This window comes from Euleptes europaea, chromosome 6, assembly GCF_029931775.1.
Source record: "Euleptes europaea isolate rEulEur1 chromosome 6, rEulEur1.hap1, whole genome shotgun sequence".
Taxonomy (NCBI): domain Eukaryota; kingdom Metazoa; phylum Chordata; class Lepidosauria; order Squamata; family Sphaerodactylidae; genus Euleptes; species Euleptes europaea.
This window is the reverse complement of record NC_079317.1, coordinates 93,816,802-94,970,234: the sequence shown is the minus strand read 5'-3', so window position 1 is coordinate 94,970,234 and position 1,153,433 is coordinate 93,816,802. Positions and strand designations below refer to the sequence as shown.

Here is a 1,153,433-nt window from a genome sequence, read left to right as displayed (position 1 = left end):
TTAACTTTTCAAGGCTTGTGGAAGTGGATTGAAACTTCAAGAAGTGCCATTCGCATGTGGAAATACTAACAATTTTTGAAAGGCATTCTCAGTCTTTCTGGAGACAGAAATGGGGGACTTTTTCTTGCCAAGGACAAGCACAAAAAAATGGGGACAATCCTGTGCTCAGTTGCTAGTTCGAGAGAGAGAGAGAGAGATTATCTTTTTTTGTACATTTGAAATTAACATCTAGCTGCCTTTTCATTTGTCAAATGTGGGCAGAATGCAGCGTTTTGATTTATGGTTGCGCTTTTTCGTCGTGTTTCTTTTGGTGAAGGTCAGTTTTGAAACCATGACTGTTGGGCTCTCTGCTCATCGGGACCCTGATATCTTCTTCCATTATGAAACTGACAGGTGTGCACAAGAGGGTAGTGGAGGCACGGTTATCTTCTTAAGAATGCGTGGGGAAGTGCTTAGTAGGTACTTTTTATAACCTAGTGAAATATCCTCACCAGACAAAATTACAGCATCACTCTTCCTATATCCGTATCTAAATGAGCATCTAATCTTACCAGCCAAGAGACAGAACAGTTGAGGATGTCATTTATAGCGATGTCTGCCTTATTGTTCAAACAGAAGATGTTGGTTAAAAATTTTCATGATCTTTCAAACCAAGTAAGGCAATTTTAGGAGTCAACTCTGATTTCCAGCTATCATACTTTTTGAGGAAATTCTGTTCTTGTAGGACAAAAGCTATTTTATATAACCCAATGTATTGGACAAGGGAGATGGAGAAATCACAAGTGTGGAATCTGGCTTTTCTCTTACCTAGCAGAGATGCAAAAAAAGGGGGGTACTTGCTGTATTCTGAGACTTCACAGGCAGTCATGTGGGTCTCTGGCAGCTCTCTAGCATGATCTTTGTTTACTGTAATAAAGGTGCTTATCCAAGTGATGTTATCCTAGCTGATGTGAATATAGACACTAGAAACACAAAACTGCTACCAAAAATGTCATTACCACTTGAACAGCTAAATTCGAGTCCAGTAGCACTGTAAAGACCAACAGGATTTTTGGGTGATAAGCTTTTGAGAGTCAAAGCTCACTTCATCAAGCTTTGACTTTCGAAAGCTTATTGCGCTGAAATTCTTGTTGGTCTCTTAAGGTGCTACTGGACTCGAATATAGCTGTTCTGCTGAAGACCAACATGACTATCCGGTGAAACTACCACTTGAATTTCCATTCTCCCAGTTCACACTATCTAGAAAAACTTACTTTGTGTTCTCATGGAGTTTCACTTTGCTTTTCCTCAGTCCTGCCAGTGACAGCCAACCATATAGAGTAGAAACAAGAAACATCCAGCATGTTGATGTCAGGATACAGGTTAAGTTAAAAAAAAAGGGGTTAAGGTTAAGATATGGGGATGCTATTTTTGACAGCAGCTCTGTATTTTTTATAAAGTGTAATTCTGCCCTCTGAAACAAATGATGTTCTAAGCCACTGGTCTCAAACAGCCAAGATGAGCCATAGTACCACCAGAGATGACGTTCTTTCACCTTTATCTGGCATCTCACTTCTGGGCAAGGTGAAATGTAATTAACAAATTATTCCTGCCCTTTGTCTAAACAAACTAGGAACACAGAACTTGTGTTTAACTTTTTGTGTCAAGAAGTATAACTTATAAGCTTGCACACAATTTTGTGAATTACAGTTATAATAACCAAGGCATTTTTACAGTTCCGCTGTTACTATGGACTCAGTGCTCATTTACATTTTACCTTTGTACCAGCTCTTCAGATTATCTTCTCACAGGTGCTTTTACTGTTTCTTCTCATGAGCCAGACCTGGCTCTTGGCTTCACAAGTCAAGCCTGCAATCTTTCTTCTTTTTGCTGCAGAAGCTACTACTGGCTTTGCTTTACTAGATTTGTTATAGAAGAAATTGTAACAATTTCCTAGTAAGTAAATGTGCCTGTTAGGTTGGTATGTGGTTATTAATAGAGTGGGGCAATCTTTGGGTACTACTATGCAGCATGCTGACAAGATAATAAACAAGGATTTGATGGCACAGAGTGGTAAGCTGCAGTGCTGCAGTCCAAGCTCTGCTCACAACCTGAGTTCGATCCCGACGGAAATTGGTTTCAGGTAGCCGGCTCAAGGTTGACTCAGCCTTCCATCCTTCCGAGGTCTGTAAAATGAGTACCTAGCTTGCTGGGGATAAAGGGAAGACGACTGGGGAAGGCACTGGCAAATCACCCCGTAAACAAAGTCTGCCTGGTAAATGTCGCTATTTTTACACAATGCGTGCCTGTCTTCCTGGAAGTACTGATATCAACAAGCTACTTGGTTTAGAATACTGACCTCATGTGCTGATTAACCTTTTCATTTTAATTAATTCCCGGGGCTCTGTTTCCTCCAATATCAAGGAAAGATCTTTGAAGTGGGTTTGTAGATGTGAAGTCATTTTCTCCCCTGAAAAGGTCTAGTACACTTATGAAGTATTTTGTAATTATCCTGGCTACAGTGCAAGATGGAAGCGTCGTTTATTCACATGTGATGTTATGGATCATAAACTTAACACTCCAGCATAAACCACTCATAATTTTTTTGGTTTTGCTTCTTGAGACTTGTCTGGTTCTAGCCCCATTCTGGAAAGCAAGTGGAAGTCCAGATCTACAGCTGTGCTATAAGCCAGAATGGCGAAGAGAGGAAATTAGAAAAAAAAGAACTAACCTTAATTCTTCAAGTTCAAGCAAAGCAGGGGCATTCCATAATACTTGCCTTCATTTGCTAACTTGAAGCCAGATATCTGACTCTCCAAAGTCCATGTGGATGATTTGGAAAGGCGATATCTGACCGATTTGCTGAACTGTAGTGCCCTGTATCATGACTACCATTATGTTTTTCTATATGTAACCTTAAAATATTTCCCTACCCCAATTATTTTGCTACCTCGGCTTTGGATTATTGTAATAATAAGTTCAGTAAATCACGGAAAAAATTCTGAAAAAAGAAAGCCTTGCAAAGTTCCCATAATTTCCCGTTGTTTGATTGCCGGTGGAAATGCAGCATTCATTTTCTGTTATGTTGAACATAAAACAGCCAGAAGGGGAAAAGTTGAGCAGTCCTCTTCCCACTGGCCCTCCAGTGAAAATTGGTTGGGGGGGAAGAAGTGGGCAAAAAATATACTCAATAATGCCTGAGGCAGGAGTCTTTCACAGTCAGGGAGCCCCTAATTTAGCCATGGCGTGGGGTTAGAGTTGACCCTTTCTTTTCTTTTGTACCATTTTCTCAATAGAAATCTTCCTTCCAGCTGTTATTAGCCCAATAGGGATAAACAGAAAATAAAATACAGGGGCTAACTTACCCCTGCCAGAGTTAATAGCAGCTTGGAGGAGCTGATTTTTATCAGGAATGTTATGGAGGAAAGGGAGGTTGCAACCCCTGCCTCAGTACCACTGCTATGACTTACCTCAAATGTTCCTTGATTACTTTTTAACATTAGACGTTGGAGATAATGGTCACAGATTCAACCTCTCATGTAAAGTATTGTTATGTCCAAAAATATATTTAAAATGGTCAGAAAGCATAAATTAACCCCGTTTAGCCTTTTGCATTGGTTTGGATGCTCCAAAATGTAGAAATTGCAATGACCTATCCACATGCCCAACTAGCCAGAGCAAGCCAGATGGCAACCATTACTGAAGGAGCAAACGTATTTCTTTTCTGGGATATTATTAGGCACTTATGACTGCAATTTAAATCCTATCTGATTAATCAGCTTCCTAGCTTATCATGCTAATATTCTGGAATGTCACACAGGTTTCCTGTAAGAGACCCTTTCACTCTCCAGTTGACCAAAATAAGCAGAAGAACTCTTTTTAGCAATCTTAAATTCCTTTTGGCCAAATTACATGTGTTATTGATATCCAGATAGCTTCTTTTTTTAAAAAAAGAAAAAGAAATTATTTTAATGATGTTAAGATTTTTATCCTGCCTTTTCGCTCAGGACGAGAGCAGCAGGGAAGGAGATGTTCAGCCCTCCCCTTGTCATCAGGCTGCTATTTGCCCCTTTGGAGAAGAATACAGGTATAGAATCTGTACCAGTAGTTTTCTCACTGCAGGGCTGATAGCAGCTAGACTGGTGGTGGCCTAAATTGGGAAGGGTACACAGTTGGGAAGGGATGAAGCACCCCAGCCTTCACATTCGGAGCCTTCTGTATATGTTGTAAAGTTGGGAGATCTCCTGCAGATCTCCTAAATCATGAGTAATTTGGCCCTCAGATAGTGTTAGGAATGCCAGCCCTCTGGCTGGTATCCCCAGGAGCTTTCTGGATGGGGTGATGGGTGGAAATGTTGTTCAGCAATGCGTGACATCACATCCACCCCAGAATCTGAATGTGACGTAAGTGCATTGTGTGACAGCCAGAACATTGTCCAACGTGCTTATGACAAAGAAGAAGAAGGTTGGTTTTTATATGCCGACTTTCTCTGCCACTTAAGGGAGAATCAAACTGGCTTACAATTACCTTCCTCTCCCCTCCCCACAACAGACACCCTGTGAGGTAGGTGGGGCTGAGAGAGCTCTAACAGAACTGTAACTTGCCCAAGGTCACCGAGCTGGCTTCATGCGTAGGAGTAGGGAAACAAATCCAGTTCACCAGATTAGCCTCTGCAACTCATGTGGAGGAGTGGGGAATCAAACCCGGTTCTCCAGATCAGACTCCACCGCTCCAATCCACCGCTCTTAACCACTACCCCACGCCTAGCTCCTGATAATAGCCAAGCTGCAGCGTTCTGCACTAACTGAAGACTTTGGGTTGACTTTGAGGGGAGATGATACGAAACCAATTTGTTTAATTTTAGCTAAAATAAATAATCTGAAGTTATGCAATGGATATAAAAAAACACTATGACTATATCAAATGCTGAACTGGCCAGCCCCATGTGAATGATGAAAGCAGCACAGTGGGACCAGCCAGGAAGGAGAGAGGGGTGTCTCCATACCTGGGGAGGCGTGCGAATCCCATGTAGGCAGAAAAATGCTAATTTCCACTGCATGCAAAAAAAGGTGGCAAAGTGCATTAAAATGGAGAGAAAGAAGGCTGCCATTTCTACATGCAAAACTACACCAGCATGGTGTAGTGGTTAAGAGCAGTGGTTTGGAGCGGTGGACTCTAATCTGGAGAACTGGGTTTGATTCCCCACTCCTCCACATGAGCGGGGGACGCTAATCTGGTGAACTGGATTTGTTTCCCCACTCCTACGCACGAAGCCAGCTGGGTGACCTTGGGCCAGTCACAGCTCTGTTAGAGCTCTCTCAGCCCCACCTACCTCATAGGGTGTCTTTTGTGGGGAGGGGAAGGGAAGGTGATTGTAAGCCGGTTTGAGTCCCCCTTAAGTGGTAGAGAAAGTCGGCATATAAAAACCAACTCTTCTTCTTCTCTTCCCTTCCATGCTTAGCTATACAGTGATACAGGGCATGTTGGTTTGGGTTTTTTTGGTAGCCAGATCCATTTTTTTTCTAGAACAGCACAAATTTCCAGGAGGCTAACTGAGCGGGAGTCTGAGCACTTTATCACTATTTGATTGGGGAAGTTTTTGGAGGATCAGAAGGAGAAAAGTATCCCTTTTACTTCCGTTTGGAAATCTGTCTCCTCCTCAAGTCCAGAATGGGAGTGTTGAATAGTGCACCCACATTCCTGTTCCAAGTTGACTGTTGCTTTAGATGGGAACATTCCTATTAAGGGCTGTACACAGGCTGCAACATTTTGTTGTGGGTCCCCACTCGTGTAGTAGTAATTTACTTAGATGCATTGTTTCCACTTAGTTTCAGTTGAAAATTTTTTGCTGTGGTTGTGTGAAAAATGATTTCTTTCTTTAAAGGTCATGTATTGATGAAGTCTAAATTTTTTTTACTCCAACTTCCTTCATGATGACAGTCAAAATTAATATTGCTGGAAACAGCAGATTGAGGTAGTGGTTGGTTTCGTTGTTGAATTAGGAAGAAAGAGGTTGTTCCTGAACAAAGTGCCCCTGAATGGGGCTTCCTGGGGAATGGCTTGGTTATTGCTCCCCTGCCAGACATGGTCCTCCAGGCTCATGTCCCAGGACTTCGCAGCCAGATTCAGAAGGGTTATCCTGTGTGGACGAGGCAGTCCCGAGAGCCCGTGGATCCCTGTGGGAAGGTTGCTGCAGGCTCCAGAGCCTGTTGGGGCAAGGAGGAGTCACCACCCCCTTGAGCAGAACTCTAAGAAACCCACCACAAGAGCCACATCAGCTTTACTTTCTGAATCCTGGAAGCCAGAAGTTTACTATTCCTACTCGTCTGTCTAGAGCCTCGTCTTTCTAGAGCCTTCCTCATCTCTCTAGAGCCTTCTTTCTAGCTAGATTGAACTCTAACCCTTCTATGGTTATGCAAGGCAGAATTTTGAATTTATCATACTCGGACAGGACTTGTCCGTGCTCTTCTGGCTCCATCAACTCATTAGCTCATGTGCTCTTGGAATGTCGTTTCTATGAGGACCTTAGAGCATGATATGTCCTTTTTTAATACATAAATCCAGTGCCTCTGTGGCTGATATAATGCCTTTTTTTATTAAGTGATAGGGATCCCAAGGCTACACTGGCAGTGCCAAAAATTTATCTCAATCCTTATATCCCTCACACATTAGATTTAAAACTATGCTGCTCAAGATCAATGGATCAAGGAGCTTCTAAGGGATAAAGGAAAGGAAGCCAGAGGTATGCCTGTTGGATCAATGCTTTGGCCCAAACCCTAATGTCAGACCTTCCCAGGATCCCTCCTCCCAACAGTGATGCTAATGAGGCCAATTATAAGCATAAATTAGAGAGATGAGTGCCTGTCTGGTAATGAGGCCTTCCTGCTCATAGCGTGATTTTGGAGGAAACTTCTTGTACTTAAATATGATACCTATTGGCCCACTAGTGCTCTAGGAAGGGGGGAAAGCTGAACAACCAGGTGTAAAGCCTAGCAGTCAGTGCCTGGAGTTTGCTGTTGCGCAGCCACTTTCTGACCTCCTCTGTGTATTCTTGCTTCAGCTCCAGCTACCTGCTGGACAGCATCTCTGCTGTGTTAGCAAATCTGGTTAGCCCTGTTGGACAGCTCCCCGCCTCACTGGAAGAGAGAATTCTGAGCCTCTTGGCGCTACAGTATTAGTAGGCACGGGACATCCACTCAATTTGTAGTGGCAGAGATCGGGAAAGTATATTGTGCTTAAAAATGCTGGGCCAAGATTATTTCCCCCTATTTTTATCTGATGGTGTCTGTGGTGTCTATGCCTTCATCCAGGAACTGGTTTAATCCTTTTCTTAACAAGGCCACGTTCCTTTCTCGGGAAATGAAGACCTGACCATATATGCCATGGTAAGCTCTCATGTGGATTACCATAATATCCCCTGTGGGAGGCTACGTTTGAAGAGTGTTAGGGGTCAGGCCATAGAGCTCTAGAGCACCTGGCATAAAGGAGCTGTGCAAGCCGTCAGTTTGTAGTTCATAGATTCATAGAGTTGGAAGGGACCACCAAGGTCATCTAGTCCAACCCCTGGCACAATGCAGGAAATTCACAACTACCTCCCCCCCCCCCGCACCCCAGTGACCCCTACTCCATGCCCAGAAGATGGCTAGAAATAAATCCTCCAGGATCCCTGGCCAATCTGGCCTGGAGGAAAATTGCTTCCTGACCCCAAAGTGGTGATTGGCATTTTCCTGGGCATGTAACAAAGGGCCATGAGAGCCAAACACTGACACACAGCCCTTCCTGCTCTCCCTTTCAAAGCAGTGGTGTTGATTTGTAAAGTTTATCCATGTTCCATGCAAGGTAAATCTTCATACTTCCACGCACGTCTTCTGATCTGCAAGGAACCTCCCCCCTCCCCCATGTCTCTTGGGATGGAGGCTTGGGAACAAGAGCCAGGAAAGAGCTCTTTAACAACTCAACTCTGGAACTCTGGCTTGTAACTTATCCTAAGGTCACATCTTTCTCACATGCAAGTTCAAGTCAACATGCATAGAGGAGAGGAATAGTCCAGCCCCAACCCGATCTTCACATGACACTGGGTTGTAAGCATGGCATTCAAATGTGTGGGCTTCTTCATCATGATTGAGAATGTCAGAAAAAACAGCATTCCCAATCACAGGGAAGGGCGCCTACCTGAGTTCATTTCCTACATGTATAGACTGCATATTCACAAGCCAATGATCATGAATAGGTTGGAGGCAGGACCAGAGTACTACTGAGATGTCTCAGTTAGTACAGGCAGCAAAATACCAGAATTATAGACTGTTAACTATCATCTCTCTCTCTCATGTTATTTTTATTTCTCCTCTCATCCAAGGAGCTCAAGGCAATATTTTATCCTCACAACAATCCTGTCAGACAGGTTCGACTGTCAGACAGCATGACTGGCCCAAAGTCAAAGAGTGAACTTCAAGGCTGAGTGGGGATTTGGTCTGTTCCAATGTTATCAACCGCTTGACCACACTAGCTCTAATGTGAATTTCATGCTTTCCATGCTACAAAATGTGCGCCATTGATCAATCTTAGATAAAACTCAATATAAACTCCACATGTGTAGAATGTATGAGACGACAAGAGTCACTGGAAAAGACAGTCATGCTAGGAAAAGTTGAGGGCAGCAGGAAAAGAGGAAGACCCAACAAGAGTTGGATTGGCTCAATAAAGGAAGCCACAGCCTTCAATTTGCAAGATCTGAGCAAGGCTGTCAAAGATAGGACATTTTGGAGGAATTTCATTCATAGGGTCGCCATGAGTCGGAAGCGACTTGGTGGTACTTAACACACACACATGTAGAATGTCCATAGTTCTTAGCTTTACGTATCTCTCCCTCAGACATGCAATTCATTCTTTTGCCTTCCACTACTGGACTTGGTGCTTGAGCTAAGGCACTAAGGAGGTGGGATTCATAGGGGGAAACTTTACCCTATTTGGGTTCCTCCCACCAAAACTGGATCAGAATGTGAATAGTGACACCACCACCCCCGAGAAATTCCAATAAGAGGGAATTTCCCAGTATAATGTTGGAAGAGATGGTCCCCAGTCCCCTTTAGTGAGTTTTTGTTTGTATGAGAAAGGAGGTTGGGCTAACTCTTCCCAGTTTCTTGCTTCTTCCCCTCCTTTCTGGGGTTTCTCTCTCTCTTTTTTAATAATAATTTTTTTATTATTTTTTGAAACACTTTATACAGATATTTCAACAAGTAGCAAAAAGAAAAGGAAAAGAAAAGGTAAAATACATTACATTGTTGAAATTATCACTCAATTATCAAATAAATTTCAAAAAAGAAAAACTTCCCCTTCATCTTCCTCCATCTGGTTATAAAACTATTTGCTCTTTTGTATTAAGAATTCTGATCCCAACTTTTTTCTTTTTAATATCTTTAAAAATATTTTTTTTACTCGATCAGTTTAACTATAATTATGCATTATTTCCAACCAAAAAGCTTATTTCATTATTTTAAACCAAACATAACATAGCAATTATAGATTTTGAGCATTAAACCTTATATATACTAATAAAAAGGTTATACAAGACTAAAAATAAAATTAGTATATCATTTTTCCCCCAACAATGTCTTTGAAAAGTGAATTAGATCAGTAAGTATTCTTTAGATTTCCCATTTAAATTCCATTTCAGAGTAAGTCCTCCATGCCTCCCAGTCACCCATAACTTGTACATTGTCTTTTTGGTTTGTCAGAGCGATGTGATTTGCCTTTTCTGCCAGTTCTAGTATCTTTCATCTCCTGTCTCTTTTGTCTGGAATGTCCAGATAGTCCACCAGCTGCTCCTTTCAGAGATATGTCTTCTTCTCGGTTCTGTTCCTGTTCCACAACGGGGTCCCCTAATTCTTTTTCATAGCTTCTCATAAAGTTTTCAGCATCTTCCAGTGAAGTGATAGTAAATCTGGTCTCTTTATAAGTGAAAGTAAGTCCTTGTGGCAACATCCAACGGTATTTTATTCCTTTCTTCTGCAGCATCATGGTGAGATTCTTATATATATTTCTCTTTATCAATAAGTGCCAAGGGATATCCTTGAGGATCGTTAACAGGATCCCTTCTACTAACCGGGGATTGTCATAATGAGTTTGCATAAGGATATCTTTCACCCTGATGTCGTAGAAGGAGATCATGATATCTCTTGCTTTCAATTTCTCCAGTCTGGTCGGTAAAGGAATTCTATATATTCTGTTGCATAGTTTAATTCTTGCTCATTTATTTGGAATAAATTTGCCAATGTTTTTATAATGGCCTCTTTAGTGTCACCAAGTTCTTCAGGGAGATTGCGCATATGAAGATTAACTTCTCTCGTTTTCAGGTCTATCATAGCAAGCTGGTCTTTTATAGTCTCTTCTTGAATGTGAATAGCATCCAGTTGTTTATTGTGGTTTTCCAGTTTCTCCTTGGTCTCTTTCTGTTCTTCAACTACCTTCTTCACTGAGGAATCCATTATTTTAACATCTGTTTTAATTTTTGTGATTTGGGTTTTCATATTTTTGATTTCATCTGTTATAGTGTCCAGTTTTTGATTAATTTGATTAGTAGATTGAGTTCAGCATAGTCATTAGATTATTCATTTGTTTTGATAGCTGTGTTTGTTGCTTAGACATTAGGTCATATTGTTTTGCAAACAGATCAGATTGTTTATTTATCATTTTTTGCATATTCTTGCCAGCTTTATCCATGATGAATTCTTCAGAAGATCCTAATAAAATCCAGACGTTTACAGTAAGAAAATGCTTTTAGTTAATTTGGCAGGTCTCAAAGTCATTAGTTTTGTAGCATAAGTAATTTAATTCAATCTGTTTTGCATGTCCAGCAATGTAAATAGTGTAGAATTCTTCCCATCAATATAGAAATGAACTTCAACTTTAAAATACCATCGAGATTTACAGATGCTCTAGCATGGCAATGAGTCAGGAAACATGAAGTACAGAGGAAGTTGGGTGATCATGGACCTTTTGTCGCCTCCTCTCGATGCCCAGAAGTGTAGGAGTTATTTGACAGCTGCACAGGGGAGATGCACTTCCGATCCTGCAATCTTTGTCTTGTACCTCACGATGGTACTGCCTTTGTTATTGGGCGCCTTAAAAACCAAAAAGTTCACTTTCTTGCTGTCTTCCGGTTCTCCAAGATAAGTCGCTTCCAGTGAAAACGTGGCTGGAGGACCTGCTTAAGCCGGAACTGCACCAAAGCTGAAGGGGGGGTCTCCTTTCCTCCCACCCCTTTCAACGTCGTAGTATCTAATTGGTAGTTATAATGTCATTCAAAAGTCTCATTTGTTGTGTCTGCCCGCTGATCGAATTGATAAGGTTCCTGCCATTTTATCTGATGGCTTTTATTTTCAAAAAGTCACTCATGCACTGGGTGGAGAGACGCAGATTTCATATTTTTATCCATTCTTCAAATCTTCTAGATCAAGGTAAAAACAAAAGAGTCTTTGTAACTTAGATTTTGGAAGATGAGTCTTTCTTCCCTTTAATGTAGTTCTTTAGTTGGTAATAGATAGAGGAGATCAAAGCTTGATGCCGAAGAGATGCTCATGGCGATGTTATTCCCCTCGATGCCGGTGGGACAACATCCAAACCTCCGAGGGGCTTAAGAAAGCTCTCTCAGAGGATATGGGAGTCAAAACCGCTCTTCTCGGCTGCAGGGGTAGTCCTGCGCCCCAGTCCACTTGTTAGGAACCGGGGTGGGGTGCATTGTTGCACCCTAAATTAGAACGTTTCTTGAGTTCCTCGGGAGTGCCCTGAGGAACGTAGTGCTGAGATCAGCTCTCTACCGGAAGTCCCCTGGGGCTTCTCTCTCAACTAGAGTCAGAGCAGTCCTCCCAGGACTGTCAATTCCTGTGTGTGATTTCTGAGAAATCTAAGGTCTAATACGGAGTGAAGGCTTTTATGCAAGGCAGCCCCTCATTTCCAAGGATCAAACTTTTTGTTTCTAAAAAGAGCTTCATTTTACTATAATTCAAATTTAATCAGGAAGCTCAGATAAGTTAGGAAATACTCTACAACACAAGAAAATATAGCAAGACTGGCTAGAAAAAGAAACACAAAGCTCTGCTAGCTAGAGTTAAGTTACACTCGGCAGAAGATTCCTCCCACTTTGCTGGGTTTAGGGATGGGACTAGGGTTGCCAACCTCCAGGTGGTGGCTTGAAATCTCCTGCTATTACAACTGATTTCTAGACGATAGAGATTAGTTTCCCTGGAGAAAATGGCTGCTTTGGCAATGCACTCTATCCCATTGTCCCTCCCCTTCCCAAACCCTGTTCTCCTCAGGCTCCATCCCAAAAATCTCCAGGTATTTCCCAACTTGGAGCTGGCAACCCTAGATGGGACAGTTTTCCCCGCCCAGCTTGCTGAGACGCATTCCTTCAACATTCAAAGACTGGACAAAGACTAGACAAAGGGGCATGAGGCTGGGCATCCCTATTTCTGGGACTGCAGTGGGGAACCCCCCACTCTTTTTTTGAACCAATGACAACAGAGGGGCTTATTTCATTTCCCACCACAAACAGCTTTATCAATAATATTCCCAGTTGTGGATTGGAGGCTTGCTGGCCACGCCCTCCCATTTGGTAATGGAGCAAGCTGGCTCTTTAGCTGCTTACAGACAGAGCTTGGCACTGTGACAGCTTAGAAGATATTTCACTGCCAGCTCTGGGCTTTCCCAAGTTATTGATCACCCTGAAACTGCCACTCTGCCACTTTAGTCCAACTGGGGATCTTTCCCAGCAAATAAACCTGTAGTGTATTAGCTGCCATTAAGAGTGACGACCACCATTCCAAACAGGAGCATCATGCTGTTGGCTGTCTTCTGTAAATAACACTTCCTTTCATTCATACTCTTAAATATACAAAAGCTTTTGTGGTCCGTATCAGCATTCTGACTCCCGGTGGGTGTGAGGAACGTGGTTTAATGAACAAATTGCTGGTTTTGTTTCTTAAGTGTGTGAAAAAACAGTTGGATCCTACTGATGTTTGATGGAGGTTTAGGTCAATAGATGTCCAAATCTACTCGCTTGCTACGCCTACCAATTTCTGAAAACCTCACTCCCCTACTCTTGTGCATAGCGACTTACGTCTCAGCAGTAGTCAACTATTGGCTGTGTTTTCCTCAGGAGACCTGTTACTAATGTATGTTTTGTTTTCAAGCCTCCTTCCATTTGATTAATAACACCCATGAAGCTTTTTTTTTTAAAGGCTGCATAAGAAATAGGTTAGGTAAGTGACAAACATTTGTAATCTCTCTCTTCTAGTCCACAAGATAAATTAGGCGAAAGAGATGTTAGACTGGGGGGGGAAGGATGGTACACTCAGAGAAAGAGCAAGCGTGTTTTACTCCCTGACCCTCCGGTATAATAAATTGGCAAGATCTATTAATGCCTCTATATAAATCCATGTTGCAGCCGGACTCAAATGCTGGGTACCATTCTGGTCACCTCCACACTAAAAATATGCAAGCATCTTGTGGCACCTTAAAAACGAACACATTTGTTGTGGTTTAACCTTTTGGGACCCAGAGCCATTAAAGGTACCTTAAGACTTTATGCTGTTTTGGCTGCACTTGTGTGGAACCTATTAATAATGATATCACAGAGCTGGAAAGGATGCAGAGAAGGTGCTTCCTCCCATTTTTCCCCTATAATGCCTTTCACTTTTTCCTGGGAAGCCCTTCTTAAGATATTCTTATTGTTCGAAATTCACTGAGATGTTACTAAGACTGATCCTTCTAGTCTTCTTGGAAACTTGGAAAATCCTTTTTCTCCAGTAGATACTGAGGCTGAAATTTAATATTATGAACGTGAACTTCACTGATCATTCTGCCAAGATGGTTTTGTCTCTGATGATGCGATATTGTTTGATTTTTATTGGATTTTTATTGGATTTTGCAAGTTGCTGTGAAAATCCTTTATGATAAATGCTGTGGTATTAAATTGCAGAAATGGAAATCAGTAACTCAAAATGACTAAGTGGTTGGAACATAGCTGCCTTGGTGGCCCTGGTGAGTGCTGGGAACTTTTTTTAGTTCAGGAAACACCCCCCCCCACAAAGGATAGAGCAGGGGTGTTGAAATCAATTGTTACGAGGGCCAGATATGGCATAAATGTCACTTGGTTGGGCCGGGCCTCACCAGCCCAGATCAAGAGTGGGGAGGATGGCTCCCTTGGCTGGCTCTCAGGCCAGATAAGAGCTCTCAAGGGGCCAGATCTGGCCCCTGGCTCTTATGTTTGACACCCCTAGGATAGAAGTTCATAAACTTATGCATTTATTTACTTTTATACCCCACCTTTCTCCCCAATGGGAACCCAAAGTGGCTTACATTGTTGTCCTCTCCTCCATTTTATCCTCATAAACCTTGTGAGGTAAGCTAGGCTGACAGTGTGTGCCTGGCCCAAGGTCACCTAGCAAGCTTCCTTGGCAGAGTGGGGATTTGAGCGTGGGTCTCCCAGATCCTGGTTCAACACTCTGTAGCACTCTGGCTCTCAGTGATATAGAAAGGTAGTTTTCTCACACTTGTAATTCTAGAAATTGGGATATCCCAGGGAAATTAGTAGGGATACCAGCCTATCAATGGGCCCTGGGGATCCCCCAGAATTACAGCTCATCTCCAGACTACAGAGATCAGTTCCCCTGGAGAAAATGGATGCGTTGGAGGGTGGAGTCAATGGCATTGTACCCCACTGAAGTCCCTGTAGTCCCCAGGCTCCATCCCCACATCTCCAGGAGTTTCCCGACCTGGATTTGGCAACCTGACCTCCCATTCCCCACCAGTGGCCCGGGGGAACTGGGCAACCCTAGAAATTAGCTATCATTTCAGAACAGACTAAAGGAAGTATTTCTTCATGAGCCGATATCACCTGAGACAATAACAGAAAAACAAACCTGTTTATCTTCTATATAGGCAAACTGATTATATATTTATCATAATGATAAATCTAATTTCTAGGAGGACAGGAGGTTGTGGTGGTAGAATAAAGTTTCATCTAGTTAAAGGAGACATTTGCTCTTCTGCAAAACATCTGGTTTGCATGATTTTGAAGTTCAGTGGAACCCTAGCTCAGTGTTTTCCGAAGGTTAGCCTGCTTTCAGTTGCCAAAGTTGAAATAAGTTTTCCAGCATGAGAAAACTAGACCAATATAGTGTGGTCAGGATTATTGCACTGTCTGTTGTTTCTTAAAGCTGCTTGTTTACCAAAAAATTTAATATAAGTGGTCTGAAACAATATGTTGGCTCCTGCAAAAAGCTAGGGCAATTCATTGTTGAGTCTGCTTATCACTCTCTTTTGTCTATTACTCCTTGGAAGGTCCATCTGGTTGTCATGGCAACAAGACATAAGGACAGAGGGAAGTGCTTAGCTGGCTTTTGCTCCAGTGTGAAATTGCCAGTGGGCTGAAGCACTTCCCAGTCCAACCTTCTAACCCAGCCAGAAGGTTTTTTAGCAACACGGTTTTAAGGTTGCTAGGAGGCAACATCGATTTACTTCACGTTTCGGCGGAAGGTTATTGGGATGTTTGTGGACACTGGAGCAGAAGAGTGATTTGCAAACAGTGGGACAAGACTGTGCCCAACTTGCATGGCCCTCCTTTCATTTGGACCATGGGTCTTAGCCACAGTCCCGCCCAAGTGACTGGTGCTGTTAGCCTCCTGCGTGACCTGGCCCCTTCTTGACATTTCCCCCCCTCTTCCTTGTCCATTGTGGGTTTCCCTCCTTCTCGGCCATTCTGGCCTGAACCCGGGGATTCTGGCAGTCTTCCTCCCCTACTCAACCTCCCCTTTTGAGGTTGAAGCTCATAGCTTCAGTCTTGCAGCTCACTAAGTTCTGCAGGGAGGTGTGATGTTGCACGGGGCCATCTTGGTTCAGTGGGAATCTGTGAGAAACGCTGTAGGTCTTTTTGTTTTTTGCAGTGGCCTCAGTGATGTGGAATTACTTGCCAAAAGGACTATTGCCCAAATATACTGACATTTAGGAAGTGTCTCAAAACATTTCCGATCACCCACACATTTAATGAGAACTAATTGGTTTTTATGACTGATTTTTGGTCCTGATGGTATGACTTCCTTTTTTGCTGAACTGTAGGCTGTTAACTTTTAATTGTGGAATGCACAATTTAAAATGTGGATAAGTTGTTATTATTTGCTCTGTTTGGTCCCATCCTTATGGAATCGTCGCACCATCGTTTCTTCTTCCACTTTGTGTCTCAGCTGTTGTATTTAGGATTGCAGTCTGGTGGGGTTAATATAAGCAACACTTCAACAAGCTGCCACTTGTCAAAAGGACAACAAATCTTCTGCCAAAATTTAGCTCACGTGACTAGTGCTGGTAGCCTCCTGCAAGATCTGAAACCTTCATATTATTTCCTTCCTCATCCATAAAGGGCAGAGGCAGGTTCCCTGCACTTTTCCTTTCTGATCAGGATTGTGAACCTTATGCATACTTTATGCTAAGCGTGCTTCTGGATTCCTCCCTAATATACATTCTCCCAGGAATCTGCTTTTCCTAAGTGAAATGTCCATGTAAAGAAACAACTGCAGGTGCGTTTTCACTCATCTTCTGAGGGTGTGTTTTACATTTTTTGAAAAGGTGTGTAGACACATTTGGACACTTGTTACAACGGAAGGACAAATTGCAACCCTTAGCTAAATGCACGTGGTGTGCACATCTACAGCAAGTTCACATATATTTACAGTGGGTCATTGGGAGCCTACCAAAGAGAACACTTCCTACCGCAAAATTGTGGCACAAACATGGAACGGAATAAGTGACATTTGTCCAACTGTACTGGGAGCTTGAAAACTCACTAATCGACAGACTGGGCCATTGTATCTGGCAGAGATATGGCTTCCATCCTTTGGGAATGAAAGGCTGCTTTTGTGGGGAGAGGATCCCTCCTTATCCAGCTGGCAGTAAAATCAATTGGTGCCGTGAACGCCTCCTTACCACGCTATTAAAACCCAGGTATGGCATCCAAGGTGTACCAAAGTGGCCTTCTTTTGCCTTGAAGGGGACTTTGCAGCGCTGTGGTCTTATCAGTGTTGTGTGAGACCATTATGGGGCACTTGTATGCTGCAATATGAGTGGAGGGCAAGCACAGACACAATAGTTGAACACATGAACACATGAAGCTGCCTTATACTGAATCAGACCTTTGGTCCATCCAAGTCAGTACTGTCTACTCAGACCAGCAGCGGCTGTCTAGGGTCTCAGGCAGAGGTCTTTCACATCACCTACTTGCCCGGCCCCTTGAACTGGTGATGCCGGGGATTGAACCTGGGACCTTCTGCATGCCAAGCAGATGCTCTACCACTGAGCCACAGCCCCTCCCTCCTGTTGTGCTGGCAGTGGAGCTGGGTTCCCCGCCTGACAACAGGGTCCTTTCTGCAGGCTCTGCGACCTCCAGTTCTCATCCTGTGGGCTGCAGGTGCAGAATCTCAAACTTGATAACAGCGTTCTCTAAACGGCATGGCTGTTGAGGTCTTCCGGCTGCTCATACCGTGCTTCAGTAATCCATAACGTCTTCCGTCCCGTGTGATTAACATAGACTGTGTGTCATGCCAACACCACCTACTGGATCTGGCAAGCATGGTATATCGTGCAGTCCCCAAACGGTGTGGGCAGAAGCTGTCTTGGTTACCAGAATGCTGCGGGAGCAACTGCAGAACAGTAGCAAGCCAGTGCAGGTAATGGTTTAAAAATTGGGCCTCAGAGTCAAGGGTGTGGTATAGTGTTTGGTGGGGGAGAAATGAAATTGCAAATCACTTCTTTGATCAGAACCTTTAGAGGGGATATTGTGTGTGTGTAAAGTGCCTTCAAGTCGCAGCCGACTTATGGTGACCCCTTTTTGGGGTTTTCATGGCAAAAGACTAACAGAGGTGGTTTGCCAGTGCCTTCCTCTGCGCAGCAGTCCTGGACTTCCGTGGTGGTCTCCCATCCAAATACTAACCAGGGCTGACCCTGCTTAGCTTCTGAGATCTGACGAGATCAGGCTAGCCTGGGCCATCCAGGTCAGGGCAGAGGGGATATTACACTTCCAAGAATTTACCAATTAGAATAGAATTAAATGATAGAGCTGCAACTGAGAGTTGCCTTCTCCCCTGCCCACCCCCCGTTACAATTTACAGCATTCATCTGTGCCTTCCTTCTTAGAGGACTCTCCGTGTTTAGAACCCGGGCTGTGAATCAGAGTTTATGGTAGTAATCAGCTTGCATAAAAATGACAGGGGCTGGAGCAGTTAAATACCAAAATCTGCAGAACTCAAGAATCTGTCTTCCTTGCTGCGCTCTCATATTTAGAAAGAAAAATCATTTAAAAAACAGCTCTCTTGGCTTGTGATGCAGAATTAGTATGATTTTGTAAAATGCTAATGAAATACCGAGGTGGTTTTTGAATGCTGCTACTTGTTTTTCTTTTAACTGACTTGCCCGTAGTTGTCGCTGAACAGAGAACACCTTTACTAACCTGTTTGAGATGAAAAACACACACTTTTTTATTGCCTGTAGTTTCTGCGTGTTTAGCATTGGGCTTGGTTCGTGGTCTGAAGACCGCCTTCTCTTGTTAGTAATTCATCCTCATGTTTAAAAAAAGAAATTGTATGTGTCCTCTGAGAGAATCACACAGGGCAAGATGAATACCCAGTTGTATTGTACTGGGGATATAATATGAGATTTCCTTTCTTATAGAACTACTGGATCAGATGCACGTTCGAGCACACTCAAGCAAGGCTTGAAGCCTAGAAACCTGTTTTGCTTTATTTTTTCTTCAAATGAAAGTATAAGGAAGGGAGGGAACAAATTAATAGAAACCATCTCAACCATCTCATAGGTTGAGAGAGCACGATGTAGTAAATTGCCCTATTGATTTATGAAGATATAAACTCAGACTATCTTAAAAATACCCTAGGCATTGGTGGTACTTCATTAAAGTTCAGTACTGCATTGGGTTTTGTGTTTGCAGCAGGAAGCTCGTGCTCAGATCCTAAGGACAACTCTCTCATCGTACCGACTTTAAAAGTGTTTGTTTCTTATCTGCAGTTAGAATTCATTTCTAATATTGCCAATATGTGTTCACAAATGGCTTGACATTTAAAATTGCAAAACCTTTTGGTGGTATTTACCTTTTGGTACCGGTATGAAATTACTCCACCTGCCTGCAATGAGGGGCTGTTGGATTTTTCATCGGACTTGTGTCCAATTGAAGCTAGTAGAAACTGAGCAAGGGCAATATAGTTGGCGCATCCCAGGACCATGTTTTTCATCCAACATACTTCATATGCTGAAGTGAGCTTTTTTTATGACAAGAGCTGTATGTAGCCCTATTTCAGGTTTGCCCTTAAAACCTGCATTCTCTTTCTCACTCTGACCCTGGCCCTTGACCCCTTAGCATGCTGACATAGAACTCCCATGGATTGAGGGTCTTCCCTGACAGTTTCAGGGCTGGGGAGTCTTTCATGCTTCTTTTTCCCACCTTCCTTAAAATGTTCACAATGATTGTTCCAATCTAATTTCGTTTGGGTCACATTCTACTAAACTTATTGAATTGAATGCCTTCTCCTTACAAAGTTCTTGCATGGCTGGTTGGTTTTCCATCCTGAGAATGCAGGTTCAGTAATATTGTCTAATGCTTTACAGGTGAATTGTCATTCTGCTTCTTTCCCCACTTGGATGTCTTGCCTTATCTAGCCTGTTCCCATATTATATTGGATGACTGGATAAAATCATCTAGAGATGTCCTGTTCAAGAAGGCAGGATGTATCCAGTCTCTCTGCTTTCAGTGCATAGTGTCATACAGGAGTTGTCTGTCTGTCAAAGTAAACACAGGAAGGCACATTGTATAAACAAATCTGAATAATAATCTAGTTATACTACCAGCTCTACCGGGAGCCAGTAGTAAGGTGTAGTGGTTAGAGCAGTGCACTGGGACTTGGGGGGATACCTTAGCTCAAGTCCCCTCTCAGCCATGAAGCTCAGTGAGTGACCTTGGGGCCACTCACTCTCTGTCTCTCACCACTCTCTGTAACCACAGAATTGAGATGAAAATGGAGGAGGGGGAATTATGGATGCTCCCTTGAGCTCCTGGGTGAAAATATTCTTAATCCTAGCAGTGTGCTGTGTGTATGGTCTTGAAGGTACATGATACAAGTACTTGGCTGATGCTAACCAGGTGAGGATCTCTTAGTGCTCATTTGGGAGACCAGCTAGGACTCTTATGTACGTATCATCTCGGGATCCTAAAATGTGTGTGTGTGGGAGGGGGGTGTAGGAATGTAATATTAGTATCAGTGACATGGTTTCTTTCACCGGATAAATGAAGGGTGGGAGAAGGAGGCCACGGATTGACCATGAGGTGTAAATATACTTTTAAACAAACACTTCATTTAATTTCTTTTAGACAGTTATACTCTGCTTTTCTCCTCTATGGGAACCTGAAGTGGCTTACAATATCATTGTCCCTTCCTCTCCATTACAGACCTGTGAGTAGGTTAGACGGAGAGTGTGTGACTGGTCCATGGTCACCCAGCAAGGTTCCATGGCAGAGTTGGGATTTGAACCTGGGTCTCCCAGATCTCCGTCTGACACTCTGACTACTATACCACGCTGACTCTCAAATTAATAGCTTTGATGGGGCAAGCCTTGCCTTGAATTCATTTACAAAAAACGCAATCCTGGGTGTTCCCCCACACGGTTCAAGCAAACACTGTACATGGGGAATAAGAGCATATTGTTACTGCAGGTTGGGGGTGGGGAAAGCCAGCAGAAGCATACTGTCTTCGAAAAGAGAGGAAGATCAGAGGTGGAAGAGGAACAAAGGGGTACAGACGAAGCTGCCTGATGACAAGCTGGACCACTGCTCCTTGTAGTTCACTATTGTCTACTCTGACTGGCAGTGGCTCTCCAAGAATCGTCTTCCTCCCCTCATCTACCTGAAATTCTTTTAAGGCTCAGAAACAACTTGATGTCACTTCACACATTATTAGAGGGCTGCTTATAGGATTCAGATGTCATTCAAGAAGCTTAGACAGCCTTGGAACTCTGAAGTAGATGTGAAAGAAGTTTTTTTTCCTTGAGGAGAGCACCTACAACAATGAGAACTAGAATCTGATGCTTCCTCAAGCAAGCCAAGGGATTGCAATGGGGAACCTTAGTTTGCTGTTTATATTATACACACAAGAGGTGTTCCCTGGGGTCAAGTACCAGTGTTACGGTTCTGTTTGCTTATGCAGTTGCCTATCATGCATTCCCTACCTTGTACCCCCTTCACCTTTGTTGATTTCCATTAAAACCTTGCGGGAAACAGGCTACAACAATTCTGATGCTCATGTACTTCGAGAGGGAGCGAGAGAGAGCATGCTCTGCCTCTTCCACTTGACTAAAAGACTGTAACGGGGGAGGCAGCGAGAGGAACATGCATTTTATTCCTGATTAGAGATGTAACCCTCCTTCACCCTTTTTCTTGATCATGTGTTCCTAGAGTATTGCTCAATTGCAACACATGGCTTAATTGCCACTGGGACTGTAACTCTGCTTAAATACATGAGCAATAAGTGTAGAAGCTGATGTAGGGATACTTTGAGGAGAGCCCTTGGTCTCTGTTTTAGTCCATCACCGAGAAGAGGATATGAGCTAGTGTAGGCTGCCTGAGCCTCTCTGCCCATGTTCTAGAGAGTATAGTTTGCGTATGTGCAGCTGTGCTACTTAATATTACTTGAGGATCTAAACCATGATGTGACTTTATTCCTCACTTGGCAATGTAGACTTCAGTGATTTGTGTTATTTCTTAGTAAGCATTTCCCCAGAAGATCAAAGTTTGTTTTAATGGTATCGATTAGTTGTATTTGTTAGTGAAGGCTGGAGCAGATAACCTTTATTTTCCTGGCCTTTAAAACAAAACTAAACTCCACTGCTATTGTGATGTTATAACATTATAAAATGAAATGACATCTGATTCTAGGCTAGCAAAACCATTCCCCTCAAAGCAGACTTGGAAGTAGCATAAGGGAATTTTTCCATCAATGGTCTACCTGGAAGCGACGCGGACACTTTAGCAATCCCGGCCAAAACTCTGTGGTTTCCCTAGAGTTTCAGCCAAGGTTGCGACATGCGCAGAGCGTGCGCGCGTGTGGGCACACTGTGCCCGCCGGTCCTCAGCTGGCCGGTGGGCAACCCGGTGGATTGGCGGGATTTTACCCGCCACCCCCGAGCACCTGGCAACTCTACATAAGTGGCCAATGGGAAGAGAGTGACAAAAGAAAAGAGAAAAGCAGCTTCACTTCAGACGTCTTGTTGCTGTTGCGTCACAAGCCGTACCGTCTGTGTGACAAACTACTACTACTTCTACCCTCAGCTCTTATCCCACAGTTACTAGTTCTTAACTTTGCAAAGTCAGACTGGTGCTAGAAAACAATGTTTTCAATGTTAGGCGTTTTGCTCAAGATACATGCAGTTGAAATATTATATACTTGGCATTCTTAAAGGTCACTCTTCAGGGGAAGATGGTGGATGGGTAATTACCCAATTGAGCACTTTTGTTTTAACGCCATCTAGAATGAAAGCCAGGCATTCTTATTTTTATCCTCTTATTTTTAAAAGCCGTTTGAGGGCCGGGTGAGCAGGTGAGTCTGACAGTGGGCCTCTCAGGTGATTTGACTGTAATGTGTGGCTTTCAGTCTCGTCGGTGTGAATGTGAGAGGGACAGAGGGAGAGACAGAGACAGAGACAGATATTACTGGCTTCTTTGATTATTATTTTTGGATATAGCACGAAACGGCCCACTTCTTCCAGAAGGGAAAATGGTTTCTCTACATATATCCTCTTTTGTGAATGCAAATGTTACCGCTGTCAGGCTCTGCTGGAGCTTTAAAAACAAACAGACAACAGCAGCAACAATAAAAACGCTCTTGCTGTTTTGAGAAGAAAAGAACAATCAGCCCAGTTTAGTATCTATGGCGAATCCTCTGGTGTTCCAATCAAAATATATAGGATAGCAGGAGGCCCCATCTGGCTATTGTTTTTTGTATGCTTCTCGTGGTCGTTACTACAGGGCTTCTTTTTGTACTAACAGTACAACTTTAATCCACTTAGGCAGTCAGATTCCCCCAAAAGCCAAGGGTTCTATTCCTGAAAGAGGTCTGAAGGTGCAAGCTGCCGAATGACAATAGGAGAAACTGCACCAGTAAGTATCAGCACATTCCTGAAATGCGCTGGCGGCACTTACCATAGTCCTTAGGAGGCTGACAACGGCTGACAAAGGCACTGGGGCCCACAGCGCCAGCGCCCGGAAGGCGTATGCCGGCGTTAGTGGCCCCAGTGCCGCCGTGCAGGCCCTGCCGCCGATCCCCGGCCACCACCGCAGCAGCGCTGGGCCCGGCCGCCCCCGCAGCCTCCCACCGGCCTCTGGCCACAGGCCGTGATGGCGAGCCGGGAGGTGTTCCAGTGCCCCGGGAGGTGTTCCCGGGGTGTTTTGGTGCCGGCCGGGGGGCGGGGCCGACAGTCGGCCTCCTGAGCCGTTTTGGCTCAGGAACGCCTGTCCCTTTTTTTGTTGAGATACAGCAGCTTTTTGCTGGCCTATCTCCAGTGCAACCCTAAGAGGGTTGCACGGGTTTTTTGCGCCGGGTAGAGGTTTCGGCACCGCCGAAACCTCCTTAGGAAGCAACGCCGTGGGTTGCCTCCTAAGCCTGGCGCAGGCATTCCTTTCAGGAATGTGCTGTACGAGTACAATGAGAGTAGTTCAGGAGTGGAATCAACTGCCTAGGGAGGTGGTGAGCTCTTCCTCACTGGCGGTCTTCAAGCAGTAGCTGGACGAACACTTGTCAGGGATGCTCTAGGTTGATCCTGCACTGAGCAGGGGGTTGGAGCAGCCTGTATGGCCCCTTCCAACTCTGTGATTCTGTGTCTTCTGTTTCTCTCAGTCTTCTTGGGCATAGCAGCCTTGTTACATTTGGAAGGTGGTCCCCTTCCTTTTTGGCTATCCTGTTCAGGTGTGTGTGTTTATGTATTTATTAGATTTTTAACCCGCCTTTTCCCAACCAAGGTTGGGCTCAGGGCAGCTTTCATCAGTTAAAATACAGCGTCTCATCATAAATCAATGTCATTAAAATCAATATACATCTCAACAATTAAACAACTAAACCAAAGAGTCCAATGGCGCCTTTGAAATTGATACTGGCGGTATCTTAGCCAGGTGGAAAGACGGATTTTGACCAATGTAAAGAATGCAGAAAATAAATAGGAGGTGCAGTGGGCTCAGCGAGGCCGGTCATACTGGAACCATCGCTGCCCACAGCCATGTGCCTGGTGGAACATCTCTGTCTTACAGGCCCCACAGAACTGAGCTAAGTCCCTCAGGGCCCGGGTCTCAGCTGACAGAGAGTTCCACCAGGCTGGAGCCAGAGCTGAAAAAGCCCTGTTTGAGGACAGCCAGATATCTCTCAGGCTGAGGATCTCCTGTAGATCCAAGAAGGATAATGGGAAACCTGTGAGGAGTTGAATTTTCAGATTGCTGTCTGTCCTGATGAACCCACTAAGGCTGCTTTTGCAAGAGACCCTTATACTGATTTGTTCGGGGGCATGCATACTTTCCATGATTTCATGATGTCATGCAAGCCTGTTAAAATGCCATGTTTTGTGCTCTAAGAAGTATTGATGACCCCTATATTTTAACATATGCCAAGTCAAGCCCTCTGGAGTTGTTTCTCTGTGGCAGAAGCTGAACAACTTTGCTGCTTGTTAAGACAAAGCCCGTTCATAGGAATAGACAAACAGGCATCCATTTGACCTTTCTAATTAAATAGCAATAACACTCCTAGGAGGAGCCCCATGGCGCAGAGTGGTAAGCTGCAGTACTGCAGTCCAAGCTCTGCTCACAACCTGAGTTTGATCCCAAAGGAAGTCGGTTTCAGGTAGCCGGCTCAAGGTTGACTCAGCCTTCCATCCTTCCGAGGTCGGTCAAATGAGTACCCAGCTTGCTGGGGGTAAAAGGAAGATGACTGGGGAAGGCACTGGCAAACCACCCCATAAACCAAGTCTCCCTAGTAAACGTCGGGATGTGACGTCACCCCATGGGTCAGAAATGACCCGGTGCTTGCACAGGGGACCTTTACCTTTTTTACCTAACACTCCTAGGGGCTATAATTTGAAGTAAACACGGCTGTTAGTCATTTCAGTTGGTAATACTATTCTCTGTCATTTTAGAGCCTGTAGGTCTCAATGGCTCCAGTCTAAAGCCCTTGAAAGAATGAGGCAGTAAAATTGATTTAACCCTGTGAATGTGTGAGCGTATTCAGTCTGTTAAGTATCATACATCACCACAGATAAAAATGCTGGTGTAAGTATAAGTTGAAAGTTTGGGTCATGTTCTTCGTAAAGAGCGGTGATGTGCTGGATCAATTCTTGCTGCTTGCATCATTGAGCACTGATATACAGGTTGCTCTGCTGCTGGTTGAATGTCCCAACACTTAAACAGAAGAGAATACCACATACAAAAAGAGGTTCCTAAGGATGATGTGCTGCAGCCCTCCCACAACCTGTCATTTGGGCTGTGCCATTGTGCCGACCTTGGAGGGTCTCATATCCTGCTGTTTGGACTTATTGGGGATCAGCCTAAGGAATGGCCACCCGTGCCTAGGTAGCTGCACATGCTAAGGCTGTGTAGCGCATTGCATGGCAGCACAGGGTCACTGCCAAACATATTTTATGACCTCTTTTAGTGCATCTGTACAATATCACATTTGACACGTTCGCACATTACATTTGCAGGTACAAGCCTAAAGGATGTCATTGTGAAGTGGCTTATATGAAGTATTATGTATGTGTGGGTGATACACGAGTTCGGAGACGGAGTTCCAACAGCAACTGCTTTATTAGGTGAACGAGAACTAGAGAACTGTGCAACAACCCCTGCTTATATGGCCACTCGGCCACTCGGGGCCACACACACCCCCAGTCTGTGATTTGGCGGCTGCAACCCCTTGAGCCGATGAGAACACACAAGCTAAGGAGCCTGGAGAGACTCCAAGCTCAACATGATTCCAGCTTCCCGCTGTATACATAACATGAAGCATTGAATTAAATTGTCTGACATTCTAGAGATCCTCCTTCTGGACGTGACTTTTAGAGATGGACATAAGACTCCCCCCCCTTTAAGGGCATGTGTTTGTATCATCTGGCTGGAATAATTTTAACATTCTTGTGTCTAGTTAGGCTGGTACTGGGTTTTTCTGTTTTATAAATAGTGACGTTAGGAACTAAAGATATTGTGTATAAATTAATTGTCAGTTGGGTTTGGCTTTTAGACCTTAGAGGTTTCTCAGTATTGTCCTAGAGATGTTTAATTTTTCTTAAACTTTCTGCACGTAACAAGCTTGTTGTCCATGTAAAGAAAATGGTTATCAGACCTGTCTATTGAGATCTTGCAAATGATGAAGCGACTGGAGGGAAATAATTTCTGTTGAAATTTGTGCCATTAGTTATTGATATCATTCCTGGCATTTGCTACATTGTATCTTTCATGTCAGAATGAAATTAAAATCTGTCTGCCAACAGTAAAAATGAATGCATGACTCATTGAAAATATGCACCATATAATAAAAAAGAGGAAGGAGTTTCTATGGTGGCTGCGTTCTCTGACATTTTACTCTTTATTTAAAAGACTAAAACTGTTTTTCTCTGTATCTCTATTTTTTTTTTTTTAGGCAAGACAATACGCTGTAGTAATAGCTTCTGCTATAGGCACATAACTCCTCTAGTCAGAGTTAGATATTTTTCTGCTTGTTGGTTCCTTCCTAGCAGAAATGCTTCCAGATTTCACTAATAACAACCAAAATCCCTATACAGTACACGGGGCATTAATTTTCTTTAGTATGCATTGCAGAGCACCATAGATCTCAGGTAGCCCTGGCACAACCCAGCTTGCTTTGTGTTGGCTTGCAGGATCAAGGCTGCCCTAACTCTGTATCTCCAGCTGGGTCTTGGTTTAAAACTTTGACCTAATTCCTAGTCCTGTCTACTATTGACTTCCTCAGAATCTTGTCCGGTTAGAACTGACTGCTACATTGGGCTCTATTGGCCATCCTCCTCTCAGCCTCACCTACCTCACAAGGTGTATGTTGCGGGGAGAAGAAGGGAAGGACTTTGTAAGCTGGTTTGATTCTCCTTAGAAGGTAGAGAAAATAGGCATGTAAAAACTTACTCTTCTTATAAGGTCACAATGGGTAGCTGTGTTAGTCTGTAGCAGTAGAGAAGAACAAGAGTCCAGTAGCACCTTAAAGACTAACAAAATTTCTGGCAGGGTATGAGCTTTCGTGAGTCACAGCTCACTTCTTGAGTCACATCTCCCTTCTTCAGGTACCTTCAGGTATCTGAAGAAGTGAGTTTTGACTCACAAAAGCTTATACCCTGTCAGAAATTTTGATAGTTTTTAGGGTGCTACTGGACTCTTGCTCTTTTCCTCTGTATAAGTTCTTGAGGAATAGGGAATTCAGTGTGAGCAGAGGGAAAGTGTTGGTAAGAAGCCACCAGTGTCGCGTTGAGATGGGAAAACTAAAGCTCTGTGCAGGCCAAGATGGTTGTACGGTTCTGAGCTACATGCAAGGTAGATAAGTTACTGGTGTCATTCTGTAAAGCAGTGGTTCCCAACCTTTTTTTGACCAGGGACCACTAGGACTTTTTTGTTCGGTGCAGGGACCCCAAGGTTCAAAATAAAAATTCAGAGAATTTGAAAATAAACTTTAATCATAACTGTTAGTGAAACATTAAACTTAGAATAATATTTGAATATATATTTTTATAATAGAAAACTTTTAATTGAAAATATTAATTTATTATGGGTTTATAACTTTGTTTCGCGGACCTTAATTTAGTTCTCGCGGACCCCTGGGGGTCCATGGACCCCCGGTTGGGAACCAGTGCTGTAAAGGAACACATAATAGACTTCCTAAGTAAATATGGAGCTGCTGGATCTCATTCTACTTGTTTTCTAGTCATCGCAGCGTGTTTCTCAGAGGGAGGTGGGAAGGAAAGCTGTAGTTCAGAGGGACTGATTAGGGGCCTGAATCCTCACCCTCACTTTTGCAACAGCAAGGAGCCCTGGGTTCTTCCATCCCCATTTTTCCCTCTAATTTGTTTTCTCTCTGATAAAACTAAGCACAGTACAGTGCTGTCTTGTGCTGTACGTGCTTATTACAGTCAACGCTTGCATTGCATGAAGTCTGATGACTGCGCATCGGACTACAGTTGTTTAAAGATGGCTGTCTTATAATAGACACACTAGAGTTATGAATGTAGAGCCATGTGTCTGTTTGTAACAAGAGTACACTAGCTGTACATTCATGATGCATCATTGATTTCTTTAGATTCTGAGTGCCCAAACTGAAGCACAAGCGCAGCTGATGTTTGTTTCTGGCAGTTTTGTATGGGGGATGCATATGAAGAAGAAGAGTTGGTTTTTATACCCCGCTTTTCTCTACCTTTAAGGACTCTCAGAGCGGCTTACAATCCCCTTCCCCTCCCCACAACAGACACCTTGTGAGATAGGTGAGGCTGAGAGAGTTCAGAGAGAACTGTGACTAGCCCAAGATTACCCATATGTAGGAGTGGGGAAACCAACTCAGTTCTCCAGATTAGAGTCCACCGCTCTTAACCACTACACCACACTGCACTGCTTGGTAGAGGGCACTGTCAAAGACTCCCCTTCTTGGATAGATTTATACTTTACACAGATACTGGAGAGCCAGCATGGTGTAGTGGTTAAGAGCAAGTATACTCTAATCTGGTGAACCAGGTTTGGTTCCCCACTCCTCCACATGAAACCTGCTGGGTCACCTTGGGCCAGTTCCAGTTCTCTAAGGACTCTCTCAGCCCCGCCTACTTCATAAAGTGCCTGTTGTGGGGGAGAGGAAGGGGTTGTGATTGTAAGCAGGGTATAATGCCATAAAGTCCACCCTTTAAAGCAGTCATTTTCTCCAAGGGAACTGATCTTGGTCATCTAGAGATCCACTGCAATAGTGGGAGATCTCCAGGTGCCACCTGGAGGTTGGCAACCCTAGGCAAAGTGCTGTCTCTTTATATACTTTGATGGGTCACTGATTCTTTTTTACTGCTGCACTCTCCCATGGTGCACTGTTTGGTACGTTGGTACATATATGCAAATTTAGTGCTACTTGGAAAAAGAATAATAATCCCAAATCTACAATGCTAGAAAGAAAAAGTTCATCTAAATGAGAGACATGCAAAATGATACTGGGATACTAAAAGGCAAGAGTAAAGTGAAATATCCCAAGAATACTAAAATCAGGTCTTTAATGCAAATGATATGTAGTGATAAGCCAGCTGTGTAAACATAACTCAGAGCAGCAGGAAATCCCAGTTGTACACTGGGCTAACCTTTTCAGTAAAAGCCATAAAATAATTTTTATCTCAAAACTACCAGAGGGTCAAAAACTGCCCTTTAAATAAGTTTTAGTTTTGTTCCTGCACCTTTACAAATGTATGCTAATCGTAAAGGCTCTGCTTAAAAATATGAAGGAATTCAGCTTCTCCCAATATGTTTACCTCCTTCCGTGTGTGGTTTTGTTCTTGCTACTGTGGGGTACAATTGAAAACATAATACCCAAACCAAGCTTTATAAAGACTGGTGCTTAGTTGCATCACAATTTCTTTCAAGAAGTTGGATCTTCAAAACAACTGAGAAACATGTGGAACTGATTAAAGATTTCTCAATAGGTCAACACCATTAGGGGCTCTCAAGGGTACAGAAATGTGTCAAGATGGCTGCCAAAACTGAACAGCTGGCAGCATGGAAGTCGGCCACCTCTGGATGGATATTCTGAGAGTTTTTAAAAAGGAAAGAACATTCGGTGCAGTGTTTTAAAAGGATTTTTATAGCAGTTCAGGGAATAAAATGCTGAGATCTCTGCAGCCCGTTGGGATGTGGTAATTGTATTTTAAATGGTCTGATTCACAATGTTTATTTTAACAGTTTATTCTTCATTCTGAATGTCAGAATATCCAGCTTGCTCCTGTTCCAAAACATTTCCAGCAGTGGTTCTGTTAATCTGCGAGGAGGTTAGATAATAGTTCTAAAGCAGTGGTTCCCAACCTTTTTTTGACCAGGGACCACTAGGACTTTTTTGTTCGGTTCAGGGACCCCAAGGTTCAAAATAAAAATTCTGAGAATTTGAAAATAAACTTTAATCATAACTGTTAGTTAAACATTAATCTTAGAATAATATTTGAATATATATATATTTTATAATAGAGAACTTTTAATTGGAAATATTAATTTATTATGGGTTTATAACTTTGTTTCGCGGGCCTTAATTTAGTTCTCGCGGACCCCTGGGGGTCCACGGACCCCTGGTTGGGAACCAGTGTTCTAAAGGGAACTGAAATAGTCCTAGCAAGTTAAACGTGGTGGTAAGTCACTCTATTTATTTATTTATTTATTTACTTACTTACTTACTTACTTCATATATATATATATATTCTGCCTTTCTCACTAGGATTCAAGGTGGATTACACAGAGTGTCAATACAATCAACAAGATGTGATATTCAATAAGCAATTCAATTAGGACTGCAATTAGGACGGGGCTCTTTCAATAGAACTTACCCTGTCATAAATGAACACAGGAATGTAACCTTGCATCCTGACCAACATCTCATCATGCTTTAAAACAGTATGTTTGATGACTAGTTATATGAGAATGTGGATAGGCATATATATTCAAGTGTGGGTCCTGCTTCAGAATAGCAAGAACCCACCTTCCCCTAAACATTCGGTTGCACTTCAGATAGTAAGATATAGAGACACAGAAATACTGTTGCAACTGTGCATACAAGCACACGTTTAAAATCTGTGTGGTGTTCTAATGTGTACAATCACCTGTGTGCATGGCTTACCTGGAGGAAAAAAACCCACAGGATGGCAAAGAAAGCTGCAGCAAAAGCAAATTCTGTGGCTGCCAATTCTGAAATTGATTATGGAAATTCTCAGTGAACAATCAGAAGACAGGTGGACCAGAACACCAAGCATAGCCAATCCACAGAAGACAAACAGAGTGGAGGAATCTCTCCTCCCTGCTCTAGTTTTTGATGTGGCCAGAACAATAGTCACAGCCAAGCTGGTAATCTCATCTGCTCGTCTGGTCCCTGCCTCCTTTTCTCAACCGGTAACAAACTTAGCCCCGTGGCGCAGAGTGGTAAACTGCAGTACTGGAGTCCAAGCTCTGCTTACGACCTGAGTTCGATCCTGACGAAAGTTGGTTTCAGGTAGCCGGCTCAAGGTTGACTCCGCCTTCCATCCTTCCGAGGTCGGTAAAATGAGGACCCAGCTTGCTGGGGGTAAAGGGAAGATGACTGGGGAAGGCACTGGCAAACCACCCCATAAACAAAGTCTGCCTGGTAAATGTTGGGTTGTGACGTCACCCCATGGGTCAGGAATTACCCAGGGCTTGCGGAGGGGACTTTTACTTTTTAACAAACTTAGCAGAGATTCAGTCTATTTTTTTAATTTGGGGCTTTTACTTTTTGTGTGTGTAAATCGGCATATATCAGTAGTCCTCTAGCAATGCACTCATTTTAATAAGGCAAATGCATCAGTGGAACAAAAATAGTCTAAATAACAAGTCAGTTAAAATTCAGTGTGGGGGAATTTGCCCAAGGTGCCAAGGCGATACCAGGATGTCAATGGTGTTAATGTGATCCTGTCCTGAATATTTAACCGTCAGCGTAATTTGCAATAGCCATTTAGAAAATTGTACAAGATCTTTTTTTTTTTCTGTATCCTTTACTTGAACATCTCTTTGGAGGGAAAAAAAATAGGCTTCTGACTTTATACGCATTTCCCTGCTGATGACCAACAGATTTATATTGTAATACAGCACGAAATCTACAAGCCACCTGTGCCGCTAAAATGGCTTCTAAAGATAAAATCTATTATGCCTCTTGAAAGGCCATTTTGGTCTCCAGAGGCAAAAAGGCAATTTTGACTTGACTGGGACCTCATGTATTGATCTTACACAGGAGGTGTTAACAGAATGGAGAGATTAATCTAAGAAAGGAGGTGTGCTCTCTGCCTGGTGGAACATGCCCCAGAATGGCTCCCAAGGAATAAAAAGCTGAATACTAAATCTGTGTGGGGGAATGCACATTTCATCTTTTAAACCTTTTCAGCGCTTCAGGCATTCATAGACATTTGGGCAGCTCAGAACTCATTTGGCTGGCAGCCTTATAATAGTTTTAATAGAAGGGTAGACAACTTGCAGGTCACCGGTGGCCTTCACTTTCCTTTTTATGAGGCCCTTAGGGATAATTGCGTTTTGATAGGCTGCTTTGGCCTAAGGAAGCTCTTTTACCCAAAGAGCCTGAGCCAAAAACAACTAACGGCAAAACCTCCCCGGGAGGAAAGCCCCGCAAAGCAGCCCTTAGCTGTGACTTGTCAGGGAGCAATTCAAACTCCCTTGCAACCCTAACTGACATCTTTTACAAAAAAAAAAACCCTCCAGTTTAGGTCTGTTACTGTCAGGTGGGAAAGCACCACTGCTTTGTTTAATAAGGGAAGGCCCCATGATCTGCTGCCGTTGCCCATGGTCAATTCAGTGCTAAGTGTACCTCAGAAGTCCCAGTTCCCCTCCATCTCCTGTTTGCCTAGATTTGAGGGAAGGTTTGAGCCCCGTGGCGCAGAGTGGCAAACTGCAATACTGCAGTCAAAACCTCTGCTCATGACCTGAGTTCGAGTTTCAGGTAGCCGGCTCAAGGTTGACTCAGCCTTCCATTCTTCCGAGGTTGGTAAAATGAGTGCCCTTCTTGCTGGGGGTCAAGGGAAGATGACTGGGGAAGGCACTGGCAAACCACCCCGTAAACAAAGTCTGCCTAGGAAACGTCGGGATGTGACGTCACCCCATGGGTCAGGAATGACCCGGTGCTTGCACAGGGGACCTTTACCTTTTTTTGGAGACATACAGTGCATTCCTAAGGAGAGTTACTCCAGTCTAAGCCCATTGAAATGAATGGGCTTAGACTGGAGTGACTCTCCTTAGGAATGCACTGTAAAAGAGCAAGCTCCTCTTTCTCTGTAAGGATGCCGGAGCTTCTTGTGTGGTGCCCATCCTGAACCAGCCAATCAACGTGCTGAGGCATATAGCCTAAGGAAGGACGTCTTCAGCTACAGTTCTCGGACATCTGATCCCTGGACCTTCTGGCAGTCAGTCTTGTTGACCTCCCTGCATGCCAAATTCATAAATGAGATACTATCAGCATTGGTTTTGAATAAATTATTCCTAAATTATGACATGCAGGTGGTTAGGACAGCAGAATGGAGGGCAGCTGGAGCAATTGACGGCCCCAGAGCAATTCTCTGATCTTTTGTGTGTCTATACACACAGTCTCTTTACTGGTCAGTTTGGTGAAAATTTGACATGTTTTAAGCCCATAGCTTCTTGATTCCTGGACTATGAAAGCGTGGGCTGGATCATTGGCACTGTTTTCAGGTTCCAGGAAGATGTAAATGTTGTTAGAGGCATCCCATTGTAGGTATCAGGAAACAGGTGACATACCATGGGAATTAATCTCCTTTTCACATGACATTGTTATTTCACACTACTTTGGATTTAGGTGAACTTAAGTAGTTTGGACACTGAGGGTCAGATATGTCCAGGTATGTCATTTCATACCTAGAGGTTTTTTTTAAAAAAATCAGAGTACAATGGGAGCCAGTGTAGTATAGTGGTTAAAAGTGGCAGACTCTAATCTGGAGAACTGGTTTGATTCCCCACTTCTCCACATGAAGCCTGCTAAGTGATCTCGGGCCAGTCGCAGTTCTCTCTGGACTCTCTCAGCCCATGCAGAGGCAGGCAATGGCAAACCACCTCTGAATGTCTCTTGCCTTGAAAACCCTACAGGTCGCCATATGTCAGGTGTTACTCGATGGCACGCACGCACTCACACGCACAATGGGAGGAACTTGGGTTGCTTTTCTGCCTGGCAACAGCATTTTTCTCAATGGCTTCATAACACTTCTCGATTTTCACTGGATTCCCCCCCACCCCCCAAAAAACCCTCCTCCTGGTTTCAAGCCAGTGGAAAGAATACTGGTTAATCAAATAAGCCTGGGATCTGTGGTGACTTTTAAAGAGATATTTGGCACCACAAGCCAGAGCTAGTTAATGAATATTGACAAAAATGTAAGACTCTAACAGCCCATTCCTGAAAATTGGGCTGAAACTTCTTAGGAGGCGGCGTGACCTCGCCGCCAGCGTAAGTGCGTCTAATCGTGTGTTTAAACGCACTTAACGCTGGTGGTGAGGCCAGTCCTGCCGGTGGCAGAGCGCCACGGGACGGCTCCTCCCCCCTCCGCTGGAGCGGCCTCTCCGTGGCGCAGGCCACGGTGCAGGGAGGCTGCGCCGGCGCAGGGGGGCATTCTGGGGACGTTCCAGGGGGAGGAGCCACCGGGTAGGCAGCTTCCTATCCCGTTTCGGCCCTCGCTGCCGGTGCCGGGAATGGCGGGGCTGAGCTTGCTTTTTAGCAGGCGCAGCCTCGCTGTTCCCTATGGGGTGAAAGGCCCCAATAAAACAAAAAAAAAAGCCGGAAAACAGCTTTTTTTTGTTTTGCGGCGGGTGCAATCCGGCTTAGGAAGAGGCGCCGCCGCACCTCTTCCCCGACGACTCTGCCCGCCGCATTTTCAGGAATGGGCTGCAACTTGCGTGTATCTTAGATGATGGTAGTTTTTCATGTGATAAGCCTGGCTTCGTTACTGAGAGTTATGCTCCTATGATTAAAAAGAAAAAGTTGTGTTAGGTGATGTGTGAAACCAGTGTTGCACATCAAGCTGCCGTTTGACTGTTATTGATGTGATCATGTGACTCTAATTTAGTTCAGACATCATGTGAAACCATGGTTTAATTTAGGGATGTAAGTGAGATTGTCTGAATGCTGGCCACGCCGCTAACCACGGTTAGTTATGATCTGTCAAGCCAGAATCGGAAGCTGGTTTATTAATTAGTGAGTCTTAACTATTTTTGTGTGTGATGTCCCAGTGTGGACATCTTGGCTTAATCCTGGTTTAATGTGGTTTGTTCCCCGGCAACAGCCTCCCAAGCAACCAAGCGAAGGAAACGAAACCCGTGTTTTTTGAGGCAAACCAGGGATGTGTGTACTGAATCCTGGCCCGTGAACACACCAGCAACTTACCTCGCTATTTACACGCATCCAGTACGAAAGCATCCAAGACGAGTTTAAATTTCTGTTCCCGCCGCGCCGCCTTTGTCCGCTGCTTTTGATAAGCCCAGACCGGCACGCTCCCACGCATGCCCAGTCGGCTTCTCCAAGCAAGGACGGCGATTGGTCCAGCGCGAGTAAGGGAGGCGGGGGGATTGCGGGGGTAGGCTGGCAGCGGGAAATGGATCGAACACAGTTTGCATGTTCCCACTATAAGGCACCGGGGGTGGAGGACGTTTTATTTTTTTAATTCGCCGTATAAGCGGATGCGCTTAACGCGGCGAAATTGCGCTCTGGAGACGTCCTCGGAATCCTTTGGGTGAGTTGCAGTGGGAACCTGCAAGGAAAGCCCGCGGAAGCCGGCGCCGCAAATGGTAAGTGCGGACATGGCCCTGGTTTCACAAAGTAACGGTAATTAAAATAAACCATGGTTTCCCATTGGGTCTGAAGTGACTGAGATTTGCAGCCTTTTCATAATAGTGTAAAATTCAATTATTGTGGATCTTTCTGTTTGTATTCCCTCTTTGTCTTCGCTGCTCCATTATGTAAATGTGGCTAATTTGCCTGAGGTCTTTCTCTCTTGAGGTAAACGGCAGTCTCCAGTAGGCTTTTATTATTATTCGTTTCTTGTGTTTCCCCACCTCTTTCTGGGTTTGTTGACCATGAATTGATTACATTTTGCAATACTCAGTTTAAATTTCATAGAGGGGGAAATAGCTGCAAGGCAGCCGCCTTCCTCTCTTTAGCGTTCTTGTATTTCTGAAGTGTACTACACAATTATTGAGGCACCTGTGGAAGAAACATGCAACACTGCCACCACTACTGATTCTTGCTGCAGTGGCCCATCAGTTGGTTAGAGCTGATCCTTTGTGAATGTACTCATGAAGCTTAGTCCTGAGTAGGTAGACATAGGATTGCATTCACAAACGTGACACTTCAAAGTGCACTTGAGTTCCTCATCTGCAATTTCTGCTGTTAAGAGGGGTAGAAAGCAAAAACAAAATAAGATTAAAAAAATGGCATATCCTATTCTAATGCAGATTTTCCTTACAGAATGCAAAAATTATTTCAGTGTAATTTCAAAGAAAAAGTGTCCCTCAGGGTACATGGCACAGGAAGTACATTTGTCACAGGGATCCTCCTCTAGTTCATTCTTCTCAGATGGCTAGGGTTGCCAAGTGCCCGGTAGTGGCGGGTAAAATCCCGCCAATCCACCAGGCTGCCCGTCGACCAGCTGAGGGCCAGCGGGCAGTGCGTGCAGATGCGCATGAACGCTGCGCACGAGTCACTTTTGGGTTTACCTGGAAGCGACGCAGATGCGCTGGCAACCTCGGCTAAAACTCTACGGAAACCTGAAATTGGTCCAAAACTGGGGGTCATCTTATACACGGAAGCCTGGCCTGAAGACGTTGCCGCTGGCCCCCGCCCGTCAGCTGTCGGGAAGGGTGGGCGGTGACCGATTTGTACGCCGGACGCTGGCTGGCCAGGGCGACCGGCCTCTTGCTCACTCTCCTCCCGGCCCGTCAGCTGATGGGTGGGGAAAAGAGTGAGCTGCGAAAGAGGCTGATGGTCCCGACTGGCTGGTGTCCGGCGTTCAAACCGGTCGCCACCCACGGCCAGCGGCAACGTCTTCGGGTGTCTTCGGGCCAGCGGCAACGTCTTATACATGGGGGCGTCTTATACACCGAAAAATATGGTATTTGTCTCTTGCATTCTCACCTAGATTGGACTGCCCTGCTAATGAAATTGATGATAGCTGAATTTTGTTTTGTGGAACTATGGTGTGCCACAATAAGGGGCAGTTCTTTCACATAAGGAACACTGGCCAATTACCACCAAGAGGTTGACACTGGGATCACTAACCCAGATTGCATTGCAGAGTTTGTACCTCTACTCTTATGTTTGTGCTGTCCTGTTAATTCAGTTATCTGGACTGAAACTAAGGGAGGTAATGTGAACAGAATTATTTGCCACAGTACAGGAAGGGCATCCATATGTTTTATGGAATGGGAGGAGAGAATTGAAATGCTTTTCTGGCATCAAGCACATAAAGCAGAGGGGATGTTAGGGGAATTGCTAGCAATAGCCGGGGCAAGGTAGATAGGAAATTCTTAGTGATGTGCTTGAACTGCCGACTGCAAATAGGTATCTGTACTAATAACACAAGCGCATCAGATTTTTCATTGCTGGGAAAGTGCAGCATTATGGCTACTGGGGGACCACTCGAGCACACATCCCCCCCCCCCGGCCATACAGGGCAGTTTGGTAAAAATGGATGCTTCCATGTGAAATGTTCTCCTGTTCTAACTCCTCAAGCGTCCTTGCAAAGAATAACTGACAGACAATGCACATTCTTGGAAGGAAATATATACTTAGTAGGGCTGCAGAAAAACATTTGCAAAGGGTTTAGAGACAGAAGGGACTGTCTGCTGTTTGATGGCAAGAGGAATGAACGCTTGAGGAAATTCTCAGGCTAGAGATCTATACACCTTTTTGGAGCAGGTATTTGTACTGCTGTTCAAAGTGAAATTACTATGCATTTGGCTCACCTCAGGGTTCTCAAGTGCATCTGACCCATTACTCTTGAAATGAAGGGCATAACTGATCTGGGTGCTGTTTTATAGTACCCATGTCTCTTTCAGGAGATATGTCAGAGTCCTTTTCATGTTATGATATTTAGAAATTGAGAGATTCTGAGAGGGGCACTTTGGCAACTTTAAAATATAATTTGAGTAAAGATCACACGTAATTTCTGGTTTGGTCTTCTTAGGTCTACACGTGGGTACTTTCACTCATGTTCGCCCCCGGTCTGTCTCGGTTGTTCCTTGGAGTTATGCATGAGTTTTCCCTCCATTAGAGATGACCTTGCTGCCAGCCCTTACAATGTCCGGATCTTCCCCTTCCTCTGTTAACCTGACTCTTCCCTCCCCCGTGAGCAAAGCCCATGCATAAGGCAAAGTGCAAGGCACGCAAGCTTAGTTTCGCTCACAGCCAATTACAAAGCAGCATGTCCAGAGGCAGGGATTCAAATACTTCCTGCTTCCTCGGAGCTCGTTCTGAGCAGAAGAAAATTTGGAGATCATGCGGGGGCTGCTGCGCTGAGGAGGAGTCTTCTCATTTTAAGGGAGGTTCAGTTCAGGTCCTGACCCAGAGAGAGGATGGGAGAACTATGTTATTACCTTTACCTCTTTGGCCAGTTTGCCATAGCCCCTTCCCCCAGCTCCCGTTCCCTGCTGTCCCTTGGAGCACAGGCAGGATGTGCTTTCAAAATTACCATAAAAGGCATTTCATGTTGCTTTGTGCTCCTCCATTTATTCCACAAGAAGACACGCAATGTGGGAATAAGCCAGCCTAGTGCATAGGGTTGCCATCCTCCAGATACTAGCTGGAGATCTCCTGCTATTACAACTGATCTCCAGCCGATAGAGATCAGTTCACCTGGCGAAAATGGCTGCTTGGGCAATTGGACTCTATGGCATTGAAGTCCCTCCCCTCCCCAAACCCTGCCGTCCTCAGGCTCCTCCCCAAAAATTTCCTGCCAGTTGCAAAGAGGGACCTGGCAACCCTACTAATGCACTACTGGACATGGTTTTACCTTAGAGTTTCTGGCAATTCCTAGACAGGCATGATGTCACTTCTGGGCTTTTCCTGGAACTGATGCATGTTGCCGACTGCCACCCCTTCCCTTCCTGCTGGTTGCCAGGCCATTCCTGACAACTCTGCTCCTTGAAGGAAGGGTGGGATAAAAACTTGATAGGTTCTTCAGAGCAGGATAAAATCAAGTTCTGTTTTCCTTTGGTCAATCTGAGCGTGTGGCTGTTTAAGTGCTGCTCTCCTGCATTAAGATGAGTTTCAGTGTCCAGTGCTGAAACACTGGGCCACCTTCCCCCACCTCCCCGACACTGCATGTCTTCTTGTGGCCATAATGGAGGAGCATGGAGCAACGTGGAAGGATGCTTTTTTATGGGCCTTTTGAAAGCACATCCTGCCCTTGTAAACCACTGAAAGGCATTTTATTTTCATTAGAGCTGTGTGAGCGGGTTTTAACAAGCAAGTATTGCCCAAGCCTTTAGAGATTTGTTTGAAGTGCAGCAAAGCACCTGCAGGACAAATTTAATAGCAGAAATTAAATCCAAACAACCCAGGAGTGGTTTTGATTCAAAGGAGAAAGAGTCTGACGACAGAATGGGAGAAAGAAGGTGGATGGCAAGAGAAGGTGGACCGTATCTGGGATGTCAGCATTAGTTCCCAAGAGCTGACACAAAGCATTGAGCCTGTTATAGCAAGACTGCCGAGAAGACTGAGGACCCATGTACATGGACAAGATATGTATACTGAAAATGTTTAATTTTCTAGTTTTGATTGTGTGTACAACATATCTGGGAAGCTGCAATTCTACCTTATGCACAGTGGTAAATTTTTTCTGAGTAATGATCAGACACACTGGTTGAGGTTGGACATAGGAGCTTAAAGGATCTTTGAGCAAAAATAATGTGTGTTCTTACAGTGCATTCACTCTCTCCAGGCGAGCCTGTGCTGCTCTCCTCTGTATTTTAATCCTGATTTTCAACCACAACTGGCTCACAGGAATAAGAAATCAATACAAATGTTCCTTGGAAGTGGGGACTCGCTCACAGCTGAGCTGGATTCAGGCATGATGGAGGGTCTGTAGCAGCAAATAAAACAGGAGTCCAGTGGCACCATGAGCTCATAACGGTGCAATCGTAAACAGAGTTACACCCTTTGAACTCTGTTGAAGTCAATGGATTTAGCAGGCTGTGACTCTGTTTAGGATTGCATGATAAGAGAACTTTTTTCAGCATATGCTTTCTGATGTCTGACCTCAGTTCATTGGAAGCATGAAATATACATCCATTTGTCTGATGCATTTATACTAAGGGCCAGTTCTGACTGTTGTTAAGCAAAGTGGGATTAACATAAAAGGAGAATCTAATGCAAATGCTGAATTAGAATTAATAAATTCAGTAGTAGTAGGTTGCAAATAGAGGCTGGTTTAAAATATTTCTCCTCACCTTCCCTACCTGCCTTTCTATTGTTGTTATAAATGCATTAGCTCAATGGGTGTATGCTCTATACATCTGAAATGAGCTCGGACACAAAAGCTTATGCCAGAACAAATTCTGGATTCCTGTTGTAGTTCAATGTTGCTAATGATTACTAGGCCCTGACCTGGATGTTCCAGGTTAGCCTGATCTCGTCAGATCTCAGAAGCTAAAGAAGGTCAGCCCTGGTTAGTACTTGGATAGCAGACTACCAAGGAAGGTGGTCTCATAAGCTAAGTAGGGTTGGGGCTGGTTAGTACTTGAATGGGAGACCACCAAAGAAGTCCAGGGTTTCTATGCACAGGCAGGCAATGTCAAACCACCTCTGCCTTGAAAAAACTACAGGGCTGCCATAGGTTGGCTGCGACAGCACTTTCCTCCATCACCAATGATTACTAGGGAGTTTTGTCATGTGACTATTCCTGTCAGGGGTTACCACTGGTAAAGCCTCAAGAATAAGCAGAAATATTTAGCACTCGTGTCAAAGAAAGGCTTGATGTATTGGAGATTTTCGTTATCTTCTTCCTCTTAGCATCTCATCTGCGTCTGTAACGTGTGTTAAGCAATTCTCAGAGATGGAAAAGCAAATGGAAAGACAAAAATTCAACACTTTATTTGCCCGCTAAGCAGAAGTGTTTGAAAGCTAAGACTGCCAGCCTTGTACTGACACTTTGCTTTCATTACTCTCTGAGTTGTCTACTTACACTTACGAATTCCATGATAAGTATTCTTCTTGTCAACATATCAGTGAAAATGGAGTTCTCCTTTCTCTCCACTGCCAATAATGACTTATTAATTAGTGCCTGGAAGTGCCAATTGGAATCAAGGTCCCTTTCCCTAGGTGCTGCACTTAAATGTGAAATGACAGTCCCTGCTCTCAGCAGCCTACCATCAAAACAATTAAGGTAACTAAAGTTAAACGGGTTCATTCTTTTAGTTCAGGAACTTGCTGATATTATTATAATAATAATTTCTTAGGTCTATGACCGCAGTCTTGGACCAAGGGAGGAAGAAAGGAAGGGAGGGGAAGATGAGGGAGGATGGGAAGTATAATACATAGTACAATACAATACAATCTTAAGTTAACAATGCTAAAAATTAGGCGTCAGCCCAATAAATAAAATTCCTAACTAAAATAAACTGGGGGCGGAGCGAACTGATTAAAAGTTGCCAGAGGTAGGCGTTGAGAGTTCTTTCTTCTTAAGAGCAGCCACTCTGGCCAAAAAGCGGGCAACATTTGATGTGGCTGCACCATTAGTTGAGTCGCCAAGCAAAAAAGGCAACACCCAGGCATGTAGAGGGAGGTTCAAGCTGGTGAGGATTGGAGCAATAAGAGCATCTCTATCTTGAGACCAGCGAGGACAGCGGAGCATCAAATGGTCCAACGTTTCAATTTTGCCCTTGTTACATGGGCAGAGACGGTCCGGAAAAGGTATCCCGGTATATCTGCCCAACATGACCATGGATGGAAAGGCATTTAAACGAGCTAAAAGGAGAGCCCGGCGATGTGAGAATATTGAAACGGTAGAGTGGAACTCTGGAAGCTTCTCTGGTGGGGGGAGTCCCAAGACCAGACCAGAGCAAGTACGTCTGGCCCTCCCAACCATACTGGCCCAATCTAACTCCTTCAATCTCTTCAAGATTGCCGCTAAATGAGATGGAACCAGGTTGTCAGAGGGAGTAGAGATTGGGAGTCCCAGTACTTTTAGTTTTTCCGCTAACAGATTCAGCCAGAGGTTGGGGAACTTGCTGATATTATCAGGACTACAGATTTGTCCTTACTAGGGCTGTCAATTCGGTTCAGCCCGAACTGAAAATCAGCCGAATTTCCCCTGATTCGGTGGTTTTTAGTTCGGGAGGAACCAAACTCAAAACTGACGGGCAACCGGGGGGGCCGAATTCAGCGAGTTCGGGAGTTCGCAAATAAATTCGGCCAATTCGGCCGTCAGTAAGCAGCATAACCGTCAGTAAGCAGCATTCTCCTCCCCCGGCCAATCGGTGGGCAAGCTGGGTCTTCTTCTGGCCAATCAGTCAGGATTGAGTACTGGAGGAATCAGCTGATGTGCGGCCCGGCCAGGGAGAGAGAGAGAGCGAGTGAAATCCTCGTGTGTGTGTGTGGGGGGGTGCTTGTGCACATTCGTTCCTTTCTGTGGCTGCAGGGGGCGTATTTTTTGGGGTACAGACACAAAACTTTCACTGGAGCTTCAGATGAAGCTTCTTAAGGTACCCTCCAAGTTTTGTAAACATTGGGTCAGGGGGTCCCGAGATATGGGCTCTCCCCCTTTTCCCTCCCCCCTTTTTCCATTTATGTGGCTGCAGGGGGCGCTTTTTTGGGGATATAGCCCCCAAACTTTTAGCATAGCTTCAGTGAATTATTCTTAAGATACTACCCAAGTTTTGTAAAGATGGGTTCAGTGGGGGCAGAAATATTGCCTCCCCCCCTTTTCTCTTTCCATGGCTGCAGGGGGCGCATTTTTTGGGGTGCAGATCCCAAACTTTGAGCAGAGTTTCAGACCAGTGTTCTTAAGATACCCCCCAAGTTTTGTGAACATTGGGTCAGGGGGTCCCGAGATATGGGCTCCCCCCTTTTTCTTTCCATGGCTGCAGGGGGCGCATTTTTGGGGGTACAGATCCCAAACTTTGAGCGGAGTTTCAGACCAGTGTTCTTAAGATACCCCCCAAGTTTTGTAAACATTGGGTCAGGGGGTCTCGAGATATGGGCTCTCCCCCTTTTCCCTCCCCCCTTTTTCCATTTATGTGGCTGCAGGGGGCGCTTTTTTGGGGATATAGCCCCCAAACTTTTAGCATAGCTTCAGTGAATTATTCTTAAGATACTACCCAAGTTTTGTAAAGATGGGTTCAGTGGGGGCAGAAATATCGCCTCCCCCCCTTTTCTCTTTCCATGGCTGCAGGGGGCGCATTTTTGGGGGTGCAGATCCCAAACTTTGAGCGGAGTTTCAGACCAGTGTTCTTAAGATACCCCCCAAGTTTTGTGAACATTGGGTCAGGGGGTCCAGAGATATGGGCTTTCCTCTTTCCCCTTTTCCCTATTGGGATGAATGGATCAGATCCTGTGCATCTTCTCCAGAGCAAAACGTTCCGTGCCTAATTGGAATCATCTTGGATTACAATTCCTCTCTTCAGCCCCTCTTGATGGAACAGAAGACAGCCACAGTAAGACCCCTTTGGGGGCTTTAATCTATAATTTTTCTCCTGTGTATGTGTGTGTGTGGGGGGGAAAGCAGAGTCTGTGTGTGTGTGGGGAGGGAGCAGTTTCTGTGGGTGGGGGGGAAGCCAAAGGGGGCTTTCGTCGGTTCTGCCTGGGGTGTGTGTTCCCCCTCAAGTCTCTCGTTCCCTGGTTTGAGGGGGGAGGTTTCAGTTGTGTGTTGCAAAGGTGTTGTTTTACAAGGTTGTGTTGTTTTGCAAACTGTTGTCGGGGCTGGGAGCTTTGTGCGTGGGCGGCAAGCTCTGCTGAGAGATGCACATTAAGGGTGGGGGGGACCCCTTTCAGGGCCCATATCTCAGCCCCCCCTGACCCAATCTTTACAAAACTTGGGGAGTCTTTCAATAAACGTCCTTTGAAGCTCTGCCAAAAGTTTGGGACCTCTAACCCCAAAAATACCCCCCCAGAGCCGCGGAAAGGCGCGATTGTGTTTTTAATGGCTTTATTTGGCCGAATTTTTTTCCGAACTTTGAATTCCCGCCGAATTGAACGGATCCGAAGTGGGGGAGTTCGGACTTCGGCACGTACCAAACCCAGAAGGGCCAAATTCGGCCGAATCCGAACTGTACCGAATTATTATTTTTTTGACAGCCCTAGTCCTTACCATATTCACATAGGACCTTTTTTTCAAACTTAGCAGTTCAGGGTAGAGTAAAACTTTTTTGTGATTTTTTTTCAAAGAGCATTTAAAGAATCATGTGAGAGTGGTAATTTGTGGCTGCACTATGCTGCAGCCCCTCTGCATGACTGTTTTAAGCAACCCTTGGGTTAAGAAATCTGCATGAAATGATTGTGATACAGTGTACTCAAATGTACAGTGGTGGTCCAGTAACATTGGAGCCTGTGAGGGCGTATTGTAGCAGTACTAAACTGATCTGGAATAAGAATATATCTTGGTTATCATATATTTAAAAGTGAAATTCAGGGGAGGCCTTCTATGTGCTATATAACTGTGTGCTGGCTCTAAATAATTTTGGGAACAGACCCAGAAACTTGATTCTCTGTTAATTCTGGACCAGAGGTTTACTTATAATATAAAATCTGTGTTTGGCCTTCAACTCCTTAGGCTAGTTACACTTGAGGAACTTGGGTTTGACTTTTTGTTGTCATTAAACTGAGGGATCCACTACTGCCTTGAGGATGCATCCAACGGAGCCTCCAATGTCAGCCGCTCAGATCTCTCTACCAGGCTTGTACACTTTCATCTGTCAGTATACCCGTTACCTAAAGCTCCTCGGTAAGATGCTCTGGATGATCCTGCATTGAGCAGGTAGTTGGACTAGATGGCCTGTATGGCCCCTTCCAACTCTATGATTCTAAGTCTCCCCCAACCCTGAAATATTGCAGAAGGCTTCCTAAAGTCTACTTTGGAGCAAAGGCTTCATGTTTGTTGGGAGCTTCTCACCCATACCTTAGGGGACAGGACTAAGCAAGTCATTGGGTTTGTTCTGTTACCACTTTCAGATAAAGTATTCTTGACAAATTATCCAACGGTGCAGGGCAGAATGATCAAAGAATTTCAGAAGAAATGGGCACTCTATTTTGAATATATGAAGTAGAAATTAGAACTTAGTAATACTAGTAAAGAAGGGTAGATATGTGGTAATAAATATATGAACACTAATATCAAAGTAGCTGAAAAATTGTATTTATGTAATCAAGTTTAGAGCAGCTGATGAAGAATAAAAGTGAAGCATAGATTGCAAAAAATAGAACTATATTAAGTATTAAATATTAATTGTAGCTTTTATAGTCAGCTTAGAAAGTAGAGGAAATATGGATACTGGATTTAAGTAGACTAATGATTAAATAAATGTTCAGTTTGACACGAGTACTAATTCAAAATGAACTCTCCGAAAGTCTGTTCGCATTGTATATGGATGATTGAGAAGGTTGTGTGTATGTTTGTTTGTAAAAAAATCAAATATTTTTTTTCAAAAGGTAAAAAAGAAAAAAAAGTCAAGTCTACATGGATCGTCATGGATCACTTGTTTTTTACATACCCCTTCCCCGGATCAGATCATAGATCCAATCAGTGTCCCTTACCTTCAACAATACCTCCATATTAAGTTCCTTTACTCTTTCTCTGTCTCATTAGGCCAAGTCTAACAGCCAGGAAAAGATCAGCTCCCCAGCTCAACCAAAACTCTACCCCCTGCCTTCAGTTTCAGTTACTATCCACTGCATCACTTGGAAGCAGGGCATTGGGTTTTGGTGGACTTGGGAGTCTCTGGTCAATAAATTTCATAAGAAGCCATTGACCAGAAAGACAAGGAGGCAAAAGAAGACGAGAAGAAGAGTTGGTTTTTATACCTCACTTTTCTCTACCTTTCAGGAATCTCAAAGTGGTTACAATCACCTTCCCTTCCTCTCCTCACAGCAGACACCTTGTGAGATAGCTGGGGCTGAGAGAGTTCAAAGAGAACTGTGACTAGCCCAAGGTCACCCAGAAGGCTTCATGTGTAGGAGTGGGGAAACAAATCCAGTTCACCAGATTAGACTCCACTGCTCCACACCACTACATCACACTGATGTAGGTCACCCAGCCTCAGATTACCCAGTGAGCTTCCATGGCAGAATGGTGATTCAAACCTGGATCATCCAGATCCTAGTCTGAAACTCCAACCACTATGCCACTGGCTTTCATGGGGTGGCTGGAGTTGAACAGTAGCCTGCAGCCAGTCCTAGGTGAATCATGCAAGGGAAGTTGCCTGTTGGTTGCTACCAGGCCTGGCCCTGATGAGGCCTCACTTCAAGGCCAGAACAACCCTGTCCTTTTACTGACAGGAACCAAGGCTTGAAGGCGGCTAGAAGTACTGTTGTGGTTGCCTAGCAAAAGGTACCGAGGGCATTTGTTTCTTAAAGGTACAGGTGCACCTTCTATTATTATTTTGTTTTTAACCACCCCCACCCCCAATGTATTTTTTTAATTTCAAATTTTTCTGCATACCTGGGGCGTTTTTTAGGTTCATAGAAAGATGGGTCTTGTCTGTTCGTGGCTCCAGTCTCTGAATATAAGTATCCACAGATTTAGCTATGTCGTGCATTAGTACAAAAGCATCAATATAATCGACAATCCAAGAATAAAAGACAAGTGTCTTGTTAAGCCCATCCTGGGATGTGCTCACCCTCGAATTCTTCATTGATCAGACATATAGTACTATTTTATTTGGGAAACAGAGAGACAAGAATGTTGCCTCAAGTCCTGTAAAGGAGACTTAAGGCACATTAGTGGACTAAACTGAAGATTTTAGCATCTGTAGTTAGAAAATCTTTGATGAGAGGTTCAGGAAAGATGTTTATTTGGATGGTCCCCAGAGACATAGTCTGAAGACCTGTTGAGAAGTTATGGCTGGGACCATTCATTAGCTTTTCCTCCAGCTAAACAAGAATCTCCTGTGATCATAAGTTGTATGTTCTCCAGCACTTGTAATATAAGCCTGGGAAGACATCAAGTTTGATTAAATGTGTCTCAGTAGCATTTATAAAACCAACCTTGAAAAATCATTATGAAAATATACAACACAAGTAATATATTTGCGCACCCTTGTGGTCTGCTCCAAAGCACAGAGAATCAAGCAGAAAAGCTTCTCTTCAATCAAATCAGCTTTAGAGAAGGCCTGCTTAAAAATGATTGACGGGGCACTTGATATCACCTCCTGATTGAGTAAAATCAGGAGACATGAAGCTGTTCTCATTTTTGAAGTGCTGAGCTTGCATGATTCTTTCTAAATATTTTTTCTGATTTCCAGAAAATGTATGTACTTCTTCCTTGTGTCTGGCTCTTGCAGTGTAGATCCTATGGGCAACATGCTACCATCCGTTAGATGATTTTTCATTTTGTACCAATCTTCCCAGAGAAATTTAGTTTATTATAGTTTTCCAAATGAGGTATTATCACACTGCCAGTGCCACATTTTCTGGAAATCAGAAAATCAGCCATGCTCAGCACTTGCATCTTTCTGCATAAGCAGCATGCAGGCGAAGTTATGGAAATCTCTCTTTGTTCTGGTGTAAGGTGGAAAGAAGTGGTATTTCCTATTGTTGCTGCTCCTTCTGATTAGAATTTTGGTAGAAAATAGGTCACCAGACACAGAGCACCTCTGTAGCCATAGCCTTCTTACTGGAAAAGTACACAGATGTTCTGTCTTGGACAGCTGCTTTTATGATAAATTATAGGCAAATGGTTTAGGGATTCACAAAGGTAGTGTAAAAAGCATGAATTGTGATAGGACTGTGGAAATTATGCAGCAAGCCCAAGTATACAGGAAAGCCACTTAAGCTGAGTGTGGGTATATAGTGTTAGCAAGAGCACCTTCCTTTAAAAAAAGTAGTTGTAATGGTGGTGGTGTAGAATCATAGAGTTGGAAGGGACCATCAGGGTCATCAAGTCCAAGCCCCTGCACAATGCAGGAAATTCATCTGCCTAAGGTCACAGAATCAGCATTGCTGACAGATGGCCATCTAACCTCTTCTTAAAAACCTCCATGGAAGGAGAGCTTACCACCTCCTGAGGAACCGCTCTGTTAGAAAATTCTTCCTAATGTCTAGATGGAAACTCTTTTGATTTAATTTCAACCCGTTAGTTCTGTTCCGGCCTTCTTGGGCAACAGAAAACAACTCAGCACCATCCTCTATATGACAGCCCCTCAAATACTTGAACTTGGTTATCATATCCCCTCTCAGTCTTCTCCTCTTCAGGCTAAACATCCCCAGCTCCTTCAACCTTTCCTCATAGGACTTGGTCTCCAGACCCCTCGCCATCTTTGTTGCCCTCCTCTGGACACGTTCCAGCTTGTCTACATCTTTCTTAAATTGTGGTGCCCCAAACTGAACACAGTACTCTAGGTGAGGTCTAAGCAGAGCAGGTGTAGTATGCTCCTAAATATACTTTTGTCCTACGTATTTCTGTCCCAATGCCAGCTGTTTTCTGCAAACTCATGAAAGCCTAGTACTTGGCTGTAGCCGAATGAGAGAACAGCTGCCTGCAGATATGCTGCCCTTCTGGGTTCTGGCTGTCACTATCCTTGTTTTCATGAACACAGATGCTAACAAAGGAAAGACGAGAAAATGTCAGTTTCTACCATCCTTTTCAGCCCAGACCTGGATATGCTTAAGCACATGTGGATCCCACCTACTTATAACTGGGAATTAGTAATGGGGAAACTGCTAGAAATTGTCAGACACCAAATATATCACATGAGATTGCCTGTGCTCTGTAATATAATAACAACACACACAAAATCTGAACGTGACTGAACTGGTGACAGAGTTGCTGACAGTAAGCCTCTCATAGGTTTAGAGGACAATAAGATCCAGATTTGGCCTCACGGTTCACACATAGGTATGTGTGTGTACGTGTTTTATGCGAATAGGTTTGTTTAAAATATGGATCCTTTCTACAGAAACAAAGAATTCTCAAAGCAGCTTACAAAGATATGAAAAATACAGTAGAAGGAAGAGTAATACCTAATAAACCAACGTAGCAACAGCAGAACAAAAATGGTTGGTCAGTGAGCAACAGAAAACAAAGTCAAGCATCACTAAAGACCTGTCTAAATAAAAATGACCTGGCTGATTTCTAAAACTGGACAGAGTAGATGCTAGAGGAATTGGTGCTGGAAGGAAGTTCCATAACTGAGATGATACCACTGAGAATAGTCTTCCTCTAAAGGTCACTCATCTCACCACAGAAGGCAGAAGGTGTCCTAAATCTCCCTCTCAGCACCTCTTGCCTTCCCATGCTGAGGCTGGCTAAGAGACTAAGATTGTCTGGCTAATATTTTTTAAACAACAAAACCTCAAAGGAAACCCTTTTCTCCTCGACTCCCCCAACTCTTGGCTGGGTTAGGGCACTCCAGAAGATGCATCACCACCACCACCACCAAGAGGAAACCCTTCCTCCCTGTGGCATTCTTGGAGCCCAGGAGGACTGATGTGTGTGTCATCGCTGCCCCAGCTTAGTTAGAACTGAGTCCTTGAAAAGCTTACTGCAGCACTGGGGGCTCAGCTTGCTCTAGGGTTGCCATCTCCGGGCTGGAAAATACCTGGAGATTTTTGGGGCGGAGCCTGAGGAGAGCAGGGTTTGGGGAAGGAAGGGACTTCAATGCCATAGAGTCCAGTTGCCAAAACAGCCATTTTCTCCAGGGGAACTGATCACTATTGCCTGGAGATCAGTTGTAATAGCAGGAGATAGAATAATGTAATCATAGAGTTGTAAGCGTCATCTAGTCCAACCCCCTGCACAATGCAGGGGGTTGGACATCTAGTCCAGGGGACATCTAGTACCCAGGGTCATCTAGTCCAACCCCCTGCACAATGCAGGAAATTCACAACTACCTCCCCTCCCACACCCCCAGTGACCAGAAGTTGGCCAAGATGCCCTCTCTCTCATCATCTGCCTAAGGTCATAGAATCAGCATTGCTATAGAATCTCCAGCTACTACCTGGCGGTTGGCAACCCTAGCTTGCTCCCCATCATCAGTAGCAGAGAAGGAGGCAACGGATGAACACTGGGAGGAAGGGGTTATCTAGGGAGATGAGAATGAGCAATTGGTTGTGTGCGGGGACACCTGGGTGTTTTGGCCAGGAGGTGGGGACCATGAGGTATTTGGGAGCGGGAGAGATGGGTGATACAGATCACTGCAAGGACTATGCAGCTAGTGACTGCATAGGAAGAGGCAACTCGACTAACTTGCTTGGGGTGACAAAACACCTTAAGTGGTCCTGCCTAATACTAGAATGTTTGAAAACATTTGCCCATAATTAATGGCTATGGAATACTATAACTTGGGGAATCTTGAGATGTAGCTAGGGGCCAAGCTACATGTGAAGGGAAGTTTTGTCAGAGTAACAAGTTGCTCATAATAATCTGACAGAGACAGCTGACAGGTAGCTGTCGGATCAGAGGCATCTAGGATGATGCAAGAGGCAGCAATAGCCTTGCAGGTTCTAGGGTGAACTGCAACTAACCGGTTTGAAGCAGTAAGGATGATGTAATACTGTGGCCAGGTCTGCAGGTGGCCTTATTGGTTTCAGGTGGAGTTCTGTATATAAGCCTGTGTAACTGTAACTCTGCGTTGGGAAGTTTGGTGGAGAAAGTGTACGTGACGGTTTGTCTTTTATCTGTGCACTGTAAATTAAACAACACTGTTTTCTATAAAGCAAGGAGTTCTGGTGGTGTGTCCTGGATAACTGCTAATCCGCCTGCTTCCATGTCAAGTTTTATGTTCTTTGTCCTGATTTTTTAAAAAATAAATAAAAAGTAGCTATAGGAAGCTGAAATCAGAGCAGAGGGCTAGCAGCCTAGTCCTGTCATTTCTGCTGAAACTCCTTCCCTTCCCCAAGCTGCTTTTTTCCATCTGGGGGGAAAGAGAGTTCCCAATTCTCCTACAATGAATAGTGGACTGAAAAGCAGCCGGGGATGGGAAATGACTGAGTGCACTAACAGCAGAAAAAGAGAAAGAGTGAAGCTGTCCTGCTTGTCCTCTGTTTCCAGTTTTAGCCTCCCTCAGCTCCTTTGTAGTTTAGAGCCAGCGTGGCATAATGGTTAAGAGCGACGGACTCTGGAGAACCAAGTTTGTTTCCCCACTCCTCCACATTAAGCCTGCTGTGTGACCTTGGGCTAGTCACAGTTCTCTCAGAAATCTTTCAGCTCTACCTACCTCACAAGGTGTCTGTTGTAGGGAGGGGAAGGGAAGGTGATTGTAAGCCGTTTTGAGACTCCTTAAAGGTAGAGAACAGCGGGGTATAAAACCAACTCTTCTTTATTTTTTGAATGTTTGGGCTGAAGAAGAGCACAACTGTCCATCTTGTGTAGCTTGGCTTTGGGACAACCATCCTTGCTGTGTTGTGCACCATGCTGATATTGAGATGGTCGGGCAAATGGAAAATAAGATGAGACTGAAGGATTGGGGGGGGGGGAAACCTTAACTATTTCAATGTCTTTCTATGAAAAGGCATGCATGTTTCTATTGTGGCATGGATTTATGTGAGGCATCTGTCGTACGCAACAAAGAAATCTTGTAAAATTTCAGCAAGCTTTGGTTGCAGATAAACAGTATAAGTATGAATAGATGTTGTCCTTGTTTGCTATCTGCAGAGAACTGTAGGATTTAAAGCCACTGTAGAAATCTGCTTCATTGAAGTGGGTTGTTCATAAGCCCCCTAGCAATGAATAGATTCAGTGTACAGTGGATGTAGAGAATGGGGTGGCTCCCATACCCCAGTTCCTACACATTTTTTTCTGTACTTAGAGCCTTTACTGATTTTAGCTTAACAGCATGAGAGCCACTGTAGTGAGTGTACTTCACAGCCATCTCTGGCAATGTTGACGATTCTAGATCACGTGGAGGGGCAAGTAATGTGTCGTTACTGGTCAGCATGTGGATTCCTTCCTAACTGATCTGGAATTTCTGGTGTTAATTTCTGGTGTCATTTTTACTTGAACATATTATTTTATTCTATTAAAAGGTTTAGAATTTAGGGCCTAGGGAGCAAAAGGTCACAGATATGTGAGGAGCAAATGCAAGGGAAAAGAAGCCATAGGCCCATTGTTGGGTAAAAATGGAAAAAACTCTGACAGAAGACAGAGAGAAAGCAGAAAGGCTCAATGCCTATTTTGCCTCAGTTTCCCCCCTGAACAGGCTCATCTAGAGATGATAGCAGGCAAGCCACAGCATTCAGGCTGCTAGTTGACATGAACAGAGAGGTAGTTGAGAAGCACCTGGTTGCATTGGCAAATCCCTCGGGCCAGATGGTGTGCACCCAAGAGTGCTCAAAGAACTTTGTAGGGAGCTTGCAGAGCCTTTGTCCATCATCTTCCAGAACTCTTGGAGGATGGGAGATGTGCCACAAGGTTGGAGGAGGGTGAACGTTATCCCAATTTTCAAAAAAAGGGAGGAAGGGTGACCCAGGAAACTACAGGCCAGTCAATTTGACCTCTATTCCAGGAAAAATACTGGAGCAGATGTTAAAGAGATCAATAGGCGATCATCTGAAGGACAACTTGGTGATCCGGAGAAGTCAGCATGGATTTGTCCCCAACAGGTACTGCCAGACCAACCTGTTTGCAGGACTTTCCTTTGTTCAGAGTGTCCTTTCTGATGAATCAGAATCACTACTGAAGAAGTGAGCTGTGGCTCACGAAAGCTCATACATACCCTGCAAGAAATTTTGTTAGTCTTTAAGGTGCTGCTGGACTCCTACTCTTTTCTACTGCTACAGACAGACTAACACAGCTACCCATTGTGGTCGTACCCTTTCTGATGGGTACTGAAGATCTTGTCTCTGCAAATGTTATGCTTGTAGCATTATGATGCAGTTTTACCGTTCGTTGTAAAGTTGTTGGTTATATGATGAATGTTTTGCTCTGAAACCCACAACACCTTGATTCCCCCCCCCTTTTGAAACAGTATTTTTTCTGTTTGAAACTGTTACACATTTGCTTGCCAAGCCACAAGGGTGCTGTCATTTATTGATTTGAACCACACACATCCCAAAACTGGAAAAGATAATTTAGGAGAGGGATCTGTGTAGCCAGGATTCTGCTGGGTTACGTAGACCTGGGTGGGAAGTCAATACTCTGCAAGCAGCTCCCACCCTGGGCTAATGTCAGAGATGGCCGTAAAAGGTGCTCTACCTCTCCTTCCATTTTCCCATCACAGTTCACACAATTCCATCAACGTTCCCCCCTCCTCAGAGCTTACGTATCCAGGAGCATTTGTTAGCCTTTAAATCAGTGGTTCCCAACCTTTTTTTGACCAGGGACCACTAGGACTTTTTTGTTCGGTGCAGGGACCCCAAGGTTCAAAATAAAAATTCTGAGAATCTGAAAATAAACTTTAATCATAACTGTTAGTTAAACATTAAACTTAGAATAATATTTGAATATATATATATTTATAATAGAGAACTTTTAATTGAAAATATTAATTTATTATGGGTTTATAACTTTGTTTCACAGACATTAATTTAGTTCTCGCGGACCCCTAGGGGTCCACGGACCCCTGGTTGGGAACCAGTGCTTTAAATCAAGCTCACGTACTTGGATGATGGACTTTCATTTTTTTACTTGTAGATTATGAGACACACTTTACAGGATTGCAGTTTAAGTTGATAGTTTGAGTTGGTTTGCCCACGCCATAACTTTTCAGCTGATAGTTTAGCCCTAACCCCCATGGAGTTTGGAAGATACACCTGAGGCATAGAACTAGTTAGTCCAGATCTGGAGTACTCTCTCCCTTTAAGTCCAGAGACAATATTAGTAAGCTGAGCAAGTTTGGCTTCAATATGTCTTAAGCGTTCAAAGATGAGCTCAACTGTTTTTGCGGCCAGGTGGGAATAGTCGTTTAGGACATTTGTGAGAGCGTCTGGTTCCCCAGCTTTGCCCCCCTTGCTTTTCACTAGATCCTTTGCTAGGCTCCTGCTCCAGGAACGTTTTCTCCCCTGGCTCGACATAACAGTGATTGTACGCAGAAAGCTTAGTTAACGGGGAGAAACGGTTTGCAATGGGGACAGCAAACTCTGTTTTGTTGCTTGGAGAGAAAAAGTCATCAATTTTGTACAAGCCGGAATGAGCATAAACTCATCCAATTCACGTGGTCGTTTATTTGTTCCCATTGAGACCAAACAGAGCAGTAAAGCAAGAGCAGGATGAGGCAATGAGCTGTAGTTACTACAGTTGCTACTATCGGTTGCTGTATTCATCTGCTCCTCAGACTCCTCTTGTGTCGTCTGCAACTTTTCTTCCTGTATATAGTGGACTCACCATAATATCATGGTTTTTGTGACTGGAAATTTGATGTGAGTGGGCCTTGAGAGTAGCCTCCCTTGAAACACTACCAGTAAAGGTCTAGATATAATTGGCAGTGCGGCAGCTGAGGGTGGAAGAAATAAGGGAACAGCTCATGGAAGAGGCCAGTTCCAGAAAGTGACAGAGCAGGTAGTATCACAGGCAGAGGGGAGACCACATAGAAAATTTATGAATCAACGGAGACAGCTGTCTGTAGGCTTAGACACCTGAGTCTTTTTATTGGAGGCAGCGTCAATAGCGAAGATACCCATGATGCAGCCAATATTGACGGGGAAGGATGAAGTTGGAGCACAGTGCTGCACATCTTCACCTTTTGTTTTAGGCTGTAGGGAGAAAAGAGAAACGTGCTGGATGAAATTCCACATCTAAAACATGCAGGCTTATCTGGTCTAACAAAAAGGGGGGGGGAGAGGGCCATGCTGTCTTGTTTTTGTTTTCAAAGCTTATCAGAATGAATTGACATTGATCTCCATTGTGGTAAAAACAAAAAGGAGGAGGAGAGTCATGGGGGAAGATTTTTCTTTCCTCCTCCACAAGTCCACCATGCTCTGAAAATTGACTTTATGCTGAGCTTAAAAATCTCACTCAACCTTTAGGGTCATAGAATCATAGAATCACAGAATTATAGAGTTGGAAGGGACCACCAGGGTCATCTAGTCCAACCCCCTGCACAATGCAGGACATTCACAACTACCTCCCCCCCCCACAACCCCAGTGACCAGAAGATGGCCAAGATGCCCTCCCTCTCATCATCTGCCTAAAGTCACAGAATCAACATTGCTGACAGATGGCCATCTAACCTCTTCTTTAGAACCTCCATGGAAGGAGAGCTTACCACCTCCCGAGGAAGCCTGTTCCACTGAGGAAACGCTCTAACTGTTAGGAAATTCTTCCTAATGTCTAGACAGAAACACTTTTGATTTAATTTCAACCTATTGGTTCTGGTCCGACCTTCTGGGGCAACAGAAAACAACTCGGCACCATCCTTTCTATGACAGCCTTTCAAGTACTTGAAGATAGTTATCATATCCCCTCTCAGTCTTCTCCTCTTCAGGCTAAATATACCCAGCTCCTTCAACCTTTCCTCATAGGACTTGGTCTCCAGACCCCTCACCATCCTTGTTGCCCTCCTCTGGACACATTCCAGCTTGTCTACATCTTTCTTAAATTGCGGTGCCCTAAACTGAATACAGTACTCTAGGTGAGGTCTAACCAGAGCAGAGTAAAGCGATACCATCACTTCACGTGATCTGGACACTATACTTCTGATGATGCAGCCCAAGACCACATTTGCCATTAGGGTCCAGCCTAGCAAGGTGGTGGTATGTAAATGCTTTAGTCCCGGTGTGTGTACTCTCCAAATGCTGGGAGGAATTTTGCTTTATGATGGCTTTTACAGCAGTACACGGATAGCTGGCTGATGTGCGCCCATCCCTCCTCCTCCTCCTGAGGTTTAAAGTGGATGCTTGACAGACTCATGCTGCTCACAGTAATGGATAGCTGGGTCTTGAAGTCTCCCCTCAGTGGGCCACAACTTGCTGTGTGCATTTTCCGAAGGAGGGCCAGAGAAAATTATTTGCTGGCCAGGAGCGAGGCATGTCGCTGGGACATGGTGCTAAAGAAAACTTGTGCAAAAACCAGTCCCATCTGTTCTGAGATCTAGCACTTAATTTTTCATGCCTCGAGTTGCACCTTTTCTAAAAAGAATAAGTGTCAATGACAATGAAACTGGGGCGGGGGAATAGTTTGTGTAGGAGTGGGCGAAATGGAATGCAGTTTGTTTTGAGAGGGTTGGAGTTTTTTTTCCCCCAGGAGAAAGAAGGCATGCTTGGGGGGAGCTTTCTCTCATCCTGTCTCTCTCAACATCCTGATCCATGGAGAACTGTATTGCCTGTGACACCTCTGTAATCAGGCTGCTAGAATTCAGGTGCCACTGCTAAATTCACCACATTGTCTTCCAGGAGCTCCCTTGAGATTAAGTCAGTGTATGGGCTTAAAAAAAACACCTAGCTGTTGAGTTAAGCAGCTATAAAGTGCTCAGAATTGCCAGGGCTGTCTCTTTCAGTGTCGCATCTGACAGAGAATAAGGAGTAGCATATGGAGTAATGTGATAATAGAAACCTTGAGCAAAGATTTGTTCAGGAGGTTACATAGATATAATGCGTCATTATAGAAAACCTGTCATAACATAGGTCTTTTGTTGTTTGCTCATTTGGGTATTTTCTACCCAACAATGGGCTTATGTGGTTTTCTCATTGCAGCTGTCAGTTCAGCACCATGGCAGTGAGGCCTCCACATGACAGGTTTCCCTGCATCTTCCCTACCCCAGTCTCTCATGGCCCACCACCAGTGGGCTTTTTTTTTTAAATCTGCAATTAACACATCTTTATCATTATAAAGATCCTTGAACTCATGAACACATGAAGTTGCCATATACTGAATCAGACCCTTAATCCATCAAAGTCAGTATTGTCTACTCGGACCGGCAGCAGCTCTCCAGGGTTTCAGGCAGAGGTCTTTCACATCACCTCCTTGCCTGATCCCTTTAACTGGAAACACCGGGGACTGAACCTGGGACCTACTGCATGCCAAGCAGATCTCTACCACTGAGCCACAGCCCCTCACCTACTACTCAGTCCTCTGAATTCTCAGCTTTCATTGTTAAAAGGTAAGTCTAAAGCAGAGATGTAAGAGGAAAGGCATCATGTTACAACAGTATGTCAGTTGCTGGATTTTATTCAGGGGAAGATCTGAGCTTTCTTGTCCACATGACTGCTGCCCTATTCCTTCTTTCCCAAACCATCACTGCAAAGCGGGTTTCATACAGATCACAGGACAAAACCTGGGAGGCCCATGGAAGCACCATGATGCTATGGGGAAGTGGGGTTGGGGGGAAGGAATCCTCTTATTCAAGCCAGGCAAACAAACCATGTACAAGTACTCTTGCTTTATTATAATTTTGTTAGGGTGGGGTTCAGGTACTGTATACTATAAAGTTGTATTTAGATTATCATTTATAGAGCACTAGGGGCAACTGACTAATTGGCATTATTGTGGCACAAATGATTAACTCGCGTTCCTGGTCTGATACTTATACAAGCCAGGGGACATTGCTGGGCAGAGTTTTCACGGGTATATTCATGTTCTTAATAATTTCTTTTTGAAAGAAAGAAAGAAAGAAAGAAAGAAAGAAAGAAAGAAAGAAAGAAAGAAAGAAAGAAAAAGAAAGAAAGAAAGGGGAAGGAAGGAAGGAAGGAAGGGGAAGGAAGGAAGGAAGGAAGGAAAAAGAAAGAAAGAAAGAAAGAAAGAAAGAAAGAAAGAAAGAAAGAAAGAAAGGTTTCCAGTTGTTCCATGCATAGTGTTCCACACCAGTAATGTTGCAGGGATTGTCTATTGTGTACTTAGGGTTGCCATAGACTTGCAGGCAGTGCTGGTTGTGATGTGCTCTTCCAGCTACTACTAGAAATACTACAAAATTAGCAAGGCAGTTTGATGAAACCTCATGATGGGAAATAGGAAAAAAAACAAATCTCTCTTCCCAGGCAACGACAACTCTACACTATGCCTCTATGTCTTGTCTCTATACATAGTCTAAATACACAAGAGGAAAAATTGTCCATTTTTGAAATGGGTGGGAAACTAGATACATGTGAGACACAAAAGATGGGAAGGAAAGTTTAATCACAGATTAGGCAAGCCTGAGAAGAAGTCCCTCGGGGAGGGGCTGTGGCTTAGTGGTAGAGCATCTGCTTGGCATGCAGAAGGTCCCAGGTTCAATCCCCGGCATCTCCAGTTAAAGGGACTAGGGCAGGGGTCGGCAAACTCATTAGTCAAAAGAGCCAAATATCAACAGTACAACGATTGAGATTTCTTTTGAGAGCCAAATTTCTTAAACTTAAACTATATAGGTAGGTACACTGTTTATTAACTTAATAAACTTTAATTAAAGTTTTAAGTCTTAATTAAACCATAGGTACACTGAATAAAACCTGATATCATACTTAATAGTGATCTTATTTATTGATAAAAATTAAATTGTACCGTAAGGGACTGACATTTCCCCCTCCCCGTCCGGAGTCCTCGTCTGGAGGCCTGGTCTACCGCCATAAAAGCCTATTGGTAGACCTGGCCTCCGGCTGAGTCCCATTGGGAGGCCAGATCTATGCACTGGCTTTCTTGGCAGTAGACCTGGCCTCCGGAGGCCCATAGAAGCCAATGGGTAGACCTGGCCTCTGAAGGGGGACTTTTCCCCCTCCTCGGAGTCCAGGTCTACCGCCAGGAAAGCCAGTGGGTAGACATGGCCTCTGAGGAGGGAAAAAAGTAAGTAAGGTATCCATAAAATTAAATCATGACAATGACTGACAAACACTGTACATTTTTCCCATCTGCATTCTCAAAACTCTGCAGGGGGGCTTATTGTTGAGTTGTGCATCTGAGTGGCAAATCCAAGGCAAAACCTCCCATTCATAAATGGCCAATAATCCCATGCAGAGTTTTGAGAATCTGGATGGGGAAAATGTGCATCAGAGTGGCAAATCCAAGGCAAAACCTCCCATTCACTGGCAGGGTGAAGGTCTCACCTGTCCGTGCCGACCCCCGAGCCACGGCCCCTCCCAAGAAGCCGGCTCCGCTATCTCTCTCCCCCCCCGGTCAGCCAAACGTCCACCCATGCTTAGCCAGGGATGAGGATTTTGTCCCGAGTCGGCAGACTTACTGTCCGACGCCGGACGACAAACTGCCGACTCCGCCAACTTTTCCACCCCTCGCAGACAACAAGGGAAGCTGAGGGAAGGGGCGGGCTCCCAGTGGAACAGCTGGCCGGGAAAGAGGCGCGGCAGCCGGGGAAGCAGGAGGCGGGGCAGGGAAACAGCCCGGTGCACCCCGCCTAACGGCTGGGCAGGCAGAGCCCCGCCAACCTCGAGACGGCCCAGCCCAAGGCGGAGCCTGCCTCTCCCCCCCTTGCAGCAGCAGCCTGGGCTGCCGCCGCCTCTCCCTACCACCTCTGATCCCTCCCCGCCGGAGAGAGAGAGAGAGAGAGAGGAGGGGAGGCCGGGGGAGGGTGGCGCCGCCTCCCGCTCGCCTGCTGGCTCCTCCCACCTGGGCGCGCTGGGGCGCGGCAGGAGCGCGGCACCTCTGCCTGGCTGGGCGCAGGGATGCGGAGGAGCCACATCAGCCAACGGACGGGAGGGTGGGGAGGCGGGGAGCCGCACTCAATGGGCCAAAGAGACGCATGCGGCTAGGGAGTCGCAGTTTTCCGACCACTGGACTAGGCAAAAGACCCTGGAGAGCCGCTGCCAGTCTGAATAGACAATACTGACTTTGATGGACCAAGGGTCTGATTCAGTATAAGACAGCTTCATATGTTCCTGTGACAGTCATTGAGCTTCTTGACTCTTAATGCATTCATTATCTGTCTAAAACCAGAGAAAACCACCATTTTATGTGTTTATATTACCTTAGACAACAGCAATTTAAAAGTCTGTAGTAATAGTCATGGGTGGGACAACTGAGCTGTTGTCTCCTCTCCATCTGTATTTGCTCCATACAGTCAATTATTCAACACTTTGTATGAGCCTACAGGTTTCTCCAGACACCCCATAACACATTCTTTTGCAAGAAGCTTTGGAATTATGGCCTGCTAGGTATTCTGTATTCTTATCTATCTTTCTCTAGCCATGATGATAACTGGATGTCCTTGCTATATATATCTAACCCTTGCTGGATGAGGGAGTTCTTTATGTGGCAATGTGGCATGGATTGATGCTTTAACCCACAATGGGTTCCAATGGGATGGAATGGGCCCTCAACATCAGTTGAGTTGTCTTCTGTTTCTGCTGTTACTGAATTTAAACTGAAGTCTGAGAACAGAATCGATTCTTGGCTCTCACTTGGTTTCAAAGGGCAGAGCCAGACCACCTTTCAATCCCTTCAATGCCAGAGCATATTCAGTCTTGTCCGTTTTTAATCTAAAGCTGTTCTCCAAAAGCAGAGAGACATAATCTGCAGATTTACACTAGCATGCTGCAGTTGAGGCATGAAGGTTCAGGGTGGGACAGAGATCTTCTTATGCTTCCATCACCTAAATCCTTTTCCCTCCTTCAATTAATTTTGTTTTTTTCAAAAAGCCTTCAATGTTATGATCTATGTATATTTAGAACTGAGATTTTATATTCAGCTGCCTTTTGCCTTACAAGGTGTTTCTGCTCGGGATGTTTGAAACTAAGATTTCCTCTCTTTCTCAAGACGACTTAAATTTGTCAGGTGGCTAACTCTTCTCAGGAAACACTTGATGTTAACTTCTTTAATTCCCTGCATAAACGAAAATGGCTTTATGAGATGTCTCAGTGACTTTCCTCGTTGCCAGTTTGATTTATAGAGTTTCAAATGTTGGACAACAGCTTCATATAATGAGGGCTGGGAACATTATTGCCTGGTGTCTACCTCTGAAAATGATTACAGTTTAGTACCTGGAACCATTAGTTCTGTATTATAGCCAGAGTGAGATCAGTGGGAAACTACTTTCTGGCTAAGGGTGTTTTGAAAAAAACAAAACAGATGTTGTCCTTTCTTCCAACCAGAGTCATGGTTGAACAGTGTCCGCTGAAAGAAGGAGCGCTTGTTTTTAGAATAGGAATATGTCTTTCAGTAAGTGTTGGAGCATCTAGCTGTTTTCCAGGCAAAGAATGAGGCCAGGCCAGGGAGAATCAATAGACTTCCTTGGGGTGGAGCCATGCTAGAGCCTCATAAGATTATCCTGCTTCTTCTTCATAAGATTATCCTGCTTTGCAATCTCAGGGGGCTTCTTACAGTGGATGTTAATGCACAGACCACTGCACTTCTGGTTGGAGCTGCAGCAGATCTCATCCAGCTGCTTGTAACTCACAGGTCCTCAGCTGACAGCTGTCAACTGGTGACAGTTTCTCTTGCCACTGCACCGCATCCTTTGCACAGAGGAAAACCAGGCAAATTCTGTATCCTTTAGCTGTTTTCTGTTGAGCTCTACCATCACCGTTCTGTATAGCTGTCTCCAGTTAGAAGAAAAAGAGTTGGTTTTTACATGCCGACTTTCTCTACCACTTAAGGAAGAATCAAGCTGTCTTACAATCACCTTCCCTTCCCCTCCCCACAACAGACACCCTGTGAGGTAGGTGAGGCTGAGAGAGTGTGACTAGCCCAAGGTCACCCAGCTGGCTTCGTGTGTAGGAGTGGGGAAACAAATCCAGTTCACCAGATTAGCCTCCGCTACTCATGTGGAGGAATGGGGAATCAAACCCAGTTCTCCAGATCAGACTCCACCACTCCAAACCACCGCTCTTAACCACTAAAAAGGTCACCTTTTTGATGCTTGCACTTCTTAACCATTGCTCTTGTGATCTCTCCTGTCTGCCAGTACCCTGTATTCCAGCCTGTTTGCCTGTGCCTAAATGACTGACTAGAAAAATTGGCCCTGTGAGCCCTGAAATGGCTGGTGGCAACTGCCGGCTGTATGCTCCAATGCATACATGTCCCAAGGCTGAGCTATGTTGTTGGCAGAAATGAAGCTCAGAAATAACACTTCTAACATGGTAGATAAGAGTTGTGTTTGGTCGCATAATACTCCCTGCTGGGTACCCAAGGTAAGTCTATGTATAAATACTGAAAGTATAATTTATTAGAAGCGCTATATAAAAGTTAAAATTATTTAAAAGCTGCTTTACTAGGTTGATGCCTGCACACATAGTATTTGAGAGACTTATATTAACCAGTATTACAACAAGAACCTATTATACCAGATGTTTGAGTACTTGGGAATAGAATTTACAACATATACACATGCCTGGTTGGGTTTGAACTGTGTTTGTATTTGTATTTGTATTCATTAATGTATTTCTGTAAATGTGTGCAGGTTTAACAAAGGGTTTTAATTAACCACTGATGAAGGGCCCATAGGCTGAAACGCGTTTGGTATGTGGTTATAGCTATCAACCTCAGGAAATGCCATTGTGCTGTTTTAATGATTTTAAATAATTTTAACTTTTTATATAGCACTTTTAATAAATTGTACTTTCAATATTTATACATAGACTTATATATATTTTCTTTTCACCCAACCTTGGGTACCCAGCTTTTGTTTTTAGGTTGGGTTTTATTCCCCTTCTTTTTTTCTTCCACATAATACCATAATACCATGCAATTACATTGGAGCTCTCACCACCATTGGTATCTGGGCATTGTACAACTTGTGGTCACTTTGTCCCATGCATCGGTAGTATCATTTTGTCATTCCTGTTTTAAGATCGTGAAACCCAAAATGTGTATTTCTACTGAAATACTTTGAGCAAACTTTCCTTGATGTAGTATTTCATCCCTTCCGGGAGAGAAGAGCATTGTTGTGTTGAAACAGGGATGATTTGAGGTGGCTTTGCACGTTAGCACCTACGTTTTGCTCTTCGGGTGAAAGATGCAAATGGGAACTTGCGCAGATCCCCGCGGGATATGTGAGCTGAATCTGAATTAATAGCTGCTAGCTTCCTACTTGCAGAACATAGCAGAAGCATGAAAAGAAGACTTTTATATCCATTTCATGTAATGTGTATCCATTTTCACGTAGCCCTTTATTTACCTTGTAATAACAATGTATTGGAACTTTAATGTAAGATCCCTACATATGTGAAAACTTTACATGCATCAAATTGCTGGATCAGAGAAATTGCCCTATTGAAATTGAAAAAAATGGGTTGTCATTTCATGGCCTTCTTTTTCTGTTTTATTTTTTTCTAGTGGCACAGCAGAAGGACCAATACTGTTCCAGACAGTCAAAGGCTGTATCCAGCATCATTGGCAAACTTTGCAACAGTAAGTTTTTGCATCTTTATTGTCACTGAAGCAGCCTAAAGTATTTCTGAAAGAGAAATGTGGCTTATTTCCTTTGTGTTCTCAATAGTCATACACTTAAGCTAGGGTTGCCAGCTCTGGGTTGGGAAATATCTCGAGATTTTGGGGGTAGAGCCGGAGGAGGGCAGGGTTTAAGGAGGGCAGGGACTTCAATGGGGTATAAAGCCATAGAGTCCACCTTCCAAAGCAGCCATTTCCTCCAGGTGAACTGATGTATATCGCCTAGAAATCAGTTGTAATAGCTGGAGATCAGCCACCCCCAGGATGATGGTAACCCTAACTTAAGCCTTAAACAAAGAGTTTGGAAAGACCAAGGCTGGAGATTCAACTTGCTGTTGCCTTGAATCTTCTAGTGATGCTTTGACTAGCGGCTTTTAAACCTGAGGCCAGGTTTAAATGCGTGTGTTGCATTGTTTTTTTGAATAAAGCCTGTTATGTTCATAGTGATACCTTTAATCTGAAACGGTACTGACATTCATCCCACATGATTAAAATTCATCTGCAAAATATAGGGGGGAAAGCTTGGGGTTGGGAGTTGAGCACAGTTAATTGGAAGCCTCGTTCCTTATAGGTGTTGGAATAAGAGTGGGCACAGCAAAGAGAGCAAAAACAGTGGGGAAGTAGTCCTACAGTGACCTCAGTCCAATAGACACTTTGACTTAATAGATTCCTATCCCATTTCTGTTATGTTAAATCTTCAAAAATTAAATGCTTTTGATTTCCTCCCAAAGGCTCTTGAGAGATTCCAAGTGGGGGAGGGGGTTGGTACCTGATTTATCCCCGTAGCTTCCTTTGAAAATACTAAGGAAAGATTTTCCTTTCTCTAGCCTTTATGAAACCATTCGTTTACCTCTGTCAGTCTTCTGATCTTCTCCAACCAATAAATCAATGGAACATTCAAAGCTATCATAGAGTATTAAACCTTTCAAAAGGCAGTTTAATGGTTTGTTTGTGACAGTGGTACTTTCTTCTGCTGTATGTATCAGGCATCTGTGTCCCTAGTATTATATCCCATTTATCTCTTGGCCAAATTTAAAGAAGTTCTGTGATTTACGGTGTTCTTGGATCTGAATCCCTCTCCATGCATTCTTCTTCCTAGCATTGCCTCAATGAAAGAGTGGACCATTTTCATCATACAAGTGGGAATGCTGATAGAGAGTGAGGAAGTTATAAGGCCAGCCACTGATTCTAGAGGAGTAGGAGTTATAAAAATGAATTGCTGCAATGACAGTTGAAGTGTTAGAAGGGCGTAACTGCTCAGAATTGCACTGCTGGTCATGCCATATTTGCCTAGAATTCAGAGAATGCGCACATGGATTTGTGCAGGCTCATACATACAATAAGATACCCGTAGTAAGCCTGCATTTATTTCCATCTAATATGAATATTTTTTAGTTGTATGTATTCAGATTTTTACATACACGTGCAGCCTTTTAAAATAAAATATTTTAAACAGAACATAAGCCTTTCAGAAAAGTTGATTTGCTGAACGAAATGTAGAAAACCCAGACACCTTAACACAATATTTATTATTGTTGTTCTGTTAATAAAGTTTATATCCCACCTTTCTGTCCAAAAGAATCAGCATGGCAGCTTACAACAAAACTGTAAAATAAAATAATGACATTAAAAACATTTTAAAAGTCAAGCTGTATATAAAATATACAGATGTCCTCCCAATATAGGTGACAGCAACCAATTCCAGCCTCCAATTCCTTCCTAAGGAGCACAGAAAGAACACAGGAGCAAGGCAACCTTTCCTTGGAAGGGAGACCCAGAGTCTTGAGTAAAGGTATGTAGAGAAGGGCTTCTGAAGATGGCCGAAGTATCTCAGTACCTTTGTGTGGGAAGAGGCTGCACTTCAGAAATCCTGGCCCAGGTCATTTATGGTTTTAAAGGACAATCCCAGCACTTTTAATTGGGCCCAGAAACTAAATGGTGGTCAGTGCAGATGGTAATAAATTGGAGAAACATGCTACTGATGGCACCTTGTCAACAGCTGGGTGACAGTATTCTGAACCAGGTGCGGGTTCTGAACACACTTCAAGAACAGCCTCACACAGAGCATGTTACAACAGTGTAGTCTGGATGTCACTAAAGCATGAATAACTGTGGCCACCAGGTCCCTTTGTTTCCCGCTTCCCTGTAACAACTAAAGCAAAAAGTCCTAAGCAATTGTAAGGAAAATGTTCAGATTATGGTGGATCTTTAAGATCAGGAAATTCCATTGAAGACTGCAAAAAGATCCTCTTGGCATGTCCACCCTATACACAGGGGGTGCATAAAAATTATTGCCATGGATTTTATTAACTGTACCATGATGTAAAGAAGAGCAGCTATTTATTTTGAGTACTTTTAATGCAGGTTAAACAGTTAAGAAATTAGCTTTGATATTATTATTATTTATTACATTTCTACCCCGCTCTCCCCAACCCGAAAGTCGGGCTCAGAGCAGCTATGAGTGAAACTGTTTGTGTTCTAGTCATCTGCCCTCCTCTGGAATCCATCCCAGGGCCATTTCATCTGTTTATCCTCTCGTAGTCCTACAAGGCCAGTCTCCTATGGTTGCATCCACACCTTATTAGCCACGTGTGGATGCTTGAATCATGTGGAAATGTGAATCTTGTATCGACTTCTCAGGGTATATGGAAGTGACTGTCACGATGATAAAGAGCTGTGTTCTGCTGTTCAATCAGGTGATATAGAACATGAGTTCTCAGCCATTTAATTACTAATTAATTAATTTATACTATTTATAGTCCTCCTTTCTTTCTGAGACTCAAGGTAAATTACACAGTGCTAGTTAATGTAATCAGTAAAATGAAAACAATTAGCAATGTGTATAGGACTGGGATAATAGATATCTGAAACAAGCAGAAATCTGGAACTAACATATTAAGTATGACATGTTAAGCAAGCAGTAAATGGAATTGTGAAAGTAGAAATACAGCACACTGAGAACAAGATAATGCATACAGCAACCAATAACACATGTCCTACACGTGTGTATGTGTTACCACAGACCCATTCCCTTCCTTGAAACATCTCTTGAACCATTCCTTTGCAATATAGCCCTGTTACCTTCCCAAAAAATTCTGTTTTACATAGTTTGAGGAATGCCAGAAGCCCAGGGTGGGGACAGAGAACACACATGTACAAGCAGTTGTTGATCTTACTGATTATCAGGGTGATATCTGCAGAAGGCTTTGCTCGGATGAGCAATGTTGCTGTGATAGACCATAGGAGGAGACACAGTCCTGCAGATATGAGGGTCCCAAGGCCATGTAGGGCTTTATATGTGATAACCAGTACCTGGTAGTTGATGGGTAGGCAATAGAATGACTGTAGAATGGGTATAATATGCATGCTCCACCTACCTCCTGATAATAACTGAGTGGCAGCATTTGATGCCAACTGAGGTATCCTAGTTGACTTCAAGGGGAGGCCTATGTAGAGTGTGTTACAGTAGTCTAGTCATGATACCATAGCATGAATCGAGGTGTCCAAATCAGCTAAGTCAAGATGGTGGGGTGTCTTTTGGAGTAAACTAAGTTGGAAGAAAGCATTTTTTGCAGCTGCATTAACCTGCTTCTCTAGCAGTAATGCTGAGTCCAGTATAACCCCTAGACTCTTCACTGAGTCATCAAGGGTTTGTGCTGGCCAATGGCCATAGCAATAAAAAGTAATGTAAATGTAATGTCACCAAGGGTCAGCTGAACCTGACTGAAAGTGGAAAGCACAATGTCCTTCACAACCTCAGGCTTCCCTACCAGCATTATATCCAACATGTCAGGATTCAGTTTCAATTTGTTCACTGTCAGCCATTTAACCACAACAGTCAGGCAATGGCTCAACACCTAATTTGCATTGCCAGGAGATTTTGACTGAGAGCTATAGAGCTGGGTGTCATCAGCATATTTGTCACATTGATTTCGAAAACTATGAATGATTTGCATTCAGATTGAATAGGGTGGGGGACAGGACAGTGCCCTGCAGAAGCCCACCGGATAAATCCTACACTGATGATAACTGGTCTCCAACAGCAATCCTTTGAGTCCATAAGGAATGATATAAACCAACCCAAATCACATCTCCTGATACCTACTTCTACCTTCAAATGATTCAACAAGATAGTGTGGTCTGCTCTATCAAAGGCAGCAGATAAATCCAGCAGGAGCAACAAAGAAGCATGGTCTTTGTCCACATTCAGACAGAGATGATCAACTAAAGCTACCAGTGCTGTCTCCGTCCAATAGCCCGGTTGGAAACCAGACTGCAAAGGGTCCAGAGCACATGTGTTATCCAAGAAGGCCTGGAGTTGGTCTGCCGCCGCTCTCTCAGTCACCTTGCCAGAAAGGGCAAATTAGAGGCAGGTTGGTAATGGGCCTCATCACTTTTCTGTAGGGATGTTTTTCCCCCAGTAGCAGATAGATAGCAGCCTCTTTGAGTGGCTGAGGGAAGACACTCTGAGTCAGTGACTGATTTATGATGGACATCAATGGCTCATTAATGTTCTTACATGATTTTAGAAGCCAGGATGGACAAGGGTCCAGACTACAAGTGGTAGCCTTCACAGATCCCAGGAGCCTGTCAACAGCCGTCATGGTAACTGAGACAAAACAGCCCACAAACATGCCAGGTAGTGGAGTAGCCATTTCATCTGTCCGAGCCATGCTATAACTAGTATCCAAATCAGAATATATTCAAGAGATTTTGTCATCAAAAAACTACAAAAGCACAACTAATTTCTTGTTCCTGGGACAATAAAGGCTCAGATTTAGGAGTCGTTGAGATACTTTAAATATTCAGGATGGTTGTGAACTGGTAGATGCAATAGTAGCAGAGAAGTAACACTTCTTTGCCATTGTTGTTGCTGCTTCATGGGTCTTCTAGTGAGCTCTGTAGGGTATCCTGTCATATTCACTATGGGTTTTCTACCAGAGTTGCTCTAGACATCTCCCAGCCTTCTGTCACCCAGTTCCATAGTAAACCATGGAGTTGGGTTCCACCCCAAGGATGGAAGAGGTTGACAAGGGGCAATCTTGTCAATAGCTTCATGTTCCAAGCTCCTACCACAGCCTCAACAGAACAAGTGTTTGGAATCCTAAAATCCCCCAGAGCACTCTGGGATTCAGTAGGATTCAAGAACCATTGTGGGTGGGCCATTTTAACTGGGGCCATGAAAATCAAGGGCCATGGGTGTTTCCATACAAAGTTCTATAATCCAGTTAGTTTGAGCATTTTGGGAAAGTAGACCACTTTAATTAGTCCGTAAGCTGACGGGGCCTGACCACCAACCTAAAGGGAGACATAAAAAAGTGTTTGCCAGTGCTTTCTTAAGGTAATTATCTGATGCTGACATTCATGATTTTGTGCAACTTCTAATGGTTAAAATGTTTGGTTTCAACTCACCACTCTCCTTCAGATCCCTGCTGTTAAGAACTCATTATGCCATTTCATCTCTACCCTTCCTTCTCTCCCCTGCTTTCTGTTCCATTGTACAGAAAGCCAAGATGGAAGTTTCTTGGTATTTGTAGCCCAGATGTACCAATAAAACATCACTCATCCACAATTGATTGTCAAATAACAGTAATGAAGAACTGTGGGCATGGACTAGATACAAATACCGGTTGAATATTTTGAGGGAGAGAGTTTCTACAGCTTCTTTGTCCCAGTCTGATGGTGCATGCTTCAACATGAGATGATGTGTACTGGACACAAGCTGAATTGATTAGTCTGCGAAGTACTTTTGGAATCACTTTGTTCTGAGACTCTCACGTGTTGCAGATGGGCCTCTCCCATCCCTTTTAGTAGCCAAATCTTTTCCTCTTGTTTCCTCCCTTCTTTTGTGTTTAAAATACAACCTGAGTAGCAACCCTGTGAAACCTGAAGGCTAGCTCACTATTCTGTGGCTTTCAGTGGATCATAATGAAGGTGTCGTACTACTGGTGGTCATTGGATTTCTTTCTAATGGATGAGCATGGCTGTCTGCAGTTTTTTTGTGTGTGTGCGGTTATGTCTAGAATTAAACCCCTAAACATCTTGAGAGGTGTGAGGGTCGGGAGTAGGACATTGTGAGATGCACCACTTTCATGACCACTTGCCTTGGAGCATTTTCCCAACTGCCCTTTCCCGTTGGCTTCCACAATCTCAGTTGTCTGCCCAATGTCTCTCTGTGATCGTTAGGCTCTGACTGTAATAGTAATATCTTACAGCAGCTGTTACTAATGGCAGGTCAGCATTTCCTCTGCGTCCCCTAATACTGCAGACCTCTTTTTGTGGTCCATGAAACTCCTTTTGACATGTAAACGTTCCTTGCAGCCTTTAACAAAGCTGGCAGTATGCAATCAGTATTTTTTAAAAGACTGCACCAATATGGCCTCAATTTTGTTATTTCTATTCCTCCTTTTTAATACCCTGCACTTTTCCTCAAGATCTCACAGCTGCTCATCTATAGTTCTCAATCTGTATCAAATTCATGCAGCTTAAAGAGTGAGATGTCTTTTAGCTTCAAGAGCTGAATTGCGTAATATTCTTTCGAACCATTCATTGGGAAGACTGGCAGACTCATGTGTGTGTGGGGTGGGTACTTGAGGGTGTTCCACGTCCTCACCTGCCATTGTTGAGTTGGTAGCCTTGGATAAACAATTTAGCACTGTTTGTTCCAAGCGGCCTAAAGGTGAGCACTCAACCCTGCCTAGGGCAGGATTGGGAAAGCAAAACATTTTGATTGTAGTTATGTGGGCTTTATTTTCTGAGGGGGGAAATCTGTGTGGGATAAGGGAGGAAACTAAAAATGTCATCAGACTTTTTCCTGTCAAAAGGCTCTTAGATAAGACTTTGATCTCACTGCCACCCACTAGGGTTGCTATCTCCTGGTTGGGAAATACCTGGATATTTGAGGGGGGGTGGAGCCTGAGGAGAGCAGCATTTGGAGAGGGGAGGGACTTCAATGGGGTACAAGGCCATTGAGTCCATCTTCCAAAGCAGCCATTTTCTCCAGGTGAACTGATCTCCGTCACTTGGAGAACATTGGTAATAGACGGAGATCTCCAGCCACCACCTGGAGGTTGGCAACTCTACTACCCACATTTGCACAGGTTTGCTTAGCTGGAGACACCCAGTCAGGCCTTCTCATCACCACACCATAACTCTTGGAACTATCTCTTCCAGAAACTTCATTTGTCCCCCTTGTTACAGGCCTTCCGGCATCCATAGAAAACCTGTTTGTTTCAGGGCTAGAAGGCCTTCGAGTAAGAAGCATTATCCATGAGTTCTGTTTAATTGTTGATTTTTATTGTATGTGTTTAATGCTGCCTTTCCATGGCAAAACAGACTCAGGTTGACTCAAAAGAGATAAGTTAAAGCGTCCTCGATAGATAGATAAATAGATAAGATCTTGGTTTTGTGGGGGCTGGGTGGGATCTGTAGGAAATGTTCTATGCAAATTGCAAGTTTCAGGAAGACCGACTTTTTGTGAAATGAAAAGGAATTAAAATCGATATAGCCAAGGAGAACACAACTACCCTGCTGGCAGAACCTCAGAGTACCGACAATTTAAAACTCACTTTAACATGAAGAGTGCTAGAATATGGAAGGCTCATTTTGTGTGTTTCATTTGAAGTGCTTTCTTTGACTTTGTATTGAACCAGAGTAATTGCTTTTATTCAGAAGAAGTTTGAAAAGGAATCGGTCTTTGTGGCAGATAAAACAAAGAGAACTCAATATACACATGATCTTTTAGCTGGGCCTGCCTTTGCAGTAGATGAACAGTTTTATGTCCCCTTCCCAATTAATGCATCAGAGATGTCTTGGAGAGTTTAGAAACAAAACAAAAACAAAAAACAAACAAAAAAGGGTTGTACATATATAAAGATGTATGCCTCTTCAGATTATCCAAATAATTTAGGGTAAAAAGCACACATTTAGTATGCAAATATTTCGAAGACACACTGCTGACTAGAAAAGTCTGGGAAAAGGGACTATTTGACAGCATCTCAAAACTACACAGATGTAGGGTTGCCAGGTTCATTGTTGCCACTAGGGCTGTTGAAAAAAAAATTCGGTACAGTTCGGCTTCGGCAAAATTCGGCCCTTTTAAATTTGGGCCGTGCCGAAGTCTGAACTGCCCCGCTTCGGATCCCCGAAATTCGGGCGAGATCCGAAGTTCGGGGGAAAATTCGGGGCCCCCACGCGCCTTCAGGGGGCTTCCCTGAAGGCGCGCGGGGGGGCCTTTAAACAGATCTGCGCCTCCCAGCTGGAGTCTAATTCCCAAAGCGGCCATTTTCTCCAGGTGAACTGATGTCTATCAGCTGGAGATCAATTGTAATTAGGGTTGCCAGGTCCTTTCCCTCCTCCGGCGGAAGGCTTTTCTCGTAAAGTGTGTGCGGAAGCGCCGCATCGCAAAGGGCCTTTACCTTTTAGTTTGAGGTGGAACTTTAGAACCAGAATTAGAACCGGCGGTTTAGAACAGTATGCACGCAGTATGCAGTATGCAGGTGGTCAGTGGGCAGAGGGGGAAATTGCCGGGGGTTTGCCCACCACCAGCAGGCACCTGGCAACCCTAATTGTAATAGCAGGAGATCTCCAGCTAGTTCCTGGAGGATGGCAACCCTATACAGATGGAACAAAGCCAAATGTGGGAAGATTCCCCTTTCATTCACATTAGCAATCCTTGGGTGGTAAAGGAGGTATTTCAAGAGATTGCCAAAATTTGCCAGGAGTGAATCTCTGCTTTCAGAATATAAGTGTGTATATAGTACTGTTATACTCAATAACTGGGCCTGTAAGCAGGTATTCTATTTCCCTAGGAACCAAGGAAAATATTAGAACACAGATGTTGTTATTGCAATATACTTCCAAGGGGAAAAAATACAAGTGCTTTGAAATAGCAAAAAAAATAAAGTTTTTCTTTTCTTTTCTGTCTGTAACTTTCTTCTTTTTGGTCCTGCCCTATTACTTAGTTCCTTTTGTAATGATTGAAACTCCTTCTTTTGTGCTGGCTGAAGCAAATTCTGTATTCAGAAATCCTCCCTTTGTCATAGGCAATATTTTGCTGCTTTGTAACGCTAACCTTCCTGGAACTCTCTAGCTAATATTTTTTCTCTGTGTCACTTATTGCAGCTGCATGCTAGATTGTTCTGTATATTTCCCCTCTCTGTACACATTCCCTAAAGTAATTCTCCCAGTTTTCCATTTTATGGCCTGATTTTATTCATGATTGGCATGTGCCTTTTTTTTTTGCCTCTCCAAATTTAAATTCAGGGGCCCAGGTTGAGAGGGAGGGGTGCATTGTTTGGTCTGAGCAAATCAACCACCGGTGTTGAATTGTCCTGTTCTACATAAATATCAGTGTGTTCAATCTGTAGGACACCATTAAAAATGAATATTGCCACTGTTTTAATCAAAGACATACCATTCTGCTCTTCAGTTCTCAGTTCAGTTTAATTAATTCTCTGATCCTTTTAAGAGATTATTCGGTGTTTACTAATTGTAGCTGTTGGGGCTGCAGTTTAAAGGAGAAGGCACACATTGGAGTGAGGCCTCTTTAAATGTGTTTCCCATCTGAAAATCAACCCTATGTTGTTTGTCATTTATTATGTTATTGACTGGGGGGGGGGCTGAGGCTCAATGGAAGAGCCTTTACTTTGTATCTAGAGGGTCCCAGGTTCAATCCCCAGCATCTCCAGTTAAAGGATCTGGGAGTAGGGTTGCCAGGTTCCTCTTTGCCACAGTCGGAGCCTGAGGAGGGCAGGGTTTGGGGAGGGGAGGGACTTCAATGCCATAGAGTCCAATTGTTAAAGCGGCCATTTTCTCCAGGGGAACTGATCTCTATCTGCTGGAGATCAGTTGTAATAGCAGGAGATCTTCTGCTATTACCTGGAGGTTGGCAACCCTAAGAGGGTCCCAGGTTCAACCCCCAACATCTCCAGTTAAAGGATCTGGGTTCCTCTTCGCCACAGGCAGAGCATGAGAAGGGTGAGGTTTAGGGGACTTCAATGCCATAGAGTCCAATTGCCAAAGCGGCTCTTTTCTCCAGGTGAACTGATCTCTATTGGCTGGAGATCAGTTGTAATAGCAGGAGATCACCAGCTAGTACCTGGAGGTTGGCAACCCTAACACCAGGTTGGCTGTCATTTTTTTTCTGTTGTGGGGGGAGGAATGTATGGATTCTGTTTGCTGTCATCTTGTTTTTAGTGATATCATGTCTCCAGTTTTTGGGAGAGGTGTGGATATTAATTTGCAGTGCCAACAGATGGCTTGTTAACTGTTGGTTTATATTAGGCCTTGTATATGTAAACGTTGGTTATGTTCTCTTATGTTTGGTGTGTGTTGACTTTTTAAAAAAATAAACGAATAAAGAGAAACTGGTCTAAACCAAATTATGGTTAAGGAGGCATGGGTTTCCAATTAGTTCTGTTATTTCTCACCTACCTAGTGTCCTTCCCCATATTTTTGCAAAAGTGCCAAAGATTAATTCTCCAAGGGAAAGTGTATGCAAAGGTAAATTTTAGATTTCCCACCCCGCTCGGTTTGGAGATCCAGGCTCGACTAAGCCAGATTGTGCTTTAGAAAGTATTTGCATGTGGAGATGCAACTGCAACTTGGCTTCATATTTAATCAAGTTTCATCTTTGTGTTAGGCCCATGGCTCCTCTGGGCCACAACAAAAATTGGTGAGAGTGAGTGAAGCACAGGAAACATCATACTTTCAAATATACAGCGAACACTGCACATTAAGCACTTCAGGGATATTTTTCCTGACGGCCTATACATGCATCAAAGTGCCTGTATTAGGGTTGCCAACTGCCAGGTAGTAGCAGGAGATCTCCTGCTAATTCAACTGATCTCCAGCTGATGGAGATCAGATCACCTGGAGAAAAATGGCCGCTTTGGCAATTGAACTCTATGGCATTGAAGTCCCTCCCTCCCCAAACCCCACCCCCTCAGGCTCCGCCCCCAAAATCTCCCACCGGTGGCAAAGAGGGACCTGGCAACCCTAGTTTGTATTCATGCTGACTTGAGTAAACAATTCCTGTTCAGATGGGGGGGAGGGGAGTGGGCTTTCTAGTAGTTAACATTAATGTTGGCTTCTCTTAACTACTGAGTAGCGATCTACTGCCCTGACCTGGATGGCCCAGGCTAGCCTGATCTGGTCAGATCTCAGAAGCTAAGCAGGGCTGGCCCTGGTTAGTATTTGGATGGGAGACCACCAAGGAAGGCCAGGGTTGCTGTGCAGAGGAAGGCACTGGCAAACCACCTCTGTTAGTCTCCTGCCATGAAAACCCCAAAAGGGGTCACCATAAGTCGGCTGCGACTTGACGGCACTTTACACACACACAGCTATCTACTGTCTAGTGATCTTATCAATGGATAATAACCTTAAAATGTACAAAGCACTTTCACTGAGAAGTACCCTCATTGAAGTGTCGTCAGCATCTTTAAGTACTGTTTTCCCTGTATATTTGTGGCCGCAAGAAGGTATTTCCTAAAGTGCCCAAGTCCTCCGTGCATTGCTTGGGGTTTTTAGTCCCAAAATGTGTTTCTCTGTACTGTAAAGAAAAATTCCTCTGTACCTTAAAAAAAAAAAAGTTTATACTGTATGACAGCAAGGCTGACCTGGAAAAGAGATTTGTTACGCTCGTGGTTAATCTAAATTCTGTGTGAGAACATTCTCTTAATGTGACTTTTCTGCTCCTTGTTGATGCTGGGATTTATTTGTGAGGTACTTCATAAGCTAGGCACTGCACGATGGCAGCCAGCGTGATGTAGTGGTTAAGAACAGTGGACTCTAATCTGGTGAACTGGGTTGGTTTCCCCACTCCTACTCATGAAGCCTGCTGGGTGACCTCGGGCTACTCAACGGTTCTCTCTGAACTCTCTCAGCCCCACCTACCTCACAAAGTGTCTGTTGTGGTGAGAGGAAGAGAAGGCAATTGTAAGCCGGGGTTGAATCTCCTTAAAAAGGTAGAGAAAATCAGAGTATAAAAACTGACTCTTCTTCTTCTTCCACCACCACCACCACCACCTGGGCCAGAGCACACTTTAGTCATGTAAAGACATGTTGTCTGTGTGCTGCTTTCCAGTGTCCAGTGGTTTCTACAGCTACTCAGCAGGCCCACTAATGTATGTCATCTTGGTCTGCAATTTTTGTAGACCTCGGCAGTAGGGCTGTCAAAAAAAAAAAAATTCGGTACAGTTCGGATTCGGCCGAATTTGACCCTTGTGGGGTCGGTACGTGCCGAAGTCCGAACTCCCCCGCTTCGGATCCCCGGTAATTCGGGGGGATCCGGAGTTCGGGGGGAAATTCGGCCGAAGCGCGCCTTCAGGGATTCCCTGAAGGCGCTCGGGGGCCCTTTAAACTCATCTGAGCCTCCCAGCTGGGAGGCGCAGATCAGTTTAAAGGGCAGCCGCGCCTCTCCAGCGGGCTCCGCTGGAGAGGCGCGGCTGTCATTGAAACTCATCTGCGCCTCCCGCCCGGGAGGCGCAGATGAGTTTCAATGACAGCCCGCCCCCCTTCAGCGGGCTACCCTGAAGGGGGGGGGGGCTGTCATTGAAACTCATCTGCGCCTCCCGCCCGGGAGGCGCAGATGAGTTTCAATGACAGCCCGCCCCCCTTCAGCGGGCTACCCTGAAGGGGGGGGGGCTGTCATTGAAACTCATCTGCGCCTCCCGCCCGGGAGGCGCAGATGAGTTTCAATGACAGCCCGCCCCCCTTCAGCGGGCTACCCTGAAGGGGGGGGGCTGTCATTGAAACTCATCTGCGCCTCCCGCCCGGGAGGCGCAGATGAGTTTCAATGACAGCCCGCCCCCCTTCAGCGGGCTACCCTGAAGGGGGGGGCTGTCATTGAAACTCATCTGCGCCTCCCGCCCGGGAGGCGCAGATGAGTTTCAATGACAGCCCGCCCCCCTTCAGCGGGCTACCCTGAAGGGGGGGGGGCTGTCATTGAAACTCATCTGCGCCTCCCGCCCGGGAGGCGCAGATGAGTTTCAATGACAGCCCGCCCCCCTTCAGCGGGCTACCCTGAAGGGGGGGGGGCTGTCATTGAAACTCATCTGCGCCTCCCGCCCGGGAGGCGCAGATGAGTTTCAATGACAGCCCGCCCCCCTTCAGCGGGCTACCCTGAAGGGGGGGGGCTGTCATTGAAACTCATCTGCGCCTCCCGCCCGGGAGGCGCAGATGAGTTTCAATGACAGCCCGCCCCCCTTCAGCGGGCTACCCTGAAGGGGGGGGGGCTGTCATTGAAACTCATCTGCGCCTCCCGGGCGGGAGGCGCAGATGAGTTTCAATGACAGCCCGCCCCCCTTCAGCGGGCTACCCTGAAGGGGGGGGGGCTGTCATTGAAACTCATCTGCGCCTCCCGGGCGGGAGGCGCAGATGAGTTTCAATGACAGCCCGCCCCCCTTCTGCGGGCTACCCTGAAGGGGGGGGCTGTCATTGAAACTCATCTGCGCCTCCCGCCCGGGAGGCGCAGATGAGTTTCAATGACAGCCCGCCCCCCTTCAGCGGGCTACCCTGAAGGGGGGGGGCTGTCATTGAAACTCATCTGCGCCTCCCGCCCGGGAGGCGCAGATGAGTTTCAATGACAGCCCGCCTCCCTTCAGGGGACCCCGCTGAAGGGAGGCGGGCTGCCCTTTAAACTGATCTGAGCCTCCCAGCTGGGAGGCTCAGATCAGTTTAAAGGGCAGCCCGCGCCTTTCAGCGGGCTGCCCTGAAGGGGGGGCCGAATTGGCCGAATTTATTCGCGAACTCCCGAACTCGCTGAATTCGGCCCCCCCGGTTGCCCACCAGATTTGAGTTCGGATCCGTCCGAACTGAAAATCACCGAATCAGGGGAAATTCGGTTGATTTTCAGTTCGGACCGAACCGAATTGACAGCCCTACTCGGCAGAGTAATTAGGGGCTAATTCCTGGATTATTTCCTGCAGGGATAGCATTTCTGTGTAGGAAACGATATTGTTCTATGTGGCAATCACATATGCTGTATGCATGCACAGCCAATCACAGGTTCTCAGAACATGAACTCACAGTGAGAGGTGCTAGTGTGGTTATTGCACGTGATAGTGTCACATTAATTTTGTGCAGTTTTCTCCATGGAAAGTGCTATTCATGAACAAAATTAATCATCCGTGAAACAGCCCTCATAGGGCTTCAAATACTGATTTAAGTACTTTGCAAATGGTGGGGAAGGTGAGGGAAATAAATGTAATTTGGTGGATCAGCTTCTTGGCTTACAAGGAATAGAGGAAAGTTGGTGGGTAGGCATTATGGACTAGCCAAACAACCTGTGTGGAAGAAAAAAGAGGGGAATAAAACCCAACCTGAAAACAGAAGCTGGGTACCCAAGGCTGGATAAAAAAAATGTATATAAATACTGAAAATATAATTTATTAGAAGCGCTGTGTAAAGATTAAAAATATTTTTAAACATTAAAATAGCACAATGGCATTTCCTAGGGTTGATAACTGTAACCACATACCAAACGCGTTTCGGCCTATTGGGCCTTCATCAGTGGTTGAAGGCCCAATAGGCTGAAACGCGTTTGGTATATGGTTACAGTTACCAACCCTAGGAAATGCCATTGTGCTATTTTAATGTTTTAAAATATAATATATATATATATTCTTTCTACCCAACCTTGGGTACCCAGCTAGCCAAACAACCTGACATATTGTTTTCTGGTGGGAGACATCATATCTCAGAGGCAGAGTATATGCATGGTATGCAGAAAGTCCCAGGTTCAATTCCTGGCCTCTTAAAGGCTGAAGTACAGGTGACATTTGGGATCTACCCCCATGAATAAGATCACGATGGGTAGCCATGTTAGTCTGTCTGTAGCAGTAGAAATGAGCAAGAGTCCTGTAGCATCTTAAAGACTAATAAAATTTCTGGCAGATATGAGCTTTCGTGAGCCACAGCTCACTTCTTTAGAAAAAAGCTCATACCCTGCCAGAAATTTTGTTAGTCTTTAAGGTGCTATTGGACTCTTGCTCTTTTCTACCATGAGTAATTTAGCCTCAAAAAGCAGCTGTGTATATAGGAAATTGGATATCTATTGGGACTGCAGCAATGGGGAAGAATACTTAAAAAAAAAAAAACTCCCTCCCCTGTGACATTATCCAAATTATACTAGCCTCTGGATTGCCTGCAATGCCAATAGGGAAAATGACAGTCGCAGTCCTGGTGTGAGGTTCTTCAGCCAACCTCGGCAATCCCAAAAAGTCACTCACTCAGACAGGCAGGTCTAAAGCAGGTAAACGTTTATTCAGGAGCCGCAGGTACAACATGAGCAATCCACAGTTTCAAAGCTGCTAATGGCAAACCAAACTACAAAGCATAACTTTAAGCACAGAGTCATCCCAGGTGCAAAACCAAGCGGCCTGGGAATTAGGAGATAACGGTGCCTGGTAGGAAGTAGGGAGTAAGCAAGCCATAATACTGAAGTTGCCTGCTAGACTCAAGGTCAGAGCAGGGGGAGAGGAGAGCAGAGAGGAGAGGAGCGGGGACAGCTTGAACCGTTCAGAGAAACTAAACCAAAGGTTAACACTTGACCAGACATGGGCCTAACTCATGTCAAGAGCCATGGACGGCATGACTCCTGGCAGCTCGAACATCTCAGAGAAACAAACACACTCGATACATTTGAACAGTAAAACCAATAGATACACTTGAACAGAAATAAGCATGAATAAGCATGACTCTTGACACCTGGTAGGAAACCTGAAACAACTCATGTAGTTTGTCTCTCTCTAGAGTATCTTTGATAGCAGGGCTGGGAAAGTCCTTATGTCTGAGACCCTGGAGAGCTGCTGCCACTCAAAGTAGACAATACTGAGTTGGATGGAGTAATGATCTGATTTGTTCAAAGCAATTTCATATGTTCAGTCTACAAGAAGATGTTTACCCATCTTTGTGAATGCTTAAAAGCACAATAGAATCCTTGGAGAAAACAGAACTAAAAGGAGTCATCATTCCTCTTTAGTCTCTCTGTGGTGCTCTTGTGAATTCATTCATACTCTGCAACCTCATCCTAGCTGGCAGCAATTCTCCATCCGGTCAGGCACCTGAAAAAAACAGCATCCTACTTGTGTGGTTGCATCTCACTTATGTGCTCATGCCAACAGACCTTAATGAAGCTCTTCGCAATTGATCAGAATTCAGACACCTTCTAAGTTGTCAGATATATTGATCCTCTAGGCAAGAGGGAAGTACTGGGAACGGATGGGGTCAAGAAAATGTAAAAAGTTAATTTTAGGCAGGATTTTTTTTAAATTACCAATTTTTTAAAAAAGAATCGAAAAGAGGAGATTTAGAAGGCAGAAGTTTTAAAGAGTTCAGTGAAAGGGGAAGGAGAGCTGTACTAGACATGACTAGCACAATAATTTCCACGAACAAATTCCATTTAAATGTAAATTACTCAAAGTGATAGTGTTTGGAAGTGTAGTCTAGAAAGGCAGAATTGCCCCCCCCCCAAGATACTTGCTGCACATGTCTGCACACAGCTAAAAATGTCTCCCTGGCTCTCTCCCACCTACTACAAAGTTGTTTGCTCCTGGCCCCTCCGGGCTCTTCCCTGCAGCAATGCCTCCAGGTGCTGACAGCTGAGAAGTGTGCTTCACTTGCCACAACCCTGTTGGTGCCAATTAAGATTCCTGATGCCTGGCATATACCATATTGACAATGCTCTACACTTTCTCCTTGGCTGACCAGCCACTTGGAACCTTACTTGTCCCCTGTGACCTTCATCAAGTATCTGAACCTTACCAAAAGCTGTCAGGACATAACAATTATCTTTCCCGCAATTCATTTTCTGTACTAACCTCCCCCCCACACACACACACAAACATGCGCGCATGCATTCACAAAAAGCTTCCTTCAGGCTTAATAACAAAAAATAGAAGGTTTTTGTTCAAGTGTAAAGGTAGGCCACATCTTAGATGGTTCTAGTGATGCTTAATAAAGACTCGGTTACATTTTTTTTGTGGGAATAGGTACAATTCGGTTTTTCACGAGTGGAGGTCAGCTCATATATTATTCACACAATTTTGGACAAACTGGTAGCAGAGAGAAATATAGTTCGAGTGGTTATCTCCCCAAGGCTCCCAACTTTGTACACGTGTGTTACATAAATAAAAGAAGGATAACATATTGGCCATTGTGGTGTAGTGGTTAGAGTTGGCTAAGATATGGGAGACCCAGGTTCAAAATCTCACTTTTCCGTAGAAGCTTGCTGGGTGACAATTAATCCTGTTGCCACTGTGAGCTTAAGGTCTGCATTAGGATACTTTCATGATGGTCAGTGTTTTCTTTTCTGTAGAAGGCCCCAGGTTCAACCCCTGGCATCTACAGTTAAAGGGACTAGGCAAGTAGGTGATGTGAAAGACCTCTGCCTGAGACCCTGGAGAGCTACTTCCAGTCTCAGTAGACAATACTGACGACGTTGATGGACCAAGGGTAGGGTTTAGGGTTGCCAACTGCCAGGTAGTGGCAGGAGATCTCCTGCTAATTCAACTGATCTCCAGCCTAGTAGGGTTGCCAGGACCCTCTTCGCTACCGGCAGGAGGTTTTTGGGGCAAAGCGTGAGGAGGGCAGGGTTTGGGAGGGGAGGGACTTCAATGCTATAGAGTCCAATTGTCAAAGCGGCCATTTTCTCCAGGTGAACTGCTCTCTATCAGCTGGAGATCAGTTGTAATAGCAGGAGATCTCCATTTAATATCTGGAGGTTGGCAACCCTAACCAAGGGTCTGATTCAGTATAAGGCAGCTTCATGAATTCATGTGTTCTACCACTGGCTGCAGACACAATTGAAATTGTGGTTCCCTTTTACAATTAGTTTGGTGCTGTATTCCTCATAAATATACAGCAGTGCCTGTCTTCATGGTTAAGATGAGGCTCTCTATTTACTGAGAAGAGTAACAACAGATTGGGAAAACAATCATGAAAACTACACACAGTGTGTAGTTCCACCCATGCCGGCACATATTATAGGGAATAATTTGAACCCTGTGTGGTCAGGGCCTCTTGGAGGCCGAGAGAGGCCCAGGCCACTACCATTTTTTGAGGCTGCTGGTATATAAAAAAGAAGAAAATGCCAAAACAGGGTTATAAAAATTGTGGTATATTTTCAATGCTTATGTGCTGGCTGGCTGCCAACTCCCGGGTGTTGGGTTAGAGCATCTCTGGTACACCGGAGAGAGGCTTCCTTGGAACGTGGCGGTTGCAGAGGGGAGCCAGGGAAAATACAGTCTGGAGGTCAGGATGCCAGAAATCAGAGTCCGTTAACTTGCCAAATCAGAATCCACACACGTAGTCACTTAAGCCGGTCCAAGGTCAGAGAGAGTGTTTGATCAGAGTGGGAGTCGGCGAGTTGCAAGGTACGTCACACGTTGCTTCCTCGTGGTTTCGCTGCTCAGCCCTCTTTTTCTACTGTGCTTGCTTGGGCTAGATTTCATCCTGCGAGGAGTCCCCATTTTGTTGCTCTATCGCATGCTTCAAGCCTTGCACTGCGCCTTTTAGCAACTAGTGCAGGGTTCTCAACCTTTTTCGGTCAATTCCCCCCCTTTCACCATTGTTCAGAATATAATTCCCCCCCTTCCCAAGATAGTCTAATTCAAAAAAACAAACTACAATTTTACAGATTGTATATAATCTACAGGTCATCACACTTTGCTGAATAGTGGTCCCAATCCCCCCCTTGGAACCCTAAAATCCCCCCCCGGGGAGGAATTCCACCCTTGTTGAGAACCCCTGAACTAGTGACTTCCTCCGTTGCTGCCTCCACCTGTCAGCCCTTGACTCCGCTGTGGTGAGTCAGTAGTTTGTGGGCTCACAGCTGGCCTACTGGGGCTAGGTTCTCTGCAGGGTGGGAGTGATCCTGACCAGACTTCAGACTGCGAGTCCTTTAGAGGCTCTGGGGAATCAGCAGCCTGAGAGCTGCCAGCTGGTCTACCGTGCTCCTCACACGGCTGGGATGGGTCTGATACCACTGCAGGCTGTGAGGCCTGATGCATGGGGTTGCCAGGTCCCTCTTCGCCACCGGCGGGAGGTTTTTGGGGCGGACCCTGAGGAGGGCGGGGTTTAGGGAGGGGAGGGACTTCAATGCCATAGAGTCCAATTGCCAAAGTGGCCATTTTCTCCAAGTGAACTGATCTCTATTGGCTGGAGATCAGTTGTAATAGCAGGAGATCTCCTGCTACTACCTGGAGGCTAAATAAAGTAACAGCAGAGATTTGCTCGGCTTTTTTAAGATCAAAATGTAATATCAAGTTACAAAGAGGTGTATATAACACTAGGGCTGTCGGTTCGGTTCCATCCGAACTGGAAACCGGCCGAATTTCCCCTGGTTCGGCGGTTTCCAGCTCAGATGGAGCTGAACTGAAAAAAGGCGGGAAACCCCGGTGCCGAAATCGGCAAGTTCAGGGGACCGCGGAACAAATTCGGCATCCCCTGAACCTGCCTTTTCCTGCCTTTCAAAGAGCTCTCTGAAGGCAAGCAAACTTTCCTTCCAGGAGAGACAACCAAACCAAGCAAGCAGTGGCCAAATTGGGTCTTCTTCTGCCAATCAGAGAAGGGATTCTCACATTTGAACCTCTTCTCTGAATTGGCGAGGAGAAGAGAGAAGAGATTAAATACCCCTGGCTGCGAGTCCGACTCTGCTCCTTCCATTGCTGGCATTTGCTGCTGCTGCTGTGCTGAACCTTGGGCTCCTGAGACCTGAGGTGACCTGCTGCCCGCTGCTCCTGGCTGGAATTGGACTGCTGGATCACTATCTCCCACCCTGACCTGACTGCCTGCTCCTGCCTGATGGAAGAGAAGACATCCACACAGTTTGACCCATTTTGGGGCTTTTTCTAAAACTTTTTTCCTGTGTGTGTGTATGGGGGGGGGAGCAGATTCTGTGGGGGGGGGGAGGCCAAGGGGGGGAATTTTCCTGTTCTGCAGGGGGTGGCCTTGCAATTTGATTGCCTCTGTGTGGGAGTTGGGAGTCTGGGACTGAGATTTCTGCTGCTTTAGTCGGTTGCCAACTGTACCTGGAGTGAGGTTTGTCTCTCTGCCAGGCCTGTGTTTGTGTTCACTTTGTTTCTTCCTGTTCTGTTTTTTTTGGGGGGGGGGATTTTCCTGTTCTGCAGGGGGTGGCCTTGCAATTGGAGTACCTCTGTGTGGGATTTGGGTTACGGTAAGTTTTTTTTTGTAGGTTTTTTGTAGTTGGTTGTGTTAAGGGCTTTTGTAAACGGTCAACAGTTGTTAGTGACGGTGTGGTTGTGCATATTGTCGATCTGCTTCTAGGTAGCTGCCTTGTTTGTGATGTTGGTGGTTAACTTTGTGTATGGGTGCACTAGTTATTAGGTAGGGTAGAAGAAAATGGCCTAACTTAGGCTATGGTGTTCCCCCCACGCCTCTGGGGGGCATTTTTGGAGGTGGGGGTCCCAAACTTTTAGGGTAGCTTGGGGGGACCCTCCTTGCAAGAACCCCTGAGTTTGATGAGGATTGGGTCAGGGGGTCCGGAGTTATGGGGTCTGGAAGGGGGCAGCCCCCTTCTCCATTAAAACCAATGCAAAAGGTTTTACATTGGTTTTTATGAGAAGAGGGCTTGCTCCCTTACAGCCCCCCGCCCAACCCAATCCTCACCAAACTCGGGGGTTCTTGCAAGGAGGGTCCCCTCAAGCCACCCTGAAAATTTAGGACCTCTACCTCAAAAAATGTCCATCCCAGAGCCGTGGGAAAAAACCTCCCTATGGCTTTCTATGCTGGGAGAATTCTCATTAAGCTATTTCCTATTCGTGGTTAACACTGTAGGCGTCTGTTAACCGCGAATAAGGAAGTAGCTTAATGAGAAGTATCCCAGCATAGAAAGCCATAGGGAGGTTTTTTCCCATGGCTCGGGGGGGGGGCATTTTTTGAAGTAGAGGTCCCAAACTTTCAGGGTAGTTTGGGGGGACCCTCCTTGCAAGAACCTCCGAGTTTGGTGAGGATTGGGTCAGGGGGTCCAGAGGTATGGGGTCTGAAGGGGTCCCCCCCTCTGCCCATTGCATGAATAGCAGCTGGCTATAAATCAGGTCTACTTATAAGTAACATGCAAGATCCAGTGAGGTATTATGCCCGTGTGGTTGCAAGGTGTTCAGAAGGTGTATATATCTGGCATCTGTACTGATGCAGGTCCAGTGGGGCTGACTCCTCCTGGTAGAACTCTTCCTCTGAGGATGACTCATTCCCCCAAGACAGACCCATGGCAGCTTACATTTAATAAATTAATGTTTTATAAATAATTAACGTTGTATAAATAATGTCAACTGTGTAAATTTGAGGCCCTCTGTGAATGTTAGGCCCGGGCAAATGGCCCCCCATGATAGTTTCTGGGTTGGTAAATATCCTTTGTTGTTGTTTTCTGTAACTATGAGACCTCTGAATGAAGGAACATGGACTATTCTTAAGCTTGCCCACTATGCACTGGCAAAGTATTTAAACAGATCCACACCAGCGGACTTTCTTGGTGTGCAGCAAGAGGGAAAGGAATTGTCCTGGGACTGATCCAGCTGGCTGCCTTGAGGCAGGTCAAAGGCACACTGGAGGACAATAAAATATGCATTATTTAACAAGCTATTGGCAATTTGCTTAGGCTAGTTTGCATCCTGTTTAAATTTGAGGAATACCTCTTGGGAATGTACGGTAATAATTCTACCTAAGTGATAGTCCTTGAATTGTCCCCGAGAAGATCTTTAAAATCTCTCTGATAGTCAAAAAAATCTCTCAGGGTTTTCCTTGAAAGTCTGATAATTTTGTAAAAACAAAGCTATTACAGTCATTTTCTTTTTGTGTCTGTCAAAGTGATGTATCGATATTATGCCTTATAGAGCGAACCTGTTGTTTTTCTGATCCTGTTAACTTTCATTTTGTGAGACTAAAATGTGCGAGCTCAGAGTTGCCGGGGCACTGTTGTTGTTTTATAACATTATGTCTCTAAGTATCTTTTAGACAATAAAGGATTATGGCTACTTGGTAGTGAAAATTCTTGTATTGCTTGATAGACTCTCACATGCAGAATGACGCTATTACTGCATGAGTAACTTGTTTTTCCTCTTAGCTTGTGCCTCAAATATCTCTTTTTGTTGCTGGCAACTGGAAGCTGAATTCCTTAGTGTTAACAGCTTGATTGTGAGACTTGCGTAAAATGAGGAATAGGTAGAAACAAGGCAGAGTGTCTTCAGAGGTAATAAAATGTCTCAGTTACCTTTTGTGGTAACTAGTAGCCACCCAGTAAAGAAATACCCTTTGCCTTATGTACCTAGCCAAGAACGTTTGGTGATTTCTTTTGGTTCATTGGTTATGTATACCACCAATAATAGAGGGCATGCACTTCATTACAGGAGCTAATGCTGAATATGATAGAATGGCAGTGCCACTATTAGATTTAATATAGCTGAAGCAGAGACTAGCTGGGGGTTAACAGATGGTTAACTGGTATGGAACATAGAGGTAAGCTGTGGAACTGAACAGCAGCTTGAACCTTGCTGGGCACTTTACGTTTAGAGACCGACAGGAGGTATTATACTTGAAGTTATTACTAGTTCTTTCGGGGGACTTCACCCCCTGAACATGGGTTGTTGGTAGCATAGTTGCAGAAGCTGCCAGTTAAGTCATTTGGCCATCCTCATGCTGAGTTCCCCTAGCAAGGAAGGCTCAAGAGTTTTGATATGATTAATAGGTTGTTGGAACCTTCCATGCAAGAGTGTAGAGAGCTTCACCCTGTTCTTTATTTCTGCCCAGTGTCTGTCCCATGGAGGCCTCTTTTCTCTGGTGTCCTCAAAGAAATACTGTGAGAATAGGGTTGCCAACCTCCATGAAGTAGCTGGAGAGCTCCTGCTATTACAACTGATCTCTAGCCATTAGAGATCAGTTCACCTGGAGAAAATGGCTGCTTTGGAAATTGGACTCCGCCCAAACCCCGCCCTCATCAGGCTCCGCCCCAAAAACCTCCCGCTGGAAGCAAAGAGGGACTTGGCAACCCTATATGAGAACCATTCCCGTGACACTGTACATGGCCTGCAAGGCTGGGATCTCAGCAGGTAATTGATTTTTTAGGGCTACAACTTAAACTCTGTGACTCAAGTCATAATCAATCACCCCATCCCCACCTCTCTTTTGAAGGGACTTTGCTATGAAGACAACACAGAACTTTCTTCCTGGTTAGTAACTTCTTGATAGAGGATGGCTGTGTGGGTTGGAGCCTGGAAAAATTTCCAGAGATGCTCACAGAAATAGAAAAAGGCAAGCATCACACACAATCTGAACTTCTGGTACTCAATCGAAAACTGCTTTTGGATATTATTAGAATGGTGTTTCTGCCTGTGTGTTTCTGCTGAAACCCTTTGCATTGGAAAATAAAGTGAAAGCCATTTCAAATGTCCTTTCTTGGTGATGCTCAGTTGGTTAAAGTCCCTAACAACCAATTGGTGTGTTTTCTGGCTAGTGCTCTGAAGTGATCTAGAATCTAGGTGACTGTTAGAGGTGTCAACAGTAGCCCTGTTCACATGTTACAGTGCACACATGTATATCCTGTATGTATGTGTGTACGTCAGTCTGTAAGAAATGGCCAACAGGCATTCGCTTTGCCATTGAAACCAGGGACCAGTACCTGGATAAATGTGGGGGTTTTATCCCACGTTCAACTGTACATGCACTGAATGCAACATGAGAATTAGTCAACACGCTTATGGGAAAAAATCAAGTGTAGACTGTACATGAATTGTGTATGTGTTCACTGTAACTTGTGAACAGGGCTTCATTTTTGTTCCCTTCCATTTGTCCCCTTCATTTGAGATGGAGAGCCCCTAATCACAGAAAACTGTGAGATTACTGTTTTCACTTTAGACAGGTAGGCAAGAGCAAGGATTGCTCTCTGTCCTTATAAAAGATTTGTGGACCTGCTGAGAGTCTGCGGACCCTGGCTGAAAAACACCGGAACAAGGTTTAGATTTCCCTGGACATAGAAAAATGGATCCCTGTTCTGTCACAGGGTTTGGCAACATGCATGCTGACCCATGGCATGCTTGACCATTTTGGGGGCCATGGTAGCTCTCTTGCTGTTCCCTGAAAACAAGGGTAGATGGGTGTTAAGGTCCCAGCTGGGTGGCTAAAGGGCATGTTGGAAGCCAGCAGGTTTCTGAGGAGGGGTCACCTCCCGTAGAGCAGCAATGATTGAAAATTAGAATTCAGACTGTGGAAGTTTTGAGGGTGAGAGGTCCTACTAGGACTCTACTCACAAAGCATTTTTAGTATCATACATTGGGCAGGTAACATTTCTATTCCGTTCAATCACATTCCTAAGTGTGTGCAATGAAATAAAAATCGCTTATATTTCATGCTGACATTTCTAAAGCAGTCTTGCAATCCTAGGCATGTGTACTCAAACGTACATCCCATTTAGCTAAATGGGGTTTAGTCCCTAGTAAGTGTATTTAGGATTGATACCTCATTTTAGCCCCTTACTCCCATGCAAAAAAAAATACAGTATACACCAAGTATCTTCCCAAACACAACATTGTTTCCCCTTCCCTTGCTACAAGCACTTTCACAGATAAAAAGGTAAAGGTCCCCTGTGCAAGCACCGGGTCATTCCTGACCCATGGGGTGACGTCACATCCCAACGTTTCCAAGGCAGACTTTGTTTATGAGGTGGTTTGCCAGTGCCTTCCCCAGTCATCTTCCCTTTACCCCCAGCAAGCTGGGTACTCATTTTACCGACCTCGGAAGGATGGAAGGCTGAGTCAACCTTGAGCCGGGTACCTGAAACTGACTTCTGTCGGGATCAAACTCAGGTTGTGAGCAGAGCTTTTGACTGCAGTACTGCAACTTAACACTCTGCGCCACGGGGCTCCTACTTTCACAAATAGATGTTGCTTTTTTGGCAGTGGTCAAAAAGCTTGCCGCCCTCTGTTCTGTCAGATTTCACTTGAGGCCAGGGACGTTAGAGCCAAGTACTTCTAGGACTAATGCTGTTATTTCTTTAGTTTCAAATAAAATGGCCTTCAGGAGACATGTCATGTTCGCGCTCCACAGTTTGTATGGTGTTAATGAGAGTCAGGGTGATGCAGTAGCTGGAGAGTTGATCTAGGCCTGGCTAGACCCAGGTTCAAATCCCAGCTTGATCATATAGCTCACTAGGTTACTCATTCTCAATCTAACCCTCATAGGGTTCTTGTTAGTTCTCCCCCTTCTAGTGTTTTGTATATCACCCTGAGATCCTTGGAGGAGGGGTGAAAAAAATTACTAGTTAGATAAGAGATTAATAAAGCCCTTTTGGTATGACAGTAATAACTTTCTGAATTAGTTAAAAAAATGCACCCCACTTGGTCACATCTTTCTGTAATACCTAAGCCCAACAAAAGGCTACTTAAAAAGACGACCATACATGCAATAATAAATTCCCAGTGCATGTACAAAAGCATTCATGTGCTGACTCTGTACGTCTGGTACTCCTTTACTGTCCAGATTCAACCAAATCCAGAACACCCTGAAGAAGTAATTTAAAATTTTTATTTGAACTGGCTCAAATAAACCTGCTGGAAAATTCCTTTTTAGTTTTTGAAATTTTATATTCTGAATCTTTCTTTGGTGCTGATGGGGGTCAGTTATTTTAGATGCTGAAATGAATGAATGGATAAGTACACATAGTCTTCTGTTAACTTTGGACAGCTGGTGACAGTGAGCCTAAAGGAGATACAGTATATAAAGATTTAATATGTTGAATCATTTATTCTTCTAGAGTGTCCAGCAACTTCTATCATTGGAAATAATTATGAACTACTGCCCAAAAGAAGCAAAGCTTTATGCTTTCGTATGACATGTTGGCCATTGCAACTGATTATGCAAAAGGCTGCAAATAAATATTTCCAGAATATATTTTCTTCATGCAGCAGTGATTTCTAGCTAAGTGATGAATTGCCTTAAACTGGAAAGTGAACTCTGTTTCAGTGTCAAGATGGATTATAATCTTAAAGGTGACCTGCTGAAGATAAAGTATGTTGGGTTTATGCCTTTCTTCTGGCATTATGTGGTGGTTAAGCAGGGTCTGTAAATTTATTTGCCGTTCACATTAGAAATTCCAATTATTCCAGATCTGCAATGCTTTGCAGATATCGGGAGTTCAAGGCAAGGAAACCTGGGCAGGCTCTAGCATATTTCTGAATATTCCTTCATCTGTGTGATCTTCCTTCAAGTCTCTCAACTATTACTTGAGATTGGCAAGAGTTTTTTAAGAGGGTTGAAGAAGATATGATGAGAGAGGCATAATCACACACATTAAATACACACACTCATATTTTTTTTATCCCTCTGTCCTCTCTGGCCAAATTAGTTTTGCAGATAATTGGAATGATATAAAAACCTTCAAAACTTATGCACCAGAAGCAGTAGTGGGATGAGTATGCATGCCATTAGACATCACTCTCTTATAAGGTAAAGGTAAAGGTCCCCTGTGCAAGCACCGGGTCATTCCTGACCCATGGGGTGACGTCACATCCCAACGTTTCCTAGGCAGACTTTGTTTACAGGGTGGTTTGCCAGTGCCTTCCCCAGTCATCTCCCCTTTACCCCCAGCAAGCTGGGTACTCATTTTACCGACCTCAGAAGGATGGAAGGCTGAGTCGACCTTGAGCCGGCTACCTGAAACCGTCTTCCGTTGGGATTGAACTCAGGTCGTGAGCAGAGCTTGGACTGCAGTACTGCAGCTTACCACTCTGCGCCACGGGGCTTATACTCTCTTATATCATCTTCAATATTCTGAGAAAAAACATTGTCTTCAACCCATGAGAAAACTGCAATAGTTTTTCTTCAGAGATGGGGAAAGGGAATGCTCTGGAGCTGTCCTTTAAAAAAAGCAACTTCAAGTACAATCCTAAACAGAGTTATTCCAGTCTAAAGACATTGATTTAGACACTGCAACCCTGTTCAAGATTGCACGGAAAGTCACTGAACATTTGGAAGATTTGTGTTACTGGTCTCTTATGGTGTCATTGGCATTATCCAAGAGGGAGCTTTGATATTATCAGAGTGAATTTCCCAATTTTAATAGCCGTGGGATGGGCCGTCTGAAAGAAGAATGGTAGTTTTCTAAGATAAAAATAAATGGCATTTGAATGCTTGGAAAATCTTGCTTCAGGAACACTATGAGATCCTGTGGAATACATGAGTCACAACTTCACAGTTTATTGTTTGGAGAAAAAAACATGGCTAAGGGTTCGAGTTACTTTGGAGGGTGGGCAGGAATGATTAAAACTTTCTGGATATTGTTCATGATAATACGCTCACATTTGTTTAGCCACAGATGTGAATGTTTTAGGAAAACCTTTGTTTTCTCTGACTAAGATGAACATGCTACAGGAGACTGTTAGGTTTACATACAGCAGGGTGAATGTACTGTTAAGTGATCAGCATTAGAAGCATCTAATGGGGGGTGTTCTGTCTCTTCCATGAAATTTCCATGTTCTGCTAATGCTCAGGCTTAGGAAGTCTGCTACATCATCATACCTCCCTACCTCTGTTTCTCTTGCTATGGATATGTTAAAATTCTGGGTGGGTTGGGCAGCTCTTGCTATCTTGCTGCATCTACCTTGATAGGTATACATTTCATTTCTTTCGGTTGTGGTTCAGCCTTCTTCTTTCCTTTCATTAACCATTTGCTGTAATTTCCCTTATTTCACATTGCTTACTGAGATGTACTTTTTCATATTCTCTTCATTTCTGGAAAGGTTCCTATTAATGCGAACAGCAATTGGATCAGGTCCAAAGTGATGATCCATGGGTATATTAACAAATGAACACTCACACGCACTGAAGGTATTTGTGGCCCTCTAGTGTCTGGACCACGTTAGAGGCATTGTCTGCTAGGCAAGATAATCCTTCACTCCGGCAACTGATTGCCTCTTTCGGTCCTGGAGCTGAGAGTGAGTGACGGTATTGCAACAAGGTGTAGCTCCCATCAGGTGAGGATGGAAAAAAATTGTCAGGCTAATACTATTTCAATCACTTTATGGTTCCCTTGCTTCTGATTAAGGGCATGCTTACACATGCATACGAAACTAGAAGTAAATATTCAGAGGTTCCTAGTTTTGTCTGCAAAGCGGCTTGCTGCTTCTTTCATACCTTTGTCAAGGGTTTGGTGATGAAGGATGTGGGACCTTTCCCCCCTAGTTTCGGCTCTGAAAGTATGCATTGAATCGTTAATTTTCTTGGCAGAGTTCATGTCTGAAAAGCAGTAAACCTTGGAGATTATGAACATGGTAGCATTTATTGAATATAAATATTAGAACAAGTGGGGGAGCTGCAAGGACTTGTGGGGGAGCATCTTGCTTTCGTTGCCCTCATTCTTCTTTCCTTTTCCTGAAAGCCACTGTCGCCTCTCCTCTTTTCCTGCTTCCCTCTCTTTCCCACCTACCAGTCAGTCTACCTTTATTGGCACCCTCTGTCTTCAGCTTTCCCTCCTTCCCTCCCCCTGGCGGACTCTGCTCAGGAAAAGTCTGGCGCAACTGTTCTGTGCCAGCCTAGCTACTGGGCTGGGCTGAATTGCTTGCTGGCAGCCAGGCTGAGTCCAGTTGCACAGTGTGGAACCTGTAAAGACTTGTGGGAAACAGCTGACTGTCCCCTGACTCCCCCTCCCTACACTGTTTCTCTCCCCATGGCAGACCCCATATCCTCAACTTTCCTTATTTCTTTCTCTTCTTCCCAGTCGCCAACAAGCTACCTTTTAACTGCCTCCCCATCTTCTGCTATATTACTTGTTTGTTTCATTTCTACTCCACCTTTATCCCCAACGGGGACCCAAAGCAGCTCACACCATTCTTCGAGGTTTGCCAAACTCCCGGTAGTCGCAGGAGATTTCCTGCTATTTCAACTGATCTCCAGCCGATAGAGGTCAGTTCACCTGGAGAAAATGGCTGCTTTGGCAATTGGACTCTATGGCATTGATGTCTCTCCCCTCCCCAAACCCCGCCCTCCTCAGGCTCCACCCCAAAAACCGCCCGCCGGTAGCAAAGAGGGACCTGGCAACCCTACATTCCCCTGTCCTCCAATGGGGACCCAAAGCAGCTTGCATCATTCTCCTGTCCTTTATTTTATCCTCACAACAACTGTGAGGTAGGTTAGGCTGGATCAAAGTCACCCAGTGATCTGCCATGATAGAATAAGGATCCTAATCTGAAACTCCAACTACTATACTAAATGGGCTTTCATGGAGTGGCTGTTGTTGAACAATAGCAAACATCCAGGCCTGGGTGAGTCAAGGAAATCAAATGGGATCAAGTCACTTAATGGGCGCTGGTGGAGTCCTCCTTCAAAGGTCAAAATAGCCCTGGAAAGGGCTCTGCCCCTCCATCTGTCTTTTACTGACAGAAACCAAAGCTTGAATGCTGGAATGTTGTGGTTGCCAAACAACTAACACTGAAGGCATTCATCATTTCTTAAAGCTGTGCAGACACTACTTGGTTAATTTTGCTTTTAACTCCACCATGTATTTTTATTTGGATTTCAGATTTTGTAAAAATCCTGGGGCATTTTTCAGATTTATATAAAGCTCTGTCTCGTCCCTTCATGGCCCCAATCTCTGGATTTAAGTGTCCACAGATGGGACCATGTTGAGTATTAGATATATTGATATATTATAGGTACTGTGTAACGTGTCCAAGGCAGAACAAAGTAGAGGAGGGCTCTGCATTTAACATATGCCAGCAAAGTTTGAGGAATTATCAAAGTTTGTTTTAATATTGCCATCACCTTGTCTAGTCATGTCACATCACACTATTTTGTTTTTCTAATCTTTGTACATATGTTGTGCTGTGTGGAACCTGGAAGAGAATATATAGTGGTGCACATTTTTCCTTTTAAACTTATTGCAGGGCCTTTGGGGAGAAGCAAACAAACCCAGCTGCCCTTAATATAAATGTTTCTAATGGGATTCAAAGCCCAGCAAAGTGGTTTCCAGTTATTTCATTGGTTTAAAAAAAAAAAAAACTCTGTGTCAGCTCTTGTATGTTTGTACACTTTGCCAAGGGATCGTTTGTGTTGAGGAAATTTGCGCTGCAAAATTTATAGGTTCATCTTGCACACATTTAAAGCCCTGGCAACCTTGCCTTTCTGTGTGAAAGTGGTAATGTGCAGCATTCAGTTTAACTTTTTGCCTTTAAAACACAGGCAGATTGGTTAGCAATTATGTCTGTAATTTGACAATTTAGTGCTTTAAGCATATTTATGGATATGTTTTAAATAGCAAAATGCATCAGAGCTAGGACGTGGAGCTGTTTCGAGGAGAAGATTGAGTTCTTCTGGCAATATTATACTTTTAGGTGAGTATTGCTCAGTAGAACTCCCACTAAAATGTATCGTGCATACCAATGGCTTTCAAGCTTTCTGTTTTGCAGGAACCTTTCCCACATTGTCTTGTTTGCCAAATTGCTCCTGGGCTGGTAGAATACTGGAATTGATTGGATACCCCGTGCATTGGACAGGATTCTGGGTCATTTTAGAGTATGCACTCTTACAGCCCATTCCTGAGGGCCCCCCGAAACCTCTTAGAAGGCGGCCTGACCCTGCCGCCAGCGTAAGTGCGTGTAATCACAAGATTACATGCATTTATGCTGGCGGGGAGGGTGGCTCCACCGGCGCCCAAGCACCCTCCACCGGCATGGCCTCTCCGTGGCACAGGCCACAGCATACAGTGGCCGCGCCGGTGCATGGGGGCGTTCCGAGGGTGGGCCGGGAGGAGGAGCCACCGGTTAGGCTGCTCCCTATCCCGGTTCAGCCCGGTTCAGCCTCGTTGTTCTCTATGGGGCAAAAGGCCCCAGTTAAACAACAACAAAAAAACCCATGTTTAACGGCATGCACAATTCAGCTTAGGAAGAGGCGCCACTGCGCCTCTTCCCCACCGACTCCGCACGTCGTCAGCTCAGGAATGGGCTGTTAGGAGGGCACTGAACTGGCCTATTGGGCTTCATAGAATCATAGAGTTGGAAGGGACCACCAGGGTCATCTAGTCCAGCCCCCTGCACAATGCAGGAAATTCACAACTACCTCCCCAGTGACCCCAACCCTCCCCCCGCCATGCAGGATGTCCTCTGTGAATTAACTGTGTGACTTAGATGCTGCACATTCAGGAAAGATTGGTAGTGATGGACATGTCATCTTCAGGGAAGCTTGTATGTCATCCCTATTATTTCTAGTTGAGGGACCCCCTGGTAAAGCTTCCAAGGAATATCAGGAACCATCATCAGGAAAAATATTCCTGCTTCTTTGATATCTCTGATGGCACTCTCATTTCTTCCTCACTCTGACTTTTGTTTTCCCTATTGCTTGGTCTCTTTTCTTTTCGTTCATAGGTTTGCTGAATGCTTTTTACCATGACCCCCTTTTCCCATTACCTGTAGCATTAATAATGAAATAGGTCATTACTTAAAACTGACACGTGGGCTAGGGGAGTTTATCCTGTATAGGCATTTTGAATCAGTTCCCAGGCAATTTGCAGGCTTAGACAGATTTTTTTTTTGCAGTGATCTTTCCATATGGTTATGTCTGAAAAGGCGTTTTCCTCTTAAAGTGATGAGTTTTTTTTTATAAAATCTGAATTTCTGACTGTATGTGAGTAACTTACCAACGTCTTTGTAGTCATCTGTATGACTTATCAAGAGACATATAGTGCCAATTCATGTACTTATTCTACATGGTCAACAACATTTTTTCAGTCATAGTTGTGTTATGCATGTGTTTGTCACACATGTATTTTCTAGTTTGAGCTGCCAGTTGCAAACTTCTTAAGGTGCATGGAGCAGCTGGAATACCAGATCTATTATTATTATTTTTTCCTTGTGATGAATGAGTCCAGAGGACCAGTTCATCATGTGCTTCCTGCAGTCTGTGCTGGTGCCTGCTCACACAGTGTCCTTGTGAATCCAGTTTTAAATGAACCTTTGTCATATCAGCCTTTTGCCTGTCATAAAAAGCAGTGCGTTGAAATACGTAGAATGCTAAAATCAAATGTGGAAGGTCTCTGTTGTGCTTCACTCTGTATTATGGGGCGACCGATTATTGTCAGGTACAAAATTGCACCTGTGGCCTCTTGACCTTGTACCTCATGACTGTTCAGACCCTCGAGCCGGGCTCTGGGCCCACGTGGTTCACATGTGACTTTCAACAGTGAAGACAGTTTTACATCCTCATTCACGCGCACCCCAAAGTTGTTCAAACTTTGATGCATGCAAAGACTACCTGAGCATTGATGAAGGGAAGTGAAACTGTACCTAGGGCTGTCTTCGGCCCCGTCTTTTGTAGGGCTTTTGTAGGGCTGATTATGTCATGGACCTTCTTGCTCTTTCTTTGCCACTTTTCTGCCCTTCCCCTTAGTTTCCAAATGCAGGTGCGCTGGGGCTGTCAATTCTGCCACTACTCTAAGCAGCTGCAGAGGAAAAATGGAAGCAAAAACCAAAAACATACCTCAATGGGATTGCGAGCTTGATGATATCACTTCTGGGAAAAACCCAGAAGTGATGGTAGTAGCTCTAGGAATCACCAGAAACTCTATGGTTTACTCTATGGTAAAACCATAGTTTCTGGCGATTCCTAGAGTTATTGCCATTACTTCAAGGTTTTCCCCAAAAGTGATGGCATCATGCTTACAACGCTGGCCCCTCACCATGTCCCTACCCCAGCTCTCCCACTGGTGTCTAGGCTACGCCTGGCAATCCTTGGGTGTACCCAGTTCTTGCTGATTCCTGCCGACTGACAACTTTGATGCTCTTTTGCTGGGCAACTTGGCTTCGGCTGTCTCTAGCTGCTTCAGGATTGTTTTTTTCTTTATTCTGCCATGCAGACTAGGGGTGGGGAGGCTTTGGCTTACCCAGAAAGGTTCAAGCACATCATGTATTTCCTTCTGGAGTGGAGAAAGCTGCTCTAGAGCCAAAAGGGTGGGATCCTTTATCTTCAGTTTAGATTATATTTCTGCAGTACACGTTTCCCACATGCAAGCATTCTCTATTTCTAAACACGGCTTAAGAATTTATCAGTGCTACATACGCAGAATAGTTCAGGGACAGCTGCAATTTCAAGCCAGCTGTTTTTATTCATCCCACAGAATTAGAAGCAGAGATATGAGTGTTTAATGAAGCATAATCTATTAGCAACCAGTGCTTGACATGGAAACATGCTGTTTCATTCAGTGTAAATTGTGAGCGTGCAATAATGATATGTATGTCTGTAGCTACTTTACTATGGTCCCCTTGTTTTCTGCATGGGAGGTTTTGCCTTGGATTTGCCGCTCTCCAGATGTACGTTTTCCCCATCCCAATTCTCAAAACTCAAAAATAAGCCCCCGTGCAGACTTTTGAGAATTCAGATGGAGAAAATGTGCATCTAGAGAGCGGCAAATCCAAGGCAAAACCTCCAATGCATAAATGGCCAATAATGAGTTTCTTTGTTCAAACTCTTTAAAGCAGGTCTCCACAAATTAGACCAGACAGACTCTCTAGCAATCTTGGGCAAAACTCTATGGTTTCCATAGAGTTTTCTCTGAGATTCCCTGAGTGTCTGCAGCATGCCCGCAGTGCCTGCTGGTTATCAGCTGGCCGGCAGGCAGCCCGGTGGATTGGCGGGATTTTACCCGCCGCCACCGGGCACTTGGCAACCCTAATCAGAGACTAGAGTACCGTTTTCTGCTTCTTGTCTTTTAATTTGAAAATGTAGAGGGAGAAAAAAAAGGACGTGTTGCACATTTCCCCCCGCTGAGTATACTTTAAAATGGGGCATATTAAAGGGGGTGAGATGAAAAGAAACTGAGACTTGAGCTGGAATAGTGGCCTATTTTGTCATGTAATGGATTTGCATTGTGTGCATGTGCTAAAAACGTTTTAAATGTGCTTGTATTAGACTTCTGAATGTAGAATCACACATAAGTTGTAAAGCACAAGAAGGTTGAAATATGGTTGTAAATCATGGCTATCAATTCCTTCATGGCTGTCAATGGAGCTAGACACGTGGTACAAGCTTTTCTGTTTCTTTTCACATGTGCATACCAACATTGGAAGGAAGGTTGAAAAGCGGTTTAAACAGCATATGTGAATTTTGCCTTGAGAGTACTGCTGAAATAAGATTCACGATAGCTATGACTGGAGTCAGCAGATCAGGGTCCTCTCTCTGACCACCTTACAGCTTGGAGGTTGCTTGGATACTTTCAAAGAATGCTGGACTGGATGAACATTGATCCAACAATGTCTAGAGATTCTGTTATTCACTCTCAGTTTGGAAATGTAAAACATAATAGTGAACCTCAAGGGGGGGGAAATAGACTAATAACAAATTAAGATTAAAGTCGGTTCATTCCCAAGTAAAGAGGCAATTCTTGCCAGGTCATTCTGAGAACCAGTGTGGTGTAATGGTTAAGAGAGGTGGACTCTAATCTGAAGAACCGGGTTTGATTTAGGGTTGCCAACCTCCAGGTAATAGGTGGAGATCTCCTGCTATTGCAACTGATCTCCAGCCAATAGAGATCAGTTCACCTGGAGGAAATGGCCGCTTTGGCAATTGGACTTTATGGCATTGAAGTCCCTCCTCTCTCCAAACCCCGCCTTCCTCAAGCTCTGCCCCCAAAAATCTTCTGCCAGTGGCAAAGAGGACTCTAATCTGGTGAACCGGGTTTGTTTCCCCCCTCCTCCACATGCAGCCTGCTGGGTGACCTTGGGCTAGTCACAGTTCTCTCAGAACTCACTTAGCCTCACCTACCTCACAAGGTGACTATTGTAGGGAGAGGAAGGGACGGTGATAAGAAGAAGAAAAAAAAGTTGACTTTTATATGCCGACTTTCTCTGCCACTTAAGGGAGAATCAAATTGGCTTACAATCACCTTCCCTTCCCCTCCCCACAACCGACACCCTGTGAGGTAGGTGAGGCTGAGAGAATGTGACTTGCCCAAGGTCACCCAGCTGGCTTCGTGTGTAGGAGTGGGAAAACAAATCCAGTTCACCAGATGAGCCTCCGCTGCTCATGTGGAGGAGTGGGGAATCAAACCTGGTTCTCCAGATCAGACTCCACCACTGTTGTAAGAAGAGCCAGCATGGTGTAGTGGTTAAGAGCGGTGGTTTGGAGCTGTGGAGTGTTACTCCTCTGAAGATGCCTGCCACAGCTGCTGGTGAAACGTCAGGAAAGAAAATACCAAGACCACGGTTACACAGCCCGGATAACCTACAAGAACCAATGAACTCTGACCGTGAAAGCCTTCTACAATAAGATATTCACTCTTTTGGCTTTGAATTCTCTTGTATGTATGTTGTATGTTTCCCCTTGTGCATTGGTTTTATGGCAAGTTCTTTCCACAAAGTTTACAACAGAGAGAAAGCATGATTCAAACAAAGGTGTAGTAATGAGAATTACCACTAGTTGTCACTCAATTACCATTAAAAGATGGAATCAGCTTCCAGAAAGGAGTATGCAGCTTCTTGCTAGAGCAAAAAGGGAGAAAAGGAGAGGAGTCTAAACCATCTAAAGACTTGAGTTTCTGAATGTTCCAGATGCTGCTACATATTGTCTTGGAGGTTTACTTAGGTTGCTAAATATATAGGAATCTTTACCATAGAACTGTTTGCTGCTAATTTGGCTATGTGTTTATATGGCACAAAACCAAATGTTTTTTTACAAGCAAGTGTAAACATTGTTTGGGATTTTTTTTTAAGATTTAAAGTGGTGTTTTTTTAGATTTAGAGTGGTTTTTATTTGATCTGGGAATAGAAGAGTAAGAATGCTAATTTATTTATTTATTTTTGCAATTTATAGCCCGCCCTTCCCGGCCGAAGCCAGGCTCAGAGCAGGTAACATCATTTAAAACACATCAATATAATCAGCAGTAAAATTAACCATAAATTGGTGAATGTAGCAAGGAGGAAGAGTGTGTACAAGGAACATGAGAAAGTGGTTAAATGAATGGTTTAAACATTGGCCAAGATAATGAGAAACATTGAATGTGAGACCACTTAAGAAATTCTGGTTGAGCTGGCGTTCAAGGGGAGTTAGAGCAAATAGGTTTCCATGGTAAATCTGTGAAGGTAACTACTGTATAATAGGGTACTAGTCCAACTTCTCGTAGAATTAGTAGATGTTGGCAAAACCTTCAAACTCAACAACCTGTTGCCTTCTTGCGATCCTTAAGAAAGCGTAGAGCCCAAGAATCCTGAAATCTGGGCGAGGGGGTTCATCGCTGAAACGGTTGCTTTCATTTCAGCTGCTGCTGTATTAGAATATGCCTACCTGGCTAAGCAAGCCCTTATCAAAACATTTTTTATAACAACTGAATCCTGAGCTTAGGCCCTCTTTTAAAGAAAAGCACAGGTTTTAATGAAATAGAGTAAATTTTCTTCTCAATGATGCTTCACCAGAGATAACAAAACAGGTGGCCAGGTTTTGCAGACTGGTGTGTATCACCAGAAAGGCCAAATTGAGTCATACTTTTCCCCCTTAGCAGGACAGGGCTTTATGATTTTACTAGTCAGTCCTTTTTAGAACTAATCTCTGTTATGCCGTGTGTGAATTTTAAATAATACTGCATTTGTACATTTTATGTGGGGGAAAACTGAATATTGTAGAGTTTTAAAGTCTGTGCTGAACTGGTCTTTTGACCTCAGAAAATGGTTGATATTGATATTGAATCCTGAACTCTTGGGGAAGAAAAGTAAACTAGATGCAAAATATTGTAATCCCTATATTTAATCATTGTGTTTGTTGCTTGCATCAGTATTTGTTTATTCCTTGAACTGGTGATTGCCTAAACGTTCGACTTTAGGACATCAGGTCTTGATTCTTGAGTAGAAAGCATTTTGCACCCAGAGAAGCAAATCATTAAACTAGACATCACATTTTTTTAAACACCAAAGAGCTCAAAGTGGCCTTTTTTTTTTTGGCACTGAGATGTGAATTATTGCTCAGGGAATCTACTAATGGTAGGAACTGCTGTGCCAGTTCCTCTGAAAACCCCTGTACCTCCAGGTGAGGACACTGACTTGAAGGTTAGTCTTGACAATGCGCTAACGGAGGTGTTTGTCAGATGTGGCTTCATAGGAGCCGGTAGTGTGTACAGTTCCAGATGTGCACATCAGCTCAGAATTGTATAAATGTAATAAAATACAGGCTCTGCAATCAGACTTACACTCTAAAAGGAATGATGCACAAGGAATAGATGAAAAGAGGAGGTAAGGAAATAACTCCCAGCAGTGAGCTGAGTTATTAGCAGGTATTGATATTCAGTTGAGGCTTGGCTGACGTAATTGTTCCTTCCCAGCTACTGTCTGCCAATCCTTCGTGTCCTGGCCAGTGGCTGGGGACGGAATGACCTTCCTCTAACTTCCGCAGTCACGGGAGGATTAACGATTGGCACAGAATCTGATGCCTTCATTTCAGGGAAGACCTGCGCTTGCAGGTTGTGGGTCTGCAGTCAGGTTGCCAACCTCCAGGTGGTAGCTGGAGATCCGCTTTACAACTGATCTCCAGGTGGCGGAGATCAGTTCCCCTGGAGAAAATGGCTGCTTTGGCAACTGGACTCTATGGCAGTGAGGTCCCTTCCCTCTCCAAACCCTGCCCTCCGCAGTCTCTGCCCCCAAAATCTCCAGATATTTCCCAACCCGGAGCTGGCAACCCTCGTCTGCAGTCTGTTTAGATATGGTATGTGCTGCCGACGAGTCTGTGTAGATCAGTGGTTCTCAACCTGGGGCCATATGGCCCCCTGGGGGCCCCCAGGATATTCCAAGGGGGCCACAGGTGAAAATTGCCTAAATGGGGAGCCACTGCACGAGACTAGGAGGCCACAGAGGGAAGTGAGAAATGAAGAAAACAGAGAAGTGACCAAGAAAAGAAAACAGAAAAGAAAAAAAAACAGAGAAGTGAAGAAAATAGAAAACAGAGAAGTAGCGGGAACAGAGAAGTGACCGTGCTTCCCAGTGGATAGATCGCCATGCGCACTCTGCGGCAACATCGCTTCCGCTTCCTTCTCCCTCCCACTTCCGCACTCCACTTCTGTGCGCACCAAGCTGTCCGCATCTTGTTTGTCACGGGCAAGGTGCATGGCTACAGCAGTGTCAGTGTGTAGGGTGCTGTTCCTTCATGACTTTCTTCATTGCACTTCTATGCATCGTGGATTTTTGTATCGCTGTAATCTTGTGCAACGGCGGCAGAGGCTTTGTTCTCCCTCGTATGTGAACATTGTTGTTTATTAGCGTGTTGTGTTCCCTTTTTGTGGGGTGTATTTTTTGTCAATTTCAGTTTCCCAGTAAGAACGGCATGTGTGCATTTTGTGTGGCTGTTTATGCTTCTTTGTTCCTTGGCTATTTACAGACAAAACATTTAAATAGCTACCTTTCTACCGGTAGGACAGGGGGGGCCACAGGAAGGAAACAAGGTCGGAAGGGGGCCACGGTCGGAAAAAGGTTGAGAACCACTGATGCAGAGCTCTACCATGGGTATCTGTGCAGTGCCTATGCACAATTACAGTCACTGTTTGAGCCTTACAACAGTGCATGCAGATGCACTGCAGTACTGCACATGGTAGGAGAACCCATTATCCTAGCTCAGGTTGTTTTGTTGTTGGTTCACATATAAGATATGAGGTCGAAAACCCAGTTTTCCTAATTCTGGCTTTGGGAGGCTCAATGACTAAATGCCAGTCAGAATTTTAGGGGTTTGCTAAACGTTATCTACCTGAATCTTTACAGTTAATTCTTCTGGGCTTGCCCCATGGGGTATGCTGGGTATGTGCGTCTGTGTATTATGAACCGGAGGAACATCTTGTTTAAATTTCCGAGTTCAAGGAAGAGAGGGGAACTGGAGCAGCTGGGTCTATCAAGTTCATTCATGTTCTTTCATGTTCACGTTGAAAAGTGTGTGTTTACTAAGCTTGGTACTTAGCAGAATCCATCTGAAACCCACCGAGAAGGAAGTTTGGTTCATTTATGGATTGCTTTGTGTTAAAAATGTAGGCTGCTTAACTCATAAATCTGTCACACCATTGCTTTGTTTGCTTTCTCTGGTGGCGATTTTTACTGCATGCCATTTGCTGCTCAAGCAGTGTTTTTGTTTTTTTGCAGCTTCAGAGAAAAACAGAATGAAAGGTCCCAAAGGAAAATTAAAGGAACATAAAAACCCTAAAATGGCTTTAAAAAAGAAAAAGCTAGAGGCTCTGACTCTTAATTGTTTTTAAATGCTCAGCACTTAATTAAATGTTAATATTTGTCTTTTAAGAGCTTCTTCCATGAGGGATTTTAATCTTCAAGTAGTATCTGCCGCTCTGACAAAGCACATTTTTACTGTCATTTGCAGTAATGTTTCCTGTGGTCAGTGGCTGTAGTAGCCATTTATTGCTGGTACTACGTCTGGCAGTGTACTTGCAGGTCATCAGCTGGGGTTAAGTTAAGGCGGTATGTTTCTGTCTCCAAATAAAAGAACTGGGCAGTTACCACACTTTGGAAATTTGGAAACTTGGTCCAGCTGTCACTTAGTGGAAGGTCTGACCCTAATCTACGTTGTGTTTCTTTGGTTTTTCGGGGGGTTTGGAACAGCAACGTAGACAGCTCCGAGCTCGTTGGAGGAAGGGAAGAATAAAAACAACCAACCCACGGGATTGTCTGAATTTTGGGAAATTCTGTTATCAGCTTAGGGGGTTACCGCACTTTGTATTCCCAGCGATGTATTAAGAGTTTGAAAACGTTATAAAAAATACTGTTCGCACTTTCTGTGTATTCCCAGCGATGTATTAAGAGTTTGAAAACGTTATAAAAAATACTGTTCGCACTTTCTGTGTATTCCCACCGATGTATTAAGAGTTTGAAAACGTTATAAAAATACTGTTCGCACTTTGTTTGGCCCCTTTAGCTGTGAAGACATCTTCCAACCTTTTATTAGCCGTGGTATCCAAAAACCCTTTTAAAGCGATGTTTTTTATAACATTTTCAAATGCTTAATACATCGCTGGCAATACAAAGTGCGGTAACCCCCATGGAAGCCTTGGGTTGGATACTGACTAAATGGGCAGTTTCCACTGATTCCCCCTTCCTGCTGCAGCCCTCCCATGTTATTCATCAGGATCCTCTATCCCCTCAGGAGTATTTTTTTTGAGACCAGTGGGCTGCAGTGGGAATGGGGAGGCAGGGAAGGTCACTTCTGTCCCTGGAAAATTTCGTCTGGATCCAACTCCTTGTGCTTTACAATCTCTCTTCCCCAGATTAACAGAAGTATGGAGATTTGAAAGTAGGGGTAGATGCAGCCCAATTTGTAATTAGGCTTTCCAAAATGGTGGATTTCATATTCTGAACTCTCCCTGGAGACTGGGATGTTAAAGATAGAGGCTAGGATTGGTCTTTCCTCCATTATTCTTTGGCTGAAAGTGCTAGGTGCAACTAAAGGCCTTCTGCCTTTGCTCCTTGGTTATGACTTTAAACCCAAATGGTTAGGGTTGCCAACTGCCAGGTCGTAGCAGGAGATCTCCTGCTAATACAACCGGTCTCCAGCCGATAGAGATCAGATCACCTGGAGAAAAATGGCCGCTTTGGCAATTGAACTCTATGGCATTGAAGTCCCTCCCCTCCCCAGACTCCGCCCTCCTCAGGCTCCGCTCCAAAAGAGAGACCTGGCAACCCTACAAATGGTGGCAACAGACTGAAAGGAGAGTCACAATCCTAGGATTCTCCACCCACTCTCTGCTAGAGCTTGACACTGACCAAGCAAAGCAATTAATCAGGCAGAGGCTTTTTGACACTGAACGTCACAATGAGCTTGTGAACTCTCCGACATTTTTGGCCCCAGACAATAATAGGTATGTGTTAGCACCAGCAGAATATATTTCATATCTGGAAACAAACAAACAAAGAAGGGCTTTTTCACTTGCCAGACGTTCCACCCTGCCCTCAGCGATCTTAGAAGGCAGATTTAGGAGATTACCAAGGTCTGAATGGAGATGTCCTTGTAAGTCAGGTGAAGTTGAATCTCCTGAAGTTGAATCTACTGCGCATGTCTTTTTCAGGTGCGCTTTCTATCAGGTGCCCTTTCTATGCAGGCTAATTTCCCTTCTCCTTGATCTAATGAGGGATACCTCTGAGGATGGGAGACTGAGGAATCTCCTATGGGATGGATCAGAACATAGGGTGAAGCAAGTAGCAAAATTATGTTCCGCAATATATAAGATCTGTCACTCAAGCTGGGGCTTAGTATTTTAATTTAAAATAGAGGATGTTTTACTAATTCGAGGTCTTCTAGTTTTTTTAAACTGTCTATGAATTGTATATCCTATGGTTTTAGTTGTTGTGTGCTCTCCATTTTTGATTCTGTAATCGATATGAATTTTTTTAATGGCATTTGCCGTATTATTAAATGAATCTGAATCTGAACTCTCCCGATTCCAAGTTTGTTCTGATCACTAACTAAAATGGCTACTTATTTCTTGTTCAGCTAATGTTGGCAGTTGAGAATTCGACTTTCTGCAAAGTGTTGCAGGTCTCTGATAACAGAGAGTGGCTCATGCCTAGCTTTTCTCTAAACTATCCCTCATGCACATATCAGTTTTCTTTTTAATCATCCTTTTAAGAAAGCATATTTTCTTCAGTAGCTCATAGCGTCTTATCGGATCCCTATAAATGCCAGGCGTCTCAACATTTACCCTCTGGAATGAGCAATTGATTGATTGTCTCTCATAATTATGTTTGCAACCATCTGAAGGCCTGTGAAATTATATGGAGTCTATGACCTGAGTTATTTAAAGTAACTGTGTTTAAAATGCTAAGCCTTTGGGGATTTTGTTGATTAAGAGAGGAATGCCAGATGTCTCAGGTACAGTAGGTGTCAAGATGGGATTAATTAATATTTTGAATAAATATGTAATTTTCACTACCCAAGCTTCAGGCTGTGCCTACCGTAAATGCTAGAAACCGTTTGCAATCTAATTGACAGGCAAAAAAGGAGCTTTATTGGCTCCTGAAGTCAGCAGTTTGCAATCCTGTAGTTGAATGTTGATTTCATATTCTGCAGGTCTCCATCCTGTTGCATGGGTACTGTTTCTGGGAGGAGATCTTGTCTCTAGAAATCCATTCTTTTTAAATCAACCCTTATCAACCACACTTGGAAAAATTTATTTCGTTATTTAGAAAATGTATATGCCGCTGTTACCCAAATTAGATAGTCTCACCTTTTGGTTGAGGAATTAGCTGGGGAGACTATATTTTGCAAGAGGCAGGGGTAACCGGAATCTTTTCCCTTGTTATACGGAGATCAGATCTCTGTGGAAAACCCCTAATAAAGAGGAGATTCGTTTTAAGTATTGGTTTTTATTGTAAAAATAACTTTTTAATCACACACAGCAACACACACACAAAACCCGATACAATCAAGAACTAGGAAATAAAAGGTAGGAGGGGGTGGACACAAGGCTATGAGGTTCCCAGGGGGAGATTGTATTTACTAATCTGGGGAGCAAGGTCCAGAGAGAGAGGCAGCTGCCTGGGACGAGTAACGACAAGTGTTTCTCGTAAGGAAAGTGAGAGGAGCTGTACACAAGTAGTTTGAGTTTTGGATCCAAGAAAATGTTCACAATTTGCCATGGTGAATGGGGAGATATTTATACCCGAAAATGTATCTTGGGGCAGTGTGAAGCCACTGATAGACTGGTGGACAAAGGCGTGGTTGCTCTTGATGAGCGTAGAAGTTTGAGTAAGAAATGACAGGAGGTGAGATAGATGAGAAATAATGTTTGGGTACTTGGGTTAAGTATTCCTAAGTAGTGGCTATAGATTTCCAAATGAGGGTGAAGGCTGGGAAACTATGGCTGTTACCGCACTAGGTATTCCCACCGATGTATTAAGAGTTTGAAAACGTTATAAAAAACATCACTTTAAAAGGGTTTTTGGATACCACGGCTTATAAATGGTTGGAAGACGTCTTCACAGCTAAAGGGGCCAAAGAAAGTGCGAACAGTATTTTTTATAACGTTTTCAAACTCTTAATACATCGCTGGGAATACAAGTGCGGTAATCCCCTATCAGCGGAAGGATAGAGTGAGTCAGAGGGTTTGGTTCCTGGCTGTGTAGGAACTTGATGGGTTTATTTGTGTCTGTCTGGCTATGCTAATAAGGATTCCCGATCATCTGAATGAAGTTCTGTCTCTGATGAGATTACTGAAGTGTGCCTTATCGGCTGCAGGAGATGGCTAAACAAATGCTGAAGAAGGCTTGCTTTTGTCAGTTTTGTTTGCAGGTAGCACCTGGTATCCTCCCAAGGGGAAACAGGCAAGGAAGCCTGAATTTGCCCAGTCATCTCTGTAGCTAGGCACACAAGATGGATGCCAGGAGACCCCATTTTGTCTCTGGCTGTTCAGCAGTGTGCCATCCCTGCACACTTGCTCCAGTCCTGCATACCTTTTCTAGTGTACCAGGTAGCTTAGATGCCCATGACACCGCTCCTTGAGAGACCTACTCAAGATGGCTCAAAAATAAGATTTATTATTTATGTTGGACTTCAGGATATGCACCTCACATATATTATCTCTGCTATCTTTATAAGTAAGTCAGTATCATTATCTCTGTGTTGTATTTCTGAGAGAGTCTGCCCATGCAATGGTGAAGAAATTGAGACCCGCGAACATGTCTTCTTATACTGCCCTCTCCATCATGAACCAAGAGCTAAGACTATTCAAGAAATTTTAAGAAATAATATAGGCCTACCTGATAAAATTTGCATCCAACGACTACTGGAGGATAGTAATCCACAAACTTCGAGATGTGTGGCCAATTTTTGTGTTGCAATATATAAGGCCCAAAATGATGCAATTTATAAATAGATAAAATCTGATTGATAAACATTTTAGAAGCTAGCGTATTTATCTTTTTAGTTATGGATTTTATTGATATATTTTACTTTGTGCATTCTTTGACTGATTGATACTGTTTTTATTGTAAATTTCTGTTACTTCTGATTAGATCTGTTCTTTTTTGGGTCAAATGACTGTAAAATAAATGATTGATATCTCTATATGGTATATAAGGGTCAAGGCTGAGAGAGTAGGTTTCCTAAAGTCAGGGGCAAGATTTGAATTGGAGAAGTCCAGGTAAAGCTCTAAGCAGAAAATGTATGTCACTCCATTCTATAGAACTCCGCTGGTTACTGATCAGTTACCGGGTTCAATTCAAGGAACTGGTTATCAAAGCATTGAATGGCCTTGAATCCACATACTTGCAGGACCGCGTCTCCTGCTGTGCTCTGCCCTCACGGCTTCTCTCATCTGAGCTAGGCCTTCTGATGGTGCCACCTTGTAGGTATGTGTAAAATCAGCAACTGCTTGTTCACACGCATTCTCTGTGGTGGGTCTCACCTTGTGGAACGGCTTGTCTGAGGAGGCCAGGAAGACACCCCTCCCACTGTAAAGTAATAGCTCAGGAGGATTGCTTTATATGTTTATTGTATGTATCATCTTCCTTCTTCTGCACCATCTTCTACTTTCGTGATCAGCTTTCTGCATTATGACATTGTCATGCCTTAGACAGTTTTTGTTGTTTTGTGTTGTTTTCCAGTTACACAATCCTGATTGTACTGCATTGTTTATTGCTATCTGATTTTTTTTTTTTAAAAAAATATTGTAATCTACTTTGAGTCTCTGTGAGAAAGGTGGGCTATAAGTGAAGTAAAATAAAATAATTTAAAGTCTGATCTCAGGTTCTTAGCCACTACATTGTACTGAGGAAAAAAATTCCTGCTTGATATTGTAAATGTTGCATTACGCAGGTAGAACATTAATAGAACACATTGCTTCCCTTCTATAAAGACAATTGGATGATTGACACGATTAAAGATGTCTAAACCATGACTTCATGGAAGCATACATATATGGGAGAAGATAAAATAAGCATTGTACATCATTAGAGAAACACAGCCATTCTGTTAATTTCCTTTTGTATCTCTAGTGCTATAAAGTTACTTTGCAGGCTGCTACAGTGAAGTTCAATAGCCAAAAATAAAATGAAAGAAATATGATGGGAAAAAATGAGGATCAGGAATTCATTTGAGAAGACATTGTGGTACTATGGAATGGGTTGTCCAGTATCTGGGCTAATATTTCATCTAAGCTCTTTTTGAAAAATTTCTCCAGCTGGGCATCATTCATGCTGATAAGTGTGTAGGTGAATAGGTATGCTAAACTCCTGAAGAAGGTGGTTCTTTTAAACAGAGTAGGTTGGAGAGTACATTGGTGGAATTCAATATCACAGGGGAATCATTTATCTGTTGCTAGATAAAAGCTATTGTAAATCTTCAGTGCTTTTATTGTTATATTGGGGGGAGTTAAGCCTATGGCAGTCTTCTTGTTAAAGGTGGTTTTATTACTATTATACGAAATGACAGATTGCATTTTTATTCAATTTGTCTCATGAATAGGAGCACTCACCAGGAGGCTGCCCAAAATACCCTTTCATTTTCTAGGTCTTAGCAAATGCTGAAATGAACTTTTCCAGTTATTTGCAGACTAGCCTTGTATGCACAATTGTTAAAAAAAGTATAGCTATCCACACCAGGGGAGGGGCCATGAGTCAGTGGTAGAGCTTGGCATTCAGAAGGTCCTAGGTTCAATCCCAGCGTCTCCAAAAAAGAACCAGGCAGTGAAGGATGTGAAAGACCTCTGCCTGAGACCCTGGAGAGCCACTGCCAGACTGATTAGACAATACTGACTCTGATTGGACCAAGGATATGATCCAGTGTAAGCAGTTTAATGTGTTTACACTGGTTTAAATTGTTGTCAGAAGCGACACCAACCAATTATGACACGTTTTATTAACATTTGCTGTGCTTGGGACAGTATACAGTACAAATGACAAGGGAATAACATTATATATGCAATCAATTATCACTGACATTCTACTATTCCATTAATGTGGAACTGTACAGTCTGCTTCAGGTAGATCTGGAGACCTGATTTAGTTCTCTGTTCAGAGTATCTGAAGTCAGCACATTTGGAGTGGGGTTCATTTTAAGCTCCCATAACAAAGACCGAGGGCTATCACTGAGGAAGCCTCCTTTGTGAATCTCAGAAGGTGGTTGGATGCATAAGTTGTCTTGGTCATGTAGGACTTTAAAGGGAGATACCAGCACCAGGTAGCTTACTTGGGGGCCTGTGTAGTTGATGTACTAGAGAAAGGCTAAGATACCTTCACATGACTCCACACTCCATAGATGAAATTGCATTCTGCATCCGATGAAGGTCCCATGCCTTCATGCATGCAAAACAGAGAGGATGACTGACTGCTGCTCTCCAGAAAAGGCTACAGCTTATGACAAACTCTAACTGAAATAATATATGCTTGTATTATGGATGCCACCTGGACATTCATAAGTGCCTGTTCCACCACGCATGGCAACAGCTCATCGGTAACAGGTGATCCCACTTCCATCATTTTCTTCTTGTCTGGATTCTGTTTCAACCTATTCATCTTCAAACACATCCAAATCAACCACATGCTGGTTCAGAACAGAAACTAGAGCTCACGGAAAAAGAAGAGCAGAGCTAAGTATCATCAGTATTTGATGATCTCAGACAAGTCCTTGGATAATCTCTTCTAAGAGTCTCCTGTAGCTGTTTAGCATATCAGTGGCAACATAGAACCCGCTGGGACACCTGAGCCATGTGTGTGTAGATGCTAATGTATTTCAGGAACAGATTTTTGCAACAAATTATTCTGGATGGTACTCTGTATACTCTCATTTTTAAAAAGGAATGCGCCTGTTTACATTAGCTCTTTTGGCTGGAAGGCTTAAATTTGTATCTATCTGATTACTTTCCCTACTTAATCAAGCTGAACTAGGTTGGGTTATAATTGAAATGTAAATTAGAAATCAGATGTGTATATGTGTGTGTGAGTGTGTGTGTATATAGGAGAATCCGTACAACCATTTACTCTCATTCTGGAGATACATTGGGATTTTTTGTTGCAGAAGTTCTTACCTTAGCATGCCTTCCCTTTTGAAGTTCAGTGTCGAACAGTCACTCATTTAAGCTCTTTAGATTGAGGCCTAAAGCCCAATGAAAACGGGCAAGGGCTGAGGGGGTAGAATCGACTGTACTACCAAAGACTTCTGGTGAGAGATTTCCCCCCCCCCCCAGAATTCCTCTACATGATGGACTCACCCCAAGTTTTGATAGGCCACTTGCTGGCAGCAACCTGCAGCAGTTAGGGGTTGTTTGTTTGAAAATAAATAAATAAATAAAAATTGTGCATTTGATTACTTTTGTTAAAGTTTTAAAATACATAAATACAATTTTTTAAAATGTAATAGGCAGGAAAACATGGCAAGCACCTTGTGGCATACGCTGATTACAGGAATTTGCCTAAGCCAACCACTTGTCAGCTGTTTGGCCAAGAAGGCATGAAGAAAAAACTTCCTTGGTGCTGGCCAGCATTCAACTGAACCCTGGATGCTGAATGAGATAGCAGGATGTTGGTGAAGCTCAGGGCCTCTTGGCACAATTCTGTGCAGGAAATTTAAAAAATGTGGCACTGGATTCCTGTTTTTTAAATTTTTTAAAAAAAAGTTCCTCTACATTAATAATTCCCTGTAAGGAGAATTATGTTGGTTACTGGAACGTATGAGAGAATGTCAGAAGAAAATCCGCTTATGTTCCATAGATTACAGCAAAGCTTTTGACTGTGTTGATCATGAAAAGGTATGGCTGGTTTTCAAGGAAATGGGTGTGCCGCAGCATCTAATTGTTTTGATGTGCAACCTGTGCTCTGGCCAAGAGGCTACTGTTAGAACAGAATATGGAGAAACAGAATGGTTTTCAGTTGGCAAAGGTGTCAGACAGGGATGTATTTTATCTCCCTGTCTCTTCAATCTATATGCAGAACATGTCACAAAGAAAACTGGTTTAGATTTAGATGAAGGATGAGTGAAAATTGGGGGGAGGATCGTTAACAATTTGAGATATGCTGATGATAACATATTACTGGCAGAAAACAGCAAAGACTTAAAACGGCTACTGGTGAAAGTTAAAGCAGAATGTGCCAAAGCAGGACTACAGCTGAACATCAAGAAGACAAAAGTAATGACTACTGGGGAATTATTCAACTTTAAGGTTGACAATGAGGAAATTGAAATTGTTTTAAGACATTCTATTCCTTGGCCTCATCATCAAGCAAAAGAGGGACTGCAACCAAGAAATCAGAAGGAGATTAAGACTGGGAATCTATTCTTAAGTGTAAGGATGTGTCACTGGCAACTAAGTTCAAGTTAATTCATGCCAAAGTATTCCCTATGACTATGTATGGGTACAAAGGTTAGACAATGAAGAAAGATGACATAAAGATAGTAGATTCTTTTGAAATGTTTTATAGACACCAGGACTAGGACTGACCACCATTATTTTCTGTATTTTTCAGGTTTGGGTTGAATAGATCTGGAAATTTAAAAAAAAAAAAGAAAAGGAAAAAGCCAAATTACAATATTGATATTTTCAAAATATTTGTTTGTGTTTATTAAACCTGAAAAATTCCAGGCTCCCTTCTCCCTTTCCCTCCTTCACTTACCTGCTGGCTGGCTCTGCACCGCCACTGCCTCCAAAGTCCATTTGGCATTATTTGGGGTTCGTTTTTCAGCTCACTTAAATTGTTGCCATTTTTTCTGGTATATAAAATCCCTGAAAAATACCAATAAGGTATTTCTATTCCAATACCAGTAAGGTATTTTGGGGTCTTTCTTGGTTCAGCTTTAGCCGAATGCACACCCCTACCAGGGACTGCCAAAAAAACAACTCAGTGGGTTCTAGATCAAATCAAGCCTGAACTGTCCATATAAACTAAAATGACTAAACTGAGTCTATTGTACTTTGATCACATCATGAGGACACAAGAGTCACTGGGAAAGAAAATACTGTTAAGAAAAGCTGAAGGCAGCAGGAAAAGAGGAAGACCCAACATGAGATGGATCAACTCTATAAAGGAAATCATGGCCCACAGTTTGCAAGACCTGAGAAAGGCTGTTAATAATAGGACATTTTGGAGGACATTGATTCATAGGATCGCCTTGAATCAGAGGTAGGGTTGCCAAGTGCACGGTGGTGGTGGGTAAAATCCCACCGATTGACTGGGCTGCCCACCGGCCAGCTGATGGCCAGTGGGCACTGCCGGCGTGCGCACACAGTGATACCTGCAGGAAAACGTATGACGCAATCCCATAGCAATCATAAATGGACTTTGCTAGATCAGCAATTTCGACGTATGTCCTAGAGAAAGCACAGTGGTAGTTTCACCATTAATTTTATAATCATTTCAAATATTGATTCAAGCCTCTTCTGCACATGCCCCAGAAAGAGGTGGTAGAAACTGCACATGGGGAGTAAACCCGAAAGTGACAGTGATGCTCTGGCAATCTCAGATAAAACTCTATGGAAACCATAAAGTTTTGGCCGAGATCGCTAGAGCATCCACGTCGCTTCTGGGTAAACCCAGAAGTGATGTAGGCGCGTTGTGCTGGGTGCACCAGTCACATGCATCGCGTGCCGCAGCCACAGCCCCGAAAAGCTCCCGCCGGTGGAGCTACAGAGCCTGGCAAACCTAGTCAGAAGCGATTTGACCAGGTAGCATACACACAAGGAGAAAACCATCATGGGCATACTAATTTTCTCCCTGTGATTTCTTTAAAAAACTGCGGTGAGTTTTTATTATAGGAGGAAGTTAAAAACGCGACTCCCCGTGTGCAGTTTCTACCACCTCTTTCTGGGTCATGTGCAGAAGAGGCTTGAATCAATATTTGAAATGATTATAAAAATAATGGTGAAACTACCACAGTGCTTTCTCTACGACATACATAGAAATTGCTGATCTAGCAAAGTCCATTTATGATTGCTAAGGGATTGCGTCATAAAAGACATTTTCCTGCAGGTATCACTGTGAGGTTCTGGTGCAAATAGTTTGTGGCTTTTGTACAAACCTGGGTTTGGAAATATTAAGAAATAAGTTGTATAGGCAATGCAAAGTTTATTTGTATATTTTATAGGTACTTTAGTATTAAACAGAAATCTATTTTTGTGAACAAGGTATTTCATGGATGTTTCATTCTGTACCTCTTGTACAATTCCTGTATGACCTTGAATAAAATCCTTGAGGTAATCTTTCACAAGGAGCCCTGTGGCGCAGAGTGGTAAGCTGCAGTACTGCAGTCCAAGCTGCGCTCACGACCTGAGTTCGATCCCGACAGAAGTTGGTTCCAGGTAGCCGGCTCAAGGTTGACTCAGCCTTCCATCCTTCCGAGGTCGGTAAAATGAGTACCCAGTTTGCTGGGGGTAAAGGGAAGACGACTGGGGAAGGCACTGGCAAACCCCCCGTAAACAAAGTCTGCCTAGGAAACGTCGGGATGTGACGTCACCCCATGGGTCAGGAATGACCCGGTGCTTGCACAGGGGACCTTTACCTTTTTTAAATCTTTCACAACCAATTAATATAGATATGCTTGAATTTAAACTGACTTAAAATACAATTATTTTATTGGCTTCCTTGGTTTGTGGGTTAGGGTTAAGATTAGAGTTTCTCAATGCTTAGCTTTCCCATCCATATACTGGTGGTAGTGCATTTCTTTAACAACATTATATTCATTAAACGTTGGATTCTGTAGCACTTGTATTCTGTAAGCATAGTGGCCATCTGTGCGTCTAGATAGATGGAATGGTGTGCCTGGATCAATAATACAGACCTGTCAGAGGGGAAAAAAAACCTATTCTGTTGTTGCCAAATAGCAAGAGAAATAGTCCCAGACATAGAGAATGGGTCCTCTCATCTCAGTCATGGTTGATGGCCGTCAAACACTGTTTGCCCTTGTTAACTCCCATATCTATTTGTCACTGGTGACTGCAGCTGATGCACTGACATATTGCTTCATGAGTGAAAACAATCCTCCTTTGCTTTGATCTGTGCCCTTCCAATCCTTATTTAGTGTCCTCTTACCTCACTGGATTTACTTGTCCACTTCCTCCCTTCGGTGGACTTAGCTTTTTGCTCACTGCTGGTTTCAAGATTTGATCTGAAAAATAAAAGCCTGGCAGAACATTCCTTTGGGGGGGTGCTTTGCACCAGCTAACATGGCACGAATGCCAACACAGGTCTACCTATGCTGATGGCAGGAGCCTTGTGGCAGCGCTATGCATGGGCGCCGGTGCAGCGTTTTCCCAGTGCCGGTGCCAAAGGGGGTGTTCCTGCGGGCAGGGCTGACTTTAGTCAGCTCCCTGAGCCCTTTCATTCTGGGAACACCCCTTTTTGCCGGCGTGAACTTGCGCCAGCAAAAAGGGAGGGATAGCCCCATTAAACTGCATGGAGCATTTTTGGCATGCTGCACTGAGACAGCAACTTGCTCAGGACACGATACAGTTGCGCCGTCCTTGGGCCCATCCCAACTACCCCCCCACTTAGGATTGCTCTGCCATATATTCATATATTTATAAAATTTGATATCTTGCAAACCCATGGGATCAGATTACTTCTCACAAACCTTTTGAAATCTTTTACTCTCTGGGGTCACAGTGAAGTCTAAACAATCGTGTGATGGGAGTGCCTCGAGAATAGTCTGGGAAATAATTTATCCTGGTGCTACTAATGATGATGGCCTCTGAGGAGATTACTGATGTGGGACTGGTGCCCGTCAACCGGCCCCTGAGGTCCCCTCCGTGCCCACTCTGTCTCGCTGGGTGAGACTCCTCAGCCTGAGACCATTCAGAGGGGGAGTCTGAGCATGCTTGTCCTTCGAGGGCTCAGGCAGCTGGGAGGCCTCCTTATTGGCCTCTGCTTTCCAGCATTATGGAGTCTGCCTAACCCCTACCCCGGGTCTTCCTGGCTCTGCCCCCTTCTGAGGCCTTATCAGGCCTTCCTGTAGGCAGGGCCCTCTTGCCTCAGAGAGCCCACCTTTCGGCCATTTGGCCTCACTCCTCCCAATTTGGTGTCATCTGTGCGTTTAATGAGTAGTCCCTCCACCCCCCTCATCCAGATCATTTATAAAAATATTGAAAAGTATTGGATCATTCAGATGAAATGCCATTGACAACTACTCTTTGAGTGCAGTTCTCCAGCCAGTTTCCTATCCACCTAACTATCCTACAGTCCACAGTCCTCTAGTTGACCCAACAGAACATCATGGGGAACCCTGTCAAAAGCTTTACTGAAATCCTGGGCACATGATGTTCCATAACCCTCATACATTTTCCTTTTCTTTCCAGCGCCATTTCTTCATATCCCCCTGTCCTCTTCCCTCTGTCTTCCTTGTGTTTGTGATTCTTCTGCTGGCAGTGTTTCTGTCTTTGACAGTGTTTCTGTCATCAGATATAGCCGGGTGTCATCCGCATATTAATGACACCCCAGCCCGAAACTCTGAACCAGCTGGGCGAGGGGGCGCATATAGATGGTGTAGAGCATTGGGGAGAGGATCACCCCCTCGGGGACTGCACACACCAAAGGGTGTCGTGTTGAGACCCCTCTCCCCAAGTGCTACCCTCTGTCCCTGATCCTGGAGAAATGAGATCAACTATTGAAGGGCTGTCCCAAGCATCCCAACATCGGCAAGGCGGTGGGTCAATAGAGCACGATCGACCGTGTCAAACGCCGCTGACATCTTAATTTATTATGGGCATGTTTTATGGACATGTTTTGCCTCACATGAACAGCATGCGATTCCTTTTTATTTTTTATCAGTAGTCCTCCTAACTGAAGAATCCTGGGCTGCGCTGGTGAGCGAATCAACAGTGACCCTTGGTGGCTAAATGTGTTCAGTGCTGTTAATTTGATACCATCGTTTTTTTTTCTCTTCCCTCTGGTTCTTGCGACACTCAAATGCTTTTGCTGTACCTGGCTGCCTATTGATGTTCTGCTTCTGAAGTTAAAGATTTCCTCTCACCACAAAGAAATCTCTTTAAATTGATATTTAAATGATTACTAAAGTGGACAGTCCCATCAACTCCTTTTATTTAAATGGCCCTGATGCTAATGTAAGCATTTCTGTAACGTTCCTACAATAACAGCTTGGCCCTTTTTAGTGTACCATGGTTCTGTATACAAAAACGTAGTCTCATAGGGCAATGCTTAACCTAGTGCTTCCTTGTGCTCAGAAGGTGCTGAAAGCCACAGATTACATCAGTGTTTCAATAATTTGCTCTTATGAAGATGGTGACTTTGGTTTGTTGTGCATTTATATTCTTTACTCTGGGCTGTATCTCAAAATAGGTTTTAAGGAGCCACTGCCCATTTACTTTTCAGCAAGGCAATCTGCTTCCTCTAGATCTGTGGATGTTTTTAATAAAACCCAATTGGCAGAAATCGATTTGTTCTCACTCAGAGGGCCAGAAGGGCATCTTCAGAGTGGGTGTTTCCGTTTCCTCTTAACTCGGGAGGCAGGAATCAATTATTCAAATTTTTTCCCTCCCAGCCTACTGTGGTAAACTCCCCCTATAGCCATTCTATTTCCTGCCTTTATCGGGAGAGCAGCCTTCTCGCAGCTCTTAGCTCTACAGGGATAGATAACCAGCCTTACTGTTCTTATTCCTTTTCTTCTGGATCTACTTCTGTTTTCTTCGTTCACTGTCCTTCTCTTCTGTTTTTTCTAGTTTTTTTCTTTCTGGGGAAGTGAAAGGAGGGAGAAGTTAGCCTTTTGCGCTGCTCCACAAAATGGCGGCCAGGCATGATGATGCGTTTATTGCGCAGAGTGATTTAGACCCCAGCCTCCTCATGGCAGCTCCAAGGAGCTCGCCTCAGGATCCTAACCTTCCCTCATGCAGATATGCAGGGGAAACAAAAGCAAAAGCAAAAAACAAAGGAGGCGCGAGCGGCACCAGCAAGAGAAAGAGAGCCGGTTCGGCCAACAGTAACAAGCGAGCCAAGCGCATTCTCGCCGCCACGCGCTCTGCAGCCGCGCCGACCAAGAGCGGGGTCTGCTCCACGGTGGCTTGCGGCAGGGAGTCTACAGCAGAGGCAGCTGCTTCTCCTGTGCAGCCTGAAAAAGCATAGGGCACTGAGGCCATTGGCTCGCCATTGCCTCCTGATCTTCCGTCTGCAGGCGACTCGCCTCCAGGTCAGGGATGGGACGGAACTCTGGATTTTCCATCAGCTGGTAGGATTGTTCTGTCCCCTCCGCAGGACGCTGGGTTTGCCTTTTTAAAGGCAGAACTTTCCAACCTGATTAAGGAAGCCTTCTCTGAAGGACTAAGGGTGGCCCAACCCCCCTCCTTCCCCCTCCTCCCAGTCCAGTTCCTCCCAAGCTGAGCATATCAAGGGCCCCAGAGTTGCCCACAGGGCTGGGGCAGATACCTACTCTGAGGGTAGATGGCCCACTAAGGCAGCCTTGAAAGATCCCTCTGGGTCTCAAGCATTCCAGTTTCAGGGAGGTGACTCCCTAGCCTCCTCAGGAGACGAAGCTGAGGAAAAAGAGGAGGGCGAATTCAGTTCTGATGGAGAGGATCTCATTGAGCAACCTAAGCAATCTAGGGTTTTCAACGCAGAGGAATTCCCTCTATTATTATCTAAGACCCTTGCATCTCTTGACTTAGCTGAGGATTCAGAGCCCATTCATTCTCAAAGAATAAAAGGCTCTAGAGAGTTTTTTCATATGCATGACCCACCGGAAAGGGTTATCCCAATACCCGACTACTTCTTATCACTTATGAGGTCAGAATGGGAGAAACCCATGGCCTCTAAAAATTTCCAATTGCTGCCAAGAAGTTCTATAACTTAGACCAAAATACTTGAGAACTTCTTAAGGTTCCCCCAGTGGAAGCCCCGGTAACTGCACTGCACACCTCTGATATTGTCACTGAAGAGGGCCAGACTATGATTAAGGATCCGGCTGATAGGAAAGCATGTAAAAAGGCGCACATGATGGCGTTCATTAGTTTTGTTAGCCACCCAGTTCAAGTGAATATGGCAGAGTCAAGCACAGTTTAAATTAGTGCTATTAGTGCTATTATACGCCCCACACCACTGTACAGATATTAGACAGTTATACACAATACTGACTCAGTCTATCAGGCAATCCACTGATAGCTGCCCAGCTCCCAGGTAAAAACCTGTTCTGTCCAGTTTTCCTGCATAGTCATGATGAGCTGGCATTAGTCATCCCTTCATCATGTGATCTTAGCTGTCAACTAGCTGTCTCCTAGATCACCAGAATCTGTTTACTTTCTAGTCTATAATTTCAACAGCACGAGGCTTCTGCCTTAGCAGTCAGTGCTTCAATCACCTCTCTAGTTTCCAGAGCGGCTGTTATTTGGGCCAGAAAACTTGCTCAAATTATCCCACAGGAAGAGAAACAGGCTTGTGAACGGGTATCAAGGCTATTGAGAGCTGTATCATTCCTAGCGGATTCTACTCTAGATACTATGTAGGGCTGTTGAAAAAAAATTCGGTAAAATTCGGTTTCGGCAAAATTCGGCCCGTTTTTATTCGGGAAATGCCGAAGTCCGAACTCCCCCGCTTCAATTCCATGCAATTCGGCATGAGATCTGGAGTTTGGGGGAAAATTCGGCCGAATAAAGCCATTAAAAATACAATAGCGCCTTTCCGTGGCTCCGGGGGGCATTTTTGGGGGTAGAGGTCCCATACTTTCAGCATAGCTTGAGGGGACCCTTCTTGCAAGAACCCCCAAGTTTTGTGAAGATTGGGTCGGGGGGGGGCTGAGATATGGGCCCCGAAAGGGGTCCCCCCTCCTTAATGTGCATCTCTGACAATGGGGGTTTGCAATTAGCAAAGCTTGCCACCCACTCCCGAAGCTCCCAGCCCCGACAAACAGCTGAGCTGGGGGGGAGCAAGGGCAGGGCAGGTGCGAAGAAGTTTGTAAAGCAACACATTTGCAACCATGCAAAGCAACACGTTTGCAACCATGTAAAGCAACACGTCACACCTGGGAGTTTGCAAACCATGGAAAGGGACAGAGGCAGGCTAGCTATGCATAAGGAGCAGGAGGGGGTGGAATTTCCCCTTTTGCATCAGACTTGGACCAGGCAAATGCATTCTTTAAGTCACAATTTGAAAACCAGTTTTGAGCAAGCATCAAAATAGACCTAACCGATCTTATGAATGAGGGAAAACCTGAGGACACACAACTGAAGCTCCCCCTCAAACCAGGGAGAGAGAGACTCGAGGGGGCACTCACCCCCAGGCAGAATGGGCGAAAGCCCCCTTTGGCTTCCCCCCACCCACCCACAGAAACTGCTCCCTCCCCACACACACACAGACTGCTTCTCCCCACCCACACACACACAGGAGAAAAATTATAGAGAAAAGCCCCAAAATTGGTCTTACTGTGGATGTCTTCTGTTCCATCTTCTTTGCACCTGCCCCGCCCTTGCTCCTCGCAGCTCAGCTGTTTGTTGGGCTGGGAGCTTTGGGCGTGGGAGGCAAGCTCTACTAATTGCAACCCCCCATTGTCAGAGATGCACATTAAGGGTGGGGGGGACCACTTCCGGCCCCATATTTTGCCCCGCCGATCCAATCTTTACAAAACTTGGGGGTTCTTGCAAGAAGGGTCCTCTGAAGCTATGCTGAAAGTTTGGGGGCTCTACCCCCAAAAGTGCGCCCCCTGCAGCCACTGAATGGCTCGAATGTGCACCCCCCCCCAAGGGGGATCTTTCTCTCACACAAACAGATACTCTCTCTTTCTCTCCCTGGGCCGTGCAGAAGCTGGGCTCATGCACTCAATCGTGACTGATTGGCCAGAAGAGGACCCAGCTTGGCCACCGATTGGCTGCGAGAGAATGCTGCTTACTAACTGACGGTTATGCTGCTGCGCTGAACCCCGAATTTGCTGAATTTATTCGCCGAACACCCCAAACTCGCTGAATTCGGCTCCCCGTTTTCCCACCTTTTTTGAGTTTGGTTCCATGTGAACTAAAAATCGCCGAATCGGGAAATTCGGCTGTTTTTCGGTTTGGGACGAACCGAATCGACAGCCCTAATACTATGTCCTTCGCAGCCAGAGCCCTAGCTATGGCTTCTGCGGCCAGAAGAGCTCTCTGGCTGCCCCCATGGCAGATAGAACACCACTTAAAGTCCGTGCTCATGGGATTCCTTTACCAAGGGAAGAGGCTATTTGGGGATAAATTGGACCCAATACTCATTGAAACTAAGGATAAGAAAAAAGCCTTACCCAAGAGCCTCCCTAAGGAGTCGAGGGTTTTTTCACAATCTACTACCTTTAGATTGTATCACACCCTCCAAAGGTTCAGACCAGAGCAGCGCAGAGCTCAGTGGGGCCAAAACCGTAGCTCCTTTCGTAGAGGAGGCAAATTCAACAGGTCTCCCAAGTTTCCTTACTTTCAAGGTAGCAATTTAGTTAAGGCATGCTCCTCTGATCCTGGAGAGAATAGGTATGCATCATGACTAGTATCCATTTTTACTAGTAGCCACAAATAGCCCTATCCTCCATGAACATGTCCACTCCCCTCTTAAAGAATAAACTGCCTAAGTGTCCACCTTTATAATGGAATAGTCCAGTGCAATGATTACTATAGGTATCACCTCCTTTGACTGCATCATCTTTACCCTGTAAGGCACTTTCTGTATCATTTACAGTACATTTTGCCTTATCAAGCTTGTTGTTCTTTAATTCTGTAATTGTAGTGCTATTGCATTATTCATTGGCTGTCTTATGTCGTCTAGTTGCACTGTTTATAGCCTGTAATCCGCCTTGAGTCTCAGCAAGAAAGGCAGACAGTAACTAAAGTAAATAAATGTATGACTTGAATCAGGGCCGGTGCCAGTCATTTTTGCGCCCTAGGCAAGGCTAACTACTTGTGCCCCCCCATTGCTAACCAATTTTCAAAAACAGATGTCTTGTAGAAAAATAAAAGCACAAAACTTTTTATAATACATTATAATTAATTATATTCCATAGCACTGTTGTGGTATTTACCTTAAAATAAATATATATATATATATATAAATTGTCAGTTGCATTTTTTTCAAGAAACGAATCGGTTTAAAACTGTGCCCCTCAGGCCAGTTCTGCGCCCCTCTGAGGTCTGCGCCCTAGGCGACCGCCTGGTTCGCCTAATGGTAGCACCGGCCCTGACTTGAATCTAAATGTGTGATTTATGTCTATAGAAAAGCATTGAAGTTTTGGGAGTATTTATGGAAGCTGTCTGTAATGTTATATTGGTGATGGCCCATTCACATCTGCAAGTCACTGCTTAATAATGTAGCTATCCGGTGATGAATGTGCACGCATGTGGTCCTTAGTATTTCTGATTCTCAGGGGTTTTAAACATTTAATTGGTCTCTTCTGGAGGAAATGATGGGTGTAGAGATTTTAACTAAGATTTGCACAGTGAACTGATGCTCTGCAACATCGGCTTAATAAATGGGACTCTGTGTTGATTATTGCATTCTAATCACTTGGAACAGAGCCTATAACTTTTTTTAATGGTCCGCAATTGTCTGTGAATTAAAGGAAACATTTTGTTAAATGCTTTCTGAGATGTCATTCTGCTGAAAGGTGGTGCCTTAAAAGCGTAATGTGAAGTGTCTTTGATTTTAAATTTCAATTTAATTTTTTTCTCTCTATCATATCTCCAGTAATTTGCAGTTGGCAATGGAAGCCATACTTGGCCTTTCTCAACATGGCCAAAACTCTTACCATCATCACATCATCTTACCTGTTCGTTTGTTACAAGCACAAACACATCTTAGTTGCTATGTTTGCATCCTCTTTGGAGAGCCAGCGTGGTGTAGTGGTCAAGAGAGGTGGTTTGGAGCGGTGGATTCTGATCTGGAGAACCGGGTTTGATTCCCCACTCCTACACATGAGCGGCGGAGGCTAATCTGGTGAGCCGGGTTGGTTTCCCCACTCCTACACATGAAGCCAGCTAGGTGGCCTTGGGCTAGTCTCAGATTTCTCAGCCGCACCTACCTCACAGGGTGTCTGTTGTGGGGAGGGGAACGGAAGGTGATTGTAAGTCGGTTTGATTCTTCCTTAAGTGGTAGAGACTAGGTAAGTAGGTGATGTGAAAGACCTCTGCCTGAGACCCTGGAGAGCCGCTGCCGGTCTGAGTAGACAATACTGACTTGGATGGACCGAGGTTCTGATTCAGTATAAGGCAGCTTCATATGTTCACATCATCCCTGACTTTCATGCTGGGAACCCAGCACAGGCTTGTCCCCTCCGCCTTCCTGCAGAGAAGAAGAGGGGGGTGTTGCATTTGGGGGGAACCTCTGCTGTCCCCCTCTGTGTGACGCCAGGGACAGGTGCTCCCCTTGGCCCTCCCCCCCTAGATCTGGCCCTGGGTGAATGAGGAATCTAAAATAAAGGGTGAAAAAAGGGCTTATCCTGAAGAGAAGAGTCCATGGGACTGTGATCTGGGGCAGAAGACAAGAAAAGCTGGTCCAGGATAAAGGAAAAAGCTGAACTGAAACCAATTAAGAAGTTAGGGGTCAGAAGTGAGGGATTCAGGGAATCAGCAAAAGGGACAAGTCTGAGAAGCAAGCCGTGAGGTTGGGGAAGCAGGCTCAGGTACTGTCAGACTCAGGCGTCTGTCCCTAGCATCCCATAAGCAAACTCATCCAGGCAGGTAGCTCTGAAGCAGTAATACTTTATTAGGAGCAACAGGACAGATAAAAGAACTGACTGTCTACAGACAGGTGAGGCTTGTAATGAGGAAACGTTGGTAGGTTACATGTTTTAAAAGCAATGCAGGCTTTGGAAGTAAACATGAGCAAGCAATCCTGGAATAAGCAGTTCCCAGGGAGAAAGACTAAACAGCAGCCCAACATCTGCAGAGCTGGGGAAAACAGGACGGGGGATACTATACACAGAGTTTACAGGCATGAGAACTGAAGACTTGACCCGCAGCCAAGCACTGGCCTAACTCAGGTCAACAACAGCCTATACTCCTGTTAGAGAGCAAGGCCTGACAGGTACAAAGCCAGCTACAAAGTATGGAATCCAAGTGAGGAATGAAAGTCCAGGAACCAAAAAGGGGGTGGTGGTGATTCAGCACAGAGGGGAGAGATGCTGTGAAATTGGGGAAGAAGGCTGTAGAGTTGGAGGGGCTCAAGGTGCCCTTTAGTAGGATCTGAAGTGGCTATAGTTCAACAGGGGACTCTGCCATTGGATCAGTTCTGTGCGGAGGGTTAGGTTCCACAGTGGGAATGAGATGCAGGGTCTGGCTTCCTATTGGTGTATTTGAATTTGGGGCACTTTCATAAAGAAAAAGGAAATTTCCTTGTTTGAAGGAAGAGGATAAATACACATATCAGGGGGAAAGAGCAAATTGCAGAGCTCAGGTTCTTACAACTGAATAAGAATATACAAAATCACCCGGAGGAGCACAGCTCTTTGTCACTATAAGGCCATATATGCAGGGTCAATTTTGATGCTCGCTCAAAGCTCTTTTTTAAAGTGCAACTTTTAAAATGCCTATTCATGGTCCCGATGCAAAAGGAGAAATTCCACCCCCACTCGCCTGCTTCTTCGTTCCTGTTTGCAGAGCCATTAGCGTGTGCATAGCTAACACGCAGCTGTGATTTTGCATGCTTGCTTGAGGGGATTGTTCGCAGTGGGGACGGAGCAAACACAAAAGGTTGTGTTAAAGGGGCTCTTAAGAAATGCAAAGCCGGTGTGCGTCAGCTTTACATTCAGTTCCTGAATGACAGTTCAATATGAAAGAACTCAAAAAAATATGCAGGGCACTTCAGCGTGGAACATGCTGCTAATTACCAAGCATAAATGGCCTAAGTTGCGCTAGAGTTTGGAGCCCAGATAGAGTTGAAAACTTCCCCACTGCTTTGCACTGAAAATGTTTGCTGGAAAATGTTGGGTTTCACCCTAGTAAAACCCCGCAACCAAATCTCTTTTCAAGCTTGCTGTGCTGGGCCGTGTCAAAGCGCTGAGCTTCTTGTTGATGCAGCTCGCAGTAAAGTCTTCCTGCAGAACCCTCATTTTGTTGCAGTCCCGTTTGTGTGGTGGGCAGTAGTGCCTATTGGATTATACTCTGAGCAGACCGTGTCGTGGTTTGGCCGATTGTCACATCTGCCAGGACTGCGAGAGAAAGTCTCTTTTGCATTTGCCAGTTTCTGTCTTAATCCCTGAATTTTTAAAAAAAAGAATTTGAGAGAAGGGGTCTTAGAAGTCACAGAAGGCTGTGTTGTATTTAATTCATGTGAATTCCCTGTAGCAATGTTAGATGTATTTTTGTTGGGTTCTTGCAGAGAGAATGTAAGTCAGGGCAAGGTTGCCAAAGACAAATAAATCAACTAGTGACACTGGAATTTATGGTCCACTGCAGAAAACAGAATGGGAACCATGATTTATATATTTATTTACTTTAATAAATTTAAAAAATAAAGTGTGACATTATAGGGGGCTGTGTCAGTGGATGATGACAGTTCAATTTGTTTACGTCTTCGAAGTAGACAAGTTCTTCTCTGGAAGAAGTTCCTGAGCCAATGGGACAGTTTCATGAATACAAAATGTCTACTCAGTGGTTGCTCTGTGAAAATTGTATGTTCAGGCATAGAACATTACTACTGAGTTTGGGAGGCTGGGCCAGATTGAATCTTGTCACATGGATTGCGAGTTTGGGAACCATCTATCCATTTGGCCTATATAAACTCTCCCAGCAGGTACTCCTGGGTACTTCTAACAGTGCATTCCTGGTCTTTGGAGGCAATGCGACTGCTAGGATTGCCAACCTCCAGGTACTAGCTGGAGATCTCCTGCTGTTCCAACTGATCTCCAGCTGATAGAGATCAGTTCAACTGGGGAAACTGGCCGCTTTGGCAATTGGACTCTATGGCATTGGAGTCCCTTCCCCTCCCCAAACCCTGCCTTCTTCAGGCTCCGCCCCAAAAACCTCCCACCAATGGCAATGGGAGACCTGGCCACCCTAGCGGCTGAGCTGCCTCCCGTTGTTAAAAATCCATGCAACCCTCATAGTGCCTCATAGGCATGAGGCACGTGGACCCACCCTTGAGTCCGTAAAGGGACTCCTCCAATTGACCTGTCCCTCCCCAGTTTAAATTAGCCTATGGGGGGGGGTCAGAGCCAAGGAGGAACGGGCGAGCGGGGAGACGGATAGAGTGAAGAGTTTTCACTCTGGTCCTTCGCCGCATAAAGAAGGAGCCGGCTCTTTGGCCGACTCAGACCTCCGAGGGACGACATTCCCGCCCTCCACTTCCTATGTATGGGCATTGTTTATAAGTTTTACTTGTCACAGCTTTAGCAGGAAGAGCATTTGGGCTGGATCTTGTTGGGGAAGAGTGGTCTGTGAACCCCTTTTCCCAGTAAAGGGTCCCAATAAGGGATTGGGAAGTGGCATGCTACAAGATAGGTCCAGCTTGGGGTGGTTCCTAATTGCCACTTCCCAGGTGGCAGGGGATCACCAAGTGGCAAACCAAGTGGTTAAATTGTCTAATGCACCTTAATTGATTTTACTGTAAAAACTATGGAGTTTCGTGTACTGTACGGATTTTATGTATTTGCTTTTATACACTTTATCTTATGCCAATAAAGGCTACTTGACTTGACTTGACTTGACCTGGTGAGTCCTGGTCCTGCCACTCCTGGATACTCCCAGCAGGACCGCTGGGAGCAGTCTACACACATCAAGCCACATTGGGGACAGCTGATGGTCTCAGATCCAGCCCATATGCCTAGCCAATGTTCTTTTCACAGCTGTTGTAATGTTTAAAAAAGTTGTGGCCAATTATATTCCACTTATATATTCAGCATATATATTCATAAAGTTCTTTCTACTTCAACCTGGTGTTGTGTTACTTTCTCCTCCGGGGCTTCTCCGCAAACGTATCCCTGGATCTGCCAAGGCAGTCACCGCTTTTCCTTGACTTCGGTTCTGTTCAGGTATAATGAAAAGCGAAAGTGCCCCCCTGCTGAGCATATCCGGTGGGTCTTTCCACAGCCTGTTCCTGGCGTTTCTCCTTGGAGTGCTTTAACAGGGAGATTATACAGTGCAAGATGTGTAGAGACCTTTCAATCCTCCCAGTACTAATACTAACTCAGTTGACGTGGTTCAGTGGCTAGTAGCGCTGATCTAAACTCTAAATCCTGTCTTTCACTTGGAAGGTGCAACTGGGGAGCCATAGCTGTTAATTAGCAATCAAAAGAGCAGGATTTGTACGTGGAGAATAAATGAGGCTATGGAAGGGGCTTCCTTTAAGTGCACGTCAAGCTAACTAGCTAGGATTCTCTTTGCTCCATCGTATGCATACTAAACCTTTGTTGTCCATGCAGACTTTCTCTGTTTCCTCGATAACTTCTTTCCTCCCTGCTTTTCTCATTATGCTCCATTTTATTCTCTTGGCTCTGGAGAGCAATAGCACTTTTATGTCCTGGGCAGACTCTTAACTTTAGCATCCTGAATAAAATTTTTTATTGGGTGGCAGCAAGACGATTCCATGTCACTTGTTCCTTGTGCGAAAGTGAACCATTCCCCCTTCCTCTTGATGTGCTCCCCCGATTCTCATAGAGTCCAATGAGAATAAATGAGGGCAAGGAGGTTGGTTTAGCAATTGGACTCTATGGCACTGAAGTTGTAGGGAAAATCTCTTTACAGACATAGATCCACACAAAAATTGGTTCAAGGAAGTTTTTATTCGATTGTTGCAACTATTGGGAGTCACCATTGCCAGCAAGCTGTATCCTAGCAACTCGCTTTGAAACGTGATCTACTCTGCTTTATTCTGCCTCGGCCGATCCCGGCTACGCCTCCTTCATCCCCATTGGCTTAGAGACTCCGGTTACAATCTACAACCCAAAAGGCCTATAACATACAATTTCATGCATTGCATGTTCATTAAAATGAGCTACTAATCTGTGCAGGGTGGAGATCCTAATATTCATAAGCCTTTTGCACAAGCCCACTAAAGCTTGAGGTCATTGTCAGGCACGACATTCACACTTTACTACTTTGTTTCATTGGCTAGAACGCTTTAGCTCAGGGTCTGCAGTTTCCTGAAGATAAGCTCTCCACTGGCCAGTTTCCTACTGCAAAGAACAACGGGACCACACATTACTTCAAAGTCCCTCCCCTCTCCAAACCCTGTCTTCCTCAGGCTCCGCTCCTAAAATCTCCTGGTGTTTCCCAATATGGAGCTGGCAACCCTATTTCCAAGCGAGTGTGTTAGGATTGCAGTGTGTTGTGTGTTAAGTGCCGTCAAGTCGCTTCCGACTCATGACGACCCTATGAATGAAAGTCCTCCAAAATGTCCTATTGACAGCCTTGCTCAGATCCTGCAAATTGATGGCTGTGGCTTCCTTTATTGAGTCAATCCACCTCTTGTTGGGTCTTCCTCTTTTCCTGCTGCCCTCAACTTTTCCTAGCATGACTGTCTTTTCCAGTGACTCTTGTTGTCTCATGACGTGACCAAAATACGATAGCCAGGATTGCAGGGTCACTTCCATATAAAATGTTTAGTGTTAGCATGATGGCTTCTTCATTACGTTGTTCTGCTTTCCAGGCGGGTATTCCTTGAAAGTTCAGTGTGACTGTACCACTGTACTGTCTGCATGTAAAGCAACTGCCTCTGGAGTAGATTCCTTTCACATCCTTATCTCTTCTTGCTATCGGTGCAACTTTTGTCTTCGCAAAGTGAGGCCGGTGACAACTGAACACACACCGGAGTGACATTTCGTTAATCTTTCTGCGGGAGGCAGACTTGCTACTCACTCCTTGGAGTAAAGAAAGAAACGTTGATAGCGCTTGTCTGGTAGAAAAACTAAATTTCATGCTTCCTCAGATTTCTTCCTGGTAATGTGTTTTCCTGCCTGTTTGGACTGTGAATGTACACAAATACCTAAGAGGCCAGCCTTCTTCCCCCCAAAGGGGTTAGATTAGAAAACAACCTGCACCATTTCTCAAGAAATGTTTAAATAGGCTCTGCTTGGATAGCGATGATAATTGTTCCTGCTTGCATTTTCCTCCATTGTTGTTGCTTATATATGCATGCTAGCTTTATTTTAAGATGGTAACAAAGCCATTTCCTGCTGTGCTTTGAAAGCCAAAGCGAAAATGATTTCTTTGAAGTCGGCTTCCGAATGCTTGCTAGAGAGTATTTCCTACCAGATGAATGGGGGACGGAACCAAGTGTGGACCTGATGAAGTGTATGGAAAAAGCAGATGAGAAATGTCGACTGTAAGGCCCCCAACACTGAATGATAAATCCCTGGGAAGCATTAAGTGTAATGGCTTGATTGGATTTTTTAAGTGTGTTTTGTAAGGCTGGCCAAAATCATAATAGTAATGGTTAGTTATGGCCCATTGTCTACTAGGTGTATTCCACCACAGTATGTTCTATATTACAAAATATATATCATAGCAAAGTTTTCTGAAGGTTTATTTTATTTGTTTACTTTGTTTACAGCCCACCTTTCTTTCTGAGACTTAAGGCACATTACAGGATATAAATAGTGTGGTCAGACAGCATAAAACAACCAGTGAACAATGCAATAGGACTAGGATTACAGAATTACTACCCATTCCTGAGGTTGGGGGACGAATGGGCATAGGAGGTGGCGTGACCCCTATGCTGGTGTCCGTGCCACTTGCACCGTGCAAACTGGCATGGACACTGGCGTAGGGGCACTTACACTGGCCCCCCTGGACTGCAATGGCAGCATGGCCCTTGGATGCCGACGCAGCCTCCCGCCAGCATCCTCCCGGCACAAGTCCTCACACCGGAACCCCAGGAGGTGTTCCCAGGGCAATCTGGGGGCAGAGCTGCCATTAGGCAGCTTTCTTACCCCTTTCAGCCCGAGAACGCTCCCTAAAGCTACGGCAGTGCTGCACCACCTTTTTGGCGTGTCGTTCCCAGCAACATCTGCCATGTAGTTCCCAGCAGCTACCCTTGTGTCTTTGGGGACCAGCATGGCTGCTGTTTCTATGGTGCCTGCTTGCAGATGCAAACATCTGGGACTCAAGCTCACTCAGAAGACTTATTTTATATTTTTCATCAGACTCCCCCCCCTTCCAGTACTTTTGCCTCTCCATTTAGTGTCTTGCTTTGCTGCTTTATGCGTATCCCTTGTTGCTGGCCAAAGAGAGACTGGTGCAGTGATTGGCCCCCTGGCCTTCCTCCCCCTACTCCTCAATGACTCTTCCTCTGCTTCAACAAACCCCACCCACACCTCTCCAAGGGTGGAGTGCCGGCGTAGCAAGGGATTCTCCCTTGCACCCTTCCATGGCAAAGTGGGGATTTGAACCTGGGTTTCCCAGATCCTAGTCCGACACCTTAACCACTACACCATGCAGGCTGCCTGGATAAATATATATGGAAATAAATAAATAGGGAAAGGGAATGAACTGCCCCTCAGTAATGAGATCTAGGGTAGGGTTCCTGTCCATCAGTGAGTACCTGACCTCTTCCTTATGCACCTGGGATTTGGAAGAAGGGGAAATCAGATGGCAGTGGACTGAGCCAGCCTTGAGCCCTGATACTTTACTGTCTTACAAATTAAGCTTATTAAGGCATATTTTAAAGCATATTTTAAAATCTATCAGATTTTTAAAAATGTAAAGATAACTGAAGACGAAGCATAGAATAAGGGGATTTATTCATATTGATGAGATTTATGCCCTAGGCATATTTATTGTTGTTATTATTGCTACTCTTTTTGTTGTTGTTCTGTTGTTGGAACTGTTTGTGCTCAAGACTGTTGTTATAAGAGCAGAGTATGAGTATTGATGTGATTTGGGGACTGAATGTGTTGTGATACTTCTGTGTTGGAAACTGTCCTTAAGGTATGAGCCCAATGAAGGCCAGCCCTGCTCCTGTTCACTAACTAGGGTTGCCAGGTCCCTCTTTGCTACTGGCGGGAGGGTTTTGGGGTGGAGCCTGAGGAGGGTGGGGTTTGGGGAGGGACTTCAATACCAAAGAGTCCAATTGGCAAAGCGGCCATTTTCTCCAGGTGAACTGATCCCTATCAGCTGGAGATCAGTTGCAATAGCAGGAGATCTCCAGCTAGTACCTGGAGGTTGGCAACCCTATCACTTACTCAGGCTGAAACTAGGGGTCAGGGGCAGCTGGTGATTGCCACTGGAAGCAGCTGCCCCGTGCTGCTTCTCTCTCCCCCCATCTAGTTAATCTACAAGGTGTCATGTCCTAGCATTGTGTTGAGAGTTACCCTGTCCCCACCCTACTGCATTGGCTGTTCTTTGCAGGAGCCAGGGACATTTGCAATACGGTGATGTTGCATCACAAAATGGTACTGATGTTTTCGGCGGAAGCCACGCTTTACATTTATGTCTAGTTCTGGACTGAGGTTGCTACGAGATTCCAGCCTCCATTAACTTTAATGGGGCTGGGCTGTATCTGAAATGCAGATTGATAAGATTGATAAGATTAAATATCAACAGATCTGGGTCCTTTTTGACATCGTATCATATACAAAATGAAAGTTTTGGTCTGTTACACCAAATGCATGAAGCCATTGGCCTCTAATGCAGCATAAAACATGCACGACACCTTGCATGATGAAGTGCTTTATTGCAGGCCCATGTAATTAGCACTGAAGCACATGATTATCCTCTGATTTGGTGTAATGTGCAGCAGCTGGGATGACTTCTGCGGAGATAGTTGACAGAGAAATTGGCCTCGCTTGGAGGTATGTGCGCAGTGAGTGCAGCCGAAGCTTAGTTTGGATTAGTCCTTGTTGCGTGTGCGTGCACATTTGTAAGTGCCAATGGGATGTCGGTTGTAGCTGTTCTGCATTGAGATTCCAAACCAGACTCCCAGCTGTTGCAAATGGATGATCCCATTCTGACCGAGCTGGCAGTGATGAATTGGAGCCCTTGAGATACAAGGCTGGCTACATGCAAGTGACCTTAACTGACATACAAAAAGAAGCCTTATCTATCCGAGAGAGGATGCTCATCTTGTCAGCCTCAGTTGTCTGTTACAAAAACAAACAAGGGAAGGGAATGGGGCAATTTACTCAGGTACTGGGCTGGCATTTGGAGCAGCTGTGAAAAGTCTGCATTTTTAAACTTTGCCTTTGCAAATAAGGCAAAGTGCTGGGCTCTAGCTGGGCGCTAGTCAATGTTGTTTCACCAGGTGTATGTCTCTTTGTGTATGTTGGCACAGTGTTGTCTTGTATAGTTTATATTTTATTGCTGCTTTTGCTCCCACTTTTTTTTAAACAGAGCAATGAGAAATCTGTTTGTAAACGTTGCAAACAGACTTGCTTTCTGTTCTGTTAAAAGGCAAGAATGCAACATGCTACCCTCTGAGCATGTTGTCAATGCAAGTGCAGATTTAAGCAAATTTGCTTTGCCACGGTTTCCTTGGGTATCTGCCAAGTGGTGTAGTGGTTTGGAGTGGTGGAGTCTGATCTGGAGAACCGGGTTTGATCGCCACATGAGCCGCGGAGGCTAATCTGGTGAACTGGATTTGTTTCCCCACGCCTCCACATGAAGCCACTGGGTGACCTTGGGCAAGTTACACTCTGTTAGAGCTCTCTCAGCGCCACCTACCTCACACGGTGTCTGTTGTGGGGAGGGGAAGGGAAAGTTGTAAGCCAGTTTGAGTCTCCCTTAAGTGGTAGAGAAAGTTGGCATATAAAAACCAGCTTTTCTTCTAAATGTGTTCCTTGGCAAACTTGAACTGTGTGTCCCTCTTCTTATGTATGTGTTGTCAGATGTGTGGATTTTGCATGCTCTACCAGTGTACCCCGAAAGATGCAAAAGATGCTTGCTATTTAAAACCAATGTTTTCTATACCCTGAAGCGTAATTCATGAAATCCAGCTAATTTTCCAAAATAGTGAGACTCTTTCTCAAAAAAAGAAAAGACGAATAACTTGCCCTCAGGGCCAGTAACCGTTCAGTAAAGTTCTGTGCTTCTGTGGGGTTAAGGGAGTGAGAATCCAGATTCCTGCCCCGAAGGCTCACAATGCACAAGAAAACAAAGAAGGCTGCTGGTGTTCAGATCTAATGGCTGGATTTAGATACCCACTTCCATCTTGTACTGATGCTTCAGATGGATGGTAGGGAACTATATGTGCTAGTTAGTTTATGCTGATACTGACTATGACTGGAGAACAAGGTGTAATTCTTGCTTCAGCCTGAAGATTCTTACAGCCAAATTACTTGTGACATTTATATCAAATTGAAAAGATACTGCCATGGGAGAGAGAGTTCATTTTAAAACTTATGGCTGGACCTATGTAGATAAAAAATGGATCAACTCTTTGGTTCCAGTTCATCTGCAGTCCCCTGTAACTAGACTTGCCAATTCCTAGAAGGCAAAATCTGGCAAAGGGCAGAACCCAGTAGGCATGTCCATGTGCCCAGGGCCAGAGCTGAGGGATAAAAGAAAATGCTCTGTTCATTTAAGGTAGACTACTATTCCATGTTTGGATCCCAGACATGAAACTGAGCTACCAAAAGAATCTAAAAAGGCCCCCTATCTGGACTGGCCCTGACCTGGATGGCCCAGGCTAGCCTGATCTCGTCAGATCTCAGTAGCTAAGCAGGGTCAGCCCGGGTTAGTATTTGGATGGGAGACCACCAAGGAATACCAGGGTTGCTGTGCAGAGGAAGGCACTGGCAAACCACCTCTGTTAGTCTCTTGTCATGAAAACCCCCAAAAGGGGTCGCCATAAGTCGGCTGCGACTTGACTGCACTTTATACACACACACACTATTCCATGTGCTCATGATGTGCCGTGGTTGGGCTGTTTGGGGCTGGCAACAGTGCTGCCTTTCTTGCTGCCATATCCGCATGCCGATTGCCTCTGGCCTCGGTAGTTTTAGTGCATTGGTGCCCCCGGCAGTGCATTACAGCTACTCACTGGGGCGCCCATACTGCCTCCAACAAATCTAGGATTTCAGTTGCATGTTTAACTTGTTTCCCTGCAGCGGTCAGGAGACCTCTCTCTTTATAGAGTGCCCCATGAGCATGTAAGGTCAGGAAAGTGAACCTGGAGTCTGTATAAATATTGGCAGTAAGACCAACTGGAGAGCCTGAGTAAGAGCCATCAACTCAGCCTTTTGGGCGGATATCCCGACAGGCAGGGCTCTCAATTCAATTTCAGTGTCCTGAGTTACTACTGCATAGCCCGCCACCCATCAATTTTCACACACATAGCTGCTCCCATCAGTGTAATAAATGACATGGGGGTTTGGCCATGGGGTGTCTCGGAGGTCTGGCCGGCTGGAATAAACCTCATCCAGTACCTCTATACAGTTGTGGTCTGGAGGTCCTTCTGCCACTGGCAAAAGGGTAGCAGGGTTAAGGGTCTTGCATGTCTCTATTTTCAGATGTGGATTTTCACACAGCAGCTCCTGGTATTTGGTCATACGGCTATTGGTAAACCAATAGTTGCCCTTGTAATGCATCAGGACTGTTACCGCATGGGGAACTTTAACAGTGAGCTCCTGGCCAAAGGTAAGTTTGTTCGCTTCCTGCACTAGCAGGGCAGTTGCAGCTATTGCCCGCAAGCAATATGGCCACCCTTTGGCTACCAGGTCGATCTGTTTGGACAGGTACACCACTGCTGTATCAGGTACACCACTGGTACACCCAACTCCCACTGCTATCCCTTTTGTTTCTTGTACATAGGGGATGAATGGCTTCTGAACGTCAGGCAGTCCCAGGGCAGGGGCTTCAATTAGTGCCTTTTTAATGGATTGTAATGCTACCTATTTCTCCCGGTCCCATTCAAACGGGTCTCTTTCTCCCCCCTTTGTAGCTTCATATAGGGGGTTTGCCATCAAAGCAAAGTTGGGGATCCATATTCTGCAGAACCCTGCTGCCACCAGGAATTCCTGAACCTGTCGCCTAGTTTTTGGGCATGGGATAGCGCAGACAGCCTCCTTTCTTTCCTATCCCAGGCTCCGTGATTCCTGGCTTATCCGGAATCCCAGGTATTTAACACAGATGGTAGCTATTTGGGCCTTTTTCTGAGTCACTCTATATGCTGTGGCTTCTAATATGGTCAGGAGATGACTCGTTTCCCCCATACAGTGCTCCCGTGAAGGGCTAGCAACCAACAGGTCATCTACATACTGGATCAAGATGGCCGCCTCCTCAGTCTCATGAAACCTTTGGAGATCTTTTGCTAGCGCTGTTCCAAAAATGGTAGGAGAATTTTTAAAACCCTGTGGGAGGTGAGTCCAGGTCATCTGACCTTCTTGACTTGTCCCTCTCTCTCCGGGCTGGTCCCAAGGTTCCACTGGAAGGCGAATATAGGTTGACTGGGGACCGCCAATCTTAGACAAAAAAAGGGTCCTTAAGGTCCAGCACGCTAAAGTCCTAACAGGACATACGGATTGGGGACTACTGGATGGAGTGTGACCGTGGCTTTGTTTACAGCCCGAAGGTCTTGTACGGGATGGTAATCATTAGTGCCAGGTTTTTGAACAGGTAATAGTGGAGTGTTCCACTGGGATTGGCATGGCCTGAGGATGCCACTCTGATGGAGACATTGGAGGTGAACCTGAATACCTTGTCTGGCAGCCTGGGACAAAGAGTACTGGCGGAGATGTACAGGCTGTGCCTGGGATTTCACTTCTATAAAGATGGGTGGGATGTTTAGTGCCATGCCCGGGGGATTATATTCTGCCCGCACACCGGGAACATTGGCAAACCCGTGGGGCAATGGATTACGGTCGTCTTCGGCCAGGGTGAAGAGCCGCCATTCTTCTGCTAGGGGCAACGTGAGGGTGAAGCCTTTAGGGGCCAGGCTCTCGACGGAGATAGCTTCCGGAGCTGGCAGGGTGAGGGATGCACTTCCTTCAGGGGCAAAGGTTATTTGTTCCTACAACTTTCCTAACAGATCTCATCCCAACAATGGCACCGGACAGTCCGGCAAATACAAAAAAGAAGTGAGTCACGTGGCGGCCCCCTAATTGACAGGTTCGTGACTGAAGGAAGGGCTGCCGGGCCCGGCCTCCTGTTGCTCCCACAATAGTGGCACCTCTTTTAGTGACAGGAGCCACCGGGGCGGGGACTACCGAGTGTTGTGCTCCTGTGTCCACCATGAAGTTAATTTGCTGACTCCCCCCCCACTGTCATGCAGACCATAGGCTCTTGGGGGCCGAGGGGGATGGAGCCTGGTCTCTGTCAGTACATTTCATCTTCCCAATCTGTAGCAGGCAGTCCGATAAGTGGCTCCTCTGCTCCTTGCTCCCCAGGGCGATATTTGCCTCCCCTAACATGGCCCCTTGGATTCCACCTGTGTCCCTGCCCCTTGGGAGACCTGATTTGGGCATTGGGAATGGTGCACAATCCCAACCAAGGTACGTTGGCGATTTGGACACTCGTTTTTCCAATGGCCCTCCTCTTTACAATAGGCACATTGGTCAATTTCCAAGGCTGTTCTGTTTCTGCCTCGACCCCTGGCACTCCCTCTGCCCCATCCCGGCTCCTTTACCCCTAAGGCAGCCGCCAACAGGTCTGCCTTTTTCTTCATCTTCCTGACCCCCTCCCGCTTCTCCTCCAGTTCCCGATTGATAAATACCTTGGAGGCTACTTCGATGAGTTCTGTGGCGTTTTTACCCACAAACCCTTCTAATTTCTGCAGCTTTCGCCGGACGTCTAGATATGCCTAGACATGTCTAGATATGCCACAAAGGTGGCATTGACCATTCTTTGATTTTCTTCCGCCTCTAGGTCAAAAGGCGTATACAGCCGGTAGGCTTCACAGACCCGCTCATAGAAAGCGCTCGGGCTTTCATCTTTGTTCTGGATTATTTCGGATGTTTTATTCATATTTATAGCCTTCTGACTTCCCGTCCTTAATCCCCATATCAGTGCCTCTTGGTAGACCTGCAGACGACTGCGGTCCGTCCCATCATTTGGGTCCCACTGTGGCTCCTCTCCGGGCATACTTCTCTGTGCGTAGGCTTTAGCATCATTAGTTCCCACTGGGGCGTGGGTCTCTAACCATTTGAGAGCTGCGGCATGGACTCGTCTTCTCTCCTCGGTACTTAGGAGGGTCAGAAGGAGCTGCCAACAGCCAGGCCAGGTGGGATTGTGGGTAGTCACTATAGACTGGATCAAATCCACCATCGCTTGGGGTTTCTCCGTATAGGAGGGGGTATGTGCCTTCCAATTTAACAGATCTGTTGTGGTGAAGGGAGTATAGACAAACATTTGATTTCCCCCCTGGACTTGGCCCTCTGCATCATAATAGATTGGGGCTGTTGTGGCCCACAGGGGCATGATAAGACTGGCAGAAGACTCAGGCAGCTGAGGCCGACACACGGTCTGCTCACCCAGAACGGGTACTGAGAATTTGGACTGTCCCAGCGGGATCTGAGTGACCACTGATGGCCAAGAGCAGGCTAAAGATGGTTTGCCTCTTGGGGTTTCTTGGGGAGTACTGGTATTTGGTGTTCTAATGTCCGCTGATCGGAAACCATAGAATGTCGGGTCAGTAGTGGATAGACTAATTTCTGCCCGGTTACCAGGAGTCTTAAGGTCATGAGATGGGGGCAGGGACAGTCTGACCTGTACTCGGAGTTTTAGCGGGTACGAGTCTTGGCGGATACAGGGGATCTTAAGGCAACAAATTCAAATTGGGCTCTGGGGCCGATGTGTCAGCCAGAATAGGAGGCAGCCTATGTTTTTTTTGGCGTAAACCTCCCGGGTTGCCCTTTCAGGACTAGAATGTGGCACTGGCTCTCATGGGCGTGCTTTGCATCTCTATATGGGAACTTGTCGGGGTGGGTTGGTTCGGTGGTGACTACTCAGTAGATGGCTTGAACTAGAGTTTGGTCAAAACTCCCCTCTGCAGGCAAACCCAACCCGAAATCTGGCCAATCTACTTCACAAAGGGATCTCAGTTTATTGGGGTTACACTCAGGGCATCCCCTGTAGACTTTCTTGAAGTTTTTAAGGACTCATTCCAAAGGGGTCCATTCCTTTGACCCTTGACCACCCATGTCCTCCCTTACAGGTGTCTGGTGTTCTTAACAGTCGCCACTCCGTTTGGTGACCTGAACGTGGTAGTCCGGCCAGGAACTGCACCGACTAGGAGCCTGGAGCGTTCTAGCCACTCCTCAGTCAATCACAGAGAATATTCATGTCCACTCATACAAGCAATCACCACACGCCTCCCCCGTTTCCCGTCCTGGGACTCAACGTTTCGGCCGCTCCCTCGGGTTGGCTTACTCGGGTGAGTCCAGGAGTTGATCAGGCTCCCCTTCCTCCACTAATTGGAGAGCATACAGTACTAGGCCCGGGGCTCACCTGGTCCTGAAGGTGCCTCCTTTCCCTGAATGATACCTGAACGATACGGGTTCTTAGTGCCGTTCGGGCGGATGCAGAGTTCAGCCCCACTGGCGCAACCTTCGCCCGACACAAACGGTCGGTGGTGCCAAGAAGGGCGAGAGTGTGGCTGACCCCTGGATTCCACACACGGAGGACCCGAGAGGTGGACAAGCCACCGTCTATCTCCTGGACCGAGCCCCCAGAGATGTAGCAGGAACGCTCTTACCCAGGACACAGACCCAGAGACAAAATGCAGGAAGCAGATATCTTTTATTCTGCAGCCGGCTGTTTGGCTCAGCAGGTTCACACCACAAAGTCTGAGCCCCCTTTTCACACAAACACTGCCACATATATTTTACATGAAAGGTAACAGTTTAGTTCAGAAGTAGAAACATTCAGAAACCAGTAAAAGGCAAGTGGGCACCACCTCTGGTCTTGTAAAGTACAGGCGTGTTGCTGGGGAGGTTTCACTCATTCTCCGCTTGGCAACACGGTTCCCCTTTACTTTCAGTACTCAGTACTTTTCCACTTGCCTATCTCTGTCACAATGAGTCTCTCCAAGTAACACACCCGTTATAACGGGGCCAACACAGATAAATTTTCCTCAATCCAGATTCCTATTATGTCACAACTTATTTGTATTACAAACTATCGAGATAGGTGAAACCCTAGAGTGTTGGTGGTGAAACCCTAGAGTGTTGGTGGCATTGACAAGTGTACAACAACTCCCCCCGCCACTTCTCATTTGAGCAGCGGTGGGGGGCCAGGAGGCAGTAGCTGGAGATCACCCACCGTAGTGGGTGAGTTGGCAAGCCTGGCAGCAGCAGGAACACATTCGCCTTTGGCTAATGCGTTTTTGAAACTGGCATTAACTGCCATGGTAGGATAAAAAATAATTGATGTAGACTTTGGCCTCCTGTATTAGTTAGCGGAAAAGGTCCCGTGATGGAAATGCCATGGGGGATCGCTGTGTTAACTGTGACAGCATCTGTAGTCCTCAGAGTCCTCAGCTACTCTGTTCCCTCTTTTCCATCTAGATTCATGCTACATTTCAGAGCAGCCTCCTTGCTTCATCCATCAAGTCAACATTTGAAATCCTGTCAAAAAGACCTTGAATTAGAATTCTGCAGATTCACCTGTCATATAGCCCTCCTCTTTCCTTGTCCCTGTTTTTGCAAGATTTTGCCCTCTCTTCCTATTAGATTTAACACCAGTGGGTAAAAAGCCCGTCACCTCTACCTCTGTAGAGCACTTGCCTTAAATAAACATTTAATAATATTTTGTTTCTGAAGTAGTTTTTCATGCACCGTGGTGGTAGTGACTGAATCCCATGAAATAGTTTGTAGGTTTGTGTTTAGTGAGAGGCCCTCTGCCTTCGGAAGAGATTCCTTTCCCCCAAGTGAGATAATCTGGAGTCCAGTAGCATCTCAGAGACCAAAAAGATTTCAGAGTACAAGCTTTCCAAAGTCTACGTTCCCTTCATCAGACACAAGTAGGAATGGAGATCAGAGTCTTTTTATCAGAAGGTAAAGAACGCTTGTAAAGGATGCAAAGATAAGATGCATATTGTAATCAGCTTGATTAGAGAAGAAGGAAAATGGTTGGGGTCGGAAAATTAGCATCTGTAGTGAGATAAAAATCCTGTATCCTGGGTGGTCCATTGTTCTAACCTTGTGAATGAACTGAAATTCAGCAATCCCATTGTAATTTCCCCTTGAAGTTTCTTTGTTTGAGTACTGCTACTCTTAGGAGTAGCCTGGAATGGCCTGGAAGATTAAAATCCCCTCCCACTGGCATTTTAATGGCATTTTTTAATGCCAGATTTAGAGCCAGCGTGGTGTAGTGGCTAAGAGCAGTGGTTTGGAGCGGTGGAGTCTGATCTGGAGAACCGGGTTTGATTCCCCACTCCTCCACGTGAGCGGCGGAGGCTAATCTGGTGAACTGGATTTGTTTCCCCACTCCTACACACGAAGGCAGCTGGGTGACCTTGGGCAAGTCATGCTCTCTCAGCCTCACCCACCTCACAGGATGTCTGTTGTGGGGAGGGGAGTGGAAGGTGATTGTAAGCCGGTTTGAGTCTACCTTAAGTGGTAGAGAAAGTCGGCATATAAAAACCAACTCTTCTTCTTGGTCTTCTTCATTTATTCTTTTCTGTAGGAATTGAACCCTTTGTCCAGTGTAGAGAGTGGAAGGGCGTGACTGACATTTGATGGCATCTGTAACATTGAAAGATGAACAAGTGAATGAATCTGAGATGGTATGGCTGGTGTTGTTAGGTCTGGTTATTTTGTTGTCAGAATGGGTATGGGGACTGAGATGGCATCTTGTTTTGTTGCTGGCCCTAGTCCCAGAATTCATGTCCAGGTTAGGAAGGGTATTGCTGTGGGTGAGAAGTTGTTTAAGGTTAGGAGGCTGTCTGTGTGTCTGGTGGTAGCATATTTATGTGACTTTGTTTTTTTTGGGGGGGGGGAATGTCGCTCAAGAACTATCCCTTTCCTGTTCTTCTGTTTATTCTGGTAATACTTGATGGCTGACAGAAATAAAGGTCAAGGAATCACCAACCCTGAGGGAAACAGATTGTGTATACAAGTATTATGGAGCTTGTAAATCGTTTGACAGGAAAATCCAATTTGTATAACTCATTTGATTCCCTTCTTAATGCGGGCTTCTTCTTTCAGAGCTTCTACCAGGAGCTCAGGTTTTGTATGCCATGCTATAATTTAGCATTTTTTATTCAAAATTAGTTTTAATTTGGAGTGGTTGTCATCTATTTGTCATCTATTCATATGTGTTACAAGTAGACTGCAGTTATCTCTCTTTAGATTCTTTCTTGCATTTAGTTAATTGCTTGTCACTACTTCTTACAGCAAACTATATAAATGGAGCATTTAGCACTTGGTTAAAAGGTAAAAGGTAAAGGTCCCCTGTGCAAGCACCGGGTCATTCCTGACCCATGGGGTGACGTCACATCCCGACATTTGCTAAGCAGACTTTGTTTACGGGGTGGTTTGTCAGTGCCTTCCCCAGTCATCTTCCCTTTACCCCCAGCAAGCTGGGTACTCATTTTACCGACCTCGGAAGGATGGAAGGCTGAGTCAACCTTGAGCCGGCTACCTGAACCCAACAGGTCGTGAGCAGAGCTTGGACAGCAGTACTGCAGCTAACCACTCTGTGCCACAGGGCTCCTTACCACTTGGCAGAGCAACCAAAACATATACAGTACAAGTTTGTAGGTATAAGTGGCTAAAAGGCAAAGCTGTCGTGTTTTTCCAAGGCTTGAAAATCTTAGTGCCTTGTATCAAGAAGTGCTCATGAATAACAATGCTTTGTCAATTATCTTTTCTGACGGTGATTTCTACATCTATTTAATTGATTGAAAACCTCAATCTTGTTTATAATAGTAAACCTCCCACACCTACTTTTCAATAGGTCAGATGGAATAGTTCTACGGAGCCACTGCAAAAATCATGACAACTGGAAATGAGTCTAAAGCCAGCTGTTTATTTCATAAACTAATTTAGGCTTAGTAAAATAAATTCTCAAAGTGATTTAGAACATAAGGTCATGTTAAGATGGAGAATGACATTATTAGCAATGCAATCCTCTGCAGCATTACTCTTGTCAAAGCCCATTGAAATAAATGGGTTTATACTGGCGTAATGCTGCAGAGGACTGTGCTGTAAGAGTGGTTAATTTGTACCTCCAAGTTTTTGGATCACAAAGAGATTCCTTAAATTGTTGTGCTGACTTATGATATTTTATGTGATGTAGAAGGCATTTTTTAAAGAAAAACATAATACAGTGTTGTTTTGTTTCTTTTGTACATTTATTATTAAAAAGGTAAAGGTCCCCTGTGCAAGCACCGGGTCATTCCTGACCCATGGGGTGACGTCGCATCCCGACGTTCACTAGGCAGACTTTGTTTTACGGGGTGGTTTGCCAGTGCCTTCCCCAGTCATCTTCCCTTTACCCCCAGCAAGCTGGGTCCTCATTTTACTGACCTCGGGATGATGGAAGGCTGAGTCAACCTTGAGCCTGCTACCTGAAACCATTTATTATTACTTAACTAAAATGTCAGTCAGCCACAGTAAACTTTCTACAGATTTTTATATTAAGGGGAAAAATTCTTGCCTGCTCGCACTCTCCTGAAGAGACTCCTCCTGCCTGTCCTGTTCAAGGTTGAGGTGTGCAGGGTCAGGGCAGCTATGGGACCAATGGGGGGAATCTCTGAGGCTGGATTTGTTTTATTTATTTTTTATGTAAGAACATAAGAAAGGCCCTGCTAGATCAGACCAAGGCCCATCAAGTCCAGCAGTCTGTTCACAAAGTGGCCAACCAGGGGCCTCTGGGAAGCCCACAAACAAGACAACTGCAGCAGCACCATCCTGCCTGTGTTCCACCGCACCCAAAATAATAGGCATGCTCTTCTGATACTAGAGAGGATAGGTATGCAGCATGACCAGTATCCATTCTAACTAATAGCCATGAATACCTCTTTCCTCCATGAATATGTCCACTCCCCTCTTAAAGCCCTCCAAGCTGGCAGCCATCACCACATCCTGAGGCAGGGAGTTCCACAATTTAACTATGCGTTGTGTGAAAAAATACTTCCTTTTATCTATTTTGAATCTCTCACCCTCCAGCTTCAACAGATGACTTCGTGTTCTAGTATTATGGGAGAGAGAGAAAAACTTCTCCCTGTCCACTCTCTCCAAACCATGCATAATTTTATAGACCTCTATCATGTCTCCCCTCGGCCGCCTTCTTTCCAAGCTACACAGCCCTAAGCGTCTTAACCGCTTCCCATAGGACAGTTGCTCTAGTCGCCTAATCATTTTGGTTGCTCTTTTCTGCACCTTCTCAAGCTTTGTAATATCCTTTTTGAGGTGTGGTGACCAGAACTGTACACAGTATTCCAAGTGTGGTCTCACCATAGATTTGTACAAGGGCAGTATGATATCAGAAGTTTTATTATCTATTCCTCGTCTAATTATGGCCAGCATGGAATTTGCCTTTTTTACAGCAGCCGCACACTGGGTTGACATCTTCATTGAGCTATCCACTACCACCCCAAGATCCCTTTCTTGGTCTGTCGCTGCCAGCACAGATCCCATCAGTGTATATGTGAAGTTGGGATTGTTTGCCCCAATATGCATCACTTTACACTTACTCACATTGAATCTCATTTGCCATTTTAATGCCCATTCTTCCAGTATGTAGAGATCCTTCTGGAGCTCTTCACAATGTAGAACATTTCAAAGCTGCCTTCCGCCCAACTTTGTGTCCAGCAGTCAAAAACATTAAAACAGCTTTTAAAATACGTAAAAACAAAAAGCAATTAAACAAAATGCACAAATGAGAAGGACAGTCAGGCCTGGAATGACAAACAAAAGAGAAAAGTCTTTACCCGCTGGCAGAAAACAATGATAGAGGGGGTAGAGGTAGGCAAATCTCCCTGGGATTCAACAGAGCAGATTAGGGTTGCCAACTGCCAGGTAGTAGCAGATCTCCTGCTAATTCAACTGATCTCCAGCCAATAGAGATCAGATCACCTGGAGAAAAATGGCCTCTTGGCAATTGAACTCTATGGCATTAAAGTCCCTCCCCTCCCCAAACCCCGTCCTCTTCAGGCTCCGCCCCCAAAATCTCCCGCTGGTTGTGAAGAGGGACCTGGCAACCCTAGAGCAGATGTTTTGAGGCCTTCAGCATTACTGTAAGTGTTGGAAAAATCCAGCTAAGAAATCAAGGAGGCACTCTGAGTCAAAGGAAGCTTTAATTGCGATTAGGGAGCCTGCAGAACAGACAAGCTCCAAAATTTACAGTCCGGCAATACATTTATAGCCCTATCCCGGCCGACAAGTTTCTCGCTCCATTCCCCATTGGCTGAGAAAACCAGAGGTACAGACTTCCCCGTCACTCCTATGTTACACCCTAATTATGCCCTTACATACACTGCATGTTCACGTTTACACAGTTTTGCATAACAGGAGGAGAGAAAAATAATGGTCTAAAACGCATGGTCCCTTAGCCCACTTTCTTCCCCATTCCAGCCAGGATAAAATGAACCCGGGCTGGGGTGGGGGTGGGGGAACTGTATGCATTACCTTGAATGATCCGGGGCGAAGCTGTGCGCTAATCAGTCCATGAAAAAAGAAAATGCGGGAGACGCGTACTTCCTGGCAAGTCAGCAACGCCCCCACCCCCGGTGATTGGTCATTTCAAAAAAAGGTGGAGAGGTCGCAGGGGGAGGGGTTTGGAGTCGGGCGGGCCATTGTGACGCGGGAAGACTCAGCCCGTGTTTATCTGAGACGAGCCAGGGATAACAGTTTGACTCGTGAATTACAAAAACAGGGTTCGTTTGGCATCGAGACTGGGCTGAGCCAACAGCAAATCAGGACCTGTCTGTTCGCAAAGATTTGATCCTGGGTGAAACAGGGAATAAACAGGGAAGAAAGTGGGATAAGGGACCATGCGTTTTAGACCAATATGCATTATCTAATTACGCATGTGTATAAGTTTGGAAAACTAAACTTGCTTACTAAGCTGGTAAGTTCCTGGCTTTCTTATCTGTTTACAGATTCTCTTCCTCCTATACAAAGCTCCATACAAAGCTATCATCTTCAACACAAGGTTACTCTAATATTGTCACTTCCTTCTATATTCAGCACCGTTCAGTAAATTTCCACTGTGCCCTTTTCTCAACATGAGGCAGGGATGGAACAGACTGCTGGTCCTTGAAGGTATCACATTTGGTTACACTGGCGAGAGGTTTGGCAATGCTGGAAGGCGTCTGGGTCTTGAGTGGTCAGCCGAGGACAGGTCTCAGGTGCTGTAACTGGCTCAGAGTCTGAGGAGACAGGCTGTGCTGTTTCCCAGGGCGAGAGAGCTGGCCCAGTCTCCTGGGGTTCCTGTTGGTCATCAAAGAGGGCTTCTGGGGTGCCCCAGATGCTGCCTCCTGAGGTGGTTCTGGGACCTCAGCCTCATCAGAGTCATCAGCATCTTCAACCAGTGAGGAGGAGCCGGTGGCTGCTCTCAACATGGAATAGCCTCATTTGAGATACTTTATTTGGCAGATCACAATTTCCACCCTCACTGATCTCACCTTGTTATATCTGTGTGCGTAAAGTGCCGTCAAGTCGCAGCCAACTTATGGCGACCCCTTTTGGGGTTTTCATGGCAAGAGACTACCAGAGGTGGTTTGCCAGTGCCTTCCTCTGCACAGCAACCCTGGTCTTCCTTGGTGGTCTCCCATCCAAATACTAACCAGGGCAGACCCTGTTTAGCTTTTGAGATCTGATGAGATCAGGCTAGCCTGGGCCATCCAGGTCAGGGCACCTTGTTATATACCACTCACATATTTCAGTATAATAGGGAGATGCAAAGCAGTGTCGGCTGTAAAGGGGCTCAGTCCCGTTAGTGGTAACGTCCATATGGTTGGCTGTATGGTACGAAGGAATTTTTCCCTAGGTATTGCATAAAGAGGACAAGCTAAAATATAGTGGGCTAAATCCTCTACAGCAGAACAACAAATGCAAATACATTGTGCTAGTGGTGCTTTATTACATCGTCCATCCAACATTCCAGTTTGCATTGTTTGAAGGGTAGAGGTTGGCTGTAATTAAGCGGTTTTCTTATCTGATCACACTCTGCTTTCTAATTCTTTTTTATTATTTATTTATCAGATAGGGGATACAAAAAGAAAAAAGGGAAGGGAATAGGAAAAATCCGTCTGGTATAAACAAGCACGGTTTTGGTCTCATAAATTAAAAGCATTCTACATATTCAACCTATAATGATCAAGCCTTTTGATTAAGTTAGTATGGATACATTTTTCTAAATATATATATTGTAGTGTCTTAAATATATTATATTTATCTATTTATGTGCTAACATATAGATATAAAATGATTGCCATTTCTCATTAAACTGTTCTATTGACTCATTTATGGTAGGATTCATCATAAAAGTCATTTTGGCCATATTTGCATAGTCGAGCATTTTGTCTTTCCATTCTTCTATGTCTGCTTTCTAAATCCATCTACTAACTGAATGAAAGTTGTTAGCTTTTGTAATTTATGTTCTGCAGAGATTGGTTTTTTCAAGCAGAAGCAATACCAAATATGGCAGTAATCTTAGGCAATTTGTCACTTGTCACAGAACCACTGCATTGTGGGGGAAAGGAGAAGGCAGAACCTGTGGCATGATTGTCCTTGTTGTAACATGGAATGAGTAAGCTTGTCCAGTTAAACCAGCGCTTTGATGACTTTCAGGATGGCTAGACTCAACCCTGGGCGGGGATTCACTCTCTGGGCCCCCATAAAGTTCTTGCCAAAGCCTGTCATCGCATCAATGTCAACTAGAACAGCATGGAAGCCCTCTTAAGAGCAGTTGAGGTGTTAGACTGGTTTAACTGGTACTACTGGATTCCTGTAAAACCTTCCAAGCCAGGTTTGCTCATTACTCCCTCCCCCCCAAGCCCCCTCCTCCAATCTTGGCATACACTATGCCAAAACAATGTGCATATATGTGAGGGCAAATTGTAAAAATGGAGGCAATTTGCGCAAATTCACCCCTGCAAGTGGATCACTAAATAGTGACCCAGCTGCAGGGTAGGTTAAAGAGTTCTCTGTCTTCTTACATGGCTTTTTATAGTGGATCATGCAAAATGGAGCCAGTTTGCACATTCTCTTCATTCTTTGGGACAGGCATTAATTATTTCTCTAATCTTGTACGAAATAAACTGAACTTGCATTTCACTTGTGGCTTCTAGCAACTGCCTACTGACGTTATCTTCTCTCCCCCCCAATTTTAATACTTTTGCTCCACTTTTCTTCCTTGAAGGGAGACATGTCAGTGTTCTTTCAAAGCAGAAAACAAATGAAAGAAATGAGGCCTGGCAGTTCTAGAAATCAGTTTTCTGTAGTTATTCAGTAGTGTGCAGAACGGCCATATGAGCTCATTTATACATCCTCATGCTTCATAGCTTAGACATTTCATTAACTCTGTATGCGTATAGGTAATGTTGTGATAGACACATGAAAGTAATATAAGAAATGGGCCACAGGAGAGAAACACTGCTTGTTGAAAGTCCTCGCCTTAAATATTTTATACATTGTTTATTCAGAACAAAGTGAATCTCTCATTCCTAGTTAAGTTGTTGTTTATTTTCAAGGGAGAAACTCTTGCAAATCATTATACTCTTTTGAATGAAATCAGATCTGGGCTTCAAGTTGTGGTACGTAGGAAAGGGCTCACTGACTTGCAAATTATGCAGGTGAATGAGCAATGAATGAAAGCCAGTGTGATGTGAAGATTGGATAGCAATAGGAGTGGTCCATGTTCAGATTCCCTCTGTGCAGTGAAGTTTACTGGGCGACCTTTCTTTCAGTGCCAAAGCCAGTGCCATTTTAAAGAATAATTTGGCCATTTTAAAATGCCACAAGTGCTCAGTCCTGAGCAGGCCCATGGCATGGTGAGAGCAGGCAACCTTGTTCCCCCCTACATTTTGAAAAGGCATGGCGGGGGTAGACACAAGATCACCTGGTCTCACTGCACTGTGGGTCTCTCTTGTGACATTTTTTAAATAGCTGAATTCTTCTTAAAAATGGCGTCAGCAGCTATGGGTCAGACCTGAGGCCACCATAAAGTCCAATTTGGCTCTCAGCGTAACCTACTTCATAGCATTGTTGTGAGAATAAAGTGGAAGGAGGTGTCCATGTATGTTGTCCTGAGCCACTTGAAGAAAGGGCAAGATAAAAAATCAAATCGATCGGAGAGATAGGTTCTCTGGGTTAGCCGAAAGGCAGACCTGGGACATGAGCGATCTCTTTTGTCTTGGATGGGGTTGTACTCCCCTTGACAATCCAGCCGATGACCCCACGTCCTAGTTATTATGAGAGAGGGTGAAAAGCTTTTCCCTGTCCACTCTCCCTGCACCATGCACAATTTTATAGACCTCTATCCAGCTGGTGCTGGCTGCTGTGAGTGCTCCTCTTGGGATCCTGAGGTGAACTTGCTTGCTGGAATTGGATGTATCTAACTGGATTATAATTCCCTGACTGTGCCTGCCTGCTTTGTGGTGGTCCCTGGATGTGGAAGAGAAGAAGACATCCACAGTTTGACCCTATCATTTTACTTAATTTGGGGCTTTTCTTTATAACTTGGGGGGGGGGGGTACAGATTCTGCTGCATTTATTTGGGGCAAGCCCCAGGCTTCTGCCTGGGTCTCTTTATTTTAAATTTGGTGTTTGGTTTGTTGCTCTGTGTGTGCGGGCTGTGATTTCTGGGCTGTGCTGCTGTTCCCAAGTTTGGCTTTCTAATTCCTGCTGGGGCCTGGAGTTGGCATAGGCTTTTACTGACTGAGTCTCTGTTAAGCTTGGCCTGGTTTGGGGCTCTTTATTTTAAATTTGATGTTTGTGTTGTTGCTCTGTGTGTGTGGGCTGTGATTTCTGGCCTGTTCTGGTTCGTTGGGGATGGGGGATTACCTGTTCTGGTTGGGGTGGGCTTGCCTTTGTGGCAGTGTTATTCCTGCTGTTTTTTGTGGTTGCCAACTTTGGCTGGAGTTAAGAGGGTCAGTATGAGTCTCTGCCTGCAGGGGGGATCCAGTGTACTTTGGTTGTAGTTAGCTTGGGTGCCTAGAGTGTTGCGTCGCCTCACCTGTGTGATTCCTGCTTGCGGGGGGGGGGGGATCGATCTGCTTCTAGGTAGCTGTCTTGTTTGTGAATTGTGATGTTGGTGGTTAACTAGTTATTAGTTATTAGGTAGGGTAGCACCCAGGCTTGGGTGCGGGACTCTTTTTAAAGAACCACCCAGCCGACTCCCTGGGAGACCCGGGGACACGGCCGGGTGAACCTCTTGGTCATTTAAGCAGGGGAGGTTTTGCCTTGGATTTGCCACTCTCCAGATGCACATTTTCCCCAGCCAGATTCTCAAAACTCTGCATGGGGGCTTATTGTTGAGTTTTGAGAATTTGGCTGGGGGGAATGTGCATCTAGAGAGTGGCAAATCCAAGGCAAAACCTCCCATTGTTTCTCCTTGCATATTTATGCATGGGAGGTTTTGCTTTTGATTTGCCGCCCTCCAGATGCACATTTTCCCCTGCCAGATTCTCAAAACTCTGCATGGGGGCTTATGGTTGAGTTTTGAGAATTTGGCTGGGGGAAATGTGCATCTAGAGGGTGGCAAATCCAAGGCAAAACCTCCCGTGAGTTTTCACTATCTCAACCCCAAACCAGACGACTGCAGCAGCAGCATCCTGCCTGTGTTCCACAGCACCTAATATAACAGGCATGCGCCTCTGACCCTGGAGAGAATAGATATGCATCATGACTAGTATTCACTTTGACTAGTAGCCATGGATAGCCCTAAGCCGTAAGCAAAAGATTTTGCATTGGTTTTTATGGAGAAGGGGGCAAGCCCCCTTCCAGCCCCCCCGACCCAATCCTCACCAAACCCGGGGGTTCTTGCAAGGAGGGTCCCCCCAAGCTACCCTGAAAGTTTGGGACCCCCACCTCAAAAATGCCTCCCCCCAGAGCCGTGGGGAAAACCTCCCTATGCCTGCCTGTGCTGGGAGATTTCTCATTAACCTACCTCCCATGAGGGGTTAACACTTTGGGCGTCTGTGGTTAACACAGACGCCCAGTGCTAACCACATAGGAAACAAGCTTCATGAGAAATCTCCCAGTACAGGCAGGCATAGGGAGGTTTTTCCCATGGCTCTGAAGGGGGCATATTTTGAGGTGGGGGTCCCAAACTTTCAGGGTAGCTTGGGGGGAACCTCCTTGCAAGAACCCCCAAGTTTGGGGAGGATTGGGTCAGGGGGTCCGGAGTTATGGGGCCCGGAAGGGCCACCCCCCTCCACCCATTGCATGAATAGCAGCTGGCTTCTGTTTTTTCCTATGGGGGGATGGGGGGACCCCTTCCGGGCCTCATAACTCCGGACCCCCTGGCCCAATCTTAACCAAACTTGGGGGTTCTTGCAAGGAGGGTCCCTCCAAGCTACCCTGAACGTTTAGGACTTCTACCTCAAAAAATGCCCCCCCCAGAGCCACGGAAAGGCGCATATGTGCTTTAAATGGCTTTATTCGGCCGGATTTCCCCCCGAACTTGAATCTCGTGCTGAATTCCACAGATCCGAAGGGGGGGAGTTCGGACTTTGGCTTTTCCCGGATCAAAACGGGCCAGATTTTTCCAGATCTGAATTTTTCCGAATGTTTTTTTCCCAACAGCCCCAATTCAAACCGGGGTCACCCAGGGTCTTAGTCTGCTGTTCTTTCCACTGCACCACTCTGGTTCTCAGGACTGTGAATGAGTATGAAATGGGAAAATATTATGTGTTTTTCTTGTAATAGACCTTGCTCTTTGTTAGACAGCAGATGTCCCATATTACCTTGAGAATGCCAGTGAATGTGCAACAGGTTTTGGTTTCAACTAGGGGTGCCTGGGGGGCGGGAGATTTTTGGGGTGGAGCCTGAGGAGGGTGGGGTTTGGGGAGGGGAGGGACTTCAATGCCATAGAGTCCAATTGCCAAAGCGGCCATTTTCTCCAGGTGAACTGATCTCTGTCGTCTGGAGATCGTTTGTAATAGCAGGAGATCTCCAGCTATTACCTGGAGGTTAGCAACCCTAGTTCCAATATGGAATTGCTGGTGCAACATTCTTCAGGGAGAGTTAATAGATACAGATTACCCAAAGTGGTGCAGATTATTTAAAGTGGTAATGACTCTCTAAACCCCTTGGTTAATTGAATGTCAAGAAGAGTTACGGAGCTTGATCAGCTGCACTCAAGCAATTTAACAGTTTTTATTTATTAAACCGGTTTAGGTGTCAACCTTTAGCCAGGTGCACTTGTATGGTATAGTAGCTAGTATTTTTTTAAAACTTCAGTGTTGTTTTCCTCTACAGCTCTAGTTTACGAAGGAGACAGATGGAACTGTTAAATGAGTTGCCCTATTACTATTTCCATCCTTCACTGTAAAGGCTTTTTACTGACATCAGTAGCCACTGTTGCAGGAAGCATGCATGATATACATAGCACTAGAGCTGCCTATCAAGTCATTCAGACAATTAATCAAAAGTGCCCCAGAGTTTTAGGAGCATTTCCTCCCATTGCTTTCAACAGATGTGTTCCCGAATTCTTCAGGTGATTCCCTCTCCCCCAATCCCTTCTTAAAAATCACACTCTTACTGATTAGAATTCTTATCCATGCTTGGTGAAGTTCAGACTCTTACGTGTTTGACCTAGCAGCAAGAAAGCTTGTGTGTGTGTGTGTACTGTGTTTTATACAGAAATGATGTTGGAATGTATTCCGATACGCTTCTTTGTGCACAGTATAGATAGATAAGGAAGAGAGGGAATTCATTGTAATGCGGCACTTGGCATCCATCATTCATGGCTTGAGTTGAAGTATCATGCATAATGTAAAAAGTACACGTAAGCGTTCAAACTCAACAGAAATAGAAGCTTCTCTTCAAGATAAATCATAGCAGGCCCGTGTTAGGCCCTGGTTTTGCATGCTGGTTCAACAATTCGAATTCCCTCCTGTTTCAGGGCAGAGGAGAGAGATTGGTCCCCCTTACTCAGAATTGTGCGTGCAAGACCAGCACTTGGCAGGCCAAAGGTACTGATTGAGGAGACTGAAGTGGAATGAAAAGGGCTGTCTTTTTTATGTATGTGTGAAAGTGTGTGTAAACCGTTGCATGAAAGGCACAGAAAGGCATTGGGAAGAGATCACACAATATGCTGAAGGAGCTGGGTATGTTTAGCCTGAAGAGAAGACTGAGAGGGGATAATGATAACCATCTTCAAGTACTTGAAGAGCTGTCATAGAGAGGATGGTGCTGAGTTGTTTTCTGTTGCCCCAGAAGGTCGTATCAGAAACAACGGGTTGAAATTAAATCAAAAGAGTTTCCGTGTAGACATTAGGAAGAATTTTCTAACAGAGCGGTTCCTCAGTGGAACAGGCTTCCTTGGGAGGTGGTAAGCTCTCCTTCCCTGGAGGTTTTTAAGAAGAGGTTAGACGGGCATCTGTCAGCAATGCTGATTCTATGACCTTAGGTTGTTAATGAGAGGGAGGGCATCTTGGCCATCTTCTGGGCATGAAGTAGGGGTCACTGGGGGTGTGTGTGGGGAGGTAGTTGTGAATTTCCTGCATTGTGCAAGGGGTTGGACTAGATGACCCTGGTGGTCCCTTCCAATTCTATGATTCTAGGTCTACTGCTAAGGATTACGTGTGTGGGGGGTGAGGTGGAGTTGCATACATTTTAGTGGTGTACTCTGGTTTCTGATCAGTGGAACTAATATAGAAAAATCTAGGGATCAACGTAAGGGCGTGTGTGCATCTTTTGGAATCCAGTTTCTAGCCAGCTAGTAAAATCTGCCTACTATCGAAATGACAGTGCTTAGCCATAGGATATCAGATTTGGGACGCTGATCATCATCTGGAATAATTTATGCTTGGCCCAAACACCTGGCGAAAAACCCAGCAGGAGAGCAATGGAAGATGTGAGGGCAAAGAGGCTGGCTTTAAGGTCCAGCTGTTGCTGCAGTCAGGGCTGCTGAAAGCCCCCCATGGGCCTCCGGACAAAGATTACATCCCCCCTCCCCTGGTATGACTCTGATCCAGACCAAATATAAAAACAAAACATATCACTTCGTTGGCCATCACCACGCATCTATAATAATAAAAAGGATCAGCGTGTCTGTCTGTCCATTTGTGGCAGGCATAACTCATCAGAAAATAAAACCAGGAATCTCAAAACTGGCCACCAGCTTCATGATGATCATGGGAGTTCTGGGGCCAAAAATGAAAGGAGCTGGAACATTCTGGCAGAGGTTATCTCCAGACCCCTCCCCCATGTTATTTGCAATGGAAGATAAGCTTGTGTAGTGGTTAAGGTGTTGGACTAGGATCTGGGAAACCCAAATTTGAATCCCCACTCTGCCGTGGAAGCTTGGTGGGTGACTTCGGGCCCATCACACACTGTCAGGGTTGTTGTGAGGATAAATTGGAGGAGAGAAGAAAGATGTGAGCTGCTCCAGGTGCCCCTTGGGGAGAAAGGTAGGATTATAAATAAATAAGTTCTGACTTCTGTTCTTCATCTGTTACCCTAGACTGCTGGAGATAATACCAAGAGTCTCACAGCACCTTAAAGACTAACAAAATTTCTGGAAGGGTTAGGTATGAGCTTTCGTGAGCCAAGGTTCACTTCTTCATTATCTCCTGCTGGCTCGCAGTAATAAACTTTACTGTGCTCTGCCTCCCCTGTGCCCCTAGTCAGGACTGCATTAGAATTTTTTTAATGCATTCTATAAATACAGCATGACATTGACTTGGCCCCCCCAAATTTTATCCCCTAGCCCCCCTCTCTTGGTAGCCTTGAGTCTCAGTGAGAAAGGCAGGCTATAAATAAAGTAAATAAATAATATTGGTTCACTGCGGAAGTGCCAGTAAAAAAGGTAGTGACCTCCTGATTTTACATCACATATGTTTCCCATAGCGAAAAGTCAATAATTGACAAAGACTTGCTACACTGCCAAAGCCTTTGCTGTTCACCAGGCTGCTTGAGAACAACTTAAAATTCTCTTATAATAACACACACACACCGTCATATCTGGGTATCATTATGGACGTGTGGATCATAGCAGTGACTTGGGAGGGGCACAGTATGAAATTAAAAAGTAAAACTTCTTATGTAAGGAGCTCAAACTCCATGTGGCATTTCAAAGTGTAAAAAGAAGAAATTTTAATAAAAATTATGAAGTATAACATAGAAAATGACAATATTTCTTAGGAATCCCACACACACACACACTATCTCGTGGTAGGTGTGTTTAGAAGAGTGTGTAAAACTTACATAGCTCCCAAAGTCCTTTGTTTACAAGGTGTTTCCTAACTTCCCCAATTGGGTCAACCGCATATAATTTGGGTTCCGGCAATTCCTGACACATCTGCTGCATTTTGGCATCAGGGGAAAAAAGACCTTGGGTATCTTCTGAATCACAACTGCTTTCCTTTGAAAATGTATCATGCTGGAATTGGCAAACAGGACTCCTTAGTCACTGAAAGGTAGGTAAGTAGAGGTTCCCTTCTATCTTGAAGGTTAATTGGAATTATGTTCTGCTTGTCTAAGTGGCAAATGGGGAAACCACATCGGCCTTCCTGCTCATAAGATTCCTGCTCATAAGAACATAAGAAAGGCCATGCTGGATCAGACCAAGGTCCATCATGTCCAGCAGTCTGTTCACACAGTGGCCAACCAGGTGCCTCTAGGAAGCCCACAAACAAGACGACTGCAGCAGCATTATCCTGGCTGTGTTTCAAAGCACCTAATATGATAGGCATGCTCCTCTGATCTTGGAGAGACTAGGTATGCATCGTTAGTATCCATTTTTACTAGTAGTCATGAATAGCCCTCTCCTCCATGAACATGTCCATTCTCCTCTTAAAGCCTCTTAAATGCTTGACAATTCTATCTTTAATGATGCTTTCCATCAATTTACCTGGAACAGACGTTAAGCTAACTGGCCTGTAATTTCTTGGGTCCCCCCTGGAACCTTTTTTATAAATGGGTGTTACATTGGCCATTCTCCAGTCCTCTGGTACATTTTACATGCTTGGGAAATTGAACTTGCATACATACTGGCAGAGAAGCAGCTAACAATGTTGGGGTATTTTTAGACGAATGAGAGCTGGTCAGGTTAAGTTGACCAAACAAATCTGATCAGTTATATGCCATTATCATCATGAGGCAGTCAGATGGTTTCAAACTCATATCTGCGGTGGGTTTGATGTATGCCACCTATCAACAGTTGCTTAGGGGAGTTTGTTTTACAAAATTCAATTTTCAGAGCAACAGCAACTGAGTCATCACTGGCATTAGTTAAGAGAACAGAACACCAATCCAGGCAAGATGCAAGTAATTCTGATCTAGGGACTAGGGCTGTCAAAAAATAATAATTCGGTACAGTTCGGATTCGGCCGAATTTGACCCTTGTGGGTTCGGTACGTGCCGAAGTCCGAACTCCCCCGCTTCGGATCCCCGGTAATTCGGGGGGATCCGGAATTCGGGGGAAAATTCGGCCCCAGCGCGCCTTCAGAGGGATTCCCTGAAGGCGCGCGGGGGCCCTTTAAACTGATCTGAGCCTCCCAGCTGGGAGGCGCAGATCAGTTTAAAGGGCAGCCCGCCCCCCTTCAGCCGGCTCCGCTGGAGAGGCTCGGGCTGCCCTTTAAACTGATCTGAGCCTCCCAGCTGGGAGGCGCAGGTCAGTTTAAAGGGCAGCCCGCGCCTCTCCAGTGGAGCCCGCTGAAGGGGGGCGGGCTGCCCTTTAAACTGACCTGCGCCTCCCAGCTGGGAGGCTCAGATCAGTTTAAAGGGCAGCCCGCGCCTTTCAGCGGGCTCCCCTGAAGGGGGGCCGAATTTGCCGAATTTATTCGCGAACTCCCGAACTCGCTGAATTCGGCCCCCCCGGTTGCCCGCCAGTTTTGAGTTCGGATCCGTCCGAATAGAAAATCACCGAATCAGGGGAAATTCGGTTGATTTTCAGTTCGGACCGAACCGAATTGACAGCCCTACTAGGGACTGAATCTATATTTAAATTAGGTGAAGTTATCCCTTCCAAAACTGTATGAAGCGCTTGGGTAGACTTCTTGACCCAGGTTTGTTGTTGTTGAAGGGCCCAGAAAGGCTCTTAATTACCTTCATATAGCTCATAAGCTATGTGCTCTCTTAGAGTTTGCCTACCTTGTCATGCTCACCCACCCATCGGTATCCTGTCAGTTGGATTACCGTAGTGTGCTGTATGTAAGGCTACCCTTGAAGATATCTTTAAAAATTCAGCTGGTGCAAAATTCAGCAGTCTCTCCATTGACAGGAGTAGCATACCACAAACACATTATGCCAATACCAAAACAGCTAGGCTGGTTTTTCATGAATTCCCAAGCACAGTATGAGGTGCTGCCTCTAAAGCAGTGGTTCCCAACCTTTTTTTGACCAGGGACCACTAGGACTTTTTTGTTCGGTGCAGGGACCCCAAGGTACAAAATAAAAATTCAGAGAATTTGAAAATAAACTTTAATCATAACTGTTAGTTAAACATTAAACTTAGAATAATATTTGAATATATATTTTTATAATAGAGAGCTTTTAATTGAAAATATTAATTTATTATGGGTTTATAACTTTGTTTCGCGGACCTTAATTTAGTTCTCGCGGACCCCTGGGGGTCCATGGGCCCCTGGTTGGGAACCAGTGCCCTAAAGCAACTTCTAGGGTTGTGCCTATAAAGCCCTTCACTGTCTGAAATGCTATATATTTGAGGGAATCACCTCTCCCTATATATGCCCAATTCCCAACTTTGGTCAGCAAATACATCTGTCTTGGTGTTAGAGTAATATTTTGTATAGTATTGTCGAAGGCTTTCATGGTCAGAGTTCATTAGTTCTTGTAGGATATCCGGGCTGTGGTCTTGGTATTTTCTTTCCTGACGTTTCGCCCACAGCTGTGGCAGGCATCTTCAGAGGAGTAACACCGAAGGACAGTGTCTCTCACATTTGTTCATGGACTTTTCAGGAGCAATACTTCCTGAACAGCGAGCTCCAGAATGTCATTCTGGAGCTCGCTGTTCAGGAAAAGTCCATGAACAAATGTGAGAGACACTGTCCTTCAGTGTTACTCCTCTGAAGATGCCTGCCACAGCTGCGGGCGAAACGTCAGGAAAGAAAATACCAAGACCACGGTTACACAGCCTGGATAACCTACAAGAACCAATTTTGTATAGTGTTTTAACCAAGAGGTATCGTTTTATACTGCCGGTTTGGGTAAGGCAATGTACCTGCAAACATTTTATGTTTGGTCTAAGGACTGTAAAATTGAATAAACTAAACAATCTGTCTTGGTGAATCCATTGGTTCACCAAGGGAAGGCTTGTTCTTGTCTGTGATGGCCCCTTACACTTTTGAACAGCCTTCTGGAAAAAGTCCAGCTTGCTCCTTTCCTCCTGCCTTTCTGGCAAGCCTGTAACTTTGTTCTTTTTCAGAGGACAGTTGACTAAACTGTGTTGATTAGGTAACTTGTTCTTATTAGACTGTCTCTCTCTGTGGTTTTAGCTTACATTTTATCCTGACTATTGTAATTGTCATTCTGGTCTATTGCAAGCTTCTTTGGACTGTTCTGGAGAAGCAGGGTATATATTTTGAAATAAATCAATCATGAGCAAACAGAGACTGCTGAAGATGATACATAGTAATTATTATCAATGCTCCTTTGGGCATTGGCTTGAGATAGCTTTATGTATGGTATGCAAAGTTCTGTATGTATGTAAAGCTCTGAGCTTTGACTCTCAAAAGCTTATTCTCTCAAAATCTTGTTGGTCTTTAAGGTGCTACTGGACTCAAATCTATTGTGAATGAGATTATTTATAACATTTATATCTTGCCTTTCTTCCGTTGTTAGGGTTGCCAACCTCCAGGTGCTAGCTGGAGATCTCCTGCTATTACAGTTGATCTCCAGCTGGTAGAGATCAGTTCCTCTGGAAAAAATGGCTGCTTTGGCAATTGGACTCTATGGCATTGAAGTCCCTCCCCTGCCCCAAACCCCACCCTCTTCAAGCTCCACCCTCCCCAAATCTCCAGGTATTTCCCAACCCAGAGCTGGCAACCATATCCATTGGGAAACTTGAGGGGGATTATACAGGATTTCCAGAAGGTCTCCTGTCCAAGGCATTGCTCAGATCTAGAACTGTTTACCTCCAACAAAGTTTATTATGTGCCCTCCAACACACATCCTTAGGCCAACATTGGATGGCATCTGAATTTACTTAAATTCCTCTTCTCTTCCTATCCTTTTTCCCTTCCATATTATTTCTGTTAGATTGCAAGCAATTATTTTTAAATGTAAACCACTCAGGCAGCAAACACATGACATAAATATGCAGACCAGGCCTGAGTTGTCATAGATGAGTAAGCAATTGTTTGCATTGTGGCCTCCGGCACAAAGGTATCCCACCTGCACCTCTGTATGTAGTAATGGCTGTTGTTGTATTCTAGAGCTATGTAGCCATGGGCTAAATATGTTTGGCCATCAAGGCTTGTCGAAGCCTGTGCTTTGATGATCTATAGCTGCTGTACAAGCTGCAGAATGTCAAATGTCTTCTGTGGGGAGACCATGACCATCTTCTCTTTGAACAAAAAGAGAAGCGGATTGAATCAAGTGCAGATTTAGAAAACTTCAGCTCTGGCACAAGTCACCACAACATTGCATCCCTTGTTCCTGACACTGGAGACATTTTTGTTTTGATGGAAGGTGTGGGTGAGTGAGCAGCAGCATCCTATTTCAACTTGCCAGCGAGTGAAGAGAGATGGAGGGCAAAGGGGAGAAGCTGCTCTTCATGCGAGGATCTCCCTTCCCTTTTCACCAAGGAAAAACTTAAAACCTGGATGAACGTTTCATTAGCAGTCTTTGCACATTCTGTGCAGGTACTGTGTTTAAGAAAAAGGTCAGGGGGACAGGCAATTTGTCACGGTGATTACCATCAGATCTTGAAGGAGTGGCTTGTGTGGTCTTGAAGAAACCTCCAGGAAAGTTTGGTGTTTCTTTTTCTTTTCTTTTTTTGAATAATTTTATTAAATTTTCCAGGCACAGAAGGGAAAAACATGGGAAAGGGAGACAGAATAAAATACAGACGTCACTTCTTGCCCACCTCTAGCGCAGCTGCAACCCTCAACATGTTCTTAGTTGAAGCCCAGATTCTTTTTTAAAATAAGACCATCACCGTTACTTTACTAATACCTCTACTTCGGTTTGGTTGTGTACCGTTTCTCATTTGTTACTATTAAGAATTATAATTAAGCCTTTTAACTTCTAAATCTTTTCCTACTTCTACAAAACATACTTTATACTGTTTGATTTATAAAATATATTTCAAACTAATTCTAGATAATCATAACTCTCTCCTTGTCTATCGTGGTGTATCTGACTATTATTTGTAACAGAGAAAGGAACAGTAAAAGATCATAAATATCTATCATAAAAGGGTTGCCATCTTTGTTTGTGTTTATGAGTCATCTTGTATTGGAGCAAAGCTGTAAGACTTGACATAGATGCGTATTCATGCATTTTTGTAATCCACAGTGTTAGTTCAGGTGTCTCCCTGTCTTTCCATTTCGTTGCAAACACAGTTCTCGCTGCCGTCATCGCATATTGATACAGCTCCTTATGCTTCAATTGGATTTGAGTTGGAATTATTCCCAACAGAAAGTTCTGTGTTTCTTATAGCACTGCTTTTATTATGATTATTTTCTGATATAAAATCCCAGTGTGTCACTTGCAGATGGCATCTTTTGTTTTGCGCTTCCTGCAAATTGCAGTATCCCATAGGATGTATTGCTGACACCAGTAAGCTAAAACAAGAGTCTGATCCTGCATCTTATTCCTTTGCCTTAAAATTTAATCTGGGGGATGGTAATGCACCCCAGTAACCTAGGTATGAGAAAGCATGGGAAATGGATGATTTAAAAATTTGAGGCAAATTTTTCAATAACTTGGTGGATTTTCAAGTCACTATGGAGCAATGAGCCCTGACCTGGATGGCCCAGGCTAGCCTGATCTCGTCAGATTCAGAAGCTAAGCAGGGTCAGCCCTGGTTAGTATTTGGATGGGAGACCACCAAGGAAGACCAGGGTTGCTGTGCAGAGGAAGGCACTGGCAAACCACCTCTGTTAGTCTCTTGCCATGAAAACCCTAAAAGGGGTCACCATAAGTCGGCTGCGACTTGACGGCACTTTACACACCACACACATGGAGCAATGAACTTTTTTGGGGGGAGGAGTGGTGGCGGCTGCTAATTTGGAAACTATGGAATTTCTCAGATGAGTAGTGAAATATACAGTTTACCATCCATGGTCTTAACCCAGGTTGTATGAGTTTTTCAGAAACTGATGATCTGTAAACTTGCCATGTGTCTATGGACTGAAATGAACACTCACAGGACAAAAACAAGAGAACACACACAGCATCACACAATGGCTGCTCCGGTAGCCATCTCGGCTATTTATCTGAGTGCCGCAGGCATCTGGAATCTCCAGTGCTTAAAATGGTACTCTTTTTAAAGGCGAGGCTTAAAATCTTGACATCTGTTCAGATATTTGAGTCAAGCAGAGAAGTTATGGACCCAGTGCTAATTTATGGGGTGAGAATATGGTGGTGGAAAGTGCTATCAATTTGCAGCCCAAGTATTACCACACTGTAGGAGGTGAACAGAGGTGGTTGGCCAATGCCTGCTTCTGTGTAGCAACCCTAGATTCCTGTGGTGCTCTCTCATCCAAGTGCTAACCTGGGCCCACTCTGCTTTGCTTCCGAGATCGGACAAGATCAAGCTAACCTGAGCCATCTAGGTGAGGGCTGAGAATCTATATTGTTATTGCTATATTTTGTATCATACTTTGTTGATTTAGAGTATAGGAGGGGAATTGCATGGAACTGTAGCACCCTCCTTCCCCCTTTCTTAAGGAAAGCATGGTCAATGAATCTGTCACTTAGCTGACTCCTTTCATGAAATGTATGGGAAACCTCACATAATCAAACTATTGATCCTTGTCTCCATGAATTCTCAAAGGTAGGTTTTCAGTAATGCCTACATTTGTTTTGCATGTCATCTGCAGTAGAAACCTTTAGAGTTACTTCAACATGACACTGACCAGAAAAAGTCTGAGTGTAGAGTATCAGTGTGGTTTCCTGCCTTTTTTGTTTTCCTGAATGAGAAGATAGTTTGCTGGGGTCAAACTGTGGTTAGTAGGATGGAGTAAAAACAGCAAAGGAATGCAGAATGTTGGGTTACAAAAGCCTTATTGTAGAGCCTTTGAACCTTGACTATAAAAATATCTTTATTGTTGTCATGTTTGTGTTCATTGTGCAGCACTGTCAGTCAGAGCTGGGAAATATTGGTAGAATTTGGTAAAATGGGTTTATAGTGCAATTTGACATTTTAAATGTTGCATTATGCTGAAAATGGCAGGAAGAAGAAAGAATAAAGAAGAGGAGGAGGAGTTGGAGTTGGTTTTTATATGCTGACTTTCTCTACCACTTAAAGGAGACTCAAACCGGCTTACAGTCACCTTCCCTTCCCCTCCCCACAACAGACACCGTGCGAGGTAGGTGAGGCTGAGAGAGCTCTAACAGAGCTGTGACTTGCCCAAGGTCACCTAGCTGGCTTCATCTGTAGGAGTGGGGAAACAAATCCAGTTCACCAGATTAGCCTCCGCCACTCATGTGGAGGAGCTGGGAATCAAACCCAGTTCTCCAGATCTGAGTCCACCGCTCCAAACCACCGCTTTTAACCACTACACCATGCTGGCGAGATAAAACTCCAGAACTGACCGCAGGGTGAATCAACCTTTTGCCACAAAAGCTGGGACTACTGCCCCAAGGCCTGTCTTGAGGAGGACTTGAGTTCTGGAGCATTCAAAGCCATTCAAATGGATTTTTGTTAAGAAGCGGTGAGTTTGAATGTAATGCCAATTTTATTCCTTGTTTTTCGGTGCTATTGCTGATGGTGATACAGGCAATCCACTTGGCTGCCCCTGCACAAATCATATCTTGCCTCCTCACATTTTGCTGCTACTGGATTAAGTTTTATCTCAAGTTCTGCAAAATGTGTGTGCGTTTTTCCTCTTTGAATATGCAATATGATTGGCAATTAAAATAAGCAAGAAAGGGTTGTAAGAACTGTGCTTGCAGGATGAAAGCCAAATTTCTGGCATCAGTTCAGACGTTTTGCATGTTAGCTGAAGGTAAATATGAGAATTTTATTGTAAGGATGGCAGCTCTGCTTGTGTGTGCATTACTGCTAAAAAATTTGTAATGTGCTATAATGGGCTGTTCAAAGCTTGTAGGTGAATAGGCACTTTTTGATCTATCAGGATGAATTAAATAGATAAAGTGCGGCGAACTGGCTGAATTTCATTGAGTGTATTTGTTTAAGCAGAAATCTCTTAGCTATGAACTTTCCAGACTGATATTGTTCGAGCTTGCTGAGGCAAAAAGAAAAGAAAAGTGTACCACAGCGGATCTACGCCCGAGAAACAGCCTCACATGGTTAGGCCAGTCTAGATCTGCCCCCCCCCCCTATATCGAGCACTAGGAGTTGAAGCATCTGGAGCTATTTGCTCATCAGGCAGTTTTTGGTACCACTTCTATTCTCGGCTCGTTAGGACATAATGCTAGCAAGGTTGATCTGGAGAGGAGATCATTAGGGTTTCCAACCTCCAGGTACTAGCTGGAGATCTCTTGCTATTACAACTGATCTCCAGCCGATAAAGATCAGTTCACCTGGGTAAAATGGCCTCTTTGGCAATCGGACTCTATGGCATTGAAGTCCCTCCCCAAACCCCGCCCTCCTCAGGCTCCGCCCCGAAAACCTCCCACTGGTGGTGAAGAGGGACCTGGCAACCCTAGAGATCATCCTGCCTTTGGTCACAAAGTTGCTCCGGCTGACCTGTTCCTTCCTCCTCCATGACTTCCAGTTTTGTGTCATGTATAGTATCTAAGCTTACTAGGTCCTGTCGGTCCATGGGCAGGAGGTTTTCTGGAGTGTGATGCGCACGCGTGTCTCGCGTGACATGCCTGCGTCACTTCCAGGTTTACTCAGAAGCAATGCGGACGCTCTATCAATCTCAGCCGAAACTCTATAAAGAGTTTTTGGCCGAAGTTTTTTGGCCAAAGTTGCTAGAGTGTTTTTGGCCGAAGTTGCTAGAGCGTCCGCATCGCTTCCGGGTAAACCCTGAAGTGACATAGGCGTGTTGCGCGTGCACGCTTGCCTGCAGTGCCCGCTGGCCCTCAGCTGGTCGCCGGGCAGCCCAGGGGATTGGCGGGATTTTACCCACCACCACCGGGCACTTGGCAACCCTAATAGTATCTGTGAAAAATCTATGTGCTTGAAAACTCTTTAAAGTGTTTTTTTGAGACACCCACTAATGGGCAGGAGAGTGTGTGTGTACTTTTTAAAATCCTGCATTAGAATATTAGTTGGGTGTATTCATGTAGGGATTTTTTAATATTTTGTAATTGTTACCTACCCTGATGGTGAGGCTGAAGGTGATGTGTTTTTTCCCCCAAACAGATACCCAAAATTACAGTGTCTATTCAAGTCACATAAGCATTTGTTATCTCAGCAGATTTCCTGTTTCTAAGCTTTTATTTTACCATATGGTGCTAGTGCAGTGCACAGATAATGCCAAATCCCATTTCCTGGGTATATTAGCTAAATGGGTTCTTTCCAGTGTTGGTTTTGTATTTGACTTCTTTGGTGAAAAAATCAGGTGATATATAAATTGCAATCTGTGCTAGGTTGTGCTGTTCATTTTGAAACTGTAGGAGGTACTTTTGGCAAAGTATTTTGCTAGTTTTTACCATTTCAGCATGTTCATTACTGTTCCTCCCACTTTAAGTTACAGAACTGAGCTTGAGGTAACGGCTTGCCCAAGAATTCTTGATGTGGGGCAGGAGGGAGGGGAACATATCTGAGACTCTTTTGGTGATCTTCCAGTAATCGGTTTTCAGCATGTATTTGTGTGTATGGTCAGCAATAAATAGTACTGAAAAGTCTGCAGCCAAACAGTTGGCTGGGTACTTCAAATCTAGGGTTGCCAGGTCCCTCTTCACTACTGGTGGGAGGCTTTTGGGGTGGAACCTGAGGAGGGTGGGGTTTGGGGAGGGGAGGGTCTTCAATGCCATAGAGTCCAATTGCCGAAGCAGCCATAACAGGGCAAATAGGAAGCCTAGTGATGTATTTGCTTGTTTGCAACACTTACGTGTATTTGGTGTGTTGAACTGGTAGCTTGTTGGTTCAGGAATCCACTTCAACAATTCCTTGATGGTTTCCGGTGACCATTTTGGCCTTTGGCACTGTATGTTTTTGCATTATACTTCTGTGGAAGGAGGCTTTCAGAATTGGCTTATATTGTTCTGATTCTAGAATAAGGCCTTTTATGCAGGGACGTTTCCCCATGGTCACCCCCGCTGACTGCTTTGCGGCTTCCTTTTGATTATGCATGCCTTTTCCGCCGGTCAGAGGTTGTCTCACTCACCGCACGTTTTGCCCATGTTTTCCAGATGCTGTTTTACCCAGCAAATACTCAGTATTTCCTGCAAATACTCAGTCCCACTTCTTTTTAGTCAGCCTGTTTCTTGACCAATTCCCCCATTGCTCTGGCTTCCCCCACCCCCCGGGCATACTACCCCTCTTTATTATAAGTGCTGTGAACCTCTTTTTTCCAGAATCTTTATCAGAGTAATTCTTCTGACCTCAATTTTCTGCCTTTGCATCCCTTTCCCTTGTCTGATGATCCACCTCACCCTTCCGTCAGATCCCTCTTTTTCTTAATCCACTGCCTTCTCTCCCCCCACACCGTTCCCTCCGGTAAACTAGTCTTTAGTCTCCCTGTGTTTTAGCACCTTGCTTCCTTGTCTGTGGGTATTCCCTGAATGAGGCTTTAATCCCCACCAACCTGACAATTTTCCTTTCTCCTGCCAAAGAGCAGCTTCTCTTTCCTGAATCTTGTAAACCGTCACACCGACTTGGCCCTTCAGCGTAAGCATCTCTGCTTCCACAAGCACAATCGTATATAAATATTCCGTTATTGCAAACTGGGGTGCGAGGGGGAAGCATGCTGTCGGAAGATTTAGCAGCTGTGACAGCATTGCTTATTGTGTGGCTGACAGTCATATTAGTCCATCTGCATTGCAGCTCTGTATTCAGCTCCTAATTACTGATGCAGAGAACCTCTGAGCCACAATATTGGGAGCGGCGTTTTTAGGTATTTAAGGCTGCAGTACTAAGCATGCACATTTGGAAGTAAATCCCGTTTAAATGAATGGGGTTTAGCAAACATGATTAAAATGGAGTTCTAAGGCTACAATCCCACACACTCTTGGGATTCCCACCGAAGCTGATGAAACCTCGTTGAAATCCGTGGGACTAACTCCCAAGAAATTATGTATGGAACTGCGGATAACCTTGCTGATTTAAGGGGAATGCGCCATTTCCCTTCTAAACAAGGGGAAATTGTATAAGTTTAGGGAGAATGCTATATTTTTTAGTACATCTTTGCTAAGGAAGAAAAATCAGAGAGCCCCTCTTGCCACATGACTTGGGGAGCAGATACGAAGCTTTGCTGGAGCAGCAAAAACAGGAATAATAGAAATCAGCAGTTTGCCTTGTCTCACTTAGAATGTCTTGCTTGGAGAAGACATGCAAGGAGGCTGCTGATCATTCTTCACATTATTGTGGAACTTGCCCAGAACAGACAAAGATGGTAAAAAAATGCGCAATTAATGGTTCAGTTTGCAACATTATCAGTCAGTTTACATATTTGCTAATTGCATGTGAGGCACACAAGGCTGTCCGGATTTTGGGACTTGGTCTAACAGAGAAAGGTATGTGTTGATGTTGCCCATTTGCAGGTTGGCACCTGCTGAAGACTCTGCTCATATGAGTGAAGCTGTTGTGGCAGAACATAGAGGGAGAGACGGTCTTGCAGATATGAGGGTCCAAAGCCATGAAGGGCTTTGTATGTGATAGCCAAAGCCTTAAATTGAGCCCAGTAACTGAAGGGCAGCCAGTGGAGTGATTGTACAATGGGAATAATATGCACGTCCCATTGAGCATATTATTCATGGAGGAAAGGGGTCTTCATGGCTATTAGTTAGAATGGATACTAGTCATGCTGCATACCTGTTCTCTCTAGTATCAGAGGAGCATGCCTATTATTTTGGGTGCTGTGGAACACAGGCAGGATGGTGCTGCTGCAGTCGTCTTGTTTGGGGGCTTCCTAGAGGCACCTGGTTGGCCACTGTGTGAACAGACTGCTGGACTTGATGGGCCTTGGTCTGACCCAGCAGGGCCTTTCTTATGTTCTTATGAGCTCCCAATATTGGCCATGCTGTGGCATTCTGCAGCAATTTGAGTTTCTGAATTTGTTTTAAGGGGAGACTAATGTACAGTGTAAGAGCCCCGTGGCGAAGAGTGGTAAGCTGAAGTACTGCAGTCCAAGCTCTGCTCACTGCCTGAGTTCGATCCCAACAGAAATTGGTTTCATGTAGCCAGACTCAGGGTTGACTCAGCCTTCCATCCTTCCGAGGTCGGTAAAATGAGTACCCAGCTTGCTGGGGGTAAAGGGAAGATGACTGGGGAAGGCACTGGCAAACCACCCCGTAAACTAAGTCTGCCTAGTAAACTTCGGGATGTGACGTCACCCCATGGGTCAGGAATGACCCAGTGCTTGCACAGGGGACCTTTACCTTTATCTTTTTAATGTACAGTGTATTGAATATAAATAAATAACCCCAACTTTTAACTGTGACCCAAGACAGAAAATTTATCAGGTGAATTTTTCCCCCTGGCATAGACCTTACTGGAAGAACAAGTTTCACCTTCCACATTTCTGTGTCTTGGGTTATTGTTGAATGGCAGTAGAAAAGATGGCAGCCGTATGTGGAGCATCAGAGAGATCCCTTTGCATATAATAAAAGCTTGGAAAAGGGGAGAAGGCAATTCCTAAGAAAACATCTTCAAAAATAATCAGCAAGTTCTCCAGAGAAGTTACTGGGGAAATTTCCATTGAATAGAAATTTCAGTAAATAATCACCTTTGCATTTTTCCCTGGTAAAGTTTATGCTTTTCATGGCTTTGTTTATCCTTTGCCTTTCCCTCAGCGGCTGTGTGGTTCATCCTCTTTTCTACATTCAAATGTCAATTTGAGTTATTTTGAGGTATTTTGCTTATTGTTTGTAGCTTTAAGTATAAGGTAGCAGGATCATCCCCAGTATGACTTTTTTAATTGGATAAAACACCTTTGGAGTCCGCGGTGTCAATGTGTTCGTCATCATTTGCCACACTACCTGACAAGCATTGTTGTCTTCCACTATTAGGGCTGTGCTGCTGTCGTGGTGCTGTCTTTCCTCTGAGCAGTATTCAATAGCCAAGGCCTTGTAGATCAGCTTCCAAATGAATGAAAATCAATATGCCGTCTGCACCCACGGCTGCATTTAGTCTTACGGGTTTCTCCCTTCCACCCTTTTGTGATTGGATCAGTGTATGTACCTGCGAACATTTAAAAACGGGCTTTGATATGCTTGAGCTGAGACATGTATCTTGCAAGCTGATCCTTTCGTGGGTGGCCTCTTTCCTCAGGCTCATGAATCTAGCAATCCTACCTTGATTCATGCATGGGGTAAAGCCAAAGGTTTATGCATGTCAGAATGCCAAGGGTGCCTACAGTCTCAAAAAGGTTGGGGACCCCTGGTTTGGAGGATACTAGAAACCAGAAAGTACATAATTTATCCATAAATCAGGCAATTCTTCTCAAGCATGTTATTCAGAGAGTTCCCTCTTCTACCACCAACATGCAGGGGGTAAAACTCCCTAGGTTAAAAGCTGATATTTTCAGTTGCATGAGAAACTAAAAATATGATACTATTGAAAACCAATTGTAAGAAGACAGCTGCAAATCAGTTAAGGGTAGCATTTATAAAGACAGCAAAACAGGAAAGCAAAGTCCAGCCAATATGTGTGTGTGTGTAAAGTGCCGTCAAGTCACAGCCAACTTATGGCGACCCCTTTGGGGGGTTTTCATGGCAAGAGACTAACAGAGGTGGTTTGCCAGTGCCTGCCCCTGCACAGCAACCCTGGTATTCCCGAATTCACAAAACAAGACTTTTTTTGGATGAGTTTGCAACAGATTTGGGTAATGCACTAAAGGTTTTGGGGAGGCTGACTACAGTTTTGGTTGCAGAGGGGGTAACCATGTTAGTCTGTAGCATAATAAAACAAAAGTCCAATGGCACCTTAAAAACTAACAACATTTATTTCAGTATGAGCTTTCGCGAGTCATGGCTCACTTCTTCAAGTATGCAGAGGGAAATCAAACTGGCAATTCTACTCAAAGGGAAGATTACAAGGGAGAGGAGGAGTTAAGGCAGAGAGATGAGATGTGAATTCCATCATGAGTCTTTCAAGTAAAAGGGAAGGGTGGAGGGAGAAAGGTAGGTATCATTAACCTTCCAAGTGTGAATTCAGAGAATTCATCATGATCGACACCCCAACCTTTCTACTTCAACCCCTCCCTTCCCACCTTACATAGAGAAATTACACTTAATGACTCATGATGGAATTCACACTGAAATTATTTGCCTTCCCTCCCCAATAATCTTCCCCTTGAGTAGAATTCAACGTTTGATCTCCCTCCACATGCCTGAAGAAGACAGCTGTGACTCGCAAAAGATGATACTGAAATAAATGATGCTGGACTTTTGTTTTATTTTACAGTTTTGTAGCATTTGACAAAATCACACTTCAATGAGATATCTGCTTCTAACTCAATTTGGCAAAAGAGTGAACATATCCCAGCTGGTATCCAGTGTTGGTAAAGAAAAGAACCAGTGGAGTTCTGATGTGTGGAAGGACCATGGTTTCCTCTCTTCTAGTGTAGGTAAATACAGTTGCCTTTCTTTCATTATTGCTAAACAAGGGGAAGCTCCCCTCCAGTTTTAATTTAAAACAATTTTAAACCAGTGTTTGCGTTTTAAGGATTATGTGATTTAATAGGAACAGGAATTGTTTAATGGGGAAAGGTTTTTTTTTTCCTGGTAGGTTATGCGCAGACCATTTTTTCTGTCTTAAACCAGAGAAGAAGAAATGAGTCCTGGTGAACCATCCTGAACCAGGAAGAGAGGCAAATATATTACTGCTAGATAGGCACAGCTGCTTCAGCATAGAAACAAGCTATTTTATGCCGGCAGCATCCAGAACAGAAGTAGAAAAAGTGGCTGGCAGGAACTTCCCCAGGCTCCTCATAAATTTCCAAGTGGTGCCTTTCTTTCTTTTTTTAACATTCTGTAAAATGTAACTCTGGGACCATTAGATGTTGTGCTGGTGAAAGTGATAGGAAATGAGAGAAGACGTTTCCTGGCCCCAGACGTTTAATGATTTGTCAGTCAATTAACTGGAGGTCAGATGCATCCTCAGGTTGTTGGAGTTAACACTCCAGCAGGCTACATTGTCAAATTCTTTAGGCTTGAATCTTCCTAGATAGAGCGCATTTTGTGTGGACCAGTCCAGGTTTTAAACTATAAACTCCCAAGCCTGATCTGTATAGGGTGATCCCTTAGCACATTGTTTTTTTTAGAAAAGGGGAAAAAAAAGATTAATATAATAGCTGTGTCTCTTCTGAAATACTCTGGCAGGTTGCTCAGTGTCTCGAGGGAGAAAATGAATTAAAAAATAAAGAAGCTGGCTTAGTATTTCAGGATTGAATCTAACCAGTGGCTGCCCAGCTAGTGAGCCGTATGAAGTGCTTATTTTGCTAATTGTAATAGTCTCTCAGCCACTTTGCACTGATGGTTGTGTCCCATTTCCTGCCTGTCCTTCTCTCCCAGGGCAGCAGTGTACATTCAGAAACCTGCTTGCTATATCTTGGAGGCCAAAGAGACTGATCAGCATTGGAGAGGGAGTGCCTCTGGATCCTCCCCTCTGCTCTAGGGCCCTTAAAGCTACTAGTGGAACCTGATGGTTTCCATAACAATAAAAATGCAAACCGTACTGGTAACACCAGCATACCGTTTAATCCATCCTAGAAAGCTAAACACCCCCACTCATATTCCAGTTCTCTAGCCACCTACCCAAAACCATAACTGAAAAAGCCCTGTTCGGGTTCAGGCTGTGGGAGGGGCTGTGGCTCAGTGGTAGAGCATCTGCTTGGCATGCAGAAGGTCTCAGGTTCAATCCCCAGCATCTCCAGTTAAAGGGACTAGGCAAGTAGGTGATGTGAAAGACCCCTGCCTGAGACCCTGGAGAGCCGCTGCTGGTCTGACCAGACCCTTTGATGGACCAAGGGTCTGATTCAGTATAAGGCAGCTTCATGTGTTCATGTGCAAGCACCTGGGATGAGAGGCAGAATGGAACTGTAGTCCAAACACAGTCCGAGGTCAAAACACAGATATTCAAAAGTCCAAGCGTCAAACCTGAAGGACAAATCCGAAGAACACAAACCAGGTCACAGTCCAAAGTCAGGGATGAAAGTAATAAGCAAAGGGCTAAGGTGCAGAGCAACCGCAGGCATACAAGGATTGTGGTCAAGCTGTTTCCATGATGGTTCACTAGGGTTGCCAACCTCCAGGTAGTGGCTGGAGATCTCCCGCTATTACAACTGATCTCCAGCCAATAGAGATCAGTTCCCCTGGAGAAAATGGCTGCTTTGGCCATTGGACTCTATAGCATTGAAGTCCCTCCCCTCCCCAAACCCTGTCTTCCTCATGCTCTGCCCCCAAAATCTCCAGGTATTTCCCAACCCGGAGCTGGCAATCGTATGGTTCACCCTTTCCTGGTTGCTTTTATCAGGGAACCCTGATCAGGAACAGGGGTAACTCAGCAGGTAGAGGAGTTGCACAAGGACAGGTGAAATTCGTTGATGGCTCACACTCACAGGTAGAGTTTGACCCATAAATCTCAGTTGGGGTAACCAGATAATAAAGCTTATTAACATTAAAATTCAGAATCCCAGAAATGACAGGATTTCTGCTTTTGTACCTCTGGGGACAGTCTGATCAGTTTTTTCCACAGTGTTTATGAGTATACTGTGCACAGTGCCAACTGTGCACTACTGCACTGCTCCTGTGCCTCCTTCTGGACCTGCCTTCTCCTGTATCCCAAGGGCTCTGGCGACTCCAGGGGTGAGGCTGGTGGCTGCAGCGCTTCTCTGTCGGCTTTGGCTCCTGGGCTATGAGACTGAGGGCGAGGCACACTGACTTCGGCCTGATACTCCCCCCTCTGCACCTGACAGAGTCTCTACCTTGTCTGTTGGGTCTTCCTGTGGCATCCAAGGGCTGGGGCCAGCTTCCCCTGTTTTGATAAATGCAACCCCATGGGGAGGAGAATTAAACACCTCTTTCTCCCTCCCCAGGTTTAGCCCCAAACTGAACCATGAACACACGAACACATGAAGCTGCCTTATAGTGAATCAGACCCTCGGTCCATCCAAGTCAGTACTGGCTACTCAGAGCGGCAGCGGCTGTCCAGGGTCTCAGGCAGAGGTCTTTCCCATCACCTACTTGCCTAGTCCCTTTAACTGGAGATGCTGGGGATTGAACCTGGGATCTTCTGCATGCCAAGCGGAAGCGCTAGCACTGAGCCACGGTCCCTCCCCAAGCTTCTGTGGGGACTCTGTTTGCTTTTAAAATGCAAGATCATGGATTTTTCTGGCATCTTGTTTAACATGATCATTATTGTAGTAGATTTATACAGAGAAGAAAGGCCTATCAGTCAAAAAAAGCAAAATATAGGCTTGCTTAGGTGGGTGCCCTATACTATTTGACTGTTGACCAAACAAGGCTCCAAAAATGTAGTTTCCAGAGTCCAAGATGGCGCTGGCTCGAGGCATCTGCATTGTGCAAGCATAGAGACCACAAGCCAACCCCAGTGGAAGTAGTTCCAGACATCAGAAAGGGAGAAGGCTACCAGTCCCACCTTTTTTTTTAACTGAAAACTTAGTAATAAGATCATATCTCCAAGTCCCTGGGCTAATTAGAGTTGGCCAAGTCATAGACGGTGTTATAAATCTCAGTTGGGGTAACCAGGTAATAAAGCTTATTAACATTAAAACTCAGAATCCCAGAAATGACAGGATTTCTGCTTTTGTACCTCTGGGGACAGTCTGATCAGTTTTTTCCACAGTATTTATGAGTATTTCAAATGAACAGGCATTAACCTGGGGAGATAGAAAGGTGTGGGTGTGAGGAAAGTTTTGATGCCTAGATTACAGATTACCAGTATTATAAACCTGCCTTGGGTCTATGTGTGTTTACCTGCGTGTAGTGCTTTTGTGTGCATATACGTCTGTTCTTTGGTGCCACCACCCAAAATTAAATCCAGTGTCCCATGTTACCATTAACTTGGAGAACACTAGTAAAGGCTGCCTCTGTGCATGTGCAAAGGGCAGAGTTTCCCAACTACTTCAACCTTTCCCCTGTGCATGTATGTTTAGTGTGGCCAAGGGTATGGGGAAGAGTTTGAAGCACAGTCTGCTCTCTTAAACAGGGATATTTATTGCTACAGGTTATTGACCTAGAGAACAAGACAAGGGAACATAACTGTCATGCCTACTAGCTGCACAAAACTAAGGAAAAGAACAGGAAAAATTATATCACTGAGCTAAACTTAACAATACAGAAAGTTTATCTGTGATATCCCTCCCTGGATGTCTGTGGAGCAAATTCAAATCCTGATCGCCACCAGCTTCATGAAGGGGAATCCAGTTCCTAGTCTTTTAACGCTGCAAACTTCAAGTTACCAGCCTTTTAACCCTTCCTGCTTTAGGGGGTGGGAAACCTCTTACCCAATCCAGAATTATGGAGGTTGACCCTATGTGAAAAGGTCAACCCCTGTCTCCCAGTCATCCAAAGGCGCATGTTCCACACATCTCAATAGTTGGATCATGTTTTGCAACAGCTGTCCATCTTGCCCATCCCATCCTATCTCTTGGTGGAAACCATCTCCACTCTCACTGACCTCTTGATGCATTTTATGGCTCTCTTCCCTGGGACTACAAGCTGCTGTCAGTGTCCCAGGAACTCCCTGGTGAGTTTCAAAGCACCTTACATCTCCTGATCATGACAACCTATACCCGTACCAAGTAGGACAAACTGGCTGCCTCCCAGCACGGAGTTTTGGTGCGTTCACATGCTGGTTGCCATGTCAAGCAGGCCACTTTCACCAGACCTTCCAGACCCGAGCCTTGAAAACAAAGCCAGCGCTCCTGCTGTTTGGGTTTAGGATGAATGGGCACAAGCTGTAACTCTCCTTGCACGGCCTTTCCCTGGTTTTCTAGACCAGCCTTAGCCATCTGGTGGCAGCAGCTGCTAGCAGCTAGCCTGCTGTGTGCACCAACCGGCTGTTCTGTGGTGGTGAGAATTATGCCTCCTAGTATAAAGTGCTGTATATGCTTTCATGTTGAAAACAGGGAATGTGAACAGGGGAGTCCTGGTATGGATTCAGTTTAAACTAATTCCAAAAGCATGGCTGTTTTTCCCCCCATTGATTCCTTCTAATCTTACTATGAAAACTCAGTAATGTTTGTGGTTTTCTTCAATGACTATGCATAAGGCAGCACCATTTTTTTAAATGAGCTTGGTTATGAAATGCATTGTAGAAGAGAATCCTTCAGCTGAGAATCTTGGCTGGCCCTGCCTTTCCGCCTCACAGTCTGTCTGATGGACAGTTCTCCCTTCCCATTGCTGCAACAGGCTCATACACTGCGTTATTTCCCCATGCAACTCATTGTGACAAGATACAGTGAAAGCCACAAACTTACATGCCTTTAAATGGATTTTAAAGGCACACCATCATGTTCTGGTACTAAGGTTCCTGGGGAAATCTGTTTGGTTACTAGTGGGAAAAGAAAGTTGTACTAGATGGATCTTGGCAACTCATGTACTGCATCCATGTGCTACATCTTGTACTACGTTCATGTACTACATCTTGGCAATGGCTTTTATGGCATAAAGTAGTGCACCAGCCTTGAAATGATTCTTAAAGGTGTAAGTGATCCATGTATGCTTGTAAACATCACATTAGCTGTGGCAACAGCTTGGGGGGGGGGGGGGGAAGAAGAGAGAAAGACCAGGAAGTATCTTTAAACCGATTGTGGAAAAGCCATTAGCCTCTTCAATCCACTTCCTGGCCTTCAATCTGTTTTTGCTCTGTAGATTTCCTTTTACAAAAATCCCAGTTGACACTTCCTATCATGTCATGTTTATCCACCTTTAACCAATCTGTTCTTAACGACAATCTCTGCTAATGTGCTTGGTAATGAAATAAGGATTACCATGGTATTATTAAAGGCTATTTCTGGATTTTCCCCTATCATGTATTTTCTTCTATCGCAGTGGTTTAGCACCACTAGACCCTTGACTGTATTGAGATTTCTACCCGTTATTACAAGAAAAAAAGGTCTGTTGAGATATTTGGGGCTTGTTTGGTTTCAGGATTTCATCAAATTAATTAAATGTAATTAGCACAGTCTTTTTAAATAGAAGCCCATCTTACTTATACTCCAAAGGAGAAAACTTTTTAGTTTTGCTCAGAGCTTTTGTGTTTGGATGTTTTCATAGTTTTGTAATGAGGTTTTGTAAAAAATTTCAGGCAGTTGATCAAGTTACAACCCCGGAAATCTGGTGTCAACAGAATGTTTTTCTGATTCACTTTATCCTAAAAGGGTTACTGCTTTTGTGGAGCTGCAGACAGGTTATTAGCCTTTAAGTATCTTGTCTTTGAGGATTAGCCTGGACTGAATAGTCCATTACTGATTACATCCGTGATACTGCCCTGATTTTGTAAACAGTAGGACTAGTCCTAGCATACAATGTGCTAGAATCCCAGCATCCATCCAACTGGGGCTGAGGAGCCCTGTGGGTCCATGCAGGTATACCAGGGGTGTTTGCGAGTCCTTTGTAAGAACAGAGGGTGAACACTTCTCACACTCATTCGAGCCCTCACAATTTTTGAGAACTGGGGGATAAGCTCCTGCTTCAAGGGGAAACGCTTGAACTGGCCTCCTCCTAGGGTTGCCAATCTTCAGGTACTAGCTGGAGATCTCCTGCTATTACAACTGATCTCCAGCCGATAGAGATCAGTTCGGCTGGAGAAAATGGCCGCTTTGGCAATTGGACTCTATAGCATTGGAATCCCTCCCCTCTCCAAACCCCGCCCTCCTCAGGCTCCTCCCCAAAAACTAGGGTTGCCCGGTGGCGGTGGGTAAAATCCCGCCAATCCACCAGGCTTCCCGCCGGCCAGCTGATGGCTGGTGGGCACTGCGGGCAATCGCGCACGCATGCGGTAAACCCGAAAGTGACGTGGATGCTCTGGGAATCTCAGAGAAAACTCTATGGAAACTATAGAGTTTTGCCTGAGATTGCTAGAGCGTCCATGTTGTGCGTGGTGCGTGCGCGCAACGCACGCTACAGCCACGGCTCCAGAAAGCTCCCGCCGGTGGAGGTACAGGGCCTGGCAAGCCTGCCAAAAACCTCCTGCCGGTGGTGAAGAGGGATAGCAATGCTTAAATAGAGTGTTATGACTGAGCTATTTTGCCAACGCGCAAGCAAGTTATTAACAGCAAGCGTGTGAGTACTCCATTTTACTTTGTGTATGTTATACCTTGTGTTTTTTGTATTCTGTTCCTTATGCCTCTTTGCATTACATATACTGTATAAAATTATTTTGTTATGATTTAGTGGTCCCTGAGGAAAGCTTTGTTATAAGCCGAAACAGATGGTTACCGGACACCTGTAGAAAGAACTCCTAACACTCCTCTTGGACAAGAGACAAGCTACACATGCTATTATGCACAGTGTATTTTCCAAAACATCAAATATGTATTAATTTTTGTAACTGGCAAGTTTGTACAAGTTTGTACTTCCGTATATCATTATACCAAGTGTTGCATACAGAACCAATTGTTTATTTATACTACAGTGGATATGATAAATTAATACCACTTGTATTTCTCACATATCGTTGCTGTTTTTGTTTGCTAAGTTGTTGTCAGCACGCTAACTTTAGTTTGCTAAACCTCCAGGTACTAGCTTGAGATCTCCCGCTATTACAACTGATCTCCAGCCGACAGAGATCAGTTCCCCTGGAGAAAATGGCTGCTTTGGCAGTGGGACTCTGTGGCATTGAAGTCCCTCCCCTCCCTTAGCCCCGCCTTCCTCAGGCTCTGCCCCCCAAAACCTCCTGCCGGTGGCAAAGAGGGACCTGGCAACCCTACTGGCAACCCTACCTCCTCCTCTTTTGATTGGCAGGAGCACATAGAGCCACTGCTCACCACCGACACCTAACTTTCACATCAGCTCAGATTTCTAGTCCGAAAATGCTCTGGTTGCCAGGATCCAGTAGTTCAGCCCTAGCAGCTCTAATTGTCTGAGCGGCACCAAGGAAGTTTAGGCCTTGTTGGCCAGTGTTTATTTATTTTAAACATTTTTTTAGGCCTGCCTTTCTCCTGAGCATGTTTCAGTGTGTGAAAAAGGTTGCTGGACTAGATGGATCACTGGTCTGATTCAACAGGGCTCTTCTTATGTTCTTAAACAGCTTAAACTCTCACTCTTTCTTTCCTTGCTCAGTCTCCTTGCTTGATGGTTGAGTTTGATGACGGTTGGGATTCCCTTTTTTGCCCACCAAATCCCTGAGCTCGAGGCCTAGTTTGGGAGGCGTGCACACTTCCTAGCTGAGCATCAAATCTGGGAGTCTTATCAGTCAGCAAGGCTGCATTTAGCTTTGTCATCTACTAATTCTCCCGTATGTGCTATGTACTGTTTGGTTTGTCTTAATTTAATACAGTGCACTGACCTTGGGGCATATCAAACCTAGTTTCCCTTAGCTGGAAGAATTTGAAACACATTTGCTTCCTGCTTTGTTCTCTCTTCAAGAACTGGCTCAATATTAATGTATCATTCACTTACCTGCTGAATTATGCTAACACACTTGCAGTAGTTTGTGAACTGGTCTGCTCAAAGCAAACTAGCAATCTCTGTTCCCCCTCCAGTCATGCTTATTGTAAGAAAGACATAAATAGCTCTGGTGTGTGTTCAAAATTTGACTTTTGCTACCTTTTGGTTCATTGCAAAAATTGGGAATAACTTTAAATATGCCCTTGAGTTGTAGTATGTTGGGAGAAGGACAAAAAGTTCTCTGTGTCCAGCATTTCTACCTTGTGTATAATTTTATAAACCTCTATTATGTCCTCCTTCAGTTGTTTCTTTTTTAAACTGAAAAGTCCCAGATTCTTCAGCTTTTCCTCAGAGGAAAGGTGCTCCAACCTCTTAACCATTTCGGTTGCTGTTTTCTGTGCTTTTTTCCAGTTCTGAAGTGTCCCTTTTGAGATATGGTGACCAGAACAGTATCCATACTGAAAAGGTTGAGCTAGAAGATACTAAAATTACAAATATATAAATTTTAATATGGTGCACAGTAAAGTTAAAAACATAAGGCCTATATCATAGGCAAGTCATTCACAGTCAATAAATACATGAAACTCATACACATTTGATGTAAAATCATGCAATGACCAAAGTAGGACCTAATAAGAACCAAATGCGTTTCAGGCTCAAAAAGGCCTTCCTCAGTGGTCAGGCATAGAATTGTAGTCTAGTACACATCCTAACAATATAATATCATAATGCACGGTAGAAAATACATAACAGCCCTTCTAGTATTACGAGGCTTCTTGTAAAATTATTTAATTCCTTATACACTGGAACATGGCTCCCACGTCCCACCTTGTATTTCTGTTGGACTTTTAAGGATGTGTATACATCAAACAGTGTGTTAGGTCAAATGGCCATTTTGGTTGCCATTTTCTGGGGGTTTTCCAGTTCTGAAGTGTCCCTTTTGAGATGTGACCAGAACAGTATTCCAAATGAGGTCGCACCATAGCTCTATACAGGGGCATTATAATATTGGCTGTTTTATTTTCAGTCCCTTTCCTAATAATCTCCAGCACTGCCTTTTTCAGTGCTGCAGCACATTGGGTTGACATTTCCATTGAGCTATCCACTACAGCCCTAAGGTCTTCCCCCCTCTTTGTCTCATCAAGTTCAGACCTCATTAGTGTATACTTGAAATTGGGATATATTTTTTTGTTCCAGTGTTCACCTTACACTTACTACCATTGAACTTCGTTCGCCACATATTTGCCCACTCACCCAGTTTATGGAAATCTTTCTGGAGCTCTTCTCAGTCAGCTGTGGTTTTCAGCATCCTGAATAATTTTCATCTGCAGACTTGGTTAATATCCTGCTCACCACCAGTTCCAGGTCATTTATGAACAATTTAAATAGCACTGGCCACAATACAGGTCCTTGTGGATAATTCCCTCCATTGTGAGAACTATCCATTTATTCCTATTCTCTGCTTTCTGTCATTTAACCAACTGTTAATCCATAAGAGGACCTGTCCTCTTACCCCATGACTACTAAGCTTACTCAAGAGTCTTTTGTGAGGTATTTTATTACAAGTCTTTTGACAGTCCAAGTATATAATGTCTACCAAGTCACCGGTAGCTACAAAACCACAACTATGAACAGTTGGTGAGACAGGACTTCCCTTTGCAGAAGCCAGACTTCATAATACTAGAACATAATACTAGAACACGGGGTCATCTGCTGAAGCTGGAAGGTGAGAGATTCAAAACAAAGGACGTATTTCTTCACACAATGCATAGTTAAATTGTGGAACTCCTTGCTCCAGGATGAGGTGATGGTTGCCAACTTGGAAGGTTTCAAGAGAGGTGTGGACATGTTCAGGGAGGATAGGGCTATCCATGGCTACTAGTCAAAATGAATACTAGTCATGATGCATACCTATTCTCTGTAGTAGTAGAGGAGCATGCCTATTATATTAGGTGCTGTGGTACACAGGCAGGATGCAGCTGCAGTTGTCTTGTTTGTGGGCTTCCTACAGACACTTGGTTGGCCACTGTGTGGACAAACTGCTGGACTTGATGGGCCTTGGTCTGATCTCTCATGGCTTTTCTCATGTTCTTATGTGCCTGATAATTCTGTCTTTGATTACAGTTTCTACTAAGTTGCCTGGGGCAGATGCTAGGCTAACTGGCCTGTAATTTCTGGTTCCCCTCTGGACCCCTTTTTAAAAATCAGTGTAATATTTGCTGCTCTCCAGACATCTGGTACAGCAGCTGGTACAGTGGCTGGTGAGCAACTATTAAGGAAAGGAGAAGAGTTGGGCAGTGACTCTTCATCCCAGAATGAAGGTACCAGCGTAGGCCTAATTGACTTCCAATGGAAAGTAGCAAATTATGTGCTGCTCAAACCCTTTTCTTCTTGTATTCTTTCTACCCTTCCGAGGTTTGCCTTCTGGCCCTACATTGACCACTGATGTATTGTAGGTTGTCTACCCTCCTTTCTGCCCTCAGACCTAACTTTTCATAGCCACCTGTGCACAAGGTGCAAAGAGTAATAATGTTGGTCTAGTAACACTGGCTGCTTTCTTATTGCCTTTTCCATTGGTAAGTGGAGGATGTTTGCTCGCAACTTTGTTGCTGGATCCTACAGGGAATTTTTGGATGTAATTATAGTTTTGTCTTTCTTTTTGCAGATTGTCTGAGTCTGGAGCTCTTGCTGTAGAGGTGGTCTTCTTCGGCGAAGCTACAAATCAGGCATGTATTTTATTATTTATTTTTTGAGGCAGACTTACAAAAAAAAAGGACTTTATTTCCCTGTATTCTGGAGTAATCGTTACAAAGTTTCTTAGAGAGGGGAAGAGCTATTTTGATTTTAAAAACTGGACTCTCTCTGCAATATTCTGGAATTTTTGCATAACCATGGAAAGCAAGCTGAATGCGCTGTTTTATTCAATGTGGTCCTGTTGGAAATGTGTCGCTCAGATCCATTCCTCAAAGAAAATGATAAGTCATTGTAAAAAATGGGCACTTAGGTTACAGGATGGATGCAGAGGGAAACTATTTAAAAGAGCTTCCTAGTGGTCAATGGGAGAGGAAGATTTAAAACCAAGAGAGAAGGAAGAGGGCCATCAAGGAAAGGATGAGAGAGAGTGAAGGGGAAAATGATCAAAATTACAGCTTGTTTTTGGGAAGGGTAATCATTCTGGGTAGCATGCATCACTTCTAAGCACATAACTATATTGTGTTGTTCTGTTTCCTATATCTGCAAAAGCACTGGCAAACTGAATGGCAGAAATGCTTAAATGCATACACATCCCATGAGAGCTCTCAGTGTTGTAAAGATCTTGATTTCCTTTTACTGCCTTATGAATTAAGGGCATCTTACCGGCTCTTGGAGGCAGGAATTGCTCGATTTTACAGCTTCTTGCTTTTTAGTGCTTATGTTGTCTTAATTTTATGTGTTACTTTTTAACTTTGCATTTAATAGAGGGACAGGGGGTGCCAACAATTTTTTGATCACGTGTGTAGTAGAGTTTTTCCTTTCTGGTGCGTATTGGGAGATGCCACAAGGTAGTACTCTGTATTAAATGAGATATCCAACCATGTTCCCCCTTCCCCCAGTTCCAGCTTAAGTATCATACCTTTCCGGTGAGGCTGAAAAAGGCAGACTGATTCTCTGCATATCTTCTCCTTTCCCCTCCCACAATGGAACCTGGAACCCTGACCCACGTTTGGTGGCCTCACATTCTCAGAGCTATACTAGGATGTCTCTGGGTCCCACATCTTGGGGTTTTAACTTTCTTGTAACTATCACATATGGGGTTGTATGGGTTCAATGAGTCTTAAGTAGATGGCATCCCATATGGGTGTAGTAAATTCTTTTTTTACTCAAATTTGGACTGGAATGCTACTCAGAAGGAATGTGCAAACATCTGCTGGCTTGACTTACTAGTTATTTGCCAGTTGTGAACAGAGAGCCACCTGTCAGTCCACTGTTCATCAACAGTTTGACCCTCTTCATTGAGTTGCTTTTCACATATTCAGTGCAGTGCAGTGCAATTGGAAGTGTTTCATAGAATCATAAAGTTGGAAGGGATCACCATGGTCATCTAGTCCAATCCCCTGCACAATGCAGGAAATTCACAACTACCTCCCCCACATACCCCCAGTGACCCCTACTCCATGCCCAGAAGATGTCCAAGATGCCCTCCCTCTCATCATCTGTTTAAGGTCATAGAATCAGCATTGCTGACAGATGGCCATCTAACCTCTCCTTAAAAACCTCCAGGGAAGGAGAGCTCACCACCTCCCGAGAAAGCCTGTTCCACTGAGGAACCACTCTAACTGTTAGAAAATTCTTCCTAGTGTCTAGACAGAAACACTTTTGATTTAATTTCAACCCGTTGGTTCTGGTCCGACCTTCTGGGGCAACAGAAAACAACTTGGCACCATGTGTGTGCATTCTTACACAGCCTTGTGGGAATCCTACCTCCTCCGCTTCCTAACCCACTTGTCACTGTGACAACTATTGGTATAAACAAACAGTGAGAAAATCAGTCAGCCAGCAATTATAGATGCTAATTTTTTAAAAAAGTCCTAGTATTTGGTGTTTAAGTCCATGTTATCAACGTTATTTGCACATGCACATTTTTGCACAGTATTATGGAAGGCCTAGCACCCCCCCATGTCACTTAATAACCTAACCAGACTATCTGTGACCCTAAGTAGAATCTTTCTTGCTGCTGTGCAGAGGCCAAAGCCCCTGCAAGGCGAGGAAATGTAACTCCACCACCACAGCAACTGCACCAGCTCCAAAGCTGTTTGATAGCTGTTTGTGGTAGTTGAGGGACAGGCAAACAGATCTGCCGTTGTGCTGACGGGTGATTGTGGCTCTCAAACAAGATGCAAACAAGAGGACCGTAGAACGCGTTCATCACAAAATTTGCAGCATCTCCACTTTGCCTCATCTCCCCTTCTCACCTCTTACCCTCTCCCGTTCCTCTACGAAATTCTGCTGCTCTCATTCTCAAGGTCTTGTGCCAGCCCCTGCAGTAGGCACCTGGCAGTGATTCAGCCCCTGCTTTCTTTCTGCCATGTATCCTCCCTGTCCCTTTCCTGAGTGGTTGTGTGCACTTGCTCTGCAGCACTGCAACCTTATATAAATTGTGCTTCTCAGCTTGCTGCTAACACAGCAAATCCTTTAGTTGCCTGGGTAGTTCATGAGCCCTTAGAGAGCATCCGCTGCAGTCAAAGTGATTTCCTTGTACGTACCTTATCAGGGTGACATGCGGATGAATTAGCCCATGTTTGTAAAGAACACAAGAAAGGTCTCTGCAAGCGCTAAGCGTCGTCATTATGTAACGTTCAATTAAATCTGCCTGCATTGTACGAAGCCCACTTCATGTGAAGTGTGATGTGTTTCAAATTAATACATTTCAGAAGAATTGTATTACATTCAATATGTTGTAAAGCAGTCTGTGCCAGGGACTAGAAGATCTCCCGTGTTTTCCCTCGGTACCCTGAATTGCAGCTAATTGCCCTATTTGCAATTTAAATTCTTATGTATTTGAAAACTAGAACTATACTAAAGTAGTACAGGAGCACAGGGCCAATTGCCCAGCTACACATAGAACATAGCTCCACAATTTAAATGGCTTAAATCCATTTGAAGTTTTAACCCCGAAGTGCTGGAAGGGACTGTTTATGACCCACAAAAATGGAGAGATACACCAGATCATAGGGGAGCAACAATCGTTATTTTTTGAAAGTCACAACCCAGAAAAATGTCCTTGTGTTATTTTTTAAACAGATCAATAGTTGCAAAAGGCAAAACAGTTGTGTTGTTCCTGCCCTGCCTCTTTGCTCTGCTCATCTTACTCTGCCTCTCTTTCCACCTGCTGGAGTTCAGGCTTTCCTAGAGTAGACAAGAAGGACAAGTGGGTGAAGAGACCAAGTGAGGAGAAATGTAGTTCACCCTCCATTTTCAGCTGGGGAAGTCTTAAAGAGAGATGATCTTCAGTTTGTAGGGAGGATGCGGCTCTTGTGCTCATGAAATAAACGTGTATTAATTGCTTGACACCTACCCCATAGGAAATCAGTCTCAGACGAAGCAGCCTTCACTTTCTGCCTTCTAAAAGTCTCCTCTCCAGTTCAGTTGCCGTATACAAACATTCATCTTCCAAATTATTTTGAGAAAATGACTCCCATTTGAGTGACCTTTCTACTTGTTACTGATTGACTGTCGTCCCTGTTGAAGTACACCAGAGAAACTGCTGATCTATTTTTCTTTGCTGTGAGCAGGCATCCCCTTTCCCTTGGACAGCAAAGCTGGAAACTTCACGTTTGCGGCTGGGCATTTCTAATGGCCAAGCCAGAACTTATGTTGGAAGATTTGTGTGTGGGTCTCATACCTGTTTGTTCATTCAGGCTTAATAGTAGCTTCAGGAGGAGGAGAGGTCTAGAACAAGACCACTGCCCACAGTTTTTCCAACCTCAGATTCCCTTTCCTAAGTAGCTGTTTGAACTTTGAGGGGGATTATACAGATATTCGAAGAGCCCCTTGGCGCAGAGTGGTAAGTGGCAGTACTGCAGTCCAAGCTCTGCTCACGACCAGAGTTCAATCCCAACGGAAGTCAGTTTCAGGTAGCCAGCTCAAGGTTGACTCAGCCTTCCATCCTTCCGAGGTCGGTCAAATGAGGACCCAGCTTGCTGGGGGTAAAAGGAAGATGACTGGGGAAGGCATTGGCAAACCACCCCATAAACAAAGTCTGCCTAGAAAACGTCGGGATGTGACATCACCTCATGGGTCAGGAATGACCCGGTGCTTGCACAGGGGTCCTTTACCTTTTTATACAGATATTCACATTATTTATTTGATCGATACCTTGCCTACCAAACTGCAGGATTCTCAAAGTGGTCCTGAAAGTACAGTAAAATAAATAACAAACTCAAACAATAACTTCTACCGAACAAACAGACAGTAGCAACAATAGCAAACCAACCAGAAAGTGGCAGAGGATGCACATAAATATCAACAAAGGCCTGGATAAATAATTTTTTCATCAGACACTCAAAAGGCAGCAGAAAAATGGGAAGGGGGAGGCGTTTCACTAATAAGGTGCCGCAACACGGAGGATCCTGTCTCCATTCATGGATATCCCGGTGACATGGAAATCCTGTAAAGAAGAAAAAGAGTTGGTTTGTATATGCCTATTTCCTCTACCTTTTAAGGCAGGGGTGGGGAACGTCAGGCCCGGGGTCCATATAAGGCCCGTGAAATCAGTTCATCTGGCCCTTTGTGGGTCCTGGCAGATCTCTCTCACAAAAGGATCTAAGACTGGCGATACGCCAAATGTGAGTCGCTCTACTTGGCAGACACTCGGAGCCGTCTCCGGTCGTTCCTCTTGGCTAAATGTTTGGCCAAATATAGCAGGCTAATTTTTAAGTTGATAATGTTGTATGGCCCGCGAATGATGTTATAAATATCCAAATGGCCCTTGGTAGAAAAAAGGTTCCCCGCCTGTTTTAAGGAGAATCAAACAGGCTTACAATCTCCTTCCTCTTCCCACAACAGACAACTAGGTTGGTCTCAAGTAATTGCAGTGGATGAACAACCTAAACCATCTCCCCATCAATTCATGAGGCTGTTGGATTAGGTTGAGTATTTCGTACCCGTGTATGTGTGTATGTGCGCGTGTTGGAGGGATGTATAAGAATGCAAAGTCGAGTATGTGGCTTGGAAAGCCTGTGTCCTTTTTCTGCTGCTTGTACATGTTCGGAGTCCTCTGCGATCAGTCTTTCACCTTCAGAAAGTGAAGTTTCATTTGCCTTTGTAGCCAGAAGGAAAAGAAATTGCCGGGTGAGGGTTTCAGTACTTATTGATTACTGCTGTCAAGCGAGACTGTGGATGCCTCAATCCTTGTCATTCACTAGATATTTAGGGTACAGAATGTGAGCGGAGGCTGTCAATAGCAAGGAGGACAGGAGAGGGAGAAACATGCAGTGGGTTTTGGATTGGGGGGGAGCCAAAAATAATTCACCCTAATGGTAATACTGTTTTTACCATTAATATATAAAATCCAGGAATGGAGTTCTAGGGTGAAGCAGAGGTTTTTTGAACATGGTCAGAGGTACTTACATCACAAGTGCCACTTGAAATGCATTATAAGCCTCAGCCCATGCCATAGGTTCAGCTGAGAGGCAGCTGCTTTTTGAAAAGAAAGGACCTCCGGTAATTGAGACGGAAGCAACAACAGAATTAACTGAGTATAAACAGTGTACTGGGAGGAAAAAGTTGATGGGAAAGGAGAAAGGGGTGTCTCTGTACACAGCATGAGGGATGTGGGGGTGACATGGAAATCCTGAGAAGAAGAACAAGAAGAACAAGAACAAGAAGAATTAGGTTTTATATGCCGATTTTCTCTACCTTTTAAGGAGAATCAAACCTGTTTACAATCTCCTTCCCTTCCTCTCCCTACAACAGACACCTTGTGAGGTAGGTGAGGCTGAAAGAGCTCTAAGAGAACTGTGACTAGCTCAAGGTCACCCAGCTGGCTTCATGTGGAGGAAAAGGGGAAACCAACCTGGTTCACCAGGTTAGAGTCCTCCTCTCAGGCAGAAGAGTGGGGAATCAAACCTGGTTCTCCAGATTAGAGTCCATCGCTCTCAAACCACGCTGGCTTGAGCAAAGTCAAGATCACTTCATCTAGAGCGGTTGGTTTCAGAACAGCACCTTTCTAACATGTGGATAGCCCTGCACTCAGAGGGTGAGAAACAGTGCTCCTGAGGCTATGGATACATTCCTAGCTTTGACCAGAAATACTTAGCAGAACTCTTCCATGCTGACACAGGGCACAATGATGCCACCATAACACAAAGGTGTGGGAGGCTTTTGCTACAAGCACAGCAAGGCCTACCTTATCCTCAATCATCTGTAGGATAGAACTTTTCTGATTTCAAGTAACTTCCTTCTGTAGTTGGTGCAAATGTATTTGCCAGGAAATTATGCAGTGATGGAATTTTAGCAGCATCTTCAGCTTTTTCTATGGATTCGGTTAGGTGCCATCACTCTTGATCCATTCAATTTGGGGATTCCTCTGTGTATATTTGTGTGCAGGAGCCCCGTGGTGCAGAGTGGTAAGCTGCAGTATTGCAGTCCAAAGCTTTGCTCACGACCCGAGTTCAATCCTGATGGAAGTTGGTTTCAGGTAGCCGGCTCAAGGTTGACTCAACCTTCCATCCTTCCAAGGTCGGTAAAATGAGTACCCAGCTTGCTGGGGGTAAAGGGAAGATGACTGGGGAAGGCAATGGCAAACCACCCTGTAAACAAAGTCTGCCTAGAAAATGTCGGGATGTGACATCACCCCATGGGTCAAGAATGACCCCGTGCTTGCACAGGGGACCTTTACCTTTTACCTTTATATTTGTGTGTGCATGTGAGTGTGCGCACATGCACAGAGACCGAATGTCAACCCAGTGTGCCTCAGCGGTCAAGAAGACAAACTGTGTGCTGGGGATTATTAGGAAAGGGGTTGAAAACAAAAGAGCCAATATTATAATGCCCCTGTATACATCTATAGTGCAGCCTCATCTGGAATATGGTGTGCAGTTATGGTCACTGTATCTCAAAAGGGACCTTGCAGAGCTGAAAAATGTACTGAAGATTAGGAGATTAAGGAGTTGGAGCACCTTTCCTGTGAGGAAAGGCTGAAGAATCTGGGACTTTTCAGTTTAGAAAAGAGATGACTAAAGGGGAACAATATAGAAGGTTATAAGATTATGCACGAGGTAGGAAGACTGGACAGAGAGAACTTTTCTCTTTCCCCCCAGAATGCTAGAACTTGAAGGCACCCATTGAAGTTGATGGGCATTTGATGCAAGAGGGACATGAGGAAATACTTCTTTATTCAATAAGTGATTAAAATGTGTAATTCAATGCCAGTGGATATAGTGATGGCCACGGGCATATGCGGATTTAAAAAGGGATTAGACAGATTCAAGGAGGATAGATCTATCAGTGGCTAACTTTCCATAGTGACTAAAGGGAACCTCCACATTCAGAGGCAGCAAACATGTGAATACCAGTGCCAGGAGGCAACATCAGGTGAAGGCCTTGGCCTCTGTGCCCTATTGTTGGCTTTCCAGAGTTAACTGTGAGACAGGATGCTGGAACGGATGGACCACTGGTCTGATCCAGCAGGGCTCTTCTTAGACAAGTGGTAGCAGCTGCTCCTGGGTCTCCCAGATAGCTCACTGCCTTGGCCCCAAGATATGTAAGACTGAGCTGCATCACAGCTGCATTTGTAATTGACTTCTGCATCCTCTGATGAAACCTGTCTGAAAAGGGACTTGTGGCTGCTACTGCGAGAATTCACTCCTGGGCAGAGCTGCTGAGAAGGAGGGACTGGGGGGGATTTTGGGGTCCCTGGTCACCTTGTGGGCCTGTGAAGCCAAGCCAGTCGTGTGATTTGTTTTCATAGGATGGTTAGTTGGCTTGGGTGGTGGTGGTGAGGGCAGAGAGAATTTATGTCTGGAGTCCTGCGCTAGCTCCTGGCAGCCTGGTGGATGCAGCAACACATTCGCTGAATCCTCCTGCCAACTAGATCCATGCAGAAAGTCCTGTTGAGGAAAGTGGAGGAGGGAGGGGTGAAAAATCTCTCCTTCCTCCTTCCCTGTTTTCTTCCTCTCTGCACACTTCTGCAGATCCCCACTTGATACTTCTTGGGAACCTTTCATAATCCCGATTCCACCAATCATTTGCTTTACATTGGCAGTCATGAGATCGTACCAAGAGCTCCCGCCTCAAGGTTTGGTGTGGCACATCAAAGCGATTGGTGCCTTGCAAAGTCTGATGCAAGGTTAACAATTCTGACAGCCTAGAGGGCACTTTGAAGCCATCACAGTTTGCCCCATTTGTTCTTGTTACTATTGTGCATTTTGCCTAATAGTGCACATATTAAAAAAAAGAGCAACTGTTTGGAATAATTCAAAACATCATTAAAGTAAAACATCATTAAAGTAATGGTACTTTACAGATTAATGTAGCCAAAGCAGGTGCGGCTGAGTCAGAGCTGGTTACTGCCCCAAAGATTTTGATATCGAGCCTGTTAGCCTAACTAGCATATGTTTATGTTTTATTTGAAAATAGAAATAAAACAATTTAATGGAATGATTCTTCTTGTCAGAAGTGGTCCAGCGCACATTACAAAAACAAAACAAAAATGTAATTTTAATTATGATCAAGGACGTGCTGCAAATTTCCCCTAGTGCTTCTTTAATCCAGAGCAAAGGTCTGCAGAGCACAGCACTGTTTTCACACTGCATTATGGTAGCAGTGGGAAATTATTTGTAAAGCTTAGTAGGATGCACAATGTTGAACTGATATGCCCAGCTTCGTGCGGAGGCTATAGGTCCTACAGAACTGGCATAGGCTCAAAATTTGGATGAGTCAGGTCTGGTGATCCCCACAGTCACACAGGAGTTTCCGGGAACTGTCTTTGAAAAAGCCACAGGGATCAATACAGCTCGGTGCCGTGACATAGGGAAAGGAAGGGCTTCCACCTCTCCCCGCACCATCTCCTGAGCCCAAATGGCTCCGTGAGGGTGTTTGCACCATTTTGGAACTGCACATGCTCAGCAAACTGCACATGCAACTCAAAAGTGGGGCAAATAACAAGCCTCCCCCAGGCTCTGTTTCAGCTTGGGAAAACAGGGTGGGGGGGTTAGGGGGTGGAAGCCCCCCTCCACGTTGCAGTCTCAAACCTAATCAGGGCCCACAGCTCTTTAAAAGGCAGTTCCCCGCAACTCCTGTGTGGCTGTGGAGAACTCAAACCTTAACTTTTATTTTGAGCCTAAAAGTAGTCCCTGAAACAGAAGATCCTAATTTAACAGTCAACTCTCTGACATGAATTGGCCAAGCCACACACTCTCGGACTCCCATTTGCAACATAGGAATCATAATGGCTGGCTTACCTTGGGGGTGGTTGTAAATGCTTCGAACAGTGAAAAATGAGCTATATAAAAGTTGTTACTATTAGGTTCCTGATCCCACCCCTCCGTGTCTGTCATTTCAAATTTGTATTTGTCTAGAATGGTCGACTTGACCCTACAGGGAGCACGTAGAGAAATTTGGATACAGCTTCTGCCTATAGCATAAAACATCTCTGGAATAGTTTATATGCATTCAGTTAATTTCAGATAAGTCATTTAAAAGTTGCCTTTTCCTTGAAAAAGCTATATAAAATATTCCAGATAGAAAGAAGACGGCAAGATTTATTTTCGTTCCCCTGATTTGCTTATTTCTAGTTTCTGCTTTATTGCTGGATTTATCTGTTGCTGTGTAAAGGCTTTGTTTTATTGCCACCTAAAAGAGTGAAATATTAAGTGAGAAATACTGTTTGTCCTGTCACTTGATTTGTTTCCATAAAATGTGAATCACTCTTACTGAACAGGCAGATCAATACTGCAGGAAAGCTGGGTCTTGCTCATCACACTCTTACCTTGGACTGGGATAGATCCTTGTGGGGTCAGATGCAGGGCCAGCCGTTCTTAGTATGGAGGGGTGACTTAATTTACAAGAATTTACAGCATCAGTTTCAGGGTCAAACAGCATCAGTTTCAAGGTCCCAGGTCAGTCAGGTTTTTTTTTAATTTTATGGTCATTTGACCAAAAAAATAGAACACATCTAATCAGAAGTAACATAAATTTATAATAAAAACAGTATCAGTCAGACGAAGAGTCCACAAAATAAAATATATATGTAAAATCCCATATCTAAAGAGGCAAATAAACTAGCTTCTAAAATATTTATCTATCAAATTTTACCTGTTTGTGTATTGCATCCTTTCAGGCCTTATATATAGCAACCCAAAGTTTGGCCACACATCTCAAAGTTTGTGGGTTACCTTCTTCCAGTAGTCGTTGGATACAAATTTTATCAGGTAGCCCTATATTATTTCTTAATTTTTTTTGGATAGTCTTAGATCTTAACTCATGATAGACAAGGCAGTATAATAAGATGTGTTAGCGGGTCTCAATTTCTTCACCACTGCACGGACAGACTCTCTCGAAAAGAGGAGTTTTTTTTATCTGCCTTCTAGGATGGCCGATGGTAAAGCTCCACATCTGGCTAATGTAAAAGCCCTTCTAAATTTTTTCACCTCCAGTGCCATCAGATATGGGGCTGCTGTCATCAGGTGTCTGAACTTCTGTGAGGCTATGAAACCAGGCGACCTTGCAAGGTCATTCTGTCTCGGTCCCAGGTCAGAGTCTGTGAGCATGTCCCTCTACAACCAACTGTAGGCTACATTTTGGTAGGAAAGGAGATTTGTGTCAAACATGTGTCACACATCTTCTTTGGCCATTTGGGCATGGTCGCTTTAACCTCCTTTATTCCCTGTTTCAGCCAGGATCAAATTTTTCTGTATGCACGTTACCTCATTCCTTGGAAGCTCAACGCTGTTTCGACACAAAACGTACCCGGCTTTTCCCATTCCTCTTCTGGCCCGAATTAAACCGTTCATCCTGGCTCATTCCAGAATCACTGAGCGAGCGTTCAACTTTCTTGGGTTGAGCTTCGCCCCCACCCTTTTCCAAACCCCTCTTCAAGGCAGCATACAGATAGCCAAACAGGGGAAGCACAGAAGATTGGCTTCTCTCACAGGCAGTCACGAAGCAGTGTGTAAAGAGGCAGGGATTCAAGTGCTTCCTGCTTCCTGCTACCACGGAGTCTTTCAGAGCAAAAGAAAGGCTTTTTAAAAACAAGGCTTGGATTCTCCCCCTCTTCTTTCAGATTGCTCCATTTTGTTGTTGTTGTTGTTCTTAAAATGCTTTTTTATGCGGCAGTTGGGTCTGGGGGGAAGGAAATCTTCTCTCAGGGTGAGTATTGCGAGGTCAGCCAATTACAGAGCAGCATTTAAAGGGATAGGACTTGATCTGAGCTTGGGAGTCTGCTTTTCTGTATTCATGCCTCCATTAGCACACAGTTTCATCCCTGATCATTACGGCCAATGCATACAGTTTCTCCCAACCCAGGTTACTTTGATCCTGGCTGAAACAGGGAATAAAGGAGGTTAAAGCCACCATGCATAAATGACCTTTGTTTATCCCCACCTCCTCCCTTTCTTTTCTCCCCTCTGGGGAATTTTAGACTGTATATGTCCTGGGGCAGAGAAGTTTCTTCTTGTACTTCATGAAGCACCATTGCATATTGATAAAAAAGGTAAAGGTCCCCTTTGTAAGCATTGGGTCATTCCTGACCCATGGGATGACTTCACATCCCAACGTTTACTAGGCAGACTTTGTTTACGGGGTGGTTTGCCAGTGCCTTCCCCAGTCATCTTCCCTTTACCCCCAGCAAGCTGGGTACTCATTTTACCAACCTTGGAAGGATGGGATAAGATTGATTACTTTTAATATTTTTTAATATTAATACGAAGAGGGAAGAGTAAGGAAAACTCTCCCCCTACTAGGGTTGCCAACTTGCAGGCACTAGCTGGAGATCTCCTACTGTTATCCAGCTGATAGAGATCAGTTCACCTGGAGAAAATGGCTGCTTTGGCCATTGGACTCTATGGCATTGGTCTCTCCTCTCCCCAAACCCCGCCCTCCTCAGGCTCCTCCCCAAAAACATCCCGCTGGTAGCGAAGAGGGACCTGGCAACCCTACCTCCAACAGTGGGTCTTGGAATGGAAAAGGCATGACCTGCAAACAAAAGTGGAATAAAGAAGTATTGATCATTCCTTGATTGTTAGTGGAGCTCTTTGCGAGAGGGTGGGCAGCGTGGAGGCATGGCTGCCCTCCAGTCTGTTGCTTGCCCCTAAACTGCCTGTGGTATAGAGCGCCATGACTGTGCCCACAAAATATCTTTCAGTTCTCCCTTTTTCTTGGAATGTGTTTTGGGAAATAAAGTATTCTAAAAACCAGGAAAAGGTAACAGAATGGTCATTTATGCATGGGTACTTTCACTCACATTCGCCCCCAGTCTGTCTCAGTTGTTCCTTGGACTTATGCATGAGTTTTCCGTCCATTAGAGATGACCTCGCTGCCAGCCCTCACAAATCCTACAACTTCCCGTTCCTCTGTTAACCCAACTCTTTGATCTCCCCTGAGATCAGCCCAGGTGAAATCACCACACCTAAGGCAAAGTGCAGGACACAGAAGCTTGGGGGAGTGACGTTCCTCTCACACAAAGCACTACAGCCAATTACAAAGCAGCGTATCAAGGGGCGGGAATTCAAATGCTTCCTCCTTCCTCTGAGTTCTTTCTGAGCAGAAGAAAGGATTTTAGAAACGAGGCTTGGGTCCCTCCCCGCCCGATTCCTTTTAGAGAACTCCGTTTTTTAAAATGCTTTTTTACATGGCACTTGGGTTTCTGCAGGGGTGGGACTTTTCTTTCACAGAAAGCACTACAGCCAATTACAAAGCAGTGTTTCAAGGGGCGGGGACTCAAAGACTTCCCTATTTGAGCTTGGAGACTGCTGGTGCATAGATTCGCAGCAGGAAAGTGTGGATCCAGCAAGCAACGAACTTCAAGCAAAACTCTCACACATAAACGACCAATGTCAAAAACTGGCAAGCTCTGATTTGGCATGAATTTGTTTATGAGAGGCAGATGTCCAAACTAGAAAGTGGACCAAACTGCCTAGTGATGTGATGTTCTCACCTAAGATTTGGAGCCATAATAACTTTCTATGCATTCTTGTGCACAAGCGATGCCACCCTTTCAGAAACAGCTGTTCCCTTTTTGCCTTTGGAATACTTTCCCACCTTTGTCTCTGGTCTTCATCATTCCTCCCCGTCTCCCGCTTTCTGCTAGATGCTTTGTGGCATCTTCCTTCAAGTGACAACATGCTGTGATCTCCTCTTATCTTCTAAGCCAAAGGTTCCTTGTCTGGATCTATACTTGCAGAGAAGTGAAAGGAGTAAAAATAGGATTAAGTAGAACTGGAACTGATATCCAGACAGATGATCTGAAATTGTGTGTGTCTGAAGGGAGAGAGCATTTTTCTTAGCAACACTTCCTCATCCCTATTCTCTTTTCTATGGTTTTGGTTATAAAACCAGTGTGTTTAGATGTCCTCTGATTCTGAATTTTTCCCCCCAAGCAGAATGTATAGCATAGACCTTATAATGGAAAAGCATAGAAGGTGTATTCAGTTTGTGTCTCTTGGTGTCAACTCAGAAACTGTTGCAGGAAAGGAATACAGTTTCTAGGAAAACCTACTTTGGCCAGTCTCTCCAAAAGACAGGTAAGGGGCTCAAATCTACATGGGTTCCTTGTCCTTTCGGCGTGGTGTAGTGGTTAAGAAATGAGCCCCGTGGTGCAGAGTGGTAAGCTGCAGTACTGCAGTCCAAGCTCTGCTCACGACCTGAGTTCAATCCCGACGGGGGTAGTAGGTAGCCGGCTCAAGGTTGACTTAGCCTTCCATCCTTCCGAGGTCGGTAAAATGAGTACCCAGCTTGCTGGGGGGAAAGGGAAAGATGACTGGTGAAATCACTGGCAAACCACCCCGTAAACAAAGTCTGCCTAGGAAACGTCGGGATGTGACGTCACCCCATGGGTCAGGAATGACCCGGTGCTTGCACAGGGGACCTTTACCTTTTTAGTGGTTAAGAGCGGTGTTTTAGAGTGGTGGAGTCTGATCTGGAGAATCGGGTTTGATTCCCCACTCCTCCACCATCATCACATCATCTTACCTGTTCGTTTGTTACAAGCACAAACACATCTTAGTTGCTATGTTTGCATCCTCTTTGGAGAGCCAGCGTGGTGTAGTGGTCAAGAGAGGTGGTTTGGAGAGGTGGAGTCTGATCTGGAGAATCGGGTTTGATTCCCCACTCCTCCACATGAGTGGCGGACGCTAATCTGGTGAACTGGGTTGGTTTGCCTACTCCTACACACGAAGCCAGCTGGGTGACCATGGGCTAGTCACAGCTCTTACAGAGCTCTCTCAGCCTCACCTGCCTCACGGGTGTGGGGAGGGGAGGAGAAGGGGATTGTAAGCCGGTTTGATTCTTCCTTAAGTGGTAGAGAAAGTTGGCATATAAAAACCACCTCTTCTTCTTCTTTAATTCAGAAGCCCTTTACTATACCTCCATATGTATAGAGGCTGATTAGTGTTGTTTTTATTTATTTAAATCATGCCTGGATTGCAATCAGGGGGGGGGGGTTCACTCAATTCATGCACACAATATTTCTTTATTATTACCTTAAACGTTCTAGGACTAAAACCTCACTCACAACAGACTGTAATCTTACTGAAGCACCTGGAATTCAGTAATATAACCAGTGCTGCTTACCAGAAGGACAAGTCCCTGTATCTTTAACAAAAATGGTCATGGGGATATTTAGATTTGGATTCAGAAAACTGAGCAACTTTGCAGGGATTTTTTATGAAATGTATAAAAAAGGTTACACCCTGGGGTCTAAAAGTTTCAGACTTGAGGCTCCTGTTTCTCTGCCCAAGAGAAGCCTCACGTTGAGCTGACCGAGCCTCTGGGCCCTGTCTAGAGTTGCCAGTTCTCCTCCCACCCCAAATCCTCACTGTCACTCAGCAAGACTGACGGGGGAAATAATGCAATAATTGCTGTCATGTTGGCTGACTGACATCATTTCTGGGGCAAACCTGGAAGCGTTGTCACACTGCTCCAGGATTCAGTGGGAGCTCTATGGTTTTACCCCAGAAATGACATCTCAACATGATGGTGCACCCCCATAACCCCCCCCCATAACTGCTGGGTGCCAGGCAGTGGCTGGCAAACCTAGTTTAGCCTTATCAAGAGGGTTGCCAGGCCCCTCTTCGCCACTGGCGGGAGATTTTGGAGGGCAGAGCCTGAAGAGGGCGGGGTTTGGGGAGGGGAGGGACTTCAATGCCATAGAGTCCAATTGCCAAAGCGGCCATTTTTCTCCAGGTGATCAGATCTCTATCGGCTTGGGATCAGTTGAATTAGCAGGAGATCTCCAGCTGCTACATGGCAGTTGGCACCCCTACTTATCAAGTCCAAGGCCATTCACTCCTGTTATTCCGGATTTCAATGCGTTCAATTCTACTGCATTGTTCTAACGCCTCCGTTGTTCTAATTTTCAAGAATGTGCTGATTTCTGTCTGCCTTCATGGCATCTGAAAATGATTCCATTAAAGGAGGTCTGGGCATGTCTGTTTTTGATGATTTAGGCCTCACTGACTTTAATGAAAGATAGCATCAGCTTTCATTACCAAGCTAATCAATTCAAGTTCAGCTCTTGATTAAATAAATGAACATATAAACTAGCTGAAATCAGGGATCGTTATCTCTGCCTTTTATTGTCTTGTTATAATTCTTGTTTGTCTACCTTTCTAGAAAGGTAAAAGGAGCCATTTTCATACCTTTAGTTTCAAAGAAGTGCAAGGTGCATAATGTCAGGTTACTAATAAAATCTGAGTGCATGTATGCCCACGTAGGATTTTGTCAGTTCTTTTTAAGATTTTGGGCGATGTGATGGTTTTGTAAAACTCAAGCCATGTCTAAGAATACACATTTGTTAAATTGCAAGTTTTCAACAAGCTTTAATTCCATTAGCTTTTTGAAGGGCTGTCTTCTAATTTACAGCCCATTCCTGAAGGGGGGGGGTGAAGCTCCTTTGGAGTTGGCGTGACCCCGCGGCAGCGTAGGCGCCACTGTGGCACCTACGCTGCCGCAGGGGCAAACATGCTGGCATCCAGATGCCACCGGCCCCAGCCGCCAGCGCAACTATGGCAGCAGGGCTTTCCCAGAAGGGAAAGCCCACACTAGCATGGGGGGGGGGAAACGTTCATAGAATCATAGAGTTGGAAGGGACCACCAGGGCCATCAAGTCCAACCCCCTGCTCAATGCAGGAAATTCACAACTACCTCCCCCCTCCACACCCCTAGCGACCAGAAGATGGCCAAGATGCCCTCCCTCTCATCATCTGCCTAAGGTCACAGAATCAGCATTGCTGACAGATGGCCATCCAACCTATTCTTAAAAACCTCCAGGGAAGGAGAGCTTACCACCTCCCGAGGAAGCCTGTTCCACTGAGGAACCGCTCTGTTAAAAAATTCTTCCTAATGTCTAGACGGAAACTTTTGAGTTAATTTCAACCCGTTGGTTCTGGTCCAACCTTCCTAGGGGTGGAGCTCCCTTTAGGCAGCTTCCACAATCCTTTCATCCTGGGAACACCCCCTTGTGTGGTGGTGGGGCTGAGCCACCTTTTTTGGTTTTAAATGGAGCATTTCCGCCTTTTTTCCTTTATTTTATTTTTTAAACTGCCTTTTTAGGTTCTGTGGCGGCCGGGAAGCCTCTGAGGAGGGTACAGCTCCACTGCTCTCAGCCACCATGGACCTACTCCCCCCTTCAGGATTGCACTCTTAGTGTATTTATTTGGATTGCTATGCCTGGATGGCCCAGGCTAGCCTGATCTCTTCAGATCTCAGAAGCTAAGCAGGGTCAGCCCTGGTTAGTATTTGGATGGGAGACCACCAAGGAAGTCAAGGGTTGCCGTGCAGAGGAAGGCACTGGCAAACCACCTCTGTTAGTCTCTGGCCATGAAAACCCCCAAAAGGGGTCGCCATAAGTCGGCTGCGACTTGATGGCACTTTACACACACACACACATGCCATCATACCCACACATTTCAAGTCTATACTACCAGTCTTATATATTCTTATAAAACAGGAGGCAGCAACTGTATCATGACTACCCTTGCTGTTGCTTTGAGCCAATATGGATTTCAAGCCCCAATTAATTTTTTAAAAAGTAGGCTCATTACAGCTGCTGGTTTTGTTACGACTGCTATAGATTGATCTGGTGCCGCTGAGTACGTAAGAGCGAAAAGTTCGAGAGCTGGAAGTCCCCAGTTAAAATCTCAGCTCAGCTGCAAACTCATTAGGTCGCCAAAGGTAAGCCACAATCTTTCAGTTCCATATAGATAATATGGAAATAATCAATCATGCTGGGTTGATTTATTGAAGTGTTGGAAGGATTACTGGGATAATGGATGTGAAGGGCTTTGGGGGCTTAGTATTTATAGAATGCTATTCCCTAAAGAATTACTACCACTGTCACTATTTTAACAAGAAAAGTTGTTGTTAAAACTTGGGGCATATAATGCTTCAAGGAGATAAGTGTGTGTTGTGTGTTTTGATGCTATGTAGAAGTTATTAAGGATAGAGATTGCATGCCCAAAGCATAAGGTGTTCTAAGGAATATGAAGAGCAAGTTATACGGCATACAGTAGAGGGCAATTTCCTCACCTTACTCGGACAGAGGAAGAAAAGTATATTGTCCTAGTGAAAAAAAACAGGCCCATGTAGAAAACAACAGTATGAAATGCTGAAACTAGTACAAGTCAAAACTTTAGTTGCTGTCTTTGGAAAAAATAGAATTCTCTCTTTGCCATGATTACGTGCCCTTAGAACCGGTGGGGAACCTTTTCTCTGCCAAGGGCCATTTGGATATTTATAACATCATTCGCGGGCCATACAAAATTATCAACCTAAAAATTAGCCGACCAAGCCCCAAGCAGGCAGCTGCCCCAGATGACTCTCCCCCCGCACGGGCAAGCAGGCAGGCATCCAACCAGTGGCGCACTCGCCCACCTGGTGGCACAGGATGGTCTGTTGCCCCAGCCTGGCATAGCCGTCCAGCTGCAAGCTGGAGTTGCTCCTGTTCCGCATGGTCAGGTCTGGATTCTGCAGCCGGCTCCTGCTACCTCTGCCGGCAGGGATGAAATGAGGACATACTGGCTAAGAACCCCCCCACACACGCATTCTGGCCCTGCCCCCTTTAACCCCTCCATTGTCCCCACTTCCGCCCCCAGCCCTCTTGTAGTACAGAGGGAATACATTTCTCCATGGCCTGGGTGGGAAAGGGTTAACACAATTTCTTGGGCGGTCCTAGCAGCTCCATAGCTAATGACTCTTCTGCAAGGGGGAAAAAGTTTTTTTTCTTGGCAAAACAAACTCGCATCCGCCTTGAATAGAGGCAATTCCTATCTGCTGGAGGGGCGGATCGCCAGTCTTAGATCCTTCTGAGCTAGAGATCTGCCAGGACCCATAAAGGGCCACACCAAATGATTCCGTGGGCCTTAAACAGCCACTGGGCCTGACGTTCCCCACCCCTGCCTTAGAATAACACAGGATTCTCTGTGGGGATGAGACAATTAGATCCTACATTACAAGTGTTTAGATCCTGAATGAGCTGGGAAAGGAAACTGGATCCCTGTCCCAACTTTCATCATTTTACTACACTGATGGATGTGTCCTGGTGGATTGTTTCTGTTTACATTTTTGCAAGTTACCCTCCTTGTTCCAAATCCCAAATTACCTTTCACATGGTTTTAAATTTTCTCTCCATTCATGTTCTGATAGCATAAACATGTACATTGAAAATATGAAATAGTAGTATAAGGGTATTTGGTTACGAAAGTCCCTGAAGCAACCATATGCTTATGATGGTAGTAATTTTATCATTGGGACCCTACAGGATTGTGAAATCTTTCCATCTTTTTCGCTTAGGGCACCTAATAACAAATATTGAGAGCAAAGGGATGTTTGGTAGGCCTTCTTCATTTTCAACTTTTAAACATTTGAGAGCTTGATATTGCAGATCATAGTTCCCCGGAGGAGTAGATTTTTACAAGTTTTAAGCTGTGATCCCACAAAACTCTTCATGTTCATCCGCAAAGACTCATTAACTTTTTAAACTGGGTGTGTGCTAAGATAACGTGTTCAATATTCTTTGGACCTCAATAATGCTCAGTTACCAGAGAGGAGATGATATCTCTATATTAATAGACCTTCCTTGTGCAAAAATGTGTTGAAGAATAGAATCTACTTTGGATTTGAGGGGGAGGAGCTGACTTTGCAGGAACCACTATAACTGGCACAAGCAAGTCCTATTAATATTTATAATACAATTAGCTCTGTTAGGGGGACATTTTTTCAGCAGTTGAAGCTACTGTAAATGACATGAGTTTGTGAGTGGGGAGAAAAGAAAGGGGCGGATAGCTTTGGAAGGATCTTGGTATGGTCAGAAGATTTTAATATATACGTTCTTAATGTTATATTTAAATTGCTTTTTCAAAGTGCTCTTACTTGTGGAAATGTTCCATCTTTGAAATAAAACACCAAGATGTATCTTTTTTGCTCAACTTTTAAAGGGTAGCTTTTTATGTGTTGCACTGAAGACTGTAGATTATAATGACAGACTCCTTTAGTCACAGTAAAGTATTGGCAATTTCAGTTCTAACTGTTGTATTCACCTCATGTCCTGTTGTGCTCATACAAGGGATGGCGCAGAAAGGCAGCATAAATCTTTTGACTTGGCAACAGAAATTCCATCCAATTATCTTACTGACTGGTCTTTATTACACTTCATCTACTTTTCTGATTTCATTTCAGATCTGCTGGCATCTGTTCTGCAAGCCACAATGGCAAGCATAGATCTTTATAGATACACAGATAAAGGCACATGCATGCATGCATAATGAATATGCGGGCCAGTATGATCAGAAACACCTATTATTGGACAGGAAGTGGGCTACTATTGCTCTTTCAACTCCCAAAGTGGCTAAAATAAATGGGGGAAAGTGCAATACATTAATCCACATTCCTGCAATTATTCAAACGTGAATGGATTGACTTGACAAGCTCAGTATTGAAAGCAATCTCTCTCAGGGTTCAGAAAGGTAACTGGTGAAGAATCTTACAAGAATTTAACAGTTGTCAGAGAAGAGGCATTAACTTTCAGCAAGAGAGGTCAAATTCCTCAGTACTAGAGATTTCATGGTATCTGCAACTCAGGCTGTGTAGATGGAGAAGAGAGAGAGAAAGTCCTCAGCAATATGGATCGCACTTGTCTTTGCCTTTTTGGAAAGGTAACTTCTCTAAAGGTAACTTCTCTTGAGGAGCATCATAAGATTGTTCAAAAAGGCATTAGCTATGTACAAGTGCTCTTCTCAGAGGCATGGGTACCACAGTTCAACCTTACTACAGATGTAGTACTGGCTGACGGTTTCAAGTTGGTGTGTTGCTTTTATTTACTGTTCCAATTCAGATTAACAAAATAATTTATTTCTAAATATCTTAGATGCCATAGAATGTCTTGTATCCATAAAATGGCTCTTGAAGTGATGGAGTGGCTTCATGTACTTGAAGATATATAGTGGGAGCATGTAATCCTTGCAATTTGCCACATACATGCTCATTACTTCAATTCGGAGAGTTATCATAGGGAGCGGACAGAACACCCAGTTCTAGCCTGTGTCTTCACTTCCCAGATAGGTACTGTAGTTTGAGGAATTTGTAGTGTAAATTCTGCAGATATTTCTCTCTATCTGAAGGACTAGTGTAGTTGCAGTTGTATCTTGGGGTTTGGCTGTATACAATAGATTCTGGATGGTGGCTGGAAGCATAAGGGATGGGTGTGTGTTAAGTGCTGTCAAGTCGCTTCTGACTCATGCCAACCCTATGAATGAAAGTCCTCCAAAATGTCCTATCTTTGACAGCCTTGCTCAGATCTTGCAAATTGAAGGCTGTAACTTCCTTTATTGAGTCAATCTATCTCTTGTTGGGTCTTCCTCTTTTCCTGCTGCCCTCAACTTTTCCTATTAAGACGGTCTTTTCCAGTGACTCTTGTCGTCTCATGACGTGACCAAAATACGATAGCCTCAGTTTAGTCATTTTAGCTTCTAGGGTCAGTTCAGGCTTGATTTGATCTATAACCCACAGATTTGTTTTTTGGCCAGTCCACGGAATCCGTAACACTCTCCTCCAACACCACATTTCAAAGGAATCTATTTTCTTCCTATCAGCTTTCTTCACTGTCCGGCTTTCACACCCATACATAGTAATAGGGAATACGATGGCATGAATTAATCTAGTCTTGGTTGCCAGTGACACATCCTGACACTTCAGTATCTTTTCTAGCTCATTCATGGCTGCCCTTCCCAGTCTCAATCTCCTTCTGATTTCTTGGCTGCAGTCTCCCTTTTGGTTGATGGTGGAGCCAAGGAATAGAAAGTCTTGAACAAATTCAATTTCCTCATTGTCAACCTTAAAGTTGTAATTCTCCTGTAGTCATTACTTTTGTTTTCTTGACGTTCAGCTGTAGTCCTGCTTTGGCACTTTCTCTTTTAACTTTCAGCAGCAGTCGTTTCAAATCTTCACTATTTTCTGCCAATAATGTAGCATAAGGGATATAGCAATCTAAAAGTTTATACTATAACGTGGTGTCTATATACCCATCCTGAACAGTGGTGTCAAAGAAGTGGATCTGCTGCACGACCTGGTTCAAGTTTAGATTAATAGTAGGGTAGATGTTGTTTAAGGTCCTGCTGGAATTTCCTGAGGGCCTCTTTCCAATGGATCCAGATCATGAAAATATTGCCAACGAATCTCAAGTAGAGGAGAATTAGCCTAACCTTTGATTAATTGAATCTGCAATTGTAAAAAAAAATATTGGTGTACATAAGAGCAGTAGACATTGGTAAGAAGGGCTAGAGGGTTAAGTGTGCAGATATTTTTTTTTAATGGAGAAAACTCCACTCAGTCATGTATGCGCCTACCTTCTGTGTGAAGTGGTACAGCAAACACATAGCCTTATTGCCCAGTGACAGCTAGGCCAGGATCTCCGTGCTTTGGTAGGTCTTGCTTCCACCAGCTCCAGTATCACTTCAGCTTGATTCTTAGACCACTCAGGCATTTAAAGTCCTTGGGAAATGATCCCAGTTGCCATTCCCTTTGTAGAAGGGGTGAGTGACTTCCATCTATTTGCCCTTCTGGGCCGTTTGTGCTACAATCCATGCTGACCCTGAAGTCACATCAAGACTTTCTGGGGCAGGGAAGGCTGAAGCAGGTGGCTGAAAAATCAAAGTGCATTCTCAGAGAAAGCACTTGAGGACAGGTTAGGGTCACAAAGTCTTGTTCTATTGGCACTCACATTAATACAAGAGGTTAAATTATTGGGAATGATAGGCCAAATTATCAGCAGTAGATTTTAGCTGCTAATCATCAGTTAAGAGGCAAATTCCAACAATCTTATTTCAGAATTTCATCCCTTCTTACCTTCTTTCATATACAGCATCTACTTCCCATTATTGTGCCTGTCTTTCTTACACCCACAGTTTCTGACCAAGATTGCCAGGCTAGGGTTGCCAGGCACATGCCTGGAGCCTTTTTTTGGGGGGTGGGAGGCATAGGAAAAATAATGTCACTGACATCACATCCAGCTAAAATCTGGAAGTGATGTCACTGATGCTGTAGGTTTTGGGTGATGTCTATGGTAAAATTATAGAGACCAGCAAAATCATAGAGCATCGGTGATGTCATTTCCTGGTTTTAGCGTGATATTGATATTGACAATGTCCCCTCTCCCCATTTTCTCCTGCTGCTCATTTCAGCACCAGCAGGGAACGAAGGTGCTTTGGCCAGGTTTGCCCACTGAACATGGGAAAATGGCACCACATCCCTATACCTGCCATGTTACCCAAAAAGGTAAAAAAGGTAAAGGTCCCCTGTGTAAGCACCGGGTCATTCCTGACCCATGGGGTGACGTCACATCCTGACGTTTCCTAGGCAGACTTTGTTTACAGGGTAGTTTGCCAGTGCCTTCCCTTTATCCCTAGCAAGCTGGGTCCTCATTTGACCGACCTCGGAAGGATGGAAGGCTGAGTCAACCTTGAGCCGGCTGCCTGAAACCAACTTCCGTCGGGATTGAACTCAGGTTGTGAGCAGAGCTTGGACTGCAGTACTGCAGCTTACCACTCTGCTCCACGGGGCTCTTATGTTACCCAACCAAGCAAATTAAAGACTGAAGTGATATTGCCATTGTTGCCTGAAGATAGCTTAGAAACAGCTTTCTACATTTGAGCACCTAACAGCCTCTCCTAATTGAGATGAAGAGTGCAGCTCTTCATCATAAATCAAGGCTACTGTAGATTCAGGCCTAACACTAGACAGCAGTCCCATCTAGGTGAGTCACTTTAGGCAATGAACTGCATGTTGTACCACTCTTATCAAATTCTGCAGTAAAAATCTGAAGTAAGCTGTCATGCCCTGTCCTTCCCATTTTAGGTTTTTAATACTTCTCTCCTCACCCCCAGCCCACTGCTAGCTCAGGCCGTATACCATCGGCTGCCTGTAAAGACAAATGATTTAATGTGGCAGCAGAGGTGAAGGAAGAGCTGTGTAAGCCGACAGAGCTAGGCTGATGTATAAAAACAACTCCATGGCTCATAAACTCAGGCTTATTATTAGCAGGCTGAGTTAGATCACAAGGTGTCAGATGGTGAGTTTGAGAGTCATTACGTTTAATTCCTCTTTCCTTTCTACTAGGGAAAAATGCACTGATAGCAAGTTTCTTTATGCTGCGTTAGAAAGAGAGAAATGTGCTTTGAAAAGTTAAGTATTAATGCATTAGATAGAAAGGATGATGACGGGTTCTAACACCACTGAGGCAGTTTAGTCGGAAGAGAAGAGATATAAGTAAAGTTGTTGCCTAGTTTCTGGAGGGAGTTGCATACATTTGAATAGCTGTGTGACAGGCAGAAACAAGTGTGGCTTTTAAGTATGGTGGTGAGGTCAAACATCACCTGTTGAATTTCTGCTTGCCATAGTTGCTAAAGCACATGCAAAACTTGTCAGAAGAAAACACAGAGGTGTAAGATGCACATATGAGATACAAACTGGCTTGCCTGGCTTGTTAAAGCAGGGACTTTTACACTTGTATTTTGTTCCCTTTCAATAAGTTTGGGTGATGTGTTACAGTTTTGACATGGCTTCATAAAATAAATCTCATAAGCCTCTAACCTTGTCTGAATATGGAAGGGAAAAGCTTGCCTGATTTATGGGGGGAAAGCCTTAAGCTGTGGGTGACATTAGCGGTGAAAATGTCAGGCTCAGGAGTATGTCGTACGTAAGCATGCTGTAATTTCACTATACTTAATCTTATGGAACAATAACCAAGGCTTGTGTGCTTCTACTGGGGGCAGGACTGCCCGCTGTGTTCGTCATGCAGAGACCTCGTGAAACAGCCTTGTCTTGATGGCTTAGCTTGCTGTTGTGACTTGCAGGGCCAGACACCACATTGCATTTCTGCAAAGCATGGATTGTCTGCTACATGCTCTTGATGGAGGCTGGTGGTAGTACAGAGATGCTCCACATGATGAAGTGTGACCTGGAGGCTGGCTGTGTACACCATGGGGGCAAGGGGACTGTATCCTGTAGGGATGTAACATGTAGACCTGAAACAGGTTGGGCAGCGTTGGATTCTCCAGTGGAATTTTTTTAAAAAAAATCAAAAGACTAACTAGCTCAATCTCTAGCAGGCATTTCTAGTAACATCTAGTCAACGGGGTTCAGTCATGAAGTTGTCATAGGTCTAAAACGCACGGTCACTTACTCCGGTTTCTGCCCAGTTTCCTCCCTGTTTATTCCCTGTTTCACCCAGGATTAAATCCTCGCAAACGAATGGCACCTAATTTGCTGCTGGCTGAGCGATGTGTCAACCCAAAATGAATCCGGTTTTGCAATCGAGGAGCCAAACTGTTATCCCTGGCTCATCTCAGATAAACACGAGCCGAGTCTTCCTGCGTCCCAACGGCCCACCCGCCTCCAAACCCCTCCCCTTGCAAGGCTGTCGTTGGTCAGTGTGAATCGACCAATCACCAGGGGGAGGGGGCGTTGCTGAACGACCAGGAAGTGCGTGTCTCCCGCTTTTCTGTTTTCATGGACGGATCACACACAGTTTCGCCACGGATCAACAAAGGTAATGCGTACAGATTCTCCCCCAGCCCGGGTTCATTTAATCCTGGCTGGAACGGGGAGGAAACTGGGCAGAAACCGGAGTAACTGACCGTGCATTTTAGACCTTATATTGAATCAGACTATTCAACAACCACAGTCAGTATTGTCTGCTCAGGCTGGTAGTGGTTTTCCAGAGTGTCAGGTAGAGGTCTTTCACAACAGCTCATCCCAGGATGTGGAGAGATGCAAGAATTGTGGTCCTACCAAAACTAGCAAGGCATGGTACCCATGTGGGTTCATATATACCAGTATTCCTCCTGAATCATGATCTAAAAACATGCACCTCTTTAACTACTAAACAATACCATGGATCAATATATCAACTGCACTCAAAATGAACATATCTTTCACTGGGATATATTGGACAATTATGTATGTTATCAATTATAGCAAATGGAGCGCTGTGGCGCCGAGTGCTAAGCTGCAGTACTGCAGTCCAAGCTCTGCTCACGATCTGAGTTCTATCTTGACAGAAGTCAGTTCCTTCCATCCTTCCGAGGTTGATAAAATGAGTACCCAGTTTGCTGGGGGAAAGTGTAGATGACTGGGGAAGGCACTGGCAAAACCACCCCGTAAACACAGTCTGCCTAGGAAACGTCATGATGTGATGTCACCCCATCAATCAGTAATGACCTGGTGCTCTCACCAGAGACTACCTCCCCCCCAATCTTATCATTATATTTGGAGAAGGCATTTGAATGTCTGGAAGAACCTGTTAAATTTTTTTAATCATTTCATTTTTAATCGTTTTTAAAATCATGAAATTTAGTCCTGGTTCCCTCTATGTGTTGATCATATGTTATAATTCCTGGTTATGCAAATGAAAGTGAATATGATAGGTCACAAGATTTTCTGCTTCAGAAAGGAATCCCCCTTGTATTTTTGCTCTCCCACTAACTAAGCCCTTTGCCAGACGTTAGAATACTGATATTATAGGAACAAGTATAGGCAGTGTGCACTGTAAAGTCTGTCTCTTTGTATATGACATAATATGGCACCTTCCTGAACCAGAGGAGACAATAGCAGCAGCTTAGCAATATGGGAAAGCAATCACCTTCAAAACTGACCAGTCAAAACCAGAAATTCTGACTGTGAACCAAGGTCTTAATAATATTTGATATTAACATATAAATGTGTTATTTTCACCAGAAGGACCTGGGGCATTGATTAGTTCAAATGGTTGGCCTGGTTTGAAATAATTATGAAAGGTCAGTCATGACCATTAAAAAGAAACACATCAAAGAATGGAAAGGAAGGAACTTTTCATGACTAATGAGAACAAATTAAATTAAATGGTAATCTTTCCCAAATTTCCTCTTTTCCATCAGTGCAGCCCCACTTAACAGGAGAGGTAGGACAGCTAATTTTGTCCCATCGCCCCTGTACATCCTGACCTGTGCAGCTATTATCCCATGTGGGTCCTGCAGCTTTTGAAATTAGCTTTCCTAGTACTGAATGGAATTGCTTGGGGAGAGGGGGAACAAGGCAAAACTCCTTTCTGCTGACAGATAACTGGATCCAGACCTGTACATAAGAACGTAAGAAAAGTCATGCTGGATCAGACCAAGGCCCATCAAGTCCAGCAGTCTGTTCCCACAGTGGCCAACCAGGTGCCTCTAGGAAGCCCACAAACAAGATAACTGCAGCAGCATCCTGCCTGTGTTCCACAGCACCTAATATAATAGGAATGCCTCTCTGATACTGGAGAGAATAAGTATGCATCATGAAAGCTTCAAGACTTTTCTCCTGTAGTAGTTCTCTCAGATTTGCCATTTTGCACACCATGTTAAGGGGAAAGCCAGCTCACCTCCACCAGTGGTGTTCTCTGCTTTTGCTCACTTGTGTTGCATTGTCAAACATGTTAATAAACACAGAGACGTTTCATATTGCTATCTTTAGGCCATGCAGCAGATTGGTCATTTTATTCTGTTTGTACATTCCGCTTTTAATCGACTTGCTGTTTCCGCCTTGCACAGCTTATCTTTGCTATCTTAATTGCTACATGCTCTCTTGAAAGGAGCCTTTGTAAATGTCAGTTGGCTTGTTTGTTCTAAGCTCTACTCTGGGAAGGTTATTTTAAGTGCCGATAATATTTGGTTGGGCATCTTACAGAATGGTACAAATTTTTGCAACATCTCAGATGAATCTGGATTGGTTTGGATGAGCGTTATGGTTTGTGAATGTTATATATAGAAGAGAACACTTCTTCATACGCAAAGGTACTTTACAGCATGCCATATAATTGGTTCTTCTAGCTCGGTATTGTCTGCTGTGGCTGGCAGCAGCTCCTCAAGGTCCTGGGCAGATAAAGAGATCTCTCCCAACACTTGCAGCTTTAGGTGTTTTAACTGGAGATGCCAGGGATTGAACCTTGGTCATTCTGCATATAAAGCATATGATATACTACTTAGCCACAACACTCTCCACAGACCATTTGCCTTCTAAAAAAGCCGAGCTTTTTTATGGTACTCACTGATACTGAGAACTAGCATTTGGGTGGGGGGGCTCTCCCAAGTCATGAGGGGGGAATTAGTGGAAATCAGAGCATCCTTTTATATTTGTGCTGGCACTCTTTTTCTTGTAACACAAAAAGCACTGTGTATAAAACAAGTAGTGTTGTGTACCACAATACTTATTACTCCAGTTATTTATTATTCCTGTGCTTGATCATGCGCGTGCGCACACACACACACACACACACACACATGTACGTATGTATATAATTGGCAAGAGTTAATACCACTGTGTGTGTGGTGAAACAAATTAATAAAACGGCATAAAGGGTAAATGGAAGCCCCCCCCCCCCGATTTCCCAAACGTAGTACTTAGTTATTCCTGATAATGCTCCATGATAATTGGCTCAAGAGAAGGAATATTAACCCAAATAAGGGAACATCCATTCCTATGGACCAAAGACCGGTCCCAGTGAGAGTTTCCATGAATTTTTGTGACAGCAGGCTCAGTTTGACTGGAATTGAGATGTAGCAGAGGCCTCTCTCTCTAGTGCGCTACTTAGATATGTGGGTTTTTCATTATGTGAAACGAAGTGTGTCTGTTCACCCTGACTAAACTGGCCTCGTAAGAGATAAAGGAAACACTTGCTCACCTGCTGCATGGAGGGAAGCAACCTAAATGATCTGATCTCAGGGTATAGAGAGGAGAAAGCAATTCCCTTCTCTTCCTTCTCTTGCTTGGCTCAGAGTATACAGTGTAACCACTATAAAAGTAGAATAACATAACTGGAAGGAGGAGGAATGGTGATGGTTGGTGGCGAATGAAATATGCTATTTCCACCCAGCTCTGCATAAGCCGTAAAAGAAGATATAAAGACATTTTCAGTGGTTCAGTGTGAGGCAGGCTTATAATGTAAAAACAAACCATCAAATTTTAGGGGCAGTTAAAATAAAGGCTGCAGTGCCAAGAATAGAGAGAGCAGACAAATTCATGGGAACATCTTTAATGTGAGGGCTTTCTTTATACCCCCCACCCAACCCATGCATATGCTTGTGTAACAAAAAAACTCAAGCTTATTTTCAACCCAAGTATCCCGATTAATTTTGTTGGCGCAGTGATTCTGAACTGTGTTTATTTCTTTTTAAAGGCGAGACAATTAGATTCAGGTTTATTTGGTATCTCTCTCTCCCTTTCAATCTAAATTAATAGTGATAAATGTGTCTGTTGAATGTCTGGTCCAACTTTGTTGCTGAACGGCTGTAGGCTTTTAAACTTGCAACAGTGCTGGAAGAAAGAGATTTAGACGTGTTCATAATATGTAAATAAGCTGTCTGTTTGTCCTTTGAATTGAAAAAAATATTGCTTTTGCAGAGTTATCCAGTATGAAAGCTACAGGTTAAGGCTTTAATTTTGCTTTTGTGAGCTGATTCATGTGTGATGCACCAACAGATCTGGGTGTGCCCTGAAGTGTACACGCCACATGGAAATACATCCAGCTCCTCCTCCCTGACAAAAATTTGTGTATGGTACATAGCTGCAAACATAAATTTACCACATTCACAATTGACATTTCTAGGCATATATTCTAGGCATATATTCACAGTGCAGGGTGGTAAGCTGCAGTACTGCAGTCCAAGCTCTGCTCACAACCTGAGTTCGACCCCGATGGAAGTTGGTTTCATGTAGCTGGCTCAAGGTTGACTCAGCCTTCCATCCTTCCGAGGTCGGTAAAACGAGTACCCAGCTTGCTGGGGAGGCACTGGCAAACCACCCTGCAAACAAAGTCTGCCTAGGAAATATTGGGATGTGACCCCATCGGTCAGGAATGACCCAGTGCTTGCACAGGGGACCTTTACCTTTTACCTTTAAATATATATCTAAGTTGCAAAACAGCCCTGCAGTTTGATAAGTGATAACAAAAGTAGGGATTGTCATTTGCAGGGCTTGCAGAAATACTGTGAGTGGTTCTAGTGGAAAAGCTCACAAAGGGGATTTTCCTCCGCATCCTCCTCGTACCAGAAGTCTAGTGCTTGTCCCAGAAAACCTCTCTGAGGGCCAGGGAGCTCTTGTGGAAAAAAACAGACCCTAGTATAAAGGGCTGCAGTGTGAAGGGGGAACGGAGGAGAATTTTTCTGATTCCTCATCCTCACGGCAACCACCTGTACTGTAGTGCATATTGTTCTTAAGGTTCCCTTGGCCCTCAGAGAAGATTTTTAAGGCAAGCAGAAAGCTATTAGCAGAAGGAGAAGATGAGCAAAGATCCACTCCGCTAACTCCTCCTGCAAGTATTTCCAATGGATCCATACCACCATGAATTGGGGTATACTGTATGTATAAACAAACATCGTCATCTAATGAAAGTTATGGTCTTGCCTATCATGAATATAGAATGCTTGGTGTTTTTCCTTTATAATCTTTTTTCTTAAATTGTTTACAAGCTGAGGGACATTTCATGCCTTACCGTAGACTGCTGATATACACATTTAATGGCTCATTTTAATGGTTGCTCCCTTGAGCAGTGAAACATACGAGGAGGGAAAGCACATAGTACAGCAGCTTTAAAAAAAATAACATCACTTCACAAAACAAACTAACATACAAAACAAGTTCAAACAGTACAGTTTTTTTTTTTACCTTAATATGATTCATAACTCTCAATCAATCGGACTGCAGTGACAGATAGTTATTACCATCCACTAAAAAGGTAAGTCTGACCATCTCCAATTTATCATCCAATTTATCCAGCCATGCCTTTATACTTGGAGACCCTTTTAATTTCCAGCATCATGCAAAATTTAATCTAGCTGTTGTAATTTAATTTAACGATATGATTTGTGAGTTACCCATAAATGAAGTGACCTACTTAAGCAGTTCAGGAGCCCCGTGGTGCATAGCGGTAAGCTGCAGTACTGCAGTCCAAGCTCTGCTCACGACCTGAGTTCAATCCCGACAGAAGTCGGTTTCAGGTAGCCGGCTCAAGGTTGACTCAGCCTTCCATCCTTCCGGGGTCGGTAAAATGAGGACCCAGCTTGCTGGGGGTAAAGGGAAGATGACTGGGGAAGGCACTGGCAAACCACCCCATAAACAAAGTCTGCCTAGTAAACGTTGGGATGTGACGTCACCCCATGGGTCAGGAATGACCCGGTGCTTGCACAGGGGACCTTGACGTTTTACCTTTACTTAAGCAGTTAAATTTCAGGTGTCTTTGGAATATTCCTGTTTAATCCATAGCCTAGCAAATCAATGACTTTATCCCAATAGTCCACAGCTCTTGGGCACAGACACCACATGTGTAAGCAGTCTGCCGATGTGGCTTGACAATGACAACAACTGCCAACACGTGAATGATAAATCTTTGCAATCCATTTTGGTGTGAGGTATAACTTATAAATCTTTCAAAAGATGTTTTCTTTGATGTTCAAAGAGACAGAAAAGGAAGAGTCTCTACATGAACACATGAAGCTGCCTTATACTGAATCAGACCCGTGGTCCATCAAAGTCAGTATTGACTACTCAGACCGGCAGGAGCTCTCCAGGGTCTCAGGCAGAGGTCTTTCACATCACCTACTTGCCTAGTCCTTTTAACTGGAGATGCCGGGGATTGAACCTGGGACCTTCTGCATGCCAAGCAGAGGCTCTACCACTGAGCCACAGCCCCTCTAGATAAAGCTATCTAGATAAAGCAAAGAGGGAACGCGCATAGTACAGCAGCTCTTCTTCCACGGGCAGAAGGCTCCTGTTTATGAACCCACTTAGCTCTCAGGAGCTGGTTTTGGATACCATGTGCATTCCATTCATGAGCCAACTCTTCATATCAGTAGATCATGGTTACGATCGGGTAAATGTGTGGATTGACAACCCAAGGTAAAATGTGAATTGGCCTCTTCTCAGTAAAGCATCAAATCTACAAGCTGGGACTGAAGTTCAGGTATAGTAGATGGGCAAGGAAAAAACCTGATTTCATCATAATAATTCCCCAGACCATCCTGTTTGTCTTTTCATTTGCCTCTGGTATCAGTGCATTTATTTTCCACTACCAAATGTGGGATAAAAGGAACAGTTCAGCTAGGGATGTGCAGGAAAAAAATCAGTATTTTTCAGATCTGGATATCAAGGAGCTGAAAAATATTGGTATTCCTGTTTCCCCAGGTTCCAAATACCGGTTTGGTATTCAGATCTGGATTGGGGATTTTGGTTGTTGTTTTTCAGGATTCCACTATTTTTCAGTTGCATTATTCCTTATGAGGAATCTTTCTGGGGGACTGAAGAGGCTGTTTTAATCTGTCTGTCTGTCTGTCTGTCTGTCTGTCTGTCTGTCTGTCTGTCTGTCTGTCTGTCTGTCTGTCTGTCTGTCTGTCTATCTATCTATCTATCTATCTATCTATCTATCTATCTATCTATCTATCTATCTATCTATCTATCTATCTATCTATCTATCTATCTATCTAATTTCTTGAATTTATAACCCGCCATCCCCGGCCAAGGCCAGGCTCAGGGCGGGTAACAATATTAAAACTATAATATAACAATAAAATACAATTAAAACCATAAAAATCATTCCTAAATTTAATTAACTAAAAGCGCCATATAATATGGTGTATTCAGCTTTTTTCAGCTTCGGCTTTCCCCAGGCTTTTCCCTATGGGAATTTTTTAAAATGAGCTCTGGGGGAGGCATTTTTGGAGGTAGAGTTCCCAAATTTTCAGGGTAGCTTTGTGCAGGCCCATTGCAAGCATTCATGGGAAACTGAGTTTTCCCATGAGTCTTTGGTGAGGAAGTGGCTATTACAGGCTATAAAAAGTAAGTACTTTAAAAATTCTCCAGGGGGGGCATTTTTCGAGGTAGAGTCACCAAATTGGATCACATTTTGCAGCTATCTGGAAAATTTGGGAACTCTACCTCCAAAAATGCCCCCAGAGCTTTAAAAAATCCCCCTAGACTAAAATGGGCCCGAATTTTTTCGGTAAACCCGGAAATAAAGCCAAATACCCCTTTACTGGTAGGGGTATTCGGCCTTTTCTGGGTTTACTGAAAATAATCGGGCCCGATAAACCCAAACCTGAAATTTACCGACTTCCCCCCCCCACCCCCGCACAACTCTAGAAGTCAGTCTTCTACTCTGTCTTCCGGACTCGCAAGTTAAGCACAGTGGTACAGTCTGCCATGTTGAGTTCTGATTCGTTCAGATATTACTCTTGCCATGGAAATTGGAATAACTCACCTTGACGTTGCAAGTTTCCCTTCCTGTGATCTGTGCTTGTGGAGAAACTGACAACGCGACAGTCCTACCTCATAAAGTGAAATGTTCTGAGCAATACAGCTGGAAGCCATTTGGGAAGTTTGCTCACGGGGATGCTGATTTCATGTGGCGAATGAAATTCTGAACCAGCTCTCTTCTGTATGATGGGATGCCTGTCTGTATGATCACTGTGTGGTAAGCTTTAAAGCATGTCTGTAATATAAAGCTACTTATACTCAGGCCGTTGGTCCATCTGGTCCAGTACTGTCTGCTCTGACTGGTATTGGCTGTCCAAGGCCGTAAGGCAGAGGTTATTCCCAGCTCTGCTGCTTTGGTACCTTTTAATTGGAGATGGCAGGAATTGAACCTGGGATCTTCTGCATGCAAAGCATGGCCTCTGAACTATGGCTGTTCCCTGGTGGTTAAAAATATATGCCACATTTCATGAATTTGTATGTTGTTGTTCAGGGGCCATATGAATGTTCTGTATCTTTCTAATTTATTTATGTGCTGCCCAAGCAAGCATGAGCAATACACTTTTAAACTGCTGCTTTTGTAGCTCCCCATGGCGCTTCAGTTTTAATTAAGCAAAAGTTCCCACAGTTTTAATTGTGAATAGATGACATAGACTTCTACTGCAGCTGGCAGCCATCCATCTATTGGAAATCAAATGCATTTTGATCCCTTTCCCAGTGATAAATTTTTAAAATTTGAACTAAAAGCTTGCTTTCCATGCTCTTGTTTTTCCCAAAGCCAACATATATCCTTTATGTGAGGATGGGACATTTTGCTATTGGTATTGTGTCAAGGCTTGCGGAAGTATTGTATTGCCAATAAAATTCATTGGATCACATTTTACTTGATTGCTGTAGTTCTCTAATTAGGCACAATTCCTGTTGGTTTTGAATTAATGGCATTTGTTTCATATTTAGGTCAATAAGCAAACTGGATCGTGCTACTGGGGAAGCTATTGCTTTCTTAAAAAGGTAAAGGTCTCCTGTGCAAGCACCAGGTCATTCCTGATGACGTCACAAACCCGACATTTATGAGGCAGACTTTGTTTACAGGGTGGTTTGCCAGTGCCTTCCCCAGTCATCTTCCCTTTGCCCCCAGCAAGCTGGGTCCTCATTTGACTGACCTCGGAAGGATGGAAGGCTGAGTCAACCTTGAGCCGGCTGCCTGAAACCAACTTCTGTTGGGATTGAACTCAGATCGTGAGCAGAGCTCGGACTGCAGTACTGCAGCTTACCGCTCTGCGCCACGGGGCTCTATTGCTTTCTTAGATGGTCAGTAATGCTAATATTCTATAATCCATTATTGTTATCTGCAAAATTTCTGGTTTTATGCATTCTGATTGAAGCTATTAATTCTAAAGTTCTAATGAAGACATCAAACAGTTGAAGTAATAAGGTAAAGGATTGCATCAGGGGTTTTTTGGTTTTGTTTTTCTTTTTTGTCAAGTCGCAGCTGACCTATGGCGAACCCTGGTGGGGTTTTCAAAGCAAAAAGCATTCAGAGGTGTTTTGCAATTGCCTGCCTCTGCATGGGGACCCTGAACTTCCTTGGTGACCTCCCATCCAAATACTAACCAGGGCTGACCTTGCTTAGCTTCTGAGATCTGACGAGATCAGGTTAGCCTGGTCTATCCAGGTCAGGGGGACATTGTTACAGACACATAATTTTCCCGTTAGCCTGATCTCGAGTGTCCAGAATAAGACTAAAATACTTATATACGTATTGTTGTATGCCAATAAAGGTATTTGAATTGGATTTATATACGTTGGAGAGCACATGAGAGTCGTGACTATCACTCTGTTCTCTGATGTAGGAGATGAAAAGGAGGACAGAGCTGCATTCAGATGTCCCAGAGTTAAAGAAAAAGGAACACAAACCTGACTTGCTTGCAGGTGCTGCTCACTCCTCTTCCATTCTTGCAGCAAGAACTCTGGCAGAGCTCTAACTCTGGTTACCCATTGCCTACCAGTGCAATACTGGATTTGGTTTTCTCCCTGTTCTTCAGAATCTTAAAAACTAGGGTTTAATCTAGGCTTAGAATCCCAGCCCCCGCCCCCAATAACCTTGGTTATGAATCCATGTGCCTACATTCCTGTGTTAAGAGTAACAGGAGACAGTGTTTAAGCACTGTTCTCAGCCCAAGAAGTAGAAGCAAAGCAAGTTGAGCGTGTGTACTTTCGTCCTTAGTCATGGTTATGTGTGACATTTGAGTTCAGCCTGAATGTTTTGTCTTAATATGGAGAGATCTAGTGATCAGTTACCCTGGTGTAGTGGTTAAGATTGGTGGTTTGGAGAGGTGCACTCTAATCTGGAGAACTGGGTTTGATTCCCCACTCCTACACATGAGTGGCAGACACTAATCTGGAGGTTTCCCCACTCCTACACATGAAACCAGCTGGCTGACCTTGAGCTAGTCACAGATCTCTTAGAGCTCTCTCAGCCCCACCTACCTCACAGGGTGTCTGTTGTGGGGAGGGGAAAGGAAGGTGATTCTTCCTTAAGTGGTAAAGAAAGTCGGCATACAAAAAACCAACTCCAACTCCTCCTCCTCCTCCTTCTTCTCCTCTTCCTCCTCCTCCGCAAGTCCAGAATATTTCTTGAAACACTGGATCATAACTTTAAAAGAAAGTATGAGTTTGGGGGTTGCAGAGAAAATGCTAAGCAATATTTCTTCATGATGTCGCTCTGTATGGCTGTTACTCGAACTGAAAGAGCCCATGATCCTAATCGCTCACATGACAAATACTTTCTTTCAGCAGCCTAGGTTTTGAGGGCATGTGGAAGAGCTTACAATGTATGAAGAGAGGCCTCAGAGGTTATAAAAATGGAGCATAAAGAGATGAGAGATGTGGTAGGAAAAAGGATGGGCCTGGAGGCTCAACACCTGCTTGGCAGGAAGAGAGACAGAAACAATTTCTGGAATATGTGGAAGAAAGAATAGTCTGTCATTTGGATTACTGTTATGTTGAAACAACTGCGATGGAGCCACGGTGACACTTCCTGTGCCCAGCCTCTGTGGAATGTACACATGCTGCCTATTAGGTAGGAGAGAGAGTTAAGACAATGAATAGGAAGTGGAACATTTTGTGGGGGCTGAAGGGTTCTTTTGAAGGCTGGGTGGAATTTTTTAAATATATAATATCCCAAAATACATTACAAGACAAAATGCAATTTACATAAATGGGAGAAGAAAAGTTTCTGAGTGTAGTGCAAATATTCTCTGTCTGTCTGCCAGCAGATCTTCTAGCCAGCTCCAGGCTATGGCCCTTCAGCCAAGAGCCCTTTGGCTTTCCCCCTTTGTTTTACATTGCAGGCTTCTGCTTCCAGGCCAGCTTAGGCTTTAAAAAGTTACCTGCAAGAAAGGGGCAAGGCACAGACTCAGCTGCAAGGTCTTACAACAACTGGCGGGTGGTCCAAATCTTCCCCTTCCTGGGGATCAAACAAGAGGAGATATTGTGAGCTCCACAACTGGAGCCTCTCAGTATTTTAAAAAATCGAATAAAAGCTGTGCTGGGGTTGCATGGGAGAGATGCAGAGGGTTTCACTCCACCATTATGTGATTTCGCCAGTTGAAACAGGAGGGGTGGCTATTATCCTCTGTGAATCCTTCAACTTCCACAGACTTCCAGTGCAAACTATCACTGGCATTGACTGTATGCTCCTTACGTTAGGGACTTAGGATAGATTAGGCATTCTGCTTGTCCCCCACCACTTAGTTCCCCAATTGGCACCCTCTATGAGTTGGCAGAGATATTTTCAGATATAGGGCTGGACACTCCTAGACTGACAGTTCTGGGGGACTTCAACATTCATGCTGAGAATACCTCATCAGGACCAGTCCAAGATTTTATAGTTTCATTGACTGCCTTGGGTCTCTTCCAAATTGTGACTGGCCCAACACATGAAAGAGGTCACATACCCTGGACTTAATCTTTTGCAGTGAGCCTTTGCGGGAAGGTTTGATTTCAGGGCTGGAGATTTGTCCTGAACCGCTACCTACTTAAAACCAAGGTCAATGTTGCTCCAACACCCTACATGAGAGGGGCCCCGGTTTAAATGGTCCGCCTACAGAGGCTCATGAATCCTACTGGATTCCAAAACCCTCTGGGAGATTTCAGGATTCCAACATGTGTTCTGTTGAGGCTGCAATGGAAACATGTAACGTGAAGCTCCTTGAAGCTATTGACAAGGTTGCCCCTCGTTGACCTCTCCAGCTTGTGGGACGAAACCGAGCCCCCTGGTTTACCATGGAGCTGGGAGATCTGGAAAGGGCTTGGAGACATCTAGAATGCCCCCATTTTGTTGATTGTATTGACTCATTATGTGTAATCTGCCTTGAGTCCCTGTCAGAAAGGCGGGCTATAAATAATGTAAATAAATAAATAATTTCCCTTCTCCTGTGCTGCAGTTACACCTTAAAGAAAGCAAAAAGAAAAAGAAAGTGCCAGGCAATCTTTTTCTTTTGGGGACTAGTAAGTGTGTGGTGTGGGATGAGTTTCAATTTATGAAACCGCATGTGTGCGGAGACTGAACTCCCATGCAGCCCTACCTGGCTTCTGAGTCAGCATTGTTAAAAGGCTGGAAGGAACTGGTTATGGACCTCCCACTGTCTCACCTGTGTTGACCCTGATTCTTCCTCATGCTTCTGTCTAGAATGGCAAGATTCCTGCATGGAAGGAATAGCATGTTAAATCATAAATTGGCTATAGTAATAGTAACCCTTAGCATTTATGTAGGGCTTACAGTGCTCAAAGCACTTCCTGTTCATTATCTCATAGTCCCATTTCCTTCAGAGCAGCTTATTTATAGAAGTAAAACCCAGGCCGCTATTAAAGTTTTAATGTTGCCTGGGAAGCTCCACGTTATTGTTGTCTCTTGCCTCTCCTACTGTTCTTTACAATGGGCTTCCATATGGCTTTGCCGAGCCTCAGCATTTTGAAGCGGGGAAGGATGCCCTTGTCTAGCTCCCAGCACATGCTAATGGAGTCTAAGTATGATAATGTAATACTTCTAAGTGCCCACTTAAAATTGCCTCAGCACTGTTCTTGTATTTGAATAGGTTGGAATTTAAAATGCAAAATGTGCATCTTTTTTCAAAGATAAAGTGCTGAGTGTTGTCATTAAGTGATGGTGCCTCCTGACAGGTGATGGGGGAAATGACAGTTATAAATGCTGGACTCGGAGACGAAGGCAGCGAAACAGGCTGTCTGAGGGTCTCCTTGTTTGCACCGGCAGCAGATTCAGCTTCATGGGCCTGGGTGGTCCATTCTGCCTAGCTCCTCATCCTGGCACATCACCCCAAGCGTCGACAGATGGAACGCGGGCGGAAAATGCGCGGGGGGAGCCCCTCAGGGTCAAAGAAGGGTTAGGCGGCGGGTATTGCTGATGTCACCCGTCAAGTATCACACAGAGTGCATTCTGAACTGCCCTGAATGTCACATGCAGCTAACCCAGCTGGGAGCAATTCCATTCCCTTCTGGTAGCTGAGGCATGTGTTCCTCCCTTAGGAGAGAATGCTGCTTGTGCATCCCCCCAACAGAAAACATTTGCTCCTGAATCTTTCCAGTCCGTCGCAAGTATTTCCCCTCATACTTTTTTTTTTTAAACTTTGGGGTGAGTTCCCTCACCTGTGGTGGGGCCCTTTCCCTTCTTTTTCTTTCAGCCTTCTTGTAGCTCTTGCTGCCTCGTGTCCTTTCAGCTTTCGAACGGGTTCAGCCTGGCCTATTTGCAATTCACAGTGCTGCGGTGTTGAGGGGAGCTTGAGTGGTAAGCTGCAGTACTGCAGTCCAAGCTCTGCTCACGAGCTGAGTCCGGTCCCGACGGAAGTTGGTTTCAGGTAGCCGGCTCAAGGTTGTCTCAGCCTTCCATCCTTCCGAGGTCGGTCAAATGGGTACCCAGCTTGCTGAGGGTAAAGGGGAGATGACTGGGGAAGGCACTGGCAAAACACCCCGTAAACAAAGTCTGCCTAGGAAACGTCGGGATGTGACGTCACCTCGTGGGTCAGGAATGACCCGGTGCTTGCACAGGGGACCTTTACCTTTTTACAATTCACAGTGCTGCGGTGTTGAGGGGAGCTTGTTGAATGGCGTTAAAATGGGAACAGCTTCAGTTAATTGGCGTCTTCCGTTTCATTTTCTCCAAGTGAACAGTGGCAACGGACAGTCCCCAAAACTGTTGTTGGGAAATTAAACAGCAGGCAATTCCCTCCCCTCCTGTAAACCTTGGAGCAAAAGCCCATCAACTTGGTGCTCTTTTTGTGAGTGCTCAACGCCTATTAGCTTTAACGGGAGTTAGCTGTGTGTACACCTCTCCGAGGTGCACCTGCTTGGAACACAATGCGCTCCTCAGCTCTTGGCTGTTACAAGTCCTTATCTTCTATTTCCACATTGATGGTATGGAAAGAAAAGCTGCTGTAAAAACAGATGCATTCCCTTCCCTAAAGGGCTTTTTCTCCCTTCCCTCCTTCTCTCCCTCGTGTCCCCTTCTTTATAATGAGAGAACAACAGCAATGGATATTACATTTCAGCCTACTAAGAGGGAAGAACAGATTGATTCTGTGTGAAAGAGGCAGCGCTCAAGATTTATCTACTGGTTTTGTAAAGGTTTGTTCAATCAGACACCCTGGATATTCTAGATACCTTCTACCATTACGTGGTAGAGAAAGTTGGCATATCAAAGCCAACTCTTCTTCTTCTTCATTTCTTTCTGCCAGACTAGGACCCCTAAATTGTGGAAATTTTTGAGAAATGAGACGCCTATTGTAATGTTCTTCCGTTCAATAAATTAGAAATGCATAGAATGAAAGATGGGAGCTAAATGTTTTGCTGTTCCAATCTACAGAAGTTGATTCCACTGTCACTCAACAACAAGAAGTTTATTTACGGTCAAAGATCAGCAACAAATTGATATAACTCCAGACATATATAAATAGTTAAATGGTACAGTTATAACACTTAGAAAACTTTAATTAAAATTTAGGTTACCTTCTTCTGTCTTATTAAGGGTGGTCTCGTTGGAGCAGTCAGCAAGGAGAAGGTCAGTATAAAAAGAGCTTGTTCTACCTGGGTATTTGGACAATATTGGTCTAATGAGCCTGGATCTAATTTCCTGATAGTAACAGCAATCTAATAAGACGTGTTCAATGGTTTCAATCCCGCCTGATTGAAATCCCACCCATATGATCAACAAACCTGGCAGGGACAGGTTTGTTGATCATATGGGATACCTGCATATCTTCCTTCAATAAGGGCGGATGGAAGGACGTTGAACCGGGCTAAGGTAAAGGCTCTTCTCAACTTTGGGGTTTCCAGCGAGTAAAGGTAATTTAGAGGCACAAAGTTTTTATTACAATCTTTCTTTGCTGGTAATAGGGGGGCCTGTGCTCTGTCAGTTTGAAGCACAATGTCCCATAGCTGTCAGGAGTCAGGAGTCGTGCGGTCCAGGAAGACTCTTGACATGAGTTAGGCCCGTTTCTGTTCAAGAGCATCTTTCGGTTTTGTTTCCCTGAGCTGTTCAAACTATCCCTGCCTTCCCCCCCCCCTGCTCTGACCTTGACTCACAATAAGTACATTTCATCCAGTGCTTCCTGGATTTCATGGCCCCATGACCCTGCTGTATGTTTCATACTCCCTAAATAAAATGACAGCGTAATGGAAGATAAACTCAGTGTCATTGAAGAAGTGGGCTCTAGTTCATGAAAAATGATGGTAGAATGACATAGAATCATAGAGTCGGAAGGGACTACCAGGGTCATCTAGTCCAACCCCCTGCACAATGGAACAGGCTTCCTCGGGAGGTGGTAAGCTCTCCTTCCCTGGAGGTTTTTAAGCAGAGGCTAGATGGCCATCTGTCAGCAATGCAGATTCTATGACCTTAGGCAGTTCATGAGAGGGAGGGCATCATGGCCATCTTCTGGGCATGGAGTAGGGGTCACTGGGTGTGTGTGGGGGAGGTAGTTGTAAATTTCTTGCATTGTGCAGGGGGTTGGACTAGATGACCCTGGTGGTCCCTTCCAACTCTGTGATTCTGTGATTAACATGTTGTCCATCTTTAAGGTGTCACAATATCCTTGTTTATTTTTGTTGTGACAAACTAACACAGCGCCCCTCTGCAATCATTTAGACCTTGCTCTGTGCCCAACATTTCAATTGATTTTTATTTTAGCTCAATGTATGGCTTCAGAGAAGAAGAAGAGTTGGTTGTTGTACCCTGCTTTTCTCTACCTTTAAGGAGTCTCAGAGTGGCTTACAATAGCCTTCCCTTCCTCTCCCCCACAACAGACACCTTGTGAGGTAGGTGGGACTGAGAGAGTTCTAAGAGAGCTGTGACTAGCCCAAGGTCACCTAGCAGGCTCCATGGGGAGCAGTGGGGAAACCAACCCGGTTCTCCAGATTAGAGTCCGCCACTGTTAACCACTACACCATGCTGGAGGAGGAATCCTTACCCAGTTTCTTGAAATTCTGGCACTTGTGTTGGAACTAAATTGGCAGCATAATCCTCTTTTTCATACTTCAGTACTTTGCTGGCTCAGTTTTCGTCATGCTGTTTTTCAGTTCTCCCTCCCACCTTGCCCTCCCCCCATTCTTTCAGGATTTCATGCATTGTGAGGCTCTGAGCTACTTAACATTTTGACTCTTGTGATGCCGATGCCGCTGCAGTAGCTGCTGGTTGGCTCGATTCCTGCTGCTACAGCTGCTGGCTTCTTGACTTTGATTTCCATAAACTCTATTGGTTACACAGCATTGGCCAATCATAGTCAGCACACAGTGTATATAAGATTGTGATGCCCTGATGTGTAAAGGTGCAACAGTCATCAAGGTCCAGATACCTTTACCAACGTTTTTGATAAAAAGGAGTCAAAAAGAGAGTTAAAAGAGGGCTGGCTCGCGGAGGCAACGCAAATGAAACGAAGGTTTTTGCAGCTTGTGTTGAAACAGTTTTACATAGAATGCAAAACCGGATCCCCACCCCACCTCAGTCGCAATATTTTTTGTTTGCATGAATATGAATTTAGTCTGAACATGTCAGTATTTTGCATATGTAATGGCATCACCGAGCCCCGTGGCGCAGAGTGGCAAGCTGCAGTACTGCAGTCCAAGCTCTGCTCACGACCTGAGTTGGATCCCGACGGAAGTCGGTTTCAGGTAGCCGGCTCAAGGTTGACTCAGCCTCCCATCCTTCCGAGGTCGGTCAAATGAGGACCCAGCTTGCTGGGGGTAAAGGGAAGATGACAGGGGAAGGCACCGGCAAACCACCCCGTAAAACAAACGTCTGCCTCGTAAACGTCGGGATGTAACGTCACCCCGTGTGTCAGGAATGACCCGGTGCTTGCACAGGGGACCTTTACCTTAATGGCATCACAGTGCAACCCGGTGCTTGCACAGGGGACCTTTACCTTAATGGCATCACAGTGCAACCCAGTGCAACCCAGTTGGATGGGTTCTGGTATTCCAATGTTGCTGGCCGCCGACAGCTATCAGTGACAGCCTTCCCAATTCCAGCCTTTCTCTCATGTACTCACACTTGTGACAAGGTTATTAGATTCGTTCTCCCCCACCCCAGCCCAGCAGCATGCCCCAGCATTTCTAAGTCTGCCCGTTCTCTGACAGCACTCGTTCGTTTTCCTAACGTTAAGGCTCCGCTCCCTGATTATAGCTGTCAGTTATCACAAGCACCAAGCATTTACAAAAGAGTTTCAACAAAGAAAACTATTTACTCGGGTGCCCTTCTGGCAGTCTCTGAGGAGCGCAGCAGTCATGTTAGTCATATAGTTCCAAAGGAAGCCACAAATTCATACGCGGGCCCGGTTCCTCCTCTCAAGTTCATACAGTATAAGAACAACATCATCTGACCCCACTGCTTCTTCTCGGCAACAAATTATGCACGATTCTTGAAGAGCCGTGAGCTGTGCAAATAATTTCTCCCCCCCCCCTTTCATGTATCACTCCGGAAAAAAAATCTGCGTTGTTTTTGAGTCTATTGTTATCTGTTGTTATAGAGATTCATCTTAGTAGTCATCTAATAAGCTCTTTTGCATAAAAGAAGTCGCTCCTTGAGTGTGGCTTTATGGGGAATCACGGGCTATTTAGCAAGGAGGTACAACTCTGGATGTTGACTGTGTAGGCAGAATGTAAAGTATATGCCACTTTTGTACCCTGGATCGCTCTTGCCCTGGACTCTGACCTTTCATTCTTACAAACTTAGATTTTACCTTGTACCTGGCCTTGTTCTACTCCAGTAGCTGCAGCAGTTCTGAATGGTTCAAAACTCCAAAAACGGCACCAGCATCTTATTATTCAAACAAGCAAATAGTATTCTAACTGGCAAAATATATTCTAAATGCAGAATTAGTGTTCGTTTGACTTGCAGAAACAGTGGCATGTTTCAAAGGCCTGCTTTAGAGATGTATTTGAAGGACATATGCATGGGTGATGGTCACTCTTTTTTCATTCTTCACAATAAACAGGGTGCTGTGAACTTCTCAAAGGTAAGCATGAGTAGTGAGGTCACCATCTCTGAAGTATCAGTGTTTCAAAATGATTGCTCTCGATGTCAAGCTCTGCATTACAGCCCTGGGTTCTTCTCTGCCTTGGATGGCAGAGAAGAACCCACTCCCCTTCCCAGCATCCCCTTACCTTGTGGATGCAGCAGCTACTACAGTGGCACACTGATAGTAGCTGGCCCAGGCAGATAGGCAGCCTGCCAATGGGCAGGTGAGCAGCTTTGTGGGCAGGTCTCTTCCTACCCCCTTATGTCATGGGTGTTGTTCCATCAAATCCAATGCACCCTGTGTAGGGCTGCCAGACGCCAGGTACTGCTGAGATAAGAAAATACCTGTGCTGAATCCAGTGGAAACTGAGATAATCTACAGCATGAGGGCTCAGAATAATATAGAACTGAAACTGTGCTAAGCACATGGTGTTTTATTTGTAAAGTAGCAAAAATTATTTTACCCAAAGAAAAAATATACAATGTCAAGGTGGGAAAAAATGCACATTGGCATTATTTATGCAATTGTCCAAACACTGTGAAGTTAACAGTTATTAAAATGTTCAATTCGCTCTTTTTTGGAAATTGTGCTTAAATTGATGTATTTTTTGTATTATTTCTATATTGCTATTGCATAACCCTACATCTTTGCCATTTGGTCAATCACTAAGAATGTATTAGCTAAATTCAATGTAAATTTCTTGTTTAATCTGCCTTGATCATTGCTACTGGACAACCTGATAACCTTGCCACTTGGTCTATTGCTAAGAATGTATTAGCTATATCCAATGTGCATTTTTTTCCCACCTTGACATTGTATATTTTTTCTTTGGGTAAAATAATTTTTGCTACTTTACAAATAAAACACCATGTGCTTAGCACAGTTTCAGTTCTATATTATTCTGAGCCCTCGTGCTGTAGATTATCTCAGCCTCCAGGTACTAGCTGGAGATCTCCTGCTATTACAACTGATCTCCAGCTGATAGAGATCAGTTCACCTGGAGAAAATGGCCGCCTCGGCAATTGGACTCTATGGCATTGAAGTCCCTCCCCAGATCCCTCCCTTTTCAGGCTCTGCCCCCAAAACCTCCCGCAGGTGGGGAAAAGGGACCTGACAACTCTAACCCTGTGCAATGTAGTCCCTAAGGGGCCTGATGTGTCTTAGTACAAAACAACTGCTCACTGGTGTTATATGCTTAGATTTAAACTTGGTAGTCACAGGGACTAGTCTCGGCTGGCTGTTCAGTGCTCACTGTTACCGATCTTGAATAATATCAATATCTCTGAAGGAATAAACGCTATTCCCTGAATAGAAATGGATTTAATAACAATCCCGTTTTGCTTTTGAAATGCAGACCTATCTGTCTGTCTCAGATCTGTTAACTTAGGACTGGTTGTGACCTTCTTGGTCCATCAAGCACCCTTCAGAATGATTAGCATGGTGAAGATACTGGAGGCATTTTCTCCTCCAGGAACCTGATACCGGTGGATATTTTTAGACATATCAAACAAATTATAGATTACAACATTCTTCCTTCTGGAGGAAGACCCCTTTCAGGGCAACTTGCCAACTTGTGGGTCTGACATTGCAGCTGGCTATATACTGCTTCAATCCTGTGATGTCTTTTGCATATGGCGAGCTCCAAAGTTATACTTCAGTTAGCACCATTCACTTTGGTGGGGTAAATTTCTCAGCGTGTCACTTTATTCACTTGTCCTCAGTTAAATGGGACCTCATTAAGGCCCCCTTGGCACACACCTCGAATGGCATGGTTGCCATCACGTCCGTAGTGGCTCCCCACACTGGTTCCAAACTGGTTCACATTAACTAAAATTAACTACAGGTATCTTTGATTTCACAGTTTGCAACCATGCAAACAAATTTCTGAATTGACTCCATTCATTTGGACATAATTTAAAGCAACAATGATTAAGTGAGAATATATGGTCATTTTTGCATGGTAATTAGCACCACGTTCCAGGCTGAATTGCCCCGCATATTTTTTAAAAAACTTTCAAGCTGAACCGTCATTCCGGAAGTGACTGCGAAGCCCGCGCATACCTGATTCGCATTACTAAAGAGCTCGATCTGCTTCCGGTTCTGGCTACGAACAAACTAGGCATGAGCGTTTATTACTCTGAGGCGGAGATACGTTTTAACTTATTTAATAGCCTCTCAGTTGTCTTAGTTACCTAGCTCTTTTAATAATTGTTTTCCTATGTCAGCGGCCTGTGCTGCTTTTTATTTCAAGCGTTTATCTTCAACTGGGAGTAATTTTACTGAGGAAAGGTGGAACTAAAGAGCTAATTTAACATGACCTTTGGTGTTTGCCATGAAGAATCCCCCTGGAGGAACCATGCAAAATAACAGCGGCGGGTTAGCTATGCACATGCTAATGGCTATGCAAACAGGAACAAAGGAGCAGGCGAGTGGGGGTTGGGTGGAATTTCTCCTTTTGCGTCGGGACCGTGAATAGGCATTTTTAAAGTTGCATTTTAAAAAAAGCTTTGAGCGAGCGTCAAAATTGACCATGCATAAATGGCCTATTTCTTTTATGCTTTTCCCTGTTTGACTTGAATTCATCACCGAGAATATGCATTGAAACAGATGTTGCAAAATCTGAATAATGTGCATGAAAGGAATGTTTCCCCACTATTTGTGGAATATAGACCAGGGTTGGAATCATTTTGTAAAATCAGTCAGATATTAAGGCTGACGTGACTGAAGGCAATGAGCTTCAGCGAAATGAATGCTTTCACAGAATTGGCTGTTATGGAAAGACAGCTCTGAGTGTTCTTCCATTAGTTGTGTGTCGATAAACATGCAAACACTTCCATTAATCGTGTGTTGCACATGACTTGTGACCTTTTGGATGGGTGACACCCTGTAATAAACATTTGCTGAGGAGGAAGCTTATATTGTGTATTTAAGTGGACATATGTGCCTATGGGTAGTTGCTGGCATGTTCTGCATAGACAGTAGACGCAACTCCAAAAGACTGAAAGCCCACTATTAATAAGTTGGAATCTCTATCTTATATTTCTCACATGAAATAAGCATTTGTTTCTAGGATCAGTGCACTTGACTAACTTCCTTGTCTTTGTAAAGTGCTCCTTAGATAATCTCTGAGCCGTATGGAAGCTGCTTAGCATCAGCTGTTCCTATGCATCTGGGAGAATTATTAAATCAGTAGCCTACAAGTGGGAAGCCACAAGGATTTGTGGGAAGCATCTCATTTTCCCCTCCCCAACTATTTCCTCTTTCCCTTTCCTGAAAGCCCTCATAGCCTCTCCCCTTTTCCTACTTCCTTCTCCCTTTCCCACCCAACAGCCAACCTATGTTTTATCTGCCCTTTTGTCTTCAGGTTTCCCTCCTCCCACCCACAGCAATCTCTACCTAGGAAAACTGTGGCCCAGTTGTGTGGTGAAGCTCATTGCCTTCAGTCACGTCATTGCCTTCAGTCACGTCAGCCTTAATATCCGACTGATTTTACAAAATGATTCCAACCCTGGTCTATATTCCACAAATAGTGGGGAAACATTCCTTTCATGCACAGATTATTCAGATTTTGCAACATCTGTTTCAATGCATATTCTCGGTGATGAATTCAAGTCAAACAGGGAAGAGCATAAAAGAAATAGGCCATTTATGCATGGTCAATTTTGTATGGTACGCAACCCTCAAGTATGCAACTGGGGGGTCACTTTATCCCCCTCCCCTTGTTATTTCCTCTTTCCCTGACAACTCCCATATGTTCTCCCCTTTCCTTGCCTCATTCTTGCCTTCTCAACCATTCACCAACCTACCTTTTATCTGCCTCCCACCTTTATCGATATTTATTATTTATTTACTTCATTTATACTCCACCTTTCTCCACAGTGGGGACCAAAGCAGTTTACAGTATTCTCCTCTCCTCCTTTTTATCCTCAGAACAACCCTGTGAGGTAGGTTAGGCTGAAAGTATGTGACTGACCCCAAATTACTCAGTGGGCTTCCATAGCAAGATGGGAATTCAAACCTGGGTCTCCCAGACCCTATTCTGAAGCTCTAACCAGTGTACATCACTGGCTTTCATAGGGTGGCTGCTGTTAAAGAGTAGCAGGGAGCCAGGCCTAGTTGAGTCATGGAAGTCAGGTGGTATCAAGTCACCTAGTGGTTGCCATCAGGCCTGGCTGTGATGGTTCTTCCCTCAAAGGCCAAAACAGCCCTGGAAAGGACCCTGCCCCATCTCCCTGCCTTTTACTCACAGAAACCAAGCCTTGGAATGCTGTGGTAGCCTAGCCCTAGCCACTGAGGGAATCTGTTTGCTAAACCCCCTTTTATCATTTCGGGGGTTTAAACCCCCCAAATGTATTTTTCATTTCAATTTTTTCTTCAAACCTGGGGCAGATTCTAAGACATTCAACTTTTAAAAGTAGAATTAAGGCATAGAGAGGCTGTTTCCACGATCCTCTCTCTCTGTGTACTCTTCAGAGAGGAGCTTTTCTCTGGGTTTGGGAGGCAGCTTGGGTTTAAAAGTTTTCTGTTGTTGCTGTGGCTTTTTATGTTTGCTAACCAATTAAATATTAATAACTCCATTTTGGGGGCCAAAAAATAATAAATACACTGCCAACACGATAGGCAAGGCTTCTACTCTGTGAGAAAAATAGTCTGCCTCTTATCAAAAGACAAAATCAGTGGAGAAACGCCCTTTTGTGCCACTACCCTGAGAAGGTAATAAAACTAAACTTTAAAAAATAATTGTGAATGTCCCTTCTGTATCAGTACACAGGGAAGGTTAACAAGTACGCTATTGTTCTTTTTCCACTGAAAGCTTTTGTGTATTTGAGAGAGCAAAAGATGTTCATGTTTGCACTATAATGATGAATGCATTTAGCATCTGAAAAGAGAGATGGGTGAGTTAGCGCTACCATAGCCAATAGGTGGTATAGTTTTTTCATTGTGCTATTGCTGGTGCGATAAGTGTAATCTTTTCTATATTACTTATTCTCTTTTCCCAGAGGTTCCCTCATGAAAATTGTTTTCCTTTTTTTGGTTTTGACAAAGTTGTGAAGGAAGAAATGGGGTTTATTGCTAGTTTAGCATTGCAGAAAGTAATACTAATGCGGGTGAAGAAGTGCGCTGCATTTTAGACATTAATTGTTCCATAGTAACCATTGACGTAATAGTTTTTTTTTCTCGACCGGTTCATCTGTGGATAACAACCTCTTTATCTGACTTCAGCTTCTGAATATTTGAGGACTATATCAGAGGTCAAATTAAACAGAGTTTTGAGGGGAAAGTCCCTGGCAAGATGGTGGGGATAGGGTTTCGTGACGTTTATCCCATGAATAAGTTATCATTCAAATGAGAGCAGGGTTGTTCATGATTAATATAATAAAGAGAAGCTGGAATGTGTGGACAGAGGAATAACACCATTGGAATGAGGAACTTGGTTGTGAAAACAAACCTTTCTTCATTCTCACAATTGAATGACTTAGAGCATTAACATTTCTATTTAACATACAGGTATTTGAGTCTGTGAGAAAATGGCTCCCCCAAATTCATTGAGTCCACAGCTGAGCTGAATTTTAAATCCATGCCTCTACCTTTATGTTCTCTAGTAACTGGACCACAACTAATTCTTGTATGTGCTGTCACCACTAGGGTTGCCAAGCCCCTCTTCGCCACTGGCGGGAGGTTTTTGGGGTGGAGCCTGAGGAGGGCAGGGTTTGGGGAGGGGAGGGACTTCAATGCCATAGAGTCCAATTGCCAAAGTGGCCATTTTCTCCAGGTGAACTGATCTCTATAGGCTGGAGATAAGTTGTAATAGCAGATCTCCAGCTAGTACCTGGAGGTTAGCAACCCTAGTCAGAACATATGTACAGTTGCTATGTTAGCAGTGCATGCAATGCTGAGTTGCTCCAAGGAACTGGTGAGTTTAGTCTGGGAGTAATCCTGAAGAGGCTTGCACTGTAAGTCACATTTACTAAGTAATGGTTTTAGGTAGATCGTGAGAGGGAGGGCACCTTGGCCATCTTCTGTGCATAGTATAGGTCACTGGGGGTGTGGGGGGGACGTAATTCGGAATTTCCTGCATTGTGCAGGGGGTTGGACTAGATGACCCTGGTGGTCCCTTCCAACTCTATGATTCTGTGATTCTAAGTACTTGGTTCCTGTGTTTTAAATGCATCACTCACTGGTTCTCAGGAATATTACATAGGAGTCACAACAGGAACCTATATTCAATAATTAGTTCCCCCAGACATTTCCCAGTTCATCCATTAAGATTCCAGTGTGGAATCCAGGAGCATTGTCATAGGAAAGGAACTTGGGAGGGGGATAGACCCTAATTTTGAGTAGGGATTCATTTGAACAGTTCCACATATATCTTCAAGCCCCAGATTCCAAGCCTCAGGTTTAGAACCTTTCCAATGGCCAACTCCTTTCCTGTTTCAGCTACGAAGAACTTTCCAGTTTCTTTCTAGGTGTGTTTTTCTTGTTGTCATATGCAATGGAAATTCATGGGCACAAGATCCTTAAGTAAAATATAGCCAGTGGAGGTGAACGTATCTTTTCCCTCTCAGATGGAACAGCAGAAATTCTGCACATTCAAAGTGTTTGAGGGAAAATGACAAAGTAGCTCCCCACCCCCATCTTCAAACTTTCAACCATCTAAGACTGCTTTGGCTTTTTAAAAGTCTAGTTTGGGCCTAAAAGAGCACATCTGGCACACTGTAATATTAGGCATGGGGGAGAAGGCTGCCTCATTTATGCATCATGGTTTCCCCTCTACGCACAAACACATTATAAGAATTACACATAACTGGGTTGCTCTGCTGATGGGCAATAGGTACTTGTAACTTTGTCGAGAAGCTTAGGCTTACTTGTTGAGGAATCACAAGGTTGTTTTGGAGGATAACTGAAGAAAGTGGGGTTGCCAGCTCTGGTTTGGGAAATACTTGGAGGTTTTTCTGCCACAAGAACACATGAAGCTACCTTCTACTGAATCAGACCCTTGGTCCATCAAAGTCAGTATTGTCTACTCAGACCTGCAATGGCTCTCCAGGGTCTTAGGAAGAGGTTTTTCATAGAATCATAGAATCATAGAGTTGGAAGGGACCACCAGGGTCATCTAGACCAACCCCTGCACAATGCAGGAACCTCACAATTACCTCCCCCCCACACCCCCAGTGACCCCTACTCATTCCCAGAAGATGGCCAAGATTCCCTCCCTCTCATGAACTGCCTAAGGTCATAGAATCAGCATTGCTGACAGATGGCCATCTAGTCTCTGCTTAAAAACCTCTAGCGAAGGAGCACTCATCACCTCCCAAGGAAGTCTGTTCCACTGTGGAACCGCTTTCACATCACCTACTTGCCTAGCCCCTTTAACTAGAGAGGCGGGGGTTGAACCTGGGACCTTCTGCATGCCAAGCAGATGCTCTACCACTGAGCTACCTGAGGAAGGTGGGGCTTGGAAAGGGGATGGACCTCAATGCCATAGAGTCCAATTGCCAAAGTGGCCATTTTCTCCAGGTGAACTGATCTCTATCAGCTGGAGATCAGTTGTAATAGCAGGAGATCTCTAGGTATTACCTGGAGGTTGGGAACCCTAGAAGAAAGGGAATACATTGCGTCCCCATTTGGGAAGCAAAGTGGCGTATAAATGAAATAAAAAATCAGCGGTGGGAGCTTAGTCTATTCGTACACTGAACTGTATACCTCAAAAACAGCATAAGTTTTGTTTGTATTAATTTACTACTGCTCAGTTTTATTTTAAGGGAAGCTGTAATGCCGAGCAGACGTGCCGTCTTCTGCAGAGTAGTCCAAAAGCTCCAAGAACATACGGGAATTATTGCAGTCTGTAGCCTAACCTACTTTGAAACTTCAGGGCAGCCTATGGCACCACAACCAGCAAATGGAATCCTTTCCCCAAGCTTGGCAATGGAATGGGCACTGAGTGAGGACAAAGAAGAGGAAAGGAAAATATGTAGCTTGTATTATACTTGCATGGTCTGGGCAGTCCACCAACAGATATATTGCATCAAAGAGAAACATGGCATCAACGGTGGTTTTGAAAACACAGTGGAAAACGGATTAGACAATTTGGGGGAGAAAACTGCCCCCCACACACACACACACATGTCATTTTGGCAATGAAACCGAGGCAAAAAGGAGAGAGAAGAGAGGGAGAACCACGTAGACCAGGCTCCTTGGAGGAAAGGCCGGATGAAAATGCTATAGGTTTGCTGGACTTTCTGATATCACCTCATAGTAAAATCACTGCACCCTTCTACTGTTGATACCTGTGAGTATATATGTATACACCTAACACTAAAACACATTACATAAAAATGAGGGACCTGTGAGGACTTGCTTGGGGTTTTTTCATTTGTTCCAGTATCCTCTCCCCATGATATTTTCTCCCTTTTCCCTCTTCTTGGCCGTCCCCATAGCCCCCTTCCTCTGCTTTCTTCTCTCTCACCCACCAACCAACCCAAATTTATCTCCCCCCAGTCTTTAGTTTTCTCTCCTTCTCAAATCCCCCCCGAGTCTTTAGCTTTCTCTCCTTCCCTCATTCTGGCAGGGAGTCTCATTGTCTTCTCTCCATCCACTTAAGTACCTTTTTCTGTTCTCTCTCTTCTGCTTCTGCTTCTTTTCTCCCCTTCTCTTCCGTCCATATTTTTCAGTTTCCCCATTTCTTCAACTGGCAGAAACAAAGGCTTGGCAATATTGTTGTGCTTGCCTAGCAACCCCCAAATGGCCCCTGAGGTTAAATAACATATTCTTGTAAGATCTCAGTGGGCATTCGTTTTCTGCAAACCTTGGTCTCGCCTCAGGTTTGTAGAAAAAAACCCATTTGTCCCTGGCCCCATGGTATAGATTTTTTGATTCATACTCCAGAGCTCAGTTTAGAATTAGACAATTAGATAGCAGTTCAGATATCATGGCAAATCATAGTATTTTCAACCCCAGTTTAAAAACCTGTTTTAAGCCAGGGCTTGTTGTTTTGAAGGTCACACCAGACTTGAAACATAGCCATACTGCAGAACTCTGGATGAACCAAATTGAGTATGGCTGTCAGACTACTCCGTCTATACCAAAAGGTGAGGTTTAGAAGCAGGAAGGGGCCATAAGGGGAACAGGTGAAGCTGGTTTCGGTTATATTTTCTGCAGTTGTGCATATTCAGTTGCACTATAATTTCCAAAGATAAACAATAGCAAGGGAATATATAAGACCTGAGGGTAGAAACAAAAATAAGTTTGCTTGCGCTGGGTACTTCCCAGCAGAAATGAACATGGGGAGGAAATTTTCAGTTGCTCCATCTGTTTCTGTTTTGAAGCCCCCATTTGTTTTAATTACATTTGTTCCATTATATGTTTGTTTTGCCTTTCATTTTCATTTCCCATTGATTTCAGTGGGAGACCCAGCCAGTATCTTTCAGTGTTTTGCACTGATGCATTCTCCTGCTTCTGCGTGGCAGAGCTGCTACATTTCAGAGAGACAGGACAATGGCTGCCCACTTTAGAGGCAGTTTAAACAGATGTACGTCCAATAGGCTTCCTATGGATTTCAGTGACAGACCCAGCCAGTTTCCCCCCTATCTGCGGGGTGCGACCTGTTACTTTCTTGGAGGCTTTGCTCAAATGATCCTTTGTTGTGTCAATGCTTTTCTCATTCTTCTTCCCTCTCCATAACATTCCTACGAACTCTTCATGCCGTTCCAGCCAATGAATCCAGCGCAAAATGCCTCCATTGCTTTGCTTTGCATTGCCAATGTCAAGTCATGGAAAAACAAATGAAAAAATAAAATTAAGTGTGTTTGCTGGTAGTCTGCCATTCTTGCTAAGACTCAGGCCAGAATATGAGATATAAATGCTGCAATCAGACAGAACAACATAGTAGGGCTAGGATTACAGAATTAGAGACTAATGTGAACAACAACTATCTAAGACAAGATATACAATAAACAATACAGAAATTGGATTACCAGGTAAAGACAATGCAGTAAAAACAGGTTATACCTACAATTAGCCATTGCAATGGATTACAATCCTATTAAATTATAAAGGTCCCCTTCTAGGGGAATGTGTGGACATTCGATGGCGTTCAGATGCCAGCAGAAGGCCCCGTAGGCATCCTGGGCTGGCGCTGCCATGGCAGCGCCCCATGACCAGCATCCGGGCCTTCCCACCGGCATTTGGGCCACTAACACTTGCGTTAGCTGCCCAGGTGCCTTCCTGACTTCCTAAGGGCTTTCGCCCTTAGATCTCAGGAATGTGCTGTCGGTATTGTAAAGGGAATCAAGCAACTCAACATTAATACATATGTTACAAGCCAAACCTGCACAAAACACAAGAAAGTTAATTTTACTGCAATGCAGAGAGATCTAAGCTAATAACACTAAGCACACAATGACCATATTGTGGTCATTTGATAACCCACACTGCAATCCTAAGTAGTGTTTCACCATTGTAAGGCTGGTGACTTCAATGGACTTCGAAGTATGTAACTGTTTAGGAGTGCACTGCCAATATCCCAGATGCAGCTTTTGCAGGATGAGCACTCTGTGTAAATAGGCCACCTATGAAATGTTCAGGTATGCACTTCATGTATGCACTTCTACAGTACTGCAGAAAAACTGTTATTGCAGAAGAATTGGAAGTTAACTACCAGGCTCGTGCTGTGAATCTATTGGAGGATCATGAGAGGAGGGAGTCTGCAGACAAAATGAAGACAAAGATGAGATTCCTTGTCTCTGACTACAGGCTTTTTGTGGCAAAAATAAATGCTGAGTGTCATGTTGTCCTTCAGGGCTCTTCTCTTTCAATTTGGGAATCTTATTTATCCTCCCAAGTTCTAACATGTAGTTGAAGTCATCAGCTGGTATTTGTTACATAGCACTATTTGAGGCTGAAGGCATGAGCCGATGTGTCATTCCCAATAGCCTTACCTCTAAATCAATGTGTGGAAACACAAACCTACTCTGAAAGTCATGTGTCCCAAAAGGGTGTCAAAGACCTTAAGTCAGTTTTGCCTTCTCAGGCATTGGCTCAGTTCAGCATCACACAAACCATGGTAAAGTGGGATGAACTGTGGTTCACTGTGATGCCTGAGCTGACAGCCCGGAAGTGCAGTTTATGGTTTATATTAACTATGGTATGACATGATGTATTAATTGACAAACTATACTTAACAGCTATTGGTCCACGATTGGAAACCATAGCATTTAAATACTGGGGTGTTGAGAAGAGAGAAAAATAAGGCAGGCAGGCAGTTCTAAATCATGGTTTGCAGAAAATTTGGAAGCCTAAGCAGTGGTTTGGGTGCTACTCTTTGGTTAGCACAAACCATGCTTTGGCATGTGGCCTTAATGGAGCTTTGGGGAGAATTCAGATCTAATGTTAAGTCCAGGTTAAGTGCTACATATAAATGAGCATGGGAAGTGCCCTGAGCTTGTGCGCCCCCTCCTCCCAGTTCTCCCTCCTCCCTCCCTTGCACATTGTGAGCTAATTATTTGTAGTCTTGTTTTGTAGGGTGGGTGCAAACCATAGTCTACTGGTTGTGGTGTCAATGAGAAACCTAGTTTGTAGAAAACTAGGAAATAACTCATTAGGTTGCTGTTAGGGCTGTTGAAAAAACATTCGGTAAAATTCGAGTTCGGGTTTATTCGGAAAACCCGAATGCCGAATTTCCTATACCAGTAAAGGTAGGAATTCGGCTTTAAATTTGGGATTCCCGAAAAATTCGGCCATTAAAACAAATTAAACCCATTTTGCGGCTTTTTGCGGCTCTTGGGGGGCATTTTTGCAGGTAGAGGTTCCAAATTTTCAGAGTAGCTAGAAGGGACTCTCCTTGCAAGAACTCCCAAGTTTGGTAAAGATTGGGTCTGGGGGTCCTGAGTTATAGGGTCTGGAAGGGGTCACCCCCATCCTCCGCCATTGAAATGCATTGGCAAAGTGGCTGTGTTCAGATGCTTTAGTGTGATCTTCGCAATGTATCTCAATGGAGAAGCCGAGCTTTAAATGGTGGGAACGTTCACCCCGTGCCTCCATAGAGATACAATGTATCCAGATAACTTTCACACAACCCAAATAATGCACTTTCAATTCACTTTCAGTGCACTTTGAAGGTGGATTTTACTGTGTGAACTGGCAAAATCCACTTGCAAATGATCGTTAAGGTGCACTGAAAATGGATTGAAAGTACATTATTTGGGCTGTGTGAAAGTGCCCAAAGAGAGAGAGAATCTTCAAAACAAACTGTTGATTTTGGTTAGGCAGATAGTTGCTTTGAATATGTATAGAAATGACAAAGGTTACAGGCAGAGCAATCCGGAAGGGGGGTGGTTGGAGTGTTCTTGGGGATGGCATAGCCTCGCTGCCTCTAGATTGGCATGTGGCCAGTGCAGCAAGCCAAAAAAAGGGAATTTAGAGGAAAACCCCATAGAACTCCCCATGGAGTTCCATGGGGCTACACGACATTTTTGCAGGCATAACTCAACATCTGCAAAAAGTGACATTCTCAGGGCAAAAGGGCTTTGGAAGCTGATTGTTGTCAGCTCCGCCCCCGGGAATGCCCCCCTGGACACCAGTGCAAGGATTTGTGCAGGAAAAATGCTACTGGGGATGCAGCGCAGGCCCTAGCCTTGCGCTACAGCACAGCACCCCTACACCAGTGTAAGTGCCCTTGCACCAGCTTCAGTGCCCACTTATCCGGCACAAGTGGCACTTACACCTGCATAGGGGTCATACTGCAGCCCCAGCAGCCCCAGTCAATCTGCAAAAGGTAAATAGTGTGAACAGCCATTATTTGGATTGGGGGCATAGAGAAAGGGAGAGTGGATTTAACCATTCAGCCCCTGCCCACCTCAGGCATGTATGCATGATTTATGTTTCACAGACTGGTGACAGTCCCTGGTATTGAGCACAAACAGACAGGGCAAAGACACCCAAGCAGGAGATTTGAAAATGGATCTCTCATATCAAAATCAACACTTTATCCGCTGCACCAGATTGCTTCTGCTGGTTTTGTGTGTGTGTGTGTGTGTGTGTGTTGTCTCTTGCTAGTTTAATCAATCCATCAGGGCCCCATAGGTAATTCCATCTCCTGGGCTTCATGTCTCTCTAGGCCTCTTCTCCCAGTCTTCCAAAATTAATCTATAAGCTGCAGTTCATAACATTCTATTTTAAAAACTATTAAACAGCCACTATTAATTCCTTGTTTTAACATTAAAATTGTCACTGTTCACAAATTTGTTCAGTTCATGGCACTGGCACATATAAAATGTAAATTATATCTTGGAATTTAACTGACAAGTTGTGCAACTTTATCTAGGAATCAACATGGATGAAGGGAAAAACCTTCAATAAATAAATCACTATAAAATTTTTAATATAAAATACTGTAATTCTAAAAAATGAGATGGTTCAAACTGGTAAATAAACTCTAATTTGAACAGACTCTCCCAACTGGAACAAAATGGAACCATTAAAATGTTTTCTACAGTATACCAATATTTCAACTACTTTGAGACCCTGATGAAAACATAGCCAGGTCTACTGATGCTATAATATTAATAGCCATGGCAGCTTCTGTGAAAATAGCTGTTAAATGGGGAGTAAAAATGCTTTCTACACTGCCAAAAGTGTAATAAAAATGGAACTGTCAAGTATATAATGTTGTTGGTCGAAATGATTGTGACTTTACAATTTTCCAATGCATTGGGTTTATTTGATGTATGAGATATGAGTGTTGTAAGAGGTTAATGTGGAGCCTTGACTGGGGAGACTTAAAAAGTGGTAGAGTGCAAGGTGGAAAGTTTTTACTTATTCCACAGAAAAGGTATTACTTGGACATGTGTTATGCCTGGATCCCATCCTGTGGTTTCAGTATATATAGAAAGGACCCTATATTGTGTTTGGGAAACAGAATGTGATTTTCAGCGCATTCCTGACCGGATTGCCTGCCCGGAATGCCTGCGCCGGGCTTAGGCGCTGCCTCCTAAGGAGGTTTCTGTCTGGCCGAAACCTCTGCCCGGCGCCAAAAATCCATGCAACCCTCATAAAAGGGGTCGTTCCCGGGCTGAAACGGCTCAGGAGGCTGCCTAACGGTGGCCCTGCCCCCTGGTCGGCGCCGTAATGCCCCAGGAACGACTCCCAGGACACCATTACGCCCTGGGAACGCCTCTCGGGTCACCGCAGCGGCCTTTGCTGGTGTCTGGACACTGGCGGCAGGCTCCGGCGGTGGACGGAGACCGGCATCTGGCCCTGCACGCCGGTGCTGGGGCCACAAACGGTGGCGTGTGCCTCCCAATGCTGGCGCTGTGGGCTCTTGCGCCAGCGTGGGCCATCGCCGGATGCCAAAGGCCTTTGGGCACGGCCCCCAGTGCAAGTCAGGAATGTGCTGTTTGTCTATCTCATCTACGTAAACTTATCTGTTGTTATCAGTTGACGCCTGACCAATAGATGGTCAAAGTGCTTTGCTGCATAAATGGAAAATTGGTGCCGTTTCTTCCTCTTTATAGAATTTTAGCCTACCCATTTATAACTAAATAACTGGAAAGTGCTTAAAAGAAAAGTCTAACCCACCAGACATCTCTTACATGTTGGGTGGATGTACGAATATAATGCTATTGAGGCTTCCTAGCTCTTTCATTTATCCTGCAAGGTAATTAAGGACAATTCGTAATAAAGTATGTGATGTATACAAGAGTTGGGGAAAGGGCTAGCCAAAGGAATGTGAGAAAGGAATGAAGTATTATTTTTTATTTTATTAAACAAACAAAAAAGATGCAATATACAACAATACATATATGACATAAACAAAATATGTAAAATATAATAAGAACTACATTTCAAAATTGGAAAATGCTCTAAGAAAAATCTGCACCAAAATTACAGAACTAGGTAGTACAATTATCAATGCCAATATAGTTAACGCTCCAGTCTAATTCTTTAAAATCGGTGCGCAAACTCTGGGGGGATGTAGATTTTAAGATGAAACTTGCATTCCTAAAGCCACATATCTACTATAACTTGAACAAATAGTCTTAATTTGTAACTAATGCACGATAATAAAAGTTTATATTTCTTACCCACAGCATATGCATTGCTTTTGGCTATATGGTCTTTTTAGGATTTTGAACACCGCATGGCGAACATAAGCATTTTAATACAGGTACCTATTAAGCAAGTTGCTAATTGTCCCATTGACCTAGCCATTGAGGCAAACTGAGCAGCTGCCCAGAGGAATGAAGTAGTATTGATAGGGTTGCAAACTTCCAGGTCCTAGCTGGAGATCTCCTGCTGTTACAACTGATCTCTAGTCGATGGAGATCAGTTCACCCAGAGAAAATGGCTGATTTGGCTATTGGACTCTATGGCATTGAAGTCCCTCCACTCCCAAACCCCGCCTTCCTCAGGCTGTGCCCCAAAAACCTCCCGCTGATGGCGAAGAGGGACCTGGCAACCCTAATTATTGATTAAAATGGGCAAAGGAGAGGGTGTTGAACAAAAGATCTTAAGAAGTGTGACGTACTTCATGGGTGGTCCCTAAGCCTATTTTTCAGAATGGGTTAGTTGCATTCTTAAATGAATTAAATATATTGCTTGTTAACATACGATAGTAGATTGACTGTGGTTTAAAGCAAAAATCTGTAAAAAAAAAAAAAATCCTTAAAATAAAACCAAAGTTTGCTCAGTTAAAGTGCAAATATTTCTTGTAAAATCATTAAGCCTGCTAGATTTGCAGACAGCCAGCATATACAAGAAAGAAAATAAAGTGAACAATTGCAAGTATGAAAGGACTTAGCAGCCCAAAGCTGTCATGTTTTATTGGTTTGTATGCCTGCCTGATAAAGCTGGCTTCTATGCATTCAAACCCCCCTCCAATTTCTTTTAAATGCGCAGGTGGTTCCAAATTATTTATCAGTTGAATGGTAAATGTTGCAGTAAGGAAGATGCATGGCACAGCTCATACATACACACGAGCCAAAAAGCTTTGTTTTTAAGTACACTGCTCAAAATGTAATTAAAAAAAAGTCAGCTGAAGTAAAGGTGATTTGTTTTGCTTTTGCTCAGTGCAACACTACGATTCCATTAAGTAAAGTTAAAACAAGAAACATCTGTATTACAGTCTAGGAGGAGAGAGTGAGAACACACACAGCAACCCTCCCGTTCCGACCAGTTTATCTGCTAAGAAATCCTGCTGGGAATTTACACATTAATAGAGGAGGATGGCGGAGACTACATCTTTCAATAGCGACTATCATATGATTTATTCATTCTCCTCGGTGGAGGCTGCTGCCGCTGCCATTTTAACTACCCAAACCACAGACAGAAATAAATTTCCACTTCACACCAACAGCAGATGAGGGGTTCTCAGGAGGGAGGATTAAGGCAGGATCTGTGTGATTTACTCCTCGGAGAAGGCTGAACAGGAGTGATTCATTTACAAGCAGGTGGTTCACCAACCTGCCTTTCAGGAGGACTAAATGCCAGGTAGAACTTTAGAGGCTTTTTCAAAAATTGTGGAGTGAACTTAACTTTGTCACAAGGCTCAAAGCAGACTGGGAACGTGGGGGAGGGGTAGATCTGTGTGGTAGCTAGGGTAGCCAACCTCCAGGTGGTGGCTGGAGATCTCCCACTATTACAACTGATCTCCAGGCAGTGGAAATCAGTTCCCCTGGAGAAAATAGCCGCTTTGCAAATTGGACTCTATGGCAATGAAGTCCCTCTCCTCTTCAAACCCCACCCTCCTCAGGCTCCGCCCCCAAAATCTCCAGGTATTTTCCAGCCCGGAGCTGGCAATCCTAGCGGCAGAGGATAAACCAAGTTAAGAAATAAGAACGGAAGTGATGAGAAATAGCAGGACCTCTTCTGGAATTTAAAAATCATTCTATTGTTCTTCTATTGAGTGTCTTTTGTGCAGACAGCACAAGCAACAGCGTACGTGGCTAGAGAAACTACCAGTAAAATTGTTCACAGTAGCTACCAGTAAAAGTGTTCACAGTTTCTCTAGCCACTTATGCTGTTGCTTGTGTTACGCTGGTTTCATTCAGCATTGATCCCCCTTTTTTATTTTTTGTACAGATAAGTCATTTTAGGAATCCTTACAATAGCCCTGTAATGTAGGCTAGAATCACATATTATAAAAGGGAAGGCTGGGGAATGAGATGCTTTCTTAAGGCCACCTGGTGAGTTCATGGTTAAAGTGACATCAGCTCTCTAATTTTGCACAGTCAGGTCATATACCACTGGTTGATGTAATATGCAAGCTCAGGTTGCAGTAGTGACTAAGCAACCAACTAGCTAAGAGAGAGAGCAGAGGAACTATAACTTGAATAGAAGCGGCCTTCGGGAGGATTATTTCAAGCTATTGCATGCAACAGACAGAATGGTGCCCTTTCCATTCTTGTGGCATTATCTCTTGCGTTGCATAATTGACCTAGCAACACCACTTGCCGTTGGAGTTGCTGTGTGTAAATACATTATCCTCCTTGCTTTCATGCATGTGGCACCGAGTTCAGTAATGGTTAGGAAACACTATGTGTGACCAAAGCGTAGAGCTTGAGTTGGCAATGTATTTTTTAAAAGGGGCTACATTTTGAACTGAACAAGGCCTAAAAGGCTAGCAGGAATTACTGCTCTAGGTTTGCTGTCACACAACAAAGGGTTCTTGAACACCCTCCTTCCCAGTGGAAACAGCAATAAATGGGCTCCCCACCCTTGTATTTCATTTCAGCAGCTTTCTCCTGTTTGCAAATGGTTAGATTGAAGGCTTCCTACATCAAGAACTCTGGACGGCCCTCTGATTGATAACTCTACTTTCCCCTGGGATCCTCACATCCTTGTGTCCACTCCCTCCTACCTTTTATTTCCTAGTTCCTGAGTGTATCGGGTTTTGTGTGTGTTGTGAGTAGGGTTGCCAGGTCCCTCTTCGCAACCAACGGGAGATTTGGGGGGGGGGGGCAGAGCCTGAAGAGGGCTGGGTTTGAGGAGGGGAGGGACTTCAATGCCATAGAGTTCAATTGCCAAAGCTGCCATTTTTCTCCAGGTGATCTGATCTCTATCGGCTGGAGATCAGTTGAATTAGCAGGAGATCTCCTGCTACTACCTGGCAGTTGGCAACCCTAGTTGTGAGTGTATACATAATTCGATTCCTTTAATAAAACTCTTGAACATATATAACGCTTCATTATTGTGAGTGTTTTCACTGATGTGCTAATCCCTGTAAAAACAGGTCTGAATGTTTCCTGACGCCAACCTTCTTGCAAAGCTCTACCAGTCTCCTAGCCAATTTTCCCAATAAAAGGAAACCTCTCTAATTGGTGTAACAAAGGGAAGGGAAAAGGATACAAAAGCTTGAAGGGAATGGAAGGAGAGAGAAAAAGTTTGAATGGCAAGGGGAGTAGACAGTATGGATCCATTTCATACTTTATTCGAACTTGCTGAGATAGTGCGTTGGCCCAAGCAACCTACTGAGCAGAGAAGGACCAATCAAGACGTTTTGAAAACAAAACTCCAATTAAATATTGAACATGATCATGTTTGGCATATGATATGTAACGATTAAATATTTAGCATTATGCAGCATGTATTTTGAAGATGAGGTTTGGGGGCGGAATATTGGGTGCTAGTTTTCTAGTGTTCTGAAATGTGTGCTGCTGCAATGGTTTTACATGGGAAGTTGCCAGCTCAGAAATCCTGTGACAGCGAATGTCTTGGTGGTGCCTAGGAGAAATATCTCCCAGTCTTAATCCTTAATTATGCAAGGCTTGTAGGAGAGGTGGTGAACACTGGCATCTTTTCTTTCTGCTGTCTAATATGCCTGCTTTGGACATCCACGGGCAGTGACCAGTCTGCCGGGACAGATGGAAACAACAAGCATTAGTGAGGGCAAGTGCTATTTTGATCAATTCCTATTAGGAAAAGGACTTCAAGTCTAGCGGATACAAACTGGGGGCTTGTTTATGCTTTGTCTTCATTAATATTGTAAAAGCACATCTGGGGCATGGATTTTGATGTGTTGCAGATACTACAGCCCAGGCTTCCATTACTGTAGAAAATGCACTGGGGCTGAGGGATTTAGATGACTGACACTTTTGTTTGGCATTTGCATCTGCTATTTTTGCTAGTAAATAACGTACATACAAACCTAGAATCTGGTTGCAAACGTGGTGCATTGTGCATATGCACATTGTCTTTGAGCACCAGGGGAACCTGGGAGTGCCAGCTGGAAATACTGGGCCCGAAGGCTGCCCTCCTAATAGAAAACACTGAGCAACTATCTCTGTGTTAGGAACACTCTAAAGTACTTTTGAATTGTGTGCAAAAGGAGATTACAAAATAACTAACTGGGCAACATCTGACATCTAAGCAGGGAGGGCCTTCCGCAGGTGCCGCCCTACAAATGGGCAAAATCAACAATTGCCGGTACATGTGCTTTCTCTGTACTGGCCCTAATCTTATGGAATGGCCTGCCTGATGAGGTCAGGAAGGCACCCTCTCTCCTGGCTTTTCCAAACTATGCAAAAGTGAAGTATTCAGGAGAGCTTTTTTTATACAGGTAATTAGGCTGTTCTGTAAAGAAATGGTTCAGAAAGTTGCTTTGGTAAAAGGGTAGGGACTGGAGACTATACTACTGTCTGTGGCTGTACGTTTGCTCCTAGTATGTAATTTCTGCATGTTTAATATATAGTGTTTAAATGCTTATGCTTTGTTTCAGCTCTGTTTCAGATTTCTACAATGCAAATGCTAGGAGCCAGTGTGGTGTGGTGGTTAGGAGTGGTGGACTCTAATCTGGTGAACTGGGTTTGTTTCCCCCCTCCTCCACATGCAGCCTGCTGGATGACCTTGGGCTAGTCACAGTTCTCTTATAACTCTCTCAGCCCCACCTACCTCACAAGGTGTTTGTTGTGGGGAGAGGAAGGGAAGGAGATTGTAAGCCAGTTTGATTCTCCTTAAAAGTTAGAGAAAATCGGCATATAAAAACCAACTCTTCTTCTTCTTCTTCTTCTTCTTCTTCTTCTTCTTCTTCTTCTTCTTCTTCTACTACTACTACTACTACTACTAGTAGTAGTAGTAGTAGTAGTACTAGTACTAGTACTAGTACTAGTACTAGTACTATTGCATTGTTTACTAGATGTTCCATTCTGTTGATGGTATTGACTTATACTGTGTAATCCATCTCAAGTCTTGGTGAGAAAGACAGATAATAAGTACTGTAAATAAATATATCTGCTGCTTTAAATCTGGTGTGCTTTTTTTCCTTTGCTTCCCTGCCCTTCTTTCCTGTATTCCTAAGAAACTGTTAACTACTGTTAAATGTTCCCATCCTTAGCAGGTTCATTTAGAAACAGATAACGTTTTGTTCAATGAGATTTGTTCCCAGGAAGTGTATTTAGATGATTGTGCCTGTTTAGGTGTAAAATCTCAAGAGTGAGTTTCATCCAATAGCCAGTGTTCCAGACCGCATCATTGCTATTTAAACATGGTCATTTATGATATTAATATTTTTTCATAGTAATTACTAAAAAGCAGCTACTGATGGTTTCATCAGCGCAGTCAGATGGTTTCCTATTGACATTAGTAGAAGTATGAGTACTCTTCCCCCCAAAACCCTCTTAACTTTTCTTAATTATAATGGCTTCCTCCAAGGGAATTAAGTATACGGCCGAAATCTATAGGTGATCTATACAAATGTACTTTGCATAGCCCATTTATAAACATCCACAGAAAAGAAAGAGGAGAGTGCGGTGTTGCTCCTCCTGAGCCAGTGCAGGCAAAGATGACAGCATAACTACAATTTTAGTGGCCAATACTATGGTTGCACTACACTGGCAGCCACTATCCCTAATGTTGGCATGGTCCTACCCACACCAGCTGTTCAGTCAAACACACAAGAATACTGTTAGAAGTGAAAACTAATGTAACAACATCAACTGCCACGCCCAGCCCATGACCATCACCCACCAATATCAACCAGTAACCCATGGTCCATGTTACCCATTAACAGAAAAAGAAATCAATATGTGGCAAATGCTAGAACATCATGTTAACATTATATTCCCAGGGAGAGCCCAAATTTAAGTCACTCAGCATAGCCTCAGTGGAGAAATTAAGTAATTTTTAACTCTGGACATAGTGGTCTTATGGGACCCTCTCCTTAGATGATAATGTATACTTCAAATATGAATTTTCAGCCTGCTTTGGGGGCCTTCCTACTTAGCCCTTGAGCCAAGGCCCTTAGCTTCCACCCCAAAGTCCAGCACTGATGATGCCACTACACAGGCTTCCTTAGTCTGGTGGTCAGGACTAACTAACAAACTAACAAGTAATGGGGACTAGCTGGTATTCTATAAACTAACAAGTCACAGGGACCAGATAGTATTCATCCAAGACTCTAAAAATTTACAAGTCACCAGATGGTATTCATCCTAGAGTTCTTCAAGAACTCAAATGGGAAATTGCTGAACTTCTAACAGTGATATGTAACATGTCCCTTAGCCTCAGTACCAGAGGATTGGAGAACTCCAATGTAACGCCCATTTATAAAACAGATTCCCGGGGGGGGGGGGGACCCAGGAAATTACAGGTCAGTTAGCTTAACATTGGTGCCAGGTAAATTGATGGAAAGCGTTATTAAAGATAGGACTGTCAAGCATATAGAAGGGCAAGGCCTGCTGAGCAAAACCCAACATGGCTTCTGTAAAGGTAGGTCCTGTCTCACTAACCTATTAGAGTTTTTTGAAAGTGTCAGTAAGCATGTGGACAGGAATGATCCTGTGAACATTGTGTATTTGGATTTCCAAAAGGCTTTTGACAAAGTCCTCCACCAAAGACTGCTAAGCAAACTTCATAGTCATGGGATAAGAGGACAAGTCCTCTTATGGATTGAGAGCTGGCTGAAAAATAGGAAGCAGAGAGTAGGAATCAATGGTCAGTTCTCACAATGGAGGGATGTGAGCAGTAGAGTCCTTCAGGGATCTGTATTGGGACCGGTGCTTTTTAACCTGTTAATCAGTGACCTGGAGTGGGGGGTGAACAATGAGGTGGCCAAGTTTGCAGATGACACCAAATTATTTAGGGTGGTTGAAACAAAAACGGATTGTGAAAAATTTCAAAAGGATCTCTTCATACTGGAGGAATGGGCATTAAAATGGCAAATGAGATTCAATGTGAGCAAGTGTAAAGTGAGGCATATTGGGGCAAACAATCCCAACTTCACGTATACGCTGATGGGATCTGTGCTGGCAGTGACAGACTAAGAAAGGGATCTTGTGGTGGTAGTGGATAGCTCGATGAAGATGTCAACCCAGTGTGTGGCTGCTGTGAAAAAGGCAAATTCCATGCTGACCATCATCAGACAAGGAATAGAGAATAAAACTGCTGCTATCATACTGCCATTGTACAAATCAATGGTGAGACCACACTTGGAATACTGTGTGCAGTTCTGGTCACCACACCTAAAAAAGGATATTGCAGAGCTTGAGAAGATGCAGAAAAAGGCAACCAAAATGATCAGGGGACTAGAGCAATGGCCCTATGAGGTGCGGTTAAAACACTTAGGGCTGTTTAGCTTGAAAAGACAGCCTTTAAGGGGAGACATGATAGAGGTCTATAAAATTTTGCATGGTATGGAGAGGGAGAAGATTTTCTCCCTCTCATAATACTAGAACGTGGGGTCATCTGCTGAAGCATGAGGATCAGAGATTCAAAACAGAGATTCAAAACAGATTTCACACAACACATAGTTAAATTGTGGGACTCCCTGCCCCAGGATGTGGTGATGGCTGCCAACTTGGAAGGCTTTAAGAGAGGAGGGCATATTCAGGGAGGAGAGGGCTATTCATGGCTACTAGTAAAAATGGATACTAGTCATGATGCATACCTATTCCCTCCAGGATCAGAGAAGCATGCCTGTTATATTAGGTGCTTTGGAACACAGGTAGGATGGTGCTGCTGCACTCATCTTGTTTGTGGGCTTCCTAGAGGCACCTGGTTGGTGTCTGTGTGAATAGACTGCTGGACTTCTGTCTGACTCAGCATGGCCTTTCTTATGTTCTTACGTGTGCTCCTGATACCTGTATGATAGGTTCCCAAGTGCCCAGTGATGGTGGGCAATTGCCTGCCAATTCACTGGGCTGCCTGTCTCCCCTTAGCTGGCCAGCAGGTGAAAATAAGCCAGCTTTGAGGGTATGTGTGTGTGATCTGCACACGCCATGTGCTTGCCACCATCACTTCTGAGTTAACCCAGAAGTGCTGGCAATATTCTACCAATCTCCCCCTTCAGAGGGAATTGTTAGAGCGTCCCGTGCACATGCGGCTCTTCCAGAGTAAACCCAGAAATGGTGTTTTCGCACCCCGCACATGTGCGAAACGCAGCCTCTTGGCCCCACAGAGATTAAGCTCCCACTGGAGGCCAGGTAGGACCTGGCAACCCTACCTATATGCCATAGACTTCCCTGTGTAATACCCCACATAAAATGTTCTTAAAAAGGTACACAACACATTTGCCTTGGTGCTCATGGGAGATGAAAATGGGCCAGTGGTCATTACAACAGCAAGGCCCCAAAGGCAATGCTGTGAGCTGCACAGGTAATTCAGTGAGAGAGACTTATAAAGTGGAAATGAGATGTTAACCTTGCAGTCCCATGTGGTGGTGGTGAAAAGTTCTGTCGAGTCACAGCCAACTTATGGAGACGCCTAGAATTTTCAAGGCAAGAGATCAACAGAGGTGGGTTGCCATTGTATGCCTGTGCATAGCAAACCTGGACTTACTCCGTTTCTCCCATCCAAGTACTAACCATGGCTGACCCTACTTAGCTTCTGCAATCTGAAGAGATTGGATTAGCCTGGGCCATCCCATGTGTTTAACAATGAGGCTTCTGTTGTGCAGCCGTGTATGGACCCATTCAGCAGAATACTTTTAAGGAGCCTAGTGACATGAGAGAGAGAGCCAGCTGCACTTCCACTTTGTGTTAAGTGCTGTCAAGTTGCTTCAGACTTAAGGTGACCTTATGAATTGTGTGTGTGTGTAAAGTGCCGTCAAGACTTATGGCGACCCCTTATGTGGTTTTCAAGGCAACCCTATGAATTAACAGCCTCCAAAACATCCTATCATTAAAAACCTTGAACTCCATGGCTTCCTTGATTTAGTCAATCCATCTCATGTTGGGTCTTCCTCTTTTTCTGCTGCCTTCAACTTTTTCTACCGTTATTGTCTTTTCTAGTGAGTCTTGTCTTCTCACTTCCACTACTGACTGTTAGTCTTGAATATGTGAATAATGACCTTTCATTGTTATCTCTCTCCCCACCGTTTCCACCTAGGTGTCTACAGTTCTAGAGACGCAGGCAGAGCAGGGTAGCCACATGCCTTGATGAAGAAGCTGGGTTCTATCCTGGGGCTTACACACTCACGGTGCTCTGTGGCTCTGTGGTTGAGCTTTTGCTTGGCATGCAGATGGTCCCAGGTTCAATCCCCAGCATCTCCAGCTAAAAAGGATCAATTGGAAAGTGATGTGAAAGACCTCTTCCCAAGACCCTAGAGAGCTACTATCAGTCTGAGTAGACAATACTGACCTTGATGGATCGATGGTCTGATTCAGTATAAGGCAGCTTCATTTGTTCAAAAGTTGGTTGGAATCCTTTCCTCCAGTGTGGCTGGGGCACTATTCATTAACCCTATCCCACTTTTTCTGTACATACAACATTATGTTGGTATGAAGTGTATGAGCTACTTTGGAGCGTGTATACCTGCTCTTTCACCTCTTTGTGCCCTTTGTGCTTTCAATGTCTACCTGAAGAGGAAAAGTTATGCTGGTATGGATATTGGCATATTCTTGCTCTTCTGGCTTGGGGGGATTCATTAGCAAACCTATCACAGATACAATTCAAGGATACAATTGCTCTGTTAGAAACCAGAAAAGAGATCTTGTCTTTTCAGGAACCACCATTTAAATAAGTAGAGCAGTTATACCTTCCTAATAAAATAGGTGTAAAGCAATTATCGTCCAGCCCAGTTACATATTATCTAACTTGATTCTCAGTTGTGATATAACATGTTTCAGTAGCCCCAGGTATTTTCTTGTTCAGATTCTTTCTACCATTTATCTCTGTAAATCTTGCACAGGCTAAATGAAAAATCAGCAGAAGTCTTAGCATTTCTCTAGCCCTTCTGAGTATTCATTATCTCAGTCTGTGTCTCTACCACTTACTACTTACAGTAGAGTGAGGTAGCCAGGAGACCTGAAATCTTCACTCTCATTGAAAGTTGGACCAAGTTTGTGCTTCCCAGTGAGTAACATCAAAGAACAGATCCCACTCTTCCTTCTGAGTTAGTCTGATGTCGAGCTGAGCTTTGGAGAGAAAGCAGTGATAGTCTTGCTACTTTCTAATCACCTCCCAAGTTTGACATGACTTTGGAGATGAGACCTCGTCTTTCTTCTGCGTTGTTCCTGGATCAAAAGACGCAGTCACTACAGATGACTTTGCAAGCACATTTGTGAGCCGCAGGAGGTGGTAGAGTGGATTGAAGCACTGTATGGGTGCAAGGGAGGGAAGGCAGCATGGTACAGCCTGATCTCTTCAGATCTCGGAAGCTAAGCAGGGTCAGCCCTGGTTAGTATTTGGATGGGAGACCGCCAAGGAATACCAGGGTTGCTGTGTAGAGGAAGGCATTGGCAAACCTCCTCTGTTAGTCTCTTGCCATGAAAACCCCATAAGGGGTTGCCATAAGTCGGCCTCGACTTGACGGCACTTTACACACACACATGGGTGCAAGAGATCATTTTTGAATGTGGGCCCTTGCAAACAAAAGAAAACCTAGCCCAGCCTTTTGTCTGCTGTACTGGCTTTCTGTTTGCAAGGGTTTTTCTCTTTAGTGAGGGGGAGCATTAGAAATGGGATCTCCCCCTCAGCCTGAAGTGCCGCAGTTCATTCTTTCCTACCACTTCATTCTCATATGCTCAAAGTGTGTGTCCCGGTTTCATGGCACCTGTCCTTTTAAATCACTGTCCCTGGTTTGTCCCTATTTTTGCATTTTGGGCATGCCTTGTTGAAATGTTGTTAGCACAACAGGCTGCTGTTGTCATTCTTTAGGGTTTAGCTCCCTCCCCCAGAGTTTGCAGAAGTTTTCTGGGTGTGGGAACAGATGCATCTTATCTCTAGTGCACATGTGTGTCAGTGGATGCACATGGATCTAAAAGTGTCACTCATTGCAGAGGCTGCTGTTTCACACGCTGCCACCGCAGAGGTACATTCTGAATTGCTGATAGCCTATTTTGGACAGTTAGAAGGATTATCAAACAAAAGGAGAAGCCCCATTTTGGCTTTTAAATCATTGCGGGATGAGCTTCTGCATTGCAAACTAATGCAGCTGGTAGATGTGTGATAACATGCAGCAATATGTGACCATAGGGAGAGGGACTTGGGCAGTAATCCTTGTTATGATAATAAGAGTATAAACAAGCATGCCCCTAATTGCTTCTGTGAAATACTGGAGAGTACACATTCTGCTGGCTGTGACCTGGATACCCCAGGTGAGCCATCTCGTCAGATGTCAGAAGCTAAACGGGGTCTACCGTGGCAAGTATTTGAATGGGAGACCCCCAAGGAATATCAGGGTCGTGATGTAGAAGCAGGCAATGGCAAACCACTTCTGAATGTCTTTTTGCCTTGAAAACCCTACTAGGGGTTTGCCATAAATCCGATGCGACTTGACGGCAACAGCAACAACACGTGCTGCTGTGTGTGTAAGTTGGCAATTTAAATTCATGGCTAAGTTTTGGCTTTATTGTTGTACGCATGACTCTTTTGAGCGAGTATGGGGTTTTATGTATTCCTGTTACTATTATTACTATTATCATGCCAATGAAGGTGACTGAAACTGAAGTAAGTTGGCAATCCTGCAAAGGGTTCTAGTTGGAGAGGGGGCTAAAACAGAGAGAAACTGAATAGCTTGTGGCTACCTAGTATTCCTGTTGTGTTCCTGTTCAGAAATTCGAGTACATATGTGACTGATGTCCATCTATCCCACCAATCTGCTCACCTCTTAATTTAGGTTTACAGGTTAAATACAGGAAACCACAGCAGTACTTTGACACACTCAAGGATCCCCTCCAACGGAGGGCTTTTATGCTCACCAGAGGTATTAAAGGGTAGGTTTAAAAATATCCCCTTTGAGAAAAGATTATGTGTATGCGGTTTGAATCAACATGATACACCTCAGCATGTAATCATAAATTGTCTTCTGCATGATGGCCCTCGTAAGAAAACAATCATACCCTTGATTGATAAAATGAAATCTAGCCAAGAATCTTCCGTATGCCGGTTTTTAATGAATGATTCTATCCCTGAAGTCACATTAAAGGTGGCAGAATTTTTGACGGAAGTTGCCAAGACTAGGACTAAAGTTTAAATTATATTTATATGGGAAATGTATGGATTGAGGATTCTTGTGTACCATCTATGTTATATTTCTGAGAATATGCCAATAAAAGTCGATTGATTGATTGATGTGCCAAATCAAACCACCTCTGCTTCTCACTTGAAATCCCTTGCTGGGGTCATCATAAGTTGGCTGTGACTTCATGGCATGTTTACACACACATGTGCCAAAACACATCGGCAATTTTTTTTAAGTTCCCAAATTCTTAAATATTGAAAAAAAAAGGAAGATGAAAACTAGATGATGGGTTTAGATGATGCATGGGAGCTCCTAATTTTAGGAACACAAAAAATAAATTTAACTACACAGTGTGATTCCCTTATTGCTAGCAACTAAGAGAAATAAAAGATGAAAATCATATGAGCAGGCAGGAAACTTGGCAGCAAGAGGTGTTATAAAGCAAGCTTTTTGAGTGGAATATAAATCACAACTAAAGAAAAAAAATGTGTTAGTGATTCAACGTCTCCTCTTCCACATGTTCACAATCTCTGGGCTAGAGGGACTCCACCCAATGGCCGACTGTTTCTGCCTAAGGTTGTGCATTTACCTGGGCTAAAAAGAAAAGCTGACGATATTTTGGGACTGTAAGAAAGTTAAAATATTGTTGCTGGACAGGAAATACAGGCCATTTATGCAGGGTCAATTTTGATTGCTCGCTCGAAGCTCTTTTTTTTAATGTGACCTTTAAAATGCCTATTCACAGTCCCGACACAAAAGGAGAAATTGCATACCACCCCCCCAGTCGCCTGCTCCTTGGTTCCTTCCATTAGCAACCGCCGCTTGCATAGCTAATAGGCAGCTGTGATTTTGCATGCTTCCTTGAGGGGATTCTTCGAGGCGTGGGCAGAGCAAACACAAAAGGTCGTGTTAAAGGGGCTGTTAAGAAATGTGAAGTAGGTATGCACTGGCTTCGCAGTCACTTCCTGAATGACGGTTCAGCGTGAAAAACTAAAAAAAAAATATGCGGGGCACTCCAGCCTGGAATGCGCTGCTAATTACCAAGCATAAATGGCCAAAGGTGTTGAAAAGCCTCCATGAAATGCAGAGCATACTGTTGTGGCATCCTGGTTGATGCTATCCTTATCGTACATACTTCCTTAAGCATTCAGAAGTTTTCTGCCTAACATTAGGCATATCCAAAGAAGAAGGAGGTAAAGATACTCCAATACTTCTTAACTTCATATCTACTAAGATGCTCCAAGATGACATGTGAGAATCCTGCTGCGACCACTGTAGTAAGTCTGTCAAAGAATCATGATCTAACAAAAAGAATCTAAATTTAATGGCAGCAGTCCAAGCCTTCAATGAAATGGAGCTACAGCCTGCTTCCAAAAGCAAGTTGGAATTTGAAATTATTTTTTGTGGCCCGGAATAAGGCATGAAGAAAGGAAGCCTGAGCTGATACCACCTTAGCAGCAATTGTGGATATTCATGAATTAGCTTCATGGAGCAGAAGAGACAAGATCTTAGCACGGTATACCGCATATATTGGCTGCAGACTTGATGAAAAAGCCTTTAAATTGTGGACAGATTAATTTTAATTCTCTCGAGCACGTAATTGTAATGTGCAGTCTATTCATTAGATGACAGAAAACGGTATCCCAAATAACGAAAAGAATGTACTGGCCAACTAGCGATATTATGACTCAGCTCAGATTTGAAATCAAGATTCACCACCTTAACTTGTGAATGACGACTTACGACCACTGGGACAAAAAAATGGACCCTTGTGATCTCTGCCACTTGCATGCTTGGGGTGTACATCCATTGGGATATGCAAGAAAAAGGGGATGGATGCATGAAAAAACAAATGTATTGAGATTCAACAATAATTTCATGTTCTCTCATTAAGAAAAATGCTGAGAGAAGCAGGCCTACGTCTATGGGACTCTGAATCTCAGCAGAATTTTTTTAATGCCTCTCATTCACTGCTTTCAGGCTCTTCTATAAGATTTAGATCCATTCTGCTGCAGGGAATATGTGTTTCGGCTGATAAGAATTCATTTCATTGTCCTTTCAGGAGCTACAGTGCATTCGAGGGAGATAGTTTTGTTTCACATCCTCTGCAGTTTTGGGGTGTGTGCCTGTTACAGGGATTGTAGCAGCCTATTGAGGCGATACTGTATTATCCATAAGCCCATTCATCATATAGCACGATGTGCCTGCGTGTTCCTTCCCTCTAACCCTTATCCTTCATTGTTCTTTTTGTATCGCATCTTCCTTTTTTCATCAACTATTGTTATGACATCAGTAAGGGTACATTTTTTTATACATGGACGTGTCTGCTACGTTCATCTGGCCTTTCTCGACATAATTAATGGCACCGATTCTATCATGACGAATTTGCCTCCCACCTCTGGGAGTGTTGTGAAAGTGTTCCCGTTATTAAAGCATCCCACCGCTTTTGTGATTCTGTCCTGATTCTCCTAGTTCAGCCCCCCTTTTTTGTGATAAAGAAGTGAGATTTCCAAAATTTTGGGTATCCCAAACCGACTGTCTGCTGGCTTAGGGTTCCTTGAGTGCTGCTGCCGCAACTTAATGTTGTATGCTTTGCTTACCAGATAAGTGTCGTTGGTCCTTTTCACATGCTCTCTCACCCCCACCCCCGTATATCAGCAGAAAAACTGTGAGCATCTAAATGAACCATACGTGTGCATATCAAATGCAGTCACTTGTTTAGAGCATGCTGAGCGCAACATGTGTACAGCAAAAAGGAATAGATTTCATCTGGCATTTTAAACATTTTTTGGTCAGCATGGATAAAATGCTTGACTCCTGACTGCTTGCAACAATGCCAGGGTGTAAGCTTACTTCTTCCTGTTAGCAACTGTGTGGTTTAAAAGCGACAATAAATGCCAGAGAACTGTAGATCCCTAAAAACACGCCCTTAACTAGCTTGGGATGATTTTATCTTTAGAAGTCTTTATAGAACAGAGAGGCTGCGGCTGGTCAAGAGTAAAAATAGTTCTGAGTTTTCAATGGCTGCATTCCTGGCTGGAGCCTGAAACCATGAATCAGGACTCAGCGCTCAGACCGCGCAAGGCTGAGCAAGGGAGCTGGGCTACCAGAGGCAGGAGGGGAACGGCTGGCTGCGATGAGCCTGCCCACGGCGTCGCTAATCCTTTGGGATGGACCCGTTTTGCTTGTGCAGTCTCAGCGAGGTACTGTGTGTATGGTGTGGTCTTATCACTGTCTAGTAATATAACGCATTTTGGGAGGTCTTGATCCCATTCCACTTGCATGGGGGCACAGAATGCTGTGTTTTGGCTGGAGTTCCTGACTGCTTGCTCTGCCTGAAGAATATTTCGATCTCCCCAGTGTCCCCCGTTCTTATGAAAACTTTTCTGACCTGTCCGATCCCTTTTCTTATTGAGAAGCTAGCCTCCGTGACTGGAATTTGTAGAGCTTCCAAACTGTCCTCAGGCTGCTGGGAGTGTGATAAAATTAGCACTGCTGCCAAGATGGTTTGAAGCCAGGGAGGTTGCTGAAGATGGGTGACTCAGTCTGGATCGCAGGGGTATTTATGGGTACTTTGAAAATTAGGTCCAAAATAATGAGAACTATCCCAGTCTTAAGTATATCGTGGGAGATAATCGGCTAGGTAGTTGCATTGGTAACAATTGTTTGCAGTTCAGTCCTACAAACGGTTACTAGGACGAAGGTGATTGACATCAACGGGCTTAGGCTGGACTAATTCTGCAGTGGGATAAGGCACTGTGACAGAAGAGAACACCAATTTAAGGGTATTTCATTGGTGACTTTGATTCTGTCATTTCCGATCTGCACAGTTCTGATAAGACTTCATGTTGAGGTTTAGTTGCAGAAAAACATTGGCAAATTGGAAAGGATTTGAAGAGGTGTAATAAAAAAATTTTTGGAGAAAAGTTTAGAGAATGTTAAAAGGCAAAAAAAAAAAGATTATATAAAGCAAGTCATGAAAGAACAGGGAAGGTTTTGCTGAATGCAAAAAATTAATTAAGATGTGCCTGTTGCTCCCAAGCTTTTAAAAGAAAATTGAAAGAAACGGGAGCGCAGCTGTTCAATATCCAGTTGAGGGCAGGACAAAAAGGATTTGGTGTAAATTACATAAATTAGACATTGGGGGGGGGGACCCACTCTACAAAAGCTCCAGTGTGCTAAAGGTGAACTCTTTGTGTGGAAACTGAGCCTTCATGGGCTCAGCATGCCAGCCATTAGACTTAGGAGGGCTTAAAAGCGAGATGGTTGTCATTGGTACCTGAGCAGTTCTGCTGGGGTGGCAGGAATAGCTCATCTCTTCCTTGGCTTTTTGGCAGAGGACTGTGAGGCTGAACATTGGTTCTGATGATACGGGCCTCATGTGGAGGCGACTGAAAAATACTTCTGTGGCAGCACTTCCATATTAGCATTGCAATATATGTTTGCTTCTCACCTTCTAATTTAACAGTCTTGTCAAGCATCACCTTGCTGAAGCCCACCAATACCAGGCCTAGAGGCGAACCTCACCCAGAGTAATTTCTATGTCCTAATTGCCTGCCACAAAGCTTCGGCACTATGACTATGAACCAAGCCAGAATCACACAGCCCTGTCCCTCAGCATTGCTCAGGTTGCCCTCGTCCTTTGAGATAAAGGGATCCACTGCCACCAGCTTGCCAGGGTCATTCCCAATCTCCGGCTTTTTGGTGTTAGTCTGTTTAAGGCAGCCTGATAGTCTCTGCAGCGTTGCGACTGTGACTTTGTTGCTGCTAGGTAAGGATGTCCCCAGACTTCACACTGCCATTGTATTTAGGATATGTTCTCTATATTACCTCTGCTGTTCTTGTTATGATCTTCATCTTCCTTGTAGATGAGCAAGGGACCAGTATAGGATGATCTCATGACTCCCTGCAGTATGCTGGGATTTATGCCAAGCATGCATAGATTCAGTCCTTTTTAAAAAATATTTTATTAAGTTTTTAACAAACATACAAATCACATACATTCACACAGTTTATACTCCTTCGGGCAGTCTGTTTCATCTTACATTTCCAAAATCCGCAATATCAAAACCTAATGTACATCTTAACCAATATATACTTCTAACTATCTATCTTTTTTGTTTAACATAATCAAAGTATCCTTTCCATTTCCGGTGAAATTCTTCAGTCGTCTTTTCTTTCATCAAACTAGTCAATCTGGCCATCACAACATATTCGTCCATTTTTTGTTGCCACTTTTCTAGATCTGGGGTGTCTTCCAACTTCCAAGATGTTGCCAATGTTACTCTAGCCGCCGTTGTCAAATATCCAAATAGTTCTCCCAAAGTCTTGTCCAAATTATCAGGTTCGATCCCTAATAACATGGTTTCAGGATTCAGAGGGAATTTGAATTTTAAAATTTCCTGCATTTCTTGATGAACTTGTATCCAAAATTTCTTTACTTTCTTGCATGTCCACCATAAGCAGAAATATATTCCATCTACATCTTTGCATTTCCAACACCGACTGTTACAAGATTCATTCATTTTTTTAATGCCCATTGGTGTGATGTACCATCTAAAAAATTGTTTGTACCAGTTTTCACGTAGATTATTACTGGCCGTAAATTTAATTGACTTGGTCCAAAGTTTTTCCCATTGTTCAAATGTTATAGATTCAGTCCTTGAAACAAATGCCCCATGTGAACATTTCTTACTGATAGCAAGTGTGTATGTTTATGAAGCCCTGAGCCAACCAATGACCAGGGATCCCTTTGCTTAAAGTTTGTCACTTCTTCCTAATGATTGAGGTTTATGATGCAGTTCAGGGAATTGGACTAAGCCAGGAGACACTGTGTATTTTATTGATCTTCTCAACAATCATGGCAACCATTTATGTTAGCAAAATCCCACTGACACATGATATTTTCATTTGGGATTAATAATCTTACAGTGCGTTACAAAGAGAGAGTTAAGAATCTTGCATATGGCAATTCCCTTGAAGGGTGTGGATAATGAGGAGGAGGTGATTTTTCCATTCTCTGTTACACTATGAGAGGATTTCATACAAAGTCCTGCAGTGCTATATACTGCATCACAAGCTAAGCTTGGGTGATTACACTAGGGATTTTACACCAGTTATCCAAAATAGTTATCCAAAATACAAAGGCACGTAGAATATAATCGTTTATTCACAGTTTGTACTGTACATTTAGCACTGATGGTAGCTTGCTTAGATAACATATCTTACACACCAAGGGGTGCCAGGCCTGTAGGGTTGCCAAGTGCCAGGTGGTGGCGGGCAAACCACCGCCAATCCACCTGGTTGCCCGCCGACCAGCTGAGGGTCGGCGGATAATGTGTGCATGAGCGTCTGCCCACCGCGCCATGTCACTTCCGGTTTACAACCAGAAGCGCTGCATTGCAAGGAGCCGTTTACCACTCAAACTCCCAGTTGAGTGGTAAACGGCCCCTTGCGATGCGCACTTCCGGTTGTAACCGGAAGTGACGTGGCGCGGTGGGCAGGTGCCCGTGCACGCGTTGCCTGCTGACCCTCAGCTGGTTTGAGTGGTAAAGGCCCCTTTGCAATGCAGCACTTCCAGTTGTAAACCGGAAGTGGCAGATCGTGTCGGTGCTGCTGCGCTCCCACACAATCTTTCCCTACCTCTGCCCCAAAAACCTCCCTCTGGAGGAGAGGAGGGACCTGGCAATCCTACAGGCCTTGCCTGGCAACCAGTGGGAGACTGTGGGGGTGGGGGTGGGGAGAGACATGGGGAGTGTGATTATTGGCCACAGCATGATGTCACGTCTGAGGAATCCCTTCCACCAGGGAATTGCCATGCTACACAGATTTCATATATAAGACTCTGGTACTTATCATCTCCCCAATGCTTTTTGTGAAGATTGTGTTCCAGAAGTATGGTGCCGTTTCTGCAAAGCACTGGCTGCAAGCTTATCTTTAGGCACACGAGTGGTTCCACAACCAGTTCACTTTGTAGGCCTAGAATAAAATATATGTTTGGCAGCTTGGTAGGATCAAAGCTACAGTGCATTTTGCTGAACCAAGTCCTAAGAAAAAGTATTCAGGCTAGAGGCATTGTTAGGACTAGGATTACTGTTCAATTTGTCCTCTCTCCTTATGGCCTATAGTGCTTATTTTTGTGTTGCTTTGGGATTGGTAACATCTGAATGTGGTATGATTGTATTATCACAGATAGGGCCACAAATATAGGGGAACAGTTGGTGGATTTGACCTAAAAGGTCATGGAAGATGTTTCTGCTCATCAGAGACAGATCTGGTGTAGCCTTTCAGCTAAATATTCCAAAAGGCAGTTTAGAGACCCAGAATAGAATAGCCTTGGAGAAAGATAAGAAACAAAGAGGAAAAAAACACAATTATATGACCTTGTATAGATTAGAAGCTATATAACTCATGTCAGTAAAAATTTTGTGTTGAGGCTCAGGTACAGAAGCATCTGAGAATGTCAAGAATGTCGAGTTTTACAGAAGTGAAGATATAATTTAAAGATGGGGTATATGGGTTGAGGATTAACAGATATCCATATGTGTGAGGAACTTGTAAGCTCTATTTTTAAATACTTTGTTAGATAAAGCAAGAATGAACAAACAATTTTATTTATATTTAACTATAGATAATTTATTATGGTGTTTGAAGTTAAAAGAGAATTGGTTGGTCCAGAATGTGTGCCTTTATCAAGTGGGACAACTAGCTATTGTTAATAGATGATTTTAAAACTCTATAGATATGGGAAGCTGAAATTATTGGGAGATTTTTCTCAGAAGGGGCCTCTTGCTAGTGACCTGCTTATCTTTGGGTATCTTTTATAGACTCATGTAATTGCTCTCCTTTAATTATCTATGTACCACTAATGAATGGTATAATTTTATGTTGAGTTGGTCAGTGTTAAAGATGCAATATAGTTATGAAGTAATAAAGGATTAAACTGGAAGCAGACATTCTCTAATAGTATCACTTATGTACTAGACCCACAATGAACCTAAAAGATTGCTTACCGGGAATTAAATGATCTATGAAAGCTAACTAGAAACCTAGGGCCTATATCTGAAGAACCTGACCAAAGTAATCCAAAACAGTATCCTACCTGGCCGACCTGTACATTTATAAATAAATAGCTTATTATAAAAAACATCAGAATTGTTTATAGGGCTTAGGGAAATAGGGAGTGTGGAACAATGTTTTCCAATTTTGTGGAGATGAAGGAGGCTGCGCAGTGCAGGATTTCTTTTTTTCTGATCTAAACACCTTCCCTGTAATGCTAACCATCCTTTGCATCCAACTCAGGGTCTAAACCATTTTTTTAAAGTTGATAAAATTGCCACCCCTTGGCATCTTCCAGTTTCCAGAGATATTTGTTAGAAGTCTCTGATTGTTAAAAAGTACCCCAGTATTATTAGGGTTTATCCTGATAGCATGACCAACCTCAGTGATCAGAGTATGAAATACTTGAGGCACAGAATTATAACTGAGAAATAAAAACATAAGAACATAAGAAAAGCCATGCTGGATCAGACCAAAGCCCATCAAGTCCAGCAGTCTGTTCACACAGTGGCCAACCAAGTGCCTCTAGGAAGCCCACAAACAAGATGACTGCAGCAGCATCCTGCGTGTGTTTCACAGCACCTAATATAATGGACATGCTCCTCTGATACTGTAGAGAATAGGTACGCATCATGACTAGTATTCATTTTAATTAGTAGCTGTGGATAGCCCTATCCTCCATGAACACGTCCACTCCCCTCTTAAAGCCTTCCATAATTTATTATAAAGGAAATCAGAATTTATATAGCATTTCAGGTTTTAAAAAGCCCGTTACAATGGTAAAAAAGTATCAAAACATGGAAAGTTCAAATTTACAGGCATTTCCCATCACAGCTAGTTTTAGTATTAGGCTAGATGGGCTCCCTCAAAACTAACTGGATTGCAAAAAAATCCTTCTATTCAAGCTAACTCTAAATCTGACTCAGCAGCCTACGTTCTCTCAGAACAAAGATTCCAGGAATTGTACCTGTGGCTAACATAAGCTTGGGACAGGCATGTCACTCAGTCCTCACTAGAAACACTTCTGCTTTGCATTCTACTGAAGAATTCAAAACTAGTCAGCAAGTCTAGCAGAGAAGAATATACAAACAAAGCTCTCACACCTGAAACAAAGGTAGAAAGAGGAAAGATCGTTTTTGGCAATAGATGGAATATATTTCCCAGTGCCTGGGATGATAGGAAATTTATGTTTGTGCACTCTCCTCCTCCTGGATTGCTAACAAGAGGGAGGGAGGAAGGTATGGCTGTAGGCAAGATGAAGCTGGTTATATCAGCTGCCCAACTTGCAACATCCATCCAACGTGGGCCAGTTCTGTCACATTCTTCTACAAATGAACTGTCTTGGAAAAATTGTCTCCATGTTATTTTATGAAGGGGGGTTGGGGAAATCTTTATTTTTCAGAATTACTTTTACTTTTTTTTTAATTGCTCCTCCATCCTGGTTTAGAGCAGTACATAAAAACGTATTTCTGAAACGTATCCAAGATCTTCTGTGCCGGTTTGCATTCTTCTAAAGTGTTAGACGAGGATCTCAGAGGTTCAGGTTTTAATCCCCCCTCTGTCGTGGAAGCTTGCTGGGTGACTTTGGGCCATTCAGCTGTCTCAGTTTAACCTACTGTGACGGACAGGTTAGGTTCTGCCTCTCCCAAAGAGTGACCAATGGGACCTGAGAGATTGTAGGTGAGGCTAATGACAGATGAAGAGTCATTCGTTCTATTGGAGTCACCGCCGGCTGACCAGCATATGGCAGAAGAAGAAACCTGAAGCTTACTGGGAGAAAGTCAACTTGTAACGAAAAAAACAAAAACAAAACCCCAAATCCCTGAATATGATTCAAAAGTTCAAGTGAGGAGAAACTTTGTATTCATCTATCTAATTCACTCTAGTGTTGTGTATAAGCGGTAAATAAATGTTAACTCTTGTTCGTTTTAACTCCGTGGGCTGGATGTGTATGGTCTCAGGAGAAGAAGCACCCACACCCACATAAAGATCTCAGTCTATATATAAATATAAATGAAGATATGAGTAAACGGTGACAGCATAGCTCTGTTCAGTACCTGAGTGACGGCTTATGGTTAAAGGGGACTGGGTTACCCTGCCTGGTGGTTTTTGTGTGTATGAGTGAGGAGGGACCTTGCATGTAAAAGGTTCAGGGCTCTATATATTTTAGAAGAGGCAAGATGGGTGGCTGATCTACCATAACCCTAAGCCTGTGTGACTAGGGTTGCCAGGTCCCCCCCATGCCACTGGCAGGAGCTTCTTCCAGGCGGAGTGGGGGAGCAATCTGTGCATGCATACAGCAATGATGTCACTATTACGTGGGATGTTCTATCATTGTCCTCCAAAAACTCTATGGAAACCATAAGAGGGTTTTTTTTTGGGGGGGGGGAGAATGCTAGAGCATCTCCATCACTTCCGGGGTAAACCCAGAAGCGATGTCATAGTTGTACTTGCATGCTAGTGGCTTCCCCCCCTTCAGCGGGCCTGCTTCCGCCTGCCGACCAGGTGAGGGGTGCAGGCAGCCTGGTTAATTGGTGGGCAATTGCCTGCCATAACCGGGCAAATGGCAAGCCTCTGTGTGACAGAGGTTGAGTAGGGTGGTAGGGTCTCTGAGTGAGTGAAAAGGGGGTCACAACTACCTTACAGAGTAGTTGTGAGGATAAAATGGAGGAGAAAAGACTGATGTAAGCCACTTTTAGAGCCCCGTGGCGCAGAGTGGTAAGCTGCAGTACTGCAGTCCAAACTCTGCTCACGACCTGAGTTCGATCCCAACGGAAGTTGGTTTCAGGTAGCCTGCTCGAGGTTGACTCAGCCTTCCATCCTTCCAAGGTTGGTAAAATGAGGACCCAGCTTGCTGGGGGTAAAGGGAAGATGACTGGGGAAGGCACTGTCAAACCACCCCACAAACAAAGTCTGCCTAGAAAACGTCGGGATGTGACATCACTCCATGGGTCAGGAATGACCCGGTGCTTGCACAGGGGACCTTTACCTTTTTAAGCCACTTTTGGTCCCCATTGGGGAGAAAGACTGGGTACAACTGAAGTAAATATGTACTTTTTGGGGGCTGGGCAGTGCAGCCAAAGCTTCTTTCTGAAGTACCTCCAGCAGTTCTGTGCTTCTCTTCTCCTACACTGCAATGCCCAACAGTATTGTTTCAAAAGGAAAGGAAAGCAGCATGGCTTTCTCCATCATAGCAAGGCTTTCTCTCTCAACCAGCACACACAATCCTGATCAATGATATTCTGACTGGATAGTCTGGGATTATCTCTTTCGGATGACTTGAGAGAGCAGTTATATGCTGAGGAGAGAAGGCAGTTGGGGCACACATTGAGGGCGAAAACGCATGGTCACTTTATCCTTCTTTAATCCCTGTTTTAGCCAGGATCGAACGCACATTAGGTGAAACGCATGCGTTCGATCCAGGCTGAATCCTGGCTGAAACAGGGATTAAAGGAGGATAAAGCGACCATGCGTTTTCACCCTGATTTTTCATACAGAAAATTCCTTATTTAGGTGCCTGAATAGGGGCCATGTGGATTCTGGAATGTTGCATTTCCTGATATTTACTGAGTTCAGCTTGCTTGTGGGATTAATAGGCAAGAAATGTCAGAATGTGAGAAATGGCAAAAAGGGAAGGAATGGTTGTTTTTTGTTGTTTTGAGAGGCCACTTTGGGTTAATCTCAAAGCTTTATTCATGAAAATGTTATCTAAATTAGTGTTGTTATCTTTTAAAAATTGCTTTAGTAAGAAACCACAGAAGTACAGTCCCTCAAGTGCTTTCCACTTTGTTCTTGGAAAGCCCCATATGCCTTCCCATCATTGACTTTACCTCCAAGGAGCCATTTCAGATAAGATTCTCTCTTAACATGCAAAGTGCTGTTGTCATCTTTGCTACTAATCTGAAACCATCCTGTGAAGCAGGTCTCCCCTATTTGGGGGAGGGAAGAATGGTGTTGTGCCCAACACCACATTATAAGGGTCAGTTCATATAATATGTTTGGCAACTGATGGTGGTGGTAATCCTTTTATTGAATCAACTTCAGAGAGAAGTACCTCCCCGTGGTGCTTTTAGAAAATAAAAGGCATCCTTGAGAGTTAGGAATCAGTTGAAAGTGTTGATCCAAATCCTCTGTTTCTGATTTTTTTAAAAAAAATTAAATTCTGTATCAAAATACTATAAAGTGCTACAATAAGAAAATGTTACAGTAAAGAGTATATAATACAATATATAAATATTATAATAAACCAATATAATTAAACTGAAATAGCTACCAATATATACCACTATATATGTATGATGCCCTAAAATTAGTAATTTCAATAACCTAAATTTAAAACTAAATTTAGGTTTAGGTTACCAGTTCATTTTGGATTTGATTGGCTTATAATCAATGTGTTTTGTTTTATATCATTTTTATGATGCTACTTTGATGGCCCCTAAAGGAAAAGGAAAAGGTCCCCATGGGGTGACGTCACATCCCGATGTTTCCTAGGCAGACTTTGTTTAAGGGTGGTTTGCCAGTGGTTTGCTCTATGGCATTGAAGTCCCTCCCCTCCACAAACCCTGCCCTCCTCAGGCTCCGCTCCCAAAATCTCCCTGGATAGTATGGCATACTAGAAATACTGCATTAGGTGTTGCCATCAGAGGTCTGCATTTTGAAACATTTTTTAAAAAGAAACAAAAATCCGATGGCTCATGCATATGCGGCACAATAGGTCTGTCTATTGATAGATGTGTGCTGCAAGAGTCTGCTGGCAAATGAGATACTGAACAGCCGAGAGCACTTCTGTGAGCTGTGTATTGTCTCATTCAGTTTGAACATGTGTTAGTGTGATGTCTAACCATCTCCCACCCTAAGTAGCAGCTCTGGGGGGAATGTGCAGGCTATTTCCAGCTAGCAGCCTCACCACAGAGTGTAAGGCTCGATTATGGATCATGAGCTAAGGAATCACGTGAGATGTGTATGTGCTGATTGCATTTTTCCTGCCTATGAGCCTTTGGCATAGTTAATTGCTGAGGTTGTCTTATTCTGGCAATGGATAGATTTTCGAGAGGAGCAAAATGTTCATTCTCATCATAGCTAGCTTTATCTGCTAGAAGGTGAGTTAATGGAATATTAAGTAGTAGAAGATGAGCTTTGCTTGAGAGTGAATAATGAGAGCGGAATAGTGACAAAAGTCGCTTGCGTTTCTGAAGTTGTAAGCAGAGCTGAAAGTTAATGCCGCTTTGAGAAAAGTTCACTCAGGAACCTATCAAACAGGGATGCTTGGTAATCATTTTAGCTTCAATTATATAAGGCCACATAAAGTATTTGCTTGGAAATCCTAGTATCGTAAATATGGATGGCAGGTAGTAAAATAAATTGTCTCATAAAGTGATGCTACAAGGCAAGGGAATGAAACACAAAGTCCTGCAGTTTGTGATCAAGGTGAAATGGAGGAAAAGGGGCCAGCTCTTTTCCAAATCACCTTCCCTACTCCACCTGCCACCACTGCCAATTCCTCCCTTCCCCTCCCTCTCTATCCCTTATTTACCTGGGTTGATGTAATTGGGGACCCTAGCCATTCCCCCGGGCTGGCTGCCGACCTCCGTGCGTAGGAATTGAATTTTTGATGCCAGTTCTGGACATAGTTTTACAAATTGTGGTTTTAACGGTAGAACTGTATTGTATTTTAAATGTGATGTGGATTGTATAATGCGATATGGATTGTATCGAATGATGTTTTGATGTCAGTCGGCCTGAGCCCTGCTTTGGCCGGGAAAGGGTGGGATACAAATTCAAAAACAAACAAACACATAAATACATCTTGGCTTGGTATGGGGAAAATATGTGTTGGCAGGCCGGCTGGCAGATGGGTCAGAAAAATAACCTGTGCCCACCTACTAACTTTGTCATGCAGGCGTCACAATACTGTGTTGTGATGCATCAATATTTCACCTCAGGATGTGACCAATTTAGCTATGGCTTTTATCCTGCCCTTCAGCTATCCTTCCCTACCATTGCTGGCGTGCGTGTGGCAAAAACTAGAAGAAAACTGTGCCGTCAAGTCACAAGTGACTCATGGCAACCCCAACCAGGAGGCGTACAAGGCAAGAGATGAGCAGAGGTGGTTTGCCATTGCCTTCTTCCACATAGCAACCCTGGTCTTCCTAGGTGGTCTCCCAACCAAGTACTGACTGTGGGCGACTCTGCTTAGCTCTCAAGCCCTGACAAGCTCAAGGCAAGCAAGGTTATTCAGGGTGCTGGCAAAAAGAGGGTTGCAGGTCCATTCCTTCACATTCCCCATTTATTAATTTATCCAGTGCTGCTTCTTTAGTGTTTGCAACACAGAAGACACTGAGGTTCACAGCCCACATGAAAAACCCTTCTGTTCATAATTCCAGGAAAAATTTTATGTGGACCCAAAGGGGTTCACAACATAGCTCTCCCCTCTTGCAGTTTTATCTCCCACATTCCAGTCCGTTAGGAAATAGTCTTTTCTAAAAAGTTGTTTGCAAGGTAGTAAATTTCCATTTAAAAACGAATGACTGAAATTAGCGTTTATGTTAAACCAAACCAGCAAACTCTTCTGCCTTACACTTGTCTCGTTCCTGAGATGAGATTTCTGCGGGATTGTTTCATCAGTCTTGTTGAAGTGCAAAACTCAGTCTGAAAATAGTTTTAAACAGATGGGAAGAGCAATGCAGAAGTCTTGTTATGCTGCATATCTGTGTCTGATATATAGACAGATGCCCTTTTTGTTCACCTTGTACATCTGTAGCCTTAGCAGCAGGTGCTGCTTCCAGACAGCTGAACTGTGAGGACTACTTGTGTTTGAAAGGAAGGGGGGAAGGAGAGAGCATCCTGACTGGGGGTGGTGGTGGTGGTGGGGAGTTGAACCTCTCAACCTACTTGGTGATGAAAAACAATATGAATAGAGAGGTGTCTTCCATGCAGCTCACAGTTTCAATTGTATGTGAGCTGCCTTGTTTCAGAAAGACGAGAGCACACTGTAAATGGGAACCACTGAATAAAATTAATGGCATAGTAGGTGAGAAATGAACAGGGTTTTTTGCCCAGCATTTTTAGAGGCTGGTATAGGAGAAAGCTGGCGAAAAGCATAGTATCTTGATTGCAGATATAGTATTGGATGAGGTAGGACAGGCGATCCCCCCTTTATCCCTCCTCATTGTAGCCCTGTGCCCCACATGGTTATTGGCGTGAATCTTATAACCTGGGGACTCAATTTTTTAAATTTTGTTGACCATAGGAGGGAAGAGGAAATGTTTGGAAATATAGCTTCTCTATTGCTACAGTCATAAGCATCATCATCATCGTTGTTGTTGTTTTTATCATCATCATCATCATTATTAATTGGATTTATATCCCACCCTCTTCCCGGCATGGTGACTACGGCCATTTAGGCAGGGTCAATTTTGATGCTCACTCAAAGCTCTTTTTTAAAATGCAGCTTTTAAAATGCCTATTCACAGTCCCGATGCAAAAGGATAAACTCCACCCACCCCCTACTCGCCTGCTCCTTCGTTCCTGTTTGCATAGCCATTAGCAACCGCTGTGTGCATAGCTAACGCGCGGCTGCAATTTTGCATGGTTCCTTGAGGAGATTCTTCGCGGCGCGGGCAGAGCAAACACAAAAGGTCGCGTTAAAGGGGCTCTTAAGAAATGCGAAGCAGGTATGTGCCGGCTTTGCGGTCACTTCCTGAATGTTGGTCCAGCATAAAAAACTCAAAAAAATATGCGGGGCGCTTCAGCCTGGAACACGCTGCTAATTACCAAGCATAAATTACATATATCTGTCAGTGGCAATTAGCCATTACAGGCAAGCACTATATCTCTGAATATTGGACTCTGGGAAACAACAGGGAAAGGTTGTTGCCTCTGAAGACTTCCTGCGGGCATCCAGCTAGTTATTGGTAGCAATAGGATGCTGAACTAGGTGGATTCTTTGGTTTGACCCATCGAAGTGTTTTTATATGCTTACCAGGATCACATTGACCTCAGTGGGACATAACCTCAAGTGAGTAGGTTTAGAGGGTAATGCTTTCTAGATTTAATTGTATTGATCATTTTTGTATTCACTTTCCCATGAAAACATAAAACAATTAAAATTTAGTGAGTATATTAAGTTTACAAGTTTGATATTAAGAGTGAGCAGTTATCATTTTAATTCTATATTGGAAAGATGGGCAGCGGGCCAGGTCTACCTTAATGGATTTTGAAGCTTAAAGGGGGGTTTAAAGCATTGTCTCTTTCTCTCCCCCTTCTTTGCTCTCCTGCTGCCTGGGGGGATGCTGGTCCACGGTATATCGGTTACTTCAAATACACTTTGATTTTAAAGGACCATTGTTTTCAGTGGGTAGCAACATTGTAGCAATGGATTCCATAAGTTGGTTATGGAACGTATGCGCAATGAAAACGTCCCTTTTGGTGGTCTGAGCTTGCTGGTAATCTATTTTAGTGGATGGCCTGAAGTCCTAATATTCTGAGTGACAAAGAGATAATAATGTACCGGGGAGACTTCTTTGGTGTTTTTGTGCCCCTTCTTTTGTGAACACATCCCTCAGATGGGGAGAAGGGATCGTAGCCAAACTGTGCAGAGTATATGCTTTGCATGTAGAAGGTTTGTGTCCCTGGTGGCTTTAGGATAATGGGAAGAAGAAACTGCTTACCACCTGGAAGAGCCATTGCAATTCAAAATGAACAATAATGAGCTATATAACCAGTGGTCTGACTTAATATAAGGCAACTGTATGCTCCAGGAGCCCCGTGGCGCAGAGTGGTAAGCTGCAGTAATGCAGTCCAAAGCTCTGCTCACAACCTGAGTTCGATCCCAATGGAAGTTGGTTTCAGGTAGCCGGCTCAAGGTTGACTCAGCTTCCATCGGAGGTTCGGTAAAATTAGTACCCAGGTTGCTGGGGGTAAAGGGAAGATGACTGGGGAAGGCACTTGCAAACCACCCCGTAAACAAAGTCTGCCTAGAAAATGTCGGGATGTGACATCACCCCATGGGTCAAGAATGACCCAGTGCTTGCACAGGGGACCTTTACCTTTTTATGCTCCAGGAACTGGTGGACTCTGGGTATCAGTGTGCATTCTCTGGGTGCAGTGGAGGGGGGATTACTCTCTGAAGCCAAATAAATCTCTTTGTGGGCTACCAGGTAAAGAAGATACCGAAAGTATGAGATGGATGGTTATATAAAACATTTTAAAAATTCTCCCCAAGGAATTGTTTCCAAGCTCCTTCTTTTTCCTTTTAGATCCTTTCCAGGAAGCATCAAGTCAGTCTCATCTAGTACAACATAAAGATTTAAAACTCCACAGTGTATTACTGCCATATAAAGTATAACGATTATTGAAATAGCTTTGTGAGTTTAGTGACGAAGCAGACTTTTAATATTTGATGAATTCAGTGAGAACTACCCTTATGGACTTTTCACTTTCCAGCTAATTGGTTAACCTCGAGACACACAAACTAATCAACTCTAATTTTTTTTCCTGGTGTGAGAGAGGAAGGCTGTGAGAGAGAAGAACTTGATTTTTATATAGATGTGGGGGGGGGAAGCTCTCAGAGCCTATGTGATGGTGCGGTTAGGATGCTGGACATGAATGAGTGAGTCCCGAGTTCAAATCCCTATTTGATCATTTTGTGTGTGTGTTAAGTGCCGTCAAGTCGCTTCCGACTCATGGTGACCCTATGAATCAAAGTCCTCCAAAATGTCCTATCTTTGACAGCCTTGCTCAGATCTTGCAAATTGAGAGCTGTGGCTTCCTTTATTGAGTCAATCCATCTCTTGTTGGGTCTTCCTCTTTTCCTGCTGCCCTCAACTTTTCCTAGCATGACTGTCTTTTCCAGTGACTCTTGTCGTCTCATAATGTGACCAAAATATGATAGCCTCAGTTTAGTCATTTTAGCTTCTAGGGTCAGTTCAGGCTTCATTTGATCTATAACCCACTGATTTGTTTTTTTGGCCGTCCACGGTATCCGTAACACTCTCCTCCAACACCACATTTCAAAGGAATCTGCTTTCTTCCTATCAGCTTTCTTCAATGTACAGCTTTCACACCCATACATAGTAATAGGGAATACGATGGCATGAATTAACTTAATCTTGGTGGCCAGTGACACATCCTTACACTTCAGAATCTTTTCTAGCTCCTTCATGGCTGCCCTTCCCAGTCATTAGGGTTTACTTAAGGAAGAGTTGTAAGGATAAAATTACTATTGTTTTATAACTGTTTCTAAGGCAACTTATATTGCTGGGCATTGTACCAAGGGTTGACCAACGATAAGTCTGCCCTGAAGGCCCACATTCTGAAGGGAAAACAAACACACAAGGGGAGGAAAGGAGTTCAAAGCTTGAAAAAGGGGTGAGCTTTTAAGAGAAAGTAAAAAAAAGAAAAAGAAACAAACCAGAAATATAGTGCCATGGAAGCTTGCTGGGTGACCTTGGGCCAGCCACACAGTCTCAGCCTAACCTGCCTCACAGAGTTGTTGTGAGGATAAAATGGAGGAGAGGAGAATTATGTAAGCCGCTTTGGGTCCCCATTAGGGGAGAAAGGCCGGGTGTAAATAAAGTAAATACCTAAATAAAATAGTGATGCAGCCAAGAGCAAACCATTATATTAATCAGGGATGGCAAGAAGAAGAAGGGTGTACTTGTGTAATCCAATAAAATGGGAGAAATGACAAGATACAGATGTGAACATAAACCCAAGTCCTGGGGTATGGTTTGATGCGGCCACTTTGCAAGCCTGGGCCTGGATGGAAGATCTCCTGGGAATCCTAAGCAAGCTACTTTGGACTCCACCACGGAAGAAAGGTGGAATATAAATAAAATAAATAAATGTGTATTTATTTGAAATATTTCCAAGCTGCTTTTCCAGCGCACAAGGAAGCTTACAAAATGTAATAGTGCAACACCTAAGAATGCACAGTCAGCTATAAAAATGGTTTATATGTGTAAATGAACAGCTTACACACATAAATAAAATGTAAGCCTTGAGCTTATCGGAAACCTATACACTTGGCATTTTGCTTTGTTTAAAATTATGCAGTCCTCAATAGTGGTTGTGCATTCCAGATTCAGCTCTTAACTTTCAAATGCTATCGGGGTTGGAGGCAGACAGTGACTGGTCTTTTAAGGCTGCGAGTTGAGCCTGCCTGCCGTGACACCAAAGTGGCAGCTCTGACATGAATTGAATCTGATATTTAAATGGCATGTTTGAGGAAGAATCCAAATGGTTGACGTGAGAAATGATGTTGCAAAAGAGGTTGAGGGAAGGGGAAGGAGAGGGGAGGGAGCCATTAAAATGCCAGCCTCTCCTCCTCAGCCACTTGAAATTGCAGCTTAAATTTAGTATCATTTCAAAGCTCAGAATAATCTTTTATATGACTTGGAGCTGAAGCTGTGCTTTCTCTCTGGTTGTGGAGAATATTGCCATTTAAAGAGATGTCAGCATTTTTGAGCAACTGGAAATTGAGTTGCTCACAAAGTATATAGAGCCTGAGATGGCAAAGGCTGCATGCAGTACAAATGCAAACTTGAGGGGAAATTATTCTTTTTTAAAAAGTTCCCCTCTTTTTTTAAAAAAAAGTTCTCTCTCCAAAGTTTTCCTTTTTTAAAAAAAGTTCTCTTTCCAAACTTGTTTTTGAGTAACATTTTGAAGTGACTTGTTGAATGGCACCTTCTTGCAGACAGATTTCCTATCCGATCTTCAACAAACTTATTCTACCAATCTTCCTTTCTCCTCTGGAAAATGTTCTTGCATTCTGAATGTGACAAAATATATATTGAGGATTTTTCAGTTCATTTCACCCCTGGATAATTTAGCTACTTGGGGTTTAACCTTCTTCTGAAGTGACACCTGCACAGATCGCAAGGTACATACCTAATATGGGGGCACTATTGAACCAATGGTATAAAGTAGCCTAAAAACCTAGTATTTGTCCAACTTGCCAATCAGGCTTTGTGTATATTAAATCAAAGTGCTATTAAGGTTAAACATTCTGCAGTGCAGCTAACCTGGATTCTTGATCACTTTGATGTTTTTGTCATTTTGTACAATGTTTGAAACTTTCCCTGAAGTCTAATTCCTGAAATCTTCAGCTTTTTGAAATTTAATGCATATTTCTGTCATTCTTGGATAAAAAGACCTACGCGTCTGCATGCATCTCCAGGGATATAGCCACCACACCACATTGTCAGAAAGCAACAAGTGAAAAGTCAAGATAAAACCTGGGTACCAATCCATAGTGCCTAGCACCAAAGCACCCATACCATGTGTTTCTGAGTGTATGGTCACCGTAGGAGCTCAGTGGGCTATCAGTCTTACTTTGCAGGGCTTAATTTAATCAGGGTTTAGCCCTAGAGAATGTGGAGGGGGATAATAATTTGCATGGGTTTCTTAATGTTCTTGTTGAGGAGGATCTCCAAGACCATGCTGGCATGAAATAAAGAATACCATAGGAGAGATACGGGCTGAAGGTAGGGTGTGGCTCACTAGTGGAATACTAGCTAATCTATGGCAGATCATTTAGCACCTGCTGGTTGCTGGGATTATTGGAAAGTGCTCCTCCCTTCTGCTTCTGCTTTCCCTAGGAGACAGTATACTTAGTTGATTGCATGTGCTGAGCTGGATACACCTTTAAAGTTTTAAAAGAGCGCCATTGGCTGCTTATTTTCTTCCAGGCCCAATTCAAGGCCCTGCTGATTACCTTAAAAGGCCTGAACAGCTTGGGACAGTGTACTTAAAGGTCTCCCTTCTCCCCTAAATACTTGTCTATCAGTTAAGATCTTCCTTAGAGAGTGTTCTCTGTGTGCCTTCACCTTCTCTGTGGTGATGCCCTGACTCCAGAATTCCCTCCCAGCAGATCTGCCTCTGTATCATGTTGGCCACCAAGCAAAAACATTTCTCTTTTCTCAGGCTTTTAAGCTGAGATTGTTGTTTTATTTTCATCTGCCTCTTGGCTTTTTAACTGCTCATTTATACTCATGTTTTATTGACGCCAGCCTGGCTGACATTAGAGTGTTGTTGTTTGTAGGCCCTTGATTTCACGTTGAACGTTAGCTTGGACAGTTTTCTCTGCATCTGGGTTGAGCTCATGAAGTACTTTGCTTCACGTGTCCAAGGACCTGTTCAGATGATGAAAATTCTAGAAATGTCAGGTGCAAGTCTGAAGAATGTTTCTTGTGGATCTTTCCGGTGAAACAAAAGTAAGGCAGAGGCACTGTTGTGGTGGTTTCTGACGCGGGTGCCAGCGGATTACGCAGTTGGTCCAGGAAAACACCACCAGAACGCCTGGCTACTAGAAAAGCAGTGCTAGTTTATTTTACAGTGCATAGATATAATACAACTCCTTATACACTCCTCCGCTTACAGCATTCCCACACATGGGCTTGGTTCCCATGCAGCTATATACCAATGCAGTCTCAAGCACCAATCACAGTGGTTGCTTAGTCATCCACCTGTTGCTACTACATTGCATCAGCCTGCTGGCCATGACCTGTTCAGGCCAGCTCACACAAGCTCTCCAGGGAGTTTCCAGACCTGTGACATCATTACAGATCCACTAGATCTAACTGCTGTCTGTCAAACTACTCTGACAGCCGTGTAATTCTGACAGTTTCAAACTGGTTATTTGTGTCAAAACTGCCTCTGAGGTGCTATAGAACATATGTGCTGAGAGGTTCTGGTAGTACCAATTTTCTTCGAAGTTTGCTTGTTGGCCAATATTTGACAGAGTGACAATCTTTGCCTTAGGATGTGTGGGCGATCTGGCTGATACATCTGTCACCCCATTGATCACCAGGGTTGATTTGGCTGATCTGGCTGGCTAGGCGGGTGTCCCCTCCCTCCCTCACCGCTCCATGTGCGTCCCTCCTGAAGCTGCATGCTCGGTGGAAGAAGCCGACCATCCCAGATAGAAGGAGTATACCGTTCTTCGGTCAAGGGAATCTTTGCCCTAGTTAAGAGTGCCAAAAAAGAATTAATAAAGGAAAGACAGAAGAAACTAGTCAAATTTATTTTCTGAACTCCTGCCAGCTCCCATTTACACTTCTCCTTTGCCCATCATCTTTATGATGGCGGCAAATGGACTGCCTCTCAGATGGTAGGATGAGATGATCTCATTTTGGAGTAACCTGTGAAATGCTGCCACTGCTGGTCATATACTGGCAGATTGTTCTCTCGACAGCAGACCTCCAAGAGCAGATTATTTTCTCCTTGTTCTTCATTCTGCTTGCCAAGTCTCCTTCCAGTTGCCAGAATGACATAGCAAAGGGAGATAATGCATCTTTACCGAAGAACAATTTTGGCTGTCATTAAGCGAGGAACACTCCCAAGGAAATTAGGGACCATGTGCTCCATTAATCTGAAACCAGTTCTTCCTCCTACTTGCTTTCCAGTGGACACAAAACAAATACTGTAAAGATGTGTGTGTGTGTAAAGTGCCATCAAGTCGCAGCCGACCTATGGCGACCCCTTTTTGGGGTTTTCATGGCAAGACACTAACAGAGGTGGTTTGCCAGTGCCTTCCTCTGCACATCCACCCTGGTATTCCTTGGTGGTCTCCCATCCAAATACTAACCAGGGCTGACCCTGCTTAGCTTCTGAGATCTGACGAGATCAGGCTAGCCTGGGCCATCCAGGGCACTGTAAAGGTTCTTTTATAAATTTGTTCTGGATTCTGGTGTCCCTGACAGGGATTACAAAGAGGTTGTTAGGGCTCAGTAAGTCACGGTGTCTGGCAAACCCATCCTTATTCAAGCTGCCAAATCTGTGATTTATTGGGCCCCAAGAAGCCCTCTGTTATCCCTGTGGAGATGCCAGCATCTAGCAAAGGTATGATAGAAGTACCAGTACAATATTTGTGTAGTGTCCTCCACAAAAATAAAACAAAAATAAGAAGAACTGGTTTCAGATTAGCTGTTGGGGCCCAGTAAGTCCCAGCATCTGGCAGTTTGGATAAAGATGGGTTTCCACATCCTGTGATTTATTAAGTTCCAACAAGATCTCTGTTTTCCCTGTCAGAGATTCCAGAACTTGAATCTGGAGCTTTGAGGGTCTCAGACAGGGATATACACATGAAGCTTCCTTGTCACTAAGTCCAGCAATTGGTCTATCAAGGTCATTATTGTCTGCAATGACTAGCAGCATTGCTCCCTTGCTCTCAGGGAAGTCTTTCGCATCACCCTGTACTGAAGATACTGGTGACTGAACTTGTGATCTTCTGCCTGCAAAGCAGATATTCTACCACTGAGCCATAGTTCCCCCTTCTAATGAGCTATCATGAACTGTCTGTGCTAAGATTTTCAGAGTCACCTTCAGTTGCAAAAGGGAACAGAAACCCTGGCTTCTTCAGCTTACCAGCAGTATCCTCCAACTTAGCCAGGACCCTTGTGTTAATATTGGGACCCTCAACAGAGCAGGATCTTTTGCTTGCTCCTTCCAGGGCTAGATTGAGGTACCAGTGGCCAGGGCCACAGCTTAGCCAATTACACAGGTACCTGGACACATGTGTTTTTACTGGCTAATGCTGTTTCAGTAAATCTGGATCTGAATCACAGGTACCTGGGCCTTGTTTTCCTCCCTCGTTTATGCTCTGAGGGCCTCCTCTCCCAGTTTCCTGATCAGCTGTTGCTTTTGACTTACCCATCTACGCCAGACTCTTATTCTGAAGACAAATGGCCTGTTTGTCTCCCCTCTGTCTGTTGCTTGATGCTTTCTTGCACCAATAATATGAAGTCTATCCTGCCTCTTCGACTTCTCCTGAGCAGCAGAAACTAAGATGTTAAGGGCAGCTTCTCTTGCATCAGCTGCCTTCTACAAATGGTTGCATTAGGAGGCTGCCTATGGCTAGAAAACAATAATACTGACTTTGCCTATGGTTTTGTTCCCACTGGCATACAGATTTCTGCTTTTTTGGGACCTTTAGGAACTTCTTTGAAACAGGTATATATCATGGCACAAAGGCCATGCTTGCACTGAGATAGGCAGGAAATGAAATTGTCTGACTTGGCGGCAGCAGCAACTCTCCAGGAATTTGTAGCCATATTTGTTTATGTATAACAGCAAATTTAAAAACCTGTGCATGGATATTAACAAATGTGTTAGTGAAGTTGGCAGACATCAGAACCGTGTTGCCGCTGCCAGCCACTGATAGGAACAGCAAGCAGGTAAATGCAGCAGTAGGAACACTGCAAGTCTTTGCCCATTGTGGTCAGAAAGACCAGGGAGATCTGGGTTAACTTGCACAAGGTGGCTACGTCAAGCTGCCCAGGATTCTGATCAGTATAATATTAAGCAATAATATTAGAAATCTTCTGAATATACTACACAAAATCCACTACACCTGTTCGGCTGTTGTGAATGAATGAATAGCTTATTGTCGTTGCCTGAAGGGAACAGTTTCCTCTAGGCAGTCATAATTAAAAGAAGTGTAGGTTGGCTGAAATGCCACAGCCAAGGCTCCCAAATGGTGTATCGCTTAATGCTGCCAGCCTCCATCTGGATTTGTGAGGTCTTTTGTCTCATCTTCCCATGCCATGAATCAAGCAAGTGCTTCATGAGTATGGAACTGAAAAGAAAAGAGCAGCAACTGAAAACAACGTAAGGAGCCTATGGCAATGCTGAAGGTGTAACAAGTAGCAAAGAACATTTTTGGACATTAGGTAATTATTGTACTTTCTTCTCTTGTATGCTTAATAATGACCCCCAAATCCTACAGATCAGAGACAAACTCTCTCTGAAATATCACAAGGACTGGCTCTCTGAAACTTGCAAGAGATTGCCAGGGTTGACTCTTTTTCAGTAGTTTAGGTTGCATTTGTCTTTGAATTCTATGCCAGAAAAGTATTAAAGTCATTGTCTCTTGAAATGGAAAACTCAAAGGGTGGAGATATCAAGTGTGTGTGACTTCTTGTGAAATGCTTTCACACAGGGTTACAGGTGGAAGGAAAGCTCCAGGTCCATTGGACTTGAAGGTGTAACGACAAGTGAGCCAGGTTAATAAGGAAGGGGGCAGAAATATGCGCACCACCTCTTCAAACTCAGATTGATTGCCATTTCTTCTGTTATGTGGTATTGAGAGGAGACACTTTTCAGAGGAAGAGGCTGGTATATGAAAGTGCTCCCCATCCACGACCAATATTTACGAACCGAAAGTACTCTGAACCAGGCAATACCATGTCAGATTTCCATACGGGAAGGCAGGGAGTTGGGGAGTGGAGTGGGCAACATTCAGCAGACCCAAAGTTTAAAAAGTGGGGAAAGCAGTGTATTTTAAGAGCATTTGTTGTGATTTTTTTTAAATAACAAAAACAATGGCAGTATTTTCAGCACAGGTCCCACATTTTCTTTAAAGGAAAGAATTTTTGCCTTTGTCACAAATAACTAGTATAGACCTTCTGAGGTCATGTTCTTTGGCATTTTCAGATGCACTTTCTTAATCAATGTAATCTTTTATTGAACTATTTATTTATTGGGACTTCAATCCTGGGTCTTCTAGATCCTACTCAGATGGCCTAACCACTACACCACACTAGTTGTACAACTGCCTGGGCCAGCCTTGCCTTGACAGTGGGACAGTTCTGTACCTGAGGACCAGTGTTTCATATTGCTATAGGGGCTTTCTAAGAAGAGGATATTCTCTTTCTTCTCCCAAATCCCTTTCATAAAAAGCAAATGATACATAAATGCCCTGCAATGCATAGATTCTCATATGTGAAGGTGCCAATTTTCCCCTCTTGTTTTCTTGTCAAAAAGCAAATGCTTGCCTAGCGTGATGCTAATGGCCACTGATTTGAGGTCCTAGGGGATGGAATGGTGAAGGTCAAGCTAATTTTCCTCAGCAAACAACGTATGGTTTGTGTTTCCAGGGCAACCAGTGTTACCCCACCAAACTGCACAGAAAGTACTTTGAAATATAAATAAATTAAAAGATCAGAAAACAACTCATGGAAATGTTAAACAAATAAAGACTGAACAGGATCAACAAACAAATATCCTAGAGATTACTGAGTGCTGCACACCGGCAGGAATCAACTGATGCAAAAATCTCCAAATCTTGCCATAGAAGGTCCCCAAACTTTTCTGGAGCTTTGTCTAATGACAAAGCAAAGATGGGTCTCTCAGCAGGGCTTCTAATCATATCAGGTGGAGAAAGTGAAGAAGAATCACATTGATAGGAGGTCAATTAAAATTGTGGGTCAATTGGAAACCATTCTGTTTCTCCATATTCTGGCCTAATATAGCCTCTTGTCCAGAGTACAGGTTGCACATCAAAACTATCAGATGTTGCGGTGCAATCAGATTAAAACAAATCATAACTTTTCATGATCCACACAGTCAAAAGCTTTGCTGTAATCTATGAAACACAAACTGATTTTCTTCTGAAATTCTCTCTTATGCTCCAGTGACCAACATAAGCCACCTACAAGATGTCATGTAGAAAATAGCAAGTTAAAGGAATCTTTGAATGTTGCTCTTATTTAAGGGCAGCTTGCTCAGCTCTAGTAACCCCTGGCTCTTGCAGCTGTCTGTTCCAGGGTGGGCATTCCTGCACTAGAAACGTCAAATTCTGCAAGTTGCATTGTGCATATATTTTTTATTTATCACACTTCTGCATCCTACTGGCTTTGTGCCCATAGCCTTCACATTGAACCATTTTAGTTCCAAGTGAATCGAGTATGTGTGAGAAGCTGGAAGGGGAGGTTGTTTCTCAAGATAAGAAAAAGATGAGTGGGGTGACAGTTGCTTTTGCTAGAGTTTGACTTCTGAGTTAACCACAGGATGAAAACCTGTTTTCCTTTCCTATATATAGATTAGATCTTAATCTACCAAACCTGTTGCAGGCACCTTTGATGAATCGGCTTCTTAGTGCCTTGCTTGAAACAAAGTATGTATGGGACCAGGACTTCAGGTATAAAATAAAGCAGTAGCAACAACATGAAACTTGATTATATAGAAAGAAGATCATTGCTGTCTTTCTGTTTAGACAAAAAAATTGTTTGCAGGTGTGTTGGTCCAAAAGCAAAATCCCCCCCAAAAGAATGTAATACCTGTCATTAAAGGCAAAGGTAAAGGTCCCCTGTGCAAGCACCGGGTCATTCCTGACCCATGGGGTGACATCACATCCCAACGTTTTCTAGGCAGACTTTGTTTACGGGGTGGTTTGCCAGTGCCTTCCCCAGTCATCTTCCCTTTACCCCCAGCAAGCTGGGTATTCATTTGACCGACCTCGGAAGGATGGAAGGCTGAGTCAACCCTGAACCAGCTACCTGAAACCAACATCCATCGGGATCGAACTCAGGTCGTGAGCAGAACTTGGACTGCAGTACTGCAGCTTTACCACTCTGCGCCTTGGGGCTCCTGTTATTACCAGTTATTAGGTCCAACCAAAATGATACCAAGTAATGTGCAAGCTTTTCAGTTCAGCAGAACTCTTCATCAGGTTGGATGTCTAGGGTTGGATGTCTAGGGGAAGCAGATGTCTCGGGCCTTACGATCTGTTCATGCCAGCAGCCTATTTAATGCTGAACAGGCATGCAGAGGTAATTAACATGTTGTATGTTTTTGGTTTGTAAAAAAAGGTTGCAAGACTGAACGAGGCACTGCAGCTGATTTTTCGACCTATTTTGTTCCTTGTGAATATAGATGAAAAACTTGCAACCATGCTTGCCAGCATTTTGCTTACTCTCTACATAGGTGGAAGAGTGAACAGTTTAATGTGGCAGAAGGGAATCCTTATGTGCAATGCAATGCATATGCGTCTTTTGTATATAGCACATATGGACGTTCCTTATTCTGAGGTGTCTCTTGAGACCGGTTGGACTGCATGCCCCTATTCCAGTAATTGCTACAGTGCTCTTTTCCTAACAGCTCAAAATTGATTTTTATTGCACCCTCCCTTTTGGAATGCTAGATTTTTTTCCCACCCACAGGTGAATCTTTATATGGGGAATTATACTGAAAACAGTTTCCTCCTATCTGTTCTTTGGTTTGCTGCGTGAAAGATGAGATTCTTTTCATACCAGTGCTCTAAACAGTTATTTGCAAGTTAGCCCCACGATTTATCCATAATGTGTCTGTGAGATCCATTTCAAAACTGCGCATTCAGGGCTGTGTTATTGATTCACCATTGCCAGAAACCAAAGCCTCATAAAAACACAAGTCTCCTTCTTTCTTTGTCCCCTCCAGAACCCCCTGGGGAAAATAAATATGTGTTTGTGATGCAGTCTGGTTTTTTTTTTTTTTTGACATGCAGTTTGATGCTGTCTCCTCATGCAGCTGTTACAACCCAAGCAGAAGCTGAGTCTATCAATTATAGGAAGGCCTTTACCCTTGCCAGATGCCAGGCCCTACCATCGGCTGTTTTAGAAGGGAAATATAAGAAGATCCCTAGATCAGAGAGGTTATGTCCGTGTAGAAAGGGGGCATTGAAACCATCGAACATGCACGGATATGTTGCCCATTCTACCATGAAGTTAGATCAAAGCTTATTCCCCCCCTACTTGGTAAATTCCCTAATGAGTCAGTTGGCAAAGAAGCTCCTATTAGGAGAAGACCCTCAGCTTACGCTCCAAACTGCTACGTTCTGCGCTGTTGCTATTAAAATACGCAGAACTTTATTAGAAAATGATTGTTAGATTATTTTACAATTTTATTAATTTTAAGATGATAATTTTAACCAGGGGTTGCTGTTACTGATCTTATACCTTTATATGTATGGGCAGTCGGTGATTCTGCGGTGCAAAACTATTGAGTCTGGAATTTTTGATGTGTTGGCACGTGATTGGTCAGTTGACCGTATCAATAAATTTGAAATTTGGTGGTTCTTGCTCAATGTAAAGCTTTATCTTGGTAACGAACAACAAATTTTATTACTGGTACTTTGGTGCAGGGGATGGGACCAGTGCTGGCAACGGGAGGTAGATATTCTTTTCCCCCTGCCCAATCTAGGAGGTGTGGTACTGCAGCATATATACTAGAATTTAAGATCAGGATGTCAAAGTTGGGAATTACCTTCTTCTGGGCATCTGTCACAAATAATTCCCAGAGACCTCTGATGGATTATTATACTCATGAATCTCTTTTATGGGCAATTGTGTGGATTCCTAGGGGGTAGGGAATTTCATTAATTGAGAGCTGACTTGAACCACACCCATTCAGGAATGTTGTATGTGCTCCAAATCTGATATTTTCAGTATTTTTTGACATTTGGGAGTGGTAGGAAAACGTCCGGTCTGACAGTTATTCTGGCACCTCACTGTCTGGTTTCATTTTCCTGGGCTATGATAACTGGGAAAACCTGGGGAAGTAATTTGGCAATGGTGAATATGTTTATCTAGGACTGTCATCAAATGAAACAGTTAGCTAAAGTAGGGGTGTGCACTTCAAAGAACATTCATTTAGATTTTGGGTCTTCTTCTTTTTAAGAGCATGATTTTTGGTGTGCTGAAATTCTGGGATGCGCAATACCATTTTTGTAAATGGGGGGGGCAGTTTTGAGATTTGAGAATTTCAGGACCTGAAAAACATACCCTTAAAAAAACCACAAACTAAAACTAGAACAATTTTTGGGTTCCTTTCAGCAGCCGGAGTAGGAGGAAGGGAAGGAGAGGAACCTGGCTCTGACCATCAAATGTTAGTCATGCTCTCTGGTCCATTTTCATTTTTAAAAGGTATTGATCCATGGGGTGACGTCACATCTCAACATTTACTAGGCAGACTATTTTTGCAGGGTGGTTTGCCATTGCCTTCCCCAGTCGTCTACACTTTACCCCCTGCAAGCTGGGTACTCATTTCACCGACCTCGGAAGGATGGAAGGCTGAGTCAACCTTGAGCCGGCTACCTGAAACCAAGCTGTTATTTTCTATGAGAAGCCTCTGCAGAGGCTGGAAGCCAGGTCTACTCCCATAGAAAATAATTGCCTTTTTGCATGTACAGGTGTAATGTTTCTGGGTTCCAAAACAGAGACCAAAAGAATGAGTAGTTTAAGCAGCTTTAATCTAAGGAGTAGCTCCAACAAGTTCATGCAAGCACTCCCAACTAACTGAACTGACTACTTGAACATGCAACCCTAGGGAAGGTCTTCAAATTAACACAGTAGACTAATATAAGAGAATATCGTGAGAGTATAAGTTCTATCACAGCAACAAGGACCAGAATGCCTGACTAACTGCTGATAGTCAGAAAGGCTATAATGGGTAGATCTGATGGCCATGTCTACCTCCCCATGGCCCTTTAAGGTTTAATCTCTTTCATTTTGTCTTAAATCAAGAATTTAGGTTATTTCTTGCTACCAACTCCAAATTACCCTGCATGTAGATAAGCCTTTGGGAAGCTTGTCTGTTGTCATGATTAGAAACTGGAAATAATGTAGGATTAACAGATTAACAAAAGAAATTGTATTGAATTAATAAACATTATGTTGCCTTGTTTTTTAAAGGAAGAAAAAGTGGCTTAAGAAGGCATGAAAGAGGAGGTGAATATTCATAATACATATTCAGCTGACTCATAGTAGCAGAACTTTCTGAAGACCCACAAGCTTCCTTTTTAACACGAGAGCCTGGGCACTGTTTTTGGATGCCTGTTTTCAGGGCAGCTGAAATGGTGGCCAAACTCTCATGCAAAATGAATCTCTTAGAATCATAGAGTTGGAAGGGATCACCAGGGTCATCTAGCCCACCCCCTGCCCAGTGCAGGAATTTAGCAACTACCTCCCCCACACACACCCAGTGACCCCTACTCCATGCCCAGAAGATAGCCAAGATGCCCTCCCTCTCATAAACTGCCTCTCATTAACTGCCTATGGTCATAGAATTGCTGACAGATGGCCATCTAGCCTCTGATTAAAAACCTCCAGGGAAGGAGCACTTACCACCTCTTGAGGAAGCCTGTTCCATTGAGGAACCGCTCTGACTGTTAGAATTGTCTTCCTAATGTCTAGATGGAAACTCTTTTGATTTAATTTCAACCCGTTGGTTCTGGTCCGACCTTCTGGGGCAACAGAAAACAACTCGGCACCCTCCTCTATATGACAGCCCTTCAAGTATTTGACGATCATATCCCCCCTCAGTCTTCTCCTCTTCAGGCTAAACATACCCAGCTCCTTCAACCTTTCCTCATAGGACTTGATCTCCAGACCCCTCATCATCCTTGTTGCCCTTCTCTGGACACGTTCCAGTTTGTCTACATCTTTCTGAAATTGCGGTGCCCAAAACTGAACACAGTACTCTAGGTGAGGTCTAACCAGAGCAGAGTAAAGCAATACCATCACTTCACGTGATCTGGACACTATACTTCTGTTGATGCAGCCCAAGACCGCATTTGCCTTTTTAGCTACCTCATCACACTGCTGACTCATGGTCAGTGTTTGATCTACGAAGACCCCAAGATCCTTTTCGCACACACTACTGCTAAGACAAGTCTCCCCCATTCTATAATTATGCATTTGATTTTTCCTACCTAAATGCAGAACTTTATATTTATCTCTGTTGAAATGCATTTTATTGGTTTTAGCCCAATTCTCCAGCCTGTCATGCAGGTTCTCATGCAGGTTCAGAAAACCCTATTCATGCCTTACCGTGCTGCTTTTAAAGAGGCCTGGGGGCAACAACAAGGAAGATTAACTGCTTTGGTTCGTGGGTGAAGGCAGCAGCAGAGGCATTGAGGGGGGTGAAGCAGAGGGAGGTGGGTGATGGAGGGTATGTGCAGGATGGACGACTGGCAGTGGGCACGTGGGACGAAATGCTGTTCCCCCCCTCCACTACTTCAGTAGGCTTGTTGTAGACTGCATCCCAACAAGTGATTTTGACTGTACTCTACCATCAAGCTCACATAGAAACTGATCGTTTGCTGCTAACATATTATACTTGAGGGATCATCTGCATATGAACCTGGGCATCAAATAGGCTTCCCACCAATTTGCCCACCAATTAACTGGGCTGCCTGCCGACCCTCAGCTGGTCGACGGGTGGAAGAAGGCAGCTGAAGGGGAGGGGAGCGCTGTGCACGATGACATCACTTCTGGGTTTACCCTGGAAGAGCCGGCATTGCGATGGGGACGCTCTAGCATTCTCCAAAACTTTATGGGAGTTTGAGTGGTAAAAGGCCCGTTGTGATGCGGAGCTTCCGCCAATCTAAGCGACCTGGCAACCCTAAGTAGCAGTGATGGCAGCCACCTTTGTAGCTGACCCTCTATTGCCTGAGCACAATGTGAACAAAACGAACCCTTCAGTCTAAATCCAGCCTTTGAAAAAAACACAGGGTATTGGATTGAGATCCCCCCTTCACTAATTAGTAAATTGCTGAGGAAGCTGATGAGTTTTTTTTCCAGGCTATACTTTTAATCCTGGCCCATGGTGTTCTAGCAACTGCTCTAAAAAAAGGCCAGTATGACGCACCCCCCTTTCAACCACTTCAATATCCCACTCTCTCAGACCGACCGTATATGCTGAGGGAAAAGCGTTGGCCTGAGTATATTTGGGAGGAGATTATTTTCCTTCTCCTCCAGTCCCACAGCAGTATTTACCTCAGAGAGAAATATGATACATGAGGCTTTTTAACTTAAACAGAGAAAACAGGGAAGTTTATTTAAGAGAACTTACAGAGATTGGTTTTTAAGGAAAAGGCAGAATATTTTGGAGGGAAAACTCAGAGTTAGATTGATACAAGCAAGATTGCTTCAGAGAAATAGCTTAGATGTTTCCTTCACACACAAGTTCCTTCAGTTCTCAAGCTTAGTTCTATCTCTCAGAACTATTATACACATTCAGCTTCAGCTTTAGTTCTAACCCTTAGAACGACTATTCAGATTCAGCTTTCAAAACTGTCATTTAGCTTCAGACTCTCATCTCTGTCCCCAGCCTAGCTCTTTCTCTGACTACCCCACCTCAGTGGCTGTAATCCTCCACACCTTCCTGCTACCCGGAATAGCTCTACCTCAGAGACTAATTCCCCTTTGTGACCTGAGAATGGGCCCTCTCTGACCCAATTCTCACCCCTGTCACTACCACAGGTTGTGTGTGTGTCAGTAGCTTCGGCTTTCACAGAACCCCTCAGGTTCACAGAGTACAGTCTGGCTTCCGCTCAGTCTCGCTACCAAGCTTCCAATCTATCACAGCCCTCTCTCAGGCTGGGTCCCAAGCTTCGACTACTTTCACAGCCTTCTATCCAGGCTGGGTCCCAAGCTTCGAATGCTTTTCTGTCTCTCAGAGCTCAGAGTGTCAGCTCTCTGGATCTGCCCACTCTTGGTCTGTCAGCTCTTGCTGCAGATTAGCCCCTTATCCGTCACAGCCAGAATCTCCAGGTATGTTCCAGTTTGCAGCTGGCAACTCGAATGTGGGGCTTTCGCCCTGCAGGCCTTCTGATAGGCCATTGGAGATGTGATTGGCTGTGGTTTTTAAAAAGCTGCTTCAGCAGCAGTTTCCACCACAGCATGAGGATCTTCACTGTATGACTGAAGATAGGTAAAAAGGTAAAGGTCCCCTGTGCAAGCACTGGGTCATTCCTGACCCATGGGGTGACGTCACATCCCGACATTTACAAGGCAGACTTTGTTTGCAGGGTGGTTTGCCAGTGCCTTCCCCAGTCATCTTCCCTTTACCCCTGGCAAGCTGGGTACTCATTTCACCAACCTCGGAAGGATTGAAGGCTGAGTCAACCTTGAGCCGGCTGTACTTAATTTATTAGTAAATATAGGACACATTCTTCCAATAAAGTGAACATTCCTAAGAAGGAATCCATATGAACATGTATTGTGGGGCTTATTTAAGTGTTCAGACTTGATGCAACTGTTTTCTTTCAAGGAATGCTGGTGTGCAGTTCTACCGACTGCAATTATTTGCACATCACATGACATGGGAATGATAATACTGACCTACCTCAAAGGGTGACCACAAGGATTACCACTTGAAGCAAAAAATAATGTGGTTCCTTCCTCTCACAATGTGTCTTTAAACAGAGTATGGGCTTATTAAAGTTCATTAATCCCTATTATTAAAGCATCACTGAAAAACCAGAATATAGTTTTGTTTTTTTGTAAGTAAGCAGTCTAGACACATTGGCAGCTCTGCAGGGCCTATACCCCTGGGTGTAGTAAAAATCTGTTGTAGTAAAAAATTGTCACCACCTGTACACTCTAACTGGCTCTGTGTGAACTGTAGTTCTTGTACTGTTTGCCTATATAGATAATATTTGTGGTCTTGTATGATTTGTGCTGTCATACTTGATTTGTGAATTTGGTTTGACACGGACTAGAGGGAACAAAATGTTTCTGAAAGCCAGCTATTGATTTATAAGTATCAGAAGGACAAAAATGCTGAAGGATGCAATTTAGTGGCCTCTCTGTCATGCACACTCAATCTGCCATAACCTACTAATCTGCTTTGCAGCTGTGTTATAATTCACTGCACCCTTATGTTGAATAAGTTGCTTTGACTGCTTGAAATGTGTAATCCTTGTTAGTGAACACTGAACTACTTGGCCACAATGTCCTTCTTACTAGCCCTGTAAACTACATCCACCCCACCAAAAGGGTTTCCACTGGAATTATTGTTCCACAGATGTTTTATCACATGATAGCCACCCTGAGTAGTGTTGCCAGGTCCCTGTTCACCACCAGCGGGAGGTTTTTTGGGACAGAGCCTGAGAAGGGCAGGGTTTGGGATGGGGAGGGGCTTCAACGCCATAGAGTCCAATGGCCAAAACGGCCCTTTTCTCCAGGTGAACTGAAAATCGGCTGGAAATCAGTTGTAATAGCAGGAGATCTCCAGCTAGTACCTGGAGGATGGCAACCCTGAGCCTGACTTCGGTCAGGCAGGGTGAGGTAAAAATCAAATAAGTAACTAAATAGGTGTGTGGGCCAGGGGAAAGACCTTGATCAGATGGATATAGTTTGCAGACTTTCAGCGCTTTCCTGACCTTCGAGGGCAAAAGCCCTTAGGAAGCCAGGAAGGGGCCATGTTGGCGACTGGGCTACTTATGCCAGGATGCTGGTGGGGCTTGTGCCGGCATTCCAGGGGGCATTCCAACGTCCCAGGAGGCGTCCCCAGGGCGGGGCGGGGGGAGGAGCTGCCGTTAGGCAGCCTCCGGTCCCCTTTTGCCCCGGGTATGTCAGTGGTGAGAAGAGTGAGGCTGTGCTTGCTTTTTAGCAGGCTCAGCCTCGCTTTACTCAATGGGGTGAAAAGCCCCATTTTAAGAGAAATGGTGAATGAAGGAATGGCCAAATGCCCCCAATCTGCTCTGACTGCTGTTCTCCATCCCAGTGGCACATCATTGCTATTATTATTCTGGCCAGAATCTTTCCTGCACACTAGATTAGTTTTTGAGCACTGTTAAATGCGGAAGTTTTTCCAGTTTTTTGCTTCTTCTCATCTGCAGTGTTTCACTTCTACTAGCAATTTAACGTTTGAAGGGGAGTGGGGAGGAGGGACTACCTATACCGCTTTGAAGAATGTGTTCCCTAGTGAACAGTTGCACTTTTGGGGTAAAATTTCAGATCTGTTCAAAGGGAATGCCTGAACATGGGAAAGATGGAGCATGAGGGACTCTGCTCCTTCTAATAGAAAAATCAATGTTCATGGCTCCCCCCTATTTGAAATTGAATGGAATGAATCTCTGAGTGCTCTTGTAATTAGGCAATTGTTGTTAGACCAGTGAGAGCATCCCTTGGGTTTTATAGCACTGAGAACTACTCAGTATTCAATCAAGGGGCAAGTACAAAGCCAGAGAGGTTCAGCTATCAGTTTAGCCACAACTTCTTATTACAGGAGCCTGTATTGCAAAGTAAACCATGCTTGATCACAGGCTTAGACCTTATGCCTCTTTCTTCACTTGGCATTCAAGGTCCCTCACATCTAAAAAAATCTGCAGGGATGAATGAAAAGTTACAAAGAATTTTGATAAGACAAACTAAATTACTTAAGGAGACAAATGCCACATGTAACCATGTAAACTTTCTGGAAGTTTGGAAGCCATAAGGTTTAATTCATTATGTTATATGGTATGGCTGCAATCCACTCTGTGCTTACAAGAGAATAAGCCCCATTGACCTTGGTAGGGTTTTGTTCTGAAAAACTATTGCGGGGGGAGGACACAAAAACAGTCCAGCTGCAAGAATTTTCTCCCTCTCCCATAATACTAGAACGCGAGGTCATCTGTTGAAGCTGGAGGGTGACAGATTCAAAACAGATAAAAGGAAGTATTTTTTCACACAACGCATAGTTAAATTGTGGAACTCCCTGCCCCAGGATGTGGTGATGGCTGCCAACTTGGAAGGCTTTAAGAGGGGGGGGGACATATTCATGGAGGAAAGGGGTATTCATGGCTATTAGTTAAAATGGATATTGGTCATGCTGCATACCTATTCTCTCTAGTATCAGAGGAGCATGCCTATTATATTAGGTGCTGTGGAGCACAGGCAGGATGGTGCTGCTGCAGTTGTCTTGTTTGTGGCTTCCTGGAGGCACCTGGTTGGCCACTGTGTGAACAGACTGCTTGACTCGATGGGCCTTGGTCTGATCCGGCAGGGCCTTTCTTATGTTCTTATGTTCTAATTGGGTCCAGCTTCCTGTGACTATAGACAAGACCCACATTTATTTATTTTGTTTATTTTAAGCATATTCTGACTTGTCAGCAAATACAGGTTGAGTTATCCCTTATCCGGACATTCGATATCCAGACTGATCCGAAAACCAGAACTTTTGAGCTGGTATGCACGCATTACTCACAGGCCCTCAAGCAGTGTCATTGATGGTTCAATGTACACAAAATATTAAAAATATTGTTTAAAATTATATTCAGGCTATGGGTATAAAGTATTTTTAAAACATAAATGAATATCCTGTTTAGACTTGGGTTTCACCCCCAAGATATCTCATTAGATGTATGCAAAAATTCCAAAATATTCCAAACTACGGAAAGAACCGAAATACGGACCGCTTCTGGTCCCAAGCAGTCCAGATAAAGTATACTCAACCTATAATATGTACTTGAAAATACTAGCTTAATTCAAGTTCATTTACATAGTAAAAATGAGTGTTGAAAGCTTGATTTTGAAGTTTGAGTCCCTTTGAGTCATGGACTTCGAGAAACTGAATGTTGGCATTCTTTCACCTTTTCATTTGCTCCTTGAATGTTTGTGGCCGTTTCAAATGCTGATGTGTGTTTCACTTGATCCAGAGGAAGGAGAGGAATCTGAGACTGTGTTGCATGCTGGGGAAGGGGGGAAAGCATCAAGCGTGCCCTCCCTTGCAAGTTTCTGATCAGTCTATGAGGAATCCTGTGTGGAATCCAAGGTGAGATTTTTATCTTGTTGCATCTCCAAGGAGCTCAGGGCAGCGCCCATGCTTCTTCTCCCTCGTTTTATTCTCACAACGATCTTGTGAGGTAGGTTAGGATGAGAGAGAGAGAGAGAGGGCAGCCGGTTCAGGGTCAGCTGATAAACTTCATGACGCAATATGGATTTGTCTCCAGGCCTCCCAGGTCCTAGGTCAGGACTTTAACCGCCACATCACACCAGCTCTCAAATATTTTAAATGGGGACTAAGAAAGACTAGTTTGTCTAAGGCATTCTTTTTAAAGCACACCACGATCTCCACAAAACTTGCTAATGTACTGAAAACATGAACATTAAAGGCCAGTGATGCTAGTATATCAATCAGGTTTAAATATAATGGAAGTATTATTTAGAAGCAAGTATTTTTGTGTAAACAAAGTTAAAGTATGAACAAATGTGGACGCATTTATGAAATACTTAGACAACAAATATGATACTGGGATTCCCTTGTGCTCATATTGATTAAATTTCAGGTATTAAATTTGGGGGAAAGACCCTACAGAAAGATTTTTCAAGTTGAAGTAAAACAAATGTGCCCCTTCTGAGCTGTTTGTAAAATTATGTGTTTTCACACTGTGCTTTCCCATTGATTGAAACAGTAACTGGAAGACGGGGTAATGGTACTTCCAGGAAAGGGCTCCTCTAGGGTTGCCAACCTCCAGGTAGTAGCTGGAGATCTCCTGCTACTACAACTGATCTCCAGCCGATAGAGATCAGTTCACCTGGAGAAAATGGCTGCTTTCACAATTGGACTCTATGGCATTGAAGTCCCTCCTCTCTCTAAACCCTGTCCTGGAGTCCAAGCTCTGCTCACGACCTGAGTTTGATCCCAACAGAAGTTGGTTTCAGGTAGCCGGCTCAAGGTTGGCTCAGCCTTCCAGCCTTCCGAGGTCAGTAAAATGAGTACCCAGCTTGCTTGCTGGGGGTAAAGGGAAGATGACTGGGGAAGGCACTGGCAAACCACCCCGCAAACAAAGTCTGCCTAGTAAATGTTGGGATGTGACGTCACCCCATGGGTCAGGAATGACCCGGTGCTTGCACAGGGGACCTTTACCTTTACCTTTTACTGCTGGACAGTCAAATGATTTTTTTCCACTGATGTGCAACTTTTTCCTGTTTTGAGCTCTGTTAACTGCATCTGGAAGTCTGATTTTATAATTATGCCTATTAATCTACCGCAGCGTCTTGATTTGCCCCACTGGTAGAACCTGCAGAAACATCAAGACATTCTGCCCCATAAATCTCTACTGATATAATGCAGATTTACCCCAGGTATAGAAACTACTTTTCTCTCACCCTGGGACAACAATGTCATCGGGTGAAAACGCATGGTCGCTTTAGCCTCCTTTATTCCCTGTTTCAGCCAGGATTCAGCCAGGATTGAACACATGCGTTTCGCCAAACGTGCGTTTGATCCTGGCTGAATCCTGGCTGAAACGGAATAAAGGAGGCTAAAGCGACCATGCGTTTTCGCCCATCAGCTCCTATATTGTTTACACGGCAAGTACATTATCTGCGTCACACTGCTGGTAACATGTTTCTGTGTGGGATGTAATTTGTGTCCCGCAGGATCTCTTCGGTATGTATGCGCATTTATTTTCATTCTCACTGAAGTTGTGATAACCCTTGTTCTATTAACCAAGCGGGACTGCAAAATTAATCCTTCAAGGAACGTGAAATCTTCGCATCAGTCATGTGCTGAAGGCAATCCAAAGGAGTTCTTGCAGCTTGTGCACACATTAGTTTCTAGTATTTACCCACGGGTAAGTTAGTTTTACCTTGGAGCAGTCACCATCTGTCCCACCATTAAAACAGCAGCTTCTTGGCCTGCTAGTGAATCCTACTGCCTTGAAGGCAGGTTGGCCACTACCTGGAGTTGACTGCCGTAGTACAGCGGCCAAGAGCCCAATTGTCACAAACCCTAAGAAATAAAGAGACTATTCTGCAGCGATTAGCTGTGCTCCTGTGGAAGTTCATGCTGCTTCCAATTATCTCCTTTGCGTCAAGCTGATTCGGTATGAGACGTGCGCTACCAGAAACCTAAAGACCCTCGTCTCACTTTAGAAAGGCTTTGCCAGTCGAAACGGGCTGCTCGTATCGTTTTAAATCCGCATCGTTCAATCAGGGCAAATTTATATTGGAATGCTGCTTCTGCCTTCGCTGGCGTCCCAGCCAAATACAAAATAATCAGTGGTCGGGGTGACTGTCAACATGGAATTGCTCTTACAGTAAAACCATAAAACAGTATAATGAAGGCTCTTAGTTGTTACAAGAGCAATTAACAGTAAAGCTGACCTTCCATTCTGGAAAGCAAGGGGCTGGCACCCAGTTAGTACAGTTGCCATGTGGCTGGTTGCCATTCTCGCGTGGCAATTTGCCCTTTTGGAGTTAGTTATTGTACTCTGCTAATACGGTGCTATCAGGTTTCTTTCAGGGTATTTATCGTTTCTGCTGTGGCAGCAATCAGAGGCTTCCAGTTTGTTCAAAACACCCAACGCCGTTGTTGGGCCTCCGCAAGGTGCTTGTCAGTGCAACGAAGAAGAAGAAGAAGAGTTGGTTTTTACATGCCGGCTTTCTCTGCCACTTCAGGGAGAATCAAGCCGGCTTACAGTCGCCTTCCCTCCCCCTCCCCACAACAGACACCCTGGGAGGTAGGTGGGGCTGAGAGAGCGTGACTTGCCCAAGGCCACCCAGCTGGCTTCGTGTGTAGGAGTGGGGAAACCAATCCAGTTCACCAGATGAGCCTCCGCCGCTCCTGTGGAAGAGTGGGGAATCAAACCCGGCTCTCCAGATCAGACTCCACCACTCCTAAAAGGGGAGAGAATGTGCCCAGGGAGCTGACTGACCTTTATGTGGGCATATCTCTGAGATACACTGGCATCAGAGCCAGTTACACCAACACAGCCCCCCCACCCGAGCCTCTTTGTTTCTCTCGGGCACCAGTCCAGCCCCACAGTGGCCTTCCCGTTGGGGCAACTGAGGCATAGGGCCATGCGCCAGCATGGTTGTGGGTTAGGGTTGCCAGGTCCCTCTTCGCAACTGTTGAAGGTTTTTGGGGCAGAGCCTGAGGAGGGCGAGGTTTGGGGAGGGGAGGGACTTCAATGCCATGGAGTCCAATTGCCAAAGTAGCCATTTTCTCCAGGTGAACTGATCTCTATCGGCTGGAGATCAGTTGTAATAGCAGGAGATCTCCAGCTACTACCTGGAGGTTGGCAACCCCATTGTGGGTGGTTCTGGGAGCATGGCCAGAGTTAGTCAGACCCCTAAGCTCTTTCAACCTGGGAACACCCCCTGTCAGAGGTGCAAAGTTACCACAAGAAAAAACATGGTGCAGCCCAGTAGTAGGGGTGGATCTGATTTAAATCAAATCGATTTAAATCACTTGTGAGTAAGACTAGATTTTCACGATTTAAATCACTAGTCAGTAAGACTAGATTTAAATCATGGTTTTCTACACAAATAGCACTTCTTATGATATTGTTTCATGCGGGCCACTAGGCCTTGCATTTCTTTGTCGCAGTATTTGCATGTTGCACACATGTCTGTCTTACCCATAGGTAGAGGAACTTCATTAAAATATTCCCAAACTGCTGCCATTATAGGTTTTCTCCTCCAGGAAGAGAATCATATGATAAACCTCAGGTTATACACACAAAGATCCCAAGACTTGTGGAGAATTCTGCACAAAAGGTTTCACTTTGATTTTTACTGCTTGCCCCTCCCTCCTCACACTTAGCTCCTTGTGCAGATGTATTCCACTCCAAACAATTTTCTATTCAATGAACTTCTTGAAACTTAACACTTAAGAGGTAAGGGGTTCATTTCGTGTACATAGATTTGCAAAGGCGAAATGAGATTAAGGTCTTTTTCACAACTCTGTATGTTTATTTTATAACATTTGTGCCATGAAGAAGAGTAGGGTTGCCAACCTCCAGGTACTAGCTGCAGATCTCCTGCTATTACAACTGATCTCCAGCCGATAAGAGATCAGTTCACCTGGAGAAAATGGCTGCTTTGGCAATTGGACTCTATGGCATTGAAGTCCCTCCCCTCCCCAAACCCCGTCCTCAGGCTCCGCCCCCCAAACCTCCCACTGGTGGCGAACAGGGACCTGGCAACCCTAAACAAGAGGCATGCTATCTCTGCAGACCCAAATCCACAGTTTTGAGAACTGCAAAACCAAGCATCTGTGATAAATCTTCTAGATAGAAAAATGGCCCAAATTAAACTTACAGAAAGCTCTGGAAGAGCATAACATTGTGAATGGACTAATGGAATTCTTTTACCAAAAAATGTAAACGTTGCATCAGTATACAGCCTCATGCTACTTAATTAAAAACTATTCCTTATTGCATGATGAATAACCTTTGACCTATAATGTATCTTAAATAGAAAGTGATCTTTAAATTGATATTTTCTCAAAAAGCATTTTATTAAAAAAATCTGATTTAAATTTTTAAAATCAATTTTTAATTTAAAAAAAAAACCATTGATTTTTATCCACCCTGGCCCATAGGTTCCAATTGTACTAAAAAATCAAGCCCCCCCCCCCCCCGCAATGCTGCGGCCATGCTCATGAGGCCTGAATAGGGTTGCCAGGTCCCTCTTCGCCACCGGTGGGAGATTTTTAGGGCGGAGCCTGAGGAGGGCAGGGTTTGGGGAGGGGAGGGACTTCAATGCCATAGAGTCCAATTGCCAAAGCACCGCAATTATACCCCTTAGGGGTTAGACGGCATGCCGTTGTTCTGAGCCAAAGTGAATAACAGGTTGGTTCACAGAAAAAATGGCAACAAAACAAATTGACGACATGCGGCAACATGGGGGGCTGATGAAGGACTCCTCAGAAACAGGGAATATTTACCGGAGAACCTGTACCCCTTCTATTGACTTTAATTTGTTTTTTGCCGTTTTTATTGATTTAATAAACTTCTGAATTACAGTTGATATTCAAACAAAAGACAATGCATTTACCTGGGCTGAATAAAGACCTTGCATTCATGGCTCATTACCAATGCTGATTTCTCCACCCCCATCTCTCCCCTGGACATCACAGACTCTTCTGCATACCACACCTAATCCCATCACGCCTGCTATTCACATTTACATACTGTTAACATTTACATACTAATGCTTGTCTGAATTCACTCTCCTCTACTTAAAGACAGATAGATTCACATTCTAGCTGTATCTGAAGAAGTGAGCTGTGGCTCACGAAAGCTCATACCCTGCCAGAAAATATTTTTGTTAGTCTTTAAGGTGCTACTGGACTCTTGCTCTTTTTTATTGATTTAAAAAGCATGTTGAACAATGAAAGATATATATTGCCATTATTGCAAAAGAAAAATGCAACATGCAATTAAAATACGTTTATTTGAAAAACGAACTAATGGAATGAAAAGAATCAATCATTATATACATTAATTTACAAAGTTAACATTGTGTTCTGATTTTTCTGTTGTACCACTACAAGTCTTACTAGAATTGCAAGGTTATTTATATAGCCATCATAGCTGTTCTTTGTTTGTATATCTTCTAGATAAATACAGCTTAGGTCATTTATATTGTTTTTGGACTACCTGGAGGTTGGCAACCCTAGGCCTGAAGCATCTCAGGATGGCGACTATGGGCACATTGTGAGTGAGAAACTTTTTCCCTTTTTGCAGTTTAAGTACACCGAATAGACAATGGTGAAATGACTTGCCAAAAGCCACACTGCAGCCTGTCAGTCGCAGAGTGGAGCTGGGAATAGAGGCTAAACACAGCGACTTTCCATCCCATGTGTTTCCTTGTCTATCACTGGCTTGTGCAAATTTGGCAGCTCCCCCCCCCCTTATATTATAACCTCATTTATCCCAACAGCCTGGGAAAACATCCAAAACAGTGAGATTAAAGTTTAGGGGTAAATAGGATTCCTGATTATGTAGAATTTCATTGACCGTGAAAGGTGGTGGCAGCAGACAGTGAAGGTAGATGAACAAATCAGGAGACTTTGATGATCCCGCAAAAATAGCTGTGGACTTTTTGTGATATCTGGCTGGCTGTGGGGTGCGCGTCAGCATCATTCCAGCAAATTGTTAGCCACAGCAGCAGTCTATAAATTCCTTATCTTGTCAGATTCTTGTGTACTGAATGCTAGAAACTGTGCATCTGTACACAAATGGATAGGGGGGAGCCTTATTCGACAGCACATGTCTTGTAGCCTGTGTGTATCTTTGTCCCATAGTTTACACTTAACAAAACTCGTTCCACTTAATCTATGGTAGTCATCAGTGCTACTTGAGGTTCCTTTTCCACAGTTGGAAAAGGGAGCAGGATGTATTGTGGTGTGTCAGGGAAAATCCTTCAGGTTTCCTCCCCCTAAGTGTGGCTTCCTGTAACCTTATTCCAGGGGGCTCTTGGCTGTGAAAAAAAGGTAAAGGTCCCCTATGCAAGCACCGGGTCATTCCTGACCCATGGGGTGACGACACATCCCAACGTTTACTAGGCAGACTTTGTTTTACGGGGTGGTTTGCCAGTGCCTTCCCCAGTCATCTTCCCTCTACCCCCAGCAAGCTGGGTACTCATTTTACCGACCTCGGGAGGATGGAAGGCTGAGTCAACCCTGAGCCGGCTACCTGAGACCGACTTCCGTCGGGATCGAACTCAGGTCGTGAGCAGAGCTTGGACTGTAGTTCTGCAGCTTTACCACTCTGCGCCACGGGGCTCCTTCTTGGCTGTGAACTTGGGACTAATCCTGTGCTACTGCTCTTTAGCAGTCGTTTGGTAGAACTTTGGATAAGGCCGTTGCCTTACTTGGGGACGTCCCAGAGTTGTGTATCCTTCTCCCTCCACCCCAGTCACATTACGAGCAGCTGAAAATAAACTTGCAAAGAAAATTCCTGACCCAGTTAATGATTGGGTTGGGCATAGTGCACAGTGCAGACTATAACAAAGCTGACCTGTTAAGCAGTATCCATCTAGTACCCACTGCTGCTTAGGAAGAAATAGCAAACCCCAAACGCTGCCTGTTTTCTAATGCACTGACCATACACAGCAAATGGATTGGAAGCTGAAGATAACAGTGGGAGGTGACCTCCAGAACACCTTGGCTGCTTGCCTTTGGGAAAGAAGGGCCTGGATTTGGATAGAGATGCCGTTGGAGGGGATATCGTTCACACACCGCAGCCTTGGATCACCTCAGACTCCTTAGCATCCATTGTACTAGACTAGAATGAGCTACTGCTTTGAGCCTGGCTCGAGAACACACCCTGCTAGGCCGCTACACAAAGGGCAAGAATACCTTTGTCTACAGTAGCGGCGCAAACGGCAGGAATCACCATTTAGCATAACGAAACAAAACATTCCCAAAGGAAGGGAAGAGGGTGATCTATGGTTAGTCTGTTGTCAATATTTTCCAAAGAAGATACAGAGAGGATGCATTTGTGTGTTCTCTCCATAAGCCAAAATATGTGGGTTCTTTTTTAAAAGAACAATTGTGGTGCTGTTTTTGTTTTTTTTTCCACCACACATGCAGCGTACAACCAAAAGTGTTTGATTTTAATTGATTCCTGTCAATGGTCTACTGTTGCTTGGCTGCTTTGAGGTGGCATGGAATCAATCAACACGTTACTAGAAAGAACCACCACTGATTGCTTTGCCTGCCTACCTGCGTGCATGGTGGGTAGCACTTCTTGAATGGGAGACTGCAACCTTGGACAATGCCATATTGCATATGTGAGAAATAATCAGTTGTACTACAGCGTGGTGTAGTGGTTAAGAGTGGTGGTTTGGAGCGGTAGACTCTAATCTGGAGAACTGGGTTTGAATCTCCACTCCTTCACATGAGCGGCGGACTCTAATCTGGTGAACCAGGTTGCTTTCCCCACTCCTACACATGAAGCCAGCTGGGTGACCTTGGGCTAGTCACAGTTCTCTCGAGACTCTCTCAGCCCCACCTTCCTCACAAGGTTCCTGTTGTGGGGAGAGGAAGGGAAGGTGATTGTAAGCCGGTTTGATTCTTCCTTAAGTGGTAGAGAAAGTCAGCATATAAAAACCAACACTTCTTCTTGTTCTTCTTCTTCCTGACTGAAGCATGAATAATTCAAGCACTTAAGAAAATTTCCAGTTAACGGTAAGGAACAAGTTGCATGTTACCAGTAAGTTTCTTCCCACCCATTGGTCAAGTTGTGCTCTTTGTCTAGTCTATCTCACAGGGTTGTTTAGGAGATAAAATTGGATAATACTGGCCTGAGTTCCTTGAAGGGGTAGGATACAATTATGGCAAAAAGTTTAAATGTGCACAACCAGGAGCATTTGCAGATATAATTTTTTATTATGTAAATATTTTCAGGGCATACGTTTTCTCTCTTACTCTCACGGCACACCATCACCCTGTTGCATCTTCTCACAATGTGAAAAAAAGAAATTAACAGAGGAGAGTGAGGAAAGGAATCCCGTCATGTACTAATAATAATACCATTGTCGCTTTATGTATTATGCTTCTGGGTTTAGAGAGAGTGCTGGCCTTGGTCACTTACACGTGACTTGTTTGCCCTGTTTTGGATTCTATTGGGAAGCAAGTTTTCTCCCTACTTCCCCACAGCATCATTGTGCTTCATTGCACCTCCTGGGTTATCCCCATGTTTCCTGTGGTTGTTTTCCAAACCTATTTTGCTGTGATGCTTTGGGAAAGATCACAGCAAAGGGAACGTCTGCGTTTTCTCTGTTCCACCCAAATTGGCCCTACTCCCCCCTGCACTATTCCCCCATGGTCATCATTTCCTCCCTGCCACCAGAAAACTGGTTTTTTTTAAAGCCTGCAATTGATTATTCTTATAGCATAATAACATTAAAACAATCTAGTATGTGTTCTCTATTTTGAGCTTTCATTTTCTTCAAAAGGTTATTCCCTTTCATTATGGATGTATGCCTTTTCACTGATATTTCTGCAAGGAAAGGTATTTTATTTTATTTTTTTTAAAAGGAAAGATGAAGAAAAAGAGTTGGTTTTTATATCCTGTTTTTCTTTACCAAAAGGAGTATCAGAGCAGCTTACAATCTCCTCCCCTTCCTCTCCCCCTGACAGGTACCTTGTGAGGCAGGTGGGGCTGAGAGAGTTCTGAGAGAACTGTGACTAGCCCAAGGTCACCCAGCTGGCTTCATGTGGAGGAGTGGGGAAACCAACCCGGTTCACCAGATTAGAGTCCGCCGCTCATGTGGAGGATTGGGGAATGAAATCCAGTTCTCCGGATTGGCTTCTGTCACTCTTAACCACTACACCACACTGGCTCATTTAGATGCTTTTTAAAAAATGGAAGCTGGGAATTTATAGAATCATAGAAGTTGGAAGGTACCACCAGGGTCATCTAGTCCAACCCCCTGCACAATGCAGTAAATTCACAACTACCCCCCCCCAATTTAGAGAATCTGACAGACACATTGTTACAATGGGGGTTACCGCATTATGTATTCCCAGGGAAGTATTAAGAGTTTGAAAATGTTATAAAAAATACTGTTCGCACTTTGTTTGGCCCCTTTAGCTGTGAAGACGTCTTCCAACCATTTTTATATGTACATGATATTTTTATCTGCGAGTGGAGCACAAGAACTGGAGGGCAATGAACAAACTGAGCTAATGCACACACGACTGTGCTTGGCATGCAGAAGGTCCCAGGTTCAATCCCCAGCATCTCCAGTTAAAGGGATTAGGCAAGTAGGTGATGTGAAAGACCTCTGCCTGAGATCCTGAAAGAGCCGCTGCTGGTCTGAGTAGACAATACTGACGTTGATGGACCAAGGGTCTGATTCAGTATAAGGCAGCTTCATGTGTTCATGTGTATTCCTTTGGTGACATTGTTATTGGTTTGTTAAGCACCGGAAGGGAGAAGGGCGTGAAGTTCAGTGAGATGAAAGCAAGTCTTAGGGCTAGTGGGCTGAGCTTGGGAAGGAGGTGGCAGCAGGGAGAGGCTCACTCCGGTCTGACGCTGTCCCCTTTGGCAGCACCTTGGGCCTTTTGCTTTGAAATCCCATTCAGTTGCAGGACTCCCTTGAGCCCTCGGTTTTGCTACCAGGGTCTCTTAAGGCGACCGACTGCCCCTTTTGAGCTTCACTCAACCAAACCGGGGTTCAACCCCATTAATATCCTGCAGTTGGATGCCATTCCCATCTTCTGAAAAGTGAATTGCATCTTCCCAAGATACCTCAGGCTGATGGTACTGAATCGCTGGGTGAGGCACCATTCTCCAAGAACTTCTCTGAACAGCTTCCTGAAGAAGATAATTTTTACCGATCACTTGGCTCTGCATTAACATACAAGAGCTGTGACCAGATCCTGTTCCATGCCTGGATCTGCTAACTGTGTCAGTGAATGTCCTTTTGACTTGCCGTGCAATGCTGAGCAGTCCCTTTCATAGGCACTGTAATGGGCAAGCTATAGTTTAGCCATGTTTTAGCCTAAAAGGAGATATATTTATGCAACATCTGCTAATTAAAAGCTAGTTTTCATGTCACTAACTGGCAAGTAAAAGAAACCTCCATGCTTTAGTTCCATAGCTAGCTAGAAAACCGATGAGGGTGAGCTGTTACCGGGCATGCAGCCAAAAAACCTTGGCTAACATCAACATTAAGATAAGAACAAATAATTTTTGTCTTTTTGAATCTTGGAATGTCGCCTGAAAAAGGTAAAGGTGCAAGCACTGGGTCATTCCTGACCCATGGGGTGACGTCACATCCCGACGTTTACTAGGCAGACTGTTTATGGGTCTGCCTAGTGGTTTGCCAGTGCCTTCCCCAATCATCTTCCCTTTACCCCCAGCAAGCAGGGTACTCTTTTGACCAACCTCGGAAGGATGGAAGGCTGAGTCAACCCTGAGCCGGCTACCTGAAACCAACTTCCGTCAAGATCGAACTCAGGTCGTGAGCAGAGCTTGGACTGCAGTACTGCAGCTTACCACTCTGCGCCACGGGGCTCCTTACAATGTCGTCTGAAAGGGGGGTAATTTGACTGCATTAGATCCTTTTCAAGGATGCTTTAAATGGCCTTTCCAAGACCTTTTCGCACCTTACTTGAGGTTTGACATTGAATATCTGATAATATCCTTGTTGGCATCTGGCCATGTGAAACAGGTGAAAAGGATTAAAATATGTTTTGAGAACGGATGAAAATCCTTGAGAAGGTGCCATAAGTAAACCCCCAAGATTAAAGTTTCCCATGGTAAATCCTATATAAGGGGCTTGAAAATTGAGATAAATTGGGACACTATCCCCCGGACACACTTAGGTGCTGTCTGTAAGGGTATTCTCTACCAAACACGCTTGCCTGCTGGTTGGTTAGAGAACTCTCTTTCTAAGGGTATGATCATTGATGGGTTATGTAACTGATTTATAATTGTAACTGTATTGGATCTATATTCATTTGAATACAACGTATTCAAATTGTAAAACAATTCTATTTATTGCAAAATACTTCAGTAAATAGTAGAATGAATATATATATATATATATTCATTCTACTATTTACTGAAGTATTTTGCAATAAATAGAATTGTTTTACAATTTGAATACGTTGTACCACCACTTCCTATGGCAAGGTAATTAAGGTAATGTGGTTTTTAGTAAATCACAAAACCTAACAACTTAGCCACAAAAAGTACAGTGCTGTCAATGTCATTGTCTCCTAGCTACATAATAATTACATCTGGTGTACCCAGGAAGAATAAGTTGACAACACTAAAGAGGGAAGCAGCTCGTTCTAACTTGTGCCATGCTTCACAAAGCATTTGATATGTGGTGGCACCACACTGGGTCACCTGATGGATATGTTTGGTGTCCTACGACAAGTTTTGAGGTGGTATGGTCCAGAAAAGTGTCCTTAGTGTAGGGCTCTGGACATTCTTCTGCTTTCCCTTGCCTAACGCAAGACCAGCCTCGATGGAAAGTCAGAGCTCCTCTTTCACTTTGTTAAACGTCCATCGTTTGAGCTGATCTTCATTCCATGCCTGCAGTTTTGGACTTTGTCTGTTCAGGAACTGTAAAGACAATTCCTTGGGACTTTGGGGACTTAAGCACAGTGAGAATTGCAGCGTCTAAAGTGAATTCTCAAAGCCACAACTGTACTGAATAATTTACTAGCCAGCATTGGGAAGAAATGTTTGCATTAAGCATTAATTAGAATGGGGAAGTTTTTCAAAGGCATAAAGGACAAATTGGACGGTCGCTCTTTCTGAAAGCACTGAGGGTTTTTTGCCTAATTTTCATTTGAGCATTACAAAAACTCCCTATTTCTTAAATCCACATTTCTATGGCTAAGGCTCTATTTGCAGCTTTTTCTATGTTGTAAATCAAGCTAAAGAAACAATATTGAATGGGTATTTGCCATGCTTAGACAGTTGAAAAATATATACAATTGCTGCTTATCCTGCAATATATGCTGTCCCTAGGAAGGAGCTAATTGAGAATCTGTTCATTCAGATGCAAAACACCGATACTCTGTCTGAAACCATTTTACCTTTTGTTATATTAAGAAAAGTATTACATACAGCAGAGCATATTTTGCAGTGGCTGCTCTGACTCTTCAAAGGGAGTTGGCTGGCGCAAATGCAGCATATTGTGTGGCTATTGATATGTGAAGAAAGCCGATAGGAAGAAAATAGATTCCTTTGAAAAGTGGTGTTGGAGGAGAGTGTTACAGATTCTGTGGACTGCCAAAAAAACAAATCCTGAACTGACCCTAGAAGCTAAAATGACTAAACTGAGGCTATCGTATTTAGGTCACGTCATGAGATGACAAGAGTCACTGGAAAAGACAATCATGCTAGGAAAAGTTGAGGGCAGCAGGAAAAGAGGAAGACCCAACAAGAGATGGATTGACTCAATAAAGGAAGTCGCAGCCTTCAGTTTGCAAGATCTGAGCAAGGCTGTCAAAGATAGGACATTTTGGAGGACTTTCATGCATAGGGTCGCCATGAGTGGGAAGCGACTTGACAGCACTTAACACACACATTTATATGTGTGTGTAAAAGTCGCAGCTGTCTTACAGCAACCTCAGCCAGGGGCTTTCAAGGCAAGTGAGAGGCAGAGGTGGTTTTCCATTGCCTCCCTCTGCAGAGCCTTCTTTGGTGGTCTTCCATCCCAGTACTGACCCTGCTTAGCTTCCAAGATCTGACAAGATCGGGCTTTACCATGCCGCCTTCCCTCCCATATTAATATTAGTTTTTTTAGTTGATTCCTTGAACTGGGGTCATGCTGTAGATGATACCCTTTTTATTTGAGTTTTGTGGTATTCTTGTTGGTTTAACAATAAAATGGGAATTAGTTTAAATAACAAGTTTACCTGCTGTGGCAGAATTGGTCCTGCATTTCTCCCTCCCTCCCTCCCTCTCTCTCTCCCTCCCTCCCTCCCTCTCTCCCTCCAGAAAAAGGTTTCTTCCATCTCATCTGCATCAATCCTACCCACAATGATTCCAGTAAACAGCTCCTTGAATAATGCACATTCAAATGTTGTTTGGAATATATGGCCTCTCTCTTTTCCCCCCTCTTGATCTATACCTCCATTTACATGTAAAAGGAATGTTATTATAGCTGTAGAAAAAGAAGAGGTTATTTCTCAAGAACGATGTCTGGAAAAGTGAAATTCTGGGGATAACAATCAATGGTAAACACATTGTGCACAAAAATTCAAACTGAAGAGAAGGTTATAGAGAATTTGAAATGACCCATAGGGATGACTCTTGCAGAACAGTTCCTAATATTAGTTCTGAAGATTACTAAATTATAAAGAGAGGAATATAAAGGTCCATAAAATCTCTGTGCATGATTTGGGAAGAACTTCCTGTTTGCAGTGGTAGAAGGATCTTCCTCTAGCCCCTTTCTGCTCTTCTTTGCCAAAGAGGGGGAATCTGTGTACACTGTTAGCTATTTGCCAAAAGTCCATTAGCTGCAGTGGGAAAACTGTATCCCCTCTGGCTACTGCTGCTAATGGATATTGAGCATACAGTGTAATCTGCTTTCTAAGGAGAGACAAGCATGTTGGTGTTAGGTAATGAAAGGGATGGAAATCACCACCTGGTGCCAAAGACTGAAAAGGAATTACTGGTTTTGTCATGCATAAAGGTGTGGGTGTGGAGCCAACATAGCCTGTCACTAAAGAAATGATTGCTGACTCCGAGGAGATAAGGCATTTGATATTGCTTGCCACGCAAAAAAGGGAAAACTCTCTAAACATATAGGAGATCTTAAGGCTGTCACACAGAAATAAGATGCCCCACAAGGAAACCCAATCGATTTGAAAGCCTCCCAGAGTTGGATTAAAGCTCACGTCAGCTATGCCTCTACTGATTTTGTTGGCATTGAGTGTGCTAAGCCTAAATTTGACCTCGAAGTGGTTGTTTTAAGCCTCCCTCATCTGAGGGTCAAAGGCCTGAGTATTATTTTATTAATTTCCCCTCCGACAGAATAGTTTTTGTTAGCGAAGACTTTGCTGCTCCCCTTGTGTTCCTTGGAATGCCCAGCATCTTCAGTCTCTTAGATATTTTTTTTAAAACTAGAATTAGAAGATACATCCAACAAGCCGAAATGGTACTGGGAAAGACAAAGACAAAACAGTGGCTGTTTCCGTACCGTTCACTTACGTCGTATTCATCTGCTTGTGGTCAATCTGTGAAGTTTGACTGCACTTTCAAAATTTCTGTCTTAATGGTACCTCTTTCGTTGTTGTATGCATTTTACTCAAGAACTTTTGTAGTCCGTCCACACTTTTCTAAAAACGAACATGGGGAAAGTGTGGCGTCATGTTGCAGATGCCAGAACACTCCCCCCTCTTTCGTTGTTTTTGCGCACGTGCTGTAGCGCTGCTGTGACGGCGTGCCGTGATTGGCCGCTGTCTCACTGGGGAAGCACTGACGGTCGTAAGACTGAGCCATTGTCGAAGGGAAATAACTGTGGCAGCCAAGCAGACCTCTTCCCCCCTCTTCATCCATCTGAACAGTGGCTGGTGTGGTTGACGTGGGTCGCACCCCACCCCAAAGGTGACGGGGGGAGATGAAAAACAATTCTGGGTTGGTGCAAGAAGACCCAGAAGGGGTCACCTCCCCCTTCCCCACCCTGTCGTCCTGGGGTGGATGGCAGAAGAAGGTCCCCAGCCCTCTGGTCTGCAGGTGGCCTGCCAGGTCCCCTTCATGCCCGCCCACCCTCTCTCCGTGCTGGGGGGGAGGCTGAGAGAGGACAGGGGGCCGAAGGAGATCCCTCCCTCCCTGGGAGGAATGGCCCTGTACTCTCTCAAGAGCCCATTTTATGCTCTCCAGGGCCACCGTGGCTCCTTGGCCAGGCAGGAAAAGACAGTGCATAATGGGTTGGCTGCCCATTCTCCCGTTCCCATTGAGGCATCCTTTCACTCCTGGGCAAACACCTAGGCAGAGTCGTTTGTCTCCCCTTGGCATTTCTCCTCTCTTTGAGGGGGGGGCGGTGTGTGAGAGTGGAAGTTCATCTCTCCCCCCACCGCCCAGGCCCCCTTGCGAGGTTGAATGGTTACAAAGGAAGAGCCACACAAAGAGAGGGACGGGGCTGCTCGAACCCAGTGGCGGAGTGTTTTGGGCTAGTAACAGGCACGCCTCCAAGGCATCCAGCTGCCAGCCTCGCAGAAACTCAAGCCCGCACCCGTGGATTAAACACGTATCAGGGAAAAATATAAAATGAGACCCCGTGCAATTTAGGGGGGGTCTCATCCAATGCTCCAACTGTCCTTTCGTAGTCCTAGTGCATTTAATTAATTTTTTTTTAAAAAAAGAACAGAAAATGGCTGCCGGGAGGAGAGGGAAGGGGATATGGTAGGGTTGCCAACCCCCAGGTATTAGCTGGAGATCTCCTGCAATTTCAACTGATCTCCAGCCGATAGAGATCCGTTCCCCTGGAGAAAATGTCTGCTTTGGCAATCGGACTTTATGGCACTGAAGTCCCTCCCCTCCCCCAAACCCCGCCCTCCTCAGGCTCCGCCCCCAAAACCTCCCGCTGGTGGTGAAGAGGCATCTGGCAACCCTAGGATATGGGCTACACAGTGGGTGTGGACAATGGTGGGTCGGAGAATTGAATAGCGATTCAGAAGTGTCCGCACCTCAGGGGAAGTCGCCTTTAAGACAGAGAAAAGGAAAACGTCGCCATATAAGTGTTTGCTGATAACACAGAGATTAAGCGCTCGGAGAACCAAGGGGGTGGTGAATGGTGCGGACACAAAAAGATAAGACACTTAATTAAATGTTGCAAATAATTAGTGTGGAAACGGGCAGTATGTGAATTGATCTTATTAGCAAGTACAGGAAGGAAATTTAGGCAGTCCTGAACATGAGTTTAGAACTTCCACGTTCCATTCTATCACATGATATCCCTTGATATTTCCCAGCAATTATGTTTTATATTTGCATGGGAGAAAGATAAAAGACTAGCTCATAATTCAGTGTGCAAAAAGTAGATCCCCCGGTCTTCCCAAATCACCAAGTTGTTTTCTCATGTTTATGTGGTTGCCATCCAGGGGGCAGTCTGTTGAATTACTTTTTTGTTGTTAAAGCTGTGTTATAGAAATTAATGTCAGCTCAGAGTTCTTTTTATTTAATTTTCAATAAAAAAAATGGGTCTTTCAAGCCTCCTAACAATTGTCTGCCGTTTCTGCAGAGTACTTTGTTTTTTTAGTGCCTATTTGCACGCTCGCAGTCTCTCAGTCCCTCCCAGGGATCCGGTACAATATCCCAGTGAGCATATTTCTTTCACTACAGTTTGGTTTGCTGGACAAGAGCTTTAATGGGGCGGATAAACAAAATAAAATGGTTACGATGTCATCTCCTGTTTGCACCAGTCTTAAAACAAATAGCAAATTTGACAGCAGAAGGTAAAAAGTCGGTGTCCCACCCTGTGGGTACATTATGCTAGAAATATAAGGTATACTGGAGTTGTGGTAGATGTTTGACACAGGATATGTTTTTGTCACAGTACAGTACAGCACACAATTCCAGCTAGAGTAAAACATGTTATCTATTACTATGTCTATAGATTGCCTTTCACTGACTGCTCCCATGAAAGTTTACAACAAAAACTAATTTTAAGAAAATACGATTAAACCAATTCAAGCCTGAAAAATAAATCGAAAACCCAATTGACAATAAGCCTAATGAAATACCATCATCAGCAAGATAGTCATAGAATCATAGAATTATAGAGTTGGAAGGGACCACCAGGGTCATCTAGTCCAACCCCCTGCACAATGCAGGACATTCACAACTACCCCGCCCCAAACCCCCAGTGATCCCTACTCCATGCCCAGAAGATGCCCAAGATGCCCTCCCTCTCATGAACTGCCTAAGGTCATAAAATCAGCATTGCTGACCAATGGCCATCTAGCCTCTTCTTAAAAACCTCCAGGGAAGGAGAGCTTACCACCTCCCGAGGAAGCCTGTTCCACTGAAGAACTGCTCTAACTGTTAGAAAATTCTTCCTAATGTCAGGACGGAAACTATTTTGATTTAATTTCAACCTGTTGGTTCTGGTCCGACCTCCTGGGGCAACAGAAAACAACTCGGCACCATCTTCTCTATGACAGCCTTTCAAGTACTTGAAGATGGTTATCATATTCCCTCTCAGTCTTCTCCTCTTCAGGCTAAACATACCCATCTCCTTCAACCTTTCCTCATAGGACGGTCTCCAGACCCCTCATCATCCTTGTTGCCCTCCTCTGCACACGTTCCAGGTTGTCTACATCTTTCTTAAATTGCAGTGCCCAAAACTGAACACAGTACTCTAGGTGAGGTCTAACCAGAGCAGAGTAAAGCAATACCATCCCTTCACGTGATCTGGACACTATACTTCTGTTGATGCAGCCCAAGACCGCATTTGCCTTTTTAGCTACCGCATCACACTGCTGACTCATGTTCAGTGTTTGGTCTACTAAGACCCCAAGATCCTTTTCACACACACTACTGCACAGACAAGTCTCCCCCATTCTATAATTATGCATTTGATTTTTCCTGCCTAAATGCAGAACTTTACATTCATCTTTGTTGAAGTGCATTTTATTAGTTTTAGCCCAATTCTCCAGTCAAAACATAGCATTTGAACAACTGCCCCCCCAAAAACCCAACAGCAAAAATAATGTATTTACAGAGCAATCCTGAGGGTTTTTTGGGCTCTGGCACTAATAGTCCGCACCCTGTAGGGTTTGGTTGCATGGCGGCCAGCTGGGAAAGAGGGGGATTTTGGCTATCAGTGGCAGCAACAGGGCTGTGGCATTCCATGGAGGTGTTGTAGGGAGGCGGTGAGGCTCTGATGGACAGGGCAGCCGGAACCAATTTGGGCCACCTGTCCCAGAAGCTGAAGTGCCCCTTAGAGTCCAGGGGTAGAGAGGGGCAGGTCCAGGGAGGCTAGCTGGCTATCAGTGGCACACACCCCACCCCCTTAATGGGTCCAAGTCCCCCCAGAAATCCCTGGGCACCTGCCCCATAAACACCCTAGGCCTGCCCCCTGCACATTGAGTGCAAGCAGTACAGGAGCACATTTAGCACATGAAGTTCCCCGTCCCCCAGGGTATCTTTGGGGTCCTGCACCCTCAGGCGCCCTTGGGGAAGGATGAGCTGCTAGCCTCTGGAAGAGCAGTGGCCCCTGGTCTGACCCTAAGTCATTGGGGATCAGAAGCACCCACTCCCTTCCAGCCCTTTCCATGCCCAGCCCTGTGCTTCACCCAGGGCAAACGGTGAGGGTCTACATTCGCAAGGAGGGCTTCCTTTGTATACGTGCCCGATCAATGTCCCCTCAGTTTGGTATTGACACAGCCTGGCCACAACTGCCTAGCTAAGGTCAAGGGAGGGTGGAAGAAGCCACAAGCCGTGGCACCGACCCCTGCAGCCATATGATGCTGTGCAGGCATGTGTCATCCTGAGCCATGCAAGCCAGGTAAACAGAAGGGATGACCATTGGGACCCCAGGAGGCAGAGAGAGGAGCTTCCCAAGGCTCCCTTCAGAGTGTTGCGCTCTGTCTTTTACTTTTGTTTTGTTCCCATGAAAATGGGAAGCGGCGACAGTGACTTCAGGGCCAGGCATTCTCACATCCTTTGTGCAGCAAATAGTTCTGCTTCGTCTGCCGGCTAAGGACATCTGCACAAACGGATTTTTTTCTGAGCGTCCAGCCACATCGGGTTGTGGATGGACCTGCATATCCGTACAGGTGGCTGATCCCTCCACGGTGCACTCTCATGCACCCACCTCACAAAGGGCGAGAGCTCCTAGTTCTGAGGGCGCTGGGCCCCGGCATGAAATAGAGTCAGCTGGTGCTTGACACACCACCGTCAGCAACGGCGTTTACTGTTATGGTTGTCATTTTTCCTAACGTGGCCATGGAGGTTGTGAGAACAAAGCAGACACCACTGTACCAATACAACAAGGTTAGAAAATGGGTACAAGAGCGACACTATACTAATTCAGGGTACAAATAGTCTGTTCAAAAGCTACCAAATCTCAACATGTCACAAAGTAATAAGCAATCTGTACAACAAATCCTATACATATACACAAGTTCATTTTAAAGTCAAAAATTCCCCCTTTCATCTGAAATATATTACACTAGCATTACATCTATGAAGAAACATTTTGGACTTTGAAATGAACTTGTGTATATGTATAGGATTTGTTGTACAGATTGCTTATTACTTTGTGACATGTTGAGATTTGGTAGCTTTTGAATAGACCATTTGGCACCCTGAATTAGTATTGTGGCGCTCTTGTACCCAGTATCTGGAGGATGGCAACCCTCTCCAGAGAGTTGTCACAATCCTGGATGCCCTTTGGGAAAGAAGGGGTAGATCAGGAGCATTCACAGCCCTAAGGAAGACAGTAGCTCAGTTGCAGAGGCAAAAGAGAGAGCTAGTCGGGCCTGCAAGAGCGAGGGAGGAGCAGACAGGAGGGAGGTCAACCAGTACTAGCTCCCTTTGGAGCAAAGGCCTCCTCTTGAGACAAAAGCCTCCCTGAGATAAAGAGCCTGCTTGGGAGTAGAAGCAGGGAAGCAGAATCTGGGAGTGGTCAGGGGGAAGTGGGGTAAAAGGCTCCAGCTGAAGGCGGTGGCGGACTACAAGCTAGGAAGGAGTTGGGGCCAGCCAGGATTGGGGCAGGCTGGGCAGCAGCAAGCCCCCTGGATATGTGGAAGGGGACATTCTAGGCTCCAAGAGAAGCCAAGAAGAACGTTTCCCACTTGACCCAGTCGGACCAGCTTACCTAACCTTAACCCTGCAGAAGGGGTGCAGCAGCCAGGACAGGAGCTTAAGGAGGGGGGAGAAGAAGCGGACTTGAAATTGAAGAAGCATGATGCGAAATGGGGAATAATAACAGGAGGACTTGCTGAGGATGGGTTGGTGTAGAGTATGCTAGCAGCTGGTTTTCTCCTCTCCATAGCTGTGAGGTACCTACAACCTCTCCTGCTGGAGAACCAGCGTGGTGTAGTGGTTAAGAGTGGTGGTTTGAAGCAATGGACTCTGATCTGGATAACCAGGTTTGATTCCTCACTCCTCCACATGAGCGGCAGAGGCTAATTTGGTGGACCGGATTGGCTTCCCCACTCCTCTACATGAAGCCAGCTGGGTGACCTTGGGCAAGTCACTCTCTCTCAGCCCCACCTACCTCACAGGGTGTCTGTTGTGGGGAGGGGAAGGGAAGGCGATTGTAAGCTGGTTAGAGTCTCTTTTAAGTGGCAGAGAAAGTCAGTATATAAAAAGCAACTCTTCTTCTTTTTCATGTTCCATTCTGAAAGGCAAAAAGGTGCCCCTTTTAGCATTCCAGACAGACAAAAGAATACTTGCTTCCATGCACTTTGTTAGTTAGAAGGACAATGTGTGAACTGAGCCAGGATAAGATGGAAAGAACCCACTATGTGGTAGGAAGAACTGGGACATTGAATCTATTCAGTTTCACATATTTCAGTATTAATTCACACGTTCATGTTCCTCATTTAATAACTTCAGTACTGCACGATGAATGTGTGAATGAGCCATTGCAGATCAGACCCACAGATATAGCTCTCACATACCTTGCATCCTCTCAGATGCAACACTTTCCAATAAAATGTATTGACACCTTCAGTCACAAGTCACAATGCACTAAGACATCAGTGGAGGGAAATGGCCCCCTTGCGTCCTTCAGTTTATAGTCAGAGGGGTGGAATTAGAAGGATTTTAAAAAGCCATGCAATGTATGGATTGCAGAAACTGGCTTACACATGAAAATGCAAAGATATGTTTTCTTGACCCCAAAGTAGGTTTCGAGATATTATTGTCATCGGATTCACAGTTCTGCTTTGATAGCTAAAGGGTCATCTTGCAATATTGGCAGGTCTATGTTTTCCCCTTGGTGGTCCTCTATGTTAGTGGTATGCTGAATCTTTGTGTGTGTATGTGTGTAAAGTTCCGTCAAGTCACAGCCGACTTATGGCAACCCTTTTTGGGGTTTTCATGGCAAGAGGCTAACAGAGGTGGTTTACTGGGGGAAAATAAATCACCTATACGTGGCAGGATACCCCGGATATTTGCTGAGCAGTAACTCCATGGGCGCCCTGACCTGGATGGCCCAGGCTAGCCTGATCTCATCAGATCTCAGAAGCTAAGCAGGGTCAGCCCTGGTTAGTATTTGGATGGGAGACCACCAAGGAAGACCAGGGTTGCTGTGCAGAGGAAGGCACTGGCAAACCACCTCTGTTAGTCTCTTGCCATGAAAACCCCAAAAGGGGTCGCCGTATGTCGGCTGCGACTTGACAGCACTTTACACACACACACACACAACTCTATGGGCTACCTGGGTTGCTCTGCAGCTTTACTTCTCTTTTACTTCTCTCTTGTTTCCCCTTTTCTTCAATTTCCAGCCTTTTCTTCTTTCTTCTTTATCACTGTGTTTGATGTGGCTGCTTAGGAAGCCTCCTGCCTTTTTAATTTGTTTTCTGCTGGTCGAGGAAGGGATTGGTGGATTACATAGTCACCTCTGTTATTGATTGCTTCTTTTTAATAAAGCCAATAAAAACTTAATAATAAAAAAGGGGAAACTGTGTTGATCTTAGCAAGAGTGCTTAATGAATATTTCCAGCGTGTGATTTTATTAAGGACGCAAGGCTTTAAACTGCGGCTGCTGAATACATTCTTCTGCATTACAGGAAGGCGAGATTCCATTGCGATTTTAGTTGTCTGCAGTTTAGCTGCAGTGGGATTGGGATGGGATGCTGCCTGGTTCTCTTGGGATTGCTGTCGGTTCCCCATGGCTAGCAGACCAGCAGAGGTCTCAAAGTTGGGCTGGCATTCGAGACATTCTTTCCATTTCAACTTTTAAAAAAGTCACATCTGTCACATCCGTGCCTGGCCTTCTGCATTTCTGGGAGAGCACCTGGCGAATGGATGAGCTCCCAATTTATACTTCTGTTTCCAAAATGTATTTCCTTTTTCTCTGCACATGGTCTCTGAAACAGTTTACAAACAGAATATTTTTAAAAAATGCAAATTAAATAAATTGATAGTTAAAACAATGTTACAACTAAAAATTAACAGTACTAGCACTATAGCAGTAGAACCCAGCAGAGTAAAGTTATATATTATTTAAAGGTTGGGAGAATAGAGTAATTTGCTCCTGGTGCCTAAAAGAACTTAAGGTATATGCCAGGGACGATATGTTTAGGGAGGATATTCCACTGTTAAGGTGCCACAACAGAAAAAGCCCTTTCGCTGGTAGCTGCCTATAGAACTTGTGAAGAGGGGAACAGTCCTCAGTAAATGTATGGGCAGTTCATACAGCGAACTGTGGTCCTTCAAATAGCCTGGAAACCAGTTTCAAAGCAATGAAGATATTGCAACAGTGGCTAAATGTGACCACTATAGTGGATACAAGAATAATCTGGCTATCATGTTCTGAACCAGTTGTAGTTTCTAAATGCTTCTATCATGCAACCCCATGTAAAATTAATTGCAGTAGCTGAATTTGAACATTACCAAAACATGGATTACTGTAGCAAAATCATGGGGTTCCACTCCCCCCACCCCAGGGGAGGCTACAAAGCTAGCGAAAGTCCCTATGAGCCATGAAATCCACAATCTAAAAGTACCCCAAACTTGCAAACCATATCCTTAAAAGGAACAGTTCAGTACCACCCAGAACAGGTTAAATACTGTCTCCCTGTCCAACCTTAACCAACAGCCTCTTACTCTTATCTGGACTAAACTTCAGTTGATTACCCTTCCTTGAGCCCAGTTCCAACTAGACACCTACACAAGACACGTGTTGCCACATCTGGATTTGATGTAAAAGAGCATTAGACCAAAGAGTCGTCTGCATATAATGATGCCTCATTCCAGATCCCCAAATGACTTGACCCACCAGCATCATATAGATGTTAAACATAAAGGACAAAATAAAGCTGTATAGGCTGCGATCCTAATAACGCTTTCCTGGGACTGTCTAATGAATAAAATGTGACTTACTTCCAAATAGACCTGGTTTGGATTGCTCTCCTAGTATGCTATGGAGCACAACAGTAGTGCTGCCTCTCTTCCCTCCCCACCTTCTGGTGTCAATTTGCCAAGGAGTATCAAAACCAGAAGAATACGGTGCCTTTGTTCCTCAGGCCAGACAAGTAATCCACAAAGGTTATTCATTGCCAAGCAAAATGAACATCTATTTCATGAACACCCTGTCCATTATCAAAAGCCACAGAGATCTGGAAGAGTTGTCTAGAAAGAATAGATTGGTGACCAGCCAACCTGGGTTCAGACTCCAGAGGGATACAGTGGTCTCATCACCACATTTTTAAGACAACTGGCATTTAAGACAACTTCCTTCTTGCCACTGTGTGTGCACACATACTCATGCGCAAAAAATGGAATGAATAATTCTAACACAGCTTTTGCCAACAAAATAGACAAAGTGATTTCTAATGGTTGAAATCATTACATTAAACAAAAATAGACACAACCTGCCAAGCTCTCTCATAACTTCCATTCATTTTGGTCGAGATTTTTAATTTGCATTTTATATTAATATTTATAAATGAAGAAGTTTGTATAGTTCTAGAATGTGGAAATTAATTTTGCTTGAACGTGTCCAGCATTGGTCACTGTTGAAGGCAGAAAGTTATGGGCTAGAATGGCCAGATATATACATATATATGTACTGTTCTGTGCATTAATTGGTCATTGCAGCAAATAAATTCAGTGCCCCCCATGCCCATGTAACTATGTCAGTTTTTTTCCCTCTGTGTGACATGTATCACAAAAATCTATTAAACTCTTCTTCATATCCTTCATCCAAGTTGGGAAAATAATGAGTACAACTAATATTTAATCTTGCTTTTGAGAGAACCAGAAGGCAGAGAATTGGCCAGACCTGTTAAAGCAAAGTTTTTGGTGTTATGAAAGTGATGACCGCCAAAGAGATTTGATTGCGCTTTCATCTTATTCCCTCTTGAATTTCATAAAGAGCATTTCTAAAGACGTTTGTGTGACCGTTAATTGTCCTTTCATTTGTAGAGTGCAGGGTATTAATAGTAATATGACAACTTGCCAATATGTACATTAACTGTCATCAAGTCACAACTGACTTTTGGCGACCCAAGCAAGGGGCTTTCAGGGCAAGCGAGAAGCAGAAGTGGTTTGCCATTGCTGTCTTCTCCAAGGTCTTCCTTGGTGGTCCCATGTCTGAGCACTGACCCTGCTTAGCTTCTGAGATCTGATGAGATTGGGCTCTACTATGCTGCCTTCCCTCCTATAACTTGCCATTACTTGATATCATATGAATGGTCCTCACCTCACCAAATCATAACTGAAAAGCTGAGTATCCTCCTCAAAGAGCCATAATATACTGTATCTCAGAAATGGCCATCAGGCACTGTAATTACAGATTAATTGGTTTACTGTTATGAAGCCTTTTAGAGCCGTTTTGTGAGCCGTGAGCACTGCATGGTGAAATGCCAGAGGCTCGTGTGTGTGGGTATAAAGTGCCGTCAAGTCACAGCCGGCTTATGGCAACCCAGTAGGGTTTCAAGGAAAGAGACCAACAGAGGTGGTTTGCCATTGCCTGCCTCTGCATAGCCACCCTCCTATTCCTTGGTGGTGTGCCATCCAAGTGGTAACCAGAGCCCATCCTGCTTAGCTTCTGAGATCTGGCGAGATCAGGCTAGCCTGGGCCCTCCAGGTCAGGGCCGAGGCTTGTACAAGACTGTAAAAATAGAGGGGCTGTTAAGCATGTGGCTGGTGGGGTGATCTAGCCACCCTGGTGATTCACAGGCAGTACGGGGCTGAGCTTAGAAGAATGGACCTGCTAGCAGTAGGGTAATCTAAACTCTTAGAGTTTTTGTTCTGAGAGAACAGAAGACCTCTGCATTTCACAACCTTGAAAGTCAACAGATTTCCCTCGCCCACCCACACACACATACTTCAATATTAGATAATATTGTGCAAGCACCTGTGCAAGCACCCGGTCATTCCTGACCCATGGGGTGACGTCACATCCCAACGTTTCCTAGGCAGACTTTGTTTATGGGGTGGTTTGCCAGTCATCTACACTTTACCCCCAGAAAGCTGGGTACTCATTTTACCGACCTCGGAAGGATGGAAGGCTGAGTCAACCTTGAGCCGGCTACCTGCAACTGACTCCTGTCGGGATTGAAGTCAGGCCGCGAGCAGAACTTGGACTGCAGTACTGCAGCTTACCACTCTGCCCCACGGGGCTCCTGATAATATTAGGGAATGTAAATTTGAGTAACTCTTTTGGATTTTTCAAACCATTTGGAAGTATTCCCCTCCACTGTGTGTGACTTAGTGGTATTATCTTCAACTGAAATCTTACGTAGAATGACCTGCTTATGGGTCTTGTTCCTTGGGAGAAAGAAAGATGGGAGTATTAACATTTTAAATAAAGAAATGAGCTGAGGAGTAAGGAACGGAATGAAATAAGAGGTTAAGCTACAGAAAATGAATGGGGTTCAGAAGCCGTTTAAAAGAAGATAGAGAGGAGACAATTATTGCCAGGTGTGTAACAATCAAAGGCCAACCGACCATATGAAGCACAAGACTCAAGAATTCACATATGTTCACGGCCTCCCTATGAGCTATATGTCAGTGCAAGCAATAGAGCCCTGACAGGTAAGAAAGGCAGGAAGAAACCACTTTAAGAAGCAGCAGGGTGTGGAGGGAGGATTTAACCCTTTCCCTACCTGCTTCTCGGCTCCCGTTCCTTTCCGTCTTTCAGGGTTCATCTTCGTGGCTCCTGTGCAGTCGTGTGCTCAGGCCAGCCACGGAGGCCGAAATTCTAAAGCTTTCTAGCACTTTCCAAGGCACTCAGAGTGCCCCCCCATAGACAGCAACAATGGTGACAGATATCCCCCCTGCATTGGTCACCCCCCACCCCACCCCACCACTGGAGAGCTTTTAAAACAGCATTATAATGCTATCGCAATTTGTCGAATACTGACTTTAAGAAAGAAAAGAAAAAAGTCGCCAACTGACATGGGGTGGGGATGGCTGGCCACGGGGATCTGGGGCAGGGAAAATGCAGGGCAACTTGCCACGTGACAGCTTCCCATTGGCAGATGCAGCAGCAACAATCCCCCCCCCCGCCTCTGTGCCATGTGGAAGTCAGCTTACCTTATCCATTCTGCCATCTTCAGAAAGTGAACTTTTTTTCTTGTATCTGAGGAAAGAGATCCCTTACCATGTCCTGTAAGTATTTTGCATGAGATCCACTGCATTATTTTTTTTTTCTCAGAAAGAAAACAAAATAGCTGATTGTAGAAGACTGGCTTATATTTGTTTCCCCCTCTGCTATAATTATGTTCCTTTCTCAAATCAATGTGTCAATAGCATTTTTTTATTTTTTCAGATACTCTCTCTGAAACATCAAATTTTTCCAGGTTTCTGCTCGAAATGTTCTAACAAACGTTTATTTATAAACTTAGAATCGTCTGCAATGACCATAACATTTCAGTGTACTTTATTGTCAAAACAGTATACTTTGAGCCTGTCATCAGGTTGTCTTCTTCAAGAAAAGGAATACTTCCAAAAGGAAAAAAAAATGATTTAAAAGTAAGGCATGTGAAAAATCTGCAGCTACCAGACCAAATTTTGAAAAGTTCTTTCTGAGGTCAGGATTCTCAGTCAAGTTCAAAAGGCCTTTGCAGCCTATTTCATGGCTCAGTCAAGGAAGCCACGGGCCCTCTGTTTGCAAGACCTGAGCATGGCTGTGAAAGATGGCATGTTCTGGAGGCCATTAATTCATAGGGTCGCCATCAGTTGAAAGCGACTTGGTGGGCCATAGCACACACCACCTATCTCAATTCAAATCAGTGGGGCTTTCAGTTTATACCACGCCCTTGACACGGAGTGGTCGATTTGTAAGGGAGCTGATGTGATTGGGTTATTATTAGCTTTCCTTATGGGGTCTGTGCATCTTTTGATGTATGAATTTTAAAAAGGTAAAGGTCCCCTGTGCAAACACCGGGTCATTCCTGACCCGTGGGGTGACGTCACATCCCGACGTTTCCAAGGCAGACTTTGTTTGCGGGGTGGTTTGCCAGTGCCTTCCCCAGTCATCTTCCCTTTACCCCCAGCAAGCTGGGTACTCATTTGACCAACCTCGGAAGGATGGAAGGCTGAGTCAACCTTGAGCTGGCTACCTGAAACCGACTTCAGTTGGGATCGAACTCAGGTCGTGAGCAGAGCTTGGACTGCAAAACTGCAGCTTACCAATCTGTGTCACGGGGCTCCTAGTATGGATTTTACCCACAGTTTATATATAGGTGTAGATCCGTGTTAGGTGGTTAAATTTGATGGAGGTTCAAAAAGTCTGACAGCAGCGGTGGCTGATCCTGAACCAGCCTTGTACTCAGCTTTACTTCAGTCCTGGGGCAGGGGTGCTCATTTTTTTTGGGGGGGGGGAACCCCTCAAGATCAGCAGTCTTCTAGTTGACCATTCTTCAGTTTTATTGATTTGGGGAGGGGCTGTGGTTCAGTGGTAGAGCCTCTGCTTTGCATGCAGAAGGGTCCCAGGTTCAATCCCCGGCATCTCCACTTAAAGGGACTAGGCAAGTAGGTGATGTGAAAGACCCCTGCCTGAGACCCTGGAGAGCCGCTGCCGGTCTGAGTAGACAATACTGACTTTGATGGACCAAGGGTCTGATTCAGAATAAGGCAGCTTCATGTGTTCATGTGTGTTCAAGAAAAGTGGTTCAGAGCATGGCTTCTGAAAATGCCCTGAGTTGCCTTATTATAGTACTCATAAGCTAATTTTAATGGTTCTTTCTTGAAAGCTAAACAGTGTATTTTAGGTTTTTTCCCCCTACCCCTGCTGAAAATGGTACAGATGGCTACATAGAACTGTTCCTATTAGCCTGTCAACGTGCCAGTGTAACGTTGTTTGCAACCCCCCCTACCAATTTTACCTGAAAGTGCCTGTTCTCTCAAGCCGCTGCACCAAAAGGGAGTTGTGATTTCTTAGCTTGATCGAACACTTTGTACTACTCTGTGAGTTTGTACTGAACGTGTGTCTTTGAATTGCTGCCACTTTGAGCCTCAGCTGATCTCCCAGGTTAGAGGATGCACCAACATGTATGACAGCTGGCCTATAAATTGTATTGTCATTGTGGCTGGCTGCTGAAGAAGTATTGAAATGTCTAACAAAGAGATTCTCTTGAGCAGAAATTGGTTTATGTGCAGTGTGTCAAATGTGACCTGCATTTCTGATCCTCTGTTCTTTTGACTATTGATATTAGCATGCGAATGGGAATTTTTCTTCTTAAGGGATCAGTTGTGAGGGCTGTTTATCCCTTATCAGAAACAATAATCCTCTCTGTCCATGACTTACAAACACACTTTATGGGAAAGGGCATTGTATGTACATTTAGAGAGAGGCATTCATTTGCACCCATGAAGCTGCTTTGTACAGAGTCAGACCATTGGTTTGTCATGGTCAGTGTTGTCTGCTCTGACTGGCAGCAGCTTCCCAGGGTCTCAGGGAGAGATCTAGCACATCACCTTTCAACTGGACATATCAAGGGTTGAACATGGGACAAAGCAGATGCTTTAACACTGAGCAACAGCCTCTCCCATAACTCGTTTGAAGGCAATGGGATTCTTTTAATGGATATTATCTGATTTACAGTCAAGCACTAGCTTGAATTCTTTTATTCCCTCACTACGAAATAACATGTGAGATCCAGCCCCCATGCAAGCAACTGCCACCATAAGTAGCCATCTGTCAATTATGGGTGAACTTTTGTCTGCTGTATCATGATCTCATCTACCAGTTTACATTTGTTTACCCTTGATTGAAACTCTGGCCACTTGCTGTAGCTTCTGTACAGTCTTCAAGGGCAGCCCCACATAGAATACATAGCAGTAAACTAATCTAGGTGCTAACAGGGCATTTACCACAATGTCAGGATCTTCCCCACCCAGGAAGGGCTGCAGCTGGCTCACCTGCCAAAGCTGGCGTAAGGAAATCCTAGCCACTACTGCCAACCGTTTGTCCAACTGGAGACTCAAGTCCAGCAACACCTCCAAGCTATGACCCTGCTGCTTTAGGGAGAATTCAACCCCATCCACAAAAGAAGATATCCCAATTCCTGGGTCAAGCCTTTCCCTTAGCAGTAGTACTCTGTTTTGTCTGGAGTTGGTTAGCCCTCAGCCATCCCAAAACTGCCTTCAGAACCTGTTCACGGTTTCCACAGCTTCCCAATGATTTGTTGGAATTGCTAAATAGAGCTGAGTATCATCCATGTATTGGTGGGAACTCAGCCCACATATCTTGACATTTACTAGGCAGACTATGTTTACGGGGTGGTTTGCCAGTGCCTTCCCCATTCATCTTCCCTTTACCCCCAGCAAGTGTTGCGTACAGGCAGGTCTGAGTCTCTGCTTTCCACACAGCAATGTATCGGTGCTGAAGGAAGCAGAGCCTGACGCGTATTTTACTCTTGCCGGGAGGGGCCGGCAGCTCCTTAATAAGGAAAGAAACAGTATACTCACCATACAGGAACAAGGTCACAGACAGACACAAGCTCCTCGCCCTTAAGGTCTTGGCTGCAGGCCACGGCTTTCTTCCAAGTTCAACACTACGGCAAACCGGACTCCAAATGAAGCTTCTCAAGATAAAAGACAGGCTGCATGCAATAACATTTGCTCCCACGAGGCACTTAACGGTTAGTCTTGCTTATATTGCCTTTGTGGCTCTCCAGGTGTTTCAGCTCAACTGTCGGCTTCAGACTCTGATTCCTCCTGCGCCAACTTACGTCTTTTGTCCAAAAGCCGGGCTGACTTTCTCCTTTGCTGCAATGCCATTCTACCTTTTACTCTTCTTCTCTCCACTGGTGGAGGAGACCCTGAAGGTGAAAGGCTTTCTCTTCCCTGTTCCTGTTCTCTTGTTTCAGCCGGCCGGTCTTCTGGCTCAGAGGCCCCGTCTTGCTGTTCCGGTGTTATCTCTTCAGAGGGAGTGAGGGCTTGTTCTGCCGCCTCCTCTTCTTCTGAAGAGTAACTCTCAGGCTGACTCACGACAGCAAGCTGGGAACTCATTTGACCGACCTCAGAAGGATGGAAGGCTGAGTCAACCTTGAGCCGGCTACATGAAACCAACTTCTGTTGGGATCGAACACAGGTTGTGAGCAGAGTTTTGGACTGCAGTACTGCAGCTTAACACTCTGCGCCACGGGGCTCCTGTGTGATTTCATATAGGCTTTCACTATTTGATGCCAGAACAAGTAAGCAGAACAGCAGATAAAGACAGTCAACACCATAGAAACTTGGGATAATTTTAAGTTTTATTTCACTTGAAATTTGTTGTAAAAGTGAAAGAAGTAACCAAGCAGAGCCTGAGCAGGCTCAGTTTTTGGAGACCTAGGCCTGCACTGAGAGAAGTAAAATGCCACTTCGTTAACTTTCCCACTGTTGTTCCTGGTTTTTCTATCTGGTGTATTCATCCAAAGGTGGCATAACCCCAGGAATTGCTATGTATCCTTGTGTGAGGGAAAGCAAGAGAAGATGGTTGCTGTAATTTTGATAACAATTTTGTAGTTCAGGCAAGTGGAGGACCTGGAAGAATGACCTTGCAGAGGGAATGGCTCATACCGCCATCCATTTTTACATCTTCTGTTTTTACGGTTTAATTGAATGAGATTCTTAGTGTATGCATCTCCAAGAAAGGTGATTTGACAGAAGGTCTGCTTTCATCTTGTGTATTTGCTTTCTGCAGCAAAGGTGTTTAAATTGCTAACCGGCCACCTCTTCCTTCTGCCTTATGATATTTGCCTTGTGTCTGGTTCCTGAGGGGTATCGATGCCCCACTGTACTATGAGCCATGCATACTTGGTGCCACTCACAAGGCTGCGGTCCTTGGAATCAATCCAAAGGCCCTCCTTAGCCGAAAGAAACAATTCTCTGCAGACTGGACTGCAAAACTCACACCTCCCTAGCTGATAGCAATGAATTTGTAGGAATGGAAGCAAAAAAGCCAATTCTCTCAAAGTGCATCCAGACATCACAAGTGAAACGCCCTAAAGGATTTGTCTTAAAAAGAAGAAAAATAAGGGGAAAGCAAGCGTGTTATTCCTCTCACATTGTCAGATGGGGAAATGGGGCACTGAAAGCAGTTTGTAGTGTTGGTCCAGGAGTTTAAAAAGTGGAATCGTACATGTGCAAATGCATACGGGGTGGATGTGTAGACAGGCAAAAAAAATAATACTGGTGGTTATAGACTTTATGAAATGTGTATCAGATATGGATTTTTCCTATCCCTCTGAAGTTATCTTGGTAAGCTATATACCCATGTTTCCGCAATAATTTCAAAATACGATCTTTTGTTGGATAACAGAAGCTAGAATTACCATCGCCAGATATTGGAAGTCAGATAATATTCCACCAGTGGAGGAATGGATCATGAAATGTAAAGAAACTTTTTTGGTAATCAAATTGGCATTCTTAAAAAGAGGGAATACTGTATCTCCTGAATATAGTTCAGCAACCCTTTTTCCCCCATAGTTGCTCAACTGAAGTAATTAAGTAGAGTACAAAGATTTCAGTGGAATATTAATTTCAAATATTTCTGTTAATTTCAAATATTTCTGTTAATGCATTCTGGAATCTTAAAGTTTTTAAATGTTTAAAAAAGCGAAATCAGACAGAGTCTAGAGGGAATTCTGCTGTTGTGTTCTCTTTTTTCCCTTTAGTTTTGGCTTTCTGTGATCTTACTTCATTCAAGTTGCTTTCTTTTCTGAAATTGGAAACAGTTCTAAATGTGCGTCAGCTTCTGTATAATAATCGGAGATCCTCAAGCAGACAGAGGTTCAATTATAGCAACACTCAGAATGAAATAAAAATAATTAGCAAAATATTGCACCATGGCAGCCCTGGTTAGTATTTGGATGGGAGACCACCAAGGAAGTCCAGGGTTGCTATGCAGAGGAAGGCACTGGCATGGTGCAATATTTTTCTGTCTCCACAGATCATGAGCAAGTGCTGACGTTGCTGAATTGTTTCCTCACCTCTCATGCTAAAAGTCCTACTGCTTGCTGAATTAGGAGTTTGACAGTGTGGACAAAGGCGCCTTCGGTTAGGGTTGCCAGGTCCCTCTTAGCCACTGGCGGGAGGTTTTTGGGGCGGAGCCTGAGGAGGGCGGAGTTTGGGGAGGGAAGGGACTTCAATGCCATAGAGTCCAATTGCCAAAGCAGCCATTTTCTCCAGGTGAACTGATCTCTATCGGCTGGAGATCGGTTGTAATAGCAAGAGATCTCCAGCTAGTACTTGGAGGTTGGCAACCCTACCTTAGGTTGCTGTTTGAGGGGCAACCCTGTGCCCTAAATGAGAGCTGAAGTTTCGAATAGAGAGGCATATCTGCACATGAGGGCAATAGAAACTCCTAATGCATTTGCCCTCAGCAGTCCCTACCATGTGGTGTAGTGGTTAAGAGCGGTGGTTTGGAGCGGTGAGCCTGATCTGGAGAACCAGGTTCGATTCCCCACTCCTCCACATGAGCGGCGGAGGCTAATCGGGTGAACTGGGTTCGTTTCCCCACTCCTACACACGAAGCCAGCTGGGTGGCCTTGGGCAAGTCACGCTCTCTCAGCCCCACCTACCTCCCAGGGTGTCTGTTGTGGGGAGGGGAAGGGAAGGCGACGGTAAGCCGGTTTGATTCTCCCTGAAGTGGAGAGAAAGTCGGCATGTAAAAACCAACTCTTCTTCTTCTTCATGCCCCTGTGTGAGCGGCAGGGATTGTTGTCAGAGCAGTGTACGCTATAGAGTCAGGATACCTTATCCAGCTATAGAGTCAGGATACCTTATCCAGCTATAGAGTCAGGATACCTTATCCAGCTATAGAGTCAGGATACCTTATCCAGCTTTTCCTCAGGTGGGGAGACAAAACACCTGCATTTTCCACATCCTTGATTACATGCTATGGCACTGAATTTAGAGGGCTATGAGTGGTTTGGGCCACCTGCTGTGAAGGGGAACTTGAGGGGGGGAAAAAAACCCAGCTGTCAGAACAATAATAATTTAAAAAAAAGACTCGGCTGGTAAGAAAGTGAAGCATCAAAGTCCTCACAGCCGAGACTTACAACAGCAGCCCAGGCATGCCAGGTAAGACTGAAAAGGAAGCAGCGCCTACATAATGATGTGGTAAAATGCTTCGTAGAGGAGAAGGAGACCCGAGACCGTTGCTTGCAAGAAAACGGTTATTTATTCCGAGCAGCTGCTACCCAGAGCACTCTACCGAGTAAAAATCTCTGAGCCCCGATTGTACCGAGGGAGGGATATTTATCCAAATTCGAGATACGACGACCCGTCAACATTCAGGGTAAAGCCGACAGCGCTCCAGACATGGAGGCAGCAGTATAGCAACACTTTCACCCAGTTCTTGTTATGGTTTCCTGTAACCCTCCATGACTCTTGCCCCGATTCCTTAGCACACAGACACACAGGGATCTCCTGCCCAGCAACAAGCTATTCCCTGGCTGCCTCAATACATTTCAATACATTTTACAGAAAGGAAAAGAGATTATTGCAAATTGCTAAATCAGTGGATCTTCCATAGTCAGGGGAAGTCTACGTTGCTGTCTCAATACCTTATTGGAGACTCAGCCTGCTTTGAGAGAGACGACTGCATTTAGAACCACTGCAAACTCTCCATGGCTCCTTGCTAAGGGACTATAAATCTAAGGGACCAGTTGCAACTGGGCTGATTAAAATCCCACCCTCGGCCACCACTATGCCCAGGACGGAGTGAGAATACAATTACCCAGGAGGAATGGATCTGGTTAAACCTAAGACACATATTGTAGTCCCTCCACCTGTGCACCGATTGGCTAAAGGCAGCTCATGTTGGATTTGCTGTGAAGAGGGCGAGGGGAGGTTTTTATTTTAAAGACGGGGAGTCGTGCAGCGTGAGAGTCAATGCGATTGGCTGGGGGAGGGGGGGGGCATGAGCCGGAGAGGATGCTGAGCAGGCATTCATGAGATACAGTAAGAAAAGCCTCATCCCTCTTGCCTCTCGCTTCAGATGCGGGGAACGGACCAGGGTGCCGTGGCTATGTAGTAGCGCAGAGAGAGAGAGAGAGAGAACAGAGGGAGAACATGATCGGATTGGCATATCAGAGGAGTGACAGCCCTGTGAATGAAGCACCGGCTGCTCACGCTGCCATAGGCATCCTCTGTGCGAGGGGAAGCGGGGGATCATTAAAGTGAGCTGAGCATCTCTGGGCAGAGCAATGTGGCCGAGAGGAACGGAGCACGGGAGCTGCTTCTCTTTCGGATGATTTCTGAGCCTTGGCTCTGCTTAGCATCCCTTTTTTTTTTGGATTGGCAATGTGGATTCGAGGTTTTACGGGGCACTTGGGATAAAAAGCAAGATTACACTCCTTTTAAAAAAAACCAACAAAACCAAAATAATTTGAGTTCAGTGCATCTTTCTCTCTTTCCCCCCTTTTTTGATAACAAGGGGAGGGTGAAAGCGTGACATCGAAGGGGATGCTTTTCGGACAGCAGAGGCTTCTCAACAAGTCGGCACGTTGCTTCCTAACTCCTGGCAGAGCCGGCTGCTCTTAGCCAACTGGCGACTTTGAAAGTACACTTGACTCCTTGGCAGGATGGCGGGGAAAAGAACAGCTGGAATAAAACAATAAGGGGGAGAAGGTGAGGGGGGAAAAAAAACCCAAATACGGAAACCTTCCAAAGCTCCTCACCCCCAGTAAAGCAAACCCAACAAATACTGTTGTCAGGAACCGCCGTGGAACACTTTTTGACGTCACCATGCGCAGGTCTAGCACGGATGAATCTACCTATCACAGGAGCCCTTCTCTGGACAGCAAGGATTACAGTTTTCCAAATGGCGCCTTCCGTCGCTACAGCAGCATGTACGGCGGCCAGTATGGGGCCACGAGCAACTCTTTTTTTGGATTCCACACCAACCCAGGCCCTAAGGCCACCAAGGCTAAGTACACGTCCCCCAAGGGGAACAAGTATGTGGTCTTTTACCTGGATCTCTCCTTTATTTTTCTTCTAGAGCTGAAGAGGTGCAGCATGGCTCGCAACTGCCTGCAGTGCATTAAGTACCTCATGTTTGTCTTCAACCTTCTCTTTTGGGTGAGTACAGGCTTGAATGTGGGATTTTCGCTTGATGGTCTCCAAAAGGTTTATAGGTTTTCCTTTCTTCTTGTAGGCAATGTGCATGGTGGCACCATGGAAAATTGACATCTGTTCTACTTGTTAGGAGCAATGAGGTGGTGGAATGAGGTGGTGGAATGAGGTGGTGGCAGTCTGGGCCGATCCACGTCTGACTGCAGGCGGGGTTTTCTGTCCTTTGTATGCTCCACCATGTAAAAAAAATAATGTTTCATGTAGTAAAAGTATCACATCAAAAAGAAAGGTTTCATGTGTACAGCCCTTTCTCCTGTGTGCTAGTTTACTGTATGTAGGGAGGTTTTCACATGGGAAGGTGCATTAAAAATGTGGAACCCCTTCCTTCAGTCAGAAGTGGTATGGTCCAGAGTTCCCCCACCTCAGCCCTTCTCCATAATGTGTAGATCGGCTCTCAGTCTAGTTTCCACTACACAAGTTCCTTGATGAGTTATTGGGGCAAGAAAGTATAGATTTCACTCATTCTTTTTTTTCCCCGTGTCCTTCAGTTCTCTTAAGCTGTTTAGATGTATAGAGAGTATTTCATGCTGTGGAGAGTGGGAGCTCTCTGGTGGCGGTTCCACCAAATACGTGTGTGCATGTTCAGATTTAAATGTGATTAACTATTCTGCTGGATCATTAAGCTCTGCTCAAACTTGAGTTCAGCCACATTTATAAAGGGAACACCGGGTTTCAAGAAGCACTGGACTAACAGATTATTGTGTGGCGACCTAGAATTATCTGAATCAGTGATATTTCACAGAAGCACATGTGGTGAGATGTCTGCCTCTGCCGGATGCTCTCGTTCACATTCGTGATTCTGCCGCTGGAATATAGTAGGCTAGCAGGTTAAAATTTTGTTTTGAACCACATAAATAGACGTAGTTAGCAAAATAGGTACTCTATGTCTAGAGAAGTGATTTCCAGCCCTGTGATTTACTGTCACACTACTTTATACCTATAAGAATATCTGAAAATTCAGTGCTGAAAGGAATTTTACTTCCACTTTTAAAGTATCCTCGTGCAAGTGAGATGATTGTGTCGGTGGTAAATCATGAAAAGTTTTTCAGAGCAGCTAGTATTGTCTTCCTGGTGCTTCAGTTTTGTAGTCAAGGGATGTCATTCAAATTAATTTCTATACCATATTTCCTTTTGTGCAGATGGACCATTATTTGCAGGGGTACCTTAGCAAGGGTAACCATATAGCATGTTGACTAGGGTATCTTTTGTGTCAGGAACACTGAGCAAAGCTCTCCAGGAAATGGTTCAAATGTTAGGGGTCAACAATTGTCAGTGTCTGAGCCAAATCGGTGGTGGTATCCTAGCTGCCAGCCCAAGTTGCTTTACTTCCCCCTTCTCTTTTCAAATCGACTGGCATTACAAGCAGACTGGAGAGACTGGGAGACAGGAACAGCTGAGGCCTGTGGGTCAGGAAATAGAGGTGGGGCTGCCAGCAGAGTATTTTAAAAAGATGAGAGGTGGCTTAATCCACCTTCTGAAAACCCTACCCCTTAAAGGGCTGGACAAGACTATGTGTGGTCAACATTTGGCTTGCTCCCTAAAAGAGCCAAGGAGGGGGGAAACACAAGGAGGGGGACTCCATTTAAGCTCCAGATAAGCTGATAGAAAATATCAATCAGACTAGTCTGTTTTCTAGGTCTTGATTCCCTCACATGGCTGAGGTCCTAAATATCCCCTGTTGTTTATCACAGCTTACCCCCAAAGCTTCCTGAAAAGATGGGGACAGTGTCTGTCTTGCCCTTTAAAGCCATCTGCTGCTTCAGAGGCTTTTGTCCATCTCTGATTGAGTTTATAGCTCAGCCAGGCGGCTGAAGTGTATGTGCAGAAGAAAATCGAAAGGGCAGGCATGAATGGTCTCCCTTAAAAATAACGCACAGCAGAGCCCCAAATGGCATTTTCTATGCGCTCTGTCTATTCATCCTGCACTGTAGCTCATGTGTTTCTTTTTTAAAAGGGAATGACTGCCTAGAATGGGAAGGCTACAAAACATGTCCTTGGAGTATTTCTCAAAGGAAGGGCTTTCAGTAGTCTCTCTGACAGGGAGAAGTAGAGGCTGTTTCTTTTTCTTGTGTCCTTTTTCTCAAGGTCTTGATCATTATGGTGCAAGGGATGTGGGCTGACTGTGTTCTAGGGCTAGTTTAGAAGAATACACTCGAATGCATTCATGGTGCTAGAACATAACTGAGAAGTAGAGTGAACCCAGGATGAGCAGAAATGTTCGTGATTCTACTTTAGCGTAAACATGTCTGGGCTTCAGCTTAAGCATCAACAAGTTGGAATTACTGATATTCAAGAAGTAGCTTGGATTCTTACATATCCACTCTTGCTCAGTCACATTAATGCATTCTTTGTGTTTACCTAATGCAACAAAACCACAGGCGCTAACAGTTTTTGCCCTCTCTGTGTTCTGACAGATACAACATCTCTAGCAATGCTCCCTCGCTTTAATACTTCTACTTTTGCTTACCTTAGGGATGCTCCTTAGGGAGGAAGGGTGATACCTTTTGAGTCTCAGGCCTTTTCTTGTGCAAGCTTACTAGTTCTGCATACTGGGTGACCATTGGGGGAAAGTGGGCCGAGGTATAAATACGAACGGCACAAATCTCTTGGTTTCCAAAAGATGATTGACATGTGCTGATAATATTGCTACAGTGGTTATTAGGTATACAAATCATAGCAAATGTTCTTACTATGCACTAAATTTGTGCATTTTGTGTTGAATATATCATTCCCTTTATCAGATAATCCGCCTTAAGTTCATCAATCCATTGTTCGCTAGTAGAGAGTAGCAACTGGATGAGCGTAAGGTAGCCTTTCTTACGTCAAGGATGTGGCCACAACTGACTTTGTAGCCAAGTTTTTGCAGCAAGCAATGAGGATTCATGAATACTTGAATATATGCAGTTGTTGAATATATCCAGGTGCAGACCATAAACCTTGATGAGAATCTCATTGCCCTCCACCCTACTAAAATCTGAAATGGTGCCTCTGTTTACCTGAGAGATTATAAAACCAGGCAACCTCTCAACCTCCAGAATTGGATACCCCAGTTGTTTGTTGTAACTGGCCTTTTATGCAGAGACGTTTCCCCGTGGTCACCCCCGCTGACTGATTCGGGGTTTCCTTTTGATTATGCATGCCTGTTCCGCCCGTCAGAGGTTGCCTTGCATATTCTGGCTAAAACAGCATATGGAAAACATGGGCAAAATCCATGGGGAGAGTGAGGTGACCTCTCATTGGCGGAAAAGGCATGCATAATCAAAAGGAAGCCCTGAAGCAGTCGGCAGGGGTGACCGTGGGGAAACGTCCCTGCATAAAAGGCCCCAGTCTGCAAGGGCCATAAAAACATGGCCACATAGACTGGGTGTGTGAGTGTCTTTAAACTTTTAATCTGAGACACTGTGGTCCTGTTGACGTTACAGTGAATGCTTATACTACCTGCATGTATGTGTTTACACCTGTTTGTAAAAATGAGCCAATCTGTTGATACCTAAAAGCTCCAGCCCTGGAGATGGCACCCATAACAGAGACTCACTGAACTGTTTGAAACATTGCTGCCTTCACCTTAATAGCCTGCTGCTCTGGGCTAGCTCTCCCCAGCTTTGTACAAGCCAGACTTTCCAGGGACAAGAGGCCGGATCACCTCTGCAGAACCAGCAGAACAATTGCCATGATCCCTGATTGCCTCTTGATCCAAAAGCCTGAGCCAAAGAGAAGCCATTATTGCAAGGCGAGAGCATCACGTAGCCCTTCTCTGCATATCCCCCCCCCTCTCTCTTCCTGTATCTTGTGGGAAAACATCCTCAGCTATCTACATTAAAGGATTCCCCCTGCCGCCTCCCTGGAATGTGAAGTTTTACAACCTCCGATTTGGTCAAACGTGAAGGACCATCTCAGGATGTATAAATCAAGGATGTTAGTTTAGTAAACAAATTACCACCTCACCCTATCTCTGACCCTGAAGTCTTTTTAATCTCTTTTTGTTGTTGGAAGGAGCCATCTGGAAAATCTCACTCCCCCCCCCACCCCCAGAAAAGGGTATATTTTGCCCTACCCAACAAGGCTCAGTGCAGATCTTCCCCCTTCACTCTCTGCCATGTCTCCCTCGTGTGTTAAGTTCCATACACCCCTCCCCCCCCCGCTGTATTCTGTCTACCTCTATGCCACGGATGTTGGAACATCTCCACTTCTAGAGATTGGTAAAGTATCCTAATTAATAACTCCCTCAATGTCTGTAGCTTACCTTTATCTTTATTCCTAGTTTCTCGTATGTGTGTTACTTGTAACATTGAATGAATGAATATATATATATAAACACCTTTTAATTTGGAATTCCTGAGTCTGTCTTTATTTGGGGAGTCACTGAGAAAAACCCTCGTAGACATAGGGCGATCCTGGCTTAATAAATACATAGTTACCGATTGCTCGAGCTAATTCCCCATCCAAAGAGCAATTTTGGTAACACTGTGTTCTCTTTACAAATGAAACTGAGGACCAGTACCTAGATAAATATGGGGTTTCAATCACACGTTCAGCTGTACATGTGTTGAATGTAACATGAGAATGCATTTATAAAGATCAATCGAGTGTATGCTATATATTGATTGTGCATATGTTCTCTGTAACTTGTGAACGTGTCTGGAACGGCAGAGTGGAATATAGGAGTTCAAAGAGAAGTGCAAGACTAGAAGATGGGGAACTATTCCAGTTAACAGCAGTCGGTCCAAAGGATCTGTGCTTGGCCAGGATACTTCTTCATAACAACCTGAAACTTCTAACCAATAACTGTAGCAGTTTGTTCTATCATGAGGTGTTTGATTATTATTTTAAAAGAAAGATTAACATCCTCAGAATAGGATCTGTTTAATAACTGTGTTCTTGGAGCAGGGGCTGCTTGTAAAAAAAGAAAAAAATATGGTTGCAGAAAGTTATGGTAGTGGCAGAATACTTTTAAAATATGCTGAGAAGGGAGCATGGATTATTAGAAGCCGGTTGGAGATGGAGGGCAAAGTAGCATATTCTCAGCTACTATAATAATTTGGATTAGAGTAAGAAGCTTGAGGTTCATCTGCTGCCATTTTTAAAAATTTTAAAGTAATCCGCACAAGATTAGAGTATGAGGTCCATGTGTAACATGCAGTCATAACCATAGGGTGGGTGGGTCTGTCTGTCATAGTATAAATACTACCACTGGAGCCATCACTGGAAATGATAATGATTTTCCATTTATCTTTTTTTTTTTGCAAATAGTTTACTGCAATATCATACTGTTTGACAGTTTCATATCTTTCTTCCAGAAAACAATCCACTTTCTGTTCCCAGTCCTTTCTTGTTATATATATTACTGCTGCTTTGAATTCCCCTGGAGAAATCCTCTGGAACTACAGAATATATTTTCTGTACCATCTTTAGATCTGTATCAGCGTTAGAACTTGGCAGGTCCAATTGCTTTGTTATTAAGGCACTCTGCACCATGGGATTTGTAGTGTTCACAATGTGGAACCAATTAATTACTGGGCATAGATATGTTTGTATGCATATTTCAAAGCAACATGGACTTATAGCATTTAGAAAAGTGAAGTCAAAGAGGAGAGTGGGTGCTCTGCATATAGTGGGGAGGATATACATTTTTGGATTATTTCAAAATATAATAAAACTTTTTCTCAGTTTGTGAACATTCTGTGTTGGTGCTGGGCTGTAAGCAACTGAAGCAGAGCTGGACTGAGTATGGAAAGGGAGCTTCAGAAGCATTTGGCCAGAAGATCAGACAACAGTGTAACTAGGGTTGCCAAGTGCCAGGTGGTGGCGGGTAAACTACCGCCAATCCAGCTGAGGGCCAGCGGGCATCCCGTGCACGTGCGCACGTGTGATGCACCTACGTCAATTCAGGGTTTACCCTGAAGCGACGTGGATGCTCTAGCAAATTCAGCCGAAACTCTGTGGTTTTTTGGCCGAGATTGAGAGAGCATCCCCATCACTTCCAAGTAAACTGGAAGTGATGTAGGTATGTTGGCGCGTGGGCGCATTGAGCCAGGCGCGCGCCCACACCGCGCACCCCAGTAAACTTCCTGCCGACCGACAGGACCTGGTAAGCCTAAGTGTAACAAGCCAGTGAATCTAAGACAAGGCCCAAGGAGTCTGAAAGTGATCATCAGGGAAGTGGCATGCAGGGAAGGAAATAACTTAAGATACAGCAAGAGGAGAGGGAGTCAGAAAGGGAAGGTGAAAGTAGCTGTGATTCAGGTAAGGAACAAGGCCTTGCCTGAAATTATTTGTAACCAGGCTAGCTGAGGAAAGACCAGAGGGCTAACATGAGGTTGGGGATATGCTTGAGCCTGAGAAGGCAAAATACAACATTTTGCTTCCTCTAGGAGTGGCTCACATGCTAGTGTGCAGATCTGGCATCATATAGGTGGTAAGGGATTAGCTTCTGGATTAAGAGGTGTCAAAGATACCTAAGAATGACCACACACACTTCTCTAAAAAGAAGACAAAATTTTGAACTGTGAGTGGAGAGCTTTTCAGGGAGAGCCTCCGCCCTCCCTTCTTGAAGCGCATTAGCCCAGTTACCTTTAGCAGTCCTCCTTAAAACTGCCAATAACTATGGATACCCTGTGGCTACTCAGGCATGTAGCCTCTGCAGTCACCTTGGCTGATTTTAATGGGCAGAAGAAGAACCTGGACGTTTCAGAGGACAGGCCTTCAAAAAAAAGGAAGCTGTTCTGAAAGAGATGACATATGGCTACACTAATCAAAGAGAAATGGTGGAGTCATTCTGAGGAATCAGGAAACCCTCAAGCATCTGATGATGTGGAAGCTGGAGGAGGGAAGGTCAAAGGCCGAAATATCAGGATATGAGAGCAAAGAGATGAGGTGGGAAAAACCATGGAAAATTTGGAGGCAAGGATGATGGGTTTGTGCTGGATCTGGGAGCAGACAGCAGGTCAATGTCAGGAGTGAAGGATGGGTATCATCAGTAGTAATATTTCTAGACAGGTGCATGGGCCAGGACAAATTAGCCTGTGTAGACCCTCTCCTCTGGCACCCACAGCCACCCTGACACCTGGCAATGATGTTTCAACAGTGAGTGGTTTCCAGAGCTTGTGCTACTTCTTGGCCAGGCAGCCATAGTGAGGAGGGGGCTGACCTCAGCCAGCGAAAGAATGAATAGGAGGAGGTTGCAGTAGCCAAAGTGAAAGATGAACAAAATGTGAGGAGGGAGATGGAGAGAAATAGCCATATTTTTGCAATGCTATGAAGAAAGGGACATGACTTGGTCACAGACTGAATATGGGGGAGCAGAAAAGAGAGTGAAGGTCATAGAGTCAAGGGACAAACCTGTTGTGACACGAACCTGACTGCCACTTGAGGCTGTCTTTGGAGACCCTGCTTTGTATGTTTCAGAAGTACTTTGTGAGGTGGGTGGCTGCAAAAGACAGGGCCTTCTGTGGAGCTCCCAATCTCCAGGTGGCACCTGGCGATCTCCCACTATTACGATAGCTCTTCAGACGACCAAGATAAGTTTCCCTGGAGAAAATGGCTGCTTTGGAGGGTGGACTCTATGGCATTATACCCTCCCCTCCCCAGGCTTCACCCTCAAAACCTCCAGGTATTTCCCAACCCGGAGTTGGCAACCATGACTTTCTGTGCTTCATTTATGGAGCGCTCGCTTTACATCCATCTCTTGGATAACATAAGAACATAATTGTTGGATCAGACCAAGACATTGCTGGATCAGACCAAGGCCCATCAAGTCCAGCAGTCTGTTCACACAGTGGCCAACCAGGTGCCTCCAGGAAGCCACAAACAAGACGAGTGCAGCAGCACCATCCTGCCTGTGTTCCACCGCACCCAAAATAATAGGCATGCTCCTCTGATACTAGAGAGAATAGGTATGCAGCATGACTAGTATCCATTCTAACTAATAGCCATGAATACCCCTCTCCTCGATGAATATGTCCACTCCCCTCTTAAAGCCCTCCAAGCTGGCAACCATCACCACATCCTGGGGCAGGGAGTTCCACAATTTAACTATGCGTTGTGTGAAAAAATACTTCCTTTTATCTGTTTTGAACTGAACAAAAAGTTCAGTTTTGGACATGCTGAATTTGAAAAGGTGATGAGACATCCAAGCGGAAATAGCAGATGGAGGAAACTCTTCAAAAGATACTAAACATTTGCGCTCTTGGCACCCTTTTTCCTCTTGGGCATTTTGTTAGTGATACTGTACTTATTGTTTGCTAGTAGGAAGAACTGTTGTGGGTTTTTTTTTTTGTAATGGCTGAGTGGATTTGTTATCAGTTTTATCGCTCACTTCTGGCGTTTTGGCCTTTTACTACATCGTGCTGTTGATGGGGCTGCTAGCTATTTTGTGTTACCGATTTTTTAAAATATGTTTTAATTGTTTCTGTTGTAAGCCATCTCATGGACCAGCTCAGTGCACGGTACAAGAAAACGTTGGTCAGCATTGCTGCTGATGGATATGATGCCTATATGAAGGGGGAGAGGGATGAAAAGTTCAGTTTTGGACATGCTAAGTTTGAAAAGGTGATGAGACATCCAAGCGGAAATAGCAGATAGAGGAAACTCTTCAATAGATGAACTTGAGTCATCTTTTATTTTTGATCTGGACATCTGTATGAAGAAGAATCACATAATATTTGAATGCATGTTGTCCTTTTAAAATATCTGTTTAGTCAAAATAATATACACCTTTCTCCATAGGGTTAACGTAGCTGCTTTTTGTCCATATTAGGTGTCCAACTGAAGGCCTCCTCACAAAGTATGGACAAGATCCAAATAACTTCACATCAAAGGGTTTTTTGGATTTGTGTTCCTAGAACAATCTCACATGGCAAACTACTTCTGAAACCAAGGAGGAGTACCACAGCAGTGTGTGATGTGACATGAGGGGAAAGTGTCTTCTATTCATGGGGGTGGGGAGTAACAATTCCGCTTGGTACCCTGAGTCCCTTGATATGCCAAAAGAAGCTCTTTGGACCTCAGCCTGTGTACACTCAATAGTTAAGAATTTGAAGTTACATTTCCCGTGCAATTCAGTGGCAGACCTACATTTTTGGGATCCTGAAGCTTGAACTGTTATGGGGGTCCCTTCGCAACCAATAACAATAGGGCAACGTCCAATAAGGTCCGAAGGGCCTTGCTGCCCTTGCAAGGACCTTGAGGCCCAAATGGCAGGGAACAGGGTGGTGGGATAGACTCCTTGAGAATGGGCCATACAGTGAGCCTCTTCCCACCAGCAACAAGGTCTGGGTAACCGCTGTTATCTTCTTCAGTGGGATTGTTCTATGGCAGATGTATTGGTTCATTCTCTAATAGAGAGGTAGAAGGTCATCAGAGGGGGCTCGTTGGGTTAAAGAGGTGAAAATCTGATTTTTGGTGTTAAATTGCACAAGCAAGACAAGTGCAGTTTGAATTGAGAATTCACATGTCTTTTTAGGGTTCCAATTAGCTCTAGGCTAAGGGCTGAGCTATAGAACTATTAAGCCAAGCACCAACAAAGGATTCGAGGATCCAGCTGCCAAAATGCAGGCTATGAATAGAACCTAGCAAGCCCATACAGCTGGGGGTTTGGGCGCTGCAAGCCCCCAAGAAAATTTTGAAATTTGACCAATTACAGAGACATTTTGAGGCCTTATGAAATGGGTATTAGAGCGAATTCTAAGGTCAATATTAAGTACTTCAAGCCAACTTAAAATAGCCTTATTTTAATAACATAGACTTTAAAAAAACTCCACTGCTTGTTGAAAAATTCACTCATTAAAAAAAAACAAAAGTTGCTTCGGGGCTCCTCCGGGATTATGGGCCCTGAAGCTTAAGCTTCATTAGTTTCATAGTAGATCCGCCACTGTATAAATTGTGTGGGAATTCTTGCACCTCCTGCTGTTTACTTAGGGCCTTTGGTGTTACAGGTAGAAAGCCCCCCTCTCTGCCCTTCTCTCTTAAGAACTGGTCACCCTAACTTTAGTTCCACATGAACCTTTGGTTTTTGGGGGTTTTCAAACAAAAAGTCGGTTTATTGAGAAAATACTTGCTTGTCACAAAATAAAGTGCGTGAGTTATGCCCACCTAGGATGTGTGATGCTGTGGTTTCTCTGCTTCCCACACAGAAAAATAGAACAATTTTAATCACAGAACTCAATGAATGTGAATGATAGCTTCTAGACACCGGAACATAGCGCCATTAAATAATGCATTGCTGAATCTGGGGGAAAAGATTATTTCTTATTTTCTGCAGACAGTCAAAAACTTTCAGCTGATATCAGCTAGGAAATGGGCTGCAAAGATGAAGCAGTAGACATTTGCTTCTGGACAGATAGGTTAAATCTGAGCTTGTCACTGTCTGTTTATCTCAATAAAACCCAGTTCCCAGCATTCACCACATTCTAGAGTGACCAAGGAAGGGTATCCAAGGTGAGCTGAAGGTATGAAGGCAGAAACATGTTTGATTCTCAGTGGGCTAGGTAAGCAGGCATAGGGAGCCAGTTGAACCTTTATCCCAGTCGTTCTTAGGTGTGTCTCTTTGCTTTCTCCATCGAATGGCTGCCATTAACATCTGTGTGGAAAAGGAAAGCGCTGCATGCGGGCATTGTGTCATCCACTCTTTGTGTCATGCTGGTGTGGCCCCCAGTTGGCAGGAGTCCCTTAAAGGGGTGCAGCGTGTCTTTGCATGTCGAATGCAAAGAGACGCACAACATCTCTCCAGAAATCTTCGCAATGCCCTTCAACGCGTAACGTTGTCCCATCACCGTTCCACCATTTTACTAGTCACAAATAAGAAATTCTCTCTTGAGAGCCAACAGAAGGAATAGGAGGTTATAGAGGACCCCCCCCTTTTTTTTGCATCTCTTAAGATGGCACGCCAGTCTGCTGCCCTTATTAGGATTTGTGTTGAAATGTCACAGTTGAGCTCCTTAATCTCTGGAAGACACAAAGCTTACAAAAGCAGAGGCAATCCAATGTGTGCTTAAACTGTAGGGGCAGTTTAATCCTAAAACCGATAACTGGCTGGCTGCTGAATGGATAAAGAATTTAGTCCTTTGACGTGCAGGGTAACTTCCCCCTGAATTTAACCACTGGGTGGAGGTAAAGAGACATCTCTCAGGTCAGGAGACCTCTGTGGGAAGGAGCCAGTTGTCAAAATTAAATTAGAAGGAGAGGCTTCGGTTCAGTGCCTGCTGCCATGTGCATTTGATAATAGTTCCCTTTGCATGAACAGATTTTACTGGTATAAATGAGCGCAGTGCTAGGAACGACTGTCTATATTCTATTGCACAAAGTACATAAAACGAAGGTATGAAACAGCAGATGAAATGGCAAGCTTCCAGTGCTTCTTTCATAACTGACTTAATCCTTAGATCTCATTATGGACTTTATGGAACTAGCGAAAGTAAGGGAGAAGTTCCTGGAAATTCTAGCTATAAAGTATACGATGCCCCTATCATGCAGGACTTAATACAGCAGTGGTTTTTATGTTTAATTTATTTATTCCTTCAAGATAATAGGGAACAGGTAATTAACATTTCAATTCTAAATAGAATAACACCTTTCTAAGCTCATTGACAAGAGCCCCGTGGCGCAGAGTGGTAAGCTCCAGTACTGCAGTCCAAGCTCTGCTCACGACCTGAGTTCGATCCCAACGGAAGTTGGTTTCAGGTAGCCGGCTCAAGGTTGACTCAGCCTTCCATCCTTCTGAGGTTGGTCAAATGAGGACCCAGCTTGCTGGGGGTAAAGGGGAGATGACTGGGGAAGGCACTGGCAAACCACCCCGTAAAAAAAGTCTGCCTAGAAAATGTCGGGATGTGACGTCACCCCATGGGTCAGGAATGACCCAGTGCTTGCACAGGGGACCTTTACCTTTAAGCTCATTGACTTGATTGGACTTAGAAGGCTGTAACTCAGTTTAGGGTTCCATTGAAAAGGGGGTAAGCAAGCTAGGACCTCACTGTGGATCATAATTTTGATACTCTTTTGGGTATCTGAGGCTTAAGTGACTGGTCACATGGTTTCTCTTTCTCTCTGCATATTAACTGGTTAATAAATTTACAGGAGGGCATCAATATTGAAGCTGGAATGTTGTACAAAGATATATTCCAAGACATCCTAAAAAGCAGGGATTTCCCCCCACTGAAATGGGTGGCATGAAGTATGCCCGTTGAGAGAGCAATCCTAAGCAGGTCAACTCAGAATCCTACTCAGGTCTGTTCCGTGAACGTGACTCCCAGGAAAGTGTTCCTAGGATTGCACTGTGAAAGTCTGAGGTGAGCTAGTGTGATGAAGTAGTAGACAGGTTCACGGAGGATAGAGCTATCTATGGCTACTAGTCAAAATGAATACTACTCATGATGCATAACTATTCTCTACAGAATCAGAGGAGCACGCCCATTATATTAGGTGCTGTGGAACACAGGCAGGATGGTGCTGCTGCAGTCATCTTGTTTGTGGGCTTCCTAGAGGCACCTGGTTGGCCACTGTGGGAACTGCTGGACTTGATGGGCCTTGGTCTGATCCAGCAGGGCTTTTCTTATGTTCTAGTTTGAGTACTGGGCTAGAAAGGAAAGGAAAGAACTCAGGAGATTGGGGTCCAGAACCACACTCACCTACAAAATTCCCGGGTAACTTTGGACCAGTCGCAGTCTCTCTCAATCTGATTCAGTGTGCAGGGTTTTTGTGAGGATAGAATGGAGGAGGGGAAAACTGTATACTGCTGCCCTGAGTTCCGTGGAGAAAGAATGGGGCAAAAATAGATGGATGGTACTCCCAGACTACCTGGCTGCTAGAAAAGTCTGAAAATGGCATGTTTGTATGTCCAGTAGATAGAAATGCCACCTCAAAACTCCTGCACAAGAAGAAGCCAAGAGACAGAAGGAGTGGGATGTTCGGTTGTAGGTGGTTTCCTCTTCACACATTTGAAGTAGTGTTGGATTGGGGAAGCAGTTATCTGCAACCACAGCCAATAATGTAAATCTGAAAATGGGATAAGCCGTTCATACACGGGGTTTTGTACTTCACATGTTTTAACAATTGTGTGGGGAGAAGGGCTTTTCATTAAAATCTCACAGATTGCATGCTGAGTGTGACAGCCATAATGAAAGGAATTATTTGTATTGTTGTCCTTCTAGAGATAATATTTGTACAGTACTGTCAGTGTTCAATGCACTTTATATGTATTTATCACAGTAATCTTACAACAGCCCTATAAAGTAGGTCAGTATTATTATTTCTGTGTTGCAGTTGAGGGACTGATTCACTGTCCTAAAGGGGGAAGGCAAAACTCCTCTGGAGCCGGCATGATGCTGCGCCGGCATTAGTGCCACCTTTTCACAGAATAAGGTGGCACCTACGCCGGCATGGGGGCAAACATGCTGGCGTCCAGGCACCACCATCCCCATCTGCCAGTTTGTAGCTAGGATGGGATTTGAACTAGCAACCTCCTCATTTACAGAGTATTTGGTTAGCCACTATACGGCACCATCTCCCAGCTGTAGACAGAGAGATGAGTCCCCCTTCACCTTTTTATTAGAGAAGAAAAGGAATTGAGAATCTCTCCAAAGTACTTCCCCCCCATTTTTAAAAAAAAATTATTTCTCTTGTGTGTGATTTGAAAACCTTTGAATGTGTCAGCCCGGTTCACCCAGTCCTGTCCCCTAACATGAAAGCGGATGCAAGTTGTCCTAAAATATTCCCCTTGCATGGAAAAGCAGTAGTGGGAGTTGGATGCCTTTCTGAGACAGCTGTGAATGATCCTGGGATTAAAACATGTCAAAGAAGCACCGTTGTAATAGCAGATGTAATTTCTGGCTATTTTCCATGGCAGGCAAGGGCTGCTCCTGTGTAGAAGAAAGGTGGTTGTGTCCTCTGGGCCAGAGGTAGCTGACCTCGAGCTGTAAGACATAGGAAATGAAAAAAAGGCATTCCTTCATGCATATAATTTATTCAGTAGCAGTAGATGGCACTGTGAACTGAGCACTGGTGCGTACAAGTATTTCCAAGTCTGTCTGAAAAGCAGACAGTATTTTCTCTTGGGTAAGATGGTAGTTCATGGTCAAAGCAAAACGAAGGCAGCAGTTCTGAAGACAGTCAGAAAGGTTTTATCTTAGGTGTATGTTGGAAGGGAGAAGAACACCCAGGATAACGTCTGAGCTGGACACATCATTATATGCTGAAAATGGCTTCGGGCAGACCCAACTCGATGCCCCAAATGGCTTCAGCCCCCAAACCAATTTGCGTTGTTGACTAACCCACTGTAAACTGCGAACATCCTATAGTTGCTGGGGGGCGGGTTACAAAAAAAAAATGTTAACCTTTCTTGAAAAAGCATCGACTAGTTCTGAAAGATCTCCCATAAGAATTTCTAGACAAATGTATGATCTTTAGTTTGTAAAAAAGTTCCAGCGACTGTGTTACAGATATTTAAGACTGGAAAACAATAATATGCTTTGTGTTTAGGCCAAGTGCTGAAAGACTTGCTGCCAAGGAAATCAATGTGCCCTCTAGCACAGGGATCTTGCTTGTTCCTTCAGTTGTTTTTCTCAGACATTTCCAGTATGTGGTTTCGTGAAACCTGGTTGGCAGTTTCCCAAGCGATGACTCTATTTGCTGTAGGAGCAGTTATTGAAAATAACTGTCCAGTTACTTTAGTCTTTGGGCGCTTTCACACATAGTAAACAATGCCCTTTCAATCCACTTTCATTGCACTTTACAGCTGGATTTTACGGTGTCAAATGGCAAAAGCCACTTGAAAATGATCATTGAAGTGCATTGAAAATGGATTGAAAGTGCATTATTCAGTAGAAAAAGAAGAAGAGTTGGGTTTTTATATGCCGACTTTCTCTACCACTTAAGGGAGACTCAAACCAGCTTGCGATCACCTTCCCTTCCCCTTCCCACAACAGACACCCTGTGAGGTAGGTGGGGTTGAGAGAGCTCTATCAGAGCTGTGACTTGCCCAAGGTCACCCAGCTGGCTTTGTGTGTAGGAAAGTATGGAAGTGCCATTTGTCTAAACTATGTTCTATAAATGAGACATTCTTTACTCGTATTTTTTCAGCAACTGTTAATGGATAAATTTCTAAATGCAAATTCAATAAATTAGCAACTGCCTTTGAGACCACTGTTTTGGCATTTGCAAAAATATGGCATTTTTTCAAGGCCCAGTGCTTTGTGAAACTGCTCTGGATAGCCCAGGTTCGCCCGCTCTCGTCAGACCTTGGAAGCTAAGGTAGTGGAGCACTGGCTAGTATTTGGATGGGAGACTACCAAGGAATACCAGGGTTGTGATGTGGATGCAGGCAGTGGCAAAGCCATCTCTGAATGTCTCTTTCCTTGAAAACCCTAAGGGGTCACCATAAACCCTTTGTAAGGATCTGATCCTAGTTTTATGGAAACCGTTAGAAAAGCTGTCGATCTCACAACTGTGTACCAGTAAAGGGGGGGCAGTGCTGGTGAGTAAGGGGAGGTGCTTATCTGCCCCCATGGGAAGAATAAATGTAACATACCCTGGGGCTGAATGTGTGCAGACTTGAAGATCTACAACTGCATTTAACCAAAACTGTGATGTTTATCCATGTAAGTTAGTAATGGGATTGTTTGGAGCTTCTCTCTCCCTAGTTTTCAAAATAAATAAAAAAACAGGCAGCATACAGATCCCCTTGCCCAGCATTTCCCACAATTGTTACCAAGTTTCTTTCTGGAAGAAATAGGTAATCATTTTACTTGGCGTTACAAGGAAGGTGGATACTCTCCTAAACCGATTAAGAATATGACTTCTCAAAATGAGTTTAGGAGCATACTCTACCCATGGTGGCCTCATGCACATATAAAGCCAAACCTGGGTAGAGGGGACCAAGGAATTAGTTCATGAGAAGATCTGGGTTGGGGTATGCACAGGCTTCACTCCCAAACCCTAAAGCTGTATCACAGAATCAGGTTCAAACTGGGTTTGTGAATGTCATCCTCAGAAGTAGCTTAAAATAGAATACCTGCCACCCCAAATGTAGTCATTGTGCTTGCTCTAGCCAAAATTAAGCACTGTGAAAGCTGGACATTGAAGAAAGCTGATAGGAAGAAAGTAGATTCCTTTGAAATGTGGTGTTGGAGGAGAGTGTTATGGATACTGTGGACTGCCAAAAAAACAAATCAGTGGGTTACAGATCAAATCACGCCTGAACTGACCCTAGAAGCTAAAGTGACTAAACTGAGGCTATCGTGACTTTGTTCACGTCATGAGACGACAAGAGTCACTGGAAAAGACAGTCATGCTAGTAAAAATTGAGGGCAGCCGGAAAAGAGGAAGACCCAACAAGAGATGGATGGACTCAATAAAGGAAGCCATAGCCCTCAGTTTGCAAGATCTGAGCAGGGCTGTCAAAGATAGGACATTTTGGAGGACTTTGATTCATAGAGCCGCCATGAGTCGGAAGCGACTTGACGGCATTTAACACACAAAGTCCTCTACGTCAATGGCAGAGTTACCTGTCTACTACTGAAATAAATTAACTTAACCACTCATTTTGTAACTGTAAGGTTGGATCCTGCAAACCGCGATCCTTGTATGTGTGTGTCTAGCCCCCATTCCCCTCCTTCCAGCAGTCCTTTCTGTCCTTGGGAAAGTTTATTCCTGTATGATCTCACTCTGCATGATCATACTATGTAATTTCTGCATGATGTATCGTGTCATATTAAGGTTTATGCTTTGTTTCAGGTTTGTTAAGGTCTCTTTTCAGATTTTTTTTTCTGTTAAGTCTTCTTGGGGGATTTTTAAGGAGGGAATTGGCTATCAAGTAGGGTTGCCAGCTTCCAGGTGGTAGCTAGAGATCTCCCAGAATTACAACTGGTCTCCAGGCTGCAGAGATTAGTTTCCCTGGAGAAAAGGGCTGCTTTAGAAGGGAGACTGTATGGCATTATACCCAGTTGAGGTCCTGCCCCTACCCAAACCATGCCCTCCCCAGGATCTGCCTCCGAAATCTCCAGGAATTTTCCAACCCAGAGCTGGCAACCTTACTGTCAATAGGAAGAACTGAACACCATCTCTTATCTCCGGTCCTTCTCCGCTGCATAGCACCTTTTCTGAGGGTGTGTTGGCCCACTGAGACTCGGTTGAGTGCCACTGCAGTGTAACCCTCTAGCTTTCTCCTAAGTGATGACTCTGAAATAACATGTTGCTAAGGTGATATTTGAGACACTAAATATTAGAATTACTTAAGAGGGTTGTGTGTGTGTGTGTGGGGTGTACATTTGCCATCCTGATTAGGTATCTTTCTGCAAGATGTATTTTACTCCATCTGGGATAAATTCCACAGACGAAATTACTACTAATAATCCAGTTTTTTAATGTAATGACTTTAATGGAGGGGTTGCGTGCACAGGAGAGATAGAAAGAAAATGATTTCCTGCATTACTGGAGTTGGCTATTGTGACTTACTCTTGCTTAATGCAGTCTCTCACCAGCTAAGCCCTTCCTGCTCTCAGGAGACAGAGCTAGCACTTGAAGAAAATGGGGGCAAGGCAGTATTATAGCGATAAATTGGGCAACCTTAGAAGCGTTAAGCAATATTCAGAAGGGATGGGGAAGCTCACTATCCATGAACAGCAAGAAGAATTGCCCCATCCTGTCTTGCTTCTGGCAGCTTTTAAGATGAATCAAAGAGGCACGCGTGTGCTTTTCAATTGGAAAAAAAACTTTCATTGTTCTAGACATTGGAATAACTTTCTTTCAATGATTCTCTCTCTCACACACGGTATTCTTCTCTCTCATTGAAGAAGTAGATGTCTAGGGCTACCTGTCAGGACATATAATAAGGTAAATATTTTCCTCGCCTTGCGCACCTGTTTCTCTTCTATAGCAAAAGTAGTTCTCAGTAAGCAACATTTCTGCTGCTGCCACCAACCCCACCATTGGGGTGGTGGTCAAGAGGTGGGGAGGGAAAACTAGTGCTGATGCCTTTATCTGCCAGGCAGTGCCACCAGCCCAGCTGTGGGGTTTGCCTCATGGCACATTAGTTCAGACCAGTTCCTGTCTCTTGGCAATACATGAGATTTTTGTCCCAGTCCCTTTGTCCCCTTGATCTTTCCTTGTCTCCACTATCTGTTGTTTTCCTTGGCCCTATACTTTTTAGCCCATTTCCCATTCTGATCTGCTTCCTTTAGCCACCCAGCCTCTCTCTTTTCCAAGTCCACCAAAGCAAGCAATCTCTTTCTTTCATAGACTCTCTGTACCATCTCTTCATTAGTCTCTCTTTACTTCCAGTCTCAATTTCCTCTGCTTTAAGCCTCTGCTTTCTCCACCTACCCTTGGTTAAGCTCCTATATCTTATTCCTTGTTCTGCCTCTTTTCCGTTGAGCCATCCTGCTTTTGAGCTTTCTGCCCTTCAATTTCCCTGTCTCCTCAAACTCCTTAGTTTCCAGATTTCATGCTCTTAGCTTGCCCTTCACAGCTCCTGCTTTCTCTAGAGGCTACGTGAGATTTTAATTCCAGCCAAGCCAGCGACTTCTTTCCCCCAAAAGCTCCATTTACTAGTGGAACTGCAAAGTTTCTATTAACAGTTTTGTTCCTGACGAGCTGATATGTTCACACACATTTGATGATATAATAATTGCTGAGCCAAGTAATAGTAATTGAGTAAATAATAACTGCAGAGAGTGAGAGACATTTTGCAGCCAAAACAGCGGTCTCGTGGCACCTTCGATAAATTAATTATGGTACAAATGTTTGTGCTCCAGAACTCACTTCCTCAGATGTTACACCCTCATTTGGCAGATCTAACATGGGCACAAATATATACATGACTGGAGAAATGGGGAGGGGACAGAAAATACTGCTTGTCTGTTCCTCAAGTTCCTCCCATCTTTGGAACTCTTAGAATTGCATGAACAGTGAACTTTTCTGACTTCTTGGCAAGATCTGCCCTGACCTGGATGGCCCAGGCTAGCCTGATCTCATCAGATCTCAGAAGCTAAGCAGGGTCGGCTCTGGTTAGCGCTTGGATGGCAGACCACCAAGGATTAGCAGGGTTGCTATGCAGAGGCAGGCAGTGGCAAACCACCTCTGTTTGTCTTTTTCCTTGAAAACCCTACTGGGTTGCCATAAGTCAGCTGTGACTTGACAGCACTTTACACACACAGGCAAGATCTCCAGTGAGAAAGTTTTTTTTTCCCTCTCCCACTGAGCAAGCTACTTGTATTTATGAAAGCTAATCCTCCCAATTAATCCCCCACAATTTGGGAATGGGTCTTGGATGGTGTTGGATGGTGGCTGGAGTATCGAACCACAACAAGGGGGAACCTGAATTCAAACCCCCATTCTGCCACGAAGAGCACTGGATGACCTTGGCACAGTAAGTTTTTCAGCCTAAGCTACTTCACTGGGTTTTTCTGAAGATAAAATGGGATAAGGGGAGCAGGAATGCTGTCTGGGCAAAAGTGAGGTAAAATCAAATACTTAAATAGATGCCTGTCATCAGACCCTAAAACTGCCTGAATAGATCTAGCTCTGCTCTGAAATAATATTTCATTTTGGTAGGTTTGAGAGTTTTTTCTCACCGCTGGCCTTATTTTGGATCAGAGCATAATTTCCCCACTGATGTAATCCTGACTTTCCTCTAAAGCATGGTGCGTTAAATGATCATGGTATTTTAAATTTTTTTACTGCTGCTTTACTGCATGTTCAGAGACTTCTTGTGTTATTCCTACTCTGTGCTTGTTGCACAATATTATTCTATTATAACTGTGCAAATAGTAGGGTTGCCAGGTCCTACCTCTCCTCCAGCGGGAGACTTTTAAGGCACAGCTCGGGATCGCGCGGCAACACATAGACACACCTACGTGCATGCACGTCACTTCCGGTTTACAACCGGAAGTCCCGCCTCGCAAGAGTAAACCGGAAGTGACCTGCAGTGGTGTGTACGCACTTGCACGTTTGCCCGCCGACCATCAGCTGGTCGGCAGGCAAAGGGGCAAATTGCCAGGGGTTTGCCTGCCACCACCAGGCACCTGGCAACCCTAGTAGATAGGTTACTTCTAATTATCCCCACCCCAGGAGGCTATGGTTACACACAGGTGATATGGTAGACTGATGTCCTGAATATCTGTCATTTTAATTTTGCATGTAACACCAACTTTTCCTTGCTTGCATAGATAGGGTTAGCTACCCATAGACCTCCCTTTCAGTCCTAAAATTCTATGACTGCACCTCTGGGAAATGTGATTGCCCCATATAAAATGCTTCCTATACTCCATTTTAGTGGAAACAGTCTGCTAATCAAATGTCTGAAAGATGACCTGAGATAATCTTAACAGATGCCTTCTGCATTAAGTAAGGAGCGTGCACCATGCATTTATATCGCAAATCACGCTCACTGTTTTATGGTGCGTTTTGTTCATCGTATGTTTTGTAATTAGAAGTTGGAACAGATGGAAAAGTCTCTCTTCACGTTACGTGCCATTAAAGTAAACTTCTGTGCGTGTGCGTGTGTGTGCATGTACACAGTGCAGCACAGGGTTGCAGTCTCAGAAGAAACAGTGGTTACAGTGGTGACTGCTGTAGAAAAATAGCTTTGCTGTTTCCCCTACATAAATGGGTCCTATCTGCCTATATGTATCTGTCCTTTTATATTATTTTTATTTTATATTATCTTAAGCCACCTTGAACCATGAAGAAAGGCAGGGTATAAATATTTCAATAAATAAACAAATGTTTTTTTAAAAAAATCTAAATAAGCAACAAAGTTTTAACAGCTTTACAGCTGATTACCAAAGCTTCCTAATGGCAAAGAGCTTTTGCCACCTCTTCCTTCCAAACATCCCTCTAGCCTCTGCTGCTACCAGACAGTGCCTTCCACACCAGTTCTGCCACTTCTCCATCACTAGGGTTGTCTGGTCCCTCTTCGCCACCGGCAGGAGGTTTTTGGGGTGGAGCCAGAGGAGGGCGGGGTTTGGGGAGGGGAAGGACTTCAGTGCCATAGAGTCCAATTGCCAAAGCGGCCATTTTCTCCAGGGGAACTGATCTCTATTGGCTGGAGATCAGTTGTAATAGCAGGAGATCTCCAGCGAGTACCTGGAGGTCGGCAACCCTATTCATCACAACCGTTCCCCCCATCGCTTCTTTCTCTCTCTCCATTCTTCGGCTTGATCTGCAATCCTTATAGAACTTTATTTTAAGATTTTGGATGCTGCTGCTGCCGTTTCCTCCTCCTTTGAGGCACTGTCTTCTTATCCTGTAACTGGAACATCAAAGAAGTCTTCTTTTTTTCTCGTAAAAAAAATTCTTCTTGGAAATTGAACTTCAGTGGCCTGACAGCAGCATGTTTGTTGGAATCAAACTGCAGTCTGATCATTCTTGCTTTAAATGCTGTGGAGCTTGGGGCACTTTGGTTAGATGGTAAGCTGCCTATTGAGCCGGTAGCCATTATGTGCTTCTTTCTGAGTTTCAGGACAACAATGTATATAGGCTTGCTCTGGTATCCTGGACGTGAGGAGGTGCAGAAGGGCAGCAATGTTCTGGGCTATAAAGACATGCTTTATACGTTTGTAAAGAAAGTAATTCGTATCAAAACAGTGAACTAGGGGAAAGCAAACTGATAATCCATTATCTCAATCTCTCTTTCCCCCCTTTAGTGCCCCTTTCTGTGCCTTTGTTATATTCTTGCCAGTTACTTTGTCTTTGGGAACCCCATGGGCTGATACATGGACACATGAAGCTGCCTTATACTGAATCCGACCACGGGTCTATCACAGTCAGTATTGTCTACTCAAGACTGGCAGCAGCTCTCCAGGGTCTCAGGCAGAGATCTTTCACACTACCTCCTACCTGGTCTTTTCAATTGGAGATGCCAGGGATTGAACCTAGGACCTTCTTATTCCAAGCAGATGCTCTACCACTGAACCACAGCCCCTCCCCTATGATGATTGGGCTCTCAATGACAAGCCTTCATAACCTTTGAATTGTAGCAACATATCTCTATCTCTCTCCCTCTGTCCCCTCCTCCCTTCCCAGAGCTTTTGGTGGTATAGCCAGACTGTACCCTGGCCTTGTTGGTGTTTTCTTTGAATGACGTCAGATAAAACATCTGCTTTTGATTTGAGAGGGGGTTAATCTTTAGGCTTGTGTGACCCTCTCCCTATCCTATTTTCCCTAGTTAAGAAGTAATATATGACCTGGTGCAGTGATGAATTAATTTATATTGGAACATTCTAGGCCCTTTCAGTTGTGGAACGCTCCTCCTCTTAAAAAATTCATCACAGCCTCTCTTGACAATTTGTATTCCTGAAACCATATATGCTTGATCAGAGAAGTAAGTTTTTCATAGTCTGAGAGCAGCACTCTTTTCACTCTTTACCATTTGCTGTTCTTTGATTAGAAATTTCATTCCCAAAACGCAGTAATTCCTCCGCCTTCTTTTTTTAGACCCATGTTCTGCTAGTATAGCACAATCATTTATATTTAATAAAGTTTCCTTAGATACTAATTGGCTTTAGCAAGAGCCTGTTGTTGTGACTGGGTGTTAATGTTGCAATCATGGGCAATTGAGTCCCTTACTCCCTTTACATATATTTATGCAGTTGGATTTTGAGACCAAGTGAGAGAATGTGGCATGCGTCCAGGAGAAAGATAATTGGTCTATGCCTTATCCAAATAGCGTATGAGGCTTGTGGTGTGTAACGGGCATGGTATAAATTGGATTTATTGGAGGGCATATACGGAGTGCATGTGTCTGTATCTGCAAAAGCAATTTACTGACATAGGAGATGTGGTGAAGTACTAGAAAATCTGCAAAGAGATTTGCTGTGTGTGCAGTGGAGAGAGAGAAGAAACGATATTGAACAGGAGCCATCAACTCTGGGAAGAATGTCAGACTAGGACCTGGGAAACCCAAGTTCAAATATCCACTCATGCCATTGAAGCTTGCCAGGTGACCTTGGGCCAGTCACTCCCTCTCAGCCCTGACCCTGGCTAGTATTTAGATGGGTGACTTCCAAGGATTGCCAGGGTCGTGACATGGAGGCAGGCAATGGCAAACCACCTCCGAGTGTCTCTTGCTTGAAACCCCTACAGGGTCACCATGTCAGCTTTGACTTGACAGCAAAAAAGAAAAAAAGATAGTCCTACCTCATGTCTGTTGGACGGTGAAATGGGTTTGAAGGGAGTGGGTCCTCGCTGGTTTCATACTTGGTTGTGCATCAGACAGAAAGGGAGATTAGTGAAGAGACCGAGTCACAACCGTGGGAGTTGACATATGGGATGTCCCAGGGATCTGTCACCTCACCCAATGTTCATCATCTATATGCAGCCTCTGGAGACTGTTCAGAGCTCTGGAGTTGGACACATTCAATATGTTTGTGTGCCATCAAGTCACATCCGACTTATGGCAATCCTATGAATTAATGACCTTCAAAACGTCCTATCATTAGCAGCCTTGCCCAAGTCTTGCAAACTGGGGGCCATGGCTTCCTTAATTGAGTCAATCCATTTCATGTTGGGTCTTCCTCTTTTCCTGCTACCTTTTCCTAGCATTTCAACTTTTCCTAGTATTTTCACTCTGATGATACCCAGCTGTATATTGCTTTAACTAAGCTGCCAAAGGCAGCTGCTTCTACCGTGGGCCAATTCTTTTAGCCATGGTCAAGTGGCAATATAGAAACAAGCTGAAGCTGACAGAGGAGATGTTGGCTGGGAAGGCTGATGTTCTGGATGAAATTGCTTTACCAGTTTTAGATGGGGTATCTCTTTTTCTGACTGCCTTTGTCTCTCTGTATGGAATGCTGTGGGTTGGAATACTTTTGGATCCAACTCGGTTATTGGACAAACAGGGGAATCGTTGCAAAGAGTACTTTTTACCATTGTGTTTGGCCAAAAACTTTTCTCCCTCTTGAACTCAGCAGGTCTGGGCATGCTGATCCATTCTTCTGTAACCTCAAGGCTAGGTTAATGTAATGTCTAGTGCTACTCTTAAAAAAAACCTCCTAGAGATGTATATTGGTACAGGATGGGGCAGCTCATTAACTAGCTGGACAGTTTTACTACTATTACACCTGTCTTGAAGAGTTTGCATTGGCTACTTCTAAATCAAATCAAATCAGGTTTATTTACGGTCAAAGACCAGCAACAGTTGACATAGTTCCAGCCATATTAAAATTATCGGATATCACCATTACAATAATGCAGCACATCTCTGATCCAAGCTGATAAATCCTTAGTCTAAATACATGACTATTGTACTCTACTCCATTTTACAGCAAGGACATCTCCTCATCATACACACCTGCACACAATACCTCTATATTTTTGAGCTTAATTTAATGTGCAGGTTTGACCTATCAGCTGTTAATGTCCCGGGACCCAAATATCTGAAGGACCACCTCTTGGTAGAGGTGTATGCCATCCATCCAATTACGCGTACATTTTTAGGCATATAATGGTTCCATTTATTTAAATGAGACAGTTGTTGTGAGGACAAATTGGCTGGATTGTACTTATTGGTTTCTTCAGAATCCTACTTCCTTCTGTGTGTGTGTGTTAAGTGCCGTCAAGTCTCATCCAACTCATGGTGACCCTATGAATGAAAATCCTCCAAAATGTCCTATCTTTGACAGTCTTGCTCAGATCTTTCAAATTGAGGGCTGTGGCTTCCTTTATTGAGTCAGTCCGTCTCATGTTGGGTCTTCCTCTTTTCCTGCTGCCCTCAACTTTTACTAGCATGACTGTCTTTTCCAGTGACTCTTGTCGCTCATGATGTGACCAAAATACAATAGCCTCAGTTTACTGTACTCAGTTTACTTCCTTCTAGAGTAATAAGAATTTAAAAGGATATAATCTTTACATTTTTAAAAAACTATCTGTGGAGGGTGGAGTCTACACCATACAGGTAATCCTTTCCCCACCCATTGTTTCTTTGCTTCAAATTGTGCCTTAATCTGCTCTCCCTCGGGTTTGAACAGATGGTTCAAATCCTGTAGGGAGAAAACTGTGTGTGTTTAAGGGGTGAGGTGATCCGGATGATAAATTTCCCCATCCTCCGGTGCTTTTAAAGGTATTGTACTGCTACATACTTCCGCATGTAAAATTAATATATCCAGTTGAACCATAATGTCAATCAGTGGGTGAGTGGTGTTCTTCAGGAATTGCAGCACTCTGGTTAGTAGCTGTAAGCGATGTAAGAGGGCTAAGATATCTTTACCGGGGAGTAGAAGCCAACATAAGAACTAGTGCTGCCTTTTTTGTTGTTTTTCAGTTACTTGTTTCTGAACCTTTAAAAAAACTGCTAGAAGAAGTGCTGTTCTAATGATCCCCACTTGACTATCTTATAAGCACACACAATGGGTTTGTTTGGTTTCACTTCTTTTCAGTGATCACAGTTATCATGCCCTCCCGAGACCTCAGGGTGGTATAGAACGAAGCCCTACATTTTGTTCTCCCAACTTCCCTCAGAGATGGCGACCCTAGTGTTTCAATACAACTGCAGCAGTGTCAGCCTAAAGCCAGCCAGCATTCAACGAATTTCATAACTGACTAGGAGTATGAACTCGGGTCTCTTCAGTCCAAACTCAGCAAAACATCCATTGGTTTGCTAGATAAGTTGTAATGGGGCAAGATATTGGTAAAAGCAGGACTGTGGTGGGGACCTGGAAGCTCCTGTGGGGCCAGGGCTAAGTCACATGACCTTCTGTGGCTAGTTAGTTGCCTTGCTAGTCCTTCTACGACTGACTTGCTGGCTTGCTTTCCCCTCCTTTAACCAAGTGAAAAAGTTCTCAGGTTGGATCTTTGTCTAACATCTACTAGGTCCCAAATCTGGGACTTCCCGTAAAGTTGGACTGCCTACAGTATGTAGTCTGAAGATGCCTGCGTGAAGTTTCCTTTTCACATAATCTCAGCATGAAATACAATGGTGCCTCAACAGTATGTCTTTACTTTGTAACTATTTGTGCTATTACTGGTTTTATGGCCCCAGGGTCAGCTGGCAGCATAAAGATTTATACTGTTAGGCATCGTATTACAGGGTGATATTGCTGCAACCGCCTCATAAAATCAGAACCACAGGACATGATGATATTGATGGTTGACGCAAGGCCATCTAGGCAGCGAAGTTCAACTTGTCTGTGTGATGCCTGGGTTTGAGCTTCCTTTTGAAGTAAAAGCAGCTCAGTTTTCAAAATTCATGGCAGCAGGGTTTGTACCAATGGAAGGGTTATGAGTTAATGTTGCATGAGTTATGGTCACAAACTATAAATAAAATAGAGAATTTTATAAATAAGGGCAAGAAAGGGGAATGCATTGTGCTCAGTCAGGATGGAACGATGAATACGAAGACAAAGAAATGAGCTGTAACATAGGAGTCCTGTTGTTATCTTATCGTGTATATAGATACCCTGCATTTTAAATCATGAAGATTTTCTTTTTTTCTGCTTCTTTCAGTTGCTGTTATTGGTTATTGTTATTGTTATTATCCAACAAATTTTAATTTAAAAAACCCATAGGACATGATGATATTGATGGCTGACCTAAGGCCATCTAGGCAGAGAGGTTCAACTTGTCTCAGAAACTGATCTGTGTGATGCCTGGGTTTGAGCTTCCTTTGGAAGTAAAAGCAGCTCAGTTTTCAAAATTCATCGCAGCAGGGTTTGTACCAATGGAAGGGCTTGAAGAACAGATCTTTACTGAATTATCTATACTGGCAGTTTGCATCCAACGACTACTGGAGGATAGCAACCCACAAACTTCGAGATGTGTGGCCAAATTTTGTGTTGCTCTATATAACGCCAGAAAGGATGCAATTTATAAATAGATAAAATCTGACCGATAAACATTTTAGAAGCTAGCGTATTTGCCTCTTTAGATACAGGATTTTATTGATATATTTTACTTTGTGGATTCTCTGACTGATTGATACTGTTTTTATTGTAAATTTTTGTTACTCCTGATTAGATCTGTTCTTTTTTTGGTCAAATGACCATAAAATAAATGATTCTGGATCATCATCATCAAACCTTTATTGGCATAGAATGATTCTGGATCTATACTGGCAGTTATCTGAGGTTCTTTGTCCTTGTGGTTGTGCCCACATGAAGAAGTTCCTGGACAACGTAATTAAAACACTCGGCAATACAGGTTTTGCATGTACTCAGGTGGAGTTGGCTTGGCTGTGTGAAAAGGCAGGGCTCTGAGCCTCATTAATTCATTAAATTCCTCTGCAAGCCGCAAGCGGCTGTAGTAATGCTAGAGAATCAATACCCCTGTGTGCTTCCTCTGCCAGGATTCATTTTCTCGGTTCCAGTTCAGGCAAAGTGTAACGTTGACCTAGTCTGAAGGGGAGAGTTATATAATTAATCTTCATGTTTGTTTCCCCGCCTTCCAACCCTTGCGACACACTCTAAGCTTTTCATGAAGGCAAGCTGCTCATAATTGGGTAAGAACCCAAGGTGTAAAAGCAATTTCTCTTGAGAATTCAGCAGCTGGAAACCTGGACGGAGGATGGGTTTGTATAATCAGGCCACCCATTCTGACCCTCTGTGACCTAGAGTGACCCAAGGCTGCTCTGATTGGGAAATACCTGGAGATTTTGGGGGGAGGAGCCTGGGGAGGGACTTCAATACCATAGAGTCCAATTGCCAAAGCGGCTATTTTCTCCAGGGAAACTGATCTCTATTGGATGGAGATCAGTTGTAATAGTGGGAGATCTCCAGCCACCACCTGGAGGTTAGAAACAAACAAAAGTAATCCCCTATGCTGCAATAAGTGTGACAATGCAAAAAATACAGCACGAGGCTCACAAAATGCTTAACCCACAATGCAAGAAATGTTTACTTATGGTAAACTAATAGTGAACACAAAGAACAAACAAACACAGTGCTATACAACAATATGTCTATGAGAACACACACAACTACTTGTCAAAGAGAATATATAAAAAAACAATTTAACCGTTGACTTCCAGTATTAGAAATGACAAAGCTTCCGCAGTCAGGTTGTAATATCGTTCCAAACCACAAAACGGTACCTTGAACTGCGCAAATGGCATGACTTTTCAATGGAGCTGTTTCAAAAGCGCATACTCTGCCGCTCGGAGCGTAGCGTGGCAAACGCAATTAACGTAACTTGGGTCTCGGTTGTAGCATATCCTCTGATCCTTTTGAGGTGTTCTCATTTATATCCCTCTGGCTTTATGTTTAGGGATATTACAACAATAAAGCGGTACGTGTATCCCAGGTATTTAAATCCACGTTTCACCCTGAGGCTTCTTCAGCCTAAAAATACAGCAAATGTAACGTAACAAGTATGTTCACTCATTAAAAATATAAAGTGCAATGCACTTACAAACACATTTGGAAACCACCTGGAGGTGGGCAACCCTACCAAGGCTAGTATGTCCCTCTGTCTGCTGATAATCTTAGTACTGCTGGCAGGATTGCTTCCCACAGGAGCAATTGCTGATGTGTGTCGCCTCCTCACAAGGGGAGATGCTGACGAATAACAGTAGGGTGGGATGGAGGAATGATAGGATTTCCCTGAATTAAATGTCTCAGAGATTTTCAGATGGGTTTCTAACTTGCACGGCGTGTATTTAGAAATGGGTTGAGTGGAAAGAAGTGAGTCTGATAAAGGTTAGGTTTAGCAATACTGCTGAAGTGAAATTTGAAGGCAGTCTCTGTTGCTGGTTGAATATCAACTGTCAATGCGAAAGTCCATTTCTCTGTGAAACAAGAGAGCTAGAGGGGAGGTGTCAAAAGGCCACACGGGCCCTGTTCTCTGCATTGGTGGTACAGTCATAAAACCATAAAAATGCCATAACAAGCTGCCCTGAAAAAACCTTTTTACTAGTGTGTATCAAATGCAAATATATACAATTAATTGTTTCTGCTGATATTAAGGTTTTAACTCACCTTAATTAAAAGAAGGTGAGCACACGCTTTCCCTTGCAACCAACGTGTTTCTTTTTAACCTTGTATCCTTCCATTTATTAATCCAGTTGTTCCAATCTTGCCTGCCATGGTGCTTGATTTAACCTTTGTCTGTCTTCCAAACCAGCTCTTGAGATTCTATTTCATGTTCCGCCTCTCCACCTGTATCCTCCACTTGCTGCTTTTCTACCGTGCCATTTCATCATTCCCTGTGGCTATGATTAAATCTTACCGCAAAGGGCTTGTTTGGGGAGAGTATGTACAAAATAATTATTTGGGGCACTAATCTGGTTCCTTGCAACTATATCTTTTGTTCCCAGACCCTTCATCCCACCCAGTTGTGTAGAAATATATGTCAGCCTTTTGTGTATTTTTATCCAGTCCAAAATCAACACTGGGAACTTTATTTGTCTCCAAGAAGTTGTTCTTTCTGTGAAGCATAGGTGGATTATATTACCTTTCACTTGTCTATGAGACTCCTGCTTGACTATAGGATCAATCTTATTTCATTTACCTCTTCTTTTCCTAAAACTGGCCAACTAGATCATCATTACTAAGGTTGCCAACCTCCAGGGAGTGGCTGGAGATCTCCTGGGATTACAGTGATCTCCAGGTGACAGAGAACTGTTCATCTAGAGAAAATGGCCACTTTGGAAGGTGGACTCTATAGCATTATACCCCACTGAAGTCCCTCCCCTCCTCAAACCCCACCCTTCTCAGGCACCATCACCAAAATCTACAGGTATTTCTCAACCTAGAGCTGGCAACCCTGTTCCTCAGTGATATATATAGTATTGTCATGTATTTGTTCGTTCAAACTGATTTTCTTCACGTTGTTGTCACACCATGAACCTATAACTTGAGCAGAAATTAGAATGCCCTGTAGCCACTGTAACTAACACAAGGTTTAGTATTGAGTAAAGAATTGGACAAAAACTGGTGTGCCTTTCAATTTCTCCTGTTATGCTGGGAATGGGTTGAAAGCAGGTGAACAATTCTATTGAACATTTAGAAAGCCAGTATGCTTATGGCATGATCAAGTATAAATAAGGATGTATTGACTGGAAATAAACTTAAATCTTGGACATATTTTATGTAGAAGGATCATCTGGGATTTAATAGGTTGACTTGAGTTTGGCAATCAAGGCTCAGATGCTAATTTTACCTCTAATCTTCTTGTTGAATGTGGTCAAGACCGCATGTATGCTTGGGTCTCTCTTCTCCCCCATCTGTAAATTGAGAGTAGCAAAGCTAATGAATTATCGGTTCTTGTAGGCTATCCAGGCTGTGTGACTGTGGTCTTGGTGAATTATAATGAATTATGTTCACCTGTTTGAGTAATGTAGGGAAAGGAGCTGTTGACCTACCAAAGAGTATACATTACACAGACAACAAGACTAATTTTACTGATCTGTGTGCTTAGTCTGAAAGCTGAAGGACATGGGGGAAACTGAAAAATATGTTTACCTGGGCACAAAAAGAGTTTTTAGGTAAGGGTCTTCCAGGCACAGCAATATTTTGGGGCTAATCCGTTTGAAAGGTACTACTTGGAACAAAGGAAATCAACATCTTATTACCCTACTGTACATGCTTGATGGAAATCATTATATCACTAGAAAAGCCATCTCTCATTCTTCTTTGGCTGACACAAATTTATGTCATGATTCCCACTCCATGTGGACTGTTACCTTGACAGATAGCAAGACAGTCGAAAAGAACAAGAGTCCAGTAGCACCTTAAAAGACTAACAAAATTTCTGGCAGGGTATGAGCTTTTGAGAGTTACAGCTCACTTCTTCAGATACCGTGTAGCAAGACCGAGATACTATACCTTGGAAGGAAACAGAAGATAGCTGTTTTATTGGCAAATGAGGAAGGTCTGGTATGACAAACTCACTGAAAAGTGAGGAACCCTGTGAAAGTCCACCTGTACCATGGTTTGCCATTTTCTGAAATAGATTTATGAAGAAACTAGAGCCAGGTTTATGAAGAAACTAGAGCTAGAGAGGACAGTACTGTTCCTCTCTCTTTTATTGTGGGCTGTCCTAGGCCTTGCCAACTGTCAGAGCCTGAAAATACCCTACCATCTCAATTAAGTAAGGGGACCACAGTGACCCTGCCTTAAACCCAGCTATATGGGTCCTTGCTCCAGGTATTGGAAGTTGTGGTTGCAAGAATGGAGCTAGGATCGCTGTGCAGAATATGTCGGTCACTGTGTAGAATATGTAAACCCAGCCACTCTGATGTTCCAGGTTGGCGCACCAGGAAAAATGCCTTCCCAGTCCTGGCAAATGGCATCTGTTGGAACATGCAATAAGTCTTGTCACAATGAAAATCAAATTTAAACAAGAAGATAGGTATAATATCAATTTGGCTGTGCATGACTGGCCAAAGTATATGTTTAATCTGCCAGTGCTGGGTCATAGTTGGTTTACTGTCAACCCAAGTCGCTTGACTTAGTGGCCATCTTGGGCAAATTCCTGTTGACTGGATTAGCCTAAGGCAGGTTTACTATGATTTGATTTTTTTCTTTTTAAAGAATATGTGGTATTCACAACGAAACAGATAGGTGATCTTCATTCACTGCTCACATAAAATCGTAGAAGATTAAAAATGCTGCTTTTCTTGAAACTTTCAGTCTAAACTGGATTATGAAAACATCCTTTTTGCTGAACATACAAACCAATAAAGGACAAAGTATTGGTCTATATAATTACATGTCAACAAGTTACATGCATTTTTGAGCATGATGTCTTGTGGGGATGTCAATGTGGGCCGTCTGAGCCCAAACAGGATGGATTGTGCAATGCATCTTTGGGAACCTTTGGGCTTATTGGAAGTGAGAGTGATAAATAAGAGTAGATATTTGAAATGAACAGGCTGGGCTCATACAGAGTAGGATTTCTACCAGAAAAATATGTAGCAGATGCTGTGGATAGACAGGAAATTTTTCACCTAAAGTGAGCTCCTCGGGGGGCTGGGGGGAGAACTCACCGATGGAATCTAATTAACAAAGGCACAGAAGAGGAACACAAAACTCTTCTTAAGTGGAATCATTTACTGCAATTGGATTTGAAATCAAGGTACCGGCAACTGCTGATTGGCTTATTTTTTTTTCTTCTATTTTAAAAGATCCTCAACAACAAAGGCTTCTCACAGTTTTCTGGCATCATTAGCCGTTCTCTCAGATATGTTTTTCCTGTCACTCTGTAATGAACGCTGAACTAGACTAGCATTAAACCAGTCTTGATGAGTGATTGCTTTTAAAACTGTGCCTGCTTTGTGTACGTAAGAGCTTTCTCTATTACCTTTTGCTATTAAGAAGTTTTGAAAACTGGGGAGGTATAGATATAGATTCTGTATCCAGTTGATGTATTTTGGAAATAAAGTGTGCCACTTTGAAAGATTCATTGCTCACATGGGGCCTGCCTGCGATCTTAACGCTGGGGGTTACCGCACTTGTATTCCCAGCAATGTATTAAGAGTTTGAAAATGTTATAAAAAATACCGTTCGCACTTTCTATGTATTCCCAGCGATGTATTAAGAGTTTGAAAACGTTATAAAAAATACTGTTCGCACTTTGTTTGGCCCCTTTAGCTGTGAAGACGTCTTCCAACCATTTATTAGCCGTTGCATCCAAAACCCCTTTTAAAGCGATGTTTTTTATAACATTTTCAAACTCTTAATACATCGCTGGGAATACAAAGTGCGGTAACCCCCGCAGTTAAGCTCAGCTTTGCTCCTCACTATGTAGAACTGTTTACTACATATAAGCATTTGTTTTTCCTGGGACTGCAGGCTTGTGTGTTCATTTTTTTTTTTTTTAACAATTGCACCAATAAATCTTAACATCCATTGGATAAAAATTGCTGTAAAGTGGAAGGCTCTGGAGATGGCACTATAGGTACTGTAAGCTCTGGGACTGAGAATTATTCAAGTTTAGTTTCGTCAATGAAATTAGCATGCATGTGGGCATAGAAGCTAATGGCACAAAGTCAACATTAAAAGTAAATAATCACACTCCAATAATAAGAACTAGGGCTCGCCAAGTCACCAGCTCCCATTCCTTGCTGCTGCTGGCAGAAGAATGATAATCTAAAAAAATCATTGTAATATCACTTTGGAAAAAACCAGAAGTTATGTCAGTCTTCTCTAGCAATGACTGGAAACTCTGGTAAAACCACAGTGTCTGGCAATTCCAAGAGAGGCATGATGTCACTTCCCAGGTTTTTCTCAGAAAGTGAAGACATGCTGTTACAGATGGCGCACTCCCCATGCCCCCCCCATTCTTTCGCTGGTTGACAGACTGTGCCAGGTTGTGCCCGGCAACCCTAAGAATGTAAGAAGAGCCCAGAAGCAAGAACAAGAAGAAGGGAAAGAAGCTCCATCTCAGAGACTTGGACAAAACGGAACAGATATAGAAAACTCCAGAAGTGGTGGAAAAACTAAGATCCATGGCAAGAACAAAACCAAAAGACATCGTACAACCTATGGGTGAAAGAGAGACTCGGAGCGCTTACAATGAAATTAAATAACAACTAGTAAATTTTAGTTATTACTGATTTAATCCTTTTATTTTAATGATAATTTTTGAAAATAACTTTTCTATTATTATTTTAAGTTAAATGATAATATGTAACTGTTATATCTACTGTGTGTGTGTAAAGTGCCGTTAAGTCGCAGCCGACGAGACTTACAGAGGTGGTTATAAGGGTAGAAAACAGAATTGAAACTATACTTTGAAATATCCTAGTAGGATTAGAATTTTAAATGCAAAAGAGTGAACAAATTTATAGCAAGACGGAGGAAGATGAAGGGGAAGTCTTTTTATTATATTATATTTTATTAATGATGAAAATGCTTTTCGACAATATTGTTAAATTCTTCATCTGTACCAATTTGTAAAATGTATGTGTTGTTGGAAAGTTTTCCTTACAGTATAATATTTTGAAAAAAAAAATTATAAAAAAAGAATGTAAGAAGAGCCCTGCTCGATCAGACCAATGTCCATCTACTCCAGCATCATGTTTCATACCATGGCCGACCAGTTGCCCTGGATGGCCAACAAACGTCCCTTGATGTTGCCTCCTAGCACTGGGTTTCAGAGGTTTACTGCCTCTGAATGGGGAGATTCTCTTGACTCAACATGGGTAGTAGCCATTTATGAGTCTGTCTAACCCCCTTTTAAAGCCATCTGTGCTTGTGGCCATCACTACATCCACCTGCAACTAAATCCACAATCTAATTACTCACTGAGCCAAATTCCCGGACTCTTCAGCCTTTCGTCATAGGAATGGTTCTCCAACCCTTTTAGTCATCTTGGTTACCCTCCTCTGGCATTTTTTTCACCTCTGCAATACCCTTTTTGAGATACGGTGACCAGAATGGTACACAGAATACTAAATGCCGGTACCCCATTGCTCTATAGAAGGGCATTACAATATTGTTTGTACCAGGGTATTACAGTATTTTTGTTTGAGAGATCCCTTTCCTAATAATCCCTGTCATGGAGCTTGTATCTTTCACTGCTGCCGCACAGTCATCTGGACGCTGTGATTCTTCTGTCTGGACCAACTGCACAAACACTTGCACCTCTTCAGTGTGGCACACGATTGTTCTTGCTGCCTATTGTTTCCACCTTGCAAACTCTTATAAGTCACAGAATACAGCAGGGATGATGAATATGCCCTTTTAAATTTATTTTTTATTTCATGCACTGTCTTTGTGAGCCTTTTTTGCTTGCCCTTTTCACTATGGAGTGCGCAATTCTTTCCTTTCTGCCCTTTGAGATCATTTTTATGCCATTTATATATAACTGAAATAAAAATTCCATAATTTGAATAAGAAAAAAATTACGTGAGGGAGCAGATCATGGCACTGCGATGTAAGCAACAGATCTGATGGAAACCTTCTAGTTTGGAAATTCCCTTAGGCAGGCTTGGAAACAAAAGCAATGTGTCTTTCTTGGAATGCCTCTTGGATCCCTGTTTCTATACAGTTAGAGCCTCCAGGCAAAGGTCTTTCTCCTCATAATATTGAAGCAGTTCTTGATGAATGCCTTTGAAGCAAAGGCAGCTTTGTAGCTGATCTAGGGAAATGTTTTTGAATATATTCCTTCAAGGTGATAGGTCTAGTTGATGATGAAGAATTACAGAAAGTAGCTGAAGAACTCCTGTATCTTTAGTTTATGAAGATTTCTATAGTTTGCCTTTTAGGGGCCTGTTAGCATCAGATTCCTCAAAACTATATAGTTGTATGAAATGGTGTAGTTTTGAAATAGGCACAAAAAAGCCAAAGTTAAACACTCTAATATTACTGACCTGAATGGGACAGTCAACCATATGATTATAGCCATACTCAATTGTCTATCCTAGGTGTAATTAAGTAAAATTGTGCATACATGTGGCTTTTTGCCATACTCGTGCACATCTCAATCCCCCCTCACTCCTTGTACTCGCAGTTAAAATCTAACTCCCGCTACCCGTGAGGCACAAACACAGGATGAATTGGAATCAATTCCCCCTCCCCTCGCTAATCAGGATTCTAAATTTGGATTAAACCCTAGTTTAGGATCCTGGTGTCATGGACCACCCTGGTTTAGCATGGGCAGATGAGTCCTCATCGGAGGAGGGCAACCTGTCCCCAAGCCCTACCTTGGCAGACCCCCCCTGTGAGTTCGGTGTCTCAGGGCCTCCCCAAAGGGATCCTGAATTAGCACCGGTGCCACTATCTGAGCCAGCAGGGCTCTCAAGCCACGAGGTTCTAGCATGGATCCACCCACTGCCACACCCACCATGGTCTCTTGAAGGACCCCAGGAGTTGAGAAGGTGAAGGGCAAGGGCTGAGACTTGGACCAGGCATGGGAGTGTGTGCTTGGCAGCTTGAGGGCTCCTCTCTGCTAAGGGAAATCCAGAAGAAACCAGTAAGTCATTGCAGGATCTGACCCACAGTACCCATGATGAGTAAAGGAGCTGACCAGGCTTGCAGAGAGGAACCTCACATGCAGGGAAACACCCTATATAAGGCTGCAGTGAGGTTAGAGCCAGTGTGGGGTCAATGTGTTTCCAGTTTTGTTGATGGCACCACCAGTTGCCTGAACTGCTTGTGATTAATTCTCAGAACCTTGTTACCTGACTCTTGGACTGCTTTTGGACCCTGCCTTTGGAATGTTTACTTTGACACTGAACTGAGACCTTGGGCTTCCTTCTGACCTTGCATTTGGATTGTGTTATCCGACCCTAGACTTTGATGTTGGGTTGTGGCCTGAGAATCCCTGCTGTAAGAACTAGTGGTTGCTGGGACTTGCCTCTCACCTGGTGGCCAGGACACCTGATTAGTTTTGGGAAAGCTGATTCCAGTCAACCTGTGTGCCTGCATTCTCATGTCACAAGTAGGTAGGTAGAATGTATTGTGTGAGGCTAAAGACCATAACAATATAACAAAAGGAACTGCCCAAGCAATAAGAAATATACTGATAAAAGAAAGCACAGGAAGGTTAAAAACAGGTTTAAAATCGTCAGGACCAGGGCATAACATAGATTGTAGCACATAACACATCAGGACTTTGGCATAAATCTTCTTGGCTGCCAGTGCATACAGTGACATCAAATAGGTGACATAATGATCCTCATCAGATAAAAGATAAGTAATTTTGTCTGCCCCTGAATGCAGGGCTAGCCTAGCTAAAATGGCTGCAAGAATATAGGTCACCAGGCAGGACATAATGATCCTCCAATTCCAGGGCTCCACAGATACATACTTGTTGATCAGCTGGTGTATGCTAATAATGGCCTGCTAATGTGGCAGTGGTCATAGTTTGAAATCTGAGGGCAGTAAAGGTGGACTCTAATCTGGAGAACTGGGTTTGATTCTCCACTCCTCCAAATGAGCGGCAGACTCTAATCTGGTGAGCATGGTTGTTTTCCCCACTCCTACACGTGAAGCCACAATGTGTCTGTTGTGGGGAGAGGAAGGGAAGGAGATTGTAAGCTGGTTTGATTCTCTTTAAAAATAGTACAGAACATCTGCATTAAAAAAAAAACACTTCTTTTTTCTAAGCGTGAGTCAGCTTGCCATAGGATAAAGTGTAGCTTGACATGCATACAGGCAGAGTGTTTTCCTTATAGGTTAAACAAGTGGGGACCCTCAAGAAACTTGCAGGAGCAGCTATCCCATTCCCCCCACATTTGCTTCCGTCCCACTCCCCTTACTTCTCTCAGTATCTCACTCTTTCTCCATGATGGGCAAGGGTCCAGAGCTGAAGTGGTGGCCCAGTTAAAATATATTGGATAACAGAGCTGTAGAAGATTGTCAGGAATCTTGAAGAGCCACTGCCATTCTAGTCTGGTTAGACAGACGAATGCTCTGGCGTGATATAACCTCAATATATTTCTATGTTTTTCAAGATTATCTTTGCAACCACTCAGGGTAACATAGTAGTATAGAGGATAGAGTGTTGGATTGGGTGCAGCAAATCAAGGTTCAAATCTCCACTTGGGATAGCCCTGGGCAGACTGTTTTCGGTCAACCTATCCTACCTAAATGAAATAACTCGCAAATGTTATGTGTGCTGCAAATGCTGTTGGAATGACTGATACATCTTAAAAAGAAAACCGGAGGTCACATTTTCAAGACTGAAGCGAGAGCCCTCCGGCCATATATTGCCCAGAGCTGCCTTCTGTCCATTGGATAAAACCTCTTGTTGCATACTTTGAGTGGCAAGAGCTTAGAAGCCAGCAGTTTCGTCTGGCTTAAATCAGCTTAGCAGCACACATGGATTTGGCTTGCAGCTCTGGAACAGAAACCTAACCATTTAATTGGGCTCTTATCACTTTTATTTTTGGTTATTCTTTTTTATACTTTGGGGATATTGACCCCCCCCCCAACTCATACAGTTGTTATACCTGGGCCTTTGGAACCTCTGTCAACTATTCTGGTTCGTTGCTTCAAAAGAGGGAACACTTTCTAAAGTTCAGCAAGCCCTTAGAGGCAACAGAGGAGCAGTAATGAAGTGATATTTCTAAAAAAGCAGCATTTTTCCTTATAACTGTGAGATATGTTTTATCCCTGAGCAACTGACTACAAGTCTTTCCTGCTCCAGTTTAGAAAGTAAGATGCATGTTGATAGAGAAATCATGGAACAATGCCATTCAGCACTGGTTAATTTTAGACTGTCCTTTCAAAGAGGTTTGTTCCACATGTGAAGACATGTTGTTGCTGGGAATATCAAATTAAGTACTTTCTTCATTGGTTTTTTGGTTTATTATAATTCATTCTAGGCTTTTATAATGCAAGAAAATTTGCTTGAAGGGCACCTATTTGAGCATGAAGTCCTTCAAATATATTAGAAAGTGACAGATTCCATATTTAATTATTATTTTTGTATTGCTATTTGAATATTTGTTTTTCTTGAAGGACTCAGGAAATCATGTTTGAGAAAAATTGTATGTTTAGTGCTTAGCTAGGCATAGTGAATTCTCTATGAGCCCTCAGAGGTCGAAAGATGTACATTAGGCTGAAGAAGCCTTAGGGTGAAACGTGGACAAATACCTAGGATACGCGTCCCTATAACTTTAAGAATGACTCCTACCCGAAAGTAGAAGGGATCAACGCAAGATTTGCTGCGAAAGATTGGAAGCCGGCGGCATAGAATCAATTAATGCCGAGGACACATAATTTGGGCAAGTTGCACTTACACCTTTGGTGCTATGAGATGTACTTTTGACGTGCTGTAACGAAAAGATAAGTTACTTACGCAGACTACGCCATTAACATGCTTTGGGCGTTGTTGGATGCACCTTTGGCGTATTGTGAAAGATTTTTGCTTACTGGTGTTATACTGGCTTTTTGATACTACGAATTGGATTCTTTCATTGTATATACTAAGACACAGTAGGAGTGTGTGTTTGTTTCTATTGGGGTTTGTTGTACAGCACTTTGTGAGTTTTTTGCATGTTGTAATTATCTTTGTTCACTACAGTAAAACATATTGCTTTATAGTGAAAGTTGTGAGCCACGTGCTGTGTTTTTTTGTCTTAAGTACCTGGAGGTTGGCAACTCTAACTGCTGGGTCTAGAGGATTTCTGCCACCAGCAGTTCAAAAGGTTAAAGCGTTGTCTGTGCATTTACATACAACACTGTTTTTTAAATCAGGGGAATTTAAACCCTGTAGTTTTTTTAATTTTCAGATTTTTCTGCAGACCTTTTAAGGCTGCAGAAAGACCTGGTGGGTGTGAGTGTGCCCCCATCTGCGTATTTAGATGTCCGCAGGCAGGGGCACATGTGGGAATTAGATATATAGATAGTTCAGTGAGATCTGGGGCTCGTTTGCTAGTTGTATGTGGACACAGATGATACAGACAACTGTAGCCCATTCACTTGGAAGTCCTGATGTTCTGGGGAAAGTTGTGTAACAACACACACATACATGTGCGCTGCATGCTGTGCTCTCAGTGATATCATCTGTACTTGGGATATGTATAGTATTTGTTTTTTAGGTTGTATAAAAACTCTGTGATTGAAAGAAGTTAAACCAGAAGCTTAGGATACTTCCTTGCACTGTCCCACTAGAACTTGGTACTGGTGGATTGCCCATTGAATGACAATGTTGTTAATTTCCTCTTTTGATGTTCCCATCAGCGGTATCTTTGTTTGGTTGTCTGTTTATTTATTAGGAGGAAGCCTGTCAATTAAAATTAACAATTCATGACAATTGTTGAATTAACAATTCATGACAAAAATTAACAATTCATGACAATTCCAATGGAAGCTGGCACCTTTAGATGCTCTAGCATTTACAAAAGAAACCCCTCTATGGGTTTTACTGTAGAGTTTTTGCAAATGCTAGAGAATCCAGTATGTCACTTCCAGTAATAACATCAGCACACTGGCTCAATGGTGGCACATGCTGTATTTCTCTGCCCAGTTTCAGGTGCCAGTGGGCAAAGGGCAGAAATGCCAGGAGGTCTCCTGTTATAGTGGGAGGCCTGGCTTCCTAGTCTGTACGGTTGAGAGAAGCAGAGAAACAAAACAGGAACATATTTTCAAAGATGGAAAATAATATTAGATGATGCATTTGCCAAAGTGGGTGGCATTACCTAGTAGATGGAGGAGGAGGACATGTAAGTAGTCCCAGTTATGTAGGACAGCACATACTTAGAACATCAATTCACTGTATTATATGTGTGTAAAGTGCCGTCACGTCACAGCTGACATGGCAGCCCCCATAGGGTTTTCAAGGCAAGAGACAAACAACACAATCCTGGGTGGGAGTGGGGGCTAGGCAGCATCCAGGGACGGCACAGCAAAAGGCTCTTTTGTAGAAAACCCCGTGAAACAGTTCGGTAGGGTTTCAAATGGCTGTGTGACTGATTTTGCAGGTGCTAGTTGTGCCTGCAAAAAGGGAGACTGCAGCCAAGAAATCAGAAGGAGATTGAGACTGGGAAGGGCAGCCATGAAGGAGCTAGAAAATATTTTGAAGTGTAAGGATGTGTCACTGGCCACCAAGACTAGATTAATTCATGCCATCGTATTCCCTATTACTATGTATGGGTGTGAAAGCTGGACAGTTAAGAAAGCTGATAGGAAGAAAATAGATTCCTTTGAAATGTGGTGTTGGAGGAGAGGGTTATGGATTCTGTGGACTGCCAAAAAAACAAATCAGTGTGTTATAGATCAAATCAAGCCTGAACTGACCCTAGAAGCTAAAATGACTAAACTGAAGCTATCGTATTTTGGTCATGTCATGAGATGACAAGAGTCTCTGGAAAAGACAGTCATGCTAGGAAAAGTTGAGGGCAGCAGGAAAAGAGGAAGACCCAACAAGAGATGGATTGACTCAATAAAGGAAGCCACAGCCTTCAATTTGCAAGATCTGAGCAAGGCTGTCAAAGATAGGACATTTTGGAGGACTTTCATTCATATGGTCGCCATGAGTCGGAAGCGACTTGACGGCATTTAACACACACACACAGTTGTGCCTGCAAAAGGGAGCGTTCCCGGGATGAAAGGGTTCCCCTGGGAATGTCCCCTTCAGTGCTGGTGCAAGCCCTTGTGCCAGGACAATTCTGCTGGCGAGGCTGCACCAGTGCCCCAGCCTTGCGCTGCTCCCCAGAGCTGGTATAACTGGCCCTGCGCCAGCTTTAGTCCCAATTTAGTCAGCGCAAGTAGCACACAGGCTCCTATTCCCCTTCAACCCCCCTTGTGGATTGCTCTGTACCAGAGGTGGTTTTGCCATTGCCTTCCTCTGCACAACAACCCTGTCATTCCTTGGCGGTCTCCCATCCAATTACTAACTAGGGCTGACCCTGCTTAGCTTCTGAGATCTGACACGATCAGGTTAGCCTGGGCCATCCAGGTCATGGCAATTTACTGTATTGTGTGTGTAAAGTGCTGTCAAGTCGCAGCCGACTTACGGCAACCCCTTTTGGGGTTTTCATGGCAAGAGACTAACAGAGGTGGTTTGCCAGTGCCTTCCTCTGCACAGCAACCCTGGCATTCCTTGGTGGTCTCCCATCCAAATACTAACCAAGGCTGAATTTACTGTATTACTAATTACTAATTTACATATTGCAAGTCTGATATTTATCTTTAGAACTGCGAACTGGAAAAAAACAAGCTTATCTTAAAAGCTCAATAAAAATGAATACTGTGTAATTACTTTTTTTTTTTACACAGTCCAATTTCAAACCTTTTTTTGGCCAAAATTCTACTCATGTTTCCTACAGTCTTCCTAATTGTTCTGGTTTGTAAATGATCCAATTTGAATTGATTCTGAGCAGGAATAGACAAAACTAGAAACAGTATTTTTGAGGTATGATATTCACTACTGTGTTGAGTTTGAATAATTTGAGATAACCACTTTCTATAGGTCTCCTTAGGTGTCCAGAATTGGGGGAGGGGTGCAGTGTGTGGGTCCTTGATTCACATTAAAGAGAATAAAAGAAAACATCTGGTGAAACCAAAAATGTGTCTAACTGCCAGTGCATTATACAGGGTGTGTTACTTGTTAAGGAGAGGGTTTTCTGTCTAGCACTTTAGATGGAGCACATAAAGCCTGCGTGGTGTAGTGATTAACAGCGGCGGACTCTAAGCTGGAGAACCAGGCTCGATCTCCCACTCCTCCACATGAGTGGCGGACTCTAATCTGGAGAACCTCACTCCTCCAAGTAAAGTCTGCTGGGTGACCTTGGGCTAGTCGCAGTTCTCTCAGAACTCTCTCAGCCCCACCTATCTCACAAGGAGCCTGTTGGGGGGGGCAGGGGGAGGTTATTGTAAGCCACTTTGAGACTCCTTTTGGTAGAGAAAAGCAGGGTATAAAAACCAACTCTTTCTTCTTCTAAAGGTGTGTGCTTCCGTTTGGAGGTGTGAGTTTCCTATTTAGCTCTTGTACTCCAAGGGCATTTTTGTCCACTGGCTCAGACATTATTAAAAACCACGCAGATATAAATAAACCTCATTGAGCCAAGATTTCCTGGTTCATCTAACAATGTGCCCTACTTACACCTTTCACCAGCAGCTGCCCTTTCTCTTTTTAATTAAAATTTTCTCCATTTTTCCCCTTATAGATTTCATTTCATTTCCATACCACGGGGCTCTAGTTTCTAGGCTTGTAAAGAAAGGGAGTGTTATTACTTGATGCTCAGTGAATCCCAGTAGCCTTGACGAACTGCTGTCGGGGTCTAATGTACTCTGTCAAGTTTTGTTGCATTGTCTTGTGCATCCAGGAACTTTCAAGACAATGCAAAGATCACTAGAATGGCTAAGGAAATCTTCCACGTCTTAAAATGTAACAACCAAGCATTCAAACGCTGCTTTGGTATTTGCTTTTACTACATCAGCAAAACAAACGGCACCCTCTTTGTTGTCCCTGAGTTAGCAGATCACAGTGCTTTTATCACAATGGCTTTCATCAGTTCTTAGGATCCTATTCTCTGTTGGCTTGAGCCAATGTGGCACAAGTAAATTCCAAAAAAGGTTAACTCTGCCCTAAAGTCTTGACTGTGTAACCAAAAGAGGAACCCTCTTATGAGCAGAAATTGAATATTGTACTACACAGAATGACTTGTGGCAAAGTCAAGGGTGGGCTGGCCATTAAGGCCACTAGGAAAAGTCCTGGTGGGCCAATGGCTGGGGGGACATCCCCCATACACTGGGGCCACCCCCCAAAACCGCCACAGCCTAAAAAGAGGGGGGCATGAGCCAGAGGCATGAACACATGAAGCTGCCTTATACTGAATCCGACCCTTGGTCCATCAAAGTCAGTTTTGTCTACTCAGACTGGCAGCGGCTCTCCGGGGTCTCAGGAAGAGGTCTTTCACATCATCTACTTGCCTAGTCCCTTTAACTGGAGATGCTGGGGATTGAACCTGGGACCTTCTGCATGCCAAGCAGATGCCCTGCCACTAAGCCACAGCCCATTCGTGCTCAGAATAAGGTGTGCCGTGGCAGGGGATGCACACACTCCTGTCCTGGCTTCCCCACATCAAGGGACAGGATGGGGCCACCCCTCCCAGCCTCACCTTACCCGTCAAGGGACAAGCCTACCTGGCTTCATCCTGCTCAGCTGCCTTGGCCAAGTACCACCTTCTTTGGGCTGGCTGGGCAGGCACTGCCTCTCTCCAGGGTGGGCTGGGGGTGGGAGTCTTTTCCAGGGCGTCTCCACACCTATCAGTTCCTGGAAAAAGTACTAGCACAAGGCAAATGTGAAACTAGATAGAAACCACAAGTGTCCTTGACAGATCTGGCTTTTTTTAGTTGGGAAAGTCAAAGCGGCTAACTCTTGTTTTAACCTTCCTTCCGCTTTGGGACTTAAGATCCTGTGCTGTATTTGGTGGAACCTGCATTGGCTTGGTGCCAGGCCCCCCACAGAGGTCCCAAGAAGCCTGGCCACTTGCAGAATTTGAGGACCTAGCCATAATAACTAACACCTTTTTACTGATATTTATGAACATCTTAACTCTTTAATATGACAAAATCTTTACCAGTGAACTGAAAACATGTGTTTTACCAAATCACATCTCTTATTTGCTTAAATGTGGGGCTCTAAGCTGAGAGTGAGGAGCCCCGTGGCGCAGAGTGTTAAGCTGCAGTACTGCAGTCAAAAGCTCTGCTCACAACCTGAGATCGATCCCGACGGAAGTGGGTTTCAGGTAGCCGGCTCAAGGTTGACTCAGCCTTCCATCCTTCCAAGGTCAGTGAAATGAGTACCCAGCTTGCTGGGGGTAAAGGGAAGATGACTGGGGAAGGCACTGGCAAACCACCCCGCAAACAAAGTCTGCCTTGGAAATGTCAGGATGTGACATCACCCCATGGGTCAGGAATGACCCGGTGCTTGCACAGGGGTCCTTTACCTTTACCTTTAAGCTGAGAGTGGATGTCACATTTTAGTCTGATAGGGATGCACACAAAAATACCAATAAAACCTCTGAGAACCAGGCCAAATGGCTGTCTTGCTCCCCCCCACCTCTAATTGGTCTTGCTTAGTGTAACATTTCCCAGTGTCTTAACCGTAGTTATGCTTACATGCTTGTCCTTATCTTTCCCTCTTAAATTAGCTCACTATCACCCTCCTGAAGTGTCCAGCCTCCGTCCCTCTCTGCCTCGCCTTATCAATTGGCAAAAGAAGGGAGGAAGCAGAAAATAGTTTTGCTGCAGCAGAAATTGCCTCTTTCATGAGTTTTGCAATCCACCCCAAAGTTCACCTCAACTACCTACCAAGGAGGAAAAGGAGGAGGACGGAGCCAGCTACTGCTGAGCTGGGCAAGAAAGTACACGTCCCAGCACACGGACAGTGGCTGGCTGGCTATGCTCCACCTTCTACACCTCTAGGGTTCCCAACCTCCAGGTGGCACCTGGAGATCTCCCACTATTACAGTTGCTCTTCAGATGACCAAGATTAGTTCCCTTCCCTCCCCAAGCCCTGCCCTCCCCAGGCTCCATCCCCCCCCCCCAAATCTCCAGGTATTTCCCAACCCAGATCCGGCAATCCTGTACTCCTCAGAGAATCAGCGTGAATTTGGCTGAGCACCAGGCAAGGAGGAGAAGGACTGCCATAAGCCTACCACATCCTGCTAATAACTTCCCGCAGGCTTTGTGACCCACAGGTTGGGAAATGCTGCTATATGTGAATTATGGGTAACAAACCAAACCATTCCCTGTTGCCATGGGATTATCATACTCATATTTCTAGATAATCCCCCGACAAGTGACGAGTGTTTCACCCACTTCATGCTGGCAAGAGCCAGAGTGGTGTAGTGGTTAAGAGTGGTGGTTTGGAGTGGTGGATTCCGATCTGGAGAACCGCGTTTGATTCCCCACTCCTCCGCATGAGTGACGGATGCTAATCTGGTGAACTGGATTTATTTCCCCACTCCTACACATGAAGCCAGCTGGGTGACCTTGGGCTAGTCACACTCCCTCAGCCCCACCTACCTCACAGGGTGTCTGTTGTGGGGAGGGGAAGGTGATTGTAAGCCGGTTTGATTCTTCCTTAAGTGGTAGAGAAAGTCAGCATATAAAAACCAACTCTTCTTCTTCAATTTCAACAATAGCACGTTTTGATCTCTTGATATCGCTGTAATACTGTTTGTTCATTTATTGCCTTTATATCCCGTTCTTCCTTTAAGAAGGTCAGGGAGGTTTGTGTGAGGCTACCAGGCAGTCACTCCTGCAGGCAGGCACTCACGAGGCTGAGAGAGGTCTCCCTTAACATTTAACAACATAACAGCTTTTGGGTGCCTCTCTGACCTCCGTCCTCCTCCTCAGTTTATGTTACCAATTGGGCCTGTAAGAATGTACGTGTATTTGCTGTGGATGCTTTTAGCTGGTAAGGAATTGTGGTTTCTGTTTCATAGGGTTGCCAACTGCCAGGTAGTAGCAGGAGATCTCCTGCTAATTCAACTGATCCCCAGCCGATAGAGATTGGTTCACCTGGAGGAAATGGCTGCTTTGGCATTTGGACTCTATGGCATTGAAGCCCCGCCCCTCCCCAAACTCCGCCTTCCTCAGGCTCCGCCCCAAAAATCTCCCGCTGGTGGCGAAGAGGGACCTGGCAACCCTACTGTTTCAGTGTTTACTTTTATGATTGCTTGATGGCATTTTATAATTGATTGGTATCAAAGCAGTGTGGAGTGTTTTAAAGGAAAGGGAGGTTACAAGGGGCTTTAAAAAAAAAAGCCAGACAAACACCACCAGGTGCCTTCAGATGATTTTCTTGGTCTATTTTTTAAATCTGTTTTTTCTCTTCTTAAAGTGCAAAAGAATCCTTGTTATGTCAATCCTGTGACATCATAACAATCAGTGTTGCGCATATTAAGGGGCTTCTAATTGTAGCACTCCCAATTATCGTCGTTGGGTTTGTAGTGAGACTGAGGGAATTCCCACGGTGTTGTCGCAGCACAATTTAGCCTCTAGTCAAAGATTTACATTCAGAACCTCTTGGTTTACGTTCAAAGCAGAGACTATAAAGTACGAGCTTATTTTGACCACATTTGGAAGGATGGTGGAAGTGACCCAATGGCTGTGTGAACAAAGGGTGCAAACTCCATGCAAGGTACATTCTAAGCCGGGGTGTCAAACATAAGGCCCGCGGGCTGGATCCGGCCCCTTGAGAGCTCTTATCCGGCCGACAAACCAGCCGAAGCAGCCACCACCACCCGCTCTCGATCTGGGCTGGCGAGGCATGGCCCGGCCCGGCCAAGTGACATTTATGTCAGATCTGGCCCTCGTAACAATTGCGTTCAGCACCCCTGACCTAAGCCCTTTCCCTGACAAAGCCATATGGCTGCTGGAATGACGGATGTTGATCCTTGACTATATGGAAGATGCATACTGAGCAGTTTGCTCTCCAAAAAGGGAACCAGTCAAGACCATTGCTCACTCGAGCTCTCCCCTGAGAAGGATGCCTTTATGCCAAGAAGTTTTTAACAATAAAAATCCCTTGTGTTCTCAGCAAGTTATGTCCATATTGTTAACAAACCCTGTATTCTCCAAACAAGTGCCTCTGGACAGATGCACTGTTGCTGTTCTTCCCAAGGAGCTGAGCACCTGATGGTCTTCAGCAGAAAGCTCTTTCTCATAAATTCTTTTAATCAAAACAGATATCAAGATGCACTGCTCCCATTTTACATTCATGGTTCATACTCCCGTCAAGTAATCCTGGAACATGGATGAGTCTTATTTGAGATGCATGGTGTGGTGCATCTATGCAAGCTAAATGGCCAGGCAGACTTTTTTTTTGTGAACCACTAAGTCCATGAGTGTCTTGGAAGAACTAATCCATGGGAGGAGAAAAGGATGTAGTCAGAGCTGCCAGTCAGCCATTGACTCTTCTGCATACAAAATACATGTTCTACCATTTTGGCTTCCCCAAAGAAAGGTCATTTCTGTCCTCTAGTTGCTGAAATGCTGCACGTTGTGAAGATTTAGCCGCATCTGTTTTCTGTTTATGTGAACACATGAACACATGAAGCTGCTTTATACTGAATCAGACCCTTGGTCCATCGAAGTCAGTACTGTCTACTCAGATGGGCAGCGGCTCTCCAGGGTCTCAGGCAGTGGTCTTTCACATCACCTACCTGCCTAGTCCCTTCAACTGGAGATGCCAGGGATTGAACCTGGGACGTTCTGCATGCCAAGCAGGGGCTCTACAAACTGAGTCACAGCCCCTCCCCACAGCCTGTCCTTTGTGTGTTTTACGGATTTTACATGAGATTCATTTTTATTCATGCTAGGTACTTTGAGCTCTTAGGAGGAAAGGCAAGACAGACATTTTTTAAAATAAAATAAATAAATAGGTCCAATTACTACGTGTCATTGCTCTCAACAGCAAGCTGGATGCCAGTTTAGCCAAAGATTGTTCATGGACAGCTGAAAGGAGGGTGGGTGGGTGTCTTATTAATGCCAGGGACTTCAGGTATTTGTATAACAAGGTGTTTATTGAACTTCTATAATAAAAAGGAAATTCAACAGTTCCTCCCTAGTGCCTGCCTGCTCTTTCTCTCTCAGTCTCCTTGAAACTTCCTGTTTCCTGTGAGTTGCTCCTCCCCTTTTCCAACTCCCCAGTCAAGACTACATTTCACTACAGTGGGGAAACAGCTAGAGTGAAGGATTTGAAGGCACTTCAACAGGTTACCAGTGTCAAAACTAAAAAGCTGCTGCGGGGGGCAGGTCCAATCAGAAAATGTGGAGAGACTCAACAAAGGGTTTCCAAGCCATGCATCATCATACGATGGAGGGAGCTTTTTCCAAATAGGTGGTCCCTGAAGACCCAAAGGTGATGCTTTCTGGGCTCTTCTGAAACATCTCCTATACCACTGAAGATGAGGAAAGCCAGGGATGGTTCTTTGCTTTGAGTTAGAAGCAAGTGGTGCCAGAAAACATATTGGTGGGTTCCGTGGTAGCCATGGGCACCATCCTGTGTTGAGCAGGGGGTTGGTCTGGATGGCCTGGATGGCCCCTTCCAACTCTATGATATGATATGATATGATATGATATGATATGATATGATATGATAATGGGGTGAAGGATCTCAGTGTGGCAGGACTGGCAAAGTAGCTGGATATCAGGAGCTAGAGAAGATCAGGGACGCTTCTAAGGAGCTATGAGGCTGGCATCAATGAGAGGGCCTTTTCAGGAGAGGGCTGATCCAGCATACAAACAACGAGCCCTGTCATGTCCATACATGTAACTTCAGTGAGCCTAAGGGATGTGAAGTTACCTTGTAGCATTTGGAAGGGGCCTTACAAAGAATATAGTAAAATAGCACATATAGTTTGTTTTGAATTCTGAGTCTCAAATTCAAACTGAGAGCTAGCGTAGGAAAGATCAATTTACCTTCCGATTTCTGAGTTTGGGCATATATTAACCTCATTGTAAAAAAAAAAAATACATATCCTGAGAAGCATGGATTCCAGACATTTACCCCCTAAAACTGGAATTCTCAAGTTATTAACAAGAATCTGCGTATCCCTGTTTCAGAACAAGACTGGTAGAAGGGAAGGGCACGAGAAAAGATTTATTCTTTTTCATTAAGAAAATTAAATCAGTGAAAAGTTCAATACATACCTGAAAAGCAATTTGATGATGCTGACTGAGATTTCCCCCCTGTGGTCTGGGTATGAATTTTCATGCTAATTGAACCGGGTTCAGAAACCTTGATACTGCTGTAGAGGGTGTGACATCGAACTTTTGGTGTCTCTGCCATAAGAACGCTCTTGTTAACCTCTGAGCTGTTTGAGACCTGGAAGTGGGTGGTCTGGCTGCTGATTAAAAACCTCAGCGGGCATAATGGGATGGATGGCTACTTACTAAGACTCCTAGTAGTGGGAGCGTCGGCCCCCCCTTGCTGCTGAATGAGCGCGAGAAGCCTCTGCAAGAGATGTGAGAGGAAAGGAAGAACTTCTATTAATTCAAAACAAACTTAATAATCCCCGAGTGAGTATGTCTACATTCTGCTTGAATAATAAAACAAAGGGGGCGGGGGGTCGAGCTCTCTCAAAATTTCCCTGTTGCTTTTACCTTTCACAATGATGCATTGAGAATAATTTCCATCTTTTTCCCCCCACACGCATGCCGAGCACAAGAATATTTAATTCCACGGCTGCTGATGCCTGTTCTATGCCTAGAATGCAAAATGCTTTCGCCTTTGATGGGTGGCGGTGGTCCTGGTAGCCTGGTAAAATCAAGCCAGCATGCAGGGACAGAGTGTACTGGAACAAAGGCTTGACGGTGGGAAAGAGGATCCAACCGCACACCCCAAAGTACAAAAGCCAGCCCCCTTCTTTGCAGAAATGCTTAGTTAATCCCGGTGTTGTCACACCTCCTTTCAGCGTCCTCCAGCTTCTACTGTTGTGCTTGCCAGTTGCCTTTTAATGACAGGGCTGCGGTCCAACTCATGCCTGCTGTGCTTGGCAAAACATAAAGATGGAGGATGGGTTCTTTAGGCAAACTCTACGTGACAGGCAGTTCTACTCAGTTTGAGGGCAACTGCTGGATTGTTTCCTCAATTAGATGGCTTTTGAGAGCTGCCATGATTTACGCAATCATGCTTTTCATGTGGTGATTGTAATTGAAAACTTGCAGCCTGCTTGAGTTATCCCAGAGTCTTTCATCGTATCCAAGCATTAATCAACCAGAGGAAAAGTTCATGCACGGGGAGGCTCTCACAAGAGCAGTGGCAAGAACCAATGAGCTCCAGATCAAGCATGAATCTTTGAAATGTTCCCTGGTGTACTGTGCATTACTACTGCTTCTTCTATATTGCTCCATTCCCTCATGGGTACCTCTCCCATCCTCCTAGAGGAGGGTCTGCACTTGATTCTCCCCCAGGACTTCCAGTTTTGGCAACCCTGCTATTCCAACCAGCACATTAATTAACTGTAAAGGTAAAGGTCCCCTGTGCAAGCACTGGGTCATTCCTGACCCATGGGGTGACGTCACATCCCGACGTTTCCTAGGCAGACTTTGTTTATGGGGTGGTTTGCCAATGCCTTCCCCAGTCATCTTCCCTTTACCCCCAGCAAGGTGGGTCCTCATTTTACCAACCTCAGAAGGAAGGAAAGCTGAGTCAACCTTGAGCCAGCTACCTGAAACCGACTTCTGTCGGGATTGAACTCAGGCCGTGAGCAGAGCTTGGGACTGCAGTACTGCAGCTTACCACTCTGCGCCACGGGCTCCTAATTAACTGTGGAACACATGAAATGGAAGAGCTTTTAGTACCTTGTGTTCCTGCACTTCAAGCATTCAGGTATAGCTGTTTATTCTGATGAATGGAATTTATGGCATGTGTGTTCTAACAGATTAGTTTTTTTTTATCCCTTCCCCTTCCAAATTATATCATGACTTTAATCTCTAGCAGCGTTTAGGAGAAATTGTTTCCATCTCTCAAAACTGAGTTTTGTGCCGTTCTGTTTGGCTGTAGGTTTCTTCTGATGAAACAGTGTAATAATCTCCCCTAGATACTTCCCCTCCCACCATGTACATTCGGTCATTCCCAGAGTAACTCTTGATCCTCAGCGGCACGGCTGAATCCCTGAAAGTCATTAAAACAAATTAATCTCTCAGATTTACAACATGCCTCATTGCTTTTGTCCTGCCTTGACTAACCATTTTTGACAAGCAAATTATTGGGTCGGTAGCCCTTGCAAAATGGAGTGAATCTGGGCAACCGGCAACACTTTCAAAGCACAAACAGCTTATTGTCATGAGAAGCATGGCAGTTTTGCAAAGACGCTGAACCCAATTATGCATACCCTCCTTGGGCAATTCCAAGCTGTTAGAAACTAATTACATAGAGTTTGGGCCAATTTATCAACACATTTGCTTATTTCTAAACACACACTCTCCTTCTTCCTTAATGCCTTTGCCCTTAACTCCCCATCTTTCAGAGTAGGTCCCCCCCACCAATTATAGAACTCCGACAGAATTGGCTTGGGACAGATGAATTAATAGCCTGATATTACACATCAGTCCTTTAATTTATTTGGGAAAGAGGAGGAGATTTTGCCAGTTAACTGGCTTTTGCATTGATTATCCTAAGAGAGAGCTCTCTTTGGGCAGTCTGTCAAATTAGTACCAAAAGCCATTATTTTAGATGCAACCACTATGGTGGCAGGCTCCAATTCCATGGTATGCTTCTAATTGATTTAATTAACCTAGTGAGAAATCGGGGTGAAAGCACTCTGTAAGAAAATTCAGGCATTTTTTGAGTAAAAGTTAGGAAATATTTCTTCTAAAGGATTTGGGGGCGCTGAATCCATTTCTGGCATATGGCTAGAAACATAATGGTCACAAGAAAAATGAGGCTCCACATATTTGCATTAACCCCCCTTTTTTTTCTTTATGAAGCCTAACATTTCCTTTTCCACTTAACATTAGAAATATGACCTTTCTGTGACAAGTATGATCTTCAACTCTTCCCTGTGGCTTCGAGAACTCTCCAGGATAGACTCTGCAGGGCTGTCCTCTTCAATCACACCTTCTTCACACGCGCCATTTTTCACGTTCAAATAATTGTACTCAGGCTCTTCCTGCTGAGTTACTGATGGGGGGTGGGATTTGCTATTGTGATCCAGTGAACTGTGTAATGATAGCTCATATTTGATCTCCGCCAAAATTATGGACTGGCTTCCATCAAAGATTACAAAGATGCATTGCTTTAAAAGGGCTGATTGCTTCTTGTGATAATATGAAGTCAAACAACTCCTGGGGTTATGTCATAATGATTAGCATTAAATACCTTGGGGAGAGGGAATGACATGATTCCTAACTGTATTTCTCTTTTGGAAAAGTATTTTAAATCATGTCACAGATGCATAATTTGAGCTATTAAGATATGCTTATTACCTACGCAAAAAAATTAAAAAGGCTGCACATGATATTAATCTATGTTTTACATATGTTTGGGTAGAATTAGTCTGGATGTACAAAGTCTCTACAGCAGTTTAGGGGGAATTTGAGAGTTACAGTAAGACAAATATAATTTCTCAAGAAAGCGGCACTTCTCAAGGGCCAAACTAGATGTGCTAGCAGCAGTTCTGCATGGTTTTAAACAAAGAATTTCCACAATCAGGTAGAATTTTAAAAATCAAAAAGCTCATGTTGGTAAAAGGAACTTCACTCTTCCATGAAGATAATTCTCAGTGGACTCTTGCCCTTTTCACTCTTCCATGTAAGGGAAATCTACATACTTCCAGTATTATTCCAGCTCTGAGTGGAAGAAAAAACGCCTGGAGTGAGAGGATTCGGGGCGGGGGGGGGGGTAAAGTGAAAGGGGTGTGTGGGGGAATTCTGCACTCCTCGCCCCCACGTCACTATTGCTTTTAAAACTACCTCCTTTTCTACGTCACCATGGTAGAGTCTTCTTAAAAAACACATGACTACTGTTGTTGCGTCTAGGCTGGCCCCAGAGCCCTCTCACAACAGGGCTGAAAAGCTGTGGGGGCTTTTTGGGTGATATGTTACGAGAGACAGGCCTCGCCTGGAATGGGCTGTTTTCTAACATACTGAGTGTTACTGGAGGTTAGATCCTGTTCATCTACCCAGGTTTTACCCCCCTAGCACTACTTCAGTTAGGGTGGGATCAAGCTAAGTCAACTATAAACTAAAGGGTTAAAGATATCGAGCGACAAGTAGATCTAGCAAGAGTGCCCCTATTTATGGCTCCCCCCCCCTCCAAATTTATCCTTGCACCGGCAGCCTATCTCCGTTACTTAAAGATAAACAAATATAGGAGGGCTTTTACCTTGGCTAGGTGCGCAGCCTTACCCTTTGCTATGTTAGAGGGGAAATTCAAGAAGATACCCAGGGCAGAGAGACTATGCCCCTGCAAATCCGGGGATTTAGAAACCACTGAACATGTTCTCCTGAACTGTAACTTTTACCCTATACCCTGTTCTAAGTTTACTGAGCCCCTCATACTGAGAATGGGACCCGACAGGGAAAGAGAAAAGATAGAAAAGATAGAAAAGCTCCTACAAGGAGATAATCCCTCAATCACCTCTCAGGTAGCAAAATTTTGTACGGCTGCAATGAAAATTCGTTGCCACAGAGTAGTCTCTTAGTCCAAATGGCAGATGTAACTTGGATGTTATTTTTTTTATTTTTTTAAGTGACTTAAGACTTGGACTGTAAACCTTTGTCGGTAAGACCATTTTAGTCCATGTATCTTGTTTTATCTGGCCAAGGGCCGCAAATAAACTATCTATCTAAACTATCTATCTACCCAGGTTGCCCTCTGCTAGTATCAGCGTGGCGTAGTGGTTAAGAACGGTGGATTCTAACGGTTTGATTCCCCCACTCCTCCACATGAGTGGTGGACTCTAATCTGGTCAACCGGGTTGGTTTCCCCACTCCTACACATGAAGCCTGCTGGGTGACCTTGGGCCAGTCACAGTTCTCTTTGAACTCTTCAGCCTCACCTGCCTCACTGGGTGTCTGTTGTGGGGAGGGGGAGGGAAGGAGATTATAAACCGGTTTGATTAAAATGTAGAGAAAATCGGCATATAAAAACCAACTCTTCTTCTTCTTCCTTAGGAAAAGCCTATGCTTTTTCAGAATATAACCAAGTTCATATTTTATGAACTTTTTCATCATGGAGGTATCTATCTAAACCTGCTCAATACAAGTCATGTGGTTCGTAATGACAGGGGGGGAAAGCTTTCTAACAGCTGGGTGACCCACGTACCAATTCCCAAGGTAGAATGTGAGCCTTTTCATGTTTGGTCCTTGACACTCTCCTTTTAATATAATTATAATAATGCCAATAGATAATAGGGGCACAATAGCACTACCACAGTAATCATCTGTGCATCTGTGGAGGATGCTGTTACAGTGCAATAATGACTTTGCAGTGGGTTGCTCTGCACGACATTGATTGAATATTGCAGATGACGATTTAGCATTTATATTGATTTTTTCCAACAAACACGATTTAACGCTGCACCGCAGAGTCATTTCAAATAGGAAGCATGAAAGGGCCTCAAATGCAGAAGTGATACGAACTGGTAGTGGCCTTACAGAATTTCTTGATAAGAAATTGACTGTTGGGAATGAAACATATCTGTATTAGAATAGTAATCAGTTTATTTTTAAGTACAGCGTATGGCAGATTTTTTATAACAGGACAGAACTTGTAGTTTGCAAAAGGGGCCAGCTGCATATTCAGAAGATGAGATTTTTTTTTTAACCGATTGCACGGGGTAAATGATGAAAGATTTTATTGCAAGGAGAAAAAAGCAGTAGCCTTAGGGTCAAGGTTATTAATATTTTCTTGACAATTTGATTTGAAATCTATAATTCTGTATTAAGTTATAAGTATTTCTAATATTGGTATAAAGAATATTTGCTCTCCTTTTTAAAAGGACACAATTAACTAGCATAACAGTGCAGAACTTCAGTTCCCATCCTTCAGATCCTGAAAATGTGAGTTTGCATTGGTGCCTGCCTGTATTGTGTGTGTGTGTGTTAAGGAGATACAAAGGAGTTGAAAGTCTGCCTCAGAGACTGTAGTAGTGGGGGCAGAGACAGCTCCTAAGTGGTGGTCTTCAGTCCATGCGTCAAGACCCTCAGGTGGGTTGCAGAGCCCGATCTGATGAGTCATAAGCCCCTGCCTAGAAGTAGAATTTGTCAGGAGGAAGTAACTTATGATACAGAAGGCTGACATTACAAGTGCCATCCCAAACAGTTCTGCTCATGTCTATTCAATAAGGCTTACTCCCAGGAATGAGGTTTTCAGGATTGTTCTGTACTTGTCCAATGATGGGCTTATTAGGAAAATTAAACTAACCATCTCAAGCTCATGAACCAGTGAAGATCTGCACAGGTTCTCAGAGAAGGTCACAAATTCCCCTTGGTTGTGCGAGGTCTTGCTCGCATTCTCAAATAGGCTTTCAAAGGGCCTGGGGGAATTATTTTTAAATCACCAGATGGGAGGAATTGAAAAGCCATCTATTGAGGGGGCATTGGGGTTTAAACACTGTTAGTGAATTTTTGGAAAGTGCAACCAAAAATTGACCATACATTTAATTGCCTTTGGAATGACTGGAGATAAGCTCTAGTTAAAATGGCCAAAAAAAAGTGTGTGTGTGTGGGGGGCCCCCCTCTGGCTCATCCCTAGCTGCATTCTACAATCTTAAAAAAGGAGTCCAAAAAAGTACTCCAATTAAATAACTGCAATACCCAACAATGTGTGGATACAGGCAAGGCAAGTGGGGTCCCAGATACGAAAGCAGCAGTCAGACAGACATTTAATGAATCTAATTGATTATGTATTACAGCAGCTGTTGAAAAACTGCCAAGGAAGATCACATCCCATTACACATTACCCCATTTTACTATCTCTTAAAGCATCCACTGAACCAAGCACAGCGAATCTCTTGCCGGCTGTTTTGAAACATTTCTTATTAGGCTGTTCAACGGATAGACAGGAATGGGTGATTCAGATGGTGTTTTGTTGGGATGCAAACTACATGTTTAGGACCAGCGGTAAGAGACAAGTCCTCTCTGAATGTGGGTAGTTGTCGGTTTCTGCTACAAAAAGTATCTGAAAATTACCCCATTTGTCGGAGATGGTTCAGAATGTGTGTATATGGGGCTCAGCAGAGCAGAAAAAGCACTTTGCTTGTGCTCGGATTCATTAGTACTTACTATTTCTCATCTTCTTGGGATTCTAAAGAGGCTGCATGTCAAAGCCTGAGCCCAATTAAGCCCCACAACTGGAGATTTCACTACACATGTTCCAGTTTAGTTAGATTACGTCCTTGTTTGAAGAATCACATATTTTAAAATGTCCATGAAGGGCATTTTACCTGCTGATACAGGCTTCTCTAAGTGGCCAAGCTGGATTAGAACTCCCCCACTCATTTCCCATGCTTACACCCACATGCTTACAAGGCCAGGTTAGGTGTTAAAGTTGCTTTTCTCTGTGATATGCTTCACTTAACCATATATTTTAAAACGTTTAAAAACATTTAAGATTCCAGTTTCCTAGGCAGCTAGAATGCTAACTTCTAGTATTTCTTCTTCTCTACAAATGTAACTGTCTGATTGCAACAGGTTTTGCCAGAGGGTTATTTGAAACTCTTAATTCAACAAGTTTTAAGTCTTTGGGCTAATTTAACATTATTTTAAAACCGCTGTAAGTTTTTTTTTTTTTTAATCTTGCTGTTTTGAGACTGATGATTTGCTGCTGCTGACTTCTATGTTTCTGTCTTTCATTGCTGTTAGTATTTGTATCACAGCCGAAATGGTTTAATTATTTATATTTTAATGCCAGTATTTACTTTTTGACATTGATTTTAATAACCTGTAAGCTACCTCAGGAGACTTTGAGCCGTGACGGCAGTACGGAATTAAGTTAAATATATAAAATGACTGAACTAACTTCAGTTTCTGCTGGGACATGCTGTATCTTGCGAAGGAGTGAAAATGACAAATCGGATAGCCGTCTGTATGCGGAAAGATATGCACACTCTCGGGGAACCTCTGGTTGTGAGCGTCTGCGTGCCTCTTCCCGCCTGGTTGTAAAGATGAAATGGGGCCATGACAGTTCTGCTGGTGTGAAATTACGATTACTCGTGAGCACTAAAAAATGACAACTGTGTTATCAACACAATACGTAGTGGTGTGGCTGTTCTCCATACCCTCCCCATAGACATATGCACACCGGCAAATGACCTCCTGTGTTCATCCTCCCTGAGAAAGTAGCAGGAAATAAAGTTGCATGACATCACAGTCATATGACAGAAGGAGGAAGAGCCGGAGTATCTATCTGAACCTGCCTGTACAAAATGCAGTTCTCTCCACTGATAGAGCAACCATAAGCAGGTCTGCTAGGAAGGAAATCCTATTTTATTCAGTAGGGCTCCCTTTGAGAAAATGTTCCTTGGATTTCTGTCTGAATGATCTTACCTTGCTGTCCTGCTGCTCCTCTCATCATGTGTACAAAGAACTGTTCTCCAAGGGTCTTCTTCATTGGTTCTGGCCCGAAAGTGCTTCAGTTTATCCCTTGATTTCTACATGTATTTTTCTGCCTTTATTTTTCACTTCGGTCGTGTGTCCCCCCCTTTTTCTGGCTCATTTGAGACTACTTTTACCCCAGTGTTTTTCTGGAAGCCAATTTGGAGTCAGCTTTTTCCTAGTGCATAATGTTTCTATTGGTTTTCTTTGTCCTACCTACCTCCAGCCCACTTTTCAATTACTGGACTGTCATCATTTCTAAAGCACTCCCTCCCACTCACCCAATATGAGCGATTTCAATTAAAAAAAAAACAGTCCTACAATATTGATATATCACTGTAGCATTGTCATAATAGTTTATGCAGGTTCTCTGAATTCCCTGCTTTCATTTTTTTATTAAAGTAAGCCTTTAGCTTCTTCTCTTGCAGAGACATGCCTTATATCTCTGCCAGGTAGGGTTGCCAGGTCCCACCGTGTAACCTAGGGAGGCAGGGTTGGGGGCAGTGACCAGCATCATCTATGCAATGACGTCACTCCCTGGTTTCCCCAGCAGCGGAGGACAGCTGCCTGGGAAACTAGGGAGGTCAGGCAGAGTGGCAGAGATTCTCCCCCCACCGCCCCTCAGCTATTTGGCAGCCGCGCAGGCTTTCTCTTTAGGTCTGCCTCAATCAATCAATCAATCTTTATTTTAGGGTCATTTGACCAAAAATAGAACACATCTAACCAAGAGTAACATAAATTTGTAATAAAACAGTATCAGTCAATCGAAAAGTCCACAAAATAAAATATATCAATAAAATCCCATATCTTTAGCTCTGCCTCATCTCCGTGGCCTCCCTGGCCGCCCCAGCAGCACAAGCCTTCTCTGCCGCTCTGCCCAATGTCCCTGCTTCCCAAGCAGCTTTTCCTGGGAGGAAAGGCAGGGAAGGCTCGCACCGCTGGGGTGCCCAGGGAAGCCGTGGAGATGCGGCAGAATGAAAGAGAAAGCCCCCGCCCGTGCCAAACAGCTGAGCGGCGGTGGGGGGCACAAAACCGGCTGCCTGGAGTCTGAGGAAAGGAGGGGGCAAGAAAAGCCTCACCCTGGCACTTCCGCTTATATGGTAAGTGATGTAATCGCGTAGATGACACCGGTCACGCCCCCTCTCTTCCTTCCTTTTTCCAAAAAATGAAATCAGGGAATTCAAATAACCTATTTAAATTATTGTTACAGCACTCCAGTGATATATCGATATTTTAGGGCTTTTTTTTAAAAAAATAAAAGGGTTGTTCTGACACCACCGATAATGACACCAAGGACAACAGGACCCTCCCTTGAAAATCCTCATTATTTAAACCATGTGCGGAAGAAAATAAACTGACTCCACAACTGTAAGAATACACAGGGAGGGCAGATGTGCAGAACAGCCCTGCCCAAACCGATTCCAATGCTTGTGGATGGGCTCCAAAGAAAATTAGGAGTAGCTTGAGCATGCAGAAAAGGTCAAAGGGAAGCAGGAGCAGCATGTCCTTGTAAATAGCCCCTCTAGAACTACCCTTTTTATTGCTAAGGACTCTTCAAAGTGGGACTCTGCAACCCATCTGGGGGTTTAGACCCATGGGTTGAAGACCACAGTTTTAGAGCTGTCTCCACCTCTACAACCACTGTCACCGTTTCTGAAGCAGATTTTTCATTGCCAAATGAAGATTATGGCAGTAGTCAGAGCCCTGTGGACATGTGAATCCTCACATCTGCTTTAGCAACACTGCTGAGTATATATACTTACTTGGGAATTACTCCCAGTGAACTCAGAGGGACTTCTAAGTAAGCATGCACAGGACTTTCTACTAATCTGTTGTTCAGGTACGCTAGTGTTGGGCTTCTGAAATTGCCGCATTATTTTAAAAAATTCTAAATTATATAGGCAAGATACATTGGCCTGTATTCAGTTTAATAACTATTTTTGTAAAGAGATTGTTGTGCTTAACGTGTTTGTAAATCAAGCTCTGGAGGCATAACCAGCTTTACCGCTGTGCTTTCTACAGCCTGGCTGAACTTTCTCAGCAGTCACTAATATCTTGCAAGGACTTACTGCTTTTAGTGACTCAGTGACTCAGTAGTCAGTCAGCAGACTCAGCAGTCACTAATATCTTGCAAGGCAAACAAAAGGACATATCTCACTCAATGTGCAAATTAAGTTGTGTAACTCGGTGCCATGGGATTTGGTGATGACTGCTAACTTAGGTAGCTTTCAAAAGAGCTTAGGCAGATTCATGGAAGATAGGACCACTGATGGATATTAGCCATAATGGCTAAATGGGTTCTTCATGTTTGGAGTTGGTTGGTTTACCGCTGAATACCAGAGGCTGATAGACACACAACAGGGAGAGCCTTTCGCCTTTCTGCTGTTTCTCTCAGCCTTTGGGGCATGTGGTTGACAACTGTAGGAAACAGGATGCTGGACCATATGGTCTCTGGCCAGATCTGTCAGGGCTGTTCTTTATTCCATATTGCACAAAATTACACAACAAAGCCCTGACCTGGATGGCCCAGGCTAGCCTGATCTCGTCAGATCTCAGAAGCTAAGCAGGGTCAGCCCTGGTTGGTATTTGGATGGGAGACCACCAAGGAATTCCAGGGTTGCTGTGCAGAGGAAGGCACTGGCAAACCACCTCTGTTAGTCTCTTGCCTTGAAAACCCCAAAAGGGGTCACCATAAGTCGGCTGCAACTTGACGGCACTTTACACACACACACACACAACAAAGGGGGTTATTGCACCAATAAATTCGTATGTCCTCACCACCCAACCCTTTAAATCGTTTAGGGAAAACCTCACCGCACTTTCCCCCACTGACGCTTTTAACACATTCTAACACGTCCTAATATTCTTTCCTCCCAGTGATAGACTCAGATGTTGGGTAAAAAAAAAAATTACGGAGGAACTGGAAGGAAGTGAAATGGCCACCTGGAAACACACAAACTGGGATGAACTGGAGGGGGCGGAGTCAGCGAGGGGAAACATGGGGAAAGTGGGTGTTGCCGCTGGGATTCGCAGCAACGTTCTCAGCCCTTCACACCTGCGGAGAAAACATCATGGAGACGGAACATTCAAAAACATCTCCAGAAAAGGGTTTCTGGAAAGAACGATTACTCGGCTCTTTGAAAATGGTTCCACCACCAAACGGGGGGGAAAGGCGCGGTGAGTGCTGAAAATTTGGGGTTTAAAAGGCCCGGAAAACGTTTGGGACACTTGGTGCGGTAAACCTCTGAGTGGCACGAGGAAGTATTTGCTTTCATATCTAGACTAGCTGGTGCATGTTTTGTATTCCGATGCTAAGCCCTGCAGAGTTAGATTCAAAATGGATTTGCAGGTAAAATATTTGACAGAATAAAGCAGAGGGGGAATTACAGATATTGGTGGGCCCTGTTAACTGGGTTGCCATTGAAAGGCTGGCAAGAAATAGCAGGGACACTTAGGTCAGTGTTCGCAAGGCAACAGCATGAGGGATGTGGTCCAGTTGAGACCTATTGCCCTAGTTTGAAAGAAAAATCATAGGCTGTCTTTAGAAATAATGGGATCTGACTGGCTCAGTCTTCCTGCTGGGAACTTGTATTTCACGCTGAAGGGGTTTGCGCTATTAGTGGTGTGAAGTGTGGAAAAGATGCATTGCTGGCTTTTGGGAACTGGCATCGTCTCTTCAATCAGCTGTGAGAAACACATAATGTCATTTCCCTCCCTGGAATCAGCATTTAAATGTTTCATTAGGAACTGCCAAGGCTTGTCATGCGCTCTGCACCCTCGGCACAGCCACTGTCCTCTCCCTGGCCACGCGCACTTGATTGCTTGTCACTGCTAAAAAATGTACTCAGCCGCGAGGGCGAAGGGGGGTGGTGGAAGGTGGGCACATGGAGTGAATTCGCACAAGGCTAAGTGGAGCAAAAGGGGACCAGGACTTGCTGGGTGGAAAGCGATTTTGTATCCTGCTGAGAAGCAGTGCGCGGACAGTTCAGGGCACAACAGGGAGTGACCAAGATAAGATGCCATCCCAGGGCCAACTCAACATGACACTAGCGTTGCTAGGTCTCTTTTGCTGCCGGCGGGAGGTTTTTGGGGCAGAGCCTGAGGAATACCGTGTACTTGAAATACTGCGTACAGTTCTGGTCACCACACGTAAAAAAAGGATATTACAGAGCTTGAGAAGGTGCAGAAAAGAGCAACCAAAATGATTAGGGGACTAGAGCAACTGTCCTATGGGGAGCGGTTAAGACGCTTAGGGTTGTTTAGCTTGGAAAGAAGGCGGCTGAGGGGAGACATGATAGAGGTCTATAAAATTATGCATGGTTTGGAGAGAGTGGACAGGGAGAGGTTTTTCTCCCTCTCCCATAATACTAGAACACGGGGTCATCTGCTAAAGTTGGAGGGTGAGAGATTCAAAACAGATAAAAGGAAATATTTTTTCACACAACGCATAGTTAAATTGTGGAACTCCCTGCCCCAGGATGTGGTGATGGCTGCCAGCTTGGAGGGCTTTAAGAGGAGAGTGGACATATTCATGGAGGAGAGGGGTATTCATGGCTATTAGTTAGAATGGATACTAGCCATGATGCATACCTATTCTCTCTAGTATCAGAGGAGCATGCCTTTTATTTTGGGTGCGGTGGAACACAGGCAGGATGGTGCTGCTGCACTCGTCTTGTTTGTGGCTTCGTGGAGGCACCTGGTTGGCCACTGTGTGATCAGACTGCTGGACTTGATGGGCCTTGGTCTGATCCAGCAGGGCCTTTCTTATGTTCTTATGTTATGTTCTTATGAGGGCGGGGTTTGGGTAGAGAGGGACTTCAATGCCATAGAGTCCAATTGCCTCTATGAAGAATTCTATTGATGGACTTTATTTAGAATTTATAGTTAGATACAGTATCATGAGTTCAATGATTATTGTTTTGAATGCCATCATGCACATTTAAGTTTATGTACATAGTCTGAAACTGAATATGATTGTTACCTTGTACAGTAGTGATTCTGTGTACATTTGAATAGATTTCATTATAGAGAATTGCATGCTTGATTCATTTGTGAGCCTTTACGTGCTGTTGCCTTGATCTCCGAGTACTTGGAGGATGGCAACCCTACATGACATGGGAGGTACGTGAGAAGTTTTCCAGTCAGTTTAAAAAACACAAAAGAAAAAAAGCAGCCACTGGGGCTGCACATTTGATCACAGCAACAGCGGGAGATGGGGGGGGGGAGGTGGTGTTTTACCTATCAAAACCATCCTCCATGAATCCGCTTCTCTTCCAGGGATCTCTTCCGCTATGTGTGAGAAATTAGCACGTGGAGAGTGGTTTTGATGAGAGAATGGCCCACCAGGAATAGGTTTAACCCTCCACCTTACCTGTGGCTATGATCAGATTTGAAGCTCCGTTTCCATGTTTCGTTTCTCCCCCTCCCAAATGTTAGAAGACAGCTCATGTGTTTCTTGTGTCATGTCTGCTTCATCCCCGCCTCATTTACCTGGACAACGAAAAGGTTTCTCTTCCCCTGTGGCACAGTGTGAGCTTGTGTGAACATTTTCAAACGTTCTCTGCATAGAAATAGTTCCCCCTCGTTCAACATTAATTCATGCTAATTTTTGTCACAGCGGGAAACTTCCATCTGGGTTCAGAGTCTCTAGTTCTCAAGAAACCTTAAATGTATGCTTGATGGATCCTTAGAGAATAGGCTGCTTATTTTATTGGAGGGATTTTCTGTTTTTTAAAAAATGAAAAGCGAGTTAAACTGGCAATTTTTTAATTCTATCAGTTAAAACTGCAGTGTTCAAATCAACTCAGAGGCTTATCGCACCCAGTCCAGGAAACGTGTGGAAAACACCTTAAAAGCGTTTGTCCTAGATGCGGGTTCCAATTTCCGCCCCCCCCCCACTCCTGCCCATTCTAACGTCTCTGAAACGTCTGCTTTCAGAGCTCACCTCCAATAAAATAGCGCGCACACAAGAGAGGGGGGGCGTGGAGGGAGCAACACGTAATCGTGATGTTGCTTGGGTTCCCCTCTACCTCCCCCCCTCGGCATTTTGGATTGTCGTTGCAACGGGATGATAGGACAATGGCCTCATGTTTCCCCCCGACGCCTCTAGTTCTCGCACGCACACAAACCACACACAGAACTCTCTAATCAGATTGCATTGTAACCGACTAGTGAAACTAATGGGGAGGGGGGGAGAGTGTGTCCTAGGAGTTGGGTGGTTGGGAAACAGAGGGGTCTGTCGGAAATACAAGCATGTCATAATATTGTGACAGACAGCTGGTCAGTAAGGGCTGTCAACTACCTGTCAGATCAGTAGGATCTGGGCTGATGCAAGAGGTTGCAAGAGCCTGGAGGCAGCAGTATGAGCTGGACTAAACCAGATATGGCTGGTAGAATGATGTAACACTGTGAGTGTAACAGCTGGTGGCCTGATAGATATCTGGGTGTAGATATGTATATAAGTGAGTAGCATATAAAGCTCAGTGTTGGAGTATATGCTGGTGGTCGGGAAGCTATTGTCAGGAGTAAGTGTTGTATTATACACTGTAAATAAACTAAGCACCAGCTGGAGTCTGGTGAAGTGTTTTGGACCAACTGATAACCCGCTGGCTTCTGTGATAGGGTCTTGCAATCAATCGGGACCCAGAAGCAGAATAGGGAAAGTCCTTCTGCCTAGAGATTGGAAGGGGGGTTGCACTAGAAGTTATCATGGTTTAAATAAAGGGGGGGCCTTGCAAGCGTACACTTTTATTTCTCCAATTACCAGAGGCTGCCAGGAATGCTCGCTGTGGTGGTTTGGAGGTTAAGAAAGGGTTTTTTTCCTCCAAAAACATGAAATTCTCGTTGAGGCTAGGTAGAGAGCAGACAATTCCCCAATGTGATGGGTGGGGGGGAATGCTTGGCAATACAATCCACCCGCTCATGTTTAAGTGATGGTACAGTCCAAGCACAGACCAATCAAAAGGAGCGTGTCCCATTTGGGATCCTGCAGCCTGCTCTCTTCCACCCCCTCCCCTTTGTCTCAACAAACAAGCCTCCCTTTGACCCAACGATAGCAAAACAGATGGCGATAAAAAAAATGTAGGACGCAAGCAAATAAAAGAGGGAAATGTTTGATTAGGACCCTGCACAAATACTAATGGTTGATCTAATGTTCCAACATTCCCGTGTTCCTTTGTAAGACCACAAGCACTTGGGGGGGGGGGGGATTAAGTAACAATAATGGTTGGTGGATGCAAACGGGAGGGGGGGAAGGTGGGATGGGAGGAGAAAGGCTTTTCATTGGATGTTGCAAAAAGAGGGGAGGAGAACTGAATAGCATATGTAACTGAACGCACCCCTTGGCTTGCCGGTTTTGAAACGACATAACGAAATACATCGTGGTATAGGCGTTTTGGGGGAAAAAAACAGATGTCTGGCACTTCCAAAGCATTTCCAAGCTTAAATGGGAGGTCTGTGGTGTGATCTAACCTGGATAACACATTTTTTTAAACGTAGTATATACTGAGTGCGTTAGGCCCCTCAGTATGTCTGCTGAACTACTTTTAGAATTGCACCTTTAAACAATAGGCAGATAGTAAACAATAGGCAGATAGTAAACAATGGAAAACAATAGGCAGGCAGTAAAGTGCTCTTAAAATGCATAGTATGTGCGTTCCAGCTGGTTGCTGCTAGTAGATAAAAAGCAGTAGTCTGCACCAACTGAAGTTTCAGGTTCTTTCAGGGCAGCTCCATATACAGTGTGTTTCAGTAGTCTAACCTTGTGGTTGCTGTGGCAAGGACTAGTGTGGAAGAATTAAAAAGGTAAAGGTCTCCTGTGCAAGCACCAGGTCATTCCTGACCCATGGGGTGACGTCACATCCCGACGTTTCCAAGGCAGACTTTGTTTGCAGGGTGGTTTGCCAGTGCCTTCCCCAGTCATCTTCCCTTTACCCCCAGCAAGCTGGATAGTCATTTCACCAACCTTGGAAGGATGGAAGGCTAAGTTAACCTTGAGCCAGCTACCTGAAACCAACTTCTGTCAGGATTGAACTCAGGTCGTGAGCAGAGCTTTTGACTTCAGTACTGCAGCTTAACACTCTGCGCCACGGGGCTCCTCATGGAAGAATTGGCAGAGTCCAAATAGGGGCCAACTTCCATTCCAAATGAAGGCAATAAAACTTGCTCTTGGCCACACCAGTAATTTGTTTTTCCATCAAGCATCTGACAACAGAACTCGAGGAACGGATTGCTATAAGCACGAGGACAAACAATAAGCATCTCTTTTTTTTAAAAAATTTTATTTGTATAACTGAAGGGGTACAGGAAAAAAAAGGGAAGGGATAATACGTTATAAGTATAAAACAATACAGTGTTAAAAAGACAAAAAGAGGGGAAAAAAACAAATAAGCTCAGTTGTATATTATGAGATATTTTCTTACAGTAAAAAAGTTGTTACAAAGTGTCATTCATTATTCTACTTATATTGATATTCTATTGTATGAAGGTCTAAAATTTACTTGACAGTTGTTTAAAACAAGTTAGATAATACAAAACCAACGTATTTCATTCAGTTAGCCGAGGTTCATGTAAGTATAGAATGACACCCACTTATCGTCAAATTGTTCTGTGGATTCACTAGATTTTAAGTTTATCTCGAAAGTCATCTTAGCCATACTAGCATATTCCAATAGCTTTTCTTTCCAATCTTCAATTTCGGGAATGTGAGTTTGTTTCCAGGATCTTGCAAGAACCGTTCTAGCTGCAGTAGTAGCATATTTAAAAACGTCCTGAAATTTCGAAGGCAAGTCTGGTGGCACAATGCTGAGTAGATAGAATTTAGGATCAAATGTCAACTTAATATTTAACATCAGCTGAAGTTCTTGATGAATTCTTTTCCAATAAGTTTGTAACTTTGGGCATGTCCACCAAAGCATCTCTTTAAATATATCCAGAACAGGAAACCAGCTGGAGAAGCAGCTGGGTCTTTGGATGACCAAGGACTAAAAGGATTGGTAAAGGAAGATGGGAAGCTGTCAGAGAACCTAAATTAGTTATTTGCATCTGTGTGCACTGTGGGAAGTTTAGTGCGTGTACCCAGGCCACAGCCGCTATTCTAGGGAGGAAATCTAAAGAACAGATTCAAATTCAGGTGACTAGAGATTGTTGGGGAAATGAAAACTAATAAGACTTCAGGTCCTGATAGCATACACCTGAGGATTCTCAGTGAACACAAATGTGAGCCTGTTAATCTACGAACTAGTGTATGTAACTTGTCACTAAAATCAGTAGCAAATGTTACACTGGTTTTTTAAAAGGGGTCTGTAGGGAACCAGGAAATCACAGGCCAGTTAGCCTAATGTTTGTCCCAGGCAAAATAGTAGACATTGTAATGTAAGGTAGAATTATTAGTCACATAGAGGAACAAAGACTGAGAAAGTGAACAAAGGTAGATAACAGTGACCTGGTAAACCAGGGTCCCCAACACTTTTGAAGAAGAGTTGGTTTTGATATGCTGATTTCTCTACCACTTAAGGAAGAATCAAACTGGCTTACAATCATCCGGACGGCGTTCCTCTCCTCCTCTCATTTGTTGTTCTTCCCGCGCCTGTGGGATCAACATATTTATACGAACATTATTATAAAAAGAGCTTGAGAGTCCAGTGTGACCAGAAATGTTTCAAATTGTATTGTAATATAGTTCTACATGATATACTGTAGCCAAGATTGTTAGTCACTGTGTTAGGTTTCATTTTTGTGTCGTGTCATTACATGTATAGATTATAAGGCTTATTTGATTCATGTTTGCACCTTCACTTTTATCACTAAATCTATAATGTTTGTAAGATATTAAGAGTCCCGTACTATTTTTTATCGCAGCTTGACTAATTTAGTACGTGTGCAATATTTGCTCCTGAACCTGGAGGTTGGCAACCCTACCTGGCTCTCCTGCAGCACTGCCCAACTCAGCTAGACCTTCCCCAGGGAGAAGTCGCCAGGGGGAGGGAAAGAGGGAAAACCTAAGATGGGAGGGCAGATAATGGTAGGTTGGCTGGTGGATGGGAAGAAGAGAAGGAAGCAGGAAAAGGAGAGAAGCTATGGGGCCACCATGGAAGGTAAAGCAGAAATAGTAAGGGAGGGGCTACAGGGGGAAATGAGATACCCTCTGCAAGTCCTTGTGGGTCCATTGCTTATAGTACCCTAACCTGGATGTGATCAGAGCATGGGTCACTGTGCCCAAATCACACTTTTTTATTTTGATTTTTAGGAAAGGCAGTAGTTATCGCTTTATGCTTTAGCTTTTCCATTCTGAACATAAATGCATGACAAAAAGGGGGATTCTTTCACTGTTGATTTATTGTATGTGATAATCAGAGGCTCAGACACTCCCTGAGCAGGGTAGCATACATGAACATTGTGGTTCATAATAGCCAGAATGACAAATAGTGACAATAATGGCGTTTTTATTTCATTGACTTTGGGGCTGCTGTTTGTTCTCCCCCAACAATTAGTTTAGTGTTTGAAACATTACACGTGCCTCTTTTCCATTTCATTAACTTTCTGGTTTTGTTTTGCTGAGTATGTCTATTTAAGATGTCTTAAATATTGCATGTGAATTGTTAAATGGAGGGGGTGGGAACTGAAAATACTAATTCAAAATGTCACCAAAATTATTTTAATGTCCATGCAGGGACTGTAATCTAGACTATTGATGCTTTCTAGTGTTATTTGCATTTTTGTATACTGTTGTCTTTAAATCACATTTTTACAAACTAACACAAAAAAGTAAGAATCCTATTGGCTTTAATGGGTTTTGTCTAACGAAATTACTATTTCACATATGTTAATGGAAAGTTTTTTTAAAAAAATGTTAAAATGGGGGGTGGGCTGCATAACGTACTGTCAGAAAGGGCTGTTAAGTGTGTTTTTTGAAAATATGTAAAAACATAGCATTTGGTAAGAGAGGGGGGCAGCATGTTTTGTTCCTGATAAGAATGCGCTGGGAAGAAGTTAGTCTGACATGGTTCCTCCCTCCTTTCTGCTGCCTTTGGCACGAAACAAACAAACTGTAATTTGTTGCATCACCTGTATGAAGGGAAATGACAAACAGATTTGTTTTCTTGTTTTGTAAGGAGGGAACGAATGACACTTTTGACAGTTTGCCCAATTTGGATGCCACAACAAATTGTAGCTTGTTCTGAACTAGAACATCTTCAACTAGAACACAATCAATGTGCTACACAAAAAAGGTAGTGGGAGGAACCATGAAAGCAGAAGGACTTCCTGGTTCATTTTTTGTTTTGAACAATTGTTCAGAAACCCACTGCATTTTTATGAATGTAAGGTATTTTTCCATGTGGATGAAGCATCTTTGTTACATTACAAATCTAATGTTGATATTGGTTGTCTTTTCTATGCTATAGACAGAAAGGGATTCAACAAAGGGATACCATTTTTTTGCAGACTTCCAGTGGTGGGTATAATGTCTATTCTAACCCCTCTTTGAGTGGAAGTACTACCACAGACACTAGTTGGAGGGGTAGGAAAGTGTAAAGATACAAGGAGGAAGGGGGGGAAGTGGCATACATTTGAGGCATAAATTTGGCAAAAATTTGATGGCATAAATTGAAGGACATGATGGAGGTGTAGCAAATAGCTGATAGGGCAAAGCATGGACCCAACACAATAAGGAGTGGAAGAAGCAGAAAGCTACGGGCAAAAGATTTGGAGGAGACAGGATAATGAGGAAAAATCATATCTCAGAAAAGGAAATGGAAGGTACAGTGGGCAGTTCCTTCTCTCATCATTGGCTAAATTGCTATGGTGACATAGCATGCTCAAGGAGGGATTTTACAAGGAGCATGGGGATAGAACGAGTTTGTGTTGTTGATGGGAAAGAATGCACATAGGTGAAGAGAGAATATTTGCTTCTCCCAATAGTGAGCATTATTAGGGGGAATCCAAGATAAGTTCTATATGGAGATAACCTTTAGTTGCTCCCACATTTAAGAACATAAGAAAGGCCCTGCTGGATCAGACCAAGGCCCATCAAGTCCAGCATTCTGTTCACACAGTGGCCAACCAGGTGCCTCCAGGAAGCCCCCAAACAAGACGACTGCAGCAGCACCGTCCTGCCTGTGTTCCACAGCACCTAATATAATAGGCATGCTCCTCTGATACTAGAGAGAATAGGTATGCGGCATGACTAGTATCCATTCTGACTAATAGCCATGAATACCCCTCTCCTCCATGAATATGTCCACTCCCCTCTTAAAGCCCTCTGAGCTGGCAGCCATCACCACATCCTGGGGCAGGGAGTTCCACAATTTAACTATGCGTTGTGTGAAAAAATATTTCCTTTTATCTGTTTTGAATCTCTCACCCTCCAGCTTTAGCAGATGACCCCTTGTTCTAGTATTATGAGAGAGGGAGAAAAGCTTCTCCCTGTCTACTCTCGCCATACCATGCAACAGTTTATAGACCTCTATCATGTCTCCCCTTAACCACCTTCTTTCCAAGCTAAACAGCCCTTAGTGTTTTAACCGCTCCTCACAGGGCAATTGCTCTAGTCCCCTGATTTGAATGATTCTGTGTTATTTCTGTTAATTATTCTGAGATTGTTCTTAGTCAGGTTGTATTGTTAATGACGCTGACTGACTTGGATTAGAAAATTTCACAGTTTTAGTTTTTTATCTAATAGAAAATAGTTCTTCCTTACATAGCACTTCTTCCTTACATAAAAATATCACTTTCTGAAAGGTCTTCTAATACAGCTGTATGGCAGAAAGAACATTTAGTACACCCTAACTTTAATCTTGATACCTCTTTCTGTAGGTTTGGAGCTTTTTTGTTAAGTGGGTTTTTAGTCACGATCGTTTTAATGATAAAATGACTTTTCAACAAAGTAAGAAGAAGTAAGTGCCTCGACTCTGAAAATCAATAGCAAATCTTGAATCCCATCAGCAAACACGCAAGACTCTTCTGGTGCTCAAATCCCTTTTATTTTCACCTTTAATGAGGTAGAAAGTTTTTTCATTTGACACACTGTGCCCTGGCCTTTTCACTATAATTGACCTGGGCCACTGGGCCATGCTTTAATAAATCTGTGGCTTAAGGGGATGGGAAGGGAGGGAAGAATGTATTTGTTCTAGAACTTGTTAAATTTGATTCCCATGTTGAAATTTCAAGGTTATCTTTTGCATTTTTGCTTCTTGCACTGTGCTACTTTCTAATGTAGCCAGCAAGGGTGTCCAACATGTGTATTTTCTCTTTATTCAGTGGAGTGTCTCCATGGGTCACTTGGCTTTGATTCTCAAAGGCTAGGCATTTATCATGCACCTGGAACAGTCTGAAACCCAATATGCCGAGCTCCTAACAGGAAGCATTTGTATGTTGTATCCTTGTTATTACTGTAGTCTTACAATGTTTTAAGATTTTCTCTGAAGGAAAATTTGGAAATTTGCATATATGGTACTAATAAAGAAGTACAAAGCAGGTATAAAGGAGATTCACCTGGATATGCAAACTCTCTTCTGTTGCATATCAAGAAAATACTCATGCAATGCCAGGGGACACACAAAAATTCCCATGAATATCCAGGAAAAACAAAGAATTGTCAGCTACTTCAAAATGAAATACCTACCACGTGAGTTTGCATGTTCAGGCAGCTATACACATTTTCAACCATCTGGCCTCATTTACCCTGAATCCGAAAACTTCCATTCCAATTTCCCCTCTTGAGGTTGTTGAAAAGAGAAGCAGGACATTTTTCTACAAAACTGTTTCCAACCATATTTTCTGCTTTTTCTAGTTTATCTACTCAGATTCAGATCTTTATCTCAATAACTTTCTGTTGCACATACAGTGAAGGAAGAAAATAAACACTCAAAAGAGGAAGAGTATTGTGATAAAACTTATAATTTCAAGATGTTCCCTTATGTTCGTCTAATGTGTTAAGTTGAAGACCTTCCCTAAGGTTACCGAGGGTTGCCTGGTCCCTCTTCGCAACTGATGGGAGGTTTGGGGTGTGTGGAGCCTGAGGAGGGCAGGGTTTGGGGAGGGGAGGGACTTCAGTGCCATAGAGTCCAGTTGCCAAAGTGGCCATTTTCTCCAGGTGAACTGATCTCTGTTGGCTGGAGATCAGTTGTAATAGCAGGAGATCTCCTTCTAGTACCTGGAGGTTGGCAACCCTAAGGTCACCTACGGTCACATGTTCACATAGGCAGCTCTGTTAGTTAGTTGAGGTGCTTGCATGTACCTGTTGAAGTTGCTTTTTAGATTGAAGCTGTTTGAACTACTCATTCTTTTTGTCTCTTATTTTGGAACCCAGAAACATTACAGAAAGAGATCTGACTAGGCCTGCAAGGGCTGGTGGGTGTATGTGTGTGTGTGTGCGTAAAGTGCCATCAAGTTGCAGCCAACTTATGGTGACCCCTTTTGGGGGTTTTCATGGCAAGAGACTAACAGAGGTGGTTTGCCAGGGCCTTCCTCTGCACAGCAACCCTGGTTTTCTTTGGTGGTCTCCCATCCAAATACTAACCAGGGCTGACCCTGCTTAGCTTCTGAGATCTGACGAGATCAGGCTAACCTGGGCCATCCAGGTCAGGGTCAAGGGCTGGTAGTTAGTATGTTAACATTTGGAGATTTAATTTAAGATTCGTGGGCATAGATTTCTTTTTAATTAGTTAGTATAGAGCCATTATTGTTCAAGAGTTGTGACCATTGCTTCTGTTTCCTTTCCTTCACCCCCTTGTCTAAATTTAGATTGTAGATAGGTAGAAACCTATCCTTTGCTTGCTAGTCTGTAAAGGTTATGCACAACAAGTTTCTGTGAAAATATTAATAAAGTTATGGGGTATGCTTGAGGGTTGTCTGCCTCAAGGCTGGGATGGCTCTAAATCCAGGCCATCGGCCCACTAGGCTTTTTCTTGACTACCTTAATGGCCAACCCACCCCTGATCTAGCAACAAAAGAAAAGAAAAAAGATCCTGGTCTGTAGGCCATTTATGTATGGCTGTTTCCTCGCAGTCACCCTGCCGACTACTTTGGGACTTTTCCTTGATTATGCATGCATTTCCCAACCGTCAGAGGTCGCCTCGCTCTCCCCGCGTGTTTTGCTTGGGTTTTCTCAGTGCTGGCCAAACACAAAGCCAGAAAACGTAAGCAAAATGCATGGAAAGACAAGAGAGCGAGGTGACCTCTGGTGGTCGGAAAATGCATGCATAATCAAGGCCAAGCCCCGAAGTAGTTGGTGGGGTGACTGTGAGGAAATAGTCATGAATAAATGGCTGTACAGTACAGGTATTGGGGTGGGACAAGTGCTCAGGGACTGGCTGAGGAATGAGGTAGAGGTCAGTGGCTGACATTTGAATGGGGCAGGGGGAGAGCTAGATGGCCATGGAGGAACAGATATACATGAATGGTTCTGGACATAAATCTCGCCTTTCCTATGACTGTATCTTTCACTGAATGTTGCAGCTGGACTTGTCCTAAGTATGCAAGTTGCAAAACTGCTCTCAGCATTGGTTCCTATGGAACCGTAGCTAATAACTCAACGATGAATCACTTTGAGGCCAAGTTTAGAGAAATGAGATAGTGTTTGGGTAAAGTAAATCACCCTAGAGCAGAGATCTTTCTATTTCTAAGGCTAAATATCACATTGCCCTTTTACAGAAAGCCATCATTTTGGCTTCTGTCAGCTCTTTGTTCTCAGAGATATCTGCTGTTATTCTGCAAGGCAGAAGGTCTCACAAAGGGCGCATGCAGTCTGTCTTGAATTAAAAAAACAACACTGTGAGCATATTGTTCACAATGAAGTTCATAAGATTGTTTGAGAAAGAGAACTTAAGGTCATGTAAGAAAAGTCATAACTTTTTTGAACAATACCACTTCTAAGTCTTTTCTCTCCCTGTCAAGATACAAGCAAAGGTTTTTATTCTACGTTTTCTTTATTGCATATATTATCTTGTTAATAAATGTTATTCATTTTAGTAACTCTTTAGTCAGTGGTATCAAATGAGTTCTCTAGGTCTTAGAAAGAGTGTCTTTACACTGTTAACCTAGGGATGTTCCACATTTTCTTTCTTTCTTTGCTTTCCAGTCTAACCACCCATTGCTTTGAGATTATTCTGAAATTGTATTATATAACAGAGATGTATGAATTGGGGAGGAGATCTCATTCTCCCCTCCTGATGACTCCCATTTTCCCTTCTCTTGCTCTGGCTCCTCTTCCCTCTTATCTCTCACCCGATCTTCCTTCCCTCTGTCAGCCCACTTGGCCACCTGCTCACCTCTTGCTCACTATTCCTGTTTGGTTTCTCTACTTCATGCCCAGCTGCTGGCTCAGTCACTGTTTCCCCATACCTGACTAATCTTCTTTTCCTCCATTTGCTCTTCAGGCCTGCCCACCCTCTGCTAACCTGCCCAGTCTTCTTTCCCCATTTTTCTACCTGTGCATCTTCCCAGTTTTGTCCTAATATGGGATGGGGTGGGGGAGAATTAGGCAAATGAGGGAAGCAAACCATAGCTGTCTGTTGCTTTCCCTCATGGCCTACTTGAGGCAGCCATCACCAGCTCATTTTTGCTTGGTATTTTGGATTTCTTTACCAACTGTATATGTTGCCTGAACCCATTACTCTTAACATAATATTTTTAAACAGTTCAGATTTTCCATTGAACTGGGTCTTTCTCCTGGGTTTGAAGAAACCTGTACCCTGGCCCTAGGCGGCCCTGTTGTCTAGAACCTTTGAGACACACAGAGTGGGACATAAATATTGGCTGTTAGATATCAAGCTGTAGTAAAGAAAGCTCTGCATTTACTTAAGAAATGAATGGATTGTTGTTGTTTTCTCCTGAATTTTGCATCATAAGTAATTTGAAATGCATATGGGAGAATGTATATCTCTGATCGCTGCCTGTCCTCAAATAAGTCAATATTGGCATCTTGAATTTACTTCTTAAGGGCAGGGTGTGGCTATTGCTTTGCTTTGACTAGGTACAGTGCAGCCCACAAATTATATGAATGAACTAAATATACTGGACAGTTGTGTTACCCTAAGTAGGCAGTCTTCACGTTAGTTGGGGGAATCAGCTGCAGAGATGGAGTGGGGTGGTGGTAAACTGGGATTAATAACCTATGTGAACCAGGATAGTCCTGGGGAAAACTCTCAAATGAGCAGGCAGTGGTTCTTATTACAGAATAAAATAGTAAAAACAAGAAGTATATATCAATCAGTGGACATACACACACAAGGCATACAAGTGGTAACCAAGAGAAAAGGGTGGAAGTTGGATAAGGTTGCAGGGATGGGTGATATTTACCAGTCTTGAAGGGACATCCAGAGAAAGCAGCACTGAAGAGGAAAATAACCAGCATTTCCAGGAGCAAAGGAAAAAGCCCACACACAAGTGGGGGTGTATGCACGAATCCAGAACACACACACACTATGAATGGCCAAAGGACTAATATTTATATCCCAAAATGGGTCCTGGGGCAGTATGGGGTAAGCTAGTAGGAAAAACAAAGACAAAGAATTGATTGCTTTCCCTGGGATCGAACAAAAAGACAGGAGAGGTTTGATGAGTCATCAGGACCCAAGAGAATGCCTGGACTATTCTCTGGAATATTGATTGATTGCCCGGATGGGTGCAGGTAGGATAATTAATGGTCTGCTTGGAGCACTGATTAAATCACCTTATGGTGACACAGTGGAGATTAGCTAACCCCGTTGTCCAGCTAGGCACACCTTAGGACTAGGGGGAAAGCTCAGCAGCCAACGGTCTTCCTGTCCAGGCTTGACACACAAGTTGGATCCCGAAACACTCTGAGAGGCATCCATTTTGTGGGGAGCAGTGTCCTGTTCTTATGCCAGTCTTTGGCCCCCGTGCCTTCATGGGCACCCCTTAATGGGAGGAGAGGTCCGACAAGTTACAGTTGGATCATGTGAGAAATTCCCATGCTAGCACCTAGTTTGGGCGAGTAGTACTGACATGGGAGCTTCCTTAATGACCCACTCCAGATGTGTTGTGGGCCTCAGCCCTTCCTAGCGAGTGTTGGGATGTGTGCTTGGAAGATGTTGTGGTGCTGCCCCTTCTTTCCCTGCAAACTACACTTGGAGCTGCCTTGCAGTCTCCTAGACTCATCACTGCCTGCACAGGAAAGGAGATACGATTTCTTTTGTGCATATGTGCTTCAGTGACACCGAACTGTTTGTTGATCCCTGGCAGCTGTGAATTCGCGCGGGCACCTGAGACTTTGAAAGCATTTTCCAAACATTGCCACTAAAGGTGGCATGTTGCCTAAACTATATGAGCATGAGGTGCCAGAAACAGCTTTGGATTTGCTTTGAATTTCACTTTTTGTAAAAATACAGCAGGGGAAACGGAATTGGAGAGCACAACCTCTCTGTAATGAGGCCGCAGTGGCACTCTGCAATGTATATTTTAAGGCATGCAATTTGAGAAAGCCTCAAAATGAATCTAACTCTACCATATTTCCAGTTTCATGCTCAAAATGTTGCATACTTTAGGTTTATATAGGTTTCTGTTACTCCCCAAGAAGATATTCAGTGGCATTTTTATATGGCTTTGGAAAGAAACTTGTCAGCATATCATCTCTTTTGCAGGGATTCAGAGGTCCTTAGGGTGTGCATGAGACCAAGAGAGAGAGAGAGTTCCACATTTGGAGTTCTTACTAACATGCATCCAGAGAGAAACACAAGAATTTTGTAGCCTGTAGCTCTTTATACATCTCCTGAGCTGAGTGTTAGCCCTCCTGACTTTTAGGTGTTTTTTTCTCTTAAGCAACAGAATAAGCATTGTCTCGTCAACCCTCCCGGATTGTTAAAATGTTAAATGTGAAGCAGAATATTTTGTGAAACAAGAGGGAAGATGATTTAGCAGAATTAATTAAAAATAATCAGTCCCTTGAGCTGAAAGAATGTTGAATTCAAACCACATACTGCCGTTTAAAGTATTTTTTATATACAATTTTTTTTAAATGCAACTGCGTAATCAAACTCCTAGCTATTTTTAGCTATTGGAGTTTACCATAGCTTGAGTATAATTTTGTCTTTTGGTGCTGTTTTGGCCTTCTACATATGTGGGATTCAGTTGAGCAGAGAGGGAGAGAGAGAACCAGGTTCTGTGTGGATTGCTGGCTTCTCTCCATCTGGAAGTGCCTTGTGGTGATTATTACATTGTTGAATAATGGCATTTAGCCCGTGCGATGGGATGAAAGCAGTTTTATTGGCCCTGACTCCCGCGAAAGCTGTGTCGCTGCATATTAGACAAGTCATTAACATGTTCTGAGCGAGGTTTTGTCCTTTGTAGTAAATATATTGTACGTGAATATTTTAACAAACTGACATGTTGGGAAACGAATGGATAGTGGCAGCATTGCTCAGATGAGCGCGAAAGGATGGCGTTGCCTGGGGTGGGAGCTGGCTGGACTTTAGCAGTATGGGGACAAATATGAAGGATGATAGCAAATTGTAATCAACATAGTGGTAATCAGAATTGGAGGGGACAACAGGCTGCTGAAACTGCTGGACTTCTGGAACAGAAGCACCGCATGCTGCACATGACAAACAGCATCTCCTCATGTTGCTGGTTGGATGTTGACTTAATCTGGAGTTCTTTGCCCAGTTCTGGTCAAGAAGCCACCAGAGTGTTCGAAGACTTATTACAGTAGTAGCTCTGGTTCTCAAAATGGGTGTGCATGGGAGTCGACAGTTCTCGAGACGCAAAATTCTGCAGGGCTCAAGATGGAGATGGGGGGGTGAAGGAAAAGAAAGAGAAGTGTGCTGTTTTGGATTGCTTAGGTGGGAACAGGTTACCTTCATTTACAAGTAGGGTTGTCAACCTCAAGATGGGGCCTGGGAGAGCCAGCGTGGTGAAGTAGTTAAGAGCAGTCGTTTGGAGCAGTGGACTCTGAACTGGAGAACTGGGTTTGATCCCCCACCCCTCCGCATGAGCGGCGGAGGCTAATCTGGTGAACAGGATTTGTTTCCACACTCCTACACACGAAGCCAGCTGGGTGACCTTGGGCAAGCTACAGTTCTATTAAGAGCTCTCTCAGCCCCACCTACCTCACAGGGTGTCTGTTGTGGGGAGAGGAAGGGAAGGTGATTGTAAGCAGGCTTGAGTCTCCCTTAAGTGGTAGAGAAAGTCGGCATATAAAAACCAACTCTTCTTCTTATTCTTCCTGGAATTAGAAGAAGAAGACAAGAGTTGGTTTTTATATGCCAACTTTCTCTACCTTTAAAGGAACGTTTATGCATGGGAGTTTTACCTGAGGTTCATTGCTCGCTGGATCCACACTTTCCTATTGGGAGTCTATGCACCTGCAGTCTCCAAGCTCAAATCGGGAAGTATTTGAATCCCCGTCCCTTGAAAAGCTGCTTCGTAATTGACTGTAGTGAGATAAAAGTTCCCTCCCCCACGAAACCCAATTGCTGCATAAAAAAGCATTTTAAGAATATAAAACAAAAAATGGAGCAATCTGAAAAGAAAGGGAGGGAGAAATCCAAGCCTCGGTTTTAAAAAGCCTTCATTCTGCTCAGAAAGAGCTCCTAGGAAGCAGGAAGTTTTTGAATCCCCGCATCTGGACATGCTGCTTTGTAATTGGCTGTAAGCGAAACTAAGCTTGTATGTCCTGCACTTTGCCTTATGCATGGAGATTTCACTTGGGCTGAACTAAGGGAAGAGGGAAGAATTGGGTTAACAGAGGAACGGGAAGGTCCAGGATTTATGAGGGCTGGCAGCAAGGTCATCTCTAATGGACAGAAAACTCATGCATAACTTCAAGGAACAACTGAGACAGATGGGGGGGGGGGTGAACGTGAGTGAAAGTACCCATGCATAAACAACCAAGGATAATCAAACCAACAGACACCTTGTGAGGTAGGTGAGGTTGAGAGAGTTCAGAGACAGCTGTGACTAGCCGAAGGTCACCCAGCTGGCTTCATGTGTAAGAGTGGGGAAACCAGCCCGGTTCACCAGGTTAGAGTCCACCGCTCATATGGAGGAGTGGGGAACCAAACCCAGTTCTCTTAACCACTACACCACACTGGCTCTCCAATTACAAATTGATCTCCAGTCTACAGTATGATGATGACCAGCAGCAGACATGGGGAGGGGCTGTTGGACCGACAGTAGGAGGTCACTTCTGGGGAAAACCCAGAGGGATGTCAGTAAAACCACTGAGTATCCTTTGATTCTTTGAGAGGAGTGACATAACATCCTGGTTTTCTCAGAAGTTACATCACACCATTGCCATGACAGCCACCCCCATGTCCCTGCCCCCAATCTCCTACTGGTTGCTCAGTTCTACTGCTTAGTTCCCTCCTCCAACTCTGCCTTCTGCAGACACTGCCTCTAAATCACTAGGAATTTCCCAAGCTGGAGTTGGCAGCCCTATTTAGAATGGTTTATTAAGCAGGACTTTCAGAACGTCTACAAAAATGAAGAGGCAACTTGAAACTTATGATGAAAAACAAACAAACTCATGGGCTTCTCTTGAAATGTAAGATTATCAGCGGGGTCCTTTGCAAAGCTGTTAGCACATGTACTTAATATATCTCTTGCCTTCATTAGCTCTGATATGGATTACATGCATCACAGATCCTAAGATTAAATAGGTGCTTTGTAAGCTTTGCTGATTGTAGCATGTTTATAAACATCCTGATCTCTCATTTTAGAAGTAATTTTGCCCACTTAGGTTGACTCTGAGAGTGAATTAATTACTTTAGGAAACACTTTTACCCAAGATCATATACAGCTACAAGTGACAAACTGCATCATTAGGCATAACAAGAGTACCGAAGTGGCATTTAGTGTGAACATCAGCAAATAAATAGCTTCCTCAGAGCCTTGCGATTTCCCTTTTTGTGCTGTACGTTATCGGGACAGATATCTGATTGGTAGCTTTTCACAGTGAGCCACGCTGTCAGTCTGGTGCCATCTCCTGCATGAAAAGGAGCATCCCAGCAAATTGCATCACCTAAATGCCATTACTCTTAGAGATGCTATTTCCCATTGCCGCGAAGTGAAACCAAGCACAGCACAAGATGGAGTCTCCCACTGCAGAGGGAGGTGAATTATGCGTTTGGAGGACTGGCCACAAGAAATCTAGAATTCCTTGCCATGTAAACGAAAGGGCAGAAGAAACCATCCTAGCAACTCCTAGCATGGATGGGCTCTTTCGCAGGTTAAAAACTGGTTAGATGATAGAAAGCTGAGAATAGGAATAAATGGATTTCTCTCACAATGGAGGGAAATGAGCAGTGCGGTCCCATAAGGATTAGTATTGGGACCAGAGTGATTTAATTTGTTCATAAATGATCTGGAATTGGGAGTGATCTCTGTAGCAACTAGGGTTGCCAACCTCCAGGTAAGGCATGGAGATCTCCAATAATTTCTAGACTACAGTGATCAGTTCCCCTGGGGAAAAGGGCAGTTTCAGAAGGCATACTTTATGTCATTATACCCCACCGAGGTCCCTTCCCTTTCCAAACCCCACCTTCCCTAGGCTCCATCCCGAAATTAACAGGGATTTCCCAACCCAGAGAAGGCAACCCTAATAGGATTATAGGACTCCAAGTGGCTTACAAACTATTAATATAGAATGCTGCATCTCAGCTATTACCGGGAGTTACTCCATTCTGCAGTCATTCCATTGGCTGCCCATCAGTTACTGTGCTCAATTTAAGGTACAGGTTATAATATACAAAGCCCTTCATGGCCTTGGTCCCTAATGTCTACGGGACCTCATTTCCCCCTATGTTCCTCCATGACACCTTCGCTCATGTCAGCCGGGCCTTCTGCAGATGCCAACTTGCAGATGGGCAAAACCAACAACTGCCTGTACACAGGTTGTGGTCCCCCCACTTTATGGAATGTCCTGTCTGATGAGGTTAGAATAGGGTTGCCAACCTCCAGGTACTGGCAAATATCCAAACAGCACTCACAAAGTACTAGAAATAGAATATTAATTTATAAAGGTGCAAGTAAGTGCAAAAAGTGAGCATATATACAAAATGAAATACAATAAGATACACATACACAATTTCAATATCAATCCAGCATAGTACAAAATTCAATAGAAAATATGGATGTCCTGTAAGTCAGGTAAGTCAATATATACTGTCCGTGATAGACTTTTTTGTGCCTATTGGTAGCTGGATGGAAGAGGTCTGAGGCAAAGGCCACAGCGAGAAGATGTCAGGACTTGTCGTCTAGATCAAGATCACGTTTCGCATATGGCTTCATCAGCTACATGTATCCAAAGAAGTTCATGGAATAAATATAATTTCAAACGGGACCAGAAGGATTTCTACATAAGTCTCCAAACATGCAAGCACCTCAACTAACTAACAGAGCTGCCTATGTGAACATGTGTCCGTAGGTGACCTTAGGGTTGCCAACCTCCAGGTACTAGCTGGAGATCTCCTGCTATTACAACTGATCTCCAGCCAATAGAGATCAATTCACCTGGAGAAAATGGCTGCTTTGGCAATTGGACTCTATGGCGTTGAAGTCCCTCCCCTCCCCAAACCCCGCCCTCCTCAGGCTCCGCCCCAAAAATCTCCCACCAATGGCAAAGAGGGACCTGGCAATCCTAGGTTAGAAAGTCTCCTACTCTATGAAACTGCAAAACTGAATTCTTCAAGAGGGCCTTTTGTACAGGAAATAGAGCTGCAATGTAACAATGTGGTTCAGAAAGAAGATTGGGGTAAAGTGTTAGGGACTGTAGACTATACCACTGTGTATAATTTCTACTATCTGTTGCTGAAGTAGGTTCCTAGTATGTAATTTTTGCATTCGTTTAAACATGTCTTGTTCATACTTATGCTTTGCTTCACTTCTGGTTGCATCCAGATTTCTACAAGTCAACTCCTATTGGATGTTTCATCCTGTGTAATCTGCTTTGAGTCACCGTGAGAAAGGTGGACTACAAATAACATAATTCAATAAATAATCTACAATCCCAGCATAGTCACCCATAATCCAAATACATTAAAACATCAACAACTCAGTCTCCATTGTTATAAAAGTCCACCTAACACCCAGTTGCTTGCTGACATCACTTGGCCCTCAAAACCTCCTTAGACAATAGCGAAAAAGGTTCTAGAGCCAGCAATTGATACTGGGAGAAGAATGCTCCCCCATAGAGCACCTACAGGCCCAAAGCCTGATAAAACAGGATGGGGGCTCCTCATTCCAAGCACAGTTGCAGCTTTGGGAAACACAGTGTCATGCAATGGGGAAACAGACGGCATAAACCAGCTGCTGGAGACAAAAAAATCTAGACCTAACGGCAAGTCCTGGAGTAAATGCTCCCTCCCCCCCCCAAAAAAAAGGACCAACTAGAGCTATGCAAATGAAATTAGACCAGTTAAAGCTGCACAGACCACGGTGGAAAGTAAGCAGTCTCTTCCTTCAGAGTTCCAAGCAGCAGGTCTCCTCTACCACCTTTAGGCAGGAGGTAGAGTTGGAGCAGCTGGAGCTTTGTATATGGAGGGAGAGAAGCTGATAATCTGCAAACCAAGAAGTCAGCTCTGCAACCGGACTGTAGTGGATAACTTAATGAATGAATGAATGGTTTTATTTGCATTTAGCCATAGGCCATTACAAACGTATCAAGGATACCACAAATACATAAGTATTAGATTAATAACATACATACATAATAAAACTTTGCTAAACAACAAAATAATAGCTAAAAATTGTGGTGGTGTCCCAATCGGACAATGGGGCCTAGCGACCGTTAAAATCAACTTGAAGGATCTATTCCCTTAGCAGCCATATTGGCCCTTACTTTCTTTGCTGCCAGAGCATACAGGGCAGTCCTATAAGAGACAAACCCATTTGTATCTTTTAACAAAAATACTAGTTTCTCGGCTCTAGGACAGGTATTTAGGCGGATAACTTAATGGAAATGTTGACTCGGTGTGTGGCAGCATCAAAGACTTAGGAGCAGACAGGCTCTTTTCCCTCCCTACCTTAAGCACTAAGGCTGTGTGTCCCCCCGCCCGCCACCAATGCCTTACCTGAGGATAGTATAGCATGCTACTAACAGAACTGTAGCGATTAGAATAAAAAACAACACATCCTTTCATTAAATAGAAGTGCCCTTAGGCTGAGTTCACACATGCATGGAAATCATTTGATGTTGAAACTTCAGACACCACATCTTTAGACTCAGTATTACCTGAAAATCCATGCCTGTCAACAGAAAGGGTCACATGTTCAGATGAAAGTCAGGTGATATACATTCATGTGTAAATCAGCCTTTTGCCTCTAAATATGTGTTTTTAGAGTGCGGGCAATGTAAAGGATGAAATGTATTCGTTTGAAATGTATCCGTCGCCAGTCCTAAGGATAACTGTTTTAGCCATTGACTGCTCCTGATCTTATTTCATTGATCTGCTTGTATTACCCTTGCTGACTGTCAAAATGACACTTGGTGAGGAAACGTATCTACTTTTTCTGAGCCTTTGCCATGCTGTCGCATGTGAATGAGGGCAAGATTCTTCTCCTGGAGATTTTCTGGATCCTCCGGGAAGATTAGAGAGGTGCTGTTGTGAAGGAAAGCCTTTGCGGAAACAGAAAGACCCTTTAATGGAACTTGATCAGCAGTTTAAGTGCATTAGTATTTTATTGGACTGTGTTGTGAAATAAATGCATTCAGCACTTCTCATTTATACTTGGGGTTTTATAAGGGGCTATCAACAAGGCGACGCGTTAAAAGCTCTGTCGATCTGGATCAGCATGCCAGTGCATTAGTGGTTCAGGTAAATGCTCAGATTTTAGGATCCTGTGAGGCTATCTAAGTGTTCTGATACATCCTTCATCTTTCTACCTTTGCTTCCTGTTGCTTCCAAATGAACGTTTGAACTTGATGGATCTGTATTATCAAATGAGGGGGTTATTTGTTCTTCTGGGCACTTGGTTTTAATGGTGAGTCATAGAGATATGCGTGTGTGTGTGTGAAGTGCTGTCAAGTCACAGAAGACTTATGGGGACCCCACAGGGTTTTCACGACAAGAGACGAAAAGAGGTGGTTTGTCATTGCCTTCCTCTGTGTAGCAACTCTGGTGGGCTCCCATCCAAATACTAATCAGGGCTGATCCTGCTTAGCTTCCAATATCTGATGAGATCAGGCTGGCCTGGACCATCCAGGTCAGGGCAAAAGTAATAGAGTAGTAGAGATAGCAGTAATTTATTTATTCTTTTCCCCAACTCGTATATAAAGCATGCCCATCCATTGAATTGATGGGTAAATTTTAGATTTAAAATTGTTGGCACATTTCACTTAACCAATAAATGAGAGTACACAATCTTAGGATAGTTGCTAGAAGTGAATATTTGCTCCCACTTAGCTTTTGCGGGGTGGGGGGGAGCTACACATGACATCAGCAGGCATGGATTTCCCAATCCTATTTTTGTGGAATAATGGAGATGGGAGAGCAGGGGCCAAGCATTGTTCCAAGCAGGACCTGATAAAACTTGTAATATGACCAGTACACAGATCCAGTGCAAATTTGTCTCACACAGATGATAGAATCATAGAGTTGGATGAGGCCATACAGGACATCTACTCCAACCCCCTGCTTAATGCAGGATCACCCTAGAGCATCCCTGACAAGTGTTTGTCCAGCCTCTGCTTAAAGACTGCAAGTGAGGGGGAGCTTACCACCTCCCTAGGTAGCTGATTTTACTGTTGAACAACTCTTACTGTAAAAAAAAAAATTCCCTAATGTCCAGCCGGTACCTTTTTGCCCACAATTTAAACCCATTGTTGCAAGTCCTATCCTCTGCTGTCAACAGGAACAGCTTCCTGCCCTCCTCTATGTGACATCCCTTCAAATACTTAAAGAGAGCAACCATGTCCCCCCTCAACTTCCTCTTCTCCAGACTAAACATTCCTAACTCCCACACAATCCCATGAGTTATGAGAAGAGTATTTTTTGTTCCTTAGATTACATAAATAGAATGGATCATGGGCTCACAGCCCGCATCAGTCCCCTTGGAGAACTCGGTGAAGTGAAACGCTCAGCTTATAGGTGAGGGACACAAGGTAGCATTCCCCCCACCGCCCCCAGCTGTATAGCCGTTGCCCAAAAGCAGAAGTCTTCAGCATTCACTTCAGCATCAAGTTTACGGAAGCTTGCTGTGAAAGAATTTTAGGGCGGCAGAGCAGCAGCCAGCTAAATGTTAACAAACAAAACCATAAAACTAAAAGATAATAAAGCTAAAAATAAAGTAAAATAAAACACTCCGTGAAGCAGAGCACTGCCGCAATGCTGTTCTCAGCTCAACCAGAAGACCTCAATGAAGTGAAGCTTCTTCTTTCTAGTCTGTGAGCCTGGTGCTGCTCTCCTACCTTCTACGTCTTTCCTGAAAATGCTCCCTCTTCCCCACTTTAATGTTGTGTAGCAAACACCTCCTAGTGGGATGCTGATCCATAGTCAAATCCCATATGATCAGTCCTTGACCCCAATAATTTGGTGGTTTAAAAATTATCCCAATTCTGTAGGACCCATTTATGGAAAAGTGGCTTCCTCATGGGGGGGGGGGGGTGGTAGCAAAATAAAAGTCCAGCGGCACCTTGAAAACTAATAACATTTCTTTCAGTATGAGCTTTCATGAGTCACAGCTCAATTCAGATATGTGAAAGGAAGATTACAAGAGCGGTGGGGGAGTTGAGGCAGAGATGTTCGGTGTGAATCCTGTCACGAATATTTCAAGTGTAAATTCTTTGTCTAAGGGGGAAAGGGAGGCACTGAGGTAGAAAGGCCAAGTGTGAATCCCATCATTACATTATCATCAAGTCTTTATTGCATAAGCAAAAAAAAAAAAAAAAGCCATCGCAACAATACAGAACAGGGTGGAAATTCCACCAAAACAAAATCAAGAACATTATAAAAAATAGTAACATAATTTAACAGAGGTTAAAAAAATTAAACATTTCCCATAAAATATTAAAATGCAAATGCAAATTCATCATTAAAATATAATAGGAAGGAAAGATCATACAATCCAGAGACAAATAAAAGATGACAAATGACCCAGAGTAGAGCAATTATGGGTCAGAGATATTATGGTCAGCATGTCCCATCATCTTTTTATGCTTCGTGATGGCGGCAGCAAATCTTGCCATTTGAGAAGTAATGTATTTGTCTCTGCCTTTCAATAATATGACTAATTTCTCCTGATCTGACCTTCCCGGGAAACGGGATAATGTGGTCTGCAAAAATCGGTTATGCTCATCCTCATATCTTGGACATTGGAATGTGATGTGGGATAGATCCTCAATAGACTTTTGATCACAGGAACATACTCTTTTCCTATATGGGGTCCCATTGAAACGGGTTTCCAAGACTGTGAGCGGCAAAATATCTAAGCGTGCTCTGGTGAAGGCCTTTCTATGCTTGCAGTTCCTTAAACTGGTGAAATACTCTGGAAGAGTCAGGGGAGAGAGAGATAGCTGTCTATAAAGTATTGACATTGCATCAACAGAATTAGCAGGGGATGAAGAGAGAGGTCAGAGGTTCAAACATATACGGTAAGTAAAGTGATGTAGTAGGATAAATAGGGTAAATAAAAGCTACGCAGGACGTAGCAATCGAAAGTTTAAATGAAAATTAACAGTTACTGGTACAAGGTTATAGTCTGATAAACAGCCAATTCAAATTTCTAAAAAGTGGGTCCTGTAGAACTAGTAGATATTGTAGTGAGAAAGGAAACTCAAGTATCTGTTTAAGCCAGGATGGCACATAGTCTACCATTTAAAGGTCCCACAGTGGATTGCTGATGTGTAATGAAAAGGAAGCGAAGTCATACAGCAGTTTATGAGTTCCTTCTGTCTCACAACTTTCTTTGGCTCATGTTATTGATATCCCAGCATTGCCTGTCATACCTGAGCCCTGGAGGGGAGAGCTGATGATATGGGGAAAATATCCAGAGAAAGGAATTTTAAAGCATTTCACATACTTAAGCTTTCTACCAGATATGACTACCAGTATTAGCATTAACAAGTAATATTGTTGTACATTTGAGTAACCATGTATTTTCTTCTTCTGATTTTTTGCCTTTCCAAATTTATGTGCAGTGTACCTCTTGTAGGCTTCCCACACTTTGGGGTTATGCCTCTAAAACTTCCATGCCTTAGATATGCAGAAAGTAGGTGGAGCTTTTGCTAAGGTAGGTAAAACCATTAACTAATGGTTGTGAAGGGAATTGATTTTCCACCCTTATTTGCTGTGTGTGCATGCCCATGACCTATGCTTGGCACAGAATGGGCTGCTTCAGTAGTGTTTGTGGAATAAGGGAAATTTCCCTCTACATAAAGAAATCTTGTGGGGGTTTTTAAGGAGAAGAAGAAGGAATGTTCATTTTAAAAGGACATTTATTCAAAGAGAGGTAGTGGGTAGCAACCCAAGCCATTTTCATAAGAACATTAGAACATAAGAAAGGCCATGCTGGATCAGACCAAGGACCATCAAGTCCAGCAGTCTGTTCACACAGTGGCCAACCAGGTGCCTCTAGGAATAAGACAACTGCAGCAGCATTATTATCAATATAACAGGCATGCTCATCTGATTCTGGAGAGAATAGGTATACATCATGACTAGTATCCATTGTTACTAGTAGCCATGAATACCCCTCTCCTCCATGAACATGTCCACTTCCCTCTTAAAGCCTTCCAGGTTGGCAGCCATCACCACATCCTGAGGCTGGGAGTTCCACAATTTAACTATGTGTTGTGCGGAGAAATACTTCCTTTTATCTGTTTTTGAATCTCTCACTCTCAAGCTTCAGCACATAGTATTATGAGAGAGGGAAAAGCTTATCACTGTCCACTGTCTCCATACCATGCATAATTTTATAGACCTCTGTCATGTCTCCCCTTAACCACCTTCTTTCCAAGCTAAACAGCCCTACCAGGTGTTAGCACTATGTGTATTCATCTCAGTACACGTGATCACCATTTTGCCACTTCAGGATATGTAAAGGGGTACCCCCTAAAATCCTGTTTTTGAGTAGCAGATATGAAATTTCAGTAGGAATAGGGAAACTGAGGTATGACATCACCCCTTTCTAGGAATCACCTGAAATGCTATGGTTTTACCATAGACTTTCCAGCAATTCCTAGAGAGGCATGGTATCACTTCCAGGTTTTGGCCGGAAGTGACATAATGCCATCAAGCTGACAGCACCCACCATGTCCCTGCCCACGACTCCCACCAGTTACCAGTTGCTGGCTGGCAACCCAACACTTGAGGATATTTAATTTTAAAACTGAAGCTTTGTCAATGTACCCAATCTGTTTTTCCCATAACTTCACACATTCTAATCTTGAATACTTCTCTCCATAATCAGAATGCAGATGCATTTTTCTCTGAAAGCCCTACAAACACCATCACACCTCTTTTTACTTTGTTTTTCATTTTCAAGTCAGGCTACAGAATTAAAAAAAGCACAGCCCAGAATGCTACACTTCCGTATAACAAGCAATCTCTTGACTCCCTCATAAGTTATTCGATTTGCCTGACAGAATTTCTTCTCCATCATACTCACAGGATAAAATAGCTTTTGATATATCTAACTGATAAAATAGCATCCGACATATACGTAGCTTCGGATATATATTCTTTCAAGCGAGATGTTTGGAAAGATTCACAAGCAATCTGGCCCTGAGCCTCAATTCTTTAAGAGCTTTATAACACTATCTCAGCCTGCTCTGACTCTAAAGGTCAATTTACTGTGGAATGACAATAAGGAAGCCAGACACCAGCCTCTTGCAAGACAGGAAGGTTCTTGCTATTATTTGTGGGTGGAGGAGGCATATTCTCTGTGCGGCTAAAAAAATGTTCAGGCTCATTCCCTGGAGTCCAGCAGCCCAGAGCTTCAGTGTTTCAAGGCACAAATAACACAGATTCTGTAGCTTAGCGGAAATGGCAGAGAAACATCTTTATTTATGTCTTGCTTAGAAAAGCGGGCAGGAAGCAAACATAACAAAACACATACGGTGATGATATATCTTTTGACCAGCTTCTCCTGATATTGATGTAGGCACTCTTCCAAGTTCCGCATTTTATTTTTACCTTAAAAAAGAAAAGAGCAAAGAAAAGACAGCTAACGAATACCAACCCCAAATGCAATATTCTTAGATCCTCCCCCATCAAATTTCCTTTCCTTCTTTCATAAGAATTTCTCGTTCTGCAGGAAAAGAAATCCTCATTCTAGGTTTATATGTTTAAGGCTATTAGGACAGATTTTTGGTACTAAAATCTAAAATAAGTACAAAAGTTTACTAATTCAACATTCTCCATCAAGTGAGCTAAACACATCAGCTCATCATCCTGCAAGCAAGGCTTAAGGAAGAGGCTGTCCCCCTATTCCTGCTGCACAGCCGGGGCAATATCATTCCCTTTGCTTCCAAAAGTAAATTCTGAAATGAATGGGATGATCCAATGTGGTGTCATAGAACCAATTACAGAACCCACAGACTGGTGTGCCCCAATGGTGCCAGTACCAAAAAAGGATGGTAGTGTATGTATGTGTGTATAAATTTGAAAGAGCTGACCAAAGCAGAGAGAAAAAGAGAGAAATTCTTCCCACCATGGATGATATCCTCCCACTACTAGTAGATGCTTGGATGTTTTCGCTGCTGGATGCCACCAGAGGATTCTGGCAGCTGCAGTTGAATCTAAGCAGTGCCAAATTAACTACATTCATCCATGCTGTTTGGGGGCATATTTTCCCCCACAGAGAACCTTTTGGGATTTCTAGTGCCCTGGCTTTGTTTCAAAGAGAAATGATGGTGCTGTTGCAGCACCAGGAGATGTCATCCAAATACTCATATACAGCCTCATCATATAGATGAGTGCAGGGTATGTCCTCATTCAAAGAAGTTAGAGGCTGTCTCAGGGATTGATCCCCCAAGATCCACTGGAGAACTAAAAAGGTTTTGGGGTATGGTACCCTATTTGGGCATATTTTTGCCAAAGTTGGAGGAATATTGCACTGACTGAATTAATTATTAAAAGCAGATACTGCTTGCATTGAGGCTCAAAACAAGATGAACACAAAACAGCTTTGACAAAGGCACCAGTACTGGCAATTTATGATGTTAATTGCTGCATTGTTAGTTCTAATCCTGGCAGCTATGGGTTAGGAGGAGTGCTAGTCCAAGATCATAAGGGAGAGTTGATAGCTGTTGCTTTGGGGCCTAGAATGCTAACAGACTCAGAGACCTGTTATGCCCAAAGTTAGAAGGAGTGCCTGGCAGCTGTTTGGTCATATGGAAGATTTTCAAATTACTTTTATGGTCTGGAGTGCTTCCAGATATATGCAGACCATAAACCTCTGGTACTACTGATAAATTACAAAAACTTGGATTGAGGTGTCAAAGATTCCTTCTTCACTTAATGTGATGGAACCTTCAAGGAGAATATAGACCAGGTAAGACACTTGTGGTTGCAGACACATGGTCATGACATCCAACGAAAACTGCAGACGCAGAATCAGTTCAACTTGTAGAGAAAGTTAAGAGTTATGGAACCACATTATGAGACCTTAAAGTACAGATAGAAAACTGTGAATTCTTCCAGAAGACCAAACCTTCTCAGTGAAAACCACCACTGATAGTCACTCCATACCAGATCAACTATAGAAAAGAGTTGGAGCAGATATTTGAGAAACACTACGGGGTAAGTTCCTAGCAGCTATTGATTATTTTTCTGTATGCCAAATAAAGGTATTTGAATTTGAATTTGATTATTTTTCAAGGTACTTGGAAACAGAATACATTCTCTACAAGCTCTATAATTATTAGCTGCCTTAAGAATATATTTGCCAGATGGAGCTGTCCAGCATAGATAATCTCTGACTGACAATTATGGATACCTGTTCTGGCCCTAGAAACAAAGCTGTACCTGCAGTAACCTGATTTGAAGAAGGTCTGTGCCTCAGATTAAAAGGCAAAAGCTGCTTACAAATTCTATTTTGACAAACACCATAGACTTTTAAAAAAATATATAGATAAGTAACCTGTTAAAGAATAGATAATTTTTTTGTTTAGTATAGATAAGTAACCAGTTAAAGGGGCAGAATAATCCTCAGGTGCCATCAGAGGTGATTAACGATCTAGTCATCACCAGTGATGACTAGATTTATTGCCAGTTTTACAAAACTCAAAGGAAGGGAAATGTAGTGAAATGTGATCCTTCATTAGGCCCAAGAAAGAGGGGAGGAGCTAGTAGTCTTGAAAGTGTAGAAAGAAACAGAAACAACTCTACAGGGAAAGGAACCCAGGGGAGACCCTGTTTTATGCTTATAATAATTGTTTAAAAGTCATGGAGTCTGGAGTTAATCTGACAAAACTAGTTGTTCAAACCAGTGAACACAACTGACCTAGAAGATTTATAGGGGTTAGGGGGCACTGTCTTACCTTACTTGCTATTGGTCTGTTTCTCCAATGGCAGACCTCCAATGTTACAGTTAGATCAGTGATCATTTTAGGTCCCTAATCTGGGTTAAATGTCTGTCTAAACCACTGGTTCCCAACCAGGGGTCCGTGAGAACTAAATTAAGGTCCGTGAAACAAAGTTATAAACCCATAATAAATTAATATTTTCAATTAAAAGTTCTCTATTATAAAAATATATATTCAAATAGTATTCTAAGTGTAATATTTAACTAACAGTTATGATTAAAGTTTATTTTTAAATTCTCAGAATTTTTATTTTGAACCTTGGGGTCCCTGCACCGAACAAAAAAGTCCTAGTGGTCCCTGGTCAGAAAAAGGTTGGGAACCACTGGTCTAAACTGTATGGTTTGGGGCAGAATGCACAGAGAAATGGCTCTACAACTTTTTCCTCTTAGCATGTTGTCAACTGTACATTAGAAAATATATTCCCCAAATATTTGGAGAAAATGATCATGGGACTAAATATGCAGTTGTTCTTTGAGGGAGATTCCCTGGGAGGTGAGACTAATCTTTTGGAAGTTCCATTGTTCATCCAGAACCTGGTGGTGTATCAGGCTGAATGCCCATCTGAGATTTCTTGGGGACAGTAATTCAAGGCCCACAGCACACTTGGGTCTGGATACCTGGAGACCTTGAGCAAGTAGTTATTTCTCAACCTAACTTATCTCACAGGATTGTTGTGAGGGTAAAATGGGTTGGCCTTATAATGTCTTTATGAGCTTCTTGGAGGAAGATCGGTGTTCAAATACATCATAGAAAAGAATAAAAATAATAATTGTCGTTCCCATGGAGTGTGAGAGTGTTTGGTTTTTTTGTTTCAATATAGGGGTGTTGAAGGTTGAATATGAACATGGAGAAGCGCATCTGGTTGTGACTGAACTTGGGGTCAATGACCCACGTAATGTGGCAGCTCCGTGCAACTGAACCACAGAACAAGTTGTGCTCTTTTGTTCCACATTCCATGCACAAATGCAGTAATATATACTGACTGTCTTTTTATAATTTATGTTTGCAGCTTTTAAAGTATAAATCAGACAAACAATAACTGGGGTTTCACAAAACACCTTTGAACTGTTGCAGCCATTCAACTGTGAAAGCATGATTTGTAAGACTTTTAATTTTATAAATGAAAAATACTAACAGGAACACTCATCTTTCAAATCTAACAGACATGTATTTTTAAACTATTAGAAACACAGAGATAGGACACAAATCCTGAATAATCTGATTATAGTTGGTCGCCTGTAAAAGTTAGCAGCTTTACTATAGAACAGCCGTATTTGTGCTTATGACTCAGATTGGCAGTTTTTATGCCTGGGGTACGAGGAGACAACTTTCAAGGTTATTTGGGATTGCTTTTTGATACACATGGGAATATGTAGCTGGCAAAACGCTGGTTCATGTGAGAAGCATAAAAAATGAACTTTTATGGACTTTGGCTAAACCAACTTCAGTATTCTCAGCAGTGCATTTTGGAATTTGAGATCCCTGCATATACCATGCATATCTCCAACTTCTTATAATACTCCTTCTTTTTATTCCTTGGAATTCTGCTTGCTGAGGTGTTCCCTCCCCCCATTACATATTGCTGAAGGCCCTTCTGTTCCTGCTTTTGGTCAGACAGGTCTTAAAAACTTAAGAATATTTAACAATGGTTAATGTCACAGTGTGTGTGTGTGTGTAAAGTGCCTTCAAGTCGCAGCCGACTTATGGCGACCCCTTTTGGGGTTTTCATGGCAAGAGACTAACAGAGGTGGTTTGCCAGTGCCTTCCTCTGCACAGCAACCCTGGACCTCCTTGGTGGTCTCCCATCCAAATACTAACCAGGGCTGACCCTGCTTAGCTTCTGAGATCTGACGAGATCAGGCTAGCCTGGGCCATCCAGGTCAGGGCAATGTCACAGTAGGTCTGGTTATATTTATTTTAAAATTGTGCAACTCAAGTACATTCAGCAGCATGTATTATTACCTGGGTAGGCAGTTATTGGAGAGGGATATGAGGAATGGTATTGAGTGGCATTTTGAACCTATGTGCATGCATTTATGTGTGTGACTTGAGTCCAGAGGTATCTTCTGTCCAGTTGCTTTTTACGCATCTTGGGATGGGGCTTAAGCCTGAAGAACTGCAAATGTAGCAATGTGCTCCTTTTAGAAAGGCATCTTCAGCACTTGCATGCAGGGACAGAAAATAGGTGCTGTTGGAGTGTACGACCATGGTTATGATCCTTGAAGTTTCAGCTTATGTGTGTTACACATTGCTCATGTGAATGCAGATGACAGCTATACTTCCATGAGTATAAAAAACAGCCTATACCCGATGCTTGTACAGATGGCACAATTCAGCCATCGAAGTAAATTAGCTCATGTTCTGATCAGGCTGATATTTCATTGTTTCCAAATTGAGAAGTTGATTTCCATCATTACATTGCAGTGGATAATTATTGTTTGACAGGAAGCAAAAAATAATTGATGCGTGAATGCCTAAAGCACATAAGGTGCAGCTGGTGGGAGGTGATATTTTGCCACAAGCATAACAAGTGATCAAGGGGAGATTACTATACATAGTGTCATTCAGCATCAGTGCGGATTTTTAATAGGATTAATAATACCAATGCTGTTTATATCAGTAAGATCACCTGAAGAAAAGTCTCAGGGCAATTATCAGGCTAATTAGCAAAACACTGAACTTGTTGTGCTACATGCCACATGATCATGTTCTAAAACCTATTGACATTATTAACTTAGAGGCAAGTATTAGTTTGGAAAAACGTTCATCTCCAAACACATTAATTCAAGTTCTTGAAGGGCTGTCATATAGAGGAGGGTGCCGAGTTTTCTGTTGCTCAAGAAGGTCGGGCCAGAACCAACGGGTTGAAATTAAATCAAAAGAGTTTCCGTCTAGACATTAGGAAGAATTTTTTAATAGTTAGAGCGGTTCCTCAGTGGAACAGGCTTCCTCGGGAGGTGGTAAGCTCTCCTTCCCTGGAGGTTTTTAAGAAGAGGTTAGATGGCCATCTGTCAGCAATGCTGATTCTGTGACCTTAGGCAGATGATGAGAGGGAGGGCATCTTGGCCATCTTCTGGTCACTAGGGGTGTGGAGGGGGGAGGTAGTTGTGAATTTCCTGCATTGTGCAGGGGGTTGGACTTGATGGCCCTGGTGGTCCCTTCCAACTCTATGATTCTATGATTCTAATTCAGCCAGTCACATTTAATTTTGCCAACAAGACTTATTCCCCCTAAATTTGCAAAATTATCCTGGATTTTAGTAGTACAGTTGATCCACGCTTCTTGCAGTCATCTTTGTGAAGCAAATAACGATATCCTAAAGATTGCTTGGATGATGCAAAGGGAGGGGACCAATGCAAGGAAGGGAAGAGTAAATCAGCCAACTATAAATAAAATACAGTGGTAGCTCAACAGGGGGCAGCTGCATGGCAGAAGATGCCTCGGCCTGCCATGGCCAAGTGATGAGGCGCCACAAACTAAATGTGACAATGTCCTTATGGCTGCCACAAGGATGCTGCTGCCAGTTATAAGACTTTTTATAATGCTGCAAGGGCTTGCTGCTCTTGTCCCCTCCAACACACACCCTTTCAAGTGCTGAAACAGTCATGGTGTGTGTGTGTGTGTGTGTGTGTGTGTGTGTGTGTGGAACAAGCCTCCCTGTGGCTGTTTCGGCCCTTTAAAAAGCACAGGGCAGGGGAATAAGAGTGCCACGCTGTGGGCCCGATCAGGATGAGGCCCTCGTGGCACTCTGAAATGGCTTTAAAATGGCGGGGGTATCCTTGTGGTGGTCGTGAGGAGGCCTTCATGTTTAACTTGGCGTGTGGTGTGGTGGAACTCAGGAAGCAGGCGGTGTGACGGGTCAAAGCGGGAACCATAGGGCTTCACTCAAGCACCATGGGGCTAGTCCAGCACTGTTGAGCCAGGTGCTTCAGCCCCTCCTCCAGCCACACTGTGCAGGCTGTGGAGCCCTGCTGCTGCTCAGCAGTGAAGATGGAGCAAATCTGAGATAGCATTGGCAAGCTCTTTACCAACAAGTGTCACATGGAGAAAGTGGGAAAGGGCTGGGGGAGCTTGGGGATTGGTGGCTGCGGGAGAGGCAGCATATTTGTAAGGGGATAAGAAGCGTTTCTAGGAAGAGCCCCGTGGCGCAGAGTGGTAAGCTGCAGTACTGCAGTCCAAGCTCTGCTCATGACCTGAGTCCTTCAGAGGTTGGTAAAATTACTACCCAGCTTGCTGGGGGTAAAGGGAAGATGACTGGGGAAGGCACTGGCAAACCACCCCATAAATAAAGTCTGTCTAGGAAACGTCGGGATGTGACGTCACCCCATGGATCAGGAATGACCCAGTACTTGCACAGGGTACTTGCCTTTACCTTTACCTTTAAGAAGCATTTCCAGAGGATGGTATTTCAGGGGACTACTGTGATGCTTTTCTACAGAGCCATTTTAGATGGGGCTCTGCACTTTCCCTTGGTTCGAACTGAATCATACTGCAAAATTACAAAGATTTGTTTTTCAGAGATCACCCCAGGATGGGGGAAAGTACCTTTGTACTTAGTATAGCAGGGGTGCTTCCAAACCATCCACACTGTTCTATAACCCAAAGCACTATGTTTCAGTGTCCTTAGGAATGTGGCTAACAAGTAAATTACTGTCCTGTAATGGCAGATCCCTTGTATAGTTTGGGACATATTGCACTTAAGGTAACATTCAATGACTACTTGACTATGGATTTTGGAAGCCATTCTAGAAACTCATAAGGCAGGAATCCATAGCCAGTGGAGGTGCTTATGCACATCTGAAAGTATATACTTTCAAATGGCACATTACCTGAAGATCAACTCAGTCTTGTCTGCACAGGCAGTTGTTTGCACACACCCCTGAAGATGCTCTGAATTTTTCTGCTTATATTCGTAAAAAATGATATAGCATTTCTTTATTTCATAGGTGTTTAACAAGCTAATTATTGGTTGCATTTCATCCAGATAATGTGGCAGTGGGAGCAAAATGCCTTCTGTAAAAAGCAAGGCAAAAGTATTCAGACAGAGCAACCTATATCAATAGGTTGACATTAATTTGTGTTTGTCACAAAAGCCTGCAAATGGCGGCTCATTCTGCTTTTGCATTAGAAACACAACTGTGCATTAATACTGTAGAAGGGGACCAATGGAGTTCTTGGGGATGATCATTATACAAAACAATGTCAGTACTTCTCTGCCATTTTGGATAGGACATTAAGATGTCCCCCCCCCCCCACAATTAATTGACTTCTCTTGTACATAAGAAAACAGTGTCTGGACTGTTTCAGAAAGATATATACTATATATAAGGCCCTTCTGCGGGCAAACCTTCAAATCTTAGCATCCTTAGCAGCAGAAACAGGGAAAACAAGTTACAAGCAGCCAGCAAGGTGGTGAGGTCCTCTCCTCCATCTAAAAAGTCTGATGTACCTTCTAGGATGATGTGTTCTTTGAACCTTGCCATTTAACAACAAGTATGCCATAACTCTGCAGAAGCAACAGAAACCTGCCTTCCTCTGCCAGCATCTTTGTGCACATATGCAGCAGAAGGGTTGAATCAAACTGCCGTTCAGTGCATCCCAGTTGGCAGAACAGATGGAAAAATTTGGCCAATTTGTAGCTCCTCGCTTGGTCTTCCTCTGCCAAATTATCCATACTTTCCTTCTGTTTAGCAGTAATATTTCCCAGAGTTACACCTTACTTAGAGAAGTATTCTCGTGTACATTACCAACAGGAGCATAAAGCAATAAACGGATGTATCTCTTATGCAATGTATTCATTAGCCATCTGTGTGTATACAGCGCAAATTGGAAACAGTAAAATGTGTGGCCGCAAGACAGTAGAGGGGGAACTCCCATGCCCTGTTTGAAAGAGAGTGCAACTTTAATGTGCTTATCGCAGTGACCGTAAATGCCTGTTAGGTTTTGGTGTAAATAACTCCATGAGAACAAATCTACTGTATTATTAACAAGAGCTTGACCTTCAGAGAGTTGTACAAGCTATAATTATTGTAACCATCTCTCTGACCTCTTGCTGCCTCCGTTTTAGTAGGTTCCCCTCCCCTTTTGACACATCTCCCTCGAAATATAAGCATTGTTGTGCCAGTTGGTAATCTCTTTGTAAAATTCGAATAAGGATAAGATTGAGAATAATGGACGGAATGGATCTTTCGATAGATTTCCACTATGAGGATTTTTTTTGCCAATTGCCCCCTCTCACTGTAGATCTTTTCTGTTCACGGGGGTCCCCCATCCCCCAAAAGTGGCATTTTGCATCGCAGCAGGAAATGGGAAGTGAGAAAGTCCCATTCCGCTGACAGAAATCCTGTCTGTCTGTGGAAATTACAACTAGATCCATCCAAGCCATGATGTAAAGATATTACTGCGATGGCCTTTTATTGGTAATATCTTTATGGCTATATTGGATTAGGCATTTATTCACAGCTAAGTGCTCATGAAGCCCTTGCAGATTATCAAGGTGGCCAGAGCTCTCACCTTTCACTTGTCAGATCTATTTTTTTAAAAAAAATCACAGGCAGCACTGAAGTCTAAGATTAGTTCCCTTTGTGCTGACTAGAATAAGATGTGTGTGTTAAGTGCCGTCAAGTCGGGTCTATGAATGAAAGTCCTCCAAAATGTCCTAACTTTGACAGCCTTGCTCAGATCTTGCAAATTGAAGGCTGTGGCTTCCTTTACTGAGTCCTTTATTGAATAAGATGCAGCCCTTAAAATGAGGCATGGTGATCCATTGATCTGTGAATTGATAGGAGGTTGAGCTGTTGAATTTATTGGTACAAAAGGGAAGCTTTGTTTAAAAGCGGTTACTGTTCATTTTAATGGTACGACACAGTATCACCATGGCGACATTACAGATAACTACTTCCTGGCTCAACCGGGGCTCCATTCACACATCATGGGAACATTGTGCTGCCGTCGTGCTATAGCGGTTATTCCCAGCTGGATTATCTTGTCCAAGCAGGAAATTTCAGCTGCCAGTGACCAATATAGGATGGGAATAGCACAATGTCCAACAATGTGTGAATGCAGCTATGGTTCTGAGGGGCGGTGGGGGTGTCCAACCACCTCTGATTTGTCAAAGAATTAAGGTGAAAAGAGTATGTCACAAAGCATATCCGTAATGCCTGATAGCTTATACCAGCCAATCATGCTTTGACTATAAGGAGAGCTTGTTTAGAGATGGTACATTGACTCCAAAAATACTGTCACTATCTTCTCACTTTGGCCATAACTCCCAGTTTTTTAATGTACATAAGTGCTGTGAAGTCGTAACCGACTTATGGTGACCCTAACAAGGAACTTTCAAGGCAAGTAAAAAATAGAGGTGGTTTTTCATCGCCTTCCTCTGCAGAGCCTTCCTTAGTGGTCTCCCATCCAAATACTGACCCTGCTTAGCTTCCAAGATCAGACTACTATACCATGCTGTCTTCCCTCCTTCTCAACTTTTCAGCTATGTAAATATTTTTTTAAAAAATACATAAAAATCTGCTTTATCTTTGAGTATGGTGGTAAAATGGGGAAATTATTAGCAGAAAGGGTAAATAAGCAGAAAGCAAAAGATACAGGCCTCTTTCAAACTGCCTTTACAATTCATTTGAGCAATTGGTTGCTAACTGATTTTTTGCATTATGTCATTTTGGCTCCTGGCTGCTAATGAATTTTTTTTAAAAACCCCAGCAGCTTCTACCTAGGGAAACTATGGTACAGTTGTGTGGTGCCAGCCATTGGGCCAGACCCACTTGCATGGTAGGGAACTCTCAAGGATTTGTGGGGAGGCACATCATTTCCCCCTGTATCCCCCTCCCCACACCATTTCCTCTTTCCCTCCCCCTGGCAACCCCCATATCCTTTCCCCTTTCCCTGCCTCATTTTCTCTTTCTCAGCCTTCACCAACCTACCTACCCTCCACAATGGGGACCAAAGCAGCTTACGTTAGTCTCCTCTTTTTTATCTGCACAACAACCCTGTATCATTCTAGCTGTATCTGAAGAAGTGAGCTGTGGCTCACGAAAGCTCATACCCTACCAGAAAATATTTTTGTTAGTCTTTAAGGTGCTACTGGACTCTTGCCCTTTTTGACTCCTGTGAAGTAGATTAGGCTGAAAATATGTGACTGGTCCAAAATCACCAAGTGATATTCGACAGCAGAATAGGGATTTGAACCTAGATCTCACAGACCCTTCTCTGAAGCTCTAACTGCTACACCTCACTGGCTTTGATTGGGTGGCTGCTGTTGAACAGTTGGACTAGTTGAGTCATTCAAGTTAGGTGACATCAAGTCACATAGAAGTTGCTGCCAGGCCTAGGGTTGCCAGACTCCAGGTGGGACCTGGAATTACACATGAACTTCAGATGACAGATATATGACCCCCTGGAGAAAATAACTGCTTTGGAGGGTGAACTCTATGGCATTATATTCAGCTGCGGTCTCTCCCCTTCCCAAATCCTGCTCTCCTCACACTGCAGCACAAAATCTCCTGGAATTTCCCAGTCCTAGTCAGGCGTGGCCCCAATCAGTCTTACCTCAAAGGCCAAAATAGGTTTGGAAAGGGCTCTGCCCCCTCCTCCATGCTTTTACTGACAGGGTCAAGCCTTGGAACACTGTGGTTGCCTAGCAACAGCCACTGAGGAAATCCAGCGTGATGTAGTGGTTAAGAGCAGTGGACTCTAATCTGGAGAACTGGGTTTGATTCGCCACATGAGCGGCGGACTGTAATCTGGTGAACCAGGTTGGTTTCCCCACTCCTACACATGAAGCCTGCTGGGTGACCTTGGGCTAGTCATAGTTCTCTCTGAACTCTCTCAGCCCCACCTGCATGATAAGGTGTCTGTTTTGGGGAGAGGAAGGGAAGGCAATTGTAAGCCGGTTTGATTCTCCTTAAAAGGTAGGAAAAAAATCTGGGTATAAAAGCCAACTCTTCTTCTTCGTCTTCCATTGCTTAAAGCAACAGGAACTCCTTTTATCATTTTCTGGTTTTGTGAATCCCCCAGTGTATATATTTTTTAGATTTCAGATTTTTCTGCAAACCTGGGATCCTTTTCAGGTTTGTAGAAAGATCTGTCTTGCCTATTCACAGCTCCACTCACCAGATTTAAATATCCAAAGATTTGGCCAACTTCGCTATTGAATATAAGATATAAACAAGGAGCAATTTGATAATGGTAGTCATGGGCCTAATGATAACGATCACCTGTGTTGTAATTTTTCAGCTACTCATTAGTACACAGTTATGGTACTGATAAATTGTCTTATGAGGCTAAGGAGCATTGAAGCATTGCTAAAACTGAAAACACCTGCTTCTGTGTCACTACCTGTAACCTTACAGGGGTGCTTGTTAGGGCTGCTGTTCCTTGCAGATGTTTATTTGTTTTTAAATTTTCAGGGATCATTGTGTTCTCCAGACATTAGTCCTGAGACTAGAACAACAACTCCCTTTCATGGATGGTTGTAGTTTGTAAACAAGTTGGCATACCTATCACAAAGGGCTTCTCAGGTGTGTGGCACAGATGGTCTGAGGCCACTGATGGAAGGGGTGTGCAGAGTCACAAATGGGCTTCATGCAAGGTCCCAAGAGGCAGATGGACATTTGATCTTGGACATTCTCAAATGAGTTGTGCAGTAACATGGACACGTGCAGACTCGTTTCCTTGTTTTCTTTACGAGTGAAATCGTTAAGTGAAACTTTTTTAAATTGCATCTTGATTAAAATTTGATAGCTCCACCAGAGGCCAGATGAAGGTGCTTCAGAGGCTGGACTCAGCCGGAGGGTACCAGTTGGCCATTCCTGCTCTAGAGAGAACAGGTTAAACTAATGAATGGTTTTTAAAAGGAGCTGAGGATCGCTACATCTGATGAAGAATGTATAATTTATCTTATGACTCAGTGGAGAACTTTGAAAAGCATTCTGTCTAGATCTGTTGTAAAATAGCGTTTTATCTGTATGCCTGGGACTATTCCTGACTACTGTGCCGAGGTAGTTTAAAAAACAATTATATATTCTAGTCTGTACTGGACTACTATAAGAGCCCCATGGCGCAGAGTGTTAAGCTGCAGTACTGCAGTCAAAAGCTCTGCTCACGACCTGAGTTCAATCCCGATGGAAGTTGGTTTCAGGTAGCCGGCTCAAGGTTGACTCAGCCTTCCATCCTTCCAAGGTCGGTAAAATGGGTACCCAGCTTGCTGGGGGTAAAGGGAAGATGACTGGGGAAGGCCCTGGCAAACCACCCTGCAAACAAAGTCTGCCTTGGAAATGTCGGGATGTGACGTCACCCCATGGGTCAGGAATGACCTGATACTTGCACAGGGGACCTTTACCTTTTACCTACTAGACTACTAGGGGATGTAAAATAATTTAAAATCTTACCCTATTTAGAGGGTGACCACCTTCCATTATTCCTGCAGTTATATATTAAAACACACTCATCTCATGCCAGGAAACCCAATAAATTTAATTCCTGGCAATCGAGTAGAGTGTAGAGTTACATGGTCAGACCAGCTGAATGAGAGTCTAAAAGATTTTTTGGAGTTGCAGGATCTTCAGTCGTTATGCACAGCTTTTCTTAACCCCCCACTGGAACATCTATCAATTTCCTTAAACAAACCCCTAGTTCAGAAATTGTGACCTATTTTGTTTTCTTCATCAGCTAGTAGTGGTAAAAAAGTGGGAATTTCCAAACCTTGGTTTAATGGAGAGTGTCTTGCAGTTAAGAGAGCATTGCATGTTGCTTACAGGGACTTTTAGGAAGCCCCTGTGTTTTGAAAGAGGAAGTTTTAGATTCCATGAAATATTATGAAAAGAAGTACAAAAACCTAGTCTCCCCCCAAAAGAAGGGTTATGTAAGGGAACAATGGTCAATATTGATCAAGGCTGGAAAAGATCAGAATTCCTCGCTTTTCTGGCACATGACGTCAATTCGAGCTACGTCAGTTTATACCCATCTGGATTTGGTCATTCCTCCAAGCAAATGGATTTCTTATTTTCGGAATATGTTCAATGATTCAAATTTTATGGATTCTAGTATGGAGTTGCCTGAAGGGATACCAGAATGGGCCCCAGTTACACAGGCAAAAATTCGATCTCATGTAAGACGGCTCAAAAATGGGAAGGCCCTGGGGGAGGATGGGATTCCCCCTGAATTCCTCAAAAAACATGAAGATTGGTGGGCTCCTTTTTTAGCATCCATGTTTACATACATCGATTCTACTGGACATATTCCAAAGGATTGGGGAAGGGCAGTGGTAATTCCTTTTTTTAAGAAAGGGAAAAGGGAGGACCCTAATAATTATAGACCGATTAGCCTTCTAAATATTATTGGGTAAATCTTTGCTAGGCATTAGTTGGATAAGTTCACGGCATGGCTGATTCTGTCTCTAGGCCTCGCCTAGGGGATAAACTGAAACAATCCTCTATAGATAAGAGGCTTCTTTTTCTTATCCACACTCTACATAAACATACGTCAATTAGGGTAAGATGTAATAAGAATAGGAGTCTTACAAAGCCTATAACTTCATCTAAAGGTGTTACACAGGGCTGTTTACTTACCCCTTCGCTGTTTTCTTATTACATAAACAATCTGGCTGATTATTTAAGTTCTGAGGACTTGTATCCTCCTAAAATAGCACAGCATAGTATTCCGATGTTACTTTATGCAGATGATGTCATACTCTCAAGAACTCAGGTGGGTATGAAAAGAACCTTAGCTAGATTGGTGGATTTTTGTAAAATCGAATTTTTCACAAATTATAAGAAAACGAAAATTCTAGCTGTTGGGAGCCATCGAAGAAGAGGAACCTGGGCTATGACATTGAACAAGTTATGCCTTTTAGATACTTAGGAGTAACATTCCAGGCAAATGGTCTAAGAATGGAGCACCATAAACAGGTGGCGATGCTTGCCAAGAGATCTTCCTATAACATATTAAAATTCTTTCGGACAAAAGGTGCCTTCTATGTCCCTGCAGCTTTAAAACTATTTCAGGCCAAATCAGTTAGTCAAATGCTATACGGTACAATCTTAGACTCAACTAACCTAGTTATGTGCCATTGGAAAGGGTTCAGTCAAAATTTCTTAGGGCAATTTTACAAGTCCCTTGTCTGATTTCAAACTCCTGGGTTCACCTGGAGATGGGCATTTTAAAGACTGACAGCGCATTCCTGAGGCCGCAGGCACTGCGCTGCGGCGGGGAAAGGCTTCGTGGCAGCGTGCACCGCCAAGGAAAATATAAAAGCAAAAAGAGAAGGGAGAGGGAAAGGAGTGGGGCCAGCAGGTAGGGCCATCAGAGTCAGGAGGGCTACTTCCGGGGAGGGGCGTCATTTGGGGGAGGAGCACGCATTGGGGATGGGAGGGACAGGCTGTGGTGTGGGTGGTGCCCCTCAGTCAGAGGAGTGCAGGGGGAAGGCAAGGGGCTGGGAGGGAGGGAGACCAGGCTGGGAGAGGAAGGGCAGGAGATCTCCCGAAGGGAGAGCAGGTGTGCGCTTCCACGGATCCACTGGAGAAGGTGGAGGGGGGCAGGCTCCCAGCAGGCTGGAGAGCTCGCCCAGCCCAAGTCTGCCAGGGAGACTCCCGCCCGAGAGGCAGCTGACCCCCCCCCCAGTTTTCGGGGGTGGCCCAGCCAGAGTCCTCCGACAGTGGGAATTGGAGGAGGCAAGGCGCAAAGTCCCCCGAGAGTTGGGAGTTGGAGGAGAGAATGCGCAAAGTCCCCCTCAGAGCGGGGAGTTGGAGAAGGCAATGCACAATATCCCCTGAGAGGTTGGGAGATGGAGAGGGAAAATGGCAAAGTCCGACCCCCCCAGGCGCAGACCGGCAGCATGCCGACCCATGCGAGGCTTACCTGTCAAGTGAGCGCTGTCTTCGACGTGCCACTTATGAGGGAATTTCCTGCCTCCGAGGGTCCTACCCCAGGGGGTTCTGCCACTTACTGGGCTGGCCCCATTGGTCGGCCTCCTACTCAGGTTCCAGAGGCGCCAAGCAGAGATGATTGCATGGCGGTCAATGGGCTAAGCCAGGCGTAACGTTTCGGCAGCAAAAGTGGGCATTCCCAGCCTGAAAGGGCCTTAGGAGGCCTCCTAGCTGGTGGCACACCCCCGGGAACACCCCCGTGGCCGATGGCAGCTGTTTCTGCGCCTTCCCCCTCTGCTGCCACCAGTCTAACTCCACTTACACCAGCACCCAAGCCTCTTGTTCTGGCATAAGTCCTGCAGGCCTCCTAAGCACTTTTGGCTCCAAAGCTCAGGAATGCACTGTGAGGCCAGAATTACACTAGCCTCGATTTCTCTTTGGCTAAAGGCACATGAGGCCTCAGAAGGGTTCCTGACACTGCTTATTTTGGATAATTATAAATCAAAATGGTGGAAGCAGACTGCAAAAAAAAAAAAAAAAATGGAGTGCCTCGGCCTTTCCCCTCAGAGCTAAATAGAGAGCCGGCAAGGCCAATAGTTAGACAAAGGATTTTTGATATAAAGAGACAATTGGAGCTTTTGAGTTCCCTGGTCTATTGGGCACCAGTCAGAAATAGACTCATCCCAGCACATGCATAATATTTGTCTTTTATAGAGTCAAATAAGCAAAGAAGAGCCCTAACCCCGGCAAGAGGCTCGGCATTGCCGTCAGCGATTATAGATGGAAAATTTAGGAAGCTAGCAAAATTGGAGTGGGGATGCCCTTGCAAGTTAGGAGAACTAGAGAATGTAGGTCATGTTTTCTAATGGATGCATGTTTTATGAGGAAATGCGCCAGAAATTGATTTTTCCACTCATTAATACAATAGATTTTAGCTCAGAGATGGAGAAATTGAAATATCTCATGTGGGAAGGAAATTTTAATAGATTGTTACAGGTAGCTAAATTATGTTCTGTAGCGCTCAAAATTTGCTCAGAAAAGGTGGGTATAGTCAATAATTTTAAATCCTAAGTTATTAAAATTTTGGCCAAATTTTTAGAGAGAGCATACTTTATCAGGGTTTTTATTAATAACTTATTTTGTATTTATAATGTATATTTGTATTCTTTTGCTGGCAATCGCTGTAATAAATCTGACTGACCAGAACCACCCAAGTACTAACCTTGATGACTGACCTGACTTAGCTTCTGAGATCTAATAAGATCAAGTTAGACAGAGCCATCCGAGTCAGGGCTATTTCAGCCATACTGCTTGGAAATTTAATTTATGGGCTATGTGGCCATTGGAACTTCTACTAACAACTCCTGGAGTGCAAGAAGGAAATCACTTAAAAATACAACTAGGTGCTGGTATAACTATATAGTAATGATAGCTTTGTTAACCTGCTTTAATACAATGTGAGATCCTGCTTTGATAGCCTCTTGATTAACTTGCCACTCTTCCGTTGTGCTTTAATATATTGGGCTCTGTCCTATGAAAATGAAAACATAATATCTTTAATAGCTCCATAGATGGCTGAAATGAGGTGTGCAATGGGTTCTTATCATATTTTCACATCAGTGCTCTTTTCCCCTAAAGCAAAAATAATGAAATAATGCATTAAAATAATGCATGAGCTTTGCAGCGACAGAATGGCTTTGCATGTGTAATGAAAAAAGAAAGGTGTTAAGTAAGGGAAATGGCTGGAGCAACATGATGCACTGCTCGGATTACAGGGGGCGGGGGTGGGGGTGGTTACTGTCTCCCCTACCTCTTTTGATGGCTCCCCTGTAGTTACTGTTTTAGCCAAAGGGTAAAACCATTCCTGTGACATCTCTCAGTAGAAAATGGCACTATTAAACTAATAAGTTCAGGCGTGTGGCTATTGGCAGTTTTGCTTCTCAAAAACGTTGGCAGTCTTAGATACTCATTTATATCATAGGGTTCGTGCTACATCTAGAGACCCTTATAGAACTAGCATGGAGTTTATGCATGCTTATTTGGGGTTAAATCATGATGGGTAGCCATGTTAGTCTGTCGGTAGCCGTAGAAAAGAACAAGAGTCCAGTGGCACCTTAAAGACTAACAAAATTTCTGTCAGAGTATGAGCTTTCATGAGTCACAGCTCACTTCTTCGGGTATCTGTTCTGAAATACCCTGCCAGACATTTTGTTAGTCTTTAAGGTGCTACTGGACTCTTGTTCTTTTTATTTGGGATTATTTTCCATTGAGCTCTGTGAGATGTACAGTAGCCCCTTGCTATCAGTACTAGCACCTATAGTAGTTTATGGTTTACATTCTTATTACACTTTGATGATATCAAATTGCCATATACAGCGCTTGCTCCAACCAATGAAAAACTACATTGTAGCGCTTATTTTGGCGGGCAGTGGCAGAGTGGGAATGATCCACCTCCCCTCACTTCTGTGGGTTGCCTAAGGTTACTGGATCACCTGCAGGTTTGTCTTGCATCTGCTCACAAGCTGTAATCAATAGAAAATAAATCTAAATAATGTGAAAATAAATATAAATAAATGTCAGACCATTCCAACTGATGGGCTGGTGTTCTTGGCTATTGTAAGGTGACCGGTGACGGGCTTAGTCTAGTTGAAATTTGTCCTCCTCTTAAGGACGAGGGTATTGTCATGTAATTGCTTCACCACTGTGTGTGTGTGTGTGTTAAGTGCGGTCAAGTCGCTTCCGACTCATGGCGACCCTATGAATCAACGTCCTCCAAAGTGTCCTATCTTTGACAGCCTTGCTCAGGTCTTGCAAATTGAGGGCTGTGGCTTCCTTTATAGAGTCAATCCATCTCTTGTTGGGTCTTTCTCTTTTCCTTCTGCCCTCAACTTTTCCTAGCATGACTGTCTTTTCTAGTGACTCTTGCCTTCTCATAATGTGACCAGAATACCACTACTGTTGCCCTTTTTTCATTTAAAACTAAAAAAGGGGTGCTTGGAGTTGGAGTTCATATTTCAGCTCAATATTGGCTAAGTTCAGAACTAGACAAAGGTTCATGAGAAGCTCTCAGATTTACAAAACAAGTATGGTTGGGAGAGCACAGGATACAGCAACCTGTGTCTGGTTAGTGCCAGGGTGGGGAATATCCTACGTAAGTCACTTTGAGTTCCATAGTGGAAGAAAGATGGTATATAAATGTAACAAATAAAACAGCATGCATTGCAAGGGCAAATGTTCAACACACTATACTTCTGCACTAACTAATGCAGCAGCGGTATAATACTGATGATGAAGATGATAGTAAATTTATTTATTTAGGAAAAATATTATGCCTTTTGAGAGACCTGCTCAAGGCAGCTCACAAAATAAAACATGATAGAATTATAAAAACAGCGTAAAATCATTACAATTAAAAAACCATTAAAAAACCTGGCCATGAAAAAAAACCCTAGCGAGGCCAGAAAACAGCACAAAACATTTAGCAGTAGGCTTACCAGGTCTCCTTCAGCAGGAGGTTTTTGGAGTGTAGGTTGGGGGGGGGGGTTGCGCATGCGCACACAGCTGCATGGCCGCAATCATGTCACTTCCAGTTTACACCCAGAAGTGTTGCATTGCATGGGGCCTTTACCACTCAGACTAGGAGTTTGAGTGGTAAAAGGCCCGTTGCGATGCAGCACTTCCAGGTGTAAACCGGAAATGACGTGTCACCGTGGACAGGTGCACGTGCCCGCGTTGCCCGCTGACCCTCAGCTGGCCAGCGGGCAGCCAGGTGTATTGGCGGGGGTTTGCCCGCCACCACCTGGCACTTGGCAACCCCATTTAGCAGCCTTGAACAATCTTCATAAAACTGTCTTCAGTGTAGAAGCGGATAGTCAAAACAATTGTCGAAGATCAAGACTCTTAGTTAAATCCTGGTAAAAAGAGGTTCTTTGGCCTGGCACCTGAAAGAAAGTAAAGTAGGCATCAGAATGGTCTTCAAGGGGAAGAGCATTCCACAAGCAAGGTGCCACCGCTGGAAAAAAGAAAACTGTCTCTGGTTAATACCTGCCTCATTTTTGCTTGCAAGGAACGGAAAGCGAGCTTGTGAAGAGGTTCTTAGTTCCATTTAGAGAAGAAATCTATTAGTATAATCATCATAAGAAAGTGTAGGAAACAATAATTATGAGCTAAAAAAGGGTAGCTACACCCCCCAAACCTTTGACTCATAAAGACAGCTGTGCTTGCAGGTTTTCTTGCGACAGATTGTAGACTAGGGTTGCCAGGTCCCTCTTCACCACCGGCGGGAGGTTTTTGGGGTGGAGCCTGAGGAGGGTGGGGTTTGGGGAGGGGAGGGACTTCACTACCATAGAGTCCAACTGCCAAAGTGGCCATTTTCTCCAGGTGAACTGATCTCTATCGGCTGGAGATCAGCTGTAATAGCAGGATGTCTCCAGCTAGTACCTGGAGGTTGGCAACCCTATTGTAGACTAATGGTAGAAACAAGTGCCTTTCACTCATACGATACAACCTGTTTTGCTTCAACTAATGCATTACTGGTGTGCAGACTTGTTTTGATTCAGCTGTGAACCTCCCACAGTTTAGCAAGAAATCATGTTGTGGTTCTCTTCTCTATGGATGGAATTCAGCAAACCACTACAAGAATGTTACGTTCCTCGTGTTCATGACCCATCCTTTCATATTCATATTTTGCCTCCCAGGTGGATGGGCAGGGCCAAGATGACAGACTGCAAGAGCGAAGTAAGGCTTTTTGCCGGTATATCTTGGTTGGGCAATGTCACCTGGCACAGCCGGTAGCCCAGCTACATCAATTCCATCAGGAGCGTAGTTCTTGGAGTGTTTTGCCAGAGGCTGTTTTGCCTGTGGCAGGGGTCCTTTAAGGGATTTGGATGGTCGAGAAAACTGACAGAGTTAAGAAATCTTTGTAACGCAAACTGGTTTAAATTAAGGAAAAGAAACGGTCCAAAATATAAACAAAGACACTAGTCTCTGGCATCCCTCTTAGGTATGTTTGTGTGTGTGTGTGTGTGTGTGTGTGTGTGTGCTTCTTACAGCAATGACCATGCCCTTGAGCCTGGTTCCACAGGAGTTCCACAGCTATGGTAAAGCCCACTTGCTTCCTCTTCCTCCTTTATACTCTCCTCTGCTTGTTAGGTGCTGCCTCCCAGGACTAGTCACACCTTTCAATCCTCTGAGTCATTAGGGTTGCCAACCTCCAGGTACTAGCTGGAGATCTCCTGCTATTACAACTGATCTCCAGCCAATAGAGATCAGTTCACCTGGAGAAAATGGCCACTTTGGCCATTGGATTCTATGGCATTGAAGTCCCTCCCCTCCCCAAACCCCACCCTCCTCAGGCTGCACCCCAAAAACCTCCCACCGGTGGCGAAGAGGCAACCCTATGAGTCATGCTGGTTTGGGGCTCTCATCAAGGGCTAAAGAAAGATCTGCATTTTACTGAGGCCAAATATATTGAGTTCCTCCATGTGGCAGTTGCTCCCACAGGATGAACTTCACCATGTAGGTGAGCTAATTTTCAACATACCCCTACAAACACGACTGTAGTGTTGGTGGTAACATCCAGCAGTCTTCATATGACCTATAAACCCGTGAGCTGCCAGCCAAAAGGTACTCAGGCTACCTACAGAAAGGGTCACCTTCCTGACCTCTCAGATGGCCATCTCACATCTCTTTTGTATAGACCCCAAACACCCTGCTGCCCTCCTTCCTTCCGCCACAGGAAAATATACTTCATGTTCAGAATATAGCTTTTAAGAGTTTTGGAGTGCTTTTTTTAAAGGTGTGCAGACAATGTATAAGCCTCCCCTCATTTCTGAAAATGAGAATAAATGTTCAAGTGTGCGCAGTGTTTCATGTTTTCATGCCTGGTTGCACACAGCAGAATTTATGTGACCTTTGATATGGGTTTTCATTCTTCATCTGAAAATGGGGATGGTAGCCATTCCCTTTCCCACATAATGGTGAAGACAGGACTGAATATAAGGCAATGAGAGTCTATGGAAATAGCTTGTCTGTCACTTGCCGTAAAGCAGTGCCATTGAAAGCACTCTGCTTACTCCACAGAAAGCAATTTGGAAGACTACCGCTTTGTCTTGTAACCGGGCCATCTGAATAACACTTGATGGAATTACCAATTGCAGTCACTGAAGTTGAAAGTAAACACACACTGTGAAGTGGATTTCAAATTGCATGTTTTGAAAGGTGGTATAAGCAGATGCAATGTTATAGAAAGGAACACGTTTGAAATTACACTGAAAAGTGTTTTGTTTAGAAAATGTCCAGTTTCTTAGGTATTGTACCTGTGCTGAACTGCATTTGTTGCTTGCAGGAGGACTTATCCTCGATACTGGCGTATCCAGCACGTTATACTTTCTTAACTCTCTTCCTCCACTTCAATACGGAAACCAAGTAAAATGAAGAAGGGATTTTTGGAATCCAAATGGGCGGTGACATCACTGGATAGGATATAATTCAACATTAATGAAACACTGGGTTTATCCTTCAGTTCTTGAAAATTACAAAACAAAGATATTTACAGTGCAATCCTAATTAGCTTTACACCCTATTTAAGCCCATTGACTTCAATGGATTTAGAAGGATATAACTCTGCTTAGGATGGCATCATTAGTGCTTGTAAAGAAAATAGCCATTCATCAGATTATTAGTTTGGCTATATCAGAGTATGTCTATGAAGTGATCAGTGTGTCTCTTCTGGTATAAAATAGGTAGCTCCAGGAGTCACCAAAAATCTGTGGTAAAACCGTAGACTTTCCAGCGATTCCTGGAGCTACCCAATGTCACTTCCAGTTTTTTTACCAGAAGTGACATGGTACCACACACGACACTCTGGGACCCCTAAGAAGTGGAAATCTTTCCAAAGCACATTCAGAAACAATTTGACATAAATTTATGTGTTAAACACTCCTATAGAGAGGGTTTTTAATTTAAAAATTTAAGTAATCGAAAAGGTTTTTTTTAAGGAGGAACACAAAAAAGGAAAAAGAAAGGAACTGTAATAGAGCTGGTGAGATCCTGCCTGATTTAAGGGAGTTATTTTGAGAACTGTTTCTCTTCTGTTATAACCCCCAAATATAAGTGCATGTGAAAGTACCTTTTTTATGTTGCTTCTCTACCTATACACCTTTTTCTCCCGTGAAAGCCTCCCCAGTCGTTTTAGAAGTTTGAAACATATATTTCCTGTGCATACATGAAAGAGTGGTTAGTCTGACTATGGAGAAGAGTCTTTCTTTTACTCTGTTGCTAATTTGACTCTCTGGGAATGGGAAGGCATTATCTGTGTGTCTTCACAGATTTTTCTGCCTTACTGATACATGACACAGTGAGAAGCGGGGGAGACTCCTCAACTCTCACTGACAGATTTTGTGCGGCAACTCCAGCTAAGCGCTTCAACACCAAAAGAACTCTCCAATCTGGAGAAGCAAGGGAGATGAGAGGAACAGAAGTGGAAGATGCAAAATGGCTCACGCACAATATGTTACTTTGTCCCTCTTGGCAGCAATCTAGCACATTTCCTTGTGCCTATACAGCGTCTTGCTACTAAATTAAAAACAAACAAACACCTGTATTCTTGGAAATTAGAGTTTGTGTGGATTATAATTATGTAAATGAGAATTTATTTCTGAATGAGAATGCAGTGTATCTTCTAATAGCATCTCTAAGAAAAAAGCAGCACACAAACCCATGGTGTAGCAGCTTCGGTGCACTTGCGTGGGCTCAAGTACACATTAATTTTATGCCTGAAGGATTTAGCCCAGTCATTTCACTGTCAGGAAACTCCTCTGTGAATGTGTGGACTTATGTGGGGACATTTCTCCATCACGGAAGGTAATAGGTGTCAGGCCCCCCTCAACAGCTCTTGACATGAGTTAGGCCAAGGCTTTGACGTGGAAGCAGGCGGATTAGCAGTTATCCAGGACACACCAGCAGAACTCCTTGCTTTATAGAAAACAGTGTTAATTTACAGTGCACAGATAAAAGACAAACCGTCACGTACACTTCTCTCCACCAAACTTCCCAACACAGAGTTACAGTTACATAGGCTTATATACAAAACTCCACCTGAAAGCAATAAGGCCACCTGTAGACCTGGCCACAGTATTACATCATCCTTACTGCTTCAAACCGGTTAATTGCAGTTCACCCTAGAACCTGCAAGGCTATTGCTGCCTCTTGCATCATCCTAGATGCCTCTGATGTGACAGCTACCTGTCAGCTGTCTCTGTCAGATTATTATGGGCAACTTGTTACTTTGACAGGCTTAGCTCTTCTTCAAACCTTCGGTTCCCTTGCATGTAATGTTGTGTACAGCCTGTCTTTCCTGTTTCCATTGACAGGCCAGCTGTTTCCATTGACAGGCCATGTTTAGTCTTCTGCTCCTGAGAACCTTCTTATCTTCACCATGTTTACCCCTACTGTGTAATCCTATAAACGTGTATCACTTGTAGCTCCTCATTGCAAGCTTTCCTTGCTAATATGCAGCCAGATCTGTTTAACTGTTTCTAGTTCTTAATAAAGTATTACTCAATTCAGAAGTCACCTGCCTGAAAGAGTGTGCTTTTGGGATGCTAAAGACAGCCTCAGTCTGACAATAGGGTTGTCAGCTCTGGGTTGGGAAATATCTGGAGATTTTGGGGATGGAGCCTGAGGAGGGTGGCGTTTGGGGAGGGGAAAAACCTCAATGGCGTATGATGCTATAGAGTCCTCCTTCCAAAGCAGCCATTTTTTACAGGTGAACTGATCTCTGTTGCCTGGAGGTCAGTGGTAATAGCAAGAGCTCTCCACCACCACCTGGAAGTTGGTAACCCTAGAAGGTAATGGAAGTCCATGTTTGAAGCTTTGTGGCTGCATTAACTACCTTATTTTGGGCTTCCCTAGACTGTGAATTCACCATGGGTCAATGTGGAATTAGAGGTCAATTGAACCAGAATCTGACTTGCCTATCTAAACTAGGTGGGCAGCTTTCTTGAACCATGCACATACAACTCTGCCACATATTTTTTCCTGTTCTCTTTTTACATCAGTTATTTATTCCCCCCCCCACAGCTCTCACCAGCACTTTCCCTTCCCATCAGTGTTCATTCCTGTACCAGGAAGAAAGGGGGAGGGGAAGATAAGGCTTATTAATTTTACTTCGCATTTCTGAACTGGCTGCAAGTCATGTGTTGTTAACGGCTATTACTTTAAAGATATTGCAAAGCACTTCTGTTGTATTGCTTGAACTGCCTCCCCCATTGCTTGGAGGAAGGGTACAAGGCTCTCATTAATATTTGTAAAGACTTAGCAGTGCATGTGGATGGCATTTGGTCGTCCTATTGACCATACAGGGTCTGAGCTGTGCTGGTGCTCTTTCTTTCTCTCTGCTCCTTTGGCCGTGTGATGCCTAGCACAAGATGCTGATCATGCCTTAAAAATGCAAGAAAATAAAAAAAAATAAAAAAATAAAAAAGATGCTGATCATGTATCAGGCAAGCCTGTTTTCCGTGTGTTCACAGGGCGTGGTGTATTTCTTTGTGTGGTTTATCCAGGAATTTTAGACAACAGTTTTCCTTGAAAAAATAAAAACAAGGATGATCTCAAATTAAGCAAGTTAAACCCAGCATCAGAACAACAAGGTATTGGAAGAAAAAGCAACAGAACAAAGTAAGGTAAAAAAGGTAAAGGTCCCCTATGCAAGCAGCAGGTCATTCCTGACCCATGGGGTGATGTCACATCCTGACGTGTACTAGGCAGACTTTTTTTATGGGGTGGTTTGCAAGTGCCTTCCCCAGTCATCTTCCCTTTTACCCCCAGCAAGCTGGGTACTCATTTGACCGACCTCAGAAGGATGGAAGGCTGAGTCAACCTTGAGCCGGCTATCTGAAACTGACTTCCGTCAGGATTAAACTCAGGTCGTGAGCAGAGCTTGGACTACAGTACTGCAGCTTACCCCTCTGCACCACGGGGCTCCTACAAAGTAAGGTAGTGTAGAATAAATATACAGTGTGGTATATTGGTTAGGCCCTGACCTGGATGGCCCAGGCTAGCCTGATCTTGTCAGATCTCAGAAGCTAAGCAGGGTCAGCCCTGGTTAGTATTTGGATGGGAGACCACCAAGGAATACCAGGGTTGCTGTGCAGAGGAAGGCACTGGCAAACCACCTCTGTCAGTCTCTTGCCATGAAAACCCCAAAAAGGGGTCGCCATAAGTCGTGTGCATTTTACACACACATATTGGTTAGACTATGAGATCTGGGAGACTCAGGTTCAAATCCCCACTCGGCCATGGAAGCCTGCTGGGTGACGTTGGGCCAGTCACATACATTCAGCCTAACCTATCCCACAGGGTTGTTGTGAAGGTAAAATAAAGCAGAGGACAGTGATGTAAGCTGCTTTGGATCACCATTGGGGAGAAAGCACTATATCCATTGGGGTATAAATGAAGTAAATAAATAATAGCCAAAGCATGGGGGGTGATGACAGCATTTGGGGGGTTGGTTAACCCATTGCTTAGCAAACATAGGGGCCACAATCTTGTGATTCAACAGGCTAATGCTAGGCATGTTTACTCAGAAGTGAGTCTAATTGAATTCAGTGGGGTTTATTCTCAAGTAAATAAACAAAGTATTACAGCCCCAGTCGCATTGATTTCAAAGTTATATATCCTAATTAGCTGAAGGTTTGCAGCCATGTTTGGTTGATAATTTAACTGCAGTTAAGATCAGTCAAGTTCAGAGTTGGTACAAGCCTTTTAAACCAAAACCACAAACAATGAAAAATAACAGTAGAAGGAAATCTCCAGTTATACTCTTTTTGGAGATCCTATTTATATTTAAAGAGTTTTACTCTTTTTTGTCTTATACATCAAGCTGCCTTATACCAAATCAGACCCTTGGTCCATTAAGGTGAATGTTGTGTACTCAGCTTGTCTTGTACAAGGATGTTGAACCAATCAAGTGAACTAGCTGATGCAAGAATTTTCTTGGTAAAATTGAAACACAATGTCATAGCAAATGTAGATATCTCCCCCTCAGTTGCAGAATGATTTCCCCTTCCCATTTGTAACATCCATGCAGTGATGGAGGAAGAACTTTTCTAAGTAGGCCCTGTTAAAATTAGAATAATTTGCAAAAACCCAGGGTCAGAATAGTGAGTGCATATTTGCACTCTTTTATTATGGTGCAAAAAGTACAAGATGTAAAATGGTATGTGCATGTTGATACTTCTAGATTTTTTTCTGGAAATGAATGCACTGCTGAGAGAATGTCACACAGAAGTTGAGTAATACACCTTCAGGCTATTTTGCATGATGTGTGAATAGCCTGACTGGTCTTTTCACCAGGGACTTTCCCGCATTTTTTTTGTTGGTTCTGGCCCCATGCTGCTTCGTTCCCCCCTGATTTCCCTTCATGTCTTCAAACCCACCCCAAGAGATGTATACTAGCCACATCTGCTCATGTTGCAGTGTCTAGTGTAGCTTTTCCCAGTGTTTTTTTTCCCTACAGCGGGTTTCATTGTTTTACTAGTGCAATTTTCTTGTCACCACACATACACTGAACATACATGGCATGACAGAAGTGATTGAAATGAATGAATAGATAATGTTTGGGAACAAGTACATGTTCTGCTGCAGCACTCTCTTGCCCCAGAACTTACCCCTGGTGTAGGTACAAAGGAGAGCTGTTTGGATTTTTGTTTATCTTTTGGTGAAGCGGTTTCCTATTTTTTATATTTCTTTCATTCTCCTTAAGATCTTAGGGGGATAAACTAGAAAGCAGGGCAGGAGGTTTTGAACATCCTTATGAGTGAAATAGACTAAAGAACTATACAGAAGAGATGGAAGGATGAATGATTCCTTCCAAGAAGAATCTTTTGAGGAAGAACCTACAGTTTTAGAAAGTGAAGTGAAACCTTCACTGAGAGCAATTGGGTGAAAAATCACCAGGGGCGGATGGGATGCCAATATAGCTATTCCACGTCACAGAAGCAGAGTCCATCAAAATCTAGACAAGAATATGCCAACAAATAGGGAAAACCAAACAATGGCCCACAGACTGGAAATGGTCAATTTACATTCCAATTCCCCAAAAGGAGATGTCAAAGACTGCACCAACTATCAGACCATTGCATTAATTTTTCATGCCAGCAAAGTGATGCTCAAAATCTTACAACAAACACTGTTACCTTATATGGAATGAGAAATGCCAGTCATCCAAGTCACTTTCAGAAAAGGAAGAAGCACTAGAGATCATATTGCAAATTTATGTTGGTTACTGGAGCATATGAAAGAATTTCAGAAGAAAATCAACTTATGTTTCATAGATTACAGCAAAGCTTTTGAATGTGTGGATCATGAAAAGCTATGGTTTTAAAAGAAATGGATGCACCACAACATCTGCTTGATTTGATGCGCAACCTGTACTCTGGACAAGCTGATACAGTTAGGAAAGAATAGGAAGAAACACATGGTTTCCAATTGGCAACAGTGTCAGACAAGGGTGTATTTTATCTCCCTGTCTTTTCAATATATATACAGAACATATCATAAGGAAAGCTGGATTTAGATGAAGGTGGAGTGGAAATTGGTGGAAGGTATATTAACAATTTGAGATACACAGATGACACCACATTATTGGCTGAAAATAGTGAAGACTTGAAATTATTACTGCTGAAGGTTAAAGCAGAAAGTGCTAAAGCAGGACTACAGCTGAACATCATGAAGACAAAAGTAATGGCTACTAGGAAATTACTCAACTTTAAAGTTGACAATGAGGAAATGAAATTGTTCAAGACTTTATATTCTTTGGCTCCATCATCAACCAAAAGGGGGACTGCAACCAAGAAATCAGAAGGAGATTGAGACTGGGAAGGGAAGCCATGAAGGTGCTAGAAAAGATTCTTAAGTATGTGTCAATAGCGACCAAGAAAGTTAGCGAATGAATAAAGCTGACAGGAAGAAATGTGGTGTTGGAGGAGAGTTTTGTGGATACCATGAACCAGAAAAAGACAAATCAGTGGGTCCTAGATCAAATCAAACCTGAACTCTCCCTAGAACCTAAAATGACTAAACTGAGGCTGTCATACTTTGATCACATAACAAGAAGACAAAAGTCATTGGAAAAGACAACAATGCTAGGAAAAGTCGAAGGCAGCAGGAAAAGAGGAAGACCCAACATAAGATGAATTGTCTCTATAAAGTCATGGCCCTCAGTCTGCAAGACCTGAGCAAGACAGTTAGTGATAGGATATTTTGGAGGACATTAATTCATAGGGTCGCCATGAGTCAGAAGCAATTTGATGGCACTTAATACACAGACACACAAGTGAAAGGAAATTGGGCAGGTTCAGTTTGACAGGTAGGGTTTTAAATTGTACCTCTTACATTTCCTCTTGTTATTTTGTTTTCCTTTGCATTTGGATAACCGTTCTCTCCTGGTATGGCTTGTCATTACATCTGAACCATGCCACCTTGTCCTGAAGTTTTCTATCTCTCACACACATATACACATTTTTTTTAAAAAAATAAAGACTTCTGGTGTCACTCACCACTGTACTATTGTGAGGTACTTGGCACTACAGTACTCTAGAAAAAATCTCTTTATATGACCATCTTTGAGGAAAGCAGAGCAAACCCCAGGATGTTCTAGTAAATTTATTGAAACGCATTTCTGATAACATAGATGTGATGTGAATTTTTAATTAATTGTATGGGGGTTACCGCACTTTGTATTCCCAGCGATGTATTAAGAGTTTGAAAATGTTATTAAAAACATCTCTTTAAAAGGGTTTTTGGATACCACGGCTAATAAATGGTTGGAAGACATCTTCACAGCTAAAGGGGCCAAACAAAGTGCGAACAGTATTTTTAATAACGTTTTCAAACTCTTAATACATTGCTGGGAATACATAGAAAGTGTGAAAAGTATTCTTTATAACATTTCCAAACTCTTAATACATCGCTGGGAATACAAAGTGCGGTAACCCCCTATGTCTCTGTTTGCCAGCTTCACTAAGGAAGATGCGAGCATTGAATTATGAATTCAATGACAAAAACTTCAGTAGCAAAGAGCTAAGATAGAAGAACTCCTGTTAATAAGTCACAAATCTGAGAATCATTACATTGAGCTAATGCTTACATTGAATGTTCAGGTTGCAAACCATTACCATATTTTGGACTGGGAAGCATTGACCCCCTGTGTCAAGTTAGCTAGTGACTTGTAAGGATTCTGCTTTAGTTCAGTGTTCTTACACATAGAGTTGATCAACCTATTCTTAGGTGGTCATGAAAACAGTTTAGACTTGACATATTGTTCCTTCTCCTCCATATACCTGAACTGCACTGTAGTTTAATTAGTTGGGTGACTCTGCTAAGAATAACTAGGATAGAGGTTCTGGTTGAGATTCTTTCCCATCTTGTGGTGTTGTGGTTTTAGAAGGGGAAATACTGGATTGGATAATATAAGTCCATTCAGCTAAAGATGGAGCCCTTCTCCATTGTAAGGGGCCTTCAGCAGGCAGAAAAGGCATATTCTGGCGGTTCAGGGCTACCTGTTGACAGAAGGCTCTGCTGTTAGTGGTACAGAAACAGAGGAACTAGTCCAATGGCTGCACAGGAATTTCTCCTACACCACTTCCCTGGAAATGACTAAACAGAGTTGAATGCAAGCCTTAGGCTGAAATTAGAAGCACAAATATGGCTGCCAATGAAAGCAGTAGCCCTTATGTAGCTATCTCCTCTCCCCTGTGAACATCTAGTTACATAAAATATGTGACTCAATGTCATGTTGAGAGTCCCCCCACCACACACACACACACATACAATAACCCAAAAAAAGCAATCTGGGCAGTGAGTCTTGCAACACAGTGATATCACATAATTTATCTTGTATTATTAAACATTACAGAGAATGCTGGTTAGAAGTCCACTCGGGACACTCACTTTAAAATGTTTTCCTAGTGGTTGATTACATTAGTGTGTAGGATCCCCAAACATTTTCACTTTGTCAGTACCCAGGAAACTATGGGCACTTTCACACAGCCCAAACAATGCACTTTCAATCCACGTTCAATGCACTTTGAAGGTGGATTTTACTGTGTGAACTGGCAAAATCCACTTGCAAACGATCGTTAAGGTGCAGTGAAAGTGGATTGAAAGTGCATTATTTGGGCTGTGTGAAAGTGCCCTATGTGTCTTCCTCTAGGGTGGAGTGCTAGGATGGTTGATGATGAACAGTGGAAAGCACCTGGGCCTGAGTGAGTTATGCGAGTTAGGTAGTAGCAAGTCATTTGGTTGTTGCTGGTGGGTCTGGCCCTGATAAGTCCTCCCTCAAAGGCCAAAACAGTCCTGTAATGAGTTGATTTGTTAGGGGCTTTGGCAGGTCCTTTGGGGAGAAAGAGTGGAAAACCCTTCTACTGGACTCAGAAAAAAAACCCATGACCCTACCTGCATCCTGGAGGAGACACTTCTCCCAACAGTCTAGACTACAGCACCCTGGAACCATCGAGAAAGGAAATTCTTGGTAAGCAAATAACATTTTCCAATCTGTAGACCACATTAGATAGTCCCACCATTTTAGCATCCTGCTAAAATGGGTTTCAGCTGAGAAGGGCTGAAGAGTAAAAGCACAATGAGGCAGTTGACAGTTATGAAGGGTAGAGTGGAGGAGGAATCACAGGCAAGGGGAAGGACCAGAAAGAAAAATGCAGTAAAGCTACCTTGGAAAGGAACGTGAATCTGACTCTTGCCCTCACACTCAAGTACAGCATATTCTTTTGACCACATTTCCAAGAACATTCATTCATGTTCTGTCTCACTCGGCTTCAATCCTTACTCCAGTGGGTGCATGTGGGTGGGGTAGCCCCTTTCCCCTCACAATAACCCTGAAAAGTAGGATTTTTGGCCCAAACATGGATTCACATCCAGGTTTGCACAGTCTGGTAGTCCAACCAGCATTTCATGGGAATCTCACGAGTATTTCAATAAATACTAATCTAAACCTACTTTGATGTTTTTAAAGAAGAAGCATTTGGTAAAGAAGCTTTGCAAGTCTCTTTTGATTCTTATCCATCTTTAAATGGCCATTTCAAAGTCTTGGGGAAGCAGGGAGGCCTATGCATTGAAATTAACTTGTCTTCTTCAGAGATCGTCTCACCTTGTGATCTGTCGTACCTTTAAAAGAGTGCCAATGTTTGATAGATCTCTAGAGACAGGAGAGAGCACTTTTGTTATAGAAGTTGGGCTATTTTCATTTGCAAAGGCAAAAAGCCAATTCAGACTGACAGTTTAAGTGCCTATATCATAATAAACGAAATGCAGATTTTGGTGACCATTCCTCGTTTGCTTTCAGCCCCTGTTGGGATGTAACTTTCCGATGCCCTTGTTGTGTTTGACTTTCTTATAGAAGATTGGACGTCTTCCAACCTTTTAAACTACCTCAGCTTTAATTTAGCCCACTTTTGATGTTCTTGCTACTATATATCTAACGTTCGCTGTCTTTTCCTATGCTCTTTGAGACCATAATTTACATGGTGAAATATTTTAAAAGCAGCCCAAGCCTGCCTTTAGAATATGTTGTCATTTTATTATCCATATGCATAATGTACAATGTACAGGAAGTTGGTGGGGGGGGGGAGATTGGAAAGGGGGGATGACTCATTTGATAAACTATTCTAGTAATTTGAAATGGTAGAAGAAGCATTTTTCCTTGTCTGTGTTCAGGGCAACTTAAATGAAATGTGGTCTGTTGCCAGTGCGCAAAAGACTTATCGAATCACAAAAGTATTCACAATTGCAACACGTTTGGGGCTCTGCAGCCCTTCTTTGGGGGAATGTCTTATACACATACACACACCCCTACTTATCAAACGTAGCTATAGGAAAACTATTCAGCCTAACATAATTGTTTGAATGAAAAACAGCGATTTTCAGTTAGTTATCTGATTTCATTTAGGCGGTTGTGATAAGTAGTGTTTTTTTTCCTCCGTGATATTCTCTTGAAGAAAGGATGTTATCATTAAAAACACAGTGGTATTGTGGCGAGGGATGTTGTACGGTAAAGCTTTTGGGAACCTCTGGTTGTCTGCTTCGTATTAGTGTTTGGTACCCTTTTCTAGGCTAATGCTTCTAATTCCTTCCTTTAAGTAGTGATCATCAGCATGGTGCTGTGGTGCTTCTTTGACAAAGCATTCTCTTTCCTGGAGTAAAGAACCAGTCCTGGCTTTCCTCATTTGAGCAAGAGGTACTTCAAAAAAAAGGTGCTCACCTTTTTGTCACCTTTTTGTCTTCAGGGAGCACCTGTTCATAAACAGCTGTTCATAAACACCTTCATCCTAGGGGGATGCTTGACTGCAAACTCCCAGCATTTTATGATTGGCCCCAGCATTCAATTGCAACCATTTTGGGATGTCACCCAATTCTTGTTCTCAAAATTCTAAAAGTGCCCACAGGCTCAACAAAGTTGTGGGCTCCTGCTTTAGGGCTGATTTAGCTCACAGCCTGTTCACCACTTCCAATCACAGAGCTGATTAACTGCCACGTAGGATTGCCAAGTGCCAGGTGGTGGCGGGCAAACCCCCGCCAATTCACCTGGCTGCCCGCCGACCAGCTGAGAGTTGGTGGGCAACGCGTGCATGGCCACCTGCCCGTGGCACCACGTCACTTCCAGTTTACAGCCGCAAGCACCGCATCGCAAGGGGCCGTTTACCACTCTTAACTCCCAGTTTGAGAGGTAAAAGGGCCCTTGCAATGCATTTTACACCTGGAAGTGCTGCATCGCAGGGGGCCTTTTACCACTGGGCATTTTACTGGGAGTTTGAGTGGTAAATGGCCCCTCACAATGCATTTTACACCCGGAAGTGCCGCATCGTAATGGGCCTTTTACCCATTCTTCTTGCCATGCGGCACTTCCTGGTGTAAACCTGAAGTGACGTGATAGCATCGGCGCGCGCAATCACACCTCACCTCCACCCCAAAAACCTCCCACTGGAGGAGAGGAGGGACCTGGTAAACCTACTGACAAATTGTCTGGGTGTTTGCAACCTCTTTATGTCATTTGGCACAAGCAGGCCACTTGCAGCCGGGGATCTGAAGCTGACTCCCAGCTCATCCCCATCAGCCAGAAGTCAGCTTCTGACCTCAAACTCAGCATGCTTGCCAGCTGAACAGGTTCACCGCTTAATTCTCAGCATCCTTATTTCTAAGCTTGTCTCCAAACCAGGGATAATGTGAGAAAGTGCCATAGATGACATTGTGGGGAGCTTCTGTACCTGCAGCAGGGCTCCTGAGATGCATGTACCATATTATGAAATGTCGCTCCTGGTGCCTGTTGTCTAGCTGCACACAGAAAATGCTTGAAAGAGTCAGCTGTAGGCTCAGAAATTGTTTATGTTGCATGTTAGGTTTTGCCCAGATACACTGTACTAGCTGTGGATGGGAATGCACACTGGAATATTCATCCATTGAGAATAATTCAGTAATGATAGAAATCTGCAATTTGATGCATATTCGACCTCTTTTCCACCCCTCATCTGGATTCCACAGAAGTTTCCACATCTAGCCACTGATTATTTATTTTCCTAATCAGAATCAGTGGAACAACCATATCTGCATCAGAAACTGAACTTTGCAAGTACTACATTATCCCTACTGTTGAGGCATTGTGAGGTACGGTTAGAGGAAAACTGGGGAGCCCCGGTGCCCTTATCGAAATGCACCAAACAAGCTCTTTGGATCCTGTCTTTTCAAAGACTATGTGACCATTTATCCATAATTCCTACATCTGGATCTCTGGTTCGGCTGGATGTGTCTACTGTTCATGCAACTATAGTCCTAGTTCTAGGGCACCAGTTATAGCACATCTAGGGTGGTACTGGTACTCCCAGTCCATATGTGGGGGCAGAAGACTCCATAGGCCAGCTCCTGGGCAACAGCCATGAAGCATGCTGTAACTGGAAGAGGAGAGCAGGGGTCAGCCTGAGTCAAACATCAGCATTCTTCAGGTGCTTTGGAACACAGGCAGGACCAGCAGGACCATGCTGCTGCAGTTGTTTTGTTTGTGGGCTTGCTAGAGGCACCTGGTTGGCCACTGTGTGAACAGACTGCTGGACTTGATGGACCTTGGTCTGATCCAGCGTGGCCTTTCTTATGTTGCTATGTTCTTAACTGGGGGGGATGGTCACAGTAGCCACCAGATGGAAGCTACAGGACAAAGGCACTCAGTTTCATGACTCGGTAAACCAGTGATAGGACTGACCAATCATGCTAGTGTTAATGATTGTTACATGGTAGCTGGACCATGGTGTCTCCTGACCCAAGGCAGGACTGATGTTTATTTGGGTTCAGCTGCATATGGTGATTTGAGAAGGCAAGGGTTGTGTTGTTTATCTAAAGGATTTCATTCCAGGTCACCTGTAGAGTCTTTATTGCAATTAGAATGGCTCAAAAAACAAAAGGCACCATCATACTGTGAAGAATGCTGATTTTTGGCTCATGCCAAGTCCTGCTCTCCACTTCCAGAATTCTGTTTCTATCCTCTGCTTTTGCTTTGGAATGATCTGTATGCCTAATCCTGTACCTGGCTTGTTTTTTTTCCCCAGTATAGTAAATTTGAGGCATCCAGTGGCCCCCTTAAAATTCAGGTACCATGTTCATTTTTCATGAAGAACCTGATTTTTATGGCTAAATTTGATGTCGAGAAATGGACTGCAGGGGAGAGCTTTGCACATTACGGAGCACAATGAATAATGCATGAGGCACTGCCAGTGCCTTTTTTTACGAGCAAACGTGTGATATTAACAATTTACACCACACTCTAGCTCTTATTTTTCATAGGGAGGTAATAACGTCTGCAGCGCTGGGGGAAAATGGTGCGTGGCTCCTCGTCTGGGCCCCTTTGGGGCTTTCTAAAGATATCTGGCAGCAGGAAACAGAAGACTAGTTTGACCACCAAACAGGAGAGGAGTGCAGCAGGCAGGGAAGGGCACTGCACATTTGTAAGTCATTTGGCAATGCTGCACGGGAGCATTTGGGAGTGAAGCCAGGATGACAGATCTGTGTGTTTATCCCATCTGTGTAATGGGGGGGGTGTGTCTGTCAAACCAGTAAGGAAACAACTGAGAGTCATTGATGACCAGACTCATTAGCTGAAGGGATGTTTTAAGAAAAGCAAGTAGCAGAGGGCTCCAGGCCATTCCTTTGCTGGGTAGGCTTTTGTGTCCAGTTGACAGCTGCCACCAGCTCCTGTTTTTTAGATGGTGGAGTGGAGGTGGCTGTTAATAGTGGCTCCCAGTAATTGTGGCAAGATTAAAGTTTAGGAGATATGTTACTAGAATAAGTGGTTCAAATGCTCTCCAGTCCATAGTGGAATCACTGTGCACTTAGTCCTCTGTCCAGGACTGGTCGCCCCACCCAGCCTCAATACTTGATCTTCTCGCTGGCTGACACCCACAGCCAGCTCTGCTGTTCCATCAAACAAAGGGGTTAATTTTGCACTTATTCCTAATCAAAACCCCAGATTTCTACCTGCTGGAAGTTCCCAGTGGTTTCTGGTACTAAAAGCTTCTAAATCCTTTCACTATAGTCATGATTCCCAACTGTGATTCAATAAGACAATTTGTTTCTCCTGGGGTAAAATCCCAAGTTACCCGAGAGCCAGAAGGAGGTAAAGGAAAGCAAGACAGAAGGGAAGGATGAGGTGATGGAGAGCCTGAAGGAGGAGGAGAGGAATGAGAAGGGGCTGAGTGGAAAGAGGAGAACAAAACACACCAAACCAGAGGACAGGAGAGGTACTATGCAATTGAGTCCATAAAAGAGGGAGAGGAACCTGTAGAGGAAAGCTGCCCAGCGTCCTCTGGGCAGGACCTCTTTTAAGGTTGGCCGAGAGCTAGTTCCCAAACAAAACACCGAGCCCAGGAGTTCTCCCGTGCTCAGCGGGTAAGCTGCCACCAGCCCCTATGCAAACGGTTAACCCCGGCAGAGGATAGGGGCAGCCTCTGCCGGCTGGGTCCAAATTACAGCACAGCGCCTCTCCTGCAAGGTAGGATGCCCAGCAGGCAAGGATTATGCTAACAAAAGGTTTTAAGACTTGGTAGGTGGTCACACAAACAAAAAGGCACTTCAGATTTAGCGTTGGGATCCACAAAGTCAAAAGACACACCAATATAGATTAAAGATTTATTTTAAGGTTTGGGCTCATTACAGAAGGAAACTTCGTGAAGCATTTAAAGCACAAAAATAACAAAGCTTAATATATCTAGCTACACAGTCAAGTTCTTAGGTTCAAACATTTGGCAAAGTTTAAGGCAAGATTTCAAGAGGGTTTATTACAAGTTACCAGTTTCTTCAAAGGTTCATGCGTCTTGGTTTTCAGCATGCAAGTTTCCAGAGTCAATCGGACAAGAGTTCCCCCTACAAGGGCAAAATCAAAATGAGTTGTGATGAAGTCAGGCATGGACCAGCCATCGCCGTAACGTTCATGATTTCTGTATGAATGAGGTCTACTTTTATCTTCATATTCTCAGTAACGTGGGCCCTAATACGCCAATGAGAATGCAAAGAGAGTCATAAACCTATAATTGATTGATGTGTCACACTTGCCCCTCTATCACGTCAGGATGACCAAGGCATTTCTGATTCTGCAGCAATCGAAACACCTGGAGATCCTCAAGTCGGAGATAAGAGCAAGGCCGATAGATTTGTTACTAGGGTAACTAAGGACCTTCAATTAGGGAGGAAGGGGAGTGGAATAGCTTGCATCTGGCATGCTCTGCCCCCTTCCTTCAAAGCACATTCCTCAAAACGAAAAGTGCGTTCTCATGGCCGTAAGTTGCTAAGTGAACCATTTGCCTCTCCTAGCCCTCCTGAGTTTAATATCAAGTCATACCAGGCCCTGGTCTGAACCAAGGAATTGTAACCAAAGAAATTGGGGGACCCAGTTTCTTTACAGAACCGGAAGGTGGCAACTTGAAGCCAAAGTGGAGGCGAATTGCCAGAAATTTTTTTACCATAGAGTTTCTGGCAATTCTTAGGAATGACATCACCACTGACAGGGTGCCCCCCCACCCGACTCCCATCAGTTGCCAAGCACAACCTAGCTACCAACCAGAGTAGACAGTTCTGAATTTGAACGACCAGTGGTCTGACTTGGTAAAAAGCAGCTTCATGCGTTCAAGAAATGATATGTGTAGGGAAAGAATGTGCCTCTCTGGATGGGCATTTGACGTTACGTGTACAAAACATAACAGGTGTTCAATGGTACTGCAAGTATAGAAAGCTCTTCTGCCCCAAAACCACTTAGGTAGCATATATGCACGTAAACTGGATGCTACCCACAATTTACCAGCTGGGCAAAGAAGTGTGTGTCCAAGACAGGTTCTGGTTGCATGCTTTCTCTCCAGGCTAGCCGACACAGCTGCATGCACATAAACCCTCATAGAAAAAGGGACATGGATTGGTTCAGTTCGGGTCAGCTGCTGAGTATGTGAACAATTGGAGCAGAATTTTCAGATTTACATCTTTTTTTTGCAAATCTATAATCCATCATGTGGCATCCTATTAAAAAACTGATTAGAATTGTTGTCAGGCACTTACAAATCTACATCTAATTAGAGTGCTTTATTGGCTGTGGGTTGCCAAACCATTGGTTCAGGATATAAAACACCTCCTGCATACACAACGTAAAAATGTACCATCACTAAATTTCAATGCTGGCTCCCGTTTTATGGTTACTGTAATGTGTATCTGTGAAGAATTAAGCCATCCTTCTTAAATGTAAACAGTAAATTATGTATTGTCCCCTAATTGTTTTCTTTTGGACAAAATGTCCTCATAATGTAATTATATGTGTGCCCGGGGGGCGGTATGAGGAAGTGAATTACTAGGTGAGACCGGCCCTTGATGTTCACTTCTTCTCAAATACCCCATAACTCAGTTATAGATACTCCTTAGGGGCTAATACAAGTTGTTTAAGTAAGGTAGCTAGCAAGTTAACTAGATCCTCCAGATACTGACATTGTACACAGTTTGCAAGGCCATTTAATTCTAAAGGATTTTTATAACCCCTTTTTTTTTGTTCTGTTGTCGGGAAAGAGTGACCTATCTATGAAGACAGATTCACCTGAATAGAGGGGTGTTTTCTGGCATCATGCCAGCATATGAATCTCTCTGCATATAAATCTTTCCTAAAGGCAAGGGGTGTTCAGGATGAATACAGACGATTATTATCAAGTGGTGACTCACCAGAGTGCAAATGTAACCACCTGGTAAACTGGTCATGTGTAATATTCTCGCAAAAGGTGATTTAAATGATACCCTCCTCCCATAGCTCTAGACCAGAGATCACCAACATTTGCTTTAACGAGAGCTACTTCTGAGTAATTGAAAATATCCTGAGCTCTCCCCACCATGTTACTAAGTTTTGTTCTTGAAACAGAACACATAGTAGGAAGCTCACCAGAAATGAATCTATCAGCTCAGCAGCACAAAGAAAAATCCTATGAAATAAAAGCTCTTTTTCTGCGGGGGCAGGATGCTAAAGTACATCTTTTCCCGTTTTTTTTTTTGGGGGGGGGTCTTCTAGGGATGCACAAGTTCTCTGTGGTACCTTGAGAGCAACTGTTAGCTCATGAGGTAACTGCTGGTGAACCCTGCTCTAGACTGTTCAGATTCCCCCTATTATGTTCCTTTCCTGTAGCAAGTCTTTGCCTGATTCTGCTGTATTTCTGCTGCTGCTTTATCTGTGGAGTTTCTGTAGATGTACCTGCATTGTGTGATTCTGCAGGCCTATCAATGAATCTGACTTGTATGAGAAGCATTTTGTCTAGAAGATAGGGTTGCCAGGTCCCTCTTCGCCACCAGCAAAGTCAAGAGCTGTCCCTTGAGGCGGAGCCTGAGGAGGGCAGAGTTTGGGGAGATGAGGGACTTCAATGCCATAGAGTCCAATGGCCAAAGTGGCCGTTTTCTCCAGGTGAACTGATCCCTATCGGCTGGAGATCAGTTGTCATAGCAGGAGATCTCCAGCTAGTACCTGGAGGTTGACAACCCTATCAGGGAGGCACCTGAGTGGACTTAGGCATGGAGCTTTCAGAGGCATTTAGGAGCATTGGTTAGGAGCCAAAGAGTGGTGAGTAGTCTTCACAGAATGAAGCCTTCCTTCTTTCTCACAACTTCTGAAACGCTCTCTGCACAACCTAAAAAGCTGTTCCTGTGAGCTGGGAGACCTTTGGGAACAGTGTGTGCAACAGCATGAGATCTTTCCTTGTGGAAATAGAAGACACCTAAGGATCCAACCCAATGTCAGCATGTTGTTATTGTAGGCCTGTGCTGAATGTAGGTCTGTGCTGGAAAAGAGGCTGTAGTAGGGTTGCCAGATCCAGGTTGGGAAACTCCTGGTGGTTTGGGGATGGAGCCTGGGACCTCAGTGTGATGCAATGTCAAAGAGTCCACCCTCCAAAGCATCCATTTTCTCATAAGAACATAAGAAAGGCCCTGCTGGATCAGACCAAGGCCCATCAAGTCCAGCAGTCTGTTCACACAGTGGCCAACCAGGTGCCTTTAGGAAGCCACAAACAAGACGAGTGCAGCAGCACCATCCTGCCTGTGTTCCACCGCACCCAAAATAATAGGCATGCTCCTCTGATACTAGAGAGAACAGGTATGCAACATGACCAGTATCCATTCTAACTAATAACCATGAATACCCCTTTCCTCCATGAATATGTCCACTCCCCTCTTAAAGCCCTCCAAGCTGGCAGCCATCACCACATCCTGGGGCAGGGAGTTCCACAATTTCTCCAGGAGAACTGATTTCTGTAGTCTGGAGATGAGTGTAATTCCAGGGGATCCCCAGGTCCTACCAGGAGGCTGGCATCCCTACTCTGGGCCAAGGCTGACTAGCGGACAGCAGACATTCAGATACAGCCATAGTCCAGTCCTGACTTGTAGACAGCAAAGTTTAGATATGGCTTTGCTCCTAGCTGTCAATAGTTTGCATGCTAAGCAAAGGCTTATGGGAAATGCATTGGAAGAGCCACCCTGACTTTGAGAGGAATTTAATGAGTAGACTGTGCTAACTAAAAGGGAAATAAAGAAGACAAGAGGAGTATTGAAGACTCTTGAATTGCAAGACCTTTGGCAGACCTTGTAGCCTGTAAGGTGGGAGCCAACCCTACTGAGTGAAAGGGCTGGTTATTGAAAGGGCAGATGAGACGGAGCTGAAATGACTGATAACTGAGAAGCGCTAACCACTGTCTTCCCTAAGAGCTGATTCATTTTAGGTGAAAAAGAGCAGTAATCACTGTGAGCTAAGCTGAAGCTCCTCAGGGGCTGTGCTAGGCCCTCCACCCTAGTCAAGAGCTGTCCCACTTCTTTACCTGGCAAAAGAGGGGACTGCTCCTAGGGCAATGAAGCAATAATTCCCTCTGCAGTCTTTGTGGGAAGAACTCCTGCCTGTTAAAGAGGACAGCTGTGGCAACTTGGCCTAGCGTTTACAGAAGAATTTCACTGTACTGTGACTTGTGCAGGGTGGATCTTGAGTAGGACTCTCCCCTTCTATGGGACTATAACTTGTGCTAGTTGTTAATGAACCGCTTTGACATTTTCTCGGATTCTGGAATGTTCTTCGCATTGTTTAATTAAATTGTATTAGAATATCTGAAGCATTTAGTGTGAGCCTTACCTTAGACTATTGAACCAGGCCATTGGGACAAAAAGGGGTTACAGTATCCTTGGGTCACGCTGTTTCCTTTCCCTTTAGCAAAGGTAGGAACCTGAAAAATATGTGCTGCAAGTACCACTTAAAGAAGTTCCCTGTGTTTGTTCCCTCTGGCCTTTCCTACTAAATGCTAATAAGCATGTTTTCCAGGCAGAACACACACTGAGTTCTTCTTTCCACCTTAATAAGCAAAACTTTTAATTCTTCGGTTACCGCTTAATTAAATTGCTTCCTTTTGTTTCCTTCTGATGTGGATGGATGGCTGTTTTGCTGCAGAATCAGAGAAGTAATAAAGTCATTTATGTTGTAGAAGAGACATAAAATACCAATCAAAATATAGGGAGGAGTGTGTCAAAGACAGTAGACTGCTATTATGTCTTGTATTGGAAGGGAAGAAGTACCCCCCCCCTACAGAGTTCTTAATCACAAGCAAATGAAATCTTGAGTGGTATTTCCACTTATAGGATCAACATACATTCTGTGGATGCCACCGAATTAAGGCTCACCACTAAAATGAATCACGATGGATAGCTGGGTTTGCCTGTCAATAGCAGTAGAAAAAAGCAAGAGTCCAGTAGCACCTTAAAGAGTAACAACATTTCTGGCAGAGTAAGAGTATCTGAAGAAGTGAGCTGTGGCTCACGAAAGCGCATACCCTGCCAGAAATGTTGTTAGTCTTTTATGTGCTACTGCTCTTTTCTACTACTAAAATGAATGACAGCCACCATGGTGTAGTGGTTAGGAGCAGCGGACTCTTATCTGGAGAACCTAGTTCAATCCCCCACTCCTCCACATGCAGCCTGCTGGGTGAGCTTGGGCCAGGCAAAGTTCTCTCCGAACTCTCTCAGACCACACAGAGGCAGGCAATGGCAAACCACCTCTGAACATCTCTTGTCTTGAAAACAGGGTTGCACAACATGACGTGCATGGGTCGAACTTAATGGTTGAGCGATTTTATATTTATGTTTATACTAATTCTAAACATGTAATGTTTTTTAATTAAGCGCTTAACGGCTTCTATGAGTGAGAGATTGTAAGATGTTATAGGGGCTCACACCTGATGCACTTTTATGTGTGTTATATTATGTATGTATATCTGGTATGTTTTTATGCTGGTCTTGGACCGTATTAAACTCTCTTTTGTACACAACATGACACATTAAATGATGCAAAATTCCATAGCAGGATCCAAGTTTCAACAAGCTATACACAGTAGTATAGACCACAGTTCCTAATAATTTTTCCAAGTATCTTTGTGAATCTTTTAGTGCAGTGCAACTCTATTGCCTGTGTAGATTAGCACTCTTGAACAATTCAGTTTTGCACAGTTTGTGGAAAGCCAGGAGGGCAGGAGCCTTCCTGACCTCCTCAGGGAGGCCGTTCCATAAGGTGAGGAGGCAGCCACAACGGAGAAGGCACGTATATGGGCAGTTGTTGATTTTGTACCCGATAAGTGGTGTAAAAATGCCATAAAGGAAAGCAATGAATTGGGAATACCAGTGCTTAAAAGGAGTGAAATAAAAAAGGCTTACATGTGGAAGCCACAAGAAACTGAAAAAAGCATATGGGTTCTTCTCTACTGAAAGTCCAGCTTTGAGTTTTTGAAAATCTTAACCTTTAAACTGTGAGCTCTTTGAAGCTGAATCGAAGGCCCACAAATTGGTTTCAAGAGAGGGCCAAATACTCCTTTTGTCCTGTCAATGACAGCACTGAGCTGAAGCACAGAACTGCCATCTCAGTGTGCGATTTCACTTTTTTGACATTTAATTTTTTCCCCCGTGTGACCTATCTCTGAGTATGCCATTGTGTGACAAAATCTAAGATGGAAACCAGCTTCTATGTATTTCAGCGTTGTGGCAATTACTGCAGTCAAGTGTTCCAAAAATACTGCCGTCATTGCAGAAATAGCTGCAAAATGTAGACACGTTTCACCAATTCACAAAATTATCCCTATCTGCTGTTATAGTTTCCTGTATGTCTGAGGGCGAGGGCGGAGACAAAAAATTGGCTACAAAATAACTGTTTTCACGGGAAAATTGATATAATGTGGTCTGTCGTGGATATAGGTTGGGTAACGTCTTGAACTTGATGCTATTAATTCTTGAGGAGTCCGAATAAAATGTGGCACTTCTAAAATCTGGGCCACCTGGCCATTGATTTAAGCAAGTATGACTTCCAGAGAACTAAAAGACCTAATTCCTACATCTGTTTGTTAGATAGGTCACCTGTCTCCCTTGAGCAAATTCAACTTTCTTCTTCTGCAAAATGGGGACAAATAAATGCCTGCTATGTAAACTTTCTAGGAGCCCCGTGGCGCAGAGTGGTAAAGCTGCAGTACTGCAGTCCAAGCTCTGCTCACGACCTGAGTTCGATCCCGACGGAAGTTGGTTTCAGGTAGCCGGCTCAAGGTTGACTCAGCCTTCCATCCTTCCGAGGTCGGTCAAATGAGTACCCAGCTTGCTGGGGGTAAAGGGAAGACGACTGGGGAAGACACTGGCAAACCACCCCGTAAACGAAGTCTGCCTAGCAAACATCGGGATGTGACGTCACCCCCTGGGTCAGGAATGACCAGGTGCTTGCATAGGGGACCTTTACCTTTTATGTAAACTTTCTAATCTAGCATACTTTCTGCTGTGACGTCTTCAGAGGAAATATGCCTGCCCACAAAAAGAAATCGAATCAATAGAGCACGTGTTTTTTGAATGCACTTCATATAACAAAATCCACTGAGAAACTATCAGACCATTGCTAGAAAGGTTTCCCGGAAGATTTAATAAAATTAGGCTTGAATATCTTGTATGTCAGATAAGAACCACCATATGACACGATTGGTTGCCCGGTTTTGCACCCTGGTCTGTAATCATTAAAAAAAGTGGGAAGGGCCTTCAAACACTGAAGAGTGGCAGGGATTTCGGTCACTGAAATGACCTATTTTTTTGTATTTGCCCAGGAGAGTGTCCAAGTGCCAATTTGTTGTCAGACATGTGTAGTTTTAGCTGGTATCCATTAGGACTATCCTGTGTTTATTCATGAAGTTTTGTATATTACTTTTATCCCTTTTGTAATTAATGTTTCCTTTATTGATACACTGGTTGTGGACTGTAATGATAAAGAACTTGAACTTCTCTCAGGCGATGCAAAGCAACGCCCGGTCCCTTCCAGCTGATCGGTAGAGCCCTGTGACACTCTGAGGGATTCTTTTTTGAGGAACTAGTGCTGAAATACGCCAGTCCCTCAAACGAAGACCATTCCTGATGAGGCTTAGGTGCAGCAGGGGTGCCTCGTGATTAGCAAGGAGCCGCTCAAGCTTGCACCCCATGGGCCATGCCGTGGTTTAAACATCCTGTTGTCATTTTCAGTGCTTTCCACTGCTGCGCTGACTTTACAGTTCTAGCAAATAGGGTTGCCTCCACAAGGAATTGAAGTTTGCAGAACTTGGAATCAGGTCACAGAGCATAAAAACTCTTGCATTCTGGCTTTAATATGCTAACATGTTAAGATACAGGCAAGTGTCCGTGCTGCACCGTGATATAAACAGTTCAGAAGCATTTCATGGTGTGTGTGTGTTTTCCCACTGATGCCTCTAAATGTGCACGCGTGCACATGCGCCATCCTCGCTTCCTTTTCCTGCCCGTGTTTGGCCACGGAAAAGAACGAAACCTTCTCGGTATGAATAATTGTGTCGCTCTCTCTTATGACGTTGTCCTGAATTTATAAGGGACTTCTGAGCAAACACATCCTGCGACTCAATGCAGGATATCTAAATGAGCTTCTGCAGAGCAATAACAATTTAACAGCATTATGTTTAGAAACAGAAGCGCTGCAAATAAAGTTCCAATATTACCCCAGGGCAGCAACCGGGAGATAATTAAGGTAAGCCTACTTTCGAAGCTATTTTAACTGTTTGTTCCAGCCTTTTGGAGTGCAGTGAAAAAGCTAGGATGTGCATAATGTGTATAGTGTCATTCTTCTCTTCTATCTCAGGTTCATACTCCTGTTCATCTTCTAACATGATTTATGCCATCAAATTCCAACAATGCCTTTCCACCCTCTACATTGGACAAACAGGTCAGTCCCTGAGACAAAGATTAAATGGACATGAATCTGACATCAGAAACCACACGTAGGGCTGCCTTTGAGACTGACCCGACGGCTCCAGCTGGTTCAGAATGCGTTGGCAAGGCTCCTGATGGGAGCCCCGCCTCAAGAGCATATAAAGCCAGTGCTTTACCATCTGCACTGGCTCCAACTGAAGTATCGGATCAGGTTCAAGGTGCTGGTTTTGACCATTAAAGCCTTACACGGTCTGGGACCCTCGTATCTTCGGGGCCGCCTCTCCTGGGATACCCCCCCAAAGGACACTAAGATCGTCCGGCAAAAATTTACTGGTGGTCCCTGGCCCTAAGAGCATGCGGCTGTCCTCAACAAGAGCCAAGGTTTTTTTTGGCCCTGGCTACGGCCTGGTGGAATGGTCTGCCTGGTAACATCAGGGCCCTGTGGGATCTGAAAGTTTTCCGCAGGGCCTGCAAGACAGAGCTTTTCCGCCAGGCCTACAATTAAGGACAGCCGCCTATATTTGCTCATATTAACTATACCATCTATTGGCCTCCCCCCATTTTTTCCCCTTAGTGGGAACAACAAAAAGCAAAGGGTTGCCTCCTGTACGGTCGCTACAGCTTTTAGACTTGTACACCATCATGTTAGGTTTTTAGAATGTTATTGATGGTTTTATTATGGATTTTACTGTATATTTATATTGTATATTGTTGTATTTTTTAAATGATGTTACCCACCCTGAGCTGGCTTGCTGGGGAGGGCGGGCTATAAGTCAAATAAATAAATAAATACATACATAAATATTCAGAAACCAGTGAGGGAACATTTTAACCTTCCAGGACATTCAGTCCTGATTTAAGAGTAGCAGTTTCTCTAAAGGAAGATTCAAAAGAGAGAGTGCTGAATTACAACTAATAATGAAACTCAAGACAATGCATTCTCCTGGATTGAATAGGGATCTGGGTTTCCTGTCTCATTACCAGTGCTAATTTCTCCACGCCTACTACCCCTCTGCATATCACACCTAATCCAATCACCCCCGCTAATGTCATTTACTTGCTTTTGACATTTACATTGCCATTGTGTGTTTACCCTTTTCTACTTAAGGATAGATGGACTCACATTCTAGCTGTATCTGAAGAAGTGAGCTGTGGCTCGTGAAAGCTCATACCCTGCCAGAACTTTTGTTAGTCTTTAAGGTGGTACTAGACTCTTGCTGTTTTCATCTGTTCTATAAGTCTTATACAGTAAGACATGAATTTTGGAAACTTGTAGAATGTTTACATTTTTCTAGGCCCACTTGCCCTGTATAAAGTCTTATGTTGTTGGCTTTCAGACGGTCAAAATTTGACTTCTTATGAAAAGATGATATAGAGATGTGAAGTTGGGGGCAGTGGCTTAAGGCATCATCATCCATGCTGAATGCTGGGATGTGACCTCTCCTCCTCCCTAACCCTCATGAAATGTCTGCCCTGATCCTGGCAGTTGGCATTAATGTCCACTTCTTCTGTCATCTCCCTTGTATGTGACAATGCTTAACAATGCATGGAGCGTGCAGGTCACACATTGCCCCATACATGTGATGGGAAGAGAGCACACATTCTTCCCTACCACACACAGTGTCCTTGTTAAAATTATAAATGGGGTACACCAGATTTGAAGTCCATTCCAATTAAGAAGAAGAGGAGGAAGAAGAAGAGTTGGTTTCTATACCCTGATTTTCTCTACCTTTGACTCAAACTGGCTTACAATCGCCTCCCCACAACAGACACCTTGTGAGGTAGGTGGGGCTGAGAGAGTTCGGAGAGAATTGTGACTGGCCCAGAGTCACCCAGCAGGCTTCATGTGGAAGAGTGGGGAATCAAACCTGATTCACCCGATTAGAGTCTGCCACTCTTAACCACTATACCACACTGGCTCTCAAGACTGACCGCAGAACACTAAATCAGACAACAGGGACACTGGAAAAGATTAAAAGCTGTGCCACAAGGAAAAATAAAAGTATATATCAGCTTAAGGTAAGGTAAAGATCCCCTGTGCAAGTACCGGGTCATTCCTGACCCATGGGGTGGCGTCACATCCCGACGTTTCCAAGGCAGACTTTGTTTGTGGGGTGGTTTGCCAGTGCCTTCCCCAGTCATCTTCCCTTTACCCCCAGCAAGCTGGGTACTCATTTCACCGACCTCGGAAGGATAGAAGGCTGAGTCAACCTTGAGCCGGCTACCTGAAACCGACTTCCGTCGGGATCGAACTCAGGTCATGAGCAGAGCTTTTGACTGCAGTACTGCAGCTTAACAACTCTGTGCCACGGGGCTCCTATATATCAGCTTACCATAATATTATGTTCGTTTTCATAGATTGAGAACTGGCCCTGCTAATTGTTACTTTATGCACTTGCCCAAGACACAGACAAGATTTCCGTTTTGTGGTTTGTGGTAAGAGATGAGCAAAAAAAAAAAAGCAAAAAAAAAAAACCTTGCTCTGTGAAATGCAAAAACCTCTTAAATTATTATGTGAAAATGCAGTTAATGTAGAAGTGATATTGTTAATTGTGTCCTCCAGATGGAGAACTGAAGGGTAGCAAATTAAAGTGATGTGTCTTCAGTAACATAAAGAATATAACCCACTCTCCAGAGCTCTAAGTCTACATCCTCTACATTATGGATCTATCTATCTATCTATCTATCTATCTATCTATCTATCTATCTATCTATCTATCTATCTATCTATCTATCTATCTATCTATCCTCTCTCTCTCTCTCTATCCTCTATCTCTCTATCTCTCTATCCACTCTCTCTCTCTCTCTCTCTCTCTCTCTCTCTCTCTATCTATCTATCTATCTATCTATCTATCTATCTATCTATCTATCTATCTATCTATCTATCATATATAAAATTCCTTTCATGGTTTTTGTTTCAAGTTACTTTTGTGATAAACCTATTTTTATAAAAAAATCTAGTCTGTAATGCTTTGATTCCATGTGGCTCGTTTACACTATTGAAGTGGAAGGATTGAGTCATCAAAGGGAACCAGGCTGGATTTTTTTTTAAATGTCAGCCGGGAAACCAGATTTTATCACTGACACTTATCTAAAAGCATGCCATAATTTTTAATTTCCCCTTTCTCTAGGTAATGCTAACATATGAGATATTCAGCCGTACAATGTGCACCCCCTTAGTACAAGACGGCTGTGCCATTAGGAAGGCCGTGCACACTCTTCATCCAGCCTTCATTATCTGTTCTTCTGTTGTTTTCATTTTCACAGGAGTGAGATGCACCTGCCGCAACCTTCATTTCTTTTGGGCCAAAAGTCTTGAGACATTGAAACCTAGAGACAGGTGTGAGATTAACCTTTGCCTTCTCTGTAATTATATCAGCTAATGGAAGCTATTTAAAAAAAAGATGATGTGAAATAAAAAACAAACAGCCAGTCTCACAGAGGGAGAACATGCTTTTCCTAGCACGCAAGCTGATCTTCAATACGGCAAGCACAAGGGTTGCTGCCAGAAGCAGGTGCACACGGCAGGTGCAGGTGAAGATGGTTGTTGGATGGAGAGGCATGTTGTGCTCTGTGTGTACTCTTTACTGCAGATCTATGTCCAATAATTTATATAGATGCAGTTTTCCTAGGAACACAGCTTAAATTTATTGAAGTTTTCCTGCTCCATATAAGTCACTAACTATAGGAGGTGGGAGCTTTGGGGAAAAAATCTATATTGCTGTTTCTCTGTTCCCTGTATACTAAATTAAGATCTGGGATTAGATGGTTCTTTTACGCACTTAATAGAAACATAGAGCTGGAAGTGTATCCAAAGGTCATCTAGTCCAACCCCTTTACAATGCAGAAAATTCACAGTTCCCTCTCCCCACTCCTCCAGTGACCCCTGCTGTATGCACAGAGGAAGGCAAATCAAAGACCATCAAAAATTATTTGCCATTGAAAGGCAGAAAGCAAATGGAATAAAACCAAGAAATGCAAGATTTAAAACATTCCCCTTCATTGCCCACTTAGTGTTAGAACAACAAAACAGAAGACCAGTGGCACCTTACAGACTAACAACATTTATTCCAGCATGAGTTTTCGTGAGTCAGAACTCACGAAAGCTCAGACTGGCATAAATGTTGTTTGTCTTAAAGGTGCCATGGGTTATTTGCTACAATAAAGTAACACAGCTGCCCCACTGGAATCAGTATTAGGACTGGCCGAACCTACTTCCATTTTCCTTTGTTCAGGCCTTTTCAAAATTGAACTGATTGCATGTTGCCTCAAATCAAAGGGACCAACAAGAGCAAGAAGGTCAAGCCATGCTTGGATAAGCTTAGCCCCACGCCCAGTGGAAGCATTTCTTTGAATCACCTGGGTTCCTCCTCTTGGGTGAGATAAAAGGGTCTTCCCAATAACAGAAAGCATCAAGGACACGCTTCGTAGCCATTAAATGAAGACGGATGCATGTGAAACTGATTCTGAGCCAAGCATGTGTGCACTTGAGTTACAGGCTACACCATACTTCCTATGAGGTATTTTGTTGGGATGAAAGAAATTCCAACACTTTAACTAGAAGAAGAAAGACATTTCACCTTTCTGCTGCTGAGTGACAGACACAAATTTTTCATTTGCATAGCAAACAAGCAGTTTGAGGATAGAGGTTTTTGCCCTGAAAAATATGCAATTTTTTGCCCTGAAAAATATGCAATTATCTTACACAACTTTCAAGCTCATTACGGGGGAGGGGGATGGTTATGGGAAGTCATTCATTTCCCTCCTACGTTCCGGCAAGGACATTGGGTCTCTCCCCATAAAAAGAGCCTGTCCAAGCAAATAAGCAAACTACAAGCACAAAATTACAAGCAAATAAGCAGTTCGTTTGGGCTGGAAGAACTTCAGAGGATGGGGTGCAAACTGCAAATGGAGATGTTAGAGAAAGCAAGGATCAGTTAGTGAAGTAGGCTCCTCAGGGCTTCTGCTTGGAACCATGTTTCAGTTCCAAGACTCAGCCTTAGAACAAATGATAGGGTAATAGAAAAGGGAAAGTCTGGGCGTGTGGAAGTTACATGCAACATTTATTACAGCCAACCAATAACAAGAAGCTTGCCAAGCAAAGAAGCTTAGGTCAGGGGATTCTACTTCGAGGTGGAAAAGGAGGCAAACAGCAGAGAAAATGGAAATTTACAAACAGAACATAGTCTGAAGAAGTGAGCTGTGGCTCATGAAAGCTCATACCCTGCCAGAAATTTTGTTAGTCTTTAAGGTGCTACTGATCTTTTCTGGAACATAGTCTGTTTATCTTATAGATTGATCAGGGTTTGACAACTGTGAGGTCTGAATGGAGCCATCATTTCATGCTAATAAAACTTTTTAAATGTAGAAAATACACTGGATACTGAGTCACTAGTATCTAAATTCAGCATATTATCTAGAGGTTGAAGAACTGTCAAGTTATTCCTCCTTAGACTTTATCACTTTTTATCCCTAATTTTGATTAATTTCTTTATATCAGTATTGACATAATAATACCATGATTTTGTTTTCTCCCCCATTTTCTGTCTCCCTCCCCGTTTCTACCTTTCATTTTCTCTCCCTTTCACTTTTGCTTTTTCCCCCTTTCTTAATCTTCCCTTAATACCTTGAAGAGTGTGTTGGTTAGCTATAAAGGCTGAACTTATCACATTTTATATGACGTATTGTTGTCTTTCTATTGTTGATCCATTTAACATTTTGAAAGGGTGCAATGTTCACTACCATATGTCATCATAAAGCAAAATGATCTTGGATAAAATCATAAATAGCCAGTAACAATGAATGATTAAAGCAGGGCTGCAAACATCCCAAGAGCCTGATCACATGGGTCAAATGGAAATTTAATACCCTTGGCATGTCTATTGCATTGAAACTTGTCAGTGTCTCTTAAACGTTTGGAACTGGTGCCTATGATTTGTTTTTTTATTAATATGATTTTCAGAGGCTGATCCCTGGCTGCTCTCGAGTGGGTCATGAAACACAAATGGCGTGGAACGCCAAAATCCCTATCTAGTAGATGCCAAGGGTCCGCACCTATAATCCCCACCACCAAATCATTGTATTGTATCCAATCGCATTTTTCCACCAGTGGAAGGCAGGTGGTATGGGGTGGGGGAGGTTTTACTGACTTCTCCTTCCTGTTGCATAACCCTGGTTTGAAATCCATGCTGTTCTGAGGATCCCCTGACTTCCAGGAACAGAATTTTAGGGTGCTCAGGGGAGTTCTGTGGGAGGTTGGCAAATTGTATTCCCCAAGGTTTACTCTGCTTCTGTTAGGCAACACATTGTTTTTAATGGGAGGGGAGCAAGTAGTGTGAACTGTGCATCAGCTGAGATTCTCTCAGCAGTTCCTGTGCTGTGTTAAGAACATAAGAAAAGCCCTGCTGGATCAGACCAAGCCCATCAAATCCAGCAGTATGTTGACACAATGGCCCACCAGGTGCCTCGAGGAAGCCCCCAAACAAGCCGACTGCAGCAGTACCATCCTGCCTGTGTCCCACAGCACCTAAGGTAATAGGTGCTAGTTAACCTAAGCTAGTTTGAACATCCTCTGTGCAATTCCAGGCTTTCTCTGTGATTTGCATAGGGCTCTTTCATTGCTGGCCTTTTGCAGGACACGTAAGGCAGTCCTTTTCTGAAGGGCATAGTCTTTTTGGGGGTGTTAAGTTGGAGTTCTGTATGGTTCTGGCTCGCTTGATGTATTTTTAACAAGGTATATTTATTGCTTTTGGAATCTGTCTTGAGTTGTTAGAAAGGTGGGGTATTTAGTCAACCCTCACCATTCACAGGGGATTCCTGGGATCATTCCTGGGATCCTGGCAAAATCCACAAATACTGGGAGGCAGGGGTCTGCTGGCTCCCAGTAACAAAACAACCAACTTTCCAGCAAAATTTAACAATGTAATGATTATGATGATAGCGCAGTGAGAGCAAAAACAGGCTGGAGACTGCGTTATATGACTAGATCATGGACTGCAAATAAGTGAAATTGTGAGTTACAAATCTGCACATAGCAAGGGTCCACAGTAAACGTATAAATCACCAGTGTGTCTTCTTCCATATTTTATGGAAGAGCCAGCATGGTGTAGTGGTTAAGAGCAGTGGTTTGGAGCGGTGGACTCTGATTTGGAGAACTGGGCTTGATTCCCCACTCCTCTACATGAGCGGCAGAGGCTAATCTGGTAAACTGGATTTGTTTCCCCACTCCTATACACGTAGATAGCTGGGTGACCTTGGGCAAGTTAGAGCTCTGTTAGAGCTCTCTCAGCTCCACCTACCTCACAGGGTGTCTGTTGTGGGAAGGGGAAGGGAAGGTGATGGTATGCTGGTTTGAGTCTCTCTTTAATGGTAGAGAAAGTTGGCATATAAAAACTAACTCTTCTTCTTCTTCTTCTTCTTCGCTTCTGCCAGCCCCACTGCCGATCTCCAGTTCCTGCCCCAAACTAACATATATTAGTTGCAAATTGTACCTGCGGCCCCTTGGCTCCTAATCCCATGACTGATCAGACCCTAGAGAAGGGCTCTGGGTTTATGCACCCTAAACTAATCTTATTCATACTTTCTATTTTCCCAAGGTTGGCTAAACCTGTTAGTTGTATGGAAGGACTGCCTGAGCAGGAGAGCTTCACTGATGATTAAAAGTAGAACTCTGCCCGGCCTGCCTTTTGCCCCCTCCTTCGTAAGGCTGATGACATCAAGTTGCCTCTTTTCCCATCTCTATTCTTTCTTGGCCTCTTTTGCCCTATCCCCCTCACTCTTCAAAATATGGGTGCACCCAGTTCTCGTTTGGTCCTTTGTTGACATCTTTGTTGCCTTTTTGGCAGGCTCCTCTGATCCAACTGCCTTTGCTGTTCCTCTTATCTCACTGCTATTTCAGGGTTGCTTCCCCTTATCTCACAGGACGGCTTGGGGGAGGGGGTAAGGAGAGGACTGGCATACCCAGAGCGGTTCCAGAACTTCATGTGTGCCATGTCAGAATGCAACTATCTGTTCCAGGGTGTGGGATTCTTAATCTTCAGCCTGGGTGTTACTGCTGCTGTACACACACACACAATTTCCACACACACATTTGCAAGTAGGGTTGCTAGTGCTGGGTTGGAAAATACCTGGAGAGTTTGGGGGTGGAGCCTGAGGAGGGTGGGGTTTGGGGAGGGGAGGGACTTCAATGGGGTATAATGCCATAGAATCCGCCTTCCAAAGCAAGTCCAGGTGAACTGATCTTTATCGCCTGGAGATCACTTGTAATCCCAGGAGATCTCCAGCCACCACCTGGTTTTTGGCAACCCTACTTGCAATCATTCTCAGTCTCTAAACACACTTAGGAAATTTCAGAGTAAAGTTGCTGAATGCACAGTTTCAGGGACAGCTGCAAATGAAAGTTAGCTGTTCGTTGGTTCTTCAGGCACAGAAGCAAAAATCCAAACATTTATTGAAGCATTTCATACAGCATAATGTATCAGCAGTCGGTATTAAATATGGAATCTATCACTAGGCTTGCCAGATTCCCTTCAGGTGTAAAGGATCCTCTGCCCCCACCTCCCATTTCCTGCCACCATAGTGGTGGCCAGTGGAAGAAAAAAAAATAGCTGTTGTCACAACAGCATTGTGTCACTTCCAGGGAAAACTCTTAGTTTCTGCAGATTCCTAGAGCAGACTGAAGTCACTTCTGCGTTTTCTTCCGAAGTGACGTAACACCATTACAATGGCAGTGTATGATGTGGTATGGAAGGCAGTGCCCACACTGGGTACCCCAAAGGGCCTGATAAAATCCTTGGATTTTTGTGAGCAGTGAAGGACCTTCCCTTGGCTTGATTTGGAATTGACTTGTTATTTGTGAGCTTTCTCAAGGAACTCTTGGGAGAAACTTGCCTTTTCTAAGATTTCTCTTCTGGCTCATAATGTTAGCTGCTCATTTTCAACTGCAGAATTTTATCTGCGTTTTGCGCAGGTCCTGGGCACTAATCGCACTTCAGAGAGAGCTGTGTAAACACCTCCAAAGACTGATGAACCATGCACACGGTCCTGGGGATGAGCTTACAGAGACCCATAAAAGGCTTCCTGCTAATTGTGGCTCATTTGGCCCAAGGAGCTTCCCTGATCTTCAGCCAAGCTGAAGCCCCCAAGTTCCCGTGAGTTATGTCCTGCTGGCCAAAATACAGGAATGTGTTGAGATTGATTTTGATGAATCGTGATCTTGTGGATCATAGATTAAACACACACACACACAAAGACTCAAGACACGTTGGTTTCCAAAACAGATAAGTTTACTACATTAAAGGGAGGGTAAACTTGGGATATAAAATAACAACTCCTAACTACATCTCATTTTTCTTCCCTTGTTGCCTATTTTGGCTCATAACTTGAGGAAGAAGAATTGAAGCGAAGTAAGTCTTCTCTTAACAAAAACGGCAATTTAACCCCAGCATCTCGAAATGCGCCTGAACATCACATGACCAATGTTTCTTGATAGGGCCAATCCACACTTGCCAAGTGGCTAGCACTATCCCCTGAGACCATGTAAACAAAACATAAACATTTAACCATTTTTGTAGTCCTGACAGAGACAAAACTCGCAGACTAATTCCCAACAGAATGTCACAGTTTCCTGTAGCATGAATTTCCTTTGCCTGAATTATAATACCTGGGATTTGAGGAAAAAAACAGACTTACAGTAATCGTCTGTATGTCATCCTCCATGCATTCTACAATAATGCCAGGCTGGGCAAAAACGGACTTTAATAATTTAATTAGTGAGTTATAGATATAAGGTTTAATATCTTTATATTTTAAGGTAAATGTTTTTACTTTCAAAACTGTCAGACACTTCTACGGAAGTCGGGTGATGGATCACTTTTTTTTTGGTGGGTGAAGGGTTGAGGGGGTATCGTTTTGGTTTGTTATAATTATAAAATTATGAATGTTGCAACTGGTACAAAATGATACTCTTTTGCATTTTCTTTTTTTATTAATCTTTTCTTTGTTGTTTGTTTTTATATGTTAAAAAAATCAGTATTTTTTAAAAATAATAATAATAATGCCAGGCTGTTCCTATTGTGTAAGAGACTGTCTTCACCATTGAATTGTACGCCTCGATTTTAGGCAACCAAGCATCCTTAGTTTCTACATAAGGAGTGTGAGCCTGCAGCTAAAAGCACTGAGCAAATAACTTGTCATTGGAATATCAGCTCTTTGTTGACAACATTACCCCTGTTCAATTTCTGCCATTTTAGGATAAGGGAATGTTTCACCCTGGTCTGCTTGTCAGAGTTATTTTTTTCTTTTCCCTAGCTGGCACTCTAGGAATTGTGAATTTGTTTTTGTCGATTTAATACCAAAAGGAGCCAAGTTCTGTGTAAACCCATAGCAGAAACAAATAAAACCCTTTTTAGGGCCATTCCCAAGAAATACTGAGAAAGTGGGGTAGCTGCCAGGAGCTTTCACTATGGAGTTCGTGAAATTTGGGGATTATTTTCCTTTTATTTCACATATGGCACTCCTGGTGCATAGTTTGGATTTTGTTGTATCTCTGTGGGGCAACTACCCAGCAGCAGATGATTCTAAAAAAGAACAACATGCTATGAAAATGTATAACAAAGGGTAGCAAGATGTTAACTCCCTGCTCTCTTTTTTCATTTCCCCCCTAACTAGTCCCAGGGCTGGTTTTGCTCAGTTTTAGAAAATTGCCCAAGATTTACAAGAACATAGCAATTTATGGTGGGTATTAGTCTTCTATGTTTCTAAATACTCTGGGGAGTATATTTTATATCTAAAGCCTGGAAAAAGCCTTAACTTTTGTGTTGACCTTTGATCAATGTTCTTCAGAGGTCTTGTCATGATGTTTTTTTTAGTTTTGTCCATGTAATTTATGTAATGTTAAGGTGTTAGTTGCCTGAAAAAGCTGCTTGTCAGCACAAGGGGAGGAGGGATTTGGCTCAATGATACACTGCGTGCTTTGCATGTTGGAGGTTCTATGCTCAGCCCCTGGCATCTCTAGCTGAAAAGTATCTCTAGCAATAAGTGTTGTTTTATCTGTCTTTATCTTCATCTGCCTGCGACTCTGGAGAATTGTCGCCAGCAGGAATGAACTATTTTGAGCTAGACAGATCAACAGCCCGACACAGTATAAGGCAATTCCGTATGTTCACTGAATCAGGATACTGGGGGGCATCAAATAACGAATTCCCATTCTCACCTCCACCTAGCTAGGAAATGCAAACCGATGATTCTCCCATGTTGACAGGGCTGGCTCTCCACCCAAACCACTCAAGTGACTATTTGGAGCAGCATAATCAGAGAAGAGTCAATGCACTGCAGCATAGCTATGAGAAGTACTGGAGGCGACTGGCAGGGGCTTGGCTTGGACCCACCCACCAGTGGTTCAGACCTAGGAGGTTATCTTGCTCCTGGCAACAAAATCCCTTGAAGCAGCACTGCATGCAAGACACTGACCGATGGGGATACTCCATGCAAAGTGGGGATGTAGCCCTGTTAGGCTGATGGTGTCTTTGCCGATTTGGAGGACGTGGACAATGCCCAGCATTACCATGCTCTGAAGTTAGCCTTGGGTTGGCATGTTAATGTTTGCACTAGTTTGTATGCAAGTCTGTCTGGTAGTAGGGGCATGCTAGATCCTTTCTTCGTACCCTGGCTGATGACCAGTGGCTTGTTCAGAGTAGTTTTTGTTGGTGACCCCTTTACAGTAGTGAGGCCCAGTGCCCCTTCTCCCCTGATCATTTCGTCTTCAGCCAATCTCTCCTCTAAGAGAATGACCCCTGCCAAGGGCATGGCACCATGAAGAACTGCTTGGGCTTCGTTCAGCATACCCAAGGGGTCACCCCCTTCTCCTCCTTTCTATCTCCTTTTCATTCAACTCTCCCTGCTCTCACCCACCTCCTCTTTCTGTATTTCATTCTCACTCCATCACCTCTGCCTTCTTTCCCTGCCCTTTCTACATCTTGCCTCCTCATCCTCTCTTCCCAGTCCACTACTCTGGCAATGTTCAGAGGTAAGATGGCACGGCTGCTCTGCAAGTTCCATCCTTCTGGTGGTGGTTCCATGACTGTTGTCATATCCTGCTAGCTCCAGCTCTGCATCACCAGATACTAGCCCTCTGCATCAGGCCCCCCACAGGCTGCCATGACCTTCTCTTCTATTCCCCGCTTGTTGGCTCGCCAGTTTCCAGCATTCCTGCTGGTTGACTTGCTGAATGAGATACTCCTGTGTACAATGTTCCAAGCCTATGGTCCTTTATGCACCGCTGTTTCACTCACCGTCACCCCTCCGATGACTTAGTGGCTTTGTTGTGATTATGCATTCCGTTTCCGACCATCAGAGGTTGCCTTGCTCTCCTCCTACGTGTTGCCCGTGTTTTCAAATTTGGGGAGGGGCTGTGGCTCAGAGATAGAGCATCTGCTTGGCATGCAGAAGGTCCCAGGTTTAATCCCTGGCATCTCCAGTTAAAGGGACTAGGCAAGTAGGTGATGTGAAAGACCTCTGCCTGTGATCCTGGAGAGCCACTGCTGGTCTGAATACTGACTTTGATGGACCAAGTGTCTGATTCAGTATAAGGCAGCTTCATGTGTGTTCATGTGATATAAAACAGATCCCTGAAAACCTGAGCAAAACGCGGGGAAGCGCAGGGGGAGAGCGAGGCGACCTCTGATGGTCAGAAATGGCATGCAGAATCAAAACAATGACCCGAACTTGTTGGAGGGGTGACCACGAGGGAAACACCCATGCAGAAAAGGCCTATGTCGAGCACCTCAAGAGAGTGCAAATAGGTATGCTTTACAATGAGCCATGAAAGTGAGGTTTTTGCAAGAGGACAGGAAAGGGTTAGGGTTGGGGGAGGATAGGGAAGTGCATAACAAATTTCTTGGACCCCGAGAGCCAGGCAATTTCAGCTGAGTGTTATGAGGAAGCCTCTCATTGTTTTGAGCCGGGCAGATACAAATGACATCATGTGAAATCTCTTCACAGTACTTTTACAGAAACAGATGTTTCTGTTCCTTCCTGAGAGTAGGGAGGGTCTACTACTGTCGGAGTAGGCCAAGTGTGTGAATTGAGCTAGTGCACCAGAATAATCGTTGAAAGTCAATTTGCACATCTTTTCAGCTGAGGCTCAAACCTCAAATAGTTTCCCGTCTTGAAAATTAAGGCAGGTTGAAGATCAAGAAATTGGTCATGCAGGAATGAGCAAATCTTGGGAGTCTTCTGGTGACTTCTCAAGGTTGAAAGTACACTATGATTTCCTTTGCCAGCTCACAGGAGATGACCATCTGTGAGACCCTAGCCTCCAATCAGCAGGTGTATCAGCATGCCAGTTAAGTGGAGCCTTTCCGCTTCAGTACAGAAGATAACCGCTTACAAGGAACAAACGCCATCTGCAAAATGGGGGGGGGGGTCAATGAGATTTTACATGTCAGAATTAACATGCTGGTAGAAAAATTCTGTCAGAACAATGGAGCGGGGGAACTTATTATACACTGTTAGTTCCGCAGCATTTTCATCTGATCTTCTCCTTAACTTTATGTGGATTGATCTCCCACCCACCCACCCCCTGCATCTCAGAGACTGATGTTCAGCTTTTAAACTTTGGTTCACTCGCTCTTACCTCCAAAAAACCCCTGACTTCTGTTTTTAATGCCTCTTTTGTCACATCAAAGTGACCAATTCAGCCTGAAATGTAAAGTCATGTGTCAAAGCCTTGACCACGTGGGTCCTTTGGACTGTAATCCACCAACATTTTCTTGGGAATAAGCCCTATTTAATAAAATGGAGCTTACTTCCGACTGGACCTGTTTGGGATTGTTCCCTTAGTCACCAAAGAAACATTTAGGATGGAGCATAGTTGCTGCATGATCTAGGACATCATGTATAAATCTGGTGAGTGGAGCCAGTGTGGTTTAGTGGTTAAGAGCGGTGGTTTGGAGTGGTAGACTCTGATCTGGAGAACTGGGTTTGATTCCCCACTCCTCCACATGGGCAGCAGAGGCTAATCTGCTGAACTGGATTTGTTCCCCCACTCCTACACATGAAGCCAGCTGGGTGACCTTGGGCTAGTCACAGCTCTCTCAGCCTCACCTACCTCACAGGGTGTAAGTTGTGGGGAGGGCAAGGGAAGGTGATTGTAAGCCGGTTTTGATTCTTCCTTAAGTGGTAGAGAAAGTCGGCATATAAAAACCAACTCTTCTTCTTACAAGCTGCTGGTGTAGGTCAGGTTAAAGATCAAGTCAGGGACTGGCTTGCCTAAGCACCACACTAAAAATATTTTCCCCATAATGGGGCAGTGTGTGCTGATGTGAAACTGGGTACTTGCTGATGCAGCAATAACTCACTAGTATAAACTGAACAGACAAACTGCATGGTAGGAGTGAGATGCTCTGCGTTTCTCACATAAGGTTCCACTTGCGGCTGAGTTGATACGAGGCAGAATGCCTAATGACCCAGTACCCCAAACCAAGCACATTTTCAGGGCATGCCAAACGCTGTATTCACATGATGCCATTAGCACATTAACTATGTGTGGGAGATGTTTGAGCCCTTCCAGAGCCCTGTAGCCCTGGATTCTTATCTAGTCTTATCCTTCTTCCAGGAGAGAGTGGGAAAGACCCGTGGCCTACTGGATAGGGTGCCAGGCAACCTCATCAAGTGTGTGAGGGGGCCTAGAAGGCAAGTTTATAATTAATCTGGGGGAAAGATAAATTAATCTTTAAGCATCCAGCAGACATCTGGGTAACTAATTCTCTTTCTCCGATTAATTAAAAATTGGACCAGTAGCGATCTCTGCCAGCATACTAGCCAAAATCCACATGTGGAGCGTTTCGCATCAAATGCATGTAATTTGCAGTGCAAAATAGATAACCAAACTGAGATTTGCCACACACTTCATGTGACAGTTGCATTTGCCATGGATGCACCAGTGTTTTCTGTCGTTAACCTGTCAGGCATACGAGTGAAGTTTATATTTCCAAGACTGTGATTAGCCATGTGTGTCCACGGTGTTTTCAGAAGCACACTTCTCCCTTTCATACATCCTGTCTAACACTTGCGTAATAGCAAAATACAACAATGTGAGTGGTTAATTTTAAAAAATCACTGTGAAAAAAAGCAGCCCATATAGTGTTTGGATGGTCTTTGCGTGTTGGGACTGCGGGCCGATGCAGCCGCTGATGTGTTTGGTGTACATGGCACCTGCACATGTCTGGAAGTTTGGGGAATGAAGCGGAGTCTCCAGAGAACTGAGCTGATTGTTTTTTCATGGGCAAATGGGTCAGAACAATCAGCAAGGGAGGAGAGAGAGCGTACGTTTCCTAATGGAGATGAGCTATACCTTGCTACTTCCGTGCCAGCGAGCTTTTTCTTTCTTTTATCCTCTATCCACCGCACATGCCCCTGTGCTTAGAATATCTGCTAATAGCAGCATAGCCCTTACCTTGGGTCATTCAAAGATCTTTTTTTTCCCTGATCGACCCAGACAAAGTATTGAAATTTTGTTTCCACAGGGGACTCTCCAAGTCATCTGAAGGTGAGCGGTTAGGAGGCAGTCAGCGCCTTAACAGCTTTCTATCCCTCTTGCAGTGTCTCCCCTGTTCGATAGTTAATGCAATACGAGTGGATCTCTCATAAGGTATTTTTTTTCTCTCTCTCCTAATATCCTCTTGCTCTAGGCCCTGGCTATTCACTTTCATTGAGCATTAGGATCTTGAGGGCCATTAATTAGAAGCAGATTCTTTATGGCAAAGCTGCAGTCTTAACATTGCTTCAAAGAGTATCTGTCGTTGAATGAAGGAGAATGGCTGGCTTCTCTCTTCGCGAAGCCTTTGCACTAGAGGTGGTTATGAAGAAAGGAGCTCTTCAGGCTCAGCCTGTGATTCTCCTCCCTAAGTGATGTGTGATCCAAGACAGGGAACCCTCAACAAATACCAAGAAGAACTAGGCCTCATCTGTTATGCTCTAGGGCTTCTGGTGCAGTGAGTAATCAGTTGTTCTGCCATCTGCTTTCCACTCCAGAGGGCCATCTTGCCTCCGGCTTCTGGCATAGTGGTGATATTCCTCTCACCACCCATCCTCCAAGCAAGTGAGATAAAGCCAAGCAGAGGCCAAGAGGCCATAGTTTGGACTATGCTGGGGCCATCTCCCCTTTTATTTCTACGGTACATCTAGAATCATTTCAGAACACTCCTGCCCAGTTGGAACTTGAGGCTCCAACCTGGATTCCTGTTGGAGCAGACCTCTGCCCAAATCCTAATTTTAAAAATGACAGTCCCATTGCCACTTTCAAAAAGTCTGAAATCTAAGTCAGAAACGTAGAGGATCTGAAGAAATAAAGAAAGGCAGTCCATAATCTTACTTTAAAAAGAATGGAGAACAAATAGATGTGGCTGGAAGCTCCAATTTTTTTCACCAGTTTCTTCTTCTTGTTGTTGCTGTCCCTCCCATAAGAACATAAGAAAGGCCCTACTGGATCAGACCAAGGCCCATCAAGTCCAGCAGTCTGTTCACACAGTGGCCAACCAGGTGCCTCTAGGAAGCTACAAACAAGATGACTGCAGCAGAACTGTCCTGCCTGTGTTCCACAGCACCTAATATAATAGGCATGCTCCTCTGATACTAGAGAGAATAGGTATGCAGCATGACTAGTATCCATTTTAACTAATAGCCATGAATACCCCTTTCCTCCATGAATGTGTCCACTCCCCTCTTAAAGCCTTCCAAGTTGGCAGCCATCACCACATCCTGGGGCAGGGAGTTCCACAATTTAACTATGTGCTGTGTGAAAAAATACTTCCTTTTATCTGTTTTGAATCTCTCACCCTCCAGCTTCAACAGATGACCTCGCGTTCTAGTATTATATACCTCTAGTCTTGCACTGTCTTCTCAGTGGCTGGTAATCTAGTTCTTAAATTGATTGTGACATGTACTAGGAGTGGTGGCAGCTTGTTTGCAGAGCTAGGACCTGTTGCAGCAAGTGCTTGCACCAGATAGCTGTAATAGTGTGACACTGCCCAGACGCATACATGCAAGTTTGTTCCATGTGAAGCTGCAAATTTGTTCCATGTGGAGCTGCCCAGATGAAGAATCATATGAGTTAGATGCTACAAGCCAATGTTCTATCGTGTCTTCTTGTTGCCCCAGAAGGTTGGACCAGAACCAACGAGTTGAAATTAAATCAAAAGAGTTTTTGGCTAAACATTAGGAAGAACTTCCTGATAGAATGGTTCCTCAGTGAAACAGGCTTCCTCAGGAGGTGGTGGTCTCCCCTTCTTTGGAAGTTTTTAAGCAGAGGCTAGATGGCCATTTGACAGCAATGCTGATTCTGTGAACTTTGACAGATCATGAGAGGGAGGACAGGAAGGTTTGCATCAGTTCTTGACTCGTGTGGCCCTTTCTTGCATGCCCAGAGTAATGCCGGTTGCTACTTTGGGGGTCAGGAAGCAATTTTCCTCCAGGCCAGTTTGGCCAGGGATCCTGGAGGATTTTTATGGCCCTTTTCTGGTCATGTAGCAGGGGTCACTGTGTGTGTGTGGGGGGGGGAGTAGGTGTGAATTTCTTGCATTGTGCAGGGGGTTGGACTAGATGACCCGTGGGATCCCTTCCAACTCTATGATTCTATGATTCTGATGGAGAGAGCATGGGAAGGTGTCCTCAATGTGAATATATGTCAGTGTGAATCAGACTGGAATACTCAGCTCATACATTAATTCCTTGCTGTGGTAATGAGCCACTTGCATAGATGGATTTTGCATTATGAACCAAGGCATTAACTCACTTGACTTTCTCCTGCTCCTGTTAGTAGGATGGCTAATTGCAGCATCTGGCAAGTTAAAGCAAGCAAAATTTAGTTTCGAGAATTTTATACTGTGAAAACCAGTAACTGCTGCTGTAGGGCTAAGTAAATATCTTAACAGTAACAATAATCATAACTGCTGTTAGTACTGTGAGATTGGAAATAAGTGTACTAGTTTATAAAGACATGCTTATCTAGTTTATAAAGACATGCTTATTTGGAGACAGTGGACAGGGAGAAGTTTTTCTCCCTCTCCCATAATACTAGAACTCAGGGTCATCTGCTGAAGCTGGAGGGTGAGAGATTCAAAACAGATAAAAGGAAGTATTTTTTCACACAACGCATAGTTAAATTGTGGAACTCCCTGCCCCAGGATGTGGTGATGGCTGCCAGCTTGGAAGGCTTTAAGAGGGGAGTGGACATATTCATGGAGGAAAGGGGTATTCATGGCTATTAGGTAAAATGGATACTAGTCATGCTGCATACCTATTCTCTCTAGTATCAGAGGAGCATGCCTATTATATTAGGTGCTGTGGAACACAGGCAGGACGGTGCTGCTGCAGTCATCTTGTTTGGGGGCTTCCTAGAGGCACCTGGTTGGCCACTGCGTGAACAGACTGCTGGACATGGGCCTTTCTTACATTCTTATGTTAATCATGATTTAATCATGAAGGAATTGTCCTGAAGAAGCCCTGAACAGATGTAATAATTTTTTTCTCTTGGGATGCTGCTTTCATTAGACAAATACCACTCTGTTTTAGACCTTACACCAGCATTTATCAAACTGAGGTCTGAAGGTCCATGACAGGCCCTCTGGGGTGTCCAGAGGTCCTTTCAAAAGAGAGAAGATCAGCTCCTCTCATGCCTAACCAGCCAGAACAAAAATTGTGCCTCTTGGTTTTCAGCCTCTCTACCTCATGGAAAAGGGGACAGAATAGACTTCCCTTTCTTTCTGAGGTGTGTGAGCTTGTAGAACTCATGAACACCCCCTGTCATCAAGCTTCCAGATCACTTTAGAGCACCACCCAGAAAAAGTGCTTATTAGCTGTTGAGATCCAGTAGCTCAACCTTAGGAACTCTTTGGCTGAGTGTTACCAAGGATGTGAGGTTCTAATACAGCCATCCTAGTTACTTCAGGTCTAAAACTCAACTGGTTTTCACTCTGTTTTTCAATGCAAAGAATCTCACACAAGAGTTAGAGATATGCAACTCTGAATCGATAAACTATAGTAACCAACTGCTATTTTCAGCAGCATACCAGAAGATCAGTTTTTGTGTCACACTGATTTTATAAGCAACTCTGAAAGTTTTTCCAGGTTGATAGCTGAGTTCAACTGGCTAGCTAGAAATTGTTATCCAACAAGGAAATTTCTTGCATGCTCAGATGCAAAGTCCCCTTTACTCAAGGGTGAGACTGATTAGAACTTGGTCAGGATCTTTCCGAGTTGTGACCTCACAACAGAGTCATCCACCCTCTGAGACCTGATCTTTCAGACCATGTACAGGCATACAGCCATTTTCCTTAGATTTGCTACAAAAGTGTAGCTGATGTGGTTCCCACTGTATTCTTATAACAGAAGTCTCTAGGGGACTTGGTATACACTTTGAGAGGGGGTATACAGTGCATGGCATGCCTCAGTGGTGGAGGAGGGGATGGTTTCACTGCCCGCAATCTTTAAAAAATCAAAATGCTAAAGATTGAGAAGTATTGACAATTTGAAGAAATTCAGCTCTCTTTCCACATTTCCCCCTCCTGAGACAGCAAAGGAAGTATGTCCATAAAATTGGCACACATAAAATTGCAGTAAAGACCAACTGCATCATGAATTTATAACATGAGGAGGTAAAGTAATAAAAAACTATAAATTTAGTGTCAGTAAGTCTCCTTTATCAACCTGTGTAAGCAGTCTGTGCGCCAGGCAATGAAAGTTGAGGATTAAAATGTCATATATAACATCTGTGGGCAGTTGGCTGAGGCTCCCTGTCAGAAGTACATATAGTGCAACCACAGAAAATATTTGCTAGCATACTGAAAACATGTGTCAGCACCTTAATTATCTGCAATAATAAAGAGTATATGTTTGTATGTTTAGAGTGGAATTTGTGCCATCTCATGCTTAAGACACTGGTTAAAAGGTAAAGATCCCCTGTGCAAGCACCGAGTCATTCCTGACCCATGGGGTGATGTCACATCCCAACGTTTCCAAGGCAGACTTTGTTTTCCAGTGCCTTCCCCAGTCATCTTCCCTTTGCCCCCGGCAATCTGGGTACTCATTTCACAGACCTCGGAAGGATGGAAGGCTGAGTCAACCTTGAGCTGGCTACCTGAAACCAACTTCCGTTGGGATCGAACTCAGGTCGTGAGCAGAGCTTTTGACTGCAGTACTGCAGCTTAACACTCTGCGCCATGGGACACTGCTTAGAAAAGCATAATCCTTTTGTCTTCACAGGGTGTTTTGATCATGCCTATGACTGGGAAGAGAAATGTGGAAGAGGGAAAACTTGGTTTCATATTCTTTGATAATAGTTTTCTGTGTCCACACTAATGGCTTCAGCCCCTTACTAGGGTGCATTGGTAAAAAAAAAAAAATGAAAATTTAGTATTGTTGTCTTCTGATTAGTTTTCTGTGGAACTCAGTCCTGATGATGCATTTTTGACTTCAGCTTATGATTGATTAGGCAAACACCTGGATGTCATTTAATGACAAATTAACCGTGATCAGCCATCATTTGAGTAAATCATACCTACTGGGTTATGTCAACTCCAAGGAAGAAGTGGGGTGAACAGGTTCATGTGTCTGTGTGCACGTTTGTTTGTGTAGGCTTCTGAATGTGTTAAGAACATAAGAACAGAAAAATAGCCATGCTGGATGAAACCAAGGCCCATCAAGTCCAGACATCTGTTCACACAGTGGCCCACCAGGTGCCTCTAGGAAGCCCACAAACAAGATGACTGCAGCAGCACCATCCTGCCAGTGTTCCACAGCACCTAAGATAATAGGCATGCTCCTCTGATACTGGAGTGAATAGGAATGCGGGGGGAAAGCAGGGATAAAAAATCATAAGTATATTTTCTATAAATGTGAGGTTAAAAGAGATCCAAAATATAATTTTTTAAAAGATTTTTCTCTCTAAAATTTTGTAAAAAATCATAGTATGATTACCTTCTTGTAAAAAACAACAACAACAACAACTCTTGAAACCCATCTGCAAACAATTAAAGCCCAAATTAAGGGCAGCGATACAGCTCCTACTAAAGTCTAGATTTCAGCACCAAGGACAGCAGTACCCAATCCTGCCTTGCAAGCAAGTCTTTTATTAGGATATATGTGGTTTTTATTGGGGATATTTTAAAAACCTATTTAGACTTCCTCCATTAATATACAGTTGGAGATCCTTGTATGCTTATTTCACTCTTTAAAAATTAACTCAGGCTAACTAAATGAAGCCCTTACCTGGATGGCCCAGGCTAGCCTGATCTCCTCAGATATAAGAAGCTAAGCAGCCCTGGTTAGTATTTGGATGGGAGACCACCAAGGAATACCAGGGCTGCTGTGCAGAGGAAGGCACTGGCAAACCACCTCTGTTAGTCTCTTGCCATGAAAACCCCAAAAAGGGGTCGCCATAAGTTGGCTGCGACTTGACGGCACTTTACACACACACACACAACTAAATGAATTGTCCAAGGTCATATGGGGATAGGGCTTATCTCTTTGACGATTTTGCTGTTTGTATTTTGGAATGGTAGGTTTTTTCCCCCTTTTATGTTGGAATTTATTTCAGCATTTTAAAGTGCTATTACTGTCAGACTAGTGTATGAATTACACATTATCAGATTTTATAAGCAATTCAAGAAGCAGATTTGTATGCTAGAAAAATATTTCCTTGTTTTACCGAACTGCCTTGAAAAACATCAAATAACTCTGTGTTTAGGGAATTTGGATCACTGTAATCATGTGTAATTTCTCATTATTTTAAATCTGTTCCTTGATACAACCCATATTTTTCTCATATTCTTTTTCATCAGCCATGTAACCTATATAGTTGGGGAAAACAAGGGGGAGAAACCTCTGATATAAGACCGAAAAAAGTGCACAGCACCAGAGGTTGTATTTAAATAACAACTAGTATCTACTACAAAAACATACAAAATAGTTGTAACAAAGAAATTGTGAGACATGTATACATATAATGAGCAAAAACAAAGGTGTTTATAATATAACACAAAACCATGTGTGGTCTCCCGGCTAATGTCCCATTTTGATATCTCTTCTTCAGACTGTACTGTAGCTATTACCAAAAACGAAGCAATGATCCTTTATGAATTATAGGTAGTACAGAACAATGGAGCCATAAATTCAAATAAGAATATGCAGTGTAGAAGGCTATGGGCTGTATAGCTGGGGACATATCTATGTTACCCTGGTACCAGGGAGAAGTACCTGTACATTCACACATGTGTTCCCTACTCTGGGCCTCTAGGGACCTGAGCTTTTGTATACACAGTTTGCAGGTTGGTATGGCATTTTCCACGTAAATGAACGAGACCGCTGTTGTAAAAAAAGCTTAACTGTTATTAAATACAAATGGATAAATTGGAGTCAAGACTGAAAGGAAATGAACCACGCATTCCCGAGAATTGGCGTACGGGAACAGCGGGGAGAAGGCGCAGGCGAACCGTCTCCTAACGCCGTTCCCTGTATGGCTTTTTTTGTTTGTTTTGTTTAACAGGGTCTTTACCCCCATTGAAAACAGCGAGGCTGCACCTGCTAAAAAGCAACACTGTTGCCGGCGTAACAGGGTGAACAGGGCCCGCCCTGGGAACACCCCGGGAACGCCCCCCCACGCCGACACGGCAATTCTCCGCCGTGGCCTGCGCCATGGAGAGGCTGCGCCAGCGGAGGAATAAGGTGTGGCTTCTCGGCGCTCAGGCGCTGGCAGAACTGCCCTCGCTGCCAGCGTAAGTGCATCCTGATATGTGATTACATGCACTTATGCTGGCGGCAAGGTCACGCCGCCTCCTAAAATGACCCCCCCCCTCAGGAATGCGCAGTTAAAAGGCAGCTGGCAATCAAAACATTGATTAAATATAATGCTATAAATATATACGTTGGCAAGTCTTATCAAACTACAGTCTTCGTTGTGTCTTACTCATAGCGAGTCTGTGAGGGAGTTGTGTAGATGTGTGCATGTGTCTGAGAGAAGGAAAGCTAGATGAGAGAGGGGAAAAGATGAAAGATGATGCAAGGAGGAGGCATGGGGATCTGAGAAACAAAGTTATGCTGGAGAACTGGACAAAGTGGGGACTGACAAGAGTCAGAGTACCAGGGGATTTGGAGAAAGGCTTTGAGAAGAGACAACGGGAAGCTCCATGGTAGGAGCTGTGCCAGAGCAGTGTGGAGTAAGAGCACCTGGGGCCACAGGGAGAGAAAGAGGGAGAGAATAAGAAGAAGGGAGAAGGGAGATCATAGCTGCCTGTCTTGGAGAGTGTGTGTTGTGTCCTTTGTGAAAGAGACAGGCTAATAACCTGATCTAAAGGGTCTGATATTATATACTTAATTTCCTATCTTTGTGGCTGTTGGTGTCCTGTGATAGTGGAGTTATCTTATTTGTCAGTTTCAGTTTTCAGGAAACTTATTTCCTTTGCTAATTGTTTGGGACAAAAGCTAACTGTTGACATGAGATGTTCTTGATATTGTGATTAACTAAAACATAATGAGTGAATATTTGCTTACAGATAAGTTGGGACTCAGGGTATCAGTTTGTGCCCTTCTAATTAGCTCAGGAAGGAGACCCGATTGCTCCATTTGATGTCTTAAGACTCCTTTTAAGTCTTCTGTAATATTTGTCCTCTGTTGTCATTAACACTGATAATTGTTTATACGGCTGGTATCAGGAATGATCTTAACAAGCCAGGGTCCTTTGTTTTTAGGATAAATGTTCTTGCAAAAGGGTGCCTTACTTTACAGTTGAGTTGACCATTGATTTCTTTGTGAGATTCAGAATCTGATCTATGATACTTCTTCCCCTAACCTTGTGGCATCTGTTCTATGGGTCTGAAAGCAAGTTGGGGGTGCCTTTAGCTGCCCCTTTTCTATGTTATGGGGGGAAAGGGGAGAGGTTAAGTAGCTCCTCTCCCTTGCACTCCTCTCCTCCAATTGCAGCCCTAGCAGTTTTGTAATCAATCAATCAACCAATAAACCTTTAATGGCATATCCAATATGACAAAGAGGAAAAAACAGTATAAAAACAACTATCAGCTAAAAAAAGCTAAAACAAACATAAAATCATAACACAAGTTTCCCAAATTTTTCATTGTTAGCACATCGACTAAGAAATTGGCCACCGCCACAGTGATCTCTACTGTTGTATTGTTCAATTAAATTTGACATTTTATTTTATTAGGAAGATAATATTTAGAAGGTATCCAAGTATTTAACCATTTCTTCCTAGCGGACACAAATAGTGAGCAATCTAGCAATATGTGCTCGATTGAGAGTTTTGTAATTAAAAAAATGAATTACCCATAACATGTCATTTGACCTCAATTTATCATTGAAACAAGGGGCATGATTATAGAATACAAGCAATATCTTTTGGTACCATTGTTACACATTTCCCCTCCAAAATTATAATCAATATATCTAATTTTGAGCATTGCCCTTGAATACAGATCAAAATAATGTGCATGATAAGACCAGGTTGCAGAAAAATTGAAAAAGGAAACTATGAAGTGAGGACAAATTTCTCCGAACCAGAGAATGCCGACTGAGATCTCATGAACTCTCGCAAGATCGCAATTGGCAGTATGGGGTTGCCTAGTGGTAAAGTCTCGGCCTCGGCAATTTCAGCATGGCTGCAACCTTAGAGGAAATTAACAAAAGTGAGGAGAACAAGAGAAAGTGGTGAGCAGGATAAAGGAGTGAAAAATGCAGGGTAGGAAGTGGGGGAAAGGGAGGAGAGTGGGCTGGGAGATGGGGGAGAGAGAGGGGTCAGGATGGGATTTTCCTCCCTCATGTGTTTCATGGGTCCCAGCTTGTCTATTTCTAACTCAGCATCACCAGCCCATGCTTCCCTCTTGCATAGTGGGAAAAAACAGGCAGGAGCATGCTGGAAGCTCATGAAAACGTGGCAACAATTCGTCGGCGGTGTAAGCAAGGAAAGCTGAGATTTTACTGTGCTAAATTTAGTAGGTGTTTGGCTTCTTATACACTATTCCAAATCTTGGGTTGGTTTTGAAGCTAAGAACTGCATGAGCATTCCAGATTTGTGTTTCAAACTAATTTTTTAAGCCAATAACAAGGATGTGGGATGGCAGGCTAAACAATTAGTTTCAAAGAGCTTTTAATTTTTAACCACCACACACAGTTTATCATCTTCAGAGCTGCAAGGAGTGGCAGCTGTAATTCTCTCTGATTTACTCAATCCCATACGTCGGAAACTCATTTCATTCCTCAGGGCTGTGGCAAATCTCGATGCAATAGGACAAAAGAGAAATAAATGGCACTAGGACGAAATGAAGGATTGTTAAAACAAAAATACTGCAAGCAATAGATTTTGTTGTAAACTAACGCCGTGAGTCCCGTCAAGGAGAAGCAGCTGTTGTGTGATGTGTTATTACTTATGGCGGTGAAGTCTACGTGCCTGGCTGAAGTGCTGTTTGTTTGGAAAGAGGGGTGACTGCGGCTTAGAAGCAAAGCAGGCAAGAGGAAGAGCACAGTTGGTGGGAGGACAGATTCTCCTGCTAGAGTTTGGCACGCGTCGCATGGCAGCTTGCAAGTGACTTCTGCAGACCCTTGTCAACTCTTCTGATTTGTTTGTTTGTTTAATTAAAAATATATTATAACCTGCCCTTCCCATTCTTCCAAGCATCTTTCAATAAAATGTAGGAACAGTTCATAAATTCCACTCAAAGGATAGTTAAAACTCAAAATTGCTGCAGGACAGAATAAAACATTTTCAACCGTGTACCTTCCGGACAGCCCATCATCCTTCTTTCTAGAGGCCTTTACTAACACAAAGACATTGTATGACTCAGAAGAGAGGAACACAAGCCCACCTCGGAGAGGAGGTCATTCCATAACTCTGGAGTAACCACAAAAAAGGCCCTGTTCCTTGCAGGAGATGTTCAGACTTCCTAAAATGAGAGGACCTGCATTCTGGAACTGAAGTCTTGAAGATGACCTCAGCAGGCAGGTTGGCTCTTACTAGGAATTTAGACTAAGGAGAGGTGGTACTATGTATACTCTACAATACAGCCAGCATCCCAACAGATGCTGTAAGAGGACATAGGAGGAGCTTCCTGACAGACTGGTCAACAGCTCCTTCTTGCATTGGCTTTACCTTGAATTGCCTCTTGCATTCTTTGTTCCCCTTTGCCTTTTTCAGCTCTGACTTTTCCTAAAACTTGCTGTGACTGTTTAAATGTTCCTCCCTGTTGGCCTCTGACTCCTCCACTATGCTGCCCATAGCTCAGCTTGTCCCTGAGAGTAGATGCAGCTCTGTATTATAGCCAGGCCCACGGGCCTTCCATCAGTCCAGAAGGGCAGCAAACTCTTGCTACCTATGCCAGTTTCCCCTGCATTTGTGCTGTGCTCCTGCCTGCTCCCGGGCTAAGTAGGCTGGATGCAAAATTGAAACAAGGGAGGGGAGCTGCATACTTTGAGCTTGCCTTTGGGCATACTTGCCCCAAAAGGTTGGCTACCGCTAGTCTCTTTGCTATTCCTTTGAATCATAGAATCATAGAGTAGGAAGGGACCACCAGGGTCATCTAGTCCAACCCCCTGCACAATGCAGGAAATTCACAACTACCTCCCCCACACACCCTCAGTGACCCCCTACTCCATGCCCAGAAGATGGCCAAGATGCCCTTCCTCACATGAACTGCCTACGGTCACAGAATCAGCATTGCTGACAGATGGCCATCTAGCCTCTGCTTAAAAACCTCCAGAGAAGGAGCACTTACCACCTCCCGAGGAAGCCTGTTCCACCGAGGAATCGCTCTAACTGTTAGAAAATTCTTCCTAATGTCTAGACGGAAACTCTTTTGATTTAATTTCAACCTGTTGGTTCTGGTCTGACCTTCTGGGGCAACAGAAAACAACTTGGCACCCTCCTCTATATGACAGCCCTTCAAATACTTGGAGATGGTTATCATATCCCCTCTCAGTCTTCTCCTCTTCATGCATTCTTCAACAGGGAAAAAGTACAACTGGCTTTACTTCTTAGTTCTGACTGAATCTCGAGAGTCAAGAGTATTCTGGAGCCCATGGCTTAACAGCCTTTAGCTGTAGGTCTCCTTCTACTGTCAAAGTTCAGTGTTAACGCATAATCTCTGTAGGAGACCCTTTGATGACTCTGAAATCAGATAAGCTTGAATAGAATCCTTATGACCACTTAAAAAACAATCTGGTTTAGATACTAATGCATCTAAAGGGAATGTGTGGGAACCTTTTCATCTTAGCTAATGATATGGAGGATTTAACTGTTACTGTGACTTGAGGGAATCTTGTTTTCTCACACATAGAGCAGTAAAGAGCTAAATTTCAACAGGGTGAGAAGATGAATAGAAGAGATGTCTGGCTAATTCATTCTATTCTCTGCCCCCGCCATCCTCAGGGAGCAAGCTGGTGTGAGACAAATCTTGCAATACAAGCAGAAATTTAAAGTTGGTTTTAAAATCTTGAATCCTAAACTGTTTCTTAAACAGGAAAGGAATGGAAGTATTGATTTGTAACAAGCCTGAATTTTATTTATCACACTTTATCTGGGAAACCGTACCAATTTCTATATTTTCATAAGCCATGGTGGTTAGTGGCCACAGCATCAGTCTAGGACTGAGGAGATCTAAGTTCAAAACCTTATTTTGCTACGAAGCCTACTTGGTGATCTGGAGCCATTTACTCTCTCATTCTAACCTACCTCATATAAGGAAAGATGTACCATAAGAGATCATTTATGCGCCTCCTTTCTCCTATCTGGCTTGTTTCTTTCATTTGGATTTGCAAAGCCTCTTCTTACTGAGCATTGTCTATAGGTGTCTGATTTCAAAAATCTATGGTAGGCTCCAACAGGAAGTGAGGAATGGAACTGTGAACCAACGTGGTGTAGTGGTTAAGAGCAGCGGACTCTATTCTGGCTTAAGATGGCTTAATGTGGTGAAAGGTGTTCCGAATCAGTGAGGGTGTAACCATGTCTAAGTGAAGTAGAGGGCATATTTGTCCATTGAGCCTAATGTCTGCCTTGCTGGAATTCTATTTTTATCCTCTTGTCCTTGGGCGTTTACTATTGGGGCCAAAACCTATTGGTGGTGTTTTAGCCAAATTTCTTGCTCTGATTGGGGAAAAGTAAGAATCCTGGCTGTTATTGGTTGGCTTGGATTTTTGTAACGGTAAAGCAGAATGACCAAAATTTAGCACAAGAAAGGAAAAGGAAGTGGTGGGTGTCAGGTGAGGAAATGGAGAAAGCTGAATGATTGGATCTTCTGGGTGTGTAGATGATGTCAGCTAAATAGCAAGCCTGACAAAGTCTAGGAGATGGCCGATGGCCCTGAATTCATTAATGATTAGGTTGATAGGAAAGGCTAGACTTTAAGGCACATTCCTGGATGGTTACAGGAGGTGGATTGTTGTTCCGCAAACCTCGATTGTTAATTATGGCCTGAACTTTCAGGAAGCCTCAGGAAGCCACAGACTAGAACTATTGACAGGGGAGCATCCAGGCCCCCAGGGGAACCTGGCTACTTCCTTTTGAGTTTAGTACCCTGATTGCCTGTAGCACGATCTTAATTTCTCATGTTTAATACCAAACATGGAGTATCTCCTGCAAACTCAGACAGCGTATGGCCTGAGATGTGTGGGAGGTGACCCAAAAAATGGCTCCCGACCTAGGGCTGCTTGTGGTGTTACAGATGATTCTCAGGGTCACAGGACCTGTGTGGAGTAATAACCGTGTTGGTCAGAGGGCTCCACTATGGGGGTCTACTAAACTGTTCCTCTCCACTGTTCTGTCAGCACCGCTGCACTTATAGAACACATATGGGGTAGTTCCACCCATTCCTCCTCCTCCTCTGTGTAGCCCTCCTGCCAGCCGATAGAGATCAGTTCACCTGGAGAAAATGGCCGCTTTGTCAATTGGACTCTATGGCATTGAAGTCCCTCCCTTCCCCAAACCCCGCCCTCCTCAGTCTGTGCCCCAAAAATCTCCAGGTATTTCCCAACCTGGAGCTGGCAAACCTAGTCATTTATAATGGTTTTCAATAACCTCATCTTCTTAAAAGGTAGGGATCGAAGATGGCGACAGAATAACAACCTCAGGTAGAGCCTCCTCTGTGAGAATTCTCCGTTTTCTAATTATTTCAATGCTGTCTGGATTTTTACAACTACAGCAAATAACTCTGAAGCGGTCCTGAAGAAGCTTGTCTTGTTTTGCTTTGAAACCTCATCTTCGTCTGAAGGATATCACCCTCTCTCCCTCTGTCTTTTATACGAGCCCCAAGGCGCAGAGTGTTAAGCTGCAGTACTGCTGTCAAAAGCTCTGCTCACGACCTGAGTTCGATACCAACGGAAGTTGGTTTCAGGTAGCCGGCTGAAGGTTGACTCAGCCTTCCATCCTTCCGAGGTCGGTAAAATGAGTACCCAGCTTGCTGGGGGTAAAGGGAAGATGACTGGGGAAGGCACTGGCAAACCACCCCGTAAACAAAGTCTGCCTTGGAAACGTCTGGATGTGACGTCACCCCATGGGTCAGGAATGACCCGGTATTTGCACAGGGGACCTTTACCTTTTACCTTCTGCATTTACTTCTTTTTTATAAATCTTATTTTTAGGAGATTAAATTTAATGTGGCTGTGTTGGATTTTTAAGGCAATTTTTCATTCATCTGTTTGGCAGTTTATAGTGCTGTCAAGCAGAAAACAGGCGGCGTACATCCGGGCCAAGAATAAACCCATGTGACAGTCTGTTCCACATGTTCCATGTCTCTTATTTGAGACTCCCAGTTCAAGCCCTGGAGTCCCTTATAGAGTGACATACTCATGCTACACGTCAGCTTGTAAAGTACAGCTTAGCTACCACCAGGAAGTTGTTGCTTGTGAGTTCTAGCTTTATCCATTACATATTCCTTATAGGGTCTGTTGAGGTAGGTTGATGAGGGCACCATGTTTATGACCTAAGGCTACTGCTGGAATGTATACTGAAGTGTCCCTGTATTCTTAAAGTCCAAATTGCTCCCATGAAAATTGCATTGTTGCAATGGAAAATGTTCAGAGGCTAAGAGTGTGGGTACATTGTAACGTGGTGAATAGAAAACAGCCTCTGGCTGTGTAGTATGGCTGCGATTGTGTGGAACTTCCCATTCAACAGTCCTCTGAGCAATTTGCAAGGAGATTTTGTGTGTGTGTGTGTGTGTGTGTGTGCATGCTTGTTAGGAGGTCGGCATCTTAGAACTAATAGCTCTGATTTCTTCTTAAAGTTGCCAGGGCATGAGATGAACCTGAGGATTTAGAGGCACAGAAATACAGAGTTATTAAAGGAGAATGGGGCCAGCTGCTGCTGTTACAAATCTTATTAATGTTATTACAATAATATTATGTTGTAAAAAAATACTTTATTTTCCTTGTTAGTTAAGATTGTAGGAGGATATCCTCACAGAAAATTAACCAGAATTATTCTCAAAGCATGGTGATATTCTCCAACTGGTGCAAATAAATGGGTGTAAAATACAGCTGAATAGAAGAACAGGCTTTTCTCAGAAATGCCCTATGTATAATGCATGACAAGTATTAGCTGCCTTTCTGGATGCAAGAGGGCTTACTTATAGCTAAATGAGTAGGCAGTGTGTATGGATCTTAATCTGATAACAAACCCAAGAGCCACTGATTAGATGCATTTTCGAGACAATAAAAATCACTTAGGGGCACCCAGGCTGTTAGGATGAACAATGAGGCAATTTCTCCTGCTGGGTTATATAGAGTCTACAAAACTAAATCCTCCAATTGTATGCTTACATTAGTAGCTATTTGGGATTACTTTGTTTACAATGGTGCACAATCAATTGAAGTATATGCATTTCAGGTCTGAGCAATTCACTTTTTAACCTCTTTGAAAGCGCAAGGAGCTCTGATTGCTCAGCCTCTTTTCCATCCAGGATTTAAGCCCACAAGAGGAGGAAGGGCAGGGAGAAGGCTAGCTCCAGCCATGAGCCTGGGCCTCATTTGTGGTTGGGTGAGGGGGCAGGGACAAGGATGACTTTGGCCAGTCGAGCCCAGCTCTGGTTTTCAGCCAGTCAGCTCTCAAGCAGCTTCCTGAAGCCTCCCCCAAAGGCCAGCCCTTCACAGGATGGGTGCGGCACGCAGACCTGTAGGTTGCATGCCCATTCTGCCTGGTACATTGCTCAGATTGAAAGCAGCAGGCTGAAGAGGTGCTTGGCATTCAGCAAGTCTCTCTCAGAAAAGAAAGGGTCTCATTTGCACTCTTCGCTAAAACGGAGGGCAAGGCTAGGCCATAGCGGTTTCTTCTGCTTCCAGCCCTAATACCACCCTTCTGCCCTCGGTTACCCCATCAAGTGAGTCGGGGAAGGTGCTGACAGCAGTTGGACTTTCAACCACACCCACTGTCCCCAGCCTATGCTGTGTAGGGTTACCAACCTCCAGGTACTAGCTGGAGATCTCCTGCCATTACAACTGATCTCCAGTCAATAGAAATCAGTTCCCCTGGAGAAAATGGCCCCTTTGGCAATTGGACTCTATGGCATTGAAGTCCCTCCCCTCCCCAAACCCCACCCTCCTCAGAGGGACCTGGCAACCCTATTGCTGCGCCAAGATCTGAGGAACCTGTAATTAATAAAGTTGTGGCCGATTCTTCCCATCATGTGTGCCTGTGTTGTTGTCTCCCCCGCCCCCATGGGCTGGTCCCCATCCAGGCACAACAAGAGCCTATGCTTTGTTGAATGTAACAGGCCTGTTGCTTTAAAATGGCATTTCAAATTAAGCTGTGAAAGTTCAGGGAATGTGCCAATAATTCACCCAGTCAAAATGAGAGCCCGGGTTCATATCTTAGCCCGCAAGGCCAGAATGAATATGCAGTGCCTTGTTCACAGATACGGCCTCCATATATTACATTACAGGCTGGCCAGAGAATATAGATAAGGAGGAGAGTTGGCGGAGGTGGTGGGTATTTGCCGTAACTGTGTGGATATAGGGGGGGTGTCAAAACTGATTACTCAGTACCAGCATCCAGGACCTGCTGCATTTTAATTCAAGATGGGGTAAATGCTGCTGTCATCAGGAAGCTAGCCGAAGGTGTCATATTTGATAAACAGGGCCGGCTTCACATATTTCCTGTGAAATCAATACAGGCTTGGTACTTATTTGCTAATATATCATGCCATCTCTGCAGTCTCCCCCCCTTTCTTTGTCACTCTTTTTTGTTTCAGTGATTAGCGTCTCCTTTCACTGTGACAACTTGAGGACCTTCCAGTAAAGCTATCAGAGCCGTCCCTGTTAGTGGGCTTGTTTGTGTTTTATTCCACCCAGCAGCAAACTCTGAAAGCTGTCAGGAGGCATTGTCTCATCACTCTTCCATGAATTGTTTGGCACCGCAAACAAGGGATGGTGTGGGACCCGGGAGAGGGTGGAAAGCAGAGCATTAATGACCAAGTCAGATTGTCCATAAATCTGAAGTTCTTAGATGTCAAATGGAAGAAATTAAAATCGGCAGGCAGCAGGGAATGGTGGGAGCGCAAGTTTTTTTACGCTCATCAGTGTCTTCTCCGAAGTCTCTGTTATTCTGATTCCTCTGTATAGTACCAGATCAAGATCAAGAAACATATTCCGATTACTTTATACATTTGGTATCCTACAAGAGCTATAACATCATAATGTATATTTTAAAATATAAATAAAAAGGAAGTAAATTGAATAAAAATTGTTGAACTGATATGGCCAAAATCACCTCCAAAGGTTTTGCAGAATGGGGAGGAAAAACCCTTAATGGCGCAGTTGCTCAAACTTCCATGGTGTAAGCTCCTGACCCTTCGAACCAGAAATCACCACTGAGTCGTATAGAATCCAAGCAGATGGCTTTTACTGGTCAAAAAGGCAATACAGTGCATACAGGGAACTATGGCAGCTATGAGAGTCTTACTAGCCGAACGATAATATAAGGCAGTAAATGGCGGGAGATTATACAACATCAGCATACACAGACAGAGGCAACTTTCCCAGGAGCAGTATTCCCAGGCCTTGGTATGTGTGGTCGGCCTTGAGGCTAGACAGTACAGTACCGACACAGAAACAATACTGAAACCGAGATAGCAGCCTGACATCCTGCTCCCCTTAAGGCCCCCTCCCAGTCGGCAAGGGGGATGGTCTGTCCGGGTAGGCAGTGTGAAAGGCATCAATTAGTTTGGGGGCGGAGACATCTCGTGCACGAACCCACTCGTCGTAGGCAGGGGGGAAGTGCTTCCAACGGACTAAGTACTGTAGGTTGCCATGGTGAACACGGGAGTCAAGGATTTTGGAGACTTCGAAGTGCTCTTCCCCCCCACCATAATGGGCTGTTCGGGGGGCGGATCGGGATGCCATTGTGGAGAGGCCGTATGGGGCTTCAGGAGGCTAATGTGGAAAACGGGATGCACACGCCTCAGAGTTTTCGGGAGAGCTAATTCCACCGTGACAGGATTTATGACCCGTGTGATTGGGAAAGGGCCAATGAATTTAGCATTGAGTTTAAGGCACGGACGGGTGGAACGTAGGTTTTTGGTGGAAAGATAGACTAATTTACCCACTCGCAGTTCGCCCCCGGGGGAACGATGCTTATCAGCTTGTGCTTTGTATTTGCGCTTGGCTCGGTCGAGATTGCTAACGAGCCAAGGCCAAGTGGTACGGAGGGTGTGTGCCCAGGAAGCAACGTCAGGATCTCCCTCCCCCTCCACATTATTTTTGGGCGTAACAGGACCAAAATCCTGTCCATACACTGCATAGAATGGGCTAAAACCTGTAGATTGATGTACAGCATTATTGTAGGCATATTCTGCAAAAGGTAACAGTTCTACCCAGTTATCTTGGTGGTAGTTTACATAACAGCGTAAATAACATTCAAGGACAGCATTTACACGTTCAGTTTGACCATCGGTTTGAGGATGGTATGCAGTAGACAATCCCTGTTCAACCCCCACCAACTTGAGGAATGCTTTCCAAAACTTGGAAACAAAGCCACTGCCACGGTCACAGATTATTTTGCGCGGAAACGAATGTAATTTGAAGATATGTGTAACGAAGAGGCGGGCCATTTTTTGAGCAGAGGGGATCCCTGCGCAGGGAACTAAATGGATTTGCTTGGAAAACAAATCAGTAACAACCCATAACACAGTTTTTCCCCCGCTGAGAGGGAGATCAGTCATAAAGTCCATAGCAATCACTTCCCATGGTCTGGTGGGTGTTTCTAGAGGTTGCAGTAGCCCCGGGGGTTTGCCTTGTGATCGCTTCACTGTGGCGCAAACAGGGCAGCTGCGAATAAAAGAGTCAACGTCGGAACGCATTCCCCCCCACCAAAATTGTCTGCGCAATAAGTGGAGAGTTTTTAGGAATCCAAAGTGTCCAGCTGTTTTTACTCCATGAGCTAAGTGTAAGACTTCTTTTCGAAGTGCCTTGGGTACATACAATTTAGAGTCTTTGTACCATGAGCCTCCTTGTTCTATTACCCCAGGGGGTAGGGTGTGAGTGGAGCGTTCAGAGAGGCAGTGGTTCCGAAGGGTATTTAAAAAGGATTCGGAGATGGGAACCTTGGCGGGAACCCCCCCCCCCGGCTATAGTAGTCTGAGGACCCGCTATGGGGGTAGTGCTTACGTGCGGTGGTGCGCAGATTGTAGGCGGTAGGGCAGCCGGTGGGGTTGGAGGAGTGGAACCGTCGGTTCGTTGTTGTTGCGAGGGCGGTTGGGTAGCCGCTCGGGTTGGAGGTGCTGGAGAACTGGATCTGGGGTGCTGTTGCTGAGATCGGGTTTGTACGGCCAGTACAGGAAGGGTTCCCCTTTGCGTAGGGGTGAACAGAGAGTCAGTTGGTCTCTCGAGTTTTACCGGGTATTGTGGCAACCGGGAGAGGGCATCTGCGAGAACGTTTTGTTTCCCAGGAACATGTTTTAGGACGAAACGAAACTGAGCGAAGAATTCAGCCCAACGTTGTTGTTTTGCTGATAGTTTGTGGGACCCCGTGAGGGCAGCTAGATTCTTGTGATCGGTCCAAACCTCGAAGGGGATATTGGACCCCTCTAAGAATTGTCTCCATAGAGTCAGGGCATGGTGAACGGCCGCTGCCTCTTTTTCCCAAATGGGCCAGTTCAATTGTGCGTGCACAAATTTTCTCGAAAAGTAAGCGCACGGGTGAAGGAGGCCATCCGGACCTTTTTGGAGGAGGGCCCCTCCCATAGCTACATCGGAGGCATCGACTTGCACAATAAACATTTGGTTTGGGTCTGGGTGCTGTAGTACGGGTTCGGAAGTGAAGAGGCGTTTGAGAGCCACAAACGCGGCTTGGCATTGATCAGTCCACAGGATTTTTGCGGAGGGTAAGGTAGCTGTGTTTGCTTTCCCTTTGGTTTTTAGTAGATCAGTAATGGGTAGGGCCACTTGGGCGAAGTTAGGAATGAATCCTCGATAAAAGTTTGCAAATCCCAAAAACTGTTGCACTTGCTTGCGGTTGGTGGGAGGAGTCCAATCGAGAACGGCTTGGACTTTGACAGGGTCCATGCGAAGACCTTGGTGGGAGATTATGTATCCTAAAAATGTGAGCTGGCTTTGATGAAACTCGCATTTAGCCAGTTTTGCAAAGAGTTGGTGGTCGCGCAGGCGCTGCAGAACTTCTCGGACTAGAGTTACATGCTCTTCCATGGTTTTTGAATAAATGAGAATGTCGTCTAAGTAAACCACCACCCCGCGATACAGCAAGTCATGAAGGATTTCGTTGATGAGTTGCATAAAGACCCCCGGGGCCCCTTTTAATCCGAACGGCATCACGAGGAATTCATACATACCGAAACAGCTAGAGAAGGCAGTGAGGTGCTCATCTCCTTCGCGGATGCGGACTCGGTAGTAGGCTTCCACCAAGTCCAACTTGGAGAACACCCGGCCCTCCTGTAACTGTCCCAAAATATCAGATATTAATGGGATAGGATAGGCGTTGGTTTGGGTAACCGCATTGAGTTTTCTGAAGTCAATGCATAAACGAAGGTCGCCCTCTTTTTTCCGGACAAAAAACGCGGGGGCCGAGTTTAGGGCATTCGATGGGCGAATGAACCCTCTGGCGAGGTTTTTGTCAAGGAAGTCCCGGAGAACGGTGCGCTCGGAAGCGCTCATAGGGTAAATCTTACTTTTGGTTAAGGTGCAGTCCTTGACCACCTCAATTGTACAGTCGGAGGCCCGGTGGGGGGGTAAGGTATCACATTCTTTAAGGTCGAAGACATCCGCAAAGTCTCGATACACATTAGGTAGGACTGGAAGTGCTGGGACATCGGAGGCCAGTGCTGGTACGGGCGGATATAATAGTGCAAAGTTCTGCCGGTGCTGATTGCACATGGGGCTGGCGAAGGAGATAGTGTTTGTTTCCCAGTTAATACTGGGACTATGTCCTTTAATCCAGTTAATACCCAAGACCACTTCAAAACGGATAGGGGCTATAGTGAAGTCTATTTGCTCCCAGTGGGAGCCAATTCCCATTGCTACCCCTACGGTGCGGTGATCAACTGGACCCCCCTGGAAATGGCTCCCGTCCATTTGGGCAAATTGGACGGGGGCGGGTAGAGCCTCAGATTCGGCTCTGAGTGCAGCAAACGTGGCTTCGCTTATGAGAGTGCGACAGCAACCGGAGTCGATTAGTGCTTTGACGGGTAGTTGTGGGCCACCGTTAGTGTGTTGTAAAACTGCATCTACGTAGACGGTGGAGTCCACTTCTTTGATTTTGGTAGGAGCATTCGGTTTAACAGGAGGATCCTGAGAGGTCTGTGGAGACGCTCCATTCACCACAGACCGGAGCCGTTTTTTGATAAGTCGAGGGGAGATTCCAGGTTTAAGGCTAGAGAATTCCAAGGATTTTCCTCATCCAAAGAGGGAAAGTTGTCCCCCAATGGGGCACTTGTAATCCGAGACCCGGCGGGGTCGTTGGTAGTAGGCAGGGAGGCTGGGTCTCCGGCATGGAGTGCAGAGGGTGTGGGTCTTCCCGGAGCTGCGCTGCGGGTGGCCGCGGTGCCTCTGCGTGGTGGACGACCTCTGGCGCGGGTCGTCGTGCTGGGACGAAATAATTCATGGCGGTGCGGGCAAACAGCTGCAAAGTGGCCCATTTCTCCGCAAGTAAGACAGGCACCCCTCTGAAATCGGACTTCACGTTCCTGGGGCGGACGTGGAGGATTTCGTGGGACGGGCGGTGGTGCCTTGGATTGCGGCTTTTGGGTGCCTTTTTCCTTGTGCTTTTGACGGACTAGGGAAATAAAGCGTCGGCGGCTTTCCACTTCCTCGGCCAATAGAATCCAGTCTTCAAGGGTATCGGGATCGCCCCGCATGTATGACCAGTTCAGAACGTCAGGGTGCAAGGCTTCCCTGAAATGATGAATTAGAGTGGTTTCGGGCCAGCCTACAATTTTGCTTGCCAGTCGTTGAAATTCATCGGCAAATTCTCGAACTGTAGCAGAGCCTTGTTTGAGTTGTAAGAGTTCCGTTTTGGCTCTTTCCCCCAGGAAGGGGTCTTCAAACCTCCTTCTTAGAGCAGTCATGAAGTTGTTGAGGGAACGAATAGCTCGAGAGCGGGTGTCAAACTGGAGGACCATCCAGTCAGCTGCTTTACCTGTCAGAAGGGAAGCTACATAACGCACCCGGCTATCTTCCGTGGGGAAAAGTTGTCCTTGTTCTCGCATATAACTGTCCACTTGATGCAAGAAACAAGGCAAAGTCTCGAGAGATCCGTCGTACGTAGTCCTCAATTTAAGTTGCTTCCAAGGGCCGGGCGCAGGTTGGGCCGGTTGCACGGGTGGTCCGGGCGGAGGAACAACGGGAGCTCCGGGAGGCAAGGGTGGAGCAGGCACATTAGCGGGTGGTTGGGGTGGCTGGATGGGCACCCCCTGACCCGGTATCGGAACAGGCTGTGCTTGGGCTATCAGGGTTTGTTGTAATTGCCTGTTATCCTGAAGCATACGTTCCATTAGTTCTTGGAGTTGATCAACACGGTCGGAGAGCTCCCGATTCTGGGCTCGTAAGAGGTGAACCTCCTCACTTGGGCCACCAGTGAGATGAGGCTTACTGGTCCGGAAGCTCGTGGCCCATTGAGAGCTATCTCCATAAAGATCCTCGTCTTCAGACTCTCCTGAGTCTAGACGTCGGTCAGCCAAACGGCGTGCGCGTTGGGTCGCGCGCGACGGGACAAACGCCGGGGAAAAAGACAGACCTGATAGCCCTTGTACAGTGCCCTTGGGGCGCGTATCCGTTCTCGCCCGATCCCTAACCCTTGCTGCTGCCGCCTTGGCTGCGTCAGCAGCCTCTCTCTCTCTGGCGACCTTAGCCGCTTCGGCGGCATCCTTATCCGCAAGAACTTTGGCGTTCTCAAGTCTTAGGGCAGCCTCCGCCGTAATGCGCGGTAAAAGTTCTGTTTCCAGGAGTGAGAGTATGGGGTCGGATTCCCCGCCCAGCAAGGGTTGTATTCGAACCGCCAGTGCAGGTGCATCGGCTCCAAAAGTCGAGGTCAAAGCCTGCGCCAAGGTGGCGACCGGGGTGTCCTTTGTACATTCCACAAGGAGAAGAGCGGTGTGAATAGCGATTCGCTTGGCTTCAGCCTGACAGCTGGCCGCATCCGGGATCAGGGAAAAACCCTCCGGTGGGGCTCCTGCCATGATAGAACTAAAGAGTCTCTCGAGAAATAAGATTATCCAAAAGTCCAGTTAGTACTTGTAAATCTTCAGTTGCCAACCGGGCATCGTCCAGTAATTGATCCAAGACCTGAAGATCTAAACGAGTATCAGTATCCTCCGACGTCAACATCCAGAAAGTCCCTTTAAGAGATTGCCACTGCTCCTGTACCAGTTCCCTCAAGCGGCAAACCTCTAGGGTAGTTCTGAAGAGTTCAGCGACTATGTCCTGTAACAGGGTGGGATCCTTCCGAGAGAAATCCAGGATAGTAGGTCACTCGGAGAGCTTCTCAGCTCCCATCCAAGCGGCAGGCGAACCCCCCTGGGCTCCAGCCTGACTAGTAGTATAATAAAGAAGATGAGGGATAGCTGCCATAATGTAAGCTCCTGACCCTTCGAACCAGAAATCACCACTGAGTCGTATAGAATCCAAGCAGATGGCTTTTACTGGTCAAAAAGGCAATACAGTGCATACAGGGAACTATGGCAGCTATGAGAGTCTTACTAGCCGAACGATAATATAAGGCAGTAAATGGCGGGAGATTATACAACATCAGCATACACAGACAGAGGCAACTTTCCCAGGAGCAGTATTCCCAGGCCTTGGTATGTGTGGTCGGCCTTGAGGCTAGACAGTACAGTACCGACACAGAAACAATACTGAAACCGAGATAGCAGCCTGACACATGGCTCTTTTGATGGGCAATGTGTTCCACTGAGTGGAATCCACCAGTGAAGAGGCTCTGCTCCTTGGCATAGAATCATAGAACCACAGAATCATAGAGTTGGAAGGGACCGCCAGGGTCATCTAGTCCAACCCCCTGCACAATGCAGGAATTTCATAACTACCTCCCCCGCACACTCCCAGTGACCCTACTCCATGCCCAGAAGATGGCCAAGATGCCCTCCCTCTCATGAACTGCCTAAGATCACAGAATCAGCATTGCATGGCGTACTTCATCATCCTCACAGATCTCAAAGAGGAGATTATGAGGAATGGGCATTAATATCAGTCATGTGTACCTTTCTGATCCATATGTACTCATTAGTGGGGGAATCATCAGAGGAAGGCAACCCCCTTCATGCCCTGTTCATGAGTACATGATATTGAATTGCTGCTCTAGGAAAACAAACGTTAGGCTGGATAGATTGGATCTGGCATAAGAATTCTTAATGTGGTCACTCTGGTCACAGGACATATCCAAAGAGAATGTTCATAAGGTACGTTGCTAGCAATGTATGTTTCTTGGCTATTAGTTCATGCCTTCCTTATCTTTAGATAAAAGCTTTCCATTCCCTTGTTGCTAAACCAAATGAGAAATCCTTAAAATTTTCTTCCAGATGGCTCTGCTGTTCAGTTATTTCTGTAGTTTGCATGTCCCCCCCCCACCTTTTCTTTCTTTTGGAAGAATGTTGTGTGCTGACATTGTCAATATAGTTCAAGTTTCCCTCTCTGCTGATGGAAAGATTTATCTTTGAGGCACTAATAGCAGCAGTCACATTCCGTGCAATCAAGAAATGCGCAACAATACTCTTCTTAATCTTGGCGGAAATGCACATCAAATGTTGCCATTCATTTTCCTCCAGTCAGTGGTAACAGTGGCAGTCTGTTATCATCTTAAAGAAAGGCTTGATTCTGTGCTACAAGAATTAAGTAGAAACACAAAGTAGTCTTCAAGCCAGATAATTATCTTTGTTTATTTTTCATTGGAAGATTATTGAATAGTACTTGTTTATGTGAGTTGAATGTCAAACTGTGCCTGCTTATATAGTCAGTCATGCATTCATTTTCTTTTACTGTTTGATCTTATGCCTACTTTTATATCAAGCTTGTCACCCATCAAACCAAATGCAGCTCAACAGCTGCATACTGTGGCCTGCAAGGCACTCGATAACACCCCTCATTCGCAGTCCCAGGCTGGCAGCTAAGACAGGAGGTTCACCATGCAGCTAGTAGGCTGCCATTACATACTTCACTTATGGGCATCATTCAACACGGTGGCGCGTGAGTTGTGCAGGCTTCGATCTGCATCAGTGCAAATAACTTAGGGGTGGTTTGTCTATAAATGGGAGGCCCAGAAGACAAAAGTAAAGAAATGGCGAGTACCCAGATTCTCAGTAGAGATTTAGTCTCCTGGCTTGTTGATTACTAAGGGCATGGGGTTGGATCCTGTGATGTGTTAGTGGAAATGGCCACATCTTTCCTTCATTCCCCTCCCCAAGCACTCCTTTCTGACTCTGGGAAAGTTTATTCCTGGACTCGCAGGACCCAATGGAGTAATAGTCATGTGAACACATGAACACATGAAGCTGTCTTATACTGAATCAGACCCTCAGTCCATCAAAGTCAGTATTGTCTACTCAGACCGGCAGCAGCTCTCCAGGGTCTCCGGCAGGGGTCTTTCACATCACCTACTCACCTAGCCCTTTAACCGGAGATGAGGAAGATTGAACCTGGGACCTTCTGCGTGCCAAGCAGATGCTCTACAAACTGAGCCACGGCCCCTCCCTTGGGGTTGGGAGGCTGCAGTGAGGAGTGGGAAGGGACCAAACTGCTGTTCTTGCCTCTTCTATTAGTACAGCTCTGCTGATGCAAGAGAGAGGAGAGAGCAATTTTGCATTTTTCCTCCTCCCCACTGCAGCCTCCTGAGCTGCTTGGCTATTACTCCATGTGGGTCCAACATCCCTGGGATTAAATATTGCTTGGATTGGAAAGGTCTGCTGGGGGAAGGGGAGGGGACTCAGGACATCCTCATGTCTGCCAGTGTGGTACAGAGTTAGAATGTTGGACTATGATCTGGGATACTCAGGTTCAAATACCAACTCTGCTGGGCCACCTTGGTCATTCTATCTTTTCCTAATTTACCTCCTAGGATTATGAGGAGATAACCTAGAACCATGTAAACATCCTTGGAGGATGGGCACAATAGAACTTTGATTTGAAAGACAGCATCTCTCCAGATTTTCAGTCAGAAGCCCTTTCCTAGACCAGCCATCCTTTTTACTTTCCTTTCCTTTATCCCTTAGAAGCTCCTTGATCCATTGATCTTGAGTAGTGTAAATCTAATGTTTGAGGGATATAAGGACTGAGATAAATCTTGCCACTGACAATGTAGCCTTGGGATCCCTGTCATTTAATAAAAAAGGCATTATGTCAGACACAGAGGCATTAGATTTATATGTTAAAAGGGGAGAGATATAATGTGATCTGCATTCTTCATAAAAGCAGCATTCCAAGAGGGCATGAGCTAATGAATCAATAGAGCCAGAAGAGCAAGGACAGGTCCTGTCTGAATATGGTATATTCAAAATTCTGCCCTGCATAACCATAGAGGGGTTAGCATTCAGTCTAGCTAAACAGAAGGCTCTAGAAAGACGAGGAGTGGTCAAATAATAAGTGTAAGCGGGCAAACCGCGTGGTGGTGGTATTCCGAAAAACTGAGATGAACAAACGCGGTGAGCACGAAAAGTAGTGCTGTTATAATCAAGCTCTTTAATGCGCTTTTTAATTTTGGTGAAAGCTTCAGTTTTTCCAAGATCGAATAACACATCCTGCGAGAAGCCCAACAATGACAATTTCTCATCTAAGATTTTTTGCCATGAGGATTTAAAAGGGTCATGCTTCAGAGAAGCTAGGAGCCCCTCAGTGAATCCTTTTTTACTTGAGAATGCCAGAGACTGAATCAGGGGCCTTATACTTGTAAAACGTGTGCGTTGTCACTGAGCTCTGGCTACGGTACAGCCCTTGCCGAAGAGTTGTCTGTCTGCAGGCTGGGGAATCTCTTTCCCATCTTTGTGCCCCTCACCTGCTGTGCAAATGTTATGCTATTAGTGAGTGGCATCAGCACCGAAAAGAAATCTTTCCGTTATTCTCAATCCCTGTGCTCTTGGTAACAGTAGAACTCCTAAGTCAATTGGCAGCTAGAGGAGCCATTTAGTCAGGGCTGCCATGACATCGGCCATGATATAAAGTCAACCCATGCTTCGCATTCACGGTGGGCTCTGAGCTTTCTAATCTAGTCATCCTTAAGAACTGGAGGTGAGGGGTAAATATTGAAGAGTGTTTTTTTCTTTCTTTTCTTTCTAATGTGGCTGCAGATTGCACCTTGAGTATTTGAGATTATTATTAATTTTATTATTATTAATTTTATATAATACATACTATGTATAATTAGGCATAAATCTACTTACCCCATGAATATCGTCACAGCACATACCGTTATTAATTTCACATAAGTACATATCATTAAATAAACAGGGATTAAAAATCCATGTATTAAAGACATATAGATTCTTTACCAGACATATCGCGAGAGATAATCAACCCGCCCATCCGCACACTTAATGCCCAGCGTCGTGGTGCATTCAGTGTTGGCGGCCCCACAGTGCCCTTTCCAAGGCCTCTGGTTGTTAGGTCAGGTCCATATAGTATTGGCAAGCTCACGGTGCCTTTTCCAAGGCCTCTGGTTGATGGGTCAATTACACATCTCCTCATAACCATAGCATCCCCTCACTGTCAGCCAGCTGGTATTTTTTTTAAAAAAAATTAAAGTGGATTTCACAACCACATGTCCAGTGGGCTGTCAGATAACAATTTCGCTGAACCCACAGTGCCATGGTCCCCGATCCCATGAGCCCACCCAGGGGCAAATTCATTCATGCTTGATGGACATAGAATTATTTACCTAGACTAAAAACCAACAAACACATACACACCTACACCTACTCCTACTCCTACACCTATACATATACATATACCTACACCTATACCTATACCCCCACACTTTTCTATTCGCTTTTCATTTTTCTTTTTTGCTTCACCCACTTCTGGCAGACATTTAATATTACTCTTTTCTCTGTTATCTGAATGACAACACCACACCAGACTTACTGATGTATGCATAGGTTGTCAACCTCCGGGTGGGGGCCTGGAGATCTCCTGACAACAGGGATCAATTCCACTGGAGAAAACGGGTGTTTTGGAGGATGGACTCTATGACATTATACCCTTTTGAGGTACCGCCCCCTAAACCCTACTCTCCTCAGGCTCCATTCTTAAATCTCCAGGAGTTTCCCAACCCAGAATTGGCAACCCCACTGTAATGGAATTAGCGAGGGACTCCATTCCCCAGCAGCCCTGACTCTGACCCAAGTCACAGTTACCATTTTTCCTGGTAGGGGAAGGGAGAGGACAGAGAAAAAAGGGAAGGAACGGAGAGAGCAGGGGTTTGAGGGGAAAACGCAGGACAGACAGGCCTGTGAGAGCCACAAAGACACCAGCGGGGCTTGTGGAAGTCAAGGCAGAGGATTTGGACCCTGGCTGTCAGACTGACACTTCCAGGCAGAGACTAGGGTTGCCAACCGCCAGGTACTAACTGGAGATCTCCTGCTATTACAACTGATCTCCAGCCGATGGGGATCAGTTCACCTTGATAAAATGGCCGCTTTGACAATTGGACTCTATGGCATTGAAGTCCCTCCCCTCCCCAAGCCCTGCCCTCCTCAGGCTCCGCTCCAAAAACCTCCCACTGATGGCAAAGAGGAACCTGGCAACCCTATATATATGCCTGTGCCCAGAGAGCCTTGGGAAGAAGGGCCTGGGACCTGGGAGGGCATTTCTGCCGCTGTAACTGGGAAGAATATGTATGCCTGTGTTTCTCTTTTCACCTTTGATTGATGTGGAATATGGGCAGTTTTTCAACTCAATAGAAACTCATGACAAGTAAAAGGCATTCTACGGTGTGAGTGTTATGCAAAATTCCTCTTGTGATGTTATTTTCCTGCTTAATTTTGCAGTTTGACGTGAATTGCTGTGAATTCTTGGGCTTTCTCCCAATTAGGAGTGGCAGGTTGACAAATGTTGGCTATGCACTTGATGGGAACACTGAGCTTCTGTGGCTGATGACAGAAGTCCTTTGAGTGCGGGCTTTCTGCTGATTTGCAGTCCAAGAAACTTCTCATGGTTGCCCCCATTCCCACTGTTCCACTCTCCCCACTGTCAAAAAAACCTCTTGAAATTTCTGTTGAGGAATTACTACATCCCAATGTAAGTGAGGCCGGTTTACAGCTTATGATCATTGGTCACAAGTTGCCCACTTCTGAAATGGCTCTGCTTCCTATTTGAGACAATCCTTGCGTTTAGCACTTGTCAGTAGTTGATGCAGGTCAGTTGTAGTCATTATTATGCTGTAAATGTTATGCTTTTAACTATTGTTTGAAATTGTTTTGTTCCATGTTAATGTTGCAAACCTCTGCAAGAGCATTTATGGGGTGAAATCCTAAGATGCTATTTTGCCATGAATCCACTTGGATTGTAATTGACAGACTAGAGATTCTGTGCTACAAAACAACTCACACATCACTTTGCATATTAATATTTGCCTCTTACCTGCTCCCTTCTCATGTGTAACCCTGGTTGTTGTGATGAAAGGAGTATTTCCTGTCCCTCATCCCCCCCCCCCAAATTTGTATCCCGCCCTCTTTCCCCGGCCAAGAAAGGTGAACTGGAGGCCTAAGAGCCACACTGGTGGTTTCTCTCAGTTCCTCGAAATAGATATTTCCACCAAACTCCTTTCACATGGAACTGCTTCTTACTTGGCAGATGCCCCTCTCTTTCCCAGCAGGGGAGCCTGCAGTGCAATCCAAGCAGCACTTCAGAATATGGCACGGACAGGAATGGCAGGTGCAAGGAGAGTCACACCTCCTTTCCCCTTGTAGTCATTCCTCCCACTGAGAAATAAGTAGTCACTGTTGAAGACTGGTGGATCAAGCAGCTTGGCCAGGGAGAATCCACCATCCCCCCACCCTGTCCCCCGATTTAAGAACTTGCCTATTCCTGACCTATAACAAAATGAACAGCACGCAGGCTCACAGGAACGCTACTATAAGAACCACAATGATACCAAAAAAGGAATTACAATAATGCCGGAAATAACACAGGAAATAACACACGTGGCAGTTGTATATATATATATATCTATTACAACCCTAATATTACAAAACCATATAAACCAAAGGAACAACTCTGAGGCAAGTATGAACAAACACGGTCTAAGGCACCCTGCATAACATAAATCAATGATAGTGCCACACCTCTACTCTTGAGCACAGCTGGACTATTATTGATTTATGTTATACAGGATGCCTTGGAGCATGTTTGATTATACTTGCCTCAGTGTTGTAAAAGGTAAAGGTCCCCTGTGCAAGCACTGGGTCATTCCTGACCCATGGGGTGACGTCACATCCCGACGTTTCCTAGGCAGACTTTGTTTTACGGGGTGGTTTGCCAGTGCCTTCCCCAGTCATCTTCCCTTTACCCCCAACAAGCTGGGTACTCATTTGACCGACCTTGGAAAGATGGAAGGCTGAGTCAAACTTGAGCTGGCTACCTGAAACCAACTTCCGTTGGGATCAAACTCAGGTCGTGAGCAGAGCTTGGACTGCAGTACTGCAGCTTACCACTCTGCGCCATGGAGCTCAGTGTTGTACCTTTGGTTTATATGGTTTTGTAATATTAGGGTTGTAAATGAAAACAGGTCGCCGTAAGTCGGCTGCGACTTGAAGGCACTTTGCACACACAATAGAGATTTATGAGCCCCGTGGCGCAGAGTGGTAAGCTGCAGTACTGCAGTCCCAAGCTCTGCTCACGACCTGAGTTCAATCCCAACGGAAGTTGGTTTCAGGTAGCCGGCTCAAGGTTGACTCAGCCTCCCATCCTTCTGAGGTCGGTAAAATGAGTCCCCAGCTTGCTGGGGGTAAAGGGAAGATGACTGGGGAAGGCACTGGCAAACCACCCCACAAACAAAGTCTGCCTAGGAAACGTAGGGATGTGACGTCACCCCATGGGTCAGGAATGACCCGGTGCTTGCACTGGGGACCTTTACCTTTTTAATAGAGGTTTATATGCACAACTGTGTTATTTCTGGTGTTATTTCGGCATTACTGTAATTCCTTTTTTGGTTTCATTGTGGTTCTTATAGTAGCGTTCCTGTGAGCCTGCATGCTGTTAATTTTGTTGTAGTATCTTTGAGTACCCCTGACCTGTAGCTTGATGTGGAGTAGCCACTGGTTATTCTTTGCCCTTAGCTGTGAGCAGGACTGCAGTTGACAGTGACTCCAAATTACAAACAACCAAACTGCCTGCTTTATTCGATGGCTCTTGTTTGGTCCTCCGCTACGCCCAGGCTTCATTGGCTTGTCTCAGTGTGTGCATATCCTTTAAGTGAAAAACATCAGTTCTAGCAAAGGCACTCGGTTGAAATCCTTGAGCTTAATTTCAAATCCTAGCTGTGTGACAGGTTCTCTTTGTGAAGCAGGTCCAAATCATTTCAATTTCTTGCTGTGGAATAGGGATCATAGCACTTTGGTAATGCCTGCTTCTTCTTCTTTCATGTGAAGGCTTAAGGGATAAGAAACCATCTCTTACTATGTTCACGTTAACAGTACTGAGCGTAACTGGGTGCCAGGTGGAAGGAGGGCTTGCACTTATGTACATTCATGGTATGATTCCAAAGGACATAAGTATGAATAATTGTGAGAAAAATCACAGCTTTATTGTAGGGTTCCTTGATACTGTTGCTTTAGTTAATGATGATAACAGAAGAATAACAGTGGTGATAATTACGATAATAGCATCTTCCTTGGTGTCTGAGTTGCCTTCTTTCTCTTTGTGTTTTTCTAGCTGGGAGGCTGTGGAATCCTTGGAGTTGGCATATGGCTAGCTGTTACTCAAGGAAACTTTGCCACTCTGTCTTCTTCCTTCCCTTCCCTGTCAGCGGCCAACTTGCTGATCGTCACAGGGACTTTTGTAATGATCATCGGCTTTGTGGGGTGCATAGGAGCCATCAAAGAAAACAAGTGCCTCCTGCTCAGTGTGAGTACAAAACAAGCAGTTTCCTTTGTCTGTCTGCAGTCTGTCTTGTGACCGTCATGCTTTTATACACATTAGATTAGATGTTATACACATTAGACCCAGCACACTGTTAAAGTAGGATCCCATATTTATCAGTTTTAGTGTATCATCAAGCCATTCTGCCCTATGCTGAAAATGGATAACCATTTTTAATAAGGTGCCCATCACTGGATTGTACAAATTATATATGGTGTTAAAGGTACCTCATCAATGTATCTAATTCTCAATGTGACCAAATCCATGGATACTTAAATCTGGAGACCAGAGCCATGAACAAACAAGGTGGATCTTTCTACGAACTGAAAAATGCCTCAGGTTTGCAGAAAAAAATTAAAATCTGGGAAAAGTACATGGAGGGATTGACACACACCCCCATAATAGAAACAGCACCTGTTGCTTTAAGAAATTCAGTGGCCATTGCAGCCATTGCTAAGCAGCTACAACAGTATTGACAGCCTTCAAGCCTTGGTTTCTGCCACTAAGAAGCAAGGGGAGGGGACAGGGTCCTTTCCGGGACTGTTTTGGCATTTGAAGGCGGACTCGTTAAAGCCAAACCTGGCAGCAACCACTGGGCAACTTGATACCAGGCAATTTACATTACTCACCCAGGCCCAGCTGCTTGTTACTTGCAACCACCCCACAGAATCTAGTATGGTATAGTGGTTACAGTTTCAGACTAGGATCTGGGAGACTCAGGTCACCATTCTGCCATGGAAACTCACTGGGTAACCTTGGGCTAGTTTCACACTCTCAGTCTAACCTACTTCACAGGATTGTTGGGAGGATCGAGAGGAGAATGATGTAAGCGGCTTTGGGTTCCTATTGTGGAGAAAGGCAGGGTATAAATGAAGTAAATAAATATAGCTGAAGATGGGGGCAGATAAAATATAGGTTAGGACAGAAGAAAGCAGGAAAAGGAGAAAGGCTATGGTGCCTTTCAGAACGGAAAGAAGAAATAGTGGAGGAGGGGGGAAATAAAAGATGCCCCCTGCAAGTCCTTGTGGGTTCCCCACTTGTCAATATATCTAATTCTCAACATGGTCCCATCTGTGGACTGGGGCCATGTACACAGAAAACATTTCTAAGAACTTGGAGGAACCCCCAGGTAAGTCTGAAAACTTTTTTTTTTAAATGGAGGGTGAGGATAAAATGCCCACTAACATGGAATGTTGTCTGCACTTGTGCAGGGAACATACTTCTATGAACTGCGGCAGGTATGAGACTGAGGAAATGGAGGGGAGCCACCGCAGAAAGCAGAGGAGGCGGAGAAGGAGAAGATGGTACTGCAGTTGGGTGGGGGAGAGGGGAAGGAGAGCAGGAGCTGCCACCACCCTCCTCCGCCTGTGGTGACAGCAAAGTAGGGAGAAGGAGCAGGAGCCACCTGTGCCATCATCCCTCTGCTGCCAAGGCAGCCGATGCCTCATGCCCTCGTCTCTGTGGGTGGGCAAAGAGGAGGGGGCATCCCCCCCCACGACCAAAGCAGCAGCACTGCAGGTGAATGAGGGAGGAGGAGCAGGGACTGCCGCTGCTCACCTCCTCTATCACTGAGGCTGCTGATGCCAGCCCTGCCACCTTGGAGCTCTTTCTGTTCGGAGGCACACCGCTTGGACATTGCTTGGTTCAGCTCTTGTAGTACTTACCACTCAGTATTACTGAGCTTGAATCATTTTCTCATTTTTTCTGAAGAAGGAATCCCTAAGTTATTAAGCCATCCTGGATTTATAAGAACTCAGGGCTCAGAACTCTCTCTGGAGGAGGAGATTACTCCTACAGTTTGGGAGCAATATGTTTTTATAGGTATCTGAAACGGCACCATTTCAAGGTCATTGTTTGCCATTCAGTGCTGACAGCTGCATCTCATTCAGCAGTCACCCACAGGGAAGGGAGGCTTGTAAAAATACTCTGAGTGTGTGGATATCTGGAAATCAGAACCAAGAATGCCATGACCTTGACTGTACTGGCAGCTTATTGCATATAGAAGCATAATCCAATTCATTTTGCACGCACACCTTCCGCTGCAAAGCTAATTGCTTAGAATCAGTTTCGGGCTGTCTATAATGCTACGCAACTCTGCTTTAAAAAGAACAAAAAAACCTGCTCTGGGAAGTCCCTGAGTTCTGTGGCTTCATTATTAGGATCCTTCAATGAGAAGATCAGAAATGGACAAATTTCCCTGTAAAATAGCTTGACTACTTCTGTCGATGTCCCCCTGCAATATTCTGTGGTACACTGCTCAAGATTATTGGCGTGAGTGAGATGGGAAGGGGGAGAGATTAAGGAAGGTTTTTCTCACCCAGGATAGGCACAATGGTCCAGAATAGCTAAACGGTCTGGGGGTGACAGCCCCACCCCCACACTCACCTACTGCAGAGGAGACTCTTGCCCAGGCATGGTTGGGGGAGGCAATCCAACAAGAGGCTGTAGGGCAAGGGGCAAGGGCAAGGCCTGGAAATGCCCCAGCAACAGCTTCAACGCCTGGCAGAACCAGCACAGGCCTCAGATGGGAGGTAGGGCTCAGGCAGCAGGCTGTACTTGGCCACAGACCAGAGGATAGGGTTGCCAACCGCCAGGTACTAGCTGGAGATCTCCTGCTATTACAACTGATCTTCAGCCAATAAAGATCAGTTCACCTGGAGAAAATGGCCGCTTTGGCAATTGGACTCTATGGCATTGAAGTCCCTCCCCTCACCCTCCCCTCCTCAGGCTCCACCCCAAAACCTTCCCACCAGTGGCAAAGAGGGACCTGGCAACCCTACCAGAAGAGGAAGCCTGCAGAAGCTGGGGCCTGTGCAGGCAGGCAGAGGTAGGGTTGCCAACCTCCAGGTACTAGCTGGAGATCTCCTGCTATTACAACTGATCACCAGCCGATAGAGATCTGTTCACCTGGAGAAAATGGCCGCTTTGGCAATTGGACTCTATGGCATTGAAGTCCCTCCCCTCCCCAAACCCCACCCTCCTCAGGCTCTGCCCCAATAGGGTTGCCAGGTCCCTCCTCGCCACCGGCAGGAGATTTTTGGGGCGGAGCCTGAGGAGGGTGGGGTTTGGGGAGGGGAGGAGCTTCAACGCCATAGAGTTCAATTGCCAAAGCGGCCATTTTTCTCCAGGTAATCTGATCTCTATTGGCTGGAGATCAGTTGAATTAGCAGGAGATCTCCTGCTACTACCTGGCATTTGGCAACCCTACGCCCCCAAAACCTCCCGCCGGTAGTGAAAAGGGACCTGGCAACCATAGGCAGCCTCTTGAAACCTCAGGGGAAGGGAGGGGAAGAGAGATGAAGGCCTAGCTGGGAAGGCCAGTGGCCCAGATTCCCATCAATCACCATGAGCCCGTCCCTGAAGAGAGGGCATGGGGGGATTGAGGGTCAGCCTACCCCCAGACCTATCCCATGTCTATCAGAGAGAGATTGGTTGCGAGAGTGAGGGTCCACAGGTGTTGGCAACCCTCCTCCTCGAATTGTGAGACCTTTTCTGATATATGGCCAACAGAAAGTAGACTTGGAGGGTGAGGTGGGCCAGCACCCGGCCCTTGGTGTGGGAGAGCTGGACACTAATTTAGCAACGTGTGGAAGCTTGCCTACAAGATGCAGAAATGAAGAGCCAAAATGTGGAATGCAGAATCAATGTTTTTTTCCCTACAAAACTGATACCTTTGTTATCTCTTGGCTACACTTAACAATTCTCCTCTCTTAAAAGAAATGAAATTATGAGTCTGACAAAAAAAAGAGAGGAACATAACACCTCAGTTGAACATCTCAGGGGCTTTGAGTCAGTGTGAGTGACGGCACTCAAATTAATGCATGTTGGAGAGTTATTACATCATAGAGTAGTTAAAGGACATTACTGCTTTTTTCTGCTATATAGTTATACATTTGCATTACAGTATTTTATAATTAATTGCAAAAGCACTTGACGTCTGGGACAATGTTTTTTCAGGACTATACACTAATTAGAAGGTAGCCATATATTATTTCCAGTAATAAATGCAATTCATGAAATAATAACTGAATGCTTTGATAGGTAGCTGAGTGCCGTCTTGATGTATACTGCTAAGGGCGACCGTCACCGTATTTTGTGCATAATTCCAGATGAGTAGCTCTATTAGTCTGTAGAAGCGCTACTGGCACAGTTGGAAAAAATAAACCAGGAATCCAGTGGCACCTTAAAGTTAAAGACTAGCAACGTTTATTTCAGCATAGGCTTTCGCCAGCAGGAATTCAGTCGGGCATATGAGCTCTGTCTCACAAAAGCTGGAATAAATTGTTAGTCTTTAAGGCGCCACTGGACTCCTGCTCTATTTTAATTCAACTGTGCGAAGACAAGCCTAAGCAGTTCTTTTCTAGACAATGTATGAACTAGGAGGTGTACCTTTCTTTCACTTCTATAGGGGGATCATTGGCCGCAATTTACAGGCCATGCACAGCAGCGCCCAGTCTAGAAGTAGTGTCCCAGCAGCCTTGCTAATGTTGCAAAGGACGTAGGGGGGCATCTCTCAAATTTTGCAGTGTACCTATTTGGGAACAGCAACCTGTCTTTGTCCCGCTCTGCTTGTTATGTTTCCAAATCACAGTATTTGCTGCGCTGCACTTTGATGCTGCAAACTCTGCTTTAGTAGGCATTTTTATGAGATTTAATTTTTGATATGAAATGTATATTCTGGGAGGAAGCATCAAGGGTCTGTGTAAAATCCCTAACTTCTACCTTTAGGGTGCCTTACCACACAGCCATTGTTGCTCCAGTGTTTGAAGCCCCCCCCCCTTTATTTTTAGCTTGAAAGGATTTTTTCCGCTGTAACCCAACCAACCTGGGATCATGTAGCAAACACACTGGTCGCACTGCACCAGAAAGGTAAAAGTCCCCTGTGCAAGCACCAGGTCATTCCTGACCCATGACGTCACATCCCGACGTTTACTAGGCAGACTTTGTTTTACGGGGTTGTTTGCCAGTGCCTTCCCCAGTCATCTTCCCTTCACCCCCAGCAAGCTGGGTACTCATTTTACCGACCTCGGAAGGATGGAAGATTGCGTCAACCTTGAGCTGGCTACCTGAAACCAACTTCCGTTGGGATCGAACTCAGGTTGTGAGCAGAGCTTGGACTGCTGTACTGCTTTTTACCACTCTGCGCCACGGAGCTCCTATAACTGGGCAATTATATATTACTAAACTGGGTGGGGGGGGGAGATATTATCAGTTCAGTCATAAGTAGACAAATTGGCTGCCTGATGACATCGCTAAAAGCAAGTGAAGACCGCTGATTCCCCTTATTCTAAATGGCTCATGCTCCCCTTGTTGTGCTCGGTGTTTTATTGCCTTCCAAGGCCGAGCAGCAAAACTTCACCCCAGTCAGGTTCTAGTTGCACATGGTTATACATGACTAGAGGGCAAAGTATAAAGGACATTGGGAGTATGACATCCACAGGAGCATCCCCATCCATAACTGGTCAATTAGATATGACTAAACTGTGTGTGTGTGTGTGGGGGGGAGAGATTATCAGCTCAGTCATTTCCCAGTGTGGATATATTCCATTTTCTCCTTGACCCCTTGCAAATAGTTCTGCAGTCTTTTGCAAAGGGATGTGAACAATCACTGAGTTTGGAGGTGCTGGGAGGGGAATGTTTGCAGCTGCTTTACCTCTGTTTGGATTTATCACTACCTTTGTGAAGCCTTCGAAAATCCATCTGGTTCCCTGACATTTGCCTTCATAGCATTTAATCTCAGTTTAGTTTTTTGACTGCAGAATCTGTGAGTGAGCTGATTGGCGGGAGAGTAGTGGAGGGTTTAGAGAGTTGTTTTGAACGTGGCTTGTATTGGGCCCAGAATTTGGGGCCCGGAAGACCCTTTAAGCTCTCTTTTGATGTTTCTGAGAACACTTAAACAGCACGTTCCTTGTGTAATTTCAGTACCATCCTAATCATGTCCTAAATTCATTAAAGTCAATGGGCTTAGAAGGGTGTGACTCTGCTTAGGAGGGTGCTATTAACTTCTTCATTTTAAACAAACGGTAGTTAATTTGTGATGGGTAGCTGTGTTAGTCTGTCTGTAGCAGTAGAAAAGAGCAAGAGTCCAGTAGCACCTTAAAGACTAACTGAAGGTCTGGCAGGGTATGAGCTTTCGTGAGTCACAGAGCGCTTCTTCAAGATACAATTAGAATGATACAGCTAGTAGTTCATTTGAGTGTTATCTTTGGAAGATCATAAACAGGATCAGCTTTTCAGATTCAGAACCAACACTAGCCAGTGAGTGGAATGCTTTGGTCGGTTCTCAGGTCTCACCTGGTTGAAATGGCTCTTGCAACCCCTGTCTGTCTGCAAGAGGCAGAGAAGGGAACATAAACTGCTACTTTTCATTCCAGAGCAGTCATTCCCATTAAATCACTCCAGTCAGTACAATTTAGAGCAGACTGAAAGCTGAAGATGAGAGGGAGAAGGAAGTTAGCTTTGAAGCAATTTTGTTCCCATTGTTTCTTGATTTTTGTGAAGTATGGCAAGCCTGAAATTAAACCCTGCCATATCAGAGGGAAAAGCTTTCACCTTGTCCTCCCATCTGTGTCTAGCATGGTGTGTTGTGCATATATAGTTGGGTAGCTTGTGCTTTTCGTGATCGTTGGATAGTGTCGCTTCTTTTTTTGCAGCAGTCAGGAAATTGCAGGGTGGTATGTTGGCTCTTAACATTAAAAAAACAATGTCAAGCTGTTTCCTGGGATACAGTGAAACAGTGGGGTGAAACCCAAACGAATAGACACTACAGAATGAGTCTGGCTGTTCCCTCCCGCTAAACAGGGAGTCTTCCGTTGGAGAGTAGGGTCCTTCCTCCAATGGCAGGAGTCTTCCTCCAATTAAAAATTCCTCTTAGCAGGAGGAAATGATTAGATCCAACTCTGTGGGATGCATGATTTGGAAAACCGGCTTCACTGCATGAGGACACAGACCTTCTGTTGGAATATCTAGTTCCCGTCCAACAGAATGGGGAATTTTGTGTATCTTCTGGTCAGTTTTGTAATTTTAAAAGGTAACAAACATATGCGCTTCCACCTGTGCACAGTATTGTGCTTGCCAAGAACTGCACACACATTCCCTGCCATGCACACACATTCCCCCATTACTTCATCAGCCCCAGTTTGTATGGGAACTGCACAGAGCTACTCCAAGGGGAAACTGCCTTTGAAATGGAAGAGACAAGGGTTTCACTTCTTTCGGGAAAACTTGAACAACCCCTGCTATAAAAATGCCTTCTGTACCTGTGTAACGTACATGCTCTGAGGATAGTAGGCTAAGGAAGGGCAGCATAGAGCTCAGCTGATAGGAGCCAAGGGGGTTGGAACCAGACAGAAAGCTGAAAGATGTTTTGCAGGTCTCACAGGCCCCGCTACTGTTGTGCGTCATTCGAAGGTCCAGGACCAATCTGAGATAGCATGGTGGCTCCACCAATTGCTGATAGCTTCCCATTCATCACCAGATAGTGGATTTATTTACTACAAGCAGCCATTCCGGCCATCGGCAACTCAAATGTCAGCTCAGGTGTCTATCCCTAGCATCCCATAAACAGACACGCTCAGGCAGGTGAACCTAAGCAATGCTAATTTATTAGGAGCAAAAAGACAGATTTAAGAAGTTGAGTGCCTCTCACGCAGGAGAGGGTGTTAATAGAGTCAATGCAGATGGGTTACAGTATAAAAGCATTCAAGGCAAAAAAGCAATACAAAGTGAAACCACAGTGCCGTACTAAGAGATAACAGTTCTCATAGAAACAAAGACATAACACAGAGACAGGATAAACAGGATTCACAGCATGAGAACAAAACTGTGACCAGCAGCCAGAACCTACCCTTGACAGGAAGCCAGCTTCTGGCCTGCAGCTGCCAAACCCCTACTTCAGAAAAAGTAAAGGCCTGACATCAAGGTACTTTGCTGTCTAGAATGGTAGCCACAGTATCCATTACCTCTGCCCAGCTCCTCACTATTGCTGGCATTGCTTACACCTGGGATCTGGAAGAGAGCCCGCCACACACACACTTTGCTGCCCCAGCACTCTTTAAAACAAGTGCAGCAAGTCACATATGCCCTATAGGCAAGGTTGCAAACTCAGGGTTGGGAAATTCCTGGCGATTTGGAGGTGGAACCTGGGGAGGGCAGGGTATCCAGAGATCAGTTGTAATTCTGAGAGATCTACAGCCCCCACCTGGAGGCTTGCAAATTGCAACCCTGCCTACAGGGCTTCCTGAACTACTTTCCCTGACCGGAGCTTGGTGACCATTTTATTGCCCTGGGAAAGGGGAAGCAGAAGTGGTGGCTGAATTGACTAGATTGCCATACTGGTTTTAAAGAAGCCTTGGGGACTGAGGATATGAAAAGGATTAATCCCCTTTGACTTCTGACCAGGGGCAGCAGGAACCTTATCAATTTGATCGGTGGGTAGACATAACAAACAGGATCTTTTGAAAGATGCTATAACTACCAATCAGACACTACGACGCAGAAAGGGGAGGGAGGAGGAGATACCCTCCCACCCCAGTGGTGATGTCTTTCCTACTTAAGTAGGTCCTCCAGCCACGTTTTCCCTGGAAGCGACTAATCTTGGAGAACCGGAAGACAGTAAGAAACTTGTTGCTCTTTAAGGCATCTAATACCATCGTAGTATCATCGATCGTGGGACCGGAAGTGTGTCTCCCTTGTGCAACTGGCAAATATCTCCCAAGTTCCTGGATATCAAGAGGAGGTAACGGAAGGTCCATGATCCTGCAACTTCCTGTGTATATCCTGTTTCCTGCAGCATCTCCATGGTAGAGTGTCTTTGATGGTATTCTAATACTAAAGTACTATCCACAATACAAGAATCCTGCCAAACTATTTACAAACTTTCTTTTTTCGGTGTATCTGTCTGGACTTTACCAACAAAGCTTTAACAGAACTTTTAAAAGCAGCAACCATGGAAAGTGCGATTAATCAGCTGGATCAACTACTTGCTATGATAAACTCTCAATATCAATCTATCAACCAAAAATTGGACATCATCTTAGACGATGTGGGAGCAGTGGACTTTCTGAGAAGACGGCTGAAGAACAGAAAATCCTATAAAGGAACTGGAAAGCCATGATAAACAACCAGAGGCTTCATACCTTCAAGAAGAAACTGCAATAGATCAGCTGGCTACAATGGATCTGAATGTGAGAGACTTTGATTTCTGTCATTGCAATCTGCCTGAAGAATTCTTTAATGCTAGCTTGGAGGATTTGAAGGGTGGAAAGGCTGGAGTTACTGGGATCTCTCTCTACGACTTTGGGATGGAAGAAATTACAATGCAGATTTACTATAAGAACCCTATGTCTGCAGAGGGAATGCTCTTCGATGTTTAGTATTAAAGAGGAAAAGCGGAAGACGCTAGAAATTCCGGACAAAGGGACTGGTTAAAAGAGTTTAGATTTTCTGGAACAAAAAAGGAACTAGTTAAAAGGCTTAGCTTTGGTGAAAATGGAACAATCTACTATACTAATATACTAGAAAGATAATTTGCAATTATGGGTGATTGGGAGGCATGGAGAGTTTACAGAGAAATTGACTTTTAAAGGAGGTAATAAATGTTACCTATTGTTCTAATCTATTTACTATTAATGAGATTTATTAACCTTTTTGGGTGTTAGTATCAATTCATTTTTAACAAATATATTCAATGCTTTATCTTTAAAATTGCATGTGATTTAGTTTAATGAATAAAATTAAAAATATTAGGATTGGAATTATCTATACTAAAGAGTACATAGGCTTATTGATGGATGGAGGAAGATGTAGGGGAAGTCTTCTTTTTTCTTTTTCTTTTTCTTTTTATATTGGATATAGTTTCAACAACAATATAACATGTTTTTTATGATTGTTAGCAATTGTAGACATGTATATGTTTATTTGACTTAGAAAAACAATAAAAATTATTTTAAAATAAAATAATATGTTTTTGAAGTAAAAAAGCTACTTCAGTTGTTCCCACTTGTGTTAACCTGTCACAATAACTAAAGGGGACATTTAATTCATTTATAGCCTGTGTTTCTCCCCAGTGATGACCCAAAGCGGTTTACATAATTTGCCTCTCCTCCATTTTATCCTCACAGCAACCCTGTGAGGTAGGTTAGGCCGAGAGAGTGTGAGTGGCCCAAGGTCAGCCAGCGAGCTTCCATGGCATGAATGGGAATTTGAACCTGGACCTCCCAGATATTCTTAACCGCTACACCGCACTGTTGAAGACTTTCTATTCCTTGGCTCCATCATCAACCAAATGGGAGACTGCAGCCAAGAAATCAGAAGGAGATTGAGACTGGGAAGGGCAGCCATGAAGGAGCTAGAAAAGATTCTGAAGTGTAAGGATGTGTCATTGGCCACCAAGATCAGGTTAAGTCATGTCATCGTATTCCCTATTACTATGTATGGGTGTGAAAGCTGGACAATGAAGAAAGCTGACAGGAAGAAAGTAGACTCCTTTGAAATGTGGTGTTGGAGGAGAGTGTTATGGATACCATGGATGGCAAAAAAAAAAAAAAACCCACCAAATCAGTGGGTTATAGATCAAATGAAGCCTGAACTGACCCTAGAAGCTAAAATGACTTAACTGAGGCTATTGTATTTTGATCACATTATGAGAAGACAAGAGTCACTGGAAAAGACCATCATGCTAGGAAAAGTTGAGGGCAGCAGGAAAAGAGGAACACCCAACAAGAGATGGATGGACTCAATAAAGGAAGCCACAGCCCTCAATTTGCAGGATCTGAGCAAGGCTGTCAAACATAGGACATTTTGGAGGACATTGATTCATAGGGTCGCCATGAGTCGGAAGCGACTTGACGGCACTTAGCACACTCACACACACACACACCACACAGGATATTACAGCCTCAATATTTAAAAAAACTCATCTTCCAATCCACCGGTAAGGCATTGTGGCTTTTAATTTCAATTTATTTAAAAGTATGCAAGAATACGAGGCTGATCTATGACAGGCCTATATAAACAAGAAAAGAAACGTGATGCTTTAAAGTGTTGTGCTTCTAGCGCTGGGCTTTATCAAAGAACTGACAGCGAAAGCTCTGCCAGCAGCATGGAATTTATCCAGGAAGATGTAAAAAGGTGTGCGAGAGAGAGGGGTTGAAATTGTCCCGCGAATGATTTCCTGTCAATAGCTTTCGCACACAGAGATGCAGAGATCGATCCACGTCTAGTGTTTCAGCCTCTGTTGTTTTAATAGCTTGAGGCAGGAGCTGGAACGGAGGAAGGTGATATTGACAAGTCAGTTGGCTGGCGTGAGACCCCCCCCCCCTCCTCAGTGACCAGAAAGGGGAAAAAAGAGGTTGGCCATCTCAATTATAATGTCGTATACTATAGGACATTCTGTATCAACTTTTTTCAGCTCTGATATGAGGTGGATTCCTCAGTACCAGAAATCCCTGTCTCTAGCCATGGATGAATCTGCCGCACCGCAGTACGGAACTGGATCAACAGTTACAAGCGTCACCGGAGAACTTCTAAGAGAATAAACTGGCTAGTGATACGTTGCTTCCTCACCAGAAGCAAAAGCCCACCCACCCCCCAATAAACAAACAAGGCAGCTTTTTCCCCCACAAGCAATTTTTATTTTGGAAAGCTCTCCATGGCCGTGAACTTTTTAAGCTGTGAAGGCTGAGGAAAACATTTTCCTATCATGAGTCGTTCCTAAGCTCATCAGAGAGCCAGCGTGGTGTAGTGGTTAAGAACGGTGGTTTGGAGCGGTGGAGTCTGATCTGGAGAACTGGGTTCGATTCCCCACTCCTCCACATGAGCGGCGGAGGCTAATCTGGTGAATTTGTTTCCCTACTCCTACACACGAAGCCAGCTGGGTGACCTTGGGCTACTCACAGCTCTCTTAGAGCTCTCTCAGCCTCACCTACCTCACAAGGTGTCTGTTGTGGGGAGGGGAAGGGAAGGTGATTGTAAGCCGGTTTGATTCTCCCTTAAGTGGCAGAGAAACCAACTCCTCCTCTTCTTCTTCTAACCTGGTGTACCTTCATTTCTTTCTCCCCCCACCATCTAATTCTTCTGTGTCCCCCGCCCTTCCAACTTTGTTTCTTCTCATCCTTAGGGTTGCCAACTTCCAGGCACTAGCTGGAGATCTCCTGCTATTACAACTGATTTCCAGCTGATAGAGATCAGTTCACCTGGAGAAAAATGGCCGCTTTGGCAATTGGACTCTATGGCGTTGAAGTCTCAAACCCCGCCCTCCTCAGGCTCCACCCCAAAAACCTCCCGCCAGTGGCAAAGAGGGACCTGGCAACCCTACTCATCCGACCCTGTCCAAGGAGTTAAAACATACTAAATAGAAGAACAGAAAACGTCTGTGTCAGGTTAATGTTTCCCAAGGATCTATCAAAGTAGCAAAGGGGTGATCCTCTGACAGACTTTACATACATTGTGATCTGTATTAATCTGTACTGGAGGTTATAAATGTAGAATAGTGCGTTAGTTGAATGCCTTAGTTTCAGTTTATATCACATGCTGCGTAATTAATTCATTGAATAAACTACTATGAGGTGATATCCACTGGTTTAGAAGACTCTAAAGGGGGATTAGACAGAGTCATGTAGATGATATGCTCCACAAATGGCCAATAGCTATAATGACCAAATGGAACTTCCATAGAATTATAGAATCATAGAGTTGGAAGGGACCACCAGGGTCATCTATTCCAATCCCCTGCACAAAGCAGAAAATTCACAACTACCTCCCTCCCCCCAAAAAAAAATCACACAAGGTTGGAAGAGACCGCAAGGGCCATCCAGTCCAACCCCCTGCCTTTCAGGATCCCACAATCAAAGCACTCCTGACAGATGGCCATCCAACCTCTGCTTAAAGACCTCCAAAGACGGGGACTCCACCACCCTCCGAGGCAGCGCATTCCACCATCGGACAGCCCACACCATGTTCAGTGACAGTATACTCTTGAATGCCAGTTTTTTTCAGGGGACAACCTTTTGGGATAGCTGTTATCTTTATTCCCTGGTGGTGGGATTCCAAGAAGCATCTGGCTGGCTAACTCATGTGGGAAATAAGACATTGGCTAGAGAAACCTCTGGTGTGATCCAACATACCTCTGATTTTATTCTTACAGGGCATGTAGTTGTCCTACCCTCATTTTTACAGACGGTTTTAAAAAATATTCTTCAGTGATTCCGCTGCTTCTCTGTAACATTAAGTATGCTACTGAATTATTAAAGTGTGAAGAAAGGAGGCTGCAGTTTTTGAATGCTGAGAGAGAGGCATTCTGTGCATGCCCAAAAGTATTTTTCTTCCAGAACTCAGACTGTGCTGAAAACAAACTCTTAGGCTAAGTCCTAGTGAGATATTTGCACAAACTGAGTATCTAGAAAAGGCAAATTCTAGAGGGGTAGCCATGTCAGTCTGTTGTGGCAAAACCAAAAAGGAATCTTAACGTGTATCCAGGTTTCATAGTTAGATCTATTTCATCAGATGCATGAAGTAAATTTTCAGTCTGCAGATATTGCTATACACATGGGAAATGTTTGTTAGTAAGGAAGAAAAAAGTTCTAATTAAAATGCATGCCAAGGAGCTACAATACCTTTTAATTAATATTATATGTTAAATTTTTAAAAGCTCATTGCAAGGAAACAGAAAACTGAGGATAAAACCCATTGAATAAAATGGGATTAACGTCTAAGGATACCTGTTTAGGATTACTAAATCCTATTCTGTACCCTTTGATCAACTAAGTAGGGGTGTGCATGTTTTTTTTTCAGATCTAGATATATTGGAGTCAAAAAAATATTGGTATTCCCATTTTTCCAGTTTCCAAATATTAGTATGGTATTTGGATCTGGTTTCCCCCCGGAAATCTGATATTATTCATCTCCATTCTATCCTATGGGGACTCTGGGGGGGGGGGTGGCTAGAGGGACTTTTTAAAATTGCTCCACAGCTATGGGTCCTTTCCGCAGAATAACCTCCAAGTTTCAAGAAGATTGGGTCATGGGGTCCAATCCAATGGGTCCCTAAATATGGTGCCCCATTCATCCTCTATTGCTTCCAAGGGGGGGCGTGTCTTGCTTTCTTCAGGGCAAAAGCAAAGAAGTATGCCTGCAGCAACCGCTGGTCAATGCCTCCCATGCAGGAACAAACAACAAGCCCAAAAGAACCATTGCAGAACCCAGGAATCCCAGCACAACCACAAGCCAATGTGGCAAGCCCAACAGAACTAATGTCAAATCAGAGAATCCGTACAGGACAAATTCAAGCAACAGGGACACTTTTGCAAGTCAAATTGAACCAATGGCAATCCACAGAAGCCCAGCAGAAATAAATCAAGTGGAGGGGGGCACTTTTGCAAGCCCAACAGAACCAATGGCAATGCATGGAAGCCCAGGAGAACAATCTTAAGCGGGAGGGGGCATTTTTGCATGCCCAGCAGAACCAATGGCATTGACATTCCACAGAAACCCAGCAGAACCACAAGGCTCTCAGACTTGACACAGAGACAAACATACATTAATATCACTTCCCCAAGGAAGGCCTCAGAAATAGAGAGAGGGGCTTTTATTGAGCACCCAGATCCTCCTCTCTCAGCAGTCCGCACACCATTGCTGCCTGAGTTGAGGATCTTTAGGAGCTGCAGCTGCCCAGCACTGGTTCTCCTATTCCCTTCTCCCACCCCTGCAAAAAAAAAAAAATGTTACACAACATCACAAGATGGAACTATCTGACCCCCTCACTGGTGGATGCAGGCCATTTGTAAGGTTGCTGTGATTTGTCAGCAAGGGATCCATAGCTGTGGAGCACATAACATGTTTAGATGGCGATGAACCATTGTTTTGGCAGTTGTGGAATAGATGTGCTCCCTGTGAGTAAGAGGCAGATTGGCCACATTTCTGTTGAGTGTGTGACATAGCAATACAGCACTTGTCCGGAATATATGTAGCCTCCATTGCTTCTTGTCTTTATGATTGAAATTGTATTTGGTAAAGATGCTAGTAGCCAGACTGCACTGTTGCTTTAGCTGGTCCAAGCTGCCCAAAGCCATCCATGATGCACAACATACAGGAATGACGGTTAGATTGAGGAAAACACAAAATGATGTGTGCATTACTCTGGGTGGAGCTCTTTATTGCCTTTTAATAGTAAAGTACTAATTCTGCCTCTCTCTGTCTTCTTTCCTATTTCCCTCCTCTTCACTTTTCTCCTTTTAGAAAGGCATTTATTTGAGGTTCATTTTTTCCAAAGGCCATATAATAAGAGGCACTTTTTTCCTCATGTTCCTCTCATTTGTTTTAATTAGTAGTCAAAGTCATGTTTGAAAGCTCAGGCACAGAAATGCAAATTAAGATATAAAACCTATGCATTCACAGTTGTTTTCCCCTGTTCACCTTCTTTCGACCTATTTTCTTTAACCTGCGTAATACAAAGGGACCTCAGATCTTTAAGGTAGGCTTTGTTCTTATTGCCCTACATGCCAAGACTTCTAACAAGATGCAGGATTCTTCTACGGGCAGAGCAAATGTGTAGATAGCATCTTATCCAGTGCATGTAAAGTCTGAGTTATTTCAGAGCAGGAACGGTGTGTAAAAGGTTTTCATCAAAATGTAATGAATGTTATTGGTAACTATTCTCAGTAGTGTTCTTGATGGATTGAGCATCAGTTTCTTGGCATGTGGAACTCTTTTCCTTGCAAGAAAGCATCTCAGGCTTGAAAAATGAGTCCTCATTCATACACAATTATGCCTAGATGTGTAGTCTTGTAAGAGCCTGACAAACAACCAGAATGGTCAACATTCTGCCTGTAATCTCCTCTGTTCCATAAATTTAGCAAATTTAGCAGGGCAGATACTATTCCAAAACCACCAATCTCTTCTCTATACAAGCTTCTGATTCCCGGGTTGCAAAGCAAGCAATAGGAGCAGTCTAGATTGCACTGCATGGAAGGGAGCAGTGTGCCTCTTTGCCCAGGTATCATACTGCCTATCAGCCGCCTGACTTTCCTTGAAGAGGCTTCCTCACATTCTGTGCTGGCATAGAACAATCTATTTCCTAATTTTTTATTTCAATGCTTGCTGTGAAGCAATGTGTACTTATTCCTTCAATTCAAGCCTGGCTCTTCCATTGACTTCAGTATGAATTCCATAAACCATACTGTAGATTCCCGGCCATTATTTGTAACTGCTTTGGTATTTCCAAGAAAAAGCATTTAGAATTCCTTATGCAGAAGACTCCTCAGCAGCCATGAGTTCTTGAAGCCCCCATTGCAGAGTAGGAAATATGCTAGCTATCTCTTGCTTAGCATTTGGCCCACTAAATCTTCTTAAAGGGCTACGTCTTGGAGAAAAGATGCTTATATTCTTTAAGTTCAGTGGCTCTGTCTGTTTAGAATAGATATTCCACACAGCTCTAGAAAATGAAATCAATGACCTATGATTTCCAAAGAAGCATAAAACTGGTCATTGAATCCAAGTGTGAGAGGCTCTGATCTCTTATAGCAATGCTGGAGAATCGCAGCCTTAACAGTTTTGGAAGGTTGAGAAATGTTCTTAAAGAGATACTTTTCTAGTCCAGATGGGATGAGGACATTAGACTCGCGGCACGTTGTTACAGACGGTAGAATACTTGAATGAGGTCAAGACTTAAAACACCTTTATAAGGGTATCTCTTCTGGCCTGAGGAAGGACAAGAGAGAAGCAACAGTCAATCCCAGTGCTGTTTCCCTGAGAATATTATAGTCTTCTCTGCCCATGGTTAACAAGCAGAAGCACTATTGAGTGTGTGCTTGGAATGTGACAGAGATCTGTGGCTTTCACATTTTATGATATTTTATTGATCAGGATATTGTTTCTTCCAAAAGTAACAGAAATACAGGAAATGCCATAAAAATGCCAATTAAATCTTCAGCTTGACATATAGTTCAAAGGACTGTCCAGCTCCCAACCCTCTAGATAGCTAAACTAATATCACATGATTCATGATGGAAACACAGGTGAGATTGGCTGACTAAAAACCACGTGTGTGTGTGTGTGTGTTAAGTGCCATCAAGTCGCTTCTGACTTATGGCGACCCTATGAATTAATGACCTCCAAAACGGCCTATTGTTAATAGCCTTGCTCACGTCTTGCAAACTGAGGGCCATGGCTTCCCTTATAGGGTCAATCCGTCTCATGTTGGGTCTTCCCCCTTCTTCCTTATATGCAGGACTTTTCTTTTTTGCAGTCTGTCATGTCAACTTCCATTTACGTTCTGAAGTGGAACAGTCCCAATGCAGGCTTACCACCTTGTCTGCTGTTTGTGAAAGTCAGACCTTTGCCAGGCTATGAGCCCAGTCATCAGTAATGGCTTCAGTAAAGACTTCTGATTTTGGCTAAGATCCTCAAACTAGAATAACAGTGCATTCCTGAGCCTCCAGGATGACAACTTAATGAAGCATAGGTCTGTCAAAGGCATAACAATGGAACCTCCAAGCTCAGAGGCAAATGTATCTTCAGGTATTAAATGCTGGGGCAAACCAATGGAAGGCGGATATAACCCTAATGGTTTTTAGGGACATATAGAAGACCAAGCTGTTGTCTCCTGAGTGTCAGTACAGGCAGCTGATTAATCTACATGAAAGCTACAGGGGATGTGGGAAGAAGGTAGAGACTGCAGCATTGAGAAACTGCTATGATCAACCGTGTAGCAGCAGCAGTAGTAAGTTATGCAGTAAACTACTTTCTCTCCCCTCATCCCACTTCTGCTGAGTCCCAGCACACGCAAGGCCTTTTTAAAAAAAAGCAGCCTAGTGAATCTTAGCCTATAGGCACTGCCTCAGCATCCTCCTCCAGATACCATCTTAGCCTCAGAGAACTTTTGTGGTGAAATATGTCTCACTGTGAAGTCAGATTAATCTTCTTTATGAGGCTCTATGTGAATGCTTTGCATTGGGATTGTGTTGTCTCAAGGCATAAATCTTTGTTATATCAGCAGCCTGCAGTCCCACCGAACCACAGCAAAGCTCATTTTTATTCTCCTTCTTATTTATCATGTTGGCTGGGAAGTTCACTTAAGAAAGAGCTGCATGAATTTTTAGGGGTTTGCTTATACAGTCTTCACTGCTGCTTGGCCCATTCCAGTTATTCTTAGAACTTGGTTGGTCCCCTGGAGTTGACTGTTTTCAGGATCAACATTTATTGTTACGGCCATTGGCCAGCATAAAATAACAGAGCAGTACAAGTACCTACATAACATTAGTAAAAACAATAAAAAAGGGAAAATAAAAATACAGTAAAAAACCAAAAATAAACTGATTAAATACATTATCAACATAATAGAGTACCAGATAAACATTGTGCATTGTATATTGTGCATTGCTCAATATCTGATATCATCATCATCTGATATCTCATCTGATATCTCACTACTAATCATCTGATATCTCACTACTAATATAACCCTTTTTTGTTTTGATCGTTCCATTTAATAATGGCATTTCAGGATCATCATAAAGGCAAGTCTGTTTCTAAGGGTGTTTGAAAGGAGGTGGACATTCAGAGTATGCCGATTTGTATTTGTGGCATGGGGTTGAGTAACCCAGTTCATACCGTTGGTCCTTATACCGTTGGTCCTTCAAGCTCAGTACCATCTCCTCTTACTGAGGAGCTCACCAGACCATCATGCAGAGCCCCCACCCCCCTTATAACAAAGATCCATTTAACTACAGATTGCAGGGCTGGTCCTGGAACTTCCTCATGCAAAACATATACTACTCTATGGGCTATGACCTCTCTAGTAAGCTATATGACGGTGTATGCTCATTAGTAAAGAACTGTTTTTAAAAAGCACAGATAAAACCAAAAGGCCAAATAAACCAGCCTCGGTTGTTAAAAGGCACACCTGTCCACAGGTGCTTTCTGCACTACCAGGAGGTCCAAAGGCACACCCACAATGCAAATTTGATCCATCAGGAGAAGTGTAACACTAACCAGCAGCAGCTGAACCCAGTTTTCCCAGTGAACCGAACCCACAACCCAACTGCATTTCTCTCTTGTCACGCTTTCACACACACTGAATAATGCACTTCCAATGCGCTTTCAGTTCACTTTGGCAATCATTTGCCATTTCATATAGTAAAATCCAGTTGCAAGGTGCATTGAAAGTGGATTGAAAGTGCACTACTCAGCATGTGTGAAAGCGCCAATTAAACGTCAGTTTGTTCAAAACCTTCATCCAGTCCTTCTCTAATTCTAGGTGTTGCCCAAATTGGACCCAGAGAAGGGGATGTTGGTACAATTCTGTTTTTAGGGTTAAGTTTAGTTTTCCCCCACCCAAACTGGACCCAGAGAAGTGGATATTAGCTTTAAAAGGGTTCCTGAAAGGAATAACGCAAGACCTTGTAGTCTATGTGTACCAGGGTGGATCTCAGTAGTGTGTGTGTGTGTGTGTGTGTGTGTGTCAAGTGCCGTCAAGTCACTGCCAACTCATGGTGACCCTGTGAATTAGTGTCCTCCAAAACGTCCTATCTTTAACCAATAACAGCCTTTCTCAGGTCTTGCAAATTGAGGGCTGTGGATTCCTTTATAGAGCCAATCCATCTTTTGTTGGGCCTTCCTCTTTTCCTGCTGCCTTCAGCATTTCCTAGTATGATTGTCTTTTCCAGTGATTCTTGTCTTCTGATAATGTGACCAAAGTACGATAGCCTCATTTTAGTCATTTTAGCTTCTAGGGTCAGTTCAGGCTTAATTTGATCTATGTGTGTAAAGTGCCTTCAAGTCGCAGCCGACTTATGGTGACCCCTTTTGGGGTTTTAATGGCAAGAGACTAACAGAGGTGGTTTGCCAGTGCCTTCCTCTGCACGGCAACCCTGGTATTCCTTGGTGGTCCCCCATCCAAATACTAACCAGGGCTGATCCTGCTTAGCTTCTGAGATCTGATGCGATCAGGCTAGCCTGGGCCATCCAGGTCAGGGCACGGATCTATGACCCACTGATTATTATTTTTTGGCAGTCCACAGTATCCGTAATGCTCTCCTCCAACACCACATTTCAAGGGGGTACCCCAAAATAAAATTAGGCAGAAAGTGGGTGTGTAACTGTAACCACACGCTTGTCTGGTACCTACTTTATGTTCCAGACCAAAACATTTCTCGTTACCCAGGTTTTTAACTAAGGTATTCCCTCTTGTAAAGATGTTTTTATGATCTGCAACCCGAAGACTGTTTTTTCCATATTATTTTAGAATGCTCTGCTCTGTGTACTTTTATTCACCACGCTACTTTCAGCTTTACAAAATGTAAAAGGAAGAAATCTGTAGACTTGTTTCCACATAGACTTGTCACAACAGACAATGAATCAGAGAGACAGGTGAATTTTTAGACATTCAAGACGTTCTCTTTTTTACTCTTGGAGGACCTCTTTTTAATAAATAAAGCCACAGAAAAGCCCATGTTTACACATGCACTTCTTTTCTTTCTTTTATCATAGTTGCAAGTGATGCTATTTTAACTCCTCTTCAATTGTCTAATGCTGAGTTGAGGTTCATCATCAAGCATTATTTTTATGGAAGTGAGATTGGCTTGCTTAGCAAAAGGAGCTCCCTAGAGGACAAGGAAAGAAACCAGAGGCAGCAAAGGTTTATTTCTGCTAAAGGAAAGGGAGCAAGAGAGCATTCCCAGCAGAACTGGGGTGGGATGTGTGCACAGGAACAGCAGGAGTCAGCGAGATCCAAATATTAAATTACTTTAGATTTTTCAAAGGAAATTGCTAAATTAAGAATCTAATCATGTCACCTCTACCTGAAAGCTCCCTGCTAGTGCATGCAGCAAAGAAAATACTACCCACTTTATTAGCTTAAGGAGAGATGAAACTGTGAGGTATCAGGCAGCCATATATCCATTCCTGGTATGTCGATTCCCCATGTCTGGCTGTGGCAGATTCAGTTTTTCCTATACATTAAAAGTTGGTATTATCCTGATCCACCTCCTCTTCTTGGCTGCCCTACTAGGCTACAAGCTTCTAAGAGGCTGGGGGATCAGAATGCATATGAGGGGCTGGACAGAGCCTACTTGCGAGGAAACCCTGGTCCTTCCCTTTTACCCTGGTAAACGTGCTGCCATCATCTGAACTACCACCAGATAGTCTGGGGTGGGGGGAAAAGAGACTTCTGCCTTCCCCCTATGCTGTTTTCCTGAGTTGGAATGGCCCCTGTGTCACTTTTTGTCCCATTGTAAGATTGTGGTCCCCTTCAATCAGCCTTTATAATATGTTTTAGCAGTCAGTCAGTTGTTAACGGATTTTGGCGTCATTTCAGACACAACTGTTTGGGCTTCTGGCTGCCAACGGATTTTTTAAATCCTTTTCATGCAAAGCCGCTTGTGCCCTGTTTGCAAAGTGGAGGTGAGCCTTAAAAAAACCCCTCCTTTCTTTTGTTTTCAGTCTTCTTTGTGCTTCTGAATTGCTGCAGCGTGTAGTTTGAAATGTCCGCGGTGCTTCTGAAAGTGCCGCTGCCCCCTCACCTTTCCCACACTGAGTTCTTTCCTGTCTTTTCAAAAATGTTCTAACTTCTGCGCTATAGCAGTAGACCAACAAAGCAATTCAGTGCTATATTGCCATCATTCAGAAGCTTGCTGAATGCTGGCAATGTAGCATTGAATTGCTATATTGGTCTAGCGCTACAGCGCAAAAGTTGGAATGTTTAAAAAAAAGACACAAAATAATATGCTGCAAAAAAGCCGGTGAAAAGTAACGGCACGGTTTGAAATGGCTGGAGCATTTCAGACATGGATCATTAACTTATTTAAATACCCTGTATGAAAGCTCCATCTCAATGTCGTTTTATTTGGAATCGGGCCAACAAAGGATAACAACCAGTTTAGAATGGCAATGTGAAAGGGGCTTCCATGTACACTGACTACTGCGCCTGCAGTCCAGCAACCAGGAAAGTAACTCCCCTCCCAGGTTTGATATGTTAAAAAATGTACCATGTAATTTTACCTAAGGCAGGTAATAGAAGAGTGATATCGTGGTAGCGCAGGTGGGAAAATGGCAACCAGGGTAGTCTCATTGAAACCAGATTTTTTGCCACATAGCCTACTATGAAATAAGAGCATGATGGGACATCTCTCCACTAATCATATCCTCCCTGACTACCATGGTATGTTTGTTACTTGTTGCTAAAACTGGTTAGTTATTTTGCTGTCATTGGAAATGGAATGATTGCTTTGAGGAGCACTGATTGCATTTTCTAAAAGCAAAAAAATCAAAGTCCTACAACAACGTTTTTTTTTTTCATGCTGATGCTACCTACTTTTGTTTATGTGGGAGAAAATTATGGTGCTTTAAGATCAAATAGGGATTTCAGCTCTGGAAAGCTTTCCAAATTGGGGTTGGATCTGTGGCAGGTTTCCTTATAGTGTTCTTTAGATAATGGTTTGATTAGAGCTATGCCAAATAAGGTTCAAAGTGTTGCAGGAAGGAAACTTTCCAAAAACTTTTTTTTGGTAATTTTTTAAAAAAAACCATATTCACTCTCATTGTTTTCTTTGTCTGCTGCTGCTTTGATGCTGCTTTCCCTACAATTACTGGGTCATTTCCCTGGTATATTGGTATCCTCTGCCAATTAGAAATCACACAGCCAATCAAATTGGGCCATGTGATGATGTCACCGAAGCCAAGCCAAACATGAGTGAGGACAGTGCTTCCTGGTAAAAGTCAAATGGTCTGTCCTAGCCCATTGGTGATCACATAGAGAATGGGATGATATAATTCTACGCAGACAATCCAGTTCAACTATATGACCATATCACTAAAGGCAAACAAAACCAATGCAGACTGAAGGCAGCATTTCCTGAATAGCTGAATAAATTCAGATCCATTCATATCAATCTCCTTCCTCCCTTCAAAAATGCAAATTGGGGGGATACTGTAGGAAAATGTTTGAAAAAGTACACCCCTTTTTGGTTTCGCTCTGGATTTTATCCATATGTGTTTAAGACCTTCAGCCAGCCTGAGAAGATGGCCACTGCAGACTTTATAGTGGTGTTCCATTTGTATGTTGTGGAAGCCCACCAGCTGTGTATATCAGGAGCACAGAGGTCCCCCCCAATGTACCTGACATGTACAATCCCATAATGTGTGAATTAGGCAATACATGGATTTTCCGTGTGGGTGCAACTTCCATTCACACTAACCAAAAATCCTGGGAAATCAGGGTTCTGGTTCATGTAAAAGGAAGCTGTACCTGCATAGAAAACCCACGCGTTGACCAATTTACACATTACAGGATCACACATATTGGGTGTAGTGCAGGAACCTGCACATTCCCAATATGTGCGACTGGGGGGCTCCCACAAGACATAAATGAAATGCGATCGTAATGTTGACAGAAGGCTAATATTGTAATCAGTTGTGCAGGTGGAATGTATTTTTGAATTATTTAAATAAATATTATTATTGGTGAAGGAATCTTAAGTGAATCAGATCACAGTTCCTGTTTGACTTACTCCATTAAGGTAAAAACAAACACACACACACACACCCTTTTCCTCAATATTAAAATGGAAAGCATGGTAACCTTCAAGTGGTTTGATTACATTTTCCTGTTAATTCTGCGATCAGGTCCTTTTTGGAAATCCTTGTCATGTAGAAATAGAATCTTGACCAGAACAGCCACATAAGGTATTTTAGGGATTTCACGAAGAACCAAACACCCGCAATTAAGATGTACATTTTTATGTGCACATAGGGTTGCCAGGTCCCTCTTCGCAACCGGTGGGAGGTTTTTGGGGTGGAGCCAGAGGAGGATGGGGATAGGGAAGGGGAGGGACTTCTGTGCCATAGAGTCCAATTTCCAAAGCAGCCATTTTCTCCATGTGAACTGATCTCCATCGGCTGGAGAGTACCTGGAGGTTGTACCTGGAGGTTGGCAACCCTGTGTGCATGTAATCGATACAGTATGGTTGCAGTCTGCAAGCAGATTGTGGGATTCAAGGCCACAAACAGTGGGCATGTTTTGCCCATGTGTTGTAGTTGTTAAGGTGTTTGACTAGGATCTGGGGGACCCAGGTTCTAGGGTCCACTCTGCCACACAGCTTGCTGGGTGACTTCAGTCTAGTCCGTCTCTTTCTCTCTCAGCATAACCTACCTCACAGGATTGTGGGGAAGATAAAATGGATGATGGGAGAATTATGTGCACCGCTGTGAGCTCTTTGGAGGCAGGGAAGAACAAGAATGAGGTTGTGAAAGCAAGTTAACCAAATAACCTTGGGTGCTCGTGTGTGTCAACTGATTTCCAGGAAACAACTGCTGAGAAGCACAATCTGTCTCTTCTCTCCTGCTGAGTGTTTCAGTCAGCTGAAGCTTGCAAGCCCTGGTGTGTCTTTTTCCCATGTGTCAACTCCTGAAATGTACTTGGAAGTCATGAGTTTGGCAACAAAATAAATGCATGGTACTTCATTCACTTCCTAGCTTCTCGAGTCTTTCAGGACCAAACTAGATGTGACATATAGCTGCGTGTTTCTGCTCCCCTGACTTTTAAAAAACCACAAGCAGTCCAGAGAACCCGAAGAGGGAAAATGGCTGGGGAGGGACTGTCTGCTCACCCTCTCCTTTCCCCCCCAGCAGTTTTTTCCACTTGGGAAAAGACTCTTTGGGGGAAGGCAGCTGGGAGAAGATTATGTGCAGGGTAACAGCCAGGTGGGGGAATATCAAGCAGCCGCCTGCAGTTCCTCCACCAAACTCTCATCTTCCGGCAGCTGCTCTCGGTTTAAAAAGAAAAGTTGAAGGAAAGATGCATGTTTGTATGTGTAACGTCACATTGAACACATGGAGCTGCCTTATACTGAATCAGACCCTTGATCCATCAAAGTCAATATTGTCTACTCTGACCGGCAGGGTCTCAGGCTGAGGTCTTTCACATCACCTACTTGCCCGGTCCCTTTAACTGGAGATGCCGGGGATTGAACCTGGGACCTCCTGCATGCCAAGCAGATGCTCTACCATTGAGCCACAGTCCCTTCCCAACGTCCTCTGTCATCACACACTGTCATTGCATACAACCATTCTATTAGAAGCATGTTGGTTATTTTTAGCAGTAGAAAAGAGCAAGAGTCCAGTAGCACCTTAAAGACTAACAAAATTTCTGGCAGGGTGTGAGCTTTTGTGAGCCACAGAATCTGAAGAAGTGAACTGTGACTCACGAAAGCTCACACCCTGCCAGACTAACTCGACTACCCATCATGGAATTATTTTCAAAACAGCCTTCTCGCATTTTCAGTCCATCTTGAGCTTGGCTAGAGAGCCTCAGGTATGCATTTTTCTTCCACTAAGATATTTTTTCTCTACCTCAGAGCCACAGTGTGAGGTTTTTTTTTTTAGTTTATATTGGTCACATTATGAGAAGACAAGAGTCACTGGAGAAGACCATCATGATAGGAAAAGTTGAGGGCAGCAGGAAAAGAGGAAGACCCAACAAGAGATGGATGGACTCAATAAAGGAAGCCACGGCCCTCAATTTGCAAGACCTGAGCAAGGCTGTCAAAGACAGGACATTTTGGAGGACTTTCATTCATAGGGTCACCATGAGTCAGAAGTGACTTGACGGCACTTAACACACACACATATTTATATACCAGAAAGACTCTCTTTTCAAAGCAAGATAGCCAAGTACAGATGCAAAGTTAGAAAATATCTGTCAGTAAAAGACACTGTCATTTATGAAAAGGCCAAAAATACCTTACCTCCACTCTCACTGAATGTAATGCAAGCATAACTGCACTTGAAAGCAGGTCTGCTGTATGCCTGGAACTATGCTTCTCCACATGGGTTATTTTTTGGGGGGGTGCTTCTTTTAATCTGAACCCCACCCACCAGACTAATATGAAGTAATGGCTGGGATCACACCTCAAAGAGAGCCAGTGTGGCGTAGTGGTTAAGAGCAGTGCTTTGGAGCGGTGGACTTTAATCTGGAGAACCGGGTTCCATTCCCTACTCTTCCACATGAGCAGCGGACTCTATTCTGGTGAACCGGGTTGGTTTCCCCCACTCCTACACATGAAGGCAGCTGGGTGACCTTGGGCTAGTCACAGTTCTCTCAGAGCTCTCTCAGCCCCACCTACCTCACAGGATGTCTGTTGTGGGAAGGGAAGGTGATTGTAAGCCAGTTTGATTCTTCCTTAAGCGGCATATAAAAGCCAACTCTTCTTCTTCACACTTCTGATGACTGAAGGATTTCTGTCCACAGACTTCGTTGCCTCCCTGCTCCCACTGTGGACCAAAATGCCCCTGCAAATGCTGTTCCTGGGCGCTGGAGGATCCCCAGGAATAGTTTGGGAGAAAGTCCGAGGGTGGCCATGGGAGGGCCAAATTGGCAGACCTCAACCCACCCACACACACATGCACAGAAATTGTAGTTGGGATCCAACCCACTATCTGTGTGCGAGCAACTTGGGCATAGTTCTCCTTGAGGTTGTAAACATATGCCTGAAACTATACCACTTCTGATGCAGGTGGAATTCAAACGATTGACTATGCCTCTATACGAAATGGTGCCCAGTATAGAGAAAACTAGCCTGGACTTTTTCCCTAATGTGTGCAAGAATTGCAGAGTGGGGAAGAAGCGGTGTGGAGGTGCATTCAATCATGTGGGCTGGGCAGCGCATCCAGAGGGGGGTAGCTGCACCACAGCCGGGGACAGCGCAGCCACGGGGCAGCGAAGCCACCTCCTGAGCGGCTTGCTGCACTGCAACCAGCAACCCCACAGGGATGCTCCCCCAACCCTTTGGTTCCCTCTGTATGCAGCTCCATAGGCTGCACCTACGTTTTTGCCGGCATAGATTCATGCCTGCAATTACGGGTGTTCCCGTGCTGAAAGGGCTCAGGGAGCTGATTAATGCCATCCCCACCCCAGGCACTCCCCCTTTGGCACCGGCGCCAGCCCCTGCGCTGGAGTGCACTGCCATTGCGGTGTACTGGCATCCGTGCAAGCACTGCCGTGCTGCTCCCTAGAGCCAGCGTTACTCCCCCAGTGCCGTTGTAAACGCCCCTTATGCTGGTGCAAGTGGCATTTATGCCGGTGCCGGGGTCACGCCTCCTCCTCAGCACTTTCGCCCCCCTTTGTGGATGGCAGTGGTAGTCCGAAGTGGAGCAGCCAAGAGACACAGCTGTTGTTTTAGTGAGAAATATGTCTGACTGAGAACAGTCTCATTTGCATGGATGCTTCTGTTGTGCAATATAAGGAAAATTAAACAGGTTTTGATGTCTCTGGGCTTTTGTTTCTTTCCCACCCACCCCCTCTTTTCTTGACAGTTTTTTATCATGCTGTTAATTATATTCGTGCTGGAGCTCACCGTCGTGATTCTCTTCTTTGTGTACACCGACAAGGTATGTCAAAAGATTCCCCCCTCTTCTCTCCCCTTCAGCAAATTTGTATGCCACTTCCCTCATACATAAATCATGAAGCCTTTGGCTTGGCATGCACATCATGATTTCTTAAGGCATTCCCTTTCAGGAACAGTGTACTCGGAATACACAAACAGTGTCTACGATGTGGGTTCTCTGCACCCTCCTCTCTCCAACTTGCTTGCAATTCAAGGTCAAGCTTACGAGCAATATCATGACAATTCAAATATAGAGAACTCTAATCAAGGAAGGCTGATGAGAATTCAGGCACTTAACAATCATTGAATCATAGAATCATAGAGTTGGAAGGGACCACCAGGGTCATCTAGTCCAACCCCCTGCACAATGCAGGAAACTCACAACTACCTCCCCCCACACCCCCAGTGACCCCTACTCCATGCCCAGAAGATGTCCATGATCTCCTCCCTCTCATCATCTGCCAAAGGTCATAGAATCAGCATTGCTGACAGATGGCCATCCAACCTCCTCTTAAAAACCTCCAGAGAAGGAGCGCTCACCATCTCCCGAGAAAGCCTGTTCCACTGAGGAACCGCTCTAATGGTTAGAAAATTCTTCCTGATGTCTAGATGGAAACTCTTTTGATTTAATTTCAACCCGTTGGTTCTGGTCCGACCTTCTGGGGCAACAGAAAACAACTCGGCACCCTCCTCTATATGACAGCCCTTCAAGTACTTGAAGACTTAAAAGAAGATAATAATTAATAAGGGCATATATATTACTATGGAAGTCCCAAACTAAACAGTGCTGACATTCATCAGCAAATATGAAATTCTGAAATAGACACTCTTAGAGGGTGTGGTAAGGAAGGCACATATAGAGCAGATATAGATAGATAGATAGATAGATAGATAGATAGATAGATAGATAGATAGATAGATATTGATATGAATGCTGCCACTTTCCCACTTTCCCACACACTGAATAATGCACTTTCAACCCACTTTCAGTGCACTTCAGCGATCGTTTGCAAGTGGATTTTGCCATCTCACAAAGTAAAATCCAGCTGCAAAGTGCTCAAAAGTGCATTATTCAGCATGTGTGTATGTGCCCTAACCCGAGCATAAGAAAAAAGCTGTCCTTCCACAACCCTCATTCCTATGCTGAAGGAGCTGCTGCCTTAAAGAATAATCACATCTAGGCAATGACCCACGCAAACATTTATAAAGGATATGCTGAAAAAGTTGTGAAGGTCCTCTAAGTACTTGGAATGAATACTGATAATCCGGATAGAGTGAAAATGGCAACAAGGTTAATACCGAAAGGAATAACATAAGCAACTGGCCTGGAGAAATTAACAGATTTATGCTGTTAGAATAATATCAAGCATTCAGCAACAATATACCGCACTAGAATGCCCACATTAACAGCCAACTGTTCCAAGTACACACATTCTGTGCAACATAAACCACTAGAAGGGGGAGAAAAGAGGCAAAAAAAGTAGCACAAGCAAATACGGTATGGTAAAGGTCCGATACCCTAGGCAAGGGTGCTGGCATCCAGGCAGCAAATCAGAGTAAAGCAATGAAGAAACACATAATGTGTACCAGACTGTGTTCTTCACAGCTGCATAAACACGGGTGGCTTGGAGCCAGACAGAGCACATTTTGGTGCCAGATTCTGTCAACAGTTATTGGACAATAGTCTCAAATTCAAAACAAAGGTTTATTTCCGTTCCAGTTTTGGAAAGAAGGAGGTGGGCAAGGTGAGCTAACAGGTATGCTAACCTGATTGGCCAAATTGGATGGAAAGTTCATGGTCATCGTAAGATTTCCAAAAAGAAAAAAGAGTGGGCTTGTTTGGATGCAATCTCCTTTCTTAAACTCTTTTCTTAAACTCAGTTTATTGAGCAACCCTAGTTTATGCTTCCCTAACCTCCTGGAAGCATAAAACTTCCCAGAAATTGCAGCTGGTTTACAGCACTGCAGCCCAGTCATTGTCAGGGGCCAGCCAATGGGAATCTGTGGCAGGCCGATGGAAGGATAATGCCCCCATGCCATGCCAATGCCTTGCTACTGCAATCAACAAAGTTGTGCCATTTTCACCCAAATTTGGTGCCAAGTCTTCTTTGTATACACTTCTCGGGGAAGCCCGGGGGTCTTCAGATGACAGGGGCTAGGGGCCCGGCTGGGAAGCGCCCCGCAGCTAGGCACTAGTCTGGCAAACTGCAGCTGGTTTACAGCGCTGCAGCCCAATTATTGTCAGGGGCCAGCCAATGGGAATCTGGCCATTCTGAAACAGCTACACACTGGCTGCTAGTTTGTTCCTGAATTCAATTCAAGGTGCGGATTATGGCCTTTAAAGCCCTTCACAACCTGGGCCCGCATATCTGAAGGACCATCTCCCATATGTTCCCGTGTGCCAACTACAGTCTTCTAGATGCAACTGATAGAATGCATTCCTGGCCCTCATGCCAACCTGCTCTTCAAACGGGAAGGCTGGGTCCATGAGTACCTCCAAGCTTTTAACCTGCTCTGTAAAAGCCAGTTACAATCCATCTAGGACAGGTGGGTCCAGTCTAATAAAAGATACTACATGGATTTTATTCTTGGTTTTGGATTTGCCAGAAAATGACGACATTACTAAGAAGCCTCCATTCTGCTATAAAACTCAGTTGTTGCACACTCTCAGTGTACCCCCTTACCTCCCAGTGTTGTGAGGGTGGGAGGGGGCAACAATGTATGCTACTGTGAGCCCCTTGTCGGAAGGATGGGATAAAATCTAAATAAATAATTAATAAAATATAATTTATTATTTTCTATTCCCTCTGCCTCCAAGTTTTGTCTAGCTTCAAAAGCAACCTGTGAGGAAGTTTAGGCTGAGTTATTGGACTTACCCAGAATTTCATAGGAACACATGAAGCTGCCTTATACTGAATCAGACCACCGATCCATCAAGGTCAATATTGCCTACTCAGGCCGGCAGTGGCTCTCCAGGGTGTCACCTATTACCCGATCTCTTTAACTGGCGATGTGGGGATTGAACCTAGGACCTTCTGCATGCCAAGCAGATGCTGTACCACTGAGCCACAGCTCCTCCAATCTCTGAACCCAGTATTTTTGAAAGTCCAAGATTTTTATTTTGTTTGTATTCATAAAAATAGTAAAAACATGAGGCTTGTTCCAGAAGGACTTAAAAAGCAGATTGCCTGGCAGATAAAAATTCAGAGTTGTCATGCAAGAGGATTTACACTGCCAATGATAATTTTAAATTACTCATATGCTGCAATGGTTTATGAATTAGTTGTAGCCTCTTAAGCAAGAGGTTTATGCATAATAGAAGACAGATTAATGAATGGCTCTGTACAGTGTGCAACATTATTCCAAAAAAAAGAAAAGAAGGAAAGACAGAAAGAAAGCAAACACTGTTGGCAGGGCTAAGAAGGGAAACAATATAAAGAACGTTTTCATGCCTAAGTCCTGGGAAGCATTTACAGGGGAGTAAAGCATAGTGGTGTCCATCCTTCCCCTTCTCCCTACCCATAATCTCTGAGAAGGCAATTAAATTGTTTAGAAGGTCTTGGCTAAGAAGGTGTTTGCAAGCATCAGGGAGATTCAGTTTGGGGAAATTAATGAAAATCTTTACTTACAGGCTACCCAGAAGAATGGATCAGATTTAAAAGGGAAATCACATTTTTTATAACAGCACTATGGTATTACGAAGCTTCATAGTTACTTTATACTGCATTGTGGCTTTGTCAGGGAAGCCTCACCACAAACAGCAAATGTGTCAGGGAGAAATCTTCTGATTGGTTAGCGAAGCACTGCTGGAGGTAAGGTTGCCAACAACCTGGAGAAAAAGACTTTAAGGAATCTTAAAGATAAAGGTAAAAGTCCCCTGTGCAAGCACCAGGTCGTTCCTGACCCATGGAGTGACGTCACATCCTGACGTTTACTAGGCAGACTGTGTTTATGGGGTGGCTTGCCAGTGCCTTCCCCAGTCATCTTCCTTTTACCCCCAGCAAGCTGGGTACTCATTTTACCGACCGGAAGGATGGAAGATTGCGTCAACCTTGAGCTGGCTACCTGAAACCAACTTCTGTCGGGATTGAACTCAAATCATGAGCAGAGCTTGGACTGCAGTACTGCAGTTTACCACTCTGTGCCATGGGGCTCTTAATGGGATGTTAAGTCTTAATGGGATGTTATTTACCTCAGGGCCATGAAAACGTCAACTGCCCATTTCCACACATTAAGCTTCTAGTAAAGGGACAGATTTTTTTTTTCCTCCAGGTTGTTGGCAACACTAGGTTTGTGTGTGAATGTCAGTATGCAATATCTACGTTTGCTTGATACTTTCCCTTTGTTCTTCACTTTTCATCAGACCTGCCACTGGTCTGAGGTAGAAAAAGTACAGAAGAGGACAACCAAGATGATTAAGCAGTTGGAGCACTTTTACTACGAGGAAAGGCTGAAGAGTCTTGGACTTTTCAGTTTAGAAAAGACTAAATGGGGACATGATAGAAGTTTATAAAATTATGCATGGGGTAAAGAGAGTTGACAGAGAGAACTTTTCCTCCCTCTCCATAAATATTAGAACTAGAGGTCATCTCAGTGAAGTTGATGGGCAGTAAATTCAGAATGGACAAAATGAGATACTTGTTGACACAATGAGTGGTTAAAAGGTGAGACTCACTGCCCGAAGATGTACTAATTTCCATAGACATCGACAGCTTTTAAAGGGGATTAGGCAGGTGCATGGAGGAGAGGTCTATCAGTGGCTACTAGCCATGGTGACTGAAGGGAACTGCCACATTCAGAGGTAGCAAACCTCTGAATACCTGTCAGGAGGCAACATCAGGGGAATGCCTCATCTTCTATGACCTCCAGAGTAACTGGTTGGCCCCTGTGTGAGACCGAATGCTGGACTAGATGGACCACTGGTCTGATCCAGCAGGACTCTTTTACTGTCCCTCTTATGTCTGTCTCCTCCCTCTTGTGTCTGTCATCTTCCCTCGGCCACTGAAGGAGAACAGAACATGCCACTGAATTTCTTATCCAAGCCCTTCCTCCTCGGGGTTAAACCGGATGGTTTTAAAATGGAAACAGATGCCACATGGGCCCACAATTCAGGTCAGGGCCATGGTGAGGTGGAGAGGGAATTTAACACTTCTCCCCTGGTCATGGCTTTGCTGAATGAAGCTGACCCCCACTCCACACTGTAAGGGAAATCTATTTATTTTACTTCACTTAATAGCCCTCTTTCTTTCAGAAACTCAAGATGGACAGCTTCTCAGGCCTAATAACAGTCAGGGTGGGGTGGGAATTGTTTCATGAAACTGCATGCTGGAAAGGTCCCACCTGTGTTGAACGCCTCACTGATACAATCCTGGGGCTGTCAAGTGGGAGCACGGAAGCTCTGGAACCAGACCCATGTCGACATACATAACTATTCTGGATGGTGATCAGTCACTGCGATGTGATGTTTGCCTATTTTATGGTGATGATTTCTTCTCAGTGTGCCTCTACTTGGTGAACACATGAACTCATGAAGTTGCCTCATAATGAATCAGACCCTGGGTCCATCAAAGTCAGTATTGTCTACTCAGACCAGCAGCTGCTCTCCAGGGTCTCAGGCACAGAGGTCTTTCACATCACCTACTTGCCTAGTCCCTTTAATTGGAGATGCCAGGGATTGAACCTAGGGCCTTCGGCATGCCAAGCAGATGCTCTACCACTGAGTCACGGCCCCTCCCCTGATTATATATATCACCAAGAGATGCACGTTCAGAATAAATATGGAGAAAAGAGACTGACGCTGATAGATTCCCATGACATTTCTGACAAAAATAATGGTATGTTGTATGAAGAAGAAACTGTTGATCACTTATCAAGTGGGACAGAGGTTTACATTGAAAGGTCTTTCCATACATTGCAGGAAATTCTAGCTCTGCAGTGCCGTGAGGAATTAGCTGGCCATGTCGTCTGTCTGCTTTGATTGTTTCCTGACATCTAGTTCTCTCTGGGGAGGGAACTACTTATATGGAGGAGCATTCAGTCATGGGAGCCCACATCTTACAGTCTGGGGGTTGTATAGCTGGGACACAGGTTTACCAGTGTCAGTGAAAAATAAGCCTGAATCTCATTCTAAAGTAGGCTAAAAGAAATGACTAGTTGAAATGATAGGGCCTGATAAGCAGAAGGTATTCACATGGGAATACTATAGCCTCCATTTTTAAAGAGATTTCTTGTCTGTATTCCTGCCCGTTTAAAGATTGCCTTAAAAGGGTTCCGGCATCCTGAAAACAGCATTTGCTCACAGCAGGTATAGATTTATGTGTCAAGCCTCCTGCTGGCAAAGAGGTGAAAAGTATTGTTTACCTACTATTGTGAGGAATGCAACATAAAGGAGTCCACTTAGACTCTGATCACCAAGGTATTCCCATTAACGGAGTTCACCAGAATATCTTTCAAAGCCTAGAATGTTAATGCTGGTACAGCCAAAGCAAGAAGCATTCGGTTTATCTTTCAAATAGATCCCCCTCAGTTGGCTCCTGTATGCTGTATGTATCTGGAGATCAGCAGGTAGCGGAAGAAAAAAAGGAGGGGAATAAAACCCAACCTAAAAACAAAAGCTGGGTACCCAAGGTTGGGTGAAAAGAAAATATATATAAGTATATGTACAAATACTGGAAGTATAATTTATTAGAAGCGCTATATAAAAGTTAAAATTGTTTAAAAGCATTAAAATAGCACAATGGCATTTCCTGAGGTTGATAACTATAACCACATACCAAACTCGTTTCGGCCTATGGGGGCTTCATCAGTGGTTAATTAAAACCCTTTGTAAACCTGCACACATTTACAGAAATACATTAATGAATACAAATACAAACAGTTCAAACCCAACCAGGCATGTGTATATGTTGTAAATTCTATTCCCAATTACTCAAACATCTGGTATAATAGGTTCCTGTTGTAATACTGATTAGTATAAGTCTCTCAAATACTATGTGTGCAGGTATCAACCTAGTAAAGCTTTTTACTAAGCCCAGAAACGCGTTTGGTTTGTGGTTATAGTTATCAACTTCAGGAAATGCCATTGTGCTATGTCGGGATGTGACATCACCCCATGGGTCAGGAATGATTCGGTGCTTGCACAGGGGACTACCTTTACCTTTTTAAATAAATTATACTTCCAGTATTTATACATAGACTTATATATATTTTCTTTTCACCCAACCTTGGGTACCCAGATCAGCAGGTAGCCACACCACGCAGAGGGGTCCTCTTGATTAGCGGTGTTAGATGCAGTCCTCCTTGGTACCAAATAGAGAAACAATGATGGTTTCTTCGTGCCGTTTGAGAAAAATAAGCGGAAAAATCGCTGCCTCCCCTGTTGCACGTGTAGCAAATCCGAGACCTTGCATCCCACATCACAAACATTAATTGACATTATTTCCAATTATCGTTTCTGATGTGGAATGAGTTCCCTGTTGACACTGATCGTTTCTAAGAGCAGGTGGCCTAAAACAGAGTTTCCATCAGACTTTGAACCAGAACTCAGCAGCTGCACCTCAGATGCAGGATTCCAAAAATAAAGGCATCCTCTCAAGTTAACTGAGGCCTACTGATCACAGTAGTATTACCCGTGATTGATTGTGCTGCTTCCCTTCTTGGGGATCTCTTCTTTCATCTTTCTTGTGCAGCCGGAGCGGAAACTTGAGCAGCAAGCTGTGTGCGCATACCACACACACACACAGAGTGCTGGTGCCTCTGCTTCGAAGCAGGCTATTTCTATGTAAATCACTTTAGCGTGTGCTTCAGCAGCCACACTGTCATCGTATAGCAACAAGAATAAAATGCACAGTCAGTCACTCATGGCGCGTTGTTAAGAGCTCATAATTTCCTCTGCTTTAGAAGAAACCCCTGCTGCGCCAAGGAGCACGAAAAGCTCAATGACCCTTCTACAAGATTGTTCCACTTGCTCTGGTTTCTACTTTTCTTTTTCAATAGGGAATTTTCCGAAGTTTCTTTTGATTTCTCCAGAAGTAAGGAGATGTCTTTTATGTGGAATCAGACTGATGTTCCATTGTGCCCAATACTGGCAATCTCGAAGGGCAGCTTCACTGGATCACAGGGATGTCTCTTTCTACTCCTGGATAATTTTTAGGAGTCAAGTCCATGTACTATTGGCTTCTTTAAAAAGAACATTAAGGTCATATGTGATGCTCTTGCTCCTTTGTCTGCTTCTCACCACGTTCCACCATCATGCCCTTCCCTTGGCGATTTCCCCAAGCAGGCCTCAGAAATGGGAAAGGGACTAGTCAGCTGTCCTTCCTTTCCCTTCACAGGTTTTTCCATACTTTTCATGCAAGGAAGTGGCCTCACCCTCTGCTTCCTCCTCAGCCTGACTAGCTGTCCATTATATGGGCAAACCATCCCTCCACCAATCCCAGCTCCCCCCCCCCCAGCCTTCACCAGTTGCAGCTGGCCAATCTGGGACTGGCTTGTTGGTTACTCCTCTGACGTGTTAGTTACCACTCTCTCTCCTCCTTTTCCCTTTCCTCCTCATCCCACAAACCCACCCCCTTCTACCTTGGCCCATACATGTTCCTCCAACTGGTTCTTGCCCATCCTGTCGCCATCCCGGAGCTGTGGAGTTGGAGTGAGTGGCTGGCCAATCCTCAGGACTGGCCTGGAGGGTGGTTTTGTTGCGTACAGGCAGGGACCAGGCTGAGGTGCTTGGCCTCTGACCCCACTCCCAGCAATGGAGGGTACTGGGGGGAGCAGAGCCTGTTGCAGTTTACTCTTCCCGGTAGTGTGGGCGGACTGAGTGCGGAACCAAGGCAGCACTCTAAACAAGGAACAGGTTAACTCACCAGCATGAGTTCCTTCTCTTCAAGGTCTAGGCTAGGTCCTCCCAGGTTCTGCAGGGATGCCGGAAGGGCAGGAACGGGTAGCTGGCAAGACAATACTGTGCACAGAGATCTCAGCACGAGCAGCAGAGCTTGTGTTAATTAGCAAAGTTGTCCCCACACTGAATGACTTGACAGCCCAAGATTTAAGGCTGTTGCTCAGCACTCCCTTCCAGGGCCAGCTGTTCTGCATCACTCGCTGGTGTCAGTTCTTGTAAACACTTACGACCAATTGCTTGTAATCTTGCGCTTCGACGCCTCTCCTGCAAACTGAGCCGAACCTTTGATCTTTGCCGGCTAACTGGGCTGGGCGGGTCTGGAGGTGATAACCTTCTCTGTTCCTTGCCAATATGCACCACCTTCTTCTGCATCTGCATCTGGCGCAGAGCTACGGTCCAGTCTCCCTGGTAAGACTTCCACAGGTGCATCACCCTGCTCTGCCACACCTTCCTCCTCTTCCTCCAAGGAGAGTTCAGGCTGACTCACGACAGGTTTCCTTTCCTGGCAGCACCAGGCCCTGCTGAGACTCTTCCTACCCTTCGAGCAGGCTCTTCACCTCCCTGCTACTGGTTTCAATTGCCACCATCAGCTGTGGGGATGCTGATGTTGCTGCCACCCCTGCACTCAGAGAGACGCTGGGTGCCCCACTGGCTGGGCTTCCTTTCCCCTTACAGGCCATGTTGCAGGGCTCCCCGCCAATCCCAGGCAGTCTTGCAGTCACCTTGGTGTCTCCCGGGTGATGGAGAAGCCATGTGGCGCTCAGCAGGTGGGGAGGAGTCTGAGGTGACCCCTAGACCCAGACGTCATACATGTTCCTCTTCTCCATTTTATCCTCCCATCAACTCCATGAGAGTTTGAGACAAGGAGTAGCCTATGGTATTCCATTGAGATCCATGGCAGAGTGGGGATTTGAACTGGATCTCTCAAGTTTAGCCCAATGCTGCAATCAGGACGCTGTGCCATGAATATGGCAAATCTGAACTGAATGCACAAAAAGCTGACGTGTACATGAAAACTCTGCAGCACAGTGAGAGGTTAGCTGGAATATGCTCGGTCACAAATTCTCTGTCTTGTGGGGAGGGCGCAGGAGTGATCCCTGAATTTGGGTGTATATTGGCCGTGGCTGGCCAAGGGTGCCTTTGAGCATATTTAAATAAAGCATCATATGGCTGCAGTGAATAAGTAAGCTCACAGTACCCATCACCCATACAATGTGCTTTATATTGAATTGTTCAAGATTATGGAGTACAGCTGCCAATTAGAATTAGTACAATCATTCTGTTTTATGGAGCTTAGGTACTACCTTCATTTGGAATATACAGCAGATACAACTGAGTTAACTTCATTGTACTGCAAGCTACTTGCATGTTAATAGAAATTGTCCCCTAACGTATATTCTTCTCAGCTATATTAGAAACAAAGGCCCAGGCTAGCCTGATCTCATCAGATCTCAGAAGCTAAGCAGGCAGGGTCAGCCCTGGTTAGTATTTGGATGGGAGACCACCAAGGAAGACCAGGGTTGCTGTGTAGAGGAAGCCACTGGCAAACCACCTCTGTTAGTCTCTTGCCATGAAAACCCCAAAAGGGGTCGCCATAAGTTGGCTGCGACTTGATGGCACTTTACACACACATTTACTTCGCAGTCTTTGCTAGACTGCTTCGAGACTTCTTTTGCATTATTCATGATTTTACCGACCTTCAGATGTGACTTTGCTTTGGCCTCGTTCTTCCCCCGGAGTTCTAGGATCCTGCTTTAGGACAGATTTAAATACTGCTTCGAGGCAAGAGCAATGCAAATTCCCCCTATTTCCATACAGAGCTCCCAACTTTGTGTTTCTCTCCCCACGCCCATTTTGGCTTCTTACTCCTATGTGTCTGTCCCTCCCATCCAACCCCTTTCCTCAAAGCAGAACACCAAAGAGGGAGTTAAACCTTCATGAAATGTGCAGGAAGACACTGAAGAGAGGCTGCAAAGGTTGGAAGAAAGGTGGGGAGGAATACCCAGCAAAAGCACACGCGGCCCCTTTAAGAGCTGACCCGCCCCCTCCAAGTTAAGTGCAACAGGGCTGCATTTTCACGGGGAGGGACTCAGAAGCTCCATAATTCACTGGGGATGCCTAATTAATCACAAGGTACTCCTGGAATTGGGGGGAGCCCCCTCATGCATATGATGTTTGAGAATTCGCAGCAGAAAACTGCAGCAAACCAAACACAAATTTCCCCTGCATAAATGACCAAGGAGAAAAAAGTCCTGATTAAATGTGTTGACAAGCCATTCTCAACCTGTTAACAGTACACCATGCTTTGACAGCTTTGTGCTATGAGTGCACACAATCTCCAAATCACATTGAAGACATTAAATTACTTTACACTTCAGAGAGTAACAAAGGAATGGTTTAATTTATGTGAATGTTGATTGCTTTGATGACTAGTTGCAGCACAAAGCATTGACCTTCATTGCTCCCATCATATGTAAAGCAATCCTGAATCACTTTCCTTCCTCTTAATAGAATTCAGCCAATTCGCTCATTACACCGTCCAAGCCCAGGTTTTCTGTTCAGTGTATACTGAACAGCTGCAGCCAGTATGAGGGTTAGGATCCACCACAAGAGTTTATGGAAAGTGTTGGTGGAGCAGATCCTTCCCTGCCCTTTGCTCTGAAACTCCACTGCGAAGAGCAGAAGAGACTGGTATGCAAAATCACCAAAGAATAGGGTGCTACAGCCACAAGGGAAATAAATTAAAACAGCTTGTTTCCCTTGTTCCATTCCTGGCTTGTGTCAGCAGAATATGGAAAAAGTGGCAATTCTTCATGATTCACCGGTGCCGCTGCAGCACCCTGTCCTATGGCCCATTTTGCTTGTGGGGCAATCCTGATCCTCAGAGAGGAATTCGGATACAAACAGCAAACTGCTTAGGGAAGGGGAAGGTGGGGCATAACTGTTCTGGGCATACCTTCAGTGAACCTTTCCAGTGGATCCAACCCTAGGTCTCTGATGAATGCGCGGGTATGGTAGCTTGCTTTCCCATCACATATCATACCTAGCATTTTTAACATATGCTTGAAAACACTGAAGTATCCACCTAACTCCTTATGGTTGGATCCTGTGCTACCATGAATGGAGCAAGTTTGTGGAAGTGATTTTTGCCATGCTCTCCCTCCCCACTGCGACACCGTAGGTTCCCCTTAAAATCGATTCCTGCAGACTTGGGGGGGTGGGTCTGTCAAGAATAACATGGGATGTGGCACGGGCTGCACCCAGAAGGGAGATTGGCAAAAATGGCCTTTTCTCTTGTGTGACTTACAAAGTGCACATGAAAAAGATCGGGGAAATTCTCCCATGTGGCTGTAGCTCCCCTCTCACAACACATCTAGAGGATTGCTATGAGAAGGAGGAACAGAAAAAGTAGCTTCCACAAATATATTCATTTTATAGAAATATAGGATCCAACCCATAATGTGTGAAGAGAATGTGAACTAATTATTTGTAGAACACTATTTTCTTAGAGGAAAATCTGTGTAACTTCAGTGGCACTGTTAGTAAGTGAAGCTCTTACGGCCCATTCCTGAGCTGAGATGTACGGGGATGGCAGGGAAGAGGCGCAGCGGCGCCTCTTCCTAAACCAATTCCCATATGCCGTTAAACAAAAAACCGTTTCACGGCTTTTTTTTGTTTAACTGGGGCCTTTTGCCCCATAGGGAACAGCGAGGCTGCGCCTGCTAAAAAGCAGGTGCAGCACCGCCATTCCCGGCGCTGGCGGAAGTGGTCGAAAGGGGATAGGGAGCCGCCTCCCGGTCCACCCCTGGAACGCCCCCCTGTGCCAGCGTGGCCGCTCCACGCCATTGCCAGCGCCACGGAGGGGCCACACCGGCAGAGGGGGGAAGCGTGGTCCCGCGGCGCCCGGCCGCCGCCAGGACTGGCCTCGCCACCAGCATGAATGCGTGTAATCGCGTGATTACACGCATTTACGACGGCAGCCAGGTCACACCGCCTCCAAAGATCTTTCAGCCCCATTCTCAGGAATGGGCTGTTAATGCAGTTTCATCTCTCACAAACAATTTCAAGGCTTCTCTCGCTTTCTCTCTCCTCCCATCAACGAGTGCAGCATTTTCAGTCATCTGGCTGCTTGGAGGCACGTTAATTTCCGTGTTGACTTTGTAAATAATGTGCCAGTAATAACGTATGCTGCCCTTCTACTTACAACATCTGTATTTATATTGCTATTATGGATGTTTTCCCAAAGGCAAAAATAAAGGCCAGATTTACTTGTTTTTGCAGCATTATATATCTTTCCCCAATAGGTTTATTTATTCAGGTGTCCCCGTATTTGTGATTTATGCATAGAGCTGTGCCATTCCTATTTAACATCTGCAAACTGGGAGTTATAAACCCGGCTATTTTTTTTTTTTAAGTGAAAAGGCCCAAAGTATTTTCCTTTACAAAGAAAAACAATGAGAAGAGGAAAGTGGCTTCATTGTGGGGGGTGGGGTGGGGGTGGTTATGACTAGGGTAAGCTTACTTTCTATAATAGCCGTCTTGAAGAAACTTGAGAGTTGGAAAACCAACTAAAGGAAGTGGAAGGGCCATAACAGACATGATGCTAGAGACCCACACCAGGACTCTTAGACCTGAAATGGAGTTGCCATAAGTAGGCATGGGGGTGGGGAGCTATCAGGACTAGACTATGGTCGTTTATGCATGGGAGTTTTACCTGAGGTTTGTTGCTTGCTCGACCCACGCTTTCCTGTTGGGAATCTCTGCACCAGCAGTCTCCAAGCTCAGTTCAAGTCCCCGCCCCTTTAAATGCTGCTTTGTAATTGGCTTACTTTGTAAAGCTTACTCCAGTGTCACAGCCCAGTCCAGATGTGTGTGTGTGTAAAGTGCCGCCAAGTCACAGCCGACTTATGGCTTTCATGGGGTTTTCATGGCAAGAGACTAACAGAGGTGGTTTGCCGGTGCCTTCCTCTGCACAGCAACCCTGGTCTTCCTTGGTGGTCTCCCATCCAAATACTAACCAGGGCTGACCCTGCCTGCTTAGCTTCTGAGATCTGACCAGATCAGGCTAGCCTGGGCCATCCAGGTCAGGGCCAGTCCAGATAGGGGGCCTTTTTAGATTCTTTTGGTAGCTCAGTTTCACGTCTGGGATCCAAACATAGATTATTTATTTATTACTTACTTGTTTACTTGATTATTTATTCAAAACATTTTTGTACCGCTTTTCCCCAAGGGTCGCCAATGCAGTGATCAATCAAAAGCATTAAAACAAGCGTTGGAAATGCATAGAATAATAACAATTAAAAAGGGCAACTAAACAAAACACATAATGATTATACAAAACACATAAACAGGGAGGAAGGTCAGGGAGGGAATGCCAAACAAAACAGAAAAGTTTTCACTTGCTGGTGGAACATAAGGGTAGGAGGGGGGACCGTCAAATCTCCCTGGGGAGAGAAATTCTACAAGTCTGGTGCCATGATTGAGAAGGCCCGTCCTTTAGTTACCACCCATCTAACCTTTTTCCCACTGATCCTCTCCATCAAAAGCCCCCTCTCCAGGTGCATTGCATTTAAAAAGGTAAAGGTCCCCTGTGCAAGCACCGGGTCATTCCTGACCCATGGGGTGACGTCACATCCCGACGTTTACTAGGCAGACTGTGTTTATGGGGTGGTTTGCCAGTGCCTTCCCCAGTCATCTTCCCTTTACCCCCAACAAGATGGGTACTCATTTGACCGACCTCGGAAGGATGGAGGGCTGAGTCAACCTTGAGCCGGCTACCTGAAACCGACTTCCGTCGGGATCGAATTCCGGTCGTGAGCAGAGCTTTTGACTGTAGCACTGCAGCTTACTACTCTGCTCCACGGGGCTCTTATGCATTGCATTTAGCTTACTTCTATTTGCAGAGCCTTGTTGGTGAAAACAGTCAGTTAAAAACTACTGGAGGAAACTTACCTAGAAAAACCAGTCTGTAGAGAACAGGTGATGTTCAGTCCTCCCAGCTATCTATCCTACTTTCCACGAAGGCCTGTCCTCTTCCTTCTTTTAATAGTACTGGGAACAACATGTTTCCTTTGTCTTGTCAGCGTGGTGTAGGGGTTAAGAGCGGTGGTTTGGAGTGGTGGAGTCCGATCGGGAGAACCGGGTTTGATTCCCCACCCCTCCGCACACAAAGCCAGCTGGGTGACCTTGGGCTAGTCACAGCTCATTTAGAGCTCTCTCAGCCCCACCTACCTCACAGGTTGTCTCTTGTGGGGAGGGGGAGGGAAGGCGATTGTAAGCCAGTTTGAGTCTCCCTTAAGTGGTAGAGAAAGTCGGCATATAAAAACCAACTCTTCTTCTTTTCCTTCTTCTCTTCCTCCTCCTCCTCTCCCTGTAGCCTCAAAGGTCCAGCTGAGATCAATGGAGCTCCCCTCCCAATCACAACTCTGGTTCTGTCTCTTCTTATCATGTGAATCTTCTGTCACCCTACATGCAGCTAGGGTTGCCAGGTCCCCACTCAACTTTGGCAGGAGGTTTCTCTTCAGTTGTGTGTGTGCGTGCGCATGTGCGCACTGTCTGGCGTGCAGGGCTGCAGTGGACGGTCCGCTCGCCCCGAGGAGGGTGAGGGAAAGTTCCCGGCTGGCGCACGGGCCTGCAGAGGGCGGCCCACTTGCCCCAGGGAGGGAGAGGAGAGCCTTCTCGGCTGGCGCGCGGGCCTGCAGAGGGCAGCTCGTTCGCCCCAGGGAGGGCAAGGGAAGGTTATCAGCTGGTGCGCCGGCCTGCAGCGGGCGGCCCGCTCACCCCAGGGAGGGAGGGAGAGGAGAGGCTTCCCGGCTGGTGTGCCGGCCTGCATGTGCATGATTGCCCTCCGACCCTCGGCTGATAGGTGGGCAGAGGGGCACTTTACCAGGGGTTTGCCCACCACCAGTGGGCACCTGGCAACCCTACATGCAGCTCAGTGGATTCTGTGCTGCCGCCTGAGCTTTAAAGATGGATCCTGGGTCTGGAAAGTTAAAAAACCACCGTACGGGGCCAATGATATGTGTGACATTAAACAGTCCTCCTGTGCCATGCTACTAGCTTCAGCTCTGAGGGTTCAGAAGGGTATAAATGTATTGACAAAATTAAGCTTGCGTGCAGAATCAGGAGTTACTTAAATGCAACAAAAATGAGAACAGCATATAAAATGCATTAGCACTTCCTTCTGGGAATCCCTGACCTTTGGTGTTCAAAGCAAGATGGAATCTTGGAACAAAGCATTAGTCCATTTAATAAGCTCTCCTAAACAGAAGTTCAGCCCTAAGCCAGAAGTTACAGCTTCACATTTCAAAATTACTATGCCTGTGTCTTACATGTAGGGTTGCCAGGTCCCTCTTCACCACCGGTGGAATTTTTTTGGGTGGAGCCTGACGAGGACGGGGTTTGGGGAGGGGAGGGACTTCAGTGCCAGAGTCCAATGGCCAAATCAGCCACATTTCTCCAGGTGAACTGATCTCTATCTACCGGAGATCAGTTGTAATAGCAGGAGATCTCCAGCCACCACCTGGAGGTTGGCAACCCTATTTCAGAGCTTGCTGCTGTACATTGCTGAGAGGGTTCATTCTCCTTGCACTGATTTGAGGCAATCTGACACTCCATTATGATATCACCTCAGATCAGTGTCAATAATAATAATAATAATAATAATAATAATAATAATAATAATAATATGGTCACTGACAGCTACTACTGCTACTACAAATAATCTAAGCCTAAAAATTACAAATTATGTGTATGAATAAAATTTATATAAACATTGTATAACTTGGTGTGACCCCCTTAATATTTTGAGTAATAAAGTATTTCTGTTACTCTTATCCTGTCAGGCTACAGGTATTTTAATAGATGCAGCACAGAATTTAGCAGTCAAGAGTGTAAACTGTGATTTTCCATCTGTTAGGAGCTTCTTAGCCAGAAACTCATCTGGTTGGTCAGGGCAAGTGTTAAGCAAAGGGGAAAGAACCCTTGTGTGGACTTCTTGGTAGAATGTGCAGCGGATCAAGACATGTTCTGCAGTTTCTATATCCTCTGACCCACAAGGGCAAAGCCTTTCTGCTATAGAAAGCAGAACCTTCTTATATCTTCCCTCCAGTCAGATCAGTGTTGAGTTTGTTGATCTAACAAATGTACCTGAAAAGCCTATTCTGAATGCTCCCAGGAAAGAGCAGGGGCTGTTCCCATGGGTCAAGGTGCATAATTTTGAGGAACCAGAAATGGTAAAATGTAAGACTACAAAACTGAGTGGCGAGGAGCTGGGCATCCAGGATGACTCGGTCATCGTAGTGCCAGGCTGATCTGTCCTTGTGCCCTGAATTGCTTTTATCTTTACTGCTATTAGGTCTTCTGCACAATCACACTCAAACAAAGCCAGATAGCTGGTTTCTTTGCACAGTCCTGTGCTGTTTCTCTTGCACCTTCCTGCTCTTCCATCTTTCTCTTCCCTCCAGCTTCAAATGGAGGTAGCCAGGGCCCAAAACAGCAAAGCAGCCAACAAGAAAACAAATTTCCCCAACCTAGTAGAAGAAATTAATAACTGAAGCTGAATCAGCCATGGGAGTAGAAAAACAAATTGCTTTAAATGAAAAGGAATTATTAGGACTCTGAATTGAAACAGACAGCACATTTTTTATTCATTCCAAGAACATTTTTGCAGTGTCACTGTGTATTTCAGCCAACATCCTATGTTGACAGTAAAGTAAATGTTTCATGTTTTTACATATACACAACCAAATATGAAATGTCTGTTCATGTTCTGTGACTGCACATGATGCAGAGGATAACAACCCTCACCTCAATACTTGTCAGCTGCTAATGAAAATGGTATGCTCCAAATGCGACACTTGAGTTAAACTAGAGAAGGACATTGACTTCAACCTGTATTTAATCAACAGTTATGTCTTTAGGCCAGCTGCAGTCCCTAAATTGTCAGTTAGTTGGTGCAAGGTGTCAAACAAAACTGAACAATAACGAATGGAGGTTCTGAATACTAGAGTAAAGGTAAAAGGTAAAGGTCCCCTGTGCAAACACCTGTGCAAGCGAGAAGTTTTAACAAAGTGCAAAAAGATTTATCACAAAGCTACTATTATCCTAAACAACAATACAATTGTGCAACTTACAAAAAATCTACAAAAAATCAAAGTCTGTACAGCAAATATGGAATGATGCAATAGACTTATCCAGAGGAATCACATGTAACTCTCAACACAGTCTCTGTTGGAATACATTCGCCCTTGCTGACAATGTGTTTTCAAGATGCAGTTTTTTGATAAGATGTCAAAAGTCACAGTGAGGATACGGCCGTTTCAAATTCTTAGTTATAAATTCTTCCTCAGTCCTTCAACCAATAATAATCTTCGCCATCAGAATAGTATAGGTTATGCAATTCCCACGGAGGGTAAAGGATGTTCCTTTACCCTCTGTGGGAATTGCATAGACCTATACTGTTCTGATGGCGAAGATGTAAAATATAAGATGATTATTGGTTGAAGGCTTAGGGATGCCAACCTCCAGGTGGTATCTGCTTTGGCAATTGGACTCTATGGCATTGAAGTCCCTCCCCTCTCCAAACCCTGCCCTCCTCAGACCCCACCCCCAAAATCTCCCAGGTATTTCCCAACCTGGAGCTGGCAACCCTAGCACAACTGCATCTTTGGGCTGAACCAGATGGCTGGCTGAGTTGCTTCCTGGTTCTAGCTGGGCACAGCACTGCCACTCATGGCTAGCACGTCGGCCCTCAGAGAGGCCTCCTCTGGGGGCCTCAGATCAGTGAATGGGGGCAGCTAGGTTAGGGAGAAGCATCCTGTCTGCTCCCGGACACCCATTAAGATAAATAGAACTTAAATTCATTGTGGCTCACTTGGGAAGTACAGCTAACTTTTTATAGATTGGAGAACAGTAATTGCTCAATTTTCATTTAACCAGGGCATAGAGTCCAGATATTTTCCCACATTAGCAGGGAAACTGTGTGCTCAGCTCTCAGGTATAATATTTGTCATTAGAAAAATATAGTTTATTCTTCCTTCGGGTGAATCGTGATAGTGAATGCACTAAAGGAATGTTTAATGGGATCCTATTAGCTACTGTCTTTGGATTCTCTAGTGATAAGCAATGCACCCCCAATTAGTAGTTATTTCTTCTTTGTATATGTATTTGACTATTATATGAATTGAAAGAATCCTTCAATGGTGTAAATCTTTTAGTAGAGTAAATCTTTTGTTGAGACAAAAAGTATTTCTTAAAAGCCTGAGATCACCCATATTATACACTATATGAATACTAATCCAAGCAAGAAAAAAACAACAGTAAAATTCCCCCCTCGGTGTAGCAAAGGACTTACCATGTTGTAGACCATACCTTTTTTCTGAGCTTCTCTGTCCAGTGCTGCTGCATGTGTTTTGCTAGCTGTACTCCCAGTCTTTGCTTTTTGGCCTCAGCTGTGCCCCTCCCCAATAATTCATTCATTTATTTACTTTATTTATAGTCTTCCTGTGCAATCCTGAAGGGGGGTTCAAATGCCCATAGGAACTGGTGTGACCCTTACACCAGCGTCTGTGCCACTCGCCCTGTGCAAAGTGGCACGGATCCTGACTTAGGTCAACTTACACTGGCCCTTTTGGACCTCAGCAGCAGCACGGCTCTTTGACGTCAGCATAGCCTCTCACTGGCGTTTTCCTGGCGTATCTCCCCGCACCAGCATCCTGGGAGGTGTTCTCAGGGCGCTCCTGGGGCCTTTAGGCAGTTTCCTAACCCCTTTGGGCCCGGGAATGTCTCTCCATGCTGCATCGGGGCTACACCAGCAAAATAGCTGGCGTAGCCTCACTAAAGTCAATGGGGCATTGTTCCTCCGTTTTTATTTTAGGGGTGTTTATTTTTCCTTTTTCTGGCTAGGAAGCATGTGTGGCTGCCGCCTAACTCCCCCTCCCATTCAGGAATGGCTGCCCCTTTCTTGCTGAGACTCCAGGCAGATTTCAAAAGAATATAATGCATGCAAACCAGTGAAAGAAAACTAGATTACAAAATCAGAAAACAAGGGAATAAAACAGCATTTTTTCCCTGCAGACATTTATAACTACTACCTTATCCCCTTTATACAAATGCCTTCCTGAACAAGTCTGTTTTACTTTCTGCAAAATTATAAACGCATGGGAGCTTTCCTGACCTCCTGGTCCGTCCATCCCCCAAAATAGGAGCCACAACAGAGAATGCATATATATGGGCAGCTTTTGGTCTTACCCATCTGCAGGGTGGCACCTTCAGAAAGCATTGCTTAGATCAGTGAAGTTGTAGCACCACAACATATTGGAAGAGGTGGTCCTGAAGAAGTGTGGGTATTCCTTTCCTTTACCTTTCCTTTATCCCTTAGAAGCTCCTTGATCCATTGATCTTGAGCAGCGTAAATCTAATGTTTGAGGGATATAAGGACTGAGATAAATCTCGCCACTGACAATGTAGCCTTGTGATCCCTGTCACTTAATAAAAAAGGCATTGTGTCAGACACAGAGGCATTAGATTTATATGTTTAAAGGGGAGAGATATAGCGTGATCGAAGTTCCTTATAAAAGCGGCATTCCAAGAGGGCATGAGCTAATGAATCGATAGAGCCAGAAGAGCAAGGACAGGTCCTGTCTGGGTATGGTATATTCAAAATCCTGCCCTGTATAACCATAGAGGGGTTAGCATTCAGTCTAGCTAAACAGAAGGCTCTAGAAAGACGAGGAGTTATCAAATAGTAAGTATAAGCGGGCAAACCGGGTGGTGGTATTCCGAAAAACTGAGATGAACAAACGCGGTGAGCACAAAAAGTAGTGTTGTTATAATCAAGCTCTTTAATGCGCTTTTTAATTTTGGCAAAAGCTTCAGTTTTCCCAAGATCGAATAACACATCCTGCGAGAAGCCCAACAATGACAATTTCTCATCCAAGGTTTTTTGCCATGAGGATTTAAAAGGGTCGTGCTTCAGAGAAGCTAGGAGCCCCTCAGCGGTAAAGCGCAGCTTAAGTTGTAACTTAAAGGCGGCCAACCATGCCTTAACTTCAAGAGGCATGTGGCCAAACTCAGAGGATGTGTGGATATTAGGTCATGAAGAACTAGGGCATCAACAGTGTTAATATAAAATATATATCTATTCATACTGGTTTGGAGCTTGTGTAAGGCTAGTACTAATGCACTGTTCTTTTCCCATCTGGTCGGGGCCCGATTAGACATTGTTCCTGGGAACTGTCAGATGTGTGTATGTGGGGAGTTCTTGTGTGAAAGGTGATATCCAGGATCGCGGAGGGAGGGCTGATTCAGATTATTGAATCATGTTTCTGTGCTTGTAAATCTCTCTGAGATTCTCCGCTGCGATATTCTCTTACAAGTGCAAATTGGAGTATTAAATATCATAAAGCAGGGAAATTATTTAAATTAGGAAAAATCAAAAAGACTTAAAGCACTGATGCCTCTTGAAAAAAGGAATTGATTCCCCCCCCCTCCAGAGATTCGTGAAAGAGAAAGTCATGAAACATGTCAGAGAAAAGATCTAATGACAGGGAAACAGATGTTAGTTCGATCCTCCACTTGACATATTAGCTTTTCCTTTAAAGACACATGATTTTAAAAAAAGACACAATAAGGCTAGAATAAGACAAGATTGCTGAAGGAATACTTAAATACAGCCTTTCATTGTGAGCTACAGCAAAAGCAATGTTGCTCATTGATAGCACCAAAAGAAGACAAAGGGGCTGTTTCCTTCCAGGACCACCATTGTCTTGACGAAGATTACAGTCAGCAGTGAAGTGTCTGATACGTTTTGACAAAGCGACGTAAAATACTTTCCAGGGGCAGAGTTGTCAAACACAGATAGAGGGGGGAGAAGCAAATTGATTTTCTTTGGGGAAGGGGGAGACTGGGAAAATAAACCAGAAGGAAGATGTCTGTCGTGAACCACCAAATTGCTTAGTATTTAAGTAAATGTCAGCTAAACCTCTCCTTCTGCTCCCACCAACAACACAGGCCATTCAGCAATCAGGCGCCAATACACTTGGTAGGATGTGGAAAAGCCATTCATTGTCTGGGGGCGGTTACAGCTTTGTTTGGTGCTGATTTATGCGCAAGCAGGAGAGGCAACCTTTTCGTAATGACTTCTGTTCTCACAGATGAGTGCGGAAAGGTGATGAGCATAAGTCCCCTTCTTCCCCTTTCTGCAAAGTGTCAGTTTTGCACATATCTGAAAATTATGGGGCTGAAGTGAGGAAATAGATTGTTTCCCATCCCTCAGGTCTAGTAAACAACATCTGCATGGCATTAATTTTAGAATGTCTCTTGAGTACTGAGTCATTGTCCCTAGCATGATACGCTCCTGATGGCAGCCCTGTAAACATTTCACATGTGTGTCAGTGGTCACCATTGTGTTGTAGATCAGGGGTGGGGCACCTTTTTCCCGCCAAGGGCCATTTGGATATTTATAACATTATTTGCAGGCCATACAAAATTATCAACTTAAAAATTAGCGACCAAGCCCCAAGCAGGCAGCTGCCCCAGATGACCCCCCTAGCATGGGCAAGCAGGCAGGCATCCAACCGGTGGCGCACTCGCCCACCTGGTGGCACAGGATGGTCTGTTGCACCAGCTGGGTGTAGCCATCCAGCCACACTCCAGAGTTGCTCCTGCTCCGCATGGTCGGGGCCGGATTCTACAGCCAGCTCCTGCTACCTCTGCCTGCAGGGGTGAAATGAGGACACAATGGCTAAGAACTCCACCCCCCCACTCGTTCTGGCCCTGCCCCCTTTAACCCCTCCATTGTCGCCACATTGTCGCTCACAGCCCTCTTGTAGTACAGAGGGAAGACATTTCTCTACAGCCCGGGTGGGAAAAGGGTAACACAGTTTCTTGGGTGGCACTAGCAGCTCCATAGCTAACGACTCTTCTGCAAGGGGGGAAAAAGGTTCCTTTTCTCAGCAAAATAAACTCACATCCACCTTGAATAGAGGCTATTCCTGTCCGTGGGAGGGGGCAGATCGCCAGTCTTCGATCCTTCTGAGCTAGAGATCTGCCAGGACCCACGAAGGGCCAGACCAAATGATTTTGTGGGCCTTAAATGGCCCCGGGGCCTGACGTTCCCCACCCCTGTTGTAGATCATCCACATCCAAATATCTTCCTTCCCTTAGGGAACACTGGTCAAGCTCCATCTCTGCTTTTCGAGGTAAAGAGTGGTGTGATAGGGCTAAAGAGAAGCCTGCCATTTGCTCATTGAGAATAAGTTTATTTATTTACTTCATTTATTGTCCACCTATAGTACATCCAATAAACAATACAGTGTGTGTGTGTGATTGGGGGAGAAAACTGCTGAGATAAGGGAAGGAGGGGCTTCCCAAAAAGGTGACCAAAACAGAGTGAATCCAGGCAAGGTGGACAGAAGGGCTGTTGGGTGGAGGCCTCCCGCATTCCTGGAGTAGGCTGGCAAGCTAGGAGACATTCAGGGAAGGTCAGCAAAAGGTAATCAGCTGACCTGGCTGCTGGCTGGCAATTAGATTTTGCACACAGGAAGACTTGCATTTGCTGATGAAATTACCTTGAAAGACCAAGGAGGGTGCCTGGCTTTGCAAGTGCCTTTGGTAATTGGTAGGCATGCAGAAGTTCAATCGCTGAATCAGTCTCCCACCCAAGGCTTTGGCTGCTCATTAGCATCGCCTGAGGAGAGCCTTGACCTCCCCTTCTCCAAAGCAAGGCATTGCTACCGCCTAACATGGCTTCCGAGGCAAATTTGGATGGAATCAGGGCAGACAGCACACATGCAGATAGGAAGGGGATTCTTGGTAACACTCCCCCACACCCGTAGCTAAAGATGAAATGGAGATGGGACCACTTCTTTCTCTAAGGCAGGGCCCACCAGGACACAGTAATAATGCAATTATTAGTATCCCACTTGTCAAAGCAAACCATACTTCTCTTGATGCATTACTTACATCAGATAGTTTCAGAGGGCAGCCATGTTCGCCTGCGGTGGAACCACTAGATTTGAGACCAGCAACATCTTAGAGACCAACAAGATTTTGGAGGGATAAGGTTTTGAGAGCCATGCTCCCTTCATCAGATACCACTGATCTTGTTGGTCTCTAAGGGGCTACTGGACTCAAGTCTAGCAGTACTTACATCAGAGTTCGTGTTGCAGGCTACAAGAAATACATTCTTCAGTCCAACAACGGAGGCTTCCTGATTGCTGGATGGATTGATCTTTCCCTTCCCCATCTATGCTCTTTCTCTCTCTCTCTCTTGTTTCTTCACAGACTGAAGGTGCCCCCTTCCTGACTTATCTTTACAAAAAAAAAAACAGGGCTGTGTCTCTTAGGAACTTCTTGTTACAAACAGGACTGACGGAACTTGAGAGCCTGAAAAGCGTAATGATGCTACCTGGCATTCTTGGGGCAGGGCGGTGGGGGGGGGGGTAATTTCCCCTGCTGGGAAATCCCAGGTGGCTTGAGCCCTGCTGCCCCCCTGTAGTTTACACCCCTGTCTACAAGTGGGAGGGGGGGACCTGTCAGTACTTGCAGGGGGCACTGATCATTCTGCCAAGCTGATCATCCTCCCCAAACTGTTTCCATTTTCCCTCCTTCCCTCCTAATCGCAGTCCCCACAGCTTTCCTCCTTTTCCTGGTTCCTTCCCCCTTTCACCTAGCTGCCCTAGCTCCCCAAATCTGCCTTTTTACCTCCCACCCTTTCTTTTAGCTTTTCTGTTTTTCCTGCGTTCTTGACTCCCTTTGGTCCCCTTTACCCTCTTTTGTTCCATTTTTTCCTTCCTCCCACCCAGTCTATCTACTTGTGTTGTCTGGCATGCCTGCCTAGTCTTTCCCCCTCTTCACCAACATGGTTGACGTGAAGCTGCGCCCACTTTGGATTACCAGAGTTGTCTAGATAATCCAAAATGGCTGTTGGGAACTTATGAGGAAATCCTATGTCATCTCAGCATTTTAATGTGTTTAAATCCCCCTTTATTATTTTAGATTTTTTAAACAATTTAATATAATAATAAGAAGAGTTGGTTTTATATGCCAACTTTCTCTACCGCTTAAGGGAGATTCAAACAAGCTTACAAGCACCTTCCCCACCCCTCCCCACAACAGACACCCTGTGAGGTAGGTGGGGCTGAGAGAGTGTGACTAGCCCAAGGTCACCCAGCTGGCTTCGTTTGGAGGAGTGGAGAAACAAATCCAGTTCACCAGATTAGCCTCTGCTGCTCATGTGGAGGAGTGGGGAATCAAACCTGGTTCTCCAGATCAGACTCCACTGCTCCAATAATTATTTTACAATGTAATATTTTTGGCAAACCTGGGATTTCCCCCAAATTTATAGAAAGACCTGCCTCCTCTGTACATGGCCTTAATGTGTGGGTTTAACCATCTGCGTCTAGGGCCATTTACAACATTAGATATATGTTTACCTTTTTAGAAAGAGCTGTTCCACCAGGTATGGTCCACTGGGTATAGTAGTTGTTGTTTTTCCCTTTTGGAGGATGGCTCAGTTGAAGGAAGCTGCCTTAGTGGAGCACATTGAGAAAGGTGTTCCTGGAGATAAGTAGGTTCCAGGTCTTAAAAAGCTTTATAGGTAATACCCAGCAACTTAAATAAACTGGAAGGGAGTATACAGACTTCAGGTACACCCACAGGAAGGAAATGTGGTTGGGGGCTTGTGGACCTCATACCCTCTTTGCTCCAGTTCTGACATCGGCAGTTTCTGTTGCAGAAATGTCTGGGTTTCTTTGTATCTTTTTCAAGCGGCAGCGAGAAATACTGTTCTCAGTCCACAATGTTCATTTGCTACATGAATATCCTCTACACCGACTGCAGCGTGGTTTGTGGAGCGGACATGATGGTATGTGATTGAAAGCTGGGCCCTCCTGGGAGAGCCCCAATGAGGATTCTCTACTTATTCCTCATTAGTCCTGAGCAGATCGGCTCATGAATCCTGTCACCGTGGCAGCAAAAGATCTACTCCTTGCATTGCTGTCAGTGGGAAAATGAATTGTGTGTGCATTGAAATTCATGAAGGCAGACTATTGCAATTAATTTTCTTAAAGTCTCTCTTTATATATTTAGTTTGGAGACAGGAGGGGTAGGAGCGGGAAAGGCTTTTTAGCAGTTACCACTCTGAAAGCACACTCTTATGCCGTTTCCATTTTCTGAGATTAAAAAATATCTAAAATATGCATCCTGTAGGAACCCAATTTATTTTACATTTTTAAAATTGCAAGAAGCTGGGGAAGGTAGCAGTATAATTTAGTGTTAACATCTCCATTTTAATTTGCTTAACATGTAGAAAAACATGGGCAACTTTAAAATGCAGTAAGCATAAACCATTTATCAGAATGATAGACCTGTGTGTCTTCCCTGTCCTAATGATCAATCAGCTGCTTGCTTCAAATGAACCTATGAACCTGCCTTGCTCTGAGACAGATTGTTTGTACATCTAGCTCAGAATTGTCTACACTGATTAGCAATGGCTTTCCAAAGTCTCAGGCAAAGCTCTTTCCCATCACAGCTACTCAAGGTCCATTTAACCAGAGATGCTAGAAACTCAACCGTTGACCTTCTGCGTGCAAAGCATGTGTCCTGCTAATTAACTTTGGCCTGTCTCCATAGATCAATGTTCAGATAAATTTTCCAGGTATGGAAATGATGAGAAATATTGCATGGGTTTGTTGATCATGGGAGGGACCATGTTGATTGGGAGGGACCACCAGGGTCATCTAGTCCAACCCCCTGCACAATGCAGGAAATTCACAACTACCTCCCCCCCACACCCCCAGTGACCCCCACTACATGCTCAGAAGATGGCCAAGATACCCTCCCTTTCATCATCTGCTTAAGGTTATAGAATCAGCATTGCTGACAGATGGCCATCTAACCTCTTCTTAAAAACCTCCAGGGAAGAAGAGCTTACCACCTCCCGAGGAAGCCTGTTCCACTGAGGAACCGCTCTCACTGTTAGAAAATTCTTCCTAATGTCAAGACGGAAACTGTTTTGATTTAATTTCAACCCGTTTTTTCTGGTCCGACCTTCTGGGGCAACAGAAAACAACTCAGCACCCTCCTGTATGTGACAGCCCTTCAAGTACTTGAAGAAGGTTATCATATCCCCTCTCAGTCTTCTCCTCTTCAGGCTAAACATACCCAGCTCCTTCAACCTTTCCTCATATGATTTGGTCTCCAGACCCCTGACCATCTTTGTTGTCCTCCTCTGGACACGTTCCAGCTTGTCTACATCTTTCTTAAATTGTGGTGCCTAAAACTGAACACAGTACTCTGTGATCTGATATTATGCAACTAGAATGAGCTCTTATTTGCAGAGGTGAGTTGCTGGTTGTCAGAGATGTTTATGTGTGTAATGTCAGCCCATTCTGTCATACAATGGAGTGTACTTTATTTAACTTGAGGCTATTTTAAAATGAAAGCATGAACTCCCAGGAGTAGCCTTTTTGTTCCCCAGTCTCCAAAATGCCCCCCTCTCCAACATCAGGTATGCATCTTCTTCAGATGTGCATCTTCTTTTTTTCATTGGTATTGAAGATGGCAACTCAGGGCATCTTGTGCATATACATCATGCCCTTGTATCTTGGAGTGGCTGCATGTCATCCCTCTGGGCTGTTTGATGACAGATTTTAGAACAAGCATTTTTTTCTGACTGGGTATGCATGCTTAAATGTCATTCAAAGACTTCTAGCTCTAGTGGTGGCAGCAGCAGCAAGAGAGAAGGATCTGAGATGAATGTGCATGCAGTCCATCTTGCTCATGTTAGTCCTCCATCAGCTCTTTAGTGATAAGAGTTGTGCGGGTATGCGGTTGGACCAGGTACATATCCTTAAATTCATCACAAAAAAAGCTACTGGGCTGGAAACAGGGAGAAGGGTAGCACCTCCAGAAGTGGTCTTATGTGCACTGCACAATGCACATGAAGCATGATACTGGAAACCCTGTTCCTTCTCCCAACTAGATAAGCATGAACTTTTGTGGGTTCAGCATTCACTAGTCACAATCATTCCCCATAACTGGTGGATCATTTATTCATGTGATTGCCAAGCCATTCAGATGCACATTCTATACAACTCTCTCTCTCTTTCTCTTTCTCTCTGTCTCTCTCTCTCTCACACACACACATAGGATCAGCTTTCTCACATGCTTGCTTTGTTGTGCATACACATATTTTCCCCATGGTTGCTTTCAAATTAAGCATTTTCTTCCCATTATGCAGCTCTGTTTCTGCAGCAAAAAAGCCCCCCAGTGACTTTCTTCACTAGGGGTCTTTGTTTCTGCAGCTCCCCCCACCACTGTTCATCACAACATTATGAAGTACATAGCCAGAAAGCTACTGTGCAGCCACCAACTAGTCCGCAAGGGAGTTTGTGATGTTTGTTGTACTAATGGAGTAATCCTGGGATTGGTTTATCACAATCGCTCCCCATTAAACATGGTTAATCTGCCAGACAGACTCATTCATGGTGAAGTTTGTAACACTTCCCACACTACTGTGGAACAATGATTGCATGAATGCTGCCCCTGGAGGGTATTTTCATGCTGCACCCTGCAAATAACTCCTTATCTGATTGATGGTTATTTGCTAGCTATTCACTGTGAATTTGCTCCACTTGCTGCCTTACCCACTCATAGAATCATAGAATATTAGAGCTGTACCACCAGGGTCATCTAGTCCAACCCCCTGCACAATGCAGGAAATTCCAAACTACCTCCCCCCCAAACCCCCATACTCCATGCCCAGAAAATGGCCAAGGTGCCCTCCCTCTCATGATCTGCCTGTCATAGATTCAGCATTGCTGACCGATGGCCATCTAGCCTCTGCTTAAAAACCTCCAGGGAAGGAGAGCTTACCACCTCCTGAGGAAGCCTGTTCCACTGAGGAACCGCTCTAACTGTTAGAAAATTCTTCCTAATGTCAAGACGGAAACTCTTTTGATTTAATTCCAACCTGCAATTTCAACCTGCACTCGCCCCGGTCATCCTTGGAGGCCCTGCTACAGTTGCCCTGCCATCTATGCTAGATGGGTGGCAACCCAAGAAAGAGCCTTCTTTGTCCTGGCGCCAAAACTTCCTCCTCAGGGAGATTAGTCTGTCACTGTATGCAGTTGGACCCCTCCTCCTGCTAAGGGGTGCCACAAAGGCACAGGGGCCAAAGACTGGCGTAAGAGCAAGACACTGCTCCCCACAAAATGGATGCCTCTCAGATAGTTTTTGGGATCTATCTTGTGTGTCAAGCCTGGGCAAGAAGGCGGTTGGCTGCTGAACTTTTACCCTGGTCCAAAGGTGTGCCTGGCTGGAAAATGGGGCTAGCTAATTTCCACTGTGTCACCGTAAGGTGATTTAATCAGCTCTCCAAGCAGACCATGGGGGTTACCGCACTTTGTATTCCCAGCGATGTATTAAGAGTTTGAAAATGTTATAAAAAAACATCGCTTTAAAAGGGTTTTGGGATACCACTGCTTATAAATGGTTGGAAGACGTCGTCACAACTAAAGGGGCCAAACAAAGTGCGAACAGTATTTTTTATAACGTTTTCAAACTCTTAATACATCGCTGGGAATGCATAATGCGGTAACCCCCCATTACTTACCCTATCTGCGCTCATCCCAGCAATCAGTCAGTATTCAGGAGAATAGCCCCGGCATTCTCTTGAGTCCTAACTATTGCCCATCCCTGAAACCCCGTCCAACTTCCTCCCTTTTTCTCTTAATCAGCTCTTTTATGCTTTGTGTGTGTTCACTGCTTAAAATGTATTTCTTGTTTTTTATTATTTTTTATTCTTTAATAAAACCTGTTTCAATTATGCAACCGCCTGCTCATTTAAGAGTTCTCACCAGGGACAATCCTGGTATACATAGGTTATCAATAACAGTTACCCCCTCTCACTCTCTGTTTCCAGCTATTTCCTCCCAACTTAAGTGGAGACTGCCTTTTTAGGGTAACATTTCCCTGTATCGGTGTCATTTGCCAGCAGGTTAAAACTGTTTTGTTTTTTTTCATCTGGCATATCCCAATAATGGTTATTGGCCCTCCTTCTCGTGTTGTTTGTTCATGTATTTTTAACTGAATTTTATATTTATAACTGTATTGTAATAGTTTACATGTTTTAATGTTTGCCGCCTTGTGGTCCATGATGGATGGAAAGGCGGCATAAGAATGCAGATTGTTCATTTTATTTATTTAAAACAATCTGTTAATTAGTGGGGATCTTTAAGCATCTTTGCTGTTCCTGTTATGCCTTAACCAAGGAGCTACTGAGCATAATTTTTAATGGCAGTCTTTTTATGAGAAAAAAAAATTAAAAATCACTATTGGCACAACGGCATCATATCACTTCCGAGGGAAACCCAGAAGCGATGTCACGCGGCTGTAGGATTCCTAAAGTGTAGTGACATCACTTCTGGGTTTTCCCCAGAAGTGATGTAATGCCATCATGCTGATGGCACCTTCCCATGTCTCTGCCCACCCCCACCCCACCCAACTCCCACCGGCTCCCTGCCATTGGCCAGCAATGCTAGCTGAGACAAAGATCCAAACTAATCTTATTTGAAATAACTGATTTCACTAAAATCAGCACATGCATTTTATTGCTCCCTTTTTCTTCTTCTTGCATTACTGCTGAATGTTCTTTTATGTCCTTATTTATCTTGTAAAACTTGTACAGGAGGCAGGTTCTCTAAGTTCTTGGGGGGGGGTTGTTGTTTTGGATAAGGCCTTTTACTATCCAAAATAGCTTGCACGTTGTTCACAGTATTACCAGCTTGTGTTTTCGTGTGCTATATTAGCACAAACTCCTTTCAAAACGCTAACTTCTCTATCTTCTGCTGTACCCCTGCCTCCGGTTAGGGTTGCTTTGCCCTTCGTGGATTTGTTCCATAACATTTCCATACACAGACAAAAGCAGCTTCCCAGCCCAGCCCATGTATCCTGAGTGAGAAACACATTGGGAAATGGGCTAGTGTGCGTGCAGGTGTTACATGATTCTAGTTAGGGGAACTAGAACATGTGAAATTTCTCTTTTTCTGCTGAGTGGATGCATAAATGACACTTTTGTTGGGGGCGGGTTGTATAGGGATTGCAATTAACACACAACAGCCTGTTTTTGGTGTTATTTTTTAAAGTGGTCTCACTGGCCATTTTCAGGACATGCAGGACACTAAGGGAAAACATTTTTCAGTGAATTTGTTTCGATGGTGGCATTGGTTGATTTTATTTTTAGAGATGAGAAATAAATACTCTTAACAGTCAGCCAGCCCTTCCTCAATTAAATCCTCATGTTATGCAAGGATATGTTATATATTATTGGCTCAACGATACTTCTTCGTTAAATCATTCCGCTCATTAAATTGTTCATGCCACACTTATAGAGAAGACAATTTTGGGAATTTAGTGGGTATGTGTTACATACATATAACATACTCATTTTCAAGCTTATTGAATCTTAGACATCAGTTCAAAAGGCTAAAGACTTTAGTACACGATCTTCCACAGGAAAAATTCAGTGAAGAAAGAGGGGGGACATTTTCTTTCACCCACCCTTGTACCTTCCTATCTTATTTCATCATGAGTCACGCTCCATTAGAGTCCTAATGTTTCTGTCAATAAATGATGGATTTGCCAATGGTGGTTTAAGTTTAAAATTACTTGTGAAAGCCTAATGAAGCCAGCAAATCAAGAATTATATTTCAAAGAAATTGCCTGTGACAGTTAAAAACTACATGGCCAAAGTAATTTCAAGGGTGGAATTTTCTTCATCCTCCCTCTTTTTTTCTGTACTTCATGCGCTGGGTAAAAATACCAGAGCCTCTGCAACAATTGCTATTGACCTGTATAAAGGAATTTAAAGTTTCTTTTTCTACAGGAACTCTCATGTTTTGGTGTTACCTTTCATGTGGTACAATGGGTAACTTTTTTGTTTGCAGAAAAATGACTCTCGTGTGTAACTCCTGTGATCTTAGGCAGATTATGAGAGAGAAGGCATATTGGCCATCTTCTGGTCACTGGGGGTGTGGGGGGGAGGTAGTTATGAGTTTCCTGCATTGTGCAGGGGGCTGGACTAGATGACCCTGATGGTCCCTTCCAACTCTATGATTCTATGAAAACTGTGATGCTTGCCTCCCAAAATCCCCATCTTGAGGATCATTGAAGCATGTGTAAGGGGAATGTTTATACCTCTCTGTTCCCTTCATGATTGAGTAGCCCTTTTTTGGAACATCAGCCACTCTTATGAAGGACAGTTCTCATGTTTTCTTGAATTTTCTAATAATCATAGTGTGTCTTGGACAACATGTTTAGCAAATGACAGCCATCTTTCTGTTGTAGCAGTACCCTACCTATCTGACACTCTTATGGGTCAGTCAGTGAAATCTGAAAGTCTGCAGATATTTTAATCCGGTGTGTGTGTGTGTACTTTATTAGATATTTATGACTTGACAAGGCCTTTTGCATTTTGGCATGATATAATGTTATAACACTAAAGAAGTATTTCCATTAATAATAATTTGACAAATCTGCATATCCCTGGCTCCCCATAACTTGAGCGCTGGGGACAATTGTTGCATGTCTAAGATGTTGTGGAGTAAATTGTTCTGTTAAAGAGAGAACAAACCAAAAAAAACCCAATGAAAGCAAAATAAATTGGAGGCACAACACAAACCACAGACTGTTCCTTGTTCCTTTATCATCCATGACAGATCTACCTTTTTTCTGGAGTCTCTGCTCATTCTGGTGAATAATGAGGTAACTCATTACTTGTGGCAGAGGCCATTTCTGGATAACCTTGATCATAAATGACAATAGCTTGGTCCACCTGAATTGCCATCAGGGTCCATTAACCGCAGTTTCTCTGGTGTGATGCATGAGTTGTAGTAGCAAGTGGACACTATGGCCAGAACATCTGGCATTAGATGGATATAAGTTTTTTTTAAAGTGAAATGGGTTAATTTTAATATTTCTATATAGTATTTTTAACCCTTATTTCATCATTGCAGAAATGGCTGGAGATACTACATGTTTTATATTATCTATGTCCCACTGAAGTCCACTGTATTTACTAGTGAGCATTGCAGGCCTGCATGATTGGAGGCCTCATTTACCCTGAAGAAGTAAAAACTAAAATAAAATAAAATCTCTAGTCAATGCCACTTCCGGCACCATATATTCTCCCATAAAAAGTGGAGGAGGGGGTCAATTATTCTGTGGTGCTTTACTGCTCGCCTGTATTTTTTAATGTGAGGTTTTTACTAAAAGTATATTGAAGTCAGTGTAGACAAGTGAAGTGTGGGTGGTAGGGTTGCCAACCTCCAGGTGTTGGCTGGAGACCTCCTGCTATTACAATTGATCTCCAAGCGACAGAAAATGGCAGAAAATGGCCACTTTGGAAGGTGGAATCTATGGCATTATACCCCAATGGAAGTCCCTCCCCTCCCCAAACTGCACCCTTCTCAGGCTCTACCCCCAAAATCTCCAGGTATTTCCCAACCTGAAGCAGCAAACCCTAGGAGGAGGGAATCTTGGCCCCTTTTCTCCTGTGATTAGGGTTGCCAACCTCCAGGTACTAGCTGGAGATCTCCCACTATTACAACTGATCTCCAGCCGATAGAGCTCAGTTCACCTGGAGAAAATGCCTGCTTTGGCAATTGGACTCTGTGGCATTGAAGTCCCTCCCCTCCCCAAACCCCACCCCACTCAGGCCCCACCCCAAAAACCTCCTGTCAGTGGCGAAGAGGGACCTGGCAACCCTACCTGTGATGGACTCATTAGCTATTGGTTCAGAAGGCTCTAGGCTGACATGATTTGGCCCCTCAACCTAAGTTTACATGATGCCCCTTCCTTTGGGGGAGTCTCTGCTGGGTGAACCCAGCATTAAAGATTATTTCCCTTTCTGTGAGAACAAATGGGAAGAGTGTTATTGCTGCAAAATTGGGGACTTTTTGCATGGGGGAAGAACAAAAAGAGGGGGGGAGCTCATGAGATCATATGTTTCACTCTGACCCCACAGAGCAGTTGAGAAGCCGTGAAAATTTGCTGTTGAACTGAAGAGGTTATAAGATGATTGCTGTGCGTATGGTTTACAAAGTTTGCTATATTTCTAGGATTACTGTGAACCAGGTTTACAAGTAATCATTTGTAATTTGTACAGCATCCTGTTGGAACAGAGCTGAGGATGTCACTTATGAGAACCGATGGGAGAGGGAATCAGGGTGGGGTTTAGCTGCCTCCCCTGTCTCCCTATAATTTGAGCACCAGGGACAAGTGATGGAAATATCCAAGATATTGTGGTCTAAATTAACCCCAATATATACTTTAAAAATTGTGGTGAATTTACATAACACAATAGCTGCATTGTGATCACGTTGCAGATAAGACAAGAAGGTAGGTTACCCCCCTTTTTTAATTTATTAAGAGAAAATGAGAATATAACAATAAAAGAAAATGGAAATATAACATCCATTTATCATCCATGACAGATCTACTCATAATACAAATTCTTGAAAAGAAACTAAAACCGTGTTGGTAATATAACTAAAGTTCCCATAACAGTGAACCAAGCAATACTCTATTTATTTAAGATCCACATGATTATTACATCCCTCTCTGCAAGTTACACATTGTAGTGTTTTTTCTATCCTTGAAATGGTTAAATTCCAGCAAGAGTCCAGTTCTTCCGTATTTTTGTCATTGTTATGTCAACTTATTTAAAGCATAAGTTTCTTTAACCTTATCAAGCCAATTATTTAAATCAGATAATTTATTGCTTTTCCAATATCTCGTAAAATTTGTTCTAGCTACTGTTAGTATATGGAGAAACATAACTCGACTATCCATTGGTTTATCTGGAAAATAATTTAATAAAATTGTTTCCGTTAGTTTTTTGTTGTTTTCGTCTTGCTTGCATCTTCAAGAGTCTATTAGTTTTTAAAAACTAGATGAATAAGTTACCGTATATACTCGCGTATAAGCCGAGTTTTTCAGCCCAAAAAAAAGGCTGAAAAAGCTGGCCTCGGCTTATACGCGGGTCAATACGGTAGAGGAGGGAGGGGGGAGGAGGGAGAGGAGGGAGGAGGGAACTTACCGCAGCCGCCATTGCCGCCGCCGCTGCCGCCGCTGCCGCCATCGTTGCTGGGCCCGCATGGCTTCCCCCGGCCAGGAGCGCCCTGTGAGGAAGTGGGAAGGCCGCGCCGCCGCTGCTGCCAGGCGCGCCTGGCTCCCTCCGCCCAGGACGGGCCTGGGGGAGCCTCCTGCGGCCGCGGGAAGGCTGCGCGGCCACCGCCGCCAGGCACACCTGGCTCCCTCTCCCAGGACGGGCCTGGGGGAGCCTCCTGCGGCCACGGGAAGCCTGCGCCGCCGCCGCTGCCGGGCGCGCCCAGCTCCCTCTGCCCAGGACCGGCCTGGGGGAGCCTCCTGCGGGGGGCCCGCCGCCGCCACCGCCGGGCCTGGAGTGAAGGTAAGTTTGGGGGGGAGGGGCTATAAGCCAACCCTCTGCTTATACGCGGGTGCCTAATTTTTCCCCATTTTTGGGGCGAAATTAGGCACCTCGGCTTATACGCGGGTCGGCTTATACATGGGTATATACGGTATTGATGTTCTGGGACCCCACATTAAAAATGGTGGATACAAATCAGCTATTGCACTGCAGCAGGGGGAAAAGGGGGTTACTCTTATACTGATTTTCTGATAAAAACTCTAGGTAGTTTTTGTTTTACCAGTGCAAATTGTTCAGCTGCAGGGTCTGATTCCCCATCACAGACATGACCAGTTAGCAGCACGGTAGTTGAAGATATTAAACCTTCATTCATGATCAAAAAAGAAGGTCATCTTCAGGAGAAAGCAATCAAAAAGAGGGTCAGAAAGATAACATCTGTAAGAGAGTGCTATATAAAAAAGCCTACCTTGAGGAGCATGCTATCAAAGCAGGTGTCAGAGAAGTAACAGTGGTAATCATAACGTATCTAGAAATAGGGTTGCCAGGTCCCCACTTACCTTGGGCAGGAGCTTCCGTTGGGCTGGGTGGAGGGAGTCTTGCGCGCTCCTGACTCCACTTCCAGTTTCAATGCCCTGCTGTGAGCGTGCTTGGAGCCTTCCAAGCCCTGCTGTGTGCAAGCTCGGAGCGAGCTCATAGCAGGGTTGGGAGGAATGCTGCAGCCTCCCTTTCCATGCTACAAGCCCGATTGGGCTTGCAGCGTGAAACAGGAGGCTGGAGCCTTCTCGGGAGCGTGTGGGGGATCGTTCCCCCCTTTCTCCTTCCTCCCGCCGGCCATCAGCTGGTCGGCGGCCAGCCCGGTTGATTGGCGTGCAATTGCCCGCCACAACCGGGCAGCTGGCAACCCTATCTAGAAAAGATAGATACAGAGGAAGTAAGAAGACTGGTATGAAAACCCAATGTAACCAAAAGGGGCGAGGTTGGGGACAGTCTCCCAGGATGGTATCAAAAGGAAGGTCAGTAACAGAAAGCTACCAAATAGTGAAGTCAAAAATGGAACCTCAGGAGAATATCAATAAGCAGTATGTAATGTATAATTGCCCTGACCTGGATGGCCCAGGCTAGCCTGATCTTGTCAGATCTCAGAAGCTAAGCATGGTCACCTAAGCTAAGAAGCTAAGCTCAGAAGCTAAGCAGGGAGACCACCAAGGAATACCAGGGTTGCTGTGCAGAGGAAGGCACTGGCAAACCACCTCTGTTAAGTCTCTTGCCATGAAAACCCTGAAAAGGGGTCGCCATAAGTCGGCTGTGACTTGACGGCACTTTACACACACAATGTATAATTATTGCAACACCATAACTTACCTCACAATATCTACCTGCTGGATATACATCAAAGTTATTGTTTCCATTTTACCTTATTTTGGTATTTAATATTTTCATTACAGTATTGCAGTTGTAAATAATTTCTAGGTCTTTCTCTGGAATATGTGGTCGCTTTGACCCAGAGTATCTTTTGTATGTCTATTTACATAGTGGTCATTATTGACTAGACTCCTTTACATTTATAATCCTATATTGCAAACAAACAACCCTTAAGATCATATTTTTGTATTGCTCTGGAGACGATGTCAAATACATCTGACTAGATTTATTGTTGTTGATGTTTTCACTGTGATTTAACTGAGTTATACTCAACCACAGTACCCAACTAGTGATGTATTTTTTCAGGCATTTGACGGCTAAACAGAATATTGCCAGGGATCTAGAATACCAAGCACTGTCATAGGAAAATATCATCAGCAATATAAAAGCATCGGAGAACCACAACAAGATCTACTTTCTGGAATCATTTTGTGAAATGAGAAGCTGTCTGTTTAAGCACTATTACATTCCCTTTGCATTGTACAAAACACATTCAAGTGTATTATAAGATAATAGAGCTCTTGGAACGAATTAACAAGTATCTGAGTGAAACAGCAAAGACTGGCTTTCTCGACAGGCAGTAAATGAAGAATCTGTTAGTGAGATCTATACCGACAGCTGCTCATCTTTTTATTCCTAAACTGTCTGGAAAAGGCGAGGGAGAGGTATGCTCTGGGCATGGGCGTAACTCAAAGATCTGATTGACCTGTAGTTGTGTAGCATCATAGGCCACACCTTTCTAGTTGAGAATGAAAAATCTAGAAGGTGTTTTGTATTTCTGGGTGAGGGCAAATATGCCTCGTGGTTTTTTTCCCCTTCTTTGCCAACTTTGCAACTTCCAGATGGTGCACATGATTTTCAATCTGCCAGCGCTGGTGCTGATCACACAGAAAGCTGTCTGTCCACCAGCTCTTAGGTGGCTCTGCTTTTTCTGATGGACTTTGGCATCCTTGAACAAAGATATGCATTGCTGATATTGTGATGTGACTCAGACACAGTCCCAGTGCCCATTTCCGGTCATGTAGGTTCTGGTGCTGAATTGAAACTTCTTAAAAGGCAGAAAGCTGGTGACAGTATCAGCATTAAGCTAATGAGCATAGCTCTTTCTCTAGAGAATGGGTGTCAAATGTAAGGCCTGAGGGCTGGATCAGGCCCCTTGAGGGCTGTTATCTGGCCCACAAGCTTGCTGAGGCAGCCACCTTTCCCCCAGTCCCAATCTGTGCTGGTGAGTCTATTGCGGACTCGCCAGCCAAGGCAGCCATCTTCCCCAGTCCCAAGGTGTCAATTATCAAAGACTTAAATAAAAGAAAATACTGTAAGAGTATTATTATATTAAGCATGTTTGTATGTTAAGTAAAAATATAAAGTATCATTAACTGACTTTGCCTGTGTCTTCTATAAAGTTTGTCTCTCTGGTGTGTGTGTGTAAAGTGCCGTCAAGTCACAGCCGACTTATGGCGACCCCTTTTTGGGGCTTTCAGGGCAACAGACTAACAGAGGTGGTTTGCCAGTGCCTTCCTCTGCACAGCAACCCTGGTCTTCCTTGGTGGTCCCCCATCCAAATACTAACCAGGGCTGACCCTGCTTAGCTTCTGAGATCTGACGAGATCAGGCTAGCCTGGGCCATCCAGGTCAGGGGTATCTCTGGTACCTGGCATTAAATTTTATGGTACACATGGCCCAGCCCGACCAAGTGACATTATGTCATATCCGGCCCTCGTAAAAAATGAGTTTGACACCTCTGCTCTAGATTAACAGTTATTGGATTTGGTCAAATAATTTTGGTCTGCAGCCCCTCCCCCCTCGTGCCATATATATTAAGTGTAGTTTTCAAAATCTGCCACTTCTCCACACCTGACTTCGAAGAGAGGAATCCGCTGCAGGGACTAGTACAACCTGGCTCAGCGGGACACAGCACCTCTTAGTGGGGAATACAACATTATTGTTTTGGAGGACTTTCTGCCCTTGGATTCTGATACACACCTGTTGGCCCATGGGGAAGGGGGGTTCTCCTATACTACCAGTACCCTTGGATGACCTCCCAGAACAGCAAAGAACAAGCAGCAACCCACAGCATCTGTGATGGGACAGCCCATTGGCTGAAAACCATTCAGCTGCTGTCACCTGTACTTCGGATTGATGAGAGTCCTGCCCACTTCCCTACAAGGAGGTGAACACAGTGTTGTGGATGTGGAAAATGTCACATCTGGTGAAGCTCTCTGGTGAAGAGCTCTTTTCTCAGCTCTAAACTTCATGAAGGGGGGGCAACAAGAAACTGATTAGATGAGACACTAAGAGGAGGTCTGTGAATGGATCTCCTAAGCACTTTTTAAAATTGGTAAATGGTTTTGGATTGAAACCAAAGTGGGTTAATCCCCTCCAATTCTGATTTGCCAATCTTAAATGCCTTACTGGAGCGGATTGATCCCCTGTGGGAAATACACAGATTGTATGTTTCCTTAAGTGGGGCTAATAGCAGCTAGAAGGTGAGTTTTGGTAAGTGTTTTTTAAAAAAACCTCTCTTCCTTGCTGCAGCCTCAGTTTGAATCATTATGATAAACAACACAGTATATTAAGTGCAAAAGGTGACTATCAACATGAACTGGAACAAGGAAATATATACAACAATATCTAAGTAGTCCCAAAGGTACAAGTATGAAAAGTTCAATGGAAATAAAACTGGAAAGAAGTCTTCATGGAAGAGTAGCAAGGGAGACGATAGTTTCTTTTCTTCTTTAGCCCCGTTTTAATTGGAGTCATTCAATACGCATATTTCCATGTCAAGAAATTCAAATTATTTCCAATCTCCCATAGGGATGAAAGAAGCAACTTATGTATAATATCAAGTGTAAGGTTCCAATACAGGATACATCATCTCAAGACCACAGTTGCACAGACGAATTCAACCATTCCCAAAGGGATACAAATGGTAACGCTAAATGCTGAGTACTGGTACCAAGGCAGTACCTTTGGTCACACCAGCTAGTTACTATAACTTTGTAAGCCAGTTTTTCAATGATACATAAACTATACCTGGAGCAACCTAAAAAAGAGAGGCTATGTTGAGGCTTCCCTTGATTCTACTCACTCAAAGTTCCTCCTATCAGGTCTGTCCCAGCTTTACCCATGGAAGGTTGTGCTATTGGACCTGACAAGCGAGAGACCCATGAGATTCACAGGGGAGGGAAATCCCACCCCTCTTCTGGCCCCCAGTTTCTCCACTCTTGCCCCCCCATCACCACTTTATCTCTACCACTCTCCCCACCTTCAACCAGGTTACAGCTCTTTCCTCCCACCTTCTGTACTCCAAGCCTCCAGACGAGTGGAGGGTGCCCAGGTTAAGCTTCCCACCTTCTTGCCTTTCCATGTACCTCTTCCTTGCTGCCCACTCTGCAGTTGCGTTTGTGGAGTTTCTAGCTGGTGATAATTTTTGGCAAGCAATTACAGTTTAAGGTGTAGTGTACAATGGGGTTGTTTCACTGTTTTAGCTACACACATATATTTGTAAGTCACCTTGGTAGAGGGAGAGGCGAAGAATAAATATTTTAAATTAGTAAAATAAATGCAGAGGCGAATACGAATCCCCCCCCCCAGATAAATTCCTCTTCATTTTTTTTCCAAAGCATGAAAACCCCACCCAGATAAGAGACATATGGTCTCTTTGCCCTCTCTAAAGAAAAAGAAAAATCCCCATTTTCTTATCATTTGCTGTTGAACAAATGCAGCCAGTTCTCCCTTTCTTTGGCCTCCAGGTTAAAGAGGCAGGATCCTAGCAACACAGGCATGAAAACAGGCTGCTGTCTAGTCAGCAACCAGGCTGTGCCGAGGGAGCAGAGAGCCATCCTGCATCTCCTACCACTCCATCTTTCCCCAGCACGGGCCTCCATGCAGTGATCAAAACACATTTGTAGGAGCAGGCAGGGATAGATCCTGTGAAACTTGGTAGCCTTGGGCCCCATCTAGAAGGGGGATAATACTGTAAGAGTCAATATGTGTTGATGTTTACCGTGTAGGGTAGTGGGGAGATTACCCTCAAGATTACCATCAAGTATGCTGTGCTCCATCTGAAAGAAGCTGCAAGTGGTTATTGGATGCAGTCTGAAATTCCAGTTTTTAAAAAATCTTTGTTCCCTTTCTGCTTCATTTGCCATCGGTAAATGCGTGCGGCATCTCACACTACCTGATCTCCAACTTGTCTCCCTTTGTAGGAGAGGTCTGAACCGTAAAGCTGTGACAAAGGGCACCTTTGATAGATAATCTCATGAGCTGCTTGTTTGCACTGACAGAACTACCAGACAAGTTGGCAACTCTTTGCCTTGGAGAGTGTCTTGTCTTGTCTCAGGTTATAGTGATGCCTTCTTCTTTTTCCTTTGATGTGCATTGGGGAAAGAAGCCAAAATGTGAGAGAAATTCAGCTGAACATAGCTGGTAGCTGTGAGTTCATGGACTAAAACAGAGGCTCCCTTGCTCAGTCTGATGTTGTTTCTGGTTGTCTTTTTCCTTTAATGTTCAGCATGGATCATAACTTGAGTCAAGGTACAGATGAAACATATCCTTTAAGAGTGAAGTTATGGCATTTGCTTGTTTCCACCTTCATTTTTTTTCCAGTCATCCCACATATTCCTCACTCTCCCTAATTGTATTCTTCCGGAATGGTCCCAAGAGGGTTGTAAAGCTGTTTTCTGAACCAGCAGCCCTGCATGGAGCACATTACAGTAGTTTATAAAGCTTTTCTTTCCTCAGAGAATCCTGGGAACAGTAGCTCTAGCAGGAGAGATAGGGATCCTTAATGGAAATTTTCCAACACCCTCACAAAACTACTATTTGAAGAATGCTTTAACTGGTATAAAACCAATGTAAAGTTGTAGTGTAGAAAGATATGCAGAAAGATAGACATCTGTCCATACTATATGTATTCTTATTTATTATTAATTTTATTTGTCCTAGCTAAGGCTGGTCCGGATATTAACCCAAGATCTTCATGATCCCTCAAATGAAGCACAAAAATAGGAAGGGGAGGAATAAAAATGTCAGAGTTCCACAGGGTTGAGGACTATCTCCCATGCTTCCCTCTGCCTTGGGGAAGAAGAAGAAGAGTTGGTTTTTATACCCTGCTTTTTTCTACCTTTAGGAAGTCTCAAAGCGGCTTACAATCAACTTCCCTTCCTCTCCCCACAACAGACACCTTGTGAGGTAGGTGGGCCTAAGAGAGTTCGGAGAGAACTGTGACTAGCCCAAGGTCACCCAGCCGGCTTCATTTGGAGGAGCGGGGAAACAAACCCGGTTCACCAAATTTGAATCCGCCGCTCATGTGGAGGAGTGGGGAACCAAACCCTGTTCTCCAAATTAGACTCCATCGTTCTTAACCACTATGCCACGCTGGCTCTCTGAATTGGGTGGAAAGGCAGCTTTTTTGGGTGTGTGCCGTCAAGTCACAGCTGACGTCTGGCGACTCCATAGGGTTTTCAAGGCAAGAGACGTTCGGAGGTGGTTTGCCGTTGCACAGAAAGGTTTAAAATAAATAAAATAATATTTATAGGGCTGAGTGTCATCACTACAAAAATGATGCCCAGTTCTATATTTCATTAAATAAACCTCTGGAAGCTGCCAGCTGAAGGAAAACATGCTGAAACTTAATCCAAACAACACGGAGGCCGTTCTGAGTAGACAATACGGACTTTGATGGACCAAGGGTCTGATTCAGTATAAGACAGCTTTCAATATAGATTGACAAGGCTAAGGTCCTTGAGGAAATGAAGTTGCCTATTTTGGATGGGGTGAGCTTTTCATTAACAGACTCATTTGAGTGCTTGGCTGTACTTTCGGACCCGGCTGTTCTGTTGGATAGACAGGATGTAGCAGCAGCAAGACAACAACAACTTTTTGCAGCTACATATATCGAGGAAGCTGCATTCTTTCTTGGACTTGACTGACCTAGAAACACTAATCCATGCCACAGTCGAGAGTGAACTATTGTAACATGATCTACATGAGGTTTCTCTTGAAGACTACTTGGAAGGTACAACTGTTTCAAGTGTGTCTGCTTATCTTTTAAGTGGGTTAAATCACCATGCAAAACCTTCAGGTCAGCTCTTCCTGTCAAATGGTACAGATTGCCATTGTCTGATTTCTGTGGCATCCCCAACACTATAGAACACTGAGGCTGCCCATTTTGCCCTTGGTGTTTTAAAGGTGCCGTAAGGCTGAGTTGTTCCAGTTACAGCCCATTCCTAACCCCCAGGGCCGAAAGCCCATAGGAGGCGTGGAAGAGGCTGAGCTGGCGCCCGTGCCCCTTGCACCACCAAGACTGGCACAGATGCTGACGTTGGAGTGCTCACCCTGGCCTCTGTGGGCTGCCACAGCAGCACAGCCCTGGGACACCCTGCCTGGCTTCCTGCTGACGTCCCACCAGCGCAGGTGCTTGCACCGTCGGCCTGGGGGGTGTTCCCGGAGCATTTTGAGGGGAGGAGCTGCCGATAGGCAGCTTCCTAACCCCTTCCAGCCTGGGTACACCCTCCCTGCCTCAGTGGTGCTGCGCCAGGTTTTTGATGGCGCAGCATTGCTTTAGTCTATGGGGCTCCCCCTCCTCCAATTTTTATTTTTTGGAGTTAAACGGCCCTTTTTCCTGCTCACAGCAGCCTCCGAACCCCTTTGGAGGCCCAGCAGCAGTGCCCCGGCCATGCCGGCCCTGGGCACTGCTGGGCTCAGGAATGAGCTGCGCACCTTTCAAAATGTTGGGTGGGTCCAGTGATCTCTCAGCAAAAGGTGCAGATAGTCATGGTCAAGCCCCTCCCCCAGCAGTCCTTTCTAACCACAGGAAAGAGAGTGGCTTTCCTCCCTCTTCCCCCTCCTCATGGTAGCCTCTTGACCAACATTGGTCCCATGACCCCAAGAACAAACTTTCCTGAGATCAGGAAAGACTGGGAAAGAAGGAAACATAAGATCCACAGTCCTTGCATCCATGAACTGGCTTCAGTCAGCTAACAGAACTGTTTGCCTGATAAGAATGGTTGTTTACTGGTGGCTGATATATTACTTTTTTGTGATCATAGAACCATAGACTCAGAGTTGGAAGGGCCATACAGGCCATCTATCCCAACCCCTTGCTTATTGCTTAATGATGTCTAAGTTCCTTTTTGTCTACAGATATTTATTGTGGTTCAGAGCTTTTTGTAAGCTGCCTTCGGCTGGTTCAGAGCTTTTTGTAAGCTGCCTTCGGCCCCTTTGTGGCAGAAGAAGAAGAGTTGGTTTTCATATGCTGACTTTCTCTACCACTTAAGGCAGAATCAAACCGGCTTACAATCACCTGCCCTTCCCCGCTCACAACTGACACCCTGTGAGATAGGTGGGGCTGAGAGGGCTCTTAATAGAACTGTGACTAGCCCAAGGTCACCCAGCTGGCTTCATGTGTAGAAGTGGGGAAACCAATCCGTTTTTCCAGATTAGCCTCCGCCGCTCATGTGGAGGAGTGAGGAATCAAACCCTGTTCTCCAGATCAGAGTCCACCGCTCCAAATCACTGCTTTTAACCACTACACCACGCTGGCTCTCAGGTGGCAACAGGTTGGCTAAATGTTTTAAAAATAAATACATACATTTCAGTGTGACAATTCCATTTACAAGCTCTATCCACATGCAAATAACTTCTTGAACCACCTTAGCATGGCGTGATTTCTTGCATAACCTTAAATAGAACGTGGAATTATCCTAATAGTCATTCCCCTGTTTCCATGTGACTTTATTTTTTCTTTATGAATTAGGGAGCTACCATCTTGGACTGTGGCCTCATAATGCAGTAATACATTTAAGACAGCACATGCCTATTACAATCACCACACAAAACTGGCAGAAGATGAAAATTAGATTACTGGGGAAATGTGCATTGAAAGGGGCAGTAATTGAGCGCAGAGGCGCCAAATTTTACCTTTTGGGGTGATCCTTCTTAGCGCAAGGTCAAGTTGCACTGTTTGCATATCTGCAGGAGGTAATACGAGCATATGCTACTTTCAGTCCTCAAACTGCATTTTGTAATTAATAAATCTTTCCCATGTGTGTCTAAATTAGCTTAAAAAATAAAAACAACTGATACAAAGGTAATTCTCTTGGGATTGCTCTCAAATGGCTTCGTGGGCATACGGCCAAGTTTTTTCATCACTGCATAAACCAACAGTTCTTCCTTTCTTGGCTGACAGTTCTTGCTAGAGATTATATACTAAGTGTTTCTGTTCCACTCAATTTAAAATTATATAGTGGTCATTAGTTTTAACAATAGAAATTATTACTTCCTCTGTTGATTTGCTTCTGCCTCATGTAGCCCTTGTGAAAGCTAATGGGAATTCTGTCTCTAGTGACATGTTTATCCACAGGGTGTGGGGATTGTCTTCATTTTTTGAGAAAGTTTAAACCTGAGATTTCATTCACCATCCAATATATGAGGGGTACCTATGAGGTGGTCTAAATGAGATGTGTGACTGGTGGACCTAACTGTTTGCAGGAACTGGTATATAAAGAAAGGAGTGATGATTACTCAGTGGCATAAAACATTCATAATCAAGATGAATAGTAGATCTTAATAACCACTTCATCCACATGAAATATATTTGTTTGTTGGATGTTAAGTTTAGATTCGGGTGAAAATAAATTTGTTTGAAGTGAGATCTCTGAGTATGCACCAATGGTCTCCCAGGCTTTCAGAAAACATATTTAGTAACAGCTGTTCATTAGCAGGTGTCATTTCTATGATTTGCCAAGAAGGGGCATATCCCAAAAGGTGGTACTGCTACACTGTAAGAAATACAACTTCACCTTCTTTAAGCATATGATCTTCTTGGTATTCCATTAGGTCATAGAGAAAATCAGGCGCCTATCTTGCTTGTTACTGGTCAAGCATACAGGTTTGTCCAGAACAACTTTCCATTCTAAGGGTAGGATTTCAAAAGTTATATGTCTATTATAGGAGACTCATGTGTACAGCAAGGTTGAGGTTAATAGCTTCCCTATTGCAGTTCCATTGCAGAAGGAGACGAGCCATTTCTTAACTGGACCCATGGTTTGCCTGTTCAGTGATGGGAATTGTTCTGCAGAAAACCACAAACTGCATCCTGAATACAAACACCAGTCTCCATGTGTGTGTGTTTATGCAACTTCTCATTACAATCCTGGAAGCTTTTTAGGATCCTAAAAAGGCTGGTCTTTTAGCAACATAGAAATTTACCCTGCACCTTCAAAGTGTGCTAAAACTCTAACTGCCAATTTATTTTTTAGCTTACTGCACACTTTTCATTTAACTTCTGTTGTTTAAAAAGTTGGGAAGTAATGTTCTGATCCAATACCATGCCATGTCAATATGAAATGCTATCATTTGGCAAATCTCTGACCATAATTCAAGACACTACAATTTTCGGATAATGCACTAGATGATAAATCTGGAAACTCATATATTGCATCAAAAATGATCACAAGTTTACATTACAGATAACAACTGCTTAACAACCATAAGACAATAATCACTTCTTAAACTGGACAGGGCCAGATTCTAAAGTTCATTGAAAGCCCTGTGCTAAGTTCAAAAGCTTTGGATCAGGCCTTAATACCGTCTCTTCCTTGGAAGATGTGGATTTCATATCTTTTCATGACCAAGACTTGCACAGCCTCAATCTTGAAATGAGGTTCTGAATCTTTCACCTCCAAGTTCATGTACAGGATAATATCCCACCCAATATTACGCTGTCCTCATCTAGAGGTACAATCAATCACATCTTTTCCCCAAAAGGAAACGGGGCTCCTGCAAATGACCTTATAGATTAGATGCTCTCTATTTACATTCAATTTTCAGCTCCTCGCTATCTGTAGAGAATGATTATCAAGGCATGAAATTAGAAGTTTCACCCAGTGGGAAACAATTGGATATTTTGTCATTTCTTTTACAGCTTCTTCTCCCGTGTTAGTGGGAGGAGGGAAGCAATCATCAGAAAGGTCAGAAATATTTACTTACCAATATTGAAACACTGCCTGGGCCTATTCCTTCGCTATGAAATAATTGCTGCTTGGAATAGCAGTAATTGGGGGAAGGGTGAGGGAAATCTGACACTGAAAGAGCAGTCAGGCCTGAAATAAGGATTTCTGTCCACAGGTGAGAATTCACAGGAACACTGTCATGAACTACACACACACACACAAATACCCTTACTCTCTTTAGATCCAGCCAGCCGCAATACCCTTAGGTTGTGAAGAGTAGTATTAATTTAGTATAAGAGAATATCGTGTGTGTGTAAAGTGCCATCAAGTCACAGCCGACTTATGGTGACCCCTTTTGGGGTTTTCATGGCAAGAGACTTAACAGAGGTGGTTTGCCAGTGCCTTCCTCTGCACAGCAACCCTGGTATTCCTTGGTGGTCTCCCACCAAATACTAACCAGGGCTGACCCTGCTTAGCTTCTGAGATCTGACGAGATCAGGCTAGCCTGGGCCATCCAGGTCAGGGCTAAGAAAATATTAACTTAATCTTATTGTTTCTAAAATGTGTGTGTGTTTCATACATACATAGGTGTGTGTTGGGGTGGGGGGGAGACACCTGATGACATTAATGTATAAACAACGTGATCCCAGTTCATGAATCTGGGTTTAAACACAAGTGGCTTTGGGAAGGAAGGTGGATTCATGTTGTACGGTAGCGTTCCTTTCATACAGGTAGAAATTTGCATAGTGTTGCAATAGAGCTCATGGGGGAGGTGGAAGCTGGGAGTCCCCGTCAAGGCCCTACAGTCTCTGGTCCATTTCATAAGCCAGCAGTCCTCAGTTGTTGTGACTGATTCTTTCATGAACAAGGTCCTTGCCATAAGGAGCTTCCAATAAAAAAAAATAGACATGGAGGTTGGGGAACAGTGGAAGGAGAAGGAGTTGAGTGAAACAGGGGCCATTCTAATTAACATGATTTTGGTTCAGTTTAGGTAATGGGGTCTAAGGAGATGTGCCAAGGGTGTTATGAAAAAATGTAGCTTTTGAAAAAGCATACATGGTTCGCCTTGTTTTAAAGTTTCAACAGTCATGCCAATTATGACAGCCATGTTTTCTCTGTGTAGGGTTGCCAACCTCCAGGTACCAGCAGGAGATCGCTTGCTATTACAACTGATTTCTCCAGCTGGAGAAAATGGCCACTTTGGCAATTGCACTCTATGGCATTGAAGTCCTTCCCCTCCCCAAACCCCACCTCCCTCAGGCCCCACCCCAAAAACCTCCCGCCAGTGGCGAAGAGGGACCTGGCAACCCTACCTGTGATGGGCTCACTAGCTATTGTTTTAGAAGGCTCTAGGTTGACATGATTTGGCCCCTCTACTGGGCAACCCTACCCCTGTGGTAAAACAGGGATCTGGCAATCCTACCCCGGTGGTAAAACACCCCCTCTGTTCTATCATGGGGGTGGGAATTTTATCCAGCTGGTCCCAAGTCCCTAGAACTGAAAGAGGAAACAGATCAGCTCTCCAGCTCTATTCCCTGCCCTTCCCCCATCCTCATATTTAACTGCTTCTATCACCAGCAGGAACAGGCAGAGATCTGCAATTTTATAGTCCTTCTGCCAACCAAAAACCCTCGCTTCAAGTTCTTTCCATAATTTTATAATTGCAGGCTTTTTTCCTATGCACCTACGACAATTTACCCTGAACATGAACCTGATTTGGTAGATCAGATTCAGGCAAGAGCTTTCTCATCTTCTCTTTGTATTTTGGCACACACTTACTAAGCTTTGGCTTTTATATGAGGCAGCATGACCTCAAGAAGACCAGTTTTGTTATTTTTTTAAAAGGGAAAACAAGCTTCTTTTATCACAGGCTTTGACATATACAGCACATGAACATGGTATTGGTGTTGTACATATGTAGAATTATTCAGAATATAGCACCACAAACACAACATACAGAAAATGTATTTCCTTTTAAAAGGAATACTCTTATGCAAAAGGTTTTCTGCCTCTTACATTTACATTTCACTGTTCACATTCTTACAGACACCTTGACAAGTTCAAGCAACTTAGCAAGTAACATTCACTGCCTACTGGAGAACTTCCAGTCTATCATGACTTACTGGAGAACTTCCAGTCTATCATTACCAATGGCCTACTGGAGAAATTCCAGCTTGGACATCAGAATCAGTACTGGCTACTGGAATATCCATTAATAGCATACTGCTAGAATTCCAGCAGGATCACAGATGTTAAATGTTATGACATCATAGACAGGTGTACAAGTGCACTGTCCAAAATATACAAATATTGTAATGTGAACTATATTATGTTTTATGATTTACATATGGATACTAGGCTCCTAGAAATTAATGCATAGGCTCAAATGAAAGCTATTTTTCTATAGATGAGAATGATACTAAATATGAATATATAGAGTAATGATAAAGCTTAAAACTGATTGTTTATAGTTAGCAATACAATCTCCTGCCTTGAGAAATTCCAGCATGTTTAGGGAACAGGTGACTTGAAATATTGAAGGCTGCTTAAAATAGAGCAGAAACGCACAGCCTCAAGGTAACTGAAATAGTATAAATATAGACCCAGTAAGACTGGTACTTCAGACTTCTCTCTTAGAGAGTCTCAGAAAAAGCTGATCGGTATGTACGGCTTTACTAATATATTATTCTGGAATTTGAATTAGATACTTCAACCTAAATCAGTGGATTTTGACTGTTATATTTGAAACGTTGGATTAAGATTTTGAATAGTATGTAGAACTTGTTGCTTAACAGTATACATTGTTACATACATTGTTGCTGCATATACAAACATTGTTAAATACATTGTTGTTGAACATAAATACTTTATAACTTGCATTTACACATATTTACTGGAAGTAAAGACTTGCTTTTTAAAAGTAGGTAAAGTAGTTGAGTCCTGCTTAGTAGGTGACTGGCAGAATAAGATAACATATCCCTTTTCAGGAAGGGGTCGATTCTAAGAGCCTAGTCTCTCGAAATGTACTGACCCGCTTCACTTTCACCCAGAGTATTTTCTTTACCCGTGCTTCCAAATTGGAGTGTTTTTTGGTTTCTCTTCATATAGTATAAATCTTTCACCTTTTTTTGGGGGGGGGGGAGATCCACATGCCACCATCCTCTAATTGGCCTCTTTTCAGGTTTTCCTGCTATTAGTATGCTCTTTCTCAAATCTGCTTTGATAAAAACTTTTTGGAGAGAATGCTGTCCAAATATATTAACCAATTGTTTGGACAGGAAGATGCATATTTTTAGAGGTCCCGCTTTTGTATAGATCACACCCACATATGCACGATTTTCCGGTTGTTAGCGCTTCACAGCCACCGTTTTCCCTACCATACTACCAAAGGACTTTTTGAGATCTTTCTTTTTAAAAATGGTAATTGCCACAGAGATTCCCTGTTTTATTTCAATAGCCCTCTAGTGGTGCAACAGGGAAATTGACAGATTGATGAGGGGCTGTTGGCAGAAAACTTCCCACCTGGAAGCCCCGTTGCCTGTGCATTTGCAGCATGGAGAATCCTTGCCATGTTAAAGCCGCGAAAGACATCGCTTTGCTAGTAAGAACATAAGAAAGGCCCTGCTGGATCAGACCAAGGCCCATCAAGTCCAGCAGTGTGTTCACACAGTGGCCAACCAGGTGCCTCTAGGAAGCCACTAACTTATTAAATTAAAATCAGTTTGGCTGTAATTAAAACTGATTACAAAAGGGGAAAAGAAATGGTGAGCAAGTAGATGTCTAAGTACAAAGCAACAGATGAAGTAATATATACCACTATCTTTCCCTAGGTCTAAAACATCTCCCTGTGATAGTTAATAAAGAGAGAGAGGTGAAATAGTCTTCAGGTTACCAAATTGGTTTCCATCTTTTTGCATGGGTTCTGTCCAGGTCATCTCCTGACACTATGTTTTTTTTGGGGGGGGGGGGTGTTTTTAATTTAGCCAGCCCACCCCCTCAGAATCTCTGTGGACCCACTCCTGGAATCCCCCCACAAAAGGAAGTCTTCTTTTATGTGCCTCTTCAAGCACCATCCATTCTACCAGCATGGTGTAGTGGTTAAGAGCGGTGCTTTGGAGTGGTGGATTCTGATCTGGAGAACCGGGTTTGATTCCCCACTCCTCCACATGAGCGGCGGAGGCTAATCTGGTGAGCCGGGTTGGTTTCCCCACTCCTACACATGAAGCCAGCTGGGTGTCCTTGGGCGAGTCACACTCTCTCAGCCCCACCTACCTCACAGGGTGTCTGTTTGTGGGAGGGGAAGGGAAGGTGACTGTAAGCCGGTTTGAGTCTTCCTTAAGGGGTAGAGAAAGTCAGCATATAAAAACCTCCTCCTCCTCTTCACACAGAAAGGAAATAATCCATGTAACAAACACAAATCCTATCGCCTGGACTAAATTTCCAGCATTGCTGGAAAGACAACCTTGCTATACCTCAGTGGGCATTACATGCACCCATAAAATACCTGCTGTTATTCAGGTTAGCTGTTTATGGCTCTTAGGGCTGGTGTCCTGGAAAAAGCTGAAGAGCGCCCAGACTACCTGCTAATATATAGAGGTTGTATATGGGTGATTCTCTAGCATACTGCAGTGTTGAGCAGAAATGCCTGGTTAAGCTATCTATTATGGTCAAATGAGAAAATGTGTTAAGACACACCTGTTCCTCTGCATCCTTCAGACTTTTTATACATGTTGACTTTGGGTTATTAAAATTATTGATTTGAAGCAGAGCATGAAGATTACTTTAAGTAGGCCAACATCTGAAGCCTAGTCAGAGGGATTATCACGCTGTGGGGCTGTGTCAAACGGCTTGCAGAATTGACTGAAGAAAAGCCACCTCGGCATTTTGACTCTCCTTGAATGTGCTTCTTAGTCTTCTTTTTCAGCCTGGACCCTCCTGGTCCACAGTAATCTGCAGATAAAATGTAGGCTTATATAAAGGCCTCCTTGTGCAAAGAACCCTTTCCAAGAGACTCTTATTTTCAACTGACACACCTTGCTTATCTGTCAGCTCCCTTCAGTTTCTAAGCTGCCTTTTTTGTTTTGTGTTCCTTTCTTTCCTCCTTTCATTTCAGCTTCTACATTTTATTTTCCAGCTGCAAATGTAGCTAGCTACGAGTTAATTAACTCCAGACACCAATATCTGTCCACCTGCCCCGCTCAGGGGGGAGTATCTCATTCTTTTTCCTATATAGCAGAAACCATAGTTAAGTAAGAAAAAATGTAGGCTATAATCTGAGAATGCAAAACCCTGTTTCTGTGTTTAATTCAGAATGTGAGCAGGGGAAAAAATATTTCTCAGTAAATGAACGCTTTAATATAAAGTTCTGCAGCTGCTAAATTCTCTTGCTACCAGCTGCTTTGTAGTTTTTGAGCAAAATGACCTGCTGCTTCCTAAATCATAGTTACAGCACCTTGTAATTGTTAATAGTACCATTAGGGAGCTGGGAACACCCTGTGAACCACTTCGTCATGCCTATCTTGTTACCTCTTGCTCCAGATAATATAACTTTGCTATGGTACTGGAAAAGTAAATATATTCCTCAAGGCAATGAGAGAAAGAGGAGGTACCGTGCATTTCTCTGTGCAGATGCTCTGGGATATATAATTTTCATCCCAACTCTGTTTTGCTGGGCATTCCATGTACTGTGCAGAACAAATGTGTTTTGCAGCTATGTCACAATCCTCTTTGACACCAGAATTCACTGTCAATGTGCGTCCAAGTAATAGCATAACTGTCAGCACATTCCTGATGCACTGGCGGCCAGAACCAAAGGCCTTTGGAGGCCGGCAAAGGCCTGCGCGGGCACAAGGGCCCATAGCGCTGGCGTCTGGGCGGCATACGCTGGCATGTGGCCCCGGCCATGCCAGGCCCAGACACCGCCAGAGCCTGCAAAGACCATGTCGTCTCCCTGGAGGCATTCCCGGGAGACGTTTCCGGAGCCTCACAGCACCTGCCAGGGGTTGGGGCCGCCATTAGGTGGCCCCCTGAGCTGTTACGACTTGGGAATGGGGCCGAGATACGCCACCTTTTAGATGGCATCTCTCCCGTGCAACCCTATGAGGGTTGCACAGATTTTTTGTGCCAAGAGGAGGTTTTGGCGGTGTTGAAACCTCCTTAGAAGGCAGCGCCACTGCGTTGCCTCCTAAGCCTGGCTCAGGAATGCACGGTGTGTAACTTAAGAGAAAGAAGATGGAAAGCTATCTGCTCAAGATGGAAAGCTATCTGCTCTTGGCTGACTTCTGTCTATCCCATGCCCTTCAGTTGAATCCTGACTCAGTCGTAAGGAGAAATATGAAGAGTCTGCGGCACTCCCCTTTTGGCTATGAACACTTTCCCACATGAGGAGTTTACTGCCATTTTCATGCATGAGGCTTCAAGTGTCTGCTGCTTCAACTGGGCTTGTCATTTGAGTGCCAGACCTATAGGTCAGGATGGTTGTCTGCATGGTGAATACCTTTCCTTAGTATTGTCCCCTAATCATTGCTGATGTGGGAGGAAAGTTCTCATAATATGAATGAGCATTTGGTTTTGCACACCCAACTGAAAAGAGCTGCAGACCAATTCATGTATGAAAACATTCGATGAGATTGCACAGTTCAGTGACAACCTCAGCAAGAAAGTAATAAGATAGGACAGTCCAAATGTAATCGTGTTTATCCATCAGTACTTCCCTTGATTTCAAAGGGCAGCGGAGGCGGCCCTTTCAACATCTATGTTATAACAGACCGCTGGTAGGACACAGATGACATATTGTATATTTTTCACTTATCCCAGCAATACAATAAAAGCATTTCCTGAGAATGCCCCCAAGGAATCATTTTAATTCCGTTTATGTCGGTTCACTGCCAGTACGGAGTGAATCATGGAGTGAATGTACTGATATGAGACTGCCACTTAGCCATTCAGGTTTGGCTGCATGACAAGATTTGTAAAGCCAATCCAGAGTGAGGGCAGGAAATATTTCCTACATTCGGAATGGTTGCTGTGGAGCCGCACAGCAAACACTTTGCCGCATCTCCACACAAATAACACTAGCGCCAAAGGTATTTTTGGTAAGGGGCAAAAATGCGTGTGAAAAACCTTCTACCCACTCTGCATCCTATTTTGGTTCAGCCATAAATAAAACTTCAAATGGAAATAACTATAAATCAGAAGCTGTTTACTTCCTATGAGACTTCTGTTTTTGTTAAGTGGAATGATTCTTGGAAGCTGACTGCTAAAATGCAGTTTTTCTCATCGGCAGCATTGACAATTCTTCCATAACGCAGAGTTGTTCCACACAGGGTTATTTTCTGTTGATGCCATATAGAGTTTAGTGACAATAGAAAGGCAGCTCACCACACAAGAGAAAGATTCTGTTCAAGTGATTTCTATAACAAACAGTTCCTTAGCCAAAGAGACCCCTGTCAAAGAGCTCCAACCAGCCCCTCTTGACAACCCCTACAGGTGGAAAAGCTGGGTATTGTTCTTTCGAAAGATCATTAAACAAGCCAGATGCAAAATACCCAAACCTCTGCTTTACAGTGAGGATATTATAGTGAGTGAACTTGAGGTGGAAGAACCAGTTATCAGTTAACATTACTACAGCTGCAGTAATTACTTGATTTATTATTTTAAAAAGTGCCTTGATGAACTGGGTGGATTAAAAAAGAGGTCATAATTTTCAATGTGAATATTTACAAATCCATGATCGCCCTGCACCTTCTTAGAGAAGGCATTCTTCCTTCTACCACAAGGGGTTACCACTTTTGAGATAATGCACTCATGTGTCACAGTGGGCATAATCAAGCAAGGAATTTCCCCCCAGAACCATTATTTTATTCATATGCAGATTTAGTGTTAAAAGTCATACAATTAAGAGTGTAACTGTGCAATCCTGAAGGGGCTCCCGAATGTTCTTAGGATCTGATGTGACCCCTACACCAGTGTCTGTGCCTCTTGCATTGTGCAAACTGGCATGGACGCTGGCGTAGGGCCACTTATGCCAGCTCCCCTGGATTGCATTGTCATCCCAGGAGGCGTTCCTGGGGGCGGAGCTGGTGTTAGGCAGCTTCCTAACCCTTCGCACTGGGAACGCCCCCTAATGTAAGGGCGTTGCTGCACCACCATTTTTATACTAGTGAGTAGCTCAAGGAGATCAGAATGTCACCCAGCTACTTGCCACAATTTACATGCAAGTCATACTTTCAGTGCTATCATTGCCATGGCTTCCCAGGGGAAACTTAGCTGTAAAGTGTCATTCTGGAGATACTTATTCAGCATACTTATATACAACTATGTGTTTTGTTTCCAGATTGATAAGTATGCTCAGCGGGACCTGAAGAAAGGGCTTCATTTATATGGAACTGATGGAAATATTGGCTTAACTAATGCATGGAGCATCATACAAACAGATGTAAGCCTACATTTTTGTTGTTCTTTGTTTCATCTTTTTTCCCCTGCATCTTTGATACATGCATCTGGGGCTGAACTGCCAGTATAATGGGGAGGATTTAATTTTGGTTTCTGTTCTGGTGCTATAAAAATGTGTCACTTATAAAAATGTGTACTTTACCCATGGATCCTGTAGAATAACAGTCCTTCTTTTAGCTATTTTAAAGCCCACCTATAGGAATAATAAATAGGAGTCTGATAGTATCTTCAAGACCAAAAAAGATGTTATTTCAGCATAAGCTTTTGTGGACTAGAGCCCATTTCAGCAGATGTACTTTAGTGGGTATGCTAGTCTTTCAGTCTTTAAGATGCCACTAGGCTCCTGTTTATTTTTGCTGCAACAAACTTGACTACCCTTTGGGGGTTATCACTGGCTACAGGAGATGCACTTGCAGCTTTGGGCTCAACTTCATCTGCATGATGCTCTCAAGTCATGCTGACAGGCACACATCCAAACAGACGAATTACATTTATTTTTAGCGACACGGCGGTGAAAATTGGTTAATGAGAACAGAGCCAAGCTTCTCGTTCCCATGAAATGATATTGGATAGGGGATACCACCTTTCCATTATAATTTTGAACCGTAATGGGATGCCAGAGGAAAATGAGTCATTTGGACTCTCCGCACTTACATATGGCTGGGTTTTTTGATTTTTCCAGTTCTACCTGCTCTCATTGGTTCCTGAGGCACCTTTACTGTGCAAGGGTAATGGAGGAATGCATTCCACTAGACTCTGTGTTTATTTATACAGCCACACACACATCTCAATCATTTTTTTTTGCATTGTCTGCAATCTCCTTAGCACATACTAATAGTTCTCATAGACCATGCCTAACCAGGTTTACTCAGAAACGAGTCCAGCGGATTCATTTTAGTAGGTCGTCATGCTGGAGTTTGCAAGATATCACGCTTAAGTTTGTAACCTAAAAGTGATTCAAATATTAGAGCAGGGGTGTCAAACATAAGGCTTGAGGGCTGGATCCATCCCCTTGAGAGCTCTTATCCAGTCTGCAAGCCAGCCGCCTACCCCACTCTCAATCTGGGCTGGCGAGGCATGGCCCGGCCTGACCAAGTGACATTTATGTCATATCCGGCCCTCGTAACAATTGAGTTCGACACCCCTGTATCATAGCATTAAGATGTGATTGTCTTTATTCACTTCTCTAATGAGATCCAGGTCAAAATCTAATAATTTACTTGCTCAGCTTTATGTATTTTGGGCCAGTAATCATGGGGGGCCCTTGCACGCAGGGGGGGGGGCGGTTCTTTGAAGTGAACACACCATGTCGTTGTAGCATAACACTGTAGGCCCGCCCAGAGGACCAATTTGATGCTTTCACAAGCCCAACTGCAGTAGTATGAACCATTCCTATACCTGGTTAAAATCAAGGCTGGCAAAACAATGAAGGTATGAGCATAGCACACCTGTTTGTGGAAGGAACCCCAAAGGGCTCAGTAGAATTCCTTGCCCCCCCCTTCTTCTCCAGCATATGTAGGCAGAGCACCAAGGCATATACTTACTTTACCCCGATTCAGCCATCTGTCTCCTAATCAGACCTTATGTAACTTGACTAAATGGAGATATGGGAGGTGCACGAACTTATGATTCAGCATAACAGCCTACACCACTGCCTGTCTGCACACCAAGAAGGGAGAAATGGGGCTCCAAGATCTCCTTCTGCAGGTGTTGTGCCTCACAGGGAAACATCTTCCCCTAAGTAATTGACCCTGTGATGACATTGACATTTCAAGCAGCACAAGCCACAGTTCTTTGCAAACAACTTCTAGTTATTCTGCTGTTAATATGCCCTATATCAAACAATGTTCTGAAGCATCCCTCTGCCTTTGCAACGATGATGCCTGTTATGAAGCCTACCCCCCCCCCCATGGAAACTTATTTGTTTGGATAGAGATGTGAGACTGTGCTTTTACTAGCTTCCAGCCAAACATCTTAAGGATGGGCACTGGTATATTTTCTCCAAAAACCCAGTCATCTAGCTGAGGACCTTGTCTTATTTAGCCTCCTGTCGAGAATCTGAGCAACCTCCAGGCTGCCTGACTCTGAGGGATAGCCAGGGATCCACCCTAAGTGTCTAGGAGCCAAAGCAGGAACACATGTGGCATCTTTAAGGCAAAGCCTGCTGCTCCACTGCTCGACAGGAACTGGCCCTTTGTCTCCCCACTGCCTGGTGAGCAGCTGGAATGCAGCCTTGAGACAGCGGTGGGGAAACAAGGAGATGAGTCACAGCTGGGATATGTGGATAGAAATTAGGGGCGTGCATATCAATATGCCAAATAAAAAAAAACCCTGAAAAATACCTTTCCTCTATTTTTCAGGGTGTATTTTTCCGGGGGGGAAACGGGGCTCGAAAAAGTGGCATTTATTTATTCAGCATTTTTCAGGGCTGCTACGGCCCTGCTGCCATTTGTTGGCCTCCCCTCCCTCATCGCTTACTTACCTGCACTTAGCTTTGGAGCAGCAGCTCTGCTGCTGAAGGAAACCGAAGGAAACTGGGGGCACTGCCTCCAGTTTGCTTTTGCGCAGTAACAGAGCTCTGCTGCTGTGCCAAAGCTAAGTGCAGGTAGGGAAGGGAGGGGAAGGGAAGGGAGGAGGGGGGAGCCCTGCGGGAGGAAGGGGAGCCTGGATCCGACATAAATCCACGCTGTGCCCCTTCTCCGGAGTCCAGAGAAGTGGTGAAGCGTGGATTGCTTTCAGATCTGCGCCCCCCCCCCCCCCGTTTTCTCCAGACTCTGGAGAAGGCTGGTGGGGCAGATCTGAAAGATCTGGAGGTTTTTTGGGGGGAATTTTTCCAGGTTTGGGTTTATTAACCCCCAAAAACATTCAAAAAAAAAATTGCGTTTTTTTGGATTTTTTGAAAGTTTCTGGGTTTGAGAAACCCAAACCTGAAAAATTCTGAAAATTGTTTTGCGCACACCCCTAACAGAAATAGCTTCCTATAATAATTGCTCAGATCCCATAGGAGTTCCAGAAGGGTGAAGCCTCCAAGGGAGCTGGCCCCAAACCCAGCCAGGCCCTTGATAAGATCAGAGAGGACACACTTTGCTCCTGACGTTGAAAGGATCAGGGTCACAAGAGGGGCGAGGATCCAAGGTGATGGAAACCTCCTTCCCTCTCATTGTCCCTTGCATACCAAACAAAATCCTGTCATTAGGTATTACACTCCATAAACTGAATTATTCCGTGCCCTCACTTGCTGGTTGTAATTGCTCCAGATTTAGTACAGCTAATCACTGGGATCCTTGTGTTTCAATATTCCTTTTGTACTCTGCACAATAGGAGAAGCTTGTCATAATCCCAGTGGCATGTTCCCTTTCCAGCTTGAGTAGCTACATTGTCTGCCAAAACTCTTCTTGCACATTAGCAGATAAGGATTCAGAATGCTGAACAACACATCCATGCAATGTACAAATAGGAAGGTGCAATAATTTTAGGTGTACTGGCCATTTTTGCAGGGGAACAAGAGAATAAGGGGTGTGTTTACAGACATTATTGAGATTGGATTAATTGACATTTGAAAGTAAAGTGAATGGAAGGATCAATAACCTATTCAGCATTGGTTATGGGGAAAACAGAATATGGAACTTCCTTAAAATACACAATGGTCATTTTAACATATTAATTTACTATGATAATACAGATGATTTTTGTCTGCAAATGAACACCTAGTTTTGAATTGTCAATTCCATCAGATCCCCCTTTGCTAATGTAGTCGCCAAAAAGGCAATATTATTTAATACCATAATAAGAGGAAATTACCTGTCACCTTTTGAGAGACTGGACTTTACTGTAAGAAGGTACAACAGCTAGTTGCTGCTACTGCTAGCGATGAAACAGACCAAATAACCAGCGTCAATCAGTTTGGCAATTTTTTCCCTATTTTTCTTGAATATCCACCCTGAATAATCTTGCAAAACTCAAAAGCTTGCAATGGCAACATTTTGTATCCCATCACTTGCTCTAGTTTTCCACCATGTGACCACCATGGCTACAAACTACTACAGCTCTCCATTTGTTTTGCCACCAGATGGCATTGGGATGCCCGGCAGCTCATTCCTGAGGTTGGGGCCGAATGGGCTTAGGAGGCCCGCAGGAGCTTATGCCGGCATTAGGGACACTTGTGCTGTCCAGAAAGGGCTGGGCAACAGCGTATGTGGATTGAGGCCAGCAGTGGGAGTTGGGAGCTGATGATGGCGTGGTTGAGGTGGCGCCACAGAGGCGGCTGCCATCCCTTGAAGGAGAGTTCCCAAGGGCGTTACTAGCACTAGGACCATACCAAAGCACGTCGACCTGCCCGGGGAGAGCCCCCCCCCCGCCTTAGGAGGTCAACTCCCCCAGTGGCCCCGGGGCTGGTGGCAACAACCCCAGAGACAACATGTCACTCGTAGACAGCGGGGGTGGGGGGGGTGGACTGAGAGCTCTGGAGAGAGAGATCTGCCACCTTGACATGTTGGGCCCACCTAGGTGGGGGACACTGGCAAGGTGCCCCCATCCCTCTCCCCATAGAGTCTCCCGGCCACTGCCGGGCTTTCTCCCGTGAGGCCCCCTGTGGCCCAGCCCCACCCCTTTCCCCCTTAGGCTGCCTCCTCCCTTCCCACAGGAGTTTCCACTGAGGGAGTGGGGACTGCTGTCATATGGCCATGCCCACCTCCACCTAACCCCCATTCCAGTCTCCTCCCCAATGGGCAAAGGCCCCTCCCCGGATGCTCATCTTAACCATCTCCTGCCTCCTGCTCCACCCAGCCTGCACTGCCACAGCGCCACCCCACCCTCGAGCTGCACCCTTTATTTTTTGAAATTCACACTGTTTTCCTTGCCAGCCCATGCCATTCCAATCCCCTAGGAGCTTGCCCGCCGGCGCTGTTGTTTTGCCTCTCCCTGCCCCGGCACAGCTCCCTGACCCTCAAGAATGGGCTGGTAGTCTACTGATGATTGAATCCTCAGGCTGTAAACAAAATGCTTGGCTTATGATTGCCTCCTCCAAAATCCTATGCCTTCTGCAGAGGAAACAGTAAGGCTCCCTCATGTAATCAGACATATCTGGAAAGAGATTTGGGAGGTCTGTTCTTCCCCTCCCCTCCAAGCACCTGAGTCATTCTAGGGTCCAAGACTTGTTCCTCACAAATTTTATAGTAGAGGAATGCCAAGATTGCTTCTGAAGGGCTGGGGGGGGGGGCGGACATCGTTCAGATTTTTTTTACCCCATTGTAAAAATATAGCAGGTAGCTCGAAATTAAAAGTACACTGGCTTTCCATTGTCCTGTAGCAATTAGGGACTAAGGTAGGTTAACAAATTCAAATGACAAATATTGCTGATATGCTATAGCATTCTAGTTGCTATATATGCTATAGCATTCTAGCACAGGGTTCCCAAGCATGGCGCCCATGGGTACTATGGCACCTGCCAGTATTTTCCCAGCACCTGCCAAGCTTTTGAGAAAGTAGGCAGCACTTATTATTGCATGCCCTTGTTTAATTGAAAGGGTTTTCCATGGATGCAATAGCAGCAGCTGCCACTGGAGAATCAGGACAACTAGTAAGCATCCAGGCTTCAGGGTTTATTCTTTTTATTCCCCCTTCTCCTCCCCCCTCCCTGCTTGCCTTTGTTTCTTTTTATACCCCTTCTGCTGTTCTTTTGCAAAGTGTGGCAACTATTTTGAGTCTGGCTTCACCTCCTGGGACAGCCATTTTGGGGTGGTGCTCACCATTCCCTCTCAAAAGGTCAAAGGTGCCCACAGGCTCAAAAAGCTTGGGGGCTCCTTCACTAGCCGAAATGTGTACTAACCCAGCCAAGCAAATGTAGGGACTGCTGAAAATTAGATGAAAACTATTTTAGATCCGTAACTAGGTTGTCTGAGAGCAATAAATGTCCCATGGCTCAAGCAGCACTGGGCTGCATTAGCCGTAAAAAATGCAGAGAGCCGTATTTTAGCACTTTGCAGAGCAAAGTGTGTAAGAGAAGCTCGAACTCTTCCCGAAAACATTCTGCCTTTTTAACCAGAGCGATAAATTGCTCACCTTCCTGAAGCACTAAAATTCTCATCCACACTCTAGGTAGGTCTGATGGAAGAGACACATTTCAAAGTTTAGTACTCTGCTACTCGGGAAAACTTTGCTGCTTGCAATGTCAGCTCCCAGATCATGAATATCTATATTACTAGATGTCAAAGACAATTTCGAAGTAGAGCATGTGAGACTCTGAAGCCACTCATCTTTACAAAAATATAATAAAACACGTTTCATTGCTGTAACCATTTCATTTGCTGTTCGTTTTCCTGGTGGTAATAACATACTTGAAAAATAATGTCATTGCACTCAGTAGTGCTGACAACCCAACGTTCGCCTACAAACAGTTTGCTGAGTCATGCATTTTTTAAAAACAGAAACATAAGAAACGGTGGCAAGAAATTGATTTCATGCCTCAATTTTTTTTTTTGGTCATTGATAGAACATTACTTCTCCTTTTACTTTTGCCAGCTAGTACAAGGTCTTAAAGTAATAAGGTCTCAAGTTCTATTTTGTGCCTACCTGACGGTTTGTCTGTCAGTCCTTGGTTCATCCAAGGTATGGCCTGGATACCCTCACCCCACTGGTCAAACTGGATCCTCAACTGAACGACCAAAGCTCAATGGAAGCCATTCTGCTATCAGATCTTTTAGGATTCTGGTGGGTATTGCTTTTGTGGGAGATCTTCTCTCACCTTTTTTACAGAACCTGAAGATGGGGAGCATTCCTGGAAATCCATTACCACTGTCACCTAAACTCAAGTATCATCAGTCAGCAGGTGATCTACTCTAATGGTAGTAGATTATCAACCTGAGAGAGATTATAAACCTGTCCTTTAGTACAGGGACTTTCAGCTATCATGTGGGGGCTCTGGCTGCCTACCAGGCCCACAGCAACCTCTATGTGTCAATTACTGAGCACCAATTGTCTGCTAATTTATTTATGTTTTACGGGATTGCTAAATTGTTTTATTTATACTGTGATTTTATGGTATTTTATTGTAGTTGATATTATGTTGTTAGCCGCCCTGAGCCCAGCTTTGGCTGGGCATTGAGAGCGGGATAGAAATCTAATAAATAAATAAATAAATAAATAAATAAATAAATAAATAAATAAATAAAGTAACTGTGGATCTGGAGAGGGTTTACAGGCCTTCTGGCGATCAGAGAGCCAGTGTGGTGTAATGGTTAAGAGTGGTGGTTTGGAGCAGTGGACTCTGATCTGGAGAAATGGATTGGATTCCCCACTCCTCCACATGAGTGACGGAGGCTAATCTGGTGAACTGGATTTGTTTCACCACTCCTACACATGAAGCCAGGTGGGTGACTGGGCTACTCACATTCTGTCAGCCCCACCTACCTCACAGGATGTCTGTGGGGAAGAGAAGTGATAGTAAGCAGGTTTGATTCTTCCTTAAGTGGTAGAGAAAGTCGGCATATAAAAACCAACTCTTCTTCTTCCACCACTGTCTTAGCTGCTTCAGTAGCACAAGGGGGCCAGCCAATCTTAGCCTAGCTGTCTGTATGCCACAGAGGTTGGGGGTATCTCAGAAGTTGGATTTGAAGTTCAATGACAAATCCCATAAATTTGGAATACGCAAGTATTCAAGTATTCAGCCAAGAGACTTCCACCAAATAATTGACCCTACTTGAATAATTCACCCTTCCAGATTCTGGGGGTGGTATTTTGTGAAATGTGGAGGACACCCACTGGCTCCATCCAGTATGCCAAACCCACTAGGCTCCCTTGGGTTTTTGTTTGTTGGTTACTTTTATTGTCAAATGGACTTTCCCCCCCTTCAGTTCAGATGCTGTGGAGTGTCAAACTACACTGACTGGTTTGAAGTGTACAACACAACACGGGTGCCAGATTCATGCTGCCTGGAGTTCAGTGAGAATTGTGGGCTTCACTCCCCAGGGACCTGGTGGAAAGCAGTAAGTAGTTGTCAAAATTAATGTGCATGCTAACGGAGCCTTAGTTAGAAATGTATTGATTCTACTGCAGAAAGGGGAAAGTTCTAGTATTGCAGAGGTGCCCAGATGAAGCTATTTCATCCCAACACATGACCTAGCATCAATCAAAAAATTGCAGTGATCTCTTCATCACGAACGACTGTGTGACATTCAATGAAGATAAAAAGTCTTTGCTTCCTGTCCATTATTTAAATATGAACTGCGTTGTTTCCAAAGACACAGGAAAGAACACAAGGGCATGATTGGCTCAGCTTCAACCCTCATCCCCAACAATGGCAAAAGCTAAGGCTTGAGTTTCTGCCCATCATGATTTGTTCTCCACTTTTTGATCTCAACAGCTGTTGTTTTTAATTGAAAAATGATTATTTGAACCAAAACCCCACTTTCTTCAGCCCATTAGCAATTTTATAAACACCGTGTCCCCACTTAGTTTTTTTCCTAAGCTGAAAACCCCCAAATGCCTCAATTTTTCTTCATAGGAAAGGTGCTCCACCCCCCTAATCATCTTGGTTGCCCTCTCCTGTACTTTTCCAGCTTTGCAATCTCTTTTCAGAGATAATAGCAACCAGAACTGTACAGTATTCCAAATAAGGCTACAGCATAGTTCTATTCAGGGCATTACAGTATTGGTTTTCAGTCCCTTTCCTAACCATCCACAACTTGGAGTTTGCCTTTTTTCACTAGTGCAGCACACTGAGTTGACGTGTGCATTGAGCTATCTGCTACAACCCCAAGATTTCTTCCCCTTCCCAATCTCTGCCAGTTCAGACCCTGTCAGCATATATTTAAAGTTAATATTTTTTGTTCCAGTGTGCATCATCTTGTAGTGATCCACAGTGAACATCATTTGCCATGCTGTTGCCCACTCACCCTAATCAGAGAGATTGTCCTGTAGCTCTTCACACTGCCTTGGATTTCATTGTCATGGATAAATTGGGATCATCCAGAAAGTTGGCTACCATGCTGCTCACCTGAATTCCAGATCATTCATGAACAAATTAAGGAGCACCAGTCCCACCATCAGTCCTTGTGGAACCCCACTGCTTACCTCTCTCCATTGTGAGAAGTCCATTTATTCCTACTCTCTGCTGCTTCCTGTAATTTAACCAATTTTCAGTCCATAACTGCTAAGTAGAATCTCTGACACTTTGTCAAAAGCTTTTTGGAAGCCCAAGTGTATAAAGTCTACCAGATAACCCTTATCTAAATGGCTCATTAACCTTCTCCAAGAACTCTAAAAGGTTGGTAGGGCAAAACTTTCCTTTGCTGAAGCCATGGTTATTCAAGATAGATGCTTGGACCCCTGTGAACGAGTTCTATGCATGCTAGATAGCCTCTGCCGTGGAGCACATTTATTGTGCTATCACTTCCATTTGCACATGGCTGATTGAAAAACCATTGATATTGTGTTCCATGAGGAAGTGCTAGCATAACAGGAAGCTCACTCTGTGGCAGAGGCCATCAAGTGTCACATAAACACATGAAGCTGCCTTATACTGAATCAGATCCTCGGTCCATCAAAGTCCACATTGTCTACTCAGACCGGCAACGGCTCTCCAGGGTCTCAGGCAGGGGTCTTTCACATCACCTACCTGCCTAGTCCCTTTAACTGGAGATGCCGGGGATTGAACCTGGGACCTTCTGCATGTCAAGCAGATGCTCTACCACTGAGCCACAGCCCCTCCCCGTGGAACTTGTTCATAGGATCCAAGCCAGAATTATTAAACCGGAAGAGGAACAAAGTCTGCTGGGGGCAAATAATTTTGGCTTGGATCCTATGAACAAGGTCCATGGACACTAGATAGCCTCTGCCACAGGGTGAGCTTCCTGTTATGCCAGCACTTCCATGAACACAAGATCAATAGTTTTTCAATCAGCCTTGTGCAAAGAACTCATTCAGTTTTTCTGCCAATCCTTTCTCTCCTTTATCATCTAATGGCTCAACTACCTCTACAGCCAGTTTCCCATATTTGATGTATTTGAAGAAATACTTGCTTGTCTTAATGTATTTAGCAAGCCACTCGCCAAAATCTCTTTTTGCTTATTATCAATTGACATTTGAGTTGCTAGAACCTGTGTTCCTTTCTGTTCACATATTTTGGGTAAACTACTTTTTAGTGGAGGCCTTTTTTTGCATTTTATAGCTTCCTAGATTTGGTTCATTAACCACATATGCATCCTTTTAGATTTGGTGGTACCTTTCCTACCTTGAGGTAGGCATTCTATCTGGCTAATGTGGTTTTAAATAGCTTTCAAGCATCCTGAAGGGATTTGACTCGCTTGATTCTCCCTGTCGGCTTCATAATCTCCTCATTTTTGTGAAGTTCCTTCATTCACAATCAAATGTGATTGTTTTGGACTCTGGGAACAGGAACTGCATCTCTAAGCCATGACTAGAGCAGACATTTGCCCAGTCAATGTGAGGACAGTTGAAGTCATCCATTATTACAACGTTTCCCACTTTAGTTGCCTCCCTTATTTCCTTCTCCATCTTGAGATCACCTTCATGTTTTTGGTCAGACGGGGCACCCCTACTTTTAAGGTATCCCAAGGAAGTGTCTGCCCTGATCTGGATGGCCCAGGCTAGCCTGATCTCGTCAGATCTCAGAAGCTAAGCAGGGTCAGCCCTGGTTAGTATTTGGATGGGAGACCACCAAGGAATACCAGGGTTGCTGTGCAGAGGAAGGCATTGGCAAACCACCTGTTAGTCTCTTGCCATGAAAACCCCAAAAAAGGGGTCGCCATAAGTCGGCTGCGACTTGACGGCACTTACACACACACACAAGGAAGTGTCCAGAATCTTCACATATAGCAATTCTGTGTGGGAATTTAAACCTCTAATGATTTCTAGCTTGTTTGATTCTATGCCTTCTTTGATTTACAGAGCAACATTCCCCTCAACATGACCTTTCCTGTCCTGTCTATAGCGTTTATACCCAAGGATTGTTATGAATGGAAACCCTGAAACCATGCCAATTGCTTATTTTCACATAAGGAGGTGTCATTAAATGCAAGCCAGGGAAAGTCAGATGTCAAGAATTGGGTTCCACTGGGGGCACTGGGTTCCACTGGGGTCCATCTGGATTAAATGCCCAAACCGAGAAGATGGATGTCGGTCATAACAAACCTCAGACAAGGGCTATATGCCAAATGATCTGATTGGGAGAGCCCGGGGTATCTCTCATGAGGGGCAGGATTCCTAACTGTGGATTGGGGGAGAGAGTTGTCACCAAAGCAGGCAGAAGGTTTAAAAGGTAGAATTTTCCTTTGTTCTTTGTTCAAATACTTTGCCTGGGACCCAAACTCCTCTGCAAAGGGGCAGTAGGGAGTCTGGGGTGTGTTTGCTCCATCTAGTGTAACTGTCTTGTATTGTAATGTAGCTAGACTTATATTTCATTTTTCTTTCCTTAGATCTGTATCTGCTAGGCTGGACTGGTATTTTCCATGTATGTGCTCTAGTTTATTCTTTAGTAGTAAAGCATCTTTCCTACTAAAGAAAGCAGACTGTGACTCAGATCCTACTCACACACTGAAGACGGCTCTTACACGCCAAGGACATGCATGCACAGGAGGAGTTAAAGTAATTGGAAGTTCTGCTCTTTGTACTTGGCTCAGAGGCAGCCTTACCAGGAATACCCAAGGCATTGGTTATGTAATAGGCTGGGTTTTTATATCTTGGGGTGGTGGCACTGAAGCACACAACATGCACGTGAGCAGGTTGGTTACAGGGATAATCTCTACAGACAGGATAGGGCAGTGTAATGTCGCCAACAAGATTTAGTTATTGGTTAACATAGGGAAACATCATTTGAGTGATGTCAGCACTTCTTGCATGGTCACATAAACCATCCCAAAGTGTCTCAGATTTACACCTCCGTCTGAAAAATCACTGATGGGGTGGGAGTTTTTTCAGTTTCAAGTATGCTTTTCACAAGCTGCCTCCTCCCCCCCCCCATTTCACTCAGTTCTGATGTAAACGGGGGACAAATATCTGTTGAATGCATTTAAAAACCTATGACAAACATGCCAAAACACTGCCATATATGCTCGGGAACACATGCCGCACACTGGGCCCTTTCTTGTGTATTTTACAGTGACGATGGGTCAGTCAGCATGAACAGCCCAACAGAGAAAACTCCATAGGAGGGAGAAAAACTCTGCCCTTCCTAGGGAACATTCCTATCCATCCAAGTTAAACGCTGCAGCTCCTCTCTAAAGTGTAGGTGGATGCTATGTCCTGAGTGGAGTTATTGTAATGATGGCGAACAGTGTGGTTGTTTTTTGGCCTGCTCCTCCTGTCCTTAACTGACTCTGGTACGAAGCTCACTAGGTAGCTTTGGGCAAAGTACCCTCTGACTAACATACTTCACATGATTTTTGCGGAGATAAAATTGAAGCTCTTTATCTACCTAACGGTGGCACTGAAATGGCAGGCAAATATTTTCTCTCTTGTGTACTGCCTTCACCAATAGGTTTGCCAGGTCCCTCTTCGCCACCGGTGGGAGGTTTTTGGGGCAGAGCCTGAGGAGGGCAGGATTTGGGGAGGGGAGGGACTTCAATTGCCAAAGCAGCCATTTTCTCCAGGAGAGCTCATCTCTATCGGCTGGAAATCAGTTGTAATAGCAGGAGATCGCCAGCTTGTACCTAGAGGTTGGCAACCCTATTAACCAATCCTACCAGGAAAGTAATTACTGCTCAGGTTTGATACACCAACTGCACTGCCAGTTCAACAACAGAAAATGCAATGTTCTCTCTCACTGTAGGCAAGTCCCCCGTAGCTTGCCTCAATTTCCTCTTGCTTTTTTTGTGTTCTTCTATGGCTCACACTGGGAAAAGAAAAACGTTGAGTCAAAAAGACTGAAAGCTTACAAGGAGATTGCAAAATGTATATGGATTACATGACTCATCTCCTTCCGACCCCACACTCGCTACAATACCCCCTCACGCCAGAGAACCTTTATGATCCCCTATCCCTGGCCGCTTTCTTCCCTTTTCTCACACTTCTCTGGAAGTGGGGTAAATACTGTAAGGAGTGAAAAGGAACCCAAAAGTGAAGCAGATCAAGCCCAGACACAAATCTGGAAGCACCTGGAACCGTCCTATATTGGGATGAAGCTTTTCAAACTGGACCAGTATGTATTTTGAACTCTCCCAGTTTAACTCAGCAATAGTATCTCCCAATTGGGTGGCTGTAACAAAAATAACGCATTATTTTTACAGGGATAACCTCCACAGACAGGATAGGGCAGTGTCATGTTGCCAACAAGATTTAGTTATTGGTTAACGTGGGGAAACATCATTTGAGTGATGTCAGCACTTCTTGCATGGTCACATAAACCATCCCAAAGTGTCTCAGATTTACACCTCCGTCTGAATAATCGCTGATGGGGTGGGAGTTTTCTGTTTCAAGTATGCTTTTCACAAACTGCCTCCTTCCCCCCCACCCCCCATTTCATAACTAATACATTTTGCAAATCTTCTGGTTTTGGGTATTAACTTGCTTGTAGCTGGATTGTCACATCCCTTCCTGCCCCACTTGAAAAGTAAGATCTACTACTGAATTTAGAAGTGCTGGTATTTAACATATGCTGGGGGAGGGGAACCAGAGAGAATTTTTCATTAAAAAAATTATGATTGCATCTTTCCCACAGCATCCATTCATTCGATCTTCAGATACAGTCTTCCTGAACCCTTCAAACTATACTTTGTTGCGAGCCAAACCCTATGGTTATTTTGCACATTTAGTAGAATGCTGAAATCAAAACCTCCAATTACCTGGTTTGAGCTGACTCCTCTATTTCTACTGATGCCTTTTGATTTCAAACACAACAAACAGATGTTCATGTTTAAATAAGTATTCTCTCCTCCCCTTTCTCTCTCTCTCTTCTCTCTCATACCTTTTTTTTTAGCCTTGCTATGAAACAGTGAAAATATGGCTTCAGGAAAACCTGCTAGCAGTGGGGATTTTTGGATTGTGTACAGCTTTGGTTCAGGTACAATATTATACTGACCTTGCCTCAGTAATGTCTGTTTTAAAAGGTTTGGATGTATATGGGCTTTCCTTCAGCTTGTATATATTTAGTCTTATACTAACCATCATTATAGACTGCCCTAACAAAAGTTAAGAGCCCCGTGGCGCAGACTGGTAAGCTGCAGTACTGCAGTCAAAAGCTCTGCTCACGACCTGAGTTCGATCCCGACAGAAGTCGGTTTCAGGTAGCCGGCTGAAGGCTGACTCCGCCTTCCATCCTTCTGAGCTCAGTAAAATGAGTACCCAGCTTGCTGGGGGTAAAGGGAAGACGACTGGGGAAGGCACTGGCAAACCACCCCGTAAAACAAAAGTCTGCCTAGTAAACGTCGGGATGTGATGTCACCCCATGGGTCAGGAATGACCTGGTGCTTGCACAGGGGACCTTTACTTTTAACAAAAGTTACATACATCAGCAATGCACTAGTTAACACTTTCACATTTTTGTGTGCATGTACACATACAGTCATCAGTTATTTGCATATGGATAATTTTAAAAATTGCTCAATCTTTTTAGGATTAGGATTTGTTCATATGACCCCACATTGTGAGATGAAACAATTCAATGTATAACAGATTACATTAACTTCTTTATATTAATGAATTGAGGGAAGGGGCAAAAGCAAGCTCAAGGAAAAGGGGGAAAACATGGATAGTTATCAGTTCTTGGCTCACCTTCTCTTTAGCTGGGGATAAGGGACAATGTAAGCCATACAATGGCATTTATTCCAGAGCCCTAACTCAGAGGAAGTTAGCTACAATCAGGGCCAAGCTAGAAGATTTGTTGAGAGCTGAGTCTGGGTTCCCTGTCTTGACTCCAAACCGAAGAGGTTGAGCTGAAAAATGCTAAAATTACAAATATATAAATTTTAATAAAGTGCACAGTCAAGTTAAAAACATAAGGCCTCTAACACAGGCAAGATTTTTACATTCAATATATGCAAACTTAAACACCTGCAATGTACAAATTACCTGCAAAGTTAATTTGACTTTTGGTTTTATAAGTAAAAATATATATTTTTTTCACCTTATGTCCATGAAGAATGTACTAATGATTTCTCTTCCCTGCTTTCCTTTTCCTTCCCAAAGGGCTTTTATAGATTTTTTACAGTTTATTATGACACAATTATATTATTAGGAGGTGTGCTAGATTATAACTCTATGACTGACCATTGAGGAAGGCCTTCTCAGGCCGAAACATGTTTGGTCCTTTTTGGATCCTACTTTGGTCAATGTAAGATTGTACTGCAGGTGTTTAAGTTTGCATATATTGAATGTGAAAATCTTGCCTGTGTCAGAGGCCTTATGTTTTTGACTTGACTGTGCACCTTATTAAAATTTATCTATTTGTAATTTTAGCATTTTTCAGCTCAACCTCTTTGGTTTGGAATCAGCATTTTGGTTGAGTTCCATTTGGTTCCCCCCCTTTACCCCCGTCTTGACTGTCATACTATTAGCCACATGTCCCATTGTGGAGGACTCATTTCCCAAGCATGTGGGACCCTGATAAAGCTTTCTACCTGCACCATATTTATACACCACTTTTCTTAGCCAAAGCAGCTTCCCACATCATTCTCCCCTCTTCCAATGTATTCTTACAACAATTCTGTGAGGTCGTTAGGCATAGAGAGAATGACTGGCCATCTGTTAGATGGCCATCTGTCAGCAATGCTGATTCTGTGACCTTAGGCAGATGATGAGAGGGAGGGCATCTTGGCCATCTTTTGGTCACTAGGGGTGTGGAGGGGGGAGGTAGTTGTGAATTTCCTGCATTGTGCAGGGGGTTGGACTTGATGGCCCTGGTGGTCCCCTCCAACTCTATGATTCTATGACTGGCCTATCCTCCGGGAACTACAATGGACCTAGTTTGGGTTAGAAAAATGGCATAAGAGAAGGGCAAAGCTCTTTCCCCCAAGTGCTGCAGCCTGAATCTGAACTGGGGCAGTGTGTGCTTGGAAAATGAGTTCCCAGCCGCATGATGTATGGTGTGTGTCCTGAGAATCAGGTTGGGGAAGCCATACCTGGCTCTCCCCCCCCCCCCAAAAAAAATCTTGTCTGTTCTGTGGTCCCGTTGAAATCAATTAATTTGCCCCATTGATTTTTGTGTGGCTTGTGTGACTACCTTTCTCTGGAGTGCAGTCCTAGTATGCAAAGTGAGGTGCGAGTTCAGTATAAGCAGAGTTACTTGAGAGCGGCTGAAACACCCTATATCAGGGAGTCCTAAACAACGGAAATCTTATAAACCTTAGCATACACCCACAGCAACACATCATGTAGGACTATCAACTGATGAGAGACATTTCAGTTTGTCAGTCTTCTGCCTTTAACTGATTAAGTGTAAATACATTTGCACATCACAAACTTCTTTTCTGAAGGAAGTGTGAGGAAACATAATTTAACAAACAAAAAAGTGATCCTTATTGTTAGACACACCATTTTTAAAATGTTCTTTACTGTTCCCTATTAAGGTAAAGGTCCCCTGTGCAAGCACCGGGTCATTCCTGACCCATGGGGTGATGTCACATCCCGACGTTTACCAGGCAGACTTTGTTTATGGGGTGGTTTGCCAGTGCCTTCCCCAGTCATCTTCCCTTTACCCCCAGCAAGGTCTAGTGGCTGGGTATTCATTTTACCGATCTCGGAAGGATGGGAGGCTGAGTCAACCTCGAGCCGGCTACCTGAAACCAACTTCCGTCGGGATCAAACTCAGGTCGTGAACAGAGCTTGGACTGCAGTACTGCAGCTTACCACTTTGTGCCAAGGGGCACTGTTCCCTATTACCAGTAGTCATCATCAAATAGGCTCAAAATCAACATAATTGCCCTTAATTTATATTCTGACTATTTATAGTTGTCACCAACAATGTAACTCATACAAATTAAGCTAACTAATGCTTGCCACCCTACCAAACAACATTACTTATAGCCCTACTCAAAAGTAGGTGAACACCACAATCCAACTTTGAGTTAACCAGACAAGCTTAATGAAAGCAGCTGGCTTGTGCACTTATGTTTGTGATGGATAGTTGCCTAAGGGTATACGTATACTACTAGCATATGCTGTTTTACATCAGCTTAACAGCCATGGCTTCTTCCAAGGAGTCCTGCTAGCTGTAGTGCTGAGAATCCTGGGTACCCAAGGTTGGGTGAAAAGAATATATATATATATATATATATATATATATATATATATATATATATATATATATATATAGGTCTATGTGTAAATATTAAAAGTATAATTTATTAGAAGCGCTATGTAAAATTTAAAATTCTTTAAAAGCATTAAAATAGCATAATGGCATATCCTGAGGTTGATGACTGTAACCACATACCAAATGCGTTTCGGCGTATGGGGCCTTCATCCGTGGTTAATTAAAACCGTTTCTTAAGCCTGCACTCATACACAGAAATACAATAATGAATACAAATACAAACAGTTCAAACCTAACCAGGCATGTGTATATGTTGTAATTTCTATTCCCAATTACTCTAACATCTGGTATAATAGGTTCTTGTTGTAATACTGGTTAGTATAAGTACTGCTTTACTAGGATGAACACCTGCACACAGGATCTTCAGAGTATAAGCTTGCGAGAGTCAAAGCTCCCGTCATCAGGATATCTGACGAAGGGACTTTTTACTCTTGACAACTTATACCCTGAAAATCTTGTTGGTCTCTAAGGTGCTACTGAACTAGCTCTTCTACTGCATAAGAACATAAGAAAGGCCCTGCTGGATCAGACCAAGGCCCATCAAGTCCAGCAGTCTGTTCACACAGTGGCCAACCAGGTGCCTGCAGGCCAGGACAGCTACCTTCTGAGGCTAAATGTCCATCAAGGAAGTTCTTCTGTGCAAGCTTCACAAGTCTTGTTTTAGGACTTCTGAATAGATAACTGCATTATCATGACATGGGGCAGCAACCTATAGCACAGCCATGATGCCTGTACCACAGTAAGGCCATTTAGTATCCAAGGTACAAAAGCACTTCATGGCTTTTTGTGGCTACAAATCAGCATGACCATCCTTCCACAATTGATTTCACAGTGTAACTACTTTACTAGTAAAGTGTGCTGAGCAGCATGAACTTTCCTTATTTGCAATCACAATCCGTAGGAAAAGAATGCCCTGTTAACTAAATCCGTGCACCAGTGGTAAATAAAAATCTTCCTTACATTTACTTCACAATTAGGAAATATGTCATGCAGAAACCTGAGCAGATATTTGAAATTGTGCAATGTCATTTTGTTATTTTCCTCCTTCTGTTGAACACATTGTCCAACCAGTCAGTAGGTTAGGATACAGAAACATATCATAAACAAAGAGAAGCTATACTATGGCATCCAATAACTAAACTATGAAGCAATACTATGCCATTCATTAATGAAGACTTCCTTTTGTGCCTACAGATTCTTGGACTGACATTTGCAATGACAATGTACTGTCAGGTTGTCAAGGCAGATACCTACTGTGCATAAGAACCATTGCCTGAATCTACCAGCCCTGTCTTTCCTCCCTACAAGATGCAAGAGGACTCTTCATTCTCATTTTTTTCTATGTAAAATAAACTGTGTATAATTCTCTCTAGAGATTTTGTGAATCACCCTAGTTTATCAATCACCATCATACAAAAGGGGAAAAAAGGAAACATCAAGGAACTCAGACTTGCTCAGCAAAAGAAAATTGTCTAAGTAACAAGAAAACTTTTAAAAAGACGAAATTGCTCCCTTTTGCACGGATTATGACAAGAGTGAAGAGGTTGTTTAAGTTTTTCCCCTAGAAGCTGCTGGTCAATAGACATTTTCTAGACGATTGGGTCCAGCAAATCATAGAAGTACAGAGTGAAGTTATTTGTCAACATGGGTGTACAGGATGCAGAATAACTCAGAAGTATAATTTTACTGCAGTTTGTCCTTGTAGACAACTAGAGCATCAAATCAAGGAGCATGCTTCTGAACTCTTGAGATTTTATCATTGGGAATGGGACAGCTTCAGGAAAGTTTTTTTATTTAAAGCCGTGGTTTCAATGCTGTCTGAAGTGAGAGGTGAAAAAAAGCAGGATCGATTCTGGTCTATGTTTAGGTCTTACGACCTAAATCAATAGCAGCATATAAATGAAAATGGGTAGGAATTTATACAAAAATATAAATATATTCATACACACAGACCACTCTAAAGCAAAGTTAACATAGTCTAGAGGCTGCCTTCTAAAGCAGGGAGAGGCTTTCCCTGTTTGGTATTCCATGGGACCATGCATTCAGAAAGAAAGAATGAAATATTACTTCTTGGAGGAGAAATTTAGGCCCTTGGGAAACAATTTCTGTGGATGGATCTCTACTTCAGTAAACAAGGGAGTAGTTTGTCTTTGTCACTCTCCTCTGGGTTTGCTTTTAAATGTCATTTCTGTTTCAAGTTATTCTGTGCCACTCATTTCCAGACTTGAAGACCCATAAAGAGCTGTCAGCTACTTGCCATCAGTATACTGTTTCATTAATTTGCTCTCTGATCATTTCAGTCCCAAATAGGATGGGGCTCACCCAGCATAGGAAGTATCCATGAACCGGAATGACTTAAGTTTGTTTTGTGAGCAGGCAGCTGCCATTTACAATAATTAAATCAAATGGCCTCCAGACAGAGTAAGAACCGTGCATAATTTCCCCACTAAGAAACACAGGTAGCCCAATGAATGCCTGTGGATACTGCAGCTTTATATGGGCAATCATTTCATACCACACTTTGGTCTCTCAGTGTCAAAGTAGTCTTTGAAGCCAGACTGTAAACACTGTTGTGCAGATCCAAGAGAGCAGGTGAAATGTCCTGATAGATTAGTGGCCATCACTGTCTGAGCAGGAATAAGCCCAGCCCAAATACAATTTTTCTCCTTCCTGCTAAACAGCTGACTGGTGCTATCCATATTCTAAGTGGTGCTGATACTAATATAATTTTCCTAATGAACAAGTCTGGGGAAAAACATTCCCATAAGTTAAAACTCAGAAAGTGTTATAGCTTCCTCTCTACCTTTTACTTGGTAGCCAGAGTATTAATAATTGAGTATTTATCACTGAAGCATCAAGATTCAAAACAGTCTAATGACGAAAGAAAATGGACCTGTGAAAATATGACATCACAAGACCAAATCAAGGCCACCCCTTATCAGAAGGCTGCTTTATCTCTCCTGCCTCAAAGGCACAGTCAAGTTCCAGGTTGGATTAACTTCAAGCAAGATTTGTGGTCAGGGGTCCTGAGTCAGCTCAACATCACTAAGGAGTACTCTGTGGTAAGGTGAAAGGTGTGAGAGCTGCGTGGCTATTTAGTCCATTTTTCACTCTATGAACTCCAGCATCAATAACCGTAACTATTTTTAGTGGGGCAGAGTATACATGCCAACTCTATTTCATGGTATTGTTTTATACCAGTTACTGTCATGATTTCCTCCATAGAATCCTGCAAAGCGTAATCTGGTGAGAATGCTGTTAAAAAGCCTTAGCACTCTTATCCCAAACTGCCATTTTCCCTTGATTCCCTGTGGTGAGGAAAGAATTCTTCATCCAGTACAAAACTACAGCATATACATATCTATAGCCCAAAGGTCAGAAGACTTTAGCCCTCTGAATCAGGGCTGTAGTCAATGACATACACCTGCCACTAGAGCAATGAGCTTTGTTTATATCTGCAAACACCATGACATCATTGAACACATGAAGCTGCCTTATACTGAACCAGACCCTTGGTCCATCAAAGTCAGTATTGTCTACTCAGACTGGCAGCGGCTCTCCAGAGTCTCAGGCAGAGGACATTTAGCAACTTGTATATGAGCATTACTGGTGCCACTATAGCCAGGCGGGTTTTGATCGCCATCCTGGCCCACCAAATTAGCTATGATCTAAAAACTTGGTCATCAAGCTAGAATATAATCTTACCACACCAAGATGCAAAAAAGAGCAATAGGCAAGTGAAGGGACTATCATGGCTAGTTATGGGATGCATGCAACAATTACACAGGAAGCTATAGGAACCCTTCCCCCCCCATCTTTGCCCCTTCCCCCATCTTTATTGTTACCTATGCAGACTTTAATGAATAAAGTCCGTCAGCAATAGCTTACATGTTATTTCTCCCCTCCTTCTTCCTTCCCATACTCTTTCTGTACTTGCAAAGTGACTGTTATGTGGGAGTAGCATTGCTGTTAGTTGTTGCCATGCCTCATTACCACTGTTGTATTCACAAGCATTCCTGTTGACAGCTAGCGGGCTCCCATCTTGGAAGAGCAGGATAATGGAGCGATGAACAATATTAATAAAACATGGCTTCTAAAAAGGTAAAAGACAGATGAAACCTATTTGTGGAGATCTCCATCATTAAAAATTTAACACGGCAGACTTGATGGGTCAGCAGGTGACAGCACAGAAGTTGTGTTGTCGAAGTGAATGGGATGGGAGTCTCCCGCCAGAGGACTTAGTTCATCATTTTATACTGTGGCCTCCAAAGGGAGCTAGTGCTGCCAAACTGGCTGAAAATTAATATTTTTCCTAAAAGCCTGTAACTCCACTGAGTGGATGCTGACACTGCCCCAATGCAACCCACTCCTCGGGAAATTTACATGAGTAGCCTTCCTGTTCTTCCTGCCATCGATCACAGAGAGGTAAGGGTTGCCCTTTTCCCACCAAGAGCAGCAGCAAAGCATGCAAATGGTATGTTATCCACAGAGTAAGTGCTACAGCAACAATCTGCAAGCAGCTAAAAGCCCTTCTTAGCAAAGTAGTCCACAATTGCAAGGAACAAGTGCTACATTCTCCTGAGCGGACTTGGAAGCCCGCTGGTGAAAGAGGCCTGCCCTACTCTTAGGCCTTATGGAATGGATGCAGAAGGCAAGGTGCTGAGAGCCTCAACCTTTGCCATGCTGTCTTTATCTGGGGGATCACTGATTGACTTTCTAAAAGCTGCTACTTAAAAAGATATCCGATAGGACAGGCCAAGCCATCCAGTAGGTTTCCCCTTTAAAGCCAAGGGAAAGAAAACTGCTCACACTGGCGACATTTTTTTTTTTGCTTAAGAGAGATCCTCTGAATACAACACTGCCAATCTTGGAGCTCAGGTGGAAACGGACACAGCAAAGGGAAAGCACTCATTCAGCACCAGCCACAAAAGCTAGATGTCGGCAGCTATTTCACACCACCCATTCAATACGATTTTCAATTGCTGTTGCGTATTAGGCATCCACCCAAGTCCTATTTTTAATGATAAAAATGCTGTTGCTCCTGAGTTAACTAAACACTCTTACTGATGAGTCCACTGCAAGTAATAAGAGTTGAACAACTTACTTCCCCTCCTAAACAAACATCCTGCTAGCCTAGTTTGTTAACTGCACAGGTTACTCACAGCAGCATGGAAGAAACCAGTGCAACCTCTTTCCCATGTTATGGTAAGCACAGGGCTTTTAATCAACATGACCAAAGCTATTTCGGGCTCAGCTGGTGAGGCTCCCCCTAAATATCCAGGTTTGGGTCCTTGGTGCTTAATTTCTGGTTCATAGCCCAAGGGCTTACTGGAATCCTCTTGGAGTCAAAGCAATTGGAGTGTGGATTTACGTTTCTGTCTGTGTCACATGTTGGGACTGTGTTGTCTTGTGTCTGCTATAAATATATCGAATACATTGTGTGATTTAATATACTGTAAACTATCAATTGCTGCCCAGCTTTATTAACTGTGGAGGGGCGAGGAGAAAGGATTGTTCAGCTCCCTACAGCATGGTTGATGATAGATTTCTGATCTATGAGACACTTGTTTATCTTTCTTTCAGTAGTATGGCTCTTTGGCCACAGTAATTGTACATAACAGCATCAAAAGTGAGTTGACCATACATGCTATGGAAGGATTTGCACCTTATAAAACAGCATCATGATTTCTTTGGAAGGTTGTGCACTGACATCTCTGAACTGTGAGGTTAGGGCTTCCCCTCAAAGGATTGTGCATGTCAAATAGTTACTGTTGTACACTTGACAGCTACACTCCAAGAGTGGAACAAAGAGGGAAATATGAGACAAAGTGGGAGTGCACGAAGACCAGGTTTTCAAAAGCGTGTGAATAACATGTAGCCCAATCCTTAGCATGTTTTCTTGGAAAGAAGCATGACTGAAGTCAACTGAGCTAACTCCTAAGCAATTATGATCCGGATTGTGGATTTAGGAGTGTAAGGGCCATTTTGTATTTTAGGGAGGAAAACTGGGATTGCCATCATGTTTACATTTGAAGAGGGTCCACATTAGATGTGGCATGCCATCATATGCATCTTTCTCTGATTTAAAGAAAAAAGCAGATGCAGGAGTCTGGATGAAGGAACGGTGGGAAGGCTGCTAACCCTGCTGCATCTGGCCATTTTTCCACTGAAAACTGTCCCCTTTACGGGAAACAGAATCTCAGGACAAAATCACATTAATGACATTTTGTTGCAGACAAACACCCTGAGGTGAAAAGCAGCCACTCCCCTCAGCCATTCATTTACTTAAATGCAGCTTCCCAAGGCTGCTTTTATTTGAAAAACCCACAAAATCAGAGGAAAGATGCATCACTATGTCACATCTAGCTTGGCCCAGGGAATCACAACAATCCTATTTGCCCAGTAAGTACACTTTTCTGACGGGGACTAACTACAGGTTCTGTTTTTCTCATGTCCTCCCTAGGTCCTGATCACCAAATGTGAGCTATTACTTCCATTTTTTTACCTCAATTCCTAGGCATGCAGAGGCCAGTTTGGATCGTGACCATGGTGCACAGGAATAGGGAGTTTAAGCATCCCCCGTGCCATTTTCCTGGCCTGAAATGGCCCCAGGAAGCACTATTTGCTCCACTGGGGAAAGCTATGCTTGACCCATCAGCCTATGTGGTTTCTCCAATGGGCAAACAAAACCCCGTGGCCAGTTCAGGATTGGAAAACATGGGAGGAAGGCTTAAGCCCCCCTCTTCCTAGCCACCATAGTCCAGATCCAAATCAGAGCCTGTGCACCTGGGAACTAAGTTTTGAGCATGGAACATGTAGTGTACGTCTCATTGTCGGGACCTGAGGAGGGGCACAAAAGCATAATGTGTAGCTAGGCCCTGAGATGTGTGTGTATAATGAAGGATTTGCTGCATTCACATTTTGGATTTTTAGATGAGCACTTGATACATCTTGGATGTATACACAAAGAGGCTAAAACCCACTGATGATATTTAAGCTCTACAGTGCCCAAGTCCTCCACTTTTGAAAATGTTCCTTTCAGCTTTCAAAACCACTTTAAAGTAAGTAGCTACTGTTTTCTTTCCAGTTACATTTTGTACCTGTTCCTGTCCACTGTAGCTTTTCTTGGTTACTTGGGTTTTCTTGCTGCAACAAAGGAATGGTATATTTTCATGCACCTCACAAGGGGGGAAAAACCTATAATTTTTTTAAAAGTTATTAAATATTCTTTGAAATTTGCAGCTGAATGTGTTTTGTATTCTTTAATATGCATAAACAAATTGATAGTATATACTGTCAAATATATATATATAGAAACCCATTTTTTGCCTATATTTATGTGAAAAAATACATAATACAATTCTCTAACGTTTTCATTGCTCATTTTTGTATTTTGTTTGTTGGGGGGGGGGGTAAAAAAGAAAAAAAAATAGGCATTACTCTGCATGAGGCCAGTGCTTTCATGAAATAAAACCTGAAATTAAATTTCATAGCCTATTTTCTTTAAAAAATATATATGCAGCCTTGGTTAACACTGCAGAAAGGGAATTACGTGAGCCTATTTGGAAATTGTTAATGCCCTATGAATAACACTCTGGGTTATAATTCCCCTGCTCAGGCATAGCACTGTTTGTTGATAACATTTTAGAAGTCCAATTTCAACCAAGTCTTAAGATAAAATATTCTTTTAATGTGTTTATCTCTAGATTGAGCATTATTCATATTTCTGGTGCCTGGAAATATGTTGTATCTGAAAATCTATATAGGAAAAATGTGTAAGACATTTAAAGATATAAAGTCCATGTAAATACTGGCATATGGAGTTGCCATCAAAATAATGAATGCCTGCAACACTCGAAGGGACTGTTCTTAAGAACTGCATTTTTACCATTAATTGGATGGAGAACTGCAGCTTTCTGCAATATATCTACCGTCTATAAAGTCACAACAGTTTGCTTAACATAAACTAGTGCCATTCAGTTGACTATTGAGTTGAGTCGGTTTTCATTTTTTAAACAACAATCTATTAATCAAGTGAAGGGGCCGTCTGAAGTTACCACATAAAAGATTGCTGTCAGGCAGAGGGGGGGGCATATCCAAATTCATGAGGGCATTGCTGATGATCTGTATTACAAGCTGTTACCTCACTGACCACCTATTTCAGTGATTCCCAAACTTTTTTTGACCAGGGACCACTAGGACTTTTTTGTTCGTTGCAGGGACCCCAAGGTTCAAAATAAAAATTCCGGGAATTTGAAAATAAACTTTAATCATAACTGTTAGTTAAACGATAAACTTAGAATTATATTTGAATATATATATATTATAATAGAGAACTTTTAATTGAAAATATTAATTTATTATGGGTTTATAACTTTGTTTCGCGGACCTTAATTTAGTTCTCGCGGACCCCTGGGGTTCCATGGACCCCTGGTTGGGAACCAGTGACCTATTTGAAGCCAAGGAGGGCCAAACTCAAGGCAGGTTTTTGCTCTTTCCAACTTCTCCCTCATAGGCAGTCAATTTCTAACCAGGATGACTGCCTATGAGGGATTCTCAGGCTTATCATCTGTTTAGCAGGGAGAAATAACTATTCCCAAACACCTTTGAATAAGGATCTAGGGTTTGTGTTTGTTTGTTTGCAAACTATGGTCAAATAAGATCAGTTGTTTTTCTCCGTACTGTATTAGAAAAGTTGTCATCAACCTAGATAGTAACCACATGAAAAGCCTGCATCCATGTAGATTGCTGTACCGTCAGCATACCAATTGCAATGGTATATGGGTAAGAGAGTCTCCACTTCTAAACATAATATTATAGGCAGTAAGTGAAAGTAAGTGAAAAAGATCAGTGATGTTTTCATCATGTCCATTCACAGCAACAGCATCATTAAAGGTAAAGGTCCCCTGTGCAAGCACCGAGTCATTCCTGACCCATGGGGTGATGTCACATCCCAATGTTTTCTAGGCAGACTTTGTTTATGGGGTGGTTTGCCAGTGCCTTCCCCAGTCATCTTCCCTTTACCCCCAGCAAGCTGGGTACTCACTTTACTGACCTCGGAAGGATGGAAGGCTGAGTCAACCTTGTTACCAGTAGAAAATCCCTAGATTGCCGTGGCCACTGAGGCAACTACTAAGGGCATATTTGCTTACCAATGAAGGATAAGCAACAAAGATAACAAGATACCAAATTTAGTCACTGAAGAACATAAGCCTAAATATTACTGCAAAGAAAATAATGGTTTAGTAGCGGCACCAGTACCGACAAGCAGTAATGTGTCCGTTCATTCAAACCACAATCATTCAAAGTATTTGATCAACGCAAGCATCATAGAAACGTATGTAGTGTTAAATGGCAAGTCAAAACTTAACCTGACAAGACACAGACAGCTCAGTGAAAAGACCACTTTCCACTTTATGATTTTCACTGACAGCAGAGCCTCCCCATGTTGTTTTTATGACATCATCGGGGGTGAACTGGAAATGCGCTTCTGTGCATAAAACTCTGATACAGGCCAAATGTTCAACAAAAATTCAGCGAAATCCTAACATTTTGGATCCAGCACTGAAAATAGGTGGAGATACTGGGCTTTGACAAAATGTAAGTTTATATCTCTGTCGACCATTACAAAGATCAACGTATCCCTAAAAACATTTAGTCAGTTAACTGCACAAGGACTGACTTGCACATACTAATAAGGCATCTTCTTTTCATGTGTTAAACCAATGTATGGATTTCATCTGCAATTTGTGCCCTAACATAATGTGGGGTCACACCAACAGCATGATTTTCGGGTGTTTTAAGAGGAGAAAGACAAGGGAAAGAGAGCAAAAGACTGAGAGAGCCATTGCAAAGTATTATATGTGGATCCTGTGTTGCAGATTGCAGTTAATGTTAGTTTTCAGGCAGGAAAGACTACTGTGTTAAGATAATCCCTGCTAGTTTATGATATAAAGTACTATAAACTCACTCAGAAGCCCACTCTGCAAGAATTTTTAGTATGTATTAAATGTTACGGAATTATCGTGCTAAGAAGCAATTATTAAATTCCTTTGTACATGTAAACTAAATCCAGATGGCATCTTTATTTGATAAAATCTTTGAATTGTTGGTATGTAATTTTGTTCAATGGCAGTTGAACCATTGCTAAGTTTAAAAAAGAAAGTTTTTGTACAAAGTACAACATAAAAGCGAATGTTAAAATGCACTGTTGTTTCTCTATTTATTCTCCACAGTGTCTGGTGATTAAGGTTTTAGTTTAGGCCCTCATTCAAAAGATGCTGGGGAAATTAAGACAAATATTAGAGAAATTTAAAATTAAAGAGTACAAAGGAATAATTTATGAGAATCTACTTTGCTGCTTTTCTAACCCTCTTCCCTTTCAATACCAGTCTCAAAGCAATTTCTTACATTCATGCCACTAATTATTATATTCACCATTTCAATATAACCCCAGGACTTATTGTGGGTATAAATATTAGTCCTTTGGCATTCATAGTTGTGTGCGTGTCTTGGATCCGAACATACACCTCCACTTGCGTCCTCTGTGCTGCTTTCCCTGGACTTCCTATCTTCTGGAATGGTAAATGTCACGGATCCCTGACGCTATTCATCCAATTTTCCACCCTTACCTTTTTAGTTCTTGAAGGATTTGTGTGTGCTTGCTTACAACTTGAAAGTATACTCTTTATTTTTATTATTTTTCAATAAAACCCTTTCATTGGACAACTGCCTGTTTGAGAGTTTCCCCCAGGATTAATCCGGGTATACACAGGTTACAGATCCCAGTTACCCACCTCTCGCTGTGTTTCCATAGCTAATTTACCAACTAAAGTGGAGACTTCCTAATTTGGGTAGCATAACAGGGAAGGACGGGAATGCAGTCACAGCATACACCGTGCCCATTTTCAATACTGATTGATCAAGCTTCCAACACAGCTAACAGATTGGCATATCTTTTTCTCTGGTTCAGGCAAAGAAGGGCTCAGTTCTAACTGTAACAACTAACTTTCTGTAGACTCAGTAAGCCTTGCTATCCCCAAGATGGAGTTTCATAGTTTTTACAGTGGCAGTAAGATGAAGCAGAATTTATATTCATAATCATAGCAAACATAGGCAGAGGGTCATCACAGTTCTCACCCTTGAGAAAGGATCATGAAGAGTGGCCACGTTCGAGGATCAGAAAGCAAATGGAATTTAGCTCCTGCTAGCCGATGAAACTAGCCAAGTGTCTAGATAAATCAGGTGAATCATCACAAAACCTTGTATCATTGGTGCATGGCACACCTGTCTTGCAAACGGTGGCAGGCAACAGACGTAGTTCCATTCTGCTTTTGTACGCTTCATTTTCAGTTGGTTTAGCCCTAATGTGAAAAAATGGTTCTGTGTGTAGACAGGAAACAATACTCTTGCAAAACAGAATCTAAGACTGTTCAGCCCGTCTGCTCTATTGATTAATTGAATGCTCCAATGCCTTGTTTAAAGGAAGAGCTATTGCTGCATATAAACAGAAATAATAGACGACACTTCCTTTGTTATTGCTGATGGTGCACAAGGCTTTTTTCCTTTTAATTTAGTCAGCTCTCCCACTGATGTTACCATTTCCCCTCGATGCTTTACAGCACATTAAATGCAAAATTGAAACTTAAATTGAAAGTGCCAACACTCCACATAAATATATGCATAGTAATCCGGTGGCAACATAGAGAATTTACATTTAATTGTCCCTAGAATTATATTGGCAGTTTTGGATTCATTTATTCTAGAATGCATCATTTACTATTTGCTGGTGCCACAGGCAAGACTTACTACCTGAAGTCAGGCAACACTAGAATACTTTAGTGTACTTTAGGCAAACCTAAAAACTGGAAACTGGGTTTACATGGAAAGGTACAAACACTTGTAAAGAATGACTGGTGTCCTGAATGTCCCCTATTTCTCTACAGACCTTGCTTTCATATAAGGCTTCCTGTCCACCTTTAGTATTGCCAAAATGTGAGTGCCTCTACTTATGTTAAAGCACAAAATACTGTTTTAACCATCTTTACCTCATTCCTTTCTAGGGTTGCCAACTGCAAGGTAGAAGCAGGAGATCTACTGCTAATTCAACTGATCTCCAGCCGAGAGAGATCAGATCACCTGGAGAAAATGGCCGCGTTGGCAATTGAACTCTATGGCATTGAATCCCGCCCCTCCCCAAACCCCGCCCTCCTCAGGCTCTGCCCTAAAAATCTCCCGCCGGTGGCAAAGAGGGACCTGGCAACCCTATACATGCCCCATTAAATGCGTATCCTAGTACTACTGCTATTAAAGAAAACCTTCCATGAACAGGTAAAAACGCTAAGGAATTTCCATGATGTGCGACATTCAGGAGACAGAGAGAAGGCTTCTCCAGAAGCAATGTAGTGACAGGACATAAGCATATTTAGAGATTATCCCAGGGGGCTTCAACCCTGATGTACATTTCTATTAATCCACAGTGTTGCAAGCCCGATTTAACATTAGCACGTTATTCATGTAACGACAGAGAGTTTATTAAATATTAATTTTTTTATCTTAAGTACTGCTTGATGACAGAGGAATCCTACACACTGCAAGGAAGGCCAACATTTCCCAAGTACAAAGACATCTGCCAGGGAGAGGCTCCCTAGAGTATTTATTTATTTAGCATTTGTATATCCTGCCTCTCCAAATAATTTGCTTGAGGCAGCCTGTAAGAAACAAAACAATAAATAGTACAATGTTTAAAATGGGTCCGTAAAACAATTACAACAATAGACCGTAACTTCCTTGCAGTAAAACAAACTGTGTGAAAACAAAAGTCAATTTTAAAAACAGTAAAAACAATTGGTTCGTGTAGGTTATCCGGGCTGTGTGACCGTGGTCTTGGTATTTTCTTTCCTGACGTTTCGCCCGCAGCTGTGGCCGGCATCTTCAGAGGAGTCACACTGAAGGACAGTGTCTCTCAGTGCTGAGAAATCAGTGTCACTCCTCTGAAGATGCCTGCCACAGCTGCTGGCGAAACATCAGGAAAGAAAATACCAAGAAAGTAAACGGTCACACAACCCGGATAACCTACAAGAACCAATGAACTCTGACCGCGAAAGCCTTCGACAGGAAAAACAATATTGAGCATAAAAGAAGGCCATAAAATATCAACAGGCAGGGGAAACAGGCCAGAGTTAGTAAAATGAAAAAGAGGTGATTTTAAAAGTTCTTTTAACTTGGGATACCATATTAGTCCAAATTAATGCAAAAATGAACTTAATTTGCCTCTAATTGCCCTAATTTCTGGACTGCCTATCTGGGCTAGGACTGGGAGGCATCATTCTGCGGTGGTTCTCATCCTACCTGGAAGGGAGGTTTCAGAAGACTGTGCTGGGAAACTGCTGTTCAGCCCCTTGGCCTTTGGGCAATGGGGTCCCACAAGGTTCCACCTTATCCCCTAGGCTCTTTAGCTGCTACATGAAACCACTGGGTGAGAGATCAGGAGATTTGGCCTGGGTTGTCACCTGGGTTGTCCACCTATAGGTGGATGACACTTAGTTCTATCTCACACTCCCAGGTGATCCCAGGGAGGCTGTAGAAACCCAGAGCAGGGGCCTGGAGGCAGTTTTGGAGGGGATGCAGGCTAATAAACTGAAGCTTAATCCTGACAAGATGGAAGCGCTACTGGTGGGCAGAAAGTCTAACCTGAGATTTAAGATCTCACCCATTCGGGATGAGGTTGCATTCCCCTTGAAGGAACAGGGCCGTAGTCTGGGGGTGCTCTTGGACCCAGCCCTACTGCGGGATGAGCAGCTGGCCGCTGTGCCTTTTACCAGCTTTATCTGGTTAACCAGCTGTGGGCTTTCCAGGGCAGAAAAGATCTGGCCACTGTGGTGCATGCCCCAGTTACATCTCGATTAGATCACTGCAATGCCCTTTATGTCAAGCTGCCTTGGGCAGTATTCAGAAACCTCAGTTGGTACATTATACTGCAGCCAGAATATTAACTTGAATGGATCACAGGGAACATATCACTCCAGTCTTGGTCCATCTACACTGGCTCCCAATTTGTTTCTAGGCACAATTCAAGGTGCTGGTCTTGATTTTCAAAGCCCTATATGGTTTGGGAACAACATACCTGAAGGGAGAACAGCCTCACATGTGAACAGAACCATGCAATTACAACGTGGGCCTGACAACATTATGTTTACTGATCACTGCTTTGAGTACCAGCCCAGTCAGACTTAAGCTACCCCTTTCAGTCCAGTTTTGTTTTAAACTCCATAGGGCTCAGTATTTTCTGTAGGAGACAGAAAGCTGCTTCATGTAAAAGAACACTAACCACAATTACGCCAGTTCTGAAAAGCAAAAGATGCTGTTTAAAAATAATTCATCTTAAGAATTGCTCTTGTATCCACAATTTTAGTGGGCATCAGAATTCCATAAGACCAAAAAAGAAGTTTTATCGTGCTCTTTAGAACAGATTTTAAATTGAAATTAAGGAACATACCAGTTCAGCTTCAGCAAGCAGAACATTTTTTTTAATCCTCCCCAAATTACTTTTACAGGCAAAACCTTCAGAGACATGAATTGACAGAATCACATGTTGCTTATGTAAACCCAAGTTATTACTTCGATAACCCAGCACTGTGAAACAATCTAAGATCCATTAAATGAAATGAGATAACATTTCTGGTTTTTTTACTGGTATCTATTCAACTGTTTTAAAATCAACATTCAACAACAGCTAAATCAAATTTACTTTGTCAACTCTGTTTGCCTCAGTACAAGGTCTGGGAGACATTTCTCGTCAAAATGGAATTCCTTTCCCTTATCGCTTTAGATCTTGATGTCTGACTTCACCCTCGCAGACGTAAGTTGGAAGTACTCTGCTCAGACTCAAGTGGGCAGCATTGATCAAACCAAGAGATATCCAACATTTCAGCATCTCTGACAATTGATGAGAGCAGGAAAAAAATGGAATCAACTCTTCAAGTCAAGCCTCAGTTGTAACAAAAGCCATGCACCACAACTTGGAAGAGGCCAACCCTGAGGCCGGGGTCTCTGAAGCTGAAGCTTCTACAGCTGACAGCCGTACTAACTTTCTCAACCTTTTCTTATACTCCCAGGTCCCGAAATGTAGGTTGCACCCGGCGTCTCGGGACTGCCCCCAGCACCCTCCCAGATGCCCACCTGCTCCCCCCAAAAAAACACAGCAGCAGTGGAGGCAGCGACTCTTCTGGAATCGCAATGGATCCCCCAACTACTATAGAGATCAGTCCACCAGGGTTGCCAGCTCCAGGTTGGGAAATTCCTGGGGATTTGGGGGTGGAGCATTGGGAGGGTGAAGTCTGGAGAGAAAAGTAACCTCAGCAGGGTATAATGCCATCGACTTTACCCTCTAAAGCAGGCATTTTCTCTAGGGGAACTGATCTCTGTCATCTGGGATTGGTTGTAATTCTGGGTGATGTCCAACACTCACCTGGCGGTTGGCAACACCATTTCCCCTGGAGGAAATGGCTACTTTGGAGCATGGAGTCTCTTGCATTATACCCTGCTGAGGTCCCTCCCCTCCTCAATCCCCATCCTCCCTAGACTCTACCCCTCAAATCCTCAGGAATTTCCCATCCTGGAGTCGGTAGCCCAACAGCTAACCGACCTTTATCTGCCCCTCTGTTTTAAATTTTCCATCTCCTCTTCTCCTGCAACCTCTACCTTGGAAAACGACAGTCTTTCTTTCCAGTGGGGACCAAAGCAGCTTACATTAGTCTCCTCTCTTCCTTTTTATCCATACAACAACCCTGTGAGGTAGGTTAGTCTGAAAATATGTGACTGGTCCAATATCACCCAGTAAATGTCCGCAACAAGATGGCGATTTGAACCTTCGTCTCCCTGCCCTGAAGCTCTAACCGCTACACCACAGTGGCTTTCATAAAGTGGCTGCTGTTGCACAGTAGCAAGCAGCCAGGCCTAGCTGAGTCATGGAAGTCAGGTGGTATCAAGTCACCCAGAGGTTGCTGCCAGGCCTAGGGTTGCCAGCCTCCAGGTGGGACCTGGAGATCTCCCAGAATAACAACTAAACTCCAGACAACAGAGATCTGTCCCCCTGGAGAAGATAGCTGCTTTGGAGGGCGGACTCTATGGCATTATACCCTGCTGAGGCCTCTTCCCTCCCCAAACCCTGCTTTCCTTAGGCTTCACCACACAATCTCCAAGAATTTCCCAACCTGGAGCTGCCAACCCTAGTTAGGCCTGGCCCCAATGAATCCCCCCTCAAAGGCCAAAATAGGCCTGGAAAGGGCCATGCTCCCCCCCCCGCCTTTTACTGGCAGAACCAAGCCTGGAATCTGTGATTGCCTAGCTACAGCCACTGAGGGACTCCACTGCTTAAAGCTATAGGCACTCCTTTTATCATTTTCGGCGTTTTTAAACTCCCCAATGTACTTTTGTTAGGTTTCAAATTTTTCTGAAAACCTGGGGCCCTTTTCAGGTTTATTTATTTATTTGTTAGATTTCTAGCCCACCCTCACTCACTGGCCAAAGTTTGTAGAAAGATCTGTCTTGCCCGTTCACAGTGCCAGTCACCAGATTTAAGTATCCAAAGATTTGCCGACTTTGCTATTAGAGTATGAGATGAACAAATAAAAATCACTTCTTAACTGGATAAAACCTTCCCGCGGAGTTAGATGCATTTAATTTAACACAAGGGGTAAAGGGAAGATGACTGGGGAAGGCACTGGCAAACCACCCCGTAAAACAGTCTGCCAGAAAACGTCGGGATGTGACGTCCCCCCATGGGTCAAGAATGACCCGGTGCTTGCACAGGGGACCTTTACCTTTTTAAACAATACTATCAGAAATCCAAGCCTTAATAAGTCACGGTATTGATTATGTTCAGTCTGATTTCAAAAGCACCACTAGGCAAATGACACGTCTCTAGCCTGTGGAACAACTCTATAAAGAGAATATGGATGGCAAGGTGTTTCATTTTTTACTCTGACAACAATCAGCAAAACCCCTCAAGCATGAGTCTTGATTACATTATATTGAGGCTCATAATCGTAAGTGTTATTATGGGCCAATTATTCAGCCTTTTTAAACCAGCTCCGGTCTTTGACTTTACGACCCCACGCAGCAGTTAATTTCTCTGGCTGATTGCACCCTCTGCATAGAAACATTTCCAGTTTATTTTCTCCTTCCTAAACTCACTTGTAATTATTTCCATACCCCACTTCCTTTGGCTATTATGCAACGCAGAGACAGGGACTAAGTCTGTTTTCAAGAGGGGAAGGACACTGATAACTCAATCGCATACCGTCCTTGAGAACCAAGCAAGGGGTTTGTTAAGAACTGCCCAGAAGTTAACCGCACGATGAGGAAGGCAGAGGCCATGGCCATCTCCGTTTGGCATCTCTTTCCCATTCTTCAGATAGTTATCATTTCATGCGAAGGGAAGCAGCACTGCACACATGAGCCAAAAGGAAGATATTCAAAAACAGCAGCCATCAGCGCATTCAATAAGAGGTGACCACCTGATACACAACATGGCTGAATTGGAATACACTCAGAAAGTCAAACTGTCCTGTCAAACACGAATCAAAGAATGGGTGGGGTGAGATTCTGTCAGTGTGGTGTAGTGGTTAAGAACGGTGGACTCTAATCTAGTGAACCGGACTGGTTTCCCCACTCCTCCATATGAAGACCCTGGCCTAGTCACAGTTCTCTCAGAACTCTCTCAGCCCCACCTACCTCACAAGGTGCCCGTTGTGAGGAGAGGAAGGGAAGGAGATTGCAAGCCAGTTTGATTCTCCTTTACAGGCGGAGAAAATTGACATATAAAAACCAACTCCTTCTTCTTCTTCTCCTGTTTCTCAGCACTTTCGTGCTTATGTACTAGCAAACATTTGACCTTCATGAATAACAAAAGTTTTTAGCATAAATAGGTTGCATGTTAAAGATAATTATGCCCTGTCCTTTCACATCCTGAACAGCAGCTTCCAAGATTTCTTTGTATTCAGAGTCTGGGATTCTCAGATGAGTAAGCCGCAACAGCCACAACTTCATTCAGCTCTGAGTGTCCTCTCCCCCTGGTTTGGCAGCTGATCAATTCAGCCCTCATTGGTATCTTGTTTTAAAGCAACAGAAGTAAAACAGAAGTTCCAGTACTCAGTTTGAAAGAACGGCCCTGAGTAATAATTCTAAGTTGTTAGTAGAAATAAGCTGGCTCCAATGGAGAGTCACACACATACATGAACCTTTATTGGCATAATAACCACACTGCCAGATGCGTTTGTACAGGCACATTAAAGGAAAAAATCGTGTTCCATAAACTGACCATCAGTTAAAATCAGTACATAACCAACATTAGAAAAGATCTCCTTCTTATATTTCAAACTAATAAAGCCATCTGGATCGTTTAATAACAAATACTCTGATACATCTCTATGGTCCCCATTCTTGTCCTATACCATCATTCTCTCTCTCTCTCTCTCTTTGTCTTTATAACGACTGCAAGAAATTCAGCAACGTGCTCGGTGACTTCTGGGGTTTTATCCATCAATAAAAATTTGATACTCTTGTCTGTTGAATTTTTTTGGACTTGAAGGTGAGGATTACTCAGTTGTAAATGCTGCTGAATAAAGAATGGACAGTGCAAGAGGATATGATGGACTTAATCTCCAATGGAAAGTCTGAGCGGCTAAATAAGGCTTCAGTCCATTCATTGCAGTGGTTCTTGTGTGCAGGACCGCAGCCTTCAGCATACAGGTGCACAATGACAAATGTGAATTCTTAAAGGAATACATTTGGGGGTTTTAAATTCCATCCAAACATGAGGTTTTGGGGGTTTTTTTGCACAAGCATAGACAACCTAGCTGCCTTGCAGCAGTACTGTGAGCTGGGAAACCAGCTGCGCAGTGGGCAGGCAGGCATTGCATCAAGGATGCGGGAGCAAGCATGCAGGTAAACGCTGCACCGAAGATCGGGGAGAGTAGGCGAGAACCTTGCCGAGAACGAGGGGAAGCAAGTGGGTGAGAGCCATGCCAACAATGGAGCCCAGGCAAGAAGAGCATCAGTGATGGGGGGGGGAGGCAGAGCAGAAATCTAATGATGGGGGGGCAGGAGAGCACCGAGCTGACAGCCGACAATGGGAGGGAGACAAGTGGGTGAGCCGAGAGATGAAATAAAAGACAGGATGGAAAGCAGATAAAGCTTTAGAGAGGAAAAGCAGAAAAGGTGAAAAAGGGAAACGGAAAGGGGGGAAGATGGAGAAACAAAAAAGGTGAGTGGTGACAGAGGCTGCCTAGGGAAAACAGAAAAAGGCAAGTAACTAGATTTGCAGGCATATGGGAAAGGAAGAAAGACAAGAGGCTGCAAACAATGATGGAGAAGAAAAGAAAAAATTGAGAGGGTGAGAAGTGGGGTAATCAAACGCTTTCTGCACTCTCACATGGTATATTCAAATAATGGTCAGCCAAATCTGAACATACTTAAATCCAGTGATTGGAGCTGTGAATAGGGAAGACCGATCTTTCTACAAACCTGAAAAACATACCAGGTTTGCAGAAAAATCTGATATCTTTTTTTAAAAAAATTGGAAGATATTTTAAAAACTCCAAATGATAAAAGGCATACCTATAGCTTTCAGAAATGGATTCTTTTAGTGGGTGTTTCTAGGCAACCACAGCACTCCAGGCTTGGTTCCTGTGAGTAAAAGGTAGGAGGCAGGGTCCTTTCCAGGCCTGTTTTGGCCTTTGAGGGAGGACTCATAGAAGCCAGGGCTAGGGTTGCCAGCTACAGGTTGGGAAATCTCCTGGAGAATGTGGGGTGGAGTCTGGGGAGGGGCCTCAACCGGACATAATGCCACAGAGACCCTCCCACCAAAGCAGCCATTTTCTCCAGAGGGACTTTATACCACCTGACTTGCACGACCCAACTAGGCCTGGATGCTCGCTACTGTTCAATAGCAACCACCCCATGCAAGCCAGTGCGGTGTGGTTAGAGCTTCATAGCAGGGTCTGGAAGACCCAGGTTTGAATCCCCATCTTGCTGTGGAAGCTCACTGGGTGATTTGGGTGATATTTTCAGCCTAACCTACCTCACAGGGTTGTGAGGATAAAAAAGAGGAGAGGAGAATAATGCAAGCTGTTCTGACTCCCCACTGTGGAGGAAGGCGAGGCATAAATGAAGTAAATAATAAATATTGCTGAAGATGAGAGGCAGATAAAAATGAGAGGGAGAGAATGAGTTGGGGAAAGGGGAGAGGATATGAGAGTTGCCAGGAGGAAGAAAGAGGAAATAGTGTAGGGAGGGGATACAGGGGAAAGTGAAGTACTCCCCGTAAGTCCTTGAGGGTTCCCTACCATACTAATGGGCCTTGCTCCAGTGGATGGCACAACACAACCAGGCCATAGTTTTCCTAGGTAGAGTCTACCAGTGGGGGGAGAGGGCAAGCTGAAGACAGGGGGACAGAGAAAGGTAAGTTGGCTGTTGCGTAGAAAAGGGAAGACCCTATAGGGGGCTTTCGGGGAAGGGAAAGAAGAAATATTAGGGGAGCGGGAAATGATATGCCTCCTGAAAGTCATTGCAGGTTCCCGCTTGTATTCCTATATTTTATATATGTTCTATGCAGACAGACATAGAGTACATCAACTACTGGAAAAACGAAGTATAACATGCATGTTGTTTTATTATTACTTCTTGGAAAAGGTTGGAGATCCCTGTGCTAGTGAGGAAGACCTGTTGTGATGAATAATTCCAATCTTCACCTTAAATAAATATTGTAATACACTGCCTGGTAAATCCTACAAAAAGACCCGTTTGTATCCACAAGTATATGGAATCCTGACTTTTCTGTGTTCCTCTCCATTTATGCAACCATTTCAGCCCTCAGAAAGATCATTTCTGGGTAGGGTTGTCAGGACCTTCTTTGCCATTGGCGGGAGGATTTTGGGGCGGAGCCTGAGGAGGGCGGGGTTTGGAGAGGGACCTCAATGCCATAGAGGCCAATTGCCAAAGCGGCCATTTCCTTCAGGTGGACTGATCTCTGTCGGCTGGAGATCACTTGTAATAGCAGGAGATCTTCTGCTATTACCTGGAGGTTGTGAGAACAAAGCAGACACTACTGTACCAATACAACAAAGTTAGAAAATGGGTACAAGAGCGGCACAACTACAATATAAGGTGCAAAAATAATCTATTCAAAAGCTACCAAGTCTCAATATGTCACAAAGTGATAAACAATCTATACAATCAATCCCATCTATACACATAAAAGTTCATCTCAAAGTCCAAGATATACCTTCATAGATGTAATGTTGAAGTAATATTTCTTACAGATGAAAAAATCTGTAAAAATACTTCAACATTACATCTGTGAAGATATATCTTGGACTTTGAGATGAACTTTTTTATATATGATTGATTGTATAGATTATCACTTTGTGATTATTTTTGCACCTTATATTATAGTTGTGTCACTCTTGTACCCATTACCTGGAGGTTGGCAATCCTATTTCTGGGGCCAGGAGATTTGCACGGAGAAACACACATGCAGACTGGAGTGCTGAGGGTGGGTAGGAGAGGAAACTGTGAAACCACTCTTTCTCTGTCTTCCACAACACAGCTCTACTAACAGAAAAGAGAGAAGGGGTGATTTTACTCCCACTTCCTCCTCCCCAATGCTGCACTCTGGCCCGCATTGCTCTTCCTCTGTTTGGGGCTGTTAGAACAGAAAGAACCTCAGGAAAACCCCGTGTACTTTCTGTGCATGGATATACGTCTGAATACAGGCCATTATGGCAAGAAAGGAGCTGAAACTTAAAAGTTCTTGCAGCTGGGTACAAAAGTTAACTTCAACCATGGCAAGGTTGGCCCACACTAATGGGGTTGCTTTCAAGGATTAAAGTAAATAAAGCGGTCCAATGTAGGCATTTCAAGAGCTACCCTCTTTGCCACTTTGATTCTTGCTGGCTAGACTGGAAAAAGAAGGAACACACGTTTTGTTTGATTTTTTTGCTCTCTCCACCCCAATCTATGCCAGGGGTTGACAGAAACCATGACTAACCATGAGGTTAAACCATGAAACCAGAAACCATGACTAACCATCTGTCAGCAATGCTGATTCTGTGACCTTAGGCAGATGATGAGAGGGAAGGCATCTTGGCCATCTTCTGGTCACTATGAGTGTGTGGGGGGGAGGTAGTTGTGAATATCCTGCATTGTGCAGGGGGTTGGACTTGATGACCCTGGTGGTCCCTTCCAACTCTATGATTCTATGACTTCCCCCCTCCCCTCTCAAACTTTCATTAAATTTCCAAAGAACGGGACCTATATAAATATTTTTTTAAAAAAACCCAGATTAGTTCTAGCTTGTTTCCTGTATTTAAAGTTTTCCAGGACTACCTTAGGTGTTTCACATGAATACATGAAGCTGCCTTATACTGAATCAGACCCTTGGTCCATCAAAGTCAGTCTTGTCTACTCAGACTGACAGCGGCTCTCCAGGGTCTCAGGCAGAGGTCTTTCCCATCGCTTACTTCTCTAGTCCCTTTAACCAGAGATGCTGGGGATTGAACCTGGGGCCTTCTGCATGCCAAGTAGATGCTCTACCACAGAGCTACAGCCCCTCCAGTTGAAGAAAAAGGGAAGAATATGTGCAAAGCGATATTTAAATTATGGCAACCACATGCAACAAAATCTACACGCTAAACGTGGCCTTGATATATCGATACTGTGCTAAACTGCTCAAACCTTGTCCTGGAATCTGACAATTGCACAATTACTAACCATGTAACAACATTTATAGAATATAAATACTTGGAATTAATCATCCATTTTAAATAAGCACTGATAATCAAAGCAAAATGTCAAAACTGACCTAGTGCTTAATGAAGGCAGGGATGGGATTTAAAAGGCAAATTTCCAATGACTGATCTTGCCATACCATTTAGCTACAAAACAACTGGTGAAGATGACACAATAGAAAGGCATCAATCCATCACATTTCAATCTTTCTTACTGCTCATATTTCATTATCATTATTCCATTGCAGCAGCTATTGTAGAATTCATAGCTTTGTGCTGAGAACTTTGCCACATAAACCAGCAGAGGCCCAGAATTCAGGTGAAGGAAAACCACCGAAGGAGAGCAGTTGCCCCCTCAGCACATATCATTGATGAAGGTAGGAGAAAATATATAAAAAACAGAAAATCCTAAATAGTAAAGCTAGCAAGGGGGGAAAGTGTCTACACAAGGCAAACAAAAGGATGTAGGACCAAACCATTCACTCAGCAATGCCCAAAACCTATAATTAACTGGTTCTGAGAAGTGAAGGGGGCAGGAGAAGGATTAGTGATTAACTTCTCAAAAATATACCTCACAATAACCAAGCTAACTCGGCCTCCAAAAACATTCCCCAGTGCCCCACCTCATCTAAACCACTGTGCAGCTCCCAGTTCCTTTATCTGAGCCCTCTCCTCATTTAACACTGCTTCTTTTTCAAAATCCTATTATATGCCACAACTGTTGTCCCGTTCCCCCATCCTGACACCCAAGTTTCATTCTTCACCGGTAACAGATTACCATCAAAAAGTGCCCGTAAACACATACGCCCAAATCATGTATATTTTCCAATATATTTTCAAGGCGGGCAAACGTTAAGATGCTCCATATATAGTCTGGCATGAAAAAATTACAACGAACACCCGAAAAAAATATATATTTTAGAATTCACCATGACATGATGTAAACAAAATGGCTAATCACCCAACCCCTGTAGAATTCAAAAATGGCCCCGATAAAAAGTAGCTGAGAAAGAGGCAGAGAAACAAACAAAAATGCCTGGTGCTGTAGAATCTTGTTCTAAGCAGAAGGGGGAAGGTATTTATTGAAGACAGATGTGAGGGATCCAACAGTACACTTTCAAAGCTATTCCTGTTCAAAAGAGTTCATAAAATCAATGTGGCCTCCATACACTACCTCAGGGGGGAAAAGCCCTGTAAGATAGCATTACTACCCTCATATTGCAAAGAGAGGGTTGAAGGTAAGAGACAGTAGCTTGTCTACGACTCCCTGTTACAAGATCTGAACCGGGGCTGTCCTTTTTCACTGTTCAGCCTCTCTTGGCCATGACAAATCTCCTCTCCTCATTCACAATGAAAAATATGCAGGTGCCTCTTAACTGCTTCTACCCCTGCTGCAATTTGTAACACGTAGGTCAATTAGTAAAGGATTAATGTATCCAAGGCCCTCCCTTAGACAGAAGGCTTGAACTGGATTCAGTGTGGAAGGGCCCCAAATCCTGTGCTTTGCCAGCACTGATGGGAGTTGCTTTGGCTTGTGCATCGGCCTTAGAGGCAAGTGGGAAGAATTGCCCAGCCCTACCCCGCTTGCCTCATAAAGGATGTTGCTCACAGCTGTTGCAGCACAGGCCTTTCTGCTGGAGCACAAAATAACAGGCTCTGTTTATAACCAATGGTCCATTTTACATTTAGAGAGGAAAGTAGGGATTTATGCCCTGCTTTGTATGGCGCCCCTATCAAAATCATTTCCAAAGCCTCAAGAGATATCTGCTAGACACTGAAGGTAACATTCCAAAAGAAAGAATCATTAATTCTCCACAGATAAGCTTTTTTTGAAACAAAGGACTAACAGCCACAATAAAAATTTCCAAAGCTTTTATCTGTTGTTACCCAAGTCCTAAGGCTAAAAGAAAACTGCCGCCACTTATATAAATCCTGTTTAAATTTAAAATGGGGTTGAAAGGCTTTTTCTCACAGCCTCCTTTGCATCACATTTGTCCTTCTCTTTTTGTGCTGCATAACAGATTCCAACCTCTATTTTTCTTTTTCATTGAAAGACATATCAACAATCTCCTGGCCACCAATGCTATGGGTTGAGCCCTCCGCACATATATTTATAAGCAACTGGAGGCAAGCTTTCCAAGGCATCACCAGCCTTACTAAGCAAGGGACTACCATGCTACAGACTCTGCTGTTGATTCACACATACTTGGAATGTGATCAAACTAGGTTTTTTTAACTACAGGGCTTAACCTTAACATTTGACATATTTTCCACAGTAGACATGTCTTCTCCGGCAATGATAAAGAACCTAGGATGTCACAAATAAGGTCAGCCTTTTCTTTCAGTTACTCTCTATACAAGGCAATTATACCCTGAATTATGAAACGTTTGTACCAGTTGTATTGTAAAATCTAAGCAATGCCTACGTATCGTGGTACAACAGCTGGTATACCACATCCTAAGCCCTTACATGGAGCTACAAAGTGTTTGTAAACTGGACACGGAAGCTGTCCAACTACCTGAAATATTGTAATATACTTCATTAGAACATAAGGCTCAGCTAGATCATACCGGAGGTTCATCTACTTGAGCATCCTGTTTCACACAGTGACCAACCAACTGCTATGGAAGGCCAACAAACAGAACAAATACTGAGTGCCTGGAATTATTGGAGTATTGTCAGGACAATGAGAAACCTCACACCAAGGCTCTTCCCAAAGTTGCCTTCTAGTACTAGTACTCAGCCTTTGGATGTGGAGGTTCCCTGTAGTCATCATGGTGAGTAACCACTTATGAATCTATCCCCTTTTAAAGCCATCTATACTGGTGGCGATCACTACACCCACTGGCAGTGAATTCCACATTTAATTACTTGGTAAGTAAAGAAGTACTTCCTTTTGACTGTCCTGAATCTATTGCCTGCCAATTTCGCTAGCTGCCCCAGAGGTCTTCATGAAACATAACATATGCTATAAGGAAGTAATATTTAAAGACAGTAGATCATAACACTACTACTTAACACTTCAAATTGTTCACATGCATTACTTCAGACTGCCTTACAGGGGTTGATCCTGAGCAACAAGACCCCGTTTAAGCCCCCCTAATAAAATCAGCAGAGGCAAGATGTGAACTGTTCTTGTTCACTTTTTCTCTCTCTTAGCCATTTCTTCTAATTGACAATGGAAAAATACACAGGGAACTAAAGACAGAGCTATCTCAATCACTTCTATCCTCCTGCTGGATCAGCAACCTGTTTCACACAACAGCCAACCAATTGCCCTGAAAGGCTAAAAAACACACACCAGATTTTATGAGTATAAGGTGTTCCCTTAAGGCAGGAGGCTTGACTCTGATGTTATATGGGAGGGGGCATACCTTAATGGTAGAGCACATGCTTTGCATGAAGAAGGTCCCAGATTCTATTTCTTGCATCCATTAAAAAAAAACTTGGGTGGCAAGGATGAAAATCCTCCTGCCTGATACTCCTAGAGCTGATGGCCTGACTCTGTATAAGACAGTTGCTTATGCTTAATTAACCTTTGGAAATCTTCCATTTCAATTCCAATAGACTTGCTCTACAGGTATTTTGTCCCTCTTAACTGCTTTCCTGCTAACACAGGCAATTTGGAAAAGCCTAATAGCTATATTGAACAAAACTGTGCTATGGCTGTGTGTTGTGCCAGACAGATAATGCTTAGTTATGATTTATATTTAACACAACAAAATGTTTCAGCATGTTAGATTTACTGCTGGTTTAAAGTATTTTAATTAATTCAGCAAACAACAAGATTTCCTACATTCTACTATGCCACTTCATCTTTGCATTTTTAAGTGAAGATAATCAAAGTCCATAACCCTTTCTTCTTCCTTTAGATGTTATTTATAAAAGCACTCTAAAACAAATTGCTTTTATGTCTGGTGGTACTTTTGAGAATACAAGATCAATAATTTAGGCCCCAATCCTACACCACCATATGTGTTATAGGGGCATTTGAAGATGTTTACCGCAGCTGATTGGCTGGTGGGATGGACACACACCTTTCCATTTAAAACCAGCTTCTCTATTCACTCTCGGGAATTTTAGGATCCCAAACATGTATTCTGCTGAGGCTGCAGTGGAAGTGTGGAATGTGATGCCCTTTGAAGCAAGTGACAAGGTTGTCCCTTATCCTCTCCCACCCTTGGGATAAAACCCAGCCCCTGTTTTATCATGGAGCTGGGTGATCTGAAAAGGGAGATGTCTAGAACAGCACTGGCAGAGAAATCGTACTGAACCTGACAGATCATGCTATAGAGCTCATTGTAAGACCCATGAAGTGTCAATGACAGTGGCAAAGAAAGGTTACGTGTCTACTATTATAGCGTCAACTAGTTCACGTTGATCTTAATTGTTCAAGATAACTCAGCATCTGCTAATACCTAAATCTTGGCCTTTACTGTCCCAGGCACAGACAATTAGCTGTGATACTTTTGCCAAGTTTTTTGCTGATAAAATATCGAGAATATGCGCTGATCTGGATGTTACCTGTAACATAGGTGTGCTGGGCCTTGCTGGCTGCTGGGGAGTGTCAGATCACAGTGAGGCTGCAACTGGGCAAAGGCTGGTTTTAGTCACTAGGAACACCACCAAAGCAGCACAGGAGCTGGGGCTGCAGGAGCTGAGAACAGGGACCAAAGTTGTAGAGCTGGGTCAAGGTCAGTCAGGCCAGTCCAAAAGTCAGAAATGTATGGGGTCATTGTTGAGAAGTGTCAGCAGCATAAGTTTCAGGTTCTTTTGCAAAGTTGTGTCCACAACTTGTTGAAGCCAACCTTTTATGAAGTCTTTCTTTTCCTCAGTCTTCATTCCCTGAAGACTCACAGTTCCCCATGCGATGCCTTGGTAAGGTGGGGGAGTCATACTCTGGTTTCCTGGACATGGCATCTGCACATCAGTTCTGGGTACTGGGAATGTACCGTACCACAAAGCTGAAGTGGGAGAAAGAGGGACCATCTGATCTGTCGTTGATTCAGTCGAAGGGTTGTCTACAGGTGCTCTAAGTTCTGGAGGTCAGTCCGCATCTGCACCAGATGATGGGCTCCTTCTAAGTGGTGCTGCCACACTATGAATGTCACTTTAATGGCTAGTAACTCCCACTCCCAAATGGTATAATTTTTTTCTGCGGGGATCAGTTGATGAGAGTAAAAGACGCAAGGGTGCAGAGGTCCCTCCGGAGATGTCTGCTGTGACAGTACCACTCTGATGGCTGCACTGGATGAAAGTTTCCACGGTGAAAGGCAGCGTTGGGTCAGGGAGCTGGAGTACTGGTCCCGTGGTAAAACAGGAAAATCTGGAATGCCTATTGGACAGTGAGATCCCACTGAAATGGTTCTCGTTGCCGTAGCAGTCGGGCGAGAGTGACTGACAGGGATGCATAGTTGGCAATAAATTGCCTATAATAGTTTGAGAATCCAAGGCATCGTTGGAAGTCCTTGCGGTTGTGCAGCTCCTGCCACTGGAGTATGGCTTCAACCTTGGCCACCTCTTTATGTCTTAGGGGGACTTGGTGTTTCTGGGCAAAAGATACATCCATATAGGAGATACATCCATATAGGAGATACATCCATATAGGCAAAAGATACATCCATATAGGAGAATGAGGCTCCTGAGTCCACTAGTGCATGGGCCAAAATCCAGGGCCCCCCAGGTAGGAACAGCTTAACAGGGATTAGGACATGGCAGGGTCCATTGTTGGGTGGGCAACTGGTTTCTGTTGTTCTCCCCAGGCAGCTAGGCCCACCATACCCTGTGGCACAGGTGTAAACTATGGGGGGGGGGGGGCTGGTGGGCTTGTATTCCCTTTGTCCAATCAAACCACAGCCATCTTTAGTAAGAAATGGCCAAATATGGCCCCGTCCCATTTTCAGAACACTTGGAAGGATTTTCTGGTGCTGGTGGTATATATCTGAGTCTAAGATAATAACACACAGTGGGTAGCCGTGTTAGTCTGTTTGCAGTAGTCAAAAAGGGCAAGAGTCCAGTAGCACCTTAAAGACTAACAAAAATATTTTCTGGTAGGGTATGAGCTTTCGTGAGCCACAGCTCACTTCTTCAGACTAAGAAGTGACTTCAGACTTCTTTTTGACTAAGATAATAACAAAAGTCTTTACATACTGATGGCTACAGTGGGGGTTTATCGCAGTGGATCTCACAGAGTTATGATTTTTATTTGTGCCATAATCTCATAAGATAACCCACATGCAGGTTTAACTTTTAATGTAAATTGCTTTCGAATAAACCAAAGAAGCTCAGGTTAATTGAATGAGAGGGCCCACCCAGCAAACCACATCTATATTGACACCTCAAGGAAAAGGGGGGGGGGGACTGATTAGCAAAGCTGCTGGACAAATTACAAGAGAGAGAATGGAGAAGCTCCAGAACTGAATCCGAGACATGAAAATCAATGGGACTTTAATCAGCCATGGATTGCAGAGGATTTATTTGCCTCAAGCCAGCAGATATAGGCAAGTACCCTGCTGATATTAATTAGCAGGGAGGGGACAAAGTACAACCATTATCTTAGTGAGAGCTGTAGGGGGCAAGAAGAACATCAGTGGATATTTAGTGCTACTGCCAAGATGTCTCTGGTGGTGTGCAACATTCCCCTTTCAGTGAAGGTCATGTTCCTAGTACTCTTCCTCAGCTGCCTCTGAGATACTGAACACAAGTACTTGTGTTAAAAATCAATGACTGCAGAGACTTATGCATGCAAATAAATATTAGAAGCATATCAGAACGTAAATTATAGCAGAATATGTCCTCTCCTTGTGCCCCTGCTTCGCAGCCCCTGCTCTTGATGCCCGCTAGAGACCAAGCACAGAGAAGGGAGGCAAGTACATGTTTGTCAGGGCCTCAAATATTCAAGAAGGGGTTAGACTCGTGAGACTCTGTGTGAATATTTTCCCAGCAAAATGAATCTTTTCTTGAAGTTCCATTACTACCATTTTGTGTCTCTATGTATCCCTTCAACAGTAAATGGATATTTCTGAACATTCAATAATGCCAGAGCTATGATATTTCATACATGTTAACCTTTAATATGGGATTTTGTTTATCTCTTCTTTTCATCAGACTTTGTTGATAAAATTTAGGATCCTCCCCCAGAGTAATGTTATCTGTTCATGACTGCTTTATGCCAAGTTTCCTCACTCAGGCATTCTTTCCTCCAGTTTTCCTGCTTACAAAGTCAGCCTTGCACTTTCTTGCAAACTCTTTGCTCATTCTCCATTTTTTCCCCCATTTGGACAAACCTCAGTGGTTTTGTAGTTCAAGCACAATGGCTTCCTTTGAGACTTTGCTCGTGCCATTTTTAAGATCTGTGGTATATGTTTTTGAGTATTTGTTTTTAAATAATCAAACATCCTCCAATGATCAAAATTCACATACTGTCAGCTTCATTTTATCAAATCTTCTAATTTTTAAAAAATCCTCTTCCACAGATAGTTTAAAACTAACTCTACAACCGTTCTTGTTTAAAAAAAAAAAACAGCAGGCTGATTCCACTACAGTCCTTCCATTATAGTTCTAAATGATCCGTAGCCCACAACAAATCCAAACTCTCCCTACCAACACAATCTTCATAAATGCATTGAGACCTAGCAGTTCTGCCTTTCTTACCAGTATGCACAACATTTTTTTCCTTAAAGCAACACATAAAGTCTTCACACACTTACCGTTTGGTGGTCAGCAGATTGGCCTGATCAGAATGAACTGAAGGAACCTATGTAGAACCTATGGAGAGGCTCCTAGTTGTACTATAATAATCTCATATAAGCACAGTGAAAGCACCTAGGCCAAAAGCATCTAGACAGCCAGCGTGGTATAGTGGTTAAGAGCAGTGGTTTGGAGTGGTGGACTCTGATCTGGAGAACCGGCTTTAATTCCCCACTCCTCCACATGAGTGGTGGAGGCTTATTTGGTGAACTGTATTTATTTCCCCACTCCTACACATGAAGCCAGCTGGGTGACCTTGGGATAGTCACACTCTCTCAGCCCCACCTACCTCACAGAGTGTCTGTTGTGGGAAGGTGATTGTAGGTCGGTTTGATTGTTCTTTAAGTGGTAGAGAAAGTCGGCATATAAAAACCAACACTTCTTCTTCGAAAATTGTCTATGCTAAAGGTAAAACTGAACCACTGTTTAACAATCCAGAACTAAACTTTAAAAAAACTTTAGTTTTTCCTTTTGTACCCTATAAAAATACAATAAAAGCTTTATAAAAATAAAAAAATAAAAATAAAAATAAAAAACCTTTAGTTTAAAACCTTAGGTTTAAATATACACTAGGAGCATATCCATCCACACAGCAGACCAATTGGTTCAACAGTCATTCCCTGTTCCTAGGGCAGCAGAGTTCTGTAACAGCATGTGCTAGGGATCTCTAATTCTGAATTCTTCACCAAATTACAATTCCCAGGATTCTTGGAAAGGCAAAGTATATAAGTTGGCAAAGTAGGTCAGACCAGCCCTCTAGACTGAACTAAGTAGTAGACGTACAACACATCTTTACCTTCTAGGCTTAACTAAAAGACCAACTGAAGCAAAATCTGAGACATTATACAATCACTGCAACAAAGTATGAAACCTAGGCTTCATGGTAGTTAATCAGGTTTGAATGTAAATGTCAGGCCTTTGCTAATAGCAGGGGTAAAGGCTCTTGACATGAGCAGGCCAGCTTCTGGCTACACACCAAATCCTTGGTTCCCATGCCTGTAAACTCTGTCGACAGTTTTGCTCTTCCTTTCTCCCACACTGCGTGGATGTTTAATCTGCCTGTCCTGGGAATAGCTTATCTCCGGGATGCTTAGCCGTGTTTACCAACCTAGCCTGTAATGCTTTTAAACATGTAATCTACCAATGTAATCTACCAATGTAGGATCTCAAGTTGCTGTAAAGTCCGTTTACCTCAGGTACTCAACAATGCAATCGTATGCATGCATATTGTGCAGCAAGATCCACTGAACTCAGAAGGATTTTCCTCTGAATTAGCACACATGGGATTTTGGTTGCATGATTTACACTCAGCAGAGTGACAAACGTTACAAAAATGAACAAAATAAAGAGCACTCACCTTCTCTCATGCTGGTCAACTCGGCGGTTTCCTCGCCAGAACACAGGTGTTGTGGGCTCTTTCCCAGCTTTATAATTATTCATCTCTATGCACTACACGCAGCACAGTAACTCAGAACCAGTTCTTTATTGGGAAATTTCAAACCAACTCCATTTCAATTTAAAAAAGGAACAAAACAATTCTTTCCTATGCTTCTCCCCTCCACACTATCTTCAATTAAGATGAAATGTCAATGAAGAAAAGAATGTGTCTTATTTTAGAGCAGGTCATAAAAATAATCCAGCCCTTGTCCCAGTTCCCAGATGGCTATCCCGGTGCCCAGTTCCTTTGCAAGATCTAACCGTAGTTGAATGGACTGAAAAACACAAGAGAAATATCATGGATAATTAGTTTTCTGAATATACACATTGAAAAAATATATGATTCTATATAATAGGCTCATGCACTCCTCCTGCTCTCCCCACCTCCACTTTCATACTAAATCATATTTTTGTTACATTCAAATCAACGGCCCAGGGTTTGCAAACCACAATTTGGTCATGGCTTCCAATTCTGAAGTGAAGGGCTAGTAGAACCCATAATTTACCAGTTCAGATGTGATCACAAACGAAGTGTAGGAGCGCATAAGGGAATGTGTGTGACTAAAGCCTGCTCACAAAAACAGCAAACTATGATTTCGCGTTACCAGAGGATAGTGTGCACCAGTGAATCTGACCAATATACTTATATGCCCTGATGTAATTAAACAGAGATATATTTGGGGAGTCATTGCACTCCATTGTAATCAAATGATTGGGCATAATCCGGCTTTATTAAAATCAAACGGAGCATAATCAGGCTCCGTTAAAATCAAAGAGCGTGTACCTTTAAAGTTGGGTAGAAGGCTGCATGCTTGCCTCCTTTACTTCTGCAAAACACAAAAATTAAAACACTGAAATTAAAACAGAGTTGCACTTACCTGTAACTGCTGTTCATTGGGTGTCTTCTGTGCAGGCACACATGGAACTGTGCAGGCCAACTGTGGAGGAAATCTTTAAAGCTTCTAGAAGCTTCAGAGCACTTGGAGTGCTCCCCCTCCCCTCCGCCTGGAACCGCATGGGGGCTTCCCCCCACCAGCAGAAACGGTTACATGATGGAGGCGGGTGGAGCGACATATGAATTTGTCATTCCTGAAAAAGCCGGATAAAAATCCGGCTTTTTCGGGAACGTCTCCTGGGGGGCATTTTTGCAGGTAGAGGTCCCACATTTTCAGGGTACCTAGAAGCGACTCTCCTTGCAAGAACCCCAAGTTTGGTAAAGATTGGGTCAGGGGGTCCGGAGTTATCGGGTCTGGAAGGGGTCGCCCCCATCCTCCTCCATTGAAAAGCATTGGCAAAGTGGCTGTGTTCAGATGCTTTAGTGTGATCTTCGCAATGGATCTCAATGGAAAAGCCGGGCTTTAAACAGTGGGAAAGTTCGCCCTGCGCCTCCATAGAGATACAATGTATCCGGAACTTTCTTAACGCCCTTTTTCTCGGCCTTTTCCGAGATGGATTTCTCGGGCAATAGCAGTGGAACCGATACTGACACCGCTGGAGTAGAAGATACAGAAGGGGTACCTGACCGCTGAGACTTCGAGGCTTTAGGAAGATCCACAGCCATGAGGGATTTTCCCCACAAAGAAGACTTGAGATGAGAAACCCTGACTTGCCAAGCCTTTGGAGTAAGATTCTGGCATGAGGGACACATCTCGACGATGTGGGACTCTCCCAGACAATACAGACAATCATCATGTTCATCAGAGATGGTGATCTTTGTCCCACATTTTCTAGAAGCTTTAAAGATTTCCTTCACGGCCGGCCTGTGCAATCCCATGAGGGACTGCACTGAAGACACGAAGATGAACAATATTTTTCAAATTGGTTTATTTCCAGAAAAGCAATACAAAGAATTAGGCATTGTTTGGGTAATAAAATAAACACAGTGTGAGCATCTGGGCTTTTGGGATCAAGCTGGGATCCAGGCCTTGATTTTATACTTAAAAGCTTTGGTGGGACCCTAGCTTTTTGTTTAATTGCATGCATTCTTCCAACACCAGGCAACTCCGGCTAATTGATGCTCTTGCATCAATGCAAAAATATCTTGCAATCAGCAGAAAACACCAGGTGCTAGAAGTACATGCCAGTGCCATCAGATCAAGATCACTGGATTCAACCATTCCTTTGAGTGTTGCTATACAAAGAAAAGAGTATCAATAGGTGTTGGAATCTATTGTACTTTCCACTAAAATTTTAAAATGGGATAGCTTTGATTATTGTATTTATTTTTTTATTTATTTAAAACACTTATTAGCCGCCTTTCGCCCTTGCAGAACTCAAGGCAGCTTACATTATCAACAAAAACACATAAAAGGTCACAATTTAAAACTCCAATTAGGACTGCCAATAAATAAACACAAAATCAGCCAAATGTAGTCCTAAATAAAACTATCTTCAGCTGCCTCCTGTTGATTGACAGTGAAGAAGCCAGGCGTACCTCCCTGGAGAGGTTGTTCTATGATTAGTTACAAACTTACAATTATTCGCATAAGATTGCTATTAAAATCAATGACATTTTCTTAATGGGGCTTTGCTAAATGCACCTTCTCTGGTTAAAGGACCAGCATTTGTCTGTATGTCACATACTAAGTATAGAAGTAGCAAGAGTCTGGTATTGATCCAATTACATGGGTAATTGCTTTAGGAAGAAGTGACCATAGTTTCCTTGCAGTTTGTTATCTTTTTAATCATTGCTATACCCATGAGAAAGATATAGCCTAATCCCTTACAAACCTACGTGACTGCTACAGTCATCTTCCAAGGCCCTGCTTTGGGGGGGCCCCACCTTCTGAGATTAGGAGAATGGCAACCTGGGCGAGGGTCTTTCTCAGTCGTGGTGCTAAAACTCTGGAACTCTCTCTCACGGAGACTCATCTACCCCTTTCTGTTGTATTCTTCCACCAGCAGGTGAAGACTCTTTTGTTTTGTCTGGTGTTCCCTCAGTGATCCCTCCTTCCCGCACTATGTTTTTAATTCTATTTATGTTTTTGTATGTGTATAGGGGTCAGCCCTGGTTAGTACTTGGATGGGAGACCACCAAGGAATACCAGGGTTGCTGTGCAGAGGAAGGCACTGGCAAACCACCTCTGCTGGTCTCTTGCCATGAAAACCCCAAAAAGGGGTCGCCATAAGTCGGCTGTGACTTGAAGGCACTTTACACACACACATGTGTGTATAGGAGCCCTGTGGTGCAGAGTGGGAAGCAGTAGTACTGCAGTCAAAGCTCTGCTCACGACCTGAGTTCGATCCCGATTCCCGAAGGAAGTTGGTTTCAGGGAGCTGGCTGAAGGTTGACTCAGCCTTCCATTCTTCCGAGGTCGGTAAAATGAGTACCCAGCTTGCTGGGGGTAAAGTGTAGATGACTGGGGAAGGCACTGGCAAAACCATCCATAAACATAGTCTGCCTAGTAAACATCATGCTGTGACATCACCCATGGGTCAGTAATGCCCTGTTGCTTGCACAGGGGACTACCTTTTTATGTATATTGTCGCTTTGGTTTTAATTTTGTTTGATTTTAATGATTTTTTAAGATATATTTTTATGACATACATTTTTAATCCATTTGCTGCCTTGGTGGCCCTGATGAGGGCAGAAGGCAAGGTATAGATATTATGAATAAAATAAACAAACAATTAAAAGGTAAAAACCTGCAGGCAGCCTGCCCTGTGAATTTAAATAGTTAAGCACATGTTCTGCATTAGTTGGGTCTGTTAAAAAAGATGAACAGTCAAAGGCACAACTCACTTTTTGTATTCAAAATAATGTTCAGCTATTTCTTCATCCCAAACGAGTTTAGGCTTATGCTCCTTCAAAATGTCTATATACCTATAAACATATAAAATAAAATGTAAATTATTACGGCAGAATTTCAAAATTTCACACCAGAATTTATACAGAAGAAAAGTACTTTTAATAATTGACAAGTGTATCTTCCAGCTATACAAACTACATTATTTTTATAGGTGGCCCTGCCATTCTCATACTAGCACTGAATAATTTGCTTACAATTTAAAAATAAAAATCCCCCTCACTGTAACCAGTACAACAACAACAATCTCCTTTATTGGCATAAAATCGAAACATGGGGTGTCTGCATAGTAACATAGAATTATTGCAGTTGAACATTTCTGACAAGGATAAGACATAATAGATAAAAGAATGGCAGAATTAATAAAAGCCCTCTACTTAACTTGCTGACGAACATTCATAGCAAGTCTCAGAAATTGTGCTACTATGTAAACAGGAGTAGCATAGCAGGACTAAACGTTTGCACTTGTCTTGTAATTTCATTAGCTACTAACCAGTTTTGGTATTATTTGAAAAGGGGTTTTCAAAACTTCCTTTTAACTTTTTTTTTTTTTACTAGCCAATCAAGCTTTATTTACATCAACCAAGTTTCCTTCTTTTTTTCCCCTTATAAATTTTTATTGAGTTTTTAGGGTACAGAATAAAAAGGGAGAATGGGGAGGGAATTGGGGAAGGAGTAAAAAATTGGATTCTGCGTCCAAGTATATTCAGTACATTTGTTATCATATAATATATTAACACATATGGCAACTGAAATAATCAATCTTGTCAGTACTTAATATATGCTAAAGCTTTGTCACAATCACACATATCACTTCTACATTTCTAAGTTTGTTTTGCAATCTCACAAGCCAGTTGATGTAAGCATTTAATTACATCCTTATGTATATTTATCATAGAAGGGTTTCCATTTGCCCCCAAAATCATCTAGTTGTTGTTTTTTATCAAACATTTCCTTCTTACCTTGCTCTTTTCTAAATTTAAAAGCCCTATCACATTTGAGCCCTAACCTGGATGGCCCAGGCTAGCCTGATCTAGTCAGATCTCAGAAGCTAAGCAGGGTCAGCCCTGGTTAGTATTTGGATGGGAGACCACCAAGGAATACCAGGGTTGCTGTGCAGAGGAAGGCACTGGCAAACCACCTCTGTTAGTCTCTTGCCATGAAAACCCCAAAAGGGGTCGCCATAAGTCGGCTGCGACTCGACGGCACTTTACACACACATCACATTTGGACATGTTTTCATTTCATTTTTCTAATTCAGCAGTTTGCAATGTATTTATCGGTGAGCTTTACAAAATAGGTGTTTGATGTACATAGTCCAGTTACAGTAAGACTTCTTTCTTCTCAACTACATTTTGCAAGTATTTTACTCCAGTTTATGGTTCTTCTAAGTGAATGCTTTCGACATTCTACCTCGTCCAGCAATTAGAAACATCAAAGTAAATGCTCTTTGAAGATGACTGGCACCTGATTAAGTCAAAACTCACCAGTACTAGCTTTCATTTCTTACTTTGTTTGAACTCTGTGCACAGCCTATGTTTCAGCACAACTGCCTTTTGTCTAGAAATCTGAATTGTGTTTTGTAGTATCCTTCTTCCAACAAGCATTGCCTTGGTTCTTGTAGGTTATCCGGGCTGTGTAACCGTGGTCTTGGAATTTTTACACAGCCCGGATAACCTACAAGAACCAATGAACTCTGACCGTGAAAGCCTTCGACAATATTTTAAGCATTGCCTTCTTTGCATATCCACTGTTTTGGTCTGAGGAAATACTGAAATTTAACAGATGGAGTTGATTGTATGAATTGCGAGACAAAGAACTCACAGAGGCAAATCTTCCCTCAGCATACCCTGTGACACCCCCCCCCCAAAGCCAGTGTTAAAGGCCACGGGACTATTGTGGACAAAATGCTTCACAGCATAGGCCTGCAGTGACAATGGGGAACTAGGAAAAATAATCCCATCTTTCTCTTCCACTAGTGGTACTCTGCAGAACCACAGTAAGAAGTAGTTGAAACTCTCCACTAACAGAAAAGGGATGATTTTTGCCTAACTTTTCCTCCTTACAGCAAACTCATCTGCTGCATAGCATTTTGTCTACAAGAGTCCCTTGACCCTCAGAATCAGCTTGATGGGGGTTTATCGGGGGCTGCTATCAGAAGGGAAGGTGTGGAAGATCCTTCATACTCCCCGTACAGCCACAGGTTATAACATTCATGGATTCCAATTAGCAATGCTGCTGAAGTTCACATTTAACTGGCTTTGAATATGAATATTAACAGCTCATGACACTTGAATACAATTAGAGACTAGAACCGAGTAATCAAGCATTCTTCACCAATAAGGATTGTCATTTAAGCTCAAGGAGAAACCCTCCTTGTTTCGGTCTCGCCTTCTCCCTTTCCCCAACCTCCCAGCCCTCCACTTGAGCTCCCTTTGGACTTAACTACTTAGGAGCAGTTATAGGGAGGTCTCACTGGAATCCCCTCTGAGAAGCCTCCCTTCTGGCACTTACAGAAATACTGCAGTGGCTATATTGCAGATGCCAGGGACCCTGGTGAAAGGTCCCCAAGTACAAGCACTTAACATAAATTGAGGTTCTATAGGAAAACTATATTTTTCAGGATTCCTAGTGGCTTGAATTCTACCATGTCAATATTCCTGCACCCATCAGGTAGGAAAGGACCTTCAGAGTAGCCTCCAATCAGATATCCTCAGCAGTGCTAAAGACATGTAAGTGGAAAGGCAGCTCAAAGAGGGAAGAATACAAAGCATTTGGACTCAAGTTCACAAGGTTGGAAGAGACCACAAGGGCCATCCAGTCCAATCCCCTGCCATGCAGGATCCCACAATCAAAGCACTCCCGACAGATGGCCTCTAAGATCCAAATAATTCGAAGCATGATGGGATCTGATTTTCAGAACTGGGTTCAGAAAAAGCTGAGTTATAGTCTGAGGGGAGGGGGGAACCTACTTGGCTTGCTAAGCCAAATGCTGACTTGAGTGTCGGTGAGGAGAAGTTACCCATCACTAATTCTATTCCAGCCCCCTCCCCCCACAAAAAATGAATGCATGTGCAGTAACCCTTACAAGAACTGGAAATCAGAAAAAGCAAGACGGCTGTTTCAAGATAATTTGTGCTATTTAAGACTCAAGGCTGTGTCTTCTTTACGTTGTCTGACTTGAGTTAAAAAGTCACTCTGTATCAGGTATATTATAGCAAAAACATCTCTGGTCTTTATATTCAGAGCAATCAACCTTAAATCTTTTTAAAAGCTAGAGATGGCAAGCAGATTTCCATTAAATAATTATCAGCCTTGCTCAACCTGAAATTTCAATCAGAATACATATGAAAACATTGAAAACCACGATAGTGTCTGAATCTGAATGTATTTCTAAGCGGAACTGTAGATTTTACTGGTGGTTTTTATAGGCCAATCCTATCCTCTTGCTATGGCAGAAACTGCTGGCTTTATGCCAGTGATACATAATTGAGATCCCATATATTCCCAACTGCAATGAAGAAAGCAAAACCGGTTGCAGAAACAAATGTAAACATTAAAACCCTGACAGCTTTACCATACCAATGCCCTTACATTACACACGAACACATGAAGCTGCCTTATACTGAATCAGACCCTTGGTCCACCAAAATCAGTATTGTCTACTCAGACCAGCAGCGGATCTCCAGGGTCTCAGGCAGAGGTCTTTCACATCACCTACCTGCCTAGTCCCTTTAACTGGAGATGCTGGGGATTGAACCGGGGACCTTCTGCATGCCCAGCAGATGCTCTACCTCTGAGCCACAGCCCCTACCCATAAGCAGAAGCCACCGAATGCTCAGCAGTGGCGCAAATACCACAATAATGTCATGTTAACATCCACTCCAGATACAAAACAAAACCAGAAAGAATTTGCAGCACCTTCCTTGACGGACTGGGTTTCCCTTGGCCCAGTAGTATGATGCCTGCAGCCTCAAATTCTAGGGTTCCCTTCAGACAGGAATTCAGATACCCTAGTATCTGAAACAGAAGGAGTATGCAAACAGCCATTCTTTTGCTGTGAAAATGGCAGGGACATGCAGGAAAGGAAGGCCTGCCATTTCAAGTTTTAACATATACAAAAATTACAGCAAAAAAGAATTTAATAAGAAAACCAGAGCTGCAGTAAGCCCAGTCCTCTCTTCTACATGGTTAAATGACTGGAGGGCAAAGCTGACAAAAGTCCACATCCCAGCCTTCTTATGTTCCTGCTGCTGTGTCAGGAATTGAGTGTAATTTCCTTAAGATGTTCTTCTACAGGCCAGAATATAAAATGAGATTCTGAACATGTGCTGAGTATGCATTCAAATTACCTTTGGGGGGGGGGTGTCTAAGTGAGGACACCAATGACAACTCAGATAAAACTAAGCAAGTTCCTCAAATGGTAATTTATAAGGCTGCAGAGAATTACAGGCAAGCTTAGAGAAGCTTTGGGAAAAAGAAGCGGAGCAGTTGATGAACTTGTCTGACCAAGCTTCAGGAAGCTTCCCAATGCAGATAGACTATTACTTTGCAAAGTCCTTTTATTCTCTGCTATTTCTTTCTCTGTACTTGACCGTTTTAGCTTATTTCCCAGAAGGCTCAATGTTAGATGTAAATTAACTCTTCAGTCATGTATACTGGAAAACAGGTTGAATTATCATAGAAAAAATGTTGGCTAATTAAATATATGTATACTGCAAACTGTCCATGAGACGCTTATGTCATAAATGACCAATGAGGTACTTAAACCTTTGTTTAAAAGAAGTTGCATATTTCATATTAGCTACATTAGACAATGCCCTGACCTGGATGGCCCAGGCTAGCCTGATCTCGTCAGATCTCAGAAGCTAAGCAGGGTCGGCCCTGGTTAGTATTTGGATGGGGGACCACCAAGGAAGTCCAGGGTTGCTGTGCAGAGGAAGGCACTGTCAAACCACCCCTGTTAGTCTCTTGCCATGAAAACCCCATAAGTTGCCTGCGACTTGACACACTTGACACTTGACACACTCACACATTAGACAATAATTTATTTTCACACACCTATCACATTGAATAATTACTGGATCCTACAGCAGAAACGGGGAGATGTTTTGCTTTATTACAAAGGTGACTGAATCCTAGAATCACAGAACTGGAAGGGACCAGCAACACCATCTATCCACTAATTCCACAGACACAATCCAGAGATGATAACATGACTGTTATCAATCTGCAGGCTGGGGCTTTACCCATTATACCCTGCTAAAACTATGCTGCTCAAGATCAATGGATCAAAGAGCTTCTAAGGGATAAAGGAAAGAATTATACCCTGTATTTCTCTCCCTATCCTTTATTTGTTTATTGTATAACCCCCCCCAAAAAAAGGAAAAAAGAAAGGGGGATAAAATGACCAAATTAAAGATATTTTCAGTAAATCTGAACGGATTAAATTCACCATCTAAACTCTCCAAAAAATTTAATCAATGAGAGAAGAAAAATAGATATACTCTGTTTGCAAGAAACTCATATAAAGAAAGAACATGAATATATATTAAGTTGCAAAACATTAGGCAAAATATATGTGGCCTCAGCCCAAACAAACAAACAAAAAATGAGTTGCAATATATATCAACAACGCAACTTTGGAAGTGTTCAAAGAATTAAAAGATCACAATGGAAGATATCTGATTCTGAAGATTAGATTACCAGAAGGACATGCATGGACGTTGGCATCAATATATGCTCCAAACAATTAAAAAATGGGCAGCTCAATCCTAAGGGGGGTAGACAGTCAGGAGAAAGGCAGCTTCGCCCCCGGGAACATGTACATGTATTTATTGTTCTTTTCCATTTTACAGGTTATTGTTGTGTAGATATAAGATAAACAGCAACTTTCCTTTTTGCCTCAATTATTTGTGGGAATTGTTCATTGAATGCCTTGTCACTATAACACTTCTTTGTCTTTTTAAATTAGTTTTTTTTTCTTTGCTGACTGTACCTAAAACTGAACTTTCTTTTCTGTCTAAAAAGTAGAAGGTAATCTTCTTCTAGTGCTTGCCCAGCTAGCTATTTTTCTCTTGAGTTTATCCAATCTAAAGACTTGACAGCTCACTTTTTGCAGCAGGTCTTGATTTGACAGTTTGGTCCACCTTGACAGAATGAGAGCTTGGCTTAAAAACAACACCACAGCAGCCTGCATATGCTCTGAACACCTCTGTCGTCTGCAAGCCATAGAAGATACTTTTCTTGTCAGGCCACAGACAACTTAATGGTAGAGTAATTTACTTCACCAAAGCAAAGCCAGAGTCAACTGATTCCACAGAAAATAAAATAGGTTAATGGCTCAAACAAATATGACACTGGGACTTCTGTAAATGGAGCTTGTGCTTCCCCCTCCTTTAAATAGCAGACATGCAGGGGCTTGATTCAGATTGGGAGTGCTGTGCAAGATGAGGGAGGTTTAAGGGCCCTTTGCCCCATACTATTTCCCTGATCTGAAATGGCCCCACAGAGCTATAATTTGCCCTATTTGTTCCATTGCCCAATGCCTGTGGGCAATCAGAAGCAATTTTCCCTTGGTCCATTTGCATTGAGTCTGCCCGAACCGGATGCTTCTCAGCTCCTGTCGGCTTCCCCGCAAGGTTCAGTTTAAAAGCTGCTCTGCCACCTTTTTAATGTTATGTGCCAGCAGTCTGGTTCCATCCTGGTTCAAGTAGAGCCCTTTCTTTTGTATAGGTCTGGCTTGTCCCAAAATGTTGCCCAGTTCCAAACAAATCTAAAGCCCTCTTCCCTACACCACCGTCTCATCCACACATTGAGACTCCCCAACTGTGCCTGCCTAACTGGTCCTGAGCATAGAACAGGTAGCATTTCAGAGAAAGCTACCTTGGAGGTCCTGGCTTTTAGTCTCCTGCCTAGCAACCTAAATTTGGATTCCAAGATCTCTGGACTACACTTCCCCACATTGTTGGTGCCAACGTGCACCACGACCACTGGCTCCTCCCCTGCACTATCTACCAGACTACATAAATGATGGGTAATGTCCGCAACCTTCACACCAGGCAGGCATGCGGTCCATGTGCCCACCAGAAACCCAGCAATCTACATTTCTAAGGAATCCAAGCACCTGGCCAGTGTGTCCGTGGTGGAGTCCAGATGACTTTCCATCAACAGATAAAGCTTGTTGTCATCAGCGTACTGATGACACCCCAGCCCCAAACTCTGGACAAGATGGGTGAGATGGCGCATATAGATGTGAAACAACATAGTGGAGAGGATACACACACACACACACACACACACACACACACTTTCTTTCTACCCAACCTTGGGTACCCAGCTTCTGTTTTCAGGTTGGGTTTTATTCCCTTCTTTTTTCTTCCATTTCTTTTTCCTGTCACTCTATTTCTTGTGGGTGGGAATTTGGGGCTGGGAGCAGATATACAACAGCCCTACTCCTCAAGAAGTTGTATATTGGGATCTAGGATTCAGCCATTCAGTGGCTGCACTCCTTTCTCCAGGTTTGGGGACAGAGAGTGGCGCTAGGGGAGGAGGTGTCGCACACACACACACATATATATATAGCTACACACACACACACTTTCTTTCTACCCAACCTTGGGTAACCAGAAAAAAGAAATGGCCACCATTCAGGTGATGTTCTAGGATTTTCTTCTCCATGGCAATTATGAGGAAGAAGGAGCATCACCAGCTGGCTTCTGCTCTCGCCTAGTCTGGAGGCTGAACTCGGGTAATTCAAGCATAGGGTTTCTGGCCAGAATCACAACTTGTCCTGCTCTTGGTGCCCTTGCTGTGGGCTGCCTTTATGGCTCTGGAGTCTGGCAAGGCAGGGGGTGTTCCATAGCAGGCACATGACAGCTAGTGAGATGCCGAGGGGTGGGAGGCTGCGGCTTCCCCACACCTGCTGCCTCCGAGAGCAGATGAGGTGCAGCAGAAGGCAGGTGAGGGTCGGCTCCCCCTTTCCCACGCTCTGGCATCAGCCATCTGAAGTCTCATCAGGGTATTTTCTGTTCAAGTTGGGAAGCCGGCTGGTAGTGTCACATACCACCACCACCCTGCCTTGAAGGGTAAAGGGGGAAGAAGGAGGAGAGAGAAACACAGGGAGGAACGCACATGGACGTTTACATTGGGACTGGTTGTCTTACATAACAATGCAACCCAATTTCCGCTTCCTTATTGCTCCCTCCCTCCTCCCTCGTGAGAAGTATTCTATGCCTTCCTGGTGAGGTTAAATATTTATTTGACCACAAGGACAAAGGAGGGAAGAGGGGGAAGCAAAGACAAGCGTTACACCTTTTATCTGCAGAATGGAGAAAGAGACTGGGGCGGGGGGGGACTTTCAACAAACTGTAGAGCAGAAGAGAAATCCTGCTTAAAATAATATCCTAGGAGAAAGTAAAGACTTCTTAATTATTGCAGCAGTAAAGCTAACTTGGTACTCTAACAATGACTTGAAAGGGTCAGTGTGTGTGTGTGTGTGTGTGTGTGTTTTAAGCCCTGCCATGTCCACCTTTTTTAGAAGGAAACACAGCTGTGGCATTACTGAGATGGATTATGCATTGAAAACCCTCAGTCTTAAACATGTTCTGTACTTTAATAGCTCAACTAGGTAGAAATTTAAAAGGTGCAGCTTTTTCTCTTGCCTGGAGACCTGGATGGGACAACTTCCGTTCCTGAATTCCTGCTTGTCCTATTATTGTTAATGATCATGCTGAAAACCAATAGCAATTGGTCTCTTCCCTCCTCATGCCTGTTTATTATACACTTAAATTTTATTTCCTGCATCTTGAGTGATTTTCAAGTTCATTTTGTAGTCAGGGGTACAATAAAAGATGGGTTGTTAACTTTTTTGGAGCTTGTCTGTTTTAACTATTAAAAAAGACTGTCCATGTTCTCATCTCTGCTCAGCTTTTAAGATGGTCTGACATTTTTAAGATAGCAAAAGGGAAGCTGTGTTAGTCTGTATTAGCAAAATGAAACAAAAGTCCAGTGACACCTTCAACACTAATGACATTAATTTCAAAAGGAGCGTTCGCGAATCACAGCTTTCTTCTTTAGATAGTTATGTGAAAGGAAAAATCATTCCGAAAATCTTAAAAGGGAAAATCACAGGGGATGAAGAGCCAAGAGTTGGTATGAATCACACCAGGAGTCTGTAAAGTGTCAATCTTCCCCACAGGGTTTATTTGCAGCTATTAGGGTCCATCTTCATGTGGAAGAGAGAGGTCCACGAACAACAGGATCTCATGCAATACATCCAGCTGTGGAGTCCTCACTTCTTTGCCTCTCCGTTAGATGATGTAAACAGAATGCAGAATGAGATCGGAAATAAGGCAGTATCCCTCAAGTGGAAGGAGATGCCATTTTTGAATTCTCAAATTTTAAAAAAAACATAAAATTTGTGGGGAGAAAAGTTCTTGCCTGGCCTGCTCTCTGTAGTGGTTGTTTTCTACTTGTTGGGCATTCTTTTACAACAGGCAGTATTCAAAAATGTGATTCCCCCCCCCTGAAGTGGTACAGTCCCCCTGCCTTCAGTTCTCCCTATGTGTCAGGGACTCTCATGGCCTGCATGGATCATATATGTATTAGGGGGAGCTGGTTTTCCTCCACACACAGACCCCTCCAAAGAGGAAGATTTCGCCTCACTTGCTGTGGGTACACTGCATGTGCCCGGAAGTGTGACAGCCTGACAGCTTGGCAACTGGATTTGTCCATGAGATTAGAGGTACATTCCCAAAACTCTCCAGGCTGAGCAGAGATGTGGCCCCGTTGTATGTGCTTTAGGGCAATAACTGCCTCGACCCTCAGTACAGACAAATGGTTTGCAAAAATCATGTACGCATCTTTTGACAACAAGACGAAGGGGACCTGGGCTGGAAAGGAAGCCTACAAGTAATTAGGTGGATCTGTAACTGGTTGACAGATCACACTCAAAGCGTGCTTGTTAATGGTTCCTCATCCTCTTGGAGAGGAGTGACAAGTGGAGTGCTTCAGGGATCTGTCCTGGGCCCTGTGTTGTTCAACATCTTTATAATTTGGATGAAGGAATAGAGGGGATGCTTATTAAATTTGCAAAATGAAACTAAATTGGGAGGAATAGCGAAATACAGTAGAAGACAGAGTCAGGATACAGGATGATCTTGACGGGCTGGAAAACTGGACTAAAACAAATAACTTTAATTTCAACAAATATAAATGTAAAGTTGTGCATTTAGGCAGGGAAAATCAAATGCATAATTATAGGATGGGGGAGACTTGTCTTGGCAGTAGTATGTGCAAAAGGGACCTAGGAGTCTTAGTAGACCATACATCTCTGTGGCTGTGCCTATTCTATGGAACAGCTTCCCAGAGGAGGTTTGCAATGGATTTGTGGATTAAATTAAGAAATGTGTTAAGATTGCTTAGTGTTATGTTAATGTGACATATTTTATTATATTGTATTTAAGTCACTTCAAGCAGAGGTGAGTACTGGGTATTTTTTTTAAAAATAAATAAATGCATAAATAAAAATAAGGTATACCTACATGACAAAATCCAGGGCACATTCATTTTGTGGGAGTAGAAATATGTAACATGAATACTAACGGGAGGATTAAATGTAAACAACTCAATATGAGCACAAATCATAACGTAGTAAAAGCTAGTATAGTTAATGAATATACACAGATTTCTAAGTGAGTTCACTGTAATATTTTTGAGTTCCCCTGACAACATAACCATGACTTGTGACAGGATGTCAGACAATCAGTGCATTCCTAAGGAGAGTTACTCCCGTCTAAGCCCATTGAAATGAATGGGCTTAGACTGGAGTAACTCTCCTTAGGAATGCACTGAATAGGCTTCAGTTTGCACTCTCTCTATGACCAAATGGCATATGGCAGTAACAGGAGGAGGGGAGTATCTGGCAAGAATACCTGGATGATGCCATTTCTTTTGGAGAAAATCCAGAGTTTAGTACTGGCCCTCCAAGCTAGGATTAAAATAAAAATTCATCAGTTCATGAAATGAAACTTGTCAAGACTGCCATAAACTAGTTAGCTGGGACCCCGGAGGAAACAGTAATCTCTGGTTTCTGGCCTAGCTCTAGAAAAGCGCTACAGGATTGTTAAAATAACTCACAGAGAAAAACAAAAAAAGTCATCTGATTTTTAATTTCCTTGAGAATCATAGAGTTGGAAGGGACCATACAGGCCATCTAGTCCAACCCCCCGCTCAATGCGGGATCAGCCTAGAGCATCCCTGACAAGTGTCAACATGCTGCTTGAAGACTGCCAGTGAGAGGGAGCTCACCACTTCCCTAGGCAACCGATTCCACTGCTGAACTACTCCCACTGTAAAAAAATTATTCCTAATGTCCAGCCGGTACCTCTCTGCCCGTAATTTATACCCATTATTGTGAGTCCTGTCCTGTGCTACCATCAGGAACAGCTCCCTGCCCTCCTCTAAGTGACAGCCTTTCATATACTTAAAGACAGCCATCATGTCCTTCCTTAACCACCTCTTCTCCAGACTGAACATTCCCAAGTTCCTCAGCCTTTCCTCATAGGGCTTGGTCTCCTCGTTGCTCTCCTCTGCAGCTACTCCATTCTGTCCGCATACTTTTAAAAGTGAGGCCTCCAGAACTTCACACGGTACTCCAAGCTTGGCCTGACCGATGCAGTGTACAGCAGGACTATGACACCTTGTGATTTGGATGTTATGTTGGTGTCTTTTTATAGGATTTTCAATAGTGTGCTCACACTGTCATTTCTCTTTAAAAAGCTTTAGTTATATGTGGTCCCAAACATTTATTTAAAGGACCTGGGATATACTAATGAAGAATAATTTATATGCATTTGCAGCTATAATAAAGTATACGTCAGGCTCAGGCGTCTGCCCCTAGCATCCCATAAGCAAACTCATCCAGGCAGGCAGCTCTAAAGCAGTAATACTTTATTAGGAGCAATAGGACAGATAAAAGAACTGACTGTCTACAAACAGGTAAGGCTTGTAATGAGGAAATGTTGGTAGGTTACATGGTATAAAAGCAATGCAGGCTTTGGAAGTAAACATGAGCAAGCAATCCCGAGATAAGCAGTTCCCAGGGAGAAAGACTAAACAGCAGCCCAACATCTGCGGAGCTGAGCAAAACAGGATGGGGGATAATATACACAGAGTTTGCAGACATGAGAACTGAAGACTTGACACGTAGCCAAGCACTGGCCTAACTCAGGTCAACAGCCTATACTCCTGTTAGAGAGCAAGGCCTGACAGTATAGAGTGCTACAATCCACATCTGTTACATGTCTGTCCCCTCAGAACAAATTTCCATTTTTAATGCAGTTCATTCAAATTAAGTCACAAACAAGTCTGGAACTCTATTTTTTGTGTAGTTCTTACATTTTGTGCCTTCTTTTTATCCTTCATCTATACCCTCAATTTCCTTGCCTAGCCCAACTGATCTGCACCCAGAAACAGCCTTCTGCAGGAACATCTCTTGCTTTAATAAGGAACTACAGGGCTTAGGATATTCAAGTGTGCATCTGGGAATGGATGCTTTGTCTATAGTGCATTAGTTTCAGTGGAATGTGCACTTGGATGTGCATCCCAATCTGGATCAGTGAATGCATCTAAGTGCACATTTCGTTGAAGGTAATGAAGTGAAGATAGACCACCTTCCTTCCTGAAGTTAAAGGGATCCCATGGAGCAGGGGAGTCGAGCTCAGAGAACAGATTCCTTCACTGTAGCAGCTTGTTCCTGGGCCATACTCTCCACTGCCAACATGAGAGCAGAATATATGTCTACACATGGGATATAATCCCTATAAATGGGGAGTGGTTATTCTGTGGGTTTTTAAAAAAAATGTTGTTCTGTGTTGCTTGGTTTAATTCTAGTTCCATCACTGGTAGAATAGCAGCTCCCTCTGCTGTGTGACTGCTGCAAAGTAGTAGGGTATATTTAACCAACGGAATTGTTAAATTTAATGTCAGCAGATTGTACAATAAAGACACAGAAAAATTCAATACGCCTGCACACCCTATAGTTTGTCTTCAAAGGCAGCCCAGCCCAGGCCAACTCTCAAATGATTTCAAAAGCAATTTTATTGGGCTTAAACTTTCTGCTAATAGTTTTAGAATGAAAGGTCAGGGTAGGTCAACTACTGGTAGGTCAACACGGTAGGTCAACATACTCCCTGTCAGAGAATCATACTAACATAAACTAGCACAATATTAACCACAAACTGTTTGGTTTGTGGATGAGTGGCAGCATCAACTAGCAACTTACTATGGGTTATACAGACACATTTAAAATTAATTTGTGTGTAATGTTCTTGAATATTTCTTGATGGTTTAGGAAAAACTCAGATCATCTCACATCCATCTGCTGAGGACAAAACTAATGTTACAAGAATAGTTGGTTTTTATACCCCACTTATCTCAACCTTAGAGTTTCAAACCAGCTTAAAAATCACATTCCCTTCCTCTCCCCACAACAGGCAACTTGTGAGGTAGGTGGGGCTGAGAGAGTTCTGAGAGAACTCTGACTGGAACAAGGTCACCCAGAAAGCTTCCTGTGGAGGAGTGGGGAATCAAACCCCGCTCTCCACATTAGAGTCTGCCGCTCTTAACCTCTATACCATGCTATTGGGTTATTCATGATTGATCTTTCAATTTTTAAAAACTAAAATACAGCCAATGGGTTGAAGAGAGATTCCAACTTAATCTCATTGGCAGGAAAAACAATGTGCTGAATCCTTTCTCTCTGCTCTATTTTCACATTCAAAATTGAGAGGAAAAAATCATATAATTAATCATAGAATTTAATAAGTTGGAAGGGGCCTAAAGACCATCTATTCCAACTCTCTGCACCAGGCAGGAGGACCTAAAGCATCCTTGACAAATAATCACCCAACCCCCACTTAAACACCTCCAAGGAGGAAGATCCCACAACATTACTGGGTAACTGATTCCATGACTGAACTTCCCTTATTGTTAAAAAGTTTTTTTTCTAATATCCTGCCAATAGAAGAAGAAGAAGAAGAAGAAGAAGAAGAAGAAGAAGAAGAAGAAAAAGAAGAAAAAGAAGAAAAAGAAGAGTTGGTTTTTATATGCCGACTTTCTCTACCACTTAAGGCAGAATCAAACCTTCCCTTCCCCTCCCAACAACAGACACCTTGTGAGGTAGGTGAGGCTGTGACTAGCCCAAGGTCACCTAGCTGGCTATGTGTGTAGGAGTGGGGAAACAAATCCAGTTCACCAGATTAGCCTCTGCCACTCATGTGGAGGAGTGGGGAATCAAACCTGGTTCTCCAGATCAGACCCCACCACTCTTAACCACTACACCAAGTTTAACCACTCTTAACCACTACACCAAGTTTAACCACTCTTAACCATATCTCCACAACTGTAATTTAAACCTATTATTATCATTATTATTATTACTGAATAAAGCCCTACCCCTCCTCTAAATGACAGCCCTTCAAATATTTACAAAGCATAATCATATCCCTCCTCAACCTCTTCTCCAGGTGGAACATTCCAATTCCTGCCGCCTTTCTTTGGAAGGCTTAGTCTCCAAACACCTAATCATTCTTGTCACTCTCCTCTACACCTACTCTAAAGTTTCTACGTTCTTCCTATAAAAAGGCCTCCAAAACTGGACACAGTATTCCAAATGGGGTCTCACCTGTGCAGTATGCCGTGGTACTATCACATCTTGTGTCCCAGAAATTATGAATCTGTTGATACACCCTAAGATGGAATTTGCCTCCTTTGCTGCCACATCACACTGGGTACTCATACTCAGTCTACAGTATACCCAAACCCCAAGTCTCAGTTCACACACGCTACTAACCAGAAGAGCATCCCCCATCTGGTAAGTGTGCATAGCATCTTAAATACCCAGATGCAAAATTTTACATTTATCTCTATTAAATCACATCTTGTTCACATTTGCACATTTCCCCAAAATATCCAAGTCTGATTGCATTTTATCTATGTCTTCTGAAGTGTTCGCTACCCCACCCAACTTGGTGTCATCTGCGAATTTAGTGAGTAGTCCCGTCACATCCTTATCTAGGTTGTTGACAAAAAATATTAAAAAGTACTGGGCCCAAAACCAAGCACTGCAGCATCCCACTAGATACTACCCTCCAATCAGATAAGGAGCCATTAATTACCACTCTTTGGGTGTGATTATCCAATCAATTCCTTACCCATCTAACCATTCTAAAATCTAATTCACAGCCCTCCAACTTGCTGATCAAAATGTCATGGGGAACCTTATCAAATGCCTTACTAAAATCCAAATACACAATACCCACGACATTCACTCGATCAAAAAAGGAAATGAGATTAGTGTGACAGGACCTATCAGGGACAAATCCACGCTGACTAGTTCTTATCACCAAGTTATCCTCTAGATGTTTACAAAACAGCACTTTTGAAACCTTCTCCAAGATTTTCCTAGGGACAGAGGTTAAAATGACTGACTTATAGTTGTCCGGATCATCCTTACTCCTCTTTTTAAAAATCAGGACAACATTCGCCCTTCTCCAATCACCTGGCACATAACCTGACCTCCAAAAGGTCTTGAAGATGATGGATAATGGCTCTGCCCACTCCCCAGCTTGTTCTTTAAACATTCTTGGGTGGACGCCATCTGGCCCAGGGTACTTATACACATTCAAAGCATCCAGAAACTTCTGAATGACCTCTGTACTGTATCCATCTGCAAACCTGAATCCTGCACATCAGCGACTTCAAGTGGGCCTCTTCTCTCCTTGACTTCAAGAGAGAGAAGACTGAGGCAAAATAAGGGGTTAGTCCTCGCTGCCTTTGCTTTAGCCTCTGTCGCGTTTTCAACATTTTCATCCAATAGCAAATCTATTACCTCCTTCACTTTCTTTACTTGTCATACAATTAAAAAACCCCTCTCTTATTATTGTGAGCTTCCCTAGCCAATCTTAGCTCATTTTGAACTTGGCCTCCCTAACATCTACCCTACAGAGTTTAGTAACCTGTAAGTACTATTCCTTGGTTATTGGCCCTTCCTTCCATTTCCTAAACACAACCTTTCCTTCCCCCCGCAACTCACCACAGAGCGCTCTGTTTTGTCTGTATTCAACAGCTAATTTTGGGTTTATTTTCAGTACGAGTATATTGATATGCGCAACCCTATTGGCTTCAATTAAGTACCAAACATTATATATACAAGGTAGGTTAGCCAGACTGTGACATCACAGTAGTTGGTTCCAGTTACAGAATAAGAACCTCACATAGTGCTAAAGTACAAAATTTGGACGCATTTAAAAATAAATCACTGCCACTAAAGCTATTTTGGCAAATATGTTTTGAAAAGTACTACAATAATCAGAAGTTCTAAAGCCAGAAAAGTAGCAATGCAAAGAGTTTACCCTGGCCCAGCACAAGAGCATTCCCCTTTTAAAACCTGGGGTTTGCAAGGGCATGTTTGCAGTTCAGTGTTACAAGCAGAGGCAGTGGGAAATACAACTGGCTCCTTTGTATATTCTTCTCTTCCTACCTGTCCTACCTGTACTTATCATGTAATTTGAGGGAGTGAGGAACTGAAAGGACTCAGAAAACCTTTTTTTTCCCTAGGGACCATGAGAATTCTGCCTGATATTTACTGTAATTTGTGTGAAATTTTACAAATCAAAGTGCTAAGTTATATAGTTGATTATTACAAAAGACACAAACACTATAGGCCTCAATCCAGGTAGAGGGAGTTATGAAACTCAGGAAGCAAGTTAGTTGCAGTAACAACATTGATTGCTTTAAGTGAGGTTTAGGTCCAAAACAGACGTGTCAGTGGCCATGGATAAAACATGTAAGCATTCCCACAAACTAAGATCACAAATGATGCCTTGGATACTATGGGAAACTGTGTTTTCTTGAAAACCAAGGAGTAATTAATGACCTTGCAGTACACAAGGGAAAGGAGGGAAGATGGTGAATCATGCTACCATTTTAATCCCTTCTAAGCAGTGGCAAACCAGGAGTTGGCATTAGAGCTGAACTGGGCCAATGTCCTTTCCCAGCACTAATTTCTCAGTAGCATGCCTCCTGGAAAAACAAACAAACAGAAGGTACAGAAAGAAGGTTAAGCAAGAGAAGGCGTAGAATTACCTTATGGTTGAGCTGAGAAAGTGTGTTTGCCAACTGAAAAAAAATTGTTTCTGAAAAACTGTGATATCCGTGTTTGGCTACGGAAACCCCCAAGGGAGGAAAATGACTCTCGCAAAGAAAATTAAATGATGTATGTACTCGATCCACAGCAACTCATCATAGAGAAAACAATACAGTAGCATTATACTGGGGGGGGGGGAATAGACAGGATACCTTCCATTAGCAGAAGCAAACACAGAATAATTTAACTCTGGAACCTCTTGAACTTAACTAATTGGTTGCTTGAGTTTCTATGCCTCCAAATTCATTTTAATAAAATTATTTAATCATTGAGTGTGATAAGCACTAATAACTTTTATGACTTATGCATTCCAGAGACATTGCAAAGGCTAATGAACCCTGCTGCTGATTTATCACAAGGGATAAGTCAATCTGAAAGTTACTTAGTCACCAGGAACTGATTACTATTTAATGACTGCAAAACAGTCAAAAAAATTGTGACGTGATGAAAATGTGGAAAATTAAGAGATTTACAAAACAAGTATGTTACTCATGATGCTGTGCATACTTTTTGACATTGGACAGAAAACCATGTTTTGGCATCCTCAAAATACTTCACAAACATTGCCTAATTTAGGCTCTCCAATTTCTAATTTTCCTCTTGAGAAAATAGGCCAAGATGGTCTAACATTTGCTCAAGGTTACTAAGAGCTATCACAGAACATGTAGAATTGTTATCTCCACGGATTTCTATTATCTGTAACAGTATTCTGCAACACTACAGAGAGTTTAATTTTTGAATGAAGTAGACACTGCTATCTGTCACATGATTCCATTTGAAGATATTGTCACTTTGTCTATCGCTGCAGAAACTGCTAAGACTCTAACAACCATGGAAAGCTTTTAGAGAGAAGCACTTATTCCACTTTGAAAAATAAGTTATAAACCCAGCTGAACATTGCCGTTACTGAATTGTGGGTGGGGAGCCTACGGCTCTTTCAGAAGGTTGCAATACACACAACTTGAGTATATTCCCTTTTCTTTTTTTGCAGGGGATGAAGACCTGAAGATTTTGTTAGAGTCTGATAGAACCAAAAAAGTTTGTACTCCACAACTGTTATCACACTAAAAAGCATAGCTAATCTGCCGCTGACACACTTTCATGAATATTAATATATGGCTAGCGGCAGCCAAAGAATATCTGGCTAAGTTAGTTTCTTCTTTGAACGCAGGTACTAAACACCTAGGCATGGCCAGGGCTGGAGTATAAGCCTGAGGGTTGTAGCCTAGAGCTGGGCAGGAGATCTGTTTGCAGTTCTCCTGTCTGTTTCTGTTGCATTTTTGTACTTTAGAAAAGCAGAATATAAATGAATAACAAGAATTAGATAAGAGACTCTACCGTTTATGAAACCTACCCATCAGTTGAGAATAGGGTTGCCAGCCTCCAGGTACTGCAGGATAGGCTGATAATAATCGACCAACAACACAGTAGTGTAACAAGGTGTATAAGGTGCACAATTTAACATATAACTATCGCAGACACAAAACTATATACAAAAAGTTCTTTCATAGTCCATCAAGGTACAAAATAGTTTCCAAGTAGGTAGAAGGGTATTTTTCATGTAGAAGTTGCATAGGAAGACGATCGTTTCTATTTCTTCATCAGTTCCATTTCTACACATGAAAAAAATACTTATGTATATAAAGCATGAATAAAAATCTATCAAATAACCACATAGTAAATAAATGTTACTTACAGTTGAAGTTTCTATATATGCACATACAAGTATCAAAGTTCAATCCGGTCTATCTCAGAGATTAGAAACCCGAACTGCGTACAATATTAAGGTTCCAATACAGGATACAACATTCTCAAAATACACAGTCGGTCAGACAATTTTAACAATTTGACCATTCCCAACGGGATAATGCAAGTAACTGCCCAAGCTGCATTTGCTCAGCCCCCGTTGTAGAACATTTTCTTAAAGCGCACCATAATGAGAACGACCTTTGTTTCTTTGTTCTTTGGCGTCTGAAAGGTAAAACCATTCGATATAAGAAATAATGTTTACTTAGACAAAAGGAAGCTTCTTTTATTCATTTATTCCAATCTTTAGAACCAAACGGGTTGAATTTAGACAATGACCTGTCATGTTTTATTTAGATCATGTCTGTTTAAGAAACATGTGACTGCATACGCCACCTGTGGCTGATTTAACGCTATTCGTTTTGCAGCTTGGGCAGTTACTTGCATTATCCCATTGGGAATAGTCAAATTGTTAAAATTGTCTGTACGACTGTGTATTTTGAGAATGTTGTATCCTGTATTGGAACCTTAATATTAATATTGTACACAGTTCGGGTTTCTAATCTCTGTGAGAGATCGGATTGAACTTTGATACTTGTATGTGCATATATAGAAACTTCAACTGTAAGTAACATTTATTTACTATGTGGTTATTTGATAGATTTTTATTCATGCTTTATATACGTATTTTTTTCATGTGTAGAAATGGAACTGATGAAGAAATAGAAACGATCGTCTTCCTATGCAACTTCTACATGAAAAAGACCCTTCTACCTACTTGGAAACTATTTTGTACCTTGATGGACTATGAAAGAACTTTTTGTATATAGTTTTGTGTCTGCGATAGTTATATGTTAAATTGTGCACCTTATACACCTTGTTACACTACTGTGTTGTTGGTCCATTATTATCAGCCTATCCTGCATTTCCTTCCTTACCCTTGGTAATAGTGCAGTGGTGTTCATTTTGGTTGCTCAGCCTCCAGGTACTAGCTGGAGATCTCCTGCTATCACAACTGATCTCCAGCCGATAGAGATCAGTTCACCTGGAGAAAATGGCCATTTTGGCAATTTATGGCATTAAAGTCTTTCCCCTCAACAAACCCCGCCCTCCTCAGGCTCTGCCCCAAAAACCTCCCACCGGTGGTGAAGAGGGACCTGGCAACCCTAGCTGAGAACGGTGTAGGTCTTTCTAGTTTTTAAACACTCTCAGAAAAGCTTTCTCAGAAGTTTCCTCCCTAAATCCCCCATAGCCCTGCCTCCATAGATAGTGAGGCCCCTCTGTGTGATGTCACTGGCTTCTCCCTATGATGTCATAGCAATGCCTCTGGCCCAGCTCCAGCCCCCTTGGGAAACTGGAAAGTCTACGCCCCTGCTCAGAAGGATGGAAGGCTGAGTCAACCTCGAGCCAGCTACCTCTGGTGGGATTGAACTAAGGTCATGACGAGAGATTGGACTGCAGCACTTCAGTTTACCACTCTATGCCACGGGGCTCTAGGTTGTTAAATGTATTAACTTGAAAAATGGAACTAAATGTTCTCTCTACAAAAAAACTATTATACAGGTATGTTCAGAACATTAATTTACAAAAGCTGCTTAGGTTTCCTACATACTGGCCACCAAATATCCTATTTCAAGTAATAATATTACCCTGAAAAGCCTAGATAACAATAATTGCCTGGATCTTTCCTTCAAATTAAAAAAAAATATCATAGAGATTCTTTGCACATTCACTTGTCCAAATATGGATTACAAAAAATCATCAGACTATATAGCTGGGACCCCGGAGATTTCAGTTTGTATTAACAAGTGAACAAAATGTTAAAATAGATGAGCAACTGATTATTTTCATGACAGCTTTTGTTTCAGTTCATTAAACAAACAGCATTTATTAAACACCCACACTATGAGTACAATTTAGACACATGTAGCTGTTATATTTTGATGGCACATTCTACTGTGTGTATTTTTAAGACTGACCAAGAATCTGAGTATTGAGCATTCTCTTTGAAGTCATTTAAAACATGCCAATTACATCAGCTGTCTGTGGGAAAGCACAATTTAAAACATTCTCCTCTTATGCTTGTCCACGATAGAGGGGAAAAACAAATCAATTTTAAAAACATTCTGTATGCAAGGATTAAAATTTTTAAGCACTATAGAGGATGTGTGGTATGCTGTTTAGAAGAAGCCGTGCGGGACTTTTAAGATTCTAAAGCTTTTCCAAGCTATACATTACAAAAATGGGTAGAACCAAGCTGGATTTGCATGGAGAAAAATGCTGTTCACTGAAATCAGCTATCCGAACCTGAATTTTGGTAATACTATCTACAGAACTTCCTAGTATGTGGTCCAAAGGAGGAAGGATAGGAAGCGACATCAGAAGTCAAACTATAGTTTCAGAAGTGGCCCTAGAGATATAATATACTGAATGTCAAATTTTACTTCAATTTGCTAAGTGAACGTGGAATACATCAAAAGAAGGACTAATAATAAATGACAATAATGCATTGACTGCCCTGATGAACCATATGTACTAGTAAATAAAGAAGTGTATGGAACCCTCATTACCTTAGGTAGCACAAATACAAAATGAAATCTTGAAAAAAATCTTGAAAAAGAAAAGATGGGGCTTTACCTGCAAAGTAGCAGTCAGGGCAATAATTGAGTTTAAACATTAATTTAGAGAGAATTAACTGAGATCTAGGGGGAATGCAACCATAAAATGAAAAAAATCATACTTATTTCTTGCACTGCTACCATTGGGCATAATGCTCAGAATTTTCTACCCTATTCATACCCATAATACTGAACACATTTTAACATAAGAAGTGGCTTTCTACCCAGTCAAACATAATAACATAAGAAAGCCATGCAGGATCAGACCAAGGACCATCAAGTGAAGCAGTCTGTTCACACAGTGGCCAACAAAGTGCCTCTAAGAAACCCACAAACAAGACAACTACAGCAGCATTATCCTGCTTGTGTTCCAAAGCACCTAATATAACAGGCATTATCCTGCTTGTTCCTCTGGTACTGGGGAGAATAGGTATGCTTCATGACTAGTACACCACTTTGGGGTATGATAGGTAATGGATGAGGTGGTACTCCCCGGGGTTTTTCTTAGGGACCACGCCCAGTGCGGAACCCGCAGGTTAGGCATTGGGGGTTCCTGAAAGGGGCCAGCTACTCACCCGCTGCGCACTCCTTTGCTATTTTGGTAGCTGCCACCTCGGGCAAGTCTTTGACTGATTTTAAATTGCCTAAGTCCATGGCTACCCAAGCACCTGTAAATGGGATGCAGAAGCCCACCATGAAGCCCTCCCTCAGAAATTTAGCCGCACCTTTGCAGGGATAGCGAGCCAACCAAGGCAGGAGGGCATTTTGGTTTATGGGCATCCTAGCCAACTCTCCAAGGGATGAAACATCATTTGCCGCCTGCTGCGGTGTTGCCAGCACCCCCATCCTTATGAGCAGGGGGCTGGTTCCCCTGAAAGGGCTGCTGATTCCCACTCCCCTTACTACACCCAGTTTTGGGGGTGATTGCCTGAGCAAATCTTGCAGATGTGCTCAAACTTGCAGTGTTGCCCAAACTCCCAGGACACCCTCCGCAGTGGGTCCCTATGCTACCCCCATTTGCTCATCCTGCCAGAATCAGGTCTTCCCTTCACATGTGGGTTGACTAGTATAGACCATAAGTGATTATCTATCAAGTCCCAATGCCACCGCTCGTTGTGGAAAGCTCTTTTGCGAAACTGCTCATCATATTTTTCTGCAAACCTGGGGCATTGCCGTGGCTTGCAGAAAAATCTCGTGTGTCTTTGGCACCACTGTGTGGAGTTTTGGATCCACATTCTATGGCCCAGTTGATAATTGGATACAATGAGACATTTTTTAGTCCTACTCAAATAAGAATATACATTTTATGGGGATTCTTAATCAAAAGTAATTATTGAGATCTTAACTGAGTTTGCAGTGCAGTTGCTGGCATCTAAAGCAACGAGTTTAACATATGCACGTATCTTTCAAAGAATTTGTTTTCTCAAGTTTTACTAAATCATTCATATTCTCCAGGCTGCTTGCAAGAATTTATTATTTCATTTGGAATGCATTCTTTCCAACCAAGCAGACAAGCCTGTTACTCTTCCACTTTTTATACTCCCAACAACATTCGTGAGACCCCCAAAGCTTGTTTGGTTATGATCCAATCGACTAATATTTAAATTGATCCATAGGGTGTTTTGTAGCTTGTTAAAGTTTATTAGCCATCACAGATCATCAGTAAAAACTGTTTAATTGGCTAATTACTACAGCTGTTGCTGCTAGTGGCGCTTAAGATTCTTGCAGTGCACACAGTAGCATCAACTGCTGCAAGCCTGCCAAGCCAGAGAAATCTGTAATGCTTTTGCATGTGAATTTCTTAGCAGTTTGCTGTTGTAAAAACATTATGGAAAATTAAAATGGTAATTTTTAAACATATCATAGAGCACATTAAACATGGTGCCAAAAGGAGAATAACCAGGGGCACTTCCAAAGGTCATAGAATAATAGAGTTGGAAGGGACCACCAGGGCCATCTAGTCCAACCCCCTGCACAATGCAGGAAATTCACAACTACCTCCCCTCATACCCCCAGTGATCCATACTTCATGCCCAGAAGATGGCCAAGGTGCCCTCCCTCTCATGATCTGCCTAAGGATACAGAATCAGCATTGCTGACAGATGGCCATCTAGCCTCTTCTCTAGTTCACTCCCATCTCCTAACCGTCCCTTACTCTCCCTTCTGCTTCCACATTGTAAGGGAAAACTACAAGCTCCAGATGCAGGATAAATTATTTATTTATCATTTATGTGATAATCCCCAAGTACTCTTTTCCTTGCTACAAGAAGTTACTGAGTCTCCAAATATAGTTGTTAGCAGGATATGGGGAAACAAAGTGGATGAATAAACAAGGAAAAGTTGAGGACAGCAGAAAAGAAGAGAAAAGGCAAGGAATAGATGAACAAGTTTCAATCATTTAATTGCAGGGTTCTAACATACTGAAGGTTTTTGCAGCATGCCTTTCCTTACTTTTTATCTGCCTGTTTCTGACAATGAAGGAGCAAAACAGATATCGTACTGAACCATTTATCTAAGTTACTCACTTGGGAGATTCAAACTATTTTTTCTTTTCAACACAGGAGGACTCAATAGAACAGAACCTGAGAACTTTTTTCCTAGATTCAATACACATGTAGTCTGCACTCATCCTCTAGCTTTCGCCACTCAGCCCAATTTTAATACTTTTCCAGCAAAGATAACTATACCTAAGCAGCACCAAAGTCCCTCACCACTGATATTCAGTTAGAGTTGAAAATGAATTAGCAATTTATATCTTCAGTTCTATCACAACAGCTTAATTCATATAATTAGTAAAAGCAGCAACACATGGTTCTGAATACAACTCTACAGAATAATCACATTATATGTTTGGTGAAATAGCTTTTTGGGAGAGCAGCATTTCAAGAAAATAAGCTACACTATAATTAAAAACAAAACACTTCTGTTTAAGTCTACATTCAGTGCATCTTGTTCTGGATGACTCTGGTCCCTTCAGAGAAGAAGCTCTCTATCAATTCAACTTCCCCTATTTAAAGGATTTTAACATCATCTCCTAACAATAGCTAACTGTCCCACTTGACAAGGGTGTACATTCTTGGCTAACTCATTATCTCATAACTTAAAACACCACACAATGTTATCTATACTTGAAATGTCTTCTTAAAATATGAAAAACTCATTTCCCCCTACTTTTAGCTCATTTTCCCTACTTTTTCTCTTAACCAAGTCTATTCAAAAATAGCGATTACAAGTTTCTCATAAATATAAATAGCTTTTGGCCCTCATCCAGCACACCCATCTTTAAATCATATCTTCAATTCTACTAATGATGATGATGATAATTTATTAATATGGTTACTGACCCGCAGATAAGACAACAACAAATGACCTAAACCTAAAAATTACATATTACATGTATAAATAAAATGTATATAAACATCACATAACTTGACATATCCCCCTCAATATTTTAAATAATAAAATATTTCAGTTACTCGTATCCTACCAGGGTACGGCATATTTTGATAGCTGCACAACAAAATTTAGCGGTCAGGAGTGAAAACTGTAGTTTTTCATCTATTAAGAGCTTCTTTGCCAGAAACACGTCAGATTGGCCAGGGAAAATGTTAAACAAAGGGGAAAGAAACCTTGTGCGGACCTCTTGGTAGAATGACCAAGATCAAAACATGTTCTGAGGTTCTGTATCCTTTAAAAAATTAATAAAATTATTTTTTTAAAAAAAAACAACATGTGCTGAGGTTTTGATATCCCCTGCTCCACAAGGGCAAAGCCTTTCTGCCATAGGGACCTTCTTATATCTTCCTTCTACCGCTGCCAATGGTAAAACCTGGCACCTAGCAAGGATGAAAGCTTTCCCATGATTGATAAGTTCTAACTGGGATATCTTCAGTTCTGTGAAGCTGGATATTCTCAGATGCTCTCTGCATCTGGGCCTCAACAAACTATACTTATTGATAATGGGTTAGACTGCTTCTACACAAGGCTATATAATTGTGTTACTACTTTGATTCTTGTCCTTCTCCAAGGCTACTCTATTCTGGGTCTCTACGCTCCCTTTCTGGTATGCTTCACTGAGAGTCCAGGTTAGTTCTGTTTCTCTGCACAGAAACATATACACACACACACAGTCGTTCCCCTATATTTCTGGCTATATCTGTGAGAAACTGACATGCAAACTCCAACAAGGTATTTAAGCATCACATTCCTGCATTGCTTAATAATTAAACTTTTGGGAACTCATAGTGGTAGCATCAAAGCTTATAATTTATAGTTTATAGCAATGACTTTTGCATGCTGGTTGCTCAATTTTAACTGTAAAAAGCATTGCTTCTTCTAACACTTCAGCTAAAAGCTTGGCCATTCATTCATTTTTTAAATCACACAGGGAAAGGTTTTTAAAAACATGTCTTTTAACTTTTCCACAGATCCATAGGTATAGTGGGCCTTACCTCTATGAAAAAATGATCTGCTGGCCAAGTCTGCTTTTCTCTACAAGGATCATTCAGAAGTTAGCAAAACTCCAGGTGCCCAGTAGTCACCGGCACCTAAAAAACTGGGCCAAGTTGTATTCTGGGTTGCCTACAGAAATCAAGAAAGCACGTTTCCCCTCCTTCTAGAAAATCTTACTGGCTCCAGTGTTCTGCAAACATTTGTACATTGCTGATTCATAATGTTATTCCTGGGTATCAGAGGGCCAATTTTACACAGCACTTTTCTTCAATGTGTGAGCCATCTTGACCTGACCACATGGCTATACATAGTGTACATGGACACAGACAGGAACGATGCCAGTGATCACAGACAGTGGAAAAAGCAAATACCAGGATGTGAGAATGGATACAAGAAATAAACACAGCTGGTTCACACATTACGTTTTTATATGGGTCCCCAGACAGCCAAGGGCGAGGCAAGGACTTACAGGAGGTTAAAAAAGAGCAATGCTTTGGTAACTGATTCTTTGTAGAACCATGCTGAAAATCCAAACTGTAAGTTCACCCTTACTCTCCAGTCAGTAAAAGGAGCCCTGTGGTGCAGAGTGGTAAGCTGAAGTACTGCAGTCTAAACTCTGCTCACGACCTGAGTTCAATCCCGATTCCCGAAGGAAGTTGGTTTCAGGTAGCCGGCTCAAGGTTGACTCAGCCTTCCATCCTTCCAAGGTCGGTAAAATGAGGGCCCAGCTTGCTGGGGGTAAAGGGAAGATGACTGGGGAAGGCACTGGCAAACCACCCCGCAAACAAAGTCTGCCTAGTAAACGTTGGGGTGTGACGTCACTCCATGGGTCAGGAATGACCTGGTGCTTGCACAGGGGACGTTTACCTTTTACCTTTACTCCAGTCAAAATAACTAGAATTGTGTGAAATCAGGGAATACTGTGCTAGATTTAGTTTCTTCTGTAGATGTTGATGGCAAATATTTCTGGATTGTAGGTATTACTATTTGCTATGTCTTTTGGAAGAGAGCCAGCATGGTGAAATGGTTAAAGGTATAGACTAGGACCTGGGAAATCCAGGGTTTGAATCCCCACTTGTGCCAGGGAAGCTTGCTGGCTGACCTTGGGCCAGTCGCACACTCTCAAGCCCTGACCCTGGCTAGTATTTGGATGGGAGACCTCCAAAGAATACCAGGGTGACATGGAGGCAAGCAACGGCAAACCACCTCTGTCCCGCGCTCGGGCAAGCCCGACGGCAGGACTGCAAGACAGCCCACTTACCGGGCAGGAACCCTGGTCACCCCCGGCCGAGGGGACAACGCCGACTGCTCCGCTGGCCGGGGCAGCCCAGGAGGACCCAGCAGCACGGCAGGGAAGGGCGGAGCCAGGCGCCGCGGCCACACCACCCCGGGGCGGTGGGGAGCACGAACCGTCGGGGCCCGCGGCTACTCGCCTAGCCCCAGCCTCGCACATTGGAGGTGACAGGCGGGGCAGAGCCGGAGAAGCAGGTGGGTGCTAGCGGGGGAGGCGGGGCAGAGAGAGCTGACGAGAGAGAGGGAGAGGAACAGATGCTGCCAAGGGAGGTCTTCTGGAGCCCCGGCAGGGCAGGACAGGAGGTTCGGGAGGGGGCGGAGCCAAGGGGGGCCTGGCCCATATAAGCCGCAGGAACGCGGAGGCCGAGGAGGAGGAGGCTGTCTGTTGGGGAACTTTGACGCGGAAGCAGAGACCAGCCTAGGGGAATAGAAGAGGGGACGTTCCCCCTCCTCTCCCGTTCTGAGGCCAAGGAAGCACCTGCGGACGAGGGCCGGCCAAGTCACGGGGCCAGAAGGCGGGCCCTACAGGACGGCTCCTCACAACCTCCGAATGTCTCTTACCTTGAAAACCCTATGGGGTCGCCATAAGTCAGATGTGACTTGATGGCAAAAAAAAAAAGTATTTTGGAAGGATTTTAAACCCAGCATCTGTACCTAACATCTAAAAACCTTGCAGTAACTGACAGATGACAAGCTATTGACTATTGGCATTTGATAGTATCAAACAGATAGTTAAAATTTCATTGTTGGCATGCAGGTGTACCAATTTCCCTTTGACAGCAGTATACGTTAGTAAATTTTACATTAATTTCATTCATAGACCCAAACAAGCAAATACTGATGTTCAATTTCAATTGCACAGTCTGAATAAGACCAAGTGTGGCCGTGAAAATCTTGCGCAGTTTTAAGATTGACTGCATGTCAAGGTTTTATGAAATTTTGTTTCAAACTACCGAAGAAATTATACACAGGCAACAGCAGCACTTGGAATTCTCAGCAGTACAAATTTTAAAAAATAACTCTGAAAATTAGCTTTTAAAGTTTATTTTTAGTGCTCTTACCTTCACTATTATTCACTAATTACGCTACAGAAGCCCATCTGCTAACTACAGATTATACCCATTAGGCTTAAAGTTTCAGTTGAAGTGTGTTTTAGGAAATATAATTAGTATATAGAGTTACAGACATAGTAAGTGTGCCTGAAAACATAGGCACATTTATGACTCATCTGTATGCATAAGGATTTAGCCCTGTAATTTCCATGTTGAATATTTCTTGGTGATCAGGCTTCACTGATTGATGAACATAATTTCCATAATGAATTAGAAGTAAACATAAAAACAAATGCTACATAGCTACATAGTTACAAATAACGGGAAAAATAAATTAACAAACCTACTTTATGAACCTCCAGAGACACTCAGATTTTTGTTAGGAGATCACTCTGCCCAAGACTAGCATAAGTCATAGAGCTTTTGGCCCAAAATCTGCCACTCCGAGCTCTGTGCATGGTAACAATACACACTATACCTTAATATCCTGAAACACTGTTGAAACATTAAAGGCACGTACATTGATTGAGCAGATTAATCTATATTAAAATATCTTCAGCTGTGAAAAGGGAGAAAAAAATCCCGATGGAGTCTCAGGAACAAACATTTGTTTCATAAATGATCATTCAACGTCAACATTTTTGTAGCACACTGCTTTAATCAGCTGTGCAAATGTAAGCAGGTAGGACAAGAAGAAGCGCAGGAACAGAAGACAGGAACAGTGATAGATGCTGAAAACGTTTCTGCAGGATATGGTTAGTACACTCACTTATCTAAATTCCATCAAAGGTACTACCAGCTGAGATGCCATCAGAACACAAATGGGACGGGATTCCACAGTAGAAAACAATGTAAGGATATAAGAAGGGAGGAGTAAACTGGAGGAGCAAAAGTATTCTAGCAGTAAACTCTTTAGACCATACCTTCTGCTTAGAAGAGCCTCAACTGGCAGTTATCTATTGCACAATATATCTTTAAATCACCAGCCTGATTCTCTCATAGAAATCGTAAAATTAAAGAAAATTACTCATACTGACAAGGAGTCTGATCCCATGGGCCTTGTAGTATTAGCTGTGTATTAGTGTGTCCCTGCACAGGGTGTACATGTAGGAGATCTACTTAGAGAAGCCAGGAGCTTCCCAGAAGAAGAGTTCATCTTGTGTTCTGGAAGCATTGCCTTCAGTTCCAATAACATTGCATATACCTTGTTTGCATTGCTGCCTCAGTGAAGAGATACAGCATTTTGCAGGGGAGAGGACCAGAGCCATATGCACAAGGAATAAAGCAAGTTACAGTAGAAAGCTCACAGCATGCAACACAATGAACTGCTCATTAAACTCAGTAAGAAAGAGGGCCTCTTTGTTTATGCTTTTGTGCTTGGTGCCCCATCCCAACATCTCTACTTGCATATTCCTAGTTCTTTAGGCATTGGGGCAGAGTGGTATAGCCCAATGTATCATGCTTTGATGTATGAGATCTGTGTTCTCTCACTGGGTCTGATATACTCTTGATGGTGTACCACAATTAGCTGCAGAGTTAGTTGGAATTTTATCTTCCACTGTAGCTGTGTGAGCAGATGGAGAGGACAGGCAGTCATCTGGTATTCTACATGGGCACGAATGGGAATACTTATTTTTTATTATTATATTTTATTTTTTATTTTACTTTATTTATATCCTGCCTTTCTCTTCAATGGGGACCCAAAGTGGCTTGCATCATTCTCCTCTCCTCTTTATCCTCATAACTCTATGAAGTAGGTTAGGCTAAGAGTGTATGACTGGCACAAGGTCACCCAGCAAACTTCCATGGCAGAGTGGGAATTCAAACCTGGGTTTCCCAAATTCTAGTCTGACACTTTAACCACTACAGCATGCTGGTTTAAAATGACAACACTTCTTTTTCAAATGTCGTGTTATACCACACTGCTGGGGATGGGTCTGACCAAAATGAGCATACTGCTGCTCCTCCCATGCCATGCAACAAAGAAAAAGAAAGAAAGAAATGAAAATAAGAAAAAAGAAAAGAGGGAAGGAAAAGGAAAGAAAGGGGAGGGGAGGGGAGGGGAGGGAAGGGAAGGGAAGGGAAGGGAAGGGAAGGGAAGGGAAGGGAAGGGAAGGGAGAAAGAAAGAAAGAGAGAAAGAGAGAAAGAAAGAGAGAAAGAAAGAGAGAAAGAAAGAAAGAAACAAACAAACAAACATATTAGAGACCAACAAGATTTTTGGGATATGAGCTTTCAGAAGTCAAAGCTCTCTTTGTCAGATACGAATTGGAATGGCGATTCCTGAGTCCCTATATCCTAGTCGGAAGGTGGGAGGGGTGTTGCAAAGAAAGGAGTCAGGATGCAGAGGTGCAATGGAAGACGTAATCAGCTTGATTACAGCGGGAGGAGAAATGCTTAGGGCCAAAAAATTAACATACGAAGTGAGATAGGAATCCTATGTTCCTATTCAGCCCTGGGGTGTGTGTGTGTCATTATTCTGAATTTGTGAATGAACTCCAGTACACCTATCTCATATTGAAATCTCCCCTTGAAGCTACTCTGAGGACTGCCACTCTTAGGTCAATTGCCAGTGTTATATATGCCATCAAGTGCCAACAAAGCCCTTCCCCTCTTGACTTCCGACAAACACATGAGTCCCTATGCAAAAGAATAGATGGGAATAAATCTGACGTCAAAAATCACAACATTCAAAAACGTTTAATCTTCCAGCACATTCCATTGCTGAGCTGCTTGCTTTACACAGGGTGAAAACTGCCCCTTGCTTGGGCCCAGCAGGGGTGTGGCGGTGATTCTGGGCCCCATTTTAGGCTTTTAAACAGGGACACAAAATAACCATGATTGACCCCTGAGGAAAGGAGATACCTTTTGGTCAAAGGCTGGAATTTTTTTAATTTGGATCTCTATTATTTGGGCTATTGGTCTTCTCCCTTTCTCTTATGCACGCACAGGTCAGGTTTTCCATATGAACAACGGCACAGACAACAGATAACAGAATACAAGTAAAATATACTCAAAAGTGATATTGGAAGAAAGCTATCATTAACCTAGGGTTGCCAGGTCCCTCTTCTCCTCTGGCGGGAGGCTTTTCTGTGTAAGTGCATGTGTAAGTGCATGCGCCGATGCGCGTGCATCACTTCTGGTTTAGAACCGGAAGGGCCGCCTCGCAAGGGGCCTTATACCTCTTAGTTTGAGTGCGCTCGTGCACCCTCAGGTGGTCGGCGGGCAGAGGGGTCAATTGCCAGGGGTTTGCCCGGCACCTGGCAACCCTACATTAACCAGATATGTAAGAACAATTTAAAATTGAATGAAAGTATTCTGCAAATTACGAGAAAAAGGATCTGCTTTTTCTTTTTAACCCTTGTGTTAATCACTTCGTTATTTCTATAGGAACATGTTTGCTGTGGGATTTTCAGCACTGATGTTTCTAATGTGAGATTAACAAAACTAATTATATGCCACAGTGAAATATAATGGCGCTATCAGGGTGTTCCCCTCCCCCCCAAATACTTGGCTGTGCTACAGCATACATTATTTATGGTTTCCATCCTGCGGTCTATTTCTTGTTCCAAATGTTAAGTGATTGGGGAACAAGTCTGCCCCAGAAGCGTAAGAGATGCACCGCCACCCAAAACAATGGGCAAAGGCCAAATCAGATTAAACTTCATTAACATTGCTCACGGCCACGGCGAAAACTAATGACTGAGAACTGCAAAGATCTGTAAGACAGAAAGGAAAATTCAGTTTCAGGCTTGCAGCATTTTATTATGCATATATTGTTCTTAATGGCTCGTGAGAGAAAGAGCCCAGCAAGGACTAAGTGGAGAAATGCCAAACATTTTATTGAGCGTAGATGACGTGAGTAAAAGTTGTTTCTTTGTCCCGCTCTCTGCGAACCTGAATTAGCCATATAAAGAAAGTATCCTTTTACTTGGAACTGCCATAAAGCAGGGTACGAAAAAGAAGCACTAAAGCCTGAAACCATGGTTACAAGTATAAAACAGTGGATCATGGAAAGGGTGGGATCACAAATTCAGAAGAATGGCTTCTGATTTGCAAACCGTAGACTGGCATGAGGCAAGTGTTAAATCTGCAGTAGGCGCTTAGAATCATCATCCAAGAAAGTCATGCAGTCGTAGAATGCAATATACTTTTGGAAATCTCTGATTTCCTTCTTTTTAATTTTATTACACAGTGAAAAGCCTTGGCTGCTAATAATTCCTCCTTCGATAATGAATGCTAACAAAACAAGCGAAAAGGACAATGGCACAGTAGAACACTCTTCTAAACACAATGCAAGTAATTATTACTAGCAATGAACTGGTACGTACATGTTCATTGCTCAAGAACATACATAGCAAAATAGGAGAAACATATTTTAATGCAAGAAAGATGGCAAAGATATAATAGTTAATAAAAAATGATTCATATAATTGATCCTAGCAAACCGAGAAAGTTAAAAACATTATATTCATATCCTTTAAAAGTTAATCCTTTTATAATCTTACACAATGACAGAAAGATTAGATAGTAATTATTTAAAGAAGATATAATAGTAGGGACGAGAAATGCTATTTGACAATTCCTCATATTGAGAAACTACATCTGAAGAAGCCGTCAGATTATTTTAAAATAATGGTTCTTTCCCTCAACCTCCACATCTGAAGTACCGAAAATTCCACAGGACATGTTTCATCTTATTAAGGAAAATCCTAAATAAGGATAATGGTTTTTGTAACAACAATATTATAGCCACTGTCTTCCTCACTAGAACACAATTTGAATACTATAAGATTATCATCCTACAAAGCATTGGGAGCATAAAATTACTTGATTCTTAGTTTTTATATTCAAGGGATTAGACAGGTATTCTTAAAATTTTCTGGTTTCAGAAGAGTTTTCAAATCAATTTTTAATAAATTGCCACTAAACATTAAAAACAGACAAACCAGATACTTCTTTAAGCTTTACAGAGCTGATTTAATTACCTTGAGAGGTTTTAAATTAAGAAAATAACTTCATTTCCCCATTAAAATAGAAATTGTGCATGCCATAGCTAAGTACTGTGCTAACAATGGTCTTTGACAAAACATGGTGCAGCTTTGCTTGTTTTCAACATTCAACAATGAGCTATTGAAAATTATTACTAAAGAATACATTAAGGTAATTGTTCTTTTCAAACACTTAAGTATATGGGTTATTTGCAGACCTAGTGCCAATTTTGGAGGCGCGCTGGGAGCCATCTCCACATGCAGTCCCTACTAATTCCTACCTATGACACCATCCCCCCCACCATTAGATACACGGGCACGTAATTGAAGACACTGAAGACTGTCGCTGGATGAAAATGGCCACAACTTTTATTCAGTTACAGCAACGAGGCATTGGCATGGCATAGGGGCATGATCATTGCCACAAATCAACAGCCTGTTGGCTGATGTGCTTTTCTCCCAGCCCGCCTGCTGGGAACATATTGAGATGGCAGTATCTGGATCCCACTTGGACGGAAACCAGCTGTGTGCTCCACTGCCACTTGGTGGTAGGCCCTTCTGACAGCCCCCTGAGCTGGGACTTGTCCCTTACAGCTCCTACTGGCATGTCCCGTCCAGGCCTCCACCAAAATCCCTTATTGGGATCCTTGTTGTGGGGAAAGGAGGCACTCAGGTCAGCTTATTCCCCAAACAGGATCGTGCCCCATGCCAAACCACCACAAGAGCCAGACGGGTCCGCCCCCTGCCAGGACCCTGCCGACTCCCGCCAACACCTAGTGCTGTAACCATACCTTCAGGCCATGGCAAATATCAGGTAGCCAGACGTCCATCCCCCATGACGATAAGTGCCAGGGCGTCCCAACACATGCTGCATGGTTCCTTTTAAATGTACGCACCCGTGTCTGTTGCATGCCCTTTACGCTCTTTCTTAGCTGCCTTGGTGCCTCTGCCCACCACTGAATCTGGCTTGATTAGTGAAAAGACATCGACACAGCAGCCATCTAAAATCTTCTCTCGTATTTTGCGGGAGAGATGCAAGCCAGGAGGGTTCTCCTCTTCCCTGTAAGCGGAGAAAAACCTACCCTTAGCCTGGTGCTTAGTGGGCTCCCAAACCGCTGTAGACTCGCTTTCCTCATCAGAGCCCCTTCCTCCACCCTCCTTCTCAAGGCCCAGGCTGGTAAACTGGGCACCTTAGCAGCAACCCACCAATATCTGACGGGCGCGCTGTCTGATTCCTCCTCAGATGAGGACTCGCCTGTGGTTCCACCGCTGTCTGAATCCTCGTGATGCCTTGTCCCTTTCCTCTTTCCCTGGTGTCTCTGCTTACGAGCCCGCTTATGCTCCTGCCATTGCCTTGTCCTGGAACCCAAGCGACTGGAAGTACAGCTGCCTGAGCTGGAGGAGGGGGAATCCCTTCTCTTCCCCCATTGGGACCTGCCCTGCAGGTGACCCCCCCACAATACTGATGCTGCTTTCTCCTTTGAGCTGGACGCCGCTTCAGGTGTCTTGCCTGCTTTTAGCTGCCCCACTTCATCCACCAGGCGCTCCGCTGACTCTCCCACCACACACACCCCTGGCCCAGGCCCTGCAGTGAGTGCCCAGTGGTCTTGGTGGGCTCAGGGCACCAGGCAGTCGCCTCCTTTCCTTGTGAACCAGGTGGCCTTCTAGCCCTGGGTGCCAGTGCCTCCTGTTTTCCGGGGGGGGCATCATGTTCCCTGGTATGGGGGTACCCCCCTCCTTGGTGAGCTGGCTTGGCCTTCCCAGCCTTCATCTTAAGGGGAATGATCAATCTGCCCTTAGTATGAATGAAAAACTTGCCCCCAAAGTGAGCCTTGCCTGGCTGACCAAGACCCACCAGCCGATAAAGCAAACAAAGAAACAAACAAATTGGGGGTGGGGGTTGCTCAGTCAAAGCACCCTGATTTCAGCCAATGAAAAGCGGGTGTCCTATGAAAACTGGCCCCCAGTGATATCAGCAAAGCGGGGGGGGGGAGGTTGCTGTGAAGACCCTTACCGCCAAGTGAATCAGCCCAAGAGCAAGCCCCTCTGTGCTTACGTTACTGCTGCTGTTGCTGCCAAGGATGTTAAAGTGGCATGGATCCAGATCAGCCATATCCAAGGAAATACTCATTTTATGGCTAGGCAGGGTTGGTTGAAAGATATTTTTGGTCTGAACTGCTGGGGAGGCATGACTGGTGGGTTCCACTTCTCCCAACCAAGTTGACAGCACCAGGAGAAAAGTGAGCAAAGTCATGATATGGTTCATGGAGACAGCTGGTAGCTCCGTAATTATCCATCCAAATATTTTGTTCAGGCAGGCTGACCTATTCAGGGCATACGGTGTCTTGCTGGGGGACCTGTCTTGCTGGTGACAGAAGGTTTGGCTCCACAGGATTTATGATGCCATTCTTTCTTGGTTGCAGCTATAGGAGCTTTGGCGGGAGCTGGGACAGTACCTGTCCAGCTCTGGTGGCCGTTTTAGCCTTTGGGCTGGATCTATTGGGGGGAGGGCTAGGCCTGCATGCTCGCCTCCCCCAGGTTAGGACCCCCTCAAGGGATCCTGGGGGTCAAGGCCTGTAGTGGTGTGCCCAGCTTGGGGGCTGGTGCCTGTCCAGGTGGTAAGGGAACCAGACAGAGGTCCACTTGGCTCACCACTCCTGGTTTTCCCCCACCTCACGGGTTAGGGAAGATTCCATCGGCCAACAGGCAAGTCACCTGATATCTGGATCCATGCCCTGCCCATACTCCATCAATTGTAATCAATAAAGCTGTGGCCTGCTTTTACTCCACCCAGTTCTTGAGTGTTCCTTATCGCCCCTTTTCCCTCTTCGCCACCTCTCCCCACCCCTAGAACCACAATAAGATAGCATGCTGCATTACTTGCATTAAATGCTATTTTCAGTTCTTCATAGTGGAGGAATACCACAACATCCATGCTTGGAATTTTAATACACCTGCATTAACCTTAATCCACATGAAGCATCTGATCTTTGTTCTTGCACTCCAGCTTGCTGAAAAGCTTTTGCTTTCACTGACACCATACAGGTAATTGCTGGTCTATTGACTGGGAATAAAGATTAGCCAAGTGACTGGATAACACGAACGAAAAAAATCTTTCAGCATTCATGTTAGCCTCCTGGTATCTCTGCTGGAGATAAGCAACCAGCAACACAAAGCAAGTGAACACTCCGACAGAACAAGCACAGAAGCATGGTGTTTGCAGAAAGCCACTAGAGGAAACATTTTGCAATGCAAGCCAATTGTTCCATGCTGTCCTGTAAACATCCGTTATACACCTTGAAGCTATATCCACTCTGACAACTATGTTTAAAATGTTTAATATCAATGTTTCTTTTAAGGAACTGTGGAAATCCCTTCTCTTAGAGACAGCCAGAGCTCTTAAAGACAATCTTCAGATCCTCAGAACTAGAATTTGAATTTCAAAAACTACTGTGCATTTGAAAGAAGAAACTAAAAGATTCAAAACACCACACAATCAGTAAAATGGGCTTTAAGGGTTCTCTAAAATAGTGTGGGATAGTAGTTTTCAAAAACACCATACTGAGATTTGGGACTAAAAAAACCTAAGCCTGGATAGTAGACAGCTAAAAATCAGTAACTGGTGGGCATTTGCTGTTTCTCTTCTCTAAAGTTAATTTGCTTATATCCATTCACTAAGTGATCATGGATTTAAGGCTCCTTTATGCAATAAGACCTTACAGTCATAAAAATCCTTCTTGTCTTAATATTTTAGATTTAAAAAAAACATATTTTGCAGACATGAAGGATAAATGTCTCTCTCTTTTTCTTTTTTCACATTTCAGAAGTTTTCAGTCCAGGGCATTGTTACTCAGCTACTGGATGAGGCAACAGGCCAATAGCAACATTCCAAGGAGGCAGAATGGAAAAGTGGAATTTAATTTCTGGCTTGGATCCAACTGAGTATTTCCATGGACAGAATGGTTTCAAGGGGCATTTGGGGTGGCCACACTTTGGAGATGGAAATATACTGACGGATCCAAGCAATAGTCTCCTAAAACAATAGCAGCAAGAGCTCTCACCAGTGCCACATTACAAAGTCTTTTGAAAATGCCTTTGACTTGAAAAAGAAGCTTTTGAAAATGCCTCTGACTTGAAAAAGCAGCTTAGGCAGATCATGAGAGGGAGGGCATCTTAGCCATCTTCTGGGCATGGAGTAGGGGTCACTGGGTGTGTGTGGGGGAGGCAGTTGGGAGTTTCTTGCATTGTGCAGCGGGTTGGACTAGATGACCCTGGTGGTCCCTTCCAACTCTATAATTCTAAGCTTGCGGTTTATAGTAGAGGGAAAGGGACTGCTCTGGAGTGGGATGAAAGGAGGCCCCACAGAACACACAGAATCTCATACCAACATTACCTGGGAACATTGACGGGTAGGGACTGCAGAAATTGGTGCTGCATGGTACTCTAGGAATTTCCCAAATCTCTATGGTTAAAAACATAGATATTTGGGAAACCCTTAGTGTGTTACATGGCACCATGACATCGCACAATGTCAGTTTTCTTCCCTTTTTTGCTCCCGCTGCTCCATCAAGCAGCAGTGGCAGCCCAGGGGCAAGAGGTTCTCCATCTCCCAAACCAGCTAAAGTTGGACAAATCTAGTAATCACTTCACACTGGAACCTGCCATAAATGAAGATGTCCTTTCCTTTAATGGCATGGCGTTATTGGCCGAAACCATGGCCAAAACCAATAATGAAGATGTCAAAATAATCCTCAGGTGATCAGAACCAGAGCAATCTAACAGTGAAAAGAAGAGGTCAAGGACGCTTAAACAAATGTCAGAATCTGACACTATTTTCATCCTGAACGGTAGAAAGACAGACAGACTCACCAACCACAGGAATATAGACTGTAGTAATTAACATGGTTTGCAGTGGATGTAGAAGAAAGATGTCAGATAAATAAAATACAGCAGCTACTGATTTGCTCTCTGCGGGGCATCCATTTGATTGAAACTTTACAAGTTTTAACAGTAACTGCACAGTGAGATACACCTTCAGTGAATCCTCTGAACTTCAGTGTAGGCAAAAAAACAACAACAACCCCCCAACCAACAAGCCCACCCCCAACCAACAGGCCAAGGCCTGCTGGCTTCTAGCAAAATTTAGAAAATAAGCCCCAAAATGCAACAACTAGTTTAAAAGGAAAAAGATGGTATCTCAAACCCTTCTATGTCTTCTCCAGGCAGCAGGCAGGCAGGAAATCCAATCCAAGCAGCAGGTTGTAATCCAGCAGGTCAGGATGAGGCACCAGGACGCAGGGGGAGAATCAGGCAACAGGAGCTAAAGCCAAGCTTTGCCACAAAACTCTCTCAAACCTCAGTGAGGAATGGCCTGGTTTGGGAACCAGACCAGCTTTTATAGTCTTTGGCCAAGCACAGAAAAGTTTGAAAATAATTCCAGCCAAAAACATCTTCTGTGATTGGCCAAAGAACACTGTTCTTCCTTACCTGGGTTCCTATTGGCCACTGAGAATTCCTGACCCTCCTCCCTCCCCCTCTCTAGGTTGTCCTCTGTTGCAATCCAGGTAGACTGCACCAGCTGTCTTTGCCATTGGCCCCATGGGAAGCTCCAGTGAGCCTTCCTATTGGCCACTCCAAGATGCCTGCTCCCTCCCTCCTGCTGCCCTGTAAACCACCCAGGGGGCAGGATTATGAAGAAAGGAGATAGCTCTCCTTTAAACGCAACAAGGGCCACAAAATGGAGACTCCGCAGATCCCGAAAAAGCTGAATAATTGTTTGCATGTGTGTTTCGGCTTTTTTGGGAATCACTTAATCGGCTTTGGGCAGATTCCCAGGTTTGGGTATTCGGTCAACCCGAAACCTGAATATTGCCAAAACGGCTACTTTTGGGGTTTATTTTCAGTTCAGGTATATTGATACGCACAACCCTATTGGGGAGCAAGAGAAAATGAAGAGTATGTCTGACTGAGTGAAGCTGTGGCGAAGAGCAGCTTAAAGCTAAATGGAAAGAAAAGTCAATTTGTAACAGAAGATATCAAATACTGGAATATAGAAACAGGTCAAAAGTTCAAGGGAAAAGAACATTTGTAACCTCCACTTTACTTTCTTCAGTGTTATGTTCAAACCATAAATAAAAGTTAACTTGTTTGTTTAACCCTGTGGCTTCTGCCTCAGAGAAAGAAACAAACACGCAAACACGAGAAAATCTTGGTCTATACATCTTTTAGGATATGAATAAATGGTGGCAGTGTGTGAATGAAAGAGTGCATGAGCCCCAACCCCAATAACTCAGGGAAGTGTTTGAGTGAGGGCCTGTCATTAAAGGGGGCTGGGCTACGCTATCTGCTGATGTCTCTGAGTCAGAAAGAAGACCTGACAGGTGAAATGGTCATAGCTCTCTAGGGATTTTAAAAGAGATGACAAAGGCAGCGACATGTGTTGGCTTGACCCACTGGTAACCCTGCACATGAAAAAGAGAGGTTGCGGAGGGTGGCAGGCACTCTGTGTGAATGGAGAAAAAAGGGGGCATCACAATCTTTCTTGTCTGTTCACAGCTCCACCGGATTCAGATTTGGCCAAATCTACTACTAGAATATATGACGAGTGGGAACCTGCAAGGCCTTGCAGATGGCATATTGTTCCCCGGCTAATATTTCCTCTTTCCTGAAAGCACCTACAGCCTCTCCCCTTTTTCTGCTTCCTTCTCTCCTTCCATCCCAACAGCCAACATACATTTAACTGCCCCCATTTTCTGCTTTCCCTATCTCTGCCCCAGCAGCCTTTACTTAAGAAAACTATGGCACAGTTGCGTGGTGCTGTCCACTGGGCCAGGCTCACTTGCACGGTAGGAAACCCTCAAGGACTTGCAGGGGGGGGACATCACTTTCCCCTGTATCCCCCTCCCCACACTATTTCCACTGTCCCTGCCTCATTCTCTCCAGAATCCCTGGCCACTCTGACCTGGAGGAAAATTGCTTCCTGACCCCAAAGTGGCAATCAGCATTACACTGGGCATGTAAGAAAGGGTCACAAGAGCCAAGCACTGACTCATCCCCTCCTGCCTCTCCCTCTCATGATTTGGGTAAGTTCACAGACTCAGCATTGCTGTGAGATGGCTAACTAACCTCTATTTAAAATCCTCCAAATAAGGAGAGCCCATTACCTCCCAAGGAAGCCTGTTCCACTGAGGAACTGCTCTGTCAGGAAGTTCTTCCTAATATTTAGCCAGAAACTGTTTTGATTTAATTTCAATTCATTGGTTCTGATCTGACCTTCTTGGGCAACAGAAAACAACTCCACATTATCCTCTATATATACTCAAAACTCCTTTTGCAAAACTCCTTCTCCAAGCTTTTCTGCTGGATCCAACCTGTGCTGCCCCCAGGCAGAATTAATAGCTTTCTAGTATTTGTAGGCTTGCAGTTCATGTTTTGTATTAGTAATGTGCAAGGAAAATAGTATTTGCCCTTTTACAAAAGTGCATGCTAGTTATTGCAGTTTTAGGAAACTCCAGTAGTCACATGTGTTCGTATTAGTTTACTGATTGGTCAGGCATAAGGCTCCAACTTGCCCAGGGAAGGGCTCTCATCAAGAAAAGCACTGCAGATCTCTTCTATTCAGGCATAACGCTGAACTGCTTAGATGCCTGTAAACTGCACAATAATGTTTTTGAGACCAAGTAGCTTCCTGTTGAACACTTATCTCACAAAGGGTCTTAACCAAAAGCTCCCTGGCCAGGAACACAACCCAAAGTGTAAACCAAGTTACTGTATACACAACCACTGATCATGGTATGTGCTTGTTGGGGGGGTTTCTTATGTTAAAAAGAATAACTGGCTACAATATTTCTATTGCTTTAGACCTCTATTAACCTCAAGATCTCACCATACATATTGGGTGTAGCAATCATGAATCCTAATAAAGTAAACAAAATATACTCCCCCCCCCCCCAAAGCAACAAGCTATCTGATACTTTGGTTATTTCATTATACATATTAAAAGGTAGCAGTGCTTTGAAGTTAACCAATCCATCCACCAGTGATTTGACTATAAATACAGCAGCCATAAACTATATTTTCAGCATGAGAACATACTTAATTACTAAATTACTTCAAGAATAGTGGAAGTGCATCAACAACTTGTTCAATTCCACAGTCAATGATGCAAATTCAGATCAACAACTATGAAAGTACTGATTCAGCACTTGCATAACAAGATGATTTAACCAAACCCCAGTGACCAAAAATAAAATCTATCTTCTTTACAACTTGGATGAACCTCAGTGCAAACAGAGTTGTTTTGGCTACATTTACTACAGACCTCAGATACACATCTTGGACTGTTTTGTAACCATCTAAAGGGTATTCTACTATCCAACAGCAGCAGTAACTCTTTTGTGAGCAAATATTCTCTTTGCCCCCTGTGTTAAATGAAGAAGAAGAAGAGTTGGTTTTTATATGCTGACTTTCTCTGCGACTTAAGGGAGAATCAAACCAGCTTACAATCACCTTACCTTCCCCTCCCCACAACAGACACCCTGTGAGGTAGGCGAGGCTGAGAGAGAATGACTTGACCAAGGTCACCCAGCTGGCTTCGTGTGTAGGAGTGGGGAAACAAACCCAGTTCACCAGATTAGCCTCCGCTGCTCATATGGAGGAGAGGGGAATCAAACCCGGTTCTCCAGATCAGACTCCACCGCTCCAAACCACCATTCTTAACCACTACACCACCATTCTTAACCACTGAATACTCATGTTTCACAAGTCAACCACTGAGCCTCAGTGAAAAAACTATTAGTCATAACCCTAACCTTTGCATGGTTTACATTAAAGTTAGCTGAACGCTATGTATACTGCCAAAACAGGTCCTATTGCATTTAAATTTTTTCACATTTAGTAATAATGCAAGCCACATATCTAAACAAATAGAAGAAAAAAACAAAAACAGTAGAATTGTGGGGGCACAAAGCGTACAAGGGGGACACATAATACTGAGGCAGATAAAACGGTTCTATTTGCACCAGCCAAGATACAACAGGGTTGTATGATCTGTGAAACAGAATCCGCCTCAATCCACGTTGGACTTCTGAAATGCATGCTTCTCCACCATTCCATCATCTCAGCCTGATTTTGAAAAATGAGTGGCTGCTTCTACCTAATATCAGTTTCCTGTGTAATTTTTTCAAAAGAGGGCCAGTCATGTCCTATTCTGATTCCTCACTTTCTGCCAGTGTTGATAAATGCCCCAGTCCACATATCCTTGCAGACAGCAGAAGGCTGTCTCTATGCTCACATGTGGAACAGAGGGATGACTCATACAGAGGATAGCGTAAGCTTAGCAGTGGGAAGTCTGAACTAATAAAGCTTGAGAAAAGCTGCAATAGACAAGCATTATGTATGGTTGCATGCTTATAAAATACACAGCCTAAAATTAGTTTCAACGTATTCTTAAATCCCCTTTATGAACAGTAATTGCTTATGACCGCAGAGAAGTGACATTTCTCCACTGGCTGATAATGAGAATAGCAAGGGTCTTAACAGGAACTGAACAAGGACTCAAGAGCCAGCAACATTGGCTCTGTCTACTCACTCACTCCTATATAAGCCAAGAAATAGGCAAGATCACTTGAACCTCCTCCTCCCCAATATGAACAAAGGCTCTTCTGAGTCATGTGTGCAAACCATGCGACAGACGCATGGAGTGACTGAAGTGCAAAACAAAGGGAAACCTCTGCCAAAGTCTCTATTTCTGTTCTTACAGGCAGTGGATGGCTTAAGGACCCTTATTCCTGTATCTTTCACTTGTGCAAGAGAAAAAAGCAAAGTTGCACAATAGGAGGGTGGATCAGGAGCAACATTGAATCAGAGGAGCCTGGAAGCTGGACCGAGCCACCAGTTGCCAACTCTCATCCTGGACATGCCTTGGCCATAACCCAAGAGTTGACTTCAACACTCATTGTTGAATTCAATACCCTTGAATCTATTGGAATAAGATTCAAGGTTATTGCATTCAACAAAGAGAGCTTATTCATAGCTTCATAACACAGAATGGTGAAGTACCGTTTTGTCCATGTAGTTCCCTTTGTAACTCACAAGCAAGAAGCATTGTAATTAGACATTTCTATGCAGGAGCAAGTCTCTGCCCATCCCCAGGCCTGGGCAGTAGATAAATTCAGTAGAACCATCCCTTGGTAATAAGATTAAAATGTTATAGTACGCTACAAAGTAAGCATTAATCCTGATATATGCACACTCCCCTCTCCCAGAGTAAGTAACAAAATCTGAAGGGAATCAAAGATGACCTTGCACCTTTGAAGTTCTGCTGCTGAAAGTCCAACTACTGAAACAGACTGGTCCCGCTACTCCAACAAAGAGCCGCTCTAGAAATCGTACTAAAATCCTGATAGCTGCATCAATATCATTCTCCCCACCCTTAATAGTTTTATTCAGTGCCTACACATGCCTTACCTTATAGGACTAAAATCAGAGAGTGAATGAGAAAATATAAGAACGCCACTCCATCTAGCCAACTGCCCTCACCAAACCTAATTCACTATTATTTTTAAAACTGCTACTGCATCACATTATCTTTGGTATCCATTTCATTTACCCAGTGCAAGTTGTGCCTGGAGCATGCACCCCTATCGCCCCACTCTGCATGCTACTGTGAATAAGTCACACAGAATGATCCTCTAGGTACATCCCTGACACTCCTAAAAATGTCTCTTTCCCAAAATCACTGAAGCCACCCCTTTAACATGCTTCAACGGCATAATTTTCAGGGAAGATCTCACCTCTAGCCATTCTAGGTATCACTTTTTATTGCCTATTATTTACAGCATGGCAGGCAGCCAATAAAGCTCTCGGTGGAATTCTAAATCCGTACAGACTTCGCGAGGCATCTTCGTCTTTGAATAATAGAATTCAATGTCAAACCTCTTAGGTGTCTCCGCTGACAATTTATTACATCACATCTTCTTCAGTGTATAAACTGATATAAAAGACTCTCAAGATTCTTTCAAAGGAGTTTGAAGAACACAGCCACAGCCTTATTTCAGAGCAAGTCTTGAACACATTTCAAACGTCTTCATTGGCACAGAAAAAATACATCTGTAGTTGTGCAAATCTGTGAAGTCTTTCATGCGCTTAACTGTAGAAGGGAAATGTGTAAGGGCTGTTCTACTTAACAGTAAAACCTGCAAAGGTTTTGCTTTTTAAAAGTTGGCAATCAGGAAAAGCAGCTTTTGGATATTTCATGTATGCAAACAGAATATCATGCAAATTGAGGGCATGAATTTGTGTTTACATAACGCTGGTTACAGAATTTTTATCAGGGAGCGGTGATAAACCAGGTAAGACAAAGCACAGATATTTCTAAGGAAGAGCAATCTTAAGCTCAAGGGTGCAGTACTGCACTAGGCCCTGGTATTAAAGAGAACAGGTGTTCACAAGGTATGGCTTCTAAGCCCATTCTACAATAAAATATCTTCTGGCCAATGCATTTTAATGAGTAGGTATGCTCTGATATTCAGCTGGATGAATCTATACTTAAAGCTTAATTTTATCCACTGCAAAAATAATTCTCCACATCATTTAAGGTCCCTCCATGCAGGGAGTACAAAAAAAATTGAAGGATTCCACAGCATTTTCCCTTAGTGCCGGGCTTCCTTCCAAACTTATTCAATTTGCGTCTCCATTTACATATCACCCTGTGCATTTCACGGGCAGGCATACTGGACAAGGGGAGGCCAAAGGCTGCACAGGGTGTCTGGGTAGAGAAGCTAGGAAACTGAAGCAGGGAGGCAGTAGAAGTGGCAAAGGAGTAGTGGGACAAAAATAATGGACCCTTCTTTATTGTCCTCAGTTTGATGTAATTCGTCACAATCTACTCGATCCTATTGTAACTAATATGTCAGGACACTCGGAGGCCCTGAAAGTTTATTGTCTTCTCAATGACTTGTCAACCGACATAACTGAAAAAGCAGCTGTTTTTTTTAAGTTCAGTAATCAAAAACAGATTGGTTAAGGTTAATGATTGATGGTGTCCAATATTCCTTGTTTTCCTATAGCTATTCATCATTTGTATGGATCACTTATTGTATTGTATGCCAATAAGGTCTTGAATTGAATTGAATTGAAAAAGCATGGACTTGAGGAAAGTAGGGTTGGTGAACGCCGACTGGTGGGCCATGCAGAGCCCCCACAGAGGGGGTGGGGGGAAATGGCCAGAAGAGACACTGAGTTCAAGAAGAGGGACCAAGAAGAAGAAAAAAAGCTGAGGAAAAACCTCGGATAGAATCTATAAATATGAAAGACAATATGCATGCTGGACAGGTAAGCAAGCTTTGGAAGATAGGGTTGCCAATCTCCAGGTGGTGGAAAGAAAAAAGACACCACTGTGCATATACCTAAAAGGTTTGGAAATGCTACACATTTGCGTTACCCTATGTGGGAACTGGTTGAAATTTATCCCGCTTGAATTTTTAGCAAACATGCAATATGTAAGCTGGAGATATTACATGATCACTGATTTTTGAGGGACTGATGAAGAAATTTAAAGCCAAAGAATTCAAATACACATTCTGGCAAACAAACAAGCAAGCTCTTTCTCTCCCTCAGCATATCCAAGAGGGATTGTCATACCCGCTATTACAACTGATCTCCAGGAGACAGAGATCAGTTGCCCTGGAGAAAATGGCCACTTTGGCAATTGGACTCTATGGCACTGAAGTCCCTCCCTTCTCAGGCTCCACCCCCAAAACCTCCAGATATTTCCCAACATGGAGCTGGCAACCCTATTCTAAGACTAAAGAGCTACAGAAATCACAAGACCTGAGAGCTTGGGCAGGGGAAAGGGGTGACTACGGAGGGGCTGGCTTTCTCATTGATTTAAACCATCCAGGCAAACAATTAGCTAGAAGCATCTAGTAATGTACTTCTCTATAAAATGAAAGACAAGTTAATAATGCTTTCAAAAAGCTAATTATCTAAAAGCCTTGCCTGTTACCAATTACTGGTTCCCCAGAAGCACCAAGTGCTGAGTAGTCCATGCCGTAAAAATTCAACCCCAGAAGAATTTTACTTCTCCATTTTGATTCAGGATCCAGTATTTGAACACAAGCTTGCATCCAGGGCAGAGGGGAATTAGGGCCAGGCCTGTGTAACAACAAAGAAATAAAACAGAAGTCAACGAACAGATTCCCTAAAAAGACAACAGCATTTCTAATGAGTCTCTGTCCTAAGGAGATCTATAATTACCTAATCAAACCACATTTTTTGAGAGGCAAAAGATGAGAAAATTCCTACATTGCACTGATTGGTCTTTAAAAATGACAGTAGGAGTATGCATGTGATGATCTTTCAAATAAAAAATATTGTTCACCTATGCCATTTTGCATGGGATTTTCAAGAGCACATAGCTTGAGAAGGTGCAGAAAAGAGCAACCAAAATGATTAGGGGACTAGAGCAACTGTCCTATGGGGAGCGGTTAAGACGCTTAGGGCTGTTTAGCTTGGAAAGAAGGCGGCTGAGGGGAGACATGATAGAGGTCTATAAAATTATGCATGGTTTGGAGAGAGTGGACAGGGAGAAGTTTTTCTCCCTCTCCCATAATACTAGAACACGTGGTCATCTGCTTAAGCTGGAGGGTGAGAGATTCAAAACAGATAAAAGGAAGTATTTTTTCACACAATGCATAGTTAAATTGTGGAACTCCCTGCCCCAGGATGTGGTGATGGCTGCCAGCTTGGAGGGCTTTAAGAGGGGAGTGGACATATTCATGGAGGAGAGGGGTATTCATGGCTATTAGTTAGAATGGATACTAGTCATGCTGCATACCTATTCTCGCTAGTATCAGAGGAGCATGCTTATTATTTTGGGTGCGGAGGGACACAGGCAGGATGGTGCTGCTGCAGTCGTCTTGTTTGTGGCTTCCTAGAGGCACCTGGTTGGCCACTGTGTGAACAGACTGCTGGACTTGATGGGCCTTGGTCTGATCCAGCAGGGCCTTTCTTATGTTCACATACTTCAGACATTCAGAATAAAGTGATTTAAGGTGGGCAGGAAATCTTGCTGCATGACTGGAAGAGTTTGCTGCTGCTGTAAATTGTTTCTTTTCAGTATATCCATCATTGGCTGGCAGCATCTTGACATCTGCTGGTTAAAAAAGTCTGAATGTAATGCATTTTATGCAATACAAAAGGGGGGAAATGTATAGATTCCTGGGACAAGCTACTGGGTGACTTTCTTTATCTTGTGTTGCACCCTTCTAATGGACAGTGGCGATAACTAGATACAAATATTTAAGGCTGTCGTTGATAACAATGGAAATAAATGCTATTTTGGATGTATCGAGCAACTGCCAGGGCTGTTTCATAGCAAAGGAGGAGATCAGCAAACAAAGGATTACTTTCCTACTGGCCCACCTCGAGGCACAATATCGGACAGGGGGCGTTAGGTGCTTGTTAAACTTGTAAACAAACTGAAAATGCAAACAAAAATGTAATATAGGCAAGCCAAAGAGGAAAAGAAGACAGATTCTTGCTGCGCATTCTTGAAGATGTTTGTGTTGCTTCAACTTATCTAGTGGCACTAACCTCGAAAACATTTATCTTCTGATGAAACCCATTAAAGCCAGCGGCACTAGTATTTGCGCTAAATACTAGTTATCTACAATGGCAACAGAAATGGCCATTCAAAGCTGGCACTTAAACAGCTAAATCACTATCTTGTCACCAACACCGAGTACAGACTGCATTGAACTGTTCACAGCTTGGCAAGCAAACAATTTAGCTGAGTGCCTTGGCATTTTCCAGTTTTAATCCCTAATCATCCTATTACCTCTAAAGGACAATTAGCAGCTGTGAGAGGTCCAAGTATGTACACTAATGTCATAACTGCACCTCTGTGGCCCAGTTCAATAGGCTGTGTTTTCTAGTCTGGTTACCTTACCGTTGTGGTGCTGAATAATCATACGTCATAAGGCTGAAGCTGTCGACCATTGGTGCTAGTTGATAAAATTCTTTCTTCGTGAACATTCCCAACTGGTTGGTTCTTTTAAAGAGAAAGAAAAACAGAGAGAGAGAAAGAGAGAGATCATTCCGTCACCTGTTTGAAAACGCCAAGTTTGGTTCTTAGAAGAATCAGAGGCTCTGCGTCTAAATTTGAAGTATTTTAAATCCTGGCCATAAACATTTTTACTGATGCATTGCAAGTCTTTGATGAAGTCATAGTTCCCTTGCAGTACCCGTACTTAGAAACATCAGATTTATGACAGAACTCAGCCTATAAATACTGATCGTGATGCCACAAGATCAGACCATGAGTTCATAAGAGATGTTCCATTAAAATTCTTCAAGTACAATATTCAATTATTACTATTAAATATAATGTACAGTAAAAGCTTTGTTAAATGGTGCCCAGTTAACCACCATGCTGGCTGATTCTCTTGGATGGGTGCTGGATACAAATTTATTAACTAGCATATTTGGTTAACTGGCAATCCCAATTCCCTGAGGATGCCAGTTAATAGAAGTTTTACCATCTACAAACTTTATATTGACAATATGCTTTTAAATTGCATTTACCTCCTTCTTTCCCAAAGACTCGTGGCAGATCAAACCACATCAAAACAAACATGACTTTTAAAATTTACAAGTTCAGTAAGTGCTAAATTCAAATAGTGAAGAAAGCTCCAATTACAAAGTGGAATGTTTCTACTGCCCTACAACATCTCATGAAAAGTTGTCTCCAGAACCTTCAATACTAGGAACAATGTGTACTGTCTGTGTGTGTGTGTGTGTGGGGGGGGTGTGGACTGGTACAAATTCACACATGCCCCTTTGCCAGAAGTGTCCTTCCACCATCAAAAACTTTTATTCTATCCATAACTTTGAGAAAATGTATACAAAATGGCTATACTATGGTTTGCTTTGTTTGTGACATTAATAATATACTCTGGGAATTGCCAACTTTCCATGATAAATACTACACAACAAAGAAGTATTTGCTTGTGGAACTCCAGTTAAGAAATGTCTGTGCATCACAATCCTAACCTCCAGAAGAAGTTACAAGGGGAAAATTGACAAGGGAAGACCAATGTGTACTGGTCTGAGCTCTGCACCACAGCCAGCTTAAAAAAATGTATATCCCCATAAGCATCCACATGCTCATCTTCTTCTCACAGCTCAGTACTGAATGAGCCAGGCACCTGAGGAGAATGGTCTTGAGGATGCTTGTAAAAGAAGTGCAAAAGGGCCTGCCTTCAAATAAATGGCCTGTCTGCAATCACAAGATTCTGCTTGCTTCGACAGGGCAGTCTACTTTCTGTTTCATATGCATGTGCCATGTGGCAAACCAACCACAGCACTTCTAAAAAATATATATATACTATTTTAAGGAGAACAGAGCGTGGTTCTCTGATGTCTCTGCTGCTAAAAGAACTTCATAATACCTCCTGGGATTGTCTAATTTTGTCCAAAATAAGATCATCTGGAGTCTCTGTGGAAGACCCGGCTTTAACTACTGAGGCCCATATTTTTAAAATTGTTAAACAGCATTTATTGGATATGGAGCGTCAGAAGTTACTCCCCATTCAACCCTTGGTCTGCTCCCCAGCAATGTTGGGTCTCAAGAACTTAGCCGACAATATTCCCCATTATTTTCATACTCTGGACATCCCACCCCTCTGCAGAGCCTTCTCTCTTGCTAGGGTTAATGCCTTTTCTTCAAGGATGCTATATGGAAGGTATCAACAAATACCAATCCAGGAAAGGATTTGTCCCTGAGATACCTATTCCCTGGACTCAATTGATCATATTCTGTTTGTCTGTCCTCTATACGAAACACCTCGAGGGAAATGGTTAAAAAATTGGCTTCTTTCCAAATATCACCTACCTTTCCAAGTAAAACGTCAATTTTTATTGAATGATTCCGATCCGGAGGTTACTGTAGATGTTGCCAATTTTCTAGTAGATGTGATGAAAGTTCAAAAAGCCCAAAGTTTGTAATTTTTATTATTGGAATTTACTGGGCTATGTTTTTATCTTAATGACTGCATATTTTATGAACCTTCTGTAACAACTGTAATACTACTTATGCCATTAAAGGTTTTTAAGTTAAGTAAGTTACTATTTTAAGGGTAGGGGAGTCTCTTATATCCTGATTCTAAGCATATTTACTTGAGGGGGAGTCACAGCAATTCCAGCAGAGCCCATTTTCCATGTGCACACATCGCCAGAATATTTCCAATATATAAAAGGTATGCACCTTGAAATTTAGCATTTAAAAAAGAAAATATTAATAGAACTGGTTTTATTCAAGATATTACAAGATAATGGAACAGAGCTGAAAGCAAGCCAAGCAACAGTTTTTCTACTGAATGCAGGAGCAATCTGAAACGTGGATCAAATTAAACAGAGAAAAAACACATTAGGAGCATTTGGTTTACACAAATGCATTTAGAATTTTTGCTTCATTCAATTATGAGTTCCAACACTGAAATATCTAATCTAAGCAGCTATAAAAAATAAATCTACCCTTGAAATGTTCTATTATTACATTATCTTTATTTACAGCCAGGCTCCAGAGGTGCTTGAGATATGAAACTCCATTAAAAAAAAAGCAGAAGACAGGTTAAAAATATTGAACCTATTATTTTTCTTGCATAATAGATCGTTTGGGGTTGATAGATATGTGGTCTACAGCTATTTAGCCAGCAACTGCATAATGAATGTTAAACTGTACCTTGATAATGACCTTTAAATGAAGAAGCTTGATTTTTCTCTCTGCTTTTCCAGTAACAACAGTTATTAAAGAATGGTTTAGGATGCCGCTAATGCAATGATAATTTATAAACTGCATCTCAGCGTGAAAGTACCCTATGTGATGAGCCATTTAAAAAACAAGCAAAGCCCCTACAAGGAACCGGAGGGTGTGTGTGTAACTGTAGGTTACTTGGATTGACTTAGGTTGAATCTTATTTTCTGAACACACCGTTTATCTGGTTGATACTAGTATGCACCCTTTGTATAGGAGGCTAACATAGCCCAGAAAAGAATAACTAGTATGTATTCCACGACAGTGGGCTCTTTAATTTGATCAAATGTATTTGGTACAGCGTCAAATTGGAACAGAACTCCAACATAAATAGCAGAGCGGTTGTAATTCTGTTATAATACTGTTATATGTGTTGTGTGTACGTGTGCATTACAAGGGATTTTATTATACCACTGATGAAGGCCAGTGGGCTGAAACGCGTTTGGTTTGTGGTTTAAGTTTATCAACCTACATTAGTTGTTATTGTGCTTTCTTTTAATATGACTTTTAGGTTTTTAATATAGATATCGGTGCCTTAAAATAAACACATTTCTAGATATTATTTAAAGTGAATTCCTGAGAGGAATGCCTGCCCCGGTCGGGCTGCCTCCAAAGGATGTTTCGGCCCCGCCGAGACCTCCCTGTGGCATAAAAAATCTGTGCAACCCTTCATAGGGTTGCACGGGAGATACGCCACCTAAAAAGGTGGCGTAGCTCTCAAAAATAAAAAAGGGGCATTCCCTGCCTGAAAGGGCTTTGGAGGCCACGTAAAGTCCCCAGCCTGGAACCCCTCCTGGGACGCCGGTGCAGGCTTTGACGCTAATGGGGCGCCAGCGGAAGACCCAGTTAACTTCCTTGGGTGGTGCTGCCATGGCAGCGACCAGCAACAGGTGTCTGGGACTTCCCATCTGCATTTGGGCCACTAACGCTGGCGTTAGTTGCTTGGAAGCCGGCGCGGGGGGCCCGAATGCCGACGCTGTGCCTTCCTGGCCTCCTAAGGGCTTTCACCCTTCAGGCTCAGGAATGTGCTGCTCGTTTCTCTCCACCCAACCTTTGGGTACCCAGCCACATAAACAGCTACTGATGTGACCGCTATCACAGCACAACAACGATGATTTCTTACATCCCCAGGGAAATGCTGATCGCCACTTTGGGGCCAGGAAGCAATTTTCCTCCAGGCCAGATTGGTCAGGGATCCTGGAGGATTTTTTTTTTTTGCCATCCTATGGCATTGGAGTGGGGGTCACTGGGGGTGTGAGGGGAGGCAGTTGTGAACTTCCTGCATTGTGCAGAGGGTTGGACTAGACGACCCTGGAGGTCTCTTACAACTCTATGATTCTATGATCTGTAGTTATATTTACAGAAATTGTACATATTTGCTTTTTTTTGAACTGTTCTATGATAAGCATCAACATATTCGCAATGGATTAGGATATTTTTACTGTTATCTATAGTTTTGGGAGAAAGACTATACTTTTTTTTACAGCCAGTATGGTCATGTAAGGGCAGTAGCTTCAACGGGAATGACTAAGCAGACAGTTCTGGAGCTGTTTTGCAGCTAGGCCAGTTTTTCATAGCAAACAATATGGTACTCTTCCCAAACCTTGATTGGTTGTCAAAGGGCATATGTCACCGCCTCGCAGCATCATCCTCCTGATTTAGACTTACTTTGACCACATTATCTATAGGGTAATTAGACATGATAACAACTGAGGGCAATAAAAGGGCAGAAGGCTTCAGTTACTGCCACTGGACATGAATTTTAAGTAAAAAATGCTTCGTAGTGTTGAGCTGCAAAATCTGACTGTAGATTGTTTTTGTTGCTACACCAGCCCTAAATATAGTATTTGGAATTGCTGGCTTACTCTCATTGATTTCAAGAGGGATAAAGCTGGAAGGACTGCAATGGAAAAGTTACTGAAATCAGAAGAAACTACTACTTTATGTACACATTTATAATGAAAATGCCAACACTTTAAATCCAAATTCTCCCCTTTAATGGGTTCATGAATGTGATGAGTTATTCCCAACAGAAGTATAGAGTGGAAGCCACATTAGTCTGTTACAGTAAAAGTAATTAATAGTCCCAGGACACCATAAAATATTCTGGCATAGGATTTAATTGAAAAGCCTAAACTAAAGCTCAACCCCTTAGGCTTTTCCCTTGATTTTTGCTTGAGTCTGTTCCCCTTTTTCTTTTATAAGATTTAATTCACCATTAATAATAACCATTTGTATCAGATGTATCTTTTTCCACAAGGTGAGGCATTACTATAAGAAAAGCCTAAGAATATTCCGATTACAAATATGTTGGGCAGGAGAAAGAGGAGAGGGACCATCCAAAGCAAAGTGATTTTACCACCTCTAACCTAACATCTAAGATTGGGAAGGGTGATGTGAACAACCTCAATTAATATGCATTTTGTTTTCTTGTTGCACAAAAAAATTACTAATCAACCACTCTCAGCAATTCAAAAATCTTAATAATTTAGCTTGAAACATATTTGGTCCAAAACACTGTTTTCATAGTTATGTTTCCTACCAAAGGGCTCCAAAGAAATGCTTAGTCTCAAAATACATATTTGTTAAATGAAAAAAAGTTGGCAAAATCCGGACGTTCATTCATCACAGGCCGCATATGCACAAACTGTGAGCTAGCCACTCTCCTGCTTAATGGATTACACAAATGTAATTTTGCCTTGTCATCTCACTAGTCTAAGCAGCACGGTTGTTAAGAAAAGGTCTCTTACTTCCTCTTTACTCAATTTCTCCATACAATCCAACAATCCTGTTCTTTTCCTCTTCTTAGGAATTTGGACTCCGTTTCCAATCAATTCCATTTTGATAAAAGAGAAATTCAAAGAGAGGAGAGACAGGGAGTGAGTTTCTGCAAAATTTCAGAACTTCACTCTGTTGATGCTCAGAGGCAGGCAATGCCTTCATATTCGCCAGCTAGCGCACCACCCTGTGGTGTGTAACACAAAACAAGTGCAAGAGCTGAAGCCACAAAGGGGTGCATTGACTTCTCTTCAAAGAGAAATTCCATTTTTTAAAGAGAGAAAAAAAGAGAAAATAAGAGGAATCAATGGTTTTATCTAACTTTGGAAAATGAAATTCCACTCCCCATAATAACACCACTGAAAAGTATGTGTGCAATGATATTGAATTATAAGCATAGCTGAGTGATGTTTTGCAGCCAAGGCAAGAAGTTCGACGCATAAAGAACACAAAGGCAACAAAGGCAAATTACCTGTGATAGAGTTTAACATTCCAGCAAGTACTTAATTTTGATGCATGCTGCAGCTACCTCATGTTCCAAGAACCAATAATTTACTTGTCATGTTAAGAAGCAACCCCTTTTCCCAGCAGAAGTTCAAACATAAATTAAAAGCAATCATCCTTTCTAGGGCCCACTTCCACCCATCAGTCTTCACAGCAGCTACCTGGCATTTGTTGCACGTTTCAATTGCAAACACTATATGAATAAAAGGAAGGGCGTTTGTTATGTCACAGTAACTTAAATGTCTAGAGGCAAAACAGTTCCTTTCCCTAAAGTTGGCAACCTGTATTTGCAGTAAATATATTTTCATTACATCAATGGGGAGGAGGAATATAATCCCCTTTTATCACATACTGTGCTTTTACTGTACACTATATCATTTCACATAATTTAAAGATGGATGGTATTTTAATGAAACTGGGATGCAACATTTTATCCAAGCAAAATATTTTAATGAGCAACTTGAAACCTACGTAACTCTTCCCCGCCTACTGTTATTATTAATTACAGTAATTATTTAAAGTGCAAGCATAATCTCAAGAGTCCCCCCCCCCACAAAGACTGAAGGCATGAACTCTTCTCAATAACACTCATCAGATGAATTACAAGAACAAAGAGGCTCTTTGGTAGTTCTCTGCACATGATCAAGTTGGATTCTGATCTCCCTGAAGTGAATTCTTGAACAGTAAACTACGCCGCACTCTTTGTGACCCCAAATGGCTACTATCACTAAGTGACCAGGAGGTAAAAGCTGCAGCACATAAGTAGCCCAAAAGGTAACTGGGACTTCAGACAGAAGACAGAGCTATATGCATGTGCAGCCTGGCACCACTACCTATGTTGGCTCCTGCAGCCAAAGAAAAGGGGCATGGAACTGCTGTGTCCAGAGGACATGGGTGGCAGGTGAGCATGGCCGGTGAGCACGGGGACCAATGTCCTGCGCTCGTGGGCTTCTCGGAGACATTAGGTTGGCCACTGTGGAAAACACAAACATTTTATGTTCTCTGCTGCTTCCACTGGCTCCTCAGTCAAAGGGTGGTGGCAGCATACATACTGTTCCTTTACTCAACCTCACTACAAGGAAAAAATGAGAATATGGGTAAGTTCCTGCTGAAGGCAATTCATGAAACAGCTTGATAAGAATTATCAGTAATAAAACAAGAGCCTAAAAACCAACATTCATCAGCCTAAAGGGATATTCTTAAAACAGTCCGCGGGCTAGAAGCAGGCTGCCCTGAGCCCGGCTCTCGCTGGGAAAGGGCGGGGTATGAATCAAATAAATAAATAAATCACAAAACGGCCAGAAAAGATGGAATCCCTCAACTAAAAGCCTGGGTAAAGAAAAAAAATGTTCTGGCCTGGCGTTTCAAGGAAAGGAAGCCTCAAGGGGGAGGGGAATTCTAAAGGCGAGGAGCCACCACTGCAAAAGTACCATCTCTAGTTATTACCCGACTTACTTTTGCAGGTAGGGGCACAGTAAGCAAGACTCAGGAAGAGGATGATAATGTTTGGGCTTACACTTCATTCCAGGAAAATCTCATTGGTTTGGGAGACTCCAGGGAGGGTTCGGTAGCTTAGGGTGGCTGCTTGACCCAACTCCCTCTTTGTCTTTTGGCTTAAAGTCTGAAGGCAGACAATGACCTATGAGATCAAGTATGCTAGCAACACTGTGCCACAGAATCCATAGTAAATTAGAGCAGCACACTCTGTCCTATCTCTCCCCTGTCTTATGTGGCTGGTTTGGCAGCTCTTTCTGTCCTTTAGTATTATTAAGGCAGCTGTCCATCCAAGAAAGGTGTGGGTAACAGAAACAACACTGGTTAATTTACTCTAACACACAGGAATCACTTGACAAAATATTCCAAATGCTTTGTAGGTAACGTGATGGTGTGTGTGTGTTTTTTTTAATATGCTCACTGCAAATGGATCTCCTGATAGTTTATACAATTATATTTGCTTTCTTTATAGCACATCACAAGAACATAATTTCTTCCTTGGTTTCTCATTTGAAGCACAAGAATCTCGCTCAGATAGCAAAATTGCTTATTATTCATTCCCAAATGTCGGTTCTTACACGCCGTACCATAAAAATCCCACCTCTATTCCCATTACCGAAGTCCATGATCACATTCAATTCACCCCATATAAATTTCCTTTTCTTCATTTAGAGTAATGATACCTTCAGGCTCAGATTTAAATGAGCTATAGCCACCAATGAACACATCACTAATGAATATTCTTTACAAAACATATCTGAAGCCATTATAGCTTGAAAATCGAAGCAATAGTGTTACAGGCAGGTCACTATCGTCCCACCCATTCTCATCTGATGTCATTCCTAGGTCAGAAAGAAGCGGTAAAGCCTAAAGTCCACTTCTGCGCGCTATATTATTTTGTATATACAGGAATTTGTTTTCAATGGAAAAAATTCAACCAGACTTCTACTTGCTGTCTGGAGTACAGTACTCCATTTTGCCCGAGGCAGCAGTGACACAAGGCATACCTCCTGTCCCTCATGTATAATTTGGTTTAAGCAGATTCAGAGCTACCTCTCCCCTGCTCTTGCAAAAAGCTCAGTCTCTACCAGTCCTAGAGAGAAGCAGTCTGCAATCCATCTAAAGACAGAAGAAGGAAATGGATGGATTCCCTCTCTAGTCAGACTCCACCGTGCAAGTTCTTATTATATTTATTTATTTACAAAAAATATATACCCTGCCTTTCTGCCCTCAACTGGGCCACCAAGGCAGCTAACAGATTAAAAACGTATATAACAAAAACATGCATTGAAAACCGTTAAAATCAAGCAAAAACACACCGTGAAACAATTTAAACCAAGCTAAAATACACATACAAAAACATGGAAACAACAGTTAAAACATAGGGCAAGGAGGAGGGATCACTGGAGGGAATGCCAGACATAACAAGTCTTTACCAGCTGACGAAAGATGGTAACTGAAGGGGACAGGTAAGTCTCTCTGGGGATAAAGTTCCAGAGTTTTGGTGCCATGACCGATAAGGCACTCCCCTTGATTGTCACCCGCCTAATCTCAGAAGGCAGGGGCACCATAAGCAGGCCCTCAGAAGATGACTGTAGCAGTCAGGTATGTTCGTAAAGGAGTAGGCAGTCCTTCAGGCATGCTTGTCCCAAGCCATATAGACCCTTTCACAGAACACCAGCACCTTAAACTGGGCCTGGAAACCAACTGGAAGATGGACCAAGAATGGAGTGGTCCCCACGACCCACTCCAGTCAACATCCTGGCTGCAACATTCTGCACCAACTGAAGTTTCCTGTTATAGAGGGGAGGGGAACACCTGGAGAAGCCATCATATCATTAAAGTTTCATATGCATTAGTTTTTTGCTGCCATCCCCAAGGATCTGTGAATGCACCTTTTAAGAAAGTTATTCCTGACTGCCTCTTCAAATTAATTCAGCTGGCAAATACATCACTCAGCTTCTCTGCATATTCAACCATGCGTCATCACAGACAACAAAATAATAGGTTTTTGTGGGTCCTAAGGCTTACACCACCCTGACCTGGATGGCCCAGGCTAGCCTGACCTCGTGAGATCTCAGAAGCTAAGCAGGGTCAGCCCTGGTTAGTATCTGGATGGGAGACCACCAAGGAATACAAGGGTTGCTGTGCAGAGGAAGGCACTGGCAAACCACCTCTGTTAGTCTCTTGCCATGAAAACCCCAAAAGGGGTCGCCATAAGTCGCCTGCGACTTGATGGCACTTTACACACACACAAGGCTTACACCAGTGCTTCTAAAACTGGGGAGATAAGTGAAAATCCTCCTCTGAAAAGGAGATACAACACTTTGAAGGAGGAATAGGAGTCTACTAGTGTGGAGGGAATCTTCAACAAAGATAAGGTTAACAGGCTGATCCCCACTGGATTTGTGAGAGTGACATAAGAATATCTTTATTTGATTATTATTTTTAGTAGCCGCTCTCCCAAAGAGTCTTGGGGTGACTTACAACATCAAAATAGTATAAGTGAGATAAAACAACACAAAAGCAGCTAAGAAATATAAAACATTAACATTACAATATTTGAATATGTAGCTTTCACCATCCCACTAATAAAACATCCCAAACTTGTGGATTACACTCCAAAGGCCAACCTAAACAATGTGGCCTTGCATGCCCTGTGCAAACTAAACAAGTCCGGCAGGGTATGGATGTCATCTGAGAGCGCATCCACAATGTAGGGCCCCAACTGAGAAGGACCTTCTCCTGGTGACAGCTAACTGAGCCATCCTGGGGCCAGGCACCTGCAAGAAGCCCAGGGCCTAGAGGATGACCGAAGGGAATTCGGGGGAGGGGGTGTAACAGGAGCGGTGGTCCTGTAGGCATGAAGGTAGGTATATAAAGAATTATGTTGAGGACAAAACTCCATTAGTGCAGAATAGGGTTGCCAACCTCCAGGTACTAGCTGGAGATCTCCTGCTATTACAACTGATCCCCAGCAGATCAGTTCCCCTGGAGAAAATGGCCGCTTTGGCAATTGAAGTCCCTCCCCTCCCCAAACCCAGCCTTCCTCTGGTTCCGCCCCAAAAATCTCCCACCGGTGGCAAAGAGGGACCTGGCTACCCTGGTGCAGAATCCTTCTACCCAATCAATTAGATGTCCCTGAGAAGCCCCCAAGTAAAATGTGATGGCATTAGCTATTCCTGCTGTTGACGCTAAGTAATTGGTATTCAGAGGTACTCTGCCTCCAAACATGGATGTTCCATTTAGTCATCATGGCTAATAGCTGTTGATAGACCTATCCACTTTTACAAACACAGGAAAACTAGGCCAAGAAATTCTGCTGGGTAAACTTCCTTGTCTAATTGGCTCAGCAACATGTTTGCATCAAACCTTTTCACCTGTCTTTCATTAAAGGTAGAAGTATATATTCAAATTATCCCTTGTGCTTTCTATAAGAGCCAAGTAAATCCAGTAATGATTCATGCATACAGGTTGAATAACTAAGCCAATAAAGATCAAAGACTTTAAATGCAAACATAAGCTATGAATGACATTAACAGTATGATTATTTCCCATCACATTAGTCACAAATCTACCTTTTACTGAAATATCAATTTTTTTTACCTATGGTCAAAAATTAATGCGAGGGGGGGCATTCCTGCTTCATAGAAAAGAACATTACGCATTTTGTATGCAAATTGCCAATAAATTATGTGATTTATGGCATTCACAGAACAACTACCATTCAGGTAATAATTATCTGTATGTATGACAGCATAAACTTGCCTAGCTTAATATAATATAATAGCTCAAAAGTTTGTACAAGCAGTTAACCTTGCCTCTTAACCACTGCCTGTACCTGTTTGGGGTTCACCTCAAATGTCAAAAGGAGGATCGCACAGAAGAAGACCTTCCATGAAGAAGAAAGGAATGTTCTGCATGTTTCAAAGTACCATCTGAACATTTTTTCAGGGGTAGGAGGGAATCGCCATTCCTAAAATGACATAAATATACTTTAAACTTAAAGTAATTCAGCACGAAGGAAAGACAGATTACATATATCTGTTATTAGTCTATAATCAGTTTTTAAATTTAGTTTCAGCTATTTTTTCTTCTACTCCCCCACCAAAAGACTCTGCCGATATTCTATGCTGATTTGAAATGTCTCATCTCATCCATGTAAGAAATCCATTGTTTGACATAATTAGCTTGTTTAACATCAACAAGACAAAGCTCAGTTTCTTCAGTTAAAATATCCTAGATTTATTTGGTAATCCAAAGTACACAAATTTTGCATGCAGATTGTTAGTACTGTATGCAGCCACAGGCACTTCATAAGCCGAAGTGATCGCCATAATAATGACATTCAGGAAACTCTGTAACGGTACTGAACATAGAATAGCTATGCAAATGTAGGTCATTCTTCTGGTTTGTGTCTAGCCTTAAAATAGTGGCTGCGAACACTGCAACTGAAACCACAACTTCAAGCTTCATCAATGTGAGGGTTAAAACATTTTAAAACACTGGCATTCTGTTAACATGGTTCTTAGCCTTTCCATTTTTGCCTTGGCACTTGGAGAACCACCACATCAAACTGAGAACTGGCCAACTAGAGCTCTGACAAGAACTTATGATTACTCAATGAGACTGCCTAATGATACATTATGAAGTCCATGTGTCTGCCAGAGATCCTGTCGACAGATGTGTTTCTTTCAACAGGACCAGCAGCCGACACAGCTCCAAGTCTGACAAAGAAGAAGTTAAAATTGTTCAAGATTTTCTACTCCTTGGCTCAATTATCAATCAAAAGGGAGACTGCGACCAAGAAATTATAAGGAAACTGAGACTTGGAAGGGCAGCCATGAAGGAGCTAGGAAAGATCCTTATGTAAGTATATTTCGTTTTTTGCAAAAACCCAAATGCTCCCCCTTTTCGCAGACTATCTTGCTGGTATCTTCATCAGACAGCCGTCTTCACAGTTTGCATGGCAAGTAGCCCATGACCTGTGGAGGATCTGCCCTCTTGAGGTCCTAGGGCTGTGCTACTGTGGTTCCCAGAGAACAACAGTGTATCTTCTGGCTAGTGCTCTAAGGTGATCTACAAGCTAGGTGGCTGTGTGAGGCAGCAGCTTTATGAGCTTTTCCCCTTCAAAAGAAGAGAAGGGAGATTCCATCCCCTTCCCCTAATGCAGAGACTCCCTGTCCACATACCGTTCTAGAAAGCTGGGGGGGTGTCTGGTTTTGTGTTAGCCAGGCAGCATAAGAAAGTCTCGCCTTCTGCTCTTACAAAGGATACACAGACCTGGACCCCAATTTGAGAAATGCTCCCTTATACGCTAAATCTTTCAAGGTGAGTCCACTCAGTTTTCAGGTAAGTTTGCAAGCAGCAGAGAGCTTAGAATCGGCAATTATAAATGCTATTGTTAGTGACGTTCTTTTGTACAGACGGTAAAATGGCTTATTATGATAGCAGCAAAACTTTACAGAGTGTTTGGAGGAAATATGACTTCATAGGATTGGCTGACCAAGGAGCCCCGTGGCGCAGAGTGTTAAGCTGCAGTACTGCAGTCAAAAGCTCTACTCACGACCTGAGTTCGATCCCGACGGAAGTCGGTTTCAGGTAGCCGGCTCAAGGTTGAGTCGGCCTCCCATCCTTCTGAGGTCGGTCAAATGAGGACCCAGCTTGCTGGGGGTAAAGGGAAGATGACTGGGGAAGGCACTGGCAAACAACTCCGCAAACAAAGTTTGCCTTGGAAACATCAGGATGTGACGTCACCCCATGGGTCAGGAATGACCCGGTGCTTGCACAGGGGACCTTTACCTTTACCTTTAGGATTGGCTGACTACGGCTTTTGTTTTTCTGTTCATGTCTTGGTATGTGTGAATGCAGTCGTACTCTAACAGTATTCAACTTGATTTTTGAAGTGAAACTAAGGGAAGCACATGAACCAGTGGGACACGATTATTTATCGATCATACCCATATGATAGATTAAGCCTCTGATTCTCCCGTTCTCCGTGTTATCCTCACGATAATCCTGTGAGGTAGTTTAGGCTGACAGAGACTAAGAAGATTGAGGTCACCCAGTGGGTTTTAGGACTGATTATGAATTTGAAGTCAGGGTCTCTCCCATCCTACTCAAGACACTCAAACCACTACACCATGCTACCTCATTATCCTATACATGAAACATGACATGGGTTCTTTAAAAAGTTCCCCAAAACCCTGTAAAGAGGGCCAAAGTATCATAAACTAGTAGTGAAGAAAAATCCATAGGGCTATGCTGTATACCAGGGGTGGGGGACCCTTTTTCTGCCAAGGGCTATATTTATAACATCATTCGCGGGCCACACAAACTTACTTAAAAATTAGCCTGCTATATTTGGTCAAACATTTAGCTAAGAGGCACGACCGGAGACGGCTCCAAGTGTCTGCCACGTAGTTTCTCCATGGCCTGGGTGGGAAAGGGTTAGCACGATTATCCTGCAAATGGGCGGGGGGGAAAGGTTCCTTTCCTTGGCAAAACAAACATACATCTGCCTTGAATAGAGGCTATTCTTGTCTGTGGGATCGCCAGTCCTAGATCCTTATGAGCTAGAGATCTGCCAGGACCCACAAAGGGCCAGACCAAATGATTTCGCGGGCCTTAAATGGCCCCCGGGCCTGACGTTCCCCACCCCTGCTGTATACCTACTTCCATATTCTGCATGACATACCAGATACCAATAGATACCAGCATGGCCATTCTGCCCGACAGAAAGTAACAGATACTAGAAAGTTTTTGTCCCTCACCTTGTCCGGAGAAGGAGGGAGGATACCCTAATAATTAAATGAAAACCAGAGTACATTATCCCTTTCAACGCTCAAGAATGAATCCAAAACTGAGCATAATCTTCAAACACTATTTTTCTTTCAAAGCACAATTGTTTCTGAACTTTCATCATCTCTCCATAAAAATACACTATGCCTTCCTTTGGCTGCCATTATTAAGTTGGCAAACCAACAAATAACACTGAGCTAAGCACTTACTGGCCAGAATCGCATATAAGGAAATCCAGACAGGAACAGCTTTAAGATATTCTTAACAGTGGCTGCTATTAAGATAATGTTATCAATAAAGAACCGCATAAGCAGAGCTGCACTTCAACGTTTTAAAGAGATTAAGAAACAACTATGAATGACAGAAGAGAGCAGATACTTGACTCAGAGCAGCACTCTGAAGAGGTTATAATTACCCATTCTTTTGCCAATTCTCCGCCTAGAAAATTGGTGATTGCCATCTTTTAGGTAACTATTATTCAATAAATTATCTTCTTTGGATTTTCAGTTATATACTGATTTGTACAGCAGCAAAAAAGAGACCCATCTGAAAAGATGCTTATGAATAATTTCTGTACAGGCTTTTCCATGTTTCATCCATTATGGAAGCCCATCATTCAACTGAGAAGGAGCAGCAGTAGAAGGGAAGGGTTATAGCTCAGTGACAGTATGAATGTTTTGCACAAAAAAGGCCCAACTTCAATACCTGGCAACCCATTCTTTAAAAAAAAAAGGGGGGGTACCAAAGAACTGACTCCCAGAGTACCAAAGAAAGTTTCATCTGAATTTTTAATTAAACATTTTGACCACATTATTGTGGCTTTAATTAACATAAACTATCTATAGCACAGGGAATTGGATGAGAAGCTGCCTCTTACCAAAGACAGACCATTGATCTGTCTAGCCCACTGCAGTCTATTCTACTAACCACAGCTCTTCAAAGTCTCAGGCAGAGGTCTTCCCCAGCCAAGACTTCAGGGACTTAACCTTGACCTTTCACATGCAAAGCATGGACTTTAGCACCAAGTTATACAGGAAGCCATTACCCATAAATTAACACAGTATAATACAATGCAAACTTGTGGTACAGCTTTGTCCTTTGTTATTTTCCTGTTTCAGTTGCAGAAATATTTTCCCACAAGACAAGAGGAAACACAGTGCTGGTTTCTGCAGAAATGGATGGCATACTAAAGTAAAATCCCATGTCCACCCTATATTTAAAATATCTCTAGACTTCTTTTCCTGTGGATACTTCTTACAGTAATGATGAGCGAAGCATGCAAATGTTGCAAACTGGCTTAAGACTGCAAGTTGTCTTTTTTTGTTTATCTAACTTTCAAAATCTACAAACAAGCTACATTACTGGTGTTCATCTCATTAAACTGAGAAAGGCTAACAATCCGATAAGGATTATTTGCTGAGATTGCATAGCTTTAATGTGTTTTCTTCAAAGCTGGGGATCTAAAAATGTAAAGATAAAAGGCAGTGGCTGAATTATAAGATCTAATAGCACGTGTCTTGCGGTGGGAAAGGAAATCATAAAAGTTGGAAATTGTTGTTCAATCAATGAACTCACCACAAATGTACTAAATTTCAGCACTTGCAGGTATGATCAGGTACACAGATGGATCATCTACCCAACTGCATGGTTTCATTTCAAATTACTGTCACAAAAAAGGGTTTCAAACCCATTTGCAGCGGGAATGGGAAGAAGAAAGAACTATTTCATGAACTCCTTTTCATTTGTGGTTAGTAGGCTTTAATGCATTGTGCATGGCTAGTAGAGGGCTTATATAATACAAATGTAAGACCAAAAAGCAAGCTAAAGAGTACAGGAAAATATTTGCAATATTGCACCAATTAAGCTATCTTAAAAATGAATGGAAAATTTAGTGGTGGACTAAATGACCCAATGACAGGAGAATTTCAGGACAGCTATCTTCAGCAACTAACTTATGGTAGATATCTAAGATTTACATAAGTACATAAGAAAAGCCCTGCAGGATCAGACCAAGGACCACCAAGTCCAGCAGTCTGTTCACACAGTGGCCAACCAGGTGCCTCTAGGAAGCCCCCAAACAAGACAACTGCAGCAGCACCATCCTGCCTGTGTTCCACAGCACCTAATATAATAAGCATGCTCCTCTGATCCTGGAGAGAACAGGTATGCATCATGACTAGTAGCCATCCACCATGAACATGCCCACTCACCTCTTAAAGCCTTTCAAGTTGGCATCCATCACCACACCCTGGGGCAGGGAGTTCCACAATTTAACTATGCATTGTGTGAAAAAATACTTCTTTTATCTGTTTTGAATCTCTCCCCCTCCAGCTTCAGCAGATGACCCCCCTGTTCTGGTAATATGAGAGAGCAGATCAATCAACACTTTTCGATAATAGTGTACTAGCTGCATGACCCCATAGCACATTACAATAGAGTTTCATCATGTGCTGCAGATAGTTACATAAAAGGCCAGATTAAATTGTATTTAAGTCTTGATAGCACACTTGGCTCAAGTAAGGCAATTTGGCCAGCAATGAATTTCTAGGCTTTTTACACACAAAACTGCTTGCTGGGAAACTTAAACTATGGCTGGTCTATTCAGTTTCAAAAAGCATTAGTTTACAAACTTGGCCAAAGGCAAAACACAGCTTTCTATAGAAATAAAACAACAATTGTGTACAAAGGGGGAGAGTAGCATGTGTCATTGCGTTCTGATCACTGATACGTTTTAACAAAGGCTGTTACCGCACTAGGTATTCCCAGCGATGTATTAAGAGTTTGAAACTGTTATAAAAAATATTGTTTGCACTTCATAACAGGAGCTCTCCAGCTAGTACCTGGAGGTTGGCAACCCTACCAGGGTGTCACATATGGTTCTCCCACCCACCCAGCTTTTGTCCTCACAACATCCCTGAGAGGCAGGTTAGACTGAGTGTGTGATCGGTCTAAGGTCAACCAGTGAGCTTCTGGACTAGTGGGAATTCGAATCCAGATCTCAAAAGCCGTAGATCTACACTCGAAGCAGTATACCACAACAGCACCGGAAGATGAGATTCCTCACTGAATGGAGGAAGGACTCCTGTTTAGCACACAAGGTGTTTTCCGTACAGGGAGAGGCTTGCACTGTTTCCCCATTGCGGCTGCTGACGCAACACAACAGCAGTGACGCTTCAACATAGAATACGGTTGCCAACCTCCAGGTACTAGCTGGAGATCTCCTGCTATTACAACTAATCTCCAGCCGAGAGAAATCAGTTCACCTGGAGAAAATGGACGCTTTGGCAATTGGACTCTATGGCAGTGAAGTCCCTTCCCTCCCCAGGCTCCGCCCCCAAAACCTCCCGCCAGTGGCGAAGAGGGACCTGGCAACCCTAACATGGTTTTCCCCATAATTTTCCTGCCCCAGTCCCCGACACTCCCCAGTGCCACCAGGGCTTTTTCAGAGCTTTTTTTTTTTAATTGGCAATTGACTATTGTTAAAACCTGTGTATCAGGTTCTCTGAATTCCCAGCTTTTATTTAGTAAAAAAAAGTAGCTAGCCCCTTTAAGTGCAGAAATATACTATCTCTGCAACAAAAGGGGCTAGAGACTTACTTAAAAAAAAAGTAAAAGGTGGAAATTCAGGGAACCCGATACACCGATAGCTATATTGTTAGGATGATATTCAAGTGTCAATCAAAACCAAAAAAAAGCCCCCATTAGCAGGGAGAAAAAATAGCTGTGGCGGAGATAGGAGCAGGGAAAATGATTGCCATGTGGGTAGAAACTAGGACATCCTCAGGAGCCCGGTCCCCATTGCCTACTGCGACTTCTAGTAGCAACAGGAGTACAATTAAAAAGAAAAATAAGGCCCATTCTAGTTACAGGAAGATCTTAGCAGAGATTTCCTAGTGATTCCTAAAGCTACCCAGAATCAACAAAGTGACTAGAGTTTCTGGCTACCCGTTGCCACTGGTGGGACTCTAGAAATCACCAGGAACTCTTCGGTAAGAACTTCCCGTAAGTAGACAGAGCCTTACTTTTCTGCCTAGCAATCCTAGTGGGAACAGGAAAATCTGAACTTTCCTACCTACATATCAGCTATTCAGGCTTTGCTGCGATCTTTCCCAAAACCTGGCAGCATAACAGGTTTGAGAAAGGCCAAAGAAAAGCTGGGCAAACCCCAGAAGGTGCACAAATGCACCACTAAGCTTCAGGTGGGGCCTGGAGAACGCCTGCAATTACAACGGATCTCCAGATGACACAGATCAGTTCCCCTGGAGGAAATGGCTACTTTGGAGGACACACATTATGCCCCACAGAAGTCCCTCCCCAGGCTCCACACCCAAATCTCCAGGAATTTCCCAAGCAGAATTGGTAACCCATACCATAATGTTGTGGAAAAGCTGGGGGGGAAACATTGAAACCAGGACACGTAGAAATGGCCCAAGATACACTATTTTGCCAAATGCAACAATGCACACCTCTTCTGTTCCCATTCCAAACTACAGAACATTTTCTGAACTAGAATGGTCCCTGAAGTCAGTTAAAGGGGCTAGCTACTAAAATGCATAAATGCATAAAATGCATCACCAAGATGCATAAATATCTTGCCTTCCCCTCTCTTTGGCCATAACTGTAAAGGAATCAGCTAGCTGAAAAGGAGAGCAGAAAACATACTGCAGATGTCAACTTTTGATACTTTCCATATCTGTAAATCCAATAATGCTGGTAAGATATTTCCAATTTTCATTCAAATCCTTTCTTTCAACATTGCTTTTGGAGAGCAGGAAGAACAATTCTCAGCTGGCGTGATTTTCATTGTATTTTTTTTTTAAATGTCAGGAAGATATGCCCTGGACATGAATAAGTTGAGAAATAAGGTTTAAAGGGATCAGACTGTTTGAAACTCTGAAAGGGAGAAGAGGCAGCTATTACACATGTACAAACGCAAGAATAATATTTCAAGATTAATGCTCATTTTTGCAGACCCAGGCTAAGTTCACAAACGTTCACAATGAGACATCCAGTAGAGTGGGCTCCACTCAGATCGTCCACATTTTGGAAATCGAACCCCACCAATGAGGAAAAAGAAGAGCCCGCAGTTCTCTGTAAGACATTCAAACCTTACTGAGGCAATCTGAGAATACAAGCTAAAATCTTGAGTTGACTGCCCCTCCACAAGCTTCCGCAGAATACCTTGTTCATCATTCCTCTCAATGAAACACAATCATTTGACGTACAGCACTTTTCAGTGTGCAAATTACCTCCCAATTCTGTCTTCATTTGATGTCACAGCTATTCTGAGACAGAGCTAAGCAAAGAACGTTAAAGACTGAGTCCCCCATTTTATTGAGGTTGCCATAAGGCAGAAGCGGCTTGGCGGCAGATAACACGCATACCCATTTTAAGACTCAACTATACCACTGACATCCACCGATTCATTTATTGTAACAACTGGATTTTACACTCAGAAAAAAATGCAACACAAAAGGACTTTTTGTGATGGAAACTAAGGAGTGGAATATACCCACAGCAATTTACCTGACACCTTTCAAGTTTTAAGTAAGGTAAAGGTAAATGTCCCCTGTGCAAGCACTGGGTCATTCCTGACCCATGGGGTGACGTCACATCCCGACGTTTCCTAGGCAGACTATGTTTACGGGGTGGTTTGCCAGTGCCTTCCCCAGTCATCTCCCCTTTACCCACAGCAAGCTGGGGACTCATTTTACCGACCTCGGAAGGATGGAAGGCTGAGTCAACCTTGAGCCGGCTACCTGAAACCGACGTCCGTCGGGATCGAACTCAGGTCGTGAGCAGAGCTTTTGACTGCAGTACTGCAGCTTAACACTCTGCACCACGGGGCTCCTTTTCAAGTTTTAGGCATCTTTTTATTTTTATTTGACCATGGCCTTTGCCTCATTCTCTTTTCCCTTGTCCCCAAGTTCCTGTTTTTTCAGTGTTTTTTTAAAGTTCTGCATGTGTTTTACTCCCTCCAGTGGTCAATTTGATATAGCAAAGGATCAAATCTACCTTATTTCCCTGCTAATTTAAGCAGCAGCTTTTTACTTTTGATAAAATTGGGTGTGATATCGAATTGGCCACTAGAAGGAGCAAAACACACGTAGAACACCGAGGAAAACTGGAGACGAAGAAAAAGAGACTGTGGGAAAGCCCCATGTCTGCTGTTAATGTTATTTGGATCTTGATTCCAATTTTCCTCTGTGAAATTGTGTCTGTACTCTACCTCTTGAAGTTGCTTACTATGACTTTTATGCTGCTGTGTTACTAATTTAACTGATTACTGATTTTAGTGGCTTTATAATGTAAAAACCGGTAAAGGTCCCCTGTGCAAGCACCGGGTCATTCCTGACCCATGGGGTGACATCACGTCCCAACGTTTCCAAGGCAGACTTTGTTTATAGGGTGGTTTGCCAGTGCCTTCCTCAGTCACCTTCCCTTTACCCCCAGCAAGCTGGGTCCTCATTTTACCGACCTTGGAAGGATGGAAGGCTGAGTCAACCTCGAGCCGGCTACCTGAAACCGACTTCCATTGGGATCGAACTCAGGTCATGAGTAGAGCTTGGACTGCAGTACTGCAGCTTACCACTCTGTGCCACTTTATAATGTACCATATGTTTAATTTGATCTTGTCGTAAGCCACTTTCGACATATTTTTATGGATAATGCTACTTAGCTACAGTTGCCATGGTACAGTAGCTAGCGAAACCCAAGAGGTTTGGAGTGGCATTTCGCAGAAGGCAAAGGGCTCCATGTTGCAGAAATTTCAGTCTCTGAACAGTTAGAATAAAAAAGGAGCTATTGATAATGGACTTATCAAAACGACTGGAAGCAATAGTGCAACTGAGTTGAGTTTGAAGGACTGCACACTGGAAGGGCCCAGCGGCCACTCCGTGTTATCTGGTGCTGGAAGGAAGGAGAAGGACAATTAAAATATAGAGCAATAATTAAAATTCGGATCATCCATACACAAAGAAACAGCACTATGGATTATCAACAATTAACTTTCCAGCCCTGAGGGAATTTATAGTGAAACCCTATGTAGAGTTACCTCCGGTCCAGTTCATTAACTTGAACTGGCTTAGAACGGGGCAACTAGCTTGTTTGTATGTGTTTGGGGGGGGGTGATGGAAAGGTTAGACTTCAGCATATTACTTAAACTTGCTTTCAAACAGATTAAGGCTATCAAGTGAAACCAACAAACCACAGAATTTTTATTACAGGTTAGAAGGAATATTCTGATAGGCAAAAATGAGTGGCATGTTGTATCATTGCTTTTAATAGCTTAGCAAATATTACTGTTTTACTGCCAGTCTACAAGTGGATTCTCCCTGAGGGGTAATAAAAAAAAATCTCTATAAAAAGAATACAGCCAGCCTGCTTTCAGGTGTGATGTTATTTATGACGTACACTCATGCAAAAGCAGCTTTTAATGCCTTTGCTTTCTAGATCCTCGGCACATGCTGCACAACCAGTATGAATCATAAAATGCGGATCCCTCTTTCCAGAATTACTGGGATCAGTTGCAGACTACCAAATTGTAGAACAATATTCAGTTGCATTACTCAGGCCATGCTCCACATCAGGCACACAAAATCTCCAAGGCAGTACCTTTACAAGGGACCTGCTTTGTATGTATATGTTATATACTAGTAGTTACAGAGAGCTCTTCAGGAGGCAGAAGGAAATGGTATCATTCTCAGCTAGGCATATTCTCAGCTGGATAGTTATATAGGCAAAAAAAATTAATCTGCAGATGCTAGGTTGACTGGATCACCTGGCATATAGCACTGGTTTAGTATAGTGACTGGGGAATAAACTATGACCTGGGTAACCATCAGTATAAATGTCACCTCTATCACAAACTCACTAAGATATCTTCAGGCAAGCCATTCTCCCACAACCTCATGTGCCTTTCCCACATTCCCGTCCTTCCCAGGAGCCCTCTCTGATCCCAGGAACGCTTATTCCGGGGATCAAAGGAGATATGGACTAACAGCCATGCAGGTTTAGAGGCTGAAGAAGGGAGAGGGGAGGAAATGAAATCATACTTTCTACCTCTTCTGTCAGCATAGCTCCAACGACGGAAGAGGAGAAAGGGGGTAGCTTCGTCCCTCTCCCTCCACCAGCCTCCCGACGCGTGTAGTTATTAGTGCAGGGAGGTCCCCAGGAATAAAATATTCCATGTTAATACTGTTTAGAAACACATGCTTCATGGTTACCTGCTTCACAGCATGTTTACTTGGGCATCTGGATGCAAAATGTTGCACCCACCCCACTCTACTCTCAAGACAATAGGAAGGATTACAACGAATAAGGGTTAAGGGCAGCAAGGACTTGAGAGCCCTGTGACTAGACATTTCTCCTATTAATATTGTTTCTCTGAATCACTTTATGTAAGAAAAAGTTTAAAACAACAAAAGCCAGTTTTTGTTGCTAGTTTACTGAGTTTACCGATGCTAGTTTACTGCGTTTACGCCCGGGGGGTAGTGGTGGCCAAACATAAAGGGGGGGGGGATGAAAGCAAGTATCTCTGCATTTTTATTTAGGACCAAAGACTGGAGAGATCCAGGTATCACATTCATAATTTGATACCCAAACAGTCGGTTCATGTATCAAAGATCTTTTGTATCATAACAGTTATGAAATTAAGGAGGGGCAAAGTTATACTAGCAAGAGCCCCGTGGCGCAGAGTGGTAAGCTGCAGTACTGCAGTCCAAGTTCTGCTCACAACCTGAGTTCGATCCCAACACAAGTTGGTTTCAGGTAGCCGGCTCAAGGTTGACTCAGCCTTCCATCCTTCCGAGGTCGGTAAAATGAGTACCCGGCTTGCTGGGGGTAAAGGGAAGATGACTGGGGAAGGCACTGGCAAACCACCCCGCAAACAAAGTCTGCCTTGGAAACGTCGGGATGTGACGCCACCCATGGGTCAGGAATGACCCGGTGCTTGCACAGGGGACTACCTTTACCTTTTTAAAGTTATACTAGCAAGATCAGGTGATGGCCATTTCTCCCTTTGGGGGTCACAGACTCGCCAATGAAAGGACAGAACACAGTAAGGGGCAACAGCATTGCGCCAAGAACCAAAGCGCTTAACAGAAAGAACAATCTATGTTCCAGAGGACACCAGTCACCCTGGATTTCCTTGTTCCACTGATTTCTGTACCAGAGAAATCATTATGGTTCCAACCAATACATTTTGGTACTCTGCCTCTTAAGAGCAAACCTTCTCCAAGCACAATGGAGAAAAGGAAAGGAAGACTGCACTATAGTATGATTTATTTATTAGATTTATACCCCGCTACACCCCATGGACATAGAGCAACGTCTGTTCTTTCAAATACAACACACAATTGAATCGCTTGATGGTTAAGAATAGCCCAAAAGGAAAGAAAAGCAGCATTCTACAGGCATAAGACCTATTTTTAAGAATGAATACCCAGAGAACACCACATATAACCAGTCCTAAAAGGGCAGTGCTGCAGGGAGACACCTGCTGCAGAGTGGAATGGGCTGGGCAGAAACCCATGTTGCATCCTTAAGTGGTGGTCACGGTGTCCTTCGAGCCCTGCCCAGGAAGTAAGTACACCACCATGCCCAGTTCCTGGCATGCTGCTCCTCTCTAGCCGCAGAACTAACTGCCAAGGATTATAGTACCAGGAGAGTCTAACGTCTGAGGAAGTGCAGGAAGAAATCAGAGTTATGCTTTGCCTGTTACAGAGTCTTTGTTACATTACCTGACTTGGTTAATTTGTTATAATTGCCGACTTGGCTAATTTGTCGTAAGTGTGGTGCCAACCCCCAGTGCTGTACAATCCAGTGGAAGTACAAAACCATATGCTATCGCACAGGCAGCGGTGGGAGAAAAGTCACACTTTAGCAAAAGTTGCAAGGTAACTTTGCAATACTTGTCCTCTGAGACCAAGGAACTATAGCAAATTTCAACTGACAGATGCCCAAGGCCTCTAAACAGAAAAGTTGCCTATATATCTATATCTATATATCTATATATCTATAGAGGAAGGCCCTGGCAAACCACCTTTGCTAGTCTCTTGCCATGAAAACCCCATAAGGGGTAGCCATAAGTCGGCTGCGACTTGAAGGCTTACCCACCACCTATATATCTATATCTATCTATCTATCTATCTATCTATCTATCTATCTATCTATCTATCTATCTATCTATCTATCTATCTATCTTAACCTATAGCTTAGGAAGCCTGACTATGGCTTTTCTAAAGACAACTGACCCCAGCTCTCAACTGGGCCTCTGACCTTAGAGGGTGGCATTAAGTGTCTGAAAGTATGTTCAAGGATAGGAAGGCCATTTGAACAGGCAGCAAGATTTTCTGCTTGCGAATGAAGGAAATGGTATATCTACACAGACAGAAGGAACAAACAGTATCAGAGACTCTGAAACTGAGTAACTAATTTGGAACAAAACATTATTTAGCCATGATTTGTGAAAAAAAGCCCATCTCCTGAACAATGTGAAAGGGAGGGGTCAGGCTGAAACCCTTTTCTCAGCGTTCAGCCTACAAAAGAAGTCAAACTTGACCAGCTCTTTGTCATTCGGGGGAAAGAGATCAGGCTTTCCATTGTGGTTGCCATCTTTGTCTTTCCTCAGGGTGATCCAGAGAGCTCTGACTTATTGTTTGTCTGTCTGTTAGTCTCTGTGTGGGGTTTGTTAAATCTGTCACGTATTAGTCTTCTCTTTTGCCTTATAACCTTTGTAAGTTCAATAAATCTATAATCTATATGCGTGTGTGTGGATCGGTCCTAAGTCTACGGTCTATGTTTCTATCACATTCTCTGGCTTTGCTTTGGTAAGTAGCAGGCAGAGAGATTCCAATGTAAAAGGACCAAGGGAAGGGAAAGGGAAATTCTCCCCACACCTATATGGTGAAAAAAAATATGCTAACAAGTCGCACACACTGTTGTCAGCAACCCAACAGTACCACTGAAGTCTATCTGATTCCCCACTCCCTCTCTTGCTATATTTGATATACTACTTTGATTGTAAGATGGAGGAAAATCTGAATTCATTCCAAGAGCCTTACATCCAGACACATTTATTCCCCCTACACTTTGAATACACATTTTGTATCAATCCCTCTCTGCATTTTGCCACATACAAGCTGCCCTTTGTCAAAAAGGGCAAGAGTCCAGTAGCACCTTAAAGACTAACAAAAATATTTTCTGGTAGGGTATGAGCTTTCGTGAGCCACAGCTCACTTCTTCAGATACAGCTAGAATGTGAATCCATCGGTCTTTAAGTAGAGGAACAGTATGTAAATGTGAATAGCAGGCTTGATTGGATTAGGTGTGATATGCAAAAGAGTCTGTGATGTCCAGGGGAGAGATGGGTGTGGAGAAATCAGCATTGGTAATGGGCCATGAATGCAAGGTCTTTATTCAGCCCAGGTAAATGCATTGACTTTAGTTTGAATATCAACTGTAATTCAGCTGAATTACAGTTGATATTCAAACTAAAGTCAATGCATTTACCTGGGCTGAATAAAGACCTTGCATTCATGGCCCATTACCAATGCTGATTTCTCCACACCCATCTCTCCCCTGGACATCACAGACTCTTTTGCATATCACACCTAATCCAATCAAGCCTGCTATTCACATTTACATACTGTTCCTCTACTTAAAGACCGATGGATTCACATTCTAGCTGTATCTGAAGAAGTGAGCTGTGGCTCACGAAAGCTCATACCCTACCAGAAAATATTTTTGTTAGTCTTTAAGGTGCTACTGGACTCTTGCCCTTTTTGACTACTGCAAACAGACTAACACGGCTACCCACTGTGAATTAAGCTGCCCTTTGTGTCCTTTACTTTGGGTGTGTGGGGGGGGGAGACGCAGATAATGCTCCTTGCTCTTTATCTGCACTTCCACTCAGGGCAGCAGAGACAATGAGACAAGAAGGATTTCTGAATGCTTTAAAATATACAATAAGTCAGAACAGTAGAGTTGGGGGTTACAGATCAAGAAGCGTTAACAGCTGGCATTAACAGATTTGCATTATGAATTAAGTGAGTGAAAATGGAGAAATAAAAGATATCTGCCATGAATAGCTTATTCTGTCTCATATCATGAACCTGGACAGCCAAAACAAGGAAAAAAAGAAACAGTCTTGGACACTGCTCAGATCTGGGATTGCAAGGACGCACATCTTTCATTGCCCTGACCTGGATGGCCCAGGCTAGCCTGATCTCGTCAGATCTCAGAAACTAAGCAGGGTCAGCCCTGGTTAGTATTTGAATGGGAGACCACCAAGGAATACCAGGGTTGCTGTGCAGAAGAAGGCACTGACAAACCACCTCTGTTAGTCTCTCGCCATGAAAACCCCATAAGGGGTAGTCATAAGTCAGCTGCGACTTGAAGGCACTTCACACATACACACACCTTTCATTATTCACTTTCCCTGGTCTCAATAAACTTTTCCCACTACGGTACCTTTTACCTATTTTCCTTAGTCTTTTTCAATCATTCCTTTTTTTTTTAGTGATGCAAATAAAGCAGTAAATACTTCACCTGTAAGGTTATGTCCTTTCGAGAAGTTATGATCTGCTGCACCCAACTGCAGTCACATCCAACTGTTCCTTCAAAGGAAAGCTTGTGTTTCATTCACTTTTATATTTCAGATAAATGAACCAGGCAAAACTGACAGTCTGTTCAAGGCTACCCTTGACTGATGAAAGCAGAACTGAGACAGTAGCTTGTGGGGGGGGGGGGGGGCATGGCTTTAGCCAGTATATATAGGCTCAAGTTTTAAATACAACATATTTCATTTTTAGAAGGCTTGCAGCAAGTAAGCTGGCAACCTTTAACAGCCTCCTGTTTGAGCAAAGCACTCAACACTGGCTCTGGAATCAGTAAAACAAGGAGGGCTGGGGGAAGGGGGGAGATAAAAAATCCCTTCCTTCTTTTAGATGGTATCTGTAGTAGCAAGCCCTATCATCCAAGTGGGGCATATGGTAACAAGGGGACCAGGACCAATGTACTGAAGGCTCAGAGACAGAAACGTCATTCATTCCATCCTGCCTAATAGACTTCCGATGTCTTTCTCTTCCCCCGCTTCAATGTATTTCTAGCTGAAGAATCATTAACTTCTCCTATATAGGTCAATGGCAGCCATCAAGTTAGGATAAGAAAGTTGGAAAGACTTGTGATGTGCACTGTGAAGAAAGCAATGGCTGCTTGACTGTGCACGTTTCTACTCTGTATATAGGAAGCTGGCAAGGTACAGTAAAGAGTTCCAGCTTAGCTTTTGCCAGTGTATACTCATTTTCTTTTTACAAGGAGTGGCTGATTTTTGTATCAAAGGACATTCAATTGTATGGCTCCCTACTACGGTCTGAAATGGTATGCTACACAAATAAGTTTTCTCCATACAGCAAAATAAACGGCAAACCTATGTCCAAGAGGTATTTGTATATGCTATGAAGAAATGGCCTCGCAAATGCTTATTTCTGCCCACATGGGAGTACATAAGAACATACGGCCCATCAAGTCCAGCAGTCTGTTCACACAGTGGCCAACCAGGTGCCTCCAGGAAGCCACAAACAAGACGAGTGCAGCAGCACCATCCTGCCTGTGTTCCACCGCACCCAAAATAATAGGCATGCTCCACTGATACTAGAGAGAACAGGTATGCAGCATGACGAAGAGCACTATGAGTAAGAGCACTATGCTGTCATCCTGAGTCTCCCAATAAGTGAGACTTTGTTCTCTCTACTTCTGAATTCACTGTCTCTGGGTATTGCCACCACCAGCTAGTCAATTATTAGGTCATCCTGAGGCCTAACACCCAGGTATCCTCAGCTATGTTGCAGTTTAGAGGCTCTGCTCTTTCTCACATCTCCCTCACTACTTGCACTCACTTCTGACTGAGCAATCTTACTTAGGGTTAGGGTTACACACTCTAGAGGAGTAGGGATCAACCACTGCCCCTTCCTTTTCCCATTCTTGGTATGCGTGACTGATCGAGGGCTTTGACAGGGGCTCTGCCTAGTGAGATCCCCACGCCAACCTCTTGCAAAGCTCTACCAGCCTCCAGCTAACTTCCCCCAATAAAAGGAGACCCCTCTAATTGGCGTAACAGAGCCTGGTTTCAGCCAGGGAGGATGGGATAATAATAACAACAATAATAATAATCTGTTCCTTGTCCTGGCTGCCTACTGTTCTTCTCCCGGCTAGGGTCATACATTTCTATCGCACAGAATGGCTGCGCTTGAGAGGCGAGTCCTTCTCATTCCTCCTCCTCTTCCCCCACCCCCACCAGCCAGCAAAAGGTATTTTATAAACTCTGAGCCAGTACAGAATGTAAACCCAGGAATTATCCTTAGGGGGCTGCAACTTTAGCATTAATTTCTTGGGAGTAAGACATTTCACCACATTGTCCTAATTTCTATTTTATACGCTGAGGACTAAAGCTAAATGGTAATAAGACATCTAACACCACTCAAGTCCAAATCCTTGGCTCAGCAGAGCCATGACTTTGCATTGCCCCAGTAAAGGGTATCCACCTTTTACCTTTGTGGCTTCTGTTATTGTATTTTACCAACCATGAACATTAAACTGTGTGAACCCTCATATAAGAATTTGCACTGATAAACCAATTGGGTACTTATACAATGTTCATTTAGTGACATTTTCCAGATTTTCCCTTAATTCAGTATTTTTCAGCTCTCATGCATTGCTTTTAAGATAGCATTTTCCATTGATTTGATCTTAATGTGCACTGATGGGAGAATGATAGCAAGCCTCTAAACACTGGTTTTCATTGAGATGAAGCACAAAAGAGCATCAGTTTACCCTCTGGGGGTCCAGCTCAAAAGAGTGACACTTTACAAAACATTTCAGTCTATCTTATCAGTCCTCCACCAGATATGTAGTCTACAAATGTTATTCGATTCTTCACAGTATCTTTTTCTGCACCTTTCGCTGAACATCTGATTAAATCTACTCTGCCCAACACATGAAGGATATTAGATTATTAAAAGCACACTTTCCATCATTTGTAAAGGTTAGACCCAAATTGATTTTAAAGTGACAATGAATAAAGATGACATAACATTAAATATGCCAATGAAAAGTAGATTTCAGCAGAAGCTTTGTAATGCTATGAATCTAATTTTCCATATATTTCCGCTTGGGTGCTTTAAAAAAGAAATCAAGAGACAGAATACAAATTACTTGTGAATTCTGCCCATGAGGCAGGAGGTCTTGTCAAGCTAGTCAGCTCAGCTGAACTCTAGTTCAAGACTCTCGATACGAAGAGTGTTTTCCTTGTGTAAGTAGAAGATGTCACAGCAGTAAATTTATGTCACAGAATTAAATTTATATGACAACACCAATGTACATGGAGCTGTACAGAATAACATGATCAAAAACTACAGTTTTCATGGCTGAAAAATGTGATGTAAAGCCTGTGGGCAAAGCCTGCAGAAATCTCAAAATCCAGAGAGCTGAATGAAGAACATTTACAGTGATTGTGGATCTCCTATATTTTTTTCCTAATGGGGAAAAATGAACAGCATACTATTTGGATCAGAGCTACGACAAAAAGTAGGTGGGACCAGGGCCGGTACCAGTCACTTTTGCACCCCTAGGCAAGGCTAACTACTTGTGCCCCCCTCCCCAATGCTAACCAGTTTTCCAAAACAGATGTCTTGTAGGAAAAAATAAAAGCACAAAACTTTTTATAAGATGCTGTAATTAATTATGTTCCATAGCACTGTTGTGGAACTTATCTTAAAATAAAACATAAGCTGTCAGTTGCATTTTTTTCCAAGAAATTAATCTGTTTCTTAGTTCTGTGCCCCCCTGAGGTCTGCGTCCTAGGCGACCACCTAGTTCGCCTAATGGTAGCACCGCCCCTGAGTGGGACTTAAATTTCTGCTGTTTCCCTGATGGTAGTTTCCCTGCTGGAGGTACTATTGTCTGGTAGGACAGAATGTATACATAGCTGCATAGTACCTACATAATTCTTAGACAGGGCAACTCCTAGTTCCCAGGCTAACAGGTATAAGGTTATATATGCAGGGGGCCTGATGCCCAAAGTAGTACGTTTTAGCTTACCTGCTAGTTATCTGCTCTGTACTCACTTTTTAAATTCCTGCTTTTCTATTTGCAGCTCAAATTGTGGCCTGTTGTGTTATCTTTGGGGCAGGGTCTGATATCGTGGGTGGATGATATCATGGGTGGTGGCGGAGGACTTGTAAAATAGCAGTACATTTTAGTAGCAGTACACCTTTTAAGATAGCAGTACACCTTGAAGGGCAGGAAAAAAAATGTTCATCTATCATATAAAAACTTTAATCTACCTCTATTATTGATGGGAAGATTCAGGCATATCACGCTCAGTACATATAAATGCCTTGAAGATGGAAACCATATTAAAACCTAGTTTCTTCAATATAGCTGGAGAGAGAGAATTAAATATTTAGTGTCTCTTAACAGTTCATTTTCCCAGAGACTTCAAAGGAGGAAGGAGCAGGGGAAATTAGCTCTAAGGAGAAAAACTAAGGGGAGTTAAATGGATGGAGAAAGATAACCTCCACCACATGTGAGAAGTTTCTATCCCCTCCAGCTTTTCTGCCTGCTAGTGAGGCGAGACTTCAGAATACTCAACAAGCAGAGGGCGAAAACACATGGTCACTTTATCCTCCTTTAATCCCAGTTTCAGCCAGGATTCAGCCAGGATCGAATGCATGCGTTTCACCTAATGTGGGTTCGATCCTGACTAAAACAGGGATTAAAGGAGGATAAAGCGACCATGCGCTTTCGCCCAGAGTATTCATGTTGCAGGGCAACTCACAAGTGGCAAGTATAACATGGAGACAGGTTTTGAGTTAATCAAACAGTTAATTAAAAAAAATGCACTCTCAAGAAACACAAAACCGAAATCCACTGTTGGGGAGGCACTACATTCAGACTATGTTCATAGGAATGATTACATTGCCCTTCTTCTATTCCCACCAAGAAAGGAGTTCACTCGACAAGGAAACAGAAGTTCAGATCTCTTTAAAGATCTCTATTATCTAATTGTAAAGTATTTGACTATTGTTACAACAACAGAAGCAGTAAAGCCAGGCCACCTACAGATGAAGACCCTAACCTACAGATGAAGTAAGGGTTTAGTGTACTCAAGAATGTCCTGAGATATACAGTAAAATGTAACCGTGTAAATTTTAAAAAATGGGGAGAGGAAGGAATGAGAGTGACTAAATGTCAATTTTTTAAAAGGCTTTCTCAAGCTCCTGTGAGAACCCTATGAGTGCTGAAGATTTCTTTGCCTTCTCCCATGATTCCTCACATGCCCCCAAGTTTGTTTTTACTAATAATCTGCTCCAAGACAGTATATGTTCAGTGAAGTTATTCCATTTGAACAAGATAGCCTACAGTTGTCCATTAAAGGATATTACATACCTGTCTAACCAGGATAACTCTACCTAATTCTATAAGGAGTCACACACAACTAGAGGGAAAAGATTTATCAAGCTTGAAAGAGTACCTACATTCTATTTAACGTGCAAAATGTATGAATGCGTTCTACAGTGTCTATTGTTTGCCACAATTATCTTGAAAGGAATCCATTAGCTTTATGAGAAGCTTGGTTGCAACAACGGAGAAGCTTACTGTGCTTAGGAGTACTCGTCTGCTTCAGAAAGCAGACTGCAACTAACTATCAGGAAAGCTTCTTTCATACCTGGCGCCAGACTATGAAAAGCCAGGGAAGAGGAAGAAAGGGAAGGATGCTGCCAACTAAGCAGCTCATACAGCTTAACTTAAATGCTTTTAAAAGAGACATCCCATAACAACCCCGGGGTATAGTAATCAGGCATCTGTGACCTGGCCATGATGCCAAACGCTGCCTCTGCATGGATGTGAAACTGCTCACAATATTGCTTGCAAGCAAACCTTCAAGGCAATCAAAAGACACGTTCAACCAGACAGAAAAATGCCCACTTCATTGTTTTTTTTTTAAAGGGTAACTTCAAATGTTGATGGCAATTACTGGAAAGTTCTCGGCATCATTAATTACCAACTAGCTTGCGCCAGTACAGGCATCCATGGAAATGAATGGCAGATCTAAATACAGCTAAGGAGGACGAAACTGTTCTAAATGGTCATGCAAAACTTGGTTTAACCCAGCAACCTTGCACCCTCATTGTCACAAACCAGCCATTGCTTGAAACCAGTTCATTGATAAATATGGCACAAGTATAAAGGAACACCTTCATTGACTGTAGATACGTACAAAGCATGAAATTATGAATCCATACAATATTGAAAACCACCTTATAGCAGAAATGAAGGACACAAATTATACGCTAGGTATTGTGAAATCAGCAAATGGGTAAGTTTTTCAGATGGATGTATCCTTTCAAAAGGGTTTAATACTAGTGAGAGACAGTGCCTCCTCCTATGAATTATCACAGAATTATTCAGTCAAGTGGTCAAAAACTGTAACATCTGATAGATGCAAAAGAAAGTTCAACTGGATAAAGATGACCTGACAATAGAGGGAGCCTGCATTTGAGTGACATGGTCCTTGCATGCTCACATTTTTTAAACTTTCAGCTAGCTGGCTACTAAGGGGTTACTCTTATTTTCCAAGGTATCTAGCACAATACTTTTCTCCTGAAACATAACAGGAGCATTTGCTTCATGTCTTAAGCTACATGTACACTGGGGCTTTCGGCAACAATAAGCCCAAAATAGCTTGAAGGAAGCTGGAAATAGAATCCTCTGAGATTTCTCCTGAAAATAAGATACTCACCCTGGCATGACAGCGGGGGGGATGACAAGTATTAGCTTAAGTCGGGCTTGATGCAGTGCTTCCGAGAGGTGGGTAAGCAAGTGAATTAGACCCCTGGAAGACAAAGACAGCATTAAGCCTGCAGGTTATTTTTGTTTTTTCAATCACAAAAAATACTACCTATGTTAAGATTCTTAGGTTATTTACGCATGGGTACTTTCACTCACATTCGCCCCGGGTCTGTCTTGGTTGTTCCTTGGAGTTATGCACGAGTTTTCCCTCCATTAGCGATGACCTCGCTGCCAGCCTTCACAAACCCCGAGTCTTCCCATTCCTCTGTTAACCCGATTCTTCCCCCTTCCCTGAGCTGAGCCCAGGTGAAATCCCCATGCATAAGGCAAAGTGGGGGGCACGCAAGCTTGGTTTCTCTCACAGCCAATTACAAAGCAGTGTGTAAAGAGGCGGGGATTCAAATCTTCCTGGGAGTTCTTTCTGGGCAGAAGACTTGTAACACGAGGCTTCGGTTCCTCTCCCCCATTCCTTTTAGAGTGCTCAGTTTTGGTTTTGTCTTTTAAAATGTATTTTGGCTGGGCACTTGGATTTCCACGGGGAGCGGGGGCACTTCTATCTCAAAGAAAGAACTACAGCCAATCACAAAGCGGCCTTTCAAGGGGCGGGCTTCTTGTTTTGAGCTTGGAGACTGCTGGTGCATAGCTTCTAAAGGAGAACGTGTGGGTCCAGCGAGCAACGAACCTCAGGTAAAACTCCCCAGCATAAATCACCTTATTTTAAAATCTACAGTCAGGGGAATAGCATCTTCCAAAATTCCACGCTAAAGACGCGTTGCAATACAGCTTAACTCCAGAATGCGCCAAGATGCACAGGATGCAACAAGAAAGAGAACACAGCAGAACAAAACAAAAAACCCAACCAAAAGAGTTTTCACCTTTATTTTAGGTTAAGCAAGATAGACAAGTTGTCTTCCCTCATTCCTTTATCGGGCAAGAAACTGAAGCCCCCTTCTCATTAAGCGAGCGCACAGTTTCTTTCTTTCCAAGTTTCGTCAGGATTCTGCTTGTACGCCTTTCCTCGCTGGATGGTGAGGAACAAGGATGCTTACAAGAAAAGTCAAAGCCCTGATTGGACTCTCTGTTCGTAGAGCTGTGGTTCTTTCTGACTGCTGGCGGTAGCCACCATCCTATATTAGCTGTAGTTTCCTCCGCTTTGCTCCTCTAATTCTGTGCTTGCTGGTACTACGGTAGGATGTAGAATTCTACACCATCAACAGTCATTCAGTATTTAAGATACCTGCTGATCCAGCACCTAATTGGGGAGTGTCTGGAGCCCACTACCTGACACAGATCCCTGAATTTAATCACTACACCATGCAGGTTCTTTGAATTCCCAGCTATAACTTTTTTTTTAAAGGCTAGGGTACAACAGAATGGGCTAGAGACTTACTTCTTTTTAAAAAATGAAAGCTAGGAATTCAGAGGACCTGTTATACATATTGCTAGAACACTGTACTGAAATGGAATTGACTTGATGGGTTTTTGTAAAGCAGGGGAGGAAACAGCCGCCGTGGGGACAGCATCTGAAAAAATGGCTGTCGTGTGAGTGGGAAAATGTGAACCTTCCCACCCACACAGCAGCCATCCAGGATTTACTCTGATCCTTCCCGACACCTCACAGAAAAGCAGGTTCCATAAAGATCAGAGAATCATAGAACTGGAAGGGACCACCAGGGTCATCTAGTCCAACCCCCCTGCACAATGCAGGAAATTAACAACTACCTCGCCTACATAAGAACGACATCAACTACAGCTACATCAGAAAAACCTGTGGAAACTCTGGGAGATGCATGAATGCTATGGTGAATCAGGACTTGAACTCAGGGGAGATAACCCACGTAGAAATGGCCATGGCTGATCGTGAACTCTCATAAGTTGCAGAATAAAAAACTCTGCTGCATTTATCTATCATATTCAAAAGTCATTTAAATTGCAGTAGTTGCAATGTATTGAACTTTATCATACATCACAGCATATTAGACTAATGTAAAGCAGAAAGAAAAAAGTGGCACCTCAACCAATAGAATTGGGGTTTGTAGAATTGAATATTCAGTCATCTGCCTTTTAGGAGGTAGCTTCAGCCCTTTACATTTACTTTGCTCAAGATAATAACTCAGCCACTAGCATGAAAGTGTTGGAAATCAGAAATGATATCACTGAAATTTGTAAAATTATCTGAGTCCAAATATGACTTGCTCAGCTCATAATGCTCACAGTCCTTTTGAATAAAACTGCATACACCCGACAGTTCTTCTCTGGTTTGGAATGTAAAATGAAGGCTTGGGCTAACTAGACAGCTTTGCAATTACATGCACCTAAGTTCATCAATATTCAACACTGCCAGGGAAGCAGGTTTTAATTATTATTTTCTAAAAAAAAAAAATTCTATACTGCAGTTCTTGCAAAGGGTTAAAAAAACACAGAAAAAAACTGACTCCTTATAGGAGAAGGGTTTTTTAAATTATATATATTTCCTCTGCGCTAGAATGAAATGGCACCCAAAGGAGCGCTATTGTGCTATAGTTCAAAGGAAAAAAATATACACTAAAACACCATTTAAAAAACCCTCTTCACCGGAAAAACAAATTTTCTTCCTGTGTGTGTCTTTTTATTTAACTCTTCAACAGTTCCACAAGCTCTAGTACAGAGAAATTATTAATTTTTTAAAAAATTAACGCATCCTTACCTAGAGGAAACACATTTATTCCCTTGCAGTGCACATTCAGCCAGCAATATCAATATGCGTGCACCAACATAATGAGCTGGAATCTCAGAAAGGGATGAGCTTTTCCCCCCCTGAATATTCTTGCAGAAAGTTTGCAGGGCCAAGGTCTTTTAAAATCCGACAGAGAATATGGCCACTTCTACTAGGTAGTCACATTTACTAAATGTCCCCCAAAGAGAGAGAAAAACATTAACTTCTCAAGTCCAGGAGGGAGAGACAACTCCTTACTCCCTTTGTAAATAGGGTTGCCAGGTCCCTCTTCACCACCAGTGGGAGGTTTTTGGGGCGGAGCCTGAGGAAGGTGGGGTTTGGGGAGGGGAGGGACTTCAATGCCATAGAGTCCCATTGCCAAAGCGGCCACTTTCTCCAGGTGAACTGATCTCTATCAGCAGGAGATCAGTTGTAATAGCAGATCTCAAGCTAGTACCTGGCAGTTGGCAACCCTGTTTGTTAAAGACTTTGCTGGTCTTCTTTTACTCTGGAGTAGGGGTGTTGAACTCATTTGTTATGAGGGCCGGATATGACATAAATGTCACTTGATCAGGCCAGGCCATGTGTAGTATAAAATTGGATGCCAGGAACTGGAGATAAAAACTTTATAGAAGACACGGGCAAAGCCAATTAGTGATATTATTTTTTACATAAAATACAAACATAATTAAAACAAGAACACTGATATTGTATTTTCTTTTCGTTAAAAGTCTTTCATCATTGACACCTTGGGACCGGGTGTGTGTGGCTGCCTTGTCTGGCCCATGGGCCGGATAGCAGCTCTCAAGGGGTCGGATCTGCCCCCTGGTCTTATGTTTGACACCCCTGTTCTGGAGTAAGTGAGAGAGTGTGTGTGTCTGTAAAGTGCTGTCAAGTCACAGCTGACTTACGGAGATCATGTAGGTGTTGTCAAGGCAAGAGACTTTCAGAGGTGGTTCGCCACTGCCTACCTCTGCATGGGCTGAGAGAGTTGTGACTGGCCCAAAGTCACCCAGCAGGCTTCATGTGGAGGACTGGGGAATCAAACCGGTTCTCCAGATTAGAGTCCACCGCTCTTAACTGCTACACCACGCTGGCTCTCTCTGGAGAACTGACCTTCAAAACTCTATATGGCTTGGGGCCAGCATACCTTAAGGCCCACCTTCTCCCATATGAGCCTACTAGTCCACTCCTGTCATCTTTGAAGGCCTTGCTTCAGGAGCTCCAGCTGTCTGAGACTAGATTGGTGGAAACCCAAGAGAAAGCCTTCTCAAGTCTTGGCACCAAAACTCTGGAACCCCTCCCCAGGGAGATTCGTCTAGGTCCCCCTGTCATTGCTTTCTACCAGAGGGTAAAGAATTCTCTGTTTTGTCTGGCGTATCCTCAGTAAACTGTTATTGGCCCTGGTCGTCTATATGTTTTATTGCATGGTTAAACATTTTACATATACATTTTAAATGCTGTCTTAAATGTTGATGTTTACCACCTTGGAGACCCTATTTGGTTGGAAAGGTGACACAAAAATGTTTTCAATAAATATTAATGCCAAAAGTACTTTGGCCACAGTCACAAGCAAATAACAGGGAAAGGCAGGATCAGCAATCAGAACATTTAGCACTATTTTTAGGGTTCCACAGACCAGTATACTTCCCAACCCCACCTACAGAAGCTACAAAAACATTTCTGTCTTGTTTCTCCTTGGGTGATTTTGTACTCTTTTGATGGCATCCATCATTGTGACACAGGTTTTACTACACATGGTACTGTAAACTTTACCCAATTTATGGCAAAGGTGAGAGAAGGATGGCATGAAAAATGGCCAAGACTTTTAAAGAACTGGAAGACTAACGTCAAACCATCTCTCTGGACCAAGAGAATGCCATACATATTTACTGGATTAGTGATTAATACTCAGACTTAATTTAAGAGCCCTCCCATTTTGTCACCTAAAATGGATTATATAAACCAAATGAGTGGGCATGCCATCACCCCCAAATAATCATTGCTGAATGCCCACTCAAAACATCCTATAAATTACATCTTTGCCCCTCTCAACAGCAGTCTCCTGGTGTTTAGGACCGTATTTTCTCATATTGCCGCTGTCAACTTGGAAAGAAGGGGTGGAAAAGCATGGGATCACATTTTTAAAAGTAGAATGAGCTAGAAGAAAACTCCACCTTCACGTCAAAACATTGGCAAAGTACATAATGAAAATTTAGCATTGTCAAATTTATCTTCACAGAGCTCTCTAAGGCACAGGTTACTTTGACAATCTATTCTAATCTATTCTATTCCGTTTTGGGTATTTTTTTTAAAAAAAACTGGCCATAGTACTCCTTATGTCAATCTTCTGAATCTGCAATACCTCCTTCTGTCGCCTCCTTCATCCCCTCCATTAACTATGTACAGGTACAGGCGTCACAGAACTGCTTCTGCACAACTAAAAGCAGAAAGCTTACCCGTGCACAGTATTTGTAACATGCCCTTCATTTCTTCATTCAACTGTAATGAATATTCCTGTTTAATAGTCCAATCTTGACCAAAGAAAAATCAAAAGAGAACAAAACAAAGCTCCACCAGTTCAAAAATGGTTGTCAATGGTCCTTTCACAGCCTACGTAATACCAAGAAAGGAAGCGACTTACAGTAAACCTTCAATTAATAGCTAAAATGACCACTTAGACTGGAGCACTGATGTGCCAATAGAAGTTTAATTCTTTCACTCCCAAAGTTAATAAGATATCTGCAGGTCAAATGCAGATATATCCGCAGCGTGTATGCAAGGTAGCACTTTCAAGTCATCTGTGGGATGCTGGCACCATCTGCTGTCTGCTGTATGCCTGTACAGAATCAAATTCATGCCTGTGTTCAAAATGATGATGTGAGACCTCCTTAGTGCACTGAATTGAAGTGATAAGTGCTAATATTATCCAACTAAATGCTTGCAAAGGGGATCTGGAAGGAATCGAGACTTTCACCTTCTGACTACAGACAATGGAATGCACTCCAAAAAGAGAGAGGGGCTTCCATTTGTTCCAAGATAAGCAGATAACAGCCACAATTTAATAGATCCTTCATAAATACAAACCTTACCGAAGTTCTTAAAAAAGAGTTCTAAAAGAAAATGCCAGAAGAGGCAAAACAGCTTTTAACAGACCTTCTACTTTCTTTTCATTTCCCTCTCCCACAGTTAATTAAGGCACTATTTAGTACAACTGAGATTGGCTCATCTCAGAGCCAGTTCATAAACCAGCGTGGTGTAGTGGTTAAGAGTAGCGAACTTTATACTAGAGATCCTGGTTTGATTCCTCACTTAGAGTGACGGACTCTAATCTGGTGGAACGGGTTGGCTTCCCCACTCCTACACATGAAGCCAGCTGGGTGACCTTGGGCCAGTCACAGTTCTCTCAGGACTCTTTCAGCCCCACCTACCTCACAGGGTGCCTGTTACGGGGAAAGGGATTGTGATTGTAAACCGCTATGAGATTCCCTAAGGTAGAGAAAAACAGGAGTACAAAAACCAACTCTTCTTCTTCTAAATTAATGTAATCCTGGTAATCTAGTACACAAGGTAAGGCATCAGAGCCCTATAAGCCCTCATCTATTTATTTATCTGTCTATTTATTTAATTCATTTATACCCCGGCTTTCTCCCCATTGGGCACCCAAAGTGGATTACGTTATTCTCTTCTCTCCCATTTTATCCTCTCAACAACCCTGTGACATAGGTTTGGCTGAGAGAGTAAGAATGACCCAAGGTAACCCATCAATATTCCATGTCACAAATGGGAATTGGAACCTGGGACTCCCAGATACTAGTCCAACACTCTTAAGCACTACACCACACTGGCTCTCATCCGTGACTATCCCTACATTATGGGGAAGTGAGCAATGGCTCACTGGTACAACACATGGAATGGCACACAGAGTATTCCAGGTCTAATCCCTAACATCTCCAATGGAATGATCTCAGATAGCAGGGTTTGAGAAAGACTCTTGTCTACCTGAGATGCTAAAGAGCTGACATATGACAGCTTCATATGCATACAAAGGAGGAAGTGGACATTCTTCCAGTCTCCCCATTACTCTACTGTGCAAAGTGGGGCTCATGAGTCTTCAGTAATAAATGGAGCTCATAAGTCTTCAGTAAAATCGACACGCTCCAAGATGACCCTGACAGCTCAGCATGTCAACATGGGTAAGAGTCGACTTTCAGGACCAAAGGAAACAGTAAGGGTGGCCAACTACTCTGTTTACTCCCCCATATACACATACGGTGGAGGGAAAACGGAACCTTGGCTTACCTGTGAAGGTTCCTTCTACACTGAGGTCATCGGACATCTTCATCAGCGGGTTTTGTCCGTCCTATGCTCAGGGAGGCAGGATACCAAAAAAGCCTTTCACTTCCTGTCCTCTGTGCTAGGACCGCCCTCTAGCTTCCAGTTTGAGGACTTCCAAAGCAGGATTTAAACCGGAACAGAAACAGAATCCGAACAAGGACTCAAGAAAAACACAGTCACTGCAACAAATACAACTCAACAGAGTTAAAAACATGTAAAAACACAAGAACAATCAAATTGAAAGTTCTAAACTCCTCTTTTTTGGGGGGTGGGGGAACACCTGAACTGAGACTATGGTGAAATCATCCGACTTGTTTCTTCACCCTGAGCGGGCAAGATGTCCTCTTCCCTCAGTGTAGAAGGAACCTTCACAGGTAAGCCAAGGTTCCGTTCTCCCACTGAGATCATCGGACATCTTCATCAGCGGGATCTTCAAAAGCTGACGTTAAAAGAATCCCTCCTAGTTAACAATTATCTGCCACTACATTCTGAAGGACCCTCCTCCCAAATGTAGCGTCGGATGATGAATAGATATTTAACTTGTAGCGTCGAACAAAAGTTGAGAGGCTCAACCAAGTGGCGGCCTTGCAGATTTCTTCCACTGAAGCTTGGCCATCGAAAGCTGCCGAGGTAGCGACACTGTGGACTGAATGTGCAGTAATCCCCAAGGGTACCGGAATATTTTTGAGCTGGTAGCATAGCTGGATGCACTGCCTGATGCACTTGCTAATGGCAGCTTTAGACATCTTGCAACCTTTATTAGGCGGAGATACCGAGACGAATATTCAGTCCTTCGGAACGGCTCAGTGTGTTGCAAGAAGATGCGTAAGGCTCTTTTCACATCCAAGGTGTGCCAATTCTTCTCTCTTGGATGTGAAGGATGAGGGCAAAAGGAAGGAAGGGGAGTTCCTGTAGTCTAAGAACACTTCCTTGTTTAAGGCCCATTCTCCCTCGTCTAGTTGTTGCCGGTTGAGCCAATCGGCCTGTGTGTTTAAGACACCTCTGATGTGCTCTGCTCTGAGGGAGGCCAGGTGACTTTTTCACCCAGTTCAGGATGGTCATGGCTTCCGCATGAAGGGATGAAGGGATGAAGAACGAGACCCGCCTTGTTTGTTTATGTGAGCTTTTGCTGAGACATTGTCCATTCGCAAAAGCACATGGCTGTTCTTGATCTTCGGTTGAAACTCCAACAGAGCCTTCTGGATTGCCCGTAACTCCAATAGGTTTATGTGGAGTCATTTCTCCTTCGGGGTCCACTTTCCTTGAGCTACTTGTTGGTGCAAAATGGCTCCCCAGCCCTCCAGACTGGCATCTGTATAGATTTGTGTGGTGGATTGCTGGAGGTAAACTTGGGCCTTAGATAGGTTCTGGAATCTGGTCCACCATCTTAGGCTGTCCGTTGATTTCGCCACTGTAAGGCACGGATTCTTCTTTTGAGTGATCTGCAGTTGGAATGGCTTGAGAAACCATTGTAGATCCCTCATGTAAAGGCGAACCCACGGCACTATATTGATGCACAATACCATCAGACCTTGAAGCTTGACTAGGGATGTCAGGCCAGATGATTTGGATAGAACTATAGTCTTGACTATGGATTTTATCTTGTCTGGTGGAAGGGAAACTGAGTTCCGCTTTGTGTCGATGAAAACGCCCAGATGGTAGATCAGTTGGGATGGGGAGAGAGAATTCTTGGCCCGGTTCACCAAGAACCCGCGTTGTTCCAGCATCTGTAAGACCGTCTCCGTATGTAGGCGTGAGAGATGTTTCTATGGAGCGCTGACTAAGATATTGTCCAAGTAGGGGAATACATGGATCCCCATCTCTCTCAGGTGAGCCACCAGGGTCACTAGGGTCTTTGTGAAAACCCTCGGGGCCTCGTCCCCTTCAGTGTTCTCTTCTGAAGAGAACTTTCCATCTTCTCTTTCACTGTCGCTAGAGGAAGCTGGTGTGGGTCTGGCCCTCTTAGAAGGTGGTAACCGGGCCTTTTTTGACGCCTTGGTCAGCCAGGGTTGGCTTGGGCCGCTCGAGCACTCCCCTCGCTCTGACCACGAATGGCACGATGTCATGGCGACTGGGGATGAGGCTCTGGAACTTGGAGGGCCTCTGTGGGAAGGTCCGCCGAGGTGGGCAAACTCCTCTCTCAAAGCCAGCCTCATAAGCTCAATGAGGTTTCTATCGCCCGCCCGCCCCCCACGGGGTTAAAAGAAGGCACCGCTTCTACATTACCTGAAATATCGCCTGTAGCATGATCTCCCGAAGAGCCAGCATTACGGGCATCCACCTCGCCCTCTTAACTCTTCTGGGCCGAACGGGGGGTTGCAACGGCCATTTTGATCGCTCTATGACTGGAGGTTTCGTTTGTGTGCCGCAGCCTGCATATCGGGCTGTTTCGCCCGCTTTCCCCCTTCGCGGCTTTTCGTTGCCACTTGAGAGGAGAGTCGGGAGGTAAGGAGCCCTTCTATCTGCTCCTCATCCCCCAACATAAGTTCTTCCAGCATTCTTTCCCCGCTATTCGACATGACTCAGACGTAGACTAAGACTAGATGGGTGGGGGGGAGAGAAGGGGGGAAACGCAAGATGCAGAGACAGAGAAAAGATGGACAGGAAATAGAACAAATACAGTTAGATAGGCTATACAGAAGAAGAAAGTTGGCTACAGAGCTAACCTCTAACACTGCTTCTCCCTCTAATGCAGGAGGAGTACTGGAAGCTAAAGGGTGGTCCTAGCACAGAGGACAGGAAGTGAAAGGCTTTTTTGGTATCCTGCCTCCCTGATCATAGGACGGACAAAACCCGCTGATGAAGATATCTGATGACCTCAGTGGGAGAACACAGAACTAGAACAGCACTAAATGACCTATGCAGGTGACTTTTAAAACAAAAAAGTCTTCATGTTAGATTTTTCAAGATCCAATTCTTTGTAAAGAAAGCTTCAGGAGCTTACATACTTTCCTTTAATGAGTTAAAGATCGACAAGAATTCTAGATACCTTACATATCAGTATTCTTAAAAGAATCTATATCTGCACTGGATTCGTTCATGCACTCAAGAATCGTATGTGTAACCAGAGATAATGGAGGCCAAGCCTTTGTCCCTATAACAGAGTGATTTTTGTTTTTAAAATATACAAGACTTCGTAATAGTAAAGAGAAATACATGATGAAATTTATATTGGAAATATCATTTCACTGCATTGGTAAGTAAGCCTCTTTTTGGGAATGTGTAATGTTATAGCATAACCCGATCTCGTCAGATCTCGGAAGCTAAGCTGGGTTGGTACTTGGATGGGAGACCATCAAGGAAGACTTTGTAGAGGAAGACAATGGCAAACCATCTCTGCTTAACCACTTCCCTTAAAAACCCTGTGGGATTATTGTAAATTGGCTGCGACTTGATGGCACTTTACACACACGTCTCTTCTCAATAGACATTAAACTGTCAATCAGAGTATCCTTATAGTGAGTGAGTATAGATTTCTGACACAAGTCAGATGTTAGCAACATAAGTTAACTTTTGACTTGTTAACGATTATCTTGAGTGAACAGTTTGTTTGATATTAACTATCTCTTTCCAACAAGATCTGCAACCTTTTCCATTGCAAGAAGTTATCTACCTAGTTCTTTGTCTGATTGTATCAAGATTATTTCCCCAATAATCCTGTATAAAAAAGGAATATATCTAGAAAATATGTTGGCTACCCACAGCCACACTCCCATTTCTAGCCATTGTAAATAAGGCTCTGCCTATGTGCTATAAAATACAATTGCAATTCATTTTAATTAAAAAATATTTCAGATTAGTAGGTATTAAACTGTACTGAACTGCCCAGAGGTATCTTCAAACTTTACAGAGAATGAGAGATGCAAAATCTTTCTTATTCTCTATACAACTATTTAAAGCACAAAGCCTCATCTTCTTTTGCATCTAGTCACCATACCTATATGGCTGTTTCATGGGCTACCGATTCAAAACATTACTCTGAGTAAGCAAAGCTTAGTGACATTGCAGAAGATAATCCATGAATATTTTAGCTAGACACCCTTGGTAACTTTAAGTTTGGGTTTGCAGAGCTTGCACTGAAACCTGACCTTTACAGCCCATTCCTGAGCACAGCAGCGCCTCTTCCTAAGCCGTTTCCCCGCCATCGTAATTAAAAAAAAGCCGTTTCACAGCTTTTTTTGTTTAACTGGGGCTTTTCACCCCATTGAAAACAGCGAGGCCGCTGTTCTGGCTGCCGGCGCAAGTGGCCGAAAGTGGGTAGGAAGCCGACTAAGCGGCAGCTCCTCCCCTGGCCCACCCCCAGAACACCCCCCTGTGCCGGCGCGGCCTCTCCATGCAGTTGCCACAGAGAGGCCACGCCAGCAGAGGGGGATGGTGCAGTCCCGCGGCGCTCGGCTGCTGGTGGGACTGGCCTTGCTGCCGGCTTGAATGCGTGTAATCATGTGATTACACGCAGTTATGCTGGCGGCGAGGTCACACCACTTCCTATCGACTTTCAGCCCGATTCTCAGGAATGGGCTTACTCTCCTCTCTTTACTTGAGATAATAGCCTTGTTGTTGTTCACATGAATATTTATCCCAAATCCAGTTTCAGTGCAAAAAGAGCGCCTGTATGCAAATGAGCATTTAGGCATACCTTGATTGTAATTTTCGGTGTATCTTCAAAGCGGCTGTTAAGTAGTAAACCAAGGATAGAGTAACAGCCTTATCATTACCAGACAGCAGACAGATTACGTGGTAATCATGATAACATAAGGAAAGTGTGAAATCAATGGAGTAATCAAAGTTCTTATAGACGACTATAAATCAAAGCTGAATTAAAAAATGGGTAAGCGTTTCTGTCTTTGCCTTTCTACACAGGCAGACTCTCTGTTGGGACTGGGGTTTTCAAAAATCTGCCAGTTTATTCATCAAGGGGTAAGGCATTATATTTGGCCAAGAAGAAAAGTCTTTGAAAAGTTGGAATGGATAAGAATTAGGGCTGTCAATTCAGTTCGTCCCGAAAAAACCCCGAATTTCCCCCGATTCGGCGGTTTCTGGTTCGGATGGAACAGAAAAAAAGGCAGGATAAGGACGCGCCGAATTTGGAGAGTTCGGGCGAACACAGAATAAATTCAGCACATTCAGCGTTCCCCGAACCTGCCTTTTCCCGCCTTTAAAGACCGCCCTGCCCGGTTTCCTGGGAGGCGCAGATTTGTTTAAAGAGCCCCCCCCCGCGTGCCTTCACGGGCTTCCATGAAGGCGCTTGGGGGGCTCTTTAAACAGATCTGCGCCTGGGAAGCCCAGTGAAGGCCCGCGGAGGGCCAAATTTTCCCCCGAACTCCGGATCTCGTGCTGAATTTCACGGATCCGAAGCGGGGGTGTTCGGACTTCGGCACGTCCCGAATTTAAAAGGGCCGAATATCGCTGAAGCCGAACTTCACCAAATTTTTTTTCCAACAGCCCTAATAAGAATTCAAGGTAATCTGGGATCACTGGAAAAGACGGGGTCCTCTGTCCCCAGAAGGAAGGGGCACATTTCCTTCTGACATCACCACATAGTCCAAGATGGTATCCTAAATCATTTCACAAGACTCTGTGGAAAAGAACCCATTTTATTAAATTTATTGTTATTCTCAACTGGCAGATTATGAACTCTCTCTCTACAAACAAGTATGCAAAAGTAAGTAATGAAAAATGCAAAAGATACACAATCTGTGTCATGTCTATGCAAATTGAGAAACACACAACAGATGCTGCCTTGGGTACATGGAGCCAGTTCCGTACTTCTTTAAAAGCTGGCTATTGTTTCAGAAAGTGTGCTCACAGCCTGGCTCTGAACCCAGCTGATTGTGAGAGACTGATTTCACACATGCTGGTTAAGGTAATTTTTGTGCGTCCCTCCCGCTATTGGTATGCATGTTCACAAGACAATTTTCCTTGTATATACATATTTAAAGTCAACTTATGGCTAGGCAGGAAGTTGTATCTGCAGTCACAGTTCAGCCTTCCGGGGCTTGTGTCACCCATTAACAGTTGCATTCTATTTGGAGAGCATTTTCGGTCACCCTACCCACCCTGTTTTGGACAGCCAGGGTGGCATTAGTGCTTAGAATGCCAGTCCAGGATTGCAGAGACCCTGCTCACCAGGCAACCCGCTGGGTGATCTTGGGCCAGGCATACTCTCCCAGCCTAACCAACCTCACATGGTTGTTGTGAAGGGAGAATCACGCATACCACCAAAAGCCCTTGGTAGAAAACTGGGATGAATGTAATAAATGGAAAATATTTTCTCCTGTAGAACAGTCACACATTTAGGAATGGATCTGTAAAAACATTTTAGCCTTACCATGATGTACAGGAGATAGCTAAACCTTGTATTTTTCATTGAGTCTAGGGAAAGGGTTCTTCAAATGGACATGTACACACACTGGTATTGATGCATGCGTGTGTGTGTGTGTGAGAGTTAAGTGCCGTCAAGTCACTTCCGACTCACGGCGACCCTATGAATGAAAGTCCTCCAAAATGTCCTGTCTTTGACAGCCTTGCTCAGATCTTGCAAATTGAAGGCTGTGGCTTCCTTTATTGAGTCCATCCATCTCTTGTTGGGTCTTCCTCTTTTCCTGCTGCCCTCAACTTTTCCTAGCATGACTGTCTTTTCCAGTGACTCTTGTCGTCTCATGACGTGACCACTGACATCGATGCATAAAGTAAGAATTTAATTTTAAGGAAGAGAGATAGAAATGGACAAGACTTTTTCCTGATCTTCTCATTTTCTGTGCATATTGGGGGGGGGACAGACGAGTGGACAAAACAGCTGTGAAGTGTACAAGAAAGATACCTCGGGGATTATAGCCAAGTCTATCCACAGGGCAACATAGGCCAACCACCAAGGTGCCTTGCCCTACTTTGGTGCTGCATGTGCACACCCACCTCGCTAAAATTTGTAATGTCTAGTTTGGCCCTGGCTGCTGCTGAACAAAGAGTTAAAATATGAAGGCTGTCCACATTACTGAAACTGAAAGTACATCTGGGATCCCATTTTCTGTTATCTAATAAATAGACTACTAATAAATAACTAAGTGCAAGAGAGAGAACTAAAATTTACCTGTCTGCGATTCTAAGGTTTTTTCATCAAGTTGGCGGCCCATATATTCCTATGGCTCTTGCAGTGTATCATGCATTCTTTCTTTTTTGCACTATGGAGCTCCTTTATGGGTATCTGTAATTTCTGCTAAAGTGAAATCAGTTCAGGCTTCCTTTCTTTGTGTCCTATTGCAGGCCCCCAAATGCGGTTCTAATTCCAACTTGCTTTTGGAATCATAGTTTTATCTGGCATATTAGCCACAAATAAAATTTATTTATTTATTATACCATAGAAAGAAAAGCTGCTGGAGGCTCAATTTTCAGGAAAAGATTAGAGAGAGACAAGGAACACTCTGCTGGACAGGAACAATAACTGGGAGTGAACTCAATCTAAAGGCAAAAATAACATAGCAATCAGTAAAAAGACATGTCGAGCTCTATCCGCTTGGCAAATCAGACTGAAAGTGGAATCAAAAAGTGGTACACAGTGGAACAGACATCATAAAATCTGGGACCAAGGGAGTTTGCACTGGCTCAATATAGAAGTCATTTGGAAGGGCAAAAGGATCTTAGCTTAAGTAAAACAAAGACATATTTACTTTCAGAAGAGTTCCTGTTTAACTCACATGTGACAGATGCATGATCCCCACTCTTGCAGAAAAAAAACATATAATTTTTTAAAATGGGACAACAAAGTGACAATATTTTGATCACAATGAAGTTTGTTTACTTGACAGCCAGGCTATGGATGATACCCATTTGAAAAACTGAAGAGATTTCAGCAAATAGAGAAACGGCACACATTGGGAAATGGGATACATGTGAAGGCAAAAAGGGCCTAACAATGAACAGTTACATCTGTAGCACGAGCCGAAAAGGTAGCTCAAGGAAAAAGGAAACACCTTGCTGAAGGAGATAAAGGAACTGAAAGTTCATAGTGAAGAAGACAAAGTTGTGAAAGGTGGAATTAATCTTCTAAAGCAAGCTGTTCAGAGTAGCAATCAAAGTGCTAATTATGGAAGAAGGAGAGACATTGACAGACAATACCAAAGAAGGGGCTGCAGTGCCTGTCAGCAGTCAGGAAGACTGCAATCACTGTTTAAATTGCTGAAGCTATGAGTTAGGGTGCCAAGCCAGACGGCTGCCTCAAGAAAGCAATCAAGCAGAAATGGGTCACTACAGAGGGAACCAGGAGTAACCGTGCAGCGTATTCCAAAACAAAAATAACACATAGCAAAAGTCCCACACCTGAGTGGCGACATATCCAACAACATGGGACTGAATGTCGTGAGAGCCACTTATGCCTGCCATCTCATTCTCCAGCAGCAACCCGGAATGGTCAACACCATCAAAATAAATGCACATTATTTCACGTTGCCTCAATCAAGTCAATTTTGTGGGATGGGGGACAAAAGTACACACTATGACCAAGGAAATTTCCCCCACACACTCCTTCCTGGTCTTCTTGAAAATTAGCCAAGCCATTCTTTGTTCAAAGAAACGGTTAAGTCACTGGAGAGAAATCGAGGCTGGATTCCTCCTCCTCCACTCTGCCCCGTGGCGCAGAGTGGTAAGCTGCAGTACTGCAGTCAAAGGCTCTGCTCACGACCTGAGTTCGATCCCAACGGAAGTTGGTTTCAGGTAGCTGGCTCAAGGTTGACTCAGCCTTCCATCTTTCCGAGGTCAGTCAAATGAGGACCCAGCTTGCTGGGGGTAAAGGAAAGATGACTGGGGAAGGCACTGGCAAACCACCCTGTAAACAAAGTGTGCTTAGGAAACGTCGGGACATGACGTCACCCCATGGGTCACGAATGACCCGGTGCTTGCACAGGGGACCTTTACCTTTACCACAAGTAATTAAGTAAATATATAATTCTTACATTTCGGTCTGGAGTAACAGCATTAAAGCAAAGCTGCTACAGCATCAGTGCTTTAATGTTTCTTCTCAGGCAGCAATAGAAGCCACCAATACTGCTTTTTTAAGGGAGGGGCTGTGGCTCAGTGGAAGAACTTCTGCTTGGCATGCAGAAGGTCCCAGCTTCAATCCCCGGCATCTCCACTTAAAGGGACTAGGCAAGTAGGTGATGCGAAAGGCCTCAGCCTGAGACCCTGGAGAGCCGCTGCCGGTCTGAGTAGACAATACTGACTTTGATGGACCAAGGGTCTGATTCAGTAGAAGGCAGCTTCATGTGTTCAAGGAAGCTGACAGGCCCTTGGAGCCTGAAACTGCAAGGCAACAGCAAGCAAAAAGTCTTACTGCAGTAAGGACTGACTATGACCCCTAGGTCCTCTTTGCTGATGCCTCCGTTGTTTAAAACAGAGGCCCCAAGAACTACTGGGGCCAAAGTTTCCTGCAATGAAAGGATGATTGGACAGATGATTAATAAGGAAAAATGCAGAACAGAATTCACCCCTGATAAAATATTATCTACTTGCCACCTATCCCAATATGATCTGATTTCACAGGATTGGTACTAGCAGGAACGATTTTGTGATCTCTGGAAATGATCACAAAGAAAAGTGGAGAAATGACTGCCTTTTCATGGTCCCTTCTGATATCACCTCATTAGTATGGGAACCACTTGCATTTCTTACATACTGTTCTGGTAACACAAGAAGATCTAGACCACAATGTCCCAGCTCATGATTCAGCTTCATCATTCTAGATCCAATAATTAAAGTTTTGGGCTTCTACCACATGGCTTCGTTCTTTGTAAGTTACTGGAGCAACACACTTTAAAACAGCTCTCATACCTCATCACCTTACAGATACAGAGAAGGAACTCCAAGGTACAAATAACAAAGCCACCTTATACTATAGACACGGGTTCAAAAACTAAGTGACAAGAGCTGTACTATGGAAAGGGCATCTTTCCCATCTCCCCCCTACTGCTGCAGTCTACAAAATTATTTCCCCTTCACTTAGTGGTTCCCTAGGAACATCACAGAAAAGATCAAAGTAGGGCCAGCAGGAAGAGGGGGTAATTGGCAAACCGTTTTTTTGTACCATATGGACCTTTGGGAGGAAAAGAACATATAAATGTTTTAAACAAATAAAAATAAATGTTTACTTACACAAAGATCATTAGCATTTGAGTGACAATTGCTTCTAGTATAAGAGAGTTTTAAAAAACCCTCTAAATACCCAGCACAAAATTCTGTACTTACGTCTGCTTTTGATTTCCTAACTGGCTCCAAACTTCAACCACAAAGCCATCAAAATTTTCATTCTAGAATGAATATAATTAGGGATAAATTAGAGACAAATATCATGGAAGCAGACTTATTTTGACTTTATCAGTTTTGGACTGCTTGCAAAACCTTTTGTTCACTCTAGACTTCGCATCTTATCATCGTTGCAGCGATGGTTTATCTGTTTTACTGTGTATTGGATGACCGAGTTTACCAGTTTTAAGTTTTGTGCACTTGTAAAATAACTATACTCATTTTAATCAACAGATTCAATTAATTTTATACATAATCATGCTAGTCAGATATGCAGTACATCATCATACCAAGATTTTTGTGCATCTAAAATTAATATAGCAGTTCCATACATATAATCAACAGAAAACTGATTATTTTAAACATTCTATCCTGCCTTATCTCATTGGAGTTGGATTGGCTAACAATGCAGCAACCAGGTTACAAAAACAAAAATTATAACAATCCAAGTTAACAAAACTGAAAAATAAATTAAAATACACGTTTAGAGGGACACAAGGTTTTAAAATACACAAGAATTACAAACACATATGGTTAACACACACACAGAATTAGAACAAGCACAGCCAAATCCTCTGAAACAATTTACCATATGGCCTCTGGAATAAGACTGCCTACCTTACATGTCTTTCTAAATAAAGCAATAGAAAGGCCCCCTCCTCACCTACTCTGACGGGCCCTTCCAAAGAACTGGGCCGACTACAGAAAAAGCCCATGATTCAGTTGCAACCATTTGAACAATCCCAAGGGAGGTCAAATTTATGTTTCAAAGCATTTAGCTTGGAAGATCCCAACACTTTGGACTGGAAATTGGACTTTGTTCATCACTAAGTTTTTGCAAGAAGGCCCAGTGGTTCAGCTGAACTCAGAAAGACTGTGGGCACTTTCGCACAGCCCAAATAATGCACTTTCAATGCACTTTGAAGGTGGATTTTACTGTGTGAACTGGCAAAATCCACTTGCAAACGATCGTTAAGATGCACTGAAAGTGGATGGAAAGTGCATTATTTGGGCTGTGTGAAAGTACCCTATCAGTTCCAAATCTGTTCACTGTTAAACTTAGCTATATAAATATATATTGTATTGTTCTCTAGGTTGGAGTGTTCTGAGTTAAAAAAAATCCATTTAAATTAATTGATCTTTCAAGGTTAGCCCCTGATTTATCCCCATAGAACCAACACAGGACTAATTAACATATTTAATTTTCCATGCAGAAATCATGTCTCATTCATTTTTGGATGAGATACACCATTAAATTCTTAACCTCGAACATGTTACAGGTTGAGTATCCCTCATCCGGACAGCTTGCAAACAGAAGTGGTCCTGAAGTTTGACTGCCGCTGGGAGGGAAGCTAAACGGAAGTCTAGCCTTGCAGCGTGCCCAGCCTTCAGTTTAGCATCCCTCCCCACTGCAGTCAAACTCCACATGGAGTTCAACTGCAGTGGGGAAGCTAAAGTGAGATCCCCACTGTCCGGCTTCTCCGTACTTTGGAGAGGCCCAGCAGTGGGGATCTGACTGCATGTTGGCTCCAAAGGTCCGGATTTTGGGTCAGTCCAGATTTGGGATGTCCAGATAGAGGATACTCAACCTGTAAAAACCCCCGGTAAAGGTCCCCTGTGCAAGCACCGGGTCATTCCTAACCCATGGGGTGACGTCACATCCTGACGTTTACTAGGCAGACTTTGTTTAAGGGGTGATTTACTCAACCTGTACTTCTAATAAAAACAAGTGTTTTCATATACCAAACAAAGTTTTGAAATTGCATCGCTTCTTTATTTCTGACAGCTGTGATTTTTACCTTGGCCACTTGAACCATAGTATTGGAAAGCTCTTCTATTTCATCTTCACTGCCAAAAACACTCTCAAAGTCTTGGTAAGTCCAGCCTTCAAACAAAACCCTTGGCGCTATGGATTTTAAAAAAGAGAGGAGGGGGGGATTACTATAGAAGTAACAATTAATACTCTACACAACAAAGCTGCTGTTTTAAGAAATTAAGATTTTGAATGATGATTAATAATAGTTTCCTAAAATATGCCTCTTGATATTTACTTTCAGCTCTTTCCCTCTCCCCCTACCACAACTTTTTCAATGTTTATGAAGGAGAGTGTGGTAAAGCTTCTCAAAGACTAACACATTAATTGTGGCATAAACTTTCCATAAACCAAAGTTTACTTAATGCATCTGAACCAGTGGGTTCATGAGAGCTTCTGCCATACATTTAATGTTTTCAAGCGCCAAAACAGACTTAAAATCTAAGAATATTGTTTATTCTTCATAACTGTAGCAAAAATCAAGGCAGATACCTGCCTTCACCATGCCCACAATGCAATATATGATGCAACCATTTGTACAGAGGCCCAAACCATATCATTATTTTGCTTCAAGGGAGAAGGGAATCAAACAATTTGGGCTTCTGTATGTACAGGTGTCTACATAGAGTGCCATCAAGGACAGGGAAATATTTACCCTTTACTCCACGACAAGAACAGGATCTTTGACACAAATAGGCATCTGAATTGGGCCTTAGAAGACCATGGAACTGGTGTGATATATAGCTTATGACACAAACAGAAATTTCCCCGAATTTTTCGGAAAGGGAAAGCTACAAAAGCCTTCACTACCAAACGTCTTCAACCATAGGGCACAAGCAGGATAACCATTTTAACTTTGAAACTACAAGAACAGCAATAACAGCACATTTAGCCATTACAAAAAACGAGTAGGATATAAACCACACATTTTTCCTCAGATGATGAAAAGTCGGAACTTAGAATTAGTATACATGAACCCTCAAATCTGTAGTTCACACTTCCAGATTTTATTATTTGGAGGTGATCTAGATTAAGCTATTTCAAAAAGTGCGAAATGCAGAAGTGGTGCATCAATAACTGCAATTAATTCTTCCTAGAAGAAAACTTCTTCCCTAACTCCAGAACTCAAAAGTGAAAGCGTACACTCCAAAATCACCTATTTTGATGTTTTTGGCGTTCTTCTTGACCTCTTTCATCCAGCCTGTCAGAAGACAAAACATGAAGATTAACAATCACAATAGCCACCTCTTCCAACAAAGATACATCTTAAGAGTCTTCCGCTTGGCACCTGTCAAAGATATAATAGCTACATAGTTCATTCTGTTAAAAACAATAATAAAACTATGGGCTATACTTTGCCACAGGTGTGTAAATTGCTAACCAACAATTTCAGCAGAAATACAGAGCTACACACATGCATCTTGGCTTACTCCACTCATTTTTGGCTCACTCAGGAAGGTACAAATAAGCACACTGAGACTTTGAAAGTATTCTTTTGGAGACAAAGGACCCTTACTGTAAGTATGGTTGGGGCTACCTATTGTTGCCCCATGACCACCCCTACACATTGAGTTAGGTCTTTCCACTCCCAAAATGCTCGGGCTTAGCACAGTCAGAAGCTTGATAGAATCCATCTTATGATATCATACCATATCATGGAATGTATCACTTTATGTTTGGGAGGCCACAACTTCCCACCCTCTGCCTTGGTCCTCCACTGCCATTCAACAGGGTGGTGGGGAAAAATGGGGGAGGGCAGCATCCAACAGCACTACATCGCTTCTAGCTATGTAACCGGAAGTGACATCACCATGTCATGGGATGCTCTAGGGTTCCCCAAAATCTTTGAAGCTTTTATGCAGCAAAACTGACATTGGGACATTGCAAGATGCTGTTTCAGTAAGTCTCCACCCAACCCCGTCTGTAGGGGATTGCCAGCCAAGGGCTAGCAACTCTACTTCTGGCACTTGCAAGAGGAAGTGACCTGGCAGCTAAAATCACTCCAGAGAACATTAATCAAGGTTCGGTTGTGTGATCTTCAGTGGTTCCCACACCCTAGCTATAAGTACTGACCCATGCTTGCAGGAAAATAACCTGCACCCCCAGACCATTCAGGAATGTCCCTTCATTGCAGCCTCGGCAGGAAACCTAATCAAATGCCTGGACAGGGCTATCTACCCTTCTCCTGATGCATTGCTCTCAAGTATTAGACATTTCTGTCGCACAGGGAATTCAATAATCTCAGACAGACCCATCTCCTCTCCCACTGCATCATCCAGGCAAATTCTCCATTAGCATATCTCATGCAGAAAACTGCAAATCTTCCAATGATTGCTGGGATCCTGACACTTCCCAATGAGGACCCAAGATCCTAGTATTGTTCCAGTTGCACAGCATTTCCAAATCCCCCCAATGAAAGGCTGAATCCTAGAATTTGGCCCAATAGCAGAGTGGATCCTTTATTAAAACCATTATTAACAGAAACAAGCTAACTGAATCTAGACAAGATAGAGATGATGCTCATCAGTACTTTGGGAGCAAATGCACTGCCTACCTTGGACAGATGAATTTCACTACTTCCATAAAGAGATTACAGGTATTATTGGATCCCACATTTTTATTAGAAGATCGGGTAAATGCAGCAACAAAAATACATTTATCAGTTGCATTTGGTGCAAAAATTATCTCCCTTCCTGAGCTCTGTGGATCCGACTATGCCGAACCATTCTTCTGTAACTTTAGGGCTAGACTACGACAACATGCTGTATGTGGGACTGCCCTTAAAGATGATCCAGAAACTATAACTAGTACAGAATAGGATGGCATGCATTTGAGTTAGTACTCCTAGACGAGAGAAGCATATTACTGCCTCCCGGGGCCAGCTACATCGGCCACCAAATTTCAATGTGCTAGTTTTGACTTCAAAGCCTTACACAATCTGGTGCAAGCTTATTTGAAGGATCATCTCTCCTGTCATGATGCTGTTTGTCACTTTAGATCCTCTCAGGGCCTCCTCCTGGTTTTAATTTATTTAAGTACTTTTACTCCACGCTTCGGCCCAGCACCCTAAGAGGCTTCCAAAATAGAAAAATCAACAGAAATAAGCCAACAGAACAAAACAAGCAGTACAGTACAACACATCCTGGGCTGGTCCTGGACCTACTGGCCCAGCTCATTCAGGACCACAGGCAACAAGCCACAGAGAGAAGGGCCCTTTCGCTCTTGCCCAGACATATCTTATGGCTGGGCTAATATCTTAACAGCAAGGGAAACAGGAGCTCAGCCTAGACCTTATGCTGCTGGTTGAGCCCTCCCTTCAAGCTACCCACTTAGCAGGCCCCCTTTTTTCTGGCAGCAGCTCCAGTGTTGTGGAATGCTGTCTGTGAGCAAGTGTCTTGACTGTTATTACTGTAAGGAGGGTATTATCATGGGGGACTCTTCCGTAGCTAGGTTTTTTGTTTCCTCGTTTGTTTTTAAGTGTTTGTTACTTGAGCATCAGGGCTGGTTTCTTTCGTAAGCCGCCTTCAGCCGCTATTGCCAGCAACAAAAGTATCGTATAAAAATATAATTAACTTCAACTGACTGGCTCCTTTGCGGTATCTTTTAGACAGTGTTTGTATATATGAATATAATCAGCTTGCACAACTGTCTTAACCCACCACTGAGAGCAGGAGAATATCTTACCGTATATTGCAGCAAATGTCAAAAAAATGTAAATGTCAACATGTGACAATCCCAGACAAGTTTTATAATCTGAATATTCTGAGATAAATCAGTAATTATTGATGTCATAATAGTCACGATTTCCAACTTATGTCTGAATAGCGTGGAAGCATATTTTTAGACATACTCTGAATTCACGGATAGCTAACATTCATATGCATCACCATATTTTGGACATTCACTCTATCACACACACACTGCCCATTCATTTTCACCATCTGTTTTACGCATCTCATAAAACAGGCTCTTGCCTATAAAAGCTCAGGCGATCATAATGAATGTATTTGTCTTTAAGGCACCATAAAACTATCCTGGGAGAACTTAAATGCAAGGTTATAACGGGAGTTCCAAGTTCAAGTAAATTTGCCGTAGATACAGTCATTCTATACTTTTTACCATTTTAGTATGCCTCCCGTTAAACAATTATGGCATTCATTTTGCCCTGTTAAATTTGCAGTGACCCAAGACTTTCTAAGGACCATCCGCAAAATATTTCACAGTAAAACTCAGGACAATGCACGTTAACAACTCCAAGTCAAACAGTTGATGACTCATTCATGCAACTGCAAAAGTGCTAGCTTGACATCACCAGGTAGAGAGTATGATGTGCAGGTAGAGAGTATGATGAGCACCTTGATCAGCGTCGTGGAGTCCTGTCACCTGGAACTGCTCCTTGCCCCTTCTTTTCACTTGCAGCCACACTGGCGAGATCGTCATAAATTTGTTTCCAAATATTTTAGCCATGTCATAGCCACGGCTGTTCCACTGGAAAAGGGACAAAGAAAAGGTGTTAAGGACAAGATTCGCCACATGCTATATTTCTTTACATATCTGAGTTTTATTATATTGAGGAAACACAGGCAGTTATTTTGTTATATTGTTATGGCCTTTGGCCTTACCCAATAAATTTTACCTATTTGGATGAAACATGAAAATAGCATTCCCAGTTTGAGGCTAGAATTTACATTTTTGTTTGCAAAAATCCCCCAAAACACACCACAAAAGATACCTGCAGTTCAACTATGTTAATTTTCTTAGTACTTACAGGTGTAATGTAGCCCAGAACATCTCCTAAGAAGTATCGCTCTCTTGCTTTTTTGGCACAGTAGCTCTTGTGTTCCACAATAATATCTTTAGCCATTACGTCTGTGACTACTAGACCACGGTCTTGCACAGTTTTATCTGAATGGTGAGTCTGCAAAGAAACGATTATTTTAGATGTAACTAGCTGAATTTATTGTCGCAATTTATTGACGGCCACTAGTTTAGAGGACTTTTTTCAAAAAAAGGATTAGACAAATTTATGGGGGATGGGTAGGTCTATGAATGACTACTTGTGATAGCTAAAAGTAATCTTTGTGTTCTGAAGCAGTATACCCATGAATATAAAATGCTAGGAAAAACCAGAAGGGAGATCTGTTGCCTTCATGCTCAGTCTGTGTGCTTCACACTAACACTGGTTGGCCACCATTGAAAACAAGACCGCTGGACTAGACAGAAATTTAATCTAATTCAGCTCTTCTATGTACTACTTATGTTTTTTATTTATTTTATTAAACTTGTATCCCACCCTTCCCCAGCAAAGCCAGGTTCAGGGCGGCTCACGCATTATTGCAGCACAACTGCAATAAAATCATGCTAAAACCATACTTACGAATAAAATCAGCCCCATAAAATCAATGGATAATATCAACAATATGTATCAGATGGCGCACTTATTATGGTATATAAGCTGCAGCAGGTCCTGTGGGCAGTCAGAGCCACTGAATTCAGATGGCAATGGGGCGGGGGGGAGGCCAGCATTGATGGAAAAGACCTCAACCGTAGGCCTGATGCAATAGCTCTGTCTTGCAGGCCCTGCCGAATTCCTTAAGGTCCCGACACCCTGGTGTCATTAGAGAGACTATTCCACTAGACAGGGGCCAGGGCAGAAAAGGCCCTGGCCCGCCAGACACTCTTTGGGCCAGGGACCACCAGCAGGTTATTATCTGATGATCATAATGTTCTCTGGGGGACATACCAGGAGAGGCGGCCCCACAGATATGAAGGTCCCAGACCGTGTAAGGCTTTAAAGATCAAAACCAGCACCTTAAATCTGATCCAATGTTCCAGCTGGAGTCAGTGCAGATGGCGGAGCACTGGCTTAATATGCGCCTGCACCAGGGTCCCCATAAGAAGCCTCACCATGGCATTCTAGAGTGTTTGGATCAGTCCAGAATAACGCTGATCACATCACTTAACTCAGCATTCCATTTAAAGAACATTAATAAGGATGGATGAATAAAGAATTCAATAGAGTTGAATCTAAGAACACTTTCATTTCTAGGGTTAAAACACCAAAATAGTAGCCATACATGTTGCTTGTCCCATAGCCATCAGACTGCAAGTACCCATACATGTTGTACCATTCATTGTCTTTGTGAATATAAACCATGACACAAGCAAACACACCTGCTCCTAAAAGTAGTTCAACAACACCCAGGATCCTTACCAGCCCAGCCATGCCCATGATTTCATGTAAGATTATCTCAGATTATAAGCTTCTATTTTCTCACTGTAAGCCAGAGCTGTTTGAGTTTGCTGCCCCAAAGACCCATAGGGATCAGGTGGGATCATGGCTTCAGCTTCTTTACATGAATTGTAGGTTCCCCGATCCTCCATATGGATCTTGGTAAGAGCTGGGAACTGACGTTTGTTCTGATCACTTTGGAGTAATAAAACAATTTTACAAGAAAATGAAATCTAGCCAAGAACCTTCCGATTTTTAATGAATGATTCTATTCCTGAAATCACTTCAAAGGTGGCGGAATTTCTGGTGGAAGTTGTCAAGACTAAGACAAAAGTTTAAATTAAATTTAAGTTGAAAATGTATGTACAGAATTTTGTGCACTGCTTATGCTATGATTCTGACTATAAGCCAATAAAGGTTGATTGATTGAAATCAGGTTTGCGCTATCAAATTTGGAAAGCAACCAAGTATGAGAGAGGCGAATCTCATCATGTGATTAAAAATAATCTACTGAAGCTTTGGAAAAAATGAAAAGATCAATCCAACCCCAGCACTATTAATGTCCCCAATAGAAGCATATTATAGGAATGTGGTAGGGGGGACGAATGGACTATATAACATATCCGAATATGATCACAACAGATGGTCAAATTAAAACTTGGGACATAATAAAAGTGGAAAAAACAAAAATGGAATGACTTACTTATTGTCAACTGGTTTCTAGATTTAAAAAAAAGACTATTTTGAAGAAGGAAATCTTAGAGAACCAACCAATTACAGAATTTTGGAGAAGACTAGGATTTTCTTTTCTTGTTATTTATATTGCTTTGTTAACTGTGTTGTGTTTGTATGGGGTGTATGTTATTGTTTAATGTTTGAAAAAAAATTCATTAAAAAAAGAGCTGTGGATACCTACTCACAGTGATTTATGCAAAACTAGGTATAGCAGATTGCCAGTCAAACCCACGTGTAGGGGAGTGATCATCATTTTCATCACTGCTTTTGTGATTGGCAGATGCCAGCTAAGGGTTGACGTAACACCAAGGTCTTTTTAAGGTTTCTTGGGTTTTTTTAATACTGGCATGCCGGTATACCATCATCAGGCATTAAAATTCGCCTTATTTTAGCAAGTGTGGTTTCACACCTCCACCCTCCTCTTGGATCTGTCTTTCTCTGCCTTTGCAAAATAAAAACAGAGAGGCGGGCGCTGGTTCCCCTGGGCAGTAAAAGAGCTCTGATGACGGGGGGGGGGACCCACCACAGAAAATGCCCATTATCTTGCTATGGCTGTATGGGCAGTTCTAAGGGAGGACACCTTAAGGAGGAGGCTGTGTCCCGCAGAGGACACAGCAAGGCCTCAGACTAGGAGTTTTGGGACCGGGCCTCCTCTCCTCACTCCACATGGCATAGGTCAGTCAGGCAGCCCAGATTACCACCTCCCCTCTCCTTCCTCCTCGGCCTTTGTGTCCTCCACCCCCTTTAACCTCTCCCACTCAACACCTGTCCTACCCACCAAGTTCCCATCCCCATCCTCCTCCCCCCGGTTCCAAGGAAGCCCATTCCCACCCTCCAGCCTGCTCCGGGTAGGTGCTTCCCAGGGCAATCAGAAACTGCTGGCCACTGGAGCGCAGCCACTCCTTCACGGCTCAGCACTGGGAGCCCTGCCCTGCTTGATGCCAGAGCCTAGTGGGCATGCTCCACCCCGCAAGCCAACCCCCACGCCACGCGTGACTTGGCCGCGGTGAGCCTCAGCGTCTCCCGGAGGGGATGGGCTCCTTTGCGCCTGACTCAGCCATGGCGAGCCCCAGTCTCGAGTCCTCTGGGGTGCTTCTCCCAAGCACCGGGTGCAGAGGGGCCAGAACCTCAGTTGCACCCCTGCTGGCCTGCATCTGCTCGGACAACCCCTGTGGGCTGCTGTTCTGTCAGAGGGGGTCAGGAGTTAGTCCTGAGCCAGGGTGGCAGCATCTGGCGCGGAACATACCCCATCCAAGTCTGATTTACTTTTTTTTGCCATCAAGCCACAGGTGACTTATGGTGACCCCGTAGGGCAGGGGTGTCACACATGCGGCCTGAGGGCCGGATGCGGCCCATGTCCCTTTCTGGCCTTGCAGGGGCCACTCCAGCTCCATGAGCCCAGCCAGCGTCCTTCCCCCGTCCTTCTTTGTCTTTCTTTCCCTCTTTCATTCTTTTTCTTTCTCTCCTCTCACTTTCTATTTCTCCCTCTTTCTTTTTTTCCTTTGGTCTTTCTTTCTCTCTCCTCCACTCCCACCCCCACAGCGAGCTCACCCACCAAGGCAGTCACACACACACACCCATTCCAGATATTGGCAGGCGAGGCCGCTGTGAGCGGGCTCATTCCAGATATTTTAAAAAAAATTAATGCCAGGGACTAGAGATACAAACTTTATAGAAGACACAGGCAAAGTCAATTAATTATATTATTTTTACTTTATTTTAACTTAAAACACAAGCATATTTAAAACAATAACAGTAAGACTGTTAAATAAAAGTAAATACTGTAAAAATGTTATTGTTCTAAGCTTGTTTTTTAAGTAAAAAATATCATTAATTCACTTTGCCTGTGCCTTTTATAGAGTTTGTATCTCCAGTATCTACCATTACATCTTATGGTGTTTATTTATTTGGTACACATGGCCCAGCCTGACCAAGTGACATTTATGTCATATCTGACCCTCGTAACAAATGAGTTCAACACCCCACCGAAAGGTTTCCAAGGCAAGAGGCATTCAGAAATGGTTTGCCATTGCCTGCCTCTGCATCGCAATCCTGGACTTGCTTAGTGGCCTCCCATCCAAATACTAATCAGGGTCAATCCTGCTTAGCTTCCAAGATCTGATGAGATCAGGCTAACATGAGATATCCAGGTCAGGGCCAGTTAAATTAGACACCACATAAAATCCTGCTTTCCACATACATGGACCAACAAATATGACTGCCCCCATCACATGTAATTTGACCTCGTTCTGCCTTACAGGTACCTTTCAATAAAGCAAGGCCCGACAATCATGTTTCCGTGGGGCTGGCAGGCATCTTTGCAATAAGACTGTAGAGAAAGGTTGGGAGCACCGCATTGCCAGATCTATGTCATTTGGGCTGAGCTTCTGCTCCTCCTTTGTTGCAGAGATTTAACCAAGATGTGGCCAAAGACATAACTTTGGGGGGTTAGAGTCAAAGTGCTCCTGGCTCTTGATCCTTAACCCATAGCACACAGCCTATGTCCCTGAGGGAGACGTATCAGTGGATCCAGAACCAGCCCAGGATGTTGCAGTGTGTATGTTTTGTTTGCCTAAATTATGTTTTCCTGTAAGCTGGTTTGGAGTCCCCAGTAGAGAAAAGTGAGATATACATAAAACAAATGAGTCTGCGTGCCATATAACCAAGCACATTCTCCTACCTTTTCTTTCAGTATTTTTGAGGTAGCCTTTTTTGTATCTGTCTTTGATAACGTAGCATCAACCGTCTGAGAAGCCAGGGCAAAAACAAGCAGTCCAGTACAGATACATCTCATGGCAGCTTTAGCGATTCCAGTCACCTTTAATTTCTACAGTGAATATTTAAAAGAAAAGGAAAAAGAAAGAGTTTGGTTTGTCAGACAACTCATTTCCGATCAACAAGACAAGCTATTACCCAAGAGAGTTAAGACAGAGAGGGTCTATCGTTCAGAAGCAGCTTACATGCATCTCTCCTTCACAATTCACAAGTGTATGTAATTTCTTTGTTTGGTCTCTTTTTTAAAATGTTAATAAAATATCTTTTTAAAAAAACAATTCCAGTCAGAAGACTCTAAGGTACAGGACCGGAAAGATCTCCCCCAAAATACCTGGAGGGCCACCATCAATCAGGTTAGATAATAATAGGATGGGCAGACCCACTGGGTCTAAAGTAATTTCTTGCATTCATACCAGAAATGCTGGCTGATAGGGAAAACTGCACTTTCCAGCCACATCAAATATTGCCCCGGGCCTCAAAGCACTATTTAGGGTAAGGATCCCACACAACTGGCTATACATTTGACATCTTCTACACAGTGAAAGACTTGCATAAAAAATTCTTAGATATACATTTGAATAATTTGTCTCTGATACAGAATCATTCAAATATGTTAGCAGTGGTATCTGCTTTACTTCCAGAGCATTTATATTTTAATTTATCCAAAGCAAATTAATTCCTGTTGGATTCAATTGATAGAGGCCATTACTCTGAGGATGCCACAGTAATCCTTAATGTACCCAACGTTAGCTCTAGGAGTAAGCGTACCCACTTTTTAGCATATAATGTAGCTAATAAATAAAGCAGGCTTGTTTCCGCTACAAATGTTCCTGCCACATCTGAGTTTGCCAAATTAAATAACCTGAATGCTTCTTCTCAGAGAAACTGCCCCAGTACATAATTCATCCAAAGGTTTAAATAAAGATGCAGGATATTTACTAGCTCCTTTGTTTTCAGTCCAAACCAGCATAATGTTAGAAGTCAAGCCTAAGAGCAGTTTCTCTCCCACCCCTCCCACACACATACTCTATAGTACATGTATGAATGCTGTTATTGCAGGGTCAAATATAGAATTTTTCCAAACATAGCAATGTACATTTTACATCTGCATTGCAGACACAGGAAAAATGAAAAGCACTTTGAGTATCATATGACCACATTGTCACAAATGATGGCCTAGACATTATAAAATGTTATTACTAAAGAACAGGTACAGATTTCTTGGGAAAGGACCACTCCACCTAACTGGAAACGAACTCCAGAGGGTACAGATGCTGCTCACCTACATATTTATAAGTACCAGAAAGAACAAAACTGCTTACAAACTGAAGTTTAGAGTGTGCAGCAATATCTGAAAAAAAACTGGATCTACAGTTAATTGACAGTGAATTAACTTAAGAAGGTACATTGCAGACTCATACAAAATCCATCTGGGAGGAAAGGAGTGGATTCCTCTGGGTGGATCTTTCCCACAGAATCTATAGAGATTGTACTCTGGAGCAACAGTTTTTAGTTATAGCTTTTTTATTTTACCCCTTTAACTTCCATGGAGACAATGGTTGTGAGCATGCCCCCTCCCATTTTACTCCTGTACCAAAACAAGCTTGTGAGGTCGGCTATATTGACAGTGAGTGATAGACCAAAGGTTTTTCTACAGAAACATTCCCACTTGACATTTTTTATCTACCCCATTGCCATACTCTTATTTAGAATGACTTTGTTAGAAATAAAATGGGAATTCTAGTTCACTGTGGTGATCGAGAGTAATTCACCAAGGGTGATATTCCTTGTAGACTAATTAACTCTGGCCATTTACGCATGGAAGGTTTTGCCTTGGATTTGCCGCTCTATAGATGCACATTTCCCCCATCTGAATTCTCAAAACTCTACATGGGGGCTTATATTTTTGATTTTTAAGAATTTGGATGGGGGAAATGTGCATCTAGGGAGCAGCAAATCCAAGGCAAAACCTCCCATGCATAAGAGAGTGATCTGATGGGCCTTTAGAGAGCAGCAAATCCAAGGCAAAACCTCACATGCATAAGAGAGTGGTCTGATGTGCATCTAGAGCAGCAAATCCAAGGCAAAACCTCCCGTGAATGAGAGTGTAATCTGATGTGCATCTAGAGAGCAGCAAATCCAAGGCAAAACCTCCCATGCATAAGAGTGGTCTGATGTGCATCTGGAGCAGCAAATCCAAGGCAAAACCTCCCATGCATAAGAGTGTGATCTGATGTGCATCTAGAGAGCAGCAAATCCAAGGCAAAACCTCCCATGCATAAGGCCATTTATTCATTGGAGGTTTTGCATTGGATGTGCCACTCTCTAGATGCACATTTTCCCTATCGAAATTCTCAAAACTCTGCAGGGGGGCTTACTGTTAAGTTCTGAGAATCTGGATGGGGAAAACGTGCGTCTAGAGCACTGGTTCCCAACCAGGGGTCCGTGGACCCCCAGGGGTCCACGAGAACTAAATTAAGGTCTGCGAAACAAAGTTATAAACCCATAATAAATAAATATTTTCAATTAAAAGTTCTCTATTATAAAAATAGATATTCAAATATTATTCTAAGTTTAATGTTTAACTAACAGTTATGATTAAAGTTTATTTTCAAATTCTCTGAATTTTTATTTTGAACCTTGGGGTCCCTGCACCGAACAAAAAAGTCCTAGTGGTCCCTGGTCAAAAAACAGTTGGGAACCACTGGTAGAGAGTGGCCCATCCAAGGCAAAACCTCCCCTGAACAAATGGCCTTAATTAAGTGTGCGATCTGATGTGCATCTAGAGAGCAGCAAATCCAAGGCAAAACCTCCCATGCATAAGAGAGTGATCTGATGTGCATCTAGAGAGCAGCAAATCCAAGGCAAAACCTCCCATGCATAAGAGAGTGATCTGATGTGCATCTAGAGAGCAGCAAATCCAAGGCAAAACCTCCCACGCATAAGGCCATTTATTCATCGGAGGTTTTGCATTGGATGGGCCACTCTCTAGATGCACATTTCCCCGATCTAAATTCTCAAAACTCTGCAGGGGGGGCTTACTGTTAAGTTCTGAGAATCTGGATGGGGAAAACGTGCGTCTAGAGCACTGGTTCCCAACCAGGGGTCCGTGGACCCCCAGGGGTCCACGAGAACTAAATTAAGGTCCGCGAAACAAAGTTATAAACCCATAATAAATAAATATTTTCAATTAAAAGTTCTCTATTATAAAAATAGATATTCAAATATTATTCTAAGTTTAATGTTTAACTAACAGTTATGATTAAAGTTTATTTTCAAATTCTCTGAATTTTTATTTTGAACCTTGGGGTCCCTGCACCGAACAAAAAAGTCCTAGTGGTCCCTGGTCAAAAAACAGTTGGGAACCACTGGTAGAGAGTGGCCCATCCAAGGCAAAACCTCCCCTGAACAAATGGCCTTAATTAAGTGTGCGATCTGATGTGCATCTAGAGAGCAGCAAATCCAAGGCAAAACCTCCCATGCATAAGAGAGTGATCTGATGTGCATCTAGAGAGCAGCAAATCCAAGGCAAAACCTCCCACGCATAAGGCCATTTATTCATCGGAGGTTTTGCATTGGATGTGCCACTCTCTAGATGCACATTTTCCCGATCTAAATTCTCAAAACTCTGCAGGGGGGCTTACTGTTAAGTTCTGAGAATCTGGATGGGGAAAACGCGCATCTAGAGAGTGGCCCACCCAAGGCAAAACCTCCCCTGAACAAATGGCCTTAATGAAGTGTGTGATCTGATGTGCATCTAGAGAGCAGCAAATCCAAGGCAAAACCTCCCATGCATAAGAGAGTGATCTGATGTGCATCTAGAGAGCAGCCAAGCCTCCCATGCACGAGAGTGCGACCTGCTGCGTGGCGCAACTCGACTCACACGAGGTTTAAAAACAGGGGGCTGCTGGTTTCTGGCGAGGGGGGGGAAAAGAAAATTAGGATAAGAACCGGTAGCAGGTGACACGCCTATGCCTTAATTCCACCCCCCCCCCAGGAATTAACCATTGAACCATGTGCTTCATTTGCTCCCCTGCGGGTAAGAAGGAAGCAGCTCTACCAAACCTACAAAGGCCAGCTTCATTCCTCGTTTCTGCAGCCCAGCCACTGGACCCCAGCTCGCACCGCCCGGCTCAGAGCTCCCGCCCACTCCTCCCTTCCTTCCTGGACACGTCGCGGTTGCAAGGCTGCAAGGCTGCAAGGCTAGGCTGCCCTCCTTCCCGGCTCGGCCTCTGCAAAAGCCGACTTTCCTCGACTCGGAAGCGAAAGCGGACGGGCTCGGGGAGCGGGCGGCGCTGCACGCCTTTTAAAGGAGCCCGGGCCAGTGATGCACGGGAGGGGTGCGCCGCTCTCCAGATGCTGTCGTGTTCCCTATTACGATGGATGGGTAATTCGCACTGGGTGGCCGTGTTAGCCCGTCTGCAGTAGTAGAAAAGGGCAAGAGTCCAGGAGCACCTTCAAGACGAACAAAAATATTTAGAGGGTGGCAAACCTAAGGCACAACCTCCCATGCATATAGTAGGAAAGGGCAAGAGTCCAGCAGCACCTGAAAGACTCACAAGAATATTTTCTGGCAGGGGATGAGCTTTCGTGAGCCGCAGCTCACTTCTTAATGGGGACTCGTGATTGCTCTCAATAGTGTATTAAGGATAATTCACAGTGGGTAGCCGTGTTAGTCTGTCTGCAGTAGTAGAAAAGGGCAAGAGTCCAGTAGCACCTTCAAGACTCACAAGAATGTTTTCTGGCAGGGTAGGAGCTTTTGTGAGCCACAGCTCACTTCTTCAGATACAGCTGGGCAAGAGTCCAGTAGCACCTGAAAGACTAACAAGAATATTTTCTGGCAGGGTAGGAGCTTTTGTGAGCCACAGCTCACTTCTTCAGATACAGCTGGGCAAGAGTCCAGTAGCACCTGAAAGACTAACAAGAATATTTTCTGGCAGGGTAGGAGCTTTTGTGAGCCACAGCTCACTTCTTCAGATACAGCTGGGCAAGAGTCCAGTAGCACCTGAAAGACTAACAAGAATATTTTCTGGTAGGGTAGGAGCTTTTGTGAGCCACAGCTCACTTCTTCAGATACAGCTGGGCAAGAGTCCAGTAGCACCTGAAAGACTAACAAGAACGTTTTCTGGTAGAGTATGAGCTTTCGTGAGCCACAGCTCACTTCTTCAGATACAGCTGGGCAAGAGTCCAGTAGCACGTTAAAGACTAACAAGAATATTTTCTGGCAGGGTATGAGCGTTCGTGAGTCAATGCATTTACCTGGGCTGAATAAAGACCTTGCATTCATGGCCCATTACCAATGCTGATTTCTCCACACCCATCTCTCCCCTGGACATCACTGACTCTTCTGCATATCACACCTAATCCCATCAAGCCTGCTATTCACATTTACATACTGTTCCTCTACTTAAAGACCGATGGATTCACATTCTAGCTGTATCTGAAGAAGTGAGCTGTGGCTCACGAAAGCTCAGACCCTACCAGAAAAGATTTTTGTTAGTCTTTAAGGTGCTACTGGACTCTGGCCCTTTTTGACTTATGTTCTTACGCCTTGCAACGGGAGAGCCAGCCTGCGCTCCCGGCCCTGCCGCCGCCTCGTCTCCGGACACCAGGGGGCGCTGTGGGTAATCCGCAGCGGGGAGTCGGCGGGCGGGAGCCTGCGCGCCTGCGCGGAGGAGGGGCGGGGGGAGAGGCTAAAGGTCCACCCAGCGGCCATAGCAGCCTAGCGGTCGCGGGGCGTGAGGCGTTGGGGGTCTTCGCGGTCGGTCGTCAGGATGCCGGCCGTGTCGAAGGGGGACGGGATGCGAGGCCTGGCGGTCTTCATCTCCGACATCAGGAACTGTGAGTCACGCTGGGGGGGGGGGGTGGGGGGGGAGTCGTGGGAAGCGCCGCCTGTTTCCGTGGGTCTCTTTTCGGGTGGGGCCCTGTCCCCTTGGGCCCTCGACTCGGGCCTCGCGTCTCCTGCGTGTCAGGGCGGCGGGAATGGCTGGCGGCTCCCCTTCCCTATTGCAGGAGAGGGGTTGGATGGGGGGGGGGAGTCCCAGGCCACTTATGCTCAGGTTTTGCATTGCATTTGCCACTCCACGGATGCACATTCCCCCCCCCCCCCCAATCTGAATTCTGACCATTTATGCACAGGTTTTGCATTGCATTTGCCACTCTACAGATGCGCATTTTTCTCCATCTGAATTCTGACCATTTATACACAGGTTTTGCATTGCATTTGCCACTCTAGGGATGCACATTTCCCCTCCCCATCTGAATTCTGACCACTTAAGCTCAGGTTTTGCATTGCATTTTCCACTCTACAGATGCACATTCCCCCCCCATCTGAATTCAGACCGTTTATGCACAGGTTTTGCATTGCATTTGCCACTGTATGGATGCGCATTCCCCCCCCCAATCTGAATTCTGACCATTTATGCACAGGTTTTGCATTGCATTTGCCACTCTACGGATGCACATTCCCCCCCATCTGAATTTTGACCACTTAAGCTCAGGTTTTGCATTGCATTTGCCACTCTACAGATGCACATTCCCCCCCCCCATCTGAATTCTGACCATTTATGCACCGGTTTTGCATTGCATTTGCCACTCTACGGATGCGCATTCCCCCCCCCCCATCTGAATTCTGACCACTTAAGCTCAGGTTTTGCATTGCATTTGCCACTCTACAGATGCACATTTCCCCCCCCCTCTGAATTCTGACCATTTATGCACAGGTTTTGCATGGCATTTGCCACTCTACGGATGCACATTCCCCCCCCCCCATCTGAATTCTGACCACTTAAGCTCAGGTTTTGCATGGCATTTGCCACTCTACAGATGCACATTTTCCCCCCATCTGAATTCTGAAAACTCTACATGGGGGGCTTATTGTTGAGTTTTGAGAATTTGGGCGGGGGGGGGAATATGCACCTGAAGAGTGGCAAATCCAAGCCAAAACCTCCCATGCCCAAATGGCCCCATTCATTCTCCGAGGAGGGAGCTGTGTGCGAACTCAGGTTGGGCTTGCAGAGAGAGGAGCCCTGTTTGAGAGCAGTGGATTGTCCAGGAAGCTGTTTTGGGCTTCTTTTTTTGGGTAAGAATAGTGGGATTTTCTCTTTCCCCTCCCTGCCTGTCTTGATTTTGCCTACGCAGAATCCCTAGAGTGTCTTCTTAAAGGGGGGGGGGGAGGGCTAGTATGGCAGGGATGAATCCTCTCTTCCAACATCACAAGCAGGTAGAGATGGTACCAGTTTAAAATTACTTAATCACCTTTATCGTTCGGAGGAGACAGAAAGTACGGCAGGTGAAACGTATAGGGAGGGAAGGCGTTGTGGCCTGTAGAGTTTCCTTTTAGGGAAAAAAACAAAACAAAACAAAAACCTCTCCCATAATACTAGGACGTGGGGTCATCTGCTGAAGCTGGAGGGCGAGATGCAAAACAGATAAAAGGAAGTATTTTTTTCACACGACGCATAGTTAAATTGTGGAACGCCCTGCCCCAAAATGTGGGGATGGCTGCCAACTTGGAAGGCTTTAAGAGGGGAGTGGACGTGTTCATGGAGGATAGAGCTATCCATGGCTACTAGTAAAAATGGATACTAGTCATGATGCAAACCTATTCTCTCCAGGATCAGAGGAGCATGCCTGTTATCTTAGGTGCTGTGGAACACAGGCTGGACAATGCTGCTGCAGTCCTCTTGTTTGGGGGCTTCCTGGAGTCACCTGGTTGGCCACTGTGTGAACAGACTGCTGGACTTGCTGGGCCTTGGTCTGATCCAGCAGGGCTTTTCTTATGTTCTTATGACCAGTGTAAACACTGCTATTTATTGTCAAAAACGATGAGTTGAAAATATATGTACTAAAGATGTGTGAGCCGAATCTGTTCTAAAACAGATTAATGTAACATTTCAAATCTTGCCCCATGTATATTCGTTGCCTGGCTAGCTCAGAAACCGGTAAACAAAAATCGCATTACACTGTCTTAACTGCAGGAATTTAGGAGGCCGGTTAGTTAAATTAGCACAGTTTCTGTGCAGTTGTTCTGAGGCTTTACAAATTACCTGCTGCGTAGCTGACAAATGCTCATAATCTTCTTTTGGCATCACGATTAGTGTCTTCAGGAGACCTTTTAAGGCAAAGGGCCATTAGTGAGCTGGCCAGTGTTAAGAATTGTACATTGTTTAAGGAATGTTTAATGGCCTTTTGGGTACTTATGCCAAAAGACATCCTCTACAGCTATATTAAACCATGAGAAGCAGAACTGATGTGCATACGAAGTAAACTAGACTTTTTAGAGCCTCAGATTATACTCCAAACATTTAAAAATTCCTAAATTATCACTTTTTGGTAATTTTAATTCATTTATACTCTGCCTTTCTTTCACCACACCAGCGTGGTGTAGTGGTTAAGAGCGGTGGTTTGGAGCGGTGGATGCTGATCTGGAGAACCAGGTTTGATTCCCCACTCCTCCACATGAGCGGCGGAGGCTAATCTGGTGAACTGGATTTGTTTCCCTGCTCCTACACACGAAGCCAGCTGGCTGACCTTGGGCCAGTCACACTCTCTCAGCCCCACCTACCTCACAGGGTGTCTGTTGTGGGGAGGGGAAGGGAAGGTTTGATTCTGCCTTAAGTGGTAGAGAAAGTTGGCATATAAAAACCAACTCTTCTTCTTCTTCTTCTAATGGAACCCTAATGGGATTTTATCCCCCCCCCCTCTGTTTTATCCTCACAAAAACCCTGTAAAGTAGGTTAGGCTGTGAGAGTGTGACAGGCCCAAGGTCACCCAGCGGACTTCCATGGCTTGAGTAGGGATTTGAATATGGGTCTTCCAGATGCTAGACTGACACTCTTAATGCTATGTGACCGCTTAAACTTGACATAGCCTGGGGCCTGAGCATGCCTTAATCCAGCCATGTTCATCAATAAATTCTCTCTTTCCTATTAAAACCTATTTGAAGGTGTTCTGTGGTTGATCCCATTTCTCACTGCTGGTGAGACATGCTTTACATTTGATTATTTAGACTTTAGTAAAATGGCCAGTTCAGTCACACCTGAAACCCAAGGGTGTTCAAACAGTAGCTCCTCTGTCAATACAAGTATCAATGCAGGAAGTATCTGAAAGCCCTAGCACTGTGGAGGCTTAGTAGAGTAGTGGCTAACTAGGTAATACTCTCATTGTGATACCTGTGCTTGTATTCTTTTTGGACTAGCTGTGGCTGGACCATAATCGGTGGCTGTTGGGCAGGTTGATTCAGTGTGCTTATCACTTGTCACTAATGGAAGTGGCTTTGAGGGTCACCAGGCACCTTGCCGGAATACAACTGGGATCTATTATCTAACTAAATTGAAGAAACTTTGCATTTTTGCTCAGTCCAATAGCCAGATAGTTACATTACCACCGTTGGCTAAATTATCATCACCCAATATTTCAGAAGAGCATTTCATGATGTGCTGGAAGTGTTGAAGTTAAGACTGTAAACTTAAATGTGTGGTGTAGTGGTTAAGAGCGGTGGTTTAGAGTGGTGGACTCTGATCTGGAGAACCGGGTTTGATTCCCCACTCCTCCACATGAGCAGTGGAGGCTAATCTGATGAACTGGATTTGTTTCCCCACTCCTACACATGAAGCCAGCTGGGTGACCTTGGGCTAGTCACAGCTCTCTTAGAGCTCTCAGCCCCACCTACCTCACAGGGTGTCTGTTGTGGGGAGGGGAAGGGAAGTAGATTGGAAGCCGGTTTGATTCTTGCTTAAGTGGTAGAGAAAGTTGGCGTATAAAAAACAACTCTTCTTCGTCGTCTTTGAAAGCAGTCTTGTTGACACAGCAAGATTGAGTTCTGTGGGAACGTGGTTTAAGATTGCGCTGTTCATTTAAGGTGTGTGTTGAGAGAGTTGTCTCCAGTCTAGCATACTAAGTGGAGATTTTTTGAGCTGCTGCCTAAAATTCTCAAAATGTGAATGTCGCCTCCATAGATGGTGCTGTAAGGGGATTAGCTGAAGAAATGCTTCATAATCCTGCAGTAAAGCTAATCTCCTCAGATCCATGCCCTGTGTTGTATTTTGACAGGCAAAAAGGAGCGGCATTGCATCTGCAAAAAAAATCAAAACTGTAAGCAGATCTGATGGCCTGGCTCTCACTTCCTCTTCTCATTGTCTGTGAAAATTCAGCATAGGACATGGATCCAAGGCTTTACTGCAAGATTCTCCTTATTAAAATAATTTTTTCCATGGCTCAAATATACAAAACACAGAACCAATGCAATCCTGGGAGGTGTTCCTGGGGCGAAAGGGGTTTGGAAGGTGCTTAACGGCAGCTCTGCCCCCCTCCAGAACACTCTTGGGATGCCGATGCAGGGACTTGTGCCAAGAGAACACCGGCAGGAGGTCCCACTGGCGCCCAAACTCCGCGCTCTCACCACGGTCTGTGGGGGGCAGCGTAAGTGTCCCAATGCCGGCGCTCGTGCCAGTAGGATGTAGGGATCACGCCAGCTCCTAAGAGCATTCACCCCCCCATTCAGGAATGCACTGCTTAATGCTCTGGCTTGGGGAAATCTGTAGGAGGTTGCACACTTGGGGTGGGGTATATGTATCTATACTTTATTGAACTCCTGTTCTTCATTTAATTAAGGACAAGCTTTTTCTGAAGATGTGCGTCTGAAGTACTGTAACCAGCTTGTGTACTGTAACCAGCATGTCCAATGCCTGGACAGCATCTTGCACCAATGGATGTGATGTGGTTAATACGCTAGGCATTGTGGGGGGTGTAAACCTAGAAGTGTTAGATAAAATGTCAATTCGTCATATTGTTGCTTATTCATAATATTAAAGATGTATAAATATGGTATGGCATGCAAAATTGCTACAATAAATGAAACTGTCAGGCTTTGTCGATATTGGAGGGGGGGATGGGTCTTGTACTGTGGGTTAAATGTTACATGTATTCTACCCCAAAGATTTTTCATCTAACATTGGCCACAATGATGGGTTTTGCAAGTGGTAAATGATCTCTGTTCCTTCCATGAGTGATATTTTGTTTTTTATGTAATTAAGGATTCAGTGGCTGTTTTCCAGAGACATAGACCTTTGTCTGGACACACAAATCCAGAGTGGTTCACACACTTGTGTTGCTCATAATTTGGGCAATTGCAAATTAGTCCTGTCAAGGAGGCTAGCAACATTTATTTTTAATGACTGAAGCCTACCTGTGTCTGTAGTGAATTTGACACCCTTTCTCCCAATCTGTTGGAGAGATATTGGCAGGAGCATTACTTCGTGGTTATCTGCCACAGGGCAGAAAAGAGGTGATTAGTGTTGGGGCAGAGTTATGGTTATTGTAGGAAATGCTGGTGGTGTTCCAAGGGTTCCTATCAAGAATAGGTTGTATGCATATCTTTGATGGATTGTTAAATGTTTCTAAGAAACTGCCTTCTCTGTGTTTCTGCCTTGAGTGAGGTGAGACTGGTGGGCACACATGACAGCTCTTTCAGTGGCAGTCCTCAGGCTGTGGAATTCCCTTCCTCAAGAGATGGAAGTCTGCCCTATTCACTGTTAGAGTCCAGTAGCACCTTAAAGACTAACAAAATTTCTGGCAGGGTGTGAGCTTTCGTGAGCCACAGCTTACTTCTTCAGATGCCTGGAGAAGTGTATTGTGGCTCACGAAAGCTCATACCCTGCCAGAAATTTTGTTAGTCTTTAAAGTGCTACTGGACTCTTGTTCTTTTCTACTGCTAGTGACAGACTAACATCGCTACCCATCGTGATCTATTCACTGTTAACTTTCTGATGGTTGGTGGAAGTGATGCTTTTTTTTCTAGAAGGCCTTTAAAGAGGCTGAACCCAGAGGTCTTTTGGTTTTCTTCTAATTGCTGATGATTTTAATGCCAGATTTTTGGTTTTGCTCTTACTATTGTTGTCTTGTTCTCTTTCTGGTTTGTTGTAGCTTTGGTATACTGTCATAGGGTTGTTGTTTTTTAACCATGTGGAGCCTTCAGTATTGCTATCATAAACATTTGTCATTTATCATAAACATCAGTTTGGCTGTTCAGTGCCTATCCCTCAGCTTGTTGCCTGGGGCCGTGATGTGACTAGTAGGATTTCATAATAAAATGTTACTCTCAGTTGACCTTGTCTGAATAATCTGAATTAGATTATTTGCTTGGCTCCTTGGTAGGCTTTTTGTGTGTGGTATGTTTGCTGCTTGTTTATCTAGAAGGAGCTACCCAAAGTGCTGATTCCTTTAACATAAGCAAACTCTTATTTGGTCTCCTGGAGCATAATTGCTATTTTGGTGACACTGTCAAAAAAGTAGTATGAGTGGTGGTTTCCTAATTCTTACAACTGGAGTCCACATGAGGTACTTAAACAAAAGCGATAGTGGCATTTCATGATTGGATGGATGGGGTTGCCGGCTTGAAGAGTGGTGGAATGGTGCTGTAGGTGAGGAAAGGTTTTCCTTGTCAGGGAATACTTTCCACTGGGCCATCACCCGCCTCCTCCAGTATCTGGGTGAGGAAAAGGGAAGGAAGAACAAACAGTATTGTGGTTGGAGTCTGCTACAGACTGCCTGACCAGGGTGAGGAGGTGGATGCGGCCCTCCTTGAACAGCTTGACCGCATATCCAGCAGTGTGACCTGGTAGTTATGGGTGAAGAAGGAAGGAAGAAAAAGGAAATGTTCAAGAAATGGAGGCAAGGACTTACCTTTAAAGAAGAGTAAGCTGAGGCAGGCCAGGGAGGTTAGCTACAACAAGAAAAGCTTCTTCAGATATGTGAGGAGCAAACACAAGGGGAAAGAGGCAAATGGCCCACTGTTGAGTGAAAATGGAGAAACTCTGACCGAGGAAAAGCAGAAAGGCTCAATGCCTATTTTGCCTCAGTTTTCCCCCTGAAGAACAGGCTCATTTAAAGATGGTCATAGGCAACACACCGCATCCAGGCTGCTGGTTGACGAGAACAGAGAGGTTGTAGAGGTGCGCCTGGCAGCATTGGATGTTTACAGATCCCCCGTGCCAAATATTATGCCCCAGAAAGTGCTCAAAGAACTTTCTAGAGAGCTTACAGTGTCTTTGTCCATCGTGTTGAAGACCTCTTGGAGGACAGGAGATGAGCTACTAGACTGGAGGAGGGCGAATGTTATCCCAATCCTCAACAAAAGGAGGAAGGATGATGCAGGAAAATACAGGCCAGTCAGTCTGACCTCTGTCTCAGGGAAGACACGGAAGCAGATATTAAAGGGGTCAATTTGTGAGCGTCTGAAGGACATCTTGGTGATCTGGGAAAGTCAGCACGGATTTGTCCCCTGCCAGACAAACCTTGTTTCTTTCTTTGAGTGACAAGCTTACTTGATTGTGGGAATGCCATAGGCGTTGTTCACCTTGATTTCAGTAAAGCTTTTGACAGGGTTCCTCCTTGATGTTCTGATGGATAATTGGAAGACTACTGACTAGGCTATTGGATGGCTAGGTGGGTAGGGAACTGGTTGGAAAGCCACACCCAAGAGTAGTTGTCAATGGCATTTCATCTATACTATGTTCAGGCTGCTTTCAGAAAGAAAGATCAAAAGGTATGTGTAGAGCTGAGTTATTGGGGAGGAGGTACAAATATATATAATGCAATTTCCGATTCTGTAGGAGCCTAGTAAACTTTGTTATTATTGTAAACGTAGGAAACCCAGACGCTGGGCAGTATTAAGTAATTTGTCCTTCAAGGGGGCTTACAATAAAAGCATTAAAAGCTGCAAACAAAAACCATAATAAAACAGGATGAAAGAGAAAGCGACAATCACATTTGAGTTGCACTAGTCCAGGGGTCGGCAAACTCATTAGTCAAAAGAGCCAAATATCAACAGTACAACGATTGAGATTTCTTTTGAGAGCCAAATTTCTTAAACTTAAACTATATAGGTAGGTACACTGTTTATTAACTTAATAAACTTTAATTAAAGTTTTAAGTCTTAATTAAACTATAGGTACACTGAATAAAACTTGATATCATACTTAATAGTGATCTTATTTATTGATAAAAATTAAATTGTAAGTCCCTGCCATTTCCCCCTCCCCGTCCGGAGTCCTCGTCTGGAGGCCTGGTCTACCACCATAAAAGCCTATTGGTAGACCTAGCCTCCGGCTGAGTCCCATTGGGAGGCCAGGTCTACCCATTGGCTTTCTTGGCAGTAGACCTGGCCTCCGGAGGCCCAAAGATGCCAGTTGGTAGACCTGGACTCTGAAGGGGGACTTTTTTCCCCTCCTCGGAGTCCAGGTCTACCGCCAAGAAAGCCAGTGGGTAGACATGGCCTCCCAATGGGACTCAGCCGGAGGCCAGGCCTACCAAAGGAAGCCCGCCCCGCCCAACAGCGGATAGGCGGGGGGGGGCAGGAACCACTGAGCCGCCTGCCCAGCAATCCCGCTGCTAGAGGGGAGGGGAGGCTTTAGCCTCCCAACTATTAAGGGGAAGGGGGACCCGGCCATTCTTCATGGCGGGGGGGGGGGAGAGACAGCACGCCTGCTCGCCCGCTCTCTCTTTCTCAGGCGCGCTGGCTCCGCAGCTCGGCTGCCGGCGCGAGTGGGCGCAAGAGCAGGGGCTCCGAATCAAGTTTGGAGAGCCACACTCAATGGGCCAAAGAGCCGCATGCGGCTCTGGAGCCGCAGTTTTGAGACCCCTGCACTAGTCTGAATGAGGCTTTCATAGAATCTGAAACCCCCATAGATATGCCACCCAAATTCCTTGACAAAAGACAATTCCTTCCATGGCAAATAACTACCAGAAGTCTTGCTCTACCTTATTCAACTAGGGGTATGGGTGGACTGTAAGCTCAATATGTGCAGTCAGTTTGATGCAGTGGCAAAAAAGGCTAATGTGGTCATGGGGTGTATCAACAAATTGTAAGATGTCATAGTCCCGCTGTACACCACATTGGTCAGGCTGTACTTGGAGTGCTGTTTGCAATTCTGGAGGCCCTGTTTTAAAAAGGATGAGGGCAGAATGGAGCTAGTGCAGAGGAGAGTGAGGAGGATGATCAGGGGCCTGGAGACCAAGCCTTACGAGGAAAGACTTTGGAAAGTTTAGTTTGGAGAAGAGGAGGTTGAGGGGGGACATGGTTGCTCTCTTTAAGTATTTTAAAGGGTGTCACTTAGAGGAGGGCAGGGAGCTGTTGGCAGCAGAGGATAGGACTTGCAATAATTGGTATACAGGTGGAAAAGTCCCGGCTGGAAGAGACTTCCGCTAGGGACGGTGAGCTGAGCACCACGTCTCTTGGGGGCTCCCAAGGGAACCAATATTCGTTCAAATCTGGGGTGTAATCCTGCACCCCTACCCGATCCTAAATAGTGGATTGGGAAACAGGATTTCCCCTGCTACCCACGAAGTGTGGTTTGACCCCCAGTTTTGCTGAGAGAGCCATCGGACAACTCCCGGAATCCTGGATGAGGTCCTGCCTGGCCTGAGGGGAAACCATTGCCGCGAACGTCTCTCTGGAATTAGGCTCAGCTCTCCCCTACCTATTACCATCTAAGCAACGATACATAAGCAAGAATACCTACTCTTCTAAAATCTGAGTAAGTAACAAGAACTCTTTTGTTTTACCTGGAATTGGAAGTCCCAAAGGAGTGGAAAAAATATCTGTAGAATCCGTATCTCCCCATCTGAGGTTTGGATGACTCTTTCACATTTAAAAATATTGGATAAGCTGGCAGGATCTTAATCAAATTGATCGGAGGATAGACATAACATTTGGGACCTTTTGAATGACGTTATAGCCACCAATCAGAAACTCAGAAGTGTAAAGGGGAGGGACGAGCAGATTCCCCCCCACTTCCGGGAGGAGGCTTTTCTGAGTAAACAAATTTTCAAGCCACGTCTTATCCGGAAGCATCAGCTATCGTCTGCCATCGTGAGAATACTACGGGATTTGAGACCGGATGTGTGGCACCACTGTGTAACTGGCAAATACTTCCCAAGTTCCTAGGCAAAAGGAAGGAACGGCAGGCGTGCGACCTTATATCCCCCGTAACACCACTTTACAACTCACAATGTATACCTGTCCGGATTTTACAAATTAAACCTCAACAAACTACCAGAAGTAGCAACCATGGAAAGTGAGACTAAATTCATGGATCGACTAGTCTCTCTGACAAATAATATCTACGAACTTGTCAGTCGGAAACTGGATGTAATTTCGGGAGATCTCAAGGATATAAAAGATTGAATTATGACAATGAGATCAGAGATGAGAGAAGGAAGCTCCCCAAACGACAAACCATTAAAAGAAGAATTAAATTCTGCAAAGGAGATGGAGAGCTATGAAGGACTACCAAAGGATATACATCTGCAAGAAGAAATTGAACCAACCCAATTGACAACCATGGATATGAACGTAAGAGACTTTGACTTTTGTTTGTATGATTTACCTGATGAACTTTTCAAAGTCAACTGGGAGAATTTAAAAGGGCAAAAAGCTGGAAATACCAAGATTTTTCTTCTCGCTTTAGGGATGGAAGAAAACATGCTGCAGATTTACTATCCCCCATCAATTTTCACAGAGGGAACTGCACTAACAACTTCCATGGATGCCCTTCGACGTTTAAAGCTACTGGGAAAAAGAGGAAGATGCTGGAAATTTAAGATAAAGAGACTGGGTCAAAGGGTTTAGTCTTTCTCGGGATTTAATTAAAAAGTACTGATTAAATGGCTTGGCTTTGACAAAAACAGAATAATTAATGGCATTAACATAACTGATACTTATTAGATATGTGGGAGAAATGGAGGAATCAATGATATTCATTCTCAAAGGAAGTTAAAATGATACTTATTATCTAATCCATTTTTATTATGAAAATAGTGCTTTTTATTTTTGATCTTTCTTTTTTATTTTTATTTTCTTCTTTATTTGAATATAGATAAATGAAATAGCAAATACTTAGATTATGAGTAATGTTAAATAAACAAAAAAATATATAAACGTTTGTAACAATATTAGGATTAGAATCTTAAACAAAGGAGATTACAAATAAATGACAAGATTGAGGGAGGTGTAGGGGAAGTCTTTATGTTTTATTTTTTATCTATGTATGTATTTTCAACAATTGTTTATTAGAATTTATACTCTGATGTTTACCTATATTGATTGTTGAATACTTTGTCTAATTAGTATAGAAAAAGAATTTAAATTTTTTTTTTTTAAAAAAAGAAAAGTACCGGCTGGACATGAGGAATTTCCCCCCCAGCAAGAGCAGTTCAGCAGTGGAATCAATTGCCTAGGGAAGTGGTGAGCTCCCCCTCTCTGGCAGTCTTCAAGCAGCGGCTGTATGAACACTTGTCAGGCTGATCCTGCGTTGAGCAGGGAGTTAGACTAGATGGCCTGTATGGTCCCTTCCAGTTCTGTGATTGGCAATGGATGGGGTAACACGAACACGAAGTAGTTTTTACCCTTTGGTGCTGGACTTCGAAAATTGTACTTTATATCTAATGATAGATGAAAGAAGAGAGCGTTTTCTGTTATAGCATTGAGGAGGTGTTTTGGTGTACATGCCTCTAGTTTTTTTTTTTAATTGAGGTGGGTGGGAAGAGTAAAGCTTACTGTCTGAAATGTATTTTTTTGAGGAATATGTCAGTCCAGCCATGCAAGATCAGCTTTTTAAAAAGAAACTCCAGTGGAATTCAAATGCTTATGTTTGGCAGGGTTGCAATCATCATTTAGCATAATTGCTCTTTTCAGAGCAGCTGTTCCATTGTGATTTTTTTTAAATCAAGTTTTTAAGATGCCTCAAGCTTTGTGGAAGGTGGAATAGAAATGGGCTCCAGCTGTACAGTCAAAGCTTAGTTTGTTTTTTCAAAGCAGTAATCGTTTTGAATACAGTACACTGCAATTGGGAAGTACTGACAGTGTACAAGGTATTAGAGATGAAATAATTTTACCACCTATGGCAAATGGTTCTGGCCTAGTCACAGTTTTGAAGTGAATTGAGGGCCCATAGCTCAGTGGTAGAGCATCTTCTTGGCATGTACAAAGTCACAGGTCCAATTGCTGGTATCTCCAGTGTCAAGTTACAGCTGTCTTATGACTACCCCATAGGGTTTTTAAGGCAAGAGATGAATAGAGGTGGTTTGCCATTGCTTGCCTCTCCGTGGCAAGCCTGGACTTCATTGGTGGTCTGGTCTGCCATCCAGATACTAACCAGGGCTGGCCCTGCTTAGTTTCTGAGATCTGACAAAGATTGGGCATCCCTGGGCCATCAAAACCAGGGTATAGATGATGTGAAAGGCCTCCATCTGAGACCCTGAAGTAGACCGTGCTGATCATGATGGACCAGTGGTCTAATTCAGTATAAGGCAGCATAATGGCCAGGTTTCATGTATGAAAACTTAGATTCTGGATTGTTCAAGGAGAATGTCCAACTTTTTATGTTCAGTTTATTTTTCTACACTTGTAAATAGGCCAAACTGTACTATAGTTTCAAGGAGAATGTCCAACTTTTTATGTTCAGTTTATTTTTCTACACTTGTAAATAGGCCAAACTGTACTATAGTTTCAGGAGAAGTCTTTGTATAAATGTGCTTGATTGGCAGTTATTTAGTATGTTTGAGTAGTATGAGTCATTACACTTTGTCTGGTAATGTTATGAAAATACATTTGTTCCTGAGGAGTGTTTGTTTCTCCCCTTCTTTTCTAGTTATTTTCACTTTAATATGGCTAAGGCAACTGCATGAAATGTTTGAGTATTCTCCCCTCCCTCACACACCCTTTAAAATTAAAAGCATGCATATAATAAACCTTCTGTAGGAGATTCTAGACATCCATTGCTCATGCTGACAAACAAAATTTTAATGAAGTACCCTGATAAAGAGCTCATTCTAGTTCACAGTTCATCGTATTCCATTTTTCTTTCATTAGATGTTTTCCTTGACTTGTGATACATACCACACTAAATAAGCATTTCTATTGGAATACCATTAACCAACCTTCTCTGTTTGCTTGGTGGATGCATTTTTTAACTCTTTTATCAGACTTGGCCTGGACTCTGGCACTTTAGCATTCCCTTTCAGTGTTGAATTGGGAGTGACTGAAGAGAAATTGTACTTCACAGAGGGCGCAAGCAGCTTTCTGTGATTTTTAAGCCATGTTTATGCACGCCAGAATGTTCTAACAGCTATAGCTTTTGCTACAATTGAAAGTGATGAATGAGTAAGCAAAAGAGGGGAAGGAAATTCCAGCAGGATAGGCTTTTCATTAGGCTGATCTCCTTCGCATTCTGGGCTACCATAGTATTTCGTTGGCCTTCAATACAGTTTTTACACCAGTGTTACATCTTTGGGAATGGTTTTTACTTTGCAAGGGCTATGTGGTCTTAAAAATAGAACTTCATCTCCAGGCCATTTCTTTAAAAAAGAAAATAGGAGTGCCTTCATTGTTAATATGGTACCTTTTATCAGTAGCCTAGCTTGGAAGCAGAATTTGAAGTTGCTTGAGCCGTCATGAATTTCCTTTTTAAAAGCTAATAAATGCATGGGGTTGGCCATTTTTTTAAAAAAGGAAGCTCTAAATTATTGTAATCTACAGGGAGCACATGACAAAAATAAATCTTTGCTGTTCAACTAATAGAGTAAAATGAACCACAAAGGCATACAGGGAGTAGCTAGCTGAACAGAATGTAATTTCTAACTGGATTTCCTTATAGTTAACATGTTACAAGAAACCTGCTTCCCATTCATCTGGAAGCTGCTGGCTATGAACGTGGTTCTCAGAGAGCAGAGTATAGCCCTTTGGACCCTCCATGTTGTTTAATGGGTTTTCATATACAGATACTCGTTCATTGTTCTGAATTTATCCATGCTAAATTGCTATGGCAGACTTAGGTTTTTAGTGGACAGAGAGCACAATGCTAATATTTATTAAAGCAAAATGAAAGAGTAGCAATTATACTTGTCTTGATTACACTTGAATTTTACATAATCATATCTCATCCTGTATATGTTTTTCCCCTTCATAGCCTCATATATGTCTGTCTAGTGAAGACTTCCTGTATGCATCTGATGAAGCGGGCTCTAGTCCATGAAAGCTTATGCTAAAATAAAACCAGTGAGCCGTTAAGATTTTACAGGGCTCTTGTTTATTTTTGCTGCAACCGGCTTCCTTGGCTGCTACTCTGGAATCAACTGTAATAAACTCTTCCTCTTTAGTTTCTGAGCTTCTGAACTGTCTCTTGAATTGTTCTGGTATGACCGTGAATTTGGAAAATCTGAGGCTTGTCAAAAAGTGCTCTGCAACTTTTCAGAAGAGAACTTATTTTTACAGCCCACTTTTAAAAAGATAAATATTGCAGTAGGGTCTTCAAGCACATTTCTTTAATATGAATTCTGCCTCTTTTGCATATGTTGTAGGTGGCATTTATTTAGGGAGATGCTGTGGCTTTAATAAGGGAGTGTCTTACTCTGTCCAGTATTGCTGGTTGGACACAAGCTGGAGCCCTGTACACCAGGAGGGAGGTTTGGGTGGAAAATTATCCCGTCCTTTATTTTACCTACTTAAAATGTCCCTGGGAAGTCAATAAGTGCCCTATTGGGTACTGCATGTGTACTGTTACGGCTACATGTTAGCTTCCTTAGATGAGCAAGTTGCACTCCTGGCAAATGATGAAGCGTGGTGGTCTAAAGACCTTTTCTCCCTATGGTCCCAGTCTTAATTGGCATGCCAGGGGAGCCCAGAGCTTTGACCCAGGGAAAAATGGTGTGTAGTTGGCACCCAGGATGGTATGTGGTCTGTTTCTCTCACCTTCCTGACAGTATAGCAGCTATGGTGGTGCTGCGCCTCTCTCTCTCTGTATAAGGGGAAAGTGGATCCCTTTGAAAGATCTCTTGCATGGGGTCCTCAAACCCAGGAGTCAACCCTGGGTCCACAATAAAATAATCCCATTGAAAATGTATTAAAACAAAGTGAGGTTCTAGTTTCACCAGCATGTTCAGTAGCTGTAAAAAAAATTGGGCTCTTGACAAATTGAAGAGTTAACTGTGGATTCAGGAAGCTAGTTATTTTGCAGGGCATGAAATTGAATACATAACTCAGCATGAAGCCAGTGCTTTCTCTTATATGTCTATCTTTGCTAATTCTGGCAACTTTGTAGAAGGAGGGTCACTGGATGTTTCTGGTTATCTACATGGCCTTTGAAAGGAAGCCTGGGCAAGTCTTGTTAAATAGAACTGTTCATGCTTGAAGGTCAGTGTTCTAATCTTCAGTGGAAAAACAATTGTTCTTGACGGATGCGTTTTTGCTTCCCTCTTTCTAATGATGTAAGGAAATGGAGACGCAGTAACTAAATATTTGACAAAATGATAAATGTTTAACACTTTGCTCTATGCTTGGTTTTCATCTGTAATCATGGAATACTGCGTTTGTGAAAATATATTCCTTCTTCATGGGCCCCTCCCCCAACTCCCACAATAGTAGTTTCCTAGATGTGGGCTCTACTGGGACACAAATAAGTTGATTCCTATTCTTTTTATATTTAATGCAAAGTGAAAGGTAGCTGTTAGGAAGTGTCTCGTGCTGGTTAACATATATTGTTCTAATGAAGCTTTTCGATGTTGGTGAAGGCAGTGTGTCTCACAAGAGACAGAAACACTGTTGGTAACACTATTGGTCAACAGAAAAGATCCAAAAGCAGTAGTATAACTAAGGCCTAATAAAATAGTGAATACAAGTGTGTTTTCGAAGAAAACATAGAAACAGTTTCACATATCCTCCTTAAGTATCCGCTCTACGATAGGGGCCGTTCTGATCTCATAGACCCGTTACTTGCTGATAGGGAATGGTTACCTACCAAACCAAAGGTGTCCCACCTTATGACCACGCAGGATCCAATAATTATTGACTCGGTGGCTAGTTTTTTCATCTTGTAATTAGAGAATGTGATGGTTATTCTGCACAATATAAAAGTTAAGTCAGGATTGAATAACCAAGTAGCCAATTTAGTGGGATTTGTATGTTCTTATAAAAGTGATTTTATAGTAAACCTTATCGTATGATATCTGCATGCCTTTATATCTTGATTCCACTGTAAACTTCGTTGTACGATTTCCCTTTTAATGCCAATAAAGGCTTTTGTATTCGAAGAAATCTTCACTATCTTGAATGTCAAATACAAAATGGGAGGGAGGAGTTTGTGTTGGTGGAACCTGAAGTTTGCATGAGGTATAATTAGATTGCTTGGTAATGAGTGCAAGAGTGATTTTGAGATGTGCCAGAGACTGCTGGAATGGAGGAGGGAGGGAAATGGAGTATTTTTTCCTTTGAAAACTATAAACGCCGGCAGTTCATCAGAACCCTTGCTGGCCCAATCCATTTCGCACAAGTCTGTGCAAGGCGGGCAGCAGAAGGAAAACGCTTGGAAGATCTTTCCCTCCACAGAGGCAGAGATTAATGTTAGATGATGCATAGGTGGCAAGTCAGTAGAAGCCAGATTGGATAGTATTACCTAGCAGTTGGAGGGCATGTAACAATCCCCATCAACAGCAGAATCCCATTAAGGTAGTTGTCTATTAGCTGATATTCTTTCTGATTTCGTTAACACTGATCTTGCTATTGGCTTGTATCCAGCCTTGTAGTTCCAGTGGAATATCTGTCTTTGGAGAAGGGGGTGGTAATTTCAACCAATTCCACCCCCTCCTCTGCAAGTCCCTACTTTGTCTCCTGTGCTGTTATAGAGGGCTCTGTGGGCTGCGATAGGAGGGAGAAACAAAAAGTCATACTCTGCAGGGTCATCTATGTGAGCAGATGTTATTGGATATAGGCTATTTTAATGCAAAAAAAATATAATTCCATTGGCCCCATGTTGTAAACCTTTCCTGAACTAATTCTTGTAGTTTGTTCAATCTTGTTGAAAGTATTTTGCTTGGGTTCTGACACCTGGCTTTGTCTGGAACAAAATCAAGAGAAATATATAGTTATTGTTAAAAATAACTCTGCAAGTCATCTCTTTACCCCCACCCACACTAACTTTTTAATGCTAAACGTAATATGACTTCCCGTTTGGGTCCTGCCCTGTCCCAACCCCACTCATTGGCTTTTGGAGATGGGGAACTCTCTGCTTAATTTCATGTATGCTTTCTGGGGAAGAATGGTCCTTTGTGTGGTATGTGTGTCCATATGAGCAGGGGGATGAAACTAAGATTTGAACCAGGGGCTTCCAGCTTAAGGGCTTGATTTCTTTACTGCTGCCAGTTCATGTACCTCTTAAATCTTGAGTATACTTCTGACATTTCACTGCCCGTTTTAAGAATGGCCACGTTCAAGTTTTAAAAAAATGTTTCTTCACTACTTTGCAGAAGTAGAGATGATAAGACTCCATGTTATTATAGGCAAAAAAGTATTGCACTCTGATTTGGATTCTTTTTTGTTTTCAGGTAAAAGCAAGGAGGCAGAGATAAAAAGGATAAACAAAGAATTGGCAAACATTCGGTCCAAGTTTAAAGGTAAGTAGCTAGTGAATCGCTATAGGGGTCACAGCGCAAAACAAGAATGTATATGCTTTTTTAAAAAAAGTGATGGTAAACCTAAAGATTATATTTTTTAGACAGAGTCTGTTTACATATTAATTTTTTTTACATTGAAGCATTTCAGTTGAGTCAAGGTGCTGTTAGGCAGAATAACTCAAATGAAAATTAATTGTGTGGGGGGAAGGTATTTGCAGGACTGTGCTTAAAAGAATGGTTGCAGAGCTGTCTGTGTCCAGTTGAAGTTTAATCATGAAATACACTGAAGAAAGATATAATTTTGGCACGAACAGACTGTCCAGAGAGAAATGACTCGCATAAAGCAGTCTGCTCCTGTCCATACTCCTACTCAGTCTCCTTTTACCCTGCAGATACCTCTCCAAACAACTCATTCCAGAGTTTGTAGGATGTTCTGTTGTGATTACAGGCCAAAGAGGTAAAGACTCAGGCCAACACAGTGGAGGGTGAATGCTGGTGGCAATAGTACTTTAGATTTTCTGTCCCACCAAAGGTTTTGAGTCAAAGAGGCTTTTGAACTGGGTGTGCAGTACACATTGCCTTATGGTAGCTATCAAAGTATGGATATCTTTCAGCATCAAGGAAAACGTGTGTAAGAAGTAACAAAGATTTGTTCAGCAATTTATGACTCATTTGCAAATTAAATCTGAGCAACCATGTGTGATCAGGCTTCCAAAAATATGCAAAGCTTATTGTGAAAATTAAATGTATAATACACTTTTGCTTACCGTGTAGATTGAATTAAACAAGTGATAGCTTATATGCTTTTATGAGCTTGTATATATGAGTCTTTGACAGGCACTATATAGGTGATATGTTCCTTGCCTTGGTTGCTACAAGTCTTGCCTGGTAAGGTTCAGAATAGTGGCTCTTAGTAGACAGAAGGTCTCTAGCATATGAGTTAAGCACATTACACTTGCTTTGTAATCCCAAAAGTAGCAGATAATGACTTAATTCCTATTGAGATTTCAGTTTGCCTCCAGTTTAAACTTTCTCATGTGGCTTTTCTTTCTTTGTTCTTGTCAACAAGTGGGAAACCTGGAAGGACTTGCAAGGGTTACTTCATTTTCCCTTCCCCATACTTTCTCCTTTCTGTCCTCCGGGCAGCCCCCATATCTTCTGCCCTTTACAAGCTTGCTTCTCTCCTTCCCGACTCACCGATCAACCTTTCTCCCCAGTCTTATTTATTAATTAAATAAACCTTATTTGTTTACTTACTTGATTTGTATCCCACTTTCTCCCCGTTGGGGCCCAAAGTGGCTTACATCATTCTCCTTTCTTCCATTTAGTCCTCACAACAATCATGTGAGGAAGAGAAGGCTGATAGTGTCTGGCCCTAGGTCATCAAGTAAGTTTCCATGGTAGAATGGAGATTTGAACCTGCGTGTCCCAGATCCTAGTCTGAAACTCTAACCACTGCACCACACTGGCTCTAAGCTTTCCCTGCTTCCTTCCTCTTCATAACCTCTCCCTGGGAAAAGTCTGGCCAAGTTGTAAAAGTCACATAGTGGCAAAGTACTCAGATGACTTGTGTGGTGGCCACTGTTGGGCCCAGCCAGATTGCACAAGTTGTGTATAGGCTGGGCCCAGGCCATAGCCACTGCTACACTGGGTAAGTTGTGCAAGTTGTCCAGTGGTTGTTTCTAATCCTGGGCCCAATGAGTCCTCCCTCTAGGGCAGAATGGAAATGGAGCGGGTGTGAACTGAAGTCCAAATAGCCTTGGAAAGGGCTGTGCCCCATTCCCACACCTTTTGCTTACAGAGGCCAAGGTTTAAAGGCTGGCAGTATTATTGTGGTTGCCTAGCATCTCCTGCAGTGACCAGTGAGAGCTCAGAGAGCATCAAGTTTCTTCTATCATTTTGGGGTTTTTTAACCCCCCAATGCATTTAGATTTTGGATTTTTCTGCAAACCTGGGGCAGACCTCATGTGTGTAGAAACATCTGCATTGTCTGTTCATGGCTGCTATCTCTGGATTTAAGTATTCATAGATGGGCCTATTGAGAATTAGATACATGGTTTTATTGGCTGCCACGTGAAAGTGGGAAATTTACATACCCATTTCAGTGACTTCTGACCATCTATATTTCTGGTTCCAAGCTTGCTTTATACTCCTTTTCTGTTAGAAGTGTATGAAGATGCTTTTTTCATCTTGCTGGGTAACTAATGTGAAGTACAGACACCGGAGGACTTTCTTTGGGACAGAATACTTTTAAAAATGCTGGTTAGGAAAGATAGTGGTTTGTCTCCTGATAGTGGTTTGTCTACTGTTATCAACTGAATATGGCATTGCCCTTCTTGGAAAAGAAGGCTGAACTTCAGTTAGTGGTTAACAAGCTGTTTCATGGTAGCCTGCCAACATAGGACACGCTCTTGTCTTTGCAGCATGTTTATACAATATTGGTTTTAAATTATTTGCATTTGGCCTATATATTGCAGCAGCAAAGAACAGATTTCATGTAGACAGTGTGTTCTTTTTAACCTAGGTAGAACCTCAGAATTGTATTTGTGGCCTCCAGGTTGTCACCATTCACTGAGGCCCATTTCAGTAACCGAAATGATTCTGAAAACATGAAGGCAAAGAGGCTACACAGTGTCAGTTCAGAAAGCTAAATAAAACCAACTTACTTGTGGCTACTGATTCCCCCCCCCCCCCGAAGACACATTCAGATATTCGCATTTAAGACTTAATCTCGGAATGTTAGTTTCTACCCATGGTATAAAGCAAAATAACTGCTGTATTGTCTACTCCAACTGGCAGTGGTTCTCCAGGATCTGGGGCAGGGGTCTTCCACATTACCACCTACCTGATTATTTTAACTGGAGATGCCAGATTTCTGTTCCGCTGAGATACAGCTCCTCCCCTAATGTGTTTACGCGCATTAACACAACTGAAAGGTGTGAACCAGTGGTGGCTTTCTAGCTGGTGACATGTTGCCCAGGGCCACAGCAACTGAAGAGAGTCAGTCAGATGTAGCCAGGTAAAGGTAGTCCCCTGTGCAAGTACCGGGTCATTCCTGACCCATGGGGTGATGTCACATCCCGACGTTTACTAGGCAGATTTTTTTTAATGGGGTGGTTTGTTGTTGCCTTCCCCAGTCATCTTCCCTTTACCCCCAGCAAGCTGGGTACTCATTTTACCGACCTCAGAAGGATGAAGACTGAGTCAACTTTGAGCCGGCTACCTGAACCCGATTTCTGTCGGGATCAAACGCAGGTCATGAGCAGAGCTTTTGACTGCAGTACTGCAGCTTACCACTCTGCGCCACGGGGCTCTTCAGATGTAGCTAGAGTACATGAAAAGGACTGAGGAGACCTGATTCAAATATCTACCATGAAGCTAACAAGGTGACCTTGAGGCAGTCGGGCTCTTTCACCTTATCTTACTGAACGAGTTTATTTGTGATGATAAAATGGAGGAGTGAAGAACTATGTATATCACCATAAGCTTCCTTGAAGAGTAGGATAAAAATTAGGTAGACCTTCTTGCACCTGATAAGCGCAACACAGCTAATCAAAACTATTTCCTTGGTATTTCTAAAAGAGATGAGTGTGCATGCCAAGTATATGAAGCTTGAGAAGAACAAAATCATTGTGCATATGCATATCCTCCTAGATAGTAAATGTTTTGAAGAGGCATTAGGCTGAAAGATAGCTGAGAGATAGAACTGATATTGCTGGTTTAGTTCTAGGGCAGCGGTGGCGAACCTATGGCACGCGTGCCAGAGGGGGCACGCAGAGCCCTCTCTGTGGGCACGCGTGCCGTCGCCCCAGCACATCTAGAGAGTTGCAAATCCAAGGCAAAACCTCCCATGCGTTTTGGCCATTTGGTCCCTCCCCTCGCCTGCTAGCTGCGCTAAGACCCTGCGGGATCCGCCCGGGCCTGCCTTCCGCCTTCCTTTCCCCCCTGCTTCCTGGAGCCTCCCGATGGGCCTCCAAGCGGCCGAGCGGCTCTGGAGCAGCAGCAGCAGGCGGCGGCGGGCATGGAGTGGTGAAGCCAGGGGCTACTGCTGCTGCTGGCCGACTCGCAGTACGAGAAGTACAGCTTCCGCGGCTTCCCAGTGGCTGAGCTGCTGCCGCATGCCTATGCCTACGCACCGAAGCAGTACGAGGGCGAGGGCTGGAAGGAGAGCGTCCAAGCCCTGGAGGCCAGCCTGCGACAGTGAGGCTCACTGCCCCCAGGAGTGCTGCGGCGAGGCGCCGGGGGAGCCCTGGTTCGGGGAGCCGACCTTTGGAGAGCCGGGCCCCGGCGCCGCTCCAGACAAGGGGCTGGCTGAGTTGGAGGTCTTCCGGCGCATCCTGTGGTGCGCCTCCTGCCTGCGGCGCTGCAAGTGCGGCCTGCCTGTCTTCCAGCTCCGCTACCCAACAGCCGAGACCCTGCGCGACTTCCAGTGACGCACCCTTTACCTGTACCTGCACTACGCGCTCTATAAGGTGAGGGACGCGCCCCCCAGAGACCATCCGGCCGTGTGATCCTGTGCAGAGCGACTCCGCTAGCATGGGATGAAGTCAGGATGTTAATGTATGAGTTGTTTTTTCTAAACTAAAACCTCAGTATTCAGGTTAAATTGCCATGTTGGCACTTTGCGATAAATAAGTGGGTTTTGGTTTGCAGTTTGGGCACTTGGCCTCTAAAAGGTTCGCTTCACTATTCTAGGGTGAAGTTGGGAAAACTATTGTTTTTTTCTTCTTCTGACCTTCACAGAACTGTAGTCTTTGGTTTCAGGAAGAATGTTCATCTGAGCCAGACCAGGACAGTGTTCTGTACAGAAAATGCTGAACATGCAAATTTTGCCACAGTCCAGAGAACCAGTGTACAGTCTAACATGTAAGCTAGCACACTGGAGTCATTTATTGATAAATGCCTGCCCTAACCTATGTGATATTTTGGACTACGTGTGCAGCATATTAATTAAATGTATTTGGGAATTAACTGCAACTTGCAATGGCTAATTACTCTTCTCCCATCATGTTATTTAAATTGTTTATGCAGTGCTAGCTTGTTATAATATGTTGACCTAACTCCCCACGCACACAAGCAGATAAAGTACTTCATGTCAGGAGACCTGATTTGAAGATGTAAACAATTTAAACAAATGTGTCTGGAAACCTGCTGGTGCTAGTCTGAAAACTGTTCTGCAAAATTTGTTCTGCGAAAACTGGACTGGCTACTGCCGAGTACTGAAATTGACTATTGCTTCTGCTTGTTCACGGTTGCTGAGGTATATTGTGTACGCCTTCTTTTAAATGGCTGATTTTTTAGATTTATTGCTAAATCAGGGTTTTATAATTTTTGCATCGGCTGTGTGTTTTTATAAATGATATAGAATGTTGTCAGCCGCTCTGAGCCCAACCTGGTGGGATAGAGCAAGATAAAAGTCAGCTAACAAAATCAATCTTTTCTTGTAACCTAGTCTTCAAAAATAAAGCCATATCATGCACCTGGTCTATTCTTTTGCACTCATAGAAAGGCTATTCTTTGCACTCACAGAAAGGCTTTGTTTCATAGCATAGTATAGCTGTGTGCTGTATGTGATTGCTGCAAAACAAATATATTAAACGCTCTGCAAGGAAGCATTTCAGTTGCCAGAGGTTAAAGAACTTCAGCCACGTATATGTAAATATTGGCTTTAAATACTTGATTTTAAAATGTTAATTATGCCCTTAAAGCAACAGTTACTTAAACGTAAATTCTAACTTCTAAGACTCTAAAAAGGAAGCTATTGTTTCTGAAACCTACTGGCTTTCTAGTCGGATCATGGAGCCCTTTCAAATGTTAACCTACAAAACCCAGTTTTGCCACACAGTGTATACTCAACAGCAATTCACAATCATTCCCAGTTTTGACCAGTGTTCATTTATGATACGTATTTTTGAAACCTCACAAGTAAGGCTGTTTATACCTTATTTTTAGGGATATATGTCTTTAAAAATCTTTGAAGTAGCCCTCTTGGGACATAAGTACACTCTCTTGCTTCCAGGACCCCTCCTCGAATATGAAAATCCTTTGAACCACATCCCTAGAAATCTGCCACCTGATAAAGCCGTTGAAATCTGAACTCAGGGCACCCAATTTCTTCTTTAATAAAAAGTAGCAATGGAGATTCAGAATGGCTCCTGAACCTTTTTTTCTCAGACTTGCTCTTTGTTCAAAATTGAGTCTCCCTGGTTTTGTCTACCTTGCAGGAGAAAAGAGATGTACCGCTTTCTCCCCCTCCCCCCGTGGGGAGGGGGCATGGCAAGCAAATAAAATGGCTGACCAGAGAAAGGGCTAGTCACTACTTCCCATTCTCAGTAAGCAGCTTCCTCCAGTATCTTTTTTTCCCCTTTCAAACTGGAGGAAAATTATGTTTGACTACATGCAATGTGTAGTCTGGCTCTAATGGACTTGCTGACTCAGAAGCTGCTCCTTATTTCACAAGCCAAAAGAAAAGAAAAGAAAGGAATTCCTATGTAACTTTTTTTTGCAGGATAGTTACATTGCTGTTACTGAGTACCAGATAGTTACAACAAGTGTAGATTATTTCCCTTTGGAGACCACTTGATCAGTGGCTGGTTGGGCACTCCATATTTAATTTCAAACTCTTAAAGTTATAAAAACAACCTGGATTTTCAGAAATTGAAAGTTCATATCCAGCTAACAGTTTCTTCTCCCCTGGAACCCGAGGGCATGATTTCAATGAATGGGTACTTCCAGTATTCCTAGAGAGGCAGGAAGGTGATTGCAGACTTCTGTCTCTGCCATATAGGAAGTGCCCACCAAGCCCTCCAGTTTAGAAACCTTCATAACCCATATAAGCAGTCTGTCAGAAAAACCTACTCAGGAAAGTTAAAACTCGTAGAACCAAGAAAAACGGTAAAGAAGCTACAGGCCTGGACAGGTGGTATAACAAACTGGCATTGTAAGTAGGAAAAATGCATGTAGTGAAGAAAGGTAAGAATAAGTGTCTTGCTCCAACTCCCAGGTGGCCCACTGCCTCTTAAACAAGGTGAGACAAACTGATGTACTCAGAGTTTGTTAGAAGAAACATCCATGGCAAGTTCCTCCATTATGCTCTCTGTGGAAGATCCTTTCTTCCCCTTCCACCTAAGCCTTAAGCATGCATGTTCTCCCCTGAGGCAAGGGCATCCTGAGCTGCGGGTTGTTTTCCTCTCCATCCGGGTAGGCAGGACTGAAAAAACTTTTTGACTTCCTGTATCCCTTGGCGGGAAAACAGCCTGAGGAAGCCAGTTTCCGTCCTGCCTATCCGGGTAGAGCAGGCAACTTCGCACAGCTCCGTGCCAAGACTCTAGTAGGACTATTTTAGAATTAGATTACCTGTTTCTGTTTGTCTTCCTTCCTTCGTGTGTTCTCTCTTCCCTTTTGTTCTCTTCTCAGAACCGCTCCTATCTTCCTTCCCTAGTCCTTACCCTTGTCTTTCCCTTCCCACAAGGGACTTAGTTTCTTCAAAATGGCCGACGCCATTTTAGAGAGGGAAGACGACCTTCTCTCTGAGAAGGATTACCAGAGGGGATTGGTCCAAGCCATTCCCAAGGGCTCCGGTTCTCCCAACGGCCAATCAGTTGGACCATTAGGGAGCTCAACCAAACCTGGAGAGACCCTTTCTGCGGAAACATCCGCGGCTCCAATTAAGGCCAAAAAGGCGCGAAAAGCCGCGCTGCCGCAGCCGGGCGCAAAAAAGCGGAGGCGCGCTGTTATGCTTTGCGCCGGGCGGAAAGCCGGGCGTAAATCTCCCGACTCTTCCCCAAGGACTTCAGCGCTGGCCTGCGGAGCGCAGGAATCGCCAGAGACGGCAGCGCACTCTGCACCCTCTTCGTCGGGAACCGGTAATCAGGCGGCAACGGGTTTTCTCCCGGCGGGAGTTGGCAACCCCCCCCCCTTCTCAGGCGGCGGAGGACAGCCATTTTATCTCTTGGCAAAATGCAGACGATTTAATTAATTATGCACTGCAACGTCAATGGCAGGCCTTCCAGTCCTACCAAACTCGCCTCCCCCTATCCATGGGATTGGGCCCCCACCTTTTGCCTCCTCCTATTCAAGCTTCTGCCTCAGCTGCAGCAGCCTCTCTCTCCAATGCAGCAGCCTATGCTCCCAGTACGCCCTCTAGTGCTAGAAACACTGCATGGCCCACTAAAGCTGCCATGAAAGCTAACCTTTCTGTGGTCAGGGAAACTCAAGCAGAGAGTTCCAAATCCCCTATCTCCTCTGTAGACTATGAGGACGAAGAAAGAGAGGAGGGCGAATTTGATTCGGATGACGATCCCCCTCAAGAGGCAGACCAGAATAACAGACTCTTCTCGGGGGAGGATTATCAGACCCTCTTGTCCAAGGCTATACTTGCCCTTGATCTTAATGAGGATACTGACCAACCTGATGAGCCCAAATCTAAATTGAAAAAAGGTGTCAAGGAATGCTTTCCTAGACCAAAGCCATCCACTAATTCTGTCCCATTTCCAGAATTTTTTGTCAATGCAGTCAGAGATGAATGGGAACATCCAGTACCGAATAGGCAACTGCCCCCTAACATCAGGAAACTATACAATCTTGCACCACATGCCATGTCTATGCTTAAACTACCTCTGGTAGACGCCCCAGTCTTGGACCTTCAGTCACCTGGATTGGTACCAGAAGACGGGGTGGGGTCATTGAGAGGCCAACTTGACAGAAAGTTGGAGTATTACGCAAGAAAGGCTCACGAGGCATCGGCTATGGCTATCCAGGCCAGTGCCACTACCTCCATCTTTGCCAGGGCCTCCTATTTATGGATAAAAAAGATTATCCAACTCGTCCCAGAAGATAGCCTAAGGGCCATCGGGGGTCTTGAAAGGGTTCACAACGCCATAACATTCATGGCTGATGCGTCCCTAGATACCATGTCTTTAGTGGCAAGATCAATGGTATCAGTTACTTCAATTAGACGGGGCCTTTGGCTCAGGGCCTGGCCAGCTGACTTTAAGGCTAAAACTACCCTCATGGCATACCCTGTTAAGGAGGGTCGTCTCTTCGGTGAGAAACTGGACAGTATTCTTGTAGAGACAAAAGACAAAAAACAAGTTCTGCCTATGCAACTCAAGAAGGACCATCGCCCCTCCTCATTCCCTTCCTTTCGTTCCTCCAAATTCACACCAGATTCAGAACTGACTTTAGGAGAGGGTCATGGGGATCAAATAGGGGATCCTGGGGCAATGCCAGATCCTTTCGTAGGGGGGGCAGGTTCTCCAGACCTCAAGGGTTCCAGCCCAGAGCAGACAAGGGGGAACGGTTCTCAAAGAATACCCCTCAGTGACGCCAGTCACATCCAGGTGGGGGGGAGACTTCAGTACTTCACAACAAGGTGGGCTATGTCCAACCCGGACAAATGGGTGTCTCAGATTATAACCAATGGTTATCTGCTGGAATTCTCCTCCCAGCCCAGGGACCGCTTCATACGCTCCCCAATCTCCTTCAAGAAGGGGAAGCACTCAAGGACACTAGCAGCCATCCAACATCTCACCAACATCAAAGCCATAGAATCTGTACCCAGCCATCAGAAGGGCCAGGGAGTATATTCCATTTTCTTCACAGTTCCAAAGAAAAACGGGGACTGGAGGGCCATCCTCGACTTAAAATACATCAACAGGAGGATGGCTCACAGACATTTCCGCATGGAAACGGTAAAATCAATAGTGGAATCTTTACTCCCTGGCACCTTCATGACGGCTGTGGACCTGACGGAGGCCTACCTCCACGTTCCAATCCACCCATTACACAGGCCCTTCCTCAGATTTACCTATGGCAACAAACACTACCAGTTCAGAGCCCTGCCATTCGGCCTGACCTCCGCTCCCAGGGTCTTCACGAAGACGTTGGTAACCATCATCGCAAGCATCAGACAGGAGGGAATCCAGGTACATCCGTACCTGGACGACATCCTGATCTGTGCTCCGACACCAGACCTATCACGCATACACACAGAAAGAGTACTACAGGTTCTCCAGGAACACGGGTTCCTTGTAAATTTCAACAAGAGCTCCTTGTGCCCATCGCAGTTAATGACACACCTGGGAGCCAAAATCAATTCAAAAGACAATTCCTTGTCTCTTCCCCAGGAAAGGATAAACAAACTGACATCCTTGGCCCGCAACACCGCAAAGTCCAAGAATGCCATGCTCATGTCCCTAGCGGCCTTGCTGGGCCACATGGTATCTTGCATCGCTATAGTCCCATGGGCACGGTTCCATTCCCGCCCATTACAGTGGCTTCTTCGCCCCCACCAACTAGACATCACACTAAAAAAGATCAAAAGAATCTCTATTCCTCCCAAAGTCAGCCACAGCCTTCTCTGGTGGGCCAACCCTTCCAATCTAAGCAAATCCACTCAATACATTCACCAAAATCCTATCCAAATATTCACAGACGCCAGCCTAACAGGCTGGGGGGCTACTCTGGGCGACCAGATAGCCCAGGGACTCTGGTCACAGCAGGAGGTACAGCTCCACATAAACTTATTGGAGCTCAGGGCGGTGAAACTGGCCCTTTGGAAGTTCACAGACATGGTCAGGAATCACCATGTTCTTATAAGAACGGACAATATCTCAACAAAGGCCCATATCAACAAACAGGGCGGCTCCAAGTCCTCCTCCCTTCACAGGGAAGCGACGGCGATTTTCACTTGGGCCCAGGCCAATGTCCGTTCAATTCGAGCAGAACACATCAGGGGAGCCCTCAACCTCCAAGCCGACTGGTTAAGTCGCCAGTGCGTAGACGAAGGAGAATGGGAATTGGATCAGGAGGCATTTCATCAGATTACAGAACTATTTGGTACCCCTTTAGTAGATTTATTCGCTTCCGCCTTAAATCACAAGCTTCCCAGATTCTTCTCCAGGTACTCCCATCCAAGGGCAGAAGGCACAGACGCCCTTCTCAGTCCATGGCCCAAGGGCCTGCTTTATGCATTCCCCCCAATTCCCATTCTTCCAAAAGTTCTACGGAAGATCCATCAAACCAGAGCCGAAGTAATCCTAATAGCTCCCTACTGGCCACGGAGACCGTGGTTCGTGACCCTCAAGCGGATGTCTTGCCAAGACCCTTGGCTAATCCCAGCGACTTTGTCCACTCTCCTCCAGGGTCCCATAATTCACCCGGACCCGCAATGGTTCCATTTGACCGCCTGGCACTTGAGAGGAGGGCCCTCTTAGACCTTGGGTACTCCAACGAAGTGGTCAATACAATAATAGAAGCTAGACGGCCGTCCACCCGCCGTATATATAATGCGTCTTGGAAGGCTTTTGTCCGATGGGCCAGGAGAAAAAAGTTCGATCCAATACACCCAGGCATACCTCGAATATTGGAGTTCCTACAAGAAGGGGTCCATCAAAACCTCAAGGCCTCTACCTTGAGGAGACAGGTGGCCGCCATTTCCACAGTCATCCCTTTTTCAGAAGGGTGTCCCACGGCGCAACATAGACACATTTCGGCCTTCTTAAAAGGGGTCTCTCAAACTCAACCCCCCGTCATACACAGGTTCCCCACATGGAACCTTAACCTAGTTCTGAAAGCTCTCACTGGCCCTCCCTTCGAGCCCCTCAGAACAGTTTCAATGAGATACCTTCGCATGAAGGTGCTGTTCCTTACAGCAATAACATCCGCTAGGAAGGTATCCGAACTAAGAGCCTTATCTATTAGGGAAGGCCTATGTGTGTTCCATAAGGATAGGGTCGTTCTAACCCCCGATCCCACCTTTCAGCCGAAAGTAGATTCGCGCTTCCACAGATCTCAGGAAATCAACCTCCCTTCCTTCTGCCCCAAACCAAATGGCCCTAGGGAGGCGTCATGGCATACTTTAGATTTAAGAAGGGCTATTCGCATCTTTATTGATCGTACTGCCAGTATTAGAAAATCCGACTTCATGTTCGTTGGAATTTCAAATCCCAACAAAGGGCAAAGAATGTCAGCCGCCTCCATCAGTTACACAATTAAGGCCTGTATAGCTGAAGCCTATAGATTAACTGGCAAACCTGTACCAAAGGGCATTACGGCTCACTCCCTTAGAAGCACAGCCACTACAGCTGCATTTGATAAACAGGCCCCGGTGGAGGAGATTTGTAGGGCCGCCACCTGGTCCTCGATCTCTACTTTCATAAAGCACTATAGAATCCATTCCTGGTCATCGGCACAAGCGGCCTTTGGACGTAGGGTTCTGCAGAATGTTGTTGAGTAATCTACTGTCCCACCCGATTGGGAGCTCTTCTAGGTCCCGCAGCTCAGGATGCCCTTGCCTCAGGGGAGAATATAGCCTTGGATACTCACCGTGAGGGCTTATTCTCCTCTGAGGCGAAGGGCATCCTGCCCCTCCCTTTTTATACTGAATCAGATACTCACCACAGTTAGACGCACTCTGCATATGCAAACAATCAGGAGGTTATACTTACCAACTCTCAGTTTTAACACTTCCAGCCTCATGATTCTTAGGATAGAGTTTCATTTCCTCCTTTTGTGGTTTCATTACATGTTAAAATTTCAAGTTTTTGTCGTTTGCAAGTTCGTTCTTGTTTCTGTTAACCTAGCTAGTACAGACGGTAACTGGCTTCCTCAGGCTGTTTTCCCGCCAAGGGATACAGGAAGTCAAAAAGTTTTTTCAGTCCTGCCTACCCGGATGGAGAGGAAAACAACCCGCAGCTCAGGATGCCCTTCGCCTCAGAGGAGAATAAGCCCTCACGGTGAGTATCCAAGGCTATATTTTCTATTAATCTCCCTTGGATTCTCAGAGCCTGAGAAGATTGTTCTGCCAATTACATTAATCTGGCAAGTATAGTGTGGGATCTAAATGTGATTATGGGTTCGTGTTTGGAACAGCAAAAAGACAGTGTTCCATAATGAGCTGTGCCGCTCTAAATGTAGAAACATATTTCAAGGGTTCTGTTTGCTTTTTTCCCCTTCCTTTTTTTTTTTTTTTTGGTCATCAGGTCTTTCATGGCGTTTTTTTCTGACATTCCTCCAAGGCTGAAAAAGTTCTAAAATTATCCATTTTCAGTGTGCTGCTGAAAACTGCCAGCAGCTAGGCCTGTTGTACTATTGTTTGGTTCACTGGGCATCATCCAGTTGGCTAGAGAAAAGGGTCTTCTGTGGTCTCTAAAAGTGGTACTACTTCGTTAAAGGGAGTGAATTCATAGGTACAATATCCCTGCCTTGGAATGGGAGTTGGAAGTCTGAAGTGTAGGTGGCATTAGCATGTAATCCTCACCTGGCAATTGAGCCGGATTAACTGTGTAATGCTAAACAACGGACTGGCTATAGCTGCTTGCAGTAGCACCCTAAAATCAAAATAATGCTAGAGCTGGAGTGTAGTCATGACTAAGCCATTACCTGAAGAGGTTGGATCCACACTGAACAACAGGACTGAAATTAAATAGAACTCAGTGTAGCTTTAACCAAGTAAAAAGCAAGCAAACAAAACCTGTATTGTTTTATTCTGTGGTTAGCACAGCCTAGATCAGGGGTGTCAAACATAAGGCCTGCGGGCCGGATCCGGCCCCTTGAGAGCTCTTATCTGGCCCGTGAGCCAGCTGAGGCAGCCAACCCCCTACTCTTGATCTGGGCCGGCGAGGCATGGCCCTGCCTGACCAATTGATATTTATGTCACATCCAGTCCTTGTAACAATTGAGTTCGACATCCCTGGCCTAGATACTCATCCAGCTTGGATGCCTGTGCAGTCTGCCGTAGAAGAACTATAAGGAAGTAAATTCCTCTACCCTTCTAAGCATTTATTTTAAAAGATGTTTGTTTGTTAAAGTTCCTGTAATTTAAAACTAAGCATTGCTTTATCCTATGTACTGGTAGATATGCCCATCAGTTTCTCTCCCCACCACCACCACCCCAAGTCTTTAACAAGCCTAAATCATGTTTTTCTTTTAAACCTACATGATTCCTACACACTTTCTTCCTGTGAAAGAATTAGTAGACCAAGGTTGCCCAGTGAGATTTAGGGCTGAGTAGAGAAATTTCATCTGTTTGATGCAGATTCAATCTCTAACTAGTATATTCTTCACTGTTATGTGTAATGGTTAGTCTAGACGCTAAAACACATTAATTTACAATTATATAGAGCACTTTTTAAAAATGTTACAATAATTCTTTTCCACCAAGCAAACCCAAGGTACCTTACAATATGTCATACCCGATAGATGTGATAATAAAAAAAAAACTATAATGTTTTGCATATCAGGTCTCAGCCTTTCCCCCAGGAACAAGATCTTATTTTGCAACAAGGAAGGGTAGGGCTAAAGAGCCAATTCTACGGGTTTTGTTTTTGTTTTTTGCTCACTTTCCTTGCCTAAACTGAGCCAATGAGTTTTGCTAGAATGGGCCATTGATTCCATTTTTGAAAGAAATAAGCATAGTCTTAACTTCCTTGTCTTTCAATTTAATTTTGCCTAAGCTATTGTATCACTAAGCATTTTTTATGTGAATCATCCATCTTTATCCACCCTGATTACTTGTAAAGACTGGTTCTTTAAAGCAGGGTTCTAGTAGCCATGGGGAGGTTAGCCAACGCTTCAGTGTTTTCTGATCCCAGGTATAGTTTTCCTGTGGTCAGTAAGTGACACAACCATGTTTCCTCTTTGAAGTTATGGGAGGGCTGCAGCTCAGTGGTTCAGCATCTGCTTGGCTTGCTGAAGGTCCCAGGTTCAATCCCTGGCATCTGCAGTTAAGGATCAGCAGACTCCTGGAGAACCACTACCAGTCTGAGTCGACAATATTGACTTTGGACATGATTTGAGCATTTTTTCTCCTTGAATATAAAGCAGGCAGCTATCACACAATTTGCTTCCTGCAAGCATCCCGTATCCTTTAGAACTGAATTGATGCTACCATTCCATACAACGATTTCATATATTATACAGCAACAAACCCAATTTTGTCATAAAGTATGAAGGAGACCATGAAGGAAGCAAAACGGCAAATTCATGCCCTTTTAATGCAATGTGTTTTGTTTTTTACTCTTCCCATTTGATCTGACCATAGTTATTTCCGTATGGTTTCCTAACCTTGCTGGGGTGGGAGGTTTTGTAGTGTTTATGATTCAACTTACAACTTTTATATTTACTCATCCTTTACTTAAACACTCAAAGCATTTTGCTTATCAGTTCTTGAAATGTCATTCAAGATCTTCATGTTTTACTTGCCTGTCCAGTAGAAGAACACAACTTTTTAAAATAAAACATTCTGTGCCTGATGACATGTACACTTCTAGAAATGGGTATGTTTAAAGAAACAGACCAGTAAGCGTTTTTCTGCTTTTAATAGAGTAAAAAGCATTGCTAGTTCAGTGTAACAAAGATTTTCCAAGGAAAGACTGACTCTTTTGACCCAGTCACTGTGCTTGGGAAGTGCTGACTTGCATTCTATTGTTTTTTCCTGTTTCGCCTAAATTGGTTGAGTTTCACAAGCAGAGAGCGTGAGATGCGATTCTGTCAAGGCTATACTTCCACTTGCTTTGGGAGTCTCAAAATGTGACGTTTTGGAGGAGTTTACATGTTGGTTGGGTTATTTTATTGAGACTTGTTAAAATTTTTATCTTTAGAATATGTTAAGGTGATTCCTTCAAGACAAATAACAAAGTTAGATGTTCCTAATTGTATAAGAATCGGAAAGACCAGAAAAGAACTACTAGGTGTAAGATAAAATCCCTTTCTTTTTCATGGTCTTTCTTTCACATAAAGATACTTTAGCAGTTGCTGAAGGTACTTGAGGCAGGGATTTTGTTTAGTAGACTAGACTTCCAAAACCAATGTAAATTATGGCCTGTTCTAAGGATTGTAGAGGGCACTGGTACTGCAGAGTTGGAATCTTAGCAATAACAGCAGATGGGGCTGGCAGTTGCTTAAAGGCTTCAACGAAATTGTACTTTAACATTGGTCAGCCAGCACTACTGTGATGATGGCAAAACTAACCCCTTCCTTTCTTCACTGGGCAGCATGCAGATCCCCCTTTCAAAACTTATCAATCTCTTTCTTTAGCATGCAATACTGTAGAACCTCATAGTTCACTTGCTTTTTCAGCCTTTTCAGTATTTGCATTCTGGTTTAAGGATTGGATGAGCTGGCTCATGCACAAGGTTTGTGTATTCTTAGTTAAAACACATTAAGTTCAGTAGTGCCTGACCTCAGTTTCTCCCCCCCCCCAAAAAAAATATATTTGTTGGTTAGCTACAGAATAGCAGAGCCTTCAGAACCTGTCAGAATTGGGGTTGCGTATGTATATCCTCTGCAAGAAGGTTGCTACAGATTCTCCAATGAATGCATCTGAAAACTCAAAATTTCATAGTGATTAGTATTTGTGGGGTACCGATGTGAAGGAGGAAAGGACTATTGTCCCTTTCATAGTTCTGTGGGTGTGCTCCTCTGTGAAAAGCTTGACTTGTAAAAAGCTCATTCTGCTCTCTTTTGCAGATTAGTTCTTCTGTTTTGCTTCTCAGTCAACTTATTATCAGGCATCATGTTAACCCTTCTCCAAATGTAGCTTTAGCAATCCAGAGCTTCCTCCAGCCCTGGTAAAAGGAAATTGCTTTGCATCTCTTCACATATGTCTAGATTTCTGAGCTAAAACTCTCAAGTCTTTAGTCAACATATACCTTTTGCATGGTGTGTGTGTGTATGCACATGTTCTGAAATACAAGACATGTAAAACTCAGAGGGTTTGTTTTGCAGTTTGTACTTTTTTTTGAAGTGGGAAATCATTAAAGGGAAAATATTTAGGTTGTTGAAATTTGTATGTAAAACATAAGAGTCAGCAGGCGACAGTGAAGCAACATCAAAGTATATAGTAGAGAAGCCCTGTTTCCTAACCCCGCTGGGAACCATGGTTGCATTTCTCTCTGCTTGTAGTAGAATTCTTTCAAGATCTTCTTGATATATGTAGGCACTAGGAATTGTTCTTTTGGGGAAAAGACCATATGAAGTTTGTGTTGGGTTCTGGTAAACCATTCACAAAAGATTTCTTGATAAACTTGGAAACAGTACAAAAAAGGGCAATGCAATTATTGTGGCAGTGGAGAGCCTGGGGGAGAAAAAAAAACATACCCTGTATTTACTGCATCATGCATCTGACCAAACAAAATAATCCTGCACTGTTTCTGGGAGATGCTTCACCTTGGAATCTGGCAAGTACATGGTGTTGGGGAAGTTCTGCAGAGGTAGAGAGCCATCGTGGCCTAGCTATTCTGAAGTAGGGCATTGAATGATATAATCATTGTACCAGTCCCAGGTGATTAGTGTAACTCAAAAGGAAAAAGACTGGCATATGGGAATCCCAAGGCATTTAGGGCTCCATCAGAGTGGTATCTGGAAGACAACAAGGAAGGTGCAACTGTAGTGAAAGGAAGGTAACTACCTGCATTAGGAGTTGGACCATAGACTTTTTGTACCAAATGAAGCTTGTGAAACTGTATTTTTTTTACTGGTTATCACCTGCAAAGCCCTTTGTGAACTTAGACCCACATATCTGCAGGACTGCCTCTCTTACATAAGAACATAAGAAAAGCCATGCTGGATCAGACCAAGGCCCATCAAGTCCAGTAGTCTGTTCACACAGTGGCCAACCAGGTGCTGGCCAACCAGGTGCCTCTAGGAAACCCCCAAACAAGACGACTGCAGCAGCATTATCCTGCCTGTGCTCCATAGCATCTAATATAATAGGCATGCTCCTCTGATCCTGGAGGGAATAGGTATGCATCATGACTAGTATTCATTTTGACTAGTAGCCATGGATAGCCCTATCCTCCATGAACATGTCCACTCCCCTCTTAAAGCCTTCTAAGTTGGAAGCCGTCACCACATCCTTTGGCAGAAAGTTCTATACTTTAACTATGTGAGGTATCAACAAATACTTCCTTTTATCGGTTTTGAATCTCTCACCCTCCAGCTTCAGCAGATGACCCTGCATTCTAGTATTATGAGAGAGAAAAGCTTCTCCCTGTCCACTCTCTCCAAACCATGCATAATTTTATAGAACTCTTATCATGTCTCCCTTAACTGCCTTCGAGTTTTAACTGCTCCTCAAAGGGCAGTTGCTCTTTTTTGCACCTTCTCATGCTCTGCAATAGCCTTTTTGAGGTGTGGTGACCAGAAATGTACACAGTATTCCAGGTGTTCTCTTGCAGTGCTCCACTGTGACAGTTTTGTTCATCTGAGTAAAGCCTTCTGAAGGTGCCACCCTTCAGATGGGTGAGGTTGATAGCTGCCTCTACAAGTGCATTCTATGTTGTGTCTTTCACCTTGTGGAATGGCCTCCCTGAGGAGGTCAGGAAGGCTTCCACACTTCTGTTATTCTTCAATGTGTAAAATGGAAGTGTTCAGGGGGGCATTTTAAAAAAGGGAACAGGGCTCTAGTACAAAGAAAAGATCCGGGTGGTTACTTATATATATAGAATAGGAGTGTGGTATGTATTATCTTGCTCCTACTTCCATTTTCTGCATTGTTTGTGGTATGTCATGTCTTTTGTTTGCACCGTGTTCGAGCTTTGAAGTCCTAGTCCTATTGCAGTTTGTTGAATGCCTTATGCCAACTCATAGCGCTATACTTTACATTTCTAACTGCACCGCCACAGCGTAGAGCATATATACTTGCCAGGCTAAATGCACCACCCTCCGCCTTGCTATATGGAAGATTTAATAAAATCCCATTTGCGGACAGAGTTTGTCCCTGCGGGAATGGTGAAATTGAGTCCCTTGCGTGTGTCCTTTTTAATTGTTGCTTTTATGCTTGTAGCCGATCCCAATTCATTGACCCACTGTTCGTAAACAGGGAATGGCTTTCTGGTGAAATCAGGACATCCTATCTTATGACCACACAAAACTCAAAAATAATTGAATCAGTGGCAAGGTTCTTACAGTTAGCAATCAGGTATCGTGAATGGTGTGTAACCTTCCTTAATGGCTGATTTGGGATGCTTTTATCCAATTTTATTTATTTGTACTTGGTTTTATCCAAATATATGTTCTTCCTTTTTATATGCTAATAAAGGCTTGTGTGTGTGAATGTCTTATGCTGTCTGAATGCATTGCTTTATATTTTATAATCTGCCTTGTGTCTCAGCAAGAGAGTCGGACTGTAAAATAAATAATAGTTGATACAGATAAATTTCTCGCTTTAATTCCCTCATTTTGAAAGTAGTAGCTGTGTTATACTCTAGAGACTGAGGCAGTTGCACTTGCCTTGAAGGAAAGGATCTCTGTGGGCTAAGCAAAGGCAGTACAGTCATAAAGCCAGCCCCTGCAATGTTCTTACTTACCAGATACGCTTGCTACATAGCCAGAAGGATATTTTCATGCACGTAGTCAGCTTTAGTCAGCAATCCCTTATATGTTTTCAGGAAGAGAAAAAGCCCCGCAAGGCAGATGTGTTCCCATTTGTCTACAGTTGCATTACTAGCCCTTATGTAACAGCTTGCTTGCTGGATTCTTACTGACCCACTGTTTATGAAGCTGCACTACCAAAGGCCGCGGTGGACACACCATTGAAACACGTTGGCTTAGATCCTAAGATGCTGTTCTGGCAGCACAGCCCCAGTTCCTCTATCTGCAGTCAAGGAGAGGGAGAGAGTTGCAGATTCCTCCCTCTTGTTGCAGACTTCCAAGTTGCCCCCCCTTCTTCAAGTGCATAAAGTTGGTGGTGTCTTACAGCTAGAAGGGGGAATCCCGGTTGTTCTTTATAAACTAACTTTAGGTCTGAGATGTTATTCAACTCAAGGCAGCAGTATTGGACTCTGAAAATGTGTATGCTGGTCTATATTTTATTTCAGTATCTGTTTCTGTGTTGTACTTCTTAAAACGGAAAACAAAAACAGCAGTAACGGAAATGGTCACATCAGTAGGGTTGCCAACCTCCAGGTACTAGCTGGAGATCTCCTGCTATTACAACTGATCTCCAGCTGATAGAGATCAGTTCCCCTAGAGAAAATGGCTGCTTTGGCAATTGGTCTCTATGGCACTGAAGTCCCTCCCCTCCCAAACCCTGCCCTCATCAGGCTCCGCCGCCAAAGCCTCCTGCTGGAGGTCGACCTGGCAACCCTGCACATAAGACCTCGTATAAGAATGCTTTTAACAGGCAGAATAATTTCCCATATATCTATTCACCCTGTTCCAAGAGAACCAGTTTGCTCACAGTGTTGCTCATGCACCAAATTTCAATATACTAAAGTTTCCAGATCTGATTAAATGACAGCACCGAGAAGAATTAATGTATTTCTGCAAGGCTGACACCACTATTCCAGGCACCCGTTTTCAGAGCTGAAGACATGAAGTATCCTTCCATGCTATTAATACCCAGCCTCTGGTCACTAGGGTTTCCCTTCATAACTGTCCTTGCTTGTGTAGCAGGAATTGCCTAAAATCTGCAGTTTAGTCTTTGCCACGAATGGAACAGATTGATGGGATATAGCTACAATTTTTTATACCATCTATGCTGGAGATGAGAGTTACATGACAGACTACTGGGTCTAATAATGCCAGGGCAAACACACAAGGTAAAGGTCCCCTGTGCAAGCACCGGGTCATTCCTGACCCATGGGGTGACGTCACATCCCGACGTTTATCAGGCAGATTTTGTTTATGGGGTGGTTTGCCAGTGCCTTCCCCAGTCATCTTCCCTTTACCCCCAGCAAACCAGGTACCCATTTTACCAACCTCGGAAGGGTGGAAGGCTGAGTCAACCTTGAGCTGGCTCCCTGAAACCAACTTCTGTCGGGATCGAACTCAGGTCATGAGCAGAGCTTAGACTGCAGTACTGCAGCTTACCACTCTGCGCCACAGGGCTCCTAAACACACAAGACTGGACAGTAATTTAGGGCACTTTACAGGCTTTGGAATAGCCCACCATTAGGGAAAGATGGGTTGTGTTGCTTAGGTAGAAAACTGTTAATCAACTTATCAGCACTTTCTGTCTAGTTCTCAGGGAGTTGGGAGTACCTGAAAGATCTCCACTTCCATTCCAGATGGAATATGAATAAGCTCTGAATGTCTCATAATAGTATCCTGCAGTACATCAGCGGTGTGTGTTTGTGGTGCAAATTTAAGTGTTTAATTTTTTTCTTTGACATCCATTGCTCACTAGGTGATAAAGCCCTGGATGGCTACAGTAAGAAAAAGTATGTCTGCAAGCTGCTTTTCATCTTCCTTCTGGGGCATGATATTGATTTCGGCCATATGGAGGCTGTGAATCTGCTCAGTTCAAACAAATACACAGAGAAGCAAATTGTAAGTAATGTCTCACCCCTGTGTTGTCCTTATGAAAGTTCTGCTGTCTGTCTAACCTGTAAGTGATCTATGTGACAGAAGAACTGTGCTTCCTTTTTATTTTGTCAGTACTGCATTTGTGCATATAACTGAGAAAGATAGTGATGACCCATATGTGTGGTCTTCCACACATTGTATTTATGTATGGAATTGTATGGAATTTTATGTTGTGAGCCGCCCTGAGCCCGGCCTCGGCCAGGGAAGGACGGGCCATAAGACAAGATAGATAAATAAATAAATAAATAAATAAAATCACTGGTGGCCATAGTTTGAGAAAAGAGGAAGAGGAGAAAGAATGGATAGTGAGAAAGGAGAACATGTACTTAGATCCAGAGCAAAATTTCCAATTGCACTAAAGCTCTTGCTCAAGCAGAGGCACAAGAAAAGAACGCAGTAGTCACTTGTGCTAAGTCAGATTTGTTAAATCCCCACTTGTGTTCCCACTTGCGCAAGATTTTATGCAAGTAGTTTTTGAGCACAGTAATATTTAGGGATGAAAGTGCTAGGCGTTGCACCAAATCTTGTGCAAGCGGAACGGTGCTACATCCATTTATGTTGCCACTTGTGCTTCTCGGGATTTAAGCGATGGACCATGTTCAGTGGAGCAGGTATCTTGTAAGTATTTTAATTAAGGTGGGTCGCATATTATGGTTTGAGACTGAAAGTGGGTCAGTGAGCCTGGAAAAGTTAAGGACCATTGCTCTACAGCTTCTTCCAAGTGCCTGCTGCTCCATCTAAACCAGGAACCCAGCCACTGAAAAGAATCCAGTTGATGTATATAACTGTATTCCTCAACATGTATGCTTTCTAAGTAATGAGATGTCACCCGAGCCAAATACAACAGGTCTCTTCAGTTTTCTATGGTAGCCCAAATTGGAGAACAGGATCCCTTCCGGATAAATGAGGGAATGAACGTCTTTGGTTTTACGTTTCATCTCATGGGGAGGGCTCTAACGAGTGTCTAGTGATCACCACCAGTTAGTGGTGGTCTTGGCGCTACTAGCCTTATGTTCACCACCTGGAGCGCAGGCACAAGGGAGCTGGCCCCACCCCCTAACTCCACGTAATTGCTGGTTCATGAGTCTGGCACCTACACATGAATGAAGGGCCCTTGTGTCTGCTTCTTCCCCATGATCAGTAGCATTTGGAAAGCGCCGTCCCCAATCACAGGGAGGGAACATCTGCACAGACTCTTCCTCTGCATGCTTGTACCATGCAGACCACCCAGCAATCACACAGTGGTTAGGGGGCAGGGCTGTTGCCCTCATACCTGCTGTCTGTCCTGACACGTCCAGTCAGTGTGCAGAGGGATCATGTGCAAAGGAGTACCGTAATAACATACCGATAGTTTGAAACCCTAAATTGCATGTCAGACTAGCAGCATAATTCTTGAAAAGCTACCAAAATTATAAGACGCAAAGGAAACTATCAGAATCCGTAAGACTCTGAGATTGGCTATGGCCCTGCCTGCCAAAATTTCTTAAAATGGAAATAAGGAACATGAGATTTACCTTACGAATAATAGCATTTGCCGGTAAGCTCACTGCAATTATGTATTTGCATTATTCCAAAAATTAGTGAAGAATCCCACATATCTTGGCTGTAACTATTGTTGGAACATGTTGGCTGGAATCTAAAGTGCCACATCCCATGTGTCCATCGGGGCACTTACCCCACTGCAGTTTCTGTTTAAATGCTGCCCCCCCCCCCACAGCTAGTCCTGGGAGATAAAACCATGGTGAGATACAGCTGTGGCTAAGCCTTTCTGCATGCGGATGTGTTTTCTCTTCACACAGAGGGCTGTCTCTTTCCTAGCCAGTATACCACTGCTATTGTATTTTACCGACATGTCTGAATTTGAAAGCTGGTGCGGCATTAATCCCAGTAGTTTAAATCATTTGAATTAGCTTGGGAACCAGCAGTTTTATCACGTCTGTCTTTGAGTCAGAACTTACCTATGAATCCTGGGAGGTCTTGTGTGTCCCATAGTATAAGATGGGAGCTTTTGGTTAATGCTGCATAAGAACACACACGCATGCGCTCACAAACTCACTAATGCTACTCTTAATTCCAGGGCTATCTGTTCATCTCCGTACTTGTGAACTCAAACAGTGAGCTGATACGCCTGATAAACAATGCAATCAAGAATGACCTGGCCAGCCGCAACCCCACTTTCATGGGACTAGCTCTGCACTGTATTGCCAACGTGGGCAGTAGAGAGATGGCAGAAGCATTTGCTGGAGAAATCCCCAAAATACTTGTAGCTGGGTAAGCAATACATGAGGATTGCAGATGTTGACAATGGTAGGGCAAAACATTTAATTCTTGGAACTTGGGTGAAAGTAGGTGAACAGCCTGTTTTTCTTAGTAGCTTTGTGTTAGGCAGAAGCTTCCAGGCAAAAACTGTGCTGTTTTCTGTTGAAGAATTTGATACAGTAAGACTTCTATTCCTGAAAAGATAGCGTTCGATTTTCATAGGTTGTGTTCTTAACTCTCTCCTTCTCCAACTTCATTGTGGATTTTTTGGCTCTTTCCAGTGTGTTAAGATTTTTGCTTCGCACAATTTATCTTACATTTTGTAAGCGACTGTGAGCACTTTTTGAAGAAAGGCATATGATAAAGAATTAAAAGAAAGCTATTTATTATTAGCTGCCACTTCTGCATTGGCCAAACCTGTGGGCATATGCCCTCTCAAAACTTAGTTTGCTGTGTTATGATAAGGGCTCTTCCTGGTTCTGACTTCAGATTTCTGATCCTCCAAACCATGGTTTGGAAATTTGGAAACATGCCTTAGGCGCTCTCCTCTCTTCCATTTTGTTCTCTTCTTTCACTTTTCTCTCCCTTGATAGCACAAACCATAATTTGCCTGATTCAGAAACACAAACCATAATTTTCCTGTTCAGATAACATGGAAGACTGCGGCTTTTTTATTGGTGCCTGCAAGATGAAGGCAGGGGGCGGGTGGGGGCGCCCATGAACCTGTGTCATGCCCCTGGCAGGAAACATGATTCCTCAACTGGGCCAGTGTAAAAGCAGCTTTGTATTGAAGACTTACGGTGGTGACACTTAGATTAAATACTTCCTGTTATGCTGCTTTTAGTGTAATTCCAATGAGAAACTGTCTGGCTTCCTGTCATATTCTAGATACTGAATACAATATAATGAATAGATGGTTCAATCCACAAGGTATAGTCGTTAACAAAAAGTAGTGATTTCACTTAGAGGAAGTTCAACTTTGACGTATGTATTAAGTAAATCTTTAAAATGCTACAGAGAATCTCAAGGCTTCCATCAGAAAAATCCAACTGATTCCTCCTTTTTTTAATCTTACAAATAAGGTTTGTTCAACGTTCACTTCAAAGCTCAGTGCGAATTCAGGGTATTTTGAGTTCTACTGTGACAGGCCTTCATTTCTCTTGCAGAGATACAATGGATAGCGTGAAGCAGAGTGCAGCCTTGTGCTTGCTACGATTATACCGAACTTCTCCCGACTTGGTGCCTATGGGAGACTGGACATCGAGAGTTGTGCACCTTCTCAATGACCAGCATCTGGTACCTTCAGTTCCAGCTGGAGCTTTTCCTCTTAAAATGATCATATAAATTCAGAATGTAGCTGTAAACATACTTGACAAATATGCCATGTCAACTCCCATTACCCCAGATTTGCTGCTGATTGCCTATATAATTGTGCTGTTGGTGGCGAGGCAGGCAGGAATGTTATAACCAGACCCATCTGCTCTTCCATTCTGTCAGGTGTGCAACAGTTTTCTGTTCCTGGCTGATTATGCCATCAAGGTGTTCTGGTTTCTACATACTGAGATGAACAAGATATTGAGAATAGGTAGAAGTGTGGACAATGATGCTTCTGCGATAGGAGTGCAAATTACACACCACTGATAAGTTGCAGCTTGGCGTTGACAAGCTATTGTCCATAAGAGGAAATGGTCCTTCAGGTTCAAAACACTTTGAGTTCCTTACAAAGTCTTCACTGCAGTTTTATTGATCGGTTACTTGTGCTTATAGGTGACAGACATGAAGTCACACACAACCCGGGGTTAGAACACAGATCTTGGCAGAAGTTTTCCATGTCACAATGAAGTATTGAATTAACGAAACCATTTGTTGGCCCCAGGCCGCAGCACTTTCCTAACTGTTTGTTTTTGTTTCTTTGCATAAGATACTGGGTATGTACTACTTTTTACATACTGGCGGGTTTGGTTAATATTTGAATGTTGCCCCAGTTCAGGGCAAGGCCATGCGCTTCCGAGGATGAGAGAACTGAAATGCTGATTCTAATAAAAATAGCCTATTCCGTTAAAATTTAAAAAATACTTAGGGGTCCAAGTTTATATACTTGCCGAAAATATTGTAGAAGTCTTCAGTCTTGATTCCAGCATATTAGTATAATCAGTATTTCTCTGCCTAAGCCCCAATAAGTACTTTCCACTTTTGCAGCAAGGGTGGCAGAGAAAGACTTTTTAGTTATTGTGTCACTGATAGAAGCTTTATAGATGCAAATAGGGAGACTTGTGCAGGATTATTCATTAACCCTCCCTTTGGGATTCTGGAAACACTACATGATTTTTGTACTTGGGGTTCGATGTTGATGTGCAAGGCCTGCCTTTGAAGACATCTGGGGCATTTACTAGGCTAGTGGTAGGGATTGAAATTTGATTTGCTTCTGGACAAGCAGGCATATCTGGGCTATAGTCAGCAACAGCAGACTTTATTTATAGTTAAAGACCATCAAATATCCCAAAAAAATTGTAATGGACTATAGTCAGATATCATGACCAGCTAATTAAGCAGAGGTTTGTTAGCATTTGGCTTGTTCATGTGCCCCCTGGCTTCTCCTTCCTCCTCGTGTGCAGTTTGGCTGAATAGTTCTTGGTTTTTGCTAAGCACCAGTTTTCCATCCAAATGCAATGCCTTGGAAAACTGGTAGTTACCCCCACTACACACAGCCCCTGAACTCTAAACTTCAGTTAAGTCCCAGTTTAGAATCCTGGCTGGGGAGACGAAGCTCAGTGGTCCAGATGGAATCCAAGAAAATTGGGGTGTAATTGAACTGGGATGTATTCACTCAATTGTTGCACATTAAAAGAGGAGGGAGGTAAGAGGTACAAAATTGTGTGCAAACATGCGAGCAAGCTGTGATCATGCCTGATACCAACACCCCTCAGTTTACTTACAGTTTGTCATGAAGTCTGAATGCAGCCCTGGGCTTAGGGCAATAATCAAGCTTTGCTTTGTGTTAGCCAGAGTTGCTGGCTTCCTGTCCACATGTAGATCCCACTTTTCTTTCTTCATGGGGTTCAAGGTGGTATGCATCAGGTTCCCAGGAGGTCTCCATCCAGGTACTGAACAGAATTACTGTGCTTCGGCAAAGTTGTTGTATATAATATACCTCTGTACCATACCTTGAACCATTTATTTTGCCAGGCTGCTTTAGCCCAGCAGCCAAACTCTCCTGCACTCCCCCAAGGAGACTATTATGCTACTTTGGTTCAGGTGTCCTTTCCTTGACAACAGATGCCGCAGTTCTGGGGAGGACAGACATGGTGGGCTTCTGGAACAGCCTTTTGGGGCACCAGTTGAAGGGTGGCAATGAGGTCGAAATGCTTCAGGAAATAGCAGCTGGACCATGTGACTCTCTTGGGAATGCCTGCAGAGAAGGACTTGGAGCCCTGTGATTTTAAAAGCATGTGTGGCACAGAAGTAGTAATGAACGGCATTGCAGAACAGTATAAACAGGTGTAGAGTGGATTTTAGATAATTGCAACCCTTTTTTCTCTTCAGGGTGTGGTTACTGCTGCTACAAGTTTGATCACCACTCTGGCACAAAAGAACCCAGATGAATTTAAAACCTCTGTCTCTTTGGCTGTCTCCAGACTCAGTAGGGTAAGCAGTTCTGAATTGAAATTAAGCTAATGTAAATTATGATGGCTGGTAAGATTACTCATCTGGCTTAGTCCCATGGGGGAAGCTGAAACAATAATAACCTTCACTTGGGCCATCCCAGTAGTCTTGACAGTCATTTTAGCTTAATGTCTGTGAATTTAGGTTTCTGTCCTGAGATTTCCCTCACAGTGACCATATTGGGTCTGGGCAAATTAATTTTCGCTCTTCGCTTTGTGAGAGATGACAGGAAGGCTTACTTGTATAGCAGTCATAGTCATATTTAATCATTATTGATGTCTTTGCTCATGTTTCCTTCTGGTCTCTTGGGCTTATCAGCTGTTGTCAGGGTTCTGGAATACAACCGTTGTTTCCAAGTATTGGTATAGTGGAGGAATCTCAAAAGCCAGGGTTGTGGTTAGGGAACACCCCTGAACCCACCAGAGCCAGAAGAAGGCCATGAAATGAGGTGTAGTTTCTTTTAGTGCACTCTGACAACTCTCTTCCTGATGTGTGTAAAGTCTCCTGCCCCAATGGCCCTCTTTCTCCCCTGTGAATTTCTAACGACTTCAAATATGTTTAGCCTGAAGAAGAGGACTAAGAGCGGATATGATAACCATCTTCAAGTACCTGAAGAGCTGTCATATAGAGGATGGTGCCGAGTTGCTTTCTGTTGCCCCAGAAGGTCAGGCCAGAACCAACAGGTTGAAATTAAATCAAAAGAGTTTCCATCTAGACATTAGGAAGAATTTTCTAACAGTTAGAACTGTTCCTCCATGGAACAGGCTTCCTCAGGAGGTGTTAAGTGCTCCTTCCCTGGAGGTTTTTAAGCAAAGGCTAGATGGCCATCTGTCAGCAATGCTGATTCTATGACCTTAGGCAGATGATGAGAGAGAGGGCATCTTGGCCATCTTCTGGGCATGGAGTAGGGGTCGCTGCGGGTGTGTGTGGGGGAGGTAGTTGTGAAATTCCTGCAGGGGGTTGGACTAGATGACCCTGGTGGTCCCTTCCAACTCTATGATTCTATGAAATATGGTGCCTTTGTAGATACCATTCAGTACAATGGTTTGGTAACCGTGATGCTTTCCAGCCTTTTTGAAATTTCCTGATAGCTTCACTCCTATAGCACAGAGCAAGGAAACTCGCCAGCCTACTTGCCTGTGCTTGGTCAGGTGATGGATTGAGCTGCGTGACAAGCAAGAAACTCGAAGGGTGTGGTTATTTGTCTTTGGCCAAGTGGCCAGTTGCAGAGCTTTTACAGTACTTCTGGGGTGATGGTCCAATTCTGTGTTGTGGGCAGCATCTAACTTCTAATGGAGGATCAGGGTTGGCTCAAGCCTGCTTGCAAGTCAGCTTCTCGATCTGGAAGCCTCCCTTTTCTGCAAGTGTGAGATTACATTCTGGGCATTTCAGAAGTGAGGGGAATTTTTTTTTTTTTTACTGCCACTTCATAAACTCTCAAGACCGAACCCTGGACTCTGGAAGCCTATTTGGGGGTTAATACCAGTGGAATCCTGCTTCTGCCTCCGCTTAAGCCATACTTGGTGAGGATTTCCTGGGTTTTGTGAGCCTTGTTTCTGTTTAACTTTGTAGTTCATATAAATGATTTTATCCGTGTTTGTGGTTACCTGATAATCTGCAGGCCATAGGTTTACCGGAAAAAAATGGTACAGATTGGCCTTTAGAAGGGGTTGGTCTGTCACAGACCACTGTTTAGTGCTCTTCCATCTAGCCGAGAAATATTTCTCCCCCAGAAATGGCACCCTTCATGCGGGTTTTATGGATCAAGGGAGCTTTTGATACCATCCCAAGGGAGAGGCTATGGTTGAAACTATCAAATTCTACTATGGATAGGAGGTTACTATGGCTTATTCAGCAATTTCATACTGACTTCACAGCTCAGGTTCGCTATGCCAACCAAGGAGAACTAACCGAGCCCTTTGAACTGGTCAAGGGAGTTAGACAAGGTTGCCTCGTTGCTCCTCTCTTGTTTAATCTATACCTGAATGATATGGCAACCAATTTCTCAGAGTTTTGCCACCCCCCAAAGCTTGCAAGTCATCCCACCCCAATTCTACTCTATGCTGACGATGCAGTTCTCCTGTCCTGCACAAGAATTGATTTGAAAAGATCTTTGCAAACTTTTTCTGAGTACTGCTCTAGGGAAGGTCTTAAAATAAACCATCATAAATCTAAGATTATGATCTTCACTAAGAGGAGAAAAATGCCTTTTTCGCTGGGTATTAGATGGCTTTGAGGTTGACCAAGTCAAGGAGTTTGTTTTCCTTGGCATTCTTTTTTCCCATAACCTAAATTGGAATGCCCATCAAAAAGCAGTGTCCAACAAAATTAAACCTGTGGTTGGTGCTATTGTCAACTTTTTTCACACCAAAAGTGGCAAATATATTCCAGGGGCTATTCAGGTTTTTAACCTGAAAATTACCCCAATTATCCTCTTTGGTGTTGCCATCTGGATAACAGTCATCAATGAATCTATAGATCGTTCACTGCTTCAGTTCTTACGAAAACTCCTAAATGCCCCTCGATGTGTTGCTGGCGTTACTCTTCGTTCCGAGTTTGGCCAAATGTCACTTGAAGCTAGGGCGTGGTTGGCCGCCTTTAAACTACACCTTAAACTGTGCTTTAGCACTGAGGGGTTCCTAGCTTCTCTGAAGCATGACCCTTTTAAATCCTCATGGCAAAAAATCTTAGATGAGAAACTGGCGTTGTTGGGCTTCTCGCAGGATATGTTATCAGATCTTGGGAAAACTGAAGCTTTTGCCAAAATTAAAAAGCGCATTAAAGAGCTCGATTATAACAGCACTACTTTTCGTGCTCATCGTGTCTGTTCATCCCACTTCTTCGGAATACCCCCTCCACGTGGTCTGCCTGCCTATACATATTATCTAACAACTCCTCGTCTCTGTAGAGCTTTTTGCTTGGCTAGATTGAATGCTAACCCTTCTATGGTAATGCAGGGCAGAATTCTGAATATACCATACTCAGACAGGATCTGCCCTTGCTCTTCTGGCTCTATTGACTCATTAGCCCATGCCCTTTTGGAATGCCGCTTTTACGAGGAACTTCGATCGCACTATATTTCCCCCCTTTTAATATACAAATCCAATGCCTCTGACTGACGTAATGCCTTTTTTACTAAGTGATAGGGACCCCAAGGCTATATTGTCAGTGGCAAGATTTGTTTCAGTCCTTATATCCCTCCAACACTAGATATATGCTGCTCAAGATCAATTGATCAAGGAGCTTCTAAGGGATGAAAGGAAAGGAAAAAAATGGTCTATGCAAAACAGTGTGGTGGCCCTGTGACATTAAATCTAAATGGTGCTGAGTTTCTCTTATAGATGCTATTTTCTCCTACTTCTTATTAGTTTTGCACCCAAAGTTCTTGTACATTCACTATGGAAATTACCTCCTTGTTGTTCATTTAATGTGAGACCTAACATTTTTTTGTCCAACATTCCTTTCCCCTACCCAATGTCAGGCATAGTCTTCATTCCTTCAGAGAAAGATGATGTAATTGATAATCCTAAACAGACAATACAAAAAAAATATTCAGATGTGGTACATTAGCTTGATATAGCTGAACTTGTGAACCTGTCGTGTCTCCTTCTGGTCTAAAACTGTCACTTTAAATTCTTTCTCTTCCTCACCTTCAAAACTTTGTGCACTTGTTTTGGGTCAAATTTCCTGTCCTGTCCTCTTTCCTTGTGGAAATGTTCCTCTCCTGGCCCACACATCTTCATCTCCGTGAGAACAAAAGGACCTGCTTTCCTGAGTCAGCCTAATCCATGCTGCCTCCTGCAAAAGCCACTTTTACAGGTTGTGTGTGTGTGGCGAGGTGTATACAACAGCACCAAATTATAATAGGAAGTTTGGACCCAAGTCTGTCTGTCTGTCTCTCTGCTTTGGGCAGTCCGTCCTAAGCCAGGAGACCCATGCTGTGGCCATGTTAGTTTGCAATCACTGATAGCCTTTCTTCCATGAATTTGTCATTTCTTTTCAGTTCAGCTATTGGTTGTTGTAACTTCCTAGCTCCATTCACTCCAGTGATTCAGTTGTTCACTCTATTGTGTGTGTGTGTGTGTGTGTACGCTGATTCCCTTTTAGTGTCCCTTCAGTTCTAGTGGTGAAGTGGAAACTAGACTTGGTCTCTTTTTGTTTTCTTACAACATACTCTTTTCAAGTCAAGTCAAGTTTTATTTCGATACAATATAAGCTCTAGGTAAAAATCAAAGTTAGGTTAAAATAATAAAATAAAATAATAAAAGTTGATGATTCTGGAAGGATGATTTGAAGAAGAGGAGGAAAGACCTTCTACTGGAACACATACTCTTTTCCATATTTCCCTGTAGGCTTACTCCATGCTTTTCATTTATCTGAACGTCTTGATGAATGCTCTACTCCTATTTTTATTCAAGTTATTCTTCATAAGCCTTGCCTGCACTTAGTGAATCAAGCCAATTATTCATTACAGCCTGTGTTCTAGCTTCTGTCTGCACTTAAACTGAGAGTTGTTCAAGATTCAGAATCCACATTATGGGCTTCCTGGTCTTGACAGTGTACCTCAAGAGAATAAAGCAGCTCTTTGTTTTACAGATTGTGACATCTGCATCAACTGATCTCCAGGATTATACTTATTACTTTGTCCCAGCTCCATGGTTATCTGTGAAGCTTCTGAGGCTCTTACAGTGTTATCCCCCTCCAGGTAAAGTAACGAAGAACTGTCATGTTTTATTGCTTTCCTTACCCATCAGAGTGAAGCCAAGTTTTTACTGAAGCATTTTGAAGATAAGAATAGGTGTCAGATGTTTTCTTTCTTAAAGTTTAATCAAGAAAACGATTGCTCAGTGTCCAAATTCCACTCTCTGAAGGCCCAGTGTGGGCGTAATGCTCTTGATTTCTAGCATTCTTTTGATCTGCTTCTATTGAAGCAGGACATGGTGGGAAGGGAGCATTTCGTTCATAAGCATAACTGTGACTCAGGCTCAAAGTTTTAAATAACCAGTGTTTGAAGGCAATAGTGTGCGTAAAATCTAAATGTTGTTATATAACTTGGAGAGATAAAGTTGCTGCCAAAATGTATTTTGGAGGTGATCACATGCGGCCTTAGTGTTTCTGCATCCAGGTCAGCACTGGGGAGCAATCTAGCCAAACTTCAGCCTTTGACGAGTTAATCATTAAGCAGCTTTGAAAATATTTTGATCTGAAATGTCCATAAAAGAAAGCTTCAGTATGAAACGCATGTGTACCTAGATGATATACATTCTGAGTCACTGGATTTTTTTTTTTAAAGCATAAGGTATTCCTGGCTATATCTTCCCACCTACTAACTGCCAGTTAGGAAAGATAAGTCTTGGCTCTGGTCTATTTTCCACATTGTCCTGTGGGCATATTATGCTCATGTAGATGTGTTTGAAATAGGAAGCTGTTTGATGCCACCTGAAAGCCCTTCTGAGCTTTCTGAAGGAAGAGTGTGATAGCAGTATGCCATGCAGTCTTGTCTTGTTTTGAAATCTTATTTTTAAATTCTTGCCAGAAAATGGAAATGTCAGTTGGCTGACTTATTAACTTGACAAGTGGTCCTTTGTTGAATTTTTGATACTTGGCTGTTTCTGAATTGTGATTGAGGAAAAAATGATCAGGCTTGGAAGACCCAAATACTGGTGCCGCTTGATAATTTCTGAAACTGAGAGACAGCGCCATCTAATGGGCACAAGTGGGCTGCAGGATGACTGGGCTCATGAAATGTCTCGATGAATTTGCTTAACCATTCTATTTCTTCCAGAAGACCCGTCTGCACGAGGCCGACTCACAGAGTGTCTGGAAACTATTCTCAACAAAGCTCAAGAACCTCCAAAATCCAAAAAAGTGCAGCACTCAAATGCAAAGAATGCCGTCCTATTTGAGGCAATTAGTTTAATTATCCACCACGATAGGTAAGTCGACCATTCATAGTGCAAAGCTGACAGTGACCATCCGTGTCTTAAGCATTCAGTTGTATTTAGTGCGCTTTGCACTGAAAACTTACAAGCCTTTTGTCCTTTACAGATGGTATAGCGTGCAGTTGTAAGCAGTCTTTCTGCCAATCATAGAATCATAGAGTTGGAAGGGACCACCAGGGTCATCTAGTCCAACCCCCTGCACAATGCAGGAAACTCACAACTACCTCCCCCCTTCACCCCCAGTGACCCCTACTCCATGCCCAGAAGATGGCCAAGATGCCCTCCCTCATCATCTGCCTAAGGTTATAGAATCAGCATTGCTGACAGATGGCTATCCAACCTCTTCTTAAAAACCTCCAGAGAAGGAGCGCTCACCACCTTCCGAGAAAGCCTGTTCGACTGAGGATCCGCTCTAACGGTGTTTGAGCGAAACAGGCTATTGCAGGAATTTTGATTGTTCTGGAGTTGAATCTTCCAAGCCTGTGGCCTTGGCAAATGTACCGCTGAAACCCTTTCTCTGAAAGAATGTACTCTTCGAATTCCGCATACTTCATTTTCAAGGATATTTTGGGTTTGTGGCTGAATGTAAATTTGCACAACTGAAAGTGGCTGCGGCAGGTCCCAACATTAGTTCTGTCTATTTTCTATTGAATATTAGTAATTTCAGATGTGTGTGTGTGTGTGTGTGTGTGTGTGAGAGAGAGAGAGAGAGAGACAAACTCAGCTTTTTCAGAAGTTACTTTGCTCAGTCTTGAAACCCTGCCAGAAATGTCAAGAACACCTGGGGGAGGGGTGAATTCAGCTCTGCTTTACCTACGCAGGCAGCACTTTAAATGAGTCTTGATAAGAGGTTCAGCAGTAGACCTGAATCTGCAGTATTGCGGCAGTTGCCTCCAGTCTGACTCCAGTTTTTTAAAATTATAAAACTTTTTACTTATTTACTTATTATCTAAAATAATACAACAGATAATACAACACTAAAAGTAGCAACAATAAAGTTTAGGAAATACAATACAGTGACACATGGAGATCTTACGGCAAATGGGCTAGATCAGATTTTTACAACAAACAAAATAATCAAATTGGCACAGAGAATATGAAGAGCGTTGGCTGGTACACTTGAAAAAACTGAGATATCTATTACCTGACATTTAAAGCCAGCGGCATACTGACCGCTGGCCTTTTCATTCAGGATCAACACCTGGATATGAGCTAATATTTCCAGGACCAACCTAGCATTCAGTATATTTGTAATGTATTGATAAACCTACCATGATCCCTGACCAGGAAAACCATGGTTATAGATAGGCAACCTGGTTCCAGTACTAAAAAAAAGAAAAAAGAGAGAGAGAAAGGTGAAGGCTGTCTGGTGTTTTGTGCTATATTTTGCTTTCTTTGTAATGCAAAGTTCACCATAATAGCAGTCTGCTTACACAAAAAACTAAGTTATGTAAATATTTTTGAAAATTGAAATAATCCAAGTTAAAGCAGACAAATAATCAAGCCCCCAGTTGTATATACTATTTTCTCTGCAGGGGAATGCTGTTCAAAAACAGCAGAATGGTATAAGATGATTTTACCAACCTGTACAAGAATTGAATTTTACAGAAAGCATGGATACAAGAATTGCATTTTACAGAAAGCTTGGAGTCTGACTCCTGTTTGTTGTCATTATTCTCTAATGGTCACATGTGGCTAGGATACATATAAACCATTAATCTGACCATAGCCAGTTGAAAAGAAAGCTGAGAACCATGTTGCTATACCACATTAACACAATTTTACTGATGCCAGTATATCCAAACGACACAAACTGTGTTTCATAAAAATTAAGTCTGTTGCTTGTGATTACAGTACTAACCAACTCAGCTGCATCTTTCACAGTGCCTTTATTTCTCCTCTGATCTGCTCACTTCCTCAGACCAACTTAAAGAGCTGCATTAATGTCTGGTTCATTATGTTTTGACTGGCAACCAAATTTACCCAGACATGTTCAGCAGTGCACAATGTGATCTTTCCCGCCCATACACGATGTACCAGTGTGTACCTTGCCTCTTCATAAATGCTGTGTGTTCTTGGAGGGGGGGGGAGACAATACTGCAGTCTGATCTTGAGCTGAGAGGACATACACTGGCGCAGAATTTCTCATTTGTGTTAAGTGTCATCAAAGATTCCTTGCTATCACTGGAATAATATAAGGAGAATGTTTGTAATTTGATAAGAAATGCTCTGCTTCTGTTTGCAAACTTGTACTTGATCCAAAGAACTGTGGGAGGCATTTCACTTACAGAACAAGTCTTTACCTCATCTTTCAGCCACATGATAAGATCCTCCTGAGGAGGGTATGATGGATTATGTGGGGGATGCAGTTAAAGTGGGAAATTTACAGAAATTGCAGACACCCCTCTTCTTTAGTGAGCGAAAGTGCTGTGTACTTGTATAAGGACACCTTTGGATACAGACATTGTGTGTGTGCAAAATCTAATCCACGCCCATTTATACTACTGAGCGAAGTAGAGAGCCAGCGTGGTGTAGTGGTGAAGAGCGGTAGTTTGGAGCAGTGGACTCTAATCTGGAGAACTGGGTTTGATTCCCCACTCTTCCACATGAGCGGTGGACGCTAATCTGGTGAACCAGGTTGGTTTCCCCACTCCTCCACATGAAGCCAGCTGGGTGGCCTTGTGCTAGTCACAGCTGTCCTGGAGCTCTCTCGGTCCCACCTACCTCACAGGGTGTCTGTTGGGGGGAGGGGAATGGAAGGTGATTGTAAGCCGGTTTGATTCGTCCTTAAGTGATAGAGAAAGTCGGCATATAACAACCAACTCTTCTTTTTCTGCTTCACTGAAGTAATTTTCCATGCTGCTTTGGTGTCAGAAAAACTGACTTCTCCCACATAATTTCAAAGCCTGACCTTCCTGGGGTTGAGAGAGTACCTATAGGAAGTACCCATGTTGACCCCTTCCACATTTTTCCAGTATTCTATGTCATCACTTCTCGGCCTTTTGGCTAAGATCAAGTGTGTAGTAGTCTATGTCATTAGAGCAGTGTGTGAAGTAAGTGACCTTGCCATTCCCATGGCATAAGAATTAGCCCCGTGGCTTCCATGGTGTCGTAAGGGCTTGGGTCCTGCACATCCTAATGAAACGTGGTATTGCAAAGCTACTGATTTAACGTTCCGCTTTCAGAATGGAGTCCTAAGTACTTTCTGCTATATGAAGCTATGCAATTACTAACTCACCACGCAGAGTTTTTGCTGCCATAACTTCCCTAGTGAAGGCACCTCCTCGGTGCTCACTTTTCCCGGGTGGGTTTGCCTTTTTACCTTGTTTACCCTCTCTCTCTCTTCTGCCTAGTGAGCCAAACCTGCTTGTTCGTGCCTGTAATCAGCTAGGCCAGTTCCTGCAGCACCGGGAAACTAATCTTCGTTACCTAGCACTGGAAAGCATGTGCACTCTTGCCAGTTCTGAGTTTTCACACGAGGCTGTGAAAACGCACATAGAAACAGTTATCAATGCACTGAAGGTAACTATCGGTTCTATGTATTACCTGAAGACTTCCGTTTATTGCTATCTGTTTGCTGCTCCTGCAAGACGCAGCAGCCGTCCTCGCCTCGAGTTTCCTTCAGACAGGCGGAGGCTTTGGGGAGGCTTCTTCATTGGAAGCTGTCTAAAATCTAATGATAGAAAGGAAAGGTTCATATACCACTGAGTCTGGGCTCGAAGCGTCAACTCGGCAATTCCTTGAGGACCTCACTTCTGCCTGTGACTGTACTAGAGGTGAGGAGGAGCTCATGGGAGAGTAGCTGCATGAGGATCACTCGTGGTTGCTGCTTGCTTTATTGCCTCTTTGCCCAAATACTTGGACTTTGGGTATGTAGCTGGATTTCTGCCTGTTGTTAGTCTTCATTCCTCACCACTCAAACTGATAAGTAGCAGCCCTGGGTGGAGATGGCTCTTCCACAAAGAGTGGGGGCTGACAGTAGTTCATGGTTTCCCCTGTTTTTTTGCCAGTTTCCACTTTCTGCTGTATCCGTACTTGTTTGTGTGTTCTTTCCCAAAATGTCTTGCCTTGAGCTGACCCTTATAATTGCAATGCCATTTGCAGACCGAGAGAGATGTAAGCGTACGACAAAGAGCTGTGGATCTCCTGTATGCCATGTGCGACCGAAGCAATGCCCAGCAGATTGTTGCTGAGATGCTGAATTACTTGGAAACTGCTGATTATTCCATCAGAGAAGAAATTGTAAGCTTTTTTGCTAATCTGAGTTAATTTAGGGGTTCAAATTGCCGCAGACTTGACGCTTTAGTATGTGCTGTGGAATGTTTCTTCATTAGTCCTTCATTTTTTTTTTTACAAAAGTTATAAGCTATCTGTACAGTATGCTTGGAATTACTAAATTCCATATGCAAATGTTTGAGTAGTTTGTTTCTGTTAACTTCTGTGGTAAATAAGATCATCTGAAGAAATGACCACTAAGAAAGAACAGTTTAGGCATTTGGGAATGGAGGATATTTCTACGCTCTGTGGTTTGAAATTGGGGCTCAGTTGAAGCTGTTTAGAGGAGTAGCCAAGTTGTAAGTCCATTTTTAACTTGCTTATTTATAAAGATAAAGATCTCCAAGTGGGAATGTGGAAACTGGATGTTTTCACTGTCAAACGCACATTGTGTTTACATTGATTTCCATGGCGTGTTAAAATTGTTTAGCATTCTTCTTTATTAGTTCATGGGTTTTAATTTGTGCTGAGGTAGGATGTAGGATCAATTATGTTAGAGGGAGCATTCATTTACTAGCTGGCCTTGATGAAATGGGGTATGTAGAAATCCTGCTCCATTTTAGTGTTTAATTTTGCTGTACTTTGTACTGAATGGATGGCTTTTAAGCATGGTAGATACCATTGTACAAATTTGTCCAACTGCTGATATGAAGCTTCCTGTATATTTGTGTGCTGTCTTTTCTCAGGTACTAAAGGTTGCAATCTTAGCTGAGAAATATGCAGTGGACTACACCTGGTATGTGGATACCATCTTGAATCTGATTCGAATTGCTGGGGACTATGTGAGTGAAGAGGTGTGGTATAGAGTCATTCAGATCGTAATTAACAGAGATGATGTACAAGGATATGCAGCAAAGACTGTGTTTGAGGTAAGAAATGAGCCTTTTGATTGTGAGGTCTTTGAGTTAGAAGAAGAAGAGTTACAATGAGAACTGTTGATTGCTCATATTTTATGTAAACAGTAGACCCTGACAGCTGTTGGTAGAAGGGACTTTGTTTGACTTGAGTTCTTATTTGTCACCCATCAGTTCAACATGACTAATAAGCAATGATAACTCTTTAACAAAAGACCTGAAATATCACCTTTAGAAGCTGCTTTATTCTGCCCAATACAGTACAAATTGAAGCAATTTGTAAAGAAGTCTGGAATTTTAGGTTGGTATGAAACCTCAAGAGTGAAAAGAAGAAATCACTATACATGAGTGAATACTGTGGGTCTATAAACAGACTATATTTAACATGGAACTTTAATTACCGGGGAGGAGGGTGGGATGTAGGCTGTTATGGTATAAAATCATGCTGTCAGGACTTTGAAAAGTGTCAGTCAACGTTATTTATGGATATGGACTCTCAGGTTGCTGCTGCCACTTGAGTATGCAGTATTTATGTTGGGCCATGGCCCTTTCAGGGTTCTGGTCTTGAATGCTGCCTGGATACTGAGGAAACTTACCTGGCCTCCTTATTTATTTCTTAATTAAATTTCTAACCCGCCCTCCCCGGCCAAAACCAGGCTCAGGACGGGTAACAGCAATAAAATCACAAAGCGACACACATATATACACACAGAGGCCAATAAAAACAATAAAATACAGACTTCACAAATTATTAAAAACAGATGACGCACAAATTACTATAGTGCCCGCCACAGCCCACCCCCCTATAAAAACACACCAGTTATACCAGAAAAAAAGGAGGGATAGGGAGGCCAGCATTAATAACCACCTATGGCTGCCCCTCAGTTGTACACCTGGTGGAAAAACTCTGTCTTACGGGCCCTGCGGAACTCCTTCGGGTCCCACAGGGCCCTGATGTCACTAGGCACAGCGTTCCACCAGGCTGGAGCCAGGGCCAAAAAAGTGCTGGCTCTTGTTGAGGACAGCCTAGGTCCCGAAGATACGAGGGTCCCAGACCGTGTAAGGCTTTGAATGCTTTATCTTGTGTCATAGTTCTTGTGCCAAAACCCTGCTGTTGTTGGCAAGAGATGGTATTGGTAGCAGGGACCTCGGTGGTACTACCCCTCTCAAAAGTGAGGTGGTGCTTCCTTTTGTTTTTTTGTTTGGTCCAGATTACCAGGTTATCTCACATGGGTAATCTAGTCAGAACGGACCCTCTGTCTGCAGACTCCTGATAAGACCTGCCTTGTATATGAGTTGCTTTCTGCTTTGAGCTGAAATACACTAGGCTTGAGATGAAATACACTAGTTGCCAGCAGCAAATCTGCCATTCGCTCCCTCTTGCCCATCCATAGATGAGCCTCCTCTCCACCTCCCAAATTCAGTTAGCCCATGGTTCTGCAGAAACATTAAAGTTATTGTTTGTGCTTAGGTGACTCAAGTGAGCAATCCAAGCTTCATGCTCCAAAAGGTATAAAGTCTTCTCCAAAACCTACAGGTTACTAATGATCTATTCTATAAACAGTTGATTTCCAATGGTAAATATGAAGCGCAGTCAGGACCTGAATCCTTCTGGATTCTGGCAGCGGCAGTCTGATGCCCAGTGGAAAGGGAGGGGCTGTGGCTCAGTGGTAGAGCATCTGCTTGACATGCAGAAGGTCCCAGGTTCAGTCCCCAGCATCTCTAGTTAAAAGGAACTAGGCAAGTAGGTGATGTGAAAGACCTCTGCCTGAGGCCCTGGAAAGCCAATGCCGGTCTGAGTAGACAATACTGACTTTGATGGACCAAGGGTCTGATTCAGTATAAGGCAGCGTCATGTGTTCACGTAAGGAACTCTTAAGATCTTGGGCAGTGGCAAAACCCCTTCCTGACCCCATTGGCGCATCACTGTAAGGCACCAAATAAAAAAATAATGAATCTTTACCAAAGTTACGTCTGTGTGCATGTTTATTAAATCCAGCAATTGTCTGGGCTTAAAATGTCTTATTTTAACAGGCTCTTCAAGCACCTGCCTGCCATGAGAACCTGGTAAAAGTAGGTGGTTACATCTTGGGAGAATTTGGAAATCTGATTGCTGGTGATCCAAGATCTAGGTACAGACACTCTTGAACAAGGACGGGGAAATGTTTCCTTGGTATGGTAGACAAGCAGCCAATTTAAAATTGGATAGTGGTCTATACATCAAAAATGTGTATTTGTTCTCACACTCTCACTGGCACGCTGGGATCTCTGCACATACTTTATAGCAGCATGCAAATTCTCCATCCATGTCTTGTTCCTATGTTCACTTGCATGCATGCATGTAATCCACCACTAAAATAGTCAATGTCTAAGACTCTTTCTCCAATAACATAGCTAATCTTTCAGTTGTTGAACAGCAGCTTTTGGGTCTGCTCCTTTCATTACTTTGCTGCTTCCTGAAAAAAGTTCCTTGAGGTCCCTGGCCCAAAGAGTGTCCAGCTGTCCTCAGCTAGGGCCAGGGTCTTCAGCTAGGGCCCGGCCTGGTGGAACTCTCTAGTGGAACCAGGGCCCTGAGGGACTTGATGCAGTTCTGCAGGGCCTGTAAGACCGAGATGTTCCGCCAGGCCTGTGGTTGAGGACAGCAACGGTGTAAATCATTGCTGGCCTCCCTGCCCCCCCCTTTCTGTTTCTTGTTCCATCTTACTAATTCTTGGTGGGGTCCTGATTGCTTTTCCCCCATAACTAATGTGACCCAGTGTGCTATTAATGTGCGCCAATTGGTACAATGGGCTTCATTAGTTTTACTGTTAAATTTTATTGAATTTTAATTATGCTGCATTGTCCTGTAATATATGTTGGGTTGTTCTTAATTATAGTTAGGCTCTCTGAGCCTGGCCTTGGCCAGGAAAGAGAGCGAGGTATAAATCTAATACAGTAAATAAATTATACATAGAATCCTTAGCTGAGGGGACCCATGGACAGCATGACCCTATATAAAGGTAAAGGTCCCCTGTGCAAGCATTGGGTCATTCCTGGCCCATGGGGTGACTTCACATTCCAACGTTTACTAGGCAGACTTTGTTTACGGGGTTGTTTGCCAGTGCCTTCCCCAATCATCTTCCCTTTACCCCCAGCAAGCTGGGTACTCATTTTACCGACCTTGGAAGGCTGAGTCAACCTTGAACCAGCTACCTGAAACTGACTTCCGTCAGGATCGAACTCAGGTTGTGAGCAGAGCTTGGACTGCAGTACTGCAGCTTACCACTCTGCAACATGGGGCTCTATGACCCTAGGTAGTTGTATAAATATGGCGAGGAGGCTATGCACAGAGAGTTTTATTGGTTTGTGGGCCTGAAACCTCCATCTGTGTTCTTAAAATGATACATGCCTGAGTACTGCAACTGCACTATATAAAACACTAAGTTCAGGGTTGCAGAAATCTCAAGAATGCGGTAGCGGAATTCTAAGCTGTTAAACAATAAATTTTCATGCATCAAGTAATTGTGTCTTTGCCGAACTGTGATCTTGATTGTCTTCTTCCACCAGCCCTCTGATCCAGTTCAACCTGCTGCACTCCAAGTTCCATTTGTGTAGTGTTCCTACCCGTGCTTTGCTTCTGTCTACTTACATCAAGTTTGTGAATTTGTTTCCTGAAATAAAAATGACCATTCAAGATGTACTACGCAGTGATAGTCAGCTGAAAAACGCTGATGTCGAGCTTCAGCAGAGAGCTGTTGAGTACCTGAGGCTCAGTACAATTGCAAGCACTGATATCCTGGTACGTATGCACAGCTGAAGTCAGCACTGCATACTTGTGAACCTTGCGTCTGTGAATGTTGTTCAATTCAAGCTCAGTTGGGGGGTGTTCAGTTGGGTAGTGATGTTGCATTATTTGATTTCTCACTGCAATAAATGATTATTTTAATTGATTCTGGGGCTGCAGTTCAAAAAAACAAATAGCATGTTTCTTGTCTTTCCAAAGTGTGCATGTGCCTAGGTTTCATACTGGCTTGTTTTCCCTATAAGGCAACTGTGCTAGAAGAAATGCCTCCATTCCCAGAGAGGGAGTCCTCCATTCTGGCCAAGCTCAAGAAGAAAAAAGGCCCCAACACAGTTACTGACCTAGAAGAGACAAAAAAGGAGAGAAACTCTGATGTGAATGGCGGGACTGAAGCTACGCTTGTTAATGCCAGTACTGCGGTAGGATTCTTTTAGCAGCATGCCAGTCCTCTTCTGTTGTCTAGGTAGCTTGTAAGAGGACTGTGGGGGGTGGGGGGTTGGTGCATATATTCTAATTGAGCAGTTCCCAAACTTTTTGAGTCATGGAGCACTTTTCAGGAGAGAGATTCGTTATGGAGCACTAATTTTCACCTAGCACCTGTATACTAAACCGAATGACAGTAGTATTTTTCTTTCCAATCTCTTAATGGAGCACTAGGAGATGTTTCGCAGAGCATCAAGTGCTCCGTGGAGCACAGTTTGGGAACTGCTACTCTAAATTAAAGGCTTTCAGCTATACTTATACTGTGTATTAGAAAAACCTTTCCCAAGATATTCTTTAAAGGTTCTTCTATCTTTAGAGACATAGAGCTGGAAGGTATCACAAGGATCATCTAGTCCAACCCTCTGCAAGATGCAGGGCAATTATTTCTAATTTTAGTAGCCCTATTTTCTGATGATCAAAAGTTGATGCATATGAGGAGGGGCAGCTAAGTACGGTTCAGAAAAAGATTTGAATAGATTTTGTTATATTTTTAGTGTACTGTATTGACTTCAGGAATTTATTTTATAAATTAGCAGACGGGCCTTAGATCTGTTGAAGTTGTCAAATAACTGCCTATTTTTATGGGCTTAAAATTGATAATAGATCAACTTGTTTGCTCTGTGTGAGCTCTCAAAATTTACCCACCCATCTCACCTAAAGTGGTGCTCCGATGCTTCTCTGTAGATATGACATTAGGATACTTCTGATGGTTTGCAGTCAGATGTTTTCCTGCAAATGTCTGGGACAAAAAGCAGTTTATAAGTATGATACAGGTATAAAGTGAATCTAGGAATGACTTGTGAGTAAACAGATATATACAGTCTGCTCATACCACGACTTCAGGAAATGCTATCAGTACTCCTGAGCCTTCACCCTCCACTTTAAGTGAGGTTGATAGGTTTGTTAATTGCTGGAGTTTTAGCCCAATGTCACTGGCTGTTACCGCACTAGGTATTCCTAGCGATGTATCAAGAGTTTGGAAATGTTAAAAAAACATCGCTTTAAAAGGGTTGTTGGATAACATGGTTAAAAAATGGTTGGAAGACATCTTTACAGCTAAAGGGGCCAAACAAAGTGTGAGCAGTATTTTTTATAACAGTTTAAACTCTTAATACATCGGTGGGAATACCTAGTGCGGTAACAGTCACTGTCTAATAGGTTTTTCTGTTTCTAGCTAGTTTTCATTGTTTGCTTTGGGGATCAGTTCGCCTAGGAAGTAGGATAGCAAAAACAAAAAATTGCTATGGTATACTACATAATGAGTTGGATCCAGCCAGTTTTTTCACTCTATCTAGCCTAACCCCATTTCTTGTGGCTTTTGTCCATGTAGATTCCAAGCATAGCCTTTTTTGTCAGAGTACCTCTCTTCCTTTTTTTCACCAGAGCTAGTTAGATCCAATTGTCTTAACAATATTCCATTTGAATAGGAAAAATGTAGGGTTAGGTTGGTATTTGCCAATAGTCCGTTCTGAAATTTGGCATTCTGTTTTTATGAGCCTTGGTTAATTGTCTACTTTCAAATATCTTCTCTTACAGTCCACACCATCTCCTTCAGCAGACCTTTTAGGTCTTGGTGCAGCCCCATCCACAAACTCTGTACTTCCCCCAGCATCCAGTGGTAGCTTGTTGGTGGATGTGTTCTCAGATTCTTCTGCAGTTCCCACATCTCTTGCACCTAATTCTGAAGATAACTTTGCAAGGTACTTAAATCAATGCATCATAGAAGTGGAAGGAAATGTCCTTTTTTCTTTCTTGGCCCCTACCAGCTACAGTTCATGTTTACTTAACCGAGATCCCAAAAATTGATTCTTAACCAGAGTAGGATTTGTATGGGTACTGTTTTCTGCAGACCATGGTATGTATATTGGGGGGGTGGTGGTGGTTGGAAATGTAGTTTATGTCTCAGATTATTTCCTTTATGAGTGGTCTTGTTGCCTGATAGAATTGGCAGAGCATAACAATAAGGGATTCTTCATTACAAAGCACATATAATTGAATAAAATAGATAGTACATGTGGATATGTGGATAGTGCTTATATTTTGCCAATATAAAAATGCAGAAAATTTGTTTTTATCAGGTTAAAACAATCAGGGGAGGGGGCGTGGCTCAGTGGTAGAGCATCTACTTGGCATGCAGAAGGTCCCAAGTTCAATCCCCAGCATCTCCAGTTAAAGGGACTAGGCAAGGAGGTGATGTGAAAGACCTCAGCCTGAGACCCTGGAGAGCTGCTGCCAGTCTGAGTAGACAATACTGACTTTGATGGACCAAGGGTCTGATTCAGTATAAGGCAGCTTCATGTGTTCATACACTGAAGTATGGAATTATTTTCCCTAACAAATTGAAAATATTTTTATCCTACTTACAAGACTAACTTTGGCTGAATTTAACAGCCATAAAAACTGCAAGAATGAGTACATTGGATATTTTTTGTTTGAGATTTTTGTTGCCATGTTTTAGTATCTTAGTTTCATATGTAGTATATCTTTTGAGCTTCACTTTGTGTAAGTATATGTTAGTTTTGAAACATTAGTATGCAGATTGTCCACTTAACTTGTATCCAGACTACTTTACCATTAGTGGAGAGTGCCAGTTACATGAAACTGTTCTGAATAAGCTGGATTTGCTACCCTTGATCAAACATAAGGTTTCTTAAATTACAGTTCCAAAATACGGTTTCTATTTAACTTCTTACCTAGTCTCAGCCTGATTTTAGTCGATCAAAAAGTGATAACTTCTCTTATTTTATAGTGTTTGCTCAGGAACTGCTAGCTTAATGAAATATCGGTGGAAATCACTGAAATATCTGAAGTTGGCATGGGCTGAATCCAACTGTTGTGGGTGCAGGCATCACAGATTTCTCCCTCTTCCCTTTTCTCAGTGTAGGTCCCCATGTTTTGCTGTTAATCCATGTGGGTGCCCCAACTTCAGCATTGCCTTGTTTAGGCTCACAGGCAGCTTCTGGTGGAATTGAATATCAGTTTCCTCAAACTGTCCCCTGACCAACTTGAGGGAGTGGGAGCAACTGAAGTATAGTTTAATATATACTGGCTTTTATAGGTTACACCCTGAAAACTCTGTACCTAAAGGAGTAGTAGAGAGGACTCCCCCCTTGAGTTTTCTACTAACAATTACCTCCATCTTTCTTGCTGCTTTCCTTTCTTTCTGCTGTTTCACTTAGTCCTGACCTGGCTTCAACTGAGCAGGTAGTTTCTGAGGAACCAGCTGATGCTGTGCATGATGCTGATGAACTTTTTCACAAGTAAGCAATACTAAAATCTTGCAGGACTGGGCAACTGGTGTAGACTTTAACTGAAAATAATTTAAATTGAAAAGCCAATTTAATGTTGGGTCAGAAATCACCAAGTCCTCCTCATGGAGAGTAAGCACAATAAAATATATGAATGAATGAAGAGAAGTCTTCATCTGGATTTCTAGTCATAACCAAGAAGGGCAAACTCTTTAATTGCAGGTTGTTGCAGGTTTAATTATGATTGTGAAAGTGATTGCCCACATATGGAAATCCAGATAGGGCTGAATGGAGTTAGAAGGCTGCAAGGAAGGCATAGCAAGGAAGAAGGAGTAATTCAAGCTTACATATTTTGCCAGAGAACCACTGGTGCTTCTCAGTCTGTCAATGACCACCTTCCTCAGCAATTTCAGAATGAATATTTTTTAGATTCTCAGTGGCACACATGAGTGAGTTATCACAGATCACATACCCCATAATCTTCATATCTCTCTTGATAACAATGGTTTTCAACAGAAGAGGTTCACACATGAGTTGTCAGCCATTGAGAAACTGAGCGATAAGCTTGTGTGAATTGACCCCGTAAAACAAGCTTAATCTTTCTGTCGTACCAATTTGGTTACCCAGCTTTGCATAACTATTTTAACTGAGGGTCGTGATCTGCATCTTCTTGTGTTTGCATGATGCTTCAAGAGTGCTCGACATTTTTTATCCATTGTTTAATCCAGAACTTTTAGCCTATATAACATACTGGAGTATGGAGGTGGGGTGGGGGGAGAAACCAGAGTGTTTGCGGGCATCAAATAAGCAATAAATTATTTTTCAGCTTCTATTTAGATGACAGAATTAGCTCGCACAATCCTGTAAAGTAGGCTATTACTCTCCTTTTCTGGATGAAAAGTAGGTTCTTGCCCACGCTAACATAATGAGTTCCCAGATCTGTGCTCACTGAATCCTACCAGTTCTCTCACATTAGCATTACTTCTGTTTGAAAGCCCAAAATATTCTTATAAATAATTTGTCTTAGATAATCATTGGCTGAAAATGAATCTACAGCTATTTCTAGTGTGTGGTAATCGGTCTTCAATGAAATGTATGATAAAAGATAATTCATTTTCTAAAGTTAACTATAGTTAAATTAGAACAGTTTGGTAAATGTCATTCCAACCTATTTTTGTAGCAGGTTAATTCTTAGAATGACAGTAGATGGATAAAGAGCTGACCAAAAAAAGCTCCTCCAGATCATCCCAAGCAATTTCATATCATTTTGACATGCATAGAAATGTTAGGGGAGGGTTATTTTTTTTTTGTCTTGCATACTCGGTAAGCTTATTTGTAATCCAGGGCCAGTTTGAAATACTAATGTTGCCCGGTCCTCAAAAGCATGTGTCTGACTTTTTTCATTTTGCTCTAGATGTGTAGGACAATTTTAAATGGTTATGGAATAAATACACTTCCTGTAAGAACAGTCTGGCCTACAGCTTGATTTTATTTTTATTCTGCAACTTTTCCCCCCTTAACATTTCTAATACTCCTGGCTTCACGCAAGTCTAAATGTAGCCTTTCTCCTTCAGTTGCACCAAAGAGTTTAAATATTACTACCAAACAGATTGGTAGCAATACATAATTCATCTATAACAAGATTCCTACAGTTTGGCTTTCCTTCCTTTTGTAGGTTTGTGTGCAAAAATAACGGAGTCTTGTTCGAGAATCAGTTGCTACAGATTGGTCTGAAATCTGAATTTCGACAGAACCTGGGTAAGTACAATCCTGAATGTGATAAATAGTCTTGATAGGTTTTTAGCATTGTGGTGTTGCCTTTTTTTTAAGAAGTCACGTTTCATCAGATATTCCTTGCATCAAAAGTTTTTTAGAGCCTTACTGCTCTCCACATATCTTCTGACTGTCCTATGAAAACTTCCGGATGTTCAGTCTGGCTAGAGGGTCCATGCAATTAGAGTCTTTCTCCCTCTCTTCCTTTGTGCTGTCTTACAACCCCATGTTCCCTGTTCTCAAGTAGACTGGTGCAGTTCTCTTCCATTTACCAACTAGACTTATGTAGTGTGTGTGTGTGTGTTTATAATTACAGGCTTTTCAAGGCTTGCACCTGTTGGTGAGGGAGCATGTAGGCTTTTCTTGCTCTTAGTCTTCCAGCTTGATACTCTTACCTCTCAGTGTTCTGCACACATTATCCTTGTCTGGCACTTACACAGTTAGAATCATAGAGTCGGAAGGGGTCATACAAGCCATCCAGTCCAACACCCTGCTCAATACAGGATCAGCCTAGAGCATCCCAGACAAGCGTTCATCCAGCTGCTGCTTGAAGACTTCCAGGGTAGGGGAGCTCACCACCTCCCTAGGAAGCCAATTGCACTGTTGAACTACTCTTACTGTAAGTTTTCCCCCCTAATGTCCAGCTGGTACCTTTCCACCCATAATTTATACCCATTACTGCGAGTCCTATCCTCTGCTGCCAACATGAACAGCTCCCTGCCCTATAGAGAGCAATAATGTCCTCCCTCATCTACCTTTTTTCCATACTTTAAAGATTCCCAAGTCCCTCAACCTTTCCTCATAGGGCTTGGTGTCCAGGCCCCTGACCATCCTCGTCGCGACCAATGTGTACATCGGGACTGTCACGTCTTGCAGTTTGGATGTTATGCCTCTATTGATACACTTCAAGACTGCATTAGCCTTTTTTTGCCACTGCATTAAACTGACTGCTCATATTCAGCATGCAGTCCACCCGTACCCCTAGTTGAATAAGGTGGAGCAAGACTTCTGGTAGTTATTTACCATGGAAGGAACTTTCTTGTCAAAGAATGTGGGTGGTATATCTATGGGGATTTCAGTTTCAGAGCCTATGGAAGGCCTCATTCAGACTAGTGCAACTCAAATGTGGTTGTCGCTTTCTCTTTCAGCCTGTTAGACTGTGGGTTTTGTTGGCAGTTTTTAATGCTTTCATTGTAAGCCCCCTTGGAGGGCAAATTATTTCATCATCATCATCATTAACCTTTATTGGCATGCCAAAGAACAGAAATAAAACAACAATATACCACCAAAGGACAATACATACAAGTCACAATTCGGGTTAATAAAATCTTTCTTGTTCTTTAAGAACTCCTGTAAGAAATTCAGCCACAGTAGCCGTAATTTTAGGATCCTGATCACTCAAGAGGAATTTACATTTCACTTCATTGCTCCTGTATCTCATGGACTGGAGCAAAGTAATAACAGTTTATCCCGCAGAGTCACATAAAGAGGGCAATCTAAAAGGATGTGATCAATTGTATCAAGCAAATTTAAACCACATGGGCAGAAGCATTCATTCCTGGGGATCTGAAGATATCGGCCTGAGAGCATCCTAGATGGGAATGCGTTAACCCTAGCTAATAAAAAAGCCCGGCGTTGAGAAGGTACCTCTAGGTTATCCAAATACCTAGCCATTTTACCCAAGCCATTAGCTGCAGGAGAACAGTTGGAGGGTAGAGCTGGGTTAAGATTCTGCAGTTCTACATCCAGGAGACGTTGTTTAATTCTTTTTAAAATGTAAGATTCAAGAGTAAGGTTATCTAAATCAATTCCAGTTTGACCAAGTTTAGATCTAATTAATATGTCCCATGAAGAGTAGTAGAGTTCACTTTTCAAAAGATTTAAAAGGGAACCTGGCTCAGTTTGGAAATATAATTTGAGCCAGTATCTTATTGCTTGAATCCAAGCTTTAGTGGCAAAAGTTTTGCTTGATTTCAAGGCAAATTGTAAAATATGAAACACATTTAGGTATCCCCAGTATTTGTCTAAGAAATATCGCTTGGGTGTTCTCCATTTCTTGATTAAAGGCCCCAATCCATAAGGGAACACCGAACAGAAATTGGGGGAGTATTTTTATGTTCAGGATTTTGATCACTGCAGGGACACATTGATTCCCTTTCGCGTAAAAAAATTGTTTAAGTTGGTTTAAGGAAATCCTGGTAGCTTTGATAGTGTTATGTCGATGTACAGACCAATTGAGGTTATAGTTATAAGTAATCCCCAAATACTTATAGCTTTTAATTTGTTCGATTGAATCCTTCCCAATGTGCCATTTATATGAAGACCATTTTTTTAGAAAACACCACTACCTTTGATTTGGAGGGATTAATGAAAAGTAGGTTCAATTGGCAGTAATTGTTAAAAGCATCTAGATATCGTTGGAGGCCTACTTTAGTAAAGGAAAGGGCAAATTATTTAAATACTGCCCGTTTTCTGGGTTTACAATAATAACATAAAGTTTTCTAAACTCCTGTGAAATCGGAAATTGCATTTATATATATTTGTGCCCCCACCCCAATAACTCAGCTCTATGCATACCCTGCTGATCTTTCCAAAAGGAGTCTGAACACAGTAGAGATACCATTTTACAGGTGAATCTTTAATGGGCACTGGGGGGATAAACTTCAATGTCCTGTATTACCTAAGTCATATGATGGAAGTATTACATTTTTCTTTGCAGGTCGGATGTTCATATTTTATGGTAACAAGACTTCGACACAATTTTTAAACTTTACTTCAACACTAATCTGTTCAGATGATCTTCAGTCAGATATCCTTTGTTACCCAATACTCTGAAGAGAAATATGATTTAGCCATTCATATAGGAATACGAGTACATGCTGTCTGGGCCCCATGGCAGCCAGGGAAATCTGGAGGTGGTGTTTATATTTATGCTGAACATCATGTCTAAAAGGATTACGAAGTACAGCTTGTTGAAAGGCAGGCAGCCCCCCTTTTCTGTTCTGCCCTGGTTTTGCCCTATAGAAAAGTCATGTCCTCTCTTTATCATAGAATCATAGAGTTGGAAGGGACCACCAGGGTCATCTAGTCCACCCCCCTCCACAATGCAGGAAATTTACAACTGCCCTCCCCCCACGCCCCCAGTGACCCCCCAACTACATGCCCAGAAGATGACCAAGATGCCTTCCCTCTCATCATCTGCTTAAGGTTATAGAATCAGCATTACTGACAGATGGCCATCTAACCTCTTCTTAAAAATCTCCAGGGAAGGAGAGCTTAACACCTCCCAAGGAAGCCTGTTCCACTGCGGAACCGCTCTAACTGTTAGAAAATTCTTCCTAATGTCTAGACGGAACTGTTTTAGTTGGAGCTCAGCGCTCAGATGGTATTCCACGATATGTATATAGCACACTTTTTAAAAAATGGCTAAGCCACAATTGTTCTAAACCAAGGGGGCGGTGGCCCGAAATGTTCAGGAACCACTGTTCTAAACCATCAGATGGTGTTAGTGTTATTTGGTAATGCATTTGACACCTGTTACTCTGAGTATTTGTTAAAAGTATTACCCCAAATTCTCAGTTGCCTGTCATTTTCCTCTGGTCAGTGTCTTTCATTTAATTGCTTTGTTTTATAAAATAATTGGTAACGTTTCTGGATGCTCGCTTGGCCAACACATCTGTTTTCCTTAATCTTGCCACGCCTGAATCTGCAGACGAAGCCAGTCGATCCCACTGTGGAGGGGGGAGCCCAAATGCAGCAAGTTGTAAATATTGAATGCATATCGGACTTCATGGAAGCCCCGGTCCTAAATATTCAGTTCAGGTACTATTGTAATTTTGAGTGGCGCGTCTTGCATGTAAACAAGGGGATGGAAGCAAATGGAAAAAAGAAGAATGAAATGGTTTGGTTTATTTCTTTTTAAGGTAAAGGAAATCAGAGAAGAGTTGTGAGGCTTCTTCCTCTGCAGCTCTGGTAGCTTGCCCTCAGCTGTCTGGATGAGTGCCTCCAGCAGGTCTCCCCAGGCCCCAAAATGGAGAAGGGGAAGGGAGTTGGGGCTTCCTTCTCCTTTCTCTAGGACCATAGCTTTTATGGTACCACTGCTTCTACCCTTTTCTCAGAACCTGCTTTTAGAGGCCCAAATAGCCTCACATCCCTTCCCTGAGCATACCCAGCCTCTCCTTGAAGGAGGACATTGATTCGTTCCTCCCCTGTCCCTCCTGCTGGATTGTTGGATGGCTTCTCCCTGCTCCCCCAGCTGCCCTCCCTCCTGTCCTGTCGGCTATTCCAGGGGCTTGGCTGGGGTAGACTGCCAGCCCTCGGTCCCCATGCCTGCTTTCCCCTGGGCCTCCCAAGCCCATGCCTCTGGCCCTGCCCTGACTTCTTCCCTTGCTGTGGAGGCTGCTGTCCTCCCTGGGTTGCTCCAGTGTCGGATCATAGCCAGTTCTTCTGCCTGCACCTGGAATCATGGTGCCAGGTAAGGGCCATCTCTATCACTCTTTCTCTGCCCCAGCTGCGTTGGTCTCGGCCACTGCAAGCCTAATGTTGCTTCCAGGGCCCATGTTGTCACACATGAAGCTGCCTTACACTGAATCAGACCCTTGGTCCATCCAAGTCAGTATTGTCTACTCAGACCGGCAGCGGCTCTCCAGGGTCTCAGGCAGGGGTCTTTCACATCACCTCCTTGCCTAGTCCCTTTAACTGGAGATGCCAGGGATTGAACCTGGGACCTTCTGCATGCCAAGCAGATGCTCTGCCACTGAGCCACTGCCCTTGTCACTCCCTGGGTCTCTGTTGTTGGCAGTGGGGCTGCTGGAAGCCACATCTCCCACGGTGGAAATGGAGGGTCTGGTCTTGAGTCCACCAGTGCCTCCAGACGAGGCATTTCCAAATAATGCTGTTGAATAGCACGTAAGCAACGTTTCCATGATAAGACTGTCAGAATGTAAGAGGCTTTAGGGTGGAATAATACTGCTGACAGCACATATGGGCCTGGGAACTACAGGTGGTGGTGGGGAGGAGAAGGGAAAGGTGGTAGTAATGGTAGGTTGGTTGTGAAATCTTCTGCTGCTGCTTTCCACCTGAACTCACAACACTGTTTTTTCTGCTTTGTTCTAAACACACAGCTGGGAAGCCCCAGCTGGAGGAATGTAGGCGTGGTGCTAGGAAGGGTACATCTGCCTTCCACGTCGCCCGCTCTCTGCCTACAATATTTCTGTAGTAACATTACCTGAAGCTACAGCCCTGTAGGGTAGCCAAGTACTGTTATCCCCAACTTACTCACTTTGGGCTGAGTGACTTGCCTAAAACTACTTAGTGTGTTTGTGGCAGAGTTTTTAACCAGTGATCTTCTGGATCACAGCTCATTTTCTTGGCCCCTGTGCTTCTCCAATGTAGGCTGGTGTGTCTAGTCTCTGTCTGCTGTCACAAGTGTAATTCTGTGTTCTGTATCCATGAGTATTTGACATTTAAAGAACTAGAGCCGCCTTGACACAAATTGCTGTGGGTTTATTTAGCGTGCAACAGATGCTTACTCCATATCTATTATGATTGTTTCTTCCACCCTATGGCAGTATTCCTTACTCACTTCGAGTTGTTTTTTGGATCAGTTCTGATTTATTAGAGCAACCTCTTGTGGAGGAGCATCTTGATATAATAGTACAATACCTGGAACCATTTACTTGTAGTTTGAAGTACAGGCTATACTGGTCCTTCCTTGTCAATGGAGTCTTGTGCTGCTTGATTGTATGAATACCAAAAAAGTAAGTCCCTGTGAAGTCAGTGGTGTATACGCCAAAGGAACACACATGGTGGCCACAACTAGGTAGAGTAGCCATAATCCTGACATCGCTGATCTCAGATGCCAGCTTTATGTTCAGGTCTGTAAAATCATGGTCCTGGCTCAGAAACAGTTTGTGAATGTTGAGCTGTATCTCCCTTTCTTTTCTTTTTTAAAAGTTTCTTTGGGGGTTAAGTAAGATACAACGGAACCTATGTCAGTATAACCTTTGTGGAGTGCATTATAACTTGGAAGACTTACAGCCCATTCTTGAGAGCCGCAGTGGCCAGGGATGGCGTGGCTGGGGCGCTGCTGCAGTGCCTCCAATGAGGTTTTGGAGCCACCGCGATGAGAAAAAAGGGTTTTTTATTTTTAAAAACCCAAAAATGGAGGGAAAGGCCCTGTTGCAAACATTGCTGTTGCGCCGCCAAAAGGGGTCACGTTGCCTCCAAAGGAGTTTATCCCCCCCCCCAGGAATGCACTGTAATTGTGGCAGATCATCTGACTACGGTATCCAGAAATTTCCCAACTATCCAGTGCTCCAGATAACAAATGTATAAGTTTTCTGCAGATGCCTTTTGCTGAGCAGATCCAAGGAACTTTAAGCGTTTAAAATTACTGTTGGTTTCAAAATTTTTCCCCAGGTATGGTGGAGCACTGCAAAACGTCTCTGTGAAGCTGCCCATCACATTGAACAAATTCTTCCAGCCTACAGAAATGGCCTCGCAAGACTTCTTCCAGCGGTGGAAACAGCTGAGCAGGTAAGATGTTTGGGTCCTGCATGGTTTCTCTTGGTAGATACTGCATTGTTTTGTCCAGTGGGAGCCCCATGGGAGGGGCCGTGGCTCAGTGGTAGAGCATCTGCTTGGCATGCAGAAGTCCCAGGTTCAATACCTAGCATTTCCACTTAAAGGGATTAGGCGAGTAGGTGATGTGAAAGACCTCTGCCTAAGACCCTACAGAGCCGCTGCCCATCTGAGTAGACAATACTGACTTTGATGGACCAAGGGTCTGAGATTCAGTATAAAGCAGCTTCATGTGTTCATGGGACTTCAGCAGGCAAGTTATTGCAAAAGTGCATTTGCCACTTTGTCTTTTAGATTGAGTGTGGGGATAACTGTTTACAGAAGGCAGCTATACACAGTACCGGGTGAAACAGCTGTGCTGTCGATAAACTTCCCCTGTTCCTCTCAGCAGTTTTTCCATGATTGTAAAAGTTTTTTATAGTTGCATATATAGTTGCTTAAATGTACGTGTAGCACTTTGAAAAATTTAATAGGGACAGCTTGCTTGAAGAATCACTAGTGGGGTTACAGACAACTGAATTAAGTTCCTTGGCCAACATCTGTGTCAACTAAGTAGGGAAACTGGAGGAGGGGGATTTGCCCCAGGCTCTAATGCCGCATTTGCTCACACAGTATGTTGCTGCCTCTGTGTAGAACAACTCTGCTTTCTCATTTTTGTCAGTCTCCTACAAAAGTATAGTGAATGCTAATTACCGCTGCCTTATTGTTGCACTGTAGCCCCCAACAAGAAGTACAGAACATCTTTAAAGCAAAGCATCCAATGGATACAGACATCACAAAGGCAAAGGTTGGTAATGGTTCTGGTACTTGGGACTGGGTGAAGTTTTACTGTCAATTACAATTGAAGTGGTCTTAATGTAGGGCGCCCCCCCCCCCCCCGACTTTATGGAGACATGTAATGCATTAATTAGAATGTCTGAAGTGATTAGTCAATAGAAGATATAATGGAGCTTTTAGTTACTGAAATGGAAAGTGAGAAATGTTGTTTGCTTCCTGTAGAAAACAAAAGAAGAGGCTTACCTGCCTGGACCTTTTAAGGGTTGGTCTCTGTTGATGATTGCGTATCTGTTGCTTATAGAGCAAGAGTCCGGTAGCACCTTAAAGGCTAACAAAATTTCTGGCAGGGCATGAGCTTTCGTGAGCCACAGCACACTTCTTCAGATACAACTAGAATGTGATTCCATCTATCCTTAAGTAGAGAAGAGTGAATTAGACACACTGTGGCAATGTAAATGTCAAAATCAAGTAAATGACAATAGCAGGTGTGATTGGATTAGGTGTGATATGTAGAGGGGTAGTAGGCGTGGAGAAATTAGCATTGGTAATGAGAAAGGAATCCCAGATCTCTATTCAATCCAGGAGAATGCATGGTCTTGAGCTTCATTATTAGTTGCTTATAATTATGGATCTCTAGCCAACAGTCCAGGCAAAGTCTTGAAGTCTGCACAGCCAGCTCTTAGTAACGTCTGGCAGTCTTATACCGTGCCTTTGCAGAAGTATAGTGTCAGCTGTGGCCTCTGCTGTTGGAGAAATCATAGGAATGCAGAGTACGCACCTTCTCCAAGCACTCCTGTTAGTCAGTGATAGTTGAGATTAGATGAAAGCTGTTGAGCTTGGTCTGGATGTCTTGAACTTCATAGACCGCTTTTTGTCCTTTCCCCCCACCCCCCGGCTATCCATTATTTTATCTGGAAGCTAAAAGATACAGTCTTCTTGTTGGCGTTTTTTCTCTACAGATCATTGGATTTGGCACAGCTTTACTTGAAGAGGTGGATCCTAACCCTGCTAACTTTGTTGGAGCTGGTATTATACACACAAAAGCCATGCAGATAGGATGTTTGATGCGTCTTGAACCCAACCTGCAGGCACAGGTAGTGACTTGTGTTTTGTATACGCTCTACACACTTGCAAGCTTTAGGCAGCTGTGTATTTTCTTAGGCGCTCAGTGGTTCTTACACTTACAGGTTGAGTATCCCATACTGTTTAGCTTGGAAAGAAGGCGGCTAAGGGGAGACAAGATAGAGGTCTATAAAATTATGCATGGTTTGGAGAGAGTGGACAGGGAGAAGTTTTTCTCCCTCTCCCATAATACTAGAACGCGAGATTATCTGTTGAAGCTGGAGGGTGACAGATTCAAAACAGATAAAAGGAAGTATTTTTTCATACTACACATAGTTAAATTGTGAAACTCCCTGCCCCAGGATGTGGTGATGGCTGCCAACTTGGAAGGCTTTAAGAGGGGAGTGGACATATTCATGGAGGAAAGGGGTATTCATGGCTATTAGTTAAAATGGATACTAGTCATGCTGCATACTTATTCTCTCTAGTATCAGAGGAGCATGCCTATTGTTTTGGGTGCGGTGGAACACAGGCAGGATGGTGCTGCTGCACTTGTCTTGTTAGTGGCTTCCTAGAGGCACCTGGTTGGCCACTATGTGAACAGACTGCTGGACTTGATGGGCCTTGGTCTGATCCAGCAGGGCCTTTCTTATGTTCTATGTTCTTATCTTGGGGATGGGACCCAGGTCTAAACACGAAATTCATTTATGTTTTAGATATATTGGTTCTTGTAGGTTATCCGGGCTGTGTAACCGTGGTCTTGGTACTTTATACACATAGCCTGAATGTAATTTTAAACAATATTTTTAATAATTTTGTGTCCATTGATCCATCAATTGCACAGCTGAGGGCCTGTGAGTAAACACTGCATGCCGGCTCAAAAGGTCCAGTTTTCAGATCAGTACTGATATCGGATGTCTGGATAAGGGATACTCAACCTGTACAAAGATTCTGTTTTCTCTATTTGCACAGTTGCAGGCAGAATGCATTGTCTGTAAGACTCAGCTTTAGAAATACGTCAGCTGGTTGAAGTATGACCTTGTGACAATAAATACCTAACTATAGTTCCTCAAATATTACCCTTTTGTTATTTACTACTTGACCAAATAAGTTGTTCTGTTCAAAATTTGCACAGGTCTTACATGTGCAAGTATTTTCTGGGAACCTTGTTTGACCTTTGAAAAGATTATTCTGTTTTCTTCCAGATGTATAGATTAACACTACGAACGAGTAAAGAGACAGTATCCCGAAGATTATGTGAATTGCTGTCAGAACAGTTCTGAACAGTGATGCAAGATACAGTTTTGATTCTCCATTTCTGCCATTGTCCTCGTCCTGCTCCAGAAATGTCTTGTGCACCAGTGTCTGCAGAAACAGTTGCTGCCACATTCACATCCCTGCCTTAAAAGGACCTGTCCCTTTTTATGTGAAATAAGATATGTACAGTATAAAACTACTTTAAATGTGGAAAAAAAGGCTTTTAAAACATCTGCTGCAGGATGACAAGGGGATCTTGTGTGACTCAACAAAGCCATGCTCTGTATATTTTTGCAGAAACCAGGATTGCTTGCAGATTGCAAAAGGGAAATGAAATACCACCATAAATTCCTGGTAGTACTACGCTGCCTTGGAACCATTTTTCTAGCACACTTCTGTCTTGCTCTAACAGAGGTGGATGAAGGCATTGCTCAGATGGGATGGCAAGGGTCATATTGTTGTGCTCTAAGGTTGTCAACTGTACATGGCTCATCTCTTAAGAAGATGCGCTAGAAGAGTCTTTCCAGGGTATATAGGAGGGCAGCATTAATTACTGCCTTCATGAATGTCACTGGTATTTCTTTTGCAAAAACATTTAACAAGGACATTGGGCATTTGACTTCTAAAAAGCATGCATATGCTGACTCATAGTTTTGTGTTGTCAGATAGCTTCAAATTCCACACACCTCCCCAATTTTTTTTTTCACGTTCAGAACTACCAAAGAGTACTTGTCTGGACATATTTTTCCCTAAGGAAAAAAGGCTGGAGTCTTGGGCACAAGGTGCTTTCTAATGCTATGAAACATTCCTTCGCCTAGGCATAGCCTCTCTAGGAGAGGTTATAACCGATCACCCCCCTTCCCCTTGTTTGTTGCTAGTATGGGTTTTCCATTTCGCACTCATTGATATGTGCACAGCTGGTCCTGATGGTGGAGTGAGTACCTAGTCTGCTGTGAATGGAATTGTGGGCTTCTGCGAGAATGAGGGGCCTTGATTGTTTCAAAGCAACACTGTCACATCACCACTATATTTTCTGCCTGAACTTGTCATCAAGTTCAAAAAGCCAGTAAAGATGGCTGTAACAATGGCTTTCATTATACTATGCATATTATCTCACACAGAAGCAAGCCAGCGGCTCCTTTTTGAAGTCTGAAGTGCACATATTTTGCTTATGTCACTCACTTCTGTGTGTGTGTGTGTGTGTGTGTGTGTGTGTGTGTATTAAGGCCTGTTGTAAAATGAGTCTACAACAAGGTAATAGACATCAAACAGATCCATGTTGGGCGTATCTGATATAAATGCCCTTGTTGCTTGGATTAAGTGTTCAAAAAAAAAAAAAAAACTCACGGCCAAACTGGCTTGTGTCGTCTCATCAAGGCTACATTACATTCTGTAAAAGTCAGTCTCCTTGTAAAGTGGGTATTGGCTTAAAATCACTTTAGGTTTTTCAGTGGGGGTAATTTCTACAGACACAAGTAAACTGAAGCACATTATATTGAGTTACTTGGTGTGTAACTGGGTAAAGTAATAAAAGTAGGATAACTGCCACGTTCCTGTCACTTAAGAAACTCCAGGCATTTCCCATCATTGCATTGTAGTACCCTTGTAATCTGTACAGTATTAACCAGTATAAAAACATAAGGTCTTTTGAAGTTTGCCTTGCCATATGTCAGTTATTTGGATGAACTGTTATCTTGTTTATGACACAAGTCTGTCACTCTGGAGCATGAGTTTATGCCCTCCTTTTAAGGCTACCCAAATACACTGTTTTTTGTGTCCTGTTCACGGGTAACAATTTTGTGGTGAAATTTCCTTTATCCCTATAGAGACAGCAGGCGAAAGAGCAGATGCCTTCGTGATGGGACTGTAATTGGTAATTCAACCTTACACAGGTGGTTTTGCCTCTGAAATGAGCCATATCGGCATTGTTCTGAAGAAGACTTAATGGGATAAATTATCTTATTACCAAAGTTGTGTATCAGTCTGTCCTGAGCAGAAACAATAGTTTCTGTAGCTAAAGCAGTATTAGTAATCAAGGTACAGTATTTGTTTTGTTGACATGTGAAATACCTGAACAGGAAGAGAAAATTGTTCATATTTAGGCCTACACTCCAATGTGTAATGTGTCATCATTTTCACTTTTAAAGGAAAAAAAATCACAAGCTTATATGGTGGACTTTCATTATGACTGTATAAAGTTTGAAAATATATAAATTTAATCATGTTACTTTAATGGAAAAATAAATGTCTATAGAGTGAAACTTTCTATTTCCTTTTCTTATTTGAAGAGCTGGTTGTGCATTTAATATGTAATAATATCCTGAAAGCATGTAAGGATGACTTAACTCTGTGAGCTTGTTCATTTGCAATGTGAATCATTTACATGTTTATTTAAAACTCTCACAAAGAAAGCTGACTTAAAAAAGAAATTCCAACTCCCTACCTATATAACTAAACAAAGCCTTTATATTATTCCAAACCAAAATAAAAACAAAAATCAGTTGTTTCCTGCCTTCTGCTCTACAGAATTACTTAGGGGCGTAATTATGAAACCACAGTCTAGTTTGGCTCTATGAAAACTATTCAAGATTTATAGTTGAATTGTCCAGAACTTTCAGACCTATACTAAATGGGACAAAAAGTGTCTCTTCCATGATATGAACAGTAAATCTCCATTCTGCAAAATCATTTATTGCAGTCAAGACCAGTTCAACACAAACTTTAAAACTCTACAACATTCAGTTGTCCCCATATAAAATGTACAAATCCACTATTATTTAAAATTCACGCACTTCTTAACAAACAGATATTAATTCTAAAAGGACTTCCTTTTAAGACCATATATTTTTTAACTTAATAAAACTATTTGCATTTCATAAATATAACTTAATTAAAAGGTACAAAATGCAGTACAAGTTCAACAAATTGGATTTAGCTTTCCTCCTTACGTTAAAACTGAGCTCGTCTTTATGGAAATCTTCAGAGGGCGAATTTTAAGAGCTATTGCACAGAACCCAGCTGTGGCTAATGTAACTTGTTCTTTTTCCCCTTCCAAAAGCAGCTGCAGTATTGCTGAATTTGAGAGTAAATCTCCATTCTGTTAAATCTAAATGTTCATTACTGGTGCAACAAGAAATACATGCCACGTATGTAATGCTTGTCCTGGAGTCACATTTTGTCCCTGGTTTGTTATTTTATATAGAAAAGTAGGCAAACAATATACAAGTGTGGATCATGGAACTGGCTTTAAGAATGTGAGGGCAGATTTTATTAAGTTTTGCCTCATTGCATTCATATATATTAAACTCAGTTATTGATGCTGGGTAAAACTGATTTTTTTAAAATCTAGCGGTAAGGAAAAATGTCATTTTTATCCATGCTGTTTGCTTTTTGATTGCTCTGGGATTCTCCCTCCTAAGAGAACATGTGCAGGCCTCAGATGTGTGGGCTATGCACAATCAATCAATCAAGTTTTATTTCAATACAATATCAGCTCTGAATAAAAATCAATGTTAGGTTAAAATAATAAAATAAAATAATAAAAGTTGATGATTCTGGGAAGGATGATTTGAAGAAGAGGAGGAAAGATCTTCTGTGGGGAAAGGTTTTCAATTAGCCGTTTACAAATCCCTCTAGACCGGAGGCAAAATTTGGCTACTTGAATGGTTATCTCCCGAGAGGAGTCTGCTAAGAGAAGGGAAACTAGCTTCTTCTGATCTCCCAGGAAAGGATGACAATATGGGGAGAATGTACTGCGATCTTATGTCGTTGCAGAAGGGACATTGCAGCAGAACATGTTCTGTTGTTTCCACTTTTTCTGTTTTGCATGGTCGTCGATGAAAGGGAGTACGGAGATACTTGCTTTCCAGGAGAGCTGAAGGTAAGGCATTGAAACGCGCAAGAGTAAAGGCCCTTTGATATTTGGATACTTCCAGGAATATCAAGGTCGTCTGCAGGAAGGTCGTCTGCGGGGAGGAAAGGTTTGATGTATTGCAAGATGATTGAATATTTATGAATCTGAACCCTATCTGATTGAAGGGCATGGTCCAAGAGTCTCTGTTTGATTGTTTCCTTGGTTTTTTGGTGTCCCAATGGCAATATGGCTTGAGAAGAGAGGTCGAGTTTCTGGGGCATCTTCTCTGTTGCACTTTGCCAAGTTGAGCAGTAATTATCAGCTAGAATCAGAAGGGTTAGACTAATAGGGTTGCATATGAATTTTAGCCTACAGTTAAGTGCTCGGATCCACATATTGGACTCCAAAGAGATCACTCCAGTTTCTAATCGGAGGAGGGCGTTCGGAACACATCTCGGAATTCCAAGTATCTTAGAAACTTCGATTGGATCGTTTCCAGTAGGTGAATATCTTTGTAAATGCAGAGCTGTGACCCATATAGAAGCTGGGGAACAACCTTTCCTTGGAAGGCTTTAAGTGCTGCTGAAATGTAGGAGTGAAATGAAATTTTAGTATTGTAGAGGATTTATAGGCAGCGTCTGTTACATTAGTCACTTGTGCTCTCCAGAGTCCAGTTGACTGAAAGACCACACCAAGGTATTTGAAAAATTTGGTTTGTTCGATGTTGTGGTCTTCGATTTGCCATTTATGAGTTTGGTGTTTTTTAGGGAAGACAAGGACTTTTGGTTTTTGGTAATTTATTAAGAGTTTTTCTTCTTGACACTATAAGGTGAAGGTGCGGAGGGCTGTTCTGAGGCCCACTTGTGAGTAGGACAAGATGACTGTACAACAGGGCAGGAATCATTCTGTTGGCCAGCTTTGGTGGATGGTAGGTCGGGTTCCTTAATTGTTGCGCCAGGGTGTTAATATAGAAGTTAAAAAGTAAAGGGGCCAAGATACAGCCCTGCTTGACTCCTTTTTCAAGTTGGATCCTGCGTGAAAGATGGCCTTGAGAAGTATATCTTACTTTTAGATAATTCATGCAGCGTGCGGATGAGCAGGTATAGTCTTGGGTCTGTTGAGGAGTTCTCAAATTTTGTCCATAACCTGGACCGGGCTATGCACTAGTCTTCCCTGGCTACCCGCTTTCTAGCAGAATCTCCCAGACCTTGTGAAAGAAAACTGGTGTTCAGAACTAGATATGTGGTTCAGTCACTTTGCCCAGTAATTAGGGGATGTGATTGTATGAACCTTGGCTCCCTTCCTGAGATGTAGAATCCTGGAGGTAGCAGGAAAGTATGGCGCAAATAGCCTCTCTCCTTTTTTAAAATGCAGTTCTCTGATGGAATGTAATTCTCACACTAGAATGGTTCTGTATTAGACACAAATTCATAAAACTATTGTCTCTTTTCCTTATTCATCTTTACACATGCTGGCGTTCATCTTACCCCTTCACACAGCAAAGTTGAATCTGTCATCTTTTAAGTTCTTCCACTGGAGGAAAAGCCACTTAAGTTGGAGGAAAGGTTCAGATATGGCAGAATGGAGTGGAAGGAGTAAAGGCTTCCGTTTCATATATATTTTCTGGGTGAATCACAGCCCATTAGCTTTGTTAATGGAATTAGGGTGTCTATATCAGACATCCATTAGATGAAATCTAAGAATGAATTGCTTATAGGAGGAAGAATGTTAGATCCTGAACAAAGACTAGAGAAACCACTGCTGGCCATAAAAAAGACTTAGTTAAGGTTCTTCATGAGAACTTCTTTTGGCAGCCTTTCTCAGTTTCTCAGGGTCTACAAGATGAAGATGTTCTGTCAGGCATATGTTTGAGGACTTTGTGGGTGCTCTGCAAAGGCAGTGGCCACGGGACAGAATCCCCCCCCCCCTGTTATCTCCTCTTCCCCTCCCTGTGTTTTTTGTGGATAGTTATGGATTTATTAGAGCAGGGTGAGATAAGAGTGGGATTTTAGTTTGCAATCTCTTTGTTGACTGTTGCTTGGTTTTAAATTGATATACATAAAAAATATAAATAAATAACACTTTTCATTACAGAAAATTGTGACTCTGGACTCAGTGTGGACCACTTCCTCCACAGTATTTCTGTATTCAATGTGCTTGTCAAGATGTTATCCCTCCAATGCAAGCTTGGATAACATTTGTATCTGGAAGGTACATTTCTCTCTTGCTCCTGTGATTTACATATCCAAACAAGATAGCATTGTGATGACTTCACTTGTGAAATGACCTGCATGTTTTTTAAAGTGAATCATAATACAAGAGGGATGAGCTAGATGGGGGTGAACAAACTGAAGCTTAATCGAGCCAGTAATGGAATGCACTCTTTAGGGGGCAACAGGAGGAGGAGGAGAAACAGGTTTCTCAACAAATGGAGGCGCAACCAACACAGGAGGAGGGTGCATGGAAGAATGTGACCCACAGAAGCCGGAAAATCAGGAGCCATTCTGATCCTGTTGCTCAGCAATTGGTTCCAGGATCTCCCCATAGATACTGATTCTGGACCACTGGAACAAGGGCTACCCTCCCAAAGCTGGAAATAAATTTCTCAGGCTCCTGCGCATGAGAGGATTCGAGTTTCCACTCCCCAATTTAGGAAGAGGTGTGCTCTGGTAACGGATTCCCTACTGAGAGAGGTGCCCTGACCTGGATGGCCCAGGCTAGCCTGATCTCGTCAGATCTCAGAAGCTAAGCAGGGTCAGCCCTGGTTAGTATTTGGATGGGAGACCACCAAGGAATACCAGGGTTGCTGTGCAGAGGAAGGCACTGGCAAACACCTCTGTTAGTCTCTTGCCATGAAACCCCCCCCAAAAAAGGGGTCGCCATAAGTGGGCTGCGACTTGATGGCACTTTTCACACATACTGAGAGGGGTATAGTCTAAAGTGTGCCAACCGGACTTGTCTCAAGAGGTATGCTGTCTACCAGGTGCACACATTCAGGATGCGACAGGGTAGGAAGGCTTATCAAGACCACAGATTATTACCCCTTGCTCATTCATGTGGGAATAAATGATGTTGCCCGACACAGCCCACAACGTATTAAAAGAGATTGTGCGGCTCTGGGTAAGAAGATGAAGGACCTGGGGGCAAAGGTTGGTTTTTTTGTCAGTTCTTCCTGTCACAGGTCATGGCTTAGGAAGGGAAAGAAGAATACTACAAATTTATGACTGGATGCGTACATGGTGTCATCAAGAAAGGTTTGGAATTTTGGACCATGGCTTACACTTTTGAGATGAAGCTCTTCTATCGGGAGATGGTTTGCACCTCACGAGGGTAGGAAAAATGTTTTTGGTGAGAGCCTTGCAAACCTGATAAGGAGGGCTTTAAACTCAATCCTACTGGGGGCGGGGGGGGGAGAGAAAAACTTAAAGCCTAGCATAATGACTATAACTCAAAATGAGAACAAAGATTTGCAGGAAGTGCCATGTACGCGAGGAAACATAAACTTGCGGGTAAGTACAGAAACAAAAACCTTGGAGCACATAAACCATGGATTATGATGTCTGTACACTAATGCACAGAATATGAGAAACAAGCAGGAAGAATTTGAAGCCCTAATACAGGAAGGGGATTTTGACCTAATAGGCATTACTGGAACTTGGTGGGATATCACTCATGACTGGAATATTAAGGTTGAGGGGCACAACTTATTTAAAAGGAATAGACACATAAGGAAGGGGGAGGAGTAGCATTATATGTCAAAGATGTGTATACTTGTGAAGAAATACATGAATCCAAGCATGGAAGTTCAGTCAAGAGTCTGCGTAAAAAGGAGTAAGAAATAATAGTGATATTATGGTGGGGGTCTGCTATCAACCACCAAACCAGGCAGAGGGTTTGGATGAGATACTCCTAGACCAGATTACAAAGTTCTCAAAGAGAAGGGACACAGTGGTCATAGGAGATTTTAATTACCCGGATATCTATTGGAAATCCAACTCTGCTAAAAATGCCAGATCCAATAAATTCCTGACTAGTTTTGCTGACAACTTGATATTCCAGAAATTTTAAGATGATAATTTTAACAAGGGGTTATTTTTATTGATTTTACACCTTTATATGTATGGGCAGTCTGATGCTGCAGTGCAAAACTATTGGGTCTGGAAATTTCGATGTGTTGGCATGTGATTGGTCAATAGACCATATTAATAAATTTGAAAATATTCCAGAAAGTGGAAAAGGAAACAAGGGGATCTGCTGTCATTGATTTGATTCTCACCAACAGGGAAGAACTGGTTGATGAGATTAAAGTAGAAGGCACTGTGGGTAGTAGTGACTATGTAATTTTGGAATTTATAATCTTGGGGAAAGGAAAAACTTCATAGACATATAGGTTGGATTTTAAGAAAGCAAATTTTAACAGTGCATTCCTGACTTTTGAGGACAAAGTCCTCAGGAGGCCAGGAAGGGGCTGCGCCAGCGTTGGAGCCCCCCACACCTGTGTCTGGGCTATTTACGTCACCACAAGTGGCCCCAATGCTGGTGGGGAGGCCCGGATGTCAGTCTCCCGGTGCTGCCATGGCAGCACCACCCCAGGATGCCGATGGAGCCTTCCGCCAGCATCCCACCAGCGTAAAGTCCCCTGCCGGTGTTCCAGGGGGCGTTCTGGCATCCCCGGGGGCAATCTGAGGGTGTGCTGGGGGCAGGTGCTGCCTTTAGGCAGCTCCCTGTCCCCTTTCAGCCCAGCATGTTGGCAGTGAGAACAGCGGTGCTGCGCCTGTTTTTTAGTGGGTGCAGCATCACTGTTCTCTATGGGGCAAAAAGCCCCATTTAAAATTTTAAAAGCCTTTAATAGGCTTTTTAAAAAACCTTTCGGCGCCCAGGAAACAGGTTAGGAGGCACCGGAGAGGTGCCTCCTCCCTGCTGTCCCCAGCCACGGACAACTCAGGATTGGGCTGTTAAACTTATGCTGGGTAGAATCCCATGGTCAGAAATACTTAAAGGGAAGGGAGTTCAAGAAGGGTGGGAGTTTCTTAAAAATGAAATACTGAAGGTGCAATCACAAACCATTCCTATGAGAAGGAAAAATGGGAAGAGCCTAAAGAGGCCAGCGTGGCTCCATAAAATGCTTTTTAAAGATTTGAGAAATAAAAAAGTCTCATTTAGGAAGTGGAAGGGAGGGCCTTATAACCAAAGAGGAATATAAACAAATTAGTGCATGTAGGGAGAGTGTTAGGAAAGCTAAAGCTCAATATGAGCTTAGGCTAAACCAAACAAAAAGGTTATTTTCCTATGTACAGAGTAAGAATAAGAACAAGGACAAGATAAGCCCATTGCGGTGACAGGAAAGTGAAATTGTAACAGGAGATGAAGAGAGGGCAGAACTGCTCAATTCCTACTTTTCCTCAGCCTTTTCTTGTGAGGGAAACAGTGCATGAAAAGAACACATGATGGAAGGGATTTGCAGCCTAGTATTGGCAATGGGGTAGTGCACAAACACCTAGTTTCTTTAAATGAAACAAAGTCCTCAGGGCCAGATGAATTGCATCCAAGGGTACTCAAAGAACTTGCAGATGTAATTTCTGAGCCTCTGTCCATTATTTTTGAGACTTCTTGGAGAACAGGTGAGGTGCCAGAAGATTGGAGGCGGGCAAATGTTGTCTCCATCTTCAAGAAGGGGAAAAAGGAAGATCTGGGTAACTACCGACCCATCAGCTTGACCTCTATGATAACCATCTTAAATTACTTGCCAATGTAACACCCATTTATAAAAAAGGTTCCGGGGGGAAATTACAGGCCAAGTCCTCTTATGGTTTGAGAGCTGGCTGAAAAATAGGAAGCAGAGAGTAGGAATCAATGGTCAGTTCTCACAATGGCGGGATGTGAGCAGTGGGGTGCCTCAGGGATCTGTGTTGGGACCGGTGCTTTTCAACCTGTTCATCAATGACCTGGAGTTGGGGTTAAACAGTGAAGTAGCCAAGTTTGCAGATGACTCCAAATTATTTAGGGTGGTTAAAACAAAACTGGACTGTGAAGAGCTCCAGAAGGATCTCTACATACTGGAAGAATGGGCATTAAAATGGCAAATGAGATTCAATGTGAGCAAGTGTAAAGTGATGCATATTGGGACAAAAAATCCCAATTTAACATATACACTGATGGGATCTGTGCTGGCAGCGACAGACCAAGAAAGGGATCTTGGGGTGGTAGTGGATAGCTCAATGAAGATATCAACCCAGGGTGCGGCTGCTGTAAAAAAGGTGAATTCCATGCTGGCCATAATTAGACAAGGAATAGAGAATAATACTGCTGATATCATTCTTCCCTTGTACAAATCTATGGTGAGACCACACTTGGAATACTGTGTACAGTTCTGGTCACCACACCTAAAAAAAGGATATTACAGAGCTTGAGAAGGTGCAGAAAAGAGCAACCAAAATGATTAGGGGACTAGAGCAACTGTCCTATGGGGAGCGGATAAGACGCTTAGGGCTGTTTAGCTTGGAAAGAAGGCAGCTGAGGGGAGACATGATAGAGGTCTATAAAATTATGCATGGTTTGGAGAGAGTGGATAGGGAGACGTTTTTCTCCCTCTCCCATAATACTAGAACATGGGGTCATCTGCTAAAGCTGGAGAGTGAGAGATTCAAAACAGATAAAAGGAAGTAATTTTTCACACAATGCATAGTTAAATTGTGGAACTCCCTGCCCCAGGATGTGGTGATGGCTGCCAGCTTGGAGGGCTTTAAGAGGGGAGTAGACATATTCATGGAGGAGAGGGGTATTCATGGCTATTAGTTAGAATGGATACTAGTCATGCTGCATACCTATTCTCTCTAGTATCAGAGGAGCATGCCTATTATTTTGGGTTTGGTGGAACACAGGCAGGATGGTGCTGCTGCAGTCGTCTTGCTTGTGGCTTCCTAGAGGCACCTGGTTGGCCACTGTGTGAACAGACTGCTGGACTTGATGGACCTTGGTCTGATCCAGTAGGGCCTTTCTTATGTTCTTATGTACTTGAGGGGCTGTCAGATAGAGGATGGTGCTGTGTTTTTTTCTGTTGCTCCAGACGGTCGGACCAGAACCAACAGGTTGAAATTAAATATAAAGAGTTTCTGTCTAGATATTAGGAAGAATTTTCTAACAGAATGGTTCCTCAGTAGAACAGGCTTCCTCGGGAGGTGTTAAGCTCTCCTTTCCTGGATGTTTTTAAGCAGAGGCTAGATGGCCATCTGTCAGCAATGATGATTCTATAACCTTAGGCAGATCATGAGAGGGAGGGCATCTTGGTCATCTTCTGGGCATGGAGTATGGGTCACTGGGGTGTGTGTGTGGGGGGGGAAGGTAGTTGTGAATTTCCCTGACCCTGGTGGTCCCTTCCAACTCTATGATTCTATGAGTGCTGTTGGTTGAGACATGACTTAATTAGATGGGCTAGTGTTCCCTTGGAAGGCTCAGGTCCATAGTTTGGGGTATGTTTAGATGGATTGCTCCTGGATGTTGAAGATTAAGCAGTAACCAATAGTGCTTTTTACCAGCTTCAGCTGGTATACTGGCTGTATATTCCAAGATGAAGGGGGTCTAGCCACAGGTCCTTATGTGTTAGTGACATCCACAATGCATACCTTTATGTGAAGATCCTTTTTGAAGACTGTTCAAGACTGTACAAAATGCTGTCAAGAAAGTGCTTTAACTACTCTGATCTGGGTCTGGAAACTAACAACTAGTTCAATACTACAAAGTGCCAGTTTTGCAAATTTAAATTCCAAAATGGCTCAGTACCTTAAGGATCATTTCCCATATGAGCCTCCCTGGGCACTTGTCATATTTAGAGTACTTTTATTGTGTGCCCCCTAATGTCTTTTGTCTTGGGGGCTACAAAAGGGGTACTGTTCAATAGTGGTTGTTTGACTTGATTTACCAAAGATATCTGTCTTCCCCCTTTATTGCTGGTTTTTCAGCACAAACATAAAGCTATTTTTAGGAGGATGTTTGGGTTAGGATTTTGTGGGCGAAGACTGGTAGCATACTGGGTTGGTGTTTGCTTTATTTTTGTATTTGTAATTTCTCTCGTAAATTTCCCTTTGGATCTTGTATAAGATGGAAAGAACAGAATAGAAACATTTCCAATAATAAAAGTGTATTGGGTGCCAGAAAGGGGGAGGGAGACATATCCAGGAGGCACTTTTAAAGGAAAGCCAGAAATTAACCTATAGGTTTTTGCAGTCCATCGTACATCAGCCAAATATGGAGCTGTTCTTGAATCAATAGGATCTCCATATTTGGTTGATGTAGGGTGGGCTGCATATTACATGAATCAATTACTCACATATCAGTGTACGTGACTGTGCAGTAGATGTATTCTGTGATTGAGTGATTACACTCATTGCAGTGTTCTGCCAGATTGCATGGTGGTTTTCTTGATTATCATCATAATGCTCTGGGGATATGTTCATACAAGGCTTTTTGTTGACATAGATCCTCTCTCTATTGTATAATCTGACCACTCTGAATGCAATTGCAAGCACTCCCTCAAAATATCCCTCAACATGCATTTATACTACTCATAAATCACAGTAGTAGTATGATTTTCCTTTGTTTAGCTTTCTTCCCTATTTCCCTGAAACTTGCAGATGATCCTAGATCTCTGGTTAGTGAATTAACAAAACAGGAAATCAGGCCTAGATTGAACTTCTCTGGCAGATCTTGATATGAAAATAGCCAGTTTCTCAAATAAGAGGTTTTACATGTTAAGAGATTGTTGCTTGTCTAAGGAAAATTACTGTAAAGGCTAAATGTTTTCCCTCTGTCCCTATGTGTGTTAAGTGCCGTCCAGTCGTTTCCGACTCATGGCGACTTTATGAATCAATGTCCTCCAAAGTGTCCTATCCTTTTACAGCCTTATTCAGATCTTGCAAATTGAGGGCCGTGTCCCTACCCTTCCTTAAAATAATCTGATCTTATAGGCAAACCTATCCATGTATGTCTAACCTACTGACAATGTTAAAAAAAACCAAATTATTTATCTCTTTTTCCAAGCAGCTTGGTGTTCCCCTCCTAATCATATCCCTAATCATATACACCATCCTATTTTAAATGGTCCTTTTCTCCCCTCCTTCCGAAACTTGGCAAGCACCTCCCCTCCTATCAACAGCTGTATTGGCTGGGTTTTAAGTAACATCTGTTTTCACACTCCGGCTCAACTAGGTTTACTGTCGTAGCGAGCCAAGAGAAATATGAATTACAGTACAGAGAAGACAAAAGGTTCACTCGAATACAACCACTGTCCACCATGAGTAATCAGAATAACTAGCTAATATTTTAATGACATTAACTATTTTACAGTAGAGAAGACGTTACTTGGATGAAAACTTTCTGAACAAGTCAGATACTTTGGGTCACTTGATGTATAAAGCAAGTGGATTATATCAATACCTTATACCTATTATCAGTACTAGTCTTCTGGGGAAAATTCCCTAGTTGCCTTCCCAAAGATTGGAAAATTGTTGTAAACAAGAAAAGAGGTTCTAGTGTTGTATTCAGTCTGTAATGTAGGTAGTAATCCGACTGAAGAAATCCCTTCTTGGTTGGGCTGGCTAGTGTGGGCATCCATCAAAGTTGCATTTGCAGTCTCCAAATATGATGACTTCCATAACAAGGTTGTGTCCTGGATTATCTGGGTCCGGGCAAGGCATGGTCAGCTCCTTCTTATAGAGAGTGAGTGGCATGCAGCACCCACATTCCGTGTCTAACGTCATCTTGGCAATATTCAGTCTGTAAAAGAAAAGAGTTTGGGTTTAGATGTTCTTTCACATCTTCTGTTCTCTATACTGTGGAGGCAGAAGCTTCATGAGGGAGAGGGAGAAGTCAGGAAGCAGGCCAGGTAAAATGCTTCCCTCTAGCATCTTTTTTTGCTACATGCATCTTTTTTTGCTACATGCTTTCTCTTTTTAGTACGGGGAAGCCTTCCATCATATGATATTCATTTATAAATGCATAAATTTGCTGAAACTGCACATCTCAGGAATCAGTAAGAAATAATACAGTACATAGTGCAAACTACTGTTGAACCAATATTTGTCACTTTCACATCTGGAGTGCACCTTGTTTTTTACATTAGAAATATGTGAAGGAAAGACGTGTCAAGGATCATTTCCATTTAAAAACAGATGAGCACTGTCAAAGCATCTGTTCTCCAAAGCAAAGAACCAGTCCTGGCTTTTCTATTCTTTGTTGGCATAAGAGATACTTCAGAAGAGCCCAGGGCTGATTACTTTGTTGTCTACTACTTGTTCTCAAAATTCAAAAAGTGTGCAGAAGTGCAACAAGGTGGTGAAATCCTTTTCTATTTACTTAAAGGAGATATTGTCCTCGATCTATCTATACCAGTAGCTTCTTTTCTGTGGCAATCTTGCCAGATCCAGGACCACACAAGTACAAAGTCTGAATATCAACCCACAATGTGAAAATCTGCATAACATAATATTAGAAAAGATAATGGAGGGAAGTGGAATATGAAATAGCTTGTCAACTGACATGGACTTTAACCTCTGGAGTTAGGGTTTAGGTGACTGCATCTTTACACTCTTTTTATCCTTGCTCAGCTTGATGCATGTACATATCATGTGTATTCTTTTTTGTTAGTTTGTTAAAATTTCTTATATTCTGAAGCATTATCTATGTACTAACACCACACCTAAATCAGTCTTGCTTTCCAAAGAATAGTAAAGGGGAGGGACAGTGTTTTAGCTTGCCATACCCAAAGTACAGAAGTGTGATACATCATGCTTTCACCAGGCAGTATTAGTGAAGCAGCAGAAGTATAAAAGAGGGAGACACTGTAGACAGCAATCTAGTAAAGGCTACTAAAGGTACTAATCCTTTTATCAGGGAATACTCTTCCAGAGTAGTTTTTGGTTGTGGACAATATTCAGAGACAAGTTGGCACACCAGGAGTAAATGAAACGGCCAGAGATCTGAGATAGCAGTGGGATTTTCTGAGCTTCCAGACAAGCAGGAATGGGACTTGCAAGACAGTTTGCTAACAGGTGGAAATCAGTCTGTCCAGAAATGTTCCACTGGATCCAACCTATGTTTAATCTGTTAGTACCACAATAGATAACAGAACTGACCGGTTGATGAATTTTTCATGGATTCTTACTCACTTTGCAGAGGATGGACACATTCCTTCACAGCGGGTCAAGGTGACATTTTTAACACAACTCTTGTAAACCACTTGCTCTTCATATTCCACCGCTCTGCACTTTTCTGTCAAACATAAAACAAAAAGTATATAAACGTAGCCATAGAAGAAATAATTTTCTTTCTGAAACAGATAGGTAACAGTGATTCCACAGTTCATATAAGCTACCACCCCTAACTATGGTAAGGGGAAGCACAGGCTAGCTAATCTCCATATGCACCCTGCTTCAATCTCAGCTGAATTTGTGGCTGTTTTAGAGTCTACATTTCTTTTAAAAGTTCTAATGCTATAGAATCCTGTATGGGAGAGGCAATGCAATGAAATGTATGACCTTTTCCACTTTTTTATACAACTATGTAATGTTCCATGATTTTACTGGGTATACTTAAATAATAGTGGTCTGAGCTACCTGCCCCAAAATTAAATCCACTCTTATTGGGTAATTTGTATGTAACGTTAAACCATGGATTGGTGTTCCATGGCTGAGACTCATCCTCACATGCTCCCCACCTCCCCCACTGTCCACCTGGAGTCAATCAGCTACCTCACTGTTTAATGCAAACTTGTATGTGTGCTTATGCTCTAAGCCAGGTGTGCAAACCACAGTTCAAGCCTCAGTTAAACCATTGCAGAGCTCTCATCCTAGCCTTCCCCACCCCAAGCATGAATCTGCATATATTGACTAACTTAATAGTGGCTATTGCCATGTATATGATTAAGGACGCCGGCAATTTTGATTGTCATAAATCTCATAATAAGGTGGCATCAAACTGTACTGAACTGGCAAAAAAGAAAGAAATCTCACTAGTTACATATTGCCCTTGGAAGATAGGTACCACTTAAATTTAGTTTGTCAGTGGTTTAAAGTGTCCGTTCTTGATAGCAATATCTAGGATCACTTACATCTGCAGGATGAAGACTCAGAGTTGCTTCTCACTTTACATTTGGTGCACAGATTCTTATACCTGATTATGTAACATGTTGGCTAAGAATGGCATGTGGAGAGCTAGTGTGATGTGGTGGTTCAGAGCAGTGTTTTGGAGCGGGGGACTCTGATCTGGAGAACCAGGTTTGATTCCCCACTCCTCCACATGAGCGGAGGAGGCTAATCTGGTGAACTGAATTTGTTTCCCCATTCCTACACATGAAGCCAGCTGGGTGACCTTGGGCTAGTTTAAATATGGGAAAAGTCAAATGTCCTCTGGTAAAAAGACTGGCTAAAAAGAACAATTTTGAATGAAGTAATCTGATCAGAATTAGGGTATGAAAGCAATTGATAAACTTTTCACATAGAAAGGATAACAATTGACTACATATAAACCAGATAGAATTTACTAGTGAAATAGTAAATGAAATTTTAAAAATAGTTATACAAGTGGTAAAAAGAAAGAGAACAGAACACCTCAGAGCCATGCAGCAAAACAAATAAAGACAAAAAAAATTGAAAGCCGAAAGAAAGAAAACTAAAAGAAGGAAATATTTAAAAAGACACCATGTAAAAAAATGAAACACCCCTACTGTGCAATGGAGAAAAAGAAAAAAGCCTTTAAAAAAACAACACAAAATTCTGGGATCTTATTGGAGACATATATAACGTAGACAACCTTATCACAATTTTACCAGTAGTATGAACAGTACCTATTCTAAAAGTAATGGGACTACTGCTTACTGCTTGTTGAAAAAAATAAAGTGGATAATGGATTGCTGGTGCTTGGAAAAATGTAGGTAGAACATGGTAGTTACAACAGCAGGAGTTGTTATATTTCTTGTCAGAGTAGTGTGCAACGTACCGGGAGATTCTGTTGAACTGGACGAGGTTGGATGAATTATAGGTAAGGTTTTGGGCGAGGTTGTTGAAACAAACACTATTGATGAAGTGGTTCTAGACGTAATGAATGGAGATGTGGTTCGTGTAGTGCTTCCTGTCTTGCTGGGTGCAGTCGTCTGTGGAGAAGTGCTGGCTACAAAAGAAAAGAAAGCCATACAGTGTGAAGAAACAAATGTAAAGGTGAAAAACAAAAAGAGAAAAATACCACGGTGACTGGCTTTATGGGCCACTAGAAGGAAAAATATGCCTGTAGATAGAGGCGGCTGTTCTGCCCACAAACTGGAAAACCAGGGGGGGGGGGAACCAACATCTGTGAGAAAAAGCAAAGGAATACAGGAGGGGTACAGTGGATTTTTTTTGAAACAGACTACACTAAAAATAATGAAGACAAGGCTACTTTGCTTATATTAAAGATATAAAGAAGACGTTGAGGTGTGAGGCAAGATACCTGCTGCATTAGCTATGGGGAGGAGACGTAACTGTGAAAAAAGCAGAGAAAAATAAATGGCCAAAGCAGATTCCTTGACCTGAATGCCACATACCAGTGCTGCTACTGCCGCTGGTGGTGGCAGGGGGAGGCAGAGTAGTGGAGTGTGTGGAGACAGGGCTGCTGGGCGCCGTGGGAGTGGTCCTTGGGGTGCTGGTTGTGGCGGACTCCGTTGTCGGGGTGGTACTTGATGTCGTGGCCGAAGACGAGGTTGGTGATGTGCGCGTAGTGCTGCTGGGAGCTGTGGTCCGTGGAGAAGTGGTGGCTGGAAAGGGATACAAAATCCAGTCGGGCGGGTAATGCAGAGGGCGGGCGAGCAGCCAAGGAATGGAGAGGCCCAGCTACGGGGGCGGGTTTGCACCCGAGAGAGACCCTTACCAGTCGATGTGGACGTAGGCGACGTCGTGCTGGTTTGCGTGGTGCCTGGAAACACAAATACCAGAGAAAAATCAAGAGTGGTCCCCACCAGAAAGGCCTATGGGATGGTTCACAATTCCCCTCTGGGGTCAAAGGGACACTGCTTGAGCGTCAGGGGGAGAATGGCCCCGGCCTTTTGAGTGGGACCGATCCGGCCGGGCCCTTTATTCTTGTAGGGAGGCCATGGGCCGAATCCTGGGCTGGAAAAATTCAGCCCCGTGGCAGCGAGGAACCATTGGGAGCAGCAGGGAGCTGGAAACGGCCCGAGCCGATTCCTGGAGCCGGTTGCTACTTACCGGTGCTGCTGACGACGCTCGTGGTGGCAGGGGCCGAAGTGGTGGGAGTTGTTGGTGTTTCTGTAGTGCTGGGGGTAGTAGGCGTGGTGCTGGTGGGTGTGCTCACCGGAGTGCTGGTGGAAGTGGAGGTGGAGGTTGGGATGGGGGTAGTGGGTGGGACTGTGGTGCTAGTGGTGGGATGCGGGCTTTTCGGGGAGATGCTGGGCGGTGTTGTGGTGGTGGAGGAGGGTGTGCTGATGCGGGTGGAGGCGGTGGTAGGGGTGGTGGGGGAAAGTGGTGTGGTGGGGGTTGTTTGCGTGGTGGGCGGCGCAGTGGTGGAGTGTGTGGAGACAGGGCTGCTGGGCGCCGTGGAAGTGGTCCTTGGGGTGCTGGTTGTGGCGGACTCCGTTGTCGGGGTGGTACTTGATGTCGTGGCCGAAGACGAGGTTGGTGATGTGCGCGTAGTGCTGCTGGGAGCTGTGGTCCGTGGAGAAGTGGTGGCTGGAAAGGGATACAAAATCCAGTCGGGCGGGTAAAGCAGAGGGCGGGCGAGCAGCCAAGGAATGGAGAGGCCCAGCTACGGGGGAGGGTTTGCACCCGAGAGAGACCCTTACCAGTCGATGTGGACGTAGGCGACGTCGTGCTGGTTTGCGTGGTGCCTGAAAACACAAATACCAGAGAAAAATCAAGAGTGGTCCCCACCAGAAAGGCCCATGGGATGGTTCACAATTCCCCTCTGGGGTCAAAGGGACACTGCTTGAGCGTGAGGGGGAGAATGGCCCCGGCCTTTTGAGTGGGACCGATCCGGCCGGGCCCTTTATTCTTGTAGGGAGGCCATGGGCCGAATCCTGGGCTGGAAAAATTCAGCCCCGTGGCAGCGAGGAACCCTTGGGAGCAGCAGGAAGCTGGAAACGGCCCGAGCCGATTCCTGGAGCCGGTTGCTACTTACCGGTGCTGCTGACGACGCTCGTGGTGGCAGGGGTCGAAGTGGTGGGAGTTGTTGGTGTTTCTGTAGTGCTGGGGGTAGTAGGCGTGGTGCTGGTGGGTGTGCTCACCGGAGTGCTGGTGGAAGTGGAGGTGGAGGTTGGGATGGGGGTAGTGGGTGGGACTGTGGTGCTAGTGGTGGGATGCGGGCTTTTCGGGGAGGTGCTGGGCGGTGTTGTGGTGGTGGAGGTGGATGTGCTGATGCGGGTGGAGGCGGTGGTAGGGGTGGTGGGGGAAGGTGGTGTGGTGGGGGTTGTTTGCGTGGTGGGCTGCGCAGTGGTGGAGTGTGTGGAGACAGGGCTGCTAGGCGCCGTGGGAGTGGTCCTTGGGGTGCTGGTTGTGGCGGACTCCGTTGTCGGGGTGGTACTTGATGTCGTGGCCGAAGACGAGGTTGGTGATGTGCGCGTAGTGCTGCTGGGAGCTGTGGTCCGTGGAGAAGTGGTGGCTGGAAAGGGATACAAAATCCAGTCGGGCGGGTAATGCAGAGGTCGGGCGAGCAGCCAAGGAATGGAGAGGCCCAGCTACGGGGGCGGGTTTCCACCCGAGAGAGACCCTTACCAGTCGATGTGGACGTAGGCGACGTCGTGCTGGTTTGCGTGGTGCCTGGAAACACAAATACCAGAGAAAAATCAAGAGTGGTCCCCACCAGAAAGGCCCATGGGATGGTTCACAATTCCCCTCTGGGGTCAAAGGGACACTGCTTGAGTGTGAGGGGGAGAATGGCCCCGGCCTTTTGAGTGGGACCGATCCGGCCGGGCCCTTTATTCTTGTAGGGAGGCCATGGGCCGAATCCTGGGCTGGAAAAATTCAGCCCCGTGGCAGCGAGGAACCCTTGGGAGCAGCAGGGAGCTGGAAATGGCCCGAGCCGATTCCTGGAGCCGGTTGCTACTTACCGGTGCTGCTGACGACGCTCGTGGTGGCAGGGGTCGAAGTGGTGGGAGTTGTTGGTGTTTCTGTAGTGCTGGGGGTAGTAGGCGTGGTGCTGGTGGGTGTGCTCACCGGAGTGCTGGTGGAAGTGGAGGTGGAGGTTGGGATGGGGGTAGTGGGTGGGACTGTGGTGCTAGTGGTGGGATGCGGGCTTTTCGGGGAGGTGCTGGGCGGTGTTGTGGTGGTGGAGGTGGGTGAGCTGATGCGGGTGGAGGCGGTGGTAGGGGTGGTGGGGGAAGGTGGTGTGGTGGGGGTTGTTTGCGTGGTGGGCTGCGCAGTGGTGGAGTGTGTGGAGACAGGGCTGCTGGGCGCCGTGGAAGTGGTCCTTGGGGTGCTGGTTGTGGCGGACTCCGTTGTCGGGGTGGTACTTGATGTCGTGGCCGAAAACGAGGTTGGTGATGTGCGCGTAGTGCTGCTGGGAGCTGTGGTCCGTGGAGAAGTGGTGGCTGGAAAGGGATACAAAATCCAGTCGGGCGGGTAATGCAGAGGTCGGGCGAGCAGCCAAGGAATGGAGAGGCGCAGCTACGGGGGCGGGTTTCCACCCGAGAGAGACCCTTACCAGTCGATGTGGATGTAGGCGACGTCGTGCTGGTTTGCGTGGTGCCTGGAAACACAAATACCAGAGAAAAATCAAGAGTGGTCCCCACCAGAAAGGCCCATGGGATGGTTCACAATTCCCCTCTGGGGTCAAAGGGACACTGCTTGAGCGTGAGGGGGAGAATGGCCCCGGCCTTTTGAGTGGGACCGATCCGGCCGGGCCCTTTATTCTTGTAGGGAGGCCATGGGCCGAATCCTGGGCTGGAAAAATTCAGCCCCGTGGCAGCGAGGAACCCTTGGGAGCAGCAGGAAGCTGGAAACGGCCCGAGCCGATTCCTGGAGCCGGTTGCTACTTACCGGTGCTGCTGACGACGCTCGTGGTGGAAGGGGTCGAAGTGGTGGGAGTTGTTGGTGTTTCTGTAGTGCTGGGGGTAGTAGGCGTGGTGCTGGTGGGTGTGCTCACCGGAGTGCTGGTGGAAGTGGAGGTGGAGGTTGGGATGGGGGTAGTGGGTGGGACTGTGGTGCTAGTGGTGGGATGCGGGCTTTTCGGGGAGGTGCTGGGCGGTGTTGTGGTGGTGGAGGTGGATGTGCTGATGCGGGTGGAGGCGGTGGTAGGGGTGGTGGGGGAAGGTGGTGTGGTGGGGGTTGTTTGCGTGGTGGGCTGCGCAGTGGTGGAGTGTGTGGAGACAGGGCTGCTAGGCGCCGTGGGAGTGGTCCTTGGGGTGCTGGTTGTGGCGGACTCCGTTGTCGGGGTGGTACTTGATGTCGTGGCCGAAGACGAGGTTGGTGATGTGCGCGTAGTGCTGCTGGGAGCTGTGGTCCGTGGAGAAGTGGTGGCTGGAAAGGGATACAAAATCCAGTCGGGCGGGTAATGCAGAGGTCGGGCGAGCAGCCAAGGAATGGAGAGGCCCAGCTACGGGGGCGGGTTTCCACCCGAGAGAGACCCTTACCAGTCGATGTGGACGTAGGCGACGTCGTGCTGGTTTGCGTGGTGCCTGGAAACACAAATACCAGAGAAAAATCAAGAGTGGTCCCCACCAGAAAGGCCCATGGGATGGTTCACAATTCCCCTCTGGGGTCAAAGGGACACTGCTTGAGTGTGAGGGGGAGAATGGCCCCGGCCTTTTGAGTGGGACCGATACGGCCGGGCCCTTTATTCTTGTAGGGAGGCCATGGGCCGAATCCTGGGCTGGAAAAATTCAGCCCCGTGGCAGCGAGGAACCCTTGGGAGCAGCAGGGAGCTGGAAACGGCCCGAGCCGATTCCTGGAGCCGGTTGCTACTTACCGGTGCTGCTGACGACGCTCGTGGTGGCAGGGGTCGAAGTGGTGGGAGTTGTTGGTGTTTCTGTAGTGCTGGGGGTAGTAGGCGTGGTGCTGGTGGGTGTGCTCACCGGAGTGCTGGTGGAAGTGGAGGTGGAGGTTGGGATGGGGGTAGTGGGTGGGACTGTGGTGCTAGTGGTGGGATGCGGGCTTTTCGGGGAGGTGCTGGGCGGTGTTGTGGTGGTGGAGGTGGGTGAGCTGATGCGGGTGGAGGCGGTGGTAGGGGTGGTGGGGGAAGGTGGTGTGGTGGGGGTTGTTTGCGTGGTGGGCTGCGCAGTGGTGGAGTGTGTGGAGACAGGGCTGCTGGGCGCCGTGGAAGTGGTCCTTGGGGTGCTGGTTGTGGCGGACTCCGTTGTCGGGGTGGTACTTGATGTCGTGGCCGAAGACGAGGTTGGTGATGTGCGCGTAGTGCTGCTGGGAGCTGTGGTCCGTGGAGAAGTGGTGGCTGGAAAGGGATACAAAATCCAGTCGGGCGGGTAATGCAGAGGTCGGGCGAGCAGCCAAGGAATGGAGAGGCCCAGCTACGGGGGCGGGTTTCCACCCGAGAGAGACCCTTACCAGTCGATGTGGACGTAGGCGACGTCGTGCTGGTTTGCGTGGTGCCTGGAAACACAAATACCAGAGAAAAATCAAGAGTGGTCCCCACCAGAAAGGCCCATGGGATGGTTCACAATTCCCCTCTGGGGTCAAAGGGACACTGCTTGAGCGTGAGGGGGAGAATGGCCCCGGCCTTTTGAGTGGGACCGATCCGGCCGGGCCCTTTATTCTTGTAGGGAGGCCATGGGCCGAATCCTGGGCTGGAAAAATTCAGCCCCGTGGCAGCGAGGAACCCTTGGGAGCAGCAGGGAGCTGGAAATGGCCCGAGCCGATTCCTGGAGCCGGTTGCTACTTACCGGTGCTGCTGACGACGCTCGTGGTGGCAGGGGTCGAAGTGGTGGGAGTTGTTGGTGTTTCTGTAGTGCTGGGGGTAGTAGGCGTGGTGCTGGTGGGTGTGCTCACCGGAGTGCTGGTGGAAGTGGAGGTGGAGGTTGGGATGGGGGTAGTGGGTGGGACTGTGGTGCTAGTGGTGGGATGCGGGCTTTTCGGGGAGGTGCTGGGCGGTGTTGTGGTGGTGGAGGTGGGTGTGCTGATGCGGGTGGAGGCGGTGGTAGGGGTGGTGGGGGAAGGTGGTGTGGTGGGGGTTGTTTGCGTGGTGGGCTGCGCAGTGGTGGAGTGTGTGGAGACAGGGCTGCTGGGCGCCGTGGAAGTGGTCCTTGGGGTGCTGGTTGTGGCGGACTCCGTTGTCGGGGTGGTACTTGATGACGTGGCCGAAGACGAGGTTGGTGATGTGCGCGTAGTGCTGCTGGGAGCTGTGGTCCGTGGAGAAGTGGTGGCTGGAAAGGGATACAAAATCCAGTTGGGCGGGTAATGCAGAGGGCGGGCGAGCAGCCAAGGAATGGAGAGGCCCAGCTACGGGGGCGGGTTTGCACCCGAGAGAGACCCTTACCAGTCGATGTGGACGTAGGCGACTTCGTGCCGGTTTGCGTGGTGCCTGGAAACACAAATACCAGAGAAAAATCAAGAGTGGTCCCCACCAGAAAGGCCCATGGGATGGTTCACAATTCCCCTCTGGGGTCAAAGGGACACTACTTGAGCGTGAGGGGGAGAATGGCCCCGGCCTTTTGAGTGGGACCGATCCGGCCGGGCCCTTTATTCTTGTAGGGAGGCCATGGGCCGAAACCTGGGCTGGAAAAATTCAGCCCCGTGGCAGCGAGGAACCCTTGGGAGCAGCAGGGAGCTGGAAACGGCCCGAGCCGATTCCTGGAGCCGGTTGCTACTTACCGGTGCTGCTGACGACGCTCGTGGTGGCAGGGGTCGAAGTGGTGGGAGTTGTTGGTGTTTCTGTAGTGCTGGGGGTAGTAGGCGTGGTGCTGGTGGGTGTGCTCACCGGAGTGCTGGTGGAAGTGGAGGTGGAGGTTGGGATGGGGGTAGTGGGTGGGACTGTGGTGCTAGTGGTGGGATGCGGGCTTTTCGGGGAGGTGCTGGGCGGTGTTGTGGTGGAGGTGGGTATGCTGATGCGGGTGGAGGCGGTGGTAGGGGTGGTGGGGGAAGGTGGTGTGGTGGGGGTTGTTTGCGTGGTGGGCTGCGCAGTGGTGGAGTGTGTGGAGACAGGGCTGCTGGGCGCCGTGGGAGTGGTCCTTGGGGTGCTGGTTGTGGCGGACTCCGTTGTCGGGGTGGTACTTGATGTCGTGGCCGAAGACGAGGTTGGTGATGTGCGCGTAGTGCTGCTGGGAGCTGTGGTCCGTGGAGAAGTGGTGGCTGGAAAGGGATACAAAATCCAGTCGGGCGGGTAATGCAGAGGGCGGGCGAGCAGCCAAGGAATGGAGAGGCCCAGCTACGGGGGCGGGTTTGCACCCGAGAGAGACCCTTACCAGTCGATGTGGACGTAGGCGACGTCGTGCTGGTTTGCGTGGTGCCTGGAAACACAAATACCAGAGAAAAATCAAGAGTGGTCCCCACCAGAAAGGCCCATGGGATGGTTCACAATTCCCCTCTGGGGTCAAAATGACACTGCTTGAGCGTGAGGGGGAGAATGACCCCGGCCTTTAGAGTGGGACCGATCCGGCCCGGCCGTTTATTCTTGTAGGGAGGCTATGGGCCGAATCCTGGGCTGGAAAAATTCAGCCCCGTGGCAGCGAGGAACCCTTGGGAGCAGCCGGGAGGTGGAAACGGCCCGAGCCGATTCCTGGAGCCGGTTGCTACTTACCGGTGCTGCTGACGACGCTCGTGGTGGCAGGGGTCGAAGTGGTGGGAGTTGTTGGTGTTTCTGTAGTGCTGGGGGTAGTAGGCGTGGTGCTGGTGGGTGTGCTCACCGGAGTGCTGGTGGAAGTGGAGGTGGAGGTTGGGATGGGGGTAGTGGGTGGGACTGTGGTGCTAGTGGTGGGATGCATGCTTTTCGGGGAGGTGCTGGGCGGTGTTGTGGTGGTGGAGGTGGGTGTGCTGATGCGGGTGGAGGCGGTGGTAGGGGTGGTGGGGGAAGGTGGTGTGGTGGGGGTTGTTTGCGTGGTGGGCGGCGCAGTGGTGGAGTGTGTGGAGACAGGGCTGCTGGGCGCCGTGGGAGTGGTCCTTGGGGTGCTGGTTGTGGCGGACTCCGTTGTCGGGGTGGTACTTGATGTCGTGGCCGAAGACGAGGTTGGTGATGTGCGCGTAGTGCTGCTGGGAGCTGTGGTCCGTGGAGAAGTGGTGGCTGGAAAGGGATACAAAATCCAGTCGGGCGGGTAATGCAGAGGGCGGGCGAGCAGCCAAGGAATGGAGAGGCCCAGCTACGGGGGCGGGTTTGCACCCGAGAGAGACCCTTACCAGTCGATGTGGACGTAGGCGACGTCGTGCTGGTTTGCGTGGTGCCTGGAAACACAAATACCAGAGAAAAATCAAGAGTGGTCCCCACCAGAAAGGCCCATGGGATGGTTCACAATTCCCCTCTGGGGTCAAAGGGACACTGATTGAGCGTGAGGGGGAGAATGGCCCCGGCCTTTTGAGTGGGACCGATCCGGCCGGGCCCTTTATTCTTGTAGGGAGGCCATGGGCCGAATCCTGGGCTGGAAAAATTCAGCCCCGTGGCAGCGAGGAACCCTTGGGAGCAGCAGGGAGCTGGAAACGGCCCGAGCCGATTCCTGGAGCCAGTTGCTACTTACCGGTGCTGCTGACGACGCTCGTGGTGGCAGGGGTCGAAGTGGTGGGAGTTGTTGGTGTTTCTGTAGTGCTGGGGGTAGTAGGCGTGGTGCTGGTGGGTGTGCTCACCGGAGTGCTGGTGGAAGTGGAGGTGGAGGTTGGGATGGGGGTAGTGGGTGGGACTGTGGTGCTAGTGGTGGGATGCGGGCTTTTCGGGGAGGTGCTGGGCGGTGTTGTGGTGGTGGAAGTGGGTGTGCTGATGCGGGTGGAGGCGGTGGTAGGGGTGGTGGGGGAAGGTGGTGTGGTGGGGGTTGTGTGCGTGGTGGGCGGCGCAGTGGTGGAGTGTGTGGAGACAGGGCTGCTGGGCGCCGTGGGAGTGGTCCTTGGGGTGCTGGTTGTGGCGGACTCCATTGTCGGGGTGGTACTTGATGTCGTGGCCGAAGACGAGGTTGGTGATGTGCGCGTAGTGCTGCTGGGAGCTGTGGTCCGTGGAGAAGTGGTGGCTGGAAAGGGATACAAAATCCAGTCGGGCGGGTAATGCAGAGGGCGGGCGAGCAGCCAAGGAATGGAGAGGCCCAGCTACGGGGGCGGGTTTGCACCCGAGAGAGACCCTTACCAGTCGATGTGGACGTAGGCGACGTCGTGCTGGTTTGCGTGGTGCCTGGAAACACAAATACCAGAGAAAAATCAAGAGTGGTCCCCACCAGAAAGGCCCATTGGATGGTTCACAATTCCCCTCTGGGGTCAAAGGGACACTGATTGAGCGTGAGGGGGAGAATGGCCCTGGCCTTTTGAGTGGGACCGATCCGGCCGGGCCCTTTATTCTTGTAGGGAGGCCATGGGCCGAATCCTGGGCTGGAAAAATTCAGCCCCGTGGCAGCGAGGAACCCTTGGGAGCAGCAGGGAGCTGGAAACGGCCTGAGCCGATTCCTGGAGCCGGTTGCTACTTACCGGTGCTGCTGACGACGCTCGTGGTGGCAGGGGTCGAAGTGGTGGGAGTTGTTGGTGTTTCTGTAGTGCTGGGGGTAGTAGGCGTGGTGCTGGTGGGTGTGCTCACCGGAGTGCTGGTGGAAGTGGAGGTGGAGGTTGGGATGGGGGTAGTGGGTGGGACTGTGGTGCTAGTGGTGGGATGCGGGCTTTTCGGGGAGGTGCTGGGCGGTGTTGTGGTGGGGGAGGTGGGTGTGCTGATGCGGGTGGTGGTGGTGGTAGGGGTGGTGGGGGAAGGTGGTGTGGTGGGGGTTGTTTGCGTGGTGGGCGGCGCAGTGGTGGAGTGTGTGGAGACAGGGCTGCTGGGCGCCGTGGGAGTGGTCCTTGGGGTGCTGGTTGTGGCGGACTCCGTTGTCGGGGTGGTACTTGATGTCGTGGCCGAAGACGAGGTTGGTGATGTGCGCGTAGTGCTGCTGGGAGCTGTGGTCCGTGGAGAAGTGGTGGCTGGAAAGGGATACAAAATCCAGTCGGGCGGGTAATGCAGAGGGCGGGCGAGCAGCCAAGGAATGGAGAGGCCCGGCTACGGGGGCGGGTTTGCACCCGAGAGAGACCCTTACCAGTCGATGTGGACGTAGGCGACGTCGTGCTGGTTTGCGTGGTGCCTGGAAACACAAATACCAGAGAAAAATCAAGAGTGGTCCCCACCAGAAAGGCCCATGGGATGGTTCACAATTCCCCTCTGGGGTCAAAGGGACACTGATTGAGCGTGAGGGGGAGAATGGCCCTGGCCTTTTGAGTGGGACCGATCCGGCCGGGCCCTTTATTCTTGTAGGGAGGCCATGGGCCGAATCCTGGGCTGGAAAAATTCAGCCCCGTGGCAGCGAGGAACCCTTGGGAGCAGCAGGGAGCTGGAAACGGCCTGAGCCGATTCCTGGAGCCGGTTGCTACTTACCGGTGCTGCTGACGACGCTCGTGGTGGCAGGGGTCGAAGTGGTGGGAGTTGTTGGTGTTTCTGTAGTGCTGGGGGTAGTAGGCGTGGTGCTGGTGGGTGTGCTCACCGGAGTGCTGGTGGAAGTGGAGGTGGAGGTTGGGATGGGGGTAGTGGGTGGGACTGTGGTGCTAGTGGTGGGATGCGGGCTTTTCGGGGAGGTGCTGGGCGGTGTTGTGGTGGTGGAAGTGGGTGTGCTGATGCGGGTGGAGGCGGTGGTAGGGGTGGTGGGGGAAGGTGGTGTGGTGGGGGTTGTTTGCGTGGTGGGCGGCGCAGTGGTGGAGTGTGTGGAGACAGGGCTGCTGGGCGCCGTGGGAGTGGTCCTTGGGGTGCTGGTTGTGGCGGACTCCGTTGTCGGGGTGGTACTTGATGTCGTGGCCGAAGACGAGGTTGGTGATGTGCGCGTAGTGCTGCTGGGAGCTGTGGTCCGTGGAGAAGTGGTGGCTGGAAAGGGATACAAAATCCAGTCGGGCGGGTAATGCAGAGGGCGGGCGAGCAGCCAAGGAATGGAGAGGCCCAGCTACGGGGGCGGGTTTGCACCCGAGAGAGACCCTTACCAGTCGATGTGGACGTAGGCGACGTCGTGCTGGTTTGCGTGGTGCCTGGAAACACAAATACCAGAGAAAAATCAAGAGTGGTCCCCAGCAGAAAGGCCCATGGGATGGTTCACAATTCCCCTCTGGGGTCAAAATGACACTGCTTGAGCGTGAGGGGGAGAATGACCCCGGCCTTTTGAGTGGGACCGATCCGGCCCGGCCGTTTATTTTTGTAGGGAGGCTATGGGCCGAATCCTGGGCTGAAAAAATTCAGCCCCGTGGCAGCAAGGAACCCTTGGGAGCAGCAGGGAGCTGGAAACGGCCCGAGCTGATTCCTGGAGCCGGTTGCTACTTACCGGTGCTGCTGACGACGCTTGTGGTGGCAGGGGTCGAAGTGGTGGGAGTTGTTGGTGTTTCTGTAGTGCTGGGGGTAGTAGGCGTGGTGCTGGTGGGTGTGCTCACCGGAGTGCTGGTGGAAGTGAAGGTGGAGGTTGGGATGGGGGTAGTGGGTGGGACTGTGGTGCTAGTGGTGGGATGCGGGCTTTTCGGGGAGGTGCTGGGCGGTGTTGTGGTGGTGGAAGTGGGTGTGCTGATGCGGGTGGAGGCGGTGGTAGGGGTGGTGCGGGAAGGTGGTGTGGTGGGGGTTGTTTGCGTGGTGGGCTGCGCAGTGGTGGAGTGTGTGGAGACAGGGCTGCTGGGCGCCGTGGGAGTGGTCCTTGGGGTGCTGGTTGTGGCGGACTCCGTTGTCGGGGTGGTACTTGATGTCGTGGCCGAAGACGAGGTTGGTGATGTGCGCGTAGTGCTGCTGGGAGCTGTGGTCCGTGGAGAAGTGGTGGCTGGAAAGGGATACAAAATCCAGTCGGGCGGGTAATGCAGAGAGCGGGCGAGCAGCCAAGGAATGGAGAGGCCCAGCTACGGGGGCGGGTTTGCACCCGAGAGAGACCCTTACCAGTCGATGTGGACGTAGGCGACGTCGTGCTGGTTTGCGTGGTGCCTGGAAACACAAATACCAGAGAAAAATCAAGAGTGGTCCCCACCAGAAAGGCCCATGGGATGGTTCACAATTCCCCTCTGGGGTCAAAATGTCACTGCTTGAGCATGAGGGGGAGAATGGCCCCGGCCTTTTGAGTGGGACCGATCCGGCCGTGCCCTTTATTCTTGTAGGGAGGCCATGGGCCGAATCCTGGGCTGGAAAAATTCAGCCCCGTGGCAGCGAGGAACCCTTGGGAGCAGCAGGGAGCTGGAAACGGCCCGAGCCGATTCCTGGAGCCGGTTGCTACTTACCGGTGCTGCTGACGACGCTCGTGGTGGCAGGGGTCGAAGTGGTGGGAGTTGTTGGTGTTTCTGTAGTGCTGGGGGTAGTAGGCGTGGTGCTGGTGGGTGTGCTCACCGGAGTGCTGGTGGAAGTGGAGGTGGAGATTGGGATGGGGGTAGTGGGTGGGACTGTGGTGCTAGTGGTGGGATGCGGGCTTTTCGGGGAGGTGCTGGGCGGTGTTGTGTTGGTGGAGGTGGGTGTGCTGATTCGGGTGGAGGCGGTGGTAGGGGTGGTGGGGGAAGGTGGTGTGGTGGGGGTTGTTTGCGTGGTGGGCGGCGCAGTGGTGGAGTGTGTGGAGACAGTGCTGCTGGGCGCCGTGGGAGTGGTCCTTGGGGTGCTGGTTGTGGCGGACTCCGTTGTCGGGGTGGTACTTGATGTTGTGGCCGAAGACGAGGTTGGTGATGTGCGCGTAGTGCTGCTGGGAGCTGTGGTCCATGGAGAAGTGGTGGCTGGAAAGGGATACAAAATCCAGTCGGGCGGGTAATGCAGAGGGCGGGCGAGCAGCCAAGGAATGGAGAGGCCCAGCTACGGGGGCGGGTTTGCACCCGAGAGAGACCCTTACCAGTCGATGTGGACGTAGGCGACGTTGTGCTGGTTTGCGTGGTGCCTGGAAACACAAATACCAGAGAAAAATCAAGAGTGGTCCCCACCAGAAAGGCCCATGGGATGGTTCACAATTCCCCTCTGGTGTCAAAATGACACTGCTTGAGCGTGAGGGGGAGAATGGCCCCGGCCTTTTGAGTGGGACCGATCCGGCCGGGCCCTTTATTCTTGTAGGGAGGCTATGGGCCAAATCCTGGGCTGGAAAAATTCAGCCCCGTGGCAGCGAGGAAGCCGTGGGAGCAGCAGGGAGCTGGAAACGGCCCGAGCCGATTCCTGGAGCCGCTTGCTACTTACCGGTGCTGCTGACGACGCTCGTGGTGGCAGGGGTCGAAGTGGTGGGAGTTGTTGGTGTTTCTGTAGTGCTGGGGGTAGTAGGCGTGGTGCTGGTGGGTGTGCTCACCGGAGTGCTGGTGGAAGTGGAGGTTGGGATGGGGGTAGTGGGTGGGACTGTGGTGCTAGTGGTGGGATGCGGGCTTTTCGGGGAGGTGCTGGGCGGTGTTGTGGTGGTGGAGGTGGGTGTGCTGATGCGGGTGGAGGCGGTGGTAGGGGTGGTGGGGGAAGGTGGTGTGGTGGGGGTTGTTTGCGTGGTGGGCGGCGCAGTGGTGGAGTGTGTGGAGACAGGGCTGCTGGGCGCCGTGGGAGTGGTCCTTGGGGTGCTGGTTGTGGCGGACTCCGTTGTCGGGGTGGTACTTGATGTCGTGGCCGAAGACGAGGTTGGTGATGTGTGCGTAGTGCTGCTGGGAGCTGTGGTCCGTGGAGAAGTGGTGGCTGGAAAGGGATACAAAATCCAGTCGGGCGGGTAAAGCAGAGGGTGGGCGAGCAGCCAAGGAATGGAGAGGCCCAGCTACGGGGGCGGGTTTGCACCCGAGAGAGTCCCTTACCAGTCGATGTGGACGTAGGCGACGTCGTGCTGGTTTGCGTGGTGCCTGGAAACACAAATACCAGAGAAAAATCAAGAGTGGTCCCCACCAGAAAGGCCCATGGGATGGTTCACAATTCCCCTCTGGGGTCAAAGGGACACTGCTTGAGCGTGAGGGGGAGAATGGCCTTGGATTTTGAGTGGAACCGATCCGGCCTGTCCCTTTATTTTTGTAGGAGACCAAAGGCAAGAATTTGAGTTCTAGGTTAGTTTTTTGCATTTACAGTGAATGATGCTTCATTTGAAAAGTAATATTAGACTAGGCCCCGCCATCCCTTATCTCTTGATGCTTGTTGCTTCACAGTTTTCCTTTACTTTCGTTTCGTTTGCCACTTACCAGTGATGGTTGTCTTTGTAGGAATTGATGTGATCGGAGTTTTGGTCTTTTCTGTAGTGCTGAGAGTAATAGTGATGGGTGTGGTGCTGATCGATGTGCTGAATGTAGGTACTGTGGGAGTTGAAGTTTGAGTCGTCATCTGTATTGTGGTCCTTGTAGTGGGATGTGTACTTTTTGGGGAGATGATGGGTTGTGTCGTCGTTGTTGGGGTTGCTGTGGTGATAATTGTGGATGTGGTGTATTGAATTGTGGTTGCAATCGGTGTTCTTGAAGTTGTGAGTTCTTTGTGAGCTGTTTTGGGTGTGGTGTGTGTTCTTGTTGCTGTTCTGATGGTGACTGTGTATGGTTTTGTTTGTGGTGTTTTTGTTGTTTTTATTGTTTTGGTAGAGTGGGTTGACTTTGTTGTGATTATTTTTTCAGTAGTTGTTTTTGTGATTTGTGTTGATTCTGTGGTTTTCCAACTTGTTGTTTGTTCTTTAGTTGTTTCCGTTGTGTATTTTGTTGTTCTTGGAGATGAAATTTCTGTTGAGAAAATGCCAGCCAATTAGCTTTCCATGGCGATGAGTGTTTTATGGGATGGATGTATTTATTTATTCTTAGCATGCTAAAATGATCTGGGATTTTATTTCTTTCCTCACTCTACCATGGAAGCTTGCTGGGTGATCTTAGAGTAATCATTCTCTTTCATTTTAACGTACCTCATAGGGTTGTTGTTTTGAGTATAAATCTGAAGAGTTGACCAGAATTTAAGCTGCTTTGCATCCCCAGAGGGAAAACTAGCAATAAGTATTTAAATTAATAAATTTTGTGTTCCAATTGTGGGCTTTTTTTAATAGAATGGGCTTTCTGAAGGTTTTCTTTTTCTTCATATATTGTTAGTTTTGTTAGCCGAGCTACCATTCTAATCAGTTTATAGTCACCCAAAAAGGGTTGACCATTTGGTAGTTTCTGACAGGCTGTAATAGGAGATGTTAGTAACAAAGCTAATATTGAGACATCATCCAACTTTTTAAATATCCTAAAATAATCTTCTCACCATTACTATATGTGTGCAGAGTGTGGTTTGATAATGGCAGGCATAGCTAACCTTTTTACAAGGATGTTATGTGATTATGTAAACCATATTTGCTACACATTTGCCGACTGTCGACTGATGTTAGCTCAGAACCCCTATAGCCTGCTTGCGTCTTATCATGTCCTTGAAGATGAGGAAAGGGCCTTGTAAAGTTAGGGTTACCAGTTTGGGGTTGGGAAATACATGGAAATTGTGGGGGTGGAGCAATAGGAGGGTGGGATTTGAGGAGGGGAGGTTCTTCAGTAGGATATAATGCCAGAGAGTATACTCTCCAAAACTGTCATTTTTTCCAGGGGAACTAATCTCTGTTGCCTGGAGATCAGTCGTAATCCCAGGAGATCTTCAGCCACCATCTGGAGGTTGACAACCCTACTTATAGTATGTGTTACATCTAATAGACTATGAGTGTTTGTAAGTACACAAGACAAATATTACAGAATACTTATTGGGATTTTTATGACAATGCCTAGCACATCAAAGTGAGCAAACTCCTCTCCTTCAATAATATTGGCCAAGCCCACCTCCTAATTTAATTTGACTCCAAACTGCCAAGTTCTGCACCGTTGCTACTAAAATACGCAGAACTTTATTAGAAAATGATTGTTAGAATATTTTACAATTTTATCAATTTTAAGATGATAATTTTTACCAGGGGTTGCTTTTATTGATCTTATACCTTTATATATATGGGCAGTCTGTGATTCTGCGGTGCAAAACTATTGAGTCTGGAATTTTTGATGTGTTGGCACGTGATTGGTCAGTTGACCATATTAATAAATTTACTTACTAAAAAGGAGAGGATGCCCCCCATGGCTTCCAAACTTCCAGAAATCTTACATTCCTACTCTACAGGAACTTTTGTACCCCAGTAGCTTTCTCTCACTCCCATCATCTGTAACCTCCTTAAGTATAGCCCCCTGGGTTCAGTCTTAGTTATTTTATAGCTCCCATCAACTTCTGTCCCCCCCCCCCACTAATCTCTGCATGTCCCTTCTTTTGGTCCCTGCCAGTGTGCACAAGGATACACTCTCCTCCCTTGGCTGGGTCCCTCAAAAAGGAATGAGAGGAGGGTGAAACTCGACTGTAAAATAAAAAAGCAATCACACTAATAACCCATTCCTGAAGTGGGGGGAGTTAGGCAGTAGCCAGGAGCGGCGCAGCCGCACTGCCTCCACAGAGGCTACCAGGCTGCTGCAAGGAAAATAAAAGTACTTTAAAATGAAAAAGGGGGAAATGCCCCCCATAACCAACAGGGCCACGCCCCCCCCAAAAGGGGGTGTAGCAATGCTGCTGCTCAATAGGGTGTTCCTGGGGTGAAAGGGGTTAGGAAGCTGACTAACGTCAGATTCGCCCCTTGGAATGCCTGGGGAAGCCCCCCCCCTCATGCTGGCATGGGCTCCCACTTCCAGGATTTCACTGCCAGCTTAGCAGCATGGCATTCCAGGGCCAGGGTGAATGTCCCCCATGCCAGCGTAAGGGCCCCTTATCCCGGGTTAAGTGGGCATTTACGCCGGCGCTAAATCACACTGGCTCCTATGATGATTTCCCCCCTCCCCTTCAGGATTGTGCTCTAAGTTCCAAGATTCCTATTACTGCACTTATGAACTTCCACTAATTAACTTACATCTTAACTTTCCTTATTTGATCCATGTACAAGTCCAACATAATCCATAGAACTGTTGGGGTGTGCACTTGTGAGGACAGCTACAAGTGTCAGCCTCAGGTTTTGTGTGACACTGAATATACAAAACATATACTCACAGTGCATTCCTGAGATTTTGGCGTTCAGGGACGGCGGGGAGGAGGTGCCACTGCGGCGCCTCCTAACCCATTTCCCCAGCGCCGAAAACTCAAAAAAACTTTTTAAAGGCTTTTAAAATTTTAAATGGGGCTTTTTGCTCCATAGAGTGTATCCGGGGCGAAAGGGGACAGGAGGCTGCCTAACAGCAGCTCCTTCCCCCAGAATGTCCTGAGAATGCCTCCCGGGATGCTGGAACGCCCCCCCCCCCCGAACACCGGCGCTGGCCTTTACACCGGTGGGACACTGGCATAAGGCCCCACCAGTGTTCTAGGGCAGCGCTGCCATGGCAGCGACCGGCGTCCAGGCCTCCACACTGGCATTGGGGCCACTAACGCTGGCATGGGGCTCCCAAATGCCAGCGCAGAGCCTTTTTGGCCTCCTAAGGGCTTTCACCCCCGAGGCTCAGGAATGTGCTTAAAGATTTCTTTGTATTTTGTGTGTCTGTGACTGCCTGATGGAAACTCAGAATTTGGCATCTGGGTCAGAATTTACTACCCACCCATCCTGAATTCCCCCTGTGGACCAAAGTACGGTTTATAGGATGGATTATATGTTTGCTGTATTATTATCCTACTTTGACTGCATTATTTTATTGATATTGATCTGCATTCTGCATCATGCCTAATATTCTGTTTTCGTTCAGATTTCTGCAATCCTTGTTGTAGTAAATTGCTTATTAGATGTCTCATCCTATTGATTGAATTGACTTGCACTGTGTAATTCACCTTGAGTCTCAGCAAGAAAGCGGACTACAAAAGCAGTAAATAAATAGATGGAAAGTGCTAAAGATAGGTAAAACCTTCACTTTCCCACTGATTTTGCCCTTTTGATACACTACTTGATCTATTTAGGCTCCCTGCCCCACCTCTGCCATGCTGTGATACCAAAAATAAGATTGACTGGGAGAAAAGCAGCAGGGGGTGGGAATAACCCAAGGGCGGTGGATTGCACTCCTCGTACGCCCCCCAGAGAGCATTAAGATCTGCGAACAATAATCTACTGGTGGTCCCCGGCCCTAAGACTGTCAGGCTGTCCTCACATAGAGCCAGAGATTTTTTGGCCCTTGCTCCGGCCTGGTGGAATTCTCTTTCTAATGAGACCAGGGCCCTGCGGGATCTTAAAGAGTTCTGCAGGGCCTGCAAAACAAAGGTCTATAATTGAGGGTAGGAACGGTGCTATCAGATATGGCCTCCCTAACTCCCCCCCACCATATTATTATGATATTATCTAGGTGGCCCTGATTGTGCCTCTGGCTTTTCTTTGGCTCTGTTCTTGACAGTGTGCCAGTTGTTCTATACACCGGTATTGATTCGTTATCAGAACTGATGAATCGCTGAAGCATTTTTAAATGGTTTTAGATTATAATGTATACTTTGATTGCTAGGAATGAAATTGATATGTTCAATGCTGTTAGGTGCCCTGAGCCCGGCTTTGACCGGGGATAAGGGCAGGGTAGAAATTTAAAATAGATAAATAATAAATAAATAAAATGTACACTGATCTGCTGCTTAATCCAGCAACAGGTTGAATTTGCAGAAGCCACATTTCCTTATGGCTCTTGCTAACTAGGTCAGGTGTCCGTATTTTATTTTCTGCCTTTTATTATTATACAGTAATAAAGAATCCATTTATTCTTTCCCTTTAGCATACAGACTACAAATTAAATTCAGTGCACACATTTAAAATGTACTCACCTGTTGTTGTAGGTAGTGTAGTTGTAGGAGCTGGTGGGGAAAAAAAGCACGTATAATATGTGAACTTAATATGGATTATGAAATACTTTATACAGTCCAAAACTTTATAGCTTTTGAAACCATGACTGCTGTCCCCATGTGTAGTTTGTTCACTGTCAGAAGGATCCACAGGAGCAAACTATTATCAGTACTTTGTGAAACCCTGGAATGAGAGGAGGAAGCAGGCTGAGGGGAGAAGCTATAAGGTCTTTCAAGAAAGGGAAAGAAGAAATAGTGAGAGAGGGAGAATTGAGATGCCTCCTGCAAGTCCTTGCTGGTTCCTGCTTGTGAGTTATAATTGCCAATGACATAAGACATTGGAAATTTATTAGTTATGAAAGATAGCAGACTTAACTCCAAAGGCAGCTGGAAGACCAGCCCATAGTAAAGCTTCATGGTTGCCTGGCAAACATTTCCAGTCCTGGATAACTCTTAACTGCTAACTTTCCGCCTATCAAGTAAGACATTGGGGACCAGTGGCAGCAGCTAGAAACCTGACTGGGCAATTTTCACCCAAAGGTTTTTCCTCTGCTGCTAAGGAGAAGAGTTTTTCAGCAACAGTAGCAACAAAGGCAGCAGAAGAATCAGCCTAAAGAGGATGCCAGGAAACCCTTCCTTGTCTTAGGTGGCTCTGATCTGCTTGACTCACTGAGGACCTCGTAAGGCCTTGGAGGCCCACTACCATTTTTGGTTGATTTTGTGAATTTTATTTGCTTATTTTATCACGAGTCATCTTGAGCACGTTTTTCATGGCATGTCGGCATAAAGATGACCGAATTAAACAAATAAAACCCAAGAGGGTCAACATACAAACATACAAACACTATGGAAGTATAGTGTTTTCGGTGATGGTCCCTGTTATTTAAAATCTTGTACTCACCTGTTGTACTTGGTGGTGGAGTGGTTGAGGGAGCTGGTGAAAAGATAAAACAGTATATGAACACAATGTATAACACCTAACGTTGCAAACCATCAAAAAGCTTCACTGTTTTGGGAATATATGATTCAAAGAAGATGGTTTCTTAATGAGCTGGATTTCATTAGTTTGTTTTTTTTAATGTCACATGGATAGGTACAACTAACATAGTGACAATGAATGTTTTGCAGCAGTTCTTCGAATGATTTTTGTGTGTGTAAATATGATAGTTAAGATTCCACGAAAAAATCTTCAATGAATTAATACTAGTAATAACTCCCAGAAATGCCAGGAATTATGCAGAAAACATTAAAGGTGGAAGACTGGTGGTTCCTAATTTTATCAAGTATTTATCACATAGCAATAGGGACTACTTCATAACAGTGATGAGAACCAGGCTTATTAATTCAGTTATGGAAACCGAACAAAGGACTACCTGTATCCCTTAAAGTGGCAAATATGATAAATTGAATGACTATCTACTCAAAGCAAACTTCAGTTAAGAACTCCACGGTAAACATTTGGGACAAGTTCAAGAGAAATTTGGCTCCAAACCAATCACTAGTATCTTCAGTTTTATGCCATTCAAATTTTGAGATAGCTTGGCTGTCCTACTGTTAATCTAATTAGATTCAATTTGAATTCAGGAAATAATCAATCCAGATGTTAACTTGCATATCAAGTAAAAGGCCTGTCTTAATTCTGTCATTTCTACAAGCAAGAGAAAAGAAAGTAGGTTTCTAGGCTTACCACAGGGCATGCAGGATTGTGTTTGATGATCATAGTATTCATCATGTGAACAGTTGTAACAGCCTAGAGGAAAAGAAAAGAGAAATATATTGTTCCATGTATAATAAGAGTTCTAGATAAATTCTTATCACAGAAAAGAGGTTCTACAAGTAAGAATTCTTGTCATTTGGTTCCCTTTATTCCTTCTTCCTAGGCTCCTAACCATGAGAATTTGGTGATATTACTCTCTAAAAACTACTTTCCCCTAACTTCCTGTCACCATTCATGTGGAATGGACTCTTGATAATTTAACCCTTGTAAAAGACTGTCAAATGCAATTGTTTTATTTGAACACTTGTATTATTGCATGTTAGAAATTGTATTATTTAGTATAGGTTTTCACATATGCATCCTCAAGGAAGTTATTGGTGATTGTGTACACTGAACACTTTAAATATCCCAAATGACATAAAATAACATCAGTTTGTGCCAATACTATGGGCTGGAACAGATACAAACTGATACAATTTCTGCCATGGAGCTAGAACGGGAACAGGGACTGAACAACAACAACAAGTAGTAGTCTCTCATTTGTTATACAACAACTTGTATCTTTTACATCTACAGAAGGAAATATATGACATTACATTGCTGCTTATATTGCATGTCTTCACTTTATACTCACTTCTGAGAAAGCCTAGATGGAGACCAAATGGCCTGTCTTGAAGGGAAGTGAGCATTGGTGTGGAGAAACAAACTGATAGAATCTCCCTCTCTGAAGCATCGGTAGTATATCTGAGAATACCGATCCACAGGATTACTTCAGTGGCCTACACCATTCTTGGGGAAGCCAATCCCTTTGCTTGCTTGGCTTTCCCAGGAAAACTGTGAAGCAAATCTGGAACCTGTAGCATTTTCACAATTCACCTTGGAACTCAGTTGGGAAATAAGTTTGATATATTTGCAAAAGGTAAAGGTCCCCTGTGCAAGCACCAGGTCATTCCTGACCATGGGGTTGACGTCACATCCCGATGTTTACTAGACAGACTTTGTTTATGGGGTGGTTTGCCAGTGCCTTCCCCAGTCATCATTCCTGTACCCCAGGCAAACTGGGTACTCATTTTACCGACCTCGGAAGGATGGAAGGCTGAGTCAACCTTGAGCCGGCTTCCGTTGGGATCGAACTCAGGTCATGAGCAGAGCTTGGACTGCAGTACTGAAGCTTACCACTCTGCGCCACGGGGCTACCTTGATATATTTGACTGGGGGAAAAAAGATGTAGCCTATCCACAATTGGAAGAATCTGTAAAGAATCTTGGTGTTTGGAATTGTTAGTGAATGGTGCTGTAGCTGGGAATGGTAACAGCGAATATCAGTTGTTAGCAGGAACTAGGAGTGTGCATTTGTGTAAACCAAACTGAACCTTTCCCCCCAAAAATACCTTTTCAGTATTTGGGGGTGGGGGTTACTGGTAAAAAACTGACAGCAATAAAAGGGAGCCAAAGAAGCACCATTTTCCCCCTCCCCTCCCCCATTACTTACCTGCTGACTGACTCAGATCCCCTCCATCCACCTTCTCTGAAGTCCAGTGAAGGCGGGTGGCAGCCATCAGGCCACTGCCTGTCTTCTCCAAAGGCAGATCTCTGCTGCTTGCCAGTTCCCACCTCTGCAGGGAGGTGAGACCCAGCAAGCAATGGAGATCTGAAAGCAGATTTCTACTGCTTGCTGGTTTCCACCTGTGTGGAGGTGGGAGCTGGCAAGAAACAGAGATCTGAAGGCAGATCTCTGCTGGCTGTCAGTTTCCACCTCTGAGGAGAGATGGGAACCGGCTAGCAATGGAGATCTGAAGGCCCTGGCGGTGCAGAACTGAATGCTGGGCTCTGTGGAGACCAGCTCTGCAGGGGTTTTCTTAGGTTCAGGTTTAATAAACCCATTTTTTTTTCCAGAAAGCCAAATCCATTATATTCAGCTTTTCGGATTTATCGAAAATTTCCGGGTTTATTAAACCCTAAAAATACTAGGGGAAAAGGTGCACAGCCCTAGCAGGAACAATAGTAGTTTTCAAGAACCTTGCCTGGTCATCCTTTGTATGATATAATTACTGTACACATCATAGTAGTAAAACTACCATTTTTATTCTAAAGGAATAAAGATTTGTTACCTTCAATATTGACGTATTTGTAGCTTTGTAACTGTAATGGACAGTTGCAGGGACGGTAATGCCAGGTACAATTCAATTCATCCATATAATTATAATAGGTACCCTGCATGCCGATTTTCTGGTGGGAGTTGAAATAATCGCAGTAGACAGCTAAAATAGGTAAAAAGATTATTGTTAAATGAATTGAAAACAGTGAGACTGTGCCACCAAAAAAGGTGGTGCAGCCCTGCCACCACTCAAGGGGGCATTCCCAGGGTAAAAGAGCTGTGGAAGCTGCTTAAAGGCAGCTCCACCTCTGGGAATGCCCTGGGGGAACCCTCCCCCCCCCATGCTGGAGCAGGCTTTCCCTTCCGGCATGGCTGATCTGGCGGCGGAGGGTGCCGGCACCCAGACACCAGCGTGTTTGCCCCCACGCTGGCGTAGGTGCCACCTTATTCCATGATAAGGTGGCACCTACACCGATGCTGGGTCACACTGGCTCCAAAGGAGCTTTGTGCCCCCTGTGTTGCATATCAAATGATGTATACTGTAACATTAACCATCACTTTTAACCATTTTTAAAAGTTTTAAAATTTCTAGTTATATAATAATAATTATTAATAATATCCATCACACTTTTAGCCAGCGTAGTGTAGTGGTTAAGAGCGGCAGACTCTAATCTGGAGAACTGAGTTTCATCCCCAGTCCTCCACATGAAGCCTGCTTGGTGACATTGGGCTAGTCACAGTTCTCCCAGAACTCTCTCAGCCACACCTACCTCGCAAGGTGCCTGTTGGGGGGGGAGGGAAGGTGATTGTAAGCCGCTTTGAGGTTCCTTACGGTAGAGAAAAGTGGGGTATAAAAACCAACAATTTTCTTCTTTTTTAATAGCGGTACTAAAAACTTACGACAGAACTCTGGGGCTCTCCAGTCAATGCAGACACCAACATCTAAGCAAGCTTTAGCATACACTGCAATGGCATCACACATGCATTCGCAGTCTCCTCCGGTGTCACATCCACATGAATCCCGGACACAATTTTCATAATAAGGCATGCGGTATACCTGTAGCAGGGACAGAAGAATCAAGAATTTAATGGGAAGACACATATAACTATATATTTTCTTTTAAGTTTGCACTTTAATAAGAGATAACCAGGAATCATTTAAAACAGTCAAGCCTTTACACATGGATTTACATCTGGATGAGGACAAACATGCATTAAAAGGGTACTACATATGCTGGTCACTGGAAAAGACAGTCATGCTAGGAAAAGTTGAGGGCAGCAGGAAAAGAGGAAGACCCAACAAGAGATGGACTGAAGACCGAACAAGAGATGGATTAACTCAATAAAGGAAGCCACAGCCTTCAATTTGCAAGATCTGAGCAAGGCTGTCAAAGATAGGACATTTTGGAGGACTTTCATTCATAGGGTTGCCATGAGTCGGAAGTGACTTGACGGCACTTAACACACACACACACACAGGTCAGGATCCAAAGTATCATAGGCAGTGTTACTCTCATAGAAAGGAGCTTTTCTACTCCCTCTTGCGGCAGTTCTCCTGCCCCTGAAAAGTGCCCCTGAGATTTGGGGATCTATTCCACTTGGTACAAATGCTGTCACCAAAAGGAAGTATTGCTCCTTGAGGGCATGTCGAAGTGCTTTCCACATATGCATGAAGAAAAGGGTTGGATCCCAAGTATGGTATCCCTTTTCTGAATCCCTGCATCTAATGTGAACTTTTAACATGTATACTTTCCCTGAGCCCTCATCATGAATCTGGGTACAAATTCAAATAACAATATCTGATTCATAGACTATTAAAGAACATGCTTATGGTAACTTTCAAATGTCAGTAAGATATGATCATTGTGTACAAAATGCCTTTAGATTCACAAGGATGTGGAAGAGTACATCTGTTAAAAACTGCACATGAACATGTGAATGATGAAGCTGCCTTATATTAGCCCTGTTTACGTTACAGTGAATGCACATACATCCTGCTTGTATGTACGTACATTTGTTTATAAGGAGGACCTAATGTGTTTTTAAATAAATGAAACCAAGGATAAATGGGCAGTTTCAGCTGTGTGTGTGTACGTCAAGTGCCGTTAAGTTGTAGCTGACATATGGCGACCCAGTAGGATGTCCATAGATTTAAGGTAACATGAGGATTACTCAATGCATGTATAAAGAAAAATCAAGGGTACACTGTACACGGATTGTGAGTAAACTATAATTTGGGAACAGGGCTAGAAAGTCAGACCGTTGGTCTATCAAGGTCAGTATTGTCTAGTCTGACTGGCACTAGCTCTCAGGTAGAAGTTTTTCATGTCACTTGATCCTTTTAAATGGAGATACCAGAGACTTGAGACTTTCTCCAACACTGTAGATGCTGTAATATTGAGTAATGGAATCTCTCCAGATTGGCCAATAGAGTATCTCAGACATAGCCAACATTGGAAGTCTCACAAAACTAATGCTTAAATGCAATCCTTAAACCTTTTCATTTATATGGAAAATATTATTAATATTATGTAGGTGAGTGGAGGTTCTGGCCTAGTATCACGTTCATTTTACCAAATGGATCAGTTAAATCCTGATCTGATTCCTGCTCTTTTATAACTCTCAGTTTGAAGACTTTCCCCCTGTACCTTCTCAGCACTGGAGAATATATATGGGCACAAAAGAGAGAACTGAATGTAACTCTGCTATATTTAAGGAAAAACTGGTGGTGCAATCCTATGTAGTTTTATACCACTGTAAACTCATTGATTTCAATGGTATTATACTGGAATAACTGCATAAAATTGCACTGTCAGTCATTTCAGAATCTAATCCCATCTTCAAAATATACAGTGGAATCCTAAGAATACTTTATTCAGAATAAGACCCATCAAATAGACCTGAGTAGAACTGTCTAGGATGCTCTCATTGTTGTTTTTTGCCATCAAGTCAGGCTTAGGGCGACTCCAGAGGGTTTTCAAGGCAAGAGATGTTCAGAGGCGGTTTGCCTGCCTTCAGCTCTTGACCCTGGTATTCCTTGGAGGTCTCCCATGCAAATACTTGCCAAGGTCGACCCTGCTTAGCTTCTGAGATCTGACAAGATCAGGCTAGCCTGGGCTACCCAGGTCCAGGCAGATGTTCTCATAGACTTCAATATTTAAGAGTTGATCACTTTATCATCTTAAAATCCACCGGATTTAGGAGGCAATGCGGCGGCGCTGCCTCCAAAGGAGGTTTTGGCCCCACTGAAACCTCCGCCCGGTGCAAAACATCTGTGCAACCCTCATGGGGGGGACAAAGGGGCATTCCTGGGCCAGAACAGCTTAGAAGGGTGCCTAATGGCAGCCCAGCCTGGCGCCGTAATGCCCGGGGAACGCATGCTGGGATGCCCTGGGAACGCCTCCCGGGACGCCGACGCGGCCTTTGCCAGTGTTTGGATGCCAACAGAATTGTCCGTCGGCATCAGGGCCTGGTGCTGCTGTGGTAGCGTCCGGCATCCGGGCCTTCACACTGGCGTTGGGGCCACAAACGCCGGCGTAAGTTGCACGGACGCTGGTGGTGGGGGGCCTTACGCCGGTGCAGGCCTTGCCCAGCCGCCTCAAGGACTTTCGACCTGGCTGCCGGCGCAGGTCAGGAATGCACTGTCAGTCAGCATTTAACACTGAAATATGCAAAAGGAAACTAAGGGGAAACACTTTTGTTTGTAAAATGCTTATGCAAGCAGTTTAATCTAGAAAATCCAATGCTAATCATATTAGTATTGAAAAGTACTGAAAAGATATAATTTGCTAATGGAATATATTTTTGGCAATGTTTTAAAAGCTGGTTTTTTAAAGTCGATATTTAGATATTGTTAAAATTTAACAGAATCAATAAGGAAATTTTAAATTTGAAAGCATATATTGAAAAATATTAATATCTTGCATTAATTCAAACCATTGGCGCATAAAGTATATAATAAAATAGCTTTTTTTCATGCTTTTACCTTGCTGTGGCAAGCAGCAAATACTTTACTGTTGATGATAGAGCACTTCTTCTCTGACCACGCCTTGCGATAGGGATTCTTGCTACATGGATCAACCACAAAGAACACATCCCCACAGAGAGGATTCTCTTTCCAGGAATTCACAAACTCCAGTTCATTTGATGCCACATATTTACTTCGGGTTTCAAAGTCATCTCTTATATTCCCATTGTAATTGCCACACAAACCACAGAGGAGATCCTAGATTTTAAACAAACCAACATAGTCCTTGAAATCATATTGCTGCATTATTTTTCAGATGCTGACAATTATATTCCTTGTGTCTGTTCCTGTATCTCACGTTGTTATCCCACTGATCTAACCTTCCAGGATGACCCTCTCTTCGGAGAACGAGAGCTATTGACTAGGAAAATGACATAATGCCTTTCAAACAGCCACCAAACTATGTGGGAGATGGCCCTTCCCAATTCAAACCAGCAATTTCTGCCCATCATGGCTGTCTTGCTTCTCTGCGGAAAGGCCAGCTTGAGATAAGCCTTCCTAGAAGACCTTTGCTTACAGTATATTATGATGGCATTATCACCTTTTCAGCTTGGTTTATGTCATTTGAAATATATTTTCCTGGAAAAGTGAGGAACAACCACTAAGAAATGTACTTCATATTACCTGTGCCTCTCTGAAGATTTTGATGAATATGTTCATGTGCCTGTTCCAGGTAAGGACCATATTGTACTTGCCAGGGATTGTGATGTCAATGATGAAGTGGAGGCTGTTCTCCCTTACGAAATATTTTATCAGTGGATTCATACCAGAGACAGTGTAAGTTCTGTCTGCCAAAATCATGGTCATGTCCTGCAGGGAAAAGAGTTCATAAGTAGAAAACCTATCTAACAGAATCTTTGACTATAGATTTTTCTTATATTATAGGATGGCAGGACTTTTTATTGTACATCGCTTTGTTAATTATTTCGTCCCAATGTGTTTGAGCATGTTTGAGTACGTAAGCTGTTTTGTTTTACAGAAGATGCTTAGAAACTGTTTAAGGAGATAAAAAACAAGGCCAAGGCCGATGGGGCAAAATGGATAAAAATATAATGTATTACTCAGATAAAATTCCCTACGTATTTTTCCCCAGGAGGTTTCTTCAGGGGAATCTGTTGGTCTTGCAGTATAAGTTCAATAGCATACTTGGCCTTAAAAAATAACTGGTGTTATTTTTATCTCCTGTGACTAGAGTGGCCCTTTTATTTCTCCTTGCTATAAACTGTTTAAGACAGCAAAATATATAAGTATGCCATGCATCCATTTTCTTATGTTAGACACTCTGTAACATTATTTTCATTTTCAAAAATTAAAATAAAGACCCATTTTTGAAAAAAAATTGGGCACTATCTTCCATCTTGCTGTAATTCCTATGGGAGGGGATTGTCATATGATTCAGTGGAACACATTTCTGTCCTTCCCCTTCCCGTTCAGCCTTAGGGCTCATAAGCACAATGGTTTGGTTGTTGTTCACCTCTATGGAGGTCCATCCTCCCTCCTCTTCCCAGAACCTGGCATGCAATTCATGTCTTGCCCAGAAGAGAAGGATGAATCATGTCTTCACTGAAATATTATCTTGAAGAAATCATCATCTTACACACTAATAACAAAGTCGGCCAAATCTGAAGATACATAAATCTGGTGACTGGAGCTTTGAACAGGCAAGACATATTTCTACAAACCTGAAAATGGCCCCAGGATTGCAAAAAATAAATAAATAATAATAATTAAAAAAATGAAATCTTAAAAAAAAATTATACATTGGTTTTTTTTAAACCCCAAATGATAAAAGAAGCACCTGTAGCTTTACTAAACAGACTCGCTCACTGGCCATTGGTAGGCGATCACAGTATTCCAGGCCTGGTTCAGTCTTTGAAGGAAGACTCATTGTTAGGGTTGCCAACCTCCAGGTACTAGCTGGAGATCTCCTGCTATTACAACTGATCTCCAGCCGATAATGATCAGTTCACCTGGAGAAAATGGCCGCCTTTGGCAATTGCATTCTATGGCATTGAAGTCCCTCCCCAAACCCAGGCCTCCTCAGGCTCTGCCCCCAAAACCTCCCGCCAGTGGTGAAGAGGCACCTGGCAACCCAACTCCTTGGGGCCAGGCCTGTCTTGGATTGCCAGCTCCAGTTTGGGAAATTCCTGGAGATTTTAGGGTGGAGTTTGAGGAGGGGAGGGTTTGGGGAGGGAAGAGGCCTCAGCCAAATAGCTCACCCTCCAAAGCAGTCATTTTCTCCAAGGTGACAGATCTCTGCATCTGGAGTTCAGCTGTAATTCTGGAAGATCTCCTGGTCTCACCAGGAGGTTGGCAAACCTAGGCCTGGAAGCAACCTCTGGGTGACTTGATATAGGGTTGCCAACCTCCAGGTGGTGGCTGGAGATCTCCCTCTACTACAACTGATCTCCAGGTGACAGAGATTAGTTCCTCAGGAGAAAATGGCCACTTTGGCCATTGGACTCTATGGCATCGTAGTCCCTCCCCTCTCCAAACACCACTCTCCTCAGGCTCCACCCCCAAAATCTCCAGGGAATTCCCAGAGCTGGCAACCCTAACTTGACACCACCTGACTTGCATGACTCAACTAGGCCTAGATGCTTGCTATAGTTCAAGAGTGGCCACCCTATGAAAGCCGGTGTGATGTAGCAGTTAGAGCTTCAGAATAGGGTCTGGGAGAGCTAAGTTAGAACCCCCATTTTGCTTTGGAAGCTCCCTGGGTGATTTTGGACCAGTCACACACTTTCAACCTAACCTATCTCAGAGGGTTGTTATGTGGATGAAAAGGAATAGAGGACAATAATGAAAACTGCTTTGGTCCCCACTATGGGGAAAGGTGGGGTATAAATGAAGTAAATAAATAATAAATATAGCTGAAGATGAGAGGCAGATAAAAAGTAGGTTTGTGAATGGCTGAGGTGGAAGGAATGAGGCAGGGAAAGGGGAGAGGCTATAAGGTTGCCATGAGGAGGGAAAGAGAAAGTAGCACAGAGAGGGGATACAGAGGAAAGTGAGGTACCCCCCATGAATCCTTGAGAGCTCCTTACCATACAAGTGGGCCCGGCCCTGTGGCTGGTACCACGCAATTGGGTCATAGTTTTTCTAAGTAGAGGCTGTTGGGGAAGAGGAAGGAAAGCTGAAGATATGGGGGGCAGATAAAGGTATTTTTGTATGTTGAGTGGGAAGGAAGCAGGAAAAGGGGAGAGGCTATGAAGGCTTTCAGGGAAGGAAAAGAGAAAATAGTGCAGGAGAGGAAAATGAGATACCACCCAACAAGTCCTTGTGGGTGCCCTGCTTATATTTACTATTTTGGGCAACATCCCATTTTTGTCTCTTTGAAAAGTTTTTATGAGCTATTCTGAACACTCTATTCTGTGCACACTCTTAATTTGTTATACTTGCTTTTACTTAAATGTTGGCCATTTGTAGAGTTTAATGACCACTGTAAACTACTGCAGTTATATGCATTTCAACTGTCCCTTAAATACAGAGAATAACTTTCATTGATTTTAAATCCAAACATTTTAGCTGATTTACCCCAAATTCTCAATGAACATTCCTTAATCTATACATACCTATAATGTGCCCAAATCTAATCTACAAGATAATTTATCCATTTTAGTCTCATAAGAATCCAATCTAAGAGTAAACTTCTACACAGGGTTACTCTGATTTCAGGGGGCTTAGACTGGAGTAACTCTGCATAGGTTTGCACTGTAACAGTACAACCTTTAGAATACTTTCCTATGATTTAGCTCCATTGAATGGATCTGAGTAGAATTTTGAGTAGAGCTGATTAGGACTTCTCTCTATCACTCACTCATCAATTCTCATCCTTCCTGAGATGGAAAGATTTCCAACTTAGTAGGCTAGTTATATATCATGATGATAGTATCAGTGTATCTTAGGTTGAAACATACTTTAGGAAGAATCACATACTTTAAAAAAATGGAAAGTTCTTAATGTTCAAAGGAGGAAATAATTTCTTGAGTGCCCCTGTGACTAAGACAAAGAAAATGAGCTTATACATGATAACTATGTATTATTCTTACCCCTATGTGGATCTTGATGGCTCTGGAACATGTGACCCCTGTATTCCCACAGATGACATTCTCAGTCACCATTTTAAAAGTATGGTTAGATCCGCTCATGCCACAACCATCCTAAGGGAAAGAAGAACCACCGGATAATCATGAGTACAATCAGAGTAGCCTGGCAACAAACTGTATATGAGATTTAATGTATGAAGAATTTAATGAAGATTGCATAGGATCGTTTACATGTTTCCGAAGCAAAACAAATTGGTGGCCGCTCTCCCAAACATGATACAAATGGAGCCTTGGAACTGGAAGCTCCTTGGGCGCATTAACATGAGGTGCGACACAGGCACATAAAAAGGTATTCAAATGCCATGTGAGAGGACAATTAGATAGCTGGATTTAAAACTGTACTTAACCATCTGTTTACTAAATCATTTGAATAAGTTATGTTTCCATATGATTTCCTGATTTGTAAACAGAAAATGATCAGGCCCAATCCAGTAGATCAATTGTTTGCATGAATGAGGTAAGGTTTGTAAAGCACTTTGCCAATTAAATGTGCTGTGAACTCTAGTAGCAGATATCAGTCCTACTATATGAGTTCTCTCAATTAACTGTGCAGTTCAGTGTGCCTTTTATAATGTAACAAGCAGTTACCCATAAGAAACTCACAGGAAAATCCCCTCACTGGCCCCTGCTTTGTCTTCTGGCTGCTAACATCCCCAGCTACCTTTCTCTACCCTTTCGCCTCAGTGCCATATCCTCCTCCCACCTTTTCCCATGCACACCATACTCCTTTCCCTTTCCTAACCCCCAACCCTGACCCCCAACTCCCCACTGCCCTCACACCACATCCTCTTCCCTCAATCTGATCTCAGCACACCCATCCCTGTCCTCACTACTCAGCCTGTGATTTAATCCCCCCTCCAATTTCTAAAGGTTTTCAGGTTTTTCTGCAAGCCTCGGGTTTCTCCCAAGTTTGCAGGGGAATCTTCCTGCTGTTTAAACGGCCCCAATCTGCAGATTTAAGTATCTGCAGATGGGGGCCACCATTGGCTATTAGAATATATGATGCCAGATCAAATCAGTGTTGAGGAATGTTCATGCTAGTAGTCCTCAAGCTATCCTTTTCTGTGACAGCTTATTTTAAAAACTTTTTATTTTAGCATGCATATACAAAGAAATACATCATATTTCAAATTCAGTCAGAATGAAGAATCTACTGTATTCATATCATCATTAACAATTATGTTGAAAAGGAAAAAGAGAATGAAAACAGCATCTATCATAGTTTTCTAGGAGAAGAATTGGACTGATAATATCTTAATTCTTTAATGACTAATTGAATCTAAAAATAAGGGTTGCATTACAGTCCATATTAATGTTGTTGTTATTGACTGACATTTAGTCAATAGAAAATGTAATATTTTCAGTGAAGCACTAGCTATACAAGGATACTTGGTTTGTTACCAAAGAACTTGATGCTCGCTGGAATTCAAAAATTTTAAGGATGGAGAAAGCATTCTAATGTGTAAATTGTAGAGAGGGATATAATAATAATGCGGATTTTAGTTAAATAGACAGAGTATTATTTGATTAAGTGCTATGGGTATTTTAGTTATATTAATGCTGTTTTGTTTTGTTTTTTTAAATAATTTGTATCACCAGTATTTGATTTTTTCAAAGTAATGATATATCTAGGGTTTCCCCCCTTTTTCTTTTATTGTAAGAATAATTTTTTCTAAGAATTTTTTTTTTAAAAAAGGATACTTGGTTTTGTATTTCATGTGAATAAATTGGGAAAGACATTTAATTTTTTTCAGGAAAGGGTAGTTGTATTAAATGTGGAAGAAGAATTCAGGCAATCCCCCTCTTGAGAATATAGTCTCAAATATTTGAAATCAATAATGTTTTGTTTAAGGTGTAGACTGGACTACAAAGTAAACCTTGATCTGAATTGTTACATTTATTCAAGAGTGTTTATTTTGAGTTCCCATATGTTATTTTTAAAATAATTGCTGAGTTGGAATAATGTTATGTAAGTAATAAATGTGATGTTACCATAGCTAGTATGTATTCACAGTTGCCATCGAACACAAAGCGCTGTCCATCAAAAGTGATTATATGGCCTTCCCCATAGAGGCTGCATGTAGAGGAGCACTTAGATTTCTCGAAGCATTTCCATTTTCCTCTTGTGCAGGTGCTAGTGAGGAACAGAGACCTGATCAGGAAGGCTTCAAAGGCATATAAAGTTAACACGACAGTCATGTGTAAACCTCCTGAATGTCTTCATATGAAATTAATTTCATTTCCTGAAATCACTTACAGCCCATTCCTGAAAGGAACAGATACGATGCGGGACGCAATGCTAAAACAAACACTTTCAGCGGTTATTTTCTAAAATGCGCCTGGATTCACACCAATCTGAACCGTGCTCTCCTGCCAGTGGCGAGGCCAGCCCCACCAGCGGCTGAGTGCCGCAGGACTGCGCCTCGCCCCTCCGCTGGCGCGGCCTCTCCATGGAGCAGGCCATGGCATAGAGAGGCTGCTCTGGCACAGGGGGGCTGTCCGGGGGCAGGCCAGGAGGAGGAGCCGTTGGTTAGGCGGCTCCCTATTCTGGTTCGGCCTGGTACGCCGGCACCTCGCTGTTCCCTATGGGGCTGTTCCCTATGGGGCAAAAGGCTTTTTTGTTTTTGTTTTCTGGCGTACGTGAATAGGCTTAGGAAGAGGCGCCGCTGCGCCTCTTCCCCACTGACTCAGCACGCCATTATTTCAGGAATGGGCTGTTACTCAACTTAGCTGTATTCCAGTCATAATATATCCAATGGCATTAAGTAGATTCTCAGATCCAGCATTTTTTTAGGCTTAGGAGTAACTATCCTCTAAATTGCATCATTGTACACTTTGTTCATGAAAACATGTAAGGATAAATTCTTACCAGGTTTTGCATTCTGTGTGAATTTCCTCCCCTTTTGCATAAGAAATGCCACCATATTCACAAGGGCATTCGTCAGCTGGCACACATGTACCATCTAGTTTTTCATATAGCCCATCAGCACAAACACAGCCTGATTCACATCTGATGGGAACCTGGAAAAATAAACCAATCCCAAACACTGTCACACAATAATCACCATCTAGAAGTTTGGGTAATTTTAGATGTCCTAATCAACTATCAGTTCATGTTAAATATTGCAAGCATTTATGCATTTCATTTCATAGCAACCAATGGAGATAGATTGACTCTATAAAGGAAGCCATGTCCCTCAGTTTGCAAGACCTGAGCAAATGAAAGGATGTTTTGGAGGTTGTTGCCATGAGTCAGAAGCAAATTGGCTGCACTTAACACATACACAATGACATGGCTTGGAAAGGTTGAAAATATTATCTCTGATGTCACAATGATTGCTGAAAAGATAATGAACTCACACATTCTGTTCCAGTGGCCAGCATCTGGCAGGTCGGTGCACAGGCAGCTCCATATTTGTTTCCTGAGGTTGCTGAGCATGATATATATTGCATGGGAGGTCTACAGTTTTCTATGAAAAAGTAAATAGACACGTACAAAGTATTATTTCTACAACATTTCAGATAAATATGCTCTTCAAAAAAGGGTGCTGATAGTCATACCTGCAGGGTCTATAGCTTTGCCAGTACAACTCAGATTTCCATTGATGCAGTAGCTAGAACAGAAAATGGAGTTAGTATATTCTCAGAAGGGGTCAACCAATCTTATTTCTATTGATAGGGTTTTTGAATTCTTATTAATATTTTGGAGAAATTGTGGTTCTATTTTAATATTAGGAATGCTTCCCATTCAACCCCACTCTATGAATTATTGTTGTTGTTTTTTGTAGTCCATTAATTATTAGCCTCTAGCAAAGAGCTTTTTGTACTGTTAATTTTAAATAGTACCATCTTGCTTTTTACATGAGATAGGATAAATTCACATCAGGACAAGAATGGGACATAGCAAAGTTGTTTTGAATTAGCTATTTCCCCATTTTTCTTGAAGTTTAGAAATAACTTTACTTAAAAAACACAACAAATTTAAAGTACTGTTTTCAGCTCCATAAAGTTACCTAGGACAGTAGCTATCTGCACACTGTTTGTTATCTCACATTCTTATGATGCTGTTTCACTAGTGTTACTCCTCTCTGTGATGGACAGAGACAAGTGCATCCCCTTTTTCATATCTGCCAAACCCCTTTGTACCTTGGTGGTTTAGAGAGAAAGCCAGCAACGGCCAATCAGGGCCCTCAGAGCCTTCTGAAGGAGAAGGGACGGGGAGGGGCAAAGGAAATACGTCTATGAACACCATCACAAACACTAAGGAGGTCTATATCTTTTTTAAAAAATATATATTTATTTTATAATAGGGGGTATAAAGGAAAAAAGAAGAAGAGGGGGAAAAGTAAAGATATCCAGCATAAAGTTGAAAAAACAAAGATTCAAGAGCAGATCGAGCAGACTACATTGCCCAGTTTTTCAATATCGTTTTTCAATCTAATAATTGCCCGGAATGCGGAACAAAAAAAGAAAAAGCTTTCAGGCGAATTGAGCATACAATATAATCAGAAAGTGATCACCTGTCGTGAGTGTCAAGCATGCGCAATATCTTTACAATCGAAATAGTTATCTAAACTGTCATTACCATTAACTAATATCTACTTTGTTGTTTCATTATTAATGGAATTAAATCTCAACATATTTATAAAATAGTTTCCATTTCTCATGGAAGAGCTCGTCACTCATGTCGTTACTTGTATTTATCATGGTCATTTTTGCCATAGTGGCATATTCCAATAGTTTATCTTTACATTCTTCTATATCTGGGAGAAGTGGTTGTTTCCATTTCCTCACTGTACTCTGGCAACTGTTGTAGCATATTTGAACAGATCTTTAAGTTGCAAGGGTAATTCTGATAGTATAATGCCTAACAACATGTTCTTGGGATCTAATGGGAGTTTCTGTTGAAACATCTTTTGAAATTCCTGATGAACGGCTCTCCAATATGACTGTAGTTTCAGACAGGTCCAACATAATAATAATAATAATATTTATTACAGTCAATTGACCACTCTCACATAAAGACAGGTCCACCAAACGTGGTAGTAAGAGCCATCTGATGCCTTACATTTCCAACAAGCTGCTTGACTTGTTTTGTTTGTTTTATCTATCTTTATTATCATGTTGGGAGTAACGTGCCATCTGTAAAACATCTTGTACCAATTTTCTCAGATTTCTAGGCTAGCTGTATACTTCAAACCTGTGGTTCTCATATATAGACTTCCAGAGTTATTTGAAAGCTATGGGACAGGCAGAGGTCTGTAAGTTTAAAAAGGCTCTAGCTAAGTATTTAAAAGTTTAGGAAACCTGAGGAAAAAGTTTCAGCTTTCAAAGGCCAAAGTAGCCTGGCAGTTACTGGCATTCTCTCCTTTCGTCAGTTAATCCCAGTTAATTAATTAATAGATACTACCATTGCAAGGATAGTGGCTTTGGGCTGGGCACCAAAAATATATTAGTACGCTCTCCTACCACATCAACCGGTCACACCCTCCTACTACTTCATAGTTTCACACGAACACGGCCAGCACCATACTTTCACCCCCTTAAAGGATGTTGAACATACAAAGGAATGGAGGCATATTTCTAAGATAAACAGATAGAGCTAGAAAGAGTGTTCCCTTTTTTCTTTCAGATTTCTTTGAAATCCACTTTTTTAAAATTAAAGAATTTAAATTCTGCCCTAAACAAAGGGAACTCCAGTATGAAGACACAGCCCATGCTACAACTAGTTTAGTATAACAGATGCTTACCAGGTAATCCCACCAATTACGACTGATTGATCAGCCTCAATGATCTGTCTGTCTTCCAAGTAGCAAGGGCACTGGGATTTACGTACACATTCATCTTTGTGGTTCAAGTAGGTCCCTTTCGGACAATTGCAGCCGTCTATAGGGATGTCAGTGGAGTGGCATTCCACATCTCGGTTGGAGAGAGACAAGCATGTCCGGTCACAGGAATGAGTGTTGTAGCTGAATGTTTGATTTCCAGTACAAGAGATAGCTGTATATGGGAGAAAAATATAATTAGGTTTTGCTGGTTAGAAACCATCCACTGGTGTTTTTTTGGCACACCCTATTCTGCTACATTTTCCATGTAAGAGATTAACAGATTTCAGACAGTTCACTGAAGCCTATATAGGAGCTAAATCCTTATTGCTCTACTTCCAGGTAGACTATTGACGGTGGAGTAGTTAGAAGAGTTCCAGAAAGTCCTTTGAAGTGAAACTTGCTTAACTCTGCAATGGTTCTGACCGTCACTCATTTTCACAGAATTCACAGTTGAGCAACCAACTCAGAGGAGTAATGAAATTTGGGAGTAGTGAACTTATGGGAAAGTTACCAGATATCTATACAAACAGGTAATCTCTGCACCCCTGCTTCATTAGAAGTATGGTGGGTGATCAAACAAGTTTGGGGTCGGGCCTTTTTGTGGTGGCACCTATGTCACAGAACATTTGTCTTGCTCCTATATTGCTGCCACTCAAGAAACAGGAAAGGACTGTTTACTTTGCAGGCCAATGGAATTTGTTAAAAATAGTGCTAGCTGGGCTGGGGGTTAAATTGCTTCTGTTCTTTTTGAGTGGCTTCTAATTGTTTACTTTATTATTCTGATATTTTAGGAGTTTTGAATGTGAGACGTTACGTTTTATATCTTAAATTGTTTGTAAGCAGGGTTACCAACCTCCAGGTAGTAGCTGGAGATCTCCTGCTATTACAACTGATCTCCAGCCGATAGAGGTCAATTCCCCTGGAGAAAATGGCCACTTTGGCATTGGACTCTCCCCTCCCCAAACCCCGCCCTCCACAGGCTCTGCCCCAAAAAACTCCCATCGATGGCAAAGAGGGACCTGGCAACCCTATTTGTAAACCACTTTTCAACTCTGTTAGATTGGAAAAAACAAGCTACAAATAATCTAAATTATAAATGTGAAATTACACCCTTTCTTCTAGAATATGAAAAACCACAAGTTATGCTACTCTTTAAACTAGACCACATGTTTGTGTGTGTGTGGGGGGGGTATGTATGTTTTACTGAGCAGTGGAAATTGGCTTGGATTGTCAAAACTGAATGTCCATCTGTGCTTAGGTAGACTATATACAAAGTTAGCATATCCTGTTCTGTACGTTTAAAGGTCATTTGAGGACTACTTACTGCAGTTGTCTATGCTGCTCCGCCAGTTCCCAAGAATCAGTCCCATGGAAGCACACACACGCGCATATGATCCCAGGGCAGAACAAATATAAGGAAAGGTCTCCTCATAGTTACAGGCTTGGTATACACACCTCTGAAAATGAATAAATATTCTCTTACAAGCTTTGATTAACAATTTAATTGAGCAGGTTCACACATGCATATCACTTGATCACACACCACTGGGCAACATAGATTAATTCAATGTGTTGAACTGAATCCATTTAAAAGTGTTGTGTTTTATATTATATAGAGGTTCTGTCTTTGGTGTTTGATCTATGATGGCGCATTCACACACAAATGAATACTTAATAGTGATGAAAAGGTATGAGTGAAGTGAACTGGTTTGCAACTGTATAAAAACAGTTGTCCTGAGTATGTTCCGAAGCTGTGTCTTTCAGTCAGCATACCATTCAACATTTGACAAGGAAATCACAAGTTCCTTATAAGGGTTCTTGATTACTGATACAAAACTCAAGTTGGGGCCTGGAGGCCTCCTGGAATGACAACTGATCTTCAGACTAAAGAGATCAGTTCCCCTGAAAGGGAATGGCAGCTTCAGAAGGTAGACTCCATAGCACCACATCTCTACTGAGCTCCCTCCCTTTCCCAAACTTCGTTCTCCCTAGGCACCAACCCCAAATCTCCAGGAATTTCCCAAGCCTGAGTTGGCAACTCTACCTCTCTGACAAATATTTGGGACTCTGAACACTCTCAGTAGCCTCAACAAAAATTGCTTATGTTATCATAGTAGCAGTCATACTGACTTAATAAGGTATGTCGGTATGTTAGTATTGGCTACAGCCAATTGTTTTTTTTATCTGGAATTTGAATAAAGTGCTTATAGTCCTTTCCTTGGTAGATGGGACTGCTTACACATGGTTCTCTCTGCTGCCTCTTTCCTCCTTTTCTAGCATGGGCTCATAAACTGACATTGATTTGATTAGTTTGACTGAATTTAATATTGATTTGAAAGAGAAGAAAAGAATCACCGGGTGACAAGTTATGATTCATTCTGAACCATTCCAAGCACCCAGACTATCAAATATCTAGCTGCTTTGTGCTTTGTTTAATCTCTACCTTATAAAACGGAGCAGGATTCACCACCGGATGACATTTCTCAAATAATGATCCCTTCTTGATAAGAATGGAGCAGTGGGTCTCTGCACACATTTCTAGACAAAAGACACAAAGATGTAGTCCAATTTCCATTATATCTGAGACAACCTTAAAAGAGTAAAGAGGAAGGCAAAACAACCGTGGATATAACCCACAGTAATCACTTTTGTAGCCTATTTCCTGGCCTGCTTCACTTATTTCCTTGACATTTGTGGCTACGTTTGCCATTTGTCATACTTTTCTTAGATACCTAAGAAGTCAGTTCCAATTGATTTTACATATGAAGAATCTGCTTCTCGGTCAATAGATCAAATAATCTGAACTTCCTCATTTTTGTATTTATTGAAAATATTTCTGTGCTGCTTTGCTACCCAATTCGGTGTCCCCAAGTTGGTTAAAACAAAATGTTCACACATTAACCGTTCATTCCTGGGGGGGGGGGGAAACCTTGTTAGGAGCCAGTGTGACCCGCAGTGGCATAATCACTTCAGGAGAAGATAAAGAAGAAAAAGGGATTCAGTGAGGCAGACCATTTCACTTACTGTTCAATTGACTCATAGAACAAGGATCAGTATCTCTTTCTAAGGCAGGGTGGCAATTCCCTGCTCTCCAGGAATCCACAAAGAGAGTTGCTGTTCCTTCAACAATATCCATGCTGGTTAAGAAGTCATCTGAAGTTTCTCCATTGTAGTTACCACACAATCCTAGTGACAACGAAAGACATGGGAGGAAAGAAAAGCAAGTAAGAATGAATTCTTTGGTAAGCCAGAGTATTCCATCTGTACTGTACGTTGCTATGACAGATAGGGATATTCAGGACCACCAGGTTCCACTGTATAAAGGATCCCAAAACAAATGAGTTCTGGAGTGATTATGGAATGAAAAGGGATTTCACAATCCAGTCCAGTCTCTGAAATAGTCTCTGGTCTAATTCAGAGGAATCCAGTATATCCTGATTAGACAGCATCAGAAGCCCACAGTTTGAAGAAGAAGAAGAAGAGGGAGGGGAAGGGGGAGGAGGAGGAGGTTTTTATATGCTGACTTTCTCTACCACTTAAAGGAGACTCAAGCTGGATTACAATCATTTTCCCAGGTGGGGCTGAGAGAGCTCTAACAGAACTGTAACTTGCCCAAGGTCACCCAGCAGGCTTCGTGTGTAGGAGTGGGAAAACAAATCCAGTTCACCAGATTAGCATCCACCACTCATGTGGTGGAGTGGGGATTAAAACCCGGTTCTCTAGATCAGAGTCCACCACTCCAAACCACCGCTCTTAACCACTATACCACACTGGCTCTCTCATAGCAGATCAGCAATGTCTTTGACTCATGCGCTGCAATAAAGGCTTATGTGAAGCAGTCTGAGTTTAGAGACATTCCAGTTTAGATCAATTTATATTATTCTACACATGCTTGGATGCCTCTTGTGGTTATGCTACAATGTCAATTACATCATCTACCCTGCAACTTGTCAGCAAATCTTGCAAGGTGAGGTCTATCATGTCTCAGGTCATGTTAGGCTGCATACAGCATGTTATTTTTATACTACTTTTGAAACCTATCCCGGGTCTCATCCAGAAATATACTAAATAGAATGTACCCTGGAATCTAGATCAAGTGTAATTTGCCAGCATATATGACCACAGTAAGATATGAAGTAGAAATTATAGTTGTATGATTTGAATAGCTAGGCTCCTGCTTCAACCAATCACTTCATTCTTTAGATGAAACATTTTCGATCTTGAGATAGTTATATGTAACAAGAGGCTTAAACTAAAAAAAGAAATAGCAGTTCTTTTTTGATAGATATGTATGATATAATCATGTGTATGAAATGTGAGTTTAGGGCTAGGAATGAATAAGATCTGAACGATTTTTTCATTAACTAGATCACAACATTTTTTATCAAATAGGTTCTGTTTTATTAATAATGCTATCATTTGAAGTTATTGTACAATTGAGAACTGAATTTTCCGATTAGTTCGGTATTTTAAAAAGAGATTTCATTATAGGGTAAGAACTGATTATTTTGGACACGGAACCCTTTTTTTCCTGTACCCCTTATTAGAAAATAAATTAAAATTTACAAAAAAAAAAAAAAAAACCCAATAAGGAGACATATACATTCTATTTGATTCTAAGAAAGTAGATATAAATCCACACAATGCCATTACTGTATTTAATGACTTGCTTTCGGTGCAAGTGTGGATGTATGCTTGCTTCCGCTCTGTGTGGGCAATTCATGATCCATGCATGCATGGAAGCCAGCTTAACAGAATTTTCCAGCTTCGTTCATTGTTCACTGACTCAGTGCAGGTGTTAGCCACCCCCACACGGTCAGCTACTCCTCAAGGACATCTTCTCAGGATTGTTAACTAGCCAAGAATCAAACCAAGAATCAAACCAAGAAACCAAGAATAAAAGGATATGGGGTTCTGTACCTTGGGTGTTGCCTTTGAACTGAAGTCCAACTTTAATATAAACTTGTAACACCGGCAAAATTTGAATGATCAGCTCTAGCCCAAATACTGTGTACACGTGAATGTGAGTAGATGATTGTTTGAAGATAGTGATGTCCCCTGCAAAGAATTAGAGGATTGAGAAATAGTGATTATGGTTTATCGAATTACCTCATTATTTATACTCTCTTGTATAATGACCACTTGGCGCTTGGATTATTTATTTATTTAGGATACTCTATGACACCTCTTTGCCCTGACATGGATGGCCCAGGCTAGCCTGATCTCGTCAGATCTCAGAAGCTAAGCAGGGCCAGCCCTGGTTAGTAGTTGGATGGGAGACCACCAAGGAATACCAGGGTTGCTGTGCAGAGGAAGGCACTGACAAAACCACCTCTGTTAGTCTCTTGCCATGACAATCCCCCCCAAAAGGGGTCGCCATAAGTCGGCTGCGACTTGACGGCACTTTACACACACATGACACCTCTTCAGAGGCCTGTTCAAGACAGTTTATAATTAAAATTAATATTTTTAATTAAAATTAAAATCACCACAATGAAAAAACAAAGACAAAACAAGGCATTAAAAACAGCCATTGGTCATAAGCAACACAAAAACTACCCATAAAATAGAAGCAGACCATTAAAAAGCTGATAAGATAGAACCCCTAATTAAAAGCCTGGATAAAAAGGTGTGTTTTGGCTAGGCACCTCAAAGAAAGTAAGGTAGGAGAGCTTCAATTACTTGTTTGTTTGTTTATTTATTATTATTTTATTGGGTTTTAATCTTGCCCTCGCCAAAGCAGGGCTCACGGTGACTGGGAGGAGAAGGGCATTCCAAAGGTAAGGTGCCACCACAGAAAATGCCCTGTTTCTAGACACCTCACCTCTGAAGGCAAGGGCATGAAGAGCAAGGCTTGCAAGACAGATCTTAACTAGCAGGCTGCATTGTATGGGAGGAGACAGTCCTTTAGGTACCCTGCTCCCAAGTCCCAAGAAAACTTGAATGTTTGCTCTGAATAGATTGCTTGAATAAGATCAGACTGTTGCTACTATGACAAGAGAGATGGTTGATTATTTATGTACATTTGAATACAAATTCAGTTGTATAGGGTGGGTAACAACAGCTTTTAAAACAGATAATAATAACATAAATGACATTGACTGACTTGTCTACTTTAATAAAGTGCACAATCTGCATTCCCCCTTTTTATCTTACCAGATTGATAAGGCAACCACTTAAGTTCATCCTCATTAGTTAGGATTTGATTTTGGGAAATTACAATTTTGTCCTATGGAAAAGAAAACACAGAATGCTGATTGGCAAGCTTGGTTAATAGGTAAATGGCAAGCTAGGCTAAGCACCAACTTTTTCATTCTAAGATGAAATGGGTGACCTTGGGCCAGTCACACATTCTCATGACACAGAGGCAGGCAATGGCAAACCGCCTCCTAACATCTCTTGACTTGAAAACCCTACGGTGTCACCATAAGTCAGCTGTGATTTGACGGCAAAAAAAAGAGATGAATATAAAATTCACATAACAGCACGTAATGTAGGCATGCAAAAAGAAATGGCAAGAGACATTATTAAGATCACTTTTTAGCAAAAAAGCTTTGTTTTCTTCTTGAGTATCCTATGAACCTAAAAGCAGAGTCTAGCAGGCCCTGACTCTAAAGTAAGACACTAATATTTATACTGTCATAACTTTTGCAATTAAGATAAGCTAATAAACTCTTTCCTGTACTGTTGCTCAAGGAATTGTAATTATTCTATATTTAATGATACTGGGCAAGAGCATGCATTTCTTTGATGCTATTGTCCAGATAAGTGACCACAGTGAATTTCAGGAGACACTTCTCATATCATTGTAGCTAATATATCCAGTTACTCCTCTCACCTTTGTCTGTGTTCCATGTAGAGTTGCCAGGTCCAGCCTGGCAACTAGCAGGAGACCGGGGGGCAGGGACAAGTGGGGCAGATGTTGGGTACAGTGTGATGTCATTTCTGGTATGTGACATCAGTCTTCTCTAGGCATCACTGGAAAATCTATGGTTTTACCACAAGACTTTCTGGAGCTTCCTAGAGAGTTGTGACATACCTTCCGGGTTTCCACCAGAAGTGATGTCGCCCCATAGGTCTGGCAGCCATTTTTTCATTTTTCTCTTGCTGCCACCCAGAGCAGGGGTGGAAATGGGAGTTGTGGATACCCCACCCCCACCAGGGGACTGGCAACCCTAACTCCATGCTCATAATCCCTTGTACAGCTGAAAATTGGGGGAAAATGCAACTAACTGAGCTGGATTGTGTCTGTTCTCTTCTGTTGTTTCCATAACAATGTTTACATAGAATGAGCACTTACTTGTGAAGAGACATAAATGATAGTGCTAAGTGATGTCTCAGAACTGGAATATCCAGATTTTTTATATATAGCCATCAAGGTTCCATTGTTTGGCAACATGGGGCTCTAGAAAGGGAAAAAAAGCAAAGCAAATTTTTGGGAGGGGAAAAAATATTTTTTGCCTTTTTTGTCACATCGTATCAAATATTTGGGTCTCATTAGGACTTTTTACCTAGGTTTGCAGTTAAGCTTATACTCTAAAGAAATCTGCAATTAATCATGGCTCTCTGACAAGTATATCTCTATGATGCATGTCACATGTTCAGTTAAAAATGTAATGCGTGAGGTGGTCCTTATTACTATATTTTTGCCTGTTGAAATCCCGCACTGAAAAATTCTTGACAATGTGTACCACTACTGATTTGGAAGTTAGCCTATTCTCTTTAGTATCAGAGGAGCATGCCTATTGTCTTGGGTGCTGTGGAGCACAGGCAGCATGGTGCTGCTGCAGTCGTCTTGTTTGTGGGCTTTCTAGAGGCACTTGGTTGGGCACTGTGTGAACAGACTGCTGGACTTGATGGGCCTTGGTCTGATCCAGCAGGGCCTTTCTTATGTTAATTACAACAGTACTGTACTATATCGATGGAGTTGTCCATTTTTTGATTCCAACGCACCTCCATTTTATGTTGCCAATAACTCCATGAAATTGATTTGGCTAAGAGAGAATGATGGTCCCAAAATCGCCCAGTAAGTTTTGTGGACGAGTGAGAATTTGAACCCATATTTTCCAAGTTCTCGTCTGACACTATAACCACTACCTCAAGGAACAGATGTGTCCCTTCTGATTCAATATTCCAATTTCTGAAAGCCGAAACCCAAATGATATACTTTTGTATAAACTAATTCAGAAAGGTAAGGCAGTCATGAATCTTCAGGGAACAGGACACATAGCAAGAGGAAAACACTGTAGCGGCATCAAAGAGAGAAAGAAATTAAAAACGTAGCATGTCCATCTCTCGCTTCCCCAACAACCCTTTTCATTTCTAGGCATTTGCATAGGCCCTTTGAGGAATGCAGAGCTAGAGGTTGTGGTTTTGTGATTCCCCGTGAGATTGTAGTTATGCGGATGTTTGTATATAGGATAAATGTTGACCAGTGTTAGCATCCAGAAAGTCCTTTTATAAACCCGTGAAAACTGTTTTATTGCCAAGTAGATTACCTTCATAAGAATGTAGGTGCAAACTCCATGGAAACGGTACGGCCTCGAGTCAAAAGTGGTAACAAATGAACCTCCTTCCAAGGAACATGTGCCTGGACATGGTAGTTCTCTGCAGCTCCACTGGCCCATTTCACATTTACTGAGGAAGAGAAAAGTAGATATCCGCTGTTAATCAGAACACATTTTTGAGCTCATCATTTTGCATTTGAGTACCGTAGGGCAATATACTTCTCTTTCTCTCTTTGTGCAACAATTTCGTGAAGTCAAAGAACTTTAAGCATTTAAAAACAAGGTAGACCTCCAAAGACTACAGACTGGAACTAGAGCTTCCACTCCACTAACGGTACAACTTTTCTTTTGTGCAAGGAGTCTCCCATTAGTGGAGAATGCCTCCTGTGCCAGGGAAAGGCTTCTCACATTGAAACAGTACTGTACAGCCTCCTTATGTTGGAGGAATGCTCCACCATTAGCAAAATGGATCCAACTCAGTTCAAATAATTGTTATACAGGGGCGTAAATGTGTGCAGCTTTTTCATTTAACTCTCTAGCACCATCACATCGTATTGCAATGCTGACTAAAGAACATTTAAAGAATGAGTTGGAAAATCTGACAATAAGTTTATACCAGTCCTCTCAGATTCACATACAGGGGCTCATTTATCGCTGCCTCTTCAGAGTTCTCACAGCCACCCTTTTGACCTCCAGCATTCTGGACAGCCTGTCAGCTCCCACTGTAATACCTTGGCCCCAGGTTGAAAGAAAATTCCTGCCTTCTGAACGTTGAAGTTCAAAATTCTTCTAATGTGCAGTTTCAAAATGCAGATACACAATGTGGCCATATGATAAATGGGCCCATGATGGTTTACTGGCATTTACAGTTCTTACTAACAGAGAAAAATAAAGTGCCAATGGGTAGACATCAATGGAAGAGTTTCTGTGTGGACAGGCAGCAGTTCATCATATAGTGGACCACATAACCGGGGATGTACAAACTGTCTCCAAGTAACAGAATGTTAACCTCACCCCATATAAAATAAGGTTTGTGGTATCCTTGATATGTTTGTAATGGCCTATGGCTAAATGTAAATAAAACCATTCATTCGTGTAGAATAAGGAACTAAGAAACGTTACAGGGATTTTAAAGATAACTCTCCAGAAATTAAGTGGATATTGCTGCTAGGTTTTCCAACTGTTTTGATGACCAGTTACTTCAAATCCGCCTTTAATCTTTATCTCACACTACTGAGGGAGACTTCCAGTTCTGGTAGAGCTGAGAACAGTGTTGTGGCAGTGCTCCACTTTGGGAGTGTTTTATTTTACTCTATTTTTAGCATTATTATCTTTTAGTTTTATTATCTTTATTTGTTAGCATTTAACTGGCTGGCTTCCACATTATTAAGGGAGTTAACAATAATAATATCTTGCACTACTCACCAGGTTCTACATGGTGCTTTCATGACATCACCAGGATCATATTTTTCACCATTCAATGTGCACGGACACTGTTTGAGAGGAACGCATGTTCGGTTTCTTGAAATGTCATCTAGAACAGTACCTGTCAAGAGATGAAAACAGGAAAAAGCCAATAATGGGCATTTTAATTGCTGCTGAATGCACAGAGCATGAAGGATGGGAAGGCATTCTGGGTCTAGCAAAAGTGATTATGTTTTTGTTATGTTCACTTACCTTCTGGACAGAAACAGCCATATGTACAGTAGCCGGCACAGCTGTATTCTGGATTGGAACACGTTTTGAGACAGGGAGAACCACACTCTCTGTAAATTTGGTTTGCTGGACATCTTTTTAGAGCTGCAACACAGAATGGGTTGGACAGCTTGCTGGATTTTATTTGTAAAACATTGGATGTATTGTACAACATTGAGATGAGTCTACTTCACATCGATTGCATCAATTATGTAACATCATACACATTTTCCATATTCCTTTTCTAGTCATTCAAGAACTAACTTTCCCTATATCAAGCCAATGATGGCTACAGATACCTACAGAGTTAACTATCACTTCTAAATTTATGGCATCAGTGCAAGTTAGAAAATAGTAATCAGCATTTCAACATTGTCGCCCCACTTCAGCGATCATTTCCAACAACCAACACCAAAATTGCAAGGAACCTAGACTTAAATATACATTAAAGAGTCAATCAGGCTCCAAGTAGATTGGACCAAGGAATCCAATTCTATCAGCCCCTGGACAAGGTAGCCCCAAAAATCCTACATACATCCATTGTTTCCTATGTGGAATAATCTCAAGCTTTCTAGAGGGCAAAGAAGTCAATAGCCAAACACACAAAAGCAAGCAACCACTGATCAAAAGCCTACCAATGAAAACAGAACCAACAACATCAACAGGACCAATGTCAACCCAGAGAATCCCAGCAGAACAGTGGGCCAATGTGACAAACTCAGAACAACCAATGTCAACCCAGAGAAACCAAGCCAAACCAACTGAAGTGATGGACACTGTTGCAAGCCCAACAGAACTACAGAATCCCAGCAGAGCCATGGACCAAGGTGGTAAGACCATCAGAACCAATGTCAAACCAGAGAATCCCAGCAGAACCATGAGCCAATCAATGTGGCAAGTTCAGAACAATCAATGTCAAACCACAGAACCCAAGCCAAATCAATACCAAGACCTGGCAAGAAGACATTGACACAGTCAAACTGTGGAGTTGAAGAAAAACAGTTCTGGGAACCTGAAATTGCTAGCGAATAATATTTCTCTATATTCCCAAATATGTCTGGAATGTTTTAGGACCCATTTACTGGTATCCCTAAAAATCCCAAATACCACACTGACCTCCTGAATATATCAAAAAAATACTAATAAGGCACATCCCTGGTTGGTGGCCTATGGACTCATAAAGCTCTCAAGGTGATTTCTTCTGGTTCACAGCAAGCCTATTAATTTCATTTAAGAGATGTTAAAATGTTTGCCCATCATTCCATTAATAAGGGGGAAAGTTCCCAAGTAGTAAGAAATATAGCCCAGGTTTGAATACAGTAATTGAATGCAGTAATTTTATTACAGAGCTTTGCCTTGAGTGGGAGTCAATATGTGTGGCAAAATATACTTCCTGCCCACAGACTGCTTTTGAGAGAACAGAGTGGTTCTTGGCCATCACTAATCTACAGCTAAAGTACAGTAGTTCCTTCTGGGTGCTTAATACAAGTGACTTTTGGCACAGATGCCAAAGTCATGGAATGGAAAAAGCTAGGGAGAAAAAATATATAACAAAATAGATGAGACGGTAAGCAGTGAGAAGGTAGAAATGATGAATGGAAGCAGTCTTGGGCTGCATCAACAGAAGTATAGTGTCCAGATCACGTGAAGGGATGGTATTGCTTTACTCTGCTCTGGTTAGACCTAGAGTACTGTGTTCAGTTTTGGGCACCACAATTTAAGAAAGATGTAGACAAGCTGGAACATGTCCAGAGGAGGGCAACAAAGTTGGTGAGGGGTCTGGAGACCAAGTCCTGTGAGGAAAGGTTGAAGGAGCTGGGTATGTTTAGCCTGAAGAGGAGAAGACTGAGAGGGGATATGATAACCATGTTCCAAGTACTTGAGGGGCTGTCATATAGAGGACGGAGCCGAGTTGTTTTCTGTTGCCCCAGAAGGTCGGACCAGAACCAACGGGTTGAAATTAAATAAAAAGAGTTTCCATCTAGACATTAGGAAGAATTTTCTAACAGTGAGAGCGGTTCCTCAGTGGAATAGGCTTCCTCGGGAGGTGGTAAGCTCCCCTTCCCTGGAGGTTTTTAAGAAAAGGTTAGATGGCCATCTGTCAGTAATACTGATTCTGTGACCTTAGACAGATGATGAGAGGGAGGGCATCTTGGCCATCTTCTGGTCACTGGGTGAGTGTGTGTGTGGGAGATAATTTGGAATTTCCTGCATTGTGCAGGATGTTGGACTAGATGACCCTGGTGGTCCCTTCCAACTCTATGATTCTATGATTCGGTGGAATGGGAGCAAAATGGAGAGTAGTGTGGGTCTGTGGTTTAGTGGTGGAACATCAGCTTTGAATGTAGGAAGTCCCAGGCTCAACCCTCAGAATCTCCAGTTAGAAGGATCAGGTGGTTCGTGAGCTGAAAGAACGCTGGAGAGCTGCCAGTCAGACTATAGGCCATACTGGACCTTGATAGACCAATCGTTTGGTTAAGAATAAAGCAGCTTCATGTTTACTCATAAGAAATCTGAGCATACTTTCCTCATGTCCTCATTAGCTCATATGACTGATGACCTCTCCCCCTTTTCAGTACAGTATATGACAACAGATTGGTACTCACAATCCGAACAATCTATTGTAACTTTGCAACATTAAATTTATGCTGAAATTTATAGTTTGCTCATTGTGTAGCAATTTAAGCTCAACAGTGAAGGTATAGTCGAGAACACTGCAACTTACGGCAGATGTCACTGCTCCTCCAATCAAACACTTCCTGATGGGACATGGCACACTGTCTGGAGTATTCTGAAAGGGTAGCGCAAGAACAATTTATCTGCCCTGGATTTCTGCAGTGTTGCATATCGAGTTGGCAACGGATGACAAACCCTTTCCTTGAGATATTGCATGATGAAGACACATTGCTTAGAAGGTGGGCACAGATCCTGGCCTAGAAAATAAAGGAAAGCAGTTTAAATGCACCTGGTACAATTTGGGACAGGATGCATTTATGCCACAAACTGAACTGCACCGATAACTTCTCACTAGCATGGGAATAATTGTTGCTTCCCCTATGAAATATAAATAATATCCAAGTAGGCTGTCAAACAATGTGCTCCCGTCACCCATGCCACTTTATGTATGGAGTAGGGATGATATAAGTGGAGGAGGTGGCATTGCTTTCTAACTGATTTCATGCTGACTGGGCATGGTTAATCTTGAATGGGAGGGTCAGTACAAATATGCTGGATCATGTGTGTACCCCTAGTACCCCTCATTGGCAGTCTTTAAGCAGAGGGAGGACAATCACTTGTCAGGGATGCTCGAGGCTAATACTGCATTGTGCAGGGGGTTGGACTAGATGGCCAGTATGTGCCCTTCCAACTCTATGATTCTATGATATTGCCACTGGGCAATGTGAATACATCCTGTATTGAATGGGATATTAAAAAGGGATGCTTGTGTAGATGCACACGCAGTTCAGTCTAGTTACCCTATTCCTCCCATCTTAAATTTACTATTCTTCAGCCAAGTTGGTATAAAACAAGCTTGAAAGCAGGGATGTGCAAACACATATATTTTCATTAAAAAAAAAATTTTTTTTTCATGCACAGACCATTTTGTTCCACCTATTATCTTTGGCAATTTCACATTTCTGTTTGTTTGTTTTACAGCATTTCCCCCACTTTATGTTATACTACAGTTTTATACCATTTATATGCTGTATGCCAACACACATACACACAGCCAATGCTAAACAGACAGTAATTTTAATTGCCATATTTCTATAGGGTTTTTTTAGTTGATGAGGGGCATTTCAGGTCCTGGAAGTGAATATTTATGTATCTCCTGGGCAGAGATCCAGAGATGCGGTCCACAGCACATTTAAGACTGAGCTTCCGTAGATTGTTAAAAATTATTACAAATCGATTAAATAGTGAACCTACTGGAAGCTGCTGTCAGCTCATGGGATAAAGTATAATGTAGCTTAAATAAATGAACAGACAACTTAATATTGTCGAGGGCTTTCATGGTCAGAGTTCATCGGTTCTTGTAGGTTATCTGAGCTGTGTGACCGTGGTCTTGGTATTTTCTTTCCTGACGTTTCGCCAGCAGCTGTGGCAGGCATCTTCAGAGGAGTAACACTGAAGGACAGTGTCTCTCAGTGTCAAGGTGTGTTGGAAGAGTAATATATATAGTCGGAAGGGGGTTGGGTTTGAGCTGAGTCATTGTCCTGCAAAAAGTATCAAAGGTAATGTGCTAATCATTGTCCTGTAAGTATCATGGTAATGTGCTGATTAGGGTGTGGTATGTTAATGTGGAACCATTGTATCCTGAAGTGATCTGTTAACATGTGGAATCCAAAGCTAATCTACATGGCTATTGTGGACTGTAGTCTTTGTTAGTCTGGAGTTTTTCAGGACAGGAAGCCAAGCCTTATTCATTCTTAAACTCTCTTCTTTTCTGTTAAAGTTGTGCTGATGTTGATGAATTTCAATGGCTTCTCTGTGCAATCTGACAAAATAGTTGGTAGAATTGTCCAGTATTTCAGTGTCTTGGAATAAGACCTTGTGTACATGTTCAGCCACTGTTGATTTCTCAGGTTGGCCAAGTCTGCAGTATATTTCATATTCTTTTATTCTTGTTTGTATGCTGCGTTGTGTGGTCCCGATGTAAACTTGTCCACAACTGCAAGGTATACGATATACTCCTGAGAGGTGAGGGGGTCTCTTTTGTCTTTTGCGGATCGTAACATCTGTTGTATTTTCTTGGTGGGTTTAAACACTGTTTATAGGTTATGTTTTTTCAGAAGTTTCTCTATCCTATCAGTGACTTTTTAAATAAATGGCAAGAATACCTTTCCTATGGGAGACTGTTTTTCCTGAGTTTTCTGATTTTCCTGAGTTTTCTGATTTTTGTTTGGTTTAATGGCCCTTCTGATTTCATTTCTGGAATAGCCGTTTGCTAGCAGTGCGTGATTTAGATGATTAATTTCTTCCTTGAGAAACTGTGGCTCACAGATCCGTCTTGCACGGTCCATTAATGTTTTGATTATTCCTCTTTTCTGTCGGGGGTGGTGGTTGGAGTTTTTGTGTAAGTAGCGATCTGTGTGAGCTGGTTTCTGGTAGACCTTGTGACCTAATTGAAAGTTTGTTTTACGGATGACAAGGGTATCAAGAAATGGGAGTTTACCTTCAATTTCTTTTTCCATGGTAAACTGAATGTTTGGATGGATATTATTGAGATGGTTTAGAAAGTCCATTAAACAATTTAATAAATTCTATATACAATTAAAAATACATACATATTTCTTGTGAGGAACATTAGAAACTGCCATCCGCTCAAATGGGCAGATCTCAGTAGGATCATCCATTTTTTGCAAGGCAGCATACTTGTACGGATCCAGTAGTTTACCTATTAATTGAAATATAAATTAAATTGAGTTTGTTAGTAATGGGCACATCTGAAAAGACCAGTGAATTGCAAGCCTCTCCAATCTGACTGTTAGGTCACAGGGTCGACCAACAATCTAGCTGTGTGACAGACTCATTTTTCATACAAGACTAATATTTGTATACAGAAAAATAAATGAATGGCTTGCGGGAAATTATCTTTAAGGGTTGTCTTCAAGGGCTACCCAAAGTAGAGAATGTTATAGTGGTCCAAACAGAAGGTTACAAAAGTGTGGATTCGTACAGCCAGGTTGGCTGAGTCTAAGTACTGTTGTAATGCTGGCATCTACATTCTCGCAGTGGATAGTGGCTGTTGCTCCCAGCCACCAGTCACACTGTATGCCAGATGAGAGAAGGAGAGTTGCTGCAGTGCCACTCAGGAGGACAAAGTCAAGAGGCAGTGGACAAGCCAAAATCTCTCTACCTTCTCCTTTCCCCATTGTTGATGGTTGGGGAAAGGAGAGGCCAAGACCAAGAAGGGAGCCCAAATCCTTGCCAGTCCCTGGGCCAAGCAGCAGTAGAGGTTGCTTGCCAAGTGTCAGTGATGAGCCCTCCAAGGGGAACTGGCCAACAATGCCCCCTCCTAGAGAAAGTAACCCCTTGGCAAATGCTGAAGCAGCCCTGCTGGTTGGAAATAAGAACATGTGATTTTACTACTGTGTATGTGCATGCATTGTACAGGGACCATCAAAATGCCAGGGTAGTATTCACTTTATCTTACCGAGTTTAAGAACCAAAACAAAATGTAGGGGGTAAAATTTTCTTCGGTTTAAACGCACTGTTCCTCCAAACATCATGAAACCCATACCTTGACGGTAATTTTGGGGCCATGAACTTACCTTCACTCAGAAACTCATTTAATTCTTGTCCATCATAGTTCCCACACAGTCCACATGTTTTACCCATGTATTTTTCCTCAATTGCAACCTAAAAAAACAAAATCAAATTAATTAGAAAATGACTGTTCTAAGTGTAACATTCCATTGTCTTTTGTTCAGTCATGTCTTTTGACCACATTGTGGTATAATACTGTTATTTTTGTCATGGGAAATGCACACGGGTCAAAAGTCATTGATATTATCACAACAATATATTTAGCAGAATGTTTGTGGTTTCCATAGACTGTATTTACTGATCTGATTGACCTATATGTGTTATTTGTGAAACAATCAGGTGTTCTTGACTAATCTTCTCATTTAGGTAACCTTATCCTTGCAATAAAGGGAACATTTCTCAGGGATGGAAGGGGGATCCAGAATCTTCCAGGTTAATAACTCCTGTAACTGAAGGGATGGCTGTGATGACTAACTATACTTGAAGCAAACCTGGGTTAGTGGGGATGGCTGGAAGGTTAGGTGAAGGAATACAGGACTGACTGCCACCCCAAGGCAGGGTCCTCAGTCACCACCCTTAGTTCAACCATCTTCCAGTACACTTTGTAATCAAGTGGCAGTAACAAGGGACAATCAATTTTTTTCCATGTGTTTGCGTATTTATTTGATTTTTAGCTTGCTGTTGCCCTGACCTGGATGACCCAGGCTAGCCCAATCTCATTAGATCCCTGAAGCTAAGCAGAGTCAGCTCCGGTTAAAATTTGGATGGGAGACCACCAAAGAATATCAGGGTTGCTATGCAGAGGAAAACACTGGCAAACCACCTCTGTTAGTTTCTTGCCTTGTAAACCCCATAAGGGGTCACCATAAGTCTGATGCAACTGGATGGCATTTTACACACATACACACACACACACACATAGAGCTTGCTGTTCCCCAATATAGGCTCAACAACTTTAAAAAGCCATAAAGTAACAATAATGCTCTAGAGCTGTTGTCTTTTGATTGTTCTGATTTACTGGACTTTAAGTATAAAATCTAATAAGCTATCAACTGTATAAAACCTAATAATGCAATGAAACCAGATTGCAGTGCTAAGAACACATACCCAAACAATTTAAATATACAATGAACAATGCAATGAACAGCCTAAAATTTCACAGATGTTACTGCATCCCTATTCCCATTATTGCAAAATATGATAATTATGATATGAGAGCCAGTGTGGTAAAGTGATTAAGAGCGGTGGTTTGGAGTGGTGGAATCTAATCTGGAAAACCGGGTTTGATTTTCCACTCCTCCACATGAACGGTGGATGCTAATCTGGTGAACTGGATTTGTTTCCCCACTCCTACACACGAAGCCAGCTGGGTGACCTTGGGCTAGTCACAGCTCTTAGAGCTCTCTCAGCCCCACCTACTTCACAGGGTTTCTGTGGTTTGGAGGGGAGGGGAGGGGAAGGGAAGGTGATTGTAAGCCGATTTGATTCTTCCTTAAGTGGTAGAGAAAACCAACTCTTCTTAAATTTTAGATTTTAAGCCTTTCTTTTAAGTTTTCAATTTGATGGAAGACAGTGGGGAAATTATACGGAACATGTGAATGCCAGTGGTTGATTCTTAAAGAGAAAAGCAACTTCTGAGAAGAGTGAGTGGAGTGGAAAAGAGAAGGGGTGGCAGCTCAACTATTTCCCCACCCATGACTGTTCTCCTGCTACTCTTCTCCCACTGCCCTTTTTTGCTGTCAAATCACAACTGACTCATGGTGACTCATGGTGACCCTTTCAAGGCAAGAGATCTTCAGAGGTGGCTTGCTATTGCCTCCCTCCACATCATGCCCCCGGTGTTCCTTGGAGGTCTCCCCTCCAAATTCTTGCCAGGTTCAACCCTGCTTAGATTCTGAGATATGACGATATCAGGCAAGGCATAAATACTGATTTGGAAGCTTGTGTGTCTATGGGAAGGAACTAGCTCAAGAGAGGTGAGTTGCAGAGGAAAGATGGCAGGCAAATCACCCCTCTCTAGAAGATGTTTCTCTTTAGATGAACAGCATTAACCTTCCCTCAAGGCTGTTCTATGGTGAATCTTGGGATGCAAATTTTATTGCAATCTCTGCAATTTTTATAGTACCATGCTTAAGCATCTGGGAAGGGATGCATCGGTTCATCTCCAATCAAAAGTATAATTAATTTTCCTTTGAACAGCGAATACCTCTGCCATATCATGAACTGGTTTTGAATTCAGTACCCACAGAGCTTCTCATGTTAGCTATGTCAAAATTTGCCCAGTTTGTGTGTGCAAAATGCATTTACTCATTCAGTCACAAGTTCAAGTTAACCAGTAAAACCATTATCACTTTGCTATGACTCCATGATATCATCATTCAGCCAGAGCAGAGAACATGTGCAAAATACATTTTTTTTAGAGTAGATGTAAAATTTCTAGGTAGGATTAAGATGCTACTTGCCATGAGATAGTCATCGTTCCAAGAAACCTCTAGTTCCATCTCCTGCTGCTTGGCTGACAGACGGGTGTTGTAGCCAAAAGGCGCAATCTGAATTCCATTTTTGGTATATGGCAGCCTGATTATACTATTGTAGTAGTGAAGACAAGAAACATATACTCTTAGATATACAATGTACTTTCATAAGGGCAATTTTTTGAGACAAACCAAGTACTTTCACTGAATGGGGACTGACTCATCAGTTAGAGAAGGCCCAGCTACTATACCATGTCAGGTATCACAGTGCTCTCATTCTCTGAGTACTCCTGTATGCACCTGATGGAACTAAAAGTAGAGATTTGTGGTATCTATTTTGTAATTAAAGTTTTTCTTATCAAAATAGAAACAAATATTGATTCAGAAAACTCACATAATCCCTCTTCCCCACCCAAACTCCCAAGAGATGAAAATAAAAAATAAAATAAAAAAGTAATAGGTTATAAAAACACATCAGTGTATCTAATTCTCAATTTGGCCAGATCTGTGGATACTTAAATCCAAAGACTGAAGCCATGAACAGACAAGACAGATCTTTCTCCAAACCTGAAATTTTTTTCTCTTGCAGTTGAGATATAGTTAATAGATAGTGCTTTTCCATTGGACACTTACCCAACATCTTTAACTGATAAGATATTATTTTCAACTATGACAACAGTGGATCCCATCTCAATGATGATTCTTGTGATTTTGTTCTTCTTATCACGACGAAACTGGATGTTGAAGTCCGGAGAGACGGTATCACATTCACTGGCAAGTATGTAATTGCAAGTCCCAGAGAATTCATACAGGTGTTTATCAAAAGTTGAGATATGTCCATTGCCCCAGGTGGAACAAAATCCCTTGTTTGCAGCTTAAAGAAAAAAAAATGAAAACAAAAAACACACTAAAATTCTGTTGGGCTTTGGCAATTGTATCAACTACTTTAAATGCTATTGTGTATATACTTCAGTTCACAACAGCTGTTTAAGTCAAGAGACACTTTCCTCTTCTTAATACTTTGCTGTGTGAAATTTCCGCAGGAGGAGGGGGAAGAGAACAAGCCAAGTATAACAAAAGATGAATGTGAACAAATAGGGATGTAAGAAGAGCTCTGCTGGATCATATCAGTGTCCATCTAATCTAGCATCCTGTTTCACCCACCCAGTTGCTCTGCAGGGCTAGCAAACAGGGCATAGAGGCAGGATTAGTGTTCTCTTTGGCTGGGAATGAGGAATGCAGAGGTCCACCAATAGCATAGGTTTAGTGAAGGAAGGAAGAATGAAGAAGTGGCTCTCGGTGTGTTCTTGAAGGGATTTTTAGGAATCAAGCAGAAAGGAAAAATGGGCAGGCAGAGTCTAAAACTTTTCAGCTAAAACAAGAATCCAGTGACTCTTCAGAATGTAAAGCATAAGTTTTTGTAAGTGAGAGCTCATGTCATCCCACTGTAAGCTCTGATTCAGGAAAGCTTATACTGGAATAAATTCTGTTAGTTTCTAAGATGCTACCAAACTCCTTTATCCAATGAAGGGAGCTTTGAATCTCGCTTATACTCCAAAAACCTTGTTAGTCTCTAAGGAGTGATGGTTATCCATGTTCTCATTGAGGTGGAATCACATAACCTGGATGGTGTGTATGTCAGGATTCCACGGGCATACATGAAAATGCAGAAAAATGACAGAACATGGCACTAGATGCAGAATTCAGCTCTCCAAGACTTTCTCCTTTTATTTCCCAGCTGTCATGGCTATGAATATAAGCCTGGCAGTGTGTGAAAAATGTTTACTGAGAACCAGCACAGAGGCTGGATGAAATTTCTAGTGGTGTGTTTACCAGAGGGGAGAGCTTCAGTATTGTAGAACTAATCCTCACAACTACTAAAGCTGGAATACATTTTTCAAAAGAAGAGGAACTGTATATAATATTCAGGCAGCCGATTATTGGGGGGGGGGTATTTTTCTGCAGCACTCCCACACCACCTGCTCAGAGGCTTCTTGGTGGCCATGGAGGTAAAAAAGGTATCGAAAAAAATAGAAAAAAAGGAAAAGACGCCCCATTGAGAAAAATGAGAGTAGGACACCCCAAAAGGTGTCGTAGCAATGTCGCTGTGCAAGGGGGCCTTCCCAGGGTGAGAGAACATAAGAACATAAGAAAGGCCCTGCTGGATCAGACCAAGGCCCATCAAGTCCAGCAGTCTGTTCACACAGTGGCCAACCAGATGCCTCCAGTAAGCCACAAACAAGACGACTGCAGAGGGGTTAGGAGGCTGACAAGCATCAGTTCCACCTCTGAGAACACCCTGGGAATGCCTCCCCAATGCTGGCGCGAGTGTTCTCCTCCAGGATTCAGTTCCCTGAGTGGCTCCCAGACACCAGTGTGTTTGCCCCGTAGGTGCCACTTTATTCCATGATAAAGTGGCACCTTCCGTGATAAAGTGGCTCCTAAAGAGTTCCACCTCCCCTTCAGGAATGGGCTCTTAGTCTACATCAATTATACAGGCCACAGAATCCAGCTTTTCTTGGCGAAGAATATGAATTGCAAATTTCATTTTCATTGGCTCCTTTTAATCATAAAGTACCCAGAGTCCTGTTTGTTTTTACTAAAACTAGTGCTGAAATACCTGATTGATGATTGCTATTCTCCAGACTTCTTGACCCTTCTGAATAGAAATCTAGAAAACAGCCAAACATTTACATTTCAGATGTGTCTGAATATGATGTTAATATCTTTCCATAATCATTTTCCATAACATGTTTCCAAAAATAACAAATATGAGCAAGTATAAGATCTTCTGCTGTGCTTAAGATACAGAAAAGAAGTGGTTATGCAAGAAACTGATTTAAACCTGAAATGAAGAGATGTGTTGTCTATATTCTCTTGAAACCACCATGGGAATTAAATGATGGGAAGTGATGGATAAATATTTAAAACAAATAAGCAATTCAATAACATTGATCTGTATCCAACCACATGCATTCTATTGATGTGGGATATAAATGAAGTAAACCAATAATCAATAAAATGGATGGGACAGTTGGATGCAAACAATTAACTATTTTTAATATAATGTAAAGGTAATCACAACCTTTCCTATATCTCAGTCTTTGGAGCACCTCAGAAAAGCCAGAAATTTCTGATTCCCAGTCAACAAAATATTGTAGTTTGAGGACTAGGAAAAGACCATTTCTTTGCAACAGAAAAATGAATGTGAGAAAAATTGGACTCCTTACAAGGAGTGAATAATAATTATACTTCCTTGAAAAAGGACACTTGGATCTCCACTACAATACTTCAGTAATGGTTAGTTAATTTTTGTATTAAAAAAACAATTGTCTCATAAAGCTGCAGTGGTTTTTGTCTCACAATTGTTGTGACACAAGTTCTATGGGATTAATTACTTCACAGGAATTCCTTGAGAGTACAGGTTGTTGTACCAATCTATTTCAGGTCTTTTAAAAATTAAATTTATTACTCCAGTTTTGTAAATAGCGAATTAAAGTTCCAAATTCAGAGACCTGAAATAGGCAAGATGCTAGCCAGCCCTTATGACATCTGCTGATCTCCTCTCTTATGTGATTACAAATCAAGGCCAGGCTATTTTGGAACAGCAAAGCCAGTTTGGTAAGAGTGGCTATTGTAGTAAGTTCTACAAATAGGAGAAGAAACACTCACCTAAATCAGGCCATTCGTGACTCCTTCTACCTAAAGGAAAAAATATATTTTAGAGATTTTTGCATGATATCTGGCATATCAAAAAACCTTTTTAAAAATTGCTGAACCCAATCACTGAATTGTAAAATACATCATTCGAATGCACCTAGAAAGCAGCAATGTTTTCTAAAAAATCAGGGGAAGGAGGAAAATACTCATGGATGTTATGTTTTCAAATGCAACACATAAAGATTTACTTCTTTTTCTTGTAGCTTTATTTATGTTAATTCTATCCCTACACCAGCCATGACCACACACATGCTTTGTCTCTGAAGGAGAGATCACTATGACTTGAAGGCTTGAAACAAGAAGCATTTTTAAGCATAATCTATTGTACTATTTACATGATTTATATCTTGCCTAACAACCATAAGATTCTGAAAGGGGTATCTACTAATGATTCCAAAGCAAAACATACTTTGTCAAATGGGCCAGTTTCAAATGTTATCGCTCACCCATGGTTACCATTGCAGAGTCCTCACTTCTGCTTATGTGTGGGGAATAGCATGGGAAGCTCTCTCTCCTGGGCAGTGATCCAATTTCATGCAACATTAGCTTTCCAGGACCAGCTTCCTCCCAGGGGCTTACAGCATGGATGTGCTTATCCTGAAGGACCTATTTGGAAAACCACTCCCACGGTGGTGCACTAAAAGCCAACATGGGCACACTCCATTCTGTGCCATCTGCCTGCCCATGATGACCACCCCAGCTAGGGTTTGCCAGCTCTGAGTTGGGAAATACCTTGAGATTTTTGGGGCGGAACCTGAGGATGGTGGGGCTTGGGGAGGGGAGGGACTTCAATGCCATTGAGTCCAATTGCCAAAGTGGCCATTTTCTCCAGGTGAACTGATTTCTGTTGCCCAAGAATGTTGGACCAGAACCAACGGGTTGAAATTAAATCAAAAGAGTTTCCATCTAGACATTAGGAAGAATTTTCTAACAGTTAGAGTGGAACAGGCTTCCTCGGGAGGTGGTAAGCTCTCCTTCCCTGGAGATTTTTAAGAAGAGGTTAGATGGCCATCTGTCAGCAATGCTGATTCTATGACCTTAGGCAATTCATGAGAGGGAGGGCATCTTGGCCATCTTCTGGTCACTAGGTGTTGGGGGAGGTAGTTGTGAATTTCCTGCATTGTGCAGGGGGTTGGACTAGATGACCCTGGTGGTCCCTTCCAACTCTATGATTCTATGATCTCTATTGGCTGGAGATCAGTTGTAATAGAAGAGATCTCCAACTAGTACATGGAGGTTGGCAACCCTAACCCCAGTAGAATTTGCTGAATGTTACAGTAAGTTGATTGAAGGATATAGCTGCCATGTACAGAGAGGACTGTGAGGATGGGCTTTTACTCTTGCTCAGTTTGTACACTGCCTAATGATTGACTCTTTTAGTATGGTAATGGGATGATTTCTGCTCTCCTGTGGCTTCATCCCATGCTGCTATGATAATGTTATAGCAGAAGCAATGAAGTGGGATGTACTGACTATATGGTTACTTCCCCCCACAATGGCAGTGGTCACTCCCGCATGATTTCTCCCAGTCCAACATTTTTACATCCACATGTAATGGAGTGATGGCAAAGGCAACCACGCTACTCCTGTCCTCTAAGAACCAATTGTTATTAAATATACAAAAGTTACCTCTTTGTAGCACCATTTGTGTTTGGGCAATCTGTTTTGCTAATGAGGCCTCCCTGTGAAAACCTGCAAAATAAACAAGGGAAAAAAAATAAAAGACACTTATATTCAAATAACTGGAAATGGATATCACTTGCCAAATGTGTTAGGAATTATCAATATTTTTTCAAAAGTGAAATAATTGCTTAAGTTTCTTTAAAAACAACATGCCAAGGTGATATTAGTTTGAGGGACTTGGGAATGTTCAGTCTGGAAAAGAGGAGGTTGATGGGGGACATGGTTGCTGTTTTTAAGTATTTGAAAGGCTGTCATTTAAGAGGAGGGCAGGGAGCTGTTCCTGTTGGCAGCAGAGAATAGGATTCACAATAATGGGTTTAAATTGTGGGCAGAAAGACACTGGCTCAATACTTTGCATTGAGCATAGGGTTGGACTAGATGGCTTGTATGGCCCCTTCCAACTCTGTGATTCTATGAAATGAAATATGATGGTTGTTCTTGATTTACTCTAGAGATATTGCCAATAAATAAATATCTACTATTGTAAAACATAACTCAAAATGTAATTACAAGCAGAAACAACTCTGCCTGCTTATCATGAGTTACTATTTTGCAAAGAAATTTGGCCCATTAAAACAGTGTCTCAATAGAAGACAGCTCAGTACTCTGGGACTGGGTGCCATTGAAGTTACCATGCAAAAGATATGGAAGTGGAGAAATTCAAGCTGAAGCAGTAATGGAGCAGGAAACAGTGGTAGATCTCCAGATGTGGAAGCACAACAACAGCAGTTGTTTTTCAGATGAACAGAAGAGAGGTAATAATAATACTGCAGTGGTAGGAGAAGCTGAATCTGCTAAAGTACTCAATTTTATGCAGGAAGTACCTTTAATTCATTAATATAATAAATATGAGAGTCCCATGCTGTATTTGACTACCCTGCAATTGAGAAAGGCTAGTCTCAGGTTTAATCTTTGTCTGCTCATTTCCTACTGCATTTGCCTAGAATAGTGTTTTTTATCACTGATATAATCTTCAGCCATTCGAGCTATCCGTATTGGTAGGAAATTCTTATCCAGGTTCAGTAAAATGCTCTGTGTTCCTATAAGAAGGTGCTGAAAACTGCACCCAACAAATCAGTTTTTCAACCAGCAAATACTTCCTGGTAGCTACGCCAGATTACTATAACAATAATGTATTGTGAAATACTTCATCAATTACAATGTGTCTATTGTTTCAACTTTCTTCTGACAGTAAATAATGTGCATTTTACATTTGATTCCTGCAATATGCACCCATAAAAATTGCCTGATGTAGGCATGCTGTGGTTGATTACACCACAGCAGAGATTTCCTCCTGTTCCCATTTTCATAGAAGCATGGAGTCATAGAATCATAGAGTTGGAAGGGGCCATATAGGCCATCTAGTCCAACCTCCTGCTCAATGCAGAACCAGCCTAAAGAATCCCTAACTAGTGTTCCTCTAGCCGCTGACTGAAGACTGCCAGTGAGGGGGAGCTCATCACCTCCCTAGGCAGTTGATGCCCCTGCTGAACTACTCTTACTTTAAATTTCCCCCGAATTATCCAGCCAGTACTTTTCTGCCTGTAATTTAAACCCGTTATTGCGAGTCCTATCCTCTGCTGCCAACAGGAACAGCTCCCTGTCCTCCTCTAAGTGACAGCCTTTCAAATACTTAAAGAGAGCGATCATGTCCCTCATCAACCTCTTCTTCTCCACACTGAACATTCCCAAGTCCTTCAACCTGTCCTAGTAGGGCTTAGTCTCCAAGCCCCTGATCATCCTCATCGCTCTCTTCTGCATCTGCTCCATTTTGTCCTTTTTCAAGTGAGGCCTCCAGAACTGCACATAGTACTCCAGTTGTGGCCTGACCAATGCTGTATACAGTGGAACTGTGACATCTTGTAATTTGGATGTTAGGCCTCTGCTGATACACCCTAAGACCGGACTAGCCTTTTTTGCCACTGCATCACACTGGCTGCTCATATTTAGCTTAGTCCACCGATACCCCAAGATCTTGTTCATACACACTGCTACCTAGAAGTGTATCCTCCATCCAGTATGCATGCTTCTCATTTTTTAAAATCTAGATTTAGAACTCTGCGCTTGTTGAATTTCATCTTGTTCACATCCACCTACTTTTCCAATGTGCTCAGTTCTCACTGAATCTCTATCTTCCAGGGTGTTCACTGCTTCCGATTTGGTGTCATCTGCAAATGTAATTAGTCCCTTCACACCATAATCCAGATCATTTTTAACAGAGGTGGGGAACATCAGGCCCGGGGGCCGTTTAAGGGCCGCAAAATCATTTGGTCTGGCCCTTCATGGGTCCTGGCAGATCTCTAGCTCAGAAGGATCTAAGACTGGTGATCCGCACCCTCCCGTGGGCAGGAATAGCCTCTATTCAAGGCAGATGTGTTTTTTTTTTGCTGAGAAAAGGAACATTTTCCCCCCCTTGCAGAAGAGTCGTTAGCTATGGAGCTGCTAGGACCGCCCAAGAAATTGTGTTAACCCTTTCCCACCCGGGCCATGGAGAAACGTATTGGTCGGCTAATTTTTAAGTAGATAATTTTGTATGGCCCGTGAATGATGTTATAAATATCCAAATGGCCCTTGGTGGAAAAAGGGTTCCCTGCCCCTGATTTATAAGAATTTTGAAAAGTACAAGGCCCAGAACAGAGCCCTATGGCACCCCACTGGACACCTCCCTTCAATCAGATGAAATGCCATTGACAACTACTCTTTGGGTGTGGTTCTCCAACCAGTTCCTTATCCCCTAGAACACAGTTGGCAGTCCTCCAGTTTACCCATCAGAACATCATGGGGACCGCTGTCAAAAGCTTTACTAAAATCCAGATAAACAACATAAACAGCATTCCCTCGATCCAGTAAGCTCATCACTTGATCAAAGAAGGAAACGAGGTTGGTTAGGAAAGACCTGCTGGGGACAAATCTGTGCTGACCACCCAGGATCACCAAGTTATCCTTCAGATACTCGCAGACTGACCCTTTTAAAATCTGTTCCAATATCTTCCCTGGGACAGAGGTCAGACTGACTGGCCTGTCGTTTCCTGGGTCATCCTTCCTCCCTTTTTGAAGACTGTTCACTGTAACTTGTGAACAGGGCTCATGTCTAAGCATGATGGCATGGAGTTGGTTTAATATAAATTGGGAAGGCGTCATGGCATAGCCTGATCTCATCAGTTTTTGAAACCAACCACCAAGGAATACTCTGCAGAGGAAGACACTGGTCTTTTATGCATGGTTGTTTCATTCGCTGTCATCCCTCTGGTGACTTGGGGTCTTTGTTTGGATTATGCATGCTGTTTCCTAACATCAGAGGTCGCCTCGTTCTCCCTCTGCATTTCCCCGTGTTTTGCCCACGTTCTGAGGGGCCTGTTTTAGCTCAAATTTGAAAACGCTGGGAAATGCAGGGGGAGAACTAAGCAACCTCCGACGGTCGGAAACGGCATGCATAATCCGAACAAAGACCCGAAGCTGTCGGAGGGGTGACAGCGAGTGAAACACCCATGCATAAAAGACCACCGCCAAACCGCATCTGCCTCTCACTTGCCTTGAAATCCCCTTGCTGGGGTCAGCATAATTTGGTTTTGACTTAATGGCACATACGTACAGAAACATAGATTAACAATACAGTATTAACAAAGAGTCGGGTGATGCCTTATAAGCAAGCCTGACAAATTTATTATTGCATCACCTTTTATGGACTAGAGCCCTCCATCAGATGTATGAAATATTATCCTTAGTTGGCAGATATGTGTGTGTATGGGGGGGAGGGGTCTGTATGAGTATATACACACAGACACACTCATAGTTACACAAAACCAAAATGGCAAACAGCGGAGCCAAATGCGATGAAATTCAGGATGTATACTAGGCATTTCTATGAAAAGTCAAATGTATACAAGATGAACACAAATTCCAGGGGTGTGGGGTGATCATATGAATCTGCTGTAGCCAAAATAAGGGAGAATGGTGACACCTTAAAGACTGACAGGTTTATTGTGGTCAGACCCCACTTCTCAGATACATGAAGACAAATATAGTGACCATATTCAGCCTTAGTAATTAGCAATAACACTATCTACTTGGCTTTGCTGTATGAATTTAACACTAATGGTGGGGAAATTCTTAATTAAGCTGCAAACAAATAGAACTCAACTTGCTGATGAATTCTGGTTCACTGTTCTCCTGCTGAAGTCTTTCTTCAAAAGTTTTTTTGTGAATAATGTTAACTTTCAGTTCAGCAGCAGAATGTCCTTGGAGACTGCAAGTTTCATTCTGTTGCCTACTGACACTGTATTGCTTTGGATATATTTGAGCTTCATACACAAATGTCACATACTGTACCTTTTGCATTTCATGGCTTTTAGCCTCATTGTTCACAATCCCCCCACACACACATACACACACAACGCTTCATCCGTCTGATGAAGTGGGCTCTAGTCCACAAATTCTTATGCGATAATAAATCCATTGCTACATTTCAGTTCTTGCTTTTTAGCATTCCTGTCTCACACACTGGAAGAGCAGGTTACATGTGATCCTCTCAATACACGCAATCATTAGTTTGTATGGACCCCTGTCCTAGGGTTGCCAGGTCCCTCTTCACCACCAGCAGGAGATTTTGGGGGGGCGAGCCTGAGAAGGGTGGGGTTTGGGGAGGGGAGGGACTTCAATTCCATAGAGTCCAATTGCCAAAGCGGCCATTTTTTCCAGGTGAATTGATCTCTATCGCCTGGAGATCAGTTGTAATAGCAGTAGATCTTCTGCTATTACCTGGAGGTTGGCAACCCTACCCTGTCCATAGGTGTATTTTCCAGTTTCAGTATGCACAATTAGAAATGGAGGTTTGTTGCAGGTGTTCATTGGTGTATACCAAAGCATGAAAATTCATTTGTTGTCCTAGGCTAGGCTTGCCAGGTCCCTCTTCGCCATGGGTGATAGGTTTTTGGGGTGGAGCTTGAGGAGGGCGGGGTTTGGGGAGGGGAGGGATTTCAATGCCATAGAGTCCAATTGCCAAAGCGGCCATTTTCTCCAGGGGAACTGATCTCTATCGGCTGGAGATCAGTTGTGATAGCAGGAGATCTCCAGCTAGTACCTGGAGGTTGGAAAAAGATTAAGCACTGGTACTAAATTAGTCAAGCTGTGGAAAAGAATAGTACCGGTTAGACCACTAAAAAATTACTTACCAAAATTATTTGTAACTAAGTATTGGAGCTACTTTGTATAGGTTTCGTTTTGTGTTGTTTGACTGTGAGTCTGTAACCACTATCTTGATGTGTGTTTGCACCTTTCACTTTTTCACATAATCAATATATGTTGTTTATAAAAATTGTGAGAGCTTAGTACTATTCTTTTCCACAGTACCTGGAGGTTGGCAAGCCTATCCTAGGCACACAATATTGTGACTGTTATATTTAAATTTAAGTTTGTTAAGTTTTATTTGCAGGTTCTATTAGGTCCCCTTCACTTGGGATCAGCACTGCTAAAGCTGGTAGCACTAACCTTTCTTTTTTTTAAGCATGGTTGTGCTTACAGTTCCCAGTCCAGTGATGTGAATTGTACACTGAACCACATGGATGTGACTGGGGAGCATTACCTCCAGATCAAGGCAGGAGACATGCCAAATGTGCTGAAGTCTTTTATGTGTGCATCCTTAGCTGGATGAAGAATTTTCACTGCCAATGGGTGCTATAGACATGATGCTCCTTCCTAATCCAACAGCTGTGGCTGAGAATGCGTAGCTCTTTAAACAAAGCTGAAATTCAACCAGCTATTTTGGAAGAGGGGGTGAATTCAATCATACACACATTTGGCTCCCTCTTCCTTTACAAACAGCTGACTCTTGGGAATTTCAGCCTTTTCCCATGTATTATGTTGGGTAGGAGCCACAGGGTTGGATCCAGCAATCTGTCAGTGGAAGGCACTGGTGGTTGTATATCTTCCCTACTTTCCTCTCCCCCAGCAGTCCCTTCTGATGCCCAGTTTATTCCCAGGAGTAATAGTCATGTGGGTCAGGAGACTACAGTGAGGAGGGGAAGGGGGATGAAACCATACTTTCTGTCTCTTTCATCAGGGATGATGCAACAATGGTTTCCAAGCTATTTTCCAGGGATACTTGAGGAGGGGCCCTGGTTCAGTGGTAAAGCACCTGCTTCACGGGCAGCATGTCCCACATTCAATCCCTGGCATCTTCAGTTAAAGGATCCAACATAGCAGGCACAGAGGAGTATCTTTTGCTACTATTAGACCATGGAGATCCACTGACAGTCAAAACATGGACAAACGCTCTGACTCAAGGCAGCTTCATGTGACACAAAGGAGAACTTGCGTGAGTAAAGTAACCTCGCTCTAGCATCTGACATCTTTGATAAGATTAGAGGCCTGTGGCTATAAACATACTTATACATTACGGCAGCTCCGCAATTACAGAACAACTTCCCCAGGGAGATGCGCCAGGCCCCCTCTCTTTCAATCTTCAGGAGGCAGGTGAAGATGGTTTTATTTAGAAATGTGTGTGTGTGAAAAGCCATCAAGTCGCAGCCGACTTATGGCAACCCCTTTTGGGGTTTTCATGGCAAGAGACGAACAGAGGTGGTTTGCCAGTGCCTTCCTCTGCATACCAACCCTGGTCTTCCTTGGTGGTCTCCCATCCAAATACTAACCAGGGCTGACCCTGCTTAGTTTCTGAGATCTGACGAGATCAGGCTAGCCTGGGCCATCCAGGTCAGGGCTTATTAAGAAATACATTTGACTAATTTCATTTTTATGTATTGGCAGTCCTAATTGTGATTTTAAATTGTGGTACTTTATGTGTTTTTTAAAATAATTATTGTTTTATTTACATTGTAAGCTGTCTTGAGTTCTGCAAGGTAGAAAGGTGGCTAATAAATGTTTCCAATGAATAAATAATACATAACCCAGGTTTTAAACTGGGAGTATGATATGAGAATTTGTGCCACTTTATTCATCCACAATCATTTTCATCATGAACTCAAAGTATCTGCATGTTTTAGGAAAATGCCACGTTAGTCATGCACATACTTGACAGACTGGAAGGTGTTTTGAGAATTAGCATTTATGGATTAAAAAATGTCCCATAGGTTTTTTTTAAAGCCCTATTGTAATCTTCCACTGGATACCATAGTGATGGGAATTCTAAAAGTATTATCACAGAATTATCATGGCATAATTTACCATCACATTTAGTTTTATGATTCTAGAGCCAAATTCTGATCTTGGATCCACTGGTACTGTCTCTTTACTATGTAGAAGCATGATTATAAATTGGCCTGTCATGTTTGAATGAAAACTTCAATTTCTTTTCTTCTAGACTTGTGCTACAAATTCACCTTTCAGGGACATGTTCCCTTATGTGGTTATTGTCATATGGGTCAGTCGGTGCAGTAAACAATATGTAAATAAATTCAAGACTATTGAGACCTAGCCAATAGTATTTTCCTATATGCTTGAAATGTTTTTGGCAGACCAAAGGAATGAATAGCAACCTAGAAAAAGACCAAAATTAATCACAAGAGAGAGTTTGTTAAACAATAAATGGTAAAGACGTGGTAAGTAGGAAAATATTAGCATGCCACTTGATAATGTATTTGAAAGATCCAAATTTTACTTACTTGATAATGTATTTGAAAGATCCAAATGGTTCTGATCTGAAAAATAAGGGGAAAAACCCTTTTCTGAAACAAATGCTGAAGCCAGAGTAATTATTAATATAGTTTACTGTAATTACTTAACTGGAATGTAGCTGTATCCATGGTTATTAGCCATGATATGCAAATGGAACCTCCCTAGTTGGAAGCATTATACCTGTGTTACTGGTGCTACGACATAGGCTTTAGGTCTGATTCAACAAGGCAATGGAAGAAGTTTTGCATCTAAAGTGGAAGAAGTTTTGCATCTAAAGGCATCTTCAAAGGGAAATATCTGGCGACAAAATAATCCTTTATTGCAGGGTATAATTGCTGGCTGCTGTACTTGAAGAGGTTCATGGAAGAATATTCATGATCACATATAAAAGATACTAATTTCTAGGGTCATTGCCGGTATTGTTTTATAGCCCATAGTTCTGAAAATATATTCCAGGGAAGGTTCTGTATATCAGGGAGGAGGTGGCTTGGTGAAGAGGAGCACGAAAAGCATGAGCCACTAAACACCCAAGATGAACTGCCAAGCCCCAATGAGAAAGGCAGAAACATCTGATCAGTCCATTTTGCCTTAATGTGTTGTAATTCAAACCACACACTCCCATTTAGCGGTCACATTGCGATTCTTCTTCTTCTTTAATCCTCTTCTTGGCAAATTAATATTTATTAGTCATTTCAGCCAGAAATGGTGAAGAGAATGAGACTTGGTGCCCCCAGCTAATTTATCAATAGAATCTCCTAAAGTAATAAGACTTTATTGTCTCCTCTTTCTATAGATCCTTGCTTTGGCATCAGGAACAATGAAAGACTGGGAAAAAAATCTTTGGCATGCTCCCTAGACTTGCTTTGAGACTTACCTGAGCTATGCAGGATGGTGCTGAGGAGGACTAGTAGTGCCCAAAGCATGATGTCCACCATGAATGGAGATATTTTTTTGCAGGGCTCTCCTCCTCCCCTGGCTGCTTAAAATGGGCAGTGCTGCTGCTGCCACTTTCTAGCCTCACCTTTTCAAGCTTGGGTGCTTTATATAGAGTACTACAGGGCCCTCCCTTATTCCCATGGAATGGCCACACAGCAGGGCGATGTGAAATAGCCGCCAAACAGGATCTTCACTTTATCAGACTCTAAACACCTCAATGCCATTTAGCAAAGGGGGGGGGGGAAGGAAAGGAAAACACATACCTCCTTCACTTCATTATCATTTTTACACAGCACACTGAATGGCTGTGGTTTGCAACAATTCAAACACATTTAAGAGTATTTACTGTAGATGTGTGGCACCACGTCCAAAACAAATGCAGGGCAGCAATGGGCAGAGTCTGATAGCATCCGATAAGATGGAATGTAAGATGGAGCTCATTGGCCAAAGATGGGAGACCCAAGCGGGGCTGGCCTGCAAACGCTGCCAGCATGTAAAAGCAATGGCCAAGGAAGGCAAGAGAATGAGACTATAAAGCAGCTGCTGGTCTCAGAGCCTTTGTATTAACGGTTCCTTATCTCCATTATAAATCTCATTCTTTCCTTTAGCATTTACCTTTTCACATCGAGTGGGAAGGAACACTTTTCAGCTCTAAATAATGGCATTTCTTTCCAGGAGGAGGGCTGGACATGCATCATTATGGCAAATGTACTTCAGTTTATAAAATACTCTTGAATGCGATGTCATTATTTCAGAGCACAATGTATACTGGAACTTGCTCCCATAGAAATGATTGGAAGCTGTGTGCCTGTGAATGGGGTTTGTGGCACAAGAGAAATTTCCAGTGGACTGTTTCCCCCAAACCTCTACAATCAGCAGTAGCTTCAGATGGTGGTAACGGCCTGGCTTGTTAGCAGAGTGAGATGGGAGTGTGGCAGTAGAGTCATAAGGTTGTAGAACATACTGTATCACTTCAGGCTGCAAATAGAGGATAGAAATTTGGAATGCTTTCATGTTTAAATGGGGGGGGGAACTCTCCCCACAAGCAGAAAATTAGCACAGCAGTGTGAAACAGGACTGGAATTCCTTCTCCTGTGATTGTTATTTTTTGCTTCAAGGAGTTTTTTTGTAACAATGTAAGGGACACTCAAAATGGCATCCCCCCAACCTGCAGTCTGAAATACTGCAATCCACATACCTTGCAAAACACCCCATATGGAAGCTCCAGGTCAAACAAATGGTGGCTGCACATGAGTGCAGCTTGGCCACAATCTTGATGGCAGTTCGACACTCCTGAATCATGTGGCCACTGCCAACATCGTATGTGAACCAAGCGGTAATTTTCAAAATAAACATAATTATTCAAAATGAACACAATTAAGTGTGTGCATAAAGTGCCGCCAAATGGCAGCTGACTTAGGGCAACCTCAGCAAAGGGCTTTCAAGGCAAGTGAGAAACAGAGGTGGTTTGCCATTGCCTTACTCTGCAGAGTCTTCCTTGGTGGTCTCCCTTCCAAATATTGACCCTGCTTAGCTTCTGAGATTTGACAAGATTGGGCTATACCATGCAGCCTTCCCTCCTACACAATTAAATAGGCAAGAGCAATATAGATAGTGATACCATATATTAATTTTCTGGGCCTGATCTTTCTTGGTGCCACATGGCTCCAACCCCGTTACCCACCTTATCCACGAACCCTTTAAAGATGCACATGTAAGGTTACCAGCCCCCCAGCAGGGGTAAGGAATCCCCCACGCCAGCTTCTATTGCCCACTGCCACTCAAGATTTAAAAAATGCCATTGGGCTGATGGTTTGATGTCACTTCCAAGGAAAACCTGGAAGTGATGCCATGCCTCTCTAGGAATTGCTGGTAAAACCATAGAATTTCTGGTTATTCCTAGAGCAGCCCTATGTCACTTCTGGGTTTTCTGTGAAAGTGACATTGGGATGCAGCCAACAGCGTGCTCCCCCATGTTCCCACCCATAACAATTCCCGGCAACTTTGCACATTTACCATCATTCAGTAAACCCAGAAAGGGCTTCAGTTCTGACACTGCTTTTGGTCATGGTGTCTCAGTAATTGCACATACTTTCTCCTCTACTGGTTGTAAACCTGCTGCATCAATCTAGGGATGTGCATTCGGGTATAACTGAGCTGAAAATATACCACTCCACATAAAAACCTTATTGGTATTTTTTGGATATAGTCAGTTCCCCCAAATATATCTGGGATTTTTTTTTTCAGATGCTGACAAATGGGTCCCCAAAAATACTGGAAATACTTGGGATTAACCAGGAACCAATGACTAAACTGAGGCTATCGTATTTTGGTCACTTCATGAGATGACGAGAGTCACTGGAAAAGACAGTCATGCTAGGAAAAGTTGAGGGCAGCAGGAAAAGAGGAAGACCCAACAAGAGTTGGACTGACTCAATAAAGGAAGCCACAGCCCTCGATTTGCAAGATCTGAGCAAGGCTGTCAAAGATAGGACATTTTGGAGGACTTTCATTCATAGGGTCGCCATGAGCCGGAAGTGACTTGATGGCACTTCACACACACACACACACACACACACACACACACACACACACACACACACACACACACACACACACACACACACCAGGAACATCAGGAGACAGTGTTTACAGGCTTCCAGGACGTTGTTCCTTTTCCTCCCCCCTCCCCCCATGTTTCTGTGTGTCCTGGGGTTTGGTATCAGCTTGCTAGGCTGCTTTAGGAAAGATTCTATCACTTTCATGTGTTTTTAAAATAGTTTATTCATTGCTGGAGTTTGTGTTGAATTCACAGTTTTTGGGTGCATTTCCATAGGTTGACTTTCTCATATATTAAATAGTTTTAGATTCTTAGGTGTTACATTGGTTGGGTTTAGCAATAGCTTCAACAATATTCCTATGGGGGAGATTCTCAGATTTTACATTTTTTTGCCACCTTGTTTAGAGCACCCTGTTTAGGGCCCCTTAGAATTGGACCCCTTGGTCCAAATCACTTGAAATTTGGGGGTTATTTAAAGGATGGGCACCAGCAGCTCCCCTGCAATTATGGTGCTAGTATCTTTAAAAACACCCTCCAGCCCACTGGAAAGATTCTCCATAGGGAATAATGGAGCCCAAAAAATATCAGAAACCTGAAAAAAACTGGATCAGAATACCACACCAATATTTGAAACGGATTGTCCAAACCTCTTTGAAAAATCCCAGCAACAACTGAAACCCAGAAGGGAGCTGGTTGTAACAAAACAATCTCTTACAAGTATTTATTGTCATAAAACTATCCTCAGGAGGGATTTAAGGGATTTAAGACATTTTTTGTGAATGTCTTTCCTCCAGCAAGGGTAGCATATAGGTCCTCAGTCCTGGGGATTGGAATATGTATCTGACTTGGCTACACAGTTCACTGTGACTTTATACCCCCGGCGTATCCTTATGGTACCATCTGATTTCAACCCTGGAACTATTGGGGCAGCCTTGTCAGAGAATTGGGCAGGTTTGATAACCCCTTGAGACTGTAATTGAACCAGTTCTTCACCCACTCGTTCCACTATAGTATAGATACTGATGTGAGTTTTTTTTAAAAGGGGTTTGGGATCTGGCTCTATGCAAATCCTGGCAGCTGTCCCATGTAAGGTGCCAAGTCCCTCTTTGAATAGCTCTGGGTGTTTTTTCAACAACTGCTTCTGCCCCAAGTGATTTGATGTAATTAATATTTGTCCAGTCTAGGTTTAGCATTCTTATGCAGTCCCAGCCCATAAGACTAGGGCCATTTCCTTTAGCCACCACTAAAGGCAATAATAATTTGTGGTTTGCATTCATCACTCTGCATTAATAGGATAGGAGGGGCTGTGGCTCAGTGGTAGAGCATGCGCTTGGCATGCAGAAGGTCCCAGGTTCAATCCCCAGCATCTCCAGTTAAAGGGACCAGGCAAGTAGGTGATGTGAAAGACCTCAGCCTGAGACCCTGGAGAGCCACTGCCGGTCTAAGTAGACAATACTGACTTTGATGGACCAAGTGTCTGATTCAGTATAAGGCAGCTTCATTTGTTCATGTGTGTGACATTTCAGTGGGACGTATTGCCCTGTATACATACATAACACCAGTTTTGCCACTCCAACCTGTGGCAAAAAGAAGTTATAGGTGGCTTCCCTGGTTATAGACAAGGAAGCTCCTGAATCCATTTCCATAGTTATGCTTTGCCCATTAACAGTAACTTTCACTTGCATTGGCTTTTCCTTGTGGATATTTTTAAAAAATATTGAACATTGTCTCTACTGTCAAAATTATCTTCCTCACCTGCAGCTTGGTGAGTATTTTTCTTGTGGTTTTTCTTTCCTTTCCTCTGTTTATTTTTTCTATGCACACCTTGACTAGATTACCCTGTTTCTGGCATATCCAGCATTTGCTATTTCTGTACAGGAATGGCTGACCATCATATTTCCCTCCACAATGGTTACAAGGAGTCAGACCTTTGGAGGGTTATATCTCACTTGGCAGCTATTTTTCTGCTACTGTAGCTTTGGAAAATGTAAACATAGTCACTGTCAGCCCCTGGGCATCCCTGAATGGTGAAGAGATCCTCTGCAAATCTAAAGTGTGTGGAGCTGCCATCTCCATGCCTTGTGCAATATCTAGAGTTGTGTGTGTGTGTCTCTCTCTGTGTGTGTAAGTCTAGGCTGGATTCTGCCCGTAAATGTCTCTGAATCCTCTCATCATTAATACCACAGACGAGCCTTCCCTCAGCAAAACATTCAAAGTGTCTCCAAAATTACTGTTTTCTGAGAGGCAGCGTAGTTCTGCTACAAAAACAGCGATTGGCATTCCAGGTGGATGTGAGAAACTGTTCAGCTTAAAGAATTGTACAGTGTTTGGGTTGGGTTGTACAGTCTGATGGCGTTGGGTTTTACAGTCTGATGGCTTTGGGTTATAATGATCTGAGACAATAGCAATCATCTCCTGAAAGGATTTGGCACTGGGATTTTCAGGTACTACAAAGTGTCTAACAGCCCATTCCTGAGCTGGTGGTGGCCGAGGACAGCGGGGAGGAGGCACCGCCGTGCCTCCTCCTAAGCCATTCCATGGCTGCCAAAAGACAAAAAAGAACCTTTTAGAGGCTTTTTTTGTCAAAGGGGCCTTTTTGCCCCATTGAGAAACGCGAGGCTGCGCCAGCAAAAAGCTGGTGCAGCCTCACTCCTCTCGCCACCGACATAACTGGGGCGAATGGGGACAGCTCCTCATGGCAGCTCCTCCCCCTGGAACACCCCAGGAATGCCTCCTAGGATGCCGGGATGCCCCCTGGGATGCTGGTGCAGGCCTTTACACCAGTGGGATGTCGGTGGAAGGCCCCGCCAGCATCTTGTGGTGGTGTTTCCATGGCGGCACCTGGCCATCCCCGCTGGTGTTGGGGCCACTAATGGTGGCATAAGTAGCCCGGATGCCGGGATGGAGGGCCCCAACACCAGTGAAACACCTTCCTGGCCTCCTAAGGGCTGTCACCCTTAAAGGTCAGGAATGCGCTGTAAGTAAGCCATAAGTCTTTGCTCTAAAATACTCAATAAAAGTTCATGCCTTTATTTATTTGGTTCTTGTAAGTTATCGGGCTGTGTGACCGTGGTCTTGGTGTTTTCTTTCCTGATGTTTCACCAGCAGCTGTAGCAGGCTGTCCTTCAGTGTTACTCCTCTGAAGATGCCTGCCACAGCTGCTGGCGAAACGTCAGGAAAGAAAACACCAAGACCATGGTCACACAGCCCTGATAACCTACAAGAACTGATACATGATAAAATTACATTTAAAACCGTTAAAATCAACTCCCCTCCCAAGCACACATCATTAAAACAATTAGAAAACAGAGTTAAAATATATACCAGACAGAGATTAATACATACATGTGTCAAGGCTACTGTTCTTCCAAGTTATAACCATCATTTCACACCTGGTTGTAATGATTAAGTGTATTTGGAAGGAGTATTATGCACCTGTTGAATAGACAAAGGTTCATAAGTGACCTGCATATGTGAAACCTTTTATGAAACCCAATTATCTCATCAAAGATGGCACCTATTGGGAATCTATTGGAAACAGAAAGAACTGGAGGACAAATAGTGCCTTCTTTGGGATTCGTAGTCTTGGAATTGCAGATCCCACGTGATGCAGAAGGGATGGAGGATGGATATGATGTTCTAGCACTTGCATGTCCAAATCAATGCATGGATCAAGAAGTTTCGGCTATTATTGGAACAACTGTATTTAAATGCATCAGGGATGCCAGATGGATCTACTTTGTTGAATAGGCTGGCCACCCCAGCAGAAGTAAGCTTCCAGATATCAATTGGGAAGCCGGAAGAAAAAGATTCAAGTTGAAGAGGGGAGTGAGATAAGGATGCAGGGGAGGGAAGGTCTGCCCATGTCCTATCTGAAGTATCTTGCACAGTAACAGGTATGTTGCAGGTGCCAGTACAGAAAATGGAGACTACAGATTTTTTTAAAAATATTTATTTATTTATATAATTGGGGGATGCAGAAGGAAAAAATAGGGAAAGGGTAAGACATTAGATTAAAAAAAAAGGAAAACAACAATGTAATATAACAATTTCCATTACAGATTAACTCATCGTGTTCAAAATATTAATCATTTGTGAAGCACTATGTCAAGACAAAAATATACATTTTGCAATGTTAAGATCGTTTACTTGACATTCAATTTCCCTTTAAAAAGATAACATAGTATGTAATATAATATAACATAGTAAAACCTTTGTGGTTTTTTTTTTTTTTTTTTTTTTTAAACGGTCATGCTTATCTTCTTAGTTTATGTAACTGGAATTCATATAAGTGTAAAATGACTCCCATTTTTCATCAAATTGTTCTATAGATTCGTTAGACTTTGGATTTAAAACAAAAGTCAATTTGGCCATGGTAGCGTAGTCTAACATTTTTTCTTTCCATTCCTCTATTTTTGGTGTGTGCGTTTGTTTCCAAGTTCTTGCTAGAACCGTTCTGGCAGCCGTTGTAGCGTACTTGAAAACATCGTGAAATTTCGAGACTACAGATTTTTTAGAGCATCCAAAAGTTGTTGCTGGGCCAGGAAGCTTAGCTGTTTCCCCACTGATAGTGAACTTCACTGTATCAAACATGAGAGTAGGGGTGCACATTAAGAATTTGGCACAAAGGGATATTCTGTTGAATCCTCACACTGCAGTTGCAAAGGCTTGTGAAACAGAGTGGCAAAAGCCTTGTCTGGGCCTATTTCCCCCATAACAAAAGGAAATGATTTCCCACTTCTACATATCGAAGCATCAACTTTAACAGCCCATTCCTGAAATTTGGGCCGAAAGGCTGTAGGAGGCCTCTGCTGGTGCAGGGGCCCACACCACCGGTGTCTGGAAGGCGTGAGTGACCCCAGCGCCGGCGTGCAGGCCCGGGTGCCGGTCCCCGGCCGCCGCTGCGGCAGCACTGGGGCCGGACACTGCCGCAGCCTCCCACTGGCCTCCGGCCGCCGGCACAGTCTGCGGCAGCGCTCCAGGAGGAGTGACAGTGCCCCGGGAGGTGTTCCTGGGGCATTCTGGTGCTGGCCTGGGGGGCAGGGCTGACAGTCAGCCTCCCAAGCAATTTCGGCTCGGGAACGCCCCTTTTTATTTTCTTGAGATACGCCAGCTTTTTGCTGGCATATCGCCTGTGCAACCCTATGAGGGTAGTACTTGTGAGAAACCCTATGAGGGTTGCATGTTTTTTTTGCGCTGGGTAGAGGTTTCGGCACCGCCGCTGGGTTGCCTCCTAAGCCCGGCGCAGGCAGTCCTTTCAGGAATGCGCTGTTAGTGAATCAGAACAAAGAAGGATTTCTCAATTTATAGCAAGAGAAGTACCAAGAGTTTTTGCAGCACATGAATCTCAGGTGTGACTCACAGGATTGATCTAACAAATGATGTATCTTCTAGAGAAATAACTAGACACATTTTACCTGCAGAACTTGAGGAATTATGGCAACGTTTATGGAAACTACTGCTTCAGGTGTTATTGAAGAAACTAGTAGTCCATGTGTATCACCAGTAGTACTTGTGAGAAAAAAATGTCTGGAGCTCTTAGGATGGTAGTAGATTACAGGAAGCTAAATAATTTGACAAAGAAAACATCAATCTTTTATAATGAATAAATGGGCAAAATACTGTCGAAGGCTTTCACGGTCAAAGGCCATCACAATCCACCATAAAAAACATTAAAATAACAGAAAATAACATTAAAATAACTTTAAAACAGTCTGACCCACAAGAAACTAGTATTTAAATATGTTAAATTTCCTGATTAAAAACAGCTTTAGCTCGGATTTTTTTTTAGCTGCTAAAGCAAAGAGTGACACCTTGTAGGAAACATCAGTATTGGTGTCTGATAGGAGAAAGAGCAGCTTCTCTGGATCTGGAGGAAGATTTAGGCCCTTTAGAAATGCTCTGAGAAATTCAAGTCTGGGCTCTGCGTAAAGAGGACAGAATAAGGTGTAATGAGTTAGGTCCTCTGGAGCGGCCCCACAAATACATAGGCGAGAGGCCCATGGTGTTCGGGAGTAACTTCCGGCTATCCTAACCGTTGGTGTGGTTTGAAACCGGAGGGAGGTAAAAGCTATTCTGAGGTTATGGAAGGGGATACTGACAAGGTATGAAGCTCCGACATGATCCCTTTTAAACTGTTTAAACCATGGTGAGAATTTGGACTGGGTGATTGATTGCCAGTCTGATGCAGCATCATATTTGCTTTCTTTTATGGCCTACTGGGATGATCTTGTCTCAAGTTCCTGAGATATACTGTATACAGATATTTTTTTTTAATAAAAGTACAGTGGTAACTAAATTGTCATACATTTAGTACCCTTACAACATTCTCTCTACATATTCTAAAAAGAGTTAGTTTTGGCATTAATTTTTAAGATCGACGAAGTCTAGGCTTTTGAATGTTAAGACTACGCAGCCAGTATTATCACTAATGCAATGTGCTAAAGCTGTTTACTTTCGACTGAGTTTCCAGGACCTACATTTGTGAGTTCTCAGATAAAGACTTATTATGTACTTTGGCAAATCTGTCTCCCAACTGATTTGCAATCATTTAGATATGAATATCAAATGTGAGGCCAGAATCTCTATAAAAGTCCAGATGCTGATATACATACAGTGCAATCCTATGTAGAGTTGATCCAGTGTAAGCCCGAGGATGACAATAAGTGCATGTCATTTGCACTGTAGTTTAAAGGAAGTTTTCCATGCAGTAGTCATTGTAATGAATTTTTCTAGCAAGGGATTATTGGGTTACAGCTATGGATACATACATCATTGTTTTTACTCTCACCTTCTGTCTAATATCTTTGTCTCAGTGCTTCCTCCTAGAGGCTTTAAGTATCTCTTGCTAAACAGAGCGAATGGAGAATTCCTCATTTTTCCATCCAGTCTAAAAAATTCCCTTTCATACCCTGCAGTCTGTGGGAATTGCTATCACTATCCATGCGTCTGAAGGCTGCTTTAAACAGTACTTTTATATTTGGGTAAAGGTAAAAATATGCACAATATTCATACCTCACATTGGTTATGTTTGGAGCATGTTTAGATCATTACTTTTCCCAACAAAATACAAGGAAGTGAAGCCCCAGCTCCTTTCCCTTTATGATTTTTCCCTTACATTTATGATTTTTTCTTACATTTACAGCGCATTCCCGAGAGGAATGGCTGCGCCGGTCATAGGAGGCAGCGCAGCTGCATGGCCTCCAAAGGAGGTTCCCCCCCACAAACCTCCCTGCAGCATAAAAAATCTGAGCAACCCTTCATAGGGTTGTATGGGAAATATGCCACTTAAAAAGATGGCGTAGCTCTCAAAAATAAAAATGGGCGTTCCCGGCCACCTAAAGGCAGCTCCTCCCCCAGCCCGGCGCTGGAACGCCCTGGGAATGCCTTCCGGGATGCCAAAACACCTCCTTGGATGCTGACATGAGCTTTTACGCCAGTGGGACACCAGCAGAAGGCCCCGTTGGTGTCCTGGGGTGATGTTACCATAGCAGTGCCCTGCCGCCGGCGTCTGGGCCTTCCCACCGGCGTTGGGGCCACTAACACCAGAATAAGTTGCCCGGATGCAGGCATGGGACCCCCGAATGCCGGTGCAGCACCTTCCTGGCCTCCTAAGGGCTTTTGCCCTTCAGGATCAGGAATGCATTGTTAAACAGCAATCTTTCATTACTGATGTGAAGCATAAGTATTTTTAGTTCTCCCCCTATTTTATGCTGTGCTACATACTGCTTTGCACTATGCTGCATCTGTATTGCATGCGTAGTAGTTAGTATCTACCATCCTTATCACCCCTTTGTAGCATCCCCCCAATGGGGTGGTTACACTGGCACAGGAGTACTGTCCTAGGCTGTGATGCCATACTGCCATTATGCTAACGGCACATAGTTCTAGATGCTGCTTTTCTGGTGCAGCAAGCTATTGAAATAAGTCTAATATTTTGACCGAATATTGGTTCCGTGCCTTAAATTGTTTTAGGTAAAGGTCCCCTGTGCAAGCACCGGGTCATTCCTGACACATGGGGTGACGTCACATCCCAACGTTTACTAGGCAGACTTTGTTTATGGGGTGGTTTACCAGTGCCTTCCCCAGTCATCTTCCCTTTACCCCCAGCAAGTTGGGTACTCATTTAACCGACCTCGGAAGGATGGAAGGCTGAGTCAACCTTGAGCCGGCTACGTGAAACCGACTTCTGTTGGGATTGAACTCTGGTTGTGAGCAGAGCTTGGACTGCGGTACTGCAGCTTACCACTCTGCACCATGGGGCTCTTTTAAATTGTTTTGGCTTTATCTAAAAAGGGAAGATTCCCCATCTGGGGAGGGAGAGAAGGATATATATGTTTTAATAAATAACTAAATGGAGTAAATGTTATTTGGGAACTTGGGCTTGGATTCACACTAGTGTTTCTACAGGCACAAGTCCTTGGGCCTATTGAGTGCAATTTTCCCAGCTCTCCTCTCTCATGGCCCCTCCCCCAGTGTTTATTGTCTGTTTAATAATGATGCCTTTTATGTTTTTAAATGATTTTATTGCTGAACTATTGTTAATTGGTCCACTGCCTCAAACAGGTGTCTGAAAACCCATCTTCTAATTTTTTCTAAATAAATCATAGATTCCAAAGCTTATTTGCTCATGGGTTCTGTTTAAACATACTGTTTGCCAAATGTGACGTTACTAGTTATTGGCTGTAAAGCTGAGAAGTGGCTTGGAGTACACATCTTTTACGATTCTCTCGCATACTTGATATATTTTACTTTGTCATTGACAAGCAACACATTCCTCAGATCCATCTATCAACAGGCTGCTTTACTGTAATTGAGACAGTGAAGCACTTACTGATTGATGCTTTATGTAGTATAAAGATTTCTCTCCTGCCTGATCTAAATATTCAAGGTTACTTATTAACAGGAAAGATTACATACAGGAGAGCAATTATCTTCCATGATACTTTCACTTCTTGGTTGCGTAAGTATGCAATGGCTGCTATCATGTCATCGGTACTGGGAACGTGCGACATGTGATGGTATTAGTGAGTTGTTACTGTGCATATCCAAAATATTCCTCTCATGCCCGATCTCATTAGAACTTTCTTATGTTGGACATGCCGAATACCAATGGCATGATAAAAGCCCACTGTTTCCCATCATTCCACTATGCTGTGTTAACTCTACCAACTGCTGAGCTGAAAGGTCTGATCTCTATGAGCCTAACATGGATCTTTAGAAAAAACTTGCAGGCTATAGCATACTTTGCCTTTAGTGATGCAGCAAGAGAAAAAAAATACCACTACCAATGTGTACCAGTGAGACAATCCAACCAAATAAAATGAATCAAAACTGAAAATGTTTAACATACCTATCATATACCTGATAAAATGCCACCTTAAATAACCTGTGTGCTACACACCATCACAAGAAATACAAAACATAAACCAGTACTCAAATCTTCCCATGCCTATCAGTACAACCCTATGACGAGTTATTCCAGACTTACAGCGCGTTCCTGAGCTCTAAGGGCGAAAGCCCTTAGGAGGCCAGGAAGGTTCTGCGATGGTGTCCGGAGCCCCCGCGCCGGCATACGGAAAACGTACGCTGGCATTAGTGGCCTGAATGCCGGTGGGAAGACCTGGACATCAGTTGCTGGTTGCTGCCATTGCAGCGCCGCCCCAGGACACCAATGGGGCCTTCTGCCGGCGTCCCAACGCTGTCTAAGTCCGCGCTGATGTTCCGGGAGGTGTTCCCGGGGCGTTCTGGTCCCCTGGGGGAGGAGCCACCTCTAGGTGGCCTCCAAAGCCCTTTTGGGCTGGGAATGCACCTTTTTTATTTTCTCGAGATACACCACCTTTTTAGGTGGCATATGGTTGCACAGATTTTTAATGCTGCAAGGAGGTTTCAGGGGGGCGGAAACCTCCTACGACCGGCGCAGGCATTCCTCTCAGGAATACACTGTAAGTCTGTTAATTACAATGACCGTAGAGTGGAGTAAGTCTTCATAAGATTGCACTGTTAATAAACCACACAAAACATTCAGCAAAGGTTGTCAATTTGTCTCTTAATATGATCATATGCCTCAATTAAAGGATGACCCAGTCCTCTTCTACAACCTCCTCACTGTTGCACTGTTCCATGATTAGAAGTTGCTTTTTTGAACCTTTCCTCCTCTCACTCTCATCTTGCTACCATACAGCGGTATGCACATTTCCATGCTCAGACATGAACATAAGAACATAAGAAAAGCCCTGCTGGATCAGACCAAGGCCCATCAAGTCCAGCAGTCTGTTCACACAGTGGCCAACCAGGTGCCTCTAGGAAGCCCCCAAACAAGACGAATGCAGCAGCACCATCCTACCTGTGTTTCACAGCATCCAAGATAATAGGCATACTCCTCTGATCCTGGAGATAATAGGTATGCATCATGACAAGTATCCATTTTAACTAGTAGCCATGAACATGTCCAGTCCCCTCTTAAAGCCTTCCAAGTTGGCAGCCATCACCACATTTTGGGGCAGGGAGTTCCACAATTTAACTATGCATTGTGTGAAAAAATCCTTCCCTTTATATGTTTTGAATCTCTCACCCTCCAGCTTCAGCAGATGACCCCGCGTTCTAGTATTATGGGCAGGATCTTCCCTTAATCTGTCCCAAAATGAGATTGTCTTCTTCTGGGGTAGACATTTGTATGATCCATGGCTAACTTAAATGTAAAAAATCCAATTAATAACTATTTTTTACTATTTTTAAAAAAGCTCCACATTTTTAAAACAATACTGTACAATGTTCAGAAAATCATGTATGAAAACCAGGCAACAATACACAGCACTGCGTTCCCACATCTTGCCATGGGTAATATCATTTAGCTTCTCCTGAGTACAGGCACGGAAATCCGTTTTATCCCATGGAGAATCCGTGTTCCTTGGCAAGTCTGCTTTTTGAACTTGATTGGCCACCTAGAACTCTCCATTGTAATCTACATGGACATTTGGCTGCTTCTGTTTCAACGCTGCTGTCCCTAAATTGATTAATGTGGTTTCATTTATTAAGCTCCGTCCGCATGGGTGACATTTCTATGGGTTTTTTTTTTTTGAACAGCTATGGTTGAGCACAGAAAGATGGCCTGCTATATCTTTGCACTGCATATATACCATAGATACTGCTGCATTTTTACCTTAGGTCTGTAATACATAGGGTTGCCAACCACCAGGTACTACCTGGAGATCTCCTGCTATTACAAGTGACCTCCAGCCAATGGAGATCAGTTCACCTGGAGAAAATGGCCGCTTTGGCAATTGGACTCTATGGCATTGAAGTCCCTCCCCTTCCCAAACCCCACCCTTCTCAGGCTCTACCCCAAAACCCTCCTTCCAATGGTGAAGAGGGACCTGGAAACCCTAGTAATATAGTAATATACATATCAATGATTGAATTAAAAGAATACAAGTGGAAACCCTCAAGGACTAGCGGGAGGCATCTCATTTCCCATCCACCACTATTTCCTTTTTTCCTTTTCTGAAATCCCCAATAGCTTCTGTCCTTTCCTGCTTCCTTGTCTCCTTTCCACCCAACAGCCAACCTACATTTATCTGCCCTTCTGTCGTCACCTCTCCCTCTCCCCACCTCTAGCTTCCTCTGTCCAGGAAACCTATGGCCCAGCAGGGCCAGGCCCACTTGCATGGTAGGGAACTCTCAAGGATCTGTGGGAGGGCACCTCATATTTCCCTGTATCCTCCTCCCCACACTATTTCCTCTTTTCCTTGCAAACCTCATATCCTCTCCCCTTTCCCTGCCTCAGTCTCTCCTCAGCCATTCATCAACCTGTCTTTTATCTCCATCTCATCTTCAGCTATATTTATAATTTATTTACTTCACTTGTATCCCATGTTTCTCCTCCTTTTTTATCCTCACAACAACCCTGTGAGGTAGGTTAGGTTGAAAGTGTGTGACTGGCCAAAAATCAACCATTGAGCTTCCACAGCATGATGGGGATTCAAACTGGGGTCTCCCTACTCTAACTGCTACACCGCACTGGCTTTCATAGGGTGGCTGCTGTTGAACAGCAGCAAGCAGCTAGGCCTAGGTGAATCATGTAGTCAGGTAGTATCAAGTCACCCAGTGGTTGCTGTGGAGGATGCTGCCTGGCCTGGCTCCAATGAATCTTCTCTCCGGGCCAAAACAGCCCCGGAAAGCATCCTGCCACTTCCCCTTGACTTTTAATCTTAGGCGTTTTTCAGGTTTGTATAAATATCTATCTCTGGATTTAAGTATCCTTAGATTTGGCCAGCTTGGCTGTTAGTATATAGATTACCAAGGCTGGTTCCAGTTACCAAATAATTAGGAATATATTGTGTAGAATGGGATTGATAAACGAAAATCTAGTGTGATTATTCCTTATTTAATGTGAATATTATTCCACTTAATGTTATGAGTATTAGAATGTTATTTTATTGAATGTTATTGTACATTATAAATATTATTCCATATTGATTATATTGATTGTGCAGGTGAAAGCAATAGTTCACTTTTTGGGGGGACTACATTATCATGAGTGTTTCTATTTTACAGTACTAAAAATAGTTGTTATTTGCATACCTTTTGTTTGCTATAATTACTTTGTGCTTTGGGTAATGGATTTTTAAAAGGTATGGGCAGAACCCAGGGCCAGAGCTCCCCCCTCCCTGCTTTGGATTGTTTGGGAGCCTCTCCCTACTGTTGCCTATACTGTTGCCTCTGGAAAACTGTCCCAGAAAGTAAGCGGGGGAAGGCATTTACAGACTTTCTTCTCTCTGGTGTTGCTATGTTGCCCATCCATATATTTTCAGCCGGATCCTCGCAGATACTGTTGATTCCCAGGCTTCCCTTTGATGGTGTTTGCTTCTCCTTAGAGGTCGGGTATCAACTTTTGGAAAAGACTAGGACAACTCATCTATGTACATTTTTATTTGCTGTAGTGTAAAGACATTCCATACAGATTAAGTAGAAGCTCTTCTGGTACAAGTCTCATCAACACTGTAAGTAGAGTTAAAATGGCTTCCCCACATCCTACAAATGTATGAACAGCATTGTGCTAGCCTGGAAAATGAATATCCAGTTGTCAGTCCACTTCCCTATCTAAATGCTTGCCATGTTTTCCAGGATACAATATACCATTCTGTTGATGTAGTCTGCTTTTGTGTCAGGCTGCATTTAAACGCTCAGCTAACCAAATGCTACATTTATCATATTATTAACACCTCCTGTTTTTATTTCAGCTTCAAATTTTATAATATATTCTAATTCTCAATATGGGAGATTTGCATCTGTGAACAGAAAAGACAGATCTTTCTACAAACCTAAAAATGTCCCAGGTCTGATGAAAAATCTGAAATCTTAAAACTTGGGGGTTAGTCCTCCCCCCCCCCATGATAAAAGGAGCACCTCTAGTTTGCTAGGCAACCACATACGTATTGCCAGCATTCCAAGCTTGGTTTCTGTCAGTAAAAGGTTGGGGGAGGAGGCAGAGCTCTTTCAAGGGCTGTTTTGGCCTTTGAGGGAGGAATCATATGGGTCAGGCCTGGCAGCAACCACTGAGCAATAGGAAACCATGTGACGTGCATGACTCCCCCAGGACTGGATGCTTGCTAATATTCAACAGCAGCCATCCTATAAAAGCCAGTGGGGTATCATGGTTAGAACTTTAGATGAAGGTCTGGAGGACCCCGGTTCAATTCACTAGTCTGCCATGGAAGCTCACTAGGTGACATTGGGCGAGTCACATACCTACCTTACCTAACCTAACCTACCTCACAAAGTTGTTATGAGGATAAAAAGGAGGAGAGGAGAATGATGTAAACTACTTTGGTCCCCTCTATGGAGAAAGTTGGGGTATAAATGAAGTAAATAAATAATAAATATAGCTGAAGATGGGAGGGAGATAAAAGATAGATGAATGGCAGAGAATGAGAGAATGAAGCAGGGAAATGGGGGAGGATATGGGGGTTGCCAGGAGGAGGAAAACTGAAAATAATGTGGGGAAGGGATACTGGGAAAGTGAGGTACCATCTGCAAGTCCTTGAGGGTTCCCTACCATGTGTGGCCAGCACCACACCACTTGGCCGTAGTTTTCCCACATAGAGGCTGCTGGGGTGGGGAGAAAGAAAAGCTGAACATGAATGGACAAATAAAGGTAGGTTGGCTGATGGGTGGAACGGAATGAATGAAGTAGGAAAAGGGGAGAGGCTATGTGAGCTTTCAGATAAGGGAAAGAAAAAGTAGTGCAGGAGGGGAAATTTAGATACCCTCTGCAAGTCCTTGCGAGTCCCTTGCTTGTTAGGATTTTTTTTTTCTTTTGTCAAAAAGAAAAACAGCAAATATCAAAAACTGCTGAGAGCACAATCAGACCAGAAGTATTCTCTTTGCATGAATAAATGTTGCCACTTGCCAGCAGAGAACAAATCTAATGTTGTCTTGTAGCTTTACTCTGGCTCAGTGGAGGAGCCTCTGCTTTGCATACAGGAGATCCCAGGTTCAATCCCTGGCATCTCCAGTTAAAAGGACCAGGCAGTGTGAAAGACCTCTGCCTGAGACCCTGGAGAGCCGCTGCCAGTCTGAGTAGACAATACTGACTTTGACGGACCAAGGGTCTGATTCAGTATAAGGCAGCTTCATGTGTTCATGTATTGTCCATACTTAAGTCTTTAACATTACTTCCTTAGGGCATTAAACTCTACATAATATAGATTTGCACTCCTGATGGTGGCCCCAATCCAGAGTAGGCACAGTGAAAGACTTTGCGTCTGCTGCTGTGCTTCCAAATTTCTGCCTTTCCCAACTAAATGAGCAATCAAAATATACACCACCACACTATTACACACAGTCAGGAAATTAGTATGGAGTCGGCTAGTTAATTTCAAGTCAATTACAGACACAAGGAAATCCAAAACTTGACAATTTATCACATAAGTGCAAAGGTGCAAATGTGCAGTGAAAGACTTACAACTTACAACAGACAATGCTATATACAATCCTATGTTCTCAATCCTATAAGGTAACAATCTCCACAATTTTCTCTTGAGTAATCTTCACAAGGTAACTGGAGAGCACAATTCAAAAAGTCCCGTGAGGGTAAAGTTTCAATAGTATTTCTAGAAGAATGAAGAGGGGGACGATCGTTTCAATTCTTCTTCAGCCCCTTTTCAGTTTAATTCAATTGTATTTGTTCACAACTTATCTCCATTTTTTCCATTCAGGATAAAGCTGCAGCCATGTACTGTATATATTTTTTCAAAGTTCCCACCCAGGGTATATCATTTCACATACGTGGTTGCTCAGATGCTGTTATCTGTTCCCAATTGGATACAAAGTTTCCCAACTAAATGTGTTCTGACAGTTCTTGTAAGTAGTTAGGCAGTCAGGAGGGATCAAGTCCAGTTTCCCTTCTTGCCTTCTCACTAACAGGTGATCAGTAGAGCTGCTTGTTGATCATCTGTTTCCAGAGTAGATTCCCTCCGCCTGGCAACTTTTAGTTCTGATCACCCTGTTAGAAACACTGGCAAACAGCAATTGGTTTTCTCATATAGATCTTACTTGCTCGTGGTAAGTAGGGTTGCCAGGTCCCTCTTTACCACCGGCGGGAGATTTTTGGGGCAGAGCCTGAGGAGTGAGGGGTTTGAGGAGGGCTTCAATGCCATAGAGTTCAATTGCCAAAGTGGCCATTTTTGTCCAGGTAATCTGATCTCTATCGGCTGGAGATGAGTTGTAATAGCAGGAGATCTCCTGCTGCTACCTGGTAGTTGGCAACCCTAATAGTAAGTATAGCTGTACTTTTATTAAGTGTTTCGATTTGTACTTTGCTTGAAAATGTTTAGTGCCTCTCTGATTGCATCCGAAGTAAACCACCCGTGTTATTAAATTCCTGGTCTTTTATCAGTTTGCAGCTGTTGAGAAGTTGGACTTTTTTTTGTTAAGGAAATGGTCAGCTGCATTAAGAATGTCAACAAATGGCACTGGCTGCATTTTACATTAGGCTAATGGCTTTGTGGGTTCCCTTTCTTTTCATCATTTCAAAATCTCCTTAAGAGAGGCAGTGTTTAATAAACAATCATCTAATGGAGGCTTGACCTTTTTTGGGCTCCACTCCCCACTTCCATCCATTGTTTATTTCCATTTCGTAAGTTCTTTTTTTAATCAGAGCACTATGTGATATGATTGTTTTCCTTTTTCCTGACTTTTCAGGCCTTTCAGATTGTAAATACGATTATGGGCAAACGAAAAGAAAAGGCAGGGAGGCTATGTTAGCGTAAAGTTTAGTAAACTATTTCTCCCAAGCCTTGTGCAGACAAATGTAATCAGAATCTGTATGTTGTGCTGAGACTAGGGTTGCCAGGTCCCTCTTCGCCACTGGTGGGAGGTTTTTGGGGTGGAGGGTGGGGTTTGGGGAGGGGAGGGACTCATGCGGGTAGTTTATCCTTCTTGTATTTGTCTGCATAGGCCTACTCTCTATGGAGAAGCAGTAGGGTTGCCAACTGCCAGGTAGTTGATTTCATCCGGAAGGACGCTCCCGATCCGTTTCAGCCTCCACAGCACTTCAACATTTCTACCTGCAAAAAGAACATACGTTAAGAGAAATAAGTTATTGTACTTACCTTGTAAAGCTTGTGCCTATCAAGATTGACTTCCTCTCGGAAGACTTATGTATATAAGTGTGAGTTCGTCATATCATTGTAACTTTGCATGTTTTTGCACTTTTTGAAGAGCATCACTATTTTGCATATATTGCAAGAGCTTGTTACTATTCCTTTGCCCAAACTGCCAGGTAGTAGCAGGAGATCTCCTGCTAATTCAACCGATCTCCAGCCGATAGAGATCAGATCACGTGGAGAAAAATGGCCGCATTGGCAATTGAACTCTATGGCATTGAAGTCCCTCCCCTCCCCAACCCCGCCCTCCTCAGGCTCCGCCCCAAAAATCTCCCGCTGATGGCGAAGAGGGACCTGGTAAACCTAAGAAGCAGCCATTTTGCTTTGCAGCAGGCTTCCTTTAAGCTTGCCATTTGAAGCGAACCAGAAGAAAATTCTCCGTGAGACCGATGTGTAAAACAGATGATTGCAGCCATGTTCGGAAATTAACCGCTTTTTTGTCTAAAGAGTGGAAAGACAGCTCTCTGCCCTCAAGTGTGGCAGTTACCCATCCTGCTGCAAAAAGTCAGACTGATATAAGATAAATCTAATGTTTCCGCAGGCCATTTTATGGAGATATGAGGCCCAAACTATCATTTGTGTTTCAAACCGGGAAAATTTGAATTACAATTGATCACCATACTACAGAGATCAGTTCCCCTGGAGAAAATAACAGCTTAAGATGGGGGATTCTATGACATCACATCCCTGCTGAGTTCCCTCACCTCCCCCAAGCTCTGCCCTCCCCAGGGCCTGCCCAAATCTCCAGGATTTTCCCAACCCAGCATTGGCAACCCTAGCTATCATACACTATGCATTTATGGGGAGCACCACAATCATGAAGGACACAATGTTTTCTCCAGTCTATTAAAGTGCTACTGTTAAAGGCACAGGAGCAGGATTAGTGAAAGTGGTGGCAACCCTAATAATTAATTACTGGAAATTGCTTTGATTTTGAATTACATTTCTAAATAATGAAAACATTTCAACACTAAAGGGTATGCTGATAGCTAAATAGCCACCTTTACAATCACGGCTTCCTGACCGGTAAAAACTACAACAATTCAGAAAAACCGGTGGGGCTAGAACAACTCAGAAAAACCTGTGGGACTAGAAAGTTTTCCTCTTCTGACATTTCTTAACATTATTAATATCTTTCCCATTAACAGAATTGTCATTCCTGATGCTGAGTAATGGCACGTCTGTGGGCAGGGAAATAATGTTTCCTTGGGTCTACCAATGAGACATGAACCTTAACACTTAACTGCTTGTCTAACTCATAATGGACAGAGTCCAAGCCTGAAGCAACACAAATTAGCTTACTACTTACACAGAAAATAATAACACAAAATGATTTCCTGATCTGTGGCTGGGTCTATAATACCTACTTTGGGCAGGTATAAATTGGGGCAATTAGCTGGAGACAGAGCAAGAGGGGGTAACTTGGATCAATAATTTGTGTATACCAGGATTGTCCCGGGTGGGAACTCGTAAATAAGCAGTCAGTTATAAATGAAACAGGTTTTTATTGAGGATAAAATAATGGCAAAAAGATGAATTATCTATGAGCAACATACACACATAAATGCACAAGTGCTAGCTAGAGAAAAGGGAGATGGTTGGATAGTGTTTAGGGAAGGGTGATAGTTACCAGTCTTGAAGGGTCATCCACGAAAGCAGTTCTGAGGAGGAAAACGATCAGCATTTCCAAAAGCAAGAGAAGACCCACATGCAAGTGGGGGTGAATGCACAGATCCAACACACACACATTATGGGGGCCAAAGGACCCATTTTTAAACCCCAAAAATGGGTTGTGAGGCAGTATGAGGTGCTCTGGCAGGAAAGTTAGAGAACAAAGAATTTGTTGCTTTTCTGGGCTTTTGATAAAAGGGTAGAAGAGTCCTGATGGGTCATTAGGTCCCAAGAGAATGCCTGGGCTATTCCCTTGAATACTGATTGATTGGAGGGATGGGTGCAGATATAGGGGGTAATGGTCTGCCTGGACCACTGATTAAATAAATCACCTTAGGGTGACACTATGGGGTTTAGCTAACCCCATTGTTAAGCTAGTCACACCTTTAGGCTAGGTGAGAAGGTCAGCTGCCAACCCCTTCCTGCCCAGGTTTGATAACGAGATGGATCCCAAAAACTCTGAAGGGCTCCATTTTGTGGGAGCAGTGCCCTGCTCTGGTGCCATGAATCCCTTTAATAGGAGGAGGGATCTGACTGCTAATATTAAAGCCTAACATTATGACCACTTAGCTTGTTGACTTTGCACAGTTTAAAATACCATTTCTTATCATTTGTAGAGTAGAGCTCGCTTCATCAAAACCTTAAAGTAAAATAAAAACCTTAAAGTAAAATAAAAACCTTAAAGTAAAATAAAAATAAAACAGGCTCCTCTGATATTGATCGAGAACGGAGCCTTTTTCATACAGAAAGGACCACAGTTCCTTGGGTAATGGACAATTTAGAGCCCTTTCCTAATTTTATGATAGGATTTTGTCTGCATACAATCTAAATCCGAGAGGTTGCTACCAATTGTCAAAAACTTCTTTTCATTAGGACTTACAGTGCGATCCTAAAGGTTAACCTTTAAGGTTTCACAAGACTTCTGCCTGTTTTTGCTGCAATAGATTAACTAGTCCTATGCATATACTCCGCAGTAAATCCTGCTGTGCCCACTGAAGTTTGCTCACTAGAAAGTGTGTTTCAGTTTGCTGTCTTATTAGCATGGAATTGGATTATTGCATGAGAAGCTATAAGATTTTGGTTTGCTTTCAGTTGGTGCAATTGTCTGTCTACTTGTAGAAGGGTATGCTCTGTGGAGCTCTTTCCCTAATATTTTATTACTAACATTAATAAAATACAATAATGCAAAAGCACACAAATATACCAGTATGTCAGTATATCAGTTTTAATTGTTTTGAATATTTTAATTGTTGTTTTTATGTCTTTGAATATTTTTAGCTTTGGTTTTAATTGTTTTAAAGATATGTTGTTATTATTTGGTTTTAATGGTTTTTAAATGTGATTTTATCATATATGTTTTAATTTGTTAGCTGTCTTGGTGGCTGATGTGAGGGCAGAAAGGTGGGGTAGACATTATACAGAAAAAAATAAACCAAAAAAAGAAAGAAAGAAGAGAATTAGAGGCTTCCTTTAAGACAAATATAACTTATCTAGGCTAACATTAATATAAGAAAAATAGTTCATAACATATATCAGAAGAAGAGACAAGCTTCTGTGAACTAATCATGGCTTACATTAGCTTTCATTAAATTATGCAATGAATCTTATAATCCATATAAATCCATATCATTTGTTAACTGTTTCAGTTTGCCTGGGCTAGATTGTGCTTTCCATTACTTGGCAGATATGTTTTGTTGTCATAATTAGGGATAAATCCAGACCTTGTAAACTAGATGTTCAAATAACATTTAATTGAATTGAAAAAAACTTAGTATCAGAGTAAAGTTGAATTATTAACGTTTCTGAATTATTAACGGCTTTAGAGGGTGTGCTAAAGAGAAACTGGAAAAAAAATGGCGGCAATAAAGGGAGCCAAAAAAGCGGATCCCGAATAATGGTGGTGGTGGATCAATTATCAAGAAAACCAGGAATAAGTCGTGAGCAGAAAAGCCCTGTGTCTCAATGTATTTTCGAAAGGAACAGCTTTATTACAAACCCACCGTGCAACACAGAAGTCAGCTTTATCCTGGTGCCAATACCAGCAAGTGCCCCATCTCTGTGTTATAAATCTTAACAATTTTAAATAGCTTGCTTTGATATTTCAAAATTATTGTTTTTGATTGTGAGTACCTTAAGCAGGTATCTGGAAAGGAGATATATTTTCTCTAAATATATGAAAAATAATCAGCCGTATTGGCCACACTACTGTGCTGCTATTTTCAAACAGGTTCCTCTGATATTGATCTAGAACGGAGCCTTTTTCATACAGAAAGGACCACAGTTCCTTGGATAATAGACAATTTAGAGCCCTTTCCTAATTTTATGATAGGATTTTGTCTGCATACAATCTAAATCCGAGAGGTTGCTACCAATTGTCAAAAACTTCTTTTCATTAGGACTTACTGTTCAATCCTGAAGGGCCCCCTGGAACTGCATAGGAGCCAGCGTGACCCCTGTGCTGGCGTCGGTGCCACTTACGCCATCCAAAGTGGCATGGATGCCAGCACAGGGCCATTCACGCGGGCACTGGCGCTGCCTCCCCGACAGCATTTTTCTGGTGCAAGTGCCTACACCGGTGTGCAGGGGGGACCTTCCCAAGGCATCTCCAAGGGAGAAGCTGACATTAGTCATCTCCTAAAGCCCTTTCATCCTGGGAACATGCCATTTTGCAGGCATTGAGTTACGCCTGCAAAATAGCTGACGTAGCCCCGTGAAAGTAGATTCTTTTGAAATGTGGTGTTGGAGGAGAGTGTTACGGATACTGTGGCCGGCCAAAAAAACAAGTCAGTGGGTTATAGATCAAATCAAGCCTGAACTGACCCTAGAAGTTAAAATGACTAAACTGAGGCTATCATATTTTGGTCACATTATGAGAAGATAAGTCACTGGAGAAGACAATCATGATAGGAAAAGTTGAGGGCAGCAGGAAAGTGGAAGACCCAACAAGAGATGGATGGACTCCATAAAGGAAGCCACAGCCCTCAATTTGCAAGATCTGAGCCAGGCTGTCAAAGATAGGACATTCTGGAGGACTTTGATTCATAGGGTCGCCATGAGTCGGAAGTGACTTGACGGCACTTAACACACACACAGCCCCGTGAAACTCAGTGGTGGAGTTACACGGGGTTTTGCCAAAAATCCATTTTTAATTTTTATTTTTGGGCCAGGAAACCTTCCAAGAAGGCAGCGCAGCTGCACCATCTCTAGCCATCAACTAACTACCCCCCCCCCCAGGACAGGGCTGATAGCATCATTTTCTCATCAAGTGTCTGTCCTCATAGAATTACGTTTTTCTCTTTTTGTCCCATTAGAAAGCTTCAGATTTGTATGTACTGAAAAATAAAATATGATTTTTACCTATATCAGTATAAGTAAGAATATTATTCGTAAATATTTATATATTTATTTGTAAGATATATTTATAAAAAGATATGCCATGGTTTTTTCCACAAAGTGTCCACATATACTAACCAGTATTACAACTAGAACCAATCTGACCAGATGTTTGAGTAACTGGTAATAGATTTTACAACCAATACATATGCCTGGCTGGGTTTGAACTGTTTGTATATGTATTTATTTATTTCTATAAATGTGTGCAGGCTTAACATGTGTTTTAATTAACCGCTGATGAAGGCCCAATAGGCCGAAACAAGTCTGTTATGTGGTTACAGAGATCATCCCTAGGAAATGCCATTGTGCTATTTTAATGTTTTTAAATATTTTTAACCTTTACTTAGCACTTCTAATAAATTATATTTTAGTATTTATATATATATATACACACACACATATATTTTTTTTTTCTACCCAACCTTGGGTACCCAGTTTCTGTTTTCAGGTTGGGTTTTATTTCCCTCTTTTTTCTTCCCCAATGACTGGGACCCATAGATCCTCCAGAAAGGCTATGCATCTTTTTTATTTATTTCTTAATACACAGTCACTAAAGATTTGGAATAGTAGGAAGGTATGTATTTTCACTCATCTTGGAGGCAGAAGGAAATTTTACTGCAGCCGAGCATATCCTCTGCTTCAAAGAGAAGAACAGTAATTGACAATCTGTTTGGGAATGGACAAATTCAGTCGCGCTCAAGCACCTCCTCCCTCTTTCAAAAGTAACAGTATCTCAGTTAAATGACTTCTGCATTACACAAACACACAACAGGATTTGTCCAATATTTGGAGGTGAGATACCAGGAAATCCATCTCCTAGGGTGATGTTTTTATTCCCTTTTGCTATGCTTTCTCCAGAATTCAATCTAGCCAAATGGTGACCATACATCCTAGTTTGTTATTCTATTTGGGCTATAAATCTCTTCAAAGAAAATATCAGTACCCCCATCTTCCCCCTCCTTAGGAGATATCTTCCCACTCAGCTGTTACCTCCCTGATCCACCAATGAGGTTTTACCTTTGGCTCCACCCCAATCCTTTTTGACAAGTATCTTATTCCCCCCACTTTCTTAACATTTTTTGAGGTATAAAGATAGCCCTGAAACAGCAGCACTTCAGCCATTAGGTCCCATCTCAATACTACGCTCCAGCAATGTGGGAAAGTATATGGACCTGCTCTGGTATACGGAAGGCATCTTCCCCCTCCCTATCTGCTAGCAGCTTCTAAATTATCACACTCCTGAATAGCCAATACAGGTTCAGAACAGTACATGTTCACATCAGTAGAGGAGGAGGAGCCATGGTCCTCTCTTCAATCCTAACATTATGGTCGAAAACGCATGGTCACTTTATCCTCCTTTAATCCCTGTTTCAGCTAGGATTCAGCCTGGATCGAATGCATGCGTTTCACTTAATGTGCGTTCGATCCTAGCTAAAACAGGGATTAAAGGATGATAAAGCGACCATGCGTTTTCGACCTATGTTTTTTTCATGTCTCCATTGTTTTCATGTCTCCAATGAGTTGCTGCTGCTCATCTTAGCAGCAAAGTTACCACTGTTCATTTTGTTATTATGGGCAAGGCCATGTTCTGTGGTCAACCCAGTTAACGTCGTTTGAAGCTTCCTGTTCTTCCTGACTTTTTTATGCTCGGAAATAGAATGGAGCTGTAGGAGAACGAGGGGCTATTTCCCCCCGGGGGACAGGAAGGGTTAGAAATTTTGTACCTGCCTCCCTGACCAAGAGAAGGAAAATAAAATTAAAAAGTGCCCACTGATCTTCCACCCTGGTTTCACCAATGCTGCTTCCTCCTCCCCACAATGAACCTTACTGGACTTCACTTGCTGAAAAAGTCTCTTATTTCTTACTTCCTTTTCCTTCCCACCCACATTTCTCTTTATAGAGTAGTAACATTTGCTTAGGTTAGGTATCTGAAGAAGTGAACTGTGGCTCACGAAAGCTCATACCCTGCCAGAAATTTTGCTAGTCTTTAAGGTGCTACTGGGCTTCTATTGCTTAGATTAGGCTTTAGTAGAACAGGGATTCCCAATGTGGCGTCTGAGGGCACTTTGGCACCTGTCAACACCTTTCCTGGCACCCATCGAGTGTTTTTAGAAAGTGGGCAGGGCCAAGTGGGTCTTTTGCCCAGCAAGGAGTCTGATTGGCCGTTGGAGATTTGATTGGCTGTGCAGATTTTTAAAGATGTTGCTGTGGCACCAGCTGCCACCACAGTACAAGAAGCATCACTGTGTGGCTGAAGGTGCGCCGTGACAGCCATTTTTCTGTAAAACTGGGGCCCTTTTCAGATTTGTGTATTTGCCTGTTCACAGCTCCAGTCACTGGATATAAGTTTCCAAAGATTTGGCCAACTTTGCTTTTAGAATATAAGTTTGGAGCTTGATTCAAGGTTTCCCAAAGCTTTAACTATGCTCCATGCACAAGTAGAGTAGAAAGTAGGAGTGGGAAGAGCAAGGGGGTGTGCAAACAGGCTAAGATGCTATGTTTGTGCCAGTCACAGACAACTCCTGCTGGAAGTGTAAGGCTTGGGAGATCCAGGTTCAAATCCCCACTCATCCATTAATATTACTGGGTTATTCTCAAGATACACGTAAAGGATGGCATGTTTTACAAAATTTTATTCCATACCAAAACAAACAACAACTACACCCCTTCCTTCCATATAAAAAAAACTGCATTTCAGGCATAAAACTAGACTAGTAACCTACTCCCAGGCGCGCCAGTTTTCTGCATCTACGGTGATTTTTTAAAATGGGAGAGCAATCCATCATGCAATGCCAAGGGAAATCTCAAGTTACCCAGCAAATACTAATCCCTCTTTGTACATCTTTTCTGCATCACAGTAACACATGGCTTTGTGCATCATGGGCCTGCAGTACCAGGAAGAAACTGACTTGCAGGGCTGAAAGGTTTAGTGGAGAAATGAGGACATCAAGAGGTCAGTGTTTAATTTCTGAGAAAAGAGCGGCTGCGACTCAAATCTGTTTGGAAGACATGTGGACTGGAAATCCTGAGTAAACTAGATGCTTGCTTTTTTTAAAAAGTTGGGTCTGGGTCCCTGTGGAGCAGCAAAACTGGAGAATTAACTCCTCCCAGCCAGGAATGGATCTACATTTTTTTTGAAGGGGGACAAAAGTACACATTGACGCCCCCCATATATTATATACATATTTTTTTCTTTATATAATCTGCTGCTGCTGCCCCCCTCTGTGTGCGGCCCAGGGCAGGCACCCCTTGCCCTCAAGATCCGTCCTTGCCCCCAGCACTGCTTCAGCATGGAAAACAGCTGGCGGGGTGGGGAGGCAGGAGCCCTTCCTCCCCCTGTGGTGGTGGTCTGAGCCCAAGTGGGCTTTGTTTTATTTTTCAGTAACCATTCCCTGAAGCCTCTGTGTGGGTGCAGGGAACCCAAGTTGGGTCTGGGGGAGAAAAAGCAGACTTCTAGTTTGGCCCTAGTACAGATGTGTTATGTGTTAGCTGGATTGATGCAGTGTGGCAGACATACACTGGACATGCTTTATGGTTAGGGTTGCCAACCACCTGGTACTAGTTGGAGATCTGCTGTTACAACTGATCTCCAGCCAACAGAGATCAGATCACCTGGAGAAAATGGCTGCTTTGGCAATTGGACTCTATGGCATTGAAGTCCCTCCCCTTCCCAAACCCCACCCTCCTCAGGCTCCGCCCCAAAAACCTCCCGCCGGTTGCGAAGAGGGACCTGGCAACCCTATTCATGGTGCTCTGATTGCTATTAATTCACATACTTAGTGGCTTTCAGAACCAGATCTGAGCCTTGGTTCAAATTTAGCTGTGAGCTGGGATGAGATTCCAAAGTTTAAATCACCACAAGCCCTTTGTTTAAAGGACATATTTCATGGCCAAATAACACAACTTAATGTGCCCCTAACAGAAGTTTTCGTTGCTCTAGAAATACCTAGTTCCCAAGGACTAAAACCACTTAAGTAACTCTCAAGTAACTTTCAGTATCATGTTGCCTGTTAGTGTCTGCAACTTGACTGCTGGCAAAATTGGACAATGCCAACTCAAGTTAATGAGTTACAGTGCCCTCAAACTAGTTTATAGTGACTGACCTGGTTTGTGGTGCATGCTTTACAATGGTGTAGTTTGCGATGTCTTTATTTTGAGCACTCTCTTTCAAGTATTTTGGGATACATAGAAAGCCAGGGAAGCCAGGAGCTGCTGTGTGAGACCACTGAGAAGGCAATGCCAGAGTTGCAGAGGTCACAAACGGTTCTAGAGTTCATACAGCACCCTTGGTATGTGCAAAGGTCGTTCATACTTGATGCAGCACATGGGCTTGGCACCTTTTGTGGTTTCCATTCACATTCTCCATGCATTCCTATTCCATGGCATCACCAATGGCCTAGATGACTGAAAATGGCTGGATCCTACTCCTATCCTATTACTCCCTCTGAGCAAAGTTTGAAGGGTTCTTCCAACTTAAGTGGTTCTTCCACCAATGGCGGTTAGCTGCTTGGAGCAAAGTTGGATCCACACCTTTGACCATTCTTTACTTCCTCCTACAACGAGCACTGAGCGTTTCCCTTTGAAAAGTTGACACAGACTACTTCCAGCATATTTCTATTTTGTATTTTTTTAAAAAAAGGTCATAACATTTGGAGTACTCTAACCGTGCATTCCTGAGGTTGGGGGCTGATTTTTCATAGGAGGCGGCTGAGTGCCGCAGACCTGCGCGCCGCTCCTCTGCTGGTGCAGTCTCCCCATGGCACAGACCATGGTGGAAACTTGTGGCGCCGGCGTGGGGGAGGCGTTCCTGGGGCATATATGGGGTGGGGCAGGGGGAAGAGCCGCCAGTAGGCAGCTTCCTGTCCCCTTTCACCCCATTACACCGGTGCCAAGAGCAGCGTTGCTGTGCCTGCTTTTTAGCAGGCGCAGCCTCGCTGTTCTCTTTGGGGCAAAAGGCCCCATTTAACAAAAAAACAAAAAACAAAAAACAAACGTGAAAAGTCTTTTTTTTTTTTTGGTTTTTCGGCATACAGGGAACGGCTTTAGGAGGCGGCTCGCCTGCGCCTTCTCTCCGCTGTTCCCATACTCCAAATCTCGGGAATGCACGGTAACAGTGCAACCCTAAGGAAAGTTACTCCAACCTAAGTCCATTCATTTCAATGGGCTTAAACTGGAGTAATTTTGCATAGAATTGCACTGTAAATCACACATGTTAAAACTGGACCTATAGATTTTTTGTATATGTCTGTTGCACCTTCCAAAAGGGTGAACCCGTATATTCCATGTTCCATCTTTGTTGCCTGATAACTGCTGAGAATAACTTGACTGTCACCTTTTAGACTGCCCAGATTCCTGAAAAGCTTGTTACCCATTGGACAGGTTGATTTTGACTTACTTTTGTGATTCTAAGGCTGTGCCATCAGTTCCAAGCAGCAATTTTATGCAGCTTTTGTCAGTGGTTATAGGCACCGTGCCAGTCATTTTCTGATTGACCTGGTGAAATATGAGTCTCAGGTTTCAAGAATGCAGTAGTAAGGTGCAAAGTGACAGTGATGGATAGTTGTTAAGTTTACACAAAACTCATAAATAATGCAACAAACAATAGAAAACATATCAGGCTTGTAATCATTAAACATATCAGGCTTGTAATCACCACTACTGCAGTGGCTTGCCGAGCCAGTGGTGTGAGTGTGTGAATACATGTTTGTCTCTTCAGCCATTGTTCGGAATTCAGTGCTTCTGTTACACCTGGGCTGGCCTCCATCCCAGGTGAGGAAGCGATTTCTTTCACTTACTTAATCCTCCTCTGCCTCCTCCACTCCACTTGGAGATTCAGACATTGCTTCCTGAACCCGGTGCTAGCTCTGGTTTCACTTTTCCAGTTGGGTGTTAGTGGTAGCCTAGAATCAGGGCTGGAATTCCAGACTGTCAGTGTATTCCTGAGCAGAATGCCTGCGCCGGGCTTAGGAGGCAACCTCCTCCCGGTGCAAAAAATCCATGCAACCCTCATAAAAAAGGTAAAGGTCCCCTGTGCAAGCACCGGGTCATTCCTGGCCCATGGGGTGACATCACATCCCGACATTTACTAGGTAGACTTTGTTTACGGGTTGGTTTGCCAGTGCCTTCCTCAGTCATCTTTTCTTTACCCCCAGCAAGCTGTGTACTCATTTTACCGACCTCGGAAGGATGGAAGGCTGAGTCAACCTTGAGCCTGCAAACTGAATCTGACTTCCGTCGGGATAGAACTCAGGTCATGAGCAGAGCTTGGACTGCAGTACTGCAGCTTGCCACTCTGCACCACAAGGCTCTTTTTGCAACCCTCATAGGGTGCAAAAAAAGAGAGAGGGGGTGTTCCTGGGCTGAAATGGCTTAGGAGGCCGCCTAAAGGTGGCCCTGCCCCCAGCCTGGCACCGTAACACCCTGGGAACGCCTCCTGGGACGACAGTGCGGCCTTTGACAGCATTTGGACGCTGGCGGAAGGCTCCGTCGGTGTCCTGGCCCAGCGCTGCCACGGCAGTGGCCTGCGACCAGTGTCTGGGCCTTCCCACTGGTGTACGGGCAGCTTACGCTGGTGTTGTCTGCCCGGACGCTGGTGGGGGGGTCCCTGGCTGCCAGTGCGGGCCCTGACTGGCCTCCTAAAGGGTTTTTGCCCTGGACGCCAGTGCGGCTCAGGAATGGGCAGTGTGGGCTGTGCATATTTTTAAAAAACATTTACATCCTGTCTTTCTACTACTCCCACAGTAAAATCTTATGCAGAGTTAAAGCACTTTGAAGGTGGATTTTACTGTGTGAACTTGCAAAATCCACTTGCAAACGATCGTTAAGCTGCACTGAAAGTGGATTGAAAGTGCATTATTTGGGCTGTGTGAAAGTGTCCTAACTAATGAAATCAGTAGACACAGATTGGAGTAACTGTGTATAGGATTGTGCAGCTAGGCAACCAAGGTGGCTCTCAACTTTGTTAAATATTATGTGTACAAAATAAAACAATACATTAGAATAATAAACTAATCCCAGCCAGATGGTTAATAGGGTTGCTGGGTCCCTCTGTGCCACCAGCGGGAGGTTTTGGAGACGGAGCCTGAGGAGGGCAGGGTTTGGCAAAGGGAGGGACTTCAATGCCATAGAGCCCAATTGCCAAAGAGGCCATTTTCTCCAGGTGAACTGATCTCTATCGGCTGGAGATCAGTTGTAATAGCAGGAGATCTCCAGCTAGTATCTGGAGGTTGGCAACCCTAATGGTTAAGTACCTCCATATTCCTGGATAAATACAAGTTTTACAAATGAAGTTGGGCAAGGAATTCCAAAGTCTATTTGCCAGTACAGAAAAGGCTCTCCTTCCAATAGCTACCAACCTTACTTCTAAAGGTGGAGTCTCTTGAAGCTGGTCCTCTATAGGAGTTTGTAATTTTAAACACCTAAGCATGGATGTCCATATGAGATAAACAAATGAATTATTAATATAAATATATTGTGAAAAATGAAGACCACCCTCTCACCGACAAAGGAGGGGAAAGTCAGGAAACAGGTATGATGATAAAGTAGATCTGAATAACACTTTTGGCAGGGGTGTGAGCTAGAAAAAATTCATTATAATTTTTCATCCAGGATTCCAAGGGGGTGGGTTGTTACTGTGATTGTTTAATTTGGGGTAAGACATTACTGGTTTGGGGTATTGTCCTGCCCAAAATTAAGCAATCACAGTATTCCCCCCCCCCCGAATCTTGAATACAAATGATAATGATCTTTTTCTTGGCACGTACCTCTACCAAATGGGTTATTCAGATCTATTTATCTATTTTTTCCTGTTCCAGAGTGTCAGAACCATTATTTTCAATGAAAATGCATTTGGGGTTCTGAGGCAGTTGTCAATAAAGATAATGGCAACTAATTTACATGGAACATAGTCCTCCTTCTACTATAAAGACCCTCCAACTTTCAAGCGAACTGCACCAAAGTGTTCGATCTTTCAGAGCTCAATGTAGGTGCTTCTAAGCACAGGTGCACTTCTCTCTACTGCACTCATTCTAGTTATGTGTGTTAAGTGCCGTCAAGTTGCTTGTGACTCATGGCGACTAGGGCTGTTGATTCGGTTCGACCCGAACTGAAAATCAGCCGAATTTCCCCTGATTCGGTGGTTTTTAGTTCGGGAGGAACCGAACTCAAAACTGGCGGGCAACCGGGGGGCCCGAATTCAGTGAGTTCGGGAGTTCGTGAATAAATTCGGCAAATTCAGGGCCGTCAGTAAGCAGCATAACCGTCAGTAAGCAGCATTCTCTTCCCCCGGCCAATCGGTGGCCAAGCTGGGCCTTCTTCTGACCAATCAGTCAGGATTGAGTACTGGAGGAATCAGCTGATGTGCGGCCCGGCCAGGGAGAGAGAGAGAGAGAGCGAAATCCTCGTGTGTGTGTGTGGGGGTGCTTGTGCACATTCGCTCCTTTCTGTGGCTGCAGGGGGCGTATTTTTTGGGGTACAGACACAAAACTTTCACTGGAGCTTCAGATGAAGCTTCTTAAGATACCCCCCAAGTTTTGTAAACATTGGGTCAGGGGGTCCCGAGATATGGGCTCCCCCCTTTTTTCTTTCCATGGCTGCAGGGGGCGCATTTTTGGGGGTACAGATCCCAAACTTTGAGTGGAGTTTCATACCAGTGTTCTTAAGATATCCCCCAAGTTTTGTAAACATTGGGTCAGGGGGTCTCGAGATATGGGCTCTCCCCCTTTTCCCTCCCCCCCTTTTCCATTTATGTGGTTGCAGGGGGCGCTTTTTTGGGGCTATAGCCCCCAAACTTTTAGCATAGCTTCAGACAATTATTCTTAAGATACTACCCAAGTTTTGTAAAGATGGGTTCAGTGGGGGCAGAAATATCGCCTCCCCCCTTTTCTCTTTCCATGGCTGCAGGGGGCTCATTTTTGGGGGTGCAGATCCCAAACTTTGAGCGGAGTTTCAGACCAGTGTTCTTAAGATACCCCCCATTGGGTCAGGGGGTCCCGAGATATGGGCTTTCCCCTTTCCCCTTTCCCCTTTTCCCTATTGGGATGAATGGATCAGCCGATCCTGTGCATCTTCTCCAGAGAAAACCTCCCGTGCCTAATTGGAATCATCTTGGATTACAAGTCCTCTTCAGCCCCTCTTGATGGAACAGAAGACAGCCACAGTAAGACCCTTTTGGGGGCTTTAATCTATAATTTTTCTCCTGTGTATGTGTGTGTGTGGGGGGGAAAGCAGAGTCTGTGTGTGTGTGGGGAGAGAGCAGTTTCTGTGGGTGGGTGGGGGAGCCAAAGGGGGCTTTCGTCGGTTCTGCCTGTGTGTTCCCCCTCGAGTCTCTCGCTCCCTGGTTTGAGGGGGGAGGTTTCAGTTGTGTTTTTCCCTGTTGCAAAGGTGTTGTTTTACAAGGTTGTGTTGCTTTGCAAACTGTTGTCGGGGCTGGGAGCTTTGTGCGTGGGCGGCAAGCTCTGCTGAGAGATGCACATTAAGGGTGGGGGGACCCCTTTCAGGGCCCATATCTCAGCCCCCCCTGACCCAATCTTTACAAAACTTGGGGAGTCTTTCAATAAACGTCCTTTGAAGCTCTGCCGAAGGTTTGGGACCTCTAACCCCAAAAATGCCCCCCCCCAGAGCCGCGGAAAGGCGCTATTGTGTTTTTAATGGCTGTATTCGGCTGAATTTTTTTTCCGAACTTTGAATTCCTGCCGAATTGAACGGATCCGAAGTGGGGGAGTTCGGACTTCGGCATATCCCGAATCTAAACGGGCTGAATTCGGCCGAATCCGAACTATACCGAATTTTTTTTAATTCAACAGCCCTAATGGCGACCCTATGAATCAAAGTCCTCCAAAATGTCCTATCTTTGATAGCCTTGCTCAGACCCTGCAAATTGAGGGCTGTGGCTGTCTTTATTGAGTCCATCCATCTCTTGTTGGGTCTTCCTCTTTTCCTGCTGCCCTCAATGTTTCCTAGCATGACTACCCTTTCTAGTGACTCTTCTCTTCTCATAATGTGACCAAAATACGATAGCCTCAGTTTAGTCATTTTAGCTTCTAGGGTGAGTTCAGGCTTGATTTGATCTATAACCCACTGATTTTTTTTTTGGGCCATCCACGGTATCCGTAACACTCTCCTCCAACACCACATTTCAAAGAAGTCTACTTTCTTCTTATCAGCTTTCTTCAATGTCCAGCTTTCACACCCATACATAGTAATAGGGAATACGATGGCACTCATTCCTACCAGGGGGAAACAGTGCTGGGCATTTTTTTAAAAAAACCCTGTCTGCATTCATTTCATTTTTCTACTCTTACAGTGACTAATTTTTTTAAAAACCTTTCCTCTGGAAACTCTACACTTCCCTTGTTGTGGTCTGTTTTTCCTTTCACAAAGTGAAGAAGGCGGGAAATTTTCAGCGGGCTGAGTTTTTCGAGCCAATGACACCAACATTGTTATGGAGCTAGTGCTGTCTGTCCACTACAGAACTCCCAAGTGTCAAGCAAATTGGACCAAGGGGTTCAGTTCTATAGACCCCCAAAGTAGGTGCCTCTTCACATGGGTACATTGGGGGAACTCACCATAAAAGGTGCTTGTTCACTTGGTGTTACGAGGGAGTGCTGTGAGGAGGACAAGGAGCTTCTGGATTCCCTCTAGGGTTGCCAGGTCCCTTTGCCATAGGCAGGAGGTTTTTGGGGCGGAGCCTGAGAAGGGCAGGGTTTGGGGATTGGAGGGACTTCAATGCCATAGAGTCCAATGGCCAAACTGGCCATTTTCTCCAGGTGAACTGATCTCTATTGGCTGGAGATCAGTTGTAAAAGCGGGAGATCTCCAGCTAGTACATGGAGGTTGGCAACCCTAATTCCCTCACACCCTGCTTTTGCTAGCAGAAAAGGGCGATGAGGAGCCTTTTGCCCCTTTTGTCTGCCTCCACGTGTCGTTCTTAGGGCATTTGGAGCCAGAGAAAAGTGGCAAACCCCCCCCTCCTCTGCCATTTCTGCTGACGAAAGTGGGGTGGATAGGAACCATAAGTTCCTTTCTCCCCCTTGCAGTGCTCCCTTATAGAGCTGAGTGAACAAGCACTTTTTTAGGTGAGCTCTGTTGTGTATGTATATAGTTGGGGAGTAATCAAGGGGGACTCAGGAGCTTGAGTTCTGCACAAAGGATTCTAAACCCTGCTCACCCTATTGGTCAAACAAATGGATCCTATTGGCCCTAAGCCAGCATGTCCCATTGGTCACCGAGAGGGCATTCCCCCTATCACGGATCAGGGGGGGAGTGACCGCAGGCGGCCAGGGGGGCATATAAGCAGGGCACGTTCAGGGTGTAAGTTAGTTCTGTGCTGACATCAAATAAAGCTGTGTTGTTGAACTCCGTCTCTGATCTTGTGAATCCTTCCCACGCGGACTTAACAAGCTCCCCCAATGTACATCTGACTGTGAGTCCAGTTGCACATCCTTGACCGGGCATGTGTTTGGCATATCATGCAGCTTGGCTCTAATTTTCAATATTAAGAGGTGGGGCTTCCTTACATGTGTGGTTGTGTGTAAAATGAATGGTTGCTACCGAGTCAGAAAGCCTGATGGAGCTGTAGTTCTGAGCAATACCCAGGAGATGGTGATGTTTATTCTTTTAATGACCCTCTGGTTCCTCAAGAACCCCGAGGAGTATTTTGTTCTTCAACAGAATAACGCAAACGCTGGACATGACACACAAATGATTTTTTTTAAAACCAAGCATCTCAGGAGGCTGAAAAACCTAAGCAGAGGAATAGTGAGGGTGTGGTGGGGGCTGCCGGACCTTTCCTTCTCTGGCCATTTCCTCATTCTTTCCTGCTGCTTTGTCTCTGGGCAAGTTCTTGGGGCAATTCATACATATCCACGTCACTGTTTTAGAGACCCCATTGAGGCTTTGCCCATCTTCTTTCTGCTTACTGTGTGGTGTCGCATATGAACACATATGAAGCCGCCTTATACTGAATCAGACCCTTGGTCCATCGAAGTCAGTATTCTCTACTCAGACTGGCAGCGGCTCTCCAGGGTCTCAGGCAGGGGTCTTTCACATCACCTGCTTGCCTAGTCCTTTTAACTGGAGATGCCGGAGAGTGAACCTGGGACCTTCTGCATGCCAAGCAGATTCTCTACCACTGAGCCACAGCCCCTCCCCATCTTCTAAATGGCTTTGCCAGTGTCTCTAAAGACAGAGTAGTTTCCTTTTACTAGGTTTTAATGCAATCATCTACTCAGTGAAAATGGTGAAAGCAATGAATTCTATATACATACCTTCTACCACCTGACATAGCATGTATGTTCTTGTTACCCAGATATCCATATCTAAAGGATAATATGAGAATTGGTCCTAATAAGACAGGGAGAAGAAGTAGTCCTTCCTGAATCTAAATAAGATTCACAGCCACCTCACCTCTCTTCCCCTCCCCCTGGCTCTGCAGCCTGGTACTGTGACTAGGGTTGCCAACCTCCAGGTACTGGAGGGAAAATAGACACCACTGTACTAGTATCAGTAAGATTTGGAAATCAGTACAGGAGCGAAAGATATTTAAACAAAGTGCAAAAAACTTTTTATAAGCTGCCACGTAGATATACAAACAACACAAAAAACATATAGAACCTACACAACCAGACAACAAATGTTCCTATGTACAATAAAGTTAAATGTTTCCAAAAAAGTCTCTTGTCAGAGTATGGTACAATAGAGTCAAATTTTTCCAAAGAAGTCTCTGGTCAGAGTACAAATTCTTTCTTGAAGGCAAATATCATGCAGCTATGCAGAAGACAAAAATTTATGGAGGATACCGCCATTTCAAGTTCTTAACTGCTTAGTCATTCTTCTTCAGTGCTTCCTGTAGGATTTACTTACTGCTAAGTGTGTGTGAGAGCCCGGTGGGCTCTCACACACACCGGCTAGCTATTTAGCAGTAAGTAAATCCTACAGTTTGAATTGTTACACTTTGTAGGTTACATTGCACGTCCCACGAAGGGTAAGGATACAATTTGGAGATGAAAAATGTAGAAATATGAGGACTATTGGTTGTAAGTATATTTAGAGTAGGCAAATATATTTTGTTGAGAGATGCTACAAAATAGCTACTTTTGGCATTATGATCATGATTGCATGTTTTGCACTTTTTATAACATAGGAAGGACACACTATCTAAGGACTCCCCCCCCCACACACACATTATGGCCCTGCCCCCTTTAACCCTCCATTGTCGCCACTTTTTCCCCCAGCCTTGTTGTAGTACAGAGGGAATAAATTTCTCCATGGCCCGGGTGGGAAAGGGTTAACAGTTTCTTGGGCGGTCCTAGCAGCTCCATAGCTAACGACTCTTCTGCAAGGGGGGGGAGGTTCCTTTTCTTGGAAAAAAACCCATCTACCTTGAATAGAGGCTATTCCTGTCCGCGGGAAGGGGCGGATCACCAGTCTTAGATCCTTCTGAGCTAGGGATCTGCCAGGACCCATGAAGGGCCGGACCAAATGATTCCACGGGCTTTAAATGGCTCCGGGCCTGACGTTCCCCTCCCCTACTCCAAAGCAACCACTTGTTCCTAGAGAAACTGATTTCTAGCAACCCTAGTCGGGATAGATATGATGGGTAGCCCTGTTAGCAGTAAAAAAGGGCAAGAGTCCAGTAGCACCTTAAAGACTAATGAAATTCTGGCAGGGTATGAGCTTTCATGAAGAAATGAGCTGTGACTCATGAAAGCTCATGCCCTGCCAGAAATTTCGTTAGTCTTTAAGGTGCTACTGGACTCTTGCTCTTTTCTACTGCTAGTCAGGGGAGTAGAAAGAAGTGGTGGAAATGAAAGCCCTGAAAGGGAAAAGGAGACTGTGGCTGTTACCGCACTAAGTATTCCCAGCGATGTATTAAGAGTTTGGAAATGTTATAAAAAAATACTGTTTGCACTTTCTATGTATTCCCAGCGATGTATTAAGAGTTTGGACATGTTATAACAAATACTGTTCGCACTTTGTTTGGCCCCTTTAGCTGTGCAGACGTCTTCCAACCATTTTTTAGCCGTGGCATCCAAAAACCCTTTTAAAGCAATGTTTTTTATAACATTTCCAAACTCTTGATACGTTGCTGGGAATACCTAGTGCGGTAACAGCCTGTAAGTGGTGGAACTGAGAGAAGGAGGGCTTGAGAACAGGAAATCTGTCTTTTTGGTTTTTAAAAATCTAGTGCCAGCAGGCTGCACCTAACCATGGGTAAAGTTCCACTCAAAGAAAATAACTTTTACCCTCACACCTCTGCACATCATGCTTCTCAAATTTTTTCCCCAAATTCAGGGGACCTTGTGCGTAAGCCTAAACAAGCAAAACTCAAAGCAGGTTATACGTCACTGTGCCCTGACAGATCATTTACATTATTAATCAGCTCAGTATTACCGAGTAAACGAATGGATAACCTATGTGGTGACTCAAATCAAAGACATAAAATCATAGAACTGGTGATATTACATAGTCGGAAAAGCCCTTGAATGTGTCAAAAGTTAGACACCTGGGGAAAAGGCACCTGTTTCTGTAGCAACAGGGAACTATTTTGCAAACATCATAAAAACATATTCCTTTGGCAATTTACTTGTAGTTATTCTTGAATAACTTAAAGGTGTAACCTTCCCTGTCCATTATGGTGTTCTCAGGGCATTCAGCTCTGTAGTTCCCATTTGCCCGCTTATAGTGGGAGACCTCTAGGTAATTGTGGCCCTTCCCCACTGATGCTCACCTAATCGGCGAGCAGGAATTGGGCCAAAGGGAAGGATGCAATCATACTGGGGAGACAAATCTCCTAAAACTCTTACCATAGAGTTTCTGGCAATTCCTAGAGCTACCCCTGTCACTTCTGGATAGCTCTAGGAATCACCAGGAGCTCTATGGTCAGAACTTATTGTAAATAGACGCCTTATTTTTCTTTTTAATTTTTCTCCTGGGACACTGACCCCCCCACCACAACCCTCCTACAACCCTATCTGTAGCTCATATAACTTTGACTTTTTCTCTGTATTTTTGCCTCGAGAAGTCCTCTTCAGGAACCAGTAATATCACTAATGTAATGCAACAGCTTTTTTAACAGTCAATTCGTCAACACAATTGATCAGTAATAGAACTATGAGAATAATATTGGTATTCAAAAGTAGAATTTCAGAGAAAATGGCTGCAAAATGGCAAGGCCATGGTACCTTATATCATGGACATTAGACATGTTCTATTCTGTTCATAATGGGAAGTGCTGGTTTATGTTAAAGGCAATTTTGAGGCGAGGCTATATGCGAAAGTAAAAGCTGTATGGAAAATAGAATAGTGGCTGATGTTTGCTAGATCCTTTGGTGTACTTACTGAACTTGTTGAAAAAATATTTCCAGTATGATTATAGACCCTCTTTAATGTAACTTAATTGCCACAAGACTGAAATTTGTCAATCACTAGAAGACTAGCATTAAATTTGGAAAGAACTTGTCATTTCCGTCTTGCTGGGTAGAAAAGGATAGGGCCAAGCAAAAATAAAAGGAGCAATAAGCACAGACTTCTTTCTCCCTAGGTCTAAAAATTAACTCCCTCCCTTTGATGGTGACCCATTATCATGCATTCCGCAAGAGATTCTGGTATGCTAATGAAAACCCGGATTGGGACTTTGGGTCACTAAAGCAGTCAAAGGAGGTCGCAGATGAAGAAAACGAATGCGCCATACATGAGCGTGTCCATTTCCCAGTTTCAGGTCATGAAGAAGAAGAAGAAGAGCTGTTTTTTATATGCCAACTTTCTCTACCACTTAAGGGAGACTCAAACTGGCTTACAATCACCTTTCTTTCCCCTCCCCACAACAGATACCCTGTGAGGTAGGTGGGGCTGAGAGAGCTGTGACTAGCCCAAGGTCACCCAGCTGGCTTCTTGCGGAGGAGTGGGGAAACAAATCCAGTTCACCAGATTAGCCTCCGCCGCTCATGTGGAGGAGTGGGGAATCAAACCCGGTTCTCCAGATTAGACTCCACCGTTCCAAACCACCACTCTTAACCACTACACCACGCTCATGGTGCTTGCAGCGGGGTCACTGTGAGCGTTTGGGTCCTAGAAACCACCAAGAAGGCCCAATCTGCCTAACCAAGGCATTTGGGGTTCCTAATTGGAACTTTGCTGCACCAAACTGCCCCGTGGAGGTTTGATGGAGTTCTGATTGGCAGACTGGGTCATCACACATAATTATAGATTACCCCCTTGGTAGCCCCCTGCTGAACGGAGGGTGGGCTGGGGGGTTCTACCATCTCTGTCCCTAGAATGAGTGGCCTGGCAACCCACTTCTCCCCCTATACATGCAGAACAGGTGAGTCTTGGCCAGATGCCTGCAGTCTCTGGGTCAAGGAGGGGGTTGTGGTGGAGTCCTGCTCCATGGGGCCAGGACTGTGGTCCTGGAGGGGTGGTGGAGATATGGCACCTGTGACTCCTTGAGGTCATTGCACATGTCTCTGTTTTGCTTTCCTGCAATATGATCCAACAGGGAGAACTGTGATCCTCACCAAGAGTTCCTCACCTCTTACATTCAGCTCTGACTTCCACAGCAAACCACATCCTGCCTCCTAGAGATGACCGTTGTTCTCAGCTTGCTGCCCCATCTATGGCCTACTTGGATGCATACTACCCCAGAAGTGGGTCAATTTGCCTCCCCATGGCCCCTTGGAGGTCGTCTTTGGAGTCCTCAGCCTCTACCTCCATTGGCATGATTGCAGGTTGCCTGGATGTTGAGGCTGTAGAAGCAATCGCTGTAGAAGCAAAGTATGTGACTGGCCCCAAGTCACCCAGTGAGCTTCCATGAGAGATGGGAGATTCAAACTTTCTCTCTTCTACATCCAGACAGGCTGGAATGTAACTGGTAAAACTGGATCGACTACCTTTTGCCTATCTGTCATGATACTTCTGGTTACCCTCTGAGTGTTAACAGAGCACAGATTAAACATTTACCTTCTAGTTGTAACTTTTACACGGGTACCTGTGGGTGAAGTGTCATTTGTCTCATATTTCTGTTGTAATGTTTTTATATGATGTTATCCGCTCTGAGCCGGCTTTGGCTGGGGAGGGCGGGTTATAAACAAACAAACAAACAAATAAATAAATAAATACATTTCTCCATCTGAATCACCTGATTTGTCCCATCTAAGATATCTTTTCAAAAACCATAATTTCAAATGTGGGACATGTCAGCTTTCTTTTCAAGAATGAGAGCTTGTTTTTAAAGGAGCATCTACTGTTAATTTGGTGCCCTTCACAAGTGGTACCATCCTTCTGCCTACCCAGTATTCCTCCTGGCTCAGGGCCAGTTTTTGAAATTATCAACCATATCATACTTATCCTGTCAAGATCTCCCATTATCTGAGCATGGATGGGTGCTTAAGCCTTAACTCCTTTAAGGAAGTGCTTTATTTATTTATGGCAGGTGTTCATTAAGTAGCTCTCAATTTCTGTATATTAAAATATCTGTTATTATTCAAATTTTCATTTCTTACACTAACAATTTATGGATCTTAAACCTGTGCAGATGCTTCAGCTGGGCAGCAAGATTTAAAGACACTTCTGTCGGTATTCAGAAAATCACTGAAATTCTATTTTTTTCCCCTTTGAACTCCCGCTTTGAAATGTTGTAACCTCACCCAGCAACCTTGCAGTCTAATAAGTCTAATACGAGACTGTGTGGTGTAGTGGTTAAGAGTGGTGAACTCTAATCTGGAGAACATGGTTTGATTTCCCACTCTTCCACATGAGCGGCGGACTCTAATCTGGTGAATTTGGTTGGTTTCCCCATTCCTACACATGAAGCCGGAAGGGAAGGCAGCATGGTACAGCCCGATCTCATCAGATCTCAGAAGCTAAGCATGGTCAGCCCTGGTTAGTATTTGGACGGGAGACCACCAAGGAATACCAGGGTTGCTATGCAGAGGAAGCCACTGGCAAACCACCTCTGTTAGTCTCTTGCTTTGAAAACCCCATAAGGGGTCGCCATAAGTCGGCTGAGACTTGATGGCACTTTACACACACACACACATGAAGCCAGCTGGGTGACCCTGGGCTAGTCACAGCTCTCTTACAGCTCTCTCAGCCCCACCTACCTCACAGGGTGTCTGTTGTGGGGAGGGGAAGGGAAGGTGATTGTAAGCTGGTTTGATTCTCCTTAAAAGTGAAAGAAAATCAGCATATAAAAACCAACTCTTCTTCATCATCATCATCATCATCATATGAAACAGCTTTAGCTAGGCTGGAGGCAGTGCAGGTTTCATTTTTGTGTACTCTTCTGCGAGCTCCTAAATGCCTTTCAGATTCATATTTACTTGTTTACTTCAGATTCTTATTTTCTTATTTACTGCTGGAAACTGGTAGTAGTCAAATTTCTCTTGTGGCTTGGGTAGCTGCAGTAAAATTTAAACTCTTTTTGTTAGATTGTGGGCCCCTACCAGAGCTCTTATGATGGACTCTGTTTGACTCCCAGAGATCATCTTGGGATAAGTTAATGGAAGACAAGCTGTTGAGTTTAGAATTTAATTTGCCCTTCTCTTCTATTGATATACCAAATGTCAGAAAAAAGGCTTTAGAATCACTGAGATTAGATCAGGAGGTTATTAATTTAGATGCTAGATGTTGTTCACCCTTTTGGGGAGCCTTTCGGTCCCTCTTTTTCCTATTTTGCCAAGTTATTTTACTTTCTTAACCCTAGTCCCAATTTTTCATCAACAATTTTTCGTCAACATCTTGGCTAGAGTAAATGCCTTGCCACTTGCAGAACTGTCAGATCCACTTCAAGGGTATTAGCTATCCCCAGAGACTCTGCCCTTGTGGTAAAGATATCATTGAAACTTTACCTCATTTTTGTATTTAGTTGTTATTTGTATTTGTCTGTAAGAGTTAAATATATATTGCCTTTATTGAGCAGGTTCCCTTGCTGTTCACATGATTTTCTTCTGTTATACCTTTTGGCTTGTAATGCTAAGCGGGTTATTTTGTCCATGGCAAAGTTTATATTTTGTGCCCTTAGAATTAGGCAGGAATATGTTAAAATATCCCTGGGGTTAGGTCTTAGTGGGGCTGTGGTTTTGCCAAGGTGCTTTGGAGCACGTAGGTGCTCTGATTTTGAAACAGAAAGAGGAACAGGAGAATCAAGAAATCCAGGGATATTTGGAGTTCACCTGTGCACCATTAGTAGAGCTTTCTATGTCTGTGGAATAGGGTTGCCAGGTCCCTCTTCACCACTGGTGGGAAGTTTTTGGGGTGGAGCCTGAGGAGGGTGGGGTTTGGGGAGTGGAGGGACTTCAATGCCACAGAGACTAATGGCCAAAGTGGCTATTTTCTCCAGGTGAACTGATCTCTATTGGCTGGAGATCAGTTGTAATAGCAGAAGATCTACAGCTACTACCTGGAGGTTGACAACCCCTACTATGGAAGCTTGACAAGGATAATAGCAAAGTTTTATTTTATCTTAATGCTTTGAATAGCAATACAAAAGGAATACATACAGAAAATCTGCTTCTCCTAATTGTTCTGGTGTAGTTTTATGGACTAAACCACTTTTAATTAACTTTGTTTGCCAATATTAAAATGCACCCCCACACACACACACACAAATGGTGATTTTTACAGGATTGCTCTGAAAGGAGTTAAAAGTGATTGTCTGTGTAAATTAAATGCAATCAGTAATCTAACTGGCTAAGAGCATTTGTGTAATCGATGCCGGTGCCATTGCTCTCACTGCCACCTGACTTTGTTTCCCTCCAATGGTATTTTAATATAGCCCAATCTGAATGGCTCTGTGGTAGTGTCTCACCATCCTTCATTGTCTGGCATCACTGATGTGATGAAAGAAGATGGTCACAGTAATAGAAAGGAAAAAATGACACCGAGCAACATCAACCAGGTTTGGGGTGGGGTGGGGAAAGAGAACGCTAAGGTTTTTTTTTAAAAGCGAAGTCTTTGGCCATTTTTGCATGGTCAATTTTGATGCTCACTCAAAGCTCTTTTTTAGAATGCGACTTTAAAAATGCCTTTTCACGGTCCTGACGCAAAAGGAGAAGTTCCACTCCCCCTACTCACCTGCTCCTTTGTTCCTGTTTGCATAGCTAATAGCATATGCATAGCTAACGCCCCTCTGTTGTTTTGCATTGTTACTTGAGGGATATTCTTTGTTGCAAACACCAAAGGTCGGGTTAAATGGGCTCTTTGGTAATGCGAAGCAGGCAAGTGCCGGCTTCGCAGTCACTTCCAGAATGATGGTTCAGCGTGCAAAATTCAAAAAAATATGTGGGGCAATTCAGCCTGGAACGCGCTGCTAATTACCATGCAAAAATGGCCTTTGATGCACACATCTGTCTGTCAGCCCCTGATTCAAAATGGGTGAACACATGAACACATGAAGCTGCCTTATACTGAACCAGACCCTTTGTCCATCAAAGTCATTATTGTCTACTCAGACCAGCAGCCGCTCTCCAGGGTCTCACTTTCAGGCAGAGGCCTTTTGCATCACCTACTTGCCTAGTCCCTTTAACTGGAGATGCCGGGGATTGAACCTGGGACCTTCTGCATGCCAAGCAGATGCTCTACCGCTGAGCCACAGCCCCTTTCTCTTAGTTTTGACATCCCTTTTCAATTTATAAATATGTATGCAAAGGCATACAGAGAGGTTTGTGCTAACATAGCTATAGCGGCATCCTGTGGAAGACCCTACTGCTATGTTCTGCTATGCCTGCTAGCTTTAATCCTGTTATAATAAAACCAGCAAATTGACCATCATCAATAGGTGTTTGGTATGTGAGGCAGTAGGAGCTATATATTGCATGGACCTCTGAAGTGCAGTGCTCATTGCTCTCCCATGAAGGATCCTTGTCAGTAGGGGCTCAACCACACGATGTCAGAGATCAAGGCCAGATTTTGTCACCACTGCAACAGGTCCAACAAATCCCACACTTTGCTGTTTCCTACCATGAACCTTGCTTGTGTTAAATGCCATGCATTAGAAAGGTTTCTTGCTTCCTAGCTCTCTTCTATATTTGGCAGTTCCCATGGTTCTGATTGCAGAACTAAAGTAGCATGACAAAACTGTAGTAAGACAAGTGCAGAGAGAACCATTAGCTGTGATCATCCCAAAGGATGTAAGGGGAAAAGGTAATTATATACCTGTATAATCTATAGAGACCTATTAATAGAAATGAAAGAGGACAAGGAATTCCTAAGCAACCATGTGTTGATGGCATCTGTTTTCCAGCTGTAGGCTAAAATTGGTTTTCTTGCAAACATTTATCCTACAATAAAGTTTTTTTTCCGAACCGGAGCTTAGTTCCTCAGCTCCAGGAACTGGTTGTAAATTGAGAAACCCTATAAAAAATTAAGTGTAGCCCACACCCAGGCTTTATGAACATGACTTCTTTTTATCAAGCTGTGGCCAGCAGCTGTTGTGGATTTCTGCAGCCGGGATCTGAAAATTCATTATTTGCTCTTTTGGGAAACTAGGTGGAGACTGACGCAGGATGGCATTCTTTACTCCACCTATTTGCCTTGTGCCATTAAAAAAACCATAATAAAAGTGTTCTTCATTCTTCATAGCAAGAAACTCCTCAGCTCAACTCTTTACAATGTTCAGCTCTAACCCTAACCATGTCTGGCAGCAGTAAGGTTGCCAAGCCCCCTTTTGGAAAGGGAACCCCCTGCCCCAAGTTCCTGTTGCCCGCCACTGCTTGCTGAAAATAGAAAAAAGCTAAAAAACACACTGGCATTGCAAGCATGATGATATCACTTTTGAGTACAGCCCAGAAGTAGAATCACTGGAAACTCTAGGAATCACTGGAAACTCTATGGTAAAACCAGAGAACTTCTGGTGATTCCTAGAGCTTGAGGTCCTATTGCAGAGATTCTCTAGGCTTGCATTGCCTGAGTGGGCCTTCATTCTTCTGTGCTTCTGCATGTTACAATGGGTTCTTTGGGGCTTGCAAAAGTGCCTCCTGTGCTTAAGACTGCTGTGTTGGACTTCTATGGATTGTCCTTAGTTGTGAAAAAGACACACACACTCCAATGCTGGCATTCTGTGGTTTGACAATGGTTCTGTTGGGCATGAACTGCAAGAGTGTGCCTGGGTTCTGGCAGGCATCTGCATGTTGCATTTGGTTCATCTAGGCTAGCAAATGTGCCCCTCCAGTTGATTTTTTGGGTGCTCTAATTCTCTGGTTTGACATTGGTTCTCTTTGGCTTTGCCACATGGACTTGTGGTTCTTCTTGATTCCTGGGTTCTGGTTTGGTTCTGTTGGGTTTGTGTTCCTTCTTGGGGTGAGAGGCATTGACCTGTGGTTGCTCACAAGCATGCCTCTTTGCTTTTTCCCTGGAGGAAAAAAGGCTCTTTTTCCTCGATTGGAAACAATGGAGAATTGATGGGGGCACATCCTTTGGGGGCCCATAAAATTGGACCCCCTGGCCCAATCTTTCCCAAACTTGGGGGTTCTTCTTAGGAGAGGCACCAGCAGCCATGCTGAAAATTTGGTGCCTTTATCTTAAAAAAAACCAAGCTCCCCCAGACCCCTGGGAAGATTCCCCATAGCCTATAATGGAGCCAAATATATTTGGATTCCCAACGCCCCCCCCCCAGAAAAAACACCCATATTGGCGTGGGAATTTAGGAGTATTTGGGAATTCTGAATTTTTCAGCTCCAATATATCCAAATCTGAAAAACACTGATTTTTTTTTAGTGTGCACACCCTTAATGGGACACAGGCAGCCCATTCCTGAGGGGGGTGGCTGGATAGGTGATGGCTAGGAATGGCACAGCCATGCTGCCTCCTGAGAGGAAATAGGAATAAAAAGCCTTAAAAATCAAACTGAGAAAAGAGGCTTAAATGCAAGAAAAATAAGGCACAGAAAACATTTCGTTTGGTGGCAAATGACATCCTGTGAACAGTACCTTATTCTTGTCATCAAAAATCTGATTTCAAGAGATGGTCACAGTGCAGGGAAATGAAGCCTCTACTTGGGGTGACCTTCAGTTCCAGAGCAGGTTTTCGGGGGTGTGTGTGTGTGATATCAGAGCCAGCCGAAATATTGACCAAGGCAGCTCTTGTGAAGGCGATTGCTCATCCACGCGGGTGAGGAGTCTTCTTCAAAAGGCCAATGAGTAGCTATAGAAGTGGTTGTTTTTTAATTGGAAGGTATATCCCTCCAGACGGGACTGGTGAGCGAATAGTCAAACTCCAAAAAGCCGAATAATTATTTGGCTTTTTCAGGAATCGCCTGTTTGGCTTCGGGCAGATACCCAGATTTGGGCGTTCGGTAAAACCGAAACCAGTAAATTACTGAAAAGGCTAATTTCAGGTTTATTTTCAGTTCAGGTATATCGATATACACAACCCTAGTTGATATGAATGGATTCAAAAGGAAACTCCAAAGCTGTTGGACATATATAATAGGATCATGGAACATGATAAGTATGGATCAAAGTAAGCTTGAAATCATAAAATGAGAAATTGAATGTTTAAACATTGCAATCCTGGGAGGGAGTAACTAAAATGGATTGGATTAGGACATTTTCAGTCAGAAAATCTTTACTCAGGAAATGACGAATGCAGAAGAAACAGAGTTCTAATTGTGAGGCAAGATGTAGCGCAAGCAATCGGGCTATAATGCAAAGTCTGATTGAATAATATCAATCAGACTTCGTGGAAAGCTTACCAACATAATGCAAATCTGTATTTTACTTAGTCTTTAAACTCTTCAGGAATGTAGTTTAGATTGTATTTTGCACTATGAATGTTCTAGGTGTTTTCTTCAGTTCATGGTCTGTACCACAATCAGCTCCTGGTCTTGTTTTAGCCCAGAGAATAGAGCTTCTCCATCGTCTGCTTCTGATTATGTAATCTATTTGATTGCTGCATTGGCCATCCAGTGAGGTCCACGTATACAATTATCTTTTCAGTTTACATGGATATGTGATGATACAGTATTTACTCAAATTCAAGAGTAGGTTTTTTCCATGTATGCCTTCAAAAAAGAAGAAGAGTCATCTTCAAATCACATACAAGTTACAGCTATGTTCACTACTAACCCCCCCCCCCAAAAAAAACATTGTGTGTGTATATTTAGGGGGAGCCATCTTACATTCAAGGTCATCATCCTTTCAAGCAAATACGGTATTAGACAGACAACCAAATGGTCCTTCTTGGTTTGATTATAGTGTTATAGTGCATTTATAAAGGAAATCTAAATAGCTTTATTTATCTCATAAAACCAGTGTCATGTTGTACAGCCAAGAAGATATGAGGGATTTTAGAAGATTCAGAGGCCTCTCTGGTGTATCTGGGCTGTTGGGCTGTTCCCATGTACAGAATGCTTTTAACTTATTCTGTGCTTTAATCAAGAGTGTAGGAACAGAGAAAATAGGTTTTCCACCTCACTCTTACCCGAGGCCAAAAATTCTTGGGGGTTTGTACTCATGTTCCTGATATTTTAAAGTCTAGAGATCTGGTGTAGGATCCTGCCCCATGCCTTTGGTTTTGTATAGGCCAAATAATCTTCTTCGGTGTTCACTCATAATTGATATTAATGGAGGCCTTTTGGCCTAGGTAATAAAGTTCTTTCACCTGAAAAGTAGCCCAGAGCAATCCCACAGACTGTGCTGGTCCTTAAATGTGAATATGCTTGAGCATGCAATGTGGCTGCTACTTACCCAGGTATAACTCCCGCTTACTGGTGATATACTGGCTTCAAAGATCTGGTAGGCTTCAAAGGCTTACTCCCTGATTTTAAATATTTGCCTTGGCCTAATGTCTGCAGTGTGTACACATGAAGGTTATAATACACATATGGAGTTCAACATTGGCAGGGCCCATGCTCTTTTGTGAGTCAGGGAAGATCCTGCACAGGCCATGCAATGTAAATTTAGTTTTCATCCTGTGCCCCAGTCCCCATGTCCCCATCTCCCAGTGTAATAGATTTAAAATGAATATGGCATGTTATTAGTTCTTGACCAAAGTCTCCACTAGCTCACAAATTCACAAAATAAAACTACCGCTTTAAAACAATTCCATTAAATCCATTAAACCACACTGCTAAATAAAGGCATTTAGGATGCTGTTCTGTACCACAGTGTTCCATAGGTCCACGAGCCAGCATGGTGTTAAGAGTGGTGGTTTGGAGCGGTGGAGTCTGATCTGGAGAACCGGGTTTGATTCCCCACTCCTCCACATGAGCAGTGGAGGCTAATCTGGTGAACTGGATTTGTTTCTCCACTCCTACACACGAAGCCAGCTGGGTGACCTTGGGCAAGTTACAGCTCTGTTAGAGCTCTCTCAGCCCCACCTACCTCATAGGGTGTCAGTTGTGAGGAGGGGAAAGGAAGGTGATTGTACGCCTGTTTGAGTCTCCCTTAAGTGGTAGAGAAAGTCAGCATATAAAAACCAACTCCTCCTCCTCCTCCTCCTCCTCCTCCTCCTCCTCCTCCTCCTCCTCCTCTTCCTCTTCTTCTTCTTCTTCTTCTTCTTCTTCTTCTTCTTCTTCTTCTTCTTCTTCTTCTTCTTCTTCTTCTTCTTCTTCTTCTTGATGGGTGCAGGGAATTTCTTCCTTAGTTAGTTAATCATCTGCCTGTTAACCGATTAATTCATTTATTACTCCTGCTAGAATTAATTTGAGGTGGGCCATTTTATTATTCATTTGGATTGCCATTGTTTCTTGTCAGTTTTACTGTAATTTTATTTTTATGTTGATGCTATGGTTATCTTGAGTTTCCACTGGGAAAGAAAGATATGGTATAATTTTAATAGATAAACTTTACTGCTGATTTACTCCTGAAATAAATAACCCCAAATTTAATCAACCAGAGGTTTGTTTATTAATCAGCTGATTAAACCAATGAAAGTTTGCAATCCTGTCAAATGAGTTTTAGACTAGAGTCCTGAATTAAAACAAACAAACAAAAAACCACCTAGGTTATATGTCTGCTGCATGCCAGAGAAACATCTAGAAATGTTCTCAGAAAGATAACCTGGTCTGCTGAATCATTTAGATTCATTACTGAAAAGACATTTGCAAATAATTTCAAAAGTCCTTCCTATTATTGTACTAGAAATTCTCATTATTTGAAGACATCAGCCACAATGCAACAAAAGTTAGTTACAACAATGTACAACTGAAACTACTGGGACTTAAAATAGTTGAAGCTACACATGATACAACAGGTTGTGTCAGGGTTCCCCATCCTGACAGCCCATCACACATCACCTGGACAGGAACTCATGTTTCAAATGCATGTGGCCATGATTCTAATTGAGACTGTGGTGTACAGGAAGAAGGGGCTCCAATTTCTTCCCTCATTTTCCAACCTCAGATGGCCCTGGGGGCCCCTGTTCAGGGCAAATTGCCTTTTTGGGGTGTTCTAGGTCATGAAAATGGTGCTGCAGAGGTGAAGGCTGAAGACCCTTCTTCCCATGTGCCATCATCCCAATCCAAATCAAGGTCCTATGAGCTTGGGAAACAATGTCCACATTGGGTGGTATAATTGGCTGATTGAAAGTCAGGTTGGGGAACCCAGACACAACATGTTGAAAATTGTAATGTGTAGCTTTGCCTAGACAGCCAGCATGGCATAGTGGTTAAGAGCAGTGGACTCTGTTCTGGAGAATTGGGTTCAATTCCCCACTCCTCCACATCAAGCCTACTGGGTGGCCTTGGGCTAGTCACAGTTCTCTCAGAACTCTCTCAGCCTATGGGGAGGCAGGCAATGGCAAACCACCTCTGAAAATCTCTTGCCTTGAAAACATAAGGGGGTCTAGACATGCCTGTGAAATGCTAGTTTCTATATGTACTCAAGTGACATAAATTCTCTGAGTACAATGCTGTGAAAGAAAGTCACAATGAATTCTCACTGAGGGCAATGGTGCGGCAATTAGGCAAAATTGCATGTGTGTGTGTGCACGTGTGTGTGTGTGCCATCAGGTCACAGTTGACTGTAGGGTTTTCAAGGCAAGGGACATTCAGAGGTGGTTTTCCAATGCTGTGACTTGATGGCACACACACACACACACAGTTTTGCCTAACTGCCACACCGTCTCTTCCTTTCACAACTCTGGTCTTGGAGGATTTATATTGCGAGTACATATAGAAACTAGCATTCCTTTATACAGCTAGTCTAATCTTACTTTACACATTTCAACAGTGGCTTGTATTTGCTTTTACCTAGGAGCATATTAAAGCTTTTACAATTCAAGAGCGTAGAAGTGCTGATAAATATGTTTACTTTGCTAGCTGAGGTTATCCAAATTGTGAATGTGGCAGCCAACATTTCCTCTAAGGAAATTAGTTGTGTAAATGGAGAAAAGAAACCAATTAAAACAACTGCTGCAAACTTTCCAAGGGTCACCAGTCTTGTACACTGTACAAAGCCTATAAACTATATAGAAATACCTGCTAATAAATAAATAAGAACTTTTGACCTTATGACTTACAGAGTCCCCCCCTCCCCCATTATTAACCAGTCAGTTCCCTTACAGACTGGCAGATTGCATCTGTGGTGTCAAGTATTAGACAGTGCAATAGCCTCCTAGAGCTGTACAATAGCCTTAGAGCTGTGCAATAGCCTCCTAGAGCTGTACTTGGAGTAGATTGTTCCAAGAGGCCAGGCGAATTTGCTGCAAAACACCTTGATAATATGAATAGTATTTACATTTTCTTCTGTAAAAGAACAGAATAATTTCAGCTATGCCAAACCAGAACAACTTCGGTCACAAATGAAACCAGAACCGATGAACATGAGCAAAATAATATGTTTTCTTTTTTTTTCTTCCTGAGTAGGTGGTATTATATGATTTTGGCTAGATAACATAAAATCTCAGACTGTTTCTGTACCATCAAAGTTTTTCATAAAACTCTATTTCAACATTTCCCAAAATTAGATTTAAATATTTTAAGTCTCATTTTTTAAACTTAATTTTTTTGATAAAATGCTTTATGAGGAAAATCCTATCTTAAAGACAGTTTTTAATTAAGAGACACTGTAACTCAAAGGGATCTCATCATGGAACAGGGATTATCAACTTCTTAATTTGTATTGTGAAAGACAATACATTCATGTAATGTTTTAGAAACAGTTTTGTAAATGAATTTCAGTAATTCACTAATTCTTCGGGGACCAGTTTCAAGCTATACAGATTAATTAGGTCAATGATCCCCTATGTGGTGCTTATAGGTGTCCTGGCACCCACACTTCACAGGCACTTGCCATGCCTTTCAGGAAATAAGAAAGGCCATTGGGAAGGGAAGGCTAGTGACTGGCTGCCTTCATACAAATAACAAAGCTTTCCACCTGGATCTTGCCTACCACTCACTGGATTATCAAGGATCCAAGATCCTGTAAACAGGACTAGGGCTACCGAGAGGGTGTCATGGGGTGGAGTGGGAGGCAAAATTCCAGGGGGGCATGTGTATCAGGTTCTCTGAATTCCCAGCTTTCATTTTTTCTAAAGTCTCTATCCATTTCCATTGCAGAAATATGCCTGTCCCACAAGAAAGGTATTTTTCTGTTGAGGACTTTTTGAGACACTGATATCTCGCTTCATTCAGTATGGCTTATTCCAGGTAATTTGAGTCTCATCTGTAATGAATTTATTGTGCACTTCCTAGCTAGGTCCCATGACAGAGGAATTTCTCTCTCTCTCTCTCTCTCTCTGTCTCTCTCTCTCTCTCTCTCCATATCCTTTTGTAGTCTGCACACTGTAAATCTATTCTTTAATCATCCTGTCCACTCTCCTTTACTGTTTTTAACTAGTGAAGTATTATTATTCTATTCATGGTATCAGGAAGCCATGCAATTTCTTTTGTCTTGATGAAGGTAGGCTTGCCATATTCCTGGTTATGGTGGGAGATCTGTTTTCACACACACAACCTTTATTGGCATAAAGGGAGATCTGTTGCCCCCAGATGCCACTGCCCACCACTGGTCAGGTGGGCAGTGAGAGGAAACGGGCAGGTGAAAAGAGGTTTGTGTGATCCTCATCCCTGACATGATGATGCAACTTCTGATGTGACTTGGAAGCAGAGTTGCCAACCTTTTATACACCATTAAAAAACCACCCCAGCATTAAAACATAGACCATAAAAACCAGGCCAGCTTTTCAAGTAACAATAGCCTGACTAAAATAGTTTTAAAAGATCAACCTCTTAATTAAAAGCATGGATAAACAGAAATGTGGGTTTAGGAGCCACTGTTTATAGCTTTATCCTTTGAAATTTTATCTGGGTGAATTTTATTAATTGAGCCACAGAATGCATGTCGAAGAGCAACGTGTGGCTCCTACTTAATGGTATCATTGCTATTGAATATCACTGAATCAGATATTGATATGCTGCCTAGGGTTGCCAAGGAGCCTTTATTTTACACACTTCCTAAGATTCACAAAAACATTGACCATGTTCCCGGAAGACCCATAGTCTCCTCCCGAAGATCCACTTTGGAACCTCTGACTATATATCTTGATCACTTCCTCCAACCGTTTGCTAATAAAACACCTTCATACGTGTTGGGCTCTAGAGATTTCATACGGTATGTTGAGAACATGGTGTTACCTACTAACGCAGTGTTGGCTACACTGGACGTTAGTGCTCTTTATACCAATGTGCCACTCAATGTGCTATGGAAATATAAAGACCACTCCCATGATATTAATGACATGCACAAAATTCTTCTCCAACACGAAATGAAATTTATCCATCTCTTTGATTCCATGATTCCAAATGGATTAAACAACGAAATTGATTTATCCTGCTTTTTGTAAGAATTGAAATGATGCTTGCGCCTGAAATAGAACCTGTTCCCTTTAAGAAATCGCGATGGATTGTGTATTTCTTTAACACTTAGTAGCTGACTTCACACCTGTTTCCAATTTGCTTTGTAAAATGTGGTCTGCGCACTTACCTGACAAGATCGCTATTAGCTATCCGACTGAATTGCAAGTCACATACACTTTAGTGTTTTGGTATGTATATTTATTCCCTCCGTTGTTGTTGTGTGTATATACAAAATGTATTTTTGTTTTACAATTATATTTGTAATATAGTTTAATATTAGTCCTGCTATATTTTAGAGATAAAATTTCATCTCGCGCCATATTAAATAATTCCCGATGGATAAAGCCACAGCGAAATGGGAGTTTACACTGGGTTCCCATCTCGGGATTGTCTACACTAAGCCTTCATTGTGAATTCCATCTACTCCTGGCAAAAGATAGAGCTATTACCCATGGCCATTCTTCTCGGTTTCGCTCTTCGCTCTCGGCATTCTACTTCTCAAGTCTTGAATAACACTCCATGCCGGGAACTGTGCAGCCCCGGCTTCTCAGCTCCAGCCTTGCGATATCATTAGGCTCTGGGTGTGATCTTATTGTTTTTTCAGGACTTTCTATGTGGATATTTATGTTATGTTAATAGATTACACTTTAATTATAGTTCTCTTTGTAGCCATCAGTGCTTGCATGTCTTGTTTAACTCTGTTATTTAAGCACGAGGAATTGATTTGAATCCTCCACCACCTAGAAGATGGCAACCCTAATTCAAAGTCATTCTTCGCTTTTAAGAGATTTGACTTGGTTTTGAATCAGATTGTGTGCGTGTGTGCCGTCAAGTCTCAGCTGGCTTATGGTGACTCCATAGGGTTTTCAAGGCAAGAGACTTTCAGAGGTGGTTTGCCATTGCCTGCCTCTGCATCATGACCCTGGTAGTCCTTGGAGGTTGCCCATCCAAATTTTAACCAAGGCCAGTTCCTGCTTTGCTTCTGAGATTTGACAAAGATCAGGCTAGCCTGGGGCTATCCATGTCATGGCTTGAATCAGATTACTCCAACTTTCTAAAGCCAAAGACTGTACAAATATTGTACTGGTATTCCTTTACTTCACTGGAAGATAGACCAGTCTGAATGAGGTGTTCCATACAGGTTCTGCTGCCAAACAGCTTATTTACCTAAAATCATTCATGCAGGATATGCTTTCCGTGTTTAGTAGATAAACTCTGAAGTGTGTACTGTGTCCCAGCACAGGAGACTGACATGTATAACCTTCTGTCAATATTAAGTTAATTACTCTGTTTTACAGCAGTTAAAATTTGTTTTGTGGAAGGGTGTCACATTTAAAGTGGAGCAACAAGATCAACAATAAACTTTGTGTGGAGTTCTGAGGTAGTTCATGAGAGCTATGCAGCACTGAATATGTTCAAATGTTTAAAAGATGCTTTGTGATGTTTTTATATTTCCTTTCCAGACCAAATACCATCATACAGAGTACATGGCTATCTAGATTTTCCATAGGCAGCAACCTCAAAATGGAATGAACTTGAGATCATCTCCCTTTTCTGCCTGACAAAGGATCCCATTACATACTTAGGGTAATTTCAGTAACAATTCTGCCATGACATGCATAATGTTAAATATCTAAGTTTAGTTTTCAGTGAACTTTTGTGGGTGTGACAAACTAATGTCATAGGCCATTACTTCAGAGTGAAGCCCAATCTATTATATGAAGGCTGATATGATAAGCCTAAAATGAACTTGAGGGAACAAATTCTTGAGCAAATTTTCCTAAGTTGAAATACTTATCTACATTTCTTCGTTCCCCCCAACAGTCCCAGTTATGAATTATGGTTCATCAAAAAGTGTTATATAGGGCTGTTGATTCGGTTCGGCCCGAACTGAAAATCAGCCAAATTTCCCTTGATTCGGTGGTTTTTAGTTCGGGACCAACCGAACTCAAAACTGGTGGGCAACCGGGGGAGCCGAATTCAGCAAGTTCCGGAGTTCACTAATAAATCCGGCCAATTCGGGGCCATCAGTAAGCAGCATAACCTTCAGTAAGCAGCATTCTCCTCCCCCGGCCAATCGGTGGCCAAGCTGGGTCTTCTTCTAGCCAATCAGTCAGGATTGAGTACTGGAGGAATCAGCTGATGTGTGGCCCCGCCGGGGAAAGAGAGAGAGAGGGAAATCCTCGTGTGTGTGTGCAGGGGTGCTTGTGCACATTCGCTACTTTCCATGGCTGCAGGGGGTGCATTTTTTGGGGTACAGACCCCAAACTTTCAGGAGATATTCAGACAAGCCTTCTTAAGAGACCACCCAAGTTTTGTAAACATTGGGTCAGGGGGTCCCGAGATATGGGCTCCCCCCTTTTTCTTTCCATGGCTGCAGGGGGCGCATTTTTGGGTGTGCCGACCCCAAACTTTCAGCGGAGCATCAGACAAGGCTTCTTAAGAGACCCCCCAAGTTTTGTAAACATTGGGTCAGGGGGTCCCGAGATATGGGCTCCACCCCTTTTTCCTCTCCCCCCTTTTCCATTTCCGTGGCTGCAGGGGGCGCTTTTTTGGGGGTGCAGCCCCCAAACTTTTATCATAGCTTCAGACAATCCTTCTTAAGAGACCACCCAAGTTTTGTAAAGATGGGTTCAGTGGGGGCAGAAATATCGGCTCCCCCCTTTTCTCTTTCTGTGGCTGCAGGGGGGGCATTTTTGGGTGTGCTGACCCCAAACTTTCAGCGGAGCTTCAGACAAGGCTTCTTAAGAGACCGCCCAAGTTTTGTAAACATTGGGTCAGGGGGGGCGAGATATGGGCTTTCCCCTTTTCCCTATTGGGATGAATGGATCACCCTCGAGAGATGCATACATATGGATCTTATATTGGATACAAATGGAATCATATTGGATTACCCAGCCTCCCAGCCCCTCCTGCTGGAACAGAAGACAGCCACAGTAAGACCCCTTTGGGGGCTTTAATCTGTAATTTTTCTTTTCTGTGTGTGTGGGGGAAAGCAGAGTCTGTGTGTGTGTGGGGAGGGAGCAGTTTCTGTGGGTGTGTGTGGGGGGAAGCCAAAGGGGGCTTTTGCCGGTTCTGCCTGGGGTGTGTGTTCCCCCTCCAGTCTCTCTCTCCCTGGTTTGAGGGGGGGGGGCTTCATTTTTATGTCTTCAGGTTTTCCCTCATTCATAAGATCAGTTAGGTTATTTTGATGCTTGCTCAAAACTGGTTTTCAAATGGTGACTTAAAGAATGCATCTGCCTGGTCCCAAGTCCAATGCAAAAGGAGAAATTCCACCCCCTCCTGCTCATTATGCATAGCTAGCTGCCTCTGTCCCTTTCCATGGTTTGCAAACTCCCAGGTGTCAGGTGTTGCTTTGCACTGTTGCAAAGGTGTTGCATTGCGTGCTTGTGTTGCTTTGCAGTTGTATTGTTTTGCAAAATTCTTCACACCTGCCCCGCCCTTTGCATGTTTGCAAAGGTGTTGCTTTGCAGTTGTGTTGCTTTGCAAAGTTCTTAGCACCTGCCTCACCCTTGCTCTCATCAGCTGTTTGTCGGGGCTGGGAGCTTTGTGCATGGGCGGCAAGCTCTGCTCAGAGATGCACATTAAGGGTGGGGGGACCCCTTTCGGGGCCCATATCTCAGCCCCCCCTGAACCAATCTTTACAAAACTTGGGGGGTCTGGCAAGAAGGGTCCTTTGAAGCTCCTCTGAAAGTTTGGGACCTCTACCCCCCAAAATGCCCCCCCAGAGCCACGGAAAGGCGCGGTTGTGTTTTTAATGGCTTTATTCGGCCAAATTTTTTTCCCCGAACTTTGAATTCCCGCCGAATTACACAGACCCAAAGTGGGGGAGTTCGGACTTCGGCATATCCCGAATCTAAACGGACCAAATTCAGCCGAATCCGAACTATACCGAATTTTTTTTAATTCAACAGCCCTAGTGTTATAAGAAATATGTTGTACATGTATTCAGTCTGCAAGATGATATGCAACATTATTCCATAATGATTCATTATTCATAAATATTTGTTAAGATCTAAGGATTTTTAAAGTAGCTCCCAAATTTTAAAAAGAAACGTTTAATTTTTTTAAAACTGTAATTCAAATTATGAAACGCTGCAAATTTTGAATATGTACTAGTTTTGTCCAGTTCCAGATTAGAGACGGGCACAAACACCACAAAACTCTATGCATTCAGTAGCTGATTATCAAATGTTGAAATCTGCTGAAGTTAATCAGTATAAAAAAAAACTGTTTGGCAAGTCTGTTTCCTTTTCTGTATTTAAGCTAATGTATAGGCATTTTTTTAACACTGAATATATAGCTCGGGCATGATCCGCTCACAAAATTCCAACGTGCAAAGGATCATCATCTTTCTCCATACCTCAGGACAGTCATGAGGCAGTGTAATGGGACATAAGAAGAAATGGGAGGTCTGTGCTCTGCCCAGTGCAAGAGAGAGATGACAGAATGGGGTTATATGAGGAAAATAACTTCATTGCACAGCATATATTAGAGTTGCCTGATCCTCCCAGGCCACCGATGGGGGATGGGGGGGGTAGGGTTACCAGATCTGTTTTCTCCGGGGAACTGATGTCTGTAGTCTGGAGATGAGCTGTAATTCCAGGGGATCCCCAGGTCCCACCTGGAGGTCGGCATCCCTAGCCTATATGCATGCCTGTATGTACAAGCCCTTAGAGTATCAGGATTGTGCCAGATAGGTACTGTGTCTGTATTGTGAGTGGATTGGGCCCTTTGTGTTCTAGTTCTGGCCTGAGAGAATTTTGAGGCTTTCAGGTTTTCATAAAATAGAAATGAAATAAGTAGATACTGGGAAGGCAAGAAATAAGTTCCATTCTAAAGGCTAGGGTTAGGGTGGCATTGGATATGAGAGAGAGTTATCTGTTGCAGGAAGAGAGAATCTCGATTGCTTCAAATCCCTGCTTTTAAAATGCACCTTGGCATCCAGTCTTCTCCAGGAAGGGTGAGGCTGCTCTTAACTCTTGTTGATAGGCTCAGTTTAATAGGCAGGTTAAAGCCCATAATTTGTAATCTTTCCAGGAGGTTCTTTAAATTCAATCCAAAGTTTTGGTATTAATTTTTTATTTGGTTTTTAATTTTTGATTTTATAGCTCCCACAAAGAATGGGCTTTAACCTCTAACATTGAGGCTGATGAAGCCAAGTGTATGGTGAAAGCGCTATGAGTATCTGGAATAGCGTTTCCTCCCTCTTCTTTCATTTGTTTACAAGCATTATTGGAGCAGCAAATTTGATTCTTCAGACGTTGGCTTACAGAGTTTCCATTTGAATTGGACTTTTTTAGATCTCGTTCGAGACAGCCATTGTGCCTTATACATAGAATTGGTCACATTGTTGACTGCTGCTGTATAAATTTGTATATATTTTTGTAAGCTCTTGTATCGTTAAGCACTGTATGTTATGTTGCACGTTGTAGTAAATTGAATAGATGTATTTGATATAGTTAAGCCTGCACTATTTCTTTATTATCATTATTTGTTTAACAGTGATAGTGAGTTCTTTTGCTACTACCTGGAGGTTGGCAACCCTAGGCAGCATATCAATATCTTATTCACTGATATTCAATAGCAATGATACTCATTAAGTAGGAGCCACATGTTGCTCTTCGACATGCATTCTGTGGCTCAATTAATAAAATTTACCCAGATAAAATTTAATAGGATAAATCTATAAACAGTGACTCCTAAACCCACATTTCTGTTTATCCAGGCTTTTAATGGGTTGATCTTTTAAAACTATTTTAGTCAAGCTACTGTTACTTGAAAAGCTGGCCTGGTTTTTATGATCTATGTTTTAATGCTGGGGTGGGTTTTTAATGGTGTATAAAAGAAAGCAACACAGGTACCAGGCAAACCTTAAGGGGAAGGGTCTTCCATAAGTGAGGTGCTACTACAAAAAAAGCCCAGTTTAGGGTTGCCAAGTCCAGGCTGGGAAATTCCTGGAGATTTAGGGGGTAGAGCTTGGGAAGGTCATGGTTTGGGGAGGAGATGAACCTCAACAGAGTATATTGCCATAAAGTCCACCTTCCAAAGCCATTTTTTCCAGGGGAACTGATCCTGGGAGATTACTTGTAATTACGGGAGATCTCCAGACCACACCTCTATGTCTGTGGTTACTACCTGCCTCACCTCTGAAGGTGGGAGCACAGAGGACAGGACTTGTGAAGCAGATCTTAAATGGTGTGTTGGATAATATGGTAGGAAGTGATCCTTCAAGTACTCTGGTCCCAAGCCATACAGGACTTTAAAGGTCAGAGAACCAGGTAGGGTTTCCAGGTCTGTCTTCGCCACCGGCGGGAGGTTTTTGGGGCAGAGCCTGAGGAAGGCAGGGTTTGGCAACCCTAGAACCAGGTATTTGAATTTTGCCCAGAAACAAATGGGCAGCCAGTAGGATTGCCAACCTCCAGGTACTGATGGAGATCAAAAGCCAGAACACACAATATAAATGCAATATAAATATAATGAAAAGTGCAAAGTGCAAAGTGAGAAAGTGAGAATAATTAATACACAAAAATCACAAATATCATGAACAACATACAAAGACACACAAAGAGACAAAATACAATTATCCAAGGTAAGTCAAAATGAGAGTATTTGTAACATTCGTATGGTATATAATAATAATAATAAATTTCTCTTTTTAGGACAAGGAAAAAATTGCACAGTCCAAATGGTGAATGGCTGGGAATGCGATCCACAGCACACACAGCAGGAAACAGCAAACAGGTACTAGCTGGAGATTTCCTGCTCTTACAACTGATCTCCAGCTGATAGAGATCAGTTGACCTGGAGAAAATGGCCACTTTGGCAATTGGACTCCATGGCTTTGAAGTCCCTCTCCAAATACTGCCTTCCTCAGGCTCTGCCCCCAAAACCTCCAGCCAGTGGCAAAGATGGACCTGGAAACTCTAGCAGCCAGTGCATCAGCAGGGACTTTCCGTATCTTCAAACTACAAGGAAACCATACATTTATCTTTGACCTGATCCACTGCTTCTCCACTCCTAAACTTTACTGAGATGTATAAAGGTTGTACATCAACAAAGAATGAATGAATCCATCAATTAATTGGGGCTTTTCTCTGCATCCACTACATGTTGGTGCTACTTCCTTGTTAACAGCTTCCCACCCACTAAGGAAATAGTTCCTGGAACTTGGTAGATGAGGGCTCTTGACCAGGAAGCAGTTCCAATATGCAGAGAACCCCTTTCCAAGTTTGAAATAGTTGTATATCATCTCTCTGTAAAATTGCATGCAACTTGTTTACACTGTGTGCGGGGTGGCCCTTGGAGACTGTCTGGAAGCTACAGTTGACACAGAATGATGTGGCCAGGTGTCTTTAATGTCTAGCTTCAGTTCATGGGGGTGCACAGAGCAGTTTAGCTTGGAAAGAAGGAAGTTAAGGGGGGACATGACCAAGGTCTATAAAATTATGCATGCTATGGAGCAAGTGGATAGGGAGAAACTGTTCTCCCCCTCTCATAATACTAGATTGCAGGCTCATCTGCTGAAGCTGGAGAGTGAGAGATTCAAAACAGATAAAAGGAAATATTTCTTCACACAATGGATAGTTAAATTGTGGAACTCCCGGCTCCACGATGTGGTGATGGTGGCCAACTTGGAAGGCTTTATGAGGGGAGTGGACATATTCATGGAGGATAGGGCTCTCCATGGCTTCTAGTCAAAATGAATAGTAGTCATGATGCATACCTGTTCTCTCCAATACCAGAGGAGCATGCCTATTATATTAGGTGTTGTGGAACACAGGCAGGACAATGCTGCTGCAGTCGTCTTATTTGTGGGTTTCCTAGAGGCACCTGGTTGGCCACTGTGTGAATAGACTGCTAGACCTGATGGGCCTTGGTCTGATCCAGCATGGCTTTAATTTTGTTCTGATTTACAGGGCTGGGCCCAGCCAGCATTTTCACTCAGTCTTGGCCAACTCTCCTCCTTACTACACCACCCCTGGCTTTTTTCCAAAGAAGGGCCCATGATCTTCAGCACAGTCTTTCTGGGTGGCGAAAAGGAACCTTCCCTTCCCTTTTCACTAGCAGAAAAGCTGTCTGGACCCTACCCGTGCACCTTGGCTTATGCACAATTCAACCTACTCACTAGACGGTTCCCAGGAAGCTGTAGTCCAGTGAAATTCCTTCACATGCACCTCTGATGCTCTGCATTTTCCAGCTGTGGAAGGGAAAAGGAGTGCTATGGTTCATAGAGCTTTGTTAACCTTGGCTTTCATTGGGAACTGTATGTTTGCATGAGGCTCTGGAGCATAGCCAGTGGCAGTATCCCATGCCCTTTTATTCATCTGAAATCAGTAGGACTTAAAGAGAATATGAAGGGGTGTTGTTCTGCAGCCAGTGTAATCAAAAATGGATTCTACTTCCTTTCATTTACTTCTGACCTCTGTGTACAACCAGGATATAGACTGCTAAGTGTTCATATGCAAATTAAATGTTTTTTAAAAAACCAAAACAGAAAATAGACTTTGTTCTACACTTGCGGGAGCTGATAAATCATCACCAATGAATGGGTGTGTCAGAGCATGGCAAAGAACCAATTCACACCAGCTGTACCTTGCATATTTTAGTATCCCTAAGGTCAGAGGTTTTGACTTCCCCCCAATATTAGCTTTATCACTGCCTGTTCACATGACATCCACACTGTGCTTTCCCAGGCCACAGAAAGATTTTGCTTTCTGGTATTTTCAGTACTGTCTTCATACTTGCTCACCAAATTGTAATGCTTCCTTAAACAAGGAAATGAATACTTCTCTCTGGTATCGTGCTTCCCTGTGACACATTTTCTTATGATTCAGCCATTAATAATAATCAAATATACTCCAGAGGATGTTGAGTGTAGCAGCTGGAAGATTAGGATATAGACTAAATATAGCTTGGTTTATTAGGTATTTGACGTATTTCTCCTGAGCCCTCTACGCTTGTAAACTATAGAGTAAGTTAGGTACACAGAGGCTGAAGTGATAAAGAAGAACCTTTTCTACATACTGTAAATCCAAATATTACACTTGGAAGTGAAAGAAAGGTATGCTTTTCTGAAAATACACCATCACAGAAGACAACCATGGTCTCCAGGATGTCTCGTAAACGATTTATGTCAATTAAGCATACGTATGTGTCATTAAGATTGCCTAAATGTTAACTAGCACTAGTACAACTATGGTGGAACAACTGGTCCTCAAACTGTCTTCTTGAGTCAATGTCCCTACTCCAATGAATAAGACAAACAATGTTATACCCTTGGAAAATGGCTTCAGAATGTCAGTAATGAAACATTAACCCTAATGTCAGAAATAAAATGGCTCTAGAGTGTTTGCTGAAGGAGTTCAGCTTGTTACCCTGAAAGCTGAGTTTGTTGGAGAAGATGAACAAAGTGTGAATGATGGAATGGTATCAAAATCGAACACATAAACTGCCTCAAACTATTGATTTTCAAAAGACATGAGAGTTGCAATAAAAAGAATGTATGAAATGCCCTGCAGGATCACACCAACTGTTCATCTATTCCAGAGTCCTGGGTTCGCATAATGATCAACTATATAAGAATAGACCTCGATCGTGTCTCCCCTTAACCACCTTTCCAAGCTTGTTTCCTGGAATCCCACAAGAAGAACAAGAAAGCAAATGTTCTCCCCTACTGTTGCCTTCCAGTAACTAGTATTCAGTAGCATATTGCCTCTGAACATGGAGATGCTATTTAGCTGTCATGGCTAATAGCTGTTGATAAATCTGTCCTTCATGAATGCATGTACATAATTCATCTTTGAAACCCATTTTAGGGCAAGGATATATAATATGAAATCCACCACTCAGGACACAGGTGAATCCCAATCCAACTCATGGTTATACATTCAAGTGGGGATTCACCTTTAAAAGGCACGTCTCCATTTGGCTGCAAACTGGGCATGGAGGAGCAAGGTTCTTCAGGATTCCCTTCTGCAGCATTTTTGCCACCGGAAATGTCACCAGGGGCCGTTTGCCCCTTCCTCTGGCACCATGAAGCCAAAGGAAGGGGCAAACAGGCTACCCAGCACAATGCCCAGTGGCAAAAATCCCATGGCAAAGAATCCCAAAGCCCCTCCCTCCCTGGCACCCCATCTGCAGCCAAATGGAAAAACAGAAAACATTTAAAAGCTGGATTCTGTGTTGAATGTATAGCTGCGAGTCAGGTTGGGATCCCATGTTCTGATTTGTGGATTTCATATCATGTGTTTTGGCCTAAGCTATTGGCCATCACATCTTGTAGAAAGAAATTCCACAGTTATATTTTGAATAAAGTATAACTCTTTTACTCAAATTATATGTTACCTTTTGGCCTCACATGGTTGTATCTTTGTTTGTTTAAACCTGCTACCAATTCATTGCTCTGGGTGATCCTAAGTCCTAATATTATTAAATATGGAGAAGAACAAATCTTACCACTTTCTCCACACCAAGCATAAGTGAGCAAACATCACATCTCTACTTAGTTATCTTTTAAAAAATAAAATACGAAGCCCAAATGCCATAGCCTTTCCTTGTAAGAAAGGTGCCCTAACCTCATAATAATCTTGATTGCTAGGGATGCCAGCCTCCAGCTGGGACCTGGGGATCCCCTGGAATTACAGTTCATTTCTAGACTACAGAGATCAGTTCCCCTGGAGAAAATGGATGCTTTGGAGGGTGGGCTGTATGGCATTGTACCTCACTGAGGTCCCTGTCCTCCCCAGGTTCCATCTCTAAATGTCCAGGAGTTTCCCAACTCCTATTGATTGCTCCCTACCCTATTGATTCCTAACTCTATTGATAGTTCTTTTTGTGTCTTCTTCAGTTCTGTGATATCCTAAGATATTTATCTTCTCTCTATGGCCAAATTGGGGAACTTCAAATGCTCCACTAGTGTCAGAAAACTTGAACTTAATCCAGTCCAAAGATATTAAATGAGCTAAAAGATTAGGAGGTGAGAAAAAGTGGGGGGGATAGAATTTAGAGTTATGAAGGCAGGCAGTCAAAAGGCCTTTTAGTGCTGTTTAGGTTGTGTTTGGAGAGCTAAGCAGACCAAGGAAGTGTTAAGTTGAAGTAAAGATCCAAGAAGTAGGTGGTTCTGATACAATGGGTCTTGACTAATTAGCAAGAGATGACCTTGAGTTTGCAGGGAAGGCCCTCTGAAGACACTCATCTATGCAAGGACTACGGCCTTGTTGTGGATCTTCATGGCAAAACATGTATCACTGTCAAGGTGCAAGGCAATGGCATAGATGTGGGGTGCATGCATAGGGTTGCCAGGTCCCTCTTTGCCACTGGTGAGAGGTTTTTTGGGGCAGAACCCGAGGAGGGTGGGGTTTGGGGAGGGGAGGGACTTCAATGCAATTCAGTTCAGTTGCCAAAGCAGCCATTTTCTCCAGGTGAACTGATCTCTAGTGGCTGGAGGTCAGCTGTAATAGAAGGTGATCTCCAGCTAGTACCTGGAGGTTGGCAACCCTATGCATGCACCTTTTCCTGTCATACATGAATCACGTTGCTTCTCAGATTTACCTTGCTGCCGCCAATGTCTAAAGTGAGTTCCAGTGTCAGAATGTGAAATCAGACTGTCAATAGTGGGGTCTTTATTTATTATTTATTTGATTTGATTCAATTTATGCCTTGCCCTTTCCTGTCCCAGAACTGGCTCAGGGTGGCTTCCAACAACATACATATATATAATACATTAAAACATAATATAAACCTTTTTAACCAGCCATAATACATATTAAAATCGCTGTCCAAATATACCTACTACTGTAATAAAAGTTAGTTGTAAAGATGAGAAGGCTATTATAACTTTAGGCAGAGGGCCTACTGAAATAAAGTGAAAGAAGGGGAGAAGGGAAGGGGGGCAGATTTGTGTACATTTGAGTGTTCATAGTTCAGGTTAATCGGGATGAGGTTAATCAGGATGTCTTCTAGTTTGGTATGGGGAAATGGTTAATGTTAGAAAAAGTGGGTATGGCCAATAGAAAGTAAATTGTTGACACATCAAAACTTAATGGGGGTCTTGGAATGTAGTTTGGGAGAACAACCCGGAGAATGAAAAAATCTGAAAATGAGATTTCTTGAGGCAATCTTCCCAGACTAAATTTTTTATTTCAATTTTTGCCGATTGAAATCCCAGATAGAACAATAGAAAGTTGGCAAAAACAAATTAACCGATTTGTTTGGAATGGGAAAAAAATGAGAATTAGATTTAAGGTGTTACAAGACGAAAAGAAAAGAGGAGGACTAGCGTTACCCAATCTTAAATTATATTATCACGCTGCTTGTCTAACTTGGATTACAGAATGGATAAAACACCCCGATGCCAGGCATGTTATTCTAGAACGAGCGGATCTTAGACAAGGTTTCCACAAAGTCTTGTGGGACTCCACAACAAAAATTCAAAAGGACAAAGTACCAGAAGATTGCGACGTCAAAATAGCGCTCATGAAAATATGGAAAAAATACCAAAAGAGAATAAGTCCTTCTCCACCATCTATAATGTCGCCAGTTGAGGCTTATCATGACAATGTCAAATTGAAACCGGGTGTCCATCTTACCTACAATCAAATCATAGAGCCTACAGGAGAAATCAAGACTTTGACCAAACTCCAAGAAAAATTCCAAAAACTGAATTGGCTGACCTACCTACACCTGAGGTCTAACTTACAAAAAGACTGTCTTTATCCCCAGCCATTTCGTGAACTAACAGAATTTGAGCAGATAATATCTAAAGATGATTCACATTTATTAGGTAAAATCTATAGACTCCTTTTGAAATATGAAACAGAAGAGGAACAAGTGAAAACTAATATGATAAAATGGATGCAAAACTTCGGAGAAATGATTAACATGGATATATGGGAAAAACTCTGTACTCATGAACTGAAATATACTGTGTCGCAAGAAGTGAAAGAAAACTGGTATAAAACATTTTACAGATGGTATCTGACTCCTAACATGCTTTCTCAGATGACCACTCCTGGTAAAAGGGGCGCTTGTTGGAAATGTCAAGACACGGATGGTTCCTATTTTCATGTTTGGTGGACATGTCCAAAGATACAAACATATTGGAAAAGAATTCATCAAGAATTGCAGTTGATGCTAAATATCAAGTTCACATTTGACCCAAAACTCTATTTATTCAGTATAACGCCACAAAACTTGCCTTTAAAACATCACGATGTTTTTAAGTATGCTACAACTGCAGCCAGAACGGTTTTGGCAAGAACCTGGAAACAAAATCATATCCCCGAAATAGAAATCTGGAAAGAAAAATTGTTGGAATATGCCAGCATGGCTAAGATGACTCACGAGATAAACTCAAAACCCAGTGAATCTATAGAGCAATTTGACAATAAGTGGGCGTTATTTTATACTTATATGACCTGCAACTAACTAGTTGAAACATGCTGGCATTGCATTATAGAATTCTGTTTTAAATAATTGCTAAGTTAATAATAAATTCTTATACTATAGAATAGTATCATAAATAGAATAACTTAATGACATACTGTATCAATTTTCTTTTCCTTATTATTATTACTATTTTTTGGCATAGAAAACGTTTTATAATATACAATTTACAATATATCATTGAGCTTACTTTTTATATCTATATAATATCTATATTTACTGTTTTTATATTTACAATGCTTACCCCTCTCCCCCTTTTTTTCCTGTACCCCTTCAATTATATAAATAAAAATTATATATATATATATATATATAAAAAGATTTCTTGAGGCAAGCCAGGACTGAGTATCATTTGTGAGACAAATCTGGCTTTCCAAAACCAACCATAGTTAGACCATAGTGTTTGTATTATGTTTGGATCAAGCCAGTATGTTAACATTGCTCAGCATCCTTCTATGTTCAGCAGAGATTAGCGGCACAATGCATTTTTAAAGTAATTGAAACCCCCTATGGGAGGGGCTGATGACTGATCCAGTTCCTTGCTTGCAACACTCAGTCCATAATCCTTAATAAAGAGGATGATCGCAACAACTTCATTCATTGAATGAAGCTCAGCTGGCCAGAAAACAAAGGATTCCCACCTGAGTAGAAAGAAGTAAACTGTAAAATGAACACTAATCTCTGTGAACGTCTGAGGAAAGTGCTCAAGGAGAGGCGTGTGAAAGTGCAGGTCTCTAGCTGGTGCCTGACTGGTGATACCTTACTTATAGCAAATTGTACCTTCTCCTTTTATTACTGGTGCCCAGAAGGGATTTGCCTGGCAGAAGGAAACTGGTGTCACACAGCAAGATTACAAATCCCACACACTAAATATTAGCAGATATTTTTTTCACCTGATCCCAAATTCCACATTGATGTATTTATTTATCATTAAAATATTTATATTTCACTGTAATGCATGAAGTAGTAGTAGTAGTAGTAATAGTTAATCACATTGGAAAAAGAGAAGGATGTATAGTTCTGTGAAGTAACTCATACTAAAAATAAGAAGACCTAACTGTACTTCTTGACTGTTTTTTTTAAAAAAATATTGCTTCCTACCTTTGCACTGAATGAAATCCACTGAGGAGCAACATTTTCAAAGAAGTGTAAGGAATCTGTAGGACTAAGAATTTGCCACTGAAATGGCCATTAAAAATTCTGTTCTCACAAGACAATTTTTCTATGTTTTTCATGACCTCTTAATGCTGATGCGAATAGCTCTTAGGTCTTTATGTAAAGAACTATTATTTGTTTTGTGAAAGTAGTAGATTTTCCCCCCATCAGAATTTCTGCAGTGCTTAGAGGGAGACACTTGCAAATTAGTAAGAAATTTCTTTTGTTACAAGTATGCATACCTTTGGAGCAGAGAGGGTTGCCAACCTCCAGGTACTAGCTGGAGATCTCCTGGTATTACCACTGATCTCCAGTCGATAGAGGTCAGTTCTCCTGGAGAAAATGGCCACTTTGGCAATTGGACTCTATGGCATTGAAGTCCCTCCCCTCCCTAAACCCTGTCCTCCTCAGGCTCTGCGCCAAAAACCTCCCGCTGGTGGCAAAGAGGGACCTGGTAACCCTAGGAGCAGATCTCTTTTTACAAGATCTTCAGATGTTATCACCTGGAATGTATCAGCTGAAGACCATATGAAACAAGCAGTCTCACTTGGATGCCAATCACATAGGCACACATTGCTGAAGTAGAGGGCACATACATGGAAAACATAAAGGGATCCTACCAAGTTGGCCTTCACCCCCATCCCTTTCCTGAAAAAAATTGAACTTCAGGGAACACTATTTTCAAGACCATTAATTCCTCCACTTCTCACAGAACTGCAGTGCCTCTCTGTCCCCTTTTGAATACTTGTCCTGGCCTTAGTGAGTTCACCCCTTCTTCCTCACCTCTAGGATTGCCAACCTCCAAGTGGTGGCTGGAGATCTCCCAGTATTACAACTGATCTCCAGGAAATAGAGATCAGTGCCCCTGGAGAAAAGAGCTGCTTCGGCAATTGGACTCTGTACCATTGAAGTCCCTCGCCTCTCCAAACCAGGCCCTCCTCAGGCTCCACCCCCAAATTCTCCAGGTATTTCCTGACCCAGAGCTGGCAACCCTACTCACCTCTTCACAGAGATTTCCAGTGAAAGTAGCAATCTACGACACCCTTTCTTTCTCACTGGTGTGTGTGTGTGTGTGTGTGTGTGCATGAGGAAGAGTCCTAGTCCCATTGAGGTGGTAATCCTTTGGTATTGAGAAGAATTCAGTCACGTGAACCCCATTTGCATTCTGAAGTGGTACAAAGTTCTACATGGAAAACTAGAATGTCAGAGGCCAAAACCTTTCTTCTGACATGTGGAGGGAATTTATTTTTAATGGAAGATAATTTGTTCATGTGTGCAGGCTGAAGTGGTGAAGGCTGGACTCAAATTTACCATCTCAGTGAGAACTAAAGAGAGGAGAAAGGTGGCAAGATTGTCTCTCCTGACCTCTCAAGCAACTGGACTAAAAATCCTATGTGTGAAAATCGTTTGACACAGAAAAATACCGGTGCTCTCTTATTAGGATGGCATTCTGATTTCTTGACATTTGCCTAAAATAGTGCTTCCACAATCTATTTATTTTAAATTTGCATGCAACAGTAGGATCGGTTTTTTAGTTCCTGCTAGCTTAACCCTGCCCTGACCTGGATGGCCCAGGCTAGCTTGATCTGGTCAGATCTCAGAAGCTAAGCAGGGTCAGCCCTGGTTAGTATTTGGTTGGGAGACCACCAAGGAATACCAGGGTTGCTGTGCAGAGGAAGGCACTGGCAAACCATCTCTGTTAGTCTCTTGCCATGAAAACCCCAAAAGGGGTCTCCAGAAGTCGGCTGCGATTTGACGGCACTTTACACTCACACAGCTTAACCCTATATTGCAAATACGTCCTATCCCCTACCCCCATCACTGAGATTCAGAAGAAAATAAGAAATACCTCATCGGTTCTTGTAGGCTATCCTAGCCTACAAGAACCGACAATATTAAGAAATACCTCAGTTTTAACGGTTTGTTTCCAGCCATGGGCCAGGGTCAAAAGAGATACTTCAGGCAAGGATTTGGATGGATGTTGGTTTCAGGTAGCCGGCTCAAGGTTGACTCAGCCTTCCATCCTTTCGAGGTCGGTCAAATGAGTACCCAGCTTGCTGGGGGCAAAGGGAAGATGACTGGGGAAGGCACTGACAAACCACCTTGGAAACGTCAGGATGTGACGTCACCCCATGGGTCAGGAATGACCCAGTGCTTGCACAGGGGACCTTTACCTTTTATAGCATATATGATGTTTTCCTTCAAAGAGCAGAGCCACATGGAGTGTTAGCGCCAAGATTTTGTGAGCTGCTAGACAAGGCTTACTTTGTGCTGTTCTTTAACTGGGAAGAGGCAGGGTATGCATACTGAATTCGCTCATGCTGCTTCTGGTCTTCTTCAGTGGTCAATGCCAAGTGAGAGTAGTGGCACTGTTAGTGTCATGGGCCCTTGGTCAACTTTGGGGCAAATGCCCAACCTTGCCACTCTCATGCCCTAAGCCATATCACAAATTGCTTTTGAAAGCCCTGTCAGTTAAAACAAAGGTTTGTTTTGTAGCATGGTGGGGGTATTTTTGAGAGGGCACCTTTCCTATTGTTCTCTTGGATTAATGGAGCTACTTCAGTTCTTTGGCTCCCAGCTACCAACATTATTAAGTGAAACTCTGCAGTTCTTTACTCTCCTCCAGACCACAGACAGACATTCATACAGACACACAAAGAGGGAAAATCAATCTTATTCAAATTTTGAGATCTTCAGAGAAAGTAAATTGTCGTAATTATTTTGGAAGAGGTGCTGAAGGAATCACAGGTTAGATTTCAGTTAAGCAATTCCAACATTTATTGTCGAAGGCTTTCATGGTCAGAGTTCATTGGTTCTTGTAGGTTATCCGGGCTGTGTGACCGTGGTCTTGGTATTTTCTTTCCTGACGTTTCGCCAGCAGCTGTGGCAGGCATCATCAGAGGAGAAACACTGAAAGACAGTGTTCCAACATTGTTCCACGACTTTCTTCAGCTAACATGTACTGCAAATTAAAATTGCGTGTGACCAAAGGACTGCTTGCATCCTTTGCGAGAAATAAAATATACAAGGGCAATAAAAAAAACCCTTGCAAAAGAACTGAATCAATATTACCTGGTTTACAGGAATTATCATAAAAAAACCCAGCTGTTTACTTATCTCTGCAAACATTGTACCTACTTGGTCCTTCCTTCTCCTCATCTTCCATCTCCTCCCCTGTGATGGCATGAGCTGCATAAATGGGCATTATATAAAGGAAAGGTTTAGAACGGCTTCTGTCCTCCTTGCTTCGCCGCCATGGGATTAAGGCTACCCAGCCTTTTAATACTATGGCTGGCCCTTTGTTATGCAGTTGACATTAAAAAAGGTAAGAATTTTAAAAGAGATGTTAGGGGAAGCCTTGGGAACATTGTCTGTAGCAGTGCATTGCAGTGCATCATGAGTGAAAACAGTTAATTGTTCAACTAATTAAAAGGACTTTTAGGGATATGGTGCGTTCTGCTTGGAGTGCATTGGGTAGTCCTGCTCTCCGCTACTAACAAATAAGTTTGCTGTGAATAATTATGCTAAAATGTGTTGAGATATTTGTGGCAGGCTGCAGGAAGGAAAGAGGATGGATTAGATTAGCTTGATGACCCTTTCAGCCATTTTGATTTTGAATGCATTATTAATTATCCAGTACTGGGGACCTATAAGTGGGTCAGGACTTTCTTTCTTTGGAAAAGAAAGATAAGTGGTTCTCCCACTTTTCAGAATTCTTGAACCTGAACGACATTTGGTGGAGGGTATGTTTGTTTGTTTTTCTCTGTGAATGGTTTAGCTTGGAATGCTTCAAGAATGTTACATGGTCTACATACTCATGGATTAATAAATAGAGGCCATAGAAATTGCTCAGTTGTTGCATCGCTGAGCAGGGCACCAACTATCCTTCCAAGTATGCATGTTTTTCATTGCTTTGTAGCAAAGATCCTACTGCATTTGCAATCCCAGTCTAGAAACTGTATGCATCTTTATGAACAGAGAACTCTCTGTATAAACATCCATGTTGCCTGCAAATTTGTAATCCATATCTAGAATGATGAACATTTGAAATAGATGTTTAACACTTTCCTCTTCAGAGGTTCTCCAGATTTTATAGCTCACTTGTACTTAATTTTATAAGCCTCGATCCCTTGTTTTCTTTCCCCATGATTTCACTCAGTTGTTATTTTGTCCTCTTTCTTCATCACTTCAGGAAGAAATCCTAATCATGGCCACTATGTCTGCAGTACCTGGGGGAACAACCACTTCAAAACTTTTGATGGTGATTTCTACCAGTTTCCTGGCCTCTGTGATTACAACTTTGCTTCTGACTGCCAAGGGTCTTATAAGGAGTTCTCTGTCCACATCCAGCGTGAACTGAATGACCAAGGGCACCCTGACATCCAATATGTCCTTGTCACAATTAAAGATGTCGCAATCTACCTCACTCACAAGATGGTTGTGGTGGATGGGACAATGTAAGTTTTTTTAACATTACTGATCTTCTAAGTCATGCAAAGTCCATAAGTTGCCGTCTCTGGGGTTTCTCCTTTTGGGGGTTACCATTAATAAGGTTTATTTTGCTAAGTGCAAACATTATCATGACTATGTTACAGAAATAGTAGCTTAGCCAAGGCCTCCACTGGAACTTCTGTGTTGGTCTGCTTTACATCCAAGCTCAACACTGGACCATATCAGATCTCCATTGTTGTCATTGGTGCCTTTCTGACTCTACAACCAATCTAAGTTTCTGCCACCTAGGTTTAGGCCCAGACCCTGTTACCCTTGCTTCCTCCTTCTTTCACTTGAGATATGGTCCATCTTCAGATGCAGTTAGGGCATTTATCACTTGCTTGGACACAACCACTAGTTTATCCCTGTTCATGCAAGGCATAAAGCAAAGAGGCATTCAACAGCAGTGCTAGCATCAGGGGCAAGTGACCCACTTAGACAGTGGATGGTCTGGTTCTGATTAATCCTTATCAGCTGAAGTTGTTTTTCCATTTTCTAGTACAGCTGAGATAGATTACACACATTTCTTCTTGAATAAATAATTTGCATTGAGGAGGACATTCTTCAGTGGATTATGGCTTTCTAAATCCATGCCAACTGTTAAGTAATTGGTTTAAGGAGACCTGCTCCTTCTCACTGTGAATGTTAATTTTTTCCTTTTCCTGTAATGAGACCTCTTCCCCTATTGTTAGGTTGACTGTTTACTCTGTGGCAGAGTCTCTGGTGTGAATAAAATATACAGTAAGATCTTGCTCTGGAAAAATGGCTCAATTCGCATAGAGAACACTTGGTATAAAGGGCTCTGTGGTTAAAATATAAAGATGTTCTGGGAGTCACTTTGTCAAGCATTAATTTTCTTACAACCCCATTCATTTCAAGGGGTGTAGGTTTAAGGACACAAATGTAATATTCCATATTGAGCCAACAGTCCATATAAGTATAATTCTGGTTCTGGTGGATAGAAATATAGATGCAGAGATGAATTCAAATGCCAGACTCCTGGTTTTCTTTATTTTGATCTTGTGTGCATTTGTGTGTGATTGTCATTTTCTTGTTGCTATGGAGAGCTTCTATTTAGTACTTTGTTAGACATGATGGTGCAATATAAACCTTCAGTAAGTAAATAAGAAGGGGAGGAGAAAGGGTGAAGGCAGGATATCTTGGACTTAACTAACTTTAATAAGCAATAACAACACTGCTAGATCGAAAATATGGCATCTAGTAGAAGATTTCAGATGGAAATAGAACTGCCTCTTTAATTCACAAGTAAAATGTAACCTTTTATTTATTGAACTTTCAAATTTGATAAACTGAGAGCATCCTTACTAACAGATTACTAATAACAATCAGTTTTGTTTGAAATATTCATATTTACACTAGGAAAAAAATCATATGAATAAAGTTTTATATTGCATACTGAAGACCAGCTGTTGAGTTGCAGGCTATAAAACAGGTGGAGACTGAAGATAAATCTTCATCTGCAGTGGAGTCTAAAAAAACTTTTTGTGACTTCCTTCTCTGCAGTGTAAGGACACCGCACTATAGTTCTGGTATGCTGATAGAAAATAATGGTACATACACCAAGATCTATGCCAGAATTGGGATGATTCTAATGTGGAACAGAGAAGATGCCTTGATGGTATGTATGACTCTTAGCTTCTATTTTAATGCTTCAGTATAGGATTTATCGCTTGGACTCAAGAGACCAATTACTTCCATGTGTCTCATTATACTGATTAAGACAGACCATGAGCATCCTCTTGAGTGCACCTCTACACAGCAAGGGAAAGTGAGGAAGTATTCTCAGTGGTTGTTGTACAACTGAGGGACTGCATAGTAGAGGTTGAGCTTAAGCCAATGCCAGACAAAGTTAAAAACCTTTCCTTGGCTCTCAGTTGGGTAGCCAGGAATACACTAGCACTAAGGTTTGATCCCATTACAATATAAAGAGTTGGTCTGTACTATATGCTGTAAAGTTTAATTCCAAACCCTTCAGCAAATAATCCTGTTCTAAAAAAAGTTCATTCACTATATACTTGCAGTATTTCAAGTCCATTTCTTTTATGCCACTTTTGCTACAAAATTTGTTTTTCAGCTTAGTCTTCAAAGAGAGAGCGCCCATAGTTCAGTGACAGAGCATATGTGATGCATGTATAAGTCCCACATCCAGCCCCTGGAGTCTCCAGTTAAAGGATCTTAGAGTCTCACTATGCATTACATTTTACTCACATCCTCCTTCATCTTCCCCTGGTTTGCACAATCATATGTCTGTTACTAGCTCCATTCTGGGAATTTAATTTCTAGGTATGCACAGGTCTGATTTGGATTGGGACTGTGGAGCACAGGGAGTGGGTACTTAAGCATTCCACCCACCCTATTTTCCCAACCTGAAATAGCTAGATCATGTGTCCTGATGATATACTCCTAAGATTCTCCCGCAGGGCAATAGCTATTTGCCCTGTGGGGGAATCCTTGAAGTATATCATCAGAGCACATGGAGCCCACAACAGTGCAAATATTGCCTGTTTCAGGGCAAGAAGTATAGGGGGAGATGAGCAGAGCAATCCTGGTAAGGGGATTGTAGTTGCGGCATGCCCAGGAATGGTGCTGTCACGCCGCCGCCTGATCGGTTTGCTGCCGGGAGCAGCAAGCCGAAAATGATATTTTAAAGAAAACCCTGTGAAACTCTCCATAGAGTTTCATTAGGCTAAGCCTGCCTTTTTGCAGGCATAACTTGGCGCCTGCAAAAAGGTCCAAAGGGCTTTGGAAGCTGCCTAAAAGCAGCTCTGCCTATGGGAACGCCCCCATCAGCACCAGCGTGAGCCTTTGCACTGGAGATATGCTGCTGGTGAAGCTGCGCTGTCACCCATGGCTCGCACTGACACATGGCTCCCCTGCAGCAGCATAAGTGCCTCTGCTCCAGAGTCCATGCCAGTTTGGACAGTGTAAGTGGCACTTACACTGCTGTATGGATCATGCCACCTCCTCACCCATTTCGTCCCCCCCTTCAGGATTGCTCAGTTAAGCACCTATTTCCTGTGTGCCATGGTTTTCATATAAATTGGGCCTTGGCATGCCTGAGGATTAAGTTCAAAACTGAGCTGTGGAGGACCAGGGAGAACACAAGGAAAACAAAATATACAGTTACCCATTGGAGTACCCCTGCTATTCGAAGCAGCATATATTGTACTGAATGGACTGATCATGAGACCCAGTATAAAGCAGCTTCATATCTCCCTTTGCTGTCCCAACTGAGATATTCTTTCTGGTTTTGCTTTTTCAATGTAGCTTGAGCTTGATCCCAAGTTTAACAATAGGACTTGTGGTCTTTGTGGAGATTACAATGGTCAGCCAATCTACAATGAATTTCTCTCCAATGGTGAGTAGAACAGTACAGAGATCTGATTTGCAGGATACAAAATACACAAATGGCTGTCAAATATCAGTATACAGTATTGGAAAGGATACAAAGTTATTATACAGTATACAGCCCTAAGAAATTGATCCACGTGAATCCCATATGAACAAAAATATTCTTCATTTCGAAGAGTGTCTTTAGAAACCAGTCTTTTATTTCCATGATCAGACTGGCTTAAGAGCAGATATGGCTGTCTCTTCTCACACGTTCTTGCGTGCCAGCTATGGTCCTCAGGTTGCCACCTACTGGTTCTACCTCCACTTAAGGTAGCCTGCCTAGCATCTACCAGAGCCAGGCATTTTCCATATTAGCTCCAACTTTGTGGAACTGGCTCCCTGAGGAGATGAGGAAAGTATTGTTATTAGAAATCTTCGTTTGTCACTGCCCGGCTGTGTTATTTGCCAGGGCTTTTAACAGAGTACAAACTGGGGCATCTTTTGGAGACAGGGTATGTGGCCCTGAGGTGCTATTCTATTGGCTTTAAATGGTAATGTTGTAATTGTGACTTGTAAATTGCCTTGAGCTTGAGAAAAGGTGGGACATAAATAATATTTAAACCAATCAATAAAATAGCATTTGAAGAGCAGTTGTATTAATGTAGTGCTTCTGATAAAATCTCATAGATTCATGGAGAAATTAACCCATAAGTATGATTTAAAAATGTAGAAAAATTCAAAATTTATCATTTTTCATACATAAACAAAAAGCTTGGGAAAAGGCCAAAGTAATGCGCAATAAACGAATGCACCATATAATTGTGAATAATGGTTCTGATTCCTGCTAGTGACTGAAAAACCAGAATGGTGTGTTTTCAAGTTAATTGAAAAAAAAAATAGCATGACGTTTTCTCATTAGTCCTCTGGATCAACTGCCTTCTATGGGTGATATTAAGTGTAAGTTTACTGATCTGAGTAGTTCTATAGATCCAGCAGATTCTTTTTTTCCTGTATAGTTGTTGGAATTCAGACAATTAAAAGCAATAGAGGAGGATTATTCCCATTCAAGTGCTTAGTTGTTTAAATAAATATTTGCTGCACCATTCACTGTTTCTTGTAGGCTTGAGTTACAATGCAATCACATTTGGAAACCTACAGAAGATTAGTCAGCCTAATGTAGTATGTGACGATCCTGATGAGACGAAGACTGTTGATCTTTGCAACCAGCATGTAAGTCATTAAAAACGGTGTGGAACCCTGATCTGTATACACTTAAAGTATAGGATATCAATCTCTGTTGGAGGATAATAAGTATGAGTGCAATGTGAGCTTCACAATGTTCCCAATTAATGCTTTGAAAAGAAGATCAAGAAGAGCTTCTTTTGTGTGAACTAAGGAATGTGCGCAACTTCTTGAATTTCTTCCCTGTGCTGTGTGGATTTGGAGGGAAGGGGAGGGAAACAAGCACATTTTGCATATGCACTAAGTAAATACACCCTAGGCTCTGGAGTCCTCCAAAATATAGTGTCCTTACTAGTAAGGAGAGGACTAGAACTCAGATTGTTGGATTCAGGCCTTTTATGCATGGCTGTTTCCCTCGCAGTCACCCCTCTGATGACTTCGGGTCTTTATTTTGATTATGCATGCCATTTTCGACCGTCAGAGGTTGCCTCGTTCTCCCCCTGTGTTTCTGTGCATTTTGCCCATGTTTTCAAATTCATGATAAAACAGGTCCCTGAAAACCTGGGCAAAACACGTGGAAACACAGGGGGAGAGTGAGGCGACCTCGGACAGTCACAAAATGGCATGCATAATCAAAACAAAGACCCAAACTAGTCAGAAGGGTGACGCCGAGGGAAACAGCCATGGCATAAGAGGCCTTAGTGTACAGTAGAGACAGTTTGTGTCTGAGACTACAATACCATTATACATCTGCAGCCCAAATGCTATGAAAATGTGTCAGGAACAAATTTCCCCATGCCAGATGTTTAATCTTAAAGCCCTAAAACCATGCATACCTGATGTTATTCAAAAGTGGATCCTCCCAAGAGGTGCTACTGGGTGCCATCAATTGGTGCTAAGGTCAATATCCTAGGTTAATTATTTCAGAAGTTTGAATCCACTACATACATAAACTATTTTAATCATCAATGTTCATTACTGTTGGTTTAGAAGCCACTTGGGAAAAGGTAACACAAGATGTTTAGGAGATCTGTTAACCCGTACTTTCTTTTCTATCTAGCGGGATGAGTGTGAGGCTCTGCTGTCTGCTCCTGCTTTTGCGGACTGCCAGTCTCGCCTGAATCTGGAGCAGTATATTCAGGCTTGCATGCAGGACAAATGTGCTTGCCAACAAGTGGAGGACTCCTTCTGCCTCTGCAGCACCATTTCAGAGTTCTCACGCCAGTGCTCCCATTCTGGTGGCAGGCCCCAGAACTGGAGGACATCACAATTTTGCCGTAAGTATTGTCATTTCTGCGGCGCTAACTGGCTCATGTGAGATGTGCTTGTCAAAGACCTGGGATCTGTTCCTGTGTTGTTGTAACAACAAATAGGAGTTTTTCCATGACTGTGTGATTTTAGAATACTGTCTTCTGCTTGAAAAAGCAAAAAGGAAACTGAAAATAACAAAATAATATCCAGGAAAGTTATAATGGTTAACTCCCATGCAATTAAAGAGAATTATAATCTCAATTGTCTTTCTTTGGGTTGTACCCTGATTATAAATGTTAGCAAAATTATATTTTTTCCGAGTACAAATGTCAGTCTTCTCCCCACCACCCTCAAATCATAACTGATACTTTTGACATTTGTCCAAACCTTTCTGAAAATGCTTTTATTTTCGTTGAAAAATGAATAATTCAACATTTAGGAATTAATGTTCAATTAAAGAATATTTTTTCTTTGTTAAATAATGTTTGATTAGTTTTAGTTCATATTCCTCATTAGTGTAATTAACTTATATTTTCCACACTTTAGTACGTGTGTCCTTGGGAAGCAGAAATTGCTCCTAACTAGTTCTTGCTTCTCTTTCACTATCTCAGCTAAGTCTTGCCCTGCAAACATGGTCTATTTGGAAAGTGGCTCACCCTGTATGGACACCTGCTCACACCTGGAGATCAGTAGCCTATGTGAAGAGCACTACATGGACGGGTGCTTTTGCCCTGAAGGTACATTTTGGTGCTGTACCATGGATGTAAAGACGTATTTGAAATTTAAAACCCAAGTTCAGAGCCCTTGTCAGATGGGGGGCCATGGCTCAGTTACTAGCTCTCATTGTAACTTTGCAGGTTTGCAGCCTCAGTTGTCTTGAATGAAGTAGCATGCTTTGTTTTGTTTTGCAGGCACAGTTTATGATGATATTACTGGCAAAGGCTGTGTGGCAACAAGCCAGTGTTACTGCAAGCTTCATGGGAATTTGTATGCCCCAGGGAAAAATATCACCAATGAGTGTGAAAGTTGGTAAGGAATTCAAGTCCCTGTGCAGCGTTTTTAAGAGTGATTTTGGGGAGACCATTCTAGTTTAGAGTTGTCACCTTTATAGTCAAACTGGGAATCTTAAGAGATAACCTGAATATCTTCTTGATTAGCTCTTTAAGTAAAGGTCAAGTTCTTTCACATCCAGTATTAAGTCAACCGTACAATCATACCCCCTCCCCCAAAAAACCCAACCCAAAAATCCCGCACCCCAAAACATTGAAAACGAATGAAAATAGCCAGATGAACTTAAAAATGGAGCAGAACAAGTCAAGAAAATGGCAGGGAGGAAAAGAAATGAGAAAAAAAGATCAATTAGAGCAGCTTCTGTTTTGACCTGATACCAAAATGCTGTCAAGGAGGCTGGGAGGCAGGCTTCCATAGTTTTGATGCTGCTGTTGAGGAAGTCCTATGAAAATGCAGGAGAATTATACTATCATCCTTCTAAATAGGTAAAGGTTTCTTCCACACAGATTATCCGCCCAGAATTCAGTGCTTTTTGGAAGTGGTTTTTTCCTGTTTTCCTACAGCATCAAGGATAGGGTTGCCAACCTCCAGGTAATAGCAGAAGATCTCCTGCTATTACAACCAATTTGTATGATTTTCATTATGCTGCTGAGGCAGTCTATGAACAATACATATTAATTAATTTTGCTCATACAATGGTGTGTCATTGGTCAAAATTTTATTCTTTAAAAGCCATAGTGACTGCACTACTCTTGAATAACTATATAATTGAAGTCCAAGTATATATATTTTTAACCTCCAGGTAATAGCAGAAGATCTCCTGCTATTACAACTGATCTCTAGCCAATAGAGATGCGTTCAGCTTGAGAAAATGGCCACTTTGGCATTTGGACTCTATGGCATTGAAGTCCCTCCCTTCCCCAAACCCCGCCCTCCTCAGACTCCACCCAAAAACCTCCTGCCAATGGCAAAGAGGGACCTGGCAACCTTAATCATGGAGCATCCCTGTCCTTTCCCCATCCTTTCTCACACCTGCTTTGCACCAATGTTTTGCGAAAGATCGCAGTAAAGATTGGATGGGTGCTATGTGGGTGGGAAAATTCAGATTTTCTGGCCCACATGGCAGCTGTTTTCCCTGTCCCTGCAGCAGCCATTTTAAAAAAATGACTCTAGAATATCTTATCAGTATAGCATTGTACTGATAGGTGTAACAGGTTCTCTGAATTTCCCACCTTTATTTATTTAAAAAGTAAGTCTCTAGCCCAGGGGTCCCTAACGTGGTTCCTGCTGGTAACATGGCATCCACTGATACTTTTTCTGGATCCCGCCAAGTGTTTTTAGGAAGTAGGTGGGGCCAGGTGGGGTTTTTGCCCAGCATGGCTTCTGATGGACTATGAGAGATTTGATTGTCTGCACAGATTTTTTTTTTAAACTGTTGCATTGGTAGCACCACAGCCATTTTGTTGCTGCACCCACCATGACATGTCAGAATTCCAAATGTTCCCAACAGGCTCAAAAAGGTTGGGGACCCCTGCTCTAGTCCCTTGTGGAGATATAAGGGAAGAGGCATATGTTTGAAAGAGAAAGAGCTAGAGACTCACTTTAAGAAAAACGAAAGTGCAAAAATTCAGAGAAACTGCTCCACCTATTGGTGCAATCATATATTGATATAATATTATAGTGCAAATGTGATTTTTTTTTTATTGCAAAAGACATGGTGGCCCACGGGAGGTGTGTGACCAGTCTGGGGGATCAGAGAAACTTTGGGGGAATGTGGAAGCCCCATTGCTGATGTGTTTTATCTGGAACCGTGCCAGCAATGGGGAAAACAGTGCCCTGTCCCTGTGTGAGAGTCAAAACTCCTTTCATCAGATACCAAAGACATCTGACAAAGGGAACTTTGACTCTCAGAAGCTTATACCCCCCAAATCTTGTTGATCTCTAAGGTGCTACCGGACTCGAATCTAGCTGTTGTTCTGCAGACCAACACAGCTACCCTCTGAAATGACCTTTCTGCCTTTTGCATGATATCCTTCCTGAAAGTGCCTTGAGGGAAAGGATGGGAAAGCACTAGACTTATTCCCGATGTGTCTCTGAATGCAAACACGTTCAGTACAATTTCTCTGCTTGAAAGCCCTGAGCCCACCTTCAATGCCTTCTTTTTCTTCTTTATTCACAGCACTTGCCAATCAGGTAGGTGGATATGCCAGGATTTACCCTGTCCAAGTACATGTGCACTGGAAGGAGGAGCTCACATCACCACCTTTGATGGGAGGAAATACACCTTTCATGGAGACTGCTACTATGTTCTGGCAAAGGTAAATGCATTAGACATTTCTGCTCTGGTTAAAAGGAATGTGGTAGTACACTTTTGAGGTAGGGGAACAAGGAGACTACCCAGTTCTAGATAGCAGAATAGGGCTGTGCACCTGTTTTGGGTATTTTTCGGGTTTGGGTTTAGTAAACCAGGAAATTTTTGAAAAGCCGAAAAAGTTGGATATAAGCAATTGAGCTTTTTTGAATAATCACAAATTTTCAGTATAGTAAACCTGAACCTGAAAAATACGTGGCGCAGAGCTCTACACTGCTTGCCCCTCCCCTTCTCTGCCACCTGCCCTCTCCGAAGTCTGTGCTGTGTGTGAACTATAAAGTAAACGCCAAAGCTACAAGCATTTGCATTTTCTTTATCCTGATTAATACCTGATCAATTGACTTATTTGCTGGTCAGCCAAACTCTATCACTACTGGTCTGTTATAGAGACAGCAGACTTACTGGTCTGTTATAGAGACAGCATGAACTATTGTGCCTGAGGAGTTAAACCACACATTACCTTTCTTCTCTTGTCTTTTTCCGTGTTCCCCACAGCCTCACAGCAGTTGTGGGGAACTGCTGGTAAAAAAAAGGAGAGCCCAAATGGGCTCAGAACAGTGCTGTGGGGGGAGGAATGGCTCCCCCCCCCCCAAGCAGTTTTTTCACACAAAAACCATGCAGGGAGAGTTATTTCATTTATTTTCCTGCTCCATCTGGAGTATCATAAGCAAAGATTTATAGGATTTTGTTTTGGTGGTAACTAATAGAATCAAAAAGTTGGAAGGAACCACCAGAGTCATCTAGTCCAACCCCCTGCACAATGCAGGAAATTCACAACTGCCTCCCCCACCACACCCCCAGTGACCCCTACTCCATGCCATTATGTCTTTCTATAAAAGGAATCAGCTTAAGCAGCAATGAGTAATATTTGTTTTTCTCTAATTGCAGGGCAGTAAAAATGACTCAAATGTCCTCTTGGGAGAGCTGGGCCCCTGTGGTTCTACAGGCAAACAGACATGTCTAAAGACAGTAGTTCTCTTAATAGACCACAAGCAAAATGTAAGTCTGGCTATAGTTCATGACAAGCAGGGGACGTACAAGAACTTGGGGGGCATCTCATTCTTCCTCCCCTACTATTTTTTCTTTCTCTTCTCTGAACCCCCATAAACTGAAACCCCCATCTTGCTTCCTTCTCTCCCTGCCACCCATCAGCCAACCTGCCTTTATCTGCCCCCTTGTCTTCACCTTTCCCCCCTTTCATTCCCCCTGGCACCTTCCATCTGGGAAAACTATGGCTGAGTAGCACACTGGGCCCAGTTGTGCAATGGGGAACCTATAATGACTTGCAAGGGGCACCTCACTTTTTCATGTATTGCTGTCTTCACACAATTTCCTCTTTTCCTCTTCCAGGCAGCCCCTCTATCCTCATAATCTGAGACCCTAAACTGTAGTTTACTTAGCTTGTGCATAAATCCATCTCTGCTGAGCTGTTTCCCCAAGTTTGAGAATACTTTCAATAACTGTAATGTCCATGCATACAACATAGGGTTGCCAGCTCTGGGTTGGGAAATTCCTGGAGATTTGGGGGGTTGGAACTTGGGGAGTGTGGAGTTTGAGGATGGGAGGGATCTCAGCAGGATATAATGCCACAGAGTTTACCTTTCAAGGCAGCCATTTTCTCCTGGGGATCTGACCTCTGTAAGCTGGGGACCAGATATACTTCCAGGAGACCTCCAGCCACCACCTGGAGGCTGGTAACCCTAGTAAAACAACAGTTTCCCTTTTTGCACTGCATTGATTATCATTATGTTCATTTGACCTATTTCCTTATTTTAACACTCTTGAGACCCCACTAACAAAGCCTATTTCTCCACACAGATTGTAGTTTTCAAATCAGATGGTACTGTATTACTCAATGAGAATGAGGTCCACTTGCCCCATGTATCAGGTGAGAAGGAAACACTTGTTCATTTCTCCCAAGCACTGCTAATTCTTTGGCTGACCATTTTAGGGTGTTGGGTCAATGACAAGCTGAGACAGGAACTTTGGGATGGCTATGAGTTGGAAGAAGTGCAATACAAAAGATTCTAGAAAGGAATATGAGAAATATATTCACTGGTTTATCTGGCAAAACCTGATCCAGACTAATAGGAACATATTTTGGCGCCTATTGTTATGTTGGGTTTTAGGAATCCCCCTTTTCTCCTGCATTTTTATCTATTTTTAATTACCCAGAAGCAAGCCAAGCTGAGCCCCAGAATCTTGCACCCTGCCAGCTATGTGGAAGAAGATGATGGATAACCCTGGCCTGCAACTGTTGTCATTTCTAAAATGTTTCTTTTCACTTTGGCTTTTAGTTAAAGCATTGGCTGGATCCAGCCCCCCAAACTAGCTTTTCTAGCTCTCCTGGTTAGCACAACAGCCAATGAAAACATTCTTTGCAAAAAATGAAGGTTATTTGATGCATAGCATAAGGCAGGTTCATTGCTGTTTTTCCCTGTGGTTACAGAAAGAGATTGGTCAGTTATAATCAACAGAACATGACTTGGTTTTCTTATTGTTTTCCAGCTAGCTTATCAATTTTCCAGCCATCTTCCTACCATATTATTGTACAGACAGATTTTGGCTTGAAGCTGCAGATCCAGTTGGTTCCACTCATGCAGTTGTATGCCATTGCAGACCAATCTGCCAAGGGAAATGTCCAAGGCAAGTATAAACTCTTATCTAGCATGGAAGATAATTTTATGTCAGAACTAGTAAGGAGAAGACAATGCTCATTTAATGAAACTACTGAAGCTGAAACTTAATCCCAACAAAACAGAAATGCTATCAGTGGGGGGAAGGTTTGACCCCAGAATAGGGATGTTTCCTGTTCTGGATGGGGTTGTGCTCCATCTAAAGGAGCAGGTTTGTACCTGGGGGGTGGGGGTGCTGAACCAGGGCCTTTTGTTGGATAGGCTGGTGGCAGCTGCAGCCAGGGGTGCCTTTCACCAGCCTTAGCTAGTGAGCCAACGGTGGACCTTCCTGGGCAAAAAAGACCTTGCCACTGTGGAGCAATCCCTAGTAACATCTAAACTAGACTGCTGCGATGCACTCTACATTGGGCTGTAGGGCTGTAGGGAATTTTTTTTGGTAAACTTTGAGTTCGGGTTTATTGGTCTTTCCCCCCCCCTGGAAAAATCTGAATGCCGAATTTCCTATACTGGTAAAGGTAGGAATTCGGCTTTAAATTCAGGTTTCCTGAAAAATTCGGCCATTTAAACCCTATGGGGGCTTTTAGCTGCTTTCTGTGGCTCCTGGGGGGGGCGTTTTTGCAGGTAGAGGTCCCAAATTTTCAGGGTAGCTAGAAGGGACTCTCCTTGCAAGAACCCCCAAGTTTGGTAAAGATTGGGTTAGGGGGTCCAGAGTTATGGGGTCTGGAAGGGGTTGCCCCCATCCTCCCCATTGAAATTCATTGGCAAAGTGGCTGTAGGCAGATTCTTTAGAGCGATCTTCGCTATGTATCGCAATGGAGCAGCCAGGCTTTAAATGGTGGGAAAGTTCACCCTGTGCCACCATAGAGATACAATGTATCTGCAGCCATTTTCTCCAGGGGAACTGAACACTGTTGTCTGGAGATCAGTTGTAATTTCAGTTGTAATCTCCAGGCCCCAATTTGTAGGCTGGCAACCCTAGGCTAGATGGCTGGCAACCCAAGAGAGGGCCTTCTCAGTTGTGGCACTGAAATTCTGGAACTTCCTAACATCCCTAAAAACAAGTATTGGGATGTGTGGAATTTGGCAGCCAGCCAGACTGACTCTACTAGTTGCCCCTTAAACTAGCAAGAGTCAGGCAGTCAGGAGTCCTGATACACCTGAAGAAAAATATTTACACCTTGTTTAGCAGAGTGCATGTTGGAATGGGGGCAACTGCTGGATTTGGTATGATCTTAAATTATCTTCTGAAAAGGGACTTGAGTGCCACCACTTTAGTAGGAGGTGATCTAGTATCAGAGGAGGTGATCTAGTATCAGAGGAGTATCAGAGGATCATGCCTATTATATTAGGTGCTGTGGAACACAGGCAGGATGTTTCTGCTGCAGTCGTCTTGTTTGTGGGCTTCCTGGAGGCACCTGGTTGGCCACTGTGTGAACAGGCTGCTGGATTTGATGGGCCTTGGTCTGATCCAGCAGGGCCTTTCTTATGTTCTTATGGGGAGAATTGTTGTCATGGAGTTAAATTGTTTTATTACTTCTTGCTTGCAGTGATGTGAAACCTGATTCATTTTTGCCTGTAAGGCAATCCATCTTACACTGGCACAAGGAAGTCTTATCACCGTGACCTGAAAATCTTCTTAAAATCTGCTCTCCCCCTTCTTTTTATTGTGTAACATCTGCCCTGATGAGGATTTCTGGTCAGCTCGAAACCTTGCACACTGATATGTATAATTGGGTTGGTCCTAATAAAAATATTCCATGGGTGGTGTTCTTAGTTTTTTTCTTTTGGACCAACATGGCTGTAAGCAACTAGTCTTAAAGTAGAAGATCTCAGTGGTGTTCACTATTGCTTTCTCTCCTCATTTTACAATGGAAAAAAAGCAAGTCGTTATAACCAGTTCTTTTGCTTTTGCCAATAGGTCTTTGTGGCAATTACAATGGAATAGAAGGTGACGATTTCAAGTCATCAGGTGGAATGGTTGAAGCAACGGGGGCTGCCTTTGCTAACACATGGAAAGCACAAAGTAGCTGTATTGACCAGGTGGATAAATTGGAACACCCTTGCACTCTCAACCTTGAAAATGGTAAGGAAGGATAATTTTCATAAGGACATCACAGGATGCAACAGCATTTCTACCAAATGTCTTTTATATTTGATATTAAGGTCAAAGACCAGTCTAAAGTCACAGTCATCTTTATTATCCAGAATGCCTCCCCTAGTTTGCTTGTTTTGTATCTGTTCATGTTTTTGTCATCTGAATGTTACAGGGATTTCAACAGTGCTCCAACTCCTCATTCCCTCCCTGTATACCTACAATATTCCTCTGGTTAGCTACTTTGTACTGTTTTGGCCAGAGAAAATATGAACATGAGAATACAGCAAAAAATCTATAAATGCACGGTTGGTAAAAATGTCTACTTTATCCTTCTTTGTTACAGAAAATTATGCTGAACATTGGTGCTCTTTATTGAAAAATTCAGGAAGCCCTTTTGCCAGATGCCACTCAGCCATTGATCCAACAGATTATTATAAGGTATGGTTTCTAAAATTATTCAAGGCTGTCTCCTGCATCTGTTCACTTGCAGGAAATCCTAGAACTGAAGATGGTAAAGCAAGTTCTGCAGTGTTCTTCTCAGTTGTTTTATAAGGTTGTATCCAAAGAAGGATCTCATCCTCCTTTCTCATTGCAGCCAACTGTGCCCCCTGAAATGTGGCTCCTGATTGTCTGTGGACTTGGGGACAACATGGGGTTGTATAGTGGGAGAGGGGAATTGTTGAAAATCACACTCCCTTCTACTTGTGGTACTTAGGATCCAAGCCATAGCTCTTACAATGAATGATAAATTCACATGCAGCCAGATATCAGACACTGTTGTTGGAAATGCATGAATTAAAACTCATAGCTGTGAAGAAGATTTAAGTAACATAAAATCAGAAGCTCCAAAGAGAGCCCGGAGCTTGGGAATAATCCATAAGATTTTGACTTCTTTCACTGAACAACAGACTCCTATGTCATCACAAACTACTTTCAGAAGTCACCAGTGGGTGGAGGTGCTGTTCAAGAAATGCCAGGTCCACATTGACTTTTGGAACCAGCTGTGCAGCTCTTTGGATACTAGCTATAGGCATTCTCAGATGATAAAAAGCATACTATGAGTGCATTCCTGAGAATTGTGGCAGATTGGGCTTAGGAGGCGGCATGACCTCGCCGCCAGCGTAAGTGCCTCTTATTCTGTGTTAAGAGGCACTTACACTGGTGGTGAGGGCAGTTCCGTTGGCACCCGAGCTCCGTGGAGCTGCGTGCTGCTCCTCCGCCGGTGCAGTCTCCCTGTGGTGCAGATCACGGCAGAGACTTGCGGCGCCTGCGTAGGGGGGTGTTCCCGGGGCGTTCCTGGGGCAGGCCAGGGGGAGGAGCCGCTGTTAGGCAGCTTCCTGTTCCCTTTCGCCCCGTGTGTGAAAATGCATAGGAGCCAGTGTGACCCCTGGGCTGGTGTAGATGCCACTTATGCTGTCTACACTGGCATCTACGCCGGCAAAGGGGAATTTATGCTGGCAGGGGGGCTGGCGCGGCAGCACCTGACCAGGGCACCAGCGCAGCCACACTGGGAATCACACTGGTGCCAAAGGCAGTGTTCCCTTTCAGCCCAGGAATGCTTCTTTTTGCAGGCACCAAGTTATGCCTGCAAAAAGGGTAGTGTAGCCCTGTGGAACTCAGTGGAGAGTTTCACAGGGTTTTCATTGAACTAACATTTTCTAAGGTTCGCAAATGCCTTTGCAATTGTTCAAAGTTCCAGAGTACTCGAGTTACCTGAAAGGATGATTAGGGGATTTTTTTCCCAATAAAAAGAGGGGGGGCATCTTAAATTTGCATACTATTATGTACAGTAATATTTTTTTTAAAAAAATATTTTATGTATAACTTAGAGGGGTTGTCTTACATTCAGGATTGCCTTCCTTTCAGGTAAATAGCTACATCTATCATGGTGATGGATTAGACCACCAATTGCTGCTGATGAATTCCAGTTCTTTGTTGTCTTGCAAACATAATTAACAGTCTACTGACCATTTTTCTAGCGGTGCAAGTATGACACCTGTAGCTGTAATGCCAACGAAGAATGCTTGTGTGCGGCCCTGTCATCTTATTCAAGAGCTTGTGCCTTCAAAGGGGTCATGCTGTGGGGATGGAGAAATATCGTCTGCAGTAAGTGTTCACATCCATCATCAACTTGAATGAAATGGACAAAGCCCCATGTGTAACCGTGCATTATCCTTATTGTTTCGGGATCAGAAGGGGGTTAATAACCGCAGACAGATCTAGTTTATCAACATAGCTTTAGGGCATGAAAACGTTTAGATAAATTTAAATCGAGGGGGAAACACCCAGGAACCTTGCAGATATTTACATGGGACTACATGAAGTATGTGTGTGGGGGTGGGGGGGGGGATGACTTGTAGCGAAGTCAGAACTCGAGAATAATATCTTGTATAATGGCATTTCTAAAGTATAACTTAAAGAGAGAGAGGCAGTGCTAAGGAGTGTTGGTAGCTCAAAGCATGCTCTCAGAATTTCTTGTCATTCTCCTGATGATGTCAACATGGTTATTTTCTTCATGGGAGAAAGGCATTAGGAGTAGCGTTTAGAGAGCATGCACTAAATGGGTGGTTGGAGGACTGTGTGCCGTTCTGGTCACCATATGTCACAAATAATATTGCAGAACTGGAAAAAGTGCAAAAGAAGTCAATGAAGATGACTAAGGGGCTCGAGCACTTTTCCTATGAGGAAAGGGTGAACAGTCTGGGATTTTTCAGTTTAGAAAAAAGAAGACAGAGAGGGGACTTGACAGAACTTTATAAAATTATGCATGAGTTGGAGAAAGGAGACCGAGACATCTTTTTCTCCCTCTCCCATAATGCTAGAACTTGGGGGCACCCAGTGAAGTTGGTGGGCAATAGATTCAGGACAGACAAAGAGAAATACCTTTTTGCTCAGTGAATAATTAAATTATGGATTTCAATGCCAGCGGAAGGAGTGATATCCAGAAGTATGGATGGCTTTAAAAGGGGTTACACTAGGGTAGCCATGTCCCTCTTTGCCACCGGAGGAATGTTTTTGGGGTGGAGCTTGAGGAGGGTGGGGTTTGGGGAGGGGAGGGACTTCAATGCCATCAAGTCCAATTGCCAAAGCAGCCATTTTCTCCAGGTGAACTGATCTCTATCAGCTGGAAATCCATTGTAATAGCAGGAGATCTCCAGCTAGTACTCGGTGGTTGGCAACCCTAAGTTACACACATTCATAGTACCCATCAACAGCTATTAGCTGTGGTGACTAAAGGGAACCTCTATAGCCAGTAGCAACAGACCTCAGAATACTAGTGCAAGGCAGTTACATCTGGTGAATGCCTTGGCCTTTATGCTTGCTTTTTTGGCTCTCCAAGGCAACTATTTGCCCACTGTGTGAAACAGGTTGCTGGACAAGATGGACCCCTGTTCTAATCAAGCTGGGCTCTTCTTGTGCTCTGATTTGAGTATCTTCTTTCTCCTTGAAGTTTTTAATTTATTCTTTTCTCTTCTTCTTCAGACAAAGAAGTGTCTTCCTGCCCAGCTACGCAGGACTTCCGTTACAATCTGACTGCCTGCCAGCAGACCTGCCGTTCACTTTCTGAAGGCGATAAGCATTGCTTGCAGGGCTTCATTCCAGTAGATGGCTGTGGCTGTCCTGATAATACCTACCTGAATGACAAGGACGACTGTGTGCCAAGTGCTCAGTGCCCCTGTTACTACAAAGGTTCATTCATAAAAGCTGGTGATCGTATCACGAAACCAGAGGAGCACTGGTATGTTAATATCTTGATTTATTGCTTTCCTGTGTGGGGAAAGATAGGGGGTTGGCATCTTTATCCTGCACATGTCATAGTGCATTGATGTCACAGAATGAAGAATTTTAGAATTGTGCTGGCAGAGCTGGTGCATAGTCACGCAATATACAAGAACTATTCTGTAACCATAACTCAGTTCAGGAGTCTGGAATATGAATCTGGCATAATTTAGTGGGATACTATTTTGTTTCCAAACCAATGTGAGAAATATAGAACAAGATAGGCAGTGCCTTTTATTAGAGTGAGTAGACTTTAAAATGCTAGATGTGAACTTTAGAAAGAAAGACATGTTCTTTGTTAGATGATCGTTTTTGGTACTCTAACCCCAGATAATGAGAGCCCCTGCCATGAGTGATTCTTCTAATACTCATGGTCACCATTTTGCATGAATAGGGCAACATGTGTATTTTTCAGCTTGTGTCTGTGCAAACACATTCTCTAAAAAATGGGGGGGGGAGGCATTTTCCATGCAAGTATACTGAAACTGGAAAATATGTGTGCTGCCTTATGCATACAAAATAGCAACCATGCATATTGGGACAATTGTGTGTAGCATGCACTCTTCTTATGCACAGTTGGAGCACCAAAAATGAACTTCTATAAGACAGAGAGTGCCCAGAGCATGTTGATATGTTTTGACATGAATTGTTGGGGTTATTTGAAAAAGAAGGATTACAGGTACACATAATACTCTTTTGTCCACTGTTTGTCTTTAATGGACGATCCAAAAATTCTCCATCCCTCCCCCCCCCCAACTGTTTAGTATATATCAGCACAAAAAGTTGGAAGAATCTTGAAATTCGTCTCACTTGTGATTTTTTTCTTTCTATGTAGTATCTTTAGTTTTTTCTAATTATTTACTTCAGTTTTATTAATGGTATTATATAAATTGGAATTCAGTTGCAAAACCCAAATGTCTAGATTCCAGTTTATGAATTTTCCTGTTTTTCTTTCTAGTGTTTGCCAACATGGAAAACTTCACTGTCAACCAATAACACATGGTGGGTATAAAACTTTCTAAGTACTTAGTATTTTTTCAGTTTGACTTCACTTCCTTGTGATCATATTATACTTCTTAGAAAAGTCATTGATTTTTGAGTTTGTCTTTTGTTAAAGTTTACCATTTCCTAAAAATGCATTAGGAGTTTCCCGCCCCCCTTAAGTTACATCCTATTGATTTTCTTCTCCTTGAAGACCTGGAACTTTGTACAAACTTTCAGAGAAAACAGCTACCTTTCCTGCTATCCTAGCCACTCCAAAATGGATGTGTAAAACATCACCTTTAAATCTAGAATGTGGAATTGGGTGGTGCTGTTCCTTGGTTGAGTAGACAGGGACATTTAGTTCTTCACACATAGTAATGTGCTGTAAGGTATTTAGTCTAAGTGGCCGTTCAGAAATGGAAAGGGGTTTCCATTTGCACCATGGCATGAAGGAACTAAAGTGAAAAAGGGGGGATTGAAGAAGAAGAGTTGTTTTTTATACCTCACTTTTCTCTACCATAAGGAGTCTCAAAGTTGCTTACAATCACCTTCCCCTCCCCAAGAAACACCTTGTGAGGTAGGTGGGGCTGAGAGAGTTCTGGGAGAACTGTGACTAGCCCAAGGTCACCCAGCAGGCTTCATGTGGAGGAGTGGGGAAATTGTACCCGGTACTCTGAATTAGAGTCCGCCGCTCTTCACCACTACACCATGCTGGCTCTTGAATAAAATTACCTCTTCCTTCTTTCTCTGCTGGAGAGCCAGTGGAAGAGGGAAAAGAGGTAATTGCACTATTCCCCTCCTTTCTGCAGCACTCATGCTGCATTTTGTATGAGGATCCTCTGACCCATAGCCTAACCTTTCATGGGCATTCTTTGGGCTGCTGGGAAGAGAGGAAGGTGGGAGCAATGTGTCTCTGCAAGGTCCCTCTGCTTGCACCTCCTTGGAACCCAACCCCTTGAGTATCGTGAGGTTTTCTGTTCTCAACCATCTACTATTTATTTTGCAGACTGCTCACCCAACAAGAAATATTTTGACTGCAACAAGAATGACTCTTGGTCTTCCCAAACACCAATACAACTTAGCTGCCAAACACTGGGTACCGATCACGTATGTATTCCTGACTACAGCTTAGCTTCTTCATCCCCTTGTTCAACAAGTGATGTAATTAGCATGAAACTCATACTCTGATTCCAAGCATGTTTAGTAACTTCTGTAAAATCAAATGGGAATATTTTCTAATAAATGTGCTTTTGACTGCAGCTTTGGAGGAACGCATACTTGCATTTTTATATCACTCATTCACAATAATTGTCTCCTGTTTTTTTTTTTTTTTCTTTGTTAAGATTATTCCTTTACATTACCCTTTTTTCTTGGGCCCCTATAAATAAAACTCACTTTTTTGTCACATAATATCAAATGAATTGAACAATCCGTAATTCTGAATGTGATATTATCTTTTCCTCCTAAAGATGATTCTCAGGAACACCAAAATAATGTAAAAGTGAAAATAATATGTGAGAAATAGATACACAATAAGTCAGAAGCACTGATCAGTCCAAAATTGATCTAATACATTCTGGTCTTAGGGTTGCCAGGTCCCTTTTTGCTACTGGTGGGAAGTTTTTGGAGCAGAGCCTGAGGAGGGTGGGGTTTGGGGAGGGGAGCGATTTCAATGCTATAGAGTCCAATTGCCGAAGTGGCCATTTTCTCCAGGTGAACTAATCTCTGTTAGCTGGAGATCAGTTGTAATAGTGGGAGATCTCCAGCTAGTACCTGGAGTTTGGCAACCCTATCTGGTCTACAACCAAGTTTGGTTGTCTCTGTTTGTCCCTTAACCAAGATTAAGGAATTGTGGTTGCACCGTGAGATCACATGCTTCTTCGTTCCAGACTATTCCTCTTTCAGTACAAACACCCTCCCACCCTTTCCTAGCTATCTTTAACCCTGTTTAAGACTTATGTTGGCTCCAGCTTTAGCCATAGTTAACTACTACACCACACTGGCTCTCTGCCACGCTGGCTCTCTGGCTTAAAGTTAAGAGCGGTGGTTTGGAGTGGTGAACTCTGATCTGGAGAACTGGGTTTGATTCCTCACCCCTCCACATGAGCGGCGGAGGCTAATCTGGTGAACTGGATTTGTTTCCCCACTCCTAAACATGAAGCCAGCTGAGTGATCTTGGGCTAGTCACACTCTCTCAGCCCCACCTACCTCACAGGGTGTCTGTTGTGGGAAGGAGAAAGGAAGGTGACTGTAAGCTGGTTTGATTCTTCCTTAAGTGTTGGAGAAAGTTGCCCTATAAAAACCAACTCTTCTTCTTCTAACAAGCATTTTCTGTTAACTAGGATATGAAAAAAGGAAGAAGCTGGTTTTAAAAAACAGGTTAACAGAATCATAGAATTATATTTTGAACATGCATACATTTTTCAGTGCTCAAGTAGGATAATAATAATAAATAAATTTTATTTGCAGCTAATATGCCAGATAAAACAGACAAAACAGAAACTGACCATACAGAGTAGATGTTTACAACCAAGGCCAACAAAATTAGGAATCACCCAATTTTACATTTCCACAGATTAGGGAACATTGAGGTGACGTAGCTTCAATGCTACAGCACAATATTTTGCAACCTGGGTGGTGACGGGCGAGCTATCTCCCAGCAGAAACCTTTTGGCCCATTCACCCTCATCAACAGAGCCCATTACCCTAATCACAGGGTCAATAATATTGAAGCGGGCTGATTTGTAGAGGGGACATATAAAAAAAAATACATGCTCAGTGGTTTCCAGCTCCCCTGTGTTACACGGCAAAGTCCCTCCACCCTGGGGATCTTCTTAAATCTCCCTTCTAATATGACAGTAGGATATGACATTTCAGACACAAGAAGATTGTAAACAGGCAAATTACATCAAGTTCTCACCTTACTGGGCCAATAATAATAATAATTGGTAGTAAACCTTGGGTAGTAAACCTGAGTCTGATTTGACTGTCTAAAAAGACATTGTTAAATATAATAATGTTTATGGATTCTGTTTGACCGCTGTGTGCTGACTTCTCATGAAGTTATTCTTTCTTCTCATAGTTTCAGACAGAATGTATCTCAGGGTGTATGTGCCCCGATGGATTGATTGATGATGGCAGAGGGGGCTGCGTTACGGAAGAGCAGTGCCCATGTATTCACAACAACGATTTTTATGCCCCTGGAACAAGAATAGATGTGGGCTGCAATGAATGGTATGACCTTCTTTTACTATTGACTCACAGTAATAGCAGCAGCAATAAAAGGAGTTAACATTCATATAGTCAAAAAAGGGTGCGAAGCATTGTACAAAATACATAAAGTGATAAAAGCCCCTACCCATCATAAAGCTGCTGTAGGCATATGAACCTGAGCAGGAAAAAAAAAAGATGACTGTTCCATTCAGAGTTCAACATAAAAGCTCAGCAAGTAGCTGGGTGGATCTAGAAGTATGTTGCCTACTGATAGTAGTGGAAAGGGCACAGGGCTTGTTATGTCCTATGTAACTTGCTAGTGCTGCTCTGCATAAGTAAGAGTGATACATCACATAACAGGCCTGCAAATGACTCATCTCAAGGGCTCTTGGGGCCAGCATGGTGATTTAGTTGCTCTGTAAACAAATGATAAGATGACAGGTCATGGAGGCAACTGATCCAGACACCTTCCTTCTCTGTGACCACCATCTTGACATGTTATTCATATTTTAAGCACATGTCATGGAAAGATATCTGTTAGATGAATCCTGAACCAGTTCCATTTCTTATGAAAGAATCTTCAGTTTCCATTTGGAGAAAAAGATAATCTCTTCACTAGCCAATTAACAATATCCGTGAAGCAAAGCCCAACAGCCCACAGATAGCTTTGGAATTGTGGGAACACCTAGCTAGTGATAGGCTGATGCTATGACTCATATTTAACCGACTGAATATGTTTACTCTTTTGTGTAATGATTGGCAAACAGAATATATGTGATAGTGCATTCCTGAGAGGAATGCCTGCGCCACTGTTTGGAGGCAACGCAGCTGCGCTGAAACCTTCTCGCGGCATCAACAACCCATGCAACCCTCATAGGGTTGCATGGGAGATACGCCACCTTTTAGGTATCTCCCCCCCCCCATAAAGGAGTGTTCCTGGACTGAAATGGCTGTGGAGGCCGCCTAAGGGCAGCTCCTCCCCCAGCCCAGTGCCAGAACGCCCTGGGAATGCCTCCCAAGATGCTGGAATGCCCCAGGAATGCCTCCCAGGAAGCCGGCACAGCTTTTGACAGTGTTGGGATGCCACCGGAAGGCTTGTCGGCATCCCGGGTTGGCGCTGCCATGGCAGTGTCTGGGGACCTATGTCCAGGCCTTTGTGCTGGTGTTGGGGCCGCCAACGCCAGTGTAAGTAGCCCGGACGCCGGAGCTGGGGCCCCGGATGCTGGTGCAGCACATTCCTGGCCTCCTAAGGACTTTTGCCCTTAGATCTCAGGAATGTGCTGTTAGTGCTAAATTGGCTGCATAATTTGCCCTACAATATAAAAGCAGAGAATGGAGACAGAGACCAGTTCTTACCAATTTCTTTCCATTTTGTACTCTCTAGTACTTGTCAAAAAGGAAACTGGAATTGTACCACAACTGTGTGTTATGGGACATGTATCATTTATGGAAGTGGCCATTACATCACCTTTGATGGAAAATATTACGACTTTGATGGGAAATGTGAATACGTAGCTTCCCAGGTAATATTGAGTTACAGTTATATTTCCATTGCATTCGGGATTATTTACAAAAAAAAGATTATTAGTTGGCTCCTATGCCAACCCCAAGAATCAAAATCTATGAAGCCATCTTACCTGGTATGGCAAATGGTTAGATTACATCTGTGTCTGATGATGTTACAGTTCTCCTTACTACTTGCTGAATGATGAATTACTCACCCAGGGTGATTTGGTTATCCATATGCTGGATCTGAGGAGAATGAGGTTGGCACACTAAATCTGTGCACCTGGAACCTGTAAAACACATGGGGACTGTGGCCATCTTCATTTTAAACTCTGTAGCTCCAAACTATATCAAGATCATCATTAGTCAGCCAGTGATAGCATCATAGCAGCCATTAGAACATCAAATCCTCATGGCCTGAATACTTTCCAAATCAGAGAAGATGATTATATGTGAAAGATGTAGTTTGTTATGGATATGAATATATTGTTTGATTCCCCCCCTTAGATTTATTTATCTTTTCTGTTTCCACTAGGATTACTGTGGCCTTGCAAAAGACCATGGATCATTTAGTGTCATCACAGAGAATGTCCCATGTGGAACCACTGGAGTTACCTGCTCCAAAGCCATTAAAGTATTTCTAGGGGTATGTATGAGCATTTAAGTGAATAGGCCTGGAAATAGATTCTCTGGTGCCGGTAGAGAATCCAACCACACCGCATGAGGTCAGGCCAATTAGGAAAGTTTTTGAGTTCATAATCAAATTCTTACTTATGAGAAGAATATATATAATGCTGCTGTTTAGGTTTCATAAAGCCTGCTATGTATCTGTATTTTAGAGAAGTGAGCTAAAATTGGAAGACAAACATGAAGAAGTAATTACGCGGGACGTTGGTAACCATGTGACGTATTGGACTCATACTGCTGGGCTGTACCTTGTTGTTGAAGCAAGCAATGGTGTTATGCTCATTTGGGACAGGAAGACCACTGTTTTCATCAAGCTGGCACCAAAATATAAAGTGAGTGATCCTGGAATGTCTTTCCTAATGCTATAGAAGGTTTGTTACTAATAGATAAATACAATAGAAATGATATTTTATTGCTTGCTTTAATAGAGTTCCTGCAGTGAATGTGTGTGTATCATGTGGACAGCACAATCCTAAGGGGAGGCAAAAGCACTTAGGAGGCACCAGCGTAAATGCCATTTGCACTGGCATAAGGGGCACTTATGCTGGTGCCAGCCCGGGCCACTAACATTGATACTGGAGAGCACCATGGTAGTGCCATACATGGGAGCCAGTGCAGCTGCAGCAGCATCACACCTCCAGTGCAGGGGCTCGCACCAGCACCAAAGAGGGCATTCCCAGGGGCGGGGCTGGCATTAGTCAGCTCCCTGAGCCCTTTTGCCTTAGGAATACCCACTTTTGCCAGAGCAAACTTATGCTGGTAAAATGGTGGTGTAGCCCATGGAACTGCATACAAGAGGCAGCTTGGCAGTGCTATGGCTGTGCCGTACCCAGCCGCAGTGCAACTAGCCCCCTCAGAATTGCACGGTTATTGCTTTATTGGTTAACATTCCATTATATTTTTGTGCTGTAGATGGTGCACTCTATAGAAGTTTTGCATACTCAAATAATTGGCTTGATAAGGTTAAAGAAACCTATTCTAATTAAGTTGACATAGTAATGACAAAAAAAAAAAGGAAGAACCGGATGCTCGCTGGAATGTAACCATCTCAAGGATGGAAAAAACACTCCAATGTGTAAATCGAAGAGAGGGAGCGATGTAATTATCATTGGATTTTAGATAACTAGATAGCATATTGTTTGGCTCACTGGTATTGATATTTTAGTCATATTGCAGCACGGTTTTAGTTTATTTTCAAGAATTTGTAGTATGTGTATTTTAGTAATGTTATATTTCCATTTTCTTTTATTGTTATAGTCTCATTTTCTCTTAATAAATGTTTAAAAAGAAGTTTTGCATACTCATTTTATATGTTTTAAGTATATACAATACATATTCTTTACACTAACTAATGAATACTATGGGGACAGACTTGTCCCTTGCATATTTTTTGTCACTCTGCAGCATACACACAACTTTGCACATAATTCCTTTGTTGCTGCCATCTTTACTTGTTGGCTTCCTTCTCACGGGCAGAGGGCTGTGCTCACACAAGCAATTTCATAGGCATGGCTACTTGCGAGGCATGGATTTGACTGTGCAGAATATTTTCTGCATATTAACCTTGTTTCTCCACCTAAAATCCTTACATTTAATCTTTATAATGTGTAACACTGGGAAAACATGGCAATCAAATTCCTTGTTGTACAAATCTTTTGCAAAATTTATTGCTTTTTTCTCTCAACAGGGCAAAGTTTGTGGTTTATGTGGTAACTTTGATGACAAGGCCAGTAATGACTTCACAACAAGAAGTCAAGTCCAAGTAAACAAAGCGCTGGATTTTGGAAATTCATGGAAAAGGGATAGCTCCTGTCCTGATGTGAATGTAGACATTGAGCCCTGTGACCTAAAACCTCATCGTAAATCGTGGGCAGAGAAGGAGTGCAGCCTCATTAAAAGTGTAGTTTTTGAGAAATGTCATCCCAAGGTTAGTATTGTTGCTTGGGGCTATCCATTATTTTGCTACATTACCCAACTGTTGTGTGGGGGAATATAGATAATTTGGTGTCAAATTGGTTATCTTGAAAAAACATTATGTCAAAACATTTTGGCCTGTTCCTGAGGAAGTTAGTCACCCATCCCTTGAAATCACTGAGATATTTGTTGAGAGTAATTTAAGCCCACTCATTTCAATGGGATTTAAGCATGAGTTCTCCTCTCCAGGTTGGGGCTCTTAACTATATATTAAAGCAGTGCTATGAAAACTCATGTTCTTGTATTCTATTGATACATCCACTCATATATCACTAAGGGCTGAATGGAAAGAGCTATAGATGATGGCAACAAAGAGCCAGTACTGCAACTAGTCACTACTATCGTTTAGAAAGGCTCCAAAATATATATCCTCTCCCTTTCCCAGGACCACGAAAATAAAATTTAAAAAATCTGGGATATTATGGCAGCAATCCTAAAGGCATTTTCCTAGGAGAAAGATGTATTGAATAACATGAGTCTTATTTCTGAGTAGATATGCTTAGAATTGCTTTCTACATGTTAGCCCTTTTTTCTTTATTTATACTAAATAATACTCTGTGGAGAGGAACAATGAAACAGCTCATAGAAGAAGCTTTCTCAAAACTGATGTAGTGTTTCTGCCTGCCAGAACCCAGTTTGGCTGCAGGCTCATCTGAAATGGACCAATTCCATCCCTCCCACAAGTTCTCCACACTATGTGCTGTTCCCAAAATTAACTTGAGGAGCAGGGCTGGTGTCAGCATACTCTAAGGCAGGTCAGCTGCCAGGGCTCAGAGGTTCTGGGAGGGCCCACTGCACAGAGCCCCCCTGCCTCATTCTGCCAGAGAAGGGTGTTCAGTGGCAGCACATCTGGTGGGTTCAGTGGTGGTGTTCCCATCTGTACCCACTACCCAGCACCATCGGAGAAAGATATATGGTCAGTAGGAAGGCTCACAAATGTTCAGGAGAAGGGAGGGAGGCAGACTATGAGTGGGCTAAAAGGAATACATCACTGAGGTTTCTGGTGGTGGTTAGAGAGAGGGCCACTGAGCATTCTGCCCAGGAACCTCAAAAACCTGGAAATGGTCCTTATGAGCAAAGAAGCACTGAGGCTTCTTAGTAACTGTGGAATCTCAGAAATCAAATGTTGTCCTGAGCCTAGAACCATGGGAAGTGTAGTTCCAAAGGTTTTCTGGCATCCTTGGGTGCTGCAACGAAGATGAATAGCAACATCTAGGTGCGTTGGCAACCATAAAGGATCATTATGAATGCAATAAGACCTAAAGACCTTACTGATATGGAAAGAGTTCAATATAAAATCAGATTAACACTGCTCACCAATGATTGTCCATCGGGATGACCTGTGAAGACAGTTTCATCGATGAGATGGTGTCTTCAGGGCTCATATCCAGCTAGGGCATGAGGTCACTGAGCAATGCAGGGAGAAGTATCCATATCCATAATTTTAAGTTCTTAGCTACATATGGAACTCCCGTTCCTCCTTCTTTTCTCTCTGGGGCCCTATTTTGATAAACATTGCCAGAATTTAAAAAAAAATTATTGAAATGCTCTCCCTATAAAATCAGATGCTTTGCTTTGGACATACAGAATGTTACTAACCTGCCTAACTGTGCAGTTCTAAGCAGTTATATTCTTTTGAGCCCATTAACTTCAAGGGACTTAGAAGGCTATGACGGTGTTTAGAACTGCACTATTGAGATTTCTGACCAAAATGGGAATTGGTGAAAAGCTCATGATAGTAAAAAAAATTCTTATGTTTTTGGTGCCTCAGTGATGAGAGTTAATCTGAAGTAGGGTGTGCATTAATGTGCCAAGGATGTGCCACAAACATGACCAATAACATTCAGGTGTACTGACAGTCATTAAGTTCATGGTTGTAGATCATGGTAGATGCAGGATTTTGCAAACTGAGGACTGGAGTCGGTCATCCACAATTACCATAAATAGATCCATCACATCTCTTTGGTTCTGTGATTTCCTAATAGGTAGACCCAACACCATTCTATGAAGCTTGTGTACATGATGCGTGTGCCTGTGACTCTGGTGGGGACTGTGAATGCTTCTGTACTGCAGTTGCTGCCTATGCACAAGAATGTATCAAAGCTGGAGCTTGTGTATTCTGGAGGAATCCTGATATATGCCGTGAGTATTATATATTCCTTGGCTCCACCATCAACCAAAAGCCAAGAAATTAGAAGGAGATTGAGACTGGGAAGGGCAGCCATGAAAGAGCTAGAAAATATTTTGAAGTGTAAGGATGTGTCACTGGCCACCAAGACTAGATTAATTCATTCCATCATATTCCCTATTACTATGTATGGGTGTGAAAGCTGGACAGTGAAGAATGCTGATAGGAAGAAAATAGATTCCTTTGAAATGTGGTGTTGGAGGAGAGTGTTACGGATTCTGTGGACTGCCAAAAAAAACAAATCAGTGGGTTTTAGATCAAATCAAGCCTGAACTGACCCTAGAAGCTAAAATGACTAAACTGAGTCTATCGTATTTTGGTCACGTCATGAGACAACAAGAGTCACAGGAAAAGACAGTTGTACTAGGAAAAGTTGAGGGCAGCAGGAAAAGAGGAAGACCCAACAAGAGATGGATGGACTCAATAAAGGAAGCCACAGCCTTCAATTTGCAAGATCTGAGCAAGGCTGTCAAAGATAGGACATTTTGGAGGACTTTCATTCATAGGGTCACCATGAGTCGGAAGCGACTTGACGGCACTTAACACACACACACATATTACATATTTCCCAATGGGCATTCATAGCATCCATAAAACTTAGGTATTTGTAGTTTGCTTGTACATAGGTCATTCAAAAATGCCCATATATCCAAAATACTTTTGATATTTGTTCTCTAATTATTGTCTGTTCTTCTGTTAGCAATCTTTTGTGACTACTACAATCCTAAGGATATATGTGAATGGCACTATGAGCCTTGTGGAAGTAATGCTCTGACTTGCAAGATCCTTAACCACATTAGCAGCAACTTTTCAGTGCCACATTTGGAAGGTAAGAAGATACCTGTTAAGGACATCTTTTGGTTGTCCAAGAATATATCTTAACATTTTGGAATTCACTCCTCACTTTTCCCCCAATTATGTAGCTCTGAAATTTTACAGAACCATAAAAACACTCAAGATTTGCACAAAACTGTGCCAAAAACATTCCCCCCACAGCTGTTGTCTTGTCAAACAGTGGGACTGCAGCACTGAGGACCATCCAGGAGTAGGGCAGATGTCACCAAGTAACCTTGTCTCTGAACAGTTAGCCCCACTGTTTTGCTCCAGCTGGACAGGGATTGGACAAAAAATTACCAAATTCCCATCTTACTTCTGGTCTGATTCCGACAAACTGGCTCTTGAATTGATGAGTTACACAGTAATGCTAAAGACTAAGGGGTGTGGGCTGACCATCATCAAAGAGAAACAAGATAGAGGGGTTCATTTAACTGAAGGCTCAAACTACCTGGCTTTAGCAAGACTGAGCAGAGGGAATTCCTTGTCTATCCCCTCCCTGGAATGAAGCGCTGCTATGAGCATGTATGATAGCAGAGCTGTTTCTGCTCCGTCAGAGTGCTATTGGCAAACTTGGCCACTCAGGTTGGATTTCCCTTAGGGCTGCCAATCTCCAGGTGGTGGCTGGAGATCTGGGATTACAGCTGATCTCCAGGCATTTTCCTGGAGAAAATGGCTGCTTTAGAAGGTGGACTCTGTGACATTATACCCCATTGTAGTTTCTCTCCTCCCCAAACTCCACCCCCAAAATCTCCACCCCCAAAATCTCCAGGTATTTTCCAACCTGGAGCTGGCAACCCTAATTTCCCTCCATATTAAGAACATAAGAAAGGCCCTGCTACATCAGACCAAGGCCCATCAAGTTCAGCAGTCTGTTCACACAGTGGCCAACCAGGTGCCTCTAGGAAGCCCCCAAACAAGACGACTGCAGCAGCACTGCCTGTGTTCCTGCCTGTGTTCCACCGCACCCAAAATAATAGGCATGCTCCTCTGATACTAGAGAGAATAGGTATGCAGCATATCCATTCTAACTAATAGCCATGAATACCCTCTCCTCCATGAATATGTCCACTCCCCTCTTAAAGCCCCCCAAGCTGGCAGCCATCACCACATCCTGGGGCAGGGAGTTCCACAATTTAACTATGCGTTGTGTGAAAAAAATGCTTCCTTTTATCTGTTTTGAATCTCTCGCCCTTCAGCTTTAGCAGATGACCCCGTGTTCTAGTATTATGGGAGAGGGAGAAAATCTTCTCCCTGTCCACTCTCTTCAAACCATGCATAATTTTATAGACCTCTATCATGTCTCCCCTTAGCTGCCTTCTTTCCAAGCTAAACAGCCCTAAGCGTCCACTCCCCATAGGACAGTTGCTCTAGTCCCCTAATCATTTCGGTTGCTCTTTTCTGCACCTTCTCAAGCTCTGTAATATCCTTTTTTAGGTGTGGTGACCAGAACTGTACACAGTATTCCAAGTGTGGTCTCACCATAGATTTGTTCAAGGGCAGTATGATATCAGCAGTTTTATTTTCTATTCCTCATTTAATTACGGCCAGCATAGAATTTGCCTTTTTTACAGCAGCCGCACACTGGGTTGACATCTTCACTGAGCTATCCACTACCACCCCAAGATCCCTTTCTTGGTCTATCGCTACCAGCACAGATCCCATCAGTGTATATGTGAAGTTGGGATTTTTTGGTATCAGTTGAAGTTTTCCACTAAACCCAATGTCCTTTGGCTGAATCCCCCATGCAGTGTTATGTTTGCTGTATACTTGTATTACGTATTGATCATTTTGTGCACAATAGGTTGCTACCCTCGATGTCCCCCAGAGAAACCTGTCTACATTGAAGAGTCCAACCTCTGTGGGACTGAGGAGGAGGATTGTGGCTGCTATATTGATGGCATATACTATCCACCTGGCGGTCGAGTACCCACAGATCAGCCGTGTACGGAATGGTGAGTGAGAATACAATGCTCTGGAGTAAGAGCCAAACTAAATGTGACAGCCACAGGTTCCTCCTGTGTCAATTGATGCCATTGTAGAAGCCCTTGTAGTTCTTTAAAAATTGCCCTGAGGCCCTGATTCAGATCAGGTGTGCCCAGGAGTTCTTGTCACCACCTCCCGCCCTGTTTCAAGTGCACAAATAGCAGCCCATGGCTGTTTTGGCTATTGGAAAGGCATGTGCTAAGGAATAAGGTTTTCCTGGGCCTCCATACCACGTGCCCAATCCAAATTGGGGTCCTGCTGCTATAAAAACAAAACCAATATGACAATTACTTCTAAAATGGCCTCAGAGGCCAGAGGATGAACCCGTGGCTGCAGTCACATTTAATTTGGCTCTAACAGTGGTAGAAAATTACTTGTGCTTCTATCGATGAATAATACTGTTGGCCTGTAAGCCTGTTACCAGACCTTTTCCTGAACAGGAGTGCTTTTCAGTACCGGAGATTAATATATATCAGAATCCCTTACAACGAACAGCCTGCTAAAGCTCTTTCAAATCTCCATATTATTGACACTTCCTCTGCCTTTGTTTCTTTCTCACTCTGTCGGTTTGTGTGTATGTGTATGTGTATACAGCCATCCTGCAAGTTCATTGTATTAGGTATTATTTTTAACTGTTAATAATAATCCTTAGCATTTTCTTTTTCACATACGTGTTAGGCTTGGATCTGTTTTATTAAATTATTACACGTTATTATTTATTCTATTATTAAACCAATTCTATTAATTAAATTACGATATTGTCAAATTAATCATGTGATTAAATTCATTATATTGAATCTATTCGTTATTATATTTTACAGAGTATGCTTTTAATTATTACTTTAAATCATGTCACAATTTTAAATATTTTAATGTTGACAGCTCCTGTAACAACCACTGGTGGCTGAACATGAAATACAAACCAAACAAACAAATACATGTCTTCAAATAATTCATTCTGATTTTATTTACTTTTCAGTATCTGCCTCTATTCAGGAAGAACTCACTGTACCCCTAAAGGTATATTTCATGTTATTGTTTCTGCATATAAAAAATCAAAACAACATAGAAGAGTGCAGATACTTTCCCATATATTTCTGCTGGGAATCATTGCAGTAGATTTTGGGTAATTGCTAGCAGGAGGGTGATGGATGTTTCTTAGCAGTGTCCCACCTCTACCTAAAAATAGCCCATGGTAGAGCCCTTCCTCATCAGAGCATCCAACTCATTGTGTTTATATAAAATAATATTTAGGTATAATTTTTTAAAACCCTCTGACAAGCACCTAAAAATTTACACATATAGCATTTGAGGCATGTTTCTTCCCCAAGCCAAATTCCAATATAACTTGGGGTAGAACAAGTCCCACAAAACTCTTTTTGTTTGTTGTGACAGAAAATATTGTGTTCCACAATACTAACACATCCAGAGCTTGAAACCATGAGGCAGAGTGTTTCTTTGGCATAGATTCACCCTTCCTCATGTGTGTATTGACTAATCCACACCAGTATGGTTCCTTTACTAAGCTATAGTTTTGTCTTGGAACAATGATTTGAACCTAAGATACTAGACAACTTATAAAATTACATGCATTTTAAAGGAAAATGAGTTTGTACCTTGGGGGATTTTTCTAATTCTTGCATATATTTCTCTGGGGTGAGATAAATATTTTCCAGGTTGTCATAAAGGGGTGAATCTCTCCAGAGTATGTAAAATGATTCCCTGCATGAGAGTTTTCTAACTCCCGGGCTTTTTTTACCCCAACATTTTAAATGGTTTGAGGGTGGAAAAAGTATCCAATGACAAAAATGCATAGATTTCTGTTGTTGTTTTTTTAACCCAAGGTGCTTTCTAGTATATAGAAAGCAAAATATAAGAGGTTATTAGTTGTACTTTGGATACACTGTTTGCTGCTGTACAAGTGGCAATGTAATAAGAGGAAAATGTTCTACAGTCATTTTCCTCTGCCATCTCCCAACAAAAGTACAATTGGGGGTAGGAAATATACCCCAAGATTACTGGGAGAGTTAAAATAACTTTTTGTAACCCTGCTTTTAAATTTACTAAGGCCTCATTCACAGTTATCAGTTATAGTATGGGACCTGCTTTCCTGAAGAAAAATCCCAAGTTACATTGGACAGATGTTGAATGCCGAAACTATGGAGTGGTGCCATTCCTACAAATCTCTTTCCATCCTGGTAGTGAACGGGGCATAGATTCATTTAAAATTCTTGCAATTTGATCCTAAACATACTTATTTAGGACTCACTTCCAACTAGACTGAGGCAGTAACCCAGCAAATTAAATAGTGTTTACTTGGGTTTAAAGCTTTTACAGGAGAAAATCCTATTTTCTCATTGGATTGTTTTATTTACATTTTGATCTTTTTCATTTATGGGTATTCTTTAAGGTGAACAATTTAACATATTGGTTTCCTTCTTGCAGACTGTTGTTATAATAACACAGAGTATGGTCCAGAAGACACCATTCCTGTGACAAATGGGTCATTCTGTTACGACTTAACATGTATAAATAACACCATGGTGCCTTCAAATGTAACCCTCTGTGAGCCAACAACAACACCAGTTTCCACCACCACCATCTCAACGACCTCTTCCTCTACTAGTACAGGTAAGCTTGGAATGTTAATGCACATTTGTTAAATTATCTCCTTGGAGTCAAAGCTCACACAGAGAACTCTGACTCTAGAAAGCTTATACCCCCAAATCTTGTTGGTCTCTAAAGTGCTACTGGACTCAAATCTAACTGTTCTACTGCAGACCAACATGGCTACCCTAGGAAACTACCTTCCTTGGAGAAAGTTACTTTTACATAAAGTATGTTTCATATCTACAAGTGTAGCTATATTACTTTGAGGTGTGGAACTGACAAATGGTAAACATGATGACATGATGTGAATCCTTCTACAATGCCAAACTGAGAGCCAACGTGATGTGGTGGTTAAGAGCAGTGGATTCGAATCTGGTGAACCGGATTGGTTTCCCCACTCCTACACATGAAGCCTGTTGGTGTCCTTGGGCTAGTCACAGTTCTCTGAACTCTCTCAGCCCCACCTACCTCACAAGGTGGCTGTTGTGGGGAGAGGAAGGGAAGGAGATTGGAAGCCGGTTTGATTCTTTTTAAAAGGTAGAGAAAGTCGCCCTATAAAAACCAACTTCTTCAAATTATCATCTTCTCCAGAATTCTTAGGACTGCACAATAATATGTGTCTTTTTTCCTATTCCAGCCTTCACCACAACCTCCATATCTACAACACGTAAGTCTTAATCAGAACATTGAGAATGGGTCACAGCTCAGTGATAGCGCCCTTGCTATATATGTATAAGGTCCTAGATTCTGTTCCTGTCTTTAGCCAAAGGAAGCTTAAAATGTACTATGGGAGTGGGGGGAGAAATCTGCAGGTAAAGATCCTATAAAGCTTCAAGTAGATAAAAATGGGCTAGCTACATCAGTGGTCTGACTCAGTATAATGCAACTTCATAGGTTCAGCCTCACCTACCTCACAAGGTATCGGTTGTGGGGAGAGGAAGGGAAGGAGATTGTAAGCCGGTTTGATTCTTCTTAAAAGGTAGAGAAAGTCGGCATATTAAAACCAACTCTTCTGCTTCTGCTTCAGATTATCATCTCCAGAACTCTTAGAACTGCACAATAATATGTGTCTTTTTTCTTATTCCAGCCTCCACCACAACCTCCACATCTACAACAAGTAAGTCTTAATCAGGATATTGAGGATGGGTCACAGCTCAGTGATAGGGCCTTTGCTATCAATATATATTGTAAGGTCCTAGATTCTGTTCCTGTCTTTAGCCAAAGGAAGCTTCAAGTAGATAAAAATGGGCTCGCTACATCAATGGTCTAGCTCAGTATAATGCAACTTCCTATGTTCACTGCTGTATCGCAGGGGCAATGAAGCTGTCAGATCAAAGGGATAAGATATATAGACATGAATTCATGAGCAAAAGAACAGGCATCGAAAGTAAGGGAAATTAAGTGGGATCTTATATACCAGGTATAGTGTATGAAGAAGAAGTGCTTGGTTAGAGTATATTCTTTTACAACATATCTTGGGACCTATTTTGATGTGACCAATTGAAGTAAAGGAAGATGACTGCCCACACTGATCTGTTGTGCTCATGGGGTGATATTTGCCCTGTGAAGATAGCAGTTGCATACGGCAGTCACTGCCAGAAAGTGTACTCTGTCTTAAGAATGTGAGTTCCCTACCAAATATGTCTGGGGGGTTCATCAAGTCCACTGTCCTGTTTCCGATAACGGTCAGTCCGCTGTTTCCAGAGAGGGCATGCAGGCAGCACACTCAGGACTTGAAGGTAGCACGCCCTCTCCCCATTGTTTGCCCTTTACAAACTATTATTCAGAGATACGTGTGTTTGTAAAGTGCTGTCAGGACACAGCCAACTTATGGTGATGCCAGCAAGGGGTTTTCAAGGCAAGGAAGAAGCAGAGGTGGTTTCCTAGTGACTTCCTCTGTAGAGACTTCCTTAGTGGTCTCCCAGCCAAGTACTGATCCTGCTTAGTTTCTGAGATCTGATGAAAACAGGCTATACTATGCCTCCTTCCCTCATTCAGAGATATACTGCCTTTGAATATAGAGGTTCTACTGAGCTACCTTAGCCATGAGCCATTTTTAGATCTACCTTTGTGTGAATTTGTCTTACACCCCCCCCCCACACACACACTTTTCACTCGGTCGAAATCTCTCCCTCTTGAACCTTTAGCAAATTTCTGCCATTGTCAGTCAAGGCTGCTGTGTTTTTATAGAATCATAGATTTGGAAGGACCCCCAGGGTCATCTAGTCCAACCCCCTGCACAATGCAGGAAATTCACAACTACCTCCCCCGCACACACACACCCAGTGACCCCTACTCCATGCCTAGAAGATGGCCAAGATGCCCTCCCTCTCATTAATCAGAGACTGGAATATATTTTTGTGTTTGGCAACAGGAGAGCTTCAGTTTTTTGGGGATCATATCATTATTATCACCCTAGTCACAGCTGTGTTGACTTAATGATTGCTAGATTTTGGCACCCTTGAACTCTGATACTTAAAATGGCAAATCTGTCCCTCCTTTCCACAGAGATTGTACTGGCCCTGTCAAACTGGCCGCTGCAGTAATTAAAACCAAACAAGTGTCCAATCTACAACACTGCATGTTCCCTTCTCACAAGCTGAAATAGGAAGACCTATTTTATTTCTTATAAAAAGGGTGAAAGATATCAGCATGAGCCTCCGTCTTGTGAATGTTCAACACTTCAGATTACTGACCAGTTTGACCAATCACACATTCCTATTTATGAATACAGTTTGTCCTACAATATAGCGGTTTCATTAATAAGACCAAAATTTATTAAATATCTGCCTTGATTACATGATTGAGAAGAGGTGCTTCATGAATGAAAAGTGTCTGAATCACTGCCAATTAAAGCTCAAGCAAATGACTTTCATCTTTTTCTTTCAGATAATTGCTATGAATACTGCCAGTGGAGTCAATGGTATGATGTTAGTCATCCCAAAGACGAGCCAGGCGGTGGTGACTATGAGACTTATGAAGCCATAAGAAATCAATACGGAAACAGTTTTTGTTCAGCCCCCCAAAATATAGAGTGTAGGGCTAAAGAGTCACCTGATCAAACTCTGGAAGAACTGGGACAGAAAGCGGAATGCAATGTTACTTACGGGCTCATTTGTAGAAATGATGACCAGGATAAGACCTTCTGGAACCTTTGCTATAACTATGAGATACGAGTTGACTGTTGCGATATAATTTGTGGTACCACCCCTCCCCCTACAACCACAACAACTACCACACCACCTACCACGACAACCACTTCAACCACACCAAGTACCACTACACCAACTACTACTACTTCTATCACCACTACAGGTAATTACCAGATTATTGCTTCCTGATACTGCTTTGAGTGAATGAACCAATCACTTAGAACAGTGAAATATAATGTATGCTAAGATGATGTGGCAGAGATCATCTTTCTACAGAAATGATATTACAAAGTGACGAAGGGAGCTTTGACTCTCCAAAGCTTATACCCTGGAAATCTTCTTGGTCTTTAAGATACTACTGGACTCATATCTTATTGTTCTTGTGCAGACCAAAATGGCTGCCTTCTTGAAACGATATTACTAAATGATACATTTCAGTTATACATACCATGGCTTGCTACTATGTGAAAAAGCCTGGATAATCTTTGGGATTGTTATTGCCCTTTTCTTTTTACATGCATCCCTGTAATGAGATCTCTCTGCTTTCATGACAAAAGATAGTTTACTGTTTCACCCAACTAGCAATTGTTGGTTTGTACTTTTCCTCCAAACCAAGATTTCAAACCAGGATCCAACCATGGTTTAGGATCCTCCTTTGCACAGAAAGCACAAGCCATGGTAGGTCATTTCAGATAGCTTGCCATAGATCACTTGTTTGGCCGCTGTGTGAAACAGCGTGCTGGACAAGATGTACCACTGGTTTGATCCAGCAGGGCTCTTCTTAAGTTTTTATGCCATGAAAATTGAAATAATTTTCCATTGGTTGGTAATGTGTAAGGGAAGCATGCTTTAGATCCCCCAGGCTTTTTTACGCTTCAGCAAATTATGGTTTGTCATTATATGTAAACTAAGCCTTAGTAGGGCACAGGTTGTTTATGCATGGGAGATTTACCTGGTGTTTGTGTTTGCTGGACCCACACTTTTCTGTTGTGAATCCAAAATTTGTATGCACCAGCAGTCACCGAGCTGAAATCACTGAGCTTTGGGTCCCTGCCCCTTGAAACATTGCTTTGTAATTTGCTATAGTTGCTGTGGTGCTTACTTTGAGAGAAACGCCCAGTTCTCCTCCCCCACTGCGAAAACCCAAGTTCCCTGATAAAAAAAACATGTTTAGAAAAAATGGAGCTCTGTTAAAGGAAGGGGGGGGGGAGAAATCCAAGCCTCATTTAAAAACCTTTCTTATGTGAAAGAACTCCAAGGAAGCAGGAAGCATTTGAGTCCAGCCCCTTCGCTTGAAATGCTGCTTCGTAATTGGCTGTGGTGCATGCTGGGAGAAAAACATCCCCTCCCCAACTCCCCTGTCACACGATTATAACCTGATCAAAGAATCAGGTTATAACAGGGATAGGAAGACCTGGGAATTGCATGGGTTGAGCATGAGGTCATCTCTAATGGATGGAAAACTCATGCATAACTCCAAGGAACAACCAAGACAGTCTGGGGACAAACATGGGTGGAAGTACCCGTGCATAAAAGACCACTGAAAAATGGCTACACATTTGTTATACCTAAATTAAGCAATGGGTTTTATTTATATATTTTTTTCCTTACTGGCTTCTGGATTTAGGTTGTATATTTATATTTAGCAATAAAAAATTACATCTAATTATTTTACTGGGGTAGTGGCTTACACGTTAAAACATGGTGTAATGCAAATGATCCTGGCTAAGACTTTGAGAACAGCTTTGTTTTCCTAGACAACATGTTAGATTTTTCCATGCCGGTGTGTGCCTTTAGAAGACCGAGAATACTCATTTTTACAAGAAATGCATTATAAAAGCCAGCCCTAACAAGTATCACATTGCAGGGATTTAACATCGTCTGTCAAAGAATTAAAATATTTTACCTTTGATTGAAGTCATGATTGTAAATTCAATCTGCAATAACATTATTTATTTGGAAACTGATGGATAGTTACATTGATATTTCTTTTTTCTTTTCCTCTATGATTTTTGTCACACATTATTCATTTGCTTTTCAGAACACATAAAATATAACCATGGAGAGGAGATGGTGGGGATTGTCATTTGGACCTAATGGCTTGCTTTGTCTTTTACTCTTTTGTTCATAACATTCTTAGAAATATGAACAAGTCATTTGCTCAGCATTATACCTCTGCAAACCAGGATAACTGTACCAGATTTGCTCTGTTTGGCATCTTCATGATGTACCAATTCACTGGAAATTATATATACTTCCAGTGTACTTAAGCGTATGTGTAGATGAATCTGTGTACCATATAGATGTACCTGGTCCTCACTTCACTTCATTCCCCTGATAAAGCAGGTGTTTGCCTGCAAATGGCATAAGAAACCAACAGGTCACTAACAGCTCACTCCTGAGCCTTGTGGCAGCCAGGGACAGTGTAGCCAAGGCACTGCCATGATGCCTCCAAAGAGGCTCCCGGCTACCTAACTGTTTTTAGTATCCTAGATGGAGAAGCAACATATAAGAAAATGTAATCAGAATCTAATTATCTCAGGCTTTTTAACTGTACTTATTCTACTCAAGCATTCTGTGAAATGGGAGCTTATGTATTACAGGACATCTAGTAATTTTGTGACAGTGATGAAATCTCTGGACTCAATTTGCTGAATAGGGGAGATGTCTCAATAATGAAGTGGTCATGATGTCACAAACTAAACACCACACTGAAGCTTCAGTACATTCAGTGTCCAAAGTCAGGATTACTGAATAAAGGGAGAACTCTAATGCAACAGATTGAAGAGCAGGGTCCTGAGGAACAAAAGAGAAGGAGCCCCAAAGGGGGGAGGAAGATAAAGGGTCCATTAGAAAAGGAAAATAGGCAATTTAAAGAAAAATGGGAAGAGGGACCAAGGGAGCAATGAAAGAGAGAAATATCATGCATGCATGCAGGGAAGAGAAGATCAAACGAAAAGGGCAACTGCACCATAATTGAGAATTTAAGCCCCTAGTCAAAAAACATCAGGCGTTTTTTAATACCTTGCATTTCAAGAGCATAAAGCATGTATGATAAACAAGTAGACCTTGATTTACAAATAAATTAAAATGGAACTGCTTCCATTAAAAAAGCGGTTGAATGGAGCTTTATTAGTAGTTTTCCAGGGGAAATATTTTAATAAGTACCAAAATAATAGATGCTGATGGGAGAGATGGGGGAACCACTGGAATGAAGCACCCACTTAGTTCCAATAATATATATTTCCCAGTGTCAACAATAATGGCCATAGAACTGTTGTAATATTTATCTCTGTCTCTGTTTTCTTGCAACAGTGTGTAGTCCCAGTGCTGAAGTCTGTGAGTGGTCGAAGTGGATAGATATGAGTTACCCCCTTTATGGCCCACAAGGTGGTGACAATGAAACATATGACAACATCCGAGCACATGGCATAGAGGTCTGTACACAGCCTCTGAACATATCTTGCCGAGCAGTGAAATTTCCTAATCTCTCCTTCCAAGAGCTGGGCCAAACCGTGAAATGTGATGTTTCGACTGGACTTCTCTGTAAAAATAAAGATCAGGTTCCAGGGCCCGCGATGCCTGTAGCTGCTTGTCTCAACTATGAGATCAGCATATACTGCTGTAGACCTCCAATCTCATGTGGATCTACACCCTCATCCACCACTCCAAAAACAACAACCAGTACCACCACCACACCATCTACCACAACGCCCACCCCAAGCACCACCACAGAAACAACAACCAGTACCACCACACCATCTACCACAACGCCCACCCCAAGCACCACCACAGAAACAACAACCAGTACCACCACACCATCTACCACAACGCCCACCCCAAGCACCACCACAGAAACAACAACCAGTACCACCACACCATCTACCACAACGCCCACCCCAAGCACCACCACAGAAACAACTACCAGTACCACCACACCATCTACCACAACGCCCACCCCAAGCACCACCACAGAAACAACAACACCATCTACCACAACGCCCACCCCAAGCACCACCACAGAAACAACAACACCATCTACCACAACGCCCACCCCAAGCACCACCACAGAAACAACAACACCATCTACCACAACGCCCACCCCAAGCACCACCACAGAAACAACAACACCATCTACCACAACGCCCACTCCAAGCACCACCACAGAAACAACAACACCATCTACCACAACGCCCACCCCAAGCACCACCACAGAAACAACAACACCATCTACCACAACGCCCACCCCAAGCACCATCACAGAAACAACAACACCATCTACCACAACGCCCACCCCAAGCACCATAATAGAAACAACAACACCATCTACCACAACGCCCACCCCAAGCACCACCACAGAAACAACAACACCATCTACCACAACGCCCACCCAAAGCACCACCACAGAAACAACAACCAGTACCACCACACCATCTACCACAACGCCCACCCCAAGCACCACCACAGAAACAACCAGTACCACCACCACACCATCTACCACAACGCCCACCCCAAGCACCACCACAGAAACAACAACCAGTACCACCACCACACCATCTACCACAACGCTCACCTCAACAACTACTACTTCTACCACTTCGGGATCAACCACAGGTAACTAATTTTGAATTGTCTTCTGAGCTTATTGTAGTATATTCTGTATTTTACTGTTGAAGTTGTGATTGACATTTGGAGGATAGTTGGCAATTAGATTTTGCATGAGCCAGTTTGCATCAGCTAGTTTGCATAAACCAGTTGTGTGTTGGCAATGCAGTTGATATCTCTTGTCAGAATGCACCGAAGTTGCTGATAGAGTTTCCTTTGAAATTCATTTGATATTTTGAGCAGGAGCCTGAACATTAGCCATGCATTTTTGGTTTATCTGAAATGATTTTTATCACGTTCCTTTTTCCTGAGATAACCATTTTTGCTAGTTGCATGGAGTTTCTCCACCGGCCTAAATGTCTCAGTCCAAAAGGCACAGGCTGGATGAAGAAAAGAGAATATCTACAGCATAGCCTGTCGATTGATCTGTATTCATTGTTGTTACTTGCTTCTAAACATTGTCCAGTATAATGTAAATTATTTAAATGTTAATGTATTATATAAACCATCCTTAAGGCAAAATTCATAATGTGGGGTTTAATACCATATTCCACAGAATTGATTGCATGATAGTTTACCTTAGGCTGGGGTACCACAAGTAAGTGTAAAACCAAAATATCTATTGTAACTTGAGGGATGTCTTTAAGGGGGGGGGAATTGCGATCAGGGAAGGGAGACCATGAGGCTGTAGACCAGTGGTTCCTAACCTTTTTTTTGGCCATGCCCCACCTAAGCATCTCTAAAATTCTGATGCCCCCCTCCCCGTGACATATAATTCTTAGCGGGCTTTCCCCCTCTCCATTGTCGCCAGCTGACCGCCGTGTACATTCTGATTTAAATTTTTAAAATGTGTATGTCACAATATATATTTATATACTGTATATGAGGCCCCTAGAACCATAAGAAATGCAAAAAAATAACTGTTAATAACTCATTCTCTAATTGCCCCCCTTAAAAATCAAATTGCCCCCCTGTGGGGTGTGTGCCCCACGTTGGGAACCACTGCTGTAGACTATATGGATTACCTAATCTGGAAAGGAATGTTGGCCTGCTATAGTTCTATAGTTTTTATTTTTCTGTTCATGAAAGCATCTTAGAAAGATGGGTGAATGATTGACTTGGCAGTTATCCCTCCTCACTCAAGAAAACATGCTATATTTACTGTATATGACATCATCATAAATTACCTATACAATGGGGGGAAGTTCTGTATATATCTCCAGTGTACTTCCAATCTGTAGGGATAGTTCCTGAAGCATTGATTTGAGTAAAAAGAAGGGCCAGTAGACTGCTCCATCACCTCACATTTGCTTTCAAAAGGTCTATTGGTATCAAATCAGTCCCAGGGGCCTTACCTGATCGCATTTGTTGGATTAAAAAATCCACTATCTCCGGAAGTACTGGCTGACTGTGGGGGCTCATCAACCTCCCTATCAAGATGAAACCCAATAGGCCTTGCGAAGATAGAGGTAAAGGGCGAAAACGCATGGTCACTTTAGCCTTCTTTATTCCCTGTTTCAGCCAGGATCCAGCCAGGATCGAATGCACATTTGGCAAAACGCATGCGTTCTATCCTGGCTGAATCCTTGCTGAAACAGGGGATAAAGGAGGCTAAAGCAACCATGCGTTTTTGCCCAAAGTGCTGTTCCCATGTTACAGGTAAACTGCATGACTGAACAGAAGTTGCTAAGGATAGGTTATTGTTGACCCTATTCCAGAAAGTCCGTGACTCATTATTATTAATACCAGTAATAAGAGTCTTCCAGTTTTTACATATAGCAAGCCATTTTTGTTTAGTTTACCAAACGTCTGAAAGCACGCTTTAATGCTATAGCTTCTAGTAAGTATATATGTACTGTGCTATACCAAATGAAGTTTGGCTCTCCAGTGTACTTAAACAACATGGACATTAACTTATATATGTAGACTTCTCATTTCGCTTCGTGCAACTGTCATAGTAACATTGTTTACAAAGCCTTATGCCATAAAAAAGCCAAAAAAATCTATGCCGTAATATTATTTTTGTATTCTAGATAGAGAGACAATACATGGGAGTATTTATTAAGCATCTGAATAGTGCCTTTAACTGCAAAAATTCTATGCAGGGAAGATTTGAAATAGAAAACATATGTATTATAGGACACTAGGGCTGCAATCCTGAAGGGGGAGGCCAAAACTCCTTAGGAGTCGGCACGACCCCATGCTGGCATACATGCTACCTGATCTCAGAATAAGGTGGCACCTACGCTGGCGAGGGGCAAATACACCAGCGTCCAGGAGCCACGGCTCTGCGCTGGCACACTAGTCAGCTTCCAGACCCGTTTCGTCCCAGAAACTCCCCCTCAAACTGTGGCACTGCTAAGCCTCCTTTTTTGGTGGCGTAGCTAGAGTTGCCAGGTGCCTGGTAGTGGCGGGCAACCCCCCGCCAATCCAGCTGAGGGTCAGCGGGCAAATGTGCACGTGCGCCTACACGCCACGGCACATCACTTCTGGTTTACTCTGGGAAGTGCCACATCGCGAGGATATTTTACTCCTCAAACGGCAGTTGGAAGGGAACCACAACAGTATTTCCAGGCTTCTGGCCTTTTGTTTTCTGACACTGAACAGCAGGGGAAGGGAGAAGGGCTTTTTCCAGTGATGTTTTGGTCTTTTAGGGAGAGCTCATCAGGGCCAGCCCCCCCCCCCGATGACTTGCTACCACCCGACTTGCATGACCAACACATGTCTGAATGCTTGCTCCTGTTCAACGGCAGCAACCTCATGACACCCAGTGCGGTGTAGTAGCGTTTCAGACAAGGACACAGGAGACCTTATTCATATCATATTCAAACAGCCCTAGAAGCTCACCGGGTGAGGTTGGGCCAGTCACACACTCTCAGCCCGATTTACCCCCCAGGGTTGTTGGGATGATAAAATGAAGGCGAGGAGAGTATTGTAAATCACCCTGAGTCCCACTGGGAAATAAAGTGGGATATAAATGAAACAAAACATAGCTGAAGATGGGGTGGGGGGAGATAAAAAGTAGGTTGGTGATTGGCAGGGAAGGAGAGAAGAAAGCCAGGAGAGGTGAGGCGATGGAGGTTGCCAGAAGGAGGGAAAGAGGAAACAGTATGCGGAAGGAGATACAGGAGGAAATGAGGTGCCCTTGCAAGTCCTTGCAGGTCTCCCACTTGTAATTGCTTGATGTATTGCTTTCAGAGTAATACACACATTGTAACATCTGTCTCTGTTTTCTTGCAGCTGGATGTATTGACTTCTGTGAGTGGTCCAAGTGGATAGATGTGAGTTACCCCCCTTTTGGCCCACAAGGTGTTGATAATGAAACATATGACAACATCCGAGCACATGGCAAAGAGGTCTGTACACAGCCTCTGAACATATCTTGCCGAGCAGTGAAATTTCCTAATCTCTCCTTCCAAGAGCTGGGCCAAAGCGTGAAATGTGATGTTTCGACTGGACTTCTCTGTAAAAATAAAGATCAGGTTCCAGGGCCCGCGATCCCTGTAGCTGCTTGTCTCAACTATGAGATCAGCATATACTGCTGTAGCTTCTGCTCAACCACAACCAGTACAACAACTACTACTACTACTACTACTACTACTACACCATCTACTACAACCACCACCCCAACTCCAACCCCAAGCACCACCACAGAAACAACAACCAGTATTACCACCTCACCAACCACCACAACCCCAACTACCACCTCAGAAACAACAACCAGTACAACAACTACACCGTCTACGACAACCACCACAACTTCTGCTCCAACCACTACTTCCACCACAGGTAACAAATTTTGAATGGTATTCTGGACTTACTGAAGTGTCGTCAGCATTTTACAGTTGAAGTTGTGATCAGCATTTGGAGGAGTATGTGATCTGGCAATTTGATTTTGCATGAGCCGTTTCTAAGGTTTTGGTTCTTGCTATTGCAGTTCACACCTCTTGTCAGAATCCAATACAGTTTACTGGTACAAGTTCCCTTGAGGTTCCTTTGATATTGTGTTGGAGTAGGAACTTGAATGTTTGCCTTAATCATTGCTTGGAATATTTTCAGAAGCAGGGGACTCTCTGACTAGAACATAATTGGGTGAAAACGCATGGTCGCTTTAACCTCCTTTATTCCCTGTTTCAGCCAGGATTCAGCCAGGATCGAGCGCACGTTCGGAGAAAACGCATGCGTTCGATCCTGGCTGAATCCTGGCTGAAACAGGGAATAAAGGAGGATAAAACGACCATGCGTTTTCGCCCAATGAGAGAGATTTCTCATAGTTGCACAGCACCGCTTGATTAACACTTAATAAAAGCATTTTGTATATGGGGAGGGCTATGTCTCAATCATAGATCTGGCTTGGATATAGATGTACCAAGTGCCAGCACTCTCTCAAATGAAAATTATCAGGCTGGAAGCTTTATTCAGAGGACTAATACCTGAAACTCTAGAGAGCTGCTTGTCAGAGCACACAATACTGACCCTGTAGACAATACTGCTGCCAGTCAGTATAGCTAATGCTGTCCTTCTTGATTCAGTACATGGCAGCTTCATGGGATTAACAAACGTATCTTAATTAAGGGATTGAAATGCAAGTGTGATTCACTTGAAACGTCTCCAATGTTTGCCTTTAGCAGGAACAACAATACCATGCACAACTGAGGAACCAGATACTTGGACACCAGGTAAGCATCCATTCACGGAAGTATAGATTAATCTCTTAGTTTCAAAACATTACTGTAAAGTTCTGTGGATAGGGTTGTGGCTGCAGTTGTATTTCTGAAATTATCCACAATATAATTTTTTTTGGAGGGTGTCACTATAAAATGTATTAAGAATGTACATGTTCCAAAGTTGTAGTGCAGTATACTGGCCTAATGGCTCATTCGTTGGTTCTAGATCTACCGTATTTTTCGCTCCATAGGACGCACCGCTCCATAAGACGCACCTAGTTTTTAGAGGAGGAAAACAAGAAAAAATCTTGTTTTCCTCCTCTAAAAACGCGGGCAGGGAGCGGGTGCGCGGGCGCGCCAAGCGCTCAGAGCGGGCGGGGAGGAGGCGGGCGGGCGCTCCAAGAGCTCAGAGCGAGCTGGGAGGAGCCGGGCGGGAGAGGCGCGCCAAGCGCTCAGAGCGGGTGGGGAGGAGGCGGGCGGGCACGCCAAGCCCCCCCCCTCCGCTTCCCAGCTGGGAGGCGAGCAAGCGCACAGAGTGGGCTGGGCGGGAGCACAGAGCCGGCTGGGCGCGCTGGAACGGCGCGAGGCAGCTTTCCCCAGCTGCCTCCTAGCGCGCCCAGCCGGCTCTGTGCGCACATTCGCTCTATAAGACGCACCCACATTTCCTCTCACTTTTGAGAAGGAAAAAAGTGCGTCTTATGGAGCGAAAAATACGGTAATTTTAATTGTAACTTTTGAAAAAATGCTTTTACAGCTGCCAGAATTATAATAACATGCATGCTTTCAGCTGTATTTATGTATTTCTTTATAAACTATATTTAACCTTGATTAGGCTTCAAAGTTAGGATAAACTGTTACCGCCTGAATAGTGCTGGTCTTAAGGTTGATATCCAGATAAATCACATTTATGTATAGGGTTGCCAGGTCCCTATTAGCCACCGGTGTGAGGTTTTTGCAGCGGAGCCTGAGGAGGGCGGGGTTTAGGGAGGGGAGGGACTTCAGTGCCATAGAATCCAATTGCCAAAGTGGCCATTTTCTCCAGGTGAACTGATCTTTATCGGCTGGAGATCAGTTGTAATAGCAGGAGATCTCCTGCTAGTACCTGGAGGTCGGCAACCCTATTTATGTATGTTTTCTAGTTTAACCTGCTTTAGAAGATGGGGGAGATTGGGGTGAGTGGGGAGAGATGCCTGAAGCAGTTGTAAGCAAGGCTTTATGTGCTCAGTATACGCCTATCAAAGATGCCCATCTATATCTGCCTCAGGATGATGCTGATCTGAATGGGTACATATTTAATGCCGGCTGGTCACTGGTTGAGCACAACTAGCACAAGATATCGAATGACTGGAAATTAGCTGTGGCACCAATTGCAGATTATTTCCTCTTTAGAACATGGTATAAGTAAAAGCATATGGAATATAAATAGGGTACCATATTGCGAGAGAGTATGTCAATGTGGTTCTGGCCAAATAGACACTCTTCAGCATGCTTTGTTTAGCTGTGACTTGCTCAGCGAGGCTAGAGACAGATAGATCAAGCCTTTTATCCAGGAATCTGTCTCCAAATTGGACAATTTGAGGGTTATTTTAGCAGGGGTGGACTTTTAGATTACATTGGCAGTTGCCAAATTTCTTTCCCAGACAATTAAGGTTAAAAAATATTAATTTCTTTATGGGCTAGTTAGATTGTTATTTTTTTTTTCTTATTTTGATCTCAGTGTGACAATATTCCATATTCTATATTGTAATATTCCATATGCTTACTTTACATTAAAGTAAGCATATGGAATATTAATTTAATTAGGAGGTGTCCTCATAAATCCAATGAGAATATCAATAATAAAAACATAAATAGGGATGTTAGGAGTTACTTTTAAACAGTAAACATGCAGAGGTGTGTGTGCAAAGTGCTTTTAAGTTGCAACCGACTTACGCGCGACCTCAGCAAGGGGCTTTCAAGGCAAATGAGAAGCAGAGGTGGTCTGCCATTGCCTTCTTCTGCAGAGTCTTCCTTGGTGGTCTCCCTTCCAAGTACCAACCTTGCTTAGCGTCCAAGATCTGATGAAATTGGGCTATACCATGCCGCCTTCCCTCCCAAAGTGCATAGTTAAAAGGTTTAAAATAGCCTGTAATTAAAACTAGGGTACACATATAGCATACAATTAAAAAATGATGACCTAATTTTGACTATTATCCATTTCTTCTTAGAGATGTTAATCAATCAGTTAATTAACTGATTATATGCACATATATGTGCATGTGAAGAAAACAGTAATTTTGAATTGAGCAAGTTTGTTCCAAGATTATGGGTTAGATCCCTGGAGGTTTTCCATGGATGGAGTGATTTCTACTCATGGAACACAATTTTCTCACCTTCTTCCTGCAGCAGCCTGAAACGCTCCCTGAAAAATGTTCCTGAGGGACAAAGGACCCCAGGAACATGATCTGCAGGGCCTTTAAGGCTGCTGCCATGGGAAAAATGGAGAAAGTTGCACTATGCAAGTGCATATCCTTACACTCATAGAAAATGTCTGGCTGATCTAAGCCAAAGTATGTTTACATTGCAGAAAACATTTTAAATCCACATCACCAGTGGTTTTTCCACCATTTTAGTCCATCAAAACTTTTTAATCAATTAAAGTAATTGGTTAAATGACAACATCTTTAGCTCTATTTTAATCAGTATATTTTGTTTCTGCTTTAAAGAGACTACAACAGTCAGGACAACCACAACCACGTCAACAACCACTCCATCAACCACTTCTGAGACTCCTTCCACAACTACGTCAACCACCACCACCACACCACCAACCACCACCAAACCGCCCACCACCACTCCTACTGAGACATCTACAACCACGTCAACAACCACTCCATCAACCACTTCTGAGACTCCTTCCACAACTACGTCAACCACCACCACATCACCACCAACCACCACCACACCGCCTACCACCACTCCTACTGAGACATCTACAACCACATCAACAACCACTCCATCAACCACTTCTGAGACTCCTTCCACAACTACATCAACCACCACCACCACACCACCAACCACCACCACACCGCTCACAACCACTCCTACTGAGACATCTACAACCACATCAACAACCACTCCATCAACCACTTCTGAGACTCCTTCCACAACTACATCAACCACCACCACCACACCACCAACCACCACCACACCTCTCACAACCACTCCTACAGAGACATCTACAACCACGTCAACAACCACTCCATCAACCACTTCTGAGACTCCTTCCACAACTACGTCAACCACCACCACCACACCACCAACCACCACCAAACCGCCCACCACCACTCCTACTGAGACATCTACAACCACGTCAACAACCACTCCATCAACCACTTCTGAGACTCCTTCCACTACTTCAACCACCACCACCACATCACCACCAACCACCACCACACCGCCCACCACCACTCCTACTGAGACATCTACAACCACGTCAACAACCACTCCATCAACCACTTCTGAGACTCCTTCCACAACTACTTCAACCACCACCACCACCACACCACCAACCACCACCACACCGCTCACAACCACTCCTACTGAGACATCTACAACCACGTCAACAACCACTCCATCAACCACTTCTGAGACTCCTTCCACAACTACGTCAACCACCACCACATCACCACCAACCACCACCACACCGCCCACCACCACTCCTACTGAGACATCTACAACCACGTCAACAACCACTCCATCAACCACTTCTGAGACTCCTTCCACAACTACATCAACCACCACCACATCACCACCAACCACCACCACACCGCCCACCACCACTCCTACTGAGACATCTACAACCACGTCAACAACCACTCCATCAACCACTTCTGAGACTCCTTCCACAACTACATCAACCACCACCACCACACCACCAACCACCACCACACCGCTCACAACCACTCCTACTGAGACATCTACAACCACGTCAACAACCACTCCATCAACCACTTCTGAGACTCCTTCCACAACTATGTCAACCACCACCACATCATCAACAACCACCACCACACCGCCCACCACCACTCCTACTGAGACATCTACAACCACGTCAACAACCACTCCATCAACCACTTCTGAGACTCCTTCCACAACTACGTCAACCACCACCACCACACCACCAACCACCACCACACCGCTCACAACCACTCCTACTGAGACATCTACAATCACGTCAACAACCACTCCATCAACCACTTCTGAGACTCCTTCCACAACTACATCAACCACCACCACCACACCACCAACCACCACCACACCTCTCACAACCACTCCTACAGAGACATCTACAACCACATCAACAACCACTCCATCAACCACTTCTGAGACTCCTTCCACTACTTCAACCACCACCACCACATCACCACCAACCACCACCACACCGCCCACCACCACTCCTACTGAGACATCTACAACCACGTCAACAACCACTCCATCAACCACTTCTGAGACTCCTTCCACAACTACTTCAACCACCACCACCACCACCACACCACCAACCACCACCACACCGCTCACAACCACTCCTACTGAGACATCTACAACCACGTCAACAACCACTCCATCAACCACTTCTGAGACTCCTTCCACAACTACGTCAACCACCACTACATCACCACCAACCACCACCACACCGCCCACCACCACTCCTACTGAGACATCTACAACCACGTCAACAACCACTCCATCAACCACTTCTGAGACTCCTTCCACAACTACATCAACCACAACCACCACACCACCAACCACCACCACACCGCTCACAACTACTCCTACTGAGACATCTACAACCACATCAACAACCACTCCATCAACCACTTCTGAGACTCCTTCCACAACTACGCCAACCACCACCACATCACCAACCACCCCAACACTGCCCACAACCACGCCTACTGAGACATCAACCACAACCATGTCAACAACCACTCCCTGGACTCCGTCTACAACCACATCAACTACCCCTACAAGCACAACTTCATCTACAAGTACCTCCACACATTTTACAACAACAACTATGGGAACAACTACTCCTTGCTACTGTGAATATCAGGATAAAATATATTGGCCAGGTGAGTATATTTGGTTGCATATATGGAACCTTTAGTGTATGGAAATGTGCCTGGAGGTAATTTGGCACTATGTCAATTTTCATTTATTAAATCATGTAAAATATAAGGCTAAAAGCAACTCAATGTTTCTAAATTTTGGGAGTGACAACCTTCCTTTAATATTGCCAGCTGTTGAAACAATTCTTTGTGCAGGTTGAATATATCAGCGGATTAGGATTGTAAAACTGAACACGCTGGTAAAAGCGAGTCCCAGTTGATCTAGCTGAGGTTTGCCTCAGTCTCCGATTGCCTAATTATTTCCAAGACATATGAAATATAGCTGTTTCCAATTGATACAAAAGTACATTTTGCACTGTATTGTAAAAAGTGCACATATAATGCCCATATACACATTTACAATTTGGATTTTATAATTGTCCTTTTTTGGCATGGATAGAAATATAGCCTTAGCTTTGTCAGAAGTAGGATAAAAATAGGTAATTTTTTTCTTGCTCCTTTCACTCTTGCTAGCAGAAGGAGGCTCTTTTTATTTTTGAGAAGGCTAATTTATTACAGTAAAGTTTGTTTTTATTTCAAAAAATAGGAAAGTCTTTGATTTGATCTCTTTTTGGTTTTTCTTGTACTCTTTAAAAAACCCCAAACAAAGCCTGGTGAATCGGGTTGTGTGTTACCTTGATTTTTACAGGTGTGATTAACTGTGCTGAAGCGATAGTGACTGCTACCTAGAATCTCTTCTAATTGAGAAATTAAGTGAAATGCTGTGCAATTCTAAACAGAGTCACATCTTTCTAAGTCCATTTAAGTCACTGGGTTTAGAAGTGTTTAACTCTAGAATTCCACTGTTAATTCCCCAGACATCACAGTACTATTAGGGAGGAAGAGAAAAACGTCTTCCATTTGTTTACCTGTCCTGCTTCAGATAGTGGCTTGCTCCATTGCAGAATGCCCTAATTTTAATAGGTTAGAAAGCACTATGTGCTAAAATCAGGAGACACTTTCACTTTTACATTAAAACACACACTTTTACATTAAAACACACATCCTGAATAATGCACTTTCAGTCCACTTTCAATCCACCCTAGCGATAGTTTGCAAGTGGATTTTGCCATTTCACACAACAAAATCCAACTGCAAAGTGGATTGAAAGTGGATTATTCAGCGTGTGTGAAAGTGACATGGATGGACACATGTGTGCCCATAATGGATGGTAATGGCTGAGGAATTACAGCCTGACAATGTGAAAAAGTCGTGCTTAATGTTAACTGCTGATATATATTCAATCATCTGCTCACTTTGCAGGGTAGGAGCTTCCCTCCTCCCCTTCTTGTTCCAGTCCAAGGAGGGCCCACCAAATTTTGTTCCTAGGATCAGTGGATCCTCAGGAAAAGCATAGGGGCCAAAGTGGATGGTCTGCGGTGGAAGTGGGAAATCAGCAGCAATCGCCATTCCCTCTTCTGCCAATAGAAAAACTGCATGGCTAGATATAGGCCAGTCATTTATTTTAAAAACAATATTTTTTAAAAAAAATCACTTTGAAATCAAGCATTTAATCCACTCTGGAGCTCACAATTTCATATTTTGAAACCAATAAATGGGCTTCGTCTGTAATAAATGATATCTACTGATTTTATAGTTTAAAATAAAAATTTGCTTTGTCCTGCTTATGTCATTGTTGCCAAAATTCAGCAGCAGATTTTAGATTTGGAGCATGTGATGGAATTTTAGTGAATACGCACGGGGATTCACCATGGTTCCAGTAAATGTGATTTTCATGCCGTCTGCCACTTAAATTAACCTGTAAAGGGTTCAGAGAATTTCTCAGTTAGAGGGGAGAAACTTTTGTAATGTGCTGGAATTTCTGCAGAAATACTGGAATTTCAGAGTATAAACAATTCTGCAATTGTCTAAGAATTGGTTTTACTTATCCCTAATTTGAAAACATTCTAAAGGTATAACTTGATAGAGTTATCTCAAAGCTATTAAGAAAAAATTCTGCTCAGGAAATCAAATAATGTTTTAATGGAAATAATGTATGTGATTTTATCAGGGCAATGGATACTGTTGTAATTTTGTCCTTTTCTGATATCATTTTTTCTATATACATGAAAGGACGTTTTGTAACAGCCTATGGCTAAACAAATACACGAATACTTTATTATACAGAGTTATCCATTGCTTGGAGTAGGTCACCCATTTTTGTGGGAGGGGGAACCCTCATTTTTAAAAGAGATTTCAGTTAAACCTTTTCTTTCAAACTATAGGTGCAATTGTTGAAACAGGACGTCATGGAGATGTTTGTTTTCTTGCCAACTGCTCCCAATGGTGTCAGACAGAGGTTTTCAGTTGGGATTGTGGCACAACTACAAGCACAGTAGTGCCAACAACCATAAAAAGCACCACCACTACTCCAGTTTCCACTACACGGGGACCATGTTTAGATGGAGCTGTTCCGGTTAGTAATTTTTAATTATTTAGCATTGTAATTAATATGGGAATGTTGTGGAGTTATTTTGAATATTTTTCTACCTCTCCCCTAAACCCTTGAGCGGTGTTTTTTTTTTTTACTTCTTCTGATTTAAAATAAAAGGTTCTAGAGTACCTGCAAGAGCTACTGGATGGGAAAAAACTTCCTTCATTTTGTGTGGACTGTTGTTTTAACATTTCCTGTTTCTTGTGTCAAGCACCCAATCTACGTTTTCAACTCACAGTTTGCACAAGTCCCGATACCAGTGGCATCTCACCCCTGCCAAGCAGAATAAAATATATAAAATGAATTCTGATAGGTACTAAAGACCAAAAGAGAACAATAATGATTTTTTAGGATAGTCGGTGATCTTTTTGGATCTATTACAATATATCGGGGGAAATGTAGTTAAAGGAAAGTAGAATATTATTGTGTGTAGGTTTTTCTTTAGATAATACTTGCATTATTTGTATAAATAGATTCATAAATCTTATTTCAAAACCTTGCTGAATGAAGCCACCTCGATTCAAGAGTGGGGTTAGGTTTTACCCTGACTGTAACTACTTCCCAAGTGTATCACTATATTTTCCCCGATAGTAGTGAAAGGCAATCATCCACTTACATGGCACAAATGAAAGGAATATATTCACAGACAGCAGTAAGGTAAGGAATATATTTGCTCAACACCACTCGTCCCCTGCCATTAAGAACCAAACATACTGGAAGAGTGGGAAGCGACTGAGATTCAATGAACAACCAGCAGGGTTCAGCTCATAAAATATGGTTTTCCTGTCTTTACTTTCCCATTACAGGATACTATCTTGTCCACAAAGCCACTTGTGAGTGGTGGACGGGCCCTTCAAAAGGGCATAGGATGTGGCCCATGGATCTGCATCAAAAAGGAGGAATAGGGAAAAATCAAAGTAACTCCAAACCCCCAGGCCCACGCAGAATCTGCTCATGCAAGGACCCTGTTGAACTCAAGCACAGTTAAATTGCAGAGGCTAGCAGTACAATCCTAAGCAGAATTAAACTCTTCTAACCCCATTGAATTCAATGGACATAGAGGAATGCAATTCTGTTTAGGATTTCCTCGCAAGAGAGTTCAATCTTACATTCACAGGCACAAGTTTCATCAGTTTCGTGATTAGGTCCTAACCTCGCACAAATCATCTTGGTTTGGGTCTGTTTAGGCCCCCTCTAAAGGCATGTGTACAACTCTAGTGCTGGTAGGGTTGCCATCCTCCAGGTATTAGCTGGAGATCTCCTGCTGTTACAACTGATCTCCAGCCGATAGAGTTCAGTTCACCTGAAGAAAATGGCTGCTTTGGCAATTGGACTTTATGGCATTGAAGTCCCTCCCCAAACCCCGCCCTCCTCAGGCTCCAGCCCAAAAACCTCCTGCCAGTGGCAAAGAGGGACCTGGCAACCATAAGCGCTGAGTACTGTATGTTTAAAATTACACATATTTTTAAACAGAAGCATGAAGATGTGTATGTTTGTAAACTTTGGGATATTAAAACATCTCCCATTAGTTAATATCTATTTGGACATTAATTTAATTCCTCTGTTAGAAGAGTTACTTATTTGCTCTTTGTCTTCTCAAAATACAGCCAGGTGACACTTGGTGGATATGCAATTGTACCAAGGCCATATGCATTTCAGATGACCAATGGGAGGTGATTCCTGTAGAGTGCAAACCACCGCCTAAGCCCCAATGCTCCAATGGGCTTGCCCCAGTGCAAGTGATAGATGACGACGGATGCTGTTGGCACTGGGAATGTGACTGTGAGTATATCTGTTTATTTATCTTTCTGTTTCTCTTTCTGGGCACTTTCACACAGCCCAGATTATGCACTTTCCATCCACTTTCAGTGCACCTTAACGATCGTTTGCAAGTGGATTTTGCCAGTTCACACAGTAAAATCCACCTTCAAAGTGCATTGAAAGTGGATTGAAAGTGCATTATTTGGGATGTGTGAAAGTGCCCAAAGTCTGTCTGTCTGTCTGTCAGTTTATCCAAATACATATAAAATTTCTTAGGTATTCTCATGAATGAAAAATGTAAACTTTTAAACTAGTCTGCCTCCACCAGGAATTCAGCTAAAACATCCTGTTTTCCCTGCCACCAAGTTCTCTCTCTTGGAGGCACCATCTTGTAAACTGGTTTTTTTGGGCCTGATGCCAGCGAATGTAGCTGACAATAATTTACTTAAAGTTGCTGTATCTGTGATGAACTCCAACTGGACTTTCCCCACTTACTTTGTTCTTTAAAGGTAAAGTAAAGGTTCCCTGTGTAAGCACCGGGTCATTCCTGACCCATGGGGTGATGTCACATCTCAACGTTTACTAGGCAGACTATGTTTACAGGGTGGTTTGCCAGTGCCTTCCCCAGTCATCTTCCCTTTACCCCCAGCAAGCTGGGTACTCATTTTACCGATCTCGGAAGGATGGAAGGCTGAGTCAACCTTGAGCCAGCTACCTGAAACCAACTCCCATCAGGATCGAACTCCGGTTGTGAGCAGAGCTTGGACTGCAGAACTGCAGCTTACCACTCTGCGCCAGCGAATGTAGCTGACAATAATTTACTTAAAGTTGCTGTATCTGTTACTCCAACTGGAGTTTCCCACTTATTTCATTCTCTACATAAGAGTTAATAAGATTGCTTGATGTCTTGTTACAAAACTTTTTTTTTTCATATTCTTCTATGAGCTGCTAAACAAATTCTATTATATCTCTGAAGGCTACTGCACTGGCTGGGGAGACCCTCATTATTACACATTTGATGGCTTATACTACAGTTATCAAGGCAATTGTACCTATACCCTGGTGGAAGAGATTAATAAAAATATAGACAATTTTGGGGTCTATATAGACAACTACCATTGTGATCCACGGGAACCAGTCTCCTGTCCACGCACTCTCTTTGTGAGGCATGAAACCCAGGAAGTGCGCATAACGACAGTCAGAGAGGTCCCCATGAAAGTACAGGTATGAGAAAATGACTTACGTTTCAGCACTGATCTGAGAAAGTATGACTACTTTTGTGAGAATTGCACTAGCTTAAATGCAGCTTCTAATTATCAAATGAATACTGATTAATAATTTCTAGAGCGGATGTTGTATGCAGAGTGCTTGATAAATACTGCATAGTTCTCTTGGTAACAGTTCGCTGAAGTAGGCTGCTATCAATGCTTTTATGATATGGAGAACCAATAAACCTTAATCTGAGTTGCATTCAGGCCATCATGCTAGCAACAAATTTGTTTCTTTAAAAAAAATGAAACTTGTTTCTCATGCCCATGTGGTCCCCTGGCTCCTTGCAGAGTAGATTCCTGGTGATATACAAATGAGGCATCCAGGTGAATTGGCATTTATTTAAAAAGGTAAAGGTCCCCGTGCAAGCACCGGGTCATTCCTGACCCATGGAGTGACGTCATATCCCAGTGTTTACTAGGCAGACTTTGTTTACGGGGTGGTTTGCCAGTGCCTTCCCTAGTCATCTTCCATTTACCCCCAGCAAGCTGGGTACTCATTTTACCGACCTGGGAAGGATGGAAGGCTGAGTCAACCTTGAGCCGGCTACCTGAAGCCAACTTCCGTTGGGATCGAACTCAGGTCGTGAGCAGAGCTTGGACTGCAGTACTGCAGTTTACCACTCTGCGCCACGTTTACTCATCACAAAATAGGTTGCCTTGTTTTAGAGTCCCAGCTAGTAGGATGTAAACATTCTCTGGTTCACTTGGGTGCTGCATTTATATATCATGAGCAACTAGAGTTGGTTTCTGGCTTCACACAAGAAGGAAGGATACTGTGCAGGCATGAGAAACAAGCCACATTCGTATTGATCATGCCAAAAGGCAGCTTAGCATGGTATCTAAGGGCAGCCCTGGACCCTTCTTGAATATATCTATCTACACACACACATACACAAACACACACTCCTAAGGTCTTTCCAGTGCATTACAGTGTTAGAGAGAGTTCTGGTCCTATAATCCTACTGTCCTAGTCAAGTACTCCATGTGTGCAAAGGAGCATCCATCAAACATTTTATTAGGGTGGCACTGGCTTTCCTACAATCATTCACTTAGTCTGGGGGAAAGCAAGGAATTGAATCCAGGTGTCCTAAAAGGAAACACTGAAAAGCAGTTAAGAAGAAGTGCATCTTCTTTCCAGTTGGACAGGTTAAGATAATTAATACATCTTCTTGATTTCCCATGCTGGGAAATATTTATGTGGACCAGGATGACAAAATGTCTTTAGATAGATAAACATTTTTAGACCATGCCCTGCATTTTTTTATATAGAAAAAGAAACTCACATTGTTCGTATCTAAATGTAGACATCACCACAGGCTCAAACATAAAAAAGAATCTTTGTAATTTAAAAATCTGGAGTGTAATTTGGGGGAAAGGCTGCTTGTAAAAGAAAAAAACCCATAAATACTTAAGCCATCAAAAGTAAGATGGCCAACTAACTTAAATGTAATGTTGAAATATCTGATTATTCACTTCTAGGGTTGGCTAAATTCAGCTAAATTTACATTTAAAAGAAACCCATATCTCATTGTAAGTATTCTACATAACTTATTTATATCTTATCTCCCCTCCATTAGGTGCTTGTAAATGGACAGACAGTGGCTCTACCTTACCAAAAATATGGTTTGAAAGTTTATGAGTTAGGTGTAAACCAAGTGGTAGAGATTCCAGAACTTAAGATGAATGTGACCTACAATGGAATGGCCTTCACGATTAGACTGCCTTATCACTTATTTGGCAATAATACCCAGGGACAATGTGGTAAGGATTACTTTTGTTTGTGCTTCTAAATTGAAACACTAAAAAGCAGATAATAAGAAAAGCATTATGAAGTCTGACAGATTCTGAGAATACGTTTGTACAACCAGTTGTCTTTTTTTGCTGTCAAGTCACAGATGACTTATGGTGACCCATAGAATTTTCAAGGCAAGAGACTTTCAGAGGTGGTTTGCCATTGCCTTCCTCTGCACAGCAACCCTGTTATTTATTGGTGGCCTTCCATCTAAATATCAACCAGGGCTGATTCTGCTAAGCTTCTGAGATCTGACAAGATTGGACTAGTCTGGGCTATCCAGATCAAAGCATACAACCAGTTTAAATCATAATAATGCCAAGATGTATGTATCATATGCAGTTTACTTGCTTAGTTAATTGGAACTGTTTTCATGTAAGCAAAAGCATACATCTAATGAAAATTACAAAGGTCAGTTCTGTCATGCAAAAAATAAAAACAAATGGTTTTGTAAATCAACTTAAAATAAAAATAATCTTTAGCATATTACTTATACGTTATGGAAAGACAAAGATCAACTCATATGAACTCTACTTTTTGTCATTGTTAGGCACATGCACCAACAACCAAACAGATGACTGTAGGTTGCGCAATGGAACTATTGTCAATAATTGTGAAGTGATGGCTGATAACTGGATTGTTAATGACCCGTCAAAGCCCCAATGCTTTCCACTGCTCCCACCTCCGTCGAACCCCACACCTTCGCCTCCCTGCAAACCTTCTCCTCTCTGTAAGCTCCTAAATGAAAGGTAAATATGTTCCCATGGCTTTCACTTTTGGATTTTGCTTGTGCTTAATGTGAAATTGTTCTTCCTTGCTTGAAGTCTGCTTTTTCTCTAGTTGTCTATTCTTTCAATAATTTTAATAAGAAACACCTCCTGGGTCAACATATTGGGAGACAACTGAGTTCTTCCAAAGGATGCCTGGATGTAGGATATTATAGTTTTATGACTGTTAAGCCCTTGTCCCCACAATTACATCTTTTGATTAATGATGTTTTTTCTTTTAAAGAAGAATCTCATATGTTTTGATTATTTTTATTGTGCATGTTTTCAATATCAGTTTTCATATTCTCATCTTGGTAGCTGAGCAAGGATTTGAATCTCCGACAAACCTGTCCCTTCCCCTCTGCACCACCCTACCCCATCCCAATGTTGATTAATTACCTTTTGTATATTATTTCTTTTCATGGAGAGCTGTGTGGCTCAAAGAACAAAGTATAATTGAGTGGAGAAGGGCGAATACAATCAAGCATGGAATGTATACTGATTTCTGCATGGTTTCTGTGCAAATGTTGCAGTTCATATTCACACTACAGATGGTTCATGCAATTGACTAAGATAAGGTCTCCATCTTTTATTTTCCCCAGTGATGTTCATTCTGGTTCATAATAATGCCAGACTGCCTCTTGTTAATTCTTAAATGTTTAGAACACAGAAAGTGTTATTGACTTTTAAAAAGCCATACAATTTGAGAACAATATGATAAGGTTTATAACTGTATATGCCACCTGATAGCATTCCACAGTTTTGGAGACAGAAGTTTATTATGAAAGTGCTTCATCGTACTGTCTAAGATACCATAGTTGTTACATCTTCTATTTTTTTCCTGCAATATATCAATATGAATAACAAGTTCAATGTTCCTGTGACTATGATCTCACATGGAATGTGTGCAACTTATCATGAAGTCCTTGATGAGAACATAACATAAGAACATAAGAAAGGCCCTGCTGGATCAGACCAAGGCCCATCAAGTCCAGCAGTCTGTTCACACAGTGGCCAACCAGGTGCCTCTAAGAAGCCGCAAACAAGATGAGGAAGGAAAAGTCTTGCCAAACACAGTTACTCTCTTAACGCACAATTTATGAGAGCACCTTGAAGATTCTTTGTAGTTTGGGCTGTCTGCTAGAGTGAGTTGCATGCACAAATTTATTTAAAATATGCACATTCAAAATTAGATCCACGCTGAATGAACTGGGAAAAAATGGGCCAGGAGGCAAAAATTCCACCTCCTCAACCAATTAATGAATGAGAGCCAATATGCTGTAGTGGTAAAAATACATAAGAACATAAGAAAAGCCATGCCATATCAGACCAAGGTCCATCAAAGTCCAGCAGTCTGTTCACACAGTATCTGACTAGGATCGAGGAGACCCTACTTGGAATCCCCACTCTGCCATGGAAATTTACTGGATGACCTTGGGCCACTCACATATTTTCAGCCTATCCTAACCCACAGGGTTGTTGTGAGGATAAATTGGAGGAGAAGAGAACAATGTAAGCTGTTTTGGGTCCCCACTGGGAAGAAAGGAGGGATATAAATAAATAAATAATGACGCCTATGAACAGGGATTCTGCACTTCCCTCTCCATTTGTTATTCTAACATCTGTGTAACCTTTGACGTATGCAACTTTTTGGATTCAACAAGAAACTTCTATTGACCATTCTAGAATTACAATCTGCAGCAAATTGTGTTGCCCCCTCTGGTAGTTTAAGAAAATGCAGTCCAAGGTTATTCAAACGATACTGTGAGGCATATTGAGAACTAAAACTTTCATTGAGGAAATGAGTGTAGATCATTCCATGAAGAACATTGATTGTATTTTTTCCACATCTAGTGTATTCCAGAAATGTCATGAAGCTGTTGATCCCAAGTACTACTATGCAGCCTGCGAATTTGATAGCTGCCGCATTCCTGACCGTAACTTAGAATGTGCAACTCTTCAGATCTATGCAGCAACCTGTGCAGATCAAGGTGTCTGCATTGACTGGAGAAAGGACACAAATGGTTCATGTCGTAAGTGCATGTTTTTTGTATTCTGTTAAAAGCACTAGGATAACTATAGAGTTAGATCAGGGGTGTCAAACATACGGCCCGTGGGCCGGATCTGGCCCCTTGAGAGCTCTTATCCGGCCCGCGAGCCAGTTGAGGCAGCCACCCCCCTCACTCTCGATCTGGGCTAGCGAGGCATGGCCCGGCCCGACCAAGTGATATTTATGTCCTATCCGGCCCTCGTAACAAATGAGTTTGACACCCATGAGTTTGACAGTATGACTTAGCTCAGATACCATATGTGTGAAGTCCAGGTGTGATTTGCATACAATTCCATCCCTTATGTGGTCGGCAAAGTCAAAGATTCCCTGTAGCTTCCACAGCGTATGTCACATAGTTTGTAGAACTGAGTGATTCATATAAGCGCCCAACCAAAATGCATTTATGTGCCCTAATTCTGCTGTTTAGGTTACTTTGCTATTGGAGCCTTTACTAATATCTGCAAAAACTTACTGAAATAGTTTTACAAACCTATTCATCATGAGTTGATGCAACAAAAAATGCAGTTCTATATATTTACATCTTCATTGCTCTGAAAATGCTTTGGGCACATGCAAGTAATAAATTAGGTAAAGGGTAAAGGTAAAGGTCCCCTGTGCAAGCACCGGGTCATTCCTGACCCATGGGGTGACGTCACATCCTGACGTTTCTAAGGCAGACTTTGTTTGTGGGGTGGTTTGCCAGTGCCTTCCCCAGTCATCTTCCCTTTACCCCCAGCAAGCTGGGTACTCATTTTACCGACCTCAGAAGGATGGAAGGCTGAGTCAACCTTGAGCCGGCTACCTGAAACCAACTTCCGTTGGGATCAAACTCAGGTCGTGAGCAGAGCTTTGGACTGCAGTACTGCAGCTTAACACTCTGCGCCATGGGGCTCCTAATAAATTAGGCATGTACATTTTAAAGGCCATAAACTGACATGCAAGTTGTGGGTGAAGGGAGGAAGATGGGTGGGCTGGAAAGGCTGTTCCCCTTCCTTTTCCTCCTTTTTTGCCACACTGTCATGGTGCCTGAGAGTGGGCTGTTTTCCAGTCTACGAAACTACTTTTTCTCGTCATGCAAGTAAACTTTGCCACAATTATGTTGCAGTTACAACTGGATATGCACAAAAGAGAAAAGTGGCATTAGGCACCATACCAATAGTATCTAGTTAATTATGTCCATCTCACTCTTCTACTCCAAAGAATGCTCACTGTACCATATAATGAATCGAATACAATTACCATAGAAATCACAATAAAATACTACAGTAATATATAATGAGCATCAAGAGAGAAGAGACGGTCCAAGGAAGTGATGGTATAAGCTGACAGGCTTCTCTTCTCCTTCCCAACCCTCCCCCTTACATCCCTGCTTCGAGGGCCAAATTAAACGAGACTTTTTAAAAATGACAGCAGCTTTGGGGGATGTCATTTTAAAACTCTGCAGGGATCCAAGTAACTCCTTGTAGTTACACATGCAGTACGTGCAGTGCCAGGATAGGGAAAAAGAGCCCCCCGGGACCATTTCAGCTTGGGGAAATGGTGCAGGAGGAAGGCAGGAGCTCCTCCTTCTTGCACATCACAGTCTAGAGCTGAGCTGGTTGTGGGGAAAGTGAGTCAAGTCTAGGGAACCCAGACCCAACTCATCAAAACATATTGTGTAGTTTGGCCCTCAGTTACTGGTTTCCTGTCCTCCTCATGTGGGAAGCCTGCACATTACCCCCTACATAAGACCATTGTTTCCTCTTGGCTGAAAACTTTTTAATACATGGATGGATATTATTTTTAGAAAGAATAATTGGAGTAATGCCACTGGTCTTTTCCTATCATTTATCTATTGCTTTTTGTGTTTTAATCTAGCCGTCCAGTGCCCATCTAACAAAGTTTACAAGGCGTGTGGTCCTTCTGTAGAGGAGACTTGTAAATCAGGGTAATTACTTTTCTGACCTTCCAGTCTAAGTACTATTCATCTGCATGAACTGTTGAGATGAGGTCCTTGGTGCCGTTGTTTAGTACAATGTGTGTATTTAGCAACCAACTTTGTTTACTTTCCTGCCCCTCATTGGTAGTTTAAATCATGAGTGCTGGAAATTCTTGAAACAACATCTACCCCCCCCCCCACACAGACACATTTCCAAACTCTTCAAACATGAAGGTATTAACACCCAAGTTCTTGTTCATGCACTTTCTGCCCGAATATTCAATGTGTATCTCTGGTAAGGGGGTACTTCCCCTGTTCCATGAAGACCCACGTGATACAGTTATTGTGGTATTCTGCTGAGCCCAACCCACATGATTTTCACAGAGGGAGGAATACATGAATCAGCCTGCCCATGCATGGGCTGATGTCCTCACGAAGCTCCCCATCACTTTGCATGTGAGATATGAGGAGCATACCTGCTCTCTCCCATGAGGGCACTGTCTACAACTGGATGTATGAGCACACCTCACTCAGTTACCCAGCACTTGGTCATTCTCAGATGAATGTGTGAACAATCTCCATTAGAAAGTATTGTAGGCAATAGGGTTGCCAGGTCTTTCTTCACTAGCGGCTGGAGATTTTGGGAGGCAGAGCCTGAGGAGGGCGGGGTTTGGGGCGGGGGAGGGAATTAAATGCCATGGAGTCCAATGGCCAAAGTGGCCATTTTCTCCAGGTGAACTGATCTCTATCGGCTGGAGATCAGTTGTAATGGCAGGAGATCTTCTGCTATTACCTGGAGGTTGAGGAAGGAAAACAGTACCCAAAGTAACATGTCCTGAAGATTTCCACAATATCAACTCTGGACTCATGCCTTCACCTTCCTACGGGAACGGCTCCTTGTTTCTATGAACTCATCAAAGGCATTTGCCTTATGAATTGTACTTATAGTAATTGGTGACTGATTGCTTTGATATATATACCAGGTTGATACTTTGATATTTGTACCATGTAGGTGTTTTGCATGTTTTGTTTGTTCGTACTGATTTTGTAATAGCACTCTTTGTAATATAGCACTATTTGTAGTCAATTACTCTGGGTACTGTTTTCCTTCCTCAGCCATTCCCCTTACAGTACCTGGCCTTTTGTAGTTTGGTCTTCCAATATTACCTGGAGGTTGGCAACCCTAACAATAATATAGAATCATAGAAGCGTAGAGTTGGAAGGGACCACCAGGGTCATCTAGTCCAACCCCCTGCACAATGCAGGAAATTAACAACTACCTCCCCCCCCACATCCCCAGCGACCCCAACCCTCCCCCCGCAATGCAGGATCCCACAATCAAAGCACTCCTGACAGATGGCCATCCAGCCTCTGCTTAAAGACCTCCAAAGACCTCCAAAGATGGGGACTCCACCACCCTCCGAGGCAGTGCATTCCACCATCGAACAGCCCTCACCGTCAGAAAGTTCTGCCTAATGTTTAGGTGGAATCACTTTTCTATTAGTTTAAATCCATTACTCCATGTCCTAGTCTCTGGAGCAACAGAGAACAAGCTAGTTCCCTCATCAACATGACATCTTTTCAAATATTTAAACATAGCTATTATGTCTCCCCTCAACCTTCTCTTCTTCAAACTAAACAAACCCAACTCCCTAAGTCTCTCCTCTTAGGGCATGGATTCCAGACCTCTGACCATTCTGGTCGCTTTGAACTGTAGAAGCTCTTTGGTCAGCTAATGTATAGTCTTTGCGCTCTCTCTCTCTCTATATATATATGTATGTCTCTTCACAGAGATACATACATGGATCTCATTGGCTTTAACTGCTATATCCATGCCAGGCTGTACACGAATAATTCTGTTTTTTTTTTTTTTAATGTTCATCTATAGTAACGTAACAGTAGATACCGAAACACAAGTGGAAGGTTGTTTCTGCCCGGAAGGGACAACACTTTATGATGCTGGTGTGGATGTCTGTGTAAAAACCTGTGGTAAGTTTGGGTTCTACCTTTTCTTTCTCTGAAAAATATTTGTTAATGTAAAATGTGTGACTATCACAAACTGTGCCACAAGTAACAAAGATTTGCTTTATTCTGATTACAGGATGTGTTGGACCAGATAATATACCAAGGAAGGTAAGATACTTGCTTATTTGTGCTGATCTTTAAGCTTTCCATTCTATTTTAATTTTCTCTGAGAAAAGAAATCGCAGACTCTTAAGATTTTTATTTTACATTGAGCTATCAACTATTTGGATGGGTTCTCCTCAAGGCAGGGGTCCACAATCTTTTTGAGCCTGTAGGCACTTTTGCAATTCTGACACATAGTGGTGGGCACAACCGCAAAATGGCTGCCACAAGAGTGGGGGACAACCTCTGAATATCAGGGAGTGAGGTTGTGCATAAACCCAATCGTAGTTCTTCAGTGTTTCAGGCACCTTTTAAAATCAACATATTGTTTCAAAACATTTTCTTGCCTACACACAGCTTAACTTCAGTCACAGTGAAGATCCTTGTGTGTGTTTAAAATCTGCATAGCCAATCAAATCTTCAATGGCCAGTCACAAGCCCTGCTGTGCAAAATCCTCACTATCCACACCTATTTCTAAAAACAATTGGTGGGCACTAAGAAAGGTTAGGTGGGTGCCATGGTGCCCACAGATGCCACAAATGGGGGGCCCTGCCTCAAGGAATGCATCATGATAACAGTTTTGGAGTGCAGCATGATGAATCTAAGGGCAAAAACGCATGGTTGCTTTATCCTCCTTTAATCCCTGTTTAAGCAAGGATCAAACTCACATTAGGCAAAACGCATGCATTCGATCCAGGCTGAATCCTGGCTGAAACAGGGATTAAAGGATAAAGCGACCATGCGTTTTCGCCCTAAGTCTCTTCTTCTATCTCCTGAGATCCATGTCCATATAACTTTACAAGTTACAAAGCTGACGGACAGGGTTAGATTGCACTATGTTTAGTAATTTACATTAATTTTCATACTTGTTGACAGTTTGGAGAGACCTTTCAGTTTGACTGCAAGGACTGTGTCTGCCTGGAAGGAGGCAGTGGCATTATTTGTGAGACCCATAAATGCCCTCCAACAGAAGTACAGTGCGAAGGAGAAGGATTCCACAAGATCTCTGAAGTCAACCCTGATGACAAATGCTGTTCTAAAATTACTTGTGGTAAGGAGACCACCAAGGAATACCAGGGTTGCTATGCAGAAGATGGCACTGGCAAACCACCTCTGTTAGTCTCTTGCCATGAAAACCCCAAAAAGGGGTTGCCATAAGTCGGCTGTGACTTGACGGCACTTTACACACACAAGTATATCTTAGTAGCTTTTTGCATTTTAAGTAATTGGCTGTGGTCAGAGATAGAGTGACCATAGGTCAGTGGTGAAGCGCATGCCTTGCATATACAAGATCCTAGATTCACCTCCTGGTATGACCAGAAGAAATATTTCAAAAAGCAATGCTAGGACAGACAGGAGAACTGCAAGCAGTTCATATATCCTTTCCTTTTCCTTCTTTGCTTCTATGACTCATAGGTCCTGAGCAGTTATTTCATAGAGGAAAATATGATGGAGAGATATTTGGCCATGGCCAATGTTATATTTGGATCTCTATCCATCAGCAAAAAGGGGACTATTTTGTCTCTTGTTATGGGGGCAGGAAGTATCGCCAATATGGGGGTAATCCATTTATCTTGGTGGTGTTTAAAGAGGGGGTATTCCATCATCTTATGAGATAACGTGTCAATTTTCTTTGAATTGAATGAGCAAAGTCTGTCAGAATACGGTAGATTTCCATATCTTCTGTTTAATACTGCTGAGGGTGCAGCATTTAAACGGGCGAGCATAAAGGCTCTTTGGAAGGAAGGGACTGTCAGGTTGTAAAAGTAGTGCAGTGCATATATGAATACTAGGCTAGGTGGACTAGTGCTCTGAGTCTGACTCAGTTATAAGGCAGTTTCTTACATCTGAATGGAAAACGATCAACAATAAGGAAGACGCAAATAAATGTTGGTTTTGTAAGAGGGATAAAGCAGATTTTTACCATATGGGGTGGGAGTGTACTAGAGCTACAGTTTATTGGGAAAATGTGATAAATATAATATCTAAAGGTCTGGAAATAGAAATACCCATGAATCCAGAAATAATCTTGTTAAACTGTTTATCAACTATGAATAAAAAACGTTTTGATGTATTCCTCCATATGGTAACATTAGCAAGGATAAATTTTGCCAGATATTGGAAAGGAGCGAATTCTCCAAGCTTAAATACTTGGTTCGACCAAGTAAGAGAGATCTATGTGTTGATTAAATTAACTTACTATCAAAATAACAAAAACAGAAGAATTGGATAGAATATGGAACCCCACTATATCCAGGATGGAGAACACGCTTAAAAGTTTAAATTCTGTTGGTGGTGGCTCATAAAGAGAGAGTTTATTTAGAAAGTTATATGTTTTATAGGTTTTATTGGTTTTATAAGTGCTGGTCAATGTTTGTTTATTCAAAAGTTTTTTTTAATGTTGTATATTTGTAATTTTTAATAAATATTAAAAAATTAAAGAAAAAAGAAAAAGAAAGAAAACTATCAACAATATTATCCCAAGTCTTTAAAAAAGATAAACAAGTATCATTTTCCCTAACAGCGGGGGAGTCTCTAAAATTAGATTATTTACAAGGTGCTTGGCTGTTTCACTGTGTAACAATTTTGGTTGACTACAATGTAAGGGACTCCCAGCTTTCTTACAATGCCATTCTGCTTTTTCTGTTTTACAGTATGTAATGTCAGCGACTGCACAGTCAGACCTCCTACGTGTGAGCTAGGATTTGAAGCTGTCTCTCATACTCCCTCGGGTCGTTGCTGTCCTGTTTATCAATGTGGTATGTGTATTGCAACAGACTGGGAAAAGACGGGCATGACATTTCACCTTTGTATGTTGAGCCTAAGCATGTTTTCTCAGAGGGAAGTCCAGCTTTCACGAGTGGGACTGACTTCTGAGTAAATGCTATTTAGTGTAAGTGCAAGAAGCCATGAACGATCCAGAAGACCTTGGGTAAAACACAAAGCTGCAGCTCTGCTGTTCTGTAATAGATGTAAAATACTTTGTGCACACACTGATATGACTCTGATAAAGTTTCTGAACTTGGCCTTTTCCTCCATGTAGTGAATTTATTCAGGCATGGACTCATCTGATCCATTCAAGAAAGCCTCTTTCTTTCACATAAATAATGTCCAGTCCTCCAGTTAATACCCCTACACACTGCATCTCAGAAGGATATATCAGACAGAACCAATGTAAAAAGTGAAATATTAGATGCTTAGTGAATATAAAATCCAGCAGTGCTGACTGATTCTCTGAATAACATTGGGTGGCAGCTCCACCTTGCACTGCAGATTCAACAGATAATGTGCTGGAATATTTTGTAGAAGGACTATTTTTTTCTGTTGCCCCCCTCCCTTTTCTGGCTTTCATTGGCCACACTTAGTCCAAGCAAGGAAAAGATAGCAGATTTGTTACTCTATTTAATGTTCCAGTGTATTTTCCCCTTTACATTGTCCATCTAATAGTTGGAAAACACCTGTATGCAAGTATGGGATGGTAGGATTAGGTTACCCTATGGCTGTGTTATAGGCACTTTTATGCCCTAGGAAATATAAAAGAAAACAAACTAATAATTTGGTAGGCTATTATACAAAATGGGTTGGACCCTACCAGTTTTTACTCTGGTAAAAAAGTATTGAGGGGTCCCCTATGACCACACAAACAGGCTACACTAGGCATCATACACAGAAGCCATGTGGGTTGCGGGTTGCACTAAGATTGAAAACTGGCTGGAATGGAGTAAAAATGCTGGCTGGATCCAACATCTGCACTTCAAGGAGAGGTCTGCAGGATTGGGTCATTTAAGGCTATCCTATAAGGGAAGCATGGCAAAGAATAATAATTATGATTTATAAAGACTTGTCTGTCTTTGAATGAAGTATTTAATATGCTACCTTTGTTTTTTGTAGCTTCCAAAGGGGTTTGTGTGCATAATGGTGCTGAATACAAGGTATGTTTTCCTTTCTTCCAATGAACAACTCTGTGGAATGAAAACCATTTGATTCCAGAGTCATAGTCTAATGGACATTTTGTTGAGGGAGTGGTTAGCTTATGCAATCTGTTTTCAGAGCTCAGATAAAGCCGTACTTTTACTACAGAGCTTAAGTCAAGAGAGAAATACCACTGATCAGAAGAGAGTAAAATAAAACGGAACAAAAGTCAGAACTCAGATAATTTATTGTAGTCATTGACCAGTATTACAAAGTTAAAATGTCGTTAAAAGAATAGTTTGATACAGCAAAGAGTAACAACATGACCATTTGAACTATTCAAATAGGTTTAAGGCTCTGTATCAACTTTAGTATCAACTTTAGAGCCAGCATGGTACGGACAGCCAGTGTGGTGTAGTGGTTAAGAGTGGTGGTTTGGAGCAGTGAACTCTAATCTGGAGAACTGGATTTGATTCCCCACTCCTCCACATGAGTGGCAGAGGCTAATCAGATGAACTGGATTTGTTTCCCCTCTCCTTCACACGAAGCCAGCTGGGTGACCTTGGGCAAGTCACAGCTCTCTTAGAGCTCTCTCAGCTCCACCTACCTCACAGGGTGTCTATTGTGGGGAGGGGAAGGGAAGGTGATTGTAAGCTGGTTTAAGTCTCCCTTAAAGTGGTAGAGAAAGTCGGTATATAAAAACCAACTCTTCTTCTTCTTCTTCTTCTTCTTCTTCTTCTTCTTCTTCTTCTTCTTCTTCTTCTTCTTCTTCTTCATTTCCCTGCATCTGTGGATGAAGCAAGGGCATTTAAGACTTGTAGAAAATTGGAACTAATTGCTGCATCAATGGCCATTCTCACATTGATACAAATATATAGTAATGTTCATTAACATAATTTAACAAGTTCTGTTTCACATTGTGCTTTGCTAACAGATGAATTATTCCTTCTTTATTTCAGCCTGGTTCAAAAGTCTTAGGGGACAAGTGCCAGGACTGTGTATGTACACACGAAAGGGACAACAGCACTAGTCTGAATGTCATCAACTGTGACCACATTCCATGCACCGTGTCATGTGAACCAGTAAGCATCAGCCAAGCTTTTTAAGCAGTCACTTTAAATATTTATGGAAGAATTATATTCTTAAGGCTTATCCTTTCTTAACTTTGGAGCAAAGAAAACGATTCTGGCAATGACATGTGGGTTGCTATCATGAATATTATACTCACTTTTAGGCCTAATAAACTTTATTTACAAAAGAACAACCACCAGAAAGAAAGCATTTGAACACTGGTTTGGACCCAGACTAGCATTTGCATAGGCAAAGGGGGATTTCTGCCTGTGGAGTGTGATTTCCTGCTTTGCACCTTCCGTGCCAGCCCGATATATCCCCTGAATTGCTTTTCATGAAAGACAGGAGTCGAGCATTTCAGGGGGTATTTTGGGCAACAGCGAGGAAAGGGACGTAGGAAAGATGTGCAGTGCTGGCAGAAAACCTTGGTCCAGGGAAGTGCCAGTCTAGATCCACACCATTTAATACTTCTCTGCCATGTTTTTTGCTTTGTAATTAACTTTAAAATGATGCTTTCATGGCAAAAATATAACAATTATTGGACTGCAATGATGACCATTCTGTTTCTTCTTTTTTATTTGTTACTTTTAATTTTGGCCACAGTGAATGGTATATTGTGCTTCATTTTGGAAAATCTACATTTCCTTTAGGAGCTCACCATCTTTTAGTCCCAGTGAATAACAGCAGAAAACAGTTGCAAGAAAAAAAGGGAGGGGGAAAGTGTTATCTTCCAAGTGCTGTAGAAAGAAATTAGACATATTCATTGTGCATCTCTTTCTTCCTAGGGATATTCTCTCCGGTCGCAACCTGGTGAATGCTGTGGGAAATGTGTGCAAACAAGCTGTGTTATACGAACAAGTGATCTTGTTATCACCTTAATCGTACGTGTAATCCTTTTGTTAAGAATCTTCAAATGGCAATGATTCTCTTATCAATCTCAAAATTTTGCTGAGAAAAAGCAATGAATAGTAAGAAAAAGGGAGAAAGAGATTGTAGTTATTTTCCCATCAATATATACAACTCAGACAAACACATTTCCTTGATCTATTGTCCTCATGACTCCCAAGCCTCTGTGTGAGAATTCTCCTCCCTTCCTTCAACTGTTTGAATCTTCAAACCATTTTTATATCAGTCTCTGTTGCTGCCTCTCCACAAAAAGCTCTCTGCTTGTTATTAATCGTAAGTGAGCAGGTAACAAGAGACTGTTCACAAATCTGCACTTGGGAGTCTGGGTAGAGTAATGCTTAGGGCCCAGTCCTTACCTGGGAGGGAGGAAAGGTGTTAGGAGGCATGGAAGATCCTGTGCTGGCGTCTGCGCCGCTTGCGCCGGTGCCCAGGCCACTTGCACCACCATGACCAGCATGGATGCTGGCGTCCCAGCCCTGCCGCAGCAGCACAGCCCCGGGACACCGGGGGCATTCTGGGGGTGGAGCCCCCTTCGGGCTGGGAATGCCCTCTTTGCCCTTACTTCCATTTACGCTACCTTTTTAGGTGGTGTAGTCCTGTGGAACACAATGGAGCGGTTCCACAGGGCTTGAAAGTAAGGGCAGCCTCCCGGCGTCCGTGGGGGCGGGGCTGAATCCTCCTTCAGGAATAGGCTGTTTGAGGCCAGAACTGGGTGGATCTGGGTTCAAATCCCTACTTAGCTCCCTCTCTAGGAGCTCGCTGCATGATCTTGGGCTTGTCATTCTCTCTGTCTGATCTACGGACAAAATGCTGCTCTGAGTTCCCTGGAAGGATAAAAATGTGATGGATAGATAATTATTTCCCATAATTTCCCACAGTTTCTTCATTTCCACAACTTCGAGACTCATAAGCCTCAGTTGTGAAGGAGGTTACTCATGCATTAAAAAAGTCCAGTTATTTGCCTAGTTCAAAGTATCATGTCTCTTAACACGTCTCAGAAACCTTCACCTTATACCTCGGAAAACTTGTTGATCTGTAGGTGCTACTAGCCTTAAACCAGACCTTCACATGATATTTTATTATATTTTTAAAGAGGGAAAAGATGAAAAGATATACTTTTAGAAAACAGTACTCAGTTTGTGTATTTTTGAGCCAGTACTGAATTCATTTCCTTGTGTCATACAGCCTGGTGAACATCGGAATGATCCAAAAGATAACTGCACTATTTATTCCTGTGTGACCATCAACAGACAATTGATCTCCTCCACTTCCACAATTAACTGTCCATCCTTTAATGAGAATACATGCCAACCTGTGAGTAAATTTTTAATATGCATGTTCAATTTAATGAATTATTTAATTTGACCCAGTCATGTTTTGAGTAAGATATAGCTAGATTTTGTGTTGTAGTCCAGGAAAATCTATCATCTAAAAGTAAAAAAGGGCCAAAGAAAATACAAAATTTTAAAATATAGCATGACTGATAGTTGTCACTTCACTGTAAAATATGGTTTTGCTGTTCTGAGTGATTATACAATGTAGTAAGAGAAAAATAATGTAACTTCTGGGTTTGTTTTTTCTAGGATACTATTATGTATTTGCCTAATGGCTGCTGTAGAACATGTAAGTATGATACATTATATACCCACTTGAGAAGATCAGGCCATTGGCTCTAACTTGAAAAGTAGAACTGATATTGTGAGATGAGAAATAGGTTAATATGTTTTAATGCATTGAACTATTGTTATTTTGGTGAGTTCAGATTCCCCGAGCCTTTTTCTTTTCTCACTTGCTAAGCAATTTAGCAAGAAAGATGAAGAGTGGCTAGTTGTTATCTGTTGAGACGTTCTTCAAGGAGCTTAGCAGTGCATTGCTGAGGTAGGGGGCTGAAAGTGCTCTGGAAGCAGCCTGACCCTGCTGCCAGTGTAAGTGGCCTTTTATAATGGAATAAAAGGCACTCACACTGGCAGTGGGGGCAGTTCCATTGGCGCCTGGGCACTGCAGAGCTACATGCCGCCCCTCCAACGCCACAGTCTCTCTGGGACCTAAATCCCGGAAGAGATATGCAGCGCTGGTGTAGTGGTGGAGCTGATGGTAGTCAGCTTCCAAAGCCCCTCCAGCCCAGGAATGCCCCCTCCAGCAACAGCGTTTCTGTGCCAGGCTTTTCCTAGTGCAGCACCACTATTTCTTTTTTGGGGGGGGGTTAGCCGCATTTTCTTTTTTACACTGCATCCTAACACCGTCAGAGCCCACACCAGTGTCCCAGGAGGCGTTCCCGGGGCTTTCCGGCGCCAGACTGTGGAAGGAGCCGCCGTTACACAGCCTCCAAAGCCCTTTCGGGCCGGGAACATCCCCCCCTTTTTTTGCGAGCTATGCCACCTTTTTAGGTCTTTTTGTGAAAAAGATATGTTTAGGTGCTTGTACCTGTTCCCCCCTCCAAAGAGATCTAATTGCAGCTTTGGAGGGGCATTTTAAATTGTGGAAGGAGCATGGGAGAAAAATGTTAAACACTATCTCACCCCTAAACTCTGTTTGTGTGTGTGTGTGTGTTTTTAATGGAAGATCCTAATCATGAATTGAGAGTCAGCGTGGTATAGTGGTCGAGGTGTCAGACTTCCAGGTTCGAATCCCAACTCGTGCCATGGAAGCATGCTGGGTGACCTTGGGACAGTTGTACACACTCAGCCTTGACCCTGGAAAATAATTGGATGGGAGACCTCCAAGGAGTACCAGGGTCGTGATGCAGAGGCAGGCAATGGCAAACCATCTCTAAAAGTCTCTTGCCTTGAAAACCCTATGAGGTTGCCTTAAGTCAGCTGTGACTTGATGGCCAAAAAAAATAAAAATAAAATCATGAATCTTTTATCTCCTATCTGGGTTGGCCCTAAATGTATATGATTGTCATTTATTTTTAGTGAGAAGGTATTAAGTAGATTCCTACCTACTACTTCTCCCATCTAAATCAAGGAGCATTACATGTGCTTAACTTTAGCAGGATTGTGGTCTGGTTCTTTGCTATTCATGAGGCTACCAAATTATATATCTTGGTAGATATTCTGACACCATTTTATCATTACATCAGGATATGGTTTAGAGCTTTTTGAATTGCTGTTCACTTATAGGAAAATACTCATGTATGTGGGAACAGAAACACTTCTGAAGGCATTTTCACAATAATCTTTTAAAATCTCGTATTCTGCAGGCATTCCTAAGGAACCACAAACACCATCTCCATGCTCTCTGACTGTAACAAAGAGCCAAATCCATTACGATGGTTGCGTTTCTGTGGAACAGGTCTCTGTGTCTAAGTGTGAGGGATCATGTCAAACTTACTCAATGTACGTAAGACAAATTTAAACTGAGAAGCTAACATCTAATAATATACATCTGTACCAAAAGGATCTCATATTTTCCAACCTTAATGGTTCAAATTAATTGCATAATCTTCATTATTCTTAATTGAATATGGTCCTGAAGATCTGTGCAGAAAAATAAGTCCATTGAAATCAACACAGCATGCTGCTGAGTTAAACAAACACACTTAGCAACTGGTTGCTTGCCTTCCAACTTACACTGGTATTGGAACAACTTGTACAACATTCAAAAAATGTATGGTGCCATGCTAAGACTTAACTAAAGTTCTGATCCAGTTAAGTAACTCTCTATTGCAACCAGATTTTGAACTGCTTAATTTAGACAGCTGTATTACACCTTTGCAGCAACATGGGAGCACTATGCACAGAATTGTGGCAAGCGCATCAAAGAGTCAAGGATATGAGATTCTTTAATAGTAAAGGAATGGTATTTTTAATATGAATATGGTTGGACTGCTCATCACAAATTCAAAAGAATGGAATTCAATCTGTTGACTGAAGGAGAACCCACAGATTTAATTGCAAAACTCACTGTTTTTGAGTGAAATCAAAGCTTGATGTGTGGGGAATAGCTTAGACATCTGGCACTTTAAAAGTTAAGTTTAGATATACAGTCCTATGTATCTAATTTTTGTCAGTATAGTTTTAATGGCATGGCATTCAATAGGTAGCCTTACTGAATATGCCAAGAAGTAGTGAATATAGTAGTTACAGTGATGAAATGGCTATAAATCTTGTTTATAGGATTGTTATAAATGGTTGTAAATCTTGTTTATAGGGTTGTGAAAAGAAGCTAGTTTCTAACAGTACTTTATAAATCTGGTAAATCTATCCAAGATCCATTGATGTATTTTATCTTTCCCGTCCATGTTCAGATATTCTTCAAATGTGGTAGAATTACTATCTTGATTTTTTGCTGTGGTCATTATAACAATGGGAGGTGTCATGAAGACCTTTTAGAAATCTTTTTCTGGGTACTACTAGATAGCAAAGAGAAAGACAGTAATACCAGAAAGTATTTCTGGAGTATCTGTCATCAGGCAATTTTGTAATGAAACTATGGTAAATGCCAGTAACGGTGCAAAACAAGTATGATATCCAACAATGGGATGGGGATTTCAAAGTACCATTGTTGTTATTATTACTACTATATTATTATTTTGTAGTGCTTTCAAGAATAGTCAAAGAACTTTATGTATATTATTGTAAGACAAGAAGCACTGAGGCTGAGAAGTTGAATCTTGCCTAAGACTATGAAAGGAGTTCATGGCAAAGACAAGATTCAAACCAAGGTCTTCCTGATTTGTAGATCCTAGCAGTTATGCCGCAACAGCTCCAAAGCTGATTTTCCATTGTGAAAGTCAGGTGTCATAGTACCTTGATTGTAATTTTAAAATCCCAGTTTTGATGCCCTCCTTTTAAAAATTAAACACATTGAAGATACTTTATTTAAAACGTTATCACACTTGATTATATATTATATGAGAAGATCAAAATTTGGGCTTCTAGCAAATGAGCTGGAGAAACAAAACACTCACACTGACAGGTTTTCTAATAAAGAAAAGTTCTTCCTAGGTCCTGATTTCTCCATTTGTTCTTCCCATGATACAAACAGGTACTCTGCTCAAGCTAACTCAATGGACCACACATGCACTTGCTGCCGAGAAGAAAAGACAACCAAGAAGGAAATCACCCTGGTATGCCCCGATGGAAAGAACCAGACACACTTCTACCTCCATGTGGAAAGTTGTAAATGTCTCAACACTGAATGCCATACAGCAGAACAGACCACTGTGAAACGTCGCAGGAGGCAGTTAACAATAAAGTGAAGGATGGGAATGTAACGGGCAAAACAGCCGGTTAAATGGAAAAGAGACACAAAAGTACTACACATGTTTATCATTTCCACAAATAATTCAGCACTTTGCCTTATTTTTCATAGTCTTCTTCATCTGTGTCCTCTTTGACTGTTTCCCATTGTGCTTACTTTATTTATTTGTGTAAAAAGGTAGGAGAAAAAGATTCAGCTTCTTTGCTTCAAATAATTAAAGACATTTCAAAAATGTAGCCTCTGTATTTGGGTTTTATTTTTAAACCTGCACTCTTGACCTTTGCAAGTAGGACCCTATGTTTCACAGCTTCAAAACAATTTTGCAGTTTTTAGATGCTTCCATAAAAGCAACTCTGCTTTTGAATTATAAATAATTTCTCTTGGCTCATGAACTTGGACTCCAATCATTTATTCCAGTAATGGTAAACCTGTTCTGAGGATCCTTCCACAGTCCCCTTCATGTGTATGGTTGGTGCAGCTTTGTATTCTTTACCATTGCTACTATTCCAAGCCAGGGTCCATAAGATGCTGGGTAAGGAGCAAGAGAGACACTATTCTTGGTAGAGATACTATGTAGAAAGAGAATAGAAGTGGACCAAACATAAAACCCATGGAGACGAGGAATGCCAAAAGCAGTTTCCTACAAAGAACAGTCTACATTCCTCCTCTTCTCCATGGGTTTTATGTTTGATCCACTTCCATTCTCTATGTAGTGTCCTTGGATAACCACATCAGATCTATACTTTTCAGTAGCACATGTACACCAGTTTTACCCCAAAAGTTTTCTCCTCCTGCATTTTCAACCACCAATCTAATATTTCTCATGATGGCTCATGCTATTGCAAACATTATTGGAAAGCTCATCTTTTCTCTCAATCCATTCTCTTAATTTCTTTTTTGTTCTGTTGACAATGATGCCATTGCCTGTGTTGGCAAGAACTGCCAGTGTGTCTTGGAAGGAATTAAAGGACTGAAGGACAAGTAGAGAATAGGACTGGAACATGTGGAGGGAGGAGAGAGTACAAAGAACATGAAAAACTTGCACGGCCATTCTAATGCCATGCATATACATACCCCAGATAACCTGATCTTCAGTAAACTACTGGTATCTTGTTGACTATGTGGAATGCCATTGTGGTGTGTGCTTCTTGGGAAATTCAGGTTCTGTGACTCATTTGAAACAATATGTCCAGGTTTCACTTCACAGTGACTTTTTCAGCTACTGAGAAAGGTGTTAGATTCTATAAACTCCAACCAGGGCCAGATAGGCTTTGTGTAAAACCTAATGAGTGAATATCAAGTCTGCCAACAATAAAACATGAAACGAGCTCTTCTGAGCCTTATTATTTATTTGGTGTAGTTAAAACATTGTCAGGATCAGGCTTCTGTCCCTAGCACCCCATAAGCAAACTCATCCAGACAGGTATCTTTGAAGCAGTAATACTTTATTAGGAGCAAAAAGACAGATTAAAGAACTGACTACCTACAGGCAGGTATGCCTGAACACAGGCAAGTTACATACTTAAAGGCACTACGGGCTGAAAAGGTAAATATCGTTGGCAGCCCAGAGATAAGCGGTTCCCAGGAAGACAGACCAAACAATACCACAGCTGCAGTAAACAGGACAAGCGAAACTGTACACAGACGTTCACAGGCATGAGAACCAAGGACTCGACATGCAGCCAAAACCTGGCCTAACTCATGTCAAGAGCCTTTACTCCAGCTAAAAGGCAAAAGGCCTGACAAACATTTATATGCTGTCTTTTCACCTAAATTGGGTCCCCAAGGGGGCAAACATCAAAACATTTCAACATTAAAGCAGTATTTAAAATAGGTATGCATAGAACATTTAAACAATTAACAAACATATAAACACACAAACATCAACACCAACAGAACCAGAAGGATGGCCAATAACGGTTAGTAGGGGAATGCCAAATGAAACCTTCATCTGCTGGCAGAAGACAATGTTGGAGACAGATGACTTTTCCTGGGGAGTGGTGGGGATGGAAGGTATTGTTACAGGGAAGAAGAAAATGAGCTATAAGACTCAGCAAGCCTACATGTTGCAGTGGTTGGAATATCAGAATCTGAGAGCACATGTAGACATGACAATGGCTGTCTCAACATTTGAAATGGTGCATGGGGTGGGGGAAAACAAGACTGCCTGCTCCTGTTGCACTGCAGACTCGATCGGGATCAGACCCTCTCAGTTTTTTTTTTAATCTCCCATTAGGTACTTAAATGGCAGCAGCATCCCAACTCGGCGACGCCATCATGCCTAGTTGTGAGCTGAGATTCTGATACTTCAGCTACTACATCACACATGCTTGCTAAGTCTTACATATCATCCACTTTTTCCTTCTAATAATGCTCTCCATCAACACCATCATTTTATCCTCCTTTTGGGGATATGATATGTAAAGGACTTTAAGGAACACCAACCTGGGAATGCCATCACATCTAGTTGTGCCCTGAGAGGCCTAGGTTCAAATCCCCACTCTGGAAGCTCACTGGATAACCTTGTGACAGTCATTCTCCTTCAGCCAAACCTACTTCACCAGGTTGTTTTTGTGAGGATAAAATAAGGAGGGCAGAACAATGTTGTAAGCCACTTTGGGTCTGCCATGCGGGAAAAGCGGGATATAAGTTACAAAATAAAGGTTGGTTGAAGCTAAGGAGCAGATGCTAGTGATGGTGTAGGAAGTACTACTGGATAATAAAAAGGCTGGAACTGGAGTCAGCCAGTCCTCAAAGACAGTACAGCTTCCTTTGTTCGTTCCACCCTCTTTCTAACAGAAATGTTACATATTGTTTTTGAAATCATATTCTTAAATATTGCATTAGATTGGACCTTGCCAGTGGTGAACGCTAATCTGGTGAAATGGATTTGTTTCCCCACGCCTCCACATGAAGCCAGCTGGGTGACCTTGGGCAAGTTACAGCTCTGTTAGAGCTCTCTCAGCCCCACCCACCTCACAGGGTGTGTGTTGTGGGGAGGGGAAGGGAAGGTGATTGTAAGCTGGTTTGAGTCTCCCTTAAGTTGTAGAGAAAGTCGGCATATAAAAACCAACTCTTCTTCTTTCTCATTTGTACCCCACTTTTCTTCCCAATGGGGACTCTAGGTGGCTTACAACATTCTCCTCCATTTTATCCTCACATCAAGCCTGTGAAATAAGTTACCTTGAGAGTATGTGACTGGCCCAAGGTAACTCATGGAAGAGTAGGGATCGTAATCTGATGCACTACCCACTACACCATGCTGTCTAGTTCTGTGATCTACAAACATTCCATATAACATCTGGGATTCTCAGTATCAAATATTATAAAGAAGTGTGCATACGCTAACAAATTTATGATGTAAGTTGCCCTGAGCTCTGCCTTGCAGGGGAAGGTGGGATATAAATATGATTAAATAAATAAATTCCATGAAAATGGTTTCAAAACCACTAATTCCAGATTTAGTGGTCAGTACGCAACTGTTCCATGGATTAATTTAATAGATGTTGCTCATTAAACTTAGAATTCTTATTCGCTTTCAAGACTCTCAAGGTGCACTGTTTTCCTGACTTGAAATGGCCCTGTGGATCTCTTTGCCCATTGGGGAAAAATAAAAGCCATCCTTCATATCTGAATCAAATCTGCTTTCTTAGTCCTTCATCTGTCATGGACAATGAGCCAGGGAGGAAGGGTAGTGATACTCATCCGGGAGTCTTTCTTCTTCAGGACATTTCCTGTCCCAGCGATCTCCGGGATTGACTGTGTTGGTCTAGCGTAGAATGCTGAAGAGAGTTTGGCTATCTTGCTGGTGTACCAGCTGCCTAGCACACCTGCAGATACCCTGCCAGGCTAGCTAGAGGTGGTGTCGAGCTGGGCCTTGAGGTTTCCCAGACTGTTAGTTCTGGGGGCCTTCAATGTCCCTGTTGATCCGGCCTCTTCTTTGCAGACTTCGGACCTAGTGTCTTCCATGGAGGCACTGGTTGTCTCAGGTTGCACCAGGTTCCATGCATCAAGCTGGCCACACACTGGATTTGATCTTTGGTATGGGAGTAGATGTTGAGCTGATCTCTGTGGTCAGACCACTTTGCTCCAAAGGCCCAGCTGGGATTCTCAGTCTTTCCTAGCATAGGCAGCAAGCAGATTTATCCTTGTTCACAGAGACTTATGGATCCAATTGGTTTCCAGAATGCTCTGTGACCCCTCGCCAAGCTGGTCCAGAGTTTGGGGCTGGGTTGTCATCAATATGCAATGTTACGATATGGACTGTTTATATCCCGGACTGGTCATGGCAACCCCTGTCAATGCGTGCCCCCCCTTATCCAGAGCAAGCGGCAAGCCTAAAGCCGCCTGGAGAGGAGCTCTCTGTCATCCTGCGAACCGGTAGTCAAGGAGCGAGGCAGGTCAACCCTCCATTGACTCAGAGGGAGTCACCATTCGCAGTGCCCCCGTTCCAGTGGAAGCCATATTGCAGGGAACTGACAGCACGCAACCACTGGCAGCGCTTACCCCCACCCCCACCCCTGAGCCGATCGAACTTAATCAGCTAAGCATTAAGAGACGTTAAGACAAACAAATAAACACCATTCCTCTGGCTATGCAAAAGAAGATTCCCGGACATCGCGATGTGCAACCTGTTTTTGAGCAGCAAAGCCCATCAACAAGAGATTCCTGATTCCCCCAGGGTTGCACAAACCAATGGAGACAGTATAGTCTACCAAATTATCATACCTCCCCACCCCGGCAGCCGATCGTTAATCCCTTTGTCACCTTTTGTTTAGCTTGGGAGCCGCGAGGGTAATCCCATCCCCCTCCCCCTCAGAAAATAGTAAAACTTGGGTCCTCGAGATCCATAGGGTACCTTAGGTCTTCCCTTGGCTTCCTTGCCGTTGCTCTGCTAGTTGGACTTTGCGTAGCCCATCCCCACTCTCGCCCTCCCTGGGAACCCCGCCACTCTGCCCTTTTTATCCCAGTGTTTTAGTCCACGGAACTATGGTTATGCATACCCAGACAGGACCTGTCCTTGCTCTCCTGGCTCTATTGATTCATTAGCCCATGCCCTCTTGGAATGCCCCTTTTATGAGGAACTTCGATCACATTATATCTCTCCCCTTTTAACGTATAAATCTAATGCCTCTGTGTCTGACATAATGCCTTTTTTTACTAAGTGACAGGGATCCCAAGGCTACATTGTCAGTGACAAGATTTGTTTCAGTTCTTATATCCCTCAAACATTAGATATATACTGCTCAAGATCAATGGATCAAGGAGCTTCTAAGGGATAAAGGAAAGGAAGGCTTCTCCCGATACACCCCCTCCAAAGAGCTCTATGCTCAGCTAATAACAATTTATTGGTGGTCCTGGCCCAAGGAGCCATCCGGTTGTCCTCAACCAATGCCAGAGTTTTTTCGGCTCTGGCCCTAGCCTGGTGGAACTCCCTGTCAAGTGAGACCCAGGCCCTGCAGGACCTGGCTTAATTCTGCAAGGCCTGCAAGACTGAAATGTTTTGCCAGGCCCATGGCTGAGGCAGCAATGGTTACATCACAGGGCTGGCCTCCTTATCCCTTTGTGTATTTATCTTCTTTCATTTCTTTAGCTGACTTTGGTTTTTATTTTCCCTCACCTGCTTCTTTGTTCCTTCCTGTTGGCTATTTCTGTCACTGCATTGTATTTGTTTAGTTCTTTATTGATAGGGCGCCTACTGAAATTTTAGTTATATAATATTTATGAGGTCTTAAAATGTTTAGTATGTATATTAAATTAATTGTTTATTCTGGTGGTAGCCACCCTGACCCCGATTGTGGTCAGGAAAGGACAAGATACAAATCTAATAAAATAAAAATAAAAAATACCTCCCATCTCTCCCCCCACCCCAGCCCAACCTGCTATTTAAAAAAGTCAGGTTATCGGAGTCTGTAAGGTTCAAATGGGGAAGCAAACTATGTATTCAGGTCTAAGCGATTGTCTAAGGATGAAAAAAGGAACATTGAATTGTCTGGAGGAAGGTTTAAAGCAGAGATGGGGATCATCAGGCCCAGGGAGCGTTTAAGGCCCGCAAAATCATTTGGTCTGGCCCTTTGTGGGTCCTGGCAGATCTCTAGCTCAGAAGGATCGAAGGCTGGCGATCTGCTCCCGCCCGCAGACAGGAATAGCCTCTATTTAAGGCGGATGTGAGTTTGTTTTGCCGAGAAAATGAACCTTCTTTCCCCCTTGCAGAAGAGTTATTAGCTATGGAGCTGCTAGGACCGCCCAAGAAACTGTATTAACCCTTTCCCACCCAGGCTGTGGAGAAACATATTCCTCTGTACTACAAGAGGGCTGGGGGCAGAAGTGGCAACAATGGAGGGGTTAAAGGGGGCAGGGGCAGAACACGCAGGGTTGAGTTCTTAGCCAGTGTGTCTTCATTTCATCCCCGCAAGTGGAGGTAGCAGGAGCTGCCTGTAGAATCCAGCCCCAACCATGCGGAGCAGGAGCAACTCCGGCGTGTGGCTCAATGGCTACGCCCGGCTGGTGCAACAGACCATCCTGTGCCACCAGGTGGGCGAGTGTGCCACTGGTTGGATGCCTGCCTGCTTGCCCGCACCGGTGGGGGGGGGACCCTCTGGAGCAGCTGCCTGCTTGGGGCTTGGTCGGCTAATTTTTAAGTTGATAATTTTGTATGGCCCGCGAATGATGTTATAAATATCCAAATGGCCCTTGGCGGAAAAAAGGTTCCCCATCCCTGGTTTAAAGACACAGCTGGGAGATTCTGCACATGCTACTTCTGCATATGTTACCAGAGAGATACTAATCTACTAGCAGTGGGCACCTGGGTTATTATTAAATATAACTGCTGTGTTTGAGGGTGTTTGTCTTCCTCACATACATCTCAAAAGCTAACAATCAAAAGTAAACTTCTGGTAAAAGGTTATGTATCATTATGGCTGCTAACGTTATTTCAGAGCAGTGAAGGAGGCCCATAAAATATTTTTCCCATCCTGTGAGGTAAATCACGTAGTTAATATTTAAGTTGTGAATTAACAAAAAAACAAATATCCCTCTCTGACAAATGAGCCATGAAAAATGTTCCTCCAAAAGCCATAGATTGGCAAACAGGATTGATAGCTTAACTTCCTTTGTAGGCCAGAGGCTGTAATGAAGAGAAGTCATTAATCCTGACATGTCATTTTAAATGGCAATGCTACTAGTTCATGGTCATGGTGCACTCTCAAGTGCTGTTGACTTTCGGAAATCCCTGAATAAATACTATAATGATAGTGGTGACTGCTACAACTATTAAGACTACATACATCTATACTACAGAGATCAGATCCCCTGGAGAAAAGGGCTGCTTGGGAGAATGGACACTATAGCATTACACCCAGCTGAAGTCCCACCCCTCCCCAAGCCCTAACCCCCCCAGGCTCCACCTCCAAATCAACAGGAATTTCCCCAACCCGGAGCTGGCAATAGGGCTGTCAACCTCCAGGTACTAGCTGGAGATTTCCTGCTCTTACAACTGATCTCCAGCCGATAGAGATCAGTTCACCTGGAGAAAATGGCTGCTTTGGCAATTGGATCCTATGGCATTGAAGTCCCTCCCCTCCCCAAACCCCGCCCTCCTCAGGCTCTGCCCCACAAACCTCCCGCTGGTGGTGAACAGGGACCTGGCAACCCTAGCTGGCAACCCTGTAATACTTTTTAGATACTTTTACTGAGTATGTGCTGCTAGCTTCTCTGTGGTTAAAAGAGGAGAAATGCCAGTAACCCTAACATGGGGAAAATGTTGCTGTGTCAGGTACTGTTAGGGTTGCCAGGTCCCTCTTCACCACCGGCGGGAGATTTTTTGGGGTGGAGCCTTAGGAGGGCGGGGTTTGGGGAGAGGAGGGACTTCAATGCCATAGAGTCCAATTGCCAAAGCAGCCATTTTCTCCAGGCGAACTGATCTCTATCGGCTGGAGATCAGCTGTAATAGCGGGAGATCTCTAGTTACTGCCTGGAGGTTGGCAACCCTAGGTACTGTGGAGCAAAAGAAGCCAAGCTCAGCTTGGCTGTCTCCTCTGCTTTCTGATTCTGTCAGTGCTGAGAGCTTGAATGAGCATGAAGGAGTCACCAGTCATGTTCATCCTCAACCAAAGAGGAAGGGTATGTAAGTGTGTTCATACATGGCCCTGTATGAGCATGTATGTGTGTATTGGTGTGTAGATCTATGTAAACAGGGTATCCCAGGATGTCTCATTTTGCCCAGCCTCCCCACAAGCTGAGACTCAGCCCTTGCTCCCATATGAAAAGTCCCTGCAAATAGGAATAACTGCTCCATATGATTCTCAGAATCTGAGATTTGTGTGATATGTCTCTTCAACTTCAATATTTCTGTTCAACTGGATAGTTCTCACCCCTGCCATTTGTTCCAAGCAACATTGCTAGTCAAAATATCAGTTCTTCTGACTGACCAACAGGGGTTTGAAATTATTGTGGTAGCATTTCATCAAGCATTATACATTCATAGGCAACTAGGAAGCAACTCAGTCTACTCCCAAAACCCACTTGCTATCTTCAGTTGATCTGTTTGGAGTAGGATGGTATTGTGTGAGTAGGATTATAATTTCGAGGCAAGGGAACAAAGACCCTCTTGAGTTTTGTGAAGTCTAGTGCAAGTCATGCATGACTGCCAAAATGGCAAACCTTCTAAAATAGATTTGACCTATAGTAGTTTGGTTGACAATGGAATTAACCAAGCAAGAGCAATGGGAAAGGGCAAAACAGACTCATGAATCATGCTACACACAATGTGTTCGACAATGAGTTCAAGATTACTTTAAGAGCAGCAAATCTTTTCCTGACAGACACTTTTTCAAAAATGTCTCAAGTGCCTAACAGCTCTAAGATACTTTCCTAATTTCTTGTACAGGAAAGGATAGCAAATAAGAAAAATAAACCTACAGTGGTTTACTTGGACTGATTCTTTACATGCTTAGGTAGGTGTTTGTGAATGACTCCGTGATATATGTTCAGAAAGCTGTCTGTGTGATTACACATTTGGAATTCACCAAGTTAGAACTCTTCCACTTGGAGTCAGATATTATGTAACCCCACCAGGATAAAAAGGAGTATTGATCACTATCTATTATTCCCTTCCATACGGGGAGGAGTCTCGTGGCTTGGATTTCAAGAGAGTTGCCTTGAGGTCCATACCCACAGTTTCTAAATCAAGGGTTTCAATATCTTTATTGTGTGAGTATGAGGGAGAGATCCTGAGATCAAGGATGGCACCCAACCAACTTAATGGCTACCCCCTCCTCACAACATTTTATTTCAGTTTTGTTGCTAGAGGCTTTTCATTTCTTTCTTTCTTTCTTTCTTTCTTTCTTTCTTTCTTTCTTTCTTTCTTTCTTTCTTTCTTTCTTTCTTTCTTTCTTTCTTTCTTTCTTTCTTTCTTTCTTTCTTTCTTTCCTACACCACTGCTGTGGGGGAGGTGTCATCCATGATGCAATATTCCTTCATACAAAAAGATTCCTGCTCAAAGGAAAGTGGTGTTTCAGAGATAGTGCTTTCCTCTTCTATCCATTTCTTTACGCCACTGGTTCCCAACCAGGGGTCCGTGGACCCCCAGGGGTCCGCGAGAACTAAATTAAGGTCCGCGAAACAAAGTTATAAACCCATAATAAATTAATATTTTCAATTAAAAGTTCTCTATTATAAAAATATATATTCAGATATTATTCTAAGCTTAATGTTTAACTAACAGTTATGATTAAAGTTTATTTTCAAATTCTCTGAATTTTTATTTTGAACCTTGGGGTCCCTGCACTGAACAAAAAAGTCCTAGTGGTCCCTGGTCAAAAAAAGGTTGGGAACCACTGCTTTACGCTGAGGGTTTGTGTGTTTTTGTACAGAGGACCATTTAATCATGTGAGCCCTCACCTACAGTTTGGTTTACATCAGACACAGATTTACCACCTCATCTGATGTTTCTGATGACTAGGCTTTAGATGCAGTAAAAATGGTGACAGTAAAAGTTTAAAAAACCAAGAGTCGCCTTGATAGTTTCCTTGGAATGCAGGTATTGAACCATTTGATACAGAGTACTGAGTAATATGAACAAGCGGTCATGAAAGCCAGACACACAGAGCTCCTTCCCATAGAGATGGGACCACTGACAATGATCAAGACTACTTTTCATCCTGCTGGGAAGAGCTTCTTGACCCTTGACTGGAGGTGAAACAGTTTGGAATCCAAGTAAAGTCAAAGGTTAAATTCAACATGATAGAATCCAGGAAACAAATACCTTAGTCGTTTTAAATCTGAAAGAAGAATACGTTCCTTTTCAGTCCTCATAAATCAGTGAAGGAAAAAATTTAATGCTCCACCTTGTAAGGGCCCTGCCCTCTATGTTTCTGTTCACAAGCCAGAATAACTAGGCTATAAAAATGTGCCTATACACTAGGAAATAAAACCATTCTTGAGAGATTTTTCATGTTACCACCTTGTATATCCCGTAGCACCATGAAGAAAGGATGCCAGTTATGGATCTTGTGCTTACTCTGCAGTTGCTGCAAAGGCAGAACACCAGTACATATAGGTAAGAAAAATCTCATAATATTCTTCATCTAGATGTTTTTAAATATCGGATCCAGTCTGTATAATCTCATACTGCAAATGAAATCACTTTATGTGTGATTCAGCATCATCAAAGTTGGTGTTCAATTCCACTGATTTTAGCGAGGGAGAAATGAACACATTCTTAGCTATTTCATTGAAAGCAATGGGAGATAAAAGGGCCCAACTGCGGTTTTAGCTGCATTATATTTCAGTTGCATTATATTTCAGTTGCATTATATAAGGTCAATCATTTTGCTCCTCCAGTATTAGGAAAATTTCTTAAGCAGTGATTTGTATTCTGAGATAATGGAACACAAAATTGGGTACGTGCTGTCAATTGTGCAGGGCACATGAATGTATTTTTCCTTCAGGTTCCTTTGAGCAGAGGCTCAATTCTTTCCAGGTACCCACTTCCATGTATTCTAAAGGGACAAGAACTGGGTAATGCATGTGTACACCCTCCACAGTTTTTTTTGGGGTGTGTGTGTGTGTGTGTTGGGCATCTTTCTTTACCAGCCCTTAGAATTCTTGGTGGACATAAACCTACAACTAACTAACAAGAAAAGACTTGAAGGGGATCATCTGTGCTATACAAAATGAAGTCATGTGTTAATTTTTTTATGTGCATATTTTTGTAGAAGTGTTGAATATGTAATTAAATTACATGGTGAGAATACTTGCAGAGAATTTATTGTTTCAATTCACACTAAAAGTTTGACCACTGATGTGCTAGTTCATAGTTTTTATCCTTTTCGTCCATTCAACGGCCTGAGAGGAATTTGTCATGGAAGCCAAATGTTTGATATCCTACATTTTCCTGTAGTGTGTCAATAGCTAGGGGTGTGCATATTGATATACGAATTAAAAACAAAAAACCTTTTTGGAATTTTTTGGTTTTTTTTTTTAGCCATGTGGAAAATAGGCGGCAATAAAGGGAGCCAAAAAAGTGGATCCCGAATAATGTCTTCCCTTGCCAAGCATTATTCAGGCTGCATTGGCCTGCCACCACTTTCCCCCTCCCTTCTTCCCTCCTCCCTTACTTACCTGCCTCTGACAGAAATCCATCCCGCCACTTCTCCAGGCTGTGGAGAAGCAGCAGGGGGTGGATTGCTTTCAGATATGCCCCCTGGCCTTCTTTGGACCCCAGAGAAGGCTGGTGGGGTGGAACTGACAGACAACCACCCCTGCCCCTTCTCCGGGCTCCGGGTGGCTGGGAAGATCTGAAAAATTCAGGGGGTGGGGATTTGCAATATTTTTCAGGTTCAAGGTTTTTAACCCAAAAAGTTTTGAAAAACCTGGGTTTTCTGGATTAAAAAAAAATTCCGTTTGATAACCCCAAACCCAAAAAATACTGAAAAAAATTGGTACACACCCCTATCAATATTTTCTGATTTGTAGATTTCAAGGTGATCCTGCTTCAAAGTTCATTAGAGGGGTGCCAAATATTCTCTGCTTTTGTTTCTTAAATTAAATCTTACAATTGTTGTTTCTCCTGACTTGTCTATCCCTGGCACATTAGCCCTATTTATAAATCTGTGTGGCTGGAAGAAAATAACCTTTTAATAAACCTTTCCAGTTCCTTGTTTTCAGTATTTCACAACCTTTCAGAGTTCAGTGAGGAGGAAAGAAATAATTTTGATTTGAATGTTGATAGCCTATTTGGGGGGCATATTTCCTACAAGTACCACATAAGAATGCTGTAAAACAGTGTTCCCATCTTTCTCCACCTTACCTCTGCTCCATCATGCCAAACTGGCAAAAGGAAAAGTTGATCCCTGCTGAAAATCTGCAGTAGTCTCAGTAATAAGCCCACACAAGTGAAGCAAATTAATTGGTTGTATTCTTTAACTAATTGAGTTCAATCCAGAGAAAGTAGGTAAACTCATTTAACTTGCATTAATTCCAACAATGCAACCTTATTCAGAGTTACTCCACACTAAATCCATTGATGTCAATGGTATTAGACAGGAGTAACTCTGTATAGGATTGCACTGTAAATCACACGGGATTAATTCCCACATAGTTCTTGTTCCAGTGAGTGTGTATATATACAAAAGTCATCTTTGTTATGTGTATCCTTCTCTGGATGATGAACAACTCTGTGCACACAGCTTCAGGCCTAATTCATTTGCTTGATTTGTTTGTTATAAACCCTGGCCAGAAAATTGGCTAGAGTTGTTTGACAGAGGGAGTATGACTATATTTAATCTCCGTCATCCATTTTACCCCCAAAGACCATCAGTATTATTGTCAATTAGGAGTCAATTCTCGTCACATGGGCATGTCACCAATGAATTCACAATGACATTCCTCCCCCAGTCCCCTCAGAGCAGAGGCTTGGTTGGCACAGCAATCAGTCATACGGTGGAATTCAACTGGTCCAACTGCTTTGGTTTTGCCTCAGCCACTCTGACCCTCGCTCATTTCAGTCTCTCCTACTCAGGCTTAGCATTATGTAGAGCTAGCATGGTGTAGTTGTTCAGAATGATGGACTCTAGAGAACCTGGTTTGATCCCCCCCTCCTCCACACAAAGCCTGCTAGGTGATCTTGGACCTCTCTCAGGCCCACCTATCTCACAAGGTACCTGTTGTGGGGAGAGGAAGGGAATGGGATTGTAAGCCACTTTGAGACTCCTTATGGTAGAGAAAAGAAAGGCGTAAAAACCTACTTTTCTTCTTCTAAATAAATGCCTCAGTGCACTCTATTGTTTTTACCATCTTGATTGTCTTCTGCAGTTCAGCGTCCTGCAGTCACAGCAAGTGAATGTTCCACGTGGGGCAATTTCCACTTCCAGACATTTGACCAGGTCAAATTTGACTTCCCTGGAACTTGCCAATATGTTTTTGCTTCACACTGCAATGACAGTTATCAGGACTTCAATATCCAGATCAGAAGAAGTGTCAAGAATAGGACTGCTATCTATTTCACTGCTAACATAGATGGCGTGTTTCTGGAGGTGAAAAAATCAGGCATCACAGTGAATGGGAAAGCGTGAGTTGGCTCAAAATCTGTTAATAATATTCTGTTTTCTCAAGAAGGTATGCTGAGTCAGGTAGTCTATCAAGCTCGATATTATCTGTTCTGACTGGCAACAGCATCTCAAGAAGAGAAAGGTCACTCTCAACACTTGTTGAGCTTATAGTAGTAGCTCCAGAGTGGTGCATAGGTTGACTTCCCAGCCCCCTGGGTTCAATATTGTAGTTCACAGTATGTATAACTTCCATAAAATACATCCATTTAATATTAATTTTAAAAAATAATTGTGATGTAAAAAATTACAAAAACAATCTATGCTTATACATAGGGTTGTGCATATTGATAAACCTGAACTGAAAATAAATGCGAAATTAGCCATTTCGGTAAATTTTGGGCTTTGGGTTTACTAAACGTCAAAACCTGGGGATAAAGCCGAAGCTGAACAGGTGCTTCCTGGAAAAGCCAAATAGCTATTCGTCTTTTCAGGTTTAGCTATTCGACTTTGCTCAGAGGCATGGCTCTGTGCTTTCTCCCCTTTTTCTTTTTTTGATTGGTTTTGTTAGGGCCCCATAGTTGGGGCCCTTTTGAGATAGGGCTAATTAAAAGATGGGGCTCACCCAGTCCTGTCCAGAGGGATATACCCTCCATCTAAAAGAGCTGGCTTCAGCAGCCACCCACCAGGGTTCTGAAGGAGATTTCTTCATCCATGTGGATGAGCAATCTCCTTCAGACAGTTCCTGTGGTCATGACTTCAGTCGGTTCTGATATCACTCCCCTGCTTTCCAAAAGAAGGTTGCCTTGAGTAGAGGCTTCGTTTCTTCGCACTGTGACCATCTCTTGGAATCAGATTTTTAATGAGCACAATTAAGGACTGCTCACAGGATGTCATTTGCCACAAAAAGAAATGTTTTCTGTGCCTTATTTCTCTCATATTTAAGCTTTTTTCCTCCAGTTGGAAGCTCATTTGTATGGACATCATGCAAAGTGACCCAGAAACAAAGGCAGACCCCAGACTTTGAGGTGCCAGTCTGGAATCAGCTCTTTCCTCCAGTCCGTCAGCAACACTGAACTTTTGAACCTGAAAACCAATGGACAATGCCTGGAGGATGGGGCGACCCCTTTGCAGGCCCTGTCCCAAAGTTCACCAAACTTTGGTGACCATTGAAGGAGAACCACGCTGCCAATTTGGGGACTCCCCAGGAGCTTCAAAAAATTGCCACTGACTATAGTGGGCCTGAATTTTCCAGGAAACCCAAAAATAAGCTGAATACTGATATTTACTGGTATGGGTATTTGGCTCATTTTGGGTTTACCTGAAAAAAATCGGGCCCAATAAACCCAAACCCAAAATTTACTATTTCTTTTCTTTTTCTTTTCTTTTCTTTCTTTCTTTTTTTTGCACAACCCTAGTTATACAATGAATACCAACAAGTGTTGGAAACAAGTTGCTGAGGCAGGCGATAATACATGATGATGGAGTCATTTTTCCTTGGACATGAAATTTCTACTATGAAGGTGGTTTCTGTCAAAGTACTCAGTGGAGTATAAAGAACATTTTCACAGACTTATGAAGCTTCTTTTGCTTCCCAGGGCAAGAAATATCTAAGCAGATCCACAACTCAGGATCTGCACCTTTTCTAAATGGAAATTAGTCTCCCCGGTTTAAAGTGACCCCTCCCCCCTACTGTATTTCTCCTTGCCCTTCATGAAACTTCTGTTTGCCTCTGCCTCAGCATAGACACTAGATTACTATGTATGGTAATATCAGCCTCATCTTTGAATAACATTTCTATTCTGGCTTGACAAGCAGAGGTGCAGAAACCCTTTGGGGGACATCATTATTCATTTAATTCCCTGGATACCCATCTGCCTGTCCAAACTACAGTATGCAAGATCTCATCAAGATAGTGCCTGCATAGGTTTTCTGATAAATAAGATGTAGATATTTACTTTTTTGAGTGAAACCAGGAATCAAATCCTTTGAGTGCTATGTACCTTTCCAAATAAAACCATGCCTCATTAAACAGCTACACTCATTTTTTTGAATATGTGTTCATGGAAATGAACAGGATTAATCATTTAATTTAACTGTGCATTTCTAGGTAGGAAAAATATTTGTCTCATAGAGGGCTGCTATTTCTCAGACTGAAGAGTAACCGGTAAAACAATAATTGTGCAGCAGAATAAACATTAATAGGTGGGGCTTCTTCCTTCATTGGAGCGGGTGATTGGAGAAACCTTCCCTACCGGATATTCCCCTGCTGTGGTATGGGAACTCCCCACTGTGTTGTTCAGCCTAGTTGCCCAGTGAGGTAATTTCAGTGGTCTGAAATGTCTTGCCTCAAATTAAGACTCATCAATTTAATACTTGTTTATGAAACTCGTCCACCAATGTAGATTGTAAATAAATAACTATTCAGTCATCTCCTTACTCCTGCCTGCCGCAATTCCTGGGCCCAAGATGCTGCACACGCTTTGGAAAGGAGTACATATGGTAGGCACTTTGTCTGAACATTGAGAAAGGTATAATTGTGTATAGGATTTCATTGGTCCTGCCAGCCAGTCTCTTTCCTCCCTTTTAGGGCTTCTAGGCTGCCACTCACCTTTACGAAGCCTCATGCCCTGTGGCTATAGATCATAGATATTGTGAATAAATGGCCCTCAGACTTAATTAATAGGTCAGTGTTAAAAAGGTAAAGGTAAAGGTTCCCTGTGCAAGCACCGGGTCATTCCTGATCCATGGGGTGACGTCACATCCCGACGTTTACTAGGCAGACTTTGTTTACGGGGTGGTTTGCCATTGCCTTCCCCAGTCATCTTCCCTTTACCCCCAGCAAGCTGGGTACTCATTTGACCGACCTTGGAAGGATGGAAGGCTGAGTCAACCTTGAGCCGGCTACCTTAAACCAACTTCCGTCTGGATCGAACTCAGGTTGTGAGCAGAGCTTTTGACTGCAGTACTGCAGCTTACCACTCTGCGCCACGGGCTCACTAGGTCAGTGTTGGGTTTCTTTAAACATGGAATAACTGGTTTGCCTAATTTTGTAATTTTTCCTTTTCCTTTGTTTTTGTTTTAGAATTCGTCTGCCCTTCAGCTTGAAGAGTGTTCTAATAGAAGACATTTGTACTTACTTCCAAGTCACCTCCAAACTAGGCCTGATTCTCAAGTGGGATTGGAGTGACACTCTACTAGTATGATGCTCCAGTTAGTTGGATTTATTTTAGCCAGTTTTAGTATTGCTAAAATGTGATGAGTAGCCTGTACTTTGCATCCTGTACTTTTCTAGCTGTATTATGAACAAATATCAGCTATGTGGTAGCAGTATTAATTCTTCTGAATTACTAATTCTGGATGTGCAACGGTATGGTATAGCCCAATCTTGTCTAGAGCTCAGAATCGAAGCAGGGTCAGTACTTGGATGAGCCACTACCAAGGAAGACTCTGCAGAGGAGGGCAATGGAAAACCACCTCTGCTTCTCACTTGCCTTGAAAGCCCCTTGCTGAGGTCACCATAAGTCTGTTTTTAGATGATACATTCATATTACTAAATTATTTGTGTCCTCTGGAGAATTATCTCTAGCCTTGCAGCTGAGACTGACAATAATATGGCAGTATTATTTTAAATAAAGACTTAGCATTTGCTATGTTATGTCTGGATCACGAGGTCATAATTCAAATTAGGTGTGGTCAAACCAATTAGCTTGACTGTGGCCTCAGCATGGTACAGAACTTTATTCTCTGAGAAGTATTCTGTTGCCAAAATAATAAATGAAAAAAAGAATTAGTTCCGTATCCAAAAAGAAATGTAAATGGAGAAAATCTTATATTTGATGATCTTACTATTATAGATATTTGTAGATCAATTTCCAAGTACTAGAAAATATCATCAGCCCAAGATTAGGCTTCATGCTCCTGGTATGTGGCTATGTTTCTGATCAATTCTGCTTGAAAAAAAAAGTTTCATTTTGTCTGCTTTTCTTTTTAGCTAGATTTAGAAGATACATACAGGCAGAAAACATGTGGTCTATGTGGGAACTATGATGGCAATCAAAAGAATGATTTGATCTTGAATGGTATGAAGGTCTTTATATATATATATATATGTATACATAGCATTTTTGTAATCAATTTATTGGTATCCTGCTCTTTTACCAAATATCTCAGGACAGCAAACATGGAGGTTATACTATTTTACCATGACCCAGCAGAGACAATAACTGGCATAAGATCGCTTAGTAAGATTTACAACTGAGATGTGAAACTTGGTCTTTCTCTACATCATTTCCAGCCCAACATGTTATCAGCTGTACACCATTGGCTTTCTCACATGCGTTCAGGGTTGAATGTGAAACTAACTTTTTTCTCTTTGGTGTGAATTTGAGTCAGACTTTTGCTAAGCACAACCAGGAAGTAAAGTTCATTTCATCCCAACTGAATTATGATTTTTGAAAGTTAGTTAAGCAGATTGGTTCCCACAGCAAGATGAAGCCTATGATTCAGTATTAATATTTCATAGGCAGTAAAAATTTCCTATTGGTATTGAGGATTCTAAATTTTTGTTCCATTAGAATAGGCTTATTGATCCACTTATTGGACATATGTTTTCTTCCTAATTCTCTTTAAATAGAGAAGAATGTGCATACTGTAATCCATGCAAAGATTTATTTATTTACAACACCTCTTTAGGAGCCCTTTCTATTTAAATTAACTGTGTGAGTTCTTAATGTTTTAAGGGGCTCTAGACAATACACAATTCACAGCATAATTCCCCAGCTGAAAACTACTACAGGGTTGCCATTAGTTGGCTGTGACTTGATAACACTTTATAGTACTCACAATCTATATACTAGAAGCAATGTTGGCCAAATGTGAAGATACTTAAATCCAGTGACTGGAATTGTGAATGGACAAGACAGATCTTTCTACAAACCTGAAAAGCGCCCCAGGTTTGCAGAAAAATCTGTAGTCTAAAAAAATACTTTGGGGAGTTTAAAAAAACTGAAAACGATAAAAGGAGCGCCTTTAGTTTTAAGCAACGGATTCCCTCAGTGGCTGTTGCTAGGGAACCTCAGTATTTCATGCTGGAGTTTTGTGAGTAAAATACCAAGGGCAGAAGGCAGGGTCCTTCCGAGGCCTATTTTTGCCTTTGAGGGAGGTCTCATTGGGGCCAGTCCTTTCTAGGGTTACCCAGAATTACAACTGCTCTCCAGAGAACAGAGATCAATTTCCCTGGATAAAATGGCTGCTTTGGAGGGTGGATTATACCTGCTGAGGCATAATCCCTTCCCAAACCTCACCTTCCCAAGGCTCCACCCCCAAATCTCCAGGAATTTCCCAACCTGGAGCTGGCAACCCTCAAGTGGAACTGATCTCTGTAGCTGGAAGTAGGGGCGTGTGCCATTTATTTATTTATTTATTTGTAATTTTTCAGGCTCAGGTTTAATAGAACCTGACATTTTTGAAAAATCTGGAAAAAGCCAACTTCTTATTTTGGCTTTTCCTGAAAAAAAAAAAAGTGGGTTAATAATCCCAAACCCAAAAAATACGGGGTGCAGAGCTGAACGCTGGGCTCTTAGCGAGCTGCAGCGGGGAAGAATTGAAGGCTGTGCTCACTCCCCGTGCAATCTTCAGTTTTTCGGTCCCTTCCCAGCTGTACTCCAAAAGGAGTATGGCTGTGGTTGGGAACAACTGAAGGCTGTGCGGGCCCCCAGCTGAGAGCTAGCGCAGTCTTCAGTTTTCAGTCCCTGTCCCAGCCAAACTCCATGTAGTAACCCTTTCCTCCAAAATACCGAAAAGGTATTTTTTCAGTTTTTTTCGGTCCGGCTGTACGCTAATGCACATCCCTAGTTGGGAGATCTGTTGTGATTCCCAGAGATCTCCAGATCTCATCTAGATGTCGGCAACCCTAGGAGGACAGAAGGAAGCAGGGAAAAGGGAGACATTATGGCAGCTGTCAGGAAGAGGTAACAGGAAATGGTGGCGGAGGGGAAAATGAGTTGCCTCCTGCAAGTCCTTGTGGATTCCCACTTGTCAGTTCTAATAATCATGGGGTTTTGCAGGCTATCGTCTACTCCCACGACAATATGGCAACCTACAAAAAGTAGAAGAGCCAACAGAGGAGTGCCCGGATGTACCTGAGGAAAATAAAGAAAACAAATATGCCTCTCGTCAGAAAGATAATTGCAAGAGTAAATACGTATGTCACTAGCTTGGTTGTCTGTACAACAAAGTGTTCTTCTTGTGATTACTTGATATCAGTGTACTACATACCAAGACAGAAAATGAAAGATAAAATTAGATAAATTCCAAGCTGAACTAGGATATTTTTGAGGCAGAGCTCCACCCTTGTATGTGTTTTAATGTCAAGTCCAATCCCATAAGATGCAAAGTGATAGGCTCTGGTTAGAGATACATAATGTTTGAGCTAGCTGATATCTTAAATGATGAGCAATTAATTTTAGCATAAACCATTGTATGATATAGCCTACTTCTTCAGATGCCAGTTAGCAGCTGCCAGCAAGCAAATTCATAGTCTTTTTAATATAGCACTATTTTGTTTCATTTTGTTTCTAGGAAAGGCTTATGTAGTTTGACATTTCTTGCTTATGATTTGGACATGCACCTGAGAGTCTAACCAGGTTATACAAAAGTCCAAGTCTCTCAAGGGAAGTTGGGGACACCAATTTTTTGTTTAATGTGGCTTGGACTGGGGATGGTGGTGTCAATGTACAGAAAAGGACATCTCAGAAGATGCAGGTTTTTTTTCACCTGGCACAATGAGCTGCATCTAAACAAATTTCCTCTTCTGCTGAACTAGTAAAGGCATGTAAATGTTGACCTCCTTTCCATTTGGTCACTGCATGCAAGGACTCCACAATGCAAGGGAACTTTCCCTGCTCCTAAATATTCCCTATTTGCTTTAGTTGAGACAATGGCCTTTTATGCACGGCTTGTTTCCATTGTGATCACCCCGACTACTTTGGGTCTTCGTTTTCATTATGCATGACTTTTCCGACCTTTAGAAGTCACTTTGCTCTCTCCCCGTGTTTTCTCCACATTTTCTGGATGCTGTTTCTGATTGCCACAGAAATAACCCATGCATAAAAGGCAAATGGCTCCATGTGTGCAAAAGGATGCAGATGCGGTGCTTCCTCCTCCAGTGAAAAGAATCAGAATGGCTCTGCAGTTCTTTTCCTTTGCTCTTTCTTCAGTAACAACCGTGAAGAACAAAAGCAAGAAAGTAGAGCTCCACCAAACTCAATGAAGCTGCTCTATTTGTGTGTGGAAAGTATACTGTAAAGCTAAAATATTATGAGATACTCAGATCTCTCTCTCTGTCTGTCTTAGAAATCTAATTGCAAGAAAGCCCTGTCCTGCTTTGGAAATTGCTCTAAAGTGGTTGCCATTGATTATTATGTAGCTGCCTGCACTGATGACATGTGCAACTGCACACAGAAGTCTTCTCATTCAAACCTGATTGCAAGCTGTGTATGCAGCACTCTCAGCCAGTATTCCCGAGATTGTCTCCTCAAGGGGGGAGACCCTGGAAAATGGAGATCCAAGCAGCTTTGCTGTAAGTAAGTGAGGGTTCGAAAACTCGCACAGCTTCACGAGCACCATCTAACAAGCTGTAGGACTTCTGAGCTAAGTTGTGTCTGACTTGCTTTTAAGTTTTATCAGAACATTATGAAAGATGAAAATTATTACATAAATGTGTCCATTGTTTCTGGAGCTGTAGATGACTGCTCCAGGAACTAAAGTGCATTTGCATATTTTTATTTGACAAACTAGATTGAATTCATGAGACCTTGTATGTAGCCAGCAGGACTGCCACGGGCCACCATGGGGCCCCAAGAATTCCATCTCAAAATATTGTCGAAGGCTTTCACGGTCAGAGTTCATTGGTTCTTGTAGGTTATCCTGGCTGTGTGACTGTGGTCTTGGTATTTTCTTTCCTGACGTTTCGCCAGCAGCTGTGGCCGGCATCTTCAGAGGAGTAAAACTGAAGAAGAGACACTGTCCTTCAGTGTTACTCCTCTGAAGATGCCTGCCACAGCTGCTGGCGAAACGTCAGGAACAAAAATACCAAGACCATGGTCACACAGCCCGGATAACCTACAAGAACCAATTCCATCTCAGTCCCCCCATAGGACCCTGATAGATTTTATTTAATTTATGTTTTACCATGTCCAGATTGATACAAGATATGGGGAGGGGGAACACCCCCCAAAAAACAGAAGTAAGCAGAATCAGAGAGACTCCTTAGCAGGAACATATGTACAATATTATTGGCACTTTTTTGTTCCAGTGCAACTTATCCAGTAACAAGTATAACAGGCATGCATTAGAATCCTGAAGAAAAGACAGAAAAAGGAAACACTGTGGAAGATAATTTTGTACCATTATTAATGTGTACATTTTATGAATATGAAAGGAGCAATGATTCAGTGTATACTATCCCTATTCCTATCACTATGTTTATTTACCTTCTTTCATTTCTTCAGCTGTTTCCCCATACCTTCTTCTGCGCTCCTTCCTGTTGGCTCTTCCCGTCACTGCATTGTATTTATTTAGTTCTTTATTGATAGGGTACCTACTGAATTTTAGAATGTACAAGGTTTATGAGGTTTTAAAGTTTACAGTGTGCATTTTAAATTGATTATTTATCCTGGTTGGTAGCTGCCCTGAGCCTGACTGTGGTCAGGAAAGGACAGGATATACATCTAATAAAATAAAAATAAATAAATGAAGCTTTTCCTAGCCTATACAACTTCATACTGCAGGGAGAGGCTGCATATTTGAATGTTCCTCCATCTTCCCCTTGATTGTTCTCTGCACATGGAGAAATAGTATGATTAGTAGGGTTGCCAACCTCCAGGTAATAGCAGAAGATCTCCTGCTATTACAACTGATCTCCAGCCGATAGAGATCAGTTCACCTGGAGAAAATGGCCGCTTTGGCAATTGGACACTATGGCATTGAAGTCCCTCCCCTTCCCAAACCCTGCCCTCCTTAGGCTCCACCCCAAAAACCTCCCACCGATGGTGAAGAAGGACCTGGCAATCCTAATGATAAGGAGGAGAAGGCTAAGCTGTATCCTGTGGTATTCATGATGACTCCATTCCTCAGTCCAGGGGAATATTTCAGTCTTCCCTGGGTTAGCCACATGCTAATCCACTCCAGCCCTCTATTTTGCCCTGATTCAGTAAGCTTCAAACCCTTCTGAATGAACAAGGGGTGCTTATTGCACATTTTTTGTACAGTATTTCTCCTTAGAATTCTAGTTTTGTACATGAAGGGATTTTTTTTTGCCCTTGAGGAAAGTGAAGGGCATATATATGGATTTAGAATTGTGCATTTGCTTGAGAAGTGACTACCTGTCACTAATTTAAATACTTACTTTGTTTGGGTTTGCAGTCCGAGAATGCCCAACCAACCTGGAATACATGGAATGTGGAAACCCCTGTATTGACACCTGCTCCAACCCAGAAAGGAGCAAAGTTTGTAAAGCCCCATGTACTGGTGGCTGCTACTGTGCAAAGGGTAAACAGCTATGCTTGTGTTATTATTATTTCCTTAGTACTTTAACTGTGCAGAGTACTTTGCAGTACTTACCTCTTGCATCCTCTCAATGAACCTAGCATTCCCATTTTACAGAGATGGGCAGAGACCTGGGCTTACAGTAATTGCTAAAACAAATGATGGCAGGGATCAAGCTTCTCCCCAGGATCCAGTGACTGTCTTCCCTTCTTCTATTTGAACAGGAACAATTCTTGATGACATCAGCAGCAAAAAATGCATCCCCATTGGCAGCTGTCCTTGCACCTATCAAGGCAAAGTCTATAAAGCTGGAGAGACCTACTCCACTGCCTGCCAAAACTGGTACTGTTATACACTTGCTAGTTGTGGTGTAACAAGTTGGTACAATTTCAACCACTACTAAGAGCTATTCCAATGCTAGCAGAGCTAACACAAGAGCTGAACACCAATGTACTTCTTTGGAAAGTTCAAGACCCACAAATTAAAATGTACTTTTTGATAAAGGAGAAGCTATGAGCACTTTCAGGGTCCCCATCAGCTGATCTGGCCATGTAGATCCATGCTATCCATGCTAATCTAACCTTGAGGACAGATATTATAATGCACTCTACATTGGTCTGCCCTAAAAGACAACTCAGAAATCCCTCCTGGTGTAGAACTCTGCAGCATGGTTACTACTGGGAATCGGGTGGAACATGCATGTCATTCCTGTTCCGCAGACACTCCGTTGGTTACCAATCAGATACTCCGTTCAATTCAAAGTTCTTGCTATCATTTACATAGGCTATAATGGCCTTGGACCCACATACCTGTATGGCATCCCCTGTTATGTCCTCTGCAACAGCATCACTCATCTTATTAAAGCCTTCTAAAGGTGCCACCCTGAAAATCGGGGTGCATTCTCAGTGGTGGAGCCCATCTTATGGAATGGCTTGCCTGAGGAGGTCAGGAACACTCCCACACTTCTATCATACTGCAGAAATGCCTTTTTGAGGATTACTGCTGTTCAAGAGGGCATCTTAAAAACAGATTAGAACTGTAGGAGCATGGAACAGCCAGGAGGACTCTATTTAAATGGAATAGGGCTGTAGTCTATGGCAATAATTATTGTAGGCATCACCTGGCTTTCACTTCACTCTCATATCTTGTGATCCACTCTCTGTACTGTTTATGGTAGACCTTGCCTTAGAGTTTATTGTTCTCATTGTTCTCTAATTCTATAGTCCTGGTCCTATTGCATTGTTCATTGGTTGTCTTTTGGCGTGTGATGGCACTGCTTTATCCTTTAATCTGCCTAGAGTCTCCATGAGGGTGGTGGATTATAAATAAAGTACATAAATGAATCAAAATGATACTTTGTATCATACTTGTATCGGTCTTGTGATGGGAGCCTCCCAGATGCATTTGGCTTGATTCTGATTGTGACTGTGGTGCTTGGGGAGAAGGGGCTTCCGCCTCTCCCCCCATCTGGAAGCACTGCCAGCAAGCTGCTATTTGCTCTGTTGAGAAAAATATGTGTAGCTGCATCACTTATTTATGTTTTCCTACTGATCTACTGATATCTCATCAGGACCAGTTCAAGATACAAAATTGGCACAAGAGATTTAAGACCCCCTCCTTCCCCAGTCCCCAACCTCAGGTGATTGCTATTTGCCCTTAAATTCTGTGCCAGGAAGTCCCATAAAAATTCCAACATAACTTGTCATTTACCTTCACTATCCAGCATATTTGAGAAACAATACTGAGGACAGACTTAATAAGGTACAATATCAGTTTACAGAAAACTCACAACATGTTCTGCAGATCTTCTTCAGTGGATTGTATTAATTTTCTTCGGATAAGAAGGGAAGGCCTTGTCTCTAAACGTGGGTTGCAAAATATTTGAGGACAGTATGTGGGAAGGCAGAAGTATCTATAAAAAAGGTTTCACAAATCTACAGAGACATATTGTGGAATTTAGCCAAAATGTAAACCCACTTCTTCTCAGGTCTTACAATGGGTGCTTACTAACTTACCGTTGCAGAAGGAAAGAACTACTCCATCTTAGTATCATGTTAACATCTCCTTGGTAGTCTGTTCCAAAAGCCTATATCTGAAGACAATGTCCTGATTCTGTTGAGATGGTCCTGTGTGTTTCTATAGAGCTATCCCTGTACTGTTACTGTAAGTTAAAATACTCTTTTGATTTTGTAGTACCTGCACTGGAGGAAAATGGTTTTGCTTACCATTGCCCTGTTCTGGAAATTGCAATGTAGAAGGAGGATTTCACATAACTACATTTGATAAGAAACAATTTATTTTCCATGGCAACTGCCACTATGTCTTAGCTAAGGTATCTTTTTATTGTGTTGTGGGCTTTATAAAACATTGTGGGGATCTTTTAAAAGGTACTGGAAAGGGTCACTGGGATCACTTGATGTACTTCAGATTAAGAGTCTTGTTAAATGCTTTGTCCAATCGGAACTCTGAATTCTTGTGCAGATGTCCTCCGTGATAATACTGAATGAGTGGCTATCCAGTAGGACTCATGGCAGTCACATAATAATAGTCCACTCAGTGTTTGCTTTGTAGTTAAGAACTGGCACTCATTGTTTGGCCTTTAAATGCTGGGACTATGTAGTTTGCAGCTAAAGCACTTGGAAAACAAGCAAACTACATCCCAGACAATTACTGAACCACTGTTCAGTGAACCTAACTTGTATGGAAGGTGTTAAGGGCAGCTCCAGATTTACATTGCAAAAATGTACAAGGTTGTTGTTAAACCAGTGCTTCCTGCAGCAAATACATCAGTCAGGGAGGCAGACTTTCTTTGAACATCCATATATTTGTCTGGCAATCCTGATCCAAAAAGGATTACCAGATGTTTGTTTATTGGTGTTTAAAGATGTATGTCATGCTCAGTTTATGTTTTCTCTGAGGGTGTATGCACATCAGAAACTTTTGTCACATCAAGCGTGGCGCTTCTATCAAATTTTGAACATGGTCCAGAAATAGTCATTTCTCAAGGCCATTGAAATCAGTGGGGCTTAAGTGTTTAGCTGTGTGCTTGATACCCATTGAGACTTAAGCATCCTTAGCTTTTTTTTTTTGGCAGCACAAAAGGTACTTTCCACCATTCAATTTTAAATTGTTTAAAAATGTGTGCCTAAATGTGCAGGTCACACCTGTGCCTAAATGGAATGTATTTACTGATACAAAATATTGATACCCCATCCTTCTCCTGGTAGGACCCAGGGCAGCTTACAATTAAATGCCAGAAAGCATAAAAAGTGAAAAATCATACTTAAAACAAACAAATCTAAAAGACAGTTAAAATATTGGTCAAATTTTGCACAGAACAAATGTCCAAAACAGTATCAAATAGCTCAGAATGGACCCCTTAAAAAGGCTTTTCTAAAAGACCTGATAGGTAGATATCCTCAGATAAGCAATATCACAAAGCTGGAGCAACGCACCCCAAAATACTCATCCTTTAATGGAGGCTCAGTGACCAAGACAGACTCTACATAAAGGATGTGTAGACAAACCTGGCCTTTTTCAAGAAAATCTTCCTTGGAAATACAATGTGTCTAACCTTCCTGTTCTGACTTGGATGGCCCAGGCTAGCCTGATCTAATCAGATCTTGAAAGCTAAGCAAGGTTGGTCCATTCTTGGACGGAAGACCACCAAGGAAATCCAGGGTTGCTACACAGAGACAGGCAATGGCAAACCACTGCTGTTCATCTCTTGCCCTGAAAACTCTATGGGGTTGCCGTTAAGTCTTCTGCGACTTGATGGCACTTTCCACCCCCCGTACCTTCCCATGTTATGATGACAGCAATGATTGCTTGTTATAGGTTAGGAAGGGGTGCATTGATTGTATGTGGCATCTACTCCTCATCTCTCCCTGCACATGATTGTTGGTGTCAACATGCATCTTAGCTGCTGGATGTAAGAGGCCAGAAATTTACTGGATGAAATAGATGTTGCATTGGGCTGCGGCTCTTTTCTGATTATTAATCATGGTGATGGATATTAAATAGATTAATATATTTGTTTATTTCTAATTCTACAATCTGAATTAAAAGTTTTACAGCCCATTCCTGAGAATTGGGCCAAAAGTTCTTTGGCAGTGGCGTGACCTCGCCTCCAGCGTAAGTGCGTGTAATCGCGCGATTACATGTACTTACGCTGGTGGTCAGGCCAGTCCCACCGGCGGCCGAGCGCCGCGGGACTGCGCCTCGCCCCAATGCTGGCATGGCCTCTCTGTGGCGCAGGCCACGGCGTAGAGAGGCCGCACCAGCGCAGGGGGGGGGGAGGTTCCAGGGGCGGGGCGGGGGGAGGAGCCACTGGTTAGGGCTTTTAGCCCTGTTGAAAACAAAAAAAGCCGTGAAATGGCTTTTTTCGTTCCCCCGGCATGCGCAAATCGGCTTAGGAAGAGGCGGTGCTGCGCCTCTTACCCACCGACTCCGCACGCCGTTGTTTCAGGAATAGACTGTTAAAAAATTTTTCCAAGTTAAAATTATAAATAAACTGGTATGGCTTGCTCCTTCATCCATATTCTGCTTATCACTATTATCCACAATACCCTTCTATTATCCCTCTTGTAGAGAACATTGGCAACATTCATGGTGTATTTTTTGTGTGTGTCTCATTTTCAGGACACAGATGGTTCCTTTGTGATTATTGGAGAGATTGTTCAGTGTGGTTCTTCAAACACTATGACATGCTTGAAGAATGTCTTACTCACATTAGGAGTTATTGTAAGTTGCCAGTAAAATTACAATTGCAAGCACTGTTTGTGCCTTAACAGGTTGTACTGCTGAAGAAATCCTACAATGGTTGTTTCCCCCTCTCCCCCCTTTCACTACATAACAACTAAAAACAACCTTTAGTTTAGTGTGATAAGATTCCCCTAGTTATTGGTTGTGCTGCTCTAATTTCATGCAATGTTCCATGTGCATTGTGATTCCTCAGTGGAGAACTCTCAGCCCAAAGTCCTAGGGCAGAATCTATGAGCTACTGAAGATAAAGGATATTAGTTTCCAATTGCCTTCTGGTTCCTCAGGGATGTTTGTGTTACTTCCTGGTGGCTTGAATTGTTAGAGGAAAACTTTGGTAAGCACCACATAATATACCCAAATCACACACTACAGAGGTTGGGTCCAGGGTCTCTACCCTGTGTTCTGGAACCCGTGAATTGCAAGTTCTCCTCAGTTCCCTTGTATGTGGTGTCCAATTCAGGCTGTGACTGTGGCATGCATGGAGAAGGAGCGTCAGCCCCCTTCCCCTTTATGTGCCCTGAAATGGTCTATGGCGTGGTATTTTTTTTTCCTGTTGGGGAACCCAAAAATGTACACATGGGTTTCTCCAATGGACAAATAGTGTACACATGGGACTTTTGTTGATTGGGAAAATGGCACAGGGAGGCTTAATGTATGCATGCCTGAGGTTTAGGAGGAAGACATGAGGTGATCAAGTCTGATTCTTTGAGTGTTGCAGCAGAAATCAGCTAGAAGAAAGATTTCTGTGAATATCTATGGATATCTGCTTCATTTATTTTAATTCATTTTATATATCTCTTCTTTCTTTGCAGAATATAAGAGTATGTGCCAGTGGAAATGTCTATATCAATAACGTTATTGCTGTGTTGCCCTTAACTAAAGGTCATTATACAGTTTCATTCCTAATTTCGAATGACTAATCCATACGTATATATTCTGCTTGGATGTGATCTGTAGCTGGACATGTCTTTGTTGTTTTATTAGATGGCATCACCCTCTTCAGACCGTCTACATTTTATGTCAACATTGTGACATCTTCACGGATACAAATTCAAGTGCAACTAAAACCCACTATGCAGGTCTTCATAGTGATAGATGAAACTTACCATAATAGAACATCTGGTAATAGTACTTTGTCCTCTTACTTTTTATCTGTCTGCTATAAGAGTTTTCAAAATTACTTGATTATTGGGTCCAACTTGATTTTAAAGATCTGTCCCTTAGACTTAGATTTATTGGTGTTAAAACCAAAACAGTCATAGGATCCCTGGTTTTCATCATTTTGACTGGTGTCCTCTATTCTTCTGTCTTCTAAAGAGAATATTTTCTCTGGAAGGCCAATAATGAAGGGTTTGGGGAGGAAAAGTGTTTTTGGTTGCAGATCACCCTAAGATCCATTGCATGCAACTGCAGTGAAGTAAATTGGTTAGAGCAGTGATACTCAGTGGCTTGGGAGCCACAGGTGGCTCTTGGACATGCTACCTGTGGCTCTTCCCCAATGTGGCACCTGCCCAATGTAGTGAGCAAGGTCATTGCTCTCTTATGGAGTTGCTCCCACCCATGGGGGGCATTACTTATAAGCGCATGCAAACCAAAAGTCTCTTTGACTGTTTTAAAGCAATCCATTTAAACCATGAGGCTGTGTGAAGAATGATCATTCAAAAAAAGGTACCAGTCATCTGACAGGAAAGAGATCAGAACTTTGTTCATTTTGGATCTTGGTGAACACCTTGTATCCCAGCCCATGATCACTCAAATGTTGTCTTTTAAGAATTGTACTTAAAGTTACTCTTGAATAGATTTAATAAACTACAATCACAATTATATGCAATGAGATTATTAAAAAACATACATATCATCCCATCTTCTACCTAGCTTGCATTTAGAGAAAAAATGGAATGTCTAACATTCTTACTAAGCCTTTTCTGAAAAGATAAGGTGGGAGGGTTGGGGGCAGGGACATAAGGGTGTGTGACCTTGACAGCAAGTCTACATCATTTCTGGGGAAAACTTGGAAGTGATATAGGGTAGCTGTAGGAATCACCAGAAACTAATAAATAAAACTAAGACCTCATCTACATACAGGAAGTTCTGACCATAGAATTCCTGGTGATTCCTAGAAGTACTCAGAGTGCAGGAAGCACTCTAGCAATTGCCAGAAACTCTATGGTAAGATTACTACAGAGTTTCTAGCAATTGCTTGTGCTACCCTTGTCACTTTCGAGTAGCTCTAAAAATCTATGATAAGATTACAACAGATGTTTGTATTTTGTGGCTTTCTCACTCCCCATTCTACTCAGGACTTTGTGGAAATTTCAATAATATAGAGACTGATGATTTTCGAACTATCAGTGGGATTGTGGAAGATTCAGCTTCAGCATTTGGAAACTCGTGGAAGACTATGGCCAACTGTGCTGATGTCCAAGATAGCATTGAGGATCCCTGTCTGAAGAGCAAAGATAAAGGTGCCACCCCAAGGCTTTCTTTTTAAGTGCACTTGTGTGTGTGTGTTAAGTGCTGTCAAGTTGCTTCTGACTCATGGCGACCCTATGAATGAAAGTCTTCCAAAATGTCCTATCTTTGACAGCCTTGCTCAGATCTTGCAAATTGAAGGCCGTGGCTTCCTTTATTGAGTCAATCCATCTCTTGTTGGGTCTTCCTCTTTTCCTGCTGCCCTCAACTTTTCCTAGCAAGGCTGTCTTTTCAAGTGACTCTTGTCGTCTCATGACGTGACCAAAATACGATAGCCTCAGTTTAGTCATTTTAGCTTCAAGGGTCAGTTCAGGCTTGATTTGATCTATAACCCACTGATTTGTTTTTTGGACAGTCCACGGAATCCATAACACTCTCCTCCAACACCACATTTCAAAGGAATCTATTTTCTTTCTATCAGCTTTCTTCACTGTCCAGCTTTCACACCCATACATAGTAATAGGGAATACGATGGCATGAATTAATCTAGTCTTGGTGGCCAGTGACACATCCTTACACTTCAAAATATTTTCTAGCTCCTTCATGGCTGCCCTTCCCAGTCTCAATCTCCTTCTGATTTCTTGGCTGAAGTTTCCCTTTTGGTTGATGGTGGAGCCAAGGAATAGAAAGTCTTGAACAATTTCAATTTCCTCATTGTCAACCTTAAAGTTGTGTAATTCTCCTGTAGTCATTACTTTTGTTTTCTTGATGTTCAGCTGTAGTCCTGCTTTGGCACTTTCTCTTTTAACTTTCAGCAGTAGTTGTTTCAAATCTTCACTATTTTCTGCCAATAATGTAGTGTCATCAACATATCTCAAATTATTAATGTTCCTCCTTCCAATTTTCACTCCACCTTCATCTAAATCTAATCCAGCTTTCCTAATTATATGTTCTGCATATAGATTGAAGAGATAGGGAGATAAAATACATCCTTGTCTGACACCTTTGCCAATTGGAAACCATTCCGTTTCTCCATATTCTGTTCTAACTGTGGCCTCTTGTCCAGAGTACAGATTGCGCATCAAAATGATCAGATGTAGTGGCACACCCATTTCCTTTAAAACCAGCCACAGCTTTTCATGATCCACACAGTCAAAAGCTTTGCTGTAATCTATGGCCATTCTGCTACAGACGTAATGGCAGAAAACAGGTTCTGTCCTCTTCACAGTTTCCCCAAATGCAGCATTTTATGGTTCCTGATAAAAATAAGTGGCAGCTATTTCTCTGTATTAAGGACGGCTTATGCAGTTCATGTAGCAACAAGGAGATGATATTGGCCCCTTCCTACAATATAAAAGTGTGGTAGCCCAGTCCCATTTGTGTTTACTCCAAATTAAATCCCACAGACATCAATCGGTCTTACACTTATTGCAACCTTTGCACATACAGAAGCTTCTTCAGAGCCTGACCCATCTGTTCCAGCGCAGCTGCCCATTTATCCCATGATAAGGGACACTTATGTTGGCATGGAGGGCATTTACGCTGGCGCCTGGGTGGCGCAGAGCTGCACAGGCCTCCCCTGCCAACGCTGCCACTCCAGGAACTAAATCCCAGAAGAAGAAGCATATGCCAATGTGGGGGGGGGGCATCCTGGGGTGTTCTCAGGGGCAGAGCTGCCTTTAGAAACATTCCTCGGCACAGCAGTGTGGATACGTTACCTTTTTTGGTAGAATAGCCCTGCTAAAGTCAATGGGGCTTTTTTGCACTTTTTCGGTTATAATTTTTAAAAAATAAAGGGGGGGGGGGTTCTTCGCGGTGACCAAGAAGCCTCTTTGGCGGTAGTGTGGCTGTGCCACTCCTGGCCACCACGCAACCAACCACCCTCCCCAGGAATGCCCTGCCCAGGTGCTATCCTAGGCCTTGCCTCTGAATGGTATAGGGTGACAACTAAATCAGACATCAGCATAACTTTGAGGTCTTAGGTTTGGGCTGTTAATGATGTAATAACATTAGTGGTGAATACCAATGACAGCTTTATTCATCAGCAGGATATTTCAATGGTAACCATTGGTTCTCTGCTATTAAGTGTCCCTGTATGAGCAGAAGTACATACAATTTAAATTGTGAATCTTCCTAGTAAAGTTTTTAAAAAAAAGACATGAGGGAAATTAAGATTATGTAAGTCATTTTGGGTATCTTCATTTTCTCTGTTAGAAAAATTTGGGCAGCATTGGTGTGCCCTTCTGGCAAACCCAAGAGGGATATTTGCAAACTGTCATCCTGTTATAGACCCTGATCCTTATGTTAAGGTGAGTCATGATTTTAACCATATCTTAAATAATCTGGTACCAGGCATAGTTTCTTGTGCATTCAGTTGAGTTAGGCAGTGAAATTCCTATTCTGCCACCTGTTTGAAGACCAGTGTTCTGCTCCAAATACAAAAATAACAGGCTAAGGAAGCACTGGAACCTATTTTTCTGTGAAGGCTGTCTCCTCTTGTGCATCACCAATCGAGTGAGCCAACATAATTCATGTATCGGGGTGCCAGCCCTACCTTCCTAGTACATGAAACTACATTGGACATTCAGATATACAGTGATCAGGTGTAAAGGAGGACTGTGGGGCTCCTGTGAACTTTTATGGTTATGTAGAACTTATGCAGGCTTTAGAAACTGGCACTTCTGAAATACTATCTCCTTCACAGTGATGAAAGCTCAAGGATGACCCAATACAAAGCTTTCTTCACAACTGAAAAGAATTGGAAGCAGTCCCTGGTCATACAGAAGTGTCTGCAAATCAGAACCACAGAGGGGTTTGACTCATAATTTATAGCCACTTTGATCACATTTGGAAATCATCATAATCAATTTGTCTAATTCTCAGCCTGCCCCCATCCATGGATTCTTATATCCAGATACTGGGGGCATGAACAGACAAGACAGATCTTTCCATGAACCTGAAAAAAAAACCCAGGTTTGCAGAAAAATCTGAAATCTAAAAACAAGCAAACAAAAAAGTAGTTAAAACCTTCCAAAATGTTAGAAGCAGCACCTGTACCTTTAAGAAACCAATGCCTTAAGCACCACCCATTGTGGGAGTTGCTAAGCAACCACAATAATATTGCAAACATTCAAACCTTGAATTCTGTTGGTAAAAGGCAGGGGGGAGGAGGCAGGGCCCTTTCTAGGGCTGTTTTAGTCTTTGAGAGAGGACTCATCAGGGCCAAGTCCTCTGACAACCTTGCTACCATGTGACTTGCTACCATGTGACTTGCTTGACTTACCCAGACCTGGCTGCTTGCTACTGTTCAACAGCCGCCACCCTACAAAAGACAGTGTGGTATAGTGGTTACAGGTTCAGATTAGGTACTGAGAGACCCAGGTTCAAATCCCCACTCTGTAGTGGAAGCTCACTGGGTGACTATGGGCCAATCACACACCCTTAGACTAACCTACCTCACAGGGCTGTTGCGAGGATAAAATGGAAGCGAGAATGATGTAAGCTGTTTTGGGTCCCCATTGTGGAGAAAGGTGGGATATTAATAGGGTTGCCAAGTGCCCGGTGGTGGCAGGTAAAATCCTACCAATCCAGTGGGCTTCCCGCCGACCAGCTGAAGGCCGGAGGGAACCACGTGCACGCGCGCATGCACAACAAGCCTACTTTGCTTCAGGGTTTATCCGGAAGCGATGTGGACACTCTAGCAACTTCGGCACAGCAGTTTCCATAGAGTTTTGGCCGAGATTGATAGAGTGTCCGCATCACTTCCAAGTAAACCGGAAGTGACATAGACGAGCGGGCGCATCGTTCCAGGTGCATGCATGCACCGCACACTCCAAGAAACCTCCCGCCCATGGACCAACAGGACATGGTAAGCCTAGATATAAATGATGAAAATAATAAATATAGCTGAAGATCAGGAGCAGATAAAAAGAAGGATTGTTTTGGGATGGAGTTTTCATTACCAAAGAATCTTGGATTTGTGTTACTGTTTCGGGAAATCATGGTAATGAGCCGAACCAGCAATTTCCCTGTATATCCAGCTCAGGAATTATGCACCACCCTACTGTTCAGTCCTTTAACAGGAGGGCTGTTGTTCCTTACCAAAGAATCTGCTTCTGTATTTAGAACTGTGCTTATGATACTTGTAATGCTGAGAACAGTGAAGAGGCTCTTTGTGCTGTATTCTCTACCTATGCCAGAAGTTGCGCTGCAAGAGGAATACTCCTAAAAGGCTGGAGAAGTGGTATCTGCGGTAAGGTTGACATATACACCTGAGAAGACTTCTAGACATTTTATGCTATTTTAGACAACCAAAGTGAAAATAACAAAATATCAGATGTCCCTTTGGTCATGTACGTAATATTCCTTGGAATGATTTTTAAAAGCAAATGCTGGCCACGTGCAGAGTGGTTGTGTGATGTTGGCAGGGGGTGAGCTTGGGAATCAGTTTTCCTTTGTCTGTACTCAAAAAGTCAGTGACACTGGATGGAGCATTTCTGCAGATGGAAAGATTTCTGCCCACAAATAGCAACTTTCTGCCTCCCTCCTCCTACTGTAGCCCCAAATGTCCCTTGAAATGCGGCTCCTGAGCATGGGGAGAATTTTATGCAACAATGGAAAAGGGCAGGTGAGAAAGGTGCAGGCAGAAATCCTTCCATCTGCAGACATGCTTTGGAGGATCTGAGCCAATGTCTATTCATCAAAAGTGCCTAGATGAAAAACTCAGTTCTCACAAGCAATTCTCCAGGCAGGAATTTGTCATATAAACAATCCCATTGTTCTATTGCAAATCAAATTAGAAGTTTAGGTTTTTTCTCACACTGACCATGACATTGTAAAAACAGGACAGAATAATATTACTCTAATAAAATATTACACTAGCACCAACAGAAAGGAATCAATACTTTCATCATCATCATGACCACCATAACAACTGTGACAACAATAATTTTATCACCTAATAATAATTTTAACACCCACAAATTTAAATTTTTTGAAAGGTATGTTTTTGGTGCTATGTTGGATGGGAAATCAATATGGACTTTTCATTCCATGAGAATGCACCAGTGCATATTGCTCATTGATCCTTCCTGGAAAAGGGCTCTCTAATGAGCTCATTGTGTGACTCCAGGTCTTCAAAGATCTATACCTTTTCTCTATGTCAACGTATTAATTCACATTATGTTTATCGTATGGATACTCCAACTTGTTTGGTTGTGTGAAACAACCATCATAGCTCTATTATCATAATATAAATCTTTAGACTTATAAAGTGAAATGTTTATCATTTGATAATGACCACATATTAAATTATTTAGACCAAATTTTACTTCTCAGGCTATTGTCTTTCATCGTTCGCTAGTAATAAAAACCAACAAAGTACAAAACACGCTGATTATCTGGATGGATATGATGCAGTTAAACTGATGTATTTCATAAGGAAAACCTTCAAGTGATGCTGTGAAGCACCTACATAGTGTTTCGTTATCAAGATACAAACACATAAATATTTTTGAAATATTATGTCACATTATTTGGTACCTGCAAATAATTAGTTAAAATGTATCAGGACATATGATGGGTCCCCTTAACAAGTATGAAGCTGTTGTCCTGCTGTGATGCACACACACACACACACACACACACACACACACACACACACACTTATGATTCACAGTTGAATGTGTGAGCAACCTCCATTGGAAGTAGTGTTGTTTGATCTGATCTGAGAGCTACTGAAGGTCTATCTAGTTGATAGATTTGTTGTATGCATGCATGCAGTTGATGTTGACTTTTAGAGTGAAAAATATGTATGTGAGAATTGGCCTCACATAATCCCAGGTTAGTTCCCATAATCAAATTTGTATCCATCTGAAGCTCTGTAATGATCCCTGAACACACATCTGTGCAGAGAATGTCTCCAATAACATGTGATTGCCACTGATACCACTGCTATTTTGCAGCGATGGTTTTTGCAATCAACTGCAATCAGGAGAGTCCCCCTCAAAAAGTGACGGTACTTGCAGAGAGCCCCTGATGCATACAATTCATGCTGATTCACCTTCTCAGAGAATTGCAAGGAGGCCATATTTATTGGCTTGAATTCTGTTCTCCCTTTCAGCTTGCATTATGCACTTATGCTCATAGAAGGGAGGTTTATGTCCAATTCCCCCTTTCAGTGCAGCCCCTGCTTCAGCTCTCATGATGTTCTTGGGTTCCACTGACCCATGGGGACACAGTGAGGGACATAGAAGACTAAGGGGGACAGGGAAGGCAGGAAAGTTACTGCTTATGTAGTGCAGCTCCATTCACACCGCGTACGATCCAAGCTATTGGTGTAGACCAAAATTTAGTCTTTGGGGAAATTACTTCCAAGTAGGTGTTTCTGAGACTGGAACTTGTCTCATCTTCTGGGAACATCTCCCAGGCCATCTCTTATGAAAGGAGACCTTTTTGCTTGGGGCTAAACATACACATATTTGTTTCGCATAAAATTCAAATAAGTTCATGAGGATGCTGTTAAAAACAACTGTCTGTACCCCTAATCCAGTCTAACCCTTATGTTACTTCTCTTGCCAAGATGTTTCCAAGGAATGTCCCCAAACAATGGAATACAGCTATGAAGTGAAGTTCTGTAATAGTTCTTGCCGTTCTCTGAGTGAACGTGATGTCCTGTGTGCTGTCCAGAATGCCCCCCCTGCAGAGGGCTGCAGCTGTCCTGAGGGGACCTACCTAGTGACCGAGGAAAAATGTGTTTCTCCAGAGGGTTGTCCCTGCTACTATAAGGACCAGATGATCCAGCCTGGGGATTCAATCCAACAGGACAAGTTCATGTGGTAAATTGATTGAGAGAATAGTCAAAGCACATTTATTGATTTTTTAAAAATTGAGAATGCTGAAAAAAGTTCAGAAAACATGCATAATGCTGTGTGAATCCACGGAACAGAATCTAGGCCTTTGTGTAGCAGATGCTCTGCTACTTTAAAGTTTACTTTGTGGAGCTGATATGGGCAGTATGAGGTTGCAGGCAGAAGATGGGAGATGTGGGAATAAATGGGTGTATGGTTGCCAACAACCTGGAGAACAAAATGCCCTGCCTTTTAACGTTAGTGTGTGGGAATGGGCAGGTGAAGCTTTTCATGGCATGAAGGTAAATAGTATCACTTGGTAAATGACACCCCATTAGGACTCTACTCTGTGGGCAGCACATGTTTGTTTCTCCAGATTGTTGGCAACCCTAAATGGGTGGAAGCTGTGAAGCAGGAACAAGGACAGATGCAGAAACAAAGAACAGGGAACAAAGGACAAAGAACAGGGAAAACATCAAAGAGATATGGGAGAAGGGGAAAACATCAAAGGAATATGGGAGAAGGAATTAGTTTAAAAGCTACAGTGCCACTAGGATGGTGCGACTGATACTGTGGTAGCTATCACAACCCTGTATCCTGGCAAGAAAGGCAGAGTGGTTTCTGCCTCAGAAACCTCAACACCACACAACAAAGTCAATGCTGTGTAGCACTGGCCTCCGCAGCTCTTCTCGGCCCAAAAAATCTTATTAGATCATAGGTCTGGGGATTGGCAGTAGCTTGCTGTAAAGTAGTCATCATCTAGGGTTAGAATACAAAGTGAATGATTGCAGAGGTATTTACCCTGAGGAAAGTGTACCTGCCTGACTGGATTTGGAGTGGGATTTTTATTTTATTTTATGGGTTGGCATGAGGTTCTCCTTTTGTATTTTCATGTCTTCAGCAAATGCATTCGAGGGCAACTGGACTGCATTGGAAACAAGGAAGCTGAGAAAGGTGAGAGGTTTTTTTGAATCAGGGCTACATTTTGGAATTTGAAATATGCTTTGAATTATTGCCAATTTCCTGATGTGCAGGGTACAGTTTGTTTCTTTTTGAACTTTTGGAGAGATCTCAGGGAAATGCTAATTCAACTTCTTTTCTTTTGCTCCCCCATGGTTCTTCCATCTAAATTTTTAAAATTTAGCCAGATCTTCTTTAGGACAGGTTCCTGCTCCATCTCAATGACACAAAGGTGGGAGATCTGCAAGGGGCAGGCATTGGTTTTAGGGAGTTTCTCAGGGAGAAGCCTAGTGGAGAGGGTTGTCTCACTAAAAAATAAGCCCAAAATAAGTCTAGAAGGGCTATCCATCTTCCAATCTACTTGGCATTTGGCGCAGTATAATATTTTCTGTGTCTGCTTGGTGATGGGGAAACTTTATACTTGTTCTTCTCTTCTAGATTGTCCTCCTTCAATGAATTATTTTGACTGCAGCTCTGCTGGTCCAAGTGCAAGTGGATCAGAATGCCAGAAAAGTTGTGAAACGCAAGACATGCAGTGTGTAAGAGGTTAAGTTCTTGACAGTGTTCCATGGTAGTTGTTCTGAGTGCTTGACTGATTTTGATGAATGCTAATGAGAACTGAATTTACCCTACTCAAAATGCCACCTGTGTGGTGTCCATGAAAGCTGAGCAAATAGAATCACCTAGTTCATTATGATTCCTGCTACCATTCATGCTACAGAGATGTATAGTTGTATGGTGGGAGAGTATTATTGCCAGGCTGGTACAGAACAAATTAGTAAACTGAAGTAAGCTGTAAAACGTATTCCAACTGAATGCAAAGGGTTTAATGTTTTTACTAGGCCCAGACAAGGGTCCTTTCTACATTTATATGTACAACGTAGATACTGTATCTACTTTATTGCCTACTTTTTTTTTTTTAAAAAAAGGTCATTAATGTCTTAAACTTGACAAAAGACTAGGAGATCTGTGATTGGATCTTCCTAGCAATTTTTAAACTCATTGTTAGCTGTACATGGCCCTGATTCAGACTGGAACCATGAAGGAACCAGATAGGAGGTTTAATTATTCTACTTCTACATGGTTTTGCCTATCAAAAACTTTCTGCTTCACACTGCTATTAAATTTGAAAGGAAAAATGAAGGGCAAAAATATTGCTAATGCCATGTTGCAGGTAGATTACTTTCACCTTTCATCACTTGTCTACTGTAGATAAGCATTAGCCAATGAAGATCTAATCCCTTTGTGATATAGTTGCCAGATCTCAGTCTAGAGATCTGAACTTTATTAGGAGACAAAGCAACTGTTCTTTCTCTCATCTATTCCTTTCTTGTTCCTCCATCTGCTCCGGAGGGGAAGAAAGCCATCTCCCACTTCCTCAGCAATTTTATCAGTAAAGCACACATCCCTGGGTTGCAATTTGGCAACCCTACTTTGTAAACACGCCACCGATTCAGGCAATTTAATTATCAAGATTGTAGTTGTGAATATGCGCTGGGGCCATGGCAACGTTTATTTATCTGTTTTGTTTCTAGGCCCCACACTCAGTCTGCAAGAGAGAAAATTAAAAAGAGGCACCAGCATAAAGATTAATTAAAACTAGTAGTAAGATACGAGTAGCCTTTTTCTGGGGGAGGGGGGATCTGTGGCAGCCGGGAGCAGCACAGCCACGACTCCTCCTCAGAGGCTTCCCGGTCGCCATGGAGGGTGCAGCATAGGCTGGAGACAATGGATACAGCTGACAGCCCAACTGCTGTTAGCAATCCCCCAACCTTCCTGTTGGGGAAACCAAGGCAAGAAGGTTGGTATTAGAGCTGGAAGTGGAAGTGGAAGTGGCTGGAAGTGGCAGAAGCTACTGTTCCTGCCCATGCTCCTGGAGGTGTGGTCAATACATCAGCCCCAAGGTTGGCGGATGGGCCCCCTGCCTCCCAGAGCCCCTTAAGGTGTCCCCATGAGAGTCATGTAGGATCCTAAGCTCAGGAAAGTCTTTATGCAAGCTAGGACTAACACATTGCCTTCGACGATCCTCCGTGGCAGATTCCTGAAAACACCTTACGCAGAAAGAGTCTGCAGATGTGGCGTAGGATGTCCTGACTCCCTGTCTCATATTCTTTTGGACTGCCATCTTTATGTTTCCCCAAGAAGAAACCTCATAAAACCTATAGTTTCGAACTTCTCCTCAAATAACACGAAAATACTTCACAAACTATTAGCTGATAAGGATCCTGAGATAACCGAAAACGTGGCAAAATTTCTGACGATAGCAGTCAACCAGTGGGAATCTAGTCGAAAGTAGAATCACAACATTAAGGAATGATTTATATTAATTTTATTTTAACTTTTATCCTTTTATATACTGCAAATTGTACTATGCCAATAAAGGTATTTGAAATTTGAATTTGAGTCATGTAGGAAGCCCACTCTACACAACCTGTTCTCATCACCCCCAGCCAATGGCTAAACGCCATTTCCTTAAAGTGGCTAAACACCAGCGGCCCGTCGTGATGACATTCATTTTTTCTGTAAAGACTTATCTGTAAAATCATCTGGATGGATCATTGTGTGATGGCATTTTTTTCTGAATTACCCGAATGACATTCTGTAAAGGGGCATTTTATGCTCCATACAATATCAATTTGCATTTTGTCTTTGCACCCCCAGTATGCTACAGAATGTGTCTCTGGGTGCATTTGTCCTGCTGGACTGGTGTCTGATGTTAATGGCACTTGTGTTGAAGAGGAGCAATGCCCTTGTATCCATGGAGGAAATGTCTATAGTCCCGGCACAATGATCACAGTCAGCTGTAATACATGGTATAGTATTTTTCAGAGTACTCTTAATGCCATTTGCTTTAGCAAAGAATAACACAGGTTTTCTATGCTGAGAATGGGTGTTGAAAGTGAATACTGGCTCTTCTGCCCTCTGGTGTTCTTGGTGCAAAAAAAGTTCCACTGTCCTTCACTTCCAACACAATCCTCAAATAAGACCTTTTTCTGGAAATAGACAAATGCCTATTACATTAAGGCACCAGCGGTCATATTGCTGCCAATACACTCCTACATTATCCTGTTTCCATGATGCAATTATGAGAGGTAATCTTGAGCGGGCATAGTAGGGTGAAAGAAAAACTATGGCTTTCTCTCTGTGTTGTCAAGTTGTTTCTGACTTAAGACAACCCGATGAATTAATGACCTCCAAAATGCCCTATTGTTAACAGCATTGCTCAGGTCTTGCAAACTGAGGGCTGTGGCTTCCTTCATTGAGTTGATCCATCTCATGTTGGGTCTTCATCTTTTCCTGCTGCCTTCAGCTTTTCCTAGCATTATTTTCCAGTGACTGTTGTCTTCTCATAATGTGACCAAAATACAGTAGCTTCAGTTTAGTCATTTAGCTGCTTGATTTGATCTAGAACCCACTGATTTGTCTTTTTTGCAGTCCACAGTATCCATAAAACTCTCCTCCAACACCACATTTCGCACTGTCAACTTTCTTCATTGTTCAACTTTTGCACCCATGCATAGTAATAGGGAATACTATGATATGAATTACTATAGTGTGAATACTATGGTATGATCTTGGTTTCCAGCAACACATCCTTACCCTTAAGAATATTTCATGGCTGCCCTTCCTAGTCTCGGTCTCCTGATTTCTTGGTTGCAGTCTCCTTTTTGGATAACAGTGGAGCCAAGGAATAGAAAATCTTGAACAATTTCGATTTCTTCATCATAAATATTAAAGTTGTGTAATTCCCCAGTACTCATTACTTTTGTCTTCTTGATGTTCAGCTGTAATACTGCTTTAGCACTTTCTGTTTTAACCTTCATCAGTAGTTGTTTTAAGTCTTCACTATTTTCTGCCTGTAATGTGGTGATATCTCCATATGTCAAAATGTTAATGTTTCTTCCACTGATTTTCATTCCTCTTTCATCTAAATCTAATTCAGTTTTCCTTATGATATGTTCTGCATACAGATTGAAGAGAAAGTAAGATAAAATACATCCTTGTCTGACACCTTTGCCAACTGTAAACCATTCTGTTTCTCCATATTCTGTCCTAACAGTAGCTTCTTGTCCAGAGTATAGGTTGTTCATTTCTGTTAAAACCAACCATAGCTTTTCATGATCCACAGTCAAAAGCTTCGCTGTAATCTATGAAACCTAAGCTCATTTTCTTCTCCTCTTGTATGCTCCAGTAACCAACATAGATGTGTAATATGATCTCTAGTGCCTCTCCCTTTTCAGAATCCAGCTTGAGCATTTGATATTACCACATGATTAACAGAAAACAAGTGTGGTGGAGTGAAAAGGGAAAAGCAGTGTGGTTGTGTACAGGTCAGCATTTTTCTAGCCATGCCATTTATTGGGGAAGAGCTGAAAGAGAAGAAAGGTACAAGCAGTACAATAAGTGTGCAAGAAGAGGATTTGATTGTGAAATATCAGACAAAGTTACTGGTGTCCAGGTTATAGAGTTATATTCTGACAAGGTTAGAGAAACTATTCTGTCAAGTGTCTCTTGGAGGAGAGGGACTTCAGTATTCCTAAAAATCCCTAGACCTCTTTCAGCCTGCCCTTCCATTTTTGGCAAAGGGTTTTTCTAAAGTTATTTTACTTAAATACCATACCTCTTGATTCCTGTCTATGTATTCAGTTGAGGGTGTGTGTGTTTATTTCCTTGCACTGTCCTTTTATTCAAAGAGTCACCAAAAATGTTTACAGAATTTAAGGCCAACTCCTGCTACCATATTTAGTTGGAAGAATCACCAGGAAGTACCTTTTCCTCTCAGCATGTATGTAGTATAATGACTTCATGCAATAATTTCATAATACAGTGTATAGATGCAATACCATGTCAGTCTCAGTCTTGCGTCCATGTTCATTGAAGTCAACATTCATAATGGTAATATGTAAAAAACTTGCAGGGTTTAAAGGATGATGAGGCCCTAGTCAATTGACATTTATAGTTTATCTGTGTTAAGTATATGAATGTGCCCAAGGGAAGCTAAATTATGATCTCCTTGGATACTGATTATTCTGAAATCACTGTTCTACAATAACTCTTTGTTTTACATGGTGGGCTTGTTATGCAATTAAAATTTTCAGTTATGGACAGTCTGTATGTGTGATTTGCTAGCATGATTGTTAGACATTATTTTTCATTAAGAACATAAGAAAAGCCAAGTTGGATCAGACAATGGCCCATCATGTCCAGCAGTCTGTTCACACAGTGGGCAACCTGGTGCCTCTAGGAAACCCACAAACAGTACATTCTACTGATATCTAATCTATTTTATGATCTGCTCTATTTTATGGGTTGTGTGAATTCTACCTGTTAACATTAATGTTATAAACTATTTTGTAAATGTCTGTTGTTAAAATTATCATTTCAATTGACCTATCCAAATGGCTATCATACCTTGAATTGCTCTTCTTGCATGCAGAGTATTCCTTCAGGTGGCAAATTCTGATCCTTTATATTTAATCTCTCAGCATATGCCACAAGAGACAATGGAACTGTACAACCAACCCTTGCCATGGAATATGCACTGTGTATGGGAATGGACATTACCTCAGCTTTGATGGCGGGAAATTTGATTTCATGGGAGACTGTGATTATATCCTCGCTCAGGTATGAAGTCTTATATTACCCATCTTAAATGTGGGCATGCTATCAAATTGCAGTTTAGTGTTTTCAATGTTTAAATGAGTGTCATGGATTACTTAATAAGGAATGAAAGGCAGAATTGGCATTCTTCTCACTTTGCTGGTTATAGGGGATCCTAAGCCACTGTAGCATAGATCCACCACACGAATTTGACACATCAGAATTTGGCTTGAGGAATGTTCCTTTTTCACACACTTCTCTAACCTCCTTTCTTTTTCAGTGAGAAAGGTGAGATTGGCACAATTTCATTGCAAGTATTTCTTAGATCCAAATTATTCTTTCACCACATACTTCGCCAGTTGCACTGGCTCCAAATTAAGTACCGGATTAAGTTCAAGGTTTTGGTGCTCACCTTTAAAGCCCCAAATGGTCTGAGACCCTCATATCTATGGGACAGCCTCTCCCAATATACCCCCTAGGAGCATTACACTCTTCTGGAAATAACTATTTGGAGATCCCTGGCCCCAGAAGTATCTGGCTATCCTAGACCAGGGCCAGGGCCTTCTTGGTCCTGGCCCCAGCCTGGTGGAACTCTCTGTCTAGTGAGACTCATGCCCTGTGGGACTTTGCTCAGTTCCACAGGGCCTGTAAGACAGAGTTGTTCCACAGGCATATGGTTGAGGACAGTGACGGTATTACACACTAGCTGGCTTCCCTTTTCTCCTCCCCGCCCCTCCCTCTCCCCTTCCCTTTTCTTCCACCCCTTTGTTCCTGTTCCTTTTTTCTGTTAGTTCTCTGTCATTTTGGTGATCTCCCCTATTGCCATCTACTGGACCAACTTCATCCTACTGGAGACAACTCAGCTTATATGAGATGGGCACATACCGGTAGTTCAGGGTGCCATCTTATACTATATTAGAGTAGGCTATGGTTTTAATTATATGTTTTAATTATATGTTTAATTATATGTTTTAATTCTTATATTTATATATATTTATTGTGTGATTGTTGTTGTAAGCTGAACACGGCCTAGCCAGGAAAGGGTGGTGTATAAACAAACAAACAAACAAATAAATAAATAAAAATAATATGGTACAATCCATCCAAGACTGTATACCTCAAGCTAATTTCTGATGCTAGCTCAACAGGGCAATAGTTAATAGCCTAGTTTGGTCTTTGATGAACCATATTCTCTATGTAGTGAGTTTCATTTAATAATGTAGGGGAATGTTAAGAATATAATCCCTGACCTGCATATTGTAGTAGTATAATCCCTTAAGGACACTAAAACATTTTACAGAAATTAACTAGCCAGGGGTGTCATATCCTTCTCCCTTAAGGATACCTGTCATAGCAAGTTGGATGCCGAGATAGAGAATGTAATGTTCAATGGCATTTTTTGTTTGTTTCCCATTTTAAGGATTTTTGCCCCAATAATCCCCAGCAAAGCACCTTTCGAATTGTAATGTCAAATGCTGCATGTGGTAAATCCCCAACTGTTTGTGCCTTGAAAATCAATGTGATCTTGCAGGTAAGCCAGCTTCATTAGTTGACAATTGCAAAAGAAATGTGGATGTATTTTTGTTTGCTTGCAATAACTTGTTAGTGCCTATTCTCATCTGACATCCCCACATACCCTATTCAAATTCCAGAAGGGTGTCTGTGGTTACAACCCATAAAATAATTTCCTTGGAGAAAGCTTCATTGAATCACATGGGACTTACTTCTGAGTAGACCTACTTAGGATTGCTCACAATACTCATCAGATGTAGCAAAAATAAGAACGCTATGTAGAGTTGTTACCAAAATCAAAATGATCTGGACTATTGGCTAGATTTGCAGGTCATTCATTAATTGTTTTTAATGGATCCATTGTTGAGCTTGTTGGACATAAGAAAAGGGGATGGGATGGTTTGAAAAGGACCTGAGTCTTGGAACGCACATGAAAATATGTTGTGTTCGATAATTCGTTCACCTAGCTCAGTGGTTTCACTCTGACTAGCTCTCCAGAGTCTCAGGCAAAGATATTTCCTAATACCTCCATTCCAATTAAATTGTTAACACGTGCTAAAGCCCTGAAATATCTTCCCGTACAGTTTAGCTCTACTATGCTGACTGCTCCGGTCTGGGAGATGAAGACAGGGTATGCATTAGAGGGACCCAATTCTGAAGGCTCATACATAAAGATGTGTAATTTCTTTCTATATGATGTTTGACTTGCTCCCAGTAAAATGAGTGGTTGCCCAGAGGGAATATTTTCTGGGAGCCTGTGGTTGTTCTCAGCAGCAATAGGTAGAAACAACTGATCTGTGTGGGAAGGGGGTCAATAGATTTGAAGATGGTAGGACTGAAAGATTCTAAGTTCTGGCCTATGTCTGATGATATCTGAAGTTTATTGTGACGTACGTTTCCACCTGTAGGTTCCAGCTAACAAGTTTATGCCCCAATAAACCTATGAGTCTAAAGTGCCACAAGTGTCTCTTTTTTAAAACCACACCACAGACACCTCTAACACATGCTCACTCATACATATATTATACACACTACATTCACATGCACACTACTCACAGACCAAATCACCCACAGTCAGAAGCAATTTGATTCACACTCTGTTATCTATCTCGTGCATTGTTATCCTGCCCTTCCTCCAAGGAGGCATACGTGGGTCTTTCCTCTTCATTTTGTCCTATGATAACTGAAGCTGAGAGGTAAATTTTGCTTAGGGAGAGTGACTGGTCCAGGAGCACTCAGTGATCATCATGGCAGAGTTGGTCACACATACACTACTTTAACTCACGTACCACAGCCATAATTCCACACACTCCATTTATACATTAATACATAGGTCAATGACCCTGCCATTCATATACACACCACTCATACACTCCCTATTTACTATTTAGCCAAAGAATCTATCAACAGTACCATACTACTGTCTTCAGTCAACCCCACCAACAGATTTCAGCTTGTGCTGCTCCTTAGACAATTTTATTCCGTAGGGATTGGAATATTCGTGACACCAGAACAACTCATGGGCCTTGATCTCTGGGCTTCTGTGACATCACAGCAGCAAAGAATGAGAAGATGGAGGAAGCACGTGCTATTCTAGTTCTGTGTCTTGATAGGGAACTGCATCTATTATTATCTATCATTGTTCAGGCTTGTGGCTATGTCATAGTGTGCTTTCATTTCAACTGCAAATTTGTCCTTTCAGACTAGTTTATTTTTATTTCTAGAGCAGCGAAATCAGACTTTCCTCTGGAAAAATTGAGGAGATAACCAGTAAGCCTGGCACAGAAAAAAACTATAAATTGTACATCATGGGGCTTTATATTGTAATTGAGACTTATCATGGAATGACTTTTATGTGGGACGAGAAGACAACAGTGATTGTACAACTGGCACCTTCTTTTCAAGTAGGTGGAAATATGGTGATTTTCACACTAGGTATTTTTGTGTCAGGACAGGTCACGTATGGTATTTTTTCTTCTATAATATCACTTCATTCTGGGAAAGAAGCAGCGACGTGATACAAATATTGTCACATATGAAGACTGTGTCTGTATGGTAGCATGAATGGAACATGTGTAGATTCATCATACATACCAGATTACAGCATTCTTCCTACAAAGATATCCCTGCGACAGAAAAACTGTCAGTTGTGAACTGATCCTCTAGTTGTAATAAATACATCTCTCTTGTGCATTATGCAATCTACAGAGCACACCTGTGTAAACATAAAAACTCTGAGTCGTATCTCTTTACAATATGAGAGTTTTTTGCCATTTTGAGTAGTTAAAAGTAGTGTGTGTGTGTGTGGGGGGGGGGGGGGGGTTAGCATTTAGGAAGCAGATGATGTATACTTTTATAGCTTCTTTCAGCCAAAAGGGTTAGAAACCAATAATTCAAACCAACACTTGCTGGTTTATAGCAGTTTAACTTGCACATTTAGACAATATTCTTTTCGAAATTAAGTCCAAATCACTTTCTGTGTTATGTAAATACAGTTAAACTCTTTCCAGAAACCTGAGTCACTGCTTACTATAGGTGCTTAGAATGGAACTGGATATACTATGCTTGGGGAGGACACACAGCTCTCTGAGGATATAAATTGTAGAAGTCTGCATAAGCAGAATTTGACTTTTTGACATACAGCAATTTTTTCCTATCAATAAGGACTTTGTAGAATAACTTGCACAAATTTCCTAGGGCAAGGTTTGTGGTCTTTGCGGTGACTTTGACAACCGCGCCCACAATGACTTTACCAGCAGAGGGCAGTCTGTGGAGTTGCATGCGCAAGAGTTCGGAAGCAGCTGGAAAGTCACCACTAGCTGTTCAGACCTAAACAAGACCGATCCATGTGAAACTCAGCCTCTCAAGCTTGCACTGGGGCAAAAGCACTGTAGTATTATCAAGAGCGAACTTTTCAGACCCTGCCACAGCAAGGTAAGAGCGCTCTTTAGTTTCCGCCTCTCTGGCTTATCCCTCCTTTTGTTCTCTGTCATTCTGCCTCCCCTCTTCTTGTATTGCTTTTTCTTGATATTTATTTGCTATCCTCAGCAATGCAGCTATCTGGCATGGACTGCTGCGCCGTCAAGGTAGGGTGGAGCCGACACACCCTCCAGAGTCCCTTCTGGAGGCCTTGACAGGGTTTAGACTAGAGAAGGTAGGGTTGCCAGGTCCCCTACCTGTTGGGAGGCCGGTACAGGGACAGGTGCCAGTGTCAGTGCATGGTGATGTCACTTCTGGCCTTAAAGAGATATGTACCCTATCAGTGTAGCCAGTTATCTAATGTGAGCTCCAAAGCTACACTGAAATAGCCTGAGTGTAAGGAAATGTAAGGAAGAAAACCTTCATTCCACTGCCTCTTACTCCAGTGTTAAAGGAGCCACAGGCTTTGATTCTACACCAGACTTAAGGCTAGGGTTGCCAACCTCCAGGTAGTAGCTGGAGATCTCCCACTATTACAACTGATCCCCAGTTGATAGAGATCAGTTCACCTGAAGAAAATGGCTGCTTTGGCAATTGGACTCAATGACATTGAAGTCCCTCCCCTCCCCAAACCCTGCCCTCCTCAGGCTCCACCCCCAAGAACTCCCACCAGTGGCAAAGAGGGACTTGCCAACCCTACTTAAAAATCACAACTAATGTTGGTAGTGACCCACACAATGGCTATAGGAGACTTTGACAGTGGGAAGGTGCCTCTACAAGCTTAGAAGGAATTCTGAGAACCTGGGTAGAGGGAAAACAGAATTTTGTTAATTGGAATAGTACAAATATTTGGATAAGGGAATTATGGAAAGATACAGAAACTCGGTTTAAAGGCTTAGCATCAGGATCATGAATGGGAGGGTGGGGGAGAAAGCATGAACATGAAAATAGAGACTTGTGGCAATGCTATCAGACTATGTACACTTTTCTTTTTAATTTATATGTTGCGGTCCACCTGCTGCTTGCTCTCAGATTTCCAAGAACAAAGCTTATTAGTAACCAGCTATCAACAACCCAAGGGCAAAACAAGAATAAGAAGAATTTATTATAGATCAGATCATAATTTCAGGCACATAAAAAAGCACAGGGTGTACACCATTTGAAGAGAGGGATGTTGCTGTTGCTAGGGACACAAGGTGGTAGAGGGATGTGAACAGGCCAGATCCCCAGATTCCCCAAACCAGTGCAGCTATTGACCAACATGGCCAGCTCTACAAACTGAGGTGAGGTGATGACCTCAAGTGGTGTATTTGGGGAACTCTTTCCAATATAATATAGTTTGCAAGACATGATTTCTGATCCTCTGCATGGTGTACAACAGGCGTGTTAAACATACGGCCCAGGGGACGAATCCGGCCCCTTGAGAGCTCTTATCTGGCCTGTAATCCAGCCAAGGCAGCCCCCACCCACCACCACCCCGAGTCCTGATCTGGGCTGGCAAGGCATGGCCCAGCCCGACCAAGTGACATTTATGTCATATCCGGCCCTTGTAACAAATGAGTTTGACATCCTGGTGTACAATATAGTTATGAATGTATGCATGATCCCATGAATATGCTGCTAATATTGTTGCCCATAGAGGCAATGTAGCTATTCCTCAGAAGCCATGCACTTTCGCAGGGCAGGCTCCTATAAGAAATACCCCCATATGCTTTAGATCTAAGGTGTCTTGGAGCTTTTGTTTTTAAGAGTGTTCTTGGGGGAAAAACTAAATTAATAAAAGGCAGATTAAATAGAGCATTGGAAAAATCTTCAGTACCATAATTTTTGGTTTTGTTAGGTCAACCCTACACCCTACTATGAGGCCTGTGTGTCTGATATCTGTGGTTGTGACAGTGTGGGAGATTCTGAGTGCTTCTGTACTGCAGTAGCTGCTTATTCCTGGAGCTGCAGCAGATCTGGCGTCTGTATTGACTGGCGAACTCCGACAGCTTGTCGTAAGTATTCACAAAAGAAATTTATGCTCAGAGGATCATCGAACACATAACAGCAGAGTATTTGAAGAGAAGATTTAAAAAAGGAATCTCTAATAATAACCAAATGACATCAGTAAGTGGATTCCCGATTATTATTCTTTTTTGTGTAAATCCTAAATGGCTTCAGAGCAGGGCACTTGAAAGACCACCTCCTCCCATATTGTTCAGCCTTCCACTTAAGATCTGTCTCACAAACCCTACTCTTGATGCCCCTGTCTTCAGAGGTGAGATTAATGGTGACTAGAGAAAGGGCTTTTTAAATAGTGGCACCTCGTTTATGGAAGGTGCTTCCCCTTGAGACTTGCCTGGTGCCTATATGGCTTTCTTTTAGGGACTAGGCCAAAAACACTGCTGTTCACCTAGACTTTTAATTAAGGGGCTAATCGTTTAACACTACTTGAGTTTGAATACTATTATTTTAAGCGGTCAATTGTCTATTTTTATGGTCCATTTTTTAATACTTGGCTGGGTTTTTAATACTAGATTTTAACTAATATCTCTTAAAGTTTTTTTTGGGGGGGGGGTTCATGGCAAGAGACTAGCAGAGGTGGTTTGCCAGTGCCTTCCTCTGCACAGCAACTCTGGTATTCCTTGGTGGTCTCCCATCCAAGTACTCACCAGGGCCGACCCTGCTTAGCTTCTGAGATCTGACAAGATCAGGCTAGCCTGGGCCATCCAGGTCAGGGCTATTATTTTTATTTTGTAAGTCAACTCAGGCAAGTTCCTGGACAGGTGGAATAAACAAACAAACAAACAAACAAATATAAGTGCAGTGTGCAAAATTCTCCTATTGAAATTAATGGCCGAGATGCTGTAGCACATGCGTAGCCAAGGGCAAGCCAAAAGGAGGAGGGAGGCAAGAAGGATCCAAGTGAGAACTAGGTTTGCCAGGTACCTCCTGGCAACTGGCAGGGGGTGGGGGTGGGGATAACTTAGGGCAGCAAACTTACTCTGAGGCCTCTGGCGTCCAAAACGTGGTGACATCATTTCTGGCATGCACTGGAAGTGACATCATCATGTCGCTGACAACCACAGGGATGCTCTGGTATTTGGGTAAAACTCTATGGTAGAAACAGTTTTTACCACAGAGTTTTGCCCAGATACCAGAGTGTTCCCTACAATGATGTCACTTCCGGTGCATGTCAGAAATGATGTCGCCGTGTTTCAGATCCTAGAGGCCTTGGAGTAAGTTTGCTGCCCTAAGTTCCTCTTCTGGCTGACCAAACAGCGCCAGGTGGCAGGGCACTAAAGTGGGGGATCCCCTGCTACCAGCTGGGTGCTGGCAACCCTAGTGAGAACACGGGCTTTACCAATTATGATTGTCATGTCTTCTAATGCAGCTGTGTTCTGTGACTACTTTAACTCACCCAACAAAAAGGAGTGGCATTATAAACCCTGTGGAGACCCTTGTTTAAGGACTTGCAGAAATTGCGCCGGAAGGTGTGGCAATCTACTGTATAATTTGGAAGGTAAGCCTTAGAGGAGAGTTGGCACACGCATATCCAACAAAACAGACTAAAGTGAAAGACTTGTTGCTGCTGTGATTTCACAAATGCAAATGGGCATTTATTTGCACAGAGAAAATTTGGCAAAGGTCTCTTCCCTTGAAGGTTAAATTGATGATTCAAACGATTATAAAGCCGTGTATTTTAAGAGTATTTGTATAGTTGAATGTCCCAATAGTCTCACTCTCCTTTTTTCTAGTCTTCCATAATTTTACACAATAATCAGTCCACCTATAGAACCTGCACATCTGCCAACATTATAGGTGTGCTTGAAGTCTGATCATGTGTTAGACATGTGGTCTGAAATATAGGCCCTTTCTAAATAGAATGTTAAGAGCCCCGTGGCACAGAGTGGTAAGCTGCAGTACTGCAGTCCAAGCTCTGCTCACGACCTGAGTTCGATCCTGACGGAAGTTGGTTTCAGGTAGCCGGCTCAGGGTTGACTCAGCCTTCCATCCTTCTGGGGTCGGTCAAATGAGTACCCAGCTTGCTGGGGGTAAAGGGAAGATGAGTGGGGAAGGCACTGACAAACCACCCCATAAACAAAGTCTGCCTAGGAAACGTCGGGATGTGACATCACCCCATGGGTCAGGAATGACCCGGTGCTTGCACAGGGGACCATTACCTTTTTTAAATAGAATATAATGCAAATTGTGTTCCAAACTGCTGGTGGGCAAGAAGATCTTACCTGTGTGGTGTTGCTCATGCCCAGCATCTTTCTTAAACTTCCCTGTTGTGTGTACAATATTTGCATGCATGTGCAACAGCAACCTGGAGTATGGATCTCTGGTGGGCTAGTTGTGCACAAAGCAGATGAATAGTACCTACAGATGAGATCCCAGGTTCATTGAGAAGCTGGGCACATGAAAGATTCTACAGGTAATATCATCTGATCTGCCAGTATCCCATTTAAATCAAGCCTCAGTTTTTGTAATCTGCCCTCAGAATTCTCCGCCTTGAGTTTGTCTCTTTTTTCACCATCACTATGACATAGGGTTGCCAACCTCCAGGTATTAGCTCGAGATCTCCTGCTATTACAACTGATCTCCTGCCGATAGAGAACAGTTCACCTGGAGAAAATGGCTGCTTTGGCAATTGGACTCTATGGCATTGAAGTCCCTCCCCTGTCCAAACCCTGCCCTCCTAAGGCTTTACCCCAAAAAATCTCCAGGCATATCCCAACCCGGAGCTGGCAACTCTACTATGACAGCCATGAGCTTGAGTGCCAATGTAGTCCTCTATTTTCAGCAAAATAACCTCTGGGCTTTCAGAAGCTGAAGTAATAAAGATATGTTCATGATTATATTTATATAACCCAGCCTTCATATTTCCATCCCAAAGTGTACATTGGATAGGTACTACAAAATTAATATTCTAATAAGGGTAGAAAAATATTTGTTCTGCTGTTCATACATTAACAAGGACATGCTTTTTCCACCTTGGTGGTGTCAGAAAATGTTTTGTGGTGTCAGAAAATGTTTTGCATGAAATAGCCTGAGCTCAGCTACCACAGTAGAAAAAGAGATAAGAGGTTAACCTTTACAGCAACAGATACATAAAAATAAATAGCAGCTTTAATTTATTGGGTTGGTTCTTTCACATTCTGTTTTACTGGCACCCACACACTCAGTGCATTCTTCCAAAGTTGTATGCCTCCATCACCAGCAAATCCTCTTGCAACAGAAGAATATGACTTGTTCTGGACGTTCATGCTGGGCACACAGGCGCCAGCAGAATGGAATACATACTATCCATCCTGTCAGTTTAATTTTATGTTCCATGTAGCCCCATGATTGTTTCGAAAGAAGGCCTATTGAGTTCAGTGCAGCTTTCTCGTAAGTAATTGAGTAGGAATGCAAGATTAACTCTGCTTTCATATTTCCTTGAAAGAATATTCAGCTAATCTGACTTCAATTGAATTAATCCACATTGAACTGAATTAATCTGGTTGAGTTAAATGTTTTTCTGTATTTTGTAATCTACCTTGAGTATGTGAGCTCCCCCTCACTGGCAGTCTTTAAGCAGAGGCTGGGCAAACACTTGTCAGGGATGCTCTAGGCTGATTCTACATTAAGCAGGGGTTGGACTAGATGGCTTGTATGGCCGCTTCCAACTCTATGATTCTATGACTATAAATGAAGCAAATAAATAAATAACAATTTCAGGAGAAATTCTCTTTTATCTCATTCCTATGTATATCTCTATTATTTTCTATAGATTCCATAGATGTTAAATTAATGGATTATAATACAGAGTCGTATAAGGTCTGCCAAAGTTTAAACTCCAGTAATATGTAATTATTATACATATTATGATTGGTGGAAACAACATTTACAGAATGTAAAGATATAGCAAGAAGTCTATGCCTTCTTATCTTCATTATAAGTTGTTTCACATCTCATCAAGGGAATGCTACCCTCTTAGAAATTTGTGTCCAATAGATGTAAATGAGAATTATTCTTTGCCTGTTTCCAACATAGGTTGCTATCCACAGTGCAGTGCTGATAAACCATATTATGATGAGGAAAAAAGAGAATGTGTCTCAGCATCCAAATGCACTTTGTGGTAAGTAACTTCTATTGGTGTAGATCAGTGATCCCCAATGTGGTGTCTATGGGCACCATGATGCCCATCGATAGGTTTTCTGGTGCCCACTTCCTTCTTTCCCAAATCATATTATCCCCAATGCAAAGTTAATCCTGACTTTCATCCATCTCTTTGGAGCAGCAGGTCCCACAGAAGAGTCCAGAAGCCATCACCTTTCTGTCTGCAGAAAGCAACCATACAGAATTATGTATTTTCCAAAGATAGCTTAGAACCTCCAAATAGGGCTGTTGAAAAAAAATTCGGTAAAATTCGGATTCGGCAAAATTCAGCCCGTTTTTATTTGGGAAATGCCGAAGTCCGAACTCCCCCTATTCAGATCCGTGGAATTCGACATGGAAATCGGCGTTCTTGAATTAATTCGGCCAAATAATGCCATTTAAGCACATTTGCGGCTTTCCGCTGCTCCAGGGGGGCATTTTTGGAGTTAGAGGTCCCAAGCTTTCAGTGTAGCTTGAGGGCACCCTTCTTGCAAGAACCCCCAAGTTTGGTAAAGATTGGGTCAGGGGGTCCCGAGTTATGGGGTCTGGAATGGGTTCCCCCCTCCGCCCATTGGAATGAAGAGGAGCCGGCAGGGCCGGATTTAGGTTTGATGAGGCCCTAAGCTGTTGAAGGTAATGGGGTGCTTTATATGTCCAGCTGTCCTTTGTCAACAACAAATTGTTGCTGTTTTTGTGTTGAATATATGCTATATGGTAATTTATGGACCTAATAGGTATCTAAAGCCATTTGCACATAACAAAATATGTTATGCAGAATGTAGGCACCCTATATAAAGAAATGAGCAAACCAGTGATATTTTAGGGAGCAGGCTAGCAGGCGGGGCCCATTACTTACATCATAGGAGCCTACACAACACAAAACACTGTTGCTGTATGTAGGTTTTATTTTATTTGTTTTTTATCTTATATTTTGGAAATGTACATCCAAGTTTTTTTCCTTTAAATTTTTTTGGGGGGCCCAAGAGAGTGGGGCCCTAAGTATAGCTTGTTTAGTTTATACATAAATCCGGCAATGGGAGCCAGCAATCCTTAATGTGCATCAGGGAGTAGCAAATCCAAGGCAAAACCTCCCATTTTTTCTGGGGCAGCCAGAGAGAGACTCACCAACCCACACTGACCTCCAGGCAAAGGTGATAGGACCCAGCCACCTTGGCAGTCATCGGGTAGTTGGCTGTGCCTCCTATGACAGCCATTGGGGACTGGTGCCCACTCAGTGTTCTCAAATTTGTAAAGGTTTCACAGACTCAACACGGTTGGGTACCCCTGGTATAAATTATCGTGTCATAAGCACACTTGGGCGTTATTAGTCTGCAGAGGTGATGTTTTCACCAGACTTCACATACAAACAAAGGGATGGAGTAGGGGTGTTAGAGGTAGGTGGAGATTATTTTTATTGCACTTTAAAATGTAGGCAATAAACTATCAATAGCATGTTTATGTTTATTTTCCCCTAGTGTTCCAGAGGAAAAACTGTCCTTGAAAGATTCCATTGGTAAGATTTACAGTGGCAGCTCCTTATTCATTATTATTGTATTGTATAGAATGTGTTCATGCAATGTGTGGTGTCTAGAATCTTAGAACTTGGAGACTTTTAAAGTTTTGCCTCTCCATAAAGTCAATTAAACTTCCCCAGTAAAGTTGCTTCTTTACAGTTATCAAAGAAGTCCTTGACAGAACACTGAATTTCTCTTGATGAAAAAGGCAGGGAAAAAAAGTCTTGTGGAACCACCATAGAATGAAAACCCCAAATGCAACTGTGACCCATGACCATTTCAGTGAATGCACCGAAATGTGTGAGGCTGCATATGCCGGAAGAAAGTGGTGACATATTTTGCTCACATCCATGGGAATGAAACAGGAAAGGGTTGTGTTGAAAAGTAACAATAGGCCATGCTATCAGGAAGCCTGTTAAATATAGCTCCAAAGATACCATGGCATCTAGCACTGGCAAGATATTCAAAGTCATGCAGTGTTGCCTTATGCCAGGGTGAATCTTCACGGTACTGTCAGCCTTAACCCATCTCCTGTTGTTGGCCTCCTTTGGGAAAGTGAGGCACAGCTGCAATGTAGGATAGGCATAGTGGGAGAAAGCAGTGCACTTCTACAAGAACTCCTGCAGGTGAGAAGAAAAAGTGTGAGGAGGCCTGACCTTGATTTCATAGGAAGAGGAAAACAAGGAAGCAGCATCACTGGGAAACTAGGCAATGGAGGAATGTCAAGTGAAACTTCCTAAATTAGGATCTGGGTAAGTCATCAACCATAGTCCTCATTAACAAGCATGTGAAATTCCCCTGTAGAGGCTCTGCCTCCTACATGCTTAGAATTTTAAGTGCATATCATATGCAAAATGCAGCTCGGTTTACACCACAGTGGGAAAAAAACCCCAAAGTTTATTTTGGTTAGCCTTAATTATAAGCTTGGGAAGAAAGTGTAGAGTTGATGTTACTTCTTGGTCAGAACACTTTTAATTTTTAATTAAAATAGTCAAGGGAGTGAACAATAAGGACATTATCAAAGATTTGATAAAGATCTGATTGAAGGCAACAAAGAAGCACGCTGATCCCTACCAATTCCTTGGAAGCAAAAGTAATTGATTACAGTGAAGCTTACTTCACCGTAATATTTTCAGTTTTAAAGCCAAATCATGACTATCAAAATGTTTTGGTTTTCATGCATAGTGAGTGATGCTGATTTATGACAGGATTCAGTCCTTGGAAAGCATTCAATACTTAGCATTCATACATTTACCTAATTCTCCATATAAATATCTACAAAGTTGCTCATAGTTACCACTCCAAATGTAACAATAAAGCATCAAATATAACAAAAATAATAAAATATCATATTAATAGAACTAGAAGAATAAAAGGTATAAATTAAAATAGGATAATGATCTTAAAAATCCTAAAAAAATAGCATAGCACAAAACAAAGAGAAAAAATGTCTAAAATACGGAAGGCATAAAAATGGGGAAACTAATAGGATTCCATAAAGGAGGTAGAACTGATATTCAACAAGTCCTGAATTGATGGATTCACCTAAAAGATCAGAAAGTAGTGCTGTTGAACAAAAAATTCGGTACAATTCAGATCCGGCAAAATCCGGCCCGTTTTGATCCGGGAAATGCCGATGTCCGAACTCCCCCACTTCGGTTCCGTGGAATCTGCCGCGATATTTGAGTTTGGGGAAAAATTCGGCCAAATAACCCGCCCCCCTTCCCGGGGCTCCCAGGAAAGCGGGCAGGTGGCTGGCAGTGCAGAGCAGTTCAAAGAGCCAGCCGCCCGCTTTCCCGGGAGCCCCAGGAAGGGGGGCGGGGGGCTTTGAACTGCTCCGCAGAGATTGAGGGGGAAATTGGGGGGGAGGGAAGGTGATCCCGGGGCCAGGATCGCCCGGGAGATTGGGGGGAGATGGGGGGGAAAGGGAAGGCGATCCTTGCTTTCCTTCCAGAGAGCTCTTTAACAACGGGAAAAGACAGCTCTTTGGGAAAAGGACAAACCTGCCGAATTTTTTCCATGGTCCCAAGTTCGGGACCGCGGTTTCCCGCCTTTCTGCGGTTCGGCTCCATCCGAACTGAAAACCGCCAGATCAGGTGAAATCTGGCTGTTTTCCAGTTTGGATGGAACCGAATCGACAGCCCTATCAGAAAGTGCTCCTCCAGTTCAGAGACCAGATAAGGCTGCACAGAATTTTAGCTCCTACCTCCAAGTTTAAAAGACTGATGTATTTGGTTAAAAAAATAAAATTAATGCTTAGGTATAACACACAATGAAAATGAAAATTCATTATTGTATCAATGATGTCCTTGGTTTGTGAACAGCTGAGAGTCAATTTGATAGGTTGGGCAAGAAAACTAGGGGTTTGAACCTACTAACATGAAGTGAAAGGTCTTTCCTGCATTCCTCTTTTACCAGCATCCTCTGTTCCCCAAAAGATTAACACTAGGGGTGAAAACGCATGGTCACTTTAGCCTCCTTTATTCCCTGTTTCAGGCAGGATTCAGCCAGGATCGAACGCATGCGTTTCGCCGAATGTGTGTTCGATCCTGGCTGAATCCTGGCTGAAACAGGGAATAAAGGAGGCTTAAGCGACCATGTGTTTTCGCCATAGGTGTCAGGAGACCCTCATCACCTTAATGGCATAGGAACAGGAGGCTACAGCAAGGAGAGGGAACTGGGTGAAATTTTCTTGTGTGAGTGGAAGTTCCCAATTGTCCACCAATTATGTTCTGCTGGTCATCTGTTCATCCCCCCCCCCGCTGCTTGCCTCAGCCAACCACTGTTTCTCTGCCTAATCTACCTCACACAGTTATGAGGATAAAATGGATACCACATAAGCCGTTCTGTCCTCCTGGGAAGAAGGGTGATTTAAAAATGTACTAGATAGATAAATAGATGTGTTTGTTTTAGGGCACCACAAAATGCTCAGTGGTGTTTGTAACGCACAATGTGGGGAGGGAATGTGACTCTCGTTATAGAATTATATTAGCTCTCAATAAAATGATGGATTGGACCCCATAAATCTATTTCATGAGCCCTTTCCTCCAGCCATGGAGCCTTTCCCCAGAAAAGCTTCTTGTGGAAAAGGCTGGAGGAAGCTAGTAGCTAGTAGAACGAATCCATAGGATCCAACACAATCCCTGTTGTCATGTAACAGAGCTTCCACTTGAAAAACAAACAATCCCTGTTTGGAACATCTAGTTAAGTATTGCATGATTTGAATTCTTGTCTATGCCATGTGCTTAAGAAAGAATTATGATCTGGGTTTAATCTGCTAAGGGCTGCTGCTGCTTCTCTATTTATTACACTGAGGTTTAAACTGGATAGTAAGATGCTTCTAATTCTTTTAGGAAATAAAGCAGTGCTTCCCACCCCCTTACCAGCAACAACAAAAATTACAGTCACCCCTTGCTACTGTAATGTAAATGGAAAGCTGATAACTAATGGTAAGAAAGTTATGTTTGAAATTACTTATTCTGGGAGGGGACCACCAGAAACAGGATTTTGGGTGGTATGTTGGGCTGCTACAGTAGCGAGGAGGTGGGGAAATTGTGTTCTGTGGGCCATCAGAAATTTTAGTCTGGACCTAAGCCATATTTTCTGTAGGGTACTATTCATTAAATAACCATTCCAAATTGCATCTACACTTAATTGATTTTTAAAATAATCGTCACTCATTAGTGCAGGGGTTCCCAATGTGGTGCCCGTGGGTGGCATGACACCCACCAACACCTTTTCTGGTGCCCGCAAAGTGTTTTAGAAAGTAAGGGGGCCAGGTGGGCCTTTTGCCCAGCAATTCTGCTGATTGGCTGTTGTAGATTTGATTGACAGTGCAGATTTTTATAAATGATCTTCACTATGTGACTAAAGGTAAGCTGTGGCAGCCATTTTTTAGCTGTATCCTCTAACCTGTCAGACTTCCAAAGGTGACTGCAGGCTTAAAAGGGTTGGGGACCCCTGCATTAGTGTACCTATGTATTTATAGGTACAGTGTTCCCTGGTTAGTATTTAAAAATATTCAGATGCATACTTATAAGCTGCACAAAAATAAAATGCATGTATTGGATTATTTGCTTGTTGAGCAAATTGTATTCCTCTTTAAAATGTCTGTGTATATTAATCCCAGGGACATAAACTTGCTGTTTCCATTTATAGATGGCATGGGTATATAGCTTCTTAAAAAATGGATGGCCCTGTGTTATATGGTTTCCTATCCCATTACAAGACTGTCATGTTGTCATATGCTTTTACTAACTGTTCCTCTGGATTTTTAGGCAGTAGTGAGTTTGTGACAATGGATACTTCAGATTGGTGTATCTTTGCCTTTTGCAATACATCATGCCAAACTGAATTCTACTATGGAGAATGTTCCTTTTCCATGACCACCACTAGCAAACCGTCCATGGTCTCCAGCAGCCCTTGTAAGGGAAATATTAGGAACTGTCAGAATAAGCCTCCACCCTATGCAGTAATAAAATCTGATTCCACACTTACTTCTGTGAGTGGTTGCACCAGTCTCAACCCTCCTAGAAAGGTGAGCAAACAACATTACTGAATGCATAAGTAGAATGGAACAATATGGATAATGTGTATATGTTTGTGAGCCCCTTGTCTGGACTCAGAAATGATATAATTGGTATATTTGTCTCAGCCATAGGCCATAGCAAACTTACAAAACAATAACCACACTTAATACACAAGAGAGTTCTGCCATAACACAAAAAATACAATCCACATGAAGTGGAACTTCATAGAAGAGGCAGAAGGTACTCTCATTCCAAATAACAGAGTTGATCGAGTTTGATTAAATTTTGACCAGCCCTAAAGAAAAGATCGTAACCTTTTGCAAGACCCTCTGGCAGTCATTTGCAAGTTTTAAAAAAAATCTAACTTTTGTAGGTTATGAACCCTCCACAGTTATGTGCCACAATTCCATTGTGCAACACCTAGCACATTCATGCCTACATATTCTAGTGTCCAGGAATTGGTTGCATAACATCTTGTACTATCAGAAATGCAAGTGGGGGATACAATAAGTTTGCCTGAATAAAAGCAGCTACCACAGATTTTTTCTTGCATTTCTGCTTGTGATGGGTCCAACCCATTATTTGTATGTGCATATTACTGCAAACTTGATGTAAGCTGCCCTTGTATTTTGGAAGGGCGAAGTATACATATTTTAAATACATCATCTTAAAGAACCAGATTCAGTCCATCATATCCTCTTGTGCTGTCTATTCTTTATTCAACAGAGTTTACAACTAATTAATCCTCACCTTCAAGCCCAAGAAAATTCAGCAAACAAGAGTATCAAATTTTTATTGATGGATAAAACCCCAGAAGTCACCGAGCATGTCGCTGAATTTCTTGCAATAGTTATAAAGACAAAGAATAAGAGAGAGAATGATAGTATAGGACAAGAATGGTGACCATAGAGATGTATCGGTGTATTTGTTATTAAAGGGTCCAGATGGCATTATTAGTGTGAAATATGAGAAGATCTTTTTAATGTTAGTTATATACTGATTTTAACTGATTGTCAGTTTATGATGGAACACAATTTTTCCTTTAAGATGCCTGTACAAACGCATCTGGCAATGTGGTTATTATGCCAATAAAGGTTCATGTATGTGTAAAATACATCATAAAAATAATGAGGAATAGCAATGTGTACCAAGTCCTTTTTTATTTTATTTTACATATCAACAGTTTCAGGAATCATGGAAATTGGGAAGCTGCCAAGTTGCCACTTGCTTAGGAGATGGAAATCGCATTAAAATATCTGATGTGCACTGTCTACCTCAAAAATTAAAACACTGCATTAATGGGCTGCCACTGATAAAAAACCGTGAAGCATCAGGCTGTTGTGAGGTTTTTGAGTGCCAATGTAAGTGATATTTGAATAAGGACCTGCATTTCACAGTGTATGGATATCAAGCTAAAATTATGTGCAAGATCACTTCTAGTTCAGTGTTCTAATTCAGTCTACAGTAAAAGCTTTGTTATCTGGCACTCATGGGGAATGGGGTTTGCTGACTAATAAAATGTGCTGGATACTCACGGTTATTGCTTTGCCCTGTCCCTCCTACCCAGAAGAAATTGCAGAAACCAAACCCTACCCCACTGGGAGCACCATGGCAACATGTCTGGTTGGACTATTTCCCTCCCCCCACCCAAGGCACAGAGCCATCCTACACACAAGCGGGTCAACTGCTTGGGGGCCACTTGGCAGAGTTGGGTCCTGGTGGCTCAAGATAGGCCGAGGGGGAAGGAGTCACCCAAGGATGATCTGAGCTGGAAGCACCCTCTGTCAGCAGCATAGCAACAGCTGGGAACCCTTTGAAAAACTGAAATATGCTATATAAATGTTATTAAGATACCACCATGGTAGTCTTCCAAATAATACTGGCCTGCTTGCAAGTGATTTGTAAGGATCTCTTCTGGGCAATTAGGCAAATAAACTTCTGTAAATTGGTAAATCTAGAAAAGACAGTCATGCTAGGAAAAGTTGAGGGCAGCAGGAAAAGAGGAAGACTCAACAAGAGATGGATTGACTTAATAAAGGAAGCCACAGCCCTCAATTTGCAAGATCTGAGCAAGGCTGTCAGCTAGGACATTTTGGAGGACATTGATTCATAGGGTCGCCATGAGTCAGAAGCAACTTGACAGCACTTAACACACACACACAAATTGGTAAAGAGCTCCTTTTTACCCTTTCCAGTGCCATATTGACATGCCATAAGCAATAAACCTATATGTGTGTGGACAGCAGACTGCTTGTGGGTGGGTAACTGCATTATACTATGATGATGCAAAAAAAATTATGTAATGATAGTCATACATTTAGGATACCTTCAGTAAGTCCAACTGGTGTAGTTCCTTGATTTCCACAAAGTCCCATTGCAGTGCAGTTGTTGCTGGTGCTCCCAGTTTGTGTCATACTGTCACCTGAATTATGTGGGCTGATCTATGAGTGGACTGTATACTGATGATCCCACCTTGTTGTTGGAGGTTGCATTTGTTGGTGGATTTTGACAGACTCTCAGTCCAACCTGATGATCCCCTTGTTCAGACTTTAATAAGTTAATTTGTGCCTTTTAGGTATTTGCAGTGGATGGGGAAATCAACACTATGTAACATTTGATGGGTCCTACTATAATTTCCGCGGGAATTGCACCTATCTGCTGATGAAAACAACCAAAACAACAAAGTTTCAGAACTTCTGGATCCAAATGGATAATCACTATATTGCTGCCATAGATAGAGCTGTTCCCTCTATGAGCCTTTTCATATATTACAACCACTCTATGGTTGTATTGACACGAGGAGCAGAGAATGGAAAAGAAGGCAACCTGGTAAGACATTTATGAGTTTCCTTGGGATCCAAAAATATTTGAGAGCACAGTATACTCACAGTAAGGATATTTCCTGCTTCTAGCTTTTGCTGCAGCCCCATAGTCACACAAAAAAAGGCTCTTGGGGAAGTGAGCTGACCATGAAGAACTGTGGGTGGTGTGACTTCTGGAGGTTGTACTGGGAAGGGGGAATCAACAACAACAAAAAATCTCTCCCACTTCTCTTGCAAGGCTAGAAATGCTCTTCTACTAAGAATTTGAGTAGGAAGAGAAATAAATTTCAGAAGAAAGATGGGGGCAGTTTGCAAAATATTCTGCTGGTTTTTTATTTAATGCACAATGTTTGGTAAACTACCTCTCCTCTACCAGTGTGGTATAGTGGTTATGAGTGGTGGTTTGGAGCGGTGGACTCTGATCTGGAGAACTGGGTTTGATTACCCACTCCTCCACATGAGCGGCGGGTGCTAATCTGGTGAACCAGGTTGGTTTCCCCACTCTTACACATGAAGCCAGCTGGGTGACCTTGGGCTAGTCACAGTTCTCTTAGAGCTCTCTCAGCCCCACCTACCTCACAGGGTGTCTGTTGTGGGAAAGGGGAAGGAAAAGTGATTGTAAACCGGTTTGATTCTTTGTTAAGTGGTAGAGAAAGTCAGCTTATAAAAACCAACTTTTCCTCTTCCCCCTCCTCCTCCTACTTCTATAGCACGTTTTGGACCCCAAAGTGTAAGCTTATTTAATCCCTCAATGGGGAGAGAGAGAGAGAGAGAGAGAGAGACTAAGGGGGAAACTGAACAACCTTATCCAAGGATGTCCAATAATACACAGGGCTGGATACTTCGGCAAGATATATTAGAGATGCCTTTTCTCCCATCTAGTGCATCTACAGTGATCATGATTTTAGCATGGCATGTGGTTAGGCAACTGTTGTTGGCACTTATCGAACAGTGACTTGTCATCATTGTGGATGAGTGATTCAACTACCTCCTACAGTCTCTTGTCAATCTGTGAACACCTTTTTGTTTTGTTTTAAGTTCCTTACAAACTGAGTGCTTTCCTCTTTTACCACTGCAATAGGGGGAGCCCTCACCTAGCAGATTCAGGTGGCAGATCTGCGCCTCCTCTTGTCTCCCTCATTTTATGAGCTTCTGCATTTTTAAAGCCCTGTAAGCGCTTTTCTCTTCAGAGTGGGACCATACAGCTCCACAAAAGGGGCAAACAATACAAGACCGTTAGTACAGTTCAGTATCCTGAGTATAGATGTCCAGGATAGATGTCCAGTATAGATGTTCAGTACAGATGTCCATTTTATCATCAGGATAGGCTGTATCTCCAATTTATGAGGCTACTTCAAGGATCCCAATGGCTTATTCTAATTCTTCTACATATTTTTAAGGTTCTCTTCAACAATAAAGAAATTGTTCCAAGTTATTCGAAGGATGGTATTGATATTTCCACCTTTGGTCAATACGTTGTGGTTAAAATACCTGAAATTAGACTTTTGGTCTCCTATACCCGCCTTGCTTTTTATATAAGCCTGCCTTTCAGCACTTTTTATAACAATACCGAAGGGCAATGTGGTAAGTATTGCATTAAAGTAGAATAATGGATGTGTCAAAATAATCATGTCTTGTTTAAATAAGTAATTCTCTTACTTGGATATTACTTTGTATTTGGAGCTTTGGAGAGATTAGAGAGATTGTGTGGGTTCCGTTAAAATGTTATTGTAATTTCTCAGTCTCAGTCATCTCTTTGTATGGTCTATGTTTTTATGCTGGGCTGATTTTAATGCTGGATTGCAATGAATATATTTTAATATTTAATTTTTATTCTTTTGTAAACCACTTTGGGCAGGTTACTGGAGAGGAGGCATATTTTTTTCCTAAATAAATTAATAAGATATAATTTGTCTTTATCACATCCTTTGTGGTAGTGAGGGTGACCCAATATGTTGAGCTGGGGGTGGGGGTGGGGGGGTGGAGGACCCATGCTTTGCACGCAGAGAGTCCTACGTTCAATTCCCAACACTTCTGCCCAAAATAATATCAGGTAGCAGAGCTGAGCAAGACTCCTGTCATCAACTAACAGAGTGGACAGTACTGGGCTTAGATGAACGAATGGTCTAACTCAGCACAAGGCAGCTCCATGTAAGATACAAATGAGACGTTGGATGCAACCAGCTTTTTCACTGATAAAAAAGGAATGGAGAGTCCCCTTTGACCACCCAAAAGGCTGTGCTGAGGATCATGGTATCTTAGGGCTGGCAGGTATCCCTTGACAACCAGGGGTAGCCCCCCGCAAACACTAGAAGTGATGTCATCATGTCGCCAGCACCATGGGGACACTTTGCTATTTGGGCAAAAACTCAATGGTAGTAGCAGTTTTTATTATAGAGTTTTGCTCAAATAACAGAGCATCCATGCATCCACTGCCAACATGATGTCATCATTTCCAGTGCGTGCCGGATGTGACATCACCATGTTGCCAGCAACAGAAGGCCTCACTTTGCTGATAGTAAGTCCCCCTGCCAGGGGGAGGGCCCCCAAAGCAGGGTCTCCCCTGCCCCCGCTGGGGGTCTGGGAACCCTTTGAGATCTGCATGGACAAAAGCCATGTGAGTCAGGAGCTGTGAAAGGGAAGGGAATTGGACAAGACGGAGTGGACAAGCTGGCAATATCCAACCAATGGTCTTCTGTTCCTTCTTTTTTTTTTTTATTATTCCACCTTTCAAATATATTTGCAGAGGAGAATATTCATGGGCTTCCAGCCAAAGAGTTATCCTGTTAGTTTAAACCAGCATAACTTTGTGCTGCCCACTTCTTTGGTATCCCCGCCTCTCCGTTCTCTAGTCCAAATTGTAACCTTGTTACTACACCTGTATTTTTCATAGAAGCAGCACTGTTTATTATCTTCTCCAATTATAAAATTTCAGGGGGAAGGACTGGGAAAGAGGAGCTAGTCTCAGGAGACAGTAATGGGCTAGAATTCTAATAAGCAAAAGGCAGTTCCTTATATTTTAAACTGTTCATGAGAACCTCTGAATATTAAAATTTATTTATTCTTTTACTGTATTGCTATTCTTTCCTTCCTCCAAGGAGCTTAGGGTAGCACACATAGTTCTCTCCTTAATTTTGTAAGCTTTCCACAGGAAAGAAACTTCCTCCCATTCTTTTTATTAATCATTAAAGCATTATTAGTTCATATGATCTAGTAGGCCCAGGGGGGTAATAGAGCTGCTGCTATAAAAAATAGCAAATGGATCCCTGTCCTGAAAGCTCACATGGGGAGACAAATAAGGAAGAACCCTGAGCAATATGAGCGATAAGTATATATTTTACAAATTTGTGTGGCCAAATGTTATATTTTAACCGGGGAGATGGAGGGGAAATAGGGGGATGGGGATAGGGTTGCCATCCTCCAGGTGGAGCCTGGAGATCTCCTGGAATTACAACTGATCTCCAGGCAACAAAGACTCCAGACTCCCTTCAAACCCCGAAATCTCCATGAATTTTCCAACCTGCAGTTGGAAACCCTAGCATGGGATTGAGGAAGGATCTAACTATTTACAATTCAAATTTAAGACTGTTACTGGCTTGGAGCTTAGTAAGGGACAGCAGGTTAAGACGTTACCGCTTTTCTTTGTATTATACAGTTAAAGATGGTTATAATGTCTTAGCCTTTGCCCAATGTCAGCCTCTTATCTTGGTCAGGTACATGCACCAACAAAAAGACAGATGATGCAATGAAAAGGAATGGCAGGAAGGCAGATTCCTTTACAGAGATGGCACTGGACTGGAAAGTGATGGACCTTGCCACTAGATATTGTGATTCAGGTCAACATCCGGCATCTTCTCATTATGAAATGTTGTCACCCAGCATGGATACTTGTGCAGTTCCTTCTGTTTGTAAACTTATCTGGTAAGACACATTTCTTAGAAAAGTATGATTCAAACACTGAAATGTTTGTGGTGTAAATTACACACACACACACACAAGTTACATAGATAAATAACAAGTTAAATAGATAGCACATAAGCATGACATTGTTACTGTCTAAGCTACAACGGCTCAAAAAGGCCAGAATTCGAGAAGAGGGTGTTATTATTTTTAAAATGCTATTTTTGCTACCTTACGCTGGACACCCAGATATTGAGGCAATTAAATTCAGCCATTGTGTTTCAATTTGTAGGCAAACAAATGATGTTTTTTCATTAAACTAATCATAAACATTTTAATTTTTTGTTTCTGTTTTCATACATTTTAATTTTGTTGTGTATTTGCTTTTTAGATTCCCTACCACGTGGTTTGTTTTGCTTTGTTCATATATGGTTCTGTGTATTTGTTGTGTAATAAAATTAAGTTTTAAAAAACTAAAGAGAACACATTAATGTACATTAAACACCTGCAGAATAGTTAAGTGTAGAATCCTAAAGAACCAGTTCCTTTCCTAAGTTCTCATATCAAAATGTTGTATGTGTATGTAGTAATGAGAGACAGCCATTCATGCTAGTTGAAATACGTTGATATTTTTAAATATTTTTGTGCTGGATCGTATTCAATGTAGTTCCACAGCTTTTTGAGGTAGATCATTTTGAGACCATACATAAAAGATTTTTCATAACTGATGAGTTAATATCTGTATTATTATGATGCAGAGTTGCCAGACCCTCACTGGGGTTGGGGGAATCCCTCACTTTGGGGCCCCTCCCCGCACTGTTCAGCTGGCTGGCGGGGGGCTTACCAGGCTTAAAATGAGGCCTAGGGCTCGCCATTGCCAACGTGATGATGTCACTTCTGGAAGTGATGTCATCACACTGGCAACGACAGCGGAGATGCTATGTTATTTGGGCAAAACTATGGTAAAATCAGCTTCTACCATAGAGCTTTTGCCCAAATACCAGAGGGTCTTCCTCATCATTGTCAATGTGATGACGTCACTTCGGAAGTGATGTCATCTGCAGGAGATGTCAAGGACTAGGCATCATTTTAAGCTTGATACGATCCCCACCCCCACTTCTCTTGCACCGATGGCCAGGGGGGACCTGGCAACCCTAATATGATGTCTTGTTGTAAATAGTGTGGGATAGTGAAAAGAGTTAGAATATTGTGACCGGGGAGATCCAGTTTCAAATACCTGCTAAGACCAGCCATTTTCTCTTAGCCTAACTCTGTGCTCTTGGGAAATTAAAGGGGGGAATGTGTGTACCACCCAGAACTCCTAAAGGACAGTACAAAAATGTAAAATAAATATTCTTCATTAAACAAGGAATTTAACAGAGTGTCACAATGCTGTCCCTCCACGTCCTTACTATGAGGCTTGTGTTATGGATGGATGTTCCCTGCCAAAGCAGAACACTGAATGCAGAAGTCTCCAGGCCTATGCAGCCTTGTGCGGGTACCAGGGGATCTGTGTGGACTGGAGAAGCAAAATCAAAGGGAAGTGTGGTGAGTTGAAAGACCTCTCAGAAGTGGGTTGCTGGTAGAGTTAACCAATCTTAATGTGGGGCCTGGAGTTCTCCAGGAATTACAACTGAACTCCAGACTACAGAGATCGGTTCCTCTGCAGGAAATTGCAGCTTTGGAGGGCAACTCCTAAGGCATCTCATCCCCACTGACAAATTATTCTTTTAAGGAACCTCAGAGAACAGAGCCCCAGGCCTTAACTCATGCTTGCTGGGTGGTCTAAGTCCCCAAGATACCATTAGGTGTCTACCTCATCATTAGCCCTAGCTTCATGATCAATCCCTTGCTGGGTGCAGGCTACTGTAGCAACCCCTAGCAAGTAGCTCTAGAGTTCCTCCAGTGTTTCCTCACACTCAGACAAGGTGCTCATTTCCAGAGATGCATGTAATTACAGGCCAAGCAAGGCCTCCACAATCTGCAGTGCTTTCCTGTTGTCTTCTGGCTTTGACTGGCCTTTAAGAGAGCATTTATACTGCTTACATGTAAGTCAGATAAGGGCTCTGAAGTAGTATTTTTTGAGTAAGATTTGCATTAATGTTGGCTGTTTAAAACCTGAATCCTGAATATGTGCTAAAATGATGTAAGGTGCAAAATTAGGGCTGCCAGGTCCCTCTTTGCCACCGGTGGGAGGTTTTTGGGGTGGAGCCTGAGGAGGGGAGGGTTTGGGGAGGGGAGGGACTTCAATGCCATAGAGTCTAATTGGCAAAGCAGCCATTTTCTCCAGGGGAACTGATCTCTATCAGCTGGAGATCAGTTGTAATAGCAGGAGATCTCCAGCTAGTACCTGGAGGCTGGCAACCCTATGCAAAATAGTAAGCTCTGCTGCTGCACAGCCACCGTTCATCTTAATAGTTCCTTTGGAGAAGCCCCAGTGAAATGAATGAAGGCTATCACAGGGCTTTCCCACAAAGAAGGGCTTTCTCATATAATTCAGTCAAGAAGGACAGCTCTGCCTGTACAAAGAGATGTGGAGTTTTTATTTCAGTTAAAGGTTTTCCAGTGGAAATTACTTCCTACCATTTATTATCCATTTAATTGTTTTATGCTCAGGAAATGTAAAACCAGATTAGACATAACTGACTTTTCTAAATATGTTACAGAACTCACATGCCCCAAGGACCAAATCTACAAACCATGTGGGAAAATGGAAAGACTCACGTGCTCTAATAGGTGAGTGATTTATTAAGGCAGGGGTCCCGAACGTAATCCCTATGGGTGTGATGGTGTCCATTGGCACCTTTTCTGGCACCTTTTCTGGCATCTGTCTAGGTACCCCTGGCAACTGGTGGGGGAAGGGGGGATCTTACCAGTCTGGTTGCCAACCTGCAGGTACTAGCTGGAGATCTCCTGCTATCACAACTGATCTCCAGCCGATAGAGATCAGTTCCCCTGGAGAAAATGGCTGCTTTGACAACTGGTCTCTATGGCACTGAAGTCCCTCCCCTCCCCAAACCCCGCCCTCCTCAGGCTTCACCCCTAAAACCTCCCACCAGTGGCGAAGAGAGACCTGGCAACCCTACTTCCCAGGCTTAAAATGTGGCCTAGGCCTCAACACCACCAACACGATGACATCACTTCTCGAAGTGATGTCATCACATCACTGACATCAAGTGAGACACTCTAGTATTTGGGCAAAAACTCTATGGTAGAAGTTGTTTTTACCATACAGTTTTGCCCAGAAACCAGAGCATCTCCCTCAACATTGCCAATGTGATGATGTCACTTCTGGAAGTCACTCCTGGACATCCTTGTGCTGATGACATTGAGGTCTAGACCTCATTTTAAGCCCGGTAACCCCCTGCTGGCCAGCTGGATGGCGCCGGGGGAGGAGGTCCAAAGCAGGGATCCCCTGCCCTGGCATTGGTGTGGCAATCCTTGCCCCAAGTGTTTTTTTTAAAGTGGGTGGGGCCAGGTAGGGCTTTTGCCCAGCAAGGCTTTGAATTGATTATTGGAGAATTGATTGGCCATGCAGATTTTTAAAACTGTTGCTTTGATAGCAGCTGCCACCACAGCACAAGGATCTACGCTATGTTACTGAAGTTAAGCTGTCACGTTAAGTATGCCATGTCAGAATTCCAAATGTGCCCACAGGCTCGAAAAGGTTGGGGACCCCTGTATTATGGCCTCATATATGTGAGCTGATATTTTTCATGAGGTTTATATCAGTAAATATTATAAAGAGTTTTCCATTCTTGCCTAACCTGAATGTGTTCATAATGCTCTCCTTGTGATTTTTTAAAATAGGGATACTGTGATCAGCCCCTGACCTGGATAGCCCCAGGCTAGCCTGATCTTGTCAGATCTCAGAAGCTAAGAAGGGTTGGCCCTGGTTAGTATTTGGATGGGAGACCACCAAGGAACACCAGGGTTGCTGTGCAGAGGAAGGCACTGGCAAACCACCTCTGTTAGTCTCTTGCCTTGAAAACCCCATAAGGGGTCACCATAAGTCGGCTGTGACTTGACGGCACACACACACAAAAATAGAGCCAGCGCGGTGTAGTGGTTAAGAGCCGCAGACTCTAGTCAGGAGATCAGAGTTCGATTTCCCACATCTCCACATGAAGACTGCTGGGTGACCTTGGGCCAGTCACAGTTCTCTCAGAACTCTCTCAGCCACGGGGAGGCAGACAATGGCAAACCACCTCTGAACGTCTCTTGCCTTGAAAACCCTGTGGGGTTGCCATACTTCAGCAGTTACTTGGCAGCATTTTCCACCACTACTATGATCAGAGTTATACTGAATTTTTACCCTCAGACATTCTTGAGATGTAAAAAACTGTGCTTTGAAGTTATGTGAAAAGCACCCCTCAGTTTTTCAGCTGTATTCATGCCTGCTCACAGCCATTATTACTCAGGCTCTTCTGTCTTTATAATAATTTCAACAGTTATGCTCAGTTAAGCTCATTAGCTGGGGTCACAATTGTGTGAGCCCAGCCAGTCAAAAACAATCATGTAATGAATGTGATAACATAATGGAACCACATAACCAATCACATAACATCACTGAGTGTCTACAAAGTCAATTTATCCCCCAAAGGCCTAATCAAGCTCTAGTCATACCAGAATGTACACTGCAATTAATATTTTGATGCATCATGATATGGAATGTATCAAAATGCATGTTCAAGCAGGCATACCAATGAGGTAAGGCAGCTTCAGCACCCAGATGCTCATTTGAATAGACAACAAAATGCATATATGTTACATTGCATCCTGTTTAGCCACACTAAGCCATGCACAGCATGACACAACAGGGCACATTAGCCTAAATGCGACGGCAGTGAGTTGGTGTACCTCCTTCCTCCACAAACATGTTCATGTCCTTTGAGGTAGCTCTCCAAAATGGGCTATTTTGGGGGCTAGTAGAATATCTGATGCATTAAAAATCCAACAAAATCAAAAAATCTGTTGTGTGTATTAACAGTTTCATTGGAAGATGTTACCAAGTTTTATAACAAATATGGTTCAACTACCAGGTTGATTTTATGGATGTTCAGGATGAAATAGTTATAGTCGTTTACCAGACCATAATAACAAAATTTGATAGTAAGATTGTGGTTAGATTCTGTGTATAAATGCCGCAAAATTACATAAAAATGGATGAAGTAGGAAAACCAGCAAAGGAAATAGGAGGGATGGAAAATACTCACAGTGAGTATGTATGAAAACTAAATGAAAAAGTGCATATTTGTACATCCCTAGTGACAGTGTTATGCAGCTTATAGTATTAAACTAAATTGGGGAACACTTTACTCAGTGATACTTTTCCTGTTACCATCATCCCACAGAAAAAGTGCTGTCCACAACAATCCATCACAGGTTGACATCTCAGGAATACTTACTGAAGGATGCTTCTGCCCTGAAGGAACGGTCCAGTTGAATGACCATGATAGCATTTGTGTTCCTGCCTGTGGTAAGAAAACTAAAAGTATTGTGAAAAATACAGGTTGGTCCAAATTGCCATGTGAGGGTGAGCATTGTGAGCTGCTTCTGCAGAAAATATATGTTGCGTTCTAAGCTGGTCATACTTTGGAAGGATGTAGACACAGTGAAGCTAGCAAAATTGGAAAAAAAATATTTTAAAAGTAAGTAAAAGGTAAAGGTCCCCTGTGCAAGCAACAGGTCATTCCTGACCCATGGGGTGACGTCACATCCCAACGTTTACGAAGCAGACTTTGTTTACAGGGTGGTTTGCTGGGTACTCAGTTTACTGACCTCGGAAGGATGGAAGGCTGAGTCAACCTTGAGCCAGCTACCAGAAACCAACTTCTGTCGGGATCGAACTCAGGTTGTGAGCAGAGCTTGGACTGCAGTACTGCAGTTTACCACTCTGCGCCACAGGGCTCCTAATTTAAAAAATAATATTGATTATTACTTTGGATGTACAGCTTTTTTAAAAGTAGCAAGTCTCACTGTGTTTATTGGGGCTTATTCCCAAGTAAATATGTTTGGGATTCCTGTATATGTGCTTGAGAGCAAAGCTCAGTGTCTTGGAAATCTGTATAGTTGAGCACTGCTTTTGGCCATAGATTTCTCATTAGGGCTGATGAAAAAAAATTCAGTAAAATTCGGATTCAGCAAAATTCGGCCCGTTTTTATTCGGGAAATGCCGAAGACCGAACTCCCCCGCTTCGGGTCCATTCAATTCGGCATGAGGTCCGGAGTTCGGGGAAAAATTCGGCCGAATAAAGCCATTAAAATCACAACCCAACTTTCCGCCGTTCCAGGGGGGCATTTTTGGGGGTAGAGGTCCCAAACTTTCAGTGTAGCTTCAAAGGACCCTTCTTGCAATAACCCCCAACTTTTGTAAAGATTGGATCAGCAGGGGCTGAGATATGGGCCCCGAAAGGGGTCCCCCCTCCTTAATGTGCATTTGCAATTAGCAGAGCTTGCCGCCCACTCAAAGCTCCCAGCCCTGACAAACAGCTGAGCTGCAGGGAGCAAGGGTGGGGCAGGTGCAAAGAAGTTTGCAAACCATGAAAAGCAACACAACCATGCAAAGCAACACGTTTGCAACCATGCAAAGCAACACCTGATGCCTGGGAGTTTGCAAACCATGGAAAGGGACAGAGGCATGCTAGCTAAGCATCAGGAGCAGGAGAGGGTGGAATTTCTCATTTTGCATCGCACTCAGGACCAGGCAAATGCATTCTTTAAGTCACAATTTGAAAACAATTTTTGAGCAAGCATCAAAATAGACCTAACCGATCTTATGAATGAGGGAAAACCTGATGACATACAACTGAAGCCCCCCCTCAAACCAGGGAGAGAGAGACTTGAGGGGGCACACACCCCCAGACAGAATGGGCGAAAGCCCCCTTTGGCTCCCCCCCCACAGAAACTGCTTCCTCCCCACACACACACAGATTCTGCTTCTCCCACACACACACACACACACACACAGGAGAAAAACTATAGATTAAAGCCCCAAAATGGGTCTTACTGTGGATGTCTTCTGTTCCATCAGGAGGGACTGGGAGGACTGGATAATCCAATACGATTCCATTTAAGCACAGGAGGTTTTGTCTTGGATTTGCCACTCTCGAGATGCACACAGGATTGGCTGATCCCATTCATCTCAATAGGGAAAAGGGGGGACCCCATATCTCGGGACCCCCTGACCCAATGTTTACAAAACATGGGGGGGGGGTTGTCTCGCAAGAAGGGTCCTTTGAAGCTCCGCTGAAAGTTTGGGGTCTCTACCCCCAAAATGTGTCCCCTGCAGCCACGGAAAGGAGCACCCCCCCACGGGGATTTCTCTCTCACACACAAACAGATTCTCTCTCTTTTCCCGGGCCGCGCAGCAGCTGGGCTCATGCACTCAATCGCTCAAACTGGCCAGAAGAAGACCCAGCTTGGCCACCGATTGGCTGCAGAAGAATGCTGCTTACTAACTGACGGTTATGCTGTTGTGCCGAACCCCGAATTTGCCGAATTTATTCGCCGAACACTCAGAATTCGCTGAATTTGGCTCCCCGTTTTCCCGCCTTTTTTGAGTTTGGTTCCACCCGAACTAAAAACCGCCGAATCAGGGGAAATTTGGCTGTTTTTCGGTTCGGGACAAACTGAATCAACACCCCTATTTCTCATATATACCATCCTGCAACCCTGGGGCCCTAAAATAGTGCTATGGCCATGCTCTTGTAACTTCCTTCTTTTGAAATGATGTTTCCAATATTCTAATCCTCCTATTTTGTAGGGTGCACAGGACCAGATGGCCTACTGAAACAGGTAAGGAACATGAATGCTGAACTTTACAGGTGAATAGAAGAACACATTAGACCTTTGTAAGAGCAGGCAAGATTCTGTAGTCTGGGGGAATGGGATAGGAATCCAGACCACAAGAGACAAGAGCACAAGCCCAATTTTATTAATTATGAAGATACAAAAATTACAGAGAATCATTACTCACAAAGCTGCTTTGTGCTGATAAGTACTCATATACCATCGGGGGATTGTATAATTGGCCCTTTCCTCCTTCAGGCAGAAAAGATCTTTGCTGGCTGACCCAAGATCCATTCAGATTGACTTACAATCTTTGCTTATTGATGTGGCTAACAGTTCATCTTCTTTTGCCCTGATATGGAGAAGTTAATATTTCATGTAAACATTCTATGATGACCCCTTGTGTAAGATATTGAATGGTGCACTCTTGACATAACTATATGCACATAATTGTCCTGTCACATCCAGTAAGCAGTTATTATTGTTTAATGCTACAGTTACACTGTTCAATCCATTGTATGTGCTATATTTAGCAATTCTGTCAGCAATCACAGCATGTAAGTATGATGAAATCTTGTCTGCAGGTGAAGTTAGCAGAAGCTATTGCTATAGGCATGAGGCATGGCTCACTGAGACCTGAATGTGCATATAGCTCCTGCCTGGTAGGGTGGTACAACCTCCACCTTCAGTTATTAGATTTTGCTAGCAGGCAGTCAATGCTATATATACAACAACAGTGCAGAGTTAGCAGAACCCATGATTTGCATCTGGAGTGGAGACCAGCCAGGAGAGAAGGAGAGAAAATGGCACAGAACACCAGAGTGGGTAAATAAGGCCACAACAATTTCAGAAGAGTAATATAATACATATCTTTTCCAACAAGAATTAATAAATCTCTTTAGAGATTGGATGACTCAATTCCTAGAAATTCCCATATATTTAAATGACTCATAGAGTTGCTTCCATGTTACTTTTAATTAATTTAAACGCCCCTGCAAGTAATCCCAGCTTCTAAAATCTCATGCAACAATTGTTTATACGTTTATCTTCAAATATCTTGAGTTTCTAAGTCATTCTTAAATAGAATAATATGCATGAATATCTGGTCCTAATAGAAATCCAGTGGTTAATAAAAATTGCCAAATGTGTTTTTGTTACAGACTCAGTGCCAAACTAAACAAGGTGTTTGGCCACAAGTTGCTAAATATAGCAAGCACAATCCAACTCTAATTGCATCGCTGCCAGTTGTTACCTGCAGGAAACATAGTTCTTAAGCATGCCAGGACCCGATTTAGATGGGGACTTCCAACTTGACTCATAGCCAAACATCTTATCTAATTTGGCCCTCAGTGGATAGCTTTAGACACCTAGGGCACTTTCACACATCCTGAATAATGCACTTTCAATCCACTTTCAATGCACTTTAACGGTCATTTGAAAGTGGATTTTGCCGTTTCACACAGCAAAATCCAGCTGCAAAGCGCATTATTTAGGATGTGTGAAAGCACCTTCTTCTTGGCAGGAATAATGTTGTAGATAAGATAACAATTGTAAGCATTTCCAATTAAAGGAGTGCTGTATACATTATTACTAAAGTTGTCAGCAGTGTGAAATTTAGTGACAATCTTGTGTGCTAAAGTTATAATGTAGAAAATAGTCCTTGGTTGTAGACATTAGGATATGAATGCTGTGACTGAAATTCATTCCCAGAATTATTCAGTGCTCAGAGATTACTAATCTTTTTGTTTAACCTACATGCAGCCAGGAGAAATATGGGGAAAAGATTGTCAGATCTGTACCTGCAGCAACGAAACACTGAACATTACTTGTTCAACCCACATTTGTGCAAAATCCCCACCAATCACTTGCACGAAGGAAGGATTTGTACCTATAGTACGTCAACATTCAAAAGACCCCTGCTGTACAGAGACAGTGTGTGGTAAGTTTTCTCAACTGGAGAATAAAAACATGCACATTTTTAGAATTAAAATATGTAAAACATATGTTGCCCTTTCGGTACCATTTCTCTATGAATAAGATGCATAATCCCAAATTTTATTCCCAGAAAATTTGTTACCAGGCTTTAATAAAGATGTAAAGATTTCCTGTCTTCCAAAAAAACCTAAGTTCCCTTATTTTAAAAAGGTAAAGGTCCCCTGTGCAAGCACCAGGTCATTCCTGACCCATGGGTGACATCACATCCTGACTTTTCCTAGGCAGACTTTGTTTTACGGGGTGGTTTACCAGTGCCTTTCCCAGTCATCTTTCCTTTACCCCCAGCAAGCTGGGTACTCGTTTTACCAACCTCGGAGGGATGGAAGGCTGAGTCAACCTTGAGCCCTGCTACCTGAAACCAACTTCTGTTGGGATCGAACTCAGGTCGTGAGCAGAGCTTTTGACTGCAGTACTGCAGCTGACCACTCTGCGCCATGGGGCTCCTACTAGAAATCCCTTATTTTACCTATTTCTTAATTTTCAGAATGTGATGTAAGGTCCTGTACTAGACCCAAAAGGGAATGCAATCCAGGCTTCCAGTTAGTAACAGCAACTTCTGAAGATGCATGTTGTACCATTTACTCCTGTGGTGAGTACCAAACTATAATTCAGTCTTTTGAAATGGAAGCAGAACAGGAATGAACAAATATTCCGTATTTAATTTGTTTTTACATAGGCATATAATTTTTGTCAAAGGTTCCCATTCTCTGTATTGCACTATGGATTTTGAAAATTGGCCTTTATTGCGTACACATGTTGAATGGTTTTCATCCACAGTGTATACAGCGTCTATAAATACCACTTATATCATTCATGCATATAGTTTTTGTATAATGTATGATGTTGATTTGTTGACGTACACTATTGGAAAAGGCACATGTTATGCAGAAAAAAATTCAGTGTGAGAAAATAGAAAACATCACAAAGAATCACGGTTTTGGTTCATAGTTTTGGGCTGAAAGCAATAGAGATGAAAAATCAAAATAATCTTTGAAGTAGAATTTGTTCACAGATTTCTAATATTCTGTGGAGTGTGATATAGCCTATCAATTCTGATGATCTGACTCAAAATGCTTATTTGCCACCATGGTTCTTTCCAAAACCTATACAGCAGAAAACCAAGAGGAAAAAATCTGCAAGCTGGCCTCCCTCCCATCTTTTCTTCTTCTTTCCCTCTTCCCCTTCCCCTTTCCCCTTCTTCCTCCCCCTTGTTTCTTCTCTCTTTCCCCTCTGTTCCTCTCCCTTCTTCCCCTCACTTTTTCCTTTCATTGTTGGTGCCAGTTAGTGTCTCCCTTCATTCACTGGGTCTCCCACTCTCATCCCCTTGAAGTATTTATCCAGCCACAACATTAACCAAGCATTCCTGAGATCCAGCCTACGGGGACAGCAGGGAGAAGGCGCAGGCGAGCCGCTTCCTAAGGCCATTCCCCTTATGCAAAAAAAAAAGCCTTTTCATGGTTGTTGTTTTTTTGTTAAACGGGGCTTTTTGCCCCATAGAGAACAGCGGGGCTGCGCCTGCTAAAAAGCAGGCGCAGCAACGCTGTTCCCAGCGCCAGCGTAATGGGGCAAAAGGGGAGAGGAAGCTGCCTACCAGTGGCTCTTCCTTCCGCCCCGCCCCAGGATTGCCCGGGAATGCCCCCCACACCGGAGCGGCAATTCTCCGCCGTGGCCTGTACCACAGAGAGTCTGCATCAGCGGAAGGGCAAGGCGCAGCTCTGTGGCGCCCAAGCGCCGATGGAACTGTCCTCGACACCAGCGTAAGTGCGTCTTGTTATGTGATTAGACGCACATGCTGCCGGCGAAGTCACACCACCTCCTAAGAGGACTCCCCCGCCCAGGAACGCACGGTAAAGTTGCCATATCATTATAGAGACGAGTTTTAAATTGGGATTGATTTTATTAGTGTAAATGTAGAATGTGATCGATTCTGATCTGTTGGAATTTATTATGTTTGTCTTGTTGGAAGCTGCCCTGAGCCTGGCTTCACAGGGGGAGGACGGGGTATAAATTGAATAAAATAAACAAATAAATACATAAGTAAAATCATGTGGTAGAAAACAAGAAGAATCCATAATTTATAAATGTCTTTTTTCTTTTGTTTTACTTATAGTACCAAAAGGCGTTTGTGTATCTAAAGGAATAGAGTATCAGGTAAGGACTACCGTACACTGCTAGGGTATGGCTTTAGCTGTTAACTTGTCCTTAGAGAAGATTCCAAATATGACAATATTTTTAAAGTCATCAATCATATTAAAGTATCTGAGCTTTAAGATGCTGTGGCGACATTGTTCTAATTTACAGATTTTCTCTATTATACTTCAGCAGAGTTAAACATTTCTGTTTAGGAAAATTCTTCTGTTCTATAGATATAGAACACACACACACACACACACACACACACACACACGAAAGGCCCAGAAATGTTTAATGTCAGCTGTTAATAGTCTTTAATTGACCTCATGTTACCAAGTAGAATTTCTGGTTTAGTCTGAATTTACTTAACAGAATTCCCCACTCTGCTTACTTCTCTTAAGCCTGGATCATTGGTAGCTTTAAACTCTTGTGATGAATGCATTTGTACTGAGACAAAGGATCCTGAGACCCAAATCAACCAAATTCAGTGTTCGCCAATAAAATGTTCAACAGAATGTCAAAAGGTAAGTTTTCATTTTGCTGGCAGCCTTCTGCTCTTTTGCTTGACTTAGGATTAGGTCATCTTTCTTTCTGTCCAGACCCTGTGCCATTGTATGATCATGTTTATTGGTGCCTGGCTGCCCTGCCATTATAGTTAGGGCTGTGCATTTGGTAAAAACCAAACCGAAAAAATACCGGGAAGATGCCATTTCAGTAAATTTCTGGTTCGGGTTTACCAAGTCCGCAAAATCTGGGAGGTTGGCAAAGCCAAATTTGCCATTCCCGAATAAGCAGGATAAAAATCTGGCTTTTCCAGTAACGGCTTTCTGCAGCTCCTGGGGGGCATTTTTGCAGGTAGAGTTCCCAAATTTTCAGGGTAGCTAAAAGGGACTCTTCTTGCAAGAACTCCCAAGTTTGGTAAATACTGGGTCAGAGGGTCTGGAGTTATGGGGTCTGGAAGGGGTCGCCCCATCCTCCTCCATCGAAAAGCATTGGCAGAGTGGCTGTAGCGAGACTCTTTAGTGTGATCTTCGCTATGTATCTCAATGGAGGAGCCGGGCTTTAAATGGTGGGAAAGTTCGCTCCACTCCTCCATAGAGATACAATGTATCTAGATACAACAAGGAGCTCCATGGGCCATTGGAGCAAACAAAGGACCCTGGCTCAATGCTGCAGGCAAGGTAACAAAACAGTCAATGTCTTTCCTTCTTTAGGGTTTCCGCTATGTCCATGAAGAAGGGAAATGCTGTGGTGAATGCATACAGGTCGCTTGTATAGCAAACTTTTCATTTGGGACAGTGGTTCTTGAGGTATACGTTCACTTTATTTTTTGTTTACAGTTTTGCTCATTACATTACAAAATATAAAAGTATCATAGCTGTCAGACACAAAGACTGATGTGTGTACTCATACATGACTATCTATTTGGGGGGGGGGGGAAGATTGCTATCTGATTGAGCTAGATCCTGTTTTTCTCCTGATCAATGTGCCTCAGCTATAAGCATCTGGATATAAATCAACCCCTCTACAAGTTTAGACCTAGTGGTAGAGAATATCCTTTTTATACAGAAAGTCTCAGATTAAACCCCTGACAGTTAAAAGGACTCAGGTAGCAAGCAGGTATTGGGAAAGTCCTTTCTCTGCTCAAGGATCTAGAAAACTGATGCCAGTTAGAGGGCACTGATCTTGATGGACCCGTGGTCTGGATCATCATATGGCAAGCTTTGCCTAGGTGAATTTTACATGTTAGCTGCATTTGTATAGAAATTGTATTCCTTGTTCTTCTAAGGCCCTATAAGAATCCTGTGTACAAATAGATGCATCAATGAAAACTCTACTTTTCCTTTTGCTCAATTACTTCTATTGTTGTTCCCTCATTCCTATTATTTCTGCTTCTTTCATGATGTTCTTTTTTATTACTCAGGTGGGAGAGCTCTATAAGGATCCACAAGCTAACTGTACTCAGTATATCTGCTCGAAATCATCAGGTCGGTTTCTTCTGATCAGCACGGTAATGTCCTGCCCACTGATTGATCAATCAAGCTGTGTTCCAGTAAGTATTTTTATGACCGTATTTGCTTTCAGCTATCAAGAGACCATCTGGAGTTTCTAGCTATCATGGCTCAGAGCCTCCCTGGGTGGTATGAGTAGGAAGAGCTTTGGGTAGTGAAGGAAGATGTGGTAGGAATGGCTTGTCAGGGTGAACGTGCCATTGTTTGTGGCTCCATTTCACTGCTATTTTTTGTGGGACAATTCACTAATTTACTCTTACCACATCAGATTTAAAGAGGAATCTGTAACTGCAGCAGTAGATTTATGGCAGAGAACAAATGAATGGATTAGATGCTATGCTATGTTTAGAAATTGCTCTGTTACTGAAGGGAAAATAAGCAGTTTTATATTTTTAAAAAATCCTAAGGTATGAAACAGAGAGGAGACCCGTGGCGTAGAGTGGTAAGCTGCATTACTGCAGTCCAAGCTCTGCTCATAACCTGAGTTTGATCCCGACGGGAGTCAGTTGCAGGTAGCCGGGTCAAGGTTGACTCAGCCTTCCATCTTTCTGAGGTCGGTAAAATGAGTACCCAGCTTGCTAGGGGTAAAAGGAAGATGACTGGGGAAGGCACTGGCAAACCACCCCATAAACAAAGTCTCCCTTATAAACGTCAGGATGTGATGTTACCCCATGGCTCAGGAATGACCCGGTGCTTGCACAGGGGACCTTTACCTTTTTATGAAACAGAGCATTAAAATCTGAGATATTGCCATGTTGGTTTTAAAAACAGGGAACCATTGAAACCACACCAGATGGATGCTGCAAGACTTGTAAGTATGTTATTTGTGGTAACTTATTATTAATGTAAACATGGTGGTATCTATTTGTTATAACCCTCATCATAAAAATTAATCTAGATGACCCTAATTTTGGTTCCTGGTTATCTTTGGGTGAGGCTCAGAAATTTAAACCAAACAGAAGAACGTTTGCTCTGGAATCCATGTGTTAGATTAGGATAAAACAGTTTGCTCTTGGCTTGCTTCCACCCTGTTGCTCTGGTTCTCACTAGTGCTGCTACTATCTGCATGCTTGTGTCTGATAAAAGATGCAGCATGAATTTTGCAGCTGGCTTCATCATCTTTGGAAATGGTCCTGTATGTTCCAGCGGAAAAATCTCAGGTCATAGAAGCCTCACCTAAGTTTATCATAAGAAAATGCTTTAACTGGAATGATATTGGGTTCTGGATACAAATATATCTACTTTTCAATGTGACCAAATCTGTGGCTTAACTGCAGATATTGGAGCCATGAACAGACCAGACGGATCTTTCTACAAATGTGAAAAATGCCCCAGGTTTGCAGAAAAATCTGAAATACATACACACACACATGCCCTGTGTGTGTGTGTGTGTGTGTGTGTAAAATGCTGTAAAGTCACAGCCAAGTTATAGTAACCCCTTACAAAGTTTTCAAGGCAAGAGACTAACAGAGGTGGTATGCCATTACCTTCTTCTGCATGCCAACCCTAGTATTCCTTCTCTCATCCAAACCCTAAATCCTGCTTAGCTTCTGAGATCTCATGAGATTGGGCTAGCCTGGGCAATCCAGGTCAGGACCCTAGATATATATGGGTTTAAAAAAAGAAAACTCTCAAAATGGTAAAAGAAGTGCTTGTACCTTTAAGAAACAGATGCCCTCAGTGGCCATTGCTAGGCAACCACAACAGTATTGCTAGCCTTCAAGACTTGTTTTCTGTCATAAAAGGCAGAAAGAGAGGTCAGGGCCCTTTCCAGGGTTGTTTTAGCCTTTGAGGGAGGCATCATGAGGGCTAGTCCCACCTGCAACCACCAACCTACTTACTACCAAATGGCTTGCATGATTCACCCATGGCCCAGTTGCTTGCTATTGTTCAACAGCAGCTACCCCACAAAAGCCAGTGTAGTGGTTAGTGTAGTGTAGTGGTTAGAGTTTCAGACTGGGATTTGAAAGACCTTTCTTCAACTCACCACCACACTGCAGCAGCTCACTGGGTGATCTTGGGCCGGTTATACATTCTGAGCCTAACTTACCTCACAAGGTAGTTGTGAGGATAAAATGGAGGAAAGGAGAATGATGTATGTTGCTTTGGGTCTCCATTGGTGAGAAAGGTGGTGTATAAATTGAGTAAATCAATAACAACTATAGCTGAAGAGGGGTGGAAGGTAAAAGTGGAAAGGAGAAAAGGAAGCATGGGAAGGTGACAATATGGGGGTTGCCGGGAGGAGGACACAGGTAAAGGTGAGGTACCTCCCACAAGTCCTAGAGGGTTCCCTGCCATGTAACTGGGCCTGGCTTGGCCTGGCACTGCATAAGTGGACCTGGCCCAGCATGGTGCAAATGGGACGTATTTTTCCTGGGCAGAGGTTCCTGGGGAAAGCTGAACAGGGACAAATAAAGATAGGTTGGCCAATAAATGGGAAGGAGATGAGGAAGCAGGAAAAGGGGAGAGGCTATAGGAGCTTTCAGGGAAGGGGAAGAGGAAATAGTGGTGGAGAAGCAATGAGACACTCCCTCCCCCACAAGTCCTTGCAGATCCTCTACTTCTTTAATTTATTTGTTGTTCATTGTTGAGGAGAACCATCCTAAAATTTATGTTGAGAATGTGAATGTTTCTTCATTTGGTATCAGAGGGGTATTGAACTGACTTGTTACAGTGAAAGATTAATTATATTAATTCATATTAATATATTGATTTTAATAGCGATATTATATTATTATATTATATTAATATCACCGAGTCTTATGATAATTATATTTAAATTGTTTCTAGTTAGATAGATGTAAGTGGCATTGAATTCTAAGCTGGTATTTCAGAATCTTTTCATTTTCAGGTAACTACTTGTCACATAACTGCTCAGTTAGTGTAAGGAGACAATACGTTGCTCGTAAGCAGTGTAAATCAGCCACACCTATCTTGGTATCCTCCTGCAAAGGATCATGCAGCACCTACTCTGTGTAAGTAAGAGATTCCTCCAGCTCCCTGGGCGTACTTGTCTTCTAAGGTATAACAGAACAGACACAAATAATCCCTTTTTTTCTGAGCAGGAAACATGTTAGCAATTGGAGGGTATCACAATTTTTTCAGTAAAATAACAACATGGTTAAGTCTTATACAAGTCAGGGGAAAATGCCTAAACTTGTAGTGGCAAGCAAATCAAGTAAATCCCTTCAGACTTTTTACACATGGTTTTGAAGTTATCACAAGTGCTTTACTATCTGCCCATAATCTTAATTGATCAGTTGCTGTAGCATAAGTCCAAGGTCATGCAAACTGGCCATCAGTCAATGTAAAATCAAAGGCCACTTTCTGATGTGAAGGTATACCAGAGACCATCTTGCTTTTTACATAATAGTAGGTACACCTGAAGGGATCTTACTGAGTGGTAATCATGTGGAAGTGAATAAAATGGATACAAGATTGCACTTGTGTGATCTCTCTTTCCCATACAAGGCAGGATCGATTTATTGTTAGAGTGACTCTACTTGATCTTAGATGTCCCACAAAGAAGGCTCAAGGCAATGAAAACAACCAGGAATTCAAAATTTGAGGGCATGGTGTGTGGAAAAAGATGAGGATGGAGAAGCATGGTTAATGATGGAAGCAGAAAAGGGATGAAACAGAGGGATGAAACTGAAAGAGAAGTTAGGACTGTGACGGATTGATAATGTAGATTTAATCTGTATATTGACCAAATGGTGCTGTTTACATATGAACAACATGAGGAAATACAAGAAAGAAAATGACCATGCAAATGTGGGGAAGCATCTGGGGGATGAAGATGTTTAGGTACATATTTAAAAGATAAGGCGAGAGAAAGGCAGAGATCCAGAGAGAGCAAATTCTGTACTGAGAGGCCCTCAACGACTTGTCGTAATAGTCTACTAACTTAATGAAAGAAAAGGAATTCTCAAACTTCTGAGCTATCAGAAGCAACCAGATGCTGAATGTAGCAAGAGCTTCATATGATCAGGATCTCAAACTATCACACCGCACAGAACTATTGAGTTCTGTGATATAACTATATAAAGTTGTATGGTTCTTTCCCCTTCATCTGTCCAAATGGGAGAGACACACTTCCAAACTTCAGTATCCACATGAGACTCCGCACTTCTTTCTTCCTGTTGCCCCAAAAAAGCCATACAACAGCAAAGGAAGTGAAAATATAGATTCAAAAATTGGGCCACATAGCTGGCAGAGAATCTTGCCTCTGTCCCTTCTGCTAGTATTGGCAATAGTTCATTTGAGCTGAGAGCCAGCGTGGTGTAGTGGTTAAGAGTGGTGGTTTGGAGCGGTGGACTCTGATCTGGAGAACCGGGTTTGATTCCCCACTCCTCCACATGAGTGACGGAGGCTAATCTGGTGAACTGGATTCATTTCCCCACTCGTCCACATGAAGCCAGCTGGGTGACCTTGGGCTAGTCACACTCTCTCAGCCCCACCTACCTCACAGGGTGTCTGTTGTGGGGAGAGAAAGGTGATTGTAAGCTGGTTTGATTCTGCCTTAAGTGGTAGAGAAAGTTGGCATATAAAAACCAACTCTTCTTCATTTAATGCATGCATTTTATTAGCCATATTTGTATTCACAGAGACATACAAACCTGTTTATTATTTTGGGGGAAACAACAGGAGGTAGAAACTCAGTCTCCATCTTTCCTTCCCTCATTGTAATTTAACATGGAAAAACAGGGGAGGGGAAAATACTCCCTCTCTCAGAATACTAGAATATGGGGTCATCTGCTGAAGCTGCTTTGGAACACAGGCAGGATGGTGCTGCTGCAGTTGTCTTGTTTGTGGGCTTCCTGGAGGCACCTGGTTGGCCACTGTGTGAACAGACTGCTGGACTGGATGGGCCTTGGTCTGATCCAGCAGAGCTATTCATACGTTCGTATGTTCTTACAGCTTGGGTTAAATCAAAGACATGAGTAGCTGTGGTTTCCATTGGTTACAAGTAAAAGAAATACTAAAATCTTTTTTTCATACAGACATGACGAAATATCCATCAAAATGTTTCACCCTTATGTTTCCCCCCCCCACTCAGATATTCCTTTGTCACCAACAAAATGAAGCACCAATGTACCTGTTGTCGTGCGACAAAATATCGTAAAATGAAGGTGGTCCTGGTTTGCAGAGGAAGGAAACGAATCAGATACACGTATCTTCACATTGAAGAGTGTGGCTGTGTCGAGACCATATGTCCTACATAAAGCAAGGAATCAAATGTGCTGGAAAAAAACCCATTTTCTTTTTAAAAAAAACACATGCTTTGCCTGGAAATGCTTCACGGCAGCCATGAGCACTGCACTGTCTCTTGATGAAGGCACACACATATGCAAAGCCATTTTTCTCTTGTAATGTGCGATATTCAGAATTCTGTTTAAAAGTGATTCAATGCTGTAATCATCTCTCTCACTTTGATTGCTCCAGGACAATTGGACAATTAACGGGAGAACTGTGCCTTGAATATTTGTCATGCTGTACTTGCACATTCTCCTGTTTTTCCTTGCAATTACCTTACCTGAATTAGCTGCAGTATACACTCAGGTCTTTCATTCCAAACGGCTTTACAAACAAGAAGTGTAGTAGATTGAAGATTTTGTTAAAATCACATCCTTTCCAGAAGAAGATGGGTCAGAGTATAAATTACACCTTGGCTACAACTTTAAAAAGGAAGTTTTCAGCTTAGAGATGCAGGATTCTGCAGTAAAGAACAATCAACTACGTTCACCATAGAGGTTGATGCATTTATGAAGGCTATGTGGCAATTTCTATTCTGGTACCTCTGTTCATTCATCACGTCAGCAGAGGGTTTTGGGGGGTGTATATGATCTTGAGGTACAACTTATAGTATATATACACAAGTGAGGACCCATGAGACTCACTGGGGAGACCTATCCTCCCCCCGTTCTGCCAGCCAGGCCAGCCACTCAGGCAGTGCTGCTGCTCCCCTCACTGCCCACCTACTTCACCCAACCAGGCTTGCCTGGCTCCTCCTCCTCTTCTCTCTGAGATAAGTTGCCATTGTCTGCGCTTGTGCAAGCCACATTTTTCTTTATATGAACTCATGAAACTGCCTTATACTGAACCAGACCCTTGATCCATCAAAGTCATTATTGTCTACTCAGACCGGCAGCAGCTCTCCAGGGTCTCAGGCAGAGGTCTTTCATGTCACCTACTTGCCTAGTCCCTTTAACTAGAGATACCGGGGATTGAACCTGGGACCTACTGCATGCCAAGCAGATGCTCTGCCACTGAGAACTCCCCTTCCATTTGTGTAAGGTGGT

At 43.4% G+C, this 1,153,433-nt stretch overlaps 6 protein-coding genes, 1 non-coding gene and 1 pseudogene across 12 annotated transcripts; 4 read left to right on the top strand and 4 right to left on the bottom strand.

Moving 5' to 3' along the window:
* Positions 1–124,133: 124,133 nt before the first annotated feature.
* LOC130479568 (uncharacterized) lies at positions 124,134–138,304 on the bottom strand (annotated as a pseudogene).
* A 114,059-nt stretch (positions 138,305–252,363) lies between these two features.
* TSPAN4 (tetraspanin 4) lies at positions 252,364–605,006 on the top strand. Of its 3 annotated transcripts, none has more exons than XM_056851470.1 (8): positions 252,364–252,479; positions 322,191–322,270; positions 503,191–503,382; positions 530,701–530,775; positions 585,833–585,934; positions 593,802–593,933; positions 599,882–599,965; positions 604,409–605,006. In XM_056851470.1, the coding sequence occupies exons 1-8, from the start codon at positions 252,413–252,415 to the stop codon at positions 604,475–604,477; spliced, it is 801 nt and encodes a 266-aa protein (XP_056707448.1). In that variant the 5' UTR covers positions 252,364–252,412; the 3' UTR covers positions 604,478–605,006. The 3 variants fall into 3 exon arrangements, with proteins under 3 accessions (XP_056707448.1, XP_056707450.1, XP_056707447.1); XM_056851472.1 differs by lacking the exon at positions 252,364–252,479 and adding an exon at positions 321,100–321,151; XM_056851469.1 differs by lacking the exon at positions 252,364–252,479 and having other exon boundaries at positions 321,938–322,270.
* TRNAV-GAC (transfer RNA valine (anticodon GAC)) lies at positions 595,583–595,654 on the bottom strand. Its single transcript has one exon. It is a non-coding gene; the product is annotated as a tRNA-Val (tRNA).
* A 30,324-nt stretch (positions 605,007–635,330) lies between the features above and the next one.
* Positions 635,331–749,525, bottom strand: CHID1 (chitinase domain containing 1). Of its 2 annotated transcripts, none has more exons than XR_008933366.1 (12): positions 749,384–749,525; positions 744,505–744,654; positions 744,092–744,224; positions 740,893–740,937; positions 739,723–739,829; positions 737,867–737,928; positions 720,551–720,643; positions 687,307–687,408; positions 685,363–685,511; positions 638,934–639,014; positions 635,976–636,018; positions 635,331–635,466 (listed from the first exon to the last, which is right to left on the bottom strand). XR_008933366.1 is itself a non-coding variant. In XM_056851473.1 (12 exons), the coding sequence occupies exons 1-12, from the start codon at positions 749,495–749,497 to the stop codon at positions 635,368–635,370; spliced, it is 1,185 nt and encodes a 394-aa protein (XP_056707451.1). In that variant the 5' UTR covers positions 749,498–749,525; the 3' UTR covers positions 635,331–635,367. The 2 variants fall into 2 exon arrangements, 1 of the variants encoding a protein (XP_056707451.1); XM_056851473.1 differs by having other exon boundaries at positions 685,356–685,511.
* Positions 749,526–755,234: 5,709 nt separating this feature from the next.
* On the top strand, positions 755,235–830,441 carry AP2A2 (adaptor related protein complex 2 subunit alpha 2). 3 transcript variants are annotated; one of them, XM_056851170.1, is made up of 23 exons: positions 755,235–755,319; positions 772,855–772,923; positions 794,054–794,196; positions 796,310–796,503; positions 797,658–797,787; positions 800,035–800,136; positions 804,751–804,859; positions 805,940–806,090; positions 809,450–809,618; positions 810,201–810,338; positions 811,058–811,240; positions 813,260–813,357; positions 814,772–815,003; positions 815,252–815,425; positions 817,026–817,189; positions 818,669–818,749; positions 820,413–820,495; positions 823,230–823,319; positions 824,209–824,332; positions 826,931–827,047; positions 827,810–827,879; positions 828,829–828,963; positions 830,137–830,441. In XM_056851170.1, exons 1-23 carry the CDS (start codon positions 755,253–755,255, stop codon positions 830,212–830,214), a joined length of 2,901 nt encoding a protein of 966 aa, XP_056707148.1. In that variant the 5' UTR covers positions 755,235–755,252; the 3' UTR covers positions 830,215–830,441. The 3 variants fall into 3 exon arrangements, with proteins under 3 accessions (XP_056707148.1, XP_056707150.1, XP_056707149.1); XM_056851172.1 differs by lacking the exon at positions 818,669–818,749 and having other exon boundaries at positions 805,943–806,090; positions 830,137–830,440; XM_056851171.1 differs by lacking the exon at positions 818,669–818,749 and having other exon boundaries at positions 830,137–830,440.
* Positions 830,442–863,467: 33,026 nt separating this feature from the next.
* MUC6 (mucin 6, oligomeric mucus/gel-forming) lies at positions 863,468–988,460 on the bottom strand. Its single transcript, XM_056851964.1, has 30 exons — positions 988,394–988,460; positions 907,954–908,016; positions 903,238–903,478; positions 902,593–902,716; positions 900,136–900,223; positions 899,149–899,258; positions 896,586–896,793; positions 893,843–893,965; positions 893,591–893,711; positions 892,157–892,295; positions 890,959–891,063; positions 889,815–889,887; positions 888,579–888,716; positions 886,683–886,844; positions 886,102–886,196; positions 884,983–885,115; positions 883,581–883,830; positions 881,392–881,444; positions 881,191–881,300; positions 880,700–880,851; positions 879,823–879,964; positions 877,774–877,884; positions 874,346–874,531; positions 873,680–873,919; positions 870,595–870,751; positions 869,708–869,857; positions 867,568–867,630; positions 866,782–866,857; positions 865,863–865,892; positions 863,468–863,558 (listed from the first exon to the last, which is right to left on the bottom strand). Exons 1-30 carry the CDS (start codon positions 988,458–988,460, stop codon positions 863,468–863,470), a joined length of 3,801 nt encoding a protein of 1,266 aa, XP_056707942.1.
* Positions 988,461–988,510: 50 nt separating this feature from the next.
* Positions 988,511–1,066,195, top strand: MUC2 (mucin 2, oligomeric mucus/gel-forming). The gene is made up of 52 exons (XM_056851963.1): positions 988,511–988,580; positions 989,448–989,712; positions 991,271–991,385; positions 993,035–993,125; positions 994,221–994,330; positions 995,343–995,559; positions 996,145–996,270; positions 996,445–996,562; positions 998,724–998,862; positions 999,804–999,914; positions 1,000,734–1,000,803; positions 1,001,424–1,001,561; positions 1,003,470–1,003,634; positions 1,003,990–1,004,084; positions 1,005,626–1,005,752; positions 1,007,130–1,007,385; positions 1,008,385–1,008,428; positions 1,009,417–1,009,517; positions 1,011,493–1,011,644; positions 1,013,008–1,013,146; positions 1,013,665–1,013,775; positions 1,013,969–1,014,148; positions 1,015,504–1,015,747; positions 1,017,780–1,017,932; positions 1,018,679–1,018,807; positions 1,020,617–1,020,767; positions 1,021,778–1,021,818; positions 1,023,244–1,023,429; positions 1,024,046–1,024,075; positions 1,024,496–1,024,525; positions 1,026,298–1,026,723; positions 1,029,876–1,031,174; positions 1,034,406–1,034,954; positions 1,038,538–1,040,946; positions 1,043,208–1,043,398; positions 1,045,024–1,045,198; positions 1,046,154–1,046,401; positions 1,048,026–1,048,209; positions 1,048,791–1,048,989; positions 1,050,862–1,051,057; positions 1,052,923–1,052,984; positions 1,054,864–1,054,964; positions 1,055,077–1,055,108; positions 1,055,980–1,056,154; positions 1,057,758–1,057,862; positions 1,058,995–1,059,035; positions 1,059,975–1,060,097; positions 1,060,872–1,060,973; positions 1,062,178–1,062,306; positions 1,062,576–1,062,615; positions 1,064,195–1,064,330; positions 1,065,982–1,066,195. The coding sequence occupies exons 1-52, from the start codon at positions 988,511–988,513 to the stop codon at positions 1,066,193–1,066,195; spliced, it is 11,040 nt and encodes a 3,679-aa protein (XP_056707941.1).
* Positions 1,066,196–1,076,679: 10,484 nt separating this feature from the next.
* On the top strand, positions 1,076,680–1,152,356 carry LOC130479565 (mucin-5B-like). Its single transcript, XM_056851962.1, has 46 exons — positions 1,076,680–1,076,755; positions 1,079,512–1,079,767; positions 1,082,830–1,082,944; positions 1,083,739–1,083,826; positions 1,085,813–1,085,949; positions 1,087,101–1,087,326; positions 1,089,171–1,089,296; positions 1,089,518–1,089,635; positions 1,091,487–1,091,625; positions 1,093,935–1,094,036; positions 1,094,870–1,094,939; positions 1,095,042–1,095,179; positions 1,096,358–1,096,522; positions 1,098,684–1,098,778; positions 1,100,595–1,100,721; positions 1,103,050–1,103,305; positions 1,104,219–1,104,271; positions 1,104,716–1,104,816; positions 1,106,939–1,107,090; positions 1,109,764–1,109,902; positions 1,111,299–1,111,409; positions 1,113,115–1,113,294; positions 1,114,088–1,114,324; positions 1,116,150–1,116,306; positions 1,117,686–1,117,814; positions 1,120,331–1,120,415; positions 1,121,911–1,121,948; positions 1,125,303–1,125,398; positions 1,126,227–1,126,486; positions 1,127,662–1,127,839; positions 1,129,054–1,129,307; positions 1,130,701–1,130,884; positions 1,133,014–1,133,221; positions 1,134,570–1,134,748; positions 1,135,867–1,135,936; positions 1,138,555–1,138,679; positions 1,140,966–1,140,997; positions 1,142,753–1,142,930; positions 1,143,471–1,143,575; positions 1,145,097–1,145,137; positions 1,145,521–1,145,643; positions 1,146,334–1,146,429; positions 1,147,044–1,147,172; positions 1,147,903–1,147,942; positions 1,149,983–1,150,106; positions 1,152,191–1,152,356. The coding sequence occupies exons 1-46, from the start codon at positions 1,076,680–1,076,682 to the stop codon at positions 1,152,354–1,152,356; spliced, it is 6,204 nt and encodes a 2,067-aa protein (XP_056707940.1).
* The last annotated feature ends 1,077 nt before the right edge of the window (positions 1,152,357–1,153,433 follow it).

Coding starts and splice junctions, on each gene's coding strand:
- TSPAN4 (XM_056851469.1), top strand. CDS start 321,938: ATGCGCAGGTCTAGCACGGATGAATCTACCTATCACAGGAGCCCTTCT. Junction 503,383..530,700: donor ACAAGTGCCTCCTGCTCAGT/GTGAGTACAAAA, acceptor TTTTCTTGACAG/TTTTTTATCATGCTGTTAAT. Junction 593,934..599,881: donor CAGGGACCTGGTGGAAAGCA/GTAAGTAGTTGT, acceptor CTTTTTTTTTAG/CCTTGCTATGAAACAGTGAA.
- CHID1 (XM_056851473.1), bottom strand. CDS start 749,497: ATGAGATGTATCTGTACTGGACTGCTTGTTTTTGCCCTGGCTTCTCAG. Junction 687,409..720,550: donor CCCCCCGCTGTCATGCCAGG/GTGAGTATCTTA, acceptor TCTCTTTAAAAG/AACCAACCAGTTGGGAATGT. Junction 635,467..635,975: donor CCTTCTACCCAACTTTAAAG/GTACACGCTCTT, acceptor TGTGTTTTTCAG/TCCATTCAACTACGGTTAGA.
- AP2A2 (XM_056851170.1), top strand. CDS start 755,253: ATGCCGGCCGTGTCGAAGGGGGACGGGATGCGAGGCCTGGCGGTCTTC. Junction 827,048..827,809: donor CGGTGGAAACAGCTGAGCAG/GTAAGATGTTTG, acceptor GTTGCACTGTAG/CCCCCAACAAGAAGTACAGA. Junction 828,964..830,136: donor AACCCAACCTGCAGGCACAG/GTAGTGACTTGT, acceptor GTTTTCTTCCAG/ATGTATAGATTAACACTACG.
- MUC6 (XM_056851964.1), bottom strand. CDS start 988,460: ATGCCCATTTATGCAGCTCATGCCATCACAGGGGAGGAGATGGAAGAT. Junction 881,445..883,580: donor GTAATTGGTGGGATTACCTG/GTAAGCATCTGT, acceptor TTTCTGTTCTAG/CTACTGCATCAATGGAAATC. Junction 880,852..881,190: donor TGGCCACTGGAACAGAATGT/GTGAGTTCATTA, acceptor TTATTTTTCCAG/GTTCCCATCAGATGTGAATC.
- MUC2 (XM_056851963.1), top strand. CDS start 988,511: ATGGGATTAAGGCTACCCAGCCTTTTAATACTATGGCTGGCCCTTTGT. Junction 1,017,933..1,018,678: donor GAGGAATCCTGATATATGCC/GTGAGTATTATA, acceptor TTCTTCTGTTAG/CAATCTTTTGTGACTACTAC. Junction 1,021,819..1,023,243: donor AACTCACTGTACCCCTAAAG/GTATATTTCATG, acceptor TCCTTCTTGCAG/ACTGTTGTTATAATAACACA.
- LOC130479565 (XM_056851962.1), top strand. CDS start 1,076,680: ATGAAGAAAGGATGCCAGTTATGGATCTTGTGCTTACTCTGCAGTTGC. Junction 1,116,307..1,117,685: donor GCGAACTCCGACAGCTTGTC/GTAAGTATTCAC, acceptor CTTCTAATGCAG/CTGTGTTCTGTGACTACTTT. Junction 1,138,680..1,140,965: donor CATTTGTGTTCCTGCCTGTG/GTAAGAAAACTA, acceptor CCTATTTTGTAG/GGTGCACAGGACCAGATGGC.